Source organism: Heterocephalus glaber, unplaced genomic scaffold (genome assembly GCF_053883595.1).
Source record: "Heterocephalus glaber isolate CG9 unplaced genomic scaffold, H.glaber_assembly_v1.0 deba00000738, whole genome shotgun sequence".
Classification (NCBI taxonomy): Eukaryota; Metazoa; Chordata; class Mammalia; order Rodentia; family Bathyergidae; genus Heterocephalus; species Heterocephalus glaber.
This window is the reverse complement of record NW_028258161.1, coordinates 8,907,134-10,000,000: the sequence shown is the minus strand read 5'-3', so window position 1 is coordinate 10,000,000 and position 1,092,867 is coordinate 8,907,134. Positions and strand designations below refer to the sequence as shown.

The window sequence follows — 1,092,867 nt, the reverse complement described above, 5'->3', positions numbered from 1 at the left end:
CAGAATATAGTCTTCTGCTCTTTAGGAAGATGAAGTTACTGTAGTTATTAATATTTAAATTAAAATGCTGAGGGTGTCCTAGAGTTCTTTGCCAAAGTGTATCTCATTAGTAAATCTATGTGCCTTTAAGCAGTTTCAAGTTATAAAAATTTAATATTAGAAGAAAGATTAGAACTAAATACTTAAAACTATCATATTACATTTCAGCTACTCAAGAGACAGACGGGAGGTTCACAAATTCAAGTCCCACGTGGGCAATTTTGCCCTATCTCAAAATAAAAATAAAAAGGGTAGGGTCGGGGATTTAGCTCAGTGGTTTTAATGCCTGCTACGCAAGGGCAAGGACCCGAGTTCGATCCCCAGTACCAAAAAAAAAAAAAAGAAGGGTAGGGATGTAGCTCAGTGGCAGAGTGCCCCTGGGTTTGATTTCCAGTACTTCACAGTATAGTTTACCATCCATCTGAATTTTGTACCTCATATATCTCTTGTAATTTTCTTATTTGTTCTTTATGTAAATTATGTGGAATGTGAAATATTCTGGGAAAAAAATTACAGTGTGGTTAGATAGAAACCCTAGAATGCTGACCAAAAAACCTTCTAAGGAGACTGGAAAAGATGTCATTCTTCAAACACATATAATTGGGACAGAATTCATCCAACATAGAGTTCACCCAGTTGAAGTATTCCGTGTCACTGGTTTCGAGTATTACGGTGGAGTGTTGCAGCTTAGACCTACATGGCTCCCAGAAGCCATTGTGTCCAGAGATGGCCTTTGGAATGTGATTGGACCATGACAGCTGCAGAGATGGGCCACTGCCGAGGTCACATGTGGAATTTTCTACACTGGTGTCCTGTCAGCACTCAAAAAGTTTCAGCTTGTGGAGGAGCATTTTGAATTTCAGATTTTCAGATCAGGGACATCCATCTTGTGCTATAGTCTCAAATTGGACAGCCACTACAATTAATTTAAAAACATTTTCATTTCCCTGGAATTACTCCAGAAGAAATCCTTTGCTCATTATCATCACTCCCCTTTTCCCCCTAGTTTCTTCCCCTACTTAGCCTACTTCCTTTCTCTGTGGATTTTTTTTTTGGGTACCGGGGATCAAACTCTGGACCTTGTGCTTGCAAGGCAGGCGCCAGAACCACTGAGCTAAATCCCTGGCCCTCTCTATAGATTTTTTAAATTCTAGACATCTCATATAAACAGAGTCATATTATGTACAGTCTTTTATAAATACACAAGGCTCTTTTTTAAAAACTAGTTCTGTCAAAGTTCATCCATATTGTAGTATGTATAAATACTTCCTTCCTTCTTATTGCCAAATAATGTCCCCCTGTGTGGATATACCACATTTTGTTTATCCACTCATCATTTGATGGCCACGAGGGCTTCATTCTTTGGTATATTAATAATGGTATCTTGACCATAAGAATGTTAGTTTTTGTTTCTCTTAAAATAAGAATTATTAATGGTGTAGTACTACTGATCTCTGACTTTGTGCATATAACTTTTTAACCTGTTAAACTAGTGATTATATTCCCTCAAAATATTGAGAGGAGAATGAAATCAGATAATTCATGTAAAGTACTTAGCTTGGTATGTAGCAATGACTCAAAAAATGGCAGCTGGCAGCAGGAGAATTAGTAATGATTAGGGTGGCAGCAGTAGTGGTAATAGAGTGGTATCACCAGTATAGACACGAGGTTACTGTGCATAGGTAGACTTTCAGTATAGCAGTTTGATTTAGGATGTTTTACATCTATGGAAAAGAGTACAGCACAAACTCCCAGACACTACATCAGCAGGAGAGCATTCGTGTGAACATGCTTTGGATGAGCAGAGCATGATTCCACATTGCTGTATGTTTTATGGAGAAAGTAGTTACAAGCTAGTATCCAGTGATGGGGTAGCCAACTAAAGCATTCTGATATATTTGTGTCCAAGGCAAGAGAAAGAAAATGGTTCTCTCTCTCTCTTTGTCTTTTGACAGTCTTAAAGTGTGTTTTTTGTTCTTTTTGTACATGTTTGCAGTTCGTAATGATCACATTCCTCCTGGGGAGTTGGCCTGTGTACATAACACATCTCAAAGCCCCCCCCCCCCATCTCTGTCCTGCTTCTCCAGTGGAAATTAAGGAAGAGTGGGAGCTAGCGCAAAGCTGCCTTTTAATTTTACATCTTTCTTCCCTCTACTTGAAGCAGTTGTTTTCCAATAATAACTTTAATCCCGTGAACTTCATTAATATGTGGTCTTTATTAGTTTTAGTTTTCTAATTTACAAATAGGAAGTGAATTTTTTCTGATTATATAAAACTACCATTCAAGAGAATTATTTTCTCCTTTTGGATTCCCTCAAATCACCAGTAGAGGGAGTTTGTCCTTGTATTTTTTCCCCCTTGAAAATCCAAATTTTCAACCACATGATTAAAATTGACATTTGTATACTTAATAGTGTACATTTTTCACAGGTAAATTATCTTGCTTTCATAATTATTTTTACATATTTCCATTTTAGATATAAGTATCTTAAAACTATGCAAATTAAGTTGTAAGTAAAAGTAATTTTTCATTTTAAACCAACAAGCCCTAATTGTTACATTTCTTTTGTACCTAGTTCACAAATTTGAATAACATTAAAGAAATATCTGAGGTAGTGTATATTAATGTAGCTCTATCAGAGATGAATAAACCCATTAAATATGAAATTTAATTTTTAGCCCTTTGAGGTCCAATTAAAACCCTCAAATAGTATTTGGAAATGCTGTGTTTAGCCCATTTACTTTATTTGTGGGGTTTTTTGTTTGTTCTTTTTTTTAGTACTGGGGATCGAACTCAGGACCTTACACTTGTGAGGCAGGCACCAACCCATTTACTTTAAAATGAGAAACTTAGTCAACACATGCTTCTTGCTCATAAACTTTAATATCCAATCATTCAATAAGAAAATGTTTCTTGTCCATTGCCATGGTAATACTAGATGAACTGATAACATTTGGAGCTAAGGCTTTCTGTCTTCAACTAGTTATACATGTGACAATCTTTGTGGTCAGATTAGAAACTTTAAGGTGAGGGAATACCTTTCAGTGTTGGTATCATCAGTAAAACTTTACTGAGTAGTACTAGTTGGTGGGATAGTAAAGACATAAGACAATTTTAGAGCCTGGAAGCAGGATGGCACTCCAATTATTTGTCAAGTACATCTTAAAGCTTGAGTTGCTCACTTTAAAAGTATATTTTAGTTTGCTTTTGTTTGCAAATTGTTTGATAAATTCCAAGTTATATGTCACTTAAGAGGTTATTCACTAATCACAGCACCCTTCCCGAGTCCCCTTGTACATACTCTGACTGGCTGTTCCTGTGGCCGTGAGAATCCATTGATTGATCCTCTCGGTTGGCACCATGAACTTTTCATTGTAAGGAGTTAGGCATATTGTACAAGACAAGTCAAGCATTGCCGATTACTTTATTTAAGCTTCTTTTTAAAAATACACAAGGTAAAATTTGATAATACATGTCATCATGCTAAAAATGTCAATAATTCTGAACAGTGATGTGATGCGGTTTTATTTTCAGAGACCCAAAAGGTAAACAGGGAGCATAGTGGAGGACAGGTATTGGGAAGCAGAAAGAACTTGTTCAGATGGGAAGGGAAGGAAGGGACAGGGGAGAAAGAAAGGAAGGGGAAGGAAGCAAAGCTTTGTAAATGGGGAGGGGAAGAAAAAAGAATAATTAGGGTATCTTATCAGCAGATATCTAAATTTCCCATGAGGGATATGATCATTACATATGGGAAACTGTACTAATTTAAAAAAAAAAAGCTTTACCTTGTCTCATTCAGTGTTCTTTTCCCATTGCACGTTATACATTATCTCTATTTTATTGTGGTGCTGGGGACCAAACACTGGGCCTCTTGAATGCTGAGCACACCCTTCACTGCTGAACTATGCCCTCTGCCCTGTACTTGCTCGTTTAGAAATAAGAACTCTGTATTTTTGGGCTAGTGACCTGTTATTACAAATTTAAACCCGGGAAGGAGTTTTTAAAATTTTAAAGCCATGGCAATAGAACGATGAATTGAGTTCTTCATAATAATATCAATGAAATAATATCAACAAGGAGTGACGCTTTCTTGGTTTTGGTGTCTGCACTATTAAATCATAGATAACTTTCTAGCTAACTGCACATACCTTCTTGTCACTTCGACAAGGGAACATGTTGGCAAATATAAGATTAAAACTTAAGATGTGATTGATATTTTTATGTTGTAACGTGATGGTGTATTTGGTCACTAAGTAGAATCTATTAAGTCCAAATTATCATCACTCAGAAATGTTAATGAATCAATACCTATGTCATATCCGAACTTCTACAAAAAGCCAAATTTGCAAGTATGTAGATTAATGGAAAAAACTCTGAATAAGGTATCAGTTAAAAAAGCTGGACAAATTCCTCGGACACGTGATTGTGATTCAGTCTGCAGCAGAGATGACTTTGTATAGGAGGTGTCTGCATTGCTGTGCTTTGTTTGCTGTAAGAGTCAGGCTCTCACTGTGTCGCACAGGACAGCCTCAAACCCCAGCTCAGGTGATCCATCCCTTCCATCTCAGGCACTCCAGCAGCTGGGACTACAAGTCCACACTGCTGTACCAGCTACTCTGGTTCTCACATTTATCCTTTGTTTTTGGAGACAGGGTCTCAGTATGTAGCTCAGGCTGGCCTCGAACTCACAGCCCCCCAGGGGCTGGGATTACAGGCATGCACCACCACACCCAGCTTCTCATTTGTTCTTTTGGAAAATGCTTATATATGTATGGGCCTGTGTAGTGCAAGGCACTGCACTTTGTGCCGAAGTACACAAATTATTGTGTGAAGGTTGATGGTGATACTGAAACAGTTACATCATACCTCAGAAAAAGTGGGATAATATTTCTGTAATCTTGGTCAGGGACTGCACAGATTGTTTGCTCGTGTGCACAATGACAAAGTATATTATTCAGTAGGCTACCATGTTTTTTTAACATACACTTTTTTACTTTTTTTTTTTTTGGCTGTACTGGGGACGGGGATCGAACTCAAGGCCTTGCGCTTGTGAGGCAGGCGTAGCACCACTGAGCTAAATGCCCAGCCCTCTTTTTTACTTTTTTAATATGGTGAAAACTAGGTAAGTTATAGTAGCTGAAAATAATTGATCTTTTTTCCTTTCTTACAGTTTGAATTATTTTATAGCCAGCATTTTAGTGGCCGGAAACTGACGTGGTTACATTATCTTTGTACAGGTAAGTGCATTGAATTATAGCTGGCTTAATGAAATTCACCTGATATGATTGTCTTACTTTAGAGAGCGACTTCTGACTGCCTAATTAAAGCTTTTAACCTTTCCTTCTCCATCTGCCTTTGTGGCAGATAAATTACTAATGACGCATGCAATTCAGGTATAGCACTTTTAATAGTATTTTGTAACTAGGCTGATCATTTTTGAATTTTGTAACGACCTAATAAATTTCTGTTGCCAGCCACTTTTTATAGACATTAGAAAACTTGTTTAGAAACACAGACTTGATCTTCATTAAACATTATGGCCTCATAAGATTCAGCCATTTCATTTTTGAGATACTATAATGAACTATAATACAAAATGCTTTTTCAAGGAAGTTCCAAATCATTTCCAATACTTCCAGTTTAAGAAAGCTTAACTTGGGCCGGGGATTTAGCTCAGTGGTTTTACCACCTGCTACACAAGTGCAAGTACCGAGTTTGATCCCCAGTACCAAAAAAAAAAAAAAAGAAAGCTTTACTCTAAATCTCGTACTTTGTTTTGCTTCTGCATGGAACAGTGGGGCCCACTTACTGACATACCCAAGGCTGTGAAAACTGCACAGCTGCTCTGGTTTCCCTAAAATGTTAGCTGAGCAGACGCTCACACTTTCTCTCCTCTGCCAAACTGTGCTCTGAAAGTGTAGTGAATCAGTCCTCCCTGTGTACGGGAAGGGAAGTGTGCGCATGTGTGCGTATCTCAGACCTGGCACAAGGAGATCCGGTCATCTGGCATAAGCTTTATTCCTTCTGTCCACTCAGCTAAGAGATTTCATCCAAGTAACTATGTTACTTGATGTTTGTTTGACTAATGTATAGTCTTTGAACAAGATTTTGCAATATGTTAGCAATACATTCTGCATTATTTGTGTGAGTTTACTGAGTAAATTGGGCATTCTGATTTTTCAGCACTTTGTGAAATTAAAGAAGTGTTTATTGTTTTGGGGGTTTTTTTGGTACCGGGGATCGAACTTGGGTCTTTACGCTTTTGAGGCAGGCAGCAGAACCACTGAGCTAAATCCCCGACCCTAAGTGTTTATTGATATTAATAAGAGGTCATTTGAGAGTTGACCTTTTATTTTGCACATGTTCAGATTTTCCATTGTTCATTTAGCAAATATTTTAACAAAATTGTTGGATCAGTGTGTGTGTATATATATTTTTTTCTTTGAAAACTAATCTGTCCTAATGTGGTTGAATACTAGTTGCTCTTAGACCTCCTGAATATCTGCCTTGTGGAATTTAAACTCTTCTAGTTGTTCTCAGTACCTCAGCGATAATGACCCTGTCTCCAAAAGTAATTTTTGTTGAGAGGCCTATTTATTACCTGTCATGATCTTACATTATATTCCAAACTATTCTTTCATAGTCCACTTTCTACTCTTAGGTTATTAAAAACCCAAGAAACAGTGTAATTGTTTTTGGAGGGATTTAGAACCAGCAAGACCTGGGGTTAGTATTATTAGCTCACCACTTACTAGCTGAGTAACTGTGCTGCTTAAGTCCTTTGAGTCTGTTTCCTCATTTACCTTTGCAGAATTCATATGTCAACTCAGAACATTCTCTGTTCTAGACAGCGAGCCTTGGCCTTGAAAACTCATGTCCAGTAGGAGACAGACAGTGGTCCTGGCACAGTGTTTTGAATGTCGTGATCCAGGGGCAAACCAGGGGGTCCACTGTGACACAGGTGTGGTGGCAGCCAGGTACCAAGGAGGGAAGGCTTTTAGGGAGACAACATCTGAGCAGTTTGCAAGAAGTAGTAAGATTTAGCCAGGATAGGCAAAGAAGAGCATGGAGTGTATTACCAACAGAGATAAGACTTTTGAGAAATATGTGATGTATATCAGATGTGACAGAAATAGAAGAGGCCGGAAGTCCTCCTGGATTATAACTAGGACTTCAGTAGAACTGTACTTAAAGAACCACTGGAAGGAATACAGGTGCGCATTAAAGAGATGTATCTGTACAGGGTAAAGGAAACCATGATGCTGTCTGGATAGAAATAAATTTTGTTGTGGGAAAGCAAGAAGCTGCAGTAATCCAGGCCAGTTGCTGAAAGATCAGCTGAGAAAAGATGATGGTGGAGAACTCACTCTGCTGCCAGCCCTGTGGCAGTCCGTCATGCCTTGGGGACTGCGTCATCTGCGTGCCTGGGGAAGCGTTTTATACTTGTTACCATATGCCTGAGCACTCATCACAGAAATCACAGGGTGCCATCATTTAGGTGATGTTTTGCTTCTTCCCACATTTTCCAGACTTACACATTGGACTGAGTCCTTAAAGTATTCTTGTACTGCTTATTAGATTCATATATATATATATATATATATATATATATATATATTTTTTTTTTTTTTTTTTTTTTTTTTAAGACAAGAGTTTCACTATGTAGTTCAGGTTGGCTTTGAACTCACTAGCTCAGGGTGGCCTCAAACTTGCAGTGATCCTCTTGCCTCTGCCTCCCTCTGAGGGGTGGGATTACAGGCGTGCACTACCATGCCCAGCAGTAATATACTTTTATTTGGTACCAGGGATTGAACTTGGGAGCTTGGGCTTGTGAGGCAGGCAGCGGTACCACTGAGCTAAATCCCTGGCCCAGGAATATACTCTTGTTGATATTTTTTTCAGATGTAATTGTGGGAACTGGATATTCTAATTAATAGATTAGGGATTTCTCTAAATGCTCTTATCCAAATAATTCTGAAAAGTACTTCTAAATATCACTTTTCAGAAGGAAAAATATAAATGGTTATATTGAATAGTGAAAATTAATACTACAGTGTATAGTTGTATTGCATCCGTGTGGCATGCTGAGTTGGTGAGGTGACTCTTATTCTCTAGTATCTTCATTATGTAATGAATAAATAAGAAGCGCAAAATCTTGATCAGAGTTACAAATTATCCCGGAGCCAGATGTAGGGCTAAGGCTGCTAGATGCTAGGGCTAATTTAATTTTACATAAAAAAACAACTTCCTTGAGTTAAAATAAAGAGCTTTAAAATCAAAACTTGTGCTGGTTCAGTTTATAATCCATTAAATAGTCAATAATGCAGGCTCAGTGTGTGTATGTTGTGGTCACTAAAGCACTGCTTGATACTTGGCAGTGTTTTGATTCACACCATCTTTTTTACGTGAGTGTGTGTGTCAGGCTGCTTTGTACATAAGCCTGCAACCTGCTGAATGTTTTAGAGCTCACAAGGTGGTTTGAATCTAGAACATTTTTAATTTATTTCAACAAAATGGATCTCCCTATTTGACATCTCTGAATCCTCTTTGCCTCTAGAAAATTACTAAGAAGAAAAATGTTACTTATGAGACAAAATAGCTTTGTTCATTGCTGGCAGAAATCAAGTTTAGATGGGATTGCAGAAGCATTTACCATATGCCTAGGGGCCTCCTGACCTTGCCTGAGGTGAACCAGATGCAGTCAGACACGAGGCAGTTGCTGGAAACAAGCTGTCATTCTGTCCCCCTTGTCTGTCTGTTTCTCCTCCTTCTACCCTCTTTTATTATTGTATGGGCTTTTGGTTTGTTTGCTTCCTCCCACGTCTTAGCCTTCCTATTAGTATTTAAAGACATTGTTTAAACACTCCAGTAAAGTTATGATAGTAACTGTTACTTATGCTACACACTCGAAACTATTAATAGCCCCACTCCCTGCAAACAGGAGCGGCTACATTGCTAGCAGTGGTTTTGCATTAATTTAAGAAGTCCTTGGCTCACTCTTTCAGGAAAATAATCTGAAATAAAGTCATTACTCGAGTAATTTAAAATGTTTCTTTGAATGATCAGTTTGCTGTTTCATTTTGATTGCAGGTGAAGTTAAAATGAACTATTTGGGCAAACCCTATGTAGCCATGGTCACGACGTACCAAATGGCAGTTCTTCTTGCCTTTAACAACAGTGAAACGGTCAGCTATAAAGAGCTTCAAGACAGCACTCAGATGAATGAAAAGGAACTGACAAAAACAATCAAATCATTACTTGATGTGAAAATGATTAACCATGATTCAGAAAAGGTATGTGGTAATATTCTCAGGGATTTCAAGCAGTTGACAACTTTTTTTTGTTTTTCTGTGGTACTGGGGATTGAACCCAGGGCTCTCACATCCCCAACCCTTTTTTATTTTTCATTCTGGAACAAGGTCTCACTAAGCTGCCCAGGTTGGGCTGGAACTGGCAATCCTCCTGCCTCAGCCTCCCAAAGGGCTGGGACAAGAGGTGTGCATCACCACACCCAGCCATTGTCAACATTATTAAAGCTAAATGGGACCTCTGCCATCACTACAGTAAGGCCCTCCTGTGCTCTGGACTGAGCTGCGTCCTGCAGTCTCGTCACACCTGTGAACTCTTCCAGTCACCAGAGCACTCTCTGGTTGGACTGATTTGTCCTGTACTGTGACAGATCACTGACAAATTACAGCATTGTCATCCGGAGGGTTCTGACTGAAGTTTCTCAACTGTAGCCCATAGCTCTTCCTGGATGTCTTTCCACATGCTGAGTCGCTTTACTGTCCGCTCTGAACTGGAGATGGCAGCCAGGGCCAGCGGCCCATGCGTGTTCCGTCACCATGTGACCCCACTGTTCAGGTCTCTTCACGCAGGGGCACAGGGCATCACCACATAGCTCTGATAACCCTCGCGGGAACTGCAAGCCAGTGGTGTACTCCTCTAATGACTGCTTTCTAGCAATGAGTTTTTATAGTACAGTCTTACATCCTAGATGCTTAAAGAGCTTAAAACGCAACCGATGCAAGATGAATTTCTAATTTCAAATTATTGGAAAAAATTGATGTAAATTATTTCATTTTCACTTTGGTGAAGTTAGTAGCCTTCCAGCTTATTTCTCTCATCGGTTCATTTTCCTGACACCCTAACACGATGGCATCTCATAGTCTGAGATTGAGCATCAATAAATGACATAATCCTGAAATTCAGATCCATCTTTTCTTTGAGAAATGATTGATATTTCTGGCTCCAGAATATTAACCAAATATGAAATTCTTAATGCTTAAAATTTTCATTAATGAAAATTAACTCATTTTAATTTCTAAGCAATAATGTGCTTTGAAAGTTTAAAAAAAACCTTTTTGCTACCCAAAAATGTACAAAATATAGATTATCTATTTGCACTTTAAGTTTTAATTGTGGCTCTGCCAGTTCCTTAGCAGAATTTCTTAGGTTATTATTGAGAATTGGTCCATCTGCCAAGTACCTCTTTTCTTACTTTCTTTCTTTCTTTTTTTTTTTTGGTACTGGGGATCGAACTTGGGTCCTTGCACTTACACAGCAGGCAGTGAAACCACTGAGCTAAATCCCTGGCTAAGTACCTCTTTTCTACTGCCAGAGAAATTGCACTCTGTGATATGAGAGGCTTTCTTAAGCCCGTCACAGAAATAGTGATTCTAAAAATTAGCTGAAGTTTCATCTGAAAAAAGGCTACTTGCAGAACATGACACTGAAGAATCAGCCGTGTCTGTCACCACAGGATTGCAGGGACTTGGTGCTTATGCTGTGGAAACACAGCTTCCTTCTGTAGTCAGGTTCTTTATCACAGTATCTTCTTATTGTGGCATTTATTTCATCAAAATTAACATGCTTAGTCCTTTTTAAGCTAATAAGCTTAACTTGTTTTATCAAAAGATAATGTATCTAACAGTGGGACCCAGAAATAGCTTATTAGCAAATATAGGCTAAAATTCTGACAAATATAAAATTAGAAAATGCTTTTTACTTGCTTTACTACATTCTCTTAAGTACAGTAATCCTGTGTTCGCTTTGGCAGCAGATATATTAAATACAGTAATCCTCATAATATTAAAAAATTGTTATCTTTGCTGTAAGCTAATGATTTTATTTTTTATAAATATATTTTTAAATGTAGGAAGACATTGATGCAGAGTCTTCATTTTCATTAAATATGAACTTCAGCAGTAAAAGAACAAAATTTAAAATTACTACATCAATGCAAAAAGATACACCACAGGTAAGTGCTTTTTAATGCCATTTTGTTTGAACATGTGTGAACATTGGACTTTACAAGTCTAATTTACAATGAGACTGTGCGAAACTTTGTTCCCCAAGGTTAATAATAGGATACATTTTTTCTAGTTTCTTTCTCTTTGCATTCACTAATCTTATACTCAAATCTCAGCCCATACTTTAGGTTTTGAAAGTATAGCAATGGGTATAAGGGAAAAGCTAAGGAAGTTTAAACCGTATTAAAATGTGTAGGTTGGGCTGAGGATGTAGCTCAGAGCTAGGGCACTTACCTAGCATGCACAAAGCTTGGGTTCCATCCCCAGCACCCCCCCCCCGCCCCGCCCCATACCAAACAAAAACCCCAAGTCTTCCTACTTTAACCCTAAGAATTATGTATGACCCACTATTAATGTTGTTTTAGTTATATGATATTGGGCACAGCATAACTATATAATTTGATGCTCATTATTGGTTGGATGTTGTTTAAACTTACAATAACATGAGTTAAACACAAGTTCAGCAACAGTGTCTCATTTTCTTTTTCTTTCCTAAACAGGAAATGGAGCAGACTAGAAGTGCTGTAGATGAGGACCGGAAAATGTATCTCCAAGCTGCTATAGTTCGAATCATGAAAGCACGAAAATTGCTTCGGCACAATGCCCTTATTCAAGAGGTAAAGAGAGAGACAGACCTCAAAAATTTGGGGGTAGAGGATATTACTGATGCACAGATTAGCTTTGTGTCCTCTTAAAGATGATACAGAGATAACAAGGTCCCCAAGTAGCATAAAGAAATCTTTCATTACTAAATGAGGACAGTACTTACTTATTCACTTATTCCCTGATTAAGCCAGATTTTCTTTGGCTTGAGTTTAGACGTCTTAAACTTGCCAGTTTGAGTCTCCTGTCCAGATATTGAAGGAAGTTGACCATATCCAACACTCACTTGTCCCACACGTACACAGGTGCCTGCCGTGATGGGGCACAGAGCCCCTCCAGATGGGCAGCTCTTGCAGAGTTCACAGATGGGGAGGGAAGACATTCTGGAAACAATATGCAGATAAAGATGGAACTTTGTTAGCAGGCACTGAAAGAAAGGGCGACAGCACTGTAAGAATGTCTGTAGAAGTCCTGAGGCAGAAGGTGCTGGGGGAGCTTTCTTGGTAAAGTGGTTTTTGAGCTGAAGTAAAAGTGGAGTTAAAGTTAAATGAAAGCTTAAAAGCTTAAAGGGGCTTAGTTTATATTATCATTTAATTATGTATACACATTAATGGATGTTGCTGTATCTATGCTCTGCACATTAATTCCTTCACAAAAGAAGCTTTAGGTTTTTTCCCTTAACTTTGCATAAAAAATATTTTCAGTCATCATGTTTAATTGACAGACCTGGTTGCTCCCCCTCTCCCTGTCCACTGCTGTGCTCTGATTTAAAAAGGTAAAACTGTCCACGACACCCATTTACTCCTTCTGTCCTCTATGTATTTGGATGATTTTTTTTTTCAGCTTAATGATATAATTTCATACTTATTTTAGGCATCTTTTTCCAGTTGGATTAGGTCTGTTTTATTGAAACCTCAGTAAAGTAGAGGCACCTGGATTGGTTAACTTCACGGCCAACAGTCAAGAGTAGTCTGACCTCTGTGTCTCTCCCGCGCAGGTGATCAGCCAGTCGAGAGCGAGATTTAACCCCAGCATCAGCATGATTAAGAAGTGCATTGAGGTTCTGATTGACAAACAGTACATCGAGCGCAGCCAGGCGTCCGCAGATGAGTACAGCTACGTCGCGTGACGTCACCACCCAGGTGTGGATGCGAATCGTTGCCGTCACTTCCGGTGTGTGCCTGTGGGAGAAGCAGGCCTTGCCTCCATGATTTGGTCATTCGGCAGCCCCTGTTTTTCTGCTGTTTACAATGTCACCAGTGCCACGTCATGAGCGTCAGAGAAAATGCCTAGAGATACTTCAAGCTCATGTCATCACGACATTTCTTAAACTTTCTCAAAGAGTGAGTGAAGTGTTGCTGGAATCTGGAAATTCGGTTGAGTACCATGCTTTTCTCCCCTTCACGTTTGCAGTTGATGTGGTTTTTTTTTAATGTATCTTAAAGGACATAAAATAAAAACTTAAATATTGTAATATGACAGATAACCTAATAATTGTATCTACATCAAAATGACAAACATGATATTGCTGCTTGTCAAATAAAAAAATAAAGAGAAACAGAATGCCTTTTTTTATGTGGATGAAATAGGCTGGCCACAAAATAATATATATTCATAAGTCATCTAAGCAGTTAATGCAGCTGTAGTTGTTTGTATCTAAATGGTTTAATTTACTTGCACTCCTACTTAAAATTCCATGTGAAAAATGTCTAAATCATTGTTCTTGAGTGCATTAAAATGCATTCGACATTTTAAAATGCTTTAGTTTTCTGAACTACACTGGGTGTAAGCATTTTGAGTATTGAGAACGTAATTGCATCAGCAGTTTCTGGTGATAGTTTCTGGTCAGACACTACATCAGAAACGAGGTGTGAGGGGAATGTGGGGCGACCTCAGGCCTGGCGCAGAATGAGCTTTTCAATCAGAAGATGACTTCTGTTTTCATACATCGCTAATTCTAAGCATAGTTCGCCAGTCTCGCATTCCCTGAGGTGCTGGAGATACTGAGGCCCCAGTGTAGACCTCCGCTGTCTCCACCCCGGGACCCTGCACCCTTACAGCAGTGCTTACTCCACTTCACTCCCTGGGTCTCGAGTTGCCAAGCAGCCTTTAAAAATCTGTATGGTGCAGTATACCAAGCGCCACTTACACAGAGACACGGAGTTCCTTTTTTTTTTTTTTATAGAGCAGCAGGAGTGTTAAGCACTCCGATCATTTTATCATATTTATTGTGAGCGGTGGCCCAGCTCACAACATATAAACATTTTTAAAACTAAAATATTTTAAAACATATTACACAAATAATTTCACTTGCAGTATTTCAATTTGTATCTCTAACAGGTAAGGCCTTATTACTCCTAACAAATAATTTTTAGTAACACCTCACATGGTTCATATTGAAATTTCTTACTGTTGAAAAATGGCTTTTACAATTGGTTATGATGGCACTTTTTCTAACTCGTGTCTCGTGTTTTAAAAATCTTGTGTTTACGGGCTGGGGATTTAGCTCAGTGGTTCCGCCGCCTGCTTTGCAAGCGCAAGGACCCGAGTTCAATCGCCGGCGCCAAAAAAGAAAATCTGAGTTTACAATGACGAATCAACTGTAGGTCTCATCATACCTTCTTCGTAGAGAGGAAATAAAGGTAAATCATATAATATTGTACATTCACTGTCAGACAACAAAACCCTTGTTCTGATTAACTTGCTGATAAGTGTCCCAAAATGATTCCTTTTCTTGAATATCAGTGTTACATTAAGTCTTATCCTGGTATCTAATTGTCAAAAATATATTTAAAGGGCCGGGGATTTAGCTCAGTGGTTTCACTGCCTGCTGTGCAAGCGCAAGCACCCGAGTTCGATCCCCGGTACAAAAAAAAAAAAAATTATATATATATAAAAATGGACAAAATCCTTGTGACGAGGAAGAGTTTTCTTCAGATCTTGAGCTCCAGGAAGCTTTCTGTGGTGAAATACAGCGAGCGCATGGCCTGCCCTTGCAGGAGCAGGTGCTGAGCTGAGGGCACAGCAGCTTGGCAGTGACGTGAACACTGGCTTTGCTGGATGCTGATGTCAGAGGGACTTTTGGACCACGGGTTAGTGTTTCTGAAGAGCAAAGATAGAGCCAGGGCCTTCCTTCCATGACAGGCCTGGGAAGCTCTTGCTTCCATTTCCCGGCTTGAGTAGGCTTTTATCTTTCAATACAGCTAATTTAATACCTTTTAACAGGATCTCTTTTCAGTGGCCTGTTTTAAAGATTGGGGATAGAGGGTTAGTTTGATGTGGAAACTCTCCCCAGAGAGTTCAGGTGCTTTCCAGGTGCTGGGCCCCACAAGTCCGTATTGGCCCATGTGTCTTTCTCTTTCTCTGAAATAACACTTTCTATCCTCTGCCTGGTTTCTCTTGGGCTGTTTTCATACTGATTTTTAGGAGCTCTTTATGTATAGTTGGCAGTAATCTGTTGTCAGTGGTATATTTTGCAAATACTTTCCTTCAACTTTTTTGTCTTTTCCTTTAGGGCATCCTTTAGTTTATTTGTTGAAGTTGTGTGGTTTTTATTTTTCACTTTTTTTTTTCAGGGTTGGAGATGGGACTCAGGGCTTGGTGCATGCTAGGCAAGTGCTCTACCACTGAGCTACACTGCCAGCCCCTTTTACTTTTTATTCTGCAATTTCAAGCATGTAAAAGTTGAAATTATAATGGATTCCCAGATGCACATCACTCTTTTTTTTAACAATTAAGAAATGTGCAATTTTAAGGTATTTTTTATGTATTTCAGAGCTGTCAGGTTTATCAGTATTTTATTTGGGGACTTGTACATACTATACTCATGTCCTACAACTGAACTGAACTTCTAGCTCCCCCATTTTGTTTATTTATTTATTGTAATTTTCACTTTTATTAGTACATGTTTGCAGTACACAATGATTACATTCGTCATGGGGAGTTATATATAGCACACCTTAATTATTTTCCCAATATTTTACATTATCATTAGAAATTCTTGCATTGTTTTTATTTTTAAAATAAACTTTATTTTGGTATAATTTTAGATTTACAGAAGACTTGCAAAGATGGTAAGCACAGAAAGAATTCCTCTCACCCAGTTTCCGTTTTTCCTAATGTCATATTACACTAAAGTGGTACATTGTTAAAACTAAGAAACCAAGACTGGTTCATTGCTTTATTTGGAATTTGCCAGTTTTCCCGTTAATGTCTTTATTCCGTTCTGGAATCTGCTAGGAAATCACAGTGCATTAGTTTCCCATTTCCTTCTTCCTGGCAGGCTGTGATAGTTTTCAGCCTTTCTTTGCCTTTAATGGCCTTGGCAGTTTTGAAGAGTACTCGATCAAGTATTTTGTTGAGTGGATCTTTGTGTTGGTCACATTTACCTGAGATAAACAGAATATCTGAGCTAAACCAGTTATCAGGAGGAAAGGTTTATTTTGGCTCCCAGCTTCAGAGATTCCAGTCCATAGTCACTTGGCCCTGTTGCTTTGGGTTGTGGGACAGTTCACCATGAGGGACTGCAGGACTGGGGCGGCCTGTGCACCGCAGGGTGACCCGGAAGCGGAAGCAGAAGAAAGAGCAGGGGCAGGGCCCCAGGGACAGATCGAGGGTGACGCCCTGTGGCCTAACTTGCTCCTCTAGTTCCCGCCTCCCAATAGCCCCACTGCCTCTCAGGGGCACAGTGGGCTGAGGAAGGAGTCTTTGAAGGACAGGCTTTGGGGGACCATGCAAGATCCAAACCCTAACAACCCTATTTTAAGATCATTCCTTACTCTGAGGTTAGAAGAAGACCTGTATTTTCTTCTAATAATGCGGTTTTTTTCCCTTTTGACAATTAATTCTTAATCTATTCAGGATTCATATTTATAGTAGGAATATGTGTTCATTGTTTTCCTATATGAATAAAGTTGTTTTGTCATTGACAGTTCCCTTCAGGCTTACATTAACATTCCTCATATGCAGGTGTCTATTTTATCCTGCCAGTCACTTTGTCTATACGCCAGTAACAATTTCCTTATTACTAAAGCTTTATCTTACATTTTTGTAATTGGTAGAACAAGTCTCTTCTACTTAGTCATCTTCTTCAGAAGTGTCTTGGATGTTCCTTGTTCTTTTATTTGACATGTTTTATAAAAACAAACACTTAAAACTCTGTTGGAGATTTTTACTGGAGTTGCACTAAATCTAAAAATCATTATGTAACATCTTGATATCCTGGGCACCCTGTGAGATCTTGATATCCTGGGGACCCTGTCTTGGAAAAGAAAAAAGAACAGACTTTTCCCTAAGTGCACCCCCCCACACACCCACATTTGCATTGTCTTTGACAGAGTACTTTAAAGAAAGTGATGATATTATAAAGAAAATTAGTCTCCTTCTGTGGATTTAAAAAATCTATTTTGTGACCCTAGGCGGACTCCTTTTTTGACATCAGATTAAGTTTGAGTCATTTGCCTCCAGACTTGCTGGAACATGCAGGCCTAGGAAGAAAAGCTCTGGTTGCAGCTGAGATTAGCTCCTTGAGAAAGGAAGAGGGGCAGGAGGCCATAGCAAGCCCAAGCAGGCTTCAACTCAGCTCTTAAGGATCAGTCCTTGAAGGACAGATTGAACTCTCGCTCCCAAAGATAAGATCATTGTTTTGAAGGCAATGTCACAATTTTAAGAAATCAAAGCCTTTATTAACCATTCTTTCACTCCTGCAGACTCACTGGATGTCTCCTATGTGCAGGATAACACTATGGACACCAGTAATGTGAAAAATAATTGTGAACTAGCTCTTTCCCTGAAGTAACTTATAGTCTAATAGGATTAATTAGGTAATTAAATAGGCGCAGGACATTTACGGAAGGTGAAGGCTGCTGTTTATTTCCTGGGAAGAAATAATATCCCAAGGTATGAATTAAGCCTAGAGAAAGTCCAGAGAACATAATCAAGACTTTATTTTCAGTAACGAATGAATCATGACTTCTGCTTCTACTACTTGGTCTGAGCTGAACTACCCTACCTAATGCTCCAATTCTTTTGATGAAACCAACAAAAAATTTGGACACCATGTTAAAAAGAAAACTTTCCTAAAACCATAAAAGAACTAAAAAGAGTCACAAGGGTAAGATCTAGGGTTTGACAGGAATCCAAAAAAGGAAGCCCACCATTCTGAACTGCTTTTTCTATGATGTATTTGCTGGCCTTTGAGAGAGGGCTGGGCAGCAGCATCAGAGATGAGAGGAAAGCATTGGACCCTAGGGTCGGCCAGGGTGGAGGCCTTATGTACATCCCTATGCTTAGAGCTGGGGCCCTGAGGGCCCTGAGGACTCTGAAAACCTGAGGTGGCCGTGACATCAGCTGCAGCCTGCATTCACACCATCTGGATTGTCTGGAAGATCTTAATGATGCCCTGTTGAGATAATTTGGATTGTTAGTGTGCCTAAGACCCTGCAAACACAAAATCATCTCTGAAAGTAACATCATGCTTGGCCACAACTTACTTCTATAAATAATCCCAAAACTATAACCATCAACACAAAATCAAATATAACCCACTACAAGGAGGTGAGGCGAATACGTGAGAATTTACTTTGTTGTTTGGACAACGAGCAGATACTAGGAATAGACTCACCAATGCTCCAGATAATGTCATTACGAGAAACAAACTGTAAAATAACTACCTTTTATGTGCATGGAAATAAACACCAGATTTAAATTTTCAGCAAGAATCAGTGAATGCTTGTAGTTCCAGCTATGTGGGAGGATGAGGCAGGAGGATTGCTTGAGACCAGGACTTGAAGACAACATAGCAGGCCGCAGACTCAAAGATTTTTTGGAGACCCCTATCCCACTCTTGTACTGAGATTCTGCCCTTGTAGAAAGGCTGTGGCTAGTGGTGGCTCACTGGACAGCAAAGAAGTTGCTGTGCAACTGCACTGGCAGAACTTGTTAGAAACCTGCCCTTCCGAGTGCTTGGGGAGGCTGCAGATGGAAGGGTGTCCTAGGGATGCTCTACTACACAATGCCCAGGGCACTTGCTGTAGTGTCCGGTGCAAAGTGGGAGCATGCTTGGTGCACCAGAACTGGGACACAGATGCCTCTCCTGCAGTGTCTGTCCAGCACTCTTGCTGAGAAAGCGTGAGTACCAGCTAGCAGGCAAAAAAGCACAAAAGGAAAAGGCGGTTTGTTGGTTTGTTGGTTTGTTGATACAGATCCTTGCTGTGTAGCTCAGGCTATCCTCGAACTTACTATGCAGCCCAGGCAGGCCTTCAACTTGCAGCCATTCTCCTGCCTCAGTCTCCCAAGTGCTGGGATTACAGGCGTGTACCACCACGCCTGGCAAAGGTGCATTTTCAAAAAACAGTCTACAAGGGATAATTTGGAACTTAGAGGAAATAAACTGAAAAACAGCATAAGAAATAAGAAAAAGCCCTGGAATTGAAAAGTAACAATTAAAATTAAGAACTCAATACATGGGGGACTGGAGATTTAGCTCAGTGGTTTCGCCGCCTGCTGCGCAAGCGCAAGGACCCAAATTCAGTCCCCCCCCCATACCAAAAAAAAACCCCAACCCAATAGATGGGGCTGGGGATTCAGCTCAGTGGTGCCACCACCTGTCTCACAAGTGCAAGGTCCCAAGTATGATCCCCGGTACCAAAAAAAACCAAACTCAATAGATGGAGTATAGCTGTAGATTAGACAAAGCTGAAGAGAGAATTAAGGAAATGGAAGATACATTTGAAGGGTGGAATGGACACAGAACAAGGTAAGAGACATTAATAATATAGTGGAAGGTTCTAAATCTGCATTGTCTAATATACTAGCCAGTAAGTGCATATGGGTAGTTAAACTTTCATTAAAGTTAAATAAAATTTTAAAATTCAGTTTGTTGACCACACTAGCTACATTTCAAATGCTCAGAACCCCCACACAGATATGGAACATTTCTGTCATTGCAGCAGGCTCTATTAGTGCTGGCCGAAATATTTATTTAATTGGAGTCTCATAAATAGTGGAGATGCTAGACATGGTGGCACATGCCTATAATCCTAGCACTCAAGAGGCTGAGGCAGGAGAATTGCTGCAAGTTTAAGGCCAATGTAAACTACATAGCGAGACCCTGTCTCAAAATATAAATGGATAGGGCCAGGGATTTAGCTCAGTGGTTCTGCTGCCTGCCTTGCAAGCGCAAAGTCCCGAGTTAGATCCCTGGTAACCGCCCCCCAAAAAGTTAAAAGCTTTCTCTTTGATATCAAGAACAAGACATGGGCTGGGGATTTAGTTCAGTGATGCCGCCACCTGCCTCGCAAGCGCAAGGTCCCAAGTTCGATCCTCAGTACACACACACACACACACACACACACACACACACACACACACACACACACACAAAACCAAGACAAGTGCTTGCACCACTTCCATTCAACATTTCTGAGCATCTTGAAAATCGGAGGGATAGGAGCTTGAAAGGAAAGGTAAAGTGTTATTACTTAAAGGCAGTTTTTTGGGGGTTTTTTGGTACCGGGGATTGAACTCGGGTCCTTGCACTTGCGCAGCAGGCAGCAAAACCACTGAGCTAAATCCCTGGCCCAAGGCAGTTTTATTATGTACTTTTACCCTCTTAAAATTTATGGATAAATTGTTAGAATTAATAAGTTGCCAAATACAAAGTCAATATACAAAAGTTTAGTCTGAAATGGTTGAAAATAAATTTGAGAAGAATATCACTAACACTGACATAAAAATATAAACTACCTAAACACAGACCTTACAAAGGATGAGTAAGAGCCCTATACAGAAAACTATAAACGACTTTGCAAGAAATTACAGAGAGCTAAATAACTAGAGAGGTATGCCGTGTTTATGAATTGGAAGAGTTCATATTGTTAAGACATCAAATCTTCCTAACTTCTCCTCCTCCTCCTCCCCCTTCTTCTTTTCTCTCTTCTTTTCCCCTCTATTTCTCCCCCTCCCCCTTCCCCTCCTCTTCTCTCCTCTCTTCCTTCCTGGGTCCTGTGTATGCTAACCAAGTGCTCTACCACTCAACTGTACCTCTAGCCCCATGCAACAGTTAATCCCGATTGTCAATCTGATTGACTTGAGAGGTTAATAAAGCACACTTCTGATGCCTCAGTACTGCTTTCTTAGTTCTTTCAGGCCAAGGTCTTACTTGCTCTTTGACGCTCAGTGACAGCATCGCCATCTTCATGTCTCTCCAATCCAAACATAAACTCTGCAGTGCAGGTTTCTAGCCTTTATTATTACATTTGTATCATAGCTCTATAGGCTCTCAGTTTCCACACATTTAATAGAAAACTCCTTAATGACATTTGTGTCCGTCATCCCCAATGCTCGGACCCCACTGAATGCCTGAGTGAAGAATTAAATAAAGAGTCGATACTTCTTCTGGTGGCCTGGATGCTCTTCCATTGCCAAGCAGCTCCAGCCCGCAGTGAGACAGCGCCTGTTGCCTTTAGCTCCTCTCTTCATGTTTCCCCCAGTTAGTCCCACCCTGTCGCCCTTCTGCAGTCCAGGCCACCGGAAGCAGAGTTAGGGGTCCAGCCAGGATGCGGCTCTAGAGTCCTCCAGCCGGCCCATCAGCCTGGGTCTCCGAAGGTGAAACCCTGTGCTTCTCACATAGGGCTCGCCCTTGCCTTCTATATTTGAGACATTTGCAGAAGTTCTCTTTTTCTGCTAGTTGCTCCTTCGTTTCTCTGATTAGAAGGCACCATCTGGAGAGAACGAGGTGTGTGAGCCAACTGCTCACTTCATGAGCCAGGAAGAAAAGTCAGAGGGGTAGAGGAAGAGGCTGGAGTCCCAGAATCACTCACTGACCTGGGCACTCCCTCAAGGGCTCCCCACACTTCCAAGAGTGGAACCCTGGGGACCAGGCCTTCAACACAGAGCCCTTGGGGGACATTCACTATCCATGGCAGCACCAAGGTCACCGCGGGTTTGGACAGCCTGCATGTAAATTGGCGCAGGGGCCTTTGCTCAGGCCAGGGAGTCCTGGGACTCCTCCGTGCTGCAGTTCTCTTTCTCCCACCCCAGCTGTGCCGGAGAAAGGCTCAGCTGGAGAGCGCTGTGGGAGCTCAGGTAGGGGAGCCTCTGGCGGTGACAGCCAGGCCTGTGGTTGCTGACAGGCAGGGCCCAGGGAGCACCGAGGAGGAACCATTCTCGGTCTGGGATCAGGATGGTGGGGTGGACTGAGGGGCCTCAGAGCTCTTCCTGATGCTCTGCACCCTCTCACCCGGGGTCAGGGTCTGGCTCCACACCTCCCACACTGTCCTGCCCATCCAGGATCCGTGGGCCATGAGCCTCTGCCCCCTCCGGAGCCCTTCCAAAGCCGCAGGACCGCAGCGTCTGGGGCCCGAGGTCACAGTCTCTTCACTTATGAGTCTCTTGCTCCTTCCTCCTTCAGGGTCTTCTCACAGGTTTGACTCGATTTACCCAGCTGAAGCCCCTGTGCTACTTGAGTCTCCTCCAGCACAAACCTGAAATTCTCTTTTCAATTCAACAGATGTCCCTGGAGCTTCCGAGGGCCTTCAAGCACCCTTTGGCTTCGTAGTGAAAATAAGGCATTTCCACCAAAAGCAGGGCCGAAAGGAGTAGGCGTTTTGTAGGTGGAGAAGCGAAGTGCCCGGCGGGGAGAGGAGCTGCAAAGAGGAGAGGAAGGAGAGGAGGGGAGGGCGGGCCTGGGCTGCTTGGGGGAGGCGTTGCATTGGCTTGAAGGATGGCAAGTGCTTCAGAAAGCCTGGCTGCTACGGGACAGGGACAAGGCGAGGGCACAGCGGCTGGGAGCCAGCAGCACCCCGCATGGCTCTGGCCCAGGTGGGAAAGAGACACAGTAGGATTCCCCAGGACGACTGAGCTCAGTAGCTTGAAACTTTGCAGATGTGTGTTGGGTTTTTTGGTGTTCTGGGTTACTGAACTCAGGGCCTTCACCCTGAGCTACATCCCCAGGCTTTTTTTAATCTTTTATTTTGAGAAAAGGTCTAACAAGTTGCTAAACTGCCCTAGCTGAGCTGGAACTTGCCATCCTGCGGCTTCAGCCTCCCAGAGTGCTTGGATTACAGGTGTGCACTACCACACCTGGCTTGGTAAAGAATTCTGAGCCAAGAAAGGCCACACCACAGCCTACTAGTCATTCTGACCCTAGGCAGTCTCCAAATCTTCAACCACAGCCTCTCCAGAATCCACCCAAATGTTCCTGTCCCTGGGACGTCCACTGTCTTTGTACAGCCACCATCTCTGTTGCCTGGATTGAGGCAGAGGTTCCCTAACTAGCTTTCCGACATCCAGAGTCCCCTCCGTCCTGCCCACACCTAGCGTATTTCCCTCCAGCAGCCAGACGGTCCTCGTCCAAGTGCAAATCCAATCCTGTCGATTTCCTGCCTTGAGTCTTCCAAGAACTCCATGCTAGCCCGGGGTAAGGCCAGATTCCTTCCCTTCTAGGCCCCTGACTTGGTCCCCACCCCCAGACCAAGCTGTCCCTGGTTTTGCAGTCCCTTTCCGAGGAATGCCCCTCCCCCTGCCCAACAGGACCAATGCCCGTCCTCCTCCAGAGGCCTCTCTGACCCCTGCCCCACTCCCTGGCTTCTTGGGCTCCCCGCGTGTCCTGCTGGGGAACACGTGTCACAGTGTCACAGTGCTCTAAGACCTACCCATCCGTCCTTCCCTGCTGCCATTTTATTTTAAGTTTTTGGGGTTTTTCTTGTGCCATCTCTGTTCTCACAGATCAGGTATTTGGGGCACAACAAAAAACTCTTCAAAAGGATGAATAAAAACTGGGTGTGATGGTGGTGCACACTTGTAATTCCAGCACTCGGGGCTGAGGCAGGAGGATCGCTGGGAGTTCAAGGGCAGTCTGGGCTACATAGTGAGCTCAAGGGCAGCTTGAACTACACAGTGAGACTCTGTCTCAAAGCAAAATAAAACAAAATTTTTTTTAAAGGATGAATAAATACTTCTCTGTTGATTAACTGGCTTCTCCTGGCCTGCATTGCTCTACACCCTCAGGACAAATGATTTGCTCCCATTTCTTCCGTCTGCCTCCATTGTCTTTCCGCCCCTAATTCTGCCCAAAGAGGAGAAGTGATGTAGTCAGAAGAGGCACACAGAACTGTTCACCAGGCCTGGGGTAAAACCCACCCAACTGTTAACAGCAGTGGCTCTGAGGAAATGGGACAAAATGGAACATTTTACTTTTTCCACTTTGATGGTATTTGCCAAATTCACTATATTTTGTAATGAGAACTACTATTTTCTTGTTTCTTTATTTGCAGTACTGAAGATTGAACCCAGGGCCTTGTGTGTGCCAGGCAGGCTCTCTACCATGAGCTACACCACCAGCGACTCGTGTTCATGTTTAGCGACAGCGTTAGACAGACCCAGAGAGCTTGGCTTCAGAGAAGCAGGAAAGTGTGAGTAGTAAACTAAGATCTGTCTAAAGGAATTCAGAAAAAGAAACTTATAGAATCTCTCTAGAAGGACATGTAAGAAGTGAAGGAAGCCCGCTGCTTCTGCTGAGGGGAGCTGGGGGCTCTGAGTCCACTTTGGGCTTGGGTTATGTGATGTGTTATGTATGCAACATTAAAAACTAAGGTGCAGATGAAAAAGAGCCAAGTTGGAGCTCTAGCCTGCTAGATACCACTGAAAACCTCGCTTTGGCCACGTGTGGAAAGGCAAGATCCACGGCCCCCTCAGGGGCCTTCTCAAGCACCACTGTCCTTCGGGAGACAGAGCCCTGTGGAGGTAAGGACTGGCCCTTGCCGCTGTCCTCACCCTGTCCTGTCCTCTGATGAAGCCATCAAGGCCGAGTGAGTGCCAGCGTCCCCACGGGAGCTGGGCTTGGCTCTCAGCCTGCTGGAACGAAGATCGGTCCATGAGTCCAGGATCTGGGCATTTCAAAGGAGCCAGACGGCTCTTTTTGTTTTCTTGGGCTCTTGGCTGGCCAGCCAGTGCCGTGCACTGGAGATATTTGGGGGTCAGCACTAGTCTTCACCATAGTAGATCCACTCTGCAGCGTGACTTCCTCACAATAGCTCTGGGAAAACTGCTCCAGGCCTGGTCTCAAACCACGTTCCTGGCACTGAGAGCTGCATTCCACGTGGGGTTTTTGGGCTGTGACTGTGAAAGAAGTGGAAATCTCCTGCAGCTCATTAGGGTGAGGTCTGCGGGGGCTGAGGGGCTGAGTCGTCCTGGCCTCCAAGCTGCGTGGGGCCTGAGAGGGGCATCGTGCTCCAGTTCCTCCCTTCTGATCCCCTGCTTCCCTGCTTTGCGCTGCAGTCTTGCAGGTTTTTCTCTACTTGGAGCAGATTTTTTTTTTTTTGGTACCAGGGATCGAACTTGGGTCCTTGCGCTTGCGCAGCAGGTAGGGAAACCACTCAGCTAAATCCCTGGCCCTGGAGCAGATGTCTTAAGTGTTGTTGAGAACATGAAGCACAAGCAGGTACTTTCTTTGCTGCCTAGGGTAGAGTTGCCATTTTAGGCAAAGAAAAATGTAGGGCACCCAGTTAGATGAAAATTCCTCTCCACTTCCCTCCCTCCCTCCCTCCCTTCCTTCCTTCCTTCATTTTTCTGGTATTGGGGCTTGGGCCCAGGGCTTCTGTGCTGAGCTACATCCCCAGTCCTTCCTTATTTTTTTTTACTTTGAGACAGGGTCTCACTAAGTTGCTCAGGCTGGGCTGGAGCTTTCAATCTTCCTGCCTCAGCCTCCCAGAATGCTGGGTTTTCAGCATGTACCAAATGAATCACTTTTTAGTATACGCATGCAATATTTAGGGTAATCATTACAGTTAGGTAGTGTTTTAACATAAATACATCCCATGCAATATTTACAACACATTTGCATCAACATTATTAATTTATTGTTTTAGTATCAGGATGTCCAGTGCAGTCTGTGCATATTCTTATACTGTAAAATGTTCCTCATTTATCTGTATTTCAGATCCAACTGGCAAACCTGTATTTCAAGGCCTCCCAGCCTGATCAGGACATGGGGAGAGGCCCCTTCCCTTGCACTCAGGGCTGGTCCTGCTTCTTTAAAGCAACCTTGTACCCTTGTGCGTCAGGATCATGGCTCACTCGAGTGGTCCCAGGCTCCTACTGCACACTCTGCTTCCCAGCTGCAGTCTGAGCCCTGCTCCAGCTGTGGCCCTGACTCACTTGCGCTGAATTTGTCCTGTCCTCTTCAAGTGGCTCTTCCTGCTGTGTGGAGGCAGGATCCAGTTCAGCAAGGAATTTGGTTTTTTAAAAAATACTATCATTGTTGGGGATTTAGCTCAGTGGTTTCACCGCCTGCTCTGCAAGTTCAAGGACCTGAGTTTGATCCTCGGTACCAAAAAAAATACTATCACTCTGGAGGCCCTGTTTCTAAAAAGTCAGACTCTGTCGTGGAGACTGTGTGACTGGGAACCACCGTGACTCCTGAAGAGAACTCGAGAGTCCATCCAGCGTCTCTGTGGGGTCCTCTTTCCCGGGGACGTGGGGACTGGGGGACCTCCGGCCAGCTCATTCTGGCCCGGCAGGCAGTTCCCGCTGGGAGCCTGGGCCAGGGTCCCCAGACACACCTGTGTCACCGGGAAAAGTAGAGTGCAGATTCCCCTGTGAGTCGCTTTGTGATGCCTAGCACCCCACTGGCCTGTGAGTCCCAGGCCCACTCGAGGCCATGTCACCAGCTGCAAGGGCACCCCTGGGCCTAGCAATGTCTAACATTCATATCTGGGCTCAGGCCAGAGGACATAAAGCAGCAAAATTAGCGATCATTTTGGAGGGCTGCCATCATTAAGTACCGCGGACGGAATGGCACTCAAACAACAGAAATGTACCGTCCGGCAGTTCCGCGGGCAGGAAGTCCAATGTCCAGGCATTGGCAGGGTCGTGTTCCTTCGGGAAGCGTCAGGGGGACTCTTCCTTCCCGCCCCCGGCTTCTGGAGCATTGCTGGCCGTCTTCAGCCTTCCTTGTCACTCTGGTCCCGTCTTCCTTCAGGGGTGTCACTGTCCTGTGGGCCACACTCTATCTGATTTTAAAGGACTTTAACAAAAACGGATTGGCTGCTACCAGACAAGGATCAGAAAAGGTAAGGAAAATACTTAGGTCCCCGGGGGCCTTTGTAACTGTGACCGAGGTCAAGGCTTTGAGAATGCAGATGACAGTCTGGTTGCAGGCGTGGCACATTGATGGCCTTGCCATGTGTCTTTGTTGAGCATTGGCAGAGAAAAGGGTGAAGCCAGAGGCTTGGCCGGGAGGTGGAGGCCCGGGTGAGGGTGACCGGAGGCTGAGCGGCAGGCGCAGCAGTGAGGCAAGCTCCCCCATCCTCCCAGGCCACAAAGGCCAGAGGTGGTGTTTTGGTAAACAGGCAGGTTTTGTTGGCCCAGTTCCTTTTACCTCTGGGGTCTGGGGCAGTGCTGCTCCCTGAAGGGAGCTGGGGCCGGTGGCCGGGTACCAGGCAGCCACCCTTCCTGCCACCGTCTCTGCAAAACCCCACGTCCCGCTTCTCCGAGTTCCCCTCAATCAAGAGGACTTTTAGGGACCTTTTTATAGACTTTAAAGTCTGTGCCCACATTGGCTGAGGCAGTGTTTGTCGTGGTTCCTGGCTGTGGCTCGTTCTGTTTGGCTTCGTGTGGTTTTGGTGACTGTCCTCATCCCCAAGCTAATTAGAGTTCTAATTCCCAGCAATATTTCTCCCCTGAGCAGTTTTTGTGCTACTTAGCGCTTCTGCTGAGAAGAGCCCTCTAGCGTGCTGTCCTTGTTTCTTTTTCTGTTTCTACAGCAGAGTGCGTGTTCACTTGTTTCAAGTCTGCAGCAAGCTACAGTTCCACCCCTCAGTTTACCCAAAACTTCAATTTCCCTGCTGAAACCCACCAATGTCTGCTTCTCCGCGCCCCCATTTCCACCTTTGACAGGAAGCATTTGGCTTTTAAAGAGCTATTCTCTACAAAGCTACTAGTCCTTTAAAAAAGTTTTTAGTTAGGGCTGGGGGCGTGGGTCAATGGTGGGGTGCTTGCTGAGCATGCACAAGGTCCTGGGTTCCATCCCCAGCACCCCCTGGGTCCCCCCAAAAGTTAACTGAAGTAGAAGAATAGTATATGCACCATCTATTTGTAAAATTTTTATTTTTATTAGTACATGTTTGCAGTACATAATGATTACATTCATTGTGGGGAGCTGGTACACGTGCCTAAAACATCTGAATTCTTTTTATGTCCACTTCCCTTCCCCTCCCATGCCCCTCCCCACATCCCTTGGGCCCTTTCCCATTTCCAAAAAATCTCTCTCTCTGTTTCCTATTCTCTCTCTTTTATTGTGCTCATTCATTTATTTATACTTCGGGCTTCTCGTGTAAGAGAAGCCATGCAATATTTAGGCTTGTGTGTCTGATGATTTATGTCTCTTAACATTATGGTCTCAAGATGCCGCATGCACCACTTAAAAAGCTCCAATCCCGTCTAAGAGTTGGCGCTTTTGGGAAGCCACAGGGAATGGTCAGAGCAGGTTGAGTCACAGTTTCAAGGTGGTCAGTGAGGCTAGGTCCCTGGGGGTCCCCATGTCCTAGGATTATAACTTCCCCAAAGCAGCAAAATCATTTGTCTGATGACTCCACCAGGCAGACCTGCAGTCGTCCATGTGCCTAAACAACTTGTCCAAAGTTACTAGGAACTCTGGACAGAGTAGGAACATGAACTCTGGTTCCTCTCACCACTGGGCTCAATCTTAACAACTGTGTCCTCCCACCACCCGGACAGGTGACTGCCTGCCACACAGCCAAGACCCAAGGAAGCCTGGGTGGAGAAACTTCTGTGGGAGGGACGAGGAGCACAGTTAAGATGCACCCCTGGTTGCAGCTGTAGCTGGTGGTGTACCATGTGCTCAGCATGTGCAAGGACCCCAGTTCAGTCCCAGCACCACATATGACGGAGAAGGAGAGAGAAATGTTATTTGCTCGTGTATTATTAGACTTAGATTCAGTGTCAATTTATGACTTTAGTAATTTTTAAGAAACAACACAATATTAAAATTAATGCAAGAGTCAATTAATAAGTATACATATTTGAAGTCTAAAAGAAAATAAGATTAGAGGCTCAGCCAAACCACCTTATTGTATGTTATTCTCTTATTTCCTGAGAGTAGTTGGGGTTGCCATTGTAAACCAATGGATTTTAAGGGTCTGTGGTGTTAGTTTAGTTGTGTCTTTTTGTTTGTTTGTTTTGTTTTTCTGTGGTTCTGAGGATAAAACCCAGTGCCTTCACACTAAGATACAACCTGAGCCCACTTAAAAAAAAAAAATTTTAGGGCTGGGGATTTAGCTCAGTAGTTTCGCTGCCTGCTGCGCAAGCGCAAGGACCCGAGTTCGATCCCCGGTACCAAAAAAAAAATTTTTAGACAGAGACTTGCTAAATTGCCCAGTGGGGCCTGAGCTTGCAATCCTGCCTCAGTCTCCTAAAGTGCTGAGACTACAGGCCTGGCCACTGTGCCCTGCTCACTGCATCGTGTGTGAATAAAATTCAGTTCTACGTTTTATGCCAGAGTATATTACAGCATACCTAACACACACACACACACACACACAAACACACATACAGTGGGTCCATCACTTCGGGATGCTGAGACTCAGTTCTCATTGTGTCTCACTGTCTGCTCTCAGTGACGTCTTGGTAATTTGGGTAGACGTTCCTATCCTGGGCTGGCATTGCCAGATCTGGTGGAACATTTGGAGATAAGAGCAATCTTTATTTTTTTCTTTAGAAAACTAGGTAAGCTGCATATGCTGTTCCAGCATGTACCTAGATTCCCCTCCGCCCCCCCCCCCCCCCCGCAAGCCGAAGCCTTCTGCAGCCATAGGTGGGGCTTTTCAGAGGTGGCTGCATCTAGAGTGTGTGACGCTGGGATCAAGGGTGTGTGCTTACTAAATTAGTGCATGGATTGATTGGCATAGCTCTGGGTGTGGATAATGGGAAGGCCCACGCTGGGTGTGAGTGCTACCCGCCCTAAGGGTGTGTAACCTGGATAGAATGTAAGGGACAAAAAGAGGGCTGCTGCTGTCGCTTGCTGCTTTTGCCGGGTCCTGCCTTCTACCTTCCACATCATGAACTGCTTTTTCTCCTCTGTGATCCCACCCTGCCTTGGTGCCAGCTGACTATGAATTGAAACTTCTATAAACTGTGAGCCAAAATAAATCTTTCCTCTGTTAACTTTAAGTGTTGGGTATTTTGTCTCAGCAATGAGAAAAGTGACAAAGACACATGCCTCTACATAATCCCAGTACTCAGGAGGCTGAGGCAGGAAGATTGCCATAAGCTTAAGGCCATCCTGGGGCACATAGTGAGTTCAAGGCCAGTCTGAACTACATAGTATGACCCCATCTTGAAACAAAACAAAACAAAACAATAATCAAACAAACAATAAAAAGAAAACTATGTAAGTAAAAATGTCAGAGGAAAAATTTACAATTTAGCAAGTTTAATTGGCTTTTTTTCTGGTACTGTCCTGGCGAATTGAACATAGGGGCAGTCTACAGCTGAGTTACATTCCCACGTTTTTTTGCTTTTTATTTTGAGACAGGATCTCACTAAGTTGCCCAGGCAGGACTCAAACTTTTGATCCTCCTGCCTCAACTTCCCTGAACGTTGAGATTCCAGATGTGTGGCACTGTGCCTTGCTAGTTGGTCTTATTTATTGATTCTTGAATCAGCAACACTTCATTCTATAAAACATAATAAGTGCTCTGATGAACAGAGCAGAAGGTAGTAGCTTTACAGGGAAGAAAAGAAGCTGAAGAAAGCAGAAACAAACAAATGCGGATCAGACATTTCAAAGTAATTTTCCCTATAAATCCAGAACATGAAGACAACAGAAAAATGGCTGACTGTTTAACATCAGGTTACTTTAGGTTTCCATTTGGCGATGGGATCCAGCAAAGGGAACCTCCTTATCACTTCCGTGGAAACGGGTTCGTCTGGGGGCTGGGGTAGCTCCGTAGAGGTTGGCTCGGAACTCACAGAGTAGGGGCCTCCATGCCCAGCACCAACAGAAACAGAAAAAAAAGTACATCGAGTACAGCAGTAAATCAAACAGAAACTGCCCTGTCTGGGAAATCTGGCTATTATTTCTCTAACCCTAGTATCTCAGGAGATCAGATAGACAGCCCAGTTTCATCCTGGCGATGGGGCACTATGGCAGGAGTGACTCCATTTTGGTTTTTAGCTTGCACTGTTGGGGCCTAGTGCAGAAACTAAGTCCAAGACAATGGCTTCTTATAATTTTTATCTAACAAAAATAATTGAGGAGAGCCTGGCTCTTTGAGGAATTATCCCAACCAGGCCCATCGACGTAAACAAAGATAACTTTCTGCCTAAAAAAAAGGAGTTAAAAAGTTACATGGGAAAGAAAATATACAGTATATTACTGGACTCATTAAAACGTTTATGTTGTTAAAAATAATATAAAACAGACCGTTAATTTAAAGTATAAATATGTTGGAAGAATGAAGGAGGGAAAATAGATATCAGTTGTGTCAGAAAGGAAAAACTTTTCTTCTTTTCTTCTTTGGAACCTCTTAGGTTCCGTGGTTTGGAGCCCTGCAAATTAAACTGACAAAAGACAGATTAGCAAGAGAAAAAACAGATTTAAATACTGACCCCTGGGAGTTCACAGAAAAATCTGGCTCAAACCAGTTAGCATTTGGTAGTTCTATAGCTCAGTGGTAGAGCACTTGCCTAGCATGCATGAGGTACTGAGTTTGATCCCCAGCACTATTATGTACTGTAAACATGCACTAATAAATAAAAATCACAGAAAAATACCAAAGAAAGGGACGAGGATTTAGCTCAGTGGTGCCACTGCCTGCCTCGAAAGCACAAGGTCCCGAGTTCGGTCCCTGGTACCAAAAAAAAAAAAAAAAGAAAGAAAGACAGAAAGAGACTTCTTCTGATTGGTCACTTCCCAGATGCTTGTAGCTCTAGACTTTGCCTTGAGGAACTGCACAATTTGTGGGTTCAAAACATGAACATAATTCATGGTGCTTCGGATGCAGGAAGTCCTGAGTTCAATCTCCAGCACCAAAAATAAAACCAAACCAAAAAGTACCAAACAAACCAGAGTAAAGAAGCATTGCACACGTGAGGAGGGGCGGGGAAAACTGGTCCCTTGTTAAGCTGAAGACAGACCTGGGAAAATGAGTGGGTTCTGGAGACCTGAGCAACAGGGAGCATTTGTGTCAGGTCCCAAGTCCTCTCCCCCTTCTTCCTATGCCACCCGACCTTGCCCAGATCCCCAAAGCAATGTGCGGCAGGACTGACAGACACACAGCTGTGGAAAACATACAGACAAGCTTTCCGGTCCCCCTGGATGCCCAGCCCTGTGTATGCTACTTTCCCAGGGGTTAAATCAACGATTCCCAGCCCTGCTTGTAGGACACCCCTGGGTGCCTCTCATTATTCCAAGGGCTATTGTGAAATTCTAAAAATAAAACCATCTTAATTTCCTGCATTTTAAAAGAAGCACACACCTTGTACTTTGGAAAAAATCACATACTTTCCGAGGAGGAAGATTGTGAAATCCAGCGGACAGAACCCGTCAGACCAACTCCAACAGGTTGGCCACGGCCTCGAAATCCTGCTTCAGGTTCAGGTAATGCCTTGCAGCTCTGCGAGCCCTTTCTGGCTGTTGGGTCAGCGACAGGGTGTGTAAATGGGCACAGAAGACGCCTGTCCTGGCCTCAGCGCTGCACTGGAGGTGGGAAGACAGTGAAGGTGGGGCTGGGCGGAGGTGGAGGCTCCAGTCCCTCACAGAGATGGTGGGGAGGCAGCCCCAGGCCGCAGCTCTCACACTTCCCCAGCCACAAGCCTAAGAGGTCTGGAGGAACCGCATTCTTTGTGTCACGGTGGGAAAGGGAAGTCACCAGGCCTCACGGAATCCATGTCCCGGCCAAGGACTCCGTGACTGCCAAGGCTCTTGCCTTCGAGGTTGCTCTTCCAGACGTGTCTCCTCTTTACAGTATTCCCGGGTCCTGGGGACCCTGTGGCCAAGGACTCCCCTAGCACCCAAGGAGACAGCAGGTCGGACTTGAAGTGCAGCATGGGGACGACACCTGCAAGCTTGCCAGGTGCCCAGGGAGCCCAGGTGGCAGCACCCAGGTGGGCTTGGGCTCAAGGCCTCTGGCTCCATCTCCTGCAAAATCAGCCATTCTTTTTTTCTTTTTTCCCTTTTTTTCTTGTGGTACTGGGGATAGAACCCAGGGCCTTTGGACTGAGCTACATCCCCACCCCCTTTTTATTTTTACTTGAGACAGGGTCTCACTTAATTGCTAAATAGCCCAGCCTGGGCTTGAACTTGTTATCCTCCTGCTTTAGCTTCCCCTAGTGCTAGAATCACAGGCAGTAGTCATCCACCTGGCCCAAATCAGCTTTTCTTAACAGCTGCTCTGAGTCTTCCTTTCCAGGGGTGAAGCACACACCACGCTCCTGAACTCACAGCTCCTATGACTTCTGCCTTTTTTGCAGACCAGGGCCCGAGCCCCCAACCCTCAAGTGAGAAGGATTCGCTTGGGGACTGAGGGAGGGGAGTGCACATTTTCCAGCTTCTTCCCCTGCAAGGGAGTAGGCTGCTAATCAAAGTTCCTACTGCAGGCAAAGTGCTTGAGCGTGTGTCGGTTCCTGCAGTGTTCCCGGCCTGGCAAGGACTCCACAGTCCTGAGAACCCACTGTGTGCTGGTGAGTACTCCAGTGCCTCAGCTGCTCCTCTGGCAGGAAGGGCCTGGCCCTCAGTTTCCTATTTTGCAGAGGAGAAAATGTAAGGTCAAGTAAGGGGCAGAGCCTGTGAGCAGCAAGGCCCAGACTGAAACCCAGGTCTGCTTTCTTCAGAGCTCCTGCTCCTGCCTGGCCTGTGTCTCCCCTGGTGAGGAGCAGCCTGGGCTTTGAGCGGAATGCACAGGTCTATGCCCACTGAGCACCTGCATCCATAGAGGTTGCTCCTTACTTTAAAATAAAACAATATTCGGGAAATGGGAAAATAGAGAAGAAGCTTGTTTTCCCTTCTTTTTACAAATTATTTATTAAGCTGTACTGGGGATTAAATCCAGGGCCTCGTGCATGTTGGGCAAGTGCTCTATCCCTGAGATGCATCCACAGTCCTATTAAAGAAAATAAATACAAGATACAAACAGAAAAAAATATTTCTGGTGGAAAGGAAATACAGCGTGGTTCAGGGAGGCCTTCTGCTGAACAGAGCCGCATTCTTCCCTTCCTGTCGCCTCTGACTTCACTCTGCTCAGCACCAGCTGGCCTGGTTTTCCCCACCTGCAAGGCTGAGCTGGGCTCTCAGTGTGTTCTTGACGTCCCCACTGATGATAGGATAGCCCGAGAGGAGCCATGGACTGAGCAAGTGACCAATGGCAGAGGGGCTGCTCAGAAATCGAGTCCAAAGAGTACAGTGAATAATGGGCGAGTTAAAGTTGGAAACATGCAAATGCATGTCATGCATGACATTCACAAGTAATATGTGTGATGGTTAGCAAGTTTGGTGTGGAGCAGGTGTTGGAACGGAACCCAGGCCGCATGCATGCCAGGCAAACTGCACCACCAAGCTGCCCCCGGTGTGTTCAGTGGTACTCGGTGAAGTTTTCTAATCCACAGGTGAAGATAACTTGGTAAATTAATGATTCTGATAAACATATCAGCCATTGATAGCCAAACACAAAGCACATATCCTCCTAAAGTATACAAATAGCTTACTTATAATTTGGGGGGTCATAGTTAAAGCTGCATACATACCCCAGATTCACTTACTCAATCTAGGAAGTGTTCTACTATGTTATATTACTCTGCAAATATAAAATTTATAGTATCCACGATAGAAAAACATATTTCAAAGAAGTATTTATTTCTCCTTTTAATTGACCACAGCGGACTGTAGGTTTTTAACTTATTTCACTATTTTACCGTGTACAGTTCTGAATAAAATGCGCTGTCCTCCCCCAGGGTATAATATGCATTATAGGAAATTACTGTCATTCTGCATTCACACAGACAATTACAAAAGGGAACTTCTGGAATCTATATTCTGCTTCATTTTCTGCAGTTACAAAGCAAATATCTATTTTCATTTGTGGAATAGGGTACATTTTATTAGAAATCAGATTAAAAGAAGCAGAGGGCTGTCACTGTTCCTGTGTAGTTTTGAGCACTGCAGACTGTTCCTTTTTTGGTGTTGGGGACTCAAATTGGCGCCTCACACTTGCTGAGCACACACGGAGCTGCAGCCTCTAGACTGTGTTCTAAAGGTAATATTTTCATTCTTTTTTTGGTACTGGGGACCGAACTCGGGACCTTGTGCTTGCGGGGCAGGTGGTGCCACCACTGAGCTAAATTCCTGCCCCAATATTTTCATTCTTAATCATTTATTAGCTCCTCTTTTATTAAATTTTATTTTTTGGTACCAGGGATCAAACTTGGGACCTTGCGCTTGTGAGGCAGGCAGCGGAACCACTGAGCTAAATCCCAGACCCTATTAGCTCCTCTTACCTGGCTTGGATAGAAAGGAAATGAAACTTCTGGAAATTAATTCTTCAAGAATCCTGTACCACATATCCTTGGTATACACTTTCAAGTGTCCAAAATGGTCTCTAGATTTCTGTTTTTCTCCTGAAGTCCTGGGAGTTGTTAATGGGGGTGGTACTGGCTCATACTGTGCACATTGCTCTCGGATGATTCAGGTAAACGCAGGTGGGTGAGCATCTTTAGGAGCCTTGCATCTCTAGTTATAGAAAACATAAACAATACTATGTGAATACTTTCTGACACTATAATTAGTGTAAAATGGTGTCACTTCCATCTTTCCAATTGCTCAGGCCAAAGTTTTGGAATTTTCTACAGGCAGTGGTATTTTTTTGGGAGGGTGCTGGGGATTAAACCCAGGGCATTGCACATGCTAAGTAAGTGCTCTACTTCTGCGCTACATTTCCAGTCCTTTTTATTTTTAGTTTTGAGACAGGATCTGGCTAAGCTGCCCAGGCTAGGCTCCAGCTTGCCGTTCTCCTGCCTCAGCTTCCTGAGTAGCTGGGATAACGGGTATACCGTCAATCCAGCCACAAGGGACCAGAATCCTCCCCTGGCTCACTACTTCTCTTGGATTGTGCCTTGTCTCTTCCCCAGTACCACCTTGACCCCTTAGTCTATTTTCCCTGCTGCTGCCATGGTTTCCTTTCTGAACTGAGTTCATCGATTCTCTGGCCTGCTCAGGGCCCTGTGTGGCCTGCCTCACTTTGGGGAAAAGCCAGGTGTGATGAGAACCTCACACTACCCCAAACCTCCTTTTCCCCACACCATCCTGCCGCTCCCTCTGGCCCTGTTGGCTCCTTGTCCTCAAATGTTTCTGGCAGCGTCACCCCCAGGACCTGTCCTCCAGCCACTGCCTCAGCCCGGAGGGCTCTGCAGATTGGGGAGGGGGCTACTCCTGAAGTCTTTCTCAAACCTCCCCTGCTCAGGGAGCCCTGTCCTTACTGCTCTTGTCTAAGGCGACCTAGGGCTCCCTCCCAGCAGTGGGGCTAGGCCTCCTCTTGTCTTACTGACCTTTTTCCCTGGCCACCTTCTAGCCCCGCGCCCTTGCTAGGCAAGCACCTCGCTAAGAGCTTTGCCCCACCCCCAGCCCAAGGCCAGCCCACTTATAGTAGCTATTGTTTGTGTCCCCCTCACTGCTATGTGCGTCCCTTGAAGGAAAGGGTCTTGGTCCTGCTCACCAATGTGTCCCAAAACTCTGGATGAACAGGAGCCGCACAGTCAGAGAGGGGTGAATGCTGTCGAGGCCCCCGTGCCTTCTCTGCACCCACCCGACCGGGGATGCGGATGGCCGACCTGACAGCCGACCTGTGGTGGAACAGAGATGGGGCTGTGTGAGGGCAGAGCGGGGTGGAGGAGTCAAGGGACAGCCAAAGGGGCGTCCACACCCGAGCCTTGGGGGTCAGAGAAGCCTTCTTGATGGATGTGCCCTGAAGGTGGGACTGAAGTTAGGCATAGGGTGTGGGCTGGGTGTGGATGGGGTGCTCCAGCAGAGACACAGGGGTCTGGCACCTCGAGGGGAAGTGGGTTGAACCTGTGAGAAGCTCAGAAAGGCTCCCGAGCCGCGGGCAGGGAATGGGTGCGGATAACTTGGCCCTGTCCTCCACTGCAGGGCTGCCCACCCTGGTGTTCTGGAGCCGAACCCCGCTGCAGGGGCTGGAGAGCACGCCAGGCAAGTGCAACCAAGGACCCCAGCTTTTCCTTTTATTAAAATTTGTATGGGGGTGGGAATTTAATTCAGTGGTTCCACCGCCTGTCTCGCAAGCGCAAGGACCCGAGTTTGATCCCCAGTGCCAAAAAAAAATATTTTTTTATTGTTTTAATTTAATGAGCCATATGTGTCCGTGGCTATCATATCAGAGAATATGGTTCAAGATCCTAACAGACTAACTTAATCCAAAATCAGAGTTTTTCTTCAAAATCACAATTTAGTTCATTAATTTGATTTCATCTGCTTCTGTGTCCTTTGCCAGGTCTCCTGTCAGGAAGGCAAATGGTGAGTGTGCCCTCCTTTCCAGGGTAACAGAGGTGTCAATGACCAGGCATGGTGTTAACATTTGTGTAAATGTCAATGGCGCACATAGTCATTTTCGTTTCATAATCACTTTTTGACGTGCACATTATCACTCCTAATTAAAAACTAAGTATAAATGTGCACCAACACTGGGAAAGAACAATTGCTTCTGGAGCAAGGAGGTAAGTGAAGATCAGAGAGAAGGTTTAGGTGGACGGTGCCATTATGCCATTTGATTTCACAGGAGCACACACTGTCATTCAAAAAAATAAGAAAAACAAAAGCCCCTTATTTGTTGTCAGTGGTAAACAGCTGTGGCAGACAAGGAAACTGCACTGCCATTGGCTCTGGGGCCAGGCAAGCAAGCTTCAAAGTCTCAGAGATTCACTCGAATGCGTCACCGTCACCGTAAATGAGATTTGAAAGGCAGCCCTTTCCCAGAGGTAACGCTTCCCATTGCCTGGAGATCACAAGAGCCCTCCTGGATGTCAATAGACAGTATACCCTCTGCAGAATAAGCCCTGACTTGTGACGGTGTGAAGTGTTTGAAGTGTAATTGGAGAAGGAGGGCTAGGTTGCAGCAGTGAGGATGTGGTCACAGAGGAGAAAGAGTGAGGTCAGAGTCGGCCAGGTGACTGTGGGAACGGATGTCCCATCCGGCTGACAAAGACTTGCAGCTGGCTTGGCGGGGGCTGCTGCCTGGTCAGGCTATCTGCTCCTGATAAGAGCATCCTCTGAGGATATCGGGTTTTCTTTGTTCTGTCTTCAAGTAAGGAAGGAACTTTCTCCTCTTTGTTTGCATTTCCAAGTGAGTTTTCCCACTGGGAAGAGACTGTGAAGACTGGTGAGGACATGTCCTGTCGCTAGGCGTGTCTTCCACGAAACGGGAGCATTTGCACTTGGCAGTGCCCACCCTTGGTCTCAGTGAGTTTGTGGGGAGGGAGCCTTAGTGTGGGGAATGAACACAGGCTTGGGATGAGCGAACCTTGATTTCCATTCCCAGCTTCCCTGTCAGTCATGTGTGACCTTGACCTTGTAACCCGACCTCTGAGCTGCAGCTCTCTCCCATGGAAAATCAGAGGACACGACTGCAGAGCTGGGGGGAAAACTGGGGAAAATGTTGGCAAAGCACTTGGGGCAATGTAGCGTGGTTGAAGCTTGAACAGTGGTGCCCTAAGCGAACAGCACAGTGGCGAGTCCTGGGGAGCTGAGAGAGCCATTCACACTTGCTGGGGGGCTTCTGATCTTGGGGTCCCCGAGAGTCAGTCTGCTGGCTGCCTGCTGAGTTTTATTTGGGTTTGGGAACATCAGATAAAGCTCTGAAGACAGGAGCCTCAGGATCCTAGCCCTGTTATCACTAAGTGACTTGATGATCCAGGACATCCGCTCCCTCAGCCTCAGGAGTTGGGCCAGATTAAATGTTAGCACTTCCTCAGATGTCCCTCATTCCACAAAAGACCTGAGATAGACAGTTGGACCAGATGAGTTTTAAACTTTTTATGAAACCAGCTCCTTTGTACTGATCTACATCCCCAGCATTTTCTTTTCTTAACTTTTTGAGACAGTCTTGCTAAGTCACTAAATTGCCCAGGCTGGGCTTGAACTTTTTGTTTGTTTGTTTGTTTTTGGTACTGAGGATGGAACTCAGGTCCTTGTGCTGGTGGGGCAGGCGGCAGAACCACTGAGCTGAATCCCTGGCCTGGCCTTGAACTTTTAATCCTCCTGTCTCAGCCTTCTAGACTGCACCACCCCACCCAGGTCCTTCCCAGTTTCTTCATGCTGCCCCTGCCCTAATTCTGGAACACAGCAGGGTGGGAGGATGAATGCTAAACAGATCCCTGCTTGCTCCAGACGGCTGGATGTGTCTGAGTCAGCCCCAACATGCACATCATGGGTTTGTCAACCAGGATTCCTGGGTGAAAGAGCATCACAAGCCACAGAAAAACAAAACATGCGTGTAATGGTGGAGGGAGTGACATCAAGTGGAAGAGATTGCAAGGACCATCGCCTCCCCCACGTACTGGTCTCCTGGAATTGTGTTTGCTGAGTGCTGACTGCAGCCTCCTGCACACGGTGCCCGCCTCTGGCGGTGGCTGCAGTAAGTGCTCTAGGTAGGGAGGTAAAAAGAAGAAAGAAAAGAAAAGAAAAGAAAAGAAAAGAAGAGAAAAGAAGAAAAGCTTTACCCTTAAAGGGAAACATTCTGTAGCATTCAGTGGAATTTTTATAACTAAAATTCTGTATCAGAAATATAAATAGTACAGGACCCTAAGGAAAGGACTGGATTTAGTTTTCCTTATTCATAGATAACTTGGCAAGGGGCTGTGAATGCTGTGACCTAGACTTCTATGTCAAAAAAGTACGAACAACCAGGGCCCTTCCAAACAAAAAGAAGTCGCCAAGATGCTCCTGGAGTCACTGAGATGTGCTGGGGGTGAAGGTGGCCATGATCAGCGGGTATCTTTTTATAGAGAGAAGGGGCTGCAAAATAAAAGGCATTTCCTCTCCCCAAGTCAGTCACGACTGAGACCAGGAGTCTTAGAAACTCCCTGCTTGGGTTGAGTCCCGGCTCCTCCTGCGTGAATGTAGACAATGACCTAAGCCCTGTTTTTACCTTCTGCACCTGTACTGTAAGGACAACCACATGACCTTTCCCCTGGGCTCATTCGGAGGATTCAGTCAGTTAGTAGAGTGTTCAGAGAGGCCTGGCCGAGAGCACCCCAAGAAGGCCAGCCATCGTTCGGGAGAGGCAGCAGACGACAGAACAGCCACCATTAGGTTGGAGACATGAGTCGAGAAGCTCCCTTTTGAACAAGCCAGGGTATGGTATGTGAAAAGAGACAAGAGCTTTTGTCTTTTTTTTTTTTTTTTTTGGTACCAGGGATCGAACTTGGGTCCTTGTGCTTGCACAGCAGGTGGCGAAACCACTGAGCTAAATCCCCCACCAAGAGCTTTTGTCTTTAAATCAAGAAGAAAAAGTTGGGGCTGGCAGTTGGGAGTGTGGCTCAGTGGTGCAGCATTTAGGCCTAACCTGCACGAGTGCTGGGGTTCTATCTGCAACACCACAAAGAAAAGAAAAAGTTGAATCATCTAGAAAGAATAACAGATTATACATTTTCATCCTTCTTCCCTCTGTTTCAGTTTACTCCCAACAGCACGCAAGTATGATGTCAATTTTTCCCCAGGAAAGGGTGTACAAGCCCATTCACTTATGGCATAATTTCTCTCCTTCTTTTGTAGTACAGCTGTGTGTCACATATACCATCTCCATTCTGACTAGAGCCTTCTCCAGCCAGGCTCTGGCCCCTAGAGACGACTATTACCAAAATTCCCAGGGATCTTCATGTGGGCTACATCTGTGCTATACTTTGGATCTTAAAAGTCCCTCCAAGCCCCATGTGTTAAATTCTTGGTTGCCAGCCTGTGGCCCTACAGGGAGGTGGTAGGACCTTTAGGAGGTGTGGCCTAATGGGAGGAAGTTAGGTCAGTGGGGACGTGCCCTTAAATGGGATATTGGACCCTGGCCCCTTCCTGTCTCTTTTTGCTTCCCACTTCTCTCTTCTTCCACCACTTGCTCCCCACCATAATGCTCTGCCTCATCACAGGCCCAAAGGCAATGGGGGAAGCAAACAAGGACTTAAAACTTTGAAACAATAAGCCAAAATAAAACTCTCCTTGGGTCGGGGATTTAGCTCAGTGGTTTCACTGGAGTCTTCCTCTTTCTTGACCTCTCAGTAATTCTCAGCACAACAGCTCACCCCTTCTCCCTTTCACGTTGTCTTCATTTGGCTGCAGAGATGCTGTGTGCCCCGTGCATTTCAAGCCTGACACAACCAATATGGAGCTCTTGCTCCTTTCCCCCAAACACACTTTTCACATTACTTCTCGTTGCAGAAGGGACATCTCCATCTTTTATTGCTGCCATGGACTGAAGCATATCTTCCTTTAAAAAATTTCTGTGTTGAAATCCTAATATGCTGCTCCCCACAGCATGTGACTGTTCCAGGGACAGGGCCTTTAAAGAGGGTGCAGGAGGCACTGGGAAGAGCCGTGATCTGATAGAAATAGTGTCCTTGTAAAACAGAAAGGGACACCAGAGCTATCTTTCCACCATCCAAGGACACAGCAAGAGGCTGGTGTTTGCAAATCAGAGATAGTCTTCTGCAGATGTAGATCCTCCTGGCACTTTGGCACTCAACTTCCAGCCTCCAGAACCCTTTGAAATAAATTTCTGTGGTTAAATCATCCCATCAGTGGCATTTTGCTGTGACAGCCCAAACTAATGTGACACCCAGCTTCCAAATCTAGAATCATCTCTGACTCTTTTCCTTTCACACCCCACGTTCAATCTCAGCAAATCCTGTTGAGCCTATCTTCGGAAGGAGCCCAGATTTTATCTGCTGCTCACTGACAACATGATGCAGGCTGCTGGGCTCTGTCTTGGGTTATTGCAGAAATTGTCCAGCTGATCTGGCTTTGGTTTGTGCTCCTCTCATGGCCAGTCTGTTCTCAGAACAGCAGCCAGAGGGCCGGGGATTTAGCTCAGTGGTTCTGGCGCCTGCCTGGCAAGTGCAAGGTCCTGAGTTTGATCCTGGTACCAAAAAAAACCCAAACAAACAAAAAACAACAAACCAGCTGCCAGAGCAGTCGTTGTGGTGCTAAAACAGACTGTGTGTCACTTCTGTGCTAGGGCACCTCGACTGGCTTCCTGTCTTCCTCGGGAAAGGTGTTGTCTTTATGCTGCAGCCTTCAGGGCACTGTACAGTCTACCTGCAGCCTTTTTTCTCCATGTTCCCTCTGCTCCCACCTTCTGGGCCCATCTTCCTCCTACTGTTGTCAGCAGAGGTTCCTTGCACAGATGTGCACATGCCCATCTCTTTCACACTTCAGGGTCCTGCTTCAAATGTCACTCTCTCAGTGATGCCATCCTAGCAGCCTCCACCCCACTTTCCCTGCTTTGTGTTTTTCCACAGCTCCCCTGTGTTCACCCCAGCATACAGCCTCGCCACGTGCTTGTCAAGTGGCTTCTGGTGCTGGATTCGGAAAACAGCGCTTCGGGTGCAGCTGGGTGGTGCAGGGCTTGCCCAGTATGCCCTGGCTTCTGTCCCAGGACCAAACAAACAAACAAAACATAGGTTCCAGCGGGCAGGGATCGCTGTCTGTGCTTCCTTCACTCTATCCCCAGGTGGAGAACTCTGCCACAGAGCGGCACCCTGTAAGGATTCCTTGAAAGATGAGTGACTATTTCTTTACATTTATTCAGCAAGCAAGATCATTTGAAATGAAGTTTTCTTTAATACTGGTTCACATAACTGTCTTTAAGTAAATAATTAAAAAAAAAAAATAGTACTGGGATTGAACCTAGGCCCGAGCCCTTTCTATTTTGAGGCAGGATTTCCTTAAGTTGCCCATGCTGGCCTCAAACTTGCAATGCTCCAGCTTCAGCTCCCCATGTTGCTGGGATTATAGGGGTGCATCACCATGTCCAGCTAGGTCTTTACTATTAAAATGATAAAAACTTTGAAATACCCCCACAGCTGGTTGAACCCAGAGTCTGAATCACAGCACAATCCTCAATTGTAGGCATAAGTTCTACAAGGAAAGGAAACAATTTGTTTTGTTTTTTTGTTTGTTTGTTTTTGGTGCTGGGGATTGAACTTGGGTCCCTGTGCTTGCTCAGCAGGGGGCGAAACCACTGAGCTAAATCCCCCGGCCCTGAAAGGAAGCAATTTGAATGCTATGTTTATAAATCTGAGGGAAAAACAAGATTACAGCAGTATTTTTAGAAAGAAAGGGTGGAGTATTAAAGGGTGCTTTCAAAGATAAATTAGTTGGCCCCCAACCCACTGCCCTCCACCAGCAACAACCTGCTCCAACTGACTCTGGTCGTGGGAGGCCAGGCTTCCCAGCCACCAAAGACTACTTTAAATAGAGAAAAAGAAATTGAATTATAAAATCAGGAGTCAAAATCCATCATCACAAAAAAAAAAAAAAAAGGTAAATTAGTTGGGACATAGGTTCATTTGGAAAAAACTCAGCCTTTTAGCTTCCACCTGGCGACCGGAAAGCATCCTTAGGGACATGGGAAGCATCCGTCCCTCTAGGGCGGAAACGTCCTTTGGAGAAAAAGTATGTGGGGTTCTAAGAGTCTTGGGGGGCTCCTTGGACTCCACGCATAGAAGAAGAAAAATTACTGGGAAGAGCGGTGGCTCGAGGTCTTCCCAGCACCCCGGGTCACCCGAGTCAGGGGCAAGCACGTTCCTGGGGTGCCTGTCACGAGGCTCCTGCCTCTCCCTGCCAGTTCCATCCCGAAGCCCCAGCGGGACCCCGACAGCTCTCGGGCTGCCGCCAAGAACTGTTGTGGGAACACAGTGTTCTGACGTTTTTGCCGCAGAATCTCCTCTCCAGGAGAAGCCTCCTACAAAACAAATCCCAAAAGCAGTAAGGTCACAAAAGATAGGCTGAGGAAGAAGAGGAAGAGCCAGGGCCTGCCTTGGGACCAGTGCAGCATGCACCTATCCCCTGACAGCTTGCTGCAGCCCGGGGATCCACCCGGGGAGCTTTGGGGCCCGAGAGCCGACCATAAGTGTGCTGTGTGAGACGAAGCCACGCTTACTCGTGCCTGTGGAGCTGGTTATGGAGATGGAGCCCTGAGCTTGGCTCCTGCCAGCCTTTGGCTGTGAGTTTGGATTCAGTCCAGACCCCCCGATGAGCCTCTCTTGCTGAGGGTCTGTGCTCGCATCCGAAACAGGCTGCTAAGTAACAAGCGATTTCAACCTCTGACGGGAGAAAGGGGGAAAGAGAAGATATAATCAGTGCTTGAAGATCATCTCTGAATACATCCTCTAAGCCCACACTGCTTGCTAGCCTTTGCTGTAGAAATGATTTGTAAATGATTTGTAAATGTCTGTTAGTGTACCACTTAATTTTGGCACGGTGCTACCTGCTCCTGGTTTAAAATATGCAAACAAGACCTTCAGTAAACACAGCCGGCCTTGCCCTAACTCCCCCTCCTTCTCCCTGTCCTTTCCTCTCAGGGTGCCTTCAACTTTACAGAGTCAGAGTTCGCATTCGCGTTTCTCTGCGCATTCGCGTTTCTCTGCGTTCCATCTGCAGACTAATTGAAAGTTCCAAAACAAACACACAGTGTTTATTATGTAAACGCCAGGGCCTAAGATCTTTGGGTTCTAACTCTCTAGGGCCGCATCTGCTCGCGATCACAAAACGACACTGTGTGGTTATCTTGCAGCCATCCCAAGGGGCAGAGTCTTTGCAGGCAAGGGCAGATCCCGTCGTGTCCAGACTGCCTTCTGCACCTATCTGTATGACTGAGAAGCTGAGCAATTACGGGAGGTGTAATTACCGTCTGTGTCTTGCTGGCTGCCTCTCGATAAAAATCAGGGAGGAGAACGTCACAGCTTACCCACACTCGGGTCATCAGAGGCCTGTTAGAGACTTCAGCTATGGACAGCAGGGCTGCCAGCGATAGAATTTGGGCTTTTGCTTTAATGTCAGAGCCTGTTGACATCATCCTGCCTGAGTAACAGAAAACTGCAAAAAGACAGAAAAAGCACTTTTTAAAAAGATGCAGAAATTCTTTCCAGGAAATGATGGCCATCAAGAATCCACACTCAGGGCACAGCGCAGAAAATGCCACGAAAGCAGGGGCTGTCCATCTGCCTTGCAGTTTGAAAGACTGGACTCAGATGGGCCGAGGTTCGAGCCTTGGCTTTGTCCCTTGTGAGCTATCGGCTCTGTCAGCATAATCTCTGTAAGTGGCTTCCTAAGGTGGAAAGGTACCTACTGTATGGATCTTGTGGGATAAGGAAGCTAACACACAGCATGTTCTGGCTCATAGTAGGAATTAAATAAACGCCTGTCCCTTCCCCTCTCCTTCCTTCTCTTCTGCCCCTGTTGCTGATGGATTTGCACATTCTTTACTGATCCTACTTCCCACATGTCTAGGTCAACAGCTGCAGGCTGACCTTGCCTCCAAATGCACTTTTTTTCAACTACAGTTCTGGAAAGAATTCCAGCTGTCTCTCCATTCTGCTTTTTGTGGCTGAAATTGTTGCCTTTCAAGATATTTTACCTTTCCAAGGTGGGCTAAAAATAACATTTCCCCCTTTCCTTTCCTGATGTGCCGTAATACAGGCCTTTCAAGTAACGAAACAGTCTCGGTGAGTGTAAGCCCAGTGAGTTGGAAGTAATTGAGGTGTTGAGATGATATTCTGAGGTTTTATGATTATCTAATAAGATAGAGATCCCAGAATGCATGAGTCCATGTGTCCTGGCTCTACATGAAGCATAGTGCTTTCATACGCTTCGTTTTACTGTTAGGATGAATTTCTTTGGGCAAGTTTTTAAAGAGTATCATGTAAGGAAACCTTCATGTGATTCTTCCAGTTCTTATTCAATGTGGACCCATAGAAGTGCTATTAGAGAATGTGGCTATTTCATGTATTAAAAGTGCGTGTGTGTGTGTGTGTGTGTGTGTGTGTGTGTGCATTTCCACTTAAAGCCTAATGACTGCAAATAGGAAAGGGACCAAGAGGTGAAGGGAGGGAGCTAGGAGGGAAAGGGAAGGAGAAGTAAAAAGAATTAAGATGTGTTAATTACATGATGTACCGACTCTCTGCGACAAATGTGATTACTATGTACTGCAAACACGTGTTGATAAGAGTAAATGTGAAAAATGAACCCTAATGACAAGAATAAATGAAAGAAACGAAAGAACACGACTGATCAGTATTAGTGTGAACACAAAGTACACCACAGCGCACCACCATCGCTGAAGAATTTGTGCACCCAGAATGAATGCGCAGCCACATTGCTGATTTGCTTTTCATGTCACGTGACGTACTGAAGTTCCAGGGCTGTGTTTCACAAACTCACAGAGACACTCACAGGAAACTTTTGAGCCATCATCCACTCTCTTAAATCTCGGCTCTGTTGTAATAATTAAACGAAAAATAATATCCGGTTGCTCAGAATTCAGACATCTAAGCATTGGGTTATTCTGGCTTTTTGGTTAAGTTTCCTTTTATGACAATAATTACGAGCCTCTTTTTTTTCCCTCAGTGAAATTTTTATTTGGAAGAGCTCTAGATTTACACAATTATGATGATGTAGTGCAGCTAGTGCCCAGTTTCCTCTATGATTAACACTTTCCATTAGGATAGGACCCTCACTACGAATGATGAACTAGAACTGAGACATGATCATAACTAAAGTCCATATTTTATTCAGATTCTTATTCACTTATTTATTCTTGCAGTGCTAGGGATGGAACCCCAGGCCCCTGAGCATGGACTCCACCACTGAGCTCTACCCCCAGTCCTTGATTTTCTTATTTTTCTATTCAGGAATTCATAAGATCCCACATTATTAGCCCTATTGGCTCTTTTGGCTCCTCTTGGCTGCGACAGTTTCTCCGACTTTCTTTGTTTTTCATGACCTTGACCTTTTTTTTTTTTTGGTACCGGGGATCGAACTCAAGACCTTTCACTTTTGAGGCAGGTGGCAGTACCACTGAGCTAAATCCCAGCCCAACCTTGACCGTTTTGAGGAGGACCCATCAGGTGCCCTGTGGAACTCTCCTCCACTGGGATTGGTGTTTTCTCATAATTAGGCTGGAGATGTGGGTTTGGGGAGAAAGGGAAGTGGCGATCTCCTTACTTCATGTCAAAGAGCCAAAAACCATCACCCTGAATTCCCACTGCTGATGTTGACTCGACCCTCTGGCTTTGGGTGTTCTGCGCCAGGTTTCTTTCCTGTAAAGGTAATCCCCCTCCCTTTCCATCCTCTTTTTATCTGAAGAAAAACCGACTCTCTTTGTGACAGTGAAGTTCAACAGATCAAGTGTTACAGCTATCTGAAGATAGCTGTCTCCAGGGGCGAAGAGCCCCAGAGGCACTCAGAGAGCTGGAGGGAACCTTTTATTACACCAGTGGGCTCAGAGGCGTTCAGAGGAGTTCAGACTCTGCAGTCTGAGGCAGAAAAGAAATGGAAGCAACCTAATACAGAGATCTATGGGGTAAGGGGATCGGGTTCTGGTGCTGGTAAGCATGTTTACAGAAGTGGAGGGGCAGAGTTAGCAGAACATCTTGAAACATCCAGTTAATGTATCTGGCAGCTTGTACAGTTACATTTGCAATTAGGACACCTGTATAGTTAAAAATGCTTGAGCCGTTATATTGAAGTGCAGGTAGCTTTAACAAAACATCTTATTCCTGCCGAAAACATCTGGGGTGGGGCTGGGAACAGACAAAGGCCTGCCATGTTGTGAATTATTTTCTCATCATCTTCTCACTAAACTCATTCACACCATTGTCTTCCAACCCCTGAACATTTGTGAAGCTGGAGTTTCCTTGTGGATTTAAGAAAGCTGTCTCTGAAAATCACTGAATACATTTTTTTTTCCCTTTTTGAGACAAGGTTTCACCATGTAGCCCAGGCTGGCCTTGAATTCATGATCTCCTGCCTCAGCCTCCCGAGTGCTGGCTAGGATAATATCCTTTAAATCTTGATAGCGTGTCTGTTGTCTTCTGTATTAGCTTTGGTGGGAGGTAGTGTCATATTTTGGTAGGAATACAGTTCAAAAAAATTCTCATCGGGCAGGCTAGGGCACACCTATAATCCAGTACTCGAGAGTACTGAGGCAGGAGGATTGCTGTGAGTTCAAGGTCACCCTGGGCTACATAGTGAGACCCTGTCACACACACGAAAAGTTGTGAACCTAAATAGCAAATATAGAAGGCATTCCTGTGTATCTTCGAAGTTATATTTATCATTTTAATTTTCTCCCTATTCTCCAAGTAAGTTCTCCCAAATTTAGAAAGAAACAATTCATTCTCTGTAGTCATCAAAAAAAGTTCCATAAGGAGTCCTCTGCATTCTCCTATATTAAATCTATCTCCGGCCAATGGCTGCTGAAGAGTCGCTGTATTTCCTTGGTTATCTGCTTGACACCCTCTCTCTTTGCAGCCGAATAGAGTCCTGTGAATGAGGTCAAGTCAGACGGGAGGAGCCAGGAGGGCGGTTGGGAGGTGACTGGGGACTGCAGCCTGCAGGCCGGGTCCGGGTTCAAAGAAAGCGCTCATTACTGGGGACTGGAGGCTGGAACATAGGGTGGACAGGAAGAGCAGACTCTGGACTGAGCTTCCTGCTCCCAAGGCCACAATCAGCCGTGGATTCTGGGAGCACCAGCAAGCCATGCCTGACTGGGAAGCCCCATGCACACCACCCAACACTCCGAACTGCACAGCCTTGGCGACCCGGCTCCTCCAATGGCAGCAAGAGAGCAAGGGGTCCTGGACCCGAGACGGGAGGGGCCGGAGGGCTCCAGACTCAAGCTGAGAAGCACCAGGCTGGGGCTGGGAGGGCAGGCAAGCCACAGAGCCAAGGCCTGCTTCACAAAGGAGGGTACGGCCTGAAGGGAGATTGAGCCCGTGGGCACCGTGCAGTGGCTCTGCGGCTCAAGTGAAGGGCAGTCAGGCTTTCCTTCCACATGCTGTGGTTAATTTGTAATGGCTTCCTGGAGCGGTAAATGAAGAACTTCCTAGGTTCCATGTTATTAGGCACAGGCCAGGGGGACTTGAATGTGCAGTGTTCACCATCCTTTTCATGATGTCCAGAGACATAAGTGATAAGAATAGAGTTTGTGATCCTCAAGCTCCCTGCCTGTGTGGAAGAAGGAGGAGAGCAGGATGGCCAAGTGAACAGAAGAGAAAGAGGCAGAGAGAGAGAAAGAGAGAGGGAGAGAGAGGGAGAGAGAGAGAGGGAGAGAGAGAGGGAGGGAGAGAGGGAGAGAGGGAGAGAGAGAGGGAGAGAGGGAGAGAGGGAGAGAGAGAGGGAGAGGGAGAGGGAGAGGGAGAGGGAGAGGGAGAGGGAGAGGGAGAGAGAGAGAGAGGGAGAGAGAGAGGGAGAGGGAGAGGGCGAGGGAGAGGGAGAGAGGGAGAGGGAGAGGGAGAGGGAGAGGGAGAGAGAGAGGGAGAGGGAGAGGGAGAGGGAGAGAGAGCTACTCTTGAGGGAAGAAAGTGGGGTGTTTGGAAGATGTCTGTACATTCGGCCTGTGTGGGGAACACCAGAAATACAATGCACTGCAGCGAGCAGCCCTTCATCTCACAGCCGCGAGCCAAGGCACTTTCTTCTTGGCAGTGTGACCCCTGAACTATGTATTTATTCAAGCACAAAATGGGGGCGTGGTAATGGACTTACATAATGGCAATCATCATCTCAGGTGACTGTTGGCTTCCCTCAGGCGGCCCTGACAGCTGCAGCACAATGGCCACCTGCAGCCCGCCCACCCCCCACCCCTCCCACCCCCCCACCCCCCCCCAGGGCCAGCGGCCTCAGACTCTGGGTCCAGGGCCGCAGAATTCTCCACACACCAGTGTCACATTTCCATCCAAAAAACAAAAACAAACAAACAAGAAAGTGGCAAGATTGATGGGATAAATCTAACCAAAGCGGGGGGTGAATATTTTGATGGCAGTGTATCTTTTATTGTAATCAATGTTTTGGGTTTTTTTTGTACCAGGGATCGAACTCAGGTCCTTCCGCTTGTGAGGCAGGCAGCGGAACCACTGAGCTAAATCCCCAGCCCCTCTAATCAGTGTTTTAATAAACACTCGCCATATATTTTGATCACACCTCTTATTCCTTCCTCTCCATTTTTTTTTGGAATTAACTGAACTTTATGTAAACTAACTTTTTGAAATGTCTGTGTTTAGCAATCACTTGGCAAAATTCCTGAAGCGTAACAATTGTCTCTCCTGAACCAGAACAAATTGGTCTCAGGACAGCTCTGCAAGTCTCTGAGGCATTTGTTTTTGTCTTTAACTAGATCTCCAGCAAAAAAAGGAAAACAGAGTGCCGATTTGCTGAGATAAAAAGCTTGTCCAATGAATTATATGCCCCACGAAGGCACAGATAGGAATATTTGTTGCAACTGTCCGGACAAATGTTCCTTCACTCAAAACAGTTTGACTTAGACTTTTCTTTTTGTCTTTATGATGGTGCAAAAAATGATATTCATCCGGTAGAAGCTATACTTCAAATTTTAAAACTTGATCTCTTCCCCCATTAGCGCTAGGGAGTGGGAGTCACTTTCAGAATGTACTCTCAGCAGCTGCTGGGCCTGGTAGCACTTACATTCCTGCACTTGGGAGGCTGAGGCAGGAGGATTGTCATGTTTGAGGGCAGCCTGGGCTACATAGTGAGTTCAAGACCAGCCCGAACTACATAGTGAGACCCTGGCTCAAAAACCAAACCAAAACAAAACAAAAGTAAAGGAAATAACTGATACCCAGTAGTACATTGTGTTGCTAAACTATGTGCTCAGTGCATTTTTGACTTAGGATATTGTCTTAGTTACTTTTCTTGTTGCTGAGACAAAATACCCAACACCTAAAATTAAGGAGGAAATGTTTGTTTTGGCTCACAGTTTGTGGAGGTTTCAGTCCATAAACAGCTGGCTCCAAGGCGAGGTGGCAGAGGGGCATCACAGAGCAGGCAGGAGGCAGCAGAAGACAAGCAGCAGCAGCACCAGCAGCAGCAGCAGCAGTGATGGCAGTAGCCCTCTTTCTGCCCCTTGTATTCCATCCAGGCTGCCAGATCTTAGGGTGATGCTGCTTAATCCCAGAAGCACACACCCTAGATCCAGCCACCTCATAAAAACCTGACCAATGACCACACACGAGGCTCCGGGGGACATCTAGACACAAGCTGTAACAGACATGTTCATTTACTACGGGTTTATTGGGATACAGCTCCACGATACATCAAGGAGCATTAGTATATCCACAGTGGTTCAGTGGGAAAACGTCTCAAATTTCCGGAGAAGAATGGATTTTGATCTACTTAACAGTGGAATACTAACCCCACCGTGAAAAAAGATGAGCTTGGGCTACATACAGCAACACAGGATCTCATATCCATCATGTTGGGTGAAAAGAGTAAGATATACACTAAAATGATGATCCCATTCGTATGGAGTTCAAGAGTAGATAAAACTGACCTGTGGACTGGGGCTGGAGCAGTGGCTATGTGTGGGGAGCTTGCGACAGCTTCCCTGATGTTCAAGTCCAGCCAGCACGAGCCAGTTGACCGCTGTGCTCCCATCTTTCCACAGGGACTGAACACATGCAAACTGCATGTCATTAATGGGGATGGGGCACCAGCTGCCATTGGCCATGATTAGAATGCAGTGCGATGCCGTTATAATGCTGTTAAATACAGACCCATCATGCAGCTGGTGGGGACAAATGAAGAATGAATCTCATTAAACACAAGGGCTCACTGAGACCCTTCCATCTACCTCCAGTCGGGCCTGCATCCATGCATCTGAGGCATGGGGTGGGCACAAGTATCCTTCGAGGGGTCACGTAGACAGCTGTACAGCCGGGACAGCTCTACTCCTCATATCCTCAGCCTCACAGGAAACCAGGAAGTGGTCGACGACACAGCTGTGCTCCTGAGCAGAGTACGTTTAGCCACCCTGGGGACAAGGGGCTTGTGACATCCATTAGCATCTCAGGGGCACTTGAGCTTCCCTGCAGACCCTGGGGTGCCTTGGTGGAAGAGGAGGGATGAGGAGACAGTTGAGGGGGCCCTCTCGGGGGGCCTTAAACCCCACAGATCAAGTGCAGCAGCTGAGCCCAGAGCCTCTGGGGGTCACTGTCCCAGATAGGCAGCCTGGCCACCCCGAGAGGCGGGCTCCCGAGCTGCATGGCCAGGGGACAGCTGCCGCCCTGGCCTAAGACCCCACAGGGGCACTTGTGAGGCCCACAGCTGGGGCAGCTGCCTGTAACACGGAGCATGTGGCATCTGGCGCCGCAGATTGGGTTACTGTCTTACACACTCCGTGTGAGGCTGGGTACTAGGGTGAAGGCAGTTGCCCCAGAAGCAAGGAGTACAGGAGGAGCGCCTGCCATGTGAGTCACAGGGCTGGGGTCGAGACCCTGCCGAGGCTCCTGAAAGCTGTTCAGGGAGGCACAGAGTGACAGTGGGAATGGGGGGCCCTTTCTTCTGGGGTCTCTGCCCTTTACGCACTTTGTGTGTCAGCTCCTGCCACAGCTGGGGATGCCCCTCGCCCTGCTGCCTTTCCACAGAGGCTACAGGGCTCGACAGCTCTTCCCCGGTGCTGCCGTTTGTCTGAACATTTCCTATGTGATGTCATCACCCACAATTGTCCCAGCGAAGTCGTATCCAAATTCTTAGGGTCCCGAACAATGGACTCTGAGAAGGAGCAGCACAGGACGAGAGAAAGATTGATTATGCTTGAAAGAAGCAGAGGTGGCCTCCTCAGGGGCCCACAGGGGCAGGCTCCGGTCTCCTAAGGTCCCCGGGCTCTGGGAGGACCCCCGTGGGTGGTTGGCAGGAGCGTTCACAGCCCAGGGAGGCTGCTGACTCAGCCCAGCCATCGGCTGGGGAGGTGTGGACCATATAGGCTTAGAGAGGGAGGTCAGGGCGCCCAAAGCCCACTGGGGAGGTGGTCAAAACTGCAAGGCCACTGAGGGTGGGTGTGGCCAGGGTCATGCACTTTTGGGTTTGTGCTGGCTTGGAGGTCTTGGGGAACAGGGTGACCTTTATCTGCTGATTTGCTGATGTTTTGACATAGTCATCCTTGCTTCGTCTGGTTCCTCAAGTCCTTGCCCCATGGCTCTGTGCCTTTTAGCTCTAGGCAAACAGAAAATCCCCGAGTTCAACTTGAGTTGCCGACCCGGGATCGGGCCTGGGAGTACAGTTAGATGACAGCCACAGGGTGTGGGGTGCAGGCTTGTGGGCTGTCACGTGCCCCACGGGATCTCAGGCAAAGGGTTCGGGGAAGGGCCTAGGGCCGGTTGGGGCTCTGCCTCTCAGGTCCACAGTGCGTGTCCTTGTGTGTCCTTGAGGAGAGCACAGGCCCTCAGACGCCTGCTGTGCGGTCCAGTGTGGCAGCCAGGTGGCGGGGCCTGGGGGACAAATGGCACAGTACGAGAGGGGCGCCCTTCTCGCCGAAGGACTCCGAGGCCCTCCCTGGCACTGCCATGCCCCATGTCCCTGTCCTCCCTCCAGCCCTGTTCCTCCTCCGCCTCACCCACCTCCGTGCCCCCACACCCGCTTCTCCTGTCAACCACCCTACCCCCCAGGGAGGTCAGGGAGCCGCCCTGACTGCACTCCCCCCACCCTCTCTACCTGCCCCAGTGCCCCAAGTCGCTTCTGAAGCAGAACCTGCGCCTGACATGTTTGTCCCACCCCAGGGTCTGCAGGGAAGCTCAAGTGCCCCATCACAGGGCTAAAGGTCCGCTGTTGAAAGTGGGCGGTCCCTTCCCAAGGTGGCATGAAAGCCACAACTTTGATAAAGGCGAGGGGAGGGTCACTGCCTGGAGACCCGAGGGAGAGGTCCTGGCCAGGCAGGTGCAGCCGTGCCCAGGGGCAGGGTGTGGGCACTGGCTCGCCAGCCTCAGCCAGCAGTTGGCGGTTGGCTCGGGGCATTTTCAGAGCCCCATCAGAGGTCGGGGATGGGGACTGCAGAAGCCAAAGAGCTCTCCTCCTTTCCAGAAACAAGGGCCCTTCATTATGACTTGTTTTCTAATTCTAAACTATCTGCTAAGCTTTCACAATGAGCCAAATACTATTTTTAGGGTAACTAATAAGATGGTGCTTGCCCTCGGTGTCAGTTTTAAAAGCACAGTAATCACAGTTTTGTAGATAGGAAAGAAATTTGTTTTCCCCGAGTTCTGCAGGGCTGTGCCCCGCCCACCACAGTTCCCGCCTCCCACACCCGTGGCGGCCTTAGGGGGCCCCGCTGTCTCCAGGCTGGCACTCGGGCCCTGCCTGGGCTGAGGGACCTGCTCCGTGGGATCCTGAGCAAGGCTGTCCTCGAAGCACAACCCTGACTCAGCCACTCTTTAGACCCCTTCCTGGGCCAGGTGCTAAAGATGCAGCTTTAACCACCGGGCTGAACTGTCTAAAATTAAGGGTGAAAATGGTCAAATACCAGGAACTCATTCAATTCACCCACCAGATGCAATTTGTAAAGACCAGATATAAGAGGTGTGACCAAAATATACACTGGATGTTTACATTAAAAACAGTTTATTACAGTAAGAGACACACTGGCATTAATCTCAGAACAATCCTGCTCGCTTCAAACACACTTGGCCCATCCTTCTTTGTGCTGTCTGAAGCACTGCTGGAAGCCTTCCTCCGAGAGCGTCTTTACAAGGTAGGACCCAAACTACAGGGAAGACTGCCGAGCGCCATCCGGTGGAAAAGCATCCAATCATAAGAACACCTTGGTGTGACCTCATCCACCTTACCACTGGCTCTGGCAAGGGAGACTCCTGGTTCTTACATCACATTAAAAAAAAAAAAAAATTCAACATTCACCATAGTTTTCGACCAAACCTCATCCTCCTGTCAGTTAATTTAAATGAGCTTAGAAGTGGTTGGGCTGCTCAGAAGGTGTGCACATGCCGACTGTGCCCTGCATCCCTGCACCATCCAGGGTCGGGCGTGCACCCTGAAGGACAGTCAGCGAGGGACCGCAGATGCGCCCAGTCGCAAGGGAGCTGAACAGTTCCTGTCACAGCCCTCATGCACAGTGTTTAACCTCTGATGATGAAGACTTGCTGATTTACGTATTCACTGTATCGCATGTTTACTCGTTATTTTAGACTTTATGCCTACTTTTTAAAAATTTTACCGTGAAACCAGTCTGCTGTGTCACGTGGGCAGCAGCCTCCTATATCCCGTGTTTACCGCCTCCCTTGAGCACATCTCTGGGCCATGTGTAGCTACTGACCTAGAGGTGTGTCTGACCTGCATTTCATCATTTTTTGTCCTTGTATTTTTTTTTTTTTTACGTACAATTTAAACTTTATTAGTAAAATGGGCTGGGGATTTAGCTCAGTGGTGCCAATGCCTGTCTCTCAAGTGCAAGGTCCCGAGCTTGATCCCCAGTACCCCCCCCAAAATTTTGATTAGTAAAATTATTCAGCTGATATAATGTTTATAAAAAAGTGAAGTTACTTCCATTTTTCTCAATCATACCAGATACAGAAACCATGTTACTAAAATGTGTTTGAATGTTTATAAAGTTAGTATTGAATATACCTTTTCAATCTTTATAATTTTCCATTTTCTAAGGATAATCTTACTTGAAGATTTGTGATTTTCTGTGTTTAATTTTTAATTCAAGTTGCAAACAAGCCAGTTCTTTTTGTAATCTCTGGAACTCATTTTCTTGATTTTTTTAACTGCATGCTTGCATCCCAAATTCTCTCTGCTTTGGGTTCATTGTCAATTTTGAACTCTTCAAAATCTTGGCTAAGAGACTGTAGCTCTTCTTGAAGTCTCTTTTCACGTTCTATACTTCCTTGATAAAATGTCATCTCTTTTTCCATTGCTTTCACTTTTTCTTCCATAGCTTTAAATTCATGAAGAATTAGATAGCTGACTCCACAGTAGTTACAAACTTTTTCTTTGGGAGACATCTTTTGGATTTCTTCAGGTAAAGCACGCATGGGAATGTGATGATCCATAATTTCCCAAAATATATTGAGAGAGCCCCAAAGCAAAATGATCTAGACTTGGCGTCAGCCTGGTACTAAATGACTTTCTCAGTCTCCCGGGCAACGGCGCTGCGCCTGTCCTTGTATTTTGAATGGATTTTTTTTTTGGTACCGAGGATCAAACTTGGGTCCTTGAGCTTGCAAGGCAGGTGGCGGAACCACTGAGCTAAATCCCCAGCCCTTGTCCTTGTACTTTGAGTGCAGAGGCACTGTCTTGGGATGCATATAAAATATATAATATAGTTAATGTATATAAGTAAAAAAACTTTCTTTCTTAAAAATATATTTTTTATTGTAATATTTAAAAAAGAAGGAAAAGCCAGGCTTCTGCAATTGCAGCACTTTGGGAGGCTGAGGCAGGAGGATTGCAAATTTGAGCCTGAACACAACTTAGCAATTTGGTGAGACTCTGTTTCAAAGTAAAAAAAATAAGAAGGGTTGCGGATGCAGCTCCTGGTAGCGTGCTCCTTGGTTCAATCCCCAATACTGCCAAAATAAATAAATAATAAAGAAATAGGAAAAAATAAGAGGTGGGCCGCAGGTTGGCCACACTGCAGAAGTGAAATTGCCCTAATAACACATTGGCCAGACCGTGTTCCCACCCAGGTCCTGGTGATTAAACAGTGCATGGCTGTGGCCATGTGTGTCAGTGTGTGCGGAGGAGGAAATGGAAACAAGAGAGGCAAATACTCGTCAAGGTCACACAGGGGAAAGGGCAGTGTCTGGGTTACTTTTCTCCTTGCTGAGACAAACTACCAGACACCCAAAGTTAAAGGAGGGAAGGTTTATTTAGCTCACAGTTTGTAGAGGGTTCAGTCCATAGCTGGCTGGCTCCAAGGCAGGGTAGCACAGCAGAGGGGCATCGCAGAGGAGAAACAGTCCATGGCAGGCAGGCAGGAAGGCAGCAAAGCAGCAAGTGACGAGCAGTGACAACAGAAGCCCTCTTTCTGTCCTTTATATTATACCCAGGCCTCCCATCCTTAGGGCAGGTAGGACTCACACCCTTAATCCCAGCATTGCATTATGAATCAGTCCCAGTAGCACACACTCTACATCTGGCCACCTCTGAAAAGCCACACCTATGACCACATGAGGCTTTGGGGGACAGCTAGACACAGCCATGACAGGCGGTGTTAGGATTCACACTGAAGATATCACCTCCAGTCCATTCATGTAAACTCCCTACCTTGCTTCTGTCTGGCACCAACAATCTGTGAGGATAAGAGCTGGATTTTAAAGCACTAGTTAGGGACAAAGAAAACCCTCCCCATCAGTTCCTGTAGGATCCAACTTCAACACTCAGAAGAAAAACAAAACAAAACAAAACCCTAACATGAACTCAGATTGCACCAAACATAACCCCTTGCCAAAGATATTTGCAGCGTAGTCAGGAAGAACTGCATATTAACTGGGCCTCAGAGCTGAGCAGGAGAAAGACTCCCCATATTCAAGAGGCCCAGGCCCCTCCAAGTGCTGGAGGGGCAGGCTTTCAGTCATGAATCGGGTCTCTGACACATTCATGAGCAAATGGTGTATGGGCTTCTGTCAGCAACCACATGTGAATGTGAGTCAGAAGCGCTACAAAACAATCCAAGCCATTGGTGAAATCAAGAAATTCAACAAATGCTGAAACATCAACACAGTGCTTCTCAGGGGCCATCTGCAGACGAGTCTGACGTGGAACTGATCAGCTCAGATGCTGTGTACTGAAAATTCATTCTGCCCTTGTTTTCTTTCTTATACAGCAGTATCCACACTCAAAATACATCAGTCTGCTCCACATAAGGGTTTTGGCTCAGTTACCCAGCCCGAACAAAACTCACTGAGCTTAAAAGAATTCAGATTTAAATTACAATAGAAAATCCTACTTGTTCTGCGGATTTGATAATTTTTAAGCAGTACCCTTTCTGCTACCAAATGCTACTTTTGCTCTATCTGGACCAGGCAAGGGAAAAACCAATCAGAGGGTTATGTGCTGATGTCTTGAACTTCTGTCTTCAAGAATCTGAGAGCCCATGACGCAAGCGTGTGTGCTCTGTCAAGACCCTTCGCTGCCTGTGTAGGAGTCCTGGCATTCGCTGGGGGTGGAAGATAACTCGCTGGATTTTTTTTTCTTTAAAGGAAACTTCTGAATCCTTCTCTCCTTATAAAGAGATCAGATGTTGATGTGGAAATAAAATCAACATTGGGGATGTACCTTTTCTTAGAGCAGGTATATCAAACATCCCAAAAGTTCTGAGGCCTTTTTCCCAGTTTTGCAATTGCTGTTGATAAAAACGATGTGTGCCTCAACTTTTGTTTCCATTATTACCCAACTTTTACTTGACAGTTTTCTGTGCTGATGTGTTTAACGTTTCCTGAGGACCAGTTATATCCTGTTTCCATGAACAGCCACTTTTGGAGTGGAAAAGAATATGTAGACTAAAAAAAAAGTGTAGCAACAGCTCATGATCTTTTGACTTCTTCAAAAAGCACCAATTATTGTAGGTAATAACAATGTATGGTATACTTCAAAACTGCTAAGAGAGTAGATTATTCCAAGTGTTACCAAAAATGGCATGTGAGGTAACGGGTAATGTTAACTTAGCTTGATTTAATCATTCTGCAATGTATACATCTGTCACCAGGCTGGGTCTGAGGGTCCCTGAGACTGAAATAAGGAACTTAATCCACCCTTTTTAAAATAAGCTTGTAGTTTTGTGGGCTGTCATTCTGGAAAGAGAATTTTTAGGTCGCTTCAGTAGAAGAGGCAGGAGGATTTATTAGAGGTAGAGTCAGGACGCACTCGGTGCTCAGGGAATGCAGCTGTGGTAGGACGTTGAAAGGCCGCCTTCACTATGGTGCTCTTGGCTGGGCACTTCACTGGCTGCCAGGCTACAGGGCAGCTCCTCATGGGTGTGAAGTGGAGAGCTTGTGTGAAGCTAAGACTCTCTGTCTCCGTGGCTGCCACTTTCTGGGCTGAGGAAGGGCCTCTGCCCAGGAATTGACAGGTTAATGTAAAGGGCCTTTAGGCATTTAACCCTATTCTCTGTAAGGGTGGAGGGAGGGGTCACACGCTAGGGTAGCCTCCAGAAGCAGGAAAACAGCTTGTCTTGAAGCTACAGGGTGTTTTTTTACAGTATAATTTAAAAATCTTGATATCTTTGTCTCCTTTTTTACCTAGTTTTATTTTTTCTATCCTACCTCACATCTACCAAAACATCATGTTGAATACCGTAAATATATTCAAAATTTAGCTGAATAGAGTGCATGTCTGTAATCTTTATCCTGGGAGGCCAAGGCAGGAGGATTGCAAGTTTGAGCCTAGCCTGGGCAATTTAGCAATTCAGTGAGACCTGATCTCAAAGCAAAAAACAAAAAGGGGCTGGGGATGTAGATTAGTGTGAAGGCTCTGGGTTAAATCCTCAGTATGGTTTTATACATATATCATATGTGTGTATGTGTACACTTTTTATTTGTCAATTAAAAAGTGTAAAAGTGAAGCAGAAATCACAGGATTTGCTTTCTTCTGGGTATCAAGTCATTTGCATTTCAAAGGTTCATGGGAAGCTAGACAAGAAAACTTGATTAGTAAATGAGGAGGACTTTTCTTTATCAGGAAGATTTAAACACGTTTCTATTCTGGCATTATTAAGAGACAAGTAGGTAGGGTAAGGTGGCTCATACTGTAATCCCAGCTACTTAGGTGGGTAAGCCAGGAGGATCACAAGTTTGAGGCCATACTGGGCAGCTTAAAGAAACCATGCCTCAAAATAAAAAATAAAAAAGACTGCAGTTCAGTGGTAGAGTGCTTGTGGGATCCAACCCAGTACTGGAAGAAAAGAAAAAAACAGAGAGATTTGCGAGTTGACCTCATTCTTCGAAGACGACTTTTTGAAATTGCCAGTTGGTCGCCATGTGAACTACTTGATGGTCGCGCAGAATGATAAACAAAATTGAATTTTTCAGAGGCGCGCACTGCTGTCCCGCGCATCTCTCTATTACGCTGCAGTTAGCTGGACACACGGGGGCCGCCCGGACGGTGCATGAGGACGAGGCCGTGGGATGCACATTTCCGGTGGGCACCGGGAACGAGCCGTCCTGCGAGGCAGCGGCCCCCAGAGGCACTGGGAGAAGCCGGACTCCGCTTTCAAGGCTGGCTAGGGGTGGCAGGGCAAGTCCTGTGCCTGTGGCTCCACCCGAGCAGGTTCTGGAGCGTCAGCTCCGGCCTCAGTCAGGCTTGGAGGGAATCCGGGGAAGGTGCATCAGAGCATCTTTCCAAACGCCCCTTTCCTGGGAGCTGGCGCGTGTGACGGCTCTTCAGCAGGGTTCGCACCCAGACCCGTGTGGCTCGAGCACTCTGCAGCCCGGGCCCAGCTTCAGTCCCTCCCTTCCGGCCAGGACCACACCGCGTGTCCACTCTGCCGGGCGTGGCTCTCCAGTCGGAGCGTCCTCCCGGCTGGGCTGCGTGTCTCCTTCCTGTGTCCCCACGGCTTGCTCCTGAGCTGGGACGGAGCCCAGGGCCGCGGGGGTGCTGGGCTCATGCTGGCCACGCAGCACGCTTTCTCAGTGGAGCTAAGGCAGCAAATACTGATTTCTGTCCCTTCTGCTGTTGTAGAGCCTCCCTCCTGCTCACTCATTTCCGTCTCCACGGACAATATTAGAGCAAGCGCTGGGCACTCGATGGTCCTTCCTTAGGCACCGATTGATTGATTGATGATTGGCTGACTTACTTTGTTTTAGGCTTCCTGGTCTTTCCTCAGGTCACTGCAGTGTAGCGAAGAAGAACCAAGCCCTCTTGCGGGGAGGGGCGCGCAACGCACATTGGTGGCATCACAGCTCGCTTAAAGCAGAGTAAACCACGCATCCAAGAAATCCAGCTTCTGGGACCAAAGCCATACGATTGAATCCGGAGGGAAAATCACAGCTCAGAGTCGCAGGATTAAAAGTCACTGCGGGAGAGAAAGTTCTTTCTAGCAGCTCCCAAGCCGCTCTGCAATTTCCCATGGCTCGGGGCCCTGTGCGTCCAAACAAAACAAGTGTTACAGGCCTTCCCGCTTCCGGCGGAGTTAGCTAGTCAGAAACACGACCGGGTTTTTGTCTTTGTTTTGTGTTTGTGGGCTTTATAGTCTCCTACTACAAAGAAGCTAGCAAATATATATATATGGACAGCAAAGAGAAAATGTAACTGCGCTGCTATTCTTGAAATTACAGTGTCTGTAGGTTTAATGGACATCGAAGACCTGAATTTTATTATAAATCAGAGACATTTTTAGCTACCTATATTTAGAGCTGACTCAGAAAATGTATTTTTACTTTCTTTCTTTTCTTTTTTTTTTTGGTACCTGGGATCGAACTCGGGCCCTTGCACTTGCGAGGCAGGCGGCATAACCACTGAGCTAAATCCCTGGCCCCAGAAAATGTATTTTAAAAAATTTTTGTGTTGGGCCGGGGATTTAGCTCAGTGGTTCTGCTGCCTGCCTTGCAAGCACAAGTCCCGAGTTTGATCCCCAGTACCAAAAAAAAAATTTTGTGTGTGTGTGTTTACTGTGCCTGGCAAAAAAATAATTGTACATAAGACTATTCTTTATTATAATTTTTTCTTATTTAATGAAAGGTAATTTGGTCAGGCTAACTGCTAAATTAAGCTTGGTCCAAATCAAGCTCAGCTGGTTAATTTTAACAGTTACTGACTGTTGACATTTTTAGCCATGTTTAACCAGGCTAGTAAGCATTATTGATATAGAAGTCTTTGGATAACAGTTCTAGGCCTGATAACTAAAAATATTCAATGTAGAATCCCACCCTTAACCCACAAAAGGAGAAATTACAGTGTGTGTGTGTCCATGTGTCCACATATACACATTCCCTTTTCACTGAAATCCTGTAATTTGTTGTGTATGATTATAGAATAAGAATAAATAAGGATATGGTCTAGGCTATGATGACATTTTAGCAATAAAATATATTAGAATGGGCTGTACTGTATTTAAATCAAGTTTAAAAGAAAATGTCCCTGCCCTGCCTGGTAAGTAATAAGTATAGATACTCTTTTAAAATTCAGATGCATAGCATTTCATGTCTAGTAGCCAAGGCCTTCTTTAGCTATAAAACACGTGTCCTTTTGGGAGGAGACTTCCGAATCACATCACATATACCTAGAAAACGCCGGCGCCTCATTGGCCGGCCAGCCGGCTGTGATGATCATGTGATCTCGTTCCCCTAACCTCTCATTTTTATCACTGGCAGGAGTGGGACTGTGCCGTAGCCAAAGAGACATCTGTTAGCAATCTGCAGCCTCTGAGGGCCCCCCGGTTTTATAGGCGCTTCATGTGAAACTCGGGTTCATTTCTGAGGAAGGTGGCTAGTTCAAGTGGGGTGGTGGCAGCCAGGCCTCTGCAGAGAAGACCCTGCTCCCACGATGGGCTGTGCTGGCTGGAGGAGATGTTTGAGGTCCAGGGCTGAGCATTTGTCCTCCAGCCTTTCTAACACTTTAAAAAAAAATTTTTTTTCTGCTGGTCACGGAGATCCGTGTTCTGACATAGAACATTTCCAGAGTCATAGAATTGGCAAACACACACGTGTGCACACGATTCGCGCCTACTCCCATCGGGTGTGAGCACAGTCGTGCACACACACTGGGATGAAAGGGCAAAACCCAAGCCTTGGGTTCACACAGAGCTGGCTCCAAATCCGAGCTCAGATACTCAGCTGTGTGACCTTAGGGACATGAGCTTTCTGGTTTCTGATTTATAAAATGAACTTGATAATGCCTGCCGTGCCCGGTGCCCAGTACGTGTAATGTCCTGGAACAGAGAAGGGTATCCTCTTGCAGACCAGGGCACCCCTACCCCACCCCCAGTTATGCCACTATTTATCAAATCTATTTTGGGCCCTGGTGTTTGCGGAAATTGATTCAGGACAGATTTGGAAATTAGGAGTGGGAGTCCTAGTTGTTACTTTTTCCTGTTGCCAGGGGAAAAAAAAAGGATAAGCCAGTTTTAATTTTTATGACTTGTGCAGTTTCCTCTCCACTGAAATATCTGTACATTGGGAGACAGTCAGCCTCAGGCTGTGTGCTGGCTCAGGAAACTTGCAAGACTTGCTTAATGTCTTTGAGCTTTTCTGAGTTTGTTCATATGTAAACCATAAAGATTAGCATCTACTCTGCAGGATCATTTCAACACGATAAATACACACAAGTGGTTGCGATTTTTACCCTCATGTTGCTTAACATCCCCCAAGGACAGTCAACAATGCCCCAGAGATGTCCCTACCGGAGAGGGACAAGTTCAGTTTGTGACCCGGCGATGACTCAGCAATGAGGAGAAACAGCACTGTCCTGGGCAGGTGGGAGTTTACAGGAACAAGTATTTCCACAGCATTGCATGATCCTCTGGGTTTTAAAAAAATCTACTCTATGGGTAGGCAGGAAATGTATTTATTTTTAATTGTGTGTGAGGGGGGGACTGGGGATTGAACTCAAAGCCTTCACATTGGGCTATATCCCCAGCCCTTTTTGTTTTTTTAGTTTTTCACTAAAATTGCTAAATTGCCCAGGCTGAGCAAATAGTTGTGATCCTCCTGCCTCAGCCTCCCAGAGGGCTGGGATTACAGCTGTGTGCCACCACCGTGCCTGGCAGGAAATTTAAATTCTGAACCATACCCTCATTCCTACTCATCTGCATGCTCAGGAAATACCAACACATTTACCCAAGCACATCATTACAGTACTAAAATACACCAAGGCTATGTACCTATTGTTTTAGGGCTACTGAATTTTGCCAACTCTAGATTTGTCGTCCACACTCCTACTTCATAGCTTTTATTAACATAAAGCTCTTTCTTGGGCGTCGGGCACTCAAGAGAAATTGGCAAGGCTCCTTTTCTCCTTTCCAGATCCAGACCCGGCCTTGACTTTGTCTTCAGGCCCGGATACTCAGAGAGCTCTGGGACCAGGAAAGGTTTCCGGGTCAGCCCCCTGGAAGGATGTTTGCCATTCTTCCCATCACCCCAGGAAAGCCAATTCTGAGTCCATCTGCTGTCCACTGAGCGGCCAGCCGGGAAACGTGCCATGTCTGTTACGTTTATCTCCATCATCACTTTCTTTCTGTTCTCTACTCTTCTTCTCTCCCTCCTTAGCCTTTTCCTCCTGTGTTTTATTTTTATTTCCTCTTTTCCTGCTCAATTCTATCTGAATTAAACTCCCCAAACCCTTCAAGGACCACTGGCTACAGCGACAGCTACCTGACAAGACACTGGCTGGCTCCTCTCATGGTTGCGTCACAAGAAGCCCCACTGTAGCCGGGTGTGGAGGCGAATGCCTGTAATCCCAGCACTCAGGAGGCTGAGGCAGGAGGATCCCTGTGTGTTCGAGGCCAGCCTGGGCTACATAGCAAGAGCCTGTCTCAAAAAAAAAAACAAAAAACCACAATAAGAAACAACAATAACAACAAAAAAACCCCAATGCTGTCAATCAGCCCACTCCCAGAGGGACACTTTAGGTTTTTCTCTTTCTTCTGGAGTATACTGTCATATATCTAGACAGGGCACTTCCTGTGGACTTCTGATTCCAACAGCTGAGCATTTAACTGTCACACAGCGGCTCTTCTGTCTCCTCTTGCCAGGGCTAGTCAGCCATCCACCACAGTGACAGATACTCGAGATAACCAACTCAGAAGGAGAAAAGCTGACAGGCCAGCAGACCCCTGGCCAGGAGGCAGAGGGGAAGAGGGAGGGGCTTGGTCCCGACACTGGAGGCCTCGCCCCAAGGCCCAGCCCTCCCACTAACCCCCTCCTCTTAAAGGAGCCCCACCTCCAAGTAGGGCCCTGGGGGAGCAGGTGTTTGACACAGGCCTTTGGGGGCCATTTAGGACTCAGGTCCTTGCAGTCACATGGTGAGAGAGGCTCTAGTACCGGGTAGCATCTGCACCACTAGGGCCTTTTCAGGGGGCCGGATGTGTTACAATCACGTTTCTTTTCTTACACAACTCTTCCATTTTTCCTGGGATGAAACATCATTCTTTTGCCCTGTGTCTTTTGCTTTTCAGTAAACACAGTGTCCGGGAAGTCCGATCCCGGATGGCGCTGAGCTGGTGGGCCGGGCTTGGTAAGAGGTGAGGATTCCTCGCTGCTGCCCACTCCCGGATTTCAGCCTCCAGAAGGGTAAGTGGGATCATTCTTTCCTGTTTCCAGTGTCCAGCCTCGGGGGTTTTGTTACAGCAACACAAAATGGCCTAAGGAGAGCATCGTCTAAGATGTTACAAACATTTCAGTATTATTTTCCAAATGGTCAAATAAATTTGCTAAGCTGTTTATTCCATTCCTTCCCCTTTTTACCCCCATCCAGTCGGAAATCTCTCTCACAAGCCAGGTGTGGCAGTGCACACCTGTAATCCCAAGACGATGGGAGGCTAAGGCAGAGAGTTGCAGGTTCAGGCTCAGCCTGGGTTACTTAGTGGCTTAGCATGACCCGCTCAAAATTAAAAAAAAAATTAAAGGGCCAGGGATACAGCTCAGTGCAAAAGCCTTGGGTTTAATCCCCAATCCCACCAATTTTTTTTTTTAAATCTTTCCCCCAGAACATTTCAGCCTTCTATTCCAGTCCACTGTCCTGGACCGAGCTGACATCATAGAAATTACCTTTCCTGCCTTCTGTCCTCTTCTGTTGAATCCCATTTCCTGGACTACAGGTGGTTTTTCTTTTTCACTTATTCTCTTGATGTGGAGGGAAAGAAATCTGAATCCTTGCAAAACTCCCTTGGGAGACAGAGATGTTCTCATGCCCTGGCCCACCCTTCTGTTCACCCCGAGAGCCAGGTGCCTGGTGGTGCTTTAGAAACTCTAAGGTGTGGACTGAGAGCTTCCTGCCTGCTGGCGAGGGGCCCCTTCATGGGAGACCCCCAAATACCAGCACCCAGAGGTCGCTGAGTTTATCAGAACAACCCTTCCATCTTTCCTCCCCCTACCCTGGAACCTGAGAACCTGCAGCCTCTAAAGCAGGTGAAGAAAGGTGTCAGCTTGAAGGACTTCTCTTCATACTCCTGGGTGCAAAGCCAGGCTCACCCTTATTTTCTCTCCAAATATCTTCTGCAAAGAACAGACTTCTGGCCTCTTGCCATGCCTCGTGGGAGGGTGGTATGAGGTGACAGGCAAGTGGGAATCTGGCTCCCGGAACCAGAGATTGAACCCCACTGCTCACCTCCTGGGCCATCCTGGGGCTTTCAGGGGTTTCGTGGGAAGGACTGTTGCCTCTCCAATGTCCCCCTGGGGAGCCACACTGCTACCCCAACATAACTTCCTTCACTCGGCCACGTAATTGGTTTCTGCAGGCCCAGGTTCTGCTTCCTGGTTAGGTGGCCTTGTGGAAGGTGGACTGGGTAACTTCCAGTTCCCTTCTATTTCCTGTCTGTCTGTCTATCTGTCTGTCTATCCATCTATCCATCCGTCCATCTCGTGGTGCTGGGGGTCGAATCCCACATCTCTTGCTTGCTAAGTGTGCATTCTACTGCTGAGCTGCATACTATGCCCCCAGGACCTGTAAGGAAACAGCTTTCTTGCTTGGGTCTCAGCATCTTCTGAGGACTAGGACAGCACTTCACTGAGTAGGGACAGCCCAGTGAACCCTGCTGCTCTCGACTCGCTGTCATTTGGAGCTGAAAACAATGAAAAGAATGTTTTCAGAGGGAATAATGCTTCCTCTGTTTGGATATTGCCTTCGGGCTATCTGTGTGTTGTCCTACGCAGAGCTATTGATAGACTGAGAATTAAAACCTCTGGGGAAGACACTGATGTCATTTGTGTTAGTTTAGACTCGATACTGTAGGAGACGTACCTGTGTGAGAGGGAGGCTTAGAGAGTGGACATCATGTTTCCACTTCCTGTGATACTGGATTGTCAGGACCTTTACCTGTGAGTGAGCAAATGTTTCTGCTAAGGAATCCCTCCTTTCCTTTCTCTCCCTCCCTTCCTTCTTTCCCTTCTTCCTTCTCTTTCCCTTCTTATTTCCTCATGTATCAGACCGATATTTCTGGTTGCAAGACAGAAAGCCCCAGTCTCCCTGTGTGAAACAATTAGGGAGGCCATTATTCCCCAACCAAGAGCCCCAGGGCAGAACGGCTTTGGGTGGGTCTGTTCAGTGGCTGACTTGGCTATGGGGTTCCCCCTCCCTTTTGGGGCACTGAGGATTGAGCACAGGCCCTGTGCACTGAGCTGCACCCCCAGATTTTTTGAGTAGGTTCCTGGTAAGCTGCTCTCAGCCTCCCAGAGGACGCGGACACCCACCACCACTCTGTGCTCTTCCCACTTCAGTGTGAGTCCACCTGGAGTTCCCCAGATCAAGGCTGAGGTCCAAATCCCACAGCCAGCTATGGCAACACTGGTGAAAGGAAAATGATTTTGTTCCTTCACTCATGACTCATTTTGCAGAAAAGAAAATGCTTCTTAGCACTAAATTCTGGCCCCCAGTAGCCCTCCTTTTCTAGTGCAGGTGGCTGGAGGGGGCCGGGGGCCATCCCAAGATAAATCACTGCCCAGGGAAAGAGGCCTGCAGTGCTGGTCTAAATACTGAGCTTTCCTGAGAGTCCAGAGATGCTTGGATGAAACGGGGAGAGCAGTGTGCCACTTCCATCCACTCCGGAGGCCTCTCTGTCCTTGTCATCCTCTCTGGGGATTTTACCTGTCCCTCCATCCTTGCTGTTCCACAGTTCTCACAGGAGCCCTTGTAACACGGGGAATGGTTGGAGATGCTTACTTCCACGCCATCCTCACAGCCAGCTCTCTCTGCCAGCTTTTGCTGTCATAGTGTGGAGGCTCAGCACCCGCTTGTTTTCTTTTATTCAGACAGATCTTCTTAAGTCTCCCAGGCTGCCCTTGAACTTGTTTGTGATCCTCCTGCCTCAGCCTCCCAAGTGCTGGGATCATAGGCATGTGCCACCACGCCCGGCCTCAGCACCACTTTGCAATTCAAGATGCAGAATCACCTGTCATCCCAGCACGTAGTGAATCTCAGCCAGCCTGAACTGTGTAGTGAGACCCTGCCTGTCTCAACAGCAGCACCCCCCCAAAAGAGACCCTGGCTCAAAAACAAAAAAGAAAAAGGAACGGAGATATAGCTCAGTGCAAAGGTCCTGGATTCAATCCCCAGTACCAAAAAAGCAAAAAGAAAACAAAAACCAAAACCAGAACTATTCTCAACACAGGCCAAGGATGCAAGCGTGTTCACAAATACGTCTCCACTGGGGAGTCCCTCACTGGTCAGCCAGTGGCATGAGATCAGGTCTACTCGTATGTGCGCTGGCAGCTGAAGGTCCGCACATACTTCGTCATCCTGAGTGTGTTGAGGGGAGGACAGATGGGCTGGTGGTCACATCTGTCAACCCTGAGGCGTCTCCACGTCTGGTTGCGAAACCGGCAGGCACAAGCCACGCCTCTGTTGTGCTCAGAGATAGCACAACCTCCTGCTCTTTCCAAAATGGGATTTGCCTCCTGCCCTGCCAGGTATTCGGTGAGATTCTAACTCTAGAAGCCTGGCCCAGATTTAGAAAATCGATCTTCTAGGACCATTTCATGCTTTGTTTTTGCATTTTTTTTTTAAGCTTCTGTGTGTCTCTTGACTCTGAGCAGCGGCTGCTGTAATCTGCCAGCGCGGGTGAAGTAGGCTGAGGCAGGCCCGAGCAGGCCCCTGCAGCCGATTCCAGTCCCAGCCGCACCCTCTGTCCTCTAATCCTGGGGCAGCTGGCAGCCGCGAGGAGGTTAGCGTCAGCTCTTTATAGCACAAGCCTGAAAATCTTCCCCAGTCCTTGCTTCCTACTTTGTTTCTTTTTCTTTAATTTTCATTTTTGCTTTTATCATACCCATTTGCAGTCATAATGATTACGTTCACCGTGGGGAGTTGCTGCATGTGCATAACTCATCTTCATCCTTTTTATGTCCCTTCCCCTCCCTCTCTCCACCCTCCTTTCATTTCTTGGCCCCCTTCCCATTTGCAAAAGGTCTGTCTCTCCATTTCCTGTTATCTATCTTTTACTTTGCTCTTTAAATGATTCGTACTTCCGGTTTCTCATTTAAGAGAAACCATGCCATATTTCACCCCAGTGTCTGATTTATTTCACTTCACATTGTCTCGAGGTGCATCCACGTACCTTGTTTCTATCTATAGCCCTGATTCTCTTTTCTCTGAAAATTCCTGTGAATGCCTATCCTTCCCTTGCCCCTCCCTGTAGAACACAAATAACCCTTTGCCTGTGTGCTACTGACAGCAGCCTGCACCCTGAGAAGAAAGATGCACAGAATAATTAAAAAACAGAGCAGCCAACAACCGCAAACCCCCTTGGGTGGTGGGTGTCGGATCCTTCACACTGGTCCACACCTAAGCCCAAAGGAAGGCTGGAGCTCAGGGCTCTGGGGGTACCTGGGAGGTCAGAGGTCACATGCTGCAGGGACTTGGGGTGGCCAGGGCAGGGGCGAGTCCAGCTTAGGAAACATCTGAAGATGGCGACTGTGGAGCTGCACCTGCCAGGCTGTCTTTGTGGGCCAAAGGACACACGGCACGGTGCAGGGCAGAGAGGCTGGAGGGCTCACAGCAGCTCCTGGCACCAGACCGGTGCCAGGCCTTGGTGCAACAGGTGTCGTTGAAAACGGGAGAAATCCCTGAAATACTGGCTGGGCAAGTGTGTGCTGGGGACGTGGTAGGCAGGACTTTGAAGAAGGCTCTGCTAAAAACATCTGCTATCACCACTCCCCCGGAAGCAATGCTTGGACTTCTCCATGGCTCTCTAGCCCCAAGCCCACAGCCATGGCTGCTGTTAGAGCTGCAGAAAGTCTCCCTCATGCCCGGTGACAGGGACCCAAGCATGCTCACTCACCTGCACATGCCACAATCCCTCAAATGCTTGAATCATTTATTGGTGCGAAAAGCCAAAGAAACCCAGAATTAAAATGTATGTTACCTGGAAGGTATCACAGGCTGTCTGCCACAGTTCAATCTTAAATGTCCCCCAGTACCCAAGTGTTAAAGGCTTGTTGCTGCGGTGGCACTATTTAGGGGTGGTGGGACCTTTAAGAGGTGGGACCTCATGGGAGGTCTTTGGCCACTGTGACCTTGCAGAGAATTGTGGGATGCTGGCCCTCCCTCTCTCTGCTCCCAGACTCCTGTGAGGTAAGGCAATTTTTCTCCACCATGTGCCCCAGCCATGATGCTCCTTGCCCCAGGCCCCAGGGCCAATCAATTATGGACTGGACCCTCCACAACTGTGAGTCAAAAGAAACCTTTCTCTTTATAAATTGATTATTTCAAGTATTTTGTTACAGGCGTGGGAAGCTGATTAATGCAATGCTGTAATCATCCATTAGAGAGAACTGGAAATTTACCCTATCCAAGTAGGCAGCCTGTCAGAGGTGGGCCTGGTGAATGGGGGCCAGGACACCCACATTTATGGGAAGGTCTCAGGGATTTCTGATGCCATCCACGGGCAGTGGAGCAGTGAAGGGCTTGTGCTGTCCACAGAAGGGACTGTACTGCCTGAATGGTTCATTCGAGGCTCGGTGCTGACACAGAAACACGCCATGGGTGTGAACAGACCCATGCCCAGCTCACCTCAGGTTCCCAGGCCAGAATCCAAGGTCTATGTCAGGTCACACTTTCTAAGCACGGAACACAAAATCACTCCCAATAGTTTACATTTGACTTTTTTGAAAGAGTTATTTGTTGCTTATGATTTTTTGCATTAATAAATGAGGTTGATTTGTAGCACACTTTGTTAAAGTATGCCATCTCAGATTTTTAAATCAATGTGATATTTCAAAAAATAATTTCACAGTTTCCCTCTTTTTCAAGCTTTTGGAATGATTTAAGTAGAATTGAACACCACCTGCTCTCTTAATCTTCCCGAGGCTTTCCCTGTGAAACCCCATGGGCATATCTGGAGGAACTCTAACCTCTCTCTCTTTCTCTCTTTCTCTCTCTCTCTCTCTCATATGAAAATTAGTCTTCTGATTTTCTTTCCCCTCTGGAAGTCAGTTTTGCCAAATTATATTTTCCAAGAAAATTATGTTTCATCTAAATTTTCAAATTTATTTTCATAAAGTTAAGTAAAGTATTCATTATGATTGTTTTAATTTAATAGAGATACTCCTCATTTAATGACCTATTTGATTGTTCAGACTTATAACCTGCTGCTGGGACTTATGACCTGTCCTTTTGTGTGTGTGTGTGTGTGTGTGTACAGTTCTGCACATCTTGTTTAGAAAGCCTCAATGCCCTTTTTTGTATAATAGTACTGTAATTTTTTTTTTTATGGAGACAGGGTCTCACTATGTAGTTCAGACTGGTCTCAAACTCACTATGTAGCCCAGGTTGGCCTTGAACTTGGAGCAAAACTCCTGCTTCAGCCTCCCAAGTACTGGGATTACAGGCATGCACCAACATGCCCATCAGTACTGTAATTTTTTTTTTTTTGTACCAGGCATCAAACTCAGGACCTTGCACTTGTGAGGCAGATAGCAGAACCATTGAGCTAAATCTCTAGCCCAGTACTGTAATTTTTGCTGACTGTACTGTGTAGTACAGTACTGTAGTTTTATGTTCTGTTATACATTATAGTACTTCATGGAAGAGTTATGCAAATAAAAACAAAGTCATCAAGTTGGAGTTTCCTCTGACCATTTCTTTGTTCTGAATATTGTAATGTATATACTATATGCAGTCCCTCATTTGGGGACCAATTCAGTTAGTGACCTCATTGCAGGAATGGAACTTGGTCATCAAACAAGGGGTATCTGCACAGTTTTGTGCTTATTTTCCTCTTGCTCTTTCTCATTTTATATATTTGCATTTTCTTGTTTCATTTCTTGTTAGATTAGTCAGTACTTTTCTTTGTCTTTTCAAAGGACCACCTTATTTACTTCTTTCTATTTTTTCTGTTTTATAACAATAAATTAGAAAACCCTGCTTTAATTTTTACTAATTCATTCTTTCTACTTTCCTTCAGTTTATTTTACTGTTCTTTTTAAAGCTAGTTGTTTGATTCATCTTTCTTATTTATTTAAACATTTAGACCTACGAATTTTTATCTTATTATTACTTCAACATTGTCTCATAGATTCTAATAAGTAGGATAAGGTCTTTCTATGTCACTAAGTTGCCCAGGCTAGGCTTAAACTTGTGATTCTCCTGCCTCAGCCTTCCAGATTGCTGAGATTATAGACGTACAGCACCATATCAAACCTGAATATTCCATTCTTATATATTCTTGAAAATAAGAGTGTGCCCTATATAGCTGATAAGTGATCTAACTGTCTGATATATACATGTATTTATCAGAGCTATTGTGTTTAACATAGATTATATGAGTTCTATATTATTGTTTTATTTGTATCTTCTTGACTTGTCATAGACCATAGAGACAGTAATAAAACCAGTAGTTTCTGCTTAATTCTCCTCTTATGTCCTATAATTTCAAGTTTATGAGTGCTGCTCCTTTCTTGTATGGTGCTTAGCTATTTATAACTATTATTTTACCACTGTGAATCATATCCTTTAACATTATAAGATGCTTTTATTGGTCTTGCTTCATCATATTTTGGGCTCAAATTCCTACTTACCTAAAGTTAAAACCACAACCTCTGCTTTCTTTTGGTGTACTTTCCTTTAAATATAGCTATATTCTTTCTTTTATTTTCACTATTCTGATTTGTTTTCTTTGTATCCTCTGTATATAGTGTTAGGTTTTGTTTTATGATTTAATCTGAAAATACTTCTCTTTGTACTGGAGTGCTAACCCTATTTGTATTTGTTGATGTGACTAAGATATGTTGATTCTTAGTTGTTATTATGATTTAGAGCTAAATTGTACCCCCAAGTTCTCATGGGTGTCGAAGGTGATTGGATCATGGGGTGCTGTGTCTGACTTGCTGTTAGGAGATAGGGCTTGGTTAGCAGTGGGGTCACCAGGGGCATAATGGGGAAGGATATATTGTTGTCCTTACTACTCTCTCTGTGCCTCTTGGCTGCCATGAGTTGAGTACCATTTCCTCCGCTGCGCCCTCTGCCATCAGGTTTCTGGCTTGGAGCCGGCCCTGACCACAGACTGAACTGTGAGCCAAAACAAAACCTCTCCTTTAAGTTGTGGTGTTGGGTATTGTGTCCAGTGAAGGGAAGGTGACTAAGACAGTTGTTTTATATTGTTTTATGTTACTTTTTTAAGGGGCTGGTGGAGCTTGAGACATGGTCTTGCTAAGGAGCCCAGGGTGGCCTCAAACTTATAATCCTCCTGCCACTGCCCCCCAAGTTCTGGGGTTATAAGCACGGGCCACCGCAACTGGCTTTATGATTTATTTTAGAGTTTCTTTCTCTTTTTGGTGCTGAAGATTGAAAGTAGGGCTTTGTGCATGCTAAGCACCAGCTCTACCCACCCACTCCTGAGTTTCTTTTTAACTCAATGTAATTATGGGGTTTTAAATCTGCTCCTTTGCCTTTGCTTTTTAGTTGTTGGGTTTTTGTTTTGTTGTAGTTTTTCTTGTTGTTGTTTTGCAGTAATAAGGATTAAATACAGGGTGTCTACACTGAGCTATATCCTGGGCCCTTTATATGTATTTAGTTATTATTTTGAGATGGAATCTCACTGAGTGACTAAATTGTCCAGGCTAGGCTTGAATTTGCAATCCTCCTGCCCTAGCCTCCCAGAGTGGGAGGTGACAGGTGGGACTACAGGTACAGAGTGGGACTACGGGTGTGTACTACCATGCCTGGCTTGTTTGTTTTTTGATATGAGGTCTCACTATGTTGCCCGGGCTTGCCACAAAATCCTGAGTTTAAGTGATCCTCCTGCCTTAGGATGCCAATTCCCAGTTCCTTTGTTGTTATTTATATGCAGTTCTTCTGATACTTAGAAAGATTAATATATTTTTAGTAGAAATATTTATAATGTTAACTTTATTATTTATTTATTTATTGGTACTGGGGATCAAACTCAGGACCTCAGGACCTTGCACTTGGGAAGCAGGAGCAGCACCACTGAGCTAAATCCCTGGCCCTACAATGATAACTTTATATAATACCACTAACCATCTACTTATTTAGAAAATACCTATTAATTCCTTATGATTAACAATGAGAATATTATGTTTTCTCTTCCTTCATTTTATTACCACCTTATTTTGTACAATAATGAATGTGTATTAATTTTTGTTCTTTTAATATGTTTATAGTTTGTAACATTTAATCTGGTAGCCAACTTGATTGTATTGAGATCCACCTAAGGGATTAACAAAGCACATTTCTATTTGTGTCTGGGTGGATCATGGAGGGATGACCTTGGGGAACTAATTTAGTCTCTGGTCCCTTCCTCTCCAATGCTCTTACCCTGTGCTCTGCTGTTCAGCTGGCAGGAAGTGAGCCGCTTTGCTTTACCACCTCCTTTCACCGTGTTTCTGCCCTGGAGCCAGCCAACCATGGACAGAATCCTCTGATCCTGACCCAAATTGAACCTCTTCCTCTTTAAGTTCTGTCCGTGTAACAGGAAAGCTGACTAATACAGAAAACTGTTACTGAGAGTGAGGTCATTGCTGTGATTGTACCTGACCATGTGATTCAGAAATCTTTGGAAATAGTTTGTGGGAGGAGTTCAGAAAAGTTTGAAGAAGCAGGCTGGAGAAAGCCAAAATGCTATAAGCAGAGCCTGATGGAAAATTCTGGTTGGATGTCAAAAGATCAGAATGCTGATAGAAATGAGGAGTGAAGGCCAGACTCAAAAGATTTTAGGACTCTACTGGGGATTTGATTAGAAGCCTACAAATTTGTCTATATTTTTTCCACATTCTAAGACTCTGTGTGAGGCCACATTTAAAGATGGCTGACAAATTGATCTGGTGGAGAAAATTTCAAGGTAGCCCAGTGTTCAGGCTGTTGCATGAGTAGTGCTGGCAATTCTTAGCCAGATTTATAGTGACAATCAGAAGCAAAAAGCAGACCAAAAAGATTTGAAAAACTTAAAAAATTCCCTCCACAACCACATGTAAAGTTGGGGCAAAAGGAAGTAAGTATGGTTCTAAAGGGATTCATACCAAAAAAAATGAAAAACCAAGTACTTTGAATAAGGACAAGAAAAATAGATGCTTTGAGGGCATCAGCAAGATCCCATCCATTGCAAGATTAGGATATAAAAGTGTAAATATTTCATTTAAGAAGAGAGTCCTTGGCCCCCATGGAGGGCCACCTAAGGAATTGGTTCCCTGAGATTCAGTTAATCATTCTCAGCCATCAAGACACTCAGAGGCTATCACAGCCATGGTTTGATGGGATCAGGCTGCTCTTCAAGTTGGCAGCAGATCTTGGCATCATCTCTATGATGCTGGTGTTTTAGGCACACAGAACACAGATCATGGGGTCATTCAGGCTTCCATCCAGATTTTTTTTCTCCTTTGGGGGAAGGGACAGTTTTATAACTTTATTTGAAAGTCAGTTCTCATCCACATTCACTGTCTGGAGATTTTTTTAATGTGGTAACAGGGGTGTAGGTTACCAAAGTATAAAGCTTGTTTGATGACTCTTCATTGTCATTTTGTTTTCTGGACAAGTGTACTTTTACCTTCTTCATTTCTTTGGCCCAGACAGCTTGGTTGAGCCTGATACAATGTACACATCCAGAGTCTTTATCTTTTTCATGGCAAATTTCTGGATCTCCTTAAGTGCCTGAGGAATGCACTTCTTTAAGCCCACTCCATGGATGTGCTTGTGAATACTGATGGTGCATTCTTGGGTCACCACAGTGTTGATGGCAGAATGGCCCTTCTTCTTCTCATCACCCTTCTTTGCAGGAGCCATTCTACCTCTCCCAAGTTGGAAAGCTCAGATTTCAAAGAAAGGCTGGGCAATGTAGGACAGGGTTGTGGGAGTCCCTGCCAGGAGCCCCTGAGCAGGTAATGTGTGATATGGAAACTGCATTGGAGACCTCACAAACTTGGAGATGCCAGGAACACGGTGTGTCTGCTAAGCAATGCCAACAGGGTGCAACTGGGAAGGGCACAGGGGAGGGCTGCCTAAGACCTCTGGAGCTCACATTATGCCACCACATGCCCTAGATGCTGGATATGGAACTATAGGATTTAACATTTGCCCTGTAAGCTTTTGCTCTTGCTTTGGTCAGATTTCTTTCTATCTCACTATTCTTCCATTTTGGAATGGGAATGTTTACCCTGTGCCATGATGTTTTGGGATTATATAACTTCCTTTATTGATTTTTACAAGGGCTCACAGTAACAGTTTGCCTTGAGTCTCAGAGGACTTGGACTTCTGAATGATGCTAGAACTGTAAAGACTTGAGGAAGGGATTAGTATTTTTAAGAAGATGTGTTTGATATCAAGTTAACAAAGGGTAGAATGTGACAGTGAATCTTGACAGTCAATTTGATTGGCTTGAGAGCCACTTAGAGGATTAATAAGGCATCCTTCTGGGTGTGTCTGGGTGGGTTATGGAGCATGACCTTGGCAACTATATCTTGTCCCTGATCCCTTCTCTCTGGTGCTCTTAATCTGTGCCCTGGTTCTTAGCTGCCATGAAGTGAGCAGCTTTGCTCCACCACTCCCTTCACTAAGCTCTCTCTGCCATGGACTGAAATCTCTGAAACCATGAGCCAAATAAATCTCTCCTCCTTTATGTTGCAGGTGCTAGCATTTTGCCACAGCAATGGGAAAGCTGACCGATACATAGTTTTACTTATCAGCATTCATATCAGTCAGCATCTAGAAAAACAGAAGCCACACTAAAAACTTTATAACAGTGTAACTTTAATTCAGGGAATTGGTTACATGAGCTGCAGAAGAATTAAGGAGCCAAATAGGACTTTAAAGGAATCCAGAGACTATTAACTCCAAAATGTTGTTACTTTGTCTAAGTTGTGGTGTTTCTGGTTGGGGACCAGGGTTAATGTTTAAAAGACTGCATGGTGGAAGCATTGGCCCAGAAGAGATGTCACCCAAGGGTTCCCTTTTTCCACCTTCTGGTCTTCCCTTAGGGCCTTCTCCACATGGACCCAGGTAATCACAGGAGACAAGAGCCTGAGAATCACAACTTGCAGGATCAGCCTTGTTGTGCTATTAATAGGTCACAGTTTCAAAAGGAAGAGACCAGCTTTCAGTGGTGTTTTTTGACTCTCACAACTACAGATGAAGTATTCATAGAGTGACTCCCACCAAACAATATAAAAATAAATAAAATAAAAGGTCTACATGGGGAATACCATTAGATTTGGCAATTCAATTGGGAATATCCTACACTAATATGCACCAACACCAGATTTAGATTTCAAATACAACAGTAAAAAAAAGCTTTTTTTTTTGTATGTGCATGTGTAGTTCTGAGGATTCAACACAGAGCTTAAAAGCAAGTATTCTTCTACTGAGCTGCAGCCCTAGCCTGAAGAAAAACTTTCTTTTCCCAAGGGACTCCAATCCTAAAGGAGCCATGGGCAGTGTCAGAATAGAAAAGGAGGAGATAAGGTAGAGAAATAATGATGATGATGATGATAATAAAACACTACCCCATCTTTGATTCAGGTTGCATAGGTTGCATCAGGCCCAAGCTGTGGGGGAGGAGAGGAAGCTTTTGATTAAATGATCTATTGTAGGGCTTTAAAAATTATTTTGTGGATATTTAAATTAAAGAATTGGTTACATACAAAACATCCACTTTTAAGGATACATTTTGATTAATTTTGTTAACTGTATACAAACTTGTAATCATAACCACAAACAAGAGGTAGAATGATTCACTCTAAAATGTTTCTTCCTAACCCTTTATAGTTGATCCTTTCTACCCACCCTGGGTCCAGGCAATCACTGCTGTCACCATAGAATTCTGTGTTCACAGTTTTGTCTTTCAGCACTTTAAAGAGGGTTCTTCCATTTCCCCCTGCCCTCCATAGTTTCTAATAGAAGTCAGCAGTTAATGGAATTACCAGACCCTTATATGTATTGTATTATTTTTCTCTTACTGTTTTCAAAATATCCTTTAATTTTTTTTCAGTAATATAAATTGGACATACCTCATGAACATTTTCATGTTGGTGCTTGCTTATTATTTTGTGTCTGCAAAGTTCTGTGATTAATCAAACTTTGAAAAATTAGGACTTTTCAATTTTTTCTTGTCCATTTCACCCTCTTCTCCTTCTGATATCTAGTTCCACACATGTTGGGCCATTTGATACCATTTAACATGTTCCTAAGTATCTGTTCAATTTTTAAGGTGTTTTGTGTTCTTCACCTTTAATCATTTTTATTGACCTAATTTGCATTTCATTTAGTCTTTCCTCTGTCATGTTCATTTGTTAAGTCTATCCTATGGAATTTTTATTTCAGAAATTTAACTTTTGTTCTAAAATTTCTGTTTATTTTTTTAAATTATTTTTAAGCCAGGCGTGGTGGTACAGGCCTGTAATCCCAAGAGGCAGGAGGATTGCAAGTTCAAGCCTAACCTGAGAAATTTAGCAACTTAGTAAGACCCTGTCTCAAAATACAAAATAAAAAGGCATGGGTGTGTAGCTCAATGCAAAGGCCCTGGGTTCAACCCCCCAGTACTACACCAAAAACAACAAAAAAAGCCATTTTTATTTGGTGAGATTTTTTGTTGTTGAAAACCTGCTCCTTTGACTTCACTGACAGTAACTACAATATCCACTTTCAAGTCCTCTCTGAGATCCAATTTCAGTTTGTATTAGGATATGGCTTCCTTGGTTTTCTTTTCCCTTGGGAATTGGTTCCATTCTCTTGTTCTTCATATGGCAGGAAAGTTTGGATTGATTCTCAACATTAGCACATTAAATTGTGGAGATGATTCTGTTATTTTTCTCTGGTGTTTTCTCCCTTGGTGTGAGCAGGAAATTTTGGTGGAAAGCTGTTCCTTGGATGGCAGCTCCAGTCTTAGATTAAATCTAATTTCCTCAGCTGAGCTGCTTTAAGCCTGTTGCTCACATGTGTTCCCTGGGGTCTGGCAAAGATGCTGGCAGAAGAGCTTGGGCAGTACACCTCTGAATTTCATCTATTGGCAGCTCTGCCACTCTTCAGCATTCATGGCTTCCTGGCTTCACTTTCTATCCTGCTGGCTTTATTTTCCTTAATCTTCAGACCAGAAAATCTGTGGGATTTTCCACATATCCCACAGCTGTTGCTTTTCCTGCTACGTGGAAGGCACATACTTTGGACAAAAAGCTACAGAAAAAGGAATTTATCTGTAGCTTCCAGCATGGGGTTGCCCCTTCCCCAGAGAGGATGTGTCCCTCCAACCCCCCAACCAGATCTGTCAGCTTCTGCTCCTTCTCAGTAAGTCCAGGGAGCTGGGAGTTTTGAATCATGTTTATATTTTGTATTTATTTTCTACAGCAGGGCTTTTCTGATTGCATATCAGTTTATCACACCCAACCCAGAAGCAAAATCTAGATTGCAGGTTGGATATGGGAACAAACAAGATGAGACTTTTAATACCTGAAAAAGAGACTTCCTGTTATTACTTGAAAGTAACTATGGCACCTGTTTAACATTGTTTCCATGAGTAGGGAAAGAGTTTTAAATAGCATTCATCAAAAAAGAGCAGTGATTTGATTCTAAAAGTTTCTCTGGGACAGCTCATTTTAACACAGGGGTTAGAAGTGGAGAAAACTGTTTAGTCATTTTCCACTCCACACACATATCACTTCCCAACATTCTCTCGTATCTTTGCAGTAGGGTTATAACCGTTTTGGTTAAATTAATATGAATTATTTATACTTTTTAATTCCGTGTTTGATGCATAACAGAATCATTGAATATTCTATAAATATTTTCTTTCTTGTACTATTTTCTTTGTAGAGACAGTAACTGGTTTGTATTTCTTTGTTCAGACATTTGAGTTTTGGTTCCCTTAGTTTTATATTTATCCGTTCCTGATTCCCCTCCTAACTTACTTCCTGGAACAAGAGACCTCTCAATATATTCAGAATCATTAAATTGCTACTTCTTTGTGTTTGTTAGACTGACTTTATTACTATCTTGTCTCTCCCCTCGGGGATTTTCTGATCACTTTTGACACCCCCCCACCCCTCCATGGCCTTGTCTCTGTTGCTCTTTGCAGCTGCCATCCTGGAGTCTCACGATTATCTCGCTGGGATTCTTTCTCCCCCTCCCACGTGACTTCCCGTGTCCTTAACCTTGTGTTTTACTCTATTTATTCCCACATTTGGATGCAGCACATCCTCTAGGAAACTGGACACATCTACAAGTGTCCCCTCATTATGCCTCACACTTGAGCGACAGTTTGGCTGGTGTGACAATTAACTGATCGTGTGTCAACTTGTGTAAGAGAGGCAGGACTAATGTGGATCAGCGGAGCGTTGGGTGTGGCTGCCGGGATTTACTGAAGACAGGAGACCCACCCTGCGTGTGAGGGGCACCAACAAGTAGGTTTATAGCCTGAATGGAATAAAAGGGAAATGAAGCAGGAGGGCTCCCTTCTGTGTCTTGGGAGGAGCTCCAGTCTTTGCCTTTGCCTTGCACATCATCTCCTGGCTTTCAGGGCAGACTTTTCAGCCTCATGATAGGAACTTGCATGGAACACTACACCGAGCTCCAGGCCTTGGATGGGATCCTTCTGATCTCCAGCATACGGTCAGCCCTTTTACACTTTTCCCACCTGACTCTGTGTGGCCACTGTAAGCCAATCTTGTAAATCCACGTGTATTTGTATATCTTGCATTAAATCTCCTCTCTAATAAGCACTGTTGAATGTAGCAGGGGAGATCCCTAACTGTTGGATCTCTACTGCCCTTATTATGGAATGGTATTATGGAACAGATACAATCTTACAGAGGAAGAAGGTTGTATAAATAAAAAAATTCTAAACCAGGTTTGGTGGTACAGGCCTATAATCCCAGCACTCAGTAGGCTGTGGCAGGATGATCTCTGTGAGTTTGAAGTGAGCCTGGGCTACATGGTGAGTTCATGGCCAGGCCTGTCTCAAACAGCAAAAGCAAAAACAAAACAAAAAATTTCTACCCAGTTTCTCTGCCCTGCTCAAGCAATGGGCCGTGTTTTCTTCTGTGGAGTTTTGGCTTGGCTCCAAGCAGGTGTGTATTTGTCTGTGAGTGCTGCTTCCTGAGGGGAGTCGCCTCGTTCTCATTTCTGTTGCCTCTGGTCAGTCTTAGTGTGCTTTTCCATCCAACCAGGGGGGCAGGCATGGGACTGGTGCAAAGCCAAGCAAATTTCTGCTCTGCAATCGTAATAGATCCTGAGAGGGGAAAACCTTCTCTCCTGTCTTCTGACCACTTCCAGAGACTCACCTTTCTCTCACTCTGTACTGGGGATTAAACTCAGGGCCTTCACACTGAGCTACATCCTCAGCGCTTTCTAATCTTTTATTTTGAGACAGGGTTTTATTAAGTCTCTATGTCACCAGGGTGGGCCTGCACTTGCAATCTTCCTGCCTCAGCCTCCCAGAGTACTGGATTACAAGTGTGCACCACCACACCCAGCTATGCTCGGCCTGTGTTCACCCTGCTCTGCCTCCTGGGAAGGCTCCCCTTGTCTCTCAGCTTCCATTTGGGCCTGGGGACTCACTGTAGTCCTCTCCCTAAGGCCACCCTCCTGTCAGCCGTCTCCAAATGCTGCACTATGAGCAGCCCCCCTTAAGCAGGAGGGATAGGGTGCAGAGCCCCTAGTGGGGGCCTGGGGCTGCATAACCCCAACTCCACATATGCGCTCACCACTCAGCATCCTTGCAAGGTTGGCTTAGGATGCCCTGGGGGATATCAAAGCCTGAGAGCTTGCAAGTGCCCTGCGCTGCATTTGCTCGGAAGGTAGGCACACCCTCCCATCACCTTTAAATCACCTCTAGTCCCTTAACGCACAGTCAGTGCTACATAAATAGTCGCTACACTGCATCCCTGAAGGAACCCTGACAAGAAAAGTTGCAGAGGCTGCCACCCATGCCCTCCCACTGCCCAGGAGAGCACCAGCCCGTCCCTGGGCACTAAAGCCAGTGCACAGAAGGGGAGATCTTGACTCTGCCGGGAACAGGGGCCTCTGCTCTGACCCCCAGGCCTCAGGGCTGCCCCAAAGGGAATGGGCTCTGGGCTGCACCCCCCAGGGCAGGGAAGCTGAGGTGGGGTCCTCTGCACAGACAAGGTCCACCTAGGGCAGAGGAGATTGCACCTCAGCGCTGCTGGAGTGAGAAAGGATGGGATCCATGGGGAGAAGAGCACATTTTCAGAAAATAAAACTTGAATTCTATCAGTTAAAGCAGCAAGGAATGGGCAAATGGCCAAAGTTGGAATAGCCACCGAATTTCAATTTTAACCCAGAAAGCAGAGTAAGAGAGTTGCGTCCACTGAAGGAAAGGAGCTGCTGGAATTGAGGAGAGGCAGCGGGAACTGCTCATCCAGCCAGACAGGCCTCACCTGGCAGTCAGGAGGAGGAAATGGGGTTGCTGGGCTCAGTACAAGCTGAGGTGCACAGAACTGGTCCTGGGAAATACTTCCGCGCCCAACACTAGCTCTGTGGTTCTGCCACACATATGATATGGTGTGAATATGATGAAGGGCTGTAAAAGAGTTCGCCAGGCATGGTGCGCCTGTAATTTCAGCACTTGGGAGGCTGAGACAGGAGGATCATGAGTTTGAAACTAGCCTGGCCTATGTAGCAAGTTCAAAGCCACCCTAGACTACTTAGCATGACTTCATCTCAAGCAAAACAAAAACAAGGAATTTGGGAAACAATCGTTTCTGGCAAAGTGAGGCATATACTTAATAATACAACCTAGCAATTCTACTCCTAATAATTTACCCAAGAACAATAAAATCATGTCTGTGGACACCCTCTGATGGACAGCCCAGCTGCTTTATTTTATTCCTGCAACAACAGGAAGCAACTCAGTTATCTACTGGTGAACAAATAAGCAAACTGTGGGATATACAACACTCACCAACACCATACCAAAAAAATGCTCATAAAACATGATGAATCAGTCCCCAAATTACCCAGTGAGACACACAGTGTGCACACCATGTGAGTATGTTTCTAAGATATTCTTGAAGAGGTGAAACTAATCTCTAGTTGCTACCTGGGTGTGGTGGTGGGAGTGATTTTTCTGCAGAAAAACACAAGGGAACTTTCTGAAGCAATAGAAATATCCTATATGTCGACTGTGGTGGTAGATACACAAATTAATACCTGTCAAAACTCACCTATATGCACACCTTCAATGGGGTCCGAGTTGATTTAGGAAAAGACAAGCAGGAAGGGTCTTCCTTCTGGTGTATGGTGAGCTGTAGGGACATCGCCCCTCAGCGATGGGGACAGTGATGGTTATGGCCTTCCATCCAGCTGCATGTGCCACTTAGCTCACAGGGGAACCAGCCGGGAGACTGATCTACCTGCAGATCGTACGTAGCCACATTCCCAGCCATTGTGTCTGTCCCCCACTGTCACTCTCCTCACTTAGGCTGCTATACAAGAACTGTGCTTTCATTTGGTTTTGTTCATTGTATGCTGTAGGTATTGACAAAACATCATAGATGCCATCTGTCATCTTCTGTGTCTTATTCTTCATGTAGTTCCAAACTCAGAAGGGAAAAATGGGGTTGATATTTGTGTCCTAAAATGCCAATGGCCACCCCCTTACAGGTGATCGTGATAACCCCAGCACAGCAATAAACTGCAAATCAGCCGGCATTTATGGGGTATGTGTGTCAGGTGTTACACCATGTGTAAAAATGCACGTAAACCTTTTATGTTTCAGTCCTCATAAGAACCTAACTAAATGGGTGCTATTGCTGTTCCCACTTTGGAAATTATGAAACCAGAGAGAGCACAGAGAGGTTAAGTAACTTGTACAGTTAGTAGGTAGCAGAAATGGATTTTGAATCCAAGTAACTGGATCCCAAAGATGATGGCTTTACTCAAATGTTTTTCTTCTTTAAAAATTTTTATTGACACACAATAAATAATTGTACAACTATATGGGGTCCAGGGTGATGATTTGACACATGTATGAATTAGGTCATGAATAAGGGTAATTTGCATATTCATCACCTTGCATATTTATCATTTCTTGTGGTGAGTGAGAGCATTCAGGCTCTCTTCTACCTATTTTGGATGTGATACATTGTTGTCAACTGAGGCTGCCCTACTGTGCCTCCAGAACACTCCTGTTTACTCCTTCCATGTCCTGCTAGCTTGCTACCTGTTGACTGGCCTTTTCCCTTCCTTTCCCCTTGTCTGGCTCCAGTCCATTTAAGAATATGGGCAACAATTTGTTTTTCTAACCCACCTTGAAGGGTAGATTTTATCCGGCCAGGTCTCTGTGGTGAGACCTCCATTGCATCCCCATGAGCCTTCAGGAAAAACAACACCCACCCCGTTGGTACTGTCCACTCAGCCCAGCCTGACCCAGTCCTCCTGCCTTCTCAGTCCATCAGAGCCAATGTCCTTGTTATGGCTGTGTCTAGCTGTCCCCAAAGCCTCGTGCAGTCATAGGTGGGGCTTTTCAGAAGTGGCTGGATCTAGAGTGTGTGATGCTGGTATTAAGGGTGGGTAATTACTAAATCAGTGCACTGATTGGTTGGCACCACCCTAATCCCGATAGTGTAGATAGAATATAAAAGGGGCAGGAAGAAGCTGCTAAGGTTGCTTGTGGCTTGCTGGCTTGCTTTTGCTGTCTTCTGCCTACCATGAACTGTTCTCCTCTGCGATGCCACCCTGCCTTGGAGCAAGCCGACTATGGACTGAAATCTCTACAAACTGTGAGCTAAACAAACCTTTCCTCCTTTAACTTTGGGTGTTGGGTATTTTGTCTCAGCAATGAAAAAATTAATGAAGACCTCCTCATTTACTATTCCAGGACCATCTGGACCAGATTTTCATCAGGAGTATTGTTATGTTGCCCAGCCTGGTATGCAACTCATGGCTCAGGTGATCCTCCAGCCTCAGCCTTGCAAGTACCTGTGATGGCAGGCACATGTCACCCTGCCTGGCTCTATTGAGGGTGTTTTAAATGATTCCCTGCCTTTGGATGCACATGTGGTTTTTTGCACCCTGCACACCCCCCTAAAACTGGTTCTTCAGGTTCTGTTAAAGTACCAGATTCTGCCCTTCCTCTCTCTCTTTTTCTTTCCTGGTAGTGGGGATTGAACCCAAGGCCTTTGCACTGAGCTACATTCCTAGCTCTTTTCTGTTTTTTCATTTTGCTAACATGCTAAGTTGCTCACTCTGTGCTTGAATTTGGAATCCTCCTGCCTCACCATCCCAGAGTGCTGGGATTACAGGCAGGTGCCTTCACATCTAGCTAAGTACCAGATTTTTAGACAGGCTTCCCTGAACCCACATTTTCTAAATCTTCATAGATCTCCCTATAATTCTCAATTTTAACCTGGGCTTTCCGGCTGTAGCACTTAGCACAGCTGGAAATTGCCTTCCTGTCCCGTGTGTAACTGGCATGACCTGCTCCGCCGGCTCAGGTGAACGTCTCCCTGAATGAACGCCCTCGTCTTCATGTCAGGACTGGCTCTCATCCACTGGCCAGAGCTCCAGGAGCTCCCTGTCTGTCTGGGTTTGCTCCTTCCAGCAAACTGCACAAACACCTCGGCCATGTACTTGGCTCGAAGGGGCCAGGGCTGATCCCGAATATTTTGATAAGACTAAGATTCTGATCAGGTGGCCAGTGGTTTGCTGTTAAACTGGCACTGTGCATAGTCACAGTCACTGTCCAACCTTGAACAGTGGTGCTTGGTTGTGGGGCTCCTGAAAGGGCCCAGCTCCAGGCTGCTCGAGAGATGCCCCAGACTCCGGCCGCCTGCACCAGCCTGTGGCATGGGGACCTTGGTTCGGCCTGCTGCTCACTAGCGCTTCATGGCAGGGTCCTGCAGAGCGGCTCTGTGGCCGCTCTGTGCTTCAGTGTAGACAGCTCTGGGGTGTGTGCCACCCTCCTCCTCTGACTGTCCAGGAATGAGGCAAAGAAGTGGCAGATGAACCATGCGTGTACAAACCACACATGTACATCTCCTGCTGGAGTGGAGGGGTGCCACTCACACTCCCATGACTGAAAGGCCTCCCAGGTCACCCTCACACGGTGGACAACACTTGCCTCGTACACGTGACATCCTGGATTCCATCCTAGCACCACCAATAAGCAAATAAATGGACAGCTTGCTTCTGAATAATTGAAGATTTTCCTGGCTAGAAACTGTGAATGATCTTTTTAGCCAGGCATGGTGATGCATGCCTGTAATCCCTGCACTTGAGAGGCTGAGGCAGGAGGATCAATCCATGAGTTCAAGGCCAGCCTGAGCTACACAGTGAGTTCAAGGCCAGCCTGGATTGCATAGCGAGACTCTGTCTCAAATAAATAAATAAACAAACAAACAAACAAACAAAAATAATTTTTAAAAATGGAAACTCATTTCAGATTTTTAAAAGAATTCCATCTGTGAAGTTCAGTATTTTCTAGTCTATCTGTCTGCTCTACTTTTCCCTGTAAATCCAGCATTTCCCCCATTCCCAGAAGACGGTGGGCGTTCAGTACCTACTCGTCCAATGAGTGAGTCACCAACTCCTGTGTAAAACCGCCTATCAGCAAACTAGGACGAGAGTTCAAGAACCAAAGGATTGACCCAGAATTAGTTAATAATCCTATTAAAAGCTGATCGTTGGTGGATATGGACGTGTCTACATCCATGCAATTGCATAAGAGTTTTCTCCTGTTCTGTTTAAAAGGAAACATACCCCCTCTTATTTGGAAGATTTTAAAAGAAAGGCCTCAATCATTTAAGATGGTAAAAAAGTAAGGTAACAAACACAGAGGGACCCGTCGTAATGTTTAAGAAATAAAACAAGACTGGGGCGGTGGAAGCCAGCTGGGTGCCCTCCCTTCCTTCCTGCAGGAGGTGGCTGAATGTCCTGAAGCTCCCCAGGCCTAGCAGGGTTGCCCTCCAGGCCCAGGTGACAAAGGCTGACAGAATTCAGGATCAACTGCACCTCTCAGTTTCTTGGAGTTGAGAATTGAGGGCTTAAGCTATTCTGCTGTGACCAGCAAAGCTGACTGCCATGCTAAATTTAGGGCTAGACATTTTGGGGAGAGGACATCACAGGTCCTGCGTGAGAGGAATCCTGTAAAGCATGAGGAAAGAGGGAAGGAGGGAGGAGAGGGACAGAGAGAGGAAAGGGAGAAGACGCTCAAATAGTTTCCGCTCCCTTGCCTCCCCGCTAAGCCCTGCTGCTCTTCCTGTTTTGATTTGTGATAGTTCTTTAAAACCTTTCCATGAGCTCCACTTGCGTTCAGGTAGTAGAACCTACCTGCTTTGGACTAAATTATCCTTAAGATGAACTTTGCCCACCAAAAAGAAATTTTGTTGATGACATACAAATAGGTAAAGAATCATGGAATTCAGTCCAAGGATTTAGCTCAGTGGTTCCAGCGCTTGCCTCGAAAGCGCAAGGGCCTGAGTTTGATCCCCGAAAACAAACAAACAAACAAAAGAATCATGGAATTTGATTCATTCATTCAAAAGGTATTTATTGAGCACTTACTATGTGCCAAGCTTTGGGCAAATCTTCAGTGCAACCTTCCAACGAGGATGACTCATTTGGCTGAGGTTGCAGGAACTTTCCCAGTTTTTCTGGAAGTCCTACATCCAGGCAAACCTAGACCTTGGGTTACCCTATTTCCAATCAAAGTAGGGCCCGACTGTGATGCGTCTTCCTGGTCCTCCAGCCATGGCTATCCATGAGCATTTGGGTATGCTCCCATGGCCAGAGAGGTACACTGAATTGATTCTGTCTTCACATAATTTCTACTGCCATGTCTCGCTTTTGGCTATTCTATATTTTTTCGGCGTGTAAAGTTTATTTGCTCCTGAGTAAGTGTGTCCTATAATGTGGGCAGGATTAGCCCACACCCACGCTGCCCAGGCACACGCTGGGCTACTTCCCGGCCCAGCCTCCTCCCTGGGTGCCTCTTCCTTGGCCCCTTTCTCTGGCCAGCGGGTCCCATAGGGGCCGGGGACCCCTGACCTCCGAGGCGGACCGGAAGTGGGTGAGTCCCGAACTCCAGCTCACAGAGCAGCGCTGACGTGTAGATGCCCTCCGAGAAATGGGCTGAGAGGAGAAACAGGCGACCCCAGGCAGCTGCATTGGGATCCACCTACAGCGGGAGCTGCTGGCATCTTGAGGGACAGCAGGTGCCTGCTGGGAGGTGCACCCCAGCTCCCTAAGGGGATCCCGCCTTAGGGAGTGGGGGCCACTGCCCCCCGCTATTTCCGGGCCCGGGACCCTACCTGCCTCTGCCCCCGCGACTCCTCTCCAGCCTGCACACCAAGGGATGCGCCGAGGTGGCCGCGGTCCAGTGCGTCCCCTCCTGACCAACAGCGGGGCCTGTGCACTTAGAGGCCTCCGCGGGCCGCGCTGCCTCCCCCAGGGCCTCCGCTTACGAATCACAGTGGAAATCTCCCCTGAACTCCCTGCTTAGACCGCGCCCCGGGGAGGGGAGACCTCGGGGGCGGAGACCATGAATACGTATGGGAGGACGGGGTTCCGGCCTCAGCACCAAAAATATAAACGTAAGCCGAGGAGCTGGGCGTGGTGACCCACCTGGGAGACGGAGGCAGGAGGATCGCTGTGAGTTCCAGGCCAGCCTGGACCGCATGGCAAGTCCCTGTCTCAAAAAAAAAGTAAACATTACTTCTTTGAGTGCCCTAAGGCATGCCTATAATGCGAGGTCCTCAGGAGGCTGAAGCAGGAGGATCACTTGAGCCCAGGGGTTTAGGACCAACCTGGGCAACAAAGAGAAACAGTTTTGTTTTGTTTTTAAAAAAGGTTGTGCACACCTATGATCCCAGCACCCTGGAAGGCTGCTGCAGGAGGACTGATGGAAAGTTGGATCCCACCCTGAGCAGCCTAGTGACTTAGTGAGACCCTGTCTCAAGATATAAAAGGCTGGGGCTGTAGCTCAGTGCAGTGACCCTGGGTTCAATCCCCAGGACCTCCAAAAAGAAGCAGGCCCGGGTCGTGATTTCCCTGTCCCTGATTCTGCCGTTTATCCTGCCCCTCACGTGTGCACGTGAACACGCACACGCACACGCACTCTCTCTCTGTGTGTGCAGTGCCCTCCCCAGTGAGGAAGTCTCTCTTCTGCTGCATCTTAGGGCCTAGCACAATAGGAGGTGCTGAGTAAGCATCTGCAGGGAGTGTGAAGGGATGGGCTGATTTCCCGGGAGAGAGGGCGTCCTGGCACCTCGAGGAGCTGGGTTGTGGTGGAAGGAAAACTTGTGGTCCCCGAGGGCACGCTTCTCTCTGAAAATCGGTTTTTAGGGTTTTTGTGAGGATCAAAAGCAGCACTGCACTCACAGCTCTCCCGGGCCCCGCGGTGCCGCAGCGAGGCCCTCGGTGTGGTTTGCCAGGGCTGCCCACGCCGGCCGGCCGTACAGACACAGGTCTGCTCTGTCCTTGTGCACCAGCGGCAGTGCCCTCCGGCTGGGCCGGCTGCCGCGTTGCTGGCTGTGGCTGGCTGTGGCTCTCCGCATCTGTCTCTGCTCAAAGACCCAGTCTCCCCAAGTTTATTTCACACTGTTTTAGCCTATGTTTTCTACTTGCCTTTTGCAATGCTAGGGAGCAAACCCAGGACCTGTGAGTGCAGGCAGGTGTTCCGCCCCAGGCTAACCCCAGCCTCATAGCCTATTTTACGCGGGCTCTTAGCACAGTGAGTGTCCTTGTTATTACTCCTTTAGCAAACTGTAATTCCTTTAGGAAATGTCGTTTCCTTTTCCAGAATGTCTAGTTTTTGCTAATACAAATGCCCTGGTCTTAGCTGATGTAAGATCAACTTAGTTGATCTAAGATCTCCGTCAGTCTCTCTTGGTTAAGATCTTTGTTCAGCTAATTCTGTCTATAAATGTACTTTTTGGCTCATTTTCACTTCTTTTTTTTTTTTCTTTTTGGTACCAGGGATTGAACTCAGGACCTTGCACTTGTGAGGCAGGTGGCGGAACCACTGAGCTAAATCCCCGGCCCTCATTTTTACTTCTATCATTCTCCTCCTCTTCCAATTGCCACTGCATGATCATGATATAAATTTTAGGGATACATTCCTTTCACACACCATTATTTATGCTTTGGTCATTTATTTGCCCCAACAAATATCAACAGTTTCTGTTATGTGCCTTGCACTGATTTGGGGGGCTAATATAGCAAGCCAAACTGGTTTACAAATAAGAACTACAGGGGAAAATAAAGCAAGGGAAGAGAATCAGGAATTTAATTGTACGAGTTCTCAGCACTGACTGGTAGGAGAGATCACAGACAAGGTGATGTTTTTGTAAAGACTTGGAGGAGCTACAGGACTATTCTAGTGCCTTGCAGAGGAATGCTCCAGGCATCAGAGACAGCACATGCAAAGGCCCTGGGGTGAGAGAACAAGAAGGAGCTCAGAATGAGCAGGAAAGTGGTAGGAGGTACAGGCTTGGGAGGGCATTGCCAGCCTTGGGGTCACAGTCCAGACTGCGGCTTGCTGTCTGGGTGAGAAGCAGCTGCAGTGAGGTTCTGGGGAGAGGAGTCAGAGGGTCAGAGACCACTGTACTGAGTGAGCAGCCCTGGCTGGTGTGAGGGCTGCAGTGTGAAGCAGAGTTGCTCTCAGTACGCACTGCATGGGGTGTGTTCTTCCTGCTCGTGGTTAGAGCACATGAAACAGCATTTATTTCCTGATCCAAACCAAACTGAGCCAACTCTTTCTTTTCCCCAGGAAAAAAAAATGATACAGTCACACTGCCGTGAAGCCTGTATGACTTTTAAAGATTTGAGATAGGGGAAAAACTCAACAAACCATCCTTTGCACTCTTGCCTTAAACTATTCATATACTTTTACTGTCGTTTTGGCTTATGGCAAGTATACATTAAAGGGAGAGAACAGAAACGAAAACTGCCCGCAATATGCTAGGGTACAGCACTACCACTTGCTAGTTACTGTTGAAAAAAAATTTAAATATAATGCAAACAAACATGTGCCTTTTGCTACCACAATCACATCAATTTGATCACATATCAAATTTAGTAGGCTGGAACATAACCAAAGATGTAAATAAAATAGTGTCTGTATGTTGTCAGATGGTTTGGCAAGTTGAAAAAGGGATTGAATCCAAGCAGGTGGCAAGAAATAGCTTGGGAATTTTCTCTAATCTTAATTGCTAATGTAGTTACTGGAATCCTAGGGAAATTTCCAGACGGAAATCTAGTTTTCATAGTCCTCAACCATTAACTATTTTATTAGTTCCCTGGTCTGAAATTAAAGATTATGATAAGTGGATGCATTTAGAACAAGATAATAAATCTATTTTTCTAAATTATACATTGTTTTAATTACACTATCAAAATTTAGAGGACATTACCACAGATTTTACAGAATTTAAAAGGATATAGAAAGCATATTACAAAAATCTGTTTTGAAATAAATTTGACAACTTCTAAGAAGTACCTTGGAAGACAAATTAATGAAACTGACTGTGGAGGAAATATAAAATTTGAATTGCACCTATTAAAGAAAGTATGTTCTTAGCTTGAAAACCTACCTAAATGACAACAACAGGCTCATATACATTTTAACTGATAAATTATACCAAACATTTAAAGCAGAAAAAAGAAGGAACACTTCTCCCCTCATTTTAGGAAATCAACATTGTGCTAATACTAAAACTGGATAAAGATAATGGAAGAGAAAAGTATGAACATAAATAAAAATTTGTTTAACAAAACAAACTATTAGAAGTCAGATCGGGCAGGATGTAGAAAGTGGTTTTCTTATAGGGATGGCACTGTTGGTTCAGCATGGGAAGATCCAACCCCATAAGTCATCATTTTAACAGAGGAAAGGAAAAGGCCATATGATGGTGTCAGTAGTTGGAGAAAAAGTATTGGACTAAGTTCTACAGCTGTTCATGGTAAAAGCTATCAGGAGACTAGAAGTAGAATAGAACCTTCTCAACAGATTATTAAAGACATGTACTCCATACTTCCAGTGAGAACGCCTTATATGATTGGAAAAGATTCAATGCTTCCTCCCTAAGGTGGGGAACAAGGACAGATATGCCTACTCTTCACCTGTCCATTAAACTTTGAAACATAGGCCCAAACCAAAATAGTCAGTCAATAAAAAGAAACAATTAGCGTAGGATTGACAAGGTAGAAATAAAATCTTTATATGTAAATGAAATGATCATCTACAGAGAAAATACTAATAGGGCCAGGGATTTAGCTCAGTGGTTTTGCTGCCTGCTGTGCAAGCACAAGGACCTGAGTTCGATCCCTGGTACAAAAAAGAAAATACTAATAAATCTTTAGGAGCCCCTAGAACTTGTATTTGAATTTAGCAGGATTAGAAAACACAAGGTATATATAAAAATCCAGGTCTATGTATACTGGCTATAAATGGAGCATTGGATTTTGAAATTTGAAATTTATTTAGGAGTACAAAGGACCTAGAAAAGTAAAAAGAAAAATAAACAGTGTTGGAAGACATTTATCACCTAATTTTAAGACTTCCTCTAAAGCTACAGTAATCAAGGCAGTGTTGCCGTAAGGAAAGACATACAGATCAATGGAATAAAACAGAGAATCTAGAAATAGAACCACACACATATGGTCCACTGAGTTTTGAAAGATTATTTAACATTAACATTTTATAGAACATAAACTCAACTCAAGAGCAGAGGAAAAGATAGTGTTTTCAGCAAGTGGTACTAGAACACCTGTTATTGGTATGTAAAAACTTAACCTCAACCCTTTATTTCCATACATAAAAATAACTTGAAAGGATCTATGAACCGAAATATGAAAGACTAAAACTATAAAACTTTAAGAAGAAATTATAGGGGAAAATGTTCATGAATTTAGGGTAGGCAATAATTTTCTAGGATACAAAAAACATGATGTATAAAAGACAAATTGATAAATGAGATTCCATCAGGATTTAGAACTTTAAGTGACATAGTTAAGAAAATGAAAAGTAGTCCTTAACCAGAACATATTTATAATACATATAACCTATGACCAGAATATATAAAGAACTCTTACAGCTCATTAATAGACAACCCAATTAAAAACTAGACACAAGAAGATGATAAATAGCCAGTACAGCACAAGGAAAGGTGTTCAATGCTAGAATCAGAAAAATACTAATCAGTACAATAACAAGATCATATTATACACTCATTAGGGATATAAAGTTAGAAGTTTTAAAAGAACAAATGTCAGTTTAGGTATGAACCAGTTAGAACTGTCTGATACAGCTAATGTGAATGTAAAATGATAAAACCATTTTGGAAAACAATATAGAAATTTCTTGTATTACTGTTCAGAACCAACAGTTCTGTTCTTAAGTTTTTACTTAAGAGGACTGAAAACAAATGTTCACAATAAATTTGTACATACAAGTTGACTACCCCTTATCTGAAATTCTTGGGACCAGAAGTGTTTCAGATTTTGGTTTGAAATCCACTTGATCTGCAAAGAGGATAGTTACTCCTGCTTTTTTTCATCATGACTTTTTTGTTGTTGTTGGATTCTCCCCCTTTGCATTTAATTTCTTGTCGTGCCCAGTGGATTCATTCTGCTGGGCTTCTTGGGGTTGTGTTCCTCACTGTCTTTTCCTAGCATATTGTCTAAAATTTTGTGGAGTACTGGTTTGGTATTCATGAAGTTCTTAAGGTGCTCTTTGGCATGAAAGTATCTTATTTCTCCATCAATTTTGAAAGACAGTTTTGCAGGGTACATCAATCTGGGTTGGAGGCTGTTTTCCTTTAGGGCTTGAAGTACATCACTCCAAGCTCTTCTTGCCTTGAGGGTTTGCGTTAAGAAGTCTGTTGTGATTCTGATGGGATTTCCTTTGTATGTGATTTGTTTCTTTTCTCTCACTGCTTGTAGAATTTTGTTCTTCTGTTGGGTTTCTGGAATCCTAACAATTATATGCCTATGTGTAGATTTTTTTTGATCAAGGCTATTTGGAGTCCTATATGCCTCACTTATCTGTATGTCAAGTTCTTTTCTCCTACTTGGGAAGTTTTCTGCCATCACTTCTGTGAACAGGTTTTTTATGTCATCTCCACTCTCTCCTGTTTCTTCATTGACTCCAATCCGTCTCATGTTATTCTTCTTTGCATCGTCTAGCAGCTGCTGGATTGATTTCTCATGGTCCCTTATAATTTTAAAGCAATTTTTCTTTCCCTGGTCACTAATTGCAATCTTATCATCTGTATCTGAAATTCTGTCCTCACTTTGGTACCTTCTGCTGTGTAAGCTTTCAATGGAGTTTTTAATCTCCTGGAAATCTGTTTGCATCTGTTTTATGGATTCCATTTGTTTCCTATGTTGGGACTCCATCATATTCCTCAGCTCCTCTATTTTTTTTTATCTCTATCCTCTCTAGCTTTATTAATCACGTCTTGCACTATGGGCACAATCTCTGTTGTTATCTAATAAATTATTTCTGATTTCATTTTTTCCCGATCCTCTTTTGTTGCCAGTTCAGGGAGTCCAGGTGGTTGAGTATCACAGTATTCTGTCTCATGTCCCTTTGGAGTTGCTTTAGGTGATCTGGAAGTCTGGTTTTGTGACTTGTTTACATGTCTTCTCATTTTGACGGGGAGGGGGGGTTGTTGCTGGTGCCCACATGGCTCACCTCCTCTGTGCTGGGAGCTGGGAGCAGGGGTAGGTTGGCCCAGAAGCCTCCTACTCTGCACTGGGACCTGTGGAACGTTGACGCGGAAGCCTCCTCTGTGCTGGGAGCTGTAGCACGTCGACCGTTAAATCTATTTTTTTTCTTTCAGTGCTGGGGCTTGAACTCAGGGCCTTATGCATGCTAGGTAATTGCTTTCCCACTGAGCCAGCCCCCCAGCCCCCCATGTGCTTATACATTAAAAACTGAACTTTAAGTATTTAATTTGAAGGGCTGGGGATTTACCTCAGTGGTTCTGTCACCTGCCTCACAAGTGCAAGGTCCCGAGTTCAATCCCCAATACCAAATATAAAAGTATTTAACTTGAAGTGAGGATTAAATACACGTAAAGAACCATCTCAAATTATATAATAAGGATTTCCTTTTTGGGTTGTGCTACCCTGCTAGAGACTAAAGCCTCCTGAAAGTACTTTTATCCAGCAAGAAAGTGTGATGAGACCTGAATTGGTGTTGCCTTTTCAATATTCTGTTTTTTCTCTGCTCCAGTCTCTCCAAAACTCAAGGTGTGCCTGAATTACGGAACACTTTGGTCATCAAGCGTGTCCACAAGATCCGGGCATCCTTGGCCACCCAGGAGCTGGCCTTCTGGAAGTGAGTGCTTCTGTGAGCTTTCATCACTGTGGCCATAGCTCATGGGTCCTCTCCCTGGCATGTTGGGCATTGGCTTTCATGTATAAGGGACGATGCCATAGCTCTACCTTTTACCAAGTGCCATCCACATAAAGGGAAGCACCTAGCTTAGATTCATTCCCACTCTGTGCCTTTTAGGCAGGTCGCTGTCACTGTCTTATTGATAGTTCCTGGCAGAGATTCTCTTTGCTTCCAGATGGACAGAACAGATACTCCAGGATCCACCATTCGTTACATTTACAAGTTCAGTTTTCCAAAGAAACTCTTCATTTCACTGACAGTGTGAGCCATCTTCTTGTTAATGCTCAGACTGCCCCACTGAAGCAAGTGCTAAGGGAAATGAAAATGCTAATGAACTGCTGACTGCAGTGCCCGTCACTCACTGTAGTGAGGTCTCCTTCCACCCACAGACTGTCCTGGGTTCTTTTTATGGCTTCAGAATCATCTGTTCTAACCTGCTCCCGCTGCTCTTTAGAATACAGACGTTAATTACCTTTAACATGTCCTTGCTCCTGGCTCACAGTCTCAGATGACCCCAAGCAGCCCTTAGCTTCTCAACACTCAAACCTTCTCTCTGTCTCAGGGCTTGGGAATCTTCTCTGTCCAGGGAGAGGCGTGTTTGGAAGGACACTGCTCAGCCCGTTAGGAAAGAAACCACCCTCATCTCTCTGTTGCTAGTGCCGAGTGAGGCCGGCTTCCTCCTCTGAGTTGAGGGTGGAAATCTGAACCCTGAACAACTCCAGCATCTCCACAGCAGGATGGGTTTAAACACGTCCCTCTTAACCCTGCCCAGTCTTAACTCCAGCCCGCGCTTCCTTTGGAAGCTGCACTTTGCCTGCTCAAGGTTCCCGATGTTCACACTCCTCATCCCCAGAGGGAATGACATCCAGCAATAAAGGGCTTTATTGTAGTTTCTTTTCTTTTCTTTTTTTCTTTTTTTTTTGGTACCGGGGATCAAACTCAGGTCCTTGTGCTTGTGAGGCAGGTGCCGGAACCACTGAGCTAAATCCCCGGCCCTATTGTAGTTTATTTTCATTTCTGGGTTCTACTATCTTTTTTTCTCAGACTACAAATTCCCCAGGGGATCCTAACATCTGCAATTATTACTGATTTGTCAGCTGTCCCCCTACCCCGTCCTCCCCTCCCCTGTTTCCAATTTAAGGCTTCAGCAAATTGCTATTATAACAAATGAAATATAGCTTCTTTCCAGAGGACGAAAACCTCATTTTCAGTGGCTGCTGAGGATGACTCAGTGCTACTCTGTAAAACAACACATTTTAATAGAAATGAAGTATTTGCTCTCTGATCAAGTCTGATAGAACTTCTAGCTGTTATTCCTCATATTTCAAAAAGCTGCAGAGGCAAAAGTGTCTTGCAGTGGAAAAGAATGTGCTTCTGTGTCACTGAGAGAGTTATTGGACCTCTTTTTATTTTATTCACTCCTGGTAGTTGATAACTGAGCTAAAAAGAACGTAAGTCAGAAAGCAGGGGAAAAATGAAGGCAGCACAGTGCCAGACAAAAACATATTCTCAACAAATGTTTGCTGAATTAATAAATGAAAAGGCGAAATGGAACCCTGAACACTTGAAAACAGGCTTCCAACGGGCGGGATCTCAAAAAATCTAGGATCAAATTCCATTGCAAACACTCAGACCACTCCATTTTGAGACCAAGTATGTTCTTTTGTCATGGGGAAAAAATGTGTTTCTTCTTTGATTAAATTCTGGAGGGTGAAAAGCAAAAAATAAGATGAACTTCAAGAGGAGATGAATAAGATAAAGGACAGAACATGGAGACAGGACCAAACAGGCATCGGCTATTAAAAATAAGTGTCAGGACCTTATAGGTTTCCTCACTTTTCATTTCTGATTTTTTCTTTTTATTCCCTTTCCTTCTAAACTCACAGTTCCAAAGGGAGGTTGAGGAGCAGTTTGCAAATGTGTTAAGTAAGACAACACCAGGTGGCAAATAGCAACTTAATTCTCCTTGGCAACACTGCTAAAGACTCGAGCAGTTTGTATAAAGCTGGAGTGAGGAGAGTGGATGGAAAAGGCCATTGAGTCTGTGTGGTGATGAAGGCCACACAGCGATTGTTTGGACTCTTACAAGAAGTTCTTTTAATGCACGCATTAATTCTCCAAGTCTCCTCGCCGACTGCAAGAAAATTGGTTGTACAAGCACTGAAGACATTTCCTCTGAAGCAAATATTTGCACAGGAGCACAGATGTAGACACTGTGGCTTTGCATTTCCATGAGTGGGCCGATGCCTCCTGGGGATGGACGTGCGGGAGGCAGGCCTTGCCATTTCCACTGGAAGGACCTGGGGCCAGAGGAGCTTGCTGCTGAGAAAATGCCTATCATATACAGGTGCACATTCCCTTTGATGAGTGTTATCATCATGCATATCTAAAGTGTACCAATAATTTTGCTTCAAAAAAAAAAGAAAGAAAATGCATGGGGGGATGGGCCTTGCCTGGTAGACTTGAAGCCCTGGGTTCCATCCCCAACACTGCAAAGAAGTAGAAAAAGAGAAAGTTGTTAAAGATGTGATAAAGAGTCTGCTTCTTTCATGCATTTATATGTTATTTGGGTTTTATCTAGTGGAGAAAATGGATTTGGGGCAACCCTCAAAACAAGATAACATTAAGTATCTGTCACTGAAGATGAATCAGAAGACCCAGCTAGTGATACTGTCATTATTTCAGCTCCTAGAGCCTTTAAGATCTTCAACCCCGTTGGGGATTTAGCTCGGTGGTGCCGCCGCCTGCCTCACAAACGCAAGGTCCCGAATTTGATCCCTGGTACCAAAAACAAAAAAAGATCTTCAGCCCTGTTTCAGGGACAGAGGCTTCTGAGGCCTTACCTGGTTCACACCTTCTACCCAACTGGAATCATATCCCCTTCCCTTCCCCTGCTTCCCCGCCCTCCCTCCTGCTCTCTCCTCTATTTTTTTTTTTTTTTTTTGGTTAGAGATCAGTAGAGGACTGGATTGATGCAGGTAGAAAAGTGGGGTTTTTTTCCTTCCAAGGGAACTAAATATAAAGAGAGGAGGTGAACGTGCCATGGAGGTGGATTATGTAGGGCTTGGAAAGTGGGTGCCTGGGCTCTGCCTGACCAGACCCTCTGTCATGGACCGGACCATCAGGGTGGTCTTCGGACGAACGCAGAAACGCCAGCTGGGCCTTGGGCTGCCCCCCTGCCCTGTCAAAGATGGGGCTGTAGAGCTCCGTTACAGGAGGCACCCGAGGTCCTGGAGAACCTGCCCAGACTCGGCCTCCGCCTCCTGGTGTCTTCGTGTGCAGCCAGCCTTGTAGGGATACGGGCTGAACAATAAATAATAACAAGAACTGCTAGCATCTGCTGAACATTTACTCTGTCCCACACGTGGCATTCAATGTTAACACACATTTTTATTCCTGTAGTGGGGATGGAACCCAGGCCCTCACATGAGCCCGGCAAGTGCCCTACCACTGAGCCACACCCCAGCCCACATTATCTTATTTAAACCCCAAATAATACCCAGGGACAAACGCTACTACTGTCCTGCCCTGCACATGAGAGGGTGGGATGGGAAGGGATAGCCAGGCCTGAGCTCTATCTAGAGACAAAAATACAGGAACCAAGGATCCACTAGGCGTATTATGTCTATTTTCTTATTAAATCCAAAGCCCAATCTGAACACATCTGATCTGAAATCTTAAGGCCACTTTGAAGACCATCAACGTGTTCTTCTCTTCTTCATTATGCTCTAATTTTGAAGTTTGTTTTCACAGCTGGCTGGATTTGTCATGAGATGCGATCTCACCATCCGATCAGCATCTAAACACACTTTGGCTGATCTGAAAAGAACCGGCAGTTTCAAGTGTGCCCTCCTCATTGAGTCTGACCATCTGAGTGCGGCGTGGGAACCCGGCAGCCAGCCTGGGCGGCAGTGTGTTTTTAAAAGTAGCTCTTCAGCCTTGCAAGGATTCTGTTTCCAGGGTGTACACTGTGAATCACAGTTTCAAAGGACGACGACAAATACAAATCCCAGCCAAGCAATTTGTAAGGCTAGGTTCCTGACAGAAATCCAGGAAGCAGCGGAGAAACAACCAGATGCAAAAACACAGTCAAGAGGTTGGATCTGTGGCAGGGAGGCCCAGGATAGAGCAGAGGCTCGCAGAGGAAAAGCCAGGCCTGGGCGCTGGGCCTGCCCAGGGGGAGCAGGCATCTCGGTGGGCTCCTCGCAGGTGGCCTGCTGTAGGGACAGGGGATTGGGGGTTTCCCCAACTCAGTTCATGTGCTTTGTTGCTTCCATTAACCCAGTCGATACAAATCACCCTACACCATTGATGGCTATACATGTCCTCCCCTGTTTTATCTCATTAACAGTAGTAATAACTGGCCCTTACTGAGATTCTACCTTGAACTTGCAGCCAGGCCCCTCCTTGAATGTGAGCTCATGAGGCAGGGGGTTCTATAACCTGTTCTGCTCACTGACGCATACACAGCACCCACATGAGACTCCAGCATGTAGGAGATGCTCTTCAAAGTGTGGAGAGCACGTGAGGCAGGGATAAGTGCTTGCTGGCACTTTGCAGGGAAATAGTGTGTGTTGCATTGATTCATTTACTCTTCATCATGAGCCTATGAGGTAGGCGTTTATTATTATTCCTGCTTTACAGATGAGCAAACTGAGTCCCAGCAAAGTTGATGAGCTTGTCTGAGGTCACAGGGATGACAGGGCAGAGGCAGAACTGAACCGAGCAGTCTGGCTCCGGAATCCACTTCTCCAAAGGTGGCCCTTTTCATGCGACTTTTTTCCTTGGTCATCTGCCTTTAATTTCCTATCACACCCTTCTCAGAGATCCATTGATTTTGCATTAAAGCCCTCTTTCTATGCAAAAGAAAACCATCATTTCGCTCTTTTTAGAGCACACATTACTCAATATTCTTATTGCTTGTGAAAAGGGCCTTGAATTAGTTTGGATGCAGAAAAAAAGCAAAGCATAGAGAATGAAAATACTCCCTGAAGGAGAAGGCTTAGTTTACATTTTCTTTTAAGACATAAGTGATTATGTCTTATTCCATAAGCAAGTGTGATATTTTTCATAAAAATGTGTTTATGCACAAGGTTTCTCCATTCTACAATATAGAAATCATTTTTAAGAATTAGATAATATGAGGCGATATTGTCCAAGCCATAAAATTATGAGTATACTTTTAATCCTTAATTTTTATATAGTTTTATCTTTTTAAAATGATCAGCTAGATGTGCATGATGCTGTGTTAGAGAAATGCAGGCTGAATGATAAAGACCTGGATAAGAGAATATTATTTTACTACAACTTGCAGCCTGTACCACACTATCATTTGTTTTACAATATTGCTTACAAATTGGATGCATTTAAGATTACTTGCTCAGGCAAAGCAAGATTAAGAATAAATTTTACTGCTGTTTTCTGTTGAGTTCGGTTAAGCATGTTTTTCTTTCTTTCTTTTTTTTTTGGTACTGGGTATTGAACTTGGGACCTTGTGCTTTCGAGGCAGGCGCCAGAACCACTGAGCTAAATCCCCAGCTTAGGCATGTTTTTCAGCTCGTTGCTGAAGGCCCAATTCATGGACAACACTGGAGCCTCCTTCTCCCCTACGTGCATTTTCACATATGGGTACGTGGCCAGTGACCTAAAAATAAGATTACTGAAGGGCTTGTTTCTGTCCAAACTGGAAGTATAAAAGGATAATAAATCCTGTTGGGGTATAAAGTGAAATGCTTACAATCAAAACAGTACAAGCCGGGTGTGGTGGCGCATGCACTTGGGAGGCTGAGACAGAAGGATCACCCCAAATCGAAGGCCAGCCTGGGCTGCATAGTGAGTTCAAGGCTAGGGTGAACTACAAAGTGAGACCCTGTCTCAAAAAAATAAATAAATAAATAAACAAAATCAAAGAAATAAAATAGTTCTGTGAGTTTTACTAAACCTACTTTTGAAATTAAAAAACAAAGAATAAAACAATATTGGGGCTTCCGTCCTATGTGGTAAAGCTACAGTCATCTTCGAACCCCAATGCCTGCCGGGTTGGTAAAAATCATACTCCACCTTCTACCACGCCCACTGACTGGTCAGTCCTTCCTTGTGCACTTAGATGACGGTCGGTCGTAGGAGGCAGTGAAACTCTGCCGACAAGATGACCACCTTCATGTTTGGAGTCTTCTGGCTGTAATCCAGTGATGCCTGGAAGAGAGGGAGAACAAAGCATTAAACCCAATCCTTTATAGTAGCAATTTTTGTAAGTTACACCAATTCCTCATAGAAAATGCTTCATGTTAGAGCCATAAACTCTTAGGAGTCATCTCAGACAATGCCCTGGGTAATTCAGGAAGTTGTATATTTGTAAATGTATTGCTGACTTACATTAGTAGAAAACCAGAGTTACAAACACATTTTCAAGTTCTTTAAAAAACAGTCTCTTTTCTATTTAAAATGTTGTGTGATTAACATGGAAAATACAGCAATATAATTTGTGTCTCTCTCAAATTCAGCCAAGTTGGTGACGACAATCCTGCGAAATCAGACGAAGTCCCCTTTGGTGACCACTCCATTTGACTCCAGGCCTCTCAGACCTGGCAAAGGTGAGATCTGACTCAGACCTGAATGTGTGGAAACACCATCTCCCACAGCCCACTGCTGCCCTACACGACGCTAGTATAGAGGGATCTTTCCCAGGGAAAGCTGTTCAGCTCCTGCTTAAAATTTTCAAACAATGATCATGAAGTCTGGCTCTGTTTATGTCTAACTGTAGGAGTTTCTAACTGCCACTTGGTAGTTTCTATTTGCAGCTGTAGAAGGTTCTTCTTTTGTAAATGTAGATACTTCTTTTCTTTATCTTCTATTTCCTTCCTTTCTTTCTTTCATTTCTTCTTTCTTTCTTTTTCTTTCCTTCCTTTCTCCCTCCCTCCCTCCCTTCCTTCCTTCTTTTGTTGTTGTTGCTGGAAATCAAACTCACAATGTTGTGTGTGCTAGGCCAGTGCTCTACCACAGAGTTACATCCTCAGCACTTAGATGTTTCTTAACAGTAACAACAACAATAAAAATACATTTCCTTTTAAATTTTCCTAAATTTTGGTTCTATTACGTTTTCTGGTTAAAATACTACTTTTTGATCTTTGATTTATTGAATATTCCTTTGATTGGGTCTAAGGATATATGAGTACATGTAGTGGCCCTTTCCAATCCAGATCTCTACATCTTTAATTTTTAGGGGGAAGGGAGTGTTCCTCTTCTGCATTTCCCCAATTAACTTGCCAAATTATCTCCTGCTTTAAAGAACATTCCCAAATCTCTACTGAGATACAGCCTCTGTGATATTTTGGTCTACACACGGTGGTCAGTTCCACATGGCCTTCCCAGTGGTGGACCCCTGTCCCCAACAGCACATCTTCTCTATTCTAATATTGGTCTCTTCCCTATGGTCTTTCAGCTTTGCTTGTTTAGGGGAATCATTTTTGATCATTAAACATTAAATACCTCCAGAGTGAGGGCTACAGTTCAGTGGTCAAGCACTTGCCTAGCATGTATAAAACCTTGGGTTTAGCCCCCAGCTCCATCAAAAAAATAAAAATAACAACATCAACAAAAAGCCCTCCATATTGGGGGTGGTGGGACACACCTGTAATCCCAGCTTTCTGAGAGGTTGAGGCAGGAGGATCACAGGTTCAAGTCCAACCTGGGCAACTTAGTGAGACCCTATTTAAAAAAGAAAGAAAGAAGAAAAAAAGCTGGGGCCATAGCTCAGCCCAAAGGCCTAGGTTCAATTGACAGAACTGCAAAATGAACAACAACAACAATAACAAACAAACCTTCCAAATGTTTATGACCTCAATAGTAAATATTTCACAACACCGTAATTCACGTTTGAGCTGACTGAAGTAATTTAGTTAAGCCCTAAAAGAAGACTTGTGGTGATATAATGGTAATACTAGTTATTTATTTTCTGAAACTCCTGGGAAAATGTATTTATGTGGTTACATTTAATAGATACTGTACTTTACAAATGCATAATATAAAATGTTGGCATCAACATTATCACTCATAATGATGATAAAAGTTAAGGACATGATTCCATTTTATGCAGGCTGTTAATTCTATACAGGTATCTTAGTTACTTTTCTGTTTGCTGAGAGAAAATACCTGACACCCAAAGTTAAAGGAGGAAAGGTTTATTTGGCTCACAGTTTGCAGAGGTTTCAGTCCATAGTCAGCTGGTCCCAAGGCAGGGCAGCATGGCCAAGGGGTGTCACAGAGGAAAAGCAGTCCTTGGCAGGGCAAGCAGGAAGCAGTGAGCCTCCCCTCCCTTTTTCCCATCTAGGCTACAAGCCTTTGGGGTGGTGCCACCCACACCCAGGATGGGGTTTCTCTCTTTAATAAATCCATCCAGGCACACACAGAGCTATGCTAATTCCAATCAGTGGGCTAATTTAGTACTGCACACCCTTAATTCCAATATCACATACCCTTAATCCAGCCAGCTCCCAAAAGTCCCACTTATAGTGCAATTTAGAAGAGGGAAAAGGGTGTGGTGGTACACACCTGTAATCCCAATTCTCTGATAGGCTGAGGTAAGAGGGTTGCAAATTCAAGCATGGCCTGAGCAATGTGAGATTTAGCAAGACTCTGTCTCAAAAAATAAAAAACCTTGGGAAAACAGCTCAGTGTGAAGCCCATGGGTTCAATCCCCAATACCAATCAATCAATCAATCAACCAGTCAGTTTTTGTTATTGTTTTTTTAAAGAAGAAAGGTTTATCCTGGCTCACGGTTTCAGAGGTTTCAGTCCATGGTTAGCTGGCTCCATTTCTTTAGGCCAGTATTGAGGCAGAACAAGATGGCAGAGGGCATGGCAGAGGCAAAGTGATCACCTCAGGGCAGGCAGGAGGCAGAGAAGGCGAGGGTCAGGAAGGAAGGTCAGGTCCCTGTGCCCAGTTCCCTCCCACTAGGCCCCCTCCTAAGTCTCCACCTCCCAATCATGCCGTCAATCTCATCGATGGATTAACCATATCCATGGATTAGTTGAAGTTAGAGTTCTCCTGATCTAATCACTGCTCCCAAATCCCCACCTCTGAACACAGGAAATTTTAGATCTAGACCATAATAGCCACCAAGGTGACTGATCTACTTAAAAGCCCACGTGGTGCAGCCCATCACGCCGTGGCCGCAAACTTCCTCTGTCCACGTCACAGTGAGATCCAGGCCAAACTCCTGCTGGTGGTGCACAGAACATGCTGGGGTGTGGCCTCGGCCTCCCACGCTCGTTTCTCTCCACACCTGCAGAGACAGGCATGGAGAGGCGTGGCCCCCATCTGTGGGGTGCACCTCACCCCGCCTGGCTGTGGCTGTTGAAGCAGGTAGGTTTCTAACCCTATCTTCTCACCCAGGAAGGTGCTGTTAGTTCAGGAGACAGCAAGCCCCTGTCAGCCCAGAGCTGCCCTTGGAGGAACTTGGACCCTTGGGGAGCCCATGCTCTCTGTGGGAGCTGTTTGCAAAGAGAGGAATGAAAAGAGGGGGAGAGGCCACTCCTACAACCATTTAAGAAACAGGAAATTCTAATCTCCCACAATCCTCTTTTCTGGAGAAAAGAAGCTAGAACTCTCTCTCCCTCTAATTAATTTATTGAGGTTAGTATGATCTTGATAGCAGAACTAGAAAGAACAGCACGACAGGAAAACTGCTGGTCAATCTCACCCTACGTGGATGCAAAACTCCTACACCAGGTAGGAGCAAGTTCATCGTGACCAAGTTGATTTTACTCTAAGGTTGTTTTAGCATTAAAAAGGAGATGAATGCATTTGCTCCATTAAGAGAGTAAAGGACAGAAAGTATAGGGTCATCTGCACAGATGTGAACAATGCATTTGTAAAATTCAACATCCATCCAGGGCAAAAATACTTAGCAAACTGGGAATAGTAAGGAACTTCTTTCTAGAGAAAACTTAGTTTCTAATATTTAAAGGTTTAAAATATTTCTTTCAAGGGCTGGGGATTTAGCTCAGTGGTTCCGGCGCCTGCTGCACAAGCGCAAGTTCGATCCCCGGTACCAAAAACAAACAAACAAAAAAACAAAACAAAAAAAACAAATAAAATATTTCTTTCAAGATCAGGATCAAAACAATCCATTGTTACTCTTTCTTTTCAATATTTTCCTGAAGCTCCTGCCCAGTAAAGAGAAGAAAAAGTTTGAGGGTTAGAAAGGAAGAAATAAACACATTAAAAAAAAAGAGAAATAAACACATTATTTATTGATGCTATGATCGTACACATATAAAACTCAAAATAATCTATAGAAAAACTATGAAAATCAATATGAGAGTTTGGCTAGGGATAGTACAAAATCAACGAACAAATGCCAACTGCTTTCTTATGGATCAGCAAAAGTAGTTAGAAAATACAATTTTGAAAAAAATAACATTTGTTGTAGCAGCAAAAGTACAGAGTAGCAGGGAGAAATGCTGCCAAATGAGCAAGCTCTTTATGTGTAGGTTGACAATAAGGAAGGAGTAGATAAAGGAAAGGATGTATCATATTTACAGATGGAAATACTGGGTGTCAGTCACTGCTAAGTTGATTAATTTGTTTTGAATCAAGGTCCTAAAGACCTGCCTTCCCTGCCTAGAAATTGACAAATTCCTCTTAAAAGAAGAAGAAAAGCAAAGAGTACAGAATAGTCTAAAGACTCTTGAGGAAGAGCACTAGTTTGTTATATCAAAACTCACTATAAAGCTATTGGAGGGCCGGGTATTTAGTTCAGTGGCACCGCGCCTGCCTCGAAACTGCAAGGTCCTGAGTTTAATCCCAGTTACTAGAAAATAATAATAATAATAATAATAAAGCTACTGGGTAAAGGCGGTTGGTGTTGGCACAAGGTTAGACGGATCAGTGGAAAAGAATAGGAAAACTAGGAACAGGAAAACTAGGAACAGGTCAATGCAGTTATATAACATTTACTTATGACTTAGGCACTGCAGATGGGTGAAAAAAACACTGGATTACTCAATAAATGCTATTAAACCAATGAGCCACCTAACAGAAAAAAAAAATTGAAAGCTAGGTGTGATGATGCATATCTGTAATCCCAGCACCCTGGGGGTCACAAGTTCAAGGCCAGCCTGGGCAATTTATCAGTTTAGTGAGACCCCATCTCAAACTTTTAAAAAAAAATTTATTTAAAGGGCTGGGGTGCAGCTCAGTGCAAAGACTCTGGGTTTGATCCTCTGTTCTCCCCCCTCCATGCCTGTAATCTCATCATTCTTGCAGGCTGAGGCAGGAAGACCACAACTTCAAGCACAGCCTGAGCAGTTTAGTAATTTAGCAAGACCCTGTCTCTAAAAATACAGAAAATATATGTAAAATAAAGAAGGGCTGGGGGTACAGCTCAGTGCAAAGGCACTAGGTTCAATTCCTCAGTACTGCAAATAAAGGAAATAAAAATAAAATTAAGAAAAGGATGTAGCTCAGTGTACAGGCCCTGGGTTCAATCCTCAGTATGGAAAAGAATAAAAGGACTGAATTGAATTGCTCTCTTCCACATTAAAAGAAATCTATTCTGATGATATAATGACATCAACTTAAAAGGCAAAACTATGAAAAAATTAGAAGACAATTAGGAAAATGTATTTATGACCTCAGGGTAAGTACAGATTTTTGTTTAGAAGAAATAAGAAGCGCTAACTCTGAAGGAAAATAACGATAAAACTACACTGAAAATAAAAATGTTTGCTCATGGGAAGATGAGAAAGTAAAAAACAAATTCCATACACTGGGAGAAGACATTTGCAATATAATTACCGATGAATTATTAATATACAAAATATATAAATTAAACAAAGAAAACAACAAGCCATTAAAAACATGCAAATGCATGGACAGGCACTTCACAGAAAAGAAAACACAAATGACTCCTCAATATGTAAAAATGTGCATAGTCTCAATGATCAAAGCAATAAAAATTAAACTGTGAATGGGACACTACTTCATACTCACCAGAAACTTAAAAGTCTGGGGTTGGGGATTTAGATCAGTGGTCCCGCTGCCTGCCTCAGAAGCACAAGGTCCCGAGTTCAATCCCTGGTACCAAAAAAAAAAACAAAAAAGAAGAAGCTTAAAAGTCTAACTAACAATATTAAGCATTGGAGAGAAACAGCAGCTTTCAGTCTGGAAGATAATCTGGCAGTACTGCTGCACCTGACCCAGACGGCCTCCCGCAAGGGACGCACCCTAAGATAGTGCACTGGAGACCTGGCCAAGTTCATGCAGCCTGCTTCATCACCGCAGGGCTCTAGACACAACCCGGCTGGTGCTAAGGGAGGGTGCCCATCACACGATGGTCATGCATGTCACACAGAACACAACACACATCCACATGCTTGAATATGCTGTTACATGTGAATACATATTGAATACATATTACATGCTGTAATACACTGTTCAGTGGGGGAAGCTTCGCATACACCTTGTGCCATACTATTTCATTTCCATGAAGTATAAAATAGGCAAAACTATGTTGCTTGGGGATGTGCACTTACTGGATAAAATAAAGTTAAAAAAAGAAAAAGGATGATTGATGTGAAATTCAGCAAAGAGAAGGAAGGAGAGCTATTGAGAAGGAAGCTTACTTAGAAACACAGTTTCTTAGTTATTGTTTGAAACAGCTGCAAATATCTGTGTCTTGATGGGGAGGAGGTACTTAGGTGGCTGTGATTAATTTTTTGGTCCTTGAATTTTTCTTTTCTTTTTGAGGTGGGGGTCTTACTATGCTGCCCAGGGTGGCCCCACACTCCTGGGCTCAAGTCATTATTCTGTCTCAGCCTCCTGAGTAGCTGGATCTACAAGTGGGTACCACTGAGATGGCTTCTATTATTATGATTCTTTAAACTTTATATATAGTTATATATAACTACATATTCAAATATATATATTTATATAAAATAAAAATGAGCTGGCCACAGTTGCATATGCCTGCAATCCCAATCCCAACACTCTACGAAGCTGAGGAAGGAAGATCACATATTCAAGCCTGGGCTAAGTGACTTAGTAAAACTCTACCTCAATATAAAAGATAAAAAGGGCCTGGAGATGTAGCTCAGTGTAAAGGCCCTAAGTTCAATTCCCACTACCAAAAAAGAGGAGCAACAGGAGGAAGAAGAGGAGGAGGAGGAAGAAGAGGAGGAGGCAGATACACTAAAAGAAGATGTTAAGAAAACACAGGGAGAAGGCAGCCGTCTACACACCAAGGAGAGGCTGGGGCCAGAGCAAAAGGGTTGCAGAGGATCCCAGAAGGTGCTTATCCTAAGAGTGGTGGACAGAAAGGGGAGTAGTACAATGTTCTGAAGTTGAAGATGGTATTGAAAAAGAAGTGGGGAGCTGCCTGGATTCAAGGTTACGTTTGCAAATGTGTACTGTGAGGCAGAGGAGGGGAGACTCAGGAGCCGGTTAGTTATGATGGAGCAACTGGAGGCGTGGTGGGGCCACTGACCGGGGTCTGCAGGCACAGAGAGGATCCACCCGAGGGAAGGCATGGTAGGGGACTAGGGTTCTGTTCCACCGTTTCAAATGCATTTCCAAGTGTTAGCTTTCAAGTGCATTTTCTGCATCCAGGAGGCAAAGTCTCCAGAGAAGTTGGAAAAGGTGTCTGGGGATCGTCAGAAAGCTGGGGGCCGAATGATCATGGCCCTCCCCTCCCCACTTATCTGTCCTCCTGGCAGAGAGGACACAATGCTTAATCCAAGTGCTGGGAAGATGTTATCTAGGCAGCTGGAGAGACATCATGGGTCGACCCTGCACAACTCGGAAATGCAGTGACTCCTCAGATTACGGCCTCCCAGCCAAGTGACGCAGAAAGGGTCGCCAGAAAGGTAGGAAGATCAGAGTGTGGTGTTTGGGGGATGGACAGAATAAACACTTCACTGGGGAGCAATGGCGTCAGGTGTTTCCGAAGGGTCAAGATAGGAGAGAACAGGGTTGTGAGTGTTGTACTTGGAAATGACAAGAGGAACTTCCGTAGAACGGCGGAGACAGGATCATGATTTGAGAAGGTTTATGAGAAATGGGAAGTGCGCTATGATGGCCCAGGCCCGTAATCCCAGCACTCTGGGAGGCCGAGGCAGGAAGGTCATAAGGTAGAACCGAGACTGAGCAACTTAGCAATTTAGCGAGATTCTGTCTCAAACCTCAAAAAAGGGTGAGGGATGTAGCTCAGTGCAAAAGCCCTGGTTTCAGCCTCCAGTATTGAAAAAAAAGAAGAAGAAAAAGAAAAAGAAAAAGTACTGGAAAGTGACAGAAGGTGGTTCCAGCCAAATCCATTACAAAGTTTTCTCAAAGTTCACAGAGAAATGAGAACGCTCTCTGCAGGGTGCTGTACGGAACAGCAGAGGCACTTGGTCACTTATGTTTTGTTCAAGATAGGAAGGTCCGGAACTTGTTTGTGTGCTAAAGGAATGATTCAACAGAGAGGGAAATACCAGTTAAAGTTTAGGGACCCAGAGCTGGGGATATAGCTCAGTGGTTTTGCCACCTGCAGTGTAAGCGCAAGGACCCGAGTTTGATCCCCGGTACCAAAAAAAAAAAAATTTAAAGTACATATTACTAATAGTAGTCATAATGACAATGGGGCCACCATTTTTTGAAGCACCTTGTACAATCCAAGTCCTCTATTTTATTTACTCCTCACAGAGTCAACACCCAGATGAAAAACTACGTACTGTACCTTATGTTTACAGATATTTAACATATGAGGAAGTTGAGGCTTTGAGTTTCTTACTCCTAATTAACAGGAGACAGTTCTAGAGACCACATCCAGTGGGGCGGGGCCTCAGGGCACTGTGGCTAGCGATGCTCAAGGTCAGGTGGAGGCCAGTGCTGGCTTCGGCACCCTGCTCCGGCCTGGAACCTGGGCTCACTGTGTAGCATGCCTGCCTGGAGAGCAGGAGCTGCCACACTCTGCTGCTAAGGGGTGGCTTCACTCATTCCTGTTGGGAATTACTGAGTTTTACTGCCATGACTAAAAGGAGTTACCATTTGCTGTGTTCACACACCACCCTTGCCTGGAACAGTCCAGGGGCATGACTCTGATCTGCTCAGGACAAGCTCTGTCAAGCTATGTTTCAGGGTATTTATATTTTCTCAAGGCTCTTTATTTGGAGGTCACAAATCACTGTGTGTTTGTATCGTCATCTGCTTGAGAACACAAAATGAGCTTTTTGCTCCTTTTTTTTTTTTTTGAGGTGCTGGAGACTGAACCAGGGTCTTCATGTTGAGACACCTCCCCAGCCATTATTATTATTATTATTATTATTATTATTATTATTACAGTTATGTTAAATTTTGAGTTTTGACACAGGGTCTCACTAAATTGCTAAGTTGCTCCACCTCAGCTTGAATTTGTGTTCCTCCTGCCTCAGCCTCCTACAATGCTGGGATTACAGGTGTGCACCACCACACCTGACTTATTTTTTACACTTTCATATACTTTATACTTCTCTGAGAGCTAAGTATGCAGAAAAGATGCACAAGAGCGGCAGTGTTGTCTGATTGATGAAAAATGTGGAAAGCTGAGATTCTTGCTGAGCTACTCCTTCTCCAAGCCATGAAGAGCTGCAGGCGTGGGGATTTTATTTGACTGGGCCCTTGGAGGAAAAAGTCTTCCTTGCATTTCTAACATCAACCTGGGAGGTGATCAACTGCTAAACACGAACAGCACACTATTCCTTGTGTAGGGCACCCTTATAACCTGAGGATTAAAAGCACCTTCAGACCTTAATGTCAAGTGAAATTATTCAGACACAAAAGCTTAAATATCACACAGTTCGTCTTATATGAGAAACTCGATATATAAATAAAGAGCAAAATAAAAGACAGGTAATTGAAAGGGAGATAGATCTTTCTCAGACAGAAAGGTGACCAAGGAATGGAGAAAGGATGGAAGGGAGGAGAGAGAGAGGAGGCAAAAAAAAGAACTGAGGTGTGTTGTGTGGGAATGCAAATGTTATGTACTGCAAACATGGAATAATAAGAAATAAAAATTGAAGAAAAAAAAGTAAGCTGGTTTACTTCCAGTGGAAAATAGACTTTCACGTTAACTAAACATTTCAAAAGTTTGGAATTTACCTAGAAAAAAATTAAACTTAAAATGTGTATAACTTTAAAATTTTTTAAATGTAAGATTTATGCTCTATCATATTACAAACACAGTTTTAGAATAAGCCAAGGATACATGAATTATTTATTCAAAGATGGTTCAACTTTACCGGCACAGCTATATAGTAGAGATTTTGTTTCTCATTGCTTTTGCTTCATGGCTGACTTTACAATAAAAAGAATATTATTTATAAAACTATCCTCTAGCTTGATCAGTTTTCCCAGGGCCTTTTTTAATCCTTTGATGTTCAAATCACTCCTCTGTAGCATCTATCTCGAATCACTGTTCTCAACAACCCCTTGCCCTGGCTGGGGCTGGGGCCCAGGGCCAAGCATGCTGGGCAAGCACTGAGCTACCACTGCCCTACACCAGGCCTAATTCTGTGACACCTACAGGTCCTGCCTGGTCAGCAGCTCTGCCTCCCTGACCCCATTCCACCTATTTTATGAGACTGCAATTCCCCTTGTTCATATTTGCACGGGACATTCACAGTCTCCGGCCAGAGGGCTGATGAATGATTATGACATCCATGAGCTGCACGTGATAGAGAATGAACATCATGCAAGAGATGATGTTATGATGACTATGATGACTACGAATGGTGCTTCATTAGTGCTTTTCACATGTTTTCCTCCCTGGGGGATGTACTTGGGACATAAGATAGTAACTTTTGCTCACCCCTATTGGAAGTAGCAGAGGTAGAAGAGGAAAGAGGAAGGAATTAGAGTGACTTGGTGAAAGTATTTGTTCTTGCTTTTCTTATTATTCCCAGTTACTAGCATCTCCACCCACCTTGTCTCCCCAAACCCCAAGCACTGAGAAGGAAAGGAAAACAGGAAGAGGTGGGAAAGAAGAGAGCTTTTCTGAGAAGCATTTAGACCATTTAACAATGAGATGGATTTAGGACTGGAGAAAAGATAAGAGGATGACATCTTTAGTCCTCATCCTGTAATTTGAATTCTGAGCACCCCCACAGTGCTAGGGTGTAGCTTCATGGGAAGTTCCTCTAATCACAGCCTTCAGAGAATGTGGTCCTGCCACCTTCTACCTCCCTCCTCACCACCCTCCACGCCATTTCCCATGCCCGTATCATTGCCCCAGCCCCAAACACCAAGTCCCCAAAGTAGGTTAGAGGATGGCTGTGAACCAAGTGTGGCCACGCATGGCTGCGTTCCCAGCATTCTGAGTGGCTTAGGTAGGAGGATTGCAAGTTCAAACCCAGCTTGGGCAACTTAGCTACTTAGGAAGACCCTGTTTCTCCACCAAAAAGGGGGGGGGGTGGAGGCAGTGGGGATGTAGAGCAGTGTGGAAGCCCTGGGTTTTACCCTAATTACTGCAAAAGCAAAACAAGTTTCTGTTACAGGAGCTGTCTTAAACTACAGCAGAATTCCTTTATCTCCATAGGCCATGTGCTTTTGGGGTGAGTTGTAACGATCTGTGTTAACTAGATGGGTATATTTGTACTGTGATAAAATGCTCAGCATATACTATGTGAAAAAGATACAGTGGAAAACTGTATCCAGAATAGAATATTTTGTTTAGAAATTCTATTTTCTGCGCCTGCCTGGCAAGCACAAAGTCCTGAATTTGATCCCTGGTATCAAATAAAGGAACTGTTTCACACAGCTTTTCAAATGTTGATATATTCATATTCAGAAATTCTTTAATATTTACTTACTCCAATTAGAAGTTTACGTGGCTCTTAGAATACACACATATCTCTCTGTGGTTTTGTTTTGTTTTTGCGGTACTGAGGATTGAACTTTTGCCTTTTGCACTGAGCTAGAGCTACATTCCTAGCTCTTTTTTATTTTTAAATTTTGAGACAGGGTTTTCCTAAGAAACTAAGTCATCTAGGCTGGGCTTGAACTTGTGATTCTCCTATCTCAGCCTCTTAGAGTGCTGGGATTACACATGTGCACCACCACAGCTGGCCAGAAACACATATACCTTAATACATGAAGTCGGTTGTTAAGACTTAAACTGAAGTTGTATCATCAGGAGGGCCTCTCAGGGTGCCCTGGAAGCCTCTTCAGGCTGAATGCTGGAGGCAGCTCTGCGATCCGTGAGTCCTTTCTTTGTCTCGGGAATGGAGACAGTGGAGAAGAGGGCTCATGGGGCCATTTACACGAAGAGTTGTGTGAAGGAGAGTGAAGAGCAGGGAGAGAGGGTGGGAAAGCTCCTGCAAATGCAGAGTTTGTTTGTGTGGTGGTATCTGGTTTACACCAAGAAAGCCTGGGAGGCTCGTGCAGGGCAGAGAGAGTTGGGGCTGCATCTGAGAGGCACGCATGGTCCTGCTGACCACCATGTTCATGGATAGGGGTGCTGGACTGCTTCTCAGGACTTGGCCCAGTCTGCAGCCACTGTCTGCCCTTTGAAGTTCAAAAGGGGGCCAGGGGAGGGCTGGGGCCAAGGTCAGAGGGGGTCCACAGAGGCCTAATCGAGACAGGAGATTAGGGCGTGGCAAAGCTGGCTGGGACCTATTAATTACAAAACCGCAGGACACCTGTGCAGAGCAGCTCCCTAAACCCAGCACATGGACTTCTCTCGAGAACTCGAGCAGATTTTCCATGGATGGCTAGCTATGACAGCAGGCTGAGAAGTGACTCACACAAAAAGGGTGGTCGACATCGAGTTTATGCCTCTGAATTCACTCTGGACACAGTGGCCGCCTGACACTGTAGGGTGCACTTCTTTTCCTACTTTTACTTGGCCCAAGCTCACCCTGCAGAGCCTGTTTCTTTTCCTGCCTGTGATAAAACTTTGCTACCATTTGCACTTATCTTGACCAATTCTTTGCTCGGGACAGAAAGAACTTAGAAACCACCTCCAGAAGGAAACTCCAGCACCCCCAAATCCATTAACATATTGAGGTCCCCATCTGTCCTTCACATTTATTCTCCATCCCACCTTGACTTTGCTGCACAAGGAAGTGAGGAAGGAGATTTAAAGAAAACCAGAGCTCCCTGCTGTCAGGAAAAGAAATCTTTCCTTTGAAAAAACCATGGACAGGATTTCTGATTGGACACTGCATTTTGTAATCGCAGGAAAATTGAGAGGCCTGTCATGTTCCCAATGGTGAGAGAGGAAAATCTCCCACTGAACATACTCTAAAGGGGCAGAGAGAAACAAAATAAAGTGGCATTTCTAGTACGTTCCTTTGTTACGCTTTATGGAAAGATCCGAAGAGAGGATGTACCAAACTCTGGCTATCTCTGGAGGGTGGGGATATGGGTGGTGTTCGCTTTTTCTCTTATCTATTTCCATTATATGTGGATTATGTAAACAGAGCATGGCTACTTTTGTAATCTGGAAAATCAGAATGATAAACACGGCCCTCTGAATTAGTAGGGGGGAAAATCATTGCCTTTGACGTCTGAAAAGTTAAAAAACAAAAGAGTGAAATGTTAGAAAGCAGGCAAGCTGGAAAATGAAGTAGCAATCAACATTTGGAGAGTGTGTCACATTTTATAAAATGTTTTCATTTAATTATCTCATTTTATTGTTACAACAATCAGAGTTATGCATTTGAATTGTTCTCACTGTGCAGATGTGGAAATAGAGCATTGTTAATTGCTGGTTACTTAACTTGGCCAATGATCCTGCCAGTGGAGAGAAAGCTCAAACTCAGATTTTCTGGCTTTAAATCCCACATTCTTTCCATTTCATAATACAGAGTTCTGTAGTACAAAGATATTTAGTTGTTAGGAAATATTCTCCTGGCAAGCACAAGGTCCTGAGTTCGATCCCCGGTACCAAAAAAAAAAATTCTCCTGAATCACTCTTTTTTGAGACACTATGTAGTTCAGGTTGGGCTTGAATTCACTCTGTAGCCCAGGCTGGCCTCAAACTCGTGGTGATCCTTCTGCCTCAGCCTCCTGAGTGCTGGGATGACAGGTGTGCACCACTCTTGAACCACACACCCTGTTCGTGATACTACACGATAATCACTTATAAATCCACGTGACATAATCAAGTCACATGAGTACACTCTGCACTAAAAGTACTCAGCGGGGCTGTTCTCAGGGCAGATCATTTGTGCAGTTTGTGTAAGGCCTTGGATTTGATCCCCGGATGCCTCCTCCACACAGAAAGTCCTCTTTGAACTGTTTCACTTTCCCCTTCTCTCCCCACCTTCAAACCGCAACATTTGCCGATTGTCCTATCTGCCAACGAGCCCATCATTTCCCCAGTTTTACAGTCTCGGACTTTACTTATCTTTGGTTTCTCCCCATTTTATTCCATTCACGTTCAAGACTTTTCCATTCTTTCTCAGAGGGCAGTGCCCTGCATCCTCACTGTCCAAGGACAGCGACCTTCTCCCAGCCCACCCCAAGCAGAACAGCCTGGATGAACTGCGCCTCAATCTAACCTAGCGTTTGGCCAAATACGAAGTGCCCGGTAAAAGCGGAATGAAGCAATTTTTTCCAAAGATTCGACGATGTGCAAGTATGCCGTTGAAGGGTGTGAAATCTGGGTGCACAGAGCAGAGGTGTGGGGGCACCAGGATCCAGGGTTGGGGTCCGGGTTTCCGGAGAGCGCAGAGAGGCAGGATCCTGGCGGGAGGGCGGCACTGCCTGCTGAAGCCTGGTAGCCTGGGCTCCGGGAAAGCGCTCGGACTCCTGGCTGTGGGAGCGAGCGGGGCTGCAGGGTGCAGGAGCGGCCCTCCACTCAGGTGGGGCCCTGAGACCCCAGCTGCGGAAGCTCCGCTGCCTCCGGGGTTTCCCAGGAGGGTGAGCAGGGAGTGAGTCCAGGACACCCTGCTCTGCCCCCCACCACCTCCACAGGCCTGCCTGGCTATGAAGGCTCTGTACACCACCCCTGCTCCGGTCAGAGCCCAGGAGCTGTGTTGCGCTCCACGGCGCCTCACCGGTTCCCTTGACGTGGTTCAATCTGATTTCTCTTCTTTCTTTCTCTTTTAATGTACTGGAGATTGAACCCCGGGCCTTTGAGCTAAGCTACATCCCCAGCCCATTGTTTATTTCTTATTTTGAGACAGGGTCTTGCTAAACTGCTAAACTGCCCAGGCCGAGATTGAATTTGCAATCTTCTTGCCTCAGCCTCTTTGAATGTCGGGATTACAGGCCTGGGCCACCAAGCCAGGCCAACCTGATTCCAACTACACAAAACTAGAGGGGGTCATGTAGTCTGTTTGGGGTTTGTTCTCCAGGACTCTCCCCCAGAACACTAAGGTAACTCCTCCCTTGCATAACCTACTCGACACATGGGTAAGAACGGTTTGAGCCCTGGTTTCCAGGGACTAACGCGGAGGAGATTATAAACCTTGGCTCCAACTGAGACCCATGTTAAGAGGGTTCCCAAACCTCAGGTGCAATGCAATCACCAAGAGCAGTCTTAAAACACAGACCCCTCTCCCAAGCTTCTGCCTGGGTGGGAATCCGGGAGCTGGCATGCCTGGCTGCTGCTGCTCCACTCCAGGCCCCGCTTTGAGAACCTCTGCTGTAAACTCACACCCATGTTGGAGAAGAGCTTAGCTCAGAGAAGCCGAGTTGAGGGAGGGATTTGCAATCATTTCGCTCATGGCTTCGTCCCTGGCACTGAGAACAATGCCTGGCACATACTAGGAGCTCAGTAAGTATTTGTTAAGTGAATAATTGAGCGGCACAACAAATGTGACAGGAGAGCAGATGTGGGAGAAGTACCTCGAGGGACTCTGATGATGCCTTCACCGAGGAGGCAGTACTGGAGGATGCACAGAAAGTTTTAATTAGAGAAGCGTATTCTAGCCAGAGGGCACGGAGGTGCAAAAGCAGTACAGTAAGTCTGACACACAAACATCTCCCCTCGCTTCCCCTCTCTGCTCACTTGGCGTATGACCACTTCCGTCCATGGTTATTATCTTGTTCCCATTTTGGACAACAGAAGTCGTGATTCCTAACCTCACCTGGGCATAAGAATCACCCAGGAGGCTGCTTGAAAACAGACTTCAGGTCATAAGGCCCTAAGTCTACCTATCTGGACTTTCACAGGGAGGGCTGGGAATCTGTCAGTATCAGCACCAGGCCACAGTCCTTGGAGGGACCTTTGGACCGTCAAGGTTTTCTAAAACACAGTCCAAGTACTTCATTATATAGATATATTAGGAGTTTCTTTTTCCTTCAGTATGGGGATTGAACCCAAGACCTTCACATTGAGTTACATCTCCAGCCCATTTAAATTTTTTTTTATTCCTCAACTTTTTTTTGGAGACTGGGACTCGCCATTAGTTCAGACTGGCCTTGAATTCACTATGTAGGCCAGGCTGGCCTTGAACTCGTGGCAATCCTCCTGCCTCAGCCTCCGGAGTACTGGGACTACAGGCATGAGTCACCACACCTGGCTAATTTTTTTTAAATTTTGAGGCAGGGTCTTGATAAGTTGATAAGTTACACAGCTATGATCCTCCTGCCTCGGCTTCCTAGAGTGCTGGGGTTACCAGCATGCACCACCGCATCTGGCCACATACCACTATTTTCATTCACCCCTTGTATGGGACAAAGGATCTCATACATAAGGTGGTTTAACACAACCCACCTTTATTACCCCAGCGGCTGTCAGTCAGGAGTCTGCGGACCCTTAGCAGGGTCTTCTGCTCAGGGTCCCGGGATGCTGGGGAGGAGTTTGGGGCTGCTCAGTGAGAGAGGATGCTCTTCCCAAGCTCGTTTGTGGTGGGCACAACTCGTTTCCCAGGGCCCTGCTGCGGTGCCCTGTCCACACAGGGCCCTGCACGCCCACAAGGCCAGGGCCGGTTTCCAGAAGCCACTAGCTTGCCGTGGGCTCAGGACAAGTCTTTTAGAGCTGAGATTTATCTAAGCCTTGGTGTGCTCCCTGTGCAAATACATTTCACCCTTTTCCTTTGAATCGTCAACTGCTGAATGTCCTCTGGGTGGGGAGAATTTCACTTCCTAAGGAGATGCTTAAAATCATCTCCCAGGTCTGTTCCCATTCCTACCGCATGTGCTATGGGTCTTTTAGAGCCAGCCAGTCTCCGGCACTCTGTGACAGCCGCAACGTTACATGGGTGGGTGAAGACAGGCTCAGCGGGGCACTGCTTTCAGCTCTTCTGGAAACCAGAGCAGGAGGGTAAGAGCGATGGCCGGGTGGAGGGTGGCCTGGGGGACTCTGAAGGGAGCCGTGTCTGGGCGGGTGAGGACTCGGATGCACACAGCTGGTGCGCACGGTCAGTGTGCTGCAATCCCAGAACGCTACTCAGGTGTTGTGTGGATGACGCAGGTCTACTAGATGCGGTCACAGCCCTGGATACCAGGGGAAGGAGACTGGCGAGGGACTCAGGCAGGGCTTCTGGGCCCCTTCGTTCATTCCCTGTACTCTTCCATCTGCTGAGTGCTCCTGGCAGGTTGGGGGATCACTGAGCTCCTTTTCTCTCATTACTTCCTCTTTGTTTCCTTTTCCATCATTCGTCGTCATTACTCTCAGTGTGCAGTTCACGTGGGCTCAGGCAGCATGGCACAAATCACTGCTTTCAGACACATTTCATGGTACTCAGCAGCAGGGCAGCCGTGCAGAGCCCAGGGCCGGGCCTCCTCCCTCCCAGTCTTCGTGTTCGACACTAAACACAGCAGTGCTACTGTGTAGCAGTGCACCGTGTGTCAGGGAGCCACGTGCCCCTCCCTGCTCTGGTCACATGCTCTTGCCTTCAGCCAGCCTGGGACTGTGACTTTCCAGCCAGTGCTGGCCAGGACAGTCTTGCCCTCAGAGCCACAATTCTGTGTAGGGGTCAGGTCCTGGAGTGTGCATAGGTCCCCTGGTGGCACCATGCTGTCCCCTTGGGTGGCTACTAGTCACGTGCAGCCACTGAGTCTAGGAAATGTGGCCAGTCCACACTGAGATGTGCTGAAAGTATCCACTACCCCTAGGAGCTGGAAAAGAAAAAGTAAAGGACTCAGGAATATTTCTTAGAAGTGGATCACACGATGAAGTGATAGCGTGTGGTACTGGGTTCAACTGTATTATCAGAAATTACTTCATCCAGGGCTATGAGAGGATTTCATGGTACATGTGCGGTTCATATTGTGTTTCTCTCAGACAACACTAGCTAAGCTGCTTCTCCCTCCGTTCTCCTCTCTTGCAGGAGGGGGGAGCACTTTCTTGGGAATCACCAGAACCCTAAAATGCTCCTCTTACCATACTCTCCATTGCGGCCAGCTCACCCCTAAGACCTTTGTCAGTCTGGGGACCTCTGGAGGGGTGAATTTATAAACCCAGGGTGCAATGCAGCGCTTGATGTAAAACAGATGATTGATAGTATTTATTTAATTATTATTATTATTTTTTGTAGTGGGGATCGAACTCGGGAACTTGCACTTGTGAGGCAGGTGCCGGAACCACTGAGCTAAATCTCCGGCTGTGATAGTATTTATTTATTTATTTATTTAGGTACTGGGGATCAAACTCAGGTCCTTGTGCTTGCGCAGCAGGCAGTGAAACCACTGAGCTAAATCCCTGGCCCGAGATAGTATTTATTGAATGAGTGATCTAATTCTCTTGTTGGACTGAACTTGGGTGAGGCTAGGCATATGAGAGTGTTAATGTTGCCTAAGTATAAAATCTAAGAGTAGTCACTAATAGGTGTGTGAAATGCCCCACTGATAACTACAATCTTCAGAATATGACTGAATTTCAAAGACTCTTGTACATGACTTCTTTATTCTTAATTGTTAACTTTCTAAGGGCCAGGTAGTTGGTAATATAATGCTGTCCCTAAACACATGGGGTGTGTATCTATTTCAGGGTGCACATGAGTATGGCTGGATGTCATTGAAATTACAGTCCATGTGGTCACACCTGCCTGTCGCAGATAGGGCCAATGCCCAGGTAAACCCTCTTTAATTCTCAGAACTCTGGGGTATTCAAAAATCAACTCAATCAACTGTAAAACAGAAACACAAGGAAAGGGAGGATCATAATTATTTTGTACCAGAAATATGCAGAATTTAAGAAAGTAAACAGGACAGGATGGCAAAGAAAATAAATACATTATAAAATATTTATATAACATTTGACCTTTCACTTTGATCATTTTGCTTCACCTCAGGATTGTGTTTGCTTTTATGCTTACCTCAGGCCAGAAGCAATTTGGTCAAACTGAACATTTATAGGCATGAAGTTAGTCTGGCCCTAATCCAACTTTATGGTTAGATATTAGTTGAGTGTATTAGTGAAAATAGATTCATTATCTGTCATAAAGTTTTATGAAATCAACTCAAGACACCAAAAGGTCTGGCATCTAAAGTTACAGAGCATGTGTTTCATCAATTATTAACATACAGTTTATTAGTTACTTTTCTCATTGCTGAGACACAATACCTGACACCCAAAGATAAAGGGGGAAGTATTTATTTAGCTCATAGTTTGTAGAGGTTTCAGTCCATAATCAGCTGGCTCTAAGGGAGAGTGGCACATGGCAGAGGGCATCACAGAGGAGAAACAGTTCATGGTGGGCAGAAGGCAGCAAAGCAAGCAAGAGACCACACAAGCCTCTTTTTGTCCTTTCTGTCCTTATAGTGTCCAATCTACTGGGATTAGGGCAGTGCCAAACCAATCAATGGACTGATTTAGTAATCACCCACCCTTAATCCTAGCATTGCACAATGAATTAATCACACACTACAGATCCAGCCACCTCTGAAAAAGCCCCACCTATGTCTGCATGAGGCTTTGGGGGACATCTAAACACAGCTGTAACAAAAGGGAACCACTGCATCTAGATAAACCGTAGGCTTTTCCAGTTAGTTGAATAGCTGTGATTATCATTAGTCCTATAGATCATGTTTGGAAAACTGTCTAAACCCTTATTAACAAATAATGAAAGTAACTGATATAAATGAAGTGGTGCATAGACAGTTTGATGTTGCTGGCACTTACTATTTAAAGACTTGAAATACAGTTGATTTAAATAGTTATCTTATTCTGACTTCTAGTTTGTCTTTCTTTTACTCAAGTTGTATAATTCTGTAAAATTTCAGTATTTTCCACATGGGAAGTCTTTGCTAAACTATAGGTGGAACAGAATTAGTGTGAATTAAATAATGGCCTGAGAATCATGAGCCCTGTTCTTCGGTTCTCGTCCTGGCCCATGTCCTGAGTATTCCTATCATCTGTCTAGCAATTTCTCTGAGCCTCTGGCTTTCTCTCCCTCCCTCCCCGCTCTGTATCACCACCATTTTCTGCTGTGCACTTTCCTACCCTTTGCCAATATATGGCAACTGGACTCTGCTTTGTTACACATTCCCATGTGGCAAGATGTACTTTGTTTGTAGTCCTAGGAATTGAACTCAGGGCCTTTGCACTGAACTACATACCCATCCCCCTGCCCCTTTCCTATTTTTATTTTGAGACAGGGTCTTGCTAAGTCATCAAGTTGCCCCAGGTTGGGCTAAAATTTTCTGTCCTCTTGCCTGAGCCTCTTAGAGTGCTGGGATTACAGGTGTATACCTTTGCTCCTGGCAGCCCGGCAGTATGTACAGATTTCATATTATTTTATTTAATCCTCATAATTTATGAGATGGATCTCATTGACTTCACTTCTTAGCTGGTAAAGCTGGGGCTGGAGAGAGTGCATGCCAAGTCTAAGACATGGTTGGATCAGGATTGGAATCGAGGTCTGTGTGATGTCTGAGGCACTCTCACAGTTACTGAAGCTCAACTTTCATTTGAAATTTGTTTTTGAGAAGACCCACCTCTAAACCAGTAGACCTTCTTTCAGGTGTGAAAACAGAAACACCACCTATAATTATGCATAATTGTTACTGTGGACTCGGGTAGTAATATAAGATCCAAGGACGATTTCAGCAACAGTCGTCACAGTGGTTACAAACTTAGTCTCTACTGAGTAGAAATGTGGATGCCTGTGGCTGAACAAGAGTGGGCTGAGTCTTTCCAGGACTGTGTGGAAGGAAGGTGGATGTGTCTGGGTCTGCCTCAGGCTTTGTCAGTGACTTCTCACTCAGTGTCCTGGAAGGTGACCCGAATGGGGGACGCAGCACTACTCATGCCACTGATTTGTTAGGACAGGTGAGGTAGCTGCTGGTTCTTCAGGGCTGTGAGATGAGAGGATGGAAGCACAGTGTTTCCTAGGTCAATGACAACGCCATCCCTGGGCAGTGGCGTGGGGGTCCTGGTGTGAGGGGTTCCAGGAAGCAGATGGACCTCTGGTTTCCTCTGTAAGAATGGGAGGTGGCTTGGGATGAAGGACAGTGGCGCTCGACAAGGGGAGGTACTGGGGCTCCGCGAGCTCTGCTGCTTTCACATAGCCTAAAAACCTGGAAACATGAATTTACTGTGGTTTGGCTGAGACTTCGGTCCACAGTGACTCTTTGCTGACATTTGCTCTTCTTTAAACGCAATGTCATCCAGTTATTTAGGATCAGTCTGGAACTAAGTCCAGAAATGGGCTCAGTTACATTTCTTGGCTTGGTCCAATTTTTTTTCTTTTTCCTTTTCTTTTAATAAAACGGTAGCTAACTCTTGGAGTTGCGACAGCACCACTGCGTCCTGGCCTGGGGACCCCCTGGCCCAGCGTCCCCTCGGGATTGCCGACGTGGCAGAATTTCCAAGAAACAAATCTATCTGACTCTGATACACTGACACACGGTCTCGCTGCTGTGGAAGTTCTACGCCTTCAGGCGCGTGGGTCAGCCGGAGACTCGAAGGCGAACGGCGGCCTCAGAGAGAGGCCGGGCGGCGCGGAGCCTAGCGGAGCTCTCCGGAGCCCACGATCCGTTTGTTTTGAACGCAGAACCCGCGGACAGCGAGAAGAAAGCGGGGGTAGGGGAGCCCGGCACCCTAACCTCCGGCGAGGGACGCGGCTGGGAGGCGACAAAGAGCGGGCCCAGGGTGCGGGACGCGCCCCCCGGTGGGGCGGGGCCGGCGGACGGGGCGGGGCCGGCGGACGGGGCGGGGCCGGGCCCCCCACCCCTCCGCATGTGCGCCGTGTTGTGCGCCACCCCCGCCCCCGCCCGCTCCCCGCCCTCCCGGCCGCCAGAGCCACACGGCCCGGGCCGCCGCCGCCGAGCGTGCCGAGACGCCGAACAGGTGGCCGGAGCTGCGGGCGCCGCGGGGCACGGCGGTGAGGCGAGCGAGGCGAGCGAGGGACGCGGCCGGACATGCCCGCCTCCCGGGTCCCCGGCGCCGTCCGCCCGCGCCCCTAGCGTCCCCGCCCGGACCCCGCGCTCGGCCGCGGTCCCAGCGAGCGGCGGCGGCATGAAAGTGACCGTGTGCTTCGGGCGGACCCGGGTGGTCGTGCCGTGCGGGGACGGCCACATGAAAGTTTGCAGCCTGGTGCAGCAGGCGGTGACCCGCTACCGGAAGGCCATCGCTAAGGTGCGGGCGGGCGGGCGCCGAGGGCGGGAGGAAGGCGCCGGATCAATATGGCGCTTCCTGGACGCGCGGCGGGAGGCGGGGAGGGCGCGCGGCCCGGCCTCGCGGGCGCCCCCCGCCCCTCGGCCCGCGGCCCGCGGGGTTCCCGGCGGCCGGGCCCGACCCGAGCCGCGGGGCCCCGTGCCCGGCCGCGCGCCCTGCAAATCCAGCCCCAGGCCTCTGGCGGCTCCAGGCCCCGCGGCGGGGCTGCGGGGAGCTCTGGGGCGAGCGGCTTTGGAGTTGGCCTCGGCCGCGGCGCTGGGGCGCGGGGTGGGAGCCGAGGCCCCCAAGGGGACCGAGGCCGGGCGCGCACTGGCGGGCGGCGGGGCGCGGCGGCGAGGGCCCCGGGCGCCGACCCCGGTCCCCGAGTGGAAAGTTCTGCCGGGACCCCGCGCCTACCTGTGGGTGCCTCTTCCTCGCGGTCCGGGCCGACCCCGGAGCGGAGATTTCCCTGCTCTCTGTGGAGTGATAACATCGTCTCTTCTGAACTGCATTCCTCTACAGTGTGTCAGAGTGAAAAGGCGTTTTGTTAAATTGTTTTATCAGCCGTGTCCGTGTTTGACAACAGCCCACGCCGAAGTTGTCCCCAGCACCTGAGGATATTTCCTTTGTTATGGGTTCTGCCCGGGGAGAGCGCGCAGGCTGGTGTTTCCGATCTGCTCCCCACAGCGGGACAGCGAGGGAGGCGAAGGTGGCTTTGTCCAGTTTTTGCAGGGTGTTTGGGGTGACATTCTCCAATCTTCTTTGAGAGTAAGAAGGAAAAAAAATTTTTTTTTCAGCATTGTTCTCATTTTAACATACATTGGAAACATAGCATATACATTTAACCTTTTGAAGATAATTTTGGGAGCTATTTAGGAACCTGATGCAAGGGTGGTTGATGGAGACTTTATGATCAGCTGTAAAACGTTCCTCCCAGGTGGTTGGTCTCTTACTGAAAATCAAACAGAATTGGGAAATTGGGCAGCTATTTATTTTACAAAGCTGACTATGGCGGGGGACCCTCAAATCTTACATGTAGCATTTTTTAATTTTTATTTTTTTACATGTAGCATTTTAAAGGATTGTTTATCAGTGTCAGTGTACGATTGTGTTCCACATGAATAACCAGGTGGTATACTCTGTAAACCAACATTGGAGGTCACTAAAGAGGGAGGAGTGCCGTGGTGCATCTTTAGCAGTAGCTAGCTGTGTTTCCTCAGTAGAGAGGATGTGGTGGACATTTTCCACGTTGCTAATTCCACGTGCTTAAAATCAGTCATGTTTCATCATGGACCCAATAGACATTGGTTGAACTGCCTGTTTGCAATTGTCTGATTGATCGAATCATCAATTTGTACCACAAAATTAAGCATTTATTATGTCCGAGGCACTGTCCTGGGTGCTGTGCATTTACAGACCCTCTGGCTGCTTTGTGGAAGGAAAGTGGATGTTAAAGGCTGGCACTGGAGGCTCGGGGGTCCCTGGGAGCAGGGGCTCTTGGTGTGGACCATCCTGTAGTGGGGAGCAGAGGGTACCCCTGGAGTGTGGAGTCGGGGTTCAGAGGCCTTAGTCATAGATCTGGGCCTGGGACCTGCGGTTGTTTCTTGAGGACTGGGGAACACAGAAAAGTCCATAGTCAGGGAAGGGGTCCCTAGGAGGAAAAGGACATGCCAGGGAAGGGTGTGTGTGAGATGACCAGTGAGGAAGGGGAGGTAAGAAGGGCGATGTGACATTGGACAGGAACGATCAGAGGATGCAGAGCTTTCCAGAATTGTTCAAGTGCTCTTTGAGTGCAGCTCACATTTAGTAGGTGAGTTTTAAGTTGGGCTTTTTGCAGTTACAAAGTTCAGTAAGTGGATCATAAGACTGTTGACTCTTAAATGTTGCCAGAACCTATTTTGTAAGTCCACGTGCAATTTTTCCTTTTAAATTGTTAGGTAATGATTAAAATTAATCCTCAGTCTTTCTTCCCGTGTAAGGTGATTACAAAGCAAACAAATGTTAACACTTTTAACTTTTATTCTCTTCTCTGTTCTGCTTAGCAGAACAAGATAAAATGTGTGTGGAGAATTGGGTAGCTGGGTAGCTGTAAAGTAGAGGTTAGGTTGCTAGGTGACGTGTGGTGTGATGAACTTCCATCTGGTGGAGAAACATGTGGGCAGATCATGTTTATTGTAAAAAAACCCAAAAAACCCAAAGCCAAAAAAATAAAAAAGGAAAGAGAACCATCCCAACTCACTAAGGGTTTCTTTGCAGTAAGCATTTTGTGGCCTGCTGGGGCTAATTTTTGGCATTATAGTTGTATATTTGAGCTGTTTTCTCTGCAGGTTAAACAAATCAATTTTTCTGGGCAGCAGAATGGTATGACTTAGTACTAGAGATGTCCTCAGTAAGCAGCTATTGGAAGGGTTGCACTCCTGCAGTCACATGTGACGTGTTTCCTTACTGAAGAACACTTCTGTGGTCTTGATCACTGTGGCTGCTTGTCCTCCTCTGTCTCCATCAGCCCCCTCTGAGCAGGGTTCTGCGCTGGGTGTGGAGAACTGTGCTAGCTGGACGAGTTTCACGACTCTTCACACCACAGGGCTGATTGTTACGGATCTGTCCTTGTGCCTGTGGCCTGACACTTAGATTCCTGCTGGATGCAGAGATAGTGCGCCCTCTGAGTGTGGGGTTTGTTGGAGTGCTGCGTACGGTGCACCATGCTTTATGAAGAAACAGAAAAGGAGACAAGAAGAGTGTAATATAGACTAACAGGTGGTGGAAGCAGTGATTGGCAGCTGGACAGACTGGGGCAGTAGTTGTTCCTGGAATTCGGAGGTGGGAGGCACCATCATGGCGTGGGGGGCCCTGTCATTTACTCACTAGGGTTTGCACTGGGCTTGGTGGGGGGCAAGGTCAGCGTTGATTCAGGACAGCACTTTCTGAGCAGTGGAGAGACTCAGAGCGCGCCTGCCCGGCGGGTGGGAGGGTTCTGGTTCTGTAGGCTCACAGTGGGGTCTGGGTGTGTGGACCTGGAGAGCCTGCCTGCTGCCTTCTGAGGAGTCGGAGGGAAGGTGCTCCGAGAATGGAGCCACTCAGGCATCCAGGGCAGCATGAGCTCCTCGAAGGGTCAGGGTCAGGCTGCGGAGGACTGAGCTGGCTGGCGAGGCTCTGGAACTTTGAAAGTTCAGGGAGGACGCAGTGTTCAGGTAGGGCCACAGTCTCTAGGAAGATAACTGGAGCAGCTGTTGCATAAGAGCTGCCTCTAAGACCCGGCTGCTGAGCAGTAGGCCGGGCAAGGGGGCACCAAGGGCACAAGTGTGGAGGGAGCAGCAGGGCTGTCTCCCTCCCTTCTTCGTCCCCGCCCCCCCTTCGCCCTCCTCTCAGGATGGTGGTGGAGACCTAGGTTTATCCGCTTTCGAAAGCCAACCTTCTAGAGCAGCGGTGGCAACAGTGGGCTGTTTGTGTCACTGAGAGCTCTTGAGAGGTTCGCCGTCACTGTGAGTGAGCCCGGGGTTAGTTATTGCACAGAGGGTGAGTGTGACGTTCTTCCGAGCGACACCTGGCTCATGGTAGCTGTTTCATTGACGAGGCAGTTTTAACCCCCGGGAAATGCTCCCAAGTTCTCTACTCTTCCCACTTTAGTTTTTCCTCTTTGCTTAAAAAGACAGTTTGTAATTTAATTGAAAAATAGGTAGAATATTAATATTTGCCTGTCCTACAGTACCTCAGTGAGAGGAGCGGATTGTGTCCAGGTGTACACGGGGCAGAGAATGTAAATGTTGCCAGTGATGCCTTTGTTAGTTTGGTTATCTGTGCCTCAGATTTTGGGGCCACCACTTCTGTCTCTTAATTGATTGTTGTCATTTCAAAAAAACTTCAGTTTAGGGCCAGAAACTTTTGAAAATGTGGTTTCTTTTTGGGGAGATTATTAATTATGAAAACCATGCAAATCGTGGCCCTTAAGAAAAATCTTGTGGTCTGCATGGGATTCATTTGTGAATAAAGCTGTGAGTGTATGTTATGCATTTACACGCCTATTTAAACCTTTAGGAAAATAGATACACTGTGGCAGAGATTGGGAGAAAATAGACCAAACATAAAATTACAGACATGAAAGAAATTTTATTTTGCTAACATTGTCTTCCTTCTCAAGGAAAAAGAAAGTGAATGTGGGTGAGAGGCCTGTCTTTCCAAACCCGGATCCTCCCCGTGGTCTGCCCTGGGGCCTTGTGCTCCTGCCCACGGCGTAGACCATTCCTGGTGCGCCCCTTCGCTTCCCATTCTGTCCCTCACTGGCTGCGCCCCAAGCGTCCCTTTCTTTTCCTTCTCCCGGCAAGCTTTCTGGAGGCTGTCTCGGGCTCTCCCTCTTTCCTTCCTCTCCTGGGAACTCCCAGAGCTCCTGTGTAGGCATGTGTGTGTGCATGCGTGTGTGCCTGTGACCAGAGTTGCGCCTTCTCCCTGCTGGATGGTGCCGTGTCAGTCTTGGTGGTCCAGCTGAAGTGTGTCACACAGTCGTGACAAAGGTCAGGTAAATACACAGTTGAGAATAAACACATGGGCCGGATTCCTGCCCAGAAAGACTAATCAGCACCTGCCAATTTTAGGGACTCTGGGTTTGCTGTGTTTGGCACCCTGGCACATCGGAGTTTGTCAATGGAACTAAGGTCTGGTGAGATTTGGAGTACCTGGAAGATGCCTCTTGATGTCGGCTGTTTTGAAGGCATTCAGTGTGTTCTTCGGACCATGAGCAGCACAGTCCAGGGTGTGCGCTGGGGCAGGCTCAGAGCAAGTGGCCAGGGTAGTGTGGGAATCTTGCCGGAGACACACCTTGCTTGGTCTGGTGCAGCAAACTCTTGTCAGTTGGGATCCTTGGGTTGGGGCCAGAAGTGAATAGAAATATTTAGGGTCTGAGATCCACCGGAGAAGCTGGCTCATGTGAAGTGCTTGTTGGCTCATGGTGAGCGCGGATGAGTGTTGTCACAGGTGACATCTGAAGCCCCAGGCTGCTCACCCACTGGTGGGTTTCTGTCTGTGCTGGAGGTTTCTCCGCCCTGGAGGCAGAATGCAGGTTGGTAGTGGTGGTATGTTTTTTCAGTGACAGCAATAGGTAAAATTGGTCCAGGAGGTCCCTTCCATAGGTCCTTTACCATAGGGTGGAGATGGCACGTTAAGGCCACTCGATTGACATTCCTACCTGGGACCAAGGTCAGTGGCAGGAGAGCAGCAGGGCAGTGAATTTATGCAATTTTACCTATTGTTGATGCTTTTCTTGTTTTATATGCAAAATAGTGCAAATCTTTATACATGGAGTGGAAAGGAGACTCATTTTGTCTTTACTCCCCACATTTAACCCAAGGCCTTTGAGCTGAGCTACATCCCCAGCCTTTTAAAGTTTTTATTTTGAGACAAGATCTTGGTAAGTCGCTGAATTGCCCAGGCTGTGCTTGAATTTGCAGTCCTCCTGCCTCAGCCTCCCAGAGTGCTGGGATTACAGGCTAGTCATTATTTGTATCTAATTTAAAATTGTCTCCAGTTGGAAAGAGTGTAAAAGTGACTTTCTGTTTTGGATCTGTGCCTTGTGTCTGGCCTGCCATCTTTATGGGCTTTATACTATTGAGTACTACCTTTATGTGTTCCTTTTTTCTTCATCAATTGATATTGGTACTTATAAAACAAATAAAAATTTAAGGTCTGCAAGGGTCTTGAAATATCAATTATTTAATTTCTTTTACAGATAAACTACACTTCATACATATGAGTACATGTGTTTGTACGTACACATATACAGTATATGTATATACACATATATGAGAAATGGAAACACATGTTAACACAAACGTACATGAATGCTCACAGGAGCCGTATTCATAACGGTCTACCTGACAGATACATAAACAGGTTGTGGTCCGCGCATACATTGGGGTCACCGCCGGAGTCTCTGCGGGAAGAGGAGTGGTGACAGTGCTGCAGCATGGGGGAAGCTCGCCCGCACATCCTGTGGTGACCGGGGCGCCCTGGAGCCGCACGCACACCGTGTGACTGCTGGCATAGTACGTGACTGGCCTGGCAGCTCTGAAGACCGCGGTGCAGACCCTGCTGCCCTGGCTCAGGCTGAGCATCCCGAGAGTGGCTGCTGATGGCACTGCTCTTGTTTAGAGGTGATGAAAATGTTCTCAATTTAGGTAGTGGTGGTGATGGTTGCACCAGCAAGTGAACATACTAAGAAGTAATTTAGTTGTATATTTTACATTGGTGAGTTTATGGTATGTCATTATATCTTATAAAGATGTTAAAAATATATTGCATAAGTCGCCATGAATAAGACTCCATTTTTAGGCACTTTATAGTTCTGAGAATCCCATAAAATGTTTGTGTATCAGAGATACTCAGGCAGCCTCAGTGAAAACTGGCCATTTCGAGGAATTTTCTATGCAGTGTGAAAACCGTGCTTTCTCAGCCCGCAGTCCGCCCTGTCACTGTCCCCAGGCCCTGTCCTTGCTCTCCTGCCTCGGAGGGCGTTGGCATTGCTCACCTGTTTCTCTTCTTGCTCAGCTCCCCAGCTGCCCCTGCTGAGTGCGGCTGGCCAGGGTGCCCCAGACAGGTACGGGACAGGGGAGCTTTGCCAGGGTTTGTGCTCAGCTCTCAGCAGTCCTCAGCACGTTGCCTCTCACGAGTTCTGGGGGCTGCTGTTGCCCCATCTTCATCTCATGCTCTGAGGTCCCAGGCTTCCACTGTCAGTGCCCACGCTGTCCCACACAAGTGTTTGCACAGCTTTTTACGTTGCCTGGTGTGCAGTGACTTGTCAGAGTCCCCACAGGGTTACAGCCTGTAAAAAAATTCTGCCCACCCACACTATAAGAATGTTTCTTCTGTTAGTTTACAGCGATCGGTCTCACCCTCCTCAAGTGTGTGCTCTTGAGAGTTGGGAAATTTTGCATAGGATATCCTTCAGAAAGTCTTATTATTTGCTTTCTGGGCATGGTGGTGCACACCTATAATCCCAGCACTCAGGAGGCTGAGGCAGGAGGATCGCTTGAGCTCAAGGCCAGCCTGAACTACGTGGTGAGACCCAAGGTACACCATTTGCTCAGAGATGACTTGCCATAAGTCTTTGTGAATTATTACTAACTGGCAGTGCTGCATGACCTGTGTATGATGTGTGTACATACATGTGACATATGAATACTAAAAAATTTTTTTGAGGCAGGGTCTCACTGTGTAGTTCAGGGTGGCCTTGAACCCATGGCAGTCTTCCTGCCTCAGCCTCCCAAGTGTTGGGATCACAGGTGTGCCCCACCACACTGCCTGTGTGTACATATGCACGCACACATACATTGCAGAGTTCAGTACCACATGAAATGGTTTTAGAGATGGCATGTCACTATTTTTCTCACTTTTTGTGTTCTCTAAAATTCAGACACTGCGAAGAGCTACATTTTGGAGCTCGTGTATTTTTGTGTGTGTTTTTTTCCATTCTTGTTACTTGTACAGCACACCTTTAGATTAGAAAATGAATCTGTACTGTAGGAATTGTATTTTCAAAAGCCACTTTTGAGGTAATCTGCACTAAAAATCTGGCTGGCCCATAAGAAAACAACCGGCTGTTCACGCCCCAAAATGAAACCGACTAATTAAAGATGTGCTTTATTAACAGATTAAAAGCACAAAAAAGAAAGTGCTGTTCTTGCGTAGGTAGTTGACGTAATAGGGCTTCTGCTCTATTCCTTTTTTTGTATAAAGTAACTAAAATGGGAATGTCTTTTCATGTCTGTGTTTTAATTTTTATTTCTGAACCCAGTGTTAAATCCAGAATTTAAAAAGCCAACTCTTTTCCAGGGAACCCATTTCCTTGCAGCACAAAGGCATTTAAGGTGTGTAGCTGTTAATGTGAACCCCACTGTGCAGAGTCATTTCCAGGTCCCCCTGGCCAGCAGCATCTGTGGAAGGAGGTGGGGGTGCAGGGCCTGGCTCCCCGAGTCCCGTCTGCCACACAGTCTGACCCGCTCGCCCATCCCTTCAGGTAGGACTGGGCATCCTCACCACTGGTAAAGAACCTTCCAGGCAAACCCAGGGCTCCAGCAGTGAACTCGATCTTTTGGGGTGTTAGGTGTTTAAACAGTGACATCTGGAAGGTGGGAGCGTCTCAGCATTTGTCCCATCGAATATGAAAGAGTATCCAGTAAATTATTATGAAGATGCATCCTGTCAGGAGTATTTCTTTTTTTTAAGGAAACCTGGAATGCTAGTAAACTTTCCATGGTGGAGTCAGGTTTGTTTGTGTTTGGTATTGAGGATCAAATGGGGTCAGTTTTGTTTGCGTAAAACACAGATGTTCGCGGAAGCAAGTGGAGCTCGAGTGGACGTCTTGGTAGCGGGTCAGCATGACACAGCAGTCCCACATTCCCGGGCCCATGGCTTCTGGTGCGACCTTCTGGGGGTTTGTCACCAGGGTTCAGAGAGAAAATGAGAGCAGACTTTGCAGGAGGTTAAGGGGGTGGGTGTTAGTTCTTGGTGTTTTCCACGAGGGATCACCGGTGATGAGGATCACTTGGATGAACCCTGAATTGTTTCTCAGGGCCCTCATGGCGAGACGCCGACTGTGCTAGACGTGGGAAATCGAGTGCATGGTAGAAACTGTCTCCCTTAGAAAAATTACTCAAGGGAACTTTGTTTTGCAACCTAAATAAAACCCCAGGGACATTGATGTGGGTGCTTCAGAACTGTCCCTAAAGGCAGACCTTTTTCACTTTCGGGCTTTGGCCCTTGGTGTTTTGAGCTCTGGAAAATCCGACAAGCTTGCGACTGCCAGTTTTCAGATCTCTAATTGGAGATGGTATCTCTTTTGTCAGTCGAAGATTAAATGATTTCATGTGGAGAATGCCTCTGTTTTGGATCCTTCCCTCTCTCTTCATCTCTCTGTGTCTTTCTGTCTGTATCTCTGTCTCTGTCGTTGAGATAGGGTCTCACTAAGCAGCTCAAACTGGCAGTGATCCTCCTGCCTCAGTCTCCCGAAGCCTGGAGTTACACATATGTGCCACCACGCCCAGCTTTTCCTTTCTGTTTAAGCTTTAGATATAAATTTAGGTACAGTTTTAATAGATAATTTACAAATCAACCTGACTTTTATTTGCTTCATGATAGTGTGCCATATTTTTGAGATGATTGGTTAAAGGATCCGTTGTCTTCTAAAGTGCTCCAGGAATTCCAGTGTTAATATTTATTACTCAGTTGGAAATAGAGGAAAATTCCAGATTCAGGAAAGTTCAGGTCCCCGATATGTGAAGCTGCCGCTTGCACAGGTCAAGGAGAATTGCTTTTGCACACCTGTCTTGTCTGTGTGGATTGCCCCCATGTGCTGCGGTGCTGGCATGGAGCCCAGGGCTGCCACATCCTAGGCACGGGCTCTGCCACCGAGCTGCCCTGGCTGGCATTTCCCACCAATCCTATTACTTCTCTAAAACAATTGCAGCTGTTACACTGCTAGATCAGAGAAAAAGAAGTAAGTTTATTTGCTGTATTTGAACTATTTTTTTTTTGTATTAAATTCTTTTATTGGTACATTTTAGGTATACAACACAATTACATTTCTCATTGGGAATTGTACCTTTACATAATGTATCTTGGTTCTTATTTTTTCCCCAGTATTTGAACTATTTAAAACACATTGGTTATACATTTTCCATTAAACATCTTGTAGAAACATGGATAGAATAAAACTCTAAACTGTATATTTGTAGTACGGTGTCCTAGTAGACGTTCTAAGCCTGGCACTCAAAGAGATCATGTGTTGTAAAATAAAAGGGGAAAGGTGACATTTTAGTGACTTCTTGGTCCTTTATTATATTTAGGCCTCTATAATTCACGGGCCCATACCCCTTCTCTACTCTCCTCTGCGTCTCAGGCTGGGGATTTGGGGCAGCTAAATGAGCAGTATGGAAGCACAGAACATGTCCTGTGTAGGTAGGTCGTTGTGAGGCTGACTGATCGATGCAACTTTTAATAGTGGAGTTGAGCAGAAAGCACCCATTGCAGCCACTGGAGGCCTCCTTCACCTAGGCCCTAACCCACTTATCCTAGCCTGGGAGTGGGAGTGGTCTCCCAGGGTGGGTTCCGCTCTGGCGCGGCCAGCACAGTTGTTACATCAGACTAGCAAACTTGCCAGCTCCTTGGATTCCTCTGACCACCTCTTCCACGCCATCTTTTCCATCCCACAGTATGAAAAGTTGTTTTCTTCTCTCCGAGGACCTTGAACATCTCATTAATTAAAATAATGCTTCCTCCACCTCCCTGTATATCTTTAGGGAAGCTGCCAAGCAGTGGTTAAAGTATTAAAGCTTTCCCAGTTGTGCAGTGTTCATATTTTGACTCCAGTCCCTTCCAGGATTTGTTTGTAAACAGATTCTGACAAGCACATTTGAAATTCGTAGGTCAGTACTGCTGGTCAGTGATCCACAGCTCCTGAGCAGAAGGTGCTGCATCGGTGTTATTTATCCACCCACGGGCTTGGGGAGCTGTGGAGAAAGCGCCTTTAGCAGCGATACCAGCTCCAGTTTATGGACGTTTCGGAGAGGCGTTAGAGGACGCAGAGGCAGAGTGTCAGGAAGCTGTGGTAGTAATTCCATTCTGATCAAGAGAGTGGTCGCTCTGGTGCCTTCCCGGGCCACGTGCCTGACTCTGTGGTTCTGTGCAATGTGTGCTGATGTGTTCCCCAGTGTGCAGCAGCTCCCAGATGAGAACCCTCAAGAGGCTGCAAGGGTGTCGGCCTGGCCTACTTGGTGGAGCCCGGGGTCACTGCAGCAGGCCCAGGTGTGGCCCTCTGTGGCCCTGCTCGGTGTTGTAATGCTGCAGGCCTGATCCAGCGGCCCTGCAGGAGGACACGTTCTTTCCCAACTCGCCTTTGCTTGGATGGCTTAGACAGCGTAGTGTCGTCGTCCTGTGTTCTGTTTACCAGATCAGTTTCCGAGCCTGCCTGGATCCCAAGGGATGGGAACGGACTCCATCTGTCACCAGCAGAAGTGTGAAAGGACTTGTCTCCACCTTTCCTTGCTGCAGGGGCGTGCGTGTGTGTGCGTGTTTGTATGTTTGTGTACATGTGTATAAATGTATTGCATTGACATCAGACATTCTTTTTATCATTATGTGTTATGTTTTAAAATTGTATTTTTCTTGATCTGGGCAAGGGTAGTAAAACCTGTATCCAAACTCCTGGAGCTGCCAAACCGAAGAAGTCGTTTGTGTTCATACTCTATGAGCCTGAAAATCTGACAGCTTTCCCAGGCTCCGTGGCAGGAGGAGATAATGATAATAACACCTTAGGTTTATGTGGCATCTTCTTCTGGGAGGTTCAAAGTAGTGAGCCACTCAGGGTGTCTTTATGGGACTGTCGTGCGAGGCGAGAGAGGAAGCGGCGAATCCTTCCTTCTACCAAGGGCCTGTGTCCTGAGAGCAGCCCCTGCAGTGCTCTGTGCACTGACTGGAACCTCAGTGTGAACCTTCTTTTCTTAGATCCGATTCTGGAAAAGAGGAGAAACCGTCGCGGGTAAATCTGGAAGAAGACATTTTGCATTAAGTCCCATTTGCCAAAGTTGTGCCTTGTTTGCCAGCTCCCTTGCCTCTGCTTATCCCCAGGCCTGGAGTGTCCTTTCCCCGGTGTCCCTCTCATTCTGCTCCCTCCATTCTTTCATCTGCACTGCAGCTTCAGAGCTGCCTGCTGCTCCTCCCGCAGGTGGGTCCAGGCTTCTCTGCCTCCGCCTGCCCGGAGGCTCCAGAAGAGAGACGACATAGCGAAGGGATGTAAAGAAGCACCGTGCAAACATGCTCTTTTGGAAAGGAAGTCATCCCAATGATTTTAATTGTTATTATGTGTTTTATTAGTTGTAAATAATTAACAGTGGATGAACTCCTAGGAGAGGATAAACTGATACCATCAAGAAGGGTTTCTTGGGGCTGGGGATTTAGCTCAGTGGTTCTACCGCTTGCCTTGTAAGCACAATGACCCAAGTTCAATGTCTGGTCCCCCCCCCCCCAAAAAAAAGAAGGGTTTCTTAAATGTGTCTGCTCTTGTGTGAGTGCTCATCCTAGTGGCCCAGCGTCATGAGAATCCAGTTCTTCACTCATCCCGGTGCCTCGCTGGTTTTACGACATTCACTTGTCGCCATAAAGATTACGTGTGGATATGCAGGTCCAGGTGGTGGATGCCTCGTCCATAAAGGAGATAAAAGAGGATGAAAGGTATCCTTCGTGAAAAAACAGGGTAGTTGAAAACTTCAGGGCTTATGACTAATGCTGTAGGTAATTAGTGAAGAAATACTGCTCTGGCTTTCTGGAGCCAAAGGTTTTTTTTTTTTTCATCTTTTGTAGTTAAACCTGTGTGACTTTTAAGGCGTGTGCTTCCACCGTAGCTGTGCTCTGCTGGGCAACGTCTGCAGCGTGGCCTATCATTCAGGGTGGGACAGGTGCTGCTGTCTGCACAAAAGGAATGTTCACATCAAACTGGGCATTTGGGATTTTGGTTTTCCCTTCCCTTCCTTCTGAGTTTGGTGGAGACCTTCCTCACTGGCCCTCCCTGTCAGTGTGGGGGTAGCCATGTGGAACAGATGAGCTCTTTTGCACCTTCCTGCAGGTGTGTCATCCCCAGGAGGGGTCCGAGAGAAGTTCCTTCAAAGTTAGAGCGACATTGTGAGAGTGGGCGGCCTAGAAGAATCTGCATGTAGGCGAGGAGCTTGAACACTTTAGAGCTCCAGTGGGGGAGTCAGTCTCAGAGTTCGATGCAGGACATCCAGCCTTTTGGGACCCGAGAAGCTGCCAGGTCATTCGTTCATGGGTGTTAGGCTGGGTGACCCAGGTTGTGTTCTGACCTCCTCATCGTCCGCCCTTGTTATTATTAGCTTTTCTCAAGAAAGCGGAAGCAGTTCTTCTGCAGACTGGGCCCTTAAATCAGAGCTCAGCTGTGGGTCAGACCACAGCTTCCTGAAGAGGGCTGCGGGCTGCAGCTGCTGAGCCTGGGTCGGGCGGTTCTGCAGTGAGTGCAGTGGCTCTGCCTGAGATGCCGTGGGGAGGTCTGTCCCTGCTTCCCTGGTGGCAGGTGTGCATCCCTGAGCCTCTCACGCTCAGTGGCATAGAACACTACACAACGACAGTGTCTGTCAGGCCAGATTTTGGAATGTCCTATAGGAAAAAATTGAATTTTGTGTTACCTCAATGAAAAGAAGAAAGAGCATCTCAGAGTGGAGTTAGCTGTGGCTTTTATTGTTTTCTTCAGGTGGAGTTATTTTATGTTTTGTGGGCTGTCAAAGTGTGTAGGTGTCTGTGTGCCTCTGGATGTGTCCGTGTTCACTTTTCCATTCTTCCGATTAGCTCGGCTGCTGCTTGATTTTTCCCGCATAGTTTTAATGAGGACGGGTGCTCTTTGCCCCGTCCTGGTTGCAGCCGCTGGCTTGTGGGGGTGCTGGCTGTCTAGCAGGTCTGGCTGTGATGGGATGAGTGTGCCAGGGTGGAGCCCTTGAGACAGGCAGGTGCTTGCCCGCCTTGTGGGGATGGCAGCAGTGCAGCTGAGTTTCCGTTCTCTGTCACTTTTGCTCAGTGCTCTGTGCGGCTGTCGTTGAAGTCGTCCCAGCATCTTCCCCTCTTGTTTATGCATCAGCCTCATTACTGTGCATGCCTCCTCGGGGATCAGACTGATTGGTAATTTAGTGCCAGTGGAGAAGCGGAAGACAATGTGTGAGCATGTTTTATTTAAACAAATGCACTCCACAATTTATTTTATTGGATTTTGTCCTCTGGATAAGAATACCACAAGTAATTCCATTAGTCTACAAAGGGCTTGCACACCGGATTGCAGGCGCAGAGTGCATTGCTGTCGCCTGTAAAAGCACATACGTCTTTAATAAATGAGGCAGTTTCCAGATGCATCAATAATTAAACAGGGATAGGACAAGTTTTCTCCCAGCCCAGAGCTGCACGGCATTTTAGACAGTGTGCTTCCACAGATGCAGTGTCTTTATAGCTCCCGATTCGGTGCCCTGCAGCTCCGGATTCTGCACATAAATGCAGTGTGAGAGAGCACATGTTTTGGAAGAGTGTGAGGACTTGTTTATAATAAATGCAAATTGTGGGAATGTTGGGAAACACAGATGGTTCTAAAGAAGATGACAGATCACTTACAGTCTCACCACTTAGGATAATCTGCAGTCTAAGAGCACAGCTTCTTTGCAGTCCTGGTGAGCTGGGAATGGAACCCTGGATGGGCACATGCTCAGCACGTGCTCCGCCACTGAGCTGCAACCCAGCCCCACACGTGCTTTTGAAAATAGTTGAAGTCATGGTGCATAGAAAATTCTTGTTATTTATATTACTTAATATATTAGCATTTTCTTATATTTTTAGAATTTTTTCATAATTTTTAAAAGTTATAAAGCATTTCACTATATAGGTATGTAAATATTTGTCTATTTGGTTATTATTGAAAATTTAGTTTATTTCCTCAGTTTTTTCTTCTTTTTTTTAATGCTATGAGGATTGAACCCAGGGATTTCACCTGGAGCTACAGCCCTTTTTTATTTTGAGAGAGGGTCTTGCTAAATTGCTCAGTTGTCTAGGTTGGGCTCAAACTTAGGGTCTTCCTGCCTCAGCCTGGCAGAGTGCTGGGATTAGAGATGTGCACTGCCATGCCCAGTTTATTTTTCACCATTGAAAAAAGACAGTGCATAAAGTGTGTCCGCAGTCTCAAGCCGGCGTTCCGAGTGGAGGTCATGAACATGTGAAGTCTCCCTTCCAGCGGGTGGCACTGCCGTGTACGTGGGGTCTGCCGGGAGCTCATGTCCCGCCTCGGCCACAGTGATAGCTCTGCCGCTGCCGCTGCTCAGGATTTGAGGTCCTCCCCCTCACTGTGCCCATCTTTCAGCAGGGCTCGAATACCTACTCCTGTTTGAAGACTGAATGAGAGGCGTATAGTTGCTCCCCCGTTCTGCATTTTCAGTAACCTATACTCCGCCACAACTCAGAACTACAAAGTGGAAAATGACAGAAGTAAACAATTCATAAGTTTTAAGCTGTGTGCTGCACTGAGAAGTGTGATGAGATCCCATGCTTGTCCTCCTGTGTCCTGACTGGGACAGTGGGTCACGCCTTTGTCCTCAGGACACATACCATGTGTGCCATGCATCTCCTCAGTTACCACAATCTCTTCATCTTGCTCAATAATGGCCTGAAAATTTGTAACAGTCGAGTGAGGCGAAGGAGGCCACAGGGCATGAATCGGCATGAATGGTGGCAGGGCAGATTCATGCTGTACCATGTGGCAGCGGTGCAGGGTGAGAATGAACATCACAGCCCACTGTGCTGGTCCAGCCTGTGTGTTGCCAGCATGCTGGGAGGCCAAGGCAGGAGGATCATGGGAGTCCAGCCTGGGCAACTTGGTGAGTGAGGTCTTATCTCAAAAAATTGATAAAAGGGCCGGGGACTTAGCTCAATGCCTAGGCCCTGGGTTTAATCCCTAGTACTGTTAAAAAAAATTTACAGGGTTTGGTGCCACCTTTGGTTCAGGCAGCCTCTGGGCGCCGGGCACACTTGGCCCCTTGGATGAGGCTGCCGTGCAGGTGGAGGATGGGTGTGGCCCTGCTCTCATGCCCCAGGTTTAGGTCACTGCATGTTGTGGAGCAGAGCGTTGAGCTGGAGATGACAGCTGACCACGTCATTGTGCTTTGCAGCTGCGGCTGTGTGCCAGAGTGGAGAACCAGTGTTTAATATGCAAGAAGAGTGTTTTCCGTGAGTCTCTCCTGGAGCAGAATTCAAAGGTTTCCTGATGTCTGGATGCTTTCCCATCGCCTCCTGGCCTGCTGCTGTTTTCTGCGACCTTGGATGTGTCTGTTCCCTTTGTGTCCGTAAACACCTGTCCATTGCTGTGGGCCTTGGGTGTGGGGTGACATTTTTCACAACTTTGCTGCTAGTTTGATGGGTTGGAGACTATCAAGGTAATCTTATTTTCATTTAAGATGTGTATTTCATTTGCCTCTTTGGTCTTCAGGGATTTCTTCTATCTTTAATGAGATATGGAAATGCTAAGTGTCTTTCTGCAGCATTGTTCATTCAGCTACTTAACATGCTCTCAGCTCTCATAAGGCCAGTTGTTGTAAAGCGCCTGCTCCTAGCAGTGTCCTTGACAAGCCTCAGTTGCCTGCTCACCCTGCTGAGGTCTGTAATGCTGTCTGGGTGGCTGATCACTGGTTTGTCTCTGTAAGAGCCTGCCATTTTGGAGGCACTGGAGTCCTTTTGGGGTTGTCACAGTTCCCCTCAGCTCTGTGAGCATTGTCACATAATTACTGTGTTTGCACTGCTCTGTTTACTACGAAATGGGGTTTTAGCTTTGTATTCTTGAGGTGCATTGTTGATTTACAGGGATATTTTTGGTAAGTCTCCAAGGGTTGACTAAGGATGAAAAAGACCTAGTAGTTTTCTACTTTATTATGAGCTGGATGTGGTACTAATTTTTAGACTAATTACTTAGAGCATTATTTCCATATGTAATAAAGTTTTGTTATTTGACGTACCTAAATAATGATGCATATTAGTTGCTTTTTCTTTGAATTCTGCACGCCATTTTTGGAGTTCTAAAAACAAATCTGTATTGTTTGTATGTATATTGGAGAAGAAAAATACATAGGTACCTAAAGCCAACTTTTAAGTTTTTAAAAGGCCTATATTAAACAAGAAGTACCAGAAATGGGTAAATTTTAGGTGGGTCTTTTTTCTTTTTTTGGTACTGGGGATCGAACTCAGGACCTTGTGCTTGCAAGGCAGTTGGCAGAACTGCTGAGCTAAATCCCTGGCCCAGGTGGGTCTTTTTTGTTATTGTTGTTTTGAAGTGGATCTTTAGAGCATTTTTTTTGTTTTGGTTTGTCTTTTGAGACAGGGTCTTACTGTGTAGTTCAGGCTGGCCTTAACTCACTGTGTAGCCCAGGCTGGCCTTGAATTCACTGAGGTCTTCCTGCCTCAGCCTCCTGAGTGCTCGGATTATGGCGTGCACTGCCATGCCCGGTTGCAGCATGTTATTTAAGTAGAGACATTAACTGGATAAGTGAAGATCTCACGGAGCTCGGTTCCCTGTCCTATGTAGGTGGCTAGGCATTCCCCTTTCCTCTCTAACCCCCAGATGTACTGAGATGCCCTGCCTATAGTATCTTCTGTCTGCCGTTCACAAGATTCTCAGTTCACCTGGGTGGCAGAGGTGTCTCTGATGCCATTCAGAGCGTCAGGAGGCCTTTCCCATTCCCTGGTAGCCTGCTTGCCTGCCCTTCCCCTTGCAGGGTGAGTGCTGGTGCGGCACTTGGTTTCCTGTCAAGTGGGACGTCTTCCGTCATTTATTTGAGCCAGCCCAGCCTCATCCCTTGGCTGCTTCCAGTTGGTGGTTACTGTCGGAGCTTTGGCCAGAACACAGTGATCCGCGGTCACCCTCGTGGCCAGGGACTTGCTGTGGGACTTGCCTTGAGATTGTGCATCGGCCGGGGCTCTTCCTGAGGTGTTTGCAGTGTGGAGCTTCCGAGGAGCCCTGGACAGAGCGACAGGGTGCCCAGCGCGGCCTGGGTGAGCTTTCCCCGCTGAGGAAATCTGATGAGATCGTCAGGGTTCTGTAGTTCATGTGTGCATACATTTATATATGTCTATTGAAATTGACTCACTGATGAACAAAATTACAGAACGCTGGCAAGAGGAAGACAGGGTACAGGGGAGGAGGCATATAGAAGTATGCTTTTTTCTTTTAAAAAAATGTATGATGCTTAAAATACCTTCACTTGAAGATTATCTTGAACTTCTATAAGAGTTTAGGCTTCACAGTGCAAAATTAAGGACCCTTAGTACTCTGTCTAGTGGTCAGTGTATAGGGTTCTTGTGTAGCACCCAGTGCGGGTACTCACTTAATACTGTTCCTGTGTATTAATTGAACAAACTCCACTATACACTCCGGCCACTTCAGGAGTCCTAGGGCGAGGTGGAAATTTAGCTCATGATTAGATTCCTCCTATTCAGTTTTCCAAAGAGCATATTAACAGATAGAAACAGAAATGAATGCTAGAAATTTCACTTTGGTAAAGCAATTAAGAGGGATTGTGTGCCAAAGAATGGTTAGGTTCCCACCTGACAGTGTAGGAAAGTTTAACGTACTTCCCCAAAGTTGCACAAGAGCAGAAGAAATGCGGAACAGGTAAAAGAAAGGGGCAGAAACATTTTAGAAAGTAGATTTAGAAGTACCAGGAGAAAGCTAATCCCATTCAGCCCTACGTTTTTGACAAAGTTTTGTTTTTTTGTTGCCCTGGGCTTGAACCCAGGGCCTTCACATTCATACTGAGCTACCTTTCCAGCCCTTTTTATTTTTAAATTTGAGGTAGGGTCTCACTAAGTTCCCCAAGTGGGCTTGAGTTTGTTGGTCCCTCCCCCAGCCTCTCAGAGGTCTAGGATTACAGGTGTGTACCATCATACTCAGCTTATTTTTAACACTTGATCTTCACTAGGTTAAATTGAAAGATCCTAAAATTCTCAGTGCATTTTTCTCCTATTATTTCACAGGGGTCTACATTTTCCTTTCTTGACTTTTAAAATGTTGCCATTTGTATTGTATGATTTATAGTGCTATTAACTTCTTAGAAGAGTTTACACAATAGAATGATGGTTGTAAAACTGTAATAGTTTCAAAAACCACTCATAGGATGCACATTTTGTATGTTTCAGTGCTTTAGAATGATGGTATTATGGGTAGTTTCCCCCTTTTCCTTAATTTTTTCTTAAGTTTTGATAACATGGTTGATGATATTTTTGTGACAATGATGTAACCACTTTTATTTTAAATGTGCTAGAGGATTTATTATTTTATTAAATATTTAAAATATACTGAGGCAAAAATATTTCAAATAAAAATGGAAGTCAATCAGGAATATTTAAAAATTTAAATGTTATTTTAGAGAGAATATTTAGAAACCAAACTTCTAGATGGGAGTTGTGCCATTCAGTATGTTATTCTCCCAAATTTATCCTTTTTACCTACTGTACCCTGGATTAGAATGAATTCACCTTCACTCAACAAGATCTTCGGTTTGACCCATGGACAAAAGTAACTTAAAATGTTTCGGACCAAATTAAGCTTTAAGCCTTTCCTAATACATTTCATTGTATATTCTCAGGCTAAATCTTTGGAGCAAATCTCTGGTGTATAGAGGGCAAAATAAAGTGTCTTTCTCATTGGCTAAGGAAGTCCACACAGTTTTATGTGTAGAGGAGATCATTCCTAGCATTACAAGTCTCTTAGCCAACCCAAAGAGGGAATGGATAGCTCTGGAATGACTTGATGTCCTCATGAGGATTGAAGTTGTTTAAAAAGAATGGGTGTAGGAGGAGCAGAGCTGCCCCCAGTGCAGAGGAGGTGAACCTTCGGGAGCACCATACCACTGCCCCCAGCACAGAGAAGATGAACCTCTTGGGCTGCCGTACCACTGCCCCCAGTGCCGAGGAGGTGATCCAAGCTGGCGCCTGCAACACATCCCCATCCCCCCCATTGAAATGAGAAGACACTTCAGCAAGTCTCAGAAACAGACTCCCAGATCACCTAAAGCAACCCCAAAGGGAAATGAGATGAAACAATCTGATACTCAACCACCTGGAGTCCCTGAACTGGCAACAAAACAGGATCTGGAAAAAATGAAATCAGAAATAATTTCTCAGATAACAGCAGAGATTGTGCCCATAGTCCAAGACATGACTAATAAATCTAGAGAGGACACAGATTAAAAAAATAGAGGAGCTGAGGAGCATGATGGAATCCTAACATAGGAAACAAATGGAATCCATAAAACAGATGCAAATGGATTTCTAGGAGATTAAAAACTCCATTGAAAGTTTCCACAGCAGAATGAGTCAATGTGAGGACAGAATTTGAGATATAGAAGATAAGATTGCAATTAGTGACCAGGAAAAGAAAAATTTCTGTAAAATAGTAAGGGACCATGAGGAATCAATCAAGCAGCTGCTAGATGATGCAAAGAAGAATAACATATAAGACTGATCGGAGTCAATGTAGAAATAGAGTGCAGATGACATAAAAAACCTGTTCACAGAAGTGATGGCAGAAAACTTCCCAAGTAGAAAAGAACTTGACATACAGAAAAGTGAGGCATATAGGATTCCAACTAGCCTTAATCAAAAAAAATCTACACATAGGCATATAATTGTTAGGATTCCAGAAACCCAACAGAAGAACAGAATTCTACAAGCAGTTAGAGAAAAGAAACAAATCACATACAAAGGAAAGCCCATCAGAGTCACAGCAGACTTCTCAGTGCAAACCCTCAAAGCAAGAAGAGCTTAGAGTGACGTATTCCAAGCCCTAAAGGAAAATAGCCTCCAACCCAGATTGATGTATCCTGCAAAACTGTCTTTCAAAATTGATGGAGAAATAAGATACTTTCATGACAAAGAGCACCTTAGGAATTTCATGCCAAACCAGCACTCCAAAAAGTTTTAGACAGTATCCTAGGAAAAGACAACAAGGATCACAACCCCAGGAAGCCCAGCAGAATGAATCCGTTGGGCACAAGAAATTAAACGCAAAGGGGGAGAATCCAACAGAAGTCATGACAATGATAAGTCAATACATATCAGTTATAACCATCAATGTTAATGGTCTCAATTCACCAATCAAAAGAAATAGACTGGCAGAATGGGTCAAGAAGCAAGTTCCAACAATATGGTGCATACAAGAAACAATTCAAAAAGAAACTACTCATAGACTGAAAGTTAAAGGGTGGAAAACAATTCTCCATGTGATAGGAACCCCCCAAAAAAGCAGGAGTAGCTATCCTCTTTGCAGATCAAGTGGAGTTTAAACCAACACTCATTAAGAGAGACAAAGAAGGACACTACATCCTTGTAAAGGGAGCAATCCAAGAGGAAGAGATGACAGTTATAAACATATGTACACCAAACAATAGTGTGCCCAACTATATTAAATACAGACATGAAAAATCAAATAAGCACTAATACAATAGTAGGGGGGACCTCAATATCCTACTGTCACAGATAGATCAACTAGACAAAAAATAAGCAATGAAATACTAGAACTCAATCAAATTCTTGAACAAATGAACTTAACAGATGTTTCCAGAGTGTTCCACCCCACAAAATCAGAATATACATTCTTTTCAGCTGCACATGGGTCATTCCCCACAATAGATCACATACTCACTCATAAAACATGTTTAAGTGCAAAGGAATTGAAGTTATCCCCTGCATATTCAGACCATAGTGCAATGAAATTGGAGATCAGTAGCAAAAGAAACTGCAAGAATTTCATAAACACCTGGAAATTGAACAACAGACTTCTGAATAACCAATGGGTCACAGAGGAAATAAAAGAAGAAATCAGACAGTTCCTACAATTAAATAAAGAGAACGATTATAGAGCTCATTCTGCCTTTTGGGGGTACAGATGAGGGGGTCCCTCAGTGAGGGTTTCCGTACATCCCAAGGTTGGAGGCCCCTCTAAGTGCGCTTTAGGCATCACCAAGACCCTGCTGGTGAGCTTCCTAACACTACTACCACACCTAGCAGAGCAGGTGCAGTTCTACCTCTGCTCTTAAAACTTCTCGGAGTCCTTAGCACACGTGTATCTGGTGCTGGTGGATCGAAATGTGTTTAGATTTTCTGTCCTTAAATTTGCTCATAATGTGTTAATAACGTTTCTCTTTCCATGGTATCAGAGGTCTCTCGAGTCCAGAAGCTAGTTAGGATATTTGAAGGAAAAACTATACATATTGCAAAAAATACTACAGAAAACAAGGTGCATTCTCTTTACAAGTTAAAAATACCTAAAAATTATGGCAGCCAACTGTGTCACAGTTTCTCAATAGCTGCCAGATAGAGGTTCTACCTTTCGGGATGCTTAAGGACTGTGAAGGAAAATTCCATTAATTACGTGTACGGTTGTTTGCCTAAAAATGTCAAAAAATCTCCACTCTGTCTGCACGCTTGTGATTGTTTGAACCGTGTAGTTCAGTGTTGGATTATCTAATAGGACACAGTGTTTTTTCATTGGTTTAGTTGCTTGGGCTTTTTACGCCACATGCAGTGTAGTATGTACAATGCTGCATACTGTAGAATTTAAATTGTTAATTTATTTCTGTTCTCCTCTATCCCAGCTTTGTCTCTCAGAAACCTTACCTGATTCAAAAGCATGTAATCTAAGTTACACATGTTTTAGGAAAAGGCATGGTATATTTAGAGGATGTGATCCCACCCTTTTAGCACTCTGACAGTCACACTACCCTCACCTGAAAACATCACTGGACCATTTTTTTCACTTGTTACTTTTCCTTTTACATCAAGCATTGACTGGGTTAAAAAGTCAGTCTGGTGTTAGTCTGAAGTCTGTACTGCTCTACTTTTCCATATGTGGAAACCACCAGAAACCAGTAAAAAAGACTGGGAAGTAACTGAAGAGCAGACAGGAAATACCAGGTCCCCCGGCGAGCCCGCAGCTCACCCAGGGATCCAGGGTCCGGGTCACAGGGGCAAGTGAAATACTGCATTGGCTTTCTGCTCCATGTCTCTCTGCAGAAGCAACATCTGCAGCTGCCCAGCTGCTCAGAAATGCCGTGCATCACCGCAGTGTGTGATTTATGCTCCTTTCAGCTGCGGCACATGTGGGTGCTCTGGGGGGTCGGTTGGGCGGGGACTCGGTTGGGCGGGGGCTCCAAGTCCCCAAAGACAGGGAGCTTTATTTGGATCCTGAGCCTGGACTGTGAAGTGTGCGATGGGAGGAGGATTCCTGCCCCAAGTTCAAGAAAAGTGCAAAGTCACCGGAAATGCAGCCCTTCAAATATAGGAAATCCCAAGCTGCTTTTATGTTTCCTGTTACAGTTTCATGGAATAATATCTTTTGGTTGAGCCCTACTGTTCAGTTTCAGCTCCTTTTTGTGTGTGACACTATACGTGGTATTTTTCAGTATTTTCTTATTACAGTGCATTGTCTGTCCCAACTGCCCTGATTATTGTTCCTTGTTAGTTCAGGAGTCTGTTTTACCCAGAGGAACAGTACAGGAAAATTTGCAGCTCTCCCCACTTCTATTTTAAAAAGTGCAGCTCTGGGGCCGGGGATTTAGCTCGCAGTTATGCTGCCTGCCTTACAAGTGCAAGGACATGAGTTCGATCCCCAGTACCAAAAAAAAAAGTGCAGCTCTGTAAAAACTGTGACAGGAGAAAAGCTGGGGCATCCTGTTCCATGCAGATCACATCAGCGTGAGACCAAAGCCGAAGTCCCTACTTTGCAGTGATTTTATTAATGAATCCCAGTGGAGTTTTCACAGCGAAGCAGGATTTCCTCCTATTGTGAGTCCTGATGACCTCCAAGACTTAATTCCTTTAGTGGAGTGCTCCTATGATATCTTTCTGAGCACGGCCCTGTAATAATTAGATGTTTATCCTAAGAAAATATTGCCAGCAAAAAATTTATTAATAGTGCAAAGGAAGTGCTTATGCACCTTATTATGTCAATTGTTATTTCATAGTCTGCATCATTCCAGAAGTGTTTTGAGAGGGCTATTGTGCTGAATCCCCCAGAGGTCTGTCATAAGCCAGTACTTGGACTTATGGGGAATATTCTCAAAGCACCTCACGATTGTACTGTGACTCTGGTTGTAAAGCATCCAGGTGTAGGAGAAGTAATGGAAAATCAGTAAAGTATTGGGGGATTGGTTTTCAAGGTTGGTTTTCTCAAGAGCAAAATACTGTTCTCCTAAAATAGGTCTCAGTAACTTTGAAACCATTCACACAAAAGATTCAGTGTTAACTGAACTTCAAAGCAGTTTCTGCGCAGAGGCATTAATTTAAAAATTTGTTGAATTCCAAGTATGTGGATCCTCAGCTAGAAGGGACCCAGAGAAGACAGAGAACCAAGAAAAGCATCAAGGAATTTACCAGTGTGTGGGAGGGACTTTCTCGGAGACGGGCCCATCTCTCAGCATGTGCAGAGCTTTGCTCATGCACGACTCTCACCTGGACAGCATTTGCACTTTTATGGTGCTGACGTGCTGTAGCTGTGTTTCCTCCCAGTTCCATGCAGGTCAGTTCCTAGTGTACCTCCCTTCATAAACACAGGGAATCCACCTGTTTTTTTTTTTTCAAATAGAAATACAGAAGCTGGTGATGTCTGCGAAGTTGCTTAGCTTTAAATGGATGGTGGCTCTAGCTTTATGCATATTAATGCTAATTGATTAAGTATACTGTGTATGCTGTAGGATGCTAGATTTTTCTAAGTCAGACACTGACAGCTTTTCAATAGGTGCTGTTTGCCAGCCCTTAACTTTAAGGAAACTCAATAGGTGAACTGAAGTGTATTTTAAAAAACAAAACAAAACTAAAACACTAAGAAAGTCACATAGCTTCTTTTAAACAGCAAGCTCCCAGTGTTGTTAGAAGCATGATTGGTCATTCTTATGAGTTCAGCACATCTATAACCTCTTAGCTCCCATATAAGTCACAACTCAGAATTTATAGTTGAGAAGCAGCCCTTCTAAACAGCGCTGGGCTTGCGCCCGGAGCACAGTGCTCCATACCTCTTTAAGCAGTGAGGTCTCGGGGTAGAAAACCGTTAGAAAACACAGAGTCAACCCGTTCCCCTCTCTTCATGATACCTGACTTAAAACTGAGCACCTAGGAAGAGGCGACACTGCTGACTACCAGCCACGCAGGTGGACTTGAACCAGCATTGTGTCTGCCTTGGACCAAGGGGTTTGGTGTCCAGTTTACCGGAAATTCCGCCTCGAGATCACCTGTCCTCTTGCTGCCTCCCTTGCTGTCTCCCCAGCCATCTGTAGACGAACACCTTGAGGAGCTGCATGCCGACATTGGCTGCCCTAAGCTGTACACACCAGCTTTGTGTGCAGTGAGTTTTGTTTCAATAATGAAAAAGTACTGAGCTCCAAGTTGAGAAGTTGCTAGTTCTTGCTTTTGAGTATTGCTCTCAGCAGGTGGCACATCCAAGAATGCTTCCCATCTACTCACTCTTTTACCACCTGATACAGAACCTTGGGAAGTTGTTGAAAAAGCTTTGCTGACATTTGGTAACTGTTATGAAAAGCACAATGCAGGCTTCACCATCCCAGGGGAGGTAACAGTGTCCCTCACTCAGTCTTTGCTGTTCCTCAGGGATTTCGCTGGAATCTGCCTCTCTTCGGTCTTCTCCCTTCTGCTTTCCTCTTTTCCCCGGCCTGCTTTGGTGGCTTGTGTCTGTGGGACCTCAAAGAAGTTACTCAGTCGCTGAGATGTGCAGCTTTTTTCCCTAGGGGAGTGTTGGGGAGGGAAGCTCCAACTCAGAGCTGTAGCTCACGGAGCTCTCACCCAACCTTGTCCTTGGGGAGGCAGTGCAGGAGTTGTCTTAATTTTCTGGTGTTCTTCTGTTCTTAGGGCCATTGCTGTGAGAATCAGCCCTTAGTTGATGAATTAAACAGTGCTCAGCAAACATCTCCTATGGTGCTCGGAATCCAGGGCACCCTGTCATCACCCCCAGTCCAGTGTGAGAGGTGACCGTGCAGCAACTGTCAGCAAAGGTGGAGCATGGGTGGCAGACACATAGGAAAGCCCCTCTCTGTCATCTCAGGTTAATGACAAGCGATAGGCCGTCCAGAGAAAGTGACACTGGGGCAGATGTGAGTGAGTCTGCAGCTGGAGGGGTGGGGTCCGGGATCCTTGGCCTCCAGCAGGGTTTGGGCTGCCTCTGTGAGCGGGGTGGGGAGGTGATACAAAGTGACGGAGAATTCCCAGGCATTCCCCCTCCTTGTGCATTTGTGTATGTATTTGTAGGGGCTTCTGATTTTCTCCTTGAATCTTTGTCCCTTCTCCATTCTGTAGATCCTTCTGTTGTAAGAGGCTGAGAAAAGCTATGATCGATTAATAGTAGCAACATTTTCCACACTGCAGCTTTCTCTTTCCTGCTCCACATATAGCTTAAAATCTTGTTTTCCTGCTCCAAACATAGCTTAAAATCTTGTTTTCCTGCTCCAAACATAGCTTAAAATCTTGTTTTCCTCTTCTACTTACTAAAAAAAAAAAAAAAGAAAGAAATAAAGCAATTGGTTCCTGAGCTTTGGCTACTTGTGGGCGACTCCTCCTTGGTCCTGGGCCGGGTCCCTGGCTTCTGAGATATATTTTTCAGTCACCAAGCTCACCAGTCAGAATAATTGCTTGGAATGGTGCTTCTTTTCTGTCTCAGACTGGGGTTTTCACGTCTCCAGTGCCGCAAAAGCAATCACCTCTCATCGGTGTGATATTATATATATATATATATATATATATATACACACACACACACACACACAATTTTTATTTTATTTTATTAATTTAATTTAATTTAATTTATTTTATTTTATATTTTTGACCTCAAAGTGAGTTCTCCAGTTGCCTAGAGATGGTGTCGTGTGGTGTGCCTTACTTCCTGGTCTTGTCAGCAGTTCTAAAATTGTATTCTTACTTTCTTCCACGGTTCTTGGCTATCTGACTGATCCGTTCTTTGTTTGGTAAGATTTATGGATGAGTTTTATTTTCCTTTTGCTTTTGTAAAAGAACAAAGTTGTTAGTTAAGAATGCAGTTGAGGGTACTAACTTTACTTGTTGCCTCATCAGAGGCAGGCAAGAGTTCTTGCTTGACAAGCTTCTTAAATTCTAGAAGGGCGTATCCTTGCATTTTGGTTTGGTGCACATTAGTGGCTCAGAAAGCAAGCTTCCTGCCACTTCCTTGGTTTCTCCCAGCAGTGCGTAGGAGGCTCTTGATAGTGGTCATCTATTCTGTTTCCCTGTCGTTTGCACCCTGCTTTCTTCCTGCTTGCACACGTATCTACAAAGCTCTCCTTGCAGTCATCTTTTTGAACAAAAAGACACCTTTAATTGGCAGCCTTATGTTCTGCTGGCCTGCCTGGTCTTGGTCCTATAAAGAGAGTTGTTCTTTTTGATGGTTTAAGGGCCTATAAATGTAGAGTTCTGCTGTATTTTGAGCAATTTCTCTCATAGCCTTGATGTACCGAGTTCCAGGCTGCTCCTTTTATGTTGCACAAGTCTCCACATTAAGGGACTTTGGACTTAAAGTAACCCCCACCTTTTCCTCAAGATTCTAGAGTTTTCTTAATCCCCCTGGCACTTGTCTTTAAAGCATAGTTGCTGGGAACCCTGGAGTGTTGATACAGATCATCTCCTGGGTTCTTCCTTAGAGCTTTTTATTTTTGATGCTAGGGATTGAACCCAGGGCCTTTGCACTAAGCTACATCCTCAGTCCTTTTTTTAGTTTTTGTTTTGAGACAGGGTTTTGCCGAGTCACCCAGGCTGGGCTTGAACTGAGATCCTCCTGCTTCAGCCTTCCAGAGTGCTGGGATTATAGTCCTGTGCTACCAGCTTAGCTTTTTTCTTTTAAAAGCTAAGTAAAATTTAAAGAGTCATTGAAGTTTGCTACCTGTAAAGAAAAAATCAGTGTTGTCATTACATTACATTGATGATTTGAGTTCTGTGTTCCAAAGTCTGGGTGCCACTTAATGCTTGCAGACCAGTGGCAGATTTGTATGTGCAGGGCGTTTTACTTCCCATATATTTTGAGCAGTTTTGAGGTGGTTTTATCAGTATAGGATCAATGTGGTCTTCAGTTGGTTGTGGTTTTCAGTTGCTGCTTTTGTTTTGCCTTTAAATTATTAATTCTGTTGGGCTTATCATCATCACTTTACAGTGGCAGTGTACCCTGTGCATTTCACTCTTACTAATTCAACCCTAAATGTTTGTTTGGAAACAGTCAGCCCTAGGGTTTTTCATGCAGTGTTCTCTTAACAACAAGCCAGACCTATTCTGGTATTCACCTGAAGGAACATAGGTCTCTCCCAGCACTGGGCGCTGTCGAAGGACTCACAAAACCACACATGTGCTGTGTGTGGGCAGTGGCAGTCACTTCTAAGATAATTTTGTCTTAACCTTTGCCTTCATTTTAGAAGCCAAGCCTTGTGTCAAAGGTGACTCCATGCAATTTGTTGGGAGTTCTTCGGCCACATGTATAGGGCGTATTGATTCCCCCTCATATCGACTGTTTTGTGGCTGTAAAATGATGAGAACTGAAGCCAAGTTCCCTTTGCTGTTCAAGTATGAGTCATCCATGACCCCATTTCTAAATGAACGCACATTTCTCCTCCCCACTTTGTTTATATATTGCGACTGTCCATTTTTATTACTGAGTTTGCTCTATTGGAGAGTAGTAATGGGTGAGAGATGGGGCTGTATTAAATACCTTGGTGAGCACATTTGATGTCCCAGAGCCCATGGTAGTAGCAGTATGTTAATTTACTTCTCAACATTTATCCCCTGGATCAGCAGTAGAATTAATTCGCTATTATTCTCCTAATATGAAAGCTTCTAAATGAAAACACGGAGCACTTATGGGGCACTTGTACTGCATCAAATTTATGAGAAAAACATTAAGAGCTCAATGAATGCCTGCCCAAAGGACTCAAATAGGCAATTTAAAAAGGAAGGCATTAACCAGTAAAAAGCAGTGGAAAATATTGCATAAACCTAATAGTCAAGATTCAAAAATGAAAATATTTTCCTTTATCCTATAAAATTGGCAAAACCAAAAATGATCAACCTGTCCAGTGCTGCAGAGTAACAGTGTCCTGGTATACTTGGACATTGCTGGCAACGTCGTGTAGAATTGTATGTCTTCTCTGAAAAGCAATTTGGCAAGATTATTAAAATCTGCAAAGATGTTTATGCCCTTTTTCTGTTCCTCCAGGATATTCTTTATCTTAGGATATTGAAATCACGGGTAAAGATGCTCAATCCAGTGTTACTTAATTTCTAGAACAATCAGAATAGCTTCACAGGTCCAACAGCAGGGGGATAGTGAAGCCATTGTATGTCCACTAGAAGATATAAGATGCAGCCGTTAAGTGGATGAAGAGGCTCTGTAGCAGAGTTAAAAAGCTCACCCTAGGCTAAGTGAAAAAAAAATTTTTTAAAAAGCACAAAATTGAATGAATGCTCTGGTTAGAATAATGTTAAACATGTCTTAGCTAGGGTCATACCCAAATGTTATTGGTTGAGAGTGCTGATAATGTATTTTTGTCTAATTAAAAGTTCACCAAGGTGAAGGGAACATTAAGGAGTCACAGTGGCTATGGCGGGGTGGAGGTGGGATGCTGAGGTGACCCTATTTTCAGTCCAAGGGTTCTAAGCCTTCACTTGCTGTACACATGGGCTCAGCTTTCCTGGATGTCTTGGAATGAATGAAAATTTTGGTACAGTATCATGTTATGGCCATATTTCACGGCTCAGATGGTACTGCATTTATTGCAGTCTTGCTCTAGTGAGAATACAAGCTATAGAACCACGTAGAAACTGATTTTTTCTTAAGCATTTCAGGGTAGTAAATCTTTTAATCGTGAAATATTTTGACTCAGTCTTCACTCTAAAACCTTTTTATTTAAAGGTTTTTATTTTTACTTACCTTGTTGTAAAGTACTGTCCTATTTGATATTGTCAGTTGCTGTCAACATTTTAAAATGGATTTATGATTGATATATTGACTCATACTTGTAGGAAATGTGCCATATTTACTGTCTTTTTTTATAGCACACATCTATCAAGCATACCCAGTCCCCACTAATTAACTAAGATCACACATACAGTACTTGGATAAATGTTGAAATTTGCATGAAAGCTCATTCATGCTTTTATGAATAAAGAGGCATTATCTATACACTCTGCACATTAGTGACCTCCCCAAGCTTTTTTTAAATACACTTTTGAGGAAACTTAAAACTACTTCATAGTGAAAATGCTATTTTGATAACAAAAATAACCAAAAATATTAGGAAGTCCTTGAGGCCCTTTTTCCCCTTTTTTTTAGTGAAGAATCAGTGTATGACACATCAATAGTGCATTTTTTTGGTGTTTGGTGTGTTTCATGGCACTCTTCCCAGCATTTTTCATTTAAGTTTATACTTCCCGAAGAACCTCATTCGTAGTGTGAAATGTGCTGTTTGGGAGGGGAAAAGAAATGGTGAAAGAGGGCCGGGGATTTAGCTCAGTGGTTCCGGCGCCTGCCTTGCAAGCACAAGGTCCCGAGTTCGATCCCCGGTACCAAAAAAAAAAAAAAAAGAAACCAGGTTCTACTTAAACTAATTCTTTGATTTCTTCAACTCTTTTTTTTTTTTTTTTTCTTGGTACTGGGGATCGAACTCGGGACCTTGCGCTTGCGAGGCAGGCGGCAGCACCACCGAGCTAAATCCCCGGTCCCTTCAACCCTTCTCTTTTTACTTGGCACTTTGGTTCTTTCCTAACTGGAGTCTTTGTATAACATATGAAAAAAAGGAATTTCTCCTCCTTGTATTCAGCAAGTATTTGTTGAGCACTTGCCAGGTGCCAGGCGCTTTGTGAGTTCCTTAGAAATCCACAGCTCCTGGAGACCATCTTTGTCTCCACCGGTTCTCTCTCCTTCTAGGGTGGGAGGAAGCAGTGCCGGGGACCGAAGCCAGGACCTGCTCCTGAGCTACCCCCCAGCCCCTCCCATTCTTTGTTATTCTTTCTCCTAAGAAAAGGGCACTCGCACCCCTAAAGCTTTTATGTATGTATGTATGTGATACTGGGGGTAATTAGAGATTGAGGTCCATTTAAAACATCACAGCACAGTGATGGGAAGACATCTGTTGTCTGCTGTCAAGGGCGCTGATTTTATTAGTGACCTCTTCTGTCACTACTGAGAATTCCAGTTCAGCTGTCGTCTTTGAGGCTGTGCACGTTGCTGCCCTGATCCATGCACTGTGGGCTTACCTCGCAAGCCCCTGAGACTTACAGTGCTAGGGTTATCTATTTTCTATGGTAACCACATGTCTTACTTTCTGAGTGCCACATTGATTTGAAGTTGGAGGATAATTTTAGGCTTTGTACCTGCTCATTCTTGGCAAGGAAACTTTGTCAGTGGAACATGACAGTGAGACTTGGGGTTTTATCACTGCCTCATTGGGGAGGCCTGGGTGTATGAGTTAACTGTTTTTCCACTGCGGTTCATAGAAAGCGTTTTCTTGTTTAATGCCATGTGCTTCTGGAGCAGAGCTTCTCAGAGCTCACTTTACTTACACCGGAGACCCTGGGGGATGTTGCAGAAATGCTGATTCTGACTCTGGAGGTCTGGGCTGGGGTGGGGCCCGAGACTGCACATTTCTACTTCTCCTGGGCTAGGAGCAGCAGGGCTCTGCAGGAAGTGGGCTGCTGCTTATATTACATACTTTTACTTTTTGGTACTGGGGTTTGAACCCAGGGCCTTCCCAGTGAACTACATCTCCAACCCTATCAAAATTTTTAATCAGGTGCTCACTAGGTTGCTGAATTGCCTGGGCTGAGCTTGAAGTTTCCATCCTCCTGCCTCAGCCTTTCAGAATGCTAGGACTACAGGGATGTACTACCACACGCGGCTAGTGTAATTTTAATATTGCTGTGAGAGCAGGATTTGTTGCTCTGCACTCTCATGTTGCCTAAACGTCAGAGGAGCTCTCTGCCTGTCCTGACCATTGTCCAGCTTGCAATATAGAAATACTAATACTTTGAAAACGGTTTCCTTATCAAAATAAGAATCTTGGCTTCACCTGAATAGTGCCATTTTCTGACATTACAGAAACACACACTGCTTAATATGTGATTTGTTTGTTTGTTTGTTTAATTTACTGGTAGTGTACCTTAAAAAGGCTGGCGTCATGAAATTGCTGCCAAAGCCGATACACGCTTGTTTCTTGGTGTGGCCTTCATCAGCCTATCCTGGTGGGCTGTTCGTACATGGCGTCCTTTTGACTTGCTGCATTCCTCCAAAGCTCCACGGAACAGGGTCTGAACTCACTGTGTTGAAAACCTCCTTTGTTTCTGCCTAAAAGGACAGGATGTTCACTTCTATCTGATTGGATTTTTAAAACTATGCCAGCCTGAACATGTATATGTCTTGGCTAAGCACCGATTGCTTCATAAGATACACCGCAAAATTAGAAAGGGTTGGTGAACCCTGCTCTTGGCCAGCACTAAAAGCAGACACTGGGACAAGCCAGGGGTAATGGCGACACTCACTTGGGTGGGACTGACACTTTCTTCTTTCTTGGTCTTGGGTATTCTCTGTTTTAGAAACTTTTGCACTGATAGCCTGCAGACAGAAGCCCTCTGCTAATTGCATGGCAATGATCTCGGGGTGGTGTAGTAACAGTGACAGCCTCTTTGTCTGTGCCCTCCCCGGGTGCCAGGCCTTGTGGCTCTCACGAGTTCCCTTATTCTCTTGGCGATCCTGCCTGGTGGGTGTGAGTAGGAACCGGGGCTGAGTGACGGGCGTGCGGGCGGGTGCCGCACAGCTGGGCCTGCAGCGATGTGCTCGGAGCCTGTCGGCTGCCTTCCTGCTATGCCCAAGGCCGGCATTGGTACTGCAAGTTCATTTTTCACATTTGCTTTCAAAGGGAAGGGAGAGCAGACTTACAGAAACACTACACATTCACTTCTCGTATAGCTTCATGATGAAAATCATGACTGCTTGCGTATCAGTGACACATTTTAACAGCCAGTTGCCCTCCCTCCCTCCCTTCCTCCCTCCCTTCCTTCTCTGCCCAGGGAACGTTCCAGCCACATGCAAAACAACCTCATACACTTCCAGGGTTTTAGTCCTCAGAGCAGCATCTCAGAATCTACCTGGACCTAGTGATGTTGGACGTGGAAGCTCCTAGGGCCCAGGGATGGCGAGTCCGTGGCTTCCCGTGTCTACACAGCTTCCCATGTCTGCAGTGGACTCCAAAAACTTGTCTCAGCGTGCCTCCCTTGGGCACTGTGTCACTGCTGACAATTAGCATTAGGAGATTGGAACTGGAACCTGAACACATTCTATTTGCCATTACTAATTTACTCTCCAGGCAGAAATCTGCATGGGGATCTTGTGGTCCCTGGGGGGTGAGCCATCTGAGTTTCAGCATTTGAGACCCTACATCCCACGGGCTGTTTTCCAGCCAGTCCACCGCAGCCTGCGTCACCCGGCCAGATATTCCCTGGCCTTCAAACACGGGTCACTTTGCTGTCTGTGCGGCTCTACCTGGTGAGGGGCAGGCGAGCGTCGACACCAAGCCTTGTGCTTTCCACTCTGCCAGGCCACCTGATTGCCCTTGATTGCAGCTCTGGGCACAAGATTCACCTGCTCAGAAGTGCCCGCTGCATCCCTTTCCCTTTAAACTCTCCCTCCTGACACTGAGGGCCTCCATGAGAAAAAGCTTGCGTGAAAGTTGCTTCATCAAATAGACATGCTGGATGCTAAGAAGGGTTCAGATTTCAAAGCTCTGCTGTGGAGTTTGCAGGCTGGCTCAGGGCTGTGGTAGAGTGCAGTGGACCCTTGACTTACAAACTGGATTGCTTCCTGAGGATGGTTGTAACTCAGTCAATACAGCTGAGATCTGGATGTTTACCTGGGTACACGCTATAGATAACAGGAGGCTGATAAATCTTCCATTAACCTAATTAACTGGAATTGTTCATATGTCAGGCTGGTCATAACTTGAGGGTCCACAGTATTAGTTTAGGGATCCCTAGAATACTGACAGAAAGTGATTGTGTTAGTCACAGGTTGAAGGCCCTTTCACAGCTTGCAGGCAGAGGAGCTGATCCTGGATTGGAAGATGGTGGGGGAGTAGGAGGTGGCAGTGGATCCTCAGCGAGGAGCCACTGTCTGGGCTTGTTGACCGACTGCAACAGCAAGGGAAGCCGCAGAGAGGAGGTTGATTCTCCTGTGAGGAGCTGGAGGTGTTTAGCTGGAGGCTGTAGCTGGGGTTGGAGAGAAGGCTGGGAGGTGACCAAGGTTGAGTGTAGAGCCATCCCTGATACTTTGGGAAGTTAATTGGGAGCCGTGGAAGGCTTTTAAATGGGAATTAAGTGATTTGGGGCTACAGTAACAAGATAAGGTGGGTTTGGTGATAAGGCTGGGCTAGAGCCTCCTCTCCTGAATTACAGTCACTTAGGAAAAGAGCATCTGAGGCTGAGCAGCTGGAGGTTGGGGTGAAAAGGCACTTAGAGCCCGCGGGGGGGTGGGGGGTCTCAGGCACAAATGGTGCTGTCAGTCTTGGGGGTGGATGCACGGGCGAAAATAGGGTTCCGTAGCAAAGGGCTGCATGGCATCTGGCAGCCTAGCTAGAAGACACATTCACTGAGGAGATGATTCTCACTGTCGTGGAGTGGGTGTGAATTTGATTCAAGTATGTGACAGAGGGATACTGGTTTTATGCAAAGTACACGTTTTAAGGCTACAGATTTCTGTGTGACATAATCCTCTACAATTTTCAGTAATCAGTGTCAGAGTCTACGTAGAGCCATCCTTTTTTAACATTCTTTGAATTGGTGTTTCATGGTATGGAAAGTGCTAAAAGTATGATTCCATTTTTTTGTTTTTGGTACCGGGGATTGAACTCGGGTCCTTACGGTTGTGCGGCAGGCCGCGAAACCACTGAGCTAAATCCCCAGCCCTTATGATTCCATTTTTAATATTAAAGACCTGAAGGAAATCGAGGCCTGTTCATTTGTACAATTCTCTTAGGGCTGGAGTAATTTAATAGAGATCAATTTTATATTCCATCGTTGCTGCTGTCTCCGCTTGGTTTCCCTGGTTCCGTGGTTAAGGAGTCTGACTCAACCCGCTTTCCCCAAACCCCTCCCTTCCTCCTTCCTCTTCTTTCTACTCACCCTGCTCTTCCTTCCTGTCACTCAGCCAGGCCTGCTCCTCTTCAGCTCCTCTCGCTGTGCCAGGTGCTTATCCCGGAACATGTCAGGGAGGTTGTGACTCTTTGTCTCCCAGCCAGATCCTGAACTTGAGAGCCAAGCTTCTGTTCCTCTCGTATGTGGCTGAGTACCTGCTCAGCAGACGTGACAAAATGAGCAAATATGTGTGTGTGTTTCATGTAATTCACAGTGAGATTGGGGTTGGTTTTGGGTAATAAAATGAAAACTATTGTCACTAATTGCAAATGACCACCCACCCCGTGGGGGAGATTGATGCCGCTGTCACCCTGGGCCCGTGTTTGTTAGACTCGAGGTGAAGTAACCAGCCCAAATCACGTAGTGAACTCTGGGCTGTGCTCCTCACCAGTGCTTGGTTTGGCATGCAGCGCATGAAAAGGATAGCACGATCCCAAGTAAATAAACCAGCGATGCGTCGCCAGGTCCAAGAACCACAAGAGCAACCCCAATCTGAAGCGCATAGAAGGAAAGAAATTATAAAGGTCGGAGCAAAAATAATGGCATTGAGACTCAAAATCCTGAGGTCCTTTGAAAGGGAGAAAGGGGATCTGAGGATGGGAGAGACCAGAGGAGGGAAGGCAGGAAGGGTCAGATGGGCGTGTGCGCCACCACACCACCACACGCCCACCGTGCAAGTATTTCCTGTGTGTTGTAAAAACACCACGGAAGAGCAGAGAGAAACTAGGCATGCCGCCTTCCCGGGCTTTCAGTGAAGGCCCCTGAAGCCAGTGTTCTGGGAGAATTTGTTTGTGGGGAGGATAACGGAGTGGTGACGGGTTTGGTCAGGCGGCTGAGGCCCGCGTGGCAGGGGAGCCAGCCATGGTGGTGGCTGCATGGGTGGCGTTTGGTACGTTGGATGCCACAGGCACGGATGTAGTTGCCCCAAGACGAAGCTGTGCCCTCTGCCCAGCTGGGCTGCAGCGTGGCCTGGAGCGCAGTGTGGGCTGCTGGGGCCCATGGAGAGCGAAGGTTTGGGGTTCAGGCCGGTGGGTCACTGAACTCAGCTTGGGCGGAAGGCGGGGAGCTTCCTGGAAGGAGGTGATGAGCAGGGACGGGGCCGTTCAGGAGGGGCCCGTGCAGGAGGTCGGGAGGAGTGGGCATTCATGTTCAGTGCTGGGACCCCGTCTGTGCCAGTTTACACCCAGGGAGCTTCGCCCTGAAGAGCTGTCACTGTGCTGGGCGGGGCTGCACCCTGCCGGGGGCGGGGGGGCCCAGCAGGTGGTGGCAGGCGTGGGAGGCCATGGCCAGGAGCCGGACAGCCGCATGCCTGGCCCTGCTGTCCAGGGTCCAGGGCACAAACATGGCAGGTTTCCATCCCCCTGTGCCCTGCCTGTGATGGTGTCTTGTCCCATTCTGAGGCTCAGAGACGGGAGACGTGGGCCTTAGCGTATCCTTAGACCAGGCACATCCAGGCAAGTGATGGAACTACGTGAGGGGACCAAATTGATAGTTTCACAGAGAAAAATTTTGCGCACATGTTTTTGAGAACAAATTCGTGTTCCTCCCTGTGCACTGGCGACTGGACCCAGAGCCTTTGCAATGAGCTGCATCCCCAAATCCTTTTTCATTTTGAGACAGGGTCTTGCTAAGGCTGTATTGGTCAAGCTGGATTTGAACTTGGGATCCTCCTGCCTCAGCCTTCGAGAGTACTGGGATTATAGCTATGTGCCACCGTGCCCAGGGCAAATTCCTGCTTTCTGTAGAGACTGGAATCTTGTCATTTAATGTTTCGTATTTTCATTTCTAAAAACATCTCATGAATTTGGAAGTCATGCTAGGTGCAGTCATTTTCTGGTTTTAAAAATATAAAGGAACATGTTTTCTTGTGTTAATACACACAGGTGTGCATGCACACACACGCAGGTACACTTTTACAGTGCTGGGAATTGGACCCAGGGCCTCCAGCATGCTAACCAAGTGCTCTACCACTGAGCTACACCTATCCTAGCCCCTTCTTGTATTAATATTATTTCACACAGCGTTAATGGCTTGCATATTTCTTTGTATGGATATAGTGGATATAACTTTTCTGTTTGGTTTTTCAATTTTTTTTATTAAGAACCCCTTATTTACATGTAAATACCTTTCTAAATACCTGATTTTATCTTTAGCTTCCCAAAGAAGAATTACTGGGTCAAAAGAAACAAACTGTATTCATGTTGGCCTCATTGCTTTTTAGAAAGGCCATAATGTAGTTGGGTGCAGATTATCATCCCAGCACTCTGGGAGGCTGAGGCAGGAGGATCGCAAGTTCAAGGCCTGCTTGGGCAAGTTAGCGAGACCTTGTCTCAAAATGGAAAATAAAAAGGGCTGAGGATGTATCTCAATGTGAAAACCCTGGGTTCAAGCCCCAGTACCAATGGGAAAAAAGGCTGTGGTGGTCTTACCCACATGCCAACATTTCATGAAAGCATAGGTTTCATTCTACCTTTATCAAACTAATAATATAATTCTAAAACTTTTGCTACATTTTGTTCAGAAATCAAAATGTAGAAGAGTCTCCCGTTGCTGTGTGATTGCTGGAGCTTCCCAAAGGGAGGGTGTGCCGCTGCAGCCGGCGCATCTGCAGAGATCCAGGTTGTAGTGGAAACGGAGTGAAAACGTTCATGAGCCCAAACCCAGAGAGTGCTGCACACCACTTTCTTAGGCAGCTCTGCTCCTGGGTTAACAAAAGGCCATTTTGCAGGTAGCCTCTCCTTAGCTTCATTAATGAGGTGGGAGGAGCATGGACATCTTCTGGGGCTGCAGTGTCCCGGAGCTCCCTGCAGGGCCGCCTGTCACTTTCCTGCTCTGTTCTCTGCCTGGACTCACCTTTCAGAAGATCTGGGTTGGTGAGGGAAGGGGCTGTTAAGGGAAGGCGGCGGCCACCACCCATCCATCTCTCTGCCTTGTTGCTTCCTTCCGGGGCTTCCGTAGCAGAATGGTCCCGCATGTGTGATCCCTCCCTCTGCCCTGGCACCCTCGCCCTGCTGTCAGACTGGGCTGTTCTAGTCCATGCCCAGCTCCCGGGGTCTGCTGCCTGTGGCTCACTGAGCGAACCCCAGAGGTGTCTGCTGTCAGTGGAGCAGCTGCAGGTGTCTCCCCAAGTCCAGCTTGCCCTGCTGTGTCCACCGGACGCCCTGGCAGGTCCCATGTCCTGCTGCTTCCTGCTGAACAGTGTGTTGCCCTCCTCAGTTCCCCGGTGCCTCCTTTTGTACTGAGGAGACGCTGCGGGGAGACACTGTGGCTCTGGGACCAGATGCCTTTGCTGGTCTCCTCCTCCCCTGGTACCCACCTGGCTCCAGCGCCCATCTCTGAAGTGTGGGCAGTCATCGTAGCCATCCGACTCCTGCTGAGCACACATTCATACAGCACGGCCTTCACGGGGTGTCCCTGCCACTCCAGGGCCCTTTGGGTCGTTGCCTGGTCTCTCTCACCTGCAGTCTCTCCCAGTATCTTCTTCAGAGGGGTCTGGAAGCCACCCAGTCTTTCAAAGGCCTTTGTGTCCCATGCTCTTGATTTGTCCCCACTGACAGTTTGCTCAGCATCTGCCATCTTGCAATGCACATTTTCCCAGTGAGGTATTTAGGACAGCAGAGCTGATAGGCTATGAACTGTACCCGGACTGTGGTTTTTTTCCACTTCTGCCCCAGAAGTTTCTAATCAGCTCGGGGCTGGTGGCAAGTGCAGGTAATTGCTTCTTGATTAGGAGTCAGATTCGACACTTCCTCTTGAAATGCTTTGCTGTCTGGGATCCAAGCAGATGGTTGCTTATGGTGGAGCAGATGTCTGGTTGAGCCAGAGAGTTTTTAATCTGCTCTCATATCTCGAAGTGTTTCCCTTGGCAAATACCTACTCTGACCTGCCTGCTACAGATCTGCATAGCTTTCCCCAAAGACAGGGCTGCATGATGCTTATGAAGAAATCCAATAAAACATGGCTAATGTGACATAATTCCATACTGGTGAACATACAATTGCTTTAGTCTGGTGGGCCACAAGGCTTTGGTCGATGGGGTGGATAACTGTGATTTGTTAAACACTCACTTAACATGAACTAATTATTGATTCATGACGTTTGAAGAAGTAATTTCAGTTGAGGAGAGTTTGATTCTTCCAGTTATCTCTTGAGGTATTGGTGGAGCAGTTCCGAGCTCAGGCTTGTGTAGGTGACAGCCTAGGTCTGATACCTAGCATTGAAGTACCTCAGTTTCCCTCCCTGCTCGGTGTGTGTGTGTGTGTGTGTGTGTGTGTATGTATGTATGTGAGTAGCAGTACTCATTTTAGGGTGAGTTAGTAGACACAGTGCTGAGAATGTTTCCTGGCCCATACTCAGGCCAGAAATGTTAGCTGATTTTATTGATATTGTTAATGTGTATTCTTCTCTTCCTCTGAGAAATAAGGTTTCTCACTTCTGCTTCTGCTTCTTCTCCTCCTTCTTCTCCTCCTTCTCCTCCTTCTCCTCTTCCTCCTCCTTCACCTCCTTCTTCTCCTCCTCTTCCTCCTCCTTCTTCTCCTCCTCCTCCTCTTCCTCCTCCTCCTCCTTCTCTTTTGAGACAGAGTCTCATTATGTAGTTCAGATTGGCCTTGAACTCATTATGTGGCCCAGGCTGGCCTCAAACTCATGGCAGTCCTCCTGCCTCAGCCTCTGGAGTGCTGGGATTACAGGTGTGCACCACCATGCCTGGCTAGAGCTCCCACTTTTGAGAATGTCTAGATTTTAAGACATGCTCTGCTCAAATCTGTACATGGTTTCCCTGGTTTCTCTCCCTTCTCAGGTGCTGGATGCACCAGCTGTTACCAGAGGTGTAGATATTGTCAATTTTGGGATACCTTGTTTACATTTGAGCTTTCAGTTTGTTTTAAATTTTTTTGTGTGGTATAGGGATTGAAACTGGGCCTTGTGCATGCTAGGCAAGTACTGATAGTGGGCTTCATCCCAGCCTTTTTTGATTTGAGACAGAGTCTCACTGAAGGGCCCCGGCTGGCCTCAAACTTGCAGCCCTCTTGCCTAGGCCTCCTGAGTAGCTGGGAAGATAGGTGTGCACCACCAGGCCCGACCTGGGCTGTCACACATGCGCTCTGCTGAGAATAGGAGGTGTTGCATGGGAAAGCTGGCCTTGGATGGGCGGGGTAGTTGTGCCTTTTCCCTTGATACGATGCACCCCCACCCCTCACTCCCCTTCAGTGCTGGGGCTGGAGCCCAGACCTTTGCACATGCCAGGCGGCCTGCTACTGCTGAGCTGCACCCACAGCCCTCAGTCCCATGTGTTATTTTAGCCTGCAGAGCACCAGAGGTGGGGGAGGCTGCGGAGGGCGATGCTGGGATTGTGAGTCCTCGCCCAGCTCCTCCAGACCTGTGGACGAGGTGGCTGAGGGCGAAGTACATGTGGTCATGACAGTCAGCTGGCGCCTTGAGCCCCGGCTGGCCCTGTGCTGGCTCATCCTGAAGCCCCGTCTGGGAAGTAGTGGGAGCAGGACCCAGGACCCAGGAGGAGCCCATTCCTCTCCTCTCCCAGCCTCTTGTCGCTTCGCTCCGTCTGCTCACACCTTTAACTCTGGTGTTCTGCCCGTGACACACCCTGCTCTTTTGGGAGTGACTTTTCATTGTGGAGATGATCACGCAGAAGTAACCAGAGGTTGGAGCACGGAGCACTCTGCACCTCGCGCTGGGCAGCAGCAGCAGAAGGCGGCCCACCTTGCTGTTCCCGCGGCTCTCCTCCCCACCCCCTCTGGGTTATTTCAAGGTGAACCCCCCCACATGTCATTTTTCTCTGTGTGTTTTCGTGTTGTTATTGTTACTTTGGTGTGCTGGGCTGAGCCAGGGCCTCGTGCCGAGCCAGCCCTCCGGGCACTGCTTGTCGGTGGGGAGGTCGCATTAACGGAGCAGATCCTTTGGCTGCGGCATATCCAGCAGGTGACCATGAGCAGGTCTCGTATTCAGTGGGCATCGTGGACCTAGGTGGCATTGTTCTTTCAGATGCGTCAAAGGAATCCCGAATGCTCGTCCTCTGAAGGTCTTGAACACAGAGTTCCACTGATACATTTCTATTGGTTTTTTGGAATTTGAAACCTGTGATGATATTGGCCAGTGCCTGGGCAGTTCACATCTTCCCAGCCGTCGTGCAGATGGCAATATAACAGTCTGACTCTAACTCCTTAGAGGGGCTGGGTGGAGGAGCCATTGCCCTCCCATGCTGTGCAAATCCCACTTTCTTCATGTGCTGTAGAAGGAAAGGCATAGGAACCAAAGCCTAGTGCTGATCACATGAACTGGAAATCCAAAGTGACAAAATCAGCAGGATTAGTCTATTGATGTTCAGTATTTGGATCCTGTAAATGTGTGGCTAGGAGAGGACACAGCCAGTGGGACCCTGAAAAGAAAAGTTCTTTCTGAGACCTGGAGTCTGGGAGCAGTTTTCCGTAGTAAATATGGTGGCAGCGGAGCACAGCCTTGGAGCACCCAGGTGGCCTTTGGCGACAGAGCCTTGTGTCTTAGTTTGTAGAGGATGGAGTAGGAGATGACTTTGACCTTAGTGGTGGAGGTGCACAATACTGTGTGACGCAACATTTCTCTTTTCTTTTTACGTTTAATTCTGAATGGCAGATTCACAGGAAATCGCTATGATTGCGTAGCGCGCCTGGCCTCCTCTTCCCAGCGTGTCCCGGGATCCTGGGGACTGGGCCATGGACTGATGGCTGTGCCGCAGGAACAGCCTCTTCCAAAAGTGTGCCAGCTCTGAGAGCAGCCGGGGCCGCTGCCTTTCAGTTTTCGTGCTAACCACATTCCTGGAATATTGAGCGTGATTACAACTGGGAAAAAATACTTTGTGTTCCCATGCTTGCTGTTCAGAAAATTATGCAGATTGCTCACCTGAGCGTGTGGTGGGACTTTGTGGCTTTCAGAAAGTGAAGACAGTGCCTTCCTCCTGGGTGACTGTCCCACTGCAGAATGACCAGCATTCCCTGACCTTTGCCACTAAATGCCAACTGTGCCCTCCAGCCTTGTGACAACAGAACTTCGGGGAGTGCACTGCCCCTGTGGGAGCTGTTAAGATGTTGGATGGTCATTACTGCTGATGGAATCCCCTCCTTATCCCCTGCTGGAGAGAAAATTCTCAGTGCATAGAGTATTAGTTTGAACTAGTTTCTTAGAGACACAGTATACTCTGGGTATACATCATATTTGCAGTGTAACAATTGAATGTTTTGAGGGGTAGCTGTTAGGTTTGCTGATTGCTTCATCTGAGAATTCTGGAAATCATCTTTATGGCTTGTCTCCTAGCAGGTGCAGAGCCCTGCAGGGTTTTTGTCAAGTATATAACATATAGATAGAATAAACATTTAGAAAAGTGCAGTGTAGCAGGCATGGTGGCACAAGCCTGTAATCCCAGCATTTTGGAGACTGAGGCAAGAGGATCTTGAATTGAAGTATAGCCTGGGCTACACAGTGTGTTCCAGGCTGGCCAGGGCTACATAGTGAGAACCTTATCTCAGGGGAAAAAGTTGACTAAATAAATTGATAATTGTTCTTGTTCTAGGGTTTTAGGACATGAGTCTGTTACAGGGGTGAACCGAGTGACTTCCAAAGTTAAAAACAGTATTAGGAGGTTCGATTTTTATGATTTGCTTTTTAAAAAAACTTGTTTAAAAAAGTGTGGGTGGGAAATTGAATGTGAAAATTCCTTCTTAAGTGAAACTCAGTGGTCTTTTGTGGGTGTGTACATATGTTATATATATTTTGCTTATGTAAATTTGAAGCAATGTGCGCACAGCAGCTGTGTGTGTGGAAGCCTTCCGGAGACCCCTTCCTCCCTAGTCCATCAGTCTTGAGATGAATTCTCCTGTTCCTTGTTGCTTCAGGAGTTGTCTTGTTCTTGAGTAGAAAGCCTGGCCCTATCTTTGGAGGACCTGAAATACTAGAGAGAGAAGAGAAGGGAAGCATTTGTCCTTTCTAGCATTGATTCTCCAGAGCAGTGTGCTCATTTTAATTGTCAGGGAAGGGATTCTGGAATCATTTCATGGCATGTAGAAGAAACATGCCATTATTTGCTGCTGGACGTTTCCAAGGAATTTTATAATTTGGCTATATTTTTAAAATGTCTCACTGATTATTTCTTAGAGTACAAAAAAATAAATCCAATTTGCTTTATTTTTGTATTAGGCTAGATACCAGAATGTGAGTAATTTGTTATATTTGCAAAATAATAGATCAAAATTGGGGTGTGTAATTGTGCGCGTGCGTGCGTGTGTGTGTGTTTTACTGGGGTTTGAACTCAAGGCCTTCACATTGAGCTACATCCACAATCCTTTTTATTTTTTATTTTGAGACAGAATATCACCAAGTCACCAAGTTGCACAGGCTGGTCTCTAACCTCTGATCTTCCTGCATCAGCCTTCCAGGGTGCTGGGAGTACTGACATGTGTCCTCGTGCCCAGCTCCAAATTGGGTTTTGGTGAGGCTAGATACTTGAACGTATTTGTGCTCTTTCCTTTTTTTGGTTGAACTGAGGCCCAAATAATATTATGTCTTCTTTAACGGACTCATATATAAAGATAAGCGAATTATTTGATTTATTGGTTTGTTTGATTGATATAATTTATCTACTGTGGTTTGACACATTGTCCCTAAATGTAGTGACTTAAAAAAAAAGTAAAACAGAAAGACTTGTTGGCTCATAGTGTCTGTGGTGAGGACCCAGGCGGGGCTTCGCCGGGTCTCCCTGCCCCACAGTGTCTCAGGAGGTTGAGCTCGTCCTGTCCAGGGCCAGCACCTCTCCACATGGAGCTGGTGCTGTGGGACAGGGCCACTGAGCACCCATGACAGATGCCACCTGCTTCCTCTGGTCTGCACTGGAGGCAACAGCCATCCCCCTCCTCTGTTCTGCTTACTAGAAGTAGGTCAGGAAGGGAGGAAGGGGTCACTCAGGGACTCGGAAGCCAGGGGACGGGCAGAGGTGCAGCCCCTTTCCAGGCTCCCTCCGTGTTCAGATTTTATATAATGTGGTGCCAAGCTCCAGCTCGGGTTGTGCTGAACTTGTTGAAATCTATGTACCTGATGGCAGTGTGAAGATTTTGATGAGTAGTGGGACTTTTATAAATACGAACAAAGAAATCCCAGTCCAAGTAAATAAGTATTTTTAAAATTCATAACTGCTCTAAGCTGATCTTCAAAGTAGCAAGACACCAGACAGCTTAGCACTATATACAGAGCCGTTCACTGTTTTCAAAACCAAGCCCTGACTGTTTCTTATTTCGTACATGAAACAAAGTGAACTGTGAACGGCCATCATGTGTTCCTTTATTCAGCAGTCTTCTTGAGTATTAGTTTTTAATCTCACGTTATGCTGGCTGAAACCCTTATGCCTAGCATGCTGTTTGCTCAAAAAAATTTTGCCTTGGTCTTGGGTGAGGTGCTGTTGAATTGGTGGTCAAAATCAACTCTGTCAATTTTTTAATATAATGACAACTTTTCCTTGCCCTCTTTTACTAGCTTTAGGTTGGAATATTGAATTGCTAAGTGTGTCCTTGTTAAATGAAGTGTTTTCATTGGGAAATTCTGGAAGTTGCTTTCCCTCTTTTCCTGAGGTATTGCATAGATCAGGATTGCTTGCAGAAGTGACTGATTAATTCTGACCAAGATGTGATCTTCTCTCTCATGGGGACCACTGTGAAGCAGTTTGAAGATCGCATTGTATCTAGTGGACATGTTATAATTGATTATACTTATAGATTTCTTCCCAGAGGTAAGAGGTCTCACTGAAGTCCTTTCTGAGTTGATCCTACTGTATTTCTATGCTGTGGTATGTTTCTCTGGATTCCTATTTAAGAAGAATAGTAAGCTTTTGGTATCCAGAGCCCGGTGAGTTATATGTAGTCTCATTACTGAGTTTTGAAGAACGGAAGCAATTGTTAATGTTTTCTCTGTGTTTCCTTTAGTTGTCGTTTATCTTCAGCGCCTGTGATTCTGTGGTTTTTGCTTCCCTTCCTTTTCTTGTCCAGTAGCATTCAGTGTCAGCAGTCACCCCACTTAGCTTCGCTTTGCAGCACCTTCTCTGTTGGTTCAGCCGCCTGTCGGGGCTTAGGTTAGCTGCTTTGGTCACTCCGGGATTTCCATCAAGGCCGAGCTTCCTCCGTGGCAGCCTAGGTTTTGGGAGCTTCCCGGTGTACCCTTGTTTGGGAGCTGCTCTTAGGACGCCCTCCCCTTCTGAATGAGTCACGGGGAAGTTAATCTGAACTCAGCACCTTGGGATTAGAACACATGCATATGATGCTGCGTATGTTGAAGGTCTGCTGCTTGAGTGGTTTAGTGCTTAACTCCGAAGTAATTCATCCTTGCTGCAGGTCTGTAGAGGCCTTGACAGGTGGAGGTAAAAGGAAATTGGAGGTGCAACAGTGACTCCCCTAATCGTGAATCACTGGCATCCTTGAAGGGCCTGCAAAGATCCCTGCTACTCTCTGCCTGTCCCCTGGAGGGTTACTCACATTCCTCTGCACCTGGCTTTCCTGATCTGTGAATTGGGGAGGATACTGTTTCGATTTTGCTTTTAAAAATTTTATTAGTACACATTTGCAGTACAAAATGTTTGCATGCATTGTGGAGAGCTGGTACATGGACACAGTGCTGCCTTTCCCAAAGGGGTTTGTTGAAGATTGGTAAGAATGTGTGACATTGGGCCGGGGATTTAGCTCAGTGGTTTTGCTGCCTGCTGCGCAAGCGCAAGGACCCAAGTTCGATCCCCGGTATCAAAAAAAAAAAAAGAATGTGTGACATAAGGTCACATCTGGAATGATGCGTTTAAATTCCTGGGCACACGAGAAGAGGGGTGTGATCTTAGAACCCCTTTTCTTCGGTCACCTGATACTTCCTGGTATAGCTTTTTCCATGGCAACACAAGGCCTTGTTTGTGTGCGGTTTTAGGTTCTAAGTGGCCTGTATAGGTAGTTGTAACATTTTCTAGCGTTTCATAGTTGAGGCAAATTTTGGAGAAGACAACAAAAATCCTGAGTACTTACTTAGAGGTCAGGAGCGATGTATTTAAGGATTAAAAAGTCAGTTAGCCAATGAAGTTGGCTTAGGAAATTAAATCTCATGCCTAAAGATTTGTTGTCTACAAAGGCAAGATTGTATTAGAGGAACGTTTTAGGATAGCAGAGAGAGGCACCAATAGCAAATCTCTTCTAACGAAAAGGGCAAAGCAACGCACTAGCCAGGGTTGTAGCTTAGTGGCACCTCAACTGCCTGGCAAGCGTAAGGTCCTGAGTCCAATCCCCTGTACTGGGGGAAGAAAAAGGGTAGCCAGAGAAGCAAAGCAATGCCATATTTACTCTTGTCTTTTAGAGCAGCAGTCAGAAAACTGTCCCTTACAGAGTTAGTGGGACCAGAATCTTGAGCATGGTTCCAGCTGGTAAAAGTAGAATTTGTAACGGTTTTCAGGACACAGTGTTTTCTTAAGACAAGGTAAGAATCTCGATGAATGGCTGGGTATAGTAGTACATGCCTGTAGTCCCAGCCGCTCGGAGGCTGAGGCGGGAGGATGGCAAACTCAAGCACCCTGAGCAGTTTAGTGACTTAGCAAGACCTTGTCTCAAAGTAAAAATTAACAAAAGGACTGCGACTGTGGCTCAGTGGTGAAGTAGTTCTTGAATCTGAGTTTAATCCCTAGTACCACCCCCTCCCCCAACTAATAAAAGTCTCAGTGAGTGGACAAGGAAGGATGGGTATATGGACAGGTTTTACGGTCTCACTGCTATTGCAGATTTCCCTTAACCAGATAGTGTGTTACATGAGAAGCAAACTTAAACATTTTTGCTAGTTACAAATAATAATTAGCTATAAAGTTCAGTCATGATCACTGTATTTGAATCATACAGATAACCTAGAAATATGCACAGTATAGCGTCCAGAATGGCAGCAGACTTTGCAGTTTTGGATCAAGAAACATTGTATATACCAAAGGAATTAGAGACGTTTTCCCTTACAGATATTGAAGAAATTGTGTCATTTGTCTTGTTTAGAAACCCTCCTTTTAAGGGAACCTTTTGTGACTTGAGTTTAAAACCTAGAACTAGGATTCATGCTTAAAGGCATGGGGAAAAATGAAGTTTCAGGAGGCAAAAGCAATAGACAAGAATCTGTGAGCAGTGTTTCCCTCTCTCTTTGGAGTCCGACTTCATCAGAAGCTAGGAGCTTTGCACTGTCAACATTTGATTAGTTTCAAAAGACATACGCTTCCTGTAAAATGGTGATTGTTCTTGGAGGGCAGTGGAAGGGGCAAGATAAGGTTTCCTTTCTACTTGTATAGTGACTGCAATCCAGATCCGTACTGCAGTCCCCTGCCTAAGGTCTTTGGTCTTACCTGGCATCTTTCTGTGCATTGGCGGCTTCCTTCTGAGCCCAGAATAAGGAGCCTTGGTTAACTACTGCATTGCTGGGGGCTCTCTGACCCCAGTACTAGAGCAAGAGGGACCAGTTCCTGTCGTCCTTGAGGTAAGGCAGAGCTGTCTGGAGATCAGTGCTGTTTTAGTCATACCATTGATTAGGACAGAAGAGGAAGCAGTAAGAAAGTGAATTGCACATTTTTAGGATGGGGTGTTTTTATCCATCCTTCATCTCAATTCTAAGTCTGTGTCAGTTTTGGTTATCCATGCCCTTGAGGAAAGAGCGTTCCTGGAAATCAGTTGATAGGACAAGTGCTAAGAAGCAGTCTGGTCTAGGCTGTTGCCACCAAAGACTCGGATCCACATCACGCAGCGGCACCCAGACGACTCCCCTGTTGTGATGAGATGGGGCGGGTGAGGGAGAGGTGACCCCGACACTGAGACTTCAGGGCGGCTCAGCCGTTCTTCCTGAGCTGTCATCCTCTGCCTCGTTGGACCACTGTACATGTTTGGACCTTGAGAAAATGACAATCTCAGTTTGACCAAAGCGCCTCAATTTGTTAATCAGCTCTAATGAAGTCAACAGTGGGCCTTTGCTAATCGGCCTAACTCATGTTCTCACCTCTGTTGACAACTTTGGCTTTGGTTGAAGCATCTCTTCCTGTTTCTTCTCCTGCTGCTGATTCAAAGGGGGATGTTTGTGTGTGAGGATTATTTTGTGGTGAAATGGTTGCACACACACAGGGTAAGGCAGGGACTGTAACCTAACAGTCTGTAGGAGTGTTGAAAAGTTGGTATGGTGTCAGTTCAGTTTTCAGTGTAGTCTGTTCAGAGAAACCCAGAGTTCATAGATGTCAGTGAGGACAGAAAAGTCAAGTCTGATTTTGCACAAGTGGCCACATAATATGAAAAGGCCAGGTTATTGCAGCAAAGTCCTCTTTACTAATGAAGTATCTGAGTATGTCACATGTAGCCATGTAGGGAAATACAGACACACTAGGTAAGTATAAAGGGCATCAGTTAGGGTTCCCAGAGGACCATATATGTAATGTATGAAGGTGTACCAGGTGGGCTTGCATTGGCCACCTGCGAAGTCGGGGTGAAGGAATGCAAAAGGGCGTCTCTGGCTGGAGAACTGGAGGATCCAGTCCACAGTGGAAGGGCGGAGCTCACTGCAGGGTCCTGGGAGTCCCCACAGGAAGCTGGAGGGCCTGCGCCGGAAGCCTGGAGGCGGGTGTCCAGAGGTGATGGCTGGAGTAGCAGCTTCTTTTCTCCCTTTCCATTCCCTCCAGGCTTCTGGCCTATTGGTCAGTGCCACCAAATCCAGGTGGATCTTTTTTGTTCAGTGAGCTGCCCATCCAGACAGCAGACACACCCAGAATGGTGCTGATGTAATCTGCTAGGTGCGCCTTACTCAAGTGGGCAACAGTTACCTGCCCCTAGAGTCAAGTCCTGCTTTTAAGGGAGCAAGGGAAGGAAGGGACAAGAGGATAGACAAAGGTGTTCCTAAAGCTGGGGTTGTAGAAATTGCCACTTTGCTTTTGGAGACAGGCTCTTGCTGTGTAATCCAGGCTGGCCTGCGATTCACACAGTCCTCCTGCCTGGCCTCCGAGTGCTGGCATTACAGGTGTGCACCACCACACCCAGTTACAAGTAGCCACTTATGACTCAAGAGCTTTTATTGATGCTCTGAACAGTACCTGTACCTATCTCAAGTTCATGATCTAGCAACATGACAAATTCCCATGTGCCAACAGACCTGTGGTGACTATTTCCAGTGTTTTCTACATGTAATATGTTACTCAGGCCGCTGTTGAAAGTGTTCCTTTTATGTGTGACAGTTTCATTTTGGGAGCATGCTGCTGGCCTCATAAGGCCTCCTATTGTCAGTTAAAAAGGCAGTATCTTAGATCACAGATATTTGCTCCTTTTTAAGTAAGTTTCTTCTCCCTTGTACTTCTCCCCTCCCCATCTCTGCCCTGTGCCCTGTGGCTTCTGTAGCCTCAGTTTCTGTAGTTGGCACTTGGTGTCTGTGACTCTCTGCTTCTGCCTGGGCCAGACTTACTGCTGTAAAAAGAAGAGCATTTGAAACAGATGCCCACGTGGACTTTATTACTCACACATCTAACGAATGCCCAGAATGACTGAACCCTGGGCCACGTCCTATAGGGCTAGGTTCCTGGGGGTGGGGGGGACACTCTTAATGATCAATTCCTAAGTACAAAGGATGAGGAAACTATGTGATGCCTGTTTAAATTAAATGAGCTCATCACAGTAAAAGACACATTGCCATTAATTCCCCTTAGAATACCACTCCCTTTGAACACTTACCCCATTGTCCTGCCACTTCCTGAAGCTGTTCTGGAAGTCCTCTTTCAGGAGTGCCTTTTTTTTTTCCCATTAAGTTTATTGGTACATTTTAGGTATAAAATACAGTTACATTCATCATTGGGATCTTCTACCTTTACATGAGTATCTTGGTTCTTATTTTTTTTGTCCCCTTCCCTTGCCCTCCCTTCACCCCCTCCACCCTTCCCTACTTGCAAAGACCTTGTTTCCATTTTTTTCCTCTTCTCATATTTTTTCCTTTCCCTTTTTTCCCTTCCCCTATCCTTCACAATTCCCCTGCTCTTTTAGACCTTTTCTTCCTGTTACACAATATCAGTTATACATTTTTGAAATTATAATATTAAGATCTAGGAGACATTACCACAAACTTTACAGAATTTAAAAGGATATAGAAAGCATATTACAAAAATCATTTTTGAAATAAATTTGACAACTTCTAAGAAGTACCTTGGATGACAAATTAATGAAACTAACTCTAAAATATAAAATTTGAATAGCACCTATTAAAGAAAGTATATTCCTAGCTTGAAAACCTACCTATATGACAACAGCAGGCTCATAAACATTTTAACTGGTACATTATATCAAACAATTAAAGCAGAAAAAAGAAGGAACACTTCTCCCCTCATTTTAGGAACTCAACATTGGGCTAATCCTAAAACTGGATAAAGATAATAGAAGAAAAAAGTATGAACATAGATAGAAATTTGTTTAACAAAACAAACTATTGGAAGTCAGATCTGGCAGGATGTAGAAAGTGGTTTTATTATAGGGATGGCAATGTTGGTTCACCATTGGAAGATCCACCCTCAAAAGTCATCATTTTAACAGAGGAAAGGAAAAAGCCATATGATCCTGTCAGTAGTTGGAGAAAAAGTATTGGACTAAATTCTACAGCTGTTCATGGTAAAGACTATCAGGAGACTAGAAGTAGAACAGAAACTTCTCAACAGTTTAAAGACATGTACTCCATACTTCCAGTGAGAATGCCTTATATAAATGGAGAAGATACAATGCTTTCTCCTTAAGGTGGGGAACAAGGGCAGATATGCTTACTCTTTATCTATCCATTAAACTTTGAAACCTAGTCCCCACCAAAATAGTCTGGCAATAAAATGACACAATTAGGATAAGATTGGCACGGCAGAAGCAAAATCTTTATATGTAGATGAAATGATCATCTACAGAGAAAATACTAAGAAATCTCTAGGAGCCCCTAGAACTTGTACTTGAATTTAGGGGGATTAGAAAACACAAGGTATATATAAAAATTCAGGTCTGTGTATACTTGCTATAAATGAAGAATTGGATATTGAAATTTAAAAGTTATGTAGGAATACAAAGGACCTAGAAAAGTTAAAAACAAAAACAAAAACAGTGTTGGAAGACGTTTAGTGCCTAATTTTAAGATTTCTTCTAAAGCTACAGTAATCAAGGCAGTGTAAGGAAAGACATATAGATCATTTGAATAAAACAGAGAATCTAGAAATAGAACCGCACATATATGGTCCACTGAGTTTTGAAAGATTATTTAACATTAGCATTTTATAGAATATAAACTCAATTCAAGAGCCGAGGAAGAGATAGTGTTTTCAGCAAACGGGACTAGAACACCTGGTATCTGTATATAAAAAATTAACCTCAACCCTTTTTTTCCATACATGAAAATAACTTGAAGGGATCTGTGAACCTAAATAAGAAAGCCTAAAAGTATAAACCTTTAAGAAGAAATTATAGGGGAAAATGTTTATGAATTTAGGGTAGGCAAGAACTACCTAGTACACAAAAGACATGATGTATAAAAGAAAAAAATTGATAAATGAGATTCCATCGAAATTTAGAACTTTAAATGACATCATTAAAATGAAAAGTAGTCCTTAAACAGACCATATTTACAATGCATATAACCTATGAGCAGACTATATAAAGAATTCTTAGAGCTCATTAATAGACAACCCAATTAAAAAGTAGACATAAGAAGATGGTAAATAGCCAGTGTAGCACAAGGAAAGGTGTGCAACTCTAGAATCAGAAAAATACTAATCAGTACAATAACAAGATTGAATTATATACTCATTAGGGAGATGAAGTTCAAAGTTTTAAAAGCCTTGTCATGACTTTTTCTTTTTGTTGGATTCTCCCCCTTTGCATTTAATTTGTCACGCCCAATGGATTCATTCTTCTGGGTTTCCTGGGGTTGTGATCCTCATTGTCTTTTCCTAGGGTATTGTCTAAAATTTTTTGGAGTGCAGGTTTGATATTCATGAAGTTCCTGAGGTGCTCTTTATCATGAAAGTATCTTATTTCTCCATCAATTTTGAAAGATAGTTTTGCAGGGTACATCAATCTGGGTTGGAGGCTGTTTTCCTTTAAGGGTTGAAATACATCACTGCAAGCTCTTCTTGCCTTGAGGGTTTGCATTGAGAAGTCTGCTGTGATTCTGGTGGGCTTTCCTTTGTATGTGATTTGTTTCTTTTCTCTCACTGCTTGTAGAATTTTGTTCTTCTGTTGGATTTCTGGAATCCTAACTATTATATGCCTATGTATAGATTTTTTTTTGATTAAGGCTAGCTGGAGTCCTATATGCCTCACTTATCTGTATGTCAAGTTCTTTTCCCCTCCTTGGGAAGTTTTCTGCCATCATTTCTGTGAAGAGTTTTTTTTATGTCATCTGCACTCTCTCCTCTTTCTTCATTGACTCTGATCAGTCTTATGTTACTCTTTTTTGCATCGTCTAGCAGCTGCTGGATTGATTTCTTGTATTCCCTTACAATTTTAAAGCAATTTTTCTTTTCCTGGTCACTAATTGCAGTCTTATCTTCTATATGTGAAATTCTATCCTCACATTGGTTCATTCTGCTGTGCAGACTTTCGATGGAGTTTTTAATCTCTTGGAAATCTGTTTGTATCTGTTTTATGGATTCCATTTGTTTCCTATGTTGGGATTCCATCATGTTCCTCAGATCCTCTGTTTTTTTATCTGTGTCCTGTCTAGATTTATTAATTATGTCTTGCACCATGAGCAAAATCTTTGCTGTTATCTGAGTAATTATTTCTGATTTCATTTTTCCCAGATCCTCTTTTGTTGCCAATTCAGAGAGTCCAGGTGGTTGAGTATCAGAGTGTTCCATCTCATTTCCCTTTGGGGTTGCTGTAGGTGATCTGGAAGTCTGTTTTTGAGACTTGTTTACGTGTCTTCTCATTTCCACGGGAGGGGTGCTTCTGGCGCCCACATGGCTCACCTTCTCTGCCCTAAGAGCTTGGGATGGCAGCAGGGGAACTTCCTTCCAGGTGCTGGGACTGGCACAGCTTCTGTGCCCTAGGAGTCTGGGATGGAGGCGGGGAGCTTCCTTCCGGGTGCTGGGACTGGCTGAGCTTCTCTGCCCTAGGAGTCAGGAGTGTCTTAACAAGGTTCGATCACAATGTGGTGAATGCTGTCCCCAAGCACTGGCCAACAGAAGGGCAGGCTTGTAGAAACGTGACAGTTTGTCCATCAGATGCCTTATTCACTGAACCTGGTGCTGTGCGACTTCTGGCTCTTCCTCAAGTCAAAATGATCATGGAAGGTAAATGTTTCAAATCAATTCAGGACATCAAGGCAGCCAGGACAGCACAACTAAAGACAGGAAAGAGGACTCCCAGAACTGCTTCAGAAAGTGGCAAGGATAGAATGCTTGAAGCAAGGGGGAGTCTTTGGTGGGGATTAATGGGAGTGTGTCTTTTACTGTGATGAATACAGGAACAAATGTTTTGTTCTTATGTTCATATGTTTTGATCACTACTGTTTACTCTTGTCCCACTGGGTAGCTCGATAGGCAGCAGCAGTAAAATGAAAAATTGCATTATTCACCAGAGCATGGGTTAGTTTTTATAAAAGAGTTAGGCACATGGCAGGGTCTTCAGAAATATTTGTGCCTTGACATTTTAAATGACTACTTTCCAAGGCGTCATTTGTGGGGAGCTGGTCTCTCGCAGGAGGGTTTTAAAGGTCGTGTGAACTGGGGTGCAGACAGAGGTGACACCTGGAGGGACACAGTGGGCACCCTCGGCCTGCTCTTTGAGGTTGCCTGCAGCCCATCTGCCTGCTGCTCAGGGTGTTCCGGGCTCTCGGTCGGCTCCCCAGGTGTCAGGCCAGGTCCCTGGTGTCTGCTTCCATTGCCCATGGCTGCCTGGGATGCTTCTTCTGTGCACACAGCAGCAGGACTGGAGCCTTAGCTGGAGCAGCAAAGTGCTTTGCACTGAAGTTTCCATCTGCCAGCCGCTCCGTGCTGTCTTCCCTTACAACATCTCAGGTGGGCCTGGGGAAATCTGCAGTAGCGAAAGAAGAAGGGAATTTCCACTCTTTGAGGACAGTCTCTGTAGTGTTTGGGACAACAGAGACAGGCTTGCTAGAAAAAAGGCTTTTGGCATTGGTTTCCTTGGCCAGCCTCCGCCCTGCACATGGAGATAATAGCCACGAATCACACCCAAGCCGTCTGTCTCTTAGGGAGCTGCAGCCTCCAGCTGAGTGGTGTGGGAGGCAGGAGCGTCTACTCCTGATGAGGCACGGCTGTCTGCTCTGGGGCACAGCGTGCGTGATCTGGTCCTTGCTTTCTGTTTCAGTATTTCATGAAGGGATTCTCCTGAATGAAGACACAGTAATCATCCACGTAGGTGACAGCATTTGATCACCTGACTTTGAAACACTGTGACTGTTCTTCCTGTCAGTCAGCTCCACTAAGCGTCAGAGTTGATTTTTTTTTTTTACGAGATTATTAGCTTTTGCTATGGTTTTGGGAACATTGAAGTGCCCTTTCTTAAAAGCTAATCACATAAATAATACATAGGCTAGCTTGTGATGGAAGTTCGGCAACCTGTGCTTCCCGCCAGCTTGGCAGTGCTGGCGTGCTGACTCGAATAAGTTATTTTCACGTTTTTCTGCTACGCTTTGACCTGGGAGTGGAAGGCAGATGATCCTTCCTCATACTCTTCTATCTGTGGGACGAGAAGGTCAGTGCACCCTGGTTAGCTTGACCCCCTGGGACACGATAGTTCTGCAAGCACCTTAAAACTGGGCTTTTCTCATCCCACAGAAAAATCTCATAAAAAGCAGCAGTTAATTGTGCAGGAAAGTATGACAGGAATATTATGTGGTAGGAAGAGCTAGCCTGTTAGGGGGACCGCATGTGTCACAGTAACCACGCTGGCTTTCTGTCTCGCAACTTCGTCATCCAGATTTGCAGTGTTGTTGCTGCTTTGACCATTTCTATTTATTAGGCAAGTCTGTTTATTTTCTATTTATTTATGTGGTAATTCTTTTATTTAGGTGATTATTGAGGTTCCAGGCTGCTCTTGCTGCATTTAATACCTACAACAACCCGGTAAGGGGGTACTGTCCTCACTTCGCAGCTGAAGGGCCGCATGTAGGGAGACGAGCAACTTCCCTGAGTTCACACCAGTGGTACCTGAAAGAGGTGGGTTTTGAACTAGGTTCTCCTGATGTTGAAGTTGGTGCTTCTGCGTGTGACCCCACTCCCAATTTACAGTACCAAAGAGGATAAACAAGAAAAGAAAATGATTCCTGTATTGCCATCAGTGATCATCCAGATTGTCATTGAAAAGTGCATAAGCACCTAGAAAATGTAGTCAGTTCAGAGAAGCAATAAGGCTCCTTGCCCCTCAGCTTCTCTTGCAGATACCAACAAGTTAAGTTTTCTGTGCTTTTGGGGGGTTGAGATAGAGAAGGAGGGACAGAAAGAGGGCGTAATCCCACTGTTGGTATGACTCCCTGTGTGTCTGCCGCTGTCTATACATGGAATTTCTGGGCCATCTTATTGTAGAAATAATCACTTTCCACTTTTGCTTCAAATGCCAGATTTTACATAAATTAAGGTATGTTTGACACTAGCATTTCTGTGTTCTATATTCCTTTCCATATTTATTGGCGTTTCTCCTCTCGATTCCAAACTGTTTAATTCAGATAAGGCACCTCTCTCTGTATTGCTTTCTGCTTTTGTAATTTTTTTGAACTTTGTTTTTATTTTTCAAAATTATAACTGCAAACTTATTTTGCCAAAACTGACTGTTAGGGTTTGTGTGTAGATGGCCCCCAAAGCCTCATGCTTTTTCAGAGGTGCCTGAGTCTGTAGTGTGTGACTGATTTATGGTGAGGCTAGGCCCGAGGACACTAGGATTAAGGGTGTGAATGCTGCCTGCTGTAAGTGGCCTGAATAAGATAAAGGGACAGAAAGACCTTGTTAAGGTTCTTTACTGCTGCTGTTTGTCCCTGCTGCTATTGTTGCCCCTCTGCCACCCTGCTTTGGAGCCAGCTGATTATAGACTGAAACTTCTATGAACTGTGAGGTAAATGAACCTTCCCTCTTTAAGTTTGGGTATTTGGTATTTTGTCTCAGCAACGAGAAAAAAGTAGCTAAGACACTGACCCCCCCCCCCCCCAAACCCTCAAACAAAAGGAAACCCTGCATAGTGTTAATTGGCACTGCATTGTATTTATGTATTATTTTAGGGGGGAGTTGCCTAGCCTTAAAATCATTCTGACTCTAAGAGAAAGTACTGATATCCAAGAATACTGGTTGAATCTCCCTAGTCCAAAAATCTGACATCTCAAACGCTAGCAAATTGGGAAGCTTTTGAATGCTGACGTGGTGCCACAAGGGGAAGACCCTGCCTGGCCTCTCCTGGGGTCCCAGTCAGAGCACAGGTGCACAGAAAGATGATACAAGATCGCTGTCAGCCTGTGTGTGTAAGGTGGACGTGAAACATAAAGGAATGTCATGTGTATGCTGATGTCCACAAGTGTGATTGAGAAAGACACAGTTTAAATTCACATTTAAATGTGAAACAAGATTTGTTACAATAAAAGACACGTTGTCCTTAATCCTCAAAAAACTCCCCCTCACTTCAAACACAGCTATTACCACATCATCCCTGCCTCTTTCTGAAGCAGCTCCGGAAGTCCTCTTTCCCGAGTGTCTGCACTTGGCTGTGGCCGTGCCTCCATGTCCTTACTTGATTCAGAACATTTACTTTTCATGGTTTGTTGGGCTTTGGGGAAGAGCCGGAAGCTGGGTGGTGCCACACCCATGTGCGTGAAGACCCAGTGCTGGGTCTCTCGAGCCCGCCTTTCCGTTGGGCCCACTCGGCAGTAGCAGTCACCGTATTTTTTCTCACACCTTGTAAAGACACTCACGAAAGAGGACTTTCAGACCTGCTTCAAAGAGTGGTAAGGACAAAGAGAGAAGTGTTCTAAGCAAGGCGGAGTATTTTGAGGGGAATTAATGGCAATGTGTCTTTTACTATAATAATTTAAACAGTCACCATATATTTTGATCATCCCATGTGTATATGCAAATATTCCAAAACTGAAAATCTCAAATACTTCAGGTCCCAGCCATTTCAGGGAAGGAATTATTCTCTACGTATTTTCTTCTGAAGCCTTTTTTTCTGGGGGGGAGGGGTGTCTCTTCTTAGAGCTTTAAAGTGCTATGCATTGTTTAAGTTCTATGTATTACTGTTTCCTAAGTATTCAGCCTTTTCTATTGTCAATTTTTTCTCATACCCCTAAGTTAGTTATAGTTTACGTATAGAAAAGCAGCTATTTTGGTATCTTTTTTGGGCTTCTGAGATCTTGTATGCAGTTCAGGCTGGCTTTGACCACACTGTGTAGCCCAGCTGGCCTCAAACTCATGGCAGTTCTCCTGCCTCAGCCTCCCGAGTGCTGGGATTGCAGGCCTGTGCTAACATTCAAAACTAAGAAATCTCTGAAAGGTGGCCAGAATGATGTTTAGTAAAATACTAATGGTGCCGGTAAGCATCGACCTAAATGTATTTGAGACCGCACAATCGTGTATTTGGTATAAGGATATCAAGGTCTACCATGAGAACATCTAACTACTCTATGTATATTTTTGGAAACAGATAAAGAGAAAATAAAAGTACACAGGGAGAGGGAAGAACAGCAAGCAGATTTTGAAAACTGAATGTGAAGATCTAATGGGAGGAAATTAAAGTGAGTCCAGATTGGTGGATCACTCTCATGCTGGGTTTCTAGCTGCTGATTCCTTTAATATATAACAGCCCGTTGTGCATCAGGCCATGTGTCAGCTCTGAGGGCAAGGGCAACGGCGTCCCTTTCCCAAGAGCCTGTGACTTGGGCTGCTCTGTGCTTGGGCGTCAGTGAAGGGCGTTCTCAGTGACTGGTGCAGCAGAAGCCTGAGTGTCGTAATGTGTCACGAGCTGCACACTGTCACAGGCTGGCATTGGAAGGCGGCACCAGGGCCCTTTGCTGCCGCGGGCCCAGCACCTGGGACAGGGCCCGGCATGGAGCAGCTGCCAGGCCTGTGTCACAATGAGTGACCCAGGTCCCTGCTGGCTGTGTCCCTGACCAGAGCTGTGGAGGAGTGAACCAGGTCTTTGCTGGCAGAGAGGGTGTGAGGCGAGGGAAGGCCTCCACTTGAAGAGTGGATTCGGGCAGCTTCAGGGAGCCCGGGAGTTCGAAGCGTGGATGTCAGCCGCTGCCAGCCCCGGTCCCAGATGGTCTCTATTTTCTGTGGTGTTCAGGCCAGGGAGGAGGACAGTGGGGACTGCTCCCATGTCCCTGCCTCGCACCCTACCTTGGCATAAGTCTCACCTGTCAGGACACTGTGTCCTGTGGCTGTGCGCAGCAGCAGGGGAGCAGGAGCAGTGAGCACCGGAGTTTTGCTTTTCCAGCCACCATAGGTACAGACAGCCAGGGACCAGGAGGCCGGGACGTATGTTAAGTCAGACGCCTGGGAAGTCATGTTCTTCCACTCGCTGTGTGATGAACAAGTCTCAGCATCTTTCACAAATGCTTTTCAAATCATCGTTAGTCATGGAACCTCGGAGTACACGAATTCTTGCATGGGAGCCCAGGGGAGGAGCTTCTCTAGGATCAGAGCAGGGGAGCTAGATCGGCTGTTGTGCAGCCCCTGAAGCGAAGCCTGACTCCTAGGGAGGGCTCGTTAGAGATGAAAATGTCCACTGTTAGTTGAGACACACATAAGATGGTAGTAAAATTGCTGTGAAGACTTGGCTTTCCATTCCCAGGTCAAGGAAGAGGGTAATGTCTTGAGCCATTTCTCCTCCCTTTGCAGTACTGGGGATTCGGCCTTGTATGAAGCTGCTTCCCCCTTTTATTTTTTATTTTAAGTTAAGGCCTCACTCAGTTGCCCAGGCTGACCTTGACCTTGTGGTCCTCCTGCCTCAGCCTCTTGAGTACCTGGGATTACAGGTGAGTGCCACCATGCTGGGCTGCCCCAAGCACTTAACAAAGAAATAATCGATGTTGGAGGTGGTGGTTATGCTGATTACCCTGACTTGCTCTTTCCTATTGTAAATGTGTATGGATGATCACACGTTACCCCATAAAATGTAAAGTTAGTAGGTACCCTACAAAGGGCTTGCTTATTAGAATACAAAACCCTCCAGATTTGGGCCGCAGTGGATTCTGAAGAATTTCCAGAGGGGAGAGGAATTGACACCTTGATCTCACCCAGAGAAGTGGCCTCTCTCCAGCTCCCTGTCCTGGCTTTCTGCAGCCATGGTCACTGCAGCTGCTTTAGAGTCATGGCTCAGGTGACATTCTGAGCCTTCTTCCTGGTTTTTTTTTTTTTGGTACCGGGGATCGAACTCAGGTCCTTGCACAGCAAGACAGGCGCCGGAACCACTGAGCTAAATCCCCAGCCCTTCTTCCTGGTTTTTAAGCTAAGCAAAAGACAGAACAAAACGGTCAGAAGACATAACCAACAGAAACATGCATTTCTTATAAACAGATTTCGGTTCTTTATAATCTTAGGAAAAGTAGACAAGAGACTAAGATTTACTTCTGTTGACACTTGGTTCTGTGATGAGCAAGGTTTCAGGTAAGCACCACCCAGGAGCACACTGGTTTGCATCTCAAGTGTCTCCCATTGGTCCTCAGTCTGTGGCGCTGTTGGAGGAGGTGAGACCTTTAAGGATCCAGGAGGAAGTGAGGCCACTGGGGGCGTGGCCTTGAGGGGGATATTCAGACCTGCTCCCCTCCTTTTTGGCTCTTTGCTTTCTGGCTACCGTGAGGTGATGGTCTTCCCCCTCCACACACTCCCGCCATGATGTGCGGCGCACAGGCCCAGAGCACCAGGGCCACGCAGTCCTGGGCTGAAACATTTGAAGCTATGAGCCAAAAGAAGCTTCCTCCTCACAGTTGGTTACCTCAGGTATTTTTCACAATAGTGGAAAGCTGACTGTCAACAGGAAGCAAGGTTACCCACTCTACCTGCTAATCCCAGGGCAAAGCGACCAGTGGATTGCAACATGGTTACCCTGAGCTCTAGTACCTGAGACATCCACGCAGAAGTCAGTCCTGCCTGGACACAACTAAAAGATTATATTCTCCTACAGAAATGTCACGGAAACTTACTAACGCTTTATAAGTTAATTTCCAGTGGACTCATTGGTTAGACGCAAATTCCATTTTCAGAAAAGATTCCTAGAGACAAAACTAACATAGTTGTTTTGAACTCCTTTCATAATTTTTCGACATTAGAAAAATTGTTACATCAGCAAAACTGACAGCTCTTATTTGTGAAAGATGCTTGTGATTATTTTTCCTGGATTATGTGAAGCTAGCTAAGATTTTGGGCTACTTGAAGTATGTCGTCATTACTTTGAAATGTCTGTTAGAAATTATTTTATATAGTAGAAGTATTCTTAGAGGTGCTTGTATCTCGTATTTCTCAGTTGTCTTCTAACAGTCATTGTATGGTTTCCTTTGTACAGTAAGAGGTCACCGAGTCCTTCCACAGCAGCTGTGGGGAAACCGTTTCATCTCTGTGGAGAAGATAAAGCCCTGCTCTCATGTCTAAAAGGAATACAGTACTGTGTTTTACAGGAAGCTTATTAACTCTGGTCACAGGGTTTTAACCATTCCTAATCTTTTAGTGCCCATAAAACGTTTACGCGCCTGTGTTATGTCTCTCATTTCTGTGTAAATTTTTAGCACAGAGCTACTTAGAGAAATACCTTTTCTAAACACGTTTTTGACAGGTTGTTGGAGAATGGACACTATTTATTGTCCAGTTGTGTCATGGTCTGGAGGTTTTGTATACATGCCTTGAATTAATCCTCACAGTTTTGTCCTGTGATGTGTATGCACGATCCCTGTTTTGACAGAAGGCTTGTTGCGGCCTGGTGAGATTAAGTAGCTCACGCCCTCTCTCAGAGCCTTCGGGTGAGAGAGGCCCAGTTGGACCTCAGGAAGGTCTGCGGAGTAGCTGGCTGCACCACCTGCTGAGAGCAGACTTGAGCCAGGGTTCCTCCCTGTGCTGAGAGTTCAGGTTCTGTTGTTCCCCAAAGCGAGGTGCCAAGCGCTAGGGCTGAGCTTACTAGAGGAATTGTGGATCACACATGATCACGCAACCCAGCCACAGACTTTAGCAAAGACTTCTGGGTTAGAAAGTACAAATCTTTGTAGAATGGGATTACCAAACTTTAACAGCATTTCAGTTATTTTAAAAAAACCACATTTTGTATTTATCTCATAATGGGAAATGAAAAAGAAGAAACATAGGTACTTGAAGAAAAATGAGTTGGTCACCTTAGGGTCACATTGACAAGAAGAGCATGTGCAAGGCTTGGTAATAAATACTCTGAGGTTTCAACTGTTAGGTATATTTGCTAACATTGCAAAAATTGTAATCTGCTTTTTAAAAAATATGTACCTTTGAGTATCTGGTGTGTGTGTGTGTGTGTGTGTTGCTCAGGGCCTGGTACAGACAGCCAAGCGCTCCCCTCGGAGCTACACCCCAGCCCAACAGCTCTGTTTCTGTGTTAGGTTTCACAGTTGTCATCTCCCAGCCACCGATGAAACCAGTGTGAGTAGGTATGCGCTCACTAGCATATCACTGGAATCTCCGAACTAAACCTCCCAGTTGGATGGCTTTGATTATTTTTAAATGACAAACTACAAAGAATTTCAGAGTTTTCAAGGCAGTAGTTAGGGCAGGCCCACAGTGGAGCAGGGCGTCCCAATAGCAGTAGTTCGTTCAGTGCAGTAATTGGGGGAAAAACGCAGAAGTTCCAAGATGAAAAAATGCCAAATTTTTAAGTAAAAACAAGATCATTTGAGTGCCCTAACTGGTAAAAGGAGTACTGAGAAAACTTCCCTCCATGTGCTTGTCACAATCAAAGACCTCATCCTGCTCCCCAGGGATCAGACAGCTGCTGGGTCTCAAATGAGAGGCCCGGGCTTCCCAGCACCTCAGAGCAAGTACAACAGCAGCAACCCAGAGCTGTGTTGCTGACCAAAAGAGCCCTGCTGGTTTTTCCTCTCTGGGTAGGAGTTTTAATTTTTCAGTCCAGGATGGTAAATTATAAAGAGCGGAGTATTAGATTAACTTTAAAAAATACTACTTTTGAGATAGTAAATGTGATATCCTTGCTATTGAATTCTGAATAATGACTGTCTTATTTTTATATCTTATTTAACAAATAGCATTGCATGTTTTGTCATGTGTATCATGGTATTTTGAATTACCTGAACATTGCAGAATGGTTAAATCTAGCTGATTAACAATTGCATTTCTTCCTAGAGTTATCATTTTTGTGGCGAGAACATCATATTCACTTGCTTTATATTTTTTCAAGAGAATGCTTATTTCAATCAGCTTTTTATCACTGTGACACCATATTTGAGAAAATCAATTTAAAGGAGGAAAGACTTATTTTTGCTCATAGTTACAGGGGTTTCAGTTCATGGTCAGCTGTCTCCACTGCTGGAGAGGCCCAGACATCATGGCAGAAGGGCACAGCAGAGGAAAGAGCCAGAGAGGAAGGGGCCAGGGATCCACTCCTCCAGGTGGGCCCCTCTGGATGGCTCACTCGCCTGGAAGCTCATCAGCAGTCCATTGATGGGTCAGCGCATCATGGCCTATTGCCTCTCGAGGCCCTCCCCTGCCTGCCCCTGCATTGCTGATCAGTTCCTCCATGCACGAGTCTGGGGGTCACATTTACACCATTACAATAATATATCATTGTTCACTGTGGTCACTTTGCTGTGCAATAGATGTATGGAAATCTGTTCCTTCTCTCGCTGGCTGTAGTTGTGTGTCTTCTAACCAGCATCTCCCTTCCCTCCCTCCCTTTTTTTTTTAATCCTCGATACCGGGATTGAACTCAGGACCTTGCGTTTGCCAGCAGGTGTGGCACCACTGAGCTACACCCCCTTAACCAGCTCTGACAACTGCTGTTCTGTCCTCCACTGGTGACCGTGTTTTAGAATTGGAACTTGTCATGGTACATATGCCAAGATTTGCATGGGTAATGCAGATCTTCCTCTGCCACGGGTAGTGTTAGGAGAAACAAAGCTGCCTGGCCTGTTGCTTTCTCATATGAAGCTAAGTGGTTATGCTGTTTATTTTTTCTCGGTGGCGCTGTGGAGAGCCCTGGGCAGAGGCAGTTCGCACCAGACTGAGCAGCCCTGTGTCTGCTGCTCTGTCTGCCGTCTGATTGGCTGGGCCTGGCTGTTTACTGCTTCTCTCGGGTTTGGGTTCGGGTTCGGAGCATCTGGGGATCCCTTCGGCCAGCAAAAGTGTGCTGCTGCTCTCAGCACTGTTACAGGGTCTGTGCCAGGCAGCAGGGTTAGGGTTATAGAGGGCAGCAGAGAGGGGCCCCCGCCGGAGCGCTCACGAGCCTGCCCCGGGCCAGCTTTCCTCTGCTCTCCCCCACCCTGCTGCTGCTCCTCCGTGGTCCGTGGAGCCGTCGCTGCAGCTTCTGCCGCCCATCAGCAGTCAGGGCCGGATGTAGGAATCTGTTGGAGCTTGTTGGGATGTCTGGCTTAGAGAAAGGAGATTTTAGCCGCGGGAGAGCTGGACAACTTGATTTTGTGGTTCTGTGCTCTACTGAGCTGGCGTGAGACATTGGGATCTGGAATTTCATAGGGATTGTAATCCGTTTTGAAAGGTGGACGCGAGGTGCAGCCCTCGGGGTAACAGGTGCTGATTTAACTCGGATCCTGTCGGGGTAGATTTCTTCTGTGTTCACTTGTGCAGTCTGAAGTTGCTCCTCCACCATCTCCTCTAAGATGGCAGAGCCTCAGTGCGCCATAGACAAGTTCTCTGTGTCTGGTTTCTTAGAGAACCAGGAGAAGACAGCAGCAGACAAGCGCTGTGGCTGCGTGTGGAATTCTGCCAGCCGCTGGTGCTTTCTGTGCATGGGTCGTGGAACCTGGACCTTCCCAGAGGTTGGGGAGAAATAGAACGTGGAAAAGTAACAAGAAGAAGAAGATGATAAGATGTAATGGAATGTCTGCTAGATCCAATGTGTAATTCTGGTCCTTCATCAGACAACTTTCTGACCCAGGGAATTAGGTCTCACCGACAGGAAACTGCGACTTAGTGACCCTCTGAGTGGCTCAGTGAGACTTGGCCTTCAGGGCTCTGTGAGTCCCCAGGCGCTGCTTCTTGTGAAGGAGGAGCCCGTGGTACAGCTGTGCCGCCCATGGTTTCCGATGGTTGCAGCTTGCTGCTCTCTCTGCTGTGATGGCTTCTTTACTGTGGGTACAGAGAAGCCTGCCTGTGTTCTTTTTTTTCTTCTAAACAGTGATTTTAAAAAACACGGTAAACTCGCAAGCAGTGTAGAGTAAGAAATGCAGGAGAATCTGGGTGTTCCTCGGGCTGCTGTCTCCCCACAGAGAGGGAAGCAGGTGCCCCACTCTGATGGGGGAAGTGGTTCCTTACCCCATCCACTGTGAAGGCCTCTGTCTTTTAGGGCAAAGTTGTAACCTCTGATCTCCTACAGTTTTATGTGTAGGGAAGCTGAAAAGAAGTAAGAAACCCGAGCTGCAGGGCTGTGAGGTGAAGATTGTGGGTGCTATTTAGACACCCTCAGGCAGTGAACTCGGAATCAGGAGGTCTGACATGGCCATCGATCCAGGGAGCCTCTTGGGTCCTAGTGTCAGTCAGACAGATGGCTTGCACATTACCATCCTTCACCGTAGTCAGGGGAGGCTGAGGCCACAGAAGTAAAAACATATTGAAAACACGAGGCCATACTTGTGCTAGCGGACGTGATGGAAATAGTTTATTGCACTAAGTATTGCCACGAGCCTACTTGTTATGAATGTACCTTTCTGTTAAGACATTTTGTGATCTTTTATGTTCCAGTGCTTTCAAAGCCTAGTGTTGCCTACTCTGAGTTTACAGATAGTGCTTATCAGATAGAAATGTTTTTGCTAATTTTTGCTACCTTCTGTGTCTTGTACGGGCTCCAGCGACTTCTCTTAGACCCTGAGAGGTTTCTAGGTGAGGTGGAAAGCTTACTGACTGTGTGCATGGTGAGGTAGATGGACTCCGAAATTTCTGCTCAGGGAAGTGGGCGCCCAGCGGCCCTGCTCAGTGTGGGGAGAGGCCCTGCATCAGAAGTCTGGCTTTCTGTGTGGTTGCTGACGGCGGTGCCCTTTAGAAGAAGGCTTGCTGCTTTGTCTTTGGAGGCATGTGGGGCCATCTGAAACTGGGGGACTTCTGCATCCACAATACACAACAGAAACAGGAATTAACTGTTCTTTTTCTTGTTCACTAAAAAATTTCTTTTAATAAATGTAAATATTTGCTCCGTAGAAATGTAGCAGCAGGCTTTTCCAGAGACAACTTTTTTTCTAAAGTTTGGTATTTTACTACATTTGTAAAATACAGTATTGGATAATTCAACACCCTGTTGGCCTGCTCATCTTCAGGTAGACCATTCCCACTTAGGGGTACACTTCTGTGTAAATAAATTCTTTGAATTTATACTTTTATGTGTATGTGAAAGTTGAACTCGTGTTTGTGGTCTTAGGCATTGACACCATGTTACACACCCACCGTATTGTTGATAGTGATATTTCTGTGTAAATAGCCTTGTAAAGTCAAACTTAACATCAAAAACATTTTGGACCATTATACCCTGCTTGGTCTAATTAGTAGAATCAATTGATTTTCTTATGGTATGAAGTCTGTATCTCAAAAAGGGAAAACGATGTCAAAAATATTTTTTTGGTTCCAAATAAAGATTGAGTCTTTAAATCACTAGGAGGAGAAGGAGGGAGCATAATTTACCATATCATTTGCTGTTCTCATAATGTAACAGAGGTGCTGGGCGGAAGGTTCTGAACAGATCGATGGGGAAGTGAGGAGACCGGGGAGAGGATGGAAGGCTCCCGACACGCTTTCTATACCCACTCGGTACCGGTGTCAGGACCTTCACTTTGCTGTGCCTGGGAGGGTATTTGGCCTGGGAGCTGGCATAGACCAGGTCCCGACACACAGGGCTGGTGACTGAGGTGCCTGGGGCACGAGAGCAGCTCAGCTGCAGGGTAAACGCGCTCACTGCGGCCTGAGCCTTGGTGCGCCTTTATCCTGCTGCAGAGCAGCTTTGCCTCCTCCACTGACCCATCCAGAACAGTGGTGGTGAGCCATGGCCCGTGGGTCACAGTGGGCTGTTGTGTCCTTGCAGTTCTAAAAATCTTGAGGTCACCGCTCTAGAATCTCGCAGAGCTCTCGGCGCTGTATCTGGTTTTGCAGACTGCCCCTGCCTCCCCTCCTGGCCCGACTTGCTTAGGCGGTGACCTGGAAGGAGGCAGAGCCCCAGGAACCCCCTTTTCCCTCCCGGGGGTTCCTCTTTCCTTCCTTTCCCCTTTTGGAGTGGGTGGGCACCTGGCACCTTTCCTCCTTCCCTTGTTCCCCCTGAGCTTGCCCCCAGTTGCCTGCTGGGTCTGTCATCGCCCCGCACTCCTGTCTAACTCCCTGTGCCCTCTCATGGCCCTGCTTCTGTGGAAGAACTTAGCATGGCCCCGAGCTTCAAAACGTGCTGTGTCGCATGAGCAGAGTCCCTCTGGTGTGGGGTCTTCTGTAGGATTAAGCCAAGAGGACAGTGCCCAGGAGCGGGCATCTCTGTTCCCGCTGCGCTGAGCACTGCGGCAGCATCAGTACTTTGGAGTGGGAAAGCTGCCAGGCTGTCTAGGTCCTTCTGGGCAGCGCTGCAGGGGCGCGGGGGTTGGTGGCCATGGAAGGAGGGGCCTGTGGGGCACCCCGGAGATCTGCAGCCTAGGAGGGTGGGCAGCACAGCCTCTGGCATGGCTCCTGGGCACCCTGCCCTCTTCCCTCTTCCCAGTACGCATGGGCGCCAGCGTTTTACTTAGTGCAAATCCAGTGGCCACTTAGCTTTCTGGGTCCCTCAGCCAGTTGATCCCCTCAGCCCAACACAGCGTCTCCAGGCTGCCCCAGCTGGCCGCAGACTCCACCCTGGCATGATCCTCCTGCTTCTGCCTACCACGTTGCTGGGACCTCTTGAAATGATTGATTTCTTTCTCTTTTCTTGAATATCCTTTGATAGAGTATGTACTAACTTTTTTTTTTCTGGTACTGGGGATCGAACTTTGGTCCTTGTGCTTGCGAGGCAGGTGGCGGAACCACTGAACTAAATCCCTGGCCTCCTAACTTTTTTTTAAATAAGTGTTTATTTTGGAATAATTTCAGATTCACAGAAAAGTTGCAAAGATGCTGCAGAGGGAACATACCCAGCCCTTCCCTCCTCAGCCGACGTCACCAGGGCTGTGAGTCAGGACTCGGGAAGCAGCTTTGGGAGGGGCCTTTAACTGAGCTCCACACTTGATTTGGTTTTCACCCGCTTTTCTGTTACTATTCTCTTTCTGTTCCAGGATCCAACATTACATTTAGTTGTCAACTTCATTTAAATAAAAACTTGACATGCATTTCGATACCTGATGTTTCTATGGAAGGGAATGTTGGGGAGGTAAGGTACCTTCTTCTAGCTGTAGTGTTTCTCCACTTCCACTTGTAAATATCTTATTCAGATGTATTGATCCATTTGTACTTGTTCTGGCTTTATGATTTATATTTCAGTCTACTGATTTCAACCCTTTACAAGTGAAAAGAGCGATACTTTGTGTGCAATGGTGGTAGGTTCCCTTCCATTTTCATGGGGTATTGAAGGCACAGCAATTTTGATGTGCTGTGGAGTTCATTAAAATGGGATTACAGTGGTACCTCGATTCACGAACTTCATTCTTGACACGATTCTGGGTTGCAAACCGAATTGGATGAGAACCAAATCAAATTTCTCCATGATGTCAACACCAAACCTGACCACTGAATTTAGTTCAGTTCTTACTAGCTTTTCCAGGAGCAGTGGTACTTGTAAAAGCCCAGATATTCCCTCCAGCTACTCTTTAAAATTATATATGCTTGTGGTGTGTGTGTGTGTGTGGCAGTATGTGCAGTGAGGCAGGAATAGGGGAGACAGGAAGGGTTCCTTAGTGGGTTAAAATTGGCACTGCAAAAAGTTATATCAGAACATCATGTGGTACCTCCCTAAATATGCACAGTTTTGTGCCAGGGATTTAGCTTAGTGGCACCCCACCTGCCTTGCAAGCACAAGGTCCTGAGTTCAATTTTTGGTACTGGAAAAAAAATATGCACAGTTTTTATGTATAAGGGTTTTTTGTTTTGTGTTTTTTTTTCAAGGGGTGGTGCTGGGGATTGAACCTAGGACCTGTGCACTGAGCTATATCCCCAGGTCTTTAAGATTTTTTTTTTTTTAATTTTGAGACAAGAGTGCAAAGTTGTCCAGGTTGGCTTGAACTTGTGACCTTCCTGCCTCAGCCTCTCAGAGTACTGGGATTCCAGGTGTGTACATTCATGCCTGGTTTATGCATCAGTTTTTCAAAAGGGAATAGAATAGAAAATATTTGCATTCATTACCTGCAGTGAGAGCCATGGCCTTTGGGGTCCAGTCGGGGGCTCGGCTTAGGCAGTGGGACACCCATACCCGCTGAGCTGTGCCCGGGACCCTGTGCTCCTGATGGCTGGCTGTCTCCAGCGTTGCTCTGTGACCCTGTCCCAGCCTCCTGCTGCAGCACACCACAAACACATGCTTTTTTCTTGTGTTCTGTGTCTTGTGCTGCTTTGCTCTGCATCCTAGACCATTTGCGTAGCTAAAACAAAATACATAAGACCAGGCCATTTAGAGACAGCAGAAACTCACTTCTCACGGTTCTGGAGGCTGGAAGTCCAGGGGTTGGGTAGTTTGTGTCTGGTGTGGGTCCAGTCTGCTTCCTGATAGCGATGGTTGCCGGGTCCTCGCAGGGCAGCGGGGGAAGCCAGAGGGCTTAGCCAGCTCCCTTCAGCCTTTTTATAAGGAGCTGGTTTTCTCTATAGGCCCCTCTTTTTCATAGTTGTGATGGGGTTCCATATCGAACTCAGATCGGATGCAGATGCTGTACCCCTGGGGTTCTGCCTCTCCAAACACATGCTCCCTGAGGGAGGGGGTGAGATGCTGGCCTCTGGGGTCCTAGGTCTCGATGCCAGGTCACGGGAGCAGGTGTTGTCCCCTCCCGGCCGGGGCATATCCAGGCACCGTGGGAAGAGCTGTCCAGCTTCCTGTGTGAAATCCCTTTGCCTAACCACATCAACGCAATGGACTTTGGCTTCTTTAAAAACGAAAGATAAGTTGTGAGAGCGAGAAACCTTTGACCTCACCAACTGTTAGCTCAACCACCTAAGTAAACACACTGTACCGTGGGACCAGGCCAGTGCCACACGCCCTCCCTCCCTCTTTCTCTCCCCCGTGTCTCTGTGGCTGGGTGTGTGGCGAAACTTGGCAGTCGAAGATGAGAACAGATGAGGCCGCTTGCTTCCAGCCTTGGGAAGGGTCTCAGGTAACCTCCACGCTTTCAAAATCCTCATCTTTCTTGTGTGTAGTTGTCACTGGTTTTCATACAAACAGACAGCAGTGCAGAATTACTTATCTGAACAAATCATTTCTCATTTCTCTCACAGCTCATTGTTAATGAAAAAAAATCACCCCTAAACTTTGTTTATCCAAGTACATTTTGAAAGTGTTTGTGGTTCAGAAAAGGCGAAGTTACTCTGCAGAAGACACCTTTTCTCCAGTCCTTCACTGATTCTACAAACATTGATTTATCAGGCACGCACCGGGGTCCTGAGGGTGTCAGAGAGCTAGCTGTCCTGGCCCATGCTGAACTTGAGATACCAGCAGCGTGTTTTTTTTGTGAGTGTGTTTTTGGTAAAGACTGCAATTTTATACTTGTTTTCTTGTGACTACAGAAAATGATAGCTTCCTATTTTTTTATTTCGTAAGTTTAGAATTTCGTGTCTTGTTACACTTGTGGTGATCATCTTTCTTTGCCATCATGTGTGTCCTGGTTAAAAACGGAGACTGGACTTCGATCACCCGCCCTTCACCCTGTGGAGAGGAGCAGTTCCTGTCCTGGGTTGGGGCGGCCGGACACATGGCACCAACCCTGGGCTGCCAGATCACATGCTGCACAGCCTGGAGGAGTGGAGGCAGGGCACATAGGGGTTAGGGTGAGTGCACACAGGTGCAGCATCAGGTGAAGTGCTGTGGGGGTCTGAGCGTGGGTGAGCGGGTTCTGCTCCATCTGGGCTCTTGCTAAGCCTGAGGCCTTGTGGGCAGCCGGGCCTGGTGTGGTGGGTCCGGGTGGGGTAGAGGCTGGGGGTAGCTTTGGGGCACAGCTCCAAAGCTCTGGTACACTGCTGACTCTGGGTCTCCAGGGACTGCAGCCTGTTTCGGTTTTTCCCACGGAGAGTCTGTCCTTCCTCCAGGGGCTTTTCTGCATAGAAACCTAACTCCTGCTCTGGTGGAAGGAAAACACCTGAACAGAAACCCCGAGTGTTCCCAGCATTGATCTCTAGTTCATGATACAAAGGCTGAAGTGATCGGGCCAAAGTGTGCTGCTGTCTGTGACATGGAGTGATGGGTGTCAGGAAGATACTGTGATAAAGAGCGAAGAATCTGAATAGGGATACGTGGGTTTTCAGAGTGTCGTGCTCTCAACTTTGTGTCTGTTCCCACAGGTTTGTGATGAAACAGTGGGAGAGCAACGTTTCACAAAAAGTGGGAGGTGCGTCATTAGTTAACTAAGCTGAGGTTAGGGAAGAGTTGAAGATACGGGAGTGCACACAGAGTGGGATGGTTGGACACAGTCCTTTTCATCTGTCTTCATGTGTGGTGCGGGTTTTGCTGCACAGAAATAATATGGTGCAATTGTAGACGACCGGCCGCAGGCACCTGTGTGTGGCCAAGGGCAGTGGTGGGAGAGGCCCCGAGAGATGGGACATGCTGGGCTCTCAACCAGGCCACGGTCGCTCGGGTTAGTAGACAGAATTCAGCAGGTCTGACTTTAGCATGATTTTTGTTCAAGGATTTTTGTATTGTGGGAAAATAATAAGAATATTATGCTAACTCTTTAGCATGAGAATTAGCTCATACCTTCTGCACGAGCCTTTTTTTGTCTTGCTTTTCAGTTGCAGCTAAGCGAAAGAGAGCTGTCTCACTGATGGGGCAAAGATGTCACAGTGTCTACCAGTTGCAAAGTTGTATTTCCGTTAAACAATGTATTTTTTTGAGGGAAGCAAGGAAAAGAAAATGAAAGTGGTTCTCTTGGAATACTTATTTTTGAGAGCTTCCTCTTAAAATGACTTATTTTGGGTATAGTTTTAAGTCTTAATTCTTTGCATGAGTACATGTGAAAATGCACATGAAGAAACACTGTTTTTTTTTTTTTTACCACTTTGGAAAAAGTACCTATTAAACAAGTGGAGTGTATACTGTATATAAGGTTCTTGTTTTAGAAAACCAGCATTATACAACACGTATGGCTCAAATGATTACAGGGTGGCTGGACACAAAGCTCAGCGGTAGAGTGCTTGCCTAACGTGAGCAAGGCCGCGGGGCTTGCTCCCCGGCCTCGAAAGAGAAGAGAATTACAGGCAAGGTGTACTTTGAAATAAAAGTTTTAAAAGTGGCCGATCGATTCAGTTTTCTGCTGTAGAGGATGTGGTGGGAATCTCTCCAAGTAAACGGTCGCGCATGCCTGCGCTGTTGTGTGAGAGGAGGTCTGTGCAGAACGCTTGGTGCGGCCGGGCGCTGCTGATGAGGTCTGGGACAGGGAATGCTGGGAGCTGGGATGCTGTTGAGTCGGAACAGATCCTTGAAGAGGAAGAGTGGGAGGTAAGACAGGAAATTTGGGCTGTGGTTGGTTAGGTTGGCTTCAGTGTCAGTCTGAGTCTGGATTTCAGTTCGAATCCAGTGAGAAGACATCCCGTAGTCTGGTATTTGCCTCTTTACCCCCGGGTATCTCTCTTCCAGGAGCCCAGATATTAATGAACTGCGTATGTGTGGAATTCATGGGCTCCTCATCCATGGATTCAACCGTGAGCAGAAAATATTTGCATCTTGCTGAACATGAGTAGACTCCCAAATAATAGAGTATAACAATTATTTCTGTAGCATTTGGGTGGTGTTAGGTTTTATAAATATCCTACAGATGATTTAAAGTACAGGGGAAGGTGTGCGTGGGCTACATGAAAACACGGCGCCCTTTCATACAAGGGCTGGACCGCAGCAGAGACTCCGAACCTGGGACACTGTGGGCCGATGTGGCCTGTGGTTCCCTACACATGCGGACCTGTGATGGAGTCACTTTATATAAGCACAGGAAGAGGCCATCAACAGTGACCGGAATGGAGTAAAATAATTACAGCAGTGAATTGTAGTAACTGTGAATGTGTCTTTCTGTGTCTTTGGAGAGTCCAGATACAGACTCATATTACAGGACTGTGATTGACTTCAGATAAAAATAATTGAGAGCAGAACTACCGTGTCTCCTGATATGGAGGAATTGTGACATGTAACCATTCCTGTAATGGCAGTGGTTAATATTTATTATTATGCAGCATCTTTTCAGATCTGTTCCGTGTGTATGAAATTTCCTATAGAATATAGATGAGTTGCTTTGGGCAAAGGAAATGCACATCTTATGTTTTATTAGATATTGAGAGAGCATGCTTTACTTTCTGTGACTATTAGGTTATTGTCTAAAATTTTTTTTTTGTCACTTGGACAAGTTAAAAAATGATATCATCATTACTTTAATTTCCCTTAGCAATAATCATTTTCACTATTTTCTTATGTTTATAACTTTTCCCCAGAATTTCTAATCTGTTTTTTTCTGTCTAGTTGTTTTTCTTATAAGTCTTGTAACAGAAACTTGCACTATGATATATATGAAAATATATCTTCTGCCTTGGTCATATTTTTTTATGGTACATATCATTGTCTGTTGAAATTGTAAACTTTCTGATTTTTGAGTTTTAACATTTAGTGTCTTGCTTAATGCCTGGCCTCAAATTGCAAATATATTCTTTCAAATCTAACACTTTAAAAATAATGAAAGAAAACTTTTAAAACTGAAATCTAATCTTGAATTCATCTGGGATTGGTTTTGTGTTTGCTAAGTTAGAAATCTCATTTCTTCACAACCTCCCCTCTGTTCCCTAAGTGGAAAGCCAATTTGTGTTTTGTTTTGGTTTTTTGGTTTTTGTTTGGAACTCCCCCCATCCCCCCATCCCCATACTGAGGCTCGAACACAGGGCCTTCACACTAAGCTTGGGCCTGTGATGTAGCTCAGTGGCTCAATGCCTGCCTGGCATGCACAAGGGCCTGAGTTTGATTCCTGGTAACAAAAGAGACCCCCCCCCCCACCAAAAAAAAGAAAGAAAGACCACACTAAGCTGCATTCCACCAGCCCTCTTATATTTTTTATTATGAGACAGGGCCTCCCTCATTTGCTGAGGCTGGGCTCAACTTGCAGTCCTCTTGCCTTAGCCTCCTGGAGTGCTGGGGTTACAGGCTTGTGCCAATTGATTTAATATGGCACCTGAAGTTACTCTTTGGGCATTGAAAGTGCCCACACATTTCATATATGGGCAAATCTTGACTGATAGGAAGGAGTTCAACAGGTCTTCACGTACAGAAGTGTACTATTTATGTGTCTTTACACAGTGCTTTTTGATATCATGGGTTTACAGTTTTGGGAGTTCAGTAATACTGATGCATTATGATAAAAGGCTTAAATAGAAATTTCTTTTGAATCCGAGAAATAAATTATAATTTTCTAAATCATTAATTTGCTTAGGAAACATTTTATTTTACAGTTCATTATCTGTGCCTTTCACTTCCACCTTTTAAAAAAAATTGTAGTAGAAAGTTTATTTTTACTTATTTAAAATTTTTATTTCATTTAATTTGTTTTTTTTAACTGAAGACATAGAAACATAAGGATTATACCTACTACTGGAGAACCATGCTGTTTCGATACCGCATGCACTATGATTTTTAAAGCTACATAATTTACATGCTCTGTACACTTTCTTTTTTTTAAACGAGTAATTGTTTTATTATTTATGGGGCTCATTTTGCCAGTGGAAAATCAGTAGACAACATCTTTGGTTTGCCTTCACTGAGGCATCATTTACTGTCTATTTGTGGATTGTATTTAGCTTTGTATTTGGGGTTTTGAGAAAACAGTTTATATTAAACTGGAATCTGCTCCTCAGGACACATTTGATAAAAATTCTACTCATGTTTGCCATTAGTTTTGTTTCTTAAACTGGATAATTTTTCTTCTTAGTCATGACGTAAAAAATATTACCCGCCCCCAACTTTATGGTAAAAAGAATTCTTTGGAAAATGCTTTTGGTGAACTTTCAGTCCGAGTCCTCCCTGTCGCTGATGCTGGGAACGCCAGCTCCCGGGGCACTCAGGAAAGGACCAGTTTGGCCCCGACCTGGTCAGTCGCCCTTTGGAGCAGGGGATTAACAGTGCTACACTTGAGCTTGGTATGAAGCCTGGGTGGCGGAGACGAGCAGATGTTTCATTGCAGCAGTGCAGCGTCAGTGTCTGCAGTCGGCAGCGGTGCCCCGCCCAGCTGTTCCTCCTGAGACTCTAGGTGTCCCGTCTGCGCCCGGCCTCCCCGTGGGTCGCCCCACCTTCCGCTGGTGGGAGGCAGGAGAGGCAGGTCCCCAGCACGGTCCGCCTCCCTGGGCTCATACCTAGCAGCCCTCTCCAGGAGGCTCCCGCTGGCGCAAGGACAGCTGGGGAGGTGTGGGTTTGTCCATCCATCGGAAGGCTCAGCTTCTGTTTGTTAAGACGTACTGTGGACTAAGATGGGAATTTTATATCCATTTTCAAAAACAATCAAGATCCTGCCAGGGAGTTCAAAGACATTTTGTACTGGGGTGGAGGGAGGAAGCTTGTACCCCAAGGGTGTCCTGCGTTTTACTGCTTTCACCTCGACTTAGGTGACAAATGCGGGCTCTGCTGCTCGCTTGGCTGTACTTCTGTTGATGTTATTGGTGATTATTCTGTAGTTTGGTATTTTCGTCGGATTGCTGATGTAGTGTTACTTTTCCTGTAATCACTTTTTGGCAGGGGCCCTTTTAAAGTTAGAGACGGAAAATACTCTGCTGCCTTGTATTTTTCAAGGAAAGATTAATGGCTGTGATTAATTTTGCCAACAGCTGTTCTTTGGGAGAGTCAGTCATGCAAAATTCTTTGTCCTTTTATTCTTCACCCATTAATTCTGAGATGCTGAAAAAAACTGAGATCATTTTCCACTGTACTTTTCTCCATGAATTTAGTAGGCTCCCCCACCCCGTCACAGTCTTTACCTCTTCTGCTGTTTAACTTTAAAATTTTGGGCAAAATGTGTGGCATGCTGAGAAAACCACTGTCTGTTAAGAGGCAGGAGATGGAAATTTTGGGTCTTGCTGTTCAAGTACTGTTTGATTTTGAAAAATTGCTATTTGATTTTGAAAAAATTACTATTTGATTTTGAGCCTTAACTTTCCTCGGTTATTATTGATGACCTCTTGCCTTACAGTCTCTTAAACTCCAGACTGTTATTTTAGGGCATGAAAGGTGTTATTTTGTGAAGAACCTTAATTTTGTAGAACTTATAAGTTTTTATGTTGCTTTCAAACAAACATGGAACAGTAGTTTAGGCAATGTGGTGGCTGCTTAGTGCCTATTTGAACTAGCAGTGGAGTAGTAAGTGTGCTCTTGACAGCTGTCAGTGTCAGTGATTAGTGTAAAAGACTAGTGTACAAGAATGGCTCTCTGCCGGGCATGGTGGCGCACGCCTGTAATTCCAGCACTGGGGAGGCTGAGGCAGGAGGATTGCTGTGAGTTCAAGGCCAGCCAATAACAACAACAACCACCACCACCAATTCTCCACAAAAGAGTGGACTGAAGTTTGTAGTACAACTGAGACTCTCATACCAGAATACATTTTCTTTGCATACATGTTTTACATTGCAGTTTAAAACTCAGATCTGCTTTATGCAAGAGTTCCTAAATATGATCAATCACAATTATGTATTTTGACATTTTTCTGAATCAAAAAATTATGATAAAAAGCAGAGAAAAAAACAATAAAAGAATTGCCCAAAGCGTATTTTGTAGATGCTCACAACAAAGACTTAATAATCATGTGTGCACGCAGGGAGATACCGATGTCTTTAACAAGTGGAGACGGTTGATGGAAACTTGTGGTTGGAAAATTTTTCATTTTTTATTTTAGTTTTTGCAAAATGTTTCAGTTTGGAGAAGAAAGGTAATAACTTACACCAATAGAGATGTGTAACCAGAGCAAATGGTGTGCTGCCTCCCCCACCCCTTTCCTGTTGGCAGTAGGCCACTGTCCTTGAACTGAAAGATGGTAGAATAAGCAAACCATTATAACTCAAAACTGGGTGTATTAAAGAATGGCTCTGAGGACAAGATTTACTGTGTTTTGTTTCACTCAGTATTCTTGAGAATGTGTAAGAGAATTTCTTCTTGGCAGTAAAAGTGTTTGTGATTCTCTTCTGCATCCACGCTCTTCGAAAGGGGTCCCTTCCTCCCCAGAGAGCCGGTCAGAGTCCTCACCTCACTGCTCCCCACACACACCACACCGAGATGCTGTATGTGCACTTTGAATAAGGCCTCGGCTGCATCTCATGCTTAGAGTTTAATTTCTGGACTGCTGACTCACAGATTACATTTAAAAATAATTCTACAATCTGCAAATTTGCAGTTGTGTAGGACAGGATGAAGTTAGGGAAAACTTTTCAGTCAGCAAACTCAATTCATTTAATTTCCAGACGCAGGTAGTTTATTCTTTTCAAAACTACAGAAAAAGATTTGTCTTTTGGGGGTGAAGGGGGAGAATTTTGGCTGTAGACAGGATTCCTGTGTATCCCCAGGTGCTGCTTTTTGTATGTTACTGGATGTCATTTGATAACGGATCATTAAGGGATTTGTGCTTATAATCGATAGGGATAAAATCTGTGCATCAGGTTTGTGATGCGTTAAGAAGTGTTCCCTACTGGTTTTTGAAAGAATTTATGTAAAATTGATCTTTGTTCTTTTAAAGCGAATTTAGCAATGAAGCCATCCAAGTGTGGCATTTTTTTTGTGGGGAAGTTTTTAATTATGAATGTATATTTACAAATAGAAATCTATTTCATATTGTATTGGTTTTGATAATGTGTGTCTTCCAAGAAATTGGGGCATTTCATTCTAAGTTGTCAAATTTATTAGCATAAAATTGCTTGTAATACTCCATTATCATCCTTTTAATATCTGTGTGACTTGTATTCTTAAAATTACTTCATTCTTTAAAATTATAATTTGTGATTTCTTTTCCTTGATTAATTTAGCTCAGGCTTTATCAGTTTTCTAGAAACCAAGGTTCCAAAGTTTGTTTGACAGTCTGTATCTGTCCATCTTTTTGTTTAATTCATTTCCCCACTTAACCTTTTGGTTTCTTTGTTTCTTTTTCTTTCTTTCCTTTTTTTTAAAAAAAAGATTCTTGACTCAGAAGCTTAATTTTCCCTTTTTTCTTTTCTAATTAAGCATTTAGAGCTATAAGTTACCCATAAGGCTGTCAGCATTGATCTTGAAATTGTGATGTTTTCATTTTTTAATCAATCAGTTCAGATATTTCTAACCTCCTTGTGCGTTCTTCTTTTACCCCATGGCTAGTTAGAAGAAAATTCCTTGATAGTCACACATCTGAACACTTGGAGATTTTCCCAGAGTCTTGATTATTGATTTATAATTTAATCCTGTGGCCAGGAAACATGCACTCTGTTTTTTAACTTTTCAAAATTTATTGACACTTGTTTTATGGCCTAACATCTGCTTTATCTTGGTGGCTGTCCCGTGAGCACCCGAAACCCTTTTTGCTTTTAATTCTAGAGAGAAAAAGAGAGCTAAGTTGGATTGAGAACTAGATGCCATCGCTCCCCAGGTGGAGGCATGGTCGCCGTGGACTTTGCTTATTGTTTTCTGTACGGGGGACAGGGAGCCCTCCCTCTCCTGCAGGTTCACACGCAGCCACGGCAGTTTCTAAGAGATGGAAAGCGGGTTGCTTCATTGGCTCCTGCCTCAAATTGTAAATTGTCTCACATGCTTTGGGCGCCTCGAAATGATGGAAACCTGCTTTGTCCTCCTAACTAACATTCCATGTCCCAGCATTAGGTACTTGGGTGATACTGCATGCACTTGGGGGATGATGATTCCATAGGTGGAGGCGCTCAGGCTGCTTTGCTGTGAAAGGACGGTTTATCCAAAGTGTATTTTCCTGTGGAAACATGCTGCTGCCAGCCCTTCCTGTCTTAGAATTTGTACTGGGGTGAGGCCGGGGATGGAAACAGCCAGGTGTAGTTAGGGCACACGTTTTCTCAGCAAGGGGCTCTGCCAACTCAGTTCAGCCACCTGGCCACGTGAATTAAATTTTACTTTACAAGAATATTGGGACATAAGATTCAAGCTGCATGAGGTACATGTACCAACTACCCTCAGTGTACTCTTTAATGTTATAAACATGAACTAAAAATAATACCAATGAAAAATGGGAAGGGTCTAGATTCAGAGGGAGGGGAATGGGGAGGGAAAGGGGATACAAAGAATCAAAATGTGTTCAGCGCATGTACTGGTCCCCTAAGTTGAATGTAAATGTCCTGTACTCCAAGCATGTATGGATTAAAACAATATTGATAAACCGAGTTTCACGTATTTCTAGATGTTGAGATTTAAAAAAAACAAACTTTTCCATGTACTGGATTTTGGTAGACTTCAGATCCTGATGGATCATAATGTAACCCAAAATGGACAGTAACTTCAGTACTGATGGTTAGGTCAGGATAGAGCCCAAAGTCTTAACGAATTGCTCTTTAGTTCCAGTTCAGGGTGTAAAGTTTATGAGATTTCTCCAAGACACATGGCAGCCAGATAGTCCCTGGTTCAGGATGTGGTTTTTATCAGGAGATCTTTGCTCCTTTTCTCACCCTTTCAACTTCGCCCCTCCCTGTGGACCGGTGTCAGGTGCACGTGGCTTACAGCTGCAGCAGGCAAGGTGAGCTGTTCTGTGGCTATCACAGGGCTCCCTTTGAGATGAAGTTAATCTGCTGTACATGTGTAACTTCCTTGGGGCATTTTCTATGAAGTAGAATATTTTTGGGTACTTAGTTGTCAGATTGGTTTATTATAGCCAGCTCTGTTACCTTACATCAGATTACACTACTTAAACATGTTTAGCTTCCAAGTTACATGTAGGATGTGGCATGTAACCTCATAATGGCTCTTTTTAAGAATAGCTTCATACCTTTAAGAATGTAGACTGCTTCCACCATCTTAAGGACTTGGGCATAAAGGTGATTTGTGAGTTGTGGCTGGTGTGAAAACCAGGGTATTGCATTAAATATGGGAAGCTAAGAATTAATTTGCCATGTTCAATTTTGAACGTTTGATTGCTGCTTCTGGGAATGAGAAAGGAGAGATGGGTACAGAAATGATTGCATCCTGCAGGAGAACATAAGCAGTGCACTGTTTGCAGTGACCATCTAAATTGGGGATGCATGGATGTGGGTGACAGTGCGCCATGCTTACCGTGAGCTGGGCAGTAGCACTAGGATGATGGAACCGTGGCATTGGAAAGTAGAGAGGGCCTTGGAGTCGTGTGATTTCATCGCTCAGCTGTTAGGATGTATTTCAGGACTGAGGAGGAGTTCCCTTTTCTCCCCCTAGTGCCGCCACCTTGTTGCAGTCCGTGGCAGGATTCAAGACGTAGGATTAGCTGACGAATGTGACTATTTTTCTAATTATGAATATAGTCAGGAATGGTACTTAAGTGCCAGAATCTTTACACATTTTATTTGTTGCCTAGTGCACAAGTTTGTGAGGTACATTTGTATGTATTTGAAGCACTATGTAATTTTGTTAAATATTCAAGAGCCTAAATTTAGTGTTTCATTGTAAGTTTTATTATAAGTTCATAGCTTACTGAGGTACATGGAAAATAAAGTGCTTTCGCTGAGCGTTTTTCTGCCTACAGATCTGCTACACGTGCTCCTCAGTTTAGAAACACTCAGGCTCTTCTGAAATGGATTCGGTGTACTCGGTCATTGACCTGGAATGGATTCCAGGGGTCCTCATGGTCTCAGGGTGACATCCTTGAATATCTCAGATACAGCAGATATGAGACAGAGCCCCAGGGGTTGCTTGGCCCAGGAAACGCTAGTGAGAGGGGCTGAGGCTGGAGGGATTGGATGGAGGTGTGTGTGTGTTTGGGGGCTGCTTTGATGCAAACAGTAGGGAAGTGCACTTTCCGTTCTCAACCAGGAGTGTGTTTATAAGAAGACTAGGAAGATTTTATTTTGGCAGCAGGGCATAGGGTGGGAATGGAGACAGGAGAGGCCAGGAGAAAATCCTAAAGGCTTGGAAGTGCCTGTGAGTCACTGTGCATATAAACTGGGATCTTTTTATTCTCAGTATTAAAACGGTAATAACAGCAGCCTCTTCTGTGGCTGTGCTCAGACTTGCTGCAGCTGCGTGAATTTCAGGCCGTGTCCATGGCACAGGCTCTCTGTGCCTTGTGTTTCAGTGGCCGGGGGGCAGTACTGTCCTGTTGCCGTCCTAGCCAGGCTGGGAGGTGAGAAGATGCTGCAGGAGACCCCAGGGGTGCAGCTCTAGTCCCTGGGAACCCGCCTGTGCCTCCCGTTGTGCACCGGGGCCCATGACTGCTGTGGCCTGAGCTCTGGGCTGCAAGGGTACCACAGTGCCCGGGTGCAGCTCCTAGATCCCGCCCCGCCTGCCCGTCACACCTCACTGGTTGTCACAGGCAGAGCGGGACCCATTCTGTTCTGGGGGATCTGCAGAGAAGGGGAGAGCTGGCAGCACCCCAGGGCTCAGAGCTGCTTGGAGAGATCCCTGTGCAGGCCTGCACTCAGGGAGCAGGATCTACAGATGAATGCTGGCCTCTCCTAACAGCTTTTGTTCTGGAAATCATTAGCTGTTGCCCAGACCTGGGTATAAGAATAGTAGAGTGAGAGCTCGAGGGAATTGTGCAGCATCTGTTGATGGCTAAAACACATTTTAGCCACAAATCTGTGCAGTGGTAATTGATGACCTAGACAGAGCCTTCAAGCTAGCAGGAATCTTACCCAGATTTTTCCCAGTACTGGAAAGTGAATCCAAGATCTTTGTGCTGAGCTACATCCCCAGTCCTTTTTATTTATTTTATTTTGAGGCAGAGTCTCATTGAGTTTCTGAGTTGTCCAGGCTGGTTTGAACTTGTGATCCTCTTGCTTCAGCCTCCCAGGGTTCTGGGATTACAGGGTGCACCACCCTGCTCAGCCAGTCTGGAGATATTCATGCTTCCATACTACTTTTGAATACCAGTGTACTTATGCAAGACAGTAAACTAGTCCCTGTCAAGGAAATACTGTGTGAGGTGTAGTAGAGAACGTGCCTAGTTTTGAAGTAGCTTTTGTGGCTTGTGTGCATCTGAGAGTCAGTCCAAGCCTGGTTGCCTCTTGTCAGTGAGTGGGTCTGGGATGGCCAGTGGTCAGCTGGTTACTAACAGTGCTTCTCTGACCCTTTAAAATAGACTGACACTGCACATGTGTGTCCCGGAGGACTTCACAGTGTATCCTACTGCACACTTGAGGAAGGTAAAGACCTTGTGAAAATCGTGGTTTTTGCGCAGTGACTGAATGTCACGAGCTCTTTGAGAAGCTCTGGAGGTTTTGGTTCATGTCATCCTTTTAACAACTGTGAGCCGAGAGTCCCTCATGTTTCTCAGATGGGGAACCCGAGGCAGAGAGGTGCAGTGCTTCCTTCTGGCTAGCTGGAGGTTTGCTTTCAGGGTCGGGCTCTCACGTGCTGGACAAGGCGATGCACCCTTTCCTGTCCTGGCCGGTGGAGGCCTAGTAAGTAGCTCATGAAGTGGATTCTAGAAGCACCGCGGTTCCTGATTCTCGGGCCTGTGCCCACAGCCTGCCCTCAACCCTTGGACAGACTGTGATGTTCAGGGGTTCGCAGAGGAGGTACTTCAGGGTTAGGTCTCCTTAAAACCTTATTTCAAGCCAGGCGTGGTGGCTTACACCTGCGATCCCAGCCCTTGGGAAGTTAGGGCAGGAGGGTCACAAGTTGGAGACCGGCAAGATTCTAACTCAAAAGAACTAAGACCAGTCTAACAACATCCACGTAAAACAAAAGGCAAATGCGGGGCCGGGGGTGCAGCTCCGCAGAGGAGGGCTCCCCAGCAGGCACGAGGCCCTGGGTTTTTATCCTCAGCACCACCGAAAAAACCAAAGACCAAAACAGGCTGTGGGCTTGGACCCCGGACCCCAGCCCCCAGCCCCGGGACAAAGCCGAACACCCCAATACTGGCTGTGTGAGAAGGAGCCAGCGGAAGCTGCCTGCGGCCTGCGCAGAGCTGGTGCCTGCCAGCTGCAGAGCCCTCAGCTGCGCGCTGCTCCGCCGCCCTGCGCTGATTTCTTTGAGCCTCAAAAGAAGGCTAACTAGGGCAATACTGGAGCAACATTGGACTTGTCTCGTAGCCTCCTCGGGCTGGCTGTTTATTTTCTGATGAACTTGAGTTTATGCGCCTCTGAGATCAGATGCTTCCCACACTGGGCTGGACCTGGACGCCGCTTTTTTGGCCTCGAGGAGCTGGTTCCACTGCAGCACTCTGTGCTCTTGGTCGGAGCGCGCTCTCTGCTGGCGGCGCTGGGTTCCAGTAGTGGGGAGGGGCCCACGCGAAGGCCCTGCCTAGGGACCCGGAATTGGCAGGTGGCCCCTCTCAGTGCCGCGTTTCTGCCTTGTGGCCAGACCCACAGGCCATCTGCCTCCTCTACTGTGTCACTGGGATCAATACCCGAGCTTATTTCAAAGCACTTTGTACTAGGACGATGCAGAATTTATGAGGTGGTTGGGTTTCCCCCCAGGCTGGGAACTAGCCCTGGAAAATGGGAGGTTTAAAAGTTTTCTGACATGATAAAGCTGAGATTAATTAATAGGATCTGATTGATATTTAATATATTTTGGTTTTTAAAACATTGCTTGCAAGAATAAATAATCCAAACTGAAAGATGCAGATGGCCTTATTGGAGACAGACACTGACTCTAAAATCCGTGGAGTCAGTTACAGAAATCAAAGATACTAGGTTCCTCTAAGAGCATAAAAGCAACCAGAAAGGTGCATAGCGAGCGTTCCAGGTGTGTGTGTATGTGTGTGTGTGTGTGTCCAGCTGGCACTGAGGATTTCTCTCTTAGGTATTACTGGGTACGTGTGCGTTGACAGCTCCCTGTACCCCCTCAAGGTAATATATATAGTTGGTAAATGGGAATATTAAACATCCTGCCCTCAGCAAGCATTTGTACAGAAGATTCTGTGTCTTGGAAGTTTCTAGAAGGGATTAAGAATCCTTGCCAGGGTGGGGGTGTAGCTCAGTGGATTGCTTGATTGGTGTGTTCGATCCCTCAGTACTGGAAAAAAAACCCTAAAAAATGCTTTGTGATTTTTCCATGTGCAAGACGTGAGCCACAGGAAGCGAAATGTTTCTGAGGCCGAGGCTGAAGCTGTTTTCAGAGTGTGGACCAAGTATGAGACAAGGCGCCCACTGAGCGGCTTGAGGGACTGAATGTGGGGGTCCCGGGGAGCAGTGGCCGTGCTTGGCCGAGGGAGGGGCCCAAACAACCTGAAACAATTAAAAGCCAAGACTGAGATTCTTCCAAAAATATCCGTGTTCATTTGGGAAAATCGGAGGATTGCGGTGGGCTCCCACGTGCCGGACTAATTGTGGGCGTGTTGGGGGGGCCAGGGAAGTTTTAGTTCATAGCCGAGGAAGATCACACGGACCCTTGGAAACAGCAGTCCTGGCGCTGCAGTTGATATTGAGAGAGGCTCCTGGGGCCGCATGGCAGATGGGGGCTCAGGTTGTGCCTGAAGCGCTGTGTGTGGATGCGCAGTGGCCTCGGGTCTTTTTTGGTAGCTGCATCAGGTAATCATGCACACCAACCCGTGCTTCGTAGCTTCTTGGCTTTATATACATTTTTTGCGTAGGGTTGACACAAGTGACTCCATTTTGCTGGGTGTGGCAGTGTAGGCCTGTAATCCCAGCACTCTGGAGGCTGAAGCAGGAGGATCAGTTCGAGCTCGGGGCCAGCCTGGGCTACGTAGTAGGACCCTGTCTCAAACAAAACAAAAAACTAAGTGACTCAGTTTTGATTTTGAGAGGTTTCACATTTCTTTCATTTTTTTTTTTTTTTATGGCTGTAGTTAATACAGTGACCCTGTGCCTTAGCACTGAGCTAGTTTGCTAAAACTTGGAGTAGGCAAACTATGATTGTGATTGGAAATTTTAAGGGTGAACAATAGGACGGCTGTGGGTGAAGGCTTATTACTGTTCAAAAAACATTCAAGTCATCCTTTTTCTCGTCTTAGCATATATTTGTAATTTAGTATATGCTTGATTGCATATGATAATTATTCAATAGAATTGAAGATATTAGCATAACTTCCAAATCCATTTTCCCCCATATAACTCAGGTTAGCAGTGATGCTTAATGCTCGAGTTGTATCTTCTGCTAGGTACCCGAGTCTGTGCTCTTGTTAGAGGTCTTGATCTTTTTCTCTTTCTTTGTCATCGTGAGAGAAGGCTGGGACTCCGGCCACTCCAGGGGAGGCTTGCACAGCAGAGCGGCAGAATGCTGGGCCTTGCTCCTGGGCACCCAGCAAGGAGGTGGCACTGGGACCCTTAGCTTGTCTCTCGCCGAGGCTAAGCCTCCTCCTGGGGACCGAGGAGCACTTGCTGTCTCTGTGGCACACACAGCCTTCTCCTCTTGGTCCACTCACAGCTCCCACCTGCCCGGTTCCCTGGCCTGGAGAAAGGGTCGGGTTCCTTCGCCTCCTCGCTGCTGAGGGCTCAGAGTTCCTGAGGTGTTGTCTTTATTGTTTCTCTGCGTTTCACACGGTGTACTTTACACCCTGTTCTTTCTCGAGGGTCATTCCTTTCAAAGACAGGATGGAGGCTTAGGAAAAAAATAATTTAATTTGAAGATCAGAGTGCTTCCATTTTTAGCATGCACTCTCCTCTGGAATTGATTGTTTTGTTTTTGTTTGCCCTGGGACTTTGTAAAGTGTGTGCCATTGCCAGAGATTTATGTATAATCACAGCAGTCTGGCCTCAGTATCCTGCTCTTTAGGTAAGCTCTGCAAAGCGCTTTGTCTTTATTTTTGGTGCTGGGAGGGAACCCAAGGCTTCCTACACGCTGGGCTGAGCCACACCCCCCAGCCTTCAGGGGCACATTTGGTGTGGTAATCAGAGTTCAAGATATGCCTGTTGCCTTTTTGGTATAAAATAGCACAAATTTCTATCAAGTAGTGCCTCACTAGCCTGAAAAGTATTTTCTTTTACTTTGTCATAACATTGTGGCTTTTTTTCTTTGAGACCAGGTCTATGTATTCAGGCTGGCCTTGAACTCACTCTGAAGCCCAGGCTGGCCTCAAATTTGAGGTGATCCTTCTGCCTCAGCCTCTGGGATCTGGAGGGCTTTAATTGAGAGCCCTTAAACACAAACTGTTTTATTTAGCTTGTAGTGGATTTAACTTTACTAATTTGGAAATGTTTTCGTGACTTCAGTGATAGGCAGTCTTTGTACAAGGTGGCATTATTTCCAAGGAAAAGTTTTTCACAGTAAGGAAAGGTAGAACTAACAATAAAAAAAAAGGTCACTTACTGCACTGAATTTATTTATGTAGGGGAGACGTTGCCTCCAGTATACCTCGCACCGTGGCTCGCTGTGCACAACCTAACGAGGCGAGCAGGGCAGGCCACGGGGAACACGCCAGAGGCCTTGCCCTTGCGTCATTTGCACCCCGGGTTCTCGGCAGGAATGGGCTGGTATTACGCTTCACCTAATGCAGATTCACTGATTTCGTGGTGCGTAGGTCAGAAGCGTAGCACCGTTCCTCAGCCGTGAGGTGGACGTAAAGTCAGTGTGTCCGTGGGCCAGAGCTGACTGGGTTGTGGGGTGGAGCGGGAGGCTGGGCCGAGGTCGGCACGTGCCGCAGGGCTCACGGGGAAGGGGCACAGTGGGAGCCGATTTGTGGCCCCAGTTGTCAGGCGGGCTTTTCGTTTGTTTCCCTTGTCTAGTCTTTTGGGCTGCTGCTTGTTTAGTCTTCGGAGGGACCGGAAGCCTTGCTGCAGGACACTAAGGGAATGTTTTAAGGAAATGGTAAACAAATTGGAGGGAGGAGAGCTCTAACCTGAAAGATTTAAATCCCCCCCCCCCCAAAAAAAAAGAAAAACAGGAAAGCAGGTGGATGCAACCCCACAGTAATCAGTTCTAAAACTTTTAGAACTTAGCCTGGATTTCAGATTACTTGAAATGTTTCTTTCTTTTCAGAACATGCATTTTGGGCTCACACTTGCTGCGTCCTTTGTTTGCTTAGAACAACTGTGACCCTGGGCGATGGCCCTGTCTGCTCCGTGGGGACTTAGGTGCTGTCCCCGAGGGGCAGGGGAGACAGCGGGTGCCATGAAGGCACAGGTGCGGAAGGTGGTCCCTGTCCAGGCTGCTCCGGCATGCCGTGGCTGTTTGACCACCTCCCCTTTGTCCTGCGATTCCCCCTGATGGAAATGAAATGATAATTCCTTCAAGAAGTGTTCTTGGTCTCCAGTGTTTTCCAAATTTTTCCAATTCCTAAGCCACGTGGTTGCGTTTAAGTTCTATGCTTGGGTACTGCTCGTGAGCTTTCCACATACCCATGGCTCGCCTCCCCAAATTGATTTTGAATCTTGGAGAACAGGAGCGCCACCTCAGGCTTGATTCTACTTCTTTTATTCAAAAATACAATTAATGCCTTTCAGATTGTGCGTGTGCGTGTGCATGTGCATGTGCCGGGGGGTTGAACCCAGAGTGCTGTATATGCCAGGCACATGTTCTACCACTGATCTGTGCCCCAGCCCCAAGACTGTGGAGGACTCGCTGGACAGGGTATGTGGGTCTCCACGGTAGCAGTGTCAGGTGCCAGGAGCCTCCATGCAGCTGCTCTTCTTGGTGGCACCTGCACCCTGGGTGGGTGGCACACAGTGTGGTCCTGATGCCACTGCCGGATCTCAGGCTTGGCAGCTGGTTCCGTGGATGGTACCTGCCTATACTGCTTAGCACTCTGCTGTGGTGAGGATGCATGTTTATAAATGCACGCTTAACAAGAATGCTGTAGGGAAAATTAGGGTAGCTCTAATTTTGTTTTTTGCGGTACCGGGGATTGAACTCAGGACCTTGCACTTGCAAAGCAGGTGGCGGCACCACTGAGGTAAATCCCCGGCCAGTGTAGCTGTAATTTTGTAGCATGAGTTGTTTTCAGCCTCAAATTGTGTGCTGGTAGGAATGATTGTCTTATTTATGCTTGGAAAAAAAGGTGGCTGCCTGGAGTGTTTGATTTTCCGGACGGAGCATCCGAGACTGGCAGAGCAGTGAGAGGAGCTCAGAGATAGCCCGGCCCCTCATTTTCACATAGGAGCCCTTGGTGCCCAAGGGCGGGAGTGACTGGGGCAGTGTCAGGCCGTGCATCATGCAGAGTCATTTTATTGCCTTTTTGTGGCCACTGATACCCAGGACTGCCACCCATGAGATGCCCTTGTCATCAGAGCCCGACTTTCTTGTTGCAGTCTCTCCAACCTGATGCTTGCAAAGCCTCCGGAACTAGTTTCCCTCCTGTTTTGTCCCCTCCTCCGGCTGACAGTTTTATAGTTACAGTGTGTTTTATTGTTGTTTGAGGCAGTCTATTTTACTGATTGCTAGCTGAGTAATTCTCTTTTGCCTGAGTTCCCGTGGAGCTCATTTGTTTCTTTGCTTCCTTGTAGGATTATCAAAAACTTTACTAAGTATCCTAGGGAGGAGTGCATTGCACATTGGTTCTATTTGTGCTTTGTTTTCCTGTTTTTCTTTGTTAAAAAAATTTATATATTAATTGGTACATTTTAGGTAAACAATACGTTTACATTTATCACTGGGTGCTTGTACCTGTACATGATGGATCTTGGTTCTTATTTTTTCCCCATTCCCTGTGTGCCCTTCACCCCCTCCACCCTTCCCTATTTACATAAACTTTGTTTCCATTTTTTTTTTCTTTCTCATAGTTTTTCCTTTCCCTTCTTCCCTTTCCCCTCCCCCTCCAGCCACCCTTATGCCTTTGGACCTTTTCTTCCTATTTCAAATTATCAGTTATTCATTTTAACCATTTTCATCCTTATTTACACTTTCAGTTTCTCACACTAGAGAAACTATGTGGTAGTTACACATGTGTGTCCTATGTATTTCACTTAAGAGGATGGCCTCAATGTGCATCCATTGTGCTTTCCATTTTTGGTTTGAGTGCTTAGAGTGTGGCTTAATATCTTTTTTTTCTTCTTGAGATACTATGTAGCATAAAACCTTACAAGGGTTGAAGGCATGGGTAATGAAACTTGAACTATCTCGTAAGGGTAAACTGTAGGAACATAGAACTAAGCTGTGTTGGCAGCCCTGGATTCAATCCGCAATACAGGAGGGAAGGAAGGGAGGCAGGGAGGGAGGCAGGGAGGGAGGCAGGGAGGGAGGAAGGAAGCCTTGTGTACATTTTGCAAGTTGTCTTGGAGCCCTTATTTGAAAATCCCTCCAGTGAAAATGGGTACCCCTGCTGGAAACAGACCAGACGGGACCAGAAGTGTGAGTCACGTTAGGATTTTTCAGGAAGACAATCTGCCAACAAATTTGGAATCGAACAGATTAGTAGGGAAATGTGCATTGATCTTTGGCCTCAGATAACCAGGGACAGGCCAGTGTGTATTTTGGGGCGCGAGGCTCTGTTCGAGACTCCCTGTCATTTCCTATGCTGGGGGGAGATTCCACGAGGAGGGGGGCATTCGTCGTGGCTGTCAGTCCGCATCGCACTCCCTGCCTGCCATACAGTGTGTGTTCGTGAGTTTTTGCTGAATACAAGAATAATGGTACGTGCAGCCTCATCAGGGCGAGAAGTCACACAGTGTGCGCACCTGCAAGGCGTAGGCTGTGGGAGTAGTGGGGAGATTTGGCACGGATAAGGGGGGCTTGGAGATGGATGTCACAGGGACGGGGGTGGAAGCCCGGCAGTGAACCGTGGTGCATGCGTGTGCAGATGCGGGTGCTTCCCGGGGCACCGACAGGCAGAGGGGCTGGCTTGAGCAGAGCCCTTGCGAGTGTGGGTGCTCACAGCAGACCCTAGTTGGTAGTGCTCTGCCCCAGCGGGACATCCTTCTCAAAGTGGGTGCGAGTTCCTTACCTGCAGAAGATGTCCTTGATGGTAATCGGGTTCCTGCCGTCCTCGGTCTTGGCAAACCTTTGAAGATACCATCACAGCTTCCTCCTTCCACAGGGAGGGAAGAGCCTGGCTCCCGGATCAGCAGTGCGGGCAAAGGGGCCCTGGCGTCTCCGCCCTGCCGAGCGCCTATGGTCTGAGGCCCGTCCGACAACCTGCCCGGTGCCCGCCTTGGGCTCACTGGGGCCAGGCGATGTGGTGCTGGAGGGCCCTGACCCGGCCCCCTCGCAGCCAGGGCTGCGCTGGAGTCCAGGGCCGGAGCCACACGGTGCAGCTGGGTGACAGTGTGCCCAGGCCTCCAAAGAGGACGCTACGGGTATGTGCGGAGCCCGCCCAGCCAGTCTTCTCTGCTAGTTTAGAGTCCAGTCATGTTTAGCGTTGCCAGCTGTAAGTTCTCACGTGTGCTCCAGCAGTTGGAGAGAATGTCTTTATGAAAAAATCTGGAGGTGGTTTTGGATTAAGTAATGTAAGGAGTGTTAGGGAGCTGCTTTAAGGCTGAGTTCTTGTTTAGACTTCAGAGCCATTTGGAATTTATCATATTTCAGCGAGATTTTCTTTACAGGTCAGAAGAATTCCTTTCCGCCTGCCTGTTGCTGTGTTGCTACTTAAGAATTAATTAGCAAGGGTATGTTTTCCTTTTGTTTGGCTGGAAGAGGATCTCCTGGGTTGGTTGTTTTGGATTATTTCTTTCATACAAATAAGAGACACATTCCACATTTTAGTTGGCTTTAAAACATGACACACAGTACAGGAGTTACTGCCTCAGCTGTCTGTGGACTGGGGTGCTGGCTCGGAGCGTGGGTCTCACCTTGACGGGGCCTGGAGCCTATTTTGTGTTTACCGACTGTTTTGCACAGCTTTGAGTTGGTTGGTGCCGGAGCATGGCTGGAATGAGTTGCTTCGTGTATCTGTTCATCTTTGATAGGTAACCGGGCATAGACTTAGCTTCCTTCCTCCTGCGAAGTTAGTCAGGTATGTTACCTGGTGCATGGTTTTGTTTTCATAGTTCTCCTTTTTCATTCTGGTTTTTTAAAACATCTTATAGTTTGGTTGATGCTTCAGTTTCTCCCTTCCACAGTCGTCCCCTTGACACACCTGCTGGATCTCTGGAAGGGGCGGCCTGGTCTTCCAGGTTGGAGTAATGTCTGAGTGTAATAAAGCGCGCAGGGCTTTACTCCCTGACCTCAGTTACACTCAGCCCGGCCAGGTCTCCCGATCCTTCAGCTCCATGTGTACTAAGTGGAGCCGGAAGTGTTTCCTTTGCAGGTTGCTCTGGCAATGGCCCTGTGTGAGGCAGGCAAAGTGCTTAGTAGCCAGCAGGGGTGGAGGAGTGGGCTGGGGTGGGAGCAGGCCCACCCAGCGGGTGCCTGCTTTCAGGGTGCTGTGGGCTGTAGAGCATTCAGGCAGAGGTGTGCTCTGTGCTGGTGTCTTCTACGCCCGGGCTCTGTTCTGGGGGCCTGGGCTCCAGTGTATCACATGCCCACTGCTTGTGGATCTCCTCGCTCCCCGAAGCTGCCAGCTTTCCAGCGCCAGCCCAAAGATGTCCATACTGAGCCCCCCACACTGTGTGCTGGCATTGTCCAGGGACGGAGGGGCAGACGGTTGGCCGAGGTGAGCTTGTGTCCTGACCCCCATTTTTCTGTGGCATGGGTATTTCTACCCCACTTAACCTCGGGTCTGCCTGGGGGTCCAGGCCCGTGAGGCTGGGGCCTCGATGTGCAGTCTGGGCTCCCCACTGTAAGAGAGAAGCATCTAGAGTCTTTGGTCTCCACATCTGAAGTGTGGTCCGAAAGCAGAGCATTTCCTTTGGCAGGTGGAGCAGATGCGTCTGTTGATTTAGTTCTGAGAAATGCTTGTGTGGAGTCTTTCCTTTGCCCACTAAGGGTGAGCATTTTCATTTTTTCTTTAGTCACAGTCTTTGTACAACACAGCGCTTTGTTCTTTGTTCTGTGGTAAAAAACCATGCTGCAGATGGTCCCCACCTTTGGGGGTCTTCTCCAGAGAAAGCACCACGCGTGTAGAAGAAAATGACCCTCGAGATGAGTCTGTGGTCTGAAGTACTTAGGGTCAGGCACAGCCTGCAGAGGGCGGTGTTTGAGCAGACTCAGAAATAGGTAGGCCTGGGCACTTTTGAGGTGTGGGGAGGAAGGGGATGCCCATGTGTGGAAGAGAGCGAGCAAAAACACGTGGGTGGATGGGCAAAACCACGAGGGGCACTTCATTCCCTGGCTCGGTGTTTACGGGGCAGTGGTTCTGTCTCAGGCATAGCCTGATCTGGGTGCTGGGTGTGTCAGGGACGTTGACACTTGCAGACCGAGGCTAGGCCAGGTGGCCCTGGGCCGGTGGGATGGACAGTGCGGTGGGGTTGAGGAGTCTTCCCTGGTGGCCTGGGAAGAGCGAGGCTAAGAATGTAGGAATTTGACCTTTAGGATGCAGTGAGTCACTGTGAATGACTCACCCTACAGGACAGCGACAGGATAAAAGGGAGTATTTGTGACTATTTCTGTGGTAGCAAGATACAGGACAGGATTGACAGGAGGGAGTCTGAGGACTGAAGACAGATGAGTTGGACCTCGGTTATGTTATTGAAAGCAAGAGATGAAGGAATAGAAAAGGAAGAAATGTGTTCATCAGCTAGAGGAGGATGACGTTTCTAAATTGTCCATGCATACTTACTATGGGAAGTCGGTAGCGACATGTGCCCACCCGTAGGAAGCATTTTCTTCAAACCCAAAATGCCATAGCTGGGCGGGAGGTGCATGCCTATGATCCCAGCCTCAGGAGGCTGAGAGGGGAGCAGCAGGAATTCAGGGCCAGCCAGGGGAGCATGCAGAAACCTCGAAAAGAAATACAAAGAGGGGTTGACGCCTTACGTAGAGCCCTGTGCATTTCGAGTTGCTGTTGTTCCTCCATTGATTGGATATGCTCCCTCTGTTTCTTGTTGTCGCCTCCATGGCTGGTTTCCTGTTCCGTGTAGTCATATATCACAATGTCTGATTTACCACGAACATCTTGATCATATATCTTTCCATGTATTTAATCACTGGGTCAGTAAAATGTATGGTACCATGTCCCCAGTGGGATGGGGTTGCAGCTGTCTGGTGGATCACTTGGCCAGTGATAGAACCCTAGGTTCAGTCCCCGGGATGGGGGAGCAAGTCTCCCTAGCCCCTCCTGCAATGCATGTGGCTGTTCAGTGCACAGGAGCGGATGTGTGAACAGTGGCTTCCGTGTTCTCATGGACCCTGGGTCATTAAATTTGATTATAGTAGTTGAGAGAATCCTGCTAAGTTCAACTGGGCCAAGTGGCCCCTGGCTGGGTGGCCCTGGGATATGAAGCCCCAGGAAAGAGCCAGGGTCCTCTGCTTCGAGCTTCCCACTTCCTGTCCTGCCCGCTGGGCGAGGCTCCACCTCCGTCAGTCCCAGAGTCACCACCCCTGCCCAGCTGTGCAACCTGTTCCCTGGATTCACTCTGTTTAAAGTATGTGGGATGATTTGTGTTTGCCTGGTTGCAGTCAGCATGCTGGATGTTAATTCGTGCGTGTGTACGCATGTGTATCTGATCATATACCCTGACCATTTCTCTCTAGACCGTATCTCCATATATGTGTGAGTATAAACTTATATACGAGAGGGAGAGACACGATCTTTTCATCATGAGCATTGCACTTCAACTACAACTACTTCAGAACATATGTGGCTCCTAAAAATAAGACTATCCCCTCAAGTATCTACACAACTATTATCAAAATTGAGAAAATGCAAAATGATCTCCTAGAATCATCTCATACTGAGTCCATATGAAGAATTTCCAGATTTTTGTTTTGTTTTGTTTTCCTTTTATAATCCCCAGGAAGTATTCATGCAGGACTTGAACCTTGAATTCGATCTAGAACTATCACTTCTAGAACTTCTGGAACCTCGCCACTTTGATCTAGAACTGTCCCCTGGCTATCTTGAAATCACTGACATTTAACCTTTTCATTTGAAAAATTTCAAATCTGTAGACAGAAAAATGAACCACTTGTATGCCCTTCACCTCGATTCAGTCACTAGTTGTTACCCTTGTCTGACAGCTGTTTCTTCCTGTCTGTAGAAAGCCATATTAAACAAACAAACAAACAAAAAAAGCCATATTAAATGAGAAAGGGCATACATGTGTCTGGATACTTAAGCATACATTTCCTCCAGACAAGGACTTTCCAGTTTTGCTTTTTCGTGGTACTGGAGATTCAACCCAGTGCCTTCAAACTGAGCCATGTTCCCAGTCCTTTTTAAATTATTTTTATTTCGAGACAGAGTCTTGCTAAGTTGTCCAGGTAGGACTTGAACTTGAGATTCTCCTCCCTCAGCCTCCTTCAGTGCTGGGATTACAGTTATGCTGTACTATGTCTGTCTTAAACCATAATGTTCTTCATATACCAGTACAATGGTCACATTTAGGAAATTCACCAGTTATGTGATTTTGTTTTCTTTCATTTTTGGGAGCGGGGTAAGTGGGGTCATTATTTTTTCTTTTCTTTTTTTTGATACTGGGGATCGAACTCGAGACCCTGCACTTGTGAGGCAGGCGAAGAAACCAGTGAGCTAAATCCCAGCCCTCTTTCCTTTTTTTAAACAGCACAACATTTTTTGGTACATTTTAGGCATACATAATGATAACACTCATCATAGGGAATCTGTGCCTGTGCATGATGGTATATCTTGCCCCTTTTTGTGTTTTTGATTTCTAATGTGACGGATTTCTTCATTTGTGATTTCTCAACAGCTTTTGTTCTCTTCAGAACAGGGTCTGCTGTGGGGCCTACATTGTACCTAGCTGTCAAAGTAGACTTCTTAATTTTTTAGTTAAAGATCAGGTTAGTTGTATTGTAAACAAAACTCACCTTCTGGATTTGTCTGATTGTTTCCCTGTGCTCACTGAGCTGGGTTCTCCTTTCTGCTGAGAAGCCCTGGCCTGATCCGGCTGCTGGCAGGCGAGGAGTGAGGAGCGGGGAATGCAGGATGCCAGCTTGTGGGGAGAGCTGGAACACGGGGAACAGGACTTGAGGACACACTGTCCCTCCTTAGCTGGTTCCCCAGGGCCGTCCTTTCCTTCATGGGAGGAGAATTTGCTGGAGGCCTTGGAGCAGCCCCTGGGGCTCGGCTTCCCAGTGGTGCCTGTGAGAAGTGGAGCTGAGGCTCCCGGGGTTGCAGGGCCTCTGCTCCGAAGACCTGGGCTCTCAACCGTCTCACAGGGCTGGGTGACACAACTCTGAGAAAGGCCGCCCTCGAGATGAACACCGAAGCCCCTCTGTGCTCGTCTGGGAGACACAGGGTAGGTGTGTGTTCACAGGAGCCGATTCTCGGGTGTCAGTGGTCAGTTCCGTCTGATGTAAGGAAGTCTGGGTAAAAGCTCTGAACCAGGCCTTCATGGGCTGCAGCAGGGCACTCGAAGACACAGTACGCCCTCCCCTGGTTCCTTCCCGGCGGGCGCTGTGGCCAGGAGGGTGGGCTGGTTTGAATGCAGCTGTCACCCGCCTGGAGATTTTGGCTCCGCGGAACCAGGCTGGAGCCTGAGCTTTGGTGTTTCGGGGTTCCTCGGGGATGCTGGCGCCAACTGGATCCCCACTTTCAGAACCTCTGCCTTACATCACGGGTGACATTAGCACATGTAATAGAGTATTTACACGACTGCCCAGACTTCTGTTCTGAAACATGTGCTTTCCTCTCCTCCTCCTGGTACACAGAGTGGCCGGGCCCAGCCCAGTGGCAGGGAGCTGCCTGCGGGTGTGAGGCCCTGGATTCTGTCCCCAGCATTGCAGAAAAACCACACCCAGACCCCAGCCGGAAGAGAGCCAGGGCCAGGGCGGCCAGAAAGGACAGCACCTGCCCCTGCCCCTCCCCTGCCAGCAGCTCCGCGCTCAGAGTCTCAGCGTTCTCAGGGGAGCGGGGCTGGTGAGCCTCACCCTGCCCGGGCTGCCTCCCGCCCGGACTGTGCCTTGGAAGCCGCAGGACAGTGCAGCTCCTTAAGGGCACGAGGCGGCCTTGTTCTTGCTTTGGCCCCGTGCTGAGCAGCTCTGCCAGGGGCCTCGCCCCCACATCCCCGCAGGGCGGGGCTCAGAGCTTGTGCTGGTTCCCATGGAGCCGGGGGGGGGGGTCGTGGTTCTGTGAGCTGGGACTGCGTCTCGTCTCCTCTCAGAGCGCCCCCGCGTGGAGGCGCCTTGCCCCGCAGACACCGGGTTTGTGGTCTCTCCGGCGTCTTGTGGGTGGCGGTGAGGTCAGTGTGCGTGCAGCCTGCACTTGCCTGGCATTGCTCACTCGCTCGTGGGGAGCCAGGCTCATGCTCTGTTGTTGAATATCAGCTAAGATATTTATTTTACGGCAATAAAATAGAACCTGGATCTTATGTTCGTGTAAAAAAATAGGCATTTTGGAGCCCATTTTGTGGTATGGTGTGTACATACCTGTAATCTCCGCAGTCGGGAGGCTGAGGCAGGGGGATTATAGAGAGTTCAAGGCCAGCCTAAAGTACATAGTGGGACCCTGTCTCAAAAAACAAAAACAAACACAAAAAAGGCATTTTTGAAATGGATCACGTGAATCACTGCCTTGACATCCCCGTGGTTTAGTCTTTAACAGCAAAAACTACTTTAGCTTGGATGTGGTGGCACAAGCCCATATTCTGGGCGGCTGAAGCAGGAGGATCCCAAGTCCAAGCCTAGCCCGAGCAACTTTGGTGAGACCTTGTCTCAAAGTAAAAAAAAAATTAAAAGGGTTGGGGTGGGGTATACAGCTATTGGTAAAAACCCTGGATTTAATCCACAGCACTGGCCCAAACAACGTAATTTTAGAGCACGTGTCTAAATCGGTTAGTATAGGAATCTAGAATGGAGTGCAGTATAATAGTGTGGGTTGTGGTCTTATATTGACTTTTAAGAATGAGTTTTTAAAAAAATCATACATAAAGGCCCATTCGTCTTGGTAAAGCGATTACCTTGTGGCTGCCGGGGTTGGTGGGTGTGGAGTTAAGCTGGGGCATTTTCCACACTTTCTCTTCAGTCCGTTTTCCAGCCTCAGTCGCACACACAGTGGCCTACTCCACCGCTCGGCCTGTCGGGAGAGTGCCCCTCCCACCTGACTGTTTTGCTACCTGCTGCCCCTTTGCCGTACAACTTACTTGTGCTGTTTCTTTGTGAATTTGTTTCCCATCATGAACTGCCTTAAGGTGGAAGGCTTAACCCTGTGAGGCGTGCGCATGCACACCCCCCCCACTTGCACACACATGACTCTTCCCCAAATGTTATGATCTTGATTAAATAATTGTATTGTTTTACTTGATTAAAACCTGCTTACAGCTACAGTGTGAATGATGCCTTAATTACTTTTTCTTTTACAAATTTTGCATTTCCCCTGCTGTGAAACGGGTTTTCCTTTTGTTGATCCTCTGAAATTTGCATCTGGCTCAGCCCTAGCCCTGCCTGATGTTACAGCGGTGGCTCGGAGTGGTTAGTGACCCTGCAGAGACCTAGAAACCCCGGGTGGCTGGCAGCCCCGCCCCCCCGCTGGACCAGCCCCTTTCTGCTTGGTTCCCGCTGCTGTCCTGCGCCGCTTCCACTGTCACCGCTGTCTGCTGTTTCCATGAGCCACGCTGTTCTCATGTGTGCTTCATTCCCCGATTTTGCTGAAGCACGGTATTTTCCTGAGAAAGGTACAAAGTGGGCAACATTTTTGGAGACACTGCATTTCCGAAACTACCTTTTTCCTCCCTTTGGACTTTCCTGGTGGTTGGGCAAGGCGTGCAGGTCCTGGCTGGGCACCGTTTCTCTTGGGGATTTTGCTGGCATGGGGGCATCATCGTTGGTGTCCAGCAGGGCTCCTAAGAAGCCCAAGCCTCAGGATTCCTTATCCCCCACTGTGGCGGGCGGGGCTTTGCTCTCCGGGAGGTTTCCTGTTTTTCCCCCTTTGTTTGTCTTCTGTATCGGAGGTGCCTTGGTGCATGATTGCAGGGTCTTCTAGGTGAACGTTTCGGTGTGTAGACTCATGCCGTTCGGGAAGATGAACTGTTCCCCAGTTTTCTGTATTACTCTTCAGCCGCTTGGCTTACTTGACTTGGTCTTCTACTTGTATTATTCTTCTTTAAATTTTCTGTCTTTTTTACTGGGAATCCAATCCAGGGGCACTCTACTGCTGATACAACCCCCCGCACCCCTCCCCCGCTCTCCCTTCTTCCTCCCTCTGCCCTGGGATGCAGTCATCTGCCCCAGGGGATCAGCATCTTCTCTTGAAGTCTCTGGTCCTTCCACATTGGGTTTCCTGCTTGTTTCGATCCTGTCTGCCCTCGAGGCTTTCTTCCACAGTCTGTGCCCTGGTTGTTGGCTGTGTTTGAGGTTGTAGCTGACCTACACGAAAAGCTTTGGGCTGGGCTAACGTCCTGGCCTGTTACACAACATACTTCCAGGATGGTGGAGACCCTGGAAAGTCTTCATCCTCTTGCCTTGCTGGCCTGAGCCCAGCAGCTGGCATCATGGGGACATTCAGCACAAGCACTCACTTGCTGCTCTGTCTTCTTGCTGCCGTACCCTGGTACCCTGTGCAGGGCTGGGAGATGCAGCGAGGTGCAGTGAGGACAGCTTTCCAGTCGCCCTGCCCTCCTCGTCTTGGCTCCTGTGCCCTCATGCCCGGTTCTCCCAGCCCAGGTCTTAGGGACTCTGCCAGGACAGCTTAGTACTTAGGGTTTCCCCACAGCCTCCTGCGGGGGGGGGGGGTCCCTTCTTCATGTGCTGAGTGTGCTACCCCTGGGCCATCTGCTCCCCAGCTTCTGAACAAGCACATGCGCACACACACACAGACACACTCACACATCACAGTTCCAGTGGTGTGCCAGGAGCAAATCTGAATAAATGTTCAATGCAATGCTTTCATCTTTCCCCTTTTGTCTTTCCTGTGCAGTTTTCCAGCATACCCGGACACTTCTTTATGCCTCCCAAGTTCTCCCGCCCTCCCCTCTTCTGGTCCATTCTGCCCCCTTTCCTACTCAGTCTCCACTATCTGAACTCACAAAGCCTTTGTGGGTCTAGTTTTCTCCTGACACAGTCTGTCCTTTTAAACCACCTGTTTATGTTGCATCTGATACCTTGGAATTTCTGTTTCAGGCACCAGTTGCTGCTTTACTGTCATTTAGTGCTTTTTGCAGAGAAACACTTTTGCTCCACATGGGTTTTCACTGATCTTCCGGTCTTACGTTTACATGTAGATTCCCATTAGAAAATGAGGCCGGCTGCTGCTCAGTGCACAGCTCAGACAGAAGCGGGCTGCAGTTTCTGGTTGTGGATACTTTTCTCCAGACACGCACAGGTATGCGATCCGAAGGGACAGTTCCTTACTCGGTCACGGCTCAGTGTGCGCGTTAACTGGCACAGTGCTTGGTGCTCCGTGCTCCGTGCTCCGTGCTCCCTGTAGAGCGAGACTCCTGGGAGGTGGCAGGGGTCAGCCTGGCACCCTGAATGGGACTGTGCCTCTTGCGAAATGGCCTTTGTTCCATTCTTGCTCAGTCTTAGAAGTGTTCATCCAGCCCCAGGCCAGGCCCCAGGCTGTGTTCTTTATCTGGAGAAGAAGCAGTGATTCTTTTGGGGTTTGGGCTCCAGACTCTGAGTTTGGGAGACTTTACCTTTGATAGCCGTTCCTTCTGCCACTGAGTGGGTAAACTTTCTCATTTGCCATGGATTTTTGGTTGTCATTAGATAAAAATACTGTTAGTATTTGTTTAGTTTACTTTTTAAGAAACAGTGTTGCTGTATTGTCCAGGCTGGCCCTAGACTCTTGGGCTCAAGCAATCCTCCTGCCTCAGCCTCCTGAGTAGCTGGCATTACAGACGTGTGCCACAGCACCTGGACTTATCAGTGTTTAAACCTTTATTTTAAATGAACATATCATAAATAAGACACTTGGGCTGTTTTTATGATAAAAATCCATTGTTATGTCATATTTATTTTTCTATTCCAGTGACCAGTGCAGTTATTGTAGAATTAGTGTCTTTTTTTTAATATAAAAAGTGGCATATTGCAACTTTTTTTTCCTTCACCTTTATGTTGTGTTTCTTTTACAGTTTCGGTTGACAGGACAGTGAAGATTTCTGTTATTATTCAGACTTTTTGACGCTAACTGCTGTACAATAGAGTCAGCTTTTCCCCTGTGATACTTGTCTCTTCCCTTGAAAATGCTGCAGGTCCTCTGATGACTGAGAATTGTGTCGCTGAAGTGGTCAGTTAAAATCTCCCGAGACTCCGGCCGCCTTGCTGGTTTTCGTCGTCTGGTGGGAGGAGGTGTTTTCGTGTGCCCTGCTGACACCTGATTTTCTGAGTGCAGTGGGCACTGTTGTGATTGCTGGTGACCCCAGTCAGGTTCCCTCAGCCCGATTCATAGAGCGACACATGTGATGTGGTCAGGGCCACTGGCGGAGTCGCGAGCAGTGTCCAGATCGCAGAAGCCTCGCTCGGGTGGAGGCGCCTCACAGACCCAGTCTTGGAAGAGGAGGGCATGAGGGTGCGTCCCTCGAGTGATCACAGACAGAGAGGGCCTTTGCGCTTAGCTAGGGGGAGGCCGCCGGAGACCAATGAGCCGAGGGGCAGTTTGGGGGTGTGGTGGGAGACAGCAGAGTAGAAGATTCTTTGAAACATTTTGCTGTTGGAGGATCAGGGAGTTTTGAGAGTAATACGTGTGTGGGGAGTTTGTAACTGTATTTTAACACCTGTGAAATAAAGCATTGAACAGCTCCCAAAGGCTCAGACTTGACACCTGACTGCTGTTCTGCTGGTAAAGATTTTCGGGCTGCGATAGTCAGAGGAGAGCTCTCGGAGAAGAGTCGCCCAAGAAGACCGGCCGGTGATGGATCGGGTGAGCCGGGCTGAGGCTGGTCTTGGAGCCAGTGCCCCGGGTTACAGCCCTGCCAGCTGAGGCAGCTGTCAGTGGGAGGGCAGAGAAGGACTGGGCAGCTGCAAGTTCTGGAGCTGCAGGTGTTTAGGTGGGCAATCATTAGTGGTCCTGGAAGTTATACCACGCTTGCAGATGCACTCTTGGGAGTGTGAGGGTCTGAGGAGCTCCCGAAGGGTTTCTGTAGGCCGCAGCCCACAGTCCTTCTGCTTCTGTGTTACCTAGAAATGTTTCAGACGGGAAATGTCAGTTCATGCTGCAGCTTGCTTGGTGGGCGGCATGGGCAGGACGTCACCGATCTAAGTGGCCGGGGAGGGACAGAGAGGGGACACGTGTGCCTGTTCACCCTGGGCACTGTGTCCTTCGTCTCCCATGGAAGTGAACGCCGTTTGGTAAGGAAGACAAGGACCAGGGAATGTTGTCTGTTGGGAGACCGTTCTTTGGCAGCTCAGTAAATCTGGAGAAGATGCACCCACAGGGCACTCACAGGGGTGTGTTCCCGAGGGCCCCCTGGGTGACGTTTGAATCGGGGAATTCGCATGCAGTCAGATGAACCCCACGGGTGAAGAAGAGGCCAAGGGTGGGTGGGGGAGGGGCAGACTCTGCTCTGCCTGAAGGTTTCCTATTACAGAGGTCCCGAGTCTCAGACTATTACACAGTCCGAGAGTGAAAGTGGAGACTGGGGTCCCCGCAGGGCAGGATCTGTGGCGATGTCTGATACTCTGCATGTTAGGCTCGGAGCTGCTTGCTCTGCTGGTTAAAAAGTGCCAGGATTGGTAATTCTGCACTTTCTGGGGAGAAGTGTTCCATTGTAGTGTCTCTGAGGCCTGCTTTCGCTAGAGACCTGCTTGGAGAGCATCTTAGGGACGAGGCGCTCCAGGATCTGCCCCCAGGGCCTTATTCTGAAGATCTGGGAGGAGTGTGTATCCCAGCTGTCATTAGTATTTTTGGGGGGTCTCCCCCTTTCCTCAAGAGCTGTACCAAACCCCTTCTTACCATGGGAAAGTTGGAGTGTCGACGGAACTTTGTGCCCGCAGGGAAGGTGGTAGCGCTGGCAGGATGCATTGCGCAGGGCATTCCCACTTCAGTGTAAATGAGAATGACTGTGGAAGTTCAGAAGCAACTGTATTCCTTCTTCAAATACTCTGAAAACAGAGCTTTATGGTTTTTTGCACACCATATAAAGGCATATAAAATTTAAATGAAGTTCCTTAACCATTGCAGTAATCACTGCACGTTGGGTATTTCTCAGATATTTTTATGTGTCTGTGCAATGTTGCCTTTATAAAAATGGATGCAGACCACACACGTGGTTCCACACCTGCTCTGTTTGTTCGCACTCCTGTCAACGGCCTCTGTCAGCGCTGTCTCAGACCTGTGTGTAAGAAGTGCTTTGGGCCACAAGAGTGGGCCACCTGCTTTCTGCACATTAGGAGATAGGAGTTTTCACATGTGCACCGCCTGCTGCTTGCTTGCTTAGAGTATTCCTGTGGACTGCATGGAGGGAATTAATGAGTAATGCCTGTATCGGATCGTGTGAAGCCTGATCTACTCAGGAGAAGGGAGTATTCCTTGTGCAGAGTCTCTTTGGGTTCTGCAGTTCCTGTCATAATAGTGTATCAGCATCCGAGCCGAGGGAAAGAGTACGAGAATCTCCTTCATAAAGGAAAGGAGCACCAAGCTTGGGGAGCCGCCGGAAGCTTTAATCAGTTGTACTGTTGTTGATGCAGTTGTTTCTTCTAATGTGCAGGAGGCTGTCATGCTTTAGCTCGTCGAGTTCCCCTTTGGTGATGTTAGCTTGTCATACTCACTACTTCCGTTCTCTTGTCTAGGACCCAAGCTACTGGATACAGGTGCACCGCCTGGAGCATGGGGACGGAGGGATCCTGGACCTGGACGACATCCTCTGTGACGTGGCGGATGACAAAGATAGAGTGAGTCCGCCGGGGCAGCTGCCCATGAAGCAAGGCCTGGGGGTGGGGGGTCAGACTGCTTTCCTTTCTGACCTGACCGCCCCCTCTAGTATGCTTTGTTTCATAAGCACCAAGAATCTTCACCCTCCGGAGCACCAGGATATAAGGATTTCCTTGAAACCTGGGAAGAGGTTTTGGAGTTTTTAAACTGCAATTTTAAAAGCTGCAATATTGCAAAATAGTTTTCTGTGGAATTTTCTCCTCTTTTCACCCAACATAATGTCTGCCTTGGTCCCGGGTCCCCCACAGGACGAAGACTTTGTGTCACTGTAGGATATTCGGGGCCCCAAGTTCTGGTCCCCGTCCTGGTGCCTGACCCTGGGAGCCGCCCTTCCTCCAGCAAACCCTGTGCAGTGTGGTCTGGAGGTTTTGCGTCGTGAGTCGTGAGCGTGCTTACCCCAGGCACATGTCACCTGTAGGCCCCATTCTCTGTCCTCCTGGAATGAGGAAGAGGAGGTGATGAGGAGTGACAAAGAGTCTCAGTATTTTAGGAATTTGCAGCCGGATGTTTGCGTGTGGAAGTCAGCAGGTTCTTTATTGCAGTGAGGCAGAGTCGTGGGCAGGAGCTATGTAGCCACACCTTTGCTTTCGTTCACCTTGAACTGAAACCACAGGGAGGCCCGGCGCCCGCCCTCCGTGGTTGCGACACTGCGGCTGTCCTGGGCCCCTGCTGGGTCCGTCCACACCCTCAGGAGGCGTAGCTGTGAGAGCTCAGGCCACACCAGCCGGGTGACCTAGGAGGGTGGAAGATGGCAAACTCTTCTGACACGCTGCGCCCTTCCCCACTCCCGGCCCCACCTCTCCTGCCATCTCTTCCCTGCCTGCGCTCTGAGCTGGGTCAGGGGAGCCCTCGCCCTGCCTGCTCAGCACTGGCAGAAATCGCACACGTTCTCTTGAAATCTCAAGGAAAACAAAAAGTGTCAGCTACAGACACTGTGTAGGTTCTGTGGCCCTGCCTGAGGGCCAGGAACACAGCGTGTGCAGATCATTCTTGCCTGTTAGGATTTGATGCTGTGTTTTCTTGGTGCCACTTCTCCGTTTTAGGCTTTTCAGTTAGCAAGGAAACGGGTAACTCTCGAGGCTGACACAGGAAGATCACAACTTCAAGCCCAGCCTGGGCAGCTCAGCGAGATCTTGTCTCTAAAGAGAAAGGCAGGGGAAGTAGCTCAGAGCAAAGGCCCAGGGTTCAAGCCCAGTACTACAAACAAAGCAAAAGGAAGTTTTCCTGGAAGCCACGTGAAGACTAACGTTTGGGCATGTTACGCTAAAATGTACAGGAAGGAGTTTTTATAGTTGTACACATCAGCCGTAGTACGTATTTGATGTGTGGCAGCTCACATCGAAGTGAGCCTGCTGAGTGTTCAGGTCCCAGGTGGGCAGCAGCCGCAGAGACCTGGAGGCGAATCCCCGAATCCCCGCAGGTATCTTCTGCAGGACAGCGTTTCCCTGCATCTTCCCTCTTCCCAGCTCTTTCCTTCCTCCTCTTCTCGCTCTGGCCTCCTGCCCTCTGTCCCTGTGATTTCCTCACAGAAACAGCCCCCCCCCCCAGCTTCTGCAAGGCCCCGGGCCCCTCACCCTCATCCCCCAAAGCAACTGGGAAGAGCAAGTCTGGAACTGGAAATGCAAAGCCCTCAGTGAGGGACGCAGTCACTACCACCCCAGAGCTCGGCACTGTTATCGGGGCGAGCGTTCACCCACCCTTCTTTTTATCCCGATAGAAGCACGCAGTCCTTCCCTTCTAAATCAAGGCGCTGGACTAGAAGCACTGGTCATGAGTACAGCTCCAGTAAATCCAGCCGTGCTGCTGCGGCCATCTGACCCTGCCACAGGAGTTGATGTCTTCTGCCGCTCTGCCTGTCCTGGACGCCCGGCTCCCCTCACCAGCGTTCTCTGCACCCGGAGCCTCGGGTTCCTCTGCCCTTGCCTCCCTCCCTTTTCTCAGGGAGCTGAACCCAGGCCCTTCACATTGAGCTACATCTCCAGACCTGTTTAATTTATTGAGTTTTAAATTTTGAGACAAGGTCTGGCTGAGTTGCCCAGGCTGGGCTTGGCTTTTGACCTTCCTGCCTCAGCCTCCGTCAGTGCTGGGATTACAGGTGTGTGCGCAGTGCTGGCTCCCTTCTTCTGGGTTCCCCATTCTCCCTTACCCTTGGACTTTGTGGCTTTCAATGGGGTGAGGCAGCTTATCACGTGGTGGCTGTGATGGTCTGCCCCTGGCCTGGAGCTGGGATACAGAAGCGGGGGTCTGGTGAGGGGGATTTGCAGGGCTGCACAGTTGTTGCTGAGGAGGCTGGGCTGCCGGGGCGCGATCCCGATCAGCTCGGGGCCTCCGGGGTTCACAGGGTGGCCTTGCCATCCCCATCCCTCTCCCTGCACCAGGGCAGCATCACACCCTTCACTTAGAGTTGGAGTCCACAGGAGCCAGCTGGGCTGGGGCGGCTGCGTCGTTGACACCCTCGGGGTGAGACCCCCTCAGTGCAGCTGGTTGTGAGGCCACACAGACCGGGGCAAGCAGGGTCCGGCTCTGAAAGCAGTGCGTATAAACTGTATCTCAGATTATGTGTTCTTGTGTGATTGTGTGACTTTGAGGATGACAAATCTATACATTGTCTAGAATCTTTTATTATAGTTCCTGTGCAGATTTATCGTTTTGTTTTTGCAGTACTGGAGATAAATCTCAGGGATGCTCTACCACTGAGGTACATCCTTGGCCCCATTTACCTTTTTATGTGTACTTTGTTTTTGAGACAGGGTCTTACTAAGTTGCCCATGCTGGTCTCCACTTGGGATCCTGCTGCCTTTTCCTCCCAGTGCTGGGATTATAGACATGCACCAATATACCCTAGTTAAAATAAAAATTTTAAACATGAATAAGTGAAATCCTTTTTAAGACAAGTTTATATTGCATGATTGAAATCAGTTTCCAAATGGAGAAATATTAGAGTCCTGTGAACCAAAGGCTGAAGTAGCTTTTAAATCCGTGCTTCATTTGTTCAGAAATGCTGTAACATAAGCATAATCAGTAATTTAGAATTATATGAATGACTTCTGATTTAGAGGGTTCATTTTAAGTTGTGATTGTGAAAGAGGTAATTAACAATCTTAAACCAGCAGCACCCAGATTCACAGGTACTGGATGCATTATTCAGACCAGGTATTATTGGGTGGTGTAGTCAGCCCTGTGGCTCCTTTCCATGGCTCTGAAATTTGATTCTGGTTTAATCATTTTGGAGTGTCTTCATACATTTCTGGCAGCTAGTCTACTGAGTAAGGATTTTGATGCTTGTTTTGCTTTTAGGTGTTTTTTTTTTTTAAAGGCAAAACATTACGGTGCTCTTGAATACTACAATTTTTCTCAAAAATGTCCTGCTTTGTGAAAAGCCCCTGGACTCATGTTTGTGAGGAAGATGCACAGGCAAGGGACGTAGGTCTCTCAAATCCAACACAGCACCTTTGTTTCCCAGCCCATTGTGACTCTTAGTGTGATTACATGAACTTCAAAATCACGCTTTGGATGAGGGAAATTCTAGTAAAGGTGCATATGGGATACTTGATGGTTATGAATTTGCAGTACTATGAAAAGTATTTTTTTAAATGGTGGACAAATTAGGATTAAGAAGCAAAACTCCAAATGACAGCTAAAGAAAATTTAAGTACTTCCTGAGCCATGATTTTGCTCATTGTCCTTCAGTTACTAGAGGTAGGTGCTGAGGAATTTCTGTCTTAGTGCCATGAGGTTCCACATCCAGTGTTTGCCCGGATTTGGTCACAGCCGGTGTGGGTTGTAGATCTGCTTAGGGCACTGCAGTGACCTCTGTTGTCCCTCTCCACCCCACTGCTTTCTTCTGGGGGCCAGAGTACGGGGAGTGTGTGCTGTCCCCGTGTCTTACACACTCTGAGTGCACACTGCTCAGTCTTCACTGGACTTCCACCATGTTCTGAAAACCAGAAGTGAGTTTTGCATTGTTGCTCGCACCCCTTACACCAGCTGTGTGCTCTTGCCTGTGCTGGGCTTTGTCTGTTTTTCAGTCTACTTGGTCTTCATTATTCCGGAGCCTTCCTGATGGTCTCAAGTGTGGGTCCAGGGCACTGCCGCCGTCCCTCTGTACCACATAAATTTAGAAATTCCCAACTTATCCCTGGGGAAGCATCTTGGGGACTCCTTTCCCTCTGAGGCTGATGGTGAGGGGCGTGGACGAGCTCTTAGGTGTGGTGGCAGGGCTGAGCAGAGCTGGGCACCGCCACGAGGCGAGGGCAGTGGGCAAGACCCCTCTCTTATGTGCTGGCCTGGCCTTGCTCATGTCTTGGGTGGTGAGGGTGATTTGCGGTGTGGTGCCAAGCCTTTCCTCTGTCCTGTGTGGGTCCCATTCTGCTGTGACCCACAGTGGCGTCACGTATTTCTTTTGGTGGTGACTTTGTGAAATGTCTTCTTCTACCTGTTTCTTGCCCTTGGTGAAGAAGAGGTTGAATGGGGTAGCAATTTATCTCGGGAGCCTGGTGTGGCGAAGGCTTATGGTGGAGGTTGTTGGCTGTTGCTTGTTGGTATGGCAGAGTCCAGGACTCTCAGGGGACGACGGTCTGGCCATTTCCTTAGAGGACAGTCGGGAAAGTGAAATTCTGGAAGGTGCGCACGATCGGGGAGAAGCAGCACCTTCCACAGCCTGCAGAAGCCCGAGTCCGTGCAGTGTATAGATGGGAGCACAGCATATATTTTTTGTATCTGGAATAAGGATTATTAAAGAGTTCATTGTTGATTTTGAAATAAGTTCCTAAAACATTAATAAGTTGGTCTGTTATGGAATGGACTGCTGCTTAAATGATGGTGAGATTGAACGGTGTATAATCGACACTTGCCTTAATTTCTTTGAAGCCCTCTTAAGTTCCTGACCAGTGGTGTGCCTGAGATTTAGACTCCTTATTGTCAAGAGCAATACTCTGTCTTAGTCACTTTCTCATTGCTGGGACAAAATCCCTGACGCTCGAAACTTGAGAGGAGAGGTTTTTCTCAGCTCGTGTTTCTGTCCACAGCCCAGCACAGGGGTTTGGGGAGCATCTGCTCACAGCAGGGCAGCAGGAAGCGGAGCCAGAGGGAGGGCAAGAGATGGGGTTCAGCTTCCAGGCCCCGACCATGACCCTCCTCTTCCAGCCAGACCCCACTTTCTAACAGCAAGCCAGCTACAAGCCCCAATAATCCAGCTGCCCACCCTGTGAGCCCACGAGGCTCTTGGGGCACATCTAGACATCAAGCAGAACATTATTGAATACTAGCACGAGCCTTGCTCTGTTCTCCTGCTAAGGAGCGACATGGACAGGTGATGGACAAGGAGCAGTGGTGCTCATTCGGCTCATGCTCTGGAGGCCAAGGTCGGGCGAGGTCCTGGAGCATGGCGCAGACTCTGCACTGGCCAGAGCGCTGCATCCTAACTCGGCAGGGCAGTTGAGCACAGGAGTGGAGGACAGCAGGCTGCCACCCTCCTATCAGACATGTCCTCCTGAGGTGACGGCGTCCTACATCACGAGGGCAGTTCCCCAGGGTCTCACCATGGTGATTACATTTCAATTCCAGCTTTGGTGGGGAGGATTGAACCATAGCAGGGCCCCTTGTGTGCAGTGACCCTGCCCAGGGGTAGGAACCGCCAGGGAGCTCCTGACTAACTTCCTGTTCCTCTTTTTTGTTTGTTTGTTTCTCCCAAATCTGTTGTTGAGGACTTGTTCCATATGCAAAATATAATGCTACTTTTCCTTTAAGATTCTTTTTTTTTTTGGTACCGGGGATCAAACTCAGAACCTCGAGCTTGCAAGGCAGGTGGCGGAACCTTCCTTTAAGATTCTTCAGATGAACTAGTTTCCTAAAGAAATGCTTTTGGTAGGTGGAATTTTCAAAGGTGTCCAGTTTCTTTTCATTCTGAAATATATAGGGTCTTCAAACCTACCTGAGAATGTTATGAAAAACAGAAAAGAGGGATAGGAAAATTAGTGCAAAAGCCCCATTTTATGTGTTATTGCCAAGAATGTTAATTTCTTAACATTATACTTGGTGTCTTCCTCAGAACTGTCACTGTAAAAGCCAAACAAACATCTAGCGAGGGAGGACATCTGCTCCTACATGTGCAACAACTGTGTTCGCGCTTATAGAATTCAGGCAAATTATGTATTTAATGAAAAGCAGTGATAACCATAATAACTACAGTGTCTTCAGTTAAGTAAATGGGTGTTTTATTACTAAACATTTGAAATTAATTTAGATCTGTTGTTTTATGTGCAAAAAAGGGCACAGGTTGTAGACTTGTGTTTTGCCTGCTTTGATTTCGGCAGGGCGCCCTGGCAGGTGCTGGGTCCCCAAGGCTTGGTCCGTGTTTCGCTGCGGACGTCCCCGGGTCTGCTCACTCAGGCGCTGCGGACTCCCTCCGTGTGTTCCCATTCTTCGCCAGTTTTGTCGGAAGTCTGCCATCTGCTCTTTGGCCATGAGTTTCTTCAGTTGTGTAGTTTCTTTAACGACATGTGTGCTTTTAAAAGTAGCTGTGCACCGCTTGCTTTAAAATGATGCTTAAGATTAGTAGCTATGGTGGAAAGCGCTGCCCTGCCTGCCGGTTGGGCCTGGCTGGGTGCGTGTCATCCCGAGCATTGGGTTTTATGTGGCTCTGGCACTAGTGCATTGCGAGTGTGGGTCATATTGAGAATGTTCAGAGAGCTCGATATTTTGTAGACATCCACCTCTCCATTTTCTCATTCTTATTGTTCATTTTTGTTTTTGTGGTGCTGGGGCTGCAATTTGGTTCTCACACATGCAGGGGCGGGGCACTGTTGTCAGCTCTTCCCCGCCTTCAGGTCTCGCTTTCCTGATTCCTCCTCACACAGTCTTGATGGATGGCTCAGCCGGAGGTGAAGTGAGGACAGAAGCTCTCCTTGTTTTGGGGAGGGAACAAAAGCAGCCCGCTCCTGAGGAGCAGGGCGTCCGGTCTGATGTCTGGTGTGTCCCGCTGTGATGCACTTTCTTCAGGGAGGTGTGTGACTGAGCACGCCCACCCGGTCTCGCTCCCCGGAGAAGCCGGGTCTGCAGCCTCGAGCTCCTGCCGGCCAGGCTCTGGTTTTCCGTGGGTGGTGAGAGGCTCCTAGCCCAGCCTCCGTGCCTGGGCTGGCCCGAGCCCAGCAGAGCACCTGCTCACACCAGCGACGCGATGCTGCTCACCGGGTTGCCACACCTGTTTGGCTCAGACAGGCCTGGCCCAGCCCGCCCCGCCTGCAAAGGCTGGACCGTGCTGCCGGCGGCCAGGCCTGTGTCCTCGCTGAGGGTTCCCCACAGGGAAGGGCTCCAGGCCCCTTCCCACCTGTGTCCGGGGCTGAGCAGGACGCAGTTCACCCACGGGCCGTGTGAGGACTGTTGGGGTCTGGCGTTTACTCCTCGATTCTGGTTTGTTTGCAATTTGCGCGTTGTGGATGCTGCCTGTCTGGTGGGTGGGGATGGTGGACCGAGAGAAGGCGCGGCGGGCTGGGAGGCACCACTCTTTCTCCGGGGCCTCCAGGAAGGATTCGGTGAAGGTGCTGAGGTCATTGAGGTCTTTGCGCCTCAGGAAAGCTGCTTCACAGACCAGCAAAAGGCAGGTTGGTGCGGACATTCTGATCCCTTTACGTTTCCCTTGGGTTTGAAACACTTACTCCTTGTGTTTATTACTTTGAAAAAATTTCCCGATGAGTTTGAACCTTCTTTTGTGGCTCCGAGATGGTCCTGATGGTGTCTGTGCCAGGTCTGCGTGCGGCTGTGTGTGTCTGTGCGATGTTTGCTTGTCTGTCACAGATGTGCTTCGCGAGAGTAAGATTCTGATTGCTGACGTGGAAGCTTCTACCAGGACGTGCTTTTAATGAAGACCTTTGGGTTACTCAGAACCTCACTGAAAGGATTGTTTGAATTTTATGGATCGATAAAATATTAGAACAAAAGCCAATTGCTGTGTGTATAATTTTGTTGGAATATTCCATAGAATTGGAAAAGTATTATCTGTTAAAAACTGAAGATTCCCTTTCTTAATGTTAAAATGTTTGGAGATAATTTACAATTATTAAACACATATTAGGTTAAAAGTAAAATCTCAGGCATGCGTGCAAATGTGACCGTAGTGCCACAGGCTCTGTGTGTCCCCTGGTGGTCTCTGATGGAATAGTTTTATTTTTCAGCTGTGAGACACGGATTTGTGTCCCTACTTGGCTTTGAGCTGTGCTTTTAGCATGAATTGTGCTTCAGAACTCTCTTCCTCTTAAAATTAAAGTTCAGCTCAAATAAGTGATTGTGGCTAGTTTATGAGTGGATTTGTTTTGGGAATATTTCCTCATGGCCCAGAGAAGGTGGCACTGAGGATTGGCATCTGCTGCCAGTTCTGCACCTATTTGGGTCCTCACATGTCTACTAAATCTTGAGCAGTTTTAGTTCCTTATCTCTGTATTTTCCTTATTATCACAAAGAGCACTAACACCTTGAAAATGAATCAAATCTGAGACATCCTGAATATCTAATTATCTTGTAAATAATAATAATTCTTCCAGCAGAAATCACAATAGATAGATCTTTGCTGGTTTATCAGCAATCCTGACTTATTTTCATGTTTTGTTGTTGTGTTCGGATCAATGGAGCTTGAGTATTGAAACATAGGAAAACTTGTTTTTAAGAAAGTAAACGTTCTGAGTATGTAGAAAGTCATAGCAGGGAGGAATGAGGAAATTGGGTATTGCCTGAAAACACTGTTGCTAAATCGGTTGGAAGAACCTTCTTCCCTCCTCTTTGAAGATGCCACAGGTTTAAACTCTGCTTGAACCCGAGGGTGGGGCGGGTGTGCTGGCCTTTGACTCGAGTTTCAGTTGAGTCCCTGGTACTGTCATCAGAGTCAGAGCCATTATTTATGGAGGGAGGGTGTGGACCCACAATTCTCTGCCCAAATCCAGTTTGTTTAATTAAATTCTGTGGAGCATTTCTGACTGCCTGCCCGAAACTACTTCTGATTGCTTGTTGTTCCGTGGTGGTCATGATCATGATGGTGTTCAGCTCTTGTAAACATGCTTTCTGGTGATGAATTTGAAGCTCTCAGCTGAAGTGGTATTTATCTCGCATCTTGGAGGTGCGCTGTGGCCTTTGCGGGTGCTCGGGATGTTGGGGATGTGCTTGAAGAGCCAAGCCTGTGGACAGTTCCTGGGTCGGCATGTGACACTGATGACAGTGGCATTTTCCATTTCCCTTGGGCAGGTGCCATGCCCCCTTAGCTCGTTGCTTCTCTGTAGAAGCCAGCTTGTGACGCTGACACCACTGTGCCGTTTCAGTTTTGTGCACCCCTTTGAGGAGAGGTTCCACAGAAACATAAGTTAGAAATCACTGTTGTGCCTGCTTTTTTTGGAGGAGAGAGATAATTAGAACAAGAACAGAGCAGTCCCTGTGAGATTGATAAAGAGAATTGGGATCCATAAAGAGAACTGAGACCACGTATCAAATGGGAAAGATGTTAGGAGAAAACAAAATACTGTGTATCTGGTAGGTGCTGAGTTCTTGGGGTGAGGGGTCCTTTGTAGTGTGTGTGACTGAAACTCCTGCTCCCCAAGATGGATCATGGTTCTTAAAGTAAGTGGTTGATGTTCTTGTATGGACCTCACTTACTTTGACAGCTAGATGGTGATTATCTGTGTATGTGAGACATATTGGGTACTTCTCCATCCTGATTTATGCAGCAAATCACAATCTGGATGTGGAAGCCACTCGAATGATGTAACATCTGACAAGATGGGTTAGTAACAGAGCAAAGATGTCACTCAGAAACTTAGATGATTTTTACCCTTTAACAAAAAGGAAGTTTTAAAAGTGACAGGTTGGAAATGCAGTTTATGCATTTTTAAAGGAAGAGTACATAGAACCCACAGAGCTCAGTTCTGCTGTGGTCTTTTCCCGCTTACCATAATTGTTTTGAATTCCCTTGATCCAGAAGGTGTGAAGCGAAGGAATGGGTGGATTCTGTTTGTGTGTTTGCCATCTCAGTGTGTGAGTGTGCGCGTGAGGATGGCGTGCTGAGGGTGTTGTCCTGGAATTTCCCATGCACCTCGCAGGTGCTGCCAGTAGGGCGCAGTGACTGTAGTTTTGCACACGTGCACGGTGCATTTTTATGCCATTCTCTGCACAGCTGACATTGGCACTTCTGGTTAAGGAGGAGATGTAGATATGTCTAGGATGATTTGAGCTTCACTGTTTGTCACAAAATACTAGAATGTGCATATATATTCTGGTGAATGCTGTGTTAGAAAATTGCTTGTTAAGAGTATCTAACAGCTTGGGAATACGGGACTCTCCTCCTGTTTGTAAAGTGATTATAATCCAAGGCCTGTTTTTGGGCGGTAAGACTTGGATTCCTGGGCAGACTGTTAAGTGTGGATAATTTGCAAGAGTGTTTTTCGCCCTCCCTTCCTCCCTCCCTGCCTCCCTTTCCCCCTCTTCTTTCCTTCTGTCTTTTTGTCTTTGTGTCGCCAGACTAGCCTCTTAACCCCTGACCCCCACCTGAGTGAGCCTCCTGAGTGCTGGGTTCCAGGGCTGCACCCCCACACCTGGCAAATCTTCATCTTCGTTACCAGAATAGTTTCCTAATCATAGTAGAAAAGAGAGAGCTGGCCTTTAATGTTGCTGAGTCCTAACGGAGCACTGTAATCTTGTAAGTTTTGTGGCATTGCTCACAGCTGCTGTGTACATATTAAAATAGTTTAAATCTTAATTTCTTACTGTTTTGAAAGTTTATGTGTTCCTGCTTCTTTAGCAACCCCAGTTCACAAGACGTTCCTAAATTCATGTACAAGTCGTATTTTCAAGGATAGCTTCCGATTTTAAATATTTAATTTAGTTCTACCGTGTGTAAGTAGGTGAAAATGTGCATATCAGAGTACTCAAAGACTACTTTAAACCACAGACCAAAACAAACCCTCAGTATTTGCTGTCCTCACATTGCCTTATGGTAAGGAAGCTTTCTTCCACAACTCACACTCTCCTCATATGGAGGGATTTCTGATCTGCAGTGAAACGGGCTTTCCGGAGCTATTTTTAGGGGGATTTTGTGCAGAGTGTTGGGCATTAGTTGTGCCCCTCAGTTCTCCGTTGCCATTCCTTCATGAAGCTATTTTGGTCCGAAATGGAAGCTGAGTTTAAAGTAAGCAATAATAACTTTGGATTTAAGGTTAAAATGTTTGAGAACATTGAAGATTTAGATATTAAAAGAAAATCAAACTGGGTGTGGTGGCCCACACCTGAAATCCTAGCATTCTGGGAGGCTGAGGCAGGAGGATTGAGAATTTGAGTCCCTGTCTCAAAACAACAGCAATGTAACTCTGGGGGTGTAGCTCGGTGAGAAGGCCTTGGGTTCAATCCTCAATACCACAAAAAGAGAAAAAAAAAGAAAGAGAGAAAGAGAGAAAGAGAAAGAGAGAAAGAGAGAAAGAGAGAGAGAAAGAAAGAAAAAAGTATATGTAGGTGATCTAGACAATTTATCACCCTAGAGGTATTTAAAATAAAGAGTACTGAACATGGTTATATCCGGACAGAATTGAGCTAAGAATGTAGCTCAGCAGTAGAGGGCTTGCTGAGCCCGCGCTCATCCCTGGCGCTGCGAGAATCAAGCAGGGTCTGTAAGCTCAGTCTTGCTCCCCGTCTTGCTGCAGAGAGCAAGTTTGCCACATCATAGCATTAGAGCAGAAGGGCCAGGGTGGACCAGAGCTCATCGTGAATAAAAACGAGCCCATACAGTCAGTGGACTACTGCATGTGTCTTTGATGTTCCACAGGGAGTGTGTTTCTTACACTAAGTTGTGTTTAGTGCACTGTGGAACACAGGGTGTGTCAGCCGATCCCTGCACATGATAGCAACGAGGAACTGTTTGTATAAAATTGAGGAAATGATCCATGAGCCACATGGGAGCAGGGAGTCCTAGGTGAGCCTGCCTGGGTGCTCAGCAGGCGGTAAATTTTTTGTTTGCCTTTTTCGGTTGTGAACTAACTGCATTGTAATTTATGTTAATTTGAGCTTTGAAAGCCTTCAGCATTTTACTTGATCAAAAGCATAGCTAGGAGCCAAAAAAGGCCTAAATAATATATGACTGAAGCTGGGGTTTTGTCCACGGTACACAGATCTCAGGGCTGTGCTTTTATAACTATAAAATGTTTTTGAAATTTCATGGCCTTCATTTTTACCTTAGGAATCGACTTCTGAATTCTCAAGAAAGTGCGGATTACACGGTTAATGCTGGATTTTTTTCAAATAAAAGGAACAATTGATATTAGCTCTTAAAAACCAATTGTTTGGATTTGGAAATACATATAACCTCATTATGAGGAGTGAATGTTGACGTAATTCTGTATCATTAGTACTTCGGGTGGGGAATTCTGAACTACTGGTGACTGCTCCTACCAGCTCCTTAGATCGGCCTCTGATAATTTGTTCCCTTTAATGTTTGGATGTCCTTCTTGGATTTCCACACCAGTTTTTCAGATTATGTGTCAGTAATCGTTCAGGGTAGAGTGTTTTTGAAAGGTGTGGAATAGATCTGGGGAGAGAAGAGAGAGGGAGGAGATCAGCATGCAGATCATGGTCCGGCCCCAAATTAGGTCCGAACAGGGTCTGGCTCAAAAAAGCTGAAACTTCAGTCTTGCTTTTGGGCCTGTCAGTCCCGCTCTGTGCGTCGGCTCCCCGACGTCCTGCCGAGGCGCCCCTGCAGCGCCACCTGGAGTCTAGTGATAGTACTGACTAGCTTTTGAGCCCAGCCCCAGAGAAGGGCAGGGATTGCTAGGTATTTTCGCATTATGCTGGGAACAGATTCAGTGCTAAACGGAATGAGTGTTTTCTTGCTAGTTGATTATCCACGTGATCTATATGGTATGTTATACACGCTAGAGGTTTTTACTTTTTTGATTTTGTTGTTATTTGTTTTTTGAGGTTGGGGTTCCCCAGGCTGGTCTTGAATTCCTGGATTCGGGTGATTCTCCTACCTCAGCCCGCCAGGTGCTGGGATTGGAGATGCCTGCCGCCACACCCAGCAAAAGCTAATTATTATTATTATTTTTTTTCTTGGGTGCTGGGGTTAGACTCCAGGGCCCCTTGTATGCCAGCCAACCACTTGACCATAGAGCTACATCCCCAGCCCCACAGCACAGCATTCATTTATTTACAGTATTGGGGATGGAACCCAGGGCCTTTGCACTGCGGTACATCCCTAGCCACTTTTAAACAACTGTATTTTGAAACATTGTCTCAACAAGTTGCTAAGTTGCCCAGGCTGGACTTGAACTTCTTACCCTCCTGCCTCAGCTTCCCAGAGTGCTGAGGTTATAGATATGAGTATGATTAATACCCAGTAAGGTTCTTTCTAAACCTAAACTTTTCTTTAAAAAAGTTTGCTCTTATTTAGCAGTTAAAAAGCAGATGGTTCATGAGGTCTTTTCTAGTGCGGTAAACAATTCCAGAATTGTAATTATTAACAGCTTCCACCGATTGTGTTAGGCACAGGAAACGTTTCCAAGGTAAGTTTTCTTTTTACTTTAGGAAAAAGTCTTTTTCCTTATAGTTGTAATTTTACTTGTTACCCTTACTGGTAGGCTCTCTTTCCCAAAAGTGCTCATGTTTTTGAGGGGTCATTCATGTTCCTTTCTCCCCTACCTGTATTTATATAATTCATAAAGCAGTTTAACACTGTCTATAAATTCTGCCTTTTAATTTCGTTTTTTAGAGACAGTATTTCACTGGCCTAGGACTCTATGGAGCCCAGGCTGGTCTCCAACTCACAGTCCTCCTGTCTGAGATTACAGGCGTGTGCCACTGTGTCCAGCTTGTCCACAAATCTTAAGCAGGCCACTGTGGAAGGGCAGGTCAGGGTCGGCTTAGGACCCAGTGGGAGGAACTGACTTGTGATTGGGATGCAACTCTGCTCGGCGAGGCCCTGCCTGGGTGGCGGCAGCCAGAGATTTGCTTGAGGTGAACGTTTCCGCCACATTTGCTATTGGCACGGACGTTCACATCACCAAATACATTAAAAAGAAGAACTCTTTGGAAAACAACGTTTTGTGAGACTAGAACGGCGGTCTCTGTGGCGCCCCCTAGCGGTCAGGTGCTGGTTCATGTCCCCAGTGCGGCCTCAGTCCTTCCGGCCTTCAGATCCTGTGCCCGGAGGTAGAGGAAGGGACAGTCCGAGAATGAGGAACCCATCTATGTGGGCCACTCTGAGATGGCAGAGGAGCACCTCACCCCTGGCCCCCCTTTTCGAGTATTTTTGATGGCGTTGTTTTTGTTTTTGAGACAGCTTTGCTAAATCAGCTAAGTTGTCCAGGCTGGGCTTGAACTTGTGATCCTCCTGTCTCAGCTTCCTGGAGTTCTGAGATTACAGGCCCGTGCCACCAGGCCGGGTCCCAGCCCCCCCTTTAAAGACAGCAAACATGAAGTCTGCTGCTGTTCCCTTGGCAGGGGTGCGGACTCTGACCTCTCCTTAGGAGCCTCGCTGTAGGGCCGGGCTGGGGCTGCGGCATCTTGTTTTGAGCAGGACTTTCGGGGTGCAAGTGGGCCTCCTTTCTGCTCTGCTGCTATGCTCCGAGACAGGAACCTGTACGCAGCCCTGATCAGCCCGAAGCCCCGGCTGCCGCTCGGATGGGTTACCAGGAGGTCGCAGCCTCTTCGCGGCCTCTCACCTCGCCGTCTGCACAGCGCTTGCCCAAGCCCCCAAGGGCTGCGTTGTCTAAAGGTGGGAAACCTCTGGGCTGCCCCAGACCCTCACACTCCCAGCCAGTCTGGTGATCCTCACCGTAGCCGCCCGCGCATGTGGAAAGCAGACTTAGGGCGCAGGGCGTCATCTTCGGGGGCTATGTCTGTTTGCACCCCACGTTTGTTAGATTGTAGATCCTGCCCTTCAGTGCCAGCGCCAAGCAGGAGGGGCAGATGGGGACGCAACTAAAGCAATTGTTGAAAAAACTGCAGTGGAGGTTCATGGGAGGAGGGGCCGCCCCGCCCACGGGGGTGGTGCCTTTCCCGAGCTCAGCTGTGCGGGAGGCGCCGCCCCGCGCCGCCTCTGTGCATAGGCGAAGCTCCTGAAAATGCCCCCTGCTTAGGTGTACTTTAGTGTTCGAAAATGTTCTAGAACTGGGCATGGTGGCACAGGCCCATAACCCCAGCAGTCTGGGAGGCTGAGGCAGGAGGGTCCTAAGTAGGTAGAAAGTCCCTGTCTTAAAATAAAAAATAAAAATAAAAAAGAGGAACTGGGTTGTAGCTCAGTGTAAAAGCCATGGGTACCATGGCCAGACATAAACGTTATTTTACATTTTAAATTGCTTTTGTCTAGTGAAACATATATACATATAATATAGGCATTTATGAAGATATTCTGTGAGTCTCCCAAACTTCTGTCCTATGATTAAATTTGTTTTTTTTATTTTCGAGACAGGGTCTCATTATGTAGTTTAGGCTAGCCTTGAACTCACAGAGATTGTTCTGCTTCAGCCTCTTGAGTGCTGGGATTACAGGTGTGCACCACCACACCCGACAATGAGCCTTAATAAATATCAAGGGAATTTAGAAATTAGTTTCAAACTAGAAAATCATTTTAATGATTGCACTTGGGAGAGAAACACAATGAAGGGTCAAGGGAAAGAAATTAGATGTAATACATTGCGTAGCTACGTTTGGCCATTACTGTGGCTGCAAATGAATTTCTCAGTTATTGCTGTTATGGGTAATTGCAACATTACAGAAGAAGATTCGGGGAAACAAGCATTTTAGGTTAATGTGCATCCCCACTCGAACCCCCAAGGTAGGTGAATTATGATGGATTTCCAAGCAGTTTTTAGCAAAATCAAGGCGTTAATTCACGTTTGTGGCCAATGTGCGTAACCTGGATGGACCATGGCAGGAAGAGCAGAGGTGTAGGCGCGATACGCAAAGCATCACCTGCCGCCCTGCGCTTGCATGTTCTGGCCTCCAGACGGCGCTGCGCGGTCACTGAGCTTGTAACTGCCCCTCATTTGGGACCGCAGGAAGCAAAGTGGGGAGGGCTTTACTGAGTCACCCCCATGAACTAGAAATTTATAACGTTACCCTGGGTGGTGCTCGGTGGGTTTGTACAGGGAGTCAGTTTTACTGTACTTTTAAACTAAAAATGTTAAGTGGCCTAAGCAGAGGGGAGGAAGCCGAAAGTGACCTGGCTCACACTTAAGGAGAAGATTTGGAAATCACCTTTATTCATTTCGCCCTCAGGTCGTGATGTAATGGTTCCTGGGCACCGTCTAACACACTGCGATGGGCAGTGAAGAAGTGGCCTCTGAGTGCTGCAGAGTAGTCGCTGGTGCTTCCTGTGCCACCTTCCAGCCAAAGAGAAGGAACGAAACTACTGTTTGTCTTGAGACAGGGTCTGGCCGTGTAGTTCAGGCTGTCCTTGAACTCACCATGCAGCCCAGGCTGTCCTCCTTCCTCCTGCCTGGGCCTCCTGGATGCTGGGGTTATAGGCGTGCAACACCACGCCCAGCGGAGGAGTGAAAGGCTATTGATAAGATTGATATTGCCGGGTGAGAGATAGATCGATACACAGGGACTCATTACCCTGTCCTGTCTGCTTTTGTGCAAGTTCAGAGGGGCTGAGGATTTAGCTCAGTGGTTCTGCTGCCTGCCTCACAAGTGCAAAGTCCCGAGTTCAATCCCTGGTACAAAAAAAAAAAAAATTCGGAAAACCCATGTAGTATTTTCTCAGTTACAATTTTAAGTACCGGAAGGGACCCCAGTAACGATTTTCTCTGGCACCCCGCTTCTGTGGGAGAAAGTTGGCAGATGCGGGCGTGGGTGTTCCCAGAGGGGGCCTGCGGTGGGGCGTGGATCTGCAGAGGCCCTGCAGGGTGGAACTCCAGGCTGCTGGGCAGAGTGCTCCGGGGTGCACCCCATGCCAGGCTGCTGTGTGCTCTCGTGCTGCATCAACTTTGTGGGTAAGTTCGAAGCAGTGTAACTGTAGAAATCCCGTACTTGTGGTGTCTGTCTGTGTGCTGTGAGTTCCCCGCTGATTCTGCCGGGCACAGCCCCTGGCGCATCCAGACCATTCGTGGTTGCTGCTGTGCCTCAGGCTCGATGCCCCCACGTGGGGGTGAGGTCCCGGCGATCGGGTTGTGGAATCAAGCGGCTCCTTCTCAGCTCAGACCCATTCCTGGGGCTCTCTGTGCGGTGACTTTTTCCTTGTCCCTCGCCCTTGCTCGCCGTGGAGGACCCTCGAGGGGCCCAGGCTGCGGGAGGGGCTGGGGTACTCAGCACTTGCTTTTCTTTGTTTGCGCTGTGGTTGCTGGTGTCACCAGCAATGGCCTCGAAGTCCCAGTTCCTTGTCATTCCTGGCCTTTTTACCTTCGGCCTCCCTGGCCAGTTCCCAGTCATCCTGCTCAGCTCTGGTCACAGCCCCAAGCCCCCAGAGGACCGGGTGCCCTCAGCTGGGACCCCTCCGGGCATTTGGAAGCCCAGCCTTTCCTCCTGGGACTCGGGCCGGGGGTCCTGCACTGCTCCCTGAACGCTGCTTCCCGAAGATGAAGTTCTCTGCTGGGATTTCTGCTCTCTCTTGAGTCCAAACTGTACTTCTAATGTATATTAAATGATATTCAGGACTGAGCAAGTGAGATACTACTTTTGGTAAATTTAGTTTAGGAAATAGTCTAACTTAAAATACTTCCTTGGTATTTAATGAGCACCAGTGCACATTTTCATGTCTTTGTACCAAAAGACTTAAAACCCAAACCCTGTTTTCTTAGAGGACTGGACCATGCTGCTGTTTTTTCCAGTCTCCAGAAGAGTTAAAAGGAAGCTGAAAAGCAAGTGGGGAGCTGCGATGTGTTAATTAGTGAAATCCTGGGGCTCTGGGGCCAGACGCAGATCCAATTAGAATAAGTGGTTATCAGTTGATTTTAATGAGATCCAAGTGGACCTTTTCCTTTTCCCCTACAAAGATTCGTTCATCACCAAGTCAATTTCAGACTCCGGCAAATGTCTTTATCTCAGTCCCCACTTTTCTCTCCTCCCTTGCAACCTGCATTTTAAGGAGTCTTGCAGTGAGTGGTATTTAGAAATGTGCATAGTATTAATCTGGTTTTTCTGATTTGTGCTTTTGACAAGGTGCTAGGAGATCTGGGCATTATGTGCAAAAAGTATAGGGTCAAAGTTTCGCCGATCAAGACTTGGTGCAGAGCGGAGCATAGGAAATGTGGCAGTCTGGCCCCTTCTCCTCCTCGGGCACAGTTTTGAATGTTTAATAAAAGCCTGCTCCCGCACACCATGTTTACATGGGGCCTGCATGCATGCCTTAGCTTGGTGCTTTTGCAGTTTTTATGTAGCATCTGTCCCCAGATCCAAGAGTGCTAACAAGGGCTGGCTACAGATAGCTGGGGGGAGATAGGCAGCAGGGAGGTGCCTGTCTGTTTCTGACTCCTCCTCTGGTTTGCAGTTATCATTCATAATGTAAATTCTCTCTCAGTTCCCAGCATGTACATAATTAATGGAAGAGACTACCCTAAGGAAGCTTGGCAGCCACAACTAGGTCACCGTCACCAGATGTGTAATTGTTTTCCTTGGGGAGCTTTGGGAAATAGCTGGGGAGCTTTCAGAAAGCATCACAATACGCAGGTACCTTTGGATCATGATGGGTCCGTCCCTTTGTATTGAAGGGCGATCAGAGCCATGACTGGCCCTGGCTCGTGCCTTTTTGGTCATCTTTATAAAAAAGAGGCAATGATTATGCTGTACTCCGTGGAGTACATGTCATCCTCCTTCTCATTTGTCCCCTGGTTTCCTCCCACTGCGCCAAGTTTTAATTAAAATGCTTCAATAGTATGAAAACTTCAGCATCTATAATTACATCTCTAGTAGCAATATTTAAAATCTTTACCGACAATATATTTATCATATAACATTTCCTGGGGTTAAGGTCAGTTATCGGGAGTTTCAAGAAAATATTGGAATCAAATGTGTTCCAGATGGTTTTCTTTTTCTTGAAGGTTTAAAATACAGAATAGGAGTGGCTGAGGAGAATTCCATGCAGGCATAGAGAAAGGCTTACTCATTATTACTCTGTTTACTTGCTTTGCAGTTCTAGGGATTGAACCCTGGGCCTTTGCACTGAGTTCCATCTCAGCTCTTTCATTTTCTATTTTGAGACACGGTCTAGCGGAGTTGCTGAGCTGCCTGGGGTGGGTTTGAACTTGCAAGCCTCCTGTCTCAGTCTCACAGAGTGCTGGGATGGTGCGTCTGTGCCACCACGCCTGGCTCGTCACTGTTAGCACTGTGGCTTTAGTAGCAAACATGGGTGGTGGGGGTGGTGTTGGTGGTAATAAATTTGATGCAGGAGGGGAATTTAAAAAATTATCTTGTTTTTTCCCTTTTTTTCAATCTCCAGTTTATATACCATAAAAAGTTTTGAGATTTTGCTAACATCTGAAAGTCATTTCCAAGCCATCTTCAAATGTTTGATTTGGGGTTCTTGAGATTAGGGTAAACATTCTTCAAAGAATTCAATTTTGAGGAGCGTAGGGAGTCTGTCTCCTGGGCTTTGCTCCTTTTTCTCAGTGCATCTCTTGATACTCTCAACCTTGGCTCCTTCCCATGCTTGTGGCTTTTCACAAACCAAATTTCTGGTCACCGTTAGCCTTAAAAGGGCCCACTGGCTCCCCCTTGTGTCTACTCTGTGTTGTCTTTCACAAGGCTCTTGGTTAAGGAGCGCTTCCTTAAAGGCCACATTTTCTGAGTTTTCACCCTGTTTTCTCTCTCTGCTTCTGCCTTCTACCTTTTCCTGCAGCCTGGTAGTGACATTGCCCACCTACACCTCCCTGTGAGATTGGAGAAGCACAAGTTCCAGCAGCACCTATGGTATTTTTAGATAAAATGAACAAAGAAATCAGTGTAAACTCGTGAGCTACAAAGATACCTTAGACGAACACTGCACTGTGGAAACCCAAACAGGTGACCCTAAAAATGCCATTCATGTAAAGTCCCTGCCACATACAAACCAAAGTTCACTGTGTAGAAATTTGAAACCTCTGAATGCAGGGCTCAGTTTACACATCTTTTGAATATTATAGATTTGACTGAAGGACCTTAGAATTCATACAAATCCCTAGGTGTGCAAGGGAAGTTCTGTTGGCCTTCCACAGCTGTGTTTCTGCATCCACAGATTTCAGCATGGATTAAAGAGGTTCCGGAACAAAACTGCTTCTCTACTGAAGCTTTATGGACGTGTCCTTCTTGTCTTTATCCTGCACAGTGTAGCAGGCCTCCCGGGGTCAGATACGGTGTTATAAGTGCTCTCCAGAGGAGTGCAAACATCCTGGAGTATGGCACGCAGGGTGGCCAGCCTTGCAGAAAGCAAGGCACGTGGGGTACCATGTTATGTAAGGGACTAATGCACCTGCTGGTTTTGGTGTCTGCTGGGGTCTTGGGGTCAGCCCTCCGATGCTGAGGGGGGACAGTATTGGGAAAAGTTGTTAATTAATGTGCTCAATGAATGGTTGGAGATTCAGGCTTAGAAAAAGCATTTGTCCTGTGCTTTTCCATGACAGGAACGAGTACAAGGTACTTCTTTTTTTTTTTGGTAACGGGGATCAAACTCGGGTCCTTGTGCTTGCAAGACAGGCGGTGGAACCACTGAGCCAAGTCCCTGGCCCAAGGTACTTCTTAATTAATGTAATGGTCCTTATTATAAGGCGGTGGGAGAAGAGGAAAATTGATAGCAGGTGTGTGTGAGCAATCAGGGACCGATTGTGATTTAGGGAGAAAATCTGAGGGTCAAAAATTGTTTCAGACATTGCGTTAAAGGAAAGATGCAGAAATGGCCTTGCCTGTTCATGTGACAGTAGAGTGTCCTTGTGGGAGAGTCATTTGAGAAGAGCCATAAAGTGCAGGACCTTCAGACTGAGTATGTAGGGCTGCCGTAGTGGGGCCTCTGGGCTACAGGAAACAGAGAAAAGTGAACAGATTTTGCAGTTGGATCTGGTGTGGGCTCTGATGTAATTTAGCAGCATAGGAGTTCCTCTCGAACCACAGGGCTGCTGTAGTTGTTCCTAGTTGAGCTCGTGCTTTTCCAAGGAGAGTTGTAGGTATTTTTCCATACACAGGCAGGTAGTACATTGGGGACCTCGAGCACGGGGTTTGGGTTCCAGTTCCAGCTCTGCTGTTTATTGGCTGTGTGTGGTTGGCAAGACCCTCAGCCTCTCTGTGCATCTGTACAAGGTGCTAACGATAGTGTGGATCACATGGGCTGTCATGGGGGAAGTCTTCATTTGGGGTGCGATAATAATAGCTCCTTATACACATCTGCCTTCCTTACCTGGCTTTGTATTCGCAGATCCCTCCCCAGAGTGTGTGGTGCGGTCGTCTGTCTGATACATTTTGGGCTGTTTCCCACTATTCCAGTGGCACCAGATATGTTTATCCTCACCCAATCCCCAGTAGAGCCAGGGAGTCTCATTCATATTTGTATAAAGATTGTCAGTTTGGTATTAAGGCAATTACTCATGACAAGGTGTGAATTGTTCTGTTAGCTCCTGCCTGTGTCAGCGTATGAGCTGCGGGATGGGGGTGCACCCGAGTCTCCCCGCTCTGGCTCTGCTTTGTCTTAGGTGACATCGCCAGCTGCGGTGAGGGCTCAAGAGGTACACAGCAGCTCCCCGCTGGAGCCTTTCTGGGAGTGGATCTGCTCCTCATCGGTCTCCTTGTTGGAGCGAGAGTTGTTCCTCCTAAAGAAAGCATCTTTGCCACAAACCCACTTTTTCTGCTTATTAATACTCCTGTAAGACCCTCCAGATTTTTCTCTTCCTTAAAAATGACTTGAAGCTGGATGTGGTGGCATACAGCTGTAATCCCAGCACTCAGGAAGCTGAGGCAGGAGGATCGCTGTGAGTTGGAAGCACTATGTCGCTAGCCCAGGTGACACACTGAGTGCCAGGCCAGCCTGGATGCAGAGTGAGATACTGTCTCAAAGCACCTGAGAGAGGTCCCAGTTGAAGCAACACACTGTTTTCTTAAACGTGGGGGGGGGGCGGTGCTCTGCTTCTTGTCTCCTTCAGACCTCTCTGGGCTCTGTCCCTCATTGAGTGCCTCTATTTTAATCCCCCCAGCGCCCCATTTGCTCTGACTGCCCTCTTCCTGCTTATTTGAAATGCAGATTTCTGAAACAGGCCAAAGCTTGGGCATTTATGCCAGTTGTTGCTTTCCGCGGCTGGTTGTGGTCGTGGTCATGGTTGTGGTCAGCTGCCAGCTGGTATGTTTTCCTCCTCTGGGATGCCCGTTTTCGGGGTGGTGGTGGTGGTGGGGTCTCTTAGTGAAGCCGGCAGCGCCCCCCACGAGTTCCTTCACACGTGTCCCCATGGCGTCCCCACGGGTGTCTGCTCACCGGAACTCCGGCTCCTGTGTTCCGGGGCCCACATTGAGCTCAGGAAGAAAGTGAAGTTTGTTCCTCCCGCGAAGCAGGGCGCCTCCCAGGACTGCGCCCCGCCCCAGCCCCGTCCTCCACTCAGTGCCCTGCAGATGCACGGAGCGTCTCAGCCTGGGCGGCTGCGGAGCATGCACTCCCGGTGGCCGGGGGTTTCCGTCCCCTCTGTGGCAGCCCCGTGGGTGTGACCGGCTTGGGGTTGCTCGGAGCAGAGAAGGAGCCGCTGCAGCCAGGGACTGTCGGGGCTCAGTGCTCAGGCAGCACCCGGTGCTGAGGGCGGTGTGTGCCCAGCTCAGACCCAAGGAAGAATGCATGGACGTCTTTGTCCCTGTGCACCCTTCCTCTTTGGAGCAAAGTGATCGGGGTGCTTATCTGCCTCCTGCCCTTTAGCACTTGTTTTGCCTTCTGACCTAAGCGCTGGTAGCATGTAAAAACTGTCTATGAAGACGGTTTCTAAGAGCAAACCCACGGACTCAGCTTTTGCTAGACTATCTCTCTAATCACTGAGGTCACATTACAAACAATACCCGTAAAAGCCCCGCTTCCCTGGCATGCTTAGTCTCCTCTTGTTCACTCGTTCTCCCCGACAGGAGGCACGTGCTAGTTCGACTTTGTATTGCACGTGCAGACACACTTGCTTACACATGCCTGCCTTTACTCAGGACCTGGACAGCTGTCCGTTGGACATGGCTTGGTGGGAACCATAAATCCCTTGAAGTTCAGGAATCCACGAACTCGGTCCATTCGGTGCTGGGCATGCGCAGCTCCGCAGGCATATTTAAAACCGATGGTGGTGGTTTCCTATTTTGGAAGGATTTTTTTGTACGTGACTGTGATTAGTTTATTCCACCATTCCCTGGGGAGCGGCAGGAATCTTGGCTGGCCGTTGGGGAAGTGTTAGGTGATAGGGCATCTGGGACAGCTGGGCCTCCGGGACGCGTCCCTTGTAGCACATGTATTTCCAGACAGTGCTGCCTGGGTCTGCCACTGTCATGGGGTGCTGTTTTGGTCTTATCAAAGCCTGCTAGCAGTGTCGCCAACATGAAAAGAGCAGCCTCTCACTGTAGCTCTTGACATAGGTTTTAAGACGAAATGCATCAACATTAAAAATAACCTATAAAACCTTCATGAAAGTTTTTGGAGTTTCTTTCAAGAATCTCTTTGAAGCTGACTTAACATTGTTGCATTTATTACAGTTAACTCTGCAGTTCAGCTTGACTTTGTAGGTTTTAATCTTGAGTTCACATATGCCTTTTAAGATGATACAACACTGCATGAAGCTTTAGTGTGTTTATATAAATCACATGCGGTCCTCAGACCCATGTGTGTGCCACATGGGGACATTAGGACGAAGAAAGTATTTCTGTTTGTAAACAGATGTATTCATGGGTATTTTAGATATGACTTGCATGTTAGGTTTCTACCTGGAATCAGTACACATCCATATGTACAGAGAAGAGTAACAAACCCTCAGGGTTCCCAGTGAATCCTGCTGTTTGACCCCATTCTGTAAAGGTTTCATTTGGGCCCAAAGCAGAGTTTAAATGCCCTGCCCCAGCTGCCAGTTCCAGAGAGCGGAAAGCTTGGTTTCCAAGTGTGCTTATCATTTCTCCATCAAATATTTGCTCAAATAGGTCTCGGCAGCTTCTGTCTTCTAGTTAGAAGATAGAAAGTGAAACTCTGTTACATTTGTTTATCATTTAACTAGAAAATGAGGTCAGCCTTGCACACTGAATCAAGAAAATAGGAGTTTTCGAATACAAGCTCTGGCAGACTTTGGATTTTTGTATCCAATATAGATCTGTTTCTGGGAGCTTGAAAAAATTCTTTAGTTTACATTTTTTACTGCCCTGGTATTATTTATGTGTTAAAATGCAAAACAACCTACTGTTTGTGCAATAGCTATAGGACTGCTGACCTGGCTAGAACTTCGTGCAACAGGCATTTGCAGTTGCCGTCCTCAGCTGTCAGTGCAGGCACACAGGGTGCTCTGCCAGCCCTGCAGATGTGTGTCCAGCCCTGAGTGAGGCCAGGCTTCCCTCTGGGCCCAGCAGCACACCCCGCAGGTTACTCCGTGGTACAGTGAGTAACAGACCTTGGGAGGTTTTCGAAGGCAGTGAGTCCTGGATTGTTCTTCATGATGTGATTCTTAGACTGGACAAAAGGGCGTTTCAGTTGTGAAAAGCTTTCTTGCTCTATTTGAAGCAACTTACCATCTTTTTCTAGGACACCACAACAATCAAGATGAAAGAATAATTCCAGTGTTAGTGTAGCATGCCCTGGGTTCTGTTGCTAGCACTATAAATAGATAAGTAATAAAGCTTTTTGTCAAATGAAAGCACATACTTTCAACATTTTCCCCCCCAAAATACCCGAGTGTAAATTGCATATGGCTGTAATTTCAAAAGAGAACTGTAAAAGGTGGATAGAAATTTAGGGAGAGAAACTAATTACATAAAAGAGCATGCCGTTATTAAATTAGAGATGTTATGTGGGAACTGCTCTAACTAATGACCAGAGTCTGCTGATGTGAAGAGCATTCTGTGATAGAAATGAGTCATAGCAGGACCTCCCTTTCAGGTTATTAGTGGATGAGGATCATACTTTGTTTTATTGCCAAATTACTGTTATGCTCTCTGAGGTATGAAGTGATATTAATGACCATTTTCAATGAGAAATAACACTTTATAGCACTGCTATCATTTAAACATATTAAAATGTGTTGTAATGCAGAAGAATACCCTAGGGGAGTGAGATGAAAACTTAGGAGTTTAATTTGAAATGCAGTTGGGAAATAATTTGGACAGAGAAAGCTTTAGGGTAAAATTTCAATAATAAAGTATATTATTTTCTAAACTATTCATAAGGGAGAAGAATCTCTTCTTCATGTACCTGGAGTTAATTATGGTTACAAAAGATGAGAAAAAAGATTCGCTGATTCTAGTCACTCATCTGTACTAATCCGAAAACAAAATGAAAAATTATTATTATTTAGGAGAAACATTTATATTTTGGCTGTCAGCATTTAGATATTATAATCCCAGTCCTAGTATTCCTAATTTGTCTCTTTCTTGAGGAGATGATATTTTATCAGGTTTACCAAGTCCCTCTGTGTTTGGGTAACAGGTAACACAGTTACCATAATGTATACTTGTATTATGGGTCAGTATTGTTCTAATGAGTCTCCAGAGAGTGCATTAGTTAGAGACTTTCTTTTCTACTTTGATTTGTGGCCTAAAGTTTTATTTGGTAAAATAGTACCTGAATGTAAAAAAAGGAAGAACTAGAATGTGTTGAGTGTAAAAATACTTTATCAGCTGATAACGCCCCACCTGCATTTTTGCTAATTAAACTTGGTTTCTTAGTGACCAGCAGAAGTACATGCCTATCCTAGGGGATACTTAGTTGCTTTTAGCAGCAGGATTGAGTCTAGAATTCCAATATCTTGGTTCCTCATTTCATGCTGTTTTCTTTAAGCTCTGTTGTCTGCTGGTCTGGAGGTAGCAGATGCCCCTTTTGGCAATTAGGTCAGTATCCCATTGCCACCAGGAAACATAGTACAGTGTACAAGGTTTCTCGTGCTCATGTAAAGCACATAGTTTGACCCTCAGTTTATTCAGCAAGTAAGTTCCTTAAAATTCTTTAGTTGTACGAGAAACTGAATTCTGCTGTCTTCTGAGCAGCTGAATGAATCCCCATCAACCCTTGAGCATGGCTGCTGTCATACCCACTACAGCGGAAATCTCACTCTCTAGGGTGTATTTTCCGCCCTTGCTCTGCAGATTTGTTCTTGGAGCAAGCTGCCAGTGGGAACCCCAGGACTCCATGTGTACTGGTTCCTTCTGCCTGGAACCCTGACAGCTACTTCCCTCAGCCAACCTGGGCTGTGTCCACCAGGACCAGCTGCTCAGCAGCCCCAAGACAGCCTGGCCACCCATCCCAGCAGAGAATCGCAGGATGGCGAGCTGGCCCTGGGGATTCAGCTGCTACTTGTAAGAAGCAGTTTTAAAATATGAAGTTTAGAAAAATCCCAGTGAGCCAGGTAAAGACTTTTCATCATCCTCTGGGTCCTATGTTTTATCAGTTTCTGGCTGCAGGGCAGACGTCTCCCCTGGGCTGAAGTCTAAGATTCCTGGATGTGTAGCTGGCAGATTTGACTCTAGAAGCCATGCAGGGCAAAGAGAAATGGTTTTAGATTCATTTCCTTGTTATGTTGATTTCAGAGCTCAGTAGCCAGTCACTATGGACAGCTTCGCAATAAGTTTTTCAGGCTGAAGAATTTATGCAGGTAGTAAATGGAATAAAACTCTGAAAAATGCATGTGTTTGCATCACATACACCATCCATCTAAGCACCTTTCATTTTTGTATGTTTTGTAATTTTCTTTTTGATGTGCAGGAGAATAATGCTGTTTTGAGATGGGGTGCCCTGAGTTAAGGGAATTGTCTTGCTACTATATCTGAAAATCGCAAAGCACTGAAGAATTAGAGAAGGCCTTTGCACCCATTTGTTTATTGTTTGCTCCCTCAAGTAGCAAGCACTTTGTAGACTGGGACGTGCGCAGCACTGATGTGTGTGGACTTGGCTGGATGAGCTCATTTGGTGCTTGAGAGCTGGGCAGTGGCAGTTTCCGGTGGGGAGCTTCCTGGGGGTGTAGAGGGAGAGTCGGCTTCATCCTTAGGTGTGATCATAAGGGAAGGATTCCCTGTTACGGCAACTTTTAAACCAAAGCAGTGGAAGGAATTTGTTAGGGGAAGGATAGGAAAGCAAGCCTGGGAGGAGCTGGCTGAGCACAAGTGAGGGCCAGTTGTCCTGCATGAGCTGGGACGGCTTGTAGAGTGGAGTCAAGAAGAGGGCTTGGGGTGGATTGTGGGCAGTGGGGCTGGCTCTCCAGCCACCCATTCGTCCATCTGTCCGTCCATCCATCCACACACACACCCTACACCTGTCCATCCGTCCATCCATCTATCTACCCACTCATCTGTCCATCCAGCCATCCACCCACCCATCTATTCAGCCCACCTCTCCGTCCATTTGTCCGTCGTCCATTTATCTGCCCACCCATCCATGCACCCACTCGTCCATCCATCTCTCCATCTGGTCATCCATCTATCTGCCCACCCACCCATCCCACAGATGTTTGAGTGCCCAGAGGGTGCGGCATGATTCTAGGTCCAGCGAGCAAGGCGCATTCCATGCTTGTGGTCTGTTTGTGATGGATGGTACACACAGGAAGACTCAGTATGTGTGTTGGGGGTGTGAGTGACTGACTGCGTGAGTGACCATCCAGGGCTAAGGGTGGGGTGGGGTGGGATGGAGCACTGCTGTAGAGAGGGCACCTTCTGTAATGAGTAATGTTTTAGCCCAGGCCCTGCCAGACCTGTGAGGATTTAGAAATTTGTTTTAAGAATTACAGAGTTATCTATGCATGGTGGTGCATGTCTGTGATCCCAGCACTCTGGGAGGATGAGGCAGGAAGATCTTGAGTTTGAGCCCAGCTTGGTCAACTTAGCCATTTACTGAGACCCTGCCACAAAATAAAAAATTACAAAGGGAAAGGGATGTAGCTCAGTGGGAAGTTCAGTCTCCAGTATGGGGCAGGGCAAGGGGAGTAACTGGAAGCTGTTGAGTGGGCCTACCAGGGAGTAGAGCTTGTCCTTGGGTACAGCAGAGATCCGGGGTGGCTTGAGCAGGGGGAGTCACACAGAGAGCAGGGTGTGTGGCATCAGGTTGCGCTGTGGTGCAGGAAGTCGGACTTGGGAATCTTGCGAGCGGGGCAGGATAGAGGAACTTACAGCCCGGGGACTGAGGGCTGCATGGAGAGGGGCTCACTTAGTGGAGTCGGCCAGGAGAGGAGCAGGTTGCGGGGCTGAGAAGCTTGGCCTGGCGAGTGGGCCGGGCTCTGGTGGCTGTCTGGAGGCCACTGCTCCTGGAGGCCACTGCTCCTGGAGGCATCTGCTGTGTCCTCAGGACGGCACTGGTGTAGCATCCCTGCCGGCGGAGCGGCTGGCACAGGCCTCTCTGGTGGGCTGGCACCTCCTCCCAGATGGACAGGACTCAAGGTGAGGGAGGCTGCGTGGAGCCAGGGGCCCGCTGGTGCATGGGGCGTCACTGCACAGCTGGCGCGTGGCGAGGTGTTACTTCCTAGGGACCCCGCCGGCCGCCTGAGGCCCCGTACTTTCCCAGAACACGGGTCATAATGAAGAAATCTGCCAGAACAGGCTGCTGTTAAGGAAAAGATTGCAAGGAACCCAGGCTGAGATGCCCTTAGACCCTGCCTTGGCAGGATGGGGACAGCTAGAATGGGGCCAGAGACTCAGGGTCACCTCTGCCGTCGCCTGAGTTCGCGTCTGGTCCCAGAGTGCTCTGGGCTTCGGGAAGAGCCTGCTTGGTTGTAACTGCTCCTCTTTTAACGCAAGGAAAAGTTCAGCAATGGAGTTCTTTTTAGCAGTGAAGCAGGCTCATGCTAAGGGAGTCCTACATGGCAGAAGACTGAGGAAGACACGGAGTGTCCTGGCATCTCCACCACATCTCACTTCCTGGAACTAGTCACAAGGAGCATTTTTCTTGTCCTATCATTCTAGACATTTAAATGTATAAGGAATCTCCATGTGTAGTCTTTTATAATTTCTCTCTTTATATTTAACATACAACTTAGACCGTTTTCTTGAAGAGTGTGTATTAGACCCATTCCATTCTATTCTTTTGTTTTTTGTGCTACCAAGAATTGAACCCTGGGCCTTTGCACTAAAGCCAAAATCTCCAAGTCTTTTTATTGTTTGAGACAGGATCTTAACTAAGTTGTCCAGGCCGGGTTTAAACTTGAGATCCTCCTGCCTCGGAGTTCTGGGATTATTATTACTGTTTTTTTTTGGTACCGGAGATCGAACTCGGGACCTTGTGCTTTCAAGGCAGGCGCCGGAACCACTGAGCTAAACCCCTGGCCCGAGTTCTGGGATTATAGTGTCAGTCCCTGGGTCCCATTTGTTCTTTGCAATGACCAGAAAGTAAAAAGTGTTTCAGGCTATGAAAGTATCACATTCTTCCCCCCTTTCCATTAAAGAGCCCTGTGTTAAACTTGTTCGAATGTATCTCATAAACATAACTGACAGTGAAATTGATGAGTCAAAGAGAGCGTGCAATTGGGCAGATGTTGTCAAATTGCCTTCTCCAAAATGCCTCAAAAGTGCCTTTTTAAAGGTGGATATGATGTTAAATTGCCAGAATCTTCTGCAGGACCTTGGAGGGCACCGAGACCTTCCTCATGTAGGCCTGGCCTCCACTGCCTCCATGTTGGGGTGGGGCTGCCTGGTTCTGAATGGGCTGAGAGAAAGGCACAGGCTGGTGGTCCAGGGCGCTGGGGTTTACTTCTGTCTTTAGAATAGAAGCAGGGACAGTTCCACAGGGAGCGCCTGCCCTGCCTGCCCTGCCTGCCCTGCCTGCCCTGCCTGCCCTGCCTGCCCTGCCTGCCCTGCCTGCCCTGCCTACCTGTACCATTCGGTGTTGGCTGAGTGCGCACTGGTGCTGGGTGGTTCCAACACCCTTTCCTGGCAGCTGCTCTTTTCTGTCTCACTTGAATGAACTGGGCCCAGACCTCTAGGGCCTGGTGGGGCTTTGATGTGCACCCGCTGGCCATGTGTGTTCAGCACACAGTTTGTAGTTCTTTTTGTATTTTCCTGGGCATTTTAAAGAGTGGTGGGCCTCGTACACACTGATTTCCCATGCATACTTTTCCAAGAAGGGATTTGCTATCGTCTTTAACCACCTTCTTGGCTAATCATATCTTGTTCCATAGAACAATGAATTAGAGAGGAAATCTGAGATACTTTGCTGGTAGCACAAAGACCCCAGGCCTACTGAGAAATAATCTCAGAAATAACCTTATCTAACCATATTTCATATTTCTCAGAATTGTGAATTTTATTTTCCCTGTGAATCATATAAATAGTAACAAAGACAAAAGATGTTTGTGGATGATTGAACTTAATTTCTGATTTGCAAATTAAAGAAAATCCACCCAAAGCATAAGCGTCTGTCTGGCTTTGTAGCAGTGGCCAGTCTAAACTACGGTTAAGCAGTCGAGCCATTGTGGTACTGTTATTTCTGTTTTGTGCTTTCCTTGGTGTGAGGGCGATTCGTAGCTTGTCCAGCAGGGGTCGCTGCCAGCTCAAGATCTAGCGTTTGTGCTGGCTGATGCGTGGGCCCACAGCTGAGCCACATTCTTTCTAAGGGAAATGGATATGAGTGTAATGTGAAAATAGATTGTATTTTAGAATGTTGTCATGGAAGTTATTAGAGATGTCATAATAGCATTTCTGAGGGCCTCGGAAGATACCACTGTTTCCTGCTTCTTAGATATACCGAACATTTTACAGTTAGTTCCATGGCACAGTTTATCATGATATGATTTCTGCTTTGTTCTCTTCACTATGAGTTTCATAAAGGAAATTTTAACTGTCAATTTAGAGGGGGAATTTTATTTTGGATGTAAGTGTAACGTGTAACAAAAAAGCAAGCAAGCAGTTTTTAATGGGTGACTTTGCAGCTTTCTGTTGAGTTTTTAATTGTTCCGAGATTCTGGGTATTTCTTTACCTCTGTGACTCCTGGGAAATAGTTGTATTTTAAGTGGAGAATCCCAGAGAAAGATTTTTCTTCTCCCCACACTGTCCAAATTATTGGTCTGCATTTATTTACCAGACTAATACAGCCATTATGATCTTTGAATTATCAGTTTTCTTGAGTGTGAGTGGGGTGGGACACAACACATACATGTGTTGTGTGTATATATGGATATTGTTGGGATAGCTTCGCCTACACTTTTCTGTATCTAAATTTTTAAAGTAACGTATAGACCTTTTTATACAAGTGTATAATTCATATGTGCAGACTGGATTATTTGATGCTTATAAAATATCAAAGCACCATTGGAATTTGGGAGATTGCCTTTTCCCTTGGTTTAACTTGTGTTGCAGTTTTCTTCTCATACTGTCTTGTCAGGCTTCTCTCCTAGTTGGCTGCTGCTTCCCCTCCCTCTGTGCTCCTTCTGTAGAAATGAGGGTCGCCAGCTACCACTTGAGGGCAGCATGATCATGAGCATCTCCTGGAGAATCCGGCTTCCCTTTCAGCGGGCAGGTGTGGGGCACTCCAGAGAACACAGCTTGTCACTGCTGAGTGCCTGACCCCCAGTGACCAAGCACTGCTGGGCTGGGCCTCAAGGCAAGGCCTGATACACAGTGAGCATTGGTGGGAGGGGAGAGCTGCTGGTGGTGGTTGTGGCTCACTGTGGAACTTGGCAAGTAAGGAGAGGACCCCTTCCGTAGAGAGGTTTTGGTTCAAATCCCTCGAATAGTTATAAGGCCTAGAAACAAAAAGTTACTGGGGGAGAAAGCTTATGCACTGTTTTCATCTTTGTTTTTTGAAAAGAATGAAAAAAACTTGCAAATAAAGGCATATGGGTTATTTTATGCATTTGCAACAAACCGCTGATAGCACCTGATTGAGTCCTGGTTAACAGGTTTATTTTACTTCCTGATTTCTGGAAGTAAAGCATGCACAAAGCTGGGCCATTCAGTTATTTGCAAGAGTGATATTTTTAGGGTTATCTTTGGTTGTATGGCTTGTGCCTTGGACAGACCTCTTGAGTTCGTATTCCTTTCTTTAGGCCCCTGCCTCCTTCTCAGCTTTTTTACTTGTATATATTGCAGTACAGGGGATTAGTCCCAGGGCCTTTGCACCTAGTTTCATCCCCAGCCCTTTTGGTTTCTTATTTTGAGACAGTCTTGCCAAGTTGCCCAGGCAGGACTCAAACTTGTGATCCTCCTTGCACACATGCATCACTGCTCCTGGCCAACAGATTATTTTAAATGCATCAGGTAAAGTGGACATTTGTCCACTAGGTTTTTACATTGTGACAACTGCAAAATTTCTTTGCCCTACTGAGTCGTTGTGCTTTATTTGTTTTTCCCCAACTGTGCGTGGATGCTCTTGCCTGGTTGCGCCTCCTGGCCTCCTGCCTCTTTCCAGCGCCCGGCTGGTTCCTACCTCTGACCACCCCGCCCACCTTTCCTGTATCCCTGGGTCCCTGGCGCTACCATCGACATCTCCCAGTCGAAGTGGCGCCGCGGCCTCTGTGCCATGGTGGGCTTGATGGCAGAGGTAAGGCCAGGGCGGGAGTGGAGCAGAGGTTGGTAAGCCGAGTCCAGGTCCCTCGCGCTGACCACGGTGTGGCTTAATCCAAGAGGGCCCTCAGGACGCAGAGAGCAGATTGCGCATTGTCTCCCTTGGGGGGGAAGACCCGCCCCAGGTCCCCTCCCCCTCCCTCCCTTCCTTCCCCTCCCTCCTTCCCCTCCTTCTTCCCCCTCTCTCTCATTCTTCTTAAAGAAAAGTAGATTAGGAAAAGTAACCCTTACGGCCTGGCCTTCCGTCGGTCAGCGCCTGCCTGAGGGGCGTGGGGTGAGTGGGAGCTGTGTGCGGGCCGTAGCCACGCCCCTCAGCTGCTTGCCAGAGCCTTCGCGCTCCCGGGCTCCGCGCCTGTCTGTTCCGGTGGCCGTGAGGACCCTGCAGTCAGCGCGGTACCTGAGCCTACGGTGGGCGCCACTCGCGCGCCTTCCCTTCTGCATCTTCCTGTAACACTGAGTTAATAGAGGAGAACAGACAGGTACAACAGATTGTTTTCCACCTGCTGACCGAGAGAGGGGAGGGGTGGAGGCAGATTAGGGGCTGCGCCCCAGTCTCACCGGGTTCCCGGTTCTCTCGGCTGCCTTGGCGCAGGGAGGCCGAGAAGCTCCCTGGGCCTCACCTGTGCACCATCTGCGCCCCCCCGATCGCCCCGCAGAGGTGGCGGGAGCGGCGTCTTGCCCGTGCCCTTCCCTCGGGAAGCACGCACGGCCCAGACCCTGCCCAGGCCCGGCCTGTGGTGAGCAGAGCTCCGCGGTGTGGAGCTGCAGTTCCCGGTCTCCATCTGGGGCCCCAGGGGCGCTGTTCTTCAGGGGGCTCCGGCCATCAAAGGCCGCTCCTTTGCCTGCGGTGTTGCTGGCTTGCTGTCCTCCCCCTTTCACAGGCCGCATGCCGCTTCCCGCCAGGCCCTTGACGCCCTTTGTTCTCCCATCGCAGCCTCTGTCTGAACTAGAACTCATTCAGCAAGTTGAACGGTTCCCAGTGGTGGAAACGGCTGTTTGTGGCTCCCACTTAACCCACAGTATATCTGAAAACACCCATTTTAGGGTCTCTGCTGCAGAATCACAAATCTGGAGGTGAGTTTGTCCACAGTTATGCGTTGTGCACGTGGGAGCACTTTTTGCCCTATTTTTGTTTCTTAAGCCCTACAGCTGCCCAACAGGCCCATCTGTTTCTTTACAGCCTGAGTATTTTTTGTTTAATTATGAGAGTAGCACATACTTGGGGAAAAGGAAACTAGAAAAGTATGTTATGTGCAAAATAAATAAAAATGCCCAGAATACCACTCCCTTTCCCTCCCCTGCAAGGAAAACACAATTATCTTTTTTTTAATGCATCCTTCCAGAAATTTTTTTGCACATATATGAGCATTTTAAACACACCCACTCACAAATGGTTTACTGCTATACATACTGTTCTGCCAATATAACTTGGATATGTTTCCACATCAGCAAATATAGATTGACTTCATCTGTTAACAGCTCCTTAGTAATTAGGGGATAATTTCTCACAGCACCCCTGTTTTTTTTGGTTCCAAACAAGCTTCTGTGGAGATATTCCCAGGGCTCTCCCCATCCCACTTCCTGTTTTCAGTGTCTTCCAGTCAGCTTCCTTGAGAAGAGCTTCATTACCACATCATCCATTCGTAACACTTTGTAGCTTCTGGTTACCCGAACTGAGGTTAGCCAGAGGACCTGGGACAAGAGAGGCAAAGCTGAAGATGGAATTAGACTCAGCCTGCTCTTCAGCATCTCACATCCAGAGCCTCCCGGTTACACCTCTGCAGGTCTTTGCTGTTCCCTGAGCTGCCCTTGCCCACCATTTTGACTTAATGGAAATAAAAACAAACAATGCATTAGAAAAAAAGTCACAGTGGAAATTACAATTGATTCTTTATAATTGATTCAATGTATTATAAATGCTTCCATAAAATTATAGCTTCCTAGGTTTATTTTCTGGAGCTGTATGTGAACAATAATTTGTATTTGTATAATCAGTATAATTAGCTTTTGACTGCATAAGATTTTCATTTTCAAAATACACATTTTCTTTTAGTCAGCTCATTCTAATTTCTCTCTAACAGCAGCATTTCGGAATTGTATCTACCTGATGTAAATGCCATTGAAACTAATGTTGGCAGCAATTATCTGTGGTTACTGATGTCACACCAATAGCTCCCAAGTTCACTCTCATTTCCTGGTGTGTCTTTTGGCAGATCCTTAAAATCAAAGCTGATTTCTCTGTTCTGTGGGAGCCGGAAGCACTCGGGAGTAGGGAGGCCCACAGTACTGTGTCCCATGGGCCCACTGGCGTGGAAGACGGGGTGGGATTCTGGGGGTGGCTCTCAGGAGCGGGTGGAGAGCACTGGGGGTGGACCAGGGAAGTCAGCAAAGCATCAGTTGCTGAGGTCTTAACAGATGAGCTTTTTCAACTGACAGCATTCTGAATTTTTAGGGGTCTCATGTTCATCCTCACATACAATTGTATGATTATTTCAGGCCAAATACCAGTCCTTGTTATGTAAAGTCAGGAACAGAATTTGGCAGTTTCTGTGATGCTGTAGGCATGGGGCTGGCAGCAGGTGGGGTCTTAGCTGGTCCGAAGGTAATAAAAACCAGGTCTCCTGCCTCCTCTGACCTCCATGCCCTCCTTGGGCAAAGGCTGGCTGTGTGGCCTCCACAATGTTCTCTCTGCCCTCGCCCTGCCCCACATCCCCCGTCAGTATATCTTGCAAATGTCAGCTACCTTCTCAGGCCCCATGTCGTTGTGTTTTGTACACTTGTACAGGGAGATGTGCTAGTTACTGTGGAGGGAAGATGCCGAGTGGGTCTGTTGTGGAAGCGGATTGTGTGGCCGTTTTGCCTCAGTGATCACTTTAGCCAGCTTGGGTGACTTGGTGCATTTTGGGATGTTGGAAAATGCGAGTCTCTGGGTATGTTTGCTCTTCCTGGTGCAGATTTAAAGAGAGAGATGAAGCTGGGCATGGTAGTTCATGCCTGTAATCCCAGCATCTCAGAGGAGGAAGAGGCAGGAAGATCTCAAATTCAAGATCAGCCTGGGAGACCCTTCCTCAAAATAAAACAATCAAACATAGGGGAGAGGCCCTGGGCTGAAAGCCCAGTACCACACAGGGGTGAGGGTGCTGGGGCTGGAGAGGAGGAGGTGTGGGCTGAAACGCCCCGGCCTGGTGGGACATTTCGAGCCTGGATGTGAGAGCGGAGCAGAGCAGCCCCCTGCAGTGTGTGTGACCTGGTCTTAAACATCCGTGAAACCAGGCACAGCCCAGTGTCATGTTCAGAGGGACCACACTGAGGTGCTCAGGTCCTCAGGGAAGTGAAGGTTTTGATTTCTGAAATCCCAGAGCATCCCTGCGTATCCCTGAGGTTAGGCCTCCAGGGCACCTTCCGTGTGGGCAACTGAGGTAGGACTTGAACGGCACAGGCCTATGCCCTGCTGAGGTCTAAGAGGCTGCTGCCTGCAGTCTTATGTGTGCTGTTTTATTACAGTACACGTTTGATATTTATCTGAACACCCACCCATGCTGCACAGAGTCCATATCTAAACATACTCTGTTTGCAGTTATTTGCTTAGTGAGTAAATGAGTATGGACCATTGTCCTCAAGAAAATGAAAAAGTATATAAAAAAAACCTTAATAAAAGCTGAAGGTCGAACATTTTAGTTCTTGGGGTTTTTGTTTTTTGGTACCGGGGATTGAACTCAGGACCTTGGGCTTGTGAAGCAGGTGCAGGCACCACTGAGCTAAATCCCTGGCCCTTTAGTGCTTGTTTTAAAGAAGTTACTACTAGAGGGTAATGACACCCAGCTGAAGTGTGCTATTGCAAGCATTTGAACTGCTGGGTTGCCTCTTTAAGGGCCTCCCATAAGAAAATAGAAATTAATTTCCACTGGGTGTGTACACTGGTGTGCATGGAGATGTGTGCAACCTTCTCTGAGATTTCTACCAGCAGACTGGAAGCGATTTGCCTGGAGCAGGAAGTGATCTCTGGGCACTGGGACCCACGCCCACATCTGTGTGTCCATCGGTGAGAGAGAGAGAGAGAGAGAGAGAGAGAGAGGGAGGGAGGGAGGGAGGGAGGGAGAGAGGTGGGGGGGGAGGGAGAGAGGTGGGGGGGGAGAGGGAGGGAGAGATTCAGAGGAAAATCCTCCTTGGTGCTTTTGGATTGCTACTTTTGCATACAAGACTGTCTCCCCTGCCCCTCCTCCCTCCCTGTCTCTCCCTCTTCCCCTTGGGCAAGCACTCTAAGGAGAGATCATATTAATACAACCTTTGGCTCCTGAGGTGTGGATGAGTGAGTTGTGGTTGGAATTTAATTTTAACAGGTTTTATCAAACTGGCGAAAGATATTGCAAATGTTTAGTGTGAGAGTCTGGGGCAGTAAATCACGCACAGCCTTGTTAAAACCCACGACCTCAGTGTAGGGGTGGCCAGCACGTGCTTCTGCCCAGGGCCCTTGGTCCCCCCGTGGGTCAGGCACATTATCGTCACCTCGTAACTCTGCGGGATCAGGTGGCCGGTCGGGCTCATGGTGAAGGGAGGCTTAGCACACCCCTCGTCTTCTTTCGGGAAGGGTTTAGGGCCTCATTCTTTTACCCATTTGTAGCCCATTTGGGTTTTCACGGGGATTTTAGAATCATGTTTCAAGGATGCAGGCAAGTCCTGTTCACGTCACCTATGATGTGGGTGCGTGACTTGTGAACCTCTTGTGGGGATTGCATTTTTTCTTTCTTATATATTTTTCCCTTCCCTCTCTTTCCTCATGTTTCTTTCTTTTTCTTTTTCTGTTTTTGGTTGGTATTCTCCAGCTTTTCATTGTCTCCTCGCCACCGTTATCTTGGCTCAGAGTGCAGGTGTAGTCTTTTCTGCCGTGGATGAAGGCCATCATGTTGGCCCATGCTTTCTGCTCCCCGTGGACAGGAAGGGCAGCCCCATCTTCTGGATGTCACCGGCATCCGGCCACACCTAGCCCCAGGCTGGACACAGCTACGCACACCTCTGTGCTTGGTGAGGCACTGTGTGCAGCAGGTTTCCGGCCCTGGATCCACTCCGTGTCAGGGATCAGTGAAGCTGCAGGAAGGAGCGTATTACACAAAGGCCCCCAGCCAGGTCTCCCTTCGTGAACCCCCAGGCCCCTGGAGTCTGGTGTCTGCTGCTCGCCCTGGCTGCCGTGGATGGACACATGGGTGTGCCTGGGCGTGGCCTGTGTGGCTGGATCACCCCGCCTGTAATTCTTCAGGGAAAACCCAGTGCCTTCTCTGTGGCTCCTCTTACCAGGGGAGGGAAGGACAGGGAGACAACTTGATGGACTCTGAAGATGTCCCCAGGATGCATATGTGAGGGTCCTGCATCCCACGCCAGCCAGCTCCTCAGTCTTGGCAGCACTGTCCCGGGAGATCAGTGCACTCACAGAGCGCAGGCTGTGCATGTGCAGACACTGTAGACTGCTCCTTCACACGGACACGGCAGCTCACATGTGCCCGTGTCTTCTGCAGCCTCCGATCTTACTTCCTGCGCGGCTCTGTAGAAACCATCACGATCTCATAGTTCTGGAGAGCAGAAGTTTGAAATCAGGGTGCTGGCGGAGACTTGCTTGCTCTCTCTGAACGCTCCAGGGAGGGAGCTCTGCCATTTTGGGAGCTTCTGGTGGCCCCAGTATCCCTGCCTTCTCTGCTCGCACCCTTCTCCCTGTCTCTGTCTCTGCTCAGATTTTTGCTTTTCATACCGACATTAGGCATATCGCTTTGGGGTCCCCTCTAATAATCATATTTCAACTTAATTACCTCTGAAGATCCAGCCTCTAAATAAGGTGGAGTTCCGAGGGTGTGGCTTCTGCAGATCTTTTTTGGGGATGGCACAATTCAGCCCATGACACATGGCCCTCTCAGGTCAGTGTGACGGAGAAGGCGCTTGGCTTCAGGATTGATCTTCTTTATAAAGGTGGCAGAGAAAAGGCAGCCTGTCTTTCTCCGAGACTAGAAACCCTGGAGGACAGTTTGGCGGCCTTCAGAAACGGGCATAGGTGTGGATGGCAGCGGCTGTGACCCCTCAGTTGGTGTGCGAGGCTTCACATCCTGGGTGTGGCCAGGAAGAAAAGCATGTCCTGAAATTCCAGCACAGCAAGCTCGGCCTCCTTGGAGCTCACAGCTGTGGGGTCAGCTCACGTGTTTTGTCATTGGCTAATTGTCAGATGTTTGTATCCAAATATGGGGTAAGGCCCTCAAATGGGTCAGAATTTTATTCTCGATTTTACATGTTAGTCATAACAGATGTAATACATGCCCTATGAGTGCGTTTGGAGACCGTACACTGCCAAAATGTGGCCCTGAGTTAATCACAGAGCAGTGTTCAATTACATAGTTTATTCTGTCTGTTTCTGTTCTCTGCTCTCCCAAGAAAGAGAGATTAAAACACGAAAACTTTATTCTTACAGAGAGAGAAAGAGAAGAGCCAGAAAGAGCCCCCCCCCCCCCATGGAGAGAGCGCACACGCAGAGACATCTTTCAGAAAGGCTGCCAGTGCACCTGCCATTCTGCTCGGTGACTGCATCTGAGAATGAGTGTTGGGTGGGGATGTGAATCTACTCCTCCCTCCATCCCACCTCCTCCTGGCTATACAGTGTCAGTGTCCTACTGCCCTCAATTTCAGTGTTTTCCTTCCCTGTTTCCTTTGGGGCAGGAGTGAGTGGTCTATGGTGACCCTTAAACACAGCCAGCTACTTCTCCACCCTCTTGTGCCTTTGCACTGAGCTACCTCCCTGGCCCTTTTTTATTTTTTATTTTGAGGCAGGGTCTTGCTGAGTTGCCCAGATCGGCCTGGAACTCGAGATCCTCCTCTACCTCCCCCTCTCGGAGTGCTGGGATTACATGCATGGGCTACCATGTCCAGCTCCGGCTACTTTATTTTTCAGGCAGCCAAACCAAGATCAATCTCTTCCATTCCTGGGCAGTTTGAAGAGATTTATTAAGATAATATTGGTTAGATAAGATCTCTGCATCTGTCCTGACAGGGGCTGAAGAAGCTAGCCTCAGGTTAAGATGAGGTTCTGGCAGATGCCTTGTAATCTTACTTTGAATCTTCTCCACCACTCCCAAAACTCAAAGCAGAGGTCCGGGGATTTAGCTCAGTGGTGCCGCACCTGTGCACCTGCCTCGCAAGGGCAAGGTCCTGAGTTCGAGCCCGGTACCAAGAAAACAAAACAAAACAAAACCCTCAAAGCATTATCCTGCACTCAGGTCTCATTTATGCAAAACAATGAAGCTACTCTTCCAGCTACATTGTGACCACTTGGGTGCTTAGACTAAAGGTGTCTGTGTGTTTGTTTCTCAGGCTGCAGTGCAGGCAGCCGCCTGGGGCTGCATCTGCGTGCAGCTTGTGCTGAGTTGGGGAATCCCATCTGCAGCCCAGGTGCCCGCCAGGAAATGTGCAGGGCACCAGGTCGGTGCTGCCTACGTGGGCTACGCTCCTTCCTGCCTGATCTGAGTTGCTTTACCTTGTCATCGGAGCAAAGTAGTTTCTTCTTGAAGAGCTTTTCAGAGCCTTTTCTCGTACAGTCAGAACTTGAAATGAGGAGAGGCTGCGGTCTCAGAATCCACGTGGCACAGTTTTTGTTTCTCTTTGTGTGTTCCAGACTCTTGGCAACATCTCAGACCATTGACACAATCCTGAGTTCCCACTTCATTCAGTGCCAGGCAGCAGGGTCCCGGGAACCACAGCAGCCGAGCATGGCCGGGCTTGGGGCCTCCTCCATCTTAGCCCAGAGCCTGGGACTGTTGCATGTGCTTGGTGATGTCCAGCGCCCTACTGTGGGCCTGAGCCCTGGGTTATGTTGGGGACAGGGCTTCGGGGAGGCTCTATCAGAGCATGGCTGGAGTGTCTTCGCTTTGTGGGACAGGGCTGGGGGTGCAGAGCTGAGTGAGCAGCTGCCACTGTGGGGTCCCTTGGGTCTGCTTACCAGAGGTACCCATGCAGGGTGGCTGTTGCCTTTGGAGGCTGCAGTGTGAAGACCTGTGCTCTTCTCCTGCTCCAGGCTGCTCAAGGCTGCGGTCCAAGTCCTTGGTGACCAGAGTACCTGGGACATCTTAGAGGTCTCCCCTGACTCCCGGGCGACATAGGTCGAAGTTTGGCTTTGGGTGCATGAACAGCAGCTGTTGTGCGTTTTGTGGCTTTGAGCTGCAAAGAATCTGCCCAGGAAGACTCTGCCCTAACACAGCCATTCCTTTTCTCTGTGGTTCCAGCCCAGTTTCCTCCAGAGTTCCTTCCTCACAGCAGGGCTTAGATACTGTGCTCGGTCTGTAAAACGTGTGGCTTCCGCGCCTGCTGCTCCCTGCCCCACAGAGAGGCTGTAACTCTTTACACACATTTTCTTGCTTAAAATGAGCAGCCAGGATGTCAGCGTGGGAGGTGCAGATGCCTGGAGGACACTGCCCGGGTGCGCCCGGTGCAGCATGGCTGCGGGCATCACTGCTGCGAGGCTCAGGCAGGCAGCGCCCAGGCCAGTGCAGCCGCCTGAGTGCTCAGCAGCCCTGTCTGCAGGAGCAGAGCGTGGACGTCATGGCTTGAAGGACAGATGAGACTGTCACATTTTCTAACTTCTGGTCAACGGTGGGAAGTTCCTTTCAACCACTTGTTAAGACAGTAAAACACTCTGGTCTAGAGCTTTCAAACTGAAAGCCTTGTTTCTGGTTAAAGCTGAAGATTAAATTGTGCACAACTGAACCTAATTATTTAAGGGGGAAGCATTCGGTGGCCTACTACAGGATGCATAGAAAATCCCCATTGTGGTTTGGCTGCCGAAGTGCGTGAGTGGTCACGTGTTGGGGATGTCACTGGGCGCGGGAGCCGCCTGCTGTGCTCAGGACACAGCCGAGTGAAAGTCTGTTTTCATTTTCGGGGCTGTTGGAGCTCACCCCGTATTCCCGTAGCCTTTTGTGTGTCTTTGTAGCGTACTTACGGGACGGACGGATTTTTGCTATTTTGTCACTTTCTTTACTGTGCCCTTGGGGGCCAGAAGCACTGACAGCTCACAGGTGACCGCAAACTCAACTTCTCACACCTGGCTGCAGAGAAGGGGGGACTCTGCGCCACCTGTTGGAGAGCAGGGGGATGGCGCGGGCTCACGGCGGTCACTTCCTGTGGAATGCGTTCTGCCTGCCGGAAACCCAGGCGTGTTAGGTCCTCCCGACCGCTTCAGACACCTCTGTTTACCCGTCCTTCATGCATTCTGTCCTCGGAAATTGCTTCATTTTCCCGAGAGCTTCTTGTTTCTCTGGAAGAAACTAAAAACGACTAACTGAAGTTTGTCCAATACATTCCTTCAACCCTAATTTATTTACCCTTTTTACGTAGCTTGATGGGCATAGTTGTTATTGATATCTCTGCAGTGTCCAGCCACAGAAGGGGAACTTTTCTGGTGACATGTCATCAACCTCTTAAAACAACTGAAATAGCTCACTTTGTAGGCAAAAGTTCTAATGTAGGATTACTTTCAGAAACTTCAAAGAAAGGAACACATAATTTCCTTTCAAATGTATAATTTGCTTGTTTGATGTTTCTGTCTCTGTTAATTCATGATATCTTGCGGCCCTCGGTTTTAATTGAAACCAGCATCAGTCTGCAGATTCAAAATTAATATTTATATAAAATTTATGAGAAGTGTGTAAGTCAGAAAAATTAATTTCTTAGAATAGATGATGATCTTTTTCTGAAGGTTTCACGAATTAAGTTCTAAAAGTGCATCTTTCTTTCTTGGGTTCATAATAGATGTGGAATATTGTGTTGTTTGGAAGAGCTCTTTTTTTTTTAAAGCAAGGAATGTGTTTAGATATAATATAACCTTGATTTGGTTTCTGTAAAATTCTCTACTTGAAAGCCAATTTAGGAATAGCTACCTTTAGGTGTACCTGGTTCTTCTACTGAATTTTAAGAAATTTATGACAAGTAATGATGAAAGGAATTATTGCTATTTATGTACTGCTTGAGAAGTGTTTTCCTCCAGTTTGCACAGAATGTTAATTTGCCTCTGAGCACCACGGCTTGGGTATGTCATCTATCAGTGTGCATTACAGGTGGGAGTATGTTTGCTGTACAGTGGCTTTTCAGTTTTGTTCTGTGGCATTGACTTACGAGAAAAATCTGACATTTAAAAAATTTGTAAGATCTGTGCATAATACGTGAACTCGTCCTTACAAGGACGGTCCTTCATGGACAGTAATAACACACACTCCTATAGAAAAGGTAGCACTGTAGATGATGAATATACTGAGTTTTATTGGAGGTGCCATTCATTTCCATTTGTGATGTGAATCCCAGTGTTTGGGTTCTGTCTTCAGAGCTTTTAAGGGTGTTGTTGAAATGGTGCAGTGATGCCAGTGTGTCCAACCCCAATGCAGGAAAGGACTCACTGGTTCATCTCAACCAGTGAAACCTTTCCCTGTATGGACCTTGAGGCGCAGCAGGCTTCTCCCACCCCTGGGTTCAGGGTTTCTCCTCAGTGTGTTGTGACTGAGCCTGGCTGGGCCCTGTCCTGGCCCAGTCTGGTCAACACGAACTGTCTGTGTCCCGAGCTTGCCCACTGCCTCAGTGAAGCACTGCAGAGTCTTGGATGCTTCAGTTGTCCGGTAACTAACATGGGGGTAAGGATGCGTGACTAGGAATCTTTTTGTTTTGCTTATCTCAAGGCCTGGGTGCTGCTCGCCCCATGTGCGGTTGTCCTGAGGAAAGAGAGCTGCTCCTTGTTAGTGATTTGACTTTGAACCAGAAGTTTCCACCTCTCTGTCAAGCTTTTCAGTCAGTTTAATTGTTGCATGGTGAGCTTCTCCATCTGTCTGGAGGGACGGGGTTAAGCTGATCATGTATAAGCAGAGCAGAAAGAAATTCAACTTCAAAATTAATATAATGCTTAATCCCAATTTGGAGTTACTGTTTTATTCATCAAACTGCCTCATTGTTTTCTTCAATTATCTCCTTAATAAGAAACAGCATACAGTCCAAATTAAAAGATACATTTATGCTAATATTGATTTTAACTCTTTTATGTATCAGAGATCCATGTAAGGTTTTGTTTGCAAAATTCATTCTCCTGGTTCACATGGCGAGGGTAGGGTAGGGTAGGAAGAGGAGAGAGGAATCGTGCATCATGAAAACTTCTTCTTGTTTCCCAAGGACAGGAATTGGGATCTCCCGGAAAAGAAACATGAAAATATGAGTGGGATTGGCTATCACAGATACATGTGACTTCAGCTGCTTTAGCTCTCATGGAGTGAGTCTGATTTTGGTTGTTAGGGAGGCAGGTGATGTTTTCTTGAATAATTGGAGACATTTGGGAGCAGGAAGCCAAGATGGCCAAAGGGAGGCAAAATTATAATACTCAACCAGTGGTGGGTGAAGTGGGGACGGATAGCACAGTTATTACCTGAGCAGTGTCTGTGTTTTCTACTCATTTTTAATTCTACAACAGTGGGCTTTCAGAGGTGGTGGAGTGGTGGCGGTGTATATTTTTTATGTTTCTGGTGCTGCCATACAGGTAGTTATTCATGGTGGATGTAACTACGTGCTGGACAGATGCGTGAAGGGGTAGACTTGGTTCCATTCTGCTGTCATGTAGAAACAGAGGTAGCGACAGGAACAGCTTCGTCAAGTCAGAACCCTCAGAGATTTCAGAGGTGGTCTGGGGAGGACAGGAGTCCCAGCAGAGGGAGGTGGGTACAAGGGTGGAGAGGACATTCAAAACTTTTTAATGGGTTCTTGAACCAGATGATTTTCCAAAGCCGTTTATGTTCAGAGGCTCCATTACTGAACATCTCCTGTTTCTCCAACAATGCGAGCGTCATGGGAGAGAGTTCTAGCAGTGTGTGAAGCGAGATGCCCGCCCATACGTGGGTATTCTCAGACTCTTGGTGGTGGTAAAATAAAACTTTAAAAATAAAAGTTGGCAAATGAATTATAAATCTGTACACTACAACCCAGCACACTTAAGCCATTTATTCATTCAGTAAATATTCAAGTGCCAGTACACATTGTGAGTGCCAAGTTCCCCTTTGAAGTTGGAGAGGAGAGCAGAGCAGAGCCTTTCAGGAGCGGGTGGAGTGGACCTGGACCCTAAAGAATCAACAGGACTGCTGTGTTGGGGACCAGAACATTCATGGGGGCTGTAGGGCAGGTGGAGGACAAGCTATGGGGATGATGGGATGCACCTGGGGGACAGCAAGGATGCCTCAGGGAAGCAGAGTGGGTCAAACCAGAAAGGAGGTGGGGGCTGACCTTCATTGGGACCTCAGCACTGAGCTGTGAACCGTGTGACCCAGTCTGAGGAAGGGGTGTGCAAGCCTGAGGGGCGTGCGTGACTTCAGGCAGAAATGTGGAGTATATGTGGAAACTGATCTCTTAGATGCATAGAGTGTGATAGTTTAGAGTTCCAGTTGAAAACAGCCAATCTGAAGGACATCACACTTTTACAAAGCCTTGGAGCTTTTGAAAGTGACTCATCTATTTGCTGATTTAAGCATACATTTGGTTCATTTGTCACTTTCTCATTTCTGCCACAGCTGTGACTGACTTTGTCACTCTTAGAGAAGTGTGTGTGTGTCCCCCCCCCCCCCCGGTGGCCTCACTGGTACAGGATGTCACCAAGAGCTGAGAAATGCTATTTTAAGTGTGGTGGGAGTGCTTGCTTCGGCAGCACATATATTAAGTGTGGTGGGAAAGGAATATATTTCAGTTTTTGCAGAAGTCACTGAATTTCAAGCAAAAGTAGGAAGAATTTGTACCAAGCTTGGGCATTTCTGTGTCTTCTAGTGTTGGGAGGAGTTTGGATTTTATTCTGAGGCTTTATAGGTTATTGTTAGTTGAACATCATTTAACACTGAAACAAATACAGTTTTGTGTTAAGTTCTTAATTGAGAAATATTAGGAAATGTGAATTTTGGTGGAAGCAGAGAAGATTTGTGCTGTTTATCTCTTTAGCTCTGAGGTTATGGTTTAGAAAGTAGAGTTTTGAGGGTTCTTTTTTGGTGGTTATCTAATTTCTTCACCAGAGAATATAGTCAGGCACCAATATTTACAGATTGGCTATGGTTAATACTTTAAAACGTTTTTCTTTTAAAATCTTAAACCAAATTGCATTTTTTACAAATTTTCTCTATTGCAGATTTCCTAAAAAACTGTCTCTACTACACTAAGAAATTAAAAAGTTTTCAAAAATAATAATTTAAAAATTATCATTTTGATCTTTTCTGGTTTCTCAGGCCTTGGAGTTTGGTGGTGGCACTCTCTTTTGTGAGTTAATTTGTAAGGCTAAGCTGGTGAAAGCTGTCTCCTCCTTTGGTCTTAAGAATCAGATTTCTATTTATAGATACACTGAAATATCCTTTTAAAAAAACCAGTTTTTATTTAGGAAGTCAAGCAAAAATATCAGCCAGTGTTTAAAAAGTGCTTTGAATATATGTTAGACATTTGGAGTATGACTTAAAGAAAATAGGATGGGTATAATTACATAACCTGTTAAGCTCTGCTTATCACTCCTGCTCAGTGTATTACGCTTTTTTTTTTTTTGGTACCGGAGATCGAACTCGGGTCCTTGTGCTTGCGCAGCAGGCGGCGAAACCACTGAGCTAAATCCCCGGCCCTCAGTGTATTACTCTTGAATAGGATACTTTCTATTTTATTTTTTTTTATCTTGCCCTGATTTCTTAAAAAGTATATATCTTTTTATTCCTTTCTTTCTCCAGCTTCTTACTGCCCGTTGTTGAGAATTACTTGATATCCCCAAATTTCAGGGTCCCAGCGCCTCAGCTCCCCTCAGCTCCTGTGAGCCCTTCTTCAGAGCCAGCTCTGAAATGATTTCCCAGAGGCTTCCACCCCTTCTCTTGAGAGACCAGCCCTTCTGCCCTGGGTGGTGGAACAAAAGGAAGAGAGGTCACTGACCCATACACTCAAGTGACTTCTGTGTTGATTGACTTCAAATATCATGATCATTCTTTCTGAAAAAGAAGAAATGTTTAAATCTGCGAAACTTTTCTTTTTTCCTTTCCCTGAACTTAGCTCTTTGCCTTGGGCAGCTACATCTGGCATATAAACATCCATTTGTGTGAGTTCAAGTTTCTTCATGTTCCTAAACTTCCCTGTAAGTTTATAGTATACTCTTAGTGATTGTGATAGTCTTTGTAAGTCAATTTATAAAAGGATCTAATGACAGGTAGAATTTGTTATTATTAATCCATAGCTTGAAATGTTGTTTCTTTTTTTAAAAAACAAGTTAAAATTTATAATTAATAAAACTTTCAGAATAAGGTGATGCAAAATGGTTTTTGCACATTGACCCCTAACTGATTTTCTCAATAATCTCAGATACTTGAAAGCTTACTACCTCCAGAGAACACTGGATAGAAAGTTATTTTTCAGACCTTTTCTGATTCAACAGGAAATGAATTAGTTTGCCCCTTTTCCTGCAGTGCCATATTATCTGAATTTGCCTTCTGTTCTTACAATAGGCAGAAAGAATAAGAAGGCTACACATTTGCTAATCCTCCTGGCGCTCTGTGGTGCTATACTGTGGGGTTGAATAATGATGATTAATTGCAAGCTGGACCATGTGCATTTCAGAGAATAGATGATAATTCAATAAAATGTAATGATTTTAACATTGTGCTACTGGTATGTATTTATGATACATAGCTCTCGTATTTCTACAAGATATACTTTGTGATTGTGCAGATGTTATTGAGCTCAAATTTCAAGACATACAAATGTTTGGGGCTGCTTTCTAATGAGAATAAGGAGTCGGCCTTTCACAGATTACACCTAGGAAAGGGAAAATTAAGAGCTGGGTCAAAAAGAAAGCAGGTGGTCCATAAACCTGTTTGCACACATGTTAAACAGGAGGGCCAGAGTTTGCTTCCTAGGTTGATCATTTACTGCAGTTTTATATATTTTTATAAAAGTGCAAAACTATGTTTATGTTAATGCATTTTTGTTTTTTTGCACGTTAATGTTATTGGCATTAATATAGTGCACTAAAATAAATTGAACAATTGTAGGCTAGTTTGAAGCTTGCCTTGAAATTCAGGGGAAAAGTTGTCTTGTGTGTTGGATTTGAAGTAAAGATCTTTATTAATATTTGTACTGCTATAGCTTTAGTTGACTTGTGTTCATCTGTGTAGGAATAGGTTTGGTATAGTGGCTTGGAGAATTAATGTCCATTAACTTTGAAAAGCGATTACATTTAATTTTTAATAAAGATTAACTAGTATTGTTTACTTGGTTGGCTTTTCAAGTACCTTATCCTCTCTCCTTCAGCTGTTTGCCAGCCCACAGTTGCTCAGTCCTTTCATACACAAGTCACTTAAACTCCTCATACTGTCCTTGTCCCCAGAATAATAATGTCCACTTTGCTGCATTGGTACAGTAACGAGGAACAACACTTTCCGTCCATTGTGTTCGGAACTACGCCCTGCATGGAGAAGGCTTCTCCATCTGGGTCCTAAAACCTCACTCTGGCCCCTTGAGGTAGGAATTGTTGACCCATATCCCCAAATAAAGAAATCAGTCACCAGAACTGACGCTGCCTCCCAAAGCTGCAGGGAGCTCCTCAGGAGCTGGAGAAATTCGAACACACCACCTAGCGTCGTCTTCCTCACGTATTGTCATCATTACAGAGCACAGTCATTGCATAGAGGCATCATGATCAATTGGAAAGAGCCAGAAACAAAAACTTATAAACTTTATTATGTTAAGTTTTATTATTTTTAAATTATGGTGATCTTGTCCTATGGAATAATTATTTTTAACTGATTGGGAAAAATGTATATAGTTTAAGGATTTGGGGATATACCTGGCAAATGACTTGTTAAAATTTTTAATTTATATATATCTTGTGAAAATTTTGTATAGTTTTAAGCACAGCTTTGGAGCACTCAGGCCTTGCCCAGGTAGGTATGCTGTCTTCATTGTAGCTCTGGTGCTGTGTTCATAGGTGCATACTGTGTCCAAACTACTTTAATCTGAACACATCTGATTTATTTTTCCATCATCACGTACATGGTACAGTGACAAGGAAGGCTGGTACAGTGCCAGCTTTTAGCTTTTTAACAAACAGTTCCATTCTGAAAAACCACGTATGGGACTTCAGAAGTGATGGGATGTGTGTGGTTGGTCCAAGATCCAAATTTTTTTGGTGAGATTTTTCTATAATTTTATTCTAATTTGCCTTATCAGAAGGAAGGAATTCTAAGTATGGTTGTTGAGTCGCTTTTTCTGGCCATAATTAAAATTAAACTTGAAAGGCTCAGAAAGCCCAGAGATGCCCCTGGCTGCTCTTCACTCAGCGTGTGGGAGTGCCGTGCTCCTCCAGGTGATTTGGTTTTCATCTCTTCTGCTTTCTGGTTTGTTCAGATAACACCTGGGCAGGTAATGCCTCTATAAGGGTTATACTCTCTCTCTTTTTTTTTTTGGTACCGGGGATCAAACTCAGGTCCTTGCCACTTGCGCAGCAGGTGATGAAACCACTGAGCTAAATCCCCGGCCCAGGGTTATACTTTCTTATACAATGTTTTACATTTCCAGGAAAATCTCAGCTTTTGGCTGAGGTCTTTTTCATTTTCAGGTTCATGAGTATACTTGTTGGAGTTTTTTTTCCATTGAAAAAAAATTAGTTATAGAGCCTAATGGGTTTCATTTGGGCAGATTTGTGTGTGCATATAACACACTTTGATCATTTCCACCCCTGTGCCCTGCCTTCCGCCTGTCTTCTCATTTTGGGGGGTATTTTAATTAGTATATATTGCTCATATCCATCCTCTCTATTATGCTGCAGGTGTGTACCAGCAAATTAATTTAGGTGTGTGGCAAGGTTATGTGATGTCTTACTACAGGTACAAAATCGTGGCAGAAAAATTTATTCATATATATTTATGTTTTATAAGTAATTAGTGAACATATCATAGCTTTGAAAAAACTGTAATTAATTTTAACAGCCGCTATAGGTTATTTTATGCAAGCACCAAAGCATTCATGAATGTAGGAGTAAGTTGGCTCTTGCTCTGCCTAATTCTAGGTACATGGTTTTCTTTCACTTTTGGGGACTGAGTTTGGGAAGCATCATGAAAATGGACTGATTTCAGTGATCCTAAATTGTTCAGAGGCTAGAATATTTTCACCAACAAAGTCCTTTTTCAAAGTTATTGCACAAGTACAGTGTTTAGCCACTTCACTTTTCTTAGGACCAGTAAAGATTGTGAACTGAAATAAAACAGAATACCACCGGCTGCATTATTAAAAAATTTTCAAAGCTCCTAACCTGCCTAGCATATTGGAGGTATGCTACAAATATTTTTCGGTGAATGAGTATAGTTTACCTATGATCACACTAGTTCCTGAGAATATTCTCTATTTTCTTTATGCCTAAATGCTTTTTTCCCTTCTTTGATGATAAACACCAGTCCCCATGCAGCACATCTTGGTATATTTGATCATTCTCCTCGCTGTCCTCTAAGGCTATAGTTCTGTTAATATTTTCTGCGTAATGATTTAGTTGCTTGAATAGTGTTCTGTTCCCATAATGCTGGACCAATTTTTGGTGAGTACCATTCTTTTCTATGTTTTTTTTTTAAAATCATAGTAACATAATATAGTGACAGTTTCTGTTTGTATGTCATCAGAGCATTTATTAGGATAAGGAAACAATGATAATAGTCATAACTGTGGCTTACTCGGAACAGCCAATGACTTTTACATTCCCTAGGTGGTTTGCGTGGTATCTGGGTTGTTTATTGGGACTGAGGATAGTTTAATGACTTTCATTTTTCTTGCCATACGCCCTTGCTGAAATTCAACACTATTTCCAGTTCCTGCCAGTGGAGTGTAAGTTGAAAGTATATGGATATACTCCCGGAGTCTGGAAAACATGTTGGTGAATGTATCATAAATAATCTGAACGTCAGTGTGGGGCACTTTGGTATAAAATTCTGCACTTTCAAACAATTAACAGGCAGCCTCTACATTTATAGAATTCTACAAGTTTGGTGTATTTCCATTATGTAAAACTTTACTATAACTAATAAGAACAGTACCTCTGCAGAAGGTGATTGCCAAAGGTAATTTAAGATCAAATGAATTTTCTCTGTTTGTCGTTGTTGCCTAGCACTGTAAAACTTTCTAATAAATCTCACCCTTTTGAAAACTATCGAGAGAGGGAAAATAAGTATGGAAGGCCTTAATCTTTTCTCATGCTCTTTAACCAACTGGTTCAACACCACAGGAATCAGGTGTAATAATAAGAGCAGATTTTAGAGCTCACAGAGTCCAGATGTGGTTCAGATAGGTGTTTTTTGCCTTGTGTGAATTTTTTGTGTTTGAATGTGTTTCAGGTAAATAGATAGTGCTGTGCTCACTGGTTTTTGAGGTCCTCCGACTTTCTTGAACAGTATTAGATGGATGGAGTTTATCTTTATGAACTGGCTAATTTTAGCCTGCTTTTAGTAGAAGAATCTTGTTTTAATGTGTGAATATTAATATTAGAATGTTACAATTAATTGGCCAAAAATGACTGTAGAGTTGAAAATATACTTGGGGTTCTAAATTTAGACCAGAATGGTTAGTTTTACAAGTGTTTACTCTGTTGGGTTAGAAGGAATACTACCTTGAATACAAAATTAGTTGCCCACTGTATAACTTGAATATTCACATGGTGTCTCTGGATTCTAGAGTGCTGCAGAGTTTTGATGTTTAGGGCTTTGGGATGCAGCTCTTAGTAGAGGTTGTTTGGTCAGATTAGACGGTACCAACAGAGCCCAGCCAAAGATCCCTGTGAGCTTTGCTCCATGGACAAGAACAGAGAGCCAGGGTCTTCTGGGAGCAAGGCTGCAGAAGGAGGAGTTTTTGTTTTTTAGTTTTAAATGATAGGCAATGATTTCCATCTTCCATAGTTTTCGTATCATCTCCTGTACTGTAAAATTATCCCGGACTAGGGGAGGAGGTGATGGTTGGCAAAAGTGGGGGAGGAAAGACAGAGAAATGGCTGTGGGAAGCTATCTGTGTATTTCTACCATGTGTTATTAGCACGAAACGAAGAGGATCTTGACGCCTCCTGCTCTGATTCCTGGAGCAGCGAAGGCTCTGCAAGACTCAGCTAGGGTGTGGGAGCCAGGGAGGGTGTGTACTCCTGAGAACACACGAAGCCCTTGCTCAGAACCCGCTGCGTGATTTGTGGGGCACTGTTTTCAGAGCTGTCTGAGAAAATCCAGACACTGACTACAGAGCTTGAAAAGGCACCAAGGGTTGGCTCTGTTGTAGCTGCTCATGCATTGCTCCCTGAAACCTGTGTGCTTACTCTCACATAAACGAAAACTGCCTATACATTTCTCTCCAAGCTGTGCTTCGTCATTCTCATGCTAGAGAATGGGGCGGAGTGGGAGTTGACCTGGTTCTAACCTTTCTAGGCCTTTGAATCTGAATTCCCTTTGCTGGGTCTTCCTGCAGAATGCACAGTGAGCTCGGAGGAGCATGTCCAGTCTCACATGCAGAAAGGTCTGCCAGTTGCTGAAAGAGAGACTTGCCCTCTCCCCTTTCCAATATACTTGAAACAAGAAAAAAGATTACAAAAGCAGCTGTCACTGAGGGTCCCTGTCATTTGGGTCATGTAATTATTAGAACTTGTATAAAACACACAACATTCCTTTTTGTGATCCATTCATTTCCTGTTCATATTATTTTCCACCCCACTACTCACTATCCCAAGAAGTTACTTAATTATTCCCTGTTGTTGGCACACAACCCATCGCTTCAGCCTCATCTTGGGCATGCTGTCATCATTCTCTGATATGACCATAAAATGTTGCTGTTCCTAGCCCATTTGTGCATACCCAGGAGCGCTGTTTGCAAACACAGATTGGATGTGTTGTACATTCATCTGCAAAATGGTGGAATTTTTAATGTTTCTTCTGCAATGGCTTTGGGGGTGGGATTGGGTAAAGCTCTATCAGTTTTAAAATCTGTAAAATGAAGAAACTGGGTACAACCTTTCCAGGAACTCAGATTGGCCTCCAGTGATTAAGATGGAGGCTGAAACACATCCCTCAACTTTGCTTCTCACTACAAAAGCAATGCATCTATCTTCAAGTCTGGGCAAGTCCTCACATGCCCCAGCTGGGTTAGGATGTTCTTTAACTTTTATAGAAAGGCACCTTCTGTATTGTCTAATAGCCATGAAAATGCAACCAGCCATATGAAGTCCTGGAAGACTGTGCCCTGTAGCATGCTAACTTGATGGAGAGAATTGGGTCAGGTGTGGTCTTTCCACTTACCTCCAGCCTCACCTTTCTATTCCTTCTTGCTTGATCTTTCTTGGTCACTGTAAATTCTGGTTCCCATATTCCCATGCATCTTCCCTCTACCACCTGGGCACAGACCTTACACACACACACACACACACACACACACACACACACACACACACACACACACGCACCCCCCACCCTCAGGTAGTCTTCTGTGATTTCTTTCTTTTGTGAAAACCCAGAACAAGAAATTACTAGCATTTGTTGATACAGTCTGATAACTCGGATAACTCTCACAGAGGACTGCTTCATTTGGATAATGCCCTTTGCTTTTGAGCCTCTTTTTGTGGAATGAGAGAAAGAGAATCTTAAGGTCACGGGTTTAGGGGGAAAGTCCAGATGGTTTTTTGAACTTCTTGTTCCTGAAAGCATCTAGGACCAAAGCTGCCCCTGACTGGCATCTCACTCTTGGGGTTCCCTCCTAGGGGTCCTGGCCAGCCCTTCGGATGGTTTTCTGTGAGACATCCTTTTGGTTGGGTCAGCCCTGCTGTCTCAGGGTCCTAACTCCGATGGGATTCCACCCAAGCGGAAAGAACTTGGTTGAGTTGTGTAAGCCAGGAATCTCGGTGGTCTGGAGACACAGAATCCCCAGGTTCCCCAAACACAGCACCGCCGGCTTACACAGGTCTGGGCTACTCAGGGGAGGGCGACCCCGTGGGAAAGAGGAGGGGCAGCACTGGGGCGAGGCTCTGGAATATGCCTCCCGTGTTCTGCAGGGCTGAAAGTTTAGCGTGAGGATCAGGGTGGGCTGGAATTTCACTGAAATGGAAAAATATATTATGTGTTCTCCTTTCATTTATTTTTTTTCTTTCCTTTTTGTTAATCCTGTCTTTGAGATTCTTCTGTGTAGTTGGATGTAGCAAAAATCCTTTTTTTTTTTATTTTCCCGGTACCAGGGATTGAACTCAGAACCTTGAGCTTTCAAGGCAGGCTTAGTGCCACTGAGCTAAATCCCCGGCAGCAGTAATTCTCGTTGTGTAATGTTCTATTGCAAGATTATGCTACAGTTTAAAACGTCCATTCTAGTGCTGATAGACATCAATTGCTTTGCATTTGGGGTTGTTTCCTGTCAGTGATACAATAATGTATAGACACCAGCTTGGATCATTTTTACACCACCCTACGATAGAAGAAAATTATCTTCATTAATAATAATGATAGGAAACCTGTAACAGTGATCACCAGAAAAAGAAATTCAGTGAAAGTTTTCCTTTAATGAATCACCAATATTTAATCATGTCAGTTAAAAAATAAATATTACAGTACAAAGAAGGAAAAATGGACTAATAGTTTTTAGTTACATCTAATTTCATTTTTTTGTTTTGAAAAATGAAACATGTGCCTGTATAATAAATAACATTTTGGTTTCTGTTTTAGCACCTTCTCCAATTTGTTAGTGACTTGGTGAGAATTTATCTATGCCTTGTATTTATGTTTAATGGATGGTGCAGCCAGGTTTGTCTATCTTTTGTTTATAGTTCACCACACACACTCCCTTTTTATAATTTCAATTTAGAAAACTGTTTTATGTAAAGGAACAATGTCTATACAAGTATGTAGGAATAAACAAAAATCCAGTGGCCCTACATTTGCATAGGACATATGTTAATGAATCTGTGCTATATTTTCTTTGCTCTTCTCTTCTCTTCTCTTCTCTTCTCTTCTCTTCTCTTCTCTTCTCTTCTCTTCTCTTCTCTTTTCGGGGATGGAGGTTCTGGAAATTGAACTCATTGAGCTGAGCTACCTCCCCAGCCCTTTTTAAAAGTTCTTTTTTTATTCTTAAATTCTTTTATTGGTACATTTTAGGTTTACAATATGTTTACATTTGTCATTGGGTGCTTGTACCTGTACATGATGTGTCTTGGTTCTTATTTTCTTGTTTTGAGACAGGGTCTCACTAACTTGCCTAGGTTAGCCTTGAACTTGTGATCCTCCAGCCATAACTTGAGAGAGTGGTGGGATTGCAGGTGTGTACCGCTATGTGTGGCTTGTTTTATCTCTTAAGAAAAAAAGGAAAAGAAAGGAAGGTGGAAGGAAGGAAAAAAAATCTGTTTACTAAAAGTTCTAGAATTAAAGCCAGGCATGGTGGTAGCACTCTGGGAGGAGTACGAGCCCATGCTGAATAACTTGGTGAAACCTTGTCTCAAAATTAAAAAAAATAGTGTTGGGCTGTATCTCAGTTCAGAGGCCCTGTGTTCATTCCCCAGTACTGCAAAAACAAAACAAAAGAAGACAAAACAAACAGTAGTTAGGAAAATAGGAAAAGCCTTAAGGTTAATTCTGTTACTAATTTGTCAAAATCCCGTTTCACAATAAATTCCAAGAGTTGCACAATGTCTTTGTCTCTTTGCAATTCATTCTAGTGAGTTTCAAATGCTGTCCCTATTGTTGAAAAGTTGTGTAAGTAGTAACAGAAAATCCAGAATGGAAATAAGTTGTATTTTTTCCACGCTGGAGTCACTCTGTCATCATTTTAAAATTCAGATGTACTGTAAAACCAAAGGAATGGGTAGGACCACAGGGATGGACAAACAGGGCCAGCTTGGCTGACACTGAACTGTCAGGAGCTTTCTCAGGATCAGTTGGTGCTGCCGCGTCTTGGTCAGCTGAGGTGGGCAGAGTGACTCTGTAATTGGAGTGTTTAGAATTAACTTCTGTGTGAAAAGGAATGTTTACTAAGCATGCATAGAAAATTTGCTAATTTTTATTTTAAATTTAATTGAAATTTATTCACAGTAGCCACAATGTTGTAATTTTTTTTAGACTTCACAGCATTTTTTTTGAGGGGCTATCATTTGACATTGCTTGATATTGCTAGTATGTGGTAATAGTAAAAGCAGACTAAATTTCAGTCTTTTAAAATTGTTTTAAAACTCCCATCAATCCCTTTTCTCTTGTCTGGGGTAGCTCCGCCCCCTCCCCTAGTGTTTGTTTAGTCTCCTGCTGTGCATCTCTCTGTTACATGTTTTTGTACACATCTTTGGTGCACATACTGGCATTCCTTTTGTCCTAGCTTGCCCAACAGAGATACTACTGATTTTTTTTTCATTTCATACATTCTGCATGTTTTCTGTAGGTAATAGTTATACTCCTCCTTTCTAGTCTCTGTCAGTTTTACTACTTCCTGCCTAGTCCACTGCCTAGGATCTCAGTGCAGTATTGGATACTGTGACCGGAAATGTATGGCTTTGTCTTGTTTGTGAACCCAAGGGAAAGTGTTGTCTTTCTGCCAGTGATGGTCAGCTTGGCTTTGTAGATGCACTGTATCAGACTTAAGAAGTTCCAAGAAAGGCAGTGGGCAGTTGGTCACTGGGTCTGTCTTGTCTTGTTTTTTTTCTTCCTTCCCTCCCTTCCTCCCTCCCTCCCTCCCTTCCTCCCTCCCTCCCTTCCTTCCTCCCTTCCTCCCTTCCTTCCTTTCATAGTACACAATGTTTACACTCCTTGTGGGGAATTGGTGCATGTATAACATTGTAAGGGCTTTATTTATTTTATTTTATTTTTTGATACCAGGGATCAAACTCGGGACCTTGTGCTTGCAAGGCAGGCACCGGAACCACTAAGCTAAATCCCTGGCCTAAGGGCTTTATTTTTTTAAAGAAAAAGTTAGTTATGCTGTGATAAAGTTAAAACATTTGTCTTAATGTGTTTTTCCAAACATGCCATAATAGAAAGAAGGAACTTTGAAGTCTTGTAATCCTCAGTTGAATTTTGGCCTTACTGTTCGTGATCTTTTCTGGACTGGTAGTTAGAAAAATAATACCACACGATGTTAAGATCATTGCAGTGAAATGAGATGATCTGTATAGAGTGCCTCCTGTTAGGCCTGCTATATATGTGCACGCATGCAGTCAATACTGCAATCCATAGAGCTTGTAGTACCAGGTATCTGAAGCGCTTGAGGTGTTTGAGACCAGCTTGGACAACATGACAAGACCCTGTTTCAAAAATTTATGAAAAAGAATAATGCAACATATTCTATATATATATTCTATATCCTTGTGTATTGGTAAAAAACAAATGTAATAAAAATGTTAAAGGCTAAACATACACATTTTTATTATTACCAAGAAAGTTGGCCAGGCATGGTGGCACACAACTGTAATTCCAGCACTTCAGAAGCTGAGGCAGGAGAACTGCCACGAGTTTGAGGCCAGTCTGAACTACATAGTGAGATCCTATCTCAAAACACAAAACCAAAGCATTTAAGAAAGTGCTCTGAAAACTTGCAATGTTACATAAATTGAATGTTGTATTTATTTTTAACTCTTAATATCAGAATATATTATTATAGGGTGGACAGTTTGTGATAAAGCTAAAACTTTGATTTTATACTGAAATCTGGTGCCAGTTTTATGTTCCAGTATTTCATTTAAATTTTACTTTCCCTATATTTGTAATATCTCTTCTTTCTAACAGTATCTTTGTGATCCTCCTTTCAATAGGCATTATTTATTAAGTCTCACGTTCATCTCCTAGGAAATTTAGAGATGTTTCATGTCTTCAGAACCTATGAGCTCCTTTCTTTTCTTCAGCGACAAAGGCAGACATGAAATTGCACACAGCTCAGTACATCTGCAGTTCCTAGCTAAGGCTTTTTCTCCAATTTGTAGAAGCACATTGTGAGTAATAATTGTTATTTGTGGGTTCATTCTCAAGGTGGAAGGATGTCTTTGAAGTTTCAGGAGCTGTGATTTCTGAGTTCCTGTGTTGTGGCTCAGCAGGCTCTTTTGGAGAAGGGTGTGGTGCCTGCGTCATTTCGTTTATTTTCTCTTTAGAAAACTCACTACTTTGGAGTCATTTAATAGTAATTGATGCCTAATGACAAAAATTAGTCACCTTTGTTTTCACTGGCAGCTATTTCGGGTTTAGTTGCTTCCAGAAGTAGAGTTGGCTGCTGTGTGGCTGCAGGCAGAGATGCCTTGTGGAGAATGCACCAGCGGGGTGACTCCGAGGAGACCCCCCCATCTTCCCCAGTGCTTTCCCCTCGGAATCAATGTCGTAAACCATGGGAAAGTGAAATGTGTTTTGCCAAACATGATATTTGTCTCTGTAATAAGTATTAGTGAATATTTAATATGTACATATATAAACTTGTTATATATTTCAGTATTCAGGATAAATATGATCAAAAGCCAAAACGTGTTTAATGACAGTAACAGAGGCGCTGCAGCTGTGCCTGTGGCTTCTCAGAGTGGCCCGGGCCATGGTCCTGCAGTCAGCCAGCCCAGGGCAGCTCCTCCCCAGCTGTCTTCCTCCCATTTCTACGCCCATCCGTCCCCACCCACTGCTCACAGGATTCTTGCTCTGCCTTCAGACCAGGGCCCAAGACTCCCTGGGTGTGCAGAGTTCCTTTGATAAAGCAGACCCTTGGGACCCGGTTGACTATGGGGCTGGGAAACGTAACCGCCATTCATTTAAACCCTACAGCTGAAAGAAATTTCTGATTTATGTGCCTAGAGCTAGTTAAATTCCTGTTCTCTTCAGCAATGTCTCTCCAGATTTACTGAAGGTTTAGATCATATGTTAAAAATTAGTAGTGCAGGGGCTTGGTATTTAGCTCAGTGGTTCCGCTGCCTGCCTCGAAAGAGCAAGGTCCCAAGTTCGATGCCCGGTACCAAAAAACAAAAGACAAAAAATTACTAGTGCAACCCCTGCTGTTCTGTGGCACTGCTACGTTAGGAAATATGCAAGTTCCTACCTTTCTCGTCCCTTCGTCATCTTCTCAACTTCCAGAATTGGATCAGGCACCTGTGGTGCACGTTGCTATTTTCTGTGGGGCTTTGAACATTTCCCTTTTTGTAGTAGGAGGTAGTTCCAGATGCAGTTGTGTTCGGCTTCATAAGCACATTTTCTAAAAGATGGGTAAGAATTCAGATTGTGTGAATATTGCTTGCAAACTTGAACTCTCCCAAGGTTATCTGGAAAAGCGTGCTGAATCTCACCTGCTTCACAGTCGCTTTATTGTGTCTAACTTGTGTTAGAGCTCAGGCACAAAAATAATCATTTCAGCAAAGTTTGAGTCTCGATGGGTAATGTGCTTCTGCTTGTAAATTGTTTTTCAAGGGAAGAATTGGTATGCAACACAGTAAAATTAAGTTTTTATCCTTCTCATTTGAGATTTAAGGCAAGAATTGACAAAAGAAGACCAAGGGAATTGTATTGTATAGACTGAGACAGATGTTTTTCTTTTTAAACAAAATACCTGCATAGTCAACTCTTTTATTTGAAATAAGTGAAAACCAGACTATTATTTTGTGTTGAATTTGATGTACAGATGTAACTTTATTCCATTAAAGTATACATAAGCTTTATTCTTTTTCCTAGAAAGTGACTTAGTTACAGTGTTAAACTTCCTCTTTCCCTGACAGACTTTGGGTGGATATGACTACAAAGGACCACTACAGTTGGCATTGCCAATGCCATTGAGTAAATAAGAAAATGAAGTGAAGTCAACTTGAAATTTTACCAGATTAGTGGCCATGTAAAGTGGTAGAACCATACAATTGTAGTATTTAATAGTAAGAATCTATCATTCAGTAAATTGTCTACCAGCAAACATTTTACAATAGAAATTTCTAGTCCAGTTTGGTATTCTCAGTTATTAATCTTTTGTGCTCGTAGGCACATGCCTGCCTCCCACGAAACAAACTGTAAAATGTAGCGTGAGGTTCATTTGACTTCTTGAAAGCAACAAAAGAGTGAAGATCTGACCTGTTTCTGACACCCTGATATTTCTTGGTATTTTTAGATGATTTTTTTTTTTTTCCTAGCGCCGGAGGTTGAACCCAGGGACTTGTGCATGCAAGGCAAGCAGTCTGCCACTAAGCCACTCCCCCCAGCCCAGTATTTTGATTTAAAATCTGAAAGTTCTGTGGTTTAGAACCACAGAGCTCCTGCCTCAAGTTTGGTGCATTTGACAAGCAGACTCAGCAACCCTCACCACCAGAGCAGTCCTGTGTGCACTGCTGTCCACCCCCCCTCCCTTCAGGAGACAGGCGTCCCCGGGTGCCAGGTTGGAAAGTCGAGAGTTGCTTCCCCAGGGTCCTCCACGACGCCCACCCTGGGAGCCAAGCCTAGCTGTGATTCACCGCAGAGCCCTTTTGGCATTGTCCTCCTCTGTGTTCGCCTTCCATTTGTGAGCTTTTCTGGTCTCTGCAGAGTCAGGTGAGAGGAGTGTGAAGAGCTTGTCTTACAGGCATTCATGGTATGGGCGTTTCTGTGAATGGATAGGAAGAGTTAAGAAAAAAGACCCGGACAAGCCCGTTCCATTCACTTCTTTATCATGGAAATGACTGTATACAATTTTTAAGGCTTTCTGGTAGTAGGAAATAGGGTTTAAGAAATAGGGTTTAAGAGTAAGAGTCATTAAATTAAGTTTAAATTGTGGGTCATTTCGAAGACACCCATACTGGGTGCTCAGGTGGCAGGCGTTGATTGAACAGGAAGTTTCTTCTCACAGAACCTGCCCTGTGTGCTCTGTATGATCTTAGGGCGTGCAATCGACTGTTAAAGAAATAACGCCTTTCCCCTGCTGTATCTGAGCTGCAAAGGAAGCTACCTCTGACTGCTTGGGAGAGGCATAAATCATAATTGTAGGTTCTAATAAATGTAAATCCATGAAAAATGCTTTAGCTCCAAATAGCTGAGTAGCAGAGGCTTGTAAAACAGTACCAGTATTCCTCCCCGGAGTCCAGGTCCGTCTCTTTAACAGTGAGATTTCGAAGCCTTCTTAGAAATCTCTGCTCCCTTGGTTTTAGCAACTGAACAATAGCAAGTCTTAATAGGACGGAAATGAATTCTTAAAGTTCAACTTTTTCACATTTTTACTACTGATTTAAATAGTAAGGCTCAGACCGAGTGATAGCTGGGTCTTCACTTCTTCAGGGGCACAGCACAAACATTCTAAATTCAAAGTGGCAGCCTCTCCTTTCCCTTGTCTGAGTGATCTCTGATAAAGCATTAATCATCTCAAGGTTCTATTCAAGTCCATTGATGGAAATTGTGAAATGTAATTTAGCTTGAGGAATTGGATTAATGTTTTCTAATAGCTCTGAGGTATTCAGTGATTTATAGGTTTTGGTGCTGGCAGTGTGTGTGTGTGTGTGTGTGTGTGTGTGTATACTCGAGTTAATCTGTATTGGTGATTAGAAATGATTCACATTGTGTGCCATAAAAATGTGAGAACTCTGTGACTGGCGAATATTACGTGGTTTATTTGCTGTCTGGCATTGTAACTCATTTGTTACTTTGTGTACCCAATTCAAAGTCCCGCTCAAGAAATATTTGTTGACTTTCGGAAAACATTTAAATAAAGGTTGAGGTGTAGCTCAGTGGTAGAGCACACGTGTCACAAGTTCAAGGCCCTGGGCTTCATCTGAAGCACCGCAGCCCCGAATGTCCCTTAGGTGCAGAGTCATACATAGGCTCGTGCCTGTATGTTTAGTCCTGCTTTGTTTTGAAGCGTTTTCAGAATTTGTTGTACACTGAGTACTTACTCTCTGAGTGTCTGTGATGCAAAATGTTAGATCCCTCTTCCATCAGTGCCCTCTGTTCTGTCTCTTTTTACTGTTCCCCAGCCCACCACGCTTCTGTCTCTGACTCACATCGAGCACACCCTAGGTCTCACTGCCCACTTCCTAAAGTTCCTGTGGAAGGCAGCCTCCCCTTGGCTTTGTGCTGTTTACCTTTGCACCCAAAGGGTCTGAGCATGGCCTGGCACATGCTGGACCTTCTGGGGTCCTTTATGGAATAGGAAGGAGGAAAAAGCAAGGTCTCCCATTCCCAGAAAGCCTAACTGTTGATTCTGTCTCCCCTTGGACCAGTTCTTTCATCTTGTAAGACTTAGTTCTTTATCTGTGAAATATATGTTGTGGTACCCACGTCACTGAATTGAGCTACATGACATTATATGGGTACAGTGCCTTATTTAGTGCCTAGAACACTGTGGGCTTTCAAAGCCTTAGCTCCTTCCTTGTCTGAAGGCAGCGTTCTGCAGTAGGAGTTATGTGGTCCATTCTAACATTACATTCCTGTAGACGAGCTATTTCCATGACTCAACCCTCGTTCAAACTGATGTCATTGTATTTGTGTCCATGGAGACAAAATTAATGCCCCAGGGGATTCAGAGTAGGCAACTTTCAACTGCTGTTGTGGTAAGTTTTGTTGCATCAGTGAGAGTTTTACAGGCACACTTTGAGTATTACTAACAAGTCGTGAGTACAACATACTTGGGGAGGAGTCACCACAACTAGCAAAGAACTTGGGCTGATACTGTGGAGCACTTTGAATGTGGGATGAGCGATTTCTTCTCAACTTGATATCTGGAATGAGGCAGCTTCGCATGATGGTGTCCCTGGAATAAGCTGCCAGCCTCCAGTTGTCTGTGTCCAGAGTCCTCTCTGACCTCTGCCATCCACGGTGAGCCTCGGGCCTCTCTGCTGCCTCTTCCATCCAGTGCACCCTAATCAAGCCTGCTGTGGAAGACACTGCTTATAATCATAGCTATGTTGCCTTATCCCCACACAGGCATGTCAAGCTTAAGCTTGGTGACAGTGACTCCAGAAACTCCCAGCCTTGTCCTAAACTCCCTCAGCTTATCCTGTACCAGGGGTACCTAGCCCACGAATGCTGTGCTCACACGTGGTGTTTCTTTTCCTTCTTGAGCCACCAACTTCATTTCCACATCAGCAGCCTTTCCTTTCTTTATATCCCTGTGTGGAATTCATTCTTTTGCCCCAATTTTGGAATGGTGACCTCGCCTGGTCTTGGGCCTGTCTGCAGTCTTGACAGAGAAGTCTTCCTTTATCAGCGCATCATTGCCTCTCATGTCCTCATGCTTGAATTCTTACTTCACTATCCGTTACTTTATTAGTAGAGCATGAGCTCGTGAGCATAAGGATCTCAGCTCCCTGCTATGTCCCCTGTATGTCTTTGACACATGGTAGGCATCCAGGTATCAGTTGAATAAGTGAATGAATGAATGAATGAACAAAAAGATACCTCAGCTTCATTCCCTATGTCTCCTTTCCCTACCTCACCCCACTTACATTTCATAGAAAAAACGGAGGGACTCTATTTGCTAATTACAGATGCTTGCTGTTGCTAGGTAATGGAGGATCTTTGGTTGCATGCGGAGATGAAGTAAGATTTATTATTGTTTGGAAGAAGGTGCAGGCTCAGAAATGTGTGTAGTATTGCTGGAGGTGGGGTGATGGCTGTAGGGAGTGGAGGGGAACAAGCTAGTCTTTGTGACTAGGGTTGGGGTTTCCGGGCAGGAATGCAGTGTGGTGTGGTGGGGACTTCTTTCTCCTTCCTGTCCTTGCATGTACAGGGCCATGCATGGGCCAGGAGCAGTAGCGTTAAGGTGTCAGTCAGATTTGTAGGATCAGAGGGAGGAAAAGTTGGGGATTTAATAAATGGCCACCAGAAGGACAAATTTTATTTTCAAGTGTCCTGTGCCTGCTCCTACTCCACTACTCCAAAAAATTATGAGGTTCACTCTCATACATGTCAGACGAGATTGGACGCGTTCAGGGTGGTGTGGCCATAGATGGCATTCTCATACATGTCAAAGAATCAGAATTTCCACAGGTGATGTCCTGAGGGCTACATCGAGAGTCTTTGGAAATATTCACCTACAGTGTCTGCTTTTTGGACCATTTTGGGAATGATTCTCTTTGCAAACCAGGAAGGGTGTCCTGTATTCAGCTGTTGCTGGACAGGTATCTTTAGCTGATGGCAAGAAGGGAAGAGCACTCTTGAATGCAGCCTCTCCTTTGGCTAACCCCGAACACCAAAAGCCAGTTTTTTTCTACCCCTTCTTCAGCCGAGTCCCCAACTCCTTCTCATGGCCCCAATTTAAAAATAATAAGTAGCAGAATTGCACCATGTGTCAATGAAACTGCAGTCAAGTATAGATTATTTACTCTTGCAATATTATGATGAATGTGTCTTTTCTTTTTCCTTTACCTCCAAGGGGGAAAATTGGTGACAGGGTGAAACAAAAGAAGTGAGTCAGGCAGCAGCAGTGTATACATTTGAAAAGCAAAGGGATGCAGAGTCATATTTGATTTGTCATAATTTCAAGACCCTCTTGGGTGCACATTCCTTGTCTTGCTCTTCCCTTTAGTACTGATTTTGGCGTTACATTTACAGAGCAATTGAATAGCTGTCCAGTGCCACGCACAGATGCACCCTGGCTAATGCTGCCCACTGTCATTGCAGTGAGGGAGAAGGGGCTGGACAGTGCACACTGCTGAGACCGCCTTTCATTACAAGAGCTGGCTGCATCCGTGTCAGTGAGACCCAGAGTGAGGGTTACAGTGGGCATTTGATAAATGATTCTGGTTTGGTGATGTCGCCATCTGTGATGGTTTAGATCTGGGGTTTGCCCCAGTATTTCATGTCCTGGCCACCGTGATGTGGGCAGCTTCCCTCCATGGAGCCCATGGTGACTCTGAGCTGAGTGTCACAGTGCTAATGGAAAGGGTCCCAGGACTTGCTCTGATTCATAGGATGATTACTTTTATTGGCCATTAATAAAATTCTTGTACATCTAAGTAGCCATGGCTTCCCATCAGGACGTGGGAAGCATTGGCATGCAGGTGGTATGGCTAAAGCAGTTTGCCCCTGGCACATGCAGTATCTTCTTACACAGAACACAGAACACAGAACGTTACCGCCAGCACCACAGTGACTGTAATCTGTAGCTTGTCTTTCTTCTGGACGGTTTCAAAGAAATCTAGGCCATACCACATGAGTTCCTCTTCCCAATCATGAGTGCCTCCTTTGTCTTTGAAATGACAACTTACCTGCCTACTTTTTTCATGGGGATATTAACTCTGGAAGCAATGTTCATTCCACTTTTCAGAGGTGAACAATCAATAAAAATAATAACAATGTAAAACTTGATTATAAAATGCTTGGGCTACCATCTACATGGTTTTGGTGGTTGATCTGTATGGAAACCACACCCTCTGAAGTATTGTTAGACTGTCTCATTTCCCTGTTTACCCCTTACCTCACTGTTGCTCCCTTTACATTAAGGGAACTATGCAATACATAATTCTGGAAGCCAAGGTAGTGTTTTTCATTTAAGATTAGCTCAAGGAGAAATTAGGGTTATATTGAAAATGGACTGAGGTCTGCTGTTACTCAGTCCACCAGACTGCCTCTTGTTGCTTTTCCAAGTCCTTGATACTGACTTCCTTTAATCAAGTAGTTATTCAGAGAAACTGATCAGGTTTCCATGGGGTCATTGCTTCTCTTATATTCTTGGTTCTTTCTATATTATTTTCCATATCCTTATTTCCAGATGTCCCATTTCTGTAGCCATTAGTCAAAGCTAAAAACTAGCCTGTGTTAAAGTAGTAATAGTTACTTCATATGACTAAACTATTTTCTCCTGGATATTCAAATATGAGATTTTTGGTGAAACATTGTTTTTTAAAGTATTGATAAAAATCTTGTGGGGGAATTCTTAGGGTATCCTATATGTTTTGGGTAAGTGATGTGTTCACATGGTGAAATGGAACAACACTATCTGCAAGCCATTTTCCTTCCCCGGAAGCAATCAATATTGTTGGTTTTTATATATGTGTCCTTCTAGAGTTGGTTTATCCTTACATAAGCAAATGCAGAGCACTTCTGCCCTATTTCACGCACACATTTTCACTGTTTTGTACCTTTACATAGACTATGTTATATACAACGTGTAGACTGTGTTATATATATTACATAGACTGTAGTTTATACAACATAGACTATATTACATATAACATAGACTATTATAGAGTTTTACAAAAGACAGAAGCCACCACAGTTATCTTCTCCCAGCAGTCAGTTGGTGCTATCTGCAGGCTTCTGGAATTTTGCTAAAAAAAAAAAAAAGGAGAGAGAGAGAGAAATTAGAAAAATTGGTGGGTACTAGAAATAGTAAAGAATCAGCATACAAAATTTAGTAGATTGTTTTTAAAAAGAAAAATTAGCATCCAGTTAGTTTAATTTCAGTTCCTAATAGACTGATGAAATAAACATTAACAAGAATGTGTAAACATCTATAAGATAATGGAAGTGGGAGTAAAGACTTTAAAGTAGTAATCATCATACAAAAACCTGATTGCTTTCCTTGATGGCTTTATAGAATTACTTGATTAAAAAAGGCTATAGCTGTTAGATATCATGATTTTTAGAAAGCAATATTTTTGAAATCTTACATGCCAAATTAACTGAATTGGACAAAGAAAATTGTAAATGTGTAATAAACTATCCGAGAGGTAGCGATTATTGAAAATGTATCAAATTGATGAGAACCACAGGATAATGTGTATATTTTCTTTAATGATCTGGAAGAAGTAGCTAAGCAGTATATTAATGAAATCTTCAGACAGTGGCAAATGGGGTGCTTTTGTAATGAGTGTTAATGAGAATGAGGCAATGGGGTCAAACATACAAGTTCACTGTAACAAAAAGAGGAAAATGTGTCTTTGCAAAAAGATCACCAATGCATCTCGGGAGAAATAATCAAATCCGTGGGACCAGAGGAAGGAAAAATCTAATGAGCAGGTAACTTATATTAAATGGTAGTAAAATGATAGTTCATCGATAGTTTATCCTTAACTCATGAAATGATCAACTATTTTATCTGCAAAATTAGTCCAGATGTCATTTAGATGGGACAAATCAAGAACTTATCAGTGAGGGAACTTTTCAAAGCAGACATGTGATTCAGATGAAGAAAATGAAGACGTAGACACACATTGCAGAGGCAGTGGAAGGGGTGGCCTGGTGATGTTCTGCTCTGCCTGGTGAGTAGTTGTGTGCTAGCTCTGCACCTCTTCCTCAAGGGACTGCTCAGAGCTGCTTGAGAAGAGCTGAACTAGAGCCAAAGAGCAAGCATCTGAGCACAAAACTTTTAGGTATCCTCCCTAGGTTACACTTTTTGTCTTAGGCTCAGAGGAGTCGCATTGTCTTGCTGAGACTTACTGATAGTGGGGTACTGAGGCTTAGTCGCAGCTCCAAGCAAACCCCCGTTTCCTCCGTGTGTTAGAAAGGCCTGTGTAGTGGACGTTTCTGAGGGCAACGTGTGTGTTCCTTCTGCCTTTGAGGAAGTGGCGAGGGCTCTGTTTACGTGGACAAAGAAGAGGGAAAGATTTCAGTCGCGGTTCAGTAAGGACTTTAGAACCCCAATCAACAAATGCTTTTATCTAGTTGGGAATCAGGAAAAATAATAACTTAAAAAATTGAGAGGATATGCCAGATAGCTTCATCACTTCAAATTTGTGGATCAAGTATAGCATTTAAAATCTGAGTGATACTAAGGATCTGTCATAGTATATGATTTATGTAGAACAGAGGCTCTCCTGAGTACAGTGTCTAGTAACTAGCATTATTAATACAAATTAAATAGGTGGAGATGAAGGAATTAAAATTAGTCCCAATTTACATTGATTTTTGTTTTAAAAGCATCAATTTTGTAGAAAATTTTGGAGCTTCGCAGTGATAGAAAATTTCAAGCGCATTGTGTGTCTGGGAGGGAGAATGGCCTGTTTTCCCATCTGGATTAGTTTGACACAGAATCGATAGTAACATCATTTGTATCGTACTTTACTGTTTACAGAGTGGATTCACATATGTTCTCATATTTCATCTGTGCAATGACCTCTGGAAGATAAGATTCCCTAATTATATTTTTTAACATCTATTTCTTAACTGTCTAAAAGCAGATTGATTGAGTCCCATTTCCTCAATTTGGAAGGCAGGGCTGAAGAACTGTTTGATAGAACATTTGAGAAAGCAGAGGAACAGAGAGGCAGGGGCTCTGAATATTAAAAATTAGACCTGAAATGGTTTGAGTAGCAGCCTTACTCATTTGTCCAAAGGCTGTGAGACAAAAACACGAAACAAAGCCCAAAGACAGCAGCGAAAACAGGGAACATTTGGGCCTCTGTCCTGTTATTTACAGTGACAGCTTTCACGACTGCCTGTTTTCGAGAACAGAATATTTGGATATCCATTTCTGTAAAGACAACTTTTTTTTTCTTGGAGATTTGTTGTTTTACCGGCATATGCATAAGCCTGATTTAAATTCCACAGCATTAGGTAGTAAGATGTCTACATCTTCCTTGCCATAGTTAATCTCTATTAGGTAGTTGTTTGAGAGTTTTGGTACGTCTTTTGTTTGCTAGGACTGAATGTAGTGTGTTATAACCCCCAAATCCCACAGATAATAAGAACAGCAGCTTACGCATGCTGGAAGTTTATTTTCTTTTATGGAAAAGAAGCCAAGGAGCCGGCAGTTAGAGGCTGGCCTGTAGCACTGCCCTGGCGTCCGAGAACGACAGCTTCTCCTGCGTGGTGTTCCTGGCAGGTCACCTGGTGGTCCATGAGCTCCGGCCCTCAGAGTTCACATTCAGGGAGGCAGAAGGGCACCTGGTTTCCCTTTCAGGATGCTTTTGTGAAGTACCAACTGCCACTCAGGCTTTTGTCTTGTTGTGGGTGTAGAGCTAGTGTAAGAGTGTCCTTCGAGGTAAGCCTGCAACTCTTCAGCGGAAAGTCGGTGAGGAGGGAGGGGAGGCAGATGGATGCTGCCATCAGACCTCTTCGTCCAGTCACTCGTGGTGATTTCGCAGCTCATCAGCAGGGAGGATTCAGTCAGTCTATCATAGGTCAGGCTTTGGGGCCAGTCAACCCCTCCGAGTGTTTATACACCGCCATGTAAAAGTGCTCATATAGACAAGTGCTTAGAAGATACGCACTGGAGAGCATATTCATTCTCATAGTCATCTACTAGCCAGAAATCTTAACCCTGCAATTTTGTGCTGCTTCTAACTTCCACACCTTCCCTAAAGTCTTCAGGAGGAAACACAAGCAGTTTGATGTTAGAATATTTTTGTTTTGTTTTTTTAAATGACCCCCCCCCCCCCCCCCAGGAATTAACACTGCCTAGAGAACAGTGGCAAAATTCTAGCTCCCCATTTCTTTCAGGGTTAAGATTTGGCCTTAGAGAAAACAGAAGAACATTCCAGAAATGGTCTAAGAAAGTTATTTCTTTTGAATGTTATTTGGAACAGCAAAGGACAATATGTTTTATAGCACAACTTTTAAGATGACTGAATTGGCAATAAATTCACATAATGAAACTTCCAGCAAGTCTTTATATTTCTACTGAGGAATTCCTTGGTTCTTGGTGTCAATTTTTAAATAGTTGATATCAGCTTTCTATTTTTTATGTTCCTTTAGTTGCAGAGCTAATGTGAACAGCTTGCTGTGATATGAAGAATGCTGTTACTTAGCCAATGAATCATTTCATGCATGTCTTGGTTGTCAGGCATGCTAAATAGCAGTTCCTAGTCACTAGAGGGACTGATTGCCTGGGACATTGTTGTGGGAGGTGCTCTTCCTTACCCATAACTAGCAGGATTGCTCCTTTATACCACCACCTCTCACAGCCCCTCTAGCCCACGGTTCTTCATCAAATTCAACTCTATACAGGTGAGAAGGAGTTCTGATTTCTCAAGACCTGGATCTTAGTTCTAGATTTGGGGGTTTTTTTGGGGGATGTTGGGAATTAAACCCAAGGCCTGGCGCATGCTAAACAATGAAGCATACCCCGACCCCAAGTCATGTACCTTTCAGAGCCTCACTGCCTTCACATTGGGACCGACTCCGAAAACTTATTTCCAACATTCTGTAACTCTACATAATGCTTCTTTTCTAATAACCTGAAAAGATTCTAGAACACACTTTCTTAAGTATCTCAAAGGATATTAATTTATATTTAAAGATAATATATTTAATTTGAACACTGTAATAATTATTAGCCTTTTTTGTGTGCTGAAGATGGAACTCAGACCCTTAAACATGTTAGGCAGATACTCTACTGTTGAACTACATTCCTAAGCCATTTATTAGCTTTCAAAGGAACTTAAATCAAGAAATGCTTGGTATTGATAATTTATCATGAGCTTAGTGTTATGTAAGGTTATTTGTTGCATGATAACTGTTTTATGAGGAAAACAAGTTCAAACAAACCCATCCCACACCCTGACCATGTTTAACATTGTCTGTTGGAAATTAAATGCTAAGTGTGTTAGGTTGCTGGTGTCAGACAAGGACTGTTGAAGCAGATACCTTTGGAGTCAGCAAATGCTCAGGTCCATGTCCTGGATATCACCAAATTGCATCTGTATTCAAACAGTATGCACTTTGTAAGCTCATCGGCAGCCTACCTTTTCTGCACTGTGTCCTGAGCACCTCGGTCTGTAAGCAGCCCTGCTCCTACAGTCTTTGTTCTTTGATATATGGTGTAAATCTTCATGTGCCCAAACCTGATCACAATTCCAAGCTTAAGAATGTAAATACGGGAGATTCCGAGTGGTTGGAATGTGTTTTAGGGAGAATAGCCAAGACTGGTACAAAGCATGGGAAATAGATGCACTCTTTTAAGAGAAGAAATCTCATTTTTCAAATTTCTGTACACACATCAAAGTGCTGTTTGGGCTTCAATCAAGAATGTTTTAATTGGGAGATTAAAATTTATTTTCTGCAGTATAGCTGTTATTTGTTTAGTGCTTATTATCTGGGAGCGAACTTGTTGGCTGTGTTTTTTTCATTTAATCTTTACAAATCTCCCATGTAGAAAATCCATTCCACAGATCAGGACAGCAGAATCTCCTAGGTGCATGGTACGGGTGGGTTAGGAGGCAGAGGCGCCCACGCTCTGAGGAGATCATGCTTAGAGACGCTGGAACCTATGGAAAAGGAAGTTGAGTGTGAGTTGGGAAGAGGCCAGCTCTTCACACTACATTATATGTTACAACCCGAGCCTCAGTTTCTTCATGATAGAACTTACCTTAGAATTGTGCGGTTAAAACAAGATGAGGTAAGGAACAAGTACAGTGCTTGGCATATCATATGTTCTTGGTAAAAATTTGCACTAGCAACTTTAAAACTTACTTGATATTCCCACTACTCATTGGCATGGAGATACCTCTTGTTTGGTTTAAGAAGAATAACATGCATTATGAATTCTTTTTTTTTTGGTAACAGGGATTGAACTCAGGTCCTTGCGCTTGCGCAGCAGCTGGTGAAACCACTGAGCTAAATCCCCGGCCCCCCTTATGAATTCTTAAAATAAGCCAGAGCCACAGATGTAGCTCAGTGGTAGAGCAAATACCTAACGTACCAGGGAAGAAGGTAGAAAAAAAGGATTTACCCATTTAATACTGGGAGTAATTTTACAAGGTTTTAGTAAAAAAATTCTGTGGAATTTCACTAAATACAGTAGTTTTTTAGCGAGCCAAAGATACGAAAAACTTTTTCACAGTAAGATTATGCTGACTTTTGAATCTCATTGGAATCCTTTTATTTTTCCCACAGTATTGTCATCGAGTGGTAGTTTGAATATCCTGAGGAGGTGTCATATTTTAAAAGTTTATTCCCGTATCCGTTTACACAACAGAATGCTTTTCTATTCATGACACATAAAGCTCTGACTTACAATTTAGAGAAAAATCTACTATTTTCTAATAGTCCTACAGAGTTTTTATTAGGAAAGTTATTTTTCATTTTACAGAAAATAGAGATGAGTCACGTGACGCCCATGTTACTAGAGCGTAGAGCGATGGATTTCCCGAGAGCAGGAAAAGTTCCTGGTTCTCAGTCATTTTGGACTTACTGCTCTGCATGTCCTGCCCTTTGAAAGGTGTTCGCTTTAGATTCGGGGCTGTCTCGTAGTTCTCTGCATGTGTCTTGTACAGAGCCTCTTGGGCAGAGATACTAATTTAAGAATGTTGTCAATCTTAAATGTTTCTAAGAGAATGAAACAGATTCCACAGCTAATAAATGGACATGTTTGGAAGGTTTCTTTTTTCTTCCCTAAATAATTTCTCGAAAACACACAAATTATTTGCTAAACTAACTGTACAGGTAGATTAATGAGCTCATCTCACGTGAACGGACAGTCACCGAAGGAACTCTGTGTGTAGGCTTGGGCTCGGCTCTATGGCTCACGTGCTAAGTTTTAATTAGAATTTATTTACAGTTAGAAAGCTGCTCGGGGTTCTTCTCCCTGAAATCAGTAATGAACCATTCCTCTTTGCCTCGTCATTAGTATTCTGAGTTCCATCAGCTTGCAGTTCAAACTCTTTGCCTTGTTTTTGTCAGGGAAGCTGATGGAACAGGGTTGCTTAGAAACACTTAGCCACACTCTCAACGGGAATTATCAATCTGTTCGGTACGCTCACCTCCACATGCAGGGGAGAAAATTGAGTTTTGCTGCTGACAACATTAATTGATTGCAAGTTGTTTTAGTAGGAAGAAGTGCGAGGTGGAAAACTAGATTTCCATTCATTTTTATGCATTAGATGCAGAGGAGCTATACTGTGATACATTCCACTGTAACTAAAAATATTGTGGTATCTAAATTTGGCTTGGTATGTTTTAGTATTCAGATCTTGACACCGGTCAGCCTGCAGAATTATCTTTGGGCTTTGGAGACTGTTTCTGTAGTGATTTATTTGGTTTCCAATAAACTTAACCAGCCTTCCTTCACAGTAGAGGTCTGATCAGTGTGTTGGGATCAACACACTGAATTACAGGCCGGTAGAGGGGTGAGACCAAAGCCAGTGCCATCAAGTTATCTATAATTTTGTATGGTTCAAATAAAGCTTTCTTTTTTTTCTTCATTTCCCATTTCTGTTAGATAGTTCTCTTTTAAAATTTCTTGCCCTAAAATTTAAAATGTAAAGAAATATGTGCAGTGTGTTTATGTGGATGAATTAATTGAACCCAAAGTCATGTTTAAAAATTCCTTTATTTGGCTTTCAGCAGCTCTTAAAAACTAAAATAAACTGGGCAAACTGCTAATGAGAGAAGGTTACGCGAGGGAAAGCATAGCACCTTTCGGAGGTAGGGATGGTAGAACTGCAGGAAGGAGAGGCCAGAGGCAAAGTGTCTTACAGTGGACCCTTGAGTTCAGACCCACCTCACATACAGACAACGTGGGTTATGATCAGAATTTTAATTTTTGAACTTGCGACCAAAGTCTTGAGTTACAACCTGAATGCCATCCGCTTGTGCAGTTCTAAACAAAGACTCAGGATGCTAGAAAAGTGTATGTAAGCATACGGAAGCCTCAGTGTGAGCCCAGATGTGCGTTAGTGGACGTGATTTCGGTAGTGCTCTCTGTGTCCCTGCGATTACCGCCCTCAGTTGTGCATGCTGATCATGTCCGGATGTAGCACAGCCCCCTGCACTAGGTGGGGCCCTACTTGGAGTCACATGACTGTGACTTCTGTGTCAGTGCTGAGTTTGACACAGGTAAGAGCTTTTGGCTTTTATGGTTGAAAATATCAGTTTTAAACCTATAGGTCCAGGCAGATCCATTCATAATAAATATTTTTTCTTTTCTTTTTGGTCCCCTGAAATGAAATTCATAGATCATATAATCTACCTATAAATATAATAAATAGGCAAAGAGAAAAGAAAGTGTCTGAATACCTGTTATATCATTGTATAATGTTAGCATTACAGGATATATTTTAGGCTCATTAGTAAGCTATCAAATTAAAAGAAATGGAAAGTGATAGGTCTCCCACCACCTCAGCAGCTATTATGTATAGTAGCTGCCCTCTTCCTATGGTGCCTTGCCCCCTCCCCTGTGTGATGTCATGCCAAGATGGTTGCTCCCACCAAAGAACAAACCCTTCTTCCCAGCATGCCCCTGTTCCCGCCTAGAAAGTAACCTAATACTCGCTCACCTCGTACCACCTAGTGACATCACAGGCTCCTCCACTCCCTGATCACTACCTCACTCAACCCCTCCTCAGCCCGTACAAACCCCACCCCAGTCTCTATAAAAGACTCTCCCTGCCCCGGCCATATTGCTTTTGTCTCTCCTTTGTTCAGAGACAGCCCGGCAGATCTATCCCCCTAATAAAGGCTTGTTGTGGCCTGGTCTGGTCTTGGTCTTCGGCCCTTTTACCTGACAGAAAGGAAGTAGCTTGTAATGAAAATATCATTGTAATGTTTAAATGCTCAAGCATGCCTACACTGGAAGACAAAGGCCTTCACAATGTCCCCGCCCACGATTGAAGTAGTAGTGTTGAGGCGGGCTTTACGAAGTCCCTCTAAGCCACCACTGTGATTTATCTTTAAAGTTCTTGAGATTCCTGGATTGGTTTCAGATCCCCAGAATGTGGAATGCCAGTGTATTATGTAATGTCTACCCCCCAAAATGTTAAGTAAGCTAGAAAATGTTAAACGACCCCTTTAAGATATCAATCATAGGGTCATTTATATTTGTATTTTAAATATTTTGTGCCTAAAATAAAATTTCTATTATTGGCTTGTATCATTAGGCAACTTCATTATCACTTACTTTAATGCCACCACTAATTGTTAGATTTTACTTATGTATTTTTTTAAATAAAGAAATAAATCAGTTCTTGAGGTCTTGTGTACAGCAGAGAGTAACAAAACCATGAGAAGATTTGATGTCAGTCAAGTCTAAGATGCACTCTTCTGTCACTGCCTCCTGACCCAGGCAACTCAGCTCACTGCTACATTTCTTTCCCGGAATAGTTGCTTTATCAGTTTCGGTAGTAAAGCAAATCTTTTTCATAAAGAAATCAGTAATATTTTCCAAGTGTCTGCGGGAAGCATTTAAAGTTAGTTTGCGCTTGTAAATCATAGCTCCAAATGTTCATATTTATCATAAATTGAGAAGTATTTTTTTTTCTTTGTAGAACTTTCAGTTGCTTGGGTAACAAGAACAGATAATTTCTAGCCAGATAGAACATAATAATATTTGTTTACATTCTTTCAGCATATTTGGATTCCTGCATTATTTTTCCCTGTTAAGATTTTTTAAAATAAAATATTTTTGCTTATCTAAAGCACTAACCTGGTACAAGCAAAGCACATTAAATTGGTGCAAATATGAATTCCTTAATTTAAATGAGAGGGAAATTTCACAACCCAGTGTACCAGAAACTTGAGGGCTCGTTCATACTGAGGCTATTACCATTTTTAATTGAATCAATCATTGCTTTCTTCAACAAAAGTTTATATTCCATCTGTTCTTTTGGTTTATTATTCTTTGGTGTGTCATTTACTTTACTGACCAAATATATAAGACTTTTGCTTTTGTCATTTAGAATTATTGCTAGTTTTGCCACCTCATGCTGAAGAGGAAGCCGGGTGATGATAGCTGTTCACAGTGCTTAACTCTGCCTCAGAATTGTTAAGGACCAAATGAATTCTGTATGTAAAAGAGTGAGAACAGAGCTTGGCCTACGGTAGGTGCAATATAAAACTTAGCTGCCCTAAACATTGTCCTCCTCCCCACCATCCTATTAATATCTTAATAATATCATTTTCAATATTAATATTGCCCTGATCACTAAGAAGAGGAAGTATATTCTAACTAAAACATCTTGGGAAAACCGATCAGTTAGAATACTGCATTCTAACCCTGCATACATAGGACCATAGGTACTTCACCTGTGAGCTTCTGCTCCTGCTACCAGTGGGTGCAGGAGGGGATGATCAGGACATTTGATGATTTGGTCCTGTGGTTCTCAATGTGGACTGGAACATCTGGGGTCACCAGGCCCCCTTTAGGAGTTCTCGAGGTAATAACTGTTTTCCTAATAATGCGAAGATATTGGTCCCTTTCCCCCCATTCTCTAACAGTGAGACCCATCTGTGACACGTCTTTTCAGTCTTTTTTTTTTTTTTTTGGTGGTGCTGGGGATTGAACAGAAGACCTTTGCACTGTGAGCCCCGCCTTTTCTTTGTTTTTAATTTTGAGTCAGTACCTTGCTAAGTGGCCCAAGCTGGGCTTGAATTTGTGATTCTCCTGCCTTAGCCTCCCAGAATGCTGGGCTAACAGTCGTGTGCCACCACACCCAGCCTATTCTTGTTAAAAAAACGTTAAAGTATATAAAAATCAAAGGAAGTTACATACCTTCACTATGTTATATATTTTATGTGTGGCCCAAGGCAGTTCATCTTCATTCAGGGAGGGGTCGTGCCATGGCTTGGACATGGCTACTAGAGTGTGCAGCGCATTTTCCTAGAAGCTACTGTCGTGGTGACATCTGACATTGACAGTACACGCTTGTGTATTCTTGAGCTTTAGAGTCTTGTAGATTTCACCTTGCAGTGTGGGTCAGGTGGGTGGGTATGGAGCCCTAGACGAGAGCTCTGTGGAAGTCTCTGTGACCAGAGGGCTGGGTGTGGAAACTCCTGGCCCCAGCTCTGCTCCCCTTTGCAAGGCTGGGCTTGCAGCTTTCCTAGCTCCCTGTGACATTCATTTAGAAACCTATTCTGTGTTGTCATCTTTCTTAGACCCACAGACCTGAGCATCTTAATATCCAAAGAGGAGTGCAATTTTTTTTTTTTTTGGTACTGGGGATCGAACTTGGGACCCTTGGTTGCAAGGCAGGTGGCAGAACCACTAAGCTAAATCCCTGGCCCCAGGAGTACAAATTTTAACTCACATTTATGTATTTGTGATAGCACCTTAGTGTTTGCCCCACGATCTGGGACTTAATAATTACCTCTTGAGATTTTGAATAGATACGAAAATAGTCTTAATGTTCCCAACTAGTCTTTCGTACCCGCTTTTACTACTAAGAAGACAGACATTGCTAAGCGCGGTTGTAAACCAACATATTTATTGTGTTTGTAAAATAAACAGCAGGTATGGATTTGAATATACTTTTGAGTATTTGGGCCATAAGTAGGAGAATAAACAACTTTTAAAATTCAAAACTGAAAATTCTATTATAGGACTGGATGCATGTGGTTTTTTTTTTCTGTTTTTAGAAAATTTCTTCTGAGTCTGTTATTTGTCTCTGCTTGAGGGAAATTTAAAAAATCTGTTAGTAGCCCTGGGATCTCCTATCCCTGTTTTTATTTTCTCAAGAGATAAAGCTTGGAATAATGAACTAGGAAATATTTACAATGTAATCTGTTGTTTCTAGTTGCCTGAGTAGGAAGCAAAGCTTGCCAAGCGGTGGTCACTCACTGCTCCTCCACACCACAGGTGACCTGAATGCCATCATTTTTCTGATAGAATTTTTCTAAAAGTTTTGGTTACATTTAGTTATGCTGATGCTTCTTTTTTTCAGTACTGTCACTTAAGACAGTATTATATTTAAGCATGCCAAATTTATTTTGTGAATAATTTCTCTCATAATTTAAAAATATTTTAAAATCAAAGCCAGATTAGACATCCTGTGTAAATTTTCTGTGGTAATAAGATCAACTCTTCCCCGGGCCACCATTATTCTGTAGAATAATTTTGCATTTCTCTGCAGTTTCCATATGCTGATGATTAAATCTTAATCCAGTGCTTTTTTTTTTTTTCCTTGTTTTACACGTGGCTAATATTGTGCTACTACCTTTGTGTACTCAGAAGAGCTTTATTTACGGTTATTTTTCTTCTGATGTAAAATGTAGTTTCCCTTGGATTATAATGTATAAAATATTTACATTTGGCAGTGAAAATGTTTTTAGAAGCTGAGGGTATAGCTCAGGGGCTGAACACATGCTTAGCATGTGCAGGCCCTGGTTTCACACCCCCCCCCCCCGGCATACACATACATTTATATGTGTGCCTGTGTATAAGTATGAAGAAGACTATGGAAAATGTGATGAGTTTAGGTCTGAATATAAATACCTTCCTTAGTTTCTCTTTGATTTTGAATGGTTTCATTAACATTTTTATTTGGACATAATACTTTACACTACAAGTGTAATTAAGTCTGTATCAGTTGAAGTATTTCATCTTCAATACTACTAGAGAAAAAATGAGGGTAAGGAATTGGGCAATTGACACTGGAGGGCTTTCTTTTACAGTTGAGGGATTTGAAGTTCAGAGAGGTTAATTTTCCTGGAGTCGAACAGGGAGTGAGTTCTGGAGCAGGGTCGTAGCTGTTGCCTGTTTGACTTGCTTGTCTCTGTCATTGCACTTGGAAATTGCTTCTCCTGGGAAGAACAGAGTGGGCTGCCCCACTGACTACCAGCCCTGGGCTCATGACTCTATGCAAATCATTAGTCTTAGAACTCAGAGTTTTGGGCCAGGGATTTAGCTCAGTGGTTCTGCCGCCTGCCTTGCAAGCACAAGGACCTGAGTTTGATCCCCGGTACCAAAAAAAAAAGAACTCAGAGTTTTGATATTTGTGAAAGTGAAAATAGTGTCTAGCTTTTAAAAAGATAAATCTATATGATTTTTATTTTTCATTTCTATAAAATCACATATATAACTTATCTGTGGGTTTTTAGTGTGTGTGATTATGAGGCAGATCGGTTTTCTATTTTTAGACACTTTGAAAATGAACAAGTTTTGACACGTGCACCCAAAGTTTGATAAATACAGAGTTTGAAATCATGATGCATTAAGGCATCTTAAAAAGAAAGCATCTCATTTGTCAGTAGTGACCGTATAGTTTAAATCTGGGGCATTCCCCAAAGGCCTGTGTGTTAAATGTTTGTCCCCAGCCCGTGGTGCCACTGAAAGGTAGCCTCTTCTTTTCCCAGACTTTTGCTTCCCAGCTGCCATGGGGTGAGCAGCATGCTCTACCACACACTCACTGCCTTGCCAGAGGCCCAAAAACAATATGGGTCACCCTGGCCATGGACTGAAACTTCCAAAACCGTGAGCCACAATAAACTTGTCTTCCTTTTACATCGATCATCTCAGGTATTTTGTTTCAGTGATCCAAAGCTAACACGAAAAGACTGGTTGGCCACATCTGTAATAACTTCAGTTGAGCAAATAGTGATCTGCTGTTATGGTCAAGGATAGTCCCAGCAGGATAAAATGTGGTTTGGGAAGGCAGTTGCTACAGCTTCTCCTCTGCTCACCATGGATAACAGGCTGGAGTGTTGTTCCGGTGTTTACAGTGGGCTGTGGCAGGAAGGGATGCGAGAGTGGGTATTTGGATTACCCCACAGGAAGGGAAATGCACTGTGAGAGAAGACAGTTGGTCTTCCTCCTTCTTAGCCTACCTATCAGTAGTTCTGCAATGGACAAAACTTGATTATAATTTGCTGGATGTAGAATCTATAACATGTGCCTTGTAGTAAACTGATGATGCTTAGTAATCGGATCCCATGATAATTACATATATCACGTGATTTGGGGAACAGATGGCTGGGCATAAATTTGAACACATCAATGTCAGATGTATGATACAGGGCTTCTTACTAAAATGGTGATTGCTTAATGTCCAGCTGTAGCTGCTGGTTTCTGGTCTTCTATTTTTATCTTATTGTTTAAATGAATAATGCCATTACTACTTTAAAGGCCACTGAAAAATTTTAAATTAGATTAAACTGTCAAAGTGCATAACTGATGTTTGTATCTCCCTGATCTTGTGTTAACTAATGATTTGTAAGAAATGCTCTATCAGTGACTTCAACGTCAGAGTGGTTGAAATTCTGAATAGACCCCTTGTTTAAGGTTAAGTCACCCAGTATACAAAGAAGATGCTGCTCAAGATGTAGTTTTTCTTAAGATTCTTATTTCAGAAATTACTTGGTAATTTAAATTTTTATAATATTGATAATACACAATATGCGCAACAAATCTTTTTATACATATTTAATATTTTAATTTGAGCACTTCTTAGTTCTTCATCATTATTTTGAAATGAGTATTTTTGTTGACTTTTAAACATTTATAGTGGGTTAGTCTTTAATTTTTAGAAGATATACTAATCCAGTTCTCAGTAAAATAGAAATGTGTTAGAAGCGTTGATATCAACACTCTGTTGAATATCTTTTTTTCTGCTGTGTATTACATAGTGATCATGTCAAGAAAGGTTGGATCTCAGTAAGATCTCATTAACCTTGTGTTTCTTTGAGTGGTGCACTCTACTAACAGCTATAAATTGCATTTCCTGTTAATAGTTTCCTGTGTAGTAATCTTGTTAAACTAGTCAATATTACTCTTTATGTCTAGGTCTTTATAGAGGAAGTGACTAGAAATAGAGAGGTTAAACTGTATCTTCAAATACACATTTAAAGAAATTCTGGAAGTATCTGCATAGCTTTAGAAATATTTTTTAAAATTTTCACCCTGCAAAATAGTGCATTGCAAAAATAATTCAGATACATTCTTGTCTTAGTGCAGCATTGGCGTCAGTAGCCGTACGATCAGCATGCTTGCTCGCAGGAATGGATGTGACAGTTGTGAAGACAAGCTGATTATTTGTTTAGTTATTATCTAGGTAGAATGTCCTAAGATGCTATTGTGTTATGTTTTCTGCTGTAAACAAAAGAACACGTCTTTCAAATGTATCTAGGTAGGAGAAAATCTCACATGTTGTATTTAGACCATGTGTTTTTTTAGCATTGATACACAGGTGAATGTTTCATTATATTTGTTTACACCACGTTCTTTGCCGTTTTTGGTGAGATGTTGTCCTGGCACTTCCTGGATAACGTACTTCCCATGCCCTTAGTCACTGCACCTCTAATACCCACCTTGCTCTCTTCACAGCGCCTCTTTGCACTTGGAGGTCAAAACGGACCGAGTCACCACTGGGATCTAGTTCAAAAGGATTTTCATTTTTCTTAATTAGTAAGAATTCTGTGTTTTCATGTAAGGTCCAGCCCTAGAAGGGATGTGCTTTTCCTGTTGGTGAGTGCCTTAAATGACCCTTACGGAAGTGGCTCATGGAGAGGCTTCTTGTCACATCACTTGACTGTCACTTCGGAGGGGGTGGGTGTGGCGGGGCATATAGTTCTGCAAAATAGAATATTTCATTATGCATCGTGGTGGTTAATAGGGCCTGGCACCTCTCCTAGCCCTGTCACAGAGAGTTGGTTGGCTTAGCTCCAGCCCTGCCACAAGTCACTGCTGACTTTGCTGCAGACCCTGTATAGTGGGATATGGGGTCACCAAGGTAACCCCAGGAACAGTGGCCAGACTGTCGGTCAGTTCATTGGGCTGTATTTAATCATTGAAACATCATGACCACAAGTTCTTTTGCTAACACTGAAAAAAACAGTTGAATCACGATTCTCATTTTTCTTTCCCTCTTGAATTTAGGAAATGGGACAGATCAATACCACAATTTGAATTCTGTCACTTTTGGAGCAAGCTCCCACCTCTCCTTGATTAAAAACAACAACAACAAAACAAAACGTGATCATCCTATGCAATCACTTTTTAAAAACTCAGATTTGAAGAATGGAGAATCAATGAACTAAGGCATAAAGTTGTTAAAGAACAAACTGTTTATCGAGCTAAGTGACCTTAATTCATTTAATATTATGCATTTTATCTGGCCATATGGTCTTCAGTAGTGACCAGATGAAGAATTGTCTTGATGTAATTAAACTGGCTCTCATAATTGGGTATAATTGGACAATAAATGATCTTAGGTTTTTGCCCAGCAATTAATATCACTGATGGCCTAAACTTATCTCAGTATTACTCACTTGTTAGAGAGTGTTGCTTAGCGCTGTGATTGTGGGCTCGGGAGGCGGGCTGCCTGAGCTTCATCAAGGCTTCGCAGGTGAATAATTCTGTGCACTTGGGCAGATGACTTGGCTTCCCTGGGCCTCAGGTTTCACCGCTTTTGTTTTTTTGGTATGGGGTGGAGGGGGGAATCGAACTTGGGACCTTGTGCTTGTGAGGCAGGTGGCGGAACTACTGAACTAAATCCTTGGCCTGGGCTTCATCACTTTTAAAATAAAAATAAAAGATGCTACCTGCCTTGTAAAGGTGCTGTAAGAATTAAATGAGTTCGGTAAATTTTTGAGAAGTTTTGGTTATTTTATTTCAGAAATGCTTTCAATATAGGCTGTGGTAATGAGACATGTTTTCTCAGACTTACAAAACAAGAACATCTGAGATGTCTACACAGTCTGTATGCAAGTAGGAGAAAATTCACATGAGAGAAATTCAGAAAGCAGAGGACTTGCATTTTGCCTAACCATGAAATGGGTGGCTCCGAGGTTGTGAGTGGTCTGTGACTCCAGGCTCCAGCCTGTCTCGGCCTCTGCTCTGCTGTTTGGGCTGCCACACTTCTCAGTTGCTGGAGTCACTGGCACTCACCTTGCACGTTCCCGCCCTGTGAACCGGGGACCTGTCCAAGGCCCTCGAAGGACTTCGCCTGGTGACTTGTGGTCTAGGAATGAGTCTCGGCTTTAAAATGGAATGAAATAAGCCCATTGGCCAGGAAAAGCCAAGTAGATACTTGAGCAAAGTTGGGGTCACTTTAGGGAGACAGGAGGTGGACTGGATACTGAGTGAACTGACATCGTCTGCTATATCCTTTGGATTTCTGCAGATGAATACTTACTTATTAACATTTATTTACGATAAAAGACTAACATTTGGGTATGTAATACCTACCTACTGGGGGATAGAGTGATACTTTATGAAACAAAAATTGTGTATGTAATTATACCCCCCTCCCCCAACACACCCTACTCATAAAAACTCTTTGGGGAGGAAATTATTAACTTCATTTCATGGATGGAGAGAGCCAACAGTCCAAGATGATAGAACCAGTGTAACTGTTGACAGATATGTGATCCTCCACAGCCATGCTCTCGCTGCCTTATGTCAGGAAGATTCTCGTTTTCATTAAGTACCAGGGCATTAGATGATGCTCTTAATCTTACAATGCTGTACCACTGATTTACCTTAATTATTTTTGAAAATATGAATTTTATGTATGAAGAGATTTAATATACCAGACAGTGTTCCATATTGTCATATTACTAACATTTTTCCTAATGAATTAACTCATATTAAATACAAATGGGATGTAGGATTTGTGAAATGCTTCATTAGATCTTCTGTATTAATATGTAAGTGGTTCAGTTTTAGCTCTATGACTTCATCAACTCATTCTGAGACATTTTAAATGCTAATTTTCAAGATGTTAAAATAGAAAAAAGTTCTTTACGTCTGCACTTAAAATATTATTACCTTTATATTCTGAGTAACTGAAAGAATGATGACAAAGTATAGTTGGATTTAAAAGGATGGAGAATTGTCATGTTCTGATTGGGATAGGATTGAGTTGACTGTTGTTCATGGATTTACAAAAAATAGATTATTTTTTTCTTCAAGTTATATAACAATAATTAGTTTTAGTAATTTAGGAAGATCCTATTCCTCTCTCTGCTTTTTCTTCTCTTTACAGGAGATGATGATGTTTCCAAAGTTGGTTGAAAATATGTTTTGCTTGGTTAAAAAATAGTTTTGATATGTATAGAAGATAGACTTTCAAAATTGAAATGTGAATTCTCCCTTGAAATTTCGACATGAAAGTTGAGAGACAGATGACTCAAGTGGACCTGTAGAATACAAATTAGTGTGAACTCAGTGTGTCCGATGCCATGGAGGGGTACTGTTCTAAGGGAAGGAACGCAGTGGACTCCAGTTGAGGCTTGTAGATGTGCGCCATGGATTACAAAGATGTCAGATGTGGAAAATAACCCTTTAACCTGGGTTCTGTACCATGTCAGTCGGCTTTCTGTCACTGTAACAAACACCTGCAATAATCAGCATACAAAAAACAAAAGGTCTTATTTTGGCTCACGGTTTCAGGATTCCAGTCCATGGCTAATTGAGCTCAGTGATTTGGGCCTGCATCGAGGCAGCACATCATGGTGGGAGTGTGTGGTAGAGTGAGTGGATCACCTCATGGGTGAGAACAGAAAGAGGGAAGGAGTGAAGTGCTGGTGGCCCACAGGCATCTTTGAGAGCCCACCCACCCTTGGTGACTCGAGGACCCCCACCAGACCCTACCTCCCATCGCCTTCACGATGGACCGAGAACCAGGCCTTGAACACATGAGCTGTGTGTGTGTGGGGCACTCCAGATCCAAATGGCAGCACATTTTGTACCCGGTTGTAAGGAGTAGGTTTGTATAAGGATAAATGGGAACTGGAACTGACAAAGCAAATAGTGATTTGTGGTTGAGAGGACAAATTCAAAGCAGTCGATAAACTTCTAGTATGACAAGATCTGCATCTTTTCACCTTTGTAATTACCACGACTGTGTAACAAGCTTAGAGTAAGTAAATTACTAGAGCACAAAAAGATTTGGGGTGGTCATAAAGGAATTGCAAAGAACTTCTGATTTTCTTGTTTGCTTTCTTCCTCACATCTCAGCTGCCTATGATTAGAAGCAAGGTATAATTTGCAACAAACATTTGGAGAAAGCTAAATAATAGTTTTTGTCCCGTTCTTCCTGACCTCTCAGAATTTGAACTCAGTCTGGCACATTTAATGTTAAATCGCTGTTCCGTCGGTCTTCACCACCAGGATTGTGTTTTTCCCTGTGAGGCCTTACCCAGGGGCTGGTAGGGTAGCAGTGTAGACCGTGTGCTTAGCGTGTGCAAGGGCCTGGGTTCAACTCCCAGCACAAAATGAATGGTTAAATAAAATGAATAAAACCTACGATGACAGCCTTTCCCAGCAGGGGTTCGAAGGAGTCCTCACCTGAGTACATGCCCAGAGGGAAAGGACTGAGTAATTTGAAGTAGAATTCTGTTCTCTCTGCGTGAAAATGCTGGGTTCGTTCCAAACACCTCACCAGATCAAAATGAGGTGCTGACACTCACTCCCCTCGCTGTCCTTCACAGCTCATGAAAACGTGTTCCTAATTTATTTAACGCCGTTGTCTCACAAGGGAAAAAAAGACTTAAAAATGCACTCAGGACGGGGCTTATGTCTTTTTTTTCATAATGATGTTCTTCAAATAGAGCAACCCCCCTCAACTCTTTAAAACTGGCATGGGAATTAACATATATAAAGACACCTTAGGGTCTCTAGTATGTTTAACTTTTTCTGTGTGGTCAACTTTTGAGCAACAGCTGATGGGGCCTGAGCAGCATTCCTGACATTTCACACGTGCTCCTGTATAGAATCTATTGAAAATGTTCAGAGTATAATAAAGCCAGGATTGTGAAGCCCAAGGAAAACTCTCACAAAATACTGTTTGGTTAAATTTCTTCATCACCCATCATGGTTGACTGTAATTTTTTACTTTTTAAAATATATACTCAAGTCTTTAAACTCATAGTTTCCTTTTCCTGGGAAGCCAAGATTTACCAGTATTCTGAATGATTCTGAAGTTGTATATACTGAAAGGTGTGATGGCACAGGCCTGTCTCCCAGCAACCCAGAGGCTGAGGCAGACTCGGAAGGGGGTAGCTCAGTGGCAGAGCACTTCTAGGACATGATGCGCGAGGCCCTGGGTTTGATCCCCAGTACCAGAAACCAAAAAGCAAACAACAAACTTCGCTCTCCACGGACCCATGTTGAAAGGCTGTTTCTGTACAAGGCGAACGATCTCATTCAGCTCCTGGATCCCCTTCAGCACAGTCCACTGCACCTCTTCCCTACCAGTGTGCGCCTCCGGAGCGTGTTGTGTGGTCAGTCACTTCCGCTCTCTCCTAGTAGGTAAAGTTAAATTACATCCCTGTCCCAGGAGTCATCCCTTGTGTCCCTTTCGGGCTGAGTGTCTTTCTGAGGGGTGAGTAATTGTTTATTAAGCTGGGGAGTAATGATTTACAGATTGTCAGCAGGCATCCGTTCTAGAAATCTTGATTTGCTGCAGTGTTAAAGGTGGCAGTTGTGTGCTCTCTTGTGTTGCTTTGTGTCCATTCTCACTTCTAACTAATGCAACACAGGGAGAATTCTTGTCGCAGTGTTTGAGTTTTCTTTTAGAACACTTTGGGAAAGGCCTGAGGCTTACTGTGTGAAATAAAATTAGGCTTTTAAAAATAAAATATCTCTGGCTACTCCCCCAGTGTTTGTTCATGTCCCTTGCTTAAACATGCTTGAGTAATTCTGGGTACTTCACCGTTATAAGACATTCCACCCAAGGCTTGGATTTTAGAAAAATCCTAACAATTTTCTATCAGTTAACCAATGAACCTTTTGAAAAATCCTAGATCAACGAAAACACTACTTGTGCAGTAAGATCAATTCAGGAAAACCAAGCTTTTGAAAGGCATTTAATTAAAATACAGTATAAGGCAGAGCATGGTACTTGTGATGTGTAGAAGTATGAAAGAAAAGGGAATATTTTATTAAAGGAGCTTAGAAAATTAAAAGGAAGTGGCTTTAGAACTTAACTTTGGGGAAGAAAACCAGGCTTTCAGTTCTAAGGGAGTTTATCCCAGGCAGAAGAAAATGGCAAATGTATGGGTTTAAAGGCATTATGTGGGCTCATGTAGCTCAGTGGTGAGGTGAAAGAAAAGCAGGCATTGTGTTTGTAAAATTAATACTTGGTTCAGTGTAGCTAGAACAAACTTAAGTGTGTCTGTTTTGGAGTAGAGCAACATTGTGTAACGGAAACTGAGGCTATGACACATTCTTTGCAATGGTGCACCTTCGTGTCTTACAGATTTTGCATGAAGGAGTCAAAGGTCTGTCAGGAAGGAGCTAGAACTCCTTCCCACATTATGTGTGACTTAGCACTGGAGGATATAAGTTAGGAAGGATGATGAGTATTTTAGCAGTTATCTTAAAGAGCAAAGCAATTATGATAGTGGACTCGGTGGCTCTTGCTTGTAATTCTGTATGGCCAATACATGGAACGGAATTTCTGTTAAGAACTGTAGCTACCAGAAACTTTGTAGAAGCATCTGCTCAAACTGGTTTTGGAACCAGTCATGAACAAGCCTGTAAAGTAGAACGGTAGAGTCATTTGGGGGTAGCAAGGGGAAATATAATGAGAACACTTTTGATCAAACAGAGGCACAGTCCACCCGCCAGGTAGGTAGGAGCTGAGAACTTCTTGGTGTCTTCTCCCAAACACTAACATTGTCTTCATCCTTGATTGAAAAGTAGCCCTAGCAAAATAAAATAAAATAAAACAAAAATAGCAATATTCCCTGTGTAGTTGTTGTGTTTGATAATTATCTTCTGGGTGTACACCATATCCTATAGGACCCTATGACGATGGATCGTACGAAGAGTAAAAGCATAATCTTTGTCAAGTTGCATAACCAATTTTTCTCCCTAAAACCAACACACTCTCAGACGCGCACATACTCTAATAGCAACACTGTCCTACTTTGGTAAGGATACAGCGAAGGAAACCCTAGAGTTGAGGTTGTCTGGCAAAAATGCCCCTGACATCCGCTTTCCTGTGCCACTCACAAGCATGCAAAGAGGAGAGAGTTCCCCTGGCCTGGCTTGGGACTGTGTCCAGAAAGGTTTTGTCTGGGAGCATCTACAGTCCATGGACCAGGAATCAATCTCCCCTGCACCCCCCCGCCCCTCTCTGGGATTGAACCTGAGGCTTTTGCACTGAGCTACATCCCCAATTCTTTTTAATTTTGTTTTGAGACAGGATGTTGCTAAGTTACCCAGGCTGGACTTGAACTTGGGATCCTCCTGCCTCAACCTCCCAGAGTGCTAGGATTGATTACAGGTGTGCATTATCATGCTTAGCTAGGAATATCCTTTTATAAATATTCGGTATCTTGGATTTAGCACAGTGAAGAACAGTAGACTAGGGGAAGCAAAGCATCTGTATGTGAGGGCTAGTTAACCACTGAGTTTCATGACTGGAGCAGACATGGACAGAGAAAAACAATAAAGTACTGCAGCTTTGTTAATCTAAATTCTCTTAAAGGCATTGGAGAGAGGAAACATATTAAATAAAACCTTGTTGCACATAGATTGTTAAGAGTGTATTCAGTTGTTTCTTGATGTTACGTGTCATGAAAGCCAAATCAGTTTAGCTTCAGTACAAAAGAAAAGCATTGCTATAAAGGTATTCAGAGGCTCTTCATAACCTCAGCAAGCATAGGAAGTTAATGGGAACAAGGAGGAAGGCAGCGTGAACACCAGAAGTACCTCTGAGTTCTGCTTAATTCTTTCCCTGGAGTAACTTTCTTTGCTTCTCTACTTTGGCATTACAGTTTGTCTATCTCACATTGCAGAATTTTCCTTCTAATTGTTCCAGCCAGGGAAAGAGATCTGTTTGTCTCCAGGTCCACTTCCAAGGTCACTGATAGGCAGTTTTCTAGACTTCTCTCCAGGAATGAATGATGCTGGCTACTTTCTCATTGTGAGGAGATACCGTCGTTTTGATACAACTATATCAACTTGCAAAATGAATAATCTGTATTCCATTTGGAAGCTCAACAATTTAAAAAACTGAGCCCCAGTAAATGTTGGATTCTGATTCTTACCGGAAAGGCTCTTGTGTTGTGCTTGGCCTTAACTGTGCCTTGTTATATTAAGTTTCTTTCAATTTTCATTTGTTCTCGTATAAACATTAGAATTATTTTCCTGAGAAAGTCAAGTTATATGTTATTCTTGCCCCTTTAGTTTCCTTAAGAATAAAGCTTGCTTTTAAGCCATTTGGTAGGCACTCTGACTTTTCCTGTTGTTTGGAAAAGGCAATCATTAAAATTTTATACACAGAATTGAGAGTCTTCTTCATTCTTGGTACACTGAAAATGTCTCTCAACACTTCATTAGTAACATGGGGTATAACTTAATGATACACCAAGGTTGTATAAGAGGACCTATTAGCTTTGAAAACAGTAAATAATAATTGGCATTTACTGAATCTTAAATAGCATCTCCATGTTGGGTTTTCATTTTAGAGTGCACATACCATTTTGTGGTGTGCTGTGAAGGCTTGATGTTTTGAGATGGCAGCTACCTTTTAGCATTTAACCCAAAATCTCTTCCTGATTTTAATGTGGAATATTTCCTCCCTTTAATTGCTAACATGTTTTTCAAATATTTACACACAATTTTCAAGGTGCTAATTGGCCCTAGAATAGCTGATGGATGGTAAACTGTCAGCATCAACATTAACTTAAAGCACATCCATAATAAATTTTTGTATCCTGGCCTGGAACTGAGGCTTTTGTGTGTTAAATGCACTGCCAGTCTAGCAGTAAAATACATAAAACAGCAGTAGGCAGTTTTAGTGCTCACCTTAGAGCCTCAGGATGCCAGCCACTGGGTCTGCCTGGGCAGATTTGGATGGAGTGGGGTCTCTGTGTTCCTCGAACGGAGATGTTGCTTATTATGTGTTCCAGCTCATGTGGTCCAGTGGGTTAAAAACAAAAGCAAAAACCTTTCTTCTAAAACCCTGATAGTAGCCAAGAGTGGTGATGCATACTTGTAATCTCAGCCCCTGGCAAACTGAGGCAGGAGGATTGCTGTGAGTTCGAGGCCAGTCTGGGCTACATAGTGAGTTCAAGGCCAGCCTGAACGACATAGCCAGACCCTGTGTCAAAAGAAAAAAAAAAAATCCAATATTTGATTAACACAAGCTTTTGTATCTCATGCTTGCATTTGGTTCATATTTTTGTCTTCATCCTACGTTTCCTTTTGCTGTAATTTGCTGTCTCCATCTTGACGGTGTACACCCTCACACTGGCTGCCCTGCTCAGCGGGAGTCCTTCCTCCTCCCTGTGTGCTTCCTTGGCCCTGTCTTTCACTGAGAACTTGCTGTTATCCAGTACACCATCTTTACAGTCTCTCCTGCACTGGGCTGTGATCATTGTATTGTGATTGAAAGACTTATTTTCTCTAAATGCAGACGATTTCCCAGGACATTTTTCTTGTCCTGTTCTGAGCACTTAAATCAGTGGATTGGAGAAAAAGCCCCCCTTTAACAAGCTCCTTCTGAGGTTCTGACCCAGGAATCTTGCTTGGCAGTCACCGCTGCACTGCCTTGTTTTCCATAGCTGCCAAGGACTGAAATGTTAGAGACCATTTTCTGGGCTCAGTAGATTGATTGGTGCTGATTGACCGCCACTCTCCTGAAGCCTCCACAGGATGTGCTCTGAGCCACTTTGCAGCAGTCACATGGCACAGCTGTTTGCTGTTGTGTAGCACCGCTGTGTGCAGCATCTGAGAGTTGGAAGTGGCTGCTTTATCTGAGGGCAGAGTCACCTCAAGTCAGCACTGACATTGTTTTAGTAGGTTTTACTCATATTTTACCCTCGTATTTTATAGTTTATTAAAATAACTTAATAGTTTAAATGCTATTTAGCCCATTTATTAGTAATCCCTTAAAACTAAAAATTGCTCATAGGCAATAGTTAAAGTACTTGACTCATGAAAAGTAAACTTGATACTAATTGATGACTTGAGTATTTTCTTCGAAGTTTGATTTAGTTTTGGAAACACCAAGTCTGAAATGTGATGATCAGTGTTTTCAGAAACACTTCCGGCCAAAACATAATTTTGAACACGTTTGGTTCTATGTATTCCTGTCCCTCCAGCCTTGACCAGTTCTTTCTGTGGCAGAGTCAAACACAGGTTGAGGGGGCAGTGAAACTGTACCACCACATGGGTGTTCGAGAGGAGCTGTGTCTTCAAGACACGTCGGCCAGCGGGGGGCTTCTGCTGCCTGTGGTGTCCTGGATGCTGCTTTGCAGAGATTTGTGGGAGGAGTCTGGACTGGCCTTTCTCTCCACGCATGGCTACACCCATATGTCCTCAGTGTACAGCACTTTAAAAACCCCAGTAAAGAAAGGAGGAAGCTTGGTTTAAAAAGAAAAAAAGCAAATCTGGAAGACTGAGGTACGTACCAAACAGTACAAAACAGACAAGCACTTGGAAAGAAGAAAGGAAGGATTCCCACCATGGCTCCCCTGCCAGTCCCAGCAGTGCTCAGTCCTGATTGGTCAGTTTTATGTAAACATGAAATAATCATGCCTATTCCTGATTGGTCTGTTTTACACATGCCTGTAGGGAGCAGCTCATTGGTCAGGTCCAGATTAATGGGACTCTCCCTCTGAGGCTGTTCCTCTTTGGGGCTGGAACAGGAGTGTGTCTAGTAGGGGCCTTAAGCTCAGTTTGTGGTCTCCAAGGGACATGGTATGTGTGTCCACATTTAGCCAGTGGATGTTAGGCTCCATTTCGAAATTTAGGCCCAATCAGCCTGGAAGGGTCCAAGTCCTTCAAGTTCCTGCTTGGGCAAGCCTCAGCTGGAACCCTTGCTCAGCTGTGCCCTAGAAGGTGACATCCTTCCTGCCTCTTCCACACTGCCCCACAGGCCCTGCAGTGTCCCTGGTCACTTGCTGGGGTGCCGCCTTCCCTTTCAGCTGTGGTCCTTGTTCCTACCTGGACTGTTCTGACCTGGGGTTGGGGCAGTTGGGTGGAGGAGGCCTCCCACTGCACTAGGCCTTTGCCTCTGTGAAATGGACCTGCATGGGGAGCAGTCAGTGTGCATCCAGCTTAGGCTTGGAGCAACCAGAAGTCAATGTGCTATGAGCTCCTAGGTGCCTCGATTCTGAAAAGCCCTCATAGATTCCCCTACCTATGTCTGTTTCAGCGAATGAGTGTGATCAGTGGGTTAAATGTCTGTCTGTCCATCTGCCCGTCCATCCAGTGTGTATAACTTGTGAGTTATTTTAATTGATTGGTTATACATACAGTCATGTGAGTCAGTTAAAAATGGTTGCTCTTGTAGGGGTAGATAGGTCTGATACTGTTCCTCCCCATCATCAGGATTACCACCAGCACATCTGTAGCAAAAGACAAGGAGGAAAGTGTAACAGATTTAGCTTGTCAAACTTTTATGTGACACGAGACCCCTTTGGATAGAAAGGAAATGGTAGTAGAGTGAGGGGACGCTCAGCAAGGCTGCTCTGTTCAAGTTACCCTGGCCTCTGTGTGTCTGTCATTCCTTCCTCCTGGGTGTAGGGCAGGTCCCTCTTAATGAGTGAGGGCCCTATGTCCTATGGCCAAGAATTTTTTGTGTGTGACCGGCTCCTACACAGAAAGATGTGGGAACATTAAAGGAACGTTTCTGGGTTTATGTTTGGCTTTAGGGGCCAGTGATTTGAGGTTCTACAGCTCACATTGGGAAGAGGATTCTAGATTCTATGGCCTGTTGTTGGGGACGAGGGGGAGCAGGAAAAGGTCAGAAAGAGACTTTGCTTCCGAGGCCCATCTAGTGTACTTCAGCGCTCTCTGCACGCCAAGGGCTGTTGTTTGGGGCATCATTTTCTAAGCTAAAAAGTTTCATGGGAGGAGAGGAGGGCCCTGATGCTGGCGGCCACACCATGCTTCCTGCAGGAACCAGACCGCTCAGCTCTGTGCACGGAACAGGCACATTTCCTCCTCGGTCTCCTGGACATGCGTATATGCAAAGTTTTCTGACTTTGAAACTTCATATCCAAGTATTCATAGCCAAGCCATAGGTCATATAATTTATATGGGGCTTTCATTTACAGTTTTATTTGATTCAGGGTCACTGTATTTTGCATGCATTTTTAAGAACATAATCACTTCTAACATTTCTATAGCTGGGGCTCAGGAGAGCAGGTAAACATGGACTATTTCCCTAGTATTTACAGCATAACATTGGCATGCATGAGCGCAGCTCTTGTCAGGGTCTGAAGTGAAGGGGATGTGTGATGTGATACATTGTCTGTGTGGTAGTTCAGATGTTGTGCAGAAATGTTCTCTTTAAGAATAATAACAGGTGAAAAATGAGTAGATTATTTAAATAATGAAAAGCATTCTTGTTTTTGAAGTGCAGCCTTTGAGTATCATGCTCCTACTGTTTTATTTTTAAATAACAGTTAAAAGAGCATAACAAAGATTTCTTCTTTTTGGGGTTGGAAGAAAATCCTAATTATCTCCAAATATGGAATGACTGCTAAATAGAGCCCAGAGGGAGGGACATTTGTTCTTGTTAAGCTTCTGGGAACTTGATTTCCTTAAAATTTATATTTCACTGGAATGCTTTTTACAGTGTGGCTTTGGTGTGCATCCATGAATGGTGGGGAATATGCTGATGTGCAGGGACAGTCTCTCGTCATCCTGCATCCATGCCTCCTGGTCTACCTAGCACACGTGGGTTCTTTGGCTGTGTGTTGAAATTGTCCACAAATGAACCATGACTAATTTCACACAAGCTTGTGGGATTTTCTTTTGCCCCATTGGCCTGAGTATGAGAAGGGGCGGGAGAGCCCTCACCTCAGTATGAGGTTAAGGCCAACAGAACTGAAGGCAGCGCTAGGCATACTGATTGGAGTGTGCTCCCAGGGTGGGGCCAGGTCCTTGGGCTACCTGGGCAGGTCGTCCACGGGAAGTGGAAGTGTGGGCTGGCTTGGGTTGGTGCTGTGTAGTCTCTGCAAGAATGTTCTTACAGGCCTAGGGGTGTGGCTCAATGGTGAGTACAAGGCCCTGGGTTCAAGCCCTAATACTGGGACAGGGGTGGAGGGTGGGGCTTCTTACAGAGAGGTCAGAGAATGGTTGGGGAGAGGCAGAGGGAGAGAGAGAGAGTGAAAGAGACTGAGATTATCAAAGGATAGACACAGTGATTTTACTTTTTGAAATAAAATTTCAATGTGTTTTTTCTTTCCTGTTCAAGGATAGTTAGGATGATAGTTTACAAAAATGACAAAACTCCCTAAATAAAATTTTAATCAATATGAAGGTTCAATGTGTAAGTGTAGCAACAAGATATTATGAATGTTGTTAAAATGGTAATCACTGTCATGAAAAGGCAGAACTGCGTGGACAGTAAAGGATTGACTAGCTTCCAACCTTATGCAGAAACCCAACTGAAGCAACAACACAAATATCCTATCTTGCATTTTCCTTATTTTCCTTTCCTTAACATGAGGATCGTGAGCTCTTTTGTAGGACTTCAGAAGAGAAGAAATTCCCACCTCTGCAACGCTATGGCTAAGAGAACGTGCTGTTGCTGGTTGTGGTGACAGACACCTGTGATGCCAGCTACATGGGAGGCTGAGGCACAAGGGTTACAAGTGCAAACTTAGCCTGGGTTACTTAGTGGCCAAAAAAATAAGTAAATAAAGAGGGCTGAGATATAGCTCAGTGTTAGAGTGCTTTCCCAGCATGTGCAAGGCCCTGAGTTCAATCCCCAGTATCACCCAAGAGAGAGAGAAGGAAAGGGAGAGAGGATGAGAGGGAGAAGGCAAGAGAGAATATGTTATTAATTTTTGACTTTGGACTGTGAGGTATGCCATAAAGTCTGCTGCCCTCCAAGAAGAAAATTATTGAGTCTGGTTTCTGCTGTTTAAATTAGGCTGTTTTCACGTCCTCCAAGTTAAAGGCAAAAATTCAGGTTCTGTCAAAAGTTATCCATAACCCCAGTAGAGCTTCTGATTCAGAGCATTTCTCGTGTGGGAACTGTTGCAAGGGGTTCCCAAAGTATTGGAATTTAAAAGATTTCACAGTTATTTTATGGAAAAAATCATGGGCCAACCTTTGTGTTGCTGGAGAACGTCACCACCAGGCTGTGGGGCGCCGCAGGCTACAGGTCTGTTTCCTCCTCGGAGGTGCTTGGCCCTCCCTACGTAGCTGACTAGGTAGCTGGGCTGCACTGAAGCAAGGTGTAGGAACAGTGAGCATGGAGCATTCCTCTTCCAGCAGTGCAGAGCTGCCTGCTTTTGAGAGCAGGCAGGAGCTGGGTTTGGGTGTGAGAGAGACCATAGACTCATCGGAAATGTGGCTGACATTTTTGCCCAGTGTCACAGAGGTAAAGCTGCCCCATTGCTGATTCTCACCATATCTCCTGCTGTTCGTCTTGCAGCAGCGTGGCATGGTCTGTGTATGACAGTGTGGAGGAGGCATTCAGCCCCCCCCCCCATTGGCTGTGCTTTTACACAGGGAGGAAGCTTCAGCGGGAAATGAGACAGACCCATAAGAAAGTGCCCGTGACATCTAGAAACCTGAGTTTCTAACATTAATAAATGTCATTGGCTGTAAATGAGTTTTAAAGCACGGCCAGGGTAACCATGTGACCTAAAACATGAGGTGGAAGGATTGTGTCTCAGTCAGACATGGAGCCGCCCAAGGGTGCCAGCCCTTGTGTAACTTGGGTTAGCTTTGGGAGCCATGGAAGCACCATTCTGGGAGATTTTATATGTTAAGGATTCATAATGCAGGCTCATTTCAGTGGTTACAAGAAGTGATGGTCCAAATATTCCAGTTAATTAGCCATTTTTAAGCATGGTTGTTGCCCAAAATACATGTTTCAAGTCGGTCTGATGCATTTCTTCAGTGACCCTTGATCAGTGTTTTAATGTGAATTATCACCCAGGCAGTAGACTTCAGGTCTTGCCATTCAAAGAAGAGGGAAGCTCTCAGAATAATCGGTCTGGCTGGGAGCTCACCCAAGTGCTTGCTGTCTTTTTCCTCAATCTTTGATTATTATTTCTATGTAAGGTTATAAACTAAACATGTGATTTCCTTACTAAGCGTAAAAGCTGTGTGTGTCAATGTAATAAATCTCTGGACAAATTCTTGGCAGTGATGCCTGTGTTTTATGTGTGTGCTGTGATTATCTCTGGTCATAATTATTTAAACACATGCTATATGTAACATTTATAATCATCTTCCCAAAGGGGGGAAAATGATGTGGCATGATTCTGGCAGATTATTTATGCTATGTTTAAAACGTATTGTAAAAAATGCTGTGTATCAGACTTTGAAACACCCAGTGTTCTATTTTTAAAATGGTACTATGGAAATGAAGGAACTCACCAGAGTTAAGTAATTCTGTTTTTAAACTTTTCTTCTTGTAAATTACACTTAGTTGCTAATGTTCGTGGATTTGACCTGCTAATGGAAACAGGCTAACAATGGGAGCCTCCCCCTAAGTTTTTGAAGGACTGTTCAATAATGTCAACCATTCCATAAATCTGCATGAAGGTTGGAAAGCCATTTCGTAGCCATCGTGGACTAGGACGTTTTCTGCGTTCCTATCAAATATTGAGTATCTAAATTTTATGAAAATAACTGTTTAGAGTAAGCTGAAACTTTGAAAAATATTTCTTGTTTTAGTGTGCTTGAAGACTAGACTGCAGGACAATAATTCTTTGCTTTTCATGTGTGTTCTGACAGCAATAACTGCATTCTGTCTGTCTGACATGGGTCTTTCTACAACAGTCCCAAATTCTAATGTGCTTGTATTTGTGATGGGCCTGAAGAATATATTGACTATATAAAACAATGTGAGAGAAGAGGAAAGCCAGCTGGGTTAACTCCAGTGAAAATACAAACTATATTTTTGTTGCCAGAGGAATCCTGAAACTTGTTGAGCCATCAGATATTAGTAATTGCTATGATCTGAAAAGATTTTTTTTTTGGTACAGAAACGTTACTAGCATGTCGTGTTTTGCGGTCATCTTACTTTAATGGTAACATTTATTGTACATTGATAATTTGCTAGATTTTTAAAAAGCATAGGCTAGTGATGGCGAACCTTTTAGAGCGTTCAGTGACAGCAACACTGGCTTAGGACATGTATTTCATTGTATTTATTTCTGATTTCACTTTACTATAAATATAGTTGTAAACCGAAACAAACTTACATTTTAAGAAATTGAGAAATGAGTTAGAAAGTAGAAAATAAAGCCTTGTATATACCTACACTATTAAATATTTTCTACAATATGTCAATATTTTGATGCATGTCTTTTTGGTCTTTCTGTGGCTTTGGAGGTATATTTTTAGTAGCTAGACAGGTTTTAAATAATATGGACGTGAAGTGGTTTAATTGACTGCCTTGTGTGTATTTGAGTTTTTAAAAAAGTTTGTAATGAAGTAATTATAAAGATTTTTCCTTGCAACACCAGTGTTGATAGATTCTTTTTGGTGCAGGTGCTAGAACTCAGGACCCTGTGCATACTGAGCTCACCCTCTGAGTCTGAGCTCAGCCCAGCCCAGTCTTGCTGATAGCTCTTTGTATGTTTATCTCTGTTGCTAAGGGCCTTGGCAGTGGTCCCAGTCGTCATTTCCATGGGTTTGAGGGGTGGGTACCATGTTAGAAACCCTCAGCTCTCACTCTCCTGCCTGGCCCTTAGGTTGGGGGTCAGGTTAGGGGATTGAGATGACCCAGTTGTGGGAACCTGGATGTGATCCGGAATGGGTGACCACGTTGCTGAGATGGAACTATGTGTCAGTTCTTTTTGGTAGAGAACTTGAATAGAACCTGGTGAAAGAGGAATCAGAAGGTCACTAGCACCCTGCCGTTTTCTTTTTTTTTGAGAGGGAAGTAGTGTCAAAGCATGTGGGTTTCTGAAGTGCATGTGGTAGAAGACAGATTTTGTTCCAACAGCACACCTTCGATTTCTGCAATCTTTTGCAGTCTGTTGAGTACTTGAACTTGGTAGTCGGAGAGCACATCTCGGCCGGGGTCATGTGAAAGTGTTAGAGAGGACTTGGGCTTTACTCCACCTCCTAGTGCCTGGCTTATGTGCTTAATAATGTCACTAAGCCAGAGTTGCTCCGATGTCAGTGAGAATAATAATTCCTACATCAGAATTTGTCACAGGAGTTAAATGATAAATCATGGGTGTCACTCGAAGAAGTATTCTAGTTATTCTTTGCTCTTCATCCTCATCTTGTCATCTCTACAAGGTTAGGGCAACCCTTCATACTTGACTTTGCATTGCTGATTTCTGGGCCCTGGCCCCAGAGTTTGTGATTTATTGTTTCTGGGAAGAGCCTGGAATTTGCATTTCTATCAAATTCCCAGGTTATGCCAGTGCTGTTGGCCACACTTTGAGAATCAGGCATTATGAACAATTATTATTGTGAACCAGGAAATTATATCTTTTTAAAAGAATCACTTCAGTGTTCAACATTTAAGATGGTCAAACTTGAAATCATATCGTGGTTAAACTTGATATCAATGCAGTCCCGTTTTACAAAAGCAGTCATATTAGAGCTGTTTTGGGTTATTAAAGGGATTCAGAGCTAGAATTGCCTGATTACTTAGGGCTATAATGATTTAGATGTTTTGGTAAGGTTTTTATAGTATTTAAGTATATGCATTAGTATATTAGCTAAATTTTGGTGGAAGTTATTAAATACAAGTTCTTTTCCTTGAATATGACTCTGCATATGTTTCTAATGGACCCAGATTACTTAAAGTTTAGCCCCCCCCAGCCCTGAATTAAAAAGAAATAATCAGACTGTGAAGTATAGTTAGTTTTTAGCACACCTTTTACTGACAGCATTTCTACCAGATGGAATTGTCAATTTAAGTATCGTGAGTGGCCAGTGTTCTGCCATCGTGTGTGAGGATTAAGCTTTATTCATATAATTTTCTTGATGACAATACAAATCGTTCATCCCAGGGGCAGACAGTGAATACTTGGTGTTGACACACTTAATTTACTACTATTTCCACAAAGTGATTAAATTGACTGTTAATTGGCCTTCTAATAAACTTCTGCTTAATGCAAATGAGAAAACAATGCATCCTAGGGTACTCACTGCCCTTTCTGAAATAATTCACATGTCCTAAGGTGTCATTAGTGACAATGTGCATATACACTTTTCTCTGGAATGTAATTAGAGTTCTTTTAAATAAAACGACTAAAATTTATCAATTTAATTTAAAATTATTTTTGACAAAATCTAACTTACAACTTGCTGTTGGGTTGTTGCTCTTTCTCAGCGGTTTGGAAATCAGAGAGAAGCTTGTGTCAGTCTTTGCCAGTCTTTGGCTTCCCTCTTGGTGGCCCTGTCTGGGAACAGGCTCACATGGGACACCGAGCGTCTCAGTCAGAAACTCGTGTCACTTGGTGGCTTCAACAAGCATGCATGCTGAACAGGAAGCAGGTTGCTGTCTTTTCCCTTTTTTTTTAAACTTTCTTTACTTTTTCTAGTTATCCCCCTCTCATCTATCAGTTTACATTTTAAGGTTTTTGTATTTCATGTTTGATGAGAGAAGAGTTGTCTCATCATTAATGTGTGAAAGTGGTGAAGTCTAAACAGAAATTCTGAAAAGCTGTTTATTTGCAATGTATACATCACATGAATTTATCACTTTCTGGCAAAAGATACACAAACAATGACAGCCTTCCCCACTTCTTAAAACTTGTGACAAAATGCTTTACTCTTTTCAGTCTCATAGTTCTCTGTATTGAGAATCCATGATTTTTAGGTAGGAAAAAATGTTTATAAGAAAGTTTTAACGGTACCCACAGAGAACCTATTCTTATTTACTTTTTAAAATGTTAGCAGATGTGGGCTGGGGATTTAGCTCAGTGGTTCCTGTGCCTGCCGTGCAAGCACAAGGTCCTGAGTTTGATCCTCGGTATCCCCCCCCCCCCCCAAATGTTAGCAGATGCTACTTAGGTAATCCACAGCTTCCTATGTTCGGGGGAGAGAAGTAGAGGGTTGATAAATAGCCTTTAAAAATCTGTCTGTGTCCTGTCTCTCATCCTCTTCGGATGACACTTGGGCTGGGTCACAGTTTAGTGTGTGGCCGAGACAGGCTCTGCCTGAGCGTCTTGTAGCCTCCCTGACCTGGTGCAGCTGCATACAGTACACCCTCCCCCAGTTGTGACAGTGAATGTCTCTCCAAATATTGCCATTGTCCCCTGGGGACAGAATTGCCCCTCATTGAGAGCCCCTGCCCTAACCTGAGATGATAAACACATTTCACCAAACAGCCCACTGGGCACACCCCCCATCAGCCTTAGTGTTTGTCATCTACATTGACATTTTCTATTGTATTTTGTTTCATGTCGTTCATTCCATACCATTTTATTTAACAAATAAGGGTATTTTTCTGGGTGTGGGGATCGCCATAGCACTTGGGATTCACGTAAAATCACTGTGGGGAAAGGATGAACTGTTTTCACCATCTGGGTTTCTTTGATGAGGCACACGGGGATGGCAGACTATCACTTCCTGTGAGTGCACGGGTGGTGGTGATTCTGAAAAGTAGCTGCAGTGAGGCACCAGCATTGGTGGGTGGCTGCCATGTGACGCACAGACAGTCAGCAGTGTGGGAGAAACAGGCAGCTGCCTCTGCTGAGAAGGTGAGGTGACAGTGTCACCCTGAGAGGTCCTGCCTTCTTGGGCTTCCATGTCTGTTCAAGATTCGGGTCAAAGGTTTCCCATGGATCCAGAATTTCTATGTTCATAGGATGAGAGAATTTTGTTGTTCCTTTAGGAATATAGATTAGGTTGCAGTGCAGATGGCTTTGGAATCTTATATTACAGATCAGAGAGATTTAAATTTTCATTTTTCTGAAGGAAGCATTTATGGTGTTAGATGCTTAGGCATTGGAAGTCCTTGCCTTCTCTTTGCATTTGTGTTTCTCACACAAATACCAACAGTGAAATACCAATTATACTGCAGTTATGTACAGGGTAAAAGGTTCTCCTTAGGCAATAAATAAGAAATTTTCCAAATGCTTTATAAAATAGCATGTTAGAAAAAACTTAAAAACTTCTAAAAATTGCATCCACATTCTATATTGGTATTTTCTTTTCTTGATGTGTGTATTTTCAATACATCTTTAATGGGATGTTTTGCTACTTAATTTTTCCAGTGGATTTTGGCCTTTGCTTTTAAAGTTTTATCTCTATCTCAATTTTTAGACTTAAGACTTTGATGATCGAGTTGTTAGAATGACTTTTAAGCTTGATGTCTCCAGTGCAGCAGTGGGGTCGTGATCTGAAGTCAGTTGTTTAGAGCTGTTATTTTTCCACAGGAACAATATGGCAAGTAACAATTTCAGACTGAACCAAACAACTTATTTAAATCAGAAGTAAAAGGATGTATTATAAAGTTCTATCTTTTTACCAGTCCTGGGCTCGTCTTTTCTTTTATTCCGCCCGTGAATTTCCGTGCTGTTTGGCAGTTCTGCTTACCTTGCAGGGTGTGAGATACAGGGTGTCGGTACGCAGTGTGCTCGGGAGTCCCCTTCAGTAAATTTAGTGCCTGGACCTACAGTGTGCAAGGCGTGTGCCTGCCTGGGGTGCAGCAGCGGGTAACGCTGACCGTGCTGGTGCCTGGGAGAGGTAGGAGGCCAGCGCCGGCTGCGCGCTGGTGCGAAGCTGTGGGAAGGAGCGCATAACCCCAGCGCTTCTGCTTGGGGCCTTTGGTTCCAACTCCTGCGCCACCTGTGGGGTCCAGGACTCTTCCTGTAAACAGTCAGATCCTGAGGGCTTGTGCTTGCTTTCTAAAGAGCCCGACACTGCTGCACTGGCAGATGTGTAATGACCACCGCGGGCGAAGGGGCATAAACTACTCTACCACCCTGGCTGCTGCCCTCTGGGTGTGGAGGGTCCCCGCTGCCCACATGAAGGCTCAGTCCCCAACGTGGGCCCGTGGGCCAGGGTGGAAGCTTTAGGAGTGAGGCCGAGGGCAGTATCTTCAGGTCATCGGGAAGGTGCCCTTCCATGCTGCCTTCACTTCCCAGCCCCGAGCGGGGAGCGGCTCTGCTCTGCCTACACAGGGCAGGAGCAGGGAGCCCAGCTGACTGGGACGGAAACCCCTGAAACCGTCAGCCAGCGCAAACCCTTTCTCTTCACGAGCTGCCATCTCAGGTGCTTGTTACAGTAGTGGGCTGTACAGAGCCGGTGCCTGTTCCCGAGTGTGGAAGTGGGTGCACAGCGCCACGCACTATTCTGTGATATTTCTGCTGTACAGACTCAGTAGACATAAATCAATGCAAGACCATATGTGCAAGTAAAATGCAGGGGAGTAATAAGGAAGTGACGAGTGCTAAGTGTTTCTCAACTTTATTAATTAAATTGTAAATATAGAGTTTAATTTTTAATGGACGCGTTAATAACTTGCAAAATTCCCTCACCTCAAATTGCTATGCCAGATGTCAGAATGCAGAGGTGTTCAGATTTCGGAAAGAATAGAGTGAGCATCAAGATATAACCCCTCCTGGACGTCTGGGGAAGAGCATGTGTTCGAACATGAATATTTACCAGGGAAGTAAACATGAATAATCCTGTGTCCGTTTGGGCTTGGTTTTGCCACCACTTGTACGTCTTACACCAGGAAGAGAGGTGTGGCTTTTGGAGATGTTTGATTTTGAGGTTGAGGCTAAGGCCGTGAAGGCGAACCTGTTAAAGACTGGGTGTCCCAAACCCATTATCTATCCCAACACAAGCGCCAGTGCTGCAGTGAAACCTGAATGCTGCGGTTTTAGTTTGGAGGCCTCACGCTGCCTCCTGCCTGCTCCTCCCGCACGACTCCCCCCGTGACGCCCTGCTCCTTCACCTGTCCTGCTGCGGCTTTCTGCCGGCCCCAGCTGACCCTCTGCCCCACCTCCACTCTGTCTGTCCCACTCCGTTCTCCGCAAAGCTCTGGCGCTGCCCTTCCCACTGGGGCGCCACGTGAACTGCCCACTGCCGTGACCAGACACCACAGTCAGCTTGCGAACCGGCTTCTGTGTCTTTCTAAAGCCTCTGTCCCCCAGCTCTGCCACTGGGACAGCTTCAGCTGGGTTCTCAGCAGTGTTAGCGTCTCTTCCTACTCCTGCCGTGTCCTCGCATCGGCGAGAGCATATCTCAAGGTCCAGCTGGCCGTGGCAGCCACGATATGGCCGTAGGAGCGGACAGGGATGGGAGGGCCTCAGCTTGTCCCTCTCACAGTGACCGTCTGTGCTGGGTGCTCCGATTCCTTTATTCTTGCATGGCTTTTCAGGCTGCAAGGAAATATTTGACATTAGAAACTGTGACAACAATTTCAGGGTTTTTCCGTTAGTGTTATCTATTTATGAGTGAGAAGCTAATGAGGAAACGTATTTTAATCACATTATAGGGAGGTCTGATTCAGCCTTAGACTTTTCTCAGTGGAAAATATATATAAAGATCTCATAACCTTGTGCTGTTTTCTACTTTGTTCACTTATTACACTTAGACTGAGGTGTTGCAGTTTGCGAGGTGACTTTTCTCATCATTTGCCACTTGCCTAAGTGTCTCCACTGTCTGACAGTCTTGAATCAGGTCCCTTTTTAGGTGGTGGCAATCTATAAGCAATGTTCTTTGCCCAAAAGAAAAGGCAACAGCCTATTAATGGTTTGTTTATATGGGGTTTGTTTTTATTTTTAGATAATTTTGATGTTAATTGTTTAATCAGAATTGTGTTTAATAATAAACACAAAGTTGGCCAGTTTTTTCATTTCTATTTTCTTTCCTTTTAGGTTAGTATTTAAAGGCATAGAACATTAAAAACGGCTTAGCAATGGCTTTTCTTGGCGTTTGCAGTTTCGCTCCTCTTCACCGACGTGGTCTGTTGGGGAGAGTGAATTTACTGTAGCAGTGGGCCCCAGCATCTGGCCCCCCTGGTGTCTTCAGCATTTCCTGTGGTTTCCGAGGCAGAATTGTTGGCGGTCAGGCAGGGTGTGGGTTGGTGGCCCTGTGAATACTCCGTGCTCCTCGCTGCTGGCCTTCTGTCCATCTTTCTTCTACACCATGCCCCTCTTTATCAGAACTCTGCATTCGTTCGTTTCCTTGTATTTTCTTTACACATCATTTGGGCAATATAGTGAGATCCTATCTGCAAAATAAATACATATAAGCAAACAAAAGACTGAGATGTTTGCGAAAAACATGATGAGCCATGAAAAATCATGGTTCTGTACTCTATTTTCTTAAATCTTTTGTGTGTGTGTGTGTGTATGGTACTGGGATCGAACCCAGGTCCTTCACACTAACAGCTCCTTTTTTAGTTTTGTTTTGAGACAGAGTCTCATGATGTTTCCCAGGCTAGGCTCCAACTTGCAGTCCTCCTTCAGCCTCTCCAAGTGTGAGTGTGGGATTATAGATGTGAGCCACTGTGCCCGCCTCTCTATCCTTGTATAGTTTTTCTGACACAGTGGACCCTTGATACTCGCTAATTGGTTCCAGGAGGCACAAGGACTATCAAAAATGGTCCCAGACAAACCATTTTGATTTGATAGTGAATCACAAGGAAATCGAGAGCGGCAAGTTCTAGCTTGTGCGCTTAATACCAAGGCGGATGAATTTCAAGGCAGTTGAGTACCAAGGTGCGACTGTAGTATTTTTAGAAAGCAAGTGGTTAAAGATACAAAGAGGTTCACAGTTATCCCGCTTGAATCTTTGACCTGTTTATGTGTGGAGGACCAGAGGAGAACTGAGGCCTAATTGGCCTCCTCTGTGAGCACAAAGGAGCAAGCTGCACTCAGGGGTGATGCATATTAGGGAGAAGTCAAGGCAGCTGAGGTTGAGTTGTTTACCAGAGAAAGTTCTAATGGACGTTGGAAACCAGGTGAATCTCTTGTTTTGCTGATTGCTTGTGCCTGTGTTTGGGTGAATAAAAGCGAGGTCTAGGCTCCTTAGCCTGCTGGAAGGAGGAGCCCCGGCTGCTGCTGATTCAGTGCCTCTTTGTCATTCATCCTTGTTCAGCCCCAGGTCAGGGAACAGGAAGTCGCAGGTCGAAGTCCTGGAGCGAGGGTGACCTAGAGAGTTGGCAACAGGTGACACCCCAGGGTGTGGCTCTGCCGGGGCTCACCTACTGGCAGCAGGCCTGAATGGGAACCGGCGACCAAGGTTGCCTACAGTTGTGTGTTTGGTACATATTATTATTGTGATGACATTCTTCTAGCACTGTTGTACTTGCATAGATTTTGGGGGCTGAGTATTAATACAGCCTTGGCTTTAATCAATATTTTTTCCATTCAGTAAAATGATTAAATCCATATATACTTAAAATGACTTAAGTACCAAAAAATGTATACATCAGGAAAAGAAAAACTTGTATAAATATTTTAGTACTAAATTTATTGAGACATTGTGAGATTAATACAAGTTACCTTTGGCCTCAGTTACAAGAGGTGCTCACAGTGATGGTTATTAACTTCTAGACATTTACTAGCACAGCGAACTGCTGAAGTGTGCATACATTTTTTGGTAGACTGTATATACATATATATGTATGTGTATGCATGAGTATATATATGAGGAAGTGACTGCAAACCTTTAGAATATTTTGATATTTTCTCATTCTACTGAAGTCCTGTGAAGTAGCCATGATTTGTGGAAACTTAGGTATGAACTGGAGGTCAAGGTGAACAGTGAGACACCAAGGTGAATTAGGGGAAGACCTTGAAATGGAACATGTGTGGCACATTCGTCAGCCTTTGCCACAAAATACTCTCCATTATCTCTTCCCACTTTTAAAAACCACTATTAGTAACAGTCCTGATTTATTTACCAAATTCCAGTTTGAGTGAGCATCCAGCAAGATTAGAGTCTTTGAATGAAAATACTTTTGTAGGGCCCGGGATTTAGCTCAGTGGTTCAATTTGGCTTTTTGAAGCCCTGGTATGTTTTCAAGCTGACCCCGGGTTCAGCGTTAATTTTCAGAATGGCCCTGCACATTACTTTGACATCACTCCTCTGTGGTGGTCTTTTCTCCTTGGGCCGCAGGGATGTGAGCTGTCCCTTTTCCACTGACCTACTGTTTCCTGAGATTGTAGGCTGAGAAAGCAGTAAGATCTGGACTTTTAGGGAAGAGTGTCAGGAAGCAGGAGTGCGAGGCCTGGGTGGTGGGCAGTGGCTCTGGCCTGTGGCTTCTGGCCCCTGGGAAAAGAGCTCCGTTTCCTCAGTGCAGAGCTGTGCGGTCAGGGACTGGCACCCAGGCACTTGCAGTGTGTAAGCTGCTCATGTGAACTCGCCTGCACTTTTCAGAGGGATCGCAGAGCATATACAATAAATGAGATGAATTCCTTGTGTATTTTGGGGGCCTCTAGGGCAGGAGCAGAGCGGACACCAAGGTGAATGAAATAGACCCTTTCACAAGAACTCTTGACAGAATTCTCCTCTGTTAACTCTGTTGTGAGGATGAATTTATCTGCTCAATGTCATTTGAATAGAATGCCTATGTTCTGTACATTCGTGGACTCAAAATTGTTCACTGATATGCTTTTAATATCCACTATTATTGAAATTAGCACGGGGGTGAAAGAATTTTAGATCCCACTTGCTGCAAATATATGTTGGTGTGACATTTCTTGGGAAAGTGCAGTTGGGCCTCCTTGTGGCATTTAATCCCTCAGATCACTCTGCTCTACCAAACCATCCTTTTCCCATCCCCATGAAACCATGCTTCCTTGCATTTATACCACTTCTTCTCAAATTGTTTTCACAGAAGAATTGGTAGAAACCTGCAATCTTCTTTCAGGTTTTGGTCCTGGTTTCAGCACACGCTCTATATTCAAATTAGCTTTCTTAATGCAACGCGTAGCCACCTCTGTTCCTAAACCCTGACATCTCCAGTTGTCTACATTTACTGGAGTCCCCTGTGCACCACACAGCTGTAGAGTTGCTGTGGGGACTGAATATGGGGTCCGGGAGAGGCTTACCCAGACCAAGTGCACCGTCTTCCGTTCTCGGCTTGGCTGTCCTTTCCTTGCCCTCTGCCCAGCCACCTAGCCACACGCCTAGACCTGATTTAAATAGGCCTCAATTCTGCATTTTCATAATTATGCATTTTGATTGTCTTTTCACTCCACTGCCTTTGTATTAGTCCAGCCCCTCATGACGTCTTCGTTATTGCACTAACGAGCTATGGGTGTTTACCCTCCCATTCCTTTCTCTGTGCCCCTTGAAACTTTTTCAGGATAAATGCAGATTAAGTGGCTTCGCATTAAACGGCAGGTGCGCACAGTCTTGAGGGTGGAGTTCCTGTGGCTTGGCTTGAAACTCAGTGCTTTTGGTCTTCATCTGTTAACCTCAGTCTCTGGAAACTTTCTCAGTAATAGTAACAGTAGCTAACATTTATTAAGCACAGGGAGTATTCTGAGCTGTTTGTCACCAATAAAGAAACACAGGACTGAGGGGTGGGTGGGTGCACAGGTGGGGACTGGCTGCTCACAGCCCTGGAGCAGATGGGGTAAGAACCTCAGGGTGTGACATGGGCCCCCCTCTGCAAACCCCTGGATAACCTGACTCCCTCACCTCTTCTTCGTCACCCGTGGGGATGTTTTCTGCGAGAAGCAAATGGAAGAGAGCCGTTGGCTTTCCTCTGAATAAGTTTCCTTTAAAAGTTAAAGTTCTCAAATTCTTGGTACTTGGCTAAATCCATTAGATGGCACTGGTATTTATCTTCCAAAAAATCTGCATTGAATTTTAGTGTGTAAAGCAGTCTGGGTTGGTAGAAATACTAAACTTGTACTCCTTTTTAAACTGTCAAATGTGGGGGAGACGATTGGCACACAATGAGTATTTATTCTGTGTTCACTTTTTAAAAATATTGCTAAACAGGTTAAAGTAATGAAGAGTTGATAAAAGAATTTTATTATTTAGTTACTTTTTGAATAAACCTGCCAGTTGATTAAAATGAGCCTAATTTAATCAGCATTGTGTCGCACACTGAAGATAATTTGGGCTAATGTCAAGGACACTGTTATCTCTCTTTTGTAGAAGGTATTGAAATAATGAGTATAATATATATACATAAAAAAAGAAGTTAGAAAATGTTTGAAGCTTTTTCATCTCTGCCCCGGGTGGATATTTAAAAATCGCACTCTTTCTTTTTTGCATGCAAATTAAACTGAAAGTCATTTTGTAATGTAACATTGGGCTTATGTTTTACAAAACAAATAGATTGAACTTTGATCTTTTGCTAATATTGGCTCCCAGTTGTCAGAATGAATACCAGCTTTTTTATTATGCATCATTCTAAATTGAACTTCCTTGTTCAGAACTTGGAACAAAACTAGCACCTTTTAGGCACCTTAATTTGATAATAAGTCACTGTTTAGTAGCAACTGCACTTCAGCTTTTTTCTCTTATGACACCCCTACCCCCCCCCCACCCTTGTCCTGTTTGAATAGAGTCATCTGCATTCCTTTTTTCTTTTAAAGAGTTAAACTCTCATTTTTCTGATGTTGCTTTTAATCAGGAGCTGAGTGATCCTGGGGGTCGTCACTGGTTAAAGGGATTCCTGACTCCCAGGTGAGTCCTCTGAGGAACTGGCAGGTTGCCTTGGGAGCAAGGCTGGCTCTTTGAGTTGGGAATACAGTATTCTCTCTTGTTGAAGGTCAGAGACAATGATCTGCTTGGCCTTGCCGGATCATCTCCAGGCCTAGCTGTGTGGCGACTTGGTGGGTGACATAGTGCAAATTGCTTAGCAACTTCCCAGTTCTGATTGATCCACCAGAGCCACAGCCAAGTGTTGTTTTTTGTTTTTCTAGTGCTCTTATTTTTAAACATAATTCACAAAATTTAGAACTAAGGAAGGAATCCTTCCAACTATTGTAGGCTGGAAAGTTTTCTATTACTGATTGCCAAAAAATAAAGCATTAGCTAGATACTTAGATTTGACTGGAAACTTTATTGATTTTTCTCTTAACGCATTCAGTGAACTAGGTGATGCATTGATTAGTGGAAGGATGTGAATGTCTGAGGTGTAGAAGATACTGTTACTTCCTGCAACAACAGGCGGACGTCTGTCCCCTGTGTTTTGGGGACATCTGATGCGAGCTCCAGCAGAGAGCTGGGATGCAGGTAGCAAGGCAGTGGTGGTAGTTTAAGTGGAGCTCTCACTTTGTTTCCACCCAGAGGCTTGGATCCTGCTGGTTGCAGGTGGAAGGAGGGTTGGAGGGTGACCTGGGGATATCTAGACAAGGTTTCCAGGACAGTTGTACATGCTTTCACTTTCAGTCTCACTTAGTTTAAAAGGTGAAAGGTATAAAGAGGGCTTTCCTAACTAAGGAGCTCAGCCTTGTTTTGGTAATCTTACCAAATAAAAGGAGAAGTCAGGTGAGCAAAAGATCAGGGTGTGGTCCTGCCTGGTGTTGATTGTAGTTGTGTTTCTGGAATGAGGGAGGCCTGGGTAGGGATTAGAGAGGATTTATGATGTGGAGAGGAACCTGGAGTTGAGGGTGGGGCAGTGATTCCTCTAGTTTAGGAAGAGAGTAGCAGTATACTTGCTTCTGAAAGTTTGGGTAGCATCGTGGTTGGTGCTGCAAGACTGGTACTGCGACTTTTAGTTAGAGCTCAGGGCAAGATATTGAGAGGCTATGTTCACACATGGGGATGGGGGTGTGTGCATACACCTGTGGTTTTTGGCTCCTTTCATTCAACCTTATTTCTTCTATGATGTTGGACTTTTCTCTGATACAATTTTAAAGGTGAAATCCTTGATCCCCAGATTGGCATTTATTGAGGAAGTGACTCATGCAGGATTCTCCTACTTAGGATTTACCATGGCAGCTATTCCTGAATACATATGTTCCCCGTATGGACTGTCAAGCCAGATTGTCCACAGGCTAAAACATAGCATGCTGTTGTGTTCTACTTACGTGCATTACTCACTGTTAGGTAGATAAATGTTAAGAGTCGAAGGGTGTGAGGACCTTGTAGACGAGGGACCTCATAGATGATGGAGAGTAGCCTCCAAAATCTGAAAAAATCAGCCGGGCTTGAGGCACAGTGTTGTCCCATCTCATGGTAGAATTAAGGCAGAGAATGCCAGGGCTTTGCTATTCTTAGCTTAGTCAGAAGGAGAAGTAACTAGCCTTTAGCGAGCTCATGGTATTTTTCAGTTCTTCACTATGCTTTGGGTCTGCTTTTTTTCATCAGCCAAAACATACTTAATTCTTAACACGCTGATGAAGCACAGAATTAATCTTGCATGTATAACATTTAAAGTTTTCCAGTGACAAACTTGAGGTTCTCCTGTAGTGACTCTGGTTTTATTGGTGTAGCATGTATTCCTATTACAAAACTTCGTTGGCCCAAATATATTCTTTTACAATTGTTTTGCTTACTCATCCAGTAAAACATTAACTGTATTTAAATGAGTTTTTAATGAACCATGATAGCAAGTAAGGCTCAGAATGATTAAGGATTTGGTATTGTGTCTCTGTCATTAAAGTAAGTTTAGTCATCAGAAAGCTTACAAATTGATTTTATAGTTCCTTTTTCTCCATGTCTACCTAATAATTAGTTACTGTATCATTACATTTCCTTCTGGGGTTATTTCTCAGTCTTACCATGGTCTCCTTGAGAGAAAGATGTATGTGTTCCTGATAAAAAAATCACGATTAATGCCATCTCCTCCGATTTGGAGAATTTCTGTATGCTATTAACCAATTTCAGAATTACTTTGCCTCTATCCTTCTGAGTGCTCTTGGCTTTCTGCTGTCACTTAAGGAGTGGTATGATGTAGTTGTAATCTCACAGAGAGGGACAGATGGGGCAGTGACACGCATGATGTCGGGGGCCATTGTACCTGACAAGTGGGTCAGCTGCTCACAGCTATGTTCATTTGCATATTTTCTTTGTGGTTTGTGCTTCACATATCCAAGGCTATTAGTTGAACATAACTCTCAAACCGGGAATCTAATTAGTCTAAAGGTTTGGTGGGTGATAGAGTGTATTCCCCTGAGGAATGGCAGAATTGAGTCTCGGCTCTGAAATGTAACCACCGGGATGGAGGAGTGTCCTGGCTGGATGGATATCTTTCACTGTAATTTCCAGATGGAGCAGAAGATCTCAGGCATCTGCCATGGGGAGATGCCACCTTCTTACTGGATGCCTTTAGTTCCTGTGGGACAAGTGACCTCTGACCTCTGACAGGTAGTCATGGTGGTGGTTCCCCAAGTCCAGGTAGGAGTGGAAATGTCTTGCCCTTTCCTAGATGATGTGTTGTTTGAAATGGCAATAATTAAAGATTTATCTCAGCTGGTGGCACACACCTGGAATCCCAGGATTTGGAAGGCTGAGGCAGGAGAATTGCCATGAGTTCAAGGGCAGCCTGAACTATAAAAGTGACACCCTGTGTCAAAAAACAAATGAACAAACAAAAAAGATTTATCAGATTTCTTTTCCTGTGTTTGGTAACACACTGCTAATTTACATAAACACGTTATTGCCTAGTTAGTTTTCCTTTAGTGCTACACGTGATGAAGAGTGCTTTTATGGGAGACAGTTGTAAATGAAAATATTTTTAAAATAAGGGATGAGTAAAGGGAGCCCCCAGATACTTGATGAAATTTACCTTTTTTGATACTTTCCACAAAATTTTCAAGGTGCTTCCATGGTACAATCCTCATCATAGGAATTCATAGATTAACCTCTGGGAAGGAAAAGTGACTGTTGGATAATCAGTAATCCAGAGTTATGTTACCGGAGCGCCTCACCACAAGTGTAAAACACAGGTATGTCCAGGTGCTTGGTCTTTACTGTTAAGTTTTGGAAAACTGGATGCAGTTTACCGAGTGCTCACAGTGCTGCTGGGCTTACTTCCCGTTGCACTTACTCTTGTAGGCAGACCTGCCCATGACTCTTCCTGCCGCTGCTCAGAGATGAGCTCCCAGCTCTGCTTGCTGTTGACCCCGTCGATTCTGTAGAATCGTGCCGCTGGCGTCCTCTCGTCTTCACATGAGCGCGGGCTTTGGAGGCCGTTCCCAGTTTTAGTTTTCCCCGTGGTTTGGGTCTTCCCCGGGTGAAAACTGTATGCCTTTCTAAAGAATTATGCCTCCATTTCAGAGTCAAGTAATTCCATATATGAATATCAAATATCCCGGGAACATTCCTGCGACCTGTCATGGTCAGCTTCCCGAGGATGTGTTTAGCCTGTTGCTGAAGAAAACAGACATGGAGAGAGCTCTCTCAAGAGAGGTGGCCATAAAGTGCATTCTGCATGTGTGTGGATGCTGAACCTTGAGCAGTGATGGCAAACCTTTAGAGCTTTCAATGTTAATAAACAGCTGGCCGCGGCATGAGGTTTTCAAGCAACTACTTGACCTAAATCACCTGCCATTTTCCTGTATGAAGCCAAGGCAGAACCTGCACATTCTTCTGATTTTTTTTTTTTCAAAGGCTCCCTGATTAAGACTGAGTGATGCTATCACCAGCATGGAATTGTTCGCAATTATCTTGATTACCTTCAGGTGAATTCAGCAAAATTTTAGGTGGTGGCCTCAAAATTACCTTGATTTGGCAGGGTGGGCTATTACCTTTGGTTAATCAAGAACGAACAGAGTCCTTTTTAGAGACCTGCAGGTGATTATATTCTGCAGTCACTCAGTGGGCCGTGCTGTTGATGTGGTGGTGGTTCTAGAAGCAGGAGGGTTTTGTTTGAAGTCAGGTGGCCTTGATTTCCAATCTCAGATTCATCCTGTCATTACTTCATCTCTGGCCATATCACCGAGGGGGAAGTGGAGCAATTGCAGAACTTTTCTGCTTTTAAATGTTGGAAAAAGCGTTTTCTAGGAAAGCTTTTTCCCTTTCCTTTCCCAACTTTTTTATATGGCTTTTTGAGACAGGGTCTCAATATATGGTTCAGTTTGACCTTGAACTCACTATGTAGCCCAGGCTGGTCTCGAACTTGTGGTGATGCTCCCACCCCAGCCTCCCAAGTGCTGGGATCACACACGTACACCACCAGGCCCAACTTCCAGTTTTTTGAAACAATTTATTGCTATGTAGAACCAAAACACACCAATTAAGCTTTGTCTCATTCTGCATTATTCTTGGAACCGATCCTTACATTTATAAAAAAAAAATCCACATTTGTCAATCACCACCATATAATTTAAGAATAGTCAAGTGATAAATGTGTGCTTGCTCTGTTCTAAAAATTGATATACCCTATCTCTTTATTTGTCATGACAAGTAGGCATTGACACTGTTAGTTTCTTCTTCCTGCCATAAGAAATTACCAAAAACTTGTGGCTTAGAACAATGCAAGTTTGTTGATTGTTATGGCTTATATCTAGATGTCTCCCCAAAGCCTCATACCCTCATATATGGGGCTTTTTGGAGGTGGCTGGATCTAGGATGAATGAATATGGACTAAGGGTGTGTGAATATGGATTAAAGACATGCGATAACTAAATTAGTCCTCTGATTGGTTTAGCATAATTCTGGGTGTGGATAATGGGAAGGCCCAATCTGAGTGTGGGTGGCACCAACCAATATGTTTGTAGTTTGGATGGAATATAAAAGGAAAATGAAAGACAGGCTCACTGCCTTCTGTCTGTTCTGCCATGGACTGTTTCTTCTCTGCAATACCCCTCTGCCATGCCACCCTACCTTGGAGCCAGCCGACTATGGACTGAAACCTGCACAAACTATGAGCTTAACTTGTGGGTGTTGGGTATTGTGTCTCAGCAACGAGAAAGTAACTAAGACCTTAACTAAACAATTCTAGATGGAAGTCTCACTGTGGACAAACCACTGTATTAGCAGAGCAGTGTCCCTTTCTTGAGTTCTCGAGAATCTCTTTCCTGGCCGTCTAAATGCTGTTCGTGTTCTTTGGCTGAGAGCTCTCTTTCTTTATCCTGAAAGCCATCAATATGGCATTTCTCCCTGACATCTCTCTCTGGCCACAGATAGGGAAAGTTCTCCACTTTCCAGATTGGTGATCTGATGGGACTCACCAAATAATCCAGGACAATCTCTTCATTTCAAGGTCCGTAATCTGAACCCCATTTGTAAACTCCTTCACTGATGGCAGGGATTGGTACATGGCCAACTGCGGCCATTCTGCCTAGTACAACTGCCACCTGCGTTTCCAGATCAGGAAAGGCTTGGAGATGTTCAGGAGGTCAGTGCTCTCACCAGTGGTCATCTAAAAGACAAGGTGGCAGCTGGTTTTAAAAGCAGCTCATTCCAGATGCTGTGCTTTGAGTGTCAATGCTCCATGCAACTGTGGGCTTTCAGCTCATCATTTTACCCATTAAAGTGGCCACACTGGATCTAGTGGGCGTAGAAGCATTTATGTGTGATGTTTATGTAACAGGTTTTCTTTGGGAAGGCTCTTACATTTCCGAGAATTAAAGTGACTGGTCCTGAAGTATGTGGAAAATGTGTGGCACTTGTGGATGCTCTCCAAATCCAGCTGTCTTTTTTCACGGAGACCTGACTGGTAAATGGGACAGAAGGGAGATCAAGTAATAACTATTGAAAATTTTAAACATGAACTTTAGAAAGTGATCTACTTCATGGACAGCAATGAAGATTCCATCTGTCAAAATACAGAATTGAGTTGCATTTCAGAGATTCAAAAGACATTTCCTTTACTTTTTGAAGGTCATGGTAGAGATTTTTAATATATGGTGTGTTTGTGAAGGTCCCATTTTCTTTTGCTATGTATGCTTGTAGAGTAGGTTTTCTAAAATTATATATCCTTCCTAATTTAACACAAAATTACTTCATATCTGCACCTGGCACTTAAATTTTGGTTTAAAAGAAAGCTGTAAAATTGTGTGTTATTGGCATATTGCAAATCACCAACTGTGATTCTGCCACTGAAATTCAAACAGCATTTGTTCATGACACCATCCAGATTTCATAATCCTTGTTTTCTAAAAATGATGGGGATAATTATTGAAACTAATATACATGTATAAGCTCTTCCATCATATGTGGCATTTAAAGATTCATTCTGTGTAATTTTCTGTCTCCATTTTCAGTTTGCAGAAAGGACTGAATTCTTTAGAAAAAATATCATTGTGAAAAGTTAATAACAAACTTGAATTTCATTTGCTTCCAATTAAACACCAAAATGTCAAAACTTAATATCTTCAAAATGCATATTAAGCCTCATACCTTGTGAAAAGTATATTATTAAAATCAAGTGTAGAAACCCTAAGTCCTGATCAAGAGCTCAAAATGGATATTATTAGTTTCTCAGACTTGCAGAAGTACCTTGATTTTTAGTTTTAATTCCTAAATTGAAAGCATAAAATGTGGTGTTTCCTGAAAGATAGACAATCTAGGGGAGGGTGGTCAGACTGCAGCCCAAGGGCACATTTGTCTACTACCTGCTTTTGTAAATAAAGTTTTATTTAAACATAGCCACACTCAATTTGTTTGTGTGTTGCTGTCTATAGCTGTTTTTGTGTTATCAGGGTCAACTAAAATAATGTGGACCACAGCTGTGAAAGTGTTTACCCTCTGACTTTTTCAGGAAGAGTTTGCTAATCCCACATCCCAGGGCTTCTAGTACAGGAAGACATTTGCCAGTGAATGTCAGATAAATAAGCTGATGTACTTAGGAAACATGGAAACTTTGGTGTATACCTACAAACACTTTTCCATTTTTTGTAGCCATTAAGGTTTTCTTTCTGCTTATGTTGCTTATTACAAGGATGAGTGGTCCAAGTATTCATCATACTTTGCTTTCTTCTTGACACTTAACCTCCCACTGGATTATTTAATCAGCTAATTATATATTATACCACAGCAGGGTTCTGAGCTTCCTGTTTGTCTACATGTCTCTATGATGTTATAATGGTTTTATTTCATGAATTGATTAATGATATGCAAATATTCATGAAAATGCACTTGTTCAAAATGACAGAACTATGAAATAAGGATTGTAATTATAAATACTGTCCTTCATCTATGGATGTATCTTACTATCCTTTGACTCATAGGAATATGGGCATTGAAAAAGCATGGGTTGGAGCCAGCAGAGGTGATTCATTTCTGCCATACCCAATGGCTCCTCTTGGAATGCTGATCTTAGTTGCTGTGGATTGTAGGTGAATGACTATGGAGATAGGAATGTGTTAGACTTTTTGTGTGTTTTATTTTCATAAGTACCATGTTAGTGTATAACATTTAAAAATTTCAATTTGAAATATTTTAAAATTCCAGAAGAGTTGGAAAGTAGACTGTTTGAAATGCCCTTCATTTATCTGAAATATATTAACGTCCTATATAATCACAAAATGGTTATCAAAAAGAACACTGCATCAGTACTGTCAACTAAGGTTCAGAGTTTATTTAAATTTTGCCTCTTTTACTGACACCCTTTTTTCTAATCCAGGATACATTAGGGATCGTATTCCATGAAGTTCTCATTTTTCCTTTGTCTCCAATTTACAGAATTTCAGCATTCTTTCTTTTACTTCCATGACCTTTTTGCTCTGGGAGTGTAATTTTGTGGAATGTCCTTCCACTGGGGTTTGTCTGATGTCTCGAGATTAAATTGAAGTTACACATGTTTGGCAGAAGTGATATCGTCTCCTCTTCCCTGCACTTGGGCACATGATGTCACATGATAGCGACGCATCTTATCACCAGTGAATGTTGTCTGCCATGTTTCACCATTGCAGTGATAAGTTGTTCTTCCTTTTTTAGTTGAAACAGCTCATGGGGAGTCATTTAGAGATGTGAACATAACCCGTTTGTCATCATATTCCCATGCATTACCTTTAGCATCCATTGGTAGATCTCATCTACAAATTATTACTGTGGAAGTTGCCTAGTGATGACTTCTATTTCCATTATCCCAAATATTATTTGGAACACCACAGTAGGGAAGAGTTGTCTGTTTTTGACCATTTATGAAACCATGGATGTTATTTTATTCTTTGGGTTATCATTCAATGCTGTCATTGCTTTTTTTTTTTTTTTTTTTCTTTTTTGAAACAGGGTCTCACTGTGTAGCCCGGGCTGGCCTTGAGCTTACTCTGTTGGCCAGGCTGGCCTTGAACTCGAAGCAGTCCTCCTGCCTCAGCCTCCTGAGTGCTGGGATTACAGGCACTCACCACTACACCAGGACTGTTTATTGTTGAAATTTTTGACACAGGTAGCCCCATCAAGTTGGCATCTGCTTCTCTTCTTTGTGCCTTCATCACTTTTGAATAATTATTACTCTCAGCATCACATGCCATTCCAGTTTATTCTGGGTTTTTCCTGCCCCCAGCCCTAAAATCAGCCACTTTCCCAAGGAGCCCTGTTTCGTTTATTGGAGAATAATATTAGGAACCAACATATCAGCAACTAGATAGCCTTGTTCTATGCCTTTCAATTAACACAGCCAGGAAGTACAAGGGGTAATAAAAATATGTGGTGAATGTTTGAATTTTACAAATTTATTGTAGTAAAAAACACATTCCATTAATCTCCCCCATGCCTCCACCACTTCTAACACTTACCCCACCACTTTTGCTACTGGCTGTCCTTTCTTGTCTTTACAAGGTGTGATAAAAAATATGGTGAGTGTGCTACTGTCGTGTGCCAGCCGGGGGAAGGGCATTCTCGTTAGAACATCATGCTGTGTCTGCATCTGCCTCATCACTGGGTCTGGCCCTGTGTGACTTCTGGCTCTTCTCTAAGTCAAAGTCATCATGAAGGATACACATTTTGAATTGATTAGGGACACTGAGACAGCCACGATGGCCCAACTAAAGACACTCACGAGAGAGGACTTCCAGAAGTGCTTCAGAAAGTGGCAAGAATGATGCTATTAAGTCTTTGAAGTAAAGGGATTTATTTTGAGGGAGTTAATAGCAACATGTCCCTTACTGAAGTAAATTTTATTTAAACATTGTATTTTTTCTTGTTTGTACCTCATATACATCAGCACTGCACGTGCCTGCCTGTCGTCATGCACTGCATCGTGAGATTTCCATCAATAGTGACCCGCACATATAATGCTGGTTCCATAGTGGAGCTGAAATTTTCCCTTTTCTTAGTGACATCATAGTGTAACTCATGTGTTTCTGGTGATGCTGGTAGAAAGAAGCCCACCTAGCCGCTAGGCGTGTGAAAGTATAGCACCTACAATTCTGTACAGTGTATGATATGGATAGGATGATAAATGGCTACTTAACTGCAGAATGTATATACTTTTAATTATTGTTTTTGACTGTACTCCTTATAAAAAACGTTCATGGTAAAACAGTATGCCTCATTAGGCAGCAGTAGTTTCCCTGTCCAATGTGTACCTCCACTCTTGATTCGCCACACCCAGCGGTGGATGTATCTGCCTCGGCCACTGTCTGTACTCTGGGATACCCACACTGGCAGAATCACCTGGGATGCCGATTCAGAACATATCCCTGTGTCTAGCTGTGAAAATCATGAGTTAGTACAATGTCTCTGATTCCCACCTACCAACACAGAATTAGCTTTTCCTTATTTGTAACTTCTGAACAATAGATTTCATTGTCCAGAATATCTTCACTTTTCTACTCATTCCTGGTACGTGTGTTTGTGCATACTTGTGTGTGCACGTGTGTGTTTGTAGTAGAGGGAGAATCGCTAAGCCATGCACTTCCGTGAAGCAAAGTTACTAACTGGCACACAGTACTTGGGTGCTAGTCCTTTTTGTCTTCAGCTTTATGTGAAGTGCAGTTTTCAGTTAAGCTAATTCTCTTTCCCACTCTACTCAGTGTGGTCATATTACTCATTTGTTTGTGTGCCATTTTGGACCGCCGTTTCCCCACCCCCTAATGTGCCTTCCAACCTGTTTGGTTTCAGGCATTTGTTTCAGTTTTAGGAACTGAAGCATCACTGTGGTTCTGACCTACACAGAAAAATGTGCTCAGAATGTCATTTCCCATTATTGCCCCCGTTAATTCCCATTCCCTCTTTCAAACCTATTCCTGTTTGCTCCCTATAAGCAACTCATTTCAGTAGTTTCTTTTATTCTTTTTTCCATGTTTTGTGGAGCAATGAGCAGATACATAACTTTTAATATCCACTTCTCCATATATAGTGGGTAGCTTGTATCGGATGTCTGCACGTACGTGTACAACTGCACGTACACATTTATACGCATTGCACACATGCACTTTTGCATTTCTTTCCATTTAACAGCATGCCCTATATTTTTAAAAAGATTTAAATCTATTTCAGTTTTACTGTTGTGTGATATCAATTTTATTGTTTTTTACCCCTAGAATTTTCCAAACAAAACATACAGTTTAGGAATGTGAAAGTAAAGCATCAAACGTAAGGGAAACACAATTTCTTTGGGGTTTTGCTTTTTTGTCTTTTTTACAACATCGTAATTTTTCACCATGGATTTATATCAAAATGTGATTTAATGTTGTTTAGTGATTTAAATGCCTTGTTTTACTGATGCAAATTTTCTTCTGGTTTCCAGCTGGTAGCCGTGTTTGACGAGCAAGACCCACACCATGGAGGGGATGGCACCAGTGCCAGCTCCACAGGGACCCAGAGCCCGGAGACGCTCGGCAGTGAGCTCGGGGCCGGCACTGTCTCTGCCTTCCAGCCTTACCGAGCCACGAGTGAGATCGAGGTCACGCCTTCCGTGCTCCGCGCAAGTGAGTGAAAGAAAGCTCTCTCCCCTCTGCACATTTCCTCCTCATTTGCAGGGCCGTGGGCTTTTGCCATCTGCCCCTGCTCCTGGGAGTGGAATTCATTATCAGAAGTTGATCACGTTTAGAACCCGGCCAGGGCCTTTTCACGAGAAGTGGGCAGTCTGTACACTTTAATAGATAGCAGTTGTTGTAGTTGCCTGGATTTTCCTCTCTGTGTGTCTCACTGCATGTTAGAAGGGCGAGTGGTCATGGGAGGGCTTCCCAGAAGCATGCCGCAGCGCTGCAGACTCACAGTGGCTCACTTACAGCCCCTGCTCGGGCTACTTGGACTTCATGCCAGGAGCTGGGGAAGGAGAGGCCTCAGGCCAAAGCTGTCTTCCGGGGCCTGGGAGAGCCCTGTTGGAGGACATCTGTAGGCCAGGGGGCTTGGGGGGCAGCAGGTGTCTCTGTGAGGGGTTGCTACGGTTCCCCGACATTTGTTTGAAGAACTGTGTTAATTATTTCTAGAAGATTTACTTAGAAAAGTCAGATACTTTTGCTGGAAATAATATTTTGTGTTTATAATTTTCTGAGCTCTTATTCAGTATAAGGTCTGTTTTAAGAAATTTACACCAGCTGTGGTGGTGCATGCCTGCAGTCCTAGCACTCGGGAGCCTGCGGCAGGAGGGTCGCTGTAAGTTCGGGGCCAGCCTGGGCTATGTGGCGAGACATTGACTCAGGGGGGAAAAAATTTTTTTTTAAAGCTCACTTATCTCTTAGGCACTGTATTTGGAATCGCTTCAGTTTTCCCAGTGGGAAACTTGGTCTTGTGTGGTTTTGCTGATTGTAGATCTTCCTCTGCAGATTGATAATAACATATATACATAAAATGGATAATGTGTAAGAATAGAATATAGATAGATACCATTTGGGATGGATGGTTTATTTGTCTAGAATGCAAGAGAAGTAGGCGATTTGGTCCATTTCATTAACAGGTTTGGCTTACTTGACCAGTAAGTTGTAATTCTCACCAAAGGTAAAGAAAGATAATAGTTGAAGTTCAATTATCTGGATTTTTCTTGCTCCCATTTTTCACACTATTGGCAACCTGTAGAGTTTTAGAAATGTGTTCCTAGATGTTCGTAAGCTACCTTTGCTTCCACTATTTGTTCAAGGTGCATAGAAGGGTCGGGGATGTGTCGTAGCTCAGGGGAAGAATACGTGCTGAGCATGCAGTGCCCTGGGCTCCAACACCAGCTCTGCAGAAGAAGTGCATGTGAGGAGAACATGCTAAGAATCCAGCCTGAACCGCAGATCTGAGAGTCCGTCAGAAAGCGGTGACGACATGCCCCTTGGAGGTGCAGAGCTCCGGAAGGCGCTGCACTGGGCATGTCTGCTCCATGTGCTGTGTTGGACGCCGGCCACTTCCTACCAGTGCTGTACGTCATCGCGACCAGATCAGACCCAAGGCCACGGATGCTGTTGCCAAGGAAGTCTGGAGTCAAATAGCCACCGTTTTAGTTGACCGTTCCTTTATTTTTCCTCTCTTCCTCCCACCTCCTCTATTCCCTTTTTTTCTTCCTCTCACTGTGTAGTCCAGGCTGGGCTCAGCAATTCGCCTGCCTCAGCCTCCCAAGTAAGGGGGAATACAGGTGCATATCGCTATACCTGGCTTGTTCATTTCTTCATGTGCAGGAAATTTGGAGTTTATTTGTACACATATATAAGCAAGTATGTTTTTAATTGATATTTTGGAAATAAGATTTGATTAAAATGAAGATAAACTGTTGAGTCCGTCTGTCTGGACTTAGTCCTGGTGGTGTTTGAGAGGAGGCGGGTGTGTAGAATGCATGGTGTACCAGGCCGTGTGAGGTGGCACACAACTCCCTTTGGTTTCTTACAGACTCACTAAGCCCACGATTTAAGGAATATCTCCTGAGAATGAGTCTGTGTATAAAAGCATAGCTAAAAGCTTTTAGAAATAATACTGCAAGTATTCAGGTACCTGAAGTTTGGGCCATAGTGTCTTTAATGAATTAGTGTCTTTAATCATCAGTCATACTTACTGTCTATATTTAAATGCAGAGCTTCCTGTCATCTTTGTAGATTTTTGTGTGTGCATTGCCTAAAGCAGGACGCACCTCTAATTGTAGCATAGAGAGAACTTGGCGGAATGGTGAGTCTTCTGTGTTAGGGTAAGAAGAAACAGCATTTCTTCCGTCAATTTCTGGCTTTTGCCTCCTCTGAATTCCACCCGCATTTCTCATATATAGCCACTTACCTTGGCTGATCCTGTGTGTTGAAATTTAAATGGTGCTTTCAACTAAAAATCACCCTTTTATTGTGAGAGTGTGTGTGTGTGTGTGTGTGTGTGTGTGTGTAAAGGAAATTATACTTCAAGCATATGTCCTGTCTTGTGACCACCAATGAAGTGCAAATTTTATTTTCTTACTGTGATTTGGAGGGGTGGTGCCTGGGCTGGAACCTAAGGTCTTCTTACTAAGCCACATCCCCAGCCCTGTTTTATTTTCCTTTGAGACAGGGTCTCATTTATAAGTTGCCCAGACTGGGCTTGACTTGTGGTCCTCCTGCCTCAGCCTCCTAGAGTACTGGGGTTACAGGCCTGCACCATCCCGTGGCTGGCTTTTCTCTGATCTTTATGTGCTAGGGTTGTTTAGATTTATGGCCTTGGCTGGCACTGGGTCAGTCCCGATTAAGCATCTATACACAAGGCTCATGGTCATGCAGCGGCTACCTATCGCACACATCATCTGTTGGTTCAGGTGACTTCATAGTAGCTGAGTGACCTTCATCCAGACCGAAAGCCTGAGTCTGTGCTGGTCAGGCTCTGTTGAGGGCCTAGGAGTCCGGAGCTGAACTAAGGAGCCCTGTTTGCTATCAAGGGTCTGCGTGTATCAAGGGTTCTTATTTACAGATTTGAAAAACAAATACCCAGCAAGGTGAAGATACTTGCTCAGTGGAGAAATGATCAACTCTAATCAGGGATGTGATCAATATAAAGGCTTTCAGATAACTTCCTAGTTTTTGCCTCGCACAAAGAGCAACTTTTCTGTTTTCCAGTGAGTGAACTCATTTATCTTCTTTATTCTATAAAGCATTGGTGGAAGCTGATGAAAGGATGTAGAGAATAATTTCCCCCAGTAAATATGTGAGTGTTGTTTGGATATCAAGGTAGGTTTGGGTTTACTATGCAGAATTCTTATCTAGAGGCCTTTCTGTGTTTTCCTAGAAGTTGCCATTCATTTGGCCTTGAGCTATTTTGTAGTTTATTAGAAAAAAAAGTTTAAAAAAACCAATCTTTGGTTTAGTTCAATCAGTGGTTTTTCAGCCTGGAGTGATTATCCTCCCGGAAGGACGTCTTGAGACAGTTTTGGTTGTCATGGTGGGAAGGGGTCCTACTGGCAGTGAGCAGAGGCCAAGGACGCTGCTACTCATCCTTTACCTGCAGCACCGTCTCCTCCATCTAAGCACAGTTCAGCCTAGATGTCATCGTGCCAAGGTCAGAAATCCCAAAGCACCTGAAACTTAAGAGAAACACATTATTGAGTCTAGTATATCAAGTACTGCTCTGAACAAAACCTTAACAGATTGACAGTGGGGCCATAATTCATATCTTGCTGCCAGGTGACTTGAACCTATTTAATCAGCTGGCTTTTTATTAATTTTATTAGAAAAAGGCTGATAAAAGTGATTAGACTCATTCCTACCACCAGTGGTACAAGCCACCCAATGGGAGTCATGCATGCAGCACTGGTGATTCAGGCCGGCTAGAAGGTGTTAAACTAGAGGGCAAAAATGTGATTATCAGCCAATGATAAAAGTGCTGCTAGTAATGAATAGACAGCAAGAAAATGTTGCTTATAGGTAGAATTACACAAAAATATTACTACATATCTGATTATTAGAATAAAAATGTAAACTTTCCTAAATACCAAAAATGTATTTTAGGAATTAGGAAGGTAAATAAAATGTCATATAGTGAAAGACTACTACTTACATTAAAGAAATAACATACAATTGGATAACTGTAAAAATATATACCTATAGGGAAGGGACAAAATAGCGTAAAGGAAATGAAATACAAGCTAGACTTATTCTATTTTGTTTTGTGCACTTGATTTCATAACCATATTATATTTTATGTGATTATAAAGCAATTACATTTTCAGGTTTAAAACCACATTTCATAATGACTAATATTAATTAGTACCACTCGCAACAAAATGTTTTTATTTTTTATTTTTATTTATTTATTTATTTATTTTCCCATTAAGTTTATTGGTACATTTTAGGTATAAAATACAATTACATTTACCATTGGGATCTTGTACCTTTGCACAAGTATCTTGGTTCTTATTTTTTTTCCCCTTCCCCTGCCCTCCCTTCACCCCCTCCACCCTTCCCTATTTGCAAAGACTTTGTTTCCATGTTTTTCCTTTTCTCATATTTTTTCTTTTCGCTTTTTTCCTTTCCCCTACCCCTCCCACTTCCCCTGCTCCTTTAGACCTTTGCTTCCTGTTACACAATATCAATTACACATTTTTAAAATTACAATATCAAGATCTAGGCAGAAAAAGAAGAGCAGGACAACTCCAAAGCTCATACAAGGGAGGAAATTATAAAGATCAGAGGAGAAATCAATGCAATGGAGACTAAGAGAATGATACAAAAGAATCAATGAAGCCAAGAGTTGGTTCTTCGAAAGAATCAACAAAATTGACAAACCTTTAGCCAACCTTGTCAGAAAAAGGAAAGAAAGGGCCCAAATCCATGCAATTAGGAATGAAAAGGGTGAAATTACAACAGACCCAGGAGAAATCCAGAGGATCATCAATACCTACTTCCAGAACCTATACGCCAATAAGATGGACAACACAGAAGAAATGGACAGATTCCTAGATACATATGAATTACCAAAGTTGAATGAAGAAGACCTAAAAACTCTGAACAACCCAATATCAACCAATGAAATTGAAAAAATAATTAAAAACTTATCAACTAAGAAAAGCCCGGGCCCTGATGGCTTCACTGCTGAATTCTACAAGACATTTAGAGAGGAACTGCTGCCACTACTGTTTAAACTCTTCAATGAAATTGAAAGGGAAGCAATACCCTCAAATTCATTCCTGGAAGCAAGCATCACCTTGATCCCCAAAGCAGAGAAAGACCCAACTGAAAAAGAGAACTATAGGCCAATCTCACTAATGAACATAGATGCAAAAATCCTTAATAAGATACTGGCAAACAGAATGCAGAAGATCATCAAGAAGATCACACACCCTTATCAAGTGGGATTCATCCCAGGGATGCAGGGATGGTTCAATATATGCAAATCAATCAATGTAATACACTATATCAATAGAGCCAAGGACAAAAACCATATGATTATCTCCATAGACACAGAAAAAGCATTTGACAAAATCCAACATGCATTTATGATAAAAACCCTACAAAAAATTGGAATAGATGGTCTCTACTTCAAACTGATAGAAGCCATCTATGAAAAACCAACAGCCAATATCATACTAAATGGTCAAAAACTGAAATCCTTCACACTAAAATCAGGAACAAGACAAGGATGTCCACTATCACCACTCTTGTTCAATAGAGTTCTGGAAACAGTTAGACAAGAGAAAGAAAAGGAATAAAGATAGGAAATGAAGAAGTCAAATTGTCATTATTTGCAGATGACATGGTACTCTATATAGAAGACCCCAAGAACTCCACCAAAAGTCTTCTAGACTTAATAACCAAATTCAGTCAAGTAGCTGGTTACAAGGTCAACACACAAAAATCAATAGCTTTCCTCTACACGAATGACAGACTCACTGAGAGAGAAATAGGGCAAATAATTCCTTTCATAATAGCATCCAAAAAACTGAAATACCTAGGAATCATCCTAATGAAAGAAATCAAAGACCTCTTCTCTGAAAACTATGGGACTCTGAAAAGAGAGATTGAAGATGATATCAGAAAATGGACAGACATCCCCTGCTCCTGGGGAGGAAGGATTAATAGAGTGAAAATGGCCATCCTTCCAAAACTGCTATATAGATTTAATGCAGTTCCAATTGAGATCCTAGAAGCATACTTCATAGACCTTGAGAAAACAATCCAAAAATTTATTTGGAACAAGAAGAGACCCAGAATAACAAAAGCAATTCTAGGTAACAGAGACATGGCAGGGGGTATCACCATCCCCAACCTGCAACTCTACTACAAAGCTACTGTGATAAAAACAGCATGGTGCTGGCAAAGAAACAGACTTGAGGACCAGTGGAACAGATTAGAAAATGCAGAAATAATGTCAGACACACTCAGCCATCTCATCCTCGAAAAAGGAGCCAAACACCCTCACTGGAGGAAAGATAGCCTCCTTAATAAATGGTGCTGGAAAAATTGGGCTTCAACTTGCCAAAGATTAAAACTAGACCTGTATCTCTCACCATGCACTAAAATAAAATCAAAATGGATTAAAGATCTAAATATTAAAATAGAAACTCTGAACCAGTTGGAACAGAGGTTAGGTAGAACCCTTGAAGACATCGGTGTAGAAAAAGATTTTATGAACAAAACCACAGTTGCCCGTGAACTAGCACAAACAATCAACAAATGGGATCTCTTCTTATTAAAAGGCTTCTGCACAGCAAGAGAAACCACCAGCAGTGTGAAGAGACAACCCACAATGTGGGAAAAAAATCTTCATCTGCTCTTCCTCAGACAAAAGTCTATTATCTCAAATCTATAAAGAACTTAAAAAGATCAGACCTCCTAAATTTAAAGATCCAATCGAAAAATGGGCATCTGAAATGAACAGACATTTCTCAGACAAAGAAGTAGAAATAGCAAGTAAATACATGAAAAAATGTTCAACATCACTGGTCATTCGAGAGATGCAAATGAAAACAACACTGAGATTCCACTTCACTCCAGAAAGAATGGCTGCTATCATGAAATCAACCAATAACCAATGCTGGCGGGGCTGTGGGGAAAGAGGAACCCCGCTCCACTGCTGGTGGGAGTGTAGACTGGTGCAACCACTGTGGAAATCAGTATGGAGATACCTCAAAGAACTAGGACTGGAAGTCCTATTTGACCCCGCTGTTCCACTGCTGGGGATCTTCCTCAAAGAATTTAAAGAATCATACCACAGTGATATATGTGTGCCCATGTTCATAGCAGCACAGTTTGTGATAGCTAAAACTTGGAAACAGCCCAAATGCCCATCAACTGGAGACTGGATAAAGAAAATGTGTTTTTTTAATAAAATGGAGTACTACTCAGCCATAAAAAATGAGAAATTAGAGACATTTATAGCTAAGTGGATGCACATTGAAGCAATACTCTTAAGTGAAATAAATAGGACACATATGTATAAATACCGAATAGTTTCTCTAGTGTGAGAAAGTGAAAGTGTAAATAAGGACTAAATGTATAATAGGTAATGTGAAATAGGAAGAAAAGGGGCAAAGGGGAAGGAAGTGGGAGGGCTAGAGGAAAGGATAGAAGGGAATGGGATTAATATGAGAAAATGGAAAAATAGCAACAAAATCTTTGTCAATAGGGAGGACTGGAGGGGTTGAAGGGAGGGCTGGGGAAGGGTGAGAAATAAGAACCAAGAGAGACTATGTAAAGGGATTAATATGAGAAAATGGAAAAATAGGAACAAAATCTTTGTAAATAGGACTGGAGGAGTTGAAGGGAGGGCTGGGCAAGGGTGAAAAATAAGAACCAAGAGAGACTATGTAAAGGTGCAAATTTCCAATGATGAATGTCATTATATTGTATACCTAGAATGTACCAATGATTAGAATGAATAATCGAAAATGTAAAATAGGAAGAAAAGGTCCAAAGGGGTAGGGGTAGTGGGAGGGGCAGGGGAAAGGAAAGAAGGGAAAGGAAAAATGATGAGAAATGGAAAAAATGGAAATAAAGTCTTTGTAAATAGGGAAGGGTGGAGGGTGTGAAGGGAGGGCTAGGAATGGGGAAAAAATAAGAACCAAGATGCATTATATAAAGGTATAATTCCCAATGAGAAATGTAATTGTGTTGTATACCTACAATGTACCAATAAAAGAATTTAATAAAAAAATAAATAAAATTTAAAAGATCTAGGAGACATTACCACAGATTTTACAGAATTTAAAAGGATATAGAAAGCATATTTCAAAAATATGTTTTAAAATAAATTTGACAACTTCTAAGAAGTACCTTGGGTGACAAATTAATGAAACTAACTCTGGAGGAAATATAAAATTTGAATAGCACCTATTGAAGAAAGTATATTCCTAGCTTGAAAATCTACCTATATGACAACAGCAGGCTCATATACATTTTAACTGATAAATTATATCAAACAATTAAAGCAGAAAAAAGTAACACTTCTCCCCTCATTTTAGGAACTCAACATTGTGCTAATCCTAAAACTGGATAAAGGTAATGGAAGAAAAAAGTATGAACATAGATAGAAATTTGTTTAACAAAACAAACTCTTAGAAGTCAGATCTGGTAGTATGTAGAAAGTGGTTTTGTTATAGGGATGGCAGTGTTGGTTCAGCATTGGAAGATCCACCCCCCAAAGTCATCATTTTAACAGAGGAAAAGAAAAAGCCATATGATCCTGTTACTAGCTGGAGAAAAAGTATTGGACTAAATTCTACCACTGTTCATGGTATCAGGGGACTAGAAGTAGAACAGAACCTTCTCAACAGATTAAAGACATGTACTCCATACTTCCACCAAGAATGCCTTATATGAATGGAGAAGATACAATGCTTTCTCCTTAAGGTGGGAACAAGGGCAGATATGCTTACTCTTTATCTGTCCATTAAACTTTGAAACCTAGGGCCCACCAAAATAGTCTGGCAATAAAATGACAGAATTAGGATAGGATTGGCATGGCAGAAGCAAAATCTTTATATGTAGATGAAATGATCATGTACAGAGAAAATACTCAGATATCTCCAGGAACCCCTAGAACTTATATTTGAATTTAGCTGGTTTAGAAAACACAAGGTATATGTAAAAACTCAGGTCTGTGTATACTTGCTATAAATGAAGAATTGGATATTGAATTTTAAAAGTTATGTAGGAGTACAAAGGACCTAGAAAAGTTAAAAAACAAAACCAGTGTTGGAAGATGTTTAGTACCTAATTTTAAGACTTCTTCTAAAGCTACAGTAATTAAGGCAGTGTTGGTGTAAGGAAAGACATATAGATCATTTGAATAAAACAGAGAATCTAGAAATAGAACCGCACATATATGGTCCACTGAGTTTTGAAAGATTATTTAACATTAGCATTTTATAGAATATAAACTCAATTCAAGAGCCAAGGAAGAGAGAGTGTTTTCAGCAAATGGCACTAGAACACCTGGTATCCATATATAACAAATTAACCTCAACCCTTTTTTCCATACATGAAAATAACTTGGGATCTATGAACCTAAATATGAAAGCCTAAAGGTATAAACCTCTAAGAAGAAATTATAAGGGAAAATCTTTATGAATTCAGGGTAGGCAAGAACTACCTAGTATACAAAAGACATGATGTATAAAAGAAAAAAATTGATAAATGAGATTCCATCAAAATTTAGAATTTTAAATGACATCATTAAAATGAAAAGTCCTTAAACAGACCATATTTACAATGCATATAACCTATGAGCAGACTATATAAAGAATTCTTAGAGCTCATTAATAGACAACCCAATTAAAAAGTAGACATAAGAAGATGGTAAATAGCCAGTGTAGCACAAGGAAAGGTGTGCAACTCTAGAATCAGAAAAATACTAATCAGTACAATAACAAGATTGAATTATACACTCATTAGGGAGATGAAGTTCAAAGTTTTAAAAGCCTTGTCATGACTTTTTCTTTTTGTTGGATTCTCCCCCTTTGCATTTAATTTGTCACGCCCAATGGATTCATTCTTCTGGGTTTCCTGGGGTTGTGATCCTCATTGTCTTTTCCTAGGGTATTGTCTAAAATTTTTTGGAGTGTTGGTTTGGTATTCATGAAGTTCCTGAGGTGCTCTTTATCATGAAAGTATCTTCTCCATCAATTTTGAAAGATAGTTTTGCAGGGTACATCAATCTGGGTTGGAGGCTGTTTTCCTTTAGGGCTTGAAATACATCACTGCTAGCTCTTCTTGCCTTGAGGGTTTACATTGAGAAGTCTGCTGTGATTCTGGTGGGCTTTCCTTTGTATGTGATTTGTTTCTTTTCTCTCACTGCTTGTAGAATTTTATTCTTCTGTTGGATTTCTGGAATCCTAACTATTATACGCCTATGTATAGATTTTTTTTGATCGAGGCTATTTGGAGTCCTATATGCCTCACTTATCTGTATGTCAAGTTCTTTTCCCCTCTTTGCGAAGTTTTCTGCCATCACTTCTGTGAACAGTTTTTTTATGTCATCTGCACTCTCTCCTCTTTCTTCATTGACTCCAGTCAGTCTTATGTTATTCTTCTTTGTATCATCTAGCAGCTGCTGGATTGATTTCTCATGGTCCTTTACAATTTTAAAGCAATTTTTCTTTTCCTGGTCACTAATTGCAATCTTTTCTTCTATTTGTGAAATCCATTCTCACATTGGTTCATTCTGCTGCACAGGCTTTCAATGGAGTTTTTAATCTCCTGGAAATCTGTTCGCATCTGTTTTATGGATTCCATTTGTTTCATATGTCGAGATTCCATTGTGTTCCTCAGATCCTCTATTTTTTTATATGTGTCCTCTCTAGATTTTTTAATCATGTCTTGTTCCATGAGCACAATCTTTGCTGTTATCTGAGTAATTATTTCTGATTTCATTTTTCCCAGATCCTCTTTCGTTGCCAGTTCAGAGAGTCCAGGTGGTTGAGTATCAGAGTGTTCCATCTCATTTCCCTTTGGGGTTGCTGTAGGTGATCCAGAAGTCTGTTTTTGAGGCTTGTTTACATGTGTTCTCATTTCCATGGGGCAGGCGGGTGTGCTTCTGGCAGCCCCGCCGCTCACCTTCTCTGCCCTAGGAATGTGGGATGCCGGCAGAGGAGCTTCCTTCTGGGTGCTGGGACCGGCTCACTTTCTCTGCCCTAGGAGCTTGGGATGGCGGCAGGGGAGCTTCCTTCCGGGTTCTCAACAAAATGTTAATAAAGAATAATCCCCAGTTCTTCAACTAAGAAAGGAAAGTGAAATGCCTAAATGTAATATGTGTCTAGTTGGTGTCCCAAGCGTATGAAGAATGACTGTTTTGGGGACCTTTGCAGCTCAGGCATTTGAACCACATGGAGTGGTGTGTGCAGCTACCGAGCAAACAGAACCGAAATCCTCCCTGCGTAAAGTTGCCACTGTTGCTCTCAAATTCCTTTGAACATGTGGGAGGAAGCAATGAGGAATTCTAGTGTAGGTCCAACATCCCTTACCTGAAATGCTTGAGACCAGAGAGGCTTTGGATTTTTAGGTATTTGGGGATGTTTGTGTTTTATACTATATTTTTACTGCATTCAGCTCTTTTCTTTTTCCATGCTCCTGGATATTGAACCTAGGGCCTTTGCACTGAGCTACATTGCCAGCCTTTAAAAAAACATTTTGTTTTTAGATAAGGTCTTTCTACATTGGTGACTTGTCCAGACTGGGTTTGAATTTGTGATTCTCCTTCCTCAGCCTTGCAGAGTGCTGGGATTACAGGCGTGTGTCACCACCCCCAGGTTTTTTGCACCTGCCTGTTACTGTGATTCATCATATAAAGTCAGGTGTGGAAGTTTACACTTTCAATGTCATGTCAACACTCAGAAAACCTCAGACTTTGGACCATTTGGATTTTCAGATTAAGTGTGCTCAGCTGTATTCTAATTTTGTCATTTCTGATTCCATTGTTGATTTAGGATTCTTAGACTAGAAGAAAAGGGATACAGATGTAAGTTAGAGGAGAATGAACAAAAATCCAAGGTTTTTCTATTTGGCTAGAACATATGCTAATGAATCTATGGTATGTTTTACTCATTATAAAGAAAGGAAAAAAGCAGCAGTGTGAAGGGAAGAGCAATAATCCCTCATGTGTTCAGTAAAAAGTTTGAGAATTACAACCGAGCATGACGAACAGACCAGTAATCCCAGCACTCTGGGGGCCAGAGGCAGGCGGAGCTCAAGTTCAAGCATAGCCTGCGAAACTTACTGAGAGCCTGCTCCGTAGAAAAAATGTTTAAAAAGCTGGGGATGTAGCTCATTGTAAAGGTCTCGTGTTTAATCTCAAGCACCACCAAAGAATGAACAAACAGCTCTAGAATTGATAAGCAACCCACTTAACTACGCTTTCTTCATGTCCTTTCTTTCCTTTGGAAATAGCATTTTCCACTAACCGAGGTTAGATCTCCTTTAAGAAATGGCTGAATTTGGGTCTGGACAGGAAATACATCAGGATACTGAATCACCCTATTATACCAGAAAATGAAGAAGTTATCAGTAGTTACTAGGATGGTACCAAAGCCCTCAGAGCCAAGCCAAGACCTCTGCTGGCCAAAGATGGGAGAATTAGAGTATCCACTACTGCAAGAGATTCAAGAGCTCATGATGATAATAAACAGGAAAGCAAGCAAAGGACAATTGTGAAACAAGTTCTTGTCTCTTCTAATTGAATGGTGTCAATGAGTAACTAAATGCTAGTAGGCAAGATGGTAGTTTTCTTTTATGCAAGTATTCCGGCTAAGAAATGAAGAAGCAGGGATGAGATAGTAGCTCTAGGTATTTAGCAATCATTGCTGTGGTCTGAATATGTCTCTCAGAGCCCATGTGTTGGAAGTGATCCCTGGTGCAGCAGGTGGGGAGGTGAGGCCTGGTGGGAGGTGTGGAAATCATAGGGGTTCCCTGAAGGATGTGAGAGAGTGGGATCGCTCTGTCTCCCCCTTCTACTCTGTGGGTAGGAAGGACCAAGTCAGATACTCACCTCTTGAGCTTGGATTTCCCAGCCTCAGAACTGGGAGAGAATGCTTTGCTGCTCTTGATAAATCTGAGCATTGTGCACAGCAGCACAAAATGTTCTAAATTGTCCTCAGCCACTGCTAGTGTAAAAAATAATAATAAACGGAGGAGAGGCAGCTGACCTTTGTATGCCAGCCGATGGAAGAACACACACTTCCTATGAATTATTCTTAACAAAAGATTATCAAGAAGTGATCAGACATCTTTCTGATTGCCAATTTATGCGCAATGGAGGAGGACAGTGGAGAGCATGTTTACGCCTGGGACGGCCTAGCCACGTCAGGGGGCGTAGAGAAGCCAAGGACCCAGCTCTTCAGGGGATCAGTGGCAAACAGCAAAGGAGGGGGTGGGAAACTCATGGGTTAATAGGGATTTTAAAGAGACAGAATATCCAATTATAAAGTGTGGATCTTGTATTAAATCTTAATTAAAATGAGGCTTTAGAAAAATGAATGGCATTTCCATGCTGATTGGAGAGTTGAACACTAATTGAGTTTTTGGTATTAAGGAATTATTTCTTTAGATATAATAATATTGAAATTATTTTTAAAGAGTCTTTATCTTTTACTAATACGTAATTGAGCGGTTTATAGTTGAAATGATATATCTGGAATTTGCTTTAGATAATACAGGCTAGGGCTGTCAGGAACAACTTACATATGGATTCCGTAAACTACTCTACTTTTGAATGTCTTTAGAATTATCCTTAATATAGATATTTTAAAAAGGAAACATTCATATGGCACTTCTTTAATACTTTCAGAGATTACTTGTTACTTTTTCTCCTTAACCTTTTTTTCCCTCCCTTTCTATACCAATCCAAATTTTAACCTAATATATATTTAGGCATGAATATCTTTTATCAGTCATCTATTTTCATATTCCTCTGCAAAAAAGAAAATTTATTAAAAATTAACTCACATTATATGCAACATTTGACTATATTGTGAGCTCATAATCATTAGTATATAATTGATTAAAATGCCATCACTATACAAGTATATAGTAAATTTTGCTTTTTTTAGTGTGGAGATGAAGACCACGCAGGTGAGACCCCTGTCACAGCTGTTCGTCAGGAGCCTGCTGTCCATGGAGCCCAGCACCATGGCTGTGGCCAGAGCTCCCAGGGAGGCTGAGGAGGGGAGGGCTTGGAAGGGAAGGAGAGGAGGAGCCCAGGGTGGGAAGTTACTGGTCCAGGGCGCCTTGAGTCCAGGGGAAATAGGCCGCCAGGCAACTCCTTGGGTTTTTGCAATGTTTCCCAAGTTGGAGGCAGGGTCCAGATGTTTGCAGTGGATGGAGATTGGTTACAGCAGTGTCACTCCATGCTTCTAACAGTGAGGGTCCTTCCTCAGAAACGTCTTCTAGTTGATACATCAGTCGGTGTACAAGTGACTTAAGTGTCCTTTCCTTTTGCTAAAAGGATAGAAGTGAGTTGGGCGGCGAAAGGATTGGCTGGTCACATTCTCATCTTCAAGGTCATTTATCATCCCGGAAGTCTTTATGTGTAGGTAAACAGTACATTAATTTTAAGAGTCAGGATAGACAATATCTATTCGGTTGTTTTATAATTTTTAAATGTGTATTTTTTATATAAAGTAGCATAAGAGCTGTTCAGAGCTTCATGATTTTCTTGGACTCTAGACACTTTGAGTTTCATAGGTGTCTCCTACTTTAATGAAGCCAATAAGAAAAGTATATTTGATATAATTTTAAATACTTGATTTTGATATCTTTTCTGCTTTATGCCAAACTTAAGAGATTTTCATGGGCCCTAAACGGATCATTTTCTTGGAATGTGTGAGAAAACAAAAACATTTCCTTTGATTTTATAGTTCATTTGTTTCTTCCAATTTTAAAAGCAATGGAAACCTTGTGAACCCTGAGCACTGTGGGCTCTGGGCTGGTGCCCCAAGGTGCTGACGGGGGAGACGGAGTCAGAGGGGGGGAAGCAGAAGCAGCGCTGCACCAGGCCCTTTGTTTTCAGGCCCTTTCTCAGGTGGGGTGCAAAGGGCTCCCTTGTGATGCACGTTTATCCCTCTGTTGTCAGAGCTAAAGGAGAGGCCTGGACAGGCCCGGTGTGCTCGGTGTGCTCAGGAGCACAGTTTCTGAGCAGATCATTGAGTCAGCTTGGAGTGAGCTTCTCCACTCTGTGATGTTCCTTTTTAAATTTTCAAGTGTTTGTTTTGTAATAAAAGTCAGACATTTGGGGCTAGGTGGCCTGGGTTTAGAAATGTGGCAGGATTCCCATTCATCCCACCATTCTAATTTTTTAATGTCTTCTGCAGAGGATCGGATGGAGATTCAGGTTTCTTTGGAAATGCCATATGCCCTATTGATGATAAAGTTTCTGGAAATAGGATTGCTATAAAAATGTTGGGAAAGTCTCCAATTTATTACTTTTCATTTTAGCGTCTTTTAATACTTTCAACAGTTTTGACCTTTTCAAAGCTATGTTAATTTTTAAGTTAATCTCTATCCACTGTTTAGAAACTTTTTCTGAAATAGTGTTGTTTATAAGATCTCTCTAGGTTCTTTACTTTTAGAACTTAGACATCAGTGTTATAGAAAGATTGTATCATAAAGTTAACATAACTCTTTTGATCTCTTAATTTTTTTCTTACAAATATACAGGTAGATTTCATCTTCTAGAAAATCTAGGATATTTCCTATAGAGATCTGTTCTCTTAAAATTAACTGGCATTAGAATATTATTTTTTGATCTGATTTAAATATATATTGAAAATAGAAATATTATTCCTATTGTATTTCCTTTTAAGTTGTGAAGTGGAGCATGGCATACAAATGGTATTCTCAGTCTTTCAAATAATTACCTTCTTACTGTGCAGGTTCTATTCAACATATAAAACCACCCAGTTGTTGTAGATGCAATCTGATTATTATATGTTGACAAGGTCATATATCTATTAATTGGATTGGAGATGGGATATAAAATTGCTGTAATTATTGTAATTTTCTAGCTAATTGCAGGGTTGGTGGTGAATATTTTACTTCTGCAAAATGAAAAACAGTATCCATCAGAAGTTGTTTTATGGGGTTTCAGACATTTTGTTTTACATCTTTTTGTCTCTCTCTCTCTCTCTCTCTCTCTCCTCATTGATCCTCCTCTGAGTGTCACAGTGCTCATTGGCAGAGCTCAGTGGAATCAGGCAAAGGCAGGAGCTGAGTAGTGCTCTCAGCTTCCTCTTTGTTCTGGTTGCCATGTTACCTCCATTGTTTATTTATAAATTGGAGTGCTTTCCTTTCAGACCTATAACAAAGGTTGAATGGGTCAGATCCAATTGGAAGAGGAATCCTCTGCTTTCTTGTCACCTGTGCCTCATTTTGAATACTCCCTGAAATGAGCATTTAAAAAAAATTAAATTCAATTAGCTTGCATGTTCTTTTTCCTATTTTCTTTTTTAGTTAAAAAATCAAGAAGATTATTGGTTAACCGCTTGGTAATGTAATACAGAGCTTACTTTGCATAGTCTCTCTTATATTTTTGCTGTATTTAAGCTCAGCTCACTTCCAAAGCTGGAAGCTGATGTGTTGTTTTTGAAATACTGGTGTAGATACCAGGTGGGTGTGCTTGCATGGCGTGGAGGTATGAGTAGGGTACTGCGGTGCTCAGGGGGTTGAGAAGCTTGCAATGGAAGATGGGAAAGTGGGCTGATGTTTATTCCCTGCTGAAATATGAACTGGAGACGCAGGTGAACATTGCCAAACCTAATGAGCAATTTGGCAGATGAGACAGGCTGTCAGGCGACAGCAGTTCAGCAGCGGACACTGTGCCCATGAACCAAGTTTGTTCCAAAGGACTACATTAAAAAACTACAAATAACCTCCTTCCTTGATATTTGCTATCACAAAGAGGTATATTTTGTTCTTCTCATTTCCAATTAGGTAACCGGCAATCAACATATGGTGATGTAAAATTATTTTTAAACTTGCCTTTTTTCATGTTTCATCCCCCCAAAATGAACAAGATGTATTTCTTCTCTGCGTCAGAACAGAAGTCGTACTAGGCTCTAACACAGACTAATAAAGCAGAAGCGCTCACTTGCTTCATTGGAGTGCAGCGTTTCACCTGTGGCCTTTCCACTGGAACACACCGAAGTAACGCGTGCAGGCTTTCCAGTGTCCTGTGCCATTTGTGTGACTTGGGTTGGAAATCCTCTCCTCCCATTGAGCACATGAACATTTGAACATGTGCACGCCCCTTCCTCACCAAGGCCATTGGATGTTGTATTGTTTAAGGGACACATGGAAAAGATCTTCATAACTTTGCCAAAAAGCTGCGAACACTCATTGTGTGCATCTCAAGATCCCACGCTACTGCTTTATTTGTGGCATTTTGAAATAATTGAGTTCGGAGCCCAAGTATCCTTGTATTTCTATCTGGCACTCGTATCCCCAAGTTAACTTTAGATAAAGTAACATTTGTGCACTTAATTATGTCTATGTGAAGCCCCCCTCCCCCAGAGCCGGGAATTGAACCCAGGGCCTCATTCATGCTAAGTACCTGCCATTTCCCGGGCCATACTCCCAAGCCCAAAGCACTTAAATTAAAAGAAAAGTTCACAAATACATAAAAGGTATTTTACTCTTATTAGTAACAGAGTCAGTTGACCCTAGGAGTATTGTTTTTTAGAGCTTTTCTGCCCCATTGAATGAGATGCAGACAGTCACCTGTAGGCGACACGGTCCCTGAACTCACCTGCAGAGTTGCCTGTGGGGCTTCACTGCTCCCTGGTGGCTCTGAACCTCTGATACATGCAGCCCTGTAAGGGGGATCAGCCATAGATGTCACAGGATGTTTTGGATTTGGACCCCTCTGGCCGAGGCTGTTAATGTCATTCCAAACCTGCTAAAATCATAGGTGAGAACAGTTCTGCTTTTTTATTTTTTATTTATTTTATTATTTATTTATTTAGTTATTTGGTACCGGGGATTGAACTTGGGTCTTTGCGCTTGTGTAGCAGGTGGCGAAACCACTGAGCTAAATCCCCAGCCCCAGTTTTTAAAATATATTTTACCCCATTTCCTCCCTCAAGCCCCTCCTCTAGGTGAGGACAGTTTTATGCATTCACTCTTTCTGTCCAAAAGATTGTCCTTGGTCCATTGGTTAGCAGTTTTTCCTCCTGACTTACTTAGGCTGGAGCATTATGCTTTACTAACCTCCGAGTCCTGCCTTGTACTCTTGCCTTTCTATGGAAACACACCTGGTATGTCTGGTTACATTATCTGTCCACCAGGCCCAGAAACAGTTGTGTATACCTGCCAATTCATTACAGCTATGTAGCTGTGACTTCTTAAAGTGTAATTTAAATCAAAGTAAGAAAGCCTGTTTACAAATAGGCAGCAAGAACTATGACATTACATAGAAAAAATAATTATATAAAAATGTTTGTTTCACGGAGATTGTTCAGCAGTGAAGAAGCCAGGTTTCTTTTCTGTTTTCATCTTTTGTTCCATCTGAGTATTTAGCTTCCTTTTCCTATTAGTACCTAGCACAGGGAGAGTCCTATTGTGGATTATTTTGTCAGCATGAAAGCCTGGCAGATAAAATCCTTTCTTCTCCTCTTGCTGTAGTTGATATAGATCTCTTGTTTACTTCTTGAGAATATGTTTGCTTATTTATTCTTTTCATTGCTTTTAATGTCAGAAATGGCTTTGTGGCCCTGGTTCTGTTTGCTCCTGCCTAGCTCCTGTACCCAGCTGGAGGTGTGCCTTGTATTTCAGAAGCGTTGCGCCAACCCTGATGAGCGGACGCAGGGAGGCAGCAAGGTGTGGTAAAGATGCCTTTGATGGTCCTCTCTTCTGATTTCCACGGAGTGGAGACTAGTAGTCTCTGTGCAGGGTACATTTCAAAGGGGAGACCACCTCCAAATTTAATCTATTAGGTTATTTTGTATTTCCTCAAATTGTGTATATTGTAAAAAATTTTTCTTTCTTTTTTGAGACAGGGTCTTGCTTTCTAGTTCAGGCTGCCTTCAAACTCACAGCAGTCCTCCTGCCTCAGCCTTGAAAGTGCTGGGATTACAGGTGTGCCACCATGCTGAGATCTAGTAATTTGTTGTTATCACTTCGCTGCCTGTGTCTCAGCAAGTCATTTCTTCTCCCTAGCGAATAATCTTCATGAAAACTCCATGTGGTTTGTAACTGTAGAAGTGCACTCAAGCCCTGCTTCAGAAAAGTTGGCCACAGTACTCCCCAGAAACATAGCTTCTTACAGTACGCTCTTCCCATATCTTCGATTTGATGCGTCCTCTAGTATTTTCCTCATCCTGACATCTGGAAACATCTGAACTTAAGTCAGATCTGGAATTTTCACGAGCTGTCTCAGGAGAATGGTGTCTCGTTACCTCTGCTACGGTTTTCCCTCTGTGCTTGTGAGCGCAGGCCTCTGGCCTGTTCATCTCAGAACTTGCGGTCACACTGTGTGTTCTGTTTGTGCTGTCTTGGAGCCGAGGAATGCTTTCTGAGCCCAGCATTGTCGGTCCTGGGCTGTGGCAGCTGGTCTCTCATTTTCACACTTTTCCTTACAGAGTGAGAGGCACGCACAGCAGCCACCAGAGCTTCCGGCCTGTGCTGGAGGTCTTCCTGCCGCATTGCACAGGGTGTAATCCCACTTCCTTGTGGTAGTGCCCTAGGGTAACTAAATGTTACACATGCGAGGTGTGCGTGTGTGCATGCATTCGTGCATACATGTACATGTGCAGCTGGTATTTAGTGAGGTTGTATAGGGAAGGATCATAGAAGCAGCGTATAACTTCAGGAAAATAAATCATTTGTGAAAGATAATTTCCATGTTGAAAGATGGAAAATTACAATTGTATCAGTCAGGGAAGCCTTGGACCAGCCGTGCCGTGGAAAAAGCAGTGACTAGAGGGCATTTCAGAGTACGGCTGGTTATGTAACCTATCATCACTTTTAATTAAAGTGTCAGTTTGGGCCATGGCTGATCCATTGGTTAATTTGTTATTTAAATCAGCTTGAGGAGTATTTATTTTAAATATAGAATTTGTGTTAATGAATTGGAAAAGAATATCTTATTGCTTGGCAGAGATGTTATAGCTTAAAGATTTATGACTGAGAATAAAAACTAGCTGGTGATCAGTTTGCTTAAGTTCTATGAAAGTCTACTCTAATTTTCTTTCATGATAGCCCTTCTTTGGTAACCAGAGTGAGCAGGTCAGGAGTGGAGGTAGAGACCAAGGCCCTTGATGTGTCAGGAATCAGAGATCAGAACAAAACGGTACTGAGTGCTGAGTGTGGGTCTTGGACCTGCAGTGTGGCAGGGGAGGCCCAGCAGCCTGAGGAGGAGGTGAGGGAGCCGGGTGGACAGGAGAGTTGGGGCCGCCATCGGTCCATGCTGGGGCAGGAGGTCAACCCTCTGCCCTTGGAGATTTTCCTTCTCTTCAGAATTGGGAATTAGCTTCATCAGAAGTAATAAGTCACCATCCGCCTCAGTTTGGATATATTTCTCTGTGTGTTCATGTATGTGTTCTCATCTGTATATGAGGTGGTATGAACCTTAAAACACATCCCTATGGTAAAGCTCACTTTATAAACTAGGCGCAGCAAGGGATGAACAGCAATAGCCAGTGATAGAGGAGAAGTAACTTTATGTGAGTGTGGTGTCTTGCTCTGACTCCGAGTCTCGTGCTGGACTGGTCTCCTGTTCCTGTGCGAGGTGATCCTCCCAGGAAGCACTTCTGGCTTTTCCTTGGCAGACCCGGTCACCAGCCTCACTGCCCTTGTGGTTTGAGGCCATCAGTGCTTAGACTGAGGGTGACTTGGAGAAACGCACTTTGATACACTGCAGGTGAGCTGCTGCCCAGGCCTGCCAGACAGTGACTGAGGGAGGAGTGGGTCCGGTGTGGACAGAGTGGCTGCTCCTGTCCAGGCGAAGTGGAGTGGTTGGCACAGGTGGTCTTATGTCACCCACAGTGGCAGGCAGTTACACATTGTTCACTGTTTACTTCTGGAACTTTCTGTTTCATGTTTTGGGATCGTAGCTGACTGCAGCTGCGTGAGTCTATGGAGAACAGAACTGCAGGGATGGGCTGGGGGCTACCACACTGGCACAGGCTTTCTAATGTCTTAGGGTATTGCAGAAAAAGATGAGCACTTCTGTCGTTTTTACTTGATTTTTGTGTGATGCTAAGAGTGGAACCCATCTTAGAGAAGGAATCCATCACAGAGCCGAGCCCAGCCCTGCTGTACAGTTAATTCGGTTCATGGACTGAATTCTTTCCACGACTTTGGCTGCAAACCAAATCGGACGGGAACCAAATCGGATCTCCCAGAAGTCAACATTGAACGTTACCACTGAATTTGATTTGGTTTTTGTCTAATTTGGTTTGCGACGACAATGGTGGAAAGGATTCAGTTCGTGAATGGAGGCACCAGTGTACATGTGAAGGTGTTCTCTAATCCGGTGACTCTGGGTACCAGGGTGAGCATTTGACCCAACAGTGACATTCATGGGCTGCATCTTAAGAACGCCAGGAAGGGAAGTAATGAACACAGACGGGTAGGACCACTGTCTTAGCATTTCCTGAGGCCTGGTTTTATTTAGGTAGATAGAGCCACATTTGTAAAAATAAAAATCTAGCCCTTAGTGTGCAGTTGTGTTCACTTGGTAGAAATAATCCATGGTAACTAAGTTAGTTGATGTTTTTATCTTGTTGCGTAATTAAAAATAATTTTCATAATAATTTTTGACTTGTATTCTGTTGGAAATCCTGATTAGAAAAATCATGTACCACAAGTGGAAGCTGAACACGCTCTTCCAGGTACACTTCCAACTCTTATTCCTGGTGATTTATTTTACTCATCTCTTAAGTTTTGAAAGTTATCTTAGTCAGGATCTAAGTAAGGAACTTAGTTTTTCATGGTCCTGCTTTGTAATGGAACTTATGGTAATGTTTGTAACTTTCACTCATGAACCTGTATTAGCTAAGTATTGGACATGATTTCCATTCATGAGCCTCTATGTCAGGAGCCATTCTTGAACTGTTTTACTGTTTATAGTAATTCTGTTGTGAACAGGGCTTTAAAAATGACCAAAGAGCCAGGTGTGTTGGCACACTCCTGTAATCCCAGAATGTGTTAGGCTGAGGTAGGAGAATCACCTTGCGTTCAAGGCCAGCCTGAGCTACATGGTGAGTTCAAGGATAACCTGAAGTACACAGCAAGACCCTGTCTCCAAAAAAACAAAAAACAAAAACAAAAAACAAAACAAAGAGCAAAGATTATTTCTGATAAGTCTTTGTGAGCACAAGGGTTTAAAAGTCTTTCTGTATTGCACCAACCTGTTTTCTTCTCTTGATTAGGAAGTAGTGGACTTTTGAGAATTCACTGGTCTTGTAAAGAATTAGAGGTTCTCCTAGTCACAGAGCCCTTTCATGTTCTCTATTTTGCTTTATTTAGTAGGTACTTATGTATGTTCCCCTGTAGCATGTAACTTTTTGTACAAGAATCACGCCAGGTGTGGTTGTACACATGTGTACACTCAGAAGGCTGAGGTATGAGGATTGCTTGAGCCCCGAAGTTGAAGGCAGCTTGGATAATATACTCATAAGACCACGTTTCAACAAAAGAAAGCATTGTACCTTCATCATCTCTGTGTGCCAGCTGGCTCAGTGGCTCTGCATTCAAGCAGTAGCTCCACTTTCCTTTCCTCTCAGCCTGTGAGACTGGCTGTGGCACAAAGGGATGCGCATAAAGAGCGATCTAGGTCAGCGCTGAGGAGAGAGCTGGACAGTGTACTCATTTCTGTTCAGGTTCGAGATAAGGCAGCAGGCAGAAAGCCCACTCACTGAATATCAAGCATCAGCTGATCCAGGCTCAGAGGTGTACCTGGATGTTTAACTTCCTTTATCAAATCCCTTTGATAGCAGTGCTATTTACACTGCAGAAATGTGTCATGATACTTTTCAGTGGACACCATTTTTCATTGTTTATACATTCTTCAAACGACTCACAGCTTTTCACGTCTATATCTTCACTTGCAGATGCTTGATTAGGGTCTGGTGAAAAGTGGTATTAGTGAAGAAAATTCAGATCCATACTTATAAAATATATCCACTCAAAGCATACCTAAAATGACCTATTTTTCTTTACAGTTACGCCATCCATCTTCATTCTTCTTTGATTACCAAGGCTTAGTAAATCACTGTATTTTTGTCAAGATCTTGGTGTACAGGCTTTATCACGCCATAGGAGAAGTTCAATTTAACTATTAGTTTATAGTTGTGTTTTATTACCTCTTATCAACTTTAAAGAAAGAAAAAATAAATACGAATAATTTTGAACTAAGTAAGTTGAGTACTGGGAAAATAACTTTATTTTCAGTAATTATGCTGTAGACCATGATTATTCCTTATATTTGATGGAAAGCTAAGTATCCATATAGGCCTTTTTACTTTAAATATCCATAGCAAGGATAAAGAATAACGTGAATGACATGTATGATATGAAAATAGTGTTCATAAATCTCAGGGGACAGGTTTTTTAAAATGCAGTTAATGGCTCTAAATACATACTCTCTGAATTTTTTTATCCTGGTAAATTCTGTCCTTTAAGTACATATCACATGTGCACCTTTCCCCCTAGATACACTCTTGGGGGAGCCCTTATTAATCAGATGATGCTAATAAATAGTGAAGTCTGTCTACATCTGCCTGCTTTTCATAATTTGCTGTCTGTTCCTATTGGCTTTGAGCTTCTTTCTAGTTTTTAGGCTATTCACATTAGAAATTGCTTTTGTTCTTCCAACATACTTACTAATCTCATCAGTAAATATTACGTTGTTGAGTAATTTTTAGTAATATACTTGAAGGACATCAAAATAGTGTAAGTTTTTGACATTTCTTCACTGTTACTTTATATTGCTTTGTGGCCCCTTGACTTATCTTTAAAAATATGTGCTAAATTGTGTGGGCAAACTGTGGCTGCTTTAACTGTAACTTGATTATGATCAGATGTGCTTAATCTTTCTTAAACATATAAGAAATAAGACTGCAGTAGTATTTGTTAATTAATTAATAGCTTTTTTTTGGTATCAAGGATCAAACTTGGGACCTTGGCGCTTGTGAGGCAGGTGCCGGCACCACTGAGCTAAATCCCCGGCCCACTACAGTAGTATTTGTTACTTTTCAAAGTCAAAGTGCACCTAAGTGAATATGATTTGAGTTACATCTGGACATACTAATTATGTTGTTAAATTTCATGTTATATCTAACTCATTTAACTTGTGAGGAGCAGTGCTTCAGGAGGCTGGATTTAGCAAATCTTTTCAGTAAAACCAGACTGCTTCTGAATGAGCTTTGTATAGTCAGCACAGTGGAATAGAAAATACTGTAGAAATCATTATCATGAATATATGACTTTAGACAGCTTGCCTTTAAAAATCCAACCCTATCTGGAAAAAAGGCTATTATTCCATATCATTATGTTGCATATTTTTCATTTATCTTCATAACTGTCTAGATTACTGGCTCATTTGTCTTTTTTTTTTAATGGTTCTGATATCAAATCCAGAACTCACAGCTGCTAGGCAAGTGCTCTACCTCTGAGCTACATCCCCAGCCCTATTCTTTTATAATAGAAAAATGTATACCCAAAACTAAGAATACTGAAATCCTGTGTTTTAGTTAGTTTCTCATTGCTGGAACTTTAAAAATACCTGATACCCACAAGTTTAAGGAGGAGAGGCTTATCTTGCCTCACAGTTTGTAGAAGTTTCAGTCTGTAGTCAGCTGGCTCCATGGCAGGGCAGCATGGCAGGGCGGCACGGCAGAGGGGAAGCAGTCCATGGGAGGGCAGGCAGGAAGCAGGGGGTGTATGTCTCTCCTGGCCGCACCCACTGTGACCCACCTCTTCCCACCTGGTTTCTCTTCCCAATATCACGCTCTGCTGTTGTCAGTGGACTACTCCAGGGATGAGTGTCACACATCTGTGATCCAGTTACCTCCCCAAAGCCCCATCTGTGAGTGCATGAGGCTATGGGGAGACATTTTAGATACAAACTGTAACACCCTGTACCTACCTGTCAGTTTTGAGTTGTCAACTTCTAGTCAGGCTCCTTTCATGCTGACACACAAGCCCCTCCAAACAAAATTATTTTGAAGCCAATTCCAGACCTTGTGTCCTTTCTTCTCAGAATGTTTTAGTATATATTTTTAAAAGATAAAATTTTTTTATATAACCCAATGCTGTTTAACAAAACAGTACTTTCTTAATGCTATGTAATAGCATCATTAAAATGCCTCTAATTGCTTGTCAGTGTGGTTTTATATTTTATATTTGGCTCAAAATCCAAGCAAAAAATACACATTGTACTTGTTGATAAAGCTCTGACACCTCTTTTGTTCTGTAGTTTCTTCTCCTCCGCTCTGCCCATGGCATGGATGCATGGGTTCTTATTTTTAAAAATTTCTTCATTGAAATGGGCTATTTTTTCTCTGTGGTTTCTTTGTCTGGATTTTGCTGAATCTAGATGCTCTGTCTCCTGTGTTATTTGTTGGTTTGGACGCTGGGCATTGAACCCAGGGCCTCGTGCTTGCTAAGTGCATGCTCTGCTCTGTGCGTCTTGTGAACTAGAACTCGGATGCCGAGCCTTGATAGGGTTCTGATTTGAATTTCCAACAGGAGTGTCTCGAAGTAGTGCTGTACGATTCCTTCTGAAGAGGCATAAAGTGTAGCTGTTGGTCAGTGTGTGAGCAGCCATTGGTAAACACTGCCTGGATCCTTTATGCCATTGTGTTTGCTACATGTTATTATTCTCATATCTTTATTGATTGTCTGGAATATTTCTACAAAGAGCAGCTTTTCCTTGTCATGTCTTCTGTTACTCTGTGGCACAGTTTGTACAGGAAAGGCCAAATGCTTACTTCCATCCCTATCACTTTGCAAAGAATGAGTTGAATTTATAAGTCTGCATTTCTCCAGCTTCTTTTTTCTTCCCTTTTGTTAAAAAGCACCATGAAAGCGTTGGGCATCATTCTTGCTGCCTTTCATGCAGCTGCACGTGTTTGGAAGTGGGACCTCTCATCTTTGCTTCCCCTCAGGGTGTGAACCCTGCTTGTCTCTCGGGCTTTCTGCAGAACACCCGGAGCGTTTTTTAAAAGGGGAAGATAGTTGGGGGCCATTTTCTGGATACATTGGTTTTATTTTAGATAAACCTAAACATTCTTTAAAATCAAGAGTATCCTTGGCTCTTGCTTCGGTTTTCAAACTGACGTCTGTGTATTGAATCTACCTTGGGAAGTTTGAGAGGGGATTCTTCCTTGTGGTTCTCGGTGTCCATTGCATTTCCTTTATCTGTGCTCTGGTAGAGTTTCCAGTGACTGTGAGCCTAGTTTGTTGCTGACATGGACCGTGTTTGCTGAGGGCCATTCCTGGGCTCATCTGCGTGGCTCCAGTCAAGTGCCAGGTTATGGTGCCCCTGTGCTTACTTTGAGGTTTTTATTTTCCCTATAAATAGTGAAGAAGAAACGGCCTTTCATTTAATGAGTGTAACATTTTAGATTTGCCGCTGGGAAAACTGAGTGCCAGAAAATTGTGCCAGACTATTGCGATGTCATCAGTTGGCAGAGTGTAAGGGAATTTGGTCACAGCCCCGATTCCAGAGGCCTGAAGAGGTTCTCCCAGCATCCTCTCCCCTGAGAATTTATGTGGCTCCACGTCCACGCGGTACTGACCCATTCCCATGAGATGTACATCCTGCATCTGAGCCCCCGAGGCTGGCATCCTCAGTGGCCTCTGAGATGCAATGTAAACCTTGCACGTGTCTTTATTATCTCGAAATTTTAAACTTCCAGTCCTTTCATATGTTTAATAGTGTTTGTTTTAGAAAAACTGAGCATACATTCCAATGATAAGTAAATAGAATGCTTTATTGTGTGTGCATACTCAAAAAGGTTTTGCTGGGCTGGAAGTGTAGCTCCATCGTGTAGGGAGTTTGTGCATGTGCAAGGCCCTGGATTCCATCCGCAGCACCCCAGCGTGCGCACACACACACACACACACACCCCCTAATGGTGTGGTTTATCTGGAAAGTTCACAGTCCCAGCCTGCCTGCTGGTCAGTTCTTCTGCATCCTCTCAGGGGCAGCCCTTCGGCCCATTTCTCCAGTTTGTTTAAGAGTGATTATTTAATAATTCATATCACATTTTTTTATAGCCCATTGCTTAAAAACCTCCAGCAGCCTCCCAGTGTTTTGGAGTACAGTGAAGAAGAGGGCACTTTGTTGATCGTCTGGCTCTTTCCAGCCTTAGCCCTTTCCTGCCATCCTGGGTACCCTGGGTCTCCTCAGCCTGCTCCCCTCCCTCCTGTCTTCCTCTCTTCCTGCCGGGTGGCGGAAGTTCTCTGTCCTCTTCGCCTCCCTGGCTGGTCTCCTCTCACTCCTCAGGCCACTCTCGGGTTGTAGTTTTCTGATAAACCGGCTCCATCATCTGCTAGTGTTTTGGTGACTCTGGGAAAATGGGGAATTTGTCTGGGTTTTGTGGATCCACTGGTGTGCTGGGAACCGTGTTCCAGCCGGCTGTCTGGAGTCCATAATGACCCGGCTTGTAGCATTAGTACATTTTCCTGTGAAGATGCTCACGCTGGCCAGCTTGAGGTACTACGGTGAGGTCACAGAAAGCAGAGTTGGAAAGGGATGCCTGCCGTTATACGGCATTCCCACCATAAAGACGCAACAAGTGTGCTGGCAGTGTGCACCATGATAAAACACAATAAAGTAATTAGAAAGTGAAGATCTTTGGGCTTCTTTGTTAATATTATCTAATAATGACTTCATGTAACAGTGAACCCCCACTACATCCCGAAGATGTAGTGCTCTGCTCTCAAGCCATGGTATGAGCCAGTCTAGAAATCCCTCACGTCGCAGGGGGAAGAATCGTGTTTTTTGAGTTGGTGAAAGACGTTGTGTAGTTGGTTATTGCAGCTAATTCCTGCTGCAGGGCACCTGGAGCAATTTCAGGATGAGCTAGTGACAGGAGGGAGGAAGACAGGGAAATTGTTAAAGGTGGATGGAGCCGCTGACGGGATTGAAAGGAGAAGGTTGGGAAAGAGAGTCCCAACAGCCTTGACCGCGACTGTGTCAAAGGTTTGTCCCTTCCACTCCTCCACCGTGGCTGTCCTCTGTCATGCCGTTCTTGCATGCCATCCCCGTGGGCGTTTTGGAGTTGTGACCCTGTGCCCTGGTGGTGGCACTCTGTCCCTATGGGTGTCAAAGCCCTGCTCTACGTGTGCCCCAGCTGGCTCAGGCATCACCCTGGGAAGCAGAAACCAGGGCTCTTTCCCGCCGTTGCTCTTTTCCAGCGATTTAACTGTCATATCAAAATATCTAATGTGCTTTTTAATGTCTGAGCTCAGTAGCTATGTTTTGATGTGGAGCCATTCGTCCAGTAGCTGCCGCGGTCTTAATGATTCTTGTGGTTAATTTATGAAGCTATGGAACACTGTTGAACAGTTCCAGTAGGAGTTTGTTTGCTCTTCTTAGAAATGTAAGCAAAAAAAAAGTGGTACAGTATGTCAGAACAGATTTTGAGCCTTCCTGAAGAGGCTCCATTTGGGTCATTGTAGTTCTTACCCATCATGTGCCTTAGAGCATATGTAAGTGTTTGAAATTTGAGATTTCAAAGATTTGAGAGTTTTGAAGGTAATTTTCCTCATAAAATAAGAGCAGTGTTCAGTTCCCAGTCTTTTGTGATTTGTGTGATGCATAATTGGAAGACTGTTGCTTGGAATAAATTAATACTAATTAACTTCTTCATCAGACACTTTTTTGAGCAGTAAGTTGTAGTTTTGCTGGAGTAAGTCATATACCCCTTGACTCTGAAAATCAAAGCCTAACATCGTTTGTGTAACTGTATAGATGATGCCATATAAACCCAGTAATCTACTATATGAGCTCTGATTTGGGAGATAGGTTAATATCTGAAATAACAAAAACAATAATTAGAAAACAAAAAGGAATTGTGAAAAAAGCAAAATGTAAATTGGAGTTGAAAACTATGAGAAAGAACATTTTCTCTGTATCTAAACCATCTATCAGGTGTTCTTTAGATTCCTCAAAGCATTGTGTTTGCTTCCTGGCAGCCAGTGGGACATGGGATAAAAAGATGACTCATCTAAAATGTCCCTCCTTATTCACCTTTCTGATGGAACACAAGGCCCGTCAGACTCCTGCAGCTGTCACTTATTCCTGTCTTCTACCTGTGAGTGAGACCCTTAGGCTTTGCTCCTTTCAATTTTCCTTTAATAGCCATGTTATTTAAATTTTCTTTGAGCCTCCTTTGTGTTGTATATGAATGAGCTTGTGTCTTTGGAAAGTGCGTTAATGTCCTCTCTGTTGGGCAGTCACCAGTAAGATAATCTGTGGGGGAAGATGAAAAAGAAACCCAGTGTAAGTGAACTGAAATTAATAAGCAAGCATGTACTCAGCAGCATATCAGCTTGTTCAGTAATAACTTCCATGCCTTCCGTTATACTTGTTTCATAAGCCACTGAGTATGTGTAAAAAGTAAAATACATACAGATGCCACGGGGATGACCCAAGGCCACCCCAGTGCTGAAGCTGGGGCTCCAGGCATCAGTGTTGACCTCAGGAAGTTCAGGGGCAGGCGATTTGCTCTGAAAAATGAATGATAAGATATTAAGCTTGCTTTGTTGGGTATACACAGTAGAAACCAAAAATGGTGAACATTTTCATTTGTGGAATCTCTATTTCTCTATTCATTGCCTTAATTGACCGATCATTGAGAGCGAGATTATCAGAAAAACACTTTAGTAATGTTTGCCTCCACCTACTAAATTGGTAGTTTTGTCTGAATTAATCAGTTCGACCTAAGTTCCTAAATTGACTAAGCGTTTGACTGAAAAGATTCTTTAGGTGAAAATATAGACTATTTCATGGGATTGTAGGATGTATTGTGTTGCAAGTATGGATTGAGGGCATACAGCACATTGCTGCTAATCCCGGCAAATGTTTCTGACATGGATATAAAAGCAAACGCCATCTTGGTTACAAAAGTGAGTGTAAATTTAAACATTTCAATAGCCATGTGGTAGGACATTTCCAGTATTTTTTAAAGGTTAACTGTCAAATTCTAGGTCCTTTAAAGAAAAAGTTTTAAATGGCTGGGAATATAGTATGTACTCTATCCACATTATTTCCACACAAAACAGCCCTCTGTACTTGTAAAAGTCAAAAGCAGAGGCTTTAAGGAGTGAATCTGAGCCCTCTTCAGGTTGTTTCTGACTGGCACAAGGATGCAGGTGGACTGGACGGTGCCCGGCGGCCGACTTGCCCTCCTGTTCTGTCCCCAGTCCTCAGGGAGTCTCTGCTTCCAGTGTTGAGTCAATGTGAGGTCGTATTTGCAGGGGAGACTAAGGAGGCATATTAGGAATCTGTAGTAACGTACATACACTTTATAAAATCAAGTAAGATTGATGACCGCCCCTACTTAATTCAGAGCAAAGGAAGAGAATCTAATTTTTCTATTTTTCCACACCTCGTTTGCCATAATGAAAATGGCATACTGCTTTGAATCGTTTCCAATGAAATGATTTTCAATATTGTTGTCTTTGTGACATTTGGACAATTAGAATGCATTTCTTAAGCCTACTGGAAGTGCTGCAATGCTTTCTCTCTCTTTTCCCAGTGGCCCTCTCTGTGCTTGTTGCCTAGGAAACCACTATTAGGTTGAATTCTGTTTGCTTGGTTGTCAGACTGGCAGAATTAGGGGTAAAGTTCTTGGCTTTAGAGTTGTAAAAGTGGTGCTTTAGTATTAGAAATGTTTTATCAGTGTTGAAGTGCTTTATCTCCTCAATTAAAAAGCAGCCAAGCATTTATTTGGTTTTCTTAAAATATAAAATAGCGGATTATTATTTTCCTTGATTATTATTGTAATACTGTTTTGTATACAGATTTGCAGTAGGATTTGAATTGTCACAGTGGGTTAGTTCCAAATATAGGGCTTTAATAAAAATTTTATGTAAGTATGTGCTTACTTCCTTGGGGAGTCATGGACATGTATTACAATTCTCCAAACCTGCAGATATAAACATTAGAATACTTCATAAAATATTCAATGATATTTTAGAAAATGCAGGTTATTTTGCCCTACATTTGAAACCAGAAAAACTAAGCTTTTTCAAATTGAAGTTTGCAAGAAGTAGTGGACCTGTCTCAGCTCTTTTCCTTTCTGAGTGACTAAAAGTGAATGAAACTGAAAGTAAGAAGCTGTGGTTCCCTAACTGTACCTGTATCTCACCTAGCTCAGTGTCCTGCGAGATTGTCCAGGGGCTGCGTGCGCACAACACAGCAGCCACTAACCCCGCGTGGTCTGTGAGCCAGGAGTGAAGCAAGGAGAGGAAGCACCTGAGTGTAAACAGCCGTGTGGGCAGTGGTCTGTACGGGCCCAGGGCGTCACCGGTGGCTTGCTAGAAATGCAGAGTACGGGCCACCACCAGGCCCCACTTCCTGGGCATCTGTACTGTAAACGGTCCCGGAGCGGCGCACTGCAGCGCTCTCTGGTGGGCACGCACAGGAATGACCTGGAGAGCTCACAGCTACAGCGCCGGGCCTCACCTTCCATGTGGCCCGAAGTTTTAGGTGGGCCTTTTATGACATCTTCTCAGATCACTTCCGTGACTGTGAAGCTTTAGGACACTGATGTCACAGAGAGCGGATGCCCTAGTGGGGTGGAGCGATCTGACCTGGCAGCCTGGACTTTGCATCCTGAGTGCCTCGTGCCTGCCAAGAGCTGCTCCCTCAAGTGGACTGAGCGCGTGACATGCAGTGAAATGTATAGATTAGGGCTGTGGGACACATTTCTGCTAATCTAGTGCATGTTCCTGACATGGCTGAGAATATGAGTCATACACACACATACATGCACGCACCTTCCTTCATTCTGTCTCTTCTCACTCCTGTCTCTTTTCACTCCCTTGCACAAGTCCCCTAATAATAGAGTAAATTGTGGTGCAGTCCAAAGCCTCCTTTGTTTGCCAGTCTTACCCAGAGGGAGTTTGCCTCATCCTTAATTGTCTTTTCATGGCCGTGTTTGTAGCTGGGGAGAGTGATCCACAGACTCAGGCCCCGAGGGTCCACGGCTGAGGGATGGTGGCTTCTGTCCTGCTCTGGCTTTCAGTGCGGGGTCAGCTCAGGGTGTGCCGCCCTGCTCCCATGTGGCAGCCCGAGGAGATAGTGCCGGGAAGGGAAGAGTCCCAGTGGATCTGAGCACTGCTTTAAGCTCCCAGTGCTCAGGAGTTCATGCTTATCAGATGGGAACTCCTTTGCCTTGGCTTGGTTCTGAGGTGTGGGATCTGTCTCCTCCAGTCACTCACGGGTTAACTTCACCCGGGTATTGCAGTCCTGTTACACTGAGTTTCCCTACTTATAAAGTGGGAATAATAATGATGACGATGGTAGAACCTATTTTTGTGGCCTTGTTCTGAAGATTTATCAGTTAGTGCATTTAAGTTCTTAGCACATACATGACCGCAGTAAATGCTCAATAAATGTTAGTAATTGTGGGCTTGATTGGCTTATTATGAATGATCGGGATGCATTCAGTTGTACATTACTCTTCCCTTAAGGAGAAGAATGTCTTGGATTAGCTATGAAGGATCCTGCACTTTGAAGGTAGTGTGAACAGACAGGAGGCCATATGTTTCAGAGCCACGAAGTCTTACTGCTGCCTTCCAGCAGCCGGTTGGTGCCAAATGGCTTTATTAATAGCCAGTGTTCCATCGTAAGGAATTAATTTGAAACTGGAACACTCAAGACAGGAAAATGGGTAATGAGCTATTTGAATGCTTTTGAAGTGCTCCTGTCTTATTTTGCCTGTGTAATATGGCATTTCTTTAACTCCGGCGGTCCCTGGTCCTTTATTCCCTTTCACCTTTCTGTGTAGCACTGGTGCCTCCTGACAGTCTTTGGGGGCATGGCAGGTACTCAGTAGACAGTTGTCTTCAAGGAATGAGCCCCCATTTCCTTAAGTTGTATTTATTCTTTAAAAAAGACAATCATCAAGTCACACTTCACGCAGCATAACAATACTGTCCCGTGTCCAACCCAAAGCACATTGAGTCTTTCCTTAAAGTAGGATATGTAGCCAATGCTTGTCATGTTACATAAAAACATAACACGAGTGAAAAGAAGAAACGTGGACATAACAGAACGAGGATGACAGTCCCAGTGCTCGTTGGTGTTACTGGTCACGTGGTTGTGGCCAGTGTTTATTGCTGCCTTCTTCCACTGCCGAGTCCCTTTCCCCTTTGTCCTCAGCATGTGGCTCTCTACCTCATGTGTTCACCCAAACCTTTATTCCTGCAAGATCTGACCCGTGAGTACCTGGATTGGGGCATTATAGTTTCTTGTTAACTTTAAAAAATTATCAAATATTTCTTGTGTTTGGGAAGTTCTCCTGCAGTGTTCCGTATTAGTAATCCTCACAGTTATCCTGGAAGGTGTTTGTGACTGGTTCCGTTTTGTGGCTGACAAAGTAGTGCTTACAGAGTAAAAGGGGGCTACCCAAAGCCACACAGCTAAGAATGAGGAGCAGAGATTGAAATCTAAGTTGCTGTGAGTTCAGTGCCCGGAACCTCTCTCAGTGGTTCAGAGTTCACCTTGGTGAGCCAGCAGGCCAGCCAGCTGTCCTTACACTGTAGTCTGGTATTGGGAAGAGATCTGAATAATTGTCTGTCGGAATGACGTCTTCTGAGGCCGCCTGTGTAAGGCTTCATTTATCTTTTCATTGGTGCAAATTCCTCTTACGGGGTGATGAGGCTCATTATGGGATGTTGGCATGTATGTGTTGCATATTTTGGTTATTTTTCATCCCCTTTCCTCCTCCCTCCCCAAACTCTTCCCTATCCCTGGAAAATTTCATTCTAATTTCCTGTCCTCTCTCCTTTGTCTTTTAAATTTATTTGAGATATATTTTATGCTTCCTTTTCAAGTTGTTAGTAACATGAAGATTTATGTTCCAGGTGAAAGGTCTGTTTATGACCAGAAAGCACAGAGCCCGGGCCTGGAGGATGCTCGGTGGTAGCGCGGGTGCCGGCTATTCCCGGGCCTGGTTCCAACCCAGCGGCTCCAGCACAAACCTGCACTGCCCAGAGGCTGATGCTGTGGGCTTGGGGCAGTGTGGCCAGGACATACGCACCTGGAGACAGGGGATGCGTGAGCAGGCAGCGACCCGGGCCCTGGGGAAGGGAGAGAGCGCAGGACCGGAGTCACAGGAGTCACAGAGCTGCCGGGCAGCACCATCCCTGCCCCACCCACCTCCTCTGCCTCTCCTACCCCTTCCCTTTCCCCTCCTGGCCTCCTTGCTGGCCTAGTCTTTTTCCTTCTTTCCTTTTGGGGGGAGTTGTAGTGACTCACACACACTCTTACTGCAAGGCTGCTGCTTCTTCCTCTCAAAAGGAAATCTTTGGGCAAGATTATGTCTGAATTCCCACCGTTTCCAGCATCTAACCCTACTGCAGGTGCCAACACCCGTCACCAGCCAGCCACTAGCACTGAAATGATGTTTTGCAGACAATTTTCCCGGTAAGTTTCTAATAGGAATAAAACACTAGGCCCCCCCATCTAGAAAAATTCCTTCAGTTTCTTTTCTCCTCTTTCTCTCCCCTCTCCCTCTCCCTCTCCCTCTCTCTCTCTCTCTCTCTCTCTCTCTCTCTCTCTCTCCCCCCCTCTCTCCCTCTCTCCCTCTTCCCCTCCCCCTCCCTCCCTCCCTCCCCAGAGTCTTGCTATGTACCTTGAACTGACTATGTAGCCCAGGCTGGCCTCAAACTTGTTTTGATCCTCCTACCTCAGCCTCCCAAGTTCTGGGATCACAGGCGTGCGCCACCACACCCAGCTTTTGCTGTTGTTTTAAAATTTATTTGCTTGCCATTTTCCTCTCCATGCTGAAATGTAAATGTCAAAAAAGCCACCTCTCTGTTCAGCTTCGCTGTGAGTTCCAGCGGTTTGGAAAGCACCAGGCCTAAGATAGCACCCTCTACCAACAAATGGATGCTACACCTTTGCTCTTCTTCTTTTTAATTTAGTTTTTATTTTTTTGCGGTTCTAGGGCTTGAACTCAGCACATGCTAAACAAGCACTGTCTACCTCTGAGCTGCATCCCCAGTCCTTTGGTTTGGATCTTAAGTGCCCTCTTAAGGTCCATCTGTTGAAGGCCTGGGCCCAGAGGGGTGGCGGCAGTGGTGGAGGTGGTAGTGGTGGTGGTGTAGTTCAGTGGTGGGTGCCTACCTAGCCTGCATGAAGCCCAGGGTTCCATTGCTAGCACCACAGATGTAACACACACACACACACACACACACACACACACACACACACACACACAAAACACACCCCCAAAGTGTAGAGACTGTAATGGAAGTTTAACTCCTGAGAGTTAAAAGGAAGCTTGCTGGATGAACTATTTAATAAGGAGCCACATGCTAAGAGAATAACTATAAAATCAAGTAAAATACAGGGGTTTCAAATGTACATTGTTAAAAAACTAGTAAAATTATTGACTTGATATTACACTTTTGTATAGTATTGTGGACTAGAAGTTGGAATAATAAAGGAATGGGAGAATAATGCCTATCAGAAGTTAACTTGGCAGCTACTGCAGTATTTGACTTCTTAATAAAATAATAGAAGACAAATGTCAAAGGTGAGGGCATTGAGCACATAGAGAATATCTTCAATGCAATCAATAGTCAACATCAATTTTTGAAAGACAAATTACCTGTCAGATGAAATGGATAATTTAAAAATTAAATTACATGATTGTTGACCTAAAGCAGTCGAGTGAAAGTGATACAGAGGAGTTGATGCAGGCATAGATGCAAAATATTACAGGGAGAATTAATTTAGGTCGGCTCTCATTCAGATATTCTCATTGGTGAATCAGACTTCATGAAGGGCCATGTGCAAAATTAATAGTGAAAAAATAGAAACTAAAACATCGGTGGGAGTTCTGGCCAGGAGGTTTATCAGCAGTATTTGAAGCAGCAATTCTTTGTCTTTTTCTCAGCCAAAAAAAAAAAAAGAAAAGAAAAAAACTTTGGGGGGGTTCCTTTGGGCCATCCAACATCTGTAATCGTTTCTTCTTTGCTAAAGAGATTGCCCTTATAATACTCGAGACAATCCATTGAAAGGCTGGAGATAGATGGAAGTCACATTTGTTCCTCTCCTTCATTTGTACAACACTTTAATAAGTATCTCAGAGTGACATTTTGTGGGTAGTTCTGGGCTGAAGGTAGTTTTTAGCAAGGGAGACAGTCCGGAAAGTAGCTCGTGACATTAACACTCGCACAATTCCACATGTGCAGTGCCGACCTCTTGGAGAGTGTGGGTCCCTCCGGCTGATCCTGGAGAGAGGTGGGGAGCCCTGGCCTCAGGGTTGCCCCGAGCATTCTGGGTGACCTGAGCTAGGGGCGAAGGTATTGGTCGGGGCTTGGTACCATGACCCAGCCAGATCAGGAATTCCGAGTCGTGCCGTCCGGTTTGTGGTTTGGGAAGGCATTATGTGTGCTTCCTTGAGGGTGAACCAGCGGGAGCCAGGGCAGGAAGAATACAGTAAACTGGAAAATCAGAGTCGACATTTTTTTTTTTTTTTGTACCAGGGATCGAACTTGGGTCCTTGCGCTTGTGCAGCAGGCGGCGAAACCACTGAGCTAAATCCCCGGCTCCAGAGTCCACATTTTTTTATCAGAAGTAGTTTTAGAAAGAGTCTTCATCCTGACATGGCCCTGCGCTGAGCCTCTGGAAGGGCGGGTCTCAGGCCCACAGCTCTGTGGCTGTGGGTGGGTTGCTGACATGCGCAGTGCCACTGAGGCGAGCCAGTCCCTCTAGCTGGATCCGTGTCCTTTGTGCAACATCCTGCAGTGTGAGGATTCCTGGCGGCCCCGGCTCCAGTCACATTTCTAGGTCCACACTTACGCCATAACGCGTTTCCCATTGTCCCTTCGGTTCCCCTGAAGCTGAACAGTCTTGCCTATGCTTTCTGGCATCCTCCTCATCCTGGTGGGGGTCACATCCACCATCACAACCAGAACAACCCTAACCTGATGCTGGAGAGTGCGTCTCTTGCCGTCCCTCGTGCTTGCTCCGTCCTCATGGCCCGCTCCTGTTGGCTGTGGGCCACGCCTCAGCGTATCTCCAGGAAGAGCAGAGTTGCCCCCCGGGCACTGCTGGTGGTATGCAGACCCCAAGTCTGCTCGCTATTGACAGGTGGCAGATGCCGGGACAGGAGCAGGCAGGCCAGAGGAGGGCAGACGCAGGCACGGCCAGAGCTGGCGAGGTGCACAGGAGAGAGTGCGGGGAAGTAGGAAAACTGCAGCTGTCCCATCTCTTGGGAATCGGTGCTAGTGGTGCTCAGGTGTCTTGCTTTGTTTTGATCTGTTTTTGCTGTACTGGGGCCTTTGCACTGAACCACATCCCCAGCCCTTTTACTTTTATTTTTGAGACAGGGTCTCACTGAGTCACTAAGTTCGCTAGGCACGGCCCGAACTTGCGATCCTCCTGCCTCAGCCTCCCAGAGCACTGGGATGATAGGCGTGTGCTCTGTGGTAGGCTTGGGTATTCTTCTTGCTCTGCACTCCGGCAGCACCGTGACCCTGATGGGAAGGGCAGGTTGTCTGTCTGGGAGGAACGTAGAGGCCAGTCTGTTGTGTTGTGAGAAGTGTGGGGCTGTGATGCTGAAGGTGGACGGACGAGAAGAGTTACGATGGGCTTCGGAAGAAACCGTGCGCCGGGAGTAGTGGGGAGAAGCTGGGAGTAGTTAAGGGCTGAGGCCACAGTTGAAGTGCTTGCTCTCACTCTCTCTCTCTCCCTCTCTCCTCTCTCTCTCTCTCTCTCTCTCAGAAAATTAAAGCTAACAAGCAGTATCGTTAAAGGAAGAGGTGCTGTGGTGGTTCTTCTTTTAAAGATTTATAAGAGTCGTTTACTCATTCAGCAAATATTTATTTACGAGGGATGGAACAGTGGATCCTCATTCTTTGTGAATTTGTCTCTGCCATTCCACTTGTTTGTTTAAATTCATTTGTCCCCGAATCAATTCTGTGGGGCCCTTTTGGTCCTTTGCAGAGGCGCGTGCGGAGTTGGAGCCACCTGCAGTGCCTGTCTCTGTTGAGGTCGAAGACGCCACTCTGCCTTCTTGCTCCATTTCTCGCAAACAAATATTCTTTCCCCGGCCCATTTAGTGCTGTGGTTTTCACATTTGTGCGCTTTTGGTTGGTGATTTTGTTGTTAAAAGGCCCCAAGCATAGTACTGAGATGGTGTCTGTGCTCCTAAGTGCAGTCAGAGGAAGTGCATGGGTGAGATCAGCTTCACCCCGACCCAAGTGACAGCCCTGTTGGCCGTGACTTTAACACCTTCCTGCTGGATTGAACCACTGGCAGTGCATGCATGACCGTCCCATTGGGCTGCTTGTACCAGTGGAAGTACAAATGGATCGAATCACTTTTATCCGTCTTTACTAATAAAATTAATAGAAAGCCGCCTGGTGGGACAGGCATGCATGTGCCACTGGTGGTTCAAGCTGCCTGGAAACAAGACATAAGAATTACAGCCCCATTGTGAACTTGGTAAAGTTAATGAATTAACAGTATGTATTAAATAAAGTGTCCTTAAGCAGAAATGTGCATGCGCCAAGGCTGTGAATCCACTGGCTTTTCCTACCCCATTCTCCTCCTAGGACAGTAGGTCAGTATTTGCAGTGCCTTTGTGGAACATAACTACTGCGCATGGCGAGAATGAACTGTGTTGCCTCCTCAGTGCTGTTCTGGGGCACGAGGGTGACGCTTTGGGGAGGACACGTCTGTCCTCCTGGGTCTTACACTGTGGCTCACACATAGCATGCCTGCTGCTCACACGTCCATAAGGAAAATGACGTTATCAACAGCAAAAGCATAGAAGCCCCTCACCTCCATCCCTTCCCTGTTCTTTCTCCGTCTTAAAGGTTTGGTGCATTTTCAGGAAGATGGTGCTCCGAAGTGCTTGCCCTCCTTCTCTTCCTGTCCTCCCGTCTCTCACTGATTTCAGTGTGTTGTCTCACGGGCTCGGCTTCATTACCCCATCACTTATTAAGGTATTTTCCTGAAGGTGCGAAAACAAACCAGAACAGTTTCTCTATACTACTCTCCCACACAAAGTCTCTAGTGCCGTCTGTTCGAATAGTACGTTACGCCCACGGGTGGTTAGTTCCACCTGGGCCTCTTGTCTGCTAGCTGTGCTGCCTCTTACCTCCCTCTTCTGTCTTCCTCTTTCCAGCATTTGGTTTTTGCCTGTGGTGATGGTTCAGCTGGATTTTCAACTTGACCATCTTCAGAGCTGCCTGGATTAGTAAAGCACACTTCTGAGCACGCCCCGGGTGGGTTGTGGTAGTGTGGCCAGGATGGCCGAGTCTGGTCCCTGCCCCTTCCTCTCTGTCTCTTCCCCTGTTTTCTCCTTCCTGGTGCCATGAGTGAGCAGCTTTCTTCTGCCATGCCCTTCTGCAATGATGTTTCTGCCTTAGAGCCAGCCTCCCATGGACTGAAACCTCTGAAAGTATGAGCCAAAACAAACCTCCCTCCTTTCGGGAATTGTGTCCTAGCAGTGGAAAGCTGAGGAACATACCTGTCCCCAGCCAGTCATTGGGAGGTGGTGCTCTGCCAGAGTATTCGATCTCTTGGTCACAGTGGGATTCACTTTGAATGGTTTTTGTTTTTGTTAGTGATTCTCAAGTACTTTGTCTTATTTTCTTTATTTTAAAAAGAATCTCTGGAATAGTAGTATCCAGCAGATGCTCAACAAACACTTGTTGGTTGAAGTAGCCTGATATGCTTGCCACATCAAAACAGAAAAATGGTGGTGGTGGAGGAGGTAGTGGTGATGAAGCCAGAGAAAAAAGATGTTCCTGGTAAGGCTGTGCCCTCTGTCTGCTCTGTTGGCTGGCTGGGAGCTGCCTGAGTCCCCGTGCAAGTGCTCAGCGCCCTGACACCACTGCTCTTGTGAGCTGTAGCCGTCTGTCCAGAGGACTTGTGAACAGTATTGTATGTGCAGGACTTAGGAGCCTGTGAGTATTTTTGTAGGCAGCTCATTTGCATACTGCCCCAGCTCAGGCAGAAAGGCAGAAAGAAAAATAAAAAGCCTTTCACCTGGGATGCCTATTTGTTACACACTAACCACTGCGTCTACCCTTGAAGATGAAAAGAAAGGAATCCCTGAATTGAAATTTTCGTTTCGAAATGGTTTCTTGCTCTGTTGTTGAGGCTGGCCTAGAACTCCTGAGCTCGAGTGATGCTCCTCTTTGGTCTCCAGAGCAGCTGGGGCTACGGATGTACAGCCCCTGAGCTGAATCTGTAACAGGAGGTTTTGTGGTTCCGACTGGCACATTCGAATCACATCGGATGCCACTGTTCCTGCTCTGTCAGGCTGTGTGTGTGGGTCGAGAGGGCGGCCGTTCAAGTTCAAGTGAATTAAATCCTGTCGCTGAGTCACCGGCCAGTACTGTGGAAAAGAGAAGCAGAGCACGCTGGCGCCCATGAGCTGATGCCTTCTCTTGCTTCTCGAAACCTCTCTGCCCATGCAGTAGACACTGACCGCCCGCTGCTCCCTGGCTTGTGCCTGGGACAGGCCAGGGCGGGGCCAGCCGGGCCTGCCAGCCAGCCGCTCATGGCTGGGCTATGCTGGGTGTGCTCTGTGGGCAGCCACATCCCTCGGTAGAAGCCCACTGGCCTGCCCTGCCCGGCCCTGCCCTGCCGCTGTCTGAGGTGCTGCGTCCCTCCCTCCCTCCCTCCCTCACCTGCGCTGTCCACCTGTGAGGTCAAGGCTCCCCTCGCCCCTGCCCAGGTCAGCCAGTGGTTTGCTGCTGGACACTTAGCCCGGGCCTGCTGGAGGTGACCAGCGCTGTGGCCTGTGTGTTCTGGGACATGGAGGAGGGGCGGCTGTGCTCAGTGTCACTGGCCCTGGGAGCGTCCTCATGGGGAGCCCGGGAGGGAAACAGCGACAGAAAGGTACCTGGAGCCTTAAGCTGCCGGCCTCGGCACTGAGAGTTCTCACCTCGAATTTTCGGTTTAACTCAGATCTTCAAAAAAAAAATTGATGTAATTTTAGAATCACATGCCATTGTAAGAAGTAATTCAGAGAGATTTCTATTGCCTTTATTTGGAGAAACTGGAGCATTCTGTCACAGCTGCAATATTACCAGTGATGTAAGACATCGATGATGCTCGGATTTCCCCATTTTTACTTGTATGAGCACTTGGGCAGGTTTTGATCAAGGTGGTTACATTGCCAGTTTGAGAATGAGACCTTTAATACCACACATGTAACATGCCTCAGAACGACTCTTGTTTCTCTGCACTAATGTCAAAACGGCCTTAGAAAAATCGCGTGTACTTTTTCTCCTCGACGATTTCCCTTTTCCATGTCACCGTCTGCTGTCTGTAGATCGGCTTTTAAGCTTCCGGACATCACCTGTTGCCAGAAGTGGAGTGTGCACCTGGTGTCCGTTGATGCACTGGTCTTTCTGGACAGCAGTGTGATCCCATCTAAGTGCACCTGACAGGGCCTCAGTTAACAAGGGCACGGGGCCAGCTGGTGATCCCGGGAGCGACACCTTCCATCCTGTCCTTTACACTGTCTGGCTCAGGTACTCATCCACACCATGTGGTGTTTCAGGGCAGCCCCAAGATATCCTCAGCCATAGTCGTCTACATTTATTGCTTGTCTATTGAAAAAACATGATAATGGGGATAAGACTCATTTTTATATCCTTTTCTCTGAGTCCACTATTGCTTTCTTCCCCTTGCAGTGCTAGGACGGGCCTTGTGCACGCTAGACAAGTGTTTACCACTGAGCTGTTGCTTTTCAAAGCTTATTTCCTGCCCTGGCTTCCTGAGATTTCTTCCAAGGGTTTTACTTCAATCAGGGAAATACTGATTCGTGCTTCCTGAGGAATATTATCCCAAAGGCTGGTCCTGTAATCCTCATGACAGGTTTTAATCCCCATGGCATATGTTAATAACTCAGTTCTTCTCACGGTGCCAGGGATCTTCAGGAGATGTGTGGCTGCCCTGGCATGGGGGAGATGGTCATCATTTTGCATGAAGAGCAATCACGCTGTTGGCATCAGAAGTTCTGATAGGGGGCCGGGGATTTAGCTCAGTGGTTCCGCCGCCTGCCTCGCAAGCACAAGGTCCTGAGTTCGATCCCCGGTACCAAAATAAATTAAATAAATAAAAGAGGTTCTGATAAAGCACATGTAAACTGCATATTATTTTTAGGTTTGATTAAATACCTTGATGGCTTATGCTTGCCCTGGAAAAGGTTTATTCATTGCCTTGAGTGGTTAAATAATTTAGAAATCACTTGAAATATGAAAGGAGAGAAGAATTGGGGAAGTGCATGCGAAGTAAGGATGGGGTATTTAACAGTTAGAAATGCATATGTCTGCTTTTTTAGTGTATGTGCCCTACTTCATTATTAGATTTACCCCCTTTCTACTTATTTGAAAAGCACATTATCCAGAGAGAGAAATCAATATTTACAGTGCATTAGTGCCAGAGAGAATTTCAGCTCTTGTGAGGAGACTTTATTGCTGTTTTATTCACTCTTCAAAGCGGCACAAACATCAAACAGCCTGTGTGACTGTCGCAGGCCCCGTGACACCGCGCCCGGCCCTGTGTGCTTCCTCCAGCAGCTTAATTATTGAAGAGCCTCATCTTTGAATTTTCTTTTCAATATTTCAGAGGTTGTACTTTGAACATCTCCATATTAAATAAATCAGAAGATTACGAGTTTTATTATCATATTTTTAAATGGATTAATTTTCCAAAAATTGGGGCTGATGAATTTCAATAACATAATGACCAAATTGCTTCCAACAGGAAGCTTGCATTATTTCTAATTACTGTCACGAATGTAGATTTCATCAGATTATCAGTAACACTGAAATAGGCCGTGGGCCTGGAATCATTTAGTAAATCATAAGTGAGGAGACGTATTTATATTTTATTCCTTTAGGACCAAGGCAAAAATGTGATTTTTGTTTGTTTCCGGTGGTGGAGGTGCCTGAGCCTGGAGCCTCCTCCATTTAGAGAAGTGCTCCAGCCCTGAGCTACACCCCTGCCCTTTTCATTTTGAGACCATCTTGTGACCCTCCTGCCTCTGTCTCCCGAGCTGCTGAGACTACAGCTGTGGGACACCATGGCCAGCAACCAAAATTTTCAGGGTTTATGCTGATCATGCTTTGCTTAAAGTCACATTCTGCTTTCCGGATACCTGTAGTTGTTTGTGGCTGCCTCTCCATCATTTCCTGCAACTCTTGTTTATTTTCGTGCTCCAGTGTTAATTCTGATTCTTCCACCTAATAGCAGCACTCGATGCTGTCTTGAGGTGCTTTTTTGTTTTCCATAATATTTGCATACATCGGTATTCTCTTAGGATGGTCTCTGGGAGGCCGCTCTTGGCGAGGGCTCTATGAATATAGCCCACGTTTTTGGCATCAGGGCATCCTCTAAACTGAGCAGGGTTAGCCTGTGATTTTATAAATGAGAGACCAAGACCAGGAGGGTAAGCAGATGAGCCAAGATCAGAAATTCAGGCCCTCGTTGCTCAGCGTGTGGCCCGTGGGTCGTTTGGAGTCACTGAGACCATTTCGGGAGCGTGTGGGGCCAGCTGTGGTCGGGTTTAATGGAAATCTGTTCTCGGGCTAGGGAGCAGCTCAGGGGCAGAGCACGTGTCCAGCATTCAGTAGGCCCTGGCTCACTCCTCAGCAGCACAGGGGAACTGAATCCACCTGTGTCCCATGGTGCTGAGGCTGCTCCACCTGCCTGGGAGGCCCAGGCCCTGTGGGCTTCGTGTGCCCTTAGCCTCCTTCAGGACAGCAGAGGCAGCTGCAGTCTTCACCGTGAGTGTTAAAAACCTGCTGCTCCCCGCCCTTGCGGAGGCAGCAGGAACAGCTCCTTGGACCGAGCTCTGAGAACAGGGGGGTTTGACAATCTGTGTGACAAAATGGAAAGTAGACACGAACACTCCTACTACATGTGGAGGATCAGTGGTTGACCTGAAACACATGAATGTGCGTTTTAGTTGCATGCTGACATACCTGCTTTTTCATGGAACACTTTATCTGAAAGACAGAGAAGCTGTGGTTGTTCAGACGAGCCTGCTTGGGAGAGGATTCTAGAGAATGAGTGGCAGGAGATGGCCAAACAAGGCAAACTGCCGGCGGTGCTGGTTGCCAGTGTGTTCAGTCTTTCAAGTGGAAAGTAGGTTTTGAACGGTCCATCCCAGGGTGAGAATGACAACTTCCAGATATGGAATACTTTTCGGATGAGATTGGTAGAGGTGCTATCATGTGCGATTTTTTCTTTTTTTTGATAACGGAGAAATGTAGCAACATTTGGAAGACTGGCACCAGTCAATAACTAATATTTTCTAAGTGACTGTTACAGAGTTTTTCTTGGGTAGAAGATCCATTCAGTGTGTAAAGACAGATGAGTAGATTTAAACATAACAAAGAAAAGTTCATATTTGTATTACAGCTGACCTTTGAGGAGCTGCCATTTGTCAAGTTTTTTTTTATTAAAGAAGAATATTCACAATTATCTCAAAATGCTTCTTCTACTACATATTTGTAAAGTTTATTTTTCTTCATATACTTGATAACATTGCAGCAAATTGAGAAAGCAGAGATGAGATGTCTTCTGTTAAGCAAAATGTAGAACAGTGGCTTTCGCCCTGTTAAATATGCTTTTTAAAAATATAAAAGTAGTGTTTATAAACTTGTGTTGTTTTTGTTGATTTGTGATGGGTATATTATTGTTGTTTTAAAATATAAATACTTTAGATGCTCTCAGTTTCCTTGTGGAGTGGGAAATATCCCCAGCTGTAACCCACACAGATGAGAAGCTCTTGGAGCCCCTCAATTTTTAGGGTATTTTACGATCCTGGTCTCAGCCTGTTCTTTGGGGGATAGTTTATTACCTTATTTATCAAACAGGCTTTTTGTTTCCATTCTCCTATTTTACCCCTTCTGAATCTTGGATGCATCTTTTTACAATTGATGGGTGTAGCTAAGGTACCCTTTCTTCCCCGAGACAAGGGCACTATGAGTAAATCAGGATTTGATTTCTACGCATACGTAATTCGGCTTTGAAAACAACATTCCCCCCTCCTCTGGAGCTGACCCTAACATTTGTGTCCATAGATAGCGAGGCGCGCTTGTGTGTGTGTGTGTGTGTGTGTTTGTGTGTGTGGACCCAGCACCGGGTTAGCAGCCGGGCCTCACCTGGGAAGTTGTTCTATAACCCTGCCTGCTCCTGTGCAGCCTCCTGTCTTCCCATCATGCCTAATGCAGGCTCGTTAATTAAAAAAAATTCAGATCATCCCAAGTTTAGGTTCTAATACAGCGCAACTAAACGTGTGTGTGTGTGAATGAAATGCTTTATAATTTTCATATAATCATAAAACCAAAAATGAATTGCACTTTGCATCCACTCACCAGCCTCTCTACCCTCTCCTCCCCTTCCCAGCCTGTGGCACCAGCTCTTCTATTTCCCCCTTACCCGTCGAGCTTCTTCCCGTGAGTGAGGCCTCACGCTCACTGTCTCTTGGTGCCTGGCTGCTCCCACCTAACACGGTGTGGGATCCTTTCATTCGTCCAGGCCGATCATGCCTGTGTGCTTGATGGCCCTGTACTTGCAGCCCTTGGAGCTGTAAGCAAACCCGGACCTCCACATCCCTGCTGTCACTGCTAGCCTTTGTCTAGTGACTGTACAGTGCTCACGTCCTTCATCCTGTTCCGTTATCCTCTGGCCAGCCTGGTCATCAGCTCTAGCACACCTTGAGTTTTACAGTGGACACAAGTGTAAAAGTGGCCCTGAAGTTGCACAGGAGTGCTCAGTCCCCACGGCAGTGCGTGGAAAAGACCAAGGAGGTTTGTATTTGCATTAATTTTTTAATTGATGTCGCTGAAATGAAGCTGTGGTTTAATGGTGAAGCCCTTATGGGAAGAGCTCCATAAGTGAACGTCCCTGGGCCACTTCCCATGCAGTCCATGCTCTGTGCCCGCTGCACCCGCGCCCGTGGCCTCCCTGGCTCCAGTTCCTCTCATTCCCACATCCCCACGTTATTCCGGGAGACAGACAGGGATCAAGTGCGTGTTGTCCCTCTGGGACTAACACTCCTTCTAGCAGAGGGCCGGTTCTGCCTGCATGCCTGTTCCTCTGAGCCGAACCCCGAATATGCAGTGCCTTCGCCTGAGGACATTTACAAGCCCAAGTGGAGTAAGTGCTTTTAGGGTTGCCAAGCAAACTCTGTGAAATTGTACAATCCCTGACTTTATTTGGGGGCTGGAATATACTTTGTAGCTATTTCCATATAGCTAGCATGTTGTGCTTTGGTTCTTGTGTCTCTGCTTTTGTTTTTCATCCTTTTTTCCTTTGTGTGGTGCTGGTGATGGAATGCAGGGCTTTACACATGCTAGGCGAGTGCTCTGCCACTGAGCGACACTCCGGGCCTTTTGTTTGTTAATTTTAAAATTTTGAGACGAGGTCTTGCTGAGTTGCCCATGCTGGTCTGGAACTGGGGGTCTGCCTGCCTCAGCCTCTCAAGTGGCTGGGACTGCGGGTGTCCGCCATTCTGCCTGGCTGTACCATTTTTTAGGCCTTCTCAAGTGAGATAATAGTGCTTCTTTTAGACTTAATCACAAGGGGAGGAGGGGAAGGAGGAGGGTGGGTTGGAGGTTGGTGTACAGAGTTGCTTAACAGCTGAATAATTAACAGCTCCATAATTGGAAAGTAACAGAACTGGGATCTAAGTCACAGTATACTAATTGTCCCCAGTATTTTAGTCCCCCCACCCCCCAATTTGGTTACTTTTCTGCTTATGTTTTTCATTTGATGATTCTGGGACTAGAAAACTTCCCTTATAATAAGAGGACTGTAATACTAGCGTGGATAGATTTTTAGACAAGTATTATTGTGAACTTCTTCTGAGAGTGACCGTATAGTTCTCATTGGTGTGCTTATTTAATTTTTTGGGCACAAATTCTAATCAGTGATGACTGCCACAGGTATTAACACAGACTTAAAAACCGGAAATTATCCCCTATAATTTTCATGTGTATGTGTCTCCCAGAAAATTAAGATAACTACCAGCACTATTACATTGGATGCTGGGCATTGCTTGCCTCGTAATGTTGCTCTGGCTGCATTGTTGTTTGTCCTTTTTGTGGTAGCGGGGATTGAACTTGGGACCTTGGCTTGCGAGGCAGGAGCAGCACCACTGAGCTAAATCCCCGGCCCTGGGGCTGCATTGTTGTTATTGAATCCCAGTGATGTACAAGGAAATATTCAATGCAGGGTTGCTGTGATTCCTATGCATCTGCTTTTTCTGACCATTTTCTGAGTCTGGAGACATTTGGGTAGACAGGGGTTTCAGTGTGACCTTCAGATATAGCCTCTAGCATCTTTTAGGTTCTTTGGTCACAGGGGTGACTGATGTTTCTCACAGAATGAATGCCTTTACTGGTTCATAATTGCATTTTTTTGGCGGGGTTTTAAAAGTAGATATTCAACTTCTATTTTAGTTTTGGAAAACAGTGTACTGTGTCTTACGTTCGCCATGCTTTTGAGTGATTTCGTTTGCTGAGTGGGACTTGAGGTTCTGATTCTACCCGGTGCAGACACCGCATTTGTATTCTTCTCTCTGCTTCTCCTAGTTTGTATCTTCTCTGCTGAAGTAGTGATCCTATCCGCCATGATGTGCTCAGCGCTGCTAATTCAAATGTTCGCCTGAATATGTTACTGATTTTGTCACAGGACTTGCAAGCAACTTGTTTTTCTATGTGAATAAAGTTGCTAAAATACTCCTTCATGTGATTGCGTATGTATGTATATGGACAAAACTGTGTGCTAGCATACTGATTTCAAAATTATCTTACAGATATGAAATATGCTTGTGTTTTACACTTTCTGATAAAACTTTATTGACCGAAAAAGCATTTAATTCAGAAAATGCTTAAATAGCATAGCCAACCATTATCTAGATTCTGTATTTTTAATTCAGTAGACACACAACTAAAAGTTGAACGAAATTTGTTTAGTTGCTTAGATTTGTTACTGATTTTTTATAATATAAACTTTACGCGGGAATACTGGGATATTAAGAACAATCATGGTGGTTGCTATGCCTCTGTATTGAGTGAATTGTGTGCTCTAAGTGCTGTTAACTCATGTAGTGCTCACAGTACTTTTATAAAAGAGAATTTGTTTTGTTGTGATTCTAGTAGGGACCAAGGGCACAGGACAGCAGGGCTACCTCCCTAGTGCCACACCATTAATAAGAGGAGTGCCTCCAATACAGCACAGCCCCTCAGAGCCAGACCCCACCCCACACCCTTGACTGTATGATTTAAAGGAACCAAGGGGGCTGGGCGTGGTGGCGCATGCCTGTGATCCCAGCATTCAGGAGGCTGAGGCAGGAAGATCACCAAGAGTTCGAGGCCAGCCTGGGCTACATAGCGAGACCCTGTCTCAAAAAACAAAATAAAGCAGCAACAGTAGAAGAACCAGGGGAATGTGTATGCAGCATACTGAGCCATGGTCCCTTGTCAAATAGTGTTATTTAATCTTGGGACCTTATTTCCTCTGCCCAACGTGTACTTTTCCAGCGCAAGCGTTTAAGTTTGAAACACTGTTTTGTGTTTGCAGACATGCCTCTCCACGTCCGACGAAGCAGTGACCCAGCGTTAATCGGCCTCCCAGCGTCTGTCAGTGACAGTGACTTCTCTGAAGAGCCGTCCAGGAAAAACCCCACCCGCTGGTCCACCACGGCTGGCTTCCTCAAGCAGAATGCAGCCGGGAGCCCCCAGTCCTGCGAGCGGAAGGTAACCCTCGGGCCCCACACTGCAGGCCTGGGTAGGTGCGGAGGTCCGGCCCAGTCAGAGCAGCATTTACCCCCAGCACCTGCACTGTGCCCTTTTCGGCAGCGTGGGCTTCCTCGTCTCAGCTCAGGCCAGCTCCTGTGCCACACCTTGCCTGGTCGGTGCCCTGTGTGGCACACACGTGTGTGTCTGTGCTGTAAGGTGTAATGCATCTTGTGGTTAAGAAGGGATGCTTTCAACATGAAATGTGCTCTTCTCCTATCTGCCAGTCAACCCGTGTCTCTTCATAGGCAACTTCTTGCTTTGCTTTTTGTGTGTCCTTACAAGGATGTTTTACACAGGTACTGGGTGTGGTAAAGAAAACTTTGCTTCAAATTTTCAAAAACCGTCACAGTGAAAGACACATTGCCACTGTGAATCCCACCCAGAATATTCCCTTCTGGTGTGAACACACTGTACCATCATCCTTGCCACTTTCTGAAGCAGTTATGAAGTCGACTTCTGTGGTTGTCTTTAGTTACACTGTCCTGGCTGCCTGGATGCTCTAATTCATGAAGACATTCACCTTTGATGGTCATCTTAACTGTGAAAAAGAGCCAGAAATCCCACGGAGCCAGGTCTGGTGGATACAGTGGATGCAGATACACTGTCATGTGTGTATGAACCTTCACTGTATTTTTGATCACACCCCATAAAGACACAAAAGAGCACTTCCAGGACTGCTCCAGGCAGTGGCAGGATGATGGCATAACTGTGTTTGAAGTGAGGCGTGGAGTCTTAGAGGGGATTAGTGGCAGCGTGACTTTTAGCATGACACAGGTTTTAAATTTAAACAGTCACTGTCTGTTTAGATCACACCATGTGTAAGTGTGCTGGGCATGAGATAGAACAAAAATGTACAGCAGTGTAGGCGTTAAGGATGGAAGTGGACTCCACGGTGTTTTACTCTGGCTGCGTAGTTGATCATTGATCCCCTCAAAATGGAAGTGTGCTGTCTCTCTCAAAGGAGTTGGCGTTCTCCACCCAACTTATTTAGTCCAAATAAGTGAACCTCATGTAGCCCATTAAAAACAACTCATTTGTTTTTTTGCTTTGTTTTCTGAGACAGAGTCTCGCTATGTAGTTCATGCTAGTGTCAAGCTCACTGATTCTCCTGCCTCAGCCTCCCAAGTAGTAGAATTCAGGCATGCCCCACGACACCTGGCTTTTGCTGTTGCTTTTAAATTTTGTTTTTGTTTTTTTGATTTTTCAGAGCAGGGTCTTGCTATGTAGTGCAGGCTGGTCTTGACCTCACTATGTAGCCCAGGTTGGCCTTGAACTCACAGCAGTCCTCCTGTCTCAGCCTCCCAAGTGCTGGGATTACAGGCATGCACCACCATTCCTGGCTTTAAAAACTATTTTGTTAATGCTCTTGTGTCATCTGTTCCTACAGAGCCCCTACTATCCTACCCCATCATAGCTCTAGCTTTTTACCCAGTGAACTTTAAGCTGTGTTTGTCATTTTCACTGCTGAATCTGTTGAACAGATGCTCAGTAAATCTACACTAAATAAGGTGATGGATATGTTTCAGCATAGCCAGTAATTTAGCCCAGTATGTAAAGAGAAATGTGGAAATAATACTAAGCACATTAATACTACAATGGGTGTATGTTGAGATTTGCCTGATTTATCCATTTCATCTGTGCGAAAATGCCTATAAACTATTTCTTTTACTTTTGTTTTGCATTTCAACAAACTCTGGTTTGTATTAGTTCAAGGCGCCTCCTTCCCCTAAATGAATGGAACACAGAATACTTAAGTTTAAACTGGGGAGAATCTGCTGGCATAAATGGAATGTCCTTCTAAGCTTCTGATTTTTTGTTTTGAATTAGGGATTGAAGTGTTGGTAGCCTCGGTCTCTGGAAATACTTTGTGATCACAGATTCTGTAGGAACCCCATGGGCCTTTTCTCCCATGAAGAGCAGCGTGAAATTCTAGAGGACTTTACCATGCAGTGGACCACTCAGAGGAGATCCATGTCTGACTAGTGCTCGGGACCTTTACTTTTTGTTCAGATGAAACCAGTTTTGGGTATTCCCAAAGTATAAACAGGTCAAGCTTGCAATTTTACAACATTAGCTTTTAATAGGTTTTCACGGAGTTGAAGGATGCCAAGTCAGAAGCCATTAAGGTAGTCAGGGTTAATTTTTAAGTCTTGCAGCATCTTGGGTGTGCAAATCACTTTAATTTTGCAGCAATCAGACCCATTTTAACCTAAATGGCTTCATACTTATAATTTGTTTCCCACAAAATCACTGGAAGGACTTGCAGAGCCCTCAGAGTGAAAGAGCTTTGGGCACTGTGCACACCTGGCCTGCCTGGGCTGCGCTGCCGAGGCCCGTCCTTGAATCTTGTCCCAGGCTCTGGTTGGGGTCCTCAGCGTGGCCTCCTGGTGTCCAGAGACCTGGTGTTGGCTCCCTGCCTCTGCAGCAGAGGGAGGAGTGAGGGGAGGGCGGGTGCTCACCGCCAGTTTCCAGCACCCGCCTCGGTGGTTTGGCTCTACATTACCTGTGCCTGCTGCTGGGAAACATCTGAGAAATGAGAGAACAAAGTGAAATCATCCTGGACTCCCAAACCCAGAAACAGCTAATACTCGAATGTTAGCCTGACTCCAGTGCTGTGTATGTGTATTTGCTGTGTCCGTATTTGCATCCTGATTATTTTTTACATTTTTCCTATCAGAGGGATTTACCCATTTGTGAACTTAATTAGAAAATACTTCTGTGGAATGTAAAATATTTTGTTGTAGGGTTGACTCTCATTGATTTATCATTCTCCCATTGTTAGACATTTATACTACTTCTGTTCATTCACATTATAAATATCAATGCGAGACATCCTTGAATATAAGAAATTGCTACATGTTCAACAAGATTTCTCCCTGTTTGAAGTGGTGTTTCGTGTAGACAAACTGTTCACACTTTCCTGCAGGAAAGGATAAAGGGCAATATGTAAAGAATTAGTCTTGAGTTTCTTTTTGCTTACATTTTCGAATACTAATTTACTAATATTATTTACATTTTATGCTGTTCATATTTTAGTCTGAGGTTGTGTGTATATATATACATATTGAGTTTTGTACATACATACACACATAATTCAGTTCTATCTTGTTTTTAGTTATAAAGGGTTTTCCCATCTTTTCAATATTCAGAAAGGAGGTTGGAGGAAAACATACTTGCTGGGTAGGCACAAACCGTTAAATATATTTATTTCTGTTGAGCTCAGGAAAGCTCACCTATCCTGGTCCATTTGAGATGTTACAAATTCTTACTAGTTCATAGTGGTTTAAGTTTTCTGTGTGAAAAGATTGACATAAACATTCATAGTCTGGCGATGCACTGGCCCTTCATGGCTGAGGTGAAGAGGTCTCGAATGGCTATCTGCGTAGTGGGTTATGTTCTTCCAGACTGAATGAACAAAGCAGGTAGTTTTAGAGCACTGCTACCACTCAGTTAAAATCTGTGACTGCCGAGCAGGACCGTTCACGCCAGTGTTTGAACACTGCGGTGTCCAGCTCTGGCCCGTGGTTCCTCAGCACAGGTGAGCGGTGACAACACCTCCTCCACCTTGAGGTCAGGGCGCTAAGCCAGCCTGGGGACTGGGAGGTCAAGGGCTCCAGGGGCTTCTGGTTTCCTCAGATGTCTCCTGCTTTCTCTGGAGCCACACATGGAGGGGAGGGAAGGGTCTTGCTATTTTCAGAGCTCTTTGGGCGTTCCCTCGTTCCTGTTTGCAGCATCTTGTGGCTGGCTGCCTTTTCAGCTGCTTTAGAGAACGTTTGGCTCACTCTTTGTGTGAAAGGTGTCTTGCTAGAAGCTGTATTTTCATTTGAAATTTCACAGGTAGGTAACATTTCGTCTGGGGAAAAGTGTTTTAGTCACTTTGAATGCTTCAGTCATTTTGGTGCTGCTTTGGTCATCTTCATTCAGTGGGTGTCGCTGGGACTGAACAGGCCACGGCCCATGGAAAGTCTTTGGTTCCCCCCTTTACAGAATGTGCAATGGGGTACTTAGCAAAGTAGGCCCACGGCGACGCTCCAGGGTGATCACCGTGTACTGTTGTCATTATGTGGCCATCCTGAGCCTTGGTTCTTTCAGCCTGGATACTGGCTGGTGGTGCTTGGCTAAGTTGCAGACCCTCTCCACTTCAGAAAAATTAAACATAGGTAGATTTAGCGTAATCATCGTGTGTGTTGACAAGTTTCCAAGAGAAATTCTTACCTGATTAGGGAAAGGGGAAGAAAGTGATAACGGAAACGTGTTGTATTGGCATCATTAGCTTTTTCATTTTCTCTTTTAAGAAAAATTTCTTACAGAAAGACGTTGGAATGTTTCTCACCCCCGGGTTTATTATTTGTGCTTGATTTAGTTGCGTGGCATGTTTGGTATCTTTCCAGTACCCTGATACAGGCACCCTCTTGGAAAAGATGCTTTTTAATTATGTCTCTGTCATCTCAATTTCCTCTCTATTACAAATGTGTGCTTTGTTTTGTTTTTATTTTTTTATTTGTACATGTTTGCAGCACATCATGAGTACATTCCTTGTGAGGAGTTGTCACATGTGTGACATAAAACATCTTAATGCTCTTTTTCCTCCCTTTCCCCTCCTTCTTCCTCCTCCCTTCATCTCTTGGGTCCCTCCCCTTTTGAAAAACTCTAGTTTTTTTTGTTTGTTTGGTTTGTTTCGCAGTGCTGGAGACTGAAGACAGGTTTGTGCACACTGGGCAAGCCTGCAGCACTATGCTGTACCTTCAGCCTTAGAAAACTCTTATGAACATTTCTTGCAATGTATTTTAAGGTTCCCCAGGTTTCTCCCCCTGATAGTACTTGTGCTACTACTTGTGCTTTTCATTTACCCAGTAATGAAAGGAATAAAGAAGCAGGTGAGTCACTTGAAGTCCCACAGAGGAGTGATACTGGCATTCTGGTGTGTGAACTTCAGGACTTACTGGAACATGCAGATGTTGCCGGCCCTTATTGCCGATGGGTAATCATCCAGCAGTGTGGTTTGATTTCCAGCAAATTTTCCTCATTTCTGGTGTTCTGACAAAGTTTTCTTATGGCTCATAAATATTGATAAGCTGGCATTACTGTTCTGTCCCGTACTGAGTTTTGTTTTTGGTGTGTTTATTAACTATAGTTTGTGGATTTTCTGTTGTTTGACATTTATATTTTGGCCAATCTTGTTTGCTCTTATAAGCAACCTTTAGAAATGTCCTTCAGAGAGTATCCTTATATATCAGTTTATATTCTCGACATCTCTGATTATTTTCTTAGACCAGATTCTTGGAGTTGATCTATTTGATCAAGGAGATGAATGTTTAAAAAACCATTGGTAGTTATTTGCTAGCTATTTGAATGTGTAAAATTACCTCTGGATTTTTTCCCCCCAGTACTAGGGATTGAATCCAGGTCCTTCCTACTTAGCTACATCCCCAGGCCAGTTTTGTTTTTTATTTTGAGATAGGGTCTCATGAAGTCCCTAAGTTGCCCAGGCTGGATTTGAACTTGCTATCCTCCTGCCTCAGCCTCCCAGAGGGCTGGGATTATAGGTGTGCACCACCACACACCTGTAGACCTTTAGTCACACTTGTAACAGATTCTGTTAACCAATCCAGGACTTAGTCATTTTCGTGAATGCTTTAGGCCTAGTTGAAATGAGAAAGTGTGCTTACTTGTTAAGAGAGCGCACATACAAGTATAATGTTTATTTTGTACTACATAGCTTTTTAAATTTTTGCCCAAGTTTAAAAAATCACAACAGAATAGAATCTGGAACATTTATTGTATTCAGTGTTAGGACATTTTACTTCTCTCTATGTAGGGCTTGCACAAATGTATCATTTTCAGATGAAAACTGAAATTAATTTATTGTGTTTTTAGAAAGTGTTTGTAGAACTCATTAAAATATTGGATAGTTTCTCTCAATGCAAAACTAGATCTGGAAATACAGCTTTTAGATAGAAGCTATGAGGCAGTGTTCCCTTCTGCTGCTCCTGTCTCTCGTCGTCGCCACCCCCAGCCAACCCTGACCTTAGTTCTGCGTGTACTGGAGTGGCAGGGTGGAGGTGCCCAATTTCCAGTGTGCCCTGTGGGTCACCCTCGCTGATCCACACAGGTCGCCCCTGGAAACACCTGCTCTGTGTTATTGTGAATGAGAAAATGTCTGCAGTTAACGCACACACAATAGATTAATAACGAACATTGGACCCTACTGCATGCTGCTTTTAAGTAGCTGCTTATTTACACGTTCGTTCGCTATGAAGTGGTGTTCTCTACACTTACCTAGCTGTCTGCTTCCTTACCTCTTTCAAAATTCTGTCTTCCTGGTCTCTGCTTTTAATTTATTCTTTCTAATATGTAAGGCCATTTTACTTGTAAACTAGGACCCCTTACTGTTTGGCTATTAAGAAAAAAAATCTGTGTCTTTTGGTTATTTGTGAGCTAAGCATAGCTGCCAACATCACAGTAATCGTCTGCACCCCTGAAGGCTGAGAGGAGACAGCTCCTTAAGGGCACAGGCTGTCTGCGACAGACCCATAGCTGTGTTTAATTTTCTGTGGCTTTTGCTTCAAGGGAGATCCAGCTGAGACCTCTATCCTGCACCACTCTGCGGCGACATTTGTGTGGATTGTTCAAGCTCTCTGAAACTGTGAACTTTGCCCTTCTGTTTTGCATATTAAAAGGCTTTAAATGGAAGCAGTGCATTGTGGACTTTGACTCAGCCATGGTTATAATCATTCCTGCAATAGGCTGACTTCCAGGGCCAAGCTCGCTTAGTCTGAGTTGTTAATAACCCAGTCTCATCTATTTCTGTGCCATTGAGGAATATAATCAGTCTTCGTGTGTCTAAATATTACAGTTTGTGTTTAAAGTTATAAACTCTGAAAGTGCTATTGAGAAAATTTTTATTTGAGCCTGGATGTGATATTTTTAGAGTTCACAAACCACCCCAGGAATTTAAATCTGAAATAAAGCAAGAATCTTTGTGTGCCTTTCAAAATTACATACAGTGCAGAGGGAAATAAATATGCTGCACCCCTTTTTCTTAGAAGAACCAGGAAATGAAGCATTGACTACATTCTGTTGGTCTAAAAGTCACATAGTCTTTATCCACTGAAATATTTTTGCCTCCTTTTGTCTTTTTTAATTGGTTTCTTTTCTTTTTAGTTTTTGATAACTAAAGCTTATGAACTTACCTGCTTTTTTTTTTTGGTACTGGGGATCGAACTCAGGACCTTGCGCTTATGCAGCAGGCGGTGAAACCACTGAGCTAAATCCCCTGCCCATGAACTTACCTGCTTTGAATCATGAGGTAAATGAAGCCCCTTGAGGTCCTGTCATGAACAGGGAGCACCAATCAGATGGGACTGCTGGAGCCTGGAGCAGGCCTGCGTCTATATTGCCTGTGTTTCCAGCACCACTGTGTCCTGAACTGTCCTTGCAGAAATGCTGTCCAGTCAGTTGTTTCTGCAACTTGGGAGTAGAAATGGTTTCTGGTTGTCTTAGTCAGCTTCATGTTGTTATAATGAAATACCAGAGGCAGCTAACTTACCAAAAGCTAAGATTTATTTGTGCTCACACTTCCAGAGGTCCCAGTTTAAGATCAGGTGCCCCATTGCTTTGTGTATCTGGTGAGGGCAGAGTATGTGGTGGAGCAGACTGTGTGCCTCATGAGCTAGGAAGAGGAGAGAGACAGAAATCTCCTGCAAGTCACACCCCAAGGACCTCAGGACCGTGAGACCTCACCTCCTAGAGGTCCACAGCCTCTCCCAACATCACTCTGAGCACCAAGCTTTGAGCAATACCAGGTTCTTTCAGGGGAAATGACTCATACTCAAAGCATATCATCATGTATTTTATGCCTAAACTGTACCCATGTTTGAGTCTTTGATCTTGTCATGAAATGATAACCACATGGTCTTGAGCACTTGCTGTTGGTGTTACATATTACATCTCCTTTAATCATCATCCGAAGTACAGGTACAGTACTGTTTGTTGACAGTCCCATTTTGTTGATGAGCATGCAGAGCCTTAGGTTAAATAATTCTACCTAACATTTAAGCCAGTTGTTAAGTGATACAATTGTGCTATGAACCCAGATTGTCCCCCTTTGAATTATGTGCTCTTGGGTGTATGTAGCTCAGTGGTAGAGTGCTTGCTTTGTATGTGTGAGGCCTTGGGTTCAATCCCAATAGCCAACTGAATAAATAAACTGCAGTTAATAAGTATTCCACTTCCCAGCATACTTACAGATGTTATACACATATGGCCAAATGTCCATTTAGTTGAATACATTAAAGTATAAAATATTTCACAATTACCTGTCATACCTTTTCATGTTTATCTCTCCTAAAACTTTCTGGCAAGCAACTTAAAAATATAAAAATAAAAATAACGGGTGTTTATTCATTGCTAAATTGACATAATTTAAAAAACCTCATACAGACTCTGTATTATCTCTTCACATTTTATTCTTAAGTAAAAAATGTGCTGGCTACGTTAACATCACTGCTAGCAATCTGATTATGTTAACAGATCTTTGTTTCTTTCCCTCCCCAGTTTTGTATTTTTCCATTTTCTCTAATGTTTGGGATCTGTATTATAACCTTTTTTTAAAATTGAGAATGACATACTCAACCTTCTTCTTGATAGCTTACATTGTTCAAAACAACTTAGTGACACACAAATAATGGTATCCTACTATAACTCAAGGACTAAAGTAAATATCCATGAGTTTGTACCATCAGTAGGTGGTTGAATAAAAAATAAACAGGGGCAAATGGACATATTTCTTTCAGAGGATGTCTAGGTAATGTATATAATGCTTCCTCTTCTAGAAAGTACAGCTGAATTCTCTTCTTAATTAAGATTGGCTATGTAGTGATTCATTTTCAAGAAAAAACAATAGAAGAAACAAACAATGGAAAGCAAGAAATACTGATTTTAGAGTGGTGAAGATGACTAAGGCCAGTATCACCAGTGATGAACCCCTGATAGGAGGTGACAAGATGGGATTCATTTCAGTGTGTTTGTTTTCTCATGAAAACCCCTTATTCCAGTGTAATCATGAGAAATCATCAGACAAGCCAGAATTGAGGGACATTCTGCAAAATACCTCATCGGTATTCTTCAAGAATGTCATTGTCTTGAGAAACAAGGAAAGGCTGAGAAACTGTTGCAGATCAGTGAAGGACCAGGAGACATTTTGATGACTAAATATAATTTGGGATCATAGGCACAAAACAAGGACATTAGTGAAAAAACTGGTGAAATAAACTCTGTAGTTAATATTATTATTGTACCAGTGTAAATTTCTTACTTTTGAGAAATTCACCAAGGTTACATGAGATGCTTACATTAGAGAATGGTAGACAAAGAGCATACAGGGGATTTCTGTACTATCTGTATGACTTTTTCTGTACATCTAAACTTTTTTCCAAAAATGAAAAACTGCTTTAAACCCCAGCCCTGCAAGGTAGTTTATATTCCCCATATTTTGCACTGAGAATCAAAGATGGCAGTGAGCACACAGGTGCAGTACTTAGGACCTGAAGAACCAGGCTTCAGCTAATGGTCCTATCTGCTACTATCCTATCTGGGAGCCTTCTAGCACACACTTCTGACCATTCTCAGAAATGAGTACAACGTTTCCCTCTTTGGAAACGAGTTATGTTAAACAGTTTTCACCTGGTCCTTTATTAGTTCCTGATTTTTGGTGGGTTCTGAATGTGAGTTATGCTCTCTGGTTTCATTCATCTATTCATTCATCCCCCACTCACTGGAGTGAGCGCTGGTGAGCCCGGGGCCTGGCACATGTTGGCGAAGCTGTCTCACTGGGCTGTGCCTCAGCCTGTGCTCATGGAGTTTAGTGGCCCTGCATTCTTAGGGGTACATCCTCCAACTTTTTTTTTTTTGGTAGCGGTGATCAAACTCAGGATCTTGCGCTTGTGAGGCAGGCCACTGAACTAAATCCCGGGCCCACATCCTCCCACTTTTAATTTTTCTCAAGTCCTCCTTGTTCTACAGCTATTTTGTTTGTGCTTTAATCAGATTAACTTTTCAGAAATGGCAAAATTTCAACAAGAATTCCTCAAAATTTTTCTAAAAGTCACATCTTATAAAGTTATAGTTTTAGTCATAATTTGAAGACAAATAATTTCCTTGAATATTAACATCCTGCTCAGAAAGTAGACTTTGCCTTCTGATGAGGCTGGAGAGAATATCTTAAATCTTTAGAAGTTTTTGTCCTATCTTTATGCTGTTGATCATGGAGAGATACAGTTCTCCAGAAAAGTCATTATACATAAGAAGCAATGTGTAGGATATGATTATGATAAGTGAGAATAAACATTTGCTACATTTTTACAAATCTCTCCACAGAGATTGTTTACCTGAGGAGTCAGTTTCTCAATTAAGGGGAAGACTGAAGCTAAAGAGGAAAGCTAAGGTACATTGTCCTAGAACTTTCACAGAAATTCCCAGTTGTTCTGCTAATGTATACGATGGTCATTAAAAACTGTTAATAACAGAGTACTAAGAGTTTACATTGACAAACTAGTTTATGTGATGCAAGTGTCTTCCTTTTGAAATTTTAGCAATTTCTTCATATGTATGTATGTCTTGATGCATCCCCTTGTTAAGTTCAGTGAATAGTATTTCGGTGCATGAATATAAAAGATTCATGATGCACCTAAGTATAAGAGTACATTGTGGAATTAGGCAGCTGCTGTTTCACTTTCTCTCCCTCATTCCCAAACGTCTCTTCCCTTCTCCTGGAGTTGTGCAAAGTACTTGTGATGCAAAATGCTGTTGTTAACTTGTAATTTTAGTTTTGAGATAAACATTTAAGATTGTATTTTGGAAAAAAAATGAAGTATGGATAGATATTTCTTACCTTCAGAGTCAGAAGTATGTGGCACTTTCTGAAATGTTTTAAAATTGTTTCACATTTCAAATTTGTTTTCAGAATCAAAACAGCATTAGTCAGATATTGGTCTTCGTGTTTATTGTAGTTTAAAAAAATGAGTCAAGAGCTTGGGATATTGCTCAATGATAAAGTGCTTGTCTCGCATGAACAAGGCCCTAGGTTCAGTCCCAAGCACCACAAAAAAGCAAACAAGAAAGCAAGGTAGGAGATGAGAGAGAAAATAAATGAGTCAGCCTTGTCAAAGTCTAATCAGACCCAGAATATATTTGTTGTATTTTATATCCTCTGTTCTTGACATTGTTCATCGCAGAACGCTTTCGGCTCTAGGAAAATTACATGGTTATGTTGAGTTTTTGTGAAGGACTGGGGAAGAAATAAAATGAAAGCTTGTGTTACCATGGTTTTTCTGTCGGTTTCATGTTAGGGTTCCTCTAAATCCAAGGGGAGATCTTTGTTTTGTAGTTTGGGAAAAGTGTGACTTTCTTCCTCCTTTCTCTCTCCTCATCTCCCTCCTCACCTTATGCATATTTTCACAGGAGAGAGATGGTGACCCTAGTCAAACTTGGAAAAAGCTCACTGTGGTTTAGCACATGTTAAGGTAGACATTTCTGATGATTCTTCAGGCTTTATGGCATTTCTTAGTGAACCAGCCATCTCTTATAATTTGTGATTGAACGTGATATAACTGCTTTGCCCTCCTTTACATCAGCAGCTGCTTTCCTCCGGGTGGCGTCAGCCCGTAGGAATGTCTGGATGTCAGAGATCGCCTCATTTAACCCCCTGAGCTATGGTTAGATCAACGGTGAGAGGTGGGACATCTCTTTTGCTTTGATTCTGTGGTCTGCTCCACACACAGATCTGGTGTCTGCAGACATGTCTGGGCCATTTTTATGTTCACTGGACCTGAGTCTCCAGGACAAATTTTGACCAACCTTTGTCCATATGGGGCCACTTTGTTTTCATGGCCCAATGCAGATCCGTCTTCCCGGGGTTCCGTTTCTTACCTGATACCAGAAAGTCATCAAGCTGCCGGCCGGCTGTGTAGAACTTTGCTTCTGGTTTTGTCAGTGTTGGTAACCCGAAGAGCTTACTGTGTATCAGGAAACTTACATGCACACATAATTGTAATTCTCAAATGTGTACTTCTGTATTAGAGTTCTACCACCTGCGCGTGCTGACGTGTGTCCACTCAGCATTCTTGACTATCACACTGTACTAAATGAAATTGTAAAAGTGTAGAAGGTATTGACTGTGGGTCATTACAACTGAGAGTGACAGTTTAGGATTTTCAGGCCAATGTGAAATTTAAGAAATAAGGATGTAGCTGGGCATAGTGGTGCACAACTGTAATCCCAACACTCTGGAGGTTGAGGCAGGAGGATCACCGTGAGATTGAGGACAGCCTGCACTACATAGTGAGTTCAAGGCCAGGCTGAACTCACAGAGACTCTGTCTCAACAGAAAAAACCCCAAAACTAAGGATGTTACCTTTAAAATTTCAGAGGGAAAAACAATCACATGTTCTGTGTACATGTTGGAGATTTTACTTTGTGCATTACCAATTTGCTTGAATAACCAATTTGGATAAATTATTTTCAATTTTTTTTTACTAGTTCCTGTTCAAAAGTTGAATTTAATTTAAAAAGAAGATAAAAGTAAGATTTATTACTCTTAAAATTTGAGGTAAGAGGGTGACATGATAAATGTTTGTGTTCAGAACTTCTGGGTTTTGACTCTTTCTGGTTTAAAATTTTAGAGTTGTGACGTCAGCATGGTCTCCTGTGGCAACTCTAGTGCACTTTAGCTGATTATGTATCTGTCTATCCCCACTGACCTTGGTTTGGTCATTTTGACAGAAATGTATGGAAGTAGGGGTTTGCTCTGTCTTGTCATCAGTTTGTTGGGAAAGGTTGTGAACGCTTATTATTGTGTTGTCTCCTCTGTGCCCACTCTTAATAATTTCTAGGAATACAGGGAAACATTATCAAAAAAGAAAGGAAGATGTACATATGTTCTGCGATGCGTATTGGGGTAGGGATTGCAGGTTACTTCACCTCAGATCAGCAGTGTTAAACAGTTGTAGGATTAGTGACCATGGATTTCAAGTAATGCCTTTTAATTTTATAATAGAGTATTTCCTTTTTATCCTGTGGAATGCATTCTAAGACTCCCTCTGTCTATCTGAAATTTTAGATAATAACAAATCTTATAATTTAGTACCTTTTCCCTCTTAACTGAATACTGATGCGATAACTTTTGTAGTTTTCTGTGCAGTGGGAAAATGAGCACCGATTTTTCATTCTTCATGACTTCCCAAGTTGAAGATTCATTCTTACCACTGATCTTAGCAAACATAGCCTTTTCGTCTGTCCTTATTAAGTCGAGAACTCGCACCTTTTCACCTAAAGGAAGCATTTTTGGGCTTTTCTTTGGGATATATGAATTGCCACCAACACGATTTTTGTACTTTGGGGCCATTATTAAGTAAAACAAGAATTTCTTGGACACAAGTGCTGCGATACCGTGTAATTCACACTGTGGCCAAGTGGCTAATGGGCTGGTGGTGGATACAGTGTGGATTACTGGACAGCAGGAAGGTTCATGTCCCGGTGAGGACAGACAGGATGAGAAGGCACCCGGCTTCATCACACACATCACAGTGGTGTGCAGTTTAAAGAAAGAAAGTTTTAACTCTGTAACTTTCCGTATCACATTTTTGGATTGTGTTCAGCTGCAGGTAACTAAAATCTCAGAAAGCTCAAGCACAGTTATGCAATGCTTCAAATAGCCATGCAACCAGGGTAAATGATGAAGAGTGATTGGCCATCCTTCTGGAGATCCAAAATGCGAAGCGCTCTGTAATCTGTTCCTTTCTGAGCACAGGCACGAGAGATGGCACAACTGAAAAGTCCTACACCCATGAAACTTGTTTCTGCACAGAATTACTAAAGTACCTGTTTGAGGTATATGAACAGCACAGTGAATTTCGTATTTGGACTGGGTCTCATCCCCAGGATATCTCATAATTATGTATATGCAGATATCCCCAAACCTGGGAAATTCTGAAATCTAAAATACTTTTTGTCCCAAGCATTTGGAGTAGGGGGACACTCAATCTGAACTGTGTTTAGAATAAAATCTTTTGTTTCCTTATTTTAAGAAAATGTCTTAATAGACATGTTGTAATTTATTCAAACCGAGGAACTATCAAACTCTTCTACAAGTTGTTTATTGAACCTGATTTTTATAAGGTAAATTTATTCCCCCCTCCATTTTCCCTTTCTCTCCCTCTCTGCTCTTTATTTTCCTCATTTATTTTTTCAGAGAATGACTTGGAGATCAAAAAATACATCAAAAAAAATTTTTTTAAGAAAAATGTCATCCTAACCCATAATTACTAATTTTACTTCAGACTCATAATTTCAGGTTAGGTATCTTGAAAATAGTTTTCTTTGTTCTTTTCTTGGAGAAATGATAAAGTAGAAAATTGAATTCTCTTTTACCACAATCACAGTGTTGAAAAATGTTGTAAATTTAATATCTCAGGATCACATGGGAATATTTGAAACCATATGATGCAAAGAGGGTTCAGAAGTGAAATTTATATGCACTGAGTGTTTTGGATTTCAAAATATGGTGTGATTCCTCATGGCTTTTAAAAAGGTGTTTGCTATTCTTGCACTGAAGCAAAGTGGGAACATAGTTGGGTTTCCTATGCTAATGTGGCAGTGTCCACTGCTTCTGTAATAATCATGAAATAGTTCTGTTTTTTGCAACACAGGGATGTGGACTTGCCAGAAATATGACCATCAGCTAAATAGCTGTTTTGAGGAGATAAAGCCCCGGAGTCTCAGCTTAGCCTGTTAGGAATAAGCCCAATCTCAAGGCATTGGGCAGCTTCTGTGCGATTTCTTTTTATTGAAATGTAATTGGCTTGCGATGAGATGAGGGGGAAAAAGCACACCTATTTACCTACCCTGGAGGAGATTTGCTTCCTAACCAGGATGCGGCTGCCAGGGAACAACAAATGAATATGCATTTCCCGGCCTGGGTGGCTTTTGACACCTGACATGTGGATGTGGCAGTGTGGTGGTACATTTAGATGATAAGGAAAATCCCTGATCGCAGCAAGAACATCTGTTTTTTTCTGGCAAGAGGAAGGGTTTCCCCCACCCTGCACAAAGCTGAGTGACTGCTGGGGCAGCTCTTAAGTGAAAGATTAACATTATAATTAAAAACAGAAAAGGGGAGCAATTCCTTACAGTATCTGCTGTTACATATTTTAGATGAAGTGCTGGCTGAACTGTAATAAATTATTTCTCATTATTAGCATAGTTCAAATATTGGTACTACTGGTGGATTTTTATAAATCTAAAAAAGATTTCTGTTTTAACTTTGATGTTTACCAATGTCCAGAATGAAGACATTAATTTGATCATTGAGTGAAATAGATTTAAAAACACATTCTCTAATTTATAAATACGGCTCTTGTTGCAAAACTATGAATGGCAGTGATTTTGATGGCTTGCTTTTCCTTTCTGAGTTATAAAATGTAGGATTGCAAATATATTTCATTTTAAAATTTTTGACTTTTAAAAAAATTATTATATTTTATGGGTATATGTTTATACTCCATGATATTTACATTTACGTTGCAGAATTGGCACATATGTGTAACATAGCTTTAATTATGAGTTTTTCGTAGCTGTAGTTGGAGTCACATGCGTATGATTGTATATTTTTTCCTTCTCTCTTTGCAGTTCCGAGGATGGAACCTAGGGGCTTGCATATGTTGGGCCAGTGCCGTGCCGCTGAGCTACATGGAAGCCCTTTTCATTTGACTCTTGGCAGCCGCTCACTGACCTGCCCAGGCTGGCCTCCAACCAGTGACCCTTCTGCTTCAGTCCTTTACATGGCTGGGATTACTAGCAAAACCAGCAAAGTTACTGTGTTTTGAAAATATTAACACTAAGGGCTGGGGATGTTGTTTGGCGGAAGAGTGCTTGCCTGACATGTGCAAGGCCCATGGTTCCTTCCCCCAAGAAATCACTAAAACAAAAATTTTAATCTAACATTGAGAACCCTGTATTCATTTAAATGGGAAATAGTGACTACCCAAGCATATGGTGTGATGTAGGAAATAAGATTTCCTGTTAGAATGTTTATTGTTCACAGTTTTCTTTTTTGTACTGGGGATCAAACTCAGGACCTTGCGCTTTCGAGGCAGGCGGTGGAATTACTGAGCTAAATCCCTGGCCTTTGTTCACAGTTTTTCAGTCCCATATTCTTTTTAAGGACATCAGGCAAGATTATGTGGAAAAACCTGGCTAAAATGTTCATGGTTACTTAGTAATACCTGCATGATTCTATCCACAAAGTAGATGTTGCATAGTGATTAAAATACATTTGCAGAAGCCAGGTATGCTGGCTCACACCTATAATCTCAGCACTTGGAAGGCTGAGGCAGGAGGATCATCACAAGTTTAAGGCCAGCCTGGGCTACATAGTGAGTTCAAGGCCAGCCTGAAATACATACCAAGACCCAGTCTCAAAAATACTCCCCATATATATTAATAAAATTCTTTTCTTAATAATGATTTACAATCACTATAATTTGCTGGATTTTCATTGCATACAAATTAATGTATGAATTCCTTATTGACTTCACCACAAATTAGCCAAATCATTTTATTATGAGGAGTTAATGCCAGTGTTATTTTCCTTATCCATTAGCTCCTCAAAGCAGATTGTATAAATATAAAATTACAGAATTTTCCAAGTACATTGCAAAAAGACAGGTCTTTTGATTATTAGCCTTAGTCTGTCATAATTATTCAGTGATTCCTGTCATATGAACTACATGTCATAATTGCCTTGAATGCAGACAAACACTATTTTTAGATGCAATTAGAAATACTCACATTTGCCACAGATAGTAGATTCTGTAGGTATGATATTACACTGAAATAGCTATATTTCAATGGTATAAATCTTTTAGTGTAAATCTAAAAATATGATTGTTACAGTTCATTGGAAATAGCAGATAAACTGATATGAGACAAGAGATGTTTCTCCCAAACCTGCTAGGTATCAGAAAGGTGAGTTTGTGTTCTCTAAAACTGAAGGATGAATTCTAGGACCAGTGGAGAGGTCCTAGGAAGAATTTGCTGAGAGAAAGAAAGCTTCTGCCTAAGAGAGACAGAGGGGGACTGGAAGGTGGGTTGCTCACCCACCCCACTTCTCAAAGGTGTTTTATGGGACAAAGCCATGAGGCGAGGCGGGTTCAAGGTGGGACAAAAATATAGTCAACTAGTGAGATTACAACTACAGTCACTTAGGTAATATTCATCCATTGAGAAATCACAAGGTGGACAAAACTATGAACAACCAATAAGATTATGACAAGTATGGGGCCGGGGATTTAGCTCAGTGGTTGGTTCTGCTGCCTGCCTAAAAAGCACAAGGTCCCAAGTTTGATCCCCAGTACCAAAAAACAACAACAACAGCAACAAAAAAGATTATGACAAGTATTGTTGCTTAGGCAATATTGATTAAATGGGGATCCAGTGGGCAAACAAGTCACATAGCAAGCATACATGGAATGAGCAGGGATTTCTGGTGGTAAGGGGTGGGTCAGGGATCTTTCCTGGAAGACCTTGATCCCCCACCTAGGCAGTCAGTACCTATTGAGAATATTAATCACTGCTGTTTTTCCTACATGGGTGTGGTAGTTTCTTTCCTTTTAATGGTGGCCTTCAGTGAATGTGTCTTGATTGCCCTCCATGTTGGCTCCTCATGGGCTGGCCCTGTCTAACACCTACAAGATATCTAATTAACATATCTACCTGCAATAGTACCTCTTTAAAACATTTCTTTAACAATTTTTAAAGTAACCTACTGGAATATTCTTTTAAAATTCCAAGAGTCCAAAGTCACGTACAATGAGAAATATAAAGATGTCCACATTGGTGTCAGTCCCTACATGATGGGTTTCAAGGTGAATGGTTTATCTGTGGCCTGGCTTCCTCATAGCGGAAATAGCAGTTTTAAAAATTAACTAAATCATAAATTAAAATCATAATTTAACTAAAATTAGAATACAATAGTAACAAAAAGTATGCCTTGGTTAGTTCTGCTGAGAGTCAGGGCATACTCCTTAGTAGAAGTAGTATTTGAAGTGGCTTTGAAGAATGTTAAGTGTTTCTCCAGACACAGTGTCACCGGGCTCTCAGAACCAGCGAGAATGAAGGTGAGGGGTGTGTGTGATGGAGCAAGCACAATCGTCCAAAAGATGCTCTGGCTGACCTGGGGGTTTGCTGCACTTGGGGTGTGATCAGATGTACAACTTAGAACAGTACTGTCTGCCAGGAAGCCGTGTGGACATTGTTGGAGCATTGGAGCTGGAGCTAGTGTCCGGCTGGAAGTTGTCATTTCAGAGGGGAGCAAGTTGATCTCAAAGTAGAGTTATGGCCAAGGAGTAAAATCTTGGCACAAAACATTGAGTTAATGACCCTGCAGATGTGGGCCTGAAAGAGGGAGGGGAGAAGAAGATGACTCTGAGCATTTTGGGGAAGGGTTTATGTGCTGATGATGTAGGGGTTGAGTCCTCTCTTGTTGGATCCATCTCACTTCAAGGTATCTTTGAGGCTTCCTCAATCTGCTATTTTGTATAGACTTGGAAAAATACTTTAAACGTGTAGTAGAATCATTTTTCTGCTCCTTTTGAAAAACCAGGAATGTTCTTAATTTGGAAGGCATGGTTTTTAACAAGATGGTTTTTTCTTTCTTTTCGAATAGAAAGATGAAAACTACAGAAGCCTCCCGAGGGACACTAGTAACTGGTCCACTCAGTTCCAGCGGGACAACGCGCGCACCTCCCTGAGCGCCAGCCACCCCATGGTGGACCAGTGGCTGGAGAAGCAGGAGCAGGTAACGTAACAGACCCCACGCGTCCTGTCACCGCCCAGATGTTTCTCCCCTCGCAGCACTGACTGAAGATCAGTTACTCTCACAAACTTCAGCTAAGTTCTGGGCTCTGTGTTTGAGTTTGTCTGATCTAACTGCAGAATATTTGTATGTTGGTCTCGGATCAAAGATTTCTTACGAGCAGTTGTGCATATTTGCAGGAGGTTTTCAGAGTATCCCAGTCTTAACATTTGCATTGTTGCCAAGGCGCAGATAGTTGGCAGTGAATAAAGTAGCTGCCGACTACACTCTCGAGCCTGCTCTTCCTCAGTAAGCAATAAGTCAGAAGATGTAAAAGGCAAATTAAAACCTTCCGTGTACTTCATGAGGAGAGTACTGTATGCGCTATAGTGTTGTTTCAGCGTCTCCATTATTTTGTCAGAATTGGGACCTTATCCTCCCATGATGTCAAGGATCAGTTTTAGGTTTGTAAGTTTTAGAGTTGACTAGTTCATGCTGAGACAGCCACCTAGGACTGATGAACTTGGGACTGTTTACTGCTGTTTGGAGTCAGTGTTTGGATTCCATGGGCTCCACCCCCAGGACCAAAGGGTTGGGAAGGGAGGAAAGAAAGAATTGTTTCCCATCTGTGGGTGAAGGACTGTTCATGAAGTTCTACTGTGGGCAAAGACTTAAGAATTTATCTTGTAAGTTAATTTTTCCACTTAGTTTTAGTGTCTTAATTGGTTTTAGTCTTAATGTTCTCCTCTTTCTCTTTCATTTCTTTGTTTAGCTGTGGTGGGAATAGAACCCGGGGCCTCTTGCATGCTAGGCAGGCTCTTTGTCTCTGAGCTGTATCCCCAGCCACTACCTCTCACCTTCCTCCCCTTTATTTAAATTAAATCTTGGGACAGGGTCTCACTGAGTTGCCCAGGCTAGACTTTGAACTTGCCACCCTCCTGCCTCAGCCTCCTAAGTAGCTAGGATTTCAGTCATATAGCACTGTGCCTGGCACAATGCCCACCCCTTTGAGGCTAGAAATCCCAGTGTTTTCTTTGTTATTTTAATAGTTTTTTCCCCCAGATTTATTGAGGTGTGATTGACAAAACTATATATTTAAGGGATACAATGCGATGTTTTGATGTTGTGAAATTACCTCAGTCAAAATAATAAACCTGTCACCTCACATAGGTAACATTTCATGTGTATGGTGAGAAGACGCGAGCTCTACTCAGCAGCATTCACGTGTGCAGTCTATTGGCTTTCACTTTGCTCGACATGACTGCATTGGGTCTCCTGAACTTCTCTTCGAACTGAAAGTTTGTACCCTTGCTCAGTGTGTCCCTTTCCCCACCCTCAGCTTGTGGTAACCGCCATGCTGTCCTGTCCACGTGTAACAGAGACCATTTGTCTTTCCGTGTCTGGCTTTTTCCACTTAGCATTATGTCGTCTGGCTTCATCTTCTTTGGATGGCTACATAATATTCCTGTGTATGTGTGCCACATTTACTTTACCCATGTATCTGTTGATGGGCACGGAGCTATTTCTCCTTCTTGACTACTGTTAATAGTGCTTTAACGAATGAGAGAGCTGGTAAATATGTATTTGGGTTCCTGATTTTATTTCCTTTGGCCCCATATCCAGCAGTAGAATTGCTGGATTACATAGTAGTTCTGTTTTTGAGTTTTTTGAGGAAACTCTGTGCTGTTTTCCATAGCGGTTGGGCTGATTTACATTCCCGCCTGCAGTGTTCATACCCTCTTCTGTACTTCCTCACTGACACTCATCTTTGGACTTTTTGGTAGTAACTAGTCTGTTGAGAGGTGATGATTCTTGGTGGTTTTGATTTACATGTTCCTGATGATTAGTGATATGGAGTGTGTACCGATAGTTTGTATTGATGTTAAAAACTTGGTTACTCAAAGCTGTTGTACATAGGGACGGGAGGGGCTTTGGGGAGGATGGGGTAAAATAAAATAGAGAACTTGGTTACTTATTTTCTTTTAAAAGTTCTTACGGATAGAAAGTTAGGTGAGCATGGAGTGAGGGAATGTTTTGTTGTTTATTTAAATAACTTAAAAATTATTCTGAGTTTTGTTGCCTAAATACTGGAATAGCTGTTTATCAATTAAGATTAATGATATCATTGGAAAGAAATCTCATGACTCGTCCTCTGAGTAACATTTTGGTCATTCTTTTGAGGTCATGATACACAGTACATGAATCATTGTTATTCTCTAATTTTGTTATGAAATTTTTTTATACAAGAGTGTTTTTTATATTTTCTTATCTACTTGTATTACATTAAAATTTTTAAAATTAAAGAAATCCTAAATATTTTATGCATTTCATCGGAGACTGTTTTATGGTATCAGCCTCCTAAAATAATTTTGTTGGATATTGGAATCTGAGACAGTGGAAAGGAATAGTGTTCCTTAGACACCTCTGATGGTGTGGCAGAGGCACTGATTTTTATCATAGGGTCAGTGTTAGCCCATAAACTTTATGAGATGGAAATAATTTTTCAAAGCATGGAAATTCTAAAGAAATACCACTTTCTCAGAATAATACAGGTCTTTCAACTGATTGATGCTATTTTTCCCTAGCTCTTTGAGATAAAGGTTTTAACATTTAGATAGCCGCACTTGGGTCTTGGCATCAGGTGGGCTATCACTTGCTTGCCTTTACTGTGTCTGAGATTTGGGGTTCCGGTAACCTGGCCCATCTGACTAGAGGGATCACCCCAGACCCGGCCCTGTGGCATCTGCTATGTCAAGTGGTATGTATGTATGATTTTATAGAATATAAATGTAATATAAAGTTAAATTTTGTTTATATTATACAGTTATGTATAGATAGATGTAGGTGTAGATGTATAAATGGAGCATTGTGCTTGGGACCTAGAAAACCCCACTGTACTCATGTATTAGTTGCAAAAGAGTTGGCTGCTGGTGACAGACAACGTGGATTCCTGGTGAGGAAAATTGTGCTGCTCCTGTGCAGGGTGTGTGCAGGGAGGGAAGGTCGGGGTCCTGGGCAGGCAGCACCATCTCCCAGTCCACCCAGGGCCTCTGGGCACCTGTGGTGTCGCCTGTGCTTTCTGACCGGAGCCCCAGACACTGCAAGGAAAGGGACGAAGACCTTTGTTTTCACCGTGGCTCCTTTTGAAAGCCAGTCACCTTTCCCGGAAGCCTCCCAGCAGATGTCCCTTTCTGCCCACTTGGAAATCTAAGGGAGAGACAGGGCTGAATGAAGCCCCTGGAGTTAAAGTGAGTTCAAGTGTGGTTGCTTCCCTGAACACAGTTGTCAACACCAAATATTATCTGGCCTGCCACAGAAAGGGGAGCTGGTGGATGGCAGAGCCAAGCAGCAGGTAGCTAAGTATCTAAAGGTGACTTTGTAAATTGTAATGAGATAAAGTCAGCAGCTCGGGGTTCCTAAAGGCTAATACACACAATTATATTTTAAAGATACAACTTTTACAGCTGCAGATCTATTTTTAAGGAAGTGGTATAGATTTTTTTTTTTTTTGTAATTTTGGTATAAAATAGTTTCTTTGTGAGCAAAGAAATCACAAAACGTGTCTTTTCCCCTTGAAGACTGAGCCTTGATTTGCTTTTGCTGAAGTGTTTGGTGAAAGCCAGGTTTTGGAAGAACAGGTCCTCCCTCCCTGAGACCATGTAGACAGCATCAGCTCGGTGATTCCTGAGGCTGAAAGCATCTTCTCCCTTGGCCTGAGTTTTGAAAAAATGATGATCCATCCACTTACTAAATCTGGTATGAAGGAGACTGTGCCTGGCTGAACAGAAGCCATGAAGATTCTCAACAGAATAATTATCCTGAAATCAGTTTAATAGGATAAGAACTGCAGAAACAAAACCCAGATTAACATTTTTGCCAGAAGTAAGCACTGTTGTTTGGGCAGGGAAGAGTAATAGTTCTGCTTTGTACCTTGGCGATCCAGCTCCATGTTCCGTTTCACTGTGGCTTGGTTTTATCCCTGTGAACTGTATTCCTCCCAAGTCATCCAACTTTAATGGCTTCATGTCTCTTCTGGGGCTTTTTTGCTCCTTAGCTTTTGCCATTAAAAATATAATAAAGAGGGTTGCATCCGCAGATCAAAGGACGCCCTGCATGTTAAGATCGTCATCTCTGCCTTGCTGGTCTGGGATCACCAGGGTAGCACCAGGTCCGTCCTCCTCTGTGTCCGGGTGGAAGAGGTCAAGGGAGTGCTAGGGTTTATACCCCGCCACTGGCTTTTCTTTTGCCTGTTTCCTATTGGAGTGTTGGTCGCTTATTATCTCTGCTTTTGAAGGGAGTTATGACCACTTGGCTTTGCTGATGGGAATAAACAGCAGAGATGAGGAGCAGAGTGCTGAGCTGGCAGGCAGCTGGAAGGAGCCAGGGCTCTTGCCCTGCGTCGGATCGATCCCACACAAGGGGCAGCGCCGTGCTGTTCCCTGGCAGAATATTGGTTGGTTTTACTTCAGCAACACAGAGGCCGATGTGTCTTGCTGGAACTCCATACAGGAAGCTGTTTTCTGGAAATGGGAGGCTGGCATTTTGGTGATGAATTGAAGTTGCCCAGAGTAGCTTGGAGCTCAGTCCCACACCGGGTCCATCTCAGGAGATGGAGGCCTGTGCATCTTTCAGAGGACATGTTTTCCGTATGTCAGCTCCATGACTTCCTTTTCCTGAGAGATCTCAGAGAAAACAGAGGATTTGAAAATGAAATGGTTTGTTGTGCTACTTTGAAAAAGTTTTCAAGCTTCTGAAATTTTGACTCTGAGACTCAGGAAACAGAAAAAGCAACAAAACCTTTAGTTTTCCTGTCAGGCAATGTTTTAAGAAGTTTGCATACCTTAGCTGGGTGCAATGGTACATACTTGTAATCTTGGCTGCTCAGGAGGCTGAGGCCAGAGGGCCACAAGTTGGAAACCGGTCTGGACAATGTAGTGAGATCCTGCCTCAAAATGAAAAATAAAAAAAATTAAAGGGGGGTGCTGTGGCTCAGTGACAGAGCACTCCTGGGTTCAGTCCCCAATACTGAGGGAAAAAATCGAATTCCTTTTAACCATTACTGTTTCCTGACTCTGACTGTGTAGCCTGTAATTTTAATATTGGCAGGTAATGGATCATAATCTGACTTGGTTCGTGTATCCTCACACTTTATTGCAGCTACTAAATTCCACAGAGGAAGAGGCAGGAACTTTACAATGCGTGACTGGAAGGATTTAGGAGCAGAAAGTGGAAGGACCTTAAGGAAAATAGAAGCTAATTGGGAGCCTGCCATTTTCACTCCTGTCCCTTGCTGAAAGGCCTGCACCCAATTAGCCGGCACGGGAAGGAGACAGACCTCCAGTGCCACCCGCCCTGTGCTGGGAGTGACTGCCCTGACCTTTAGAGAAGAGGCTACATCTTAGGCTTCTTCCCAGCAAGAAAAACTTTATCTAATTGGCAGGACCCATTAATGCAGGAAAACTACCTTAAAAGCACGCTGAGGACAGTTCCCCTCACCCATGGAAGGGAATCCTCCATCCAGTGCCCTGTCTTAAAATCGGGCGTGGCAGGGCAGTGACAGCTGCACCCGAGGCCTGGCAGGCTAGGCTGACACCCACAGCCCAGGAGCCCTGCCCCACGATGCCTCGCCTCTTCCTGCACAGCCTGGCGCTCCCTCCAGCCAGGACGAAGTCACTTCCTACTCTTCCCCTCAGAATCTTCCCTCCCAGGCCTTTGATCCTGTGATCCTTCTGAAATGAAGATTCCTGGGTCAAAGACTGTGTCTTTTTTACCTTGGCCTGAATTTGCTGAGTCCTAGATAAAAGAATTAGAAAATAACTGAATGATACAGAGAAAATATTTTTATATAGTCTAATGCTAGGAAATAAAGATTTATTGGCTTTATTATTACTATTTTTTTAAAGAATAGTCTGTGTTTATTCTAATACTTTTTACACTTTTGAAAATAACTCTCTGTAGATAATACCGACGTGATACATAGTAGTTATATTCATACATCTTGCAAAAGGAAAGTTTCTTTAAATTTGTTTCATTTTTACTTTACATTGTAACCTGATTTAGACCAAATGTTTTAATATCCAGGACAAAGGTAAATTAAAAACCTACTGAAGAAGCATTTTATTTCCTTGTTAGCACATGTTTGTAGTATATAATGATCGCATCCCTTGTGGGGAATCAGTACATGTACACAACACGTTTTAATTCTCTTTTTAAAATCCCCTTTCGCCTCCCTCTCTCCCTGAAGCATTTTTAAGCTCATCCAGGTTTTATGGAGATGGTTACAAACTGTGTTCCTCTCCAGGCCAGTCAGTAAGTCACCACAGCCCTAGTTTCTGCCTATTCTAACCTGATGCATCCACTGGTGAGTGCTGGGGACAGTCGGACTGTGGCTCACAGTGCAATTTCGGGTTCTAAACTGGAAAAGCCTTTCTCATTTTACTCAGCCCTTCTAGAGCGATCCCTATGTCAAAGAAGTTGGTTTCCAGAGTACAAAATGATCTTTCTTCATTACAAAATCAGGAGATGGTTTATGCAGAAATGCGATTAGCGCATCTGTGGCTGGTTAGGGTTGAGGCCCAGAAGAGCTGTGGGAATTCAGCTTTAGGCACAGGCTGGGCTCCTGGGCTCTGCCCTCATGCAGGGCCCGAGCTGGGCTCTACTGCTGCCCAGTGCCTACTTTTTAAGTTGTGCTTCGTTGTTGTTGTTTAGTTTTGTTTCTTCTTTTGCTCATAAGCACAGCATAACCAGAAGACTGTTCTGATGATCCAGGTAAAAATAACCGAAGCCCCCATCTCTAAATTCAAAAATTTTACAGTTTTCTATTAATAAGAATGTGATTTATTAATATGATTTCCCACTTTCTTTCCAAAATTTGTATAGAAGTAAATATAGTTGTTGTCCTCCAGCAGTGCCAAATGTAAAAACTAAAGACATAAAGATTGTTTTGAAATTTAGTTTTCATTATAAGATGCCAGAGATTTTATTTAATAACAGAAATCTGCCTGTTCACAAAAACACCAAAAATAAAACTAAAAGCAACCTTTTAAGATACTTGTCTCTCACCTTGGTATATTAATGCAGTAGCAGATTCTTTTGTTGTGCTATGATAATAACAGTAACTGCTGTTCTAATGCGTGTTTATAATTATTTGTTTTACAATGCAACGACTGATGGATGTTATTGTATGTGAGACCTAAGATCCCCACAAGTTTTCTGCTTTTGTGATTTAAATACTGTGGATCAGAGGCATCAGTGGACCACAGGCGGGTACCCTAGGAGCCTGGCAGGCATTGTGGAAGGGCATGCCACCCTCCTGGGTTGGTTGCCAGGGACATCCTGGGCCACATGGTTGGTATTTTCTCATGAGAGAGACAAGCTATGCGTGTCAGGAGTAGAAACCAGTGAGTGGGATATGCTTTCTGGCCCTCAGCTCACCCTCACTGGTGGCTGGGTGGCCCTATCCAAGATATTTAGACTCTGTAAACTTCACTTTCATTGTGTACAAAGTAGGGAAGAGTCATAGTCATTTGGCAGACTTGGGCTTTGTGTGTGAAGATGCACCACGCTGAGATCTGCTTTCTGATATAGGTAGATGGTCACAGGAGGCTACTTTGCTTCCTGACATCAACGCTACATGGGAATAAGTTTGATGGTTACACCTCACACCTCTCTCTCGTATTGAGTGTTCTGTGTGTGGGGGGGGTGGTGGTGGCACATGACAGGTCCACGCTTTACCACTGAGCTACACCCCTGGCCCCAAGTCAGAAGTCTTACTGCCTTGCATATTATTTTCTCTGTGTATGTTGGATATACCATTTGGTATGCTGGGAGGGTTCATTTTCATCCCCGGTGTATTTCGAATGCCCTCTGCATTCCTTTCAGAATTGGATTCTTGCTTCTGTGGCATCTTATCAGAATTAGAATAAAACTTAATCTTTTTAAATCATCTCTGGTTCTTTTCTGAAGAACATAATCTGACACAAAGATGACATTAGTGTTAATCTGTATGTTAGTCCATTTTTTTATGTTTCCTTCTGTGTTTGGCAAGCTTGCATGGTCTTCGTAGGATTAAATGTCAGAGTACCCTTGGAGAATTCCCAGTGATGCCGGGGTGGGGTGGGGTGGGGTATCTGCTTGGCCCCTGCTGAGCGCACGGACCCAGGGATGAGAGTGGAGTCATTTGCTCCCAGAACAGCAGTGATGGGTGCTCCTCATTTCTTCTTTCCCTTCATGCTGGCAGTGTTCATTGCTGCTTTGGCCTGTGGAGCTAAAGGCCTGGAAGCAGCGTGGAAGGAATCAGGAATTCTCCTGAGCGAAGAGTCTGGAGGAGGGTGGCTTAACCTTCGTGGGGAAGAGCCGAGGAGCTGATATGATCTCGCCTGTGAATACTGCTGTTCCAACCAGACGTTTAGAGCTTGCACTGTGGATCAAGATGCATTTTCATTTTTAGCTTTAACCTTCGGGTGCCTTTTCATATTTTCATTGCAAGCAGTCTCGAAGATCTTTGTTGTGAGCTGTGTGATTAGATATGATGATGAAAAGAATATACAATAACTCTCCTTATTCCCACTCATCTGCATATCATTTGCTTTTGAAATTTTGATCTTTATTTCTATATTTTATGGGTAGTAAAACTGTTATTCTTTAAAAAACAGCGGTTAAGAAATTGCATTAACATTTTTAGCCTACAGTATGTTGTTTTCACTACCTATTTCTTACAGCCTGCCTGTAGAAATTGAATCATTCATAAGCCACTTTTAATTTTGGGATTTTATGATATAGATAGGCATACTTTTAAATCATTCCTGTGCAGGGCTTTTCTAGCAACCTGTAACATGGTTTTCAAATGGCCTTGAAAAGTTTCTATTTTAAGTGTTAAAAAATGTTCAACAAGTTTATGCCTTTTCCCACCCTGTGGCCTGGGTGTACATGCCCGTACTGTTTTTCTTTGGTTCTGTGTATCTATAAGCCGTTTTTCCCCTTCTGTTTTTAATTTTTTTCTCCCATGGCTGAAAGGGTATTGCACACCAGCATTTTATTTTTGGCCAGCGCTGAGGATTGAGCCGAGCGCCGTGTACGTGCTAGGCCAACACTCTACCTCTGAGCTATACCCCAGCTTTGGTCAGCTTTTTCAATACTGTACTGGAAAGAAACGAGATTTCTACGGCATGCGCCTGGTGATATTGGGGTGGGACTAGAGCAAACTTTGGAGTTTCATTGTGCATATGAATATTATTTACACACCTTTACAGTAGGCACAGATTATTTTTGAAAAATTTTTTTAGTATGTCAAACTTCACAAAATTGGAAAAAAACAAGCATTTTTTTCTCTTTTTCATCAGGAACTATCTTTTCCAAATTCTAAGGTGGAATTGTGGTAAATAAATACTAACAGTTATTAGAATTAGTCGAAGCCTTTGAGAAGCATTAGGTGTTTCCCTGTCTTTGGTAACCTCTGAATTCTCAGAGGCACAGTGATGTGTTAGCTGCTTTGTTGTGGCTTAGCTTCTCACTCCACTGGCGAAGCTTCTCTCTTTACCCACAGGCCTGCTCGCCCTGCACTGTGGGGTCACTCAGCCTCCTGTTGGTCCCAAGGCCCCGCCCCTTGCCAGCCTCTTCCCTCCATGCTGTCCTGCGCCCCCTGGTCCTGCAGCTCGGGGCCCGACTCGCCTGGCCCGGGACCCCGCGTCCAGCCCGCCTGGCCCTCTCCCGCAGCTGCAGGAGCTGGTCTTCCGCAGCTGGTCTCCCTCCAGCCGCAGCCTGGCTGGCTGCCCTCACAGTTAACAGCTCGGCTTCTGCTTTCTTGCCTGCAGGACCCTTCCCGACCCTCACACCTGAAAGAGTAGGGCATCCCTGCTGCCTTTGTATCTTTGCTCGCTACCCTTTTCTTTACAACACGTGCCTATGTGTGTCCTTGTTTCTGTCCTTTTCTACCTTAAATTGGCTCCACCGTTGTGTTGGTTTCTGCTGTAGCTCCCACTAAGCCTTCATATGATTCAGTAAATGCTTGAATAAATTAAAGTATTAAGTTAAAGGATAAAGTTCATAGACTGGCTTCACTTTTTCCGATACCATGACTATAGTGCCATATGATTTGACTGGTTTCCAATAATTATGTGCTAAACTGCATACTGTAGGTAAATGAATAAGAACCTACCGAATATTGAAACATACACATTTGTGCACCTTATTCACACACTCATACTCTTACATCATCGATACCCATGGCACGATCACTGGTCAGTTAGCATCTGACAGAAAAAGACTGAAAAATTCTTCAAGGACCATAAAGAGACCGAAAGAGCAAGTCAGGAGGGGAACTGGGAGAGTGACATTCCTACTTTGGAAGGCTCCAGGGTGCCACCAGGAGCGGCCTTCTCCCAAATTTCATCCTCCTGAATTTCCTCCTGGCTGGGTGGAGTCCGAGAGCAGAGGAGTGCAGAGGAGCGCAGAGGAGCGCAGCGCTCTGGTGTCCCGCGCTGGGGTGGCCGCTCTGCACCCAGGGCTTCACTAGGGTGACCGTGGGCAGAGGGTGGGCTGTGACCTCCGTGCCATGTGCCAGGTTGGGGCCGGGGGGTGGTTGCAAAATACTGTTATAAGCCTGAAATAGGTCTAAAAATAAAATTACCCAAATATTAAGAATGTCTAATTGTCAGGAAATATTAAATTTCTTTTAAAAACTAAGGTGACAAATTTTCTGTATAATTGGAAAAACAATATTTGAACAAACTCTGTGATTATGTTGAATGATTTAGAAACAATTGAGTTGACTATAATAGAGTTAATAGTCTCCTGAAAATATGTCTTTTATTTGTTTGGGAGCTTTTTAGCCTCCAGAGTTTAGTTGTTTTCATTTTCACCATGATGAAAATGAATTATGCTATCAATCTGACACTCTAACTGGTAAAAATTTCCTTTTAGAGATTAATTTTTTTCTTGTTGCAGGAATAATGGATTTTTGGTACTTGTATGTTTAACATATAAAGTATGGATATTATGAATTCGGGCATACCATTCATTTGTTACACCTAGTATAGAGCATTTGAGATTATTTTCTTTATTGAGCTCCTTGAGTAAGGCATATTTTTCACGGCTATTTGATATGCAAATTATGTTGAGATTTATAAATTGTTTTCAATTAGGGGGAAATTGTGCAGATTATGGTATTACACAAAATTTCTTAGTTAATGGAATGTGAAGTGAATGGGATTAGAGACATTTTGTATTTATCATGGAATTCAGCAAATAGCTTTATTTTCAGCAGTATTTTTAAGATGCTTTTTAATATTCACACAGGTCCTAAGTTCACCATTCCCAAGCCCCACCGTCCCGCAAAGGTACAGAGCGGTCGTCCTGCTCCTGCTGCTCCTTCCTTCCCAGCTGTCCTCCCCACAGTCATTCGCTGTTTCTGGATCCCTTCAAATAATGCTGTGCTTTCATCAGAAAAGGCTAAAATGGGTTTCTTTCACTTTTTATAAAAATATCACAGTGTTCTCTGCTTTTTTGTTGTTTTACACCCTTCATACTCACACAGAGTATTCCCCCCAACTCCCTGTGTAGTTCAGGCTGGCTCTGATCTCACTATGTAGCCTAGTCTGGCCTTGAACTCACAGTGCTCCTCCTGCCTCAGCCTCCCCAGTGCTGTGATCACAGGCGTGCACCACCATGCCAGGCTAAAAAGTGTCCATTTTTGGAAACAGTTTAATAAGTTTTCTTTGTCTCCATAGGCTATTCTCTAAATATGGAGATTTAGATTGTTACTATCTTTTGCTTATCAAAAAAAACACAAACCCCCAAAGCCAAGGAACTGCAGCAGAGAACCTTGGTGTATTTCATTTTGCTTCGCATATGTTTGAGGTAGAAGCCTAGACGTGAAAGGTGCGCTGGGAGCACAGGCGCGCTGGTGGCTTGGATGGGTGTTGCGCTGCTCGACTCAGTGGACAGCACTGGGCCACACAGCGAGGCACTGGCTCACCGCCCACCCCCCAGAAAGAGGAAGAAGTGTTCTCCTTCCAGCGCCTCACCCTGACATGAAATTGGGTTTTTTTTGGTGGTGATGTTGGGGATAGAACCCAGGCTTTTCCCTGGACTACGTCCTCGGTCCTTTTTAAGTCTTTACATTTTGAGACAGGCTCTCACTAGTTACCCAGTTGGTCTTAAACTTGTAATCTCCTTGTTTCAGCCTCCCGAAATGCTGGATTATTGGTGTGCATTATGTTCTGAAACTTTCAAATAACATTTGCGGAAAGAATAAATTCCTAACATTTGCATAAATGAAATTAAACTTTCTAAAAGTACTCTTCCTATCTTAAATCTCAGATACTTGATTTCTTTTTTTTGTATTTTCAACTATAATTGGGTTATTCCCTCCTCCTCCACTCCTGTCTCTTATCTGGGAAACACTGGTTCATAATTGTACTTTCTTCATAATTTCTTAGAATGAAAATAAATAGAAGGCTAGGGACAGGAACAGGACAAGAGTTTTAAAAGATGAGTGGCTCACTGCTTGTTTTTGAGAGAGAGATGTTTTCTTGAAGGAGTGCAGGGTAGTGATGGTGCTAGGACTCGAACCCAGGGCCTCATGCACACTAAACATGCACTCTACCTCTGAGCTACACCCCAGCCCCAGGTATGAGTCTTATACCCACTTCTCCACTAGTTACTTGAGTGCATAAGTTCTGTATGAACAAAATCGTACTTTTCTCTTATTATACTCTGAGGTGAGGTGCTATTTAACTTATATCTATGTAACAGATTTTTTTGTTATGCTGTGGATTATCCAGTGTATGGTAGTGTAGAAGAGAGCCTGACTTGAGGTATAAGATTTATGTTGATGGAATGGTTGATTTGAGGTTTCAGAGTTAGGATCAAGAGGTATTAGTGCCTACCTGACCTTTCTCACTGCCTGAGAAGTTCTTGGCCCTTTATAGCCTCTTATTACTTTTACCATTTGTTGGGGCCGGGCATCCTCTCTCCAGCGCTTTGCTCTGGATGAGGGATGGAGGAGCCCTGGCTGACGAGAACCAAAGGAAATCATCAGAGAGTTGCAATTTCAGGGATTTCCTTCTCCATTTTTTTCCTAATTATTTTTAACATCAAAATGTAGGCTAGAAACAGTCTACACATGCACACGGCATGGATACGTGTGATGTTAACTGTGGATACCAAATGTGGCATTTCTAAAACTGCACTTAGGTGTCTAGAATATACGTCCCCATTGAAATATGTTTTACCATTCCGAGACCCAAAAGTGGTCTTGGGCACTTTTGTTTCTGTCAGTTTTCCTGTCTCTTACACGCAGAGTTGTTCTAATGTATTAAATCCCATGCTTGAGAAAAACGGGTCGGAAGTTGTAGCTGGGAGCAAAGCTTCGTGAGTGCGTGTCCTATGGTGTCTGACCGAGGCATCATCTTGAGGCCGGTTCCCGAGAGAAGACAGCCCTGGCCTCATGCTGACCGGGACCCCTGCAGCGGCTGCCGCTTTTCTCCCGTCACCCGACTGCTCCCGCTCCAAACGCAGCACGCTGTGTGACAAAGAAACCGCCTTGCAGGCTTGGGGCTTTGGCCAGCACGTGGGTGGGCTGGGCCTGGCTTGGGATTTCATGGCGCGCTGTAGAGGCAGATTCCCGAAGTTCCCAAGCAGGTGTCCTGACCTTGTAGGACACACTGCGGGGGATTCGCTGCTGGTCCTGGAAGCCCTCACGACTGGCCGGCACACAGCAGTGGAGCAGGCTGGGGGCCACTCCCCCTGCCAAGCTGTGGCCTTCCTCTCTGCTCGCCTGCTCCCATTCCCGCGTGCCCCGTTCTGCCAGCTGCACGGGACTCTCCTGCTGTCCCCATTCACCTGCGCCTCGCACCGCTGGGCCTCTGCGGTGCTGGCGGAGTCACCTCTTTCTCCTTTCCGTTCCTCCTCCTCTGGCCTCACCTGCCATCGTAGATGACCCCCGAGGCTAATGCGTGTCCCCGATTATTGGCCACACTTACTCCCGGCAGAGCCCAGGCCCCTGACGGGTCTTCTTTTTCTCTCCTGTTCTTAGCGATTTCACCCTAAGCACTCAGTGTCCTGTCTTGACAGGGCGGGGCCCACACTGCTCCCGGGGTGTTTCCATCCCTTCTTTATGGCTTGAGGGAGGTGAGGCTGGAAGCCTGCAGGCACGGGGTCCCCTACAGGGACGCCACAGCTCTGCCTGGGTGGACTTTCGGCCTACGTCTGTTATTGTGAAGGACTGTCTGCTTGGAATTTGTATATTTGAAAACATTCTTCTCTTAAAACATTTTTATAGTAAGCGTATTGATAAAAAAATATCATATTCCATAGACAGTATGTATATATTTTCTTACATTAAATGTTTAACTTTACAAGAATCTCTTCTAGTTTAAATTAGAGAAAGTTTGAGGGGAGGGCAAGGAATGCTAGTTTGATTATATCAGCAAAAATGTAGGCTTTTGGATTTACCCATACTTTAAAGTCCCCGGAGGGACTAATTTCCCTGAGAACTTTGAATTTTAATCATAAGCAGACCCAATTCAGTAATACTTTCATAAACTTTGGCTAAGACTTTGGTATTAATGTCTTGAACTTTTAGAAAGGGAAACATTTTTTTGTGGGTTGGCCAAGAAAAATAGGTCTGAATTCAAATAAAAATAATGTATTTGTTATTTTAAAGAGATTTTTCCACTGAGCAATGTGTTAAACTTTTGGTAACTTAGTTGTCTTCTATGGGACATGACATAGGCATCGAGTCGATGTATTTTTTTTTGTAGCTCAAATCTAATGACTGTTTGAGTTTAAAAGTCTTTGCTTTTGACATGGGAATAAGTTATGGTAGATTATACATTATTAATAAGTTATGTTAGAGTATACACTAATATTTGGCTGTTAACTTTTGTTCCTTTTTTGTGGATTTTAATAAAAAGACAAATCCTGTCTTATTTTCTTAGATATATTTGGGATGGTGAAACATACCAAAACTTTTTACTGCAAGTGAAAATGTTTTCTCTCAGGTACTTTAATATGCGTGAACAGGCTTTCCAGAGGTTCTGTGCTGTTTACCCCGGGCTGCTCCTGAGTGGCTGGCAGGGTCCTTTGACTCTTTGGCAACCCCCTCAGCTTCTCCGACTTTTTAACTCGAGTTCCTTGAATGACTGCAGTATCTCAGACGTCTGCCCCTTGCCCTGCCTCCGGGAGTGCGCTCCTTTCTCTAGCTGGGGTCTTGTGTGCAGGTCCTACATATGACCTGAGTTCCTCTTCCCATCCCTTCCGCCCTTGTGTTCCTGCTAATACGAGCTAGTTGCTTCTTTCTTCAGAATGAAAGGACACAGTGTTCAGGCTTCTTCCGAAGCCATGCAGGAGGCCTCTAGTGGACAGGGCAGTGGCTTTCCATGGACCACATATATCGTTCTGGGGTGCAGTTAACCCATTGCCTGTGAAATCAGGAGTCATTTCCAAATGTTCCCTAGACCTTGAAAATTCTATGATTGTCTATGCGTTTCTTGCTTAATTTTGCCAGGTGTGTTCTAGGTTTCAAATTTTTCTCCTTTTTTCTTCGCCTTTTATCTCTTGCCAGGTAGTACACATTACACTTTTACCTTGGCTGGCTGTGTATCTCTGTACTTACATTGCACCTGTTCTTGATTTAGCCGTGTTCTTTTGGACTGCACTGGTGTGATTGTCTCTTTCTACCATCTATTTCTCTTTGAAGTCACTTCTGCATTTTCCTGTTGGCTTTATCTTCCAGTTTGCTACTTGGGTTACCTCATCCAAGTCTAAAAACGTGCAGGAATTCCCTACTGTACCCTGAATTAAAATTAAACTCATTAACGTGGTGCTCTGTAGTCTCTGCAGTCCAAATTCCAATTTCACTGTTTTAGACGTCCTCTTCTATCAGGAGTTCGTGTGTGTTCTCTGCCCCAGTGGACCACTGTACCTTCCTGTAAAGTAAACTCTTTATTCTCCTGCAGTTTACTTACCTGCCTGACTCTGCCCGCCTTCTGAGTCACCACTGTGCCATTCATTGCTTTAGTCGGGTTGTGATTGCGTATGTGATGAATGCTTCCCTCCCTGTAAAATAGCACTCTGCTTGAAAAAGGGTGTTAGGATCTGGGGTGTTATGCAGACTGAAGTTGGATTCCAGTGTTGTCCTTATTAACTGTAATTGTGTGTGTGTGTGTTACTAAGGCGTTAACCCAGGGCCTTCACACTGAGCTACATTCCCAGGACCTTTTAAAAATTTTATTATTTTGAGACTGAATCTTGCTAAGTTGCTAAATTGCCTAGGCTGGTCTTGAACATGTGATCTTCCTGCCTTGGCCTCCTAGAGTACCATACCTGGCTCTAACTGGAGTCTGGCCTAAAATTCTTAATCTGTAGTTTCTGAAAGAACGAGGATCTGGATTGAAATGCTCACTGAATTAAAACTAATATTCTAAAAATCAGTTTGAGAGAGGGGGGAAATCTAAGCTATTCATTTCAGTTACTGCAGTGCCATGTTTTATATCACATGGGTCAATGTTGCTTTTGATCATTGTGTTGGAAAAGGTATTCTGGTGCTTCCTTCAAGTGTAGTGCCCAGTGAGCCTGTGGTGTAATATGCGGTGTAATATGTAGTGCCTGGTGAGCCTGAGGTGTAATATGCCCATAATCAGAAGGCTTAGATTGGACTCGCTCTGTGGGATTCGTTAGTCTGACCTCTCTGAGCCACTATTTCTTCATCTGGCTAATTGGGGAAATTACCTCATTCTTCCTAATACAGTTGTTAGAAGCTTTAATGATCTCACTATAGTGATTAACAGCTTATACCCTTGACCCAGAAAAAGTTAGATTTCTATTTCCCTTAGCTATGTGACCTTGACATTGTTGATTGACTTTTTCCAGTTTTTTTCCTATTTATAAAATTGTAGCTGATAAGACCTATCTGGTGAATGTTAGTAAGCATTAGATAAATACTATAGTTTTATTCAATAAATATTATCTTAATTATCATAATGAGCTGGTTCAAGCTTAGTGTAAAATTTGTTGCTCTCTGCCTCTTACCCTTGTCCTAGTGGTTGCTTTAAATTTTTGATCATTAGGAAGACAACTTGCTGGTTATTTGTGAACGTGAGACCTTGTTGGATAGAATGATAAGCAAATTAGGTACAACAGTAGATTCTATTATCAGAGATTCTAGTTTATATTTCTTGTATCTAAAACAGATTTGTAGTATATAGTCAGTATTGTCTTTGTAATTTCCACATGTGTTAAGCTTTTCACATCATTGTATATGAGACCAAAATCCTTTGATGAAAACATAGCCAAGAATATGGCAATCAGTGTATTCTCTGACTACTAGAACTTTAAATATGTAAAGTAAGATGCCCCACTGGCCTGGTGGCTAGCTTTGCTTCCTGTGAACGCTTCTCTACTGCAGAGGCCCAGAATCACAGGCATGCCTGTGATAGGGAGATAGAAGCGGCTGCACGGCACAAGGGAGCATTCATTGGATACGCCTGTTGGGCAGAGGTTCAAAGACTGCCCAAAACAGAAGGGCTACTTTGGACAAATTCATGGTGTTCACTTCGCACCTGGACGCATGGTGAACTGGAACGGGAGGGGCATCCTGGATAGGGAGCCACTGTGAGAAACAGAACAGGTGCAGTTTTTGTCTGTGAGTAAACAGTTTCATGTGCTGGAATGGACAGGATGGATAGTAGAATTCAGACCTCCCTGTAGCTCTCTTTTTATAGCACTGAGAGATGATGTTGGTGAAAGAAAGGAGTCAGACCCACCACATTTGTGCGGAGTGAAGTTTTCTTCCACCATTAAAGTATGCCGAACGTGGGTAGGAGAGTGGGTGCAAAGGGAGGAAGTCTCAATAGGAAGACATGAAATGAGGTCCTAAGCCCAGGCTGCTGGAGAGGGGGTTGAAAGAATAAAGGTGGTGGATATTAGGAGACAGAGTCCTTTGGTCTTGGTCATCGTGGACATGTGACCATCCCTGAATGAGACTTTGAGAATGGCTGACGGCAGTGTCCGCAGGTCTGTAGAGAAGATGGAGGCTGGTACAGGATGGGGTGGGTTTGTTTTTATAAACGATAGGGGAAACCGTTGCCCGGTTTCCTGATGACAGTGTGAAGTCATTGCTCACTTGATAGGGCTGTTTGCTAGAAATTCAAAGCTAGAACCTTGATGACTTGCAGTAATAAACCAAATTTCATCATGTTTCCTATTTGATTAGTTCCTTCTGGAGTCTTTCAAAGACCCCTCTGGTTTCTCCTGACCTAAATGGTTTAATGTTACTGGAGTATGTCTTGTCTATTTCTTCCAATGGATTATTATGAATATATGAAATAATATTGGTCTTGATTCTGATCCCAGGGGGTTCTGATTCTAAAATATCTGTGAATGCTAATAAACTTTTGATGTCTGTGTTTTAGAGTTTATGGTTTAGCTGGTGATTTTATTTTTTGACCTCCATGTGCATTGCTCTATGTAACGAGATGATGAAGCTGTTCATCATCAATTTTTACCTTCTCCTATTACTTTTCTATTTTATTGGTGCTCACAAGTAAAATGTTAATATATAAATCAAAATTCCTTACAATAATGTAACACTGGCAATTATAGAAATACATATGACTTTAAAACAAAAGGGGGTTTAAGGGTTAATTTAGTCTGTAGTAAGCTGCTCTTTACTGGAATAATATTGCTTAGGGACCTTTTATGAATAAGAGATAAAAATTGGGCCAGACTCTCCTGGTTTCTTTTCAATTCCCCATGTGATGATAAATTTAACAGGTTGTTAATATTTGAACTTTAATAATGGTCTTGTGAGTTGAAAAACACCACTGTGGTTTTAAGGTAGTCTGGAAAACATGGGTAATTGTTATATAGTTTAACATAATTTCTTGAAACTTCATTTCTTATAAAAACAATTTTGTTAATAGTAAAAACACAACTGGCCTTTGCTTTTTTTAAAACCCAGATTTAGTTGTGTATGTGATTGTGTGCATGTGAACGTTGGCGCTAACTTTAGATTCATTTTTGGTTAATAATAGTAACTACCATTTCTTTTAAAAAATGTTTTAACATTTTAATTGGTAAATAAAAGTTTATTTGTCATATATAGCATATTTTAAAATTTGTAAACATTACAGATTGAGTTGAGCTAATTAATGTATTACTTCACGTGTTTTTTTTGCAATGACAGTATTACAAATTTACTCTTAGCATTTCAAAACACTTTCCTTTTTATTAGTTCATTTTTGCAGTGCATAATGATCAGTTCGTTGTGAGGAGTTGGTACAGGTTCGTGACACGCCTTCATTCTTTTTACTTCTTCTTCCATTTCTTCTGAGAATATAACACATCGTTCTCAGCTGCGTCACCCTGGTCCCAAAGATGTCTGGAACTTATTCCTTCGATCTAATTGAAATTCTGTATTCTTTGACCAACATCTCCCCACCCAGCCACCCAGCCCATGGTGACTTCTACTCCCGACTTCTGTGAATCCAATTGTTTGGATTCAACTGGAAGAGGGATCATGTGGTGCCTGTTTTTCTGTGCCTGGCATATTTCACATAACTTGATATCCTCCGCGTTCATCCATGTTTTTGCAAATGACAAATTTTAAAAAAAGACCCCTGATTAGGAGTCCCCTGTGTATAAATACCACATTTTCCACTTCCACTCCCTGTTGAGGGCACCTGAGTGCTTCTGCATCTTGGTGATTGTGAATAGTGAATCAGTGAATGCAGGAGTGCAGGGACCTGACCCACTGGTTTCCTTTCCTTTGGATTGCTGTCCAGGTTTGGGATTGCTGCATCCCATGGGAACTCTGGTCTTAACTTTTCATTTTTTTAAGGAAACACTCTTCTAATTTACCTTCTCACCAGCCATATGAGGGCCCCTTTGTTTTGCATCCCTTCTTACACTACTCTTTCATCTTGGATGATGACCGTTCTAATAGGTGTGAAGTGACCTCTCATTTTGCTTTTAATTCATATTTCTCTGAGGATTGGTGATGTTGAGCATTTTTTCCATTTGCCTGCTGGCCATTTGTATGTGTTCTTTTAAGAAATGCCTGTCCAGGTCCTTTGCTCAGTTTTAATTGACTTGCTTTCTTTCTATTGGGTTGATTTTCTTATATATTTTGGATATTAACCCTTGAACACGTATATGTTTTTTCTGTATTTCTCCCATCCCAGTGTGTCACTTCACTCTTATTTCCTTGGCTGTGCAGCTTTTTAGTTTGATGTAACCTTTTTTATTTTTACTTTTTTTCTTTTTGCCTATGCTTTTGAGCTCATATCCAATAAGACGTATCATTTCTTAAATTCTGCTGCTGCTGGAATTTTTATATACATTTTCCTTAAACAGAATCTGCGAGGTAGTTTTTAGCATCATCCCAGTCATTTTCTGGCTGAGGTTCCTTGTCAAAGTCACATACCTTAGGAAGGCCACACGGTAGGGACACCTTGACGTCAGGTCTAGGTCTTTCTGGCTCTTAGAACTCTGGTGTTGTCCAGTGCATTACAGCTGTGTGGACAGAGAGAATTTTTCCTCACTGAGATCCCCAGGCATGGGCGGCCCCGGGTGGGGCTTGCTCTTCCCACACGCGTGCTTTCCTGCCCTGCTCTGCTCTGGGCCCGGCTGGGGCGCGCTTTGCCCCTGGCCAGCCCCTTGCTGACTCTCCTGGGTCTCGCACACCTTCGCTTCTCGCTGAGACCTTCCCTCACCTCTGTTCACCACTTTCTTGATACCCTGACTATAGTGCCACTCTTCCTACCTTCTGAATTTCCAGGTCTCCTTCCTTTACTCATTTTTAATAGCACTTTCTTATGTAAGTATAATTTACTTATTATTACACTTATGACATATCTTCTGTCCCTTACTAATATGTTTCAAGAGGGCAAAAGTTTTTTCCTATTTTGTTCACTCATCTGTCCCAATTGCCAGAGATAGTGCTTGGCATATCATAGGATTTCAATAACTGAGTGAATAAATGTGAGTAGATGAGAGAGAACTCCTTGAATTCATGTGTAAGAGTTATAGTTATGAGCTTGCTGCTAGGAAAAAGATTTGTGGCTTTGATCAGATTTTTCCTTTATCAGATTGGACTCAGTGTTTCACTGAAGAAGTACTAATTCCTATACTTTTTTTTTTTTTTTCTGGTACTGGGGATTGAACTCAGGACCTTGTGCTTGCCAGGCAGGTGTGATGCCACTGAGCTATACCCCTGGCCCAATTTGTATACTTTTAAGTTGAATCAGGAAAAAACAGCTGGGTGTGGTGGTACACATCTTGAGAGGCTGAGGCAGGAGGATTTCAGTGAGTTCGAGGCCAGCCTGGACTACATAATGAATTCAAGGCTAGCCTGACCCTGTCTCCAAATAAATAGATAGATGGATGGATGCATGCATGCATGCTTGGTTTTCAGCTGTATATGAGTTACAGGAATCTATGTTATTAAGAGCTAATAAGCAGTAATTCAGTTTAAACTTTTCCTTGAGATCATTTGGAAACATACATTGACTTGAAATTTAAAATAGATGGAAGATTATCAAAATTCACATTAAACATGTTAGCGTGTATGTATTTTTGAATGTCACCATTTAAGAAAGCAGACCAAACTCAGAGGTAGTGCAGCGTAGGGCTGTAAATACACATCATCCATTACCATGTAGCCTGTGCCTTTGGGGCACACATATGTTGTGTTGTAATTCAGTCTCACAGGAAGTACTGTACATGCACAGTACATAACCAGTGGGCCAGGCAGTGGCCATCTTGTGGCCAGAGAGGAAAAATCGCTCTCCACAGCCGTGTCAATGATTGCCCGTTACGCTGCTTACAAAGTGAAATAAAACGCAGCGTATGTGTGGAGGCAAGCCTATTGTTGAGGCTCCCTGAGTTTGAGCTCATGCTCTCTGAGCCGTGTGGTCATGGTCATCTATTTCTCCTCCTGAAGGTCTGACGCCCCTCTTGTGGCCATCTGTCTTCCATGCACCCACACTGTACATGGGAGCTGGAATTGTGTTGCTCAGTTAATTATTTAATAAAGCAAAGAGGAATGAAAGTTTCTTTTCACTTTAATGTATTGGTTTAATGATGGCCTTTTTTTCTAAAAATTTCTTTTACTCATTTTCAAAGAAAAAGACAAGTCACATGTACATATATGCTCATGGTCACTAGGATTCATGAAACGCACATTAAATTTTTGGTACTGGGGATCGAACTTAGGACCCTGTGCTTTCGAGGCAGGCGGCGGAACCACTGAGCCAAATCCCTGGCCCTAAACTTCTTGTTAAAGTTTAACAAAAATTAAAAGTTCTTGCAATATCAAATGTTTGTTTTCACCTAGTCCGGTAGGCATATCCATGTACTGTAGGTTGGAATGTAATTGATGAAGCTCTTTTGTTAAAGTAGTCCCTGCCACCCCCATAATGGGGACTGAGTCCAGGGGCACTGAACTACATACCCAGCCTTTTCTGTGTTTTCTTTTGAGACAGTCTCACTAAATCACTCTGGCTGGCTTTGAATTTGTGATTCTCCTGCCTCAGCCTATCCAGTAGCTGGAATTATAGGGATGTGCCACTATGCCTGTCTGGCATATATTTAAGTCTGATTTAAGAATTCTACATGTAAGAAGATTACCTACAGAAATATTTGTACCTATATAAATTTGCTAATTGTTACAGTAATGAAGTATTAGAAAGAAAGAAGCTAAATGTCCATTAATGGAGGAATGGCTAAATCAATTATTTTTATATTTGTAATATGGGACACTCTGCAGCTATTAAAAAAGCTGAGGTAAAATATATGCATAGGTATTCAGAGATTGCAGGACATGCTATTAAATGTAAAGAACAAGTTTTACATAATTTGTATAATGTGTTTTAATTATTTTAAACATCACACTTGAGAATATAGACATATGAGTATCGTTTTCTGGAACCATAAAAAGGAAATGGAAGGGATGTTTTCCAAATTGTAGCGATGATGAATTTTGGAGAGGGAATTTAAAGTAGAATTATAGGAGTAAAATATTTTATTCTACATACTTTAGCACTATTTAAATCTTTTATGAAACAACTTAATGATGGAGAAATAATCTTTATGTTTTTAGAATTCCTAAGGGACATACATATACTCCAAAATGGAAGTAGGTTGGTTTCTTTTGCCTTCAGTAAAGTAAAATAAGATTGATTTATTTTTACATTTTAATTTTTTTTCTTGCATTGCTCTTTTTCCATTCCTCTCTTAATATCCATGTTTTGCTCTTAATTCTAATTTACTTGACCAATTTTAAATCTTTTTTGGGGGATGTTGGGTGGGGACTGAGCCCATGCTAGCCAAGCACCCACCGCTGAGCCACCTGCCCCCTTTTAGTTTTTATTTTAAGAAAGGGTCTCTTTAAGTTGCCCAGGTTGGCGTCAAAGTTTGATCCTCCAGACTTAGCCTCCCACGTATTTAGGATTACGGGTGTACATCACCATGCCCAGTTGTGATTTTAAAATCTTAATATTTATTTTTAATTGTATGAAAAAGTAGTGTTTTTTCTTTCAAGTTCCAGTCCACTCCCAGAGGCCCCACTTGGAGTCACTTGCCCTGTGGCAATGGCACAAAGCCAGATAACACTTGTGTCTAGTGCAGGCATTTGGAGCAAGTCACTCGATCAAACTAGTGCATTTAAATACTTTTAAGACAGACGAAGGTGGTTTTCTGAAGATTAATAACTATAGATAATAAATAGACCTTTAAGTTTTTTGTTCACATTTATGAGATAAGAGGTCAAGTCTAGCATATTAACAGTTATTTCACATTCCCATCAGCAACACAGATAATGTGCAAAATAAAGATTGTGTAATAAGCATCACCCGTGGCACTTAATTATCTTGAAGAGTTTCGTGATAGACATTTACATTTTCACTTCTCAGATTTTGAATTTCATTATCCATGCATCTAGTATGTAGAATCATACCCACTTTTTAGATTTAGTACAGTCAAAATCTTTGGAAATGAGCAGCTGTGTAGTATGTTTCTTTTTATAAACTTGAAAACACTTTTGTAATTATGCTTTTAGGGAAAAATTTATATAACTCCTAAAATTTTATTTCAAATCTGCCTTGCTCCCTTTGCCATACTATGAAAACTAAACCTTGTCCTTGTAGAGATTTGGTCATTTCTCTGGGTAGAAATTAGTACAAAATCACATTGTAATCTTTTAAACAAGGAATACTTTTATCTGTGCAATATTGAGTCTCTGGGCCTAAAGTTTAAATTCTTGCAATTTCATCTTCTTTTCCCTCCCTCCCTTCCTCCCTCCCTCGGTGAAAAAAATCAGAAAAGCCCAGTAGTAATACATGCAATTGATAATTCAAAGCCATTAAGACAAATGCATCCATCCTTTCCTTACTGAAGTGTCCTCAAATTCGGAATCAACTGGGAAATCGGGCTTCCAACTTCTTTTTCTGAAAATAATTACGAATTTGTTGCCTTCAAGTCGCCTTCAAGAATTTCCATGGCAACTTAATCTCGATTCAAAAACAAAACATACTTGAGACACAGTTCATCAATTTAGGTGAAGAGTATATGAGGTTGAGTATTTTTTTTTTTCCTATTTTGGGTTTTTTTTTTTTTGAGATGCTAGGAACGGAATTCAGACTTTCAGATACGATAGATAATTGCTGTACCACTCTGCCATGCCTTAGCCCCTCAAAATAAAAATTGTAAGGAAATGCTGGGGTGTGGCTCAGGGGTAGAGTATGTATGTGGTTAGCACGTGTGCATGCACATGCACATGCACAAATAATAACATTTATGTCCATTGAAATCATTCCTATTTGAATGGGGCCATTGCAGCTCACAATGTAAAACATATTTCACAATCCCAGCTTTCAATCTTTAAGGACGGTAAAGTCAGAAAATGCATATGCTATTTTTATCTGCTGGCACTTAGGTTTATAGTGATTATATATATAAATAAAATATAAATATAAATGTATAAATATATATATGATCCAATGCATTCTGTAGAATGAGACTTCCTGTCAGAGCACTGGAGTGAGGAGCCTATAGGTACGGAGGGGCCCAGGGAAGCCCGGCCCCAGGCCATGCTTCCCCAGAGCTGGGTCTGGACCTGGAGGAGCAGCTCCTCTCCCTGCTGCCGGCTCCTTCCCAAGGTGCTGCCTGCTGGCCAGGGAGCTCCCCTTGTAAACAAGGATGATCTTTGCGGTCTCTCCCCTTGCTGCTTACTCCGGTGTGAGGGCCGGGGAAAAGGGGCTACTCCGCGGGACTGCGTGTGTGCGTGCGTGCGTGTGTGCACGCTTTTGTGGGCGGCTCAGGCTGACCTGGCAGAGCCTCTCCACCCTTGTGCGAGACTGTCCGGGTCTTGCCTACCGCTGCGGGCGGCGTGTGTTTGCACCTGTTCGCGGGTCTCACGCCGTGCTCTCCGGTAGCTGTCCTTGAGGGGGGTGGCTGCACACATGGTCACGTGGATCACTGGTGACAAATGTGTGACAGGATGGTTACTCACCCACTGTGAGCTGCAGTTCTCTGTGTAGGGAACAAGAGCAGCGCACACCGCACCTGGCCCTTCGTGGAGGTGTGTAAACGCTCTATCTTTCTGCGCACCTTTACCCTCGAAGGTAAATCGCTCTGCAGACAGACCTTTTCTGAAGTATTTAAAAAATACAATAAAATTCTTACTCTACAGAATGGATGCCTGTACTGGGTCGTATGCCACCCTGAAAGGCATTCTGTGTCCTTGGCACTGTGCCATGGGCCACTCTGGGTTAGATCCGGTCTGGGTCCTGCACCCGAGCCATGTCCTCTGCAGGCCCGCGTGCCCACCTCGGTGCCCCAGGGGAGGCAGCAGTGCTTAGCTGTCCTAGCTGGCCTTCGCGCAACTCCCGTTCATTTCTGTGCTGTCGGAGGGAGTTCATTCCTTGCTGTTGGAGCGGCATGTTGTCATGAGTTCATTGCTCGGGAGTAATTCATGGTTAACTCAAATGGCATTTAAGCACTTGAGATGGGAATGGCTCTGTAAAGGCATAAAACAAAACCAAGCCATACTCTGGTGCACTAAGAGTGAGCATGCGGAGTGTTGGACTTTATATTATTTATGTACCCGTCTTCTGAGAACTCTTCTCTTCCCAGTAGTACTCCAGGAGTGCGGGGTCTTCGTTGCATTGCTGTTGGCGTGCTCTTCAGTGTTCAGTGGCTTGGTGTTGGTAGCTCCAGGTCCACCAGGTGACATGGCCAGACACTCCCAGTTTCGTGGCACCTGCACACCTCCCTGCAGTCGCTTAGCCAGGCAGAGGTCACCAGTTTGCCCTCTTGGACACTGCTGGGGCAGGGTGTTCCTCACGTCTGGTTTGCTGCTCACCTTCCCATCACCTTGCGTTTTGCATTCGGTGGGTGTCCGCATCGCCTTCCTGCTTGCCCGCCCTTGGGAGAGCTGGAACCCGGAGGAAGCAGGAAGTAGGTCTTCTCAGCTGTCTTTCTCCAAAACTTTCATGGCGACACCGCTTTGGGGTAACCTCAGGAGTTGGACCTGAGAGTTTGTTGTAAAATTGCTTCTCCGAGTTGTCTCTGAGGCTATTTTACTGCCGACCACGTCTCCCTAGCAGTCCCTATAGGCACGTGAAGTACAGCAGGTGGGGACTTCTGTGTTTTAAATGTGACTTGGACCCCAGTGGTACTGCCTTAAAACTGTCTGGAGAAAGGAGATCCGGAAGTATAGTCTCTTCAGTCCAGTGAAACTTTGCCTCAACTACTTTGACCTTGGGCGCCTGACCACTGGTGTCACACACTGATTCTTTTAAGTTGGAATTTTACCAAGATTGACTGGCTATCTTAAGGAATATTTGTAGTCACTAACTTTCCTTCCCCATCACATGCTCATTTCTCTAACAAATCTTCATCTGTAGAGGTGATTTTCCACACTAGAGCGCAGAGCCATGGGCAGAGCCATGGTAAGGCCTTGGGCAGAGGGGTGGGTTTCACATTTAATGTCCACGGTGCCCTGGGAAGCCTGAGAAAGCCAGCACGCTGACAGAGATCTGTGAACCCGGCAAGGAGGGACTATTAGGGATAAAGAAGAATCAGGATGAAAGAGCTATGAGACTTATTTTAGAAATTGCCTAATGACAGATTCAGGGTTTTGAATAGGAAATAGTATTTGGTATTCAAAAGGTTTCTCAAATAAGTGAAAAAAGGTAGCTTTGGCCCTTGAAAAGCTAATCTGAATAACAAAGGCTGAACTGACTTCACAGGGAAAGTGTGAAAGGCTTCTGAATGTACTTCCTTCTCCTTTGTCTTCCCAGGGAGATCCTGCACATTGTTCATACACAATTACACTTGTCCCTACTCTGCAGTCCCAAGGGAGGGACACGAGCACTTTAAAAAATATCCTCACTGTCTAATATTTTAAAATGTATTTTATTTTTTCTGGTACTGGGGATCGAACTCAGGACCTTGTGCTTGCCAGGCAGGTGCAGCACCACTGAGCTACATCCCCAACCCTAAAATTTATTTTAAATGGTTATCAGTTGCAGAGTCTCTTTTTCTATCTGACAGAGGTACTATGTAACAAACTTTTTTTTTTCCAAGAAGGAAGATTCTGTCACAAGTAGTCCCAATTAATTCACCCTGTCTGATTTGGAAAACAAATAAGCAGACATTTGGATCCTCTTTGATCTGAACTTTTTTTTTTTAATTTGGTACCCGGGATCGAACTCAGTGATCTGAACATTTTAAGAATAAACATTTCAAGAATGAAACAGTTCTGATCTCTGGGTGTGACCTAAATAAATATTTCAAACCTTTTTTTTTGTAAATGAAAGTAACTGATATCTGCTATATTTTTCTATGTGTAATTTGTCCCAAATATCATTTATTTAATCATTTTCTACTAAAATCTGTAATGAGTCTCTTTCTCTGAAGGCATCTCTTTCTGGTAAATATTGATAAGGAGATCTTTCATGTAAAGGAGCTGAAGTCTTTTTGGTCCGTTTGCAAATTATAAATTCTGGATTTAATTATATCCCTAGGGAAAAACCTGAGAGAACCAAACTACTAACATAATTAGGCTAAACTGTGTAATCAAAAGCAAATGACATGGTTATTAAAACCAACGAAATGATTTCCCAGCATTTAATTCATTTCTCTGATTCCTGAAGTTTGAGGAATGCATAAGTGTGTGGAGATGGACCTTCTTGCTGGCACCCCTCCTAGACAGCCTTTTTTTCTTCAGACTGTTTTGCATTTAGAAATATTTCTGTACCTTAGAGCAGTTAGGTGATAGGTGCTGGGGAATAGGTGAAAGGAAAGGTGGTAGGAGGTAAGGTGTGGGTCCCTAAAAAAAGGCATCGAGAAAGGAATCAAAGCAGTAAATTGCCCTCCCACCCTCCCTTTCCAGTGCTAGGCCTGGAACCCAGAGCCTTCCACACGCACGCTAGGCAAGCAAGCCCTCTTCCAGGGTTCTGCATCCACAGCCCTATTGCTTTTTGCTTTGTATTGTTTTTTAAATTTATGAGTACAGGTCTGAAGTACGCAGTGATTACATTCATCGAGTAGAGTTGGTAAATGTATTTAACATCGTGATTCTTTTTGTTTCCTTCTCCTGTCCTTGTTCCCCACGCCCTCTGTCCCTTGGTCCCATTCCTGTTTGTGAAAGATCTATCTCCTCAGTGCTTCTGGGGTTCTGGGGGTCCATGGACTCCGTGCAGAGCAGCGACTGGCGAACCTTTTAGAGCTTTCAATGATAGAAATAGCCCACTCCAGCATGTGCACCGTACACTCGCCACTACTCTAGAGATTCTTTCTAGGTTCTTGTTGACCTGAACAAAAAATTGGACAACACAAATGAAAAGTAGTGAAGTGTATATTTTAAAGGTAGGAAAAGCAATATGCCCTGCAGAGTGAGATGGGAAGCACAGTGGCCAGGGGGTTAATGGCCGCCATCTTTTGTGTCGCCCACACCGTGACGTCAGATCTAGCTGTCCTATCAAAAGCCTGCTTGATCTCATCCCATAAGAATTGAAGATAGCATTCTCTGATTGGTTGCAGGTGCAGGGCTTGAAAACAGTGCTCTGTGCATGTGTCGTGGATTTCTGTGATTGACAGGTTACCCACTTGTTCAGCCAACTGGCCACACCCTAATCTCCCGCCTCACTAGTGTTAATCTCCAGTATCACCAGTTTCAGTTTATATAAAATAAAAATGAACCATAGATGAGGGAGATCTATATGATACCTAAAGAATCAGTGTGACTAGTTTGTAAAGATTTTGTTACAATTCATAAGAAAAAATCAGCTCCTGATAAAAATACATGAGGTAAATGTGTAAACCTACAAAGAGCACGTACAGGCATTTCACAGCTGTGACTTTATTAATCATAGTTTTCCAGAGCAACAGACCCACAGGATGGCTGGGTAGGATATGGATGTAGGGAAGGTGGAAGAGAGGCAGGGAGGGAGGAGTGATTTTTGTTTTGATTTATTTTGTTTTGTTTTTTTGGGTGGTGGGAATTAAACTGAGGACCTCCCACATGCTGTACCACTGAGCCATCCCCCTAGTCCAAGAGAGAAATTTATTATAAGGAATTGGCTCACAAGATTACAGAGTTTGAGAATTTCCAGGAACCGTGGTCATCACGCTGGTGCCCCATGAGAACTGTTGGGGTAAATATCAGTTCTAGAGCCTGCAGGCTTCAGACCCATGAAGAGTTGGCATTTTAGTCCAAAGACTGGAAGAGACCAAAGTGTCAGCTCCTGCAGGAGGAGCTCCCTAACCTTTCAGTTTGATTCCAGTTTTCATTTGGGTGCACTCAACATTAGGGGGAGCACTTCCTCACCCTGACTATACTAATCACAGTGTGTCTCATCCAGGAGATAGACATCTTCACTGACACACCCAGAATAATGTCCTGGCCTCCTTTCTGGGTACTTATGACTCAGTCAAGTTGACACATGAAATTTACCATCACAATGGTACACTTTAAGCTCACTTTCCATCCTAACTTTAAACTGGAATAGGAACAAAACTTCTTTCTGGTCCAATTAACTAAGGCTGTATTTGTGTCTATCTGTGTCCTTCCATCCAGTTAAAAACTGAGAAGAGCCAGGCATGCTGGTGTATACCTGTAATCCCAGCTTCTTGGGAGGCTAAGAAAGAAACTGGAAAGAGTCTAAGATATTATCTTCCTTGGAAGTTAGCAAATTAGCCCCCTCAGTAGTGTGGATGCTGACAGAAGTGGAGACTCCCAGTCAAAGATGGATTTCATTACTCTTAGTGCAGCAAGCAGCACAAGCATCAGCATACTTGGGTCTGTTTCCTTGCCCCCAAGGAAGTTATGTCACAGAGGTTACGCCAGTGGGCCTGGTGCTGTGCTTGTATCTACTTCCCAATGTTCGAGGAGAGAGTTCTGAGCTTGGGAAACTTGAGTCTTTAATCCACTACTCAGTGAGGGTTTAAGATGTCTGGTGGTAAATGAGTCGTTGAATGATGATATGTTTGTTGTAGTAAATATAAAATATTAAAATGATCTCTAGAGAATACAATAAAATGATGCGTTAATATATATTTTATTATTTTATTTTCTTTGTTTTATTGTTATGTAATAAGGAAAAATCTGTGATTTCAGAAAACCAGAAACAAGCACCCAAATGTACAAAACGTAGACATTATCTTATATCTTTTGGTGGAAAAGATAATCATCTCATATTAGTGCATTATCTTAATGGATATGGTGTATTTTAGTCATTAAAGCCTCACTTTTCTTCCACAGAAGATGGGAGAGATTGACTTTTAAAAAGTAAATGGGCTGGGCATGCTGGGACACGCCTGTAACACCAGCATTGGGAGGCTGAGGCAGGAGAATCACAGCAAGTTAGTGACCAGCCTGGGCTACGCACTGAGTTCTAGGCCAGCCTGGACTACATAGCAAGACTGTGTCTCAAAAAAAAGAAAACTAATTAAACTCCCCCAAACAACAACAGCAACAACAACAACAAAAAATCCAAATGGTGTGTTATAAATCACTTTTCAGTTTTATTTATCCAGAAGGAATGTTACCTTCTTAGCATTTGTTAGCTGTCAGGCAGTGTTCTCACTACCTCACATTAATAAACTTATTCGCTCTTCATAGATACTCTGGGAGGTCTGTACGATTAATCTCAGTTTATAAATGGGGAAACAGGCACAGAGAAGTTAACCACATCACAGACATCGTGCACGCAGAATCTGTGTTTACATTCACGAAGCTGTCACAAGTGAAACCACACGTGGTTAATGCTTTATTGTTTTTAATTTTTTTGACATTTATATCATTCTGGGAATTACGGGGAATGCAATAATATATAGTTTTATTAATGTTAATAGCTAATATGATGAACATTTGAAATAAGAATTTAAAATTGAGTGTTCAAACAAATCATTGTTGCTGAATGAATATCTTGGTTCAAACATACCGCATAACAGATTTCATTTTATCAGAAAAAAACTTAATCCCTTGAATGCTAGGAGATCTACTAACTAGCTTTTGCTTCACTGAATTTAACTAGAACATGAGGTGAAGGAGGGTTTTTTGTTGTTGTTCTAACCTGCGTACTTCATCCAAGCCATTTACTGGTTCCAAGTAAGTTAATGACTATTTCCTCTGTGAAGTTATAATATACATTGAAAAGTAGTAAGCCTGTACAAATCCCAGTGTGTGCTCACAGGAATGGAGTTTGAGGTAGGACCCATGTGTTGCTCTTTGCATGTTTATTAACAATTTGAAATAATGAAGTGTGAGGCTGTTGGGAGAAGAAATGTTTTCTTACTGCTTTCCTAACAATCCTTTTCTAATCGGTAGGTAATGGCAGCCTGCGCATGTGTCCTCAAGGGAGAGAGCAGAAATGCCTGCCTTGGTTCCTCTGGAAACCTCTGCTGGCTCCGCGGACCCCAGAGCCCAGGGGTGCACTTGCTTCTTGGGGCCTCCTTCGGTCACCTCCATTCTTTGTTTGATTCTCACAAAAATGATCCCTACCTTTTGGGAGAGCTGAACTGAAATGTCTTTTGCTCTCTAATTTATTGGATAAGAAACCTTACTAGTCTGCCTTTTTTTCTTCCTAAACTTTTCTCCCACTCAGGATACTAGTCTGAAACATGGATTATCTTAAAATCTCTGCTTGATTTTTAGGAACAGGGAAATGGGACACAGAGCCCACATTCAGCAGTCCCATCTGTCCTGCCATGCTCTCCCCAGGCCCTGGGTTCTCCTCAAAGTTATTTTTCAGAGAAAGTATGATGTAGTAATATATGTATAAAAAGTAATTTATTAAAGAATTGTAGGCTTTTAAAAAATCAATAAAAATCACCTTTATTTCTAAACCATTTTATGCACATTGTAAAAAAAAAGTCAGGCTGTAAATACACAGCAAACATCACTTGCAGCCCTGCCAGTCAGACAGAACCATGGGTGATATCTCTCTAGATAGAGCTCTTGGTGTTCCTGATTGACATCTGTCTCTTAAAATGAAAATCCTCAAAAAAATGTAATAGAAAGTGCCACTTTATAGCAAAGTTCATGTGTTACGCACTCAGGAGGTAACACTCATATACATGGTACATTTTATTGTACTTCCTCGCAGATCCTGGCCCTGATGCCAGCTAGCTGGCCTGGATCTGATTCACTACTTAGTAATTCCGGTCACTCTGCCATGAGTAAAATAAAGGGAAAAAAGCATAGTGAAACTAAAAACGTTAATGTAGTTTTCAAAATCTCCACTTTGCCAGTGCAGAGAAAGAAGAACCCTTATGTGGGCTGGTTTTTCTCCTCATGAGAATTTCCCCTTTTGTGAGGATCAGCTGACTAAAGAGTGTGTGCGGTTTGGTGCATCCTGTCTGGAGGGTTAGTAAAATGGGTTCTATCCTTTTCCCTAAAGGTTCTGTGTTCATATGTAAGGTGCTTTCCACAGTGATGTCCGTGTATGCCCCACATGGCGGGCTGAAGGTGTTTCCTGTCTGTAGGTTGCAGAGCTGGGCCTGGTGTGATGACCAGGCCTGGGGAGGCAGGACTTCCACCTGGCCAGGGGTCCAGCCCGTCACTGCGGCACCTGGGCAGAACATTTTCTGACACCGTTTCCTGTGGCATATTCAGAAAATGTCATTAATGAGTATTTTGCATATGAACAACAGATTTAGTTATCAGTCTGTAATATGAGCAGATCATTCAGAGTGCATCGTGTGGTTCTGTGGCTCAGTCATGTTTGAAAGATTTTGTACTCATAGAACCCAATCAAAGCTGTTTCTGAGGCGGGGGATTTAGCTCGGGTTCCACCGCCTGCCTCGCAAGTGCAAGGTCCGAGTTCCATCCCTGGTACCCCCCCCCCCCCAAAGAAATATTTCTGAAGCATTTGTTCAGGGTTAAATTGAGGTTGTATGGAGGATGGAAGAAGTAATTGATAAGTAGTACAGTTTTAGTTTTTGTTTTATACATGTATGTATATATGTACATTTATGTATGTGTGCTGAGGAATGAACCATATATTTCAATTTTTTTTTTCTTTTTTAAAAAAGTTTGAGCTAGGCATGGTGGCACATTTCTGTAATCCTAGCACTCAGGAGCCTGAGGCAGGAGGATTGCCACAAGTTCAAGGCTGGCCTGAACTACATAGGAAGACCCTGTCTCAAAAAACAAAAAAAAAAAAAAAAAAAAAAAGTGCTTTGTATTTCTTAGAAGCAAGAATATACTATTTAAAACTCATTTTAATTTCAGCTTCAGTAAACAAATTTTAATCTTGCAAACACTTTTACACCAAAGAGAAATTGATCTTTTGAATGAAAATAGTTACATATGGTCTTTTAATATACATCTTAGGTGTCACTTACCTATGTATTATTTATCTCACACCTTAAATGAAACTTAAAAATTTCACCTCAATGAAGATTATAATATTAGTTTTCGAAAAGCAGGATTGGTCAGATCACAGAATCCCTAGGTTTCAACAGTCCATCAGAGTACTTTTTCATTGATCTTCGTAGGAAAACCAATGGGGATTATTCTGGTAAGCAGCATACATCTGTGCACACCTGCAAGCAGACTGGTTGGTTGGATGAAAATCACCTGGACTGTAAAACCCCTCCCCATCATCAGCACGGACCAAAGGAAGCAGAAGTAAATAAAGAGTTGGTCCTGTACGAGAAGATAGCGGCTGTATGGTTCTGTCCCGCCCCGAACCCCTAGTTCCCCCTGAGAAGCAGACGTACCTTTTGGAACTTAATTTCCAGTTTTGGTTTGTTGTGCGTGTAACAGTTGCAAGGCCCCCACTTTCTGGTCTCTGTGGTTACGCAGCTGTCGTCACTCAGCACCATCTGAGCTTCTTGTAAAGAAGCCTCTTGCCTTTGTCGTGTGGAGTCACGTTGTGTGTCTGTCATGGCAGGGCACGCGTCATTTTCCTGGGAAACGGGAATGTCATGGAGTGTGCTACACACAGCGTTTGATCAGGATTAGCTTGAGGTGATCTGGCTGGGGTATGAAGCTCTCATACGACAGCAGCATGGCAGGGACCGAACAGCTCCTCATAGAATCCTAAATAATTTGGTGTTTCTATCGGATGAATTGCACTGTGTCCAAAAGTGTATCAGCTATTAATTTTCTTCCAGTAGAAGAGATTTCTACTTTAAAAGATTTTAATATATATTGTCTATTCTTAAAGTATAACAATTTTGGTTTTTTCCCATGAATGTTTCTATTCCAGTGAAATATAAAGATCGTGAAGTGAAGTTGTTTCACACATTTCTGGATTTTATTTCTTCAGAAGGTTGCTGTGGTCCTTTTACTTTCAATGGCGCCGTCCCCCTCCCCCTAGATGTTTTCAGTTTTTCTCCACCTATGATGGAAAATTACTTTCCCCTGGTGACTTGGCCAATTAATCAAGTACTTGCAACATTAGCATAGCGCCTTCTGGAATCCTATTTGTGATACGTAGGAGACCTGAAAACGGATTCTCTCTGGAACGATTTTCTAACAAAATAACCCAAAGAAAAAGGGGTTTAATTCATCTTGTCAGCATGCAAATAAATATTTTCTCTAGGACCCGATAGCTCATTAATAGTTACCATGTCTCTCATTAAGTTAGGAGAATCTTGATGATATTCTCCAAAGTGTGGAAAAGACCAGTTAGTATTTTTTGTAGCAGTATAATTGAACCAATTAAATTATTTTATTCTGTTAAGGCTAATAGTAAAAACACTTGAGGAAAAGTATTATAAATCTGTTTGAGAATGCCAAGAACGTTCACTTCCTTCTGTACTTCCTAAGCATAAAAATCAAAGAGAAGCTCATAGGAAACTTAAGTAGGAATATATACCTTAGTTTTTTATAAAACAGTTTAAAAATGATAATATGTCTTTTTTCTTTTTTTCGGTACCGGGGATTGAATTTGGGTCTTTGCTCTTGCAAGGCAGGCAGTAGAGCCACTGAGCTAAATCCCCGGCCCATGATAACATGTCTTTAATTAGGCTTTTCTTTCAAGTAATTATTATTCCAAAAATTTAGTTCTTTGAAACTCAAAATTTGAAAGTGGCTATGCTTAGATTTTGGATTAAGTTGCATTATGTTCCTGTGAGATAGTGTGCTTTGTTTTTTCCTGTTCCATAAACATTTGTGGCCTTGTTTTCTATGGTAAATGGCAGAGGCAGGCTACAAATCTTAACTGTTCTAATTACGACCTTCCTTCGAAACTTTTTGGCTGTATCCACTTGTTTTTGTTTTTGTTTTTTTAAAATGTGTGTGAAGCTGGTGAAGATATCTAGCATTCAAATGGGGGAAGATAGAGCCAGAAAAGTTTCCAAATTCAAGTGACATACAGTAGTTTGACCAAATTTCATTTTAGTTTATATTATTACCTGTGATTTAAAAAAAATGTGTTACCTAGGTCTGGGGGTGTAGCTCAGAGCCACAGTGCTTCCTAGTAGGCCTGGGTTCAGTTCTTCCTAATAAAACATGCATGCATAAAAAATAAAATAAAAAGCAGTGTGACCTGTTGGCACTCTTTTTATTATTAGTACGTGGAAGAGAATAAGCTTTTTAATCTCCACTAGAACCTCAGAATGGTTTTATATAACATTTCTATCTCCACTTGCCTACCAGGCATTCCTAACCCATCTAAAACTTCTCCTGGGTTTATCAAATGTTCCTTATCTCTCTCTTACCAGAAAAACAGACCCTTTAAATATAACAAGAACAACAGATCTGGAACCTGGCAACATTCCTGAGGGGCGATTCAGAATGTCCTTCTTCAAATGTGATCAGCTATTTATATAACCAGAAAAAGTAGAAATAAAATACAGAGTGCCTGATTGTTCTTAATGTTGCTGCAGCAAAAGCTGAAGTTCAGGCTGGGACTCGGGGGAACCCAGGGGTGTGGTGTGTGCTTAGCACTCCGGAGGCACTGGATTTGATCTCTGGCACCAATTTTAAAAAAAAGGTAAAACTTCTAATTGAGAGGCAGTGTAAGAATCGCACACTGAATAACGAAGCAGGTACTCTGAACTTCATCTCCTACACTTTTTTTTCCTTGAAGTTAAAATTTCTTTGGCTTTTTAAAAATTTGTTTTGTTTTCTTGGTATGTATCTTTAATTTTTTCCCTACAGTTCTTTGTCAGAGCTTTTAAATGTCTGTTATTTACCAAATATTTAAAGTTATCAGACCATTTATTAATTTGTTTTTTTTCTTGTGGAGATGACTTCCCTGATTCCACCATCCTTCAACTCCAGTCTAAACTGGTTTCTGCTTCCTTGGGATGTTGGTCTACCCACATTCCTTGACTTTCCTTGGAGCTCACCCCAAAACAGCTTTATAATAAACTGTCCTTTGGTGGGCCTGGTGGCACATGCCTGTAATCCAAGCATTTAGGAGGCTGAGGCAGGAGGATCGATGTGAGTTTGAGGCCAGGCTGGGCTACATAGTGAGTTCAAGACCAGCCTAAATAATATAGTGAGACCCGGTCTCAAAAAAAAAAAGACCATTCACATTTGATTTTTTTGTTTTGTTGAGCAGTGTAGTTCTATACCCCGCCAAAACCATTTTTTCTCTATATAGAAGGTATGACTCTTTTGTCTAATAGAATTTGGTGTTACCATTTCAGGCATTGTTGTCATAGAGCATTTGTTAATGATACACTAGTAATCATCCAGATGTTATTTGTTAAGGCTTCGGTTAAATCCGTTGTTGGGTGATGATTCTCCGTGGCTCACTTACATTCTTCTGTGGTGCCAGAACAGAGAACCCTGGTTTCCAGGGTGTTTTGCAGCATAGACACAGTGTCTGCCTGCCTCTGTGGCGATAAGCAGGTGGGTTTGCCACTTGTTTAAAAGATTTGCGTTCCCTAGGCCCAGGGTTCTGTTGTGTGTGCCACTGATCTCTGGCCCTTGCACGTCGCTGGTGAGAATTTTCCGGAGAAACCCTGCATATAGGGAAGGCACCCTGACTAATGGAGCTCTGCTTAGTAGTCTGTCTCCTGTCTGTTGCGGGAGTCTTGTATCTTCAGAGAGGCTGACGTCAGGACACTTCACAGTTCTTTTGATTAGTAACATACTTTTTAAATGATGCATAGTGATTGTATTTGTAAGGTGCTTTACAGTTTTTGACGTTTACTTTCTCTTTGAAAATTTCCTTCACTGCGAACCAACCTGTCATGTTTCTCCTGTCAGTCACTTGATTGTAGCGGTTCGTAGTTTATCTTTTCCTTGACTTGTTTTCTTCCCAAAGACATTTTATAATGAAAATACTTTGTATACTGCAAAGCGCAATAAATAGTAGGTATTATACAAGTTTCTCAATTATAGATAATTTTAAAATTTAGTTGAGTATACAATATGTTATATTCACTTGTTTTGCAAGGCACACAGAGCATGCATGGATAAATGTGTACTAAAATGTCTTCTGTTCATGTATAATTGCCCTAAAATATTTATCAAGGTGTGTTTTATGTGTCAGGAACTTACTAGTTGTTGTTTTGGCTTCTGATAGCATTTATAAATTGGTGTTTGTTTATCAATTACTGTGTATTGGGCATCATATCATACTTGTGACATGGATTATCTTATATAGTCTTCTTTTTAGTCCTAAGAAGAATTTATTTTTACTATCCCCATTTTACAGAAGAGTATGACAGAAAAGGGGAATAAACACACTGAGGGCTGTAAAATAGACATAGTAAATTGCTATCACATTCTAGTATTTTTAACTTTTATTTCCCCGTTTTAATGTTTTACATTTTAACTCTTGAACCTATATTCTTAACTTCTATACAATAAAATGGAGAGAGGGAAAAGAAAAAAATATATTGTGTCATTTGGAATTTCTTTAACACTGTCTAGAGCAGTATAATAGCCCTTAAATATTGATATATGTAGTAACTGAGCATGATTTATGATGGTAACATGGAATCCAGTGTACTGCTCTTACGAAAGGTAACTGTGTTTCATCACAGCTTTTTAAAAAGCACCAGACAACAAAACAAAATCCTATTGGAGCTGATACTTACGCATCTAGAAGTTGAGAAATTCTAAGTTGTCGTTACCACAGCAACTGCAGCTCAGCCTGGGGCAGAGAGCCCTGCGCTCTAAACTGTGCCCCTATGGAGCTCCCTGAAGTAACATTCGGGGTGCTCTGGGCTGCTGAGGGCTACAGTGGGAGCAGTGAATGTGTGGATTCCCCATTAGGGGTTTATCACTGGTGGAGGGGCATTTCATTTGTGTGGCTATTTCATGGTATAGCATAGGGCTTTCCACTGGACACACATTGAGATGCCACTTCAGTAGAGCTTAGATTATTAATCCTGAAACAAAGTACCTCTCATGTAGGATTATTTTTGTCTTACTTCTGGTTTGTAAACACTGGCGTTTGCTCCCCTGGTCCCAGTGGAAAAGCATCCTTTGGGAGTAGGTGTTTACATTCAAAGTGCTGTTCTCGGGCAGGTTCAAGATGCTGTTAACCTTTGAGATGTATTATGTGCTGTGCCTAAGAGAGATAGATGGCTGAGAGGACGTGTCAGAGGCTCATCCGTCTTCGAGGAGCCTGGCTCCATGCAGTGCACCCCTGTGCAGGATGAGTGGAACACGGCTGCAGCTCCCGGGGAGGCACTGTGCAGTCGTGGTTTGCTGGGTGCTCAGTGGAAATGCCAGGAGGGCGCTCTAGATTCTCTGCCTCCCCTTCAGCCCTTCAGTGATTTAATATGTTGCTGTGTCTTGAACGTATGGCTCTTGCTTATCATTTTGTTGATTGATGTCTCCATTGATGACTCTGTGAGTCTGTCAGATACAGGAGTAAAAATATAAAAATTTTTTCCAATGATTGATTTTCTTTCCCGACACAGGGAGTTTAATAAGTTCACAATAGCATCACTGATGTCAAATTTCTAAAGTTAAAGAAAAAGAAACCTAGCAAATTGTGTGTATATATAAATTATACATAGAGACTTCCAAGAGACAGATTAAATAAATTTTATTTCTTTGCTTTGTGACATCCCCAGAGATTCCTAGGGATGATTTTGCTTTAATTAGCAAAATATTTACAGAGTGCTCAATAGGTGCCACACACCAGGGATCTCAGGTAAACGTGCACGTGGGCCTCACTGCCATTGTATTCGGAGAATCTGAGTCTTTTCTAAATACACTAATTTGGTTAGCAGAACATGGACATCAGTTAGGCGTGTTTATCTTTATTCACATGCTCTTGGAAAGCCATCTGAGTAACACTTAAGTAAGTGTTAGTAAGCTGCTTAAGGCAGAGACAGTGGGCAAGATGATAAATTAAAGAATATTCTTGAGTGGAATTTCCTTTATTTAAACTACCGCATTTACTCCACATACGCCTTTTGTAGCGCATACATGCCTACGCAGTGTCTGCAACACATTGGATACATAGTACCTTTGTCATTGCTGTTGCGTGTTTCTTTATGCTTGATCCTTGGTAAAGATAGATAGAAGTGATACTTTCTGGCAAAGACCTTTAATGCCCTTATAGATAACTCCCATTAGTCAATCGGTTAGGAATTTCCCAGGATGAAAGACTTTAGTTTGAGATAATATCACCCGTGCTAGGAACTGAGGAACTGACACATGACGACTTTGTCAGTTTTGGTAGTGCCATGGTTATAACAGCCTTGGCTGTTTTCATTTGTAAACATTTTTTTTTTTTGGTACCGGGGATCGAACTTGGGACCTTGCGCTTTCGTGAAAAGGCAGGCAGCGAAACCACTGAGCTAAATCCCCGGCTTGATTTGTAAACATTTTTAGACATATGTCCCCAGTGTCACATTTGTTTATTAATATATCTTGGCAGTGCAGTAATATACACTCACTTCTTAAAACACACATCCAAAGAAATTAAAATAATGAGTGAAGAAAACTGGCATAAATTCAAGTTCAATATTCTTTCCTTCTCTGGTAGTATCTTGTTCGGCGCCAGGGATATGTTCGATTCAGCTTTTCACTTTTGCGTACCCATCCTAGCACTGAAGGTCCCCCTCCTCGGGGAAAGATCTAGTTCACATGGTCATAATGCCTGTCAGCCTCTGGTGAACTTCCTTTCTCACCGAAGAAACAGACCTAACGGCCTGCTCTTCTCCTTGTGTCTCTGGCCTCTAGGAGGAGGATGGGACGGAAGACAGCAGTCGAGTGGAGCCCGTGGGCCATGCAGACACCGGCTTGGAGAGTGTAACCAACTTTTCTCTGGAGTAAGTTTCGGATGGTTGTAACTAGATTTGTAATATTCATGTAGCATTGTTAATTACAACAAGTATTCTGAAAGCATATGGCATGAGGAATGTTTGTGCTTAGTTAAAAAACACGCCTTGCATTGATTTGATCTTCTCAAGTGCTTCTCTCATCTGCTCAGTGAACTCTGTAATCTAAGCAGCACTGCATGGATGTTCACATGTACCTGTCCTGAGTTTCATGCTTTGGCAAATACTATTAAGTTAGAATATCAAATAGTATTTGATTGAAAATGTCTGTCATGTTAATAGCACTGTAAACACAGTAAGTGTTGTTAGATTGCTTTGTCTGTTGATTATTTTAGTCATTTGTATGTTCTTCAACTTTGCCAAATTAAAGAAAATCATGATATGCTTACTTGAAAGACTAGCTGGATCATGTAAACATTGAGCATTATAGCATAAATGCTTTCTGGTTGAAGAAACAATCTTTCAAGATACTTAATGAGGGCCAGGGATTTAGCTCAGTGGTTCTGCCACCTGTCCTGCAAGCGCAAGGACCTGAGTTCGATCCCTGGTACCAAAAAAAAAAGGATACTTAATGAAAAATTAGAGGTCATACATGAAGGACCTGGTTTTGAATATAAGGATAAATATAAGGACATGATTTTGAATATAAGGATAAATAAAATATTTTTATTATCAAATTTATTTTATTTTATTATCAAAGCTTTCCACTTATCTTAAATATTGACATGTTTGAAATGGAAGATGCTCTCAGCACCTCTTCCTTTGATAGGTTAGAGCAGGGAGAGCAGACTTTCCAGATTCTTTCTTTGATACTGTTAAAAGTTTGGGGTGTTGAATGAAGTATATCAACATTTCCCTACTCCATCTTGTCTTCTCTTGATCTTCCAAGAGAGAGCTCTGAGTGCATTTTTAGTGAGATTCATCAGGCTCCAGAATCAGATCATGTTCTGACATGCCCCAACCAGCACTTAGAGTATTTCTTTTTAAAAAAATACTTGACATGCTGTAGTTTTTTTAGAAAGAATATTGAAGAAAATAAATTTATCTTGGTTACACCATTCTTAGTTCACAAGCAAGTGATGACGGAGATGTTCACAGAGTATGAGTATCTTTTATAGCCCACAGTTCCAGTGCTCTTGTTAAGGCAGTTAAGAAAGTGGTGACTTTCCATCATCATGGAAGAGTGGGCCATAAGGACAACCGGAATCACCCTTGGGGTGTAAACTGTTATGTCATTGCTTTATTGGAAGGGTCAATGATGTGACAAATATTAGGGCCCTTTCTAGAGTATCCAGTGCGGTGCAGCCATGAGGCTGTCACTCAGCTCGTCTTTGGAGTCCTGGAATTACATACCAGGGTGGCCCATTTGAAGTGGAAGCCTAGAGATTTGACCTGCAAAGCATGAACTCATGTTACACATGAGAGTATGGTCCAAGAGAACTGGGCTGTGTCATTTTTAATGCAGCTAATTCTGATGATTGCTCTCCCTCCATGCCATCAGACTAGTGTTCAGGTACGTAGTGTGTGGCGTTGCCTTCACCACCATGCTTATTCTCGAATATGTATGCTTATGCGTGTGTGCGTGGTGGGATTTTTGTTCTGTTCTGTTCTGTTGTTTTGTTGTGTATCTGTCTCGTGGCACCTTTGTTTTGTTTCGGTTTTGGTTTGTTTACAGTACATGTTCATGCTCCCTCATTCATCATTGTCTCACAGTGATATGGTAAAGCTCGTACAAGTCTCCAACGATGGAGGGCCTCTGGGAATCCATGTAGTGCCTTTCAGTGCTCGAGGCGGCAGGTAACGTATCTTCGAATCTTGGAGGTTTTTAATTGAATCGTAATGTGGAGTGTTTTATCTTCATTTATGCTCAGATGTAGAGTGGTGTTGACTTAGCCTATGCTTAATGGAAAACATTTTCACTTGGGGGCAACTGCTTCTTCATTCCTACATATACGTCCTAATCACAGAATGCACTTAGCTTGTTCAGGTGCAGGGAGAAATCATGTATTGAAGTTGTCCCGATGAGTTTATTGTTCCTCACATCTGAGTGAACATTTGATCTGGCTGTAAATCGATGACTCAGAGTCAGGACTCTCCTTGGAATTGGAAAGTTAGTAAGACCTTAGTGTGATTGTCAAGAAAAACTCGGGCAATAAAAGCGACCCGAGTCATGTAGATGACGATTGAAATTTGCCTTTGTGATTATTGAGTTCTCCAATTTTATACAACTGTGATAATTTCTAAAAATCTTTGAATTTGAAGTTTAGAAAATTCAGTGAGCTAAAGGTTGATCTCCTCCTACGTGGCTTATGCTTTAATCTCCAGACACTCAGACTGTGACAGTGTTGGGCTGTTTCTTAGTAGATGAGACTTTGCTACTGTAGGAAACACACATCCTTGAAAAAACTGCAAATGCTGCATGAGTTCCCTTGGTTCTGCTCCTTTTGTTCAGTAAAAGAACTATTGTAACTTCTTTGTTTTTAATATAATCAAATAGTGTGAGTTGATTTTGGCACTGATGCCTAGGATGCCCTGTCAGGAGCAAGTGGAGCCTGGTGTCACATCCTTCCCGGGGCGCAAACCCAGGGCCTTCAGTTTGTCACTGAAGTTTTAGCGCATGCTCTCTCATTTGCCCATCTAGTGGTTACCTTGTGAGACATAGTTATGAACTCTCTGGCATCTTTCTTTTGAACTTACTTGTCTCATTGTTACCACATTTTTTTTTTTTAATTTAAACTTTGTTTTCGTAGGAAGAGAGTGGAGGAAGTTGGAAAAGAGCTTTAGACTGGTGTGGGAGACCCTAGACTAGGACGACTCTTAGACCGGTGACTGAAAATGGAGACCTGACCTAAGGCGTAGAACAGTGACCGAGATCTTAAACCATCACAGTGACCGGGAAGCAAGAGTAGTGACCGAAAACTTAGAGCAGATAAAACTGCTGCCAGGGAGTTACACGCCTCCAGTATGTTGTAACAGCCAGGTGGAGTGTAAATAGGATGAAGTATGTATTGTGTTTGTTGTCCTGTAAGTAGCTGCCATGTATTGATAACCCAGTCGAGCTGGGTATCTCCCTTTTGGTAAAGTGCATAGCTTCTGGAACTTCCCCGAGTCGAAATTTTGATATACTCAGAACTCTGGTGCAGTCTGACGGATCTTGAATGTTAGCACTTTATACCAAGACATGAAATTAACCTTGAAGTTTTCCCTACTCTGGTACTGAGAGTTGAACCCAGAGCCTTGTGCATGCTAGGAATTGCTCAACCACCGAGCATACTCCCAGCCCCTGTCCTGGGACCTGTGGGTGGTGACATTCACAGAGGTGTGCTGCTTTAATTTGTTTCCCGTTCTTCTTCCTTTATTTTTAAATTCTGGAGAAGCTTTAAAATTTCTACAAAGAACTTTCAGTTAAACATTATTTTTCAAAATGATTCTTGCCATTTCCTTTAAAAATGTAAAGTTATCTCAAGACTTAAACTTTTCTTCACTTCTTTCCTAACAGAGGAAGAAAAAAATAAGATAAAATGCATGGGTTATAGCATCCCGATATTAATGTGCTTTAAATTGCCTGTGAACCATAACTCATCACAAAATAGACTTAAGTGTGCATATACTAGCTCTGAGCCAGGATTTCACTTAAAAGCACATTATTTTCTATTAGTATCATACATTTCCTACCTCCACGTGAAAAGATATTAGGATAAAATAAACACTTGAAAAACCTAAGGAGACTGAGATAGAGAAATAAACCTGCTAGTGAGATTAACACAAGGGAAGACTTTTCATAGAACCCACCACACTTGCTGGTTATCATGACATTGAGTTTTGACACACTGAACTAAGCCAAGTAGACAAATACTCTTTTGCAGAACTATAAGTTGTTTTGTAGTTGAGTCTTTTTATTTTTTAGTTTTTGAGTCTTCGAAATTCCTATTAATTTGGCACTTGATGAAGAAACTCTTACGTAGCTTTCCTATGTAAAGCACAAAGACACTGACTTAAAAACAGCTTCTTCTTTTTTTTTTTCTTGGTACCAGGGATTGAACTCGGGTCCTTGTGCTTGTGCAGCAGGCGGTGAAACCACTGAGCTAAATCCCCCGCCCAAAAGCAGCTTCTTTATAAGCCCCTTTTAAGGGTCACCAGTTTTCTTGTGGAATTTACAGAAATGCTTTGTTTTGATCCAGCCCCCACGATGCATCTTTAAGCTTTGCTGCGGGCTGGGTTGCCGTGGGCTGTTGGAGTCAGGTGTGCACTGAGAGTCCAAAGCAAGTGTCTGCTCAGACTCCTAGAGACACCCAGAAATGCTTCAGAATGGGTTCTGGTTAGGTTGGAACCTTTCCTGGCATTTCCTGGGTGAGAATTCCAGTTAGGTGCGAAACAGAAAGAGAAGCAGGACACAGTCTTCCTCCAGGGTTCTGCAGCGTGGAAACCACGCAGTTCCAACTTGTGATTAATCCAGGCCTGGTCCCATAGCAGGTGGCCTGTGAGCCGATAGAGGAAGATTAGTCTGAATTAGGCAGCTGAGGCTGGCTTGCTGCGAAAGATCGTTTTCAGTGTGATGAGAGCTTGCTGAGGGAGCAGCGTCCACTCCACAGTGGCTGCAAGGGCAAATTAAGCAGTGCAGTACAGAAGAGAGAAAGAAACGAGTGGAACCTGTGAAGAAATTGTATCTATATCTAGGGGAAGTAGAAGAATACATATTCATGGTGTCTGAGTTGAAATTTCCAAGAATAGCTTCTGTGGTACAAAATTCCAATCATCCTTGGGACTTCTCAATTTTGGAGACATAGCTAATTGGATAACCCTTCCTGAATACTTACCTTTATAAAAGTGACAAATACATTGTTGATACTGCTTTCTCCTTTTGATTTGCAAAGTCAAGAGTCTAAGGTACAATTCAGAATGAGAATTATAGATTGTAGAGAGAAGGAACCCTCCAGATCCCCTCCAATGAATGTCACATGCAATTAAGGAAAATAATAGTTTACTTTGTGAAGCCAATGTTAAGAGAAAATTTTAAAGTCATTTAGATGTTATTATGGCCTGATATATAATCAAGTTTTCTAAATCAGGTTCTTGCCAGGCCTGGTTTGGAAAGAATCTTTGCTGGAGTATGTTTGAGTATTGTTCCTTGGTTGGAGCATTAAAGATAATTAGCTCATCTCTCAGTCCTTCCTTGGTTGACACTTCTGATTCCTAGACTTGGAGACAAAAAGCAAACGAGGTAGTGTTACCTTCCTGTGGGTGCTGTTTTTCTTCAATGGTCATCTTGTATGTTATTCAGAAATCGTTACCTGATGCCCATCCTGAACTCCCTATTCAGTTTCATTACTTAAAATCATCTTTCCCTTCACATCTGTCCTATCATTTTACTCTGATTAAATGGCAAACTACCCTCCTTATTTAAATCCCAAATGTTACTACCTTCAGAAAGTTAATAACAATTGTGACTTCCTTTAGCAGAACTATATTTTATTTTTATATTTCTAGAACCAAGCTACAGATGTTGGGCCATAGGACACTTAGGTGTTGCTTAGTGAAGCTCAGTAAAGAAACACATGAACTCGTGGTTAGCCTTATCAGCCATGGCATTGCTAGATGAAAAGTAAAACAGCAGTGACATAGCCTGGTCTCTATGGTGTTTTGTGAATTTCCTGAGACTTCTAATTATATAGAAATGCATAGTATAATGATATAATGTTAAATCTGTAAAAGTCAAGATGCAGAATTGTTTACTGAAATAGGGGGTGGACCTATGAGGTACTGTTTTTGGTTTTAAGGGATTTAAGAAGTAAGTATATAAAAAGATACATGCCACTGCCACAGGGAGTTAGAGGAAGCAAGACTATTGAATGTTGGCTGCTTATCAGGCCCTCAGGGAAGCAATTGAACTTGGCCTGTTCTTTGAAGGAGATACAGGACCTATCCTGGCGACACTGATCTGGAAATAGAATTACTCGGGGAAGAGAATGTATGAAAGGAATATGCTGCACACAGAGTGCATGACTTGGTGGGAAATGATGAGAGCGTTTGAACAGAATGTATGGGGAGGTAGCACTGGAGAGATTTTATTATTCTCACTTGGACTCCACAGTCTAACTCCCCCCTGGAAACAACTATGGCTAAAACATATTCTTCATAAGTCCTATTTTTGGGGGGGATCTTTTCTGTGAAAGACATTTCCCGTTTCTACACATGCATCTTAAATCTGTGGCATTTTAAAATTTCACATTTTTCTTATGTAAATTATAGTTAGATCTTTGTTAGTTATTTAAGCGAAAGACTTAGCATCTACTAGTTTCTGTTTCCAGTGCTGGGGACAGTTCAGATCAGAGTTGGCAGCTGATGGTCCATATTACCTACGCGTACTCACTGTGGAATGGAAGCAACCACTAGCAAAATCCCAGTGGCCGAGTGTGGCTGCGTTCTGATGAACTTCACCTGCAGAAACACTGGCTGGCTGGATTTGACTCATGGGCCACCTTCTGCCACCTGTTGTCCTAGAGAGCTAAACAAATAGGAACGTCTGCCAGGGTGGGGTTTCCTGTTTATATTTGGAGGCAAAAGTCTGCAGCTTTTCCACTTTCACTTACTGGCTACTAAGAATGTGCCTTTTGTTGTAACTAAGTACTTTCTCTGTGAGCACATGGTGTAGTTCTCAGGAATACCTGCGACAAGGGAAAATAGAAAAAACAAAGAAACCCATCTACCATGTTCCAATTAATTAAATGTAGTTAGGTGACTCTACTTCCTAATACCCGATTGTCAGTCATAATAAGACTTAAGGAAGGGTCTGACTCATATGGAAGCTAGGAAAGCAGGTTCTGCTAAGGGTGTGGTGTGTGTGTGTGCGTACACGAATTTGAGTGTACCTCTGTGGGTCTTAGTGTGTTTCTGGCTTATGCTCACCAAGGCCTTCTTATTAATCACTCTCTTATTTTTTTATATATCTATCATCACTTGATTTGCCCAATTTTTATTTTGATCTTGAATATTTCTAAGCATTTATCTTCAGCTTAATATTGAGAGTATCGGGTGAAGTGTCAACACTTTTAGGAAAAGTTTTAACTGCTATACTAAAGTTTTTTTTATGACTTTTCCCTTCTAGACTTATTTACATACATATGTTATTGTCCGTAAATTCTATGAATGCTTAAAAAAAGAAAACTCCATATAACCAAGAGAATATTTTACGTTTAGAGTTTTTGTGTTGAAATAAAAATGACTCTATTAAAAAAATGTGTTCCGTCTGCATTACTATTTGTATTCTATATTAATCACTAGTCTTGACTATAGATTAATTAGAATGATTAATATAGAAAGTTACCAACAAGTAAATGTTTGTTTTCTGCATATATTGAACAATTCCTCTCTCAAATTTAAACTAACGTTCTCTTTGTACAAGAGTAGAAGGCAAGCAGGGTGTGGTGGTGCATACTATAATCTCAGTGGTATGGGAGGCTCAAGTTGGAGCCCAGCCTGGGCAACTTAGCTACTTAGGAAGAAGCTGTCTAAAATTTTTAACAAGGACAGGGGATGTAGCTTAGTGTGAAAGCCCTGGGTTCAATCTCTAATACTTCAGGAAAAAAAACAAGAGTAGTTAGACAAACATCTTTGAAAAGTCTTAAGATATAACATGCTCATATTAGTCAGGAAATCTAACCTTGGCTCTTCTACTAAGACTTTACATGGTTCTAATTATTGGTAGTTACAACCCTTAGCTCATCTAATGCATGCTTTATCACCTTTCGCTCTATAACACATCTAAAACAAAAAATTCATTATCTTTCCAAAGTTATTAGTTAGAAGTTCTGCGGATGTGACTGTGTTAAGTGAACCCGCCCTGGCGGGGGCTTGTTAGGAGGGGTTCAAGCTGCCTCGGAGCCTTGCTCTGTCTGCTCCCTCACTGTGGCTGTGGACTTGTGACCTGCACTTCACCCTGTCTCTGCTTCTGCGGGGCAGGACTCAGGACTTCTGTGTGGTTTCCTAAGACAATGTGTGTAAAGCATTTGGCAAAGCCCTTGGTGATACCAGCGGGTAAGGAGGATCCAATCACGAGAATTTATCTTTGTCTGCAGTTCACATTCTGTTATGCGCGTTAAAATTCTCTTCCTGATTGCTTGGTATTCTGATTGTCTCAGAATCTCAAACACAGTTGGGTACATATACTAATGAAGAATTACACTCAATTTTTTGGTTTCTTTTTTAAAATTTTTTGTAAGTGGATCTCACTATGTCACTTTCCTTGAACTCCCTGTGTAGCCTCTGACTTGACCCTCCTGCTTCAGCCTCCTAAGTGCTAGCATTGTAGGCCTGCACCCCCACCCCCTACTTTAATTACTTTTCAGAAAAAAAATCACAATTTAACTTTATTTACTGGATCAATAGCCTTTTTTGCGAAAGTTTTCAATTGTGCATTCTCAGCTAAAGACTCCTTTGTTAAAATGAAGGGCCATATATGTTCCTTTGTCGAAAAAGAAAAGTTATAGTTTACATTTAGGTAAATCATGTTTCTTTAAATAGGATAATGTCTACCATTTCTGGATTTATATAGTAAAATTCTCTCTTTTTAGTTGCCTTTTCTTTTTTTTTGGGTACCGGGGATCGAACTTAGGACCTTGTGCTTGCGAGGCAGGCATTGATTGGAACCACTGAGCTACATCTCCGGCCCTTTCCTTCTTAGACCTACTTCATTGCACCCATTAAAATTTATTTTTAATTATTCATTTCTCTTTTGCAGTTTTGGGGAATCCAATCCAGGGCCTCTTGCACATCCTCAGCCCAAGTATTTGTTTTAAATCAGGATTTTAATTTTAACATAAGCCCTTTAAACACTGTCTGGTGGCTGTCTGCCGAGTCAGGACTGTGGTTTTGGGTCCTGTGGGTCACAGCTGACCCCAGATGCCACACTGGGGAGGGGACATGTTCCTGTTGGTGGGATCCCATCCCGCCTGCTCACTCTTTGCCTGCTCCATGGCGCTTCTCCTGTGTCAGCCTTTATTCCGATGAATTATGATCATTTCCATACAGCTGGGTGGCAGTTGTGGGCGTTTACATCATCAAAGCAAAACTCAGACTAACTCAGCCAATTTAGATGTCAATAAAACATTTGTTACTTATTTTCAGTTTTATCGTTGGTTGTAATTTATACTTAGAATTGAAAATGTTAACATGTGTGACTGAGTTTGTGTTAATTAAGTGTATAATTAGGCTAATGAACCTTGTAAAAATGTAGTGGTGCAATCCTTAATATAATGTAAGCAGTTAAATTTCTAATTATGCATCCAAAATCATGTACATAGATGGAGCATTTCAGTGGCTTGTTTTGTGCTACTGTCCACCCCACCTCTTCCAACATTGTTCAAAAACTGTGAGGAAAAGACTGAAAGAAATATGTGATTATGTTTTTTTTTGTTGTTTTATTTTCAGGAAAATTATTTGAAAGTAAGGTGGTTCTCACTGGACCTAATTCTTTTCTTTCTCTTTCTCCTCTAAAATGTGAGAAGGCTATGGAAAACAGTGGAAGAGGAGTAGATTTGAAGGATGTTTCAGGTCAACCAGGAAAAAATCTATCTGCTTGAAAGGATCTGAGTCGAGTAGGGTTTGCATTGACTTCCTAAGAGGGTGGGATCGGCTCGTTTCATGCACACCTGGACCTTGTAGTCGGTTCTTCATGGTCCTGCCGGCCCCATTAATACACGTACCAGCCCTTTTCTCCTGTGTCTGTCACCCCCTCCTCCCTGCCTCCCTTTTTGTTTGATGAGCACAGCTTCCTTTTCCTGGTGGAATGAGGTCGCCCCCGTAAGGAGTTCTGGCAGTGTCTGTCTCTCCCAGCACACTGACACCCGAAGGTCTCCGAGAGCAGGCTCCAGTGTCTCTGTGACACCAGGGCTGTAGGGGTCACACTGCAGCCTCGAGATGCTTTATTACTTTAGAACAAGCTCCAGTTGTTGCGTTAGGTTTGCAAAATATGCCCTAAGATGTGCTTTTGATGCTATCATTTGAGGAAGCTTTACATTGCACATGGCAAGTTCGGAAATACATGTGTGTGTGCCCACACATTTTCCAGGAAGGGACAGCGTCCGCCACGGCTGCTCCCCTTGATTTCCCTCCAGAGCTTCCTCTCATTCTCAGTCTAGCTGTTATCAGCTCAATTTTCTCACGAGTCTTTTTTTTTTAAATCATTCATTTTCATTCCTTTTGTAATCATCTTCACCTAGTGGAAATGAGATAATTTTGCAGATTGTACCACTTTACTCTTGAATTAATTCATTCATTTTGAAAGAATGATTCTAATAGTGTGGTCAAGTACTTAGAAATCAGCAGGCTACTAACTTTGCCCTGATTTAGCCTGTTCCTTGATTCCCAGTCCGACTGGAGTGCGCCCCCCTCTTCTGCCCCAGCCTGGCATATTGCAGCCCAGGGAAGGGGATACTGAGGTTTGTGTTAGGAGTACACAAGCCTTGATTAACACTCTCCCCTTGTGTTTCCTGTGAGTGTGACAGTGTGCTTCTGATCAGTGACGCTTGTATTGTATGTCAGGATGACCTGTGCTTTTGGCTGTAGAGGAAGACTGATTCAGAAAGACAGTCATTCTGACTTAGGATTACTGTTCCAGAATGATTACTGGGAGAAATAATTGTTACCTAGATGAATGTAAATCTTTTGACCTATTTATCTAAAAAAAGTTGCTTGTAAAACAAGAGTAGATGTCTAAGTCATACTGTATTTATTTAGTCATTCATTCATTTGTTCATCCATTCAGAAATGAGGTCTGGTCTCAGATTTCTGGACTCAAGTGATTCTCCTGCTTCAGCTTTCAGGTAGCTGAGGCTGCAGGTGTGACCCACCACACTTGGAAGTTAGGCAGCACTCTTTTAAACTGTTGGAAATAAACTCACCACTTTATACAGATTACCAGTACTAGTTATGTGCTAAATAAATTTCATGAAATATAGGCAACAACTGTTTCTCTAGAAATCTTCTGTGAGCTGTTATAAATTACACAAAAGATTTTAAGTTATTTACAAACATACAAATTACTGGTATTTTAGATGGCCAAAATGTTGTAACTGTATTGAGAAGTCACTTATGCTTTGTCCAATTAAAAACTAATTAATTAAATGAAATCTGTCTTCGTAGGGCCTCCCTCCCCCCTCTCTCTCTCTCTCTCTCTCTCCCTCCCTCCCTCCCTCCTTCCTTCCTTCCTTCCTTCCTTCCTCTCGGGTACTTGGATTCGAACCTAGGGCCCTGTCCCTGAGCCAGGCTTTTATTTTGAGGCAAGATCTGATTAATTGCTGTGTTGGGCAGGCTGGGCTGAAACTTGTGATCTTCCTGCCTCAGCCTCTCAGACTGCTAGGGTTACTGGCATGAGCTACCTCCTCCGCCCCACTCCATAGGAAGGCAGACTTTTATTGCAGACACAGAATTTGCACACTTTAAAGAGGTGTCCTTGACTAAAAGGTATAATAGATAATGTGAAATAGGAAGAAAAGGGGCAAAGGGGAGGGGGAAGCGGGAGGGATAGGGGAAAGGAAAGAAGGGAATGGAATTAATATGAGAAAATGGAGAAATGGAAACAAAGTCTTTGTAAATAGGGAGGGATGGAGGGGTTGAAGAGAGGGCAGGGGAAGGGGGAAAAATAAGAACCAGGAGAGATTATGTAAAGGTGCAAATTCCCAGTGATGAATGTCATTATATTGTGTACCTAAAATGTACCAGTAAAAGGATATACAAAAAAAAAGAGCTGTCCTTGGTGTAGGGGGTAGCTTTTAGCAGCAGGGTCCCACCCATATGTGCTCAGGTTATGATTCCCACAGTGATGGAGACATCTTCACCTTCAAGCTGTTCTTTTCCTGGCTGCTTTGTAGGTCAAGTGGCCAGGTGACTTCTCTGCATTCTAGTGGTATTGGTGACTGTGCCTTGTTTCGATTTTCCGTGTAAACCTTTCCTATTCAGCAGCATCACAGATATGTGTTTAATAATTTGATTCCTCTGACAAAACACTGTTCAACTGCAGATAAAAACAAACTTAAACAGTCGTGAATCCCTGGGAGATAGATTGTAACATAATTAATGCCTTCCTTCCAATTATGGACTGAGGAGACAGTCAAGTTTCATTGAGTTGAGATAATTTTCTAGTTATAATTGCACTGTATAGCAATAAGGAAAAACTACAGCCTCTTTTATCACGCATATTTTTAGATGCCAGCACTAATAGATGTTAATCCTTAACTGGCAAAATTGCAAAAGACAATTTAAGAATCATCTCCACTTGTTTTTCTTGCAAGTTGGTGGTCTTGACCCTAGCATAATGCCTCTTTGTTATATTTAATAACAAACATTCAGATGAACTTAATGTTTTTTATAAATATTCACAAGTGTAAACTGCAAACTAACAAGCGGAACAGGACTTTTGCTTCAATTCATTTCAGTTCATTGGTATTTATATAAATGATATCTTAAGTGGAAGAAAAAACTCAATCTAAATTCTGCTCACTTGTGTTTTATATTGCAAAGGCTTTTTAGAAATATGAGACTTTTTGTTTTGCTCCAGCTAAACTCATCCATTCATTCAGTTGTCATTTCCCAGACCTCACTACTAACTAGCTAAGTTCTCGAGTGCATGTCACAGAATGCCGTCTCCATCCTATGAGAGCTTACAGCGCTATCGTAGAGAGACAGTCGTATGTAACAAGAGAATAATAATAAAAGGCTATAGAATAGATGCAGCAATTACTGCTAAAATTTAAAATAGGGCACTATCTACTTGGGTATATTTTGACTGGAAAGCACACACAGGGTACTACAAGCTGTAATTCTGTTGGAAAATAGAAACTGTATATACAGGGTTCTACTTGTAGCACTGTTTTGGTCCCTCAATTAGGATTGTAAAAGAAAAGCCAAACTTTGAATATGTCAAAGTTAATTTCACCTAGAATTTTGGATGTAGTCATGATACAACATTTATGCCAGCTACTCAGTACATAATAGCAATCAGAGCTAAGCAAAGACTCTTATTGCTTCCATCTCTCAAGAATTTTTACTATTTGCCCCAGGAGATATAAATTCCCTGTCAATTAAGAAGTTAGTGTTCTAGAGCAAGTACAGTAGCAATTTGTACTTTTTTTCTCTGAGTTTCTCAGAAGTTCCTTTAAACATTTCTTTTAACCTGAAGTTTTAGCACACATGGGAAGAGGTGGAGGGTGACTGGCATTTTCTGAGCTCCTCACTGACTTTCTCTCATTTTCTTCAAATGGAAATACTGGCAACAAATTATTTACCTTACTTGGGGGAACTGACAAGTTTAGAAATTCAGCACATTGGGTCCTAATAAATTCAGATGCCAAGCAGGGAGATGCCTCCATTCTGAAGTTCTTATCCTCTGTCCTACAAGGCAATGAGCTTGGTTCTTGTTTGTTACCTTTATCTGAACAGGAAGGCAGGGGTGCCATCCAGTGTCCTGGCTGGCTCAGCACAGGAGCCTGGCAAGGCTTCCCACAGGTGTATGCTCGCTGTATCAGGCCAGCACTTTGCAGCGTTGTAGCTGTAATGTGCACTGTTTCCAAAATGTGACGCTGATGAACCTGAAAATGATGCCTTAGATTTATTGAAAGACCCATTTGTACATGTCCTTTAGGCTGCCGCGATGTTGGTGTTATTCTGAAGTTCTCAGTAGTGATTTAACCCCCCTTTATAAGGGAGTCTGTGCAGACACAATCCCAGCATTAAAGCCGTAGGGCCCACTGCTTGGTGGCAGTATTACATGTGTAACGTTTGCATTCTTAATGTTCCAGAACCCTGGGGTTATTAGTAAAACGCTTGGAGAAAGGTGGTAAAGCTGAACAAGAAAACCTGTTTCATGAGAATGACTGCATTGTAAGGATTAATGATGGCGACCTTCGGAATAGAAGATTTGAGCAGTAAGTGTGCGCATGCAGTGTGGCAGGGCAGGACACTAGGGCCCGACCGTCTGTGATCTGTGGGTACAGGGGAGAAGGGTTTTTTGCCACTATCTGGTTTTTCAAATTTGAATGCACCTCCAGGTAATGACTCCCCTTAGGCTGTGTGCAGAACGCCCTCTCACATAGAGCCCTTTGGGAAATGCGCGGGGCCCTGTCGGCTGCTGCTTCCTCCCCTTTTAGAGAAGCCACCGGTGTGTTCCTTCCTGTTTTACTTACTCAGACATTTCCAGGTTGTCACCTATGTCACTGTACACATAAGGAGAAAGCTCCTTTGAGCCAGGATATTTTCTCACTGAGATCTTCTTTATCCTAACTCAAGCCCTTATTCAATTAAAAAGGAAATAGAAGAGTCAGCCAGTTTCTACAAAATCAGGCAGGTGTGAGCAGAACTTGGGCCCTCATGGAGGGCTGCCTCTCCGCCCGGCCGCAGGGTGCCCTGGGACCCCACCACTGTTAACAGCTGAAGTCGCGGGGGTCTGTGGGTGCCCCATGTCACTCTCACCCCAGCCGGGTCCTGGGGTAGAACCCGGCCTTGCACTTACCCGGCAGGCCCTGTCCACTGAGCTGAGCCCCAAGCTGTTTCCTTCTGCAGGGACTGAAGTCTCTGAGGTTTTCCCACACACAGACTTGAATGAACTTTGCCGATTAGTACTCCATCCCTAGTTGCTTTCTCTAGTTTTCTAAGTATAATTATAAAGATTGTTTTACTTCTTTGAAAACACAAATGGCCCACTTGTAAGGAAGAATTACAGCTCTAGCAAACGGTATTGGTGAGGATTGTAGAGAGAAGGCTGCCCCCACTGTATTTAAAACTGTTGTTTTATGACTTCCAGTTGAGAGCACAGTATTTTATCTGGAGTGGTAGATAATTTTGCCATTTTCATTTAGGGAATGAGAATTTTATATTTGAAGAAGCAGCACTGGTTCTATCGGAGCTTGTAAACTTGATTAATAAACGGGTTACCAGAATTTTGCTTTTCAGTTTCAACAGTCTGTGAGTTCTTACTGCTTAATTAGTATACTTAATTGAGCCCATGATATGTGGGAGTGTGCCGGTCTCAGTTTGCTACTCTTCCTCTCTTTCCCACACCCAGAGCACAACATATGTTCCGCCAGGCCATGCGCACACCCATCATTTGGTTCCACGTGGTGCCCGCGGCCAACAAGGAGCAGTACGAACAGCTGTCCCAGAGTGAGAGGAGCAGCTACTACTCCAGCCGCTTCAGCCCGGACAGCCAGTTCCTGGACAGCAGGGCCTCGGGCAGCGCCGGGCCTCACGCGCCGGCCCGGGTGCCCAGAGCGAGCCTGGCTTCCGAGCAGACGGATGCTCCCCTGAGACTCCCTCACGCCCTACACCCCTCCGCGAAGCCACCCGCAGCCCCAGCCCCGCACAGTGTGCTGGGCTCGAGTGCAGGCAGTGGTTATAACACCAAGAAAGTGGGCAAGAGGCTCAGCATCCAGCTTAAGAAAGGTATGACTGGCTGGCTTTTGGCTGTGGAATTGCTTTGAACAGTCACCCAACTAACCGTAAGTGCCTTGGCTTTGAACTGGTTTTTGCTTTTGTCTTCTGCAGGGCTGGGGATGTAGCGCAGGGCCTGGCAGGGCTGAGCATGTGCTCTACCCCGAGATGCACCCCACCCTGGCGCTGGAGCTTTTTAACAGTCTTGTGTAACAAAAACTGCTGCAAAGACTTTTTAAAAGAGAGACTGCATTTATTTTAGGTCTTCATTAAAATTATATTTTTATGTTTTTCAGATTCATTTTTCTATACAGAATTTAAAATGCAAAAGTTCAAACAGTAAGACTTTACAACATGTTTATGAAAAGCTAGCAGTTACTACTGTAGTAATTGTGTGTGGTGTGTGTGTGTGTGTGTGTGTGTGTGTTTGTTTATTTTACTGGGGGTCGTACACAGTGGAATTCCGTTTTGTTTTGTTTCTTTTTGGTACTGGGGATTGAACTCAGGTCCTTGTGCTTGCGCAGCAGGCAGTGAAACCACTGAGCTAAATCCCCGGCCTGTGTTTTTTTTTTTTTTTTTTTTACACAGTGGAATTCTATTGAGCTATACCCCCAGCCGTTTTTTCAAATATTGTTTTGGTTTGGTGTTTTTTTTTCTTTTTGGTACTGGGGATCGAACTTGGGACCTTGTGCTTGTGTGGCAGGCACCGGAACCACTGAGCTTAATCCCCGGCCCTCAAATATTGTTTTGGCACAAGGTCTCCCTAAGTTGCCCAGGTTGGGCTTGAACTTGTCATCCTCTTGCCTGTGCCTTCTAAGCTGCTGGGATTAAAAGCATGGGCTAGCACAGCTGGCAGTAAACTTTTGGTAATGAATGAAGTTGGTTTTAGGGCATTGCAACCCAAACCAAAGCAGTAGGGAGATGATTGATTGATTGGTAGAGACAGGAGCTTGCTCTGTCATTCTGGCTGGCCTTGAACTCACTGTGTAGCCCAGGGTGGCCTCAAACTCTGGGTGATCCTCCTGCCCCAGCCTCCTGAGTGCTGGAGTTGCAGGCGTGTGCCACCACACCCCGCTGAGCAGTGAGGATTTGACAGTTTTGTTTGACCTCTTGTTTCCAGACACAGCCCTCAAAGAGCTCCGGAGAGGTTGAGCCCTGTGGCCTGTGCAGCCTGGTGACTGTGCGGCTGCTGCCCTGCGCGGCTCCTGCGAGGCCATCCTGCTTCAAGCAGCTCGCTCGGCAGGCAGCCGGGCGTTCCCTTCTGCCTCTCTGTTTCCCAGAATGCTGCATTACCTCGCTCCTGTGACGTGGTGTGAGAAGTGGGTGGCTCTGGCCTCGCTTAGCGCGTTATTTGAATGTGCGCTTCCCTCAGGCTGGCTCCCTGTGTCCTGCCGCACAGCGCAGGGCGGGCTGTGGACTTGCTGCCGCCCAGCCGGCCTTCTGTCCAAGTGCTGAGATGCACGGACCGTGCGTCCTCCATTCAGCTGAGCGTGTGAAATACTTTACAATCATGTCTTTTGAAATGACGTCATTATAAAAACATTTCTGTGAGCTCACCGACTCCTAGGCTTAGGTGGCAGTCAGTGCCGAGGGTGATTCCCTCACACCTGTGCTGTTGTCCTCAGATTGGTGCCCGACAGCATCCCCACCCTGATGTTTACACCGCGCATTTGGCTTTCCATTTTTGGTCGTGTTTGCAAGGTTGAAAGCTCTGCAATGGCTATTTACTTTCTTTCTTTCTTTTTAACCTCTTTTTAGTTTTATTTTATTTTATTGGTGCATTTTAGGTGTACAATATAATGACATTCATCACTGGGAATTTGCACCTTTCCATAATCTCTTGGTTCTTATTTTTCCCCCTTCTCCTGTCCTCCCTTCAACCCCTCCATCCCTCTGTATTTACAAAGACTTTGTTTCCATTTTTTCATTTTCTCATATTAATTCCATTCCCTTCTTTCCTTTCCCCTACTCCTCCCACTTCCGCTTCCCCTTTGCCCCTTTTCTTCCTATTTCACATTACCTATTATACCTTTTAATCCTCATTTACACTTTCAGTTTCTCACACTAGAGAAACTATTCCGTATTTACATGTGTGTCCTATTTATTTCACTTAAGAATATCACCTCAATGTGCATCCATTTAGCTATCAATGTCTCTAATTTCTCATTTTTTATGGCTAAGTAGTACTCCATTTCATAAAAAAAACCCCACATTTTCTATATCCAGTCTCCAGTTGATGGGCATTTGGGCTGTTTCCAAGTTTTAGCTATCACAAAGTGTGCTGCTATGAACATAGGTGCACATATATCACTGTGGTATGATTCTTTTAATTCGTTTGGGAAGATACTCAGCAGGGGAATAGCTGGGTCAAATGAGACTTCAGTCCTAGTTCTTTAAGGTGTCTCCATACTGATTTTCACAGTGGTTGCACCTGTCTACACTCCCACCAGCAGTGGAGCAGGGTTCCTCTTTCTTATTAAAAAGCTTCTGCAGAGCAAGAGAAACCACCAGCAGTGAAGAGACAACCCATAATGTGGGAAAAAATTTTCACCTGCTGTTCCTCAGACAAAGGTCTACTATCCAGAATCTATAAAGAACTTAAAAAAAGCAGACCTCCCAAATTTAAAGACCCAATCTGAAAGTCTGCATCTGAAATGAACAGACATTTCTCAGACACAGAAGTGGAAATGGCAAATAAACATATGAAAAAATGTTCAACATCACTGGTCATTTGAGAGATGCAAATGAAGATTCTACCTCACTCCAGAAAGAATGGCTGCTATCATGAATTCAAGGGCTATTTACTTTCTAAATCACATTCTTGCACTGAACTCCATGTGAACTGCAGGCTCCTCTCCCCTGGTTACTTGTTTTGACCTGCCAGGTCCTTGCTAGAAGGAGCAGGGAGGAGCAGGCACCAACAGCTGCCTGGCCCCCTGGAACCCTCAAGGTTGGTAGCAGAGACCTTCCCAGCTCAGGTCCCAAATGGGAGAAACAGTTGATTTTCTCTTCCTCCTTGTTTTCTTCTCCAAGGACAGGACCTAGTTTTTAATCAGAAACATATCCAGAACCACCGATAGAGTGCTATAAAAAAATAAAATTCTGTTTTGAATCTCTCAACAAAGGCACAATATTTTGCTTGACCATTGTCATAATAATATTAGTTCATAAATATTGTTTTTCTTTTGTACTAATAGAGAAATGTGCATTTAGTTATAGTTTTGCACAATTAGTAAGTCTAGCACATTGTGATATAAAATAAACTTTTTGAGTGAAGTGCAATTTTATTTGCCATCAAAGCCATGTTTTTTTGAATATAGAAATAAGTAGTTTTATTTTGATAGCATTTAGTACTATGCAATTGTATTTACATCAGGTAATGTAGAAAGACTAAAGTTAGTCAGTATTAGAAAGTGGAAATGAAGGTTTTAAGTATTTTCCTGACCTTAAGCACTCTGTCTAGAGAGGCCCTTGGATCTAGGTTGATAGTAAATGACTAGCTGTGAGAATGCATAACCTAAAACACATTCAGTCTATGCCTACAACTGATACTTACAAATATTTTATACAAACATGTTATGTTTCCTATAAATAAGTGGAAAGAATAATACTGATCATCTTCGAGTAGATATTTTCCTAATAATGATTATATAAGAACTGAAGAGGATTTCACTGTAGTTAGCAGTTGTTTTTATTGATTATTGCCACATCTAGAATTTTTAATGAAATATATTGAAAACAGTCTATGCCACTGATAAACTTTAAAACCAGTTCAGAGTGAACTAATGTGTCCTGAATGACAGCAGTTATTTGAAAACTGAGACCAACTCTTAGCACTAAAAAGGGAACCCTTCAGGATAATGACTCTGACATAATTTGGGACCTGTGTCGTATCACATAACAAAACAGAATAGCCTTCAGGTACTTGCTTCCATAATGAAGATTTCTTAATATTTATTGCAATTTGGCATTCTCAAATACCCTGTTCTTTGGTAGAAATTAGCTTTTTAATAAAGTCAGAGGAGAAGGTCAGTGTTCTGTTTCAGTCAGTGCAAAATGTTTTGTTGGCTTTGCTAAATGAAAATTGATATCTATTTATCTTTCTTTTAAAGGTCATTGCCTGAACTTTTAGCTTACAAATTTAGGGGTTATTGGTTATATTTTAATAGTATTGCAGCTCCTATAACAGTCTTTGTAGTTCATACAAATTAATATTGCAAAAGGAGAATAATTTAGAATTCTTTCTTAATAAATGTTATTGTAAGTCATTAGGGGTCTGTGAAAGCACAGAGACATATGGAAAGGTCCCAGCAGAGCAGTTAGGAAAATTTCATATAGACAATATGCCATTCAAGTCTTCAGCACGGAAGATTACAAAATTAGCAGTCCAAGCACATTCAAGTCACTTCAGACAAGAGGGAAATGTGTGTTTTGTTTGAACTTGAGAATATTTATGGTAGGTTTTGTTATAGGTGTAACGGAGGGCTCATTTCTGCTTTGTGTTTCTTCTGGAGCTCACATTTTCTTTGCTCTTCCTTATTTGTTCACTTATGTGTTGTACCTTTTGTTACAGTTTTACACCGAGTGCTGCATCCAATTAATACATTCTTTGCTAGAGTTTTTGCCTTTACACATGCCTTTGTTCTTCCCATATTGAGCAAGTATTTGCCCTTACATTATTTTTAACTGAAACAAAACTTATTATCTTAAGAAGTAAGTTTTTTTAAGAAGCTGAGGTAGAAATTGCTCATTATTAGAAGTGTTATACAAATTCTCTGATTCATTAGAAGTTTGTCATTATCTCCACATTTATTCCTTGGCACATTTTGGCTTATTGCCGATTGGATCTAGTGACATATAACCCCTTTTTTACACCGTATTGAGCTTATGAGATTGCTTGTCAAGAAAGCTGCCAAAGAACTGAGAATTGAAATTATAGAAATCAAGAGAGTAATTTATAAATGCCTCATTAATTCCAATACCTTTAAACATAATAGGGCGACCCTCAGATCTGGTAGTTATAATCTGAGATGGATTCTTTACTGAACAGTTTGCCTTTTTTGTCATGGTGTGGATGGGTGGATGAACATAAGATTTGGGTTAACCAGGAGAGGCTTGAACAAAGAGATTTAGATCCATAACCTGGGTAGAAATCGTTCTCATCTCTGGGAACATTTTCTTCTCTATCCTCCGGCCCCTGTCCTGTAAGTCTGGAGATCACTGCCATACAACAGAATTTGATATTTGAGGTGCCATGGGTTTTAATAGAAGTTTCTTTCTTCTTCTTTTTCATGTAGAATAATGAAGCTCATTTAATACTCAAAACTTAGGTTGACTTGAAAACTTTTAGAAGGCGCATTTGTATGTTAACCTTTATCAGCTTCTTGTTTGAGATTTCCATTTCTTCTTAGAATAATGACTTGATAGATAATCCATTTAAACTTCCGATGATTTAATCCACATTTTGAAAAATTTGTTACATGCTGGGTGTGATGACACACGCCTATAATCCCGGCAATTGAGAGGCTGAGGCAGAAGGGTCATAGTGAGTTTGAGGCCAGGCTGAATTGCACAGCCAGACCCTGTCTTAAAAAAACTACACACACACACAGAGCAGGAAATTTTATTACAACTTTTAAAGTAGTAGAAGAAACGTGGGCCATTGTGAAATTTACAGAATGTCAAATTGAGGCAGAAAATGATATTTATGTATGACAAATGTATAAAATCCAAGGTAGCTTATTTCATTTACTGGTGTTTGTTGCATATTTAGGTACAGAAGGCTTGGGATTCAGCATCACTTCCCGAGATGTGACAATTGGTGGCTCAGCCCCAATTTACGTGAAGAACATCCTCCCTCGAGGGGCAGCCATCCAGGACGGGCGGCTGAAGGCTGGAGACAGACTAATAGAGGTGAGGGACTCCCTACCTCCAGGGTGCCGCAGTTCCTGAAGTGGTCCGATTTCAAGGGTCAGGTTTTTAAACATGTTCATGAAACAGGAAATTAAAGTATATATTTTAGCAGAAGTATGCATTACAAAGTAATGTTCTCTTCGATTTTGTTTTATCACATTATCTGATGAGAAATTACCTTTTCATCTGGGTTACTTATAACTTTTAGTTTCCCAGACTTGGTTTATGAGATGAGGTAATATTTTTGTCATTATATGAGACCATATCTATAAGGTTATTTTTCTAGATGGCTTTATATTTATGCCTAGCAACATAGACATGTTATCAACCTTGCTACCAGAACAAAGATGAAGGAAGTCAACATCCTGAAGAAAGGAGCAAGAAAAGTTTCAAATGACAGCACGGAGAACACATTGAGACCCAAAAAATGTCAGGAAAAAGAAAAAGAGTTTTTGACAATTTCCTTTTGGTTCTTCATGATTTTCAGTTTGTTGGTGTTTGAAGCCATCTTGGAAGTATATACATGTTTTCTGTTTGTGGGAAGATTTGTATATACAGGGAAACAAAAAAAAGGAGAGACACGGAGAAAGAGAGAGAGTATAATTTATTAGCTATTTTTCATAGTGTTTTCTTCGTAAACATAGTCTGTTTTCTCTCCCCTCCCCTGTGTGTTGCTGGGGATGGAACCCAGGGCAAATGGTCTACTACTGAGCTCCCAACCTAGTACTACCCAAAACACCCAAAACACAAAACAAACAAACAAAAAAACCCATTTTGAAGCCAGTAAGTTTTGTATTTATTTGCCATCAGGTGTATTTGTTACTTGTGAATGCCCTGGTGGTTGTAGTGTTTGGTTTATTGATGAACTGAAAAGATTTATTGCTTCCTAGTTTACTTCCAGATATCTGGTCTAAGTTTTTTTTTGTGGATTTTCTGTCTATCCACAACTCAGTGGTTACCAGCTCATGACAGAATTAGCCTGAAAGGAGTTATGTCCCACAGCAGATACGGTCTGTTCTACATTGCATGTCTTTCCTGCTGTCTTGCAGAGGGTGGCTGCTGAAAACTTATTATGTGTTTCAGGTGAACGGAGTAGACTTAGCAGGCAAATCCCAAGAGGAAGTGGTCTCCCTGTTGAGAAGCACCAAGATGGAGGGCACTGTGAGCCTGCTGGTCTTTCGCCAGGAAGATGCCTTTCACCCAAGGGAACTGGTGTGTAAATTTAGAGCATGTGAAAGATTTTCTGATGCACGTGAGCCAGGCATCTGGGTTAGCTCCATGCTGCATGTTTACGGAGTAGTTTCCAAGGAATTTCTATATTTTACATTTCTTTCATCCCTAATTCAGCGCAAGCATTTTTTTTTTTTTTTTCTGCTGCTTTCTACTTTAGTCATGGATACCCACAGTCGCGAGCGTGGCAGTGTTTAAACACCAGACAGTAGGGATGGTTCTTAGGATGTCAAATGCTTGTCGCTGTGCACTCTCAGAGGAGCTCACTGCATGCAAGATGTCAGCTGCTTTGTGACCGCCACTCCCCAGGGTTCACCAAAACCATGCCATCTTTTCCTCTTATCCGACACATTTCCTGTCTTCTTAGCGGGTGTGGCTAAGCCAAGCAAAGATGCTTGCTTACTATTACACGAAGGGAAGAGCCTTTCAGAAATTCCTTACTGTTGAAAATAGATTTAGGTGGCAAGAAGCCCATACTGTTAGTCCCCAGGATAGGTAATATTGTTTGGAATGACATAAACAAAATGAAAGATCATTTGTTTGTGTCTTATCTACTTTACTTTCTATACTTATATCAGTAAGCCTGTTAGGAGCATTTGTAGGACATCAGTGTGAATGAAACATGTATATTAAATTTATGTAGTTCTGAATGTTTTCCAGCAGTAAGTGGTACTTCCATTTATTTATAAAAATGACATAATTTGAAGAACCTTTATCTTTTGATGTGGTTAGAAAATAGAGTTGCTTCAAATAAAAATGGTACCTTAATATCTGAAGACAGGTTCTACTTGAGTCATGTTAGAATATTTGATGTCTCTTTATCTAGACAGCAATTAATCTGTACCTTAGGGATACAGTTCCCAAGTTAGTCACATAAACCTAATTCTCTTAGGTGGTATTTTCGATTATGGATATGTCATATTGGTAAAATTTTTCTTTTCTAAATAAAACATTTTATCTACACAAATTAGATATATTTATATAAATATTTAAAAATAAAAGATAAATTTTAGTCACAAATATTTCATCTCTTAGTTCCACACAAGTCTATAACTGTTATTTTGTGGAAATTTCAGACTGTGATAAGGTTGAAATGTGAATGCTTGTGTTTTAGATTTGATTTCAAATACATTATGAAACTTCTTTGTATTTAAACAATGTTTAATGCATTATTTCTCCATTTAAGTTCAGTTTTCCGTTCCCCCCACTGCCATCCAATTTTGTGCTTAAGATGCCACCTGATCCTAAATCTGGAGAAGTCTCTGTTAAATTGTAAATGAGCACTTCCCCAGACAACAGCCCTGCTTTCTCTGGGATTTGATGAGGCTCGAATTCTTCCTGGGTTCCAGGCCTGGGGTCGCTGGCGTTAGATGCTGGAGCGCACGCTGCTCCCCAGCCTCCCAACCACTGCCAGCGGAGCCCGTCCAAGGTTCCTCAGGTTCTTTTGCTCCAAGTTGGATCTCCCCGGCTTCTGTTTTCCCCATCTGCTGCCTTGTCTCATTTTTTTTTCTTCTTTTCCCTTTTCTTCATTATTTAATTTATTGCTTGTGAGCTTCTCATTAAGGAGAGAGCCAGTAGGCCATCCGTTTATTATGCAGGTTGCTGTTGCTTTTCAAGATTTAAAAGAGCAAAAAAAATTCGGAAAACTTAAGTTAAAGGGAGCGTTTAAAAGTGATCTTCAAATCCAGTTCGGATAACTCTTTTCCTCTGTTTGTGGTGTCTCTGTTTCAGTTCCATGGCTTTTAATCTAAATACTTTTTACATGCCTTTTTGCAAAAGCAATCAGCCCACATGCCAACTTTGTAGGCTCTCGTATGATATGGGGGACACACCACCTTTATTCCCTGTGCAGTAGCTTAAGGTCTAAAGCCTGTGGTGCCGACTGTGGCTGACTGGTCATTATCTGTCTAGCTAGCAAATAATTCTATGCCTCAAAGCTTAGATTTGGCTTGGGAACGTGAAAAACAAAATCAGAAACAGTGCCATGATTAGGAGAGCAGTTTGGGGAGATTTGTTTTCCTACAAATCAGTTCATGATGTACCGTGAACGAGCACACACTAATTGATATCTTGGAAAACTTCTGAAAACCCACACACTACCACACATACCAGTGAACATTTGGAAGACAGAGTTGTACATCGCTCTCATTGAATCCACCCTCATCTACTCTGGGTTTTAAGAACCAATGCAATTTCCTTTGAAAGAGAACGTTATGTCCCTGTGTGTTGTAGATGGCTTTGGTCAGTCTGTATTTATGTTTTTCTTCAATTCTTCTAGAATGCAGAGCCAAGCCAGATGCAGATTCCAAAAGAAACGGTAAGAGCTTTGTCTTTTGCAGGATGTAGAGTTGTTGAAAAGATAAATGAAACTAACTTCTTACTAATTAAATATGAAGTCACTTGTCCTGCCTTTTTCCCCAAAGTGGGTCTTATTTTAAAAAGACTTATAATTACTACCCTAAATGGAGTATGTTTTGTTATTTTTGGTCAGACATGCATAACAGAGAGAGACACATTAGAATAATTTACTATTAACTTGTATAACATGAAGGACCGTAACTTGGTGAGGTTAGTGTTTTGACAAATATGTAACGTATTTCATGAGCTGCAAAATGCCATACATTACTGTAAAATGGGAAAAAGTGGATTCCAAAACCTTTTGAATCAGACACAGAAAAAAGCGAGGGCAAAGTGAGTACAATAATATAAACAGGAAAATTAAAGTGACTTGTCAGTAAGTAGGCTAAACTCAGTCCTCGTAATGACTGTGGAAGGGATCATTTCCCTCATAAAGTGTCCTCGGCCCAGGTTACAGTACAGACAGAGTCAGTTCTGCTCAGAAGGTGAGTCCTAGTGCGGCCTGGAAGTAAGGAGGTCGAGCTCTTGTAGCGGAACTCTGTGCTGGCAGGCAGCGCTACTGCGGGGAGACAGGGTTCCTGGACCTCAGTTTCTCTGAAGGCCCCTTGGGGAGCGAAGGGAGGGTGTCTTATATTGACCCTTCAGATAGCCTGCTAGAAATTCTCAGGGTCCTTTGAACATCAAATAACATAGCATAAAAACATAGCATTCCCAAACTGTTCCCGATAGAAAATTTATTAAAGCCATAGCCACAATGGGTAATATTGGTACATCCCTTTCCAAAAATTGTCAAGTAAACCAAAAGAAAGTGAAAGTAGAAATATTTATAGAACAATTAGCAGGATTCATTTTTGTATAGATTAATGAACTATGAAACTGGATGCTGTTTTCAAATATACCATCATTCTAATACTGGAAGGTGAGTCGTACCTGGAGGAAACCTCAGTAAACCACCTTGAGAATGGCACACATTAACAACTACGAATCATACAAATCATAGCTCAAAGTTTTGTTTGTAAAATAAATAGGTCAGTAATATCTGATTAAAACACAGTGGTGTTTGTGTGTTGGGAAGGATGTAGGTTAGGAGGTGAGGGAAAATGAGAGAGATTCTAAAGAACATGGAGTACAAGGACAACTTACATTTACAAAAGCAATTACTGTAGCAAAGTATAATGCAAAGCAGCAATACTTAAACCAGTACAGTATTGCTATAGGAATAGACAAGTAGATCCTTTAGAACAGATTGGAAAAGGACCTGGCATGTATGTGTATGTTATACATGGTGTTTTCAGTTAGTAATATAATATGGTTTACTTTGTGTTGAATTGAGAACAATTTGTCATTTACTCTTTTTTTTGTTTGGTACCGGGGATCGAACTCGGGACCTTGTGCTTGTGAAGCAGGCATTGGAACCACTGAGCTAAATCCCTGGCCCCTAGTCCTTTACTTTTAAAGTTTATTGATTCATGTGTTTGCTTATTTAATTTTTGGGTGATGGGAATGGTAAGCATACAGTCTACCACTCAACTGTACCTTGCCACCCAACATTCACTTGTGAAAGTTAAACTTCTTTTTCTCACATACAGAGGCACCTCCGGTTTGCGAACTTAATTCTTTCCACGATTCTGGTCACAAACGAACTTGGACAAGAACCCAGTCAGATTACTTAGGTTAGGTTCATTTCAGCCTAGCAAAGAACTAAAAATCTTGAAAGATATTACGTGACAATGTCTGTGTTAATTTTTGATGATAAATGCCCCTTGGCATGATGAGAGTAGATTGGTGGATTTGCACACACGTACGTACACTCACAAGAGACATGGACGTATGTGCTTTCCACTTGACATTTTTTAGTTTTATGATGGTGCAGAAACATACACATACCAACCATTCTGTTTTTCACTTGCCATATAGTAAGTGAAATCACAGGAGCTATGCAACACTTTAAATGATAGATTTTGCGTCAGATGATTCTGGCCCAGTGTGGGCTAATATAAATATTCTGAACACATTTAGGGTAGGCCAACCTGAGCTATGATTTTGGATAAATTAGGTGAATGAAGTGTACTATTGAGTTAAAATATTTTCTTCTTACAGTGGGTTTATCAGGATGTAATACTGTTCTGAGGTAAGGAACATGGAGTTTTTAATATATATTAAAACCTTAAAAAAATGTAGCAGGAACTATACCCTGAAACAGTTGCAAGATAAATACTAAGGGAAGAAGTATTTTCAGTGTGATTCTTGGATGTCTTTGTGGTTTAGAATCTTAATAGTATAGAAGTTTTTGGAAAACAGAAGGACTTCACATGTCAGCTACATCTTTTAATGTCTAAACCTGTCTGAATTGGGAAATGATGATGAGAAATGTAGTGTATCCACGTGAGCCCCAGGACAGGGCCCTGGGAGAGGTGTTTTGTGTCTTGTTCTTTTCCTGAAGGAGGTAAATGGTTGCAGTCAGGTGCTGTACTCAGGCTTTTCATTTTTTTTTCCTTAAATTCTTTTATTGGTACATTTTAGGTATAGAATACATTTACATTTATCATTGGGTATTTGCACCTGTACATGATATGTCTTATTTCTTATTTTTTCCCCATTCCCTGTCCTCCCTTCACCCCCTCACTCTTCCCTATTTACAAAGACTTTGTTTCCATTTTTTCCTTTTCTCATAATTTTTCCTTTCCCTTCTTTCCTTTCCCCTTCCCCTCCCACTTCCCCTACCCCTTTGGACCTTTTCTTCCTATTTCAAATTGTCAATTTTTTTTTTTAATCATTGTAATCTTTATTTACACTTTCAGTTTCTCACACCATAGAAACTTTTCGGTATTTATACATGTGTGTCCTATTTATTTCACTTAAGAGTATGGCCTCAATATGCATCCATTTAGCTATAAATGTCTCTAGTTTCTCATTCTTTATGGCTGAGTAGTACTCCATTTTATTTAAAAAAACCCACATATTCTTTATCCAGTTTCCAGTTGATGGGCACTTGGGCTGTTTCCAAACTTTATTACAAAGTGTGCTGCTATGAACATGGGTGCACATATATCGCTGTGGTATGATTCTTTTAATTCTTTTGGGAAGATCCCCAGCAGGGGAATAGCTGTGTCAAATAGGACCTCTAGTCCTAGTTCTTTGAAGTATCTCCATACTGATTTCCACAGTGGTTACACCAGTCTGCACTCCCACCAACAATGGAGAAGGGTTCCTTTCTCCCCATAACCCTGCCAAGAATTGTTGTTAGTTGATTTCTAGATAGCAGCCATTCTTTCTGGGGTGAGGTAGAATCTCAATGTAGTTTTTATCTGCATCTCTTGAATGGCCAGTGATGTTGAACATTTTTTCATATGTTTATTTGCAGCTTTTACTTCTTTGTCTGAGAAATGTCTATTCATTTCAGATGCCCATTTTTTAATTGGGTCTTTATATTTGGGGGTCTGAATTTTTAAGTTCTTTATAAATTCTAGATAGTAGACCTTTGTCTGAGGAACAGCTGGTAAAAATTTTTTCCCACATTGCCCCCTGCTGCACAAGTGGAAGGACCCGAGTTTGATCCCTTGTACCAAAAAAAAAAAATTTTTTTTCCCACATTGTAGGTTGTCTCTTCACACTGTTGGTGGTTTTTCTTGCAGTGCAGAAGCTTTTTAATAAGATGAGATCCTAGTTATTGATTCTTTTTGCTAGTTTTCGTGCTACTGAGGTTTTGTTCATAAAGTCTTTTCCTATGACAGTGTCTTCAAGAGAGTTCTACCTAACTTATCTTCCAACAAGTTTTGTGTTTCTGTTTTAACATTTAGATCTTTAATCAATTTTGATCTTAGTTGAGTGCATGGTGAGAGATATAGGTCTAGTTTTAGTCTTTGGCAAGTTGAAACCCAATTTCTCCAGCACCATTTATTAAAGAGGCTATCTTTCCTCTAGTGAGGGTGTTTGGCTCCTTTGTCAAAGATGAGGTGGGTGTGTGTGTGTGGAGTTGTTTCTGCATCTTCTAATCTGTTCCACTGGTCCTCAGGTCTGTTTCTTTGCCAGTATCATGCTGTTTTTATCACAGTAGCTTTGTAGTATAGTTTCAAGTTGGGGATTGTGATACCCCCAGCCATGTGTCTGTTGCCTAGAATTGCTTTTGCTATTCTAGGTCTCTTCTTGTTCCAAATGAATTTTTGGATTGTTTTCTCCAGTTCCGTGAAATATATTGTTGGAATGGCGATCGGCATTGCATTAAATCCATATAGTATTTTTGGAAGTATGGCCATTTTCACTATATTGGTTTTTCCTACCCAGGAAAAAGGAATGTCCTTCCATTTTCTTATTTCCTCTTCGATCTCTTTTTTCAGAGTGCTGTAGTTTTCGGTGTAGAGGTCTTTTGCTTCCTTTGTTAGATTGCTTCCTAGATATTTCATTTTTTTGCATGTTATTGTAAAAGGAATTGTTTCCCAAATTACTCTCTCAGTGAGTCTGTTATTTGTGTACAAGAAGGCTATTGTTTTTTGAGTGTTGACCTTGTATCCAGCTACTCTATTGAACCTGTCAATTAAGCCTAGAAGTCTTTTGGAGGAGTATTTTGGGTCTTGTATATAAGTATCAAATGGTCCGCAGATAATGACAGTTTAACTTCTTCCTTTCCTATCTTTATTCCCCCTTTATTTCTTTCTCTTTTCTAATTGCTGTGACTAATGTTTCCAGAACTGTATTGAACAGGAGTGGTGATAGTGGGCATCCTTGTCTTCTTCCTGACTTTAGCATGAAAGCATTCAGTTTTTGGGAATTTAGTATGATGTTGGCTGTTGGATTTTTCATAGATAACCTTAATCAGGTTGAGATAAAGACACATTCCAATTTTCTGTAGGGTTTTTATCATGAATGGGTGTTGGATTTTGTTTTTCTGCATCTTTTGAAATGACCATACGGTTTTTGTCCTTGGCTCTGTTAATATAGTGTATTACATTTATTTTATTTACGAATGTTAAATCATCCTTGCATCCCTGGAATAAATCCAACTTGGTCAGGGTGTATGATCTTTTTGATGACCCTCTGTATTCTTTTTGCCAGTATCTTGTTGAAGGTTTTTGCATCTATGTTCATTAGGGAGATTGGCCTGTAGTTCTCTTTTTGGGTTGGGTCTTTCCCTGGTTTTGGAATCAAAGTAATACTTGCTTCCAGGAATGAATTCAGAAGTATTGCTTCCCTTTCAATTTCCTTGATGAGTTTAAAGAGTAATGGCGATAGTTCTTCTCTAAATGTCTTGTAGAATTCAGCAGTGAAACCATCAGGACCTGGGCTTTTTTTTGTTGGTAAATTTTTTATTATGTTTTCAATTTCACTCATTGTAATTGGGGTGTTTAGAATTTTTATATCTTCTTCATTGAACTTTGGCAATTTGTATGTATCTAGGAATCTTTCCATTCCTTCTGTGTTTTCCATTTTATTAGAGTACAGGTTCTCGAAGTAGGTATTGATGATCCTCTGGATTTCTGTTGGATCTGTTGTGACTTCACCTTTTTCATTCTTAATTGCATGGATTTGATCCTTTTCTTTCCTTTTTTTGATAAGGTTGGCTAAAGGTTTATCAACTTTATTTATTTTTTTGAAAAACTAACTCTGATTCATTGATTTTTTTGTATCGTTCTCTTAGTCTCTATTGCATTGATTTCTGCTCTGATCTTTATAATTTCTTCTTTTTTATGAGCTTTGGGTTTGTTATGCTCTTCTTAGGAGCTTTAGGTTCAGCATTAAGTTGTTTGAGCTCAGTCTGTTTTCCTAATATGGGGATTCACTGCTATGAATTTCCCTCATAGAACTGCTTTCATTGTGTCCCATGGATTCCTGTATGTTGTACTGGCATTATCATTTACTTGTAGAAACTGCCTAATTTCTTCTTTAATTTCCTCTGTGACCCATTCGTTGTTCAGGAGAATGTTATTCAATTTCCATGTGTTTGTGGGGCTTTTGTGGTTTCTTATGCTATTGATTTCCAATTTTATTGCACTATGGTCTGATAATATACAGGGGGTAACTTCAGTTCTTTTAAATTTACCTAAATATGTCCTATGAGCTAGCATGTGGTCTATTTTAGAGAATGACCCGTGTGGAGCTGAAAAGAATGTATATTCTGATTTTGTGGGGTGGATCACTCTGCAAACATCTATTAAGTCCATTTGTTCAATAGCTTGATTTTTTTGTCTAGATGCTCTGTCTATTTGTGATAGTGGGGTATTGAGATCCCCCACTACAATTGTATTAGTGCTTATTTGGTTTTTCATGTCCATTAATATTTGTTTTGTATAGTTGGGGGCATTCGTGTTTGGTGCTTATATATTTATTATTGTCATCTCTTCCTCTTGGATTGTTCCCTTCACAAGGATGTAGTGACCTTCTTTGTCTCTCATTTAGTTTTGGTTTGAAATCTACTTTGTCTGCAAATAAGATTGCTACCCCTGCTTTTTTCTGGGTTCCTGTCATGTGGAAAACTATTTTCCATCCTTTTACTTTCAGTCTTTTTGAGTTAGGTGTGTTTCTTATTTACAGCATATTGTTGGATTTTGCTTCTTAATCCATTCTGCCAGTCTATTTCTTTTTATTGGTGAATTGAGACCATTAACATTGATGGTTATAATTGATAGATATTGGCTCATCCTTGTCATGATGTTTTACTATTGTTGGCTATTTTATTATTTATTTTCCCCCTTTCTCCTTAGTTTCTTGCTTTGCCTGGGTGCTTCGGCCTGTTGGGCCTCATGGAGTTGTGACCTCCATTGTCTTTTTCTAGGATATTGTTTAGAATTGCTTGTAGTGCTGGTTTGGTGTTCATGAAATTTCTCAGGTGTTCTTTGTTGTAGAAGTATCTAATTTCCCCATGCATTTTGAAAGATAATTTTGCAGGATACAACAGTCTAGGTTGGAAGTTATTGTCTTTTTTTTTTGTACCGAGGATCAAACTCAGGACCTTGTGCCTGGCAGGCAGGCGCTATGCCGCTGAGCTAAATCCCTGGCCCATGAAAGTTATTGTCTTTTAGGGCTTGAAATACTTCACTCCAGGCTCTCCTTGACTTGAGGGTTTGTGTTGAGAAGTCTGCTGTGATTCTGCTGGGCTTTCCTCTGTATGTGATGTGTTTCTTTTCTTTAACTGCTTGTAGGATTTTGTTCTGTTGGGTTTCTGGGATCTTGACTATTATATGTATAGGTGTAGATTTTTTTTGATTGTGGCTAGCTGGTGTTCTACATGTCTCACTTATCTGTATGTATGATTCTCTACCTCTGTCTGGGAAGGTTTCTACTATTCTGTGAATTTTTTTTTTTATGTCAATTGTGCTTTCTCTTGCTTTTTCATTGACTCCTATCAGCCTTATGTTACTCTTCTTTGCATCATCTAGCAGCTGCTTGATTGATTTCTCGTGGTCCCTTATTATTTTTAAGAAATCTCTGTTTTCATGATCAGTAACTGCAATCCTGTCTTCTAAATCTGATATTCTATCTTCACATTCACACAATCTGCTGTGAATACGTTCAATAGAGTTTCTAATCTCCTGGATATCTGTTTGAATCTGTTTCATAGATTCCGTTTCTTTCCTATGTTGGGCAATCATGGTTTCCATTTCTTTCTTATGCTGGGCATTCATGGCTTCTAGCATGGTTCTGAGGTCATCTATTCTTCTATTTGTTTCTCTTCTAGAGCCTGTAATCATGTCTTTCACTCTGCTCACCATCTCTGTAGTTATCTGGGAAATTATTTCTGTTTTAAATTTTTCTAGAGCCTCATTCATTTGTTTTGTTACTTCTTGTGCTATCAGTTCAGGGTGTCCAGGTGGTTGATTGTCAGACTTTTCTGCCTCATTTTCCCCAGAATTTGCCTTTGGTTGAGTGGAAGTCTTTGTTCCTCACTTAAGTGTCTTCTCATTTTTGGTTTTTGTACTGTCCTTGGTTTGATTCCTCGGTTTATACTTTGAAATTGCTTATTGTAAGTATCTTTGTTGCTTGTATTTAGAACCCTTATGGAATGATTGCTTTCCAGAGGTGTCTACCAGATATAGCTGGTCTTTAGGTTTTGAGTCTCTAATGACTCTGGGGTTATCTCATTTTCATTATACCAGGAAGGACAACTGATTAGATTAATCACAACAACTTAGCCCAAGTGATATAATCAGCGACAGCATAGCATCAAGTACCTCTTAGAAAATTACAATTTGTGGTAGTTATTAATCTATCACCTTTAACTGTGTGAATTAAATCAAAATCGAGGACCAGTGCAACATATGCTTATTGTGAATAAACTCTTCAATATCGCAACTTTACCCTTCAGGATGGGGAGTTAGAAGGAGTTGGGGAGGAAGGGATAGGAAGGTAGAAAGATAGGGAAAGGTTAGCAGTGAGGCCAGAGGACACAGGAAGATCATGCAAACTCCAAGAAACTGTTAAAGACAAGAGGAAAAGACAGAATGAAAGAACAAAGCTGAGAACAGAATAACCTAACAGCAATAGGAAGACTAGAAACTGTATTTACTTTCCTTTAAAGCTAATGACAATCGAGAGAAGGAAAAAGAGGAGAAAAAATAAAGAAGAAATCCGAATTAGTGCTAGAACAGGAGCAAAAAGGGAGATGAAGAACAATGTGGGCCAGCAAGAGAAAGAGAGAGAAAAAGAAAAGAGAAAAGAAGAAGATAAAAGGAGAAAAAAGAAAAATTTGAGAAGAGTAGAAAAAAATAAAAATAAGAGCAAACAATATAAATTTCAAAATAACAAACAATAAAATTGAAGGGCCTACTTCAGGGTTTGTCTCTGCTGTCAGAATAGAAAACGTGGGTAGCAGTGTGCAGTTATAAGTCAATGAGTCTCAGCAAGCCAGGAGCAGACCCTTGAGATTCAGACTGATTTCTGGCTGCAAGGCCCAAGTTTAGCTCCCTGTCCTCTTCCAGCGTTGAACTCTGCAAGGTTCTATTGCAGGTTCCAGCTGCCTTTCCCCTGAAGATAGTCCAGGTTCTGATGGGAGGTGGTGATCCCTTCAACTTACCAAGTACGGTGGTCTGGTGAGCCTTTATTGCAGAGATTCTCTGCATTTTTCCAGTGGGCTTCAATTTTCATCAAGGAGCCTAAGAGTGGCCCTATTTCTGTTGTTCACTTCTGCTCTATGTTCTGGAGCCCAGGGCAATGGCCTTTATGACCCCCTGTGCCTCTGTAGTGTGGAACCAGGTACCAACACAGCCAGGAGGCCAGAGATGGTGGGCGGGAGGGAGGCTTTTCATATTTAACATGGTTATAAAAATGCAGTAATATCAGTGGCTGACATTTATTCATCTGTTATTGTGCTAAGCTCTTTATGGAAATTATTTAATCTTACCAATATCCATGACTTTGGTGGTAATATTTTCCTATTTAAAGCATTGCAAAAAGAATTGAAGTTAGGGTGCCCCAAATCTTGGGTACCAGGAATGAAGTCAGGTTGTTTGAGTTTAACATAGGCAGTGTAGAATTTGCTTCTCCTCAGCGTTGGATTTTGGGTTTTTGTGGAACAGTTTGGTACGTGAAGTTTTTTTTAAAAATGGAAAAACAATAAATATGTATATTTATAATATGCATGTGGCCCATCTTGAGCGCCCCTCATAAACTCAGTGGGGGCCACCTGAAATGTAACTGGTGCTGAACTGACTTAGAGTTGTTGGGGAGAAGTAGAGCTTTAGAGCAATGCGGGGGCCAGGTGTGGTGGCCCGTGTAACCCCAGCACTCTAGGAGACTGAGCCAGGAGGGTGGCAGCTTTGAACCTAGCCTGGACAACTCAGTGACTTAGCAACACTGTCCTAAAAAGTAAAACGTAAGTAAGTAAATAGAAAAAGGCCAAGGATACACCTCAGTGGTAATGTCCATGGGTTCACTCTGCAGTACCACAAAAACCAAAACCAAACAAAACAGATGATACCGGACTCTAGAGAAAAGATGCAATATGAGCTTAAATTTGAAGAATTTGAAATGTGCCAGGCATGGTGGTACACACCTGTAATCCCAGCACTGGGGAGGCTGAGGCAGGAGGATTGCTGTGAGTTCAATCCACCATGGGCTACAGAGTGAGTTTGAGGCCAGACTGAACTACATAGTGAGACCTTGTCTTTAAAAAAAAGAATTCAAATTGCATTCTAAAAAATGCTTCTCAGTCTTTCCTCACGGAAACTGCAGGGTTACTCTTGAGATGCTAACTTCAGAAAGGCTAACTTCTACTTAGAAGTGCAATGCGCATGATCATTTGCAGTGCATTTATCTGACGTTTCTGGTAGACCAAGTGTGGCCGTCATGTTGGGCAGTGGACAGCTGAGCAGACACAGCAGGTGGGGGCCTAAGGGAGGAGCAGATTCGTGACCTGTCACCTCTTCACCCCAAACCGTGCAGGTTCTGGGGATGCCCTCCTCCGCAGACCGTGCAGGCCAGAGCTGTGGACTCATGGTGTGCCCTGGAGTGCACAGAGGGGAGGTAAAGGCTCCCGACCTGAGGCTTCCTCTGGGAAACTGCTGCGAGCTGATCACAGGTTCACCCCAGCAGTCCGATGCCGAGCACCTCGAGTTTCTTTTTTTTTTTAAATTAATTTTATTGGTACATTTTCAGTATACAATATAATGACATTCATCATTGGGAATTTGCACCTTTACATAATCTCTTTTGGTTCTTATTTTTTCCCCATTCCCCTGCCCTTCACCCCGTCCATCCCTTCCTATTTACAAAGACTTTCTTTCCATTTTTTCATTTTCTCATATTAGTTCCATTCCCTTCTTCCCTTTCCCCTACCCCTCCCACTTCCCCCTCCCCTTTAGATCTTTTCTTCCTGTTTTACAGTATCTATCATACCTTTTAGTCCTTATTTACACTTTCAGTTTCTCACACTAGAGAAACTGTTCGGCATTTACACATGTGTGTCCTATTTATTTGACTTAAGAGTATTGCCTCAATGTACATCCATTTAGCAATAAATGTCTCTAATTTCTCATTTTTTATGGCTGAGTAGTATTCCATTTTATTAAGAAAACCCACATTTTCTTTATTCAGTCTGCAGTTGATGGACATTTGGGCTGTTTCCAAGTTTTAGCTATTACAAACTGTGCTGCTATGAACATGGGTCCCTCTTCTACTCCTACTCTACTTCCTTCTACTCCTCCTTCCCTTTTCTCCCTACATGGTTTTTCTCTGAATTGGGAATAAGTCATTTCCCATATCCCTAAATACTTTAGTGTGTATAGGTTAAGTACAAAAAGATTTTCTTGTGTAACTGCATTATAGTTCTCCAAGTCAGAGAATTGACAGTGGTTTAACAACTACCAGTTATACAAATTAATGTCATTTATAGCACAAGGGAATATAGGGATTAATAACTAAATAATACACAAGAGTATAATTCAGGTCTGGTTTCCAGCTCAGGATCATGAATAGCCTTTCGTTGCTATGTCTCTTTAGTCTTTTTTAATTTGGAATAATTTTTAAAAACATTTCTTTTAGTTATTTTTCACTTTTCAAGAGTGAATTACACTGAGAATGTCACTGAATTTGGATTTGTGTGATGTTTCTTTGATAGGATAAATAGTTTTAGGGGTAAACAGTAGCTGTAAATTATTTTCTCATCCTTATTATCCAGGAAAAATTTAAAATCTTAAAAAACAACTAGTTGGCATGCATTATTTGAATTAGGAAAAAGCACAGTAAAGCCAGATGTGACGTCTTATCTATGCTACGTAAGCCTGGTTAATCTTAAAATATCAGCACCAGTGGTGTGCGTAAACATCCATCTGAGGAGAGACAGGTCAAAATGTAGGGCCTATGGAAATATGATCAGAGCATTATTTTTGCCAAATAAAAAGTTTGTCAGTTTTAAAAATCTTCCTCTTAAACTATGAAAAGTTGTTTTAATATGTCTGCAGTGCCTGCATATCGTTCAATCGCTAGGTGTTGAATGAGTGTGTTCTTTTAACTCGGTAAAATTCCTGTGACGGGTGAGGATGCTGTGATCCCAGCCCTGCACGTGTGCTTTGTCATTGTCATCGGGCACTCGGCCTTGGTCCTCCCAAGGCCCTGCCTGGCCCTGCTCACTGTCCACCCTCTGCTGTCCACTCCCCCATGCATCCACGTGTTTCATGTGCACGCATGTGTCTTCCCATGATCATTAAAGTAATGGTGCACTGTGGGATTTTTATATTACAAAAGTCATACAATTTGTATGACTGTAGAAAATGCAACCAAACAGGAGAAAATTAAACTCACCTGCTGTTCTGTGACTCCAGTGTTGTCATTTTGGTGTATTTTTTCCATCATTTTCTTTTTTACCTATGTAGTTAATATATATGATGTCCAGATACTCATCCTGTAGCTAATAAATGTCCCAGACACAACTAATGAGTGTCATAAATCCTTTGCTTGTGAAGCTTCTACTGGCATAGGAAGACAGACATTAAATAATTTATAAAAATAGACTGTTGAGGCTTATTGTGGGTGACATACTGAAATTATGAAAATTCACAGGGTAAAACCTAATTTCATAGATGTAATTATTCTTCTATTCTCATTAAGTATTTTTTGAAGACACTTCATTAGCTGATTGGTATTCCACTGTATAGGTATATCTTAATTTACTGTGTGTCACGTATGTGTTATTTTCAATTTTTATCTGTTTAATTAAACCAGCATCCTCACAGATAAATCTTTGTACATGATCACAGTTTTTTAGGCAATAATCCTACTAACAGCAGCATTTTTAGATTAGGCAATATGCAAACTGTAGAGACTTTTTTAGCCAGCTGTGGCGGCATATGTCTGTAATTCAGCACACTAAGGCTGAGGCATGAGGACCACAAATTAGTGCCAGCCTCAGCTACCTAGCAAGAGCTTGAAAAAAAATTGTACTTTCTTATATATTTGCCAGCAGCGTAAAAATGTGCTCATTCACCATACCTACATTGTTATTTTTGTCATTAAAGAAAAACTTCAAAAAGTTGTTAATTTTTGTTGATTAATTTGCTCTCTTTCATTGCAAGTAAGATTTGAACCTTGTACACAGAGGCACTTCCTGGCCCACCTGTCTTTAATGAGTGGCTTTGTTCATGTTCCTTCCGTTCAGTATGGGAGAAGTTCATCCTTTCATTATTAATTCAGTGGAGTAGCATAGATGTCAGAATAGAAACAGGTGAATTGTAATGGACTGATATTTGCTGAGTCGTTTATATCTTTGTAGAGCCCCGAATCAAATCCTGCTTTCATTTTCATCATTTTATGGTCTCGTGTGTGTACAGACTATGTTTCTGTTGCCTCTCCACAGTATTTTATATATTCTTATCAAAATCTTTACATCCGGAGGTTCATAGTACTTTTTGTGTGCTTACTCTCCTGCTCTTTAGCACGATCAGCTATCATTTCCCATTCTGAGCCTCAGGGTGACTCCAGATTCAGAGCCATTGGTGGGCAGTGCACCTTATGGCTACGGGGACCCCGCTGGGCCATCAGGGAGGCCATTGCACTACCTTTCCGTCTCACTACAGATAGACACGTGCATCTGTTCTGCTTTTCTGAGGGTAATGGGGAAGTAAAATAGCCTTTATAATGTCCACTTCCACTTTCTAAGATGGTTAGCAAGATGCCCTTTGTTTTCTGGGTATAAAAGACAAAATGCCAGTAGGGAATTGGGTAAAGAAAGAACTGATAGGTTGGATTGATGGGAAAAAACCACTGAAGCTGTAATACATGGATGTGGCGCATGTGCTTGCGTTATAGGACCAAGCATACAACTTGCGCAGGTTGGGGACAACACATTTATGGATTTTTGCAGAAAAACACTCAAGAAACCATTGTTAAGGTACAGCATCCAAAGCGAGTAATAAAGTGATAGAAAATGAGCTTCATACTTTATGGCAGAATGTAGAGATTGCCCTACTAGGGTGATGTGAAAGTTCTCAGATTAATGCAACATTTGAAATGGTTTTCGAAGACCCAAGTTTTAACATTCTGCAGAGAATTAAGTTCTAAGTGTTAATTTCAGTCATAAGTCAAGAACCAGATGGAGTAATCATGAAATAGCAAATGCAGTGTCCACTGTCGCACTTCAGTGTTGTTAATGCTAATCATGCTCTTGCCTTGACAGGATCGAGGAAAATGACCCCTGTACCTTTCAGTCTTAATGATAAATGACAGAATCCCACACAAAGTGCGTCATCCTTAAGAGGACGCCAGCCAGGAAGTGATTCCTCCTTGATTAGAATTTGTCTTCATATATTGAGTCAGCTCCTGGGCTTCATTTTTCAAGTAGGAAAAAATGAGAACTTAAGTCTCTGTAAAATGTTATGGAAATGTCAAAATCACTAAACACGAAAAAGACAACTGCAGAACCGAATCAGGGAGGGACAGTTAAGAGCCCCCTGGGTCTGAGGCAGGTAAACACGAGGAACACCCCAGACATGGAGTCTTGTCAACGTACCTTTTTCCATATAAAAATACTGATCAGCAAAATGAATTTACCTTTCAGATTTCGAGTAGAGTGGGACAGTAGTTCATTTTGATTATATCGATGCTATTTAGTATTTCAGTTAGCAAAATTTACCTATAAGTTTTCATTCATTGATTCATTTATTTTTTGTGGTGCTGGGCTAAAACCCACAGCCTCACTCATGCTAGGCAAGTGCTCTACTACTGAGCTCCATCCCCAGGCCCAGGGTGGTACATATTTATAACAGATTTTGCACTGAGGTAATGCCATTAGTTCACACAGAGTCATGATTTAGTACTCTTTAATTGTTTTGAACCATATGGATAAAAATAAAAAAGGTTAATTGAACATTGGTGAGTAGAGAACAAAACATGCATCTAATGGTACTTCTGTATGATAATGAAATGAGCATTTGATCCTTATTTATCTCCAATACATGAGCTCCATTTGAATTATACTTGTTCTCTGAGAATATTTTAAATACAAGAAAGTATAATGTGCAAGTTTAGGCATTCTTTGGACTTTAATGTTAAAATGTATTTTACTTTACGTAAACCTAGCTATTGCCCTGTAGCTTCTCAACTTGTTCTTATTTTGTATTCACTAGTGATATCCTTTTCTAAATATGAACAGTTTTATTTTATTGAAGTGTGTCTTATCCTTGACTATCGGGGTCCTTCGAGAAGGAAGGACCTTCCTACTAGGAACTTCCTACCTACTGTGGGCTCAGGCTATGACCCTGCCTGGAACCGACCCCTGCCCTCAAAAGATGCTTGTAAAATGTTAACACTGAATATTAGTAAATTAGAAATGTCACTTCACAAATCCAACTTATGGATCTGAAGATTTAAAAATAGTATATTGTTGTTTTATGATGATTTAAAACAATTATATAATTTTTGGAAGTGCATAGACATGTATATGATTGTAGACTTCCAAAAATTCTTTAAGCAGAGACATCTGAGATTACATATGAAATCCCCAAGTTCCTTTAAAAATTATTATTATTTTGTTGAGTTTGACTCTTCTAGAATCTCAAAAATCTGGTGGGATGTACAGAAAACAAGTAGTCAACCTATTTTACATCGGCTACAATAGCCAACTTTTATGTGTAAGTGAAAATTGTGTTATAGCAGTGTCTTTGAAACACACATTCTATTCCATTCTGACTGTGTACCCCCTGTCAGTGGACAGGACCCTGGGAGTCCCCTGAAGGAGAGGAGAGATAGGGACTTAGCCCAACTTTCCAAGTAGGGTCACACAAAGGACTTTCAGGGTGCATCAGTAAGAGGCATGGACAGATTTTACTCAGCAAAGACAGGTGTACACGCTGAGAAAACAAAGTGCGGGCACTTGGGAGAGAAGCGCTGTAGTCTGTCTTTGGGGATGCATATATGATCTGGGAGGTATTCTTTGAGTTCGGTAACCTGAGATACTTTGTCTAAAAACATTTTTGATCCCTTTGAATCTATTTCTTCATCTTAATTAGATGATGGTTGCTCCCCTTTATCTTATCAACTGTCTTTTTTTCTTTTTCTCTTATCAACTGTCTCTAAGGGATTTGAGTATGATGGGCCTGGAAGAAAAAAACCCAAAGGAACATGTGCAGGGAGCAAAGAGAATGAGTACAAATACTGTGTGGGTAACCTTGGGTAACTTTGTGTCCTGAAGTTGAAGTTTTCTTCCAAGTACAATTTTAAAATCACGATGTCCTGAGTCTCCCTTCTGCCTATCTTTTCCATCTTCCATCTGAGTAGATCCTGGTGGAGAAATAGTTCAAAATTGCCACAAGAGCAGAACAGGTCACAGGACTGGATGAGGCATTGGGTTCCGATCCTCCGCGTGTCCATTATGCAGCTGGAAAGCAGAGGCCAAGCAGGGGGCTGTCTCCTGTGGAGGTGGCCGTCTGGACGGGAGGGGGCTGCAGAGGAGGCTGCCTCCTCTTCTGGGGCAGGGCACTGCTTAGGGACCAGATGTGTCCCTGGCTGCATTTCGCTGGGGTACACGTTAAGCTTTCCTTTCTTCCTCTCTTTTTTCAGGCGAGTAAACAAGAATTTGCGTATTCCACATGTGTTGTATTTTGAAGCAGGCTCCTTTTGTACTTGGTGACTATAATCATGAAGTTAAATTTTGATATATAACTAATACAACAACAGTGCTTCAATGGTATTCATTGTATTATGTAGATACAATATTCTAGAAGATGTTTCCCGGATGTGGTTTCTCTCTCCTTTGTCTCAAGGATGTTGGAGGTTAAAACTCTTCAGTGTCTCCAAACCTGAATTGCTTTTGCTATTGACTTCTTACCATTGGGATTTGTTATTGAGATTTAAAAACATACACCAGTAGGGAGCATTAAAGCATTAATAACACTGAGACTTTCTAATGACAACCAGTGGGAAAGCAAATCATGCTTATTTATTTACATTCTCATTACTGTTTCTCTTTTGTGGTTTAGAATATATAAACAGACCCACAACCAAATAATCTCACATTCTAGGAATCTCCAATATCATGAGTCCTTCTGCTGCGTTTCCCCCCGTACTTCTAAGAATTGGGTGTAGGTTTGTTTCATGTCTCATGGAAATATGAGCAGCTGGTTCTAGAAATCATCTGGAGGTGCAGAGCACTATTGCATGGATCTCTTTGCTGAGCGGGGTGGAGATCTGTCTGTTAGGATCCAAGAGCTGCTCATTAGCAGGTCTTTAAAGCCATTAGCTGGGGGAGAGACATTGGAATGAAATGTGCTGTGCAATTTTGTTCCTTGTTAGAAAGCCGAAGAGGACGACGTTGTTCTCACGCCCGATGGCACCAGGGAGTTTCTGACGTTTGAAGTTCCGCTCAATGACTCAGGGTCGGCCGGTCTGGGTGTCAGTGTCAAAGGTAACCGGTCCAAAGAGAACCACGCGGATCTGGGGATCTTTGTCAAGTCCATTATTAACGGAGGAGCAGCATCTAAAGTAAGCACACGTCAGCTTTATAAGCCTACGCCCACTGACTGAAATGTTTAAATCCCATCTTATCACTGTTTTTAAAGCACACTCAGATGTTTTCTGGCTTCTTCACAATGCCCCAGCCCTGAGCAACATGCAGGGGAAATCTTAGGGATGCTCATTCAGGAAAGGAGTCCTTAGCCAAGCTAGGCACCGGAAGATGATCCATGCGGAGACTTAGCATAGGTCCTGCGTGTAGTACAGGTTAATGTTTCCCCTCCTTCCCGCCTGTCTGTCACTAGTTCCGTTTCTCAGCCTGGAGAAGCTTCCTGGCTGACTGTTAAGGGGCCACTTGGCTGTAGTTGTCTAATTGTCTTCAGCTTTCTCCGGTCTTGGATTGTAAATAACCTCTGTGGATTTTTCTGGAAGCAAGAAAGTAATCACTTTGTGTCCTTTGAATTAGTATGCTGTTTGGTAAACAGATTATGGTAATGACTTGATTTACAAATGTATAAATGATTAAAATAGACACAGGCCACAATGGCTGCTTAGATTTTATTATGTTAGTGTTCAATTGGGCATAGTCCATTCGGATTAATGCTCCCCAACCCCCTTTTGTCCTGTCTTTGTTTTAATTTTTTTAACTAAAAGGAAGGGAATTTCTTTTATAGAAGACTATTTAACAGCACTTCTTTTACCTGTTTTCTTCCCAGGATGGGAGGCTTCGGGTGAACGATCAGCTGATAGCAGTAAATGGAGAATCCCTGTTGGGCAAGACAAACCAAGATGCCATGGAAACCCTGAGAAGATCTATGTCCACCGAAGGAAACAAGCGTGGGATGATTCAGCTCATTGTGGCGAGGCGAATAAGCAAGTGCCACGAGGTAAAAGATCCAAAATCCCTGAGCCACTGCGCCTGGAAATCCAGTCTCATTTCTGCCCTAACCTTGGGGCAAAAGGTCAGTGCCTGGACATCACCGGGCAGCCCCGTGTTGTCTTGGCTTCCTGAGGGCCACTGGCTTTCAGTTTGCTGTCTGTGTGACCAGGGTGTTTCTAAGTCTGTTCTAATATTCCTGGTGCCAGCTCAGCAGGTAGCACTGGGTGTGACAGTGCAGCAGCTGAGCTCTCTTGCACCCAAGCCTGCCCTCCTCCTCAGCTGTCTCCTGTCAGCACTGGGCCCGGGATGCAGCCATCCTGGGGAGGAGGAACTGCTTCGCACTTGTTCATGTGAAGTGGGAGCAGCCTGGGTTCTCCCAGGACTTTCTCCTGTCAGTGCGGAGCCGCTTCTCCTCCTGGGCTGTCTCCTCCCTAGGGACCGCCGTTTCCGAGCTTGGTGTTGTGTGGTCCTGAGATTGGTTCTAAATGGCACTATAGCTGGTGGAGCCCTGGCCTAGTGCACGGGGCCCTGGCTTTGATCCCCTGCCCTGAAACTAAGTTTGGTGCAGTGTGGGATTGATTATGAGCCAGCAGAAGACCCTGGTGCCCCTCGGGAAGGGTGAGATCATCAACTTTTCCGAATAGGTGAAAACAGCATTTGAAAGTGAAAAGTAAATGATACATAGCTTTGGTAATGAGCATTGGAATCCTGAAAACCTACATTCTGAGGATTTATTATAGATATGTATCATCTATAAGAATAAGTCAGGCTGCAGAGAAGAGCTTGCTGAATAGCGCAGTTTTGTTGTTTTTGTTGATGCTCAGACCTCCACATTTTAAAATCAAAGAAGATAAAATTACTAGCAGATTATACATACATTGTTGTATTGTTAATTTTAAATCTCATTTAATATGTAAAGTCCTGTGATGGCCATTCAGCCTGTAACACAATCACACTGTGCAAAGCAAATGCATGCTTGGACTCAGTGGGGAGTCGATTAGAGGGGACTGATTTTGAAAGGACCATTGATTTATGTTTACATTGCTATACTTGCCAAAGATAGAATGAGCTAACAACAAACGAATTTCTACAACAAATAACAATATATGCTTTTTTCCCCCCCGCCTCCCTACTGGGGATTGAGCTACATCCCTAGCCCTTTCTTTTTTTAAATTTTGAGGCAGGGTCTTGCTAATTTGTTAGGTTGCCCAGGCAAGGCTTGAACTTGGCAACCCTCCTGCCTCATCCTCCTAGAGTGCTATGTGACAGGTGTGAGGCAACATGGTCTGCTAGAGAGCAGTGTAAACTTACTCACCACTGCAGAAAGGAAAAGTACAGGACAGACATCCATTCACGTAAGATTGATATAGAAGCTCACTGGACTGAGAACTTACTCTTTCTCTGTGTGTGTGTGTGCGTGTGTTTGTGTGTGGTGCGCTGCTGCTGCTGCTAGGGATTGAACGCAGGGAGTCACACATCCTCAGCAAGTGCTTTACCACTGAGCTACGTCCCCACCTTTAACTGATGTCCTCACATAGCACTGTTTTTGGTTCTCAAATCATTAACTGATCTTTTAACAAGTCCTGTGAAGTTCTGGATGAAGACTGCTCAGCAGTAAGTTTCCAAGACACATTTTTTTCCATATTAGATCGTTTTTACGTGGAGAACTGAATTCTTTCCCATTCTGGAAGATGCTATCCACTTGACAGATGTTTGCTGAGCATCTACTATACTTGAGAACATGTGTTCAGTCCCAGAAGTGCAGCATGGCAGAAAACAGATGCAGCTGCTTCCTGTGCTGGACTTACAGTCTATGGGGCAAAAGATCATCTCCTTAGTCACTTTAAAAATGAGCTAAAATTGATAATGCCTTCTCCAAGTTTGCCCTCACAGAAAGCACAGAGTCGTAGGGGCCCCAAAGTGTCAGAAGTGCCCTGGAGATCCATGCTGTGCTCCCCTCTGCTTCAGATTATTCCTTCCTGTTCCCCAAACAGCAGCAAAGCAAACCTGCAGCAGCCTGAAATGTTTCGATGAAAGCACTGATTTTATTCCCTGTTGCCCTGTAAAAGACATGAAATTGGAATCCCACTGAAATATCTGTGTTGCATTTACTTCTACAGAAGAATTCATGTGAATGAAAGTGATTTAAGGGAACAGCTGCAGTAGACAGTAATATACTTTAATATTCAATATTCCTCATGGTACCATTTTCGTGCATTGCTGGTTATTACTATTTCTTAGGACAGAGTAAGCTTATAAAGCAATTATATTAAAAAATCTTATCGTGAGTGCTATGCTTTCTTTGTAATACTTGTGAGAAGCCTTTTGTACTGACAGGGTTTAACTAAAGAATTATGTGAAGACAGAAGAGCTCAGTTCAGCCCCCCATAAGGCGTGAGGCAGGATTTTGCTGCTGTTGTACTTATATTACTTAAGGAAAACCCTGTCCCTGAGGCCCCGGAAGGGTGTGTGTACATCCTGGCACAGTCATTATTGACACAGGCTCAGGATGCCTTCCTGTTGTTAATGCACCTCAAGTCCGAACAGGGTACCCAAGTCCTCTCCTCTTGGGACTCCCCTTGGCCCCGAAGGCTGTCTGTGGCCATGTCATAGAGCTGTGTTTCACCACCTCATCTGCATGCTTAATTTCATGTGAGAGAAGATGAGGATTTGCAGGAGAAAACTTCTGTACTTTGTCACGTTGTTCCTTCCTTTCAACGTGGCAGCGCTGCCTGCTATCTCGGTGTTTTCTTTAACTGCTGCCCGAGGGGTGCCATCTTCCAGCCCTGACGGGCATTAACATTGGATTCTCTGCAGCACAGGGCAGGCGCTGGCTGGAAGCTGTTTCTCAGCCTGACCTTTCAGGAACCCTTCAGCATCACCTCATCCTCAGAATGCATCCATCCCTGCGCCCCTTCTACTTTGGGGTTACTGGGTGCTGGCTCCTCTCTCCTCCCAGGGCTCCTTTTCCTGGCTGTCCTGTCATGATTTCCAGGGCTCCTTGTGCTGTTTCCTCCTCTGCACGTGTCCCTAGCTCCTCTCCATGCCTGGTCACCTGTCACCACCTCCACGGCCAGTCCTCCCCGTGCCCAGGTTCTGCACCCAGGAGTTCAGCCAACTGCAGACTGAAAACGTTAGAGAAAGGAAGTTGCGTCTGTGTACGACATGTGCAGATTTACTTGTGATTCCTCCTCAGTACTGTAAACACTGCTGTACAACAACTGGTACCCTGGGTTTACACTGTGTTAGGGTTATAAACGACGTGGAGAGATTGGGGGACACAGAGGGTGTGCACGGGGTCTGTGCGCTGCTGTGCCACTGCGTAGAAGGCTTCGGCACCCTGGGTCTTGCTACCTACAGGGAGTCCTGGATGGGCCCCTGGGAGAGTACCAAGGGGCAGTGTGTGCCAGTGCAGCCCCTAACCCTGTTTCCAACTCATAATGCTCCTCTGCCACCAGATTCCTCCATCGGACACCCCAAGGAAATGCTCACGGTGTCTTCAGGCACCTGTTCACAAGGTCTCCTATCTCTTCGGGCTGAGCAGGTGGAGATCTGGTGCCGACTCTGGACCTCTCCACTGCCCAGGCTGTGTGTGTGGCTCCTGCCTCTGGAATCTCCTCGTATTCCACTGTTGGGCCTCAGACCCCTCCTCCCAGGTGCACACCCACAGCAGTTAGGCCTCCCTACCCTGTAATAAGGGACATTTATCTGCTTCTCCAGAGCTTTCTCTGGCCCCAGGGTAGGTACCCACCACAGGGCCCCCAGGATAAGCCTGACACGGAATCCCAGCCTGTCCCACTGCTCAGCCCTGCCATTTCTGAGAGGAGGATGCTCTCCCGTAGATCTCCTGCTAGCTGTCACACTCCGTTCCTAGTAGACTCGCACAGCCTTCTGGTTTCCGGTCTCTGTGTCCAGGATCCCCACGCCTCCACGCACTCTCCTCCACCCAGCAGCACTCTAGTGGTTTACTCTTTCCTGATGTTGCTGAATTGTTAGCACTGAGCTGACCAGCGCCTCATCTGCCTACCATGTTCCCATCCGTCTGTTGCTGAAACAGGCCCGAACAGTGGCGTTTTTCAAAGAAAAGAGAACTCGGGTATTATTAGAGCATGGAGTTCTAGAATAACCATCAGGGAGGGTACCAAGAAGAATTTGGGGTCAGTGATTTTGGATTTCCTTTGCCTTCCTTCTTAGATTTAATGCTCTTACTTGACTACATCGAAAAACATTTTGTAAGCATTCATCGTTTCTGTTTGAACGAACAGAAATGGCCTGTCCTTATTTTGTATTTTGCATGATGTAACTTTCTGAGAGACACATTTGTTTTGAGTCCTGACATTCTTTCCCATGGTTTCAGCTTTGGGTTGCACAAAGCACAGAGAGAAGTGGGTATCACTCTCCACAAAGGACAGATCTGTAGCAGACAGAGGGTGGAGTCGCTCGGAGTGCTGCTTGGCATCGCTTCTTTAGTATTTATGGAAAATAACCCGTGTCTGAGAATTATGCTGATTTTAAATATTTTAAGGAAATTATTATTTGTAGAAATGACTATAATTTATCATAGCTCCCAGTTATTTCATTATGTCTATCAGAAGTGATTTCATAGGAAGCCTTGTCTCAGTTCCCCAGGTTGAGGGATTTAGTCATCAAGGATTCCTTTAAGATGAATTCTTTCTCCGGATTTAATCCTCTTAGAATCAGAAAGCTATTCTAGAATAGGAAGGGGCCTAAGGTGGTATCATTTATGATTCTTTTCATTGTATGTGAGGAGAATAAATTCAGAGAGGTCAAATGATTTGCTTAACTGGTACAAAGCTAAGGCAGTGGCAGAGGAATTTCGAAGCACAGTGCGCATCCCTCTCACACAATCTGTGGATCTAATTGACTGTGACTGGGTCATTCAGGCAGTTTGTATCCCAGTGGTGTTGGACAGTACCATGCAGAATTAAAGTCTGAGCTTTAGAATTAGACAGAGTCTGTTAAAGCTGGGTTCTGCCATGCCCGGGCACAATGGCTTGGGAGCATATTTCATCTCTCTGATTCTTGCTCTTGCCAAATAGAGACATGAAGGAAATTAGCTATGGTCCTACATGGAAACAGAGCCTGGAACTGTACCTAACTCTCTCTGTACTCTCCCTTAAGCTAAAATGTCTTCTTATTTGTTGCTATAATCATATTTACCTGTCCTTTGACTTCTGACATTAGCTGCAGTACGTAATTGTTATCCACGTTAAATGTCATTTAATTTCAGCATTGTGCTGTGCCCGCAATTTTAAAGACTTACTTCCACCTGACCCAATACGTCATTTAAAGGAAAGTATGAGTCATTCACTTTTCTAAGGAATGCATTTATTAAGCTAATTATTCAGCCAGTCAGCACTTGCTCTGTTGACACATTGGAGATAAAACAGAAAAGAGTATGTTCATAAAGTCGGAAATATTGAATAGTAAGATCTTGCCAATTGCTGGCCAGAATGCGGTTTTTAGTTTGCTAATGAGATAAGTGTACGAACACCTGTGCCAGCTTTCCCATGGCTATAGAGCCAGGTGCTCAGTTATACCTACTTCATGGGAAAGACGTCAGCTGACCCAGTACTGTAATGTGTACTTTTCTCTTTTTTTTGGTACCGGGGATTGAACTCGGGTCCTTCCGCTTGCAAGCCAGGTGGCAGAACCACTGGGCTAAATCCCCGGCCCCAGTAATGCATACTTTTAACAAAATGAGATTTTGCTAAACCCCACAGAAATTGCATTAGTTTCTTTAAAGGAAACCAAAATTTTAACGTAATGAAAAGCATTTTCATTGGGCAACACTCAGTTTTTTACTATTGAAAAGCATTTGTTATTTTCTAGTTAAAAAACAAGATATAATTTGAATATCCTTCTCAAAAAACATGCCATATTTGCATTATTTTGATTATTCCCAATCCCAATTTTCATACCTTTTAAATAAAGCTATAATAGTGTTAGTGGGGTTCTGGAGTGCTGTGGACTCTTTCTAGAGATTCTTTCCGGGTTCTTGGTGTCCTGAGCAAAGTATTGGACAAGAAATGTCCAAGATGTAGTAAGGTTTTGCATTTATTGCAGGTAAGAAAAGAAGAACACTCTTCAGAGAGAGAGTGGACCACTGAGAAGGACAGAGCACAGCAGCCGCTTGGTTAATGGCCGCCATCTTCTGTACCCCCACTCCTCAGGCTGATGTCAGATGTAGGCCGACCTATCAAAAACCTGCTTGATCACCAGGAGAATTAAAGATAGCATTTTCTGATTGGTCCCAGGGGTGGGGTTTGGGCGCCTGTGTCCTGGATCTCTGTGATTGACTGGACGCGCCCACTTGCTTAGCCATCTGGCCACACCCAATGAATGATTCATAAGAATATTATTGACTTACCTTATGATTTCCTTGGGATGGCGACCACAAAGGGAACTACATTTCTGATCAAAGAGTCAAAAAATGAGAAGTTTTTGGAGCTGTGATAAACACTTTCAAATTACTTAAGCAAAACACTGTATCACACTTATGTCAGTATTGATTTTCTTGCTTCAACCTAGACCTAATTTTGACCTTTTTTTGTTTTGAGATTGGGTCTCGATATATTACTTAGACTGGCTTTGAGCTCACTATGTAGCCCAGGTTGGCCTTGAACTCACAGTGATCCTCCTGCCTCAGCTTCCTCCAGAGAGCTGAAATTACAAGCATGCACCACCATGTCCAGTTTAGACCTGATTTTGTTTTTTAATAGGTAGAAAAGCTGTCCTAGGATAAAGTTGAGGGGCTAAACAACAACTGCTACCGGAGTCTGAATTGTGTTAGATTGCAGAAGTTTTGCACTTTCAGCCACAAAGAGACAAGGACATGAAAAGTGCAGTTCTATTTGGTTTTCTCTTCTAATTAAGCTTAATTTTAATACAGGGGCATTGGTCTGCCTCCTCTTGCTGCTAGAATGCCACCTGGAAGATTTCACTCCCTGAAATACATTTTCTTGCAGCTAAAAGAAATTATCAAAAGATTTAAAACAAAACCGTGTACCCCAATCAGTTTTTTTTTTTTTTTACACTGCAGAAATTAAAAGGCATTGTGCGTTCTGTTAAATATTTATGTAGGAGACTATGGATGCCTTCATTTAAATCTTTCTTTTCAGATGCAAATTAGACACAGGTTGGGGTAGGGGAGGTATAGAAACCTTTCCTTGGAAATGTTCAAGTGCAGGGCTCCTCCTGAACAGACGTCTTACTGTCTTTCTCTTCAAAGCCTGCATGTGCAATTTTTTTTTTTGCACTTTATTAAATTCTTTTATTGGTACCTTGTAGGTATACAACACAATTACATTTCTCATTGGGAACTGTACCTTTACATAATGCACCTTGGTTCTTATTTTTTCCCCATTCCTAGCCCTCCCTTCACCCCCTCCACCCTTCCCTATTTACAAAGACTTTATTTCCATTTTTCCATTTCTCATCATTTTTCCTTTCCCTTCTTTCCTTTCCCCTGCCCCTCCCACTACCCCTACCCCTTTGGACCTTTTCTTCCTATTTTGCATTATCGATTATTCATTCTAATCATTGGTACATTTTAGGTATACAATATAATGACATTCATCATTGGAAATTTGCACCTTTACATAGTCTCTCTTGGTTCTTATTTTTCACCCCTGCCCAGCCCTTCCTTCAACCCCTCCATGGAATCTTTATTTGATGTTTTAAAAATAGCCCCTTGGAATACTTAGGGATTGTTTTATGAAGGAAGTTTATAAAGGTCTTGTCATTCAGAAAGTTGCAGAATTTTATAATTGAAGTAAATACATTTTTGGCAAACTTGAGGATATGTTTCACCTCTCATACATGATTGTATAGCAAGCAGAACTTATGTACAGAAATTTAGATAATAAGTGTGAGGGGTTTTTGTTGTTTTTTGGAGACAGGATCTTGCTATATATTTCAGGCTGGTCTTGAACTCACTATGTAGCCCAGGCTCACAGCAACCCATCCTCCTGCCTCACCCTCCCAAGTGCAGGGATTACAGGCCTAGGCTACCATGTCCAGCTAAACAAGTGTCCTTAATGTATGCACTCATTTAAAACTCTCATACTTTTATGTATTTTTAAAGAGGCATAAAGAGATTATTAGGCATTGCTTCTTGGCCTTTTGGCTAAGATCAAGTGAAGAGATTATTAGGCAAATTTTTCCAAGGAAATAGAGTGCAGACCCTCGAGAGAGAGGTGCAGTATAGTCTGGAGCTGGGAATATGTGTGGGCTTTTGTTGGTGAAAATCTGTGGAATTTGTAAATCTATAGGAAATTTGGGCTTGGTTTGTAGGAGAAATGTGATGGCCCACCCACAGGTAGGAAGATAGCAGCTCCTTCCACAGGGGAAGATGTAACCATGTTCAGAGGTCCCCTTGCACAGGTGGCTCTGCTCATGTGAACTGGGACTTTGTAATTAACAGGTCACGCCCACTTTCCAGCCAGTTTCCCATGCCCTAATCCTCTGCCTCAAAAGGTGGCCCATTTTGCAGGAGAAAAGCACAGCTCAGTCTGCTTTTTTTGTTTATTTTTGTTTGTTCGAGACAGGTCTCACTTTGTAGCCCAAGATGGCCCAGGTGATCCTCCTGTCTCAGCTTCTGCAGTGCTGGGATCACAGGCATGTGCCACCATGCCCAGCATATTTTTTTTAAAGATGGATGATGTAGGATGTTTTGCCTACGAATAGTCTTTGAAACCTTTGAATCTGTTACTTTCTCTTGTCAATAAGATAAGGTGTTTATGATATGTAAGGGATTTAGGCTGTGACAGGCCTGAAAGAAAAATAAAATCTCATAATTTTAAAAACAGACTTCTCCTTAATGGTATAAGATGAATTTCATTTGTGTGATTTATTTTTTTTGCTTTTACTTCCCCAGTGTTTTGGAGTTTAGGCATTGTATTCTTTCACAAAATGTTTTTTTATTCATTTACACCCTAGACGTTAACTATTTAATTTACTTTCCAGTAAAGCTGTCCATTGTTATTGGCAATTTAAACAAAAATAAAAACCTAATAAAACAAATCCTCATTTCACAATTTAAACCTTATTGAGTCTAATTCACTGGCTCTGCAAGTTTATTATTCTCCTGTAGCTTGACGCGCTTCCAGTTGTAATTGTGTTGACCCGGCAATGCATTAAATCTCCCCAGTACTTATCAAACTGGGAGAGATAAGTCTACAACTCGCAACTTCATTAAATATCTCATTTATATTAAACACATGATAGCTTCAAACAAATAATTTATTCCAGCGAAGGAGCCTCAGCAGTTGTGGAAATGTGCATGCTGGTTTGGGCCCAGCTGGGCAGGCTCTGCCTGCCCCAGGCTCCCGAGCAACCCCTCTGGCCAGCCCGAGTCCCTGGGCCCAGCCTTGGAGTCTAACTGTGGGCCATGGTTAAGTCTACTCTGTTTCCCCTGGCCACAGAATTGCTTCAGGGCCTTCCTAACATAGATGTCTTCTTCCTGTTATTTCATTACGGCATGTGTGGGTTTTTTGAGACAAGGTCTTATTGTTTAGTCTGGGGGAGCCTTGAATTCACTATGTAGCCCAGGATGGCCTCAGACTTGCAGTGATCCTCCTGTATCAACCTCCCGGGTGCTAGGATTACAGGCGTGTTCCCTGACACGCCTGGCTTTTCTTTTAATTCTGTAAAGAATGTATTCTAAGGAATGCCACATACCATTTTAATTCGTGGTCATAGAAAATGATTTTTTGTTTTTTGGCTCATTAGTAGATTGCATGTTTTTCACACATAAATTTGTCTGCTTCCCTAATGATATTTGGTTGGTCCTAGCTTCCATATTACTGTGCACATTCTTAAAATGCTTGTCGCCGCTACTCACTGCTCAGACTGAAAGGTGACAGGAAGTTGATACCATGATTGCTCTGAATTTTTACCCAAAGAAATTCAGATCCAGTGTAATGTTACAGATACCCCAGTTGACAAGTAGAGGTGGTCCTAATTCCACCACACACATGCAAACCTGTGCTAATTGTTGGATGTATTAAGCGTTCTGTAGGCATAAAAACTGCAGCGAAAGTCCAGCTTCTGTTCTTGCAAAGCATGCCTTTTACAAAGCAGCGACCAGGAAAGAATTCTAAATTAAACTATAACTTAAATCGACTTCAACAGATACTAACAGTCAAACTGAAAAAATAAGCAACAAGGTGAGATTAAAAAAGGAGCTTTTAATATACATATTTTTCCTCCGATGGTTGAAATCTGACAGAACTTCATGGGAGGCACAGGATAAAGTGGCACAGAAAGTTGGTCATTAGGCACAGCTGTCATCACAAATTACTTTGGTACAGGGTGAAAAGTTCTAGTTCATTTGGTACCCAGTTGGATGCAGGCCTCGGGCAAGTTGTTACAATTCCCCCCCACTGAGAATGGGCCTCCAGTACTGATTCTTCCCCTGCTCCCCTTCTCTCTAGCTGAGGTCACCTGGGAGCCCCACTGGACCCGAGCTGCCTATTGACACCGTGTTGGATGACAGAGAACGGAGAATTTCCCATTCTCTCTACAGCGGGCTCGAGGGGCTTGACGAATCACCCAGCAGGAACGTGGCACTCAGCAGGATAATGGGTGAGTCAGGTGTCCTGTTTATCTCAGCTCCTGTTTGTGCTCTCACTGGTTCACGGAGAGGTTATTAATGGATTGTTAATGTACAGGAGGCCTGTGTTTGCAAGAGGAGGGAGTACAGGTTCCTTATAACCCCTCAGGAAGCATTCGTGTGGAAGGAGTAAATCGATACCTGGATTTGTTGTTTGAGTTTTAGATCCCATAACACATGGGAAGGACAAAAAAGAAAAGGGCCAGGAAGAAATGTTTTCTAGTGATCAAGATATTCTTAGCTTATTGGAGATGAGTGAAGCAGTGTGTTTGAAAAATCAGAATTGAATAGTTTATGGTGAGAAGGATGCATAGTTACGACACTCCCAGCACTGCTTGGAGGGAGAGGAAGAGTATGTCTTCCCGTATCGACACACATGTCTACACGCGAGGCTCCCATGTACCTGGTTTGCCCTTAGTAGGATCACATGTATCTTAAGCGCACTTCTGATGTTCCCAGCTTTAGCTTTGAACCCTGAAACTAGTCTTCTGGAGCCTTTTTTGGACTCGGCCCCTCACTGTCCACATGGCCCCCGTGGGTAATGAGGTGATGAGCACATGCTGCGCAGTGCAGCTTCCTCCTCACAGTTGCAGTTCCTGAACACCCGCTCCATCACAGGAGGCTCGGGTACAGGATTGCCCCTCTTAGGATTAGCTTGTGAGGTTTCTCAAATCTATGGCATAAGATGCAGTTGTGATTAAAATAACACCTGATGTAAAACATTTGTCTTATCGATGTTTTTTCACAAGGCTCTCATTTAATGTAAAACCCCAAATTTAACTCCATTTTGCATGCTCGTGATACAGATTTAACACAATTCAAGTTTCCATTATGGAGCTTCATTGAAACAATGCTTTGTTTAATTCATCCATGGTATTTATGGAGAGAATACCAATGGCTGGACAGTATGTACAGACTTTTGCACTAGACATGAAGATGAGTAAGAAACAATTTCTGCCTTCAAAGAACTGGACATGATAGAAAAAAATACATCAACATGACTAGGACATTTTTCTTTCTGCTAATCTTTGCTTTCTCAGTGGGAAAAATTGCTTAATTTTCTATTTCTCACCTTGTTACATGTAGAACTTGTACATGCCAACTCTCTGGTTTTACTCTGCAGCAGTTTTCTTTTTACTTGCTTGGCGTAAGAGGGTCAGTGAAGGGCTTCACCTGTTGGCTTGAACACACTGGGGGGAAGGCTTTTTACATAGTTTATTGGCGCTAGTCATTGTTTATTATCACTCTCTTGACTGCTGTTGGATTTTCCATACTTTACTGGCTTTGGTGTAAAACTTTATCTTTGTTGAATTCTTTTCTGTTGATGAAAGTTCAGCCCCTTTAAGAGAGAGGAGTGTGTATGTGTGTGTTGTGTACCTAGATCTGTGTGCATACGAAGTGATACGCTGTAATCTCCCCTTTATTATAGGAACGTAGGACTTGCCATACTGAATCAGACCATTGGTCCACCAGTTCCTGTAAGCTGCATCCTGCCTCCAATCCCCGATGCTTCCGAGGAAGGCGAAAACCTAAAACTAAAAAACAAACCAAAAAAACCTTCCAAGTTTTCACGTAGTGACTTGTTGAAATGCTATATGTATGGGTTGAGGAGTCCTTTGCTTTCTCGGTAGCCTCTCAGCAGATTTTGGTAGCTTTGACTATTGTTAGTCCTCCTTGGCTGGTGTTCTAGCTGCCATTATTTCCTCCCCGCTCTGCTATGTATGGATTGAGCTCCTGCACTCCAGCTGCCTCCCTGTAACAGGGTCCTCTCCCAGCTCTATGGTTTGTGATGTACTGTGCATGGTCTTTTCTTTTGGCCTGGGGACCAGGGTGACAGATTTATTACCATTTGATAGCAGACCAAATGAACATTTTATGACTGGCATACTAAGACAGTTTTATACGTGTGTTACTGGGAACTAGGGATCCTGTGTAGTTTTACCATGAGAAATGTATATGATAAATTTGACCGATCTTGCATTTTGCAAACTTGAGAACTAACTCAAGTCTACTCAGCCCTTATCCTAGAGTCACTGACCCTAAGAATCAACTACTGTTTATGAAATTAGTTAAAGCTCCAAGTTAGAAATTCTGTAAGAGATGTTACTTGGTCACCAAATAGCAAAACGGTACCACACTGAATTTCTATTAGCCTATGCGAGTAGCACCAGTATTTACTGATTTGTACAGTGTCCAGGTACATTAAAATTTCTCAGGCAGATTCTGTTTAATGGTTGTCTTTAAACATTTAGAATCTCTCCTGGGTAGATGGCTATGGATGTGGTGGTGTTCACTATATGATCTGGTTTGGTAGGGTGAGAACTCTGTATTGAAATTCCTGGTGATTACAGGAAGAAGGGATTAATTTTTTATGAAGAGGGCAGATTTTCACATAGATTATTCCCTAGACCAAAGAGAATGTTGAGGCCTTCTGATCCATTTCTTTGGGAACTTAACCCAAGAGAAAGGCTTTGAAAAAATACACCAAAAAAGGCATAGCCTTCTACTTGGAAGGATGTCAGATGTCACACTTTCTCACTTAGCAAATAAAAGAATGAAGTCCCAAGATCCCATGATGATTTTTGCTGTATTTTGGTTTGGGGTATTTCCTCTTTTTAGAAATAGTTCTCTCTGGGGAATGGTGAGGTTGAACAGTAAGTGCGAATGACGTTTGTGACATTCATGAGATTCATTCTTTATTCACATCTATTAAAAGTGTTCATTCTTTAAGCAAAAGCATTTGATAATCTCAAGAATGTGTTCTGGCTGGGCATGGTGGCGCATGCCCATAGTCCCAGCACCCTGGAGGCTGAGGCAGGATGATGACTGAGTTGAGGCCAGCCTGGGCATAGTGAATACAAGGCCGTCCTGAACTACTCTCAGAAGGCCAGGGGGAAAAGAAAAAGAACCTGTTTCCATCCTGCCAATCACTTTGATCTAAAAATTAAAGTTCATCTTTGAGATAACCTTAGAAATCCTGTACTACATTCTACTTCTATTTGTGAGATTTAGAGATGGAAGAAGTGAGATAGCTTGATTGAAACTGTACCTTTTTTTTTTTTTTTCAAACCAAACTGTGGACGTATGGTTTTCTGGGCTGTGCGTCCCACATTACTCATACTTAACCTATCTTTTTGGCTGTGGGTGGCATAGATCAGAACTGTGACCAAGGGCCGGATATTTCCAGACATCATATATTTTGACTACATTTCCTCTCTTTGGAATTTTACAGTAGTCTTGCAGATTCAACAGAACATTTCCAATTGTTAGACTACTTTATCTAACAATGGCTAATTTAACCAACATGGTCAATCCATAAAATACATCACAAGTTGATATTGGGAGCACAGAACCTTAATTTTTTCCCCAACTTTTTATCAGAAAAATTTTTGTTTACAGCAGAAACTGAAACCTGTTGTATCCATTTCAGAATTTATCTCAGTGGTTTCAGTGTTCATACATTTGTAGTGAGTTTAAATAGTGATTATGTTCAGAATATTGTCATTTTGTTAGCAATTGACATAGAAAAATGAGCCGTTGATGTTGTTTCATTGTAAGTCCTAGTACTGGCACAATATTCCTCATTCCTTTTGTTTCCAGTATCATGCATGGTGTTGGATTCTATGTAAATTTACCAATGAATAAATGTTTAGTAAACAATCATTTTGTATCTCATTGTCTTCTTAGTTTACTTCTTAGTTTGTAGATGTTGATTAATTGAGGATTAAAGATATTTTATCCATCAAAAACAGATGAAAGGCTTCTCAAATCACTCTTAGAAGGTTTCGTACTTATGACGTATGTCCCAAGCACTAGCAAACATAATTAAGAGATTATGGTTTTATCTTGGTAAAGCCTGGTAGAATATATAGTTAGATAGTTTTGTTGTTCATAACACAGTTTATCCCTGGAGCCATGGCCCAAAAATATTCCTGGCAAGCATGCTAAGAAGTGGAAAATTGATGAAAAATATGAATAATCACACCTTGTGGAATATTAGCCTCCAGAATCACGGGTGGGAAAAAATGCTCAATTCTTGTTTTATTGGAGAGACTTTTTGCCGTGGATGTGTGTATAAACTTTTGGATCATTTAAAGTATAATATTTCGGGGGCCAGGGATTTAGCTCAGTGGTGCCGCTGTCTGCCTTATAAGCACAAGGTCCTGAGTTCGATCCCTGGTACCAAAATAAATAAATATATAATAAATAAAATAAAGTACAATATTTCTTTTCAGAGCAATGTATTACAAAGAAAGGATTTATCACATGAACTAATCAGTGTTCTTTTTTAGTGGGCTGTCCCTCAAAATATATTATGTCAATACAAGAGCTTTTAGTTTTTCTGTCTTAAAATCTGTATGCTATGATTATTTTGTGATTCTGCCCTCAATGAGTTATACCTGGGTGAGGACCTTATCAGTGTTGTGGCACACTCCTCTATGCCATCACTGTGAAGTGTCTGTCAGTGATAACCATGGTTTTATGACTTCATACACTGTTTTATTTTGGGTGTGTGTGTCTTGAGAGGGAAACATGTCTTCGGCCTACTGTGTTAGAATGTCCTAGTTTATGAGTGTTACCTGCTGAATAGGGTTCTGTACTGATATCCTAAAACTGAGTAGGGAGGAATGAGTGATTGGAAATCAAGAAAGACAAATGATTATTTGTCATGTTTGATTTGCATCATATCATGACCATTCATATAAAGCTGCTGGTTTTCCTAGTTTGTCAAAATGGTGCATTTAATATCAAAGTAGAAAGGTTTTCTAGAAAACTTTGCTAGTGAAGTTTCAATGAGCACTTCATGTTACTGTAATAAAGTAGTTGATGCTAAATAATAATGTTTGAAATTTCCAGCAAGTTTGCTTTTGTGGGCTGTCCTGGAAAGACATATAGTTATTATTGTGCCAAAATGTCTAGAAAAATATATTCTGCACTTAATAAAATCCTTCAAGACTATGTATGCCTCCCCAAACATTCTTATTATGAATGTTTATTTTTAAACGCAGATCCAAGACTAATATTAATGAGCTCCCTGTGCATATTGCTCTTGTACTGTTTTTAACAATAATTTATAAAAAGGAGAAGTGCACACTGTGTAAGGTCATGGTAGCTTTTGGGAAAGCGCAGCCTGCCTTTTACCTGGGTGGAACATGGAGAGCTGATGTAACGAATTTGGAGATCGGACTTCCAGTGAGTTTTCTATCCTCAGGTGAGGAAGGCAGGGAAGTCCTCAGGTCTCTGTCCCTGTTAGGAGTCCAGGCTCCCAGGTCACGTCCTGTCCTGGTGGCCTTCCTGTGGCCATGCCCTGCCCCCAAGGTGTTCACGTGGACCACAGACTTGTCATCCCATTCCTGCTCAGAAGAAGTGTGGCACAAGGCTTTGGAAGGAAGCTGCAAGAATTGTAGTGATTTTGGGGGAAATATGACATTATTTGGACCCCATCTTTAAGCCTTCAATACCTTGAAATATAATTCTGTCTTTGGAAGTGTGATGTGTGAATGCTGGTTGTGCCAATCCGTGAACCTGAGGAGATTCCTGCGAGTGACTGGACAGTTGTGGATCTTTCCTGACCCGAGCGCCGTGTCCTTAGTGAATAAATCAAAGCATGTAGGCTCTTCAGTCATGGCCCCAAAACATCAAGAGCAATCAGATCCTTTTTTTAAACTTAACTTCAACATCACACCTGGCATCTGCCCTTCCCTAGGCCTTGATTCTGGGCATACATATCTTTGAAATGTCACCTAAATGCACAGTGGCCCTTTCTTCATCATACACTTGCTGGTGACATTGCTGATGTCCACAATGCCATCATTTCTTCAGAGGAGAAGATCATATTCATCATTCCAAAACCAACTCCGAAGTGAACATCTGTTGGGATTCCCGGCACTCAGGGTACCAAGCCACCCAGGCCCAAGTGAATGTCGGGATTTTCAGCAGCACTCTCACTCCGCCATGTCTGCTCCTTCTCGCCTGGGGCATGAGCACTTCAGGATGGAGATTCTGTCCTGCTGCTCCTGCCTGGCACTTGGGAGTTGCCCAGTGAGTGAATGGACGAGTGGGTGATGTGCGTTACTAGTGCTTGTCTACATTTCCTGGTAAAAATTTCCAAGGACTTTTGCAACTTAGTATCCACAACTTGGGAGACACTTTGGAGATCATCATTGCCTTTAGGAACCTAAGACCAGAGGAGTTGCACACTGTTCCCTTAGCCCCATTGCCATCCTATCAGAAGTCGCAATATACTCAAGGTCTCCGACAATTGTTTATAAAAAATAAATGTGCTTCAATTCAATTCTGTTCTAGTAAGTTAAGCAGATGTGTGGAAGTTTAGATGTTTTGTAATACAGCCAAGAATTAACATCAGTAGACACAGCACTTAAATCGGTGTCTAGAGTTTCTCTCACTCTTTTCTCCCCCGGACAGGTAAATACCAGCTGTCCCCCACCGTGAACATGCCGCAGGACGACACTGTCATTATAGAGGACGACCAGCTGCCTGTGCTCCCTCCTCACCTCTCTGACCAGTCCTCTTCCAGCTCGCATGATGACGTGGGCTTCGTGCCGTCCGATGCCGCTGTGTGGGCTAAGACTGCAATCAGCGATTCTGCCGACTGGTGAGCACCTAGTCCCGAGTTGGCAAACAGTAGTTAATTGCAATCACTTTTTATTTTATGTGGGTTATCAGTGAGCACAGTTAATCAGTTCTTTATAGCAGTTTTCTGTTTTCATTGCTTTTATACTCTTAATTATCATTTTTAATAAATTATACCCCAACCCCTAAACTTGCTCAGTTGCCTTAGCCTTCAAGTACTGCAGTTAATAATTTAGCCAAAACAGCAACAAAACTACCACCAACCAAAAAACCCTACTCATTCATTTTTAAGTTTCACTGTTTATTATTTATTTTAGGTCTGTGTTAATTTGATGAATTGTTTTTCTAGTAAATAAATACATCCTAAGCAAATCCCTAAGTTGATTGCAACAATTAGATGCAAAACCAATAGTTAATGTGCTCTGGGAATGGGAAGAGGCTTTGTTAGGGTTTCTTTCTAGAGTGTTACTACTGTAGAAAATGCTTTTTACTTGCTTCTAATGTAGTTATTTTTGGGACAGACTCATTGCTGTTTTTTTCCTGTGTCTTTCAAAATAGAAGAAAACATTTGATATTATTGAGTCAATGTGTGGCTCACAAATGTGAAGGTGCCGTAATCTACACACCTAGTAATTATATACATCAGTAAGCAAAGGGAAAAGAGCCTCTTAGGCTGACCTTGCAAGGTGGGAGCAGTTGTCATCGCAAACCCTGTGAAGTGTTAGACCAGTGTTTTCTTATTGCCCTTTCTCTGGGGTCCTTTCTGAATGTATCAGCAAAAATGTATTTAAAACGCTACAGCTTGATTCCTTCTCTGCTTATCCATTTATGCGTCCTATATGTTTCTTGACTTGTGTCAACATTAATACACTGGCAGCCATTTGCGTGAATATTTTAGCAATGATATTAACAAAATAAAACCCTCCCTCAGTTATTTTGTCCCCTTCCCCATGTAAATTCACAAAAATATGGTGCATTTAGCTCTCAGTTGTACAGGTGTTCTCAGAATAAGTTCGCCTGTTGTTTGGGCCCTTGAAAAGTTCTTCTATAGCTTTTTTCTTTCTTTCTTCTTTAATTCTCTTTTTGTAAATGTAGGATATAAAAATAGAGCCATGCTCCCGCCTGCACCATGATAGTTCAGCGTTGAATGATACTTTTGGCTAAACATGGCAGGAGCTGTAACAGGGGAAAGCACCCCATCTGAAACCCACAGATGCGGGTGCGTGGCCATAGCTAGTTTCTTTCTCTGAAAGGGAGGGTGGCAACACAGCAAGGAAGGTTTAGGTCTGCCCAGTGCTCACCTTAGGCACAAGAGCTTCGACTCTACCTTGGAGAGAAACAGTGGAGTCAGACACAGGGACAGCTCTGTTGGGGGCCTTACAAAGCCCCACAATGGTGGAAAGAAGTGCCTCGCAGGGATGGATCTTGGGACTCCTTTCCCTCAGGGGGATTTGCAGAAATGGGGAGGACTTATGTTGCTTTGCCGTCGGGAGTGAGAGGCCAAGGAGGAAATATGCACAAAGGGTTATCCAAACAAGAGCCCCAGCTGTCCTGTGTCACAGCAGGCAGAGGGGGCTGCTCCAGCCCGACAATATCTCCCTAATCTCTGATGAAAATGTTAGGAAAACAAAAGCGCAATAAGACAGGATTAATAACTGGAATTTTAATAACGCTGAGGGTCAGGATGTGGATACATTCTCCAAAGAATCATCTGTCAGTCCTGCTGTCTCACTTGTTAAATATCCTAGTATACTGTTTACTGTGTCTGAAATTACTTTTTAAATGGTTGTATTGATAGGGAAAAATTAATTATGGCATAGTGTAAGAATAGTTATTTTAAGACACTTATTAACTCCCAAACTCATTTGACATTTCAATTGTGTCTGTTTACAGTTCATTGTATAATTGTGGAAGGCTAAATATGTCAAATGGCTAAACTTCTAATTTGTTAATAATAGAATATAATTTTTTTCAATCTGTTAGTTGATTTAGGGAACATTAACAATGTTTTTTTGGGGGGAGGGGGTATGACAGCAAATTCTAACTTTAATGGCAGCATAAATTCAGAGGATACAAAATTAGTTTAGAAATACGCCAAATGGAGTTTTTAGGCAACATTGCCAGTGACATTTTATATTTCTTTGACAAATGTTTGCCAGTGTTTTCTGTTAAAGTTGTATTTCACTTTCATTCTGTCTACAATCTTGATGCCTTCTTGGAGATCAGGCTTTAAAGTTCTACATGTTACCAATAAATAAATAGGCAAGCAGAATGATCGAAGAGAGCCACATGCATGCTGGCACATGCTTGTAATCTTGTTACTCTGGGAGGCTGAGGCAGGAAAAATCCAAGTGTGTGCTCAGCCTGGGCAATTTAGCCAGACCTATGTCTCAAAATTAAAAAAAAATTTTTTTTTAAAGGGCTGAGGAGGTAGCTCAGTGCAGCTGAACCCTGGGTTCATTCTGTAGTACCAGAACAAACAAAAAACAGAAAGAAAAAAGAAAAAAGAATTGTTGTGTTGGGAGTGTGTTGTAGTTTGCTATGCAGAACTGGGTCCGAGCTGTCATGGCATGGGTTTGAATTCTCGCTTCTGAAACTGACTTGATGTGCTCTGGAAAGTGAGTGCCATCTGTCCCAAACCCTGCATGGCGGTGCACAGAGGGCACCGAAAACTCACTGCAAACCTGGACCCGCGCCTTCCTGCCACCCCATCTGTTGAAAGTTTTGTAGGAGAAATAATGATAATTAAAATGAAAAGATTCAAAGTAGAACACAAATAAAGCGACACTTACTAGTATATAGCATTGTGCTTTACAGTAATATAAAATGAAATTCGTTTGGCCTTGGACTGAACTCCCGGCTCCTGTTGTATTCATCTTCTTGCCCTGTGCTCCTGGGCCAGGCCTGGTGTGAGTCCCAAGAGGTTCCGGAGGCAGCTCTGAGCACACCACTGCCCTCGGGGTGGACCCTGTCTTCCTGTGACCTCGAGGGACACTTCCTTGCCGTCTGAGCCCTGCACACCTGTCACCTCTTGGGCCCTGCCCCGCTTGGCCAGGAAAGATGGATGAGGACTGTCCACTTCCTTGATAGGGTTTTGAAGACACCATGCTTTGTTTTATTTTGATAAGTAGAGGCAGACAGCCTCCATCTCTTAATAACTGACTTTGTTTAGTGGTTTGTGGTTTACGCAAGGCGTGCACCTCCATCTTGCATCCTCTCATTAGCTCTGAAATGTGGGTTCGGCAGCTGTTGTCTTGGTTGAGCACGTGGAGTTTTAGACTCCAAGCAGCTCATGCCCCTTCAGGGCAGAGGTTTCTCGTTGGGGTCCTACTCTTTATAGCCTTTGGCTTAGCTCTTCTGAGAGCCAGTTGTCATTTCCTTCATAGTAAATCGCAGCTAATGTTTAATTTTTATTTTGGTACTGGGGATTGAATCCAGGGGCTCTCGAGCACTAGCTACATCCCTAGCCGCCTTATGTTTTATTTTGAGAGTCTCTCAAGTTGCCCAGCTGGGACTCAAACTTACAGTCCTTTTGCCCCAGCCTCCCAAATGCTGTCTTCAGCTAAATTTTTGCTGTATCTGCAAACCAGATCAGTGTCTTTTTAACAACGTAAATAGTATTATTCTTAAGAAGCTTGCTTCCTCCAGAAACATCTGGCAATCTATCATCAACTCAGCTGAGCAGCAGGGACCCTTTCACACCCTCAGTGTGTGTGTAGGCTGTGTAGAGCGTGCTCCTACCTGTCCAGGTGGGTAAGGTGGCTCCGCCCTGATAGTGGAGAGTTGGTCCGGTCGTTTACTCCATGCAGCCAGCAGAGGGAAAGACATGATCACTGTATGAACTGTGCTCAGAGCACCTGGGAGGAAAATGTTTGCAGAGTTTAACAACACGGGAGCGATTCTCGTCATGTCCAGCTGCTTTCACTGGGCACGGTGGAATCACCCATCTCCAGCGATCCGCCATATGCTTTCCTGTTGTCTTCAGTTGGGCCACTGCCTTGGTGTCAGCCAAATCAAATGCATCTAAGCTTAGCCCTGCTTTCCCTGACTCGCTCAGACGCTAATTCTCTCATCTGTGCTTCCGCAGCTTTTGCTTCAGACTTCTCATCAGCATTTTCCTTGTAAGCTTGAAGAGGGAAAGGATCTTTTCTCATTGATTATTTTAATTTTGGCTTATCCAATACGACCTTTTCCCCTTAATCAGAACAGGTTCCCAGGCAGAGTTGTCGACTTGAGTTCTTTCAGTTGATTAACCATTTCAGAGGAACTACATCCTCATGAAGGCATAGTGTTTTGCTTTTGTTTGTTTCCTTTTCTGAAACACAAGATACAGCTTGTAAGGGAGCCAGGGTACATCCTTTTTGAAACTGCTGGCCAGCTGCAACTTCTGTGATCATACTCGCTTCCAGTATATGTATATAATTTATGCCTGGTTTTTCAAATATTCAGTCCTTCTAATGTCGGGCAAATAACAGACTGACTTGCTCTTTTATTTTTTAATTTACTTTCTCGGTGCTGGAGATGAAACCTAGGGCCTTGGGTATGCTAAGCTGTGCTCTACCGCTGACCAAGACCCCAGCCCTTCATCTGTAGCAATCGCTTAGAAACAGTGTTTTGTCAAAGGGAGAAAGAAGAAACTAGGAGAGGGAAGAAGAGAAAAAATTCACATGTAGAGTTACTCTGAATGTTAAATTGATCTTGTATTTTTAAAAACTGAACTGTATCTGTGTAGTTTGGTTAAATTTTTTGAGGAATACATCTATGCATATTCACAGAGTATGTACAACTTTTCTAAATTAGATGTCTGCTTTCTTAGTAAATGCTGTTACATTTGTGTTTCTCTTCTCACCAGCTCTTTGAGTCCAGATGTGGATCCAGTTCTAGCATTTCAGCGGGAAGGATTTGGACGCCAGAGTATGTCAGAAAAACGCACAAAGCAGTTTTCAGATGCCAGTCAATTGGATTTCGTTAAAACGCGAAAATCAAAAAGCATGGATTTAGGTAGTGAGTACAATCTCCATGAATCTTTATCTAAATAAAGTTTAGATGCTTTCAGGATAAAATTGATGGTTCTGAACACATATGTGTTTACTTTGAGCAATAGAGAAAATAAATGTGAAATGTAGCAATTTGGCAAATTAGTTTTTCTCTGAGTTTGAGATAATCGTGTTACTCATAAGTGGCATGTTTACAGAATATGCAATATGTTAATATATGTTTTCTTATGAGAAAGGAAACAAACACATGTGCATATCATACTGTATTCATGTATTTTTATTTTATAACCTGAAATGTTTTACACTATGTAAAAAGCGATTTCATTGAAATTGCATTTGGTTTGTTCTGGGATTTTTGCACTGGAAGGCAAAGTTTTGGAGAGAAATCATTATCTCAATCCATGTCTAGAATTTGGTTACTTCAGGGTATCTTCCTTTCATTGCTGTTAAGGTTTATTAGAACCTCTGTTTTGATAATTAAGGCATTTAATAAAATTAATAATTTGAGAGAATATTTATTATAGAAAATATTTGGGAACAAATGAGAGGAGGAAAATAACCATAGTTGTTCAATCAGACACCAATCAGGTAGTGTCTCTCTTTAAATCCAAATCCACCCCCAAAAAGTAAGATAATTAATTGTAATCTATAATCGGAATGATTTTTTGAAAACCTTTGTTAATCAACTGTAACTTATGCTGTTCTGTGGTGGCTGTTTGTACTTGAAGACTAAAAGCATTAATTTGTCATAGGCACATAAGTTTCGTTGATGCCTTGCTCTGGATAATTATGATATGCTAACATACAATAACACACATGTCTCTGAGATGAAATGACTGGCATATTGCATGGAGGCACTGCTTTTTTTCTCTCCCTTTATTTTTGATTATGAATGTTTGCTTGATGTTTCATATTTTTTGCATGAAATGGTACCTAAGAATTGTCACCTAACTGTAAAGATCTGGGAATGGTTGAAGCATGTTGGGCTGTGGGAACTAACTGGGCTAACCATTATACATTTACCTTTTAACAGTAGCTGACGAGACTAAACTCAATACAGTGGATGACCAGAAAGCAGGTAAGAATGGACAGTTGAGACTGTTGCCATAGAAACCGTGGTCCAAGGAGCTTATCCCAGTTACAGAGCTGCCAGTCATATTGCTACTAAACATAAGTATTCCAGTCTTGCACAGATACTTTCATTGTGGGAAATCAAACTGTACCAGAAAAGAAAAATTTCCTGTTAGGAAGAATTTATCAGTGGTATACCTACAAAATGGAAATACAATGTAGTGCTCTACAAAAGATAAAAACAACCTTGGTTTTCTTAATTATCCTTGAATAGGAATATTTTTGTCACGATTTTTAAAAGAAATCAAGATCGTGAAAACATGATCTCTTGCTTTAGACCAATGATGGCGAACCTTTTAGAGAACGAGGGACCAAACTGCAACCCCAAACCCACTAATTGTTTTTCAAGATTTTAATTTTTCTATTTTATTGATGCACTTTAGATATTTACAATGATAACATTCATTGTAGGGAATTTGTACCTGTACCTGATATATCTTGCTTTTTTATTTTCCCATTCCTCTCCCCTCCCCAATCCCACTTATGTATAGCAAAGTGCCAACACTACAATTAAACCCGAATACTGAGGTTTTAGTCTAGAAAAAACAACTCATACATTAATATACTTTGTCTTAAAAGAAAAACAAGTAACATGCATGCCATAGATCACTGAACACTGATAGACTATTCAGTTTTTAACCATGTAGGTGATGTCTAGATTACATCCAATTCTCAGAGTGGTAATTTTGATTTGAAAGATAAGATTCCCAATGTAAATATTTTCCAGGGGAATGTCTAGTACTGCTGTCTAGCTCATTCAGAAAACCTTGTTTTTTGTTTTTTTGGATGCTGGAATTAGCTCAAATTGAACCTAAAATTGGATATATATATATATGACTGAAATATATTTACTTTTGAACTTTTAAAAAATTCTTTGCTTTTAAAATATTGGTATGGGCCTGGGGATTTAGCTCAGTGGTTCCATCACCTGCCTCACAAGCGCAAGGTTCCAAGTTCGATCCCTGGTACCAAAATAAAAATATTGGTAAATCATTCCACAGAAACAGTGGGTCATATTGAATTGGGATTTACACTATAGTAGACTTTACTTTTTATGTTATTGTATGAAAATCGAACAAAAGTCTTTACATGTAGTTTATGTAATATGCTTTGTACAGTTAAGCATTGTGATTTATTATTACAAGTTTAGAATTGTTTTATTTATTCTAGATCCAGATAATATAGTAATATTACTCAACACCAGTTAGCTTTAATTGACCTTTTTAACCTGTAGTAGTAATTAGTTTTAGCCTGCTTGAAAAAATGTGTACCCCACATACATAAAGATTATTGTGGACATGGTTGGAGTTAGCATTTTCTGTAGAGTAAAAGATAGATTATAAAAATTAAGTCCAATAAATCATAAGATTAACTGTGTTACAAAGCAATCAAATATAGCCTTGGCCCATACTAAGTAGTTATTTTTCTTATCAAACACACAATTCATTGAAATTCTGAAGCAGGACTATTGAAAGAAATTATTTGATAGCTTACACATGTAAAATAGGAAATTGTTTTGGGACTTAGTAGTATTTAGTATTTTTAAAGAAACAGCTACTGTCTCAATAATTCTAAAAGCCAAATTGAACTGCTTAGGTTAAAGGACATGACTTGTATACTGTGCCTATTAGATGAAACAAGGAAAATGCCTCATCCAATCAGCTCAAAGCTGCAAAAGGAAAAGAACAGTTTCATGTGAGTTAAAATTAATGGTATCCAGTCTTTAACTGAATTGTGTAACTCGCATGGCAAATAAGTGGATTTGATAATCCAGTCATACCATGTATTTTTCTCTTTTAAAATATTAGCTTTTAGATACAAAGGACATATTTTGACACTAGGTACAATCTAGCCTACCAAATTAAATTGGGAAATCTTGGGACAAGAAATTATTACATAGACACCAAATTGCTTTTTGGCCGGATGGTTTTAAATCTACATTAATAAAATGTCTAAACTGGATTCTCACCACCCAGTATTAGATAATGAACGTTTTCAGTTATTTTTCTTTCTTTATCTTACTAAGTTTTCTTGATTATCATGACTTTACAGTGTATTTCAGGGCTTGTTTGGGTGAGTCATAGTGACATTTCTAACATATATTGCCTGTCTTGGCATCAGATTGTCATGATGAAAATCGGGTCTGGTTTCTCTTTGCCCCTCGCCAGAGACACCTTGTGCTGTGTTTGCTTGTCCACTTTGGCAAGGAGGCCCTTAGGAGGTAGGGGAAAAGTACAGGTCTGGGATTGTGGGTGTGGCTCAGGGCGAGGCCCTGGGCTCCACCCCCAACACCACAAACTAACAAAATTAGACTTCGGGAAAGGAAACTGGTGTGGTTATGATTTATTCCTTACTCCCAGGTTTAGCGCTCTTATATTTTGAGGGAAAAAAGAAAACAGAAAGAGAATTGAGTTTTTAATAGTTTAATCCTTAAAAAGACAAAATGTAACCCAAGTATACTAAAAGTCTGAACGGTTTGTGTAAGAGTTTTAAAGTAAAAATAAAAGATACTGATTTGGGGGGTACAGATAAAACTAAATCATTTTGCCCATACTGTTTATAGAAAAGACATTTCCAGTTTTCATTACTAGTAAATGCAAAGTTTATAATGTTAGGAATCTCAGCCTCATTGGGGAATCTTAATATGTCACATAAAACGCTTGTTAAGGACAAATGCAGTACTAAAATGTATGCTCCCCATGGTGTAGATGAGGAGTCGGAAGGTCTTTCTGTTAAGGACCAGGTAGTAAGTGCCTTAAGCTTGGTGTGGCCTCTGTCTAGCACCTGTGTGGTCCTGCTGAAAGCAGCCATGGACGGCATGTAAATAAGCAGGCAGGGCTGCGTTCCAGTAAATCCCAGGTTCAGCCCTTGGTTTGCTGATCTCTGTCAAAGATCCCTAAGTTACACATGTTGACTTTTTTTATATAACTTACTATTTTGAACCATACGTAAATGTAGAGAGAATAGTTGATCAGCCATGAGTCTGACACCCACTGTCTACAGTTATCAACATTTTCCTAAAATGTTGTGGCACAACGTTATGAATTTAGGGAAAAGAGTGAATAGGCAAAGTTCTGAGTTAAACTGATTTGGAGGGCCAGGGGGAGACTGCTGGCATGTGTGTGCATGCCACACACACCTTTTACCACTGAGCTGCACCCCACTGGTAGCTCCATGTATTAAATTGTTACTGCTCATTTAACTGTGGAGTACTTTCAGCATTGTTTTACTTGTAGATTTGCCTGTGTATGCTGAGGGACACTCAATTTTATTAAATACTCAAGCCATTTCTGAAATTCATTATGAAAGTTTTCCTTGCTCCAAGTACAATAAGTAAAATCTTCATACCTTTTCATTTAAAAAGCTTAATACATGTAATAAAAGGTACTTTTACCATACTGCTTACTAGCTGCATGAAATCTTAATTGGAGATAATACACATACATTCATATATACACATATCCACGATAGACCCAAGAAAATACCAAATATTTATCTAATACATGCTTTATAGAACCCAAATACAGCTGGTAAGTTATGAAAATTGATACCATAATTTATTCAAAAAAGATTTTCCCAATGCTAATTCTAGGGAATATAATGATAAATATCCCTGCTTACTGCTATTCTTTTTCATTCTTTTTTATTCCTTAATTTCTTACCTTTTGTTCTTTAGGTAAAAAGTTCATTTTTTCCCTGTAATAATAACTTCTATGAGTAATTTGGAAAACGTACTTGTCAAAAATCATAGTGCTATAAAGATAGAATGCGATTAATCTCCTTGACAAATACTTCATGTGAACTTTCGTCATTAAATAAATAATAACATATATACAAACCTCCATTGAGAAAGCTTAAACGTATCCTAATTTCTCCCAAACATGATCATTTATGGAACATTATTTTATCATTATAGTCATATGTCTGCCGTTGTGCCTATATCTTAACATATCTATCCTTACTTAAAACTAGCTACCCCACTGTGAAAATTAGGTGAAAGATGTAACATAAATGAATCTTAAAAAGATAATTCTTGTTTTGACTCTCTCAATTAATTTCATTCCATTTTCTACTCTGAGCTACGGAAAGCCCATGTCACAAGTATGTGTCTTCTGGGTAACAACATGACACAGCTACTACTTAATTATTGATCAGCATATGGGCTGATGATCCCACGTAGAGATAAACTATTTAGTTTTCCTACCTCCCCATTTTTTTCATCTGTCTTTTTAACAGGGTAAGTGAGACACCACTTCTCTAGCCTGGACTGCCCAGGTGGCGGTGCGGAGCCAGTGTTTCCGCCGTGGAGGGCTAAGTTAGTATAGCTTAGAGTGCCAGGTCAGCAGTGATGGATGAGACTGTCTCACTTGGTTACAGAAAGCAGATTTGATTGCCTTCCAGACCTGGTGCCGTTGGTATTACCTCAGGCCTTTCTGCCCGAGATCTTCAAGAAACAGAGCCAGATTTTTAATTCCCTGAATTTTCCCTTGCTATCCTGCAGAATTTTTCTTGGTAATTGCAAAGTCTTCTTCCTTGTCCCTCACCTATTTTTCAGACAGGTACTATTCCAGGCCTGGAGGTGTGAGGACTCACATCCAGCCCTTTCCTGTCTCCCCTGGGACAGAGATCTTAGGTCCTTGGTTTCCATTCAAATCTTGTATCGCTCTTTCCCTGAAGGGTTCCGGTTTCCCAGAACTAGGTTTGGACCTGGAGCTGGCTTGTCTAATTGTACTGGTGACCAGCAGCCCTTGTCCACCAATTACAGAGGGTTGTGGGTCTGCAGGTATCTTGAGAAAGAGATGCAAGGAAGCGTATTGTTTTTGGTAAAGTTTACTTTAAAACTTTCTCGGTTGGAACATCATACTTCTGCTGTAAAGTATTTTATACCACCAGAAAATGGTTTCAGTTAATTTCAGAAGCTTACTTTGGCTTGTTTACCCTTGCCTTCTTTGCACTTCTTATGTTTTCCATGAGATTCTTGGTTATTCTGGTTCTTTTAGATGATTTGTATTACTTGGAGCAAAATGGTTTGATAAAGAATTTCATCCATTGAGATAAAAATGGAAACTCATAACTTCTTAGAGTTTTCCTAATGGAACTAGAGAGACAAAGTCTAATGCAAATTTGGGAAGAATAAGAATTAGCAACAATTATTTGTCCTTTATGTATTTTGCATGCACATTCCAGCACTTATGGAGGAAATTGCTTATGCCCCTGAAGTTCCCCGCTGTATGTAGACATTCAGGTGTGTCATCTTCACTTTCCTCTAACTAATATTTTCACCTTTTCTTTTTTAAACCTCCAAGGTTCCCCCAGCAGAGATGTGGGGCCTTCCCTGGGTCTGAAGAAGTCCAGCTCCTTAGAGAGCCTGCAGACAGCAGTCGCCGAGGTGACGCTGAACGGGGACATTCCCTTCCATCGCCCACGGCCGCGGATCATCCGAGGAAGAGGCTGCAACGAGAGCTTCCGAGCCGCCATCGACAAGTCCTACGATAAACCCGCGGTAGATGACGACGACGAGGGCATGGAGACGTGTAAGTCGATGACGGCTGGAAGGGCAGCGGCTGCCACCACCTCCGTAGAGCTGTGGTTCTTAGAGTGGGTCCCAGAGAACCTTCAGGGTTCCCAGCGCTCGTGTGGGAGCTCTGTAAGGTCGAAAGTGTCTCCGTGGAAGGCACGGTCTGTCCCTGTGCTCGCATTCTCTCACCCATATACGGTGGGGCTTTCTCGAGGCCACATGCCGTGCGATACTCTATTAGACTGATTCAGAAGCCGGCATGAGAATCTATCTTTCCAGCAGGCGTTAAAGTAAAAAGGAAAAGGAAAAGGAAAACATCACCATGTTCTCAGAAAATTTTCCTGGAAAATATAGGCTTATTTTCAGTGACACTGTAATTTATGTTACTATGCAATTTGTTGTTTCTTAGTATATTTTAAAGCTTTCTGAGTTTTTTTTTTTTTTTTTTTGGTACCGGGGAGTGAACACGGGTCCTTGAGCTTGTGGGGCAGGCAGCGGAACCACTGAGCTAAATCCCTGGCCCAAAACTTTCTCAGTTTTAAATCATTATATGTTGATAGATATAATCCACATTTCAAAAAAGATATTTGGAGACCAAAATGTTTAAAAACCATTGCTGTATAATGTCTATAAGATGACGTAAGTAATGAATACATGTGATAGTTTATCATCTTAAAGATGTATTTTTTGTTTTGTTTTTAGGAATTACTCCTACTGTCTTTGAACTGAACAAACAATATATTTGTTCATATGTGCTATTTCCAAATTACAAAATATTCCCCTCCCTCCCTCCCTCCCTCCCGCAGTACTGGGGGTTGAACCCTGACCTTTGCACTGAGATACACCCTAGCCCCCCACCTCCTTTTTAAAAACATTTAAGACGAGTTCTGGCCATGTCACTGGACTGCACAGGCTAGGTGAGCTTGAACTTGTGATCCTCCTGCCTCAGTCTCCCGGAGTGCTGGGGTTATAAGCAGGACCATAGCCATGGGCCACCACACCCGGCTCAAATTACAAAATAGTTCAACCCAAACATAAATATGAATGAACAATATATATTTCTGTGGTCTGTTGAGGCCAAAAGTGATGTTTACAAATATGTACAAATATATGCTTCAGGGGGATTATCTTTATAAACACTTCACAAAAATAGCCATTCTGCTTTAAAAAATGGAAAGACACTAATGTATTTACTTAAATGAGAAAGGATTTAGGAATCCTAATGGTAAAAGTTATTAGCATATGCTATTCATAACTGCTCATTTATAGATTCATTTTTAACCTCTAATGAGACACTACCTACCTGTTTCTTATAAGAGTTGGAGGCCTCATGGCTCGAGAGTTCAAATACAGACCACAAATAATTTGTGTGGATGGTAAATGACTTGCATTTTAACATTTTGGATGGATTGTGTGTATCACACATACCTAAGGACTGTGGTGTGGAAGAAGAGCTTTAAATAAAAAGAACACATTCTGAGGAGATGTAAAGCCAGTTTATATCATTTCTGCCTATAACCTGAATGTGTTTGGCAAGATGCATACTTCTGCCATAAAGTAATATGCAAAGCACAAGTTCAGGAGAGGGCTGCTGAGTTCCTCCCACTCCCGCCTAATTCTCTGTCTAAATCTGGACAGTTTTTTCACTATAATCAGCCAATGATTTCAAATATATGCAGCATATTCTTGCCAGATGAGAAACGTATTTCCTATTTTAGCTGCCAGGCCTGGTCTCCAAGATCCTGAGTCATATGAGCTTTTGGCTCTGTTAAGTTTTCTCCCATTGTAATAGTGGTTCCTTACCGTGCTCACCCATATTGCTTGACAACAGATTTTACCTCTGTGTCCTGGTTGTGTGTGTGTGTGTGTGTATGTATGTATGTGTGTATGTATGTATATATGTGTGTGTGTGTATATATATATATATATATTTTTTTTTTGTTGTTGTTGTTGTTGTTGTACCAGGGATCGAACTCAGGACCTTGTGCTTGCGAGGCAGACAGCAGAACCACTGAGCTAAATCCCCGGCCCCTGGTTGTATATTTTTTAAAAAGTCTATTTGTCCCATCATCATATATATTTTTAAGCATCTATAATTTATGGTGCTTCTGAACATTTTTCTTGTTCAGGTTGAGGTATTCTTTAGTCCCTATATAAATGTCAGTTTACCCACATAATGTGTCACTCATTTCAAATGCAACAGGACATGGAGTACATATGAGTAGAAGGGACATTCTTTTGATGGCCTCATGATACTGTAATCAAATATCAGAGGCAATGAATTTCTAAAGAGAAAAGGTTATTTAGGTCACGGTTCTGAGGTTCCAGTCCCAAATGGGGTGGCCCGATTGCTGTGAGCCTCTGGTAAGGATGCAGGATGGTAGTGGCCGCAGGTGTGTGATGGGGCAGACTGCTCATATCATGAGCCAAGAGGCAGGCGTCGTGGTGCACACGTGTGATCCCAGAGGCAGGGGGATCACTGTGAGTTCAAGGACAGCCTGAACTACATAGTAAGACCCTATCTCAAAACAAAAACAAAATCAAAAACCAGAAAGAGCCCGAGAACAAGGTCCACGGTCCCCTCCCAGGTCCCACCCCTGGTGACCTCAGGACCCCTTTCTTGGTCTGATCTTGAAGGTTATTCCACCTCCCATGGCACCAACCTGGGGTCCAAGCCCTTTACACATGGCCTATACAGTCTCCCAACAGTGTGGACATTTGCTTTGATCCCTTCATAAACTCACTTTCCTTTTAAAGTGGGAAATAATAGACTTTTGATAGAAGTAGCAGCATCTTAAAATTTATTCATTCACCCATGTTCAGAAGGACAAAAAACCCCAAATAAATAAAGATGCAGCTCTGGACAGGAGCTGCAAAGATGTGGTGGATGCCCTAAGAGGCCACACCATCAGTGGCCATGGTTTTCAGAGTCCCGCCTTGAACATTAATTCTCAGACTAGGCTGCCGAGCTTCGGCTCTCACAAATGCAGGTGACCATTATAAGTGTCCAGGGTTTACAGAGAAAGCTGTGGGGATTGTCCCAGGAGGTGGAGGAGCCCCAAGGTGTGCTACCTGGGCGACTCCCATGCTGGTCCAATTTGGGGTTGGAGCCAAACTACTTAAAACTCTTCAGCTTTAATTTTCTCGTTTGTAGAGCTAAGGATGTGGGCACTTAGAACATTGCTTTCCAAACTGTGTTTACCTCTGGTCCAGAGAGGGCCTCCAGCCTCACCCCTCCCTGCTGTCTCTGCCCTTCTGCCCCAGCAGATCCCATTTGAATCACTTCACGATGTTGCATTCTTTGCAAATTTTAGATTTTAGGATGAGTGGTTAGCTACTTTTGGGAGGAAGTTTAACAAACTCTGGCTTAGACGGTGGAGGTGGATTTTGAGATCCCTTGGTATTTTACCATCTCAGTGACATTAAAGCCCAGTGACAGTGAACCTCAGGCATGCGTGCTGCAACGGGCTGTGTGTATCAGTGGAAGCTCTGAAAGGTTCGCCGTCACTGTCCTAGCCAGTCACCATCCTGCCTGCAGCCCTCTCACCCCCTGTGAGGCTCACGAAAGAGGATGCCCTGTTCTGTTCTGATCCTGCACCACGAGGCACAGGGCGTGGCAAGCCACAGGGATCCCTGAAGGTTCACTCAGTTAGTGGGTGGCTGCTGCCCATGTGCAGAAAGGTTTAGAACAGAGAGACTTCTGGTATGGGGAGCAGGATGGCAGGGACATTTAACTGTCCCTGTGGCATCTCACCAAGACCTGGCATGTGCTAAAGACTTCAGCAAGCTCTTTGTTTTTCTTAACAAAAAAATCCAGGGTGGCATCACCACTGATGGCTACGAGACTGTCACCTTGCCATCTGACTGAAATGAAAGGCATTGCAGGCCTCCCTTCATAATTGCTTGTCCTCCCTGTCTGTGCCCTGTGCATCTGAGGGCAGAAGATCCTTTCTTTTCTGGCACGTGGCTTGGCTCCAGCCACCTGGTGAAGTCCAAATGCCGTGTCACCACTGAGCACTGCTGCAGTAGGAGGACTGCCATCCTAGCAGACAGGGTGTCCCCCAGGATGCTGTGCACTCTGCCATGCCAGGTTGGGGCGTGGGCTGTGAGCTAGGAACAGAGGGATGGAGGGGCATAGTGAGCGTCGGAGTCACTGGCTGATCCTGCCTCTCAGTTTCCCCTCTCGAGGCCTGCTCCTCTTTCCAAGGAAGATGCGTACTGAGCATGGCTGATTGGCCCTGTCTGCTGGGTGAGCCCTTCCCTGGGGATCGGTTTGTGTCCCTGAACAGGCTTGCCTCTTCTCTGAAGTTGTGCCACAGGCACAGCACGGGGGGCTGGGAGGCTGGAGCGAGAGCCATGTGGTATCTGGTATCTGTCATCTTCTGTAGCACTTCCCTTCTTCCTGTGGAGATGGCAGAAGCCAGCGTTTTTGTCTCTCGTTTAATCCATCTGGCCTCTCCATGTTGTGTTTGTCTGTCTGGAGCAGGATGGAGCTTTGTATTCTGGGACCCATTATCTCCGAGGCCCTACCTGTGCTTGACAGGTCAGGGCATCTACAATCTGCTCGTTCTTCTATGCAAATTGCCTCCATAGCCTGGCCCTCAGCAAGTGGCTGCTGTATCCCCAGAATAAATCAGTTGCTGTTGCTACCAGGAAAACACATGCAATAACATTGCTTTGTTTCTTTTAAAAAATGCATAATCCTGGGGTTTTTTTAATAATTAAAAATTGGCAGATATTTTAAGCCCTGGTACTAATTTAGCAACAGCTTTTTGGGGGAGTCACAGAGAGGAAGCATAGCAGAACCACATATCTCATATTAATTGTGGGTATGGATTTAAAACTACATCAAGTTCAGAACTTTAAGATGGGGAAAAATGTTGTGACTTGAAAGCATAGTTGCTTTTGAGTAGTTTGCCATATTTTTGTATAGCACCCTTAGGAGTAAAAGAAAGCATTTGCTTTCAAATATGCATATTTTAGGTTTGCAGTATGAGATTTGAAGAAAGTACACTTACTAAATTGATGGAGCTTGGGGGGAATTTGGTTGTTAGCATATTGCATTTAATATCTCAGATTTTCTACTTCCCACCATTCTGCCCACTGCTACTCATCATCTATTTGAGCAAAAATAATGCAAGCTAAGTTTAATTTTATCATAACCAGAACCTATTAAATTACAGCAAATCTACCGTAAAGGAATTCCGGACATGGATTTCAAAGTCAAAATACCTTGTGAACTATTTCCTTTATTTAATCCATTTTAATGGATAATTGGATGTTGGTCTATAAAATACTTGTTTTGAAATGGTAGAAAAAAGAATAATGGATCCTATCATTTTATGCCAATTTGTGTACTTAAACATTATGTACAGTTGAAGAAAAGGAGCTTTGGTTAAAATTTAGGAAATTTCTGTATGAAATGTGTGTATATGTGAAGTAGCCAAAGATCTTCCCTAAATTTCTCTTTCCAGATGAAAAGTAACTTAAGCTAAAGGTGAGATGAAAAAAGTTACATCTAAAGTGTTTGGGTTATTGAGCCTCGTTTATAACCATTTTTAGCGGGGAAAAATATTTAAATAGTTGACCAAGATTGCACTGAAGAGCTGAATGCTTGGAACACATATTTTCTTTCTCTTTTTTTTTTTGGTACTGGGGATTGAACTCCGGACCTTGTGCTTTCGAGGCAGGCGGCAGAACCACTGAGCTAAATCCCTGGCCCTGGAATTCGTATTTTCTAATTCTCAGTGGTGTGAGGTTTTTTTTTTTTTGTTTTTTTTTTTTTGAGACTATTGACCAAACTTCCAGCTGGGAAAGCCCATTACACTACAGCCGCCCTGAAGTACCTAAGTGTGAGTTCAGGAGTCCTGGCCCCTACAGTCTGATGTTTGGGCTGTATGTTCCTGAGGGGTCAGCAGATGACCGAGCCCTGGTAAACCAGCCACTTCACAGTGCACACGGTCCTGGCACCAAAGGTGGGCCCTGCACAGTGTCTGTAGAATTAGGGTACAGGGGGCTCCCAGAGGACTTGCTAGAGCTGAGGTCTGTGGGTTGAGGGTCTCCGGCTGGGTGCAGAGATGATGTTGGGGCTGTGGAATGGGGCCGTGTCCATAGTTCCAGCTCCTGCTCAGCCTGGTATCTGTGGTGCTGGTAAAAGCACAGTAAAGAATGAGAGTTAAGTCGTAGGCAGAGAACAGACTACAGGCACCTGATTTACTTGTATCTTATAGTGAGGATGTTTAAGAGCATTTGAAGAATTTCAGACAAAAAGATGTGATTGTCGTGGCCTTGGAGAGGCAGTGGCTCATTGGGGAGGTGAAGGCCAGTGGCCTTGTGGGTGGCAAGGACACCGTTACCCTGTAAGGCTGTAGGAGGGCATCACAGGAGCCTGGGTGGGAGGAGCCTGAGCCTGGCAGGGGAGACGGGGCTCCCCTTGTGTGCTCGCACCCTGCGCCCAGCGGGATGGGTGACCAGGGTCTGATTTCTCTCATTAGCACTTGCAGGCTCGGGAACTCAGAATCACCATCACAACGTGGAGCCACTCCATGACAAGCTTTCTTAGTTTTTCCTCAGGAAATCTAATTTCATTCTTTCTTTCTCATCTGGCCCAAGCGCTCAGCGCTCAGTATGTCAGGTTATCGCTGGGATCTCATGCAGGTCCTCCACTCACTCTTGTTCTCTGCAGCCCCGAACATGGGGCTTGTGGTGTCCCTCCCTGCCCTGCCCTGTGAGGGTCCATTGTGCCGCCAGCATCCTTTCTCAAGAAACTTTCTCCCGAAGAGTCTTGTTTTCCTTCTACTTTCGAAAACCTTGAGTGATGATATAGACCGATCAGCACCTGAGATTTCTGAGTATAAAGTGTTCTGTTATTTTATAGTGCTGGGGCTGGAACCCAGGACCTTATGTGTGCTAGACAAGCGTTCTACCCTGAGCTCCACCCCCAGCCCAAGTATGTTTTTTTAAATTAAGAACTTTCTGTGGATCCCCAGTGCGGATTATGTTTCGTGGTAGTTTAAAACCCTGGCTTTAGAATGTAAGCATTCTGATTTCTCTAAAACATACCAAAAAATAAAAGAAAAGAAGAAGAAAGAAAAGCACAACATTGCTGGCTGTTAGCTTTTGTTTCTTCTATACATTTTTATGTTGGTCATTTTGTTTTTGTATGGCACTTGAAATAGTCCAAGCAGTGGCCTGCAATCTCTTTTATTTGACACAATAAATAATATGTTGCTATAAAGTACATTTGACATTAAGACTACTTCTTGCTTAAAATAATATTCTATTGTGTTTGTTTGTCAGTTTGTTTGAGACAGGTTGTCACTACATATTCCAGGCTGGCCTTGAACTCACAGCATTCCTCTTGCCTCAGCCTTTACAGTTCTGGGGTTGGAGGCATGTGCCACCATGCCTAGTTCTTGAAATCATATTTAAAATGCCAGTTCTAGCTGGGCATAGTGGCAGATGCCTGTAATCCCAGTACTTAGGAGGCTGAAGAAAGAGGCTCTTGCAAGTTCAAGGCTAGTCTAACTACATAACAAGGCCCTATCTCAAAAAAACTTGCCAAAATGAATAAAAAATCCAATTCTAATAACAGATCTGTGAATGCTACCATTTTGGTGAACACTCCATTTGGTCAGAATTATTGAAAGGAAAACTTTCAACGTCAATGGACACTCTTCCCCGCCAGACAGGATCCGTGGTGGATTGTCATCTGAATGTGAAAATCAACTGGAAACCAAAAGCAAATTTGTAAGGGTTCAGAAGGCTGAAGATGTGACCCTCATTGTGCCGGTCCTGCAGCACTGTGTTGGAAGAGGGAGATGGTTCAGGTGACACCCCACTGTGATCGTTGGGAGCATTTTACCTGCTTCAGTGAGGGGATGGATTAGAGAATGCAAAATAAAAATGAGCAGTGTTTCTTTGGTAATAAATCTTAAGTTTTTTGAAGGAATGATCCTATTGATTTTGTCCCTCCACCCACTTATGCCAAGAGTTTTTATTTTTAATGCCGTAAATCTCTTATTAAGTGGATTGTCTTAGGGGTCATCTATTAACTTTCCTCCAGTTGAGGAGAGCCCTCCTGAAGTCCCACTACTGTCACTTGATTAACTGTTTTTTTCTCCATTATTGGTTCTGCACACTATCGGGTATTATTCCCATTCCACATGTTAATATCACAGCTTTTAAAGTGTTCATATTCCATGCCAGCTTTGTGTGTGTGTGTGTGTGCGTGCGTGTGTGCACGCACGCGCATGTGGGTGTTGGTGTCCAGAAAAAGCTTAAGTGTTTCCCTTGCCAAGAGTTCATCATTCTGACGTTCAAAGTCAGAGTCCAGAACAGCAGATCCTGTTATTATACACCATCTGCATCACTAGCTGTTCATTTCCTATATATTTCTTCCCTTTCCAAAGTTAAAGGATTCAACTCTAGTGAGAAATCAAAAGCACTTATGCCCCCAATGTGCCCCGTGGGACTTACAAGTACTGGGAGTCCAGTCCTCCTTGATTTTTATTACATTTTTACCATACAGTAATTAATAGGCACTAGTGGTGTTCCATGAATTTGCTGTTTAGGGACATTTTCCATTGTTAATCCTGGTTTTAACTTATTGTAGGTTTTAAGTTGTTTGTGCTGTATACACCTGTAATCCCAACAGTCTGGCAGGCTGACTCACGCGGAGCCCAGGTTGGAGCCCAGCCTGGTCAATTTAGCAACTTAGCGAGACTCTGTCCAAATGAAAATAGAAGGGAAGAGGAAGAAAGGAAAGGAGAAAAAGAGAAGAGAAGGGAGGAAGATAAGAGAGAAGAGCAGGCTGGAGATGTAGTTGAGTGCAAAGGTCCTGGCTTTGCGTTAAGATTGTAAAGATGGCAGCTTGTGAAGACTGAGCATTGTGGACAGAGTTTTTACACTTGGTCCTTTGTCTTCCAGGGTAGATGATAAGTGATGAAGAATTAGTGTCTCTGTCCTTGAGGTTTCCTAATCCCTAGGGTGGATCTTTATAAACAGAGAGCAGGGAAGGACTGTGCTTCATATTACTGGCTCTTGATTCATTTAGCCATTTACTCAACCAATATTTACCAGTGTTTTTCAGGCCTTGCCCTCAGAGGAGAGTACTTGTTGAGTGGTGAATTAAGAAATAATTTTATCATTTCAGTTTTACATTTCTCTGTTTATGCCTATGGAACAATTCATTTGAATCTAGTACAGTTGTCAGAGCTGCCTAAAGTAATATTAAGTGCTAACTCTCTTAGCCTTGCGATAAATATCGGTGGAGATGTCCCACAGCTGCTTCACGGTTTGATGGATTCAGTAAACCTATTAGGGTGCTCTTCACAGCGAGTCTCAGTCTTACCACTGTCACCATAAGGGATACATTGCTTTGCATCACCGGGTTCAAGAGTTGGAAGCTTCTGGTTTTATTCATCCCACAGCCTAGCAGGGTCATCAAAGACCCAACATTGTTCTGCCCCTTCCGCTCTTCTGTCCACACTTCAGCTTTTCCACAGGGCATTCCCTGGGCCCAGGAACCCTCTGGTTTTTTAAAGTTCATGTCCAACAGAAAGGAGTGAGCTGTGCCTCCAAGTGTGGGATTTCCATTCAGTCTGATGGGGCCATCTTTGTTCTGGTGACCTTGACCAAATAATTCCACCAGGGCACGGTGTCCACAGGTTGGCTTAAGCGTCATAATGAATTCATCCCTTGGAGCTTGGCTGTGCCCTGTGTTCCACTGGGAAGAAAGAAAGAAAAGCGTTTTGGGTAAGCAGCCAACAGAGACTGCTGCAGTGTCAGCAGCAGCATCACATCTTGGTGGGAAAAAAAATGAGTTACGTACATTGGAGTCAACTTAAAAATTTTTTTAAAAATTTATTAGTACATATTTACAGTACAGAGTGGAGTCAACTTTTAACAGTAAAATGTTCGTGACAGGTAGGTAGAAGTATTTTATTGATGGCAGAATCTGCAGCACCTTGAAGGTCAGCTGAAACCCCATGTTATTTCTCCACAGTCATTAACACACAAATGCCCAGCCTTTTCCAAACTTCTTGGTGACCTGGTCCTACCATGATACCTGCAGAATCGAGCAGCTTAATTTGTAACATGGGCTTGAATTTTAATTGCGCTCCATTTGCATCTGTTGAAAACATGGTAATTAGGTATGTCTTAATTGCGGAATGACTGTGCTGTGTGAAAGAGAAATAAGCAGCTTCATGCATTGCTTTCTTTAAAAAAAGAAACTTGAAAAGTACCTGTCTTTAGAGGTAATCACATGGGGAAGTGGGTGAAAGTTCAATATGGAGAGTAGGATAAAACAGGCAGAAATGTGGTCAAAAATAGGTATTTCTATTTGGAAGGAGATAATCATCTTGCTTTGTTCAGGCTATCTTGAAAAGGAAAGTAAATGATCTGTAAAGATGAACAAAATTAAAATGGAAAACATCAGAATTTATACAACATTTAAAAATAGTAAATTGTCTAAATTTAAGTTTATGATTAGTTCTTGTACTATAATTTACCATATGAACACAATAGAGCAAGTCATTTATGCTGATATATTACTAGTACTTTTCTTAGTTGAAAAACTGTTCACACGAATGTTTTGTGGGTTTTTTTAGCCTAAGGGAATAAAAATATTTTATGACCTTTATAATAAAGCTAGTATTACAAGTACAAAGCCTGGTTTTAAAATTTTGAGTCTGACTAGCATATCAGTGACTTTGAATATGTATATATTTTTTTCAAAAATTAAACATATGTAGCCAATTTATTTGAGCTTTTATAAGCCACAGCTTTTACATAAGGGCAGGGTAAAGTGAGAGATTCTTATTTTTTCTTTATCAAGCAATTTCCAAGTTTAAAGCATATATAAGATGTGATATTCTAAAAGAACATCTTATGTTTGTACATATGAAGCTCTATATTGCTAAATATTTTTAATTAGTTGGCATTCAAAAGCATTAGTTACATCAGTACACCCCCAGTAGAGTTCTGGGATAATGTATTATCTAAATTAGAACAAGCATAAAGAATTCTCAATATGCAGATATCATTTTGATCAGTCCACTTGCTCGGGGCAGGAAAGGGAAGTAGTTTTCATTTTATAAGATGAGGTTACAAAACCCAGAGTTAATAAATGATTTAATACTTTCTGTATTTCACCCAATTTAGAAAATAAGTTGCATTACATCAGAAAATTATTGGAAATATGAAAAAAATTGGCAACAAACATGGCTTCAGCATATAGTGAGTTGTGCAGGCACTGCCTTTATTCTGTGGCTGAGCCAGGAGCAGACATATGCCCCTTGAACTCCTGCCAAAAGTATTAGGCAGAAACTAACAGAATCGCTGCTGATACTTCCATTCATGATTTATGATAATGGTTGCTGTGCGAGACTAACTCATTTACATTTATTGAGCTCATTTTTTTGTTTATCATTTCAGACATTGTAGAGGGTCGTAAAATCCATTACACGATACATACAGCACTAACAATAACAGTGTCAGAACATACCAGAAACCAATTAGTGCTATGCCAAATGCAGTGGGGATCCCTGGCGTTATTGTGGCTGGGTTCTGGGTGGTTTTGTCACGCTTGAGTAGAGAAGAGGAGGCATTTTCCTGAGGGTGGAGGGATGTTGGTATTCAGAAACTGGATAGAAGTTTGGTTGGGAAAAGTCATTGGTCGGGGCTTAACAGTAGTCTTTCATGTTATTAGGCATTTATTTGCATCTGCTGTCTGCCTGGCTGTCCTTTTTTTAGGAGTGTGGAGGATGGGAGGCAGTCGTGTAAGAGATAGCATATGAGAAGTGCAACGGGAAGGTATTGTACAAAGAGCCATGAGAATATAAAGCTGGTTGCCATTCAGGAATTGTAGAACATTCACTAGTATCTACTTAGCCTACTTGACTACACCTACAGTTGTAGGCTTTATACCTTTGGAGAATTGTTTTATAACAGTTTGCTCAATTATCTTGAATCTGGGCCCACATGTATTCCCAAAAAGTTGAAGCAGTGGTCTACAAATGGAGCACAGCCATGTCCAAGGGTACTAGACAAGACCCTGCAGTGCTGCTTAAACTATTATTTGCATTCTCTTGGGGAGCTGCCATTTGAAAAGACTACACCTAATTAGCAAGCCCTAGGCTAGTCAGCCAGGTTATTTTTCCGTGCTCTGAGCATGCCACAAAATATAGGGGGATCCCAAGATTTCTCAGGTCACTTTCATGGGTAGTAGCCTTTCCAGAGCCTGCTGTGTTCATTTGTGGTGGTTTCCTGGGTATGTTCATCCTTATGAGCCGCAAGTGACAGCCTTAAATGACCACACAAGACTGACAATAGGTTTCTGAAATGGAACACCAGCTTCTGGAATTCTCCTCTAGGAAAGAGCACATGAACACATGCTGTGTGGAGCATGGAACTGAGCATTCCCAAATGTAATTATCAAAGAAATGCGGGAAGGTCTTGCTGGGGCCCCACTGCACAGTGATACCATGGCAGACGTGGTAGCCTCAGACAGCAAGGGCCCTAAGCCAGTCCAATTAATTGGTCCACACGACCTCCTCGGGACCTTCAGATTTAGACGCAGTGATGTTTTTATTCTGGCTGTACATAGAGAATGACCTGCAGAGACAGGAAATTTGTTGGCTCATGTTTTTAATCAAATATGTCAAGAGAAAGAATTCTGTTCCTTTGTTTTTTATATTATGCAAAATAACCAGAATCTTAAAAAAAAAACCAAGAACAAAAACAAAAGGGTATTACATGAGCCTGACTGAGCCATCCTTGAGTAATTTCTGCTCAGATTTGTGAGTGTTTAATGGCACAGCACTGAGATGGGGAGTGTCGCAGCTAGTCTTACGGTGTGATACTATGTATTGCTGATTCAGAGAGACAAGCCAGTGTTTCTCTTAAGATACATAAATTTGATTTTGAGGTCCCTTCTTTGTACAAGATTGAGATGATGTAACTGTATTATTTGACTCGGTATTACTAGAAACTAAAAAACATTGATCCGTACTTTGTTCATTATGGAAGAAAGTGACTTTTGAATTCAAGAAGTCATCTGAAGCCCCCAACATTCTTACTGTATTTGGAAGGTAATCTTGGGCAACGAATCTCAGCACAGCTTTCTTCGAATCACTGTTACTCTGTGCATCCATGCTTCTTACTTGATAGGGAAATTTTAAAGAGGAAGCCTACTTTAGTTGTTGTTCTTCCAACTGCAAAAGGCCAGGGTATTGCTTTGCCCTTGGACCATTTGTCTAAAGTGCTGGCTCAGGGAACGGAGCCTCACGCCTGCCATTGTACAGGTGAGTGTGCAACATTGTTGAGGGTTGGAAGATGTAGAACATATAGCAGCATTTGCAGCATTTACTTGGGGTGTTTGGTCTCGTGCAGTAACAGTGTAATGAAAAGTTACAGAGGCCACGAGGCTCTGTTGTAGCTATTGAAAGGAAAATCCTCTCTCGTGTGTCCAGAAGTCTGATGTGAACAGCTGGGGGCCTGGGATAGGAGTGCTTTGCTGCCACTGGTGTGCCCACTTGTGAGTGGTGTAGGTTAGCAAGTTAATGAGGGCCAGAGTGCAACTACCTTCTGCTTAACCGAGGAGCAAGGAAGCCAGGCCAGGAGCAGGGGCTTCTTGTTTTGTTTGTATTTTATAAACTAGCACATAGGACCCTGCCGAGCCGTTCAGCCAGGAGGCTGCTTCCCCGGGGCTCGGGGTGCCCAGCTCCAGGCAGGGCACAGGGCCACTCCATGCCCCCTTCAAATGCCGTCAGCCTTGGGCAGCTTTGCCACCTACGCTGATGGCATGGCCGTTTCCTTGTTGAAAATGGGCAAAGTCAAGTCCTCCTGTGTGTTTTAATCCCCTGTCATTTTGTTTCTGTCCCTCAGTGTGCTGTCTAATTTTGTTTTCTTTCTTTCAAGTGGAAGAAGACACGGAAGAAAGCTCGCGATCAGGGAGAGAGTCTGTCTCCACAGCCAGCGACCAGCCGTCCCGCTCTCTGGAGAGACACATGAATGGCAGCCAAGAGAAAGGGGACAAGGCCGATAGGAGAAAGGACAAAGCCGGAAAGGAGAAGAGGAAAGATGGAGAAAAGGACAAGGATAAAAGGAAAGCCAAGAAGGGGATGCTGAAGGGCTTGGGAGACATGTTCAGGTAAGTGTGCGTTGGCCCTGAGCAGAACGTCCCTTCATAGGCAGCCGCGCGTGGCCGGACGGACGCTGGGAGGTGCACCTTCGGGTGTGAGCGCATCCTGCTGTCTGTGCTGCCCGTTGTGGCGAAACACTGTTCCAGGGCACAGCGCTGTGTGGAGCGGGGTCGGCTGGAAGACTCGTTCCAGGTCCGGGCGTAGCTCCTGCCGCTGACCTTGCTGTGGTCTCGCTGTGGTCCCTTCTGGCGGTTCTCACCAGCCTTGGGGACATGGCAGACTCCGCACCAGGCCCCCTTCCCCCTTCCCCTGGACGAAAAGCCCCATCGAGACAAAGGGCTATTAAAACAGTGTTTGTTCTTTCCTGTGTGGGAACAATGGTTCATTATTTAAATTTAACATAGAGCTCAAGTTAGTGGTAGCATTTAAAGGTTCATTAATAACAAGTCTAATAAAAAAATGTTACAGATAGAGCTTCAATTAAGATGTGTTGATTAATTTAATACTTATGACTTCAGTCTGTAACGATTTCATTAAATGTAGTCGCTGGCTGTTCCTTGACAGTTGTTTTTGTGTCCCTAAATTATACTCCGGGATTACTTAGCATATCATTTTTTACAAATCACTGCTATACAATAAAAGTGACAAGTTGTTCAGAAGTTTCACTGAGACTCCACATAAATGTTCATGGAAGGTGATTTATAATATTCAGGCATTTAATGTTAAATATGAAGATTGCTTGATTGTTCCATAAATTCAGCCCCTAAATATATCAAGATGATGGTTTCAAATTGAGAACATACAGCACAGCCTCTTGGCTCTTCAAGAAGTAGCTATCCTGCGTTATGAATCCCTTCCTTTTAACTTGTTTTTTATTGCACAATGCGAACAAGAGTTTTAATTTTCATGGAATTCCTTGATTTACGCCCCTCGGGTTGACCTCAGTAATGATTTGGGGCATCATAGAAATGTGAGGCCTGGAAAGTCCAGGAATAGCAGCCCAGCCTGAGGTCCTCACCACTCACCAGATGCCTTCTATAGGTGTCGGACAAAATCAATCCGTGGCTGAGGGCAGCAGTAGGCTCATATTGACACAAAGCCTGGGCAATATTATCTTTAATGTAAATAATATTGTATTTCTGTCTCGGTGCTTCAGAACATTGGGCTCTTCGTAGTTGTTCTTTTTTATATATGGCTCCTCTGAATGCATTTTCAGTGAGGTCATCATTCTTCATTATGTCCACCTCCAAAAATATTTACAGATTGACACTGCTCTGCGACGTTATTTCCGCTCCTGTGTCAGCCAAGGGGTTTTCCCTTCTGTGTATGCATGCAAAAGAAGAGCTCACAAACCGCACAGACATCAGGCTGCTGCCCATCACTTAAAATTTAAGGAATTTGTATGACTGTCTTCTTTAAATTTGAGAATAAGCAGTGGAAGAAGACCTCCCTGAGACTTAGGTATAGCTCCATTCCTAGAGGCACTCCTGACGTTTCTGGGAACCTATGGCTTGTTCATTTTCTCTCATCAGGCTGTGTTTATCTGGTAGACACAGGGCTCTGATTTTGACCTGAATAACAGATAAACAAACTTCTAGTATTTTACAAATTATCATCATCTGCAACTTGCCACTGCAATAGCAGAGGTTTTTATTTTGGGGCAGTGGAGTGGAGAGTGTGGGGCTGATGTGTATTGTTGTAAAGGACCTGGAAGGACACGTGACAGCCCCCTTCCTGATCAGAGCCTTGCAGAGCACTGTGTAGTGTTTTCCTAGATCTAAATCCATTGACTGTACTTCAACCATGAAAGCCCGCACTGTGATAAAGAAGTTGAAGTTTATAATTTCAGAAGCCTTGAAAATTGAAATCTTGAAAATTGAATTCTGTGCTCAGGTACAGGGCTGAAGGTTCTTTTTCTTGTGGTTGCTTTTTAAATGAGGCTGATATTCTCCTAGGGTTTCAGAATGGATGGTAAAAGCATATCATATCTGCACTTCCGTGTCCTGGAATCAGTGGTGTTGGAGTGTGCCCTCATTCTCTGATGAGAGCCAGTTGTTCAGTTTTTAGAAAATTTGCCAACCAGTGCACAGCCATTATTAAAATTTCACTGAATCATATTAAAATCAAAATAATTAATAGTCAAACTTCATCGCATCCCAGATATTTCCCTGTGCTATGACCCCTGCTTCTGAGATGACTGCCCTGCCTTGTGGGTATGTGCTGAGCCCCAAGGGCAGCTCCTGCCCTCCGGCCTCGCTCCGGCTCCAGCTCCTTTGTAAGATGTGTGCCAGCCCTACTGGGAGAACTTCCGCCACGGCGGCTACGAATTCCTCAAAGCAGAGCTTCCTCCCCACGGTGGGAGTGTGAATATATCTCCGCGAAGAGTTGCTGCCTCTGGTCCATAGGCTTGGACAGGGTTTCCTTCCGCCTGGTTACAAACCTCTGCTTCTGGCCTTGGTATCGAGGCTCATCAGAGGCTGCTACTTGAAAACAACTTGAGCATACTCTTAAGCATAAAACAAACTTGTTTTCTGAATGTTAGCTCCTAATCCTGCCTTTACACCATTATTGTATGTCATTAGAATTTGAGAAGCTTCTTGAAGCTTCTTGAGACTTTAAAATCATTTTTAAGCAAACTTCCATGCCTACTGAGTCTGATTATTTGAGACTAATGAAACTTTGGTTGATTCTTCTGTTTTTCTTCCTCTTCCTCCTCTACTTCCTCCTCCTCCTCTTCTTTAACAACCTAGAGGAAGACAATAAGACTTTAAAATGAGTTTCTTCCTTTTTCTTTGTTCTTCTGAGGAAGGTAGGACGTGACTTTTTGAGCAGTGTTGCTTTGAAATTGCTCCATCAAAACATGTCCGCATGGGTCCATTTCTCAGTGCAGTGGGCTGGGGTTCTGGCGACCAGTGCAGGCCTGAGGTGCTGAGCAGCGGTGGGCCTCTATGTGTGGTTTCTGTTTCTGTTTGTGGTTCAGATAACAAAGAGAAAATGGCAAGGGACATTAGATCACTTTCTAAGTAAATGTGGTAGTATATAAGCTTTTTCTCTGTAGTCTGCTTGAAAAAATAGCATGCTTTCCTTTACAAGCAAGCTCACAGGCCCTTCTCCACCTAGCAACCACCCTGATAGCTACCTCTTCCTCCCTTTCTCCCTACCCTCCCTCCGGAATTCCTGCCCCTGCAGGTTTCTCTGACATTTTTGGTTAAATACAACGTGGAGCAAAGAGAGTACCCATATTTGAAAAGGAGGGGATTGATGGTAGGTTGAATAGGTAGTTGTAGTCATTGGCATACACAGAAAACATGGTTTCTTTTTCACACATGGAATGGCAGTCATAAAAAGTCTTAATTATTGATAAATAGCTCTCGGAAAGAATGTTGGGAGTCAGAAGAATCCCTCTTCTGTTTATAAATTATGGAGGCTATGAAGTGCAGAAGCTGCCTTTATGCAAGTTTTAAATCACAAATTTAAATCCACAAGGAATCCAATAACGAATCTAAACTGCCTCGTATTTGTATTAATTTCTCCTTGCACATACTGCCTCCTCTTTGGCACACATGGAGCTCCTGTTGTCTTAATTAAAGTGGCTTTGTGTCTAAGGAACCCGACTGTGCTTGCAACCAGGTAGAAACGACTTTGAACATAACCAGCAGAGCAGAAGGAAGGGCTGAAATTTTGAGTCTTTGTGTATGTTTGATTCTTAGATGCTTGGCTATTCAAATTTTGCACTATAAAACATTGCTGAGAACCCTGCAATTTTATGAGGTTGTCACTAAAGAGAGAAATAAATATGTACTTTAAAAGGAGGAAGAGCAGTTGTTTCATGATTTAAATGTGTGTGTTTTTAAGGAAAGCAGCAGCATTTTTAAGCAACATGTTTTGCCCTTAGTTTCTATCACCAAATAGAAATAACCAACAGGATAATAAAATCCTGTCTCCTCATATATTAAGAATTTAAAGTGATGCGGCCCCTTTTATTCAGCCCTGAAGTAAGCACAGTTTGATATTACTGTTCTGGAGAAATGGAACTATTATGTTGTGAATGTCAGAGAATTGCCAGTGCCCCCATACTGAAGGCTCCTACGAGATGAGGCCTTACGGCACACGTCTCTGATTTCTTTCTTGCTGCTGTCTATATGTGATAACCGAGAGTCTATTGCTTTGGAAAGCTAGGGCTTTCAAAATGTTGCAGTGTTGCCACTACAATTGAATTCTCCAATTACACTTAAAATAATTACCTGGGCCCCTGAAGCATTGTTTCATTCGGTTGAGTAAGAAGAAATAGATAACTTTGTCGGAATCCTTGTTTGGTTGAAATCAGATACACTGCTAGTTTTTCCTTTTTAGAATATGAACATTTTCAGAACACAGTGAACGCTCTAAGATCTTAAAACTTGTGGTGGTGTGGATGGTGCATCTTAGGTCTGAGAGAACAGCAGTCACGTGTTACTGTTGCCCCTGCCCTGTGTTTACTAACTCTGTGTCTAACCGTGTCTCTCGTTTAGCCTTGCCAAACTGAAGCCGGAGAAGAGATGAACAGCAAACCCGGTTCACAATGTCTTGAGCAGCACGTGTTGCACAGTTGTTTGTTTGTTTTTTTAAACCAACAATAAATTGGCTTTCAATGAATTCTTAGTGGCTGTTGACAAATTTTGTTTACGACATCAGCAGTTTTGGTGGCTTAATAATGTCCATGTTAATCAGTTTGGAACTTTTGGATCTTAATTTCCAGCCTGGGGGTTTAAATTACTGCTTCAGAAGGCAGAGGCATTATTTTTTCTATCATTTTTTTATTAGTGCCCCCCCCCCCCGCCCCTTCCCAGTAGAAACCGTAGTCACCGCTTTTGCCGTTTTCAAAAATCATCACACACCACGAGGATGTCAGAGTCAGTGCTTCCAAGATTGTGTGAGGTACAGCCTCCGGCCTGATTTCCCATTGAGGCGGCCTGCCTGGGGACAGAGGCAGCTGCCGAATGGACGGAATGAAGGCAGGGAGGTGTGTGGGGTGCAGTAGTTGCCCATTGGACCTGGGGGGAGCTACGACCCAGCAAAGATTGAGGACCAAATGGGCAGGTCTGAAAGGGCTTCTTTGGGCAAGGGGTAATTCCTCTTTGGATTACAAACAAAATATGAGGGCTTAGGGAAATACATTTCTGTACTCAGGGATGGCAAAACCAGCAGGTGTTCCCAGTGCCACTCTGGGAAAGGTGAGATCCCAAGATTTGTGAGGCCACAAATGCCGAGAGCAAATGCTCTTTTAGCCATGGTCCTAGCAAGGATGCCCAGCCAGCTGCTCAGACCCAGACCTGGCCCAGGTACAGCACACGCTGCCTCTCCTTTAGCATGAAGTCTTCATTCACAGTCCCTCCACAGGATTCCAGACAAAGACTGTATTTAGTTAGCTCTGTTTCCTGAAAATGTTAGAATTGAATCCTAATTAAAAATAAACAGGAAGATGAGAACCATTTGATAAAAGGTCTTATGGGGTTGGGTTGAGCGTTTTTGCAAAGGATTTGACTGCTCCACTTGATCGCAGTTTCAAGTCCTGTACTCCCTGAACCCCACCCTGGGAAACCTCACCTGTATCCCAGGAAGGAGGCCCTCCTGACATGGGGTATTTGCTTATGTCAGAAATTTCAGGGCCTGGAGTGTTTTCATGACACAGGCCTAGTTGCCACATTGGTTAGTGTGACCGGTTTCCCATTTGTGAAATTAAATGGCATTCTGTGTGATCTGTAGGGACTGTAGGAATGCAGCCGAAACACACCTGTAGAAAGCCTGTGCCTCTAAGTGAAGCTCAGAAGCAATACTGTGTCATGAAGAGAGAGGGGGGAACAAAGAGAACTTGAGAAGTTTTTTGTAATTGTTTTCTTATTTGTTAGAACAGCTGGTCAGAAAGCAGCTGTGTGTTATATGTGCACACCCTGCATGGTTTTTTGGACGAAGCCTGGAATTTGTAAATCCCAAGAACTTAATATATGCATCTTTTCGTGTGCATTGAAAAAGAAGTTCCAATTTTTTAACACTGGAAAGTAAGTGTGAGACTGACCTCTTAGCAAAAATAAGTTCTGGGGTAGCTGATGCAATATTTTTGAAGTATTCTTCTCTTCCTTGTTAGCACTTTTAACTAGAGACCCCGGCACCTCCAGGATGGCAGCTGACTGCAGAGGAAGCCGGCGGAGGCATGAAGCGCGTCACTAGGCCTTCCCGAGACCTTTCTTGACGTCCTTAACGTTTCTTTTCCACAGACCTGCAGCTTGAATACAGAACGCAGTGTCAAGGATGACACCTGCCTTGCAGACTCTGTAAAGCAAACCTTTTCGTAAAAGAAATTTTTGACAGTTCTGAGATGCTAAGTCAATTTCAATTCCAGGCTGTATAGAAAATGAAATCTTTTTTTCTGCAATTGATGGTGAAAGTTGAAAGCTAGTGACCATTCACTTTCTAATAACATAGGGTAAATAAATACTATTGCACCATTGAAAAGTGTACTAGAAGACAGGCTTGGCTAATGACATTCACCATAATATATATTGGAAATATTCTTTTTTATTTTTTTATTTTTCAGTACTAGGGGCTTAAATCCATTTGCATTGAGCTGAAACTTCAGCTCTTTTAAAAAAAATTTTTTTAGATGCAGTTTTGCTAAGTTTCCCAGCTGGGCTCAAATTAATGATCCTCCTGGCTTTGCCTTCCAAAGTGCTGGGATTACAGGTGTGCATGCCTGGTTCTGAATGCTTTTATTTGTTACCATTAGAGGCTCTATATCTTTTACATTAAATGTAATGGATCAAATACACGTTGTTCCTAAATGTATTTTTATTAAGTCACAAATTATTACATAAAGGTAATTGTTTTATCGTTTCTAACTGTCTTTAAAGAATTCACTGAGGGAATGACCTCTTATTTAAGGGAATGTTGGATGGTTTTCTTCTGACCTGTGTTTAATAATAGATAATTTAGAAACAAAAGACTAAAGTTGGATTCAGTGTCAAATCAGAGTGATACCACCCTGTCTGCCATGGCCCCTTTCCCCTTGCACTGGGCTTTATTGTTGGATCACTAAGCTGCTCATGCTGTGAGCTCAGGCTGGGCTCCCACAGCCCTTTTGCACCCCTCTTTGTGGTGCTGGAGCCTTGCTCAGCAGTGCTTTCTTCTCTCTCTCCTCGTCAGCGACTGTGCTTGCCTTGGATCATCCTCACTGTCCTGCCGTCATTTCCCCATCCTGAAAGCCCCACCTCCTCTCTGGCCGCGACCTCAGTTTCTCCCCTGCCCCTCAGTAAGGCCCTTGGTGACTTTGTGCTGCTCTCTACTGAACTCCTTTCCCTGGGTCCCTCGTCCCACCTGCGCCCCACAAGCTTGCTCCTCCCCCTGCACCAGCCTGAGTCCCTGCGCAGCCTCAGCTTTCCCGGTGCCTCAGTCACTGCTGCTCCCTGAGCTCTCTTTGCCCCCATTGGAGTCTCTTCTACTGCTGTGTTGCACTCTCTCCCTGTATTGGGCAACTCCAGGGCTCAGTCCTTAGCGCCCTCCAGGCCCTCTCTTTTCAGCAACGCAGATGTTGACATTGTCAGGAGGCAGGGCCTCCAGGCTCTTCAGTGCAGTCCAGGGGAGAGGACTCCCCTCTTCACCTCCCGGGCGCCTCCCTTGAATGCTGGGTTTGTAAACCTGGCCGTCTCCTTGCTGTCTCATTCAAGATGTCGATCTGGCAGCCAAAATGTTCCGTGCGCCCCGTCAGTCCCAGACGTTTCCCCAGAACTGCTCTCCTTCGGCGTCTCTCTGTTCTCCGTACATGCCAGTCCCGTGGTTGTACTTGGTTAGCTCCGAAACCAGGCAGTAATCCTGGATGACTACTTTTTCCTTCTGCCACACATTTGATTTGCAAAGGCAGAAGCCCTCTGGTCTGTTTCGAATCCCTATCTTATCCTAGGACTTTTTAGTCCCTGCCCTGAGGCCACCATGACCATGAAGTACCAGCGGGTCACCAGCAGGATCAGAAGTGCGGATCAGTGAGTGACGGAGGACAGCCTTAAATGAACTGGAAAAGCGGAATTCGAACCTGACACAGCGAGTGGGAAGACTGTGGCTCGAGGCCCCGCCTGTTCCCTCTGTGGTCTGGGCAGTGGTTCTTCATCTGAGTCACCCTGGCCACCCTCTGCCCTGAGCCCAAGTCACAGCGTGGGCCCTCCCTCGTCCCTCTCAGGGACACTCGACCTGTGCGGCCTTCTGCCTCACCCCACATTGCAACCCCACGCCCACCCGCGCCTTTGTCGTTGTGCGTCCCCGGGCTGCCGTGTTCCTTTCTGACGCAGCCCACGGCTCCACTCCGGAACCTCAGCATCTTCGCTCGCGTGCCAGCTTTTCAGGGGATCAGTGCAGAATCACAAATCGCACCTCTCCCATCTTCACACCCCACTTTTTGGCCCTGTTTTTCTCATTTGCACTTAGGACGACCTAAGTGGATCAGTCCGCTGGCTGGGTTTGCTACTGAGTGGACGGTGCAGGGAATGTTGGCCCTTCCTTTCTGTCTCCTTAGCAGACCAGTGCATGACCGGTGCATAACCAGTGCCAGCGAGGGAGCAGGGCCTGCTCACGGAACCCCACGCCTCTCCGGAGCCCGAGGAGGCCTCTCTGCAGCTCTGGGCCTGGCTGCACCTCCGAGCGTCTGTCCACTAGTGGTGAAGCCAGTGGGACAGCCCCAGGCTGGGGCCCCTGGGCTGGAGTGCTGAGCCATCAGTTCACACCCTTAGCCCGGGAGGGCGATCCTCACACCATGGCCCGGCAGAACCTGGGGCTGACAGGAATGCAGAAGCGCAGCGTCTGGGCTGACATCAGAATCCAGCTGCCCAGCTCTGGGCTCCGTGTGTGCAGGACAGGCAGGAGGGCGGCACGGTGCCCTGGCTCCCAGAGCGTGCACAGCGAGGCTCTCCTGGCCTCTGCCAGACGCGGGAGCCTGTCTTTTTGTCTGCCTCACTGGAATTCCCCCATTCTTCCTCCCCTCCTTAGCAGGATTCCCTGCAGCTGCCGTTAAACCACCGCCCTACACTCTTGCCTCCATCTGCTTCTGGTGAAATCCAGACTAAGACAAGCATTTGTTGAGCAAGTGAATAAATGAAACACATTTCCGGAGTAAGCGGTGAGCAGTGCATTTGAGAAGTTCTATTTGGAGAAGTCGGTGACTTATGATAAGTTATGCCTGGGCCACTGGCCCCTCTTTGGAGGAGGACATCAATGCCTGGCCTCAGCCTTCCCTCTACGCTGCAACTGAGGAGAGTTTTTATTTTGGTTGATTGTTGAAGTTACCATTTTCTGTGCCATGAATACCCCTAGTGTTTTAAGTATTCTCCAGTGCATTGGACTCAAGAAAAGATGTGGTGATTGCCGAATTAAATCCCCCCCAATCCCCATGGCTGAGGGCTTTATAATCGAGACGTGACAAGTTCAAGCAAGGAGGTAATGCTGACTTTGCCCCACGCATGAATTCCTGAGACATAAAACACTGGGTCCAGGAGATTGTATTGCTAACAGCAGGAGTGTGTTGGATTTGCCCCGTCCAGTGGTATGAGCAGGGGTGAGGGGTCTCCTGCCCCTGCCCCGCCCCGCCCACAGTGGGTGCACAGCAGCTGCCCCCCCCCCCCCGGGCCCCGGCCTGAGATCTTTGAGCACACCCCCATGAGGTGTGCATTGCTGGGTAATGACAGCATTGCCTCTAGTTTCTGCTTGCATAACAGCCCTAATACTTAAATGGTAATGTACACGTCCTTCCCCATAACAATTTTAGCCTTAAGAAAGGACAGACTTTACCGTCTGTGTTCATACACAGTCACAGAGACTGAAATGGGCTGAATTGGCTCCACGTGTCCCCACTTGCTGGTCTCTACCCTTCTAGTTAACCTCGAGGCCTGTCCACCTCCACTTCTGGGCCCATATTTCAGATTTTGCTGGGCACTTTGTCCTTCTGACTTCTCCACTGCTGACAGGGGCAGGTCACTGCATGCTGATGCTCCTAGACACACTGGAGAGAACATTTTTTCTTTACCCATTTTATCCCCAGTACAATCCTGGAAGCTGCTATTTTAAGCCCTGTTTTGGGGATGAAGAAACTGAAATGCCGAGGTTTGAGGCAGTGAGCTTACTCACCAGGTCACCCTGTGACAGGAGAGAATAGCCATGCTGGCTGAGAGCACTGCTCTGAGCCCGTTCCTCACCACTATGCTGGGCCAGCTGCACCTTCCTGTCCCCAGGGGTTGCATTGCACTAAAACCTGTGCAGGGACCAGAGTGCTAGGAAATGAATCATGTCATGGGGCACTGCCATGGGGTGTGCTGTGGGAAACAGTCTAGGAGCTTGAGCCTGGCTCTTAAGATTAGATACCACATGCTACATTACATTATTTCTCTAGCTTTTTCCATCTATCTTACTTTCTCTCTAAATGTTTCTTTTTTCTTTTCATTTCTTTCCTCTCTCTCTCTCTCTCTCTCTCTCTCTCTCTCTCTCTCTCTCTGTCTCTCTAACACCTACATTCCACCCACTCCTGTTATTCTTTTTTTTTTTGTACCAGGGATTGAACTCAGGACCATGTGCTTTTGAGGCAGACAGTAGAACCAACTGAGCTAAATCCCCGGCCCCAACTCCTGTTATTCTTCAGGATTTTATTGCTAATTCAAAAAGTGCCAAGTCTCCAAGTTCCTGTTCCCTGTAACCTTATGGTTTGTGATGGTGGAGTTCCTACTCTGGTACACTAATGATGATCTTCAAAAAAAGAAGTACCAGTTCTCCTTCTACCTTTTCAAGATGGCCTTAGAGCTTCATAACTGTGCGGCACCTTTCCTGATTTTACACTCTACTTTCTCTTTCCTTACTCTAACTGTCCATACTTCAGCTCTTGTTCTGCCACTGGTCTTCTATTTGTCCCCTATTCAAATCCGCACGGGATCATCCTTCTCTTCCTTGGCCTATGTCTGCTCTCCTCACCTCCGCAGTGATTTTCCTGACCTTCCTGTCCACCTCCAAGCGCGAATGTCGGTGTGTGCAGATCCCAAAGCCACCTGTCCCTCTGCTGACATCCAGGACCTTGGCTCTCCTCGTAGGCTCTGCCCCAGCAGGCTGCTAGGCTCGGGGTCTCTGCCTTGGATCTTCGGTCCTCAAGCTTGGCCTTTGTAACTTCCTACAACTGCCATGTATAGGGAAATAACTTTTGTGCAAATCTTTCTTTCATAACTGATGTTAGCCATTAGAAAAGGATCCCAAGAGTAACCTTCAAATCTTTAGAACTTCAGGTTTCTTTCCTTTTTTAATTGTTTATTTCATTTCAGTGTCTAGGGCTGAGCATGTCTTTCTGTAAAAGTAATGACATCTATTTCAATATCTCAGCATGGGTTGATCTGGAACAGCTACTTTTAAGAAGTAAACTTCAGACCAACTGCAGACAGGTGCTCTGATGGGAAGGGAGTTTTGCTCTGGTTTTCTCTCCCGAGCGTGGCCGTAGGCAGCGGCCCGATGCTGCTTGGAGCACAGTGCAGAGCGTTTGTGATCCTTTCTGCAGACACCAGTGTCTCCTGCCTGTCCTCGCCGTGCCAGGGGGAGGCCACTGCCTTTGACACACTGGGGGTGTGTACATTTGCAGGTGATGGGTCATCGTGTCCCCTTGAAGAGGACCTTTCACTGCCCCTTTCCCAGCTCGGGTGTATGATGTGGCCAGACCCAGGGCCTCCCCCAGGTGGGCGCCTGTGCTAGTGACGGGCAGTTGCCTGGTCCAAGGCTGAGGGGGGACTTCCAGCCCCAATTGCTCCTTGAGGGGACAGCCTTGTTCCCTCACTGTACAGTGCCCGCTTCGACACCACCCTGTCCCCGCAGTGTGACTGAAGTGACCACAGCGGACAGATGCATCCACAGTAAATTCTGCCTGCCTTGCACAATGGCTTTACCTGGGCACTAAAATAAAGCCTGGGCAGTAAAATAAAGCCTGAGCAGTTTGCTAATCACCTGGAAAAACTATTTCTAATGATGAGCAGATGGATTTTTTTCCAAGTTTATAATGTGTTTAATGTTTTTAGTAATTATGAGGTTAAAACCATTCATTTCCTACATTCACCAGTTGCTTACAGAGTGCCTGTTTCATCCCAGGCTTGAGGCGGGTGTCAGGCTTGGCGGAGTGCAGTGAGGTGGCAGGCCCAGGCCTGTGATGTGCAGGGTCTGCTTCGCTGGGCTTCGCCGAAGGCAGGCACAGCAACTGTTCTGGGAACTCGAGCAAGCAGGCTTGGCCCGGCCAGGGAGTCTGCCTCACTCCAGCAAAGGGCCTCAGCAGAGTCAGAGGATGTTTCCAGTCCTCTCCTGAAGGAGATCATGAGGGAAAGGAGTATTCTGCGTCAGTGAAGTGGAACTTTACTTTTGGTATCATCCGTAGTGAGAAATACATTTTCTCTTGCAATCCAGTGTACGTACAGCACGCGTAAATAATTTTAGTTACAAGCATTTTGAGAAGGAGCCCTTGCCCTGCTCTGTGTGATGCCCTCTACTGCGTTCTGCTAAGGGGAAGTAAAATGTAACAAGAGTTACATTGCCTGGGTTCAGATCTCGGCTGTACACTCAGCCCTGGATTTGGGGCAAGTTACTTCTTTGTACTCTGATATCTTGGTTGTGAAGTTTGTCCACCAACGCTGCCTACCTCACGGGGCTGTTTAAGTTCTGGAATGAGTCACAGCATTTTAGAACTACTCCTGGTACCGCGTACTGAGGAGATACTGCCTGCTGCCACTGTTACAGTTAGTTTATAATTCAGTTTTAAATAATGCAAGGTGAGTCCCACCAAATGCACATTCAAGAGCTGTAGTGTGTTTTCACAGGCAGTTTGAACAGTGCTCGTGTGGTGGTGAGAATCCTCTAGACTTACGAGGCAGCATTGGAGAGGCAGGCGGCTTCTCATTTCAGACTCAGGATAGAGCCGGCCCTTACCCTGAATACCACGGGCAGCCCCTCCAGAGAAGGGCTTGATAAAATGAATGATTTTTAGAACGTTGGAAGAGTCTCTTGACCACAGTGCATTGAAAGAACTGTGAACCATAGCTCTGGGAGGCTGGGATCCTGGTAGGTGGTGTTGCAGACATTGGAGCCCATGGGGACAGTGGCATCCGGGGCATGCCGTTGATTGCATGTAGCAAACAAAGAGGGGGAGAGAACCGTAAGAAATAATTCCCAGGGTTTCGGCCTGATGAGCTGGATAGATAGGCAGTTAGGAGAAAACACAGGAGGACGGTCCGTATGGAGGCAGGTGTGACATGGTGAATCCCATATGTCTGATGACGGGTGGTTTTGGATGTGCCAGAGGTGTAAGCAGATAGTGGAAGCCATGGCAGTGTGTGTGGAGAGGGCTGGCAGAGAAATACGCGTGGCAGCACAAGTAGCAAGCAAAGGCCATGGATCTGAGTGCCCTGGGGTATCAGGGTAGTGCAGGGCAGGGGCTGGGGCCCAGGGGCCACTGCAGAGAGGAGGAAACAGAAAGAGCATGGTCCCGGAAGCCACAAGAGCAAGGCTGCGTGTGTCCCTGACCAGAAGGCAGTGGTCTGCATGTTCTTGCCGAGGGGCCACGTGTCCTCCTGGCCAGGACATGCAGCGTCCAGGGCTGGCGTGGAGCCAGAGGCGGGAGAATCTCAGAGGATAGTGTCCCTGCATGCTGGGGACATCAGATGCTAGTTCATTAATTTAAGAAACAAAGATTTTTTTCCACACTCGTTGCATTACCATAAAACCAAATCTCCACATTTTTTGAGGAGTGGAAGTGATATTTTAAGTGACATATTAATCTCAAATGCAGATTTTCACAAAGGATTGTGGAATTTAGGATAAGAGTTTGTTTGTTTTGCAGTAATGGGAATTGAACTCAGGGCTTTCTCACTAATTTACATCCCCATCCCTTATTTTTTATTTTTGAGGCAGGGTTGTTCAGGCTGGGCTCTGGTTTTTGGTTATCCTGCCTCAGCCTCCTACAGTGCGGGGATTACAGGCATGCTTCACAATGCCTGGCTGAGGAGTTCATTTTTAGGTAAAGCATGATGGCACACGCCCATATTCCCAGTACTCTGGGAGGCTGAGGCAGAAGGATCAAAAGTTTGAGCCCTAGGACCGGGGATTTAGCTCAGTGGTGCTGCCACCTGCCTCGCAAGCACAAGGTCCCGAGTTCGATCTCTGGTACCAGAAAAAAGAAAAATTTGAGCCCAGCCTTGGCAGCCCTGCCTTAAAAATAAAAAATATAAAGGGCTGGTGGTGTAGCTCAGGTGAGGGCCCTTGGTTCAATTCCCAGTACTGCAAAAAGTACTGAAAAACCACGTTAGTGACTGACATTGCTGGCTGTTGGTCACCTCTGCCCTTCAGCGGTAAGGGAATTCTTCATTCTCTCTCTATTTTCCTTTGCTCTCCTGTGCAGGCCACCCAGGACTTCCCAGGGTGGCTGTGGGGTCAGGGTCCCCTGGTCATGGCAGTCAGCTACCTGGTTCCAGACTTCGGTTATGTTTACACAACAAGAAATGTACTTAGGTCAGATAAACCCTATGTAATTGACCTATACCAACTTTCAAGTTACCTTTCTTCGAAAGCCTTTTTGAAAACGTTGTGATAATTAACCATTCTACTGGGTAAGAGGGCCTTGACTCTACTCCTGTATGCTTCCAGACTGTTTTCCGAGGGCCTGTTTTCCTGAGGGTCATGAATGCCTCTATTCTTTTGGCTTCAAAAACTTGCAGTAAACTATGATTTTCAGATGAGTCTGTTTTTAAGGCCAGTGTTCATTTTTGTATTCTATCCAAGTTCATATAAAGTTCTTGGGATGTTCAAACTATCAGTGCTTTGATATGCACTACTAAAATTAATGTATTGAACATGCTCATGATTTTCACTTGTTTTGTTTTTCTAAAGGCTTCATAGCTGTGCCCTGCCTGTATGTGTCTTTTTAAAAAACTATTATTTTTATATTCACTTTTAATTTCATAGATCATTCTATGAATTATGTACTTTATTGTCACTGCATTAAAAATTTAGTTTCTTTCTGGAAATGTATTTCCCAGCAAAGTAGAGAATTTTATGTATTTCTCCTTGTGACACAATTTTAATTTCTATTTTCAGTAGTAAAACTTAGGAACAATTATTTTTTAAAAAGGTAGGAAATGTAATAAATTTCTTGCTTGTTAAGAGATAGCACTACAGTCTTTAAATGGATTCCCATTAAGACTTTTGATCTTCCTTCTCAGGTAGAGAACACATAGAAAATATAATGATTTTCTTATGAGACTCTTTTTGGAAAGATTCTCTATGCTAACTTTTTTTTTTTTTTTTTGGTTTGGATGTTATTTGTTTTTATTCTCAACCCTGTATGCTTTTCTTTGATTAGACCACTGTCTATTTAGACCGGCAAAACCCCTTTAAAATTACTTTCTTATGTGATGGATGGGCGTTCTGGGACTCACTGCAGCAGGGATTTGGTGTTATTTCCAGTATGTAAGTCAGCAATGGAAAGGGACTTTTGCCTGTTGAGTCACCACCGCTGTCCACTGTCCTTTCAGCGACAGGCAGCTGTCTAGTTAGAAAAGGCTCATAGCCAGAATACCAGAGGGGGAAGCTGGCTGTCCTCACCACTGCAGATCCCCAAATAGCATCGGAAACAATGGGGAGAAAATGAAAATCATCTCTGACTCTTTGGCAGCTGGGCCAGCAGCACTGGGCAGAATGACGGGGCTTTGCTCTGGTGGTTATTTTCACTTCATCTGCTGTTCACCCTAGGGAGGGTGCTGGCTCTTCCCCGCCCCGTTTGCCACCCCAGGTTGACTCTTGAGGCCAACATCTGGAGGAGAAAATGGGTTGCTGGGGATGGGGGAATGACCCAACGAGGTATTGACCTGTGGACGGGATCATCTACAGAGATATTGCCAAGAAATCCTCTCATCTCTCACCGGGAAGCCAAACACTGGAAAGGAATTGCATCTTTTTGCCTTCTTACCTCCCTCTGTGTCTGTGTCTGTGAGAAATCGTTGTGAATGGAGCACAGACCTCAACAACTATGGCTTGGACAAACCAGGCTTTCATTTCTCCTCTTTAAGGAAGTCTGGAGGTTGGTGGCCTGAGCCCCGTGTGACAGTCCCAGAGCATTAGCAGTGCCACTACATCCTTAGTATGTGTCTTACTGTTTGGCAAATGGTAGCAAAAACATAAATCATACTATTCACCATCTTAACTCTTTCTGAATGGGTAGTTCAGTGGCCCGTGCTTTAAGTACGTTCACACGGTCACGCAAACCATCGCTGCGGGCCATTCCAGAATTATTTCATCTTGCGGTATGAAACTCTGTACCTGTTAAACCCTAACTCCCATTTCCCTCCTCTCCCATCTCACTTTGCACCTCTATACATTTGACGCCACAGCCCTCATATAAGGAAAAGGCTGCAGCATTTATCTTTTTGTCACTGGTTGTTTACTGCAGTGTCCTCAGGCTTTCACTCACATTTGGCATGTGTCAGAATTTCCTTCCTTTTAAGGCAGAATAATATTTCATGGAATGTATGTATCCCAGTGTGTTTATCAGTTCACCCTTCCTTGGACACCTTGCCGTTGTGGGTAACGCTGTGAAAATATGGGTGTCTTAACACACATTTTCATCCCTTGCGTGACTTGCTGCTTAGAGCTGTGTCTGTCCCATCCACATTCACAGAAGGAGGGAGGAGGAAGGGGAAGAGCTTTTCTGTAAGTGTCACAGGTCAGTTTCTAGGAAGCAGAAGTGAGGGGAACAGGGAAGGCTGGGAATGCAGCTCAGTGGTAGAGGGTTTGCCTAGTACGCCGCTCAGCGAATGGCAGTGATAGCGATCTAGTTACTGCTTACTGCACGCTGTGTGTGCTGCCCATGATGTGCATTTCCTTTAGCCCTGGGAGGTGGGTGCCAGTGACTGAAGGAGACACTGAGTTCACAGGAGCTCAGGGAGTTGTGCAGCTTCAAGCCTCAGAGGCCAGGATCCTCACTCCTGACTGCCGTCTTCCATCTCTGCTCCTGTTTCTGTGGGAAGCTGGGAATTGTAGTTCTACTCCACCGCCTGCATCATGCTGTTGAGGTCAGGAGGAGACAGACACCAGGTAGGTGGCCAGCAGTGCCTACTCCGGGAGCCGCCTGTGGACACTGAGTAGCTGGTGCTCTGGGCGCGTGCTAGCGAGCACTGACCCTCTGGCTGGGTCTGTTGGTCTGACCAGAGGTGGAAGACAGTGTAGCAGCCACTCAGTGGTCCTGATCTTCCAAACACAGGGACCAGAAGTGGCCAGTGACCAGTGATTTTCTGATTTGAGAATGCAAGCTTTGAGTCACGGATTGTGTTGGCTGTGGCTCCGTCTCCAGATGTGCTCTTGTTCTGGCTGGCCCACTCATTCGTGTGCTGTGCTCCGGTGCAGTAACATGCCAGATCACGTCACCTGCGTTCCTCATGTGGCCCTAACCACCTCATTAGAGGACAGCTTCCTTCTCTGTGCTGAGGAAGTAGTGCTGGCGAGCAGTGTACTTAGCACCATTCTTTGAATCGGATCCTCTTTATTTTTTGTGGTCCTGAGAACTGAACCCAGAGAATACTGAGCTGCATCCCTTCCTTCTTTTGAGGCAAGGTCTTGCTAAAGTGTCAAGGCCGGCCTCACAGGTGCAGTTCTATGCTGTCCGCCTCCCGAGTAGCCTGGTTTACAGGTATTTTAACCCTGGCCAAGTAGCTGCCAGTTCCTAGGGTTTTGCCCTGTAGGAGATGTTTGGTAGTGTCTGTCATGTTTGGTTGTCACAGGATGGAAGAGACACTAGTCAAATTTGGTAGAGAGGCTATGGAGGCCTGTGATGCTAAAAGTCCTTCCATGGCAAAGGATGTCTGGCCCCAAATTCCAGTAGTGCGAGGTTGACAGTGTCTGCCCCATCCATCTCGGTGGCCCGAGAGTGCTTCTAATTCAGTTTGTAATCTTAAGGAATTACCCAGATGCTTTGCTATTTTTCTGTCTGATTGTTTTCAAGTCTTATCCGGCAGCAGCAGGTACTGATGGGGATTCTGTGTTGAGGAGCAGGTGCATTTTGGTGAAATGGATCAACATTTTATTTACCGCTTTCAGGTATTTTACAGTCTAGTTGGTTTTATACCATTTAGGTGTTTATGATGGTGATCCTATATTTCACTTTAAGTGCAATTTTACTGTAATAAAGAGATTTTACTTCATGAACTCTTAATGTGTAAGCCAGCGGTGAGCGCACAGTAAAGCAGAGGATCTGAGGTGAACCTTGGAGAAGAGAGGAGAGAGTACTGTAGTGGGGAGAAGTTAAGATTTAAGAGTTTGAAGCCCCCTTTCCCAATCTCTGGTACTGGACCTCACCAGCCTTAGTCGTTTCATTTCCACTTTCTTCCCATTTAATTAAGAACTAAATGAAATAATCATATAGAAAGCTTTTAAAATTTTAAGATGCTCTGTGTTCAGGTTATTTGTTAAGTTACTTTCTCATGGGGATTTTCCCCCTTACTTTATTCCTGAGTTATTTTTAGGTAGATAATCTGAACTCGATGACTAAAAATGATACGTGGTCTGGAAGTGGCAGTGCACACCTGTAATCTCAGCACACTGGGAGACTGAGGCTCAAAAGGAGGATCAAAAGTTTGAGGCCAAGCCTGGGCAACTTAGCAAGACCCTGTCTCAAAATAAAAAAAACGAGCTGTGTTGTAGCACAGGGCAAAAACCCTGGGTTCAATGATAGTGCTACAGAAAAAAAAAGATATGTGGGTATTATCTCCCCTTTGAAAGTTATACACATGCCATTCTAAGTGAAGTTCATTTTGCTAATATAACATGATTACACACATTAGTTTATAAAAGATGGTTTCTGACTTCAGCCAGGCAGAGCGACGTAAGGATACCCCGTGAGTCCCAGCTAGAACTGGGAAGCTTGACCATTTAGACTGGTACCAGTGGCATGGCCTCTTCTGGTTCCAGCATTGCACCTTGGATAACACAGTGAAAAGTGTGCTTTCACAGAGCGTTGTCTTTACTTGTGATCTCCAGTGAGTCAGTCCAGCGTCTGAGATCATGCAGCTTGCAGTGCAGGTGTGGCTGTCCCAAGAAGATAGAAATGATTAGGGATGAGACCAGAGCACAAATCAACAAGTTCTATATTTGAACCTTTATGGAACTATTTAGACAAAGAAGGAAGAATGTGGAGGTTTGACATCCATCAAATTTCATGGTTCCTCTCATATGAGGGGCAAGTGGCCTGGAGGTGTGTCTGCATTTCCTTGTTGTAATCCTTTGTTGCTCCATCCCTGAAACCATGCCTGGACTGGATACTAGTTACCAGCTGGGTTCTCCATTGCAGCTGAGTCATAAATAATATCCAGAACAGTGTACCTGGGAGAGTGAAACCATAGCCCAGAGCAGAGCCATTGCCAGCGTTTGGGGTCACACATCACATTCTGTTCGTGTTACACTTTCCAGGGTCCAGAATGCAGGATGCAAAGATCAAAGGTGATGACTTTAGCCAGAGTGTGACCTCTAGTCTCTTGTTCTTTAAGAGGGCCGTGTGGTTCCTGCAGACAGTGGTGTCTGTGTCCCAGCTTTGGGTAATCCTCTGTGGGGCTCCGTTGCTCTTCCTCATTCTGAGAATTCCATGTAGCCTCTGGTTCCTGGCAGTTAGCCTGCAGAGCTGGTCTGCTGGGCCTTGCAGAAACACATCAGCTCTTAAAAGAGTATCTGAATATGCAAATCAACTTAAAGATAAAACCAATAAGAGCTACACCCCTTAATTTATTCTGTGGAGAGCGTTCTCTAAGAAATGTAAATCAACAGAAATTGTTTCCTATAATCGACAGAAAAAAGTGCTGACTGACATCTTAACTTTATGGATAATGAGATCTTTGGGGAAGTTTTCATCTTTCAAAGTTTCCAGGAGCTATACAAAAGTTCTGAGACTTTTTTTTTTGAACTTCAATGACCATTTTATCTTTTTTTGTAACTTTCATCTACTCTACAAGCAATGAAGGGTAAGAAAGCACTCGAGGATGTTCAGCGGCTGTAACCAACATATCTCTTTATATCAGTGATTAAAAGATACAGTTTGATTCCCAGTGCATGTTTAATTGAGGTCAAATTCCTAAATCAAAAAATAAATCTTTTCAGGTGCATGTATTTGCATAGTATCAGGAGCATTTTCAACCTGGATGCCAGTTTGAGTATTAGATAGGCAAATGGTAATAGAAATTACTAGGATTCTCTTTGTTATTGACTACTCCTCATTCTTTGTCCTAAAAGCAAAAGGTGTGTAGCAGAATACCCTTTTACCTTTTACTTTTTCAACTGCATGTGTTTTCTGCGACTTAGGTTGTATTAGCATTTCTTGTGGGGACTGCCTTTGGGGCAGGACCACTTACTAAATTGTTCCCAATGCCCTAGGAAAAGGAAAACCATGGAAACCAGATGTAGGGTATGATTATTTGCCTCTGACCTGGCAAAGTGTTTGGTGGAACAAAAGAAGCTTAATAGAAATGCTCAAATTGACCCTTCTCATCACTTGGGCTGCTTTGAGCTCAATCAATCTCTCATTATTATCAGAGTTATTCGCACAAAGGCAGCCACGATAGTATTTTTCATAATCACTCCTTGAGCCAAATGTAATTTGCAATTTGTGGCATTGTATTATGAAACAATAATGCATTAAAATGAACAGAGCAAGAATTAAGAGTGTAGTGCTGAAGAAAAGACCCAGTGCTGGAGTTAGTGAGAGGGACTCTCTAGATCTGTTTAAGTGGACAGGGCTGATTTCAGCATCAGATTAAGCATTTAGAAAAATCAGAATTATGTGTTATTTTTGCTGAGTTTATATATGAATGTGTACGTATGTATATGTGTCTATTATAATAAAGTCAGTGCAATTAGAGGAGAAACAAAATGTAATCTGCATACTGTTGGCATTTGGATCTCAGGGTTGTGGGGTTAGTGTGGCTTGATTACCTGTGTGGATATGATTTGAAGAATGACCAAAACGTGCTATGGAGCATAAATTACTAATTGACCTCTTTTTACAGAGAGGGAGTTTATTTGGCCCTGCAGAAATGGTCCTGCAGTCTGAGAGTCGCTGGTCCTTGGAAAGCTTTGGCATCATAATTAAGATCCACTTTCACTCATCTGTTCTCACTTTACTCAAATGGTTTTAAGTGTAGGTTACAAGAACCATTTCCGTCATTTACTCCTGTATCTGTGTTCACAAGGGTCACTGTGTTTGCCCCTCACCGCTTTACGTCTTTATGTCTAAGTCCCAGTTTTTGTGTTTCTTTTGTTTGTTTGGCATTTGTCTTGTAGATCTTTGCCATTTACAGTGATTCTTAAAAAGTTGAAATTGATTCTCTGCTAGGTTTCTTTCCTTCCCTTCTAGTTGCACTTCCCTATTATTGTTTTACTATTTCTTTGTTCGGGGGCCCGTCTGCGAGGCCTCATGGTTGATGAGAGAGCAGAGGTGGAGACCTTACAGGACACCAAATGTGACCCTCAAGACTGTGCATCTAAGGCTGGTGTAGCACTGTTAAGTAGAAGCTATTTTTTTTTTTTTAAAGTCACTTCTTTTTTTCCTGCATGCCAAGCAACACAAATTTAGTTTATTAAATCTAATCAGACTAGCGCTGATGAAAACTATACACAATCAAATGATGATTCTCAAGTTTGTGAATTTCCTTTTAAAGAGAACCCCTGCTAAACGCCGCGGACTTAAAACCTCTCCCTGTCTCACAAAAGCACCATGGAGTTGTCATGTCCCCTTCCTCTCCGGCTCCCTTCTCATCACTGTTGATTACCAAGATGCTTCTTGCCGAAATAGGAGCTTTCTGCTTTTCATAATCAGCCTCCGTTTCCTTGATTCATTCAGCGTTGTCACAATCTACTGCTGAGCAAATCAGGGCCCTTTCATGGCAATGATTTCTTAAAATGTCCCTGAAATATAGACGATCCTGAACAGGGAGGACATAGTAGAAGTGACTTATATTTTTTCCTTCTTCTTATTTGTAAAATGGAGACTGAGGAACAAAAAATATGAAGAGAAACCAAGAGCCTATGACTACAGAAGATAAATGCTTGCAGGGTGTTCCTTACTGTCTTTCCCTCTGTGTGGATGCAGGCAGTTTGGTGCTCCTGGTGTTGCCTGACAGATGATTTTAGCATTTGAAGTGTCCTTGCATTTAGAAACATTGGCAGTGTCCTCTGAAGGGGTGTGTGGGTAGTTTTTTGTGATCCTTTCTAATGGCGAAGAGCAGTTCTTGACTTTATGTTTCATTTCTTGGTCTTTAGGGACAAGTTCCATTCAGGACCTGTGTCCCTTGGACCCAAATGGTGGAAGCCATGCAGGATTTATCACACGTATTTAAACAAGATTTTATCAATCAGCTCTCAGAGTGTAAAGGGATGCAGTGACTGCCTTCAGTTCGGAAGGCTTCTGTGATTCTGGGAGGGGTAGGGAGTTAGGGGTCTGAAGTCTGCCTTGGCCACAGACGCGCTGTGTGACCTGACACATCACTGGATTCCCCTGTGCCTCCCTTAACAGGAGGACGCCAATATCCGCCTCACATGCCGCTGTTAGAATCGATGAGATAAAGTACATAAGAATTCAATAATTCCAGTTAAATGTAATTAAATAATCAAAAGCGCGTTCATCAGGTGCTCAATTATATGCTTCACTTAGGAATTTGTGAACTTCGCACATCTTGGAATTTCATTTTGTCTTAAGAGTGCACAAGATCAGACCCACTGAGATGCCTTAAAGTAGCTCCAAGCTGGCCTTAGTCTTGTCGTAGCTCGCTGTGTGACTTTAGGCAGCTCCCAGTATTTCCCAGCCCCAGGCTTCCTCGTCTGTTAAAGAATGACTTTGCACTAGGAGACTAACCCTTTGATTTTCAGAAACATGTGAACGATATAGTATCATCAGTGTGTGTGTATAAGAATGCAAGAGGACAGTCTGCAAAGGTAGATGGCTAGGTGTTTTCTTTGGATAAAATCATGGAGAGTTAGGGCTTTAAGCAAAAATAAGTTCATAATCATGTTAGAGACCAGAGTGGTATCTTAAACGCAATTGATACACCAAGGATATGGGAAATGATTACAGACCATCAGTTGGGGAAAGGTTTTCCAGACAAACTTGGCTCAGACTGTTCAGGGAAAAGTATGACTTGAAGGACTACACAGGAACGACTTTAGGGCTCATGCTTTTGCCCTGACTCGAATGACAGTGTATTCCTAGCCATCCAGAGAGCTGGGTTGGGCCCTGGGGTGGCTGGTACAGTTTGCCGTACTAGATCTTGAGACCTCCCGAGCAGCTGGTATTTCTAAGGCTCTTTGGGACAGATGGCAGCACCGTGGCTGCAGGTGATCCAAGCTAGGTCCTGTAGAGCTGCATAGACGTGTGTGTCCCCAGAAACTCCTCACCCTGGGCTCCCAGGAGAGAAAATGAATCCCTGGGACTGAGAGTGTGGCTCAGGGGCAGAGCACTTGCCTCCCACGCACAAGGCCCTGGCTCCATCCCCCCCCAGAGAAAAGGGGGGAAAAGGAAATAGCAGGTTTCTGGGAGAGAAAATGATAGAATGAATCAGTTGATAGTGCCAATATGGAGACGTGAGGAGCAGAATACTATGTTATTACTCTAGGAGCCGGGCGTGGTGGAGTGTGACTGGTTTCTGGTAGGTGATGATAGATTCATTTCTCATCCATTTTAAGTTCCCTTTCCAGCCTAGCAGCGTCTCTTAACCTAAATGTGTCTAAGGGTAAATAGAAGTAGAACACAGCCCTCCATAGAGACGGAGACCTGGGTAATTAACGGAGAGAAATACCATACTTCACTGACATTTCAGTGGGTTTTTTTTTTTTTAAGAAAATCTTATTTTTAAAAGTTATCCCTCAAAGCTTCCAGCATAATTGGTTCTGGATGTCCTCCCCATCTAATTTTAAACATGGCAGCAGATTTTTAAGACTTTTTAAAAAAGTGTATCATATTTTTTAATATGGCATTGGGAAAAGCCCTTTCATTATAAAACCAATTATATTTTTATTTTATTTATAGCAGTATGCTGTGTGTTATCAGCATAATTTTTCTTAAAGACCCAACTTTAGTGGTGATACAAATATTACAGTTTAAATGGTAAAATATTTCAGAAGTATTTATACTGCAGAGTTATGTTACTTTATTTACTAAAACCTAAAATAATGGTGTACTGTTTTATAACTGTTTTGACTCTATTAGTGCATATTTGCTGTACATAATGATTACATTCATTGTGGGGAATTGGTACATGTACATAACACATTTGAATTCTTTTCCCCCTTCCCTGCACCTCAGCATCAAATTCATTTACTTATCTTTAAGACCTTATACAGTTAATTATAATATATACAGATTAAAAACAAGACTAGTAGGCAAAAAACATATATGACAATTGTACTAAGTCAAGGTTCACATTTAGATACATTTTCCATATTGAATTACAATAATTTTTTCTCTCTGTCTTTTATTTCATACTTTACATATTTTATAAAGTTTTTCATATAGGAGAAATCATGTGATATTTAAGCTTGTGTGTCTGAGTTACTTCACTTAACATTATGGTCTCAGGGTGCATCCATTTTCCTACAAATGACTCAAATTTATCCTTCCTTATGGCAGAGCACTACTCCATTGTGTATAAATACCACATTTTCTTTATCCACTCATCTGTTGATGAACATATAGGCTGTTTCTAAGATTTAGCTGTTGTGAATTGTTCTGTTATAAACATGGATGTGCATATATCACTGTGGCATGATGTCTTTGACTCTTTGGGGAAGACACCTAGACAGGCAATAGCTGGGTCAAATGGAATTTCTATTTTTAATTTTTTGAGGAATCTCCGTACTGGTTTCCATAGTGGTTATACCAGTTTACACTGCCACCAACAGTGAAGGATTCCTTTATCTCTACTGCCTTACAGCATTTATTATTGGTTGATTTCTTGATGGTAGCCACTCTTTCTGGAATGAGATGGAATCTCAGTGTTGTTTTAACTTCCGTTTCTTGAAAGGCCAGTGATGTTGAACATTTTTTCATGTATTTTTTGGTCATTTTTACTTCTGCAGCTGAGAAATATCTGTTCATTTCAGATGCCCATTTTTGGGTTGAGTCTTTAAAATTGGCTGTAATTTTGTTGAGTTCTTTATAGATTCTAGATACTAGCCCTTTGTCTGAGGAGTAGCTGACACAACTTTTTTCCCGTTCTGTAGGTTGTCTCTCCAGTCTGTTGGTTTCCTTTGCTGTGCAGAAGCTTTTTAATTTGATATGATCCCATTTGTGGATTCTTGGTATTATTTCTGTGCAACTAGGGTTTTATTCAGAAAGTCTTTGCCTCAACCTTTGTCTTCAAGAGTTTTACCTATTTTGTCTTCCAGCAGATTAAGTGTTTCTCTTCTAATGTTTAGATCTTTGATCCATTTTTATTTTAGTTTAGTGCATAGTGAGAGATATGAGTCTAGATTGACCTTTTGGTATGTAGAAAGCCAGTTTTCCCAGCACCATTTTTTTTTAAAGAGACTATCTTTCCTTCAGAAAAGGGATTTTGTCCTTTTGTTAAGAATAACATATCTGAGTGTGCCTAGAATTGTTTTTGTATCTTCTGTTCTGTTCCAGTGATCCACAAGTCTGTTGTTTTTTGTTTGTTTGTTTTTGCCAAGACCATGCTGTTTTTATCATGGTAGCTTTGTAGTATAACTTCAGATTGGGGATTCTGATGCCCCTGCCTTGCCCGCGTTGCCCTGAATTGCTTTTGCTATTCTAGGCCTCTTCCAGTTCCATATGAATTTTAGGGTTACTTTCTTCAGTTCTGTAAGTAATGTCATTGTTATTTTGATTGGGATTGCATTAAATCTATATAACAGTTTTGAAAGTATGGCTATAAAATGATGGCTTAATGACAGTGAAACTCAGCAATAATCAATCTTTCTCTCTTTCTCTCTTCCTTCCTTCCTTTCTTCCTTTCTTTTTGTTGTTGTTGTTGTTGTTTTGAGACAGATTCTTGATACATAGCACAGGCTGGCTTTGAACTCACCATGTAGCCCAGGCTGGCCTTGAACTCTGTAAATCCTCCTGACTCAGCCTCTGGAGTGCTGGGTTTACAGGTGTATACCACAATACCTGGTCAGTAATTAATTGGGGGGGGGTTGACATAGGGTCTCACTGTGTAATTCAAGCTTGCCTTGAACTCACTATGTAGCCCAGGCTGGCTTAGAATCCATGGTGATCCTCCTGCCTCAGCCTCCTGAGTGCTGGGATCACAGGTGTGTGCAACCATGCCCAGCCTCCGTAATTAATTTTTAAGGGCAATTCTTTCTACATAAACACAATAGAATTTGTCAGCATCCTTTTTCGCGGCTCTGCCTGCTTTCTGCTCTCTGCATCCATCAAAAGCCCAGGCTGCCCTGCAGGGGGCTGATGTGGTAGATGCAGTGATTTCCTGTCATCTGAAATGGATCACATTAAAACCCGTTTAGCAGATTACGTTGGGATTACTGAGCTGAGTGCAAACATTCCCTAGCCCGTCATGAAGACCGTCTGTTTCAGAGATGTGCAGTAAGCTCCTCTCTGGAAAAGACGGGGCTTGTGGCTGTGTCCCCAGGAGGGTTTTTGGGTTTTTGGTGGAGCCTGAGCAGCTTTTGCCCTGGGCTTTTCCCATTAAGCATTGCCTGTGTGGCAGTTTCCTATCACCTTTCCCCCCAAGCTCCTCCTTTTACTTTTACTCCTCTGTCTCTCGTGTCTGCATGTCCCAAGATGTGACTGGCAAAGTCTTCCCAAGATGCCGTGTGGGGGCCCCTTCACCTCCACCTCTCACCCAGGGGTGATGGGATTTGCTCTCCGAGTGCTGGTTCCTGGGAGTTCATCTCCAGCCCTGACAAACTCCAGTTCTCAGCTGAGCAAGTGTGTGCCTTCAGGACCTTCTGTTAGCCCAGTATTTCTCCAGCTGTGCTGTTCCTTAGAAGGTGACCCATCGGACATTCATGCCCTGGTGGCTTTTCAAAGATATTAATATAAAAGCAGTTGATGTTTTCCAAGTTGTTAAGCATCTTGCTAGTAAGTGATTATCTTCCTGGGTTGGTAGTGGATTTCATCTGTGAACCTAACTTTGACAGTCCATGCATATAGCCTAAATTTTTCAGTGGTCTCCCTCTACCTTTGCAGGAAGAATTAAGCAACTATAAATGAAGAAGCACACTAAACCAGGTGCAGTAGCACATGCCTGTAATTCCAGCTACTTGGGAGGTTGAAGCAGGGAGGATGCAAGGGGGAGACTAGCCTGTCTCGAAATGAAAATTTAAAAGAAGGGCTGGGGAAGTAGCTGTGCTCTCCCTGGCTTTAATGCCCAGTCCTGGTGGTGGGGGTAGTAGAAGCAGACTAGACTATATTAGCAGTCACAGTGAATGTAGGCATAGATACTTTTATTTTTCTTTTTACTCTCTAGAATGGCTGGTCTATTTTTTTCACTTACAGTCTATTTCATTTCATCAAGAAAATTAGAACTGACTGATCCATTTTTGCCCCAATTATAGAGTGATATCCTGTAATTTTATAGACTGCCTTAAAGAAATCACCTAATTTATTGACTAGAGCAAATATTAAGGGAGATGTCCACATGTTAGCCTATGAACATCTAATTTACGCTTTCTGTACTTTTTCATACATTAATCTTGAATGTATTTTTTTTGGGTTAAATTCTTTTATTGGTACATGTTAGGTATACAATACGTTTACATTTATCACTGGGTGCTTGTACCTGTACATGATGTATCTTGGTTCTTATTTTTTCCCCATTACCTGTGCACCCTTCACCCCTCCACCCTTCCCTATTTACATACTTCATTTTCTTTTTCTTTTCTCATAATTTTTCCTTTCCCTTCTTTCCTTTCCCCATCTCCTCCCACCACCCTACCCCTTTGGACCTTTCCCTATTTGAATATTCTATAAAAAAAGGAAAATATTCTTGAATACTTTGAGAACAAAGTTACAAATAGTATAGTAATTATTCTGGTGGTTAGAAGATAGTGTAAGACACTAATATTTGGTCAGCAACTACAATAAGAAAAAATGCATTTTTAAATATGAATCAGGATTCTACTCTTTTTTCTTCATTTTAATCATGTGTGCCAAAGTTCAACAGCTGGTAGTTGACAGAGTGGGTATATATGTATACATACTGTATATATATGGGACTTGTGAACAAACCGAAACTTTCTTTATCCAACAAGACTAAAAGCATTTTTTAAAGAAAGATTTTGACATAGCTGATTAAACTCAATGTTAGATTTGGGCTGGAAATATCTAAGCTATTTTAAAACATGCCAAACTTGGGCTGCGGCTGTAGCTGGGTGGTATGGAGCTTTCCTAGCCTGTGTGAGGCCCCAGGTTTGACCGCAAGCCACCCACAGCTCAAATAATAATAAAAATGAAACATGCAACAGTCAACCAGTCTGCATTTTCCCCAGGATTATGAACTCACAGAGCAGATGCACATTATCTTCCTGGAAGAGTAAAACTCACCTTTTGGCACCGGTTGATATTATGATGCTACCTGTGACATTGCGTAGTGTTTCTCAAATACGATGCAGGCTTGGATTTATGTAGAGCATAAAACTCCACAATGTCTTTTGAAAAAGGAAATGAGCAAAATGGGAACAATGTATTATTTGAAGGATATTTATGAACTGAAAAGGTAAATGATTAAAACGATCAGTAAATATGATACATTAAAATTCGAACTTACACCTCACCAGAAGTTGGAACTTCATACACTTCGTGCTTCCAGATGCCTCAGTGTTGCGGAATTTTCAGGTTGAACATCCAGTCTCATGCCTGTGTGTGTCACACACGCGGCTGATGACACTCCCTTATCCTGCGCAGCCCTGGCTGTCCCTGCAACTTTGCCGTGTGGTTTCTTGCTCCTGGTCCATCAGACTGTCTCTGCTCTGGCCCGTGGTCACCGGGTCACAGCCCCTGTCCTCACGTAGCTGGCTCAGAGACTTCCTCCAGCTCCGCACCAGCCTGTCCCGTGAGTGCTGTTGTCAATGGTATCGGAAACCAACTGCCTTTCCTGGTCTCCATCACCTCCTCTCTTAATGCCATGACATCCTAAATATCCTCCCCAGTTTCATTTTACTTTCAGTGCATTCTTCACACTATAGCCGGTATTGTTAAAATGTCACCCAGGGCCACTTCCGTATTCAGAGTTCTTCAGCGACTTTTGCCTTATCGCGGTAAAATCCCGGATCCTTGCAGTCTGCAGGGTCCTGCCTGACCCTCCTGCCACTGTCTCTTCACTTCTTTCCCTCTTGTGGTCTCTTTCTCCTGAGCCTTTGCCACATTGTCACTGCCCGCCCGGTGCCTGGGGGCCTGGGAGTTTGCTCTGGCCTTTGTGTTGCTGACGCCCCAGCACTGTCAGCTGCCTCACTTCCCTCAGATCTGTGTCATCTTCCCATGGAGGCCAACGTTGACCATTCTGTCTAAAGTCTACTGCAGCCCCATCACACTTTCTTCTCTCTCTCTTACCTCCTGATCTCTTACCTAAATGTCAGCCAGACTGTCAGCCCTAGGACAGCTGCAGAAGCTTTGTGTGTTTTGTGCACTGCTTAGAGCTTGAGTGCCTTAAATAAATAAGTCCTTGCCACATAGTAGATGCTCAATAAATTTTTGTGGGCTAAATGAACACTATGTTGGCTTTTACTGGGATGTATTTTTTGTTTGTCCTTTCACTTATTTTATTCATTTGTTTTTTTTGGTACCGGGGATGGCACTCTGGCCCTTGTGCTTGCGCAGCAGGTGGTGAAACTACTGAGCTAAATCCCCTGCCCCTTTTATTCATTCTTTAAAGCCCATCATTATGTTTGATATATTGATGAAAATAGAAGTTTTACCTTTAATGACTTCTATATGCCTAGTTTTAGAAACACAGTACATATTTTATCCCTTATGAGCAGTGGTAGGTTCTAGGTTTGTTATTGGTGATTTTTTTCTTTTCTTTCGCAATTGCAGTGAGTTTCCAGTTTCCAAATAAGATTAAATGTTAAAGATAGATTTGCTTTATAGTTATCTTATGGCCAGTCTAGATTGCTTTCTAGTAGTATAATACATAATTTTTAAAAGAATAGTCATGGTCGTATTTTTCTTCTTTTGTCTTACATTTTAAGAATGCTTTCCTTCCTTATTTATAAACCTTTGCAAATCTAGTGTTACTTAATTACCATCTGAGATACTCTCACAGATACTTCTTGTGTAGCCAAGTACATATTTAAGACCAGATTTATACTGATTTTAAAAATGCCTATGCTGCTGACCAAGCTATTAATTGAAATATAGTAGTTGTTTCTCTTTTAGGAGGACTTGGGGAATACAATCCTCTTTCTTCTCCTCTTTGAGAAGAAATTGTCTCCACAGGTCATATTCCTGGTTCCTTTTCAGCAAGATACAGTGTAGTGTATTTCAGTGGTGGCGAACAACCCCAAGCCCACTTATTTTCCACAAAGTGGCCCCCTGCTATTAAACCAGAGTGCAGTGCTCGCCTGCGGCAGAGAGGCTGTGTGCCTGCTGCCGCTCGCGTGCCCTAGGTTTGCCACACTCGTATGCAGCGATACCTCTGGTGTCCGATGTCTCCCTGCTCAAACTTTCCACTGCTTTAACAGCAAATTTCAAAAAGTGTCTGCTCCGTGCTCATAACTTTGCTTGATAGTCGAACCAGAAATCTGGAAAAAAAAAAATCCAAAAGTTAGTGATACCAGCAGGAAAGCTAAGAGGAAAACTGTGAGAATCATGAGAGAATTAAAGAAAAGAAATTGTGAAAGTCCTGGAAAAGTGAATTTAAAAGTGTAATTTTTGGGCCTCAGAACCAATTATTCGGTTTTCCATTATTTCTTAGGAGAAAAATATATTTAGTTCTCAAACTTTTTGGTGTTTGAACATGAATTTGGAACGAATTGAGTTTGACAACCGAGGTATCACTATTTTATTTAAGACCGTTCTTTTGTGTAACTGCCTATGAAATATTTCTCTTTTGAAACATCTGGGAAACAGAAAGTCACAGTTGAAGAGGATGTGACGATGCATTGCAGGCCGTGGGTCTCAGAAAACGATAGCAGGAAGGAGAACCGATACCGAGTTTGAGGGTTTTGGGCACTGTGGATGCCAGAACAGGGTAATGTCAGTATTTTCGGGGCGCCCTGTCCATGGCAGCTCATGGACCGTTTGGGGCCCTGTGTCGCCTGCATCTACTTTTGGTCAGGTGCAGGGTTCTAAGTCAGAGACGCCATGCTCAGCATTTGCCTTCGGCAGGCTTCGGGGCTTTGAGGAGAAGCCCACAGCGCCTGTTCAATCAGCTCTTAGAGTTTCCGTGGTATGAATTATCCCCGGTCCATCCGATACCGCAAATGTAGCCTCTCTGGTCAGTGTGTGAACCATGATGAATGTTTCCAATAATCCTGGCTGTGAAAATAATGAGTAGTTGTTTATGGCGAGATGATTAAATAGATGAGGGTGGGGTATCGTTCTTTAGTCCTCAGAGGTACTTACTCCTTTGCAGCTCTTTCCTGGCCTCTGAAATATTCCACACTTCCTCCTGTACACTGGTTTGTTTCCCAAGGATGAATTACAAGTCTCCTTGTTCATTTTTGTTTTTGTTTTGCCAAAAGGAAAACGGGTATTGAGGCCATTTTCTATAAGGATTTTCCTCTGGAATGTTTTGATTAAAAATGAATGAGATATTCTGACTGAAAATTATAAATACTGACTGCAGGAGACAGCTGGCCTGTATTTGAAGAGGCTAAGATTTCACCGAGTACATGTCTTTGTCACAAATGGAAGAAAGCTCATCTCGTATATATTGACAAGTTAGAATTTTTTGTTATCAACAGGTTTGGCAAACATCGAAAAGATGACAAGATTGAGAAAACGGGTAAAATAAAAATACAGGAATCCTTTACGTCAGAAGAGGAGAGAATACGAATGAAGCAGGAGCAGGAGAGGTAGACTTCAGTTATTTGATTAAACTTCATTAGAAAGATGTTCTTTTTTTTCCCTTCTGCTTTTTAAAATGTAAATATTTTTCATTCAGTTATATTTTCCAAATGCTGATTGTCAGATGAATGTAATGTAAAGAAAGATTAAAAAAAGATTTGCACATCAGTATGGATTTTAATGGTTTTAGTTAGGATCTTTTAATAGGAGTTAGAAAAGCATTTTACATGAATAAACAAATTAATGCTGAATTTTTAAATTGTGAACTATTTAAAATCCTGCCTCATTCATCTCTGAGTATGTAATACAGTCATTTTAAAGAAGTACTCATCTGGAAGTTAACCCGTTTGAATTTTCATATCTCATGTTGAGTATCTTGATTCATAAGAAGAATTCAAGGCTGTTGTTTTTTCACTGTGCTGTTTGCCTTTGCAATGTGACATTTATTTCTTGATTTTTCACACTTGTGACATTTTCTGCTGAAGTTGTATTCTGTGTCTTCCAGAAAGATTCTTAACTATTGTTGAATCATTCCTTGCTGAGAACTCAAAGGCAGAGGAAACCATGAATTGAGAGAGTCCTTGAAGGAGTTGTTTCTATGCGTCATTAGAACTTTGGTCACGATCATGTGGGTCTGGAAAGCCGTCTCCATCACACTCTTCTGTTCCTGGCGTTTGCGGGCTCTTCTCCTGTGGTGTCACATGTCACTTTCTGGGCAGGCACCGCAGGTGTGTTGCCTGTCTCGCTGCGTCCCAGGGGCTGAGCGAGGTTCTGGTGACTTTTATGCACATGAGTGCAGCACCTGTGTGGTCAAGTCCAGCATCACAGGACCATTCTGTGGCCAGAATGCTTTCAGTCTTGTGGCTGACAATGGAAAAACTAAAAATAGTTTAAAAGAGATTAGTGTTTAGATTTTTTTTGTTCTTCTGAGGCTGCATTGGTTTCGTTTTGTTCTGAAGTAGAATGGTTACTCTAATACTCTGCAGCTTTCCAAGGTGTGCAATGTACACGTGGGGAAATTTATGAATCAAATCTGGGTTTCTTCTACTGGTTATTCCCCAGTTCTTACTGTACTTGCTTATGTATTGGTTTGTTTTGCAGTGCTGGGGTTGGAACCAGGGCTGTTGTGTGTGCCCAGCAAGTGCTCTGAGTGCACCCAGGCTCCACTGTGTATTTGTTTATTTTTTAAAATCATTGCTCTTTGTTTGGTAGAACTCTCTCTAATCCTCACTAATTTTAGGCTGCTCAAACTTTTATGCTCACTCTCTGCGGGGCATGGTGTTCCTTACTTCCTGTAATATGACATTTAATTACTCAGAACTATAAAGCTCTTTTCTAAACCAATTTCTTGTCCCTCCAAAGAGGACAGAGTAGGTAAATGTATGAACTCAGATTCTTCCACAGGCAAATATGCCATTTAGAGAGCAATGGAGCGATGGAAAGAAATATTTTCCCGCTTCCATCTCTTGAAATCTGCCAAAGGGGGTGGCTTCATTAATCCTGTACCATTTTTCATAGCCTAATATTTTTCCTTTGCAGTTTAAGGTGACTTATGCATTTCAATGGAGAATTCTATCAACATTTTTCAAAATACTTTTATAATGCATCGTCAGATATTTGCAGCGAGCAATGATTTTTGCATAATGGTTTCCCTTGTATTATTAATTTGCCTAAAGCACAGTTGACCTCTCAGCTTTGCTTTCAGTCTGCATCCTGGTACCTCCAGTGAGGCCATTCTTCTGGGAACTGGGTTGGGCATCACAAAATGGCAATATACAGGAGGCCCAGAGTAAAAATCTGTTCAGGCCAAGGGTGACTAGCTATCCAATCAGCTGGGCTCATAATTAAAGAAAATTATCCTGCTCTGTACTTCAGCAACAGTTTTTACAAGTATATTTTATTTAAACGTGTGGATTTCATAATAGCGGAAGGCAACGGGGCCGCCTCCCTGAAGTGTGCAGAGTGCAGTGTGTGTCGTGTGTGTCCCGTTGCTGTGGTGAGACTTATGTGACTTCTTTTGCATGTCCTTTCTGCCCCATCCTCCTCCATCAGCAGTGCTCCTTTTGAGAATGAAAACTCTTCCTTTTTTAGGAAAAATTTGATGGGAGGGATAGATTTAAAATAAAAACTGCTTGTATTTTCAACAAAACCTTTCTCTTTCTGCTGACTGACAGTGAAGTATTTCCATTGTAACTATTTGGATTTGAAAAATTACTTTGACTGATTCTGTATAAAAATAGAAGACCTTTTATTTTGCTCTTTATAACTTGGGTTTCTCATACAAGAGAAGCTATGTGATATTTAAGCTTGTGAGTATGATTTATTTCACTCAACATTATGGTCCCAGGGTACATCCATTTTCCTACAAATGACTCAAATTATCTTTCTTTATGGCAGAGTAGTACTCCACTGTGTGAATTATAAATAGAGAGCAAAATAAAAACAGATCATAGAAGTAGCAAGATAGATCTTTCCCAAAGGGAAGAGTATTGAGAGATCGAGGGGGAGAGAGAAGAGGCAAAGGCGATGAAAGCAGTAATTAAGATGTTCTGTGTAGCCTGGCGTGGTGGTGCATGCCTATAATCTGAGCACTCAGGAGGCTGAGGCAGGAGGATCTCCATGAGTACTAGGCCAGCCTGGGCTCCATAGTGAGTTCAAAGCCAGCCCAGACTACATAGTGAGACCTTGCCTCAAAAAACAAAGAATGAAAGAAAGGTATAAATATTGAAAAATTGAAAGACCGTGAACATAATTTAAAATTTTTTCCCTGCAGTGTTAAGATTTATTTTGAAGGTAAATATGAACTCGAGTCTTCTGAGCCCGGGTCTGGGATTAAATTGGACTTCAATCCTGGCCCCTGCCTCCCCTCTGCTTCTGCCTGCTACAGGTACTGGGAGCTTGTGCTATCCCAGGAGGAACGGCAGATGAAGAGGTCGTGGTGCACATCTGTCCTTTGGCTCAGCTAAAGCTGGCTGTACCAGGGACTGAACCCAGGGCCTTCGCATCGAGCTACATCCCCACTCCTTTTTCAGTGTTTTTTTTTTTGACACTGTCTCAATTACTAAATTCCCTAGGTGAGGATCCAACTTGTGGTCCTCCTGCCTCAGCCTCCCAGAGTGCTGGAATTACAGACATGCGCCCCACAACGGCTCTGGGCTGCTCTGGAGCAGGCTCTGGCCTAAGGCAGCGATGAGGCCAGCTGCCCTGAGATGCGCTCCTGTGACCTCCTCTTCTGAACCAGCATCCCTATCCGGCCCGCTCCACGGGAGACGGGCTGGGCTCCAAAGCCAGATGAGCGGTGTGCAACCGTACGTTCCACGCAGCGTCAGTCTCCGCTGGTGGAAGGAGCGGCGCACGGAGAGGGGGCGGCGTGCGAAGCCCCGAGGCAGAAACACTGGGCTAAGCCAATTTAGGGTTTTTTAAATTATTTCTCAAAACACCGACCAAGGTGACACGCGCCAGACGTCACCGAGACAGGGTTGGAGGCTCTGCTGTCTCAACTTAGGGTTCATAAAACATCCTGCCACCCCATCCGTCACTTTGCGATTTTGCAGTGTTCGCACCCCTCGGAATTCAGTCACTGGGAATCCTGCCATGCTGGGTGAAGACGCGGCTCCCGGGCCACACACTCATCCAGTAGAAGGTTGCTCAGTGGAGCCGTGAGCACCTTTAAAACCAGTGTTGTGACCTGCATCTGTTTATGCCTTTGTACTCATCTTATTACTGTTCATCTTCCCTTTTCTATTTTCTATTTTCCATATCCCCACCCCCACCCCTTTATTTTTGTTTTTCTCGCAATGTAGTTCAGGCTGGCCTCGAACTCACTGTGTAGCCTAGGCTGGCCTCGAACTCATGGTGATCCTCCTGCCTCAGCCTTACAAGTGCTTCTCTCCTGTTTAAAGCATATGTTTTAAAGCTCTAAGTTATTCTAATTCTAAAACTAAAGAAAAATTTGGGTGAAATTTATGAAATTTAAATATACTACACTTGACCTTAACCAAAAGGCCCAGAAGCAGTAATAAAATTAAGATATGAGAACAAACATTTAACTGTGTTAATATCACTGTTAACATACTGGTCCATGCCATCCCAGTTTTCCCCACACAGTTGATTTATGTTGTATTTGTATGCATTCTTTATCATGTTAAATGTTTTCTGGAACAAGGCTGAGTTTGTATGAACAGGTAGATGGATGGGAAGGAAGGGCAGAAAGAAAGTCTGAAAGATGAAACGTTAGCTGTTTTATATGGCTAAATTCCCCAACGTTCAAGTAATATTTACCTCATATGTTATTCACTCTATTGAGTGAGAATTGGAATGCTAGCTGGCTTGCATTTTGTAGTTACTATGCAAGTGATAGCGATTATAACTTTATTAGCTACACCTACATAGTAGGCTTCCTTGGCAGTATTGCCAAGTGTCCCAAATGCCACTATAATGAATGTCTTATAAAGTGCTCCCATATGTGGGACGTATTTACTTATTACTATGGCAATAGAAGTCTTGCAACTTCCCATCGTTTGATGTCAAGGTCACCCTGCAAAGCCTCGGTTGTCAGCGCCAAACCACAGAACTTGGTGCATCTGGAAGGGCACACACCCCGCTTCTTGGTGTGTCATTTGGCAGATTTGTGTTCATCTCTGCTGCAGTTCTGACTCAGTGGCACTCTCCCTTCCTGCTGTTACCAGCCACTCTCAGGGTCTGCTTCAAGTGACTGCTTGAACTGTTGACTAAAGTACTGTGGTTTCAGTTGCTAAGATGGTTTTTGACAGGCGATTCGTGTTCGTTTTACTGTCAGTAGCCTTTACCTTTTGGTCACTTATTGCCATTCAGACAAAGGTTGCCTTTTGAAAATTAACCTTCTGAGCTGCGGGCTCAGTGGTAGTGCGCTTGCTTAGGATGTGTGAACCCTGGGGTGATTCCATCCCTGCCACCACACACACACACACACACACACACGCATGCGTGCACACACACGCACATACACTAAACTTAAAATTACCTTTCTGATGGAAGCTCTATGATTTTATTCATCCCATTACAGGAGTTTTCATAGTTTCTATAACCTCTTGAGCCTCTTTTTTGATCAGAAAAGTCAACTCTGATCCGTGGGAGTTGTTTTTATTTTTTATCGTTAGTGCAGATGAGAAAGAATTTTAAAGAGTCTGTTAATTTGCTCTGTGGAAATTTGCTACTTAGACCCATAGTAGGGAAGATGAAGCCGTGGGGAGCCTCTATTCTGGTCTCTGGCTCTTCCCTCTCTCTCTGCTTCCTGGTTGCCATGAGTTGAATGGCTTTCCTTTGCCCATCCCTTCTGCCATTTTGTTTCTGTTTTGGAGCCAGCCAACCATGGACTGAAACCATGAGGCAGCCTTTAAGTCCCAGCTGTCAGATATTTTGTCCCAGTGATGAGAAGTGACTGATACAGAAACTGAGTGGAAAATTGTCCATCTTGTGGGAATCTAGCACAGGCTCCATATTGGCAGCTTATGTGCTATATTGACTGCCAGGAGAAGGAGAGCTTGAAGCTGATGAGCTGAGCCACCATTGTTCTGAAGTCCTCCATATGCTGAAGTGTTTTGAGGGGCACATAAAGCAATCAGCAGACTAAAACTTTTATTGAAACGATTTATTACCCACTTTCTTATAGCTGGAAATGCCTTCTGCCCTGAATTTAGGGTGTTTGATTTTTGTTTGTTTGTTTGGGGGTGCGGGGATGAAACAGGGGCCTTAGGCATGCTGGGCAAGTGCTCTGCCACTGAGCTGCACCCTCGGCCTGAACTGAAGTCATCTTTGATCCATTTCTAATGCTGATTTTTTTAAGAGGGGAAATCTGTTGAGAAAATAGAGAACGAGCCCAGAACGAGGCTAAGGAATGGCAGGAAATACGTTCAGGATAAAACACTTCCTAAAGGATTTGATTATGAGATCTTGAACAATGTTTGGAGGATAGTTGACAACTATATAATCTGTAGCAATCTGAAATTTATTCAGAAATTTTCTGGTAAACTAGTATTAGTATAATCTACCTTCTGTAGATATTAACAGCATTTTAAAAAATTAAAATCACTAAAAGAGAGCTCAGTGGTAGAGTGCATGCTTAGCATACAGAAGGCTCTGAATTCAGTGGCCAGCACCCCCCAAAAATAAATAATTAAAGTTCAATTTCTGTTTCTTGTGTTCCCTTTTTTAAAAACTGTACTGGGTTGTTTATGTAGGGCAGCTTCTTGTGTTTGGAGTGAGAGGTACTTCATATGTAAGTGAGTGATTTCAGACAACAGTGCTTTCCAGGCTCAGGAGTCCTCGCTCGGAAGTGATTTCCATCCCTGGTGCCTTCTCTGGCAATGTAATGACGATGCTTCATAGGCATCAAAAAGTTCTTTTCATTTAGTCTCCAGCAATTAGTGCTAAAAGCCATTTATTGTAAAAGCAAAACTACTAATGACTAGAAATGTTACAAGGACAGAAGTCTTGTATGTTCCATCTTTATCACGCATCATCCATTTTAATTAGAGAAAAGGGCGGTGAACACAGGGACAAGAGTCTGGAATTAAAATCATTAATTGATGTCAAGCTGAACAGAGGCTGTTAGCATGAATTTAGTGACAGCAGGAAAGAAATTAACCTTATTACTTTATTTAGTATATTACATTATTTTGTGTACTATTTTCTATGCAGGTTCAAGGCAATTTGATTATCATAATGGAAAAACCTTTTTTTTTTTTTTTTTTACAAAAAGGAAAGGTGTGAATGTTTTTGTTTGAACATAAATTGAAATGAAAAGTTCTTTACTAACTTTTTAAAAAGTCTTGATAGAAAATTTTAATGGTGGTTTCAATTTTTTTCCTCACATTCGAGGATGGGGAATTAGTAAGTGATGTTTTCCATCAACGTCCATGGCTACAGCTGCTGGTGCTAATTTAAGCCTCAGAATAGTTCTTTTGTTCATAACGAGGAAGGACTCACAGATGCACAAAGCAAGAGATGGTCATTTCTTTTGCTAAATTTTGGGCTAATCAGTTACTTCTGTCATTGCTGAGGGTTGGCAGGAGACACATGAAATGGATAATGCTAAACAACATCCTGACTGTCCAGAAAAACTAATGACTCCTACATCTTAGAGACCATTTGTGACCTCGGGGTCATAGTAAAATAGAGGGGTGTCCCGGTAGCACTGCCATTTGGAACCAGTAAGGGCTCAACTGTGAAACACTGTCTTTTTTAGTTTCCTTAAGAACCATACTATGTTTATTAGGACACTGAAAATGTTTTTTCTCCAGATCCCAGTATTATTTTTTTCTAAGTTTCTCCTGGAAGAATGAAAATAGGTAACACATAAATATAACCTTTCGGTAGTGTCATAAAGTCCCATTTCTTACTTTATAATAAAGAAGACATTCAAATACGAGGAGCACAATAAAGAAAACCATTTGTGGCTTGTGTTACTTTTGCTTGTGAATTGTCACCAAAATCCACCAAAGCCACAGTGTATTCCTAGTTTTTAGAGTCGTCCTTCCAGTGTACTGGCATGGCAACAAGCCTCGTGACATTAACTTTAGGGTGCATTTTGAAGGGCGCAGGAGCCCGGCCTGGTAACCGGGTTTGTGAGCCTTCTGTGGCAGTTGTCCTGCCTCCATGGTTCATGGGGATCTTGGGGTTTCATCGCCAGCATAGAAAGGAGGCATGCAAACAGCTCTCAGAACTTTGGGGATGAAACACATTGGGGACCCTAAGATAAGCAGTAAAAGTAATATTTCTTATATTATTGGAGCTTAGAAGAAAAACTGTGTTTTTAGGAGGTACTAGAGCTAGAACAGTAATGTTTATTGTATTTGATGATCGGTAGCGATTAGTTGAAATATACAAATTTGGGTAAAAGGAAGCAGTTGAGAGCTGGGCTTCCTAAAAAGGCCCTCACTCTGCTGAACATTTCCTCTGAGATATTGACCTCTTAGAAGTTGACGCCCACTGAATAGTATTTCCTGTGTAATTTTGAAAAAAAAATTCAAATCCAGGGCCCATTCGTAATACTGTGAAACTGATGTGCAAGAAATTTGGGGAGATTATTTTAGATTATTTAGGTATATGTCTCCCTGTGTTCCTATTTTGTTTTTCCAATAACTGCTTTTATTAGAGGAATCCCCTCACCAGTCTACATAAGTTCGACTGACTTCTCTTTCAATGAATTGAAGCTCAGGTACCATAGAGTTTTGCCATTTATACATCAGTCTATGGTATTTTCTTTGATTGTTGAAGGTTCTTCATATGCAGAACTTTTAGCTTCATATTTATGCACCTATAATTTATACCTGTTTTTTCCATCCAAATTTTATTAGGTTCCCAAACTTAAAAATTTATGTGAATATCCAGTCACCCTGGATATTACCTATCATTAGGTGATTGTCTGATGGTAACCAGGTTATATTAATAAGTAGGTTGTCAGATAAGTGACAGTCAGGCTTCAGATGAATGTCCCATCAAGTAGAAGAGGTAACTCATTTTCCTCCCTGCCGGTTCTCTTTCTTCACTCCCTACTGAGCCCAGAGTCAGAAAAACAGAAAGGTGCAAAGAGTAAAATTATTGCAACTTTATTGACTTCCCATCTTGGATATTCAGTATTTAGTGATAATTGGCTTTTATAAGAACATCCTTGACTGTCGTAATTGCCGTTAAATGGATAAATGGAGTATAATAAAAAATCTATGATGGTTCTAGCTAAATTTGACATTAAAATTTGAGTCAGTATTTCTCTTGTAGGTGTTCCATGGTGGGCTTATGTTTATTAGTATCTAGGATTCTTGTTATGAAAATTTCTGACTTGCCAGTATTCTGTTCAGATTAGAAAGCCGTCGGGTTCTTGGCAAGGACGTAAGGCCCTCCCAGGGAGTTTGGGGAACTAGGAGAAGCATTTTGCGTTGTTCCCCTTGCTGAGGCACAGTGCTCGATTACACGTGGCCGAGAGCAGTTGTTCTGGGAGTCCCACGCCACACATCGCCTCTTCTTGTTGGATCCTGCCGAGAAATGCTGAACTAGTTAAGTATTTCTATTTTATAGCTACAAAAAAAGGTAGAGAAATTTGAGTCTAATAGTGGAAAAAAGACAAGAGTAATGCTGAGAAGCTGGAGGTAAGAAAGAAGCAAGGGAGAAAAGTGACAATTCTGCTTGTAATGGTATGTGACAATTTTTTTTTTTTTGGCCTTTTGAAATAATTTTAGATTCACAGGAAGTTGCAAAGATAGTGCAGTGAGGTCTCGAGTGTGCTTCCTCCTGGCTCCCTAGTGGCACGACTGATATACCTTTTAGTAGGATGTCAGGGATGTGCCAGGAGTGCATATGGCTGTGCGGTACTTGTGGTCACACACGTAGATCATGTCGCCGCCACTGCAGTTAGGACACAGCTGTCCCATCTTACAGATCTTGCTCAGACTCCTCTCCTGTCATCTGAAGAAGATTACATGAGGAAGTCATAGTTCTGCTGAGTGACAGTCCATGGTCCGGACATAGTCCAGTTTGCTTAGCTGCTCATCTGCTGTAGGATATTTTGGTTATTTCCAATTTTGGGGGAAAAGAAAGTAGCTATGAACAATTGTGAACAGACTTTTGCATGGACATAAGTTTTTATCTCTTTGGGATAAATACCTAGAAGTACAATTGCTGGCTAGCATGTTGAGTGCGCGTTTGGTTTTTTAAAGAAACGGCCAGATTGCTTTCCTGAGTTGGGTGGCTGTACCATTTTACGTTTCCGACAGCAGAGTAGGAGAGACCCAGCTTCTCTGCATCCGTAGCATGTCCATGTCATCTTCAGTGAAATGTTTCTTTGTGTTTTTTCCTCGTTTCTAATTAGATTGGTTTCTTGTTGAGTTTTGAATTTTTAAATGTATTTTGGATATGAGTCCTTTGTCAGATAAATGGTTTGCAGATATTTTATCTGGTTTGTACTTCTCTTTTTGCCTTCTTAGAATCTTTCACAGAGGAAAAGTTTGTAATTTTGATGTCATCAATTTTTTATATCTTTTGTTTTAGGGATAGCACTTCTGCTGTCGTTTCTCAGAACTCTTCACTGAGCACCAGGTTCTAAAGATGTTTGTCTGTGTTTCTTTCTAAAGTTTTATAGCTTTACATTTTTCATTTCAATCTATGGCCATTTTGAGTTAATTTTTATAGGAGATGTGCAGTTTAAGTCCTTTTTTTGCCTATGGATATCCAATTACTCCAGCACCATTTGTTGAAAAATCTATTTTGTTCCATTGACCTGCTTTTGCATGATTGTGAGGCATCAGTGGGGCAGGCTTGTTGGCTGCTGCTTCATTCTGTTCCATTGATCTAAGTCGCTGTGTCCCCCGAAGCTCCACACGATCTACATTACTGTAGCTGCATTACAAGTCTTGCAGTCTGGAAGTTTGATTCCTCTCATTTTATTGTCCTCTTTCATAGTTGTGTATTCTATCTTTTGCCTTTGCATATACATTTTATTTTGTGTTTCAGGGTTTTTCATTTTTGTTTTTGTGGCACTGGGAGTCAAAACCAGGGCCTCATGCATGCTAAGCACATGCTCTATCCCTGAGCTATACCCCAGCCTGGAATAAATTTTAAAATAATCTTGTCTGGGTCTACAAAAATCTTGCTGGAACAGTTATAGGATTTACGTTAAACTTGTATACCAGTCTGAGGAGAATGATTTGCCACGTGGAGAATTTTCATCCACGATCATAGTGTGTTTCTATCTAAGGTAGTCTTGGTTTTTTTCAGCTGCATTCTAGTTTTCAGCACACAAATCCTACTTGTTTTATTAGCTTGACCTTTGTGTCTTGTTATGCATATCTAAAAGTGAACCTTTATATTGATTTTTTTTTAATAATTGTATATGGCACTGTAATCTTAATTTCAGTGTCCCTGTGTTCCTTGCAAGTGTATAAAAAGTACTAGCCGGGTGTGGTGGTGCCCACCTGTAATTCCAGCGCTTGGGCGGCAGAGGTTGCAGGATTGCTGTGAGTCTGAGGCCAGCCTGAACTACATACTGAGTTCAAGGCCATCTGAACTATATGGTGAGACCCAGTCTCAAAAAAAAAAAAAAGGTAGATTTTTGTATGTTGATCTTCTGTTGTGACCTTGCTGGATTTGCTTTTTGGTTCTAGATTTCTGTAGTTTCTTTGGGCTTTTCTGTGTGCGCCCTCCTGTCTCCTGCGAATGCAGGACCTTACTCCCTCCTTTCCCATCTGTGCCCTGTGCATTTCCCTGGCCGGCTTCTGCGCTGTGTAGCCGTCCCACCCTGTGTGGGGTCCTGTGCCTCCTCGCCCCACTCCTGGCCCAAGCGAAGCCTACAGTCCTTGCCAGCTGTGTAGGTAGGACGCTGTAGGGTTTCGGTAGGTGCTCTGCGGGAGGTTTTGCAGATCCCACTCTTCTGAATTTTCTGAGGTTTTTTTTTTTTTGTTATGGTAGGTGTTTAATGTCTCAAATACTCTTGTGCAGCAATTGAGAGAATAATATGACTTTTCTTTTTTATCCTGTTAATATAGTTCTTGCAATTAATGCCATTTGATCATGATATAAATTGTCATATATGTTGTTAAATTCTATTGGTTGACATTTTGTTGAAGAGTTTTGCTTCCATATCCCTGAGGAATATCAGCTTGTGGTTTTCTTTCTCCTACACTATCTTCGTCTTGGGTTGGTATCTTTTCTAAATTTGTATGAATATATATTTAGGTGTCATGTTTATAGATGTCTACTTCAAATATGAAAGAAAGTAAATAACTTTACAATAAAATATTAGACTCAGTCTAAAACTTTGCTTTTTATAAGTAAGACTTACTTGCTTTTTATTTTTTTAATTTTGGCTGGTATATAGTGATTATATATATGTATATATATTTATGAGTTATAGTGTGATATTTTCATCCAGGTTTGTGTTAAATAATCACCAGATCAAAGTAACTATCCATATCCTCAAATATTTATCATTCTTTTATGAATCCTGTCTCCTAGCCATTTTACAGTATTCAATACCTTATTGTTCATGATAGTCACCCTGCTGTGCATGCAGTAGAACACCAGAACTTATTTTTCCTTTCTAATTAAAACAGTAAGTTGATTGGCTGACTGCTTCCTGTCCTCCTCACCTTCCTTTGCCAGTTTTGGGTGACCAGTTTTATTCAATACTTCTGTGACATCCACTTTTCAATTCTATGCATAAGTGAGATCATGCAATATTTATCTTTCTGTGTCTGCCTTTTTTCACTGCACATCACGTCCTCTAGGTGCATCCGTGTTGTTACAAATAACAGAATGTCATTCTTTTTTATGGTTGAACATTACCCTATTTGGTCTATGGACAGAACACATTTTCTTCATCAGTTCGTTTATTGTTGGATACACCAAGGTTGATTCTGTATGTTGGCTATTGTGAATAGTGCTGTAGTAAACATGAGTGGAGATACCTCTTCAGCATACTGATTTCCTTTCCTTTGGCCATGTACCCTGCAGGGGGTACCTGGGCCATGTGGTCGTCCTGTTGTTAGGGTTTGAGGACTCATCATACTGTTTTCCATAATGGCTGTGCAAACTTACATTCCCACCAACAACACTTAAGTGTTTCCTTTTCTTCACATCTTTGCTAAAACTTCACTGCTTTTACGTAAACATTTCAATTTTGAGTAAATAATTAAAATATATTTTCTATTAAAAAATCAACAAAATTCTACCAAGAGTTAATTATTTTTAGGTTACTCAGATTGACTGACTGCATAAATTATATCAATTTATTTTAAATGGAGGATAACTGTGTACCAAATATCTTAATAAAATCTTAGTGAACTAAACATAGCTTCAGGAAAATAGTATTCTAACGTCTGTTTTTAGGCAAGTTTTATTTCAGAATTTGAATGGATACATGCCTTCTTGTCTTTAATCTCAGAATTCTGTAGATCAGTTGTATATTACACAGAATCAAAACCAGTGTCACTAACCTGAGGCCTTTCTGTTTTTTGCCAGTAGTGAGAAATTGTGGTATGGATTTATATCTAAGCTTCATAGTATGTTTAATGTTTACGGCTTATTGCTAATGAATAAGATATATGCATTCTGCACACTCATACATAGATATATTGCATGTGTGTGCAATGTTTTAAAAAGCTCTCTTCAGTAGTATCCAGTAGATGCCAGAAACTGCTCCTGGTGAATTTTTAATGTTAGTCAGTAGGTGAAAATTTAAACTGATGATTTATGTTATGATTATATCTTGTTGAAATGACCAAAGATACCTGAAGTGATTATTTTTCAACATGCTTGGCATTGCTTGACAATCTAAAACACACGTAACTTAGCATGTATTCTACTGATCTTCTGATAACTATGGGAAACAAAATATACTTCACAACATATTTCAACGAATGTTTCTGTGCACACTTTTTAGAAAGGAAAAGTTCCTTTGTTTCACTGTGTTCTCATTTTACAGGATCCAAGCCAAAACTCGAGAATTTAGGGAGCGCCAGGCTCGGGAGCGTGACTATGCTGAGATCCAGGATTTTCATCGGACGTTTGGGTGTGAGGACGAGCTGATGTATGGGGGAATGGCTTCCTATGAGGGGTCCCTGGCTCTCAGCGCCAGACCACAGAGCCCGCGAGAAGGCCACATGATGGATGCTTTGTATGCACAAGTGAAGAAGCCTCGCAACTCCAAAGCTTCCACTGTGGACAGGTAGGCTCGGAGCAGCCCCAGGATTGCTTCTGAATCCTCTTTTACGTAGCCTTTGACAGCAGACTACTGTGGATTGCTCCTCAGTCCTCAAGCCTGAGCCCCTGTTATTAACAGCCTTTAAAAAGCCATTGTGTCTGAAAGTATTGAGTTTACACAAATCGAAGCCTAATGGAAAGAGCAGCGAGTGGTTTTGATAGTTTTTCTAATGATTCCAACATATTTCATCCTGTTCTTCAAATGGTTTCAGACCTGAGAACTCGACTACAAAGCTGACTGGAAATTATGGCTCTTCTGCTTGAGCAATATTTGCTTTCATTGGTAGGAGAGCTTCCAGTTGAGGTAATTAAATAGATGGAGAATGGCATGATTTATTTCAGTTCTGATTTAGAAGGGCCACTCTTTTTTTGGTGCCATAATTCGATATTATGAAAGAATTAGTGAATGAGAAATATAGTAGAGGCGGTCTTCTAATGACTTGTGAGCAGCCATGGAACACAGCTATGGATTTACGTTTATTGGTATAACATGCAGGAGTACAGTGTTGACTATATTTTAATGACTATTTTAAACTTAAAATTTGAAAGTTTATTTAAAATTTAACTGACTCTGGCTTTATATTTATTAGCTATGTACTTATTAATGACTATATAGTATTGGCTGTATATTGATTTCAAATCGCTATCTAAATATTTCAAATTTTAACAGGTAGTTTTTTTAGACAGGTTCTTTCTATGTAGTTTGGGTGGGCTTGAACTTCCTATGCAGCCCGGGCTGATCTTGAACTCATGGCAGTCCTTTTGCTTCAGCCCCCTCAATGCTATAATTAAAGGCATGTGCTACCATGCCTAGTCAGAAACAATTTTAAGCAAATCTTTTCCCATCCTTCAATTTGTGTATTCAAGCACCATATGGAGTTTAGCTCATGAAGTAAATAATACTCATTGCTTTTTATATCAAGCATATGCATGATATTGTCTTGAATAATACACTAATCTTGTTATCATCCTGGCTCTATAGGAGCTGGGCTTTGTGCATTATAAGTGCTTTCATTAAAACCAGTGGTTCCCAGGCTGTAGTCCATCAGGATTGTGTGAAGGGCTTCATAAAACACCAATTGATGGATTGTCCCCTAGAATTTTGACTTAGTAGGTTGGGGTTAGAGTCCAGGAATTTACATTTCTTATAAATTCCCAGGTTTGATGCTGGTACTGCTGGTCCCGGGACTTTAAGAGCCCTTGCGGGGCAAGAGAGATCCTGGAATAATTCCATCTATGGCCACAATGTCTTACGCAGTCACTACGGTTTCACATGTGGCCTGTATTTTAGTTCCACACTTCTAGCTGTTTTTAATAGAGATTTACAAATGTTAACAGATAACTCTCAGGTAAACTCAGAAGGAAGCATTTTTTAAAAAAAATACCAAATGGAAGGAGAAGAACCCAGCAGATGAAGAAGTGGATCTTAAGGTAATCCTCTAGCCAGATGATTACTCTATTTCCTTTTCTGGTGATTGTGTTTTAGATTTTCTTTGTTATCTTAGAAAATCTATTGGTGTTGACTATAATGAGTGAAGAAGTTCGTACTGGAGGCTTAGGGTTTATTTAAATCCTTTGGTGACATCACCTGGAAGGTTCATGTGCTTATTGACAAGACAGATACATCAGGACTCAAAGAATGAAGTTATTATCAGCGACAGAGACATTTTCCTTAAAAGCGTTTTACTTGGTTTCTGCCGTATTTGTGAAAGTTGCTTGTAGAAGGTCAAACTGCATCAGAAGGGCATGAATGTCCCCTTGAAAGTGTTTTTTTGTGTGTGTGCCAGGAATTGAACTCAGGACCTTGCGCTTGCAAGGCAGGCGCCGGAACCACTGAGCTGACTCCCCAGCCCTTGAATGTGTTTTCTTGGGAGAAAGCACATCAGAAACATTGATATTACCAGTCAGTAACCTTTGCAAGAACTTAAACAAATTGCCAAGGATGTAGCTCAGTGGCACCGCACCTGCCTGACAAGCATGAGGTCCTGAGTTCAATTCCCGGTACGAAACTTAAACAAATTAGTTGATGAAAGCCCTCATCACTTCACACATTGCATGTCTAGCTCAGAAATCTAAAACCCATCGCTGCTCCTGTAGCAGGTACTCATGTAGCTTTGGGGTCCCACCCAGCCAGAGCCAGAGTCAGAAGGGATTGCCCTGCTCCCAATTACCAGAAATGACTACTTTACACCCCAGTGCCCTACAAGACTCCAAATCTCCCTGGAAGATCCTGTAGATTTTCAAAATGGCATCTGCGCTTGTAACTCTCTGTGGTCCAGGCCAAGGCATCCCTGACTCAGCATCCTGCAGGGTCTCTACTCTGTAATGCTAACCCCACTGAAACAGCCTCCTGCCTCATTTCCATCAAACATGCACTCAGCAGAACCCCGAGGAGACTTCAGTCATGGGGCTGAGTGGTACCAAGCAGTAAAGCACGCAGAACCATGCCTCCGAGACCGCTGTATTCGAAAGCCCCCATCAGCCTTACCCAGAGAGATATAATTTATTTTTTTTTTTAAAAAAGATTACAGAAATGTAAATTTAGTTTTTTAATTACTATTTTTATAGAGAATAAGATATACATTAAACAGTGAATGATGACACTAATTAAAAACTTGGGAATTACTGCACCTGTAAATTACTTCTTTACCTACCTAACATTGAATTTGGACTTGGCTTGAACATAAGTGGCGTCACCTCTGTTGTCTCTTCTGTCTGCGAGGAAGCTGTGGGAAGCATTTCTCAGACTTGAGCAGTGTAGGAACTCTTTTTTAAAAGGAAAGAAAATCTCTTGATTCTGCAGTAGCAGTTTAAATTGTTTTGATTATAACATTACTTAAATATGTATTAAAATAAAATAGGACTAAACCTCTTCTGTTTATAACCATTATACAACTATAAAACCAAACATCTTCACAAAATTAAAGACAAACAAAATGGCAAAACCATTACATTCAAATGAACAGCATTAATTTAATGTGGCCAGCAATACTTTTTTAAGAGCCTAAACTCTTACACAAATCACAGATGTGGTGGTGGCTGCTACATGGCAGGCTTGTTTAAGTTTGTTCGTCTACCCCCACAAGCCCTAGTGCTGACTCCATTTGCCTGTCACTTTCCTCCAAATTTCTGTGGTGCCAGTGAGCATTCACGCATGACAGACTGTGGCCTGCCCGTTATATAACTGCATCATTTATGCATGAGGTACAGCTCACTTCTATTATCATGAAGTTGAGACAGTGACAGTAGCATTTCTTGGTGCCTTCATGTTTGTAAACTTAAATTCGGACAGTGAAATAACATGCCTGAAAGATGATCTAGAATATATTTATATTAACTTACAGAAATCATTCCAGTGAAAATACTAAACTTGCAAATCCTCAGAGATTATTTCTTGCAGAAACAATATACAGCCTCCTTTCAACTGACTAAATGTCACCAAAATTTGCAATTGGTGTCTGATAAAATTTAGTATTCAAATTTTTGGGTTTCATGGGTGCATAGGGGAGGTAGAGAGCTGAGAGTCTAATGTGTACCCTGCATCTCTTCTTGGAATTTCTTTATTTGATAGGAAAGCTGTGAAGCATTTCATTTCTTAATCGTTCTGACGGATCTCATAGTCAGAGGTGTGGGTTCTGTGGCTCTACTGGAAGCAACCATGAGTAATTTATTAAATGCTATGAATTTATTGTCAAAATGGGGACGCTTTTTCAATTTGCACGTATCATTTATAAAATGCTTTCTATAGGATGCCATCATACTACGTCTACAAATGTCTTCATGCCTGTTTAATTTTATTGACACATGGGCCTTTATTGGTTATGTGCTTTTGCCACAGTGCCATTGTTATTACTGTTTATTAAGGTCCTTGGTAATGCTTTCACTTTTCGTGTCGGGTAGAAGAGAGAAGTGAACCTCATCCTGTGTTTTGTATGAATAATGAGGCCGAAACTCACAAAGATGTTATTTTTGTTCTGCTTGTATCCAGGGACCTCAAAGATTTTGTCTTTGTAACTGATTCACAGTCTTGAATTTCTTTGGCAGGAGTACACTTCCTGTTTGGTTGTTGCATCTCGGGAGCCTGATACGGCACTGTCTCGCCTGACCCATGCCTGTTCTCTCCTTCCTTCATGAGCCCAATTTTGTTCAGGCTGACAGTGCCCGTCTGAAAGCTTCAGTTTCCTAGGCTCCCTTGCCCTGAGAGGTGATCCTGGGGCACACTGCTGGCTAATAGGAGCTAGAAGCCGCTCTGCAGTTGGGGCTTTCTGCAAAGCTCACTTTTCCTGATTCAAATGGGGCTGGGCTGGAGGTGCAGCTCAGTGATAGACCCTGGTCTTGCATGCTCAGGGCCCAAGGTTTCCAGCCCAGCACTGGAAATAAAAGCTAAAACGAAGTGCTGGCTTTTTGGCTTTTTCCCACTGATGTTTTCCCTCTCTCTCCTGCATGTTGGGTGGGCGCTCCCAGGTGGGGTTTTCCTAACAAGCTTCAGGGGGAGGCCACGTGGATGAAGAGGGCAGCAGCGGGGCACTGGGCGGGTGGCCAACCTGGCCTCCCTGCTACCTCTGAAAGGTGAGCTCCTCCTTGCTCAAGTTGCCTGCCATGAGGTTTCCGTTTCTTGAGGCCAAACGGCACTCCGAATGTAATGAGCACACACGGAAGAGCCCGAAGGGAGTTGTCTTTTGACAGACTGTCTGCATGTAACTATCTCCTGGTCAAGTAATTTTCATATTTTGTGAAATGAAGTAATGGCCAGAATTTTCTAGTGTCACCCAGTTAGCTCTGCTGCCTTTCCTATTTTAAGCCTCCACGTTACCTACCATGTATCTGCTCAGCAGACGTCCTCCGTGACTTTTGAAGACACGTCTGTAACAGCGCCTCCCTCCGCGGACAGTGGCTGTAAGGCAGAGGCATTGCTGTCCCAGGTACCGGATGGTAACTGTGCGGCCAGCTGCTTGGGCCCAGTCCTGGCTCTTTAGTCGTCCCTGCTTCCTTTGGCTCCGCTGTAGAGTGAGGATGAGCACGTACTTCCTTCGGTGGGCTTGGGAAGGGTCGGCTCCATTCCTAACATGTTTAGCTCTTGGCACTGTGTCTGTTCTGTCACTTCAGAGTGGGCAGCAGCCCACATGGATGCGGAGGATGAGCATGGAATGGAGCTCAAGTGCGCACAGAGAGATCTTGGTTCTTCGTAACCTGAATAGATGTAACAATGTGGACCTGTAATTCTGCAGGTTCCACTCACTTATTAAACTTTTGCGTATTCTCCACAGACCACATTGTGAATAGTTTTCTTTTTAAATGAGGACTTTGTAAGTTCAGCGTGGGGCTTTGATGTCTGGTGTCCGTGCCTGCCTAGGCTGGAAGTCGTGGTGCAGGCGACAGTGAGTGAGTGGGGGAAAGTCCAAGAATGCAGTCGGTCTGTTTCATTCTCTTCTTTGAGCATATGAAGGGCTTTGCCCTCCACTGTTCTGGGATGCTTTGAAAGCCTTCACTTCTCCCTTCATGCAACTCCTGCTATTGTAAGCATGTGAGGCCCCGTGGAAGAAGGAGGCTTGTGCTTCAACCTCAGCTGAACTTGGGCATCATGTTCCCACCATGTTAGCTCCTGGTGGGCCAGCGAGCAGGAAGCATGCTGTTCAGAACTGTAATAGGCAACGGGGGAGTTTGCATCTGGACTGTCTCCCGAAGGCCCGTGTATCCAAGCCTTGGTCCCCAGCCTGTAGGGTTATTGAGAGGCAGTAGGACCTTTAAGAGATAGGGCCCGGACCTGGCATGGTGGTGCACACCTGTAATCCCAAGCACTCTAGGAGGCTGAGGCAGGAGGATCCCAAGTTTGAGGCCAGCCTGGGCAACTTGGAGACTTCATGAGACGCTATCTCAAAATGTAAATGAAAAAGAGAAAAGACGGGACGTAGCTCTCCATGTGAAGACCCTGGTTTCAATCCTCACTGCTGGAAAACAGGAAGAGGAGAGGGGCCTGGTGAGAGGTCTTTGGCCCTTGAAGGGCTTGTGGGACGTGGTCTTTTCCTCTCTCTTCTCCCACTGTGGGAGGTGAGCAGTTTGCATCACCACGCACTTCCCAGCCTGCCACAGGGCCAAAGGGGCAGGGCCAATACCATGGACTGAAACCTCCAAACCTGTGAGTCAGAATAAACCCGTTCTCTTCACATGCCGGTTATCTCGGGTATATATCGCCGTAACAGAACAACAGCTACCAAGGCTGTATTCTGAAACTGCCTTTTCAAGTCTTGGTATGCATTTAAACATCCGAAGCAGAGCGCTTCTCTCAGGTGTCTGGAGCTCTGTTCTTAGATGTTTTGGCTTCCTCGATCTGGTTAGAAACTGTGACCTTGTATTTTAACGAGCACCCCAGAAAGTCATGACTCTTGAGCGAATGAAAACAAAACAACCAAACAAAAAGGAACTGAATATGTGTTAGTCTATTGTGTTAACAGTGAAAAGGTGGAATCATTTGATTTCCATTAGACACAGCTGTATCCTGGCACTCATGATGTCTATTGTTCTGTACAATGAAATCTTTTTTTTTTTCTTCCAGGCCACAACAAGCCTTTATTAGGGGAATAGATCTGCCGAGCTGTCTCTGAACAAATGAGGGACAAAAGTAATATGGCCGTGGCAGGGAGAGTCTTTTATAGAGACTGGAGTGGGACTTGTAGGGGCTGAGGCGGGGTTGAGTGAGGTAGTTACTAGGGATTGGAGGAGCCAGTGATGTCACTAGGTGGTAGGAGGTGAGCAAGTATTAGATTACTCTCTAGGCGGGAACAGGGGCATGCTGGGAAGAAGGGTTTGTTCTTTGGTGGGAGCAGCCATCTTGGCATGACGTCACACAGGGGAGGGGGCAAGGCACCATAGGAAGAGGGCAGCTACTATACATAATAGCTGCTGAGGTGGTGGGAGACCTATCATTCCAGGGTTTTGTTTTATGATAGTTGGACCAAGGTCTCTTTTTCTGGAGCTGCTTCCTGCTGACAAGGGGTGAAGATCGGGGCTAGACCTGGATCTGATGAGGCCCATGCCAAGTGGGGACCTCTTCCTTTTGCCTTATTGGCTGGTACCCTGCCATGATGAACTCTGTGACAGTCTGATTGTTGAATGTCCTCAATCGTTCCTGCAAGAAATTTTGAAAACAGAACCAGGCACAGTCCAAAACAGAGAATTAAACAGATAATACTGAGGGGTCCCAAGAGTAGTAATAGCCAGGGGAGCCATGAGCTCCAGAAACCAAATGTACCCCACCATTGATTAGTACCTTGGGGGGCATATCTATCTGGCCCATTGACTTTTAATTTTTTTCATTTGACATGCAATTTTTTTTATTCATTATTTACATAGGTTTTACAGAGACAGCTGGATGTTTAGGGGCTCATTTGTTATAGAAGTAAGAGACTGTTATGGAAGTAAGAGATCATAGCTCCTGATCTAAGGGCCCATGTGTCATGTCCTTGCTCCTAGAGAATGAGTGGGAAAGTGATAAACACATTATATAATCTTTATAATCCTTTTTTGGGGGGGGTATATAAAAGGTATATGTAACTGAGCAAATGTCTTTTGGAGGCCAACATACTGATGAGTGTAGTGTTACTATGAACCTGACTTGTCCTTTAAATTCAAGGCCATGAAAACACACATTTTAGGTTGACTGTTCCAGCAAAGCCATGGAATAGTTGTGTAAAGGCCAGTTTTATTCCTGTATTTCTCAGTTTTTGGAGGCCTCCTAGATATATTTAAAAATAAAGAGAACTGATAACCTCAACAAGGACACTGGCCAACTTAAGGCGATCAAGTATAACATAAAAGGCTTGATCTTTTTAGACACGGGTAGGTATCCAGGAAATATGAGCACAATGAGAAGAGGCATCATAAACAGAGAACAAGGATGTACATTATTTTAAAAGGAATAAATCTTGTAGCTGCTTGGTATAGAACTTATCCTGACTGTGGCTGACAAGCAGGTGATTTTTTCCCAATGCTATTACTTTATGGTTTTTTGGTTTTTTGGTTTTGATCACTACACGATAGTTAATTAGTTATCACAGAATCAGAAAAACACTTACCTAAAAGGAGAGCTCTGGAGACCAGTGGTTTCTAGGATTGGACACCTGTAAAGAACTTATTTTAATTTTTCTGAAAAGAATCTATACACACTTGTAGCTAATTAATGATTTTCCCTTCTATTTAGTACCCAAAGTTTTGTCTTTTTGAAATGGCTGTGTCATGAGTGAACCAAAAGATTTTAATGGGTGGGCTATGTCTTAATTTTTCTGAAGTCTAGCTTTATTATTATGTCATGTTTTATACCTCTTTTGGTTATTTTTTCTGCAGGGTGTTTAAGACCAAGTTAAAGTGAGACCTGTGTCAATCAGTACGAACCTCTTGTTATCTATTAAGATCAGTTAAGTCTCCCCAGGCCATTACTTTGGAACCATGCATAGTGCCTCTCAGCTTTTCTGTCAGTGTCAGCCATCAGAATGGGTCGTGGCCTTGCTTGACCAAGTTGCTTTCAGTGAAAGCATTGGAGATTTTTTTTCTTGGTGACCCTCCTTTGGCACACAGTACATTGTCCTCTGGTGTCCAGCAATCTCCCAGTTTAGGAGGTTGAGTGACTTACCAAAGATGTAGGACCCTGTAGAGAAGGTTCCCTCATGTCCTGGAACTTTGTTGACCTTGAGGGGCCAGGGCCAAAATATTGGCTGACCTAATAGCCCAGTTACCTTTTAGTTTTGGTCTCCAAACTTTAGTTGTTGAACACCCAGAAGAGAAGGTCAATAGCGTTAGCATTGTAACAAGAGTAATGAACTTAACTATTATAATTTTACCTGAATAACAAGCATTTTGGAATTTAAAATATAGAGAACTGTTACTGTTATCAGTCATGGTTGTTTTTTAGTAGTTGAATTCCTGTAGAATATTAACAGAAAAAGAGCCACAAATAATATTTTAACATGACAATTATGATGACTTTACCTTTTTTTTTACATTTAAATGTCCATCTTGATATAAAATAGCCATTGTTAAATATACTCATTTTTTAAAAACACCAAAAGTTTTTATCTAAATTATTATCTTTTAAAAAATAAATAAATAAATAATCTTTTGATAGGATACCATCTAAAGAAAATATCTCAGCCCATATATGTATCTGTTGTCATAAATAGCTGGAGTGTATGAAAAGGCAAATATCTGAATCAAAAAGAGGTTATTATCATAAACAAATATTAGAAAACTGGTACAGTCAGAAAGTACAAATACATTTAGTACACCAGAAAAAATAAAACCTTGTTATTGTTGTTTTTACAGGATATTTAGTCCTTTGAAAATGACCAGTGTAAGTACAACATAATAACATATTGAGAATTTATCCCTTTGATGACAACTGATGTAAACATAGTATAATAATATATTTAAGTAATATTTATTCCTGTAAGTCTTTTATAAGGCTGTGAAAACTATCGGGTCAGTCTGTTGTAAGATGAAAACTGTTGAGGTCCCCCTAGTGAACAAAGACTGGAAAATATTTCCATGTGGCCGCTCCTCTGTTCACCAAGGGGAGCATGCCTTGAACTTAATAACCTTTATCTATAAACAAAACAGTTGTACGATTGGACAAAAGAAAAGGCTGAACTCCCTACTCACCCAGACATTGGTGACCGGTGTGGATGTGTAGCATCAGCAATGGCAAAGGTAGAAAGCCCCAGAGGGTCCTGGCAACGGCAGATACGGTCCGTCCAATGGAGATGGCCAAAAGGTCAATCAACCCTGTCCTGTGGGGGATCATCCATTAATGGACCATCTACCCTCCAAGTCATGGCACCAGAAATATAAGGTAAAAGGCCAAAGACCAAGACCAGACCAGGCCACAACAAGCCTTTATTAGGGAATAGATCTGCCAGGCTGTCTCTGAACAAAGGAGAGAAAAAAGCCAATGAAATCTTTATTTAAGCAGTCATCCTGCAGGTGTGGCATTATTCCTAAACTTCATTCTCGCAGTGTTTCTTGAGACCAAAAGTTTCTTTTCATGTAAGTACATAATTCCAATTTAGAAAGTTTAGTACACTTTGAATTCCGACCAAGCCGTGATGTTATGGCTTATATCTAGACACCCCCCCCCCCAGTCTTATAGGTGGGGCTTCAGGGAGGTGATGGGATCATGGGTGTGAGGTACTAAATTAGTCCACTGATTGGTTGAGCATAGTTCTGAGAGTGGATGATGGACTTACTGAAGAGGGAAGACCCACCCTGGATGTGGGTGGCACCAACCAATAGGCTTGTACTTTGGGTGGAATAAAAAGGGAAAGAAGGAAGGAGCTGCTTCCTGCCTGCCATGACATGGACTGTTTCTGCCATGCCACCCTACCTTGGAGTCAGCCAACCCCTGACTGAAACCTCTACAAACTCTGAGCTAAAATAATCCTTTCTTCCTTTAACTTGTGGGCATCAGGTACTTTGTCCCAGCAATGGAAAAGTAACTAAGATACACGATGACATCCTGGTCATTAATACTTTTTTATTTACTTCAAGGCACTATGCAATTTGTATTTTTATGTCTAGGTACCAGAATCTGTAGTTTAAAAAATCCACAGAAAGACAGCTCTAATGGACATTTGCTGATTGTCACCATGCAATCATTTGCCACCAGGAGTGCATTGTCTTCAACTCTAATTGAAATAAGATAGGAACTATGCTGCTATAAATCTAAATAGCAGGAAAATAGTAGGCTAGACTCCTCTAGCTTTCGGAGGACACCTTAATGGAAACATAAATACCATAATCATATGCTTTTTGCATGCATTTTACCACTGAAAAGAAAATGCCAATTTTAAAAGAAAAGATCTTTGTGAACTTGTTTTTCTCCCCATTAAAACTGGAATCCAGTTGTGTCAAAAGGAAGTCTGGCAAACACAGAACAAAAACTAATTTTCCTAGATACTGGCAGTTTCTAAACATGTGCTCTCTTAAAAACGGAGGGTCACATAACAAAGCTGCATTTGCTCCCACAAAAGTCAAATACCACTTCACTTCCATTTACTTAATATTATTCATCTCTGCTTTTCTTGAAATGTGAGAAAGTGATTCTCGAAGGTGGTAAATCTCATTGCAAGGTGAATTTTGCAGGTTGGTGCCATTGCCAACTCCATGTGCTTCACCCACACAGGGGATCTCAGTACCTTTGCTGTCTGTCGCCTCAGCCAGCATCCTCAACTCCTTAACCCCTTCAGCTTGCTGCTCAGCTCCTCTTCACCTGCACCAGGCCTACTTCCCACCGGTCCCTGGCCAAGGCCCAGGGTCCTCAGTGTCCTGCTCCAGGGCGGCCCCTTGAGGGCCTACTCATCAGTACCTCCCATCAGCCCCGGGCTGCAGCCTCTGCCTCTGTCCTGGTGTTACCAAATACCTGAAAATGTGCAGAAGTCTACTATGCTGCATTCTTTTAAAAATCAGTTTTTGCTTCTAACTTTTCTGCCCAAGTTTCCTTTTCACTTCTAACCCATACTTCTGGCATGATTAACCTCGGTTGGAAACGCTGCTGCTATCTTCTTTCCCCTATCTTATTCAAGCCACGTGGGAGGCTTACTAATGCTCCCCCAAGATGCTCACACCCAGATCTCTGGAACGTGTGAATATTTTATCTCGTGGAGCAGAAAGGGTGCTGCAGATCAGATTAAGATCAAGATCTTAAAATGGGAACTTCCTCCTCGATCATCATCCCCATGTTTGAAAGCGAAGGGGGGAGCAGGAGAGTCAGCACTGCACTGTAGAGAGATTTGAAGCCGCTGTGCTGCTGGCTCTGGACCCAGAGGAAGGGACCCAGAGACAAGCGATGCAGGTGCCTTCGGGAAGCTTGAGTAGACAAGGAAACTGACGTGGCTGGAGCCTCCAGGAGGAACACAGCCCCTGCCTGAATCTGAGCCCAGTGAATCTGCTTTAGGCTTCTGATCTCTGGAACTGTAGAATAATAAATCTGCATTATCTGGTGGTGAGGAGTTTGTCATGGACCCCCGGTGTCAGTTTTCCAGTGGCCTCTTGACTTCCCAAGCCCATTCTGGATGACTGGGGCATTCCTGGAACTGTTCTCCAGCTTCTTCTTTTCTTCCTGACAGTGCTTTAGCTGTACTTTTAGAGGATCTACTTACTTTTTCCCGGATTAAGTTCTTAAAATTCTGTATTCTGGATTCCCTAGGGAAGTAGCTACCAGCCACTGTTATTTCTTCCATGTCACTCTTGGTTAAGGTTTTACCTCCTACGAGCCACTGGCAGTGCCTAATCCCCACTAACTCATCCTCTCCAAGTTTCAAGTTCCCTTAGCACTGCCAGCTGGGAATGCACATTTCCTGTGTGTCTCAGATACCAAAACCCACGCTAGTTAAACAGATTCGTCCTTTTATATTCTAAAATTAATCTCAGTGACTGCTATCACCACCCACACGTCCACTCCAGCTAGAGGCTTTTCTTTTGTAATCCACCCCCCATCCATGGCAGTCCATGGCAGGTCCGCCATGTTCCTTTCTGAAAAATTCCAAGTCTTTTCTCTTCGATAGGACTTCCGTGGATCCAGCAAGAGTCTCTTACCTTCTTCCCATCTCCAGTCTTGTTCTACACAAACCCCAACCTCACCTAATGCCTGGAATTTTCTATCTAAAATAAAATACGACTGAGTCACTCCCTTACTTGAAAATACTGTGTAGTTGGTTATCTTGTGGATGCAGACCAGGCCTGCAGTCTGGGGCTCATGGGCCTCCAAGAATTCACATTCCAGGCTCATCTCCAAATATATCAGATCACATCATATCGGCTCACACCTACTTGGCTCTTAAAGAATCAGTCTCAAAGTCTAAATCCAATTTCACCAAATACCTGTGTGAATTAAATAGCTTTTTGGTGTTACAACAAATTCTGCAGATGTTAACTTTTGGTGAGGAAAAACAAGCAATCACCATTCATTAAGCTATTGTAATATAGTTAGAGATCCAACAATTAAATTAAAGGCTGAGGTGACATAAACAACCCAACAAATGAAATCTTGAAAGTAATGAAGCCATAAATAAGGTCACGGCTAATTTTAAAGACTTCTTGTTTAATTCTTTTTGTTGATTAACATTGCCCGAAACCACAATTTGTTTATAGAAGTAATGTGTAATGGGGATTGTTTACTTATGTATTTATTTTAGCCTTAGGGAAAGTTTAAATATTCTGCAGAAATATGGGACTAAACTAAAATGGTTTTAGACTTTGGTAGTTATCAGGCGAGAAGTCCCCCAGGAAAGTGTGTTCCTTTTTGTTTTAATGCCTTCCTTTCACAGGACTGAATTCTTAGGCCTTTGACGATCACACTTAGGGCCGTGATCTCCTCAAGCTGCTTGTTGTTCTGTTTGATTTTTAACCTCCAACAGCAGCTCCAGGATCCCGCTTTCATGCAGTTTGGCATGATAACTCATCTTTTTCTTTCACCTGGCTGCCTCTGTCCCCTGTGCCTTCGATAGTCAAAACCCATGGCTTCAAATACTGGTCTTATTGGTGTTTAGTGATCTCAGGTTGGTGTTCTTTTCTTTTTTGCTCCTACACAAGGATGGAATATCAATCAACTATTAATTTAAATTCATGAGGATTTATGCGGAGTCCTATTGTGAGATGCATTCCCAGCTTCTTAGGAGACTTTATCAAGCTCTGAATCCACAATCCATTTTTAAATTAACTTCCCAGATGTTCTAGAGCTTTTCTCTGGGCACCCTATGTCCTCTGTGTGGATAATGATTTGATTTTCTGTTCTCCTTCCTTTCTTCTTCAGGTTTTTCCTATTTGGTTGATTTTCTGTAACAAGAGGAAAAGTATTAGTTGATTTGCAAAGATATTTATTTTCTTTTCCAGTCAAGGAAGTGGTTGGAATATTCTTGGCCTCTTTCACTAAAATAAGTGTATATATAAAAGTTTAAAAAGTTATAAATGATCTAGATTGTTACAGAACTGAAAATGACTAAATAATTCATGTGTTCTATGGATATGTAGTAATTATTTGAAGATAGATTTAAAATTATATACCAGCGATTCAAATGTTTGAGTGAATCTGCATTTCTATAAAACAAATACTTTTAAAATGAATTTTCTGTATCAGTTTATGCCTTATTAGTTCTACCCCTCAGACTATTCTGAGGCTTATTTTTGAGTCCATAGGAATACAGAATTTCAAAAGACTTGTTGCCAAAACAAAATACTCTGGGATCAAATAATTATCTTCTAGGAAATTCCTTTTGGTGGGAACGGTGGCTTTTTCAGTTTACCTTCATTTACAGACTACAGTGTACCCTTGAGTTGCAGTTGGCCTGACATACGAACAACTTGGGTTATGACCAGAATTTTAGTTTTAACTTACGAACAAAGCCTTGAGTTATGATTGAATGCTGGCTGCTTGTGCTTCCAGATGGTCTCAGATACAGATTTAACCCTGAAAGAGTTCTGGAAGGAACATGACAACATCCTTTCCTGTGTGGGGTTAACTGAGAAATCCCAGGCCAGTGTCTCTCTAAGGACACTGAGATCTGCCTGTGTACCGGAGAGAGACTTTGAAGGCTGTGTAGAGGAGCCTGAGCCTTCAGTGACCAACTTGAGTTACAAATTGAGTTCGTAAGTCAAGGGTCCATTGTATAAATTGAAGTTAAACAAAGGTCACTGGGTAAGAAGTTAAAAATGGTCCAAGTTTGTACTTAGTTACCTACATTTTAACTGAAATTCCCTGTTGCCTCCTGCCGGGCTTGTTGGCCTTTCAAGGGCTCACTTGATGGTCACTTTGCCAGGGTGAAGCCAGCTGAGTTTGGTGCAAGAGGCTGCTGGGCCAGCTCACAACGAAAGGTCTCAGTGGTCCAAATGAAGTGGTGAATACAAAGCTCCTCGAGTCAGAGGATTTCTTGTATGTGCGTGAATTTGGACTAACACTTTATGACTCGGAATTGATTGATAATGTCCATTTAAGTAGAGGAAACAACATGAAGTCTGAATTAGAGACTTTGCTTAGCATTTAAAGCATATCCAGCAACTCAGATCAAAGGCCAGAACGCTTTAGTTAGTAAACCTTTATCTTTTAAACCTCCATAGGTTTCAGTTCTAATTCATAAACTAATCAGATAGGCTAACATTTTGTTTTGATGAGGCTCATCTGTTGATTCCAGTATCATTGGAAGGGAAAAGGATTTTTCTAAATTCCCTTCAAATAAATCCCCCTTCAATCTCATTTATACCATAAATTTGTACAGCAAATTTAAAAATTAGTGGAAAGATTAGTTCTTTACACGTTTTTCAAAAATTATAAATAATGGCGTCTGGAATAATTGTAAACAGCCTCTCAGAAAAATATTTCTATCGTTTCATGTCAACCGTATATAATTCTGAAGTTGTGAAAATGTATTTTAAATATAATGCTGTGTTGTCTTCCATGAAGGAAAACATGATTTAAAAGAAAAACATTTGCCATTTCAGAATTTATTGATTATCATGACCTGAAAATTTGTTCTAAATAAATCCATGTAATGACCAGGTAACAGGTGTTTTAGCACCTTCTCTAGTCTCAGCTTTAATATTTAATGCCAGCTACAAAATTGGAAAGCCTTTGTTGTTTCCTTTTGAAGGTTATATAATCTGTAGTCTGCTGTTAGCATAATTAAAAAATATTTTGTAATAGAACCTAAAGCTGATTGGGAATAAAGACTCAATTGTAATGATTCTTTTTCTTCCATTCCCTTCTTTATTCTGTTTGTCTAACCTCTGTGAAATACACAAGGGCTTAAACTTTGATCAAGTCCAGAGTTCTTGTGCATATTCACTGGCCAGTGTATTTGGCAGCCTCTGTGACTGCCTGGTCACCTCCCCGCGGGTCAGTGGTGCCAGTGTCCCAAGAAGGGTGATGGGTGTGGGTAGAAATGAGTAAGACCCGTTTCCTGCCAGAGTCCTCCTCGCTGTTGTTGTATGTTGGACCACATGCAGTGCATTTTGTGCAGAGGGATAGGGATTGCTAAGGAGGCTCCGGGGTCTCAGCTTGGGGAAGGGTGAGCTTGTAAGACTGTGTCCTAAACAGGTGTTAAAAACTAGTAGGTAAGGGGCCGGGGATTTAGCTCAGTGGTTTCACCGCCTGCTGCGCAAGCACTAGGATCCAAGTTCGATCTCCAGTACCCCCCCCCCTAAAAAAGCTCCCCCTAAAAAAGCTAGGAGGTAGGGGGAGAGAGAGAGAGAGAGAGAGAGAGAGAGAGAGAGAGAGAGAGAATATATGTATCAGTGTGTCAGTCAGCTTTCCGCTACTGAAACAAATACCTGAGAGAATCAGTTTATAAAGGAAAAGGTTTATTTGTGCTCACAGTTTTGGAGGTGTTGGTCCAGGGCTGGGCAGACCGATTGCAGTTAGACTTCTGGTGGGGGCAGTGCCTCACGATAGGATGGAAGCACATGACATAGGAAAACCCTTCTCCCCATGGCTGGGTGCGAGAAGAAGAGAGAGCTACTGTGCTCCGATCTCCCCTTCAAGGGCACACCCTGGTGATCAGACCCCACCTCTTATAGTGTCCCCCACTTCTCCATAGCATCATGGGCTAGGGACACAGCCTGTGATAGCTACGCTTTCGGGGAACCTGTATGCAAACCACAGCTACTGGTAAATATTAGACACAATGGACGCTTAACCATGAAAATTCCTATTTCTTTCTACGGCTTTTCTCTGACTTGTCCATTTCTGTGAAATAACGTTTGGGATTTCAGTCACTAACTTTACCCAGCCTCGGGGGCTTGTGGTGTCCTGAGCCCTCAGGCAGTGGGGTTTCGAAGCCCATAGGTGATGAGGTAGAACCAGGCCAGGAGGCGATAGCATAGCTCCAAGGAGGCAGCAGCCAGACAGCTCCTAAGAGTCAGGTGTCATGAGTCATAGCTGAGGGTGATGGCTCAGAACTGAGCCAGTGCAAAGCAGCTCTGTGAGAATATTAATATCTTCAAGAATGTGAGAAATTTAGCATTCTTGTTTGGGTCCTTCCTGACCATGAATGCTGTACATGAATGCCAGAGGCTTTGCTAGGAGACCAGGGAAGACCATGACCTGAGTGAGGTACAGAGTCTCCTGACCACCTGTAAGACACATACTCCCTTGCCAGGCTATTTCCAGTTTTACAAAGCTGTGATTCATCATCTAATATTATTTCTGAGGAAGCTTATTTGCATCTGAGACAGTCCCATGATCCCTTCTTGGGTGAACAAATCTAAGTCCCACCTGCTCCAGTTTCTTCTAAACAGCACGTCTTTGAGTTGTCTTATTTTTTTCTGTAAGATTTCCAGCTTTTAAGTTAGATCCCAAACTGGACTCGGGTGTGGTGTTGCCCTCTCTGATGGATGGTTATGGTGTCTTAACATCCTATCTTGTTTATAACTGAAACATTTATTTCAGTTGATTTTTAAAAGGGCAGATTGTTCTCTGATTGTTTACTACTGCTTCCTGTGTAGCTGTTGCATAAGAGCATTGCTTCCAGACTTTTAAATCTAGTAATTCTTAAAAATGTTTAAAAGTCAAGAGACTCTGCCAATGCCACACACACGTATGTACCCACAGGTTGGAGGAGGCTGTGTTCCCAGAGAGCAGAAATAATGGTGAAGTTGACACAATGCTTCCCCAGGCACTGGTGATAAACCCAGCCGTGTGGGGCAGATCCAGGTCCCTGCCATCTCCCATCGTTGGCCACCATGGTGAATTTTCCTGTGTGGCTCCTGCTTGACAACTTTCATTCTCCACAGTGGGCAGGGAACAGGGAGGGTAGGGGCCAGTGACAGGCTGGGTGGCATTGCAAATTCTAGAGGTCACCAGTGCTCTCACATGGAATGCCGCTGCTCAAGAGTGCTCACCTGAAATGAGAACAGCTGCTTCCTGGGGTGCGGGGTGGGGGGACTGGAATTAGGGACATTGCAGTCTTTCTTCCTGCCCTGTTCCCTGCTAGTGCTTATGGTAGCTTATACTGCACATGAAACACTTTATAAGTTTTATCATCCACCTCCTTCAAGTTGAATGAAGTTGCATTTTAAAGCTGGGGATTTTGTCTGTTTGGTTCACTGCGATATTCTAAGATCTGGCACATGGCATTTGTGTATGTTTAAATAAGTTATGAAAGCAATTCCTCATTAGTACAGCAAAGACAGTTTATGGGATGCAGTCTGTGAGAATGAAGATTATAAACTGTATATAAGTAGAGACAGCCTGTTTTAAGAAAAAGAATATGGAATTTCTATCAGCAAAATGTAAACATCTTAATTGCTAAGTCTTGTTTGTGGATTTGGTAGTGTGTGCCTTCAGGAGGCTGAGGCATAAGACTCTTTGGAACTTAGAAGTTCAAGGCCACTCTGGACAATATAAAAATTTTTTAAACCCCTTTTTGTTTTACTTGTGCAATTCACAATCTTACAGGTTCCGTAGGGGTCATGTAACTGAGAGGGTGCACTGTCAGTGCTCTGTCACATCATACACTGAGATATGCTATAGGTATGTCAAGGGTACAGGCTCTGGAGATGGCCTGAGCTCATACCCTGGGTCTGTCAGTTGACTTTTTGCGTCTCACTTCTTGTGTCTGTAAAATGGAAATGATAGCAGTACTTAGCCCGTAGAGGTTTTCTGTGAGCGTTAAGTGAATGACTGCATGTAAGGCAGTTTGACTACTGCCTAACATAGGAAGAGTCCAGCAAGTTTTAGTTATGCTCTAGTTTGTGTCTTGAGTATTCCCAAAGGCCCTTGTGTTGAAATAGGTCTTCAGCTGAGGTGCTGTGGGGAGGCTGGGGAACCTTTAAGACATGAGGAGTAGTGGGAGGAAGATAGGTTATTGGGGGGGGTGTCCTTGAAGGGGATCTGGGACCCCAGCCTCTTCCTGTCCCTCCCTCTGCTTCCAGGCTGCCATGCGGTAAACAGTTGCCATGTGCTCCATGCCACCAAGGATCAAAGCAACAGGGCCACATCATCTAACCCCGACATCTCTGAAACCGTGAATCCAGTAATCCCTCCACAAGCCGCTTATCTCAGGCATTTTGTCACAACAATAAAAGGCTGACCAACACAAGTTGCAGTGAGGACTTTATGTTACCATTCCCCCAACTGTCATCACCATCTTTGTTCAGAAGTTCTGAGGACATTGAGGAGACACACAGTTTGCTGCACGAATTGTTTTTATCTGTGTATGCTATGAGATGATTCTGCATCTTCTTAGCATCTTTCATCATGGAAACTTAGGTTTGGTTTCTTAGCTCTTTATTTTGATGGTCAGTTGATGCCTGCAGGTCTTTGTCTTATATGTTGGTGCTAAAATGTGCATTGCTATGGATATTTGATTAATGTCTATGATTAGGATGCAACTTAATCTGCAGTAATTGGGTTTAGTATTTGACAAGAATAGCCTAAGATTAATTTCCAAAACAGGGGACTAAGGTGGAGGAGGACACAGGAGAAGATGTGTGGTCCTTGGGCCAGGGACAGATTCTCCCACAGCGGGTGATGCCACCTGTGGCTAGGTCTGGCCTTTGGAAGGACTTTATTGCTTTTCTCTTGTGGGGTCCATGATAGGTCCTTCTGAATACTGTTGTGATATATTTAAGTAAAAACCACCATGTAAGTGCATAATAATTGTGTTCAGTATATGATGATTAAAATAGGGCTGTATGTTAATAAATATGTAGCACACTATTGATGTGTTCTTTATGGTAAACAGGAAATATGCTGAGTGATTTCTTTTTTTAAATTTCTGGCTTGGAAATGATAGATAAAATATGATGAAGGTCTAGCTTTTATTTTATGCATTTTTTTCTGGCACACTCTGTCCATTTGCCTGGGTTCAACTACCTACATGCCTCACAAATGAAGTCTCATTATATCCAAGGCCAGCTAAATGCCCGTCAAGGAATAAATGAATGCGTGTGAGTTGTTTTAATTAGCTAGGTGTGATTTAAAGGTTGCTGAAATCAAAAAGGCTTATTCATTTTTCATCAATAATCACTTACCTTAATATTTCATTAGAACCCGCTGATTTGCAGGCCTCCTTCTGGGCCTTGCTTCATTATGACTGCAGACATAATTTAACTCTCCCCTTCTTCTCATTCCGTATTATGCTCTTTCATCTCAGAGACACTGTTAAGATGTTTCCAACATTCACAGGGCTGCTAATTGAGCCTACTTTTTTTTTTTTCATTAACTGTACTTAAAGCTATGGATTCTAGGCTGTGGAGAGCTCTTGTGAGTGTGTCTGTGTGTGTACATGTGTCTGTGTTGGCAGTTTCATCATTAGAACAGCTGATAATGTGTAAGTTTTCTGTTTTACGTGTTCTGAGAGTAGAAGCTGTTATCTTGGTAAAAGGCAGGACATAAACAGTTGGGACAGATTCTTAGACTGTGTCACCAATCAGAAAGAACAATGTGTCTTATGTGTACCATGCTCAGCAGCTGAGGGCACTGTCTGTGCACATCCCTTATTTTCAAAATAAGGTTCCAAACATTTCTTTTTAAACACATAGGTAGATCTTAGACATTTCAGGAGTAATAAATCTAAAATACAAAAACACACCCAGTGTAGACTCACATTCAGACCAGTGCATGTGAAAAAGGAGAACAAATAAATGAATATACAGGTATTTTTCACTTCTTCTATGTTAACTATGAAGTTAACTATGAGGTGTTACCAGTCCTCTGCGGCTATGTTAAACAGTTTGTATACAGATCAATAATGTTCAATAGTTTCGCCAGTTTTAATGATGAGTGAAAATTGCTAAATATTAAGAAATAAAAATTTGTGTCCATGAAAATTTGGTTTATGTATATGTTCAGAAGTATAAATAGGTCAGTTGGATGGGACCTTTTATTACCTTCTTAGTATTTCCCAGAAAACTTCACAGTGGCCTCCCTCATATCCCCAGACCTCTGTTTCAAAAACATATCTAAAAATTAAGGGACCTCCCATAGATTATATAAATGTTGACCTAGGGAGAATGAAAAGAAAGCCTGTGTATTACAGGTATTAGCTACCTTCAAAAATTATAAGTTCTTGTTTACCCAGATCTACTTCTCTCCCGTTTTGCTTGCCTGTGGGGTATTTACTGATAGTACTTTCCATAAAATAAAGACTTCAGTACATAGCAGAGTTGACACAGTTTGCTCTGGGATCGAGTAGTTGTGTTGGTGATTGTATTCTTTGCTTATGGCAGTCTTTGGGATTCCTGGGAGAAGTTTGAAGGTAGAATGTAAAACGTCTCTTTCGTATTGTGGTCCCCCAGCCTGCCCTGTCTCTTTCCGGCCTGTGTTGTGTCTGTGTGTGTGTGTGTGTGTGTGTGTGTGTGTGTGTGTGTACTCAGAAGCAAGCGTGGCCAGATGTGTCTTTGGATTCGGATCCTGGCTCTTCCATTTGAAGATGTTTGGCCGGTTATTTGACCCCTGTGCACTTTCTTATAGTCATCTGTATTTTCCATTTTTTTGTCTCATTGTTAGACCATATGTCAGCTGTGCTCTAATTTTTATATGTAGAAAAATATGTTCTTTATAACCATGCATCATGATCCAGGCTAGAAGTTAGTGATGCCGAAAGAGAAATACAGATAGGATCTCTGATGGTAACTATCTTCCAGTCTTTTGGGAGAATAGCAGACGGACTTAAATAACACACTAGTTTATTGACCATGCTGTTTATTTTAATAGCTAGGCCAGAATGGTTTGATTGACTTTTAAAAAATCTGGTATGTTTTTTACCATATGGACAAGACCGTATCGGCAGTGCCAAGCTAATAGGCTTTCTTTTCTCTGCCAGTGAACCATGAAAGTTGTTAGCAAAATGTTTTATCTTGAATTGATCCATTTTCCAAGCGCTTGGTTATATAAACACCCATTTTAGGGATAAAGTGCAGATTATCTTTCATCAGTTGTTGGAAATTTGTTGCATCAAAGAGCTGTAGGCAACCAGCATGTGAAATGATCTAGAAAGGAACATATACAGGCTGCTTGGGTGCCTAAAAATGTTATAAACCACCCTAAATTGGTGAACTGTGGAAGTAGAGCATAGATTACTTTCTTCTGATTATTAAAGTCTCATTTTTTACATTCTTAAAGATGAGGTTTAAAGGAGAAATATCTGCTTTGTGCTTTTTTCTTTTTTAGGGACTCAATGTATAAATCCTTCTGAGTCAAAATACTACTAATTCCTGTATATTGCAGTGAAGTGGTATAATTGTCTTGTCTTCTGATGAATTCTTTAAAGACTTTATCATCATTACTATTATTATTAATTTATTTATTTATGTTTGGTACCAGGGATCAAACTCAGGACCTCATGCTTGCCAGGCAGGTGCATGCTGCTGAGGTACATCCCTGGCCCTTTATTCATTATTTTTAATTGACACAATAATTATACATATTTATGTGGTACAGTGTGATCTTTAAGTACACATATACAATGTGTAATGATAAAATCTTAGTAATTAACATGTCTGTTACCTCGGATATTTATGGCTATACATGGCTTAGAACATTCACAATCTTTCTATTAATTTTTAAGTATTCATTCCATTGCAAATATTTATATTTTTGGTGTCATCAAAATATTTGTACCTTTCATTGCTATCTTTATGTTCATGTTTCCTCTACCGCCTGTTTTAGTGCATTTTCTGTTGCTTATAACACAATACCATAGACTGGATAAAGAAAAAAGGTTTACCTAGGTTCGCAGCTCTGGAGATCCAAGGTTGAAGGACAGCATCTGGTGATGACCCTCTTGCAGGAAGAGTCTCAGGGAGGTGCAGTACTGGTCATCACATGGCAAAAGACAGGGTGTGTGTGTGTGTTTTCTTGTCTATCTCTTCTTATAAAGCTACCAGGATTCAATCACCTTATGTAGTCCTGATCACCTCCCAAACATCAGCCTCTAAACACCATTATCAGATTGAATATCCAGGGCCAGGGATTTAGTTCAGTGGTCCCGCTGCCTGCCTAGCAAGCACAAGGTCTCGAGTTCGATCTCCGGTACCAAAAATACAAAAACAAAACAAAAAATGACATGTCACAGATTGAATATCCACCTTGTTTATATCACAGTGAGGCCTACACTCCAGTTTTGGAGGCCCCAAACCCTAACACACCCTTTGGCATACACAGTGTGTCTGAAGTATAGTTTTAAAAGTTCTTTTTCATCTATTTGCATAATCATTGATCCCTCTCTCCCTTCCTTTTTTTGTTAAAATTAGGGATCAAATAGAGGGCTACAGGCATACTAAGCATGCACTCTACCACTGAGCTATCCTGCTATCCTTCACCATACTTCCCCAATCAATTATCCATCAACTAATTTTTCTTCTGGTTGTGGATCACATTTTCATCATTCTTGTGGTTAATAATTTTTTGGTTGAATGACAGACATTGTGAATTTTCTGTCCTGAGGGCTGAATTTCTATTCTGTAATTTGATTGTCGAATCTTTCCTGTCACACAGTTAAGTTACATACTGATTGTTTCTTGTCTTTAGCTTGTTTTTTGTCTCTTTTAGTCTGGCTTCAGAGTAGATTTCATTTTAAGGCCGGAGGTGGCCTCAGTTCCATGGTGAGGCTCGTTTTGACTAAATATCCAGTGTGTTCAGCTTGTGTACTCAGCAAATTCTCCCTCCAGTTGTGCTCTGCAGGCATGGCCACAATTGTTCATCAAATGCTGCTTGGTGATTATTATTTTCACAGACGATCTTGTCTGGGCTTGTGGTGTTTTCCTTACACACAAGTTAGTTTTCAAGAACTCAAGAAGATGCGTGTAGATTTCTGGAGCTCTTTCTCTGTGTAGCTGCCTCCTTTCAGGCCATCTGACTCCAAATGCCACCCACCTTAGCACCCTCCAATTCAGAAGCCCCTCGTGCCTGCAGTGTTGGGCTTCCTTTCCTTGCACCGTGGTGTGTGAGCTGCTGCCAGACAGAAAGCCTAGGAGATGGGAGAGCTCGCCTCATTTGTCTCCCTCTCTGGTCCCCAACTTCTGAAAATAGTTGTTTCCTATATTTTTTCTGGTTTTCTAGTTATCTGAGTTTAAAGTTAATTCTGCACCACCTTGTCTTCTCATTGCTGAAAGTGGAAATTCTTTAAAATATATTTGAACGGTTGTTCTATGAAAGTCTTTTATCTACTCACTTCATCCTTATTCTTAAAGCCATTGCAACTGTTTTTAATCTCCTCTTATTCCAAAAGGCTGTTGCCAATGGTCAGATTGCCAAATCTGGATACCATCTTGAAAATGGACACAACATGTGACTTACAAGGTCTGCTTCTCCCTTGGTCTCTTATGCTCTCCCAGTGTCTTCACTGCTGACTCCCATCTTTTGGGGAAAGGATTCTTTTTGTCCCCTAAATGCTATAGTTCTTGAGGGCTTATTTTCTTGTCTAATCTTCTCCCTGTCATGTCAACTACCTCTTATACCTGGCTCATTTCCAAAGTCATTGTAGTAGAGTTGACCTGTTCTAAGTTCTAGACCTTACTTCCGGCCTATCTCTCTGGGTATCCTGACAGTATCACAAACACAGTGGGAAGAAATCTGCTGTGATCTTTATTATTGAGAGCTGGGGGGCCATTGTGTCTCCTTTCTCTGTGTTCTCACCAGTGTTCTTTCCTGTCTCCTGTCCTCTTCCTTCCTCTCCTTCTCTCTTAGCCTCCATACCTAGCCTTGAGGTCGTATAGATTCTTTTCTGTGCTGTTTCTCCAGCCCATTCTTCCTCATCTATTTCATTTTCCTGATTCAGGGATGCACCATCACTGATGATGTAATACAGTATCAGCACTTACATTTTCTCACTTGGCTCACCCACCTATGATCCATCTCACATGGTCCTGCAGCAGCACCTCCCTAATGTCCAATGTGGGTGTCTTTACTCTCAACTGCTTAAACAAACAACCTGACAACAGAATCAAGTCCAAACTCTTCAGTGGCATTCTTATCCTAGTGAAACACTACAGTCTTAGCCCTCTGTCTTTGTCCTCATCAAAACCTCCCTGCAGGCTATTTTCTCTCCCAGAGTAGGCCCAGCATTTTGCCACCAGCATTCCACATGCCCTCTTGTGGGTGTGGAATGCCCCGCGTAGACCTCTTTATCCCTGTTGTTAAATCCCAGACCTCCAAATGCTATCTCTTCTGCAAAGTTGATACCTTGGATTGGATCATCTTCCTTGGATCCCAAACAGTTTGTATGATTACCAAGACTTCCTTCAGTGTCTACACAGGATAGTTAGAAAATATCTGTATTTCCTCTACTTCTGCACAATTTAGATTTCCTCCAATACTCTTCTGGACATCTTCTTTGGCAGTGTTAGGATGAAACCACTCAGGCATTTCCGTGAGCTGTTTTTAGGACTTGTGCTGCTGCTAGAATGCAGTCTCCTGCAGGAATCTCTCCATAACCGGCCGCCTCTCCCCCAGAGGAGATAAAGGCCTTATCTTGGGGAGATACAGATAAGGACCGGGCCTGTTTCACCCTCATGAGCTCCAAATGCTTCTGCACATTTTTGAAGCATTTAAAGGTGAGCATGTCAGACGAATAAATGAAAAAAAATAGAGAAAGTTATCTAATGGCTTGATTTATTTAGGAAGATCCCTTTGCACAGCATATGACTTCAGCATGTAAAGATAATTTTATAAAAAAATAGGCATAACGAACTTTTCAGTAACATATCAACATCAAACAGAACAGGTCACTTTACACATCCATTATTTTACTTAGTTGCTTGCTAGGACTTTTTCAACAATAGTCATCACTCAGAATTTTAGAGAGCTGCGTATGCATTTTGTTGTGATGGTGGTGGGTGTGGTTGGTAAATTTCTCAAACCATTGACCGTGAAATATGACTCTCCTGATACCGCTGCTTTCCAGCACAGGTATCAAAAGGAAACAAAGAGTGGAGGTTATTTTGGGAGCCTTCAGTGTTCTCTCTCTTGTCTGTGTTTTCTTCCTGTGCAGATATTCAGGCGCTTCTAGACCTTATGTTTAAGTAGATACAACACTTTGCTGATTTCCTTTAAATGTTTCCTGAGTAAGAAATATATTATCCCTTAATCAGCTTCTTTTGAGATGTCTGTTTATACTAAACACAATTCTCTTCCAATTAGTTTCAAATTCTAAGCAAAAGTACTGGTAATTAAACATTGTCTGAAGCAACATCCTGTTACTGTACCGTGTTATTGAAGCTGAGGTACACTAGAAACAAATATTAAGGCTATTAGCATTTTTGTCAATCTGCTGTATTAGCTGATCAGCCACGTACAAGAACCAATTTACTGACAGAAATTTCTTATCTCTGAAAACTATGGGAATTTGGAAAACTAAGTGTCTCTTCTCTCACCTATAAAATGACATAACTGTAACAAGTAAATCATTGGAATCACTCTCTTGTAGGGCTGTTGTGTAGGACAAATGAGATTTATAAGCAAAGCATTGGGCATTGTAACTGCTTGCAGCTTTAAAAATATATTTAATTGTCATGCAGGTTAAAAATATCTCACAGAAAAAGTATATTATGATTAAAATAAAGTCCTTCCAGTAAGTAGATCCGAAATTCAGTGGATCTCAGTTATTTGAAGAACCATTATTTTTAACACATCATAACATTTTGGTTGACTTCTTGGATTTATTTTATCATTTAGTGCTGGGGACAGAATCTAGAGCATTGTGCATGCCAGGCAAGCACTGTACCACTGAGCTACACTCTCAACTGTGGAGTTTATTTTAATCTGTGTAAACTGCTGGCCAAAGTAAGGAGTGAACAAAACGAGCTCAACCTTGAGCGTGACATGTTGGAGAATGTACTTAATATATATGGCCCACACATAGCAGTGATTTGTGTCTCTCTGGCGTTGCCTGGGTATTGTGTTGCGAAGATGGCATCAGCTGGTGAGATCGTTTCAGACTTGGACTGCCAGTCGATGAACCACTGTTCCATTAATTGGTGATAGAATTTATTTCACAATGTGTGTGATCTGTTGCAGTGGTAAAATAAATTATTTTTAGATTCCCAATGTAAAATTGTTTTCTCACTAGATAATTATAATTGGCTCTGTGTGTAACACAAATTTTAAATATTTTATGTTATTAGTAACACCAGCAGAACACGGGAATTAATAAGATAGAAATGCAAATGGGTTTTCCTGTTTCTTAAACTGTGGCTGTAAATGGAGAATTGGTTCTGTAAATTATTTTTAATGTGCACACTTTTTAACAAGGTCTTGAGAGCGGTAATCATTTCTGGGTTTCCAACATCAAGGGGCAGTGATGGCTTGATAGGTGTACTCCTTTCCTTGTTGATGAAATACTGGTTTTCATTAAGTTTTATGTTAATAAAAGTTCATTTAGAGTCATGGACCTCAACCGTTTTGGAATGAGAAGGGACCTGATTTAACAGCCCATTGACTTAGAGAAGTAGGAATGCAGGAGGAAGGTACCTGCTGCTGCTCACCCTCATCCCTTTTAAAGGAAGTCAAGCTGGTGGCTGATATGGAGTTGGATCCTTGTGAGCTCATGCCCTTAACTAGCAGTGCCGCTGTGGGCAAGTCACCTGGTTATTAGAAAAGCCTTTTCCAAACTCATAAACAGGGATAATCATTCCTAGTTTGTCAATGGAAAAAGAAAGGTAAAATGATCAAACACCGTAAAGCATATATGTGAAAACATGCTCAAAATTACAAAGCTCCGCTGCATGTTAGATTAGGTTACCCTCATCATTGCTCCCCCACCGGTCTTCCCTGGGACCTCTAGAGCTCTGTTGAGGAAGTGAGCTAACTCAGGTGAGTAGATGCCCGGTTACCAGAATACACCTGGATTTAGGTATTTCTGTTACAAACACTTCCTAGTTCAGGAAGTTAATTGTACTTAAAAACAAGATCTTTTAATATGCACTGTATAGATAGTTATAAGCAGGTAGACCTCAGAGTAAAATTAAACAGACACAGCTGTTTGTGAGTAAGCAGTGCGAGTATAAGGTAAATACTGAACTACTCACCGTTTTCCCTGGAAAGCCTGGTCGAGGCCCAATGGCCCGCCCTCTCTGCTCCTGAGTCCACGTCTCCCTGGTGCCTCCTGCTGGGCCTCTGGAGGCCCAGGCTCCATCTGTGGTGCTTTTGCAGTTTGTTACAAATTCTTGTTAAATATCTTGCTGTCCCTCCTTTGCAGTTATGACCAAGCGACGTCAGCCTTACTCCTTGCTCTTAGAGGTTTATTTTGTTTCCTGCTTCCTTCTTCCTTCATCCATTTCCATGGTGCTTCCTACTTCCTGTCCAGCTCCTTTATGCTGGCTTACTGACCCACCCTCTCCTTTGCCCTTCTGTCGCCTGAGGACCCCTGAACCCCACCTCTGCTGAGGCCTGGGCCTGGCCCCTTGGACCTCACCTATGTCGCTCCCTGGGCTTACTCCAGCCAGCCACGCTGGACTCCCCATGTTCTGACCCAGGCCTTTCCCTTGCCCTTGGTCTGCGGGATGCCCTGTCCCAGCTGCTGCCAGGCTTCCTGGCATTATCCAGGTACTTCTAAGTTGCTTCCTTGGAGTGATCCTCTCTGAGGTCTTCTCTAGCAATCCCCCCATGTGCTTCTCTGCAGATGTTGTCCTGTAATTCCCCACCTCCAGCAGCCCTGTTCATTCCTGTGTTACTTCCAGTTCTACCCTCCTAAGTCTAAGTCCGAGAGCAGAGACCCCATGTGTCCCAGGAAGCCTCTGAGCAGCGTCATCCACAGAGGCGCAGGGATGGAGGCTCCTCGTACCTGTGCACGTCTGTAGGATGCGGGCATAGCGCACTCTGGTTGTCTTGGGTCCCTCCTGTTTATGTCTATGAACCCTGCCTGAGGCAGGGACTGTTTACCTCCCCTCCCAGAGCCCTGCAGAGGACTTGCTCCTGGGTCTGCCACCAAGAAGATGGTCCTTACCAGGAGCAACATGGGCCTCTCCACTTGGCGCTTCCTGTCTCTTGTTTTGAAAGCACCTCCTTTCGCCAAGTCTGGAAATCCCACCTTGTCTCAAGACAGCTCTATTTCAAAGGCTGGCCGAGAATTTGCTGGGAACTGTTTTTCATACATTATAAAAATTCTTCTTTGTGAATATGTAAAACCTTGATCTCTGAATTAACATACATTACCAATATAATTTTTTAAATCAAACATTAAAATTATATCGTACTGGTGTCACCAGGAAGCTGGGTTTTGTCAGTGGGTGCAGAACTGGCCCTCATTCCTCTGCCCTTTCTGTCTTTGAGGAAAACATTCAGACAAGACACACAGGTAGGTAGGCGGCCAAGCAGAAGTATGGGCAGTTTATTGTAATGCAGATAGTTATACCTTGGGGGACAGGTGGGCAGTACTATGTGAGCATCTGCGCAGAGTGTGAGTCTGGATCATTTTTTAGATATGGCTGGGGTTCAGGGACCCTGGGTGGTTATTGCTGTTTTTCCATATTTTTCTTAGAGGTAAGTTGGGAATTACAAAATGTCTTCCTTGTTCTTCCCAGATGGCCATTGTTCCTTCAGGGGACTTAATCATGTAAGAGACTTACAAAATAAATTTATGGAAAGAAAAGGCTCAAATCTGCCTTGGTTACTTTTCTGGTTGCTGCGAGAAAATGCCTTATACTCAAAATTGAAGAAGGAAAGGTTTATTTAAGATTACAGTTTGTAGAGGTTTCAGTCTATGGTCGGCTAGCTCCAAGAAAGGGCTGCATGATAGAGGGGCATCACAGAGGAGAAACAGTTCATGGTGTGGGAGGCAGAAGGCAACGTGGAAGCAGCCTTTTATCCCATCCGGGCTGAATGCCTTTCAGGTGGTGCCATCCACACCTAGGGTGGACTTTCCCATTATCCACACCCAGAACTATGCTAATTCCAATTAGTGGACTAATCCAGTACCATGCATCCTTAACCCCAGTATTACACACCCTAGATCCACCCAGCTCTGAAAAGTCCCACCGACGAGCCCATGAGGCTTTGCGGGGACATCTAGATACAAACCACAACATAATCTAAATCAAGTCTCAGCCCAAGGGGGAGTATCTATCAAGAGTGTTTCCCTTTTGGATATCGTTGAGTATAGGCCATGGCAACTAGGAAAGCTGTAGCCTTGTTGTAGAAATAGAGGCTCTGTGTTGTTTGGGGTCTGAGGCCTAACAAATGATTATAAATGAGTTATCCACTGAGGGCCATATGTCTTTATTTAACTATAACTGACAAATCATGCTGTTTTGGACCTCCTTTGTCCTTTAGGTTTGCTAAAGTCAAACTACCTTCCTAACAATAGGAAACTAATAGATTTTTTGTACAAAATTTTTAAAACACAGAAAAAAAAGATTATCCAACCCCCAAACAATAATTGCTCACATTTTGAGGTATATTCTTAGACAAACATACACAGATATTTGCATATCTATGCTTATTCTAAAGCAAAAAATAGAATCATATGCATCACTGCTTAATAATGTGGCCTTTTACTTCATATGTCGCAAATGTCTTTCTACAATATTCAGTATTCTCTTACATTTCACTTAATGGATTTATCTCAGTCAAGTTGCTTAACCTCCTAAGTTTCAATTTCCTTGTCTGTAAAGGGAACAGTAATGCTGCCTGCCCATGCTGTCTAAAGGAAGTAAACGGGCTAATACAATGAATCAGGGAGCATGGGGCCTGGCCGGAAGATGTCCTCAGTGCCTGCTTGCTGCTGTTTGTATTGTTTTCATTTTCCTACCATCTGTTAACAACTTAAAACGTACTATGGTCGATGCCTATGATCTGCCTTATTTCCCTCAAATTCAAATATGTCATTTTTATCTCCTCCATACAAAATTTAAAATTCTAAAACTGTACCTTTTTCCATTTTCACATCATATGTTTCAAAGATGTTGGGATATTCTGATGTAAGGTAAACCCCAACTAACAGAGCTCTCCTCAGAAGTTTCCATCTGAAGGTAGAGGTCCTTCTCAGGTCCCTCAGCTGGTGTCACCTTCTCTTTTGCCCCTCCCCCCCTCCCCCTCTGGCGACAGTCAGTTCCGGTTCATTGCTGTTTCAGTGCTGGTTTCCCAGAGTGCTCCTTTTGTTGACTCCCCCCACCCCCAGCACTCATGGGGCTTCCCCAGGATGGTAGCAGGCTGAAGAAGTTGTGTATCAGAGTTGAGTCATCCAGCAGTGTTAAGAATGCACATGACTTTAAGCAAAACACTGCTTGATTTAATTTACGAGAAATTTTGTTATTTTGACTCTTCAGATCATTAGGTTAAGCATGGAAGCCAACACATCTAGACAGAAATGCTGAGCTATTTCTCAGTTTGGGTTTTTTGTTTTGTTTTTCAAGCATCCATCTCAATTTCTAATGAAGGTCTTTTGGCCTTTTAACATATGTCAAAGGAAAGTTTCTATTCTGAAATTATGTATAGTAAAAAGCATCTGCATTTATTCATAGTTGTCCAATGCAGTTTTTTTATGAGCTAATAGCAAAATGCCATAGAGGCTTTAATCAGTTGACAAAGTGTATCGATTACAGTTTTTCTGCATTTCAGGAACTGCTGAAAATCTTTTTTACCAGAGATGGAGTGGTTAAAAGAGTCAGCTTCAGGGTGACCTTCTTGCCCCTTGATCACTGTTGTCAGAGAAAATTTTACAATGTCCACTACTGTATAGCTTTAAAAATTTGTTTGAAGGATTTTTAAAACTACTTCCTTCCATTTTCCTTTAAAATGCCATATTGCTTTCCTTTCCAGTATCTCTTTCTTAGTCTAAAGCAGTTGTTGGCTACAAACTTCTTTGTCCTGGACCATGTGTGTGGGAGAGGTTTGGAAGAGGCATTTGCAGCCCTGACCTTTGTTGTTTAAGTGGATCTGGTTATTGAGAAACGTGAACACAAAACCTCAGCCACCCCTTTATGAATGTATGAAAGAACCTGACCAAATTAAAAAACCAGGAGAGCCTTGTTGAGCCTGAATGTGTTAGGCTAAGAAATGCACCCTGGGTTTGGAGGAAGAAGTGAACACATTTATAGCTTTAATTACTCATTTGGGATTTTACAGTCTGTTGCCAAAGCCAGTTATCATCAGCTTTGATTAGAAATCAAGAAAGACAGCTGCTGAAATGCAGCATGAAAAGAATTGTATTGGATTAGAGAGGCATTCTTTGGAATCTGAAAGAGAAGGAAAGCATCTTTGGGAAACATCTGAATATGCATTTGTTTTAATAATTCAATGGCTAGAGGTACAGTACAGTACATTGTAAATTGGAGTGGTTTTCATTATTAAATTAAGTGCCTTTGTTCAGTTTCATCTAGATTTGCCTATTGGCTGCTGTGTCCTTTTTCCTCGTTTAGCTCCATTTTGATGCAGTGTTACATCCTTATTTGTGGGTTGAAATGTGTCAGTATTCATAAACTAAATTCATGAACCATCCTTCCAATCATTTGGGCTGATGAAACACCATTTACCAGTGTGAAGCCAAGCCAGGAGAGGCATATAAAATAATGCATTCAAATGCAAAGTTTAAAAAGACAGCATTCTTTATTCCAAGTCCTATATGCATAGAGAAGTACTACTTTGAGTGGTATTATTTTAACAGTGTAATGTGGAATTATAACATATATCAGAATAACTCTTTGAGTAACTCAAAATTTCAGAATTAAATTCACTTGTATGTGTTCATAGTTCGTAGGTTAAGATATATGTCAGGAAGGTTTTCTGGCTTTTAAAAAGCTGTTTTAGATATTGCATGGGAACTTACACATGGCTCATTTTTTCCATCTTTAGTTAAATAGGAGCATTTCTAAGATTATCATGTTTGCACTTACATGTATATATGGCGTTCATAGAAGTGTACCTATTCCCTAAATCACTGCATAAATACTAATATTTACGGATATTAGTATTAGTATGGATATTTCTGTTTGCAGAAGAGTAAACATTTATGCAAATATAAAGAAAAATTATTAAACACTTTGTCTCCATGTGCTTTGGCTTCAAAGTTAAAGCTGAGAATTTTCACCCAATTATTTAACTCTAGGCAGTGTAATGCTTAAACAAAACCAAGATAACATTCTGTACCTACACAATAGATCAAAACAGCTTCCTTCATCCTCACTTTGGACCATCTGTTTAAAAGAAACTAAAAACCCTCAGGAAGCAAGCCCCTAATCTGTGGTTAAGAGTTTAAAGACACATGCTCATTCACACCACCCAGCAATGTGCGCTGAGCGCTGTAATAGGTTTTGTATTAGCTGCGAGAGGCTGGATGGCTTGACCTTAGCATCTGCCGCTTACAGCTTCTGGGGAATTTAGAGGCTTTTTTTTTTTTTTTTTTTGCAGAGGATTTAATTCCACATTATTTTAGCATCAACTTTAATAAATATTGGGAGCCAAATTTTCCAGCAGCTGTATTATTCTTAGTCTCCAAATGCTTTTAATCTCACCTTGTCCTTACATATACTTGATGAAAGGAATCAGGGACACACACCAGTGACATTGTACGTCTTAGAAGTCACTTAAACTTCCTAGAGACCAGATTTGATTTTAGGACAAGGTTGTGAAGGTTGTTACCCCCACATTATTTCTTAATGGAACCCACTTCAACTTTTGAAAAGTGCATTGGTTTAAGAGATTTGGGCATCTGTTAGCATTTTCAGTCTTGGCACGCCAGCAGTGGTCTAGGTCTGCTCCTATCTGTGGATGGGTTACAGGATGACCAGGATCAGTTTTCACTTAGCACCAAACAGGGCAAACAACAGCAACAGAAGGTTGCTGATTTCCCGAAAGTGAAAGAATATTTGTCATCATTAAAGGTTTTACTTAGTTATTGTGTATAGAAAAAATGCTGTTATCTTTGTTCTTGTATTTGGCACAGTTAAATAAATTATCCATTCTTTATTATAATTGCGAGAAGACCTTTATTAAGAGTAATACTGAAATGGTCCTGACCAGGCAGCCCTGGAAACTGAAATGGAATGGGGTGGGCAGAAAAAGTAAGTTTCAGTGTCTGTGGGCTGAAATAAGTAGTGTCTTTGATGGTGAGTTTTCCACTGCTGTAACCAAAACCTGAGATAATCATCTGATAAAGAGAAGAGGTATGTTCTGACTCACAGTTTTAGGGGTTCCAGTCCATGGTTGGTTGGTTCCATTGTTTTGGGGCTTGAGGCCAGGCAAACACCATGGCAAGGAGCACATGCAGAGCAAAGCCACTCACTCATCTTATGGCAGGTTCACAATAAAGAGAAAGAGAAAGCAGCTGGGGTCCCGCCCTCCTCTCCAGGGGTGCATCCCAGTCACTTAGGACCTCTGAGCACCTTACAGTTTTCAGTACCGAGCCTGGAACCAAGCCTTGAACACTTGGGCCTTTGGAGGACATTCAAGATCCCAACCATAGCAATTTCTGTAGCTAGAGATGGGGTTCTCTTCTATCAGTGATGTAGCACTGGACAGTAGGCTGCCTAGGCTGTGGGATTGAGTCTTCCACCTTCTAGTACATGCTCTTTCTGTGTTCTTGGGTCACAAACTGTCGATTATTCAAGTGATGACCTTGACAGACCCCTAAAAGGAACTTACACTTGATAGATGGTTGGACTGGGTAAAGAAACCTCCAAGATCTTTTTGAACTCAGCTTCCGGCATTTGGCAGTCACCAGCTGTAGTAGGGATGACAGTGTCCCTACTACAGAGATTCTCTTCAGCTATGTGAGCCTTCCTTGTCATCTTGAGTCCATTGACACCTTTAAGAGTTTGTGAATGTCCCTGTGTGGGTGGATACTTTGCTTTCTCCTCCTCTTCTCTTCCCCTACCTCTCCTTTCCTCTCCCCTCCCTCCCTTCCTCCTGTTCCTCCTCCTCCTCCTCCTCCTCCTCCCCTCCCTTCTCCTCCTTCTCCTCCTCCTCCTTTTTTGGTGCTTGGATCCAAACCAAGGGCCTCAGACATGATATCCTAAGCATGCCCTCCGCTCTACCACTGAGCTACAGCCTCAGCCCTCTGGTTGAATACTTTCAGAGGGGAATGCTGTGTTTGGAAGCATTCAGTTAGAAAATGCATTGAACTGTATGTTTTTAGACTCTTTTTAAGAGCAAATCAACATCATTTAATACTATGGAAAATATAAAAGACAGGCGAAAGCAATCACAGCAATCTTCACTCGTAAATACACATCATGGAGTCATGTTCAGACCAGTAAGACCGCAAGGGCTAGCATTCGTCAGAACTCTGACATCTGATTCCATGCCCGATACACTCGTACACTGTTTGTTTATGTCAGTCTTTAGAACCCAGTAACTAAACGGAAGTGGCAGTTAATGTGGCTCTTTATACACACATGGAAGAGCTGGGGGAGAAAGGAAACAAATTATCCATGAGCAGAGCCAATAATGCCAAATCCATCACAAAAATATCTGTGAGTGGGAGAGCACCTGGCAAGGGCCAGCAGTGGGATGAGGCTATGCAGAGCCAGAGCGACAGACTCTGGAGGAGCCCGACGCCTCCCCAGCCCCTCTGGTTCTCACCGGTGCTTTGGAACACCATCGGGGCTGACTGCATATCTCTCGTTTGCTTCTTACCTCACCTCACAGGAGCTTTTAGATTTTAGGAAAATTTGTACTGAATTTCAACCTAGGAATTAAAGGAATTTGTAGAGTTCTGTAACCTAGTAATCTTATCTTTTAGAAGAAAATGAATGGAGAAAACATGGCAAAACTTAATAAATTCACATTAAGTAGGAAAAAGACCTAATTAAATTGGTGGCCTGAATTATAGAATCTTTTAAAAAATTAATAGTAATTTAATTACTTTCAGATTCATGGAGTTCCTCAGAGAAATTACTTTGTTGAATAAATAGGAAAAATTTACAAACAGCACAGAGCTTGGTAAATAAAGCAGTGTTTCTCAAGAAGCCACTGTGGACTAGTATTTTTAAGCCGTTTTCTCCCTGAAGGGTAGGTGTGTTATCCATTTGCCTTGCAGGATCTTTATAAGAACCAGAGCATGTGATTTATGATTTTCCAGATTATTTCTGGTGTTAGAGACCTACTTTCCTCGTGGGCTGGAGATACAGCTCAGTGGTAGAGCACTTGCCTGGCATGCCTGAGGCCCTGGGGTGATTCTCAGTGCTGTGGGGAGGAAGAGCAAGGGCGGGAGAGAGGAAGGGAGAGAGGGCCAGTCACTTGCAAAAACATCGTAGGACTGATGGTCATTTATTTATTCACTTGTTGAACAAATACTGATAATAGATATATAATTTAAATATATAAAAATATAAATACTTTATATTTTTGAGGCAGGGGTCTTGCTGTGCTGCCCAGGGTGGTCTCAAACTTCTAGTCTCGAGTGACCCTCCCGCCCAGTCTCCCAAGTTCTGGGACTACAAGATTACACTGCACCTGATGTGAACAAAGGTATATTGAGGTCCCTGTGCTGGGTACAAAAGGGTGAGTTCAACAAAGTCCTTGCCTGTTATAGCGTGGGAGATGAGAGTAGCTAAAAAATAAAATATGTGAATGAATATTTAGTTATAAATTATGATATAGGCATAATCAGGGTGCTGAAAAAATTTAGGAGAAAGGAGATTTCCTGGAGAAATGACATTTGGCCTGAATTCTGAATGAAGAAATCAGTCAAGCAAGAAATGGAAGGAACGGCCATCCAGCCAGAAAGAGCTGCACGAACTGAGAGAAAGCCAGGGACAAGTTTAGCAAGTTCAGCATGTTCCAGAAACAAGAGGCCAGTGTGGCTGCAGAGTTCTTAGCGGTGTGGGATGAAATCAGAGGGGTCTGGGAGTAAAACCTACCTGAGCAAAGCTGGCAAGATGGAGTTGCACTCAGGGTGCCATTATAACATTTTTAAGATTGTGAACATGATCCGATTCATCATTCTAAAGCATCCCAACGGCTGCTCTGTGAAACATAGATTTCAAGGTCAATATGTCAGCCGGGAAAACAGACCCACGCCAGGTATTTCACACAGGTGAGATTTTCCGTAAGGACTGGATTACACAAGTCTTGTAGAAGAAGACAACACTGAAGTAACTAGAAATCTAAGAAGAGGGTTTCATCCACGTTGAATTTGAGATGTCAACCAAACAATGAGCAAAGCAAGTATGGTGGGCAGAGGAGACATGTAGGCTGGAGGGATCGCCGTGGAAATCGTCAACATTCAGATGTTAATTAAAACCATGGAAAAGGGTGATGTCCTCTATGGAATGAGGAGAGGACTTGTCCCAAGCCTTGGGACCTGTAGCATGGAGATATCAGCCAGGAGTAAGAGAGAGCCAAGGGAACTGAAATGGGAGAGCCAGGTTAGCGGAAGAGGAATCAGGAGAGGGTGGTACTCAGAAAGCAAGGTGGAAGAAAGCATGGTCTGTTGTTTCTAGTGGCACTAAGAGACTCATCAGTAGGACCTAGTCAGAATGGTCTTCGTGGATTTAGCCACATGCAGATATCTGGCAAGATGCCTGAGGGGTAGAAGACTGAAGTTTACAGTGGCAAGGACACACCATTCTGACACAAAGAACCCAAAGGAATGTAAAGATCACATTGTTTCCTCAGCTTAGGGCCCTCCTCAGAGCCAAGCCAGAGGGGGTCAGGGAGGTGAGGAGGGTAGTAATACTTTCCCTGAATATATTTGAGTTTCATTAGGGTTCCTCAAATTCCCTGTATACCTGCTACTATGGTTTGGATTAGTGACTTCCAAAGGGCCATCTGTTGAAGGCTCAGTCACCAGCATGTGGCACTGTTGAGAGGTGGCGGAACCCTGAGGAGTGGGGGCCCAGTGAGAGAAAGTTAGGTCATTGGGAGCTGCCCTTCAAGGGGATGTCGGGACCCTGGCACCTTTCTGTCTCTCTTTGCTTTCTGGCTGCTGTGGATGAAGGCTACCCCTGCCCTGTGCTCCTGCTATGACATGCTGTGCTTCCACATCCCCAAAGGAAAAGAGCCCAGCGACCATGGACTGAAACCTCTGAAACTGTGAGTGAAAATAATAAATTTTCCACCCTTTTAAGTTGATCATTTGAGGCATTTTGTCACAGTGATGATAAGCTTTCTGACATGCCCACCATGAGGCAAAGATCCCATCTTCTCTTCCAAGTTGCTTTAGCTTGCCATTTGGTGTTTATGCTGTACAATACCCATCACAAAACAACTTTCAGGTTCATCTTACTCCACTTACAGTGCCTTAATGAGTGTGGAAAAAATCCATTCATGTGTCTGAAAGTCACCTGATTTGCACAATCTCAGATGGATGATAGGTTGTTGGGACTTCATTGCTTTTGTGCCCTGATTAGAGGTGTGCCTTTCCTAGGTGCTGAAATGGAGCCAGGTGACAGATTTACCAGGCCCTCTGAGCTCTGTAGGTCTGTCTGCTCTATGATGCCGAGAACAAAGCATTTCTATAATCTTTCCAAGCTTTCTTCTCTCTCTGTCATGTCCAGCGAAAGTCATCTTGACTGAAGAGGTAGAGTTGGAGAATTGCAAGTGATTGGAGTCCTTGAAAGTCTTTATCAGTCTCCAGATATCTCAATTATCTGGAATTATGGTCCAAAGCATAATTCAGACATAGCTATTGTATCCCTGGAAGGCATTTTTTCTAGTAATAGTGTGTTGGCTCAAGGACCAGGATTGGGACAGAGGCTGCTAAAGGAACCATTAATATTTGGATTTTTATTAGAGTTCTGTAAAATGCCTAACTTGGAACTGAGCGTTTGGTATCTTTCAGTTTGCTTTGCTACCATAATTAGAGAGATAAGGGCAGAAATCCTATTTCTTGGTCAAAGTGCTATTTTAATAGCAAGACAAAACAAGCATTGTTTTACTTTACTTATCAACAGACCACACTGCTGTTCCCTGAGTGTGTGTTTAATAAGTATGCTCTCTTGGGCCAAAATGTCAAGTACATCCCTAATGAGCTCAGTGACATCACCAAGCGTGCCTGTGTTCCTTGCCAATAGTCTGCATTGTTGGAGCAGATCGCATTAGCGTCTTCTGCACACAGATGCCAAGGTCAGGCATTAACAAGCAAGAGAGCTTCAGAAAAAAGATGAAGATTCCAAGTGAAGTCTGTCCATGTTGGAACAATGGGTGGCTGTTCAGGGTGGGCCAAGGAGACTTTTCAGAGGGGGCCTTTGCCTCAGACCAGTTTTCTGGGCCTCTGGGCCGGGTGGAAACCAAACGTCAGCGACAGGTCTGAAAGATGATCATCTTAAGTCACAACTGCCATTCTGAATGCTGAGTTTTGGAATATGCCACAGACAGCCCTGACATTCTGAAACTGATTGAAATTTTATGACCTTCTAAAGTAACTCATATATCTCCAGCTTGTGTGACTTCTGGAAATAATATATTTCAGGAGCCAAAAGTTGACTCTTCATAGCAGACAGTGCACGGACAAGTTCTTGTGTTGTCTTTTAAGATTACAATGCAAAAGTGTGTGTCAAATAAAAGGAAAAGGTTTTTCACATAGTATTTTTCCTATCAATGTGAAGTGTGTGATTTCATTCATTTCAAGAACTTTTGTGAGGCCCATGTGTAATATAAACATCTAAATCTAATTTGAGAAACTTTGGCAGATTTCTGTGGCTAAGATGAGCCTCCCCTTTGGGATGCAGCTGCAATGACCTAAGAATGGAGATCAACTTTGGAGAATATTGTTTGTTTTATGCAACACCAGGGTTTGAAACCAGGGCGTCATGCATACTAGGCAAGTGCTCTACCACTGAGCTCCACCCTCAGCTTATGTTCTCATTTTTCAAGTTGTAGTTTTTACACTTTCCCCTCTGCTTTTTAAACTTGTTATTGTAGAGAGAAGAGTAAAAAAGGGTCTTGTTTTCAAGGCAGCTGGTTTGCATTGAGAAGTGAAAGCCCAGAGCAGGGCAAGACATTGTCAGAATTAAGCTGGCTAAAGAAGAAATGACTTGGGAGAGGTAGAACCAGTTTAGCCACCCCGTCTCCCTATCCCTTTCTTCCTTAGCAAACAAACTTGCTACTGGCTGTATCAAAGTCTTGTTACTATTGCTGTTTGATAAATACTTAGCGTTGCCAGTGTGCATTTAGAAAGAAACTGTCTTTGTGTAGCAGTTTGGGGTAGGGACAGAAGGGCGATGAATAGACAGGCAGCACTTGTGGTACCAGCTGGTGCTGTGGCCTGGACTGCAGGCTTGTAGGTCTCTCCCTGTTCAGGAAATCGGCATTCTGAGGCTGTCCTGGTCTCTGTGGCCAGGTTGGTTTATGTTCTGTTTGTTGCATGTATTTATTTGTTGGTTACAGTCTTTGATTTGTGGTTACTCAATGTATTTAATAGAGCCAAAAGGCCAAATTGTTTCCTGATCTCAGGCCCTACCCAGAGTGGGCATGGAAAGGTTATTCTTATTCCACACTAATGTATCTGAGGTTTCTGTCTCACCTCATATCTGTCCAAGGGCATAAATATAAACTAAAACTATGGGTTTTATAAGCTGTCCAGGTGCAAGTAGGAATTAATTTGAAAACTACATGACACATAAAGGCTAGTGGGTAAGATATTATGTAAACTTTTATGTAATAAAAGTATTAAAATGGGCAAATTGAATGCATGAAATGAAGGAAATGTTTCCTTATTGCATCTTCACTTCATTCATTCTTCCCTTTGGTCATTTGTTTGTTCATTCATTGCCCAACAACAAAAATAGCAGCAGAGGTTGATGAAGTGTGTTGAAAGCATAAGAAATAGGGAGCAGAGCATAGTTTATGACCTCCGATTTCTAAAATACTTGAACACGTACATTCTTCCCCAACTCATGAAGAATTTGCCAGGGGATGTGTGAACCAGAGCAAAACGCTACCACTGGAGAGGTGGGTGTAGGCTTTTTAGTTGCAGGATGTGTTTAAAAGTAAGAGTTTTTAGCCATACTAGGAGGAAGAGGGATAAACTGCCCCAGAGAGAAGAGGCATCTGGTGCAGAAACGGACATGTATCGGATGTTGGGAAGGTGGGCCGGGCAGAACTGTCAACCAGGTGTGTTTGGGGAAACAGAGTCACGGGCTTGGGGAGGAAGGCAAAAATAGAGGAGAGCCCATCGCTGCGTGTCAGGTCTGGGGAACATGTTGCAGAAGCAGCGCCAGTGCACTTGCCAGTCAACTGCTCAGGAGAGAGCAAGGGAGCAGGAGGCAGTTCCAGTGACCCTAGAAAGGAAGGGCGGAAAGGACAGCGAACTGGGCCCAGCGCGGCTCCCTCCTGCCACAGAAAGCTGCGTAACAAAGGGTGGGTGGGAGAGTCCCCTTGCTGGGGGATCCTCACCAGCTGTGTCTGGGGCGTGGCGTTCGTCCCTTGTTGATTTGTTTAGACAGTTTTATCCAGCTCCAGTCTGTTTAACTGTCTTGCTGCCTAAAAACCTATACCTCCCCATTTTCGTCCCAACCCATATTTGTCACCAGATTTATTGAAGTATAATCTAATAACATACATGTCACTGTTTTTATTTACATATTTACAGTATGTTTCTGATATATTGTGCTTACATCCAGCTTGAGTTTTGATACAGAACATACCGCATCCTCATCACTATACCCCGCCCACCATGCCCTTTCTCCTTCTTCTGCACATCCCCTTCCCACCTGTGCAGTGCCACCTCACTGCATCTCAACGTGGCTCTTTTATTATACTGTTTAAATTATTTATATTTTGGGTCTCTCATTTTAGAGAAGCCATGCAATATTTAACCTCCATGACTGACTTGTTTTATTTAACATTATGGTCTCAAATCTACTTATTTTCCTACAGATTACTCAAATGTATCCTTCTTTATGGCCAAGTAGTACTCCACTGGGTATATATGCCACGTTTTCTTTCTCCATTCGTCTGTTGATTGATATATAGGCTGCCCTCATGATTTAGCTGTTTTGATGCTGCTATAAACATGGGAATGCACATGTGACTAATATGATAACTTTACCTTACAGGAAGATACACAGAAGAGGAGTAGCTGGATTAAATGGAATTTCTGATTTGAGGTTTTTGAGGAATCCCCATACTGATTTCCATAGTGGTTGTCCTAGTTTACATTCCCAACAGTGCAGAAGAGTTCTTTTTTCCCCTCAACCTTGCCAATATTCACTATTTTTTTAGTCCTTGATAATAGCCATTGTTACTGGAGTAAATGCTTAAAACACTTCACTGTACACATCAATTAATTTTAGTAAATTAATAGTTATGCAACTATTACAACTCAGTTTGGGGACATTTCTTATCCAGTCAGTTCCTGTTCTCACCCCACACCCAGGCAGCCACGTACCTGCTTTGTGTGTGCAGGTTAACTTTTTCTGGACATTTTATAGAGATGGAAGGAAATATTAGCATGTATGACTTTTTGCATTTTGAAAACTCAGCATACTATTTTTATGGATTATCCATGTATGAGTATTTATAGATAGATCCTTTATATTCTTCATAGTAGTCCAATGGGGGGCATACTATATTTTACTCATTCATTGAGTGATAGATGGATATTTGGATTGCTGTACTTTGGGGCCATTATGAGTAATGTTATCATGAATTGGTGGATGCAAGTTCCTGCATAGACACATTTCATTTCCCAGGAGTAGATTACTGAGTTGTAAGGTAAATGTATGTTTGATTCTTAGGAAACTGCCAGGCTCTTTTACAAAGTGGCAGTTGTACATCCCTACTAGCAGTATGTGAGAGTTCCAGTATATTCATATCCAAGCCAACTCGAGTTGGAATTGCTTTCTTTTCTCTTCTATTTACTGTAGACATCTTATAGTTGTGAAGTGATATCTCATGATTTTAATTTGCATTTCCCTAATGCAGTCTTGTAATTTGCTTTATAGCCATTTGTATTTCTTTTTTGTTTTTGTTTTTTTGGTAAACTATTCAGCTAGTTTGCATCTGTATTTATAATGCTACTCATTGTCTTATTATTGAATTTTAAGAGTTCTTTATATGTTTTAGATGCAAGTCTTGTAAGAGACATATGACTTCCCAATATTCTCCCAGTCTGTGGCTTGTTAATTTTCTTAATGTTGCCCTTTTCTGTATAAAATAATTTTGATGAATCTAGTTTACCAGTCTTTCTTTTTCTTGATTACTTTTAGTGTCATATCTTAGAATTTTTCCCTAACCTACAGCTGTGAGAATTTTTCTCTTACATTTTCTTCTAAAAGTTTCGCAGTTTGAGCTTTTATATATAGGCCCATGATAGGTTTTGAGATCATTTTTTTATATATGGTGTGAGGTAAGGAGCCAAAGTGATATGTTTACATAGGGTGTCTTAACCAATAATGAAACCCGACAGGGCTGCCTGGCAGGAGTCATTTACGCCTCAGAACCTGGCTCGGGTCTTTAAACATCTCAGGCTCTCTGGTGTTTTGCATGTCTTCTCTGTTCCACCGTGCGAGAGCTTGTTTCTCCTGTGTCTTTGTACATCTGTGTGTCAGAGCATACAACCCTATATTGTAGTGACACCTATGTGTCTGTGTCTCTTACTGGAATATGTGCTTATTCATCCCTGTATTTTCAATGGCTGAAATATAGTAGGACCTAAAATATCTTTTGGTTGAATTTGACTAAGTGTCAAACCTCTGTGAGACTGAAAAGATCGTCTTCTCTCTTTTGTTTTTTTCATTCTTTCTCAGTAGTTAAAACACACTAGTGTTCGAAACAACAGTAACAATGAAAGTAGTCCCAGCTTGTACCGGAAAAGGAATAAATCATTCCAGCTGACAGTACCCAGATTTCTGCTGAGCTGCTTTGTAGCTTTTTGAGATAGGCCTATAAAAAGGGACAGTGATTTGATGGCTCTTGAACAGGGTGATGGATAGCTGCTCCTGGCCCAGTGAAATAGCATGTCTAAGAAAACCTGGAAACCGTCAGACATTGGCAGCCGTGCAACCTGTCCTGTCTCTTGTTTACTCCCAGTCTCTCGGCGCTCAGTTCTGCCGCCTGTCTCCTGTCCCGGATTGATCACCGAGGTGTGCCCTTTTCCATCTCCCTGCCCTGTGCACTTCCTACTGGAGCATTTGGGACAAGTTTTCCTACCCCACAGCTGTGACAACAACCAGCGCCTGCGGGATTTATTTTAAATTTGCTCCATTGAAGTTTGCCTATCTCTCTTTATAGTCAGGTGCTCTGCATTCTCCGTAGATGTGCACTGAGGATTTAGTGTGTTAAAGCTCTGTGTGAGGGTACACGCATATTCTCTCGTGCCTCCCCCCTTGACACCTGGCCCGTCCCCCAGGGGAGAGTCTCAATACGTTTAAAACATTGATGAAAGAAGAAGAAATATTGCCCCAATTCCCCCGCGTAGCTGTGCAAAGTCTCGTGAGATTTTCCCAAATCCAGCTGAGAAATAATCTTTCCATATTGTCAACTTAAGCAGGATTCGGTGAGCAATGTATTTGGTTATTGATCTTCTTAACTATGTCTTATGAAAAGCTCTAAAGTCAATCTCCTAGTGTCTGTTGCTCTGAGCCAGAAAGACAAGGGCAGCGGTGGTTGCAGGATTTGACCAGGCTCTCAGAGTGAGGCTCCCACCCCCACCCAGCTGAGCCACGCAGGAGTTTGAACCGTGTCAATTGTAGGGATGGAGCATGTGCCCCAGGTGTGAGAACAGCTTGTTAATACCCAACTTTCTTACCTCACCTTTCATGTAATTTAAAACACACACTTTTGAAAAATAATTAGGCTGGGTTTTGGAGCGGTGAAGACCTGGTTGCAATCCTGGGCCTGCCACGTACTGGGTGTGTCCTTATGTGTGTCCACAGTCTCTCTGAGCCCATTTTCTGTTCTCCAAGAATGGCGTTTCACACCCAACTGTCAGAGAGGTTACGAAGGCTGACTGAGGCATACATAGAGGTTACAGAGCATTACCTGGTGCACGAGAAGACCTTGACGGTGGCTGTCATTATGACTATTTCTGTGTTGACTTGAATGTGATGGTGTTAGGTTCATATCATTCTCCACACCACTTTGTATCTCATGTCATGTCCCTTGCTTGATCTTTTCTAAGATATGTTATGAAGACAGCTGAATTTGTCTCCCATCCCAGTAGCCTACTCCAGAAAGGGGTCAGCAATCACCTGAAACTGGTCTGGGTCCACTTGTTTATTTTTTGTAACTCACCCAGTAATAAATTAACATTGAGTCAGTAGTCTCTAAACTTCACGTTCCCATATTCAGATTACCTAATTGATGTCACTTGTTTTTGATCAAGGAGCTAGTGAGTTTGTGCGTCGCATTTGGCAGCAGTGTCACTTCTGGTTTTTTCTCATCCAGAATGCTCTTTCTTCCACCTTTATGTCTTTGCCGTGCCGTCTGTGGAGCCCCTGCCACTGATCCCACACTGTGCCCTCAGGATTGCTGGTCTGCCTGCTGCTTCGCGAGCCTAGAGCAGTGAGCAGGTTGGGAAGGCCTGGGCTTTGGCCCCGCTCTGCTTTCTGCCTTCCCAGGTACGACTCCACCACTCAGCGGCTGCTCCTCTCAACTGCAGGGCTTGGAACATTCGGGTCGGGTGGGCCTGCCAAGGCTGGGAGCGGGCACCTCCTGACTGAGGTGCTCAGAGGAGCAGTGCTTAGGAGGGTCGTTTTGGTTCCTTCTCCTTTCTTGGACTTACTGCGCTGAGAGCTGGAGTACTGGCAGGAGCCATGCAGCTCCAGAGAGAGGCAGCAGAGGCAGCAGGGCTGCTGCAGCAGAACAGCTCCCTTGAAGGCAGAAATTAGATCGAGAGCTGGTCCAGTCCCGGCAAGGCCTGTGCAGCTCCAGCGGGTGCTGCAGCCCCAGTGTAGCCTTCAGTGGGCGAGAGCCAAGCTGTCCCCCACTGTCACCAGATGGACCTCTCCCTCTCTCCTGCAGGAGCCGCCCGGTGATGCCAGGAGCTGCTGCTGCTGTTTCCCCATTTATTTCAAGAGCAGCAGGGCACAGGCACACAGCATCCCTAAATCTTGACGGTGGCTTCCATGTCTTGCCTCATACTGTCAGGCTGTAGTCGGAGGGCTGCCTGCTCCTAGCCAAAAAGGCACCAGTCCTGATCCTTCTTGAGAAAGCCTCAGTTTACCTAAGGTCCTGCCAGTTCGAAGACTCCCACTCAGATAACTGGCCTGAAGTCAGTGCCAACTCCATGCTTTGGAGGCTTTAATGCGGATTAATAGCGCCAAGCCGTATTCAAAGCACCACCACCACCAACAAAGGTCCCATTAAGAGTACCAGGATGTAAAGCTGGTCCTGTATTCTGTCCTCTCTTTTCAGCTGGTTGTGATGTTTTTACTTTGCTGTTAAACGTCTTTCTACAAAAAGAAACATTAAATTTCAGATTACTAGCCTGCATTTTACTATCGATCTCCATGTAGCGCAGTGCCAGGTTTGTTCCTGTGTTGTGGTGAAAACCATCTACGAAACTTACCGTCTTAACCCTGTTTAAGTTCAGTAGTGTCAAGTATGCTCACACTGCTGTGACCCAGGCCGGTGCCGGTTTTAGAAGCATTTAACTTGTGTGTGGAGCCCCTGAGCCCCTGACTCCTGTATCTCAGAGCTCACACGTGCCTCCCCATTGCCTGACAGTGGGCTGGGAGACCCTGCCCAAAACGAACTCAGCCATTTCTTTCTCATTTCTCATCCTGTGCACATTCTACCCACACTGTCTACTCTTGCCTTACTGGTAAAGAAGGACCAGAAGGAAAGGAAATATTTCCACGTGACCTGATGTTTTTCTCTTTCTCTGCCATCATCTTTGTAGCACAAGTGGTTGGCGAGTTCAGTGATGTGTAGCACATTTGTTAAGAAAGGATATAATGGGCTCCTGTGTCATACATGTTTCTTAGGATACCACTGCCTTCTTTCTGTATTCAGAGCAAGTTCTGACTGCTAAGAGAGTAGATTTCAAGGCTTTCTTCCTCAGCATAAAAATGGTAAGTATATGAAGTATGTACATGTTCCGTGGGTTGATTTGAACAGCACACAAGGTAAACACACATCAGGACATCTTACTACGTGCCATAGGGATCTATCTATATATATGCTCTTTATTTGTCACTGAGAAAACAAAGTAGGTTCTGGTTTGATCTGGTTTAGCTGGAAAGAGGCTCCTCAAGCTGTCAGCCCCTCCACTGAGCTGCCTTGCACCCTGCGTCCCCTGCCATCCTGTGCCAGGGGGTGTTAGGGATGGTGAACACAGATGGGGTGCCAAAAAAGGGCAGAGGACACACACACTGCCAGGGTCTCCTCCCTTCATATGTCAGCTCTCCTGACTTCTCCGGGCTTCACTTACACATGTTTGAAGATGGGTCAGTAAGCGTGTCAGGGCAGAAGCAGCAGGACCCTGTGTGAGCTGGCCCCACTCAGAGTAGGTCTTCCACATGCCACTGCAGGAAGGGGACATGCTGGGGACAGCGCTGCTTTGGAAGCCCCTTAAGTCAGATCCCAGGGAGTTGCCCCCATTTGCCTCCCAGCCTGCATTTCGACTCCTTCCTCCCCTGCTGTCATGTGGTGGTCGGAGAAGTGGGATTGGACAGGAGTTATTAATCAGAATACATGTAAGTAATTCAGCCTGTCTTGTGAATCACAGAACCATCACTTTATAGAATGCATGAAGAATGAGTCACCCAGTGCATATTTTGTTGAAACTACTATGTGCCTGTCACATCACAGCTCTAACCTAAGGGAGTATCATCAGTCCATTGCATAGCTGAGCACATGGAGGCCCAGTGGCAAAGCAGAATTTAACAGTCTTCACGCCCCCTATTCTGATTCCAGAGCTTGTTAATCCCTCTCGAATCCCAGGGCTGAAAGTAAACTCCATTCTCTGCTAAGCATCCCCAGCCATCCTTTGAAGCAGTTTATGTGTGTATAAACCCCTCCAGGTGAGACACACTCTGGGTGCAGGAAACCTGGTATCTGTCCAAGTGGAGAAAAGTGCTTATTATTTGAAGGTTGCAGATGGATTTGAAAAGTGAGATTGTACTTTGTGCCTCTGAGTTACTTCTGGAGATGAAAGCGCACAATTTTTCACAACATCTCATTTTCAAAAGCTACCTAAAGCGCATATATATATATATATATATATATATATATATATCTATCTATCTATCTATCTATCTATCTCCAGGATGTCACTCTTCATAGTCTCCGTACTTGCTCTGTGGTTGAATATTTTAATCAACTGGTTTTGTGCTTTAAGTATTTTTCATTTGATTTACAACTTGTAGGAGTACATTTGCAGTGAGTAATCAGGAAGAATGCCATAAAGAGAACAAAAGGAAGGTGAAACACAGCGTTAATAATTTAGTTTCGATAAGCTTAAAAGGTTTACTGTTCACTTTTAACCTTGTATCCCAAAAAGCAAGCCCCTGCAGTGAATCATAAAAATGTTTCTTTTAATTTGCAAGTCATTTATCTAAGCAACCCACAGCCGCAGGGATGGATGCACTCCTTCCACACAAAGGCCGGGAAGCGACAGCTGCTGCTCAGTTCTGTTCTGGCCGTTGGAGGTCGCTTTGCCTTTGATTGGAGAGATCTTAGGGTTGGAGCAGCAGAGGCTCGCTTTCAAACTTTATAGATCACTATAGTGTCAAATTATTAATTTAATAACATTTTAGTTAGTACCGAGCAAATCAAGAGACTCACGCTGGCACAGAGGCATGAAAGAAGCTCAGAGTGATTTTTATGGGGACAAATTGACTGAGACTTAGAGGTGATAGTTAAAACCTCATGTCAAAACTAGGGGGCAGGCTGGGGTCATGCTTGGTGAGGAACTTTAAAACACCTGCAAACTAGAATCTTAACATCTCAGGAGGCCTGCTAAATTAACAGGGAAATTTTCTTTCACCCAGATCCCATTACCAGCCCGATTAAAACCATCCCTGTTGAACACTGTACTATGCCACTGCATAGAAAATCACCAGGTGCATAAAGGTGCACTTTGCTTCCTAATTAGGGGGATGCCTGTTTCAGCAGAAATGAAGAGCCAGTGGCATAGTTCTTTGGGGTTCTTCCTTGTCTTTAATTAAGAATGCTTACCGTAATAAATGAAACCTGTTTTTTCCTCTCGAATTTGTATGTCTTTCCTCTGCTACTGGAGTTTGCCAGTTCTTTGTTTCTCAAAAAGTGTCTGCAGGATTCCCCCTGCTGTATCCCTCTCCAGCAGCTGGGTACACAGCCAAATAGGATCACCTTGTGCATTTGACCTTGAAGAACAAGGCAGCTGAGGTTCCTGAGAAACACAGGAGGAAGATCCTTGGATTCTTTCGTGTTGATCCGAATCTTTTACATGGCAGACCCAGCTGAAAAGGGGACTAAAATTTGTCCCTCATGGATTTGAATGTGTAATGGGAGCATTTAAAGTGGACTCTTCTTCTTTTGCTAGGCCGGTGAATGCTAGCACTGCTTCTGGCCCATTCCCCGGATCCTGTGATGCCTTAAACTGTTTCCTCTGCGTTGGCTGATGAACTGTGAGGTGCACTTCAGAGACAAGGGGCAGAGTGGGAACCTGGACAAGCTCTCTGAGCTTCCTGGATGTCCATAGTCCAGTTGTGTTTGTGTATTTTCTGAACTTGATGTGCCTGTAGTCAGGGTCTCCAATAACTAAAATGCCACTTCTGTACCAGTTAGAGAAGGAACACCATTTGCTCTCTTTGTGGCATTTTATTAAAACAGGATACTTGTTTGTCATAAAGTTGTTACCGTGGACACTGATTCAGTCAGTGGCCCCTTAGTCATGGCTTCATGAGGTACGTAATGTAGGCTGTTGTATAAAACAAACTCACAGGAGTGGCAGGAAGGTCTCTGGAATTAGAAGCAGGATCTTGGCCTTGCTTCTCCCTGTGCTGTGGCCTTGAGCACGCTGTTCAGCCTCTGGGGCTGTCACTTGTCACATCCGCTCTGACGGGCATGAGTGCCTGACACACACACATAGTGGCATTCCTTTCCGTCTTTCCTGTTGTCTGGTGCCATCCTGTGTTTTCAGTACTCCATGAGTAATTTCAGCACTCACTGCATGGATTTTCCTACTCATGTCCTCCAGAGCCAAAGAAGGAATCCTTCCCGTTGTGATGGCTCTGTTGACCAGGACCGTTTCATCATTGTTTTTTTGTCCTTGATATCTCTGATGTCTTATTTTGGTGTTAGTCTAAGTGCTTACTGTGATGCAGACAAATCTGTTCGGGTTAATCCTAGCTTCCCTCCATGTTGTTTTTAAAATTGAGAATAAATCTGAGATCCTGCTAAATATTAAATAGTGAAATTCCGGCTCCTGGGAATTAAACTCTTTAGGATGAGTGTTTAATAGAGTTACAGTATTTTGTTAGCAAGGGATTGACTCAAGTGGTAGCTCAAGCTATAGGATAAGCCCCCTGTGTTGGCTTTTTTCCTGTGACCAAATATCTGGGGAAAACAGTTTAAATGAGAAAAGACTGATTTTGGCTCATGGTTTCCGAGATTTCAGTCCACAGCTGACCGACTCCATTGCTGTAGGCCTGTGACTAGGCAGAAGCATCGTGGCGGGCAGGCATGGTGTAGGGAAACCGGCCCACTTTATGGCAGCCAGGAAACAATGAGGGAAAGAGCCAGAGTGAAAGGTATCTGCCCAGGGCAGGATACTGTTCCCTAACTTATGCCCATCCACTCCTTTCAACTAGGCTCCACCTGTTTCCATTCCTTCCCAGTAATGCCCTCAAATTATGGTTTTGACAGTTAGAAGTTTCTCGTGATACTCTTATAGTCCTATCTTCCAGTTTACCCATTCAGCAAACAATGATGGAACACCTGTGTCTGGTACTATGTGCCAACTTCTTTACTAAGAATGAAAAGATAAATAAGTCATGTCTGTTCCATAGAATTTTCCAGAATAGTCCAATGGGTGGTGAAGTCAATTGTGTGCACTCTCTTTTCTTCTTTTGATTCTCCTCAGGGTCATGCTCCAGGGACAGGGGCACAAGGGAAACATCTGTGTGCTGCAGCTGGCGTATGTGTTTCATTGGACACAAATGTAGGCCAGGTATCTCTTTTCCAGGGCTGGTTCCTGCCACCCAGAGAGCTCGTTTACTCCCACAGCACACTCTTCATACATGACTGCTCTGTTGCTGGAAGTACTTAACAGTCTCTGGAGCAATATCATTTATGTATGTACCTGTTTGCTCTTGCCCTCCCTCTTCATGACTGTTAATCTCCACGAGAGAGATCATGGCTGACTTTGTACCCTTATGATCCTAGTACCTAGAACACAGCCTGACCTCTAATGGGAATTCAGTGAACATGAGCTGGATGAATTTCCCATGACGCACAATTCACAAGTGTTTTGCCCTAGACCACACTAACACAACAGACCCCAAACCCCTTGCTTTCCATCTCACAGTTGATATCATGTGGGGCTTTACCCTTGCAGAGTTGTTGCTCCCACACTGCCTCATCCCATTTCGGAACAGCAATACCAGCCCTCCCCTGTCCCCACCTCTATTGTGACCCAGCATCTGTGGCATGGTGCCCCACAGACCTGGCCTCCATTCTGTACCTGTGAATGAGCTCGTGTCACCTGGGACACCTGCAGAGAAATCATTTTAAGGAAGATAGTGATAAAGAACTGTCCTTTCCTAAGGCTTATAAAATTATTGCGACTTGTAGAAATGCGGTGTTTTTACGAGTGTGGGAAGTGATATGTGCCCTTACTTTTTTGATAACTGAAAGACAGCTTGCACCAGTACCATGGACTGTATCAGGCATTTGACACTCACTCTCCTCCAAGTGAGCACCTGTCAGTGCTCAGGGACAGGAAAGCAGTGAGTGGTGATGGTGATGGCTAAGGCAGGGCCAAGCTCAGGGGCTTCCAGCCCAGGCCCTTCCTTGCCAGCCTGCAACTTCTTATACCCACCCTGTTCTGAGGAGGAAGAACAAGGCTTTGATGGGCAATCATGGAGGCTTTTAGGCCACAGAAGCCATTTGTTCAATATGTAGTTGGAGAAGAGATAGATGTTTATTTTAAATGGTCCTCAGAAGAGTGCCACAGGATGAGGAGGGGACAAAGTTTAAAGATGCCATTAGCTCAGGACGTGTGGACCAAAGCCGATTCCTCTAATGTGTAATCGGCTGTCATGTTAAGCTCTACGTCCGTAGTCAAGGAAGTCACCATTATAGTTTTCACATGTGAGGGAAGTCAGGCGTGCCTTGTTTACGTTACTGCCATTTATAAAACATTTAAAGCAGTTATTCTGCTGAATAAACATTCAAGAGCCTGAAGGATAAGCATATCACTTAAACTTCTTAAGACTAAACTTTCCAAACCATTTCCTGCCAGAGGGACCCAACAGCAAAATTGCAAACTCTGCCCTGAGATGAGATAGGCCGAATTAGATTAAGCAGCTTACTGTTGACATGTCTATTGATCTGGGTTTCGTGCAGTTTCCTGTCTCTGCCAGCAGTCAGAGGGTTGTATACAATAACACAGTGGCCTGGTTTATGTGAAATTGGGGACTCCAAGCATCAATTACTCCAGGAAGGCAGTGGCACCGGGAGATAAGGTTAAGCTGCTTGCAGTGTTTAAGGCCACTAAAATCCAAGCAACATATTTGCTGTCTAAAATGTCACTTATAAATTTGACTGTGTTCCATTTGTAAAATTTCCAAAGAGATCATCCAATGTTATTTTCTGTAGGTAGTCATACAAATAGCATTAGGAATGGTTATTGTTAAAGAGGTCCCGCCCACTTGCTCAATTTCATGCACGTTTCTTAAATATTTGTATACCAATTCTGACTTGGGTGATGGATATCAAGAACATTAAGGAATGCAGTTGATACAAGAAATAAGTGTCAGCCAACAGATTTGGATATTTTATATTCTTTTTTTCTGGGATCAATCAAGTAGATTAAATCAACTATCTTATATTTCTAATATTCATTCTTTTTTTTTTTTTTTGGTACCAGGGATCGAACTCGGGTCCTTGTGCTTGCGCAGCAGGCGGCGAAACCACTGAGCTAAATCCCTGGCCCTTATTCATTCATTTTTATAAAACACTAAATGTATCTTTAGTGCAAAAAGTGCAGCAAACATAGCAAAGCAAAGAAAACCCCCACAAATATCATCATCTAATAATTATTTTGAGTTTTTCAATACAAGTATTTTAGGCATTTTTAGTATACCTTCCCTCAATATATACTCACTTCCACACCTACATCCCTAAATACTCATTTAACTATAAATATAATTTAATTTTCCTCCTCCTCATTAGGATTATTATTATTTCTTTCAAAGGGAACATAGCTCCTTTAGGAGATTATTCTCACCTCTTAGGTTCAAACATTTTGGAAAGGACAGAAGTTGAGCCTATGTTTTTATACTTCTGAAGGGACTAACTGAAAGGCATTTTTATAGTCCAGAGTTTGACTTTTCAAAATTCTTGGTAGGTCAGCTCTTTGTTTCTATTCATGCAAGTTTCTTAAGTTTCATGCTTAAATTGTGGCTCTTATTCCTATGAGATGTTCACAGAGCAAATTCCACGCTCTCTGGTGAAACATATGTGCTATGAATTGGATGAAAGGATAGATTTTTGAAAGTGACATTTCAGCTTCCATGTCATGACATTTTATGTATTTTTTTCAGTGTACATTTATCTCAGAAATATCTCCCTTACTTTATTACAAGTAGAAACAGAATTTCATATAAAACGTAGGAAATCTCTTAAACACAATCCTCATGGAAAGCACACCTGAAAATTTGACAAGTCTGGGCACATTTTACCAATTTAATTGTAGTTTCCAAGTTGACCTCTTGGGATTGGTGCCATCCTCAATAAGGCTTTGCAACATTCACAACATTCTTACCCATTTTATACCGTCCAAGTGTGATGCAAAACCAATGTATTTGGAGTGTGGATAGCGTTTACTGGCATAGGTTTAGGTTTTATCTTTTAATGAGATTTTAATTGTTTTTATTGCGGGATATATGGAAGGTGCCTAGAATTGCCAATAGAGGAGGGAGGCCTAGGAAGTAAAATGGGCCATTATAATCCATGCCCACATGACCTCCCTCCACAAAACTAACACAGTAAGCCCTAGCTGAGTCTGACCCTTACAAGAAAACCAGACTTCTTCATTTTAGATTTTTCAAATGGCCTAGACTTTTTGAAGTGCTGAAAAGAAAATCTCACCCCAGATTCTTCCTTTTTCTGAAAAATCCCAAATCTATAATTTTAAATTATCTTCAAAATGTCACCTTCTGATGTTTTTCCTTGTCCTGAGAGTTGTTAAAGGTTCCTCCTGAATACTCTCAGGCCTGTGTTACAGGATGACAAACCCTCCATGAGCGAACACCATTCCCCTCGTTTATCTATGGTGGTGGGGACCACAGGCAAAAGCCACTGGGGAGGGTGGAGGTGGTCCCTATGCTGCGTGTCTCTCCTGTCTTACCAAACCCGCAGACCTGTGTAAGGGAGAATTAGTGAATGCCTCAGTAAAAACTGCAGGTATGGCCAGAGTGGTGATGGCAGCGATTTCACTCAGCTGTCTGAAATCACACATGCCCATCCGCCCCAACGTGTGGACCCCAGAGAGCTATAAATGTAGGCAGTCTACTTATCAAGAGTTCACAAACATTAATATAAAGTTTCCCTGTTTAAAAAAAAAATCAAAATAAAAACTGTAAAATACAAAAAAAACCCAAGCCAATCAGTAGTTCTTTCTCATTGAGCGACAGTGGTAAAATGTGGAGTAACAGATTGCCTCCCATCCAGAGCTGCCCTGGCAGGCCTTTGTTCTTCCTTTACTCCTGGTATTTATGGTAGGATCTTATCTTTAGGACAGGATTATAACCCCTTGGAGGGCCTCCCTTTTATCTTCCCCTCATCCACGCAAGACTCCTCAGTAAACAGTTATTTCATCAGTGACTTTTATCAGGTTAGATCATAGGTTTTCCAGTCCCAAGAGGAACAGAAGGTGTGAGGATGGAATAAATGTTGGCTTCATCTGATAAAGGCCCTGGGAGGGTTCCATAATACCCATGGCAGTGAGTGGGAAGGACAAAGAGAAGCCAGTGAAGTTGTCAGCTGCCTGGAGGTGATTTGAAGCATGGAACAGAGGAGGAAGGTGCTGGAGGAGGACCGCCAAGCTTAACTTCATGATGACACCTCTGGGTTTGAGGGCTGGAGGCAGTGCTGGCGAAGGGAGGCCATCCTTTCCTGGACTTGCAAAAGAGCCTCCTTACTAGTTTTTAATCACAGGTGTCTCTTTTCCAGTCCTCCCTCAACAGGAAGGATTCTGACCAGGTCACTTAGGATGGCATAATGGCCTTTCATAGTGACCTTCTCACCCCATCCACCCACCCAGGCCCACTGCTGGTTACAGGGCCACAGCCTAGCACGTCAGTCACCATGCCCAGCCTGTCCTCAGCCCTATTACCCACTCAGCACCTCACCCACCTGCTCATTGTTTCCTCCTCTGCCAGGCTCGTGACACACGAAGCATGGTGTTGGTCTCGTCTGCCTAGTACTTTGAACATTTTATGGTAACATAATAGGAGGTGTTTTCACTAAGGGAAGCCCTTTTCTGTGTATCTCTGCAGCCCTGAATGCTTAGCAAACCATTCTGACTTTTGAATGATTAAAATAGAACTGGGGTGGGAGCAAAAAAACAATGATGTTCATTTGGGCTAGAGAACACTGCCATCAGGGGTCAGGCTAGACAAATGTGAAAGACAGGAGCCTGCCCAATGATGTGTTGACAGCCATGAGATCCAGAAGAATGGACCTGTGTTAACAGGACCTCAAATTCAGGTATGATTTTATTGGATGTATTTTAAAAAATATACTGGGGAGGTTGTGGAAACATAAACAAAGGCATGAGTGGGGAGAGAAATAATTAACAGTGTTGATTTCCCCAGTGTGACTCATCCAAGAACATTATAAATTTTTTTAAAAGTAGTGATTTGAGCACACTTCACTTAGTAGGCACAGAGTGGGAGGAATGAGCACACATTGGAGCAAAATACAGAACTAAAGGATATGGAAACAGAAGAGAAAATCTAGGGCACTGTCAGATTCTTTTTTCTGGTACTATGGATTGAACCTGGGGCCTTGTCCATGTGAGGCAAGCATTCTACAACTGAGCTACGCCTCCTGTCCACAGTCCTAAGTAACATTTTACAGGAGGTACTCACAGGTATTGATGAAAGGAAGGACAGTGTCTCCAAACAAAGCGTTAGGTCGATCAAGGAGAAATGCTTGATGCTGACGACCAAGGAGACTCTGGATGAAACGGAGAGACATCGCCACTTTCATGTTTTAGCTAAAACTTTGCTCCCTGCCCCATTGTCTTATTTCTGCCTGCCTGTCTTTTGCTTTGCCTTTTGGTGTCCTCCTCCTCCTCTCTGCACATGCCCTCTCCAGACCCTGAGCATTTCTGAATGCACAGTCATTTCCCTCTAGCATGACTATGGTGCTAAAGAGGAAATATATACTTTGAAAAAGGTGCCTCGCAGAGAGGAAAGGGCCTTGCTTGGGCGTTGGGGTCAGATGGGCAAGACTTGGTCCTGAGTCCTTATTCAGCTACTTCCTGTCCTTACGACCCCAGACATGCTTCCAAATCCCATGGTTGGTTGTGATTACAGTGACCTCACAGAAATGTAAGAATTGAGGGTCAAGGGAAAAGAGTGGACATTTATCTGTGCTTATAGTGTGCCAGCCACAGGCCAAAGGGTGGTGTATCTGTTCTCAAGTCTCATGACACTCCAGTGAAGTAGTAGTGATTAAATGAGATAGCACACATACAGCGATGTACCTTCCTCAGACTGAAGTAAAATGTAACTTCCTTTTCCTTTCCTTTCCTTAGTTACCACCTACACTAACAGGTGGGAAGCAGTACATTGTCACCTCCTATATTGGAGGGCCACATTGGAGTGTGCTACTAAAGCCCTTACCACCACGCTTGCTGAAAACTCAAGTCCGGAAGAACTGGTTTCCACCATGCTCTGAAACCCAGTCATCTGGGAAGTCAGGTGGCCGAGGTCCTTCCAGACCAGCACATTGCCTGAGAAACAGGTCCAGGCCATGGTTGTGAGGACAGCGATGTGGTGACTGTCTCCCAGGTAGGGTACACATGTGGAATCGTTCCTGCTTCACAATCAAGGCATCTTCCCAGGTAGAAAGTTTGTGTCACCGGGGAGACAGCGATAAATTATTTCCACTGGGCACCACTGGGCATCCCTCCCTGCCTGGAGCATGGCAGAGATGTTCCAGAAGGCAGGTAGCAGGTTCCCATGGGGAAGGTGGTGTCACATCACTGGTCCCTCCTGTGCCTCATCCAGCATGTATGCAGATGGCGCGGGGCAATTCGTTGTGGAAAGTGGCTCTGGTTTATGCTACCATGTCGCCAAAGAGTTAAGCCGCAACTGTACTCACTAGGAGAAGGAAATGAAAGCCAGATATTGCTCAGATCTTCCCGAATCCTCTTCTCTCCATCACTACAAGATGTGTATCACGTGAGTGTGTGCATACGTTAATTGTGGTAACAGGAGGTATGTGAGATACCTCCACGTGCTGTACGCTGGGAAATCCTTAGTCCTGGCCATGCGTTGTGCACATGTTACACAAGACAGTGTCTTGTAGATGTTTGCATTTTGGAGTGAATTCTGCTATCTGTGGCTAATGTTAGAAAAATATGTGTTGGAAGTTTGCTGGATCTAATGCCCACTAGGCAAGATTTTTTGGTAATTGATGTAGTTTTTATATGAATGATAATCACATTGGATACCTATTTTGGATTTCTACCTATAAATGTCACTATCCTGATACACTTTTATCATTACAACTTTATGATTACAAATGTTAATGATAAGTAATAATAACTAACATTTATTAAGTGCTTTCTCTTATAAGAATTTCATGCATTTTCTCATTTAGCTTTCACAGCATCCTTGTGAGGTGAGCACTTTTTATATATATTTCACTTTCAGTACTCAGAATATGCAGGGAAGTGATTCAGCCAAGACCCCATAGGTAGTATGTGATGGAACTAGGATTTAAACCTGTGTCTCTGCCTCTCTCACTAGGGACTGAACCCAAGGCCTTTGCACTGAACTACAGCCCCGGCCCTTTTTTATTTTTTGAGATAGCATCTTGCTGATTGCCCAGGGTAGGCTTAAACTTGCAATCCTTCTGCTTCAGCCTCCCCGAGTGCTGGGATTATGGACATGTGCCACCACACCTGGCTGAGCCCATGTCTTTCTGACTCCAGTATTTTTTTGCTCCTGGTCAGGAAATCTGAATTGAGGAATATTTTTCCTGTTGATAAATTGTTAGTTTCTACACCCTCTTCCCACACATCAGTACTGTATTTGACATTCATTTTACTATCAGTTATCTCACAAAAAGGCCGAAACAGCAATGCTCTACTTCTCTGCAACAGTGTCCTCACAGAGATTCCAGTACCGGCACTGACAATGTCTCCATGTCGGTCCCGCCCTTCCATTCTACAGTACTTACTAGCATGGCATTAAGAGAAGTTAAATAATATGGAATCCTTTGGGTTTCTGATAACCAAATAATCCTCCCACTAAATACTTGGTTAGACTTTTGATGAGAAAATGTTTCCTGTGAAATGCAGTTTATTTCTCATTAGAACAACTGATGCATTCATATGTTGTTCATCTTTTGACCCAAGAAATGGAATTTAAAGGAATAAGGGCTTCTTAGCTTACCGAAGTAGAAAGAAATATCTGAAGTAATTTTTTCCCTTTCTAGCTAATTTAAAATGGCTGGATTAAAATTTGCTTTTCTTTTTTCCTGGTCAAAACATTAAGAAAATTTAGTTTGCATTAAAAGGTCATTCTCAAATAATACTACTTTCCCCACTAGCCATAATGTGTATGTGCACTACAGATGTATATATTTTATATATTCTTATATATATAATACTGTACTTGTAATATATGGTATATTTTATATATTATATATACACACTTCTAAATGTTTAAAGAACTTGAAGTATTTAAATTCCTGGGGAAGTTCTAATAAACATTTTTTACAGAGATTTCAAGCATTCAGTGTTCTCTGAAGAACTGGGGACACGCTTTATTATTTTCTTAGAGGCACCCAAACTGTGACTGTACAAGGCTGAAAGGACCAAGAGACCCTGTTCCACACCTGATGGGCACAGAGCAGCCTGGGTCCTGCTGGCTCCTGGAGGTTTTGTGAATGCAACTCCAAGGGGGCCATTGTGAAGCATCTTGGAAAGTTCTGATGATTGGCCACACAGCTCCTGGTCCCAGGGAGGACCTGGAACCTCTGCTTCATGTGTGATACCTTCCCAGTGCCCTCGCTGCCTCTCTTGCCCATTGTCTTTAATCCTGGGACTCAAGAGCAATGGGCTATAGAGGCCTCAGGGCCTCAGCGCCTCATGAGGTGTGATGTCTTAGTAAACGGTCTTGGGAAAATCATATTTAAAGGCCTGGCATTGCCCTGTGATTCTGGCAAGGATGTGATGTTGGGAGACAGAAAGGGGAATCATTAGTAGTGTTAGATGAGAAGTCACCGGCAGGCTGTTCTCATATTGAACAACTGAATAAACAGTCATACAAAACCTCTGTAATTTGGTTCTGCCTCCCACGTTCGGGCCACCTGCAGGCAATCTTCACTTATGCGTCATCCTTATTGTCAATTACTTTTCTTTGCTAAAATACTTCTTCTTTAATGAATGCTATTATTTGCACTTTAGAGAATGTCTCATTATTCCTGATTTGACTTGTACCATGACAGAAACTGATTTTTTATTTTAGAAGATACATAGAAGAGAAAAAGTAAATCACATGTTCAGGGCTATATCTCAAAAATGCACTTCTGCTGATTTATGGCTAAAAGCTGCTCATTTATTAGCAAAAGTACTTTCAATTGTTTTACACCACAGTGAATATTCAAGCTTTGAAGAATTGGAAAGGTATGTTCTTTGCATGAAAATTCCAGGCAGATTTTGTCCAGAGAGAGCTCAATTCTTTTTTCTCTCTTACAAAAAGTTAGATAATGGCCTCTTTGACATAAAAATAAATTCTATTTTGTGAAAAAGGACACATTTTTTTAAAAAACCATCCATTTTAAGTTTTCTATAAAGCATCAGTGTCCATTCTAAAGGACACTGATTTCATTCGAAAAACTAGAATCATACTGGTTATCTTTATTTAAAGTTCAGATTGAGAGATGTAAAACAAAACTGCTCTGATTTATATCAGCTGGGAGTTCTGTAACATTTACTGCGTCTTTTTACTAGTGTGTGTTTGGGGATTTGTAAGCAGGGAAAGCATCTTGGTAAAAGAAAAGGGTGATGTATGCATCTGACCCTTCACTGACTCTGCCTTATTTATGTAACTTGCTTTGTCTTGAAGGGAGTGAAACTTGATCCAAGGTGTCCCAGCCTGCGGTGACCTCTGACTTCCATCAGAGGATGGGGCAGTTGTTCTATCCTCACCTCTACAAGTGCTTTCACTGAGCGTCCCCTCCCCCTCCATTTCACTTTTTCTGTCCACTTATTTACATTAAATTTGGTCGTGGCGAAAGCTATGTTCCCCATTTACCTCAGTTAGTGCAAGGAGCGCCTATTGAAAGACCTAATGCTGTGCTCAGTTTTAAATGATTTTGCCCCCCAAGAGTTACAGAATAATCAGAATAGACAATAATCAGGAACCTTAGCCAACTGGCTCAGAATTGGCTGAACCTTAGCCAATCATGAGCCCCTGTATACGAGAAAGGGGAAATATATTTTAGGAGTGAATTGCTGCTGTGGGTTAGGTCTTGTTTCCATTTACATTATAGGCAGAGAGGTCTTGCTCACCAGGTACACAGGCTGACCTGCTGCATGCTCACACCCCACACAGATGGGGCCTAAAGCTGGGCACAGGGTGACAACCAGGTCCCTTTTGTGGGGAAACCACATAATCCATAGTCCCTCATTGATCCTTTGGAATGAGGGGACGATACGGATCTGTAGGTGCCTGACCCATCTCAGGAACTGCAGGAGGGGATACAGGGGGCTTGCTCACAGCAAATGCCACCCGTTTCCTACTTGTTGGGCATGTCAGACTGGCTGGAGCTCTGTCCCGATAGCCTGTGACATCTGAGACCTGCGGTCTAGTTCCACAGTGTGCTAAAGACTCAGGGTGAAGACCACGGCCAGAGGGTCTGGAGCAGCCGGCCTGCTGCTCTTTGTCCGTCTGTGTGCGGGGACTCCACATGGTTCCTGCTCCTCCTTGACCACCGCTGCCTTGCACACCTGCTTCTGGACCCTCCTCCCCTCCTCCTCCCCTCCTAGGCCTGCGGTGCAGGATCAGTACAATAATGTGTGTGACCGCCTCAAGTTCTGTATGTGTGGAAAAGCTTTCTAGCGTCTTTTGTGCATCCCTCCTACACTCCTGCCACAGAGTGGCTGCCTCTCCTCCACGCCCCACCCTGGGTGACAGGGCAGCTCTATCCAGAGCATGTGCCTCAGGTGCTGCCTACTGCCAGCTGCTGGAGCCACCCCCACAAAGGTCAGAGGGCCCTTGGCTGTGATCTTGCTTCTACAAGACAGCAGATGAGGTTAGAAAAGTGGCAAGCTGCTGGGACCATCGCACTAAGGTGAGTCCTCCACTTCTCCCCGGCAGTCTCTGCTTCCCACATTTTCTCCTCCTCCTGGAGCACCACGGGCTCTGACCTTGAGCACCCATCATGCCCTCCTTCTTGGAGTCTGATATCTTTCTGAACCCCAGCCCCTCTGTGGCCTGTGCATGTGATCCCTCCCCAAGTCCTACTGATGAAGGTTCATTGTACTTCTGAAAACAGATAACGATAAACAGAGTTAAGGAAGTATTTTTGCTTAAAAATAATTTTTTAAAAAAACACTACAGAGGGATTCGAATACAAATTTGTTTTCTAAAACATTAGAACATTTTTCTTCATTATTCCTGGTCTGTGTCATATTTTAAGAAAATTTAGGCCAGCATAAGCATATTTTTTAACTGAGCTCAGATATCAATATAAAAGCTAAATATAGTCAGATTAGGCAAGTTCAACAAGCAGCTGTGAAAGATCTCAGTTCCCGCTCATTCACACCTGAAAATTCCAATGACTTCAGTATCAGCTATCTCTTAGCTGAGAAATACAAAATCAAAGATTTTTTTCCATTGTTAAATATATAACACACCTAACTGATTTCACTAGAATCCTGGGGCTGCTATTGATGAAATGTGCTTATGCTGCAAAGGCTTACAACGTGGTGGTTTCTAATTTTTTGAGGATCATCCCCAGACTCAAATTACACCTTACATTTGCCGTAAGGATACACATGCAATCGTTTTGTTTAATTATGGGTGACTGTCTAAAACTACCTTTCCCTTGAGTCACTGAAAGTTTTATTGGAGTTCTTTAATCTGATTATAAAAATTAATGGGCTTGTAATTAGATATGAGAACCAAATCCAAAGTTTGCCAAATTAACAATCATTCTACTTATAAAGTTATGCATCTCAGCAGAGGAGGCCATAAAATAGATGGCACAAGGTCAAAACCTTAGGCCGGCTAATGTCCACATCAAGAAAGATAATCTGCAAATTAATTCAGAGTTCCTTGTTACTTCCATTGAAAAGGTAATATGTTATTAAAATCAATACTATCAACATTATCAATGAATGTTGCTGTTTAACTTTCCATATATCTTCCATTTTCTTAATAAGATCTAGGCTTAGTCAATGCATTTACTATTCAGAAACCACTAATCAAGTGATAGAATTCTGATTTATGAATATCCGTACAATCCAGCTGCTTCTGACTTAAAGATAACATGACGGGGCATCTTTGAGGCATCTCATCCTTTGAAGTAGACCAGGTCTCTCTGAAACTCTTCTTGCCTGTGAACAAAGCATCTCACATTATCCCTATTTCCTAACTTGAGCACAGTTTCTCCTGTGGTAGAGCTCGTGATTGATTGGTACAGTAGCAGAGCTCGCATGTGTGGATTCCAGGTAGATCTTTTCTCTGACAGAGTTTTAGCGCTGTTTGCCTTGGAAGCTTCGCAGATAAATGCAGAGGATTGTGTTGTTGGGAGCTTTACCAACCTCAGAACAGCATGGTTCACTTGACCTGTGTGTAGGGTGAGAATTTCTCTATATGAGCTGTTGGTGATTAATCTATTTGCCCTCATTCTTCGGTTGCTTGGTGTGTAAATTGGAGTGTTTTGCTTTTCTGTTGGCAGAATCAAATAGACACAGAGCTCTCTCGTGGTATACCTACACTCCAACATGATGGAAAATGACCTTCAGAATTAAACCATCATGCTTTCTTGTCAAAGGCAGAGGGAGAAACTGGGGACAGGTAGACTGGGGCCTCAGGTGGCAGCGAGCCTGGGTGGAGGGGAGTGGCATGTTAGCTCAAGATAGCTATGCCTATTTGGTCATGTTTAAATGCACATCTCAGTGGATTCAAGCTCAGAATGTCAGACATTGTGTTTGCTTCTCAGTTACAGCCAGCTCAGGATGGCCATGATCACTGAGTGCATTTCCTTTTTTTTTTTCTGGACCTAAGCCACTTGTCTTTCACATTTGTGGACTGTGCCCCAAATTCATTTGAAGTATATACAGTATTTAGACCCATTTTTTCCTCTGTTAATCAATTGGAGATAAACTCAAAAAATAGTTTCTATAATGTAATTTGGTTATATTGATGTATATAACTAATGCCACAATATGTGAACACATGACTTAGAATAAAAGAAAGTTTGTCTTATGAGTGTTTAAGTATGCTGAAGAAATAGTTTTGGTCATTCACCTGTCTCTGGACCCTCTGGGTAATATGGTCATCTCTCAGCACTGTACCTCTATTCTGTTATTTAAACAGTGGATATTTGGATTAGAAGTGATGCTTTCTTCTTCAGTGAGTGGCTCACAATCACAGTGGGCTCTTTCACATTTGTCATCTGTGAAAAGTTGAACATGATTTAAAAGCCTTTCAGATATTTTTGGAAGCTCTCTAATGTTTCTTTTTAAGAGGAGCAGTGCTCTGGGGCGGGAGTCTTGAAATTCAGTGTTGTCTCCCTAGCACCCCAGCACAGTGATCAGCAGAAGTACTCAGTGACTCTGCAAGACAGAATTAGGCTTCTACCTCTTTGGTTTCTTGGTGTGATGGAAGCTATGGATCCTAATGCTGGATAGTTATGTAAATCTCTTGACTGGTGAAGATTCATGTACTTTTTCAATATACAGAAGAGTTTTTCGTGGGTTTTTTGGTGCTCAGAACAATAAATTTAAACATTTACAACTGTATACTGCAGAAAGTCCATTTCATTGTATGTTAATTTGAAACTAAAAATTTAAAACACATCTCCTCTTATAAAAGTGTTACTGTCAGCACTCTGAAAAGATGAACTTCTCTCTGAAGAACATCTCAGATCTCTTCATAGAGGTGACTTTTTATTTGTTTCTAATTTATAAGTGTATCTCTCCTTGGGTTTTGAATAATTTATTTAAACAAACTTTTATTTATGCTGAGATAAGGATCTGCCTGTGGTATAAAATATTGTTTATAAATAATGAGAGAATCTGTCTTTTCTCCCAAGGAGCTTCTCACAGTAGCTATCAAATGATATGTCAGGATCTCCTGAGAAGCACACATTAACAGTAACATTAGTGAACTTTACTCATTGATGGCCGCACGCAGACAGATCTGACTCACCTCGTGGTCCTTCCTCAGGACCCCGAGTAGGTGACTGCATCCTTCTTTGACAGGCGAGACATTAAAGACTTATGGCCACCTAGTGCGTTCTGACAGAGACGGACTGGAACCCTGTCTCGAGTCCCACGCCTTTCCCCACCATGAACCAGCCCTTACCTGATCTGACGCACAAAGGTGTTATGGCCATTGTGCCCGTCTGTGTGCACCCACGTAGGCACATATGCGTGCGCCCTTATGCATGCGCAGACATGCATGGACAGGCACGTACTTCCAGGCCCGCGCACGCACGATGCTCCCCTGAGCAGGTTCGTGCATGCGCAAGGTACGCATGGATACGCCCGCGCAGGCCCTCACCCTTTGGAAGGAGAAAAGACAGCGGAGGCCAGGGCTTCCCAGTGTTCTTCAGTAAGTTTGTTGGCATCCGTCCCCTGGATCAGCCGGCCGAGGCTGAGGCCTACCGCCTCTGCATGGAGAAGCTCCTGAGAGGCCATCTGATGCTGCAGACAGCCCTGCCTCTGGATGCACTTCTGTCCCTGACACAGCGGTGCCCTAATGTGGACAGAGCTGGTGGCCCAGTGCCTTGGGCTCTGTCCCCTTCTTCCTACTGTCACCACCCTGTACTCCTGGCCAGCCCCTGTGCTTTGTTGTCTATTTGCTGCATCTTGTGCTGTCAAGAAGTAAGCCATGGGATGGATGTTACCAAGAGGGGACTGCGAGCAGTCTTCTTTTCCGATTCGGACAGACTCCTCAGCTAGAGCTGAGGCAACTAGGCAGAGAAATCCCATCTGCTGACAACAAGTGGGTTCTTGCCTTGCCTAACGCAAGGGTTTGTTAACTCTTTAGTCTTTGGCAAAAGTACAACTGGGCAGTATCCACAGTATTACCCATCGTTAAAATAATGTTCCCTGACACAGGAGGCTGGTTCTTGCACCAGGTAACTATGGCTGGAAGTGCTTACAGGGGCTGTAGGGCAGAGCAAAGTTCTCTAATCACCAGCATGAAACCATGGCCTGGTGAATTCTGGGCTCTGCCTGTGCTCACAACCACTGAGGGTGTCAGCATAGAGCGCGTATTACCTCTTGCGGCTCGTGCCAGTACTTCTGGGAGGATCCTCACCAGCTCTCTGTCCAGGATGTCTGTGACTCCCCAGGCTCAGGGCTGTCCTTCCTTTAAACATCCCATCCACGGTGGACCCCAGCACCTGTGCAGCAGTGATCAGTTATCATGTCACTGTCCTTAATACACGCAAGGTCTGGGGTTGTCTTTTTGACTGTTCTCTGGTTTTGCTTATTCTATGACACCTTTTGAAGGGATTCATTGTTTTTGACAACATGATCTGTGAAAGGTCATCAGAGTGCAGTGGTGGTTCAGTTGACTGTTGTGAAACAAAATGATGCCCAGTAAAAATTTTCTACCATAGTTGAATAATTTTAACTTTTACATAATAGAAGGAATAGTGCTCATTATAAAAATTCTACACAGCAGAAGACCACAAAGAGTAAAGAAAATTAACCCTACATCCCACTGACATCCTTCTTGGCTGGTGGTGGTGAACCTATGGCACATGTGCCTCAGAGGGCTGTTTGTATAATTGAAAGCTCTAAAAGGTTCGCCATCACTGTGGGCCCTTCCAGATATCTCCTTATACATATGTACACGTGCTAGGCAGTGATTTCAAATGGGCACTCTTCTGGATTTTTAATTAATTGTGAGTTAAAATTGGTACTCAGGTGGAACTTACTGAAATATGGCAAATTTTTTACTGAGTCACTAATAGAATGTTTTGTTTACAGCAAAAAAAGACAAAAATGTGGAAGTCATAATTGTCATGATTATGCATGATTTTCATTTTCTTTTTAAGAAGCTATGCAGTTCCTTAAAACTCAGAAAATGAAGTGATTTTAAAATTGGCTAGAAATGGTGCATTTGCTTGTTTATAGATTTTTTTTCTCAATTTTAATTTCTGCACCTCTTCTGGAAAATTGCTGCTATCATTGTTATGTTAGGAGCTGCACTGTGAAGGCCAGGACTGAAAAGCACTCCTCACTTTTATGTTTTTCATTAAATAATAACAGATACACACACTATAGCAGCAGCTAAGGTTGCCTGGCAAAATATACCAGAAAGTTTAAGTAAATAGCCATGTAATTTATGCTTTAAAAAAGGTATTTTAAGGCTACCTGGAGGCCTGAAATTGCTGGCTTACTCTGTATACACCTGGTCTATGCAAGAAAGAAAAGCTAGAGCCATTTTTATGCCCCAAAGTAATTAAATGAAAACTAATGATGTTTACACTGTTGAAGGTTTGACATGCTGGAAACTGGGAGGTAGGTTGGGCGCAAGTGGGCAGGTGGTCTGTTTTTTTCCTGAGCGAAAACAATAGCTAGCCCTAAAAGTTCAGTCTGAACAGAGGGCTGGTGAAACAGAAACCAGGAGGTTGAAGGTTTAATTTCAGGTCTGGTCCAATCAGTTCCTCAGACTGAGTAATTAAAACATTAAGACCATCTGTGAGTTCTCAGAAGCCAACTGAATCTTGAAAAACAAGCAAGTTTTTTTCCTAATAATAGATGGTATTTGGTCACTGTGGTGAACTGTTACGAGATAAATGTGTGCACACACATGTATGTGAACCCACATGCATGTACTTTTAAAAATTAAACATATTAGTGGGCTACCATGTGATTTGATACATGTATACATTGCATAATTTTAAAATCAGTTAAACACATCTGTCTCCTCATTTACCACTTTATGGCGAAAATATTCAGAATCCTTTCTTTTATACTTTTGAAATACATAGTACATTATCATGTATTGTCACTCTGCTGCCAGTAATGCACCAGAACCTATTCCTATGACTTAGTATCCATTGAGCAGCCTTTCTCCACCCCTTCCTAGCACTACCCCAATCTTCCCCAGCCTCTGGTAACCATCACTCTAGCCCGAACTACTTTTGAGATAAACTCTTTTAGATTATGTGGCACATATGAGTGACAGTCATGCAGTCCTTGTCTTTCCATGTCTGGCTTACTTCACCTAACATAATGATTTCCACTTTCGTCCATGTTGTTGAAAATGACAGAATTTTGCTCTTTTTTATGGCTGAATAGTATTCTTTTTTTCCGGTACCAGGAATCGAAGCCTGAATAGTATTCTGCAGCTCATAGCTCCCATATTTTCAATTGGATCAGTTGGTGGCCGCTTAGTTTCCTTTTCAGTGCTGTTGAGAATATATACACACTTTAGGAACACCTTGAAACACAGTGTTTCAAGGTATTGCATGCTTGAAATTAACTTCGTTTCAGTCTGAATATTTGCACATCTACTGATCGGATGTAAAAGAGATAACGAACTATGCCCACTTGCCTCCAGACACATCCAACAATTCCACAGAGGGCACCAACAAAATTCATGTGTCACAATAACATGAATTACAGAAGATTTACCTTTGAGAGGCACCTGAAAGGATGTCTCCCAGCTACAGGTGTTAGGTGTGGGCTTCTCTTAACTGCCTTAGTGATCAGAATGGAAAGAATGCAAAAATATCTGTGACCCAAAAGTACTGCACAGGTCAAATGTGATTTTAAAAATACTGCTATCATGAAAATACTATTTCTGAAAATAGTAGATTTTCTGAATTTCTCTGAGGAACCTGTTTATCTCAAGCCTTGGTCAATTTAATGAGAGGTAGGGCCATCCTGTGTTGTATCAAAAATTGCCACCAACACAAGAACCAGAGAATGGTAGTGGGAAATTCCAAAATATTAAGAACAAAGGTGATTAGAAAAAATAAAGTGACTTTCACATGATGGTGCCCTTTAATTAGATTTGATAGGCCTTAAAGCAGCACAACTTAATGCACTCTATTTAAAGGTATTATGTCACAAAGCGGAGATGTAGTCATTGTGTGCTTGTAACCCTGCAGAGCATGGAAACACTTTGAACTCCATCTGGGTCACTTATTTCTAGAAAGCTGTAGACAAGGGGGCTCCCAGGCCAGCTACAAAACTGATTAAGGGGATAGGTAGAGTCATTATGAGAACAAATTAAATGGCATAAGTATGAATAATTGGGCTAAAAGAGGGTGAGGTAAGTTTAATGTAAATCAGTTCTATTACAGCTAATAGTTCTTGGACGCACATTTCATGCACGAGGCTTATGTGTGTTCAGCTTGCACATTTCACTTCCACAGTGAAGATGACTTACTGCCGTCAGCCACATTTAACATACCAGGGAGCTGAGGCATAGAGCAGTGGGTAGTGAGCTTGCCCAAGCTGTCATAGCTAGTGAGTGGCCAGGTTCTCTGGTTTGGAGGTATGGTGAGCCCGTCCTGTTCTGTTGGATGATGTCACATACCTCCGCCCAAGATTTGGTTTGGCACATAGGTGCCCATTCACTTGACTAAGTCCATTTAAATGTCCCCTGTTATTTGTCACTTCTCATTTTTCACGTCACATGATGCTTCTGTCCCTTCTTCATGTACCATTCTTGGAGTCTTAGTCATGTAAATATATCTTGTCTCCTGAGCTGGAGCTGCTTTCTTGAGGATGGTCTCCTGTCCAAGTTGGTCAATACAACAAGCCATGTAAATGCTTGTTTTTATTTTTATTATGCTTGTCTGTCTTAAAGGACTTTACTCTGACAAGCACCTCACAGGGTGCTGCATGCTCTTAGTTAATACTCACTTCCTTACCGTTGTATGCGTGCATGCCTGTGTGTTCATAGCTGTTATTCTGTGAATGTGCATGTTACACATTCTAATCACAGAAACACCAGTTGTAAGTGCCATTTCCTGCTTGATCAACAAAGAAAAGAGTAGACACATTGCTCAACATGGTGAAGAACACCCACTGTCAACACCAAGGACCCGTTTCTCATCCAGACCTGAAGATGGGTGCACAAAAAATTTAAGTTTATCTTAGGATTGGGTAAGATAAAAATTTAAAGAAGAAAGCATAAACATTGGGTTAATTATATTCAACTTTTTTGCAACTTATTCTACTTGATTAATTATGGATTTTGCTTCTCCTTTTTGAGGGAATGTATTTCTTTTTATTTTATGAAAAAATAAAACATTTTCATAACCAAATAAGAGAATAACAATAGTTACTACACCACGTATCACTATCTTCAAACTACTCAGTACAAGACAGAAACAAAAAGATTCTTAACAAAAAAAGAAACAGATAATAACACAAGCTTTCTTTTTAATCCACTAAGATAAACCACTAATATAATGTTTTTCCTTAAGAGACATTGTTTGGCATATTTATTTATGAAATAAAGCAATTCATTTCTTTTGTTAACTTCACATGGAGACGGTGCTTTGGTACATCTTGAGGTATTTATAGACAATTTAGGATGGCACAAAATTGGGACAGGATTCTGTTAGACCAAATGTAATAAATCCGTTTGATAAAAAAGCTATATATAATGAAATTTTAATTAATAGGTAGGTTCATCAAATTTTACTTTGTCTAATATATATAATTATATCTTTTGTAGAAAGTAAGGTTACAATGATAGTCCACTAGTAAGTTTCCTTAATAAATATTTAATAAGCTATACATCTAATAAGTTGAATATTCTTGAGCATTTAATTAAGTGATTAATTTTTTGTGGCCCTAGGGATGCTCAGGGCCTTGTGTGTGCTAGGCAAGAGTTGTACCACTTGGTTATGTCTCAGGCAGTTCTTAAGTATTTAGATTAAAAAAATGGTATTTCCTCTCCCCCATCCCCCATGAACCTGTTGATCTCCTACATCATCTGCAGTCCACACTCCCATCTCTCCATCATCCACCTAACAGTGCCTTGAGAATGGAGAAAAGTCTTTATTTTTAAAAATGATAAAAACTTTAAAAAATATTTAGCATATAACATGATATTCATAGTGATTTCTTGAATTATTTTAGGAAATTGAGGTCCTAGTTGATTTCCAGAGAGCAGACTTGAAGTTTAAATTCTCTAATTTGTTTACTTTAGACAGATCATCTCCAGCCCAGCATCTGTTTTTGTGTTTTCAGGGAGATCTTGGTTTCCCATCAGGGGGACCCAGCACAGGGACGTGCATGACCCGTGTGGCCCACACAGGCAGTGGCACCCGCTGTGTCCGGCACTTCCTCCGGCAGGGGTGCCACCTCCCTGCCTGGACAGCAGCTTCCTTGTCTGGCTCTTCGTCTCTTTTCCAGGGACAAACTCCATCTGCCAGATGGTGTTACTATAGTGCTAGAAGAATGCCAAAACTCAGATTTTGCTTAGTATGTCTATTTTGGACAAGCAGCTTTCTTCCATGCGGCTCCAAGCAGTAACTGGAAATTGCTTTCAGTGTGCAGAGGGGAGAGGCTTCTGGGGGTACAGTGTTATTTATGAAGATTGGGTCGGGGAGCTCCCTGCCATGTTCCAGTGGAAGAAAGACAAAATTTTAATGTCGAAAGCACTCATATTTTAAGTGTTTTGTTCCACCTTGCTCCCTCCGCAGTCCTTTCAGAGATAGCTGTGGCAGGAAATCTATTTTCAGAGCCCTCTCTGAGCCCAGGCCGAGGTCACAGGGAGAGGAGGACCCTGAGTTTTGTGATGCTCGTAAAAGTACAGAGCATTGAAACCCAGGGAAGTATCAGCCACTTGCATCTCTGAAGAATAGCCAAGTGAATTTTCTCAGATAAGGAATGGCCCAAACTAGTCTTCCAGCTTCACTTTGAGCTCTTCTAAGGATGGGCCATGATAATTGTGACAAAAATTCAGGCTCAAGAGAAGAGAGGAGGGTGTGGAGAAAATCCAGTTAACTGGAGTGAAAATCATACAGAATAAACTCTCCATCTCTAAAAGAAATAGGTTTTAAATTGAATGAGTCTTTAGAGCAGAATTGATCAAATATGTCCTTATTGTATGAGAAGATGCACTTTTCAAATAATATTTTTCAGGAGGCATCATCTGTTTGAGGATGTTTCATCTTATTAAGAAAACGGTTAGAAGTTTGAAGACTTTTTCATCTTTGTTATTAACTTGGAGGGGAAAAATCTTCCTGTTCCAGTATTCATTAAATGAATTTTTTTGTGTATACAAATATTAAAAGTAGTCTTGAAAGTACTATAGGTAAGCAAAGAAAAAATGCACTGTTTGTTTCCTCATAGAATTGACATTTTTATTTAGAGAAAAATCCATGAATTTACAGTCTCCCCCTTTCTAGGTTTTTCAACATTTCTTGCAAATTGTATGTAAATGAATGCAAATAAGCAATACTCACTAGCAAGCTGCTTAGAAGTGTAAAATGCATAAAATTAAGATGCTGAGAGAGAAATGTGCATCTAATTAAAGTAGCGTGTAAAGAAATGTTTAAATTCAAATTAGATACTTCAGTGGAAAGAATTACTTGTTTAATTCAGAAGGTGTTTTGTATAATTCAGGGAAGACTTGTCCTTAGCAATGTTCTCATTTCCTTCAAAAATCCATTTTAGGGGCTTTGTGCTGGTTCAGTTAAACTTTAAAATTGAGTTGAACCTTAGAATTAGAACGCCATAAAAATAGTCTCTTTTTAATGCCTTTACCTCCACAGTAGGTTAGGGAGGCTGACGAGATCATTTGCGAGTGAGGGTAGGTATGTGGGTGGAGGGATCCATTTCTACCCCCTGTTCACAGTCATTTCATGTGTTTTTGGAAGGCCTGGAGGTGCTGTGACAGCCACCTGGTTTCCCTAAGAACCAAAGAAGATTTTGTGGGTGAGACAGGAAGGGCGCCAGCCTGGGAGACCCACAGTCCCCACCTCCCTGCTACATCCAGGAGGACACTGTCTTCACACAGCTGGGCCATTCACTCATTCACTTCCAGGTCTGCCACGGAGAGACCTCCGTTAGGAGCCTGTAGTTCAAATATACGGAAAGATTTTCTGCAAAGCAGAAAGCAACCAGCAAAATATTGGGAAAAAAAAGGTTGAACTGCGTTGAGTAGATACAAGCTGGGATAGGTGTTGGCTCTACCCTGGACATAGCAACCTGAAGGACAGACAGAGAAACTAGCAGGAAAAGGGTTTACAGTAGTTTTCAAGATGCTTGATGGAGTGGATGGGTTTTTTAAAAAATTATTATACATAGTAATGGGATTCATTGTAATATTTCCGTGTGTGTAGTGTGCACTTATCAAATCCAACCATCCTTTTCCTACTCCTCCCCATATAATTCCCAGTCTCTGATCTTCACTATTCTACTTTTAAGTTCAACCGTATATAACTTCCACATATGAGAGTGAATATGTAGTATTTGCCTTCTATGTCTGACTTTTTTCACTTAACATCCTGTCCTCCAATTCCCTCCATTTTGCTGCAGCATGGTTTTGTTATTCTTTATGGCTGAATTTGTTTATCTGTCTACATCACATTTTCTTTATGCATTCTGCTGTTGATGGGGACCTGCACTGAGTTGGAAGTATTTCAGTAGGTCCAGCTTCACCTAGTGAGAGAGTTCTTGCTTTCCACCAGTTTGTATATTCCTGTGACTTCAGCAGAGCTCATGTTTTAGGGCATAGTGTCTATCCCCTGACTTCAGAGATTAAAAATAGTTTGGACCATGTGCAAAATATACAACTCACTCTTAGACCTGAGTTTCCTCACCTGTCTGTGCCTGGTGGGGAATTGGGAAGTGATACTAACTAGGTTACTCTGCATCGTGGAGGGTTTGGTCTACTGTCTTCAGCAGGGTCAGAAAGCTCTCTGAACCGTGCTGGCCTTTTGTCCTCCCCTCCCTCTGATCCCGGTCCCCATCCTCTCCTCTGTTCCTGAGGCTGAAGCATGTGCCAAGTTGTGCAGTATCATGCATTCAATTCAGAAAGATCTTGTTGGGTCTCAGGGAGCAGCTCAGTGGTAGAGCAAATGCCTAGCATGCACGAGGCCCTGGGTTTGATCTTCAGCACCATACACACACAAACAAATCTTCTGACAATTGATGCCTGTTTTCAAATCTCCAATAAGTCCACTGAGTTTTGATTGGAAGGCTCACAGCCACATATTTCTTATCTGGAACTTGGGCATTTTCCTCTCTTGATTTCCTGGTACTTTCTATGTCTTCCTGTCCACCGAAGATGGATTGGCTCAGGGATTGCTGTATTTGCAGCACAGCCTACATCTCACCGGCCACTTGGCATCTTTTCCTTGGAGCTCCTGTAGTCAACATTATCCCAAATTGTCCTCAGTAACTTTCCTTCAGACTGTCTCCTCTTCTCCTTCCAAATTGCCAATCCCATAGTGTGGACCCATTTTTATCTCTCACCTAAATGTATTGTGATAGCTTTTCTTAAAATACTGATCACTGAGAAAGGCTTTTGGAAGCCCATTATTAATTCATGTTTTAGATGGTCTGAGCCCAGTCATCTCGCTCTGCATCATCTTCCCCTGTGCATTCTGTGCTCCAGCCTAAACTATGGGACCTGCGAGATGAAGAATCCTTGCCATTTCTACTTTTAAGCATATTGTACCACTTACCAGTATCCTCCCTTTTTGCCTAGAAGAGTCCTGCTTATCTCACTCCTGGGAGTGTTTCCTTCTCTCATCCACCTGGGCTGAATGTGTTACACACTCTTCTGTTGCATTCCAGACCTCAGTTAGAGCATTCATTATGTTGTACCCCAAAGTGTTGTTTCCGGGTCTCCCGTGAGGCCCTGAGCTCCTGAGGGCAGAGATGCTGTTGGGTGAGAAGGGGCTGGAGCCATGCTTCTCATAACAGTCTGGTCTGAAGATCTCTTTACACTCTTAAAAATTACTGAAGATCTGAAAGAGCTGCTTATTATTTGAGTAAATACCTATGGCTGTTTACCATATTTGAAATTATATTAAGAAATTTAAAAATTATTATTTTTTTTCTTAAATTCTTTTATTGGTACATTGTAGGTATACAACACAATTACATTTCTCATTAGGAATTTGCACCTTTACATAATGCATCTTGGTTCTTATTTTTTCCCCATTCCTAGCCCTCCCTTCACCCCCTCCACCCTTCCCTATTGACAAAGACTTTATTTCCATTTTTTCCATTTCTCAGCATTTTTCCTTTCCCTTCTTTCCTTTCCCCTGCCCCTCCCACTACCCCTACCCCTTTGGACCTTTTCTTCCTATTTTGCATTATCGATTATTCATTCTAATCACTGGTACATTTTAGGTATACAATATAATGACATTCATCATTGGAAATTTGCACCTTTACATAGTCTCTCTTGGTTCTTATTTTTCACCCTTGCCCAGCCCTCCCTTCAAATTATTTCTTCAAAATCAGCAATGCTAAACTCATATGGTACTATCAATGGTATTTTTATACAAATAAACTTTTCTGAATAAAAGTTATTGTGAGATTATTGTTTTAATTTTTATAAATCTCCTTGATGTCTTTTAAGATAGCCACATTCTCATATCCACTTCTGAATTCAATCTGGTTCTCTGTGTTGTTTGCTTTAAAGAGTATGAACACAATGTCCCCTAATTGTGGAATTGTTTTTACACCAGAACTTGACAAATGGCAGTTTTTGACATGCTATGTAAGGTGAATCTTGAAACTTTAGTGATGAACTTTTTATACTTTCATTAGTCAGCTCTTTGTCGCTATAACAAAATGTCTGAGGTGATTAACTTATGAAGAAAAAAGATGATTTTGCTTCACAGTTTCTGAGGTTCCAGGTGAGGATCAATTGACCTTGTTGCTTTGGGGCAATGGTGAGGTGGCACATCATAGTGGGAGTGCGTAGCAGAGTGATACTGCTTGCATCGTGAGCTACAGATCAAAAGGAAAAAGAGTAAGGGTCTGGAGTCCCACAGTCCCATTTGGGGGCACACAATCTGGTGGCCTAAGGACCTCCCATTGGGCCTCCTAAAGGTTCTACCAGCTCCAGTAGTGCCACCCTGTGGGCCAGGCCTTGCGGGCCACTTATCCAAGCTATAGCAGTGCTGATTGTTCAACCATTGACTGATCCCTCTTCACCTTGAGCAGCTGTTTTGCCCTTGCATGGTGTAATTATACCACACATTGGTCACTTGGAGAAATGGGCCCACTGAGTCATATAGGTCTTCCAAACGCTGAGATTCTGTTATGACATAAGATCAAATAACAGGGACCTTTGACCAGTTAGGAAGCTATGAAATTCATGATGGTAGATAACAGTGTTTTCATTTTCACTCAAAAGCAAAAATATTGTCATTGCCAACAAATACTGTGGGTACTTTTCCTCAAAGGGATAGGCTCACTCTGTCCATGTTCAAGAAAATGCCTTTGAATACCTGCATCTGAGTAACAGGCTTTTTTTTTTTTTTTAATTTATTTGGTACCGGGGATCAAACTCGGGACCTTGCGCTTTCGAGGCAGGCGGCGGAACCACTGAGCTAAATCCCGGCCCAAGAGTAACGGTCTTTTACCAGCTGGTCTTCTTCAGGAAGAGTCGTGTCCTGAGATGGAGCGGCCAGTCGGACTCTTGGGGCCCAGGGCAGAAACAGGGTCTTGCCTTCTGAGAACAGACATGAGAAGGTGTTTTCTCAGGGTTGAGAGTTATGAATATTAATACTGACTGCTTCGTCCAGAGCACACCTGTGTGCAGCTGCTTTATCTTCCTCCAGGGGCACGGAGGAGATGAACGCAGTATTGTCCAGGGCCACGCCAGAGCCGGCTGCCCTGCCCCACTGCTTTGCACCATCAAGATTAATATGAATTCAAGGGAAGAACACCAATGGTACCAAGAACTGTTGTAAACACACTGGACCTCACAGGCCCTCAGAATGGATTGTGGCTGCCCTCAGGCCTCCATGGACTACACCTTGAGCACCCTGGGATGCACTGGTACCGATGCAGAAGCCCTCACCCCAGGTTGCAGAGCTTGTGTCAGGAAGGGTGTGCGGGGCAGGGGTGGCATGGTCAGGTTGCTGTGAGTGTCCACCGAGGCAGGAGAGTGGAGTGTCTCATGGGGAGTTGGGGAATTTGAAGTGGACGTCATCACCCCCCAAAATCACAACTTTTTGTTACCAAATGAATGCATAAGACTGAGTCCGAAATTCTTAAACACTTTTGGGATAGTGTTTTTATTCGACATCACTTTCAGTTTCATGAGTATTTTCTGGGTGTTCTTATCTGTATTCAGTGAGTGGATCTTGGGCACATTGAAAGGGCCAGGGATTTAGCTCAGTGGTGCTGCTGCCTGTCTCACAAGGTACTGAGTTCGATCCCTGGTACTAAAAAAAAAAAAAAAACCCAAAAAACAATGCACATGAAACTTGTATGTGCCTGCGTGCCTTTCAGGTTATTAGTTCCCGGCCCATGTGTTTATGATCAGCAGTGTATCTCTTGGATCCTATGCATTATCTTGTATCATATATGGAAAACATTTGTTTACCACGAAGACCTCCCAGTCTGTGGAAGCATGGGAGACTCATTACCCGTTAAAAGGTCTAGGTCAATATGATATTCTGAAGTCATCACAAATCATGGCAGGGCTCGCCTCAGACTCCAATCTCGAGCTTTTCCTCTATGTTGCTCTCTTTCAAAACACTAAGCAAAAAACAGTGAATCTTCAAACTGATTCCATTGTGATTGATTTGAGTCAATTTTTAAGGTAATTGATGATATTGCCTTAGTTGAGTCTGTTAGTGCAAATAATTATTAATCAATAAGCTCTCAGCTCTTACTTCTGAAGATAATTCTAACACATGATTTATTCTGAACATTTCAATTGAGCTACCAAAATCAATTGCCGAGTGGTCTAAAGCACTTAAATTATCTGCTGTTCCTTTCTCAGCCATATCTACCCTGGCGACTTGCTGTCCCATTCTGGCCAGGGTGACAGGAAGTGTTTCATTGCCATAGTAGAAAATGTGTTGTGCACCTTTGATTGACTAGGTTGGATTAAAGGGATTTAGCTAAATGCCTCAAAAACAAAGCATCCTGGCTTTCCTTTGGACAGTATAACTACCATTGTTGTGGAAAAAGACCGTTACTATTTTCCACTCAGCTGGAAAACACTTTGCTAATGAACATAGTGAATGTCACAGAGGTAGATTTATCCTTCAATCACGGAGAGACCAGGATCAGGGAAAGGGGACTCAGGTGTGAAGCATTTTGGGGCCCAGTAAACTTAATGCTCCCCAAATGGTTGCTGCCCCTGAAGATGTTGTGACGTCCTTGCACAGACTTCCTGGAATGGGATTTGTTATTTTGCCCTTTTAGGCAATATCTTGATGAATATTGTGCCTTGGTTTGCTTCTTCCCTTTGTGTGAAGAGAAGCAGAAGAAAATAATCTCCACTAGGAATGTGGCCATCTTTGTTCCAAAGCGCAACTTCCGAGCATCTACTTTTGTTGTATGTGTGGAGGGTACAGGAATGTGTGGGCCTTAGCTTGAGACTTCAGACGTGATTGTAACAGATGGAAATGTTAAATGACAGTGCCCTGGATCATCGTTGGAGAAGACCCTCCAACTAGCACTGATGTGCTCTGTTACCTTTCTTGCCTGGTGTTCCCTTGCTGATACTGAAGTGTAGTAACCTTCAAGGCCCATTGTTACGTGTCTCTGCTCCCCACTGCTATGCACAGCCTGAAAACCTAAAACTTCACAGAGCAATAAACTGAAAGTCCAGCTCATTGTTGACAGCTGGCACAGTGTTATGTCTCCAGAAGGTCATGTTCTTCAGCACTGAATATATTCATAACTACCAGGGAAACAGTGGGAGAGAGGAGAGGTTGCTTATGACCTGGGATTTTGCAGAGCCTAATTCAGTTGACCTTTTTTGGAATGTCTGGCTTGGAACTAGGACCTACAGGGAGCACCAAGGAAACAGGAACCTCTGGTTCTGTATATAGGAAGTCCCACTTTGTCAGGAAGGGCTGGTGTGGAGAAGCAAGGCTTCAGCCACTAAGGACACAGGAGCAAGGATGGAATGCTGATGGCCAGGCCTTGGCATCCAGGGACAAGGAAGGAGCAGCAGAAATGTCCCAGGACTGGCTCTGAGGTTGCCACTGCTTATGTCCTCCCCCTCCTCTTCCTCCTCCTCTTCCTCCTCCTCCTCCCCCCCTCCTCCTCCCCCTCCTCCTCCTCCCCCTCCTCCTCCTCCTTCTCCTCCTCACCTGCTCCCTGTCCTCTGGGAACAGTTGCTCATTCTGGGCTCATCAGAGGGAGCTAACAAGCAACAGGACATTAACTCGGGGACTGCCCACCGCTCAAGAGTGGCTCTTGCAGGTGGAGGAGGTAAAGTGGTCCAGAGACCACTAACAGCAGTCAGGTGAGCCTGAGCATCTGAACAGAATGCACTTGCACGCTAACGCACGTACGGGGACCACAGTGTGAGGACATCTTTCTGACCGGGGAGGGGCTAGAAGGCAGCCAGGGTGTGCGAAAGTCACGCATGGTGACCTCCGCTGCTTCTGAGTTTCTTCTGTCCCTTTGTTGCCCTTGCGTCGATGGAGAAAGAAGCTCCCCTGCATGCTGGCTGCCACCTGGGCCCAAGTTCAGGATGTGCACCTTGGCTGGCTGGGTGATCTCGAACGCGTCACTGAACTCCTTGGAAGCCAGGTTTGCCAAGCTATGAAATAAGCATAATACATGTTCCAAGGGGTGGTGATGAGAATTCTAAAGCATCTTTAAAACTGTAAAACTCTAGAATGTACTGTGTAATGCATATGTGTGTAACTTTATGGTTTCAATTTTATGATTCCTCCCTACCTGGCTTCCTGCACTGGAGCCTGCTGGTGTTGTCCACACCTGTTGCAGTTGAGAGGCGAAGCCTTTAGTACAAGTTTTGGTTGTCCTCTGCCTACCAAAGTTACTAAATGTCTTGGAGCTAAAGAAAGAGGTAAAAGTATCTTGAAAATAAATTCCATCTCTGCATTGCCTGCAGGAATTCAGTAAATATCCAGTAAAGGGAGGAATTACTTATTTATTTTCATCTTTTTGCTCCTATTTTTAATAAGCAGTACATAAAGACTAATTTTCACCCTTTTCTGCCAAGCATGTTTGGAGATCTGTGGGAAAAGTGAGTTTGCGCCCTGTATTTCATAGTACTGATGACCTGATACAGAGACGGTGTTCTTTATCCAAGGAATGGAGTTCTCAGAGGCCAAAGTTGCCAAACATATTTGCACACCAGGACCCAGAACAGTGCTTACATAACCTCCCAATTGCCTTCTCCCAGGTTTAAAGGGAAACTAACAGAGAGAGGCAGAAAGGACAAGTGTAAACACAGTGTATTAGTAGCTCATTCGGGCTGCACCACAAAATAAACCAAGGGCCTGGACCCTAAAGTGATAGCCCTGGTGTTGGAGGTCCAGGCTCCTCCATCCAAGGATGGGGCTCTGGCAGGTGAAACCCAGAGTTTGTTTACACAGAAAAGAGCGCAGAACCTTCAGGGGCAGGAAGTGGCAGTGAATACTCAGCTCAGTGGGAGCAGCGGGAGACCTGGAGGTGAGGGTGTGTAATCACTCAAAGGGGAGTAGGGCTGCAGCCTGCGAGCCCCACCAAGGCACACGGTGAACTCTAAAATGTCAGGACATCTGTCCTGTTTCCTCCAGAAGATCAGAAAGTGGGCTGCAAAACTCCTTTCTGACCATGGGATTTGTTTTCAGTGGTGGGTTCATGATCTCTTTTGCAGACTTGAAGTATAATAACCAAGAACAAAAATAGCTCCTTAAGGGAAAAAAAAATCCAAGGCCTGGAACACAGGCTGATGTGTGGGTATTGGCGACCTGGGGTTGTAAATCAGCCATCGCTCTAACAGAGGAGACCTAGTTAAAGGACTTTGGTTTTCTTGTAAGGCATGAATAAGTGCTTTGGGCAGTCTGCCCCACTGCAAAACCGAATAATGCTAATAATTTGCATTTATATAATACTCCTTGGCTTGTGGATCTACAAGCACTTTGCAAACATTAATTAATTCTCTGAACCTCCTGTGAGCTGGGTTGCCGTCGGTAACTAATCACGAAGGAGGGCCAGTGACTCTTGCCAGAGTGGATATGCAAGTTAGGGGACACTGCAGGCTTGGAAGCTGAGGAGCTGGAGTGGAATTTTTATGAGAGAGCATCCAAAGTAGAATGTTGATCAGCCTGTGTGAGTATAACGCCTACGGATGAAGGCCTATCAATGAACAATGGAGTTGCTCTCCTGCAACTAGGCATAAAGCATGCTATGGGGCTTTTTCCCCCTGTCTTTTTCAAAGCTCTGCTTGCACTAGAGTAAGATTTGGGCTTGATGTATCTGGTCTCGGGACATGAGGACATGGAGCAGCCGGACAGTGCTGGAAACCAGCCTTTCCTTTGCTGTTTTAATAGTTAACTCAAGATTCATCCATTCGCTCTTTTTTCCACTCAGTCACTACTCTGACAAAGAGGATTTTGCGCTCTTGCTCCCTGTCAGACTTTGGGGTTGTCCTCGAAGACTTAAAAGCAATCCCCCACGTGTGGTCTCATGGCTCAGGGCCACTTTCTTTCCTCTCTCCACATCACGTGAGTATTTCATTTCCCCCATCTACTTCCCTGGCACAGAAGTCGTGATTATTAGATTGTGTTTGCAATGTTGATATAATTATATGTTTGTATTTCTTTTGAGAAAGACACTATATGTAGACCTTGTATAAGAACCCATTTGTACATAGCTCATGTCACTTATTACTAATTCTAGCCTGTTTGTAGTGGAATGGCAGGATTTGGGGACTTTTTAAAAATTTTAAATTTTTATTAGTATGTGTTTACAGTGCATACTGATTAAAGTTGTTGGGGGCATTGGTGCATATACATGACAAGTCTCAATTCCTTTTTCCCCCTTCCCCTCCATACCCCCCCCCTTATTTGGGGGGCCAAAATCAGATTAACTTACTTATAAGTCCTTATGAAGTTAATTATCATATATATAGATTAACAGGCCAAAAAAATATAACACACAGAAGACAGGTATACTGGTATAGGTATAAATACATATAGGTATACTTGACAGGTATAAATCAAGGTATACTTGATATATTGTCCATGCTAGATTACTGTGACTTTTTCTCTCTATTCTTCCTCTTGTCTGTCTTTTATTTTGCACTTGATTGATATACAGTGATACCTTGGTTGTCGAACTCAATTTGTTCCAAATTCATATTTGAGCACTGAAACGTTTGAGACCTAAACATATTTTTCCCATAAGAAATAATGGCAAACCAAGTAACTGGTTGTGAGGCCTCAAAATTACACTTGTAAGTTCATTTTTCCAGGACCTTAACAAACTTCGCAGTGATTACCTTTAACTCTCTCGTGGCTCTCAGTCTTCCTCTTAGCTTTTCTGCTGGTATCACTGACTTTCTTGGGAGCCATGGCTATGACACGTCACACAAAGAAAGACAGTGATGAGTGTTTTATGCACTACCTCAAGCACTGTGTGTTGTCTGGGTGCTTAAACCTAAGCGTCAGCCCTTCGTGTCTGAGATGAGATACCACACGTGACTCATTGTTGGCTCCTACAGAATTTTTCAAAGTTGGATTTTCGGTTTGACAATCAAGCAAAGTTAGGAACAGTAGATTTTTTTTTTTCAAACTTTGCTCTTCAAGTAGTGGAAAGTTGGAGCTTGGAGCTGTTCAACAACCAAGGTTTCACTGAATTGAGTTTCTCATATAAGAGAAACTGTGATATTTGATCTTGTGTGTCTGATTTACTTCATTTAACATTATGTTCTCAAGGGGCATCCATTTTCCTACAAATGGCTGAAGTTTATCCTTCTTTATGGCAGAGTAGTACTCCATTACACTCCATTGTGTATAAATATCACATTTTATCTATCCAGACATATAGGATGATTCCAAGATTTAGCTATTATGAGCTGTGCTGCTATAAACATGGGTGTGCATACATCACTGTGGTATGAGGTTTTTAACTCTTTTGTGAAGATACTGAAAAGCTGAAGAGCTGGGTCCATTTTTATTTTATTGTTAAAGAAATGTAGTTTGAAGGTAGACCAACAGGGTACCACTTGTTAATGGTACTGAGGGGGTGAGCTTTTACCAAATTGGTAAGATTTGTAAGATTTGTTTGTGACCTTCTGGCCAGGATCACACAGGGAACACATGGTTACTTTAGAAGCCCTGGAAGGTTCATGATAGCAGTTGTTTCCTCACATAGATCCCCACTGCTTTAGAGTTTTTAAAGATTTGATTTGCACAACAACCCTTTATAAGTTAGTACAAAAGCCAGTTTCCAACTTTGGTCTAGCTCCCTCCAAGTTACAGAAATGAGTGGTATGTGAATTCTTGTGATTATTACACACTGGTACGCATTTTATGTCTCTGCTACAGACTCAGATGAAATACATAGTTAATTTCTTTTTTTCATGGAATAGTTTTTTATGTTACTTCCGGGTTAACTAACTGTTTTCACTTGAGCCAGCGTCAGAGTAGGGATGCAGTATGGGCTCAGGAAGGGAAGGGCATTCCGGGGCTGGGACCCCCCCCAGCAAGACATGCTGCCTCTCGGTCCGCTGCCAGCTGGTTTTGCCATGCAGTGGTGCTCAGCTTCGCAGATTGAAAACATCTGGCTGCGTGTCAGCCGCTTGTACTCAGAGTAGCAGTGTCAGCTGCAGTAAATCCACGAAATTCTTATCTGACACTTTTAGTTGACCTGAATGCGACAAATTGGGCCCATCTAAGAGGACACGTCTTGTTTCCCATTATTATGCAGCTTTGCGCTTCTCTCCTTACGCTGCCTTTGTGAGAATCTTGATGTTAAAGTCTGGACCTGTGCCTTCATGGGGGAGCTTGTGACTGATCGCATTTCTGAAAGCGCACGGGGATCTAGGCAGAGGTGAGACGCAGTGCTTCCTGGAGGAACTTCCTGATCAGGGAGTTTGGAGCAGCCCCACCTAACCAGATGTCACGCCGTCCACTGGGATGACCAGTTCCCTGTGGCTGTAGTAGCTGTAGACAGCTAGGGTTAATTTCTTTCTGATGAGATGAAGACAATCTGTAAACAGCAGAGAAATTTGTATTTGCTAAACACATTTTGAGAAACAATTACAAATTATAATGACATGACTCTTGGTTGTGTTTGCCTTTGCCTTTTAAAGCAGCTTTTGTTGCTCAGTTTTTACAGCATTTGACAGGGCTTGGTGGAGAAGTGCTGAGATGAAAGCTCCGTATAAATGTCCCTCTGAGTTGTGGCATGTGTTTTTTTCTGATTTGCAAAATGGACATTATACAGATAAGTATTTTTGAACCGCAATATATAAACTTTTGCTAATTGGATCATAGCTTCCCACTGAGCTACGATTTCAGAGCTGGCTGATCAGTGTTTATAATTGGGCTGTATTGTCGTTGGTTTTAGCACTTTAACTTGAAATACCTCAAGAAGTTAATGACCTGTTAAAATTAAACCCACTTGAGAAAGTTCTTCTAAAGTTACTGGTGTAAGCCAGGAATGTTTATCATGTGTGAGCAGTAATGTTATATACCTGTGTTCATTCTCTCAGTCTCTCTCTGTGATGTCACATCAGATATCAGCATAATAGTCCTGTCAAGATACTCGTAATTATTTTATACTGAGGCTCAGAGAGGGAAGTCACCTCCGGTCACACAGCTAGTAATAAGTACCTTTATTGATTGTTTCCTTGGTGACTGAAAAAGATGCAGGAGCCTGTGTAAGAATCACAGAAGAGCTCAAAGCCTGGAGAGGAAGTAGCAGTTTGAGTAACCCAGCACTGAGTAGCATACCCACCACCGAGCTAGATGCTAACAGTATTTGCTAACAGTGCTTCAGCTGCTGACTTTTCTTCTGTTCTTTAGACACACTGTCTGTTGCAGCAGGGCTTTTGCACTGGCTGTTTCTTCTATTTTTTCATAGGATAGAGGTCCTGGGTGTCACTTAGGACTCAGCTCCTTTCTCTTCAGAGAGCCCAGCAAAGTTGCACCTCAGTCACTGGAGAGACCCTCCCCTCTCGCCCCTGCAGACTCTGAGCACCGGCCTCTCCTCCTCTTCCCCCGCCTGAGTTCTCAGTGCCCCTGGCTCAGTGCCTTGAAGGGATTTCCCCGAAGTCTGGGCCAGAGCATGTCCCTGTTCTGTCTGTGCAGCCTTTCTGCTTTCACACGCTGCCGGAGGACCTATGCTGGGATGATTTTAACACATTCTCACCCACTTGAGCCAGCGGCGGTGCATGTGTGACTGTCCCATCGCTGGCTTGTCCCACCTGACGGGACTGTCCCAGGCCACCCCATGATGGTTCAGAGCACCTGGCAGCGAGGCAGGTTGACTGCCCTTCACCGTGGAGTTGATCTTCTCCTGTCTGAGCTCAGGTCTGTGTTCTGCACAGCATGCTGGACCGCCTGAGAGCCAGCCAGAGTATCTGGGGTGAGTTCTGTGAGCGGTGGCCGGGCAGGCCCTGGACATGAGGGCTGAGTCTCCTTGTGGTGAATGGATACTTGTTTATCTTGGGCAGTTGCAGAGGCTTTCTGGACCTTTTCTGTAATTACCTTGATTAATATGTACACGACGTGTTCACATTCTGAGCTGATCTGTCTGGAGCCTTGCTTCCCCTCCATGAGGTCCGCAGGTCTCTCCTCCCTGGGTCTCTCTTGTGGGCCTGGGGTCCCGAACCCCAGGCCACCCCACCTGAGGAGTGGCACAGCGTGGGAGCACATCTGCTTTGAGGTGGGACAGCGGTCACATGGCCAGAGTGTTCCACTGGAGGCCTGTCCTGCGAGTGCCCCAAGCTGCTTCTATACTCCCACTGGAGCTTCTGCAACCTGCAGTAAACATTAAGGCGCGGCATCTGAATGGGGTGTGTGTGTGTGTGTGTGTGCTGCTGCTGAATTCCCTGGGTGCTTTTCCAGTGTTGGAAGGGCAGGGGACGCTGACACAGGGCCCCACACTGGTGCCTTCCCTTGCCTTCCTCTCGGCAGGGTTGGTGTGTCCCCTGGTCGTGGGGTGAGCTAGCGAGGCCCTCAGCTGCTGCCGGCTTCGGGAAATGGCACCAAGTCCTGAATTGCTCGCTTCTTTCCCATTGTGTCCTAACCAAGTTCAGTTATCTTATGAGAAGCTCAGTTCAGCATCTCCGCGATGCATTCAACTGCAGGCAGCCCCAGCCCTTCCTGTGCTGGGCTGCAGTTCCTCCAGCCCACACCCTGTGTGAGCAGCATCCTGAAGTTGACTCTTCTCTCTGCTTTTCCTCAGGAAATCCTTCAGGTAAAGGGCCCTGTTTGGGAAGCATGCTGTCCCTCAGGGATATCTTTCTTGCACACAGACATTGGAAGTCATTCTGCCTTCAAAACACAATGTTGGCACACGTGTCTCATGGGGTGTGTGAGGTGGGGTGTGTGAGGTGGGGTGTGTGAGGTGGGCTGTGGGCTGCTGGCCAAACTGACCTGGCCCCAGAACGCCTGACCTCTTTGCTGCTGAAACTTGAGGATTTCCACTTGCTGAGCTTGGATTCATGAATACACAGAAACCAACACTGCTGTAGGTAATTATGTTAGGGGAAAGTTTATTGGTGTCATTGTTCATTTTATTAGAGAAGACTCAGCTTATTCACCCTGTGTCTTTCTTTAATCCCTGTCTCCATAAATGCGTGCTCTTCAGAGATTTGCAGCCAAAAATGTATTGGTCACTTTTGTCAAACATAAAACCTTCACATACATGTTATTTTTTTTACAGCCACGTCTGTAGAAAGTACTTGTGAAGGCACGGATACACACACACACACACACGCTCTTTAGGTTATGCTTTAGTCTAATAGCATGTCTCAGGACTTTGTGTAAATAACTTGGTAATGTCAGAAACACTTGCAGACATTGGACTAGCTAAGAGCTGGAGTCCCCAGCAGGCAGGGAAGACTGTGCAGCAGCTTGTGTGGCGAGGACTCCCACTTTTCTAGTGTCACTCAGCTAAACGGGAGGGCAGATAGTGGGGGCCAGGCCTCAGTCTTTAAAGTGACTGTGATGTCCCTGGACCAGCAGGGCTTCCTGCTCTTTCAAGGGAGAGCCTTGATCTTGCAGTCTGCTAAAACCAGTCAGAGGGGGTCTTGTGTTCTAATTGCCTAGTGGGTTGAAGTTTGAGGACAATAAGTGCATATCAAGGAAAGATCAAGCTTGAAAGAAGGTAACCCAGCAGCAGACCAAATAGGAAGAGATAAGGGAGGGATGGTTCTCTCTCTCAACTACTTTATCTAACATTGTTTCTTTCTTAAACATTTTGAACCTGCTTTATGTGTACTTGTCAAATTGATTTGAGAGGTACTTCTCTAATCTTGTATTCATTACATCACGAATGAAAAGTCAGCTCTGAAAGAGGCTTATATCAGGCATACACCAATGCAGAGAATGGCCCGGGATCCCTGTGGGAAACTGCAGAGAGATGGGACATGGCAGCACGCAGCGCTTGTGTTGTTTTCTACTTCCCTCGACATTTGCTGGGCTGTAGTGCAGTGTGAAGCTTCTGTTACACATAGAACATTTTAGAGCTGCGTGTGGTGGTACAGGCCTGTAATCCCAGTACTTTGGGACACCGAGGCAGGAGCGCCACAAGTTCAAGGCCAGCCCAGGCAGTTCAGTGGCTTCGCAAGGCTGTGTCAAAATTAAAAAAAAAAAAATTTAAAGGGCAGAGGATGTAGCTCAGTGTGAAGGCTTGGGCTCAATCCCCAGTACCTCAAAAAAAAAAGTATGTAAAGTATATATCCTGTTGCTTATTTCTTGCTTCAGCATACTTGTGTATACAATGGTACCTTGGTTCATGAAATTAATTTGTTTTATGATTTATAGCCGCAGTTGTGTTTGTCACCTAATAGAGAGTTTGCAAATGAAAGCAAATTTTGGCAAACTAATTTTTTTGTGCGAATAAAAGTGTTCATGAACCAAGGCACCGCTGTACTAGCTTTTTGTATGTGTGGGTGTGATATTGGTGATAGAACCCAAGGCTTCCACATGCCAGCTCTACCTCTGAGTTACACCCTATTTACACCCGTTGAATTTGTTTTTATAATAAAATGAAAGTAGAGGTGTAGGTTCCCTCAGTGACAGAGTGAATCATCCAATCTAAGCTAAAACACACACACACATGCACACACGTACACACGTACACACATGCACACACTCACTCTGGTCTTCCTGAGCAAGGATTGGAAAGAGAAAAGCAACCTTGCTTGTGTACAACTGCAGAGCACTTCCCAGGGCAGTCCTCTAGCGGGCGCACCATGAGTTCAGTTGCTTTGTCATCTGCTGAGGCTTTAGGATTGCGGACCCTTCTCCAGAGCAGTCCTCACCCTGGCAAGCCAGCCCTCTCCTGCTCCGTTGTTAATTGCAGTCATTTCTGATCTGATTGCACCAGCCTTTAACACGCTTAAGTCCCCCATGTGGGTCAGGCCACTCCCAGAGCCTCTGCGGGGGCTGGCGAGGGTGACTGGCAAGCCAGGAGGGACCAGGGGCCAAGTGCTAGTGGATGGTACAGGTGGCAGGAGCTGCTCCAGAGACGGCAGCGACCCCACTGGGGCCATTATTTTGGTTGGAAATACGTAAGAAAACCTTTCCTCAAAGTGGAAACAATCAACAAATTATCCACTTCCCCTATCAGCTAATTGAGCTGTCTCTGAATAAACATGTGGGTTTTCTGCTAACAAGCTCTCTGCCCCTCTCTTTATTCATGTTCACTTCACTTGTTCTTTATGACAGTCCATATTAGTAATACTTAAAGTCCCCAGTTTTGCATCTTATTGGCTTAGAAGTTCATGACTGTCATTTGATTGCAGGACAGATTTTTTTAAATTAGAATTAAATTGATTCAACTCTATTTTCTTGGCTCCAACAAATCAAGGAAAGGAAATGACAGTCACAGCAACCCATAAGCATCCAAGACCTAGTAATTTTAGTGGCATGATAATAGCTTCCTTTTTTGAAATAATAACACCTTATTTTAAAACCCTGTCAAATTAGAATGATTACTTTTAGTCCAAAAATATGGAATGAAGTTTTAGGGAATCATATGACACCTTGTAATTGTGCATATTTGGGGCTGGTTATACACTGGTGTGTGAAGCATGCTTACTGACCATAGTCACCATTTAAAAATTGTCTTATTGCAGTACAAGGAAGAGAAGGAAGGAGGATGATGAAATAGTGCAGAGCTGAAACACCGGTTCTCTTTAGCAGTATTAGGAGATTTGAACAAATTGACAAGTGGGGATTTAGCACTGAAATTGTTAATATATTTTTACTTTAAGTTTCTCAATCATCTCCTAAAATTGATTGTTTTACATTCCTTTTCCTATACCTCTTATACAATTTGTGCTATATTTCCTTCTACTACTCTATAAGAGAAAGTAGTGGCTTTATTAGGCTTCTTAAAGATCAGAACGTTTATCAGCAATCGTGTGACCCTTGAATGTTAAAGTACAGTATCCCATTGCTTGCCTGAGGAATATTTTCCCCCAGGTGAAAATATATTTTATTTTCTGTGATTGTGATGATGAAATTGCTTAGTGCACTTTTTGAATCAAAAATTCATGCAGACAGTTTAAATGTGCAAGCTTACCATCAAGTCTCTGGGGCTCCTGCATTGGCATATGGAAGCATGTTTAAGTTTCTTTTTAATTTCCTTTATTGTTGGCACGGTGCCTTTTGGTTCAGATAAATGCACAAGCACGTGTGTATGCATACAAACACACACACACACACACAGACACACACACACTAGCAGGAAGTATAAACAGGCCTTTCCCAAGTTATCAAGGCAGTTTTCTGAATGAGCTGCAGAACTGAGGTTAATATTTTTCCTTAGAGTCATCAAGGACAAAAGCCCATTTCCTGCCGGCCTCCTCGATGCTTAACTCTCCATGAAGTTAATGTGGATTGTGTGCATATGAGGGGGCACAGCTGGGGGGAACAAAGTAATTCTCCTTTGCCATGTGCAGTGAAATCCCATAATAGTCCATGCTCCAATTTAATTAGTCCTCATCATATAACGAGATGCAGCCAGATTGATATAATTAATAATGATGATGCTAGTAATAACTTCCCCATTATAGATACCAGGAACTCCAAGTTGTCACATTAAACAGTTGTATTGTTTTAAGAATACAATGAATTTTAAATTAATTTCAAAGTGAATTTTTATTATAAATAAAATACTTTAATGCTGTCGTTCCTGTTGATGATCAAAATGTAGTTCATATTTTCATTGTCAGTTTTTTCTTTCCAACAAAATTATGTCTAGAAACAATATGCATTGTTTCTCAGCCTTTGGGCTGAGATCAAGTGAAACTAAATATATAAAACTGATCAAAATGATTTTATTTGACTAGTATAAATTTATCTTAGGGTCAAAGTGATTTATTTAGTTATTCTTAGTATCAGTCTTTGAGATGGTAAAGCCCTCTGTGGCATCAGGATTTGAGAACCATAGCTGGATAGCCATCCCTCTTCTGGACAGTATCCAAGCTTTCTGATTTCTGGGTTCCTCAGTTTATCCACAACCAAAATCTTTACCTGAAATTGCCCCTTTTACACCAGCCAGTCGAGGTGACTCACTGTAATCTACACAACAGAACATCATTCTTGCCTCTCTAAGAGGAATACTAAGCATGACTGCCTCTCTGAGGGTGGGTCATGCCCAGTGGCTGGGGAACCACCTCATATACCAGCCATCTGAAGGTGCCACCTGTCACTGCCCTGGGGATCCTCATCAGAGCACCCAGGCAAGACACACACAACCGGTTCTCTTCTTGCAGGTAGAGAAAGAGGGTTCACAGGGTGATGTGGTCCTGAGAATCCTAGCTCTGGAGTTTTCTGCAGCTGAAGTCCCCAGGCCATAAGCCCCGATCTAGGGGGAGCTGCCCTAGATTCTGCCGTGCCTCTGGCAAGGAGAGGAGCACTACACAGTTGGTCGGGAAAACGATGCCTGCCGCAATGCTGAGTGGGTGGATTGATCATTACATCTTTGTATCAGGTGTGTCACAGGCAGTTCCAGTTAGAGAAGAGACAGTGATGGCTTAAAGTTGGAGGGTTTGAGCCACACTTGTTCTTGTTTTGCTATTGTGATACATGAGTGTGATATACTTAAAGTAAGCTGCTCCTATACTTTTGTTTACCCAAAAGGAAAATAATAGCCTGCTTCATCTTAACCAGATTCCAATAAATTTGCACATATGGACAATGGAGCCACTCAACCCCTGAGGAGGAAAGGGGACATAATCTTCTCATTAAGCCTTGTGGATAAGTGTTGAATATTTCCTCAGAATGTTGGGTGTTCCCTTCCCCAGCTCTTAAGTCCATCCTCTGCCTTCAACTCTCAGCCCAAGTTGACAGATAAAACCAGATTTATTAGAACCTGAGTGACATGAGTCCTACCACTGTGGAAATGGGTTCAGCTATTTCTACAGCTTTGAAAACTTGCTTGCTGAGGTTAGTTAGCCAGTCCCCTCTATGGTTACACAGGGTGTGCAGTCGATTCCAGAGCATGTTGAGGGACTCTGGGGGATATTTGGGAGGGAAGAAAACTGTCTACACCCTCACAGAGATTAGGATCTAGTTGTGAAAATAAGGTATCTGTGTGTGCAAATTAATGCAAGCAGTAGGACGAGATGATTCCCTACTAATCAGTCATGTGGTAAACAAAGAAGTGCTTGCATTTCAAACAGGCAGTAACTCTTATATCTGGAGTGATTTGGAAAATATGAAAAGATTCCCAGTTGGAATAAAATTTAAAGCTGGTAGTGATGAATAGTTACTGTTTCTTATTTGTTTTCTCGTTGTTCATATGTAATAATGAGTATATTACTCATTATTTCTAATCAGTCCGTATTGTTATGTAAATTACCTAGCAATTATCGATACCCTTTTAGCAGGAAATTTAAATTCCCACTTATGTAATTTTGCTTGAATTTTTTTTTGGGGGGGGGTTACCAAAGTAATATGAATCTCAGGTTGCTCAGACTATGTAATAGTGTAAACTGAAATGTGTTGTAAGTTGTCACATGCAACATGGATGACTAAGTCTTTCCCATTCAGATGTGGTCCATGAACCCATGGAATCAGCACCATTTGGGGGCTTGTTACAGACTCTCAGGCTCCAACCAACCATGTTGAATCAGAATCCGGACTTTCACAAGGTCCGTACGGAACACACATGCACGTTCCAAGCTCAGAATCACTCATCTCAGTTACGTGCATTATGCATTTAGTGTTCCGCTCTCATCCTATTCTGTTGAAGCTTTTGGCGAAATGGGGAAGGTGGGTGTTTAATAACTACATACACAGTTTTCTCTGAGCGTGACACATTATTGCATAGGATAAAGTTTTATGGTGCTGTGCATGAGTGACTCTGGCCATGGTAAAACATTAAGTGAATACCTAAGCCATTTTCCCAGGATTTGGAGTTTTTCGAAACTCAAGCCATGTTTTGGAAAATACTGTTTTCCCTTCATATCAAAGCCCATATGAATTCAATTTTGTGGCAAATTTAAGCCAAATGTTTCTGATTCATTTACACTTAACCATCGAGAAGGTTGTGCTACAAGAGCAATTGCCTGCCTAAAACTATCTGAGTCTTTTAGTAGATTTTTCATAAGGACAGAGAGATGGGGAAGAAGGTAATGGAGACACGTCGTTCATCTAGCGAAGTTGGAGCTTGGGTTCAGGACTCTGATCGGGAGGCAGGCCTCTGTAGATTCTATGTGTGAGAATAGTTTCTTTTTTAACCATCTTTGGCAGAGGGGAGGTAGTCTCATGTATTGCATAGAAGCAGGGACGAATGTAAAGCACATTGCATTGTCGGAATCCATATTTTTACCAAGTATAAATCACTCCTTCTCTCCCTTTCTTCCAGAAGTTGTACTCATATCATTCTGAAATTTTTGATTTTGGCCCCAGCAAGGACCTTGTCCAGAGGCTGAACTGCTGCACACAGTCTTGGGAAAGCCTGAATGACAATAAACTAAAAAATCAACCTTGATTATCTTTACTTTGAGTGTGTCATTTTGAACTGGTATATAACCAGAGAGTTTTACAAATTCATTAAGCGTCTTTTTGCTTTTTGGCAAAGCTTGCGTTCGTGCTTGTCAAATTATACATTCAGTGTGATGACTTTTCTGACTGATGGATAGTGTGTATGAATGTATGTGTATACATAGAGAATATATGTCATGGGTAATGAGTGAGAGTTTATGGTAGAAGAAAACAATGATCAGATTAATTCTGTTTTCTATTTAGACATCTATCCCTAAATTTAGTGAGTCTGTTTAAATAAGGTGCCTTGGCTTGATTGCAGTTCTTAGTAGCCGTTGGTGAATGAAAGGGCATTTGAATTCCACGTCTAACACATTATTGCAGGGAGCCAGCAAATACATATTCATATGACAGATGCACTAATCAAGGCTGAAGGTCTTACTTAAATATTTAAGAAAGCAACCTTGGCACTAGATGGCAAATACAACTGTAGCCTAGATTGTGATGTTGCCCGTTTCCCCCTAGCTGTAGGCTTTCTCGTGATCTTTTTTTATTGTTGTCATTGTTGTGACGTGAGAGCTTTTCATCAAGCCGTGCCCTTTATATGGAAGGGACGGTTTTCTCCTCCTTCATCACCAGCTGCCCCTTTCCATCCAGGATCAATGCACTGTGTGGCCAGGAGTGTTTCTCAGGCCCCTCTGTCCAGGGTCAGTGTCCACCATCTGTGCTTCCCACACATCCCGGCTTACCACTGTCCTAAAACTCAGCAGTCTGGCATGTAAGTAACTGTACACATGCCTGTCTCCCCCAGGGTCGTAACTGGCATAGTTCTGTCCTTTACCACTTAACTCAGATGAGCCACTCAGTGAAGTGGAGTGAATAAAACCATGAGTTAAACAGCACCCTCAACCAGCCCTAAAAACCTAGACATCTCAGGGTGCCAGACTGGAGCTTGGAGGTGAGTGTGTTAGGGATTTTGCAAACAGAGCATGTCACATAGGAGCTGAACCTTGCTTCTCTGATCACAGGCTGGGCTCCTTGCTGGCCACCTCCCGGACACACACAGTGGGCCAGGGAAGGCGTAAGACTTAAAAGACAGCTCAATCTGACCATCATTACTGAAAACGAGTCCCAAGCAGATGGTTCCAGAGAAGCTTTGGCCAGTCATGGGGACTTAATGCTGGGTGGTTTCCATGGAGACGGGTATGTTCTATCCCTCATTCTCTTCTCCAAGGCGTTGAAAATATATCCCGGTGTTAAGGACTTTCACACGACATTCTCATAGTTTCCTTCTGTAACCCGTTCCATTATTTGTTTAATACATCTTGCTGTCAAGCGCATTTGTTTTCTTTCATCTAGATCCCCCAGTGCTCATTTTTCTCCATTGGTCCCCAGTAGAGAGGAGGAGCAGCTGGTCACCTCAGAGTTTTCCCCTCTCTCCACGCCTTGGATCATCGAGCATCTCCTCAGAGTTCTCAGAAGTTTCTTAATTATATTTGTGAGTAAAACTAAAGACTTGAACTTATCACTAGAGTATTCAGCTTCCTGTCACCCCGTGCTCTCCCAAGCTACTTTCTGTTTCCTTTTGTCACCATCTTGGGGAACTGGACTTATTTCTCTACTGTACCCTACCTTTGGTCCTCCTCTGAGATGTAAGCTTTTTGAGTGTTAAGTATTGCCAGACTCCTCTCTGCATTTCCTGCAATACATAGCACCTAGAAGTTGAATTTCCTTGCAGCAGGACTCCCTTTGACACACATAGCCCCACTGCGAATTTGCTCAAGAAATGTGGACACCAAACTGAATGCCAGCTCCAAGGGAAAGTCTGTATGTGTATGGAAGAGGCATTTTGGAAGCAAGACTGTCAGCACCAGAATTTAATGTGAGAAGCAGGATGCAGAACAGAGAAGACTCTGTAGTCTGCCCTTAAGAGTTCTTTGTAACCAGGAAGGCCGTAGACATTCCTAGGAAGTGTTGAAACATGTTCCATTAAGTCCATTTCCATGGTGCAATCCAATATAGGAAGTGGATTTGTTGGTATTACAGATAATTAGGATAACAGTAACATCAATAATTACTGTGAAAGGGTTTTGCATGGCATAATTAATGCCCTCAAACTATTTAGAAATTCTTGGATGAAAGAAAACAGAAGTGGGAATTTTGGTGCTGAAAAGACAAAAGCAAACTGTGTTTGAAATATGTGACCAAACATCATGTTTTATAAGCACAGATTGGCAAAACATCAGGGCACAGCTGTTGATTATAGATGCTCTTTTCAGTCACTACCTCGGAGCCAGTGAACCCCGTGCAGGGAGAGCTTGTCAGGGGGAATCACAGCAGAGCTCGTCACCCTTGGGATGACTTACCGAATCGCATGCCTGTCCTAGAGATTGCCCGCAGTGTCTTAGGAAGTATGTGGCTAAGTGGAAACACCCAGCGATGCATGGGCTTGAGCATTTAACATCAGAACCAAAGCAAGCTTTGCCAAGATGTTCTGGCATTGCCCATAAAGATGCTCTCAGTTCTCTGGATTAAAGAAAAAAAAATTTTTTAAGTCAGAAAGTCATCTTAAAATTAATGTTTATTTGGGCCGGAGATTTAGCTCAGTGGTTTCACTGCCTGCTGTGCAAGCACAAGGACCCGAGTTCGATCCCTGGTACCAAAAAAAAAATTAATGTTTACTCCGACATGTTTTATGTTAATATAATTTTTTTGTTAATATCATTTTGCAGGGAAAAAACACCGTTTTACAACAAAATATGCAGCAAGGGAATTATTACTAAGTTTTCATATCAAATACAAAATATTACTAAATATTTCTGAAACCTAGTGTCGAGTTTATGATTCTTTGAATTATTAACATTTCTGTTGGAGGAGGCATCTTTCATAAAATATTTAAGATACACATCAGAACTCTTATTTCAGCTACTGACACCTAAGGTATAATGCATGTTACAGTTCCTTCAGATGTTCAGCCTTTTTGTTATGTGAAAAGGAGAAGCAAACCCCACATCAAGCCATTACAGATGGCATGACCTCTGCTCTCAGACACTGCCATGTTTCAGCACCACAGGTCTGTACCCTTGGGAGCAGAGGCCACAGGGCGGCCCTTTCTGGTGGTGGTGGTACATGGCGTGGGGACAGAGGGTCAGTGGAGGTTTCAGGTAGTATCAAGAGTCGGTCATTGTGCCAACTGATGTGAATAAGTAGCTGTAAAGTAAGCTAGAAAACAAATCTGACATTCATAAGTCTTTTTTAAAAAATTCTTTTATTGGTACATTTTAGGTATACAATACATTTACATTTATCATGGGGTGCTTGTACCTGTATGTGATGTAACTTGGTTCTTATTTTTTCCCCATTACCTGTGCGCCCTTCACCCCCTTCACCCTTCCCTATTTACATAGATTTAGTTTCCTTTTTTTTTTTTCTTTTCTAAGTCTTTTAATAATACCTTCCTAAAGTAGAGACATGTTCAAGCATGAACAAGTTATTTCACATGAAGGTGGTGGAGTCAGTTTAGAATACAGGAAAGAAAAAAATTACTCCAAAGGAAGACATTTTTTACACTACTTGTTTCTAGTTTCTATGCAGTTTCACATTTTTCATTTCAGATGTTCTTTATATTTACCTGACTAATGCTGGGGTATTTGCATCTTTCTGCTATTAACCATAGGAGTAATTTCTCGATGAGATTTTGTTAATGTCTCTCATTTCTTTAGAGAATGAAAATGTCTTGTTATTTATGGAGGACTTCTTCATGGGAATCACTTAGTGCTGTTCATAGTGTAGACCATTGTGATGAAAGGCATTACTGGGAGCCCAACTGCGCGTGGCCCACAAGCAGTACGGCACTGTATCCCATTGCACACCAGTCTGACCCATCACAGTCTGTTAGTAGAATCCAGCAACGATGATTGATTTTCAACAGAGACCCTGAGGCGTTTGGCATAATTTGGGGCTAAGGATATTTTATTGTGGTCAAACTTGTTGAGGATAATTTCTATATGAATAGTTATTAGTGAACAGCACCTGAGTGGCTCTTGGGGCTAGAGGGAGATTTTTCCTTGTCAGGTTTTGGGTCAGCCACATGCAGAGACTCAGGCCCGTAAGCAGCAGATTTAAAGACAGAAGTGGAGCCCAGGCCTGCAGCAGGTGTAAGTCTTCAACGGCCCACCAGGCGTACATCGTTACTGCCCAGACGAATTGGTCATGCTTATTTTATTTATTCTTACAAGTCACTCTCTTAATTAGCGTAATGGTTTTGTTTTGAAAATAGTGACTCCAACAGAGTGTGTGGTTTCAGGTGGAATATTCAAATTATTGACACTGAATGACTCTAGCCACAGCTTCCAGGTATCTTTAAGCTTGGCTTTTGGTTTGTGTTCTTAAAAAAGGAAATATTTAAGGAGGACTGCAGTTGAGTCTTATGTGCTTGGCATTGTGGGGCTGCTTCCCAGTGTCCTGTGAGTGGACTTTCTCCCTAGAGGAAAGAAAGGGCCTCAGGCTGTCCCGGCCATGAGCTCAGAGTCCTTGAGGGTTTCTGAGCCCTTTTTAATACAAGTGACATTTCTGGTGTTTCTGTCTGCCAAGGTCAAACAGAATTTTGCCTTGTGACTTGGGGAGAGAACCAACATCCATCAGTACTTAAGAGCAAAGTCCATATTTTGGAGTACAACACACTCTACTGCTTAATATTGTTGTCCAATTAATTTGCTCCAATGTAACAACTCTTTCAAAGCTTAGTACTTTATCAGCAATAAAGTGAAATCTCTTATTCCTGCCTCATGCCTTTTGAATCCAGCTCATTCAATTTGAAAGAAGAATTAGGGAAAGATATTAAAAAGTGACTGCTTTTCAAGATAATATCAACCAATGAGGGGTAATGGAAGTAAAGGAAGACTTGGAGAGAAAGACACTTCATTTTTGTGTACACGTCCATTCAAAACCTTGTGGGCATATTCAGGCAGATTCTCCAGCAGACAATTAGAATAACAGGTATGATCCTTACAGGGGAAGACAGACCGGGGATGTAGGTTCCTGTGGGGAATAGTTGTCGGCATCCTGGCCTGGACCAGCCTGTGGATGGAGACATGAGACAGAAACCAAAGGTGACCAGTAATTTCGTAAATTCCTCAAGAAACATGGAGAATTATTGGTTTAGCTACTGGAAGACAACCAGCCAGGTTAATTTCTATAAGACATACGAGCAAGACAAGGGAGCAAGAAGTCCCTTGAGAAGAGTGAGGGAAGCAACGGGGTGTGAATGGGGTCTGCATGGCTGCGGGTGGAAGAGGAGAGGTGTGACTTGGTTTCTCTAACTCAGTTGAGCAGGAGAGGTTATTCAGCTAGCAACGGACGGGCCATTGGTGACATGAGAAGAGAGTACTAAGAAGAGGAGTCCCAGGTGCACACCCAGGGTGAGCAGGGGTGGCAGGGAGGTGCGCTGGCAGGGACCACAGGCCTCCAGCACAAAAAAGAGCATTCTCCTCGTGAAAGAACAAGAACAGGTTTTCCTTTTGGGCTGTAATGAGGCTTCTCTCCTGACAACATCTTGCAACATGCTAGACACTCAGTGAAAGTTTGGTAAATAAACAGGTCTAGCTTTAAAAATATATAACTCTCTTTCATTATTTGCGCGTGTGTGTGTGTTTTACTGGGCATTGAACCTTCACATTGAGCTACATCCCCAACACACACACACACACACACACACACACACACACACTACCCCCTTTAGTTTTCATTTTGAGACACAATTTAGTTTTACTAAATTGCCCGGGTTGGGCTTGAATTTGCGATTTTCCTGCATCAGTCTCACAGAGTGCTGGGATTACAGGCATATAACTTTCTTGATTTTAACATAAGTATATTCTGGCTTGCTGGGTACGTGATGAAAAGACACAGAGAAAAGATGGAATGTTTAACAGACAGTATCAAAGGAATGGATTAGAGAGGCCCTTTGTGAAAGTTGAAGAAAAAAATTGAGATGTATTCAGCTTGTAGAGCAGAAGCTTGGATGGAGACCTAGTTCATAGTCTCAAAACCTGAAAGGATATTATGAGAATGAGTCTAGCAGGTTTCTCCTCAGTACTCTAAAGGCTCAGATTAGGAGAAATGAGTTTAAATTAAAGGATGGATGGATAGATGGATGAATGGATGGATGGGTAGAGATATATTATCTATATTTTAGAAGAAAAACTTCTAATGGGCCATACAGAATCTTGAGGGGGGAAAAATCTTATTTGTTTTACATATCTTTCATTCATTTGGCTGAAGTCAGGTGTCAAGGCCAGATGATTTCTTGAGATCCTTTGGGTAAATGGCCTCATTACTAGGCACTATGAGTGAGTTCGGTCAGTGAACTTCAGAAACACTACTACTTGCTTCCTATTAGTAAATTTTACAAATCAAGTACTATGAAAATAACCCTGAGCGTGTATGCTTATATTCAGCTAAGAGGAAACTAAAAATAGTACTTAGTGACTTGCAAACAGAGCAACTTTACAGGAAATTTAATTTTGAATTGTTTGTGCACAGTAAAACGACAAATCACTTTCTGCTGCAGCTGTGAAAACTGTCACTGGAGTGTGCTTTGGTGTTCCTCAGAGGAGAAAAAGAAATGACTGCTCTTCAGCTCATTCAGACCTCAGCTCATGACTGATTCTGCTGCCTCAGACTCTACAGAGAATAATTCAACAAGTGCTGCTCTCTGGTGAAAGCTTTAGAGTATTCCTTTCTAGGTTACTGGAGAAACTGCAGAATGTAGCTTTTTAAAATGTATTTGTACCGCATTAGGTGTGCTGCAATTACCCACTTCAGGTTAATTCTTAGAGATTACAAGGATGGAGAGGGAGGCTGAATTCAGGCGTTCTGTGCAATCTCCCTTTGCAGAAGTAAACAGTGGGCCAGGCTTCACTGTGTTTAATAATGTTAGCAACCCAGTGAGAAGAGCCCACATTTGCAATGGACAGAAACTTTCCCATTAATCTTTCAGAGTTGGTCCCAAACAGAAGGAATATTTTTTATGGCCCCTGCCTTTTCTCTATTGTTTGGTGGCTCTTTGTTTTCATTTGCAGCCCTCTACAGAACAGCTATTCATTTTTCTGCTTTAGGCAAAAGTTATATTAGTGATTTGCTGTTCATTGTCCTCCAAGAGTGGACCTATGTGCGTGGGATTTTAATTAACCATTATTTTGTTCAGGTTTACTCTTGATGTATTATGAAAATAATAATTGCCTAAATTAACAGATGGAATATTAACCTAGTTTAGTTGCTTTGTTCCCGGTTACCTCTTTATTGCTTGGGTGTTTATTGCTCTGGAGCCTTTGCCGCGAGTAAGAATCCCTGCCTGCCGAGTTAATGGCGCTCATCGGACCGCTCCTTCCGTCCGTGCACCGTGCTGCTCACGCTGCGGTTCCAGTCACCTCCGCTACACTGCTTAAGCGGAGCAGCCCCTTCAGAGGTCTTCGCACGGAGGTCTCCAGAAAGGGCAACTGACCAGGTGCCCCGCACCTCTGCTCGTCCGTGCGCCGCCTGTGGCTGCTTCTGTCTCACTGAAGGCAGAGCTGAGTGGTTGCAACAGACTGAAAAATATTACTTCGACCTTATGGAAAAACAATTCTTGGGGCTCCCAATTCCGCTGTAAATGACTTTGCCCCTGTGTCTTTCTACTGTGACCTCCCACTCTTCTCTTTCTTTTTTGGTTGGGCAACAACATGGCATTCCTTTTGTATCTCACCGCACCATCTCACCCCTGCATCTTTCCTCTCATGCTCCTTCTTTATCGCTTTCAAATGCGACTTCTCCTTTAAGGCCCAACATGCGTGCTGCATGCTACCTCACCAAGAAGCGGGATCTGCTTCCTCCAGCGTGGACAACTCTGTTTGCAGTGTGCCTCGCTGTCCTGCATCTTGTGGCTGTCCCTATGCCAGTCTGCAGGGGGCTGGGGCAGGGACCTCTCCCTGGATTGCCTTCCTGGGTGGGTGACCTCCCAGGGGTTGTGGCTGCTCTAAATCCCAGCAAGGGTGTTGGTCTTGCAAAAGACAGGATTGCACCAAATTTAGTTATAGATTTATTGGTTTTAATTTATGATTCGTAAATTGAGCGTCTTCCATTCTGCAAAATGAATGAGCATGCACATAGGCAATAGCAGAACAGTACATTTGTGAGATGGGAACAGGAAAACAGAGCAATAGGAAGAAACCTGATTGGTTAACATTGGGCAACTCTAGGTTATTTTTTGTAATGTTAAAGCTGAAGGGGTTTCCTTGCTGTGCTGACGCAGGTTGTGCGGAATCTCCGGTTTTCAGGAAAAAATGATCTGTTTGGGGATCTCTTTGCTTCCTTAAGTTGCAGCTTGATGACGCAGTAGCTAGCACTCGTGATCTCATGTTGGCATGGTCTAGGCTATTGGGCCTAATACGGAGCACAGTTCAGAGCAGTGGCCTGCCATAATTTTTGTTTAATAAATCTAAACTCCTGTCTTCAGTCTAGTGAGTGACAAATGGTTTGTTTCTAAAGTCAAAACTTACTGAAGTCATCAGTTAAGTCCTGATGAACCTGGTAAACATGAAAGCATATACGCTAGTGTACAGAGGTGTGAGAAGCACTCCCTCTCTTGTGTTAGGAGGAATAAGAGCTCATTCCCACACCAGTGTGGCCTCAGCAGGTTCTCGGCTATATACAGTAAGCACTCACCCCAAACACACTACTCTTTGGGGGAAATATTTTCAGTTCTGAAATTGTGGCGTTTCGGATTCCCAGATGGTGGTGGCTTCTACCTGAGCAGCTGGCTAGAGTTGAGCAGTGGGTCTGATTCTGGCAGTCCCAGGAAAACCTGTGGCCAGGATGGATGGCTTAAAAGCTTTCAAGGGCACTGCCCTTGCTTGGAGGACCTTCAAGGCCATCGGGTCAACTTTTGTTGGCATTTTTCTAATCATTTCAACTTATTTCATGAAATCAGAATGGGATGACCGTCGCACGCTGAACTCAGTCAAGTTACACCCTGTTCTTCTTTCACGTAGCACAATTCTACTTACTTTATTGTCATCACAGTTCTCCATAAGGATAGGAAACATACCCAATCTATGCATCGCTTGATGCCCACCGCAATAGTTACACACACACACACACACACACACACACAGACACGTTTCCTACTCCAGGGACAATCCCCTATGGGGATAACAGTGCCTTCTCTCACTCGATGTTGTGGGCATGTTCGAATGAATTCATTCCTTACCCTCTTGACATTGAATTTCAGCTGCCACTGTCCACAACCCATGGTGATTCAGTTATCTCTTGTAGCTGTGAAGCTTCTCCCTGATTTTGCGGGCCTAAGCATTAACCCCTAGCCCAGGTGCTCCCCCAGTTGGGCCAGCAGGATAGAAACAGGCCCCAAAGGGGCTTCACTCCTCTTCAGACAAGAGTCACAGTAAGTTAATGACTACACCATCCTTCAGCCCAGCTGGTCAATAACTGCATACTGTGAATGGTCAGAGTTTACATGTTCACAGAAAGTCTGGGAATGAACACCTTTGTTCTCTTGCTTTCTTTTCCCTTTGGAAAGCAATTGCTTTGAACACCACAAAAAAAAGATGACAGAAGATTATACCCTTTAAAGGCAATCTCTGCACCTTGCGCAACGTGAGAACACTGTAAAATGTAGTGTGACTTGCTCAGCAGTTGCTCACCTTGTTAGAGCTAATTTCAGAATGCCTCGATTGCCCATTATTTTAGCACTTTTTAAAAAAATGTACCCAGCAGTATTTTTGAAAATACAGTTCTCTGAACTCTGTTGTGTTGGTGCCTACTGATGCCCCTGAACTATATATTCTGTTTTGAGAGCAAATCCTAGAAGACACAGAAATCAAACTTCCAGTTATTTAGGAAGTCTCATCAGTTCTGCATGGCTATGTGATGTGTTCAATACAGTGATCTTTGAAGAAACCAGAGCTTACTACTTTTATAAGCTAGTCTTTCCCTACAATACACTTAGTATTTAATGAGCTCCTGCTCTCTTTAGCAGTATATTTGAATGAAAACTGAGCCAAGCTTTGTGATTCTAAGCATTACAATTCTAGATTATTTACATTGAGTATTTCTTTGGGTTATAAGATATAAAGAACTGATTGCCCTATATTAAATACGTCCAGATTGTTAAAATATCTTACTCTGTTTTTATAAGATTCTATCTACTTCTCTTGTCACCTGTGATTTTTCATCTCTGTCTACCCTTGATATTGTTAAATACGTGATCTTATTTTAAACACAAGCTCTAGGGTGGAAACCCTAAGATAACGCTTGCCGGAGTCTCCTCCCCATATAAAGGCGGTATTGTGTGATTAAAGTGTGAACTGCCTGACATAATCCCAGCCCTGCTGCCTACTAGCTGTTGACCTTGGGCAACTTGCTTAATCTTTCCGTTCCTCTCATTTCACCTATAATAAGGCCACAGTGGGACCCATCTTTTAGAATTGTTGTGAGGAGCAGGTGCATAAAGGCTGGGTCACTATGTTACCTGCTTTTGTGGATATGTTCATGGATGAAGATCTTGTGGAAACTCCCTCAAAAGCACAGAGCTCTTCTGATCATGTTCGGCCATTGTCGGGGTTCTGAGATTTACTAGTTGCCTAGATTTGGGAAGTTGAGCCATTTGTCATTCAGGTTATCCTGGTGCCCGGTTGTTGATTACCCACTCCTTTTCTTGGAGTTACATCTGTAAAGTGAATAAAATCATTGTTCTTTCTACCTACACGATTTAATCGATAGTCTTCCTAAGCTAGAGAATAACTGCGTGTGTGCCCACCACCTACCACAGCGTACAGTGCCTCTGGTCCTTACACCAACTCGTTTACTTGCATTATTCACAACAGCCTGTGCGTTGTAGAAGCTCAAAGAGACATTTATAACTTGCTCCATCTCCAACAGCTTCAAGAGCCATGGCTGTTAAGAATGAAAGACACTGGCAACTCTTGGCTCTTTAACTGTAATTCATTAAAATTAAATGAAATAAGACATCCAGTTCCTCCAGTGGACCCGCCCCACATCAAGGCTCAGTGGGCACGTGCAGTGTCCAGAGCAAAGAGCTCCAGCGTGGAGCTCTTCTTCCTGCAGAGTTCTGCTGGCCAGTGTTGTGGAAAGTCCACAGAACTTGGTGCATACTCGCTCTTTATTTCTCTCTGAGGTTTGGGACCTGCGTTCTTGTTAGGTGCAGTGGCAGACAGGGCAAGGCCTCAGAAGGAAGTCTGGGCTGACCACATTGGGCCTGAGGCAGACCTACTTTTCTTTTTTTTCTGGGCTCCGACCTGCCTCTTGCTTGGCTTTCACCCCTGTCTTAACCACATGGGCCACAAAAAATGTAAAAGTGCAGGGAATGAAACATAGAGATGGTATCCAAGAAAAGCAGGGCTGGAGATGCTAGAGAGAAGAAACCCAGCAGAGCTTGTTCCAGAAGATTCTGGGTTCTTTAGCTTCTTCCATAAAAGTTGTTTCCTGCCTTATGCATCTTAATGACTCGTTTTTGCCTTCGAATCAGTATCAGTACTTTTCTCCCGAAATTAAGCAAGAGGCAGCAACTTTCAAGGTGCAACAATTTTTAAATCATATGTTACCTCCCATTGCCAGGCAATGAGATTGCCTTAGGTTGGCACCAGCGATTTTTAAATCGAATGTGGGGACTGAGGGTCTATACCCACTCAGTGATAGAGTACATTCTTGACATGTGCAAAGCCTGGGTTTAATGCCCAGCAGTACAGGCCGGGAGGGAGGGAGGATGTGGTAGAATAGAATAGAAAATATTGCAGTACATTGGAAATAGAAAGCTTTTATTTCTTAATCTCTTTCAGTTTTCATGTATATTCGCAGTGATTGCTACGTAAAATATTCTTTTTATTGTGAGTTGTGACTAAAGTTGATAAATGCTGCTTTGGAATGATAGTTAACACAATGAATAGAATAAGCAGAATTTGTTTCCCAGTTTTCCATGCCATCTTTTTATGATTGCGCTACACTTGCTTTGTCATGCATTTTGTTGTCCTTTTATGGCATCAGAACCATGAAAAATAAGTGCGTGCCTCATGTCTGTGTGTGCTTGGGAGCTCAGGAGTAGGAAACTCCCATAGGAAGCAGATGATGGTCTCCAGTTTTAAACAGGAGTCAGGAGTTCGGTCGAATCACAGCAGAGTTCTGTGCAATTTGCAGGTTCGGGTGTTCAGAATCCTTTGGTTGGTGTCATGGGGGTACTGGATATTGTACCTACACTCTTGACTTTCTGTGTTGGGAGGTGTGGACATGGAATATAAACACTTGGAAAAGAAAATTAAAATGAGAGAAAAGAAAGGCCCAGCTGGACAGCACAGGTGAGAGGTTCTTATAAATTGCAAAGTGCACAGAGCACTTGTTCGACCTGGCATCAGGGCTGAGGAAATGCAGATGCACGTAGCAGGCTCTGTGCCCCTGAGAAGCTGACTGCCCACTCCAGAGAGCTGAGTCCCGCACACAGACAGCTAAGGCAGCGGCCTTGCGAGGGGCTGCCCCGGACTCAGCCGGGGTGGGCGTCGGCGGCACCTTACCTTGGCCAGGCCAGGAACTTCTGCTTCCCATCATCTTTATCTTCCTCGCTGAGTTTGAAAATCTCCACCTGCTCTTCTGTGAGCTTGCTGAGATTGAAGCACAACGATTCAAGGGATTTGTAAGTCGCCGTGGTAAGAGATTTTACAATTCAGTTGGAACCTTTTCATACCATAATCATGGTCATGATTCAGCACAGGTTCTTTCATGTTGCATTCACACTCCAGGGCCCCTGTTTTTTCTTTCCTCCTTTCTCCACAGCGAGGATGCCAACAGGAATAAATCTAGTGGGATGTGCCTTCCTCGTCACCCTTTCTTCCTGTAGGTATTTATAGTAATAAGATGAAGTGTGCAGAGCTGTCCTTCTCGTTCATGGAAAGGGAGATGTAAGGAATGTAGTAAGTAACTGGGCGGTGGTTTGCTGTAGTAAGGAGAGTGTGAGAACAGCAGGGCCTTCCAGGAGGCCACCAGGCGGGACGGGGACCAGGCTGGTGCTGGGCAGCCCTCCTCCGGCCCCTCGGAGCTTTCTCGGGGAGCACCTGCAGCGGAGCCCTCCCCTCTTACTTCCTTACCCGGGCAGGCCGTCTTGTTCCACCTTAACTTCAGATGACACATTTGCTTTGACCATGAGCAGCCTGTCCCTGTCTGAAATCGCAGATGCTCTGCAAAACCAGGATGTGTGGCTGCTTAGAAGGCAGGGAGTGCACCTATGCAACGTAACCCTTACCTGTGACCTCCAGGCCGTGTGCCTCATGCGGCCTCTCTTCCCCCTGCTTGAAGTACTGCCCTGCCCCCCAGTCCCCAGCCCCCAGTCCCTGCTAGGCTTCAGTTGCCAGCACTGCATCTCCCAGTGTACCCCCTGTGAGTTGGCTCCCTGAGTTCCGACAGGGCCCTTTCATCTAGTAGCACCCTGGCTTCTGCACTCTTAACTTCCCCTTATCATGTCCACTTCTGTTGTTACTTTCTCTTCTGTTTGGTTGTAAGACCTGGTGTTTCCCTGTCTTCTTGGCAGGTTGGGTGTCTGCTCAGTTTGTCACGCTGGGTCACTCTGTCAGCGGCCACTTTTTAGGAAAATCAGCACCTGGTCCAGAGACACCCAACCACGAGCTGCTTTCCGGACCTGCTCTGATCTCCCCCAGCCGGAAGGATCCCTTCTCCTCACTCCAAGCCCCGCCCAAATGTAGGGACTCTGTAGAAAAGTGTCTGGCCCAGCCTCCCCGGTTCTTTTAAGGAATGGTCACTTCCTCCTGTTTTCATAAAAACATTAAGTTTATCACTGAAGACCTTCCCTGTTATTATGTTGTGTGAACAATGAGTGGAGTTACCATTTTTCTCACCCCTGTAAGATTTGCACAGTGCAGACAAGTTGCAGAGCGCCTGGCATTTAAGGAGTACTTAATAAACAACAATGCTAATTGCAGCTCCAGATTACAGAAATATGTTGTCGCAGTTCTGAGGCTCAGTCTTCCCAAATTAGCTAGGGAAAAACATGCTCAGCCAAAGCCCCGAAGTATCAACACCTGGAGATAGTTACTACAATGGCAAGCAGACTGCGTGTGGGCAGCGGGTGGAGGCAAAGAAACAACCCGCTTTTCCTTCCCTTGGAATGGAGTGGCGCCGTCTGCAGAATCTCGCCCGGGGAATGGCAATCATTTTCTGCAGGATGAGTGTGGCCCGGGCATTCAGCGGTCAGAGGCGCTTAACCCCTAACCCCTCACTTGTCTGCCTCACCTGTCTGTGTTTGTTGATGAGGAACGCCAGGCAGGGCTAGTGTGGGACTGTGCCTCACTCCCTGCTCAGAGTCCTCGAAGCTTGGATTCCCAGCTCTCTTAAGGCATCTCCAGGAAAGCTAGGACGTTGGTGTGGAGGGACTATAAAATCTGCAGCCTTTCTGTTCGAGGGGAAGAATATTTGTTGAGGGGAGCTTCACCTGCATTTGCCTGCGCTCATGGTTATTATTTTGCATTTCTTCAGAGTTTTTTACGGAAGCCTTACCTTATAATTTCCTATCTTCCAGGCCATCCCCACTGTGACCCACGCTGTCATTTTAGTGGCAAGTCTGTTTGTCAGAAAACTCTAATTGCTTTATATATGAGAACATTAAACTACAATAAATTTATGAATCCAGCTGCCCCATTACTGGAGAACAAGTTTTATCTCCTAATAAATTGATGTTTCTTTTTAGTGTCAACTAAAACCAAAATTTACACCCGAGGAAGTGAACCTTAACATTAAATAATTACTTCAATGCCACTAGTGCTAAGAAAGGGTACTCACTACCCAATTCTACAAAGGCTGGAGCAAGAGAAATGGTTTTGCCGTGGTTAATTGTTTCTTGAAAGCATAATTGCCCGATGGCTTTAATTGAAATAGGAATAGAAGCTATGCCCTTTTAAAGCAGATACTGTAAATAGTGCCAGCATTTGGTGTGAGGTATACCACAAGGTGCAGAAGGCTTATTTCTGTTGAAGGGGGAAAAGAAGAGGTTTTCTTTTGTGGTTTGTCTGGAGTCACAGTTAACACAATAGATGCTTTAAATTCTCTGGACTTTATATGTAATTCACCTGTCCTATAAAACTTACAGTTGAGCCAACTACTGATGAAATACATAGTTTGGACAATGGAATGATGTAAATGTAACTTGATTTTAGGAGATCTGAAGTAAAATGGCCAAAGGCTAGTTTTCTTCTTATTTTTGTGTTTATTACATCTCAAATATGGTACTTTCTTCAGAATGTTACATATTAAATAATTTGATTGACTGGCCCCTTGGGAACTATAACAGATAGCATCAGGTTTACTTTAAATTCATGTGAACTGTACAGTGTGTGTGTGTGTGTGTGTGTGTGTTTCTTTTTGTTATTAATCAGACTTAACATTACTTGGTGAAATCTTTAATTTAGTAGTTAAATTACTTCTAAGGTCCTGTAGACAATTATAGTCCTAAGTTATCAGCAGCAACAACAACAAAAATGATGCTTATCAATTTTTTGAAAATATTTAAGTTGAAGATCTCTAGGCAGCTTTATTTTTTTAAAAAAATCTCTTAGATAACAATATTCCTTGGGCCTTAGAAATTATATGAACTAAGTAGTTTATCTACAAAGAAATACTGAGATATAATGAACTATCTGCAACTTTACCAAAGGGAATGTTACAGCCTGTAGTCTCTCTTTAATTATTTCCATGAGAAGAGTTAGTCAAACTACAGAATGGATGAAAAACATACTTGATAACAGATCTTAATATAATCAGGAAATACAAAGTTAGTCCTAGAGACTTGGACTTGGAAAGGATAATCATGATAATAATATATCAGAGCTGTAGTATTAGTCAGATAGTTACAGTATGAAGTTAGTATATTTTTTGGTGGTGCTACTGTGGATTAAGCCTAGACCCTTGTGCATATTAGCCAAGTGCTCTACCCCTCAGCTACATCCCTAGCCCTCTGCCTTATTTAAACAAATTTTAGTTTACTTTAACATTTCTTTTGTGAAGCCATAGTGCTCATGACAGGAAGTGGGTCTCCAGCCCCTGGGACAGTCTTTTTCCCACCAGCAAAGCAGAGGCACTGCCACTGTCCCAGATGTCACCTGCCTAGGCCAGGCCTAGAGTGAGGAAAAGGCTGTGCTGGGCCCCAGCTGGGCCCTGCCCTGAGCCCTTCACAAAGAACCCCCCAAGTCACTTGATGGGCGCCTTTCAGACCGAACTTCTGGTAGACCCATGGCCTCCCAACTTCTCTTTGCTTTCTGTTGCTCTGACACAGCTGCTGCCAAGAGACAACTGGTCCTGTCCTAGGTTTATCATACATTCCCTGCCTCCTTTTCCTTCTGCTTGTTCTCACACTGATCTCATCTGCTCTTTCGGTTTAAATGGCACATGTTGGCCACCAGAGCGACCAGCACTTCTGTCCTGAGCTGCCTCCCAGCCTTGATTTCCGAGACCCGTTCTGTGTCTCTGCCCAGAAGTCATCTTTCTTTATTCTTTTCAGTGGTCACCGAGTGCCTGTTCCGTGCCCAGGGCCGGGCTTGCCTGTTCCGCATTCATACTATTCACATGCACTGGGACCCTATAGCAATATGAGTTACGACCACTTAGTTCTCAACATTCTTTGGAGCAGCCCTTTAAAATAGCGATTAAAATGAATTTAAAAGGACACAAAAATGATAAAAAGCTATGTTAGGAATCGGGACATTAAATTTATCTCAAGAGTTTCCTGGCATCCAAGGCAAAAGGACAAAACAAAATTCTTAATCTGTTACGGAAGAAAATGTACAAATGCATTTGAAGGAGGCATTACTGCCACTAGATTATGAAGTACTTTTGCAAATACACTTGAACATGGAAATTGTGCAACAAAATAACCATTTTCAAATGAAAGATTGGATAAGACTCATGAATTTCCTTTTGATCAGTTCTTTGTGTGATAAATAGAAATATATAAGACCATATACCATTAAATTTTAGAAGTAATTATTCACTATATACTTTCTAGGAGAAAAATTATATGTCAGGTGGAATAACTTTAAAATATAGGGTTGTAAAGAAATGTTAGCATTGTGACTATTTCTCATATTGTCTTCTTGTCAAAGTTGAAGATGTATTCTTCCATTGTAAAGATGTTTTTCTAGGAATTGCAGCTTTATGGGTCAGTATTCTTGGTCTTATTACAAACAGTAAAATGTTTGTAAAGAATTTTATAAATAAAAGAGCAAATGGAGACTACCAGAAATAGGAGAGTTCTGTCTGAAATTCCTCTTAGAACATTCACCAAGTGTTTCTACCTAAAACTGCAAAAATCAGTCTAAGATTCATTTTTATCCTATGATTAATTTAAAAATATTCAAAGTTTCAACAACTGCTTTTATTACTGTTTTTGCTAATGCTGATTTTATCAAATCACCATTTTAATCAATTATAAGATTCACATTTCTCACACTTTGAAATCACTGTTATCAAAATGCCTATAATCAATATCAGTGTAATTGGTACCAGGCGTTTTCTTTCTTAGAGATATATAAAATATGACAGGACCAATGGTTTCTAAATTCAGCAATTATATAAAGTTGTAATTGTTTACATAGATATTTCTTACAGTTTTGCAACACAAAAATATTAATTTTTAAAATAAATAGGAACAACCGAAGAATAAAGGACTAATTCTCTGAAGTTCTTGACATGTAAAATGTATTGGATTCTTCTTTTTTCTTAAAAGATGGAGGATTAGCACCTTAACTGAATCAATATTGTAATAAATCCTAGGACTTGATGGAAATAATTTTGCCCAAGTTATATTATATAAATTTGTGTTTATAGAACATCTTGAAGTTTACTGTGTGTTCTGTTGAGGCTGACTTACCCATCTAGGCCACCTGCCACATAGTTCCTCATAAAGTTCTCAAGACAGTATTGTACCAAGACCATGGAGATGGCATTTTAATGTCAAAACAAAATAATGTAGCAGAAACCTATAGAAACCATGTTGCAGTGACAAAATGAAATGTCAGTGGAGGTCTATTGTAACGTAATGTCAAAACAAAATGTCAGCCAAAATCCATGGAGACACTATTATGATATCAAAATGAAACAGTATCAGTGCCAATCTGTAGAGACATTACAATATGAGAAAAGACAAAACAAAATGGTATCTTCAGAGGCCTATAACTTCTGTGTCTCAGTGTGGCTTCACAACACATGGCTGGCATGTGACAAACACTGATAATATTTCATTATATTTTCCAAATCTTTCTTTTGCAACTCAAGAAAAGAAATCCCAGAGTCGTTCTTTAGTATAAATGCCTGGCTTAGAAAATTGCTGATATTTATATCTAAATCTAAGCCCATGCCTATATTTATGCTGTGTCTTTGTCAGTGTTCTCCATATTCATTTAGACTTTCAGATGCAGCTGAACACAGAATGAGCTCCATTTGGTCTTGGCTTTGCCTGCCTGCGCACTAGCACTTGGACACCAACTGAAAGTATAAAATACAGGAAAGCAGTATTACAATCTGCTTGTATAGCAGCACACTGAGCTGAACAGATGCCTCGCTCCATTCTTTCTCCTCTGTCCTCAGGTGGAAGTTGGCAGGACCCACCTAGCCTCCTGGCCTGAAGGCTGGTTTTGAAATGTTGGCCGGATCCCTGTGACCTTTGACCCTTCCATCCTTGCTCAGCAGCACTGAGGCTGGGTTATTTACTTTACCTGTTTTCCCAGCCCTTTCCTGTTAATCAAGAGATTAAAAATTCTGTGTAGAAAGCAAAAAGAAAATTATTAAAATCTGTAATGATGTTAAGTTGAGGATATTCCTTAAAAGAAAATAAAGTTAATAAAGTGTTAAAGTCTTTGAACATTTCCAACATAGTGCAGTGAAAATTTTACTAGATTAAGCAACTCATAAAGTCAAAAGGATTATCCACATTTTAAACAATTTGTTTCTAGGATTCAATATTGATTTATTTTTGTTTTAGAAATTTGAAAATCCTCAACATTAGGGGGGGTCAATTTAGTGAGAGGAAGGGCCAATGATTTAGCTCAGTGGTGCTGCCCTGCATCACAAGCACAAGGTCCTGAGTTTGATCCCCGGTACCAAAAAAAAAAAAAAAATAGAGGAAGAAAAAACCTTCATCATTATAGATGCCTAAGAAATAAAGATTTGTTTTTCTCATTTTAATCAGCTGCAATATAATTTAAAAATCATGCATTAAGCAACAATACAATAAAGTCATTTAATTAGAAACTAAACAAACCCACAATTAGCAAAAATGTTTGCAAGTAAGAATTTTAGGAGAGAGAGTGTATATAAAAATGCCTGTATGAATTTGCCAGAAAAATAGTGAGAAAGCAAAAGATTTTGGACCATGTCTGGTAGTCAGTGGAGTATAATTCAGCTCAGTTCCTTCCTTCCTTTTTTGCTTTTCCTCCCAGTGCTAGGGATTGAACCCAGGGCCTTGCACATGCCAAACAAGTGTTGCACCACGGAGCTGTATGTACAGCTCTTTTTGGATTTTATTTAGTATTATTTTGCGTTTTTATTCAGGATCTTGCTAAGTTGCTCAGGCTGGCCTCCAACTTGTGATCCTCCTACCTCGGCCTCCCAAGCGGCGGAGATTACTGGCATGTGCCGCTACACCCTGATCTTCCTTTTCTCTGCTGAGAATACTCCACGCTGAGAACCAAAGGTCGTGAAAATTTCATGTTTTTCAAAAGTTAAATAATACCCATTGTTCCTTCTTTCCAAGATGGAAGAGACGCTTGTTATTTTCTGAAAGCATTTTCCAACACAATGATTGAAGTATAAAAAAGGGCTTTTGGTAAACTTGTAGACGATCAGATTATGAATTGGTTCCTGTAAGACTGCGATTCTTCCGGCCCTTCTATCAGGGTTGGTTTGCTTCTGTCAGCTCTGATGCAGTAAGCGCAGAAGCTGTGCGATCTTATGGATGCGTGGCAGCTGCTGTGTGTGCGGTTGGGCTGTGCTGCTGCCGGGCTTTGCTCTCGAGGTGAGCGACTGTGGGAAAACTGTGACACGCAGTTGACCATGAGCACCAGTGGAACAATTCGAAGAGATCTGAATCAGAGCTGGCCATCCTTTGGCAGGAGGATTAAGAGTGAAGGCCAGCAAATCCCAAACAGAAGATTAAAAACTGCATGTAATAATGGCAACAGTGACCAGTGGGAGTAAACGTGCATAATAAATATCTCAAGCCAAACTATGACTTTCATCACATGTCAAAGAAAGGCAAACTATTTTGAGTGCAGTGCCAGAACGTGTGCTTGAGAGAAAAACTTCAGAGGGCTTGGCTAAATCTTAAAAAGAATATTTATTTTATTGAGCTTTATAGACTACGGTGTAAATACTTTAAAAGTTTACCCCTCAAAGCTGGACACAGTGGTACATACCCATAATCCCAGCAGTTGGAAAGTTGAGGCAGGAGATCTTCGCAAGTTCAGGGCCAGCCTGAACTACACAGTGAGACCCTGACTAAAAAAGTTTAGACCTTAAGCTATTTATATATTTTTAAAAATACATATAGAAAAAATTCCCTAAAGTTTGTTGGGTACTAGAAGACATAGTCATGTTACTTGTAACCAATTGCTATCATCATTTTAAAAGTTTATAGTCATATTTCATATACTTCAAAAAGTATAAGCATCCACCTGCCAGTTTTTCTTGAAGGATATTTGCTTTATTTGAAAATAATTGGGAATTAAGAATAACACCAACTTTAAAAGTCCAGTGATGACAGAGTAATGATATTTCTTCCTCCAAATCTCCAAAGGGAATGAGAATCAAAAATATTATCTCTATTTTTTAATGGAAGTGGATGTTATATGATGACAGAATGGCCCCAGAATGTCAAGATCCAAGTGTATATATCCCAGACCAAAGATTGTTGGATCCTCCTTTGAAGATATTGGCCTCAGAGAAGGAACTTCATACACTAACACAATTCCCACCCCAGAGTGATTGTCAGGCTAGGGGTGTAGCTCAGTGGGAGAGCACTTGCTTAGTGTGCAGGAGGCTCTGCATTCAATCCGCAGCACTGCCCTCCTCCGCCAAAAAAGTGGCTTTAGCTAACCTTCTGGTAGTAATGGACACCATCCCATAAGCCCATTCATGCACAGTGACTAATATGCTTTTCAGCACTTCACTTTTAAATATGTAAGGGGCAGAAAGCATATCAGATATTTGTAGAAAGCTTTAGTTATTAAAGAGAGACTCTAAAACTTTTAAAAAGGAGGGAAACTTGGAAGAAACCAACTAGAAGAATGACAAGAAAAAATATTAAAGAACAGAAAGTAAACAATCACCAAACAAGAACAGGCAGCTAATTTGAAAGTATTGCTGAGGAAATATGAAAGAACTCTTGGAAAATAATATATACCATAATAGTATTAAGAAACATGACAGAAAACTTGGTAGATGAGATTGAGAAATTTCTGAAAAAGTAAACCTAAAATATAAGACAGAGTAATATATTGAGAAGAAAAAGGAAAAAGAATAAAATGTTCACTCTGGGAGGTCCAAAATGTGACTAATATACTTCCTGGGGGGAAGGGGAACCAGATAATAATGGAAAGAGGATGCCAAGATAACACAGAAATTTTTATAAGCTGAAAAATGTAAGGTTCAAGATTGAAGACTTACTACCAAACAAAATCAATTTTTAAAAAGGAATAGCATTGTGAAATTTCACAGTATCACACAGAGACAATCCTATGAAAAAGTATACAATAAAGAGTTGAGAATCAAAACACCATTAGATTTCCCCAGTAACAATGGAGCAACACCTTTATATATTAAAGGAAAAATTTTTTATACTCACAATTTCATACCTAGCCAAATTCTGTCAATGAGAGATGATGGTACAATAAATATATTTTAGGGGTGCAAACACTCATTTCTTTTTTCTTCCAATATCCCCTTTGGGAAGCTACAGAATGCGTGCTCTGACCATCCCCAGGATAAGATGAAAGGAGGGGCCGGGATTTCTGCTGTGTGGAGAACTAGGGAGCAGCCGGCCTGTGTTGGAGTGTGTGAGAAGAGCATATGGGGTGGGGCAAGTTTTCAAGAATAACTGGGATTGATAAATTCTGATAGGCTTGATCTTGGGGAAATTTGTGTTCTATGCCTCCAGAGTATGGAAACAAAGACTGGCTCTAAGAAAACTAAGAAAAACATCACACATGTCCTAGAAGAAAACCAGTGTGATCACAGTGTCCCGCTTGGATTAACAGTGCACAGTATTTACATAAATTATGTACACACTAAATCATTTTCAGGTAAGGTGTGCTATAACTGGACAGGAGGATGTGAAAGGTGGGGATTGGGAGTAGTAATTTAGATTGCAGTGTAAGGGCTAATGCTTTATCTACCTCAATAGCAAGTCAGCAGATAGGTTTCAAATATAATAGAGGTGGCAGCATAATCATATTATTTGGCAGTATTTAAATACCAGAGGAGTTTGGTTGCATATGAATTATTGTGAAATCCTTGGCTTTTGTTTTGTGTACATATTAATAAATTGTACTGAATTATACTAAAATAGTATAAAATAACTAAAAGAAAGAAAGGGAGCTGGGAGAGAATCATGGATGAGGAATTATGATTGATCCATTCTAAGTATTTCAGATGGAGATAAAAAGAAATATCACAGAAAACTCCTGAAAGTTTCTCTTCAGACTGAGTGATCAGAGAGAGAAGATGTAATAAAGCAGGAGATTCTTTTATCTCAAGGCGTTTGGTTAGCATTTTAAAGTTTAAGCTAGACATTTGTATTACCTTAAAGACATGTAAGCTATTTTATAGTTTTCAAAATGTATCAATAATGCCAAAGCAATCTGGCCACACTGTTTGTGTTTCCCTTATGTGATAATTTAGCTCAGGCTGAAATGAGAGATTGAATTGATTGGCATTTCTATTTCATTTATTATCTCTAGCCAGAGAAACAATTTGTTAAATTGGGATATGGCCAAATTGTGACTAGAACTAAAGCCCAGGAAGTTATTAACTAATAATTATTAAGTTAATCAAGAGCATAAAATAAATAGAAGTAAAAATGATTCTAATCAGCTTTAAAATGTTTAGAAAACAACTATACATGCAAATTCTTCATTTGGGCACATACTTTTTTTTTTTTTAGAAAACTAGTAAATGGATGTTTCACTACTCTCATTTTAGTTCTCAAAGACTTTGCCTATTATGAAATTTATCTCCTAAAAATCTTCTGTCACATTATTTTCCATTTTGAGTCATTTCAGGAAAGCCATGTAAAATTTAGCTATGATTTAGAATTGAGCTTTAGAATTTTATCATTTTTTAAAAAAAAAACAGTTTTGTATGGCATTTTGCAGGTACTCTGTTGTTAAAGACAGAGAATGCAAAAACAAATGCTAACCTTGAATTCTATGTAATTATTTCATGATTCAAGAATTAAAATAATGGTTCTATAATTAGTTTGTATGATAAAACCTCTTTAATATGAAAAAGAACATGATAATCATTTTATTGTGCCATCGAAATCCATTAGGCTTTGTAATTTAATTTCCACTGCTCTTTTAGATAAAAGGTTCGTAATATATTTCCTAATTTTCGCTTTTAGTTTATCACACTTTACACCTGTTAATACTGAATTTCATTTTCTCTTTATTCAGGCACTTCGATGTATATTCTAGTTTGAAGCACACTTTAACTGTGGGTCACAACTAGCCAACCTTTGTAACCTCAGTGGTTTCATTGAAAGAATAATAGAAGTGATAAGCTTTCTCCAGCTCTTTAACCTGTTAGAATATTTTACATGTCTTTGCCATTTATTACAGCGTTCAAGAAAATCATACATGTAGAAAATGTACGCTTGAACATTAACCCCCAATCACAACTGCTGCTTGCACCATACAAAGAAAAATGGTGCGTGTGATCGCTATTGGCATAACATTTCACAGACATTTTCTCGAGTGCGTTTAAATCCTGGTGCACTTGGGAAGCATTTTCTTCCCCATCACTTGCTTGCTTGAAGCTCTGCAAGACTGCCTGCTAGGGAGCTGGAAGACTTAGGCGGCCTAGGCTCCAGCCCCAGCTGCTGCCCTTTGCCTGGTTCCTCATGGGGCCTGGCAGGGAAGTTCAATCTAGCTCTTTCCACCAGCTCTGGGCTTTTAGGCTCTAGCAAACGGTCATTTGTTTAAAAAGTTTTATTAGAATATGGTTTCTTCAACAAAAACTTTACTAGGGGCCAGGGATTTAGCTCAGTGGCATCGCGCCTGCCTTGCAAGGGCAAGGTCCTGAGTTTGATCCCTGGTACTAAAAAAAAAAAATCAAAAAACCAAAAACTTTACTAGTTGTACATTAACAATTCTTTTAAGACAGCTGGGTGCAGTGGTATATGCCTGTAGTCCCAGCTATTGAAGAAGCTGAGGCAGGAGGATCTCTCGACCCCAGGAGCTCAGAGCTAGTCTAGGTAACATAGTGAGACCCCTTCTCAAAGAGAAAAAAGAAAACTGTTGCTAAATAATTCTACTTTTGTGATAAGTTCACAGCAAGTACCTCATTGGAGGCCTGATTGCTCTATACTTAACAATCCTTTTGGTAGAAACCAGCTTGGATTATATCTGTGACATCAGTCAGGAAATGCTACCTACAGCTCCCAGTATAATGCCTTTTTCCATGTTTTTTAGTTGGATCCTAAAATTATGTATGTGTGTACACGTGTCTTCTGTCGCTGGAGGAATTCTCAAAAAGTAAAGCTAAATTTTTCTCGGTCCCATCTGAGCCCACTGACAAGCTAATAAGGAAGAGTGATGATAGTAATAAAATGGGGTGAGGGTACATTCCTGAGATTTCGCTGCTTATAAAATGATAGCCTGTTACCGAATGACCACAGAGGGACTCTGGCAAGGTCCAGTCCTGAGGCTTTCCGATGGAGAGGTGACCCCCGATCCACGAAGCATTCGGAGCCCTGGAACTCTCAGATCAGAAGCAAACGCGGGATTAACAGCTTTGGAGACCACCTTTTTAACCCAGAGAACATAGCTGTATGTTTTTAATTTGTTATGATTTATTACACTGAAATTGGTGCGAAATGGACAACAAATCATGGGTGTCAGAATCTGGAAATGAATTTTATCAGCTGAGCAAAGAGAGTGCCTTTGGGATTTGCATAAGTTTCTCATAATTCTTTTCATATTACAGATGATGAGGAAAACTGTGAAAATGACATGATATTTCCTAAGTAGCTAATTTTGCATGTACACATAGTCACATATAAATATAGCCACTTGGCCTTAGCTTGGGCTTTCCCTAGAATGCAAGGTGATTTGTGCATAATCGGATATATTCATCTAAAAATCTGTAAATCAGTATGAAGACAGTTTGTTCCATATCACAAATGTCTGGGATTATCTACAGAGGAATGCAAATATTTTCATAAGATACCAATAATTTTTTTTTCAACATTCAAATTTTGAAGAGGGAAATTAAACTCACATGCCAGTATAAAAGTGCTAAGATGGAAGAAAAATCTGTCCCCAAATATCAGATGTTATAAATACCCTTCAGCATCACAAAAAAGCTGCCCTTGTTAGAAACTGACTTTGCATGCATAATTAATCTGAGCATCACATTCCTTCTTCACAACCAGAAGAGAAATTGAATTCAGGTGTTTGGTGAACATATGGGGGGTTTACTGTGAATTTATGACCTGTGGTTGGAGTATAAAACCCCAAGATACTTGCTGATAGAACTTAATGAAGCTTGTGCAGAGGAGCTATTTTTATTTGTAGTTTGGTAATTGATACATTTCTTGGTTTAACCCTCCCACCCTTTTCCCCATTCCTCATAAATCTTCCAGCTGGGGAGGTAGAGTCACAGCAGAGGCCGTCTTGGTCTAACCTGCCTACCTGATTCGAAAAGTTCAGAGTTTGCGTTTCCAAAGCAGTTTCCTCTGTTCCTTCCGGTCCCTTTCAATTTAGTAATTTAGGCTTCTTCACCTGTGCAGGTGATAGGAGGCAAAAGCATATGCTTTGAGCGGGCATCTGGAGGAGGAAGCACTCCTTTCCTACAAGAGAAACAAAGGTTTTCAGTGAGGGGTGACTTCACTCCTGAGAAAGACATGGAGGCACAATACGGCTCATCATTAACACTTAGCAATTAAGTTCATTGCCATCCCCCCAAGACTGAGCACACCTTCAAGGGACAGGAAGCTGCCACCCAAAACCTGGCTGGATCTCTCTGCCTCAGTGTTTAGGCCTCAGATTCAAGAAGAATGCTCCTGACTGCAGAGCCAGGAGGGAAAGCAAGGCCGAAGCTTTCCACTTTAGCATGCGGGGTGTAATGGGTTTAATGAGAAACCTGTGTTTGCTTGCTCATTTGCAGCAATTAAGAACTTAGTTCTGACATCTGTAGATGAGAACTATTTACCTGGCGATTACAAGATCAGGAATATTTTATGGAATTGCTAATCAGCATAGAAAAACACCTAAGTGGCAAGAAGGTTGTTTACCTCTTAATAGTCAGAGTGGTGTCAGTTCCTGGTCGCTCTGCTTGGATCCCTTTTTAGCTCAGTGACACCCCCCCGCCTCTCACATGCTCTAGTATCCCTGCTCCAGAACTTGTTTGTATCCACTTTATCATGCTGACAATCTGTCTCTTTCGAAAGGCGTACAACTCTGTACACCCGTGCATGACATCACAGCGAGACATTGGTTAATGATGTGAGACGAGGTGGTCATTGGCGGCTGCCTGTTCCTGAGGCTGTGTGACAGGTCTGCCCTACATCTGTTTCACCCAGTGTCACTTTTTGCCTGCTCCAGGCCCTGTGTCAGCTTTAAGTGACATCCATGAAAGAGCTGAATTTCAGTCTTGTCACTGATAGAAATTAAGGGACAATAACAGATTCAAGAATGAATGATTAGATGAAGGAGGGAAAATTTGCCCTAATTTCTCTCCAATAAGCATGTTTCAAAAAATAATTGTAGCCTGGATGGGAGGTCTTTCTACATAATGGACTGGATCATTTATCTTTCCATTGTGTCACAGTAACAGAAGTCAGTAAAGAGATGCAGCCCCCTTCGATAAGGGGACTAAAACACAGGGCCCTTGTGTGACAGCTGAGCCATTACCTAAGGACATTGTCAAGGCTTGGAAAAGTCAGAGTCAGGTAAATAGAATCCCCGTGGGTAAATGAATCAAGTCCTGGACGCCTCAACCTATGCCTCTCTTTTTTCTCCATGTGCTGGGACTCAGACTGTAACGTTGCCTCGGAAGTCACAGGTCTTTGAAGTGCTGGGAAGTGGAGGAGGAACTATTCTTTAGAGAGGCTGACAGCGGAGCTCCAGCTTTCCCTGCTCGGCTGTGTGCGTGAGATACCTGTCCTAGTGGAGAAATCTCTCAGAAAGAAAAAAAAAATAGTTCAGGTGTAATTTGGAAATTGACTCTTTGAATTTTTAACTGGGGAAATAATAATGTCCTTTTGCATCTCCAATAAGTGGATGTGAAGTGTGGGTGTGAAATTCATAGCACTGAGAATAGAATTTTGTACTTGGGCCAAAAAATAAATTGCTAGGGCTGAGATGCGTACAGCAAAAATGAAATAGCCAAAGAGATAAGGTGATAAGGTTAACAAAAATCTCTGCTGTTTACCCATTCTTTTGTAAATTGGGGATCTGAAGGACATTTCTAAAGTCCTGGACCTTCGAAACTAAGGAAAACAAGTTTTAATCAGGACCAACTTGTAGGCTATATGTGTACCCAGAGCCCAGCAGGTCTGCAGTCTCCTTCAGAAGGAGGAGTGGGCCCTGGAGTTGTTGTACCTGAGAACCTGGTTGGCAGATGTGTTGCACTGCGCAGGCGAAGACTCATATTCTAGCCTGAGTCTTGGGAGAGCTGATTTGCAGAATGGGGTGCTTTAAGAAGGTGACAAAGAAGTCACTTTTAAGTCTTTGGATGCATCTCCACGGAACATTCTTGGCTGAGTATTGGTGTTCAGTGGAAATCACATTGCGCTGGTTTTAGATACAGTGGTACCTCAGTTCACGAACTTAATTCTTTCCACAATTCTGGTCGCAAACCAAATTGCATGAGTACCAAATCAGATTTCCCCATAAGGTCAACATCGAATGTAACCATTGAATTTGATTTGGTTCTTGTCCAGTTTGGTTTGCGACCAGAATCATGGAAAGAATTAAGGTCATGAACCAGAGTACCAGTGTAGGATCTGGCCCCTGACATTTTTCAGTTACATCTTCTGCAGCAGTTATTTATTTTGTGCAATTTCTTTCTGATCGGAATTTTGGAGGGACAAACCATATACATGGTAATGGTGGAACTCACTTGTAAACTATGACTCCTGCCTTTCCTCTGCCCTACCGATCAGTTCACTTTTACAACAAGCAGTATTTGTATGGTGCTGGGCATGTGCAGGGCATAAGTGTTTCCAGGCTGCTTTCGTTCATACATGCTCGCTACCAAGTAGAAACTGTCCCTGTAACACTGTCGAAGCTGCAGTGCTTGTCATGAAGGTGGGATTAGTTGTGCATGTGGATTTGAGGGAGGGAGGTTTAGGGAACTGATTGCTGCAATGTTGTTGCATAACAAGCCACCTAAGAGGCCAGTGCATCGTAGCACGAACATCTACGACTCTCTCATATGTACAGATAGGCTGGGAACTGGATGCTGCAGGCTGGGCCCCGTTGGGCCTGGCTCTATGTTACAAAGTGGATCTGATATGGTCTGCATGTCTTATCCTGTGGTGTGGGTGTGTTCTTGTCATTGTGGAAGTCAAGAACACAAGAGAACCAACCCACCATGCACTTAGATCTCCAACCTGTTTGCATCACGTCCACTAGCATCTTGTTGTCCAAAATAAACCACAGGGCCAAAGCCAGCATCAGTGGGTATTAGTTTTCCTTTGCTGCCTCACAGATTAACACAAGTTTCACAGCTTAAACAGCGCATATTTATTATCCGACAGTTTCGGTGGTTCTGGAGTCCAGATGTGGCTGAGCTGGATCCTCCGCTCAGGGTCTTATCAGGGTGGAATCGGGGTCAGCTGGGCAGGGTCCTCCTGTGGAGACTACACTGAGGGGTGCCAGCCTGCTTGCTTCTGTCGCTGTGGACCAGGTTCCATTCTTTGCAGCTGTGAGATCAATGGCCGCTTGATTCTTCAGTCAGCAAGGGGGAGAAAGACAAGCAAGATGGAGCTCAGGTTCTTATGGGATTGCATGATGTAATCACATACATTCCACAACAGTTGCCTCATTTCATTGGTCCACACTCAAAGGTAGAGGATTGCAGAAAAGGGTAACACCAGAAAGCAAGAACCACCTTAAGTTCTGTCCATCACAAATATTTGCCAAACAATTTACTGTGCCACAGCAAGTGAGAAAGTATCTACATGTTAAATGGTAATGACGGTGGCACCAACTTAAGAAAACCACTCACGCATATGAGCACCAGAAGACGCTGGAAGATGGTATTTGGGTGCTAAGGCAGTTATAGACCAATTGAGAAGAAAAGGTAAATGTGGGTTGCAGTAGTTAAGAAAGAGTTCCAGACAGTGAAATTTGGTTTCTTTGACTTACTAGAAAAATGGGGAGAAGGGTATAGAAAGAAAAGGAGAGGTAGGAAAGGAAGGAAAATATGAGCCAATTCATCTTCCTCCCCTTTGGCAGCTTCTCTTCTTTTGCTCTAGACGGTATAGTCCTCTCCCCTTCCTGGAGAACACGGAAAGCCTGGCCTGTTCATCTCCTCCCTTTGATCTTCCTTTTCTCTCTGTCTTCCGTGGGGAAGAGAGTGTGTGCCAAGATGGTGCCTCCTTATTTTAAAAAATGAGTGGTTAGTTCTCCCTTGCTTTGAATTCTAGATCTGAAAGCTCTGCCCTCTGAAATCTTTCCAGATTTCTTTTGCATAATTAAAAATGCAAATGTTAAAGTATTTTTACCCCATAAAGAATTAATCAGTCACATCACAAACTCTGCTCTCTCAGCATGTGCTCTTCCAGAAAGGTAGGTCAGAACCCAAGCCTGCAAGAGGGCAGCTCCACACTCAGTTTAGACAGATTGGAACAAGAAGACAGTTGAAGAGGACCAGCCTATTCGTACAAGGCCCACCTACCAGCTTCTTGATCTGCTCATCTCTCAGTATGCACAGGGCATGGGTTCCAGGACCTCTCGCACACCGAACTCTGTGGATGCCCAGAGCCCTTCTATAAATGGTGTCCAGTTTGGGTGTGGGCCTGCACAATCCTCCCATGTGCTTTAAATCACCTCTAGACTACTGTATCTAATGCAGTGTCAGTGCTAGGTAAATAGTTGAAGTGCTGTATCATTTAGGGAACATGGCAAGAAAAATGTCTGGACACATTCCGCGCAGTTGTTTTTTCGAACTGTCTTTCCATCCACGGGTGGTTGGTTCTCAGGATCCGGAAACCATGGATGTGGAGAGGCAACTGTTTGCATCTTGGGACTGCTGCCAGGGGACCACGAGCCCTCTCTTCATCCGATGCAAGTAAATAACCTAGGGAAGCAACATGTAGAACAGCCTGCATCTACAGAATATAAAGTACAGGCTACAAGATAGCCGCCAGCAGACCTATTGTGTTTGCCTTACCTAGAATTTTTAAATAATAGTAATAAGTCCACCTTTAAATTTGGGGCAAAAAAAATTATATTTCTGACTTCTCTTTTTAAAAATTGTAAGGCAGCACCAGGCCTGTGACCCCTGTTTATCACAAAATGTGAATGGTGGCTCCTCATGCAGCAGACTCTCCTTCCATCTTTAGTTAATGGCCATGGGGCTGTTGGAATTTGCCCCAGCCAGGAAGCCTGTCAGCAGCATTTTCAAAGTGTTGTCTGAACACCACCGATTTCAGAATGGGTGCAGGTTCTGGCCCCTGTGCTAGGCTGGCTGAGTCAGTGTTAAAGATGAGCCTCCGTGACCAGTGGCTTTAGCCAGCTCCTGGGTGTCCTCAGGCACACCGTGCATGTGTAGAAACCACTGCGACCCAGTACCGGGAGGTGCTGGGTGAGCAGGCAGTGGGGCCATGCACTGCGCAGCTCCTGCGCCCTGCGGAGAGCTCAGGCCTGCATATGCCTGAGTGCTATTCCGGCCTGCCTCTGAGAGGACAAGGTCTGATCTCGCAGGAATGACAGGGAGGATCTGGGCTCCGGGCAGCGTGGGCCTGCATTGTGCTTTGCACACTGGGTTAGGGGTCTCTGCAGTGTGGGATCCTGGGACACTTCCTTGACACACACACACTCGTGCTCTCCATTTGAGCCCTAACACCAGTGTGCAGGAGGAGGCAATGTGTTGGTATTGGGCCAAACTGTCCTTTGTGTCTGTTTGTACAAAAGAGCATCTCCAATCGTCCCTATTCGGATCTAAATCATGCAGAATATCTGGAAATCATGCTTTACTGCCTCCCCATTAAGAGTTTTATTGTCTCACCCATCTGATTGATTTAGGTGCTATTTTTATTATATTCCTCACACACAAAAAGAGCAACTTGATTTGGCAATGAACCGAAGCTGATTGGGATGTGGAGGGATTAGTCACTGTTGCTAGTGAATGTTTAAAATTTCCTTTAGTTTCATTGGTGGAAGAGCTTTAGAAGCCCACATTTGAATTATTGGCCCATCACGTACTGGCCTGAGAAGCAGCACCGAGTACTGCAATGGTTTCATCTCCTAAAGCCAGGATTTCACCTTCAGACTGCCAACTGTTGTTCCCCAAGGATACTTGACAGTCTTCCAGTCTTTGGAAATCATCATCAATCATGAAACCATTGCAGCCTGTTTCTGTTTTCCAAGTTCAACACTGAAAGTGGCTTTGCTAGTCTTCGACAAGCCAGTCAGCTTTCTCTAGAGAAAGAGAGCAAAGGAAAGGAGGGGGAGACAGTAGCCTCACTGACTGCTTTGGGAATAAGGTCAGAAGTGACTTCCAGAGCTTGTTTTTTACTCTGAAAAACATCGAGGTCAACAGCATTTAAAACTAAAGATGCTGGGTCAACTTTCATGGTTGGGAGAATGGATGATTTCTTAATGACAAACAACAGGAGGTCAGTTTTCATCAATGGCTTGGACTTCAGGAGCCTGACAATTTGTAGGGTTAAAACTATGCATCAAAATAATAGAGAAGTATTTCTGGTTAGACGTGTAAAATACTCTGTCAGTCAGGCCCCCTGCCATCTTCCCATTAAAAGCTATGATGTATGCTAGGAACAAAAAAGGCACAGCTGGGAAAGTGGTGGTAACACTTAATGGATGCTCACTCTCCTCTCTCTTTGTCTTGGGGATGTGGCGACCCCCATCCCGATACCATCCTGGTTTCATGGACAGAAGAAAGAGCTTTACAGATTGGACATTATACTGGGCACCCATCATTGAAAATTTATGTGTTGGGGCAATATAAGTTGCTGCACATATTTTTTAAAAGCCCATGGGAATAAGAACCTGTCTACTCCAAAAGCGTGGAGGGAAGTTTTGACACTGTACCTAGTGTGGGCTGAGGCCTCATGCTGCCTGACAGCACATTTCACATAACTATTAACCTTTAATGTTCTCAGGCTGATCAGCTCCAAAGATCTGCCAGCAGAAAACACTGGGAGGACAAGCTTTCATTGACTGGGAAAATAATTAAATTGGAGGTATTGTCAGGATATTCCAGAAGCACTAACGAAATTGCTAGAAACATGAAGGAGACAGGGCCTGTTCCCAATAGATTCACTGATGAAAGACCACTCCATATTTCTGGAAGATGTTCATATCATAGTCCTATGAATACATATTTTGTATTTGAGATTTTAAAACCTTTGGAATTCTTCACAATACAGGGAAGTATTTGAAGACATATGTCTGTCAGATCATTTTGTATACTCTAGTTTGGCAGATTTTCTCTTTTCAAGCTACCTCTCCCAAATTACATCTCCCAGGAGGATGTGCAGACGACGGAGCTCATGCACACACTGAGTAACCAGGGCAACGTGTTTTTGTGAGGATCTCTGATCTTGCGATAGCTGGCAGGTTCCTATCTGGCTGGCACCTCAGAGGGAGAATATGATCATTTCGAGGCTGGGTTCCTGTCCTGCACAAGTCTGAAGTTTTCTTGGGAAGACAGTGTATACCTCGTGTGCTCAAGTAGCCTTTGATGCAACTTAGTGTCCTAGTGAACGAATAGACCGAAGGGGCTGTGAGACTTAGACTGACTTAATTTTAGCTATTTATCTGTATTATTCTTAGTATTAAAATCTGTGTGGTTTTAGAAAGGAGGAACTTTGGAGGCTGATGCATTGGTTTGATACTTTGGTGACACACGTGGTCTGGTGTAGAAGAGTTGTAGTGTGAGCCAGCAAATCTGGATTCTAATCCCACTTTCCCCGCTGCTCTGCTGGGGGACCTCAGACAAGCCGCTCTTCTAGAATGTCCATTTCCACATTTGTGTGTGTGTGTGTGTGTGTGTGTACATGTGTGTGAAACACTACCTTTTGTACCAGTCGTTTAAGATCTTCGTGAGTATAAAACAAAATTCAGTGCTTTACAAACAGAAAGTATCATCATTATTAACTAAGTGGTTACCTCATGTTAACGCCAACACCTGAGCTTATTTTTTTAAATGATTTCTATTTACATTGTGAGAGTTACATTTTGTTCATAGACCTCTGCTGACTCATGAAAGGGAACTCCATGTAATGGTGTTATGAAAACAGCACTGTGCATTTATGATGATCACAACTGTGATATTTAAAGCAAAGTTATTATCTCCATTTCATACATAAAGAAACTTCAGCTCGGAAGGATGAAGTGCCCTCGTCTAAGTCATGTCCTTTGCAAAACAGATTGACTACCAGCACTTGACCAGGATTCAGAAAGGAAACACAGCTTTGAAAGGACAGTGTACAAAGCAATATGCTGTATAACAGCAAATATATGTAGCAAAACGACTGCACTGTTTATTCCTTTAGATAGCCATCTGAAATAATTTCAACATAAATCCTAAGAGCAAAATGAAAATATTTTAAATATGCAGATACTATATTAAAAACTCACTTCCTCTTAAATAGCGTCACTCCATAGCAAGTCGCCATTTTTCCTAGCAACTGCACTCCACGGACAATGCTTCTTAGGGGTGTTCATTGTTGCCCCATCTCTCTTTTCAGCAACAGATCAACTCCTAGCAACCACGATCGGATACAGCGTCTGCGACAAGAGTTTCAGCAAGCAAAGCAGGATGAAGATGTCGAAGATCGGCGACGTACCTACAGCTTTGAGCAACCCTGGGTAAGCACCAGTCGTTCAGCACACTGCAGTAAAGGCCCCTGAGCTATGACCTCAGTCTTTTATCAAATGAGACACGATGGAGCCAAATTCCTTTGACCTTTAACATATTGACCTTTTCCTCATTTCCGTCTGAGTTTCATCATTGCTAATTTCATTTTATGTCTTGTTCCACCATCTGCCCATTGCATAACAGGTCTAATTAGCTGTATGACAAGACATAGCGAACGTATTCTTGTTCTCTGCTATGCATTTTTATTAAGTTTAGAAATATTTTTCTGTAGATATATCTTTCTCGGAATCAGAGCCAAAGCAAGTTCAAAACATATCTGTTTATGACTAATGGGCACAGAATCATTGTTTAGTAATCTTTCTTTCTTTTTTATGTGTGTGGTACTGTGGATTGAATACAGGACTTTTTCACTGAGCTATATCTCAGGCCCTTTTTAATAGTTTTATTTTGAGACAGGGTCTTATTAAGTTGCTAGGTTGCCAACACTGGGCCCCAGCTTGTGGTCTTCCTGCGTGCTGGGATTACAGGCATACAGTGCCATACCTGGCATAGAAAGTTGTGATTGTTTATGCTCCCTGTTTGCCCAAGAGTATTTGTTAAACCCCTCTCATCCATTTACATCTCTCTTCTACTCCTTCCTCTACACAGCCATAGAGTAATCTTTCTAGAACAAAACTTGGGTTGGTTCTCTCAATGCCAGACCTGTGTCTCCCTCTTGAACTTCACCCTGAATAATGGCACCTCTGGGAATGGGGGTGTAGGAGCAGATGTGCGAGTATGAGATGATGGGGATTTGAAGAGTAAGAATTTCTTTGGAAAGTTCAAGACTGAGTCACTTTGGGCTGAACGAAGTGGGAAAATCCAGTCCTGAAGCCCAACCTTTACGAGCACGTGACCATAGCTGGCCATGCTTAGAGGACTGGGAATAACAAAAACAAATTTGCAGTTTAATCTACAGCGGAGGCTGGTCAGGCAGGGCAGGCGGTCCAGAGCCTAGTGAGGACCTGCTGAGGCCGGCCCTGTGTGGGAGAGACAAGGACAGTTCCGGGAAGGGTTATCCTGCAGCTTGGTGCAGGCAAAGAGGCTCCAAGGTCTAGGGATCACCAAGCCCACGAGGTTGTGCTCAAGATCCTCTAGGATCTTGAAGGTAGCAAAGTTTTGGATGTTTGTGATCTGAGTGGCGTTGTCTATGCGTGTGCGTTACAGGGGCAGAGGAGAGAATAGTGTCCAGGAAGTCGGTTGAGTCCGGTTTAGACAGAGTGTTGGGAATGTAATTAATGTCATAGATTCTTGAGAGGAGAGGGTCCGAAGGAAGAACGGTGCCAGAAAAGACTTGAGGTAAAATGGATGATCCAGTCTGGGGGGAAGGATAAACAGCGCAGCTGCAGAAGGACCCAGAAGTCGGCTATGTCGAAGGAAGTGGGGATGAAAGGTGGCGATGCGGTGGGAGCCTTCGATGCTGGAGTGAGAGCGGGAGAAGACGGTGCCAGGTCCGCTAGTTAGGCGGCCTGGCTCCTCAGGCTTCGGTTTCGTGTTTTTAAACCAAGAAAATTAGAGTGGGTGACTGTCGGTTACCACACGCTGTGGCAACGTGAGGATTACAGAGGAAGCTGAGCGAGAAAAACGGAGCGAGCAGAGCTCCTCTGGGTGGATGTCGGCGACTCCGCGGACCCAGGTGATGACCGCCGCGGGTCGGAGCGTCCCCAAGTGCGGTGCGCAGCCAGCTCCCGCGGTCACCTGGACGCTTGCGGCCCACACGCATTCCAGCCCTGCTCCAGACCCGCCTGCTCCGTGCTCAGTTCACTCTCCAAAGTGGAGGTGGGTTCAGCCTGGAGAAGCGCGTTCTAGGGTCTGATGGGTCCACGGTCCTTTCTTGTCGTGATAACCAGCAACCCCGGAGCGTCGCATAGGGGAAGAAACCTTTAAAGGTTTCTGACTACGGGATTTAATGATCGTATTAGAGCTGAGGAAGACTCATTTGGGGGATTAAAGGAGAAGGAGAAAAAGTGGGAGAAACTGCCCGGGAAAGGCTTCCCCTTAGTGTAGGAAGGAAGATGCGGCCTTAGCGCAGGCCCTGTGGCAGCTTCCAGAGTCAAAGTGCCTCAGGGAATCAGTCCTAGGCAGGACTTCGGGAAGTTATAAAACAAGTTCACCAGTCCAATGTCTGAGAAAATCTACAACTATCTCCCGCAATAATACTGTTAGGAATGGTATTTTCCTAAGGTATTTATTTTCCTAGTTGATGAAGTAAATGGAGTCATTTCCATATAGCAACAGGACAGAGCTATGTCGACCTAATGATATTATGGGATATAATTGGTTCCATCTATTCCTACCAGGTTTATTACAGCAAGGTTCTTTGGTGATGCAGGGTAAATCTCCTCTTAACTATGTATGTACGCGAAGAGGCTGGAAAGGGTAAGGGACGCAGTGTCACGCTGAAGGCGAAAGCAACAAGTCCAGGTGGAATTGGCGCATGCTCTCTCTCACACACACACACACACACACACATGCACACACACGCACGCACGCACACGCACAGTTCCAACCTGGCAAAGGCCCACCTGGTCTTACCATTCCTCACAACCTACCATTAGCAGCAGCCTTGGCCATTTTACTTCCCCTGGTAATGTGGTTGTCAAACCAGCATCTTTGCAACATTTGTTCTTTAATGACTTAATTCATCAGACTTACTGAGTGCTTACTGTGTTCCAGTGGAGCTAGGAAGATCGTCCTTAGAACTCTATGGTCTAGCTGCTACAAAGCAGAGACACCTTGTGTGGTACGGAGGGATGTGGTAGGGTATGCTGGGGCCAGGGTGCCCAGAGGAGAGGCCCTAGTAAGATTTGGGTGCACAGGAAATGCTGGAAGGAGCCCCTCTCTGAAGTCAGAATATGCAAATTGAGAAACAGAGAAACATATCTTTGGGGACTAAGGTCCATGAATTTATTTCTGATTGGCGACTTTGTTATCTACATGCAGAATTCCAAATTTGATGAGCGTTTCCTGCTTCTTAGCTCTCGATGTTTTTCATTGAGAGAAGTAAAAATGATTTGAAACCTATTGCAGGGCTTTTTGTAAGATTTTTAAAATAAGGACACTGAAGATACTGACATATTTCTATGTTATCCACCTACTAAGCACAGTCACACTAGAGAATGCATTTGGGACAGTCTTGTACACTTGGGAACTCAACCACTGAAGGTCCTGGGCCAAGTTATTGTGTATCAGAATTGCCACTGCAACTTCAGACAGACAGTGTGGCTATATTATTGTTTCCTCCAGTGAATGAGCGGGAAATTATTTGGATGACAGGCTGATTACCTAAGAAATGGACTAATTCCTTAAATGGCGGGTCAGAAGTTGACCTTTTTCTCTTTTTGTTCATTTTCAAACAATTGGGATCTTGCTGTGGACCCTCCATCGTACTGATCCTGTAAATCAGCTAAAGGAACTGCAATTTTATTTACTATATTCATTTTCATACCAATTCTGATCATTACTTTACTAAGAGTTGCTTCTCAGTTGTTCAAACTGCAGCTTAGTCTATGGTTTCCTTAATCCATTTGGCAAAGTGCGCTTCGGGGCTCTTGGACTGACTCCTCTCTTCCCGTATGTAGGCTGACCTTGCAAGGTCGTTGTGTTTGGAAGGGAGGAGAACATGATCTCACTCACTGGCGTGGTTTGTAATCATTTTAGGGTTGAGGAACCGCAGATGCATCTCCAAGCTATGTACACAGCTTAAACGGAATTAGCTGAACTTATGTCTGTTAGAAATGCCCACACACAAAGTGCAACCAGATGTGTCAGAGGGAAAAATATCCATGCCAGTTACTTTATAGACAGAGTGGGATGCAGCAGAAAAGTCATCCAAGTGGCCCTCTTCAGTCCATCTGTTTTGAGCATGTTCTCTAGAACTCCTGCAGTACCGAATGCACCTGTTCCTGGGCCTTTGTTCAGAATAATTTTGGGGCCCGAGGGAGCTGATTTGTGGCACAAGAGGTCTTTAGATGAGCAGAGGCCCAGAAAATTTCCTTAGCTGCATAACTGAAGTGAATTCTCTCCCACGTTGAGGAAGAGAAAAAGGAAAAGCAGCTTCTTCCTCATGTAGTGCCAGGTGCAACCTAAATAAAGCAGCAAGTTGATTGAAATCTTTAAGATAATGGGACAATGGCTGGGGTTGGGGTTATTATCACTGAGCTCCAACATGGACAGGACTTAGTGCTGCTTTTAGAAGAATTAAATTGCCAGCTGCACACATACATACAGTATGCTGTTAAAACTTTGCAGATACCCGACATCGCCCACACGGAGGCTTTCGGGCCGAGACGGCTGATAGATGGGATAATGGAGCCTTTAATAGCCATATTGCTAGGTCCTTTCCATCCCAGGTCAGTAGTGACTGAAAGTAGTTTAGTCCTGCAGGTAAAAAATTGACACTCCACATGTGAATATCTTCTTCATCCCCCAAGCATGCTCTCCTCCTAAATGTCTGTCTTTGAACCACAAAATCTGCCCAGGCTCCCTTTGCCTGTCCTCTCCTTCTTACCCTGTTAGGGGTTTGCCTATTTAATTGGTAAGCCGCTCTGTCGCCCCACATTGCCACCCCTGTGCCTGGGGAATTTGAGAAAATTGTGGCCTTTTTGTTTTCGTCCTTTGTAAGACTTGAAAGGTATCCGCTGTCATCTCTTCATGACAGCTTTCATGCCTAGGCTCCAAAAGGGCTCCATGTGCAGAGCAAGCTGGGCGGAAGCCCCCTCCCTTAGGGGCGGACCTGGAGAGAACCATTCTTACAGCAAAGGTGCTCTGCGCCCACGCTCAGCCTCTGCCCTGCTACACAGTAGGTCGCTTCTTAACCTGTGACCCGCACCCCAGGCCAAACCTCCAGGTGCATCTGGCTGGTTCTGTAAGACAGCAGCCCTTTCACTTTCAGCAGACCTGTTGGAAAAGTAAAGTTGATCTGAGCACTGGTAGGAAAAATGAGGTGAAGACAGTACCGTGTTAAGACCAGATCATGCATTGATAAAAATCTTTATGAGGGAAATAGGTTCTGCAGATTTTTTTTCAGCCATTCCTGAGATCCTTAGTAGAAATGAAGCCTTAAACTATTCAGAACTCTAAACATGATGAGGTGGAGGACCGAGAAGCCAGGACAGACACAAGTTAACTTTACTTTGAGAAAAGTTGTAAGTTACTGTAGAAAAGAATTGTTGCCAGGCATGATGGTTCATGCTCGTAATCCTAGGACTCTGGGAAGCCCAGGCAGGAGCGTTGCAAGTTCAAGCCCAGCCTAGGCAACTTAGCAAGTCAGTGAGACCCTGTCTCAAAGTAAAAAAATGAATGAAAGGGCTTGGGATGTAGCTCAGTGCAAAGGCCTTGGGTTCAGTCCCCAGTACTGGGTTGAAGGCAGGGGGAAAAGGGGAAAATCATTACCAATATTAGCAATAACCACTTTTCAGCATAACAGTTTACATTCTTTACATGACTGAGTGCCATAAGAATTATTTCTGCCATATACCAAATCTTTAAATTACCACTTTTATCAATATGAAATTCCATATTAGGGTTTCATTTGAATTGCTAAAATAAGGATTATAAATCTTAAAGTAAATCTTGTTTTTGTTATTCTTTTCATCAGTACCATGATTTTCATCATCTTCAACATTAGGTTTTCATCTAAAGCACAGAAACTTTTTGCATTTTATTTTTTGTTTTCTGGATATGCTCTTGGACATCTGTGAACATTTGAAGATTTTTACGATTCTCAGTTTAGGTAGACAACCTGCTCAAAATGCTCATTTATAAGAAGGCTTACGTGTATGTGTACGTGTGTGCACACTCATGCTTATACCCTATCTTATCTGTAGGAAGAAAAATGATTGTGTTTTTAAATTATAAAATATTTTATGTAAATGTTAATAACCCAGTAATGATTTTATTACAACATACTTCTATAATAAGCTATAGAAAAGTCTTACAATACTACCTAGTTTTAAATAGTACTGTAATTTTGTACTATGTGTATTTTTATTCATTACTCCACTGATTGTAATGATTTTATTTGTGGGTTTTTTTTTTGTATTTTCTCAATTTTAGAAAAAAGTATGATTTTAATTAATTGAGAGAGATGACCTAATTCAGTGAAATACTATATGGAAGCTATTTCTTGTATTTTGCTTTACACTAAGTGGTAACAAAAAGATATAGCTTTCTCAACTTTTAAATCTTGTGATAATCATGATAAAGTCAGGTGTTTTGCAGCTCATTTACAAAAGCAGTGTGTGTATTTTTCACTTGTGCTTTTAAGTGTGAGCTGTATTTATTTCTATTTTAGGGCTTCTATTGTTATTCCGGCCTTGGCATCCTTAGCTATTTTTTGACTTGAAAGGTCATTTCTTGTAACCAGTTTCATCACAAACAAGGCTCAGTTAGTTGTAAATTGCACTGTTAAAACAGAGCTTCCCTCATTGTCTGAGAATTGAACAGTCGTCCCAATTATGCCTCCTCCGCATGTATTTCCCTGTTTGGTTGTGAGTTTGTTGTCCTAGTCATTCGTGGTGCTTTGTGTGAAATCCGTGTACTTCTTTGGGAAGTCTAAAGCTTTCTTTTCCATTTTTGTGGTTTTGGACTTAGATAGTTGATTCTCTTTCTGCCATAGAAACTGAGACCGTAGTATTTAAGAGGCAGGATTGTTTATTGTAAAGCTGGCCACATAATTTACATGTTCATGCAATCTTTGTTAAAATCATGAAAGAGAGAGGTTACTTTTTATTCAGGCCAAGTGTAAAACTTGCTAAAAATGATTTTTCTGAGTTGTTGCTATGGACTGGTCATGGATATGATTTTCTTTAAAATACATGGCCCATTAGAGTTTCTTCTTGAAGATAAAGGTCGTTCTCTCTAACCTGCCCTTATTTGTGCTCTGGAGAGAGAGAGAGAGACAGAGTAAAATTTAATGGGGAGGCTGAGGTTTGCATTTCATCATGGGACCATGAGAATATGAAACATGTCAGTTTTCTGATACCAAACTCACTCGCTCCTTAAGTTTACAGCCCTGCAGCCTGATAATTTCATTACTGGAGCGCATCGAGACCCAAGTCGATGCCTGCAGCTGATAAACTTTGAGCAGAACAGTGTCAGAAAACTGAAGTTGAGGAGAGGAAACAAACAAAACCCTCCAAGTTTTTTCCTCTGTCAGAATCAGATTTTCAGGCTGCTGGGAGAAACAACTTAAAAATACACCTGAAATTTCCACAAGACCTTGCATTTTCTTTTCACATCTCCACAAGCAGTGTGTCACCAAACAGCATGAGCTTAAAAAGCGGGTTACTAAATCGTGCTGCAGAACGCCAGCTCCTTCAAGACTGCTAGACACATGGAGATAGCTGAAGCTGAGGGGAGAGGAAATGAAAATGTGGCCCCACCGAGGGGGGATGGAAATCACGCAGTATTTTCTTGCTTACTGCTCCCTCTGTCTGTTCAGGGGTGAATCGGGCTTCCCGTGGCTCATCACAAGCCACACAGCAGGTCGTGGCCTGTTTGGCCAGCCTCACCTCCCGTAACGGGGGAAATGTCTGTCTCCTGCTATGGAGGTGATGAACAGTTGCTTGATGCTTTGTTTGTATAAGCAGAAACTCACTCGGTGAAGTGTTTTTCTTCCTAAAGGCACCACGGATGTATTATTTGAACGGTGCTGTGGAGTGGGTCTCCGAACACACATTTGTCCCAATGAGTGTGGTTATAAACATCTACTAGGAGAGACTGGGGTGTTGTAAAGCCTAATCTCTTCACACATTATTTTTGTATCGGGATATTTTTAATATGCTCACGGACTGTGCCCATATGCTTGGAAATTCTTGTCCTGGATATTGCCTCATTATTGCCTACCCACAAGCAAGAGAGTGCTGGCCTGGCAGAAAAGGAACAATGGATACCACTGGATTTCTGGACAGACAAAAGCCAACTGCAGCCTCGGTTCTTCAGGTAGCCAAGGCCTGTGTTATCTTAGGCCTCTCCAAATGAACTCCAAGCCTTGAGAAGATGATAAGTAAATCAGAGTCTGCCGCTGACTTTCCGCTCCACAGGAAAATCGATGGCATGTTTTTAAGAGACACTCTTCACGTAGAATATGCCTGTTGCACCATGTTGCTCAACACAAAAGGGGAACAGAGGTTAGCAGGGGCCAAAAAGGGTGTCTTAGGAGCACCTGCCACCAATGGAGTGACACGCCAGTGCTGTGTTTTCTATAACAGTTGAGTCGTCATTGTCTGTGTTGAGCAGAGACATTTCTGAAGGCCCCGTTTAGCAGGTAGGCTGACATGTGGCAGGGAGAGACGGGCACCGCAGGATTTCGGTCCACACTGTACTGTACGTGTTCAGAGACCTGATTCTGGTGGGCAGTCCCAATCCACCTGGCTGAAGTGGCCAGAGGGATTTAAAATTGTTCTCTAGGCTATGATTGACCTAGGTAAGATGCCATTTCCTGATAACCAGGGGATAGTTCATGGTCTGGCCGCCAGTACAAAGAGCTGTTCACTTGTGCGTTCATTCTTTTGGAGTTTCCGTTCCTCATCTGGCTGCCATCCTTGGATTGGAGGAGACCTGTCGCTGGCTAAGTTTAATTTTGGTTAAATTTCAAAATTTAGCTGTCCTAAAAAAGAGGAGGAATCAGCAATACTGTATTATATTGCTTGACTGAAATAGATGGCAACCCCAGAGATTTACCAGCACAGACAGCTTTCAAGTGCAGACCTGCGAATTCTTCGCTTTTATTACTGTAGCAAATGTGTGTATGTACGTGTTGGCTTGACCTTCTGATATTCCCTCAGACTTACTCTCCTTGTATCTGCTGTAGATATGAAGGATATAAACTGCTATTTCATGTCCATATTTCCGAACCCTCATTGAGATTATAAGCTTGCTCTCTCCAGGTGAAAGCATGTGCCAAGGCCCAGTCACAATTCACAGTGGCATATCAGGCTCCGAAGAGCGATAATAGGCCTCTTTCCCTAAGAAATGTGATTGGGAGGAGGGCTGGATCTCACAGAATGTGCGAAATGCTTCTAAGTCAGTTTATAAGATGCAAAACAGGCTGGGGAAGTAGCTGGGGGGCAGAGCACTTGGGAGCATGGGGACGCCCTGGTACCATGCCCGGTGTTCGCGGTGCGAGGGCCAGGCTGACCAGTGGCGTGTCGGAAGCTCTGCCATGCTAACGAGCTGTTCCTCTCTCCCACAGCCCGGCTCCCGGCCGGCAGCGCAGAGCGGCAGGCACTCCGTGTCCGTGGAGGTGCAGGTCCAGAGGCAGCGGCAGGAGGAGCGTGAGAGCTTCCAGCAGGCCCAGCGCCAGTACAGCTCCCTGCCTCGGTAGGTGACACACACGTGCACACACACCCGGGCCTGGGGAGCTCTTCCTTCCCACCCGACGGTGAGAGGCAGCTCAGCTGGTGGAGAGCACATGTTTTGCACTAGAAGGACAGGTGTCTCTCGGGATGCCAGCACCTGCACCCCACAGCTCCCTGGCCCAACATGGGGCGACGGGACCTGAACACCAGGCTCGGGTCAGATCTGGTTTCTAGTATGGGTTTCCATGTGGCTGTAGAAAAAATGGTGCTCATCTGAGAACTGGAGAGGAAACTGTTCTTTTGTGCAGCCCCTGGCATGACTAGGATGAGTGATGCTTTATTCATCCAGAGCTCTGTGAAAGGAGAGATGCTTTTGTGGGGTCAGTGATGGGAAACCTCACTGTCACTGTTCCGCTGCTTGTGTGGTGCCTCAGCCGACAGCCAAGTGGAACAGGCTTGTCTGGGGGGCTCCCCGGGGGGGCCTCTGCTCAAGTGTTCTCCATCAGAGGACTGAAAGACTCACTGGCCTGGGCCCCAGAACAGGAGCCGACAGCCATCTTCCCTCCCAAGCATTCCCTCTAGGCAATACATAGTGAAGAGCAAGTGCTGAGAAACAGTCAGCTTTTCAGACTTCCCCAAACAAGTCGCTCCTATAGTCAGTTATTACAGACAGTTGTTGTCCTATTTCAAAACCAGGTGACAGTGACATTTTGAGGGTCAGAAGATCCATGTGCCATGCTGATGTCAACTGGACTCTTGGATCTGAAGGAAACAGTTTCTGGGGGAGGCGGGTGCTTGTCTGTGTGTACCTGAGTGACGCGTGTGAAAGTGATTTCGATTCACTTTCTTATAAAGGGGAATCTCTTTAAATGTTAAATCATCGCTGTGACAACCATGAGGAGCATCACACTGACAAGGGTCAACTGAAAGAACATGGCACAGCTATGAATGAAGTCTCCACTAGGAGGACAGCCATCCAGTACGACTCTGTATCCATTCAGTTGTTCATGTTTAATCCATAAGGCTGTACCTCTTACCTTTACAAAGGAGGATTGTCCAGAACAGCTCTGTAGCCCACTCTGGATGAGAGTCATCGAAGGTTAGTTCTGGACAAGTCTTTGGCTGTCATGTTGTTTTGCAAGGAGATAGCTCAGAGAAATCATGTACTGTCCCGCAAGGTCACACAGTAAGTCCCTTAGCCGGAACTACAACCCAAACCTGCCCGTGCCCTAAATCATTATTTTATAGGGCTCATTGCTACTCAGGGCTTTTGTTCCCAAGTTTAGGTGTTTCAGGTAGAAAGTTCCCCTTGGAGCTCTGCTGCCCCTAGAGCAGTGGTGGGGAGACCTGGCTTACGAGCCGACAGAGGTGTGCGTGCCTGCAGCGGCATGAGTGCCATCAGTTCTCCACCACTGCCCTAGAGTTTGGAAGGGAGCCACTTATGACTCCACCCGGTGGCTCCAATGCTAAGCGCCCAGCCTGCTCGGCGTGGGTCCCGTCAGGAGGTGCACATGGTCCTGAGGGTGAACCGACACCCGGGTGGCCTGGACTCCAGGCACAGTGTGGCCATGGCACCGAGGGCTCCTGTGAATGGAGTCCAGGCCCTCTTCCTCAAGTTGTGGGCTTCATATGCTTCCTCGTCTAAGATTGTTTCTGATAAAGGAAGGGAAATACAGAAGGCCGAGGAAAGGAGGTAGGAGAGAGTGGAGGGAAGAACCTGGCTGGCAGGCAGTCAGGTGGGGGAAGAGAGACAGTGGGGTCCCCATCCCAGGGAGAGGAAGATCCATGTGGGCCGTGCCGGCTTCCTCCTGGTCACCATCCAAGTAGCTTCAATATTCCAGAGCTGGGCTTTCACCCAAGTCTCCTTCTCCCCATCGTCACCTGATTTTGAAAAACTAAGGTATTTTAAAAATGGATACACAGCGATTGTATCACACTTAAGGGGCAGAGGGTGACATGTAATACATGGATACAAGGGTAATGATGAGATCGATCGAGGTACTTGGCACATCCGTTACCTCAGACATGTGTCAGTCCCTTGCGTTTGGAATATTCAAAGCCCTCTTCATCAGCTGTGTTGCAACATCCAGTTACCCGACTGTGCCCCTTCCTTCCGGACGCCTCCCTCCCTTTCCCCTGTGCATCTCTCTCCTGATCCTCTCTTCCTCCCTCTCTCCCGAAGCACCTGTGGAACCATCCACATGTACAAGCACAGAGGGTTGCTGCCACTATGGCTAGTACTACTGCCGTTTTGTAAGCACTTCCCACCAAAAAAATAAACTTTCCCTCTGGGATAATTGCAGCTCCCTATTTTTAGTCATTTGAATCCGTTTAGATAAGAGAAGCAGACGTCCCCAGAATAGAGTTATGTAAGTGTTGGCGGGAGGGGCTGGCAGCCTCCTGCATCGAGTTCTCCTCTTCTCCCAGCAGCTTCTCAGTGCAGACCTTGGTCCTTAGCACAGGGCAGTCGGGGAAGGGGAGCCCACCGGGTTGCTTCATTCCCCCCTGCCAGGTTTCTGGAATGTGCTGTTCTTCAGAGACACGCCTGACCTCTACTTTTCAGATGTTGATAATTAGCTGAGTTTTGTCCAAACAAGTCAGTATGGCAAGTGAAACCAGAAAGATTTCACACACACATACACATGCACTTATACACACACGTACATTCATTGACGGAGTGGAGCGTAAGATAAAACAAATGGTCCGGGCTTTGTATCAGTTGCATTTGATAAGGTGGTTTGAATTAGAGGCTGTGTATAAGCCAGGCAAGTTTGTAAATTGGAACCATAATGAAGGAAATCCACGGGCAGAGTGCGAGTCACATTTTGAAATGTCGAGGAGAAACCCTAACCAGGTAGAAGCACTAGCTTGGGAGGAAAGGGGACCCCAGTGGCCCCACACTCGTTCTCAATCAGACCAGGATTTTTCTTTTTTATTCCTAAATGACTTCCTCTCCTCAGTCTCCACAGGCAGCTCTGAACTGAGCAGAGGCACAGTTGCTGATGGGAAGGAAGACTTCAGATCCTCGGTGATCCTACCCATAGGACCCTTCAGATCCTACCCATACCCGCACCTCCTCCTGCTCTTTCCCCGCACCTTGCCCGTGTGTGCCTGTCCTTCACCTCCTGCCGTCTGCCCCTGAGAGATCTCCCCTCCACGCCTGCAGGCTGTGACGCCTCAGGCCCAGAGTCCTGCACTCAGGGCTGGGTCTTGGGAGAAAGGCCTGTGGGCCTTTGTGGGGGGAGTTGTAACCATCAGAGGGAGGACTTCCAAGCCTGGGTCTGTGTGCTGAGTGGGTGCGGAAATCTCGGTGGGCTCACTGCAGGACCAAGCGGCCTCGGTGTCAGCTGTAGAAATCCAGGGAAAGGAGACCGACGCTTTGTGGCCTTTGGCTGGGAAAGTAGGAAGAACAAGGGTCTCCAAGGATAAGCTTTTTCTCATCCCCACAGAAGTGTCTGTGAAGTCGCCTCCTTTAGTGCAGGCCTAGTTGCTCTCCGATGCCCACTCAGCTCCATGGTCTCCACACAACACTTCCAACAAAGGAAGGGAAAGTTTGACTTTTTCCTTAGCTTTTAACGATGTCCCCACCCCTCCCCTCACCCCAGAACCTGATCTTTGAAGGCAAAGCTATTTTGTCTTGAAACTGCTCCTCCGGTACCTATGTGTCTGTCAAAGTGTGCCGGGCACTTGGCTAAGTGCTTTACATGTGATATTTCATGTGTTTCCTCACAACCTTGCGAGGTGAAATATTGTGTCCATTTCACAGCATGCATAACCTCCCCAGCGTCACACAGCTGTCATGTGCAGTAGCATGAGCTGCTGCTATGTCTGTCTGTTCCAAGCCCCTCTCCCCCAGGCCCTGGTGTCCAGGTTCCTAGCGTGGGAAACTCTTCTGTCTTCTTCTCTTGGTCTCCGCAACTGGCTTATTTCTCATTGTTTCCTCAATCAAGAGCTTGTTCATACCAGTAGCTTCCTCACCAGGGAAGTGTGTGTGCGTGTGTGCGTGTGCGCGCGCGCGCGCGCGCGTGTGTGTGTGTGTGTGTCTGTGTAGTTGCATTAGGCCTTATTCAAACCTCAGGGCAGTCTGCTTCCTTCTCTCTCTACTGATTAATTTGAAGGAAATTTTAGCTACAAGAAATTCTTTCTCCCACATCCTCATCATTTCCATCCCTAACCAACCTTAGAGAATTCACAGTGTATTTAAATACAGACTCTGTCTTCCCGGTCCATCCTGAATTCAGCTCACAACTCGTAATGTGAGGCTGTGGGCCTCGTGGATTGGGAGGAAGAGGGTTTGTGGGTCTCGGGAGACCAAGGACGAAAAAGAGGTGAAATTCCTGCAGCCGATTTCTCATTATTTTTAAATTGATAACTAATAAAGGAATCCACCCCTCTTGTTACTGTGATATCGGTAACAAGTTCATTGTTTTAATTAAAGTTTCATGATGAATGTCAAATCCCTGGTTTTGTGCTGACACTTTCCATCATTCATGTCTCTGGGCAGATTAATTGATGACTTTTTAAGTGGAGATAATCAGTGCTTTAGGCAAATAAACTATTCCATCAAATCTGGGTATTCTTGCTCCGGCTGATGTACACAAGGCATGACTCCTAACTAAAAGAGAGTGAGATAAATACACTGTTTTCTGCTAGTTAGATACCCCAGTGGTGCTGAGCATGAAGTTCACTTTGCATTTTGAAAACCTCGCTGACACTGGAGAGGCCATATGGAAAATGGGTAGATTCCACCCCAGACTGCATTGCCGGCCCTCCAGAATGTTCCAAGTGCAAATTGCTCCGTTCCTACGTGAAACCCAGTGGCTTCCAGACCTGGTTTCCGCCCACAGACAGGAGTCTTTGAACATCCAGCCGTGTGTGTCTATTGATGAGAACGACTGAGCAATGCATACTGTCGCCAAATGATTTTCTTATTGATAAATGGAGCCATATATTTTGCTTTATTACTCAGTTGTCTCTTCCACCTCTTTCAAGGCAAAAGAATTAGGGCATGTCTTCCTTCCTGGCACAAAATTGTTTTACTCTATCATAGCCAATCTTATTGTAAACTCATAAAAGCATCTAGAGACTTGATGGTAAATTAAAGATGTTTCAAAACAATAATGTTTCATGAAAATCATGTGCGGTTTTATTGCAGAAGTGATAAGAATTTGAAATTTCTAGATGACTCTGATTTATATCCCTATCCTAGGAAGACAGCAAGTGAGTTAAGCAGGTTATCCCGGTCTTTGATGGCGGTCGAGTGTGCAAGGAAATACCGCTTATCCTCTGGTCCCAGTGGGCAGGGGCCCCAAGACGACCACTTGCTGGAAGGATGGCCTGTTGCATTTTTCATCACAAAGGAGTCTAGACGTAAATCTTTCATAGCCGAACTCATATTGTAGTCCATTGCATGCACTTCATATTGGCGAGCGTTTCTGGCATGGTGGTGCCAGCTGTGTAAAATACTTGTTTTGCTTGTTTAGAATTGAATTGTAACATTCTAAAGCAAGCAGAAATTAATTCCTGCTGCAGGAGATGCTGCCAGACCTCCAATACTTCCATACTGGCCGGCGAGTCCGAAGTGCAGGAGAGACTGTCACCCTCCGTGGAACAGACAGAACTAGCCAGGCTCAAGAGAAGGGCCCTGCTCCTCAGTGGCCGGTGCGCCTGCCTCTCTCCTGCCGTCCCTATTTGTGGGTTTAGCTGAGGCGTGAGCTGACCTAGGACAGCTGCTGCTGAATTCTCCAGCACAGCGTCAGAGGCGCGTGCGCGGAAAGCGGTCCTGCTCGTGAGGCGTGGAGCTGCACACTCCCCGTCACCCCCTGCCCTCCTCCCGGCCCTCACACTGACCTGTGGCCTTTGCTTTCCAGGCAGAGCAGGAAGAACAGCAGCTCGGCGTCCCAGGACTCCTGGGAGCAGAACTACGCCCCTGGGGAGGGCTTCCAGAGTGCCAAGGAGAACCCCCGCTACTCCAGCTACCAGGGCTCCCGCAATGGCTGCATGGGAGGCCACGGCTTCAACGCCAGGGTCATGCTGGAGACCCAGGAGCTCCTCCGCCAGGAGCAGCGGCGGAAAGAGCAGCAGATGAAGAGGCAGCCCCCGGCTGAAGGGTCCAGCAGCTATGACTCATACAAGAAAGCCCAGGACCCCGGCTGCCCCCCTCCCAAGGGGCCCTTCAGGCAGGACGTGCCCCCGTCTCCCTCTCAGGTCGCCAGGCTCAACAGACTCCAGGCTCCCGAAAAGGGGCGGCCCTTCTACTCCTGAGCACGGGACAGCGATGCTTCATGCCATGCAACAAAGGACGCTTTCCTACGAAGACTTGTATTTTGGGAGTTTTTGTAAAAATCCTCAATGGTACTGTGGAATATTTCTGTTGTTGGTTTCAGTGCCTTTAAGCAAGATGGGCAAAGAAGTAGAAGGCCTTAATGTCTTTGCCACTGCATCTCAAGTGTCTGGTTCATGGGAGGATTTCCACCCTGGTAATCATCTGTCCGAGCATCCGTACACTCTGCATCTCTCTGGAGTCCCAGCAGCCCTGGCCCCAGGAGCGGCACGACCGTGGCTTTGTTCCTACAGCCAGCAGCCCTTGGGCTGAGGCGTCCTTGGTCCTCTTTTCCATCCACCGTCTCTCAGCTCTGAGGCAGCATCTCAGGGTCTGGTGGGCGAAAGTGGGCAGCTGCACCAGAATTTGGGGCTTCCTGGGACTTCCCAGCACAGCCCTTTGTCTGTAGTCGGAGAGACTCTTTTTTTTTTTTTTCAGCTCCCTGTAACAGGAATGGCCCCTCGTTCTCTTAAAGACACGAAGCCATACTCCAACACCGTCTGGTTATCGGGGTTGCTTTTGTAACTGCCTTATAACGAAGCCATGATTCAACTGTGTCTGGTCACCTTCTGACATGTGTTGAGTCAACAGAGCCCTGCACTGGGAATAGGGGGCACAGGAGTGGCCTGGGTGAGGACCCGGCCTGCCCCGGGGAAAGAAGGGGCTGAGAAAGGAATATGCCCCGGTGGAGCTGGGGCCCAGTGCCCTCTAAGCATCATCTTAGTTCCTTTTTGTTGTGGCAAGAAGGGCAGAGAGCGAGACATATGTGAATCAGTCACATTTGGTTTGTAAGAGTTGAGCCGCACAGTTTTTGAGGTTGGGCAGAATTGTATTTGCCTAGCACATTCACGTACCATATCCCTGCCTGGTGATACGGTGTTCGTAAATAATTCTGCCGTGAAGCATAAAGGGAAAATCAGGGAAAAGCCATTCCACGTCACACAGAGAACATTTTGTGTCCCAGAGCAGTGGTGTCAAAAGCTCGCTGTGGTGTCAGTACTGTAACGCACATGTGGGTCGCGAGACCCCGAATGCTCCCCTTTTCCAACATGTGGCTTGAATGTCCTGGATTGTAAACCGTGCTGGGTTGCTGAAGTGCCTGTGAATCCCGATGTGAAACAAAAGCTTGAGGCAAAAGCTCAGAGCACCATGTATTAACAAAAAAGAAAAAAAAAGATAATGTATTGTATTGATCTGCCTATTTTTTTTTTAACTGGCACATTGTATTTTTGTGTCCACTTGGTTTCAGGAAATGCGTGAAGTGTCCACATGTACCTGCGTCTCCTTTGCAGCCCCGTGTACTGGCTGTATTTGCTAAGATGGTCCATGGTGTCCCCGAAGTAGGAGCGTAACCCTGGATGATAGCGGCTCTTTCTCACAGCCCTCAAAGCTGCGAGAAACAGCTTTCCTTGTACATACGAGACTTCTAATAAAAGGCATATTTCTTCCTGCTCTTGTGGAGTGTGTGGTTTTTCTGTGGAATCTCCTTGCTGGGCTGTGGTGGTTTTTTTTTTTTTAAAGTTTATTAGCAGATGTGATTTTTTAAAAATATATATTTAGTCAAAGTAGAAAGTTTCTGCATCTCTCTCTGTGTGCAGACACACAAATGGGTGGTGGATTTCTTAGGGGGAACACCAGAGACGACAGAGGGAAAGATGGGAGCCCTTCAGCATGAGACAAGTAGAACCTGGGAATTCGCAACTGAAGGGGCCAACGCTCTAGAACTTGGCAAAAGGAGACTCGACAGAAAGCGACATAGCATTTCCAGGGCTCCCCTTTGCTCCCTTTGGATCACTTTGTGAAGGCAACTATTTTCCTGGAGCCCCAGCCTCACAAACTGCAGCCTGGAGAAAAGCCCAGCTTTTAGGTCTACTTCCAGTACTAACCCGGTTCTTATTTTCCCGAATCACAGCAGTAAGGCTTTCTATTTCTTCGAGATAGACACTCATCGGGGTTTGGGTGGTGTTTTGTAAACATGGAGGACAAGCCTTCCCTAGGCATGTGCAAGGCACATGGGACGTGCAGTTCCCACCTTGAAAGCTTTGCAGGGACCACCCAGATGCCCTGTGGATGGAATGGCCAGCACAGCGGGTTCTTCCAGCAGCCCCATCCTGTCACTAAATCTAAATTGTGTCACCTCAAGCTCAGTAGCCAGAGGTGCACGGCAAGCTGAGGAAGTGCCACCTCCAGCTCTGCCCTCCATGCCAGGTGTAGAAGAAGAGAAAAGGGAAGACAGACAGACTTGTTAACCTTCTCACGACCCATTGCCAGTGCACAAGCACATAGGTTGTTTATCTCAGCTGACAGCAAGGAGCAGAGCGAGAAAGGTAATATTGAATTGCGGGACCTAAATCACAAAGGCATTTGCGGATTAAAACTGACACGCCGAGCTGCACCAGGAGGGGGCGTAGGGACAGACCCGAGTCAGCAGAAGAGTGAAGCCATGCTCTATCGATCATTCCTGTGTGCAGGAACCCACATCCGGGCCCGACATGTCACAGGACTTAGGGTCAACTGGGAGGAGGTGTCCCGAGGAAGAGCCACAGCACCCCAGAGAGCAGCCCCCGTCCCATGAAGAGGGAGAAGGGAGCCCACACTCCAGGGACCACAGGGAGGAGATGGCCCCACCGTGATGTTATCCCCACTCAGTCCATGAAACCATAGTCTTAAATATTTATACTATAAATGGTAATAATAGAATTTTTAGCTTCATCTCACTATAATGAAATATCTGGCACAGGTTAATGTTGCAGTAAAGAGAAGTTCATTTTGGCTCTTGGTTCCAGATATTTAGGTCCAAGACCGGACAGGCCCACTGGTTTGGGCCTCTCACGAGGGCAGCACATCCTGGTGTGAGCATCTTGAAGCAAGGGCTGAGAAATAGAGGAAGAGCCCAAGGTCCTGAAGTCTGCTTTGAAGGAACAGCCTGGGGCCTGAGAACCTCGAACTAGGCCCTTCTCTGCTTGTGTGTGTGTGTGTGTGTGTGTGTGTGTGTGTGTGTGTGTGTGTGTGTGTGGTCAGTTTGTTCTTTGAGGCAGGGCCTCACTATATAGTCCAGGCTGACTTTGAACTCATGATGTAGCCCAGGCTTAGGCCCACCACCTCCTAATCAACACAGCCTGGCGATTGACCCTTTAACATATGGACCTTTGGCAGATACTCATCCAAACCATAGCAACAACATACATGCATTATATGAACTTTAAGTAATTCCCCTCCACTGTGTGGTCAGTTAGAACAAAGGCAGCTCAGAGGTCAGGGGACAGGGTTGTCCCCCAACAGGGTGGAAGAGTAGGACCTGGCTGTCTGGGGCTTTCTACCAAGGAGAGCAAACAGAGCAAGTCATGGAGTCATGGAGACTAAACCAAACGACCCTTGGCTATTGTTGAGCAAGGCAGCTGCTGTTATTCCTACCCCTTCTGAAAACAGGAAATGCAAGCGGACTGACCCCACTGTCTGCAGTGTCTTTCATGACCCTCCCGGATGGTGGGCCCGAGGAGGAGCTGGCACAGGTGAGAGACAGGAGTCGCAGTGGCTTTCTACCCACCTCGTCTTGCTGGATTCCCCTATGTGTCGAAGTCACCCTGAGCCATTTTTTATCCAAAAGCGCGCATGCTTGCAAGTCCCTATATTGGGCATCAATCAGTACATTTGCTGCGTGCATCTGCAATTCTGAATTTGGTTACCTGAATGGACTTCTCTTTCATCCTGTGGGTCCTGAGAGCTCAGGTGTTGCCCACCCCAGGTCACAACCAGGGTAGATTAAGCAGGTACTTTGTTTCTGGCTTTGTTTGCTAGCCCTGGGAGAACATGCCACTAAGGGTCTCCTGAGTACTTCTGAATAAGAAAGGTCCCTCCCTTTGGATGCCCTTAAATTTAAGTCTGTTTAACAGTCAACTTTTTCCTTTTATTTTCTTCCTTTCTTTTTTGTTTTTGAACAAAGATTACTCTGATGATGACTGTCAGGTGAGGAGATAATCTTCCTTGCTTCCTTCAGAGACAGGATATCATCTTAATAAGGCAGCTAATAAGAGCATTCACAGGTCAGCGTGAGAGATGGGATGCTCTAATGGAAATCCACCCTCTGCTCTGGTAATGATTAGATCACAAAGGCTGGCTGAATTAAATTGACTTTTCAAAAAGCGGTGGGGGCTGATGGTTGTAATCCTGAACATAAGCTTTCTCTTCCCATTTTCAAAACCAAGAAACTGACATTCTCCTGCAGAGCTCCCGAGTCAGAGGCTGATTGTTGTTGCCCAAGTAAGCAGGAGCTCCTTTCCCCATTAGCTGTCTTATCTCCAGTTACTTCCGGCCAGCGATCTTCCCTTCCACTCCCTCTTCCAAAGCTTTCATGTTTCAATCGACAAAGGGAAAATCTATGGGTTTCCCTTGGCCATTGATTGCATTTTTAAGGTAAAATCCTATAGGAGGGAATTGCACTTTTAAGAAATTCCATTGTGGATGCCATAAGATTAGGAATTCTTTTCTTCAGCAAGTACTCACTCTTCACTGTCTTTTGCCTTTTCTGAGTTCAGATTTCAATGATCTGTTTTTATTTTCTGATTTTTTTTGAAAAGCCAACTGTCCACCTTAGGCTGCCTCTCTTCAGATGTGTCCATCGAATCCCAGATGCAGAAAACAGAATCAAAGCCCGGGTCCTGGCCGGTCCTCTGGCAGCCAACCTAACAATTAGTCATCTTTGCCTGGTGCTTATTTGCTCCCAGGATCAATTAAATGTGTGAAAAACACCCTTTCTCTGACTTGCTCAGTGAACTGCTGAGTCACCTTACACTCTTGCTGGCTTAGAAAAACCACTTGGAGTCGACTCCTTGACACCACTGTCCCCGAGATCTGACTCTCCTAGTGTCACCCACCAGGCATGTCCCCTGCTAGAAGATGGCGCCATCGCAGGACCCACCCTGTGTCTCTAAAGGCAAGCACTGCTGCTGGTTGGAAGAACTCTCCTGATCCTGAAGCTTGGCTCTCACCAGGGATTTTATGATGCACATATTTTAAGTGCAACTTTGAAGGTTTTGCCATTAAAAACAGTCTCCTGGGGCTGGGGGCCCAGCTGACTGCAAACTGCAAGGGGGACAGTGCCTTGTATTGCTCTCCAGTGACAGGAAGGAGACAACACAGGTTTCTAAACCGGTGCTGACCTCCACTAATGACCGGGATTCAGGGTTCGCTTTGTATCCAACTTGCTTTTATTCAGCTCTTGCTGTCAGCAGCCACACATGGATCCCAGTTGTTTACGGGGAGATGAAATGGGCAGAAGCGACAGCCCGACGCTGTGGAGATGGATCCGATTAGGGCTTGCCAGTGAATGCAGGCTACTTTGGAAAAAAGCCACTCTTTGAACTCATTATGTGAAGCCTCAAAGTGACTTTGTCCTGCGCGTGCCCCACGTGCAGCTCCATTCCCAGAGTTTTCTGGGTTTTCTCTGCCTGGCTTTATTTCCATCCAAGCCCACGGAGCTCCCGCTCTGGACCCTGCAGCCAATGCATTTCCCCAAGACCCGAACCCACAATCGGGGGCAAAGGCTGCCTCTGGCTTCCCACTTTATTCAGTGATTTACTCCTGCGGCCCTTGACAATTTGCAACACACTCTCCTCTTTGTTCTTTGAGTCCCGGGACGCTGAGAAGCAGCTTGGAGAAATGATGGCCCAGTACTGCACCCAAGGAAACTGAGACCCACAGGAGTTTGTGACTTGCTGGTTGTGAAGTGGCTCAGCCAGAACACAAAGCCCAGTTTCCTAACTGTGACCCACTGTTGTGACACAAAGATTTTATCAAAATAAGAAATGGAGCCGGGTGTGGGGGGACCCGCCAGTAGTCCCAACACCCTGGGGGGCTGACACAGGACGATCAAAAGTTCAAACCAGCCTGGGCAACTTAGCAACCCTGTCTCAAAATAAAAAATAAAAAAGGGCTGAAGATGTTGCTCAGTGTGCAGGTCCCGGATCCCATCCCAGTACCACCAAAAAAATTATATTTTAACAATTTTAAATTCCTTACTTAATGATAATTACATTTTTGCTGATGGGGAAAATAAGTGTGACATAATATATAAAGAATCATGAAATTAGTAATGACTTGAAAATAAATTATTCATCACAATACTATTTATATACATTTGAAAATTATATATGTATATATGCACACCCATATTCATCTATACATACAAGGGTGATCGAAAAATATGAATATTTAAATTTAAAATGATTCTTATAGTAAAAGACACATTGCCTTTAATCCCCCTAAAAATGCTTCCCTTTGATTGAAACACACTTATCCCATCATTTGTTCCATTTCCTGAAGAGGCTCTGAAAGTTCCCTCTCATGATGTCTTTATGGGGTCTGATCAAAAATACAGTGAATCCTGCTGCCGAGTGCCATCCAACAGAAAGGCAGGCTGGTGAAAACATGACTGTGTCTCCTCATCAACCTTATTCACTGAATCTGGCACGGTGCAACTACTGGCTCTTCCCCAAAGTCAAAATGACCATGGAAGGTGAAGGATTTGAATCAGTTCAGGACACTGAGGCAGCCACGACAGGGCAACTAAAGACCTGAAAGACCAGAACCACTTCCAAAAGTGGCGAGAATGATGAGATACATGTGTTTGAAGTGAGCAGGAGGATTGTGAGTATTGCTAATGGCAATGTGTGTTTTACCGTAATAATTTTTTAAAATTTAAATATTCACTGTGTTTAGCTCACACCTCATACAGTGGCTGTGCACCCCGTCGGCACGGTGCCTTCTTGTGTTTCTAATGCCTACTGAAATGGAGAACACCTAGCTTCTGTGTGGAGAGCAGAGCCCACTCCCACTGCCCCTTGTCCTGACCACTGTCACTCTTGTGCCTCCTGCGCTTCACTGTTTAAAACTCTTAGACCAGCAGGGCATTTCCAAACCAGGTGTCATTGCTGAGAAAATGAGGAGTTGTAGATGAGGACAGTGAACATTTTTTGTTTTTAAGGAGCAGGACCTGAAACCCAAGGGAGGTGAGAGCGATGTGGGAGAACTCAGAACACCCCAGCCCAGCAGTTGCATTTCTGAAGCAGACGCAAAAGAAACCAGACGCTAATCCAAAATAGAAAAGATCACGGGGAAATTGTGAAACAATAATGATTTGCGTTAAATCATCAGCTGCTTTCGGGGCAGATGGGAAAATCCTGCTGCAAAATACTGTAAGATATTTGCAGTGAGGTTCAAGTTGGATGTACATTAAAAACATTCTTGGACTTCACACTGGGACTACAAATGTAAATCATTTTTAGCGAGGATTTGCTCTTTATATTTTCTTTTCTTCTTTGTGTTTTATTTTACTTTTGATAAAGAGATGACACAGGAATAGGAATAGCCAAGGGGAAATGATCCATTTACAGAGTTGGAGAGATAGAATTTATCTTCAAAGAGGTAGAATTTTAATTATGCATGGAAAGAAACTTTTAGCTCTGAGACATTCTCAGTGAAGCGAGTGGCTTATTTCACTCAAGATCCTAATCAAACACAGTCGCAATGTCTCAGAGAGAAATGCTGGCCCTTCCAGAGCCAGCTGCTTTCCTGGGCCGGGCAGAGCTGGGATGGCTACGAGGACCCCATCTGGGGCTGATCGCTGCTCGGGCCAGCAGTGAGGTGCGACCCATCTCCTGTGAGTAGGGGTCTCTGCGGTTGCTCCTTTCCCTGGACCATGGGACTGGGATGCGGGGCCAGGAGCTCATCCCACGCCCCTGGAGAAAACAGCAGACAGCAGCCACAGACTCTCAGCGTCTGGAGGAGCTGGCCGGCCCAGGCGAAAGAGTTCCCAATAATGAATCCGGCCAACGAAGGCACTTCCCCTGGCTCCAGCTCCTTCCCGGCAGCCAGGAAATGTGCTCTCTCTGCACTGGGCTGGGGGTTGGGGGAGCTCTCACCAGGGACTTCTACTCTTCCACTTGGTCACACCCTGGGCTGTGTGAGTATCTTCAGCTGTGGAGCTCAAGTCCTTTTAGGTGTTCCCTCCGGATTAATTGGAGAGCATGGATATCCTGTTTGTGGGGTTTGCTCAAGGTAATTAGAAGACCGCAAAGAGTCCAGTATTGATTTTTCAAAGAAGTTGCCACTTTATAGGGCCTGAAATTCACACTGTAAAACTTGGAGTCACTTTGGGAGAAAAAATTGTCTCTTGTTCATTCATTCATAGGTCCTGCTATGTCAAGTGCTGTCCTAGGTGCTGCCAATATGTTAGAAAATAACACAGTGCTGTTCTACTACAGGCATGACCAATCCACTCTCTTTTTAATGTTATAATAAAAAGTATTAAAAATAAAGGCAGTTTTGTCACTTCTATACATCAGCCATGTTCTATGTTTTCTCTGTGACCCAAGACAAGTCTCTACCCTCTGCGCGGCTCTGAGAGCTGAACACTCCCCAGCGTGTAGCTATATAGCGTCAGGGCGGGCTCCGGACAGAGAAAGCGAAGCAGATGCAGGGTAGTGGAGAGGAAGGGGCGAGGAAGCGGCTGACCTAAGTGTCAGGGAGGGAGACGGGTGGAGAAGGGACGTGTCTGGCCTCCCAGCTGGGCTTCCGAAATGGCGGGGCCGGGCTTAGCGTTCGTTGTCAGTTGAGTGCAGCCAAGGAAGAGAGGAGCAAGAGAATGTATTATGGTAATAGCCAGAAATCACCAGAAAAGGAGAGGAAGGAGGACTCGGGTCAGGCGAGGACGCTGACAGTGTTGGTCCGAGTTGGCCAAGGAATGCCCGGAGCTGGGAGGACCGGAGCGGCTCAGTCACAGGCACTGTGCAGGGAGACCTCGGCAGGAATGCTGGGAAGGATACCGACAGGTGTGACCGTCCGAGACGGAGGTGCTGAGGTGAGGCGAGGCAGAGGGCAGCTCCCTGGAGGCCGGGCGACCCAGGGACAGGGACCAGGCCAGCTGAAGGACCTCTGTCCTCAGTCCCAGAGCCAGCAGATCTGCACACAATGAAGATCATCTCCGCAGAAGATTGCAGCAAGGAGTGAAATCACGTGGTCCAACGAACAAGCTTCAGAGGGGAGCAGGCTGGGCCTGTCCAGCAAGAAAGAGCCATGTCTCGGAAGTGCCACTCGGAAGGAAGGCACCATCCCGTGTGCCAGCCCAGAATGCGCATCGTGGGAAGGAAAGCCAGCTCCACTGTGGGTCTGATCGGCCTAGACGGGCTACACAGAGCCTTGAGGGAGGCAGACTGCATGCAGGAGAGCGACCTGGCCTTGGCATCTTCTGATGTCAGAGTCTGCAGGTCACTGGCCAGGGGCACCTGCGTTGGCTGCCGACAGGTGAAGTTCGGTCCAGCCATTGCTGATTCCTCAGGGCCGGGAGGTAGCGTGGGGGACCCTGGTCCTCAGCCTCAACCACCCACCCAATGCCCACTTCCCGACCTGCTTCTTGCTGTGGGTCCCAACGACAGGCACATTTATTCATTCACTCATTCATGGCCTACTATACAGACAATGTCTGTCTCTGGCACAGTGGTGAACCAGAGACCTTGGTGCTCTTAGCAAAGACACAGACAAGAGTAAACAAATAAATACTGTAAAGGATGTCGAGTCACGACTGCCAGGACTCTCCAAGCAAATTTACTTCGGCAGAATAACAGGGGAGGGGACATAGTTAAGATGGGCACAGTGGAGGTTTGTGAGGAGGGACGTGTAAGCTGAGTACTGAAGGACTTGGAAAACCTAATGAGAATTTCAAAATATATCAAGCACCAAAAACTTGATATGTACTCAATGACACTAGGGTTTTTAAAAGGGACACAGTTAGGTCCCAGGCTATTGAAAAGTATTTTTTGTAAGAGAAAAATGAAACCTAAACATGGAAAAGTAGGGAAATGGCTGATTGTGGGATAGAATGTTGTACTGTCATAATTATTAAAAGCAATGTCTATGAATAAGTTCCACCAACATGGAAATATAATCACAATATAATACTCCAGTAAAAGATGGTGAGGAATCAAATTGTGTGAGGAAAAGAAAGGAAATACCCCCACTATTAACAGGTCATTGCTGAGTGCTTGGATTAGAGTATTTATTTCTTTATCTGTATCTCCATTGACATAAGCAAAATAAATGCATTTAAAAATGAGTCCCTGTGCGTCTTTCCTTCAGAGCTTGGCATGAGGGACATCACAGGTGGTGGCAGCATTTAATCAGTGCCTACTGGAAGCCTAAGGCACCAGGGCTCTGTGTACAGTGGGAGAACATTTCGGATCGGACAGGAAAAGGTCAGCAGTCTCCAGGTGACCCAGGACGCCATGGGGAAGGAGGGACTTGGCTTATACCTCAAGAAGGTACAGCTGTGGTTGAGGAGAGGCGGGAGGAACGCAGCACAGAAGAAAACCACAGCATGAAATGAGCCGAAGCAGATTCAACCCACGGGAGTCACAGTGTGGCAGGGCTGTGGGGGCCTGGCCTACTCCGGGCAGGGGTGAGCTTGGCCGGGGGTGTGCGAGCCAGCTCCAGGGACAGTTGGACATGAGGGCCTGGTGGCAGGGTCCAGGAGGTTGTGGGGTGTCCAATTACCCTTCATTTCCCATACTTGTGGGGGTATCAGGCACACTTTGAGGAACATGGGGCCACTAGTGAACAAATCTCACAAAACTTATGTTTGAGTGTCTTGGGGAAAGGAGGAAACAGAAAACAAGCTTGACAGCAGATGCAGTAGTGTGTCAAAAGTTGGCATGTCACTGCAGAGCAGAGCGGGATGAGGAGACATGGCGCACCCTAGACCTGCTTGGCTGGGTTCCCAACAGGCCACCCGGAGGCCAGGCAGGGACAGTGCATGCAGTGTGGACACTGAGGCTCTGGAAGGGCTGCAGGCCTTGGTGTGGCCCGAGGAGGGCGTGCATATGGTGCCCAGAACACCGATTGCTGGAGGGTGAGCAAAGAAGGAGCTGAGAGGACCTTCCTCATGAATGCTGGGGCCACCATAAGTGACGGTGGAAGTGACACTGTTGAAAGTGATACTGAACCACGGCAGAAATCCCAGTGGAACAGTGAGAGTGACATGATGGTGTCAGCATCAAAGTGGGTGATTCAGTGAGTAATGTCTGGTGGCCCGCGGGGCTTTAACATGGGAGGAAAGGCCTGGAGTCGTCACGAGGATAAGGGATGATGCCGACCCACCAGACCCAGGGGTTCCAGTGAGGAAGGCGAACAGCTTCCTCTTGTGCTGGCAGGAGGAAGCCGCATCCTCAGGGTTCTGAGGTGACACTAACTTTTCAGGGACTTTGCTATTGTAACCCTGGATGAGAATTTCTGAATCCCCTGAGTGTGTTTCAGAAACGGGAGGACTGGTGAGAACTGAGGCCATGATGGAGACCACACAAAGCTGTATGGGATTTGAATACGAGGCACAAGGGGCACTGTGTACATCAGCTCTCTGTCACTGTGAAAATACCAGAGAGAATCAACTTCAGAAGAGGAGCGACTCATTTTGGCTCATGGTTGCAGAGGGTTCAGTCCCTGGTCACTGGGTTCCATCGCTGGGGTTGTGGTGAGGCAGAAGACCATGGTGGGTGTGGCGGACCAGCCGTCACCAGTCGAAAGGTTCCTGAATGGGGGAAAGGAGGACTGAGAAAATAAGACAAAGAGACAGAGTCGGGAGGGCTCCCAAGACCGAGCAAGCAAGTTTATTTTCACCTCTCTTTTATACACTCAGTGAGTTAGGTCATTAACCATGACCTTTATCCAAAACACCTGCTTCGTTGTTTACCAGTTCTTTGGGAATTCCCCACCCTCATGGGCTTCTTTGTTTCTCGGGCTTACAGAATGTTCATCACGTTCCAGGGCAATCTAATTCAGCAAGTACGTGGTTCCTCATAACATAGTCTCCTTGCTCTATATTATGGAGGGTAAGATTAAACATGGATCCTCTATGGCTAACACCACTCTCCACGGCTAACACCGCTCTCCACAGCTAACACCGCTCTCCACAGGTGGGGAGTGCTTGGTGGAGCAAAGCTGCTCCTCTCAGGTGGCTGGGAAGCAGGGAGCAAGCTTGCTCCTCTCAGATCCATCAGCCCATGAGCCCATCCATGGGCTGAGGAGGTTGGACCTCATGTTCCAGTTACCTCTCTAAGGCCCCACTGTGAACACCGATACACTGGGACCATGGGTTCAACACGTGAGCCCTGGGGGACATGGTAGATCCTAACCATCACGGGTGCCCAGGGAATCTGAGGCACCGTCAACGGAGAAAAGCGGCATGGAGGGGGCCAGGCTGTGAACCCAGGGAAGTAGGAAGCTGTTGTCCCATGGCTCCCTCCTACCCCTCATTCATGCAGCTGAAGTGATCCACAGAAGCTTTCTCAGACTCAGTCTGGGGCTCCCCTTTGACTTCTGGAGTGGACAGAAAAGCTGGGGGCATGGCCTTCACAACAGGACACACTCCTGACTGTCACTGCGGGGAGTGCCAGCGGCTCCTCATGCCCCGGTGGATTGATTTGAAAATATCTGGGGAAGAGGTCCCTGGGATGGAGCAAGAGAAAAATGTGTGTAGAGTGACATCTCAGGAAGATCAGCTACACGACATGCACAGGAAGAATGGACAGAAGATAGCTAGAAGGGAAGTAATGGTGGCAGCAGTGTTGCAGAAACCCTAAGGAATTCATCTGAATTCCTTGCAGGAAGGTGTGGTTTATCTTGAAATTTAATTAATTATTTATGCGAGACATTTGGTGGTAGCAGTGGCATCATCTTCTCTCAGTGGAATTGTATGAGTGAGAGCAAGTCTTCTGAGCATGAGGCATGCGATCAGATGGGAGATGCAATAGAATTTTTTTGGCAGTACTACATGATGGACCTGGGATCTTTGCACTGAGCTACATCCCCAGTCCTTTTTAATTTAAAAAAAAACCAAAACTTTTTTTGAAACAGGATCTCCCTAAGTTGCTTAGTTGCCCAGGCTGGTCTTGAACTTGCAATTCTCTTATTTAAGCCTCCAGGAGTGCTGGCTGCAATAGATGATTTGAGGGGCACCATGGTGAGGTGTAGCATTGCAGCCAGGCTCTCACTGTGCCCAGACAGCTGGCCTCTTTCTGTTCTCCTATTGGCCAGTATCAAGTGATCTGTGTCTTTAAAGTATATTTGTGATACACAATAACTGCATCATCTTGGGAAAGTGGTATGTATACATATTATAGCCCATCATTCTCACTCCCCCTTGCTCCTTCCTTCTTTCCCTAAATCCTTTTCCTATCTCCTGAGATTCTACCTCCTTGTTTTCTAGCATATCTTTTATTTTCCTCTTTCAATTATTTAACTTTTGGGGTCTCAAACATTAGAGGAATTACCTGACATTTAACCTTTTGTGTCTGATTTATTTCACTAGCATTATGATCTCAAGATCCATCCTTTTTTTTCTACAAACAACTCAACCTTATCCTTTTTATGGCTTGGTAGTGGTCCATGTGTGTATATGTACCATATCTTCTTTATTCACTCATCTGTTTTGGCCATATAGGCTACTTCCATGATTTAGCTTTTGTGAGTTGTGCTGCTATAAACATGGATAAGCATGTGTCACTTTACTATGATGTCTTTAACTCTTTTGGGAAGATACAAGAAGAGGTATAGCTGGGTCAAATGGAAACTCTATTTTTCTTCTTTAAGGAATCACCGTACTGCTTTCCATTGACGTTGTACTGGTTAACATTTCCACTAATAAGGTAGAAGCATTCTCCTTCCCGCATAACCTCACCAGCACTTGTTTTTTGAGTCCTTGATGATAGGGATTCTTTCTGGAATAAGTTGGAATCTCGGTGTTGTTATGATTTGCTTTTCTCTAATGGCCAAGGATGCCGAACATTTTTTATGTACTGTACTTACCGGCCATTTGTACTTCTTCTGAAAAGTGTCTATTCATTTTAGTTACCTACTTTTGATTGTTGCTTTTATTTTGAGGGAATCTTTTTTTTAATTCTTAAGTTCTTTTATTGGTACATGTTAGGTATACAATATGTTCACATTTATCATTGGGTGCTTGTACCTGTACATGATGCATCTTGGTTCTTATTTTTTCCCCATTACCTGTGCACCCTTCACCCCCTCCACCCTTCCCTATTTACATAGATTTCATTTCCTTTTTTTTTCTTTTCTCATAGTTTTTCCTTCCCCCTTCCCCTCCCACCACTCCTACCCCTTTGGACCTTTCTTCCTATTTCAAATTATCAATTATTCATTTTAATCATTTTAATCCTTATTTACATTTTCAGTGTCTCACACTAGAGAAACTATTCGGTATTTACACATGTGTGTCCTATTTATTTCACTTAAGAGTATGGCCTTGATATCCATTCATTTAGCTATAAATGACTCTAGTTTCTTGTTCGTTCTTTATGGCTGAGTAGTACACCATTTTATTTTTTAAAAAACAACACGTTTTCTTTATCCAGTTGATGGGCACTTGGGCTGTTTCCAAGCTTTAGCTATTACAAACTGTGCCGCTATATACATGGATACACACATATCAGTGTGGTATGATTCTTTTAATTCCTTTGGGAAGATACCCAGCAGGGGACTAGCTGGGTCAAATAGGCCCTCTAGTCCTGGTTCTTTGAGGTATCTCCATACTGATTTCCACAGTGGTTGTACCAGCCTGCCCTCCCACCAGCAATGGAGAAGGGTTCCTTTCTCTCCACACGAGGGGTCTATTTTTAAAAATTCCTTAAATATTCTAGATATTAGTCCTCTGTCCCAGGAATAGCTGGGATTTTGCCCATTCTGTAGTTTGTCTCATCACTCTGTTGGTGGTTTCCTTTGCTGTGCAGAAGCTTTTTTGTATCCCATTTGTTGATTCTTGGTACTATTTCTTGTGCAGTTGGGGTTCTGCTCAGAAAGTCCTTGCCTGTCTCTGTGTCTTCAAGAGTTCTACCAATTTTTCTTCCAGCAGACTCAGTGTTTCTGTGTTTATATCTAGGTCTCTGTTCTATTTTGATTTAGTTTTAGGACAGGGTGAGAGACATGGATCTAGAGTCATGCTTTTGCATGTGCATGTTGAAAGTTCTGTTATTCTGTTTTTCCTTTAAGATAAAAAATGTATGAGTTGTTTTTTCTAAACTAAAGCCTCAGCACTCAGGTTTGACTGTGGTGTTGGTGCTTTGTGGTAAATAAGTGGGTTTGGGGTTGCAGTCTAGGCTGGGCACTCAGTCTCTCAAAGACTCGCCATCGCTGTGACTTTGCGCAGCTCCCTGAGCAGGCAGCGCTGGTCATGAACCATGGCCAGATGGGCTGGGCAGAAACTCAGTCACAGGGCTGGTTAGGGACACCAGCTGAAGGGCAGGCGCATCCCTCGGCTGGTCCCCTGGCAGCTGGGACTGCTCTCAGAACACAAGTGAGCAGATCTGGGGCTGGTTTATAGGACCCTTTCATGATCCACCGTGGAAGTGAGGGCAGCAGGGTGAGACCACAGCAGAGAGGGTCTGGAACTGACCAGCAGGGCTGTTTTAGGCTCTGCTGTGGGACCGAGTCAGCAAACCTGTTCTGGAGACACAGACAGGTGTAGAGAAGCTAATGGAGAAACTGCCTACCACCGAGAGTGTGTGTAAGATGTTTGCAGAGTTCTACTTTTTCCTTTTGGAAAAAAAAAATGTAAGTGCAATAAAGAAGCCGCCAAGGAATTTTCTAAATGTTTAGATCTGTCCCCAAAGCAAAGCCTTACATTTTGATCATGCCTTTTCTCATGCATCAATTCGGTAGCTAAAACAAGTCTCTCTCATTGCTAGACAAGTTCTCTAGCAACAACAGACTCTGGGTCTGATCTTTTCTGACTTGCTTCTTCAGAAAGATTTTAAAATTTAATTAGAAAGTCTATGGCTCAACACCTCAACTTGTATAAATACCAGAAATAAGGGCTCTTGCTGTAGCTGTCCACTGATGTCCAGGACAGACAGCAGGCTCCGGAGAAGGGGAGTCTCAGCTTCCTGCAGAATACAGATGTTTTCCGTGGGAGGAGACCACTGTGACATCTCTGTCCCCCTGATAGGCCTAAACCCCACTTTCCCAGAATGTGCGCGTAGGTTGAGTATTTCTCATTAGAGTCCAAATTGAGGGTGAGCCAAAGAGACTGAGAATTCATATGACTTACTGGGAGTTTTAGGATTAAAGTTTCTCAGTCATCCTTGGAAAAATAAGAGAGGCAGACAAAAAACAGGGGCATGGGACTGACAATGCCTTTTGAGTCCCGAGAAGCCCAAGAGGCAGAGGCATCTAGAGCTGCACAATTACTGTTTAATCTTTTGGCCATTAGGAGACCACCGGAGATTCACATCTTGCTGGGGGTTGCCAGCTTTCCTTTTGAGGCGTGGAGAGAACTGGCAAAAACAGTGGCTTCGGCAGATGGCCTCTTGGCATACACAGAGGTGCTGATCGGCCCCAAAGGACAGGAAATGCTACTCCCTCTCTGGTTAAGTTTCTTACAAAGGAGAGCAAAGCCCGAAGGTGGCCGGCATGGTTCATAGCTGACATAAAAGAAATCTCTACGTTAAGGAGCATCCGTGGCCAGAGTGTACATTCTCCCTGGTGTCACAGGGGAATGGTCGTGTTTCTCCACTGTTCTTGCTCCCTTTCTGACGATGTCTTCTTTACTCCGATCTCATTATTGTGCATCTTCTCTGAGCCAAGACCCATGATCTTTCTGTGAAAGCAGAACCAACAGCTGGGAAAGAAACTCATGGCTACCAGTGTTTTTAGGACACATCAGTGAAATCTCATTTTGCTGAGTCCGAAGGTAGATTCAGGTGCCACTGCGGGCACCATTCTTAAAAATAGCTGGAGCCTATGGGCTGGGGATTTAGCTCAGTGGTTCAGGCGCCTGCCTCACAAACGCAAGGTCCCGAGTTCAATCCCCGGTACCAAACACAACAAACAAACAAACAAACACAAAAATAGCTGGAGCCTTCCAACCCTCCAGTGCACTGGTGTCTTCCCTCCCCTCAGGGTGGCCCGGAGGCAGGATTATGATTCAAAATGTTCCACATTGATCTTCTCGCCCAGTTAACTCCAGGATTTGGCTAATCCTAGTCTTGTGTTTTAGGTTTATGTCTGGCTTTGATTTTACTTCAACCCTGAATGAATGCTTCTTTGGTCACCAGTGACCCATCGGCCTTTGGTTTGACCAAATGGCTTAGCCAAGTCTCTCCAAATACATCAGGCTCGCTAGAATCCACCTCGCGGCCCCCATGGCACCTAGGGCACTCCCTCCATCACTTCTGGTCGGTTGGCTTTATGAAATTAATTGACTATGAAATTAATCTGGCTGCTCTTGGCATTTATTCTCATAATAGATACTCAGTGAATCCTTTTGAATGGCTGCTTTGCATGAAACTTTAAAGAAGTTACTTTTTTTGCTCTAGTATCTAATTTCCCTTTTTGTTTTTAAAGCATAATATTTCTTCTAAAAATAGTTAGAGACTTCCAATATAAAGAAGGAGAGCAAGTTATAGGCAAAGAGACGTTTGTGTGAGTTTGAAGTAGAGGAACTTAAGAAGACAATACTCCTGGGCTCCTGAGTGATTGTATGTGGAAGCTGGAATTCAGGGCATTTTAGTAAAAGTGGGCTGATGGAATAATAACCCTTTCCCATCTTGGTTGTGATTCTGAGGGCTCTCCCCACTTTTTTGTGGAACTGGGGACTGAAGCCAGGGCTTCTGGACTGAGCTACATCTCCAGCCCCCGGCCCCTCTTCCACTCTCTCTCTCCCTCCCTCCCTCTCTCCCTCCCTTCCTCCCTCTCTCCCTCCCTCCCTCCCTCCGGGTCTTACTAAGTTGCCCAGGCAGGACTTGAACTTGTGATCTTCCGGCCTCAGTTCACCAGCCTACTGAGACCTTTCCCTTTTCTCATCCCTGAGATGCTGGCATTCCTCGGGCCCTGTTTTAGACCCTCCTCTTTTCCCTTGTTCTCACCCCTGCCCGGATGATTTCTTCCATGGCGTTTGTGTGTTGTAGAGTTCCAGTCCCCCACTGTCTTACGATCTTCACACTGGACCAGTTGCTTCTGTCTGTGGTCCAGGAAGCCATGACACCTGTTGCATTCACTGATGTCCTGGTTTCCTCAAACCCCGAATGCCCCTCTGAAACTCAGTTTCCCTCCCAAGGCCCCCTGTGTTCGGTAGAAGTCTTTTCATTTTCAGTGCCATGTCTTGGATGGTCTTGGATGAATTATTTCACCCCTCCAGGCCTCAGTATCCCCATCTGCATAACAGGAACAGAAGTAAAACCCACCCGATAAGGTTGGTAAGAAAATTGGCTGACAACACAACTGCTTGGCTCTATGTTTAGCCCATTATCATTTTCCCTCAAGTGTTATTTGCTCTTGTTCACTTATTCTTTTATGAAAGTATCTGCTTAAGTTTTCCTTTTGTCCCAGGGGCTTAGAAGAAAATTACAGAGCTATTCAGAAAACTGCATCCTAGAAACAGAGTCACCGGGCTTCCTATCCTCCACCCGCTGGTTTCTCCCCGTCTTTCCTCTCTCCCTCCAGGCCTTCCCCACAGATTCGCTCTATGATGCTTTGGTCTCTCACTCATCATACAAGGCTCCTGCACCCAGGCTGAGACACTGTACTGAACAGACTTTCCAGAGCGGTGGATCTGACTCTTACTCCTTGAGCAAGATTTGCTCCTCTTGTTCCTGGCAGACCTCGCTTCCCTGGCCAGGGCTACCGATGACAGATAGCAGCACTGTGTCCCGGGGACTGAGAGGACATAATCAGGATATTTACTTTGACTTCTTTTTTAGGTCCATTAATCTTCTGAGGGAATTTCCTGGCACGTTTCTACAGTCGTTGCATAAATAACTTCAAAATAATAATTTGTTTTTTAAGCTTATTATTCTCCTTAAGTTCCTTAAATGATTAAGATTTTCTGGTTTCTTGGGAGGTCGTTGTGTTTTAGAGTAATTTAATTCTGTACTGCGGGGAACAGTCTGGTAGTGTCTAGGAGGACACACTATAAAAACCCATTTAGCGTCTTTGTTCTTTAATTTTCCTGATCCGGTGCCTCAGTGAGGACTCAGTCCCAGGGAGGAGACTGTGTCCACTGCACAGATGTTGCCAGAATTCTGAGTCCTCCTCCTCCTCTCTCTTGTCTCTGTTCTGCTTCCTCTGCAGTGAGAAGGGCTCCCTCCACGCAGCCACACACAGCCCAGTGAGGCAGTGATGCCGGCTGTGGTGCGGTGCCCACGAGCAGGTGCACAGTTTGCCTGGGCCCGGTAGTCAGGACCTGGCTGCCCTGGGCTGTGGGTGACTTTCTAGCTCCTTCCGTGCCGGCTGTACTCGAAGTTTGCAGTCCGGGCTGTGCATTCAGCAATGGACCTCAAGGCAGTGCAGGGTCTGAGCCTCTCATCTGCAGGACAGAAGGCCCAGCCTCCTTAGCCACACTGGAGGCTCCTGGGAGCCCCAGTTGCTTCCTAGCCCTTCTCCCATCGTTTCCCATTCTACCCCTCTTAGCGGAGCTCCCTGCATTCCTCTCTGACTTGCAGGTCCACAACTCTGGGCTGAAAAGCCCGCTTCTCACAGACCCCAGCCATTTTTCTAGCTGGAATCCCACTCACCCTACAATTATCTCCTTCCTGAAATATTCTCCCTGGCCCCTCCAACCCCATGAGGTCCCACTGTTATGGTTTGGGTCTCAATGTTCCCCCAAAGCCTCATTTGGTCATAGGTGGCTGAATCTGTGTGTGTGATGCCGGGATTAAGGGGGCATGATTACTAAACCAGTGCACTGATTGGTTTGGCACTGCCCTGATCCCGGGAGTCTGGATAAGATAAAGCTGGCAGAGAGACGCTGTTAAGGATCCCGTGTTGCTTTGCTACCTTCTGGATGCCATAAACTGTTTCTCCTTTGGCACCCTGCCTTGAAGTCAGCTGATCGATTATGGACTGAACCTCTACAAACTGTAAGTCAAATAAACTTCTCCTTTAATTTTGAGTAGTGGGTATTTTGTCTCAGCAACAAGAAACGTAACTAAGACACTCACCATGCAGAAACCCCTGCGATGTTATTCTACATCAAGCACTTCTGTTGGTTCTTCACTGGGGATACTAGAGCTTATCACTCCCACTTCCTATCAGCTTTCCGGGGCAAAGACAAGTCCCCGCCTTTAGTTTCTTTGTCTTCTCTGCAGTGCTTCCCTCATGGTGGCTCCTCTGAAATGTTCTTGACTTGTTGATTAATTTAAAGCAAGTCCAGACACTTTGGGAACCTGTCAGCCTGTCAGTGTGGTAATTCCCTGCCTAACAGCAGTGCAGAGAGGCAACGTGATCCAATCAATTTCCTACCGACTGAGGGATGAGAATTAGTTACAATCAATTCAGCATTGTTGAACTGGTATGATGGGACAAACACAATGCCAAATACCTTTTTTTTTTTTTTTTAAAAAAAAGATATCTTGGACACAGCTTCTACCTTCAATAGCCAATATTTAGGAGGAGACTTCATTTCCAACATGAAAGAATTGGGAAGAAAAATTAGCCCCAAATAGAAGACTGTAGTGAGCAGTGCTTAACTGACTGGACTCGAGTTGAGATATGTGGAAAAGGCAGTAGGGGGTGTGGATTCCTTCCTGAGAAAGGTCAGAGAGAGAAGCCATCAGGGGCTACAGAGTCCTGGAGGGGCCAAAAGTCTAGGGAAGAGGATAGTGTGCTTTGGCAGGGAGACAACAAAACCTCGAAGCACGGGGTGAGGGAAATGAAAGGAGAGCAGGGTGTTGGTTAGGGAGTAGGTAGGTGCCATCCCTCAGTCAGAGCAGAGGAAGGGCCCCTACAGGGGTGAGATCGCCCACCCAGGCCCAGGCAGGGCCGGCTGGCCGGGGTCCCGGCCTAGCTGCACTCTGGCGTCACTAGGCTGAGCCAGGAGGGAGGACACCACCCTACGGCCCCCCTGAGGGACCAAGACCCTGGACTCTTCTCAGAAGGTAGGAAGCGGCCAGCTTAGGAAACAAATGTGCTATCAGCTCCAGGTGCTGGGCATTCCAGGATCATTCCTGTAATCAGAAATTCTGGAAAGAGCCTGGAGAACTGAGCACTTCAGGAGGCAATATGCTATTTTCAGTCTGGATTGTTCTGTTTCATTACAGGGGGACCCTCTCCTCCTGGGGGGGTCTGTTTGAGACCCCCAGTGGACACCTGAAACTGATGAGTACTGAACCCTATATGTACTGTAAAGTTTTCCTACACTGTCACGTGCCACATAGTAAAGTCTGGGTCAACTCTGGACAACTCTACTGTGGTGGCCCAGTAAGATTTTATCGCGGAGTGACAACAGAGCCTCATGGTTTGTACGAGTGCACACGATCATGTTTGCACAACAGCAGAGTCCCCTAGTGATGCCTGTGCGTCTCGTAGTTTACCCTGTCGTCGATAAGCCACATCTGACCGTCCAGCTGCACTGTGATGAAGCTTAACGTAGACACAGAAGAGAGTAGAGCCACAGTGAGCAACAAAGGAGAGCGATTATAACAATACACTCTAATGAAAGTCATGGCGAATGAGTTCTCTCTCTCCCTTGAAAAAGGCAAGGCAAACAGGAATAGTTTTGGACCGCGGTTGACTGTGTGTAACTGAAATTGCAGAAAGCTTGACTGCGGAGAAAGGCAGATGACTGTGCTGTTCTGAAACGGATCAAACTGCAGCATCGTGGTTTGTGTACTTTCCCACATGTACATTGTATCTCAATGAAAATGTGTCTGAAGACATGTTCCCAGCCGACGCTAAAGCACACCACATGGACATCCACTGTTCTGCAAAACCATCCTTGAAAAGGAGCAGCTGGGGAGAATGGCTTGTATTCACCATAGCCTGCTCTATGTACGTCAGTCCCGTGAGGTAGAGGTCGCCACTGGACCCATTTTACAGATTTGGAAACTGAGCACAGAGTTCTCATTTGCCCAAGAGACCCAGCTAGTGAGCAGCAGAGCCAGGATACAAGCCTCGGCAGCTTGGCTCTTTATAGTCAGTGCCCTCCAGTGTCAAAATAAGACCGAGCCAGGGCAGACTGAACACCAGCCAAGTACAGGGCCACGCAGTGCTGATCAGTGGCTCAGTCGCTCATGCGAGCTGCCCTGGCAGGCCGTTCACCCACACTTTCAGCCACCTCAGCCTTGAACGCAGGCAAAATGACCCCAAAATAGCTGTACAGTTAGTTGATGCAGAAGGGGAGCAAAGCCCCTTTCCGGGGGTCCTGCAGCGCTTGAGTGTCCCTGCCCTAGGAGCAGCTCTATGCTGAGTGGGTCTGAGGGTTCATCGCAGCCCTCCACACAGCCGTGCTGCTCTGCAGCGCCCACACTGCCTGTGCCCCACTTCCCTTGGAGCAGCGCTGTTGTCTTAGCCGTGTTCCTTGTCGCAGAGACACAACACTCCACACCTACGACTGAAAGGAGGAGAGGTTTGTCTGGGCTCCCTTTTCAGTTGGGAGAGTTGAGAGCTAGGAAAGGTGCTCACTTCTGCAAGAGGGAAGAGAAGATCCGGCCGCCCCCTCAGTGTCCCGCCTCCTGAGAGCGAGCTGGAGGCAGCCCACAGTCTAGTCACCTTCCAAAAGCCGCGTTCTGGGCGCTCCAGGCCCTGCAAGCACATCCAGGTACAAGCCGTGGGCTGCTGTGCAGGCCACGCCGGCAGGGTTGGCTCCTCCCTGGGCCCTGACAGGAGTGCTCTGCCGCCCCTTTGCACCACTGTGGCACCTCAGGAAAGGGAGCCCCGCTCCTCTTCTCCTTCCCCACATGGGCTGCAGGTGGCAAGGCAGGGCCTCTTCGCAGGGCGGCTCGGGAGCTGGAGTTACGCCGGGCTCCATCCCAGGCTTGGTGCCTGATGGGGATACCCCAACTTCTGTGCGTCTCATTGAGAGAGCCGCTCTACCTACATGCTCTGTACACAACACAACGCCTGGATGGACTTGCTGAGCTGGCCCAAATCGGACCCCTCCAGTCCCGAGCCCTGAGGCCAGCCCGTGGGTCCTGGGACAGTGCTGCTGTCCTGGCTGCTTTCCTGCCGCTCACCGGACGCCCCCTCTCCACGCCCACCTGGTCTGAAGGTGTCCCCCAGTGTCCTCGAGCTGGACGCTCAGTTCCCAGCGACACAGTGTTACGAGGCGACCGGGTCGGGAGGCTCTGCGGGCGCGGATCGATCTGTGCTGCAGGAGTGGGCTGGGGTCTGGAGCCGGGTGCGGGCGAAGGGAGTTCGGCTTCCTCTTGGTCCCTCCCTTCGTCCCCCCGCTGACCCAGTGTGAGGCTCCTCGTCAGACCTTGGGCTTCCAGCCTCCACGACGATGTGGACTACATTTCTGTTGTCTGTAAATGACCAAGTCCACGGTATTCTGTTGCAGTAGAACAAAATGGATTAAGACACAATTCCTCTTTTAATGGAGGGGGAAGGAGGGAGGGAGGGAGGGGGAGGGGGAGGGGGAGAAGCCAGAGCGAGAGGGAGAGTATGTCCGTACCCAGTTGTCTTCACTTCCGGCCTAGACTAGCAGGTGAGGCTGGCCTGGCCCTGACTCCAGGCAGGTGCCTTGGCTGCAGCAAGAAGGCCACGTGCCCAGCCTCTGACTCTCCCCACCTGGCCACCTTCCCACCCTGTGTCCCCGCGCCCCATGCCAGGGTCCCTGCTAAAGTGCCCACAGGCCCCTGCCACGCCTGCCCACCAAGCACTGGCATGGGGAGGTGCAGAGATCCGCAGCCAGTCTCAGCCCGGGTCATGCACAGACTGTGGGAGCTGTGGAGAAGGGACGGGACTGGCATCATGTGGAGCATTAATTGTGGTGGAATTGTGTGATAAAGGTATGAAGAAAATCATTTTTTTTTCTGCCCTGGACCTTGGCCAGGGGAAGCATACAGAGATTCTTTTGTGGCCCACCATTCACAAATTTCAACAATTGTTCACTCTTGATTCTAAAAGTCTTCTTGCATGAATAATTTTCTCATCTTTATGCAGAATTTTTCCACATTTTTGTTGACTAAAATATTACTAATCTAATTTCCTATTAAAAAACTCATTTCCAGCATTGCGGAGCTGAAAGGTGCTACCAACCATTTAGTCTTCAATTTACATACAACAAATCCTATAATCTGATGGGGGCTTTTACACAAGGGCAGCTGCAAGCAATTACATGGGCAAAGAAACACTTCGGTCCAGAGCTGTGTGCTGTGTTAATTTCATCTGTTGAACTCCCATTGAGATTCTGCCTATTGTTAAATTGCCTACTGAGGTGGATTTAGAGAGGAAAGTCCACCACACACAGCAGTTCAGTGGTATAATGCTATTTGTGCTCTAATATTTTCCTTTTAATTATACTTTGGAAACTGGGGTTTATTAGAGAGAGAAGAAGGCATCAGCCTGGAATAATTTATTCCACTTTCCCCCCACTGGGCACCATGACAAGGTAGAACATTCCCCAGGTGATGTATTCATCTGGGAAGGCCTGGAGCAGTCCTCATGTGGCAACAGAGCTTGGGCCAGATCTCTGGGGCAGCCTGGCCCGGGTGTATGGTATTGAGGAAGGAAGTTGTCTAGGCTGGTGGCCTGGGGGCACTGCAGCCACTGGGAAAGTTCCAGGGGAGTTTCCAGAAGCTAAATCCAGGTCTAGGAGAAATACAGCCTTAGATGCAGCAGGCCCAGGTGTGGTCAGGCCAGTAGATCCTCACCTGTCTTTCCACCCACCCATCTATCTACCCATCCACCCATCCATCCATCTCTCCATCCGTCCATCTATCCATCCATCCACCCATCCATCCATCCATCCATTCATCCACCCATCTGTCCATCCATCCACCCATCCACCCATCCATCCATCCGTCCATTTTTTATTGAATGTTATACATACGTTATGTCCCTCCCTAGGAACCTAGTGTTTTAAAGCTGCAAACCACGTATTTTTAAATGCTATGATTATTCATTCATCAAACACTCTGAATCCTATTTATCTGTCACTAGGCTAGGTGCCAAGGACACAAGTGAAAGATGGAATTCTACTGTGATATGTATGTTTTGTTTGTGTCCCCAGTTCTTAGCTCATACCTCCCTTCTCACGGAGACAGTAGGAACTAGAAAGGTGTTTCCCTCACAATGAGCACTAATTTCCCCAACCTTTCTGTCGTGGAGCTGGCCGTAAAGAACTTCTCTGACCGACCTTGTCCTGTAGTAGGTGAGAGAGCCTCCCCTTCCCACAGGGTCCTGCCCATGCCCTGGAGGGGGGCAGGCTGTGCAGAGGCCTTGCTGGGGTCCCAGCCAGTCTGCTAGTGCATGTTGCCCATGCAGTGGGGTCTCCATACATACCTCAAGGGCCTGGCACCAGTGGTGAGCCTGCTGGAAGTCTGAGCTGGTCAGGAGGCTGAGGCAGAAGGATCTCTTGCGCTCAAGAGTTCGAGACCAGCATGGGGGACACAGTAAGATAAAGCAAAACAAAACACCCCAGAGGACAGGATTCAGAGAGCGTCTGAGCAAATGGAGGGCGGTGATCCTGGAGACAGCTTGGCGGCCCCAAGTTTCTCCCTTATGCCTCGCCCTGTGCATTTCTCCATCTACACCTTTTATAAGAGCTTCGATAATAACCAGGTTAACATAGGTGTTTCGCTGAGTTCTAGGGGCCGCTGAACAAATGAGTCAGATGGGAGCCTGACCCACTGCAGGCTGAGCAGGAGCAGAGGTGAATCGCCCGAGGCCTGAGGCAGCATCTGCGGGGTGGAGACCAGGTCAGAGCCCTCCCCAGGCAGGATCTTTGTCAGAACCCAGCTGGGTCGGGGGCCTGCGGGTTTCCCCTGCTCTAGAGTCACTGCTTGCTGGGGGGGGGGGCTTGCACTCTTGTCACAGGAGTCTTTTGTGTTCCATGTTGGCTGTGAAGCAGAGAAAGGCTGATATTTTCCCCAACACCTGCCCTTCATCCCGCGCGGGCAGCTGGTCACCGCCACACTGTAAGGAGTGAGGTGGTGCAGGCAGAGGAGGCGCCCGCGGGCTGAACCCCTGGGGATGCCAGGGGCAGAGCGAGGCCAGAAGGCTTCCTGCGGGAGGCGATGGGTCCTTGTGTCCTAAAGTACGAACTGGGGTTGCTCCCAGAAGAGTGGGAACGATGCCTCTCTGTGGTCCTCTGGGGAACCCTGGCTGACACACAAACATTATACAGATTTTTATTCAGTTTCCCTCTTTTCTCATAAAACGAAGGTTCCTAAAATTCACGACCCATCTTCATCCCTGTCAGGTATGGACTCGGCTCCGCCTGGTGACCCCCGAGGGACAAGGGACACTTTTCCCTGTGACCTCAAAGCACAGATATGGGGTGGCTCTTTGCTTCATAGAAGCTGAACCTTTCTTTACAAATAACATTTGATTTCAAAAGGCGAATGATTATCGGTTGCTATACAAATGAGTAGTCCCACAGAATTGAAGATCTTACAGGGAAACATAGGCAGCTGTCACAAATGATGATACAGTCAGCCCGTGTTCCGCATTTGGGGCCTTCCCATCCTGCTGCATCCCGGGCTGAGCTGCACAGGGGAGAGAAGAATGGCTCTTACCCAGGATGCTGGCCAGAGGTTGGGATTCAGGGCATCATCAGGGCTGATTCTGGGGCCTCCTTGGGTTCTAGACGGCAGCCTCTCCCCGTGTCTTTACATGGTCTTCCCCGTTTGTTTCTGTGTCCTGACCTATTTTTAAATAGGATGTGGGCTGGATTAGGGAAAACTTTAATGACTGTGTTTTATCTCATTTCCTCTTTAAAGAGGCTGTCTCCAAATGGAGTCACATTCAAAGGTATTTGGGGAAACACAGTCCAAGCCCTAAGGCACTGCCTGACAGGATGGCTGGAGCTGCTGCAGCCTCCAATAGCAGCTCGAGGATGAGTCCAGCACACACACGGAGGAGACTGGTGGGAGAAGAGCAGAGACACAGATCCCGAGGCCCGAGAAGCCTGCGGCACTCTACCGCCTGCCACACAGACTGGCAAATGTCTTTATTTGTTCCTCCATTCTGAGTTGGGGTTTTCAAAGACATCCTAAGGGAGATACATGAACATCAGACTGAAAATGTGAGCGAATCTGTTTGTAGGTCCTCTTAGGGAGGAGAAGAGAATATTTGGTTTCCCCGAACTCAAGCCTGGGGAGGGTTCTCTCCTGCAGGCTTCAGTTTCGTCCGATGCTGAAGGTCTCGGACAGCCCCTCACCCCCGGGGTCCCCACGTCCCCCCTTTTCCCTTACACAGCAAACACTGGGGGACAAGGACATCGCAGTGCCCTCCACGCCATCTTCCCAGCCCTGCCAGCAGGAACTGGATTTGCTCCACCTCCTCCCTCCCCTGCGGGGGGCTCTGTCCCACATCGGGCGTGGGCTCTGAAGCCTGGGCATCTTCAACACGGTGCTGCCGCCCTGCTGCCGCCTTGAAAATAACAACGGCTCGTGGACAGCACTGAAAGCGAATGTGAGGCGCAGCCCCAGACCCGGGGTCAGAGGAGGCCTCGAACCGGTTGTTGGCCTGCTCAGCCCTGGCTCGGGTGGAGGGAAACACAAGGTGCTTCTCCCGGGGGGATCCCCCACTCCCCATCCCACGCGCCCAGCCTCAGCTCCGGGCGAGTTCCCCTCGGGGAGAGAGGTGGCAGCTCCTGGGCAGGGGTCCGAGCTGTCAAAGGGCGGAGCAGGAGGACATCGCAGTCCCCCGCTAAGATGGTAGGAGCAGCAAGGAGGGAGGTGACCTCAGACCCGGGAGGGCACAGGCTGTCGGCCCCCGGTCTGTGCCCGCCCAATCCGGGCCTGCATTCTGGGCCGGCAGCGATCGGCTCCGCCCAGCGTCCGCACCCCAGCGCCAGCCATGTGGCCAGCGAGGGAAGCCCCTGGCCCGGGAGGCCTCTCGGAGTCAAGGGCAGAGCATGTGTTTGGCCGGAAGTCCTGATTCAGAATTTGGAATCTGGATTTTCTGTTAATCTGCTGCTTTTTCTCCAGCTGCACAATAATATTGTTTCGGTTGCTAAGAGACCCTGTTCTAATTGAACGTTGAGTGGAGTGGCGAGGGTGCGATCGTACACCGTGGCTTAGGAGAAGGTAGCACCGGCCCCAGCGGCGCTCATTGGACAGAGGGGCTTCCAGCTCTCCCGCCCGGGCTGGGCGCTGATCCGGGACTGGCAGGACGCGGTATCTGCGCCTGTCACCAGCCGCAGACCTTTCAGAGCTGATTTCTTGTGGGCTGTTAGTCTGAATGAGGCGCTCTCCTAATAATCAGATCATTATAATGGTGCATTAGTTTGATTCGGGGCAATGAAATATTGTTACCTCAATAGGGCAGGCTGTCTATTATAGACCGAATCTCATAATCCCTGCTTAACAGGGCCAGCCTGGTTTCTTTTGTAGTGAAGCGCGTGTATCTGATTGGAGATCTCTTTGGAGAAAGGACTTCAGTGTCATTTAAAAAGCTAAGATTAAAGTTCAATATTCCTCATAGTAATTGCTTTCCATTTTGTTTCTCACAACCCAGAGACGTTATTTGGCTCAATCTCCAGGGGCAAGGAGAGCAACGCAGGCAAATAATTCCAGCGCTGAATGCCCTGATGAGATTGATATGTTCTTTTATTTTCCAGACGGAGGTGGTTCACGCATTGTGCAGCACAGAGGGCTGGGAGGGTGCGTCCGGGAAATCACATTAAGTGCGGGCCGGGCTGCGGGTGTCCATTGGTGCCCAGTTCCTCAGCGGGGTGGTTTGTCTTCCATGCTGAAGGGCCATTTTTAGGGTCAGGAACATGCCCTGAAACACATGAACAAGGGCTGGCTTTCAAAACTCTTTCAGTGGGTAGGATTGGAGTGGGTTTGCAGAAGTCGGGAGTTGTAGGCCTTCTGTCCCACCCCCCAAGAGAAGGAGCTACAGCCACCGCAGCTCTGGTGACCGAAACAGGAGCTAATTCCAGAGACTTGGGCGGGGATTCCCACGTCTGAAAAAGCATCTGTCGGGGACCCAGGAGGAGGGACAGGCGCTAGGTACCTATGGGCCATCTGAATGCTATAGCTTCTACTCTTGCTTCGTCCATTTCCTGTTCCTTTTTTGTTTTGTTTTGATGCTGGGGATTGAACTCAGGGCTTCTACATTGAGCTACATCCCCAGCCCTTTTCAATTTTTGAGACAGGGTCTCCCAGATTTGCTAAGTTGCCAAGGCTGGGCTCAAACTTGCAGTCCTCCCGCCTCAGCCTCCCGAGCACTGGGATCACAAGCACATGTCCCCGGGCCCAGCTCATTTCTGGTGTTTTTGTTGGATTGTTTGAGATTCAGGTATTAGGGGAGAGTAAGCTGTTGAGTTGCTCTGGGGGATGTCTCCTGGTTCCTGTGTACGGTGGTCCTGGGGCCGATTTGGTCAGAGTGGACCCTGGCAAGCACACAGCGTGGAGCGAGTTTGTGCGGGAGGAAGTCAGGTAAGGTGTCTGAGTGCTCGTAACCCTTCTGAGTGACTGATGTCGTTTCGTGCCAAGACCACATGCCCGCCCCTTGGCTAATGGCAGCTAATGGTATATGTGCCTTGCCGAGAAGCCCTTCAAGATGGGGCAAAGAAAGCCACAGGTTCTTCCCACCCGCCTTCTTCTCAGGACACAGGGTTCTGTCCCTGTGATGGGGACCAGTGGTTGCCCCTTCAGCACCTTTCCGATCACTTCTCACAAAAGATTGGATAAAATGCGTGCTGTTTATCTTTCCCTTGCAGCCAGACCAGATGACCCAACCCTGCCAAAGAGGCACAAAAGGAAGTCAGAAAAAGGCTTTACTCTTTAACAGAGATTTGATGTGTGAGGCGTGGCAGCCACTTGGGGATGATGAGGACAGAGTGGCAGTGGAAAGTCAGTGGACTCAGTGTGACAGACTTCAGCCAGGATCTACTGTCCAGCTGAATTGGCCAAACATGAAATAAACTATCTCTAGGTTCCCCTAAGAGAAGTAATAAATGCCCCTCACATTTAAACCATTTGTCTGAGCCTCCTCTAAGCTTGGGCTGTTAAATCTGCCATTGACTCAGCGGCTTCTACAACAGACACATCTTTGACAAGCCTGGACTGGAAGTCCAAGAGCAAGATGCCAGCCATCTGGGTGTCTGTGACACCCCGTTTGTGGCTCACAAATGGCCCGGTGTCTGCACAGGATGGAGGGGCAGGGGTGCTCACTGGTCTCTTCTGCCCAGGCTAGTCCTAGGAGCTGCCCTCTGCCATTCCCACCTCCTGACATCACGCAGGGTTTAACAGGAAAGTGCTGGGCAGGGAGAGACCTGTCATCTTGACAGAGCATGGGTCACTGGGGTCCCTGGGGTCGTGTCCTGCCCTTAGGGCCCATCCACGATCACAGGACCACAGAGACATGAGGAGGGGCTGGGCATGGCTGACAGCCCCCACCCTGCTCTGCTTGGGGTGGCGCCTGGCGATCGCCTCAGCAGAGAGACTGTGTGGTCCCCCCACCTCCCCTAGGCCTCTGAATTTCTCTTGGGCCTTTGTTCTTTTTTGTTGATAGTGTGTGTGAGGATCGTTGGGCTTACAGATTTCAAATACATGTTCATTTGCTCACATACAGAAAAGCATAGAGATCAGCTGCCCAGGATGGTAAGGGCAGGGTCACTGGGGCAATGAGCACCCATACACCTCTCTGCCCAATGGGCTCACTGGGGGAGGGCTCTCACAGCCTCAGACCTGAAAGATGGCTGCAGGAGCACCAGCCATTAACTCCAGCTTACACACAAAGAAGAAGGAAAGGACCTGTAGGGCTTTCCCAGAATTCCCAATGACTTCCACTTCCACTGTATTTGCTCCTCATAGCTGGTAGGAAAATCAACTTTGCCCTGGGCCCAGGATCACACCCAGCAGGACTGGGAAGCAAGGGGGATGGGCAGTTGTTGTTCTCAGCAGTGCCCTGCATTTGGACTTTCACCTGCTGAGACTGATGCTGACCGCTGGTGGGGCTCTCAACTGCAAACCCTGGGCCCAGCACCGGCCTTTTCTCCCCACTGCCCCCTTTCCTCTGGCTCGCCAGCCCCTGAGTCGCCTGGTTCCTGGTCCAGCTTTCTCCGCCACTGTCTCCCGCAGTCCCAGGGCTGCCCCTAAGCATCTCTGACCCGAGCAGCACCTGGCTTCTGAGTGGCAGCAGGAGGTCTATGGGCCGTGCTCCCGAGCCTTGAGCCCATCCTGGGAATGAGAGGGCACAGTGCCACCTGCTGAGACAGACACTCTGTCACGGTGCTGGAGTGAGTCAGGGTGCACAGTGCATGCTGTGGGTGGCACTTAAGTGGCCTGGCAGCAGCAGGAGGAGTAGACCTCCCTCATGGCTCCGACTTCGTCACCAAGGACCAGGCCCCTTCCAGGCTGAGAGTCCTATTACTGCTCCCCGAAGCCCAGACACCCGGTCTGGATGTCCTGGCTTTTGCCAGGCAAAGCCATCCTGGAAGGAGGGATGCTTTTGACTTCAAAAGTTGATTGCATTTCTGTGAAACTCTAAGTCAGGGAAACACAAATCCACCCAGATTGGCAAAATGCACAACACAGTACCATTTGCATGTCATAAAAATACTCATGCCCAAAACACGAGGAGATACACACTTTAAACAGAAGAAAATGGCTTTCAGTGGGGAGTAGGAAACTGGCAGTGATATGTGAAAATCAAAGAATAAATAAATTAATGAGTTGAGACAAGGAGAAGAAAAAAATGAGATCCAAATACATATTTTTTGGTATTCTTTTATAAAGGGCATACAATGGTGAAATGCCAGCTTCTGGTTTAGTTAGCAGAATGAAGCTCTCCATAGCCAGCAGTGGGAGTCTTATTTTTAAGTCTCATAACTTTCAATGATACTAGACTTGGGCTGTGACCGTTTCTTTTACACTGTGACAATATTATTTATGAGAGCAATCAAAATAGAAGTGTTGCCTGTGTTACCGTCGTGTCCTCCTGGATCCCTCCCTCAGAACGCTCTGACTTCTCTCGCCGAGGCCATAGTTGATTTCAGCTGGGTATTCTTGATGAATTAGAGAGAAAATACAGTTGGTTTTTAAGTTTGTTTTGGTATGCTTTTCTGAGGCAATTCTCTAAAGTGCTTTTTTTTGGATTACCTATATCAACATAAAAATGTAATTATCAGTAAGAGATTGTGTGCTCATCCTTATGCAATGTGTTTGATTTTTAAAAGAGAAAGTAAATCCTCTCCCCACCTTTTTTGCAATGATACTCCCTCTTCCTGCTGCACAGGAAAAGCTGGCCCGCAAAACGGCTTTAATGAGCCGCCTGTGCTAACGCAGTCTCACTTGACTCAGAGGGAGACACGTGACTGTTCCTTACTGAGTCCTCCCAGTGTGACCGCAACAGGACCAGTCACCTGCATCCTTCTGTCTCAGCCCAGCATCATGGGGGTGTGTTCCTGCCCCCAAATGCATCCCCTAAGGGTTTTGCTGAGAGTGTGGTCCACGGAGCGGTCACTTTCCTGCACGCTGGTTCTTGCCCCCACCACAAGGGAAATACAGAAAGGAGTGTTTAACCCTTGGGCAGAAACTGGACGTCGCTGCATAGGGGTTTGACATCCAAGTGCATGGGCAGTTGTCTTCAAATGTTGAGCAAGGTATAAACCAAGTCTAAGTCTATGATGGATTCTAAACTTAGAAAACTATAAAACCAAAAACCGGGTCCTTCGTCACAGAAAGTTTGAGAAGTGCCGGCTACGATGGCACTCGGTGACAGAAATTTTCCAGCTCCATTATAATCTTTTTCTTTAAGTTTGAAATTTTTTGGTACATTTTAAATATGTATAATGATCACATTCATGATAGGGAAATTATACCTGTGCATGATACATTTGTTTCTTCTTTTGTTCCCATCCCCCTTCCCTCCCTTCAACCTGTCGTTCCCTCCTTGTTTACAAAAGCTTTGTTTCCATTTTTCCCTTGTCTCTTCCTTCCTCTCTCCTCCCCCTCCCTTGTTCCCCTTCTCATTTGAGTATTTTCTTCCCATTTCCCAATATCTCTTATACATTTTGGTCCTTATTTATACTTTCAATTTCTCACACCAGAGAAGCAATGTGGTATTTAAACATGGGTGTCTGATTTATTTCATTTAACAGTGTGGTTTCAAGGTGCATCCATTTAGCTAGAAATGTCTCAAGCTCATCCTTCTTTATGGCAGGATAGTACTCCATTGTATTAAAAAAACCCTCATATCTTCTTTATCCATTCATTGGTTGATGGGCATTTGGGCTGTTTCCAAGATTTAGTTACCACAAACTGCTGCTATAAACATGGGTGTGCATGTATTACTGTGGTAGGATGCTTCTAATTCTTTCGGGAAGATACCAAGAAGGAGGTTGAATGAAACCAAGCTGGGTTGAATGAAACCTCTAGTTTTAGTTTTTTGAGGAATTTCCACACTGATTTCCACTCTCACCAACAATGGAGAAGTGTTCCTTTTACCCATAGCCCCGCCAGCATGTGTTATCAGTTGATTTTTTGATAACAGCCATTCTTCTTGGAGTGAGATGGAATCTCAGCATTGTATTAATTTGCATCTCTCAAAATACCAGTGATGTTGAACATTTTTTCATGTACTTATTTGCCATTTCTACTTCTCCATCCGAGAAGTGCCTGTTCATTTCAGATGCCCATTTTTGTGTTAGGTCTTTAAATTTGGGGGGGGGTCTGATTTTTTGTGTTCTTTATATATTCTAAATATTAGTGCTTTGTCTGAAGAACAGCTGTCAAAATTTTTTTCCCTCTCTGTGGGTTGTCTCTTCACTCTGTTGGTGGTTTCTTTTGCTGCGCAAAAGCTTTTTAGTAAGATGAGATCCCAGTTGTTGATTGTGATATTTCCTGTGCAATTGGGGTTTTGTTCATAAAGTCTTTGCCTACACCAATGTCTTCAAGAGTTATAACATTTCTATCTTCCAGCAGATTTAGTGTTTCTGTTTTAATATTTAGATCTTTGATCTATTTCTATTTTAGTTTAGTGCATGGTGAAAGATATGGGTCTAGTTGTAATCTTTGGTATGTGGAAAGCCAGTTTTTCCAGCACCATTTATTAAAGAAGCTACCTTTCCTCCAATGAGGGTGTTTGGCTCCTTTGTCAAAGATTATGTGGCTGAGTGTGTTTGGAGTTGTTTCTGCATCTTCTAATCTGTTCCATCAATCCTCAGGCCTGTTTTTGTTTTGTTTTGTTTTTGTTTTTTTGCCAGTACTATGCTATTTTTATCACAATATCTTTGTAGTATAATTTCAAGTCAGGGATTGTGATGCCTCCTGTCTTGCTTTTGTTGCCCAGAATTGCTTTTGCTATTCTAGGTCTCTTCTGGTCCCAAATGAATTTTAGAATTGTTTTCTCTAATTCTGTGAGATATACTATTGGTATTTTTTATCAGAATTGGTTTAAATCTGTATAGCAACTTTGGAAGCATGGGCATTTTCACTACATTGGCTCTTCCTACCCAAGAACAAGGGATATGTTTCTATTTTCTGATATCCTCTTCAAACTCCTTTTTCAGAGTACTCTTTTCAATGTAAAGGTCCTTTACTTCCTTCTTAGATTGATTCCTAGATGTTTCATTTGGGGGGGGGTTGCTGTTGCGAAAGGTGTTGTTTCCCTAATTTCTCTCTCAGTGACTTTGTTATTTGTACACAGAACTGCTATTGACTTTTGAATGTCGACTTTGTATCCAGCTATGCCATTGGATTTGGTTAGTAAATGTACAAGTCTTGATGGAGTGTTTGGGATCTTCTATGTAGAGTATCATGTCATCTGCAAATAATGATAATTTAACTTCTTCCCTTCCTGTTTGTATTCCTTTTATTTCTTTGTCTTGTCTAATTGCTCCAGCTAATGTTTTTAGAACTATATTGAATAAAAGTGGTGATAGTGGACATCCTTGTCTTGTTTCTGATTTTAGAGTGAAAGCTTTCAGTTTTTGTCCATTTAGTGTGATGTTGGCTCTTCCTTTGAAATAGATGGCTTTTATCACATTGAGATAAAGACCATCTATTCCAATTTTCTGTATTTTTTTAAAATCACAAGTGGGTGTTGGACTTTGTCAAATGCTTTTCCTGCCTTACATGGTTTTTGTCCTTGGCTCTGTTAATATGGTGTATCACATTTATTGATTTGCATATGTTGAACCGTCCCTCTATTCCTGGGATGAATACTACTTGGTCTTGGTGTATAATCTTCTTGATATTTGCTGCATTCTGTTTCCCAGTATCTTATTGAGGATTTTTGCATCTATGTTCATTAGAGAGATTGGCCTATAGTTCTCTTTTTGGGTTGGATCCTTCTTTGGTTTTGGTAGCAGGGTAATGCTTGATTCCAGGAATGAATTTGGGAGTACTGCTTCCCTTTCAGTGTCATTAAAGAGTTTGAGAAGTAGCAGCATTAGGTCTTCACAACATTTCTTGTAGAATTCAGCAGTGATTCTGTCAGGACCTGGGCTTTTCTTTGTTGGTAGGTTTTTAATTACATCTTTAATTTCATTGATTGATATTGATTTATTTAGAAATCTTCTTGATTAAGCTTTGGTAATTCAGATGTAATTAGGAATCTGTTTCTTCCATGTTTTCCATCTTATTAGCATACAGGTTCTTGAAGTAGGTATTGATGATGCTCTGGATTTCTGCAGGATCTGTTGTAATTTCAGCCTTTTCATCCCTAATTGCATGGATTTGAGTCTTTCCTTTTTTGGATAAAGTTGGCTAAAGGTTTGTCAGTCTCATTTAATCTTTCAAAGAACCAACTCTTCAACTCATTGATTATTTGTATTGTTTTCTTAGTGTTCACTGTATTAATTTCTGCTCTGATCTTTATAATTTCCTCCCTCGTGGGAGCTTTGGGCTTGGCTTGCTCTTCTTCTTCTTCTAGAAGCTTGAGGTTCAGGTTTATTTGAGCTTGCTCTATTTTTCTGATATGGGAATTCACTGCTATAAATTTTCCTCATTGGACTGTTTTCATAGCATCCCATAAGTTCTGGTATGTTGTATTGGCATTATCATTTAAATGCAGAAACTGTCTAATTTCTTCTTTAATTTCATCAGTGACCCATTGGTTGTTCAGTAGGGTGTTATTTAATTTCCATGTATTTATGAAATTCTTGTAGTTTCTTTTGCCCTTGATTTCCAATTTCATTGCACTATGGTCTGATAATGTGTATGGGATAATTTTAATTCCTTTGGATTTACTTAAGCATGTTCTATGAGCTAGTTTGTGGTCTATTTTGGAAAACATTTGATGTTCTCAGCTGAGAAGAATGTATTTTGATGTGGGATGGAACACTCTGTAACACCTACTAAGTCCATTTGTTCTAAAGTTTGGTTCAATTCTGATCTTTTTTTGTTGATTTTTTTCCCTAGTTAATCTGTCTATTTTTGATAGTGAGGTATTGAGGTCCCCTATTACAAGTGTATTAATGCTTATTTGATTTTTCATGTCCATTAATATTTGTTTTATATAGTTGGGTGTGCTGGCATTTGGTGTACATATATTTACAATTATTATTTCTTCCTCTTGGTTTGATTCCTTTATAAGGATGTAGTGACATTCTTTGTCTCTTAATCAGTCTTGGCTTGAAATACACTTTGCCTGCAAATACAATAGCTGCCCCTGATTTTTTCAGGGATCATGTCACGTGGAGTACTGTTTTCCATCCTTTGACTTCCAGTCTAGGAATTTCTTTTTGAATTAAATGTGTTTCTTGTGTGCAGCATTATTGTTGGATTGTGCTTCTTGCTCCATTCAGACAGTTTATTTCTTTTGATTGGTGAATTGAAACTATTTACATTGGTGTTTTTAACTGATATGATTGACTTGTCATTTTATTTTCCTGTTGTTGATCCCCCCACCCCGTTTAATTGCTTGCCTTGCCTGGTGGATTCATTCTGTTGTGGTTTATAAAGTTGTACTTCTTGTTATCTTTTTCTAGAATGTCCTTCAGAACATTTTGGAGTGTTGGTTTAGTGGTCATGAATTTCTTCGAGTGTTCTTTGTCATGGAAGTATCTTATTTCTCGACCAATTTTGAAAGAGTTTTGTGGCAGGGTACGTCAATCTGGACTGTAGGTTGTTTTCTTTTAGGGCTTGAAATACTTCACTCTAACCTCTCCTTGATTTCAAGGTTTGTGCTGAGAAGTCTGCTGTGATTCTGATAGGCTTTCCTTTATAGGTGATTTGCTTCTTTTCTCTAACAGCTTTTAATACTGTATTCGTGTGTTGAATTTCTGGAATGTTGACTATGATACGCCTTGGTGTAGTTTTTGTTTTTTTGTTTTTTGGTTTTTTTTAATCATGGCTAAATGGTGTTCTGTATGCCTCACTTATCTGTTTGTCAAACTCTTTTTCCATTTTGGGGAAGTTTTCTGCCATTATTTTTGTGAACAGGTTTTTAATATCATATGTGGTATATCTTGCTTTTTTTTTTTTGGTACCGGGGATCGAACTTGGGTCCTTGCGCTTATGCAGCAGGCGGCGAAACCACTGAGCTAAATCCCAGGTCTATATCCTGCTTTTTCACTGACTGTAATCAATTTTATGTTATTCTTCTTTGGATCAGCTAGCAGCTGTTGTATTGATTTTTTTGTGGTCCCATGCTATTTTAAAGAAATCTTTCTTTTCATGATCACTACCCCTAATTCTGTTCTCTATATCTGATATTCTGCCCTCACAGTGGCTCATTCTGCTTCATATATGTTCAATAGAATTTTTAATCTCCTGGATATCTGTTGGAATCTATTTCCTGGATTCCATTTCTTTTCTATGTTGGACATTCTTGGTTTCCATCATTTTCCTAAGCTCTTCTATTTTTTTTTTTAATCTGTATCTGCTCTAGAGTCACTAAGTCTTTTATTGTGGTCACCATCTCTGTAGTTTTCTGAGAAATTATTTCTAATTTGATTTCTAGAGCCTCATTCATCTGATTTGTTACTTCTTCTCTTACCACTTCAGAGCCTAGGTCAGGGGCTTTTGAATTGTTTAATCTCATTGCCCCCTGGGGTTTGCCTTTTGTATTCCAGCTCCATTATAATTGTATAGGATCACTTTCATGCATGTGGTCTGTTATTCATGGAAGTATCAGCATCCCATGCTTTTAACTCAATTCCTGTTCCTGAGAACAAGAATCCACTCCTACTCATAATTTGCAGCAGGAAAATGAATAATGTAAGTATCTCTTCAGGAATGGTCAGTAGGAGAGAAAGATGATTGGAATGAGAGGCTGGAGGCAGTCATGTGAACGAAGAATGTTAGTTACCCCATTACTTGTCCCAGAAAGGTATGCTGGGGACAGATATTTCATTCATATTCTTCAGAGGTTGTTACACTAGCTGTATAATTCTATATTGATGGTACTTTTCTTCAGCATGTGAAATGTATTTTCTACTGGCTTTCTGCTTTCAGGGTTACTTTGGAGAAGTCAGCTGTCAGTCCAACTGTACCTTTTTTAGCTCTCTCTCTCTCTCTCCCCCTCCCTCCCTCATTTATTTACCATGCTTGGTCCTTCTTTCTCCTCCTCTTCCTCTTTCCTCTTTCTCCTTTTCCTTTTTTCCCCCTCTTTCTCCTCAAATCCAGGCCCTTATACATTCTAAAAAAATGCTCCACCCAAAATGAGTGGAGCCTTCTAGGAAAATGCTCCACCCAGAATGAGCACTGAGTTATACATTCATTCCATTTTTTTCTTATTGATTTTAGATTTTTTTCTCTTTGTCTTCAGTTTCCTACAATTCTACTATGGTACATAGGGTTGCAAGTCTTTTCATTGACCTTACTTGGGGTTTATTGTCCTCCTTAAATCTGTAATTTGGCATTTTTCAATATTCTGGAAAATTTTAAAGGTATTATTGCTTCTAATATTCTTTCCTTTTCTCGTTTTAGGGGATCAAATATTAGATATTTCAATCTATTCTTTATTCCTGTTTATCTTACTATTATAAGATTTTTTCCACTCTGCTGCATTCTCGAAATTTTTTCCCAGAATTTTAATATTATGGGTACTATACTCACAATTACTTTCTTATCAGTTTAATAGCCAAAGTCTCTTTCTTATGTTTCTTACTTCTGTTAGTTTTTGCTCAGAATGTCTTACTTCCATGTTTTTCTGGCTATCTTTCACTGAGTGCTAGTCAGTGTGTTTAAAACTTATTGTTAGGAATAATTTGAGGTCCAACATCAAAGTACCTTCCTCCATGGAGAGTTTGTGATTTGCTTCTGGCAAGTGCATGGGATTATCACCAGCCTCAGGAACTTAAACTGAGTGTAAACTGAGGTGATGTGAATGTGGATGCAACTCATTAGGAAGGCTTGATTACTTTTTATTCATTCACATTCTAACAATGAACCAACCTCTTTTGAGTGGGAATTGATCTGGGGTCTTACAACTTTTGAAAACTCTGCACTGATTTGTGTCCTCCTCCAACATTAACTTAGCAGAATCAAAACTCCCATTTTCCCAGATTGGTAAATGTTGTCCAGGCAAAACAGCTTCTGTGTTTATCTCTCTGACCAACAGACTCCTTTCAATCTTATCACATCTTTAAGAGGATAGTTTATTTATTTTAGTTGCTGAATTTTGGTTGTTTTTAGCAAGTTTATTGATCCAAATACAATGGTGTGTTGCTTAGCAATAAGCATGTGCTCTGAGAAGCATGTCATTGGATAACTTTTTTTGTGTGTGAACATTGCAAAATATACTTACACAATCTAAATGACAAAGCATACTGCACACTCAGGTGATGTGTGTGTGTTAGCCTTCTACTATATATACACCATTATATATATGGCCTGTTGTGTCCCTGGCCATAATGAACAAAACCACATGATATTAAATCAGCACAACAGAAATTGATGCCACAAGAGATCCTGTAACTAAATGATATCTGAGGTTGCTACCAGCATAATACAGCACACTGTTTCCCAGTAACCTTTTATTTGTAAGTGCAAAGAGTACACTTTAAAATAAAAATAAAAAGGACAATGGGTATATAAACAAGTAGCACAGCACTTCATTGTCATCATCAACTGTCACCCACCATACATTATTGTCTGTGCTATAGTTTTGTGCAACTGGCAGTGCACTGGGTTTGTTTACACTGGGGTAACCACAAATGCAAAAGTCAAGTGTTGTACTGCGACATTAAGACAGCTACGATGGCACTGGTTGTTGGGAATTTTCCAGCTCCATTGTAATCTTACAGGATCATTTTCATACATGTGGTCTGTTGTCCATGGAAGTGTCAGCATCCCATGCCTGTAACGCACTTCCTGTCCTTGAGAACAAGAATCCACTGCTCCTCATAATTTGGTGCAGGAAAATGAATAATGTAAGCAGCCCTTCAGGATGGTCAGCAGGAGAGAAAGGCAGCTGGAATGAGAGGCTGGAGGCAGTCCTGTGAAGGAGGAATGTTACCCCCATTGCTTGCCTCAGACTCAAAACCTGACAATCAGAACTTAAAGGAGGAGAGGTTTATCTTTTAGCTCATGATTTCAATTCATGGTCAGTTGGCTCCAAGGCAGTAATTGAATGGCAGAGGAACATTCAGGAAACAAAGAGAGAAAGAGGGGAGGACCTGGGGCAAGAATACACTCGGCCAGGCCACACCCACTGTGATCACCTCCAGCCAGGCTCACCTCCTAACACCACATTTCGCTACTGAACTCAGCAATGGATAAATCAATCCACTGATGAGCATAGTGTTCCTTGATCCAATCACCTTCCACACAGATGAGAAATTTAGGGGATAATTTAGATCTAAACCATAACATTACTCCATGGTGCTGAACCAAGTCCATATGTATATGTGTATCAGGGTTCACTACAGGAAAGAATATATATATCATATCATATAATATATATATATATATATATAACATGATATGATATATAAAGGATTTGCAAAGTAGGCTTACAATGGCCTCCCTAAGTCCAGTATGAAAAAATGTGTAAAAGGCATCTGCACACTGCAGAGCTAAGGGATCCAGTCAAAGGTCAAAGCACTGGAGCTCACTGCGGAGTTCTATGCATGTTCATATTAGGAAGCCAAAGAGTGCACTGGAAGCCTGGAGAGAGACATCCAAAGGCAATGGAGAACACTGGCACTCCTCCAGTGAAGCAGAGCAAGACTTCCTGCTTCTTTCCCTTTTTATTCTATCCAGGCTACAAGCTGATTGGTTGGTTCCACCCACACCCAGGGTGGGTCTTCCCGCTTTAGTAAGTCCAAACATCCAGACACACCCAGAGATGTACTGAACCAATGTTCTAGGCACTTCTTGTCCAAGTTGACACCATAGTTAACTATTTCACCCTGTTTTGAATCTTTGGGTTACTTGTGCACAAGGCCACAAATGTAATGAGGCAGGATAAAATACGGCTAATTGGCTATGGACCAGGAAGTAGAACTTGTGGATATTTTGTAGTCTGTCCTAGGAAATGTTTTTAAAGAAAACAGAATTTCTATGCATACTAAAACAAACCTCTGATTTTCTTTAGGAGAATCTATCTGAAAAGGAGCACCTGCATCTTACTTTCTAGACTAGATAGGGTGGGATAGAACTCCAACTTAAATGGGCAGCTCAGTTAATTTCAGGACTCATTCCTTTAGTATTTAAGTTCGTGTCAAATGAGTCACCAAAGTGTTACATCATATCAACAATAGAACTCTATAGCAATGCCTCAGTCTCATTAATCTCTCATTAATCTCAAAGATTAATGCACTTACAAGTCCCATGAAGATCTTGTTAAAAGGTGGACCATTGATAATGTCAGAGATTCTGGTTTTTGAACAAGCACCCAAGATGATTCCAATGTTGCCCATAGCAAGGACTCTTTGTGTGTTAGTCAGCTTTTCACCACTGTGATTAAGTACCTGAGAAAAAACAACTGAAAGAAGGAAAGGTTTATTCTGAAAGCTCCTCACCTCATGACAGCTGAGAAAGAGAGAGAGAGAGAGAGAGAGAGAGAGAGAGAGAGGAATCAGGGACTAAGAATATACTCTTCCAGGTTACATCCCAATGACCTACTTCCTCCAAGTGGGTTTCACCTCCCAACAGCACCTTCAGCTATGAATTTAGTGGATTAATCCATTGATAAGCTTAGCACATTCGTGGTGTTATGATGTTTCAAAAGCCCCAGCTCTGAACTTACGAGCTTTTGGGGACATTTTTATCCAAACCACAACACTGTGAGTAGAAAGGCTCTGTGGTGCTCAGAACATTTTACCTTGAAGCTGGATATGCTTTCTGTCCTTATGCAAAGACTGATAAAAACAGTGTGTGTTTAGATATTTAAAATTTATTACAATAAAAGACACATCACCATTAACCCCCCAAAAATAATCCCCCTCACTTTGAACACACCTATCATTCTTGCCACTTCCTGAAGCAGTTCTTAATGTCCTCTTCCATGAATATCTTCATGAGATGTGATTTTAAAAAATACGGTGAATGCTGCTACCGTGTGCCATCCAACAGAAAGGCACTCTCCTACAAACACTGCAATGTGTCCTCATCCATCTTGGTCACAAGATTTGGCACCATGTGACTTCTGGCTCTTTCCCAAAGTCAAAATGACCACGAAAGGTAAATGTTTTGAATCTATTCAGGACATTGAGGCAGCCACCAGTGCAACTAATGACACTTACAAAAGTTGCCTTCCGGAATGGCTTCAGAAAGTGGCTGGATCAAGGGGATGAGTGTGCTCAAAGGGAGAGGGAGCGTTTTGAGGGGGATTCATGGCAATGTGTCTTTTACTGTAATACAATCTTAAAATTGAAACACTGGCCATATTTTCCAATCATGCCTTCTACCAGGCTTTCCCACACATGGTAAATTTTGAGGGTGTAATGAGAACTGGGAGGTCGAAGTGGCAGCTGTTTCAAGTGGCAAGTCCATATGTCAGGTCCACCCACTCCAGCTGGGATGGTCCCCTTGGGGCCTGGAAATGTGGGGGGAACAGAACACCTCATGATCTCTCATAGAAGTAGGACACCAAGCCGCAGGTCAGCACTTCCACATTTTACTCTTTAATCAAAATACTAATGAGGGGTCTTTTTATTATCTTTCTTTTTGTCTTTTTTTCAGATTAATACTTTTGTTTTAAATTAACTCCTTTCACTTTAATCTTGACTCCCTCTAAGAAGACACATTTATTCAAAATAGTTACTCATTTACTTAGTAAATGGATGTCAGGAGGAGCACGGGCGGGGCTGAAGAGTGCTTCCTTCCTGTGTAAAGTCAGACCTGTCATTGGCAGGGCTGACCGAGCAGCAATGTGCAAGTCCATGGCAGGTGGGGACAGAAGTGGTGCAACCAGTCTGCTCAGAGCCAGCGAGGCCAGCAAAACGAAGTCCTAGTTGAGAACTCTATTCCAGGCCTGCTGGACTTGAGACAGGTAGGGTCCCTTCCTCAAAAGAGGTCAGCTCGGATGGAGAGCAACTCCACTGAGCCAGTCCACCCCAGTGGAGGAAGTCCCCAACATAAGACTGTAACTGTAGACCCAGGCGAGGAGGGGTTCTCTCTCCTTTGGGAACCTAAGCCCCGAGAAGCTCCAGATGGAAATGAGGAGGAGACTGGAAGAGGCAGCTGGGTAGAGGGGGCATCTCGCTGGGCACAGCTCTCAGGAGCAGCTGGAAAAGCCATGCAGAAGCAGGCAGGCTCGCAGGGAAGCAGGCGGCCATCTCCGGGCAGCTCCGACTCCCTCGCCACCCTCTCCCTGCCCCATTTTGGAGTCGCTCTGAGTGAGGTGGTGCTGAGTTTGCAGACTCACAACCACTGTCCAGCTCCTTGTTCCTCGGAATGTGGCCCGTGGAGCAGGAGCAGGAGAATGAGCAAGACCGAGACTTTCCTTACCTTTTCGGAGTCCACTTCAGGCCTCCCGGTCAGGGTCTGAATTCTAACAAGATCCCTCGATGGCCTCCCACACGACATCTGAGAAATGCTGACCTGGAAGTAGGTGGTCTTCCTCCCCCACGGTGACCCGGGGGCCTGGCCACAGTGCCCGTGGGGGCTGTTGTCCAGCTCCTTCCTGTCCAGAAGGGCCACTCAAGCACTCCCAGGCTCCGGCCCCACAGTGCTTATCACGGGCTCATTCTCATGCTCCAGCCTGGGAGTTGGGAGTTGCAGGCTTTTTTTTATACTTTGATATAATGAGATAAATATATGCTTTTGGATTCTTTTACTCTCTCTTCACTAGACGGTTCCAGAAATAAAGAGTCATCCATAAGCCTTAAGGGAGTTGAGATGACAACTTTTGGAACATGAGATTTTGGTCCAAGTGGGATTTTTGCTGGTGTTACTAATTAAGATTCTCTTCAAAACTAGGCCAGCCCCATGGTATCCAGTTGGCAGTCTGTTTAGAATCCTTCTGTAAACATGCAGTGGCTTGTACAAATAGGGAGGCTTTACTTTCCCATCATAAAGAGGGCCTGAAATAAATCCCAGACAACTCTAGGAGTTTGTCTTTGCCGTAAAAATAGTGGAATTCATGGAGAGCTGCCTTGTTGCGCTCAGACAGGATACAGGGTGGCCAGCTAATTGGCCCTGGGAAGCAGCTGGGGGTGGGTTTTGCTCTTTTCAGTCTGCAGGAGGGAAGTCGGCCTGCACTTGCTTTCCACGGTGTTGAAAGTTTTACATTTAGTGGATGCTACTATTCATACAGACTCAGCAAGATGGCAGGGCTTCTAGTTAGTGACCCCAACAACCCCGGGGCTTTCAGGGCTGGTGGCTGGCATCACTGTGCCACTTTTTGAGACAGAAACTGATGGTCAGCTCCTGAGTTCTGTGTTGTTGATGGAGAGAAAGAAGAGAGGTTCACATGTTTCTCCTTTCTGTGCAACAGAGGAGAGTGACATGGGTGACCATCCACCCTAAAAATCCAAGTAGCTGGATGGAGCAGGGGCTGGGGGAGCTGGAGGGGAGCATTCTATTGTACAAACAAGTCTGTTTGTTGAGTGCATGATCAACTGCTTCTCCGCTGGTACAAACTGGCTGCCTCCCGGACTCCTCACACATTGGTCTTCTCTGAGGAAGCAAACCCCTACCTTAGTCATAGTCCCCTCTGTGCGCTTAGAGGCTACAGCGTTGCCGGATATGTAGTAGATTTCTGAGAACTATTTGTGGACTGTGGGCATGCATTGGACCATGTCCCATTCGGAGGTCACTGTTGAGACTGTGTCTACTATGTATCACTTCACATTTTATATCTCTGCCCATTTAATACATCTACAAACTCCCTGTACTACTTTCCTCTGCTTATTTGGTGGGATCTTCCAATACCTGAGCTGATCTAAGCACAGTTGCTTGTGCTAAAAGCAGTTGCTTGTCTATCAAATCAGAACATAAGTGGGGCTGAGAGCCAGTTGAAAGTAGCTTACATACATCCTACACAGACCAGCTATGAGGATACTCATTTGGAAATCTGCTAAGAGCTAGTGTGAGTATAAGCCATCTCACAAAATGGCAACCAATTTAACCTCACTGTTCAGCATTCCTCAGGATAATCCGGTGTGTTCAAGCATTAGAATGACCAGGACAAAGTAGCCAGATAGGAATGAAGTCCTTTACATTCTGCCAATCTCCCTGTCTGAATCTGAGGCATGGCTACAGCTGATTGCAGAAATTCGGATGAAGGTGGAGAGAGATATCTTGCTCAGGCAAGTGGGAACAGGTGCATACCTCTCTTTCCAGTGCTTGTGAGGTCTGGAGAAAAGGGATGACCCAGTGCTAAGGCGGTCTTCATGGGCTGTTCTTCACAACCCCATCTTTGGAGAGAAAGCAGGAGATCCCACCCACAGGGAAAGAAGAGCTACACCGTTTCCTTCCTGTTAAGGGATGGTGGCAGTGTGTCTTTGTAGGGCAATGACTTTGCTCAATTTAGAGGTGCTTTAATGGGAGGAAGGATTTCCTTCCAACCCTTGGGACACAGAAAACCCCTCCACAGTTTTCTGTTAGGTCTTTCCGACCAACAAGACAGGTGGGCTGGTCCAGCTGAGGGGAGGGCTCCTGGGAGGGAGAATGCTCTGGGCTCTATCTGTGGGTCAGGAAGGGAAAGAACCAACAGCATTCCTAGCTGAGTGATCCTGAGCAAGAGCTGCAGCCTCTGGAGCCTCAGGAGGACAGGTTATCATCCCTCAGGTGGTTGTTCTGACTCCCTTGATATGTTCCAAAGTGCAGCATGTTGGAACAACTTACTAGACCATTTCGTGCAGCTTTGGGCCTACAGCAATGGCAACAGGTGCCATTTCCTGGCCACTTGCTATTAATCTGATGAGAGTTGTTTGAATCAACCACATAGATGAGGGGTCCCCCAACCCCACTGTATGTCTGTGGCTTGTCAGGAGCTGTGTCACCAAGCAGGAGGTGAGCAGTGGGTGGGGTGAGAATGGAAACCTTGCTCTGTACTTGCAGCCACTCCCCATAGCTTGTAGGACTGCCTCAGCTCCACTTCTTGTCAGAGCAGCAGTGGCGTTAGATTCTCACAGGAACATGAAGCCCATGGTGAACTGTCCCTGTGAGAGCTCTAGGTTGTGGGCTTCTCATGAGAATCTAATTTCTGTTGATCTGAAGTGGAGCTGAGGTGGTGATGCTAGTGGTGGGGAGTAGAATTAGTATGTATCACAAACATATGCTAATAAAGAAGCCACACCCTCTGCGGTGGAAAAATGGTCTCCCACAAAACCAGTCCCTGATGCAAATAAAGTTGGGGATTGCTGATACAGAGTCACTATCTTTCTGTGCTAATCAGGGCAACATATGAATAGGGGAGAGACAAACAGCAAAGATCTCACCCAAGCCACCCAGCTTCTTTGGAAACCTTCACTTGTGCTATGACGATACAAATTACTGCAGGGCAGTGCCGTGGTTCAGCACCAACCTTTTATTGCTAGGGATGCTAAGATAGTGACAGTGGCTACATTTGAATGATTTGCCCTGTAGGTATGTGTATTTGGAAAAATCTCCTAGATAATTATGCTATGCTTGTGGGCTGAGAATAATTACCCAGAAAGCTCCACTGCTAGACTAATTTATACAAAATTGTTGAGGAATTTACCTTCACTACAAGGTTCTTTTTAAAGAAACTTTGAAATAATCTCAAAATTACAGGCGATTTTGCAAATATCCTACTTCTCTTTTTGTACAACCGTTTGAGACCAAGTTGCCAACCTCAGGGCTGTGAATATAGTAATACCTCAGTTCACAAGTGTGTTTGTTCATGCACAGTTCAGTTGCATATAGAAATGTTTAGCACAATTTTTCTTCTGTTTGAGAACTCTGCATTGGGGGATGAACAGGCCATCTTCTCCCCACGAACATGAATTCAGCCATCATTCCTGCTCTGGTACAGGACCATGTCTTCCTCTAGTTGAGATTTTGGTCAAAGGCAGACCTGTGCACATACAGTACTGTACAGTATTATTCAAAAAAGCATGGTGCCAGGGAAAGTGCAGAGCAAGCGTGGTGGTAAAAAAAAAAGTGCAGAGCGGTAATGAAGATGTCAAGAATGTGCACAGCAGTAATGAAGGTAACAAGAGAATGCAGAGCAAGAATGGTAAGGAGAGGGTTTTGAAGAAAATAACCATTGAATTGAAGACAGCAATTGTAGAAAAGCATGAGCATGGTATTCACGTGATTGATCTGGCCTTGGAGTACAAGATGGCCAAGTGGACACTCTTGAATATTTTGAAGAATAGAGATGCCATCAAAGGAGCTGATGTGGCAAAAACAGTAACAATGTTAACCAAGCAGAGGACACAAGTGCTGGAAGAAGTGAACAAATCTTTTGTTAGTGTGGTTGAATGAGAAACAGCTGGCAGGTGATAGCATTAGTGAAGCTATGATCAGTGATAGCTATGTTATTACACATGTGTATATATGAACTCACAAATATAGATATGCACACATGTTTGGCCCTTTACCTATTTCCATATCTACAGTTATATTTTAATATCAATTTATCTGTCTGTCTTGAAAATCTCACGGGATCACAGCAACACTGCCAGCTCCAGTCCAATACCATGGAGTTCATTCAAGTCTCCTCTCTTTGCTGATTTGCGACTGTCTTCTAATATCTCACTGTACTTGGCATACTTGCTCATAATCTTCCCTTTGGAGGTATGCAGTCCTGTTAAAGCTGTCCCACATGGATAACCCTTACCCAGGCTGCAAACCCCTCTGTGAAGACACCTCTTTGACACCCCTTGAAGGGACCCTTCTTTACCACTCTGGCCCGGTGACTAAACATCTGGGAACGGAAAGGCGGGAAAGGGAAGGGCCTCACTAAATTTTATGATTTGGAGAACAAATCTTTCCTTAGCTAGAAGGATTGTCTCAGTTCATTTGAATGAGTCCCAACCCGAGTTGTTATCAATCCTATGCCTAGGGTGAGACAGAACCCACCTCCACCGAGAATGCTCTGGCTGTGGTCCTGGGGGAATATCCGTCTGTGCCTTCTCTGAGCTGAGCTCTGGGGCCAGGGGACCCTTCCCCAACCACAGTGGTTATCAGTTGCATTGGTTCATTGCTTGTGTTTCTCTTTCTTTTGCTTCTGTCTCCCAAATCCAACAACTAACCAACCAACCAACAAAATGTTCACAACCTTCAATGCCTCCTGCGGACGCATTGGGAAAGGATGATCACATGAAGATTTTGGTGGGTTTTAGATTTCAGCTTCTTTCCTAAGGGTCACCTAAAAGTTGACTCCGTGGTCATTATTTACAATCTGTTTATCCCTTTGAAGCAGGTGATTTAAGCAGCCCCACATTGGTGCAGGAACACTATCAGGACAGGAAGAGCCTCTCACAGAAGTCACTGTTCGAGGGTCCCTTTTTTCTTCACTTGCCCACTAATTTCTTGTTTCTGGGCAACATCACCCATCCAAGTGGAAACAGGCCTCATGCCTAGAAGTGTGGTCACGGCTTCTCATGTTCAGAAGTGTGAAATCAAAGTAGATGTATGGTAAAAGCTTCCTGAAATAATAGAAACTTTGGCCTGTCATTTTTGCATAATTTCTCTCAAAAGCATTATCAGTGTTTGAGTAAGTGTTGATGTAGGCATTGTCTTTTAGAGTGGGAGGGATGATATTTACAAAATCCTCTCCGTTGTTGACATTTGCTTCCTGCATTTTCTTCCCTTTTAAACAAACCTTAATGGAACAAATGACACAACAAAATACTCTGCAACTTGAGCACCACCTCCACACGCCTCCAGAGAGCATCTCGACAGGGCAGGATGCTGCCTGCAGCAGGCATCTCCAGGGCTGACTCACGGCTGAAGCCCAGGTCCCCGAACGCTTTGCCTGTCCCCTGGATGCCACCAGGCAGAGTCCTCATGATTGCTCCTGACCCCTGCAACTTCTCTCAAATGAGATTGGTTTTTGAATGGTGCCTGGAGGGAAGAATTTCCTACCACTAGATTTACATTATTTTCCTGCTGTGTTTTAGATATCATTTCTAAAATTCTACTCACACTATGAGAGGAAATAGTTTCAACAAAATAAAGGGGTTGAAAATCTATTTCTTCTGTGTACCTGTAATTCCCACTCTGCCCCACTGTCAATGAATCAAAGACACCCCAATAGACATTAGCAGCGATGACCTTCTCTGGACCCATCAAAAAGGATTTTTAAAAAAAGCCATGGCATCCTAGATCTTTAAATAGTAAGAAAAACAGATTTTGAATGTACTCACCATGAAGAAATGGTTAAGTTTGAGATGATGGATATGCAAATTACCCCAGGTTAACCGGTACCCGATATATGCCCAAAGCAAAGCATCACCCTATGCATTATAAATACGTACAAATAATGTGTATCAGTCAAAAATATTTGTTTAAAAGCTGGCTATGGTGGAAGAGGATGTAGTTCCTTCAATTTGCTCCCTTCCTCTTTGTAGACAAGATAGCTGCTCCTCAGGGTTGGGAGACCTCTTTAGAGAGCTGGGTGTGTGGTCTTACATGGTGTCGTATGTCTGTTGTTGCTTTTCATGGAGAGGAAAATGCAGAGCAGGGATCATGCCTGAGAAGGCATTGATCATGCTGGCCCTGCCTGGGATGGAGGGCCAAGCTTAGCAGCCTTCCTTTAAGCTGGGGAAGCTTAGGACATTGAGAACATCAGAGCTCTGAGTTCCTTAGGGAAGCTGGGGCCTTAATGTCATAATTTTCGCAAAGCTAGACTGATAGAATCTGTAGATAGCAAAGTGCTTAAATTAAAGTCAGCTCAGTCAAGTGTGTCTGGAGAATGCCTTGAAGAGATGCTCAGAGAAGTGATCAATACGATCTCATCATGATTCTTAACAGGGCTGATCTCAGACTTGTGTGCAGAGAAAATGACCACCATTACAAAATTGGACAGCACATGATCGAGTACCTGTTTTTGCGCATAAACCTTCTCCCTGTTGGTGGCTTGGGTCCCTGGGCCATGCTGGCCTCCTGGCTAGTCCAGCAAGAAGGACTCGCCCTTGGCCGTGTGACATACCCACATCTGCAAACTGATGGATGGGAAAGTCTGAGGACACTTTCTTCTCTCTGTTGTCTACTTATTTGGGGCCACTTCTAGGCTTTACCATTTTTCCAACTGTGATGGAAAAAATGACAAAAGCTAAGCTGGTAGAAAATCAATTTAATACTGTCAGTTATGTTATTTAAGAATAAATACAAGAACCCATCTACTGTCATTATTTTGGGCTTTTTTTTTTGGTACTGGGGATCAAACTCGGAAACTTGTGCTTGTGCAGCAGGCGGCAAAACCGCTGAGCTAAATACCTGGCCCTATTTTGGGCTTTTAAATAGTTCTTTCCCTGGTTAGCGCTCAGTGCCCAGCATTTCCGTCATTATTCAGCCACACATAGTATTACGATAGTAAAGGTGTTATGCAACTTAGTCATCTAAAAAAAATCTGAACAACTTGGTCAGACTTTTTTTTTTTGGTTTTTTTTGTAATGCTGGAGATTGAATTCTGAGCTACATCCTCAGCCTTATTTATTTATTTATTTTTTAAATTTTAAGACAGAGTATCTTAGTTACTTTTCATATCGCTGAGACAAAATACCCAACACCCTTAAGGGAGAAAAGGTTTACTTAGCAAACAGTTTATAGAGGTTTCAGTCCATAACTAGCTGGCTCCAAGGGAGGGTGGCACAGCAGACAGGCATCACAGAGGAGAAACAGTCCATGGCAGGCAGGCAGGAAGGCAGCAAAGCAACAAGGGAGGACCACAGTTCTTTTTATCCCTTATATCTTTTCCAGGCTGCTTAGGATGGGTAGCACTCATACCTTTAATGCTAGTGCCCTTGAGCCTAGCATTGCACCATGAATCAATCCCAGCATCACACACCCTAGATCCAGCCACCTCTGAAAAGCCCCACCTATGATGACATGAGGCTTTGGAGGACAGCTAGACACAAGCTCTGACATGGCGTCTCACTAAGTTGCTCAGACTAGCCTGGAACTTTCAATCCTCCCGTCTCAGCTTCCTGGGTAACTGGGACTACTGGCAGTAATATTATTTTATAGGTTAGTTGATCGCATTGACTGACCAAATCAGAGCCCCAAAGAATGCTACAAAAGACGAAGCACACTTTGTTCTGGCTGGGGGAAGGAAGGGAGAGCCTGTAACACAGCTGGGTCACAGGAAATCAACATTGCAAGGTAGATGCTCTGAATTACTGTCAGCTCCAGAACAACCAGCTTACTTGCCACTGACCTGAGTACTCAAATTTGAACCCTCTCTCACAGTCATGGACAAGACTGGGCTCTGTGGAGTTCGTCTGCCTCTTGGTGTCCTGCCCCAGCCTGCTGTCCGAGTGCTGGGCTCCCAGTGGGCACTGCAGGTCAGTGACAGGGCGCATCATGGGAGTGCCTAGGAAGATGCGTGAGCCTGGGGCTTCTCATCTCCCGCTGGAAAAAAAAGCTACTACGCAGTGATCAAAGCTCTTTCGGAAGGGGAAATTGTCACCACAGTCGTCACGTGCCTGCCCTGCCCGATGCAGATGGCAGAATTTAATAATCTCGAGCGACTCTGTGTAGGCCCAGCTCCCAGCAGAAGCGTCTGTTGTGGATCGAGGAGAAGGAGTTTGGTAACATTTTGCCCTTGGGGGTTGGTGTGAAGGGAAATATCACGGAAGTCTTTTTTAGCTTTGACTTCTGTGATTCTATGGAAACAAGGCAGCAGGAGTGGGAATCCAGTGAGAGAGAAGAGCTAAGGCAGCTCGACTGGCTTTGAGGCTGAAGAAGGGAGGGAGAGAGGCAGAGGAACAATAGGCTTTATTGGGGACTCTCCTAGGCCACGCACTTTCATCTCTGGGATCTGAAGCAGGAACTTTTCATTGGGCTGTTGGTTTGGGTCCGAGCAGGAGAGTTATTGGTAGAGTTTGCAGAAGGGCCCTGGGCGGGAGAGAGAAAGGACGTCTGTGGTCCTATTGTCTGGGCACCTCTGTTAATAACACTTGAGCGTTTCCCCGCCCCACTTAGGACAATGGGGCCAGAAGACAAACTTTAATTCGAATGGTGTTTTCTGTGTGCTGTAATAATGTGGTGGGAAACCTCAAAGGCTCAGGAATTCCTTGCTGGGATTGTGTGCGTGCGAATCCCGAGCGTTAAGGCGCTGGCCCGTCTCCATCTGCGACGGACGCCGAACGGCTGAGTCGAGCCGCGCTGAGCTCGCTCGTGGCAGATGGCCAGACGGCTCTCGGAGTTCACAGCATGTATATGGATATTTACATATACACAAACATGCCCGCGGCAGCTGTCTGCCTGCCTCTCCCCGGCGAAATGGGAGACGAGGTCCGGAGGTCAGCGGCCCCGGGCCACTGCTACTGTTCTTCCTGCGGTCCTGGGACAGTGACCATCAAGGTGGAGACAGCGCAAGGCCAGCGTCTCCGCGGCCCCTGTTTACAATCCTACTCTGAGCGTCTGAGAAGCCATCTTTCACTTTTAGTTATTTATTCTCATTCGAGGGACTGGGGATTGAACACGGAGCCTTGTGTATGTTAGACAAATGCTACACCCTGACCCAGCCCAGCGTGCGTCACTCTTGGTTGGCAATAAATCGCACAGTAGGGGAGACAGACTGGAGATGAGAGAGTCTAGTGCGAAAGGACGCTTATTGATCTCAGTGAATTTGAGACTCCCAAGAACATGGCCAGATGCTGGGCCCAGCACCACCCTGGTTTGATCTGAGGTTGGCTTTGTCTCCCTTACATTCATCTCCTTTCTTCCACACCGGCGGAGTTTGATTTTAAATTATACGATTAAAAAATAATACGTGACAAGGAGCTGTGGAGGAGAGGGACCTTTACCTAGGATTGAATAAAAATGAGACAAATTGACAAGAATTTTGCCTATAAATGTAATATAATCCACATAGATTTTGTGGTAGGAAAGAGTTTAAAGATGGTTAGCAACCACTTGCTTGTCGATGTCCTCCTCAACAAGCATTTCAAAGCTGATCAAGGATGCTTACCTGGCAGAGTTCCTTTGGGGACTTCGCCGTGTGGAGGTGATCACCCGGATGCAGGGTCAGGGTACAGACACTGGCATCTGGAAATCTCTACTCAATGAATGCTGAACACGCTACCATTTTTCCAAGCACACACATAATGTGCTGTAGTCTTTAGATTTGTCTTTTCCCCTTGAGACTCTGAGTCACCCTCCACATCTGGGAATCCTGAGTATTTAGTGAGTCCTAAGAACTCAGCTCTACTTCCAAAGCACATGCAGAGGAAAAGCTGGAGAGTCCTATTCATTGCTCAGCACAACTGCTTCTGTGCCCAGGAGGATGTCATTGTCACCTGGAGGGGTGGCCATGGCTGACTGGGCGTGACTCTTCTCTGCAGAGAAAGAGGGGCACCCAGCCTGCCTCTCCCGACTATGCCCAAGTGATAGATCCTGAATTACTCAGGCCCTAAGATTACTGTCTGGCTCACAGGCACATTCCCAGGGATTTGTTCCAAGTGCTGCCTGTGCTAGCCAGGTGCATCTAGGGTGTAAGGGTTGGGTGACGGCCTTTAGCATCATGCCCCTACTTTGCTGGGAGCAGTCCCTCCACATGAACCTCAGGCCTCAACTGATCACTGCCCACCAGTGCACATTCTCTCTCCTTGCAAGGAAATTTCCTGATGGGGTCTAGACTCTCAACCAAGAGCCTCCTAGCCCATGTGAACTGGTTCCCTGATTTTCTGCATTGGGAAGGCAGGGCCTAGGCTTCCCCTGGAAATTGGCATGTGCCCCCTTAGATCTCCTCCCACCAAAGGGTACCTGGGAAGCCTTCGTGGGCCACAAAAGTATCTCTTCTGGATTTTTCTCAGCCTTTTGGGCACCCACCAGGTTTACAATTGCTTGTGAAGCAGCAGCTCAAGCCATTCCATTCATAGGAGTGAAAACACAGTTTCATATTTATCATTGGCTATGCCGAGGGGAAGAGAGGTGGCCGAATATCCCTTTAAACACATTTCCTTTCTCAGTTCCCTGTCCTGGGCATAAAGAACAAAGTAGAACCACGCTAATGAGAAACGGCATTTGGAGAGGACTGTCTTTGAGCTTGTCCACTGCGTCCCGAAATTCTACGCAGGCAGACGGCTCACCCTTAGCTGAGCAGGCTCCTTTCTCCTGGTGCACACCCGCCAGCCCTCACCATCTGTCACCGTCCTGTCCTGCCATCTCCAGGGTCGGCTTAAATCACTGCTGTCTTGGGGGAGCCATACGAAGCCTTTTGTCTCCCATGAACTGGTCACGGCGCCTCTCTTTGCCCCTCTTATGCTCGCCACTTATTTGTGAGATAAATGTCAACTCTGTTCTTGTCTAGACACACTGGAATATACTTTCCTTGAAGAGAGAGCATTGTTTGGCTCACCAAGTCCTCCCACCTGGCCTGAATCATACACCGTGCCTCTCACAGCTGGTGTCCAACAAATGTTTGACTCAGTGAGCCGAGGGCAGAGCAGGGAGCAGTCATAGGCACCAGAAAGGGATCATTGCTGTCTTCTGAGGGGACATAGAGCAGCCTGGAGTCTCTCGAGCTGGTACCACATCTGGCTTACTGGAGCCAACATCATGGAGGGACCCAGGAGCTGGAAGTCCTCTTCTTGACAATAATACCCTATATGGACATGGGAAAGCAAGTCACAGTTGCAATAACTACAACTGTAATACCTACCATGTCAGGGATTTTATTTCCATAGCCTGATTTTATCCACCAAAAAAGGCTGATCAGTAAGTATTTCTATTTCTGACTTTCAGATGAAATAGCTTAGAATTTATAGGTTGTAACTGCAGACCTGGGATTCAATAGCATGTGTGTCTCTACTACATCAAACTGCATCCCACTGGTCTCTCCAGCCCCTGTTATTAAGCAATCTGTTTCTCTGGTGTTCTAGAATCCCATGATGCCTGGAGAGGTCTGGTCAGATTGGAGCCAGTGAAGGGCCTGGGGCTCTGAGTCAAGATGGCTGCCCCTCCTAAGGAAGAGAGGGCTGGGGGAGTCCTTCCTTCCTCTCACCTCGAGAGTCGGCCTCAATTGCTGTAGAGGATGGGTTATGCCAGCTCAATATCTCTCTGTAGTCTATATCAGTTCTTGCTAGAATTTGTTATAATACAACGTTTTATGAAAATACCAAAAAACGGAGGTTGTTGAGGAATATGGAACTCCATAGACGGCACTACAGTCTGCCGTCAGCTAACTTCAGCGTAACCATGTGCGGTAAGCATTGACACGGTTGATGCATTCATTTCTTGCTGTCATTGTAACAACTTTTCGCAAGCTCAGTGGCTTTAAAGAACACCAATTTATTCTCTTACAGTTCTGGAAGTCAGATACAGATTCTGGAGGTTATAGATATAGATCCTTACAGTTCTGGAGGTCAGATAGGGATTCTGGAGGTTATAGATATAGATCCTTACAGTTCTGGAGGTCAGATAGGGATTCTGGAGGTTATAGATATAGATCCTTACAGTTCTGGAGGTCAGATAGGGATTCTGGAGGTTATAGATATAGATCGTTACAGTTCTGGAGGTCAGATAGGGATTCTGGAGGTTATAGATATAGATCCTTACAGTTCTGGAGGTCAGATAGGGATTCTGGAGGTTATAGATATAGATCCTTACAGTTCTGGAGGTCAGATAGGGATTCTGGAGGTTATAGATATAGATTCTTACAGTTTTGGAGGTCAGATAGGGATTCTGGAAGCAATAGTCAAGATGTTGGCAGGTCCAGTTCCTTCCGGAGACTCCCGGAAAGAACCTGTTTCTTGTCTTTCCTTGGCTGGTGTCCACATCATTCTAATCTCTGCTTCCATCCTCACAGGCTTTCTCTCTCTCCTTGACCTTGCCCCTCTCATAGGTGGTGCATTTAGGATCCATTGAGATAACCCAGGAGCATCAGCCTAATCTCTAAACCATTCACAGGCAGCTATTCAGCCTGCCAACCTACCATTGTTAGTGTCTAATACTTACATCTAATTCCTTCTCACTGAGCAATAAGAAAATACAACCTGCCACATATAGCTAAGAGAAGAGTGTCTGCCCTGGTCAGATATAGTCTCTTCTAGGTTTCTGTCCCATCTTAGTTCTTGTGTCATTTCCTCATCTCCGATGATGGGAGGTTCCCCTCTCCTCTCCCTTGACATAGCTCTTTCCCTGTAGTTCAATATTGAGGTGTTACTTTTTGGATATCACGCACATGATTAGAGAGCATTTAATAACCATGATATTTATCCTGGTATTGCTAATGAGGCTTCACCTAGCTTCAATAAAATAGAAACTTTTAGCTTCCTGCTTTATTTAACACTGCAGAATGACTGCAGGGTACTGCATCTCATCTTTTTACTTGATTCTGGGGGCTCTGGGGGTGATGTCCTTGAGCTCCCTAAACTGCTGCCATTGAAAGGAGATAAAAGCCTAACACTAGCACATTATTAAACTCCTAGAACATTATTAAACCTCTCCTTTCTGGCTGATCATGTTTCTACTCAATCTAACCAAAATTTCCATCAACTGATGAATGAGTCAAGTCAACTTTCCATTGCTGGGACAAAATACCTGACACCTACAGCTAAAAGGACAGGTTTATTTTGGCTTATGGTTTCAGAGGTTTCAGTCCCTGGTGAGCTGGCTTCCCACCAGAAACATCATGGCTGAAGGGTGTGGCAGAAAAGAGCTGCTCCATTCATGGCACCCAGGGAGCAGAAAGCAGGTTGGAAAATGTGCCAGAGAGGAAGTGGACAGGGACCAGATATAGTCCTCAAGGCCCTGCATCCAGGACCCACCCAGACTTACCTGGAAGTGTTTATTATTAAACCAATCAAGTTGGCCATCAAGATTAACCATCACATGGTACATGTACACAGCCAGATCCACACAAAAGAATGAAATCTCATTCTTTGGGATAATATGGATGGAACTGGAGAGCATTATGTTAAATGAAATAAGTCAAACACAGAAAGGTAAATACTACACAATCTCACTCAATATAGAATCTACAAAGTATTTCATAGAAATTGAGAATAAAATGGTGGTCCCTAGAGGAAGGGAGGGAGGGAAGGGGAGAGGTTGGCTAATGGGTACTAAGTTGCGGTTAGACAGGAGTAAGAAGCTCTAGTGTGCCTCGGCACAGCTGGGTGACTATAGATAGTGATGTGCACTGGATAGTTCAAAAACCTCGACATTGAAAGTTTAAACCACAAAAAGTGATACAGTTTTGAAGACACAGATATGTTTAACCGATTATATGATGATATGTGCATTGAAACATGGGATGGAATCCAATAGTGTATACAATTTTCGTGTTTTAACCTATCATTTAAAATGAATTTAATTTTTTAGAAAAGGAATATTTCTGTCTTACCATATGACACCAAGGATTGCATGCTCTAACCTGCAACTAAGAATATGCTAGAGAAGAATGGCCTTAGGAGAAGGAATTTCAGTGACGAATAAGTGTAGTGCTAAGTAACAAATATTTGTTCTTGGGTGTTCTCATGGTCCTTCTCTGCCAGATACCAAAGTCCCCTCTATGCTTCTCCCTAAAGATGAAATAGGATCCAAGAGTGCCCTGGAAGTGTCTACAGGACCATATTTTTCCAGTACCTTAGGACTGTGTACACACACACACACACGGATATGCTTTTTTTCTGAACCATTTACAAATAAATTGACAGCATCATGTTATTTCATGCTTAAATCTTTCTGAGTCATATACATACTACAGTCATACCCTACTACAGTAACATTTAATATGTAGTTCATATTCACATTTCTTCAACTATCCAAAGAGTCCTTTTGTAGCTTTTATTGTTCAATGCATTAAAAGGGAACGATTTTCAATAGCTTTAATCTTTTCCTTGAGAGTAAGAAATTAGAGGAGCAGAGGCGCTTGAAGAGGTTTATGGTAATCTTTCTGATGTAAATTATATGGAAAAGCCATTGTTATGACACTGTTCTAAAGAATTTCTTCATGGTTTGTGGCACCAGATTGTTGCTTTGAATGTAAGTCCAACAAAAACCAACCTTGAGCGACTACAGTGTGTGCGTGCGTGTGCGTGCGTGTGCGTGTGTGTAGATTACATAAACCAAGATAATAATGCTACTCTTACCAGTAAAAAGCTGGTACTGGGGATAGAACCCAAGGCCTTCACAGTGCACTGTATCTCAGCCTCTCCCACTTTAAACAGTCTTATTTTGGCGGGGGTGAGGGGGTAGGGTCTTGCTAAATCCCTAAATTTCCCAGGCTGGGCCTGAGCTTTCCATCCTCTTGTGTCAGCCTCCCGGAGTGCTAGGATTACAGGCAAGTACCACCATGCCCAGATGGTAATAGGACACTCTTAATATTTAATCCCGTAGTTTTCAGACTTTAGATTTTAGGGCTCTTAATCACTTAGAGTGTCTATTAAGAACACAGATCTTGGGCCTCTGCCACCAGAGATTCTGATTTGTAGGCCTGGGGTAGGATCCTGAAAGCTGCAGTTTTAAAGAATATTCCAGAAGATTCTCATACTTGAAGAAAGAATGACTTCATCAGTTAGGACTGTTAGTGGTATGCTTAAAAAAAATCTCTTCAAAAATCCAAATATATATACTTTTAATTTCAAGAGAGTGATTCACTAGTGAGCTTTCAAACACCCCCCCATCCCCCCACACACATACACACACAAGGTGGCCACTCAATTGCGAATGCGTGGTGTTCTGAAGGAATCAAGGGCTCTTCTACCCATTCCCAGACCATGTGACTAAGTATTTCAGTTACAGATGACTTTGGAAAGACCACTTTAATGTGAAAATCAAGCATACTAAAAAATAATAAGAGAACTGTAGATAAGAGTCTCCAATAGAGCTTCATTGGCTTTCACAGTCCTGGAAAAGTTCTTACCAAAACCAGCAAAGACCCAAGATTAAGATCTAAAAATGAAAAAAACCCAAAATGCCGCTGTCGTGCCGTGACTACATCTTGGAATAGAACAGTTTTGTGTCATTGGGGGCGTCTCTGGCTGGACCACACTTACAGTGATGCTATCCCAACATTTTGGACCGTCTCATTCAGCAAGGAAGAAATAAAACCTTCCAGAACTTCCTCAGGGAGCTAATTCTGGTGCAAGAACAGCATTACAGCACCTCAGAGACTTCCCAGACAGGACCAGGATCTCAGAGGTAGAGAAGGTGTCTACATCCTTGCAGAGTTGCCTCTCCTCATCGTTTTGGAGGTGGGGCCTCCAGATTTGGTGGGCATCCAAGGTAGGATGGAATCCATTGGACCAGGTTTTATGCTGGGAGAGATTTATTTAGAACTGAGCAATTTTTTGGATAAGAAATAATTAAAAAGCTTAAGAGCCTAAAGAGACTGTTTAAAAGAGGTATGAATATGCTTAGACAGGATTAGGATTTGCAGATGAAAAATGAAGTGAATTATTTCTGTATCTTGAGTTCTTTATTCAAAAAAAATAAAAAGGATGATTTACTAAAATCTTTGCTACAATTACTCAGAGTAGTGATGTCTTTGAGGAGGAACCAGCCAGCTGGCTGGCTGATCGTAATGAACACTCAGAAGTTTTCTCTGTGTGCAATGTAGCTGTATTAATTAAGATTCAGGCAGATTTACTCATATCTCCTGGTCTATCAATACTTGTGCTCTGGTGACTTGGATAAGTTGAAAAGCCCATAGGAAAATATTTGATGAATTTCAAACATTTCACATTTCATGCATCGAATAAACAGACATATGAGTAAAACCCAACGACATTTAAAATATCCCTTTATCATAGCATAATATTTTTGGAAAGTGATACAAATTCTCTTCTCTCTTTTTCCCATTTCATTCCTCTCCTTATTAACTGTTGGATTCTTCTTGAAGGGCAAATGAGAGTAGAAAGCAGAGAAAAAGATGCCTCTCTCTGGATTAAAAAATAATTAATGGCAAAGGCAAGGACTCAACCTGGGCAGGATCAGTGGGAGCTTCATGAGTGCAGCAGGGTTCCCACTGGGTTTCCCGCCTGCCGCTCACGCTAGGATGGGGGCAGGGCCCAGAGAGAGGGGCGCAGACCAGGCAGACAGGAGAGGCCTCCCCCGGGATCAGCATCTGTACCGGGGCCGCACAGCTGACAGGGACTCTGTGTGCCCCAGAAAATGCTCTTCAGTCTCCTGAACCCCAGGTAGAGAACCTCCCTGAAAATGTCTCCAGGAATGAGGTGGGGCATGGACCTCTAGCCGGGCAGCAGAGGAAAGGAGCCTCATATCTGTACTCTGGCTTGGTACGAAGCTGAAGGGCCCTGTGGGCTGATAATCAGGCCACCACCCTTTACATGGGACCTCCACGGCGTCTCCATGTTTGCTGCTGTGGTGCCTGCCCTTGTTGTGTAAATGCATTGGGTTTGGAAGTGAGAGCAGATGCTTAGTTTCTCATAGTTTATTAACAGGTGAGATAAATGCCTCTGCTAGAGTTAGTTTTCCCAGGATGCCCGTGTAACTATGTCATTTCCAAAGTAAAAATTCTGGAAGGACCCCCAGCCTCCAGTGCACCTCCCCAGCAGGATGTGCAGCGGTCAGTGGCTCTGTGGCCTCCCCCACCGCCTCCACTTCCCACCTCAGGTAGCCACTGCTTTCTCTGTGTCTTCACCCTTGCATCCTCTGATCACAACTTTCCTTTCCCACCAAAGCCCATTCCTGCCTCCTTCCTTGTTTCCCACATGTTCCTGCTGTTCAGGTGCTTCCCAGCCTGCAAGGCCCAGGGCATCATCACTTTCTAAATCAATCTTGCCCCTCAGTGCCTTCCACCAACCCCACCTTTGGGAAGAATCATGTAAGTGGGCATTACAGTCCTGCATCTGTTTAAAGAAATACTTCAGACAAACTAAGTTTAACAGTTTATTTGAGCAAAGAATGATTCATGAACTGGGCTGCACTTGGAGACAGAAGAGGTGAGACGAGGTCTACCAGCAGTCCAATCAGTGAGCTTTTATAGCCCACCACAGAGACCACCTGATTGGCTGCAGCTGGGCATTTATTTGCCTTATTTGGCCATGGTCTGATCCCTTAGCTGCCTGTGATTGGCTGAGGCTCAACTGCTTGTCACAAAACTAGAATCTTAAGTTAGGCCTACTTTATTTACATATTAAGTTAGGCTACAGTTTATTACATTGGAACTAAAAGTAGGAAGAAAGCCTCTACCCGATGGATGGCCTCCTTCCTATTTAACCGGTCTCTATCCATTTTTATGAGGATAAAGCCTCCCTCCACAGTAGAGAAGACACAGCACCCATTAGCTCACTTTGGCAGTCCTGGTGCCTTAGTGCTCTGAAGTGAAAGTCATCTAGAGTGGATGGCATACACCTCCACGAATAAGTTAATATTTACCTCAAAGAAACAGGTTCTTATTAGGAGAGAGTTTCCCTTTCCATCTCCTCTTCATACTCTTTCCTGCTTCCTTTTCTACTTTCTTTTTCTTTTATTTGCGGGGGGGTGGGGGTGTCCCAGGGATCAAACTTGGGACCTTGCACTTGTGAGGCAGGTAGCGGCACCACTGAGCTAAATCCTCAGCCCACCTTTTCTACTTTCTGCCATGCAAGGAGCAGCACATGGCCCTCACCAGAAGTTGAGCAGATCCTGGAGTTACACTCTTAGACTTCCAGAACTGTGGGCTACCTTAAACCTCTCTTTTGTAATAAATGATCCAGTCTCAGGTATTCTGTCATAGCAACAGAAAACAGACTAAGACACTATGTATACATCTTCTGTGTATGAAACACTGCACACAATGGTCCTGATTCTATTTCTACTGTGCCAAAGAAAGGTCAGATAGTATTAAGGAAGCACAGAAAGAAATTCAGCTAATTTGAATCCTTCTTTTCTGCCATTCTCATCCAGTTCCCAAGGCCCCAAAATATTCCAAGGTGAGAGGAAGTTTGGAACGATCTCCAGGGAAAGCCAGGAGACACCACAGTGTGGAAATCTGTGACTGCTGGCAACACTGAGCCTGCTGAGAACGGGTGCCTTTGTACTTTGGCGGGAAGGTCATCCGAGAGTGAGGGGAATCTCGAGTGCAGGCTCAGAAGTGGGTAGCGAGAGTAAGCCGTGAGCTTTTACATCCTGTGCTTGGCATGAGGTTCTGGAAGTGAAAGGTGTTCCAGGTCTTTTGCTTAAGACCCGATTGAGTCATATTTGGCCAGAGAGAAGCTCTGCAGTGGGGGAAATTCTGGCAAACTTTTCATGTTCCTTTGCCACAGATGGAAGTCTCATTTCCATAGCTAGAGGACAGCGAGGATGGTGCAGCAGGCCCAAGAGCAGAGCCCCAGAGCCCACCTAGCCAGCCTCAGACTCTCCCTGAGTGAAAGTCACCATGGCTAGGACGTGGTCCCATCCTTACAGATCTGTCACTATTCCAGAGGAAAGGGCTGTAATACACCCGTAATTAATCAGCCACGGCACTGAAGAAAGTTAACTGCCAGGGAAATGCTGGCCTTCCCTCTCCACTGCTCTGTGGCTTGGGACTGTATGCAGTGCAGGCCCAGGTCTAAGGCAAGCGGCACCCAGGGGAGCCGGTGATTCCTTAGCCACACTAATCCTCAGTGTGCCCGCCAGCCACGCCTGCCCTCGAGGCTGGACACCAATCCTGAGGGAACATGGCCTCTGCCCGGAGCATAGCTGTGTGATTAGGAAGGGGAGAAAGGCTGTTCCCGGGGGGTAGCCTGCTCACGTGTGCCGCAAAAGCAACAGCAGTGATGGTAGGAGGCAAGTCGCTGGGAAATATTCTCGGGACGACTCTAACCCCTCCAGGATGCAGTCAGTCTCCATGTTCGACTGCCCATGTCCCTTGCACACTCTTTGGGCAGGTATGGAGGTGGGTGGGTTCTTGAACACACAAGCCCTAGAGGGTGGTGATGGGCTGTGTGTGTTATATAAAACCACTCTCTGTTTCTTTCCTAATCTCTTTTCTCCACCTATCTTGATTTTTCACCCTTCTTTTACCAAATTGCTTATTTCTCCTCCTTTTTTATTCCCGTCTTTTTAGCAGCATGCTCATCCTCCTTTCTAAAATGATGGGAACATTTTCAGGACTTGACACTTACACCTAAGAATAGAGAACCACAAGAAGAGAGGTGGGTTTTATGTATTTATTCAGCTCCCTAAGGCAAGGTTGAGGTGATCACTGAAGCAAAGCCACTTAAACATATTTTTTGGGGGGGTCCTAAACGCACGCCTATAATCCCAGTGCTAAGGGAGGTTGAGGCAGGAGAATCACAATTTGGAGGACTTAGTGAGACCTTGTTTCAAAGCAAAGAATAAAAGAGGCTGCGGAGGTAGCTCAGTGGTAGAGCACATCTGAGTTCAGTCCCTAGTACTGCAAAAAGCAAACCAAACCGAACCCCAGGGCTGTGCTGAGGGGTGAGGCTCCAGGAATTCCAAGTGGGACTGTCCCAGTGCAGGAAATGAGTGTCATAATCACAGGTCTAATAGAGCGGAAGTTCCTCTTTCTGCTATTTCTTTTTGGTTTTATCTGCTCTTGGAGACCAGTGTCATTTCCAGGGAAGGACCAGCTGCTGCTGGGTTTTGTGCCAGGGGCTGGGAATCCCTTCCTAGCAGGGGGACTCCTTCCTTTCCTGCAGGTGGGACCCTCAGCAGGTCAGGTCTCTGAGTGTTGGCAGAGTGAAGCAGTCTAGTGGGGGAAGAGAGCACAGGCTGCTTTACTGACTCATGACTGCCTCAGAGGGCAGCGTAGAGTCAGCCTTGGGTGAATGCCAGAGTTCAGAAGTATACGTGGATGCCCAAGTCCTAGGACATCACTGCGAGTGAGACAATGGAGAAATGACATGTCACTGACTCCTGTTCTTCCCGACAGTGACACTGAGGGTCAGGGGAGGTGAGGGTGGGAGCACAACTTGGCTTAAAGGAGATCTTGGTGTTTCTTTGAAAACAACAGATACCATACTTCAGGGTTTGTTTCATGGTCTGCTAGGAACTGGACCATGCAGCAGGAGGGAGTAGCAGCCAAGTGAGTGCAGCTTCATCCCTGACTGCAAACTATGAGCTGTTAATTCTCCTACACAGCCGCTCCCGTGACTCACCTCACCCCTGAGCTCTGCCTCTGTCAGAGCAGCTGGGCATCTGATTCTCATAGGAGCTTGAACCCTACTGTGAACCACCTGAGTGGGCTAGGTTGTGAGCTCTTTTGAGTCATCCCAAACTGTGGAAATATTTTCTTCCACAAAACTGGTCCCTAGTCCCTAAAAGGTTGGGGACCTCTGCCATAGTTCATCCTGGGTTCATCCACCAATTAGGAAACTTGCGGTGAATGCTGTGATGAGTAAGGCCATCATGGTTTGGATGGGACTGAGTGGGCTTTCTCCCCTGGGAGGTAGCAACACTGTCAGGTTGAATAGGGACAAAACCCAGGAGTAGATGGATGGAGAAGTCTTGGCTGTGAAGATGATTGCTGAGAATCAGCTCAATGGCCCCAGAGTCTCAGCTGAGTGGATGGTGAGCTCAGGATGAGGCCACCGATCGTCTAGAGCTCCCTAGCTATTTATAAATATGAGCTATTTAATTCACATAACAGCTCTGTAAGGTAAGTGCTGTTCCCTTGACTTTGAAGAGAATGCTACTGAAGCTTGAAGAGGTTTACATTTTTCCAAGGCTACACTCATTACTTTAAATGATGGGACTGGGACTTGAACCCATGTCTTCTGAATCTAAAGCTCTCATCTACAAGCCACACAATATTCCACAGTATGGCTACTGGAGGTGTTGGTGAAGAGTCTCTCATATGATGTGCTGTAGGAGTCAAGTTGGCAGGCAGGAAAATAGCATCTTGTATCCTTTCCTTCATGGCAGGACCCCAGTGTTCCCAAGGAGGAGGGGAATTTGCAAATCTATAGGTTCCAGCTCCTACAGGAATAAGGAATAACAACAGGCAGGAGAAGTAGGTGGGAAAATAAACCCTGGTGCCTCCAGACAAAAGTTATTCAAAGAATTTCATCATTTACCTACTTAGTGCCCGACAGAGCCTAATGGACACTAGACTTACCACTGGCGGGAGGTTTGCTAACTGAGGTGATGGGATGCTGACCTTCCAGCTACTGGATACTGGAGCCACGAGGCTAGGTAGGGGTGCTGGGTGCAGGTGTTAGTCCTCCTCCACACTCACCCCTGGCATGGTGGCACACAGCATCTTGCTGTGTCCTAAATAACATCAGCTGTATGAGAGACAGCTCATTCCAGATTCTCCTTAGCTCTATGAGACTGAGGCAGCCAGTGTCTTTTATCTGGTGGCCAGAACAAGGAGGCCCTGGACGGGGCCACCATTCCAGGAGGAAGCCATGTAGGTACGGAGGACTGGGGAAGGACAGCCAGGCAGAGGCATCGCCAGCTATCCTCATCAGCTTGTGTCCAGTGTTTACCACAGTTTCTAGCTCACCCAGGAATTGAGTGGTCTCAGTCCTGACTTGGGAGCTTTAATCCTGAAATGAGTATCTTCATGGACATGTGTTTACACCGGATTTGTGATAGTAAGGAATAATGTCTAGCTGCTCTAACAAGGACCGGCATAAAGTGGCCTAAATAAAATAGAAGTTTATTTCTATCTCTCTCAAGTAATGTCGAGGGCTGATTTGGAGAATTCACTGTGTTAGAAATCCCAGATCCTCCTGTGCAGTTGCTCTGACATGCCTAAGGTGTTGGTCCACTATTCTTTCCCTAGTGGTTTAGCATTGTGTGAATATTAGTTATTGGGCAGGTGGAAAGAGGAGGAGAGTATGCCACTCCTTTTGACATGATGACCCAGTAGGTGAAAATGTCACTTCTGCTGTATCCTATTAAGCAGGACCTAGTCACATGGCTTCTCCTGGCAGCAAGGAGGCTGGAAATGTACTCTGCATTTTACAGTAGTCCATCCAGCTGAAGCTGGGCATTCTATTAAGAAAAGGAGGATGTGCTGGGGAAGCATGAGCAGACTTGGTTATAGTGCCCTCACTGCAATTTGGATTTTTAAAATTTGTACCGGGGATAGAACTTGGGACCTTGCGCTTGTGAGGCAGGCAACAGAACCACTGAGCTAAATCCCCAGCCCCTGGAATTTGGATCTTAAATGTCCCCAAAGGCCCATGTGTGAAGGCTTGTTCCCCTGAATGGCAACACTGGGAGCTGTGAAACCTTTAAGAGGGACAGGCTAGGTGGGAGAGTCTTCAGGTCAGGGGACCGCCTTGTGAAAGGGAGAGTGGCATCCTAGCACCTTCCTCCTCCTCTCTTCAGCTTCCTGGCCACGAGGTGAATGGTTGTGTCCACCACATACTCCCACCGCATCGTGCTGTCTGCTGAAAACCATGGGGCCAACCAAAGTGTGGGCTGAAACTTCCAGAACTGAGTCAAAATAAAGCTTTGCTCTTCCTCACTTGCTTGTCTTGGGTATTTACATTAGAGTTGGGAAGCTGACTAACAACCCTGTACTGGCCACTCAAACATCCTCTTCCCTCAAGAGGAAGGGCATCCCGAAGTCCTACCGAGTCACCAATTTCTGGGTGATACACAATCACTTCCACCACTTCTAGACAAGGTTTCTCTACACAGAGAAACAAGCCATTTATTGCCCTGTTACACGAGACACACCATAGTTGGGCAGGATTAGATTCATGATGGTAAAAACTCCCACCCAGAAAAGGGAGGGCTGGGAAATACCATACCTGTCGATCCATCACAATGACCAAATCCTGCCACGGAGAAACAGCAGGTCCTTATCCTGGGGGCACAGTGGCATCTTTGGGAAGCAACCTTGCAACCTCCTGGGCAGCCCCTGACAAGCCACAGGGCCGCTGGAGACCCTGCTGCTTCAGCTGAGAATAAGGAATGTTGTCCTGGGCCTTCTTGACTGCAGAGAGGCCCACATTCCGAGTTACACAGCGCCCTTAAAAGCTTTTCCAAAGACACTGAGACTCAGAGAGCTTAATCCACAGTGTCTTTCACTCATCAGGACCTTTTTATTTCAAGTGAGATGAACTGGGGTCAAGTAGCTCAGGTAGGAGGGAGGCAGTGGTTTCCACAGTGCCCAGAGTGGGTTTGGAGTTGGGTTGAGGCTGCCCAAGTGGCAGAGCTGGAGTTGGATGGGCACTGGCTCTCCTGATTCTCCTGTGAGCATCCTGCTCCACACACAGACCTGGCTTGTCCACGTGGTGGGGCCAGGGCCTCTGGGGGCTCCCAGATCCCCTACCCAGCACAATCACCCATTGTCTCTGATGAAAGGTGATGATTTGAGGAAAGCGCTCTGGCTGGCTGGTGCATTCGTCAGGGTTCTGAGGAAAAGATTCAATATACAATACTGCATATGTTTGATTAGACAAGGGACTTATGAGGCAGGCATGCAAGGTCAGAGGCGCAAGAATCCAAAATCTGCATGCTGGGGAGCAGCAGGATCCTGGGATGGTTGAGGGCCTCGAAGGCCTGGAAGCTCACTTCTGCGTCTCCTGTGGGAATCCATGTCAGAGAACTGAAGAGGCCCCATTAGAAGGCAGAGGAGTCCATGCTGAGGCCTGAAGGAACTGGAGACCAATGTCCAAAGAAAATGGTGAAGACGGGAGCCCCTCTGAAAGAGTGGGAAGACTCGCTTCTTCTTCCCCTTCTCACTTCCTCCGAGCTGCAAGCCTGTTGGTTGGTGCCGCCTCACCCAGTGTGGGTCTTCTCTCCTCAGGTTCTGGCCTTCACATCAGCCTTCCACAGACATGCCCAGAGTTTACGAATCCACTGCGCAGTTCTTGCCCAGGCCAAGTTGACACATCACTGTGAACGACCACAGCCGGCCTGGATCCTGTAGGCCAAACGGGGTGGTCGACGGCCCGGGAGAGGTGCGTGGGGAGAGCACGGTCATCTCCCTGAAGACCCGGGGAAGAAGGGTGGGCACAGACAAGGGTACTGCTCCCTGGAGACGGGGTGCTGGCTCCCGAGCCCTGCTCGCCCGGAGCTTCCTGTGCTCTGCCCTTTCTTCTGCTGTTGGGCCGAGCTGACCTTTATTTCCATGTAGTGACATCAGAGACAGTTAATTTCGGTTGCATCTCAGCTGTCACCTTCTGAGTTCAGCAAGAACACACATGTGTCAGGTAATAATCCTTCTCGGCCCCGTGAACCACTTAACGCTGTTAACAGACAGCAACATTAACACACCGCTGCCTTCCTACCCACAGGATCCGCCAGTTGCCTGTGCACCTCTGATTGATATTCAACCCAATAACACTGATCAGGATAAGCTTCTCTGGTCTGCAAGGACATCATTCTAACTGGAAGGATTAAACAAAGTTAAAGTTCATTTAATATCTTTGCAGAAGTATACTTTGCAGCCATCTTCCTGGGCTTGGCTAATACTAGTGTCTTCTGCTCCTGATCGTGGGGAAATACTATGTTGAAGCCTTAGACCCTCTCAGTCAGCTGGAGACCACCAGGGAAGCCTGGAAAGATTCAGTGGGTTAATTTAGGCATTCAGGAGACTAACAAGGAAAGCAAGCAATAAAACTCCAGACAGAAGGGCGGAAGTGAGCAAACAATAAAAAATGGCAGGAAGGGTCCCAATCCATCTGTAAACCATTAGGATGTTGTGAACAATTTTCCAGGGTATTTTCCTGGTGTTGTTTCCAGCTTCTGTGCTTGTTAGTTAGAGCTTATTTGGGAACACTGCTGTTACAGTCTCTGAGACACGACAGGCCCTGGGAGTTTCTTTGAAGGGTCCATCTTGTATTACTAGTAAAATTACATGTAAGAACAACTGATGACTAATGTGTATCTGCCCTAAACGAAGTTCCATAAAACTGAGATCTTTATTAAAGATGAAATGCATTTAAAATGAAAAATAAAGCATTAAGAAAAGTTGGTGAAAAACTTTTCACATGAATTCTTTCCCACTGATAGGCTAAAAGAGCTGAATAGTCTAGATTTCAGTGAATGGTGTGGGGAGAAAGCCTTTTTAAAAATTTCCAATTCAGAAATAATGTATATTTTACCTGGTAGATCCTATAATTCCTGACCTAAGATCAAGGGATTAAATATTCAAACTGGGAAACTCACCCTAGTTTCTTAGCTATTATAGAATTCAGCCAAAATCATTAAGTAATATTGGATCAAGCTTGTACTTCATAACTAGGAAAGTGAAATCGTATTGTCTAAAATTTTAAGATAAGGGACTTTTTAATTAGAAAAATATTTCCATTATGGAAAAGAGTTAAATTATGGGATTTGATCATCAAGAAAGCTGTTTTTTTTTTTTTTGGCTTAAATTCTTTTATTGGTACATTTTAGGTAAACAATACTTTTACATTCATCATTGGGTGCTTGTACCTGTACATGTTGGTTCTTATTTTTTCCCCATTACCTGTGTGCCCCTCACCCCTCCACCCTTCCCTGTTTACATACTTTGTTTCCATTTTTTTTTCTTCAAGCTGTTCTTAAGAGGAAGGTGAAGAAATTACTTTATATTCCTATTTTAAAATGGTATGCCCATTGAAATATGCCTTAAGGTATATCTTCTTGGAGAAAAATAGTAGTATAGGGTTATTGTTAAAATAGAAAGATATGGGAATAATTTTGAAGCCTGCAAAAATTGATATAGAAAAAGATAGGGAGGGAGAGGCAGGGAGAGAGAGATGGAGGGAGAGAGAGAGGGAGAGGGAGGGAGAGAGAGGAGAGAGAGAGAGAGAGAGGAGAGAGCGAGAGAGACAGAGAGAGAGAGAGAGAGAGATTTTCCAGAAGGTATACAGAACACTGAGTCCATTCCCCTCTTTCTCTGTCTCTCACATTCTGACATTTTGGTTGGAAAATACCTTTCTTTACAGCTAAACTCAAACTTTTTACTTGACATTCTGTCAACTCTGGACCATGAGTGTGACAGGAGAGTGTGCTTCTGCTTAGGGTGGATGAGTGATCCAAGCTGAACCATGATCTCTTCCCCTCTAAAACGGGGACCCCCAGGATGGCTGAGCTGATCAGAGAAGGAAACATATGCTAAGCTCTGGGCCAGAAGAGTTTTCAGTAAGCATGTTGGGATGAGTCTTGTGATGACTATTCTTGTGAGTCAGACACTCTCTGGGTCCAGGAGCCCACTGCCTTCAGGGAGCTGTCACTGATATTTCTGTGAGATCTCAACTGGGAAGACTGCCTCCCTCAACCCCCTGCCAAGGTCCAGATTCATGGCTGCTTCCCACTGCCTGTGGAGAGTCTGAAGGGATGATTTGGAGACTGTTTTTCATCTTAGCTATTTCCATCCAATCTCTGCTGGATTGGGAACATGTTCTCCTCCAGCCACCTGTCAGGAGAAAGCCCATGCCAGAGTGGAGGGTCTGCTCCCCGCTCCCACCTGCACCAGCCCGTCAGCTGTTTGCTGTTCTGTCACCTGCAGGGCTTTGGGCCAGACTCACCAAGGACTGGCACATGCAAGGTGAGAAGAGAGGAAAAGCATCTGGTCTCAGGGAAGTCTGTTGCCTTTGCATCAGAGCTATGTCACTCACTTCTGTCCAATTTCCAGCCAGCCCTGTCCTTGTTCCCTTCTAGAGCTGTGGCTGCAGATACTATTTCTTCAAGACCTGCCTCATGGGGCAGTCGCAGTCCTGATGATCTGCATTTGGCCTCTGCATTTCTTGCCTTGAGCTGCCATCTTGAATGTGGTTTGCTTGTTCAGCCTTTGTTAGGGCTTGCATCTAGATACCCCCTCAAAGCCTCATGTGGTCACAAGTGGGGAGTTTAGAAGGTAGCTGGATCAGGGTGTGTGAATGTGGATTAAGGGTATGATGTTGGGATTAAGAGGTTGGATAATGGAAGCCCCACCTTGGGTGTGGGTGGCATCAATCAATAGGCTCACAGCCTGCATGGACTATAAAGGAAGAGAGGGAAAGGCAGGCCAACTGCTGCTGCTTGTTGCCTCCTGCCTCCCACACCATGAACTGTTTCTCCTCTGCCATGCTGCCCTGCCTTGGGGCTAGCCATCTATGGCTGGAAATCTCTAATGGGAAGACCACGTTAGAGAGAACCAGTTGAAACCCAGTAGTGACAGTGAGTGTTGTATGGAAAGAGGCTGAGTTTCATGAGTCCAGCCCTGCATGTGAATCCTAGTTCAGCTGTTTATGTGCCCTGGAATGCTAGATATGTTATTTAACCCCTCTGGGCACACATTCTTTCAGAGGTAAAGTCACAAAAACCTGCCATTTGCAAAAGATCTATCTCCTTGTTCCCTATTCCTTTTATTTAAAAAATTATTTATACTTTGGGCTTCTCATGTAAGATAAATCATGTGATATTTAAGCTATGTGTCTGATTTATTTCACTTAACATTATGGTCTCAAGGTACATCCATTTTCCTACAAATGACTCAAGTTTATCCTTCTTTATGGCAAGTAATACTCTATCTTATATAAGTACCACATGTTCTTTATCCATTCTGTTAAGTGCATGTATCTAACTCCTACAATGAATGTAAACATTATATGCTGAAAACATATATTAATAAAAAAATTTTAAATCTATCATAAATGCCCCTTGCTTGTGGGGAGTAAGTGGAGCAACACATGGCCATGCCAAATCATCAGAGGCATATTAGTCAGATTCACCAAAGAAACAGAAGCAATAGGAGAAGGAGACAGATAGAAACATAGGATTACTACAAGGAATTGGCTCAGGCAATCTGAAGGTTGAGGAGTCTCAAGAACATTTGTCTGAAGGCCTGAGAAACAAGAGAGTCCACTGTATAAATTCAAGTCCAAATGTGGAGGTAGAAGAAGACCAAGATCTCACGTAAGCACTGTTAGGCAGAGAGAGCAAATCCTCTCTTGTTCAGTCTTTTGCTCTATTTAGGTCTTCGACATATTAGACGTAGTCCACCCCTGTGATGGTGAGCAATCTACTTTACTAAGTCTGTTGATTCAGAAGTTAATCCCATCCAGAGGCGCCCTCAGAAACATACCCTGATCTATGTTCAGCCAAATATCTGGGCATCCCATGACCTAGTGAAGTTGACACATGAAATTAACCACCCCAGGGGAGTTAGAGCAATAACTGATAAAATCTCATAACAGGCCTGAATCTGAATGATGACATAGACCTGTGTTGTTGTCCCAATAAAATCAAGGTTTGTGTGATAACCATTTGGTGTCTGGGTGGGGAAGGCCACCGCTTCCTGGATGGCTCATTTAGGGTAAGGTTTATTTCCGTTCCTACAAAGCCAGCCTCAGACATTGCCCTGGGAATCTGGATGAAGCAGGGTGGTGGCTATCAAATTTGTCTCCTGGGGGCAGGTGTTCAAGGCTCCGAAGTTCAGTTAACAAGCCAGCCACAGAACGCAACGAAGCAGGCACTAAGGCCAACCATCAAGGATGTGCCAGGGGGAACTGGGTGCATGCCTGTAATCCTAGCACTCTGGGAAGCTGAGGCAGGGAAGATTACAAGTTCGGGCCCAGCCTTGACGATCAATCATCAATCAATCAATCAATCAGTTCTTTTTTGCCATAACAGCCTCATAGATTACAAGTGGGCCAATTAGCTTCATTTGAACATTTTATTCAATAAGATTTTATTCCATAAGATTACTTATGTATGATAAATTGAATCAGGGTATACCAAAGTTTCCTTTCCTTTGAATGCCTCTGGAATGAAAATCAAGATTTCCAGCTTCCATGACTCAGGGTCTTCTTTCATCTCATGCTATTTCACCCAATGCCGACAGCCTCATGGGACCTCCAAGATCTGGGGCCCTTCTGAGCAAATCCACCCCTGAGCAGGAGGAGCAAACTTCCCATCCCTTTCTCAGACAGGGTATAACTGTTTTGGACTCTGTTCTTTCTTTCTGCCTCTGAATTCACAGAAATAGGATATAGATTGTATAATACAGCAGATTACAAAGAGGCCCACCAAGCCGAGCATTTAATATTGAGGTGTTACTCAAGCCTGACTCTTAGAAATAGACATTGATCCTGCCTCTGGACTGGAATTGGAAGAATAGTGAGGTTTTCTGTTCAGAGAGGAGGCTGTGCTCTCTAGTGCTATGTGCCTCGATGGCACAGGACCTGACCCTCATTAAGCTCCAGCCTGCTCTCCCAGGGAGGCTACTACACAGTCCCAGGAAGCGAAATGTGATATCTCCAAACCCACTTCTCGTGATAATCTCTTTCAAAATTAACACTGATAAAGGTCTCCAAAATCTATCAAGGCAACTTTACGACAGAGATGAATGTAAGCAATACCCTGTGAAGTATATCCATTAATCATCATTTTTAGAATTTTTCTCAGAAGCACATTTTTTTCTTTATGTTTTAGTTATAGTATGCCTTTGAACAAAGTTATTTGCTTAACTATTGAAGTGGAAATAGACGCTTTTAACCCTGTCTTATGAATTCAGACTCAAGTGCTAAAGGAATTCGGCACATCTCAGAACACAGGCTGGGAACCTCCTATTCCTTCATGGATTGGATTGAGTGATTCCCAGGATTACACCAGAATTACTAAAAGGCATTTAAGAGGTAGCCACCTGCATACAATACTTTGTGCATGATGGCCACACCGAAAGTAGAGAAGGATTTGCTCTCCGGGAATGCATGTTTATTCTACCTCTTCTGAAACCCTAGCAGAGGATGAGGCTGATAATCCAGTGAGGAGTGTGACTGGAATAACAGTAGTATTGTGAGATAGTGATGTGCAAGGATATTCTGTTTCAGTTTTCCTCCGATTTCTGTTCCTGTTCTCAATTTACTTTCCTGTTGAGCTATCTAGCTGAGCCATATTTTGGGTTAGAATGCCAAAATAAGTAAAAGGTGTCAATGCTGGTGTGTGTGTGTGCGTGTGTGCGTGTGTAGATATGGCTACTTGCCTGGGCATGGCAAATACACTGGCCATCATGTACCAAATCCATCACACTGATTGTCTGTCATCTTCTGGACTTAGCTCTGGAGATCTTAGACACCACCATGTGCGACTAGAAACCTGCACAGTCCCTGAATCTGGGGATGGTATCCATTAAGATGGGTCCAAATGGTCCTTGAGTTGTCACATCCTCTCCTTTCCCTGTGGGCTTATTCCCTGCTGCTCCCACCTGTAAACTCTGGGTTATGGTTCCTGTGGGTTTAGCTCCTGGCCCAGCAGGAAGCCTGGAGGTGCTGCACAGGGCTAGCCCCATGTGACATGCAGATTGTGGCTCCTCTGGCTGTCGGTGTGGGATACCTGTCAGGGGAGCGGTCCTCCAGGCTCACTGCCATTTCTTTTCTTCACCCCTTGATTGTGCAGGGCGTGTTAGGCAAGTGCACCATCACTGAGCTACACCCCAGCCCTTACTGCTGCATCTATCCTGTATACACTCTGTTGGTCCTTTCAGTGATTTTCTCTTTGTTTGCTTCTGGCTCAGCCTCTCTGGAGTCCAGAAGTGTTGTCCGGTGAGGGACCATGTGCCGCTTAACCATCCCAGGTGTGTAACCCTGCAGTTACACACATGCTCCGATTCTCCCACCCCTGTACAGCATCCCCAGTCCCTGGATCTCAATCCTGCAACCCAGGCGCTAGGGAGGCAAAGCAGAGCTCCTACAGGTGGGCTATTTTTTGACACAAAACTTAATTCTAGATTCCCAAAGCCACAGATCACGCAGATTATGAACTAGATTTGGTCTAATTCTTTGTGGTTTTTAAAAAAAGACATGCCAGGGCATTTTACAGAGTTTTGTTGGCAGACTGAGGTTGAGAAGGCCATGTCACGAGTTCTGGTATGAGCACTAGGGACAGGTCACCCTGCATGATAAACTGGAAGCATTTCTATGGCTCCAGCATCACATGTTGCTCAAACTCACCATACTGAGTATTCCTTTGCCCTAACAAAGTGGCAGACCAACTGGCAGCTACCTGGGCTCCAGCCCTTCCCTCTCACGTGACCTTGGCAGGGAAGCATAGGACATTAAAAATGGAGGAAGCTTACAGGCACATGGTGGCTCTCTTCCCAGAGGAGGAAGTGCCCCAAAGCCTCCTGGAACAATTGCAATGACAAGGATCACAAAGTGAGCAACAATATTCTTTTAAATGTTATTTTTCTTGAGTCCATGTCTGCTATCTGGTCCTTTTCTTGTAATCTTCGCAGGCACAATGGAACCCTTAAACCCTTTCATTGCATGCATTGCCACCTGCCCTCCCCGCCCCATACACTTATTTCTGTTAAAAGGAAGCAACTAGAATATCCTCTGCACCACTGTCGTGCCCTACACAACCCAGAAGAGGGAAGGAACATCACCTCTCGATGGGCAAGAAACCCATCACATTTTCATTCCTCCCTTGTTAAAATCTCATAAAGCTCCCACATCATTCCCTGGGATGCTGTTATTTACGTTGCTCTTCTTCCTTTCAGAAGGAAGCAGGTTTTGACCCTCCTGGCAGGAATTTAAGCTTATCTTGACTGCCTTCATCTTACTTGACGTCGAACAAGTGACAAATGCTGTAGGATCAGTTTTCTCATCTCCAAAGTGGCAATGATTGTATCTCTTCTGTCCACCACCCATTGCTGCTGCAAGGGGAGAGGGGAGACAGGTGTATCACACGCGCTGCCAATGGTACAGATTATGAGAGTGTGTGCAGTGGGAGGTGGAGGCCACTGTGTCCCGTACAGTGTGCAGGGTGCTGGTCCTGGCTTTGCTGTCAGCTCTGAATCCCTGGCGGCGACTTCCTAAAGGGCTAGGTCACCATGATCTCTGAGGATTTGGCCTAGCTAGAAAGTGAGCTCTGATTGATTTGTGGCATCTCTCTGTGTGTGTGTGTGTGTGTGTGTGTGTGTGCGCGCGCGCGCACGCATGGGGAGGCGCACAGTATCATTCTTGACACAGATGGGTCACACCCATGCAGGAAATGTTATCATTATTAATTCGCTAACATCTGGACACACATCAGCCCCAGCCTGTGTTAGCAGGCTGACAGGGGAAGGTGTCGGGCCCTGCTGGTGACAGTGAGGACGGGCTCCATCACTGAACCCGGAAGAGGGGTCAGGGTCCCACTCACACACCTCTCAGATTGGACCCTGGGAACCCTCCTAGGGAAGAAAGGAGTTAAGAAGGAGTGTGTGGGGCTCACGCTGCCCCACGAGGACCCTCAGGACCACAGGGAGCCCCGAGTCACACCAGGGAAGAGCTGTACACAGGCACAGCCACAGGAAAGGGGCAGCATGCGCTGATCAGGAGCAAACGCACAACACGGAGGTGCGGTCGGGCCCCGGCTTCCGTCGTTTTCTGCCAAACATGAATGTGGGCTCCCTGTTGCCAGAACAGTCTCTTTTTATAGAGAAGCTGAAAATCTGGCACTTTGTGTAAAATATTCCATTAAAAATATTGACTCAATTAAAAAAATAACTGTGGATTCCACAGAGCACATCTGTGGGCCAGGTTCAGCCTCCAGTTGCCAATTTGAGACTTTGGTTCTAGATGCCATGAGTAAAGGAAAAATCAAGTCTTGTTAACAAATGCTTACACATGTGCAATGAAATGTCACTCATTCAGACCCACAGGTAGTTACTGCCCACCAGGGCTCCAGACCAGCACATGGACTAGGCCTACAGGAATCTCAGATTACAGCAGAAGGTGGCAATCATGGGACCCAGGGGAGTGTAATTAAGATGGAAACAGCAAATGTCACAAGACAAGCACAACACAAAGCCCATGAGGATTTGTGAGAGGGGACTCGGGAGTGGTTGTTGGGGAGAAGTTGGTAATGACAGAAATAGCGTTAGAGGTATGCATCAGGAAATAGAAAGATTTCCAGAGAGGAAATAGAATGACAGAAGCTGCAGAGAAATGTGGGTTTTATTCACTAGAGATGAGAAATCTAGTTTGCCTGAGGCTTACTGAGCAGTAGAGGAGTAGTGAACTTGAAGGCAGGAAGCAGAGTTCCAAGTCATGGAGCACTGTGGAGGAATGCCAGAGAAGTTCGTGCAGGAACGAGAGGTGTTACATTGGGCAGAAGAAGGGACCTCAGGATGAAGGGCACAGCATGTTCAAGGGGCAGGATGTAAAGGCACTGATCAGAAATCTGGTTTCGTGACATAAAGTAGAATGGTGGGTGCATTGTAGAAGGCAGGGAGAGATGGGAGGAATATTGGGGAAACCAGGTCAATGCAATTTCTCAATAGATTGGGTGCAGTAACTAATGACTGAAAAATAATTCACCTGTATTATAATGAAGATGTGGAGTCACAGAAGAATTGGGAGGAGAGGGAGGAGGGTTTGGGGAGGAGTTCAGTTGGGTTATTTTGAACTCAAGGTGCTCTCAGCTGATCAAGCTGTAGAACCTAAGTGCACTGGTGACTTCAGTTCTGGAGGGGACATGCATAAGTCACTATCAGCACAGAGAGAGGAGAGGGAGGAAAGGGGGAGACAGAGGGAGAGAAGAGGAGGAGGAGGAAGAGGAGAGAGAGACAGAGATGGAGAGAACATAGGGGTCCAAGCTTGGGAGGCAGCTGTAGGAGTCCAGGGTGGCTGCGGTGGTGGTGTGGCATGAGGATGGGTTCCTGATGTGGGTGGGGGATAGGGGATGAAGGGAAGATGGGGGAGAAGACCAGAGCAGTATGGGGGCCAAGCCTTAGTGAGCACTCATGCTCAGGAAATAGGAACAGGAAGAAAGTGTCCAGGACCTGACTCCTCTAGATGGGTGAGACTGGAGACCAAGGCATGTGGACCCTAGAAGTCAGTGGATTTGAGGGGGTTGATGACGGCCAGTGGAGCAGAGTACGGCGAAATGGTCTGGAAGGTGAGCCCTCTGACTTGACTTTCAATCATCGCCTTACTAAGTCACTCTCAGCCAGGACCCAAGGACCCCTTTGTCCCTAGCCCTAGTGGGTGCTTTTTCACAGTCACCTATCAGAAATCCTTGGCACCATCAACCTCTCTGCTTCAAAAATTCTCTTCCTTTGCCTTTTGGGAGACCAGACACTCACCTGGTTTTCCTCCTACTTCTCTAGGTCTTCCTTCTTCCTTTAAGCATTGTTAACTATTACTGGTAGTTAGGACTTTGACCCTGTTTCCTCCTCTTCATTTCCTGTTTCTGTCCTCCAGTGACTCCCCATGTATTCGTTAATGGCTCCCAAGTCCTGCACCCAAGTTGGAGTTCTTGTCTGAGGCATAAGCCCACACGGCCCATTGCCATCTGGCCATCTCCAACTGAATGCTTCACAAGTCAGTCTCACAAAACTCAACTTCTCCTCTCCTTGTCCTCTCTCCTCTCCTCTTCCTGCTCTGAAAGCCCACTACTTCCTGTGTTCCCCACCACAGTAAATGGTGCTGTGAACTTGGTTACCCAGGGCACAACCCTGGGCATCATCCTGCACCTCTGCGCCTTGACAGACTGCTCTCTGTTTCCACAGTAACCGCCCGGACACAGGCACCATCTTGGCATGCTCCTAATGCTATCCTCGCACCAAATGTTGACCACCTTCTATTTCTTCTCCATACTTTAGCTTCTTACTGCTGGATCATTTGCTTCTGTATCTGAGGAAACTTTGGTGCATTATCTTATTGCTCAGAAGATAAACTTCTTAATATTGAACACAACATCTTGAGGTGATTTTGTCACTGCCCATTTCTCTTTCTGGCCTGCACTCTCTCTCCCTCTCCCTCTCCCTTTTTCTTCTTTTTCTCTCTTCCTTTTCCCCTTCCACTCTTTACCTAGCCCATGGCCTTGTACTTCACCTTACTGTTATTCTCCAACAATATGCTTTTTCTTGCCTCTTCACTTTTAGATGATGTTCCCTCTTCCTAGAAAGTATTCTTTGACAAATATATTACGTTTTTTCTCATAGTGTTGGGAATGGAACCCGAGGCTTTGTGCATGCTAGACAAGCACTACACCACTGAGCTACAGCCCCAGCCCCAAAACTATCACCTCTGACTTGAAGCTACCACTTCTTTAGGTTTCATCTGGTACGGTTTTCTTTGGAGAAATTTTCCTGAGGTCTCTGTCACTTGACCACTGAGCCACAGTTGCTTGTGTAATTCTGCTTCCCTCTCGGGACCTGCAATCTGGCCTATAGTATTTAAAATCTAGTATGGAGGTCAATGTCTGTAGGAGTCTCTCAGCTAATATTTATTGAATTTTCTATGAATAAGCTAAATTTGGCAAACAACAGGTAGGCAGTGAGTTGAACACCAATGCAACAGAGTGGTGCAGGGTTTTATACCTCTAAAGTTTTTAAAAGTTGTGGATCTTGGAGAAATAAATCAATGAATGAACTGTGACTTTGTCACTTACTAGGTATGGTGAAATTAGTTTCAGTATATCAAAAAGAGAATCATAGATCATATTTTAAAGAAATACATTTTCATTATTTTAAAGTACCAAAAAGTTATTAAAGTCAATGAGGAGAAAGGATTTATAATTAACTAACCGATTTTAATCAAAAATTAAAACCAAACAAACAGCAACAAACATGCCCCCAAAACCTTCACTCAAACATCTTTCTGGGAGTTCTTTGCCTTCCTTTATTAATTTGTCAGAAAACACTTCTTTTCCCATATAGATTGTGCATAGATAAATGTTAATGTAACATTTTGTTGCAAAGTGATGAATAAAAATCATAGACCAGTAAAGCTCAAAAGGAGTTTGAAGATTATTTAAACTTAATCTCTCATTTTGTGGTTAAGTAATGAAGTTTTGCCTATTTAACAAAAATACTCTGAAACACATGTATGTTAATCACTGAAATATTTATCAGTCACTACACAAGGTACTGTGTTAGGGAGGTGTTTAGAACTATGTGACATGAACCACTTACGTCATCTCGTGTCACTGCCAATTACTTTAATGTGTACTCTGAAAATGTGATGTTTCCATAAACAGACAGCTAACTCTCCTGGATAGGATGTTGGAGAGAAGAGCTTGTAGAAAGGAGAAGAGAGCAATTACCGTGTACTGGGCTGGAAAATGATGACATTTCATTGTGTAGAGGTTGGTAGCAGCATGAATCCTCCTGCTCTTTATCTGTTCTCCCTGAACATGGAGTAAGCAGTCACGTGTTCCCAGGGATGCAGCTGGACCCAGCGCCAGGGGTAAGGAGGCCGATGGGAGATGGGAGGGAGGCCCAGCCGAGAGCTCTCCGAGGTCCTGAGTTTGAGTCCTCCGCCACAGTATCTCTCCGTCAGGGTCTGGAGAGGCGGTACCAGGATGCCAAGAGAGCAAATCCTTTTCTTTAGAACGGGACAGAGAAGTCTCGATCATGTGACCTATTTTGCTTATTCACTGCAGGTCTTCTGTTTGCTTTTTAAGTTGATATCTTGGCTTCTCTGATTTGCCAGCACTATTTTTTCTTCTGTTGATCTTTTCTCTTCACTTTCTCCTCGCCAGTTAATCAGAACTACAAATATAGTCTTGATAAAAACAATGTAAGTAATCGTCATCAAATCATAGTTTCGACTTATAAGAGTATGGGCACATCTGGATTTTTCTTTTGGTTAGGAATGACATTCTAAAGAAAAAAGCCTATTTGTGTATGATTTGGGGGTGGTGTTCTCCTCAACCAGTTTCTGACTATGACGTAATTAAATGGTCACACACAGTGAGAAGCAACTGGGTTTGTTTCCCAAGGTCATGAACCTTCATTGGAAAAGTCATGAAAAATATCAGAACCTTTATCTATAGGTTTTAAGGTAGAGGGTAATCCTTTAGAAAAATTGAGGTTATTATAATACTAATTATTGTGGGGTTTTTTTGAGACAAGATCTCCCTATGTAGCCCTGGCTGGCCTCAAATTTGTGGCAATCCTCCTGCCTCAGCCTCCCAGGAGCTGGGATTACAGGCATGGGTCACCACACCCGGACAAATTATTGACTTCTTTATAGAAATGAAGAATGGAGTCTCAGCTATCAAATTCCTTATATCCATGGCCTCTTTTCTAACATCTCCACCAGTTGTATTTTACATTGTTAGGAGAGGTCTTCTGCAGGTAAGGGTTGGACTGAAGGAATGCTGGTATTGAGGAGCCAACCTAACTTTTGTTTCAGTGGTTCGTTGGCTGCATGCATCAGCCCATTTATTCTTTAATGTGTTCTCTTTCTAAAATGGAATTGGGGATTGTATCTGGCACCTACCACTGCCTGGCAGGGAGACAGGGCCTGAGCACATTCCCAGGAAGGGGTGGCAGTCCAAGCTGGTGGTTGATCCTTACCCGTCAGCTCTTTGATGCATCTGTTGTTAGAATAACTTGTTTACAAGGTGCCACCTCACCAAACTTCTCTAAGGAAATGGTAGCTAAATCTTTAATTAGTAGAATGTCAAAACTGAAAATATATGACCTTGCTTTAAAACGGAGTGCTGAGTCATAAATGTCCAGTTGTGTGTTGTACAATTGTGCTTATGCTTAGAGTGCCCCATATGAAAGACAACAGACCCTGTCTCTCATTTCCTTGAACTTGACAGTTCAGAGAAGAATTGCAGGGTGTATTACCATTTTGGATTTGAGGGAAGAGACTCTTGGGGGGTAGTTTTAGTGAGTGTTGGGAGCAGCATGTGAGTCAGTGCTGTTCTGAGATCTCCTTTTGCTGTCATATGTTCTTTTCTGATTGTTCCCCTTGCTATTTAGTCACTTGTGATCAGTTTAACAGAGTTTTATTTGTGAAAGTCCTTGTCTTCTTAAAGCAATCACGCATCTGGCCTTGAGTCCCCAACCATTTCTTCTCTGATCTCTTTGGCAACATAAGGTGAAAATCAGACCACATCTCTATGTTTCTGTGTTCTATTGTGATTGTTATCTGATGTGTCCTATCAGATTCTATCATGTGTTTTCCTTTTGGGGATCACACTTACTTAGCATGATCAGGAAGAGAGGAATCATGTTTAGAACTGATTGTCCAGTATTGTTTATGGGTTCTCTGTGTGTGTGTGAAGTCTTGGTTCTGGGTCCCTACTGAACCAGTTATTTGCTTCTGAATCACCCTGGACATGGAATACTGTTTCTCCCTCTCCAAAGACAATGAGCCCATATGGGGTTTGACCCTGGAGCCCTGACATCATTAGCATTGTTTTTGAAACAACGAAGTCAACTTGGTCACAGTGTTCTTGATTTTGTTATGCTAGTTCAACTGCCCTAGAGAGGAAATAATTTCCGCTCAATTGCCTGTGAATTGCAATTCCTCTGTCCAGCCAAAGGGGTCACAGAGTCTATTGGGGTCACTGACCTGCCTCATGGGTCGCCTGTAACATCATAAGTTTCTGACTGGTTTTGCACCTGGTTTATAAGCACTTGCTTGGTCAGAGCAGGAAGTGTTCTGGAAAGTTTCTCTTCTTTTGCTTTTGCATTAGTTAATATATCCATTATAGGATTGGATTCTTATTACTTTTTACAGATCAAGTTTATGATTTTGCTATTTCATTAACCTGAAAATGCCTATCAGATTTGAACTCAGAAATGAGAGCATGTGTGTTTTGTTATACTATATTTGGTAGGATTTCATTCCTTTATGAAACCATTCATATACTTTTGGTTAAAAATTATATTTTATGGCACTGTTGGAAATTAGTAAAGCAGTTTGGATGTTGGAATGCTTGTTTGAGGAAGCAAGCAGCATGTTTCCTCCTCTCATCCCATAGAAAGCTTTCTTTCTTTTTTTTTTTTTTTTAACCTCAACCCTTTATTTCCATACATAAAAATAACTTGAAAGGATCTATGAACCTAAATATGAAAGACTAAAACTATAAAACTTTAAGAAGAAATTATAAGGGAAAATGTTTATGAATTTAGGGTAGGCAAGAATTTCCTAGGATATAAAAAAACATGATGTATAAAAGAAAAAAATTGATAAATGAGATTCCATCAAAATTTAGAACATTAAATGACATTGTTAAGAAAATGAAAAGTAGTCCTTAAACTGACCATATTTACAATGCATATAACCTATGACCAGAATATATAAAGAACTCTTACAGCTCATTAATAGACAACCCAATTAAAAAGTAGACACAAGATGATAAATAGCCAGCACAGCAAAAGGAAAGGTGTGCAACACTAGAATCAGAAAAATACTAATCAGTACAATAACAAGATTGAATTATACACTCATTAGGAAGATGAAGTTAAAAGTTTTAAAGGAACAAATGTCAGCTTAGGTGTCAGCCAGTTAGAACTTTCTAACACTGCTAATGTGAATGTAAAATGATAAAACCATTTTGGAAAACAATATAGAAATTTCTTGTATTACTGTTAAGAACCAACAGTCCAGTTCTTAAGTTTTCACTTGAGAGGAATGAAAACACATGTTAACAATAGATTTGTACATACAAGTTGAGTATCCCTTATCTGAAATTCTTGGGACCAGAGTGTTTCAGATTTTCCTTTGAAATCCACTTGATCTGCAAAGAGGATAACTACTGCTGCTTTTTTTTTTTTTCAGGTTCCTGTCACATGGAGTATTGTTTTCCACCCTTTAACTTTCAGACTATGAGTTTCTTTTTGAATTAAATGTGTTTCTTGTATGCAGCATATTGTTGGATCTCGCTTCTTGGCCCATTCTGCCAGTCTATTTCTTTTGATTGGTGTATTGAGACCATTAACATTGATGGCTGCAACTCATACATATTGATTTATCATTGTCATGACCTTTTCTTTTTGTTGGATTCCCCCCCTTTGCATTTAATTTCTTGTCACACCCAATGGATTCATTCTGCTGGGCTTCCTGGGATTGTGATCCTCATTAACTTTTCCTAGGATATTGTCTAAAATTTTTTGGAGTGCTGTTCATGAAGTTCCTGAGGTGCTTTTTGTCCTGAAAGTGTCTTATTTCTCCATCAATTTTGAAAGATAATTTTGCAGGGTACATCAATCTGGGTTGGAGGCTTTCTTTTAGGGCTTGAAATACATCACTCCAAGCTCTTCTTGCCTTGAGGGTTTGCATTGAGAAGTCTGCTGTGATTCTGATGGGCTTTCCTTTGTATGTGATTTGTTTCTTTTCTCTAACTGCTTGTAGAACTTTGTTCTTCTGTTGGGTTTCTGGAATCTTAACTATTATATGCCTATGTGTAGATTTTTTTTTTTTTAATCAAGGCCAGTTGGAGTCCTATATGCCTCATCACTTATCTGTGTGTCAAGTTCTTTTCCCCTGCTTGGGAAGTTTTCTGCCATCACTTCTGTGAAGAATTTTTTATGTCATCTGCACTCTCTCCTGTTTCTTTGTAGACTCCAATCAGTTTTATGTTATTCTTCTTTGCATTGTCTAGCAGCTGCTGGATTGATTTCTTGTGTTCCCTTACAATTTTAAAGAAATTTTTCTCTTCCTGGTCACTAATTGCAATCTTATCTTCTATATCTGAAATTCTGTCCTCACATTGGCTCATTCTGCTGCGTGTACTTTCAATGGAGTTTTTAATCTTCTGGAAATCTATTTGCATCTCTTTTATGGATTTCATTTGTTTCCTATGTTGGGATTCCATCGTGTTCCTGAGCTCCTGTCTAGATTTATTAATCATGTCTTGTATTATGAGCACAATCTCTGCTGTTCTCGAGAAAGTATTTCTGATTTCATTTTTCCAGATCCTCTTTTCTTTCCAGTTCAGGGAGTCCAAGTGGGTGAGTGTCAGAGTGTTCCATCTCATTTCCCTTTGGGGTTGCTGTAGGTGACCTGCAGGTCTGGTTTTGAGACTTGTTTACATGTCTTCTCATTTCAAGGGTTGGGGGTGCTGCTGGTTCTCGTGCAGCTCACCTCCTCTGTCCTGGCAGGGATGGTATGGTGGCCCAGAAGCCTCCTCTTACGTGCTGGGAGCAGCTCACCTCCTGTGTGAGGAGGGGCTAGAAAGCTTTCTATACAAGATAGAAGTGGTCCACCTCAGGGAGGAGACTGAAGGTCCGGTTCAGGGAGAATACATCAGTGGAGATGCAGAGGATGCTGGGGGCCTCTGTCATGAAGAGGTCCTGTGATTTGTGTCAGGCAGCAGAAGCAATCTCTGCTTCAGTGTCATGGTGGAAAGAGCCTCCTTGATTCTTAAGAGGCCAGCACACCTAGTTCAGCTCAATTAAAATCCTCTGGCATGCATAACGTATGGCTTTAGAACAGAACAGTGTAGCACAAAGCCTCGTCTTGTCTCAAGGACAGTGGATGGCTTCCACTTGGCTGCAGTTGGGAACCACTTCTGCCTGGAACTTGGGGCCTCCTGGCCTTGTGTGCTTTGGTTCCTTCATCTTTAGGAGGGTCGCTGGGCCCTGTGACACATCATTCCCCACCACGTTACAGATGATCCTGGCACTCCAGCCAAGCCCAGTTGATTTTTCTGGCTGGCCACATTCTCTTTATCTCACCCACTGATCAGAGTGGTAGCAACGTCCCGTTTATCATACACTGTCTTGTGCTGTCATTTAGAAAGACTCATAGGCTCGCCCAGTGAATATTGATAAGATACCTTTGGAATGAGACAAAATGTGCCAAAGGAAGCGTATCTTTCACCATGATAAAGAACTTCAGAATATGAGATAAAACATGATAAACACTCGAGGCAAAGCCATTATTGTGAAGACTGGTCTCTGTACCCCCGCCAGGGACAAGGGAGGACACTTACTGTTTGGATCAGCTCTTGGGGGCTTTTCATTTGTGTTTCTGAGGGAAAAGCTCTTTGAAGGTCATATTTGAATTAAAAGCTGTATTTATTATCCGTTTTGCCATGTTATCTGTATTACAATTGCATATCGAGTTTGGAAGCCAGTATCTCCTGAAGGTAGTTATTTTCTAATTCCACTTTTATCCTACCCTCTGGTGTAGTATTTGTTGGCACATGTTTGCATCTGTGGGGACTGATAAGGCAGGGAACGTTACCTGACTAACATTATTATAGTTCTCCCATGCTCCTTCTGCTGGCTACTTTGACATGATGATGGTCACTGAGTTCTGGGGGGAGATAACATAGCTTCTGCATGTGGCATCTCCTCGTCACTTTGAAGTAATGGTGGGTGCAGGTTGTGCCAGCCACGGAACCTCTTAGTCACTGTGCAAACAGAAAAGGAAGGAGCTGGCAGGGGGTTCAGTGTGGGATTCAAACAAATAGGGTGGGTGCTGTTTTCATAACCCAGTGCTGGAGCTCTGTGCTTGTTCAGACTCCAAGCAGGCAATGAATCTCCCTCAGTTCAACATAGCTGCTCCACTGCAGGGCTTCTGCCATGGGAGGTCCAGGAAGAGGGAGCTGGGGCCACGGCAGCATCCTTGAACTGACCTTATTCTGGAAGCATCATCCAAGTGCTTCATTTCTCACTTTTGGAACTTGAGAGAGAAGCAATAACATTAATATATAATGAGTAGTATTTATTGAAAGTTCACCATTTGCTAACCAGTAGAGCAAACAACCAATGACATAGATCTTGCTAAAATCACTGTCTTCAGGTGATGAAACAAGGACTTGCTACAGCCAAGGTCACCAGCCACAGGAGGCAGGAGCCATGTGCCTGTGAGCCCAGTCCTTTTCTTAGTGAGTTTCTCAGTATTAGTCGGGATTCTCCAGAGGAGTAGGTCCAACAGGATTCTGTCTTAGTCAGTCTGGGGTGCAAACAAAGATACCACGTGCTGGCTGGCTTAGAAACAATGAAGACTTATTTCTCACAGTTCTGAAGGCAGGGCCATCCAAGGTCATGGTACTGGCGGAAGTGCTGTTTGCTGATGCCTACTTCTTGGTTCATAGGAAACCTCTTTTCTTGTCCCTGTTTCCACACATGGTGGGAGGGGTGGGGAATCTCTCTGGGGTCTCTTGCAAGGCCCCTGACTTCATTCCTAGGGACTCTACTTTCACAATCTAATCACCTTCCAGAGTCCCTATCTCCTTGAGACATCACCTTAGGGGTAGGACTTTAACGTATGAATTTCGGGGCAAGGGGACACAATCTTTAACCCATAGCAATGCACGGAGACAGGCAGAAAGGGATTGGTTATGTGGGAATTGGCTCACATGATGACGGGGGCTGAGAAGCTCCATGTCTGCTGTGGGAAATCTGGGGGCCAGGGAAGTGTCTGCCTGCTGCGCTCTCAGGGCCTGGTGAGCCTGCCCATCTCAGTGAGGCTTGGTGACCCTCAGCCCACCCATTCCAATCCCAACCTCTTCCAGAAAGAGCCTCACAGACAAACCTGCAGTAATGTTTCACCAGCTCTCTGTATGTCAGCATCTCAGGCATGTTGACCCCTGAAGTTAACTGTCACATGGTCTTCCCTGTCTGGGGGGAATGATCTGCACAGCTGTGGGAGGAACCCAAGAGGTGGACGCAGAGGTTTCTGGAACTCATAATGAGGTCAGGAATGCTTTCCCAGCTACCTCTTATCCCGTGTCCTCTCCTCCCTGGTAACACATTGGAATGATTGCACCTACTTCCTTAGTGAGCCAAGGGATATAATTGTTCACTATAAAATTTAAACGTGAACAAAAAGTAATTTTTAAAACAGACATGCCTCCTAATTGCTAATACGTCCCTTTCTCCTCCATGATTCTTGATGATCATTGGCTAGGATCAATCCCCCCATGAGTCACTGTTGCTGGACAGTGTGCCAGGCCACATTTAATTTCATTCCCATTTTGCAGATGAGGGAACTGAGGCCTACTGAAGTTAAATGACTTTCCAGTGGTAAATCGCATGTGGTGCTTGACATAGGACCTGTCATCACCAGCTCTCACTGTGGGCTGAAGGGACACACACAGTTATGGAAACTGTGTATGAAGTGTGACCAGAAGTCTCAAAGGCAGCATTTACATTTGCTCTGATAACGATTTTCTTTACTATCTTTTTCTTTCCCTTGAGGTATATATACTAAGTAGTCTTAGTGGAAACTTTGAGGTTTTTTGTTTTGTTTTTTAAAAAAGCAGATTCCTATTTCTTTTAAGTTAGAATTAAGATTCTTCCAGAGTTTTGGGTCTGTAGGCAAAAATACAGCCACAAGTGTATGTCTTGGCATCGTAGAGAAAACACCACACAGAGACTGAATTCTTGTGAGGCAACCACCTCTGGTTGGAGCAGTCAGTGAGTGCTGTAGCTCCCAGATGCCCTGTCTGTGTTCCCATGAGATGAGTGTGGGTCTAAGTCAGGCAAGGATCCAGAGGACGCCTCGCTGGACTGGAGAGTTTATTTAGGCCCTGCCTTCTCAACCCCTGTCTGCCCTCCACTCAGAAATGCCATAGCAGGGTGAAAAATGAAACAGCAGGAAAGGAATATGTTCCTTCCAACACACACACACATTTCCATCTTGGCCCTGATGCACCATGCCTATCTTGCTCTGTGCTCTGGGGAGCTCGGAGTGTAGAAAACCCACTGAGAGAAAATATCTTCAAAGAAAACTCAGTTCTCAGAAGAATGCTGAAGAATGAAGAGTGAAGCAGAAAAAAAGATCCCTGAATTTTAATTTTCCTTTTGGATTCTGTTTCCCTTTGCTAAAGGTTACAGGGAGTGCTTGCTTCCTTTGCTGTTTTTCCTGTGCATTATAATTATTCATTCATTTGCTTTTGATTCTTAGAGGAGACAAGGCATATTAGACCTGCAAAGTATTTGCTATTGGTATTTATCATTCCTTATTTTTTTTAATTCTTGAAAGTATTCATGTTCGCCTTGTTTTCATATTTCTTCCATTAGCTCATTTCAGCTTTAATGGCAACTTTTTCTCATAATTTAAATTTTCTCTGATCTTTACTACTGAATGGGTTACTTTAATGAAAAATGGAAATAATTACTGCTTCAACTCAAGAAATTGTCTTTATTCCGCTCAGAGCTGTCACATTCCCTTGTAAGATAAGATTATTTTAAATGGAATTGAATTCTAGAAAGCTGTCTCCAGTAGGAAAAAGTGACAGGCAGTGACGAAAGGAAACCTTCATTTCTGATTGAAATCAAAACATTGAGTATATATTTTTCTAGCCTTGAAAATGATTTTACAAAGTAACACCACAGAATTCCCATTCTCTCCTCCCCTCCTGGAACAAATTTAATCATTTAACCTAACATAGTGCTGAAAAAATTAATAGAGAATATTAATGGAATGTTATATTTTAGTTCCTTTAATCTAAAGGATATGTTATATAAAAATATGGTAAATAGTCAGATTAAAAAAAAACTTATTACAGTAAAAGACATATTGCCAAGACCATGAGGTAAGAATGTTCGAGGTAAAGGGGATTAGTGGCAATGTGCCTTTTAGTGTAATAATTTTTTATTTAAACGTTCGCCATGTTTTTTGATCAGCCCTTGTATGCAATTCCAGTGATCCACAGGATCTGTTGCGGCAACCTAAGTTAACAATAAATTGTTATGATCGTGAAAAACAGTAATTGTCCGCAGTTCGATTTGTCCATTTACTGTGTGCTTTATTTACTGCTAGCTTCCCTGCTAGTAGACACATGGTGGGTAATGTTAGAACAGAATGGACCAAGCTTTCAGTTATGAAGAAAAGTTACTCAAGATTTTCATAACAATTGGTAATGAAGCTTAGGAAATGTGTGGGAGTGTGTTCATGGCCAAATAAGTCAACTCACTTTTTAAAAGAAAGTTGTTGTCTGCTTTAATCAGTTGAAGCAAGATGGAATGGAAAAAGCTTTGATCTCAAAAGCTAAATCTAATCACCCAGAAGAAGCTATTGATGAGCATAGGGAAGACATTTATCTTAAAGAGAAAAATAAAGATTCATTGAGTCTTTCAGCATAAGGTGGGGAGGTGGACCTATAATTTCCCAGATCTTCTGGAGCTTTTATAATTTAATTTGGCAAGATTTCCACCTTTCATTATAATGATAATTAAGGGAGATAACCTTTAATTATGCAAACTTGTTTACTTTGGTCTTCTACATACATCCTGCTTTCTCCAGCATGTAATTCCCACTGCCCTACCCATCTGGGACACATTGTCTACTGATTGATGAAGGAGAGAGAACAAATCTGGCAGAGCATGCACACCCACCAAGAACGTAGGAGGTGTTTTAGTCCCATAAAGAGGATTTCTGGGTAAAAGCAAAGTGGCTCCTGGACATTTCTGAACTGGACATCGCACACTGGTCAGTACATGGGAGCCACGCCAAATCTGAAGTCAAAGAAAGAGACAGATGGTTGAAGCTTAAATGACCTCTTCATACTGGAAAAGGAGCTATAGGCAACTTTAGAAAGACAGCAAATGACTTTTAGAGAAAATGAAAGAACTTAGAAAGCGCACAGTATTCTGAGGCAAAGTTCTCTGGCTCCAGGCGTGGTGTGTGATTTTCAGACTCTTCCTTTGTGATGTGAGTTGCATCTTCCTTGGTTAGAGAAATTGCTGTCAGAGGACTGAAGGCAACAGTGCTGCTCTTTCATGGATCTGATCTTCAAGTAGGTAAAGGAACTGTAAAAAAAAAGCCTTTGCCTGTATGTTAGAAGAGAAAGATCAAAGAGACTGGAGAAATGGGGGCTGATGGAAGGTTGGAGAGACATTGCTCCTGAGACTGCTTCTCCAGCTCAGCATATCCTGGAGCCACACTTTGGGGGCATTGTTTTCTGAGCCCCAACAATGGAGTAAGTATGGAGAAGAGTTCTGGGAGCTAAATCTGATTGGTGGAGGAACAGGAGTGTATTCGGTTAACTAACACCAAAGGTCCAAACAAAAGAGACAGGAGTCTCGGTTTGGTCAAACCAGCTCTAGGTACTTCAAGCTAAGAGGTGGAAAGAGGGGAGGGATGTAGGGGGCAGTGCAGAAAGTGATCCCCTCTGAAAACTTCTTTCTAAAATTGACTCCTTCAGCATTGATTATTTACTTAATATGTACTATTGCTAATAACAGTGATAAGCCAGCTGTCATTTATGATGATGCTTTCTGAAAGCCAGACAACATGTTATGCATTACCTCATTTGTAAACCCCAGAAGAAGGAAGTGCAATAGCCCATTTCATAGGAGAGTGGACTAAGATTCAGGGCCACACAGCCTGGAGGAAGACAGTTCAGCGTGACTCCAGGCACCTGCTCCTCCGCTGAGGAGGACTTGCAAGGAAACAGGGATGGAGGTGACAGTTTTTATCCTAAGGACAGTCCTAGGCAGTGGTTGAGGTTGGTTCTTCATGTTAATCACTGGCTTTGACACGTTTAGGAATATTTTGAGCAATATTTGCCTTGATATGATTAGCTCTTTTAACATTTTATCTCTTAACTAATGGCCTTCTAAAATATCCTTTTGTCTCTGATGTTTGAAAATCCAATTCTCTCCATAGTCTGACTATAAACGCAAATAAGAGCATCGATTCCTCATTTCTTCACCTCTAGAGAACAATTCATAAAGCATGGAAGTTCTAACTAGTCAATCAATAGTCACTACTTAAATCAGAGACTCACAGAGGAGTCCATTATGCAGAAGTGTTCCTCTAAGATGATGTTAACTGAAAACAAAGGAACTGCTCCAGCCTGCGACCCTTACTCGGCTCCAGGAAATGGGCTTGAGGAAAGAGTTCTGTTAACCATATTTAAAGCTTTTCCTGTTTTTGGTTCCTGCCCGAGGAGCAGGAGGGAAAATCCAATTTCTCAAAATCCACTTAACCGTTATTAAGCAATTCATGGAAATAAGGCTAAGCAGGGGATTGACAGGGCTTCCCCCAGGACAAAGGCACAAACCAAGGCTGGTGTTCAGCTGTCCTCTTCTGCCCTAGAGTGGACTGCCGAGTCAACACAGAGCCCTGGGAAACAGACACGGACAGCCAGACGCATTAATTCCGGGAAATGCTATTGTGCCCTTCTGTAATCCCATTTCGGCAGTTGCTTACGTCATTTCACACAGCATGGAAAAGGCAACTTTGACCTGAATTACATTAAAAAATGGACCTTTCACTAAATCAGGAAGAAAGCTTTTTCTCTTCTTAATGAATCATAATTGGGTGCTGTAATAGGTGCAAGTGTGAATATGAACACGGAAGAGGAAATAAGAATGCCATTCATTATTCCAAGTAATTCAAATATTTAAAATCATACTTTATCACTTCAAGCTGGGGCTGGATTGGACCATTATTCATGTTTGCCTGTTAAGCACATTCTTAAATTCAAGATGCGTTTGATGCTGGCAAGGACTTCAATGTCTCCTTCTCCTGGCTAAATGAAAGGCTGAAGTTCAGGATGACAGGTTTGGCTCAGGGAGTCATAGAAGTGAATTCATGACTTGAACTCAGAACTGCAGTTCTTAGTCCAACCTTCATTCCGTTCTGTACTCTGCTTTTTCCAGGAATGATTCTGAAAGTAGAGAGCAGACATGGCCATCAGTTCCTTGGAAATTCTATTGCTTTCTCAGCAGTAGAACATCCTTATCTGAGGACAAGGAGACCAATGAATTTGCCTGCACTCTTTCTCTGTAATCCATAGTATTTTCTTCTATGTAAACAAAGAAATAACTGTTGTGTCGTGCTGTGTGTATTTTGTTTTGTTTTTGAGACAGGGTCTCGATTTGCAGTGCAAACTGGCCTTAAACTCACTGTGTAGCACAGGCTGGCCTCAAACTTGCAGCAATGCTTGTGCCTCAGCCTCCTGAGTGCTGAGATTATGAGTGTGTGCCACCACATCTGGCTTGTATTTTGAAAAATTACAGAGAACAGGAACTTTGTATTCATAGTTTGATTGCAAAGTCCTATCTTATAATGTGGAATTGAAATACTGAATATATACTTATCATGAATAGTGGTTTATGCTTCAAATTTTGCATGTATGTGTGTATGTATGTACGCATGTATGTATTCATTGGTGCTGAGGATCAAACCCAAGATTCATGTGTTCATGCTAAGCACAATGTTCTACCGCTGAGCTACATCCTAGCCCCTGCCCTGGCTCACCCTCCCCCTAGATGGATGTGGAGGACACACACATGGATGACCATGCCAGGCGCTGCAGAGATTTTTTCTAAAGCAGACACTCTTCTAATTGCCTGAAATCTCAAACTCAGAGAATCACACTCTCCTTCCCAGATAGTAAGGACCCATTGTTAACATACAAATATCAGTGTGAGAGGTAATACTGAATATTTTGCTGAATTAGCTACAAACACCAGAGTAAGTTTGGGCCTGGTTTTCCCCACTAAGGGACATTTCTACTGAAGGAGAAGCCACTAAAGCTAAGTTTTGCCTATTTGACAACTTTGCCTACAGCTGAACCTGAGCATTACTATGAATAATAAGTGAAAATAGCTTAAATTCCATTAGTAACATGATAATACTCAATAGATTGGAGACCAGGAGGGGATGCTATTATAAATCATTATTATTTTATGTTCCGAAAATGAAACACCGATGTTTACAGCAAAGGAAAGTTCAAGCCAGCTCCACCTCCCTCCCGAGGACAGTAATGAACTGGTCTGGATTTAGAAAGTGCTGAATGTCTTCCGCATCGAACTAGCTTCATCCCCTCAGAACACGTCCATATGTGAAATTAGTCACTTTGCAGATTTTTTTTTAAAGCTCAGCATTTACTGATTGTGAAAAGAATTGCTAGTATAAAAATATACCTTACCTTTGAAAGAAACCTGTTATAAAAAAAAGGTGTGAAGAAAACGTGGTCTGTTTGTCTGACATATTGGAGGTGCCTTATTTCATTCCAAGGTGTTCATTTCTTTTTCTTGTTCTTCTCCATATCTCCATCCCCTTGGTGAGATATAAGGTGTAATGCAACTAAATAGGAAGCTGGCCCGTACCGTTCCTGGAACTACCTACTTTCTGTGACTGACTTCTCAACATTTCCTTTCCTAATATGGTCCTGGCTTTAGGCAACATGACTTTGGAAAAGGGAAGAGTTAATTCTTACCCATTTGTAGTACAAGAATTTGACTAAGCTGTATATAAAGTATTTCATTTTTTATTCTCATTTCTTGGTGCCTAGTAGGTCCTTAATATTTATAACATAGATAATTGGATCATCTAGTTATTAAACCCAACACATGATAAATTCCTGATCTATTACAATCAAGAAGGAAAAAGTTAATATTATTTTGCTATGCAATGCATATTTCTAAAACAAAAAAAAATTGGATATAAAAAAAAATCTTTCAGACACCTGTGTTATGACATAAATAAAGGTTTTCAATGATCCATTTGCCGAAATGTGTCAGAACTGAAAACCATAGAGTTCTTGACTATCCCTAAGTGAGGGAAGAAAGCAGGGTGCTGCCTGTTCCTTTATTCAGGTAGATCAACTTTACCTAGTAGAATTAGGACAGAAGTCCAGATATGAAAGAATGTTTCAGAAAGCATTGTTTACCTCCTAAGTATTTAGGTAGCATATCCCTTTTTTCTTCTAGGCAACACTAACAATTTGTCTTTGTGGCAGTTAGGCCCTTCCCGAGTTGCACGGAGGAGATGAATAATGTATAGTGGTTCACATCGCAAAGCCCTGTAAACATTCAACACAAAGGTCTTTCTCTTAAGATCGTAGGGTAGAAGTGGGATGGCTCTTTATAGGATGCTTTATAAGACATTTTCAGCAAAGACACAAGTGAATTCGAGGAGACGGTCTGATTCTATCTCCTGTGTCGAAGACAGGATGATGTTAATGCTGGGAGTGTTTGTGAGTCCCAAGCTAGAAAACCATCCTGGGGAGGGAGGGCTGGCTGGAAGAGCTGTTGATCTTAGATGAAAATAGCTGATAACATCAACTCATCTTGTATTTGTTATCTGTACCTGGGGGCCAGATTTTCTTCTTCTTACAAATCATTATTATGATGTATCATATATCAGAACATTTCATACTGAGAAAGGTAATGCACTCTTACTAATACTTATTTATTTTTTTTAATGGCAAGGTGCATGGAGTCATACAACTCATGGCATCACATGGGCGTACAAAGTTTCTTATCAGGGACACGAGTGTTCAGTTGACATTGGCTGAGCTCCTCTGAAGCTGTCTCTCACTCGCGCCGCTCTGTAGAAATGAGCAAGCTTGGTATGACACCACAGACCTCCAGAAGTGGATGGTCACAGCCCCAGGCGAGCCTGGAAACAGAGCCCCAACACTGACCCAGTTGAAATTTGACAGCCCCGCACCCCTGCAACCCCTCTTCCTGCCAGGGATTAGGTTCTGCGGCTTTCCTCCCTGCTCAGTCCTCCTGGCAGCACTGGGTGGGAGCCTCCAGGGCCCATAATCTGTCACTCTCGAAGATAACTCAATTTCCAAGGGATGTGGAGTGGCCAAGGAGGCAGCAGGGCCACCCGCTGCGTCCTGATGTCCAAGCCTGGGGACCCCTCCTCTCTGGCTCCTCACTTCCTCCAAGGCAGTCTTCAAAGGGAGCCAGAATGATGCACACATCTTGTTTTGCTCCAGTTCATATTGACATTGCGCTCTGCTAAGCAGGAGGTGCTCGTGTGAGAAACGGAGGAAAGAAAGAACAAGGTATTATGTAGGTAAAGGGGCACTTTGTTTAAAAAGGAAAGGACAAAAATGTATGCACATTGTTTATCCCAATATTTCCATTAATTAAGTATCTGATATTCTTTGGCTTTGGGATGTTTTCATGCTATTCTTTTTCTGCAGGTCTTTATGAAATCTTTAGGTACACACATATGCACACATGAATTAAAATTAATTTTGTCTTGAGAAATGTGAGATGAACACAAAATTAGATCGGAGCCAATCAAGATGTTTCAAGAAGTTGTTGTTGGTGTTTGATTTGTTTCTAAAGAACATTTTTTACAACAAAGGAAACATCAAGCAGTTTCTCCTTTCTGGAGATTTTAATGCCAAACCCACTTTGCTTGGTTCCCTTTAATTCACATACTTGCATTCAATAGAGAATGAAAGTTTCATGTGTGAGATCTTCCTGGCACCCAGGAATTTTGCTGACAATGAATTGTTTGGAAGGAGTTGGCAGTGGATTGTCTTGTGGCTGGGAAAGAGATGCATAGATGCTGTATAACCATGGTGAGTAGACCGGCTGGTTTGCTGAGCCCCACAGGCTTGGACTGAAGAATCAAAGTGGCTACATAAGCTTTCAAGTACAAGTAGCATCTTCCATTGGGAAGGAAGCACTGGGGTGAGATTTTTTCAGAGCTGAATTGAATTAGACAGCTTCTGGGAAAGAGTGTCTTTGGCTTCAAAAGATAAAAAGATATTTATTTTACTCTAAAAACAAAACTTTCATTCCTTTTTTGAGTTAATTATAGGCTCTACCCTTTATCAAAATGGATTCAACTGCACTGCTACAATGAGGCAAGCTGCATTTCTATTACTGGTGTGGAAAAGATGGCCCGGATAATAAATAGCAGACTAGCATAATGCAAAACACTACTTACCACAGTTTAAGATTGGTTGATTTCATTGCTCTTAATCAGATCTCAGGAACTAGGAATAAACATAAAATGAAGTTTCCAGAAAAATACTCTGTCAGTTAAACTCAATGAGGTGAAAATTGTGATCGCTTGGAGCTATCTTCACTTACATAACCCGTGTCCAAAGAGGAGCCTTGGGTCACCTTTCGCGTTTCCCACAGCCCCGCAAAGACCACTTTGAACCACGCATGCGTGGTTGGTCCCACCCCCAGATCTCTTCATGTGCCTGAACTGCTTTCTGAGATTCCCCTCCGTGAACACATGGTCCTTGTTCTGGTCCTTGCTAAATTCCTGCATGCAACCTGCAAAAGCTGCTACCCTGCTGTAGTTCATACATTTTCTTCCCAACTGTTCTCACATATTAGCCAAAGGTTTTAAAATGAAGTGTCTTCAGGACATTTCTTCTGTATTCAGCAGATGGTACAGGACTCTCACCGTAGCCATCCCTGACCACCTCCATGAAAAGGGCAGGGTGGGAGGAGGGAAGACGGTTATAGAGTCATTAGAAACAGTGTTGGGAGGAGGGGAGAAGGAGGCAAATTTGGAGAGAAAAATAGGTAGCTTACGATATATCTAATTAGACACTTTCTGTTTCACATAGCAGACTTGCTTGAGCTGGATGTCAAGTTGGCTTGAGGCCATGGGCATAGAGCTACATGGGGATTGGACTCCTCTTCCTTTGACCTTTTTAAGACCTTCGGTTTCTTTGTCATGTTGTGTCCACTCCCTTTTGCTGCATTCTACTGTGAATACAAACTTGCCATTCTCTCTATGTTCAATTCTCAGAAAGTCACTTTGGTTGGTTACTTACCATTGACCTTGTTGGCCAGGGCTATTCATGATACAACACTAGGCCCCTGTTGGGCCTCCTGTGGTGACACTGGCCACCCCCACAGGGATGGGCGACAGAGCACCGAGCCAGGCAGGGTGCTCAGCTGCTAATGGAGTAGCGCTCTGATTGACTCCATCAATGCCACGGCACTGCTGGGCTCAGTGTGGATGTGTTATGTAGTAATCAAAACAAAGAAAAGAGAGAATACAAACCTTACAATATTTTTGTCAAAGGTGCAAACATTGGAAATGTTGGCAACGAAAGAGGTGAGGAATCTGTTTTGGAGGAGGTAAAGATAGTTGGATAGAATGGTTAAATTACATTTTAGATTAGGAAAAGGGAAGCTTGGGCTATGCTGGGGGTAGGGATATTTGAAGGATGTTTCTGACATCAAGAAAAGACCTGCTCTTAGGTGAAAGGCTTGGGGGCAAGAGGCAAAGAGTGGTATACATTTTTCCCATCTTCTTTCTGGAGTGCAGGTGGAGAATCTGGTCCATACTGAGTCTTTTCCTGTGAGTTTCTACAAGAGCAGGTGTGCGAGGGAGCTTCTTATCACTGTGACAAACACCCAAGATAAATCAACTGAAAGGGAGGGAGGGTTCATTTTAGATCAGGAGTGCCACTCCACGGTGATCTGGCCCTCTTGCTTGGGCCTGCGGTGCCACGGTACCTTATGGTGGGGAGCATGTGGTAGAGGAGGCCTGCCTGCTTACCTCATGGTGGTCAAGAAGAGAGAGAGAGGGAGAGAGAGGGAGAGAGAGAAAGAGAGAGAGAGAGAGCATGAAAGGGGCTTGGGTCCCAATGTCCCCTTTGAGGAGACATCCCCAGTGACCTGCCATCTTCACTCCCAAGGACTTGACCTTTTTCTAACAGGCTTCACCCCTGAGGTTCCATCACCTCCTGATAGCATGATAGGCTGGGGGCCAAGCCTTTAGCATGTGAATAACTGGGGACACTCCAGACCTGAACTCCAACAGCAGGTTATTTCTTCTGGCCGTGTAGGAATCTTCCACAGATAATGTTAGAGAGAGGATATTTTTTCCCTGTTCGCATCTCAGGGGCTTGGGGCTGTATTCTCTAAAGGAGCTGGGGATGGGCTGGGAGAGATGTTCAGGAGCAGCCCATTTTTAACATTTTCCTTTGTGCCAGGAACTGGGTCATTCTGGTTGCCTTTCACCTGCAGGGCTCTTCAGGGGTTGGGACCATGTGTCACAGTAAGAAACTTGCTCCCAGATGAGCAATAACTCTTCATCATGTAGGAAGACTAATGCTTTCACCAGCCCACCATAGGTAACTAGACGCACATACTGTCACTTTATTAATAAAAACCCTAAGTCCTTACATGGGAGTCTCACTTGAACTGAACAAAGAACAGATTTGAGTCTGAATATTATATACCTTTTTGTCTCTTAAGAATATTCTAGGAATGATATTTTGGTGTAGAAAAGAAAAATATTTCATTAAAAGTTAACTTTGCACGTGAAAACTGAATTCCTTGCGAACAAAGCACAATCTTTGTGCGGTGTATTATTTGCAGGTACTGACATGTTGGTTACTGAGAAGCAGGTGAGCAAACTGCATACTCTGCAGAGACACATGTGAAGGTGGATGTGTAAGACACATCCTTGGTGAGGAACTCTTGCTGCAGGTGGGGGCTAACTGGATGTACGTCCTCTGTATTAAAATGCAGTTGTAACTTGCACAAGTTTTCCTCCCTCCAAATGGAGTGGTGAGTTGCTTTCTATGGTCACACGTGTAATAATTTTCCGGGCATTTTAAGATGACAGGTGTGTGATCTGAATTGAATCTCACACCTGGCAATACCAGGTAGAACTGGCAACCGTGAATAAATGTGCTTGCATTATTTTATTTTTCTATTTTCCATTTTAAAAATTCAGTGCGACTGCTATAAAGCCTATTTTTGTCTTATATGAAGCCAATTAAATTTTAAGCTGGACCAATTCAATAAAAATGAATTTGGAAAATATAATCAAGCACAGAAAAAGGGAAGCTAAATGTGCATTCAGTCAAGAAAAAAAATCACACATTTTTCTCGCTCTGCTGAGAGCGGCTATTGGGATGGGATATTCTTGGCATTTGTTCATTTAAAGATAAGGAGAACTCCCTTCATGCATCCCTGAGAGGAGGATGCGGTGAGAATTTCATCAAAGGCTGTGTCACTCTGTAAATATGTTTTTGGGAGTTATAGAAATTCTTCTCCATTCTCACGTAATTTTGCATGCAACCTCCACAGAAGAGTCCCCTAATTTGTGTTGGATGGATGATCTCTTTTTCTAATTAGGCAGATGCTTCCGTTTTCACTAGGAACTGGAAGACAATGTCTAATTGAGCTTTCTTTTTTATTGTTGTTTTTGTTTTTTGGAAGTGCTTATAAATTAGCCTTGGAATTCAGTCTCCTGATTGACTCATGTTCTAATTAAAGCCCAATTTGATTGATCCTGTTTGCACCTTTCCACTGGAAATGCAGGACCACTTCCCGTATTCACAACATGTTGAATTTACTGACTCCTCCTGGTTCCTGCAAGGTATTTAAACCCCTAGGAGTGCTGCAGCTGGGACCGCATCACAAGGCGGTGTAGGGTGTAGCTTTCCACATGGGTACGTCATCCTACCTTCCCTCTTATTACTCTGTAATGATGTGTGTTCAAAGACAACTACAGAATGGGACTTACGGAGTAAATACTGGGATATGGACAGTTTCCATTACCTTAACCCTTTATGTAAGAGAGAAAAACCATTTCCTCCTTCTGAGCAAGCTTAAGATAGCTTCTTCTTCTTTGTGCCTTTTGCTTTGAAGACTCGGAAGTCCCTACTATCTTAGAAATTAAATTGGGATGCAGGTGGCATTGCCTTGTGTTGGGTAAAGCTGTCAATTTATCCTCAAAAGAAGGAAGCAGGAAATATCAGCTCACCTGCAGCATAGATTTCAGAAAGGTGAGCAGACCAGGAAGGAAGTCCAGCACCTCTATAAATCTGTATAATGGCATCTGTATAAAATAAAACCTCTTCTTTTGTGAAAAACACTTGTCATTTGCATGGTTCCAAGCACTTTCAAACAAATTTATCTCTCTGCTACAGATACTATCATTGGAAAGCTTTCTTATTTGAGTAAGGAAGAAATCACCTGGTTAGAACCCCGCCCCAACTTTTTGTGCTCAGCATACCAAGAGTGGGTCTTTGGGAACAGATAGAATCAGCTTCTCTCCGTAGGGCCCATCCATTTCTTTTTGAACATGTGCAAGCTCTCTGTTCTAAGTTGAGTTTATCTTTTTCTACCAAACTCTAAGGTTTTTTGCCCTGCCTTGGTACTGTTTGTTAAGTGTTTATGGAGTAAAAGCTTGCAATTTTATAACTAAATAAAACATTTCATCAACGTCTCCCAATAATGTCTTTGCTATATTGTTGCATTTAGTATGCATGCAATAAACATATCCAGCCTGCTTTCTCACTGCAAATAAATTCGTAACTTCAGATATTGTCGAAGGGCGCACATTTTGCATTAGCTATGCAAATGAGGTGGTCAGAGAAAGGATTGCACTTCAGCTTATGTTCATTTAGCCAGTGCCCGAACTGGCTGAGCATCTTCAGAGCTTATGTCGCAGCGTGAGGAGGCCCACTTCGCTGGAGAATGGCAACTGAGATGAGCTCTGCCAGCAATCTGGAGGAAGGCTTCTATCATGACACGGAGGCAGACTTTTTTTTTTTGGTACCGGGGATTGAACTCGGGTCCTTGCGCTTGTGTAGCAGGCAGTGAAACCACTGAGCTAAATCCCCGGCCCGAGGCAGACTTTTTGAAATGGCATCATGTAGATCTGCTTTGACTATTTTTCAAGACTGCGTTTATGTATAGGTCAGGAATGGGAAAAATCTGTTATTAATTATTGTAATTTGAAAGGAAATTAAAATTGACCTCCAGCAATCTGGCCTGACAGCATAAAGACTTTTCCTAGTCAAATTTTTGCAAGTCTCCTTAACACAAACGTTATCTACTGATCATAATGGGGAGTTTTTTATTGGGGGGTAGAGAAATGTCCAGCCCTATACAAAGTATTGTGATACTGGAAGGGTGGTATAAAAGGATTTTAAAAAATTATAAATGGAATCCTACTTAAAATGCTTAATAAATGTCCATCTGAAAAGATCAAGTCCTGTGGTTTAGTAACAATTCACAAGAGTGTAAACTTAGGTTTCCGAGTATAAATTTCACCTTGAAGTGACACGCCCCTGAACCTGAAGATAAATAACTGTTTGGTTACAGACAGCAGAATTAGGTAATTTCGGGAAGTGAATGACCACGCTGACCTTGTGCGGACCTGGGATGATGACACATGCCAAGATGGGCCCGGGCCAAGTTCCTGTCTCGCTCCTGTAATTAGACTCCACCTCGTCTTCTGATTTATGATCGACTCACTTTAATAAAGCAGATAGTTTGAGTTACATTGAATTGAACATTCATTTCTTCTGCTTTTCCTTTAAGTATGGTAGCTTTGAAAGTCCAAGAGTCTGCTGGCAGAGGAAAGCTCTTATCCATTAGCATGGACACAAGTCAGGGACCAGACACCAGGACTCCCCAGAGCTACACTGAACAGGGGTTGGATCAGCGGTGTTCCGGTTCCTTTCTTGCCTCTCTTACTGATCCTGTGTATTTTAGGAGAAGCAGGAAACCCATGCACGCCTAGGTTTTGCTCTGCACATTCAAAGGAGCTCAGCACTCACTGACCACGCTAAAGCTTCCCTCACACCACCTGTGCAGCAGGGAGTTGGGCCGTGTTGGGGCGCAAGAAATTCAAATCTGCCTGCAGAGCTGTGGTAGCCTCACCTTCCAGGAAGACAGTGGAAACCCCCCTAAGAGCACCACGGGCTGCCTAGAACCCTGCTCTCCCAGAGCTTCTGTGTGATATTTGAACCTCCCTTGCTACATTTTCTGCAGCCTGCATGGAGTGGAGTTATCCTCTTATCTGTGCGTCACACCTGGGTCTCAACGGGCTCATCTTTATTCTTCCTGGACCCTGGGACAGTGTTTCACCTGGAGTAGGTTCTGTACATATGTCCAGTGGGTTCTCATTGGGCCAGTACTTCCGTACCTTTCCTTCGGTTTTATTAAAAATTCTCTTAAGTATATTGTCTTCATAATTACACTTCAAAAAAGAGAAAGTCAAGGTCACAAGCAGATTTAATTTTTTTCTTAACTGCGAGGACTCGGCTCCTCGAGCCTCTGTTCTCCGGAGCGCTGTGTAGCTTCCGAGTGGCTGGCATGGGGCAGCTGCCTAAGCACAAGGAGAAAGGATTCGGAGGCGGTGTGTGCCGGGCACTGTGCCAGGGGCCAAGACGAACTCGGAGTGGGTTGTTCCTGCAGGAACTCGGAGTATCACAAGGGCATCAATATCTGAGCTTTTGGAACTTCACTTTCTATTTGTAGAGTGCTTTTAATGAAGAATATTCTCAATTACATGGTTTCTTCAGATTTCACAATCCAGTGAATGTAATAATGCACTTATTTTTTTGCTTGTTTGTCAGAAGGTTCAGAGCCCCCTGCCTCCACTCCAGCGTCTGAATGTGAGAGGCGAGCGCTGTACCACGGAGCCATCTCCCAGTCCACAGCTTTTCCTTAAACATTGATCGTCTCCTTATGTCCAGGTCCTCCTGCGTCTTCATTATAGGAAGTGCAAAGAATGGAAAAAAGGCAAGATACACATCTGTGTGTGTGTGTGTGTGTGTGTGTGTGCGTGCGTGTGTGCAGGATGGAGCTGGAATGGACATCTTTCCTGAGATGTGAGCAGCAGGAGTTTTGACGCTGGTGAGAAGGCTCGGGCTGTAAGGACCAGGGTCCCCCCAAACTCCTGGGCCTGGAAGCAGCCTGTGGGCCAGCTAGGAGCCCGAGGGGCTGATCTGAGAGCTCCCACATCTGGGCCGACCCAGGGCTGCCTGTCCCAGGACAGGAGCAAAGGAGGGAGAAGGGGCCGGGCGACTGTCACTGTTGGAGACCAGGGAGTGACAGGCTGACACCTGGGGAGGGACCCACGAGGACAGAAGGAGCCAGTGGGGTGCAGTGGGGCATGGTTAAGGGGCTGGAGGTGGACACAAGTTTAGCGATAGTTACACAGGAGGAAGAATGGACAACTGTAGGGATAGGAGATTTGGGTCAATCAATGGGATATCAAAATTTGACATAAAGAGACCAAAAATTTCTGGTTAATGAAATAAAGAGGGCTCATGGGAGCAGCTTGCTAAGAAGAAAGGTCATTGGAGCTCCAGAAATCCCAAGTCCCAACAGCAGACTGCCCTAGGATGGTCTACCTCCCAGAAGGAGGAGAGAAATGTGGTGATTTAGGTGCAAAAATGTTCTGCAAATGTGTGAGAATTAACTGAAAAGTCAGCAGATAACAGATTAAGAAGGAAGGGGTGGTCATATTGTTTATGCCATCTGTATAATTAACTTTTCTCCTAATATTACAAACATTTTCCTTGTTATCATCCATTTTATAAATATCATTTTTGTAACTGATAGTTACATCTATGGTTGCAACATAACTCATATACCCTCTGCAGCCTTTAAATTGTTTCCAATTTTTCACTATTACATATAATTTAGTCCCATTTCTATTTGCATATATGTTTACAAACAAAATAGAGGCATTTTTTGAATTCAAACAACTGCTTTGGTTTTTATTCAAGGACTGATCAAACTCAGATCAGTTTGTGACTGGCTAAATTGATTCAATTTGAACCGTTCCAGAATGAGGCTGTGTCTGGTTGGTTTCAGACCCCTGGTTCGGGAAGAGAAGAGGGCACATAGGTAGTGAGTGGCATCCTTAGGACATCAGAAGGCACCATTAGGTCTTTTCCTGATTTCCACATTGAGAAGATGATTTTCCGCCTGCAGTCGGGGATCTGGCAGGTTTGGGCAGTGAGGTAATGCAAACCATAAATCAGGGCTTCAGGCTCAAGTACCTCTGAGTGCATAATAGCTATTTGGAGTAATGCAGGATGAATGATTATGTCTTAATGATAAATATTATGAGTATATTTTTGAGTTAATTATTGGAAAAATCAGGATCGATTCAGGTGTTCCCAAGACAGGCCTATGTGCCCAGAACACCCAGTCAGTCAATGGAGACCCAGGCTGCAGGGTAGGAAGCAGGAAGTGACGAGAGAGGGAGAAATTTATGTTGGAAGATAAACTGCTGAGATTACCAGGAAGGAATCCTGAACTGGAAGTCAGAGGCGGGGGGCTGTTTGTGCTGTCACATTGGAGGTGAAAAGGGCACGTAAGAGGGGTCAGTGGAAGGTTAGCCTACTCTGGGAATAAAAACTATGCCAGTAGAGAAGGAGAGAGAGCCTATAGAGAGCCTGCTATATTCCAGGAATATTAATAAAGTATTTGATCCTTATAATTACACTGTTGGGTTTGGCTGCCTATAAGAGAAAGCTCGGAACAATGCTGGCTTAACTGCACAGGATTCATCCTTTTGGCTTAAGCAGTATGAATAGGTGACGTTAGCAGCAGATGTAGCAGCTTCATGTTATCACAGAAGTCTCAGCCATCAGTTTTTCTTTTCCAATATTCTTACAGTGTGGGCTTCATTCCAAGACCCCAAGATGACTGCTGGAGTTCTGGCCATAACATCTGAGTTCCAAGCATCAGGAAGGAGGAAAGGCAAAGGATTTTCTTCCAAAGTCCTTGCTTCTAACAAACCGTTCAAGTCTCACAGTTATTTTCCTCTATATCATAGGGCTAAGTTCTAATATGTAAGGACACAACTAGCTGCAAGGGAACTTTGTAAATTTACTAGTTGAAATGTCCCTGTAAGAAAAAAAAGTTTTTACAGTAAAAAAAAGAAGGGTAGGAAATTTTTGTGTATTCAACTGGCTTTCTCTGGCAGTAGTCTTTTCGACTTTGCTGAGGTTACACAGCTGTATTGTGACTCGAACACAGGCCCTTCCATTGAACCAAGTCCCAGTGGTGACCAGCTCTGTTGTCCACACACGGAGCAGCCAGGGCTCTGGGGCCACACTGTGAATGACACCAAGGTGTTGTCACCCAGGTCTCAACTCCTCTGAGGGTTGAGGCTGGGCTCTGGTCTCTGTGTCATCTTTCATCTTAAAATAGCTTTGCTTCTCGGTGTTTGAGCACCTCCACTTCTGGGAATTTTGCATATGGAAATAATTAAAATGGGTGCAAACATTTATGTACTAGGATGTTCACCGAAGCTTTATTTATAATAGTCGAAAATTGAGTATAACCAAAATACCCAACAAAGGAAATTGGTTAAATTACAAATACTAGAATATCCATATGGCAGAACACATTGCAACCATTAGAAGTCATGTTTCTCCAGAATATCTAAGGACATGCATGAGAAAGCTAATAAGTTATGTTAAAAACATTAAAAATAGCAATCACTGCGATCCCACATTTGTAATATATCTCCGCAGAAGCCTGGAAGAACAGCAACCAAACATTAACCGTGATTCTTTGGTAGACGAAGGGACTGTTCATTACTGTACTTTTTATTTATGCTTTTCTGAATTTTCCAAATTCCTATAATGAATATGTATTACTTTTGTAATCAGAAAAAGCTCACAAGTGTCATTGGAAAATATGCTTTCTCCTTAGAAAAACAGTTTTTGTTATTGTCAAGGCGCCTGGTGTGGCTGCGTAGCGCTGTCAGGGTGCTAACATGAAGAAGGTTACAGCAGATTGACTTCCATAAATATTTATGGAGCACGGGTCGTGTCTCAGCCACTGTTGTGTGAGCTGGAGGAGGCCCTCAGAGATGGGCCAGCCCTGGTCCCAGCAGAGTCCTTGGCTGAGGACCTGTGCATGGGAGGGGAAGGGCATAGGAAAGGGTTGCAGCCTCCACACTGTATCAGCCAGGGCATGCTCAGGTGTGCAGTGAAAGCCCCCTAGTTATCACAGTGGGTAGGAGGGGGCAGACACACTGAGGTCAGTGGAACTACTTGCCCGGGCCCACACTGGGTCATGGCAGCTTGATTATCCATAGAACCCACAAGCAAGATGGCGCCATTGTGACTGCAGATGCCAACCACATTAATTATCAAACCGAAGCCACCAATGGAGATGGAAATTGTATGCAGTTTCCATAGAGTTAAAATGTTGTTTATACAACAAGTGAGTTGATCCGTTTTCCAATCCTGGCCCCACTATTTATCAGGATGTTGGAAAAAGAACAGGACTATTTCCTCTTGGTTGGAACTGGTGAAAGTACTGAGCCTGCTTTAGGTAGAAGTCAATGCTTCTCTCCCTCAACATCAGTGACCAGGGCCTGGGAATGGCTTCCCGGAGGACTGAAGGACTGATCTACATCCCCATCTTTCTCAACATTTTTAAAAATTTTGAGACAGGATCTTGCTGAGTTGCCAAGTTGCCCAGGCTGGCTTGAGCTTGCTACCTTCCTGTGTCAGCCTCTAAAGTCCTGGGATTACAGGTGTGTGCCGCTACACCCTCCCTGGAAATCACTCGGTCATTTCCTTGGTCCTGCAGCTTTCATGTGTTTTCTGAGTGCTCTCTATATATGGCATCCCTGGGTATCCATGGGTCTCGGCTCCAGAATCTTCCTGAGTAGGCAAATCTGAGTCCGCTCAAGTCCCCTTGTAAAATGACACCGCATTTGCATATAACCTATGGACCTGCTCCTGTGTTCTTTAAATCACCTCTAGATTACTTTAAACGTCTAATACAGTTTAAATGCAGTGTAAACAGATGATTGGTATACTGTTTTGTTTATGGAATGATGGCAAGAAAAAGTGTACATGTTATGTACGGACATAATTTAAAATATTTTCCACTTGTGCTTGGTTGAATCTGCAGAGTTGGAAGCCAAGGTTGTGGAGGAACAAGAGTATTTGCCCATAGCTTCTGTGTTTTCCCATTACATCTCAGTATAATGGGAGGGATTTGAAAGTGGATATGGTTGGATGAATGAATTCCCGACTGGGTCCAAGTGGGGTGTTTCAGTGTCCAGGCGTGGGCCATCCTGGAGCAGTGTGGAGTGGCTGGGTAGGTAGATGGTCACCTTGTTGCTTCTAGTGTGAAGGAGAAGATGCAGCGATGCACATTTTCTTTATGAGATTAAAAAAAAATTGATCTGGTTTCAGGAAACACCTTACCTGGTCTGGCACACCTGTCTTTAAAAATTATTCTTTATGACAATTTAGCTAGCTCGCTATCTTGTCCGACATTGTTTCTCCTAAATATAAAGAGGGACACCTCTGAGGCCTTTCCTTCCCTCCGTCCCTTCAGGAAGTTAGACCTTATGTTTTCTTGGGTGCAGTAGCTGTCCTCGCCTTGTTTTGCAACAGACCAGCAGCTTCTGGGTAACTTCCAGGTCAGGGAAGGGTCCCGGCACTGACAGGAGGGGACCAGGCGATGAGACTGAGATGACAATGGATGCACATGGCGGTGACAGCGTGGTACACGGTGAGGTCTTCCCACCTGGGGCCCTGTGGCCTGGCTCCAGCCTTCTTCATAGGATGCCTGCTTGCGGGAATGTTGCCAACACCCAGGGCGTTCAAATGCGTGTCCTGGCTATCAGGGGCAGCTCTGTCACCTGCCTCACAGAGAAGCACCCTTGGGGCTATCCTGGCTGTCCCCAGGGTGATTTCTGAGGGACCAACACAGATGCTCTGTGCAAGCCAAGTCAAAAGCACAGGGTGTGTAAAGCAAACCCTGCAGTGCAGCAGCACTAAAATAGGGCACATCTGATATTTCGGTGTTTAATAAATGTTCTCTCAATTTGTGGATGAAACATTCTTTTTTCATACACTAACGTGAAGTCTTGTTGTAAACCATCCTTCAGAGGCTGAAAGGAAGGGCGATTCGAGTTCAGGCCTCGGGCCGGTTAGATCTCCCTCTGCATCTTTCTGCCATTCTGAGGAGCTGGGGCCCCTGCACAGGCTAAAGAAACTTCAGGTCTCACTCTTTCCCTACATAAAATGTGTTTTTGTCATATCGGCCCCTCCTGCTTTCCTGCCCCGTGGGCTGAGGTGGTAGGATGCCTAGGTGGGCTCCAGGAGAGGCAAACCCCGGGCCTCTCTGTACTTCCGCATGGCTCTGCCCAGCATTCATCCAGGGCCTGCAGGAAGCCACCAGGCCACCAGGTGGGCAAAGATCCCCCTGGACATTGGTCTGACACTGACCATGGCTAGGAGTGCACGGGTCTCTATTTCTTATTTTTATGTCTTTCTGTATTCTGAATTGAACCTAGGGCCTTTGCACTGAGCTATCTCCCCAGTTTTTCTTTTATTTCATTATGAGACAAGGTTTCCCTAAATCACTCAGGCTGGGCTTGAACTTGGAATCTTCCTGCTTCAGCCTCCCGGAGTGCTATGATTATAGGCATGGACCACCACACCCAACTGAATGGATCTTTATTTGAACTGGTAAAATATAGCCTTGATAGCTTGGGAATTACAAAAACATAATAGCTCTCTATAGGGGTTAAACGAACATTTGGTCATAATCATTTTGTGTTGTCCTTTCTCCAAGTTTCTGGTGATGTGCTCAGAATCAGAGGGGAGGGGAAGTGATGAGATGGCCCACAGGAGGAAGTCTTCCAACTGAATTATGGTGGAAGAGGCAGCACACGGCATCGCCGAGGACCACGCGGCTCCAGTCAGAGCATGGTGACTGTTTGCACTCTGTGCGTTTAAAAGCTGAGTTGCCTTTCTGTTTGTGTGGGCACGTCTGGCATGACCCTGTTCCACAGCATTTGTTTGAAATATTTCAAACATAGCTATTTAATGAGTGGAAATAAAAATATCCTTATTCAAGCAGGGCCCCTGGTTATTGGTGCAGCATAGAGATGTATTCCTACTCTGTGGCTTTCTGGATGGGAATTCGTTTGAGTTCCAAGGGTAACTGTCGGAACATGCACCGTGGGGAAGTTGTTAGGAGGAACAGGCCAGGCTGCTGTAGAACAGGCCGCAGATGGTTACTGCCCTGAAAAGCGCGCTTGTCTGTGCTTACAGATCATGTTCCGAGGCCTAGCCATGCCGGTCCAGACTGCTCACCTGTGGGTGCCTCCTCTGGCAGTGGTGGAGGTGACATTTCCCTCTCACACATCCATCCAGTCGCATTACATTTTGTACGGTGCACCACTTGCTGCAGTAGGACAGTTTCACAAAATGTTAGGGCAAGAGTGACAATGAGTTTTTATTTAATTCAAAAGAGTACGTTGAATTTGGGGGAACGGGTCATATTTCAACAAAGACTTCACAAAATCATGCCATCGGTAAAAAGATTAATATTTATTTCTGTCTTTCTGCAATCTTCATGGAGCCCCAGGCGCATATCAAATGAATAGAAAGAGGCACAGGTCGCCATGTAAGGGGAGCAAATGACTCAGCCCTGAGTTTTACAGTGAATCCAAGTTCTTGGGGTTATACACGCGCAAGCCAGGCAATTCACGGAAGATTTCTGTAGCCATCTGATCAACCTCGTATAGACATCACGGGCAGACAGAGCTGATTAGCCCAATGACCTGAGTTTGCAGAATTTTGAGAACTAAACAAGAACTGCCCTTTCTCACTCTTTCTGGGGCCCCACTGGGGACCCGAGGATAGGACTTCTTCAGACCCCAGGGTTGAGGAGGATCCCTGGTTCTGGCAGGGCCAGCAAATTAAATTCCCACTGCTAGAATATGGGACTCGGACAGGGAAAGCTAGTTGAAGTTTTCATCTCTTACAACCTAAAGGAAAGCAATAGTAAAATACTCTGGCAACATTTTCCAAATTTGCACCCCACAAATAATGAGGCCTAGAAGATGAGGAAGAGAGAAAAGCAGGGCATGGGGTAAGAGTGTCCCAGGTGATCGGAAAGATGCTGAACCCCAGACTGAGGTTTGGACAGTCAAGGTGAACACAGGAACCAAATGCAAGGCAGGAACCCATCTGCCTCATCCACGGAGGTGTGTCCACATGCCTGTGAGCCCGGCATCTTTACCCTGTGCAGCCCTGCATCAGGGGGCTGTGGAAGGGCAGCTCTGTGCTGTTCTCAAGACCAGAAAAAAGGCAAGAGTATTTGTTATCATTGCTAGCGCTCCTTACAAATGCAGTAAGTTGGCGAAGAAGGTTGTAAGAGGGCAGTCTAGCCACTGGAGTAAATGATTAGTATTTGCAGTGAATCTAAGAGAATCAACTGGGAACAAATTAAATGTAATAGTAAATACTATCTCATAAGGTGGTGAGTTGCAATATAATTATCAAAGCTAAAAGCTTTCTTATGTACCAGATAAAATGACAATTGAATAAAAATACATTGGGAAAAATTATAACGTATAACAGCAGTAGGGAGTCACCACCCCTACAGGTCAGCCTTATAAAGAATACATGTGATTTACATGAAGAAGGCAAATAAGTATTGTTGATGGGCATAAAGGAGGGAGAGAGGAAATGAAGAAGAAACCATGTTCCTGGTTGGACAGAATTAGAATTGTACAGAATACCAACTTTCCACAAATCTATAGCTTCACCCAGTTTTCATGAAGATCACAATGGATTTGGGATTCTGAATTGATCAGGGGAAAATCCCATACATGATCAAATCCAATTGCTGGTCCCTGCTTAGTGGTTTTCAAGTCTGTCCAGGACATCCCGTCATCTCTCTGCCAGCCAAGCAGTTATCATTTCCGTGGTCTTCTTTTTCAGTTCGTGCTCACTGTAGCCACAATTCGCTTATTATTTCTTAAACAATAAGAAGAGGGAAAGCCCACCTGTAACTGCACTGGCTGAAAACTCTTCCATAGCTGCTGCTTCCGGTCTGGTCCGGTGTCCCATGGCTCCCCTGCCCTGACCATCTGCAGCTGAGGCCCCTCTCCTGCTGCTCTGCTGCATACTATGGGCAGGACAGCACTTTCCTCCATGCTTTGTGTCCTGACACTCTGAGACTTTTACTATTCCTTCTGCCTCAAGATCTCTTTCTTGTCCTCTTCCCCAATCATTTCTTCCTTGTTCTTTAAAAAGCAACTCAACATCATGTATTTCAAAGAAGACTGACATGCTGTTCTCCTTATTCGATTTTACCATCCCACGAGTCCTCTTAGAAGGTGTAAAAATTCTAAGTAATAATCTGTACAATTAATCGTTGAATAACTGTAAATCCTGCTAGAAGATGAGCTCTACAGTCGTGCAGACTCTTGTCTTGCTCCCCGGTGCCCACCTGGTGATGGGCTTATCACATTCTCTGGTTTTGTGGAACGTTGGACATGAATGAACATGAAGGAAAATGATTGTTACAGAGTAACAAGGAAGACAGCAAAAGACAAACAAAGGCATAATAATTGGAACAACATGTTGCCTGTGCCAGAACTGGAGGAACAGTCAATAAAATACAATATAAACTTCAGAAATAACCCCTACTATAGATTAAAAAAAATTAACATCTGATAAAAACAACACATCTAGGTAAAAATTACTTACTATATGGTGCAGGACAATGGAGTAACTTTTTGGATTAGAAATGTAGAACTCTATGTTTTGGAGAATAAAAGAAATTTCAATTCAGAGAAAATAGCATTTCCAAAATGTGTTCAAAAGAGTATGTACGGGTGAACATGAAACCATAATGTTATGGCTAAGTGTGGGAAGTTTCAAATTAAATGAAACTGCTTTCTTTACTTCAAAACTTCCAAACATTAGGTTAATTTTCAAGCTGTATTATAATGCAGGATTTGGCATAATTATGTGGAACAATTTTTATTTTCATAGTATAATATCAATTTGGGAAATCTAGATGAAAAACTACACTACAGGACAAATTCAAGGAATATTTATATAGTTTTGGCATCAGGAAATTTTTTCTAAACATAATATCAAAGGCATCACTCCAAAAGGACATTTGTACCATTAAGGTTCTTTCCAAGAGGAAAACGCTACCACCAAGGTTATAAGCAACAGGAAAACTCTCTGATAAACTAAGTGTAGTAGACTCTAGCATTGTTTCCAAATATTTTCTATATCTCCTTGGGGATAAGTCATACTTCCCTTCCTCTGGAATGTCTGGGTTGGCCATGGGACTTGCTTTGACCAACGAAAAGTAAACGGAAATCATGCTGAGCAGAATATTTTAGAGACTTAACCCACTCTCTCCCTACCCCCACAATCATGGTGGCACCTGTTAATGTTAAAGGCCTGTCAGCAGGAGCCCTCAGAGTCCCTGGGGAATCTTTCTGTAAAGATAGAGCTGAATGAGAAATGAACTTTGGTGCAGTCTGTTGGCTTCTTTGTTTCTGTAGCATCATCTTGCTTATATTAATGAATTCATTAAGGAAAAAGATAGTCATTGGAATAAATCAGGAACCCAAAGCATGGACTGGACAATGGTGCTTATCATAAAAACTTTGGAGGCTAAGAAATCAAAATATGAAAGTAATTTTATTGCAGGAAGTTGTATGGTCAAGATATTTCCACTGAAGTTGCATGGACTCTAACCTTTCTTCAGATTCTTTATTCCTCAACTAAAAAACCCCTGAAATTTCAAGGAGAGTATATCCATAGGCCTAATTTTTATGACCTATTCATCCTATCATTAAGGGAGTGTGGGGCTTCTAATTACAGTCTCCTGTCCCTACCAGATATACCTACCCAGGAGCAGACAGAGAGAATTGACATTCTGTTAATAAAAATAGATGCCAGGAAGGCAAAATACAAATATCTACTGTCTAAAAGCCTTTAGACTGGACCATTTTAATAAATTGAGGAGATAAAAAACAGCTTTTAATGAAATTAAGGGAAAACAAAAATATTAATGACATGTGTGAAAGCAAATAGCTGATATCCTGAATATATAAATATGCAAGTGAAAATTAAAACAATCATCAGTAGAAATGGGACTAGTCCAAGGCAAAAGACATAAACAAGAATTGCTAAAATATAAACTGTAAACAACCAGAAAATTGAAAAGATTTCAATATACTAGCATTCAAAGAAATGCAAATTAAAACAAGATATTTTTCATCTGTCAAAGTTATCAAAAATGATGATAGTCTCTTTTTAAAGGAGGAGCAAACTTCTCTAGACTAATATCAGATCACTGAGAAAATAGTATTTTTCCTATAGTCCATGATGAATGTAAACTATATCTATGTCTCTATAGAAATATTTGGCAGTATTTACTCAAAGTCTTACAATGCTTAAGCCTTTTAACTAAAGAATTCAGTGATGAATTTAACCTAACAAAATAGTCTTAGATTTGGGCAATTGATTCATAGGAATATTTATTTCACTATCACTTACATAGTGAAAATTTAGAAATAACCTTAATGGCCAACAACAGAGGATTTGTAAAATAAATTATGGTATATCTGTATACTGATGCATACATTAAATGAACTGATGTTTTAGAAAATTATCTAATGACCTAGAAACCATTCACATCATATTATTAATTGCATAAAAAGTCATGCTATAAAACAGCTACTATAAAATGCCAAGTACACAGAAAAATATTTATTGCAAAGTGATAATGAAATATTAGTATATTGGTCATCTTTGTAGCAATAGAAGAAAATACTTAACACCTGTAACTTACAGAGGGGAGGTTTAATTTGGCTCACGATTTTGGAGGTTTCAGTTCATGGTTGACTGCCTCTAAGACAAGAACATCATGGTGGAATAGAGCTGCTCAGCTCATGGCAGCCAGAAGCAGAGAGTGAAAGACAGAGGTAGAGCAAGAGATATACCCTCCAAAGCCATGCCACAGTGACCCACCTTCTCCAGCTGAGCCCCACCTCCTAACAGCGCATTCAGCTATGCGCCATGATCTTCTCACCTTCCCAAAGCTCCACAGCTCTGAACACATAGACTTCTGTGCGATATTTTTAGACCAAGCCATAACAGTTAGCATTGACTTTACGGGGGAAAGTGGGCTTGAAATGGCTTAAATTTCTTTTTTGTGTGTTTCTATCTTCCCAAACTGTTCTGTAATGATGGTAACTTTTGTCAACAGAGTAGAAGCCAAATCAGAGCTAAAGAAATGATCACTTTTAGTACATTTTAAGAAGGTTTTGATTAACATAGCAATTTGCACTTTGCAATTTATTACTACAAATAACGTTTGCTATGATTTTGATTTCCCATGTAAAATCACTCTCCAGTAATTAAGAACTGCAATTCACAAAAGTATTTGTTATCACTGCAAGATTCCTCTGTGAAAATTAAATATGACAAGTGTGTTTCAAGTGTTTTCTTGTGCCTTATACCATGATACAAGACAGTTTAAGACTTTCTCTTGAGAAAACTTATAGGAGGAAGAGAAGCCCTGCTGCACAGGGGAGAATCATCCATATGAAGAGAAGAGGAGTTGAAGCAAATCACCCTTAAATTGGTGCCATGCAGAAACCTTGAGGATACTGACTCCCCTGTGGGGTTACATTTAACCTCCCTTTATCTGTAGAGATGGCAGCCCACTTCTCCCCATGGGGTTCTAGCATGGAAGATCTATAGTCTTAACAATTTTATTTTCAGGTGCTCTTTTGCTTGGGAAACATGCCAAAAATACTGTTTTAAAAATGATTTGTTTAAAAAAATGAACCTTGGGACATTGCCTCTTCCTTTGGGGAATACACTAGGCTGATCATGTGGGGCTAGTCCAGTAGTCCAGGAGACTTGTATCTGCATGAATTCACACCTATTTGCTTTCTACTTGTGCTTTAACAACTATATGACAATAGCTGCTTCTCTAGAAATTTGCTGGCTTTATTTGTTTTCAGGTCACTGGGTTAGGCATCATCAGTGATGCAGGAATAAAAGCAAATGTGGATCATACTCTCTAGTTATAAAGTCTCTATTGTGATGTATGTGCATATACATATCACACACACACACCAGACAACAACACAGTGTTCCAGTTGATAGTTTTGAATGACTGCAATCTAAGGCAGGGACTATTGGTATTCCAAGAAGACAGAGAAACCAAAGGGGACTTTAAGGTTGTTATGTCAATATCAAAGGGGATTCAGATATGAAATAGTATCACAGATTTCTATTATAAAAAGAGAATAAGCTTTATGGTAAATCTTAATTTAAGTATTCTCAAAAATCAGTGCTCTGTGGCTGGTTCTAGAAGTGAGCTATATTGTTTAGGAGTAATTTACTGCAGGCAATCGATGCGTTCCTGAAAAGTCAGGTGAGTCAAAATCATCTCCATAACATCTGTGATTTTAGAATAATAACTCCAGGGCTGTTATGGTAATCAAAACATGAATTTCAGAAAGGAACCAATCTATTTTCAGAAAAAACCCAACAGCATTAGAAAAGAGTGAAACCAAAGAATCACAATATTAAACTTGCCCATTATTGCTTCATCTTCACTGATGAAAGTTGGAGAGGAACTGTCCCTCTGTTCACTTAAAGCTGAGGCCCCTCTTGTCCCTAGGTCAGTGGTGGCGAACTATGGCCTGCATGTAGCAGTGTGCTGTTTGTATCATTGAAAGCTCTAAAAAGTTCGCCTCTCTCAAACTAGGAAAGTGTTGTAGTGATTTTCCTCTCTCTCTCCTTTTACATCATGTGTTCCTCTCCTGTATGTTTTCCCCATCAGCACCCAAATATGTGATGATTTCTCTCATCTTAAACAAAACAAAACAAAACAAAACCGACAGCTCTTCTCCAGAGTCTACTGCTCCTATTCCTACCACCCCAATTCTCTCCTTTTCTTTTTTAATAAACAATGAATTGGGAGTTCACATGTTGTTTCTGATTTCCCTCCACTCATTCTCTCCTGTGTCTTCTCCATCAGGCTTTTCCCAACACCAAAATCTCCACTGTCAGGTCCTGTGTTGACTTCCACATTGCTAATCTTCACGGCAAATTCTCCATTGTCACCTTACTCAACCCACGAGCAGTATTTGACAGAATTGTCTCTATGCTCTTTTTGATGTATTTCGTGGTTGGCATCCATGCTCCATGCTTTCCTGGTTTTCTTGCTTCCTCATTGGCCAGTTCTTGACTCTCGCTGGTTCCTCTTTTGCTACTCACCTCAAGCATTCAACTGTTTCCATGCTCAGCCACTGGACCACTCTTTCCTATCTGCACACATTACCTTTATGACCTTGTTCAGTTTTATAGCTTTAAATACAGTCCAATAGCTGGCCATTACCAATTTATCCCTTTAGCTGAACCTTCTCCCTGAATTCAGCCTCTATATTGAGCTGCAGTTTTATTACCTGCTTAGAGGTCTACCAAATATGTACCTCACACCTAGCAAATACTAAGCTAGGCATCTAGTATTTCCCACCAAGCCTGTTTTCCCCACTGTCTTAACATCTCAGCTAATAGTGGCTTCCTTGCATTTGTTCATCTTTGATTTCTCTCCTCTCTTATTAAAAATCTTACCTGTAAGAAAATCCTGAAGATCTTTTACCGTTTGTCCTGTTGACCAGTTGTCATCAGTTGTGTGATGGCCCAAGTCACCATTATATCTTCTCCATCTACGAGCCAAAAGCCTTCTAAAGACCAGCCTACCCTCAGCACACAGCTAAATAGTCCAGATTAAATAAATCACTTGTCACATCACCACTCTGTTCCAGTTCCAAAGTTTTCGACCACCCCAGTTTCTTCCTGTTCTTCCAATACACCATCCAGACCAAAGCCTCTGTGCTTTTTTCCTTCTCCCTGGAAAGTTCTTCTCTCAGATTTCAAAGTGGCTTATTCCTTCATGCTCTTGTCTCTCTTCAAGAGTCATGTCCTAACTGAAACGGCAAGCTCCAGCCCAAGGTAAATTATTTACCCCTTCCAACTCCTCAGTTTTCTTGAAGGTGTCTATCGTGCTGCTGCTGTATTTTCCCTAAAGGCAGGAAGTTTGTTTTTGTTTCATTTGTATAATGCAGGGGATGGAACTCAGGACTTTGCACAATTAGGTCAGTGCACTATACTGAGCCACATTCCCAGTCCCAAGGGCAGAATCTTGGGCAGCTTGTTTGTACCATGAACGCATTTCTTCATTCACATGGCTATTTCTAGTCTCTCAATGAGCTGTCATTGGGATTCCAAAGCCCCCCAAAATAGAATCTCTGCCTCTAAAAGCTTTGACAGTTTACTGGGAAAGATAAAGAAGTAAGTACAGAGGAATGGAGCCTTAATTCTCACCTATTTCTAATACCAGGTTTCTACCTAAGATTTCTAAAGTACAAGTTAATATTTTTGCGTGTGGATGAATTGACATATTATTTTTTATTTGAATGTGCAGATTTCTGTGCAGATTTCCTTCTTTCAGTAACAAGGCAGTCCTTTGCAATGAGCTATGTTCCCAGCCAGTTTTTATTTTTTGTTTTAAGAACAAGTCTTGCCAGGTTGCCCCAGTAGAGCTTGAACTTCCTCAAGCTTCCCAGAGTGCTGGGATTACAGGTGTGCACCATCGCACCTAGCTTCTGTGAGGGATTCTTTTGCAAAGTATAATTATCCCCTACTTCAATCGTAAACTACTCTACGTGGATGGGCTCTCAGATGCTGTCTCATCCAGTTATCTCACATGGCCAAAGAACATAAGGCCCAGCAATAATGCCCGTTGCTAATAATGATATCCATTATGTATTGGATGTTTATCATTTATCATATGCTGTGCTAAGCACTTTGCATGCATTATTGCATGTAATATTTACAATTTAATGAGCTGGATATTATCATCATTGTCTGATTTTTATGGATGAAGGAGACTAAGGCCTGGGGAGTACTGAACTCCACTCCAGGTCACCAGGATGTAAGTGGGGGAACTTCTGATCCAACCCATGTCTGTCTTTTTGGGAAGCAGAGGCTCTTGGCAGATGGACCCTCGGTTTGCCTAGAGTGCTCCATAAGTAAGTGGCAGATTGGGACCTGAAATCCATTTCCCACAGCAAGGTGCTATTTTTGTTTCCTAAGTGTTTTTTGCCGGTAGTTTTGCTTTTCTGGTATGTTGACACGCGCAGATATGCCAAATCCTGCATGCTGGCAGCGCTGCTGGTAATTCCACTGTGGCTGTCCTTTCTCATCTATTTTCAGTGATTTAGGAATAAGGAAGAAAATGGAGATGGAATCACAGCTTCATAACAATGTCAATAGCCTCCTTTGTTTATGTGCCATAAAACCAACATGCTGCGGGAGAGTAGAAAAGTTAAATGGTTCAATAGCGCGAGAACTGGGAAGTAGTTCTATCACATCGACATATATCGCACATGACTGTTTACACATAAACACATACTGTAATCTTAGAACAGTTTGCTATAGCCAAAGAAAATGATCGTAAAAGTTTTTCCTTTTCTTGCCTCTCTCAAAAAATCATTTACTCTTCTTAATGACAGAACAATCTGTGTATTTTTGCAATTGCAGTAAGTAGCTGTAGAAAGCATTGTGATAACATCAATAGAAGCACAGTATGGTAATGTAAAATTAATGAGCAAGATGGCAATCTCCTCTTTCGGCAAATCGTGTTTTGTAATACAGCACACCCTCTCAATTAGTCTGTTCTCAGGGGCCATAAAATGTGGGTATTGTGGTGAAATGAGGGTTCAGAGATGTGGGGGATCACTGAAGGAGATCAATTGGATGGATACACAATGAATAAGGGCAGAATATGGGTTATAAAGGGATGTAGATGACCACATAGAGCATTGCTGCTTTTGAATTCATTCGTTGATTCCCCTATAATGATCAGCAATATGGTTGAAGTCTAACTGACTTGTATTTAGCAAAATAAAGTGAATAACTCAGTAAACAAAAGTCACCATAGATGGCAACCCCCTTTTTCTGCTTTCCCTAAGTGGTGGGTGTGCAGCATCTAGCGAGGCCAACAATACATAAGCTAATCTTGCTTCCCATAGTAATTATTACTTTCATCACTGAGACTGAGATTAACATTTCCCTCCGTGTAGAGATCCAAATCTTGTAATAAATACAGAACTGGATTCTTAACCAGAAGGGCTACAGGGCACACTGAGACTCATTGGTTCAAAACTGTTGAATTACAGGAAATCAGAGAGTGGGAGGAACAAACTTTGGAGAGGGTCCAAATTGTGTGTTGCCTCAAAATAATTCCAGAGGATCAGATGCCACTGGAGCACTGACGAGGCTTGAATGTTGGGCCGGCCCAATCTCAAGCTGAAATATAACTGCTGTCATAAAAGGTGATTAGGCCAGGAAGGCTCTGTCCTCACGAACGGTTTAACGCCGCCATCATGGGTGTGGTTCATGATGAAGGTGAATTCTCATCCTCGTGCCTTGTCTTGTCCTCATCCTTTTGCCATCGGGTGGCACAGAATTGCCAGATGCTGGTACTTGGTTTTACAATTTCCAGCCTCCAGAACTGCAAGAAAACACATTTCTTTTCTTTACAAATTCCCCAGTCTCAGGCATTCTGTTACAGTAGTACAAAACGGACAGAGACAAGCACACAGAGAAGTGTGCTGCATATTCCATTCAGATTTGGGAAGATTTCAAAGGAAATACTACTTTGTATGGCTCGTTCAAATTCCTACTTGGTATTTGTATTTAAATTATGGTTTCTTTTATAGGCTTGTGGGCTGATAAACATGTTGAAAATCTTTAGTGAATGTAGTCAACAAGCTTTAAAATGTTTATTGTTCTTAAAATTTTGATATGGCTGTTTAGGAAATGGAAAAAATGTGTGAATCTGTAAATACAGTAAGCAATTAATTTGCAATCTTAACTGTCCATAGAAAAACCACTCTTGCTATTTTGGTATAGAACTCTCCTGGCCACGTCACTGGACATTTTTCTCCTTGACAGTGAAAGGTTTCCCTCCTTATGTGCATACTCTATCCTCGGTTACAAGTTCCACTGCAAAACAATGTCTTTGGTAAGGCCAAGAGGAAGGATATACAGGTGCCCAATGTGTTGGAGTTATGCTACCAGATGGTCCACTAGGTAACAGGTCTTTATTTATTTTTTCTTTTCATTCTTGTACTGTTTCACCCTCTGCCTTTATTGGGATTGGGAATATCCACAGGGATGGACCAGCCTGGGGAAGGTAAAGGCTGCTAAGTGACTGAGGAGGTCCTGGGAGAAGTGATGGGAGGCACTGGGACTACCACACACCCTCTGCCCCTGGGGATCATTTCCAGGATGTAGAGGGGTAACCGGAAGTCCTCAGCTCTGCGGAACCGTCCTCTGGACTCTGCCATGGCAGCAGACGTGAGTCACTTGGCTTTTATTTAATGGGTTGTAACTTTTCAAGGTGTCATGGAAAAAGGGTTTAGCAAGGGCACGTGTATGTATCATTTTCAGGGTTAATAGGTTCATCCAACAGTGTTCATCCGGGCTTACTCCCTGAGAGTCACTGTGTTCATCGCTGATGTACAGACACATGTGGGGGACCCAGACACATGGCTAGGTACAGAGAGAAGGAAGAGATGGTGAATTCTGGGGGTCACTTTAGTGGCTAACTGAGGTCATGCTCTATACAGTCAGTTACTTAATTTTCCTTAACTTAGTGTGAGATCATGAATGTTTTCTCTTATCCTGAAACAAAATTGTTATATGATCACTAAGTTAAAATGCCCCTGAAGCCTATGATAAATAAGTCACACAAAGCACAGAAATGGAAGTGAGGTAAGACGTCAGCAATCAACTCTAACCAATGTTCTTGTAAGATTTCACGATTTTTGTCAGGCATGGTAATACACCACTCGGGAGGTTGAAGCAAGAGGATCACCACGAGTTTGAGGCCAGCCTGAGCTACACAGCGAATTCAAGGCCAGTTTGTGTTATGTAAGTGAGACCCTGTCTCCAAAACAAAAACAACCCCCCACCAAAAAAAGGTTTCATGACTTTCAAAAGATTTATCCTCTTTGCTGTCATATATAAACAAAGGAAGCAGTTGCTTTCTAAGAGGTACTAATCTTCTGTTTCAAAAACCCTCGAAGTTTGTCTGATGTGATAATATCAGTTTGAAAGGAGATTTTAGAAGCTGCATATGGGCATAGAACCATTTACCTGACATCAAAACTGGCTCAGAAGGCCAAAATATTTCCGCCACTCTAAGACATGAGCGGCCTAGCTGGGTTTAACAAGCCCTTCCTAAGCACAGCTTTAAATGATTGCATAATGCTTTATTTCAGGGATGTCTCATAATTTACATACAACCGTCATCTACATTCCAGACCACGGAGTTGCTTCGGATCATTTTTACATCATTTTGTTTCCATAAAAGTCCTCATGGATGATCTTGTGTGATTGTCAGGCCACAATCTGAATCATTTTGAGTCTGAATGTTGGGGAGCTGGGTTGCAGGGAATGAGCCCCTTTTAAAGCATTCTGGGTCTGGCTGCCAGGCAACTGCACCACTGTGCATTCTCCGGGCGGCTCTCAGGGTGACAAACCCCACAGCAGGTGCTGCTCCCAGGCTGGCACGGCAGAGCTCTCCCTGCCACCACCCCGCCCATGGGCTCTCAGTGACTCACTCAGGGCTCCAGGCATCAGCACAGCTGTTGCCTCCTCAGAAACAACCTCTGCGCAGCCCCAGGCCTGCTCGAAGAGGCCCAAGTAGGTGACTGGCAGGGCAAAGGGGCTATCTGCTTTCATATCAGACCTACACCTTCAAGAAAACATCAGCGCTAGAAGGGAATGGGATTAATAGGAGAAAATGGAAAAATAGGAACAAAATCTTTGTAAATAGGGAGGACTGGAGGCATTGAAGGGAGGGCTGGGCAAGGGTGAAAAATAAGAACCAAGAGAGACTATGTAAAGGTGCAAATTTCCAATGATGAATGTCATTATATTGTATACCTAAAATGTACCAGTGATTAGAATGAATCATCAATAATGTAAAATAGGAAGAAAAGGTCCAAAGGGGTAGGGGTAGTGGGAGGGGCAGGGGAAAGGAAAGAAGGGAAAGGAAAGATGATGAGAAATGGAAAAAACGGAAATAAAGTCTTTGTAAATAGGGAAGGGTGGAGGGCCTGAAGGGAGGGCTAGGAATGGGGAAAAAATAAGAACCAAGATGCATTATGTAAAGGTACAATTCTCAATGAGAAATGTAATTGTGTTGTATACCTACAATGTACCAATATAAGAATTTAATAATAAAAAAAAGAAAACATCAAAGCTTTCTGGTTCAAAATAGAGAACAACAAAAAACTACTCGCTCCTTCGAGAATACTACAATTTACGATATTTAAAAATTCTAAATAAGGTATGATTCCCCGTTGCAATTATACTGAACAAATTTTAAGTTTGGATGATTTAGGAGGTGCATATTAAAACATTTGCTTTGTTCTTCATTGCTTTAGCCATGTTGAGCCCTCTACCTGTAAGAGCCCTTCTTCTATTTGATTAAAATTCTACTCATTTTTCAATACCCTACCTTCTTCTCCCTCTTCCTGCTCCTCCTCCCCACCCTCTCTGCTTTCCTACCCAACTGGGGTCACATCCTTTGTATCTTCTCATTGCACCTGCAGCGCATTTCTGGTGAAGCACCTGCCTCACTCTGCCTGCTAACTTACCAGTCTACTTCTCAGCCGAGAATAAGAGTCCCTTTCTGGACCACGTCTTGTTGATTTTTTTATTCCTAAAACTCAACACGGTGTCTGGAAGTTGTCACAGCTTGAAGAAATCAAGAAGATCACGCTATAGACGATGAAGTGTGCAGGCTTGGCTGAATCGTGGTTGGGTGGCATTACCCATAGTGTTGTTCGAAAAACTCAAGCAAAACCATTGGTCTTTATGTCATTTGTGCCTTCAGGATGCAGAAACATTGTGGCATTTTGAACAGAGCAGCTTTCATGCCAGATAGACGGTTCTGTGCTGACAAATAATGTCTAATAAAATCTCCCTTCAAATTGACATTATCACACTGAAAAAAGTTTCAGGCTTTTGAACCAAAAGACTAGATTGCTCAGCTAGCAAAATAAAAATAATCTTCTGGGAGGAATGAAATGTTACAGGAATGCTGGTTAGAGCTGACTGGGAGGGGTCTTGTCTAGTTTACATTTTTTTGGTTGAATTGCTTATCTTACACTTGAGTGACATGTTAAACTGAGTGGTCATATTATAATTTTATTTCGGAGTAGTATGCTAACTGCATCCTGGAATGATAGGAGTATATACAGTATATCTAGCTATTTGGGTAACTCTAGGAAATTGTGAATGAACCAATCCAGGGAAATCCTTGCTTTCAAGTTTTGTACTATTTACTCTAAGTACTGTCCTTACCACTGATACGGTATTAATTATTTACTCTAAGTACTCTCCTTACTACTGATATAGTATTAAGTAATATTAATTATAGTTGGGTTCATCTCAACTCTTTATTTTTTATGTATAGAAATCTTGAGACCAAAATATTTGTTGCTTTTTAGAAATATTGAGAGAGCAAAATTTATAGCTATTTAAGGAAGAAGAGTTCAAGTGTTATTGCTAGGAATGATTTATTCATTCATTAATTTAGTTAGCCAATGAACACTTTAAATGCTTCCTGTGTGTGTGACATACTTTATTTAATACTATGATGTACTGTACATAAAGAAATATTAGTCAGAGCTCCAGAGAGGGAAGTAAAGCTAAGATATATGCAGGAACTACAATTACAATACAAATGTAGCAATTGTAATATTCTGGGCATGTGAAGTCATCAGCTAACTGAGATCCAATCTCAGACGAGAAGCAAAAGGGACAGGTCATCTGGGACTGAACCTGGGGAGAAGTTTAGTCCAAAAGGCGGACTTGGTTGAGTCTTTCAGAATCCATAGAATCTTATAACTGGCAGGAGGTCTTCAATCCCCAGGGAGCCTGGCTGAAGGGTGAATGAATTATCACATGATCAGGAGTCCAGAGAGGAATGTGGCCCACACAAGGTGTGTTGGAGAAAGCAGTGGAAGATGTTTTGGAAGACTGTGACTACAAGGTTGAAGATTTAGGACTCTATTTCATGGAAAAGGGAAGCCATTCACTGAGCACCTCTGAGTAAGAAATGAACACAAGTTTATGAAGATGAATCTGGGATCACTATACACATGGGTAAGAATTTGGGAGAGAATTTCAAGGCAGTTGCAGGGTCCTAAGAATGACACAAAGGGTCCATGGAGGTCACCAGGGTATGGACTAAAAACAGGGTCCCGTGGACAATGACAAGGTGTTGCTTTTCTTGTGGGAAGACAGGAAAGTGGGCCTGGTTTGACCTGTGAGAAGCTTTGGGGTAGGGAGGTCAGTGGGGACTGAGAGGATTGGCGGGAAGGTGATGAACTCAGAGCTGGGTCACAAACTCTGCAGGAGGCAAAGGCTGCTGAGCCTCAGCAGCCCATCCTGGAGCCAGTGGTGCCTTGGGGACTGGGAAGTGGCTGTGGGCCTCCTCCCCGAGCCCTTGTTTTTCTTCCCCATCCTTTCTTTTTCCTTTCATTGCTTATATTATTCAAGTTTTCTCCTCTGAGAGTTTTTCCTGGCTGATAAAATAAATTGCTACAGAGATTCTGGCTCCGAAGTCATTCTGATTGAGCTCAAAGGCATTGGTCACACGGCTTAACTTTGCTGCTGTACCAGCCTGGAGGAGAGGGGCTGGTAAGGAGGAGAATCAAGTGGGGCTTGGTGGCTAATTAGATGGGAAAATAAAAGCAAGAGAGAGACAACAGTGACATCACTATTTTAAGTCGAATGACTGGGAAACTTCCCCAAAGACAGGGTTTTGGGAAAGATGTAATACTTACAGAATCTTGTTGATGGGAGCTAAAATAAAGCTCTTTTAGTCTAACCTCACTTCTGGTGCTCAGATCCCCTCTCGTTGCTCTTGCCAGAATAATTTTTGGCCCAGGTTAGATATCTCCATTAACAAGAGACATTTTATCTCTTCAAGTACTGTATTTCCCTTTGGCGTTTTGCTTGAGATGTCCTGAACTCTTGGTGAAAAGAGGCTATTCAGTGCATTGGAAATGCGGGATTCAAGTCAGCAGAGATGGGAGAGAAAAACATTCAGGCCAAGGTGAAGACTTGACATTGTGACAAGTAGCTATGAGAAATAGTCTCTGTGGAGACAAAGAAAGGCTGAGGAGAGAACCATGGTCAGCCTTCAGAGGACAGGAGAGAGAGAGAGAGGAAAAGGAACCACAAAAAAGAAGCCACTAGGGGAAGAAAAGATTAATTACAGTTCAGGGTCACGGAAGTTGAAGAAGTCATAGGGAGTCAAGTAATGGCCATGTTGCAGAGAATAAGCAGAAAGAGTAGGAATTCTCTTTTGGCTCCTTCTGGATTGGCTCTTCAGAGTTTGACTTAATTATCTTGTTAGAAGTCAATTCTTAGACTATGGGACAAACCTGTGTACACTCCAGGCTGAGATCATATTCCAAAACCAAATGTACATTATTTGAACCTGGGTTGGTACCAGGTTCAGTACACAATCTAGCTAGCTTACTTCTTGTCAAAGATAAGCATTTGGATGTTTAAGTCAGGGGACTCTGAGATAAAAGCATGTTGTGTCCAACAAAGACAGTGTTGAGGTCGTGTGTATACTGTGTGTGCTTTCATGGGAGTGACTTGACTCCTCACTCATCTTCACCCTGAAGTCCTGGATGCCGACTTAAGGTGGGTTGAGTGGTGAGAGCACTTTTGGAAGAGAAGGTCCAGGTCTACTCTCTGTGGTCACTGAAAGGCCATTGATGATTTCATTTTAGCCTCTACCGGACATTTCTCTGTATCACAGAATCACTGGCCATGAAACTTGGTAGAAGTGGCAGTTTTGTCTGCTGCAGGGCCCGCACTGACAGGATACAGGATATTGCAGACCAGACACGCTATGTTTTATGGCTGCTTTCTAAGAAAGCTCTGTGGTACCTGAGGTTATTTCCTACAGCCTGGTACCCGATCTATAAATCTGATCATTGTGGCTAGCTCATTTACTTTGCTTTGTAGAGATAAAAATGCTGCTGACACAAGGGCCCAAAGTGACTAGGAGGTAAAGCTCCTCTTAGAGGAAAAAAAAAAGCTCATCACATTGATTTCAATGCACAGGTCTGAAATTCACCCCTTATTTACACTTTTTGGTCAAGTTGAGAATTGCGACCAGGACATGTTGATCAGTTAGCTCATCAGAAGGTGGACCCTGCTCAGGAGAGGCAGGTGAGGCGGGGCATCCTGATGGGAAGAAAGTGCCATTGAGAGGGGCATACCCTGAGTCCAAGGTGGAGGACGTGGTGGAACTTGAGGATAGTGAGGGCACAGGGTTCCTGGAGGGAGGCTGAAGGAAGATCTGAAGATCAGAGTAAGCAAGCAGAGGGGTCTGGAGTCACAGCAGTGCTGTTTCAGTGAGTGCACAGTTACCCTTGGCAGCCTTGGGGCTCTCATTTGGGATCCCTGTGGACCCCCAAACCTATGGATGCTCAAGTCCTTTACATAAAATGGCAGAGTATCTGACTACGGCACCCTCCTGTATGCTTTGAAAATTCTCTGGATTGTTGATTATAATACCTCATGCCACCTAAATGCTATAAATAATTGTTGTACTGTATTATTTGGGGAACAGTGACCCAAAAAGGCTCTATGTGTTCAGTACAGACGCACATAATTTTGTTCTCCAGTTGGTTGACTCTCAGGATGCAGAACTCACAGATACAGAGGATTGAGTGTACTTATGACTCACTAGTTTTCCTTTGTCTCTGTATTGGGGGGCTGGTCCCTCTGGGAAGGAATAGGCTTTCCTGATCCCATAGAGGACAAACATGCGGGTAAGCCCAGAGAGAGGCCTGATTGAAATACTCACACACTGCATACTCAGGAATGTTGCTAATGTTCCTCGAGTTTCTTTCATCTGTTAAGTTGACTTGTTTAAATCAGAATGTTGCTCCAAAGGTCAGGTATTAAATACAACCATCTGTATAATGCCTGATACCAATCAATGTTCTTTTTCTTTCTTTGCCACTGCAAAGCGCTTGCTCTACTAACAGGAGACTGTGGAGGCTGAGGGTGAGCAGCTGAAGATGCACTTGGCCTCTCCGTCTGTGTGTTCTTGGGAAGTTCCAGCCCTTCTGAGAGGAGGAGGCTCCTCTGCCAGGGGCAGCATGGCTCACGGTATCATGCAGGGTCTCGTGCTTAGTAGAGCCCTGGGTTTGGTTTCATGTTCCAAGGTTGCCACCAGGGTGTTCTTAATAACCTCGGAAATGGGGACCTTGTTTTCATTTTGCTTAGGACCCACAAATCCTGCATCTGGTCCTGGACACAGGACATTTACCCTGTTGCAAGTGTAAGCACTCTGTCCCCACCTTCCTAAGGGGGGAGCCCAAAGGAGGTGCCAGGCAGCCAGCTGCCTGTGCTGGAGAGAACACAGGAGGAGAATGGAAAAAAGCTCTCAGAAAATCCTTCGGCATGAAAGAATCAAAAAAAATGGAATAAAATAAATTTTCCTTTTACTAAGGTCTCCTTGGCCCATGAAAGTATTGTGGGAAGTCGGGATGGATATTTAAGTGTATTTCTACTCTACTTCTTTACATTACATGTTTGAAGCCTTAAAATATACATATTCACATATCCTTCAACACAAACCAAATAATACAGCTGCCAAAGGATTGAAGTATTTTGGGAAACATTTGTTCCTCTTACATTTTGTTGATGTCTAAACACAGTCCTTTGAAGTGAACATTCCCTGATCTAAGTTAATTTATTCATATCTTTACATTGACTATCTGGGTGGTTTTTATGACAAATTGTGCTGAAGCTTTGTTTCAGACCCCTAAAACCAATGACCAAGATGTGTGACTTTAATAAACGTGGTGATTTATTTTGTCTAACCTGAGCTCAGCCTCCTAGAAACTGCTGCTGACACGGATTTGCAAAGAGGAGAAATCACAGTGCTTATGAAATCAGCTGCACCTGACACTGGTGCTCGATGTGGGAGTCCACATGGAAGCCAATATGAAGTGGGATTTGTTCAAGAAGAGAAAGAGTCAAGAAGAGAAAGAGCTAAACCAATTCAGCACAGGGACATGGGTCATAGTTGCATTTAAAGCAATCAGAAGATGCTATATAAGGAGATGTTTCATCACTGAATCTCTTTGCCTTCAGTCTAGGGAAGTTTTGAAAGACTGAATTGCAAGACAAAGGCATCAAGATAACAGTGCACACAGGGACCTCCTTGGGGAGCAGCCTCCCTGCATCTTGGTGACCCTTTCCTACCGAAGACCCAGAGGGGCTGAGACTTGGAGAAGAAAGACCTGGAGTCTGCATTGTTTAACCACCCCTGGGCCAAGGCTGAGCACCTACACAATGGAACTCACTGTTGAAAAACAAAGAAAACAGGAACAGATGAAAGGTTTCGTTTTGATTTTCCTCTAGATTTCTGACCAGTCTGAGGAGTTGAAATGCCAAATTACCATGTGAAAGTCCACTTTCCCCATAGATACTGAGCCTTCATCTCAAACAAAACAACAAAAAACAAGCACCACAAACCTTATCACCACAGTAAGAAACAATCCTGAGCATGGTGTCCTACACCAAAGAAGTGTGCGTGAGCATCTAAAATTTTAATTAAATGAATTAGTGGACATGAAAGGGTGTTGCCAAGTATAAAGTGCCATTTAATTGCCTCGTGTTATTATTATTAATTAAAATCAATTAAACTTCATGTGAAGCTTGTGTCCTTTTATGAGAAATATGCAAATTTGTTCTTAGATATAGTACTTAATTGGAAGATAAAAGTAATTTTTATCATGGATGGAAAACAAGTTAGAACCAACTGAGAACCAGGATGACTGCAAAATTCAGAAAAACAAAGTGATGCTGTTGAAAGTTCGCTGAAAATTGAAAAAACAAAAACTTCATTCCTAATTTAATAAGTGGGGGGGGTAAGAAATTTCACACTGGAACATTGACAAGCCAACAGGAGGCTATCAGCTGGTTTGGAAAATGGAGAGAAAAGTTAGTTCTAGGTTGCTAGGCAACAGATTTCTAAGCTGAATTCTCTATATTTCTTAAAGGACTGGTTCAATGTTTTGGTTCTACAAATACTAGCTATTTATTTACTTATTCACTGTGAATTAGAATGGTTGCTCTCAGCATAAGTCTGGCGAAGCCAGGAAGAGCACAAATGCAGGCAATTAGAATATGATTAGGAAGACAAAAGTTGCCTACATTCTAAGGCATTAGTGTGAAAGGGGCGAAGGGCTGGCTACCTAATGCCACTCTGACTAACATAGATTCTGCAGTATATGGCCAAGATGATTCTCAATTACAGCTTCAAATCTCCAGGAATTAGAGAAGACTGATAACATGTGTCAAGGCCCCGGCCCTCGGGAGGTCAGCCCTTGTAGGTCGAGGCTTCATTCACACACAGGACCATCCCTGCCAGTTCTCAGGCGTTGTTACCAACCCCAGGAAGAAGGGGGCTCCAGGGGTCCGATAATACTCAGCCTCATGGTTTTGCAAACTAATCTGAGGACGGAGATGGAATCTGCGGCCTCTGAGATGAAAGCCCCTCTGGATCTCTCTCTTAGCAGAGACACTTCGTCAAGTTTCCCTAGGAGGAGTCAGATGCAGAGCTCGAGGGTGGGAAGGAAAACACTTTTGGCACTGGAGAAGAGGGGAGGACTTGATTAATGTTCAGCTAGGGAGTGGACCGGTTCTCAGAGAAAGGAATCTTTGATCAATGGGATGAAGAAGCATCTTTCAAACCCCTTGTTTTCCAGCCACTTTAAAAAGGAACAAAAAGAAGCTGATTCCAAAAAAAAAAGCTGATTCAGAGCACAGCTGTTGTTATTTAAAAACAAAAGCCAAAGAGGAAGAAGCAAAAGACAAGAAAAACTATGCAAAACATCATTTCAGTTGGATAACCTGGAAGAGCAACAAGTGAGCAAAGTCTCCTCAGAACTCAGCTCCAAACTGCAGGGGTGGTGTTGGGGCCACTCTGTGGGAATAAACCGAGTCTGAGAGAGACAAAGCAAGATTTCTTCACGGGCCATCCTTTTCCCTGCAGAGCTGAGCATATATCTGGGTGAGGACATTTTCTGGAGAAAGCGGACCTATCAAAGAGTAGGACAGGAAGCAGCTTCCACGTTGCCCACCATGTTTAGGACATTCCCAAATGGGTTATCTGATTTAAACGGCAAGCTTTCCCCTGGGAATGCATTATGAAATTGCTAAAAGACATGTAGATCATGTGCCCCTACATTAGAACAACTAATGGGCAGATGCATTAGGAAGAGTGAGTAATCATTTTTGTCTCCGGTGTTCCACATGCAACTTTATCCAACCGGAAGCTTTTGAACTCAGATGTCAGTTTTTCAAGTCAGCTCTTTCTAGAAGCATGTTTGGCCTCTGAATTGTTTTCTCTCTGTTTAATAGGCAGGTGTTAATTTAAAGTGTTCAGATGTTTCACGTGTCTCTTCCAATCCTCTTCTATGAAGTATTGCAGTGTGTTGTTTTAATGATTTGTAGTTTCTCTTAAAAGAGCTGGAGATGTGAAGCCCAGGAACTTCAACTCCTTGCACTCTGTGGGCCTGTGGGTATAGTCTAGGATGAGCTGCAGAAATGTTTGCAACTGCTGCAGCATTCTTACTCTTTTCACCTTTGCTTCCTGCATATCTGGTTGAATTGCTGCTGCTCAAAACTTTTAAGAAGCTTCACATTTAGAAAGCCTATCCTAGTGTGCCATTCTGGTGAAGGCAGTGTCTGCCTTGTTACACACCTGTCTGGTGAAAGGAATCAGTCTTAAGCGGCACGGTTGTCCCATTGCAGGGCTGCCTGTGACCAGGACTCGGCCATCGCTAATTCTCTATCGCTGCGTGTCCTCAGCATTTGATCTGTAGGGTTTCATAGTCGATGTCCAAATACTTGGAAGGAAGTGCTTGCAGTAATGATTCCAGTCACAGCGGCTACCAGTCAAAGCCAGCTGGAGAGTATGAAGAAAGAGGAGCGGGGCGAGCGGTCTACTTGATTAGAGCTTCCGTGACCCTCGGCTCAGAAACTGCCTCCTCCCCGGGAGTCCAAGGGAGCCCCTGGGGTCCACTGAAGAGCTGTGACACAGCATATACAGCCCGAGCCCAGAGCTCCCCTGCAGCACAGTGTGCGGCTCCTCATCTCAGCTCTTTGACTTCATCGGGGAGTCCTGGTCCCTGCTGCCCAGTGTCCAAAGGACCTGCCGGCCGCCTTCAGATGGGTTTCTACTGTATTTTCTGGGGTGTCACTGTCAGCGCACTGCTGAGAACATCAGTCACCGCGGCCCTCTGTCCTCCATCTCCAGCGCAGCCCTCTGCCTGCGTGGAGGACGCGGCTTCAGAACCAAATGTATCGATCCGAGCCCGCTAGAGCCTGGGCTTAATGTGTGCCCCGAAATGAACCAGCCATTCCGCGTGGCGCTAAATCATTTTTTTCCGCAAGTCAGGAGAAAATGGCTCCAAGGAGCATTTGAGATTGAAGATCACAATAGCTAAAAAGCTGCAGGAGGGGAAAAAATTAAGTTTTTCAGAATTGATTACAATATTTCTAAAGAGATTCTTTATCTTTTCACAAAATCAAACTTTCCATTTGGACTTGTCAGTGTTCGCTTTTTAGTGAAACCTGTTTTTATGGTTCTTTTTGATTAATGGAAAGGAGTCGTATTTTTCTTCACTGTAATAAAAATCAAGCTGTCTTGTGGTGCCCTTCGCAATAGAAATCAAGGGATGATTTGAACAGAATATTAATAGCGCTCTTTTAAACTTCTGGGCTTTATCCTGTTTTAATAAACTAAATTTTAAGCTAATCTCTTTAGAACACAATCTACATTTTGTGAAAATATGAGCATTTATCACCGAGCTCGATGGCAATCTTTCCTACATTTCTTCCTATTTACAGATAGATGGGAAAAGAAAGGCTGTGACTACGTTCCTTTATGTAGTCCATGCGCTGAATGGGGCTGACGGAATGTGTGGTTAGATTGGACATCTCAATCATTTATTGCAGCTATTGTTATAGTTTAGAATTCATAGGGCATAATTTTTAATTCAAGGATACAGAATGGATCTCTCGCTTTTAAAAAACGATTTCTCAGTTTCTAGTGATGTCTTTTTAGAATCAGGCTATGATCTAATAACACGATATAGTATATTTCACTATGCATTGATTTAATTTAATTCCATCCTACAGGAAATCTTGGAACTTTTGCCAATTAAGATGTTTTCCAGCTGCTCTGAGACCCTCTCAGAATCTTTAGTGGACAACAGAAGTATTTTAATGTCTGTGGCTTAGCATCTCTCTTATGTAGGAGTTCTTAGCTTTTTATGCCACCATATTTGAAACAAATCATTCCACGAAAATATTATTTTTCAACTTCTTTTCGTAATTTTCCCCCTTACACACACAGGAGCCTTTTTGGATACTTTTGCCCTAACTGTTCCCTTTTCCTAAGTACAGAAATGTGATCATAATATATATATATATATATATATATATATATATATATATAATATTTCACTTGTGTTATATATAATCACTTGTGTTATTTTATTGGTACCTTGCCTTACTAGACTAATTACCAAAATAAGTGTAATGCAATACCATTTTAAAGGTGAAAATGCAGTAGAAAGGGAAAAATCAGGTTAGAAAAACAAGATAGGGCTTACTTAGCTCAGGGGTAGAGAGCATATTTAGCATGTGCAAGGCCTTGAGTTCTATTCCCACCACTTAAATAAATGAATGAATGAAGAAAGAAAGAAAGAAAGAGAAAGAAAGAAAGAAAGAGGTGGGATGTATTTACACAAAATATATGCTATGGAATCCACTATGCTTACTGGGCCTACGCAAATTGGCCTGTGGACCTTCTAGAAGCCAAAACAGAAAGGGAAAATGGTCAATGCTGTGATTTGTGTGATAAACTGTTTGCTCAGAAGAAGGGCTGGGGATGTAGCTAGATGGCACAGCACCTGGCTGGCAGGTGTGAGGCCCTGAGTTCTATTCCCAGTACCAAAACCAAAAACAACCCCCCCCCCCGCAACCAAAAAACTTATCAGAAAACAGCCATTCCTATGATTAGAACCCAGGAAACATCGTGTACACTGTCACATACTGTGTGATGCTCTGGGTGGCTTCTTTACAGTAAACCCAGTCAGGAGGTTCATCTGCTGCTATATATTTTGGGTCCTATTTTTTGAGTGTCTTTGGTTGTACTGTCTTGGCTGCCTTGATGTTCTGAATCTGTTCAAAATGTTTGCGTTTCATGGTCATTTTGACTTCTGGGAGGAGCCAGAGGCCATGCAGCACAGGATCTAATGAACAAGGTTGGACCAGCAGGTTTGGCTGTTATTAAGTTTTCTTTGGACTGTTTACTATTTGTTCGTCCATCTTATTACTTGCCAGTGGATTCCAATTGCCAGTGGAGAGCAAGCATGGAGAATTTAAGGAAAATGTACCTAGGAAAACCTACTTAACAGCCATTAACTCAATCTATTCCCTGAGAATTGTTTGTGTCTGACATTATTGGATTGAACTTGTGGAATAGTTGGGTTCAACATATGGGGCATTTGGAGAAGGACTAGTTCATAACAGAAATGGACTCTCCTTTGTTACGAGAAAGTTTGTAGGGACAAGAAAGTCTAGAAGTGACACAATTATCCACCAACATTTATATAATCTCATCACGATAATGAATTTGACACAGCCTGGTGCTTGCATACACATATTCTTAAAAGTGTAAAATGCAAACATCTCTAACAAGCTTGTTTTTTGTTTCACTGGAGTAAGCATGTACCAGACTCCCGAGCATAGGTGTCAGTGTGACAACAAAAATCCTTGGGTGTTTTTTTTCTTTAGTAAAGTAGATTAGAAAAGTTGTGTAGGGTATTTACTCCCTAATAATGTTCCAAAGGGGCAGAGGACTGTCCTGGCCTTGGCTGTCAGTCTGTGTTTAAAAATGTCACCAATAATTTGTAGCCTGGAAGTGCTCGACATGTTGGATCCCTGGTGCTAATTAGATCCACTGATTTCTGTAAAATCCCTGCCTGTCATCAGCTCAGCAGTAGGTACAATGTGGAAGCTCTAATGAACCCAGGATAACTTTAAATAGCCAATTTGATATCTTCTGATTTTATTACTGGGCAAAAGATTTGGAGTTTTAGGGCTGGAACTTGATTCTTCTATCCTCTCTGTGTACTCTTTCACTAGGCTCCACGCGGTTAGACAAGGAGGTCAAGTTTGATCTTAGAAGTTGCCCCATTCTTGTAGAAAAGTCTGTCAGACTTAACTGCTCCATCAGGTAGAGCTTGGGCAAAAACTGCAGGGAAAATGATTGCTGAACTCATAAGTGGAACTGACTTGTTTCACAACAGCAAAAGAAAAGTCTATTTCAGGAGTGGGAATCTGTTCTAGGAAGCGATTTCAGGAATCCAGTGGGGAGACCGGGTTGCCCAAGGCTCCGGGTTGCTGCCTGCTGCCTTGTTTAGTTTTGGTGGGTGTTTTCTTTGGTTCTTCAGCTCGAGAGGAGGATCAACTTGCAGATCTGTTTTATTTCACAGTGGGAGATCCCCAGCCCTCAAAGCAGAGTGTCCTGTGACAGGGCACTGTCCTCTGGGAGGGACAGGAATACATTTGGATGAGCTCCAGTATACATTGCTGTTCTTTGACAGCACAATTGAAGCCACCACTGTCCTCAGAGGAGGACACACAAGGAGCCTTTTACAATGCAGGGGACACAGCAGCTCCCTCCGTGGTCTGTCACCACCTTCAGTTGGGCTGAAGAGGTGTTCGGAAGCAGCTGAGATCCTTCTGCTGTGTAGGTCAGAAATGTATTTTATTACATTATGTTTTGTTAGATGGATAGAATATAAAACACCTCCCTTCCCCAAACATCTCTTCACCCACCTGAAAATTCCACAAGGACCTAGAAATTGTTATGAAATCGGTGCGTTTTCGGTAAGAGGCCCTTTGCAATTATGGTGATGAACAACCTGGGTGCCAGCAGCCAAAACACACTCATTTTCCATTTTCCATTGCACCTTGCCCACACAGGCAATTTATTACCCTGTGCCCATGAATCAAGGTCCAATTGCTGCCCACATGAATCATTTCTATGACGTTGCTCTTTGAGCCCTTGGGCCCTGGGGGGCACCTCCCTCCACGCACCAGGATAGGCGAGTGAAGAAGGACGCGTGAGTCACACGGGCCAGCGCCTGTCCCTGTGAGCGGTCCCTAGCATGTCTGTCTGCTGCCCTGACTCACCCAGATCAGAATAACTCAGTGAAAACCCTCGGGGTTCTTCCCTTGGGAGTTAATAATTTATTTCTTGACTTAAGGAACCATGTCTGAGAATGTCTAACCAGCTCCCCACTATGGCACAGTCCCGAATCCTCCTCTTGGTATTTTCCAAGGCTTCTCCAACAGCAATCTGTGATACATTCATATCTCTGTTCTTAGCCACTGTTGTGCTGCACACTGCTGCCTAAGTTTCCCTGGTGAAGGGAGCTCTCCTTCACCCCCCTGGTTTTGTTGCCGCCTGTCTGTACACTGTCTTCATCTTCTTTCTCAGCTGGCCCACTCTTCCTGCTATGGGTTGGTGTAGGAGAGAAAAGGAGCCCAGAGGGAACAGTGGGCCCCAGAGGAGACACCTGTGGTGTCTGTGTGGATACTGGGTCTCAAGGATGATTTGGAGCCAGAAGATGCCAAGATGGAGAGAAGGCTGCCCAGACAGTGGCTTTCCAAGCTCCGAGATGGGAACTGTGGCAAGGATAATCAGGCTCTGGAAGTCCTGCTACCTGCCATGTTTTGGATCAAGTTGCTGGCTGGATTGTTAGCTTGCTCTCTTTTCCTTCCAGGCTGCTGCCTGTTATCTTTCTTTCTACTCTTGCCACAAGGACATTTCCTTCCTATAGCTGCAGACTCCAGCTCAGGGCTAGAGAGAACCCTTGAGATCATTTCACAAAACCTTAGATTAGACAGGAAGAATCTGGTCCCAGAGAGGTGGGTCTTCTTCAAGGTCACATAGCAAGGGTGGAGGAGCTGGGACTTGAAACGCATCTCCCAGGTCCCAGGCCAAATTGTCTTCTTTAATGGATCGCTGGTGGGTCTGTGGAACTCAGCATAGGCAACTTTTGCTGAAGCAGCTGCCTCCAGCGTGTTCAGGAATTAAGGGTGTGCATCACTTTGCCAGGGAGAGATGGCAAGGGAAAGAACTCACAGCACTGAGAGAAGAAATGTCAGATTAACCTTCAATTAGCCATCCTGTTCTGTAGGAAAACTGAAATTAACGTAGCGCATAACACCAAATTAAGTGATTTGACTTGGAAGTTGCAGCCATTAACAATTTCTGAATTGTCTCTCCTTCATAATTTAAGGTATTTTTTTTCTCCTTTTCAAAGAGAAAATTTAAATATTGAAATAATAAAAAGTAAGACTTGGAGGCAGGTGTTCTAGGCATTATTTAATCTTCCAAAGTTTCTTTATTTGTAATCCCTGAATCAAGGAGTAATTAGCTAATTATAATTTGGAACTCAGAATACAGTATTTTGAGCAGGTCCTACGGTAGGCGGTAAGGCATGTGACTCATACTAAGGTGATAGCCCTGGTGGTGAATTCCTCTGCTTGTGTTACTGTTTATAATTTGCCCTTGAGCAGTCCTGGGGTATATTACTGACTCATTTTTTTCATTGACATGTGCACTTGAGAATAGATTGTTGAAAAATGTGATATCCCATTCAGTGAGAGTCCTCTCAACTATCCATGAGGTTTTTTAAAATTTTAATTTATTTATATTTTTTTGGTACTGGGGATCAAACTCGGGACCTTGCACTTTCAAGGCAGGCGGTGGAACCACTGAGCTAAATCCCTAGCCCTCCATGAGCTTTTTTAGTGTTTCAATTATACAATTGCTGATTATTATTAACCCTAAACTCTGATCCACTGTGTTGTGAATCAAAATAAAGGTGAGGAATGGTATGTATTTTCTATTTGGCCTTAACTCTTTGAAAATAAAAGCCCAATCTATTTCTTATGTTGTAAAATATAAAAAACAAAATAGGGAGCACGTAAACATGCATTGAAGGTCTATGGGGCTTCATATTACAGTTTTCCTCCCTGCAACATTAAAATACTACTCCTAAAGATATATGTTGTCAATATATTCTGCCTAGGAAATGGGAGGATTGTAAAGAAGGTTGAATTAAGCATCCATATAAGGAACGTTCTACAGGTAGACTGGGACAGGAAAGGGGGTATGGTGGCATGGAGACCTTTCTAGAGACGTCACATCCTGGGACATGGGTGGAGATGTGTGTCATTTTTGACCTCCCAGTGTCTCCACACCTATGTGCATTCCCCTGTAACCTGTGTTTTAGAGACACCCTTCCTTGGGAAACCAAGTCCTTGTTCTGAATAGTGTGCTTGTCACCGACACATAGCTTGTGTATCCTCCTAAATGCAGTGGTAGAGACCTTTATTAATCAAAGATGTGTGTACAGATAAGTCTGTAGATGAAGCACGAAACAAAGAATTTTGGTAAGCAGTGGTGGGCATTGAAAGGTCAGTCTTCCTCAGGCTCTGTGTTCCTTGGTTATTTTGCTATTTTGCCAAGTGAGGTGTTTCTGGTTTTAGCCACCAATCCTGGGTGTACAGTAGCTCAAACTTTGGAAGGCTGACCTTGCATAAATCCAGCACTTAGGGACATCAGACCCCCTCTTTCCCAAGGAGCATTTTACCCATCTCACTCTTTGTGGCTGACCTCGGGCTCCTTTTATATTGCTCCACTTAACTTTTCAGAGTGGAGTCTCAAGCTGTTGCTTTCCTGTCTTAATGCCAGTTCCATTTACTGATAACCAACCTAGCTCCCATTATAGATGTGTTTTTACGAACAAACTCTTGTTTCTCTGTGGAATAAACAACTCCTCCTCTGTGGGGTAAACAGCCTTCATGTCTTCTGACTTTTATGAGGGTTTTTTTTAAGGGATCCATGTTCAAAGATTTGGAGGCGAACTGTGAAATTTTGATTTATAATAATACATTTGGTCTTAATCCCTGCTTCCTGGTATGTAGCTCTTAAAACACTTGGAATCCCAAACTGATGTCTTTTTGTATGTCAATAAGATAATGCATAGCTTTAGGATGGGCAGCTGGTTGCCCAGGAAACAACTTGTGGTTAGAGAGTTGGAATATTCAATCCTGTCCATCTCACCCCCTCTCCCACCTCCTATAGGGAATGGAGAGTGACTGAAGGTTGAGTTGATCACCAAAGATTTATCATTATGCTTATGTAATGAAGCCTCTACAAAAACCCCAAAAGTGTGGGTTGAGAGACTTCCTGGGTTGCCGAAGCTGCACAGGTCCTAGGAGAGGAGTGGAAGTGTGGCCTCCCTTTCCCACATATTGCTGCTCTGGTGTCAATCTGGAGCAACATGCTAAAGGTGTGGTCTCCAGCCTGGTGCTACTGGTTGGACGCTTTAAGAGGTGGGACCTAGGGGGAGGTCTTTAGGTCATTGGCATGTGCCCTTACAGGGAACTGGAGGATCCTAGTTCCTTCTTTCTCTACTTGGCTGCCTGGCCCCAAGGTGAACTGTTTTGTTTCACCACAAGCTCCCATCATGATGGGCTGCCTCACCACAGGCCCTAAGGAGCCCATCATGGGTTAGGACCTCCAAAACTAGGAGCCAAAATAAACCTTTTCTTTTTATAATTTGATTGTTTTAGGTATTTGTGATGGAGTGCTGACTCACATACTTGCCTTTTGCATTTCCTAATTTGGCTATTCTTTGCCTCCTTGGTAATTAGCTGGCAATAGTTACAAAAGAACCAATGCCATAGAATCAATGAATGCCTACTTTTCAGAGGCTCTATTCTGATTTTTGTTACCTGATACACAGAGACATGGATTTATACAACTGTAGGGGTGAGTTTTGGGAAACCATTTCTAGCTCCCTGTGTCACAAAGTATTTCCCAGCAGAATCATTAAGAAGCAATACAAATATCCTCCAGTGATGCCCAGTGGAGAAAAATCTTATGAGCAGAAATAATAGGAACTGGAAAAGAGAAAAAAAGATTTCAGCAGTTTGCCTAATAGCTCATTAGTAGGATAGGTTGGAATTTTGTGCAAGTTGAATTATATTAAAGTTTGGTCTACTTTGTTGGGATCAAGCCTCAAAATCATTGTACAAAATTATGAACTTGATCATAATTCAAGCCTGGCTGATCTTCTTTCTTACTGTCCCATGTGTATGGAGACATTAAATAAGTGGCTATGTAGTGGGTAAGAAGATTTGTTCAAGATTAGTGGAGAATGCCTGAGACATATTCTAATGAAGAGAGAAGCAGTAGAAAGCTGGTTTTTATTAGGTCCATGGAGGTGTGCCTGGGGATCTGTGGAATATGGAGAAGCTGTTGTGGTTGGGGAGTGAGACAGGCAAGAAGAAAAGGAGTTGGTTCCTCTACAGGAAATGAACTTTTCAAATCTTCTGATGTGCCCCCTCTTTTCATTATCTCTTGGTTTTCCTTTTCTTCTCTCTATGTGTCTTCCATGCACATTGCTGTCTGTCTTTGGCATTAGTTCAGTGCTTTCAAGTGGGGCCACCTGTGAGCGTTAAAGAACATATGCTTTTAATCATCTCCTAAGTTGTATTTAGTGTTGGTAAAGTTCTCCCAGAGTGGAATCTGCCCAGAAAAACATGCAGCAACTTGTGGAATAAGACTAAACTTTGATGAAGGCAATCATTGAGCTCCGGAGGGATTTTTCTCCCAGTTAAAGCATGAGCAGGCCAATTTGATATTGGCAATATGTTCTCAACATGGTGATTCACCCTTTTTTTTTTTTTTCCACTGGCTTAAAATAGTTTATTCAAGCTATATGATGTTTTAAGTAAGCCCATGACAAGAGTAAAGCAAAATCCCATAGTACATACACAAGAGATAAACAGTAAGGAATTAAAGCATACCCCTAGGGAAAATAAACCAATCACAAAGGAATAGAACAAGAGAGGAAGTATTGAGAAAACAAGTAGAAAACAATGAACAAAAATGATAGTAAAAAAGTTCTCACCTATCAATAATAACCTTGATTGTAAATGAATTTCCTAATCAAAAGTCATAGAGCAGCTGAATTAATTTAAGAAAAATCCAGACCTAATTATATATTTCACACTGGAAATTCATTTTACCATTAAGATTCATGGAACTTTGAAAATAAGGTCATAGAAAACAATATTTTGTGCAATGAGAAACCAAAGGAGAGTAGGGGTATCAATAATTACATCACACAAAATAGACTTTAAGTCAAAAACCCGAATTGCATGTGAACTAGCACAAAGAAACAACAAGTGAGATTTCTTCTTATTAAAAAGCTTCTGCACAGCAAGAGAAACCACCAATAGCATGAAGAGACAATCCATAATGTGGGAAAAAAAATTTTATCAGTTGTTCCTGAGACAAAAGACTACTATCTAGAATATATAAAGAACTTAAAAAATCAGACCCCCCAAATTTAAAGATGCAATCCAAAAATGGGCATCTGAAATGAACAGACATTTCTCAGACAAAGAAGTAGAAATAACAAATAACCATATGAAAAAATGTTCAACATCCCTGGTCATTCAAGAGATGCAGATGAAGACAACACTGAGATTCCACCTCACCCCAGAAAGAATGGCTGCTATCAACCAATAACAAATGCTGGTGGGGCTGTGGGCATGGTGATTCACTTTTTAAAATGAAAGCTACTGTCTTCCTTAGGACCTTCTTCTCACTAGCTTATAACTGTTAAAACTGTTGTATTTTCCTTTGCAACCTGGGTTTGGTAGAATGGGTCCCCCAAAGAATGGGCAAGGAGAAGGGCTACCAGGCACCCAGGAGATGGTGGATCAAGAATACACCATCGACACCCATGAGCACATGCACAGAGCAGGGTGCGAGAATCACACTGCTTGGGCTGTCCAGGAGATCTGGACATTTGCCACACAGGACAGAAGAGTGCCAGATGTGTACGCAGATACCAGGCTCAACAAAGCCCTCTGAGCTGAAGAAATAAGGAATGTCCCAGGTCTCATCTGTGTGTGACTGTCCAAGACAATGCAGTGAGGGTGAGGATTCGCTGAATGATCTTTGCATTTGGTATCCTGTGTCCCTGCTCCCTTTTTCAAAAATGCTAGTCAGTGTGGATGAGAACTAACTGCTGATTGTCAAAGAAAGTCATAAAAGTAACACAACCAAGAACAAAACAAAACACAACTCTTTTTAGCCCAAAAAAGGGAAAACACAACATTAAAACTTTATGTCTAGTTTCAAAAAATACTTTCTGGATACATGGTCTTTAAGACCATTTAAAAGATACTTGCTAGGATGAAAAGTCAAGTATTATCAAAGCTCTTGATATTTATAAATGCAAAAGAATGGCTATCAGCTTAGAATATTTTTTAATCTTCAAACAAAACTTTCGAGGTTCTCATCACGACCTAGATGTTTTTTCTCTGGGCTACAAAGCTCAGGCAGGGTGGTCCCTGCCTGTGATCTATTTTATTCTGCACACTCGTTTATATTCCATGTTCTTCCATAAATGTACAGGTCATGCTCACTGAAGGTCATTTTTGATAGATATTTACAATGCATTACGTAGAAACTTGACAAATGAAATATTTTTGTTCCTGAATGGTAAAAGGAATTGTTTTCAGATCAAATCCCAGTAAACAAGCTCCTTTGTTCATGCACAATTTCATTTTAAAATGGTTTCTTTTCTTATTTTCTTGATTTGCCTTCCCCGGTTGGCCAGGCCCACCTGTTTATTTATAAAAGCTTAATAAATGCAGGGTAACTGCATGGTCTGAGTGGCTGAAGAAAAGGCGGAGGGATCGAGGGGGAACTAAGAGACTTTTCAGCTTGTCTTCTGTTCGAGAAAGCTGTCATTATTTTTCTCAGAATTCCAAGAAAATGTGCCAGGCAAAGAAAGCGTTCTGACTCTTTTGTTTCTGTCTTCCAGACTTCCTTGGGATGATCATTAGTTTTATCAGAAACTTCTAATTTCCTTTAAATATGCACTTTTAACAGGATTTTGTACATTCTTAAGCACTTCTCCTCCATCTTCCAGTCAAGTATTTTTTTTCTTGAAGCCATACAATGGTAAAATTAATAATGGAATTTGATATAATTTTAATATTTGATGGATTTTTAATTTTTAATTGTTGAAGAGATTATATAAATATTCAGAGGATATATATGAAAAGTAAACTGCTAACCATCACCTGCCCTCAGGTTCTCATGTCCAGATCTTTGCAGGGATAAGCATGACAATTTATTTCCTGTGTGTCCTTTCAGAGAGCAAAATCCACTTGCATGTGCACAATATTGATAATCATTTCTTCCCCTTTACAAAAATAGTATGTTACACACTCTGCATTTTGTTTCCCTCACATCTCTACATAACTCAAAAAAATGTTCCAAATCACTATATATAGAAATATGGCCTTATGATTTTTATAACCATATTTTATCCACTCTATGGCAATACCATAACTTAGTCAACCAATTTCCTATGGATGAATAATCTATTTCCAATATTTCTCTATGACCCTCAATTCTGCAGTGATGATCACTGCTCATCTTTGTGGACATATGTGAAACTATCTGTAGAATAAAGTATTAGACTCAAATTTCTGGGCCAAAGGGAAGTTAAGGAAAATTTAACTTTGATATATATTGCCAAATTTTCCATCAAAGGGGTTTCCCTGATTCATACTTTCAACATCATGGTTTGAGGATATGGATTTCTTTTTCAAATGTGCACTATCTATAAAGAGAGGAAAGCTTGCTCAATATTTGCTACTATGTCTTGCAATCAGCAACTAAATGAATCTTCCAGACACTAAATGTAATTAAGGGAGTTGCTATTGAAATTAGTCCATGTAATGCACCTTCTCTCCTGCCTCAGCTGATTAAATGTGTGTTTAATAGCCACACCTCCCCTTGCGATCCTGAGAGTGTTTAGTGGCTGCACGCAGAGCGCTTGACAGCTATGCTTATTGACAGGAGAAAGTGTTCTGTGTGCTTCACACAAATAAAGGTCAGCGTCTTAAGCTTGATGCTGTTTTGTTAGACAAGCATTTATGCTGTTATCTTATATCTCAGAATTCAGCACAATATTAAACATGATGGTGAGTGCAGCAGGTGTTTGTATTGCTGCCTACAACTGTCTACACTTTTGATGTCAGGTCATCATCTGGCCATTTTTACTCGGGCTTTTAATATGCCAATAAAAAGCAAAAATGGTTTCAACTGTGAACTTTAGAATTAGGAATTCTAAAGTTATTGATATTATTAATGGTGTACATATTTTAAAATGAATTTCTTACAAGTAATTATTTTTATGTTTTAAAACTTTAGACCCAAGGCTCTTTTTTTTTTTTTGTTCTGCTTCAATGAGGTTATCTCCAAACCCAGCATCTCCTTTGAATGCTGAGGTAAATTCTTGTGCCATAGCTGTCTTTGTCCTTCTGGGTCACAGCTTTAACTGAGTAGTCCCCAACCTTGTTGACATCAGGGACCAGTTTCATGGAAGACAATTTTTTCAGGGACCAGGGGTATGGTGGGGGGATTTAATTTTTTAAATTTTTATTTCTTTTTTTATTAGTCAAAGTTTGTGATACATAATTACGTGCTTCAGTGCTAACATCACTGCCTCAGCTCCACCTCAGGTCATCAGGCATGGATTCTCATAAGGAACCCACAATCTAAGTCCCTCACATGCTCAGTTCACACTAGGGTTTGTGCTCCTGTAAGAATCTAATACTGCTGCTGACCTGACAGTGGGTGGAGCTGAGGTGGTGACATAAGGGATGAGGAGCAGCAGTGGTAAATACAGATGAAACTTTGTTAGCTCACTAACTGCACACCCCCTTCTATGCATCTAGTTCCCTACAGAACATGGACAAGTACCAATCCTTGGCCAGGACCCAGTACCTCTATTTTAACTTCTCTGGCTATTGGTCAGTTTTTCTGGATGGAATGTGACTGCTTGTAACATAAGAGCCTTCTGGTGCAAGTCAAGAATTTTCAAATATGTACAAAGTAATGTCTACAGGAAATTCATTATAAAATATCTACTCCATAAAAAAAATCTTTACTATTCCTAACCCTGAAACCAAAAGTTGAAGATATTTTTATTTTATTGACATATTAAAAATAATCAGCACTGGGCCATAAAACTTCCATGCTTCTGAATTTCAAACAAATGCTCTTTTACAAAGGGGAATAATAATTGTGACATTCTATAGAGCACAGTCTAAGGCACAATAATAATTTTTTCTTCTTCAAAGGGTAGAGTATGATGATTGTTTAAATTAAATTATTACAGTAAAAGACACATTGCCAAGAATGATGGGATAAATGTGTTTGAAGCAAGGGGAAACATTTTGAGGGAAATTAGTGTCAATGTGCCTTTTACTGTAATAAATTTTTAAATTTAAACATTTAGCAAAATTTTTGAGCACCCTGGATTAATCAAGGAATTATGGTAATTTTTGTCAAATAAAAACACTTATAGTACTTGAAAGTACATTAACATAACATAATGGTAATGTTACTAGGTTTGGGGGTGTGGAGTCCCCTTCTAGAAGATTCTTTAGGTTCTTTCTATCCTGAACAAAGAATTGGTCAAGACAATCACAAAAGATACTGAGGTTTTACACTTATTAAAGGTAGGAAAAGAAACATGCTCTGCAGAGTAAATTTGGACCAACTGAAAGTTAGAGAAGAAGTATATTCTACAGGGACCATCGTGAAAGAGAGCAGAGTTGCCAAGAGCCTATTGGCATCCTCCTTTTGCTTCTCTCACTCCTCAGGCTGACGTCAGGTCTAGCCTGTCTTATCAGAAACCTGCCTGAGTTCTTGCAAGAAGAATTGAAGATAGCATTCTCTGACTGGTTCCAGATTCATAGCTTTGGAAACTGCTCTGTGTATATATCCTGGAACTCTGTGATGGACAGGTCATGCCTACTTCCCCAGCCAGTTTGCTTCACCCTAATCTCCTGCCTCATTAATATACCTACAGGGGCCAAAAGGCTTATTTTTGGAAGAGATAGTGGGACTGGGAATCATGGGTTTCTCAAGTTAACATTTGACTTCTTGTGTAGATGTGTCTTAGAATAAAAATGCCAATATAAATATTCTAGCTACTAAGCTTTGTTACTTTTGTGATATAAACTAACTTTCTGTTTATCTACTCCAGACTTTATATTACGTGAAGTCAATCACTACAGAAGGTCTTCAGGCCTGCAAAGCAAAGGCCATATTCCAGGTTATCAATTCCATGTAAGAATTTTAAGGGCCCAATAGTTGCAACGACATTTTAATTTAGTGTCCTCCTTGACCATTTTTAGGATTAAAATAGGTGAAAATTGGATTTCTTATTGACAAAACAGTGAGAAGTCTGTATGCTCTTAAACTCCACATGTTGTACTTGGGTAAATGTCTCAAAACAAATAGAGGTTAATATTCAAGGTGATAGGCTTATACCAAATGCTGCTTAATTTTGAGTCACTTCTACCGATTTTTAGAGACATTACTCACCAATGTTTTTGATCTCTGCTTATTTAACATAGTTATAAAACAAAGCTTAAGTGTCAATGACTTGTTAATGATCTTGTGCTCTTTTCCAGATTATCAAAAAATGATGGCTCTTTGAACATCAAAATCCAATATTCCTGTATCTCCTTTAGATAAATCAGGACAAAACCTTCAATCTTTGATGTTATAGCTTATGTTCAAATGTCCCCCCAAAGCCTCATGTAGCCATAGGTAGGTGGATCTAGAGTGTGAGGCTGGAATTGATTCATGGTGGAATGCTTTACTCAAGGGCACTAGGATTAAGGGTGTGCATGCTACCCACCCTAAGTACCCTGGATAGGTTATAAGGGGCAGAAAGACTTGTTGGCTACCTTGTTGGTTTGCTACCTTCAGCTAGTCCTGAACTGTTGCCCCTTTGCCATGTGCCAGTGTGCATTGGAGCCAGCCAATTATGGAGTCAAAACCTCTACAAACTGTGAGTTAAATAAATCTTTCCTCCTTTAACTTTGAATGTTGGGTATTTTGTCTCAACAACAAGAAAAGTAACCAAGACACTTGGCTAGTTAGTACCTCACCTCTCTCCCCTTTATCCTGAAGTAGCTAGAAGAAGATGAACCTTTTGCCTCTCCACATTCCTTAATAATAAGGTAGCACACAAGTAAAGATAGGTAGAAAGGAGTCAAAGAAAATCATAATTTAAAAATTATACTTTTGGTGGGGTGTGGTAACACATTCCTGTAATTTTAGCATTCAGGAGGCTTAGGCAGGAGAATCTCCATGAGGCCAGCCCAGGTGAGTTCAAGGCCAGCCTGAACTACATAGTGAGACCTTGACTCAAAGACAAAAACAAAAACAACAACAAAAAAACCCAAAAGAAAATATTGCACTTTTAAGAAGGGTGCAACTTCAGGACACAGTCAAAACTACCAAAGGTTATCCATATCTCTACTCCCTAGGCTTGTTTGTGCTGCTTTTTTCTCAGATTTATCACATCCTAAATCCATTAAAGAGACTCTAATTCCATAAATTAGCTTAGTTGATATAGGGGCAGAAATCTGACTGACCTTAAAACAAAGAAACAGATTCAGAAGCTTCAAAGAATGATTGAATGCAAAACATTCTAGATCACCCATTTGAAAGTATACAGTAGACAGGGCCCTAACTCTGTCCTATAAAATGAGCCATGTTTTCACCTGGAGAATTATCTTTCTACATTTGGCAGGCCATTGGCTTTTCTTCTGTAAACTAAGCCCAAACTTTCTATAGATTCACAAATTCCACACATTTCCACTAAAACACATAGAGTAAATATCCCCTGATCCAGGCTACAGCATGCATGTCTCTTGAAGACCTGAGTTGTATTTTCTTTGAGTATATACTTGTGATTCTGCCCAATAAACTTGTTTATGCATCTCAAAAATAAGCAACAAACAAATAAACAAACAAAATTTACTGTGTGTCCTCATTCACCTCAGTCATAGGATCTGGTGCTCTGAGACTTCTAGCTCTACCTCAGAGTCAAAATGACCATGAAAGGTAAACATTGTGAATTTTTTCAGGTCATTGAGGCAGCCATGACAGCACAACTAAAGACATTCATGAAAGAGAACTTCCAGAACTGCTTCAGAAAGTGGCAAGAATGATGGTGTAAGCGTGTTTGAAGTGATGAAGGTATTGAGGGAGATTAACAGCAAAGTATCTTTTACTATAATAAATTTTTTTCCCATTAAGTTTATTGGTACATTTTTGTTATAAAATACAGTTACATTCATCATTGGGATCTTGTACTGTTGTGCCCAGATCGCAAAGTCCCCAAAGACCACCAAGGAGCCGTTTCCGATGTAAACACACGAGGGTCGTTTATTCAAGCTCTAGCAGGGGCACTCAACCGTCACCGACCCAACGGATCAGGATTGAGAGCCCCGAATTCCAAATCAGCAGGGTTTTTATTGTGGCTACCGCAAGGTTTGGGAATGTTCCATTTAGCAGTTACATGATTGGTTGATATTTAGCAAGCATGGGGGGTTGAGGGGTGGCTACATGTAGAGTTTATGGGAAAAAGGAACAATCAGCACATTGACAGAATGTTCTATAGATAATGGGCCCGGGAGCATCTGTTTTCTGGGCAGACAGAGGATTGAGTTAGGAGCTGTGTCTCTTTTTTTTTTTCTGTTGTCCCACAGCAAGGACATTTTATCATTAGTTTATGGGCACAAAGGAGACTAGGGGAATAGTTGACTTCAGTGAAGTGGAATTTATGTCAAGGCCACTTTACTGTCTTATATTTAAGATGGAGTCAAACTTTAAAATGGAGTTAGTTAGGTCTCACAGTACCATTACATGAGTATCTTGGTTCTTATTTTTTCCCCTTCCCCTGCCCTCCCTTCACCCCCTCCACCCTTCCCTCCCTTCACCCCCTCCACCCTTCCCTATTTGCAAAGATTTATTTCCGTTTTTTTCCTTTTCTCATATTTTTTCCTTTCCCCTACCCCTCCCACTTCCCCTGCACCTTTAGTCCTTTTCTTCTTGTTACACAATATCAATTATACATTTTTAAAATTACAATATCAAGATCTAGGAGATATTACCACAGATTTTACAGAATTTAAAAGGATATAGAAAGCATATTTCAAAAATCTGTTTTGAAATAAATTTGACAACTTCTAAGAAGTCCCTTGGAAGACAAATTAATGAAACTAACTCTGGAGGAAATGTAAAATTTGAATAGCACCTATTAAAGAAAGTATATGCCTAGCTTGAAAATCTACCTATATGACAACAGCAGGCTCATAAACATTTTAACTGATAAATTATATCAAAGAATTAAAGCAGAAAAAAGAAGGAACACTTCTCCCCTCATTTTAGGAACTCAACATTGTGCTAATCCTAAAGCTGGATAAAGATAATAGAAGAAAAAAGTATGAACATAGATAGAAATTTGTTTAACAAAACAAACTGTTAGAAGTTAGATCTGGCAGTATGTAGAAAGTGGTTTTGTCATAGGGATGGCAGTGTTGGTTCAGCATTGGAAGATCTACCCCCAAAAGTCATTATTTTAACAGAAGAAAGGAAAAAGCCATATGATCCTGTCACTAGTTGGAGAAAAAGTATTGGACTAAATTCTACAGCTGTTCATGGTAAAAGGTATCAGGAGCCTAGAAGTAGAACAAAACCTTTTCAACAGATTAAAGACATGTACTTCATACTTCCAGTGAGAACCCCTTATATGAATGGAGAAGATACAATGCTTTCTCCTTAAGGTGGGGAACAAGAGCAGATATGCTTACTCTTTACCTGTCCATTAAACTTTGAAACCTAGGCCCCACCAAAAGAGTCTGGCAATAAAATGACACAATTAGGATAGGATTGGCAAGGTAGAAGCAAAATCTTTATATGTAGATGAAATGATCATCTACAGAGAAAATACCAAGAAATCTCTAGGAGCCCCTAGAACTTGTACTTGAATTTAGGGGGATTAGAAAACACAAGGTATATATAAAAATTCAGGTCTGTGTATACTTGCTATAAATGAAGAACTGGATATTGAAATTTAAAAGTTATGTAGGAGTACAAAGGACCTAGAAAAGTTAAAAATGAAAACAAAAACAGTGTTGGAAGATGTTTAGTACCTAATTTTAAGACTTCTTCTAAAACTACAGTAATCAAGGCAGTGTTGGTGTAAGGAAAGACATATAGATCATTGGAATAAAACAGAGAATCTAGAAATAGAGCCACACATATATGGTCCACTGAGTTTTGAAAGATTATTTAACATTAGCATTTTATAGAATATAAACTCAATTCAAGAGCCAAGGAAGAGATAGTGTTTTCAGCAAATGGCACTAGAACACCTGGTATCCATATATAAAAAAATTAACCTCAACCCTTTATTTCCATACATAAAAATAACTTGAAAGGATCTGTGAACTGAAATATGAAAGCCTAAAAGTATAAAACTTTAAGAAGAAATTATAAGGGAAAATGTTTATGAATTCAGGGTAGGCAAGAACTACCTAGTATACAAAAGACATGATGTATAAAAGAAAAAACTTGATAAATGAGATTCCATCAAAATTTAGAACTTTAAATGACATCATTAAAATGAAAAGTAGTCCTTAAACAGACCATATTTACAATGTATATAATCTATGACCAGAATATATAAAGAATTCTTAGAGCTCATTAATAGACAATCCAATTAAAAAGTAGACATAAGAAGATGATAAATAGCCAGTGTAGCACAAGGAAAGGTGTGCAACTCTAGAATCAGAAAAATACTAATCAGTACAATAACAAGATTGAATTATACACTCATTAGGGAGATGAAGTTCAAAGTTTTAAAAGCCTTATCATGACTTTTTCTTTTTGTTGGATTCTCCCCCTTTGCGTTTAATTTGTCACGCCCAATGGATTCATTCTGCTGGGTTTCCTGGGGTTGTGATCCTCATTGTCTTTTCCTAGGGTATTGTCTAAAATTGTTTGGAGTGCTGGTTTGATATTCATGAAGTTCCTGAGGTGCTCTTTGTCATGAAAGTATCTTATTTCTCCATCAATTTTGAAAGATAGTTTTGGAGGGTACATCAATCTGGGTTGGAGGCTGTTTTCCTTTAGGGCTTGAAATACATCACTGCAAGCTCTTCTTGCCTTGAGGGTTTGCATTGAGAAGTCTGCTAAGATTCTGATGGGATTTCCTTTGTATGTGATGTTTCTTTTCTCTCACTGCTTGTAGAATTTTGTTCTTCTGTTGGATTTCTGGAACCCTAACTATTATATGCCTATGTGTAGATTTTTTTTTTGATCAAGGCTATTTGGAGTCCTATATGCTTCACTTATCTGTATGTCAAGTTCTTTTCCCCTCCTTGGGAAGTTTTCTGCCATCACTTCTGTGAAGAGTTTTTTTATGTCATCTGCACTCTCTCCTCTTTCTTCATTGACTCCAATCAGTCTTATGTTATTCTTCTTTTCATCGTCTAGCAGCTGCTGGATTGATTTCTCGGGTTCCTTTACAATTTTAAAGCAATTTTTCTTTTCCTGGTCACTAATTGCCATCTTTTCTTCTATATCTGAAATTCTATCCTCACATTGGTTCATTCTGCTGTGTAAGCTTTCAATGGAGTTTTTAATTTCCTGGAAATCTGTTTGCATCTGTTTTATGGATTCCATTTGTTTCCTATGTTGGGATTCCATCATGTTCCTCAGATCCTCTATTTTTTTATCTGTGTCCTCTCTAGATTTATTAATCATGTCTTGCACCATGAGCAAAATATTTGCTGTTATCTGGGTAATTATTTCTGATTTCATTTTTCCCAGATCCTCTTTTGTTGCCAGTTCAGAGAATCCAGGTGGTTGAGTATCAGATTGTTCCATTTCAATTCCCCTTTGGGGTTGCTGTAGGTGATCCAGAAGTCTGTTTTTGAGGCTTGTTTACATGTCTTCTCATTTCCAGGGGGTGGGGGTGCTTCTGGCATCCGCGTGACTCACCTTCTCTGCCCTAGGAGCTTGGGATGGTGGCGGGGGAGCTTCCTTCCACATGCTGGGACCGGCTCAGCTTCTCTGCCCTAGGAGCTTGGGATGGCAGCGGGGGAGCTTCCTTACAGGTGATAATAAATTTTTTATAACTTTGAACTTTCACTCTATTTTTGATCATACCTCACATTCCTGTAAATTTGTAATCTACTTTCTATTTTTTCCTAATTTTATCTTTTAATAAGTCACTTACTTCATGAACATTTGGCCCATCAAAATCAAGTTGGTCATAGTCCATGTTGAATGTTTCTCACTCAAAGCAGCTGTTCCTGCAGTGTTCCTTGTGGCAGTGTGTAGTGTCCCATGCCACTAGCAGCACAAGTCAACACGTTTTTCTTCTTCCTTTTCCCTTCTTGCACAGGCGATCAGTCTCCAAAGCCTATTGATTCTACTTCCTATGTATCTCTCTGATCTATCCATTGCTGTCCATGTCTCCTGTACCTTTCTAGTCTTACCTGGATGTATGGGCAAAACCAACAGGTATCTTTACATTTACTCTTGTTCTCTGCAGGTCTCCTTACTGCATAAAGAACACAGGAGTCATATTTCTCTTTTAGGCCAAGGTCAATTCATAGGTACTAGATTTACTCTAGCACCTAAAATCCTAAAATCCTACAAAAATATATGAAACAAAAGTTCCCAAGATTTAGTTATGAGGCCAACAGATGATGAAGAATAAGCATAATGGAGACAAAGGAAAGGAGGTGAGGGCCATGACTGACTTAGCTCATCACATGAGATGTGTCCAGGCTGTGACAGTGGACAGGAAGCCCCATGGGGCCTTGCAATTTGAACTAAGGAAAGGGGAGTTGGAGGAACAGGCATATAGAAGTGGTTGGTTGGATTTCACTAGATGGAGTAAAACAGAGGACAGAGCTACAAAGAGATAACTAAAGATCTGCTGGATGTCCATCTCCCTGAAGTATTCAGTGTGTTAGTGAGGAAACTGCTCAGGCTTGAGGAAGAAATTTTCAAAAGGGTCACAGGGACAAAGATCCCGAGCTCCACTAGGGTCTACAATAGTACCCATTCCCAGCATTTAGAGCCGATAAATTTCAAACTTTGAGTTCATCAGATGCAGCACTTAGTGAGGAGGAAAATGATCCCTAGATTTAATATTCCACTAGTCCTGTTTAGCAATGCTTAAAGCACGACCCAAGGAAAGCACATATTTTTTAGTGTGCTAGGATTTTAGGTGCCCAGGTAATTGATTACACTGAGGAGAAGAAAGAAAAGAAGGGAAGGAAGGGAGGAAAGAAGGAAGGAAAGAAGTAAGGAAGGAAAGAAAAAAGGAAAGGAGGGAGGGAGGACAAAAGGAAGAAAAGTTATTGATAGGAATGCAAAAATATTCAGCAGCCAACAAGCTAAGAATGACAGTGTTTGTTATCTAATTAAGAATCACTAGGCATGCAAAGAAGCTGGAAGGTACAACACATAATGAAGATAAAAACTAATTAATTAAACTTGACTCATAATCATTACAGGTGTTAGAAGCAGTAGACAAGGACATTAAAATAGTACTGTAATTGTATTCCTATGATCAAAAGCTAGAGGAAAGATCAAATGTGTTTTGTAGAGACGTAGAAAAAATAAAAACCAAGTCAAACTTTAAAAGATGAAGCCTATGATGTTTTATATGAAAAATACACTGGATATGGTTAACAGTGGATTGAGATCACAGGAAAAAAAGATTAGTGAACTTAAGAATATAGTAGTAGAAGCAATTTGAAATGAAACAAAGAGAAAATAGACTGGAAAAAAAGAACATCAGTGAGCTATGACATAATTCCAAGAGGGCTAAAATATGTGCAATTGAAGTAGACCAGAAAAATTATTTGAAGAAGCCAAAGAAAATCCAAGAATATTAAAAAAAACCCAAGATCAAGAATCATGAAGAAAACTTCAGATACATCACAATTATATTATTTAAAACCAGCAATAAAGAGAATATATTGAAAACAGCCAGAGAAAAAGGACATGGTAAATACAGAGAAACAGAAGCAGTCTTCCCAGAAACAATCCAAGTGAGAAGACAGCAAGACCACATCGTAAAGTCGTCAAAGACAAAAACTGTCAGCTTAGATTCTTCATCAGCAAAAACATCGTCTTTCAAAGATCATGCGAAACAAGGACTTCCCCAGACAGACAAAGCTGGAGAGGACTCATTGGCAATGCACCTGCATGGCAGACAATGTTGGAGGAAGTGCTTTGAGTAGAGGAAAGTGATCCAGGTGGAACGTGGGTCTGCAGGAAGGGAAATGAGCCCAGGAAGCGGTAGCTATGTGGATAATTCAGTCTTTATTATTTTTTAAAATTGGAAATGATAATCAGCTTCCAAAAGCAGCAACAAGGCATTGTGGAGAATGTATCATAAGTAGAAATAAATATATGATAAAATAGCTTGAAGGCTGGGAGGGGAAAGCAGCAGTACACTACTGGAAACTCCTTTTACCATATGGAAAGTTGTATAAATATTATTTGAAGTTCGATGCTAATAAGGTAATGGTAGACATGTATATAAATCCTAAAATACCTATTAAAATAATGCCACACAGGGTTAGAGCTGAGCAGGGCAGGGTGGCCTGCAGGTGTAATCCCTGCTTAAGACAAGCCTGGGTAGTAGAGCTGGAATATAAGACAAGCCCGATCTTGGTTGTAAATAAATAAATAGATAAATAAATAAATAAAGCTAATGAGTAAACAGAGAAGTAAATGGAATCATCAAAAATAAATAAAAACTCAAACCAGGGACTCTTGGTCCAGGTAAAATAATGTAGACTCATTTCTCCCTATGAAGATCAACTGTCAGCAGAAGTAGCTGAAGGAGAGAATTGAATGATGGGAAGACGGAGACAAACTGATTAGGGACCTCAGGCTCACGGGAAGGAGCAGCAGTAGTGGGTTTTAGGACCACTCCACCCTGCAGTGACCTGGCCCAGCATTCTCTGGTCCCAGCCTCTCAACACTAGGGGGGTTCAGGGGGCTCCTTTCACCGTGGGGTTGACTGAGAGCCCCGTCAGCAGCAGCTCAAAAGCTCAGCAGCACCATGGAGGGTGACTGGCAGGGTCCTGTTGATCACAGTGCCCAGGGGCAATGTCCCTGCCCTGGGCAGGCAGAGCAGGCACTCAAAGGGGGATCCCCCTGCACCTGGCCCAGGAAGCACACTCCCTGCATGTCCTGTGAGGGATCAAGACCCGTCCAGGAAGCTTCTTTGTTCCTGTTCCTGTCCAGATCTTATTTTCTTAAAAGCTGACACAAGCCCACTGGTCACTCCTAAATGCCTCTCCCTAGAATACCCTTGCCCCTGGCTTCCTCAACTGCCTAGCTAACATCTGAATGCCTGTCTAACAAGCAGCCCAAATTTACCATGTCCAAAACAAAACCTATCCTTCTGCAGCAAAAGGCGCTGGCTTTCCTGGAATTGCTCATATAAAAGCTTAGGCCATCCCCAATTATTCTTTTGCTGTTTCACCTCCAATGTATTAGTCAGCTTTGTCAACCTGCCTACTTTAGGCCACCATTCTCTTCCCTGGAAAACCACAGTCTCCTCCTGATTGCACTTTCTGCTTCCACTGGAGTTCTGCCAGCTGGCAACCAAAGTGACTCTTAAGATGGAAAGGATTTGGTTGTACTTTCATGTGGAACAGCTGCCTGTAACTTCCTATCACATGGAGAAGTACATCCAAATGCCCTACCATCATCTAGAGCTACAAGGCCTCACGTGACCTGTCTCTCCTGAGTGTCTTCCATTTTCACTCTCACACTCTCTGCTCCAGACATCCTGGTCTCTGTTATTTCTCAGACTAGAATAAAAGTCTCACCAGGCAGCCCTCTTGCCTGCTTTACTGGTTGCTCTATTTCCAGTGTTTATCACAATGCCTGCCTTGGAGTAGATTCCAATGAGTAGTTCTTAAAGAGAGAAATGGATTTTAAAACCCAATCCAAAAGAAGACAGAAAAAGGAACAAAGAACAAATACAAAAAATAATGAGGTGGTAGGTACAATTGAACCATACCTATAATTACATTAAATTACAATGGACTGATTTACAAATTAAAAGGGAGAAATTATTAGATGGAAAAAAGAAAAAGCAACAACCTTTATATGCTGCCTTCAAGAAACACAGTTTAACTGTAAAGATACAGTGAGGTTAAAAATAAAAATATGGAAGAAGATACATCACACTAATTACACATAAGCTAAGTGGCTATACTAGTATCAGACAAAGTAGTCTTCAGGGCAAAGGGTATTAGCATGATAAAGAAGGTCATTTCATAATGATAACAGGGTCAGTTCATTAAAGAACACAACCACTGAAAATGTTAATACACCTAATAAAGCTTCAATGAGCAGGAAGAAAAATCAGACAGAGCTGTAAGAAGAAATAGACACATCAGAATAGAGTATCAATAAACAGACCCACACATATATGTCAAGTGAATGGGTGACAAAGCTGCAAAGGCAAATAAATGGGAAAGGATAGTGTTTTGAATAAATTGCATTAGAACAATTGGAAATCCATTCATGCAGAAGTGCACATCAGTGTCCTCCTTCCACCATGTACAAAAACTAACCCTAAATAGAACATAGATTAAAAATAAGATGTATGATTATAAAACTCCAAGAAGAAAATAGGAGAAAATCTTTGTAATGTGGATTAGGCCAAGGTGTTTTATGTATATCACCAAAAGCAGAGTTCATAAAAGTAAAATATTTAAAAATTAGACTTCATCAAAATTAAGTATCCCTTGAAAGACACTACAAAGAGTATGAAAAGACAGCTACTGACAGAAAATATTTACAAGTTGCATATCAGCTAAGGAACTTTATCTAAAATGTATGAAAAGCCTTTGAAAACGCCATAAGACAAATAAAATGGGCTTAAGATCTGAATATGCCTTTCACTGAATATCTTTACATGGTAGATAAGCACATGGAAAGATATTGATCATCATCAGTCATGTGAGAAATACAAGCTAAAACCACAATGATACCACTGGACACTGACTGGAATGTCTAGGATTAAAAAAGACTGATGGTGTCAATGTTAGTGAGGATGTGGAGCAACTGGAGCTCATATACTGCTGGTGATAACTTACAAGGGGGCAGCTCCATTGGAAAACAGTTATTTAAGAAGTTAAAGATCCACTTACTACGTGATCCAGTCACTCTGAGCTTAGAAATCAAAATGTACTTGCAGAAAGTCTTCATATGCAAATGCTCATAGCAGCTTAGTGCTAATCAGCTGGTGAATGGAGAAGAATTCTCTGGTTTCTCCAGATAGTGGGAAACTGCTAAGCAATAAAGAGGAACAAAATATTAATAATCACAGGCACATGGATGGGTCTTAAAATGGTCATGCTGAGTCAAAGAAGCCAGAACAACAACAACAAAATAATTCATATATATACACATATATTCTATTTATATAAAATCCTAGAAAATACGAACTAATCTAGCAGATCACTGTTTGCCTGGGGATTGCAATGAGTTCTAGGAGAGATAAGAAGGAGGAGTTACAAAGGAACTCGAGGAATTTACCTGGGTGATGAAGTGGATGAAGTGTCCACTGTTGTGAAGGTGGTGATGCGGATATACATAAACCAAGCTTATGTAATTGTATTCTTTAATTATGTGCAGTGCATTCTGTGTCAATTATACCTCAAGACATGTTTTTGAGAAAAGAAAAGTTGAATTATTTGTCTCAGGCTGGAATTTGACCCATAAAATGTGGAAACATGTAGAGATGTGTGCAATTACATATTTCTGAAAGTGTGATGGATCAAATCTCCAATAATTTGAAATGTTCAAGCAAAAAGATGTTTGGGTTTCTGTAATTGATTTTCTTTTCTGGGGTAAACTGACATGTCCTAGGTTATATAAGTACTCATTGTGTCTAAACCAGCTCATGTAAATGAAAGCTTTGATTTCTTGCCCCCCATAAAGCTAAGCCACAGTGACATTTTAGTACACGGCCAATAATGTTGAGTTCTTGTAATTTAAATTGATAGTAAATTGAATGATGGTGGAAAAATTCAAATAGTCTCTTAAATTGTTGTTGAGTATAAAATGAAAGAATGGATAGTTTCATCTGAAAATAAATCAGAAAATTTGGTTATATTTTATAGCCCACAATAATGACTTTAAATAAAATTCATTTAACATAATACTTACTTCTGTGTAAAGTAGAAAGTGGTCCTGTTTCCTTAGGATAGTTTACTTTTCATCTCAGAAAATTGTCATAATATGCTGTTTTGGGGTTTGTTAAAGACTAACACATTTAATTCTATATGCTGGAGAATGACCTGAATAAATGTACAAATCTGTGATTTCTCTAGTGCAAATGGCACTCTACAGTTTTGCATGCCCTGGATATGCATCTATTGGAAAAGGGAATAGGCCATTAATTTCTTAGAAGTACAACTGTTATAATTCTAAACATGTCACTTAAGAGTTATTAATCCTTCTCAACTGGTAAGCAGAAGTGTGTTTTCATACCAATGTTCATAAGAAAATTTTCAAATAATTTTGTTTACTTTGAAGTTTTTTGGACATGTGTGAGTTAGAGACAGCACTTTTTTCTTGGTCTTTAGGGAGACGAGCTTTAAACTTTGTCTTTTAAGAGGAGAATGTATATACATAAACAATCTCAATTATATATTTTTAAAAAAATATGCAGCAATATTCCTTCTAGCCTGAGATGACTAAGGATGAGGTAATGGTGGCTCCATAATGTGTTTTAGTGAAGACTGAACTCCAGAGAATTTGGTTTGCTTCCCAGCTCTGCAGTTGGGCCAAGAACAGTAATTACAGTGATTAACAATAATATTTGATTTTCAAGCCCCTGAGCCCACTCCTCAGAGCTGGTATTATCTGGGGGCAGAGAAACAAATTGCAGGAAGGAAATGGGAGGCATTTCTACCATTTGCATTCTTCAGCACTGCACATTTGCAGCGCTGCCACTGCAAGTCCTGTTCCTGTCACCCCTGGGAAGTTTCACAGGGGATCCACAGTCTCATTCTCCTGGTGACCTAGGACTGAGGGCAGAGTGGAGATGATGCTTTCACTCTGTGAAAGGGGACACATTTTAATTAATACCCCTTAAAGAGCACCTCTGTGTGTTCCCATGTGCTAATGAGGAAGTCGCAAGTGAGGATGAAGTGGGTGGGTTTAAATGAATCAGGGCCTCTGGTTTGAAAACCACAAGCAATAAAATAAAACAGAAGATGATAGGAAACAGGGAGGTAGCTTCTTGAAGATGGGGAAGGGGATCTGGAGAAGGGAGTAAAGGGGAGAGTAGGGAGAGAAAAGGAATGAAAAATGAACCAGGCACGATATGTACAGGTATTAATTCTCCCAAATGAATGCAATTATTATGTATCACAAACACATGCTTAAAAAAAAAGTAGTACATCTTTTGTCTTTCAGGAGGTCGCCTGTCCTCATCCAAGGCAGGATTCTCATGGTCAGTTCAAGGAGAGACACTCCAAGATTAATATAAACAAAAAATGAAGAGAGAAAGAGAAAAAAAGAGAGAAAAATATAAAAAGCTGCCCTGGCCAGGGCAGGGTTTCAAGACTACCGTAGCCTTCAGCTCTGCCACTACCAGGAGTTGCTATGGGAACCATTGCAAAAGATTAAATATATCAAGAGTACATGATTGTGAGAAATGGGTGGGAAAGGGAATTATATTAATGTGAAATGATGGTTCTCCTGTTTGTAGGATTTTTGCTTTTTTTTTCTACATCGCATACAAAACCTCCTTTCAATTCATTAACATATAATTCATTAACGATAACTCTATGCAGTATGTTAAACAAGGAGAAAATGAAATGTTCATTTTTCACAGTAAAAGTAAAGGGTTATGTTTTTTCAATAGTGCTTGCTTGTTTTCTGATGCTTTGGGGGGTAAACTCTGCCATCTCTTCCGGGATCATGCTGGAGCTCGGGGGTGGGTCCGCAGAGCCATCGGGGACATCACCTTGGGGTTCCTTGCTGTCCCTTCCACCCTGCGAGCCATCTCACGCTCTGTATTTATATTGGCTCCAGGATCTGGAAAAATGATTTGCTTTGTTTTTTAACCTTGCTGTCTTCTGTTGTAATTCTCCTTAGAAAAAATTTACCAGGAAAGCCAAAGCTAGAAAGATGACTCCCTTAAGAAAGTTCCTTAAAATAGTGTACATGCTGTGATTTCAATTAAGTATTCACCAGGTTCACAGTCTTTCCACGGAAGCTTTATTTTTATTGTTATTGGTGAATTTTTTTCAATGTGTGAGATTGCTGAATTTCACCTTGCAAAGAAGGAAAGGTTGGTTAAAAAGATCCAGGAATGGACTCTAGTCCCCAGAAACGAGACTGAATTTCTAAATTGCCAATGTAATATACTTTTGTCCTTATCTGCCTTACTCCTGGGCCCTGTTGGCAGAACTTACTTACCTTAAGAAGTAGAATGGAAATCAGAGAAACCCAGTGTTTCTCAGTTTGAAGTCAACTGTTCAGTTGGAGTAGGTTTCTAGAGAATCACGGGAAGGTATCTTCCTCCTTTGCAATTATTATTGGTCATGTTTCAAAGCAAATCTCTGCAAGGAACATATTGTACTCTTTTTGTTTGCTTTGCCTTTTCCCACAGCACAGAGAGGCACCCTTTATTATTGCTGTCACAGTTGGTTGAGGAAGAGCTGTATGGCTAATAAGATGAGACTCTCCCAGGATTTATTCCATACTGCCTGCTATTCTTGTGAAATGGTCTAACAACAAGAAATTTATTTTTAAGCCATGGAATACCTACTTTGTATACATGTATCTCACTTGAAGTTTTTAAAATCAAGAACTAGATTATATATTAATTCATTTCAAAATATGCCCTCATGTTATTTCAGGTTCATACATTTCTCACTTTAAAAATTATTAAAAAGACACGGAGGGAAGGTGAAAGGGACCATGTAGCCAGGAGGGATCAGTGGAGTTTTCCTCCCCTGTGCCAGGAGCCCCAGTTAAGGGCTCCAAAGTGGATCTGACCCCTACTGCATACCCAAGGATCCTAGAGACCTCTTCTTTAGCCCAGTGGCAGTCTTTGGTTGCTTTGCAAATGTGGTGAGGGTGAGGAGAGGCATCAAAGACTGAGATTAAAGGTTTGAGGTGATCCCTGGGTAACAGATCAAGAGTCATACTTTTGGAACCTTCTAAAGGAAAACATAAGGAAGTTTTTGTATGGGAACAAAGTGGCTGCCAAGTTTTCTTCTATTGATAACAACAAGGAGTAATACTGAATCTGACATGGAGCGAATTGCTGCTAGCTACCAATTGCTACTCAGACAGAAGCATGTTGAGAGTTTTCTCAAAAGCAACTTCACGCTGTAGGTTTCCATCTACATGAAGACTTGGTGCTACCTATAGACTCATGGCGGCCCAGCTAAGGGACACTAAAAAAATATCTCCATCTGACCTACAGTTTTAGGAGATAGCAAGAAGCAAAGTAATGCTGACCATCCTCTGATCAGTAAGTTAAAGGCATTTGAGGATGCTGGCCAGTGACAGTAATATTTTTAGGTCAAGTGCCACCAATTGCTCTGCTCCCATCCCTCTTTTATGACACACCTTTTGTCTTTACAGCCCTAGAAACCTGCCCACACTTATTTCAAAGAGATGACAGTTTGGTAGTTACATTAATCCTACTACCACCCTTTGCTGTAGGGCTTTGGCAAGAGCATTTTAAATGTATACACCTTGTTCCTTTTATAGATCTGTTCTGAAATGATCTCACTGTGGAAAGAAATCCACTGTAAAGTCATGTTTTAATGCATTTAATACCATAGGTTTACATTCAACACGCTTCTGTTTCATTTGTGGGTATTTTCCTTCCGAAGTGCTGTCAATTGCCACTTGGTTTGATTCTTTTCAAATGCGGCTCGGCAGTAATGCTGACCACATCAATTTCATATTCTCTTTTGTCTGACTCAAGGATATCAGACACTGCTTCATCTTAATGAGGTCTGGTCCTGCTCCTCTTACCAGGCTATTTTCTTCTGATAAATCACAGTGTCCCACAGTGTCACTGCACCCATAATAGCAGCGGGAGAGGAGTGAAAGGGCCTCCCAAGGCCCCTCGCTTCTTTCCCGACTGGGCTGTTTCTCTTCTGCACGGAGGTTTCTCTCAAGACCAGGCGCAGGTTCCTATTCCTTAGAAGTCCCTGGGTCATGCCCGGGCTCACCACTCACGGATGCTCTGACTCGCGGTGTGAAACAAGGCCTCCTTCAGAGGATGCACCGTGTGGGACTCTTGAAGGGTCTTCTACTTCCTGTGTGGGGTCACATAGGGAAGATTTTATTCTTTGGTTGCAAAGTAGAGCTAAGTTAGGGCAAAAAAAACTATTTTATTCCAAAGGGACTGACAAATAAAACAGTGAAAAATATTCTTATTTCCTGGAGAGTGCAGCCAAGAGAAGATTCTGAGCTGAATATTGATTCATTCATTTATTTAGTCATTCATTCACTATTAATTGAACTCCAGCTTTGGGAAGGGTGTTCTCATAGTTGATGTGCGAGTGCACATTTGACTCATCCCTAAGAATAGCAGGGATTCTGCATCTCATTTCAGGTGGGAGAAGACCAACATTCCCACTGGAAAAAATAGTATGAACACTGGGACAGCATTGGGATAAGGATGTTTGGAAAGGCTGGTTAAGATCTGAAGACACTGCAATTTATTCTGAGAAGTGAAAGAAAATAAGACTTAAAGTCAGAGGTATGGTTTAGGATTCTAAAGGTAATCCTCCAGCCCATTGGAGTGGCACATGCCCGTAATCCCAGAATTCTGGACAGCTGAGGCAGCAGGACTGAAAGTCAAGCCCAGCCTGGACACTTGAGTGTCTTAACAAGACCTTGTCTCAAAATAAAAATTAAAAAAAAAAAAGAGGGCTGGGGATGCAGCTCAGGGTGAAGGCTCTGGATTCAATCTCCAGTACTGCAAAAATAAATGATTAAAATTAAAAATAATAAAAGGTAATCCCACCCAAATTATTACAACTCTTCCTAAAATGTCTAGACAGGAGAATATGATAGGCTAGGGCAGGTGCAGAGAGAAGAAAGTTAAGGTGTGTGAGATGGATACTGCAGAGGGGCACTTTAGGGAACTGCAATTGATTAAAAATGGTGATTGGAGCGAGAAAACAAAGATGGTGACTTTGAATTTTTGAATCTACCTAACTGATAAGCTACAGGTGATGGTGCAGTTGATCAAAAAGAGATGATCAGTTGAGATGAGCATCAAGGTGAAAAACTGATAAGAGATTTATGTAAGGATGCCTGGCAGGCACTGGAAATGGTGTACAGAGCCTAGGGAAAGGCAGCTTTCGAGAGAGACGTGTTTGGTGAGGGAATTGAATGTGTCTGTCTATTTGTGTCACTAAGTGTGACATTAAAGAGAAAAAATAAGAAAGGGTCACAGCCACTTAGGGAAGAAGAGAAAACGTCAGAATCAGGGAAGTAGCTGTGAGAAAGGGTAAAGAACAAGCAATGGTGTTCAGGGTCACGGAAGGAATTGGAAAAAGCGTGATTTTGAGGGCTTAATGGTGTCAAATACTTAAGAGCAATGGCGACCAATTCTGATTGTCCTGAGCGAACAGAGGAGCACTACAAAATACAGTTAGGACATGAACTCAGAGGAGCTCAGGTGTTAGAATGTGTGATTTTAAACAGTTTCCTGCGTGAGATGCTGGAGGACCGGGGGACACTGTTCAACATTTTTCAAAGATTTGGTTTAAAGAGAACATAACTAGGGGAGGCAGCCCAAAGGATACGCCGTCTATCCATTTTGCTAGATGTAGAAATTCTCTTCTTGGATGAAGCCAGCCTTGGGTTTGTCTGATTTTCTGGAGTGCATCTTTCTGCCCTGTTTGTAGAATGGCTCTTATTGTTTTCTTCTTTGCAGTTGAGCCACTGGCTTTAGTTGAGGGATGATAGATCTCAGTCTTTTCTTAGTCATTAGTATATTATGTAAGAAAACCATGGAGCTTGGCATAGAGTAAAGCGACCCTGGTCAACATGTTCACTCAGGTTTCAGTGCCAGGACTAGATATGCTTCTCTTGAGCAACTGGATTTTTTTCTAATAGTTTCAAAAGCGTGTTTCCTTTTCTGGGTAGTTTGCTAAAAAATTCAGACCCTAACTTTTAGTGGAAAATACTTATGGCAATTATGTTTTTCTTTCCCTCCATTTTCTTGGCTTGCTTTTAAAGTGTGGCAGGTACTTTTGTAAATCACATAAATCATTTTAGGAATAAGAAGTGACATAAAGGATAACTAAAATGTGAATTACAGAAAATGTTTAATCTTTCAAAATACTCTAGGCAAGACCCTGAACTTTCTCTCCCTTTTCCCCAAGGGTAGAGGCTCTGAGTCACAGAAACATTCTTTACTGAAATCTGTGGCCAAAAAACCCCAAAACAAAACAGTGTTTAGGAAAACTTCTAGATTTGTTGAAGGCCAGATATGTTTTGAGTTCATATTGTCTTTTGGCATTGTCATCCATGACCAGCTTCCAGACAGTTATTTAAAGAAAGTTCCCAAGCATAAGAAAGAACCCGGAAAGACAGGATTTGGCAACTTTGGAACTCAGAAATTCTAAACAGACATGAGAATAGAACATTAAGTTCTTAAATCTTCTCATGCATAATTTTTTATATCAAGAGTTATAATAACAATACAAATATGAAAAAAAGTTCCTTTTTCCTCTGACATGTAGAGAGATACATACTGCATACAGTGAAATAGTTCTACACTGCATATGTTTAAACTAATTTTACTGTCTCAGGCAAATTTGGTCAAAACTTTGGATATAAAATTTGTCTTGGAAAATATATGCATGAATCCCAGAGTCACAGACATCTGTAAATAGTTGAAAATCAAACAGTTCATGCCACTTACACTGCCAAAGTGACACCCCATTGAAATTTTTCATAAATGTTTTCCAGATTTGCAAATCCTCTTTGATGTTTTAAATTTAATGAACACGTGCTGAAATGGCTTTGCTGTGGAAGTGAGGCTTTTCAACAAATAGCTAAAGTGGTCTTGCTCAGATCACCTGGGGACACAATTTTTAGGTGGGCAAATAGAATATGCCTGCCTGGGAGTCAGTGAATTTCATTCAGTTAAAAATCCTGTGTATTTATATATCCTGGCAAATTCCCTTTGAGAGCGCCTGATTCCATTGCCACCAAATGAAGTTCAACCCCAACGTATTTGACAATGTCAGCTCCTCTTTCCAGAACTAATGAGATTCTCAGTTTTTCTAACAGGTGTTTAGAAATCTTCAAGGACTTGCAGTAGGCCTACCGGGGATGTAGCTCAGTGGTTATGCAGCCTGCCTCACAAGTGCAAGGACCAGAGTTCGATCCTCGGTACCAAAAAAAAAAAGAAAGAAAGAAATGCTGAGATAAACCATCACTTGTGAACACCAGGAGGGAGGGAGGCAGTCTTGGTATGACTGACAGGGATGACTTGAGTTGAGTCTTAAAGACTGAAACCATAAATAGAATTACAGACTCTTCTATTAATGTTGAGGAAGGTACCCCAAAGCCATGCATATATTTGAACCATTTCCTCAACTTTCCCCAGTGTGATCCTTGAAAGAGATGATTCTGTTGCAAAGATCCAACACTCAGCAGCGAGCCTCCTCACTCCCTGACCCCTGGAACATGGCCTTGCGGACAGACTGGTGCTCCTCAGCTGCAGGCAGGTCACATCCGGTTCTCCTGAGAGCTCGAACATGTCGGGAAAAGCAGAGACTGAGCTTCTCACAGGCTCCAACCAAGACCGTTGGAGAACTGTATCTGTCCACAGCTCCAGCTGGAAATGTAGCGTCCAACGCTAGACCTTCTGATTCCGAGCCTGTGGAGCGAGAGGCGCCCCAGCCCTGGCCTTCTGAGGGCCCTGACATTGGCTTTTGCCAGGTGTTTTGTTCTGAATGGTCCTCGCTGTGAAATCTTTCTTGCAGATTGTCTCTGGACATGCCATTTAGCTGTTTTCTTCAATTAGTAAATATTCTTCAGATGCATCAACAATACAATTCATCTTTCATCGTTTTTCCCAACTTCAGTGGCATTTTATGATCCGCTTCTTCCACCGAGGGGGAGAAGTACCATCGACTGTTGCTAGAGCAGCAGCAGAGAGTAAAATGCTCCTTCAAATGACAAGAAAAAAATGGGTTTTCTTTTCATTTCTCAACTGCAGAGACCATGTGCTTTACTGGTTTTCTCTCACTTGTTTTGTTCTTAGTCACAAAACTTGAGTAATTACCTCTGAAGAAACAGAGGTGAATCTGTTGTCTATTTTTAGAACTACATGGAGACAAAAAAATCAAGCCATCTTTAACAACCAGCATGGTTGTGCCATGCTGAGTCCAGGGCTGGTCTTCCTCCAGGAGGAGCTGTCCCCTTCACGGCTGAGTATCTTTGCTTTCTGTTCTGAGCTCCCCAGCGAGTGTTGTGCCTGTCCTCCCTGCTCACTGTGGTGGAGCTGGCTGTTCTGCTTCTGCCAAAGTTCCCTTTAGGGTGAGCGTGTGACCCCAAGTATAAAAGTTGGGTGACAAAATGAAGAAAGAAAATCTGACAATATCCCCAGCGAGTCCGGGCTGCAGTTAGCAGTGGCGCCTTCAAAAGCGAACTCTGTGGGCTGCGTGGGCTGTGGCTCAGCGTTTGGAAGTGGAGGTCGTTTCCTGGTCCTTTCCTTTGAACCTCAAGAGCGTGATGGTTATATAGAATGTTTCCAAACATCTTTTTGAAAGATCTTAAGGAATTTACCTCCCAAAGGAAAATTTGGAGTAAGGTCAAAGGGCTCACAGCATTCCCTGCTTTGAATATACAAATTACAGAATTTATTTCCCAAGGGCTGGCTTTAATTATTAGTCATATGGAAGATTTGGGGTCCAAAGTCGGGGACCAGGATATTACGTCGTCTTTCTATCAGACCTTTTTGAGCCTTAACAGACTGATCCAATTAATTGCTCTTTCCCACTTATTGCTCCCTTTTGTGAGCCATTAGTCTCTGTCTTTTGAACTCCACTTCCTGCTCACCACTCAACCTTCACAATCCTGCTCAGATACTCTTCTCTGCCCTTCCCTTTATCTTGAACCCCTTTGGTTTCAATATCTCTCGAAACCTCCAAAGAAGCTCTTGAGTTGCATAAGGATGTCGCCTGTGTGTGGTATCCCCCAAAATGTCATTCATCACAGCCCCACTGTTAACTTTCTCTGATCATAATTAGCTCATGTGCCAAGTGCGATTAAAACTGTCTTGGTGGAGTGCATCTTGGAGCTGCTGAGTAGCTGAGCCTATCTACTTTCCATGTGGGCTTTGGAACATGCTTACCCCTGCTTGTCTCTTCCTATACACCATTCCTACCCAGCTGGGAGAATGCTTGCTGGTTAAGACCCTGACCATTGGTTTTGCCCTGACCTCTCTCTCTGGCACGGTGAGCAGTACAAATGCTGGTGTGACCACTGAACTTGTTACTCACCCTCAAGAGAGGAGTGTGAAGAAGCAGAAGGTTCATTGTTAGGGGTTGTATATTAATGGATGAATGCCAGAGAATGAATGGATGTTCTAAGCATTACTCTTTCACAAACCTAAGAATTCTGGGAAATAGTGAGCAAAGCCAAGGAGTACACAAAGGAAAGAAAAGGTACTTCCTTCCCCCAGAAGGTTCTAGATGGGGAGATGAAGGCCCTTTCCTGGGTCCTCTGAGGTCCTTTTCTTCCTCCTTTGCCTGCCCCAACTCTACTGAAATTCCACGCCAGTGTGGTATCACCCTCTTCTCCAGCTCCACCCTGCAGCCCACGTGATTTCTATGCCCAGTGACAAAGGGGAAGGGCCTCTGGGACTCTAGGTCGTCCACCATTCTCAGATGTCTGCACTGTGACAGAGAAGCTCCATGAGGGGAGGGAGTGACATCCATAATGGGGGGGGACAGTGAGTACGCCTGGCCCAGGGGGGCTAAGGTCTCAGCACAGCGTACCAGGAGCACAAGTGCCACCCCTGGAGGTGGTGGGCAAGCAAGGGCCAAAACAGAGAAGCTGGGGCTGGGGAGGTAGCTCTGGGGCAGATTCCTCCCCAGCTTGTGTGATGCCTTGGTTCGACTGCCAGCACTGAAAAAACAATCCAGAAACTGATTCCCTAAGTGTTGAGCAGCCAGCTGCCCTCCTGGTAAGCTTTCCTGGGGAGTGGATTCACTCTGGAGAGCCAGGTAAAGACCAGACTGTGTGCAGGTGGGAAGAGGCAAAGAACGCCTGCAGAATTTGAGCTTTGCTTCCTCTTGTATTTTGTCTTTCTAATAAGTGATAGGCTGGAAATTGGACCGGGGTGAGGGTCTCAAGAGGAAATAGTTTTTCTTCTCTATGTTAGTCACCATGCTGGCCAAACAGTCCCACCGGCTTTCAATTTACAGCTCTCTGCCACTGTGTCACCTTCAGGACTCTAGTACAGTACATCAGTGAAGTCACGGGCATGCTCAAGAGAGCCCTGGGTCTGGAAAAGCCAGTGCTCCAGCTGCCATCGAGGAAGACAGCACCAAGCAGGGCTCGGAAAGAGGCAGCGACAAGGCTTCCTGGCCACTGCAGAACCAGGAGGGGCTGTGAACCTGTCACGTGACCCCCCTCTGTATGTAATACTCTCTTTGCTCCCGGTGGCGGGAGACTGCTTTGTGCTTTGTGTGTGATATACCACATTGTAACACTACAGACTTTCAATGTATTTTTTATTAGACACAAGAGGAACAATACAAAGATTAAAATATTTATGTGAATTGTAGAGTATTACGTGAGAATTAGGATAATTATGAAGTGCCTCTTTACAAAGATCTCCAAAGACTGAGCCTGTTGAAAAGATGAGTTGTTTTTTTTCTAGCTCATTGCAGTTCAATCCCTACCATATCTCTTTGTTATCTTCTTTCTTTGGAATATAAAGAAAAATGTTGTCTCTGGTCTTTTTATGTGTAGGAGAATAAATTGTTGTGCATAATTATAGCTTAAAATTTTTATTGCAGCTGATTTTTAAATATAAGTAGTTCAACTGTTGTTGTGTGAACTTCACATCTGAAAGTAATCCTCAGCCATGGTTGGAATATTAGTTCAGAGCAGCCCTGAACAATCGACATTTCAGTAAAGATGGAGACAGATGATCTGTGATGCTCAGCCTGGTGGCCACTGGCCACATGTGACTGCTTAGCACTTGAAATGTGCTTCAATTGAGACTCTGAGTTTCAAATTTCATTTGATTTTAGTTCGTTTGAATTTATTTATTTATTTTATATTTTTGTTTTGTGGTGCCAGGGAGTGAAACTATAGCCTTGCACATGCAAAACAAGTGGTCTACCATTAATTTAAATGTATGCAACCATACACAGCTGCTGGCCACCATATTAAAGAGGTGGACTCGGAAGCTGAAGGAGGCACTGATCGTGTGAATGGAATGAGTTTAGCGAAGGGTACTCTGAAGACAGGGTGGAGGAGGGAGAAGGCTGGAGAGATGGGAGTAGAGGGGTCAGGGTAAATGCAGTCCTGCACAGTTTTCCCCTGTTGCGTCCGCTAGGCTAAGAAGAGGAGCAGCCAGGAGAGTCTGCAGAGCTGGAGGGACCAGTGGAAAGGTTGCCCAGCCATCGGCACCAGTGGCGGCAAAGGAGGGTCTTCGTAGTTCTTCCCTTGATAAAATCTGCTGAGGACGGGGTTTTATTTATTTTTGCATCCCTCAGAAGACTACTTCTAGCAGCCTCTTCATGAATATCTGAGGCCTAAATAGTAGTGCAGCTGAGCTGTTTACCCACCTTCCTCACCTCCCTTGTCATGGCTGGAACAAACCTCTTTCTGTGCCTGTCTGCCTGGGAGGAAATCACTTGATAGCTCTTGGAGGCAGAGTTGTTAGCCCCCAGTGCCCCTTTCTTTGAGGGTTTGTACAGTGAGAAAAGTATGTGCTAAGAGGTATTTTAAATGCCTCAGCTGCCAACTTGTTTGAGGACCACACAAAAGAATGCTAGAGTTGAAAGGTGCCCAGGCTCTTAACAAATGATTTATGAATTCCATTAGCCAGAACTCATTTTACCTTATCCTTGGCAGCTGGCTTGAAGAAAAGGTGAGGAATGACTCGGAAATTTCTGGACCCCACTGACAGAGCTGGAATGTGCTTCATACAGTTTATTTATTTATCTTTAGCTAAAAGGTAAAATTTACATACGGAGGTGCCTGGCTACAACTCTTTCCCACTCTCTCAGCTCGGCCCAGGTCCTCATCTACCTCCATCCCCCACCATTACTCAGGTGGTCACGTTATTTTCTTTGAAGATGAAAGGCCAGGATTCTTCAAATTATTAATCCTGCTTAGCCCTGCAGCCAAGGGCACTTTAGTGAAAATCATTTTGGATGATATATTCACTCTGAAGGTTTAGAAAGAGCTGACCATTCATGCAAAGAGGATCTCAGATTTAGGGGTGGACATCTTAATAATATTCTTTATTGGTAGAGTACAGAAAGTTCTATTGACCAAGCTACAAAAAAAATCCCTAACATGAATATTTTCCATGTACAGTGGTATAATGAAATAGTTCTAAAACTACCCTAAGCTCTTCTGAGTACAAATGCTATAGAAATATAAATTGACAGTATTATACCAGTCCCCCATTTCTCTTTGGCCACTGACAGTTTCTTGGCAAGGGCTTACAATTATCTTCCACAAACACCCAAAACTCTCAAGAAATTAGAGGGAAAACAATCAAGTGCTTGGGGAAATGTCCATGGTCCACAACTTTTCTGCTATAACATGCTGGTAGTTTCAGGAGGGAAAACAGAATAAAACAAAACAAAGCAATTTACAACAACTGATGTACTGAAGCATTCTGCTCAGCGAGAGATGCAAATCACTGGACATCTATGTAATGAGGCACTTCTGACAGGAAGGTGCCTGGATTCTTGGATTCAGAAATCCGACTACTTTACAATAATGTCACAGGTTTATTTGGATTGCCTAATTTATTGAGCAGAGCCAGTACTCTTGGTACATTAAAAAAGATATTTGGGTTTTGTGAGTGGCTGTTCTACTTCATTAACGAAAGTTATGCTGTATAGCACAATTATGTCACGTCATGCCTGTTTTATTTAGTCAATTCTAGAAGGCGGGGATGGTTTCAATTTAAGTCAGCTTTTTAAGAGCACCTGCTTCATTGGGTCTTTTATACTTTCCGGGCTTTACTTGTATCTGAATTTCATTGAATCCCAGCTTTGTTGGAAGTGAGATTCATGAGTATCTACTCAGATTTTCCCCACTGTCCAGTCTCATTTGTTCACTTAATGCTTACCGAGTGGGTAGTGAATGAGCAGCCTTGGGGTCTGACCTTCTAAGGACCTCCTTCCCACCTCTAGACTGACTGTCTACTCTAATTAACTCTTCTATCCTGAAATCCTCTGTCTTCAAGGCTGGGTGTGGGCACATTTCCATCCGCAGCAACATCCCTGGACACACTAGTCCTTGTCACTTTGACTTGGAAACACAGACTGGTTCCTCCACCTCCCCTCAGCTCCAGCTCTCACCTAACCCTTTGCTCCTCCTGTCCCCACCTGTCCCCAACTTCAAGCTGCACTATCACCTGTGACCTGGATACTGCCCCATCACCTAGCTACTGTCTGGTTCCTGTCCAATCCAATCCACGGACACGGTCAGATTTATCTCCCCAACAGGGCAACCTCCCGTTCAGGGCCTTCAGTGGCTCCCATCTGTCTACAGACCACTCCATTGTCTCTTCCCATGCCACATGCTGCCCCTTCCTGCTGCCAGACAGACTCTCTGCACAACCTGTCTCATCTTAGAGTTCTGCTCGAGGGCGGCTTTCTTCACAAAACTCTTCCAAACTTTCACATCAGAAGACACATTTCCCACTGGGTTCCTGCCACACACCATTCTCAACATGCTGGATTTATCTGAATGGAAACTAAAGCATGTGACTAAGGCCTAATGCAGCTGCACTGTCTCTCACCAGCATGCTTCACTTTGTCTAAAACCAAAATCCTTTCCAGCCCACTTTCAAGGCTCACCAGCAAGTGGATTTTGGTAAGAACATGTGCTCTTTCTTGGTTGCTCTTGCTGTGTCATGGAGACGAATCTCATTTTGGGACAGTTCACCACTGCGTTGTGGCCATGTGCTTTCATTGTCAGTATAAAGCAGGCACAAGGTGACCGTTCTCTGCCAGGTTGCCAGGGGAGCCTTGGATTTGGGGTGGGGGCAAGGGCATCAGACGCTGCCAGAGAAGACTGACTGACTAGGGAGGAAGGAGTCCTGCTTTCAAGCCTTTCAGCAAACATTAAAAGGAGTGGCGAGGGGCGGATGATGTGGTCAGTGCAAAGAAAAAAAAAGAGCTTTTCTCTTAGGCAGATGAGCTTTCTTGCCAAGAGTTCTGAAACAAGCTTCCCCTTTTAATGGGATGACTCAGATATTCCTTTCTATTTACATTCAGGGGCTTAGAGATCATGCCTTGGGGCAAAGAAGATTCTAAGCCCTTTAATAAGGAATATATTTATAAAGCATATGCTTGACTTGTGCATGTTCTTATTTGAACCATGGGGAACAAGGCCAGCTATGCTGCAGAATGATATGCTCCCATGTACTGAGTGATGCCTATGCCACCAGAAAGAGATAGACTCCTATCACTGAATCATAATACAGAATGCCTGCACTCACCTAGTAATTTATTTGAATTGAAACACCAGTATTTGGTCAAGATCTAAAGAAACTGCATTGTTTCTCAAATCACTGCTCCCTAGCTTCACCCTAAACCCAAACTCACTCAATACTTACTTGCAGGGTCCACTGGCACATGAGCTTTGACAGGAAGAAGAAAAGCCTATCAATATTTAATTTTCCTAAAAATAAGTAAAAATAAAAGGTTTTGAGTATTCTTTTGGTTATGAATAATCACATGAATTAAGCTAATCTACCAAAGAAATCACCAGTGTTGTGCTTCTGAAAGGGCCATCATAAATTGCTGATGGATGATTTATTTCCATTAAAACTATTACTTCAATGTGTACCAACTCCTCCAATGAAGCATATGTTGGCAACTTTTACAGATATTAAGATTGTGTTTTTCAGCTCTGCCAAGTTTGAAATAGTCTCTTTGGTCTTTGTGTTAGTTAGCTTCCTGTCACTACAACAAACATCTGAAATAATCAGGGTAATGTGAAGAAAGATTTATTTTGGCTCATGGTTTTAGAGGTTCAGTGCATGGTCAGTCAGCCCAGCTGTTTCGGGCCAGTGGTGAGGCAGCACCGTGTGGCGGTAGCACATGATGGAACAAAGCTTCTCTCCTTATTGTGGCCTGGAAGTGGAAGACAGCAGAAATTGGGCTCCACAACTCTATTCAGGGGCCCACGCCAGCAATAACTTGAAGACCTCCCAGTAGGTCCTATCTTTTAAAGGTTCCACCTCCTTCCAAGAGCACTAAGCTGGGGACCAAGGCTTTAATACGTAAGCCTTTGGGGACATTCCAGACACAAACTATGGTACCCACTTAGTGTACCATGGGCAATTAATTTTACTACAGAAATTTCTTGCCACTTTTAAAGTTTGTCTCTAAAGAAAACTATTTAAAAAATGGAAGATTTTTGGTGAGAAAATCGTGTTTTTCCTCATCTACTTTTTTGAGTGTTATAAAGCTAAGTTCTCTTTAAAAAATGAGTAAGCATTTGAGCACTTCAAACCTCATCAACTACCGTTGATCCCAGATATTATCCAGGCTTATCTTGAATAGGAAAATGCCAAAGGCTCAAGTGCTGTGAGACTTGGAGAGCATTTTCACTCATCAGGAGGCTGATTAAGCTTATTATTTGCTGCCCAAAAAGCTTCAGGTGCTTATTGACCTGCACTAAACTTGAAAACAGTAGAGGGAGAAAAGGAATGTGCTCTTAATCGAAAGCCCCAAGGAAACCAGGTCAACAGAGTCAAGATAGACCCTCGACCTTTAGAGCAAGGCATGGAGCTGAGCTTTTCTGCCGAGAGTCTGTGGCTTGGAAGGCTTATTTCCCATCATCCCCCGGGACCAGTGATACCCAACACCACACTGACAGAAGCCCGGCCATGTTTTCACACCTGGTTAAGTGTCCATATTTCTTTGCATCCAAGTAAGAAGTGAGTTTTATATGTATCTTTTCACTCAAATATTTGAACTCTCAGGAGAACCATCAGGCATTTTGGTTCTAGAGTTGCTCGGTGTGAAAGCCCAGGGTTTATTCAGTACCCACAAAGGATCCTGATGCTTGCCAAGAAAAACAGCACAGCAGCTGCATCTTTGCTAGTGTGCTACAAGCTTTGAGACATTATTTTAAAATGACACTTATGGAAATATGGGAAATCTTAGGCCATATTGGTATTTTTAATTGGGGCCAGTTGCTATACTTCCAGCCCTTCCCATGCAGATTGTCACTTTTTTGTTCCTTTAGCTATGATTTCTCCCCAGTTTGGAAAATCTCTCAAATTTTCTTTTCCATACACTATGTTAAGTTTTCTACAGAAAATAACAAAGATCTTCTATGATACCCTATTTATCAGGGGGAAAATATGGTTACGAGAATTATTTGAAAATCACTTCCACAAGATACTCTCCTATTTTTAATAGTTTATGTTCCACTGGGTGTTAATTATAATTATAATTAACTCAGAATTCTTATTGGACAAGAAGAGCTTTTTCTTAAAAAAAAAATAGAGGGCCATGAGTGAAGCTTATGCATGAGAACCTGGGTTCAATCCTAGATACCAAAAGAAATATTATTTCCTGAATGGTCTCATGTTGTTATAAATTCCAATTCTTAAGTTTTTCAGCTAAAATCTGTTTGGGGGCGGGGAGAGTGTGGGGAAGGCAATAGATGTACAGGGACATTTAAAGCATAAGTATGTCTAGCCCATTCTGATACCTGATAAATCAAAATACATTTTCCTTTTATTCCAAAGGGCAAGTTTTCTTGTCTTGTTCACGTATTCAGTGTCTTTTAACCCAAGAGAAGGCAGGAGATGACATGTGGAAGTTTAACAGCCAAAATAAGCAATTTTCTAATAAGCCTAAGTATTTGCAGTGCAGTGACAGCAGGTCCTTCAACTTACTGGGAGGTTTGCTGAGAGGTGGTGGGAATGGTGAGTTAAATCCACCAGGGATTTCTAACTTGAGACGTTGCCAATGTTCCTTTTGTATTGAACAATTACAATTCAGGAACTTTCAGCCAACTCCACTCTCTTTGCTTAATTATTCTATTATTTAATCTTCCTCCATACTGCCTGATTTATGGTGTATTTTTCATAGCAAGGTCTGGAGGTATTGTCTCTTGGCAGGAAGGAAATTACCAAACAGTTGTCCTTTTACACAGGTCACCTCAGGCCCTTCACTCTTATTGTTGGGTGGCGCCCTTATATGATTCCCTTGTATTTTTTTCTCTGCTCTTTCTCAATAGATCTAGAATCCCAGCAAACAACCAGAGGCTTCAGTTGCATGGCAATTCTTTTGCGGGACACTGATGTCTCCATCAAATATACCTGAAGAAATAAACAAGATAATTCCAATGACAAAGGAAACTTCCAGAAGAATAAACTCCTCACTTATAGTTGCAACGATTATGTAGCACTCACTCAGAAAGGTGGTAAGACTCAGGAATAGAAATTCAGGCTTGCTTCAGGGAACTGAGTCCTGGTACCTACAGGACTGTAGGGTAATTGCCAACCATTGCCATTCCAGACAGACGACGCATGGCTGCTCATCCCACGGAACAATTCCAGTTAAGAAGGGGAGAGAGGCTGTTGTTACATCTTTCCATCCACAAAAACTAGGACAGATGTGAGATTTCTACCGGTTGAGCACTGCTGCCACACTTTTCCTATAACCCTGGGTCATAGAACATTCTGGATTTCATCTCTCTGGTTTTCACACATTAAGTTTTCCTTCACTGTTTGCTTATGCAATTATTGGAAACATGCTGAGAAACAGTTGTCTGTTCTTATTTCCTTTATTATCTCACCTTCATTTCTGAGGCGCTCAGTAGCACCTACCACAATTAAAAGACTTAATCTGGAGCTCAGTTATGCTTTCGTAGGTCAGTGATCTGTGCACCGAATGATGGAGACCTACTGATGACCTGACAGGGAGATAGCTGAGAGGGACAGGTGGTGACCTGGAAGGAAATGTGGAAATGTGGAGACCAGAGGCCTTGCTAGGAGCCAGAAGGTCACTGGCAGGTCAAAACATAGCCAGGGGGCCTATTAAAAAGTTATCAGAGGAAAAAGAACCCAGAAAGTTTGGGGAAAGCCACCAAGAAGATAAAATTGAGTGAAGAGGGAAGAAAAAGAATCTTTCATTGCTGAACTGTTCAGAGCCAGGCTGAGGCACACAGAGCATGGTTCTGAATTTCACCTGCAGTCCTTTATTTGAACTTCTTTACGCTCACAGTGACCAGAGACATGAACAACACTTTTATAATGACAATAATTCAGCTAATATTATTACTAAATAGTAGTAATATTAACGGTAAACATTATTAAATACGGTGGCAAACGGAACACACACAATTGCCCAATGCTTCAAGGCTGACAGGAAATAATTTTAAAATGTTTAAAGGCAGGGGACAAAGAGACTCATAGGACACATTGTGGGCAAGGAGTGTCATTTATGTGCAGAATGTGGAGAATTAGCAGAGGGGAATTAGAAAGACTTGTCTCCATCTGCGGGCTTTGAGATGAGCGGCTATGGAAAGTCCCTTCATGCTGGGCATGGTGGTGCATGACTGTGATCCCATCTAGGGAGACAGAAGCAGGAGGATCACAAGTTCAAGGTCAGACTGGGCAACTTAGTGACATCCTGTCTCACAGTAAAAAATTAAGAGGGGTGAGGATGTAGCTCAGTGATGGAGTGCTTGGCTAACATGTGCAAGGCCCTCAGGAGAGAGAGAGAGGGAGAGAGAGAGAGGGAGGGAGGGAAGGAGGGAGAGAGAGAGGGGAAGAGAGAGAGAGAGAGAGAGAGAGAGAGAGAGAGAGAGAGAGAGAGAGAGAGAGAGAGAGAGAGAGAGAGAGAGAGAGAACTCTTTATTATTTCAGAGTCTTGGCCAGGAACATGTTCAAGAATTGGCAGAAAATGTACCTTAGAAGGTTGGAAATTCTGCTTGTGGAGTAGTTAGAATCCTATCTCCTTTTCCTCTTACCCATTGCTATTTTACTTTGTAAATTATGTACAAATATTGATTTGATAAAAACAGACCATCTAGCACTCTGCTTGCATTAGGCACTCTTTTTAATAACTTTACATGAATTATTACTCTTAATTCTCTCATAGGCATATGTATTGTTTTCTTCATGGAAAGCCCTAAGGCAGATACCTTATAAAACCTCAGGCAGGGAGAAGTTAAGAAAATTGCTTATGATCACCCCACTGTAGGGGTCATAGGCAGAATATGAGCCTACAGAGTCGATGTCCCAAACTATACTGTTAATGACTTTGCAGGCCATTTTAATGCGATGGCCAAATCATAAGCTTGAGTATATCAGTGTTCTACTAGCATGGTTCTAGTAGACCCAATAAAACTGTTTAATGGGAAAAGTTCAAAAACTTCAGAACTGGCCTAATGGGAATGTAGTTTTAAAGGAGATAGAAATAAAGCACATCAAAAATATGGATCACTGCAAATTAGCCCCATGTCAGTGGGCAGAGGTAGTTGAGCTTGGTCCCTTAACGAGGGCTCCTGACTGAGGAGACCATTCTGTGTACCTAGACTACCTATCTGGTGCCAGTGAGCATGATCTGAGAAGCAGAACACCAGAAATAAGAACTAGTGTGATTTTGGCATCTGTACTGCAGGGAGAATCTGCAAAGTAATGTGACTTCTTTGAAGTCAGGACCATGAAATTGCCATAGAAATCATCCCAGGCCTTTCTGGATCATTTTGAATAGTTTGAAATAGAATAAATGTACAGTATTGTAGTAATCCTACATGTGTACATTAAGTGCAGATTCAGAAATCATACATTGTTATTCATTTACATAAGCAAATGTTGAGAGTCTTTTGGGAGGGTGAACATTAACAAAGCTGAGAGTTTTTATTTTGCCCATATTTACTTAATTTGCTTAGAGGGCCATCAACAAAGCAAAGAATATTGCCTTGATGTTATAGTGCTTGGGTTATCTCTTTAGGTTCAATCTTGATTTTGACATTGAAATTTTCAGGCTGAAAGTAATTACTCAATATAAACTTTTTACCCCTGGGGCCCTGAGCAGGTCTAGATTTGCCCCCTATTTTGGTGTCTTTTATTCTGCATTCTCAACATGATGGAAATTTAAACTGCCAGGATCATGTTGTAGAAATCAGATTATAAAATTTTATATACTGTCAGTGCCTTTGACTCTATAAAAATTGGCTTTCATGCCCAGCTTGGATTTGGCATCAAGGAGGAAGGACTAAGCCCTCATTCCAGGGGAGACTCTCTGACTTCTCAACCACAAAGTCATGTCGACTGAAACATTAGAAATGGCCACAAGCAGTCTGGTTTTGATACCTGCCAACATTTTCCTTAAGCAAGCCTTTAACCACTTTCATAATTCACTTTTCAAACCATCCGGTCCTTCTAAGTCAACAAGACTAAACACTGTCAGCTGCTGGTTCTGAGTAGCTTCTCTGATGGCTGCATTAATATTTCTGTGTTCTCACCTCCTTCCCCTGGAGGCCCAACTTGCATGGCTGGAGCTGTTAGTTCCACTCAAGATTTTAGTCTAAGGCAAGCCGTGGGCAGATGATGTGGAAGACAGATGTTTCTGAATCCATATTCACAAGCTTTCGGCAATATCAAACACCCAAGGAAAGAGTTATTATTCTATCTCACTTATGCATTCCAAATTTGGGTTCAGTTGACATGTGAGACATAGAAAAGCAACTTGCCCGTGGATAACAGACTATTCTGGCTCCCTTATCTCAGCTGCATTTTTCTGTTTCTGCTTATTGCTCCATTTTTCTTTCCCTCTCCTAGGAAGAATAGCTCAAAACTGTGACGTTTTCCTTGTGCTAACTCTTCTCTTTCTTAGGTGAGCTCAGTTACAAGCTCAGAGTTTAGGTTTTTATTGTAAATTGTTTGTGCCTTCAGTCAGAACTCTGTTAGCTTTCTATCAGTATAACAAAATAACTGAGAGAATCAACCTGTAATGAGGAAGGGTATGTTTTGGTCCGTGGTTTTGGAGCCTCTAGCCCATGGTCAATTGGCTCCACTGCTTTTGAGCCTTTGGCCAAGCAGCACATCATGGCAGGAGTGTGGTCAAGCAAAGGTGCTCAGTTCATGGTCAGGGAGGAAAAAGAGCAACAGGAGGGAGCTGGGGTCCCACTATACTCTCCAAAGAAATGTCCCCATTAACCCAAAGACCTCCCATTTGGCCCCACCCCTTAAAGGGTCACCACTTCCTAATAAGAACACCCTGGGGCTCGAGGTTTTAACACAAGTGAGACTTTAAATATCCAGCTACAGCATTAGAATAGGAACTCAATTTGTATTTAAAGATGTTTTTCTTCCAAAACAAGCATCCAATAAAAAGGTACTTCTATGTAAGTATTCTTTAGTGTCATCAGCTGTATTAAAGTATCCTTGCACCATAATTAATTTCTAGAACTGAATAATGACTTTTTATATGTCTTCATGTGAGGACCTTATCCAACATACTGACCCACTTTTCAGAGAAAATACTTCTAAGTAGGGGACAGGACTCTGTCATTTGATTTGAGTTTCCACTGGTTTGTTTGGATTAAGCCCAAAGTAGAATGCAAAGCTTTGCTTCTGCTTTTCTTTGATTGATCTCTTCTTCATCTTGAGAACAGGAGAAAGACATCTCTGAGAAGCTGTGTGGAGAAGTGGTTGACCTGTTGGTCAACATCCACGGTTGCACTTAGATTGGCTTCTCCACACTGGGCGATTTTTTAAATCATAGTCCTGTTCAAAAACCTACTGTATAAAGAGGAAATGCCTTTAAATTGTTCCTCAGCTCAGCATATTTTATATGTGGTTACTGGTAAAGATAACAATCTTTGCTATCAAGGCCTTGGTTTTCTCTCACTTATCTACTTCCTCTGCTCAGAAAAAAACTTCACTTCTTATTACTGCAAGTGTATTCACTTAAACAGGCTTGGGGAGAAATTTGTGGTTTTCAAAGATCCATCTCTTGACCTATTACCACTAAATGTTTTTATTAAGTCTTTCCAGTGATGTCTGCTTCTGATCCAGTTTCATGAGTTGAGCTAGCTTCAATGCATCTTAAGAGGAGAGTTGAGGCTGACTGTAGTACGAAGAAGAAAAACCACTTTTCCTCTTCTGTAGCCCTCTGTCCTGTTGCATGGGGTCCACTCAGATTCTTGCATTATGATATGTGACTCTGTAATGAAGCCAGGGAGATTTGCAATTGGGAGACATGGTCATGTGACAGGGAGGACAGTGTATATATCATCATCACATAGAGTGTATTGAGGGCATTGGCTCAGCCCCATCATCAGAGAGAGCATGCTCAAACTGACCTTGATGTACATGTTTTTTTTGTTTCTGTGATCAGGATACATGAGAATAACAGTTTAAAGGAGGAAAGATTTATTTTTGGCTCACAGGTTCAGAGGTGTCAGTCCATGGTCGCTTGGCCCCACTGCCTTTGGGCCTGCGGTGAGGCAGAACACCATGGTGGAGAGGGGTGGCACAATACGGGCACTTACGTGCAGTGATCAGGAAGCAGCAAAAGAGAAGGAAAGAGACAGAGAAGACGGGACTGGAGGCCATATATAGTCCCCAAAGTCATGCCCTCACAATGCGTTCTTTTCAACGAGGCTCCGCCTCTTAAGTTTCCTCAGCTTCAAATAATACCATCAAATTATGATCTCTCCAGTGGATTAATACACTGATGAATTAGAATCCTCATGGTGCAATTGCCTTCCAAAAGCTCCAACTCTGAACACATGAGATCTAAACCCTAACACTTGATATTTATTAACAAGTGAGAACAGTTTAAATAAACATGGAATGCAGTCTTAGGAGGAAAATGAAGTCATAACAGGGCAGCCTGAGAGAACTAAGGTGGAGAGGGTCTGAGGCTGCTTACTTCCTCCTTGGATAAGTGCTGTTATTTCTGTTGATGTGAGTGAGAGAGTCAGCTGACCACAAACACATGAACTTCTGTCTCATCTCCTTTCCCCAGTTGGGAAATGGTATCGATACAGGGAAGAGGGATGGCAAACAATGGAACAGGGCAAAGGAACTGGTTCTTGACTCTATCTCCCGGGAAGTTCTTATTTCTTGTTCTCTCATCTTCATTCTCACAGCCCCAGTAATCCAGTTGCCATGTACCATTCATCCAACAGTCTTGTCCTTGGGCTGAAGTCCAAACTCTAGACATCCCCCCATGCCCTTACTGATGTGGTCACTGCTTATTTTCCACCTTATCAGCCACCCCTGTCCCCACCCAGCCCTCTCTCTCCCAATCACATCCAGTTGTTTTTAATTCTTCCTCCAATATGAGCTTTCTCACTTCCAGGATCCTCCTTCTGGGTTTTTCTTCTCTTCCCAGTGCCCAGAGTGAGACCATGGGTTTTGTTTCACCTGGGGAAATTTGTAAATATGTTGTCCCCTCTATCAGAGATTCAGATTCAAACAATCCAGGGGGAGATCCTGGAGTACGTGGTTTCAAAGTTTGGAAGTTCTGAAAGGTGGCTGAGTTTGGGAACCATATGTAGACACTGTCTCTCTGAAAAGATTTTCTAACCTGGCCTCCTATCCTCCAACTCGGAGTTAAGTTTCTTCCAAACTGGATTCCAAGTGCATGTGTAGTAAATGTCCACTCCCTGAGGGCAGGGACTCTGGCTTAAAAGTACTGCAGTTCACAAAATAGTCCCTGAGTTAAAATGAATTGACACTAAAGGATGTTTCCTATCGCCCTTCCTCCCTTGCTCTTGCTAAAACAAAAAAAAAAATCTCCTTTTGGCTAAAACAAAGCAAATTTATTTGTTTTTAGAGGAACAGGATTTAAAATAAATGAGACACTAAAAATAACAAAGGTCCAAAAAATAAAACTTTAGAGACTGCTAATATTGCTCTTTTTGGGGTTGTTGTTCAAATGTCAATGGTGCTAGACTTGTACATGTGTAGACTTGTGTGTGTGTGTTAGCAAAGATTTCCTGCAACAAAAAATCTCTGTTTCTCATTTTATCAGTCTTTTATACCAAGATGTGGAAGGCATTATGTTTCTTTCTCTTAAGAAGACTCAGATGCTTGGTTCATTTCTCTGTCTCCCCTAATATATCTTTCCGGTGTGTGTGTGTGTGTGTGTGTGTGTGTGTGTGTGTGGTGTTTGCTTCTCTCTTACACACACACACAACTTTCCCATAGATTCTACTGGGATGAAGAAACAATCATCACCATCATGGGGTCTTTGAGTCTGCAAGCTCCTAGCCTTCCTTCACCTCCCTAGCCATCCCAGTCTTTGGCTCACCCTTCCTCAAGAAAGGAGAAGAGCCAGAACCATATTGAAAAGGAAAGCACCCAATAATTAAATGTACTTTCCCAGTGATGAGGAGCAGATGTTCTGTCTCTTTCACGGAGTGGGAGGGTGTGGAGACTTTTGGGAGCTGGACCCAGAGCACGTTTCATAATCTTAAAAAGTCAAGGGGTTTGAGGAAAGTCCCTAAACACGGGAGGTCCAGTTGGGATAAATTCGTACTTGTGTAGCAACAGAAAAGGGAATTTACCACACAGTTTGGCAATTGCATGATTCTGAATTTCTTTTCCCAAACTCTCAACATGTGAAAGATTGTTATCACCACAAATTAATAGTTTTTGAAATTGATGAAAAAAGGTTTTTAACTTGGCCAAGACAGCTTTATTGTGCCAATTGTTATCCACAACAATTTCTGCAATAGTTTACCCCCCTAGGAAAAGTCAGGGGGGACAAAAAGCAGAGCCAACTTTGGGAGAAAAATTGTTAACCATAGAGACAGAAAAGAGCGAAACGGTTTTGAGTCTACTTGGTGTAAAGTGAATGTAAGACCACTGGGATCACCTGAGGAGCCTTTTCAAATGATCTTTCCCAGGCACGCCGCCTCACCCTGACCCTCCTCCTGCCGTCAGCTGGTCTCCTGTCTGACAACCCGCACCTCTGAGGAAAAACAGGTGCAATGTGAAGAGACTTTTGAGTTGATTCCAACGTTTCTTTCTACCCCATCAAAGGACTCTGTTCCCCAATTTGAGAACCGGTGTCATAACATAGACGCTCTTGCAGGGAGCGCTCTGTGAGGCTCTTTTAGGGAAGATGCCTCGATTTCCCTGACATCCTGTCTGCAATTGCTCCATGACCCCCCTTCTGGGTGGATCAGCCTCCGAGGGTGAGGCAACTACTGTTTCCTAAGACCTTTCCTTTGGAGGATCAGCTGCTTGCTTTGTGTACTTCATCTGTGATTCAATTCCTTCTCTGCCCTTTATAATCGTATCTCTTTCTGATCTCTCTTTCAAGGAACATGAGATACCTGTATATTTGAAATCTTTGGGGACTGAAATAAATCTTCAAAGTCACACAATTTTTAGAGTTGGAAGGAACACGAGAGATGATTTCCCATAATTTAGCAGGAATTTACTTTATAAAATCCTACTTCATTGCTGCTTATGTATTTTCAAAAATTAGGCACTTGTTACCTTACAAGGAAGCCCTTTATTTTTGGGAAAATGTATAAATGAGCCAAAAGAAATGTATTTCTCTTCTTAAAATCTTGCAGTTATGTGACTCTCAGAGGCAGAGACAACGTTTGTCCTCGGGAATTTCTCGAGTCCTCGACCAAATGGTGAGCTGGCTCTAGGGTGAAGTATGTGCATTTAGTAAGCACTGGCTGAATGCTCTCTTCTTGACTTGACTTTTCCACCAGATCTACCACTGATTCTGGGGATGGGACGGCCTTTTGGGGATCACTCTTGTGACACTGCAGTGGCAGTCCAGGCAGGAAAGGGAAACCACAAACCTCTGCTGTCCTCAGCAGATCAAGGTGGGTCTTCAGCCTAGCAGCACTGATGGAGATGGGTCTCGTCACCCCTCGGACCACCCAGAGGTCGTGGTTACCACCTAGCTTCTCACACTCTGTGTGACAACAGATCAAACTGTCATTTCTGTAAGGAGGAAAAAAACCCCACTAGTTGGACATTTGGTTGGTATTTGTTTACTGAATTTGTACACTATCATCTGGTGGTTTGGCATTACTGGAATGCAATTACTATAGTGTGTGTGTGTGTGTATGTGTGTGTAAAAGATGATAACAGCCACTTGCTGTCTGGGATTCTGGGGTCATTTCTCATATTGCTGCTTCAGAATCTTGTGCACTCAGTAAGTGTATTTTTATCTCTAACTATAATTTGCTTGCTCTGTTAAATATTTGGACCCATCTCATTTCTAAAATCCCACCTTTCTTAAAAACACTGGTGTGGTTCTTTGTCCACACTAATGTTTACACCACTCATCTAAATATGTACTTTGTGTTGTACTTACCCCCTTCCCTGACACATAATAAATATTTTAGAGGCTCTTTCTGCTGAAGTTCCTTCCAAAGTTCCATATGCTGGGTTGAAAAGAACACCACCAGGCCAGGGGAGGGGGTCCACTCCCGTGTCTCTGGGGACATGGTATGGCCTGAATTCAAGGCCAAGCCAGAAGGACTGGTTTATTCTTAAGTGGCTCCCATGTGCTCCTTGTGACTAATTTAATCCACATTTGCTATGGCTTGAATTGTTTTGCCTAGAAAATATGTCTTGAACTCCTAACCTCAGGACCTGTGAACTTGACCTGATTTGGAAATGAGGTCTTGGCAGAGGTAATGAAGTTAGGATGAGATCGTGCTGATGAGACCAGGCCTTAGTCCACCAACTGGTGTCATTAGGGAAGAGAAGAGATGAGACAGCCTTGGGAGAAGGTCACCTGGAGACAGAGGCGGGGATTGGGGCCATGAAGAGTTACCGGAAACTACTGGAAGCCAGAAGCAGCAGGGATGGAGGACGGTGTCCACACGTCCACCTCAGTCTTCCAGCCTTCAGAACCGGGAGCAAATGAATTTCGGTTGGTTTAGCCACCAGGTTGAGGTACTTATTATCGCAGCCTCAGAAAACTAATGCAGATCCAAACAGGGCTTTCTTGGACTAAAGAGGAAGTGACATGAAACTACTGGTGGTCAACATCCTGGTGTTAGAGACAGAGGCTAGAAGGAAGAGGGAAAATATCCTGGTCCTGTGCCTCTGAGCAGGTCAGTTACCTGTGAACCCCAGGTATGCTGGCACATACATCTACACAGGCACATAGACACACGGCACACACATGCACACATGAGAGCACGTGCGCGCGCGCGCGCACACACACACACACACACACACGCGCGCGCGCGCGCGCGCGCACGCGCAAGTCTATGGAGTATGTCTGAGCGCTCAGATCAAGTCCTGGCCTTCACTGAGTTTTCATTCCAGTAGGAGACACAGAAAATAAACAAGGAAAATGAATGAAGAAATAAATGCGTGATAGCTCTGCAGGTAGTGTTCAGTGTTAGGGGAAATAGTGTGACTACAGCAACTGAAGGTAAAAGAATGGGAGAAAGGCAGGAGCAGGTGGGAGGAGCCTGCGTGGGGGGAGGGATTCAGAGAGCTGGCCCCCAAGGCTCCGATTGGGGCGGAGGGCTAATCAGTTCTAATAAGGACTTTCCCATCAGACGTCTGATGGGAAGCCTTGGATAAGCAGGGTGTATGAGCGTGTGAATTTGAGAGTCTAACCTGCCAAATGCACAATCAATTGTTTGTATATTTTTCATATGGAGTTCCAAGCTTTGAGATAAAGGAATGAAGATCCAGAATATAATTACGGATCTTTAAGATGCTTCACAGATGGGCCCTTGCCTGACTCTCCCCAACTATGCGAACCCTGAGGGGCCGCGGCTTCCCCCTTCCCGAGGGGGATGGGTTCCTTGCAGTGAGGAAAGCTGCAGTTTTATTATTCGGGGACTCCAGTCTCCCTGACACCTGTCCCAGCCAGGCCGGGGGAGAGTCCCGAAGCTCCAAGGCGATGTCATTCCAAAGCCCCTCATGTTCAGTATGTATCCACTGCTCTGGGTCAGGCGAGATGCTTGCTGCCAAGAACACAGCCATGGGCTCAGCAGCGGGCACTGCCTTCAGGAGTGCAGGGCTGATAAGGGCATCAGGCAGTCCTGGTTCGGACAAGAGACAGGCGCTGTGAGCGCTGGTGTGGGCTGGGGCACAGGGAGGGACCCGCGGCCAGAAATGCCTGCGGAGCACCTCCGCGTATGCAAATCCATTTTCCAGAGGAAGAGCTCAGTTCTTTACTTGGGAAAGGGAGGCCAGTTACCTTGGGTGTGTTCCTGTATCTTTGGATGCCTGTGTTTTGGAAATGAGCAACAGGTTTTCCTCAATCTTTTGAACTTCTGGCTTTAATCAAAATGATTTGCTTTTGCAGTGCAAATGATTGTACCACTCTGAATGTTAGTGGACAGAATGGCGAGAAATGCACTCCCCCACTCTCATGTAACTCCTGTGTTTGAATGGCTCAGAGGTACCATCTTCTTTCCTGAAGTTTCAGTTCTTCCAGACCTGTGGGAGACAGAGTAGGTTCTGGTATCACTCATCATTTTTTTTTTTTAATTTAGATTAATAAATGGGGATTTGCAGAAAGTTCTTGATTCTTATTACCTGTGTCCAAGGGCCAACGAGGCTTCTGAGCTGGCCACTGACCCTGTTGATTCCTGGGCTCAGACGTCCCCCTCCCTGGGTCAGTTTGTGTTTCAAAGGGCCTCTCAGGCACCCAGAGAAGGCTCAGCCCAAGGCCTGGGAGTGGAGAGTGAATAATTCCTGGAAGTGGGGCAGAAGAATTAGGTGGAGAAATGGATAACCATCCCCAAATGGACGGGCTGCCCATGCCTCTGTCAGTGTCTATCTTGTTCGAATTAGGAGAGAAGACACTCAGGTAGGAACAGGATAAAGGAGCATGAGCTGGCTTCCAAAACATAAAGCACGGGCCGTTGGAGGGACTGTTTGTGTTTGCAGAGATGCACAGCTCAGGTCTGGCCTCAAAGGCTCCGCGCAGCTTGAGCAAAGCACTCGGCAGGCAGGGGTCCGAGCAACAATCCAAACTGGCTGTCGTGTGACTGACAGTTTGTTCCATCGGTGGTGTTCAAAGAACAAGATATCAGTAAGGTGGCGGTTTATGGGTCTCTATTGCAAGATAGGCTGCAGAAACACAGGAATTTCTTAGGAGCCTGTGAGGTACTCTAAGTTTGCATATAAGTAGGTAAGTGCCAGGACCAGGCTAGTACCAAGCTAGGACTAGGCTAATCTAGAGTGACAAGCAACTCCTGAACCTCAGTAGCTCTTTTCCTTTCTTTTCTCCCCCTCCACTCCCCTCTCCTTCCCTCTTCATCCCTCTCCTCTCCTTTCTTTTCTTGTTCAGATGGGATCTTTCTATGTTGCTCAGGCTGGCTCTGAATTCCTGGGCTCAAGCAATCCTTCTGCTTCAGCCTCCCAGGTAGCTGGGACTACAGGTACACAATACCACGAGTGGTTTAAATCTCTGTCATTTTAGAAATTGAGACGTATTTCTTGTCCATTTAGTTTCCTTCATTGTCCTACCTGTAGGACCATCTGCCAGAACAACCCTCAGCTAAGACACTCTGGTCATGGTGGCGGAAGGAGTAAGACAAAGGCAAGTTGCCCCTGGCTCTGACAGCTCCCACTCCCTTCCTTGCTCTGTACGGGACCAGTCACATGGCCACATACAACTGCAGGAGGGCAAGGGATTGAAATCCTACAGTGCGCTCTGAGGGAAATCCAGAAACATATGCTAGACAGCATGAATGACTTTCCAAGCTATAAATAATGCATACCAGTGACTGTGGACACAACTACTTCTGGCTTTCTCTAATTCTTTATGAGTGAATGTGCATGCGTGCACGTGTGTGCTTGTATATTCTTAAATGTAAAAAGCTAAATTTCAATACAGACAACCCTATGGGCAGAAAACAGCTATTTTCCCCTACCCCTCTTCTAGTAAACCTCCTCAGCACCCAGGTGCACACCTGCAAGAGAACTGCTTGATTTCTGTTCTCAGGACCCGGCTGCTGGCCTGAAGATGAGCTGTGCATGGCATCTGGATAGACGGTAAAGCTTTTGAGAGATAGAGAAGAACAGAGTGTCTTGTCCAGGAGGTGGGAAGGTAGCTGCCCACTCAGACACCAGCGCAGTGGCTGGAGAAGGCTTTTCTGCTCAGAAAGCAGTTCCCATCCTCTGGGCTCCTAATCTTATATAATGATTTTTATCTGGCTCAGAAAGAATTGAGGGAAACAAATTATGTTCTTCACTCTTCTCCTGGAGAGTAATCCTTAAGAAGCCAGCGAGCATTTTTAATACATTCTTCCTAGCTCTACCAAACCACTGCATGGTCATTGCTTTATTGCTCTCGAGTCAGGGCAGACCCTTCAGCCACTGCCTCCCAGGCAGCCAGGAAGAAATCAACAGTTTGTACATCCTTGGGTTAGTTTCTCATCAATTAGAGCTTCACACTGCTCTGGCCTCTTCCTTTTGTTATTCTCATGGATTTTTGTGAATCATGCTGTTTACAAATAAGGCTAAATCTAAATGCCACACTGGATGTAAAAGGCCAGATCCAGGCTCCATCATAATTGCTAGGAGCAGTGGGAGAGGGACTTGTTAGGCAGAGATGGTGCCTATAATGAGACAGAAGAGCTCAGCGATTCTGTTTCCTATGAAGTACCTTCTCCAAGAGTTATATAAACGTTCCTCTGCTAACTGGAATGCAGTAACTGAGTGTGTCATTTCACAACTATTTCTTCCATTTAAGTTTTCACATCCAGGATGTCAAGACAAGCAGAAACCTGAGGTTTGTTACTTGGGTTTATGAAAATGGGGAACAATAAAGAAACAACACAAAATTTAAACATTTCTAAACAGGCTGATAGAATCTTTTTTGTAGTACCAGAGACCAAATCTATGACCTTGCACATGTGAGGCAAGTACAATATTTACGAGCTACATCCTTAGCCCTTTTCTATTTTATTGTGAGACAGACTCTCACTATATTGCCCAGGCTGGCCTTGAATTACAGTCTTCTTGCCTCAGTCTCCTGAGTAGCTGAGCTTACAGGTTGTTATGGTTTAGATCTAGAATGTTCCCCAAATGCCTCATGTTTTCGGAAGCAGGACTTTTGGAAAGTGATTAGATTTTAGGACAGGTATAGTCGACTTGCTGTTAGGAGGTGGACACAGGTTGGAGGTAGTTACTGGGGTGGGACATGGAAGAGCCAGTCTCCCTCCCTGGCTTCTCCCTTAGCTCTCTGCTTCCTAGTTGCCATGACTCCAGTGGCTTTCTTCTGCTCAGGCTCTTCCACCATGCCTTCCTGCCTTGGAGCTGACCAGCTATGGACTGAAACCTCCAAAACACTAAGCCAAAGCAAACCTCTCCTCCTTAAAATTGCAAACATCAGGCATTTTATCCCAGCGAGGAGAAAGTGACTGAGACAAGCATGTACCACCAGGCCAGCCACAGGTCTCTTTTTAATCTGCTGATCAGATATTTTTATGTGCAAAGAACAAAACTACTCTACTAAGTCTCCTTTTACCCACACCATTCCTTTTTTAAAAACATTTGTCAAGTCTACTTATATAAAATTTTAATGATTGCTCATTAAACATGTTTGAGTGTGATGAATGTCAAGTTCAAATATACATGAATCAACCCTGAATGATCCTCTCCTAATTAGAAAAATATTTCAGTTACTGGTTATAAAGTGAGTAGTTCAGACTGATGAAGCCTGCGAGACGATTTAATGTGGCTACACTTACAAATTTGTCAGCACATTTGCATCACAGTTGTGTGACAATGGTTCTGCATGGTGAGCTCATGTGAAAACCCAAAACTAGAAATGATTAGAGTTCTTCTGGACGTTTCATCATTGTATATCCTCAGCACATTGCCTCACTCAAGCAGTTGCTCAGTACATATTTGTTGACTGACCAGCAGGCACATTGGAAAGGATGACTTCCCAACTATCAGGAGGAGTCTCTGGGTGCTCTTGGAGGTTTTGTGTGTGTGTGTGTGTGTGTGTGTGTGTGTGTGTGTGTTTGCAGCACAGTAGCTACCTGAAGTCACAGCCAACAACTGGCGATTCTAGGATGGAAGGGAGAAGGGAAAAGAGAGAAAATTTAAAAGAAGGAAAAGAGAAAAAAGAATGGAAGGAACCCAAGATCTTGTATGACTGCAGCAAGCCCCTCTGTTAGTCCAGGTGGCTTCAGGTGTCTTGCTGCCAAGCACTGCCACCAGCTCAGCCCTGGATTTCAAACCCCGTCCCTTGTGGTTCTGAGCCTGGGGCCAGAACCTCAAAGTCTTCACAGCTCCCTGTCACTAACTGGCCATATCTAATGCAGACTTTGACATCAGCATTACTAACAGCATGGCTGGGAACTCATCAGCTAAGCGAAATTTCTACTGAGAGTGTAAGCAAGCAGTCTCAGTAATTGCAAGGAGACCTCAGGTGCAAACTGGGGTTTCCCACAAGTCGTGGAAGGTAAGATTACCCTACTAGTGGCTCATTCTCCCACCAGGTAATTTCCTGCTTTCATTTTAAAATACACATAATACTAATATATGCATTGGTATCATCTAGTATTAAAAAACCCGAGCTGGGCACAGGCTTGTGCCTGTCATTCAGCTACTCAGGAAGTTGGTGGAGTGGAATTGCTGGACCTTGGGCAACATAGCCAGAGCTTCCCTCTCAAAGACACAGTGCAACACAACACAACACAGCACAACAATGGATGTTTATTTTTTACTTCCATTATGTGAGAACCTATACATATAACTTAGAGATACTTCTTTCTTAATACCCCAGAGTTTGAAATACTCTCTCCCTTTTCTGTTCTCCATTTTCTCCCTCATACCTTGTCCTAGAGTTGTGTATGTACTCTTCTTTCTCAATCCCTTTCCTTACATAGTTTCAGGGCAAAGATCACGATCTTAAAAAAAAAAAAGTGAAATCTATTAGAGGTGCTAATGAGAATGCGATTTGCATCAAAATGAAAAGCAAAGAGACAAATCTAAGAAAATACTGATTTGGGAATAAGAAATCTTATTTACAATGACCATAAAGTGGGGGCAGGGGAGGCATTTGGAAAGGCTTTCTTTTCTGATGAACCTTTGAAAGCTAATTTTTGTTAAATGAGTTCACAACTAAATTTTAGTTCTGTTGACAGTTAACTCAAGGGTCTTTTATCTATGTGTAATGTCACTGGCTGTATCCTGCCATCGATCCAAGGGAAAAGTCCCTTTGAAATCCATGGGGAGTTCTCCATGAAAATCAATGGCAGGATATGGCCCGTAAGAATAGTGGTTACTGTAAGCTTTCAGCCTGGAGACTGCCATCAATGCAACTTCAGGGCAGCACTTTAGAGCACGTTCACAAACAACAATGAAAAACTAGCTGTTCTTTAGAAGGGGATCAAATGGGAGGAAGGAAGGAAGTGGCATAAGTTGTGCGGGATAATCTATCGTTTCCCACAGCCTAGTGGCAGCAACGCATTGTCCTTTCAAAACTTCAAGAAAATTCCCGGGAAAGAGACAAATGCCTTTAAAACAGCCTATATTCCCCGAATGCAAAGTAAGTGCATATTGCCATTCAGAATAACACAAATCAGCTCAGCTAAGTGGAACCAATGGCTCCCTCATTTACATGGTAGCCCGTGGCTCGCAATTATACACTTGGGTTGCAAAGGAGAAACCAGCCAATGAAGGGTGAGAGAAAGAAGGAAAACAGCCAAGAGGACAACCACTCTCATTACTGGAGACCTTGTGTGTTCCAGGGAGTAAAAATATCTGAAAAATAAATCCTAGAGTATTTCGAGGGAAGATATATAAATTGTAGAGAGTGAAATATGTACTCTGTATAGAATAAAATATTGTAAACTTGCCATTTTTGTTAAAAATGCTTCCCCAGATGCATCTGGAGGTTTTCTTACACGAACCCAGTGTCGCAGTTGTTACTGCCCATCCCTGGGCGTTTGGTTGCAGGGACAGAGGAGTCACCCATGTCGTGCTGTCACAGTACTTGTGGAGGTGCAGCAGGTGTGGGGTGATGGGGCCCTGTCACACAGTGTCCTGCTCCTCTCAAGGGAAACAGTCAGTCAGCATACTGGTGGCATTGCCAACCTCGTGTATGCCAGGAAGAGCAAACAGGTCCCAACTGCAGCAGGCCTTAGGGGCTTTCGGGGGTTGGGGTCCCTGTCCTCACAAGCTGGGGTTTAATTCTTCAGGTCAGAGGTATCCTCTGTCCCCCATTCTTTATAAACAATGGTTTCCATGTTCTTCTTACACTTGAACTATATTCTACTGGGTGTAAATAAAGAGAATTTCCTGTTCTCTTTAGGTACCGTGGTCCTGTGGTGTAAGGCAAAAATGTAGGGCTCAATATTACATGGGCCTTGGCCTCTGGGGAAAACCAGCAGAGCCTCCAGTTGGTGTCCTCATTCTGCCCCTGGGACTGGAGCCCTGGCTGGACAGGTCACCCTGTCACGTGGCTTTGAATGGGGCCTGCTTAGCTCTGAGTAGTGGGTTCAAGTCCTTGCTAGTGGGAGGAATTACTCAAAGAGTTGATCACATCCGCTCCTAGGCCAGGGGTCACCCCACCCTCCTGATACTCCAGAGCCACCTCTCACACTGCTGTGGTTCCTTCCTCCCAAGTGCAAGCCCTGTGTGTCTGCATGGCCGCTCTCTCCTCCTCTCCGGGCTGTGATTCCCTGGGACTGGTGACTCGCTGTCACTCACATCTGTGCAGTGTCAGGTGCCACATGTCTGGCCATCCCTATAATCCCAGGGTGAGAAGCCAACCTCTGTAGTAGGGTGCTAGGAGGTAATTAAAGCAGCTCCCTAAGGGATAGGTTGAATGAAGAAGTGGTCTCCTATAGCCTGACACATAACTGTCTTCATTAAAATGTATAGTGGGGCACGAACATTTAAAAGATAGAGCTAACAACCCTGGGAATTGTGTCTAAGGCAGGGATATGTGTTTTAAAGACGTAAAAAGCATGGTGCAGACAAATAGGGTCTAATATACAGAGCTTGTGAGGGGAAAGTGATAGAAAGATCTTGAAATAAAGAGAACCACCAAATGAAAAAATGGGTGAAGATATCTTGGGGGGGGCAAGTCTCCAAAGGGGAACAGGGTAAAAGAGAGGAGTTGGAATAACTGTTTGCTGGATGAGGAAGCAGAGGTTTGAGGAGGATTCTGCCGGAATGGGGAGATTGATCAGCAGCCAGAGGAAATCTCCAGGGCTGGGGGAAGTACTGAGTAGAGAACTGTGCCCCAGGTTTCCCTATCATGTATCCTTTGCCTCCCTCCCCTGACTCATCGCCTTTGAGTTAAGCAGCACAGGCTTCGAAAAGAGCTGCCGCGGAGATCTGGGAGCGATTGGTAGTGGAGGAGCAACTCAGGGTACACATCCTTCTTCAGCAAGCACAGAAGCTGAGAATCCAGAAGTGAGTCAGTAGCAGACGGTAACCTGACGGGACTGTCTCCTCCACTCCTCTCCCTCCTTTCCCCTGGACGCGGCCTCACTCAGCCACTTGGAAATGCTTTCAGAGCTCCTGATGTTTCAGACATGCAGGAGGCACTGAGACCACACATAAGAAAGATCACCAAACCCGGAGATCGGGGTCTTGCAAATGGGAAGGGGATGAGGGCTGAAGGGAGGAGGGAGAACAGAAGGAGGGGAATAAAAAGAATTAAGATGAGATATGGATATATACATGTACCCACTCCCTAAGATGAATGGAAGCATTATGTACTGCAAACATGGACTAATGCAATTTCTTTTAAAGAAAGGTCATCCCTCTCCCTCCCCCATGGAGCCTGCCAAATAAACATTAAACCCACACTAAAGATATTCCTTGTGGAATAAAGGAGGACCAGGAAGAGCCCCCGAAGTTAGACTTTGAGAGATGGATACCAGGGGAAGTTCCCAGAAGAGGGGATGCTCAAAGAGAAAATTTAGCGGGCAAGTAGACTGTTGTCTGGTCGAGAAGTGTTATAGTTGGGGGGGTGGGATTTACTGCCATTTTTATTCAGATATAAAATTGAATATATTTATGATGCCTAACATGATGTTTTGACATGTGTATATATTAGGAAATGCTTAAATCTATATAACATATCCATCACTTCTCATACTATGTTTTTTTTTTTTTTGGTGAAAGCATTTAAGACTTTCTTTGTAATTTCCAATTCTATAATGTGTAATTGTGGTCACCCTGCAGTACAATAGATCTCCAGAGTTTATTCCTCCTGTCTAACTTATATTTTGTACCCTTTGACCAACACCTTTCCACTCGCTTCCGCACCTCAGCTTCTGGTAACCACTATTTTACTTTCTCTTCCTCTTTATTGTTTGGAAAAAATTCAAGAGCGGGCATTAATTATTTTTAAGATATTTGGTAGGATTCATCCATGAAGCTACCAGTTTCTGGGCTTTTTTTTTTTTTTGATGAGAGATTTAAAAAAAATTATTACAACTTAGTTTCTTTTCTTCTTATTGATCTGTTCAGGTTTTCTGTTTCTTTAGAGTTTAGTCATTATACGCTTTATGTTTCTAGGAATGTGTCCATACCTACTAGGTTACTTAATTTGTTGCCAAGCAGTTGTTCATAGTCATCTCTTAACGATTCTTTGTGGTACTGTGGCATCAGTTGCAATGTCTTCTCTTTCATTTCTGATTCTATTTATTTGAGGGAACTGGTTTTTTCTTAGTTTAAGGATTTGTCAGTTTTGTTTATCTTTTAAAAAATCTGAGTCTTAGTTTTGTTGATCTTTCTATTGTTGTTCTGCTCCTATTTATTGTCGCTCTGATCTTTGTTATTTCCTTCCTTCTACTGACTTCAGGCTTAATTTGTTTTTTTCTAGTTCCTTGAGATAGAATGTTAGATTGTTTATCTGACATCTTTCCTCTTTGTAAATGTAGGTGTGCATTGTTATAAACTTCCCTCTTAGAATTTCTTTTGTTGTAACTTGTAAGATTTGGGGTGGATTTCCATTTGCTCATCTCAATATATTTTTACATTTCTCTTTTTATTTCTTCTTTACCTATTGGTTATTCAGGAGTGTGTTATTAAATTTCTACATATTTGTGAACATTCTAGTTTTCTTCCTGTTATTTATTTCTAGTTTCATACCATTGTGATCAGAAAAGATACTTAAAATAATTTCAATCTTCTTAAATTTGTTAAGACTTCTTTTATATCTTAGTCTGTTTTGTGGTGCTGTAGCAGAGTACCTGAGCCTGGATAATTTATAATCAACAGAAATTTATGAATCATAATTCTGGAAGCCAGAAGTTTATGATCAAAAGCCTGGGAAGGACCTTCTTACTGCATTATCATGCAAAAGGCAGAATATGGAGGGAGGGAGGGAGAAAGGAAGGAGATGAGAGAAATGGGGAAAGGGCAAACTCCTCCCTTTATGATGAATCCACTCCTGTGCCAATAAACTCACTTCTAAAAGGACATGAATCTACTTCCTCCACCACTATGGCCTGATCATCTCATTAGCCCTGCCTCCCAACACTGTTGCATTAGGATTTAAGTTTTGTACTCATATTTTTTGGGGGGAACATACTGAAACCACAGCAGTGGCTAACATGTGGCCTACCCTAGAGCATGTCCATATGTGCTTGAGAAGATCTTATATTCTGAGGCTTTTGGAGAAAAAGTGAAGTATGAATGAGCCATGGAAGAGGTGCGATTAGCAGAATTCAGTGATCTGGGGGACTTGAGAGTGAAGGAAGAGGGGGAATCTAGAATAATTCAGACAAAAAACTCTTAATGAAACTGAGAGGTGGTGAAGAACCATGGTATTCCTAGTAGTCATAAGTAGTTTTTGGATTTGGGAATTTAGTTTGTGGAAAGGGATGGGGTAAGAAAGGAGACTGAGTTGGTCAGCAGGAGTAAGATGATGAAAGCCCTGAGAGCCACTGAAATCCCTCGGAGTCACTTGATCTGACTTCTGTTACTCGTGCTATTGGTCTTTTGGAGAAGAAAGGATGGTGCCAAGAGCTATTCACCACAAATCCCTGAAAAAAAGCAAATTAACTCAGCATTAGAATTTCTTTAATGAAGCAAGGATGTTAAAGGGCAGTGTTCTGGCTTGGGATGGAAGATTACTAGTACCTGAGGGGCAGCAGAGAGTGTGTCCCAAAGCTCAGTGGAGGAGTTTGAAAGGAAGATGGACCCAAAAGAAGGATGTAAGAAGAATGCACCTTCTGAGAAGTATATTTTCAAGGTATGAACACTTTTGGGATTTGTGTTCGGTGGCTTCTATTCTGTCATTGGTGTGCTGAGCAGCAGGTGGGAATGGAGATGCTCTCTACATGGGGAAGCTCCAAGCCCCTTGGACTTATTAGCAGCACACAGGATGGGAAGAGAAGGAGGTTTGAGGAAGGGTGGGTGCAGGTTAAGGAGTGTGGGGGGCGAGGCACAGTGACTTTTCAGGAAGGCACCTCTCATGTTCCCCAACAGCACCTGCTTCACTGTGGCTGGTGTTCTCCTGATCTTTCCCCCATTGGATGCCATGATCCCTGCACTGTAAACTTTGGTCTCTGTATGCTCATATACATTCATCTCATATGCTCCCACTCAGCATTAGTAGACCCTTCATGTGTTGCTGGATGATTGACTATATTAACCTAGAGGGATTTGGAGAGATAATAGGAAGAGGTGATTTGGTGCTGAAGCAATTCTATGTGACTATTAAAACAAGTAGGTTTGATCATGACAGTGGACTTCTGAAGTACAGTAAATATTAAATTCAAGTAATTATGATCTGGCTTATATTTGCTGCCATTCACCTTTTCATGAGGCACTGAACTGGCCTGGGGTGGAGAGGCAGACTGGGTAAGGGATTCTCACATTCTTGATATAATCCAGCTATAGTTGGTCTAGTCTATATATACTGAACATTTATTACACAACTGCATGCACTTATGATATCAAAGTACAGAGCTATGCCATATGCGTTAGTATGTGGGGAGAACTAGAGTGTAAGGCATGACCCTTACACTGTGCTTAATTTAACTTAAAATCTCTCTGGGAAGCAAAATGTGATCCATCCTGTGAACCAAAGGGAGACATCCATGGTGGTCTCCAAAGTCCTACATGTTGATTGATTATTACCTTGGGGAGTTTGCACCTTTTTCTGGTGTGGTCATACCTATAGGAAGGGTTACATATCAGAGAACTTGAATAGCACACTCATAATTTCAGTGTTTCAATTTTATTCCCAGAAAAAGCAATGGGGATAATAAAATCTGACACTGAGTTTTACTTAATTACATATTCTTACTGTTTTGGACAAGAAGCTACATAAAGAAAAAAAATACATATTAAAGATTAGATAAGATATTAAGAAATGGTGGGAACATGGTGGTAATGACAGGTACTATTTGGGGTCAAGCAGATAGGACTCTGACCATCCCAGTTGTGGTGCAAGCACTCTTGTGCCTCAGTTTCCCCAATTTTCAAGCAAACACACTTGTATCTTCCTCAGAGGTTTGCTGTGAGGGTCAAATAAGGTTGACCTGCGGCCCGTGTGCAGTGAGAAGTACTGAACAAAGGCAGCTGCAAATCTGTGAGCCTGGGCAGCATGCCAGGACTGTAGTGAGTGGACCAATGTGTACAAGCATGCTGAATTAATCAAATTTCCCATCACTGGGACAAAATATTGAACACCCACAACTTAAAGGAGGAGAAGCTTATTTTGACTCACAATTTAAGTAGGTTCAGTCCATGGTTTTCTGGCTGCTAGGCACATCATGGTTTCCATTAAAAGGGCATGGTGGAGGACAAGCACACCTCACAGTGGCTAGGAATCAGAGAAAGAGAGGAAGATCCAGCAAGAAGAATATACCTTTCCAGATCATGGCCCCAGTGGCCTGTCTCTTTCTAGCAGGCCCTACCTCTATAGAAACACAGGAGATTTGGGGGTGACATTCTGGATCTGAATCATAACATTCTTCTCCTAACTTCCAAAAGGTTTATGTCTATCTGATTAGTCCATCTCTAAGAGTCACCAAAGTCTTAACTATTTCAGCATCGCCAAAAGTCCAAGTTCAAAGTCTCTTTTGAGACTCAAGGCAAACGCTTAGCTGTAAGGAAATAAAGAAAGTTAAACACAGTAAAACCTTGGTCTGTGATGACAATTCATTTCAGAAACATGCTTATAATCCAAATCACTTGTATATCAATGTGAATTTCCCCACAAGAAATAATGGAAACTTAGGTGATTTATTTTACAACCTAAAAACATTCATGTAAAAATGACTACAATACTTTAATATAATAAAAAATAATAAAGAAAAATGAACAAATCAACTGGCACTCACCTTTGGAAACCTTCGTGGGTGGTGTGAAGGAGACAAAGAGAGAAAAGCATTGTTGTTCAGGACAACTTTCCCAATCATTAATGGAATCACTGCTGTCTACTGGCTCAGTGGAATCTTTTCTTTTCATGCAGCTTTTTTTTTTTTTGTACTGGGGATCAAAATCAGGTCCTTATGCTTGCGCAGCAGGCAGCAGCACCACTGAGCTAAATCCCTGGCCCAAGGAACCTATTCTATGACACTTGGTTTTGCCTTCTTTTGAGGATTTTGTGGAAATGTTTTGCCTTATCATTAAACAGATTCATTGTTTGCATTGCTACAGCCTTCTCTCAGTAGTGTTTTCTATAAAATTTTACACGTTTTCACCACATTATACATATTTCCCTAATCTCATTTAGAACGAGAGAATCCTCTGCCTTTTTCTCCTTCTCTTTTGCAGGTGAAGTCTCCTCTATAACCTCTTGCTGTTGGGAGATAGATGACTACCCATAATCTGAGAGAAAGAGAGAGAGAGAGAGAGAGAGAGAGAGAGAGAGAGGGAGAGAGAAACCATTGGCTTAATTGTGATCATGTGATGTTTGGTGTACTACTTAAATTGCAAGACATCACTCATTTATCAAGTTAAAATTTATTAGAAATGTTTCTCATCTTTTAGAACACTCACAGAAGTAATTACTCACAATCCAAAATTTAACTGTAAGTCTAACATACAATGTAAAAAGTAAATATTTCTATTCCAATTGGGAGAATATGGGGACAGACAGAAATTAAGCCAAAGCAAGACACAAGCCTAGCAGGGCAAATATTAAATTCTATATCCCATATTTCCAACTTTCTAAGGTCTCTACCTTCCCTTCCTACCCTCCCAGGGACACACACCCTGCCTTTCCAGGTTTTCTTGTGAAATCTGGGTGGAAGCCTCCATGAACGCACAACTCTTACATTGTGCATACCTTAAATTCCAGAACCATGAGGAACACACCAAGATCTGCTGCTGGCACAGATAGAGGCCACTGAGTCCTTGGATGGCTGAATTTGGGGAAACATTTTCCCAGGCATCCCTGAAAAAGCAATATGCCCTGAGGCTCTCTTCTCAAATCAAAGTCTTTGAAAAGAGTTTATCATTTTACATCTTTGAGCCTATGAATGGTGGGATCTGGCCAAGTTCTGAGATACCTTTGAGCCATATTTCCTATTTTTCTGATGTAAAGTATTTGATTTTTTAAAAAATGCCAATCTTTTCAACAACCATCCTCTCTCTGGCTCCAACTTTGTTGGTGCTTCCTTCCTGGTGAAGTTGAAAATTTGTCAAATCATTCATCTCTGCTCTTCTCTTCAGATTCTTGCTATAAATCTGGCTGAAAGAAGCCAGCAGTACCCATTCCACAGCCAGAATCTTGGGCTGCCTTGAAGTTTCCTCCATCAGATTAATTAGACCATTACCCTTAATCTCAGTCTCAGAACATGGGCTAAATGTAGCCAAACTTTTTGCCAGAGTTTTACACACATGATCTTTAATTCAATTGCTAATGGAACCCTTGCTCCCAACTGAAACTTCCTGAGTTTGGCCTTTATTGTCTGCATTCCTATCATTCTAATCTTCTGAGCTCCAATCCAAGTCATTCATCAAGCTCTACTTGTAGCATTCTAGTTCTTCTGTAGCCTTTTCTCCAAAGCTTTCTGAACTCCTTCTGTAAACCAGTTCAAAAGGCTTCCAAACTACATGTTCAGTTATAGTCACAGCAACTACCTGACTCCTGGAACCAATTTTCCGTAGTAGTCAGCTTTCTTGCCACTGGGACAAAACATCCAGCATCTGTAAGTTGAAGAAGGAAAGGTTTATTTTGGTTCACAATTTCAGTGGTTTCAGTCCATGGTCAGTTGGCATGGTGGAGGCTCTGGGGAAGGAGAGCTGCTCATTTCATGGTAGCCAGGAAACAGAGAGAAGGAAGAATCCAGTAATAAGAATACCTCTTCCAGGTCACATCCCGAGTCACTCACCTTTTCTGACTAGACCCCACCTTCTAACACATTAGACTTTTGGGGAACCTTCTAGATCTAAACCATAAAACACTCTCACTTCAGCCTGATGAAAACACATTTTTCAAAGTACTGCACAGACTGGAACTTGATACTTGTATAATTTGTTATTGAGTCCACCCACTTACTTTCAATTTATTATTAAGTTTATTAGGGTTATCTAATTATGGCAAATATTCAACCCAAATTAGGAGGTGCACCTTCTTCCTCTAATGCTTTCATAGCTCATGTACCTAAATTATCTGGCATACAGTAATTGCTCAGGAGACTACAGCTGTTACTGTTTTAGTTGATATTTATAATTGGGTGATTTTCTTTTATGGTTGTGTTTTATGAATGATGTGAGGAAATTAAGCCTTTGTGCTGGTGGGATATGAAATATGCTCTTTTTTTCTTCTCATTTAAAGACCAAATAAATTTTTGTTCTGGGTAAATTTGACCAGAATGGTGTGGTAATATCCTCAGTGTTAGGAAGCTTGTTCCTGAAATTGTGTTCATGTCACACATGCAGATAAATGCAAATGGGTTTTGCAGATTAATTTTATTATAATAAAGAAGGTTCTCATCTTGTTAAAATGGTTATGTTTTTCATATTGACACTTTAAGATACAATTGAGGATTCAATTTTATGCCTAATATATTGTTTGTTATTTTCATTTACTACTTAAATTAATGGCATTATGTTTACATAAGTCCATAGCTCCTCTTCTTTAAACACTATTTTTGTAGCACGTTATGCTAGTGGATTTTTAGAGCAAATTATAACCCAAGGCTGTCTTTGTGATATTGCCATCTTGAACCCTTGGGGGAAGTAGGTAAGGCATGCATAAATAAATAAATACATGCTGTCCAATATCCAAATAAAAATGTAAAATATTCAATTAAAAATGAGTATTTTATCTATATGCTGCCAATGCACCCAGATTTTTGGCTTTCTCTGAATACAATTGGCCTTGTAGAGTCAACAGACAGATCCAGAGCTGGCTTAATGTCTCTCCCTTTTATCTGGGCTTGGAGAACAATCCAGAGTTATGCTGCACAAGCGGCCACACCGTGCATGAATGGAGATGTGCCCTGTTGGTTTTGCAGCCTGTTGACTGCTCTTCTATTACAAGTTTTCCAGTAATTTCTCTTTCAGGGAAATTTGCTGGCTTGCCTTACAGAGAATCTGAGGGCTTCCCAGAGGCACAGGGCTTCTTATTTGTCTCTGTTCACTAGTTTGGGAGTCAGCTAAGCCACTGGAGATTTTCCCCTTGCCATAGATCTGGGCAAATGTCACTTGTATTTCACTTACACACATGCAGATTCAAGATCTCTGACTTCTTTAAGCACAATGAAATTTAAAGTTCTTTAAGACAAATTTTGGGTAACTTGTGAAATGAAAACATGGTTTAAAATGTTTATAGATGTTAGAGTAACAGTGGGCGACATCCAGAGAGCTTTCTGAGACCTGCTTTTTATAGACTTTATTTTTTCATGGCATTTTTCCTGTGAGACAATAACTACTCATAAATCACATGGTATAATCCCAGGACTGGAAAGAAAAAGATAGTCAAGGCTATAAAACTGGATATGTCTGATTGCAAGTCTGATTTCTTGATTATTATTAGCTACTATGTTTTAATAGAATCAACATGTTTGCAAATGTGAGCTCTAGTCCTTTTGGAGGTTATTTACGTATAGTTTGTAGAGTGATTCTTTTGCAGATACTCTCTCTCTCTCTCTCACACACACACACACACACACACTCTCTCTCTCTCTCTCTCTGTCTCTCTCTCTTCTGGGGATTGAACCCAAGGCCTTCACAATGAGCTACACCCTGAGCCTTTTTGTCTTTTTATTTTGAGACAGGGTATCACTCAGTTGTTAAGTTGCCCAGGCTGAGCTCCAACTTGTAATCCCCCTGCCTCATCCTCCCTATAGTACTGGGATTACAGGCATGTGCCACTATAAATGGGTTACTCCATTTTGTTAAGAAAAGCAGTGCATAGAGTCCTTCCCCTTTCCCTGTCCAGTGGTTCCTGAAGCAGTGTGTACCACCTGCCTGAAAAATCACTTCTTTCTTTCAGAAGGTTGCCAGCCTTTGCTGTCTTCAGATTATATTGCCAAAGTGTTTTATTGAAATATAACATTATTTCTGAAATGGCCCATAACCTCTCATCCTGTATAGACTTCTGATAGACCCTCCTGAGCAAAGAGACTTCTGCCCTGCGCCCCTCCTCCAATTCACGCTTCTTAAGATACAATGGTTTGAAGCAACCGCGTGGGGGGCAGTTGTGCACCACATAATGGTGTTTTGGTCAGTGGTTGGCTCTGGATTCACAGTGGCTATACCACGTCACCTAGGTGTGCCACACACCACACCACCAAGGCTGGGGTAGATACACTCTGACGGTCGCACAGCAATGCAATCACCGGACAATGAACAATCACTAATGCACAATAATTTTGTATTTTGGAGAACATGTTGCTCAGAATATATCCCCAACATTAAGTGATTCACAGTTATATATTAATAACATAAGACGAGAAAAAAGCTTTCTTCCCTTTCACATTAACATTGTATACAAAAGGTTTTTATTTTATTTTATCTTATTTTTGGCTTTTTGAGCCAGGATCTTGCTATGTTGTTCAGGCTGCCCCTGGACTCACTATGCAGCCCAGGCTGGCCTCAAACTCATGGTGACCCTCCTGCCTCAGCTTCCCAGGTGCTGGGTTTACAGGTGTGCACCATCATGCCAAGCTTGCATACAGAAGATTTTGATTCTGAAAAGATGTCAGTTACATTTCAGAGTGACAAAGGGAATGGAGATGAGTCTGCGTGTATCTAGCATCATTACTAACAAAGCAAAGCACCAGCCCTTTCTTTGGTGACCCAAGGCTGGTCCTGCAGGGAGGAATCTATGTTGTGCAATTTGAGGGACCACCTCCAAAGCTTGCTTGGGACAGAGCCTCTGCACAACTCTAGGGGGTGCCTCTTCCACTGATGTTGTTCAGTGTACAGCATGCCCAGCTATACATAGCAGTCTTGTTTGCACTAGTTAGCTCAGGTCTTTGAGAGCACATGTCCTTGACAATAAGCCCTCATCTGTTCTTTTATAGCTTGGTACCCTGGGAGGAGAAACCTGCTAGCCCATTAATAACTTATCCTAGAGAAAATCCATGAGCGGTTGAAGTTGGGAACAAGTTAATGTTGCTTTCAATGGAGGTCAAGTCACCCTGAGAAGGGCAGACCTAGGTCTGGCTCCATGTCATAGGCTGTTTTGCAAATAGCAGGTAGCAGGAGACTGGTGGGACCAGTGAGGGGTTGGGAAGTGAGGGAGAGCACAGACTGCATGGCTGGAATCAAACTCCATGCTGTCCAGCTTTGGCCCGGGTCCCTTCGAGCCACCCAGGCCTGGCTTGCTCATCCTGCTCTTTCCCAGGGACTCGTCTCATTAGGTTCTTGGGAAGCAGTGCTAACATAGGGAGACTAGGAGGTTTACGCTCTGGAAAAGGAAATGCCCCTGGGCTTTAGAAGTATATGAAGTGGAAATTATTAAAATCTGACCAGGGTACCTACTATGAGACCGGCTGGTGAGATAATAATGAGACAGTCCTGATGTGTAGGGAGGCTTTTAAGTGCCCTTGGCAATCTCATTCAGTGCTCAGGAAGCCAGTTTTTTTAGACATCAGCATCAGTAAGCCTGGAAGACTTACCTTGGGCTGACCTGTGGAGGTGGCCAGACACCTTTATGCCCACCTCCCATGGGATAGGACATCTTACAGGTGGGGCTGTTGGGGGTTCACTGATGACCTTGGCAAAGAGCTGACCATGCCACAGGAAGCCAAAGGGAGCAGGCACAGGTGTCCCCCAGGCTGGAACTCAGGATGGACGTATAGGGCATAGTAGGAAAGCAGGTGCTCTACCTACATTACTTTATCCTCTCCGGCATTTTGTATGGCCTGCAATGTTTGACATTGGCTTTACACTTTATATGCCACAGAAATGACTGCATGTTAAGATATTTTTTAATTTTGTGTATTGGGTCTCAATAAAATTATTAAGTGATGCAGTAGAAAAAGTAGCTCAAGTGATCTGGATGTCAGAATGTGTCAAAGTCAGAATGAAGGGACGAAAGGTCAACCTTTTCAAAGTGTAAAGGGAATTATTACCAGAAGCAATTAATACTGATTGAAAGGTCTATGCTACACAGGCTGACAGATAGAAAGGATATACTAACTGATATAAAACCAAAGAAATATGGAGACCTTAGCATGCCAACTGATGAGAATGGATAGCACCGACCCTACACAGTATACTGCCCACATCAAATGCAGGGTCATGCACCGCTGTCGTCATTAGCATAACTTCACAATGATGGGACACGCTCATCTAAGCATGTCCCTGACTTGGTCCCTGCAGGAACAGTTGGAAGGACCTATCAGTTTTCCTACCAAGATGGCTTGAACAATTTACCTAAAATTTCTTCCCTTAACTTTCCCATTAATGCTAAACTATTACATCACAATCCTTACTCAAATCTATTCAAGCATCCTCCTCCATTGACTTATTGAAAGACTCAACTTAGACCCCAAAGCATCCTTAATATGCCACAGTGAAGAGTTTTTTTCTGAACTGTATCTATCTACAAGAATTCAACTGCCATAAATCCCCTTCCTTGGGAGTTTCACAACCTGGGAAGCTGGAATCCTCTCATCAAAGACAAGAAGCTGGCACTGGGACAAGAAATCATCCAGACATTGTTGTGAAATGATCATAGCTATTATCCTAAGGCCCACGCGTCTTTCCTGAAAGTCATGTTTTCCTTTGAGTGCCCTCTCTTTTCCCCCTTTTCCCCTACTTGGATGCTATACAAGCTCCAGATCCAAACCAGCTTTTTGAGTCACAATTTTCTGTGAATTCCAGGATACATATTTGAATAAAAGTCCTCTCTCTCTTCCTCCTTTCCTTCCTTCCTTCCTTCCTTCCTTCCTTCCTTCCCTTTAATATGTAGTGCCAGTGATCAAATCCAGGCCCTCTTACATGCTAACCATGTGCTCTACCACTGTGCCACACCCCAAACCCCATTTTTCCAGTGCTAAGAGTCTCCCATCTATCCATAGTTTGATTTGCAATCCCGAAGATACTAAATCTAAGAGAGTAGAGGAAACTTTTCCTCCCTGACTATCAAAGCTCCAAAATCTCAGTAGAATCCAAGCTCGCCTTTCTCACTCCAAGTTGCTACCAAAGCTCTGGGTGGTGGCATTGCCCTCACGTGGGAACAGTAAAGCTCTGTGTTGATCAGCACAGTGCTAGAGATATTTGGAGAGTCAGCACTTCTGAACTGGATTTCAGAAAGAGGTGAGAAACCTCTTCTTTTTAGTAAGAAGGCTTCCTCAGTTAGAATATTACTATTCCACTGTAAATAATAAAAAAAATTCTTTGTCATAGGACACAATCCTTAAAAAGACTTGAAACACATTTTTTTCCAGATATAACAAAGGCCAATGTGTAATATCTGAAAGCTACTGGAAGTTGAGTATATTGGTGGAAAGGACAGGATTCCCCCATTATGTCCTCTAAATAGAGCTGGATTCCTGCGCTTTGGTTTTGCCAGGCCCTGGACTCCCTGTTAGATATCAGTTCTGCCATCAAACAATTAGCTTGCAGACTGACTACAGCTCATCCCTCACCAACTCAGATCATAACATATTGGCTGAATCGAATTCATAAAGCACTTGTGGCTGCCCCAGAGTTCACTAAATAATTTTCCCAAGCTCAGCTGGCTGCTCCTCTGAATACTAATCTGGTGGGAGATAATGAAGGGGGCTCTTGGCTGATGAGAGGACCCTGCCCTTGTCCCCTGCCTAGGGACATGAGTGCCCACAGAAGTGGGACAGCAAGCCATTAGCAAGATGCGTGCATCTTGGTTTCCTGGAAACGGGTGACAAAGCAGTGAAATCTTCTTCAATTCAGTGACAATCATTTGTCAGACATTTTTCTGCCTTTTAGCTTGAGGTAAAATGATTGCACTGAGTCTGTTCTTCCCTGTAAGAAGGATGTTATTTCAATGCAGGACCAAGAATGTCAGCCTGGTTCTAGAGCCACTGAACGGTGGCTCCATCAGAGGAATGGTAGAATTAAATTTATTTTTATTATACCATTGTAATTAAAATTGGCTCCCTCAAAGAAAGCAGACACTGACTTTGAAGCTTTGAGGGTGATTGGAAAGGGTCAGTATAAAAAATATGCAAAGAACATGGTGGTTGATGGTCTTAGATGTAGCAGGGCTATAGAGAGCAGCCAACAAAATTGGTCATAGGAATTAAGGTGATTAAAAATACAAATATATCAAATTAATATTATGTTTAGATTGCATATTATTTGGAAAAGTTGAGCGAATTTCACTAAAACTGTTCTATATAAAAGGATTTTAGAATCGTCCAGGTATTTTAAATGATGAAAGTTTTATTAACTTCATCCGCAGACATAATAAAGACAATACAAACAATGTTAAGAGCAGTTATGTGGCAAGAAATGATATAATACAGATAAAGAAAATGAAATTATGTGCTTGTAAGATTCGATCTCAGGTACCTTGGAGAATTGGCACGAGGATTGGTTATCAGGCCTAAGAAAGGGTGAAATTGCTATTAAGGGGTTGTACTGCATGGAATGAAAATGACATCAAGCTTCAGTAATTCAATTATAGGGAAGGCTGAATATGATGGGATGGGTTTGTTTCCACCAAGCACAAGAGAGTCCTGGTTGGTGTCTTAATTGCTGTCTTAAGATAATGAAGAGAACTAAAAAAAATTCAAACAGCCTCTTCATATTTGTCCAAAAAACACAAAGTAAGAAAAGATGACATGGCAGAGTCCAGTGCAAGTATTTGACAGTGATACAAAGGATGCTTTGTTTGGGAAAACACCAGAAGGGAGGCTATTATGGCCTGGAATAATACCAAGGGGACTCATAAAGAAAAGAAAAGAAGAAAAGAGGAAGTATGAGAAATAAGTAGGCAAAAATGAGCAGAGACCAGATAGTGCCGAGGTGTGCTAGACACAGTGATTCGTTTCTTCCCTAGACACTCGAGATTCTAATGAGGAGAACAACTCTATTCTTTTCACACCACTGTGAGTCCAAAGCATGATTTTCAGGGGGGAGTGGGCTATGGCAGGGAATCATTTGCAAATGAATCTAATGGGTGTCAATTCTACTCCTGCTGAAATTCCCAAGATCCCTAGTTAGGTCTGCTTCTGGGCAGGAAAATCTAAGCCAGGCTAACGTTAATGACACCCCCACCCCACTCCACCACGATTGCAGAGGCTGAAGAAAGGAAAGCAAGTCTTGAAGGCATGTTTCCCAAAGCCATACTTCTGGAAGGCTTAGGCATTGTCTCCCAATTAAATACATCTGGGCTGATTTGAGTGTAGATTGGATTTGACTAAATTGTTTAAATGTCAAGCAGATACAGCTCCACAGTGTCCTTGGAAACACAGTGTCTTCTAAGCTCTACCTTCTGTCTGTGAAAAAGGGGGCATTTTGGGGTGAGGGGGCCCCATTTATCAACAATTCTTTCTTGATTTCATGGCACGTGCTTGGACCTGGGGCACAGAGCCTTCTGAGACATGATTCCTGTTCTCAAGAAGTTTATCTTGATGTGGAAACATTTATTCACCTTCTAGTGTGAGATTTTGATTTCCTAATGGCAAATGGTTGTGCCCTACTGACCTTTGACTTAGCCCCCTCCTAGACTGAGCACGAAACCTTTAATGAAGGAACAAAACAAGAAGTCCGTAGTAAGAAGCAAGACGATCCATGCAAAAAGTCAGAAAACAAAACTCAAGAAAAACTTGATAAGAAAACCCTTGAACTTCTAAGTAGAGACTCCTGGCTGGAGGGTGCATGCAGTTTAAGCCCTGGGAGTGGAAATGCATGCGAGTGTTCTCTCGGGGTTTATAAACTGATCCTAAATAAATATCTACAAGCCTCCAAATGTTGGGCCCTGGATTTTAGAAATGACAGAATCATAATTCTGTAGGCTCGCAAATGCTGGTTCCTGACAAATAATCCTCACAGCCTGTTGAAAAGACAAAGCCAGATTTTTTGCTAATTGAAATAAGAGAGAGCATCAATAAGGGAGAGTAGGTAGTTATTGGAGGGGAAAAGGCAAGATTGTATTGTACCTAGGTCTGAGTTGTCTTTCAGGCGGATCTTTCAAAGCAGAGGCTAGATTAGGAATGAAAAAGATCGTGAAGTATAAGGGTGATAGAAAAATAGGATGAATATTCAAATTTTTAACAAATCTTATTACAGCAAAGTATATATTGCCAAGAATAATAGGCTAAGTGTTTTCAAAGTATTTTGAGGGAGATTAACAGCAATGTGATTTTTACTGTGAAAAAATTTTTAAATTTAATCATTCATCATATATTTTGATAATGCCATGTTGATCAACCATTTAGGGGAATTCCTGTCAAATAAAAATGTTGCAGTATGTTCTCATCCACCTTATTCATTGGATCTGGCACCATGCAACATGTGGCTCCTCCTCAAAGTCAAAATGACCACAATGGTAAACGTTTTGAATCAATTCCAGACTCCGAGGTAGCCACGACAGCACAACTAAAGATACAAGGGAAAGAGGACTTCCAGAAACTGCTCCAGAAACTGTCAAGATCCATGGGCTAAGTGTGTTTGAAGGAAAAGGGAGTATTCAGAAGAGCATTAAGGGCAATGTGTCTTTTGCTTAACAAGTTTTAAAAACTAATTTAAACATTAACTGAATTTCAAAATCACATCTTGTAACATCCAGAATTTGCAGGGACAGCTGTAAGAGGGTTGCAGCCATGAGCTTGGGGAGTATTAGGGCACAAGAGATAGTGTTGCTTCATAGGCAGCACTATGAAGAGTTGATGAAAGTTTTGGAGAGTTCAACTGATGCACACTCCAGTTGCTGGGCCAGAGTCTCCGGGGACAGTGAGGACATGGAGCAAGAGCTCACAGCCCATGTGCAGAGAAGCAACTGTCATGGAGCAGGGTTCTGCAGAAAGAGCTTTTATTGAGGCTCGACTGTCAAAGAGACAGGAGGTAAATGCAAATTTGTCCCCTGCTGGTTGGAATAGGGGGAATTATAGATAGGGAGAGGGGAGAAGCTACTTGTTTATTGGATGGCAAGAAGGGAAATTTGGGGGTTCTTGCGCAAGGTTGGACACCATCAAGTCTCTTAATGAGCTGCATGTTTCTGCCCCAGGGTAGTTAGTACGTTCTATGCCAGCCACTTTGTTGATTCACTTAATTCTTGCAAGAACATTTCTCAGGAGAGGGTCAGCATGGCATTTACTCCCCACTGGGCCTGTGCACTGAGAACAGGAAACCAGACCTTCTTGTCCTACTAACATGACCACTCCACTGCCTTCCTTTGTCTGCTTTACTTTTCCAGGGAGTCTCTTGCTGGGAAAACAGTTGGATTGTTCATTATAGGAATTTGTCCATGGATCCATTCACTCACTAATGAAAATTATCAACAGACAGCGTGAGTCCTAAAATTCTCTGGCTCTAATGACTGCGCTGGCGTGCAGCTTATTCCACCCTAATGACGGCCCTGCCTTGAAAAACCTGCCTTATATCAAACTTCAAATTCTTAATGAAATCCAACCTTGCCTTGTGCCCAAGGCCCCACTGGAAATCTGCGGTGGTGTTCTCCCTCACCATGGCAACCCGTGAACTTGGCTTGGTCTCACCCAAAGGTCATGTTCACAGTGTGGGTCACACCTACAGATATATGGCAGCTAAGTGTGGAAGCTGGGATCCAACACCAGGTTTCACTGCCTCACATGCCCACTTTCTCAACAACAACATACAGTGCTTCTCCTGAGGGGTGTGGGGACTAAGACTGCTGGGAGAGATTTGAACAAAAATAAAACTTTGTGCCCAAAAAGCAAACACAAAATCCCTAGAGTCAGACCAGCACCTGAAAGTTATTCCATCCAAGCAATTTTCTGTTGTATTAGACACAAGTCTATGTGATTATGTAACAGAAAATTGACTCTGCAAAATAACTATAATTGTACCATCTGACAAGTAAACTACATGAGAGAATAGTGAATTCCTTTTAAATGAATACCTTGTAAAGGAATAGAGGGAAGAACTAGATGTATGTAGGTCCCACTGCTGTCTTTTTGCTGACAAACACCCTTTGTCGATATTCTCTTCCTAGCTATTCATTTTAAAAGGCATCGGTGTTCTTTTTGTTTGTATCTAGTTTGTTCTACGGTACAATTATGGAGTAAATTAAGCTGGACACCACAATATGCACCATGCTACTCACTTTGGCATGAGCTGCACTTAGGTTTATAACAAATTTCTATCTTGACCCCACATTTCACTCTATTGGAACTTTTCAAAACATTATCCTTTGGGGTTAATATTTCCTTTCTTCTTTTGAAGCCAATTTTTTTTGGAACATAAGAAAAAGATTGCCTGCAGCTGCTTCTGAGTTACTGGTGAATTGAACCAAAATGGCTATTTCCATTGTAAAATATTTTATTTTATAATCTCTGCAAAACTCGGTGAATAAAAGTCATCCCAACAGAAACGCTCATAATACTTAAAGCTATGCAAAAAGCAAATTTATTACTCTATTCCAATTCTTTGGGTTTCTAGGTGGCAACTAAACAACAAAACAATGCTGCCTCACGAAGATAATAAAACAAAAGATTAATTCTGTAAATTCAAATGCTTAGCCTATATAAAAAGGCAATATTCTTTACTTATTGACAAGTATTTCCTAAAAGCCTACTTTATGCCAAATATTACACATCCCTCACATTTAATTTCTCTTATACCTCACTAAGGTAGGTAGCGTTTTGTAGATGAAAATATTGAAGCACAAAGTGACACTAATTAGCAAAACAACTAGATGAAATTAACATTTTTAGTAAATTGATATGAATTAATTATTTTTTTCAATGACATTCATCCAGCACCTATTCTATGCCATGGGGACTAGAAAAGCCAGGAAGATAGATATGGTTCTTACCCTTGTAGACCTTACAAGCATTTCAACTGCAGAGATCCAATTTGGTATCTCCAAACCCAGGAATGGACATGGTACCTTATTCTATAAAATATACAATCTTTCTGGGGAAGGTAAAGGGACAAGACATCTTCCATGATGTTGAGAAAGTATAACACTGTGAAGTGAGTTGGAATTTTGATCGGCACACAAGCCAACATTATAAATATCTTGTAATATCAAGATTGGAAAGACATGACTGTAATAAGACTGTGGATGACCTAGGAAGCAGGATGTTAACTTTGGGGCTAGAAGCTATTATAAAGGGAGATAATCCAATTTTGCCACCTTCAAAGTCTATTTGCAGGTGTCTGCTGGTAGCTTCTGTTTGCCCCATGCAATGGGGTATTAATATAGGCAGAGGAAACAAAGAAGGAACAAAGCATAAAATAACTTCTGCAAAAACAAAGAAACATTTCTGCTATATATCTTACATAATAATTTCCAATATTATTGAAAGAAAGGATTTCTCCATGGGGAAAAAAGTTGAAATTTCAAAATCACTTATGTAGTTTAAATCCTTATCAAACTCTTATATCCACTATATCATTTACCTCTGCATTGAGTTGAATTTTTTAAAAAATGGGAGTAATTTGATTAGTGAATGCTCAAGAAAAGAATTTCATGTGTGATCAGAATTAATGCAAATTTTCATCCCAGAGATCTTGCCCAAGATTTAATTTCAATATTGAAGAAGTCAAGAGGATCATACAGTTCAAGAGGCATGGGTTTGTTCACTTCATTAACAAGGAATTTCAAATCAGAGATGGAACAATGAGCTAAATATCATTTAGGAGAAGACATTGGAAGCAAGAAACAACTACCAAGGAGAATCTCCCACACCTGTGAGTCACTGGGCCGGGGATAATCATTTATCTTGCTCAAGAGCGTGAAAGGAAACCAACCAGATCACCTGTTTTCATTGTTCAGAGAACATCATGCACCATGTGCATGGAAGTGCTTCTGAATCTAAACACCCTCCCCTCTTCCCACTGTCAAGAGAAAAGATGTTATCAAGTCCACGGGAATGATATCCAGGACCAAGGGCAATTTATCAAGATTAGAAAACTTCTTTAATCAAGTAAGCACAGATGTTTAGAAGAAAGCACACTTTAAAAGACAGTGGACCTTTTTGCAGCAGGGAAACAATTACTTCTATAATACTTTACAGCTTTGGAAAGAACCATTAACCTTTTATCAACATCTAACCCACATTCATGCCTATGATGAGTGTGGGCTGATCACGCTAGGTTATTAGAACAGGACTGCCCAACACAGGGAAAACTGAGATGAACCCTTTGGCACAGGCCCACCTCACATTATCATTGGTTTTGTCCCTGGCATTTAAAATGATGCTAGTACTTAGTCAGAACTTAATAAATATTTGTTGAATGAATTAATAAATGCAGAGGAGTAACTCTGAAAAGCACTACAGACTCAGCAAATACCCTACAGAGGATGAAGGTTAAGGTGGGATTATTGGACAGCATCAAAAAATCAAAGGAATGAAAGCTCACACAATGCACTAACCATGAGGAACTGGAAACAAAGATCATACCTCTTGGGAAGTCTCTCATGCACTGTATGTACGGGAATGGGCCATGGTCATACCCAACACAGGCTGGAGGAACTGGAAAGCAGCAATTCCCTGCATCACCAAATTGATTCTAAACAGGAAATAAATCCCAAGTTTGGAGTTGATTGAACAATATGAACTTCCACACTACTCCAGTGTGATTTATGAAGTTATTTTTATCAAAGGATCTGATCTAGGTCACATGTACTTGGGCTTGGTAAAACAATATGGAAACTGCCTGAATGATACTTAAAAATGTGTCCAGCATCTCTGCCATTGCATCTGAAACTTCCCCACTAAGCAGCGGTGAAGGAAGCAAGCCCTGGATTTGGTATCAGATCCCATATGTGCCAGCAACTTGTTTGACCTTGGACAGATTCCTTACCTCTCTGAACCTTAATTTAGAACATTTGAGAATAATTCCTGTAGAGTAGGGTGATTGTGAAGTTTAAGCAAGATGGTATATAAAGTCCGTGACCCCTGATAGTTCTTATTGTTATTAGCTCTCGGAGGTATGATGACAGTTTGATCCACAAAGGCCACTACTAAAAAGTTTGAGATCAGTCAAGGCTTGAGCCTTGCTTAGCGCCCCTACTAGGCTTAGTTCCTAGTAGCTGGGGAAAAGATGCATCATCAAACTCGGAGTGGAGACACGAGCCAGATGGGACATTTCTGATTGCTGATTCTGGATTTCCCCTGGTAATTTTTTCCTCTTTACAGGAGCCAATCTCTTCTCTAGCTGAGCTTGTTTCCTTCCAGGCAGCAAGGAAGGACACCGATTATGTGAGAAGCCACTGCCTGTGGCCGTCAAGCTGCCTTTCTTCTGGTTAGCACGTTCCTGTGGAAGCGTGGCCAGTAGTTCAGCTTCCGTGTTGGGGACTAAAGCTATAGATCATGGGAATCTTGCAAATGTAAGTTGAACCCCTTTGGCCAGACACTCTGTGTCAATTTCAGTATTTACAAGACCTAACTGAAATTTGTATCAATTTCATGGTTTCCATAAGGGAATTAAAACACATGGAATCTTTCTTAAAAAAAAAAAAAACTAAGTAAAAATAAAGTTGTCATATGCATCCATTGTGCTAATCACAGGAAAAGGCTGTTTTACTCTTTATTTCTCGAACACAAAAGTCTTATCAAACTTCCTGTTCTGTATGATTGGAATATGGATTCTGCAAACCACCTTGGGAGCCTCTCTTTAAGTCTGTGAACATTCTCCGAGCACATACTTCCCAATCCTATTACTCTGTAGAAAGATGGCGGTTGGTAGGATTCCTGAAAATGTTGGTCAGTGCTTTCATATTTTCAAGTGATGTGGATGGATTATCTGACCATCGGATCCAACCCAGGAATCTTCTAATAATCAGGAACAGAAGAAAGAATCATATGCCACAGAATGGTTATTTTGCTTATGTGCTTTATGGGAGAAAAGAATTTCTGCAATGAAATCAGTACTAATTTTTATGCATGGGGCTTGTCTGAATAGTTTTGATGGTAGTTTTAGAAATGTTTGAAGTATGACTTAATCATTGAGCCTAAGGAGAAGGTGAAATCTTACCTGATGTCTTAAACGTAATGGGTCTTAAGTATAATTTATAGCCTTATGTTATGCAAGAAGAGTAAAATAGGATAATTTAAAAGTAAGCCTTCCCTTTAATTACACTTAAGAAAGATGGTAAACAAAAATTATTTGAAAGAAACAAATCTATAAAACATTACCAGTTGCTAGTTTAATTTCTTTATGTGCATTTGTATTATGCATTGTGCACCCCATGAAAATGTGAATAAATTTATTTACATCTCTATGAAAATATGAATATCTTAATTTTAATGGTTTTTATATGTTTATTATTTTTCCCTGAAATTGCTTTTATAAGAATCATTGTGATGAATTGAGACTGGAATTTAAAAATGATCACATGTTTCTCTATATTGTTTTATGATTGTATTGTATAAATATTCATTGTTTCTTTATAGACAGAACAAGAATAATGGAGTACCATTTATTGTGTAGTTTGGACTTGTGTTCATTTGACTTCAGATCTGATTTTTTCCATAAGGCTACTCTTTGAACAGGTGTTCATTTGAGAGAGTTTCATTGTAGCTGGCTTTTTTTTTTTTTTGGCATGAAATTAAATTGCCAAAGCAATAGACTCTAAAAATGTTTGGCCTCAATATCCTAACTATTTTAATTATACCTTTTAAATAAGTTTAAATCACCTATTCTTAAAGAAAAAAGTTTAAATGAAGTTAACTTACATTTAACCGAAACAAATCTTTTAAGAATAAACATAAGCCCAAACTCTGGTCCCTATACCAATTGCTTCTAGAAATTAAAACTGTCCTGAAGCCCAAATAAAATATAGGCATATGAATAAAAAACATTTCCTATTATTTGAGAAGAAAAAATGAAAACTATTTTTTTAAACAGTAACACCTAACTGTAGTCTTTTTCTCTGGTTAGTTTATTGACGTCGATCTTTTCCTAAGGCTGTTTTGTTTTATTTATTTTTTTGATGCTAGGATCTGGATCCAGGGCCCTGCATGTTCCAGGCCAGTTCACTGCCACTGAACTGCATCCCCAGCACCCTAAGTGTATTTTAAAGGGAATTGCAGTGGAATTCCTCATTTTTGTCTGTATGTTAAAATTCCGTATTTACATAGCCTAAATACAAGGCATCTGGAACTATGTCACAACAACGTCTTCTCAACTCCTCAGTAAAGTAAGAGGTTTGAGATGTTTGATTAATCCTTGCGGCTTTCATAATCCACTTGTTTTCCCGCATGTGCTCCAAAAGCCTAAAGATCCCCTGACTAAATCATACATTACCACTGCCATCTCAGTGACATGTGCTATCCTGGGGCATTGGCCTCTTAACCCGAGAAATGAACTTCTTGCTTGTGTGTGACCTATACCTCCTCACCACAGGCCATCTCAGAGGCCTCCTAGGAATTTACTTGGCCTATTTTTAAGAAATGACCCAACTGAAGAGTAGATCTCTACCTGGAACCGGTAAGGGAGCTGGAGGGGCCATTTCAATAGCATTTGTCACTTCGTGGTCATTTGCCTGACTCTGCGCTGAACTTGAAGAGCAGTGGGCAGCTGATTGCAGTTTGCAAGCTAAGGCCAGGACCTTTGAAGCCTCTCGGAAGGAGAGCTCTGGAGTCGGTATAGAGAGGGGAGAATTGGAAGCAGGCCCTCATAAATCACAGTGTCATGGAAGCTGCACAAAGAAGTACAGTGCCCAGGCTCTGTGAGAGAAGTCATACGTCGAGGAATTTGTGCTGTGTGTGAGAAGAGAATCTAGAAGAAGCTGTTGTAAGGCTTTAGGAAGGAAGTTTTAAGGGTGGCTGCCGTTTGCTTTGATTCTCATTGTTCACAGGCAGGTGCTTGACCTCTTGCCAGGCAGCCTGGCATTGTGTCTCACATTTTATTGGGAAACACATTTTAACATCTGCAAGCCATTTGTAACCAAGTGATGGGCCTCAGATTTTCATGGATCTTCTGACGTTCTTTAACCCACAACCAGCACATTGATTTACCATGACAAACTTCTCAAAAGTTTCTGCCTTTGACAATGACTTACAAGAAGTTCCACTGCCAAGAAAGTATTCTTGATGGTCTCAGCTTGAGTGAGGAAAAGAAAAGCCTCCTCCATCGTGCTGTCCCATATAATACGCTTAAAATTGGGACCCAAAGAGTTATTCTAATGGGAATAGCAATGGACAATTTGTCTAATTATGTAAGTCATTTTTTTCTTTTGTCACTAGTCATCTGCTTAAGGGACTATAGTCAGATATTTTTTATTACTCTGTAATTAAAAAAAAGAAAACCATAAATCTGGTTTTTAAGGAGTTCTAACAACATAAAATTTTTTTTCTCTCTTGTGTGTCTAATCTACTTTATTTCATTAGACTGACAATGAATTGATCAAGTCAAGTAAAATGGGAGATGAGAGCTTCTTTCAAACCAGCTCATTGGGAAGAGCAAACAATAGAAACTGAAGATCTCACAGTGTAATAGAGCAACTTTTTAATACATCAGTTTTTATCCGACTTGTATCCCAAATGCACCATGGTTTTTAATGTGCTTATATATAATTCAATGTAGTTATAGGATTAAAGGTCACAGCAGATGAAAAAAGAGAAATGAAAAGTAGATATCATAGAACAACACTGACATGAAGATAACTAGAGCTGAAGCTAAGTAAAAAAAAGGCAAGAAAAGAAATTTGAGAGTTGAAGGGGAGTCTAAGCAGAAGGGTCAAGTACTATAGGGTCTTGCAAAGATTAAGCAAAGAGGTGAGAAAAACAAAAAGTGGAGATAAGACATTTAATCCAGAGACAGAGGACAGCCAAAATAAATCAAAAGACAATGTCTAGAATAATAAGAAAGTTAGAGACTCATCGCTTTATTAGGAGTGTGAGCCAGAAGCACTTAGGTGCTGGTGGGAATCACAGGTCCCAAACTGGGTCTTGAGGCTGGAGGGGACCTGGGCCTGATGATGACATGGATGTCCCTTATGACCCCTACATGCGACAAAGCCCAGGAGCAGAGGTCCTTGGTTGGTTGAATTGATGTATTTTCGTGGCTCCCCTCCATCACCCAAGGAAACTATTTTTTGCTTAATATTTTCTTTCATTGCTTGAAGGGCCTCTACACTGGATTACTGGGCTTAACTTCTGTCAGCTCCCCTTTCAGTTTGGCTTTCAATGGAGAAAGGGAAAGTGAGGACAGGTTTTACTGTCCATAAGCCAGTCACAAGGCAGAAGGTCATGAGCGCAGGTGTGAAGAAACATTGACATCTCCCATGCAATGGAACATATGCAGGCCGGCCACGGGCTGGCTTCATCCCTGGAACTTCTGACTGTGCTCTAACTTGATCTGCCATGCCTTGAAAATAAAGCAGCAAGTACATCTAACTTCGGTTTTATTGGCCATCCTAACTGCAAATAAACACAGTCACCCTACTGATATTAACTTTAGAGGTCTTTCTTTGGTGGCCATAAAGGCATAAGTTCCAAGTTCCTTGAACTAAATAGGAGTTTTGTAAGTATTTGTGGTGATAAGTTGTCATTTTTAATTGCACAAAGCATATAATTGGAGAGTATATAACGATGTACATGTAAAGCCCAAAATATCTGAATCAAGTGACATGAACATTCTATTTATGTGTTTACATAAATACATATACACATTTATGTATATATGCATATGTGTGTGCATATAGAAGTACACACACACACACACACATATATATATACACACCCATTAAATTAAACCAAGCTATGTTTTGTTTACAATCCATTGGACCAACATCCAATAAGAATTCTGGCCAAGAAATAGTCAGTCACAGCATTTTTTTCTAATAATGCCAAATGTTCTTGCCCAAGGGAGAGGAGAATGCTTTCCAGACACAAATCTTTCACAGTATGGTGAAATTATTTCTTTTGTTTCATGTTAGCACCAAAACCAAGGAGGAGCCCAATTTCTTCCATCTTGACAAAATAAAGGTGCCAATTTTATATTTTTGAAATAATTTATTTTAATTGGTCAGAGCTATCTGGAATTCAAAAATCGTATAGGGAATTTAAAAATCATATAGGGGAGCCATGATTTCTAAAAGTCTCATCTGCTATTAAAAAATAAAGGGAACCTCACATTTTTAGAATCAGATGAATCAGGACCCTTTTGATATGTCACAGACATTTACTACTTTTCTTTTGTTTCTAAGGTGAGGAGGAGGAAGATTAAGGTGGATTTGTAAAGTATAAATTATAGGAATGTATAATTTAGGTCAGCCTAAACTTGATACACTTAGTGCAACATTTTCTCAGGGATTGAGTTTTTATTGCATTAAAAGGTATACATCAAGAATTATTCTGACCATCTCTAACTTCTCCATCCATTTCCAGGGTCTCTGGTTTGGTGTTTAGGAGAGACAGCTGCTGGTGTTTACTCTTACAGTGTGGAAATCTCTGGAACCAAACCAGTCAAGAATTTTTTTTGTCAATTCCACCAAAAGATCATTAACCAAATTTTATTCTTGCCTGTACCAGGATTTGCTTATCTTTGCTTATGGCTCAGCCAGACTGAAACAGCATGTTCAGGGTCATCGGAGTTCAAAGCTAAATTCCAGTTCCTTCCCACTGGATATGGACTGAATAATTATACAGAAATTCACTCCTGCCAGAACTAGAGGATGGAGAGGAAAGATCAGAAGAGCAAAAGCAGAAGGGGGAATGATTAGGAAATGTCCTTTTCATTTCAAGTTGTCACATAAGACTCTGAGAGAAATCTTTGGTGTGGTGCAGGGGAGCAAGTGGGTGTCACAGGTATGCAGGCCCAGGTGTGCGCCCCCTGTCTGTGGGGCAGAGAAGAGCAGATGCCTAGGGGTTGTTTCTGTCTCCTCTCCTTACCAATACCTCCATCTCGAAGTCAGTGGGACCAGGCTTTGTGCTCTCATAGTGCTTTCTGTTGCTTTTGGTTTTTCAATTCCTTGTCACATGTAAACAGGTAAACCTGAGAAGAAAGCCTACCTGACCTGTGAAACGTGGAGCTCACTGCAGAGGAGATGTGCCTCGTTCGATGCCATGTTTCTATCAGCGCAGAGTAAAGGATTTGTTCGGGATAATTTTGAAAACAAAAACCGTTCAGCAAGGGTAGAGGCAACAGACTCGAGAAAAAAATTTCAAGAAATTCCAAGAATGATAACAATAAATAATAGCATCCTTTTATCAAGGTGTCCAACTTCAGCATAGGAGGAGAGGACAAAAATCACAGCATCTCTGTGTTTCTTCTACACCAGTCATGTGTTTGCCTTGCAGTATCACACATTTCCTCCCTCTTTATAGATGGCTTTTTAAAACCTTTTATTTTGATAAAGTAACTTAAAACTTAACAGGGCTTGTGGCTCGTGTCTATAATTCCAGCACCCTGGGAGGCTAAGGCAAGCGAATCACAAATTTGAGCCCAGCCAGGGAAACAGGGAAAATTAGCTGCTTAGGGGAAACCTGTCTCAAAAAAAGTGGGGATGTAGCTCAGTATGAAGGTCTTGTGTTCAACCCCCAGGACCTAAAACACAAACAAACAAACTTAACAAAAAGTTATCAATATGGTTCACTTCTTACATTTTGTCCAATGTGTGTTATTATTTTCTCCCTCACCCTTTAATCTTACACATCATAAGACCCTAAACATGTAGCAGTGTATTTCATAAAAACCAAAAAATTGACTTACATTTGTATACCTCTGTACGCAGTACAATGATCAAAACCAGGAAATATATAGTTGTAAGAATGCAGTATATTCGTTCATCAATAATCCATATACAAATTACATCAATAGGCCAGGTAATGTCCCTTAAAGGGCTTTTTTTCTCTGTCCTAGATCCTTGTGATTCCATTTAGTCGCTCAGTCCACCTTTTTTATGATTTTGCTATTTTTGAAGAATACAGACGAGGTGCTGTGTAGAACACCCACCCCTCCTGTGTTTGTCTGATATTTCCTCATGAACAGATCTGTGTAAGGAATGTCCTCTTTCTGCACTACATTAGGAGGCCCATGATGTTCTTTCTTCTCTTATTGGTGATGCTGAGTTGGGCCACTTGGCCATGGTGGCGGCTTGCAGGTTTCTTCTTGCATGTCGCTTTTTATGGGCCTTAGTTAGATAAAACAAATTTTAAAGATAAAGCTAAGGGAATCAATGATTTTGAAGGACAGCTTGCAAGATAAGTAGGTCACTGCATCCTTTTAACTGTAGAAGTGGCTCTTGTTTTAAGCCAGATGATGAGAAATAGTATATGCCTAAGCCAAGATAAGACAGTCATGTACAGAATTTCATTTTGTGGTATTGGGTGCTATTGAGTAATAGAGTTTTATCCAGAGTTCCTAGCATGGAGCTTCTACAACCCATGGAATGTCCTGGTGAAAGGGAGGATTTTGGTTATTCTGAAGCCCTTGAACTATGCCTGAGTTATGCTAAGAAGACAGTGCAGAATCTGTGCTGGGGGCCAGAAAGACAACTCTGTTGGCTGGGTTTTAAGGCAGCCTGGCCTCTGGGGAAGGAAGAGAGACCGAGTTCTCTATTGATCTACATAACAACCCCCCAATAAGAACTCTGGGCAGGGAGACTCAGAAAAGCTGGTTGGTGAACACGCGGATGCACCAGAAGGGTGACGCACCCTAACTCCACAGAGACGGGAGAAGAAGGCTCTGCACCCTAAGATCTTCTGAGAGCTTGGCCCATGCATTTCTTTACTTGGCTTGCTCTGATTTGCATCTTTTATAATATAATTATAATTATGCATACTCCAGTGAATTATGGGGGTGTGGGAACCCCCTGCATCTGTAGCCAATTGGACAGAAGTTCCCAGGGAAAACATTCATAGCATCCTAAATTAGGCAGTTTTGTGTCGTGAGCCCTTAAACTGTGCCATGCATTGCCTTTAACTCTGGCTAGTTAATTCCAGAATCGACTTTCAGTACAGTAGTTGATCTCAGAATAGGCTCTTATGGAGGCCTAGTACATGAAGTTTATAATAACATTTGGATTTGATAAGAAAGTTTCAGTTATGAAAATGTGCACTTTGATACATACAATGAATTATTTACATACACATCAGCATGTAAATATGGATTACATGTATAATCCATTAATGAAATTTTCATTTTAAAAACCCAAATAAGGGCTGGGGATTTGGCTCAGTGGTGCCGTCACCTGCCTCGAAAGCTCAAGGTTCCGAGTTTCATCCCTAGTACCAAAAATATAAAAAATAAAAATATTAAAATAAAAACACAAATAGTTACATTAATAGTTTCATCTTCCTTTAATTCTTTTTTTTCTTTTTTATGTTTTTCCCTTTAATTCTTTAGACAAATAATGACCCAAGTTTACATTAGAAAGTTCTGATCTTCCTTGCTTATTTTTTAATAAATTGCCAAACTTTTACTAAAATAAATTTACTTAAATAAAGCTTACGTTTGGGCTGCCTTATTATTTAAGGAACATAGTGATGGGCAGGAAGTGTTTTAAGGAGTTAAATGTGGAAAATATGCCCAACCGTGATTTTCTTTGGTCAGGCCATCTTCATGCATGAGAGAAAACAACTTCAGTCCTGGTAAATGAGAAAGCTTCTCACTGGAGGAATGCAGCACGCACTTCAGAAACTTGTCTTGTTAAAAAAAAAATCAATAGGTGAATATTTTAAAAAATTGTTCAAAGGTTTCCAAGGATGGTAAGAATCAAAGAGGTCTGAAGCTTGTTGTCATGGATTCAGGAAGGTTGATACTCAGATCATCTCAAGAAGATCTTGTCTTACACTTAAAGTTAAAATTATAGTGAAATCTAGACTTGCCCAATATGCCTCTTTGGCCATCTTCGTTGCTGACAAGGTATACAAGAACTGGGGCTTCAGACGTCAGACATGTGCCTGGAATGTGAGGCAGTGGGGGTCACCAAGGGCATTCAAGGTCAGGGGCACCGAGTCGAGGTTGGCTTTAACCATTCACTGTCCAGGCAGTGAGGCCTCCTCAGACGCACGCTTTCCACTGGGAGATATTTACAAAGACCATTGCCGGGGGTTTGTGAGCGAAGGCAGTGGGAGTGAAGCAGTCTGATTCTGAAATCCAAGTTCAGACTTGCCCCAGGGGCACTGTGGGCCTTATTTGCTGACCTGGAGATTTATGGTGGATTGGTGAAGTAATTAACTGAGCGTTCTTGACCTGCTATCTGTGAAAGCTGATCATAAGCCTGGAACAGAGAGATTTCTATAGTCGTTCTGTAGAGGGGAAGGAAGGAGAAATTACTGAATACTTTCTGTGCACTAGAATAGTTACCTCATTTAATTCTTTTTTTTTGGTACCGGAGATCGAACTCGGGACCCTGCATGTGCAAGGCAGGTGCCAGAACCACTGAGCTAAATCCCCGGCCTTTACCTCATGTAATTCTTAATCCAAGTTTAGAAAACAGATTTCATCACTGCCTTGTTATTCCACTTACTAAACACATACTTAATGAGTACCTACCATGTACCAGGCACCATGCAAAATTGCCAGGAGACCCTTGCCTTTTGGAACCTTATGGCGCTTGGGTATTCCTTCATCTGATATTACCATCATTGAGTGTTAACTAATTTGGATCAGTAAGATTGTTCTACAATAATATTAATATATAGGAAGGAAAGAAATAAAACGCATAGAGGATAGGGTGGAAGGAAAGCAGAGGAATGATCTATGTTCTTTGAATTTTCACAAGAAGCAAGCAAAAGTAGAGGAGAGAGCAAAATCCAGCCTCTCTGATGTTCTGACTGCCAGAATGGGCCTTGGGGTCGCCTCTGTCACCTGACCATAGTTGGCCTCTGAAAGTTGCTCTTAGTCACACTGCACTGAACTTTATTTCAAGATCAGCCTGTCTGTTTCCCAGGACTGATCTCCTTCCAGACTTCAGATGGGAAATGTCAGCCCTCCTGTCAACATGCCTAACATTGAAATGCTTGGGATATCAGAGACACTCCGAGAGCACAGAGAGGAATTGGCTACACATATATCACTCTTCCAACACCACTGGGAAGGGACACAGGAGTTCTTCTCAACTATTTCTTAACAGCAAAGTAGGCCAATAAAGAAAAGGTATCCGTCAGAAATCATTTCCTTACAAAAGTGGTTAGGGGGCGTATTGAAGGCAGAAAAAAATAAGAGTTATAATACTTGGGGGGGGCGGAATTTCAGCTGATTGTTCTTCAATTCAGAAGCCTGAGAAAGACATTCTTGTAGTCAGAGATATTAGGGCCTACCAGGCATTCTGGGCTTTGCAGATACTGGGCTTCAGTTTCCTTGTCAAACAGACACCAAACTTGATAATACAACGAAGGCTGCCTTTACCTAAGTGGGTGTGCTTTAGGATGTCCTAAGCGTGGTGCTGTCCAAGGCTTTTTTGCAGCCCCATGTGTCACTGCATGCGTGTCCTTCTCCCATAGGTGACTATGCCTAATCTTGCATTTCTGCAGAATTCTATCCTTCAACCTGGCTTGGTGTGGCTGCCAGGAAAGGAGCTCCACTTTCACGCTAAATGATCCTGCCTGAGTCACTACATCTGAATGTGTGGACTTGTCCTGTGATGTTCCATGACTGAATGCTCCTTAGCTGACACACCAGAAATTTCCAAGGTTGTTTGCTATGCCACGAAGATTCAGCCCAAGCCCAGCCAGCCAGCATGTAGGAATGAATGCTTTGATCTGATTAGCAGGACTTACTGTAATTTGTGGAGTGCTAAAATTAAGCTTGGCAACTGCCCACAGGGCCAGAAAGATCTCCCCAGCTGACCTCAGTCCTGCCAGAGACACACAGACAGGCAGGAGACAGATGAAGCAGAGCCCAGCAAAGATGCCATTTTAGACCTGATGTGAAAAATGTCCAGGATGAGCTTAAGAAGGGCTGGGAGGTGGTGGTGATCCTAACGCACAATGTCACCAAGAGGCTGGGAGCAGGAGGGAGCTGTTTTCGCAGGAGCCTGAGCCCTGAGAGATTGCTGAAGAACTACTGCATTTGTCACAGCAAGAATAATCAGTACGTTGGCATTTGGACTCCAGTGACAGGGATGAAAATGAGATTCTGTGAAAGACATATCAGAGTCAATAGGCAGGAGCTTGGCTGCAGCAGTAAGGATGAAACAACCAAATTGAGACAATTTGCTGAAGAAAGTGAAATTGCCAATAATTGCTTCAAACCGTGTACCTGTGGTGGGGGGAAGTAGGGGTTCAGCAGAAGAGGGGTGAGCTCATTGTGTTAAACTGGAGCAGCCTGTGGGGCCTCCTAGTGTGCACAGCACAGAGACATTGGGTACATTTCTGCCCAGAGGGGAGCTGTGGTGCTCAGATTTGTACGGCTATTGGGTCCAGTGCAGAGGCTTGTTGTTTCTTTCATAATTTAGCACAACTCCGTGTGACCTTCTTACTTTGTACTGCTATTACACGTGCTCGGGATTGAGTCCTGGGTGAGAAAGTTTGTAAGAGGCTGGCACTTGCTGGCACATTTCAGCAAAGCTGTGTCAAATAAAAACCAGGCTGGGATCTGTGGTTTGCTTGAGGCCAGTCTGAATGTGACTTGTGGATTTCTCTTTATCAACGGACTGAGTTGGTGCAGCTGCAATAAATTGAATGCATTATTATTTGCACGTCAGCCAGAGAATGCCCATCTCAGGCAGGGCCACTGGGAAGTGTCAATTCGCACTAATACCAATAATTCTGACATTTCCAAGCAAGTACATAGGAGAACTCCAAAAGCATCATGTAATTGTCTACAGAATGCTCTAATGAGAGAGAAAGGCGGAAAGAGCTATTTCCCCCTATTATCCGGGGGTGAAGACACAGGTTAAGTGAATTGCCCATGGTCAGACAAGAATGACAACTTGACTCCTTCTCAGCTATCAGGAAAACTGAATTTTCTTGGACTTGATCTTATTTCCTATATGAATAATGAGCATTGAAACCTATATCAGGAGACCACCTGCTCAGTGCAATCTCAGGGAGCTTCTAACATGCATTAAACAGGAAGAGAACCTCTTCCAGGGGCCAGAAAGATCACCTCTTAGAGGAAAATAAATCCCTAATAGGAAACATACCCCAAGGCTGCTGGGGGCCTGGGAATATAATGTCCCCAGATGATGGCTGAATTGGTTTTCTGCTATCAACACGCATGTGCATGGAATACCGCACACACACACACACACACACACACACACACACACACACATGGCTTTTCCCCTTTAAAATATTTAAAAGCTCATGTAGAGTTGTAAGAGTCAAAAGTCACATGTAGAACCTCAGAATCTCATCACAGAAGGTGCCTGAAAGGTCATTTGAGAGTCAATTAGAAAAGCTTGCCATGGGACAGGTGCCTTTAGTGCAGAGGCCGGAGAAGAAAATGGCAGAGTTCAACGCCAGGCATTCATGTGAACGTGGAGCGTGAAGGGAGAAAAGATGGCTCTCTGCCAGGACTCGGCATTACAAACGATGCCTTTTAGGACAGAGAAGCCTGGGGCAGTGTTAATGGTTTATGGAAAGGCCACTATACCCGTGCAGGCCATTGTCAAAATTGGATTCAATTTAGCAGGGAGGCAGTAACTAAATGCTATGGTCATATTTTGAATGTAAATTTTGATATATATGTATTCAAAGAGAAGCTCATTTTCCTCCAACCTTTTCAGAGAACAGTCCTCCATGATTACAAGGAAGATAGTATTTTCATTATTTTAAATTAGTTTTCAGGTATCATTTAGGCCTCTCTCCGAGTTGCTTCCTTTCATTCTCCCCAATTCAAGCCAGATCTACAATTCATTCTGGATGATAGGCACTGACCCCTGGAGGAAGAGGCTTGACCCAGCTCTGAGACCCTGTCATAGAAAAAAGTAGCATTATGCCTAATACCACTTCCTTAAGAAACAATAAACTTATTTTTATCAGAAAATAAATCCTTAAAACTAAACAAGTGCTCTTCCAAGATGGCTGGAAGTTCCAGTCCTCAACTTTTGGGGGGAAGGAGCTCTTTACTTGACTATTCCAAAACAGTCACATCCTAACAGGAATCTAGCATGCATTACAGTTTAGTTTTCAGAGAAGAGTCTTACAACTTTTCATTCAGTTTATCTTTATTTGTGTGTCTTTTTGCTATTTATTTAGGCTATTTAGGAAAAATAGGGTTTCTATCACCTGTCCACAATTTGAGAGCCCTTTGTTGGAAAATGCCAAGCAATTAGAAGCAAAGTGAAAAATCACATCTCCCAGAAGTTTCCACACCCTTTTTTGGCATCTCACGATGCAGATGTGAGGCCATTTGCATTATCTTCTAATTTTATACTTGGTCCCCACCTCCACTGAGGCTGATGTGCACCTGTGGAAGAGTCGGGTGTTTGGGACCAGAGAACCATGTTTCTTTTCACACCAGGAGGGCAAGGACATGCAGCCAGCTGCCCGGGTTTGAATCTATGTTCCACCTCTGACTCACTGTGTGACTGTGGACAACTGAGTGAGTCTTTCTCTACCCGAGTTTCTACATCCATAAAATGGGGAGACTATTAACCCTATCTCCCAGGGTTGTTGGGAGGATTAAAGGAGATAATAAGTGCATAACACAGAATATTCTTGGTTGAGTTTGCTGCTGACACTCTGGTCATTGTAGTTATTAGTGTCTCACTTGACTACTCATACATACATACATATATATGTATATATATTTATATACTTTTTTTTTTTTGGTACTGGGGATTGAACTTGGGACTTTGTGCTTGCGAGGCAGGTGCTGGAACCACTGAGCTAAATCCCCAGCCCTCATTTATATTTATCCCACCTCTTTTGGTAATTTTCTGGATCTCTGGAGTACCCCTCCGGCCTATGGCCTGTGGGGGTGTGTATTGGACAGAACACGAATAAAAGTTGCTATTGAAAAAATATGTAACTTCAAAGGCCACAAACCACTGCTCATTTATAGTCAATACACAGTGTTGAGGATTCCAATCAGTAGTTGGTCAAATGTCCCTTATCATGGTCAAATTTCACTCTTCAATATCATTAATGCGGATCTTACTAATAAGCAATGGCTAAGTCAGAGGCTGACATCTGCATGAACACACACAGCCCAGTCCCACTCACATGTTAGAAGATGTTTTTTGAGAGCTGAAAGAATCTTCAAGCCAAATTTCTTGAGCAATTGGATCACAAACCACCAAGAATGTGTCTGTGTTTTCATTTCACCACATAGCCTTCTTGGGAAGAGCCCATGGTATAGGAGATGGCTTCTAAATGCCAAGTCTGTGAAGTCATAGGGTTGGTGAGCAGGGCTTACTTGGAGCAGCTCAGGATGGGAGACATTACTCTCTCCCCTCAGGACACTGGCTTTGGTTTGACTCTGAAATCTTTTTTTTTTTTTTGGTACTGGGGAATCAAACCCATGGCCTTCACACTGAGCTACATCCCAGCCCTTTATTTTTATCTTTAAAATAGGGTCTTGCTAGGTCCCAAAGTTCCGCAGTCTGGCTCTGCTTGCCATCCTCCTGCCTCGGCCTCTCAGAGTGCTGGGATTGTAGCCCCCCCCCCCATTCTCAGGTGCTCAAAGGTCCCCATGAGCATGGCCCCTCAGGAGGTGCCCTGGGCTCTGCAACTCTTCTGATCTCATTTTCCCATCAATCTGACTGGCTGCCTTGCCTTAGGACTCTGCACTATGCTAGGAATAATCTGATAAATGAAATTTAGTTGTCATGGGTTGTGTGCGTGTATATGTGTGTGTGTGTGTGTGTGTGTGTGTGTGTGTGTAAAAGCACAGTGCAGAGGTCTTGGAGAACACTAACGATTGAGCCTGTTACGCTCTCAGATTTGATTTACATTTTAGCAAATGTTTATGCTGCCTTAATATAGAAGAGGGAATAATGTGGAGAGGCACTGTGTTAGGGTCAGTGAGAGAAACTTCTTCGAGGAACTGACTTCTACCTGTGGTCTCTCAGATCCTGTGACATCTCTGTGATTGGTTCACCACCTCCAAACAAGGCCACCCGGGGACTCACTAGACCTGTAACACATGAGCCTTTAGGTAGGGGCTGTTCAAGATCCCAATTGTAGCAAATATCTAGCTTGCGGTGCTGTTAAGATTAAAGGAAATAGCATAGGTAAGTACACGGCATCTTGCAGGCGTCCACACAGTGTTAATTTCACTTCCCACATGGTTCTCTCCTTGCAGAAATGAAGACTTGGGACATCAAGTGATTTATCCCAGCTCCACACTCAGACATTTCTACAAATAGTGGACAGCATTTTACAAATTATGGCTCATTGGGCCAATTTAATCTTGAACAAATTCCATTTGCCATCCTTGTAGATGACAGAGGACATGGTTCACCCTATGACCAGATCTTCTTGGCTCTCAGGGGAGACGTGAGCTTTCAGGCCATCAACTTCTAACAAATTATGCCCAACGTAAGTATGGTAATTTTGAGACAATTGTTACCCTGCTGGAAGTTGAAATGAGATGACCAAATATATGATTTCTGTGTTTCAACTTTCTTATACCACATTATTATCTTTAAATAGAAAATAATGTACAGATGAAATGGCTAGGTGCTCTTCCCCCACTTGTTTCCTATTAGAGTTCTTCAAAACTCCCAGGGTTCCAATCGGCTAGAAAGTGCTGCTTTCAGACTGAAGGGCCAAAGTTTCAATTGGCCTTCTCTCCCTGTCCTCCTGTTATTTACAGGTGCTGATTCTGAAGGCAAAAATTCCAATTGACTAGTGTAATTACCCAATTTATATGCACAAAGGTGGGATGCCACTCACAAAAATTAATGCAGTCCCAAATGCTGCAGGTAAGGCCAGTTCAAATGTGATTCTCACTTAACACATTCCGAACTGGCTGGGAATCCCACAAACTGAATTATTTTGCTGCATATCTTAATTTTACCATAGTGCCTTGACGGGGAATCCTTCACCCGAGGGCCCATGGGGAAATCTGGATTTGAATTTCATGGGCAGCAAAGACCTTCTGGGAGGGGAACTTGATGATGTTGGAACTTTTGCAAAGCAAATTATTGGTGGATCCACAGGTCTGGAGATGTTTGAGACCTTCACCGTGGAAGCAATGAATGTGCAAATGGGAACCTGTCTTGGAGATCCAAAAAAGGAAACACGTTTATTAGGGTAGGTGGTGGCTACATAAAGAAAGTACTGATTTTCAAGGAAGGTGGTAATGGCTTAATGCTCATCATGATGACTGTAACAGTCTCAAATTACTGAGAAAAGAATGCAATAATTCTTGCCTGGAGGGAGAGGTGATTTAGGAAACCTGCAAGGGAACAACCATTTGGTTGGTGAGGTCATGGTCTTCAAAGGCAATGACCACATCTCATTCATTTCTGTGCTCCCTCTAGCTTTGAGCCAAGTGCATAGATGCCCAATACAAATTTTGATAGACAATTGCCTGAGTGATGTTGGAGTAGTTAAACAATAGAATCACTAGGCAAAGCATGGCCAGGATAACTGGGTGAGAGTTTGGGTATTGAAGGTCAACACACTTGACAATCGTAATGATGGAAGATGGCCAGTTAAGAAAGGATTTGTAAAAACATATAACGTGTTCCATGAATGCTTGTCTGGTAGATTTTGGTCCCTGTTTCTTGGTTTCTCTGGATGCTATTTTGCATCTGGACTGTGCTTTCTGCTGTCAGTGATGACAGTGGTGACCTGACAGCTGTGTGCATGCGTCATCCTGAAGTTATGCAATGCTGCAATGTGCCCAAGCTCCCGTCTATTAAAAGCTGCTTGATAGTACAGTAAGTTTCTATCTTTATGCCTGGCAAGGTTTTTCAAACTCTTAAAACTACTTGCCATTTAGGTAGGCAAAAATCCAAAGAATAAGGCTTGAAATAACCATGGCTACTGGAATGCTGTTTTCACAAAGAAGAAATTTCCCCTTCTTACACCTTTCTCTCTACTCTCTTTTTCCCATTTTAGTTCACTGCCATGTGGCCTTAGTGCCTCTCATTTATTCAACAAGCTGTATAAATTTAACATCAAATGATTAATGATTTCCCTGCCAAATTTCAGGAGACAATTGCACTAAAACTCCTCTGATATCAATAGCATATTTAAAAGTCTAATTTAATGGTAACATGCATGACTTTTTGATTCCTTTTGATTTGCCTTATTTTTTTGCATCAACTTAGGAGATTTTTTTCAGCTGCAATCTCTTTTGATTTCTTCCTGACACTCCATGCACGTGGGTATCCTTGGTTCCTATAGGAGGGTGACAAAGGGTGAAGTACAGAAAGTCAGACTGTCCCTTTTTTGCTCTGGCAAGACAAAGATGTTAACAAGACTGGAAGTGCTAAAAGCAAGCTCCAAACTGGCCAGTGTGTCTGCACCGGTTGGTCACGCGGGAGGAACGGGTGGAATGTTTTTTTATCTCAGTTTCCTCATAGGGAAAGTGAATTCCAAACCCAGGAGGTTAGGGGGAAAAGAAATGCTTTAGCATGTGTAAATAACCTTTTCTTATTAGAAGAAAATATATCTATTATAAAATTAAAAAGCCCTGCAAATATTCTTTACAATAGAAGTGGCAAGTGCTTCATGCACATGCTCAATGCAGATGTTCTGAGTCACTGCACACGCTGGATGGCCCAGAGTAAAGTGCTCAGATGCAGGAGCTCAGCATGGACTCTGTCTGACAGAGGCACTCCCAGGGCCCCAGCTCATAAAGAGATAGAACTCTCATTTGCCGTCGGTGGGTATGTAAATTAGTACAGCTTTTAGAGAAAATAGTATGGAGGGGGCCCCAAAAAACTAAAAATAGAACTAACATATGATCCAGTCATCCCACCACTGGGCAAATATCCCGTGAAAATGAAGTCAGGATATAAAAGAGATACTTGCAAGCCTATGTTTATTGCTGTTCTACTCATGATAGCTGAAATAAGGGGTCAACCTAGGTGCCCATCAAAGGGTGAATGGATAAAGCAAATGTAATATATACACACACTGGAGTATTATTTAGCCATTAAGATAAACGAAACCCTACCATTTACCGCAAAAATGGATGGAACAGGAGGGCATTCTGTTAAGTGAAATAAGCCAGACGCATGAAGACAAGTACTGTGTGTTCTTTCTCATTGATGGAAGCTAAAAATAAGGTGACCTGAAAGTAGAAAAGTGATTACTAGAGATTGGGAAGGCAGTGGGGGGAAGGTGGGTTTTTTTTTTTTAGGAGATGGGAAAGAGAGGGATTTGATAAGGGTGTGCTGTATGGGTGTATGGAAATATCACCCTGGATCCCATTCAACATGTACAATCAATGCATGTTAAGAAAATAATTTAAAAAATAAAGACCAGGAAAGATGATACCTCTCCATACATACACTGCTTTCCTTTGCTTCTGAAGTGTGACAGAATGTGAACTATATTTGGTCTTTTTCCCCGATTCTACTCATAGGGTTCCTAAAACCCTTGAAATTTCAGAGTGACAGAAATGCATTTTGTTATTCAAGATGCTTTTGATCCCATCTCAGCTTATGCCAGTGGGGTGACTTTGGAGGGGCCCCTGGGTAGACTCAGACTGGTTGCCCACCAGAAGCACCAATGATTTAAAAGTGGGAACTTTCATCATATCTTGGAGAGGGTTAGTGGGCTGGAGGTCAGGATCTACACAAAGTCTGAACAAGGTTTAATGAGCATCTGCTATGCTGGATGCACTGAAGTATCACATCCTCCGTAACACACCCTCCTCGTCTCTTCATCTGGTTGTTCTCCTGTATCCTTTAGGATGTCTTTTGTAACGTTTCTGTACAAGGGCTTATCAGAAAGTATGGTGTGTATTTAGATTTTTAAATAATTATTGCAGTAAAAAGTAACATGGTCATTACTCACCCTCATCTTGAACATACTTACCCCATTATTCTTGCCAGTTTCTGAAGCAGTTGTGGATGTCCTTATGAGATGCGATAAAAAGTACAGTAAATGATGCCCACTATCTAATGGAAAGGCAGATTCATAAAAACATTCTGATGTGTCCTCGTCCACATTATTCACCAGATCTGGCTCTTCCCTAAAATCAAAATGACCATGAAAGGTGAATGTTTTGAATCAATTTAGTACACCAAGGCAACCAGGACACTTAATTAAAAGACACTTATGAAACAGGACCTCCAGAACTGCTTCAGAAAGTGGCAAGAATGAGGGGATAAGAGCACTAGAAGTGAGGGAGAGTATTTTGATAAAGATTAAGGCCAATGTGTCTTTTAAATAACAATGATTTTTTAAAAAGTTTAAACATTCACTGTATCTTTCAATCATACACTTTGTAAATGTAAATGAAGTGTTTCCCTTAGTTCTGGTAGGGAGCTCTCCCTGAAAAATACTGACTCTAACAAGGGACGTTGTGGGTATCCATCCCAATGACATCTGAAGTGGGGCCATTCTTGTGGGACTGATCCATTAACCCGTGGACAGTGCCAGAGTTAAATTGAATTGTAGTGTACCCCGCTGGTATCCACTGGAAAACTGGTTGGTGTATGGGGAAAAAAATCCATACATCTAGTTACAGAAGTGTTCTCCACTGAGTGGGAAAAAAAAGTTCTTTCCTTTACATCAAGGTTCTGAGTAAAGGAAGCAATGGAATGAAATAATTCCATTGCTTTTCCATTGCTTTGTATCACTTGGTGTAAATAAAATTCAGCACTGTCAGGAACCCTGATGTTTTTAGACTCTAACAATGGGAAGGCATAAATGCATTTCATTTTTAAGTTTGTTACCTGGGATCTCTTTTCCTACCTTCTTTTTTCTCTCCTTCTCTTCTTAATTACTCTCGCTGAGCACCAAGCCCTCTTTAGGTATGAAAGATCTCAGCAGACCAAACCTGGTTCGAATCATTGACCACGGACAAAGGCCTATGGGGTGAGGCAGTGAGGGGTGGTGAGGTTAAAGATCAAGTGCAGAAATTCCACCTGCATGACTGCATGGCCCTCAATGGGGGCAGAACGTGACAAGGAGCAACACCTTCACCCCTGCAAGAAAGAAATGCCAGTAAGCACAACCAGGAGATGAAAATGAGGAAAGGTTTATTACTTGCAGCAAGGAAGGACTGCACTGAGGATGACTCCTATAGCAAAGTCTCTCCTCGAACCATGGAAGCAAGGAGACTTTACTGGGAGACATACAGTCATATGGGAAAGATCCATTATCCATGTAGAGGTGGGCACATTCCTGAGCACACTCAGTTCGAAGTCACATATCACATGTTCAAAAAGATAGCACATAGGAAAGGCTCGAGGTAGAGAATTTAGTTTAGTAATGAGTGAAGTAGTAAGTAACTTGGCAATTTGGGTTGCTTTCAAGTTTCTCTGGAGGGCTTTATCTCAAACCAGCAAACAAGAAAAACTTTGGAGGAGTAGTAACAGTTATTTAAAGTTATTTACCTTTGCCCAACTCCCACCAAACACAGGTGATTGTCCCTAAAAATATCTGCCTACTGGTTAACAATAACTTATAAATCATCAGGTGCAAAGACAAGGCTGATGGTCCTCAGAAAAGGACAAGGTCATTTCTTGTGGATTGTTTAAAAATAGCAGTACAAAAATTAGGTGGTGGCTCAACATGCTCAAAACCTAAGGTTAGTTAACAGTGGAAGATACTGAGTAATCTGAAAGTGAAATTCACAGCACCATATTTTGGCATGATTCTATTGTTTTAATTTTTCCATCTTTTGTTTTGGGGAATTGCTGTTCTTTAGGCCTTTCCCTTAAACAGTAGTGGGCATGCATGATTTTTACTTTGTTAATAGAAACAGTCTTTGTAGCAAGAAAGGATTATTTGTAGATACAAAAGTATTTCTCATAATCTCCAAAAAAACAGACATTGGGCTTGGAATTCACTTTTCCTATTAGGGAAAAATTCCTCCTTCTTACTTTTGTTGTTGCAAATGTAAACACAATTATAATTAATATCATGACACTGGCTATTTTGACATTTCTATATGTACTAGGCTCTCTGATGTCAGGATCCTACTTAATCTTCCCATTTTACTGACGAGGAAACAGAAGCTCAGATCATTTCATTTGTCTAACGTTCCAGGAGAACTGAGTGAGGGCTCCAGGCCCAAGCCCCTCCGTCTACCACTGTGCTGGGCTAGAGGATCCTCAGACCCTGGTGGGGCTGCCTCATGCAATACGAATTTAGGATAACTCTCCCCACCTGCTGTCTTTACTCTTCCGCAACTCCTCCCAGAATTCTCATCTATGAGTTGATTCTTGATTTTTAAACTCATCTTTCCTCAATTGTACTTACAAGAATTTATTTCACAGTTTTGTTTGTTTGCTCTTTTTTTCCCCTGAAAGCAAAGTTTTTTTTTTTTTTTTTTTTTAAAAAAACTTATGAAGAAAAAGCTGTTTATTCTGGTCCCAGGCCATAATCAGGCGGATCTGTTACTTTTAGGCCTCTGCTGGCAGATGGCAGTGGTGGGGAGTGCGTGGCACTGGTCAGGAAGCGAAAGGGAGGAAGAAGAAGGGACTGTCATTCCATAGTCCCTTGAAGGCCACAGCCACAAGAATAATGACCTCCCACCAGGCCTGGGGTCTTACAGTTTCCACCGCCCCCCGGTAGTTCCAAGCTGGGGATAGACCTGTAACCCATGGCCTCTGGGGAACATGTATCCCAACCACAGCAACAAATAACTTCAGAATTTAATGACTTAACACAGTTTATGATTATTTCTCAGAGCTGTGAAGATGACTGGGCCTTTGCTGAATGGTTCCCGGGAACTGGCGCTCACACAGTTGCAATCAGAGGTGCTGGGTGCGCAGTCTGTGGAAGTCCTGACTGAGCACAGCCGCCCAAGCCGGCTTCTGCACGCAAGTCCTCGGTGGGGAGGCTGGGACACAGACTCTCTTCACATGGTCTTTCCCCTGGCTATCCAGCACTCCTCATGGCGTGATTTCTCACATTATCAGACTTCTCTGCGTTTGAGCCCAGTCTGGGCAAGTTAGTGACATAGTGAGATCCTGTCTCAAAAAAAGAAGACCCAACCCAAAGGTTATCATCTTTGCTCAGCCTTCCAACCACCAGTCCCACACACCATTGCTAGCTGCTTTCTCCCACTTCCTCGGACCCTTAGAAAGTTTGTGCACCAGGCCTCCTACCACACCTGGTGTGAAGAAGCTGCGCTATCTCTGAAAGTCCACTTTCGGGAGTGGGAGCTAATGTGTATCTTTACCTGAGCCTGAGTTGAATTTCTCTTATTTCATCCGAGAACCCAGAGAAGAAACCCAGACTTACCGAGCCACAGCCTGAAGAGCTGAATTCCACTCCAAGTTCATGTCATGCTAAGCTTTCACTTGTTCCACTGATGTTCTGAGGAGCCAGGAGAGTGGGCGGAGCCAAGGTCCCCCACAGACCAGTTTCAGCTGTGTAAGGAAGTCTACCTTGGTTAACCTCTACAGGGAAAGTAACTTTGAAATGATCAATCTGCTTTTTGTTTTCTGTTTCTGCTTCCCTCAGTTTCCTGTCTTCTGTCTATAACATCAACCTTTTCTGATCTCTCCTCATTGGAACACTACTGCTTTATGACAGGAGGCGTTGTCTGATTCTAGGAACTCAAATAAAACCAATTACGATCTTTAAACTATTTCCTGTGATTCTGTCTTCTGACGTGAGCTATGTCAGTGGTTTTCCAGATGTGGCCTGTGGACTGGCAGCAGCAGCATCACTTGCTGGAGATGCAGTCAGGCCCCACCCAGGCCCACGGAATGAGAAACCTGAAAGCAAAGTTTTGACAGTGTCTCAGAGACGACATTGGAAGACTGCATGATCAAATCGGGGATGCTGTGACGGTTAATCCTGATGTATCAACTATATTGGATTAAGAAAGCCTAGCAGATTAGTAGGACAGGCTCCTAGGTGAGTGTCTGGGTGGGTCATGGAGGTGTGGCCTTTGATACTATATATGGTCCCTTGCTTGTTCTCTGCTGCTCTCCCCCTGCTCTGCTTTCTGACCATCAAGAACTATGCAGCTCTGCTCAGTTCATGTCCTCCTGTCATGATGTTTCTGCTTTGGAGCTGGCCAACCATGGACTGAATCCCCTAAAACTGTGAGCTAAATAATTCTTCCTTTAAGTGGTGGGTGTTGGATATTGTGTCTCAGTGATGGGAAAGCTGACTAAGGCAAATGTCAAGTTAATGACAAGGCAAAAAAACCCCAAAAAACACATAAGGAACATTTTGCTCTTCCCAATCTTATTCAGGTCAGCTTTGTTCCTGATCAACAGACTGTCATTTCCTAGGCCCAGAATCTAACTTAACACTGAAATTTGAGAGGTAAAAACAGGAAGGAGGAACAGAAGGAAGAGGGCAAGAAAGAGGAGAATGAGGAGAAAAGAGGGAAAAAAGAAATCCAAATCCACTTGGGTAATAGATTTGGAAACTTTGCTTTTCACTTTATACATTACAAAAATTTAATATTTTTCTTTCTGAGTTGGTCTAGAATTTATATATTCATTAAAGAATTAATTACTGTTGCACATGAAAGAGGATGTTTTCAAGTATGAATTATTTTATTGAATAGAGTAATATCTAATAGTTGTAAATATAATTGGTGGTCTATGGGTACATTTGCAGAAATATACAGAGGCATTTCCCCAAATTTTGTGTTATATAACTGTAATTCTTCATGTTTTAAAATGTTCCCCTTGTGAGCTTAGCAGGCATTTTTGTGAGGAATATAAATTAGTGGACATAAGTAAAACATTTGAAAACTAGTGCCTATTGAGGTTACTACATTAAATATCTGAACTTTGGGGAAAGCAGATTGTTTATTTGCTGTCTTTCTAAGTAGAGGGATATTTGGAACTGCAAATATTCTGAAGGTAGTATGAAAGGATTAGTAAACAGAAAGTTTAAATTCCATAAATCTGGCAGTATCTTCAGATAGAGTTATGAAAGGCTTAGGCAAGTTAGAGACAATTGCAGTTTGTACCATTTAAAATAACGCAATCAAGTGTTTGGCAAACATATGCAGGGGATGCTAGTGATGGAAGCAACTTTTTACCTCTAATACTAAAAAATTTAAAAATGGACATTTATTTTCTAACTATAATGTGTGTTCATTGCAGAAATGGGAAATGAAGGATATAAAGATTTTCAGAGATAGATTCATAATCTCACCACCTTTAAGGGTTTTCAGTGGGTACCAGTGAAACACACGTTCATCTACACAAAGTAACTACACTGGTGTCATAGTAACTCTATAATTTTTAATCACTTCTTTCCCTTTAATATTTTTATCTTGAGCATTTGCCATAGTTGCTACATCACAAATATGATTTTTGAAGGCTGATGGATCACTATGTTTTGGATGTCCCAAGTTAATATTAACAATATTCCTTTGTATATCACTCAGGGTTTTCAGTTTTTATTGCGCCTAAATTATCCTCATGCACAATCTTATTCTATTTATTTATCTTTATGTTTGCATATGTGTTTTGTACAGACACATAGATAGGTAAAAAGATCACTTAGAATAATATCTTCGTAGAAGAATTACTGGGTCAAATACCACGAGCACTTTTACAATCCAAGTTTGGATCCTGGGTGAGTTTTTCAAAGTCATCCATGCCAGGAGCTGATGATTTGTAGCCAGCCTTCCTTGGCAAGGGTGAACCAGCATAATGGGCAGTTCCAACTTATGATGGGTGTTGTCCCAATTGGCACACACAAGCCCCGTGAGCTTGGCAGCACTGGGATCCATGTGAGGCTTATTTTACCTCCACCTGCCTGAGATTCATTATGGACACTGGAGGAGGGCCCATCCATGCCTACCGTGCTGCTGTGGCCAGAGGAACAATGGTAGCCATGGCGAAGCTGGCTGGCTATATCAACTCTACCCTGACAACCATGCCCTTCTTATTGAGTTTGCAGCTGCCCCAATATCCTGCAAACCACTCTCCCCTAAAGTGTCCTTATCAGGATGCCAGGGGGGCGGGGCAGAGAGAGGAAAACAATGTTTTCTAGCTGAATAAATTAACCAGTTTAAAAAAATATAGCAACATGAGAACAGCCTCTGTAGTAGATCTGGGTACTATTTTTCATAAAATGCGAATATCTATAGATAAATTGCATTGTGTACCGCACACCTATATTTTACCACCTGTGAATTTGAGTCAGTACCTAACTACCAATTTAAGCAATATGCTCATTTACTGAGTGGGGGACCTGTGATTTATCCTTACAATGAGAGGTAATTGGTTTTCTTTTGATTTCAAAGTTAAAAAAGAGAGAGAAGGTTATCTTACTTTGGGCTAGTTTAAAGATTAAAGGAGGGTGGTGACCTGAGGTCATCGGTCACTTTGTGCATACATCTGCCTTCCACTGAGTCCTCGGTAAATGCAGCTTCTCTGTTTTCAATGATTGCATTCTTCTCGGGGCTGCAGGAGCCCTGCCCCAGCAGCTGTCAGTTCCCCAGGCTGCCCTGCCCTCAGACAGCAGCTCTGGAATGGCAGCTGGTACCGAATCTGTGTGTGTCTGGCAGCACGGACATTTCCCCCAGCCAGGGCATCGAAGCCTCTGGGGGTGAAGCAGTTGGCAATGCCCATGGTAAAAAGAAATCCATGCATTTAATAATTACAACTGTGGGGCTGGGAATTTAACTCAGTGGTTTTGCCAACTGCCTCACAAGCGCATGGTCCCAAGTTTGATCCCCGGTACCAAAAAAATAAATTAATTAAATAAAAATAAAAATAAGTAATTACAACTGCGCTCGAAACTTACAGTGGAAGGCCTTGGTACTCCCCAGAAAGTTGGACTGCACCAGAAGCACAGTTTATCTCTCTGTGGTTTTTCAGGAAGGTAATGGATTCTGACTCTGGACTCCCGAAGGAATGGCTGGTGTCCACTTTATGGCTCTCTGTCCTCAGAAATCAGCACTTGGCCTTGCTGGCACTGTCATTGTGAATTCATGGGAAAAGGCCTAAAAATAAGAAATACTTCCCATAGCACTCAGGTTTGTACCAGAAAAACATAATCTGAAAAGAGATGCCGCCACCAACTGATTTTAACTGTCCTGCCACTGAAGCAGGACAGACTCCTGGGGCCAGTTTTCCTCCTCTGGGGAATATGTCAATTGAAATGAAAGTGAGAGTGGATTTTCTAAACACATGCCCATTCGAGGCCATCTTTCTGGAAAACATCCCCTCGAGTCCTCTTACCCATTGTCGCTGAATCAGAAGGTCTCTGTACACCCTTAGAGATCTCTCTCTTTCTTTGGTCTTTCAGTAAACGAATGACCCACCATCCAATGAGGTTGTCTCCTTTGTTCTCAAAGGTTGCCTTGATGATACCAAGTATTGGCCAGCAGGGGAGGAGGGGGTTCTCTAAGAACAATGCAGGCGTAAGTTGATACTCTTAGCATTGTCTGTAGTAGGAAAAATTTAAAAACAGCTTAGATATCTACAATCAGGGAATAGCTGAATAAACTCTTTAGATCTATATTATTATATTACAGAGTACTTCTCAAATGATATATCCACGTATACTGACATGAAGAGATGGCCAGTATGGATATTTTTGGAAGGATAAATGATAAATACAGCATGATATGTATAGTGCTTTCTTTCCCAGAAAATATGACCTGTCTTGAAAATAATCAGCCTTGATAACTAGAGAACAAAAATGCCAGCCCCAATTGGCCCAACCTTACCTTACCTACCTTACGGAGTAGCCAGCGAGCAGGAGAATAGTGAGGGCGGAGAGAAGAAAGGCTGACAGGGCAGGCATTTTTAATCTCTAGTTATCGAGGCTGATTATTTTCTAGCTAGGTCTTATTTTCAGAATAGCATCTGTCATATATAAATTGAAATCTACCCACCATATATTTGTACTGATGGCATGTTTCCTAGGGGTGTGTATAAACATGTGTGCACACATGCGTGTGTATGTGTGTGTAAGAAAAAGGTCTAAGAGTACAGAGCAAAATGATTTCCTTCTCTCCTCCTTTTTGTTTTGGTTTTTTCATCTGTACTAGAGATTGAACCCAAAGATGCTCTACCACTGAGCTACATCCCCACCCCTTTTTTATTTTTATTTTGAGACAAGGTCTCTCAAAGTTGCCAAGGCTGATCTCAAACTTTGAATCATCCTGCCTCAACCTCCCGAGTAGCTGGAATTATAGGTACGTGCCACTCCGCCTGGCAGCATTTCCCTTTCTGGAGACAAATTAAATATCTTGAGGAGTGCTTTGTCTAGGACGATCTTCAACTTTATTTGATATGTTTAAACCTTGTATAACTAGTACACATTTTATTTATTTGTTAGCTTTTGTTTACTATTTTGAGGGTGTTGCTGAGCATGGAACCTAGGGATGTCAGACAAGCACTCTCCCAATGCCCCACACCCTCGTCCTCATCGACTTTGATGCTTTACTACAGTGTGTGCCATTGATTATGCATTTACTGATTCACTACTTATATATTGTGAAAAGGTAAAAGGCAAAGCTTTCCAGAACCGGGCACACAGGCAGCCTCAACACACACTGTCACAGATGCTGGTAAGTAGCTACGGCTCCCCCCCACCCCACCAGAGCTCCCTTCCAGCATGTGCTGACTTCTTGATCACAGACTTTCCTCCTTTTGTCAGGCTGAAATTGTTCCCCTTTCTGCTGGAGTTTATAGTTATTTTTCTGATTTACCCTCCTGTTGGACATCACGAAAATTCAAAGAACATGACTAGCCTTGCCTGCCAGGGCTCCCTGGGACAGGTCTGCTTTTCATCCAGTGGCCCTCCCTCCTCCCTGGATGGGGAGAAGGTCCACAGCTTCCAGATCTCATAGCTACTGGGTTCTGATTCTGCTCAAGGGGGATCCCGTTCATTAACTCCCTGCTCAGTTAACCAAGCACTCACAGACAGGACCTGTCCACATCTTATCAATAGAATACAGGAGGGGTCCCTGTTGGCATAGATGGAAAGATGAAGATTTATTTTTCCTTTTGATAACTGACTGACTCAGGGAAAGAATGTCCGCATTGAATGTGAGCTGTCAAACTGTTTCATGCACAACTAGTTTTCGGCAGGTTGCTGCATATCAATGCGCATCTGCAGAGATTTAGCATCTCAAGCCAAATATCCTTACCTACCTACCCACGGTGGAGGAAAATGTTTACAGTAGATTGTTCACTGGCGAACCAAGTTCACTTTAACACATGGAAAGAGTTGTCTTAGTTTTCTCACAAGTCAGCAGCCTGCAGAGTTCTATTACCTCAATCAAATTTAACACAATTAAAAAAAGTGATGAGCTTTATGTGAGAGGCAAATAGAAACAGAAGATTCCAGCTCTGGCTAAGAGGGGAGAGGGCGGGAGAGAGCAGGATGAATCCCCTGGAAACTATTCATAGAGGAAGTATGTGTCCTGGCTCTTCCTGTCATTATTTGGCCCCGTTTAGCTCTTCACATCAAATAAGCATGTCTTTCTCACCCTTGTCCCTACCAACTGTACCCCAGGAGGATGCTACAATTCGAGCTGGCACCAAGTTCTAGAAATCTTCCCTTCTTGGGTAATTTCCTGACATTTAAAAATGTCTTTTTTAGGTGGTTTCCATCCACACAAATTGATGGAAAGCATATGCTGAGCAGAACGTGGTACAGAGAATAATAGAAGAGACAGGAATCCTTGGGAATAAAGCATTTCCTTGCAGAGCCTTTCTGCCTCAGACCTGCTGGATATCTGCTTCCAGCCCATGACCTCTCTGCCGGTTGTGTGTCCTGTGTCTTCAGGTGAAGCATCACTCTCCATTAGCTGAGCTTCAGGGTCACTTTTAACCAACATCAACCATGTTGCTGCTCTCTCAGGACCAGATGGAGAGATTCCCCAAGGAGATCAACGCCTCTCTTCACGTGTGATGCTCAGTTTTCTGTCCTTCTGACAAGATACCTAAGAAAATCAACTTAAAGAAGGAAACGTTTATTTATTGATTGATTGATTTATTTTATTCTGATAAATTTTAATTTTTCACTACAGTGATCAACTTTCATATGTACATACATATAAATACAGTTACAGACCATAAATACTCATGACAAAATATCACCCCTAGGAAAAAAGAAAGAAAAAAGCCCACAATCTTTGCAACAATGTTAAGAAATACTCAAAACAGCCAGATGCTGAGGTATAATTTTTCATCCAAAGCGACTAGCCTACATTCTTACTGTTAAGAACTCAAGTAGTAAAAAACCCCCAAGATTCAAGTAGTTACGCAACCTTTGTCTTATAGCAAAAATGCAACTAATACACGTTTTCAAACTAAAACCAAAAAGTATTTTAATTATAAATAGGTAAAATAAATAATATTATTCCTAGTGAAATTCAAGCATGACATTATTTCCTCTTTTTGGTATTTTTAAATTTTACTTTAAATGATAAATTGTATACTTTTATGAGGTAAACTTTTTCAACACATGGGTACATTGTGGAATAATCAAATCAGAGTAATTAGTATGTTCATTGCCTCAAATATTTATTTCTTGTGATGAGAACATTTCAAATCCTTGGAGTGCTTTTGGAAATATGCAGTAAGTACTGTCACCCTGCTATATAGTAAACTGTCAGAACTCATTTCTAACCGACCAGTGTCTCCCTCTCCCCTTTGCCTGTCCTCCCCCCACTTCTAACCAGGCTCTGGTAACCTCCATCCCCCTCTCTACTGTCACACATGACTTTGGTAGACTGTCATATATATATTTAAAGCCATGTTTGTCTCTGTAGCTGGTTTATTTCACCTACCGTAATGTCCTCTAGGTTTTAACAAATGACAACATTTCCTGTTTTTAGAAAAGACCGAGTAGTATACCATTATGACACAGGTTGTTTCTATCCCATAGCTGTTACAAATAATACTGCAGTGAACACAAGAGCACAGCTATCTCTCGGAATACTGATCTCAATTCCTTTAAGTGTATACCCATTAGTGGGATGGGCGAGTCACATGGTCGCTTCTACTTTTTCAAGGAACCTTTATACTGTTCTCCAAAATGGCTATACTAATTTACAGCACCATCATGGATATATAAGTGTTTCTTCCCTTTTTCCCACATCCTCAACATTTGTAATTATTGTTTTTTTTTAAAATGGCCAATTTAGCAGGTATTAGGTGATACCTAATTGTGCTTTTCATTTGGATTTCTCTGAATCATGTGTCTGTAAGCCATTTCTTTCTTCTTTGAGCCTATTTTTAATAAGATTTGTTTTGCTATTGAATAGTTTGAGTTTCATGTTTTAGCCCATGAAACTAAATGAAACTCTTCTAAGAACCTACATAATACTCTAGTGTATATTACCTATACAGGTATGCACATATGTCTTTATATACTTATACATATTTATGAGATTTTCATTCTTGATGAGAAATACCTGTTCTTTTAAAAAATATGTTCCAGTTATGAAAATATTCAGGTTTCTTTTAAAAATCATTTTCTATAGTATGTATAACAACTAGCTTGAAAGAGCACTGCAGAACTTTCTAGAAAATTATGTTTTACTAAGTTTTAATTACATCAGTTAAAAAGCCAAGTTCTCTTTTTTTTCATTATCCTTCTCTGTATAAAATCCCCAAGCTCTTAACCAAAAAACAAAGTAAAGGCAGGCATGGTGGTGCACACCTATAATCATAGAATTCAGAAGGCTGAGGCAGGAGGATCACTGTGAGTTTGAGTTTGTTGAATATATATGAAAACCCTGTCTCAAAAAAACAAAACAAAACAAAAACTTCGAGATCTTTACCATTTAATTTTCAATCTCTAAGAGTTTTACTGACACTAGCCAGTGTGGTAGTACACCCCTCTAATTCCAGCACTCTAGGAGGCTGAGGCAGGAGGATCATAAATTGAAGCCCAGCCCAGGCAAGTTAGTGACTGAGCATCCTCATTCAAAATAAAGGGCCAAGAATGCAACTCAGTGTGAAGGGCCTGGGTTCATTCTCCAGTACCAAAAAAGTTTTACTGGTACCAAGTGAGCTTCCTATACTTCTATTCAATTTGTAAGGTAATTTTTAGCTTTCCATACTTTCCAGTCAATGCCCACAGGACCATACTCAAAAATGATCTGAACAGAAAGAATACAATCCAAAATTTTTTTAAAAATTATTTTTTAGTGACTTAAGAAACCAACATTCACTATGGCTTTCAGTGTTATCAGAAGGAAATTTTTCCTCTTACTAAGATTATACATATAAACCAAATTCTGTATTTTATGTAGTTCTGGAGTGGTCACTGCAAAGAAAACAGTGAACTATTTCTTCCCCTCTCCTCAGTGTAATCATTTGCCATCATCTTTTACACTACACTTAGTGGAAACCTACAGCAAAAACACAAGAGCAATTCTCTAAGCAAAAAAGGAGCCATGGTGGTACATGGCCATAATCCCAGGGCACTGGGAGACTGAGACAGGAGGACTGCATGTCTGAGGCCAACTACGGCAACTTACGGGGAACCTCGCTCGAAATTAGAAGAAAAGGTGGGGGCTAGGGATGTAAATCAGTGCGAAGATGTTGTGTTCAATCCCTAGTACAGGGAAGGGTGGGAGTATTGATGACTTCCCTCTGTTCCCCTATGTTCAAAGCCCTTTATATTCCACCTTCCTTTTCCAGAGGTAGCCTGAAGCAAGTGAATGTTCTTTCACATTTCTCTCAACTACCACGTAGTCTTTCCTCTAGTCAATAAGATTGGCACCTACTGGGGATACTTTCTTTTGAAAGAAGTCCCTTCCCGCAAAAGCTTTTGAAGGAGTCAGGTTATCAAACTGAAGAGTTTAGAAATCAAACTCATAAGTTTCTGCCGAAAATTCAGTTTATCTCCAATTCTCCTAAATTGAGCAGCACACTCGACTTCCAGCTCTGGCCAAAATGCAGCAGCATCCCTAGCTCAAGACTGGCTGAGCTCCGTGCAGGCGATCGCAACTTCTGGATGCATTGCTAGGCGCGCGCCAGGTCGCGGAGGGGCCCGACCTGGAGGCTTTGTGCTTTCGACCCCGAACCCAGAAGGACCAGGATCTGGGCCCAGCGCGACCTCCAAACTCCACTCTGACCCTGCCAGGCTTGGGTTTGCATGGCTGCAGCTGGTGGTTACCTGCCGGTGCCCACGTCGGAAACGTTTATTTTGACTTGTGATTTCAGAGGGTTTGGTCCATGGTCACTCAGCCCCATTGCTTTGGGCCCATGGCAAGGCAAAATATCGTGGCAGGGAGTGTGGGGTGGAGCAAAGCTGTTACCTCATGGCATGGCAGCCGAGAGAGAGAGAGAGAGAGAGAGAGAGAGAGAGAGAGAGAGAGAGAGAAAGAGGTGAGGGGGGGGAAGAGGGAGGGGGGAGAGAGAATATACTCCTCCAGGACATTTCTTCAAAAACCTGCTTCTCCAGCTAGACCCTACCTCCCAACATGTTCACCATTTCCCAATAGCCCATTGTGCTATGAACCTATCAATGGTCTAATCCATTGATCAAGTCAGGGCCTGAAAATCTGGTCACCTCCTGAAGGTCTCACCTCTGCTGTGTTAGGGATGATGATTTGAACACATGGGCTTTCATGGGGGCATTTAAGATCCAAATCATAACGTCATACCCTCCCACATCCCAGTGTATCCCTGAGCAGTCACAAACTCTCTTCTTCCCAAGTGATGGTCACTTCAACTCTGAAGCCCTGTCCTGCCTGTGAGTATCTCAGGATCCTAGAATTCCTCGTGAGGTCATATTCCTCCCCTATTAGTTGAAACTATTCCTATCATTTTCCGTCCTTTGTAAGAGACTGTGTCATAAACATGTAGTCAGGTGTAAGCTTAATGTGTTTCTCCATGCTCATGACATTGTCTACCTAAGAAGAGTAGAGGACAGCTAAATGTTGTGTGTTGAAAGTGAGACAGGAGGGCTCCTAGGTTCAGAGAGGTTCATTCCCTCTGGAGGGAATGTCTTACTACATAGCTGGCCAACAGGGGAGCTGACTCAGTGCCTCTCCCATCGGCTCACCAAGCCACTCTTACAGCCCATGGCTCTTGCCCTCCGCTGTCCCAGATCCTCCTTCAAGCTTTCCCTACTTCTCCTCCCTTGCTATCTCATCCACACCTTCCTTCAGTCCCACTGTGTTGATGCAGAATAATGTTACAATTACATCCAGTTTTAGTATGCAGAGATTGTTCATGATAATCAGCCTTGCTACGTAGTATGGGTTGAATTATGTTCTCCCAAAAGATGTTTAATTTCTAATCTGCCATACCTGTGCATGTGACTTTGTTTAAAAATGAGGTCATTAGTTAAGATGAGGTCAGACTGGAGGAGGGTGGGCCTTTGATCTAACATGGCAGGTGTTCATGTAAGAGAAAGAGAAGAGACACAGGGACCTTCATTCAGAAGGAAGTCATGTGACGACAGAGTCAGAGATTAGTGCAATACAGCCACAGGTAAGGGGATGCCAGAGATGCAAGCAGGCACCAGGAGTTGGAAATGAGGCATAGAGATTCTCTCTCAGAGCCTCCAGAAGGAACCAACCATGCTGATACATCAATTTTGGACTTCTAGACAAAACTCTGAGACAGGAAAATTCTATCATCTTAAGTCACCTGTTCATGTCAATTTGTTGTGGAAGCCTAGAAAACTGATACACCACCCAGGCATCACTCTACCTCTCTCTCTGTCCTTGACCCACTTGTGGTAGGTGCCCCATTGTCCTCTGCATAGGGTTTTGTATCTTCAAGGTCCAGAGCTTGGGACAACAAGGAATATAGGCTCAAAATAAAAGGCATGAGAGTGTCTCAAACAATAATGACCTTTGACTAAAAGGTGTCTACTCCTGGGTGGAAAAACCTTAGCTGGTCGGTTAAAAGACTTATGATATAAATTAAAGCTAAGTATAATGCTAAAATAGGTAAGTACTGATGATCTAGAAAGACATCCATGCAGTCTTTTCCCATCAAATTTAAGTGTTTGTGGCCAATATTGGACCCAGGAGAGATCAGTGTATAAGCATAACAAGGTCAAATGACCCTGAAGAAAGATATCATAAGAAGAAGGCTGTCAGTGGTTAAATTATCTAAGAGTGGAATCTATAGCATCTGATCCATAGGAAACACATTAGATAGCTGCTCATCAGCCTACCTTTTGGAACTTAGATGGAGTCCATGGTCAAGCATTAGGGCTTTAACCATGTAGGACAGAGTATTTTGGTGTAACATGGGAGGCATTTCTATTTCTGCTTTTCATTTTTCTCTTGCATTCTCCAACTATCCATAGGCAGTAACCTTCTTTGACTTCGTTCAAGAAACTGCTGTAAAATTTAAACCTCCCCCTGCCATTTGCAGTACTAGTAACACCAAGGGGACATCTATAGTCGTGTTAAGAAAAAAGGATCTGAATGAATGAATGAACAAGTGAGAGAGTGACGGGGGGAGCTTGCAGCCCTCCCCAGGTCCATTAGCAGAGGCTTCTGGTGGTGTTACCCTTCCCAGGGCAATAGAGCAGGGGGAGAAGGCACCCAGGAAGGTGCCACTGCCCGGGTCCAAGGAGAACTGGGACTGCCTCACTAAGATCAGCTAGTTCTTTCACTGTTTGGTAAAGAAGAAATTCTTTTCAGGAATCTTGATGGGGTTTGTGTTCATTAAGTTATGGACTTTTAACGTTTACATATTTATAGGTTTTTTTTCAACTTCAGTCTATATCCATGGGATTTGTGGAACTAATTGGAAACACAATTTCTGATACTTAATCTAGTCAGCCTTTTCCAGCATGATTGCTTTTTCAGGGGGATTACAACTCTCTCCAGTTTTGTGAACATACAAACTACAGTTTCACTTCAAAATCAGAATTAAGTATTGGGTCTCCGTTTGATCTGGTCACCACCCTGGACATAACTGCATATCTGTCTTTGTGTCCTTCCGCCTTCCTGTCTCATTGTCTCTCTGAGGTATGTGGAAATGACTGCCCATGTACACACAGAAACGTACACAGGGAAAAGGGTAAGTAACTGGAGGGTGTGCATATTTTATTATTTTGTCCATTTCACTGAATTGTGGTTCTGCCTGTGCCACTGCTCAATCCATAAGTTCCCTCAACACCAGAAAGTCAACTCTTGCCTTTCCAGGCTGCAGACAGACCTGCACAACTGAGCAGCCCAAAGTATTTAGGGTTGCATTTGTTGTTGACTTGGAAAACAAACAAATGTGCAATGACGTAAATTGACCGAAAAATTTACTTCCAGCATACTGACTTTTTCACACTTAGGCATCCTGGACTAGCTGAGAAGTGAAAGATCCAACCAATAATGGATGCGCACCAGCCCATGGCTACCATGCTGGTGGGAAGGTTTTCCATCTCGAGTACTTATCACAGTCTTCAGCATCACGGAAGCACCCTGCCTGGTGCCTAGAGTATCTCAAGGGGACTGTATAAAGGTGAATGCTTGCATTTCCATACGATGTCTTTCTTCTCCTACCCCTTCGCTGTATCAGGATGCACACAGAGGGGTTTCTCCATCTCAAATCCATTCCCACAACTCCTGTACGTCATCAGTCACCAGGCAGAGGCAGCTGTGTTACATTCTCCAATCCACCATGGCCCCTGTCTCAGGGTGAATCATAAATGATGGACAATTCGAGAAGTTGCTGTTTGGTGTAATCCACCCAAAGAAAGCTATTCCTTTGGGATGAGTAAATTGCACTACAAATTCTCAGTCTTTTGGGACCTTTTACCCTCTAGTGAAATATTTGACTTGTATTATTCTCAACTATCTCTGTCTTCTAAAAGCTTTGATTTTATACCCATGAAGTAGAATATCAAGAGAATTAAATTCACTCTTGTTTCTTGAGATAGATTATAAAGATATATGAGCTTTCTGCATTTCCATCATTGGAATCATCCAATCTAGGGACAACCTCAGGGTGTCCTCTTTTTATAATGTAGGAAGAGCAGCCACTTTGTACAACTGGGTATTGTTTAACACAGGTGCTTCTTTGTACAAACACCAAACAGTATGGTTCCCAAATAACAGGCAATTTTTTTTAATGCAAACCTAAAACAGAGTAATTATAGGTTCTGAGGAGACAGGCCACTGAGGATTGAAGCTTCCTCAGTTTGGGCTTTCTTTTCATGGAAGTGTTTCAATTACATCTTTAATGGCCCAGAATTCACAAGAACGTTAAGAAAGCCATGCAGTGATATTCTTTCTGCGATGTATTGGTCAACTGTAGTTGTTTCATAAAGTGATATAAGGAAATGTTGAAAAGTCTATTGCTTGTTTCCCTCTGAAACTCAGATTTCTAACTTCAAGCCAGACCTGGTTGTGGAATACTTTGGGATTGTTTTGCAGGATTGGACACAGCACCTTTTAACAGTTTTCAGGATCTGAAAGATGGCTTTCTATGTTGGTGTTCTAACAAATATCGATTGCAGTCTTCTTGGGGTAGCTTCAGTAACTCTGAACTATAAAATAAAACAAGAGTTCTATGGTTAGCATTTCCATAATAGGAAATAGTTTAAAAGCATTTTATTTCACCCATATTTTAACTCATTACAGTTTTATAAGCTTGAAAGAATATCATTTTCATTGAAAGGTTATAAACATCATTTGTATTTCTCTTGCCATATGGAATACATGATTAAATAAACTGAGAAAACATGTAGCAGTGCCTACAGATATTTTGTATTTGATGCATTAAAAAGAAAGAGTATATTTTAAAATTGAGACTAGTGATGACTTCCTTCTGGAGTGTATGCTTAGTATGTGTTTATCAAATGCCAACTAACCAAGCAAATCTATGAATCAGTCATTTTAGGGGGGAAAAAGTGGGTCAAGCCAATTGCTTAGGCTTATATAGCCAAAATGATTGGTTTGATGGTCTAATTTTTTTTTTACTGACCAACAGGTTGTTGTGATGTGATGTCTTGTAACTGTAGTCCAAATTAGTTTGGGGAGCTGAGTAGACAAAGAATGGAAAGACTATCAGATTATTCTCTTTATTTTTTTCTATTTTTAGTATGATTTTACTTGCTTTTCTCTCTGTTGAGGACAATGTGATTTTTCCAAGCTCAGGAGGAAAGTACTACAAGATGAGAACAGAGAAAAAGTGAAATAATCCGACTTTATAGATTCATGAATTCTGCTTTACCTTGCAGTGTGAGCCCATAAACACCTACTAAACTTTTTCATTCGGTGTTTAATATTGTTTTATACAAAACTGAAATTCAAGGGAATATGGAAGAGTGATGTCCTCCACTCTGAAGGCCATGACGGAGGGTCCCAGGCTCACCCCATGGGGGTGGTGTTCTGAGAGCCCCTGCTGACTGCATCATTAACAGGGCTGGGGCTCTGCCTAAGTAAAGTGTGCGCTGAGGCCTCATCATATCCTCTATGCTAATTTCATTGACACAAGACCCCAGGGCTCAAACAACAGTCCTAGGAAGAAGAAGCCACCTTAAAGACTTAAGTGAGGAAGGACAGAGCTATTCCCCTATAGCACACACCGGGGCTTGTAGCCATCTGCTTTATGTGATATCACAGTGCCAAAATGAGTGGTGAACGCTTTCTTATCCCAGGTTGCTATATCAATAAAGCATGAAACAGCTCCAGGGGAAGTGGCCTCTTGTGCCTGTACATTGCTGGAGCAATGCATTGTAGGTAGCTTCGTTCAGATGCCTTCCTACTGACCACTGTGCAGACTTTGGTGCCAACTCAGAAGCATGCTGGTGGCAGTGGCACCTTTAGGCACTGGTAGAAGAATCAGTGCTACTGACAGGCATCACCAGAGCACTGGTCACCTTGGTGTCTGTAGTATCTAGTGGTATCGTAAAAAAGTCGTAGAAAAGGACAATACAGTTACCACATAGTAACTTAGAGGGCTCAACCATCTTTGAAATTGTGTCTGGTGCCCTCCAGAAAGGAACATGAGGATTGGAGGGGAGTGACCACTCTGCAATTTCGGGGTGGTCAGAGGAGAACAGATTGAGGAATACCACTTGTCACAATCAGAATGAACCTACTGGTGTCCCCAGGCTGGTGTAGTGTCACAGATCATGACGTGTCTCGAACTTACCCTGAAAGGCTGCAGATTTCTTGTCTCCCAGCCTAAAAGCAAGAATTACTTTTTGAAAATTTGAAGAGAAAGTCATTTAATGCAGGGATGCTGTCAAAACCGTGTTATCTTGTCAAGCAGGGTGTCAATTAAACTGGGCTTGAAGAAGCACATTGGTGGGTCTCTCGCATGCATGGGCTCTCAGAATTTCAGGCTGCGATCCTCTGCATACAGTGCACACAGCATTCCTGTCACAATGTGAGAATGCAAATCATATGCTCTGCCTTCCTGAGGGGAAGAGAAATATTCTTTAATGTTTTCCAGAAACGACACTGGTTTTCATTATCCAGCGCATTGCGTGTGTGCTGTTCAGCTCCAAATGCTGGATTCACATCACAGGCTGTTTCCATAGGCGGCACTGTGGCCCTCGGCTAGGAGTCTGGAAAGCACACGTCCATTTCTCTTCAGAAAAGAAAACAAGAATAAACTCTTCTGTCCCGTGTTCCACCTTTCCCTCTGGCATCTCCTTTACTGTTGGGCAAGTGTATGATCTAGGGCTTGAAAACATGTCCCCAGAAAGGCAAAGTTGCCGCGGAAATCACGGACATCGCTAAGCACCACAAGCATTTTCTTGGCCATAATTTACTGTTTAGAAATCAACTTGGTTCTTGAAAGGATTTTTGCAAAATACAATCTCACAGAACATTTTCAGGCAGAAGGAGGCCATATGGTGTATCCAAACCATCCACCTGTCTGTCAAACGTTGGTATCATGGAATTTTTTTCTTCCTTGTCTGGCTCTTCTTTGACTCTACTCACAGTTACATGCATGTGTCACTGTTGCCTGTGGTAGACCATTTCACACGTTAATTATTCTCTGCATAAAGGAGTAGGGTACTCTTCTTCTTCTTCTTCTTCTTCTTCTTCTTCTTCTTCTTCTTCTTCTTCTTCTTCTTCTTCTTCTTCTTCTTCTTCTTCACTGAAGGGGAAAAGGCTGACTATGACTAACTTGAATCGTGTAAGAGCAGGTGAGCAGTTAATTGGGAAATGAAAGAAGCCTCACACTAATTTGCGGCATGTTCAGATTTCATGAGTAATTGCCATGTGAAAGGTAGCTTGATGGCAGGCTCAGTGAGGCTGAACAACAGACAGCCTCTGAATATGGCTGTGGCATTTGTGACATATGTTCCTCGCCTAGAGGTATAGCCAAAGAAAGGGGCTGTTCCTTCATGTACACTTGGAAGCAAAGATAGAGGGGAAGTAAAAGCCAAAGAAGCTGAGTGTTTGCAGTGAGGGCAGAGAGCCTCTCTGAGCTCAAGTGACCTCTCCTTACTGTGAAGCTGGGGTGCTGTTGTTTCAGCCTGAAACTAACTTTCTCTACTGTCATCCAAAGCAAGCCCTGTGTGGCTAAGCATAAGGAAGAAATCTGCATTTAACCCTCTGTGGAGATGCTGCAGGGCCTGTGAGAGCATCTTGCTCATAACTGGTTATCAATAAACAGGAGGCTGTTCTGTAGAAATACAGCAGATGTGGGACTCCCAGGCCCTGCGAGTTCAGACTGAAACTTGTGAGTAGTCTGTTGTTCCAAAGATGAAAGCAAACAACTACGTTTACCTTTGGGCTCCTTCCCCTGTTACATCTCTATGCTCCTTGCTGTCTACCTTCAACTCCTGTTTCAATCCTAGAGATTTAGGTGGTTTCTTGCCCCAAATGAAACTGCATTACTGACTCATATTCCTTAGTAGAACCAGCAACTAGGAAAAGTTTTGTTGAATTCTATACCACAGGCTGCCTCATGTACAGCAGAGCCTAAGAAATTAGCCTGGGGAGCTGGGGTTATGGAGCAGGCATATGAATCCTTAAATGGGAGATCTACTTGAGTGCAATTTGGACTGAAAGCCCCCAAACTTCAGGCCCGTATTGTCAGATGGCCGAGGCACTTTTATATCCATTGATGTGTCCCTGAGGGTGAAGACTGCCCTGGTCGCAACTGGGATATTTGGCTGGTGACAGAGCCCTGGATTTTGCCATATGGTACCAGACGCTCCTGACCACGTCATAGGCAGGAAAGGACACAGCAGCTCAAGGAAAAGTTCTCTTTAGTGAGGCAGGCAGGTGGTCACTAAGACTCAAATAACACATATGGATTGGAAGAAATGGACTTTAATGGGGGGGGCATGTAAGGCATATGGGAAAGCATTTGGAAGGACAGCAATGTTCATGCTGGCTCCTGAAGTCCTTCAGAAAAATAACTCAGAAAAGGTCTCTTTACCATTTGTGAATTGTGAGATAAACATATCTCCAGGGGGTTGCGTGGGTGTGTGTACATATTAATATTCCAGGCAATATTGACACCGATGATTTTTGAAGTATTTGCAATTCACCCCCAACTCTGACTCATCTGAAATTGGTGTGCCACAATTCCTTCAAGGCTGCCAGATTCCTTCAGAAGGGAAATGTTTCTTCCCATTACCTTTCAAAGTCAGCTCTCTGGGGCTGAGCCAAATGCTGTATTTCAGCGTGTTGGTATTGCTAAACAAGGGGAATCAGAAGTCTGCTTCTCAGGTAGGGGTTGAGGAAGCCCGGGGAGCAACTTCAGCCGCGTTAGTGAGGAAATGTGCCTGGAAACTTGGTTGGGGTGCCTGTTTCTCTCCCGTTTACTGACAATTTACAAAATACCTTGCCCAAACTGCATCTTTCTCTCTCCCATTGTTCTGGGTAACTGAAACAAGCCTGCATCGCATTGTCATCTATGTCAATAATGGTCACTAAATCTTTTCTCTTTCTGCAGCATGTTGCCTACAAAACCTAAAATAAGGTAGTAATATACCCAAGCAAATTCATTTAAATATGTTTCCCTTCATATATACAAAACTGAGGTGAATATTTACAACACCCAGAATAGGTAGCATAAGAAAGGAAGGGGGAAAAATCCTCAATGCAATCCTGCAAGTGTAATCATTCTCAAAATGCTCCCCAAACAAATTGGTGCAGCTGCTGTTGGCCAACAACAACACCACTGCTGTATTCTGCCTAGGGCACGGGAAGTGGAACGCCTCTTCTGCTCAGACTGCAGCCGTGACAGCAGCAGAGACGGAAGGGGAGATGCGGGGAAGTTAAAAGTTCGGGTCAGAAGTTCAGGTTTCTGTGACCTTAAAATCAATCTCAAGCACTATTTGAGACATTTTTCTGTGTTCTGTAGCTTGATGCTAGTCTTGCAACGAACTTCCTCATCAGACTTCTGGAATCATGGGAGCTTGGGGTTTGGTTATAAAGGCCAATTTCTACCCATCAGAGTGCCATCACCTACCAGGCAAAGCGTTATCTTGTTGTCCACAACACAGGGAGGGGACAGTGGGGATGCAGTTGCTGGGGTGCCGGCCCGTGGCTTAGGCTGGATTCAGAGCTGCTGCGGACCCCGCATAGAGGAAGTCCATTAGAGAAGCCTGCCCTGTGCAGTGGACGGACACTCTCAAGGTGCTCTTCCAAAGGCGTCCAGCCTCCCATCAGGTGTGCGGTGAACAGGAAAGCAAGGAAAAGGCTAGAACCATGCAGAATGACGCATCTCCACGCAGCACTGGCCATTGAGCTTCTACTTTCCATTTTTTTCAGTATTGGAACTGAACCCAAGGGCTCTGCACTGAGCTATATCCACAACTATTAATGTTTTTTAATTTTTATGTTGAGACAAGGTCTCACTAAGTCCTAGGCTGGGATTGCCTAGGCTGGAATTGAACTTGTGATCCTCCTGTCTCAGCCTCTCAGAGTGTTGGGGTTACATCCCCTCCATGCCCCCAGATCACCGATCTTAACAGAGTTATAAGTAGGCAGGGACTGGGGTAGTATACCTGGGCCACACCAGGGCAGGGCCTAAGGCTTGGGGTGGTTGCAAATTCTGTAGGAACTTTCAGTGTATTTTTAGATTTTTTAAAAGAGGGCATCAAGGACCTAAGCAATGGATAAATTATTTTTTAATGGAGAGTTTTATTTTTTGGATCTTAATTTGATATAGCTAAGGAACTGTATTCAATAAAACTGAATTCCTTGAGGGGAGGGATTCTTGTAATTATTTAATCTGTGCCTGGTCTCAGCAAAGTACTGACTTGAAAACTGCTACATAAAAGTTCCCAAATACCCTGGATGAGCTGCCTCCCTTGCAGTGGTCCCATCCCTCAGATGCACATCTTTCCAGCATACCCGGGCTTGCTTTTCTGAGGCTCACCACGTGTTTCTGCCCTCTGTATCCCCAGGGTTGGTCAGAGCCGAGGCACAGCCTGAGGGAGTGGAAGCAGCATCCAGGCCTGCGTCTGCCTTCTGGCCACTGCTGTCTCCCAAGAGCTGTGTGAGTACTGGCCAGGGCTGCATGGGCTTCCTAACAGTCACACTGCAAGAAGAGGCCTGGTGATTCATAGGATCCCCCACCTTCAGACCCTGGCTTCTGCAAGTCTCCTCTTAGAAATACTTTTCCCTTGGCTTCCAAGGCTCTCTGCTGGCTTTCTTTCTCCTCTCATAGTACGTTTTTAGTCCATTTCTCATGTAATGCTTCCTCGTGCCACCCTTGAATGTTGACAGTTCCCATCTTCAGCAATACTGTCCTTCAGTTTCCCGATGATCTCCACCACGGCTGCACCCCTGTCTCACGCCCCACAGCCTATCCCTGCAGGCTACCTCTCCAGCCCCGAGGGTGGCCCAGAGTTCCAGGAATATGTTTCCCTCTCCACTGGACACCTCTGGTGGGGTGCTCAGTGTCCCCCTCCTAACATTTCCCAAGTTCATCACCTTCCTCTTTAACCGGGTGTCCGCGATGCCTCATGCTCACTTTTCATTAAATGGTATCACCAGCCCTCATTTGTTTAACCCAGAGAGCAAACAGTCATGCTAGAATCTTCCAACAGGTCTTGTCAGGTGAGTCACAGAAGCCTGTCTATTTCTATTCCAACTACTATACACGTCTCTTGAGTCTATCCCTTTGTTTCTATGACCTCAGCAGCACCCCAGGAAGTGGACCTGCCTGTCCTCAGCTTCTCCTGCTAGTTTTTCTACCACTAGGCAGAGGTCCACCACTAGGTCCTCTTCCTTGCATTTTGCTGCCAGTGGGACTTCTGCAGTGGTAGATGATCAAGCCATGTTCTCTTCCAACGTCTTTCTAGGTGCATTGTCTCCCATCTGATAAAGGTGAGCTTAGCATAACACACCAGCTCCTCGGTGGCTGGAATCAGCTCACTTTTCTACCTGCCCTGTGCATTAGGAAGATGGAACCCTTGCATTCCTGTGGAAGACCATGCTCTCTAACATGTCTACACCTGTGAGATGTGGTTCCCACTGCTCAAAACAACCTTGCTGACTCTTCCCTTCTTCTAGGCTTTCCTCACACCCTAGCAGTGCCTCTGTTTTCTACATTATTATTATTATTATTATTATTATTTGGAACCAGGGATCGAACTCGGGTCCTTCCTCTTGCAAGGCAGGAGGCATTCTACATTATTTTGTAATTTTCTGTGTCCATGTGTTTCTCACCACTAGAGTGGGGCTACTTATGGAGTAGCACTGTCCTTGTTTTTGCATGCTGAGCTCATTACTGGAAGGAAGCTGGCATTTATGTAATTACTGGGTAAACAGTGGGATCTTATGGTGTATTCACTCTCTGCTAAATAGGACTTGCGCTTTTCTTGAGGGTCCTCTCCATTTCTCCCTGAATTTCCATGGGATTTTCAAATGTGAGGACCATGTTCTATACTTCCCTAAGCCTTTTCCAACTACCCTAACCTATAGCAACTCTGTCTTCAGAAATAACATACTACCTGTTATGCATTTCAGAATGTATATTCCCCAAATTCCCAGTTCTTCCTCCTTACCTGAGTTATTAGAAACACTTATTTCATATTCCCTGTGGTGATTTGGCAACCAGTGGTCTTCAGAAAGTATTCTTTTCTCGGGATTGATTATCCCTAATGATCATGATTTATTAATGTTAGACTTGTCTTTTATTTTTAATGCTATTTTTATACCATTACAGCGAGGTTATTTGATTTCTTAGCCTTAGAAATGGAGCTGGTACTATTTCTTATCTTCACGAAAAAGCTGCTTTTCTTCACCAAAAAGCTGCTTATTTGTTTGTTTAATATTTACAGAAATAAAGCGAGATGTCACAGAGACATTACAGAAAATGTCACAACAAGCATTTTTATTGAAATTCTAGTCTAGTATGATTCCATAGTATGTGATTCCATAGTATGTCCATTTTAATTAGTTTTACAGGGAGGACTCAGGCAAATTTTGGTTCTCAAAGCAGCAGAATTAACAGAGAGACTCCAAATGGGAATGTTTTTGGAAGGTTTGAGGGGAGGAAGATATCTTCTTAACATGTACTGGTTGCTTAGCACTATTATTTGTGATTCTGGTTTAGATGCCTCCTATTTACTTCAGCAGATTAAACAAAGATTATTTCTACATTTCTGTGGTCATTGGAAGAGCCTCATGTGGAATTCAAGACTACGAGTAGAAGAACCTTTTGAAAAAAAATAAGCTTGGGTCAGGATAAGTATCCCACAGCACACTAGAGACTCCATAGAACTAATCTGAACATCTCAGAGTTTCCTGCCAGGTTGCACATACTCAGTGAATAGACCATCCAGGGGTTGTTTTTGCACTCTGCTTCTGACTCTAACGCAAACATAAACCAAAGAGTTGTGCAACTGAAAGCCATTCATCAAATTCTTTTGGCCCAGAACAAAGCCTGGACTGCAGTATGTTTTGTTTAGCACTTACACTTACAAGACAAAAATTTTTGTCTTTGATGAAAATTATACTCTTAGCAAACCCCTGAAGGGAAAATGATTTCTTATCATCTTAAGAATAATCATTAACCTTTTATTTAAGTGCTTTTAATGTGGTGAGCAATACTCTATATCAACCTCCACTGTTTTTGTTTTTGGGGATTGAACCTAGGACTTTTGCTTGAACTTAGGGCCTTCACACTGAGCTGTGGCTCTGCCTTTTTGAAAAGACAGGGTGTTACTTAAATAACTAAGTTGTCAAGGCTGGGCTCAAACTTGAGAGCCTCCTGCTTCAGCTTCCCAGAGTACTGATCCCAGATATGTACCACCATGCCCAAATCAAGCCTCAACTTTTAATTACCTAAGATCCAAGTGGTCTAATAGAGCCATCACACTCTCAATTACCTTCTGGCCTCCAGTTCTTTAGCTTTAGAAAGTTTATTGGAAGGAGTTATTGAAAGGCTTTATTGAACACTGTGAGAGGAGCACATGCATCTAAAGAAGTACGCTGCTTGGACTTGTGATAGCTGCTAACTTGGCTCCTAAAACTGGGCCTTGGAATGAGTTCTTTTTCTTAGGTGAAATGTGTGTAACCTTGTTTCTGCTAAGTTTAAGAGTAGTGAATGCAATCCTCATCTCTTCTCCCAGCTGGCAGCACCAGGGAGATGAACTCAGAAGCTGCCGGAAACCTGAAGAAATGAGTTGCCTGACAGGCTGCCGTGTCAGTCGCAGGCCCCATAACCCTCCCTGCCTCTGCCCCGTGTGACCATCCATCACCAAGGCAAACAAAATGCTCCGGCTGCATCTTTGAAAACAAAGCTAATAACCAAGGCCTTTCTCATGTGGGCTTGCGTGTGGACTCAGACCCCCTCTCTGGTCTAGGGGACTGTGAGTGCTCATTCCAGTCCCAGAGAGGAGCTGGAGAGCCAGGGCTGCACCCTGACCTTGTCCAGGGAGAGCTCAGTACCGCAGGTGGGGTTCACTGAGAGACCCTGTGCCCACTTGTCCCTCAGCGTCTATCCAGTGAAGTTCTGTTTAAGACTTCCCTTATGTCCTTTCTACAGCACAGCTGGCAATGTCCTGAAAGGTCAAGTCATAACATAAGGGTCTCCACTTGCAGAAGTAGAATGTGACTTCATAAAAACCCAGGATAAACAAATCTACAAAACCCAAAGAAACCTGCCCCACAGAAGCACACTTATGTTTAAGGCACATATCTGGCCGGCCTTTCCGCCACCGCCACCTCCAGACTGTTGGCCCGATCCCGTGTCCTCCTAGCACAGGACCTTGGCTCTTCATTCCGTGTGACCCAGGTGAGCCTCAGCTACTCATTCCTACACGACCCATCTGACCCCCACTGTTCCCATTTTCCTCTGTCCACTCTTCCACTTTGGAAGACTTTTTCTGCTCTGTTGTACTTTATAATGTTTCTTCTTTTTTATGCCTGGCTTTGTGCGTTTGTCTTCTTTCTAGTTTCGACTTAGTTCTGGCTGCAGCAATCCTTAGAGCCATCCATCTGGACTTCTGAATCATTTACGTTTTGTTTGGTTGCAAGTAATAGAAACTCACCCTGAGAAGCTCGCACAAGAAGGAATTTATTGCAAGGATAGTGAGATATGTCAGAAAATTCCAGGAAGAGCTGAACAAACAAAATTCCAGAAGGGATGAAAGAACAGTGTTATGATTTGGATTTTAAAACCCCAAAGGCTCATATGGTAAAGGGCACCGCCATTGGGAAGTGATGAAACTTTTAAGAAGTGGGATCTAGTTAGAGGAATTTAGCTTATTGGGTGTGTGCCCTGGAAGGGGATAATGAGGCCCTAGTCTCTCTCTCTCTCTCTCTCTCTCTGTCTTTCTAGTCACCATAAAGTCAGAAATTTCTTCTACCAAGAGCTTCTGCCATGATGTGCTGTGTTGCCAAAGGCTCAAAGCAACAGGGCCAAGTGACCATGGACTGAAACCTCCAAAACCATGAGCCAAAATAAATCTTTCCTCATTTTAAGTTGATTATCTCAGGTGTTTTGTTACAGTTACAGAAAGTTGATGATGACAAAGGCAGCTTCAGTGACTTCAATGACAAGACAATATAAAGCATCACCACAGATACTAACCAGCTCCAAAGACTCTGACTTCATGACAGACTTGATTAAAAATCCTAATGTTTACTCAGAGGATCTGATTTATGCAGTTTGGTTTTAATTGTCCCATTATTGAATACTGCAAGAATTACCTACATCCAAGTGGGTGGGCATATATTAGAGACATGCCTTTTGTCTCTAGATGAGGAACTGGGGATCAGAGTCATTTCTCTGAGAAGAAGGAATTATTGTGAGCTGAGAAGACACCCTAAACATAGTGAGCTCTTTGTGTAGCTGGTTTTCCCACTTTTTTGGTATCTGATTTATGTAGTGTGCCTTTGAAAAAACATATCTTCCCTCTGGGCTGAAATGAAAAGCTAGGCCATGGTGGAGTGGAGCTGTGTCTTTGTTCTTCTCTCTACGTGGGTAATTTCCAGTAGAGGCCAGGCTAGCCAAGCCAGACAACATCATGGTTATTCTGCAGCCATGACTTGTACTGGCTTAGTAGTATTCCTTCTCTTAAACTCACAACACTTAGCGATGATATGATGTCTGTTTCTTCGACTCCCTAAGGCACTGTTGGAAAACCATTGTACATCACACCACTTGGCTGTCACCATTTTCACATTGTGCTTATGGGTGTTATTTTGGAGTTTGACGCTGCTCTATTGCTATGTGTATTTATGCTTTGCTATGACTCAGAAACTTTATTGCGTTTACATAAAAAGTGTTAGAGCAGGGAGAGAGAGAGAGAGTGAAGTCATCCAGGCTTAGGTTAAACCCTGACTTTATGCCTTACTAGCATTGTGCTTGGGCATATTACTTTCTGAGCCTTGGTTTCTCCATCTGCAAAACAGAGTGATAGTATCTATTTCGCATAGATGCTGAGGGAAGTAAATGTTACAATATAGGTAAAGGGCATAGCAAAAAGCAGAAGAAAACAGCATACTTTCCTTATCTCCAGCAAAATAAACCACGAGCCTCCCTCCCTGGGCCTAGCTCTGGCCATAGCTACTCTCCTCTGTCCCAGCCTGGAAAGATAAGCAGCCCAAGGGGAGTGGGCAGGAGGATTTCTACGCCTTCCAGGATGGCACAACCTCCTGTGGTCTAGTGATTACCGTGGACACATGGCCACAGGCTGCCAAGCTCTGAGTACCCGGTACATAAAGTAAAACCATAGCACACGGTCTCTTTGCTTAGGCCACCGTCTGTATCTTCCACAGAGGGTTACTATATATTTTATTTTAACACAGAGACAAAGATGCTTAATGTAAAGGACTGCTACAGGTTAATCAATTGTGGTTTTTATTTTTTTAAACAAGTAGCTGAATGAATAAATTTGGCCTTGGAATGCCATTCAGCTCCAAGTTGGTAGCAATCACAAAGAGCTTTAATAAATGAAAGAGATATTTTGGCATAGCCCATTCAGGCAAATGAAGACTACTGCCTTTGCCAGCATCCCAGAGTGTATTAGATACTCTACTCTAATTGCTCTTTATAAATGGAAAGGACGCAGGAAATGGAATTTTAATTTGTAGATCTAAGCTATGCTACTGAAAGGGAAGGTCTGTGTGACCTTATGGATTTGAGAAAAATGCTTCATAGGGCAGAGCTGAAATTGGCATGAAAGTTATGTCCCACAGCTGACATTGGTGTTGTTTGAGCCTCCTGTCAAATTGTAGAACAGCAAGACAGAAACCCCTAAGTGATTTCCTGTGCGTGCATTTGCCAACAAATAAGCCTATCTCTGGTTGGAACTTTGTGTTGTTCAAAGAGAGTAGAAACAAAATCACTCTGTGTTCTAGCCTCCGTTGTAAGTTCTTGGGCTGGTGGTAGCTTTACCTGCTTTTTTGTGTCTCCTGCTTGATGCTGAGTCACGGACTGCATGTTCTGGAAACACACTGGCATATCCTATGTCAGGCCTTGGGGGCTTCCCACATGAATGAGGAAAGCCCTAGAATAGAGTTGGTGTTACCTTTTCAGATAAGCAAGGCGGGGCATAAGGAGCAGGGCTGGGCTGCCGCCTCCACTCTGGCTGCTATGCTCTCCTGCAGCATGGTGCTGCTGCTGCCTCCTGAAATGTGCTCTTTGATGGCAGAACTTCCTCTTCACGTCAACTGCAGGTGCCTATGACTCGTTCTAAAGTGGCCTCCGTGCACTGCGCTGGCCTGCAGCTGTGCTGCCTCACATCTTTGTCCCTGGTCACACAATTCTCGGGCCACTGTGGGAACCCAACTCAAAGCAGCTGGGTGCATGTATCAAGCCCTTTAATCTGCTCTGCTTTCATGCCTAATTCCCTGAAATGAATTCATTCTGCAGAGTGCATAGAGGTATTTGATACATATCTGACACATCATATGCCTCCACATTAGGATGTACACATTCAACTAATCAGACTCTGGCTACATTATGCAGCAAAATAAGCCACACACACACACACACACACACACACACACACACACACAGAAAATAGACATAAGATTTTTTTTCTCTAACTTACATTATCTTGAATAAATAAATAATGTGTCCTTTCCAGACCTCTCATTTCTAAACTTTAAAAATCCATTAAAAGGTATAAAAATAAAATTTGATAATCTATAAAAATATTTGAAAACTATTAACACCTGTATACATGGAGGGCAATATTTTAGTCCTTGCTTTCAACTTAGTGTATTGGTGGGCACTGTGAAATATGAAAAAATGGGCTGGGGATTTAGCTCAGTGTTTTCGCCCCCTGCTTCGCAAGCTCAAGGACCCGAGTTCGATCCCCGGTACCAAAAAAAAGAAACATGAAAAAATGAGAGACACAATTCCTCCCCTTATGGAATTTGTAATTTTCCCAGGAAGATCACGCATGTGTACATATAATCAGCCACACAAGTCATTATATAATGGTCAGTATGGCAGGGGCCGATGGCATACATCACGATAAACTTTCCAAGGAATTGAAATCTCATAAACATTAAATTGCTACACATGCATCAGATATTATTAATAGTGAGCATGATCATCATTATCTTTATCATCTATTATACCAATTATTTTTGAGATCATCTTTGTCCTCTTTACCCTACCTTAGGTTCAAGGTAAGTCTACATAGGTAGCCTTCCTTTTTGGCTGCCTTCATATATCTTGTCTACTGGTACATCGAACCATAGAAAACAATGTCTCTGTAAGCATCATTGAGTGAAAGGATGAATCAAGATTGAACAATTCATCAGGAAAGAAGCTGCTTTTCATTTGGGCCCACACATGTATTTTGTAATTCTGGAGGAAAAAATAAAAAGAGTAGAGGAAGGACAGGCGTGGACACACACACACACACACACACACACACACACACACATCACATGAGCTGTCTGAAGCACATGGAGACATATCCACACTGAAGGGGACATGCACGGGGACTGGCAGGTGTCTGGAAAAAGCCATCTCTACACTTTTTCACCTTTTACATCTGCTGAGAAGCATTAATGTATTCAGGACTCTACATCTCTAATGTGGTGCTGTAATGAAGTGGAAATTTTGTGAGCCAAGTTATTTTTCTCTGATTTTCTCTACTTCCTTCCATTTGCCTAGAAGTCCATGTTATTAACACACTTGTTAATAAGAAGGTTACTGTGTGTATACTTAGGTCTGATGGGGTAATCGATTCTTTTGACCTGAGTATTATTTTAAAAGTAGTTGGAGGTGTGGATAGCAAACTCTTAATCCTGTGATATCTGCTAGTGTAGGTAATAAGCAGTTCACCCAGAGCTGTTGCCCATGAAGACGAAGTAGGCTGATGAGTCTGTGTAGCAGGGAAGCCCCCGGGCCAGGGCATATGGTTGTCATTGTACGGCTGTGCTGGTAGAATCCTTCGGACCACCTGGATGTTTGCCCCATTTTTATGTTAATTGCTGACCACCCATTATCTAAAAGGAATAATCAAAAACTTTCTTTGCTTCTTTTTTCCTAAAGAACAAAAGCTGTCATCTTGTGTTCTCTGCAACTAGACAAGAAGCAGAGTGAAGATGAGAGGAGGTGCTTTGGGTTATCCAAGGCCCACCCTGGTGCCTGCTCAGCTGCAGCCGCTCCCTTCCCCTGCCCAGTTTCTGCAGGAAAAGAATTTTTCAAAAACAAGAGGTTTTCATATGGAACCTTAACGAAGCATAATCTTCTAGGACAAGGCATTGCAAAACGGCTTATATCTCCAAACAGGAACAGATATAGCTGGAAATTAAAACAGTATTTTTTATTTTAAGGGGAAATGCTAGCAGATGCTACAAAAGCCATACAGAGCTTCCCACAGAGTAGCAGGGAACTGTTTTTGTGTTCAGAGACAGAGCAGAGGGGACGTCCACCTGACTGGTAGGGGGATGATTAACCAGCATGGCTTGGGATGGTAAGAGTTTGCTGAGTCCAGTGGTTTGTCCAAATAAAACAGCACTAACTGTCTTGACTCAGTAATGTAAGCATTTCTTGTCAGGGAGTTTGAGAGCACCGTCCATAATTATGTTTATTTCACCGTAGATTGATCCCAGATAGCTCTTAAAATGTGTTCTTCATTGAACTTGTACACTGTTACATGTCCCCCTGTGAATCTCAGAGTGAACCTGAAGAGAGAGGCAGATAAAATGCAATGTGGGCATGTGGCCCACAGGGCGTGTGCATTCCACAGGCCTCCCAGCCTGGGCTAGCTTGTACATTCATTGCTTTTGCTTTTCTATCCAACACTGAAGTCATTATTGGACACACAACATAGTTTTCTAAAGCATTAATTTTATGCCCTTTCCTGATTCCTACGAATAGGACCAAAGTTATTCTGGCTAAGGATGTTTTTCCACTGCAAATGGCAGTGGGGAAGTCAGTGTCATCCTTCCCACTTGCCACCTGGAACAATACTACTGTAAGACACCAAGGAGGCAGCCACAAGCCATCCTTCTGTAAGGGATATTTTTCCTTCCCAAGTGGCTCACAGGGGCAGGAGTGATAAGAATAAAATACTTTCCATGTACAAAAGTATTGTTTCTAACAATGAAACCCTGACCAGCATTCAAGTTTAAGGGTCTATGACTATGTGGAAAAGTAGGACGCTGCACTGTGATAATGCCAGCAAGTGCTCTTAAGGATGTGCCTCTAATGAAAGACTCCATTTAGAGTGGTCTGGGCTGGGGACTGAAGCGGTCCACACATGGCAGAGTATATTTGTGAATGAAGTGCCTTTCAATGAGCAGAAATCAATTTAAATAGCTCATTTGTCGATGAAACCAAGTCTAGACTCAGCAGTTAAAGTGCTTTCTTGGAACAAGGACTAGAGGATTCATCTGTCTCACCTTAGCAGATAAAAGCAAGGCTTCTCATAAAAACATTGTGGCTCCTTTGGTGCTGAGCTGGGACATGCTAATATCTGATAATTCCTCAACAGGGGATTTGGGGAGCTTAGAAGGCATGCTGACATTTCCCATGTCTCCATTGTACGAAGTAAAGATTATTCAAATATGCCTAAAAATGAACTCAGCAGTGGCCACATCCTGGAGCAATTTATCTTCCTATTTTTGTAAAGTATTCTTTGATTTTATTATGTTGGTTTATTTACCACCCTGACACTGCCTAGCACTTCCACACTTTCAGGTCTGAGCTTATACACAGTCTGTGTGAATGGCATCTTGTGGAGTTGTGCAGTGCACAGCTGGTTGCACTGGACATGTGCAGCTATCCTTTCTGCTTGGTGCTGGACATTTATTCCCTAGCCTTCTCAATTAAAATCTTGCTGCTTCTCCCCCCAATACCAACTCCTCTGGAAAGCCTCTCCTAACAAATATAGCCTTACTGCTCTCTTGTATCTCTGATTACATGCTTTAGAATTGTGCATCTTCTGTTGCTTGTTTCCATGGTTTTTTTGTTGTTTGTTTTTTTGGTACTGAAGATCGAACTCGGGTCCTTGCGCTTGCGCAGCAAGTGGCGAAACCACTGAGCTAAATCCCCAGCCTTCCATGTTTTTTGAGAGTCACAAATTTCTTGGAAGCATCAAAGAAGAGTCAGAATATGCATCTCCTATTCCATAATGCACAAGCTTTCTTCACCTTGACTAACTCACACCAAGCCAAAAATCTAGGTTTCATTCTTGGTCCTTCTCCATCCTGCCTAGATCCTGTGAGCTCCATGACCAATAGGATTCTAGTCTGACCTCTTTTCACCATCTCAGTGGGTATCTCCCTAGGACCTGTCAGCTGCCACACCCTCTCAAGTGGCTTCCTGTTTTGACTCAGTTTCTATTCCTCAATAATCCACCTTCTGCAGCCAATATCTCTTCTCCCTCCATCCTTCTGAGAGGATCTAGAAGGTCTTATTAGCATCTTGAGAAATATGTTGACAAAAAGCAGCGTGTTTCTTTGTAAAACCCCTTAGTGTCTGTTTTCTACGGACCCTATAGTTAAAATACGTCCCCTCATTTTCACATGGCTGGAGGGATCGTGGGGTGGCAGAGCTTAAGCAGCACTGAGCATTAATTGCCAGAGGCAGAATGAGCAAGTGGCCATGACAGGCTGCAGGTCCCGACTGGGGAACAGAGTGGTTTGACATGCAAGGGTTCAGGAGAGCTGATGATGGAGGGACAGCAGCTAACTGGTGATGGATACTCAGGCTGAGAGACAGAGAGAGTAGGAGAGAGCTTCCTTTAAGATCCTCCTCTACATTAAAGAATGGAAATATAGCAGGTAGAAAAAACCCTCCAGCTCTCATGAAGGGGACTCCCGAATTGAGGCACTGAGAGAGTGGAAGGCCCCCCTGTGGTCCCAGAGTCGTTCTAGCTCCAAGCCCTTTAGGTGAAAGGGAAAGTGAATTTGAGGGCCGTGCAGCAAGATCACAAAGGGGCACGGTGACAACTCCTTCTAGCTTTCTTAAAAGAAGCTTGGGATTGTTCATCAGAGTAACTGTGCTGACACAAAGGAAACTGTCAGCCATTCCACACTCGTTAGACTGTGGATCGATTTAATATTAATTTCTGGTGCTCAAGAAAATGACAAACCCATCAAAGGAAGATGAAAAGCAGTGAGGCAAGTGGTCAATTGAGTTTTGTCCCAGGACTTCTTTGTTAGGAGCTAGCGGGACCCTAAACCTCTACCCTTGTGATTTCTCCAGTTTAAACCCATGGAGTTAAAACAGTAACAGTTGGTGGAATCTGTGCACACTGACTCCCAATCTGTGAAGGGAAGACCGTGCGAATGTCCCTGAATGTTCCCCTACTTAACGAGCTGGGATGACAGAAGCAATCTGATGTCCTTAGGAATGTGAAAACTGCATAGGTATAGTCCACTGTGGCTTGTTAATGAGTGTTGGATAAAAGTAGTGTATTTCCCTTAGATTAAACAAATGGTGACTTCAATTTTTGTTGCTGTTTCAGATGTGCTTTCCTTACTGAAGCAAATTAGTGCAGGCCTGGTACTTAGCACACAGTATTATATAAAAGAAATACTTAGTCTTATTAAACAAAAGCCATCAGAATTAATTTGCTTTCACCTGGGAGGGACTTCAATGCATCTTCACAAATCTGTGTTGGAGTTATTACTGTAGCTACTTTAGTAGGCCACGATATGGTCCAGAAACATTGATCTTCTCTCCACTCCACACAGCACCTTGCTACTTCACTACATGTTAGTGCTTTGCTTCTGTGAAAGTAGCAGATGCTACAACCACCTTGGCAACATGGGGACGGATAAGTTCTCGGTGCTCTGAACAAAACACCAAAAAGAGCCTTTCTGATTTATGTGCACAATTCTAAAGCGCTTGCGAGGTGCATCAAGAGACTAGAGTAAGAGATGGTTAATGCAACCTCAGGACAGCCGTTCAGCTATTCAGTCCTCATGATGTTTTAAACATCTTGGAAAATAAGAAAGCTACATGAAATGCTGGCAACACCTAATGTGAAATAGCTAGAATCTTCAAACCATCTCATAATTTCTTTAGCAAAGATTTATTCTCCTTTTGAGAAACAGCCTTTTAAAATATTGGGCTCTGGTATAGATTGCTCAGCCACAAACATCAGAGGACTATGTCACTCATGTTGCTCATCATAGAGTAAGAGTTATCAGATCCCCAGTGCCAAAGAACCAGGTAGGCTCGGCATGTCTTCCTCTTACGACAATAGGGTGGATGAGACAGGAGCAAGCAGGCTGTGAATGCATAGGCCAATTACATAAGCATGTGTCTCACATCCCCAGTGTAACTCTTAGGGGTTCACTGCCACCCTCCTCTTTAATTTGTCTTGTGACCATGTAGGAGGCCCCTGTGAAAAGATGGCTACTGAGGAACAATTTTAAAGCCAGGTTTGCAGATGGTTTTTCATGGTGCAAGTGTGCTCTTCCCACTGTAAATGAGTTGCTGTGCTGTTACGACAGCATTTGTCACAGGTCGTCCTGCATGGAGTGCAAAAAGCAATCTTTCTTTGAGATGGTAACTTTGTGAGGACGGGTTCATAATTGCACTGTCAGGAAGGAGAGAGAACCTGAGATAAGAATGTAAGCAACAATGTATACTCTGTAGTTGGGCAGTTGGAAAGAAAGAAGAAAAGCATGTGAGGGACTTTTGGAATGGGTCCAGAATGAAGTATTTGCTTCTCATGTGAATGCTCACCAAAGGATTCCATGATGCAAATATGTCCACTTATTAGCTTGCTGAGATGAGTATTCTTATGAATGTTAGTTAACCTCATTGCCCACCTATCTCAGGGCTTCTTCATGGGCTGATAACCCAAGGGTGCACCATGGCAGGTACAGAGGCAGAGCATAATTTAAACAACTTGAACTTTAAGTCAGAGAAGTTTATCTGGTTAGTACTATCCCGAAGAACTAACTCAGAGGAGAAGTCTGTCTTCAAACCTGATGTAACATTATATCCTGGGAGTAGGGCTGTGGGAGTACAGGAGTGACCTGCTGGCAGGCTTTCCAGTTTGGAGAGGAAAGTGTCATTGTAGCCTACCACACAACATTGATTACTAGTGACCCAGGAACTCAGAGGAGAGGAGAGAGAGAGAGAGAGAGAGAGAGAGAGAGAGAGAGAGAGAGAGAGAGAGAGAGAGAGAGAGAGAGAGAGAGAGAGAGAGAGGAAGGAGGAGGAAGAGGATGGAAGGGATAGAAAGAAGGAAGGAGAAAGAAAGGGAGGAAGGAAGAAAACTGAAGAGAAAAGAGAGAGAAAGAGCTAGTGTCTCTGGGAATCACTAGTTCTACTATGTACCCTGGTTATCCATGAGCACCTGGCTTCATAGAATGACAAAAGGCTGTATCGGCTCAAATGTCACTTCCCTAGAAGGCTTTCAACAGACCACCAAAGTAACGGTCTATTCTATTATTTTGTTTTATCTTTGTCTCAATATGCAAATTGCCATCCAAATTTTATTTTGTTAATTTAAAACAACCAGTTTTTCCATAGAACGCAAACTAAATGTATTTGAACCACATGGCTCTTATCTCTGTGTCTGCAGCACCTAGGCATTCCTAGGATTGAGGTAAATGTTTAGTATTTTATTGAGTAGATGAATAAAGTTTCAATTAGAATGGAGAGTTAGGAAGGACGATGCACACAAATTTGATTAATGATTAGGAGAACGCATATATATTTGATTAGTGATGGAGAGTTTATTTATGACTCAAGTCACTTAACAATCCAGTAAGGACACATCTCCCTTTTGATTAAAATGATCTGATTCTCCATCAGGAAACTTACAGGTCTAGAAATTTTAATACCTGGAAACAAATTTAAGAATAAACAAAATCTACATTCATTCTTTCAAAGTCCACTTCAGATTAAGCTTCCCTGACACAAAAACTAAAAATCCAAATCCAGAATCCAAAACTTTTCAAGTACTATCATGACAATAAATGTAGAAAATTCCTCACCTAACATCAGATGTTGGGTTGTTGTTAAAGTACAGGCAATCTAAATATATTATATAAAATTATCTTTGACTGTGTGAATAAAGTGCACATGAAACATAAATGAATTCTATGTTCAGACTTGATTCTCATATTTGAAGTGCCTCTCTCTCCATATATATATATATTAATTCCTCATGTTCAAAAATTTCTGAAATAGAAAAAAACTTTTGATTCCAAGCATTTCAGAATAGGCTAGTCAACTATACTTGTAAAATATCATTTTAGATATTAGGGAATACATTGAGGAATATAATGTAAATTCCTCCTCTCAATAAATTTATAATAAGCAGAAAAGACATAGAAAAATAATAATATAAACAAGACATTTGAGGAACTACATGTTTCCAAAGAGGAAGTAGCTATTTATTCAGCTGAGATGTGGAAAACAGAAAGGTTTTGTGGAGTGGGCAATATACGAGCTGGGACCTGAGAAACTAGCAGGATTTCAACAGGCAAACCTGTAGGGAGAAAATGTATATGGAGGCAAGGCCCTGAATTAAAGAGCGTGCTTGAGAAATGGGGGACCCGAAAGTGTAGAGCAATTGGCTGGGGGCTTGGCCAAGTCATTCAACATTTTGCGTGCTACTCAGGTAGCTCACTTCATTCAGTCAATGGGGCAGCATCAGAGGTTTCTGAGAATGAACCTGCAGCATCTGGCTTGTGTTGTAGGTTGCACAACGAGAGAAGGTTTAGGGAAGGAAGAAGCTGGAGCCAAGGAAACCAGTTAGGAGGTGGTTTGGACAGTTCAGGGGGAAGAGGAAGCAGGAGGGTTTGTGATGTGAAGGGGAGGGATGTATAGATATGAAGAGAGGCCTTGAAACTGGATTTGCCAGTGTACTGGATCTTCCTGGGTTGAGAGAAAGTACAATCTAAAATAGCTCTGGGGGCCAAGGACTTAACTCAGTGGTTTTGCCTGCTGCGCAAGCACAAGGACCTGAGTTCGATCCCCCCTCTGGTAGTTTTAGTCTGGTTGATTTGGGAGAGGGTGATAAATGTTAAGTGATGAGAAAATGGAAGACAATCAGGGGTCTAGTGGGACATAGACTCAATTTAATGAGGAGGAGTTTGATTATCAATAGAAGCATCCATCACAATTGTCAGAGCAAGTGTGGGAAACTTTGGGATGAAGTCTCAGGATAGAAGTCCAGTTGGGTGATTCAATGTTGAATTGATATTAATGTGCTGTAATGACATTGAAGAGATAAGAATGTCAACTCTTAGCAATAAATAAAGATGAGGAAGTAGATAAGGAGAAGGAATAAGCTTGCCCTAATCAAAAAGGCAGAGTGGACATACATATTGTAGATGACTACAGCTCTGCTTTTCTACTTATAGTTCTTCCTTTGAGCCTTCCTTTACCCTCACGGAGCTTCAATTCTAGCTGCCTCACTTTTTCCATGGTGAAAAAAGCAACTCAACACATCAGCCTGAAATCAAATTTTGTGGATGGTGGTTTTCCACTCAAAAGTCTTAACAATTCATAATTATTATCTCTACATCAGTTTCCTAATTCTTTATGTAGTATTCCAAATTTTCCCTGACATCACCACCATCCATTTGCATATCCCATAAAACCACCCCTCTGTCACTCTCGTGCCTCTAAGCTCCATGACTCCGCCCTTATTTTTGTGCCTTTCTGGCTATTGCTCTGCAATACTGGTTACTACCCGGTTCTCTGCTTTTTTCAACTGGGGTTCTACCAGTTTTTTTTGTTGTTGTTGTTGTTTTTTTTGGTACTGGGGATTGAACTCGGGTCCTTGTGCTTGGACAGCAGCGAAACCACTGAGCTAAATCCCTGGCCCTCTATCCATGCTTTTAGAGGATTGAAGCCTCCCCACCTTTTCTCCATCCTGAATTCCTTTACTTTATTGACACTTGTAGAATTTTGTCTGTATTTCTGTGATACCATTTCCTTCTGTACTTTTGCCATTTATATGTCTTTTCTCTCAATAGACTCTGAGCTTTAGTGGACAAAAACATATTCCCCTTGTACTTTACACTAGGTGTTTGGCGAACTCTAAGCACAGCAGTGATTAGATGCTTTTCAGAACGAGACAAAAATAATCACAACATGGCAGGTCCTGACTGTGTATTTTCCTTGCCTGAGTCAAACTGACCTTATGTCTTGGTTAGAAACATCATTGAACTCTCATAAACAGGTGGAAAGTTCTATGGTCCTGCTTCATTCCTTAGCCAATTACATTCAGGGGAAAAAAGAGAAAAAGAAACCCACAAAATGTATTGGATCTGGGATTGGAGGGAACTTCATTATTTTTAATGTCTCAGTAAAAGATCTTTTTTTTCTGTCTACATTTACCAGACTTATCCTGATAATGTCCTTTAAACAATTAATTCTAGTTTCAAAAGCATTCTACTCTGCAGTTTGTCCAGAATTAAGCGACCATTAGAAGGCATTAGCTAAGAAATGAGTGCCCTAATTACTTCTGAAAGTTAGCAATAAAAGAAGGGAAAAAGTCCACATTTCTGAGACATCAGCATTCTGTCAGTCCTGGCTGCTTGTGTATACCTTTTCATCTTCCTGCTGTACAAAATGTTGGTCACAGGAAAGTGCTCAAGTGTTTTGATACCTACCGATTTAATTTGTATTGGGCACAAGTGGCCTAATCTTGCCTGACTTTGAGAAATAAGGTCCACAAAAAGGCATTAAAATGTGGACGGTTTACGCAAGTCCATGCTAGTGCATGCCATAAAACACGAGGGTCCCAATGGGCCAGCAATGGCACATATTCGATTGCAACACTGTAGAGTTTGCTGCTCCTAGGAAAGTGTTGTAGACACGATAGCACTCCTCAGTAAGCGTGCTTGTTTCAGCAGCAGCTGCCCGTCAGTTGGCTGTCTGAGTTCAAACTGCATGGCTCGGTGGGAGAGCCCATGGCATCCAGCTCCTAATTCTAGGTGTGGTAGGAATCTAAGTTTCAGACACTGTCTTCCTAAGGTGAGGATGGTGGTCGTCTTTAACCTGGTGCAAGGGCAAAGGTGCGCTGTACCTGTACATCTGAGGGAACAGATTTCTCAGGGTGGAACAGTTCCCAGCATCCTGCATGTAACCCGTGTACATGTTACAGGAAAATGCTGGGTGCTCACAGCCTTCATGTCTACAGTGGAGGCAATTTCTTCCAGCTCCTACATCCGCCCATGGAAATGCAGGTGTCTGGAAAGGGTCCTGAATTGCCGGAGTGAACGTGGCTTATATTTACTGCTTCCCCTTCCCCTCTGATAAAGCACAATATCATGGTGATTGGAACCCTTAGGGAAATAGAACAGGGTTGTGAATGCTTTAGGGTGGGGCTTGGGTTCATGGAGACTGCTGTATGAGGATTCTGAGATTTAGGATCAGAAAGAAGCAAATCAGTCATTACTTAGATTTAACTTCAATAGCAGCTGCCATTTCCCAGGTCAGTGGATCTTTTGCACGCCTCCTTTCTGATAAGGGACCCCTTGAGGCCGTGAACATGAATCAGCATCTGGGCCAGAGTGGTCTGAAGTAGACACAGGAAGTTGCAGCACAGGGTGAGGCATCACATTGTTCCATTCCCTGGCTGTGCTGCATCCCTTCTGTGGAATATCCAACAAGCCCCTACTCATTCCAACCCATCTCACAGTCTCTGTGTGACCATTAAATGAGATAAAACATATGAAAAATCCAGCACAATGCTGAACACATAATTAACCAAAGCTGGCCATTGATAACAACAACTGCCACCAGAACAAAAGGAGATGTGTTGTCCAGGTACCAGAAGTGTCACAAAGGAGAGAGATGCCAAAGGGGAGGAAATGCAGAGAAGAGCATTGCCATCTCCATAATACTATCTTGCTGGGACTCTGGACTTTAATCAAATGAAAGTACATGAGCTGCAGAACATCACTGTCATCAGGCACCTGCTGCTAATGAAGTCTTTGATGTGGCCGGTGTAGGTTGCATAGGTAACCTACCTTTAATCATGGGAAGCCAATGACAGATAGCAACTCATAAGGCTCCTTTCATCTAGAAGTATTCTCCTAGTATGATTTTAGAAGTAAATGCATAGGCATATTATGTTTGCCTTTATGCCAAATTAGAAGCAGGTGAAAGGATGCTATTTGGTAGCCTTTGCCATGAGAACAGGAGTTACCTGGAGCAAAAGGAATATGTATTCTTCTTCAGAATTTATGCATTTTTCTAAACTTCAGTGGTTTATGTAAGAGCTCAGGGCTAGAAAACTTAAAAATTTTGGAAAACTGTAGGCACCATACCCTGGACACAGCTTTCAACTTCAGGAAAAGTTGTCAAATGCAAGAATGTTATGAATTCATCATACATTAATCATGGAACTCCACTAGGGAATTTTCAGTTCCTTGCTTTATCCGTCATTGAAAAAAAATTTCACAAGGGCCTATATTATTCCATTTATTTTATGGGTATAAATAATCGAATGCAATTTGCAACTCTGTGGTTTGTAATGCATTCAGATTGACTTAGAACATGACGGGAAAGAACAAGCCCAGTTTGTACTTGAGGTTGGGAAGGACTGGAATTCCCCAGGTAGTTCTCTCTCATTATGTAGGCCACGGTGATGTTACAGAGACCTCCCTAGAAGCCCAGGGGAAGAAAGGCTTCCTCTCATTAGGCACATCCCACTGAGCACCGTTCTCCGGAGGGTGCTATGCACCACAGGTCTGCAGGCTGAGATGAGAACGACTGAGATTTCAAACACGGAAATCTTCTGAGTCATCTTGGCTAGAGATGTTTTTCAAATCTCCAAATCCTTCAAGGTAAAAAAGCAAGAGAGGGTGATAATTCAAAACTGAAGATTGTTGCTGTGAATCGGTATTGACAACAATATGGTCAGGGTCTGTTTTTCACAGTTCGGTTCACACTTATTTCAGGGCTGGAGGAAAAAATGTGTTCATGAAATAAATCAGGACTCATTCAAAGATTGTGAGCGAGACATCTTAATGGAGATTGTTCGAGTTTGAAACTATGAGCTAAGCTCAGGGTCCAGCCTCCCCGCCTGCAGGTCTGGAATCCTCTAGCCAACCGGAGGTGGATGCTTATTCTCTTTGGCATCTCCCATGGCCACCTTCCAAACATGCCTCCCACCTGTCCTGTTGGCTAGTGTGCTGGATTTTAATTAAGTCATTGTGCACTCAGGCTGTCTCCTTGGGTGACAGTGCTGTGGCCAGGGAGCTTGCCCACAGTGGCATTCCTTGGGCTGTCCTTGGCATTAAAGCTGCTCTGCTCCTGGCGCTGCTCCTACCCTGAGCCTATGGGCTTTGTTCATCTGGTGCTCATGGGAACATGTGAGTGCCCTCATTACAGCATCAGGAAAGTTCAAGGGCACTCTTAGCCATGGATCAGAGCAGGGCCATAGGTACAGCAGCCCCACCCTTGGTGGAGAAGGTATTAACTGTTCTGGTCTGGTTAAAAAGCTAAGATTAGAACAGGCGCTTGGACTCCGTGGAATCCTGGACCCTGATTTGGCTACAAGTCTTGGTTATTGATGGTGTGGGGAGTTCTAGAGGTGGAACCCAGGGCCTCGCACTTGCTAAGCAAGTGCTCTTGCCACTGGCCACATCCTTGGTTCCACGTCTTGAATTAGAGGATTCCTTTATGCTTTGATAGACAGCTCGAGGCATCCTAGCCTAGGATACTTGGGACTATTAGAGTCTGCCTCCAGCCTGTCTCTGTCAGTATCTCATTAATCCTGACCTGTAGTGGAGAGATCCTCCCGGCCCTCTCCGCAATCCCTGCTCTCTGCTCCTCCTCATCCTTGTCTAGTCTGTGCCCTGAGATCTAGCACCGAGAGCACATAACCAACACGCCCCACACCTTGTCAGCTTCTGGAGACAAATAACAATATCAACATCAACATTTCAACATTCCCGTTCCTGCTCTTAGAGAGCTCATCTTCATGCCCCGCTGCCACCTACCCCTTGAGATCGGGGTGTTCACTTTTGCAGCCATACAGTTAGTGCTCCACAGCTGCCCTCCTCATCGCTTTGTGGCCTGTACCCTGTGGTAGCAAACCTACCTGGAGAAGAGAGAGGTGCTGATGTACACGAGTGTGTACATTTCTGATTCCTGAAGAACCAGGAGTAATGAGTTCTTAGCCCACCTTCAGCTTATTCCTTTGACTCTTCCCTGCATAGGGCTCAAAACTAACCTGATAGCATTCTGCTGTGTTTTCAGATACTTCTGTAGAAATATAGTAGGACAATAATAAAATAACTCCCACTTTCCATGAGAAAGCTCAGCATCCTCCTGCATGTGAATGTATGTAAATGCATACCTGAAGTGGTCACCTGTCTCCAGTACTAGAAAAAAGAAACTACCATCCCAGCCTGGGGCTTGGCTAGGGCTTGTTCTTGCAGACAGCAGGAGATCCTGGAGAGCAGAGGCTACCTGAGTGTTCAGGAGACAGCAAACCTGCTGCTCCCTGGGGTGTTCGCTGAGGACCCAACTGTGTTCCTCTGCCATTCATATGCTGAAGCTCTAACCCCCATGTGATTGTGCTTGGCCATAGACCCTTTAAGGAGGTCATTAAGGTAAAATGAGGTTGTAAGGGTAGGGCCCTAATCCCATAGGATTTGTGCCCTCATTAGAGGAGGAACAGACCCAGGGTCCATGAGCTCAAAGGAAAGGCTATGTGAGATCGCAGGGAGAAGCTGGCGTTCTGCAAGCCAGGCCTCAGACCTCCCCAGAAGCCAGCCTGACAGCACTTTGGCCTTGGTCCACAGTGCTGAGGATGCGACGGGCTGCACCTTCAGCACCCAGGGTGTGACGTCTCATTAAAGCCGAAGAGCAGCCTAGATCGTGCCCCAATCCTTAGCTGTTTGTGGGTGTGGACAGGTGGGTGCCAGGAAGAGAGCTGGAGCTCTTGTTGCAGACATGGATTTTTTTTTTACACCAGCGTTATAATAATAAGCGTACAGGAATAATCACCCTTGTGTGTGTATAGCAATTTGCCTCTTTTGAGCTGCTTTCATATGATTTCATCCAGTTCTCATAATACCTTTATGAGCCCTTGCAGGAGTCAAGGCATTTTATTACCATCTTACAGCTCATGAAACTGAGGTATAAAAGTCCATGCAGGTCATGGAAATTGTCTGAAATTACCCGAGAGGTTGTTCTGCAGGCCTGTGGAAACCCAATCCACTAACCTTTTCATCACACAAGAGGATCTTTATGTGGACGAGGCCGAAGCATCTATGTCCAGCTAGAGAAAACTTTAAGTATTTGTGTTTTTCCCATCCCTATGAGCGCTGGAGTTCCCCAATTCCCACTCACAGAGGAGCTGGAGAGAAGCTAGCAAAGATCTCACTGGGGTCATTTTCTGATGTGTAGGACAACATGGCAACTGCAGGAAATGGGCAAGAATGATGCCAAAAAAGTAAGCCTGGGGAACTAAATGGAGAGCAGCAGCACAGTGTAGATGGCTGAGCCTCATGGCAACCAGCACTGGCATCTTCCAACCCACCTGCTTTGGGCCTTGGAGCTGTCCACACTGCAGGTCTCTGCTGTCACTGCTTTAGCTTTTCACGCTGTGATTGCCCTGAAGAGGAGATTGCAAGCAGCATCCTCGGGCACCTGATGTTCTATTAAAAGGTGGTGCTCTTTGCACCCTTTCTTGAAACTCCCAGCAGTGGCTGTCTGGAGTGGCCTTTGTCTCTTTTCTTAGCCATGCTAAATCCACTGCCAGTGGGGACACCCTCCTACCTGGAGGACTCTGGGGGCAGTGGGACACCTCATTTTCAAAGCAACCATTACACAGGTGGCCAGAGGTGCAAAGAATAGTATTCCAAATTCCTTTCAACCTCTCCTACATCTGGAGAAGAAATCTCCTGCAATAATCATGTCCTCTCAAGCCTTATTTCCATCCTGCAGAATACATGGTTGGAAAAAGAGACGAGGAACCCACATGCCCCGGTTGGAATCATCTGTGACACCTACCAGCCAAGGGGACCTTGAGTAAGCTACTTCATCTTCTTAAACCTGAATTTTCCTCATTTGTAAAAGATAAAAACCCTGAAGTTGAGTCCACGTCTCGGCTCTTGTGAATAATAATGCAATGGATACAAGGGCACAGATGTCTCTTTCACATGCTCATTTCATTCCCTTTGGATGGGATTGCAGGATCCTATGATACTTCTATTTTAAAATTTTTGAGGACTCTCTAGACTAGTTTCCATAATGGTTGTAGTAACTTACTTTCTTCTTCTTAGAACTGAGGAGATGATGAGGTGACTTAGTGGCACATGGTAAGTGCTACGTGCAAAGTGTTATTACTACTGCATCAACAGTATTATCTGTTCAGCAGTTACCACTGAGTAGAGTCGTGCTGGATGTACACGGGATATTTCTCATGTAAGTAACTTCACCAGGTACATTAGTTAATATTATGCACTAAAATATTTTATTTGGTTTTTAAATTGACAAGTAATCATTATATGTGTTTTTGCTACACAGCATGATGTTTTCATATAATTATGTGTAGTGGAATGGCCAAATGAAGATATTTAACAAATCCATTACTTCACAAACTTACTTTATTGTAAGTGGTAATTTATTTGTGTGTGTGTATGCATGGTAGGCACACTTACTAGCTAGTCTCTTTGCAATTTTCAAGTACACATTTTTATTATTATTAACCATGAACGCCATGACATACATGTGATGTCTTGAACTTATTCTGCACAACTAAAATTTTGTATCCTATTACCAACACCTCCCAACCCCTCAGCCTCCCAGACTTTGGTAACCAACACTTTATTCTGTTTCTGAGTTTAGTGGTTTTAGATTTCACATATAGATGAGACCAAGATACTCTTAGTGTGTGTGTGTGTGTGCGCGCGCGCGCGCGCGCGCATGCGTGTGCGGTGAGGGGCATTTACTCTACTTAGCATAAAGTCCTCAAGGTACATTGAGGTTATTGCAAACAACAGAATTTCCTTTTTTTAAAGGGCTAAATAGTAATTCACTGTGTGTGTGTATCACATTTTAAAAACTGACCTATCCATTGAGGGGCACTTAGGTTGATTCCATATCTTGGTTATTGTGAATAATACTGCAAAGAATATGGGAGTGCAGATGTCTCTTTCAAATACTGACTTCATTTCCTTTGGATAAATATCCAGTGGTGGGATTTCTGGATCTTATGGTAGTTCTATTTTTAAGTTTTTAAGGAACATCCATACTGTTTTTTGTGATGGCTGCACTAATTTACATTCCTACCTCAGTGTACAGGTGTTCTCTTTTCTCCACATCCTTGCTAACGTTGGTTATTGCTTGACTTTTTTTGGGGTACCAGGGATTAAACTCAGGATCTTGCACTTTCGAGGCAGGTGGCAGAACCAATGAGCTAAATCCCTGACCCTATTGCTTGACTTTTAGATAACAGCCATCTGACAGATAGAAGGTGATATTTCACTATGGTTTTAATTTGCATTTTCCAAAATAGTGAGGTTATGCATTTTTTTCATATTTTTGTTAGCCATTCTTTTTTTCAGAAATATTGATTCAGGTTCTTTGTCCATTTTTAAAAGTAAATTATTTTGTTGGTATTGAATTGAGCTTCTTAATACTTTTGATATTAATTCCTTATCATATGAATAGTTTGCAATTATTTTCTCCCATTTCATGCTTTACTTCTTTATTCTGTTGATTGCTTCCTATTCCCATACAAAACCTTTTTAGTTCCTTGGAATCCCATTTGTCTGTTTTCGGGTTTTTTTGCCCTTGCTTTTGCAAAAAGCCATTGCTCAGGCCAATTTCATAAAGTACAGTATTTCCCCCATGTTTTCTTCTAGTAGTTTTACACTTTAAGTTCTTACATATAAGTGTTTGGTGCATTTGGAATTGTTTTTTATATGGTGCTAAATGAGGATCTAGTTTCATTTTTCTGCATGTGGAGATATAGTTTCCCCAGCAGTATTTATTAAAGATACTATGTTTTGTCCATTTTGTGTTCTTAGCATCCTTGTCAAAAACCAACTAGGTAGAACTGGACTGGGATTATTTTCAAAGTTGTTTCCTTATTCTTGGTTCCTCCAGTTGTTTTTTTTCTTTTTGGTAACCAGGGATCGAACTTGGGTCCTTGCACTTGCAAGGCAGGTGGCAGAACCACTGAGCTAAATCCCTGGCCCCCTCTAGTTTTAATTCTTTTGTCTTCCTTCTTAGCTACTCCTCAGCTATTTATGCATTTAAATAATAAATAATACATTTATATGTGTGTATGTAATTATACATACATTTCCAATTGTTATCTTCATAATCTTTTCCTCTGAAATAATTTTCAAAAAATAAAGTTGGCAAGACTTATTCCACTTATCATTCATTTTCTTCTCAACTGCCGACTGTACTTCATGTCCATTAACAAATATCACCCAACCTCACTGACCCGAGCAAGGCCAAGGCCTTTATCTCACATCTTTTTCAAATCCTGCAAAAAGCTTTTCACGCTATAAATACTGAAGAGTTACATGAGGCTGATTTGTTCCCATCTGACTTGCTTATTCCATGTCCATGTCTCAAATGACTATCGTATACGATTGCTAGGTCAACTGTACTGTCATTTAATGTACTTAATCTATGGCCAATGAGAGGGAAACTCACCTACAGAGAGATGTTTGCATCCTCTTGCTTTACTATTTGAGGCTGATTGCCACTACAATTGAATTTTACTTCCTGAACTGCCTGACTACATTCCCATTCCTTCACTAGAAGGCAACGTCCTATAAATTGTGGGAATTGTGTGTTGATTTGTCCCTGCTACTGAGGATAGTGGAGGGGTAGACATTGTTGTTTGTCCACCTATCAGTGAGTACCCTTGCTTTTTTTGCCAAAACAACCCTGACTTTTTTGGCCTCCCATGACCACACGATCCACAAGGCTGGGTCACCCATCATGGCCTACTGGCTGTATTATAATCTAAATCAATCCTTGGTTTTCCTCTTCTTGTTCTCAGAGATTAGTTTAGGAGTGGGTACAATTGTTCTTGTTCCTGGGTGTGTTTTTGGGATCTATGGCACCACCTTGGCATCATGAGGGGAGTCAGCTCGAGAGTTCAAGGTGTCCCCACTGGTGGCAGAGTGAGGAGTGTAAGATTCTGCAGTCTTAACAACATCACTGTGCTGCTGCTGATTAACCAATTTAAAAACCACCTGTTCTTATGTAAAATTATTTACTTCCATAATCATTTAAGCCACTTTCAGTTGGTTCTTCATTTCTTGCTAATAAAGCATCTAAACCCACAAGACATGCCATAAATATTTGTTAACTTACTGGCTGATGAAACTTGCCTTAATCCATGCCATTCTGGTTAACTAGAGCTCTAAATGTTCACTAGGAAAGGCAGATAATTCTGTTGGGGGAAAAAATGTTCCTTAAGTAATCAGGAAAACTGAACCGTTAAATGTCATTTTAGGTCTTGACTTTGGTGGTAGGGTTTTTGAGGAAGGGAAAATCACATTACCAGAAAGTTCCCAATACATTCTTATCATCACTCTGGTAGTTGTCTTTTAGATTTAAGTTGCTGGTGCCCACAATATCGCACTTGCTGAGCTGGCCCTGAAGAGTGAGCTTCGGGTTTGTGGGGAGAGGAGGAACTGCATGTGTGTGCTTCTAAAGTGCCAGGCTCTGGTGGAGGACCGCTGAGCCCCCGTCACCTCCAGGAGCTGCTCGGCAGGTGCTGTTAGTGCTCCCCACTTCCTACCACTTGCCTCTGGGGGCCACTTGCACCCTAGATCGGATCATTCTTCTCCTATATGTTCGGGTGTCCTGTGCCTGCTCACGAGGCCTGAGCTCTAAGAACCACAGTGCTGTCCCAGGAAGAAAAGCAGAACAAGGTATAAGGCAACATAGTCATTTCCATCTGCTCTGGTCAAATCACTACAAGGGCTTTGGGTGGTTTGCACATTGGAGCTTTGCTTTCCTTCCAGACTGTTCCAGACACTGTGCATCTATTCTTGCCAACTTGCCCCATTCCTGTTCTGATGACTGGAAGGAACTAGGGGTGCATTTTCCAAAAGCAGAGCTGGCTTTCATGGCTCCCCATCACCTACAGCAGTGATGGGAAAACTTTAGAGACAACGTGCCCAAACTGCAATGCCAAACCCACTTACTTATGGCAAAAAGCCAACTCTGCCCCTATATGGCTGTTACCTGATCCTTGGCTGCCGGGGCTTGAGTGTCCCTGGAGAGGGCTCTGTGTGCACACTGAGGCATGAGTGCCATGGGTTTGCCACCTGACCTCTAGATATATTTAAGCTCCTTAGTCTGACTTATAAGACTTGGCTCACTGTGAACCCTGCCTCCCTCTTCAGACTCATCTTAACCTTCCTCTCCCATAGACATGAAAATACATCTACAGTGAACAATCAGCAGACTGCAAAACAACGTGCTTTCCTACTGCTCTCCCCTCTTTTGAAAGCGTCCACTACCTGGCCCCACTGCACGCTTCACTTCCTTCCTGAGTCAGGTCTTTGATATACTCCCCCGAGCCCCCAAGCCCCTCAGGCAGATGTCGAGTCTGTTCCACCTCCTTCTAATCACCTAGCCACACTGAGCACTTCTTTCATGACTGTTGCTTTGCCCTCCACATCCTGAGTATCTGCTGGACAGAACTTGGTCCTGCTTACCCTGGTATCTGTCTTGCACAGGCCTTAGCACACAGCAAGTGAAAGTTGGCTCCTTTTTGTTTTGAACTGAAGTGAATCAAGTTGAAAAAAGGCAAGGATGAAACACCAGCGGCAATTTCCAAAATAGACTTTCGAAGTCCTTCTGTATGTGTCAGGATCCCTGAAGACCCTGAAGAAGAACAAAACACTGAGGCTTTTGCATGCTAGAACAGTGGACAAAGGAAGAGAACCGGGAGCCTGAGGTAGCAGGTATGCCTGAGTTTCACCGACTCTCCTCGCGGTGATCAGCCCAGTGCACCGTCTCTCTTACATTTCCCACCACCGTTCACACCATCAACCGTGGCTGCAAACTAATAGTTACACATTAAATCTTAAATATGTTAATTGTTTCACTTCATCCTCTTTCCACTTCCAAATTCACAGACAGATATATAGGCAACGAAATTACACTTGCTTCTCAAAATTTGAAGTCTGCCACTGACTGTGAGACCAGAACATTTACAGTTCTTTTACCCAGAGTTTTCTCTATCTCCATTCGGGAAATTACTGTCTGTTTCCAGACTCTCTCCCCAGCTTCCTTTGTGAAGTAAAAGGTAAAGTTTTAACTCAATAATTTTAATAAATTTTATCCCCTGTGGAGGAATAGATCTTACTCTACTTTCTTTGGGGGCTTCCTTATCTCCTTTGCTCACCTATCATGTCCTTTCAGAAACTTTCCCAGGAACGTCATTTGGGTTTATCTTGGACAGAGAACAGCACTTCGGGTCCAGAAAGGAGCTCCCAAGGTTCCTGAACATCAAATATTTTCCCAGTATTTTTCCAGTTGATGAAAAGAATATCTTCACTTTTGAGTTGGCATTATAAGAAAAACAAAACAGAACAACACACACAGGGACACGCACACACACAGGGACACACACACACACACACACAAAACCCCAAACAACTGGCCATCCCTTTGAGCATGGGAAGGGAAAAAATTCAGTTATTGAGAGAAATTTGAATGCCATTATTTAGTTTGTGTTCTTTTTATGTCAATCAATCGTGCTCATTTCTGTGGTTTTTGGAAGCTGGATGAGTCAGGTGATTTCAAGAACCTTTGTTTCCTTAACCTCTAGAGTTTGGAAACGTGTGTATTCCTTTTTGCTCAGTTACTGTACCTGAACTCAGAAAATATAATTAGAAAGATGATATTTTAGATCAAAACATTTACACAAGTGTCCAACGAAACACTGCTACAGCCAACCAAAGGCTAGGAAGGTGACAGGTAATAAATGTGTGTGCATGATTCAAAGAATGGCTCTGTACCTCTATAAGGGCAGTGCCCACACCTAGCTTGGCTGGCATGGGTGTGAGCTCAAAGGTCTAAGGAATGCCCAGGAGCCCTATGCCCTTCAGTAGTGTGGCATCTTCAGGAAAGCACACTAGTGTTTCTGTAATGTTTCACAAAAGAGTTTTACCAGTTTCCTTTGGTGAACTGGTTTGCAAATAGTAGAAAAAAGAAATGGAAATGATGAGTAGTTGTCATGTGCTATAGCACGACATTAGGGCTCAGGCCAGAGGAGTGAGTTTTCTTTGGGCGCAGGCCAGCAAATGAAACCCCAAGAAATTGGTCTGTGGATATGTCAGTACAGAACAAGCCAAAGGAAACAGCTGACACGATACTGACTAAGTGAGAAGAATTTTGGTCTATAATTTATGTGACTATCAACCAACAGCTAAAGTACCAGTTCATATCAGTATCACATTGTCTGTAACACAGACAATGAGAACAGAGTCAGGATGCTCCCAGATCCTGAGCAGTCAGTCGGAAGAAGTTGGGTCTAGATACCCTGGCAATGATCATTAATTTTGCTATGTTTTGATTTAGTGTTTGTGTTAATGTATTCTGGTATGTCTGAGAATATGAAAGTAACACCTGGTATGCTCTGCACAAATGCTGCTCTGCTTCAGGAGGAGAGCCAAAGGGGACACACAGCTGAACTTGGAGCATCATTATAAAGGGGCTCCCGGGAATAAACTCCTCCAATTTCAGAGAATAAAACAAAGTCAGAGAAAGAAATACAAATATGTGAGGCTTTCTTGCATGCAAGGCATATCTTTACAGAAATATTAAGCTTAGAAGTTTGTTTTGGGGCAGTCTGTAAACCAAATTAGATTTTTATTGCATAGCTTTGTTTGCATTTGCATTTGTTTCAAATATACTCAACACACACACACACAAACACACAACCAATTGCAAGCAGAACTAATGACGCTAATTAAAAAAATCCTTGTGCTCATGGGTTTAATTTTGCTGAATTCTCAGGACTGTCAAAAATGGATATTCATTCTAGAATTATGGCAGCTCAAGCAGGGCACACCATAGGCTATGCTAGACTAGTGCCTGCACAAAGCAAAGTTGTTGAGTTCACATTCCTTGAAGCAATTGCTTCCCCTCCCAGGGCCTCTGAGACCAGCATTCCCTTCCTTTTGTATAACTGTGACCTGACAACTCACACATCTAGCTTGTTGCACTTGAGGCTCCAGAATGAAGAGGCAAAGTGAGAAGAGGGCCTCTCCTCAGAAGACTTAAAACACAACACATTCAGGGTGGGAAAAGCTGCTAGATTACTTTAAATTTATGATATTCCCTAGGCCTGCGTCAAACCTAATAAAGAAAGATAAATTGACTTTTTGGATTTTCTTGTACAAAAATATCCCAAATCCATTTCACCTCTTTTTTCCGTTTTACTTTTCTTAAGCTTAGCAGCTCAGTTCCATTGAAGTTCATCTTGGCCCTGCCACCTCTGTTAGAAGTCATCACCCATGAAAAGATAACTAATCATACTATTCCATTTTCATCTCTCCTCTCATCTTGAGAATGCACTGGCAATTCTGCTGGACAGTTCTGAGAAGTAATATGGATAAAAAAGAATTCGCCGGCAGCCCCTCCCCGCCCCCCGCCAACCCATGTCAACAGGGGCAATGGCTCTCTGCCATATTCCCAGGATGGAGGGGTCTGAAAGCAATCTGAGTCTCACCTGGGAGTGGAAGGTGATAATATGCTACCCCTGAATTCAGTATACATTGAAAATATATTTCTGACTCACCTAGAGTTTGGAGCATTTGACTGGAGTTCTCAGGTGTGGTAGGAAAATGCAGTGGTCAGTGGGCTTACATTCTGCCTGATTAATATGCTGCTAAATGCTCCTTGGATCTCTGCCAGGAGAAATATAAACAGCAAAAGAACTTATTCTGTAAGTATCTGTCTTTTTGCCAAATCATACAAGGAAAATGTGTCTCAGGAAAAAAAAGATAGGAGGATGTGTTTTTATTACGTGTTTGCTCATCAGAAGCCAGCTCTGTATAACCCATTAAAAACAACATGAAGTATTTAAAATCAGCAGCAATCACCTTGGTTGGTTACTGATTTACGAGACTAAAACCTTCTGAACTGAAGATGAAGGTGCCTTAATAAGCACAGGCTCCTGGAACAATCCTTAGTGATTACTTGCCGGTCTTTTCGGAAGGAGCTCCACATCAGAAGGAAAAATGTCGGCACGTCAGTGAGAAGGAGGCGCTGATACTCAGCAGTGGCCCCAGGACAATGAGAAGGTGGTGTAATAGCTGTCCCACAGAGCTCTGAACACCGTTAGTGTTTGTCTGAAAGTGTCTGGCATGGCTTGGCCCAGTGGCAGGGCAAGTTTCCAGGCTAAATTTGCATTGCAAGAGCCTTCTCTGGGTTAGAGGTGGCACCCCCATATTCCATGCCTGTTTGTTTCTAACTCAGTTCCTGAACTAGGAAAGCCCTACCACCAATAAGGAGTGGAACCAACATCCTGAGAGCCAAAGGTAGGTGCCTGCTGGTGGTTGAACACATCCAGGTCCTTTGGAAGCTCAGTTTGATCTGTTGTCTGTCCTCTCCCAAATATTTTAATTTGGGAGGGAAAAAAAAAGATCTGAGATGGATAGAGCCTTTGTCTATCTATGTTGTAAATAAGATACTATGGCAACTATGTAACAAATATACATAAAAATGAGAAGAGAAGGATGAAAGATGGCAGGTTGTGATCAGCCTTACAATACAGATGCCTGAGGATGGGGCTGGGCACTTGCCTGGCCTGTCCAGCACCACACACACACACACACACACACACGACATTTGAATACGTGCGTGTTCTTGTGTATGAAACTAAGCAAGGTCTAAGGTCAGCAGATGTCTAAATAGTGGGAACAAAACTAGAGGACAGATAAAGATCAGGCAACAGTGAAAGGAGAAGGCAACGGTAAAGGTTGTCTTTGCATCCGGCCCTATGCCCCAGTGTGCTGCACAATGCAGACCTGTTCCCCCTGTGGTTGCCTCACGGCGACAGGGATCCTCTGCTGTGCTCCACGGGGGTGGGGAGTCCGTTGGATAAAGTCCCCCGTAATGGATATGTTCTCACCACTGCAGAATGCCTGGAGTTCTAAGGCTTACAAACCACGTGAACCGACCGCAGTGCTGCACTTGAGTGGGCCTCCTGGAACCTACAGGGAGAGGCTGCCCACCCAGGATGTTGCCCTGAGCTGGACTCCCGCTCATCCTTATGTTCCACCTGGCACTGGAGCCTTGGAAGCCAGCTTGCCAGACAGCATTCGACTTTGCTTTGTGCTTTTGTCTTATTTCAGCTTGGCTGCCTAAGTAGGTAGATTTCCAAGTACAGCTGAGAGAAGAACGAATGGCCAGGTGAGGAGAACGGCATTATAAAGAGAATCCATCTATGGTGACAGGCCCTCCTGTTGCTGTGCCCCAGGGGCTCAGGTGGTCCCTCCAGGTGCCAGCTGCCCCCCCTTTGGCTGTTCTTTGTGTCCTGTACCTTCACACCTGGACCTGCCGCTAACAGCCACTTCAGACTGCCTGATGCCCCTTTTGGATGGCCCAGCTGGCTTTCAGGCGCAGCTGTGCCCTGGATGCTGTGCCATCTTGATGGCCCTTCCAAAACCATTCCCCACTCTGAGGCCAGGCCCGAGATCGCACCCCAGCAACTGATGCCCTGGCAGGGAAGTTGGAAGAACGCACCTCGGAGTCAGGTTTCATTTTCCTTATGCGAACCAAGACCCCAGCGCTCATCAAAAGGAAGAAGCAGCTGTAAGTAACCCTGAAATCATCTCTAAAAGTTCAGGGTATTGCAATAAAGCTTTAGCTTGGCTTTCAATGGCTCTCCTGTCACTCACTAGCTCACTGACAGTTCCTGTTGCTGGGAAATTTCTTGATTTTCTTTCTCTACTGTTCCTACAGCTACATGTCTTACTAAGTCAGATGTTGCCCTTCCTACCTGCACACATCAGCAACTCAGAGAGCACCCAAAATAGCCTACATGATCCTTGCCAGAACTCAAATTAATGCTCCTATGCAATCCAAACCTAAGAACTTTTCTAGAATTGAGAGATCAATAAAAACATTTCTGTTCTAGAACCTATGACATTTTAAATTTTGGTTTCAAATAAATTGAGCCAAAATGTGATAAAGTATCCTGCAGGCTGGGGATCCATTCTGGTGCAGCTGTAGGAAGGTCAGAGTCAGCTGGCCCCCAGAGGAGGGGCTTGGATAGCACAGGCAGGAGCAAGCCCGTTGGAGATAACCTGGTTCTGTCATGACTGGGTGACGTCAGTGTTATGTTTACTCACGGTGACAACCCAGATATTTTTTTACTGACAAGTCTAGGGAAGCAGCCACACGGGCAATGAGAGCCTGGTGTAGAGAATTCTGAGCTCAGTTTACATCCCCTACCATAGAGACTCACGTTAATGGAGAGAGCTACAGGAACTGGAGCTCCACTCTACTCCGAGGATGTACCCGGTGCTTCGCACACTTTCTCTCATTTGGTTGCATGAAACTCCAAAGGTGAGCAATATCTATCAGCTCCCTGTTTCAGAAGAGGACACAGGTTAAGTGGGTAGAGGGATTTGGATCTGCGGATGTGTCTTCTACAAAGCAGGGCCAGAAGACCCACCCTGCTCTTTTTTAATAAGGGAAAACATAATTATGTCCCCAAAAGACAATGAAGAGTTTATAACAAAATCATATGTGGGAAATATATTAAATTACATTCTGAATACTATTGTTCAAACAAAAGAATGACATATTTAAAAAAAAAAGCACATGCCATGCGTCACAAAGAAGTTAACAGCTTTTTATTATCAGCCATAGTAATAGTCGAAAGATTAGAATTAACTTGTGATTTGAGCATTTATATCTCAATGTAGTTAACATATACATATCTTACTGTGTTGGGTGTTTCAGTAATCTGGATGGAGGTGTTGGGTGAGGAATTATACATGATAGTCTTCTCTTATTTAAAGTGTTAATTTCAGGAAATTCACTCTCATTGGAGGTTTTCATAGCAATCCATAACTTTATGAGGAAAATATCTGGATGTAGATGCATTTCATAGGTCATTTACTGCTTTCTTGTCAAGCATCCAGTTTCCTCTTTTCCCTTCTCCTTCCTAATGGTGCTGCTGAGGCTTGAGTGTCACCGATGAGTGCATGCAACACGTGTAGCATGGGAAGAAGCGGATCAGACCCCTGGAAGCAGCTATGATCCGCAGGAGCAGTGTCGTCCATTTTCCCAGAAAGCAATATCCAAGCCAGTCGTTTGTGGTTCAGCAGTAAGTTATTGGGGTACAAAAAGTGGTCAGAAAGAAGGCATTATCCCTGGAAATAAACCTGCTTATATAATCCAAGCTCTCATTTTTTTAAGGATGTAGTGGAGAGAAAATCGTTCTCGCTATAGTCACATCAGAGGGGACGGTTCAAGGATGATAAGGTCTGGCTCTGTGGCCACACAGCTATTAATTATCCTTGTTCTTTCTTGTGTTAGAAATTCAATCATCTTAATAAAGTCAAAAATTTTATTTCTAAAGTGCAGTTCACAGTCTGTGCCTGGGTTGCCAAGCCTGGAAGAGACAAGAGCAAAACCTGCAGAGGTTGCGGAGGGTTCTTTCTTGCTTCCATGCCCTTGCCTTATGCACTGATTCCCAGCTGGGTGGAAATCTATCCACATTCCACTTCCGGCTTTGCATGTTAAGGGACTGGAACTTCTCAACTGCATTTAAACGCAGAAAATTAAACCATCACAAGGCCTGTCTATGAGTCTTGGGTGGGAGACACGGAAACTGGTCTTAGGAAGTACAGTGGACAATCATTTTGGTTTGCATTTTAGGTTTTGGGGCTATTTAGTATCCAACCACCCTGAATACTTTTGGGTCTTCCTCTGTTACGTGCATTTTTAGAGTGGATATAGTAGCATCTGCTACTAAGAAGGCCAATGGAAGGCAGGTAGACCCTTCCTTCTCTCTATGCTGGAAGGCCAAGATTTAAGCACGTAGCCTTAGTCTGGCTATTAGCATTTCCTTTCTGAGATTATGAAATCAGTCTGGTGTCATATGACGGAAGGCGGCTTGAAACCATCATGGCAAGAGGGTGTTGAGTGACAGCAGCTTCCTAGATGGTTTCTGCAGAGAGGTTCTGCTGGGACCTCCTGAGATGCCCGAGTTGCCTTCCTGCTGCATGGCTCCCTCTGCTCAGGGCTCTCCCAGCATCCTCCCAATCATTTCCCTCCTCCTTTTTCTTTTCTTGAGTCCTTTCCTTTTCTGTGGCTGAACCGAGGGTTGGCCATCTTCTCCATGCTGGGGACAGCACTCTGTCTCCCAGGTCACTGGCGGGGGCAGACAATCGAAAGGGAACCTCCTTCTGAGCTCCTGGGCTTTGCTCCCAGGTAGCTGGCCTGGGTTTGGCTCATGTCCTAGATTTTTAAGTACAATTTGATTTTGCAGAGAAATCTGTCCCTTTAAACTTGATCTTGTCCAAATAGAAAAATTCCATCAACACAGACAATGTTTGATTTTTTTTTACATTCTCAAGTGACAAAAACCCCCCCTCAAATGTATTTTTTAACAAATAGTCATATAGGATGCAAATTAAAAAGTCAAATGCTTGACACAAGGCTTGGTAAACCCAGACCTCCCTATTTGGCCTGAATTTCAATATTCTGGCATTGTCTTAAGTTCCTCTTCATCCTCAGATAGTAAATTTAAGAAATAACTTTTCTTACTTTTTTGTAAATTAATTTACATCAGGGAAAATGTGATTTGATAGGTCATTTTTCTATTGAATATCCACCTCTCTCTTCGCGGTTTGAAAGAGCCTGTCACAATTCCCAAAATGTTAATGCTAAACCAGCCATGAAGAGAAGCACATGCCCAGGGCTAGAGCAAGCAAGCTGAACTAATGAGAACCAAGACTAAGGGTATATGTATAATGCACATACAAATACATATATGTATATACACATACATATGAATATACACATATATAATAGATATATGCTGAAATGTTATTTATAGGTTTTTTGATGAATTTTAATGGAAATCTAAGCTGGAAGTGAGTTGCCACAATTTCTGCACCAAGCAAATATAATGTACATCTTAAATGTTTAAAACCCCCGGATGGAACTCTTGCTCCTTAAGTCTTAAGGAGCAGCTGCCTTCCCCTGAAAGTGATTGAGCTGGAAAGGAAGCTATGTCCCTGACCAGGTTTTCCAAAATGGCTTAGCTCAATGGCTCCACGGCATGGGGCTTGTTTCCTCACACAGGAAAATGTAGGGCAGGGGTCCTTAGTGAACTTTCTAGCTCTAAAACCCACAAGCCAATAATTTATGAAAATACATGAGCTGTGAATTCTTCTACTGCAGCTGCTATGCATGGCCTTAACTGGTACTTCTGAGTGCTGGAAGCCATGTACCCTGCACACTGTGCCAGTAGAGCACATGGAGCTGCTGCCCTGGCCCATGGGAGAGCTGTGGGCTGCAGTGGATGCTGGGTAGTAGACGATGTCATCAGATATGAGCCCTCAGTCCAGCCCTCCCATGCCATTGAAGAATTTCTGCCATGAGTTTATTCATTCCCCACTTAAAATCTACAGAGCAAATCTCAAACATTACAACCAAATCAAAATGTATCACTCAGGAAACCAATAAGGAGTAGATGGCTCACTTAAATTAGGAAATTTCAAAGAAGGCTTATTTACAGAGAGATTATTTATGAGAATGTGGAAAACAAGAGGGCTATGACAGTCACCTGGTGTTAACAGCCACAGATCAACAATGGCTGTGAGGAGACACCACCTGGAGAGGGGAGAGAGAGACCTTCCTGAAAGGAGCAGTGACATTTGTCTAACAACTCAAGTAGCCTAAAGTGAAGCTGTAGAAAGGGAGCCAAAGCCAATAAACCACCTAAGTAGACTGTTTTCAATCCCTGGTACTTTCTGCTGAGTCTTCCCCAGGATAGGCGAGAGGAGGAGCCCCTTTGGGTGGGTTCCACACGCTCTGCCTTCTGAGGCAGGAGGGAGATGAGGGAAGGATGGGGCGAGGGTTAGGAGGGTCAGAGAGGACATCAGCACACAGAGCAAACAAACACATACCACCTGGGACACACTGGCTTTAAACTCTTTCAATGGGTGGTTATAACCTTAAGTCGAGATGACACGAAAACAATGACATATTTGTTTAGCCTTTTGTTATTTGGACCCTGGAAGCCTTCCCTGATAAGCTGGAGGAAAACATTGCTCTCTGAGCTTTAAACAATGCCATCAACATTTAAAGGTGGGGGTGGAGATAAGTACACCAGGCAGGAATCGAGTGACTCCTGATTACTGGGGTCAGGAAAACCCTAGAAGGGCAGTTGTGTGTGGGTTGAAGGGATGCTGTGGTCTGTGATTGGGGTGGGGCTCTAGAAGCATAGAAAAGATGTGTGTCTGTCTGTTTATTTGTTTTGTTGTTGTTTTGAGACAGGGTCTCAATATGTAGCCCAGGCTGTCCTTCAACTCAAGGTGATCCTCCGGCCTCAGGCTTCTGAGTGCGGGGATTACTGGCTGTGCCACCATGGCCAGCAAGAGGGAGTTTTAGAGGCCAGATTTTGGTATTGACACCAAACCCAAGAGCATACTCAGGTCAAAGTATGAAAAACATTTGTGCCCCTGGCACCTCTTTGCAGGAAGTCACTCCAGGGCTTACCTCTTGCTCCCATGAAATGGTGGGGCCATGTAATTTAGCCCTGTGCCTCTGCTCATCCTCCCACGGCCTCTGACTCTGATCGGTCTCGTTTGTAGTATGGACACAGAAAGCGAAGGTGCAGGGAGAGCCTCTTGTCTGAGATGGAAGTGTATTCCTCATGACAATGAGCAAATTGACATTCTGCTTGCATTCTGCAGTCCGTGAGCACTGTGTCATGGACCAGGTCTTAAGTGCTGACCACTCACATTTCTGAATCTGCAAAGCTGAGGGCCAGGCTGTGGACTCTGAGGCTCCTGAAGCTCTCTGAGAGCCCAGCTGCCCTCTTCCCGGGGATACTAGGATCAGAGCTTTGCCTTTTACTTTAGGGGATTCCCATCCATTTCCCAGCAAATGCTACTTTCAGAAGTACTCTTGTTTGTTCTCCACAAAAATTTTGAGAATAATTATTGTATTTGTCCTCTTTCTTTTCTCTTTTTCTTTTTGTAGCACTGGAGACTGAACCCAGTGCTTTTGCACTGAGCTACATTCCCTGGACCCCTTATTTTTATTTTGAAACGAGGCCTCCCTAAGTCATTAAGTTGCCTATGTGGGACTTGAATTTGCGTATTTTTCAATGCATGTAAACTACAATTCAGAGAAAAGAAATAACTAGATTTAAGTCATGTAACTATTGGAATACAGATGAAGGTCTTGAAATCAGTCCTTGAACAAATATTTAATGACACTGGCAGCAATAGCTTACAGTAATAAAAAACAAGTTTGTACTAGGTATTTTATAAGCATCAATTCATTTATTTCATAGACAACTTAGGAGATATGAGTATCATCATTAGCAACAGGTGAAGAAGCTTGCCCAAGACTGCTCAGCTACTGGTGAAGAGAGGCTGCAGTACCAGGCAATCTAAGGCCAAAGGACGTGCTCTTAACCACTTCTGTACACAGCCCTGGGGTCTAGACCTGGCCAACCCACCCATGGGAAGGACACCAGGGAAGGACATAGAAGGTGGAACTTGCAGGTTCAGGCCAAGGCAACTCTGAGAAGCTCTTGGGGTTCAGACAACTGCTGCTCTAAATCAACCTTTTCCTTTTTAGCTCTCTGATTTAAATACTGTTCTCCTTGTCTTTCAGATTATCTGAGAATTTCCCTGCAGCTCTTGTTCTCCATTTGAGTGAGCACTGCAGGAGGTTCAAAAGGTTAAGTTTCTAAAAACAAAACCTTGGTGTTTTGCTTTGTATGGTTTTGGGGATCCCAAATGTCTACTTCTAGTATTTATGGAACCAGGAAGTGCTAATATAACAGGAATGCCATGGTCAGAGTAATTTGATACAAGAGAAATCAGGAAGTCCTGGGAACTCTTGAGAAAGGATGGTTGTTGCAACATTTTCTCTTCAACATTTTTCCCCCTTGGTCCTATTAAAGCGCTGGTTGGTGAAAGGCTTTTGCCAATAATGAAATTGACATTGCATTTTAAATTTTACCCAGCCATAGCTAGCTTAGATTAAGGCCAGCAGTGTATTTCGCTCTTCTTTTTCTGCTACAGCTTCACCAAAAGGGCACTATTTTTTCTCATTTCTGTGCTGTGAATTTATTTCTTAATGAGTTCTGCATGATACTGCATAATTGAATATGTCTTAGACAGCATTTAGCCTGTGCTGTCCAACAGGTTGGTCACCAGCCACGTGTAACTATTTTAAACAGAATTTACTTTAATTTTAAAAATAAAATAAAAATTCAGCTCATCGGTTACACCAGCCACATTTCAAGTGCTTGACAACCAAACGAGGATGGCATTGACTTTCATAATCACATTGGTCATTGAGCTTGACCTCAGCTGGGAAGAGGGAGCTCCAAAGAGGGGTGCAGAAGGAGCCCACCGAAGGCGGCCTGTTTCCTGGACTCACAGCTAGCATGGCCAGGGTCCGTGACTCTCACAGCTACCCGGAGTCATCACTGAACATTGTACTTTGGCATCCAGAAAATTGATGCACATGTACACTGTGCATGTGTAACAAATACAGTGCCGGTTAGGAAGTTAGAGCTTCTATCAGCCCCGTAGGCAGGAACCAAGGAATAGGGCTTTGGGCTGCAAAAGGATCCAAACATTTAGCATCTCAGCAGTCACAGTTATCCTGAAGGAGACCCTGAAGGAGATGGTGAACTGTAGGGGAAGGGACTAGAGGACCCTCAGTTAGTTTGCTTTCCCTACCTGGAAGTTCTTCATCAGCAGAGCAACCAGGAGATTCTGGATTGCATATTATGGGAATCTGTGTCCTCTTTGCAGTTATAAAGTGCACTCTGCCTCTATTAAGCCAAAAGGCACTCAGGGTAATTCCTGTAGTGTGATAGTTCTCACCTTTAACCCTGCATTAAAATCACCTGGGATCTTTTAAAGTCCCCAAGGCTCAGAGTATAACCTAAGTCAATTCAGTAGAAATCTCTCAGGCTTTGGGCGGGGGGATTCATGGCATCTTTGTTAGGTTAATCATCCAGTGTGAGTCTCATATGCAGCTAGGGCTGAGAAATTGTATTTGTTATAGAGCTAAAGACCCTTTTGCACCAAGTGACCACAACATACAATCCAAACTTTTCCCCCTTCCCTGTGTGACAGTGCCATGAAAGCCACTAACTTGTATTAAGATGATCCAGCATTGCAGTACGGTAAGAAGACATCTGAATTGGGAGCCAGGACACAGAGTTAAGTCCAAACTCTCACTGCACAATAATGTATTATATGAGGCAGGCTGTGTCACCTCCCTGCACTATTATTTCCTCACCTGCAACCCAAAGTGGTCCGTCTTGAAGGCCTGCAACTTTGTGCCATTGGTTGTGTCCCTTAGGCTGTGTGAAATGCCCTGTCAATGAGTCTGGAGTGAGTGACCATTTGATGCCAGAGTTGGATACGGTCAATTGGTAAGCTGTATACCTACTAAGCACTGGGGGCTAAGAAAATCTTTTCTCCTTTGATGCTCCACGTTGATCAATGCAGGGCCTCTGTGCATAGTAGACACTTGCGATTGCTTGTTGCATGAACACGCACTTGAGATGATTTTCCCGAGAATGGATGGGCCAATTATATGGAAAGAATGGGCAGGCCTGTCCATGGCAGGGCAGTGAGTTGCAGGGCTTTTCTGGGACAGCCAGCTGTCTCTCTGCCATCTCTGTCCCCATCAGCTGGAAGAGTCTGGGGCGCTGTGTGGCATATGGACGGGGGCTTGGAAGAGGTCTCTGGATGCTGCGCCTCAGCTGGTTTGGCCGTGGTACAGGTGGGCTCCCAGTGTGCTGCCTGCCTCACCAGACTTCCTGAGACCCAGATGCAGCTGAGCCCACTAGTTGAAGACAGCAGAACCCACAGCTGTTTCAGACTGGGAAGACCGGGGAGTGGTCCAGCTGGTAGGGAGCCTCTTATGTGCTGTCAAAGAGCAGGAAGACGTTGGCCACAGAAATCTCTTTGTACATCAGTTTTCTTATATTTAAAACACACTGCTTGGATCGTGGAATCTTAAGATCTTTTCCCAATCTACAAACCATAAGAAAGAACGTTTTCTTTGGAAAGCTGTCATTGTTATTACTCACTGCCCAATTCTTTTCAAGGTGCTTGACAATAGATTTTGTGATAATTTTCCCTGTCTTTCCCCCTTAATTTCCCGTGTAGAGAAGTTAAACTTAGAAGTACAGGGTTTTTCAGGGGCATTCCTTTTTTCTACTTAGAAAAAGAAACTAAGTTGTTCCATTCCTGCTCTGGTCAAATCGTTTGCCCTTCAAAAAATCTTTAAAATGAGAGCTGATGATCCTGAAATTACTCTGGACATGTTCTTAAGTATTTGCAGTTCAAGTTTCCAGGACCTCAAATGGATTTTAACCATTTCTCTTATTTTGGTTCATTTTCTTGTATTAGAGCTTTGCCGCTCTGATATACAGAGACTAAGGTTGAATGTACTGTCTTCTTGGCCTCATCTGCAAGCCATTTCTTCAACCCCTTAATGCACAAGTTCTGCAAGTGTGGTCCTCCTACTGGCAACATCAATATCACCTCAAAACTTGTTAGAAATGCAAATTTGTGGGCTGTTCTGAACTGGAAAATCATTAGTCTGTCTTTTAATAAGCCTTAAGGTGATGCTGATGTATACTATAGTTGCAAACTTCAGAACTACTGCTCTAAGACAAGATTTCTTCTTATCTTTCCCATGTCTAATACATTTCCCTATTTCTTGATTTAATACATTAAAAAGACTATGAGATGATTTCTTTTTGAATCTTTTGAAAATGGAGTTCTATTTTCTGAATTGACTTTTCTTATTAAGGTTTTAAAAGACCTATTAATTTCTCTTCTGTGTTGAATGGTTTAATTTTTTCTTTTTTTGGCTTTCTCACCAAATGAGTTTATCACTTGGCATGAATTAAATGAAATGCAACCAAATAGGCGGCTGATGAATAATTTTCTAAAGCTCTGGAGTCTTACTACTCCAAGTGTGGTCCTAGCACAGAAAACTGGGAACTGGATACTGCAAAATCTCTGACTGTGCCCAGCCCCTGAATCTGCATTTTAACAACATCCTCAAGTGCTTGACCTGATGATCAAAGTGGGAAATGCACTGCTCTAGAAAAATATTTCAGACCTTGAATGGAATGATTGTTTTAAGACTTGGAAAATAGTTACTTGAAAATTTTAGCCAAGCAGTCAAATTTTATCTCCATGGTAAATTATTATTTTTGATAATGTGAGGTTTATGAATGTGACAAAGAATAAAGAATATGCTTTATCTGAAATAAATGGATTGTGCACATAGTAATCAATAAAAAGTTTTCACATCCCAACCTATGATGAAATTATCACAGAGAACATCTAAATGCAGTTAAAGGAAAGAAATCAGAAAGAATTTTCCATCGTCATAATATAGATCATTCAGCCAGGGAAATGGCATAGATAATGTCACTGTAAAGAGATTGAAGTAGTTGTTGAGGTGGCCATGGCTGTGTGGAAATCCAATGCAGCAATGATGCCAGCTGCTGCAGCATATCTGTTGAGTACTCAACAGTGGGGTGTTCTGCCATGTGATACACCAGCACTGTCTCACACAGTGCTCACCGCAGACCCAGGTGGGAGACGTTGCTCTTATCCCTGGTTCAGAGAGTTGGGATCTGTGGCTTGGATGGGTAAGTATCAAAACGTGCATTTGTGTTTAAGAGAGACCTGAGTTTACTGTGACTGTTTTCATCACAATATAATTGGTGGCAATAACAGATAAAATAATGGTGGCAATAACAGATAAAATCCCAATTCTGAAGGTTTACTTAGAAGTTAATTCTTATTCATATTAATTTTGGAAAAGGTGTTCCTGATTAATGACATCCTCCTCTTCCAGCTCATTGTCAGTAGCCTCACTTCTTTCATGCTTGTCATTCTTCTGCATTTTACTGGCTTGTGGGGCCAGATCACATGTCTGCATCACGCCAGTGGAAAAGAAAAGGAAGACCTCCAGAGCTGGTGAGGATGTTGTCAGTGGGTGGGAGACCTGAAAATGACACACATCACTTCTGCTTATATTCAGCTTGAGCTTCGAGGGAGGGTGGGAAATGTGGTCGATCCCAGAAAGAAGAGGAAGTTGGTTAGGTGAACAGGGGTCCACTAGGAAACCTCCCTAGCATCATGCAAGTGACTTATCCTTCTGAGCTCAGTTTTCTCATCTGTAATATAGGATTAGTCACATCTATAGTATCAGGAGGTTGTTAGGATTAAATCACTATCTCCTATTATTACTGTGATATGGGGCTGATAAATTCTTTGAGTTTCCTTGCTGACAATTCCATTCTAGAAGACGCAGCCTATTCAGGATGTATTCTGATCTTATTGAGAATGAAAACTTGACAGAGACATTGGAACTGAGTGACAGTATCATCAAAGAGTCCAAAGGAACTAGGAAAGCAGACATTTGGCATAGTTGGACAGAGACACTGGAGTCCGGAAAGTGAATTTCAAAGAAAGTATGTTCTCTCCTCCAGGTTAGGGACTGTGAAGATGTATGTAGCTTATTAAAGAGGGAAGAAAATTCAAACAAGAACATTACATATGTGTGTACTGAGGAAGACAAAGGAACGAGATAGCAGAGATGGCATCTAAAGATGTATTTGCTGCTGTTCACAGAATTCTTGACTAAAGGGTGTGTGCAAAGTGTGGTGGCCAGGATATGTTGGGAAACTGACCAGTCTGTCAGGAGAAAACACAACAGCTTTTTCCACAGTTCAGAAGCAAGGCAAGAAGCAGCCAGGCCCTGTGATTGAAGCAGAGGATGTGAAGTTAGTCACTTCCACAGGCAACTTCACCTCCAGCTTCCATTTGTTCTATGACCTCCCTTAAGAAACATGAATAGTAAGCTAGTTAGATTAAAAAAAAAATTTTTTTAAGTGGGTCCAGCTTCCTAGATCCCTAGGCTTAAGGGAATTACACCTTAGAGTTCTTGAGAACGTACAGATTCACAGTCAGAAGACTGGAGATGAGCAGATACCTTGCTTTACACCAGGCAGAGAAAGGTAGGTAGTGGCAATTCCATCTTGGTGAGTTGAGCAAAAATCCATCAAAATTCCCATAGTAGATGATTTCTATGAGGGCTTGTGAGCATTTTGGAAAGAACCATAGGCCCTGAGAACACATGGTTTAACTCAAGCTACAGCCAGCTCATTTCTCCTTAGAGGGGAACATGTAGCATTCTACTAACATGAATTGGTTTCAGCAAAATGTTGAATGAAGTGGGCCAAGTGTCCAGCAGATAACTGGAGCTCGATTGATATTTGCCTAGTTATGTGTGAAGGAGGTCCTTGGGAGGACGATAGATCAGCGTGTTTAGGGAGCACAGTTAGGCGGAGCTGCACAAAGGAGGGTCTCTGTAGGTGTGTCCGGGCTGGGCCTGGGATGAGGACATTGTATATGAGCATGTCAACTCTCAAAACGCTGTGCCCATGTTAAGGAGGGAGCAGCTGCACAGTTGCCAGCAAAGGTTAACCCCAGAAACCACGAAAAGAGGAACAGTGATAAATGAGAAAGGAATCAAGTCTGTGAGAAATGATGACCAGAAGTGGGGAGGGTCTAGCTCAGACACAGAAGACGAGAGCAAGGGAGTGAGCATACTTGTTACTTTCCACTTATTTGCTGTTCTAAAGAGTGCGGTGTAGAAGGAGTTGTGGAGGATTGGGCCATGACTGGCAGGTGAGCTGTTACAGGATTCCTAGTCTTGCTTCAGTATCCTCAGGGACATTAAGGCATCCGTCTCTTAAAAGTAGCAAGTGCCCCTTGGTCTGAATGACCACCCGCCAGCCATGTTTAATTGGTGTTTCCAGCTGCGGATGAGAAGGAGAACTAAACAATATCTAAAATTTCTCAAACCAGGAGCCAAGATGGGCCTAGATTCCTCTCTGTCCCTGTTCCCTTTCTGGTGAAGAACCGAGGTGCTAAGTGTGGAAGCTGGTGGCAGGGGAAAGCCAAAGCCAAAGCCTCACAGCTCTGCCTGCCTTGGCTGCCCCCAGTAAGGAGCAGCACATATGTGTCACTTCCATAATGCATGCCACCTCCAGCGGAGAGATGCCTCTGACAGCTGGCCAGGGAAGAACACTGATGTCGACTGTCAACACACCCAAGAGTCTGCACTTTCCAGCAGGAGAAATGGAATTTCATTGCAGCAATAAGACAGCAGGCAATATGTTCAAAAATTAACATAGCCTTAAATAAGTGCCTTAAATTTATAGGAGCCTGAGCGTTCTTCTGGGCAAGCCAATACAATTATCATTAAGGTGATTGTTGCAATTAATGGCATATAATTAGTGTAGTGGCAAATATTGTTATCATTGCATTTGGTTTGAACACCCTGAGGGCTGTCCTACTTTTCTATTCATTTCTCCTAAACCACAGTAAATAACCTTCCTAATTCATTGCTATCTCCTGTTGCTAGGGTCTCTTATTCTGAGTATCAAAATCCGAAAATATGGGAATTGGGAAACTCTGGATGAATGCTTCTAAAACAAAATGTCAACATAGATTTTATACATTTTTCAAACACAGCTCAAACATTGAGCTTGAAGCTGATGCAAATAAGATACTGATGTGAGATTCATATTTAGACTGTGTATCAGTGTCTGTCTCCAAATATCATTAAAATGCAGCAGTGAAAAAGTTCAGTATCCTTGCGCTGCACTCTACATGTGATTAAAAGCAACTGGATTCTCTTTCCTTTGCAAGATTTTCTTTCCTACTTTTAATTCCAATATTTGCCCAGAAGACATTTTCTATCCTAGAAGAGCCTGGAAATTTTGATTGAATTTTTGTTATTGTTGTTGTCTATATGGTTAGGTACAACATCTAGCCTGTAGGCACTCAGTAATTACTTGTTGAATAAATGGAAAAATGACTGCATCGATGATATTTTATTCAAACAATTGAATTATAAATGATATCTAAAACCACTTAGATGACTATTAATGAGATTTAGATTTTTTAAGAAATTTTATTTTTAACTGACACAACAATTATACATATTCATGTAGTATGATAATCGATACATGTGTATAAAGTACAATGATATTATTTAGATCTTTATTCCCCTCTGCACCATCTCTGCTAAGTCCTTTATATTTGGAGATACTCACTACCACTACAGGGCCTTAGTTCCAGCTGGGACAGTTTTGGCTACGCAAAGCTCTCTCTTGTGCTACTCTGATGTAGCTGTCAGATTGCCCACAGTCCATGCTCAGGGTCCCATCTTTGGGTCTCTACAGCAGGAGTCTTCTCTCCTGCCCTGCACTTGCCCCGATAAAGCTGAAGGTGGTTATTATGAAACTCGTGTGCCTTCTCTTTCCCAGGTAAGCAATCTAGTTTCTCCATCCATTTCCCAGGTGACACGTTTTCACAGGCGTCCTCATTATAGCACAGGACCCGTTTTGGTGAGCCTGCAAGATAACCAGCCACAGTGAAAAGGATCCTTTCCACACACAGCCCAGGGACAGGAAGACCCACCTGGAGCCACACCCGACTCCTCTTCTGGCTACTCCCTTTTCATCCGGCAGCCTCCTAACAGCTGCTTTCCAGGCAATCTCCTTGTGTGCTTGCTTCAGATAAAACTGACATATTGTCAACATGCAAACCGTTTTTTGCCTTTTCCTGTTGCAAAGTCACATCTTCCCCGTACCACACCATGCAGTTGGGTTTTTTAAACACGTATGGAAGATTTTACATTTGTTCCTGTTATTTGTCACTGTGGGAGATTTGGTTCATCATGACATTCTGTCAAGAACTTATTGAGCTAGTTCCATGATCTTCCATTTTCTAACCATCGAGATCTTGCTTCTTTCTAACCATCGAAATCTTGCGTGAGCACAGAGCAAACAAAGCCACCTTCTGTGTCTTCAGGTAAGCACTGAATTTATCTACTACTGTAGGTAAGGATTTTGAGTACTTTTCCTCTTCCTGTTTTTTAATTTTAATTTTTATTTTTTTGGTAGTACTATATTTTGTCATGTTCAATGAATTTTGGCTTGTTTTCTCCTTCGTGTAGCATCAGGAGCTTTAGCTTTGCTTTCTTTTCTTTTCTTTTAAATTTTGAGATAGGGTCTCCCTACATTGCCCAGGCTGGGCTCCTGCCTCAGTCTGCCACAGTGCTGGAATGACAAGTCTGCACCCTACAATGCCTGGCCTCTTTTCTCCTTGTAGATAATTTTGTTAGAATGTTTTAAGTCACCTTTATTTTTGTTATATGCTCATCTTCCTCCTTCCCTGTTATTTCTTATATTCCAGATATCTGTAAGTGTAGTGACATAAAACAACAACCTCTTTATTTATGCTCACTGGTGATGGGTCAGGAATTTGGACAGGGCACAGCAGGGTGGCCTGTCTCTGCTCCAAGATGTCTAGGGCCTCAGCTGGGAAGACAGCAATAGCCAAGGGTAACTCAGAAAGCTGGGGGCTAGAATCATCTGGAGGCTCCCTCACTCACATGTCTGGCGCCTGGGCTGGGGTCGCTCCAAGGCTGGGCTCAGCTGGGGTTGTCAACCTCTGAGCTGACACGCGACACCTCTGTGCAGCTCCCGCTTCTCACAGCATGGGGCTGGGTTCCTGAGGGAGCATCCTCAGAGAGAATGTTCCAAGAGAACCCAGGAGGAAACTGCATAGCCTTTGCTGACCTAGCCTCAGAAATTGCAAAGCATTGGTGTATTTTACTGGTGGAAGTAGTTATAACCCTGCAACCTACACTCCACCTCCCAGTGGAAGTAGCGTCAAAGAATTTGGGGCTGTTTTTAAAACGCCATACGTGATCCCCATGAGACTGACAACTTTCCAAATGAATTCAATGTAAAAATATGGAAATATGTTTTTGTTAAAGTTTTCTCCTGGAAGGGAAAGCAATAATGAAAACATGACAGAATTATGCGTTTGCAATGCTCAGTCCATATCGAAATTTTTCTTTTAATGTGTTAGTTTGGAGATGTTATTAATTTTAAAGATGAGTAGACTTGTGTTTGAGAAGCATTGTGTTTGAAAGGTAGCTCAATGTGGTATTCAAGGCCCTGATGAATCATGAACATAATTCCAGTACTTTGTTTTTACCTACGTCAAGAGTAGTTTGATTTTCAACACTGAACGTCCCCATGCATCGGTCCTCGGTCCATTTGCTGTTGAAACTTCAGGTAATGGAGAACATGCACTGCCTTGTCCTACAAGACAGCTGAGGACACTGGGGCCTCTCTGAGACATTCCTGAGCTCTCTGGATTAATTCTGTAGGACATATGACAGCCGGAGTGGAATCGTTAAGCCTGGTTGTGTCAGCTTGACTGGCTGGAAAGCCACCCAGGGGGTGCCTGGTGCACACTTTGGAGTGTGTGTGATATCTATGCCCTGGCCCCTTGCTCTCTGGCACTGTTCCCCATGCTCTGCTTCACAGCCACTGTAAGCTAAACAACTCTGCTCTCCCACTCCCTAGTACCAGGATGTTTTTGCCTTGGAGCTAGCTGGCCATGGACTGACTCCCCATAAACCATGGGCTCTTTTAAGTTGTGAGTGTCAGGTATTGTGTCCGGCATTGGGACAGCTGACTAATACAAAAAGCAATAAGTGACATCTCCACTTTAGGAAAGGCTCATGAGGAGTTAGGCTGAGCAGTAAAATACAGGGGAACAGATTAAGGGACTATATCCATCAGCACTTATAGAAACAGTAGTATCGGTCAGTTGATGTCATAAAGCAAAGACATTTTTTAAATCTTAAAACTAAATTTTTACAGACACATGTATTTGTCATCTCATGATTTAACGACTCAGAACCATTTTTCTCAAGGGAAATTGTAAACTTCACTACCAGGTTGACCTCAGCACGGGTGACCTTGGGACAGCATTAGAAGAAAAGCTCCAAGAGAGCATGGGGTCTGTCTGTTGGTACAGAGAGCAGAGACCAGGTTCTCCTTCCGAACTCATCTCTAAGGTCCAGCGTATGGTGACGGTGGATGATGGGGTGGCCACCTCTGACTGGCCAATCTTCAGAAATGTGCTTGGGTGGAAAAGATCATTGTCATTTTCCTCCCAGGGTTTATTATTTTGAAGTCCTCACTGCAACCTAGCCATCTGTAGCCGCGTATTCCCCTGGGAACATATGTTCGAGGGGGAAGGCGTATGTTCCCTGGGAGTTCCGAGAGGCAAATGTGCTTGAGGATTCAAGCACTCTTTTTAAGAGGTTCAGGCTTTAGCAGACAATTTTAATTAACATTTTCTAGACAGGAGGCAGGAAAACAAAATTGAGTAGAATGAATGTAATCTGCGTAGAGAGGTGGGGAAGAGGAAAAACATCCAAGTGCGGATGCAGAGTTATGCTACACGTTTTATGGAAACAAATCAATATGGAGTCCAAAATCAAAGCAAGCCCCGGAAAGATGAAGCTAAAAATACCACATCAGGGGGCTTGAGGCAGGAGTTTGTGAGAAAAATATATCTTTATTCCCTTCCAAATTCACTTTAACAAGAGATTCATTTTTTTTCTACTGAAGGACAGGCTGATTATTGTCCTGTGGTTTTTCAATTAATAAGTTCACAGTTAACAGTTTTTAAGTACTGAGACTCATGTAAATTTCCATATCCCAGCAGCTAATTTATTTGTTTATTGTAGTATCACGGGCACCGCATGAATCTGGATTTGAAATCAATTCCAAGTAAAGCAGATGAGTTTTACAGGGGAGACGGTACGTAATGAAGACCCTCAGACTGCCACGGGTGTGACCTCAAAGGGCAGATTCCAGGAGAGCCTCGTGAGTATCGACACTGACCACACTGACAGACCCGGAAAGCCGGGTCTTCGTTAGGGTAGGCCCCTGAGATTCACTGCTGTCTTTTATTTATGATGACACAGTTTTTTCCACGAGAGCTCTTAATGTATTCACAGACACACAAACCCAAGGATCATTAAGTTACAAGCTGGGTTTATTTACTATTTGTAGCAAGTTCAGATGGTATGGCGCCTCCGAACAACACTGGAATTTTAAGATAATGCCTTATACCGACGTTTCCTCTTTTCCTGTACCTGGCCTGGACCCAGCTATGCACAAGGAAATTGCTCCCGAGTTTAGGAAGGTGATTCTCTATAAAATGCTTTAGGCTTAAAGAGGGCTTCTTTCTAAAGCCCCAACACTGAAGTGATTCCCCTTAGAAATAATAGGAAATAACTGGGGGCAAAAAGTATGGAGGCAAAGGGGATGAAGGATTATGAAAAGGGAAAGAATATGGAAAAAAGAGACAGAAAAGAACAATATAAAGTTCTGACACTGTGCTTTCAAAAAAAGATACAATGATGATCTGATCTTTGGAAATGAATAAATGTGTGAGCATTTCAATCAGTAAAATGCACAGACCTTGAAGAAAAAGTGACACAAAGCATTGAGAGATGAAACTGAGTAAAATGTCCCCAGTTAATTTGAAAATTTCAATACACTCTTGAGATTGCTGGCAACGAAAAAAATCTCACAGCCATGGAAATTGGAACTTTCTTTTCCTGCATGTTCATACTGATGGTGTAATTGCATGTCTGAGCGTATGTGCTAGTATTTATAATGGCCTTGAACATGTTGATCTTGGACACTTTTCTCATGTAACCTATTAATGTTAACATTTTCCCCCATTACAGTATGAGCTACCATAAGGGTCTTGGTCCTAAAGCAGCTAATTTCTCCCCACTTGGTGTTCCATGAGCATATGAGGAGAGCCCATTTTTGTCCCCCACTAGAGCTGTCATCTAGAGCAGACCCCACCTTCCACTTGTTTCCCCATCTGTCTCTTTTCAGTGTTCTGAAATGGAAAACATGGGTGAAAAAGAGCTGAAAAGCAAAAACCATCATAGATCGAAAAGTATTTGAATAAAGCCCTTAAGGGTGTTTTAACCTAGGATTCTTGAGAAAAAAATTAAGATTCACATGTAAATAAGCTAAGCCTGGGTGGATGTTGTTTCAACATAGAGCATAGTTTCTCTAGAAAGTTGGACATTCTCAATGTCACTCCCAGCCATTGTGTCCTCTGAGGAGGCAGAGTTAATGCTTCCTGGAGAATTAGACCTGCATGGTTGGCCATTATTCCCCTCACAGGTGGCAGGGCTGTAGGACGCAGATGGTAACTAGCTCCGGTTTGCATGGGAGTGTGCGTGTTCATAGTTTTTATGCAGAGAGGATGTGATCTGTAATAGGACTTCATTTTTCTTCGACTGAAATGCACTAGAACCCAACATAAAATTAGGCACTGCTTTCTTTAGTTACTTTGACCCCAAGTTCCAACCATCTGTAAGAAAAAGAACTGAACACTACATACAATAATTTGGTTCAATATGTTGATACTAGCAAAGGATTTGGGAGATAAAAGGAATCTGAATCTAGATTTGAGGACTTTGGTGTGGTATATCTTTGATGTGACACATATGCCACCACGTACTATTCTTGGATGGCTACATTAGTATTTGCCTTTTTAGTAAAGGTTAATGTGGTAGAAAATTCACTTCCCAAGAACTCAGTGTTTTCAAGGTAAAGGAGAATGGAAAAGATGGGATAGATGGACAGGGTTGCTTTTGATTTCAAACAATCTGGGAGGGTCATCGGCTTCTTGAGAGACTTCAGAATAATGTAATGGGTTTTGACCCATACTAGATGAGATAAATGAGCTTAGTTCTTTGTGCATGGACTGAAAGGGGTCCAGGAACCTTGTGGGCTCAAGAATGGAAGATTAGCTGCCATTTGTCAGTTAAAGCAATGAAGATTATGGCAGATACTACAAGGGGCATCACTGACAGGTGGCTGTGAAAAGGCTTGCAAAAGTAGAAATTGGACTGGCCTATTCTCTGTTAGCAAGGACAGCCAAGGTCATGACTGAGTCTAGCCCGGGTGACCTCCAAATACCTTTCCCTTCTGAGTGTCTGGGCTTATGAAACAGTACACAGAATGGAAAATTAAAACATACCTAATTTAAATAATTATGGAAAATGTTGTGAGAGGTAAATCTGATGAGGAATATAAAGTGCTCAGCATAGTGCCTGGTTCATAATAAGTATTTGTAAATGTGAACTGTTCCTATTATTAGACAACTATTGTAAATAAGATATAATAACGATAGTTCTCTTGTTAGTTATCACAATAATCTTACAAGGAAAAACGATAATAGATTTGGAGGTCCTGAGAGCATTTCTGACTAAGTGATGGTCCTTAAAACTTATGGCCATGAGAAAGATGTCTTCTTAATTTTCCTAGCTAGAAACACCTCCTCATCTTGTCCTCTGCCATGGTGAGATTTCGCTGTCAGGACCCTCCAGAGTATTAGAGGAGAATGGGCCAAACAAGCTTTGGCACACACACTCGGAGAGCCTCAGGGAACCTGATGCATGCACTCCATGGCAAGATGCCTGGCTGTGGACACCTCCAGGTTGTCTGGAAGCCCCAGTGTGGGAATGGAGTCAGCACCCCTTCCCACGGGATTGAGAAATCTTTCCTCCTCCCAGCTGTGCCTGAGGTTATGATCTCTGGAACACCAACAAAATAACATAGAGGGGCTACACCTTCCTCTCCTGGGTGTTCTTTTCTTGGTCACATGGAGGTAAAGAGGGCTCCCTGGGTGGGGTCCATAGCAACACCGTGATCTGAATTGAGTAGGAAGGATCCTGGGTAACTAACATTCCCAAATGTGACAGACAATGCTTCTCTGGTGCTGAGAAGGAAGAGCCCAGGGGAAATGTTTTACTGCATCCAGCAGCCAAATCTTGTTAAAGTCCCATAATAGAAATGAAGGTTAAAAGTGGGGTGACCCTAGAGCTGGAAATTAGGAGAAACCTGTCATTAGATGATCCAAGTAACTAATAACCTATAATTCGTGCCCACAATAGGCTTTTAATCTATGAGCCTTATGTATTTGCTGTGATCCCTAAAAACCCTAAAATTATAGTTTTACCTTAGTCCTGCATATTGAAGTTCTCTCTGGATAACTGCTTTTGGACTTGAAGACGCTTAATGCTCCTACATTCAGATCTAAGCTTACCATGTGTTGTAATTAGTTCATTCCCTGAAACGAAACCACCTGTCTTTTCATCACCACCCTGGAAACCTCAAGTATTGGATTCTTCTTATTTTCTCTCCCTGCTGAGTCTGGAGGATTGTTCATTTACAGGATCTGTTGAGTATCAATGTCTCTTTTCTATTTTTAACTCCAATATCCTACTTCGTACACACATTATTTTTACTCCAAACTATATTACTACTACAAACTACATTCCTCTGACTATTAGAGCGAAATCTCACTATGGCAGAGGACAGGATTGGGGAGGTGTTTCTAGCTGGGAGAAAATTAAGAGGACATCTTTCTCATGGCCATACATTTTAAGGACCATCACTTAGTCAGAAATGCTCCCAGGACCTCCAAATCTGTTATTGATTTTCCTTGTAAAAGATTATTTCAAACTGGTCTCTACCTTTTACTTCTAATTGTTCTAATCCTACATTACTCTAAATACTCAATTAATCTTTCTAAGGAATTGATTTCAATGTGGTCAAAAAGAAAAAGTCACCTTGTTAAAAACTTAACAAACAGTCTTCTGGTTTGAAAAACAAGTTTTCCTAAATGTGGTTCTTGCAAATAAACTTGCCAGTGCTTTGCCACCCTTAAAGGAATGGTTTAAACTGAAGTTCTGATCCCCAGCATTTGAAATATGTGGTGATCCCATTTGAAGCAATAGACATCTGAGCCATGTTTCAGGACCCCCAGCCCCTGATAATATAATACTAGAGTAATAAGTCTTTTTCACAGCAATAAGGATGTAAATATTTACCTAGGCTATAGCCTAGGGAGCCTGAGTCAGTCCCAAACCCTAGTTCTATTGGTAAACTCCGTTTATAAACTTTGGATTGGGCAATCCTTTTTGCAGTGCTGAGCTTAAGGAATTGCTTGTTTATTTAATACATAAAATAGGAATATTCAAACCTATAATTTGTATCTTCATGGGTTGTTGTGAAGAATACACACACAGATGCACAAACACACACATATTCTCTTCATGGTAGGTTAGCTAAGATGTAGTAGCTACTTTAGTAACAATGATCCTTGTAAATATTACTGTTAGTATTGGACAGCATCTTCACCACTGTTTGTATTTTAGCTCCTGAAATGGTAATACTCATTGAGCATCTCCCAAAATGTGATTCTGTTCATATTAGCTTTAAATGTCAATTTTCCCTTTGCTATGACCCAAAGACATGTAGAACTGCAATAATCTCATTCAAAGCAAAGGCTAGCAGGCTATCTGTCACTGAAGTCACTGACCTTGAAGCCATCTTTGGCATTTTTATTCATTTGAGCAAATAAGGGATATACTGAGTCAGGTTCCTGCAGGACATGTCTGGATTTGCTCGTGTATTGCCTCTTCATGCTCATAGTCACCCTTTTCCCCTCTAGAGAAGTTGTTTTCCCTAAATCCTTGAAAAAATGCATTAGGAAAACAATCACAAAACAAAACACTCCAGCTCTGTCTTTTCTTCTCTTGAGCACTATCATTTCATCTCAGGGAACCAGGCTATAGCTGAAAACCTAGGTCAGTACAAAGGCTACAAGAGAAATGCTCCCTTCCCAAAGCAGATACCTCCTCTGAAGCCATTTTGCATTTCAGTGGGTTCTGCTCCCAGTGAACTCCATCAGAAGTGCTCAGTAGGCCAGGAGGAGAGGAGAAGAGGAAGGAGGATATTGTGTCACGTGGCAGCAGCTTGACAGCAGGAGCTTCCGGAAGTCAGTGTAAGGAAAGGCTGCACCAGAGGCTCTGAGCCCTGCTGTCTGTGGGCAGATGCACCCCAGGGCTGGGGCAGGAGATGAGCATCAGCTGACAAGAGTCTCCTTGGCCCTCATCCTACTGTGGCAATTAGGACTTGTCCTTGGTTTGGCTTTGTTGCATTGCAATGATGTCAGTGCTGCTTGTCTTCCAACTAAACTCTGTTCCCATCCTGCCATCCAACTGACTCATTATTATTTAGGAGCTGAGGGAGTGGAAATAGAGGCCTGAGCCCGGAGCAGGAGGCCAGCTTTCTGTTTGCTGCTTCATAGCTGACTTGCCATGAGACTTTGGGTGACTTGCTTTGCCTCGAGCCCCCCAAGTTCTGCAGTAGAGAGAGTAGCAAGAGACTCATCCAGCAAGTGTGGTCGCTGGGAATCCAAATGAACGAATGGAAGTGCAAGTGTGCAGTGCAAACAGGAGGCATTTTTTATGATGTCTTTCGCTTCAACTGCAAGTTTCCTTTTCTCTCAAACGAGACTGGTAATATGAAGCACTTCAGGGGGTGTGCTCCAACTAATAAACACATGATTCACCCCCTAATGAAAAGAATAGGAACTGTGTGGAACAATCAGATCCAAGCAAGCACAGCGGCTTGTGTAGTCACCACTGTTTAGAAAACAACTTGAATCTAGACTCTGCAGACCTCCTTAATAAGTAGCTCCTTAATTTGCTGAGCAAATGAAAGCATTAGGTAGAGGGAGGAGCATGAGGAGGAGAGGAGGTCAAGCAACTGGGTCTCTGAGGGAGTACTTAGATCCAGCACTTTGTTCTCATGGCCAAACAACAGACACTCACACCTGATGCTGCTGGGATGCTGGAAGCAGGAATCAGGGACCAGGACCCTTGACTGTATGTCCAGGCCGGATGCAGAGCAGGGAGAATGAGCCAGAGACCAGAAGACACGCTAGGGATTCATGTCAGGATGCTGCAGCTGTTCTGCTCTTGCGGAATGTTAAGAACACTCCAGGGTCAAAGCAAATGGGGTTTGCAAAGCTTTTGAGTCTAGAAGGTGCAGTTGCTACTCTCTGGACCCACTTGTTTGGAAAGCTGCCTCAAACGCTTGGTCCTTACATTTGTTACCCACTTCCCCCATCATTTTTTTTTTGGAGAAGTTCCTGCATCTTACCATCTCATCACCTTGACCTTGAACCAGTCTTTTCTTCTGGAACATCCCTAACAGATTAGGAATATCGAAAGGATTGTCTAAAGGAAATTTAAAAGGAAGTGTAAAAGTTTAAGGGCAAATCTTCTCTGGATGAGAAAGATCCTTCCCTAAACTGACTGCAAGATTCCCTCTTTAGGTTTCCCGAGTTTAGTTTTCTTGGTCTTTGTAGGAACCGCAATTCAGGCCTAGGATGTTGATAGAAATGCTGATAGGCTCATGAGGCTTCAGCTGGGAATGAGGACTCTCTTCAGAAGTGGACTAGAGGTGATGCATGTTACACTCCGGCAAGTAACTTGTCTATATTTTCCCCACATCTCGAAACTTTGTGTGAGCCTGAGTTTAAGGACTATGGACTAATTGATCTGGCAAATGAAATTTGGGTATTTTGCCTCAGTAATGGAAAAAGCAACTAAGAGAGATTTTTTTTATCCCATCTCCGAAATCAGCAAGGCCCCAGCCATCACAGGCTCAAGGGTACAAAAGTGTCATTCTTTCATTTGAAAAGAATCACTGTTAAAGAAAGTCTTCCTGTGGAGCTGCTTCTCTGAGATTCATTACACTGTGGCCAGTCATCCAGGCACTCAGAGGCTACAGAGCCATGGTCCAAGGGGAGTTGGCTACTGCTCAGGCTGGCAGCAGACTGTGGTATCATCCACATAATGTTGGTTTTGCTGCCATGCAGAATGCAAAGAGTATGGGGTCAGGGATGATTCCACTGAGATTTGAAAGGAACACCTAGAAGACCAGGCAGGGAGCCCCTGGGAGGGCAGTGCATGAGTTGTGGGAATGAAGCCAAAGGTGCAGTGGAGATCCTCAGAAGTTGGAGATAATAAGGAAAATGAAATGTCTGCCAAGGAAAGCTGCAGTCTGCATATTGAGCCAACCCAATAAAGGTCCTGAGGGCTGCCAGCAGCAGAACCATAGGAGTGAGGCTAGAAAGCTCTCTGGAGCTCTCATCTCACCAACATGTGTCCTACATGCTGGATCTGTGTGGGATCATGTTAGATGACACTGTGACCTTGTGTTTCTCTGAAGATGAAGATGACTTAAGGAGATGTATTTAGGAGTCAAGTTGACAAGAGGTAAAATATGGTAGTAAAGCTTAATTATGTCCCCTGGACTGGCTTGGGAGCCACCTAGGGAGTTAGTAAAGCACATATCTAGTTATGTCTGAAAGGATCATAGAGATGCAACGCTGGGTAATAGATATGGTCCCTGGCCTGTTCTTCTTTGGTACTGTTCTCTACTTTGCTTTCTAGTGTCATTAACTAAGTATCTTTGCTCCACCATATACTTCTGCAATGATGTTTCTGCCTTGGATCCAACAAGCCGTGTACTGAATGCCCTGAAACCACAAGCCAAATAAAACTTCTCTTTTAAAATGTGGGTGTCTGCATTATGTGCCAGCAACAGAAAAGCTAACAAACAGATTAAGCAAATTTCAACTGAATTGGAAAGAAAAATATACACATTGATATGGATAGTTGGGGATTTCACATGTTTTGCTTTGTACAGATAGAATAAGTATACAAAAATAAGTTGTGATAGTAAAGACATTAACAACATTACTAACCAATTAGAACAAATTTATATTTATAGCTGACTTGATCCATTGACTGCAGAATATACCACGAAAAACAAAATACAGGGCCATAGAATATATTGATAAATATCAAAGGATTGAAATGGTACAGAGAATGTACTTGATCACATCGGAAATAAGTTATGGATCTATAGCAGAGAGATATCTAAAATAGTCTCCAAATTTTAGGAAATTAAATAAACTAAAGAAAAAAATGACAAGAATATAAAAATTATTTTAAAGAAATTGAATAAAAACACAATATAAGAAAATTGTAGGACAGTCAGTGTTTAGAAGAAAATGTAAAGCTTTGAAGGCTGACATTAAAAGAAATTCATCAAAACCAATTATTGAAGTTTCCAGCTTAATATACTGATACAAGAACAAATTAAATGCAAAGCAAATAGAAAAAAATTATAAAGAAAAGAGTATATACTGATGAGATAAGAAACAGAAAATGGAGAAAATGAATGATTCAAATATAGTTTTTCATTAAAAACAGTCAATAAAATTGAAGAACAATTGCCTTACTCATCAAAATAAAAGGAAATTTATCAATAGCATGAATGATATCACTCTAGATATTATAGACATTAGAAAAATAATGAGGGAATATTTCAGATAACTTTTGACAAAAATTTTATCTGGGTAAGAAAATAATGGCAGCATGCCCCACCGAGGTCCCAAGTTGCATGGAAGATGCCGAATCACCCCGCTGCAGATAGGCAGGTCTGTGCATGCCCTACTGAGGTCCCAAGTCACGTGGAAGACACCAAATCACCCCGCTGCAGACAGGCAGCCACCTGGTTCCACACTACAAAGACACAGAGGACACCAGACCACCAGACCAAGGTACTGAGTCCCGCTGCTCCTGGCCCAGAGGAAGGGGCTGCCCAGCCACCATCCCTCCCACTGCTCCCAGCCCACAGGAAAGGGCTTTTGGGCCACCATCCCTACCACTGCTCCCAGCCCCTGTCCAACCTCTCCTAGCTCAGAGGAGGTAATCTGTGCAGGCACTAACAGCCCCCCACCTCAGGTGAAATGAGAAAACACATAAATAAGTCTCAAAACCAGACTTCCAGATCACCTTCAGCAACCCCAAAGGGAAATGAAATGGAACACTCTGATACTCAACCACTTGGACCCACTGAACTGGCAACAAAAGGGGATCTGGAAAAAATGAAATCAGAAATAATTTCTCAGATAACAGGAGAAATTGTGCCCTTAGTGCAAGACATGATTAATAAATATAGAGAGGATCTCAGAAACATGATGGAATCCCAACATAGGAAACAAATGGAATCCATAAAACAGATGCAAATAGATTTCCAGGACATGAAAAACTCCACTGAAAGTCTACACAGAAGAACGAGCCAATGTGAGAACAGAATTTCAGGTATAGAAGATAAGATTGCAATTAGTGACCAGAAAAAGAAAACTGGCTTCAAAATTATAAGGGAACATGAGAAATCAATCCAGCAGCTGCTAGATGATGCAAAGAAGAATAACATAAGACTGATTGGGCTCAATGAAGAAACAGGAGAGAGTGCAGATGACATAAAAGATCTCTTCACAGAAAAAATGGCAGAAAATTTCCCAAGCAGGGGAAAAGAGCTTGACCTACAGATAAGTGAGGCATATAGGACTCCAAATAGCCTTGATCAAAAAAAATCTACACATAGGCATATAATTGTGAAGATTCCAGAAACTCAACAGAAGAACAAAGTTATACAAGCAGTTAGAGAAAAGAAATAAATCACATACAAAGGAAAGCCCATCAGAATCACAGCAGACTTCTCAACACAAACCATCAAGGCAAGAAAAGCTTGGAGTGACATATTCCAAGCCCTAAAAGAAAACAGCCTCCAACCCAGATTGATGTACCCTGCAAAACTATCTTTCAAAATTGATGGAGAAATAAGATCCTTTATGACAAAGAGCACCTTAGGAACTTTGTGAATACCAAACCAGCACTTCAAAGAATTTTACACAATATCCTAGGAACAGACATTGAGGATCACAACCCCAGGAAGCAAAGCAGAACGAACCCATCTGGCATGACAAGAAATTAAATGTAAAGGGGGAGAACCCAACAAAAAGAAAAAGTCATGGCAATGACAAGTCAATACGTTTCAGTTATAACCATCAATGTTAATGGTCTCAATTCACCAATCAAAAGAAATAGACTGGCAGAATGGGTCAAGAAGCAAAATCCAACAATATGCTGCATACAAGAAACACACTCAATTCAAAAGGAAACTCATAGACTGAAAGTTAAAGGGTGGAAAACAATACTGCATGCAGCAGGAACCCGAAAAAAAGCAGGAGTAGCTATCCTCTTGGCAGATCAAGTAGATTTCAAACCAACACTAATTAAGAGAGATGAAGAAGGACACTACATCCTTGTAAAGGGAAGAATCCAAGAGGAAGAGATGACAATCATAAATATCTATGCACCAAACACTAGTGCACCCAACTATATAAAACAAATACTAACAGACATGAAAAGCCATATATGCACTAATATAATTGTAGTGGGGGACCTCAACACCCCACTGTCACAAATAGATAGATCAACTAGACTAAAAATAAGTAATGAAATACTAGAACTCAATCGAACTCTTGAACAAATGAATTTAACAGATGTTTACAGAGTCTTCCACCCCACAAAATCAGAATACACATTCTTCTCAGCTGCACATGGGTCATTCTCAAAAGTAGACCACATACTCACACATAGAACATGTTTAAGTAAGTGCAAAGGAATTGAAGTTATCCCCTGTATATTATCAGATCATAGTGCGATGAAATTGGAGATCAATAGCAAAAGAAACTCAACAAATTTCATAAACACGTGGAAATTGAACAACACGCTTCTGAATAACCAATGGGTCACAGAGGAAATTAAAGAAGAAATCAAACAGTTCCTTCAATTAAATGACAATGACAATACAACATATCAGAATCTGTGGGACACAATGAAAGCAGTCTTACGAGGGAAATTCATAGCAGTGAATACGCATATTAGGAAAACAGAATGAGCCCAATTAAACAACCTGATGCTGAATCTCAAGCTTCTAGAAAAAGAAGAGCAGGACAACCCCAAAGCTCATACAAGGGAGGAAATTATAAAGATCAGGGGAGAAATCAATGCAATGGAGACTAAGAGAATGATACAAAAAATCAATGAAGCCAAGAGTTGGTTCTTTGAAAGAATCAACAAAATTGACAAAGCCTTAGCCGACCTTGTCAGAAAAAGGAAAGAAAAGGCCCAAATCCATACAATTAGGAAGGAAAAGGGTGAAATTACAACAGACCCAGCAGAAATCCAGAGGATCATCAATACCTACTTAAAGAACCTATATGCCAATAAGATGGACAACACAGAAGAAATGGACAGATTCCTAGATACATATGAATTACCAAAGTTGAACGAAGAAGACCTAAAAATTCTGAACAACCCAATATCAACCAATGAAATTGAAAATGTAATTAAAAACTTATCAACTAAGAAAAGCCCAGGCCCTGATGGCTTCACTGCTGAATTCTACAAGACATTTAGAGAGGAACTGCTGCCACTACTGTTTAAACTCTTCAATGAAATTGAAAGGGAAGCAATACTCCCATATTCATTCCTGGAAGCAAGCATCACCTTGATCCCCAAAGCAGAGAAAGATCCAACCGAAAAGGAGAACTATAGACCAATCTCACTAATGAACATAGATGCAAAAATCCTTAATAAGATACTGGCAAATAGAATGCAGAAGATCATCAAGAAGATCATACACCCTGGTCAAGTGGGATTCATCCCAGGGATGCAGGGATGGTTCAATATATGCAAATCAATCAATGTAATACACTATATCAATACAACCAAGGACAAAAACCATATGATTATCTCCATAGATGCAGAAAAAGTATTTGACAAAATCCAACATGCATTTATGATAAAAACCCTACAAAAAATTGGAGTAGATGGGCTCTACCTCAAACTGATAGAAGCCATCTATGAAAAACCAACAGCCAATATCATACTAAATGGTCAAAAATTGAAATCCTTCACACTAAAATCAGGAACAAGACAAGGATGTCCACTATCACCACTCTTGTTCAATATAGTTCTGGAAACATTAGCCACGGCAATTAGACAAGAGAAAGAAATAAAAGGAATAAAGATAGGTAATGAGGAAGTCAAATTGTCATTATTTGTAGATGACATGATACTCTATAGAGAAGACCCCAAGAACTCCACCAAAAGTCTTCTAGATTTAATAACCAAAGTCAGCAACATAGCTGGATACAAGGTCAACACACAGAAATCAATAGCTTTCCTTTACACCAATGACAGATTCACTGAGAGAGAAATAGGGCAAATAATTCCTTTCACAATAGCATCCAGAAAACTGAAATACCTAGGAGTCACCTAATGAAAGAAATCAAAGACCTCTTCTCTGAAAACTATGGGACTCTGAAAAGAGAGATTGAAGATGATATCAGAAAATGGACAGACATCTCCTGCTCCTGGGTAGGAAGGATTAATATAGTGAAAATGGCCATACTTCCAAAACTGCTATATAGATTTAATGCAATTCCAGTTGAGATCCCAGCAGCATACTTCATGGACCTTGAGAAAACAATCCAAACATTCATTTGGAACAAGAAGAGACCCAGAATAGCAAAAGCAATTCTAGGAAACAGAGACATGGCAGGGGGTATCACAATCCCCAACCTGCAACTATACTACAAAGCTACTGTGATAAAAACAGCATGGCACTGGCAAAGAAACAGACCTGAGGACCAGTGGACCAGATTAGAAGATGCAGAAACAACACCAGACACACTCAGCCATCTCATCTTCAATAAAGGAGCCAAACACCCTCACTGGAGGAAAGATAGCCTCTTTAATAAATGGTGCTGCACAAATTGGGCTTCACCTTGCCAAAGATTAAAACTAGACCTATATCTCACCATGCACTAAACTAAAATTGAAATGGATTAAAGATCTAAATATTAAAATAGAAACTCTGAACCAGTTGGAACAGAGATTAGGTAGAACCCTTGAAGACATCGGTGTAGGAAAAGAATTTATGAACAAAACCTCAGTTGCCCATGAACTAGCACAAACAATCAACACGTGGGATCTCTTCTTATTAAAAAGCTTCTGCACAGCAAGAGAAACCACCCAAAGTGTGAAGAGACAACCCACAATGTGGGAAAAAATCTTCACCTGCTCTTCTTCAGACAAAGGTCTACTATCTTGAATCTATAAAGAATTTAAAAAGATCAGACCTCCCAAATTTAAAGACCCAATCCGAAAATGGGCATCTGAAATGAACAGAATTTTCTCAGATAAAGAAGTAGAAATAGCAAATAAATACATGAAAAAATGTTCAACATCACTGGTCATTCGAGAGATGCAAATGAAAACAATGCTGAGATTCCACTTCACTCCGGAAAGAATGGCTGCTATCATGAAATCAACCAATAACAAATGCTGGTGGGGCTGTGGGGAAAGAAGAACCCCACTCCACTGCTGGTGGGAGTGTAGACTGGTACAAGCACTGTGGAAATCAGTATGGAGATACCTCAAAGAACTAGGACTGGAAGTCCCATTTGACCCCGCTATTCCACTGCTGGGGATCTTCCCCAAAGAATGAAAAGAATCATACCACAGTGATATATGTGTGCCCATGTTCATAGCAGCACAGTTTGTAACTGCTAAAACTTGGAAACAGCCCACATGCCCATCAACTGGAGACTGGGTAAAGAAAATGTGTTTTTTTTTTTTATAAAATAGAGTACTACTCAGCCATCAAAAATGAGAGATTAGAGACATTTATAGCTAAGTGGATGCACATTGAGGCAATACTCTTAAGTGAAATAAATAGGACACATATCTATAAATACCAAATAGTTTCTCTGGTGTGAGAAACTGAAAGTGTAAATAAGGACAAAATGTATAATAGGTCATGTGAAATAGGAAGAAAAGGGGCAAAGGGGAAGGAAGTGGGAGGGCTAGGGGAAAGGATAGAAGGGAATGGGATTAATATGAGAAAATGGAAAAATAGGAACAAAATCTTTGTAAATAGGGAGGACTGGAGGGGTTGAAGGGAGAGCTGGGCAAGGGTGAAAAATAAGAACCAAGAGAGACTATGTAAAGGTGCAAATTTCCAATGATGAATGTCATTATATTGTATACCTAAAATGTACCAATGATTAGAATGAATAATCGATAATGTTAAATAGGAAGAAAAGGTCCAAAGGGGTAGGGGTAGTGAGAGGGGCAGGGGAAAGGAAAGAAGGGAAAGGAAAAATGATGAGAAATGGAAAAAATGGAAATAAAGTCTTTGTAAATAGGGAAGGGTGGAGGGGGTGAAGGGAGGGCTAGAAATGGGGAAAAAATAAGAACCAAGATGCATCATGTAAAGGTACAAGTTCCCAATGAGAAATGTAATTGTGTTGTATACCTACAATGTACCAATAAAAGAATTTAATAAAAAAAAAGAAAATACTGGCAATAGGCCATATTTGGCCTGTTACCTGTTTTAGTAAATCAAGTTTTAATGGAACATATCCATAATCATTTGTTTATGTATTGTTCATTCTTGCTTTTTTGCTGCAAGTGGCAGAGTTTTTAATTGAGATTGTATACCACACAACACCTAAAATACTTAGTATCTGCCTCCTTATAGAAAACTTTTGCTAGCCCCTGACTAAGATAAAATAGAAAAACTCCCATAAAATAGAAATTATCAAAACTGATTAAAAAATAGAAAGTGAATGCACTTATATCTATAAACAAATAAAACTCATAGTTAAAGTCTTTCACACGCCCTAAAAATGGCTAAGATAGAGTACATGAAATATTTAAGGGAAAAAGAAATAACACCCCACCCTACACAAAATTATTTGGAAAATAGAAGAGTAAATAATCCTTCAAAACTCATTTTATGAGTTCAAAGTGCCCCAATACCAAAACCAGACAATAATATATAAGAAAATAGAACTATATACCAATATCACTAATAAAGGTAGATGCAAAAATCTTTAAGAAATATTAGTAAGTAGAAGTCTGCAATATATGAAGAGAACAGTAAACCATGGCTAGGTGGGATTTACTCTAGCAAGGCAAGGCCGATTTAAAAACATTGGAAATGAATTGATGAAATTTGTCAAATTTAAAGTCTGGATTTTGTTTTTTTTGGTTGGTTGCTCATTTTCATCATGCTGAGAATTGAACCTAAGGACTTATGCATGCTAGGCAAGTGCTCTACCAGTAAGATAAAAATACAGACCTAATGATTAAAAAAAATCCATACATGTACATAGATGTATAAGATTTTGTACACATATAAAATGTATAAGATAAGCATTTAACAAAGCTTAATAACAGGAATTCTGCCTTAAGAGTAAATAATTCATGTTTAAAAACTAAAATTAGCCAGGTATGTTGGTGTGTGCCTGTAATCCCAGAACTCAGAAGATTTAGGTAGAAAGCTCAATGTGAATTTGAGGCCATCCTGGGCTACATAGTGACTTCAAGGCCAGCCTGAACTACAAAGAGAAATCTTGTCTCAAAAAAACAAAATAAAACAAAAAATGTAAAATTGTTCAGCAAACTACAACTAGAGACCAACTTCTAAACCTGAGAAAGGATAACTTTTAAAAATCTAGAGTCAATACAATATTTAATTTAAAAAAACCATAATGCTTTCAATGAAGATTAATAATAAAACAAGAATGTCCACTCTCACCATTTTATTCAACACTAAAGTGAAAATTCTAGGCAGGAATATAAAGCAAGAGGGGTAAAAAAACTTGGTGGTATAAAATGAAATAAGGAAACTATTTTAATTCATAGAAATTATGCTAATATATATTAAATATCCTAAGGAATCCACCCAAAATATCTTCTAGAATTAAAAGATGCATTTAGCAAAATACAAATTTGATCTTAAAAAAACCTATTTGTATAAAATATAATTAGATTAAAAGGTTGAAAATTGGAATGCAAAATTTTATAATAGCATTGAAACTATGAAATACTTAGAGACAAATTTACCAAAACAATACTGAAAACCTTTGATATAAACACTCTAAAATAAATCCAAGAAAAATATTTTTAAACACTAAATAGATGGGGAGACTATTTATACTATGTATGAATGAATTAGATGAATTAGAAAATTTAATATTGCTATGATGACAGTTTTCCTAGATAAACCAAGAGATTCAATCCCAGGTGGAAACTTGTTCTAATAATTATATGGGATAAACAAAGACCTGTAACAACCAAAACAATTTTATAAAAATAACAAAAGGCAAAGTTAAAGCAATACACTACCAGATTTCAAGAATTACATAAAGCTCCGCTGATTGAGACAGTGTGGCATAAAAACAGACATGTATATCAACTGAACAAAATAGGAAGTTGAGAAATATATTCACCTTTACATGGCTAATAGATTTTGTAAACGGTACCAAGGTCATTAAATGGGAAAGAATGGTTTGTTTTCAATAAATGCTGCTGGAACATCTGCACATATATATAGGAAAATGTAAGTAAATAATCTCATCCTTCACTTACATCACACCCCAAAATTAACTGGAAGAGTCGTAGTCCTAAATATAAAAGTTAAACCTATAATACTTCTAAAACAGGGAGGGTATCTGGGTGGGCTTCTGGCTAGGGTCTGTGCACACTTACCAATGATGTTGGGGCTCTCTGGCTGTTGCTTGTGCACCTGTTCACCTCTTTTCCAGTTGGGTCTTTGGCTAGGGATTGTGGTCCCAAGAGGCTGGAGCCTGGGGTGCTCAGTCCCCAGCCAAAGGCCCTCACAGACAACAGCTACACAGGAGGGCAGGCCCCTGCCAGAGGCAGGCTTAGATAACATCCCAAGTGTGCATAGGCCCCAGACAGAACCCTGCCCAGACAATAGGACAGAGCAGGGATCCAGAAGGCCACCACTCTGAACCCAGGAATTGGTGCAGTGGGAGCAGCAGAGAAAAGGCTGCTCTGTGGGTTGCTGAGAATTGAAGACTACCGGGTGAACAAAAAGTTGCTTCAACGAAAGTGCAGCAGGCTACATCTCTTGAAGTGAAAAGACACATAAACAAATCTCAAAACCAGACTCCAGATCACCTAAGGCAATGCCAAAGGGGAATGAGATAGAACAATCTGATACTCAACCAACTGGACTCCTTGAATTGGCAATGAAAGAGGATCTGGAAAAAATGAAATCAGAAATAATTCCTCAGATGAAGACATGATTAATAAATCTAAAGAGGACACAGATAAACAAATAGAAGAGCCCAGAAACATGATGGAATCCCAACATAGGAAACAAATGGAATCCATAAAACAGATGCAAACAGATTTCCAGGAGACTAAAAACTCCATTGAAAGTTTACACAGCAGAATGAGCCAGTGTGAGGACAGAATTTCAGATATAGAAGACAAGATTGCAATTAGTGACCAGGAAAAGAAAAATTTCTTAAAAATAGTAAGGGACCACGAGAAATCAATCCAGCAGCTGCTAGACGATCCAAAGAAGAATAACATAAGACTGATTGGAGTCAAAGGAAGAAACAGGGCAGAGTGCAGACAACATAAAAAACTATTCACAGAAGTGATGGCAGAAAACTTTTCCAAGAAGGGGAAAAGAACTTGGCATACAGATAAGTGAGGCATGTAGGACTCCAACTAGCCATGATTAAAACAGGGAGGGTAAACTATAGTCCACTGGCCAAATTTGGCCATACCTGTGTTTTTTGTGGGTTATTGGTACTACAGTGGCAGGGTCAGTAGCTGCAACAGAGACCATATGGTCCCCAAAGCCAAAAATATTAATTAAGTGGCCTTTCAAAAAATATGTTTGCTGATCCTTAATCTGAAAGAAAATATCAGAGAACAGTTTTGTGATTTTGAGGTGAGGCAATATTGCTCAGATAGGACAGAAAAATGCACTAATTGTAAAAGAAGAAGTGAATTATTGACTTCCATGAAAGAAATTTTTAAAACTTGTTTTTCAAAAGACACTATCAAAAAAATGAAAAAGCAAGGAAGAGACTGGGAGAAATTATCTGCAGTACCTACATCTGATGAGACACATACCAAGAATAAATAAAGTACTTGTTCAAAGCAATACTAACAAGCTTGACTCTGAGTATTATGTAACCTATTTTTGCAGAAGGTGCTGTTACATTAAGTGCATGTGTGTAATCTGGTTAAAAAATGCAACCTGTTTTGAAATAAAGCTTCATATTCTGTATTTTAAAAATGGACAAAGGCCAGGCATGGTGATGCATGCTGTAATCCCAGCACTTGGGAGGCTGAGGCAGGAGGATCACCTCAAGTTCGAGGCCAGCCTGAGCTACCTAGTGAGTTTAAGGCCAGCCTGAACTGCATAGCAAGACCCTGTCTCAAAAAACTAAAAATGGACAAAGACTCGAACAGATACTCACAAAATAAGATAAACAAATGACCAACAAACTCATGAAAGATGCACATTATTATCTCTAAATGAAAGTGAAAATGCAATGAGATACCAGTACTGCTACATACCCACCAGCATGGCTAAAAAGTCTGACAAGTCCAGACGTTGGCAAGGATGAGAAACAACTGGAAGGCCCTAACATCAGTGATAGGGACCTAAAAAGGTCCAGTGATTTTGGAGAACAGTTGAGGTTTTCATAAAACTGTACACTTACCAAACTCCCAGAAACCGCATTTCAAGGTGTTTGTTTTAGAGAAATGGGGGGAAAAAAGGCAAAATCTAAACCCCTCAAATGTTTATCATTTTTGAATAAAACATAGCACATGTATACACAATGGTGTACTGCTCAGCTATGGAAAGGAACAAACTACTGATACATACAATATGGGTAAATACGGCAAAGTGAATGAAAAACTTCCAGAACTACTACCCAAAAGAAATACTACATATTCTATGATTCGATTCATATTAAATTCTAGAAAAAGAAGGCCAGTGGATAATGATAGAAAGCTCATCAGTTGTTGCCTGGAGTAGAGGGGGTTGGTATTGACTGCAAAAGAACCACAGATCCTTTTGGAGTCTTGAAATATTCTAATAAATGATGTTGTCTTCCCTGATACTCAGCTCAGCATATGACGGGGATACCAAGATCCTGCTAGTTGCAAAGGGAAGCTCTTAGGCTATAGACTTTCTTGCTGGGTCTAGTAGAAAGGAAAAGAGTATCAGGAAAGACAACATGTTTTAAACGGAGGGCATTACTAGTATAGAATATGTTGGGAATAGCATATTATGTGCTGACTTCTACCTCTCAGGTTCATTAAATTTTTGGTTTAGGGCCGGGGATTTAGCTCAGTGGTTTTGCAGCCTGCTGCGTAAGCGCAAGGACCCGAGTTCGATTCCTGGTACAAAAAAAAATTTTAGGTCTATAGTAATTTTAAGATGAAATAGCCCTGAGAAGTGAACCTGGGAAAATATACTTTACCCATCAGTATTTACTCCATAGGCACATCCAAATTATAATACAAAGGGCTAATATTTCTCTTCTCACTAATCACTGTTATATCTGATATTGATTGCCTTATTTGAAGTAGGTTCTTAGAGTCAAGTGATTATATCTTCCATTAACTTTTTATCAGCACAAATACATCTCATCTTCAACCAGCTTTGGGTGATTTAGTGTAGTGACAAAAATCATAATTTTGTTGTTCTTGGCAAGGTCCACCTTATCCAACAAGATAATTCCAAGTTTCTAAAGCAGCAGGCTGTTATCTATGACTTCTTCAAATTGCCTATTCTTGCTTTGCTGTACAACACCCTACATTCTGTTGGTAAATTATTTAGAATATTAGTTTCAAGTTAATGGAAAAAGTACAAGCTCTTAACCCATATCTAATGCCTGGAAATAAATGCATATGCATTATCTTCCTTGGGAAAAAGTGAGAGAATTATCACAGAACCATGAAGTGCAAGAAACGCTAACAGAGTGCAAGTGGTAAACTGTTGGGGGACAATCAGCCAGGGGAAAGCACAGGAGAAAGTGGCAGTGTCAAGGGAGGAGAAGCAGAGAATACGCTTCCTGCCTGGAGGTAGTGGAATCTGGAAGCTAAATGCTAGCAAGAACCACTGGAAGAGCGAGAAGTTGTGAGAACACAGGAGGATGCACAGGTGAGTCAGTCTATCCCTGCACTTTGCTTCCCCTGCTCCATAAGGGACAGTAGCGATGCATCTGACTCAAGAAAGAGAAGTGACTGAGATTTGAGGGAGAGAGAAGAGGCAGGGCTTTGGCTGACTTGCAACTCACAGAAAGTGCAGGGTTGCACCACCTGGAAGACCAAATGCTGAGGTGCTAGGGCAGCAGAGGGCCCAGGAGCTCCCCAAATACCACTGGAATCATACAAGTGACAGAGTAGCACACAGAGGCAGGCGAGAGAATAACAGAATTCCAACTACAAAGCCTCTCAAGTGAGACTCTGCCATTATTGCTGGCATTTAACATTAGAAAAGAGAAACAATAACATCAGCAAACGGAAGCTACAGAGACTTTGCAATTAATAGAATTTAAGAAATAGGCCAACATTGGATTTTCTGTGCTCAATATATTAAAGAATGGAATAATTTCTTAGACAGAAATGAAATAATTATGAACCTAAGTGCAAATGCTGCTAGTTTAACTTTGTAGAATCTATTTTATTCTTATTTTTGGTAATAAAACCCCAATAATACTCAAAGTAGTGACATGTCCACTTATAAATACTTCCAAAATTTTCACTGAAGCTAGAATGAACCATCTGATGGAAAAATGTAAGCAGAAGGCCATCAGGAGGGGGTCTCCAGGAAACCATATGTTTTTCTACTAAACAGGACAAACATAGCTAACCTGTATATACTTTCCTTATTTCCTTTTTATTGCCTGGAATAAGAACTTAATGATTAAAGATGTATAAAACATTTTGTGACAATGAGAACTAAAACAACACATTAAAGTTTGCAGATTCATAAAACATAATGACTAGATGATGACTTCTTTCCATCAGCTGGATGAGTAATCTTAGGCCAACCTAAGACTTCCAGTCTTCCAGTAGCTTTCTGGTCAAGTTGCTATTCTTCATCAGGCACAATTTCTCACTTATAAAAGAAATTGGATTGTTATTGGATTTCAATACATAAACTATCAAACAAGAGGTGGAATAAAATAAACATATTTTCAGGAAAAAGTGTGAAAAGCTTGATAAATTTTAGATCTTCTTTTAAAAAATTATAAGGCACCCTTGCAAGTGCAAGGTCCAGAGTTCCATCCCCAGTACCAAAAATATATATATATATATAAGTTAATATACTCTAGCACGGAAGAAAGGGAACACAAGAAGCAATAGAGAATGCAATTGTATTTCACCTGAATAGTATTAAAAATGTTATAATAATAGAAAAATAATATAAAATGTAGGTAACTCATGGTTTATTTGCCAAGATCAGTCACTAAAACAGTAAATTTTTTTATATATCATGAAATGAATAATTAGCATTAAAATATGATTGATTCCATGTAGTCATATATCAGTTCAGAATATTCACTGCATTCTGTTTTCCCAGAAGACAAGTTAAGTTAGAGAGGGAAGAGAAAATAAAGAACTCTAGGTATGTGAAATAATGAGATATTCTCCACACTTATTCTATTTATTCACAAAGGTCCTAGAGATAGAGTAAAACCTTAGATTCTCAGTAACTTGTTCCGCAAGGTGAACAAATACTTCTAATAAATTTTAACTTGAAAAATGAGCAATGTCTTGTAGTTCAAGTAGCATGGAATGCTGAATATCACAACTGATCTGATCCAATGGTTCTCTCCCTCGGTGCAGGATTGTGGGGGATCATTTCTTAGCAGCAAGAGGTTATGGAGGAGATCTTGCCTGCAAAGGAGGAGGGAAAAAAGGCAAAGGAATTTCTCACTTCAAATGAGATTAAGGACATGTGTAAAATATGGGAAACTGCAACATTTTGCAGAAAACTCCACCTGAATAAGGTTGTGGCAGAGTGAACGATGAATCTGTTTAAAGCCAGTACAATGTCACTTTCCATGAAAACCTCAACAAGGAGGCAAAAGCAAGTGGTGTTGGATAGGATCCTTATTAAAACTGGATGAAAATAAAAGGGTTCCATTGATCCAATAGCAGTGATTCCACTACTGATAGTGAAAGTCGTCCTCCACAATAACCCTCCTCTCTCTTGTCTCCCTCACACCAGCCATGAAGGCTTTCAAAGGTAAGTGTAGGTTAGTTTGTTTAGCTTTTAATATTTTTCATTTTCTTTATTATTTTGTGTCATACAGTATGATAATCATTTTATATGAATATTTTTTGGTTGTGGAACGAATTATCTGAGTTTCCATCATTTCTTATGGGGACATTCACTTTGACATACAAGTGCTTTGGATTACAAGCATGTTTCTGGGACAAATTATGCTCACTAACCAAGGTTTTACCATATTTGAAAGAAAATAAGATTTAACATTCTTTCATCAGTTATTGAAAATAAAGACTAGAATGCAAGATGTGACCTAGCAGAGAGATGTAGGTTTGAATGGTAAAGATGATGAGGGTGAGAACAGACATGAGGACAAGAATACTGAGTGTGTCTTACATGGCAGGCCCCCTGCTCACTGCTTTACATGCATTATCATATTTACTTGTTTAGAGTCATTCTTTATGTCCTGCAGCTAAGAACTTAGGTCATTCATATGTCAACAAAAGTGGCAGGTGAATTCAGCAACCCAGCCACAGGGGCAACTAGCAGTCAGAATCACTGCAGCTACTCTTTTGAGGGGAAAATTGCAAAACCATGAGATTTGCAGCTGCTGGGGTCATGCATTCAAGCCTTCACTGCTTTGCTTTCCATTTGCTTTTATGGGATATGACAAATGGGTCTCTTTAAAACTTTGCCTCTTGTAGATGTTTAGCATCCAGACTGTTTATTCTGGCTGACTAGAGAGGAAAAATGGGGAAGAAATATACAATGGAAGAAAAGTGAGTAAAATTGACTTCCAACATTCAGTTAGAAGGATATTTCTTTCCTGATTTTTCTTTCTCTGAAACAATACCTGCCAGATTAATTTGTTGTTATTCCCTTCTCTCATAGAACTCACAGAAAAAGATGAAAATCCAGTGGAGGGAACAGCAGAAAGAGCAGAGAGACTGAAAACCATGTGTTCACTTCTCTTTGCTTTTGCTGTAGCATGATGTTGAGTCACCATTCCTCCTGAAAAATTATTTCTAACTTTAGATTTTTTTCCCCTTTTTCACCTATATTATCACCAACCGTCTTTGGATGAGGATATGGAGACTTCTTCGTACCATGTTCTCGCATGTGACTTCTTCTAAAGTCTCCTTAACTGGTGAACAACCAGGTGCAAATGTTCACATCAGAGGCTGAGGAGTTCCTCCCCTAATAGGTGAGCAATCTGGCAGATTGCTCAGAAGACATGTGCAATTTAAGGATATAAAGTATGGGCTCAGCTTTTCCCAGGGTGAAATTGAACTTGGAATTCATGACTTCATATTTGAAATAATTTATTGTAAGGTTTTCAAGTCCTTTTCTATATTAACCTTGTTCTTTATCTGCTGAGCTATTGAGTTGATTGTTCTCATTGGCCAGTGCCTGCATTTCCACTTCTGTGTCTCTCTCGCTAGGACCTTCTTTCCTTGCCTCCCAGTATTTAACCAACTCCCAGCTGCCTTCTTCAGGCTGGATGCCATGACTTTTAGCCCTGCTTGAGGATTTGAACCTGAAATGCTCAAAGTCCCACCACAGAGGTTCCCCTGGACTTCCATTCCTTCTTAACTCCAAAAGATAATTTTTGTGGTAGGGAACACTGGATTTTGAGGATACATGGACTCAAAGCATGGATCTACCATGCACTAATTCTGTGAGATTTGAAGAGCCACCTCACCAATGTGGGTTAACCACTGTGCTGGTACATGATGGAGTTGGCCTGGCTGGTTGGTATTTAAGGTGTCTGTCAGCTGGAGCAGCCTAGGATAAGTGCCCTAGTCCTTAACTGGCACTAATCAGATTGTTTCTGTGTGGAGAAGGTATGCAATTAACATTGTTATAGAAATGGTGCAACTTGAAATAGGATGTATATAAATAGATATATAAACATATAAATAATTTAGAAGTCTTTCTTGAAATACTATAGTACAATTTCATTATAATGTGGCATGTTGTTAAAGAGATGAAAAATAAGGGGGAATTGTGCCTTTTTCCCTCCATGCCAAATGGCTCATTCCAGAAGAGATGGTGCACAGCCCTGCAGTAATGACAGGGTCATTATTTCTGCCCCCAGTACTCCATACTTTTGCACCTTGGATTCTGTTACATCTTTTTGTCCTCTGAACTACTAACAACAGATGTTTTGTGGCTGTTCTTATGTGAAAAGCTGAGAAAAAGAATGAGACCTTTGTGAAGCTCAGTGGTGACAACTGTGTTAACCAATTGATGGTCTGGCCCGAGAGCCACTTAGGCAAGTCTGGGGGTCTCCACGTGATGGATGGACTCGCTGTGTGAGCCATGCACCCCACTGCTGAGGCTGGACTCAGGTCCCTCTGGGGTCACAGCCAGTCACTCTACCCAAGAGCTCTTTGCCCTGGCTAAGGGATCACTGGGAGCCATCTCAGTGAGGAGTCTCGCTTCTCAAAACTCTTTATTGGTCTGGTAACTCCTGTTGATGCTGTGCTATTTTTCAGGAAGGGGCATTTTCATTTGGAGAATCTCTTTTGGACAGTGGGCATTGCGGTGGTGGCAGTACACAGATGTAATCAAAGTAGCAGCGGGTCTTCGAGCTCCATAAAGGTAGATTTGGCTAAAGTTGCCTGAGCTGGGTCTAGGGTGATTCCAGATGACACTTCAGTGGCCACTTCTGCCACGTCCATCCCTGCATTGTCTTCTCCATTAGGTCTTAGAGCTTCAATTCAGCAAGTTGCCTGTGGCAGTAGTTGGGAAGATGGCTCTGAAGGGGCTTTAGCTCACACAGGGACATGTGTGACAAATTATCCTGACAAGACTGCCACTACAATATTAGCAGCTCGTTAGAAAAGATGGGTGAAATTCATCTCAGCTCTGATCAATTTTCTGCCAGCATTTCAGGGCTTTAAAGAATCCCACCCTGCCACCCCCTCCTGCTCACCCGAGTTCCCATGGTTTTTTTTGCTAAAACCACACATGGCAGGACTTCGCACGAGTTCAGAGCCCAATTTTGGGGAGAAGAAAGGGAACATGAGCCTGGGGTTTACATTAGCACTTAGAGAAATAAAGAAATGGTGAAATTGGATGGCACAATGGCTAAGGTTCTCTCCAACCCTCACACTCCACTCTTCTGAGGGGCTGGAGAAAGGGCGGGGCGGGGAGAAAACCTCAGCCCGTCCCATTTTCTTTTCTGATTGGGGAATCTTGAAGCCACAGTGACCCACAGGGAATGGCTAGTTCTTCCAGATGGCTGATGAAATCCCTGATAAGGAGACTCAGAGGAGACAGGAGCCAGGCTTCCTGGTTTCCAGTCTGGTGTTCTTCACCCCTGACTATGCTGTCATGGCAGTGGGGAAATACTGGGAAGCAGTGTGTCAGAGTTCTCTGGAGAGACTAACCTTTAGGTGATGTGTGCATTGTGTGAGTGAGTGTGTGTGCGTGTGTGCATGTGTGTGCACACATGCGTGTGTGTAGTAAGATATACTGGAAGGAACTGGCTCACATGGCTGGGATTTGCAAGTCAGAAATCTGTGGGGTGAACTGACAGGTTGGAAACCCAGGGCAGGGTGGATCCTCCATTCTTCAGCAGAATTCCTTCCCCAGGAAGCCTCAGGGTTTGTGACTTTCAATCAATTGGGTGAGATGCAGCCACAGTATAAGGATAAAGTCAACTAATAGTAGATAGGATTCATATCTACAAAACACCTTATATTTCAATGCTGTGTTGTTTACATTTTTTGTGCTTCCTCCTTGTACTTTTGCTATTTGCAGCGCCCTCCAAGCATATTCCTGAAGCCAGCAGTGTGTGTGTTTCTAAGCATGGAAAGCTGTGAGGAGCTTTGGAAAGGACCTATGCTTATCAATGGAGGAGATACTCAAGGGAAGGGATTCACTCAGGCATGAGTTATACTGCTGTTTAATGAATATGTATACATATATATATATATATGTATGTATTAAATAAAGTGTCTTTACCTAAAAACACACAACACAAGGTTATGTATTGATAAGTTATGGAAATGATGTGACCTGAGGCTCACAGCAAATACCCCAAATTCCTCCTAGGACTAATGCTTGAGTATTTGCTAATTCGGTGTCCTCTGCAATTTTTACATCACTTCCTCAGGTAATGACAACTAACTGTATATTAAGGTGCTTAATCCCAGAATAACCCTGTTATTCCCATTTCAGAACTGAAGACTGAGGCACAGAGAGAAGTGAGAAAAGTGATGGAACTGAAGTGGACCCCATGCAACCCTAATCCCTATGCCAGCTACGTTCCTGCAATGACTCTTCCAGTAGCACCTCCTTGCCATTTATGTCTTATTTTTGCCCACCCATCTAGAGTTTATGTATTTTTCCACTCTCCATCCTGAATTTTAGCTTTTTCTGGATCTCATTTTATGCTTATAGTTTTCTTTTGTATACTGTGATGCACTTTAAAACGGGAACATGCTGAATAATAGAACAAAGATGAAGAATAAGAAATACGGGAACATGCTATGGAAACTGGGGTTTTCTGAGCATTCTGGGATTTAGGGATGGGCCAGACGAACAATGCAGGAGGTCATGCATGATTTTTTAAATTAATTTTATTGGTACATATTAGGTATACAATATAGTGACATTCGTCATTGGAAATTTGCACCTTTACATAATTTCTCTTGGTTCTTACTTTTTCCCCATTCCCCAGCCCTCCCTTCAACCCCTCCACCTCTCCCTATTTACAAAGACTTTGTTTCCATTTTTTCATTTTCTCATATTAATTCCATTCCCTTCTTTCTTTCCCCTACTCCTCCCATTTCCCCTTCTCCTTTGCCCCTTTTCTTCCTATTTCACATTATCTATTATACCTTTTAGTCCTTATTTACACTTTCAGTTTCTCACACTAGAGAAACTATTGGGTATTTACGCAAGTGTGTCCTATTTATTTCACTTAAGAGTATCGCCTCAATGTGCATCCATTTAGCTATAAATATCTCTAATTTCTCATTTTTATGGCTGAGTAGTACTCCATTTTATTTTAAAATCCCCATATTTTCTTTATCCAGTCATGCATGATTGAGTAGGGAGTGGTGGGACAAAAGCAGGAGAAGATAGGTTAGAATTTGTTTATGTGGAGCCCACAGTGTATTTTAAATTGTATCCAACTTAAATTTGGAGGAGGGGGATGCTGGGAATTGAACCTAGAGGCTCACACGTGCTAAGCACACATGCTACCACTGAGCCACACCCCAGCCCCATGCAACTTCACATGTGACATTTAACCTCCTTCTCTTTTCATTAGTTTTCATCAGCATACATTCTATCAAAGCTGGAAAGGATTTTAAAATATTCCAGTCTCTTTTAAAGATGAGACAAAATATCCTTGCAAATTTAATCTTAGGTAGCAACAAAATAAGGGCTGAAGCTCAGGTTCCTGGCTTTTAATATGGTATTCTTTCCTCTCCACTGACCTGCCACTAACATAAACAATAATAAACCTTCATATTCTTTCAGCAGGCATTGGGAGGCCATGCCTGGCTTTTCCTCAATGATTTTTCTTCTCTCTTTTCCATTGCCTCAACTTGATCCCAGGTTTGTACTGGAACTCTGTCCAAACAGAATAAAATACCCTGAGAAACTTCGTTCAGATTGCTACAGCCTGTTCAGAATCTTGCCAGAGACAGGAAATACTAGAAACCATGAGAGAGAGCCTGTTTGGAGGTGAATTCCATCAGAGTTTAGTTCAATTCAAGCAAGTTCCAAAACAATAGAAAAATACTTGCAAGATAAGCCAATATTTTTTAGGGTCCTTCTCCAAAATAAGCAGAAATTTACATCTTTACTGAGCATCCATGTCCAGATCCCAGCCACTGCCCATTTTCTGAGCAGTTCCCTCTTCTTTCATGAGCAGAGGCCTCAAAATGGGAAAGCACAGATGTGTGACCCTTCCAAGAGGCTGCTGCTTGTCACTTGCCTTGTGGACAACTCTGACAGTGAGTGCTTTCCTAAGGCTGTAACACAGCAAACTACCAAGTTTCATTTTTCTTGTGCTGGATAATATGCCAACATTAATTGATACGATGCTGTCATTCTCTCCTGCTGCAAAAGAAAATCATTACAAGCTCATGGCTTAATCTTTGCTCATAGGAAACTTAATAAAAGCTATACCTCAGAAAAAAAGGAGAGGTGAACATTTTTAATCACTGTCAGTGAGAGAAGGATGCTTTTGCCTGCACTGTTGTTCACTAACCTAAGAAAAATTTAAGGAAATGGCCCAACTCTTACTCATGTTCCAGAGGCCATATTGTTTTGCAGACGGTAGAGTAAATAAAATATTTCCTGAAGATTGAACATGTGCAGGAAAGAGCACAGTATGGGGATATGCTGCTGTAAGAACAGGCTAGCCAGATGTTTCTGCCGACTTCCACTCATTGGAGTCTGATTGACACTGGGGTTGGATTTCCCCAGCTGTTTGGAAGAGCTTCATGAAAAGTCAACTTTTTCCCAAGACTAGAGGGGGCCACCTGCAAAATATCCCCTTATTGCCATTGGGATTTCCATTATTTCCATTATGTGTAGTTCTGGGATTTTGGAACCCTATTTTTCAATGTACAGAAATGTTTTAAAAAGGATTACAGATTTATCAGCAATCAGATCTGTTAGAGAGAGCTCTGTCTTATTTCCACCATGATATATGCTCAGAGAGTCAGCAGGGCCCTACTGAATCCATACTTAATGTTTAGTTTCAGGACCATTTGAAATGTAGACGGAAATATCAAAGCCAAGAAACTAACAAAAAACACACACACATGTGTATATGTGTGCATTTATGAAAGTGGATCCGTGTTGTGAACAAGTTACTACAAATGGAAATCATCTATAAAGCTGTCCACTGGAGCCAATGGAGCACTCACTAATTAGAATCATTTCTGGAAACTATTGTTTCAGGAAAGTGGTAATTCCAGGAAGCCTTGTAGATTTTATTTATTTATGCATTTATTTATGTAGATTTTTATCACTGCAGCCTTGGCTAAAATTAGCAGCATGAAGCAAGGACAGCAAACTGCATGTTTTAAATGTGCCTTAGAACCAAGCATTAGTCTTGATAAAACTCCAGATAGCTTGGGATTCAAAACAGGCAATTCGGGTGAAAAACAGAGAAATGTGGATCTCGTGCACAGAGTAGTTGAAATTTACCTTTGCTTTTTCTATGAAATAAGAGGCTTGGGAGTAAATTTTGAATACAAATGAAATTGCAGGCCAAGGTTTAAAGAGAACAAACTAGTTTCAAACAGACCCTTAAGCATTTCAGAAACTGCTATTTACATATAGGCAATTAATGCCTGAATTACAAATCATTCTTATTTGTTCATTAAAACAAGCTCCCTGAGGACTCCTATTAGCCTTTTACAAAATATCTAGAACTATAAATTGTATACGTTTGAAAATAGGAACACATTCCAGTGTTCACCCTTCACCAATTCAAATCATCCTTTTGGAGTTAGGCTGAGCGAGAACGGTTTCTCCCTGCCCTGGAGCAAGACCAGCTCTTCATCATCACACTGATGTTGGCCTCTGATGTCTCTGGGATTTGGAATGACCTCAGAGTGCAAGTGTAGGTCACACAAAAGAAGAGAAAGTCATTTATGTGACATAATTTAAGGGACTCACCTTGTCCTCCATTGTCTACCAACCAAGGACTCTAGTATTAATTCCTTCTACAATTGGATGCATTTGGAGGAAGACAAATAGCTGTTTTGAGGAATTCCTGGGAAAATGAAATTATCTTCTTAGAGAGGACAATCCTTGAGGGTAGGTGGGTGCCTCCACTGTGGCAGCTCCATGCTCAGGGTGGAGGAGTACAGAAGAAGACCATGGTTAGGTAGCAGGGGCTAAGCCTTTGTGCCTTCTCTCCCAGTGCTAAAGAGAAAGCAGACATAAATATTAATAGTGTCAAGTGCTGGGTTGGGGAAAATGGGGACGTTTACAGCAAGACAAAAAAGATAAAGAAGGGAAGCAGAGAAAGCAACCACTCCAAAATTGTGCTAAAGACCAGCCTTGTTTCCAACATGCTAGATTGGCTTAATCATCACCAGAGAATTGGCTCTGGGGATGATTTCTAACCTCTTAGCCTTTTTTCTTTCAAGGGAAAAGCCTCTTGCTCTAGCTCATGCCACCCTCCCCTCAAAGTGGCTTCTTTTAGTTTATAATAAGCCCTTTAAAATCCTGAGCACTTACCTTTAAACATCTGTATGCTCTCCGGGTGGGTTCTTTATCACCCATGATGCACCATGGCCCTTATTTTTTCATTAATCTCCCAACTTCTGAAAGGAAGGTTTCCAACATCAAAATTGAAGTCCAGTAAAGCATTTCTGGGATACTATAAAATACAGTCCAACAACTATAACATTCCTCATGCTGAGAAGTCAAATACATTTAAAAAATCCATGCATTTATATGACTTACTGAACATTTACACTTTGTCCAAAGCTTTACTTTAAATGTTATTTTAGCCCGGGGTGACGTATCTACTAAAACACATATGAAAATACATCAAAGTAGATGTTTTTAAGCATAATTGTCCATTAAGCAGTTGTTGTCAAACAAACAAACAAATAAGTGGGCTAGCACATCTTTTAATAAAATCCTAGTTTTCCATAGAAAAGGTAAGTGAGAATATCATTTTGCTTGTATTCCAGAAGGCCCATCTTAGAAGAGTCCTTCATGGTCTTAGGCCACTGTGAGCCAATTAAATGAAAGATGATCTTTTCCTTTGTCTTCTTTCCTCATGGGCCATTTCTGTGACTGGCCAATCCTTACAAATCATTCACTATTTTAAAAACTATAGTTTTTACTTTCCATTTTTTTCTACAAACTAGAAAGTACATCAAAGCAAATGGCTGACTTATGCCTGGGAGATTTCTATCAGATGTTTTGAGATTTGTGATTGTTTGGAGGATTATGTTAGATTGTATGTAGGGTACGATGACCTTTCTTAGCAAACTTGAGCATAGAGGACAAGTTCTCTATGCATTCATACCACAGGGGATGGGTTTTCTATACTTAAATACCCTATGCCCTCTTCCATCCCGGAGAGAGACACACATGGTGAAGGGAACTTTGAGCCCACTAATCCGGCCCTCAGGACACTCAGTGAAGACTTCTGAGATGCCTGAGCAGAGAAGAGAAACTATCATGTTCCAACTAGATGAGCATGAGGGGATGAAATTACATGGCCCCAAGCAAGCCAAGAACTTGTCATGTGGCAGGGAAGAATTAAAGTACATGGATCCCTTTTTCAGAGTCTCAGCAAATAGTAGAGGAAACCCTCTGGGGTATGATCAGCCTGACACCAGTCTTTCTGCTCACAGAACCAGAGCAAAAATTGGGAGGAGCAGTAAGAACATAGCAGCAGCAACCGAGGGTAACAGAAGTAGCTGGGGCCACCAGCTGATATCAGGAGAGGGACTTGCAATTCAGTGACAAAATGGAGTGGAACTTTAGCACTAAGTACTACTGTGATCATCACTGAATCCCCAGATAATCCCCAGGCTGATGAAGTCTGAGAAACCAGGAGTTAGCTTGTACACATTGTCTAAGTCCAAACATAAACACAACACAATTAGACTTAGATTGCACATTACATCAGATCCCATCATCTGTTATTCTTGATTCCCTGAATCAAGAAGACCCAGAGGGGCAACAAGAAACACAACTTCCTCCTCCCTAAGCGGAACTCTGCCTTTCCCTACCTACTGAAAACCTTAAAGTGGGCTTAATAGTTAATGGTTTAACCCACCAATTGCCCTGCACACTGATAAACAGCAGGGGTTGTGTGTGCTTCCTAGAAAGGAGATGAAGATGAGGATGTCAAGGATGAATCACCTGCCCAGGTAAACATGCCTACCTGGACGTACACAGGCTTTGTGTATGAACTGATGTTTAACTGGCATTGTGCGTCGAAGCATGGAGACTCCTGAAACTCCTGCTGAGCATTCAGGGTCTGAGCCTCGGGACACCACACTGAACAGCTTCTGCTGGGCTCCCCAGGGAGTGACTGACTTTCAGACTTGGAGAAGATCTCATGCTGAGGATGTTCTAGTCCCTAGAACAACTGTCCCGCTGATCGCTGATCATAGGCATGCAAGTCTGTGCTAAAGGTCAACAACTTTGCTTATCTTTCCAAAAAGTCTGGATTTTCAACTCACCTGCACCAAAAAGAAACTTAAAAGTGGTGAGAACCAGAAGGAAGAGAAAATTCGTGAATTTTACCTCATTGATTCATTTTTTTTAGTTTTGCTGGGGATCAAGCTCAGGGCCTCACAGGCTGTACTACTGAGCTAAGCCTGCTGAAGTGTATATACATTTTGACTGGCTCTCTCTCTCTCTCTCTCTCTCTCTCTCTCTCTCTCTCTCAGCTGTGTAGTACAGGCTGGCCTTGAACTCACATAGTCCACACTGGCCTCAAACTCATGGTGTTCTTCCTACCTCAGCCTCCTGAGTACTGAGATTATAGTCATGTACCATCACACTCGGCTGTCCTTCTTCATCTTTTCTCTAAAGATTGATTATCTTAATATTTAGTTTTTCTCACTTTGTTTACCCTGAGGTAAACAATTTCCTGGAGAAATTATCAGAGACTTAGTTAGAAGACTCTCTTCACCTGATTCATGAAAAGTCTGAACATTCCTGTGAAGCAACTACATTGGCTGACTGATTGGTACCAAAGAGGGGGAAAAAAAGATGTTTCTGTCAAGGTCCTCAGGATTTTTCCATTTACAAACACTGTGCTGGACTTGGCACACTGGATTGGGTAAACCAGGAGAAACACCCACAGTGGTGAATTCAATATGGTGAACAGTTAGGGGGAAAAACAAGCCTTCCCCAGGTATCAGCTTCTGACCAGAAACCAGATCAGCACTGTGTGAGTCTGAGCAGAAATATTTAAAGCTGATGACTTTGGCCCAAATGCCTTGTCTTTGTCATCAACAGACCACTTGTAAATATGAGATGAAAGAGAGAAACTGGAGAGCCGACTCCCTTCCTGTGAGGTAGTGGAGGACATGCTAACCTAAGAGAAAACTCATTCAGCAGGGGTATAAAACAGTGTGCTTATCTGTCAGTGCCGTCATGTTTTTATTGAGGAAATAGATTGTCTACAGAAATGTGTACTGTTTATAGGCCTGTCAGAGGGAGGGGTTGTTTCGAGGTCGCATAACTTCTTTATTGTCAAATACTCCGCCTCAGCAGTCTTTCCCAAGACGGTGGCCCCAAGCTGAAGCCCAGGCTGTCCCCTCACTTATTCATTATTTATGGGCAATCAATGGAGACCAGGATGTGCCTGGGCATGTATTAAAATCTGATTATAGGACAGAAAGCAAAACAGCTCTTCTGCGGGATCTGGCAGACTATATGGACTCAGAAGCAGGTAATTATTTGTGTGACTCATGAAATTTCCAATTAAATGTCAGACGTGGTCAGTGGTGAAAATTTCACATGACATGTGTTTTATAATACAGTTACATAACCTCAGTGACAGAGTTGTGTATGGAACTGCTTGTTGCTTGTGAGGGGCCCCTGGCTGGGCAGAGGGCTTTGGGAGCCAGGCACGAGGGCAGTTAGTAGGCTTCCTGGTAGATACTTGATCCCTACAGATGGAGAGGGTGTAGACTATGGGTGTGAGGACTTAAGGTCAGTGTTGGAGGAGCATGGAGAACCTTTTGGAACAGGAAATTCTTTTAGAAACATCCTGAAGAGGCTCTTGGTATTTAATCAGGGAAGTTAGTCAAATACAGACCAACATAAGAGCTAAAGAGCTGATGCCCTAAGGTGCTGATTTGGAGCTTCTGAGTCTAACTGACCTCTCAGCTTCTTTGTTCCTGTTGACAAAGGCAGGAGTGTTTCATTCCATCTTTCTTCCCACATCTCACCATAGTCCCGGGAGCCCACTGCCCTCAGACCAACAATTCCACAACAGCACCAACAATCCCTACATGGAAGGCAAAGCCCTGGCATTGTCCTCGCTGCCTGGCATCCTGAGTAAGGACCTCTGTTGCTTCCTGAGGGTGGCACTGTCTGGTGGTGGTAATCACTCTTGCTTTGAGAGCTAGATGTTATGCTAGAATCTGGATTCTAAGTCCTTCTCTGTTGATGCAAGGTTGGTAAATCCAGTCCCATAAGCACTAACTTTGGCTGGCTTTATGACTGGCCTCACTCTTGCAAAATCTTTTGATTTCATTTCCTGACTTTCAAAATTTTCACTCCAATTCCCACTGACTCCTGGCACCCATCCATAGGTGCCTCATTCTATGCTGAGTGCATATTCTTGAGTCCTGAAAAAGAGAATCCATTTTTGAAGACCTAATGCCAAGTGCCAAGAGACCACGGCATAATGAGTTAGATTTTAATAAACCCACACACCAACTCAAGGTTCGCTGGAAGTGTGTTCTCACAGCATGGGCTGGCGGCCTGGGATGGTGCCACTGCCCACGGGTATCCACTTTCCCCTCTGTGGTTCATCACTCAGTTGCTAGTATAGAGCTTCCAGCCCAATAGCTCATCAGAACTGGAAGACATGTGGTCCTGAAGATAAGAGTAGGTATGCATGCACAGGTTTCTGAACATGTGTACCCACCACAGTAGGAGGAAGGAGATCATGATAGTTCAGCAGAATTACATCCTTCAGGAATCTTCCAGAAGCCCCCTTGCATTATAAGAAGGTTGGACTTTGTAGGCTTAATGCCCCTTAAAGTGACATCCAATTCTATAATCCTGTGATTTGAAAAAGTGGTTTTCACCCTTCAAATAAGAAATAGGACCTTTTGTTCCCAGGCATCACCAAGGTCCTATGACAAATGGGTGCTATTACTGCATGTTCTATGAAGCGTGTGCAGCATTTCTGGGCATGTTTTAACTAGCATACTGCCTGAGCTTTTAATCATTCCAGGAAAGGCCTATGACCTAGACATATGAGCAGCAGAGGGTGTTTGTGAGATGGTCCGGGCCTCACATGGTCACATGCTTTGAGACGCGGTGGGAGCTGTTATTTGGGACCATTGCACTTGTATTTTCTTCCTACTGTCAAGGAATAATCACTTCTTTTCTGAGTGGGCACACGCATTCTGATGCCTCCTTCTTACCCTTTTTTGTAAAGTCTACCAACTTGTTTTCTGGGATGACAAGATGCATCCCAAATTACCCTAAAGATGATATTGATTTTCCTATAAATAATAAGGCCAGACACAGGAGAACCATAAAACCTCAAGTTGTTGCTTCAGTGAGTGCTACCGTGTAATGTCAGTAGCTTTGGTTTTTATTTAATTTTGTGATTAAGGTTTTTATTGATTTCCCTGCAGGGTAGAATATATCAATACCTTTGGTTTCAAAGGAACATTCAGTAACAAAAACACGTAAAAGGACCCAACTCCAGAAAACTGTTGCTTCATTTTACAATTTAAGAATCTGCCACCATGAATCCCTAAGGTCTATCTGGGGTTCTAGTTCTGTAGGGGGCTGCTCAGCTCTGTGGGTATAGCTGACCCCTTAGGTAGCATGTGAAGCAGAGTTGAGAAATGCTGAGCTAGAAGTTCTCAGAGTAATTGCTAGAAGTTTTGCTAGAAGCTGGTACAGCAACAAGTGACTTGCACTCCATGCTCCCATAAATTATGCATCTTCCTTCTCCTCCCCAGAAAGGGTGGCCTCGTGATGCTCCATCTAGTGAGGCCCTGCCCAGTCGGAAGCATTATGTGTATGGGGGAGATTGTTCTTTTCAGAGGTGCTGCATCATTGAAAGTAGTCAACGCTGGGACTTGATCTCTGACTCACGATTCCATGATTCTAGAGTGTTTATGAAGCCATACAGGAAATATGTGGTTTCCTTTAAAGTGAGAAAAAGGCCACCTTTTTCAAAGACATCCAGTGTTGTGTGCTATCTTCTCTGCTGCACACAGACTTAAGCCCAGCAAGATGCCTTGCCTTTTGTGATGGGCATGGGACTTATCCTTAAGACTGATCTACTTCCTATTATTCAGATCAACTGCTTATATTTCCGCATCACTTATATTTCCAGTTAGTATTTCACAGGTGACATTTTGCCTGGTCCTCCTGACACTATCATTGGCAAAGATTTTACTGGACTTTTCCTATTGGCTGGGAAACTAGGACTTTGAAGGCTGTTAAAAGTGTGCTTTGAGGGCCAGGGACTTAGCTTAGTGGTTCCAGCGGCTGCCTCACAAGTGCAAGGTCCCGAGTTCGATCCCTGGTACCAAAAAAAAAGTGTGCTTTGGATTTCCAGGCAGCAAAACAGAGCTGACAATTAAACCTAGGTCAGGGGACCTTCCATTCACCATACCACGCGGGAGTCACATTAACCACCGGAACCTCTCATCCTGTCACACTGGCAGATTAGTTTTGCTGGCTCTGCTGTCTGAGTCAGCTGGCCATTCTAGTGTGGTAGAATCACTGGAGCCAGGGGACCTACCATTCCCCTCTCTGGATAGTGGTCTGTGTGCAGCCTATTTCTGCTAATGAGACGTGCTTTTCCATTGAGCTGGGCTTTCTCTAGCAGAGAGATGGGCATTCTTAGACAAAGACACCAGGCTGGGAGGTTTTGCAGTAATTTGTCTGCCATCTGAAAGACAGAGCTGCTTACTTCCCATCTTTCTGCTTTAAAAACACATTCATTCCCCTTTGTTTGAAATGCCAACCGATATCTAGAAGAATCTAGAGGTCATCTGTGTAGCACACAACCCTGAGACTGGATTTGTGCCGTCCACTGTAGCTGGGGACAGAACCAGGAGATGGAGTTAGGTGGCTGTTCATCAATAAAGACAATATTTAAAAGGAGGCCCCATCCTTCTCTCCCGTCTTTGCTGTTTCATCCTGCTTGGAGAAAAACAGTGATAGATAAAAGAAAAATCCCAATTAAAATCAAAGAATAAGAAGGAAATTCATGTTTGATTCTCACTCCTCAAAATTAAACCTGTGTTTAGGTTCTCATTTGATCTCCTAGACTGTTCACTTGATGTTTCCAGAAAAATGTCTGTGGTGAGCAGAGCAGACCTGACGAGCTCTGTGGCTGCGTCCCCAAGAACACACCCTGCTCAGGGGTCACAGTCAGAGCCAACCTCACAGGAAGGCATTGCTCAAGGGTCTGGTTGCATAACAGAGGCCAAAAGAGAAGTCAGATTGAAAAGTAAGATGACTAAAAATATTTCCTAGCTAACTTGGAGTTCTCATATTAATGACTCCTCTGGGTTAAAACATTGTTGCTGTTACAATAAAATATGAAATGATAGGGTTATTGCCTGGGGTTGCGATTGTCCATCAACCAGAAGAGCTTGTTGAATTAGCTAATGATGGTATTCCTCCCTCTCCCCTTTGACCTCAGAATGATTTCAGGGAATTGATGCTGGAGCTGCCCAATAGAGGAAAGGTTGATAAATTTTGCTCTACTTTCGCAGATCTTAGCTGCCTGTGGTAAGAGATGAAGTGGCCAAAAGAATCAGGGAAAGGGATCTGAGGAATGTTTAGGGGATCAGTTAAAGCTTAGCCTCGGTGAGCGCCCCCTTGGGTAGCTCTGGGTGCCCCTGCCCCGGGGCAGACTGGCCTTACTTCTTGTAGCTGTTGTTGAGAATCAGCTCTGTAAGAGCTCACAAGGGGCCCCTGAATGATTCTAGAGTTTATGAAACTATACAGGAGATGTGTGGTTTCCTGCCACCCCTTCAAAGACTCTCAAAGTTACCCAGTATTGTGTGCTATCTTCCCCTCTTTAGGGTATTTTCAGAATACCCAAAGAATGGACCAAAGAAAAGAGCATAGAGTGGTGTTGCTGGGACAACTGCCAAGACAAAGAAACTTTCAGATTTCTGGGAACAAGAGGCCATGGGAAAGGAATTTTCACTTCAACATGCACACACACACACACACACACACAGACACACACTGAAGTGCAGCAGAGTATGTGCATGTGCGTGTGGCTGGCACAAGTTTGACTAGTCAGTGAGCAGCATCCGTTTCAAATTAAAACAACTTGAGATGTAGCAAGAGAGAACATGGCAATGGGACGCAATCTCAAAATGGGCACAGGAACTGGAATGGGGAATTAGAGGTAGAGGCTTTGGCGAAAGTGAATCCAGACAGTGTGGCGCTGAGGACTTGAGGACTCTGGGATGCTGAGAACCTCCTCTGCGGCCTGCAGCTTGGGGGTAGAGTGGGTGCCAGGACAGAGGAAGGAGGCCAGCGGATCAACAGGTCTGGCAGCAGGGCCGGATGGCCGCCCACCAGAGGGCTTGCTTCTTGACATCAGCCACTGGGCAGGAGGGGTGTGGAACAGCCTGGAGCGCTTCTCGAAGACGATGAGGAGAAACAGACCCTGGGCTGCTGGCTGCTGCACCAGCCTCTGTCCTGCAGACTGAATGCCAAGGTTCCTGGACAGGAAATGACTGAGACTACATGGAGAGCAGTTCAGGGATCCAAGAGGAAACCGTAGACCTGGCAACAATAGGAAGAAAGGAGGGTGGGGTGGAGGAAAGAGTTTGTTTGCCTAGTGTTGGTCTATTAAAGGTCAGTGACAATGTTTGCCAAAGTCCTTGATCTATACACACGGTGCTCTGGGGACAGAGAGATGAAATTTCTCGTGTCCAGCCCAGGGGACTTGAGATTGCTTGGATCTGAAAGAATGACCACAATTCTGTGACTCAATGGTACCCTTGAGTTTCCCCACCTCCAGGGTAAAGTGAAGTGCTTGGGATTGTTTTGTGATTCAGGGCTAGTTTTCATCCAATGATGCTGGCCTCTCAGTTCCTTGATTTTTTTAGCTGAGATCAGGCAGCAAGAAATTGATTTCTGATTCATTACAAAGGTTATCAAATGGTCATTTGCAAGTCACTGCAGTGCCTCCATTTTAAATCAGAAATCTTAGTTTATAGACTATTTAAAGCACTTAGCGTCAATAGATGCTCAGTAAATGCTATCGTTATTAGGGCTGTTAGCCTTCCTATCAGTGAGTTCCACATCTATGGATTCAACCAATCTGGAATCAAAAATTGCATCTGTACTGCATGTGTACAAAGGTTTTTTGTTACTCCCTACATAATATACTCTTAACTGTTTACATAGCATTTACATTGTATTAAGTACTATAAATAACCTAGAGATGATATAGTGTACAAGAGAATCGAAGTAAGTTACATGCAAATACTGTGCCCTGTTATATAAAGGGATGCTTGCAGAGATTTTGGTATTAAGAGATCCTAGATCCAACAGATACAGAGGAACAAGTATACTGCTATTTATCCCAGTCATTTCTATTTTTTGATATTAAAAATAACATGCCAACAACCATTTTCATATGTAAATCTTTTCCAAATCTCTGGTACTTCTCCAGGGTACATTTCTAAGAGTGAAGAACTGAATTGACGCATATAAAGATCTTAGAGATGTTTAATAACAAAGCCACAGATGAATTCCCACTGTGATCATGCCAACATCTCTCCCCGCTATCCTGCGAGGGCACATGTGGGGATTGCCTTGATGGTACCAGGTTGTGCCCTTTAAACTCCTTCCATCAACTCCAAACAACCTCCAAAAGGATTTACTGCTCCCAAGATTCTGAGTTCCTGTGGGAGATCAGACAAAAATGAACAAATGAGCTGAACGGTGTGTACCGTGAGTGTGGAGAGTAAGAGCAGCAAGCAGTTGGGGGCCTTTGATTTGGGTGCGATGCCAGCTATTTAGCTAAGACAGGAAACGATACCTGGGCGAGAAGACAATGAAATAAATCCCTGTGAAAGTCCAGGGAAGCAGTGTTCCAGGAAGTGGGAAGAGCGGGTACCAGGACCAGGAGGCTGGCAGGACCGAGTGAGAGGGGAGGAGGTGAGCAGCAGGCAGAGGTGCCAGAGGCAGAAGGCCCTCCCTTGGGGGGAAGGGAGCCCCAGAAAAGTCCTAACCAGGGGGAGACTCAGTGTGTCTCAGGCTTTACAAGGACCTTCAGGGGGCTGTGTGCAGGGGAACTGCAGAAAGGGAGTGTGGAAGCAAAGTCAGGCAAGGATTCACCTCTTGCTTGCTAATGTGGGGTCAAGAATCTCTTTAATCTGTATTTCTGATTACTTGTGAGGTTGCATTTTTATATGCTTATTGGGTGTGTGCATTTGGTCAGCTCTGAGCAGCAGGCTGAAGTGAGGCTTCTCAGAGGACCACACCCATTGTGCCATCCGTGACTCAGGGGGGATCTTTGAGCTCTGCCCATAAGAAGACTGAACAGGCAGCACCTAGACTAAATCCCACTGAGTCTCCAGTCTATGGAGCCCACTTTTTCCAGGCACTTGGGGGAAGTTTGTCATTCTGTGTCCTGTTTCTCTCTCTGATTTTTAACAGGCTCCATTTAAAATATGACCTTTATTAAGCTGTGATTGCGCAAAGTGGGAGGTGGGGTGGGTTTGAATGTATTATGTGGAAAATTCCGGGTGGATAAATATTACATTGGGATTTACTCCTTTATCATACTTTCAATCATTCTGTGAATGCTCTTTCAAGAACTGCTGGCATCTTAGGAATGGAGAATCATTCAGCATCGTGCTCTTTAAATGGAAAAAAAAGAGCTACTAGATAAACTGAATCTTTAAAATAACGAAAGGAAAGTGTGCATTTGATATGCAACATCACACAATTGTTCCACGGGTACACCTTCCTAATGGCTTCTCTATGCAAACGTTATCGCCTTTGCGCCTTTGCCTACTTCTACCGTTTCCAGTACATTTATTTCAATGAAGACTGCTGAAAACCTGTAAAGGAATTGGGGGGACTGTTCCCTTTCCTTTTACTTCTCGATGTGCATTGACATGAAGAACTTGCCTAAACTACCACTGGTGAAATCAGAAAGAAGAGCCCTTCCTGCTGCAAGTGTGTGATTTATTTCCCTGCAAAAATGCAAGCATATGCAATCCATTTTGGTGTTTCAAATTCGCATAGAGATAGTTAATTAAATGCATAGGACCTGGACTTAAATTGAATCTGTTCTGTAAAAGAGCTTAACTTCAGGCCCCGTTTATAGATTTAGTATGTTGGTAGGGGGTAAGAATGCTTTCCTGGTTAATCTCCATAAGAGGGGACGGGTCGAAGAAGTTTCCCAGTCTGGAGTCTGTTTCCTGTCCCTTCTGTGGAGGAGAGCTTAGGGAACTCGATCAGAGGTGTCTTTCCAGGGTGCCTCGTCTCTCTGCCATGTATCATTTGCTTAGCTCGTTCACAGCTGCCTAATAAAGCTGTACAGAACACAGACCTTTTGTCTTTATTCACTCTTTCATCCTTCTCACTGATGTCTTTACTCAGGAAAAGATGATAGCCTTGGAGAAGCTGGACATGACATTTCCGCAGCCCTAACATGTTGTTTTCACGCAATCTACCTTAAAGTATGGCCATGAGGCGTGGGGAAATAGAGAGACACTCAGTCTTTTTGTGTCTGAATGGGCTTTACACGTCCAGGGCTCCTGAAGAAACCCAAACACCTACAAGTCAACCCATTTTTACCGGCACACAGGAGCTAATTGCTTTAGTGCAGAGGTTCTGATTTTGTTTTCTTTCTTAACACCATTCACCTGAGTAACATCTTCCACTAATACCATCTCTCATTTCCAGAATGCAGCATATCACAGAGATTAGGAGGCAGGCTCCTGTCCTTTAGGGAAGAAGACAATGCAAAGAGAGGTCCAATCCTTCAAAGTCTGCTCATCAAAGGCCTATTGTCCTGCCAGCAGCATTTCCACAAAGAGCTAAGCATATGCATAGTGTGCATATACAATGTGTATTTCTATGACATTCAGATTTATTCATATTTTATTTATACTATAGAAGGCATTTTAGTTAATATTTGTAATATAGAAAAAATTGAATGAAATATATTGATTTCGTATTTTCTTTGTCACAGTTGTCTTTATTGAGATTTTAGGTAAAGCACCTACATTTTAAAACTAATTATTTCATGTTCTATTAATGTGTACTAATTGTACATAATAGTGATGCTCTGTGTAATATTTCAACACATGCACATAGCGTACATTGATTGAATTCAAACTATCTTTATTCACCTTCCCAACCCAAACATTTATCTTCATCAAAGAATGAAAACCACCTATTCCTATAACAGATGAGGCTTCTGAGATTCTAAGATTCTTATATGATGTGGATTGTTTCCATTAAGTGGATCTTTCATGGTGGTATATCCTCTTACTAAAGCAATCAATTTATTTTGGAAGTAGAATAGTTACATATTTCATGTCTGAATTTTGTTTTCTTGCTGGCTGATGGTGGGATTTCATTTTCAGTGAGAATTTATACTTGGAATAATGATTTTGTGTGTGAATGGAGGGCTTTTATAGCAATGCTCCTGCTAGTCGGTATTGTGACATTTCAAAAATTTAAAATGGGTAAACAAAAAGGGGCAAAGGGGAAGGAGAAGTGGGAGGGGTAAGGGAAAGGAAAGAAGGGAGTGAAATTAATATGAAAAAAATGAAAAAAGGAAACAAAGTCTCTGTAAATAGGGAGGGATGGAGGGGGTGAAGGGAGGGCAGGGGAAAGGGGAAAAATAAGAACCAAGAGAGATTATGTAAAGGTGCAAATTTCCAATGATGAATGTCATTATATTGTGCACCTAAAATGTACCAATAAAAGGATATACAAAAATAAATAAATAAATGAATAAATAAGGGCAGTACACATTTGGGCCTCCAAGAGGAAAATACCAAAAAAATAAAATAAAATAAAAGTAAAATAAAATGCATAAACAATACAATAATCTAAACCAGAATAGGCAAACTAGAGCCCCAAGCAACAATTTGCCCCCCACTTATTTTTATAAATAAAGTTTTATTGAAACATGATCATGCCCATTCATTTTACAAGTATATAGTTCTCAAAGGCTAAAATGTTTACCCACTGGTCTTTTAAGAAAGGCATTTGCCTACAACTGGTCTAAACTAGACTGTGTAAAATAAGATGAAAGTTAGCCAAAAATATATAAATAAATTGCATTCACTTTGAGACCTAGCATGGAAAAGGGTTTTGTTGTTTTGGTTTTTTTTCAAAATCACACACATCATGCTTTAAAGATTGTTCTTCCCCAGGTGAGCCTGCTAGACCTGTCTCATTCTGCGCAGGAAGTCTTGGATGGAAATTTGTGCAGCTAGGAAGTGTGCACTGCTCCCAGGACTGCAGGTCTGGGCTATGTTTCCTCAGGAGCTAAGAGCAGTTACACCTGTGGTTCTCTGCTGGATGTAGAACCAGAGTATACATTTTGTTTCGAAGTTCAAACCCTAAATTATTTTTCAACAGAGTACCTCCTATGCTTTTTCAAAACTGTTACTTTCCACCAGTGTCTCCAAGAACTTGTTCTGCTTTGCAAAACTGAAAGAAAACGATCCTCAGCCAAGGGAGCCAGGAGCTCTGTGCCCCATCCTCTGCTCTTCCCGGGGAACAATCCCTCTCGGTTGAAATGGGTTTTGATGGACAATGAGAGAAGCCTGGCAGTGTGAAGCACACTGGAAATGAGAGCACTGGGGCAAAAGCCAGGAGACCTGGGTTTTCATCCCTGCTCCTGCACTGGTCAGCCGTATAATCCTGGGCAGGCCCCTTTGAAGCTCTATTTGCTTATCCATAGCTGCTTCTCATCCGGAATACCAAGGCCTACCCTATCTACCTCACACAAATCTTTGAGAAAATTAAATGGAATGGAAATCATACGTGTGTGTGTACAATAACTGGAACTACCCCAGTGTTTATTACAAAAGCCAGCAAATTCTGCTTTGAGGAACTGTCTTGAGGAACATATTGACCTGAGTCAAAGCAGGTTCGAGAGCCTGGACATGCGGGGAGACCCAGGGACCCATGGGGATGGGGGATAAGGTGAGACGCACAGTACACAGGGCTGGCCCAGCTGCAGCCTGGCCCCTCAGGGAGGCCAGACAGTCCTGGCTGAGTGAAGACATGAACCAGAACTCAGAGTGTGGCAGGGAGTGCCCTTGGCCCCTCTGTGGAGGACTCCAGTCAGCAGGAAGGATTTCTGAGTAAGGGACTGAGACAGGATGGGGGCAGGGCCCTAGGCCAAGGTGCAGCAAAGGATGCTGTGAATGTGGACGGATCAAGCTGGCTGGATTCAGGAGAGGAGCGGGATCTGGCATCAGCCGCCATGGCCCAAGCCCTCACTGGCTGTGGTCATCTGGCCCGAGAGTCTCATGCTCACCTCAGAAATCTCCCCACCCAGATGCAGTGCCCTTGCTGGCTGGCCCCGGGTGGGGACATGCCAACATTTTGAATCTCTTTTCTGGCCAGAAACATTTGGATGTTTATGAGAGCTTCCCAATAAAAGATAAATTGCCTGGGAGATAGCAAATTAAACTATTAACTGCCATTCTTGCTTTAATATGAATTTACTTCATTGGGTTATCTCCTTCTACCACCACAGCCCTGAGGAAATGAAATGGAGAACAGGGAGCTTATAAAACACTAATGGCAAAATAAAACACTAATGACAACTTTGCCCGTTCTCATCCTGTGACTCGTGGTTGAATGAAAGGCCACCAGGGACAGGTGCATGGATGGTGTCCTTCTCAGACCTTCAGAGGATGGGTGGAAATGGGAACAGCCATAATGCAGAGAAAGAGGCAACTCCCAGAAGGATGGCTAATTGCAGTTCCTCTGCCTGGAGGTGACAGTCTCTTCTAAGCCACATGAAGGCATCCCGAGTGCTTGAAAATAAAATACCAGGGAAGCAAAGTGCCATAGGCCCCATTGCATACTTGAGGCCAGCCAGCTGTTTTCCAGACTGCAAGGTCGAGAGAATAGAAGAATTCTGGTTCTTACAGAGCTTGGGTCCCTGTGCAGGGAGCTTGGGGTAGGGGGAGAGTTTTCTTCTTTGCTGCCTGGATTTCACGGGGAAAGGAGGCCGAGACTGTCAGAAGTTCAGATCAGTCAGGAGGCAGCCAACTGCTTTCAAAGACTGTCTTATTTTCAGTGCAAGTGTCCAAGTGATAATAACATCTCTCGGTATTGAAACTTTGAGAACGAGTTTGCAGCTCCCTAGTGATGGATAAAACACCATCAGGAAGTGTGACAGTCCCCTGCATGTCCAGCTCAGGGAGAGAGAATGGATCCCACTCACAGAGAAGACAAATTGCAAAGCAAGGGCCCCAGGATGGACTGCAGTCCCAGGAAAACCATCTACCGAGTTCCTGCTATCTACAAACAATGTGCTGAGTCATTTTCCTCATAAAGACAGTGTGCTGTAGTAAACTGGGTTCCTTAATTAAAATGGGAACAAAAACGGTTTTGCAATTGCATGGTGCTGAGGAGTATAATGAATAAAATTCATGAGTGGCTAGTGCCATACTGTAGATGATAGCCCACAGGGGATCGTGGAGCCAAGCACTTCGAAGAGTTCCTGTGTTACCAGAATTCCCTGCTTCTTTGGCCAGGCATTCACAACTTTGCACCAACAAAACTAAACTTGTAGGGCCTTTTCCTTCAGACTCCCTTGCCAATGCCCTATCCCATCATTCTGCTCTTTGGGGCCGATTGATCCCATTTGGATGAAAACCAAATAATTCTTTGTGCTTGAAGTTCAAAGATAGAGTCAAGATGAAATGATGTCACCCTACATCTCCCCTTTCATCCATTTCACTTTCCCGGTGTGTATCTGTGTTCTAAAACCTGTCTGTTTTGAAGACGTAGGTTTGAGCAGAGATTACCTATGATTTAGGGGAAGGGGGTGAATGGAAACGTCCAGCTTTGAGAATGAACGAGGAGCTCTGTGGCCCCACAGTGGCTGCCTGTAGATGCAGAGAAGGGAGGTTTGTCGGTGTGGAGCCTGTTTGCTGAGAAGTCTCATCTTCATGAGAAGCAAACAAAAATCTGTCTCTATTCAAGATACTGACTTCAACCATGTTAAGTCAAAAATTCCTTTCTTGATTTTTAAAATCTGAGGCAGACACCATATTTTCATATGCTTTCAGACATTAAAAGTCAACCCAGTTACTCATTACGAGCCATTAGGGAAATGTGAACCAGAACCACAGGGAAGTACCACTTCATTCTCACTGTCAAAGAAGCAATTCCTTTACAGACTTTAGTCAGGGCTGTGGCAATAAGGGAGAGAGACCTGGCTAAAAGCAGAAAAGGCAGCAAGGAGTTTATAGCCAATGAGCAGAACAAGGGGTCAGTGGGTGCAAAATTATTAAGAGAGACATCAAAGGGAGGAGGATTCTTGATAAATTGACTGCACAGTATTCTTGATGAAGGTGGGTTCAAGATTTACGCATCAAATGAGAGGAAGCAGACATGGGGAGATCGCATATGAAAGACAGGACCATTTTTGCTAAGCTGACTTAGGGTTCTTGCTACCATGGAACTAGGCAGCCAAGAAATGGGCCCAAGGACAAAGCCTTGGCCAAAAGAGGTGTCAGAGAAGCTCAACTAAGGTTTGGTCAAAACGAGTCTGTGCCTCTATTAAGCTACTATAAAAATTGGAGAATAAGAAGTCTTGGGGAGGATGTAGGGAAACTGGAACCCTGTTGCCCTGCAGGTGGGAATATAAAATGGTACAGCTACTGGGGAGAAAAGGTTTAGCATTTTTTTAAAAAGCAAAATATAGAATTACCAGCAAATCCACTCCTAGGTATATACCCCAAATAACTGAGAGCAGGCACTCAAATTGATGCCAGCATACCAATGTCCCTGTAGTATTATTTACCCAAAGTGAGAACAACCCAGATCAACCACAGATGAATGGACACAGAAAATGTAGTATATGCATGCAGGAGAATACTATGCAGGCTTGAAAAGAATGCAGTTCTGCTACAGACTCCAGTATGGAGGGGGCTTGAAGAGCTTCTCTAAAATGAAGTAAGCCAAGCCTCAAAAAGAACAAAGATGAAGTGATTCCAGTATTAGTCAGATTCCTATTGCTGGTACAAAATAGCTGACATACCCAATTTCAGAGAGAAGAGATTTATTTTGGTTCATGGCATCAGAGGTTTCAGTCCATGGTAGGTTGGCTCAAAGGCCAAGTGGCATGGCGGAAGAAAGCTGCTAGTATGGTACGGTATGGTACGGTATGGTATGGTGTGGTATGGTGTGGTGTGGTATGGTGTGGTGTGGTATGGTGTGGTATGGTGTGGTATGGTGTGGTATGGTGTGGTATGGTATGGTATGGTGTGGTATGGTATGTAGGAAGCAGAGCAGCAAAGGCCCAGAGGGGAAGGGGTAGGGACCATTCTTAGTGCCCAAGATCCCACCACTGATGTACTCAGGTACACCTGGAAATGTACTTTATTAATACCCTGGGCAGTTTTCACGCTGATCAAGTTGACAGTCAGGATTAACTGTCACATATGCTGCCCTTGTGATAGGCAGATCCACAGAGACATAACACAGAATAGAGGTAAGAAGGGGTTGAGGGATGAGGGGATGGAGAGTCGTTTCATGTGCATGAAGTTTCATTGTGGGATGATAAAAAGTTGTGGGGATCTTTGTTAAACAATGTGAATATGGTTAATGATACAGATTATACACTTATGTGTGGTTAAAATGGTAAATTTTATCAGTAGAAAAACAAACAAAATCCCATTCAATGTAATATGTAAACTTCAAGCTCAATTTAAATCACAATGTTTCCCCTTTCCGTAAGTGCTAATTTGGCAGGAGGCACTGAGGAGTTGGAGTAATGGTCGCTTTCCTCTCTCTTCTGGCTCCAGGACCAGAAGCTCCATTAATATGTGTATCCTCACCTCTTCTCTTGCTTCTCTAGAAATGGGAGGTTGGGTGGGCAAGTGGTGACAGTGGGCACTGCTGGCACAGTGGGGGTGAGTGTGGATTCTCTCTGGTTCCTCAGCTTCCATTAGAAGAGGGGGGCCCTTTGCTGACAGAAGGTCTCTACTGTAGGTGGTACACATTGTGTTTGGGGGGCATGGCTCAATTTTCTTCTCTATGTTTAAGTCCCTCACACAGAAGGGTGCTTGTGCTTCTTTTCACTGGAAAGCAGACTGTGCCACTGGCCTTGTTATGGTTGTGTCTAGATGTCCCTCCAAAGCTTCATGTGGTCATAGGTGAGGCTTTTCAGAGGTGGCTGGAACTAGGATGTGTGAATGGGGATTAAGGGTATAATACTGGGATTAAGGGTGTGTGGTACTAGATTTAGTCCACTGATTGGTTTATCATAGTTCTGGGTGTGGGTGGGACCACCCAAAAGGCTTGTAACCTCAATGGGATAAAAGGGAAAGGGAAGCTTGCTGCTGCCGCCTCCTGCCTACTCTGCCTGGGACTGTTTCTGCCCTGAAATGCCCCTCTTCCACTGTGCCTTGGAGCCAGCTTACTATGGACTGAAACCTCTGCAAACTGTGAGCAGAAATAAACCTTTCCTCCTTTATCTTATGGGTGTTGGGTGTTTTGTCTCCACAATGAGAAAGTAACTAAGACAGGCTTTCTCCCCCCCCCCCCCCCCATTTCCACCCCTACCTTGTCTTGTTTTCACAATCCTGCATGCAGAGACATGGAAATTCCTATAGTCCTAATTCTTCATAGAGCTTAGAGAATCAGAGCTGCTTGTCTTCTATAAATCCTTCTTATAGACTTTCACAGTTCACATTTACTGCCTTTGGAAAACTTTAGATGCTCTGGGCTCTTTCTCTATGTGATGGTTTGGATAAGTGCTCACTGAAGGGCTTCATATTAAAGGTTTGGCATTTTAGCATGTGTGGCACTATTAGGAAGTGGTGGAACTCTTCAGAAGGGCACCTGAAAGCAGAAGTTAGGCGAGTAGGTGTGTGCCCTTGGGGACTATTGGGACCTTGGCCATTGCTCTTCCCCTCTTCTTGTTTCCCAACCATGATGAGGCGAACAGGCTTCCTTGGCCCCATGACCTTACCAGGATGTAATCTGCTTGCATAGACCAAAAGCCACAGAGCCAAGTGATCATGAACTGAAACCTCCAAACCATGGGCCCAAATAAACCTTTCTTCTTTTTAATTTGATTATTTCAGTTGTTCTGTCACGGTGATAGACAACTGACACACTCAATTAAATAGCATGCCAAAATACCTGAGCAGCCATGCTAAACCCTTATAAATCTCTCCCTAACACTTCCTCATGATCTTGGCAGCCGCAGAGTGGGTCTTGGGTCTAATAGCTCAGCGAATATCCAGAAAGAAAAATAGATGCCTAACTCTCTTTCTTGCAGGCTATCCCAATCTCTAAGATTGACTCCCTTAACAAGGCAAAGGATAGTTGGATTTTAAAGTCTATGTATCACTGAATGTCTCTTGACACTACGGGTGGGCTTTACTCTTCAATTTCTATATAACAGAAAAAATTCCACAAAGAGAATTTCACTTGCCTGCAGTGCCTGAAGGTATGCTGTGTGAGTTCCAGGAGAACTGGCCATTCACTGGCCAGAAAATGTTTGTTTGGCAGAATGTGGAATCAGGAGAGAGGGCCAGAAGATCTCACTCACTCTGAGTATCTTGGAAAAATTCCTTTCATTTATAAGTGCATGTTTTCATTCAAAATTCATAACAACCCTATTAGCGGTTACTATTCCATTTAATAGGAGAGGAATTTGAGGGTCAAGGAAGTAAAGACACATACTTAAGATCACACAGAAGATTAATTATTGTTAGAGTTGAGATGCAAATTGGATTCAGAGTGAGATCTGATTTGGCATATTTAACCACTACACTATTCTGTGGTTTTGTAAACTGAAATTGTCAGATTCTACAGGATAAGACTGTCTGTGTTCTCTCGAGTAAGGACACTGGGGAGACCCTACTGAATGTCTCACGTCAGGAGGATACATCCCTCTCACTCCTGGAAGTATGAGGAAAACCTTTCAAGTTGTCTCAGATTTAGGATCCCTGCAAAGGGAGAACACAACTAATAAAGACCAGATCATGGTTGCTTAATCAAAGCACATAAAACAGGAAGGGAGCCTTTGCCTTAATGCTTGAACACAAAGCTGAAATTATTGTTTTTTTCATCGTCACTAAGGAGATTGAAGAGAATTTGAATTTTGCCTGCTTGTGAGGACATTGTAGAGTGAAGTCAGGGCCCAGAAACTTTTAAGAGTATAAGGATATGGTCAGATGCTCTGAGAGAGACCAGCAATGGCAACAACAGTAGACCCTTCTTTTTTCCAAAACTAAGGAAGAACTTGGAGGCTACCAGAAGCCCCAGTGGGAAAGCAGAAGGGGCCAATTTGGCACCTCAGGTGACCTGTGCTAGCAGACCAGTGCTCTTTTGCATAATGATCCTATGGGGAAGAATACAGAGTACTTTGAGGAGGTTCTACAAGAGTAGTAGCAACTTGAGTTAGGTTGAGTCAACCCAATTAGAAGCAAAAGAGCCTCCCCTTTCTGACTGATGGGTCAGGAGGAATCATCTGCTGGGTCACAATTTTCTTGACATAGAGAGAGAATCTTTCCACCTTCCACCCTGGGAAAAACCATTGCAAAAGAAGATGCTCAGAGTGTCTTGGAGGATGGGAGGAAGGCAGATCATATAGACAGGTTCTAAGGGTCAGATGTACTTAAATATTGAGAGGACTTTCCCATTGGAAGAGATTGGACAAGCAATTTTCAACTGAGAGTCACGGTCAAACAAGATAGAGAAGTCTGATATGGTGACAATAAACAACAAACAGAAAGTCAACAATTGGTGCATTGGAGTAGTGTTGGTGTGGAGACATTGAGAGTGTATCCCAATAGAGCCACATCAAATCCCAAGAATTAGTGGATGTTATTTCCTTATTTGGGCAAAGAGGTCTTCATGGATGTAATGAATTTAAAGATCTTGGAATAGGGAGGTAATCTCAAACTATCTGCATGGGCCTCATCTATTGCCACAGTTATCCTTATATCATTCTTATAAGGAGGAAAAGAGACACACAGAGGAGGGAGACACAGCCACCTGCTAAGGAATGCAGCAGACACGAGAAGCTAGAAGAGGACAGGAGCAGGTTCTCTCCTGGAGCCTCTGAAGGGAGGGCTGCTGTACCAACATCTTGATGTTGGGCTTTTGTCTTCCAGGGCTGTGAGAAAATAAGCTTCTGCTCTAAGCCTCTGTGCCTGTGGTAATTTATTAAGACAGTAATTGGAATAATAGATGGGGTGATGGGAGCATGCAGTAGTGGCACCTGACCAAGTCTGAGTGAGCAATGCTCAGGGAAGGTGTCCAAGAGAAGTGATGCTTGGGCTGAGATTTCCAGATAAGCTTTGAATCTATTCAGGAAAGAGGATAGAAATTCTGTGCCGAAGAAAGTGTGAAAGCTTGGAAATCAGAGAGAGTGTGCTACAGTCTCTAAAACAGGGAAAGGGTGGCAAAAGGTCACTCTGGCAGGCAGATGTACCACGTTAAAGAAGATCTGGGCTTGAAGGGCAATGGGAACCCATGCAGGATCTTTATCTGTCAATATCCTGATCAGGCATAACCTGTCTGAAGAGCTCTTGGGAAGCCTGAATTACAGAAGTTGCTGGAGAGAGACATAACACCCGGGCAAACCTTTAGATGGGGATGGTTAGAGAAAGAGGAGAGTGAAGACTGATGGCCAGGTTTCTGGGCTGAGAACAGCACTGTTGACGATGCTGGTTACTGAAATAAGGACTAAAGAAGAGAGGAAGGTTCCCACCAGAAGGGACATCTGTGGGAGCAGAGTCACCACTCCAGGCAAGCCTCGGCTCATGGATGGACAGTGGGACACAGTCTTTTATGACCTCCACAGTCTCCTTCTCTTGTCATGCACAGTTCCAGCCGTTTCTATATGTCTTGTTATTTGGGATTACAACTTCAAAGTTCCTATGAAAATATAAACACTACTTTGGAAGAAAAAACTGATTTCTCCATGAAAAGTATTAAAGTTTAAACTGTTTTCTGGCAAAATTCCCCTCATATGTCATGAAAGGGAAGACGGGAGACAATCCATGCAGTGCAGACTTTACCTGTGAGATCTCCACATTGCTGTTCAGAGCTAAAAATACTTGTCAAAAGGGTAAATATTTTTCCCATGTCCTTCATGTTTTCACATTGTCTTATTTTTTAAAAACTTTGTCTTTTCTGCCTTAAATTTAACAATTGCTATGAGTTGAAAGAAAAATCAAAGTAACTCTGAAGACTGTGATGATCCACTACTAGCACCAGGACTTATCACTGGGTTGTAAAATGCCTGGAGCCAGATGGAAACAGAAACTTCAACTGGAATTTGAGTTTGGATTAATGAGCCACACAGCTAAAACATGACCAATTCACCATCATCCTCTCTCTAACGTTTTTTCAGACACTTTCTAAAACTTGCCTAGAACAAATCAGTGTGAAAGGGTAATTCCGAAGCTTCTGATGCCCTAGCTTCCCTCCATGAAATATCACCTGCAACTTTAACCACCCGGGGGGCACAGTTCAGGGCAGCTGCACTGGTCAGACTTGCCAGAAAGACACAACCAATAGGTAGCATCTATTTATTATATACATATTTATATAAAGTGTTGGCTCAGGAGATTATGGAGGCTGAGAGCCCTCTCTGTCTCCTCTCTGTAAGTTGGAGACCCAGGAAGGCTGGTAGTCTAGCTTGAACCCAGCTGGGAACCCAGCGGCTGGTGGAGTGGATTCAGCCCACATCTGAACACCTGAGAACCAAGACAGCCAATTCCGGGCAGAGGGAGGGACCATCCAGCCCACTCAGTATCTCCTGGACTCATCCTCACCGACACACCCAGAAACAGTGCTAAGCACCTACTGGATCTCCTCTCGCCTAGTCAAGATGACACAGGAAATTAACCGCCATGATGGGCTTAGACTCTTCCAGCTCAGCCCTTGCATCAAGCCAGGCTTTCTATCTTCATTTTGTCCTTTAGGATCCCCTAAGACCCGCTGGATATCACCCTGCCTGGTGGACATACACAACCTGGAATTAATGCCTCTGGAAGCCCCCTCAGCCAAAGGGGGCCTGGTGGAGGAGAGCCCCTGCCTCCATTCTGGGGATTTTCCCTCACCTTCACTGACTGTGGAGTTGAACTCAGCAGGGTCTTCTCCGGGATTCTTCCCCCCTTCTTATTCTACTTGCATCTTTACTCCTGCCCCCTGGGATGACTGCTCAAATAAACTAACTGTACAAAATCCTTGAGACCCAAGCTAGATTGTGCTGTGAAAACTGTATAAAGCTCATCTTTGGCAAAACTGGGTCCTAGTTTGGTCCACGACACCATCAGAAAGAAATAATCACGGAGCCCCTGCTTCCCCTTTTTCTGCAGGGTGAGGGCCTTAGTCCAGCCCCGTTGGTTCTCATCCTGTCATACAGTCACTAACCAACTCATTTCAATTGTGCACTCAGGTATTCTTTCATTCACGCTTTTTTCATTCACTCATTTTTCACTTCATTCGGTTTATCCATCATGCCTAACTTTATGCAATTCATTGATTTTTTGTTATTTAGCCATTCATCTATTTTTTATTCATTTATTTTTATTTTTCTTATATATTTTCTTCATTTATTCATTGATTCCCAAGCAGTCACTAATTCTTTTATCCATCTATTTTTTCATTCATCCATTAATTTTCAGTAATTCATTCTTTTTCCTTCATGTAGGTGTCACTCATTCTTTATGCTTTAATTTTGCTTTACAATAGTAGTAGTCCCCCTCTTCCTTCATCTTCTTCTTCCTATTACTATTACTTTTGTTTTTCTTACCCTTCTTTCTTTCTTTCTCCATCTCCTTTCTTTCTTCGATGACTGATATCTACTAAAAAAATCTATTAAAGTATTGTTCAACAACGTAGTATTATTATTTGAAAAAAACCCACTGCTTTTACTCACTATGTAGTCAGTATGTTTATTTTGTGCTGCTATAGCACAATACTGAGACCAGGTAATTTATAATCAAAAAAATGTATTTTGATTCACAATCTAAGAGGCTGGTGATTCCAAGATCAAGGGAGACGCAAGGTGTCTACTCTCACCATAAGGAACCCACTCCTTCCATGCCAGCACAGATCTATGACCTCTCTATACTGCAGCCTTAGGGACTAGATTTCCACCACAAGAACTATGGGGATATATTCAAACCTGCACAGCAAGCAATCCCTTTTCTGTGAATCAGTGACACAAGAGAGCTACAAGTGGCTATACAAACAGTGTGAGCCTTATACACTATAAAGGGGGAAAAATATGTATTCCAAATTCAAACAGCATCATGTATTTCTAATGGAGATCCACTCTGTTTAATCATTTTTTTTTTCATTTAAGAAGGCCATAAGAAGTCTTATTTTAGCCACTGAAAAGGCAAAATAATTTCTGGTGATTCATAGTCATATAAAAGCTATTTAACAGCTTTATGGGAGTATACTTATATCATTTAAATGTTTACAAATCCAAAAACCAGATAAGTACCGAAATGAAAATGCAAATAGATCATAATCACAACAGGCTTTCTCCCAAGAGAAAGTCTTGTGATCAAAAGTACCTATTAAGTAACTTTCCTGCAGAAAATGTGACTTCTTAAATGTTTTATGAGCATATATTTGTAATTAAATCTATGTTGATATATAATACAGTGATAAAAATTAAAAATTTTTCCAAGTTGAGTCCTACAACCAAGAGGTTCACATCATTAAGGGCGAATTGTGTGTGTGTGTGTGTGTGTGTGTGTGTGTGTGTTTGGTATGGCAGGGTGGGGGGATCGAACTCTGGACCTTGTGCTTGAGAAGCAGGCAGCGGCACCACTGAGCTAAATCCCCGGGCCGGGTTTTGTTTCCTTAGGGCCTCACATATGCCACCCAAGCACCCCAGCATTGAGCTACAGCCCCAGCCTGAGTGTTCTTGTTCAAGGCATTGAATTGGTAAATTAAGAGTTGAAGGTTTGAAATAATTTGCCAAGAGGTGCTTTCCACATTGTATTGACACTCACACAGACACAACCCAAGAGCTTTATAGACTGAGGTACAAGGTGCGTGTGTGTGATTTTCTAAGTTATTTTTGAGGCAAGGTCTCAGTGTGCTGTTCAGGCTGGCCCTATAGTGTGTCACTACACTGCCTTAAATTTTTAAAATTGAAATTATAAAACTTTGTTACTCATTTTTTCTAGTATATACAGAAAATTACATAAACATAAACACAGCTTATTTGATTATGATTGAATAAACACCCTTGCTGTCATCACTCAGATGAGAAAAAGAAAACAACCCCGGCTCTCTCCTGCCCAGTCACAGGGTCCCTCTGCTTCTAGACCAGGCTTTGTGGAAATTACCTCACTGTCTTCCCTAACGCTGTTACCACCAGAATATATATCCATAGACACATAGTTTAATTTTGCTAATACATGGAATCACATAAGATTTATTCCTTTCTCTTTGGCTCCTAAGCTCCGCATGGCTGTGAGATTTATCTGGCTTCTGTGTAGACAGCCAGCCCTCTCCTCCTGTGGGGGTCCCTCTTCCACACAGCCAACCAACTATAATCAAAAATATATGAAAAAATTCGGTACTCAACATGGACAGACTGTGTTCTTATCTTCATTCCCTAAATAATGGGGTATAATGACTGTTTAGATAGCATTTTCATTTTATTATAATCATTACATGAATAACTGACCAAGAATGATTTAAGTATACAGGATGACATGTATAAGTTGTATGCAAATAGAAGGCCATTTTATATAAAAGCTTGAATATCTGCAGGTTGTGGTATCCTCAAGGGGGTCTGAGAACCAGTTCTTATGTAAATACTGAGGGATGATTGTACTTATATCCATTGATTGAGTTTAATTCTTGAACGACACTCCATTGTATCAATTTAATGCAATTTCTTTACTCATTTTCCTGTCCATGGACATTTGAGTGTTTTGTAATATTTGGTTACTATAAACAATGTCCCTATAAACATTCTTGTGCATGTAGTATGCAGGACAAATGCATGATTCTCCAGATCTTTCTCTGTTTGATGATAGGATTTAATATCACCAACTTTGGTAAACAATACCAAACTGTTTTCCAAACTAGTTTTCCACTCCCATCAGCAGAGTATGAGTTCTTTATGGCTTCATATCCTTGCCTACATTTGTTCTTGTCCATCTTTTTAGTTTTAGCAAGATGGGGATGAGGAGCTTGGCATTTCATTGTAGTTTTTAATTTGTATTTGCCTGGTTACTAATAAGATTGAAGTGCCTTCTGTGATTTCAGTCACCATTTGGCTATCCTCTGTAATGACATGCTCTTCAAGTTGTCTTGGCTACTTTTCCACTGGGCTTTTGTCTCTGATTCAGATTTGAGGTGTTTTAAAAAGTACTATTCTGTTGAATATTGACATCTATTTTGTTGTATGTATGTGTTACTTTTACAATAGCACCAGAATTATCTAAAATGTAGGAATGTATCTAACAAAAGAGTTGAGTACTTCTGTGTACAGAATCATAACATATAATTAAGAAGAATTTAAAAAGTTCTAAGAAAAGAGGTTGGTGTTTTTCATGCATTGAAAGATGAAAGATATTCTGCAGATGCAACACAGTCTCAGTTAAAATGCCAATTGTGTGTGCGTGTGCACATACTGTGTGTCTTTATAATTTAGAAAACTGATCATAAAATTTTTACTGGAAAACAAAATAAGCAATAGCCAAGATAGTCTTCAAGGAGGAGCAGGAGGAAGAGGAGGGGGGATAAAGGACTTGCTTTACCAGGCATCGAGGAGCATTGGAAACTATAGCAATAAGGCAGCATGATATCAGTGCAAAAGTAAACAGATGGATCAGTGGAGCAGAGTAGAAAATTCAGAAACAGACCCACAGGAAATAGCAAATATCACCTTGAAGTGTGCTGGAGAAAGGACCATTTTCTTAACAAATAGTGTGGGGACAAATGGATATTCATAGTGGGAAAAAAATATTTCAGAATGAATTTTTGACCTAATTGTAAAAGCCAGTGCTGTAGTTTGTAGAAGATAATATAGGATATTTTCATGACCTTAAGGTATAGAAACTTTTTCTTTTTGCTTTTTTTGGGCAAAGTCTCATAGTGCAGGTTGCCCTTGAGCCCAGGCAGGCCTCAAACTCACAGCAATCCTCCTGCATCAGTCCTCCAAGTGCTGGGATTACAGGCATGTGCCACCATGCCAAGCTAAGGGATATAAACATTTTAAAAACAGGACAGGAAAGAAACTAACTATAAAGAAAAATTAGAATTAATAATGTCTGTTCACCAACAGGTACCTTTAAAACTCAAAAGCCACTGACAAAATAATAAAAACATGTAACTATTTTAACGGTAAATCTTTCTAAATACCATGAAATGTTTTTCCTGCCTTTTAAAAGTAAATGCCCCAAATAAAACATTTTTGTCCTGTATGAGAGTAAAGCTCATTGGGCAAGTCATTTACTTTTGAGACAAGAAGAGTGCAACTACATGCTTTGGGGAATGTTTCCTCCTGGGAAGATTCTAAAATTTGCAAGTCATACCTCAATCCGTATTTCCTTCTTTTTTGAGGTTTTTCTTTTTCATTGTTTCCTACAGAGTGGCACTTGCAGAAGGCTTTCAAGTCCCCCAGCAGCCCGGGTCTGCTTGGAGAACCTGACGGTGTGTAACCTTTGGATCTCAACAAAGACCCTGACACTTTTCTCTGGCTTCCTCTTCTAATCAAGGTTGCGAGGTCTGGGTTGAGTTCATCAGAATGGAGGGAATTTCCAGCCTCTCCCTTTGATCATTAGATTTTTATGAAAGCCAGTACACCCGATAACTTGTCATATATCTAGGTCCTTGTTTTTACAAACTGGTGACTGGGCAAGACACCTTCATAGCCATCTAGTTTTTATAAAGCCAGACTGTGGGACCGCCATCTTTTCTTTCTGCACATCCGCACGTGATAAATTATTTCTACTCCCTTTAATCCATTTTTTATTATTCTTCAAAAATCTCTCCTGCTTTTTTGTCCCTGGTGTTGTCGAAAATAATTCCCTGCCAAATCTCAGCTCTGCTGTCAGAAGGCCAGCATTGCGCAGGATGGCTGTTTTCTCAAGTTAATAAATTAGTACATTAGAAAGTGGTGATGGGAAATTGAACAACTGCTTTAACTTAAAACTCTACGCATTCACGAGACCACTGACTGAAAAAAAATATTTATTGTCACTGACATCTTCGCATGTGGGTGTGTGTGGGCTTTTTGTGTGGATCCTGGGAGGGCCAGGGAGAGCTCTGAGCATGGTTTCCTACTGGCAACAGGCCAACTTTGGGTCCACCTGGAGCTGATATGTTCTTATTTCATGTCCATGCTGGCTGTTATTGCAGTGAAGGCTGCTGGAATTCCCTTGTCTCTTGTAACCAAGTTTTACTCTCAAGTACTCTGCAGAATTAAATGGAAGTTTCTAATTTTCCCCAATATGAGGAAAGTTCTCAAATTGCATGACAGTAAATACTAATATTAAATGCTGATACCAAACCCTTCTCCAGGCAACTCTCCAGGTCTTACCTAATCATGCCTCACAACCACCCTGCCACCTGTGTCTTACTTAGTTGGGGCTACTAAAACAAAATATCCTAAACTGACCAGTTTATGAATAACAGAACTGTATTCCTCATAATTCTAGAGGCTGAGAGATCGAACATCAAGACACTGGCAGACTGGGGGTCTGGTGACAGCCTTCTTCTCTTCCTTGGTGACTTTTAGTTGTGTCCTTGCCAAGTGGGAGGGACAAACAAGCTCTCTGGGGCCTCTTTTATGAGGACACTAGTGCAGTTTATAAGGCTCTGCCTTCCTTCCTTAAGCCCCTCCCCAAAGGCCCATCTCCTGAGACTATCTCATGGGGAGGTTGGTTTCAGTATATGAATTCGTAGGGACACAAAATTCAGTGCGGAGCATGTTGATAATTACACCACCTCCACATTACTACATCCGTCTTAGTAACCAGCAATCATTAAAAAGTTGAAGAAGGATCATTTGGGTGGCATGAGATCAGTAGCACAGTGTATTTTCCAAATGGCCAGAGGAGCTTCATGAGGTAACAGGCAAGATGGTGACATGTTCTGGAGAACTCAGTTCTTCCCTGAGGACCACCGCTGATGTGCTTTAGGACATCTGATCAGGCAAGGGGCCGTTTGTTGTGACTTCTGTAGCAGAACTACCATTGTCCTCCCAGAAAATGAATCTGTCTAGAACTACATTCTCTGGAGGCCATGCAGCAATTGTCCTCAAACGTTAGTGTGCCAGTAAACTCAAATCAGAGTTGCTGTTTTCGTAGTACAATCCCAGACTCAATGTTCACGGTAAATTTGAGTAGGAAAAAAACCAAAGTCTTCCTGATGTGTGGTTGTATCGTTGAATGTGTGTCTGTGGATGAGAGATAACGGTGTCAACTGCTCTTTCTGTGTATCATAAACCCAGCTTTGCTTGACTCTTGTTGGATTGAAGTTTTCTTTTCTGTAAACAAAGATCGGATTATAAAGCTTGTTTGTTTTTGCCAGCTTGGTAACAATTTACTTTAAAAAAGGGACTAGTAGTATAAACAGTAAACTAGTGAATATATATATCTATACATACACAATATATAAAGTCTTCCACACCCAGATACATCAGATTTGTACTGTTTTGTTTATTCTTCTGTATATGTGTATTGACCTTTTTTATTTCACCACTCAAAAATATTTTCAGGGCAATCAACTTATACTTTTTTAAAAAACCATATTGATTTGTAAATCACAATAAGCTATTTTACAGTATAAAAGTGTTGGGTCAATAAGCGTGAAATGGTAGGGTTTTTAATTTAGCAAATTCTTAGTGTTCCAATGCATCTGATCAATAGGTTGCAGAATTGCTTTAAATAACAACTTCAGAATTATCTCTTAGGTCCTTCCTATTACTCCAGTGGTATATTATTTTTTTTAAAAACCCCTAGAAAGGTAAGCTTGAATCATGTCATAAGAATGTGAAGCTCTAGCTCCTAGGCAGAGTAGAATCTTCAGTGGACAAAGATTCCTGTCTTCTAACTAGACTACCTTCCATTGCATCCCCTGATCCTCAGAGGATTACACTGTAGAGGATGGAATCCTCCACCAGGAATCTTCCTGTCTCTTGCCCTTCCTGTCCCCATCCACCAGCACTGGGCCCTCCTCCTCGGCCAACCTTACCTTCCCCAAACATGCTAGGCTTTCTGCATATGTGGCTCGAACCACTTCCTTCACTAGAAATCTATTGCTCCTTTCTCACTTCACGCTCCTACTTGTCCTCCAAATCCAGTGTGAAAGGCATGAACTTGAAGCAGTTCCTGAAAGTGCCCTGGTTTTCCCATAGTCTTTCTTGGATCCCATGGTGGCTGTCTCAGCAACTGGGAAAGTTTGTATGGAGATGTGTTAATCTGCTCAGTGTCCGACTAGATAATAAGCCCTTTGAAGGAAGATGGTCATGGCCATCTGAATATCAGCA

The 1,092,867-nt window shown here is 43.3% G+C and overlaps 2 protein-coding genes, 2 long non-coding RNA genes and 1 pseudogene across 31 annotated transcripts in view; 2 read left to right on the top strand and 3 right to left on the bottom strand.

The window, feature by feature from the left end:
- The window catches only part of Cul2 (cullin 2), a 102,684-nt gene extending 88,981 nt beyond the window's left edge, over window positions 1–13,703 (top strand). For 4 of the 6 annotated variants that reach the window (XM_013078534.3, XM_087206947.1, XM_087206946.1 and 1 more), the window contains 5 exons: window positions 5,211–5,277; window positions 9,131–9,333; window positions 11,199–11,300; window positions 11,853–11,969; window positions 12,953–13,560. In XM_013078534.3, coding sequence (XP_012933988.1) covers window positions 5,211–5,277; window positions 9,131–9,333; window positions 11,199–11,300; window positions 11,853–11,969; window positions 12,953–13,084 — 621 coding nt within the window. In that variant the 3' untranslated portion in view covers window positions 13,085–13,560. Of the gene's footprint in view, window positions 1–5,210; window positions 5,278–9,130; window positions 9,334–11,198; window positions 11,301–11,852; window positions 11,970–12,952 lie in introns of all 6 variants that reach the window. The other 2 variants (XM_004861858.3, XM_013078535.3) reach the window with 2 other exon arrangements.
- Window positions 13,704–75,286: 61,583 nt separating this feature from the next.
- Window positions 75,287–76,447, bottom strand: LOC147829139 (large ribosomal subunit protein eL31 pseudogene; annotated as a pseudogene).
- A 47,123-nt stretch (window positions 76,448–123,570) lies between these two features.
- On the top strand, window positions 123,571–729,027 carry Pard3 (par-3 family cell polarity regulator). Of its 23 annotated transcripts, none has more exons than XM_004861861.4 (25): window positions 123,572–123,925; window positions 225,736–225,837; window positions 344,428–344,608; window positions 393,282–393,457; window positions 412,221–412,352; window positions 452,968–453,056; window positions 454,779–454,862; window positions 466,859–466,984; window positions 468,121–468,497; window positions 474,259–474,398; window positions 475,482–475,610; window positions 477,907–477,945; window positions 495,201–495,389; window positions 496,076–496,246; window positions 506,697–506,847; window positions 513,302–513,491; window positions 518,322–518,470; window positions 519,500–519,544; window positions 524,904–525,131; window positions 539,039–539,270; window positions 571,201–571,311; window positions 584,757–584,999; window positions 711,781–711,901; window positions 721,147–721,274; window positions 727,123–729,027. In XM_004861861.4, the coding sequence occupies exons 1-25, from the start codon at window positions 123,806–123,808 to the stop codon at window positions 727,514–727,516; spliced, it is 4,047 nt and encodes a 1,348-aa protein (XP_004861918.1). In that variant the 5' UTR covers window positions 123,572–123,805; the 3' UTR covers window positions 727,517–729,027. The 23 variants fall into 23 exon arrangements, 21 of the variants coding, with proteins under 21 accessions (XP_087062906.1, XP_087062907.1, XP_004861918.1 ...); XM_004861866.4 differs by having other exon boundaries at window positions 123,573–123,925; window positions 518,322–518,383; XM_004861860.4 differs by having other exon boundaries at window positions 123,573–123,925; window positions 518,322–518,473.
- Window positions 327,257–331,995, bottom strand: LOC110345268 (uncharacterized). Its single transcript, XR_002388473.2, has 3 exons — window positions 331,934–331,995; window positions 328,429–329,106; window positions 327,257–328,252 (listed from the first exon to the last, which is right to left on the bottom strand). It is a non-coding gene; the product is annotated as an uncharacterized LOC110345268 (long non-coding RNA).
- Window positions 373,636–376,162, bottom strand: LOC106010810 (uncharacterized). The gene is made up of 3 exons (XR_001184532.3): window positions 375,853–376,162; window positions 374,113–374,209; window positions 373,636–373,952 (listed from the first exon to the last, which is right to left on the bottom strand). It is a non-coding gene; the product is annotated as an uncharacterized LOC106010810 (long non-coding RNA).
- Window positions 729,028–1,092,867: the final 363,840 nt, after the last annotated feature.

Excerpts from the sequence above, each read along its gene's own strand:
- Pard3 (XM_004861860.4), top strand. The coding sequence starts at position 123,806 with ATGAAAGTGACCGTGTGCTTCGGGCGGACCCGGGTGGTCGTGCCGTGC. Across the intron at positions 225,838-344,427 it reads TGGCGGATGACAAAGATAGA|CTGGTAGCCGTGTTTGACGA; the intron begins GTGAGTCCGCCG and ends TCTGGTTTCCAG. Across the intron at positions 393,458-412,220 it reads CCCAGTCCTGCGAGCGGAAG|AAAGATGAAAACTACAGAAG; the intron begins GTAACCCTCGGG and ends CTTTTCGAATAG.